Source organism: Felis catus, chromosome D4 (genome assembly GCF_018350175.1).
Source record: "Felis catus isolate Fca126 chromosome D4, F.catus_Fca126_mat1.0, whole genome shotgun sequence".
NCBI lineage: Eukaryota > Metazoa > Chordata > Mammalia > Carnivora > Felidae > Felis > Felis catus.
In genome coordinates this window covers 81,063,130-81,919,268 of record NC_058380.1, presented here as the reverse complement: position 1 = coordinate 81,919,268, position 856,139 = coordinate 81,063,130, and the positions used below count along the sequence as shown (strand labels likewise).

The window sequence follows — 856,139 nt, the reverse complement described above, 5'->3', positions numbered from 1 at the left end:
TTTCCTGCCCTCCAGGTGATTCTGAGGCTTGTTCAAGCGTGGGAATCACTTATGTATGGATCAAGGTGAGTGACAGCAGCTATCACCAAACGGCTTACTTATTTGGGTAAGGGAGAGAAGGAGTTGAAAGCGGACGCTCAGATCTCTTCCTCTTTATGTGATTCTCCTTTTTAGTCATGGAATTGAGGAAAGGAAAGAGAAACTGCTACTTGTCTATCCTAAACTATGTCCGCGTGGTATTCCAGATTTCATTTTTCCTCCAGAACAAGAGTCTTGTGAAGGCACAGACTTTGTTTTCCTCCCTGTGCGTGGCATAATTACTGTTCACTCCAGGGATGATAGGCTAACGTTTACTAGCTTTGTGGCCAAGATGCTGAACCCCTCTGCACCTCAGTTTCTTCATTTGTGAAATGAGAATAAATAACATGAATCAATCCATATAAAATATTTAGAATACAGCCTTCAAATATGTGTTTCTATCATCCCCAGTGCCCACTACTGTGTCTGACACTTGGTAATGATCAATAAACGTTCAATGATGAACGTATGGGCCCACTGAATACCCACAGCCTTTCAAGGTAGGAAATAAATAGTAACTTTCAGACATGAAAAAAACAAGACTTAGCAGGGTTAAGGGACTACACAGGGCTTGTGGGCAGGGCAGGATTTAAAATCAGGTCTATGTACTTCCGAAATTTTCACCGTTTCCACGATGTCATGTTACTCTGGGTGGAGAAAGCAAATGATCGAGGGACAATAAAATCGGTCAATTTAAAAAAGAAAAAATGGAGGAAGTAAATTTAAAAAAAATTTAAAAAGAAAATAGTTGGAAGAAGTAAAGGGAGAGAATTTATTTATTTATTTATTTATTTATATTTTTTAATGTTTAATATTTGAGAGCGATAGAGAGATGGAGTGAGAGCAGGGGAGGGGCAGAGAAAGGGAGACACAGAATCTGAAACAGGCTCCAGGCTCTGAGCTGTCAGCACAGAACCAGACATGGGGCTCAAACCCAGCGAATGGTGAGATCATGACCTGAGCTGAGGTTGGATGCTTAACCGACTGAGCCACCCAGGCGCCCCTTCAGTGCCTCTTTAAAGAGTGCAGGCCAGTCGTCTTACAGAATGTCCCACACTCTGATTTCTCTAATTATTTCCTCTTTTTGGGTAATAATGTGACCAGAAGTGATGTTACATGGTCTTACTGAATCAAGTCAGGGAATCCGTGATGTCAGCTCAGTGACCCTAGGTTTAGTCACTTGGTCAAGGTGGTGAATGCCAGATCTCCATATTGTAAGGTTATTTGCCTTCTTGTGAGTAATAAGGGTATGATACTTTGAGACTGTGCGAGTGTCTTTTTCCCAACAACCATCTACCTGAGGGCTTTAGCATCTGTTGATGATCCTTGCCTGAGCCAAGTTATTACACTGGGTTTTGTCAAAAGGTGATTTTCTAATTCTGTCTTTTCTTTTGCATTTATTACCTGATCTTGCACAAAACAGAACTCTACCTCCCTATCTGCCCCCCCCCCCCCCAGGAATGCTATGAACTTACAGATTTTTAAAAATTCAGTGTCTATTATCATAATTCTTTCCGGGGCTTTGGTTGCCTTTGCAAGCCAATTCCTGTCTCCTTTTGAGATAAGCCATTAGTTTTTGAGTACTTACCTTCTTTCTGGTCTAAGCTGTTCCAGAATCACATGGAACTTCTCTGCTAAGGACTTAGAATTAGCCACTTTCCAAGAAGCTCTGGTTCCTTTATGGAGAATGACATTTAGAACTAAAATCCAGGTGCTATGTGCTCATTGCTAGTGGGATGTCACTGCTTCTAGGTCCTTTTCAGTGGACAGAGGAAAAATAGGGGTTTCTAAAATGTATGAGTTCATATGGATACTTAAGTGGAAATACAATTCCCAGCATCCATGTATTTATTAATTTTTATCATCACATAATACATACTAAATAGCTTCATAATTATGCCTATGCCACTAACAAAAACAACCCTAAATGAAAATTTCAAGATTTCTTTGCCGTCCCTTTTCTTCTTCTTCCTCTTCCTCCTCCTTCCTCTCCTTCTTCTGTTTCTTCCTCTTCTCCTCCTCCTCCTCTGCCTCCTCTTCCTCCCCCTCCTCCTTCCTCTCCTTCCTGTCCTCCTCCTCCTCTTTCTTCTCCTCCTCCTCCTTCTCCTCTTCCTCCTCCTCCTTTTTTTTTTCCTTCACTCTTAGAGCACGTCCTTCTAAGGATGTAGAGTATTGAGTTAAAAAAGTCATCTGAATTATTTTTTTTCTGTGTTGTTATGTTGTCAACTTGGTGTAGAAATAGATTTATTTGTGTGAATAACTTGATTTGAAATTCAAAGACACCACAAGTTGCATATTACATAGTACTAAAAATAAATTAATTGTTAAATAGCTTTATGGGGATCTCAAAATAGATGGAAAACGGAAAAAAAAGTAGATTCATTTGTTTCTGCACGATTCCATTTTTGGATTTGCTTTTTTCATCCTTTTTGATTGAACTGTTTTGAACACATAAAACATTAACCTAGTTTGAAAGTCAACACTATATAAAAAGATCCTCAAAGAAGTCTCGCTCCCATCTTCCTTACTTCCACCTCAAGAATTGATGTTTGCTCGTGTGAATGACCTTGGGTGGATTTCTGAGTCCCTCTGAGCTTTGGTCCCCAAAGGAGGATAGTTATAGTAACTATCTCAGAAGGCTGCTGCCAGGGTTCATCCAACGGGTTGAAGTTCTTCATATAGTGTGCACAGAGTAAACATCCCATAAATGTCATCTGTTTATCTACTGTCCATCCTCCACAAGGCCCCGATTCCACTTATCAAAGAAAAGCCTTACTGAAGACATTGGAGCCCCCTTGGAAGCATGGGAAATCATTATTTATCCTTCAAAACTCAGCTTAAATCTCCCATCCTCTCTGGATCCTTGATAAGTCTTTACTGTCTCTTCAGGAAGAAACAGTAACACCACTGCACGAGCTCCCATGAGTTATGGCAACATTGGTTAGGAAAAGTTTTGAGGGCTCAGAGCCTGACTCCAGCAAAAACTGCCGGTACCTTTGTTTCCTCATGTATATACTGGGGTAACAGGAGTTTGCATGACAGGCCCACGAATTAATACCAGCAAAGTACTTAGCACTTGGCTCAACACATAGAAACGTCTCAGTACATTATCTACTGTTGTTTTCATGCTATCATTTTGTATTCAGTTTAAGAAAAACAATTTGAGGTTTGCCCTAAATGTGACACATGGAAGTCCTGGTGGCTTGAATGATCTTGTCTCCGTTTCCTGTCGGGTAACCCCATATTCAGCATGTGTATTTGCCCCAGTTGAGTTGTATTTGTTTACATAAAATACTATGATGTATTTGGGGACAGGGACTGTATCCTATTATTTCTGGTTTCTGATCTGAATTGATGGAAGTGCATGTTTGCTGCTTAAATGGGGAAATTCCCCAAGGCTGAAGTAGGTTGGAATTCACATTAGGGCAGAAGGCTATCTGTTACATTACTTTTCCAGAAATGTTACATATCTTTTTTTTTTTTTTAATTAATTCATTTTGAGAGAAGAGAGAGAGAGAGAGAGCAGGGGAGGGGCAGAGAGAGACGGAGAGAGATCCTAAGCAGGCTCCATGCTCAGTGCAGAGCCTGACAGGGGGCTCAATCCCACGAACCTGAGCTCATGAAATCAAGAGTCAGACACTCAACCGACTGAACCACCCATGCGGCCCAAGAAATGTTACATAACTTTGATCAGAGGTTTACTACCTATGCTCCCTGAGAACCAGATTACGAGTTCAAGTTAAAAACCCTCAGCCCTGGGGCACCTGGGTGGCCTATTGGTTAAGCATTCAACTTTGGCTCAGGTCATGATGTCACGGTTTGTGAGTTCGGGCGGCATAGGGCTCTCTGCTGTCAGCTTGGAGCCTGCTTCAGATCCTCTGTCCCCTCTCTCTGTCCCTCCCCAGCTCATGCGCTCTCTCTGTCTAAAATAAATAAGCACTAAAAAATAATAAATAAAATACATAATCAAACAAAAACACCAAAACCTCATCCCGGCCAAAGCCAAGAGGAAATACTGGTTATAACCTGATATGACCACACGGTGGCAGCAGAGGAGAGGGAAGGAATAGTTCTGCGGCTGTCGGTAAGCCCAGCCACAGACTTGGGGCTTAGGGGCTGAGGGTATGTCTAGTACCCCGTACTAGTCACTTTAGAGACTTTTGTTTTTTTTTTTTTAGGAGGGAGAACTAGAAAGTATTACATTCACACAGTTTATTAATGAGGAACAGAACAAACAAAACATTATTTGGTGAATACAACATACATGCACTTAACTTTCATATTATGGTCAGTTAAAGCTGAGGGAAACGTTGGCTCAGGAAGAGAAGAGGAAGGCAGGGGGCACCCACTAGTCCCCAGTGAAGAGTCCTGAGCTCCCTAGTTCAGAGCACAGGCTTTGTGTTCAAATCCCAGTCCTGTCATTTATCCCCAGTGATTTCTTGTCCCCTAACTGTAGTAGTGAGAGTGACCAACATATATTGAGACGTATTAGGTGCTGGGTCATTATTCTAAGCACATTACTTTTTTTTTTTAATTTTTTTTAACGTTTATTTATTTTTGAGACAGAGAGAGACAGAGCATGAATGGGGGAGGGTCAGAGAGAGGGAGACACAGAATCTGAAACGGCTCTGGGCTCTGAGCTGTCAGCACAGAGCCCAACGTGGGGCTCGAACTCATGGACCGCGAGATCATGACCTGAGCCGAAGTTGGCCGCTTAACCGACTGAGCCACCCAGGCGCCCCTAAGCACGTTACTTTTTTTTTTTTTTAATTTAAATTAAATTAAAAAATTTTAAGGTAAACTCTACCCCTAATGCAAGACTCGAGCTCACGACCCCAAGACCAAGAAGGGTCGTATTCTCCACTGACTGAGCCAGCCAGCTGCCCCTATTCTCAGCACTTAATGTGTATTTTCTTAGATAATTCTCATAACAACCTCAGAGAGAGATTATTATTCTCATTTATAGGTAAGCAATTTGCCCAGGGTCAACCAGCTAGTGAATAATCATGTCGGGACTTAAACCCAGGAACTCAGAGCTCAGAAGTCAGGATCTTAGTATGCTTGGCAGCCTTACCTATGCACAGACCATAATGATGCCCACCGAGAAAGGCTGCTGGGAAGATATGAGGGGTGCCTGCCCTGTGTTGGTGTTATGGACTGAACTAAGACACCAGTTCCCAGGGGCCCCTGGTTAGCTCAGTCGGTTCAGCATCCGGCTTCGACTCAGGTAATGATCTCATGGTTCATGAGTTCAAGCCCTGCATCAGGCTGTCTTGCTCTCAGCACATAGTCTGCTTTGGATTTTCTGTCCCCCCCTCTCTGCCCCTTACCCCACACATGCTCTCGCTCTCTCTCTCAAAAATAAATGTTAAAAAAAAGACACTGATTCCTAGTAAATTGTATAAATTCAAGAGAGGAAGGAGAAATAGGATACCTCAAACTTACCTCGAAGGAGAGTTGGTCAGAATCACAGAATCCTCTGCCCTCCAGGTAGGCCTGCTGTCCGTCTTTTCCAGAGTTGTGTATTTCTACAGCCTCCCTGTTACCTCTGAACACTTCCCACGAAGTACAGCCTTTCTAAAGGCAAGGATGCTGTCTCCCTTTTGGCAGAGTCTCAAGTCTTACAAGATTTAGGGCAAGGATTCTGCAATGGTGCCTTGGAGACCACCTGCATCAAAATCACCTAAGGTGCTTATTCAAAAGGAAGTTCCAGCCATCCCCCCCACCCCCGCCCCGCCCCTGCTGATCCTGGAAGTCTGGGGCTGGAGGGTAGAATACGCATTTTACTGAACATGCCAGGTGATTCTGATGTGTGGCAAATAGATTGGGAATAAGAATGGGGTGAGGGGAGGTGCCCCTGGCTCAGGTCATGATCTCAGGATTCCTGAGATTGAGCCTGTGACAGTTTGTGAGATGGAGCCAGGCCTCGGGCTCTGTGCTGATGGCAAGGAGCCTGCCTGGGATTGTCTGTCTCTCCTCTTTCTCCCCATCTCCTGTTCACGCATGCAGGTATGCGCTCTCTCTCTCTCTCAAGAAATAAATCAACCTTTAAAAAAAAGAATGCGGTGAAGGGAGGGCTTTTACTGTTCCTCATTTCAGCCCAGAGCCAGATCTCTGCTCAAATACTGATTCTAGGGGCGCCTGGGTGGCTCAGTCGGTTAAGCGTCCGACTTTGGCTCAGGTCATGATCTCACAGCTTGTGGGTTTGAGCCCCGCATCAGGCTCTGGGCCTGGAGCCTGCTTTGGATTCTGTGTCTCCCTCTCTCTCTGCCCCTCTCCCACTCATGCTCTGTCTCTGCCTATCAAAAAAATTAAAGAAACGTAATAATAAAAAAATTTTTTTAAATACTGATTCTACCATTTGTGGCTTGAAGCCTTGAGCAAGTTACCTCCCTGAGCTACAATTTCCTCATCTGTAAAATGGGAATAATAATGCGTGCCACACAGGACTTTTATGAGGACTAGATGGTATGATGAATGCAAAGCCACCAGCACCAAATCTGGCCTATGTTTAATTTACTTCCTGCCTTGTCATTGTGGCTTCTGAAGTCTGTGGTTACTAGATTTCACGATGTGGGTGGTAATGGTCTTAGTCATGGTTTCATCAAATGTCAGTTGTTCTGTGCTCCTTGGAGAGAGGAAGAGGTCTCTGTGTGTGTGTATTGAGTCAGGGGGTGGGGACGGGGTATCTGGCTACTTGCCAGAAACAGGGTTATTTGATTAGTTTCGCTCATCTTATTTTTCCAGCCTTTTCCCTTCCCACAAGAGAGGAGCTGACAATGTTCCAGTGTGGTTTGAGCGTGAGTGTGGGAATGATTATAAAGTCTCCAAAGAAAGCAATCAAGAGACTCTCTGCAAAGAGAAAGTGGGTTTGGTTATGAGATCTGAAAGGGAGAGCCATGACTCCTACTTCTAGGCACTTTTAGTTAAGTGGAAGGGCATAACTCATATCCTCAAAGAATCCTCAGTGGATTCATACTCAGAACAAGAGTATCGGTCCCCAAAAGCAAGCAGAGAAAGCAAGTATGCCTTGGTAGGTCAATCCTCAGGACATTGAAGGGACTGGGACATGCTGTGTTGAGAAAAAGGCAAATATCAGAAATAGTTCTGGGAGCTTCATCAGTTTGCTATGGAACACATCACCCAAAAACTCAGTGCCTTTTTTTTTTTTTTTTAATTTTTTTTTTCAACGTTTATTTGTTTTTGGGACAGAGAGAGACAGAGCATGAACGGGGGAGGGGCAGAGAGAGAGGGAGACACAGAATCGGAAACAGGCTCCAGGCTCTGAGCCATCAGCCCAGAGCCCGACGCGGGGCTCGAACTCCCGGACCGCGAGATCGTGACCTGGCTGAAGTCGGACGCTTAACCGACTGTGCCACCCAGGCGCCCCAAAAAACTCAGTGCCTTAAAACGGGAGTCATTTATTTTCACTCCCGCGTCTTTGGTACAGCTGGGTCCTGGCTGATTGGGCGGGGCTTCTCTTGCCATCTGCAGGTCAGGTGGGGGCTCTGCTCTAGTCTGGGTTTGCCAGGGTCACCTTGACTGGAGCAGCTCTGCTCCATGTGTCTCTCATCCTTCTCTTGCCACCAGTGGGCCACCGGGCATGTCCTTCTCAGGGCAATGAAAGAAACACAAGAGAACAAGCCCAATATCATATCTTCTTTTCGTGCCTGTATCATGCGTCCTAATATTCCATCGACAAAGCCAGGTGCGTGGTTGAACCCAGAGTCATGGAGGGCAAAGTTATGTGGTCGAGGGTGTGGATTCAGCGATGAGTGAACTGGGGTCATTGATGTAATTGGCCAGATTCCTCCATGAATGTCCTCAAGCTCTTCTTTCACTCCTGATCTCAAGTCATTGCTTTCTCTTTGATGCTGCTATAGCACTTGGTACCTCTGTTTGGCTTGGATCCCAATCCACGCTGCCATTGTGTATGTGAGTGTGAGAACTGCGTGCACAGCCCTGGTGCCCAGTAAGTGACAGTAAGAGAGAGAGAAGAGAGCAGACAAGGGAAGGAAGTAGGATCAAGCGACCGAAAAAACAGGACCGGCACATAAGGGTGAAGCGAGTGGAGGGAACAAAAGGAAAGAGATGCGAACAAGCTGAGCTAGGCTCTTGCCCGTTCACCTTCTTGGAATATTGATCGATTCCAAGTATTTTAAAGCAGTCGTATCTGCATTGAGACAATGTCTTTGTATTTTTATTTTTAGGTGTAATGGTTGCATTTTCCTGGTGGCAACACTGCTTGAAAGGATCCATAGGCTGATAGAAATCACATAGGCTGTTAGAAATCTCCTTTGTACCCCTGGAAGGAGTAATCAGTTTATGATTTAGGATTCGAGCCTCCTTCACTACTGAGATCTCTCCAGATGCTACACCTTTGAGACCAAGCCCACCTTACTTTGTAATGCGTGAAGGTTATATTAGAAAGGAGGGAGTAGAGGCAGACTCAAATTCTTTTCTTGAAATGCAATTAATTATTTTTTCAGGTTGAGGTGGGTCATAGTGCTGCGTGTTATTTTGAATAAACTGAAAAGTTGCAAATATCGCTGCTGGGAGGGTGGGCCAGATTGATTTTGAAAGGGCCGGAAATCATTTCAGGGTAACCTGAGAAATATGGTGGGTAAGAAGCAGGCTTCTGTGTGCCACATAAAGGCTTTCTGAAGACAGACTGCAAACCCCCTTGACCTACAGCAGCAGCCTCACCTGGATAAGCAGAGGCTCTTTGGAGGAAACAGCCTAGAAACAAACAAAATAAGCATTTGCATATGCTTATTTTGCTTAGGGTGTTCAAAATTGGTCTCTTTATGTTTCATGTGAAAAAGATCCAAGAGAAACTTCTTCAGTGGCTTCAAGAACTCCTTTGCAGGAGCACCTGGGTGGCTCAGTCAGTTAAGCGTCCAACTTCTGCTCAGGTCATGATTTCATGGTTTGTGAGTTCGAGCCCTTCATGGGACTCTCTGCTGTCAGCCCAGAGTCTGCTTCAGATCCTCTGTCCTCCTCTGTCTCTGCCCCTTCCCTGCTTGCACTCTTTCTGTCTCTCTCAAAAATAAACTTAAAAAAAAAGTATATATATATATGTATAAAATTATATATATTATATATATATATATTAGTATAATATAGTATATATACTATATATATAATTATACTATGTAATTATATATATATGATATACTATATATATTATATATATGAACACCTTTGCAGTCTTTCTGGAGATGGGGGAAGGATTTATCTTCCTGTCTCCAGGTCAGTGTCAGCTGCTAGGTCTACCTGAAGTAAAACACGAGGCTGTATCTAGGTGGGGGTGGGCTGAGAATGGGGCCCACGGACCCAAATGCCTGGTGACTGAAGCTATTTGCATGACCACTATTTCCGTCTCTTGCCTGTCTTACTGGGGGTCTGAAAGTAGAACACTCTTCCAGGGTGCAGCCAGCTCTTTGGAATGACATCTGAGCAGGATGACGAGGACACGGCTGGTGGCCCAGAAGAGGGAAGCACTGGCAGTCTCCCAACCCCCACTGCGTCCCCTTATGCAGAAACATCACCTGGGAGAGGACCAGGAGACAGACAAAGCAGCAGCATATCACACGCATAGTCTCTGTGCCAGGTTCTAGAGACGCAGAGAGAACTCAGGCAGGGTCCCTCCTGGTCAGCTCATAGAATGTGTCCAAGTCCCTCATGACACCTAGCCAGGTCCCTAAGGTAGGGCTGATGGTGCCTGTGTGGAATGGTTGATGAGCATCGTGACCAGTATGTTTGTGAAGCTTTAGACGAGGCACAGGGAAGAAGTGTGTTGTGAAACAAGGGACAGTCTATCTGTAGAGTAGCCAGGATCTGGCCTCACAGCAGGAGCAGGCAGCCTGGGGACTGGGTGGGATAGGAAAGGATGGCTTCAGTATCATTGCAGGTTTTGGTGGGCTGAACAAGTGTGTGTGGACTTGGGCAGGTCCCTTAACCACTCTGGACCTCATGTCCCCAGTTTATCAAACGAAGGGGTTGATTAGATCAGCGTCCCCTCAGGGAGGTGGAGGAGGGGCATCAAGGAGGCTGAGAAGGTGCCTTTGACTCTCACCTCACTTATACCCTGTGGCTCCACCCCCCCCCCTTTTTTTTTTAATGTTTATTTATTTTTGAGAGAGACAGAGAGAGTGCAAGCAGGGAAGGGGCAGAGAGGAGGACAGAGGATCTGAAGTGGCTCTGTGCTGATAGCAGGGAGTCTGATGTGGGGCTCGAACTCACAAACCACAAAATTACGACCTGAGTGAAAGTCGGACACTTAACCAACCCACTGAGCCACCCAGGCGCCCCTTCCTTCTATTTTCTATATGATGTTTCTGTGTAAGGTTTTATTAGAAAAAAAGAGGGTTGTTTTTGTTTTTTTTGGTTTTCATTTCGTTTTGTTTTGTTTTGCTTAAACTGATGGTCTAAAGATCGTTGAATTCCCATTTAGATCTAAACAGCAGAGCATAGGAGTTCTAGGACTGGGTGGTGGCAGGTTTGTTAGTGGGAGCTGGAAAGGGCCTGGAAAGGCCAGGACTGCTATAGCCCTCCACCTCCCTGGAAGGGCAGGGGCCGGAAGGAAGGGAGTGGGGGAATGGGTGTGGATTTCTTGCAGAGACATAGGCATAAAAGAGAGACCTATTTGATAAAAGACTGGACATACCAGGAAGCCTTTCTGACCCCAGATGTGTCCTCACCTGAGCCAGTGTGCCTGCCCTGGTCTGGGGTTTCTTCTTGTAAGTTCTTCCAAATCTGGGGTCTGGATTCCATGGGGCCCAGTGGAAATACACCTGAGCGACTCATAGCAAAAGGACTTGTTCTGATTCTGCTACCGACTAGCCCACCATCTTTGAGCCTCAATTTCATAAAGTGGCAATTAGAATAGCCATGCTTTGTGTGGGTAAAAATAAATCAAGGGCTAGCACCTGATAAAAACTACCTCTTCCATCTGCCCCTGATGCCTGTGTCCCATCCTTTCTTTCCTGCCTTGCTTCATTTAATTAATTTATTTATAGTGCATGCCCACTGCATGCTCCTTCTACAGGATTCCCGATGTAGCCCAACAGGTGGCATCATAGTAAACAAGTATGAGAACACAGAATTTAAAGTATGGGCAGCTTCTAAATGCTTATTAGCATAAACGTACAAACATTTATTCATCTCAGGTGTGCAGAGTGCCTCCTATGTGCCGGACTGTGTTCGCTGGGAGAGGTCAACCCTTGACACATGGCCTGTGAACTTCTATCCATGTCCCAGGCAGTCGAGAAGTCATTTATTTGAGAACACCTGGTGATGGGATGGAAAAATAAAGTGCCAATCCCCCAGAGCAAGACCTGAGGGTATGCACCTTCCCGTATAGCTTTAGGTCCTCGGAAAATGATAGTGGACTCCCTAAGTGGCTGGGAGTGAATGTTGGAAGAGGGAATGATGTGGCAGAAAGGGTCCAAGCTCTGCCACCTAAAAATTATGTAAGCTTGGGAAAGTCAGCTCTTCTCTTTGAATCCAGTTTCCTCCTCTATGAAACGGGATCATAACAACCATTTCCCTGGTTTTTGTGGGAATAACGGAAGATCAGGCAAAGCTCTGCCTCACGGTGTGGGTGCCTGGAAAGTGATAGCTGTTATTGTGATTTTGGAAAAAAGCATAGAACAGATGATCACATTCATGAGTTGCCACCGTGGGTGATGTAGCCTGTGCTCGGTGAGGTCCAGGCCTTAGGAGTCGCCAGCTGAGATCCTCCGTCCGGTGAAGAGGGCTCGGAGTGCCCCCTGCATGTCACGGTTCCGGAGGCTATAGATCACAGGGTTTAGCGTGGGGGTGACTACGGTGTACATGACAGTGGCCACACGGCCCCGCTCTGCCTCATACCGAGATGTGGGCTGGAAGTACACTGCAATGACTGTCCCATAGAAGAGGCTCACCACTGCCAGGTGGGAGCCACAGGTGGACACAGCCCGGAGCCTCCCAGAGGCTGACGGCAGCCGGAGCACCGCAGCTGCGATGGCCCCGTAGGAGGTAAGGATGAGCAGGAAGGGAGTGACCACCACCGCGGCACCCTCAGTGAAGATGAGCAGCTGGATGTGGCGGGTGTCAGAGCACGAGAGCCTTAAGAGAGGCTGGTGGTCACAGAAGAAGTGGGGCACATGGTGGGAGGCACAGAAGGACAGGCGGGCCATAAGCAGGATATGCAGGAGGGAGTGGACGTGGGACACCAGCCATGCGGTCCCCACCAGGGCTTTGCACACGGCCCGGGACATCCTTGTGGCATAGTGGAGGGGGTGGCGGATGGCCACATAGCGGTCATAGGCCATGGCGGCCAGGAGACAGCTATCGGTTACACCCAGGGCAAAGAAGAAGTACATCTGGGTCAGACAGCCAGCCACGGAGATGGAGCGGTCGTGGGCCAACAAGTTGGCCAACATCTTGGGTACAGTGACGGAGGTAAAGCAGAGGTCAGCAAAGGACAGATGGGCCAGCAGGAAGTACATGGGTGCACGAAGGGCTGGACTGGCCCGTACGGCAGCCACGATGAGTCCATTACCCAGGATGCCTGCTACGTACAGGACCAAGAATAACCCAAAGAGAGGCCGCCGCTGTTCAGGACTTGTTGTCAGTCCCAGCAGGATGAATGGGGCTCCCTCTGAAGACTCATTGGTAGCATCCATGGCCGGGCTGGTTCTTCACCTAAGACCCCAGGGGTTCCTTTTTACTGACGGGTCATCTCCCCAGCGTCAAAGGAAAAGGGTGAAGGGTGGCTAAATTGCTCAAGGCTTCCTGTCAATGGGGAAAATTGTGGGTATGGAGTCAGACAGCCCTGGTGTTACACACAGGTGTGACAGTGGGCAAGTCGTGTTACCGCCCTGAACCTTCCTCCTTTCTGGCCCTAGGTTTCCCATCTGTAAGATAAGGGAGCTGAACCAGGTGATCTTCCAGGCTGCTTCCAACTTTGATGCTTTGTGATTGTAAGCAAAAAACAGAACAAAAGATATTGCCCAGGATGGAGCCTGGAGAAGGAAGAAAATACAGAAGAAAAGATAGAGAGGCAATCAATACAGCAGGTAAGAGATCTGACCCCCAGGCACTTATTTCAGGAAAGTAGGAATGGGGGGAAATAGAACAAAACAAGATGGAAGGGAGGTACACATGAAAGAAATAAAAATCCCAAATCTGAAGGGCACATGTTTTATATGGAAACATAACTCCAAATACCCAAACACAAGTTGTGACATTTTAGAACCCTGAGGATAAAGAGCAGAGCCCAATACCTCCGAGCGCGTGGAGCCCAAGGCTCTAATGATATTCAGATAACAGTCTGCCATCAAGTGTTTCATCGACAGGAGATAGTAGAACACAGTTGAGCAATATCTTCAGATTCTGAAGGAAAAAAAAATATTTTGAACCTAGAATTCCATACTTAACCGAAATAATAATCAAGCGTGAGAGAAGAATAAAGATATTTTCAGACTTAGGAAAAAAAAAAAACCAACCAAAGAATCTGGATGACTCCCCAGATACCTAGCGAACTATCCCCATGAAATCAAACACTTTTTGGGAAGCAAGCAAATGCACAACTCTCTGTGAGAAACTTGTACGGACAGATAAATGTACCTGCCAGATGCAGGGACTTGACTCCTAAGGACACTGGCCACTTGTTTTAACGTCTTCCATTCTTTCCCGCCTGTCTGATTCTCACAGCAGAAATCTTGGACAATTCTCCAAGAGGGGGTCTTAAAAGGAGAGGGGTTTTAGGACACTGGTTTGCTGGAGGCTTTGCAGAGGCCAACCCTGCAGGGGAATGATCTCTTAATGATTTTTTCCTGTGTCCTTCTCTATCGCAAATAAATAAAATATTACACCAAGGCCCTCCCTACCTTAGTGTCTTCCTGTTCTTCCTCCTTTGGGTAAGAAGAATCCTCTGACCTTGGCTCCCTGTTGAGTGTGTTTTCAAACTCCCAATCACGTCCCACCTTCCAGGAGAGTGAGAGGATCAGGGTGGATGGAGAGTCGGATTGGCAATGGGAGATGGGGCGGGGGGGGGGGCAGTTCTTTGTAAAATGACTTCTAAAAACTGGACCTGTTCTGGCCCCTGTCTTCATGGGTCCCAGTGAACATGAAAATGCACTGAGCTGTTTGCAGGAATATTCATATACAATCACAGACACACCTGCACAGGCTTGCAGATGTGTGCAGCCTCAAGCTGGTCTCTGCAAACACACAGGCACAATCAATCACACGCAGAAATGTGGACCCAGCACGCACATCACACATAAGTAAGCAGACAAATAAAACCACATGACCCATGGACTCAAATCATCATACACATAAACGGATTGTCAAATGCAGTCACAAAATGGCACTGGGGCTAAGAGAGTGATGATCATTCACATACTCCTGCTCATGGAAGCTTACAGCAGCAACACACGGCTACTGGGACCCTCCACACGTTTGTGCTTTCACGGACCACTTACCTGTGTAAGCACTCTACCAGAGCGTGTTTATGCACGTGCTATCGCTCCTGATCCCCTCATCCATCACATTCTCATGCACAGCCTCAGGGGCCCGCAGCCTCCTGCTTTCACGCACATGGCCACACTCACCTAAGCTCATGATGGGCCACGGCAGAGATGCACCACCCTGGAGGGGCACATCCACGTACACGCTGCCCCATCCTCCCAATGATACAGTGAACGGTGACGGTACTGCACAATCATAGCCTCACAGAAACAGCACACATGTGTCTTGTGCACACTTTCCAGTCTGGCCTTTTGCCCCAAGTGTACCCTCTGGCCTCTTGGCATCGCAGGAGGGAACAGCAGTGGGGGCCAGGTGTAGTCTGTCCCGGAGCGTAGGAGGAGGGAGTTATTAGCCACAACTTACGGGGTTGGGGGCCTCGGGAACACCTTAGCCCCAGAGGCAACCCCGCCCCTTCGCTTGGCCCTCATCCCTGGGGCAGGAGACAGCTCAGCTCTGGGATTCCTTATTCTTCCTCTCCAGGGTCCAATTTGATGGGAGAAAGGGTGCTTGGCGTCGCCTCGCCCTCGAGGGACATTCAGAAGCTCATGTGTGGTGAGGTTGCTGGCCCTCAGCGCCTGTCTTGTGAAGGCCAGAAGCAAGGGTCAGGCTGATTCCTGAACCCCAAGCAGAGTGAACGGGGGCAGGGGCAGGGGAGCCCAGGGTTTACCACATTAGCTTCTGGGGCCAACCCGCCTGTCCCCTCAGCTGTGGCTTCTTGCAGGAAGTGTAGGAGTACAGGAGGGTTGTGCCTCTGGTGACTGGCAGTATGTGTGGCTGTGTGTGTGTGTGTGTGTGTGTGTGTAGGATTGTATGCCGGGGTGTGGAGACAGACTGTGTCTCTATGCAGCCAAATATGTCACGGGCTTGAGTGCGTGTCTGAGTGTGGCAGCTACATCTGTGTCCGTGTGGGTGGCCATACCTATAAAAGTGTTTCTTTGTGCATGGCTGTTTCCCATCGGGGATTGGGTCTGTGTTGGGAGGGGGTGTGTATTGTGACATAAGGGAACGATGTTGTGTGCAGCATTCCAGGTGGGAATGGCTTGGCATGGCTGGGTGTCAGAACAACCATAAAGGGTGGTTTGGAACATAAGAACACTCCATGGTTCCCTATTGCCTATTAAATCAAGTCCATGTTCCCTATGTGATATCTCACCCATGGATATCATTCCCAGACCCTCAATCTTCATACTCCCCCTGCTTCTTTTCTAATACATTCCTCTCAAGCCGGTTGCATTGGTATCCCTAAAGTCTCCTGCACACGCTGGGCTTATTTCGTTTGCCATGTCTTTGTGTCCGTTTGTCCTTCCCCCATGGAACGCTCCTTTCCCAATTTCCACCCATGCTTCAGGGCCCACCTCACTTTGTGCAGTAAGTACCCTAAATCAGACCCCCAGTTTTCCCCACCTCAAGCCTGCTCTTGTCCTGACTGCTTACCTTGGTAAATGGCGTTGAAGGAGGTTTAAAGGGGAATGCTTTATCAGCGACTGGGGAGCTTTACCGGACATTTCACTCTGGGATTGAGGATCTGTGTCTCTTCCCTTAGCCTCCAGAGTGGGCTCTGTTACTGCCTTCCACTCCTTTCCCTTCTCTCTTGTTTGTTTTCTTATCTATCAAATAGGCCCAGCATAGTAGCCTGCAACTTCATGGTAATGTGTAGGATTTATGTAATTATTGCATTTGGTTGTTCCACTGCTGCGAAACACGGACATCCTGTGGGGCCACGGCAGTGGAAGGGGCCAGATGCTTCTGGAAACTTCCCTGATCGTGGTGGCGGCTGTATGTGTCACGAGAGCCCAAGAACCTGCAAAAGGAAGAAAAGACCACTGAGGGGGTCTTTTAAGTATAGACATTATTGAATTGGGGACAAAATTCACATTCTTGGAGGCTGCCAACTTTTCTGATAATGCCTCCAACCATTGTCATGGCACGTGAGTTGTTACAGTGAGGTAACAACTGTTAGAATAGGAGGTGGGATAGGAGGTAAGAGCCGGGGAAGGATCGTAAAAGCTCGTGATGGAAGAAGCGGTTTTAATTTACGTGAACCTTTGTCACAAGGTGCTGATTTGGGATATTGTACTCTCCGCACTCAAGATGTGGGCTCATCAGGAAATAAGGTGACCAACCGCTCTGGTTTTCCCAGCACTGGGGCAGGTGCTCAAAGTACTTGGTGTTTTAAAACCAGGACAGCTCTGGGCAAACCAGGACGAGTTGATGATCCTGTCAGGAAACCTATAAAATTCTCTAAGATATGAGGAGACAGTTTTGTGCATATCCCTCTGTCTATCAGACTGGGAACCCCCGCCCCCACCAAGAAGACCACAGTTACCGAGAGAGAGGGTACCCTGGTCCTGATATCAAGAGGTGCCACATTCCCAACGAGCCGGGCTGAACCTTCTGTCTTCTTGCAATCTCGGTGCCTGGTGGCTGATTTCTCCTTGAAGGGAAGTTGGTGTGGTGAGGTTGGCCTCTGGCTGGGGCTCAAGGAACGAGAATCTGTGGGGAGCCTATTAGAGTTTGAGCCCCATACTTCCACACTCCTGGCCTCATCTCAGCTAAATCAGGGGAAATGGAGGAGAGATCAGGTGGAGATGACATTGGCTCTGGCCATGCTTCACCTCTCCTCAGCTCCTGCCCTAACTCTTGGGGTCCCCTCCTGTCCTGCTTCTCTGCATTCAGGGACTTCCCAGGGAGAGCACAGTGCCTTGGGCCTTGCGCATATGTACCTGAGTCATGTATGAGTCATGAGTCATGAGTCATGAGTCAGGGAGACAAAATCTGTCAAAACTGTGAACTCTGGGTGGAAGAAAATCCCAAGAGCATTGGGTCAGAAGGTTCTAGCGTGACTCCAGGCTGAGAGCATTGTTGTTACCCAGGAGGGTCATGGCATTCCCTCTCCTACCCCTGATTCTGCTTTTGGATGTTGTAAGCCAAACATAAAGCAGTCTACCGTACTGGACCACATGCTAATCAGAGTAGGCTCATAACCCTGAATGAAATTTAAGCACACCCATAACCATCTTGTACCTACCTCTAAGCTTTAGAAAACATGAATCATTTATCTATAACCCTAAATAAATCTTGAATTAAGACCCAAGACATGTCAATTTGATAAAATACTCTTCTCATGTCTAACTCTCCTTTAGTTCTGAGCCTAGATTAACTGCAATAATAACTTTAGACCGTGACTTAAATTTATCACAAATCTTATTTGCATATCAACTTATCTAACAGATCTTTTGATACAGACTACACTCTAACCCAAATGTAATCTAGCAATAAAAATGAAACCTGAACTCCAATATTAATTAGTCTTGTACTCCAAAACTAACTCTCAACCATTTTCTCTCTCTCTCTCTCTCTCTCTCTCTCTTTTTTTTTTAAAGTAGGCTCGATGCCCAGTGTGGAGCCCAATGCAGGGCTTGAACTCATAACCCTGAGATCAGGACCTGAGCTGAGATCAAGAGTCAGATGCTCAACCGACTGAGCCACCCAGGTGTCCCAATCCTTAACAATTTCTAATAAGAGCTCAAGTTTATTCAAACTCTGACTCCTAAATTTATGCCAAACCTACTACTAGTGAAAATCAACCCAAATCCTATAATGTATGTAACTTTAATTCAATCCTAGATTTCTCTGATTGCTTTTAAATTCCAAACCTACCCCTGGGTCTATCCGTACCCTAATCAAAGTCTTAGACATAATCAGAACCCTAATCCTAACTCTATTCTAACCACACCAGTAATTCTGACTCTTTCCTAACTTCATCATATGCCTGAACTAAAGTAACTTCAATCCTACCTGTGTCACAAATCTGATTAGAAGCCAGATTCTAACCTAACTGTTGGGATTTTGGGAATGAGCTTGTGTTTGTTCCTGTGCTGTTCAGCCACTTCCCTGAGAGTTGGAATACAGAGGCCAGTAGGGAGGGGGTATTTATCTCACCAGATTCAGTACCATACTTTGACATGAGCATCTGAAGATGCTCTCTTGGGGTCAAAGAGGCCAACAGCAGACTCACTGCTCATGAAAAACATTAAAAGGGCAAGAATCTAGAAACACTTGGAGGCAACACAGTTTTTACCTGGTGTGTCTGGGAATCAGCCATCTAGAAGTGCAAGTAGCAAATGCATCCAATAAGTTCACCTGGTAATCTCTAGGGACTCAAGTTGTGAACACTGAGGAACCTAAGAGAGCTCAACAGCCACATGAACCTGATCTTGTTAATGTTAATCTAGAACCTGATCTAGTTCTAGATTAACCCCCTAGGGAGATTCTCGCCTCCTGGCTGTAAAGCTTCCTTTTCTCCCCCTTTCCAGTCCCTTAAACAATGACAAGAGACACCCAAGCCACAAGTTCATCTGTCTTTGCCCAGAGTGGCAGGGGCCAGAAACTGTCCTCTTATCTTGTCATAGTCCCAACCAAGCTCCTCAGACTTCTCGTTCGTGCTCCGGACCTGGACGGCGGAATCGGCTCCAGGTTCTTTTGACTGCCTCCTTGACCTCCTTGTTGCGGAGGCTGTAGATGAGAGGGTTAAGAGCTGGGATGACAAGAGTGTAGAACACGGATGCCATCTTGTCAGTGTCCAGGGCATAGCTGGAGCTGGGACGCAGGTACATGAAAGTGAGTGTCCCATACAGCATGGTTACAGCCGTGAGGTGGGAGCCACAGGTAGAGGCTGCTCGCCGACGGCCCTCAGCCGAGGGCATGCGAATCACAGCCCCGGCAATGAAACCATATGACACGACAATAACCAACACCGTGGCTGTCTGGATGAAGCCACAGATGGCAAAGAGGAGGAGCTCATTGAGACTGGTGTCATTGCAGGAGATGGCCAGCAGTGGAGGGATATCACAGAAGAAGCTGTTGACCTCCCGGGAGAGGCAGAAATTCAGGCGGAAGGTGAAAGTCGTGTGGACAATGGCACTCACTGCCCGGCCCAGGCCTGATGCTCCCAGCAAGGCCAGGCATACACGCTGCGACATGGCTGTTGTGTAGAGAAGAGGGTTTCCGATGGCCACGTAGCGGTCATAGGCCATCGCTGCCAACAGGCAACACTCGGCATCAGCCAGTCCTGCGAACACAAACATCTGGAGGGCACAGGCCGTGTAAGGGATGGTGGCGTGGGGCAGCAGTAAGTCCACCAGCATCTTGGGGGCGATGGCTGAGGAATAGCAGGTGTCCAGCAGGGAGAGGTTGGCCAGGAAGAAGTACATAGGTGTGTGGAGCCGGGCATCCACTTGGATTAGCAGCACCATGCCCACATTTCCCAGCAGGCTCACCAGGTAGACTGGTAGGAAAATCAGGAAGAGGGTCACACGTAGGTCCCAGCGATCCGTGATGCCCAGGAGGATGAATTCAGCAGGGGCCCACGTGAAGTTCTCTGCAGTCATCCTGCTGGACAGAGACTAAGGAGAGGCAAAGCGAGAGGGATGTAAGAGAAAGGTTATGCCCACCATGGAGGAGAAAGCACCAGGAGTCAGGCAGACTTGGGCTTCAGTCCTACCTGTGTCATAAAATTGCTATGTGTCCTTGGACAAGCCATATAACCTCTCCAAACCTTCGTTTTTAACTCTGAGGAGTCACTACAACTTAACTTTCATGAGGGCAGAAATCTTGTTTGTCTTATTCAATTTTGTATTCACAGTACTGAGAACATTGCCTGGCACATAGTAGGTGCTGAACAAATATTTGTTGAATGAACAAATGATGAGTGGGGTGATAGTGTCTGGCCAAGGATGGAAAATTCCATGACTCAATATGCATTCTGCTCTCCAGTTTCCCAAGGAGGAAAAGAGACAATTAAATGAGCAGAGTCTCCTGACCCAAAGGGCAACAAGATATGGGTCTTGAGGTTCTGGAAGGACATCTTTCCATTGGAGTAGGACCTGGGTGGAGAGAGCACAGTAGTGGTCTGGTATCTTGGGGAGACAGCAAGGAGTGGAAAGAACAGAAGATTTGAATGTATTCCAGGGCCAGGCTGTTCACCTCTCTGAGCCTCAATTTTCTCATCTGTGTAATGAGAAAAAATGGTGCAAGGATTAAATGAGATAATGTGTGTAAAGAATCTATCTCACACAGGGCCTGGTACAGAGTAGGAATTTTCACAAAGTATTGATGAACTGAACTGAGTTAATGCCTTGCCTCAATACTGGAAGGAAGCAACGTTCAGGCAACTGAAAGTAGTGTAGTTTCCAGAATATAGAACACTGCTCCACACTCCCGTGTCTTTGCACTTGTTCCTTGCATCTGGAAGCATTTCCTCTTTCTCTGTTTGGTGAAGATGACCTCCGATGAAAAGGCTTACCTAATGCACTGAAAGGAAATGAAAATACCCCCTTGTTTGCCCTGGAGCTTCCATCTGTCACAGCACACCATCACGCCATCCTTCCATTGCACATACTTTTTTATGTGTCTGTCTCTCCTGTGGGCTTGGAGCTCCTTGATTCAATATTCATTCAACCAACATTTATTGGATACTACTACATACCAAGAATGGCTCTGCAATTCGTCTGTGTATCTCCAGGGTCTGGTGTGTAACCGGCGCTCAATAAATACTTGATTGAATGTATAAAATAGTGAAAAGAGTATGAACATAAGCAGTATGTAGACTTGGTTTTGAGTCCACCACTTTCGGATGTGTAAATCCGAGCAAGTGACTTCACTTCCGTTGGCCTGTTTTCCCCTCGTATATTAGAAAACAGACTATTGCTGTTGGAGGGTCCTAAGAGGCATTAGGTGTGCAGCATGGGGCCAGGGACTGAGTAAGTGCTCTTTCTCCTACCTCTGAGAGAAGCTTAGACCTCTGGCACCCACTTGTGCCTGGTAGGGAGGACAAAGTTCTTCCTACAAAGCATAGCTTGGATGAACAAATTTCGTGACGTCACATGTTGGTGAGGTCGTACTGGTGGAAATATAAATTGGGACATTTGAGGGAGAATATGGCAGTTAAAGGCCCACAACTGTGCACATACCCTAGTGTATTAGTCTCCTGCGGATGCTGTAACAAAGAACCACAGACTGGGTGACTCAAACAACAGACATTTATTTCTTGTGATTCTGGAGGGTGGGAAGTCTGAGACCAGTGTGCCAGTGTGGTTGGCTTCTGGTTGGGGCCCTCTTTCTGATTTGCTTCTGGTTGCTTTCATGGCAGATAGAGATAGAGAGCAAGCCGTCTGACCTTTTCTGATAAGGGCACTAATGCCATCATGAGGACCTCACCCTCATGACATCATCTAAACCTAATTACCTCCCGAAGGCTCCACTTCCAAATACCATCACGCTGGGGATCACGTATTCCACATATGCATCAGGGAGGACACATTCAGTCCATAACACCTAGTAATCCTTGTTCTTGGTGTTTACTTTCGAAAACTCTCGCACATGTATACAAGGAGATGTGCACAACGGTGTAGGCACTCCTGGACTGTTTGTAATGGCCAAACATTAATCAAGCCTAAATGTTTACCAGCAGGCTCGTGGGAGTTAAACAGGAATGGATTGAACTCATACATATCAATGTGGAGAAATCTCAAAAACATATTGAGGTGAAAACATGATTTTCAGAAAAATATACAGATGGATGAAAAAGCACAAAATGATTGTTATGTGTATGTGTATAAACCATACAGCTGATTGATCCACACAAAGATGGGATCCCATCTAAAGAGCCCCGGGGCATCTCAGAAGGCTGCCTCACTTTTCCCCATCAACACATCCAGAACTAATCTTTCTTATCTTTTAAGATTCGGGGTCACTTTTTGCCAGGAAGCTTTATCTCAACACCAAAATGCCCAAACTCATGCTGGAACCCCAGTTCTATAATAGCCCTACTCCATTGTTTTGTAATTACCTAAGTGTTTGTCTCTCTCACCTAATCAAGCATTTGGGACTATGCCTAATTCTTCCCTCTATCCTTAGGGATACAGAATTTTAGGGATCTTCCCATCCTTCTTAGTGGGGTCACTGGTGGAGGTAAGACAGCCTTTAGGGGTAGAGAAACCACATGTTTTCCATGAACAAACTCAGCTGACTGGCTGAAGTTCTGCATCCAGAACCCAGTTGGTAGTCAACCCCTTGTGTGTCTCTGCATCCTGCCTGGAAAACAAACAGTACTCACCTTCACAAAGTGAGGAGCAGACCTGCTTCAAGGGCTTCTCCATTTCTCCATCTGTAAAGTGAGGACAATGAAGCTTCAGAACTTTTAAGTTGCTTTGGAATTTTTGAGTGCAAGGATCCCCCAAACTTCAGTTATGTAGCTATTATGGAGTGTGTGGTGTGGTTGCACACGTGCATGTGTGTGTGCATGCACATGCACAAAACACGGAATTAATTCTCCATTAATTTCTGTCACCTTACTGCCCATGAGAACAGTCTAGGGTATCTTTCCTTGAAGGTAAGAAAACTGAGTTCCAAAGAATGGAGGGGATACAGCCATGAAGGGATAAAGTTGGGGCTTAAACTCATATCTGGCTTCACATCCAATTTCTTTGTCTCCAGGCAGAGACCCCAATTAGATCTCTTAATAGATTACCCAAGCCTATGGTGCCCACTATCCTGTCTCAGTCCTCTCATCTTTATTTTTTTTTAATTAAAAAAAATGTTTATTTATTTTGAGAGAGAGAGAGAGAGCGAGCAGGGGAGGGGCAAAGAGAGAGGGAGAGAGAGAAAATACCAAGCAGGCTCCTTGCCGAGCAAGGACTCGATGCACGAATCCTGATGTGGAACTCAATCTCATGACCATGAGATCATGACCTGAGCTGAAATTAAGAGTTGGACGCTTAACCAACTGAGTCACCCAGATGCCCCAGTCCTGTCATCTTTAGATTGAGCCAATTGGGCCAGATCAGTGGTTCCCAGTCTACCTTGTAGACTTCTGTCATTAGAATTAGTGGTGAAGCTTTGTGTAAAAATATATGGCTGTGCACACTGCCCAGACATTGGGACTCAGTTGATGTAGAGCAGGCCTCTGAAATCTGTACTTGAAAAAAAAATGTTCCAGGTGGTTCTGCTGTGCTGCATGATTTGGGCCCCCCCCCCGGGCAGCAGAGCTTCTCAATCTTGGGTGTGCATAGGAACCACCCAGGGATCTTGTGAAATGAAGACCCTGCCAAGAAGGAGGGTGGTTTCTAATGAACTCCCACTTGATGCTGATGCTGTTAGTTCGGGCACTGTGCTTTAAGTAGCAAGACCTGGGTCATATCGAACAGCATTTTCAGCTCTGACATCTGAAGATTCTAGCTTTCTGGAGCCTTCTTTCCCTGCTGGCTCCTTTCTCTCTGCTGAACTCTTTGTTCTGACTCATCCTCTCTCTCCAGACCCTGCTATACTCAAGCACATTTAAGTCTGGCAATTCTCAATATGTGGCTTGGCCATTTTCTAGCAAGACCTAGTTCTTAGCTTCTCCCTCCTCAGCACACAGGCATTTGATATGTCTTAGTCCGGACACCAGCCACTCTCCATGTGGTTACTGGGTTGTTAGGACATACCTACAAGGTGGAGGGGAGTGGGGAGATCTTCTAGCAGAACAGCTCAAGCCAGCTTTTGGGGTTAGAATGGCAGGGGCAGGTAGCAGAGAGTTCCCCACTCCGATGTAGGAACAGGGGGACTTATGCTCTTCTTGGGCCCTGGGATAATGGCCTCTTTCTGTTTTCCTCCCGAGTCCTTCCCTCTCTGCTGTCCTTAGCCTCCATGGAGACTCCCTCTCCACATCCTTTGGGGGACTCTCAAAGATACCACAACTGGTGGCAGGGGAATGCCAGGGATGACTCACTCTTTGGTGCCCGGGGGGGATGGAAAAATTTGGCTAAGTGGGTCCCCAGGCTCTGTATGCAGAAGACAACTGTGCTACCCAAGGAGAGGGGCCCTTTGACTCACTTGCCCCATCCATTCTTTGGGCTCGATGTTATTTATTATGCTTTATGATCCACACCAATGCAAATTCTTCTTGTGGGTCTTCTAACGCTCGACATTGTTCCTCTTGCCTGAAATGTCTGGCGTCTTCCTCCTCTCTGGGAAAAACTATTTTTGTTGCAGAACGAGCTCAGTAGCCACCTTCTGCAAGGAGCCTTCCTGCCTCTGCTGCGGGGCCACCGCGGCCCTCTGTGTGACTTGGAGATGCAGGTACAAGAGCCTGATTCCAAGACAGATGAGGAAACGTGATTGTGTTTGACGCAGCAGACGGGGAGCAACTCGAGGCCAGGGCCCGCCATGGAGTCAGCTCTCAGGAAGTGAGATCGATGCTCTTGCGGTGGGCACAGGCATAGGTGGTTGCAAAAGCTCCCAGGGTTGAAAGCCACTTGGAATGGAGAGTGGATGGAGAACCACTCTCCAAGAGATTGGAATGGGCTGAGCCTAAAGTTAGGGTTGATTCAGCCTGTGTGGACAGATGGCTATGGCTGGGAAGCTGCAACCTGGAATCACCCCATTTCTTTCTTTCCTTCCTTCCTTCCTTCCTTCCTTCCTTCCTTCCTTCCTTCCTTCCTTCCTTTCTTCTCTCCTTCCAAAGAGAGCGAGAGAAAGAGCACGAGTGGTAGTGGGGGAGAGAGAGAGAGAGAGAGAGAGAGGGAACCTTAAGCAGGCTCCTCACCCAATGGGGAGCCTGATGCGGGACTCAATCTCATGACTGAGATCATAACCTGAGCCGAAATCTAGAGTCGGGTGCTTAACTGGCTGAGCTGCTCTGGTGCCCCAGGAATCACCCCATTTCTATGGTGTGTGTCTTTCAGTTAACCTGTCATTCTTGTTAGCAGAGTATCTATTAGTTCACCGAGCTAATATTTATTGTACTGTACTATGTTCTGGGCTTAAGTTTAAGATCTTAATGATGAACCCAATAGCCATGCCTTCCCTTTTTTCCCATGAGGCTTGCAGGGAGAAAGTCAGAATTAGCTGAATAAAAACACAGAGGAGAGTGTTTTAGGTGGGAGTGGTGACATGTGCAAAGGCCTGGAGGTGGGAAAGCAAATGGCACATTTGAAGAATTGAAACAAGCCTGTGGGCTTGGAGCTCAGAGAATGATGGGGAGAGAGCTGTGATGAGCCCAGAGAGGTAGGTAGAGACCACATATCAGAGTATTTCAGGACAGGCTGAGTATTTATGTATGTATTTTATCCCCAAAGCAATGAGTTGCTACTGAGAGGTTTAAGGAAGGACTGAGACATGGTGAGATTTATATTTTTTAAGTTATTGATTGATTGATTGATTTTGAGACAGAGAGAGAGAAAGTGTGAGCAGGGGAGGGGCTGAGAGAGAGGAGAGAGTGAGATTCTGAAGCAGGCACGCTGCCAGCACAGAGCCCAATGTGGGGCTTGAACTCATGAACCATGAGATGGTGACCTAAGCCAAAGTCGGATGCTTAACCGACTGAGCCATCCAGGTACCCTGAGATTTACCTTTTCAAAAGATCACTCTGATTGTTGTGAGCAGGAAGTATTGAGGGGAGACTAGTCAGGAGCCTGGTCATGGTCCAGGCTAGAAATGATGGTGATCTGGTAAAGGAAGGGCATGTGTGGGACATGAGAAGGCAAAAATACTAGTGAAGCAGATTAAAGCTCTAGGTGTCTCCCAAGCATTTGACTTAGATGTGTCTGTGACTCTAGAAGGTGTGGGTTGGGCACTGTGGCACACAACAGAAGGAGAGTGCCCCTAGAATTTTGGTCCCAGCTCTGGAAGGGGGCAGAAACCCAATAACCCCCCATAGAGCAACAGCTCCTGGCAGTGTGCTCAATGCTCCTCCAGACAGAGCCACAAAAAAGGAACAGCATGTTGTGTGTGGTAAGAACTTCCCCTTCCTGTCAAGAGGTGGACTGAGAATATGTTCCATCGACCTACCTCTGTCATGGCTAAAAGTCCCAGGTTGACTAAGTAACATGCATGCCTGTTGGTAGCAGAGGAGTACCCTGTTTGCCAGCTCACTGTCTCTAGAAATGCAGGTGCTACTGGGCCCTACTGAGATTTAGATCCCACAAATGCCCCGTCACTATTCTTGTGTCGGCCCCTGCAGGCTGTAGAAGGAGTAGGCGAAATGCCTGCTGATGCCTTGTGTGCAGTCGGGTCTAGTCAGGACAGCTGGCCCGTATGGACTATTCGTCCCAACACTGACAACCATCTGGATGGAAGCAGGAATGAACTGCAACAGCCTGTGGACTGAACTCAGAGTGGTTTGGATGGTGATCACTCACGAGTCCTGGCCATTAACCCTTTGCACTAACAGTTGGACTGTTCTAAAGGGGTTAATCCTACGGCTTGGATGATGGGAAGCCAAAGGTTGGATGATCATGACCCTTGTGGGGCCAGGATATGTGGAGACATTTGGGTTCCCCAGCAAGAGCTTGCAGCAGTCCTCACCATCTTTCATGTCACAGCTCATAAGGTGCTGAACCTCTCTGGCAATCAAGAAGCTGATGCCCTAGCTGGGGTACCAGCCTTAGCAACTGGTCCTTCAGTAGACACTGTGGATTGGGTGCATAGAAAGAGTGGCCACCACAGTGCCCAGGGGGCATGGCATATTGCCCAGGATGCCAGATTGCTTACGAAATACAGTGACTTGGCTAATGCAATAACAGCATGTCGTGTGTGTTCTAAACGACGCCAAGGCCACTGCCAGAGGAGTCTGGGGCCATCCGCCAGAGTTCTCACGTGGCGAGGATTGGTGAGTAGATACATCGGCCCCCTCCATCCCAGTGAGGGTTCTAAATATGCCTTGGTTTGTGTGGACACTCTCTGGTCTACCCCCACCTTTCCACTATCACTGTATAAGCCAGGCTGCCACACTCAGGGACAGTGTGACCCTTTCTAGGCAACATGTATGGTGTGTGCAGCCAGGTCAGATTCTTAAAGCTGCAGCCACATTAACATCTAAGGATCAGGCCACAAGTGTAATCCTTATACAAGGGAAAAACCTTCCCGCACACATTGCTACTACAGATCTGCTTTTTGGCTTTAGATTTCTGCTACTCCTGTGGTGTCTAATACCTTGATAGAAATACCTGTCTACAGTGAGCTCACTTATATGCCCGGCAAAAGCATTAATCCAGCTGTTGGGTATGTGGGTGGCTGCCCCTCTCTGGCTCGTCAGGATTGCCATGGTGGGTACCACCATTCCAGCAAGTGGGTTTGGAAGGTGCTGAACCAGCACATTGGGGAAGAACAAGCTAGAACTAGCACTTTGAATTCTTCTGATGTTATCAATACTGATCCAGAAACCTGGCCCCTGGCACATTCTGTCAATGACACTGGGCATGGATATTCTTTTTCTGTCAGTCAAACTATACAGGCAGCCCATCAAACTGCTGACTGGGGAAGGTCCTAAAAGTACCAAACCTCAGAGCCATGGTGGCTGCACTCAGATTTGGGATGGGTTCATGTAGCCTACTCCAGGTTATGGGTATTTGAGCACCCAGGCACCGAACAGAGCAACCACCCAAAACAGAACCAACCAAGTTGCCCCAGGGATATGGGATGGGTATCACTGGAACATTCTGTCACATGAAAGGAGAGCTGCCGACTTGGTACTGACTGGTTGCCCTTTCCAGGTATGTATTGGGTAGCCCCGGAATGGGACCCAGTGGTTGTATGGCAAAAATTTTTAGCCATGGCTTCCACCTGGATGGTTGTTGGGTCAATGCATCCTGAGTTTTCTCTGGGCACAGGGGAGACCCAACCCATGGTAACAAAAATTGCCAATTTCCCTTTCCTCAAGGCCAGAGGGACATACATTTTTTTCTACTGGTACGATCATTTGGCCTGGAGGACATTATAACAGGTATAGAAGCCCTGACTGAGTTTACCTAATAGGCCTTAAAGGACAATTGGTAACACCTGCCTTTACTTAACATTGAAATGTCTCTAATAAGAAAAGCTGTCCTCCAAAATGGAATGGACTCGGACATTATTACTGCCTTGCAAGGAGACACCTGTACTATTATCTACACAGTGTGTTGTGTGTTCATATCTGATGAGACTGTTAACCGTACCTCTTTCTTTTTTTCTTCTCTCTCTGTTTTTTAATTTGGGTATAGTTGACACACAGTGTTACATTAGTTTCAGGAGTACATCATAGTGATACAATGTGTCTATATGGCAGTGCTCACCAGGGCAGCCACCATCTGTCTCCATACAACACTGTTAACGGTATCCTTATGTAGCATCTTTATTAAATGGGGTGAGGACACAAGTGAATGCTCTGAGTGATCTGACCCCCAGCCTAGGGGATTTAATAAATCAGTGGTTCGGATCATGGAGTTCTTGGTGGAGAAAATCGTTACTTATTTCAGGAATCGTCACCCTTAACCTGTGTTTTCTTTGTATCTGCCTATACCGTTGCTATGGTATCTGCTTCCAACGCCGCCAGATAGCCAGCGAACGAACCGCTTTTCCGTGCTAGGGAAGCCCCTTGCAGACTGCTCAGGGCGCACTGCAGAAGCAGAGGAAGCGTGAGATTAAGAGCAGCTCACGGGGCGGGGGCGGGGCGTGGACGAGGTCACGGAGAGGATGTGACCTCAGGTTGACCCTGCCCTCAGCACGCCACTCCGCCCGCTGTTTCCACAGTGGGAGCCATTTTCAAGGTCTCAGCCTTGAGAGAGAAAGGTGCTGCTGGGATCCTCTGGACGGCAAGGCGACCGAAGCCCTTGAGGCCTCTCTCTGTATAAACTTTTATGCCTCTGGTGGGCAGGTGCGGATATCTACTCGTCTCGTGGCGCCTGAGACAAGACGTGCCTTGTAAGTCCCCTTGCTCGTAAACACTGCCGCCTACCAATCCGGAGTGGGCTGCGTCTTTCCTTGGTTTCTCCTTGTCCTCCACGAAGGCAGGCCAGTTTGCAAACTAGCGGGCGCGGATCCCGTCCCACTCCTCCGTGGCGGCCGGGTCTATGTGGGGGTGATATCCCCCCCCTTTCCTAATCCCCTTGATCCTTCACAAGACTTCTCCCTAATATATTTTTTCCCGTGTCTATTCTCTGCATTTGCGAGACCTGAACTGATATATAGTTCACAGAGTGTTGTCACAATTGTATACCTTTCAGGTTGCTTCCCTTCTTTGGTGATGAATGATGATAGTGTGAACTTTCACGTATAGGCTTTGGCGTGGGCATGTTTTGTTAGACACCTGGGAATGGGATCACCTCCTCACATGGTAACTCTGTGTTTAATTTTTGCAAAAGCATCCTACTGTTTTACAAAGTGGCTGCATTATTTTACGATTTGACTACCAATGTAAGAGGGTTCGCCCTTCTCTCATTCCTGGCCAAGATTTTGGTTTTGCCCCCTTTTTGGAGTATAGCCATTCTGGTGGAAGTGAAGTGTGGTATCTGGCTGTTTTGACCTGCACTTTCCTAATGACTCACAACGTTGAACATTTTTCATGTGCTGCTTGACCATTTGTGTATATTATTTGGAGAAATGTCTATTCAAATCTTTTGCCCATTTTAGAATTGGGTTATTTGTCTTAAAAAAAATTTTTTTAAGTTTATTTATTTTGAGAGAGACAGAGACAGCATGAGTGGGGCAGGGGCAGCGAGAGAGGGAGAGAGAGAAGCCCAAGCAGGCTCTGTGCTGCCAGCACAAAGCCCGATGTGGGGCTTGAACACACGAAGCTGTGAGATCATGACCTGAGCTGAAACCAAGAGTTGGACGCTTAACTAGTGAGCCACCCCGGCGCCCCATTGTCTTTTTACTTTTAATGTTTATTTCATTTTTGAGAGACAGAGCATGAGCAGGGGAGGGGCAGAGAGAGAGGGAGACATAGAATCTGAAGCAGGTTCCAGGCTCTGAGCTGTCATTGCAGAGCCCAACGTGGGGCTCAAACTCACAGACTGCAAGACCATGACCTGAGCTGAAGTCGGGTGCTCAACTGACTGAGCTACCCAGGCGCCCTGGGTTATTTGTCTTTTTATTGTTAATTGTAAGAGTGCTTTATGTATTCTTAATACAAGTATCAGATATATGATTTGCATAGATTTTCTCCCTTTCAACGGGTTGGCTGCTTTTTTTATTTCATTGCAGTATAGTTGACACACAATGTTACATTGGTTTCAGGTGTGCAACCTAGCGATTCAACAACGCTATAGTCAAGTGTAGCTACCATCTGTCACCATATAACACTGTTACAGTACCGTTGACTACGTTCCTTATGCTGTGCCTTTTATTCCTGTGACTTACTCATTCCATAATTAGAAGGCTGAATCTTCCTCTCCCTTTCCCCTATTTTGCCCATCCTCCACACCCTCCCCTCTGATAACCACCAGATTGTTCTTTGTATTTATGAGTCTGTTTCTTTTTTGTTGTTGTTGATTTGTTTTGTTTTTTAGATTCCACATGTAAGGAAAATCACATGGCATTTATCTTTTTCTGTCTGACTTATTTCACTTAGCATAATACCTTCTAGAACCATCCATGTTATCACAGATGGCAAGATCCCATTCTTTTTAAAAGGCTGAGTAATATTCCATTGTATATATATATCACATGTTTTTATCCATTCATGTACAGATGGACACATTGATTGCTTCCATGTGCTTGGCTACTACAAATAATGTTATAATAAACATGGGGTGCATATATATATTTTTTTAAATTAGTGTTTTTGTTTTCTTTGGGAAAATACCTATGAGGGGAATTAGTGGATCATATGGTGTTTCTATTTTAAATTTTTGAGGAAGCTCCATACCGTTTCCCACGGTTACTGCACAAATTTACATTCCCACCAATAGTGCATGAGGGTTCCCTTTTTTCTATATCCATGCAAACACTTGTTATTTCTTGTCTTTTCAATACTAGCCATTCTTACAGGTATGACGTGATCTCTCATTATGATTTTGATTTACATTTCCCTGATGATGAGTGATGCTGAGCATCTTTTCATGTGTCTGTTGGCCATATGGATGTCTTCTTTGGCAAAATGTTTATTCAGCTCCTTGGCCATTTTTCATCAGATTATTGTTGTTTTTTAATTTGGTGTTGAGTTGTATAAGTTCTTTATATATTTTCGATATTAACTCATTGTTGGATATATCATTTGCAAACATCTTCTCCAATTCAGTAGGTTGTGTTTTTATTTTGGTCATAGTCTTCTTCTTAATTTTGATGAATTCCATTTATCTATTTTTTTTTCTATTACTGCTCATGCTTTTGGTGTCACATATAAGAAACCATTGACTAACCCAAGGTCAGAAAGATTTATTCCCTTGTTTTCTTCTAAGGGTTTTGTAGTTTAAGTTCTTACATTAAGGTCAATGACCTATTTTGATTAATATTTGTATTTGAGGTAAGGGCCCAGCTTCATTCTTTTGCATTTGGATATCCAGGTTTCCCAGCACCATTTGTTGAAAATAGTATTCTTTCCCTGTCGAATTGGCCTGGCAGCCTTGTTGAAAATAAACTGACCGTAAACATGAAGGTTTATTTGTGGACTCTCAATTCTAGCCCTTTGATGTAGCCTTGTGCCAGGGCCACATCATCTTAATTACTACAGTTTTATAATAAGGCTTGAAATCAGGAGATGTGCATCTTTCCTAATTTGCATTTCTTTTTCAAGAATATATTAGCCATTCTGTGTCCCTTGAATTTCTGTGTAAATTTTAGAATCGGCTTGTCATTTTCTGAAAAAAGATAGCTGATATTTTTATAAAGATTGTGTCAAATCTGAATTGTTTATTAATTTTCATAGGGTTTTTTGGTGGATTCCTTAGGAAATCTTTATTTTTAAAAATTTTTTTTTAACGTTTTATTTATTTTTGAGACAGAGAGAGACAGAGCATGAACGGGGGAGGGGCAGAGAGAGAGGGAGACACAGAATCGGAAGCAGGCTGCAGGCTCTGAGCCATCAGCCCAGAGCCCGACGCGGGGCTCGAACTCACGGACCGCGAGATCGTGACCTGAGCTGAAGTCGGCTGCTTAACCAACTGAGCCACCCAGGCGCCCCAAGGAAATCTTTAAATATATAACATCTGTCATCTGCAAATAGACATAGGTTTACAACTTTCTTTATAATCTGGATGACTTCTATTTCCCTTTCTTAATCGCTCTGGCTGGAACCTCTGGTACAATGTTGAATAGAAATGGCAAAAGTGAGGGGCACCTGGGTGGCTTAGTCGGTTAAGCATCTGACTCTTGATTTCGGCTTAGGTCAGGATCTCATGGTCATGAGTACACGCCCAGGTGGCTAGAGCGGGCTGGTGTGAAAGGATACTTTTTGCAGATGTTATGGGACTTAAGCTGTGTGGGCCTGGAGCAGACCAAGGTGCCTCAGAGGGGAAAATAACATTAAGAAAAAAAGGCCCTGAGTGGAAGTGCGAATGGTACATATGAATGAAAGATAGTTCAGACATAGTCAGCATCTTATTTTTAAATAATTGTATGACACAAAAGGAACAGGAAACTCCTGGAGAAAGTAAGAGAGATGTGAGGGAGAGACCCACTTCGGTATTTGATATCATTCTAGAAGTCATATATTATTTCATTAAAAAAGAAAAAAACATGCTGCATACCAAAAACCACTGAATTGTATAGTGTAAGAGGATGAACGTTATGGTCAATGAATTATATCTCAATAAAACTGTCATTAAAAAAACATATTATATTGGAATGAAAAACAACTCGCTGTTCACATGAGCGCTGCATAGAGAAGGATTTTCTAACAATTCCAGCAGAAGTGTCACAAGGAGGAATTATTTTATTGGTTTCATGTATATAAACTGAAAACTTAATGATGTCAAGAAATCAAAAAGAAAACTGAAGGTTGAAAAAGTGATTGGGGAGGGACACCTGGGTGGCTCAGTCAGTTGAGCATCCGACTTCAGCTCAGGTCATGATCTCACGGTTTGTGAGTTCAGGCCCCACATCAGGCTCTGCACTCTCAGTGTAAGCCTGCTTGGTATCCTCTGTCTCTCTCTTTCTCTCTGCCCCTCACACGTGTGCACTCTCTCTTTCTCAAAAACAAACAAACAAACAAATATTTAAAGAAAGAAAAGGTGATTGTTGAAAGTTTGTGCTACCAGAAAGAATAGAGCTTAAATCTTTAATATAAAAAGGACTTAATAAAAGTCTTTTTTTTTTTCAACGTTTATTTATTTTTGGGGCAGAGAGAGACAGAGCATGAACGGGGGAGGGGCAGAGAGAGAGGGAGACACAGAATCGGAAACAGGCTCCAGGCTCTGAGCCATCAGCCCAGAGCCTGACGCGGGGCTCGAACTCCCAGACCGTGAGATCGTGACCTGGCTGAAGTCGGACGCTTAATCGACTGTGCCACCCAGGCGCCCCCAGAGTTTAAAAAGTAAAGAGGAGCACCTGGGTGATTCAGTTGGTTGAGTGTCTGACTTTTGATTTTGACTCAGGTTGTGAGATTGAGCCCTGCGTTGGGTTCTCTGCTGGACATGGAGCCTACTTGGGATTCTCTCTGTCTCTCTCTCTCTCTCTCTCTCTCTCTCTCTCTGTCCGCACCCCCCCCCTCCCCCCCGTGTGCATGTGTGCTCTTTCTCTCAAAAAAAAAAAAAAAAGTAAAGAATAAAGACTGGTCACAACTAACAAATAAAAAAACCCAAGTCACCTGCCAGAGACAAAGATCGAATCCCAGATGTTTGATACTGGACAAATCTCTTAATCTTTCTGTGCCTTCGTTCCTTTTCCAGAATATTTTTGTCCTCCAGGCCACACAGATTCTGCCTCATATTCTTCACGGTAAGGCCAATCCCTATGAATGGGTTTCTTCCAAGGCAGGGTCACAACTAGTCCCTGAAGCCCAGTGACTTGACTGAGGTCCCGACCTGCCTTGTCTTGCCAGGATTTCGTTCTTTTTATTTTTTGTATCAGAAATTTATCTTAAAAATATTGAGATACAATTGACATGAAGCCTCGTGTAAGTTTGAAGTGTACAGGGTGTTGGTTTGATACATTTATTTTTTATTTATTAATTAAAAAAAATTTAAACATTTACATCCAAATTAGTTAGCATATAGTGCAGGTTTGATATGTTTATATACCACAGTATGATTACTACATTAGCATTCGCTAACACCTTTATCATGTCACCTAATTATCACTTCTTGTTGTGTGTTGAGAACTATTAAGATCTAACACCTTGGCAACTATGAAGTATATAATACAGTATTGTTGACTATAATGGCTGTGTTGTGCATTAGATCTCTCCTCTTGTTGTTGGGGAAGGATTTATAAGCCTACACTGCACTCCTATTGAGATTTCTCCTAGAAGCCAAGTGTTGCCTGGCACTTTGGATGTTTCCAACCCTAGACTGAATCTGCTTAGATGCATGTGCCCGTTTATCAAGTCACGTCAGAGGGACTGTGGTCACTCCCTGTCCCCAGGCTGCAGTTCTGTCCTTGGCCAGATAGTCCTATTCCAGTCCTGCAAAGTTGGTCTTCCCTTTCTTGCATCTGCTTGTAAGGCCAACTCAGGAAAGTGAGTCTTTCAGATTTACAATGGACAAGTCCTAGGAAGGAGGCATGTTCAAAAGTCTGGGCTTCTGCTATGGGGAAGGACTCTTTATGATGTGGAACATCTTCCCCAGCCAAAGAGTCTCCACAAAGCCCCCTTCATGTCCCTGTTCCTCAGGCTGTAGATAAAGGGGTTCAGCAAGGGGGTGACCATCGTATATACTACAGATGCCACCATTCCTATTTCTGCTGAATAGGTGGATGAGGGCTGGAAATACACCAGAAAGAGCGTCCCGTAGAAGAGAGTAACCACTGACAGGTGAGAGCCACAGGTCGAGAAGACCTTGTGCTTCCCCCCAGCAGAGGGGACCCTGAGGATGGTGTGGATGATGTGGGCATGAGAGACCAGGACACAGGTGAGAGGGACCACACCTGAGAGGGCTGCTTCAGCAAACATCATGACCTGAAAGATCTGGGTATCTGAACAGGCAAGTTTGAGGAGAGGGAGAAGATCACAGAAAAAGTGTGGGATGGCATGAGAGGCACAGAAGGAGAACTGAGACATGAGGAGGGTGAGCGAGGAGGCCAGGAGGTGGGAGCAGAGCCAGGATGCGGCGACCAGCAGCAGGCAGCGCTGGGGACACATGATCGTGGTATAGTGGAGAGGAAGGCAGATAGCCACGTAGCGGTCATGTGCCATCACGGCCAGCAGGAAGTCATCCAGTAGAGCCAACGCCATGAAGAAGTACATCTGCACAAGGCATCCAGTGTAGATGATTGCATGGCGCTGTGTCAGGATGTTCGCCAGCACCTTGGGGACAATGGTGCAGGTGAAGCAGGTATCGATGAAGGACAGGTTGGCCAGGAAGAAGTACATGGGGGTGTGGAGGTGCTGGTCAGAGCCAATGCCATGGTGATGAGCAGGTTCCCCAACACGCTGACCAGGTACATGCCCAGGAAGAGTCCGAACAGGAGAGGCTGCCGCTCAGGTTGTGCAGAGAAGCCCAGGAGCAGGAAGTCAGAGACGCTGGTTTGGTTGCTGATTTCCTTCAAGGAGAAATTGGAGGAGAATCTTGCTTAAAAAGATAGGCTGTGAATACTACAGAGTCTAGAGCTTTGGTCTTTCTCTATTCCTTGAAGAGGTTACTGAGATTCACTAGCAGCTATGATGGCAGGGTGGGCAAATAAGGAAAATATGAGGACTGTGGACTATGGAATCAGGCATTGTAGGGGGTGGTACTTGGTTTCTAGATTCTTGCCCTACATGTGACTGAATGAGGCTGAACTGGTTTTCATCTGGATTGACTCCCTCCAGGATTAATTCCTTTTTTAACTTTAGAACACTTGTTCAATCTTAATGCTCTACTGTGGAGTCCTTTGGGGTCATGCATATCCTAAGATAGTGGGCAATACGAGATACCCTGTCTGTGTGTGAGTGTGTGAGTGTTTACTGAGAGAAATGGAAGAAAAAGTCTTTAGATGTGCCAGGTGTGCTGTATGTCTTTGTGTTTGAAGACTGTTCCAGTGAATTAACGTAGATATGAAAACTGTTAACTGAACTTTGTGAATGAAGGGAGTGCTGTTTTCATTATCATCATCAACTTCACTATCAGCCAGTGGCATGTTTTAAGATCACAGTCTTTGAAGGGACACCTGGGTGACTCAGTCGGTTGAGCGCCTGACTTCGGCTCAGGTCATGGTGTCACATTTCGTGAGTTCAAGCCCCACATTGAGCTGTCCACATGGAGCCTGGCTGGGATCCTCTGTCCCCTTCTCTCTCTGCCCCTCCCCCACTCATTCTCATTCTCTCTCTCTCTCTCTCTCAAAAATAAATAAACATTAAGAAAATTAAGAAAAAAGATCACAGTCTCTGGAGTCTAGAGACAGGCTGGGAATCCTTTCTCTGCTGTTCTCTGAGTGTGCTCTTGGGCAAGTTACTTAAGCTCCTTGAGTCTCTGTTTCCTCGTTTGTACAACGTGTACTCGCTTCATAGAATCACTGAAGCTACTGAGATAACATCAAGGAAGGGCTCGCCTCCATTAAGGGGTGATCGTCACTTCATTGTTGACAGGAGTTGAAGAAATGTGAGCCCGGGTCCCACAGTACAATGGTTTACATCAGACAACCTGCTTACTTATAACTTTGCTTCTCTCATGCCTTTTTTCACTTTGGTAAATGCCCCCTTGGAGTTTGCTTTCTTGGTGTTTAGATGCAGAGAATGATGCCGCCTGATAGGTTTGTTGAGGTGATAAATACTGGGTCAATGAAGGTTGTCTTCACAAACCAGATTTCATGAACTTTATGAAATCTTGAAGATTCTTTGATTCATGATGTCATGATGTGCACTGGAAAAGAGGAATACCAATGTCTCTGATGGTGTGAAAGAATGCATGTGCTGAAAGGTCCGGGGCAGCATGTGGCAGTGTCATACTCGTGGAGTGTGTTTCTTAATACATCTTTTCTGAGGTCTGATGAAATCTCCCCACTCTTTATGTGTGATTTTGAGAAAGTCACTTTGCCTTTTTGCTCTTCAATTTTCACATCTGTTTAAATGAGTAAGTGTAGAGTTTACTGTGGGGAGTAGTGAGGGTAAAATTAGGCAATGGTTGTAAAATATTTAGACCAAGGCTGGTGCATACTAAGTGCTCAGTAAATATTAGCTAGTATTGTTATTGTTGTTAGTACATGAGGGTGCTCCTGTGTCACTGCTCCTGGCTCCTGCCCGAGAGGAGGTGGGCTTGAGAATTGTGAGATGTGAGGGGAGAGTCACCATCATTATCACCATCACTGCCCTTGGGTGGTTATATCTTTGCTCAGAATGGTCACTGACAAAGCCTCTGCTTTGGCATTGGGAAGCCCCATGTAAACTTGGTCAAATAACTTTTTTTTTTTGAGAGAGAGAGAGAGAGAGAGAGAGAGAGAGGCAGAGGGAGAGACTCTTAAGCAGGCTGCATGCTCAGTGCAGAGTCTGACATGGGCTTGATCCCATGACCCTGGGATCATGACCTGAGCTGAAATCAAGAGTCAGGCACTCAACCTACTGAACCACCCAGGTGCCCCAACTTGGGCAAATAACTTAATCAGGAACAGCCCAGGTATCGTTAACAATACAATGGGAACAAATAACTATATTTTATATAGTTATTCACTGACTCTAATTAAAGGAAAAAGGATGTGAACAGGTTTGGTGCATTGTGAATGGTGGCGGCGGACGAGAGTGTGCGTAGTCCTATGATAGTAGCCCAGAGCAATTCTGGGAACCACACCTGCCCACCCGAGAGCTGTGATGGTGGAGTCCATGAAGAAAACGAAAACGATGCGCCCTTTATTAATCAAGTGCTCTTCTGTTTGCAGAGTTCTGATGTCCACAGGTTTTGTTGCTGCACTGGTGCTATGTTCTGGTCACTGTGGACTTGAGGAAGGGTAGCCTGAGACTCTGTCTCCATAATGACCTCAGGCTGGATCAGCAAGTACCTGGTGAACACTGGACTTAGGTTCTCTTTATGGAGATTAGGAGAACTGGGAAGTGATGGGCGGATGTAGGAAAGAAAAGGGGAAAAAGAAAAAGGAAGAAGCTCTAATGGGCTGTGTGTGTGTCTGCACATGCGTGCCTGTGTGCATCCAGGCCTTTGGTAGACTGTGGTCTTCCTCCCCATCTCTGTGCCTTGGTGCTTACCTGGAGATGCTCAACCTCAATCCCTGACACTGTCACCATGGATGTTGGATTCCCTGCTCCTTTGTCTCCCCAGGAAGACATGATTGGAGCCACGGAGCCCTTCCCTCTCTGCTGGAGCAGCACAGACTGAATACCCAGGAGGAACTGTTGACTATTCACAGGCGGTGTCTCCTGAGACCCAATCACAGGCTTCCTCGTTAGAGACAAGATGAGGCAATTCTAGACTGTGGCCCCTTGAGTCCCAGCAATGTCTGTAATGCCCCCTTTCAAAGAGACTGGGGCTGGGATCCATGGAGGCACTTCTGGAATTTTTCCCTTGGATGAAGTGCAGGTCAGGTTTGTCATCGTCAGCCTTTCCCCATCGTGGAGTACACACTTTCTAATAAGAGCCTAGTCCTCATGGATGAAACGTAGGTGGCAGAAAATAAGAGGGAAAAAATATATTGGAGGTCACCATTGTTGCCTTCAAATGTCATGTTGTAGAGGGGACATTCTTATTCTCTAGGACCCCAGTAGTCGATACATAATCAACATATAGGATCCACAGAAGGCCAAGATGCTGGGGATCTTTGGATATTTCTTTGTCGTAAGTCTGTTTTACATACAAAAGTGTTACGCAGAAAACATACATGTGGTATTAAAGAATGATAATAAGATAATACTCGTGCTTTTTCCTTTCACATTTAATATTATAACAGTATATTAGAATGATAATATTTCTATCACTTAAAATCCCCCTTTGTGCCCCTCTGATCACATTTCCTTTTCTCCTCTATTAGAGGAAACCATTGTTGTGAGTATTCCTGTAGTCTTCTCTATAATTTTACCATCTATGCATATCACTCTAAAATATATATGGTCTGATTAGGCATGTTTTTGTGCTTTATGTGATTGGAATTATATTTTTTGTGTTCTTTTGTAACTTGCTTATTTTCGTCAATAGTTTTACATTTTTTAAAGGTTTTATTTTCTTTCCTTTTTTAAAGTTTATTTTATTTATTGGTTTTTTAATTAAAAAAATTTATATTCAAGTTAGTTAGCATATATGCAATAATGATTTCTGGAGTAGAATCCAGTGATTCATCCCCTACATATAACACCCGGTGGTTATCCCAACAAATGTCCTCCTTCATGCCCCTTGCCCATTTAGCCCACCCCCCACCCACATCCCCTCCTGTAACCCTGTTTCCTCTTTATGTTTAAGTCTCTTACATTTTGTCCTCCTCCCTGTTTTTATATCATTTTTGCTTCCCATTTTGTATCTTAAATTCCACATATGAATGGAGTCATATGATACTTGTCTTTCTCTAATTTTGCTTAGCATAATATACTCTACTTCCAACTATATTGTTGCAAATGGTAAGATTTCATTATTTTTTATTGCTGAGTAATAATCCATTGTATATATAAACCACATTGCCTTTATCCATTCATCTGTCAATGGGCATTTGGGCTCTTTCCATATTTTGGCTATTGTTGATAGTGCTGCTATAAACACTGGGGTGCACGTGCCCCTTTGGAACAGCACACCTGTATCCTTTGGATAAATACCTAGTAGTGCAATTGCCGGGTCATAGGGTAGTTCCACTTTACATTTTTTGAGGAACTTCCATACTGTTTTCCAGAGTGGCTGCACCAGTTTGCATTCCCACCAACAGTGCAAAAGTGTTCTTTCTCCGTATCCTCAGTAACCTCTGCCCTTGCCTGAGTTGTTAATTTTAGCCATTCTGACAGGGGTGAGGTGATATCTCATTGTGGTTTTGATTTGTATTTCCCTGATGATGAATGATGTTGAGCATTTTTTCATGTATTTCTTAGCCATCTGGATGTCTTCTTTGGAAAAGTGTCTATTCATGTATTCTGCCCATTTCTTCACTGGATTATTTGTTTTTTGGGTGTTGAGTTTGATAGGCTCTTTACAGATTTTGGATACTAACTCATTATCTGATATGTCATTTGCAAATATCTTCTCCCATTCTGTAGGTTGCCTTATTATGGCTGATTGTTTCCTTTGCCATGCAGAAGCTGTTTATCTTGATGAGGTCCCAATAGTTCATTTTTGCTTTTGTTTCCCTTGCCTCCAGAAATACGTTGAGTAAGAAGTTGCTGCGGTCAAGGTCAAAGAGGTTTTTTCCTGCTTTCTCCTCGAGGATTTTGATGGTTTCCTATCTTACATTTAGCTCTTTCACCCATTTTGAATTTATTTTTGTGTATGGTATAAGAAAATGGTCCAGGTTCATTCTTCTGCAAGTCGCTGTCTAGTTTTCCCAGCACCATTTGCTGAAGAGACTGTCTTTATTCCATTGGATATTCTTTCCTGCTTTGTCAAAGATTAGTTGGCCGTACGTTTTTGGGTCCATTTCTGGGTTCTCTATTCTGTTCTATTGATCTGAGTGTCTGTTTTTTTTTTTTTTTAATTTTTTTTTTCAACGTTTATTTATTTTTGGGACAGAGAGAGACAGAGCATGAATGGGGGAGGGGCAGAGAGAGAGGAAGACACAGAATCGGAAACAGGCTCCATGCTCCAAGCCATCAGCCCAGAGCCCGACGCGGGGCTCGAACTCACGGACCGCGAGATCGTGACCTGGCTGAAGTCGGATGCTTAACTGACTGCGCCACCCAGGCGCCCCCTGAGTGTCTGTTTTTATGCGAGTACCATACTGTCTTGATGATTACAGCTTTGTAATACGTCTTGAAGTCTGGAATTGTGATGCCTCCAGCCTTGGTTTTCTTTTTCAGGATTACTTTGGCTATTTGGGGGTCTTTTCTGGTTCCATACACATTTTAGGGTTGTTTGTTCTAGCTCTGTGAAGAATGCTGGTGTTATTTTGATAGGGATTACACTGACTATGTAGATTACCTTGGCTAGTGTCGACAGTTTAACAATATTTATTCTTCCAATCCATGAGCATGGAATATTTTTCCATTTTTTAAATGTCTTCTTCAATTTCTTTCATAAGCTTTCTATATAGTTTTCAGTGTATAGATTTTTCACCTCTTTGGTTAGGTATTTTCCTAGGTATTTTATGGGTTTTAGTACAATTGTAAATGAGATTGGTTCCTTTATTTCTCTTTCTGATGCTCATTATTGGTGTATAGAAATACAACCAATTTCTGTGCATTGATTTTATATCCCATGAGTTTGCTGAATTCATGGATCAGTTCTAGCAGGTTTTGGTGGAATATTTTGGGTTTTCCATATAGAGTATCATGTTGTCTGCAAAGGTGTCTGAAAGTTTGACTTCCTCCCTGCCGATTTGGATGACTTTTATTTCTTTGTGTTGCATGATTGCTGAGGCTAGGACTTCCAATACTGTGTTGAATTACAGTGGCTAGAGTGGTCATCCCTATCGTGTTCCTGACCTTAGAGGAAAAGCTCTCAGCTTTTCCCCATTGAGTATGATATAGCAGTGGATCTCTTGCATATGGCTTTTATGATCTTCACATATGATCCTTCTAGCCCTACTTTCTTGAGCATTTTTATCAAGAAAGGATGCTGTATTTTGTCAAATGATTTCTCTGCATCTATTGAGAGGATCATGTAGTTCTTGTCCTTTCTTTTATTAACATGATGTCACATTGATTGATTTGAGGATATTGAACCAGCCTTGCATCCCAGGTATAAATCACACTTGATCATGGTGGATTATTCTTTTAATGTATCATTGGATCCAGTTGGCTAGTATCTTGTTGAGAATTTTTGCATCCATGTTCATCAGGGAAATTGGTCTATAGTTCTCCTTTTTAGTGGGGTCTTTGTCTGGTTCTGGAATCAATGTAATGCTGGCCTCATAGAATGAGTTTGGAAGTTTTCCTTCCAATTCTATTTTTTTGGAACAGCTTCAAAAGAATAGTGTTAACTCTTCTTTAAATGTTTGGTAGAATTCCCCTAGAAAGCCATCTGGCCCTGGACTCTTGTTTTTTGGGAGATTTTTGATTAGTAATTCGATTCCCTTTCTGGTTAGGGGTCTGTTAAAATTTTCTATTTCGTACTTGTTTCAGTTTTGGTAGTTTATATGTTTCTAGGAATTTGTCCATTTCTTCCAGATTGCCCATTTTATTGGCATATAATTTCTCATAATATTCTCTTATTGTTTTTATTTCTGTTGGTTGTGATCTCTCCTCTTTCATTTGTGATTTTATTTATTTGATTCCTTTACTTTTTCTTGTTGATCATACTGGCTAGGTGTTTATCATTTTTGCTAATTCTTTCAAAGAACCAGCCCCTGGTTTCATTTATCTGTTCTACCTTTTGAAAAAAAAAATTCCATAGCATTGATTTCTGCTTTACTCTTTATTATTTCCTGCCTTCTGCAGGTTTGGGGTTTTATTTGCTGTCCTTTTTTCCAGCTCTTTAAGGTGTAAGGTTAGGTTGTGTCTCAGAGACATTTCTTCCTTCTATAGGAAGGCCTGGATTGCTATATACTTCTCTCTTATGACCACCTTTGCTGCATCCCAGAGGTTTTGGGCTATTGTGTTATCATTTTCCTTGGTTTCCATGTACTTTCTTATTTCCTTTTTAACTTCTGGGTTAAAGAATTACTAAGAACTTCATTTTTTAGTGGGGTGTTCTTTAATTTTCATGTATTCGTGGTCTTTCCAAATTTTTTCTTGTGGTTGATTTTGAGTTTTCTAGTGTTGTGGTCTAAAAATATGTGTGGTATGATCTCGATCTTTCTGTACTTGTTGAGGGCTGATTTGTGTCCCAGTATGAGATCTATTCTGGAGAATGTTCCATGTGCACTTGAGAAGAATGTGTATTCCACTGCTTTAGGATGAAATGTTCTGAATATATCTGTTAAGTTCATCTGGTCCAGTGTGTAATTCAAAGCCATAGTTTCCTTGTTGATTTTCTGCTTAGATGATCTGTCCATTGTTGTAAGTGGTGTGTTGAAGTCGCCTATTATGGTATTATTATAAACGAGTTTCTTTATGTTTGTGATTAATTGGTTTATATATTTGGGTTCCTTGCATTGGGGGCATAAATGTTTACAATTGTTAGTCTTCTTGGTGGATAGACCCCTTAATTATGATATAATGCCCTTCTTCATCTCTTGTTTCAGTCTTTATTTTAAAATCTATATTGTCTGATATAAGTATGGCTACTCCAGGTTTCTTTTGGCAGCCATTAGCACGATACATGATACTCCATCCCCTTACTTTCAATCTGAAGGTGTCTTTAGGTCTAAAATGGGTCTCTTATAAACAGCATATAGATGGATCTCATTTTCTTATCCATTCTATTACCCTATGTCATTTGATTGTAACGTTTAGTCCATTGAAATTTAGAGTACTGAAAGATATGAATTTATTGCCATTGTGTTACTTGTAGAATTGGAGTTTTTTGTGGTATTCTCTGGTCCTTTCAAAAATCTTTGTTGCTTTTGGTCTTTTTTGCTTTGTTTTGTTTTGTTTTGTCTTTTTATCCCCTCAGAGAGTCCCCCTTAAAATTTCTTGCAGGGCTAGTTTAGTGGTCATGAACTCCTTTAGTTTTTGTTTGTCTGGGAAACTCTATCTCTCCTATTTTGAATGACAGCCTTGCTGGACAAAGAATTCTTAGCTGCATATTCTTCTGATTCAGCACGTTGAATATATCCTGTCACTCCTTTTTGGCCTGCCAAGTTTCTGTGGATAGGTTTGCTGTGAACCTGATCTGTCTTCCTTTAATCTTAAGGACTTTTTTCCCTTGCTGCTTTCATAATTCTTTCCTTGTCTGTGTATTTTGTGAATTTGACAATGATATGCGTTGTTGATGGTCAGTTTTTGTTGAATCTAATGGGAGTTTTCTGTTCTTCTTGGATTTTGATGTCTGTGTCTTTCCCTAGGGTAAGAAAGATTTCTGCTATGATTTTCTCACATAAACCTTCTACCCCTTTTTCTCTCTCTCATTTTCTGGGATTCCTATGATTTGGATGTTATTCCTTTTTAACTAGTCACTGCATTCTCTAATTCTTGTGCTCTTTTCCTTAGTTTCCTTTTTTTCCTGCTTCATTATTCTCCATAATTTTTTCTTCTATATTGTTGATTCATTGCTCTGCTTCATCCATCCATGCTGCCATGGCATCTATTTGAGATTGCATCTCAGTTACGGCATTTTTAGTTTCATCCTGATTAGACTTTACTTCTTTTACCTCCACAGAAAGGGATTCTATGCTTTTTCCACCCCAGCTAATATTCTTCTTATCCTGATTCTAAATTCTAGTTAAGACATCTTGCTTATATCTATGTCGACTAAATCCCTGGCTGTCATTTCTTTTGGGGTGGTTCCTTCATTTTGTCATTTTAGAGGAAGAAAAAGAATTAATAAAATAAAAAATTAAATTAAAAATTAAAAACAACATGAAAAATCATAAATGTAGCTAGATTCTAGGTGTGTTTTGGTCTGGTTGTTGAAAGAAGCTTGATAGAATGAAGAGAAATGGAAAAGAAAATAAAGAAAAAAGTAAGAAAATGTTTAAAAAATTAAAAAATGTATACAACAAAATAGAATAAAATGAAGAAAGTAAAATAGAATAAAAAATTTTCAAAAAATAAAAAATATAGTAAAAAAATTAAAAAAAAATTTTACAGGGAAAAGAAAAATAAATTTTTCTGTCTCTGTATCCAAGAATAAGAAAAGAAGAAAAGAAAAACAGAAAAAAAACCCAGAAAACAAACAAACAAAAAGAAAAAAAAAATGAATAGATTGACCAATGAGCAGAATGAAATCTGAATGAAATGACATCCAGTTTTCCCTAGAAGTCTATCTATGAGGCAGTTTATAGTCTGTACACTAAGCAGGAGACTTGTGGTGATTCTCTAGCCTGAGCTTGGTTGGCACAGTTGGACAGGGCTTGGTGCAACAGCTCTATTCTCCACTAGGTGGTGCTGCTGAGCTTACTGGGGTGGATTGGTGTGGCATGCATGCCATGTATGCGCAGGCGCAGGAGAGGTGAAAATGGTGTCACCCAGCTTCCCAGTCTCTGGCATGAGAGTTAACAGCAATCAAGCACCTCTCCTTTGCCTCTAGCTTCCATCCATTCCCTGCTTCTGCACTGCCCACATCCAAGTTATCAGCCTGCCAGGTGGTACCTTCCTCCTGAATTATATCTCATACGGGGCTGTGTTTCCAAACCCCTCACTTCTGAGATCCCTGCAGCTTAGACCCACTCTGACCCTCTGGGAGGGCCTCACCGAGCAATGGCTAGTTGCTGACTTGCCCCCGGGAACATTTGTACAGTTGTGCTGTTGCAGAGCTTCAGAGATTATGGCAAAACACAAACAGCCAGCACCAGGTTTCACCATACCCTAACGTCTTTGTTCCAATGCCAGCAAATGTTGCTGGTCTCTGGGGCCCACTGTGATCTTTGCCTGTGGGGAGGCTGTAGGGCCTCTACCAAATGCCCTCTTAGCAGAGGAACCGCTTGTCCCCATGTGGACCCCGGCCCACTTGGACCATGTTGCCTGCTCCAAGGTCTTTGCTCTTCCTACAGAGCACCACCAGGTATCGATCTGTAGAATTTCCGACTCTGCTCTCCCTGTTTATAGAGTCCTAATGGTATTGAAACCCACTCCTTTCTCCCTTCTCCCTTTCTTGTTTAGTCACTTGTGCATTTCCACTTTTTCTCTTTTCTCCAGCTACTTTCAGGGGGAGTGCTTTTTTCTGTACTCTCCCCCCTTTCTCTGTTCTTTCTGCAAAAACAGCCCCCTACCCTCCACAGCTTCTCTCTCCCCCAGTTCACCTCTCCATGCCACTACCTGCTGAGTTCTGTGGCTCAAGTTATGCAGATTGTTGTGTTAATCTTCAGATCAATTTTCTACGTGTGCAAAATGGGTTTGGTGCTGATATAGCTGCATTTCAGGGATGAGAGAAGCTGAGAACTTCCATGCTGCTCTGCCGTCTTGGCCCCTCCCCTAGTTTTACATTTTTTTGAGGTCCGTTCATACCCACGCATGTAGCTGCAAATCTGGTACAGGCCAGTAATCCCCCATCACAAACTGTCATTGCCAGCTGTATCATTGTGTGTTTCAGAATATTTGGATTTGAAATGGTGTGTTCTGCTGTGTATGACTGTCCTAGCTGGTTTTGACACCAAACACACAACATCTTACAACAGAATGAATGAATATCCACACCATGTGGGACTAGTAAAGACTACTAGTATCATCCTTTCAAGTCACATCAGGTGTTGTGAGCTTGCTGTAAGCTTTTGGTGCCTTTGAAAACCTTTATGTTACTGGAGCTTTTGGGATGTCAGAAGTGCAGATGTCATGGTATTTAGTGGTATTTCTTCTGTATGTTTAAGACTATTTTTTAAAGTTTATTTTTTATTTATTTTGAGAGAGAGACAGAGAACAAGTCGGGGAGAGGCAAAGAGAGAGGGAGACAGAATCCCAAGCAGGCTCCATGCTGACAGCACAGAGTCCAATACTGGGCTCGAACTCACAAACGTGAGATCATGACCTGAGCTGAAGTCAAGAGCTGGATGTTTAACCGACTGGGCCATCCAGGTGCCCCTAGGACTATTTTTTAAAATCAGTGAAATGTAAGATACTTAGAGAAAACTGCACAGAATGTAAATATGTTGCCCGGTGAACTATTATGGAGCAAACACCTGTGAATCATTTCCCACATCAAGAAGTAGAAATTCTCCTGCTCTCTGCCAATCACTGCCCTTTTTCCTCCAGGTCAAATAACCACGTTTTCCTAACATTTTGTTATAGTTTTGCCTGGTGGTGAACTTTATATAAATAGTATCACATACTCTATTTTTTTTGTCTGATTTCTCTTGCTGAACATCTGGACATTTGTGAGCTTCATCTAGGTTGTCGTGTGCAGCTGTGGTTTGCAATTTTCATCATTGTAAGATGTTCTATTGTATGTGGATATTAGGCATTGCTCCATCTGCTGTCGAAGGAATATCCAGGCTTTGGCTATTAGGAATAATGATGTGATGATCATTATCATGTGCCTTCCTTTCTTTTCTCTAAAAACTGCACAATACAATCGACCATGGTAACCACTTTTTAAGTGTACATTTCAGTATTATTGAGTATACTCACACTGTTGTGCAACAGATTCCTAGAACTTTTTCATCTTGCAAAACTGAAACTCTATACCCACTGTACAAGTGCCCATTTCCCCCCACCCCTAGCGCCCAGTCTATGAATTTGACTACTTTAGATACCTCATATAAGTAGATTCACACAGTATTTATGTTTTGGTGACTTAGTATAGTCTTAACTTTCATCCATGTTGTAGCATGTGACAGTATTTCCTTCCTTTCAAGGCTGAATTATAGTCTATTGTATGTGTATGCCACATTTTATTTATCCATTTATCTGTGGATGGACATGTAGGTTGCTTCCATCTCTTGGCTATTGCGAACAATGCTGCTGTCAACATATGAGTGGAGTTATCTCTTCGAGATCCTGATTTCAATTCTCTTGGATATATACCCTAAGTATCAGATGTTTAGTCATTTTTTTTGTATTTTGGAGAGTGCCTACTTTTTTTTGCTTGTTTGAGTTTTCTGTTGGCTCATTCTTGGTTTTCTCCATGACTCATTTAACTCTTTAAATATTCTGTATATATAAGTTCCTTATTGATTGTTTGTGTTAAAATTTTTTTCCAGCCTGTTTTCACTCATTTTTAAATCATATTTTTAAAATAATACATGTTTTCCATTTTAATTTGATTGAATTCACCAATATTTTTCTTTTTGTTAGTGCTTATTTCATTTCTGGTTTAAGAAATTCTTTAAAACAAAATGTTTGTTTATTTATTTATTTTGAGAGGGAGAGAGAGAACATGAGCAGAGGAGGGGCAGAGAGAAAAGGAGAGAAGGAATCCCAAGCAAGCTCTGTGCTGTCAGTGCAGAGCCCAACATGGGGCTCGATCCCACAAACTATGAGATCATGACCCTGAGCTGAAACCAAAAGGCAGATGCTTAGCTGACTGAGCTATCCAGGCACGCCAAGAATTACTTTCTATCCAAGATCAGGAAGATCTTTTCCGGTGTTCTCTCTTAAAAGCTTTCTCATTTTGCCTTTCACATTTAGGCTTCATCTGGAATTGATTCATCTGGAATTGATTTTTATGTTGTAAAGTAAGTGTCTAAGTATTTTTTATGTCTAGACGCCAAGTTGTCCCAGTATCCATTTGCCAATTCCACACTGTCTTGTAAACTATAGCTTGATACTAAGCCTTTATATCTGGCAGAGAAATTCTTCCTACTTTGTTCTTCTTCAAAAATGTCTTGGCTATTCCTTTTTTCATTTTATTTCATATGTTTATGCATGTTTCTTTCCAAACACATATACACACAGACACACAGATACACATACACTTGTTGAATTTTTAAGATGGAACTGAATTTGATGGGGTTTTGGAGTGATGGTGGGGGTCTGGATCTGACCACCAAGGAAGAATTCTTGAGACACTTTTGGTGCAAAAGGGTGATTTTATTAAATCACGGGGACAGGGCCCATGGGCTTGCACTGAAATAGCTGCACTGGGGTTGTGAAGGGTGACTGATTATATACTATGGAGTTGGGGGGGTGGGTAAAGGGGAAAGGGAGGCTTCCAGAAGGGCTTTCATATGCTAAAGAGGACTCTTAACATACCCAAGGCCTTGCTAAGATTGTTTTCCCTCTAGTAAGGCATTAACATTAACACAGTAGGGGGTTCCTGGAGAAATATTATACTCTGTATTTGCCTCAAGTATTTGTCAGTGGGCTTCGTATTGTAAGGAAATTTAATTTTACCTCCCATTTCCTTCTTGCCTTTGTTCCCCATATCACTATGGAGGAGAGGGTGATGTTGGGGCTCCAGGAAACAGAGTCTACAGGTTTCTAGAGATCAGGCTATTGATAAGGTTGCCTTTTTCTTGTGATTTACTAAGACATTTGTCAACTGCTGGTGACTCACGCCCTGTGTGACTGTGATCTGTATCAGTTAACTATTTGTTTTCTCTTTACCTCAGTGCTTCCTGAGGGATGTCACAGTATCCTACCTGGGGAAGGGGGGGGGTTTGCTGGGTGTTAGCTTGCCTTATCAAATTGAATCAGATGGATTCAAACAATTTAGAGGGGATGCTCTCATAATTATAGAGACTTCCAATTCATGACCATTGTATGTCAGTTTATGAAGATCTTTAATAAATGTCAATAATGTTTTATTCATTTATTTTATTTTATTTAAAAATACTTATTTTTGGGAGAGCACAAGTGGGGGAGGGACAGAGGATCTGAAGAGAGAGGGGGACAGAGGATCTGAAGTGGGCTCTGCACTAATAGGCTGACAGCAGCCAGCCCGATGTGGGGCTTGAACCCACGAATCATGAGATCATGACCTGAGCTGAAGTCAGACACTCAGCTGACTGAGCCACCCAGGCGTCCCAATAATGGTTTATTCATTTTTATGTAGTAGTCCTGTATGTATTTTGATGGATTCATTTCTGGGTACTTGGTGTTTTTAAACTGTATTTGAAGCAGGAGCCTCATAAATACCTTATTTCTTTTTGTTCCTGGTGCATAGACACATATTTAGTTAAGGATAGATTTTGTATTTAGCAGTTTTGCTAATGTTTAAATTAAGTCTAACATCGGTAGAAGTTTTTGGAATTTTGATTATACAATCATGCCATCCATAAACCAAAGGAAATTTTGTTTCTCCCTTTATTTCCTTTTGTTACTTCTTTTATCTTTTATTTATTTTTATTTCTTTTCTGCACTGCCTGTGACTTCCAGCACAATGTTAAATAGCAGTGCTAAGAGCTGCTACTTTTGTGTTGTTCCCATTTAGAAAGCAAAGGTTCTAGCGTTTCTTTTGTCTCCATTTGGCTAAGAGAGCTTTACTCTGATTGAATACTTTATTACAGCAAATGCTTTTTCTTCTATCTGTTGAGGTAATCACATGATCTTTGTCCTTTGTTTTGTAAATATGGAGAATTACTCTGATGAATTTTTAGAAGTACAATCAAAATAGATTTTTCATTAGAAAACAAAGCATTATTTTAAAAAAATTTGCTTTCTGACTCTGCCTATGCCATCAGCACTTTGAAATGATTTTTTTTTTGCTCCCCAGTAAGTACTATCAACTGAGTTGTGTACCACCCCCCTCCCAATTTATATGTTGAAGCCCTAACCTCCAATGGGATTGTATCTGGAGACAGGGTCTTTAGGAGGTAATTAAAGTAATATGAGGTTTTAAGAGTGGGGCTCTAGGGGAGCCTGGGTGGCTCAGTTGGTTAAAAGTCCCAACTCTTGATTTCGGCTCAGGTCATGACCTCATGGTGCATGAGTTCAAGCTCTGTGTCAGGCTCTGTGCTGGCAGCACTCTCTCTCCCTTTTTCTCTCTCTCTCTCTCTCTCCCTTTCTCTCTCTCTCTCCCTTTCTCTCTCTCTCTCCCTTTCTCTCTCTCTCTCCCTTTCTCTCTCTTCTCTCCCTTTCTCTCTCTCTCCCTTTCTCTCTCTCTCTCTCCCTTTTTCTCTCTCTCTCCCTTTCTCTCTCTCCCTTTCTCTCTCTCTCTCCCTTTCTCTCTCTCCCTTTCTCTCTCTCCCTTTCTCTCTCTCTCCCTTTCTCTCTCTCTCTCTCTCCCTTTCTCTCTCTCTCTCTCCCTTTCTCTCTCTCTCTCTCCCTTTCTCTCTCTCTCTCTCCCTTTCTCTCTCTCTCTCTCTCCCTTTCTCTCTCTCTCTCTCTTTCTCTCTCTCTCTCCCTTTCTCTCTCTCTCTCCCTTTCTCTCTCTCTCTCCCTTTCTCTCTCTCTCCCTTTCTCTCTCTCTCTCTCTTTCTCTCTCTCTCTCCCTTTCTCTCTCTCTCTCCCTTTCTCTCTCTCTCTCCCTTTCTCTCTCTCTCTCTCCCTTTCTCTCTCTCTCTCTCTCTCTCCCTTTCTCTCTCTCTCTCCCTTTCTCTCTCTCTCTCTCTCCCTTTCTCTCTCTCTCTCTCCCTTTCTCTCTCTCTCTCTCCCTTTCTCTCTCTCTCTCTTTCTCTCTCTCTCTCCCTTTCTCTCTCTCTCTCTCCCTCCCTTTCTCTCTCTCCCTTTCTCTCTCTCTCTCTCCCTTTCTCTCTCTCTCTCTTTCTCTCTCTCTCTCCCTTTCTCTCTCTCTCTCTCCCTTTCTCTCTCTCTCTCTCCCTTTCTCTCTCTCTCTCTCCCTTTCTCTCTCTCTCTCCCTTTCTCTCTCTCTCTCTCCCTTTCTCTTTCTCTCTCTCTGTCCTCTTTCTCTCTCTCTCTGTCCTCTTTCTCTCCTGCTCTCTCCCTCTTTTTCAAAATAAATAAATAAACTTAAAAAAAAAAGAGTGTGGTGTCTAATCCTATAGAAACAAAATCTTGTTCTCTGTCTGCCATGTGAAGACACAGAAGGTGGCTGCGTGCAAGCCAGGAAAAGAGTTCTTACCAGAAACTGACAATGCTGGCACCCCGATCCCAGACTTCCAGCCTCCAGAGCAGTGAGAAAAGAAATTTCTGTCATTTAAGCCACCCAGTCTATGGTATTTTGTTGTGGCAGCCTGAGTTGGCTAAGACTATAAGGAAAGCATTTTTGATCCTGAAACAGACAATTTGGCACACATGGACACACCATAGTTTCTGCTGACCTGTGTGTGTGTGTGTGTGTGTGTGTGTGTGTGCACAGCTTTATAAGAACTTTAGGTCTCATAGAATGACTCAAACCCGGCCTGGCCACATGCCACAGGGGTTCTTTTTCAACCTTCATGGATATAAAGGCAAGTCTATTATAAGGGATTTGGGGCAGTCTAGTTTTGTTAGAGGCTCTACTGTTAGGTAACCTAGATCAATACCTCAAATGCTGAAACCATGTTGAATGCCTCTAGATCTAATCTCTGGAAGAGAAAAACTCTTTGATTAATTATTGAAGTTAAGCCAACCTTGAGTTACTGAGAAAATCCAATGTGGTCATGAAAAATGATCTTTTCTTATGCATTGTTTGATTTGTTTTGTTAATATTTTGTCTGGATGTGAATCTGTATTCATTAAAGGTACCTGATTGCAACTGTCCTTTTGTATGAGGATGGTCAGCTTTTAATATCAAGGTTTGCTCACTTCATAAAGGGGTCTTGTGAATGTCTCTTATTTTTTATTACTTGGAGGAGTTTTTGTAAGGTATAAATTAATTCTTTCTTGGAAGCAATTTTTCACATGAACCCTGTTTTGATCATTTGGTCCAGGAATTTTCTCTTTCTTTCTTTCTTTCTTTCTTTCTTTCTTTCTTTCTTTCTTTCTTTCTTTCTTTCTTTCTTTCTTTCTTTCTTTCTTTCTGTTTATTTATTTTGAGAGAGAGAGAGTGAGAGCGAGCAGGGATGGGACAGAGAGAAAGGGAGAGAGAGGATCCCAAGCAGGCTCCACTCTGCCAGCACAGAGCCCTATGTGGGGCTCGAACTCATGAACCTTGAGATCATGACTTGAGTCAAAACCAAGAGTGAACTCTTAACTGACTGAGCCACCCAGGCCCCTGGGCCAGGAATTTTTTTTGAGGAAAGACTTTAATGGTTATAGATCTATTCAGATTTTAAATTTCTTCTCATGCCAGGTTTTAGTAAGTTCTATATTTATAGGAGTTTGTCTATTTAATCTAAAATTTCAAATTTATTAGCATGTTATTCATAACATCCTCTTATATTATTGTAATATCTGAAGAGATGTCATTCTGTTTTTCCTGTTATTGGTAATTGGTGAGCTTTTTTTTTCTCAATTAGTTTCATTAGAGGGATATGAATTTTATTGATATTTTCAAAGATTAATCTTTCAGCTTTTGAACTTATCAGTTGTATTTTCTTTCTATTTCAGTATTTTTTGCTCTTTTGTTTACTCTCCTTGCATTGATTTTGCTGTTCTTTTTCTAACTTTTCATGATGGGTGCTTTGCTAATAGTTTGCAGCTTTCTCTGCTTCTTAACCTCTGCATGTAGCATGTATGGCTACAAATTTTCCCTAAATATTTTAAGTGCTTCCCACATGCTCCCAAATACAACATGTTGGTTTTTGTTTGCACGTATTTTTAAATATCCGTCACTTTTTATATTTTACTACTAGATTATTTCTAAGTATGCTCCTCAATTCCTAATTATATGGGGAGTAGTCAGGTTATCTTTTTGTTGCTGATGTTTAGTTTAGTTGCATTTGTGGTTTCTATGATTTCGGTCCTTTGAAATTTGGAGATTTGCTTTATGGCTTAGCTATGGTCAAGTTTTTAAAATATTCCTTGTATACATGAAAAGAATGTGTTCTCCACAAGTATGGGACACAGTGTTTTATACATGTGCATTAGGTTAATACTGTTAATTGTGTTTTCCAAACCTTTCATACATTTACTGATCTCTTTTTGCCTACTTGTTCTATCAATTATTAAGAGAAGTATATTAAAATCTTCCATTAAGTGTGTTTTTATCTAGTTCTCTTTGTTCTATCAATTTAAAATGTCTATTTATAGCAATTGTTTTGCTAAAACATTTTAGAACAGTTATATCTTCCTGGTGAGTGAAAGATCTCAGGCTTATAGCATGAACCTTGTATCTGTAATAATGCTCTTTGTCTTAAAGTCTAGTTGTTTGATAATGATATAGCTACATATATTTTTTTATAGTGTATATATTTTCAACTTTATATTTTCTTTTTTTAAAATTAAAAAAAAAAATCTAAGTAAACTCTACCCCACAGATGGGACTCAAACTCACAACCCCAAGAACAAGAGTCACATGCTCTATCAACTGAGCCAATCAGGTACTCAACTTTCTGTTTTCAATCTTTATGCATTTTTAAGTTTTCAAGTAAATATTTAATTGAGGAATTATTGAAGTATACAGAAAAGTGTACAACACAATAAATGTATGGGTTGATTAATTTTTCCAAAATGCACACACGCACTGAGCCAGCCCTTAGGTCATGAAACAGAACCTGAACAGTAGCCCGGAAACCTCTTGGGTGTCCTTTATTATTATTATTTTTTAAAGTCTGTCTATCTATCTATTTATTTATTTATTTATTTTATTTATTTATTTATTTATTTATTTATTTATTTATTTATGAGAGGGAGGGAGAGAGAGAGAGTGAATGAGTGGGTAGGGGTAGAGAGAGAGGGAAAGAGAGAGGATCCCAAGCAGGGATTCTCACTGACAGTGGGGGGCCCAGTGAGGGGCTTGAACTTATAAACTGGGAGATCACAACCTGAGCCAAACTCACATGATTAATGGAGTGAGCCACCCGCATGCCCCTTTGGGTGTCCTTTAAATTATCAGTCTTCTCCCTCCTTCCCAAACAACTCAAGTTTTAACTACACTGGTTAGTTTTGCCTGCTTTTAAGCTTTACACATAAGGAAGCTTCCAGTGTGTACTTTTTTGTCTCAGATTAATCTTACCCAGCACTATGCGAGATGTGTCCATATATTTACATTTAACAGTACTTTATTCATTTTCATTGCTATGTGCCGTCATGAATATCTTAGAATTTATTAGCTGATGTTACCATTGATGGATTTTTGAGTTGTTTCCAGCTTCTGGCTATGACAACACTGCTATGAACATTTTTGTACCTGCCTTTTGATTCCTCTTGGGTATGTTGTTACAAATGAAGTTTCTGGCTCATAGGATAATGCATATGTCAACTTTAGTAGATACTGTGAGATAATTCTGTTGTACAAATTTACACTTTCACTAGCAATGTCTGAAAGATATGACTGCTGCCTATCCTGCCATTACTTGTCATTTGTCTGTGTTTTCAACTGTAGTCGTCCTGGTAGCTGTTTGCTGGTATTGCACTGTGGCTTTAATGGGAATTTCCCTGATGACTGGTTATATCGAGAACCTTTTTATATTGATTGACCCTCCATCTGTACATTTTTTTTTTGGTGGCACATCTAGTCTAGCCTTTTGTCCATTTCTTTATGAGCTGCTTTTTTTATGTATATAGATTTGGGAAATTGAGCTTTGAGTTAGAAAGACCTACTTGCCACACTCTATGTTCAGCTAAGGTCTCGTGCTTGGAGTTGTCTGTGAAGTTGGCACCCAGTCTTGATTGGGTGATAGATACCATCCAAAAGGAGTTATTGTAGTGCTCTGGTAGGTCCCAAATGAGATTCGAGAACTACTGGGTGGGGCTCTGAATACATTCTGTGTTTGTTTCTGGATTTCCTGCCATGGTGGGTCTGCTTTTATATTTGCTGTCCTTGGTGACCAGGAAGAAAATACTCACCACTGACCTAGCTTTGCTGCAGTATTTGACGTATCTGGATGTTTCAGACTCTGTCATTCTATACAGGAAGGACTGAACATTGGTTAATCAACTAATCAACTAACAACTAACAATCAACCAAAAATGGTCCTGCCTGCATAGTTTAACTCCTAAATGTCTCAACAGCTTTAATAAGAAGATGCAAATTACTGGAGCGATCCCTCCCTCCCGATCTCTGTGGCAACAGGACCAGCTACAGGTTGGAGAGGAGGGGGGTCTTTGTTGGCCTGGAGAAAGAGAAGGCACCACAGAGAGGAAAAGCCATGGGGAAAGACGCTGGGGTGGGTGGAATGAACTAGGTGTATGTGAGAGAACTAAGCTAAGAGACATTCAGCATTTCTATGTGTTAATAATTGTGTGAAACAAACAACCAAAACCCCAAATCAAAAGAAAAAAAGGAGGGAGAAACTCTTACAGAAAGCAAGAGGAATATGTTCAGAAAGAACTTCTTGAACTGTTTGATTTCTTTCTAAATAATATATAAAAATCATGTACCATGAGAATATGAGAGTCTACGGCCATACCACCCTGAACGCGCCCGATCTCGTCTGATCTCGGAAGCTAAGCAGGGTCGGGCCTGGTTAGTACTTGGATGGGAGAATATGAGAGAAAGTGTGACTATTCATATGAACTCTGCACAGAGAATATTTTTCTATTATGTCTCCAAAAGAAGAGCCACCAAGAGGGAAAACTGTCATATGATAATACACAAATTAAACGTCTGTTTACATAAAAAAGGTCATGAAATTTTAAAAGATGAAGAATTAACTGGGAATATCAGAAAATCAAAGTAGACAAGGGTATAACATTACAACATTTTTTTTTATGTTTATTTATTTTTAAGAGAGCATGAGCAGGAGAGGGGCAAAGAGAGAGGGAGACACAGAATTCAAAGCAGGCTCCGGGTTCTGATCTGTCAGCTTAGAGTCTGACACGGGGCTCAAACCCTCAAACCATGAGTTCATGACCTGGGCTGAAGTCGGATGCTTAACTGACTGAGCCACCCTGGCGCCCCGAGTATAACATTTTTAATATACAAAAAGATGCTCTACTGAGACTGTTAGATTCTCATAAGGGAAAGTCACTGCTCCCTGTCCCCTGCCCCAGCCATCCCAAGTGCTATCTTCCCAGTGAGCGGCACCTTCTCTCCCAGGGAAACACATCTACCTGTGCTCCCCTCTTCTGGGGCTGACAGAGTTCTCATGGATGAAGAACATATCCTGTTCTGCTCTACCCAGCTTTCCTGTTAATTTCTCTCCCATTTACACCATACCTATATTTTTATGATTACCTTCCTCCCCAAATAAGCTTCCTTTCCTCAGTGTTTTTCTCAGGAAAAGAGCAATCATATTGCCTAATGTTCCCTCAGTATTACTGCACACATACACAAAAAGATATATGGAAGTCAAAGGGAGACAACTCATGTTATAAGTTAAGTAAAAAAGAATGTATATATTGTACATACAGCATTTTCTCAAAAAGCAGAAACAAGATCATTTTGAAAAAGAAAGTAATGATGTACAATATTAGTATTGGTGGGTTTTATTTATTTATTTATTTATTTATTTATTTTTTCAACGTTTTTTATTTATTTTTGGGACAGAGAGAGACAGAGCATGAACGGGGAGGGGCAGAGAGAGAGGGAGACACAGAATCGGAAACAGGCTCCAGGCTCTGAGCCATCAGCCCAGAGTCCGACGCGGGGCTCGAACCCACGGACCGCGAGATCGTGACCTGGCTGAAGTCAGACGCTTAACCTACTGCGTCACCCAGGTGCCCCAGTGTTGGTGGGTTTTAAATGAAGGGATGGTGGGTGGTTTCTTCTTTTCTCCTACTACTTTATGTTTTATATTCTTATTATAGTGTTTATTGCAAAAAACATATTCTTTTGCTTGGAGGGAAACAAAATAAATTAGAGATTAAAAACTAAGGAATTGGGGTGCCTGGGTGGCTCAGTTGATTAAGTGTTTGACTCCTGATTTTGGCTTGGGTCATGATCTCATGGTTCCTAGGTTCAAGCCCCCCATCAGGCTCTGCCCAGTCAGAGGCATTCTTTCTCCCTCTCTCTCTCTTTGCCTCCTCTCTCTGCCCCTCCCCAGCTCCATCATTCATGCGCACGTGCTCTCTCTCAAATAAATAAACATTAAAAACCCCCAAAGAATCACGAACTTGTCCCATTAAATAATAACCACTCACTGTCAGAGTCTTAAATCCAGTCTCCGTTGTGTGATTTGGGGCCAGGCTTCTGATGTATCTGTGCCTAGTTTCTTCTCTTAGAATTATTCTTGTCCTCTTAGTCCCAGCAAATTCTTTCTCTACTTCTTTGAGATGTAAATCTTTGAAAAAGCCTCTTGCCAGTTTTACAACTCAGGAATGTCCCAACTCAATAGATGGGAGCCATGCCTTTGAAATGCAATGAACAAGAAAGGAAGCCACCATTTCCCCCTCTTTGTGAGAGGGTAGAATCCTCCCTCCTGTTGACAAAGCTTGTTTGAAGTTACAAATCTACCTCTTATCATAGAGGTGTGAGAGGTTTGTTTTTCCTTTGGGTGAATACAGTTAGGAAACACAGGTGGCTTGTGTTTTTTCATTCACCCCAGAATTTAGGAATACTCTCATCATTTATCCCAGCAGACTTGGGTTCAGAGTGAGCTCCGCTTTCTCCCCCTATTGCAAGAGCCTTGAAGAAAGTCTTCCCTGCCTGTTTAACTTTGTCGGTGCCATTTCTGCTTTGAAACCCTGCAGGAATTGATGGCCGCTCCCTGTCTCCAGGCAGGAGTGCTGTCCTTGGCCCCTTGGTTCTATTCCCCTCCTGTCAGGTCAGGTATCATTTGTTCCTTAACCTGCTTGTGATGCTGAACATTAATCCTACCTTAGACTTGAGCTTCTCAAAATTGTAATAGAGAAGTCCAATGAGGAAGGAATTCCAAAAAGCCTGGTCTTCTTTTCTGGTCTCTTTATGGGATGGAACATCTTCCCCAGACAAGGAGTTTCCATAAAGCCCTCTTCATGTCCCTGTTCCTCAGGCTGTAGATAAAGGGGTTCAGCATGGGGGTGACCATTGTGTATACCACAGATGCCACCATACCTGTGTCTGCTGTATAGGAGGAAGAAGGCTGGAAATACACCAGAAAGACAGTTCCATAGAAGAGAATGACCACTGACAGGTGAGAGCCACAGGTCGAGAAGACCTTGTGCTTCCCCCCAGCAGAGGGGACCCTGAGGATGGTGTGGATGATGTGGGCATAAGAGACCAGGACACAGGTGAGAGGGACCACACCTGAGAGGGCTGCTTCAGCAAACATCATGACCTGAAAGATCTGGGTGTCTGAACAGGCAAGTTTGAGGAGAGGGAGAAGATCACAGAAAAAGTGTGGGATGGCATGAGAGGCACAGAAGGAGAACTGAGACATGAGGAGGGTGAGCGAGGAGGCCAGGAGGTGGGAGCAGAGCCAGGATGTGGCGACCAGCAGCAGGCAACGCTGGGGACACATGATCGTGGTGTAGTGGAGAGGAAGGCAGATGGCCACGTAGCGGTCATATGCCATCACGGCCAGCAGGAAGTCATCCAGTAGAGCCAACGCCATGAAGAAGTACATCTGCACAAGGCACCCAGTGTAGATGATTGCATGGCGCTGTGTCAGGATGTTCGCCAGCACCTTGGGGACAATGGTGCAGGTGAAGCAGGTATCGACGAAAGACAGGTTGGCCAGGAAGAAGTACATGGGGGTGTGGAGGTGCTGGTCAGAAACTATGGCCATGATGATGAGCAGGTTCCCCAACATGGTGACCAGGTACATGCCCAGGAAGAGTCCAAACAGGAGAGGCTGCCGCTCAGGGTGTGCAGAGAAGCCCAGAAGCAGGAAGTCAGAGACGCTGGTTTGGTTGCTGATTTCCTTCAAGGAGAGAAATTGGAGGAGAATCTTGTTTATATTAAAATTAGCTCTGACTAGTACAGGCTGAGTACAGACTAAGGGGACTGAGAGGGACCTGTGCTTTTTTATTTCATAGGTGCTATGTGAACATCACAGGTGGGGCTTGGAAAAGGGTGGTCTGAAGACCATTCTCTTCAGTGACTTCAGAGAGGACCATCAGGGACATGAAGGGCACCAGAGAAGGTGATCAGAAGAGCCAGAAATCAATTGGCAGATACAGGTATAGGATAGAGAGGAAAAAAGCAAAAGGAGAAGCCAAATTGCTACGTGTGTGTGTGTGTGTGTGTGTGTGTGTGTGTGCGCGCGCGCGCGAGCGCGCGCATGCAAGCATACTTACAAGGGGCCTTAGGTGGACCGTTCATTCTCCATCCATATGCCTCAGTTCTTACCTGGACATGCTGGCCAGCCTCAGTCTCTGACACTTCCAGGAAGGAGATTGGGTTTGCTCTCCCACTGACTCTTTGAGAAGACATGGCTAGAGTCACTGAGCCCTTCCCTGTCTGTAGGAACAGCACGGACTGGAGACTCAGGTCCTTGGTGACATGTCAGGCACAGGAGCCAGGAGGGGCTGCTGACTTTTCACAGGTAGTGTCTCCTGGGACCCATTCCCAGATCTCCTAGTTAGAGCCTAGGTGGGGCGATTGTCCAACCTCCCAGCTGGCCCTTCTGCTTCGTGGTCCCCTGAGTCCCAGCAGTGCCAGTGATAAGACCGTTCAGATGACCAGATGGCCTTCCTGGTTTTCCCTGGGGTGACGTGCTGCTTGGATCCATCCTCGTAGCCCTGATCCTGACCGGGGTCTGGCTCTACCATGGAGTCACACTTTCCTAATTGGAGCCCAGTCCCCATGGATGGAATGCAGTATGTCCTAGAAAACAAGGGGAGCAATGTAGATAAAATAGCACAATCAACACCTTCAATTGTCGTATAGTAGAAATAGTAGCAGGAATATTCCTATTTTCTCTGACTCCAGAGAACAGAGATAGAAGCACTATGTGGTCTCGACATCAGGCTTGGGATACAGTTTCTGAATATATTTATCTTTTGTTGTAATTTTACCTTACATAAAAAAGCTTATAAAACGTGTATGTGCTGTTGAAGGAGAGATAATAAAATTACTGACCACTCTCCCACCACTCAGCTTCAGTGGTATATAGTTCAATCTTGTAGAAGCCCTGTGTGTACGTGTGTTTAATCATATCCTTTCTTCCCCATTTTGAGGAAATAACCATTGTGAATATGGGTACTATTTCTTTCTGTTCTTTATAGCTTTGCCACATGTGCATTGTTGAAGATGTAGACCACCATTGGATCCATAAGTTGTCCCCAGGTAATGGGAGGCTCCTCACCTCTCCTCTCCTCGGAATGTAGCTCTGCCCTTGTTCCCACAGTGGGAGCCGGTGTCAAGGTCACAGCCCTGAGAGAGCAAGGTGCTGTTGAGACCTTCTGGAGGGCGAAGTGACAACCCCTATGAGGCCTCTCTCTGTATAAACTTTTAGGATTCTGGCAGGCAGGTGTGGGTATCAACTTGTCTTGGGGTGCCCAAGACACATGCCTTGTGCGTTAAGTTCCCTTGCTTATTAGCACTGCTCCCTACCAATCCAGAGTGGCCTGCCTCTTTCCTTGTTCTGTCCCTGCCCTCTGTGTACTGTGGCCAGTTTGCGGAGCAACACGCATAGATGTCTAAACTGTATGGTTTACTCTAAATTTGCCTGTTCTTGTCATTTATGCGAATGGAATTATACTTTTTATATTCTTCTGTAGATCGCTTATATTGCTCTGCATTATTCTTCCACATTTGTTCATGGGACGCCTGTAACCGCATGGTGTTCCCGTTCAGTGTCGTCTCATACACCCCTCACTCTACACCCTTGCTGCCTGCTGACGTTTCAGTTTCAGAACTTCTGGCTTGGGAATTACTGTGTGGGTACGTTGTCTGTGATTCTCTCAGCGGATTCTGGGGTAGCATTCCATAATCAAACACATGGCACTTCCACGACAGAATGAATGCATATTCCCGCTGAGTACAACTAGTTGAGAATGTAAATACTCTTGTGTAAATTCGGATCATGTTTTGTTGCTCAATGAGTTCACTGAGAACATACAGGAAATCCTTCTCTCATGAGAGATTTTTTACGATAGAAATGTAGGTAGATTTTCTGGTGCCTATGTATGTATGTATGTACATATGTATGTATTTTCTGTGCCATTGTATGTGTGTATGTACGTATGTATGTATTTATATGTAGAGTTTTTTAGTTTTAGTATGTATGTACGTATGTATGTATTTTCTCTGCCAGTGTATGTATGTATGTATGTATGTACGTATCTATGTATTTATATGTAGAGTTTTTTAGTTTTAATTCTTTTTTTAATATAGTTTATTGTCAAATTGCCTTCCATACAGCACCCGGTGCTCATCCCAACAAGTGCCCTCCTCAATGCCCGTCGTCCACTCTCCCCTCTCCCCCACCCTCCCATTAACCCTCACTTTGTTCTGTGTATTTAAGAGTCTCTTATGGTTTGCCTCCCTCCCTCTCTGTTTGTACCTTTTTTCCCCTTCCCTTCCCTCATGGTCTTCTGTTAAGTTTCTCAAGATCCACATATGAGTGAAAACATATGGTATCTGTCTTTCTCTGACTGACTTATTTCACTTAGCATAATACCCTCCAGTTCCATCCATGTTGCTTCAAATGGCAGGATTTCATTCTTTCTCATTGCCAAGTAGTATTCCATTGCATATATAAACCACAACTTCTTTTCCATTCATCAGTTGATGGACATTTAGTCTCTGTCCATAATTTGGCTATTGATGAAGTACTGCTGTGAACATTGGGGTACATGTGGCCCTATGCATCAGCAGTCCTGTATCCCTTGGGTAAATTCCTAGTAGTGCTATTGTTGGGTCATAAGTTAGTTCTGTTTTTAATTTTTTGAGGAACCTCCACACTGTTTTCCAGAGCTGCTGCACCAGTTTGCAGTCCCACCAACAGTGTAAGAGGGTTCCCTTTTCTCCACATTCTGTCCAGCATCTATAGTCTCCTGATTTGTTCATTTTAGCCACTCTGACATGCATGAGGTGATATCTGAGTGTGGCTTTGATTTGTATTTCCCTGATGAAGAATGATGTTGAGCATCTTTTCATGTGTCTATTGGCCATCTGGATGTCTTCTTTAGAAAAGTCTCTATTCATGTCTTCTGCCCATTTCTTCACTGGATTATTTGTTTTTTCGGTGTGGAGTATGGAGAGGTTTTTTATAGATTTTGGATACTAGCTCTTTATCCGATATGTCATTTGCAAATATCTTTTCCCATTCCATTGGTTGCGTTTTAGTTTTGCTGATTGTTTCCTGTGCAGTGCAGAAGCTTTTTATCTTCATAAGGTCCCAATAGCTCATTTTTGCTTTTAATTCCCTTGCTTTGGAGATGTGTTGAGTAAGAAATTGCTGAGGGCGAGGTGAGAGAGGTTGTTGCCCGCTTTCTCCGCTAGGGTTTTGATGGTTTCCTGTCTCACATTCAGGTCTTTCATCCATTTTGAGTTTATTTTTGTGTATAGTGTAAGAAAATGGTCTAGTTTCATTCTTCTGCATGTTGCTGTCCAGTTCTTCCAGCACCATTTGTTAAAGAAAGTCTCTTTTTTCCACTGGATACTCTTTCCTGCTTTGTCAAAGATTAGTTGCCCATATATTTGTGGGTCCATTTCTGGATTCTCTATTCTATTCCATTGATCTGAGTGTCTGTTCTTGTGCCAGTACCATACTGTCTTGATGATTACAGCTTTGTAGTATAGCTTGAAGTCTGGGATTGTGATTCCTCCTGCTTTGGTTTTCTTTTTCAAGATCGCTTTGGCTATTTGGGGTCTCTTCTGGTTCCATACAAGTTTTAGGATTATTTGTTCTAGCTCTGTGAAGAATGCTGGTGTTACTTTGATAGGGATTGCATTGAATATGTAGATTGCTTTGGGTAGTATCGACATTTTAACAATATTTGTTCTTCCTATCCAGGAGCATGGAATCTTTTTCCATTTTTTTGTGTCTTCTTCAATTTGTTTCATAAGCTTTCTATAGTATTCAGTGTATAGATTTTTCACCTCTTTGGTTAGATTTATTCCTAGGTATTTTATGTTTTTTTGTGCAACTGTAAGTGGGGTTGATTCCTTGATTTCTCTCTCTGTCACTTCATTGTTGGTAGTTGGTGTATAGGAATGCAACCAGTTTCTGTGCGTTGATTTTATATCCTGCAACTTTGCTGAATTCATGAATCAATTCTAGCAGCTTTTTGGTGGATTCTTTTGGGTTTTCCATGTAGAGTATCATGTCATCTGCAAAGAGTGAAAGTTTGACCTCCTCCTGGCCAATTTGGATGCCTTTTATTTCTTTGTGTTGTCTGATTGCAGAGGCTAAGACTTCCAATACTATGTTGAATAACAGTGGCAAGAGTGGACATCCGGTCTTGTTCCTGACCTTAGGGGGAATGCTCTCAGTTTTTCCCCATTGAGGATGATATTAGTGTTGGGTCGTTCATATATGGCTTTTATTATCTTGAGATATGCTCCTTCTATTCCTACCTTCTTGAGGGTTTTTATCAAGAAAGGATGCTATATTTTGTCAAATGCTTTCTCTGCATCTATTGAAAGGATCATATGGTTCTTGTCTTTTCTTTTATTAATGTGATTTATCACATTGATTGTTTTGCGGATGTTGAACCAGTCCTGCATCCCAGGTATAAATCCCACTTGGTGGTGGTGAATAATTTTTTTTAATGTGTTGTTGGATCTGGTTGGCTAATATCTTGTTGAGGATTTTTGCATCCATGTTCATCAGGGAAATTGGGCTATATTTCTCCTTTTTAGTGGGGTCTTTGTCTGGTTCTGGAATCAAGGTAATGCTAGCTTCATAGAAAGAGTTTGGAAGTTTTCCTTCCATTTCTATGTTTTGGAACAGCTTCAAGAGAATAGGTGTTAACTCTTCCTTAAATGTTTGGTAGAATTCCCTTGGAAAGCCATCTGGCCCTGGACTCTTGTTTTTTGGCAGATTTTTTATTACTAATTTGATTTCCTTACTGGTTATGAGTCTGTTCAAATTTTCTATTTCTTCCTGTTTCAGTTTTGGTAGTTTATATGTTTCTAGGAATTTGTCCATTTCTTCCAGATTGCCCATTTTATTGGCATATAATTGCTCGTAATATTCTCTTATATTGTTTTTATTTCTGCTGTGTTGGTTGTGATCTCTCCTCTTTCATTCTGGATTTTATTTATTTGGTTCTTTTACTTTTTCTTGTTGATCAAACTGGCTAGTGGTTTATCAATTTTGTTAATTCTTTCAAGGAACCAGCTTCTGGTTTCATTAATCTGTTCTACTGTTTTTTTTTTTTTGTTTTGATAGCATTAATTTCTGCTCTAATCTTTATTATTTCCTGTCTTCTTCTGGTTTTGGGTTTTATTTGCTGTTCTTTTTCCAGGTCCTTAAAGCGTAAGGTTAGGTAGTGTATCTGAGATCTTTCTTCCTTCTTTAGGAAGGCCTGGATTGCTATATACTTTCCTCTTAGACCGCCTTTGCTGTGTCCCAGAGATTTTGGGTCATGGTGCTATCATTTTCATTGACTTCCATATACTTTTTAATTTCCTCTTTAACTTCTTGGTTAGCCCATTCATTCTTTAGTAGAATGTTCTTCAGTCTGCAAGTATTTGCTACCTTTCCAAATTTTTTCTTGTTGTTGATTTTGAGTTTCATAGTGTTGTGGTCTGAAAATATGCACGGTATGACCTTGATCTTTTTGTACTTACTTAGGGCTGATTTGTGTCCCAGTATATGGTCTATTCTGCAGAACGTTCCATGTGCACTGGAGAAGAATGTATATTCTGCTGCTTTAGGATGAAATGTTGTGAATATATCTGTTAAGTCCATCTGGTCCAGTGTGTCATTCAAAGTCATTGTTTCCTTGTTGATTTTTTGATTAGATGATCTGTCCATTGCTGTGAGTGGGGTGTTGAAGTCTCCTACCATTATGGTGTTACTCTCGATGGGTTTCTTTATGTTTGTGATTAATTGACTTATATATTTGGGTGCTTTCACATTTGGTGCATAAATGTTTACAATTGTTAGGCCTTCTTTGTGGATATACCCCTTGATTATGATATAATGCCCTTCTGCATCTCTTGATACAGTCTTTATTTTAAAGTCTAGATTGTCTGATATAAGTATGGCTACTCCGGCTTTATTTTGTTGACCATTAGCATGATAGATGGTTCTCCATCCCCTTATTTTCAATCTGAAGGTGTCTTTAGGTCTAAAGTGGGTCTCTTGTAAGCAGCATATAGATGGATCTTGTTTTCTTATCCATTCTGTTACCCTATGTCTTTTGATTGGAGCTTTGAGCCCATTGACGTTTAGAGTGAGTACTGAAAAATATGAATTTATTGCCATTTTGATGCTTGTAGAGTTGGAGTTTCTGGTGGTGTTCTCTGGTCCTTTCTAATATTTGTTACTTCATATATATATGTATATTTTTTTTCCATGTTTTTTCCCCTCAGAGAGTTCCCCTTAAAATTTCTTGTAGGACTGGTTTAGTGGTCACAAACTCCTTTAATTTTTGTTTGTCTGGGAAACTTTTTATCTCTCCTTCTACTTTGAATGACAGCCTTGCTGGATAAAGAATTCTTGGCTGCATATTTTTGTGATTCAGCACACTGAATATATCCTGCCACTTCTTTCTGGCCTGCCAAGTTTCTGTGGATAGGTCTGCTGCAAACCTGACCTGTCTTCCCTTGTGTGTTAGGGACTTTTTTTCCCTTGCTGCTTTCATGATTCTCTCCTTGTGTGAGTATTTTGTGAATTTGACTATGATATGCCTTGTTGATGGTTGGTTTTTGTTGAATCTAATGGGGGTCCTGTGTGCTTCTTGGAATTTGATGTCTGTGTCTTTCCCCAGGTTAGGAAAGTTTTCTGCTATGCTTTGCTCACATAACCCTTCTACCCCTATTTCTCTCTCTTCCTTCTCTGGGACCCCTATGATTCTGATATTGTTCCTTTTAAATGAGTCACTGATCTCTCTAATTCTTAAATCGTGCTCTTTTGCCTTAGTCTCCCTCTTTTTTTCTGCTTCATTATTCTCTATAAGTTTGTCCTCTATATCGCTGATTCTCTGTTCTGCCTCATCCATCCTTGCTGCTGCTGCATCCATCCATTTTTTATTTCATTGAGACTATTTTTTTACCTCTTTTTCTCTTTAGAAAGGGATTCTAATCTATTTTCGACTCCAGCTAGTATTCTTGTTATCATGATTCTAAATTCTGGTTCAGACATCTAGCTTGTATCTGGGTTGTTTAAATCCCTGGCTGTCGTTTCTTTGTGCTGTTTCTTTTGGAGTGAATTCATTCGTTTTGTCATTTCGAAGGGAGAAAAGGAATTAATGAGGTAGAAAAATTAAAATAAAAAGTATTAAAATTAAAAAATTAAACACACACACACACGCAGAAAATCTAAAATACCTAGGAATAAATCTAACCAAAGAGGTGAAAAATCTATACACTGAATACTATAGAAAGCTTATGAAACAAATTGAAGAAGACACAAAAAAACGGAAAAAGATTCCATTTTCCTGGATAGGAAGAACAAATATTGTTAAAATGTCGATACTACCCAAAGCAATCTACATATTCAATGCAATCCTTATCAAAGTAACACCAGCATTCTTCACAGAGCTAGAACAAATAATCCTAAAACGTGTATGGAAAAAACTTGTATGGAAAATCTAATAAATGATGCTAGATCCTAGGTGTGTTTTTTGTGGGTGTTGAAAGTGGTTTGACAGATTAGAGAAAAAAAGGGGGGAAAGGAAATTGTTTGAGAATTTGAAAACATGAATACACTGAAATAGACTAAAATAAGATGATGGGAGTAAAATAGACTTTGAAAAAAATTACACAAAAGTAAAGAATATAGTAGGAAAAAAACAGAAAATATTTTTAATAAAAATTAAAAATAAAAGAATTTTTCTCTTTCTGTATTCAAGAAAAAGAAACTAAAAAGAAAAATGAGAAAAAAAATAAATCGTTTGAAAATTTGAAAAAGTGAATACACTGTAGTGGCCTAAAGTAAAATGATGGATGTAAAATAGAATTTGAAAAAATTTACATAAAAACAAAAAATATAGTAAAAAATTAAAGAAAAATATTTTTGATAGAAATTAAATGTAAAAATGAAGTTTTTCTCTTTCTGCATTCAAGAAAAAGAAAAGAAATGAAAAGGAGAAAAAAAAAGAAAAAAGGAAATCGTTTGAAAATTTGAAAAAGTGAATACACTGAAGTAGACTAAAATAAAATGATGGTAGTAAGACAGAATTTGAAAAAATTTACACAAAAGTAAAATATAGTAAAAAAATAAGGAAAATATTTTTAATAAAAATTGAAAATAAAAATGAATTTTTTTTCTGTATTCAAGAAAAAGAAAAGTAGTGTAAAAGAGAAAAAGAAAAGAATGTTGAATAGTTGGACCTGCTAACAGATTGAAATCGGACTGAAATTACTTCGTTTTCCCCTAGAAGTCAGACTATGTAGCGCTCTGTAGTCCATAAACTAAGCAGGCGGTGAGACTTGTGTTCTTAAAGAGTGAGGTTGGCCCAGTTGGGCGTGGCTCAGTGTAATGGCTCTGTTCTCCACTAGATGGCACTGCTAGCCTGCTGGGGTAGATTGTTGTGGCGCTCCTTGGTGTGTATGCATATGCCCTGGAGAGGTGAAAATGGCGTCACCTAGCTACCCAGTGTGTAGTATGGGTACTGTTCTCTCCGATCAGCAATCGCGCACCCGTCCTCTGTCTTCACCTTTCGTCCACTCCCTGCTTTTACACTGTGCGTGATCAGGCCCCAGGCAGTACACCTCTCTTGAGTTTTGTCTCAGATGTGGCTGTTTTCCCCAGCCCCTTACTTCTGAAGGACTGTGGCTTTGACCTGTTCCTCCCCTCTGCGAGAGGATCTCACTGAGCAATGGCCAAACAATGGCCGAATGTCAGCTGTACCCAGGAATGCTTGCTGGACCCTGCTGCTGCCGGAGCCCCGAGACTGTGGCCAGGTGCCAGCCCGCCCCAGAAAAAGTTTGCGAGATAGTGTAGCAGCAGCTTTTCACGGATTATGGAAAATCACAACACACATCTGGCACCAGGCTTCATCCTTAACACCAGTACCAGCTAATGTGGCCGCCTTCTGGCGTCTGCTGGGACCAGGTGGCTTCAACAGTCTCTACCAAATGTCCTTCCAGCAATGGAACCGCTTTTCCCCATGTGGCCTCAGAACCTCCCAGACCCCACTCTGTTCCTGGGGATTCACCCTTCCCACCAGAGCACCACCAGGTATTGAGCGGTGGAGTTGCAGACTTTGCACTCCCCTTGTTTACAGTCTTAATGAAATTTAAACCCTCTCCTTTCTCCTTTCTCCCGTTTTAGTTTAGTCCCTGTGGCTGTTCCCAATTTTCCACTTTCTGTCCAGCTGCTCTTGGGGAGGGGTGCTTTTCCCGTATTCTCCCCCCGCCCAGTCTCAGTCCTCTCTCCACCTGCAAAAGTGGCTCCCTGCCTGCCACCGGCTTCTCTCTCCCCAAGTTTACCTCTCCATGCCACATACCTGCTGAAGTCTGTAGTTCAGGTTGTGCAGATTGTCGTGTTAATTCTCCAATCAGTTTACTAGGTGTGTAGGATGGTTTAGTGTTGATCTGGCTGTATTTCATGGATGCGAGACACACACACACACACACACAGACACACACACACAAAGTATTTTTATTTTAACCGATTGAAGTCATCAATATATATTTTATCTTGTAAGCACTTTACTTGTGTCTGTTTGTAAAAGTCCTTTCTTGCCTGAGTTCAGGGAGACATTTTCCAACATTCTCTTTTAAAAACTTTATAATTTGGCTCTTCCCAATCAGTTCTTTAGAGAATTGTTTTTTTTGTGTGTGTGTATCTTGTGATGTGTGTGTGTGTGTGTGTGTGTGTGTGTGTGTGTATGTGTGTGGGGGGGGTCTATAGTTTATTTATTTTGACATCAAGAAACTAATTATTAAACAAATGGTTCTCCATGGACTCTTCTGAATTGCAATTATATGGAAATACCATCTGTAATTGAAATGCAAACTTGTTTCCTCCTTTAGAGGGTTTAAATATTTTATCTTTTTCTCCCTCTACTGCAGTGGGTGGGACCTCAGGTAAAATGTGGGCTAGCTGTGGTGAGAGCTGGTATTCTGTCTTTTTTTCTTTTTAATCTTTATTTTTGAGAGAGAGAGAGAGAGAGAGAGAGAGAGAGAGAGCGCGCGTGAGCGGGGGAGGGGCAGAGAGAGAGGGAGACACAGAATCCGAAGCAGGCTCCAGGCCCTGAGCTGTCAGCACAGAGCCCAACGCGGGGCTTGAACCCACAAACTGTGAGATCATGACCTGAGTCAAAGTCGGACGCTCAACTGACTGAGCCCCCCAGGCACCCCCCTACACCTGAAGGTAATATCACTCTACTATCTGTCAAGTATACTTCTGTCTATGCTTCATTTTTTCTGAAGATATTAAAAAAAATTTTTTTAAGTTTATTGATTTTGAGAGAGGCAGATACAGCATGAGTTGGGGAAAGGGAGAGAGAGAGGAAGAGACAAATCCCAAACAGGTTCTGTGCTGTCAGTGCAGAGCCCAATGTGGTGCTCGAACTCATGAACTGTTAGATCATGACCTGAGCTGAAACCAAGAGTCAGATGCTTAACTGACTGAGCCACCCAGGCATCCCTTTTCTGAAGATTTTACTTTTTTTTTTATGAATATAATTTACTGTCAGATTGGCTTACATACAACACCCAGTGCTCATCCCTACAAGTGCCCTCCTCAATGCCCATCGCCCATTTTCACTCTCCCCCACCCCCCATCTACCCTTAGTTTGTTCTCTGTATTTGTTTGGTCTCTTGTGGTTTGACTCCCCCCTCTCTGTGTAGATTTTACTTTTAAAGCAAAAGTAAAAGGGCGCCAGGGTGGCATGGTTCGTTGAGCGTTGGACTCTTGATTTCAGCTCAGGTCATGATCCATTGGTTCATGAGATAAAACCCTGCATCAGGCTTTGTGCTGATAGCATGGAGTCTACTTGGGCATCTCTCTCTCCCTTTCTCTCTCTGCCTTTACCCTGCCTGTGCTTTCTCCCTCTCTCTCAAATAAATAAATAAGATTTAAAAATGTATGTAATAAAGTAATGTCTGTACAAAATGTGAGGCTCAAACTTAGAACCCCAAGATTAAGATTTGCATTGGCCTTGTCAACTACACTTCAGTTAAAAAAACAATAGGGATAGGGATAGTGGCTCAGTTGGTTAAGCATCTGACTCTTGAATTTGCCTCAGGTGATGATCTCAGGGTTTGTGAGATCAAGCACCTCATCAGGTTCTGTGCTGGCAGTGTGGAGCCTGCTTGGGATTCTCTCTCTCCCTCTCTCTCTGCCCCTCTCCTGTTTGCATTCATGCTTTCTCTCTCTCTCAAAAAATAAAAAAATAATAAAAATAAAAGAATGAAATGGAAGAAAACGGTTAACAGACTGTGGAAAACAGTGCCTTCACCAACAATCAAAGAAATTAAAACTAAAGCAAGGAGATACCTTTTAGCTATCACATCATTTGTAATTAAGGGTACAGTGTGAACATCAAAATATGGAGAAGATGTAGACAAAAGAGCACCCTCATTTGGGAATTTTTGCAGAATGGATAAAGGGTCCTATACAGGTTAGATATTCCACTTTTAAAAATATTAAATATAACAGATTATGAACACATGTAAATATTTTTCAGAGATGTTCTTTGCATCATTACTTGTAATAGTGAAAGCTTAGAAACCCTCTAATCATTCAACAATGGTGAAATACCGTATATGTTATGGATATTTATTCTGATGTACTTTCAGAGAGCCAAATGTCCAGGAAGAGATAATAATATGGAGATAACTCATGAGATTAAGCAAAAAAGTATATATATTTGTACCAGCAGTATTTTCTCAACAAAGTAAAGGCAAAAAGTCATTAGAAAAAGACAGGCAGAAAATATTGTAAAATATTACCAGTGGTTTTCTTTATATGGAGGAATAGTGAGTGTTTTCTTTTTTCTTTTTTCCTATTTCTTATAGTTTACAAATTTACTATAGTAAGCATGGATTATTCTGTAGGTGAGACTTATGAAATAAACCCGAGTTTAAAAGCCAAAGAATCAAGGACTTGTCCATTACTAATAATTAGTCTGTCAGAATCTTAGATCTGATCCCTGATGTGTGATTTGGGGCCAGTCCTCTGAAGTGTCAGTGCCTAGTTTCTTCTCCTCAAATGATTCTTGTCTTCTTAGTCCCAGCAAATAGCGTGTCTTCTTGGTGCAGCCTTCTCCATGGGTAGGTTAGTCCCTATCAGTGAGTTGTTTCCAAAGCTGGGCTTGGAAATGGTCCCTGAAACTCCGAGCACTTGAGCCTTCCTGGTTGTGAGCATTTCTTGTAGCTGAGTGGGACCTGTTAGTCCCAGGCTGAACTGGTGCTACCTGGCTTCCTCCCAGCACCCGAATTCTGTCTGGTGTCATTCTTGGTGATTCCTACTCTCTGGCTTGGATCTGCTTGGACACCTATACCACTAGTCAAGTCACCCTGTAGGGATTGCTGGCCACTCATCTTCCAGGGGTACAGCTCTGTCCTGTAGCTCTGATTGTAATTGTGGCCAGTGAGGCATTCTCTGTTTGTTAAACCTGGTTGTGATGTTGAGCATCCATCTTGCTTGAACTTGAGTTTTCAAAATTACAATGGGGAAGTGCAGGGAGAAGGCATTTCAGAGAGCCTGAGCTCCCAGTCTGAGGAAGGACCCTCTACTGAGTAGAGCATCTTTCTGAGTCAAAGAGTCCCAACAGGGCCCCTTTCATGTCCCTGTTCCTCAGGCTGTAGATAAAGGGGTTCAGCATGGGGGTGACCATCGTATATACTACAGATGCCACCATTCCTATTTCTGCTGAATAGGTGGATGAGGGCTGGAAATACACCAGAAAGAGCGTCCCGTAGAAGAGAGTAACCACTGACAGGTGAGAGCCACAGGTCGAGAAGACCTTGTGCTTCCCCCCAACAGAGGGGATCCTGAGGATGGTGTGGATGATGTGGGCATAAGAGACCAGGACACAGGTGAGAGGGACCACACCTGAGAGGGCTGCTTCAGCAAACATCATGACCTGAAAGATCTGGGTGTCTGAACAGGCAAGTTTGAGGAGAGGGAGAAGATCACAGAAGAAGTGTGGGATGGCATGAGAGGCACAGAAGGAGAACTGAGACATGAGGAGGGTGAGCGAGGAGGCCAGGAGGTGGGAGCAGAGCCAGGATGCGGTGACCAGCAGCAGGCAGCGCTGGGGACACATGATCGTGGTGTAGTGGAGAGGAAGACAGATGGCCACGTAGCGGTCATATGCCATCACGGCCAGCAGGAAGTCATCCAGCAGGGTCAGTGCCATGAAGAAGTACATCTGCACGAGGCACCCAGTGTAGGAGATGGCATGGCACTGTTTCAGGATGTTTGCCAGCACCTTGGGGACAATGGTGCAGGTGAAGCAGGTATCGACGAAGGACAGGTTAGCCAGGAAGAAGTACATGGGGGTGTGGAGGTGCTGGTCAGAAACTATGGCCATGATGATGAGTAGGTTCCCCAACACGGTGACCAGGTACATGCCCAGGAAGAGTCCAAACAGGAGAGGCTGCTGCTCAGGGTGTGCAGAGAAGCCCAGGAGCAGGAAGTCAGAGACGCTGGTTTGGTTGCTGATTTCCTTCAAGGAGAGAAATTGGAGCAGAATCTTGCTTAAATGAAATTAAGCTCTGACTAGTACAGTTTGCTACTGGTCTGTTTTCTCCATACTTTGAAAGGTCACTGAGATTCACTAGCAGCTATAAGTGCAGGTTTGCAGATATGAGGACTGTGGTCTATGGTAGTGAGGTGTCAGAGTGGGGCCATAGTCTGCATTCTAGATTTCTGTAATGTGCCATGTTTTGCCATGGATTGTCTGAATGATACTGAATGGGGATTCACTGGAAAGAACTGCTTCACATTTAATTCCTTTTATAGTAAACATAGAGCAACACTTTGGATTATCTCTTTTTTGGAGGTACTTTTGGGATCATGCATCTACTAGGATTTCATGGACTCATGGAGTGCCTGTGTGCATGTGTCAAGTGTGCGGGGGCATATTGAGGGAGATGGAAGAGGAATAGCTTCTCCAGAGAGGAGCCAGCTGAGTCCAGGGGTCTCCAGGTGTATGGAGTGCTCTGGAGCCCTTTGTCTTTGAAGATCATTCCAATGGGTCACCGTGGACGTGAGAACATTGGAAACTGGGAAGCACTCTATCATTCAGGGCATATCATTTTCATTCTCCTCACCACCCTCACCATCAACACCTTTCTTTTTATCTTCTGGGCTTTGGCATCCTGGAGATGGGATGGGAATCTATTCTCTGTTTGTTATTCTTGGTCTGACCCTGGTTGGCCACTTAACTCTGAATGTGTGTTACCTCATTTGGACCTTGTGCAACACTTTCATGGAGTCATTGAAGCTATGACTGAGATGATATGTATGGAGGGCAGGTTACTATTGAGGGTGGTGATGCCCCTGTCTCTGTTAGTAGCAGTTGCTGAAATGTGAAGCGGAGACATAGGATGTCACGGAAAAGCATAGCATGCTGTGCTTGATGGCTCTGTTCCCCGCATGCCTTTTAACTTTGGGGGCTGTTTTCTCCCTTTGAGCCTTCCTTCCTTCCTCTGTATGATAGATACTAGCCCTACCTGAGAGGTCTGTTGAAGGGACCAAAGGCTGGAATCCGTTGAAGTTTCTTTATCAATCATGATGTGCAATCAAGATGAGAAATTCCCATGTTCCTGTTTGATGGTGTGGAGAAAGAAATGTGATGAACAGTCAGTGGCAGCACGGGTTAATGTCATGTTTATTTAGTGCTGTGATAAAAACATAATATACCCTCAGGAATCGGAATGCATTCCCCAATCTGTACTCTTGATGTGACTTTGAGGAGGTCATGGAACCTTATTTGGCTTTAGTTTCAACATCTGTTTAAATGCAGTAACAATTGAGTTTACTGAATATAGTGGTTATGAGGATTAAGTTGGATTAAAAATTATGGTATACTATTTAAACCAAGGGTGGCACATAGCAAGTGCTCAGTAAATAGGATTTAGCATTGTTACTGCTGTTTTTAATAAAACAGCAGTCATCTTGTACAAGGTGAGCCAAGCCGTACAGGGTGTTTTGTGGTTGTTGTGTTCTGGTCAATGTCTGCAGATTGGGCTTGTCAATTGTGAGATGTCAACACCCAATGCCACCACCACCGTCACCACCTTTCACATCAGCAGAAGCACTACCACCTTTGAAGGGTTATACCTCAGAACTGTCAATGCAAAGCATTTGTTTTAGCATCTGAAAGCCATGTGTAAACTTGGTTAAATAACTGAATCATCAGAGCCCCTCAAATTATTAGTGGAAGAATGGGAATAAATGAGTGTATCTGAAATAGTTATTTGCTGGCTCAACATTTTAGAAAGAGAAGGGTTGTGAAGAAGTGATTTGGGGTGGTGGCCGAGAGAGATTCTGGACCCACACCTGCTGAGTGGACTGAGAGGGACGTGTGCTTATTGTTGCCTAGGAGCTATGTGAACGTCACAGGTGGGGCTTGGGGAAGGGTGGTCTGAAGACCATTCTCTTCAGTGACTTCAAAGAGGACCATCAGGGACATGAAGGGCACCAGAGAAGGTGATCAGAAGAGCCAGAAATCGATTGGCAGATACAGGTATAGGATAGAGAGGAAAAAAGCAAAAGGAGAAGCCAAATTGCTATGCGCGCGCGTGTGTGTGTGTGCGCGTGTGTGTGTGTGTGTATGTGTGTGCGCGCGCGCAAGCATGCTTACAAGGGGCCTTAGGTGGACCGTTCATTCTCCATCCATATGCCTCAGTTCTTACCTGGACATGCTGGCCAGCCTCAGTCTCTGACACTTCCAGGAAGGAGATTGGGTTTGCTCTCCCACTGACTCTTTGAGAAGACATGGCTAGAGTCACTGAGCCCTTCCCTGTCTGTAGGAACAGCACGGACTGGAGACTCAGGTCCTTGGTGACATGTCAGGCACAGGAGCCAGGAGGGGCTGCTGACTTTTCACAGGTAGTGTCTCCTGGGACCCATTCCCAGATCTCCTAGTTAGAGCCTAGGTGGGGCGATTGTCCAACCTCCCAGCTGGCCCTTCTGCTTTGTGGTCCCCTGAGTCCCAGCAGTGCCAGTGATAAGACCGTTCAGATGACCAGATGGCCTTCCTGGTTTTCCCTGGGGTGACGTGCTGCTTGGATCCATCCTCGTAGCCCTGATCCTGACCGGGGTCTGGCTCTACCATGGAGTCACACTTTTCTAATTGGAGCCCAGTCCCCATGGATGGAATGCAGTATGTCCTAGAAAACAAGGGGAGCAATGTAGATAAAATAGCACAATCAACACCTTCAATTGTCGTATAGTAGAAATAGTAGCAGGAATATTCCTATTTTCTCTGACTCCAGAGAACAGAGATAGAAGCACTATGTGGTCTCGACATCAGGCTTGGGATACAGTTTCTGAATATATTTATCTTTTGTTGTAATTTTACCTTACATAAAAAAGCTTATAAAATGTGTATGTGCTGTTGAAGGAGAGATAATAAAATTACTGACCACTCTCCCACCACTCAGCTTCAGTGGTATATAGTTCAATCTTGTAGAAGCCCTGTGTGTACGTGTGTTTAATCATATCCTTTCTTCCCCATTTTGAGGAAATAACCATTGTGAATATGGGTACTATTTCTTTCTGTTCTTTATAGCTTTGCCACATGTGCGTTGTTGAAGATGTAACCACCATTGGATCCATAAGTTGTCCCCAGGTAACGGGAGGCTCCTCACCTCTCCTCTCCTCGGAATGTAGCTCGGCCCTTGTTCCCACAGTGGGAGCCGGTGTCAAGGTCACAGCCCTGAGAGAGCAAGGTGCTGTTGAGACCTTCTGGAGGGCGAAGTGACTGAACCCCTATGAGGCCTCTCTCTGTATAAACTTTTAGGATTCTGGCAGGCAGGTGTGGGTATCAACTTGTCTTGGGGTGCCCAAGACACATGCCTTGTGCGTTAAGTTCCCTTGCTTATTAGCACTGCTCCCTACCAATCCAGAGTGGCCTGCCTCTTTCCTTGTTCTGTCCCTGCCCTCTGTGTACTGTGGCCAGTTTGCGGAGCAACACGCATAGATGTCTAAACTGTATGGTTTACTCTAAATTTGCCTGTTCTTGTCATTTATGCGAATGGAATTATACTTTTTATATTCTTCTGTAGATCGCTTATATTGCTCTGCATTATTCTTCCACATTTGTTCATGGGACGCCTGTAACCGCAGGGCGTTCCCGTTCAGTGTCGTCTCATACACCCCTCACTCTACACCCTTGCTGCCTGCTGACGTTTCAGTTTCAGAACTTCTGGCTTGGGAATTACTGTGTGTGTATGTTGTCTGTGATTCTCTCAGCGGATTCTGGGGTAGCATTCCATAATCAAACACATGGCACTTCCACGACAGAATGAATGCATATTCCCGCTGAGTACAACTAGTTGAGAATGTAAATACTCTTGTGTAAATTCGGATCATGTTTTGTTGCTCAATGAGTTCACTGAGAACATACAGAAAATCCTTCTCTCCTGAGAGATTTTTTATGATAGAAATGTAGATAGATATTCTGGTGCCTATGTAGTAGTAATTGTTGTATTTAAAATAATTAATCGGGTGCCTGAGTGGGTGTGTTGGTTGAGGCTCCAACTCTTTATTTCAGCTCGGGTCATGGTCCCAGGGTCATTTGATCAGGCTCCATGTCAGGCTTTGTGCTGTGTGGAGCCTGCTTAGGATTCTCTCTCTCTCTCTCTCTCTCTCTCTCTCTCTCTCTCTCTCTCTGTCCTTCTCCAGTCACTCTCCCTCTAAAAAAGTAAATAATAAAAAATAATAATATAAAGATGGATAGACTTAAAAAAGTTATCAGCGTAGAGTAACACATACAGAAAACTGCAGAAAACAGAAACCTTGCACCCGGGAAATTATTAGAAAGCAGTCACCTATGTATCACTTCCCAGATTTAGAAGTAAAACATTGCCAGCACATCTGAAGCTCGTTTTGTGTATCTTGCTAAATCATTACTTTTCTCTCCTTCTCAGAGAAAAATAATCCCTATCCTCTTTAACAGTTTATTTTATCTTTGCCTGTTTCTGAACTTCAGTAAACACACTCACTCATTATGTATTCTGGTTTCTGGCTTCTTTTCTTCGAAATTTTACTTGTGTGAGATTCATCTAGATAGGTGTATGTAGTGGCAGTCTGTTCATTACCATCGAGGTGAGTTGCTCCACTGTAACCGTGTGTGTTACTCACACACTGTAAGGTTGAAGGAATAGTTGGCTTTGTGGCTGTTAGGACTGATATTAGGATGATCATTCTTGTACATGTTTCTTGGTGTGCACACGCATTCCTTTCTGTCGTGGACATGCCTAGGAGTGGCACTGCTGGGATCTGAGATGTCCATATCCCCCCATTTAGTGCACACATCAAGTTGACTTCCAAAGAAATTGTGTCAAGTTGCACTTGTACCAGCAGTGTGTGCGAGTGCTGGCTGCACCACATCCTTGATAACTCTTGGTGGTTTTAGCCTTTTCCGTTGTGGTCATCATGTTGGGTGTGCTTTGGGGGACATCTCCTGATGCTTTGATTTCATGTTTCAGTGATTAATCATGAGATGGAGGACCCTGTAAATACTTATTAGTATTTTCATTTCCTTATTTTGAAACTGCTTGTTTAAAGTTTTGTTCATTTTTCCGTTTAGTTATTTGTTATATTCTAATGTATTTGTAGAACTATTTAGAGCTATTTATTTAATCTAGATACTAGCCTTTTGTTGATTTATGCATTATAAATATTTCTTATATCTTGGTGGTTTGTCTTTTCACTCATTATAGTGCTGTTTGCTAAATAAATATTTTTACTTTAACTGATTGAATTCAAGTGTTTGTGTGTGTGTGTGTGTGTGTGTGTGTGTGTGTATGTGTATAATTTTTTTTCCTTAGCGTTTTGTGTCCAGTTGAAGAAGCCCTTTCTTTCCTGAGTTGAGGCAGACATTTTCCACCATTCTCTTTTAAAAACTTTATAATAATGCTCTTCCCAATCAGTTGTTTAGTACACTTGGAATTGATTTTTGTGTATGTTATGAAGTGTGTGTGTATGTGTGTGCAGGTGTCTATATTTATTTGTTTTTACATCAGTATAGCTAATTATTAAACAAATCGTTGCTCCATAGACTCTTCTGAATTGCAATTATATGGAAATATCATCTGTAAACAAAATGCAGCCTTGTTTCCTCCTTTACAGAGTTTAAATCTTATTTTTTTTCCTCTCCTGCAGTGGGTGGGACCTCAGGTGAAGTGTGGGCTAGCTGTGGTGAGAGCTGGTATTCTGTCTTGTTCCCCATTTAGACAGCAGAGATTTAAATGTATAAGCTTTATATATTTTATGTGCTGTGTGTTTGCAAAAAGGCAATTTTTTTTGAGATTAAGAAAGTTTTCTTCTATCCACATTTTGCTAGGAGGACTTTTCAGTGAGTGGATGTTGAATTGTATGACATGTTTTTTCTTTTTTCTTCCATCTTTTGAGATGTTCTTGCATCTAATGATTTTTGTCCTTTGCTTTGTAAATATGGTGACTTACTTTGATTGACTTTTGAGTGTTAAATCAACCATACCTTCCTAGGAAAACTCAACTTGGTAATGATATATCTTATTGTCTCTGCATTGTTGTGATCATATTGCTAATATTTTAGTTTGAATTGGTATGTTTATTTTATAAAATTTGTGATGCATTTATCTTCATGGAGATCAACTTGTAATGGTAATTTTTTTTGCAATGTTCCTGTCACTTTTTGGTATGAATGTTGTGCTAATCTCATAAAGGGAATTGAGTGAATATTCCTCATTTTCTTTTTTTTAAATTTTAATATAACATATCTTTTTAAATTTTAATTAAGCTCCACACCCAACATGAGCCAGCCCGGTGCCTCTCTAATTTTTTTGAAAGGGTTTGGAAGCTTGAAATATTTTCCTGGTTGGATTGTGTATAGACACTCACTCTTACAGACATTTGGGCCTGAAACTTTCTTTGAGGAAAGCCTACACATTCAGCTTCTTCAATGGTGATATGTCTATTTCAGTTTTCTATTTCTTACTAAATTAGTTTTGATGAGTTATATTTTTCTAGAAACTTGTGTTTAATCTAAAATTTAAAATTTATATATCATTGTGGGGCACCTGGGTGGCTCAGTCGGTTAACTGTCTGGCTCTTGATTTTGGCCCAGGTCATCATCTTGTGCTTCGTTGGATTGAGCCCCATGTCAGGCTCTGCGCTGACAGCATGGAGCCTATTTGGGATTCCGCCCCCCCCCCCAGAATAAATAAACTTTAACATTGTTCATAATATTCTCTTTATTTAATATCAGAGTAATGTCACTTTCTTCATTCTTGTTACTGATGATTGGTGTTTTCCCCATCTGACCATTTTCATCAGAGGAGTATAAATGATCTTTTCAAAAAATAATCTTTTAGCTTTGTTGGTCTTCTCTATCGTATGTTTTTTTTCTATTTTGTTGTATTTTTCTGTCATCTGTTTTCTTCCTTGGACTGATTTTATTGTTCTTTTTAAGATGGATTCTAAGCTTATTTTGCAGACTTTTCTTTTCTAATATTTGCATGTAACTGTAAGAACTGTAAGTTTCCTGTGAAGAATTTCCTGTAAATAATGTTTCAAAATTGTTTTTTTTAATTTCAGTTAGTTAACATACAATGCAATATTGGTTTCAGGAGTAGAATTCAGTGATTCATCACTTACATACAACATCCAGTGCTCATCACAAGTGCCCTCAATACCCATCACCCATCTAGCCCATCTCCCAACCACCTCCCTCCTTCAATCCTCAGTTTGTTCTCTGTCGTTCAGAATCTTCTATGGTCTTTTCCCCTCTCTTCACTTCCCCCTGCCCCATATGTTCATCTGTCTTGTTTCTTAAATTCCACATGTGTGTGAAATCATATATTTGTCTTTCACTGATTTACTATTTCGCTTAGCATAATGCAGTCTAGCTCCATCCATGTCATTGCAAATGACAAGACTTTATTCTTTTTGATGGCTGAGTAATATTTCATTATATATGTGTATATATATACATATATATGTGTATATGTATACATATATATATGTATATGTATGTCACATCTTCTTTATCTATTCATCAGTTGATGGATATTTGGGCTCTTTCCATCATAATTGGTTTTCATTCATATAAAAATTTTTTCTAATAGCCATTATGATGTCTTTTACTCCTAAGATTATTTCTAGCTGAGTTTCCTAACACCCAAATATACACTTATTGTGGGGAGCATATTGTGATGTATATAATTGTCAGATCTCTATGTTGTACACCTGAAAGCAATATTATTATATTACATGTCAAGTGTACTTCTATCTATGCTCATTTTTTCTTTCTGAAGATTTTACTTAAAAGTAAAAGGGTATGGGAGTGACTCAGTCGGTTGAGCATCTGACTCCTGATTTCGGCTCAGATCATGATTTCATGATTCATGAGATCAAACCCCTCATCAGGCTTTGTGCTGATAGCACAGAGTCTGCTTGGCATTCTCTCTCTGTGTCTCTTTCTGTCTCTCCCCGTTCCTGCTCTCTCTCTGTCTCAAATAAATAAAGATTTAAAAATGTATATCATAAAGTAATTCTATACACTACATGGAGCTCGAACTTATGACCCCAAGATCATGAGTTGTATGCTCCACCCACTGAGCCAGCCAGGCGCCTCAGTCAACTACACTTCAGTTAAAAAAGGAATAGGGGCACCTTGGTGGCTCAGTTAGTTAAGCATCTGACTCTTGAATTTGGCTCAGGTCATGAAATCAGGGTTCCTGAGATCAAGTCCCACATCAGTTTCTGTGCTGGAAGGTTGGAGCCTACTTGTGATTCTCTCTCTCTCCCTCTGTCTCTGCCTCTTTGCTCACAATCAGGCTCACTCTTTCTCAAAAAAAAAAAAAAGATGGGGCACCTGGGTAGCTCAGTTGGTTACGTGTCTGACTTAGGCTCAGGGCATGATCTCATCGTTCATGAGTTTGAGCCCTGTGTCAGACTCTGTGCTGATAGCTCAGAGCCTGGAGCCTGCTTCGGATTCTGTGTCTCCCTTTCTCTCTGCCCCTCCCCTGCTCATGCTCTCTCTCTCTCTCTGTCTCTCAAAAATAAATAAACATTGAAAACAATTTTTTAAAAAGAAAAAGAAAAGAGTGAAATGGAAAAAAATGGTTAACAGACTGAGGAAAATAGTGCTTTCACCAACAATCAAAGAAATTAAAAGTAAAGCAAGGAGATACCATTTTGGCTATCCTGTCATTTGTAATTAAGGATACAATGTGAACATCAAAATATGGAGAAGATGTAGACAAAAGGGCACTCTCATTTGGGAATTTTTGCTGGCTGAATAAATGGTCCTGTAAAGGTACTACTTAGATATCCTACTTACTTTATCTATTATCTATCTATCTATCTCTCTATCTATTTTTTTTTTTTTTTGAGAGAGAGAGCATGAGCAGTGGAGAGGGGCAGAGGGAGAGATAGAGAATCTTTAAAAATTTTTTAAATGTTTATTTTTGAGAGAGAGGGAGGGAGAGAGAGAGAGAGAGACAGAGAGAGGGAGAGAGCTAGAGTGAGGGAGGGGAGGAGGAGAGAGAGAGGGAGACACAGAATCCGAAGCAGGCTCCAGGGTCTGAGCTGTCAGCACAGATGTGGGTCTTGAACTCATGAACTGTGAGATTATGACCTGAGTTGAAGTCAGACACTCAACTGGCTTGAGCCACCGAGGTGTCCCATAGATATTCTACTTTTAAAAATATTAAATATGATATATGAAGATAATTTTTTTTTGGAGACTTTCTTTGCATCGTTATTTGTAATAGTGAAAGCTTAGAAACTTTCATCCCCCTAATCATCCAACAATGGTGAAATGCCGTATACATCATGGGCATTTTTTATAATGTATTCTCAGAGAGCCAAATGTTCAGGAAGAGATAATAATATGGAGACAATTCATGTTATAAGATTAAGCAAAAAAGTATATATAATTGTACCAGCAGTATTTTCTCAACAAAGTAAAGGCAAAAAGTCATTAGAAAAAGATAGGTGAGAAATACTGTGAAATCTTATCAGTGGCTTTCTTTATATGGAGGGATAGTGAGTGTTTTCTTTTTTCCTATTCACGTTTTACAAATTTACTATAATGAGCATGGATTATTCTGTAGGTGAGACAAATGAAATAAACTAGAATTTAGGTACCAAAGAATCAAGGACTTGTCCATAACTAATAATTACTCTCTGTCAGAATCTTAGATCTGATCACTGATGTGTGATTTGGGGCCAGTCCTCTGAAGTGTCGGTGCCTAGTTTCTTCTCCTCAAATGATTCTTGTCTTCTTAGTCCCAGCAAATAGCGTGTCTTCTTGGTGCAGCCTTCTCCATGGGTAGGTTAGTCCCTATCAGTGAGTTGTTTCCAAAGTTGGGCTTGGAAATGGTCTCTGAAACTCCGAGCACTTGAACCTTCCTGATTGTGAGCATTTCTTGTAGCTGAGTGGGACCTGTTAGTCCCAGGCTGAACTGGTGCTACCTGGCTTCCTCCCAGCACCCGAATTCTGTCTGGTGTCATTCTTGGTGATTCCTACTCTCTGGCTTGGATCTGCTTGGACACCTATACCACTAGTCAAGTCACCCTGTAGGGATTGCTGGCCACTCATCTTCCAGGGGTGCAGCTCTGTCCTTTTCCAGTATCTCTGATTGTAATTGTGGCCAGTGAGGCATTCTCTATTAAACCTGGTTGTGATGTTGAGCATCCATCTTGCTTGAACTTGAGTTTTCAAAATTACAATGGGGAAGTGCAGGGAAAAGGCATTTCAGAGAGCCTGAGCTCCCAGTCTGAGGAAGGACCCTTTACTGAGGAGAACATCTTCCCCAGCCAAAAAGTCTCCACAGAGCCCCCTTCATGTCCCTGTTCCTCAGGCTGTAGATAAAAGGGTTCAGCATGGGCGTGACCATCGTATATATCACAGATACAACCATTCCGGTGTCTGCGGAGTAGGAGGATGAGGGTTGGAAATACACCAGAAAGAGTGTCGCATAGAAGAGAGTAACCACTGACAGGTGAGAGCCACAGGTAGAGAAGACTTTGTGTTTCCCCCCAGCAGAGGGAATCCTGAGAACTGTGTGCATGATGTGGGCATAAGAGACCAGGACACAGGTGAGTGGAATCATGCCGGAGAGAACTGCTTCAGTTAACATCGTGACTTGAAAGATCTGGGTGTCTGAACATGCAAGTTTGAGGAGTGGGGGTACATCACAGAAGAAGTGTGGGATGGCATGAGAGGCACAGAAGGAGAACTGAGACATGAGGAGGGTGAGCGAGGAGGCCAGGAGGTGGGAGCAGAGCCAGGATGCGGCGACCAGCAGCAGGCAGCGCTGGGGACACATGATCGTGGTGTAGTGGAGAGGAAGGCAGATGGCCACGTAGCGGTCATATGCCATCACGGCCAGCAGGAAGTCATCCAGCAGGGTCAGCGCCATGAAGAAGTACATCTGCACGAGGCACCCAGTGTGGGAGATGGCGTGGCGCTGTGTCAGGATGTTCGCCAGCACCTTGGGGACAATGGTGCAGGTGAAGCAGGTCTCGACGAAGGACAGGTTAGCCAGGAAGAAGTACATGGGGGTGTGGAGGTGCTGGTCAGAACCAATGGCCATGATGATGAGCAGGTTCCCCAACACGGTGACCAGGTACATGCCCAGGAAGAGTCCGAACAGGAGAGGCTGCTGCTCAGGGTGTGCAGAGAAGCCCAGGAGCAGGAAGTCAGAGATGCTGGTTTGGTTTTTAATTGCCATTTAAAGTGGAACAGGTTCAGGAAAATCTTGCTTAAATGTACATAGACTCCAAAAGGTTATATCATTCAACGCCTCTCCTCTCTTTTCTGTGTTCTTTTCAAAGGTCACAAGAATGCACTCCTGTCTCTCATGGTGGGTTGTAAGCACGTACAGGGCCGAGAACTGTGGACAGCGACAGTGGGTGATCTTGGGAATGAACTTTGCATTTCAGCGGTCTCAGAGTTGTCTTGTAGACCTCCTGGATGAGGTTGAACTGGAGCTTAGCTAAGAAGAAACCTCCTAGGTTTTAGTCCACTCTTCACCTTTTTAAAAAAGTGAAAATATCAGTCTCATATGCTTGTGAGGCCTGAATAGGATCTCTTGAGGATCTGCATTTACTACACAGTTGTTAAGGAGAGTCATCTCTCTCTCAACCCTCATTGCTTTTTATATTTTGGGTAAATTATCTGTAACCTTTGAGTCTCATTTTCTTCACCTGTATGATGTGGACATAAACCTATCATATAAGACTGTTGAAAGCATGAAAATACCAGAATCAGTTAAAGGTTTTTTCAGGACCTTTGGATGGAAAATCCCAAGGAGAGATTTTATGTTGTGCATTTGGATGGTATGGAAAGATGAACACACACACAGTCAGCGCCAGCTGTGCGAATGTCATGATGTGGTGATGAGATACGTTGCCTCTGGGTCTGACAAACCTTCACTGGGCCACCAGCCTCCTTGTGTGCTGTGATGTTGAACAGGTCTACACGGTTTTCTGGCCTCAGTTTCTGCATCTGCTTAATGAGAGTAATAATGCTGAAATCAGAACTTTGTTGAGGATTAAATCAGGTAAGGATTGTAAAGAGCTAGAACAGTGACTGACTTATATCAACTGCTTGTCAAATAGTAGATTTTCATGAGATTATTGTTTACTCCTGATGGATTTAACAGAAGAAAGGTGCCTTCTGGAGTGACCAACTAGTCCTCTGTGTTTATCCAGGACTTTTCTGCTTTCAAAACTGAACACCTCACTCCCAGGAAACTCCCTCAGTCCTGAGAAAATTGGACTTTTCTTGGTCCCGGTCTGTGGGAAGTTGAGCTCTGAAAACTGTAAAGTTTCACAGAGTTGTAAATACCATAGTCACCAATATCACCATTGTGACCTTGGATGGCAATGGTTCTGACCTAGTAGTACCATGACAGAGCATCCATTTGGACTTGTGACATGTATAGGCCCAGGTTTGAATCCCAGGCATACCATCTCGGTCAAATCATTTACCTTCTAGAACCTGAATTGTAAAATGAGCCTAAATAAATCTAAATAGCATATACCTCTGAGTCTTAAATTAAAAAAAAAAAGAGATAGGACTTGTTGACCTGTTAATGGTTGTGGAGATTATTTCACTCCTTGGATGGTGGTATAGACTGATTCCAGAAGCCATTCACAATCCAGTGGGTTAGGAGTGAATTGTCTATGCACAATCCAGGGGTTCTCAGCATTGTTATTGCACAGCTACCATGTCTTGGCCACTGCCGGGGGCTTGGGGACCACTTGCACTAACTTCAGGCTGGACACTCAGGGAATTCATGGATATCAAATCAAAGCTTTTCTCATGGTGGTTAAGAGAGCCAGGTTCTATTTGGCTGAGAGTGAGGAAGGGACAGGAAAGGAGGAAGGAATAGGGGAGGAGGTGTTTGTGTGTGACCAATGCCTCCCACCTCTACCCCCTCAGGTCTTACCTGGAAATTCTGATCATCCTCACATTTTGTCACCATCATTAGATATTTTTTTAAACAATTTAACGTTTATTTATTTTTGAGACAGAGAGAGACAGAGCATGAATGGGGGAGGGTCAGAGAGAGGGAGACACAGAATCTGAAACAGGCTCCAGGCTCTGAGCTGTCAGCACACAGCCCGATGAGGGGCTCGAACCCACAAACTGTGAGCTCATGACCTGAGCCTAAGTTGGCCGCTTAACCGACTGAGCCACCCAGGCGCCCCGTCCCCATCACTAGATGTTTTGTCTGCCTTGCCAGTTTGGTTTGCCTTTCCTTCTTCTCTTCAAGAGGACTTGCTACAACCTCAGTTTGTTTCCTTCTCTGTAACAGCAGCATGGACTAAAGATTTGGGGCTGGAGCAACCTGTCCTCAGGAACAGGAACCGGGAGGAGCTGTGGGCTTTTCACATGGAGTATCTCCTGGGACCTAATCCCCAACCTCCTAGTTAGAGACAAAATGGGGCAAATGTCCAACCTCCCAGCTGGCCCTTCTGGGCCTTGGATTTGTGAGTCCCAATAGTGTCAGGAGCACTTTTGTCTCAGAGTGACCAGGTCTGTGACTCCTGAGAGTACCACACCTGGTACCCTTGCCCTGGGCACAAGCCGGGGAGGGGTTGCCTTCTCCCCCCACCCTAATCTGCCAAGGAGTGTGTACTCTAATCAGATTCTAATCCTCTTAAAGAAACCCTATTATTTTTCAGAAAATAATAATAATAAGTGAATTGGACAGGTTTGATGTAGGGTGGGCTACACATTGTCTTCAGATTCTTACTGTTCTATGAACAGATGTGTTTCCTGTGACTCTAGAAGGCAGAGCGATGGCTCATCTATAAAAACCTACTGAAGTAATAGAGGCTTCTGCACACAAAATTCCCTTAAATTTTATAAATTGCAAAATAAATCATATATAAAAATGAGTATATAAAACACATGGGACACTTTTCTTATGGTTTTACCAGTTATGTCTATGTGTGAAAATCATGTATTGTTTATATTTGCCTCTTCTTGTCTTTTACATGAATGAAATCATTTAGCTTCTTTCACTCAATTTTATGTTTTTTTAAAAAATTTTTATTTGAATATAGTTGGCACATGATGTTACATTAGTTTCAGGGGTACAGCACAGTGATTCAGCAAATCTATACGTCATGCCGTGGTCACCACAAGTTAAGCTAGCATCTGTCACCATCCAATGCTGTTACAATACCACACATTCCCTACACTGTACCTTTTATTCATTCCATGACTTTCGGAAGCCTATACCTCCTACTTGCCTTCACCCATTTTGCCCACTCCCCAGTCTCCTCCCCCCTGACAGCCATCAGTTTGTTTTCTGTATTTACAGTCTGATTCTGCTTTTCCTTTGTTTATTCATTTGTTTTGCTTTTTAGATTCCACACATAAGTGAAATCATATGGTATTTGTCTTTCCCTGTCTGACTTATTTCCCTTAGGTAATGCTCTCTAGGTCCATCCATATTCAATTTTATGTTGTTGCCATTCATTCATATGGAAAGTTGTAGCTACAGGTCATTCTTTTTCACCAATGTGTAAGAAAGGTTCACAGTGTCCTACATAACATCATTAGGGCTTTTCATTTTGGAAATCAGAATCTTTCTAGTTTTAGACTTATAGAATTGTACATATTTATGGTGATTTGATATGCATATGCTTTGTGGAATGATGACCACAATAAACACATCCATCAATTCAGAGTTACCATTTGTTTTGTGGTGAGAATGCTTAAGATTATTTACTCTCTCAGCAAATTGCAAGTATATAATTCGATATTGTTAATGGTCATCACCAGGCTGTATGTTAGATCCCAGAACTTACTCATCTTATAGCTGAGAGAGAGAGAGAGAGAGAGAGGGAGAGAGAGAGAGCGAGTGAGCACAAGCAGGGAAGGGGCAGAGAGAGAGAGAGAGAGAGAGAGAGAGAGAGAGAGAGAAAGTGGGAAACACAGAATCTGAAACAGGCTCTAGGCTCTGAGTTGTCAGCACAGAGCCCGACGCAGGGCTCAAACTCACTAATTGTGAGATCATGACCTGAGCTGAAGTCAACGCTTAAATGACTGAGCCACCCAGGAGCCCCTGAAAGCTTGTACTCTTTGGAGAGCAATGTAATCATCTACCATAACTTCTCTTTTCCTCTGCAGGAAGGTTCCTACATTTCCCCCCTCCCTCTTTTGTATCCAGTCCCCTTAGTTCCTCCTGGGTAAAGTTATATTTTTGTCCCCCATCTTTTCTTCACTTGTCTCCTTCATATCTCACAGCTTTAGATTGTATTTCAGAACTTTGAAGTGCTGAACAGCATTCCTCATGAAGGTTCTATTTGATAGAGGAATTATTTGAACATTATTGGAAATGAAGATGGGATGGAGGGAGGAGGGAGGGAAAAAGGAGGCTGGGGGACATTTTGTTGTTGTGGGTATTGGGGAGGCCTTCTCTGTACCCACTGGAATTATTAAAAATATTGACAACATAGTTATAAGGTCCTAAGGACAGGATCATTTATAGTGAAACACTTGGAAATACTGAAATAGTTTCAGGAGACACTTAGACTGAACTCACTTGGAGTAAGTTCACTCCAATATGACTATTTCCCACTTCACTACAAAACTTTGAACGTTATTTGGGAAGGGTCTATAGACACACTTTCATATACTTTTGATGTAATGGCTGAAATTTATTTGGAGCTTGCTATGTGCAAGACACTATTCCAAATACTTAAAACAGAAATAGTATACGTCTTAGGACACTTGTTATATCATTCAATCCTCACAACAATCCACTTTGCATATGACAACTGAGGGACAGAGAGGTTAATGTACTTGCCCAAGATCAGAGTTGGTGATGGTGGATTTGGGCCTCCAGTACAAGCAGTATAATTTCAGAACTAGGGAACAGAAGCTCAGAGGGGTTAAGTAAATAATCAAAAGTTGTTAAATTTGGAATTTTTCCTTTGACACCCACAACCACATGGTGAGATTACTTTTTGTATGCATTATGTAGGTGAAGAAAATTGTCTACTTCAGTAGACTTTGTGGGTTGATTATGGTCACAATTTGTGGGACTGAGTTGTAACGTAAGTGCTTGACGTCATAATCTTAGGGTCTTATTACCATACTGGTGAAGCTGCCTTCTCTGAAAAATATGTGAACAGCTTTGGGGAAGTTATGAGCTATTCTAAAAGTAACAAGAAGATCTACTAGCTAGACCCAAGGGGATTGTGCCTAAGATGATTAACTCATATGATGAGGACATTGACTTACTGAGGCTTCTTAGGAGCTGACCCATATCCTAATGGTTTAAAAAAAATCCCTACAGAAGTTTTTCCTGATTTTCATCAGGACATTTTACACAACATTGGTCACAACTGTGACAAACATGAGACAGAGACCGCAAGAGAAAAAAGTAAACTATGTGTCTAATACAGTAAGGCATCAATATCTGTGTCTCATATTATTTTTACCAAGAAGTATAATAACCTTCTATTGTAATTGTCTCATTCCCCCTCACTGGACTGTGATTAACTTTGAAGACAGAGCTATGATTGAGGTATCTTTGCAATATTTTAATTATTAAGTACAGTTCCTGGCACATAGCAGGTGTTTCATGGGTTCTTATTGAATGAATGAATGCTGAGAAGTACCATATATGGGTTTTGCTATTCTACTCTCCTGATCAGCTTTTTCAAGGCCTGCTTCATGTCCTTATTCCTAAGACTATAAATAAAAGGATTCAGCATGGGGGTAACCACTGTGTAGATGACAGTGATCACACGATCCTTTGTCACTGAGTAGGTGGATGAGGGGCGAATGTACACGAATATTATGGTCCCATAGAAGAGTGCCACAACTGTGAGGTGGGACCCACAGGTGGAGAAGACCTTGTGCCTGCCTCCTCGAGAAGGGACCCTCAGAACGGCACGGGTGATGTGGACGTAAGAGACAATGATCAAGATGAAGGGACTCATGATCACCAAGGAGCCCTCTGTGAAGGCCAAAAGCTCATTGACAGAGGTGTCAGAGCAGGAGAGCGTCAGCAGTGGCTGGACGTCACAGAAGAAGTGGTGGATGACGTTGGGCCCACAGAAGGAGAGGCGGGCCATGAGAATCGTGTGGGTGAGTGAGTGAAGGTGGGACAGCACCCAGGACACCGTCACCAGCAGGAGACAGCGCTGGGGGCTCATGGTCGTGGTGTAATGCAGTGGGTTACAGATGGCCATGTAGCGGTCAATAGCCATGGCAGCCAGGAGGAAGCTGTCAGTGATCCCAAAGGCCACAAAGAAATACATCTGTGTGAGGCATTGGGCAAAGGGGATCTTCTTGGTCTTGCTCAACATGTCTGCCAGCATCCGTGGCACGATGACGGTTGTAAAGCAGACATCCACCAGGGACAGATTGGAGAGGAAGAAGTACATGGGGGTGTGGAGGCGGGTGTCCCCCCGGATGGCTGCAATGATGACTGAGTTGCCAGCCACGTTGACCAGATACATGACTAGGAAGCTGGTAAAGAGCCACTCCTGATATTTGGGGTCACTGGTCAGTCCCAGAAGGAGGAATTCAGGAATATGGCTCTGGTTTCCCCTCAGCATTGATTTCCTGTAAATAAAAAATATGAAGGAATGTTAGGTGTGTGTCCTGGCTTGGGGTCTTCAGTCTGGTAGAGGGGATATCTTAAAACTTGTTCCAGCTTGTGTGCTGCAGAAGGAGAGTCATCATGCAGCCCATCATGTATTCTATGATAGAACTCCATAACTTCATAGAATTGGTGTTGGCTCTCTTGATTTCATTTCATTTTTATTTTTATTTTTTTGAGAGAGAGAGCACAGTGGCAGAGGGAGGGAGAAAATCTTTAGCAGATTCAACACCCAGCATAGAACCTAACATGGGGCTCGATCTCATGACTGTGAGATCATGACCTGAGCCAAAATCAAGAGTTGGCTGGCCACTCAGGTGCCTCTGGCTACCTTGATTTCAATTCCAACTTTGCGTCTAATTTTGTGAACTTGAAAAAAGTACTTCATCTCTTGTTTTTGATCCAAAGACAAAACTTGTAATACTCATGTTCTTGGGCTATTCGGACAATATGTGGTAAAGATACTTGGAAAATTGTTTAGAAGGTAATCGTTTTGCTTCATTTCCCAAGTTGTATCTAAGATACATCCTTTTGCTCTGTCTGGCCTCAGTTTTTGATCAGCTGCCAGCCCCTAGTTGCTTATACCTGGTGCTTCTGGCCTGCATTTCTCTCTTTCTGCTCCCCCTATGTAAGAAAAGTAGGGTAACCTAAATTCTCCCTATAGAAATCACATAAATACTGTAGAGATTGCATTCTTGGACCCAGCCCCTCTTGAAAAAAAGTGGTTTTGGAATGCATTTGAGAGTTTAATTATGGGCAAGAAGGTCAGACTAGGAATGGCTGGGACCTGGAAATTTGACATGTGTGTCAAGGTGTGGAATTGTCAAGGGTAAGGGAGAAGTTGGAGAACTGACTCTGGCAGAGGAAGTTCAGTTACCCAACATTGAGCTTGGTGGTTTAGGGAGGTGGGTGGCATCAAGGAAGACACAAAGGAGCTAAATGGTGAGTGCTCTTATGGACAAGAAGACTCTAAGGGATGAGAGAGTGGGCAACAGAAATGTGGGAAAATGCAGTATTTTGGCAAAAGAATACTGAGAGGTATGCACAGAAAGGTGCCAAGTTTCAGAATGTGTTCTTTGTCCCCCCAAAGGCAAGAGCCAAGGAGAATAAGCCAAGGCTCCAGTGTGGCAGGAGTTGAGGCACTAGTTATCTATCCACCAAGGTGGGGGTTCATTTGAAGTAGGACACAACAAGAAGCCATTTGGACATAGAATTAGAAGCAGCCAGCAGCCACCTTGGTTGACAGTGAGATGCTGAGTCACAGAGTCATGCACTCCATATGCCCACCCCGCCTTAGGACAGGATTGTTTTTAGAGAAAAGAGCAGAAAAGAGAGCCTATAAGTAGTGGTCAAATAATGTTAGGTAAAGGAGGGTACAGTTAGGGATACAGTTTGAATGAGAGAAGTCCACATCCTGTACTCCTTTGTGTCTTCATCATCTTTCTGGTACTTTTGACAATCAGAAACAAATCTTTTTTAATGCTTAGTGATCTTGAATGAAATTCATGGCCCTGCGTAGGAGAACTCAGGCTTTTGTTTCTCTTTTAACCTTTGAACAAGTGCATGCACACAGCAGCATTGTTTTCTGAAGTATTTTCCTCCTCTCTGAGATACTTGGTGCTCGGAAAGCCCAAATTGGATCTTTCCACTAGGCAAGGGTCCTTTAAGGCATGGACAACATGTAGACAGGTCTGTAGTGAAAGTGCTACCTAGGCAGGGTCCAAGTTTGTTTTGCTTCTTACTGGTTTCCACCTGGCTCACAATTACTGGCTCACAGAAATTTTATCCCTGACCATCCCTTATAAGACTGTGGGTTTTACATTAGTAACTGGGAGACTAGACTCCTAGGAAAGTCAATGGGAAAAATTCATGATTTGGGAATTAGTTTTGGTTCAGATACTGGCTATTTCCCGTTGGGAATATTTGTTTTCATTTTTTTTTCTCATCTGAAAAATGGGAAAGATAAAATGTCATCTCTTGATGTTTACTGTTAAGTTCAAGTAAGATAACATATCTGAAAAGTGTTTGAGAACTACAATTTCTGTGTAAGTGTTGCTTATACTAATAATACTATTTCTTGTTAGTATTCCATACTTAATTGTGTACAACTGAAAAATAATAGATGCAATTTGGAGGAAGTCAGGCAGAGGGTAAGGGTAGTAGATGCAATCTACGGTAAGCCAGGCTAGTGTATTTGAGGAGGGGAATAGAGTGGTCACTGGAAGGAGTGCTAAGCTACGTGTTAAGCTAGAAGGGACAGCAGAGTGACAGGGTACAAACCTAGGACAAAGTGGTCTTTCCCAGGAAAAGAGGTAAAGGAACAAAGTCCTCAAGGATTTTCTATTCTTTAGGATAATTCTTATTGGAATGTGTGTTAATTTTCAATGCCTGCTATAACCAATTACCATTAACGTAGTAGCTTAAAACAACACAAAATTTTATTTTACAGTTCTGTAGGACAGAAGTCTGAAAAGTCAAGATGTCAACAAGGCTGTATTCCATCCTGGAGGCTCCACAGAAGAATCTAGTTCCTTGCCTTTTCCAGCTTCTAGAAACTGCCCACATCACCTGATGAGTGACTCCCTCACTCTGCCTTCAATGCCAGCAATGATGGGTGAGTCCTTGTGTTGCCACCTCTCTGGTTCTCTTCTGCCCCACTCTTCCACATTGAAGGACCCCATGATTACACTGGGCTTATTTGGGTAATTCAGGAGGATCTCTTTATTTTAAGGTTATGGATTTCTGGCTTCCATAACTGTGAAAGAATACATTTCTGTTGTTTTAAGCCACCAAGTTTGTGGTAATTTGTTACAGCAACCCTAGGAAACTAATACACAGATCCTATGAAATATCAACGATATAGACCCCTTGGCAAGATTAATCATGGAAAAAAAGAATGCATGAAAAAATAGTCAAGAAAGGAGAAGTTATTTCAGGCATGAGAGATAAAATCATAAGTCTTAAGAAATTGAAAATTTTATGAAAAGTTTAAATGAAATGGATAAATTCCCAGAAACATACAAAATCTATAGGAATTATTTGAATAGACTAATAAATTATAAAAAATTATAAGTGGTAGCCAAGAACCTTCCCTCTCAAAAAATCTCAGGCTCCAATGACTTTAAGGTAAATTCTACCAAATTTTTGAAATAGCTAATTCGATTTTATGCAAGTTGTTCCAGAAAATAATACACAGAGGGTAGAAAGGGAACGTTCCAGCCCATTTTACAAGTTCAGTATGATACTGAGTCCAAAACCAGAAGAAAAACAAGAGAAGAAAATAAAATAAAATTATAGGCCCATTTTGTTTATGTACATAGATGCAGAATCTTAAATAAAGCAATAGTTAAATGAACCCAACATAGCACTGAAAATATTATATCATGAACAAGTGGAATTTGTCCCAGTAATGCAGATTTCAGAAAACTCCATCAATATACTTCTCCACATTAATAAAATAAAGGAGAATAATATTACATGGTAATTTTCATTGAAACAGAACAATCATTTGCAAGGTTCAACATCTGTCTACAATGATCTCTGTTAGAAAACTAGGAACAGGAGGGGATATTCTTAATTTGGTGGAAGCTATCTATACCCAAGTCCTACAGCATATCTCACACTAAATAGATAAACCTTAGATGCATTATTTTAAAATGAGAAACAAGATTAGGATATCCATTATCTCCACAAATATTTAACATGGTATTAGAAATCCTGCCTAATGCTGTAAGAAAAGAAAAATGTGAAAGGAAAAGAAGGAAAAAAAATAAACCTTTCATTATTTAAAGAAGATAGGCTCATCTCCTTGGAAAAAAGAATAGAATCCACTAATAAAACATTAGAACCAATAAGTAAGTTCAGCAGGGGTGCTGGAAACATGATCAACCTAAAAAATCAATAGCATCTCTCTAGAATAGAAAGAAATAACCAAGATAATGGACTAGAAATAACCAGAATATGTAGTAATAAATGAGATGCTATCCACTGTCACAGTACAGACTCTAAATCTCTAGGAATTAATTTATCTAAGAATACACAAAACGGCTATGTAGAAGCTAAGTCTAATAAGGGGCATATGGATAATTAAAATGAATGGAGAGAAATCCATCTTCTTGGATGGAATAAATGATATTACAAAGATGTTATTTCCCACATTAATCTATAAGTTTAATTCAATCTTAAAATATCTGTTGGATTTTTTGAAGTCATTGATAACTTTATTCTCAAATTTACAAATAATAATAAAGATCAGGAAATAGCTAAGTCAAACTTGAAAATAAAAAGTAAAAAGATGGCATTTGTCTTAATAGAGATTAAGAATAATAAAAGTTCATAATAATAAAGACAGCATGGTTTGGGTGTAAGAACAGATAAAAGACCAATGGAAAAAACTAAGTAGCTCAGAGACCTATATTTATACAAGAACTTAATACAGGAAAATGATGGTACTAAAAACCAATGGGGGAAAGGATGGAATGTTTGGAAATAGTGGGAAAATCGACTCTTTATATTGAAAGATATCAGAAAGAATTGTTATCTAATATCATATATAAAGGTGGAATCAGGTATATTATGAGCTTATCTGTGGTAACATGTAAATCTATAAAGTTAATAGGAAAAGACTAGGAGAATATCTCTGAGCTAGAGGGGAAAGAACTTCTTAAATAAGACACTTACTCTTAAAAAAAGGGCAAAAGTAAATTGTTTACATAAGTATGAATGAAGCTAACAGACATATGAAAGGCTAGGAGATGATATTTGCAAGTATAACAGGTGAGATACTAGTATGTAGAATATGCAATGATCACTTTCACATCAGAAAGAGAAATATATGAATCCCAGTACAAAAATGAGCAAGAAAGCCAAAAGGCTAATAAGCCTATGAAGAAATGCTCAAATCCATTGCTTATCAGAGAAATGACAAAATAAACCATGAGATTTCACTTGACATTTGTTAGCTTGGCAGACATTAGAAAGGAGAATAAGGTCAACTCTTGCAAGGAGATGTGGCAATATAGGGATCCTTTGGACACTGCTGGTTGGAAAATAAAACTGGTGCAAGACTCTACAGAACAAACTGGCATGATTTAGTCAAGTTAATGAATATCCCATGAGCTTACAACCCTGCTGCTAGACGGAAGCCCAGAGACATTGGTACACAGGCAAATAGAAGCTTCTGGATGAGGATGTTTCCACAGTGTCAGTTGCAGTGATGGGGAATTTGTGGCAACCTCGGTGTCCCTCACTGGGCTGGTAAATGTGATAGGCGCCCGCCATGGGTACAGTGCAGCTGTCTAGAAACAACTGATTAGAATTACAGCAACTTTGATAGATTTTAAAAACATAATCTGAGTGAGAAAGTAAGGGAATGAATGAGATCTATGACACAAGATGTTTTATATAAATTAAAAATGCAACACAAATGGTAATATTTCATAACGTATGCATATCAATAAGTCACATTGTACACCTTAAAAATAACTTAAAAATGCAATAAAACAACAAGGAAATCCATACACAAAGTTGAATGTTAAGCATATTAGAATGGGGGAGGAACAGTAGTGGGGAGTGGGTGAGGAAGCAAACAAGTAAGAGAAAAAAGGGTCCAGAGTTGGCAATATGCTATGAACTGGGGTATGTGATTAATTCAACCCTTTGCATCTGAAGCCTATGAATAAGAAAAAGAATATCAAGTCTTAAATAAAACTCAGAGATTTATCTTCCTTTCTATTTGTCAGAGCATGAACCCATCAGGAACACAGATGCCAGGTCATCCCACTAAAATATTGCCAGTAAATGGAGCCCACTGTCTCCTAAAATGTGCCCCTGTCCCTTTGCAGTCAAAATTGGAGAAGCCCGTTTATCTTGGATTGAAATGCAAAAGCCCAGCATTCTACTAAGCCCCCCAGTACCAGCATCCTGTTAGCTGGCTTTCTCTTTGCTAGTGATGTTAGGTATGCCTTCCTTTCATGGGCTGATGGATTGATTTATGATTCACTTGACAAAGTTTCACCAAGTGCCAGGAAACAACCCAAGCATTGGGAATACAGAAGAATCAGATACCATGATAGCCATTCTGATGTTTGAAAACAATGCCCATGTCCCCAGGTTTGTTCTCTGGGTGAAATTCCCCCAGTTCCTTCCAATCCTTACCCAGCAAGACTTGGTATTAAGTCATCCCACCATCTACAGTCACCTTTCGAAGCTTCTGGCTGGCATGGCTAAAGCTCCCTGTGTAATGGTCAAGTATTTCCTTTTAGAATGTAAATTCCTGTGAGACATTTGTACAATTCTAAGTTGTTGGAGATGGAAGTGATCTTAAAATTTATCCATTTCATAAGTTTCCAAACTGCTCCCCTGGGGACTCAGGGGCCACCCCGAGAGGGATCAGGAAGCTGAGGGGAAGGCTGAATGAGAGGTACTTTGGGTCTCTTTCTCTTTAATTAGAGAAATTCTGCTATCAATGTGTTTTACAGAATGAATTACTCCATAAGAAATATTATGAACATGAGGATGAAATCAAGGTACTCTTTTTATATAGGGAAAACTTGAGGCCCAATTTTTTACCCAGTACCACAGTCTCCTCTTACCACTAACATGTGTCAGCTCATGACTTAGGCTGTTCTGAAGATGTTCAGAGGTCAGGGTGAGGCCATAGTATCTGGAGGCTTCCTCAGCAGGCCTGGCTTTTGGGACAACCAGGAGCCAGGCTAGGTCTCCCCGTCAGGATCAGGGCAGCTACATCTGTTTCATTCCTAGTGCAGAACTTCTTTCCTTGGGGTCTGACCCACTAGAATAACAAATCCTTCCTGTATTATATAAATGGAGAAGGAGAAACAGAGGGATGTGGAGACCATGGCATTAGAAGCATGGATATATGACTTGGTTTGTGGTTTCAGCTATGCTGAATCTGAGCCTCAGATTTTGTCCTTGGAAAAGGGGATGATTTACAACATGATTTCTTAGTTTCTAATGCTCCAGGGTTTGTAGGACTTGGGTGTAACAATGGGTAGATGATAACAGCTACTTACTCAGAAAAGGGATTGTGACCTCCAGGGTGGTCATTCGAGAATCCAGGCGTCTTCTCCTCAGCCTCACTGGCCTTGGTGATTAGGGAGAACATGGGGGCTGGGGGGATAGAACTCTTGTATCAAGTGAGGAAGAAAAGATCCAGACTTGGTGTGGGAGCAGACAGGACTCACTACACTCTGACTGTTGTGTGTGTGATTGTCATCTCAGACACTTCTCTTCCTTTAGAGAAGTAATCTTTCAATGTAGCCTCAGCCATCTGGAACCCAAGGCTTTCTCTCATGCCCAGCTACCATCACTGGTCTCTGAAGATTTACTCAAATGATGAGGAAGGGTGAAGACCTAGAAGGAGGTGATTGCCTTTCACATGAATCATCCCAAGGAGGCAGACGGTATTTCCATCAACCGCCCCTGGAGAGCTCATTAAGAGGGGAGCCTTGGGGAGAACAGTAGAGACTGAGGAATCTCTGCATTCCAGGGTGGCAAGTTTCTTTGAATCTCGGATAATTAGTTTGTTACCATTGTGATTTTGAAGGAGATGGAGGTAGGTGAATAGAGAAGGCTTGGACCTGAGGCTGTCCCTGGGATGTTGGGGAGTGATGTGTGGTGCCATGGAAAGGATCCTAAGGGTAAAGATTCTCTTCACTCACAATGAGTAGTTGTGATTTGATTAGCCTCTCCAAATTTTAGGGTTGTCATCTAAATTTTAGTACCTGTATGGCAGGGCAGGTTGCCTGGAGAATGAAATAAACTTAAGAATATGTTCATATAATAATAACCATTTATCAAATGCTTATGTGACATTTTTATATATCACTCTTCAAGTGCAGTGTTCTTGTTTTTGCAGATGAGGGAAATGAGGCTCAGTCTTATTAAAAAACTTGCCTAAGGGGACGCCTGGGTGGCTCAGTCGGTTGAGCGTCCGACCTCGGCTCAGGTCATGATCTCACAGTCCGTGAGTTTGAGCCCCATGTCGGGCTCTGTTCTGACAGCTCAGAGCCTGGATCCTGCTTCAGATTCTGTGTCTCCCTCTCTCTCTGCCCCTCCCTTGCTCATGCTCTTTCTCTGTCTCAAAAATAAATAAAAACATCAAAAAAAGAAACTATTAAAAAAAAACTTGCCTAGGGGCATCTGTGTGGCTCAGTTGGTGGAACTTCCAACTTCAGCTCAGGTCATGAGCTCACAGCTCGTGGTTCAAGCCCCGTGTCAGGCTCTGTGCTGACAGCTCAGAGCCTGAATCCTGCTTCGGATTCTGTGTCTCTGGCTTTCTCCATCCCTTCCCCACTCACGATATGTGTCTCTGTCTCTCAAAGATAAATAAATATTCAAAAAATAAAACAAACACTTGCCCAAATTCACATAACTAGAAAGTGCTGCAGCTAACTTCAAATTCAGGGTTGTCTCAATTCTATATTTCACACTTATTCTACTTTGTTATGTGGAGACTACACCTAGGAATGTCTTTGATGGCTCCCTCTTATTTTCTCCTCCATGGTGCTAGGTCATCTTCAGATGTTCTACAAATTTATCTGCTTTTCCCCCTATTCTGATAATCCTGAGCAAGCTCTTGCTCCATTGGAGGAATGGCTCATTGAGGGTAGGGTCACTTTCAGCCAAATATGAGTCTAAATTATACAGAGCACTTTGTGAGAAACTCAGAGATTAGTAGAAAGATGGATCTAGACAGAGGAGATACACACTTGAGCAGAGTCCATGCTTGAGTGGACATATGGGGTGTGCTAAGGGGAGGCCATCAGGGCAGATAAAGTATTTAGAAGTGACAGGTAATGGGTGACAATTCAGGCAAGAGGTATTCTTAGGAAGGTCTAGTAACAGGGAGACTATGAACAGGCTACGTATTATGGTTCTTTTTTTCTGTTAGTGAATCTCAGCATAATCAGCCCTTGTTCTAGGCTACAGTAGTAAAGCATTCATATTGGATGGGATCTTAAATATCACTGGTCACTCTTTCAACAACAATTAATCTTCTCCCATATCATCCATCATTTGTTGGTACACCTCCTGTGGTGGAAAGCTCACTTCTGCCCAGACCACCCTATCCATCTTTAAGCAGCACTGGGACTTGTTCAGGTCCCTGGGGTTGTTCTAGTCTTATTCTTTTCCTTGTACCCTGTGATGGTGGGGACTGGGTTCCTCCACATTGTAAACATTCTCCTTCTCCTGGATTTTCAGGACTGGCTGCTCCAGGCTTCCTTTGACCTCTCTCTCTCACTCATCTGGTTTACAACTCATTTGCTGAGCAGAATAGTAGACACATCTAGGGTCTAACACATACTTTGACATTTATAAGCTAAAGTTTTCAATCCTCTGTCAGGTATTCTAATTTACTTCGACTCAGAAAAATGACTTCAAACAATTCTTATTTCTCAGCTTTATTGAAGTATAATTGACAAATTAAATTTGTATATATTTAAGGTATATGCTTGATGTTTTGATATACATATACACTGTGAAATGATCACCACAATCAAGCTACATAGTTATCACGTCCATCACCACATCCGTCACCTCACGTAGTTACCATTTTTTTGAGTGTGTGGTGAGAAAATTTAGGATCTGCCCTCTTAGCACATTTCATGTGTACAATACAGTACTGTTAACTGTAGTCACTAGGATCTAAATTCTATCTCAAGAATGTATTAATCTGGAATAACTGAAACTTTATACCCTTGGGTCAGCTTTGCACAATTCTAACAGTTGTGATATTACCAGTCAAGGCATGTCTAATTATCAAGCACATGTTATTTTCTCAGTTTCAAGAACCCCTTTCACTACCATTAATAACACATATTGAGTGAATTCTAAAGTTCTGTGCTGATGACTGTGTATTTATCATTGCAAATCTTTACAACAGCTCGCTATCTACAATAGCCCAATAATACTATTATTATACCTATTTATTGTTGGCTTACACAATAAAAGTTTATTTTTTGCTGACCCAAAGTCCAACATGAATGTGATTTCCATGTGTGATTTCCTTCAGGGTCCTGGAATTCTTCCTCCTGTGGCTGTACCCTACCCTAGTTTCTCAAAGCCCTTTCTATTCAGCCCATGGTTGGGTTAAGAGGGAGTGTAGCGGGTAGGAGACTTGAATGGGCCAGGCTGAAAAGTGATGTGCATTTTTCCTACCCACATGCTTTTGGCTGGAACTCAGTTCCATGGTCACATTTAACTCTAAGAAAGGCTGGGAAGTGTGGGATAGCTGTGTTCACAGAAGGAAAATGCCAAGGATTTTGAGTGTTATTTAAGCAAGGTCTGAATTTAGAGAGAGCAGAAGTGTTGATATGTGTGAGTATCTGAGGAAAAAGCATTTCAGACAGTGGAAATGGTGAACTCAAAGGGCCTGAGGTGGAAGCAATCCATGTTTTTTTAAGGAACACCAGAGATCAGTGTTTCTGGAGGGGCGGAGGTAAAGACAGGACCAGCAGGGTGAGAAGGCAGAGGGGTGTGGGGGGACAAATTATGTAGAGTCTGGTAGGCTCTTACAAGGACTTGGCTCTTTCTATGAGTGAGATGCGAGGCCACTGGGTCATTGTGAGGTTTTGAGCAGAGGGGGGATATGATCTGATTTATGTTTTTGCTTCCAAAGTTTTATGTGGAAAAATTTCAAAGTCACATAAAAAAGGAAAGAATATTGTGGCAAACATATATCCTTCATGCAGATACACTGGTTATTGACCTTTGGCCACATTTGTTTCATTCCTTTCTATAAATTTCCATTTTATTTTTTGCTGCCCTATTGAGAGTAAGTTGAATACATATACCACTGCCCCTTTGGGTGCATCAGGGCAAACTTGGTCATTCTCCTGCTGGGTCTGCCATGATTTGAGTTTGATTATGAGTCTGTAGACTCAGAGAGGTGATACAAGTTGGTCTTGAGAAGAATCTACATTCCCCTGCAAGATGACTGCCATAGGAGGAATTATTCTAGCTGGTAAGAGCAAAGGGCAGATAACTTCTCCGTGAGAAGTGGCAAAGGGGGCTCAGACATTTGGGTGTTCCAAGTACTCAGATTCATCACTGTCTATCAAAATTTTCCCATTCAGATTTTCAGGAAACCATTCTTTCCCAGTAAATGCCCTGACTTTAACATAAATGACAAGGCCATAAATCTGATTTGTGCTGTAATTCGGTCACTTACAGGGTGAGATTCTGGGTTTGCTTTTTATTTTATTTTATTTTTTTTAACTTTTAAAAAAAGTTTATTTTATCTATTTTTAGAGAGAGAGAGTGTGAGCAGGGGAGAGACAGGGAGGGAGAGAGAGAAAGAGAGAGAGAGAGAGAGAGAGAGAGAGAGAGAGAGAGAGAGAGAATGAGAATGAATCCCAAGCAGGCTCCATGCTGCTCAAACTCACAAACCTGAGCCGAAACCAAGAGTTAGATGCTTAACTGACTGAGCCACCCAGGCACCCCATAGGTTTGCTTTTTATTAATCTGGGTCCTGTGACAGAAGTAAGAAGGGATTTTTTTTTCATGGAATCATAAAAGCTTTTAGCTTTTTACTCATGTCTTGAGTTTGAAGTGTAAATTGTTGAGCTTGCCATGTTCTTTCTCAAAGTTCTCTGCTCTAATCTGAAGCAGCCAGTACACCCCACTCTTTTTATACTCTTTCTTTCCATTCTAGCATTCTATTGCTAAGGCTTCTTGGTCTCCCAACTGATCATAACATTGTTTGTAGTGGATTCCATGGGTTGACAGTGTCCCATTTTCCACTGGCAAGGTCATTACTACTTTCAAATCTAAGCAGATTGGATTCTAGATTCTCTTATTTTTTTTTTTAATCTTGCCTTTTTTTTTTATTTTATATGAAATTTATTGACAAATTGGTTTCCATACAACACCCAGTGCTCATCCCAAAAGGTGCCCTCCTCAATACCCATCACCCACCCTCTCCTCCCTCCCACCCCCCATCAACCCTCAGTTTGTTCTCAGTTTTTAAGAGTCTCTTATGCTTTGGCTCTCTCCCACTCTAACCTGTTTTTTTTTTTTTCCTTCCCCTCCCCCATGGGTTCCTGTTAAGTTTCTCAGGGTCCACATAAGAGTGAAACCATATGGTATCTGTCTTTCTCTGTATGGCTTATTTCACTTAGCATCACACTCTCCAGTTCCATCCACCTTGCTACAAAGGGCCATATTTTGTTCTTTCTCATTGCTCTGTAGTACTCCATTGTGTATATAAACCACAATTTCTTTATCCATTCATCAGTTGATGGACATTTAGGGTCTTTCCATAATTTGGCTATTGTTGAGAGTGCTGCTATGAACATTGGGGTACAAGTGGCCCTATGCATCAGTACTCCTGTATCCCTTGGGTAAATTCCTAGCAGTGCTATTGCTGGGTCATAGGGTAGGTCTATTTTTAATTTTCTGAGGAACCTCCACACTGCTTTCCAGAGCGGCTGCACCAATTTGCATTCCCACCAACAGTGCAAGAGGGTTCCCGTTTCTCCACATCCTCTCCAGCATCTAATAGTCTCCTGATTTGTTCATTTTGGCCACTCTGACTGGCGTGAGGTGATACCTGAGTGTGGTTTTGATTTGTATTTCCCTGATAAGGAGCGACGCTGAACATCTTTTCATGTGCCTGTTGGCCATCCGGATGTCTTCTTTAGAGAAGTGTCTATTCATGTTTTCTGCCCATTTCTTCACTGGGTTATTTGTTTTTCGGGTGTGGAGTTTGGTGAGCTCTTTATAGATTTTGGATATTAGCCCTTTGTCCGATATGTCATTTGTGAATATCTTTTCCCATTCCGCTGGTTGCCTTTTAGTTTTGTTGGTTGTTTCCTTTGCTGTGCAGAAGCTTTTTATCTTCATAAGGTCCCAGTAATTCACTTTTGCTTTTAATTCCCTTGCCTTTGGGGATGTGTCGAGTAAGAGATTGCTACGGCTGAGGTCAGAGAGGTCTTTTCCTGCTTTCTCCTCTAAGGTTTTGATGGTTTCCTGTCTCACATTTAGGTCCTTTATCCATTTTGAGTTTATTTTTGTGAATGGTGTGAGAAAGTGGTCTAGTTTCAACCTTCTGCATGTTGCTGTCCAGTTCTCCCAGCACCATTTGTTAAAGAGGCTGTCTTTTTTCCATTGGATGTTCTTTCCTGCTTTGTCAAAGATGAGTTGGCCATATGTTTGTGGGTCTAGTTCTGGGGTTTCTATTCTATTCCATTGGTCTATGTGTCTGTTTTTGTGCCATAGATTCTCTTATTTAATTAATTCTAGATTCTCTTATTTAAGTCTCTCTTTCTTTGGAGCCATCTTTGGTACTAAAATGTGTATCAACCAGTTAGAAAAACATGGTATTCTATGTTCCTCATATAATAAGTTTAATATAGCATTTGGGACATATAGAATTCTTTAAAGAATGAGAGGAACAAAGGTCAGAGAAGCTTCTACTAGAGGTAAAGGAGACTGACACTGAAGATCTTGGCCAGAAGCACTTGTTAAAAATAAACTAAGACATATAAGTGAAATCATATGGTATTTGTCTTTCTGTGACTCATTTCACTTAACATTACACTCTGTTCCATCCATGTCTTTGCAAATGGCAAGATTTCATTCTTTTTTATGGCTGAATTATTTCCATTATACACACACACACACACACACACACACCATATCTTCTTTATCCATTCATCAGTTGAAGGACACTTGGGCTGCTTCCATAATTTGGCTATTGTAGATAATGCTGCTATAAACATCGGGGTGCATGTATCCCTTTGAAATAGTATTTTTGTATTCTTTGGGTAAATACCTGGTAATGCAATTGCTGGATCGTAGGGTAGTTCTATTTTTAACTTTTTGAGGAACCTCCATACTGTTTTCCAGAGTGGCTGCACCTATCTTAACTAACTGGAATTTAAATAAAAACTTAAAAATATAAACTGAGATATATTAAAAATTTAAATTTGAGCAAAAGTCAATTAAAATTGGGTAGCATTCAATCTAGCAGATGGAAAGAAGCTCTGAGGAGTTGTACAAAGTGAAAGACTTTCATAGGGCAGAAGGGAGTGGGAATCAGGAAGTTATACTAGACAAAAAGGTGAAACTAATATAACATTTTATGTCAGCTATACTTCAGGAGAAAAAGAAAAAAGTGGGTTGATTATTGCAAAGTAGCTTTCTTTTAGGGGATGGCAGGGATCTTTCTATGGGATTACTGACCTAGTGCTGATCAGGTGACTCCTGATTGATTGGTTTAAGATTCCATTTCCGGGAGAGCCAAGACCATAATGAAGTCAAACCCAAATTTGATGGCACAGGGCTTAGAATAAACAGCTCCATTTGGGGCTTGTTATTTTGTTTTTGACATTCTAAAGCAGAGGGTTCTCAAAGGCTTGCCTAGAAGATGCCATAACTCTTGAGAATATCTGAGAAGTTTCCACAAAGTGTCTTAGTTTGCAGTTGCAAAGCAGGTGGTTTCATGAATTTTTTTCAGGAGCTATTATAAATTCTTACTCTGTCCACACATTTGGCTGTATCTGTCTCCAGGGAATAATGTCTTGCACTTCACTTCTGTGTTCCAAATATGATATAAGTTCCTTTTTTGGCAAACTATCCCAGAACCATAGAGAGAAAGGAATTCTGGGAAATGTAGTTCTAGAGTGGTGGATTGACAGTAGTCTATCCAACACACTATGTAAATAAATAAGTGATATTTTAAAATAACAGAAAGTTTGATTACTATACAAGGTAGTAGGATACAATAATTTGTTATAAAATATCTACCACACCTTTACTTCATGGAAATACATTTTTATGACAGTGATAATTTGTATTTTAACATTTTTTTAAGTTTAGTTATTTTGAAAGAGAGTGCAAGTGGGGGAAGGGGAGGAAAAGAGAAAGAGAGAGGGAGAGAGAGAGAATCTCAAGCAGGCTCCACACTGTCAGCTTGGAGCCCGATGTGGGGTTCAGTCTCATGAACTGTGAGATCATGACCTGAGCCAAAACCAAGAGTTGGATCCGTAACCAACTGAGCCATCAAGGCACTCCCATATTTCAATATTTCATTTTCTTCAGAAATGGTCACTAAGTTTGAGGTTCTTATGATATTGAAAGTATTTAGCAGCTTAAAGAATTCTTCAAGGCTGTAGCAACTTCTTACTAGATATGTCTCCTGAGGCAAGGGAAACAAAAGCAAAAATAAACTATTAGGAGTAAGTCAAAATAAAAATCTTCTGTACAATGAAGGAACCATCAACAAAACAGACTATTGAATGAGAGAAGATATTTTCAAATGACATATCTGATAAAGGGTTAGTATCCAAAATATATAAAGAACTTATCAAACTCAACACCAAAAACAAACATTCCAGTTTAAAAATGGGCAGAAGACACGAATAGACATTTTTCCAAAGAAGACATACAGATGGCCAACAGACAAATGAAAAAGTGTGCAACGTCACTGATCAGGGAAATGTAAATCAAAACTATAATGAGATATCACTTCACACCTGTCAGAATGGCTAAACTTAACAACACAGGAAACAACAGGTGTTGGCAAGGATGAGGAGAAAGGGGAATCCTCTTACACTATTGGTGGGAATGCAAACTGGTGCAGCCACTCTGGAAAACAGTATGAAGATTCCTCCAAAAGTTAAAAGTAGAACTACCTTATGATCCACAGTTGCAGTAGTAGGTATTTACCCAAAGGATAAAAAAATACTTATGAGGAGGAACACATATACCCCAGTGTTTATAGCAGCATTATCAACAATAGCCAAAGTATGGAAAGAGCCCAAATGTCCATAGATTGATAAATGGAAAGAGAAGAAATGGTGTGTGTATATATATATATACACATACACACACCATTTCTTCTCTTTCCATTTATATACACATACACACCATATATATATATATATATATATATATATATATATACACACACACACACACACACACCATTTCTTCTGTATATGTATATATATATATATATATATATATATATACATATATATATACACACACACACCATTTCTTCTGTATATATATATATATATATACAGACACACACACACATATACACACACACACATATATGTATATGTGTGTGTGTATATATATATATATATATATATATATATATATATACACACACACAGTGGAATATTACTCAGTGATAAAAAAGAATGAAATCTTGTCATTTGCAATGATGTGGATAGAGCTAGAGAGTATTATGCTAAGCAAAATAAGTTAGTCAGAGAAAGACAAATATCACATGATTTCACTCATATGGGAAATTTAAGAAACAAAACAGATGAACATAGAAAAAAAAAGAGATGCAAACCAGGAAACAGACTCTAATCTACAGAGAACAAACTGAGGGTTGATGGAGGGGTGGTGTGTGGGGGGATGGGTTAAATAGATGATAAATATTAAGAAGGACACTTGTGATGAGCATTGGGTATTGTATGTAAGTGATGAATCACTAACTTCTACAGCTGAAACTAAAAAAAATTGTCTAAAATTTTGAAACAGTCTCCAGATTACAGAAAAATGCCATTATGGCACAAAACGTGACCTTTCTCCCTCAAATAGTTTAGTATGTATTTCCTACAGAGACATTCTCCTCCATAGTCACAATAAAATTGAAATCAGGAAATTAACATTAATACATTACCATATCTACCATGTCAAGTTTCACTGCTTGTCCCAATAATGTCTCCATAGCAAAAGGAATAATAAAAATATCCAGTTCAGAATCCTATATTACATTTAACTTGTTTCCCCCAGGCTGGAATAATCCCACAAACTTTCCTTAACTTTCACACACTTGACATCTTTGAATATTATGGGGTACTTGTTTTCTAGAATATCCCTCAATTTGGTTTATTTTTCATTTCCTTATGACTAGATTTGAGCTATCCATTGTTGGCAGGAATATCATAGAAGTGACACTTGATTCTAGTCATTGCACCTTATAAGGGGGTACAGGATTTTGAATTGTCCCATTACTATTGATATTCATTCTGATTACTGGATTAAAGTGGTTCTGCCAGACTTCTCTGTGAAATTACTTTTCCTTTTTGTTAGAAATACGTATTTTATGAAATGATGTAACTACCCCATTCCTCACCAAAATTCTTCCCATCTGTTCATTTACCTATATTGGTATAGACTCCCGTTTTTTTTACTTTGTTCAGTGAGTTATATAATTTATTGCTTCTGTGTTCTTTTGATATGTTCCCACCATTCTCTAGGCACTTTCTTGCTTTCTATCTCAAGATGTTCCAGGATCATCTTGTTCTTTCTCTGCCCCAGTCCTGTAATTAGCTGTGTCTCCAAAGATCCAGGCTCCCAACAGGGATGCCTTCTTCACTCTACTTGGACTCAGTACACACCAAATCACCCCTCCTTGAGGACACTCTTGTCACCCATTTTTGGATCTGACTCTCCTCTCCAGGATGTACTGCACACAGATGCTTATTTTTGTCACTGAGGAAAATGGGGCTTGGAGATAGTGACAGCCTTCTTCATAAAACTAGGAAGACCAAGTTGTGACCTAATTTCAAGTTTCTTGTCTTAGAATTCTATGACCTTTTTACCACTCCAGGTTAGTTTGTTACCCCCTGAAGCCCTTAAGTAGACAGCTATGGAGCAGTATGAGCTTTATTATATTGATATTTATACTATATCTTACTAAGAAAATCTATTCAGGTCCAAGAGAACCAAGTGTAGAATTAATGACTTATTTGGTAGGAACATTAAACCATATGCCTAAACTGTTGAAACTATACATTCAGAAGCTTTTCTTCCTTACTCTTTATGGTTAAACATATTGGTCTACACTGGTAATTTACATAATAAGATGCATGAACTAAAGAGTATAAAAAAGGGGCACCTGGGTGGCTCAGTCGGTTAAACATCCGACTTCGGCTCCGGTCATGATCTCGTGGTTCATGGGTTTGAGGCCCACGTCAGGCTCTGTGCTGACAGCTCAGAGCATGGAGCCTGCTTCGGATTCTGTGTCTCCCTCTTTCTCTCTGCCTCTCTCCTCCTCTCATGCACTCTCTTTGTCAAAAATAAATAAACTTTAAAAATTTTTAAAAAAATATTATAAAAAAGAAGGGATAAAGTGAGGAAGAAGGGAGTTGGGGGGTTATTTTATAATTTATTAAGGTTGATAATATGAAAAAGTATGACATTCTGATTACAGTAAGCTTTTAACAGTCTTTTTCTTTCTTCTAACTAGACTGTAAATACTTTTGGAGACAGAAGAGATGATTGATGTATTTTGCCTTCCTCACAGAATTCAACGTAATATCTGCAGGTAGTAGGTGCTTAACCTTTAATTGTTGAGTCAATTATTAAACTCCTAGAGGTAGCAGAATATGAGTATTCTATTCCTTTCTCCTAGTCAGCTTTCTCAAGGCTTGTTTCATGTCCTTGTTCCTAAGACTGTAGATAAAAGGGTTCAACATGGGGATTACCACAGTATAAATAACAGTGACCACACTGTCCTTTGTCACTGAGTAGGTAGATGAGGGGCGAATGTACACAGAGATGGCAGTCCCATAGAAGAGTGCCACAACTGTGAGGTGGGACCCACAGGTGGAGAAGACCTTGTGCCTGCCTCCTCGAGAAGGGACCCTCAGAACGGCACGGGTGATGTGGACGTAAGAGACAATGATCAAGATGAAGGGACTCATGATCACCAAGGAGCCCTCTGTGAAGGCCAAAAGCTCATTGACAGAGGTGTCAGAGCAGGAGAGCGTCAGCAGTGGCTGGACGTCACAGAAGAAGTGGTGGATGACGTTGGGCCCACAGAAGGAGAGGCGGGCCATGAGAATCGTGTGGGTGAGTGAGTGAAGGTGGGACAGCACCCAGGACACTGTCACCAGCAAGAGACAGCGCTGGGGGCTCATGGTCGTGGTGTAATGCAGTGGGTTACAGATGGCCATGTAGCGGTCAATAGCCATGGCAGCCAGGAGGAAGCTGTCAGTGATCGCACAGGTCACAAAGAAATACATCTGTGTGAGGCACTGGGCAAAGGAGATCTTCTTGGTCTTGTTCAGCATGTTTGCCAGCATCCGTGGCACGATGACATTTGTAAAGCAGATGTCCACCAGGGACAGATTGGAGAGGAAGAAGTACATGGGGGTGTGGAGGCGGGTGTCCCCCCGGATGGCTGCAATGATGACTGAGTTGCCAGCCACGTTGACCAGATACATGGCCAGAAAGCTGGCAAAGAGCCACTCCTGATATTTGGGGTCACTGGTCAGTCCCAGAAGGAGGAATTCTGTGATGTGACTCTGGTTTCCCCTTGACATTTTTATCCTGCAAGTAGAAAATACAAAGGAATGTTAGGCATGTGTACTGGCTTGGAGTCTCCAGTTGTTACAACTTCCCGTGAAGGCTGGTATAATTGATGAGAGTATGCATTTTTGATGTGGCTTCAGGAACTGGATTCTTATCCTTGAAATGGGTGCAGTGAAGCAAGGTCCAGAAAGAACAAAGCGGGACCTCAGTTTGGCAGGAATTGTGGCTCTGCTTATCCACATAAAGACAGAGACTCGGCTGCAGTGAAACATAATCAGAAGTCAATTACCTGCTCTTGTGCTCAGGATGAAGTCATTCTGGCCAAGAGCCAGAATTTAATCCTGGTCAGTCACTATGTTCCTGGCCTTGGACTCCTAATGTCCACCTTGCCTAGCAAGCAGTTTGGCCTCAGGGTCTTGTATTTTTTGCCATTCTGCTATATTAACTCTCTGCCTGTTACATATTTGCTAACAGAATAAACTCAGAATGGACAGCTTTGACAGCACCTTGAATGATGGAGCATGTTGTATAAGTGCCAGAATTAGATTCTTTGGATCAGGAGAATTAGTGTAAAAAGTCCAGGATTTGGTTTTAGTCCTGGTGTGGTTACTTACCAGGTGTTCCCCTTTGAATATCTTGTGCCTTCTTTATTTTTCTCATGGAAAAATGGGAGAAGTACAACACCATTTCTGTCAAAATGTTGTGGGCATCAAATGAAGGAACATATCTGAAAAGTGTTTTGTAAATGAGCAGGTGCTGTATAAGTGATAATTATATAAATAATATATAACATAAAGTAATATATAATAATGGAAAATAATAGTTATCATATTTATACTTTTTTAATGTTTATTTTTGAGAGAAAGAGAGGCAGGGATGAGGTGGTCACTGAAAGAAGAGCAAGATCAAAGCTTCTGGAGAGGTGTGAAACAGGCAGCGTTAGAATTTCCTGGTCAGAGAATGAGAAGGGACAGAGATTTCAGTGGGTTTCCTACTTTGTGAGGTCTTTTCTGCAGTAGTGACGGATAAGTTATGGGGCCCAATGCTGACAGTCTTCCCACAACCAGGTCACCTAGAATGGTTTCAAATATCTTAGCAAAGCCGGATGACCTTTGTTTAGCCAATACTTTTGACTTACTCAAAGGTTTTTTGATGTGGGACAAGAGACTGGTTTGCTACGACACCCTCATTCCTATGATTATCTCTATGCATCCTTCTTAGTTCCCAGGCAGGCTGTTTCTGAGCTGAGACAGTGGGAGAAATGGAGAAAAGGCCAGGAAGAGGCAAGGGGGCATGGTCATAGGGTAGGTGCATGTGCCAGGTAGGGTCAAGGGCCTTGCCTGAGAAGTTTACAATTAAGAAGCAAGTGATTGAATTCCTACAGCCCAATAGTAAGAAACCCAATAGCCCAGTTAAAAAATGGGTTAAGGATGTGAACAGACATTTCCCAAAGGAGACATACAAATGACAAAGAGGTATATGAAAAGATGCTCAATGTCAATCATCATTAGAGAAATGCAAACCAGAACTGTAATAAGGTATCGCCCCATACCTGTTATGATGGCTGTTACCAAGGAAACAAAAGACAACAAGTGTTGGCAAGGACGTGGAGAAAGGGAACCATTCTACATTGTTGATGGGAATGTAAATTGGTACAGCCATTACGGAAAACCTGTATGGAGGTTGCTCAAGAAATAAAAAATAGAATTACCATAGGCTCACAGCAATTTCTCTTCTTGGTATAGGTCCAAAGAAAATGAAATAACTATTTTGAAAAGATATTAGCACTTTTATGTTCATTACAGGATTATTTATAATGGCCAAGGTGTGGAAACAACTTAAATGTCTATTGACGGATGAGTGGAATGTGTTCTAGATGTACAATGAAATCCTATTCAGCCTTAAAATAGAAGGAAATTCTGCCAGATGGCGACAGTGTGGATGAACGTTAAGTTCATTATACTCAGTGAAATAAGGCAGCCACAGAAAGACAAATAACTTCACAATTCCACTTATATATCTAAAACAGTCAAATCCATAGAATCGGAGAGTGGCATGGTGTCCAGAGGCTGGGGAGGGGACACCGGGGAGTTACAATGGGCATAAGGTTCAGTTAAGCAGGATGAATAATCTCTAGAGATCTGTTATACAACAGGGGATGTATAGTCAGTAATAAGGCATTGTATACTTAAATATTTGTTGAGGGTCGATCTCATATTAAGTGTTTTTACCACAATAAAATAAAATTTTTAAAATAATGAGAGCAGAGAGGGGATTGAGGAGAGTATTATGGGACCGCTCAACCGCAAAGCCACTTGGGGTGTGACTGAGTTGGGTTCAACTGCAAACTCCACTGAGTCCAGCCTAGTGGCTAAATTGAGGGCTCTGAGATCAGACTGTCCTGGTTTCAAGTACTAGCCTCACCAGACATTGGCAGAGTGACTGGGCAAGCTGCTTAACCTTTAAGCCTTAGTTTTCTGGTTTAGAAACAGTAATTATAATAGGATCTGCCTGTAGGTGGTTATAAGGATTCTCATAATATGCATATATAGCATATGTAAATGTGCATATATATTATGCATATGTAGTTAGTAGTGTAAGTCAGACAGAATAAACTCCTGATAAATGCCAGCTATAATTATTTCTGCTCTTTAACAATATTATTTAATGGATGCGTGTATGTAAGCTGTAGGAAACTGGCACATAATCGATGTTCAGTAAGTGTCTGAAGAACTAACTAATCTCAGAACCAGAAGAAAAATCAGAGATCATTCCTTCGAAACCACCACCCAGGGCAAGAGACTTGCAGTAGCTCTGATGGCAGTCATCCAGCTTGTATACCTGTAGTGACAGGGAACTTCCTGGCCTTCTAAATTTTTACCCGTAGAGTTATACTGAGCAAAAATGGCATTTTTGGTATTAAAGTCAAGAGTCAAGAATTCTGAACCTCACACTTCCAATATTCTTTTTTTACTGATTTCAGTGATAACAAGTGACCACAATTTTGCTTTTCTTTTACTTGTGGAATTATTGATTTGTTAAGCACTCAGTAAGCACTTTCTGAGTGCTGGCAGTCACGGCAGGTCCTGGGGACACAGAGGTGAAGAGACACCAAGTCTTCCTACGGATGTTTGAAGACAGTGGCCATGTCTGCCTGAGTCTTCACTTTTCCACATCAACTACCTTCCGTTTCCTCTGGCCAACCCCCAGGACACAGCCTCAAATTCTCTCCCATCTCCAGTCACCCTCTTCCTCCATCCTGGGACTGACCCTCCTATGTGACAGACATGTCACCAGCGAGGTAGAGTGGGATCAGGGGCTCAGGAGTCCTAATATCTTCCTCTTTACTCAGAAAAATTCTACTTTCATGTGTTTTACAGATTTAAAAACCAGTATTTTTGAAGTCAAGCTCTCAGTGCTAAAGAGGAGTGTCAAAACAAATTCTAGGGGCGCCTGGGTGACTCAGTAGGTTGAGCGTCTGACTTTGGCTCAGGTCATGATCTCACAGTCTGTGGGTTCGAGCCCAGCATCGGGCTCTGTGCTGACAGCTCAGAGCCTGGAGCCTGCTTCGGATTCTGTGTCTCCCTCTCTCTCTGCCCCTCCCCCACTCGTGCTCTGTCTCTCAAAAAAAAAAAGTAAAACAAAATTTTAAAGAAGCAAAAGATTGAAATTCTAATTTACATGATCCATTTGCAAAGGGCCAATTAAGACCTAAAGAAGGAAGTTGGTCATGTAATTTGTGTATTTAGTGTATTGAAGTATAGTTGACACACAATGTTACATTAGTTTCAAGTGTGCAACTTTGTGATTCCACAACTCTGTACACCGTGCTATGCTCGCGGTCAGTGTAGCTACCATTTGTCACCAATTACATTGCTGTTACAATACCATTGACTATGTTCCCTATGCTGTACCTTTCGTTCTCATGACTTACTCATTCCATAACTGGAAGCCTGTATCACCCATTTTCCTCTGCCTCCTGCTCCCCTCCCCTCTGGTAATTGCCACTTTGTTCGCTGTTTCTGCTTTTTTGTTTGTTTGTTTGTTTTGTTTTTTAGATTCCACATATAAGTGAAATCATGTGGTATTTGTCTTTTTCTGTCTGACTGGGTTGGGTTCTGATTTATTTCAGGTTTATTGGGGTCTGATTTATTTCACTTAGCATAATTTCCTCTAGGTCCATTCACGTCACAAATGGCAAGATCTCATTCTTTTTATGGCTGTGTAATATTTCATTGTGTATATGTAGCACATGGAAGTTGGTCATTTAATACTGTACTATGAGTTCACAGCAGAGCTGGTGTGACAGGTCTTAGTTTCTCCTTCCTTACCTTTCTCCTGTTTTAGCCTTTCCCACAGCCTATGTCCCATGCTGCTCTGAAGTTGGGGTAAGGCTACTGATGTGGGTTCTCTTTAGTGCAGGACTGGCTTTAGGGAACACTTGTGAAGCCAGGCTGGGATGACAGAGCCTGGACTTTTACCCCTCAGCATCCAGGCTGGGATGACAGAGCCTGGACTCTTACCCCTCAGCATCCATGCAGCTACACTGTTCCTCTGAAAGGGTCCATTCCTTTGCTTGGAGTCTTACCATTCATAGCAAATCCTTCCTTCCTTTTTTTTTTTTTTGTGAATGGAGAAGGGAAGCAGAGGCATGTGGAAGAGTTTGAGACAAAGAGATAATGTAATGGAGGCAGGGTGGTAAGTAATGGTCACATGACCTGGCTTGTAGTCCTACCTATGGCATTAACGTGTTGCATGTAATTGGGCAACTCATTTTACCTCTCTGTAAAAATGAATGTGTTAGTAAGTTTCTGGCACTCCAGGTTAGAAGCACTCTAGGTTGGGTATGGTTGAGGATACCATTTACTTACTCAGGTAAGGGATGGTGACCTCCAGAGTGGGTTTTGGAGGATCCAAGCACCTTTTTCCTGGCCTTGGTGGTCTTGATGTCTAGAGGAGGAATGGAGGGCTTGGAGCATAGAAAGAATGCTCATAGGCCAGGAAAAGGAAGGAACCCCAGATTCTGATGAGAGGTATCAAGACCGTCAATGTTGGGTAATGTTGGGGCACGTGTGATTATTGCCTCAGTCTAGAGATGAGGTTGTCAGCTCCTGAGTGGCCACATTTCTTCTTCCTCCAGAGAGGTGACTCCTCAATGTAGCCCCAGGCACTGGAGTCATGAGCCTTTCTGTCATCCCCGGCTATACACCACCTTACTGCTTCAGGTTCCATCAGATGTTAAGGAAGAAGGTGTGGGCTCAGAGGCATCTGACTGTCCTGTATGTGACCTCATCCCAAGGAGCTAGACAGCCTCCCCAGGCATCAACCCCAGGGAACTCATTAGACACTGTGTCGGGGAGAGAAGTAGAGACCTCTCAGTAGAGACCAAGGAAACTCAGGCTGAGATAGGAGTGTTTTTCTTGGATCTCCAGATAATTAGTCACTTGTTCTAGAAAACAGAGGCAAATGCATAGAGAAAGCCTGGGGCTTCTCCCAAGATGTGAGAGAATGTGTACACACACACACCTTTTTTTTTCTAGTTGCAAACTAGACGTAACATAAAATTTACCATTTTAACTGTTTTAAAATGTATAGTTCAGTGGCTTTAAGTACATTCACATGGATGTACAACCATTACTGCCATCCATCTCCAGAACTTTTTCATCATACTGTATGGAAACTGTGTCCCCACTAAGCCCCAACTTTCCACAGCTCTCTCTTCAGCCCCTGGAAACCACTGTTCTCCTTTCTGTCTCTGTGAATCTGACTGTTCGAAGCTCCTTACATAATTGGACTCATACAGCTTTTGTCCTTTTGAATCTGACTTATTTTACTCCGCATATAATGTCTTTGAGGCTCATCCATGTTGGAGCATATTGGATTCATCCATTTTTAAGGCTACAGTGTAGTTCTGCCGTCCAGATATTAGCTCAGTCTTAATGTTTGTAGCAATATCTTTTTTTTAAAGGTCATTTATTTATTTATTTATTTATATGAAATTTATTGTCAAATTGGTTTCCATACAACACCCAGTACTCATCCCAACAGGTGCCCTCCTCAATGCCCATCACCCACTTTCCCCTCTTGCCCCCCCCCCCCCATCAACCTTCAGTTTGTTCTCAGTATCCAAGAGTCTCTTATGGTTTGCCTCCCTCCCTCTCTAACTTTTTTTTTTCCTTCCCCTCCTCCATGGTCTTCTGTTAAGTTTCTCAGGATCCACATAAAAGTGAAAACATATGGTATCTGTCTTTCTCTGTATGACTTATTTCACTTAGCATAACACTTTCCAGTTCCATCCACGTTGTGTAGCAATATCTTTAATTCAGTGAGTTACTGTATCAGAAAACAACAGTGCCATCATTAATTTTACTAACTTTTTATCCAGTAGGCATTCAGTAGTATCCACTGGAAACAGGCTTTGTTCCTCAGCTACGGAGTGCCCATTTCCAGACACTGCAATATGATTAGTTAGCCTGTAAGGTGCCTTAGTGGCTTTCTTAGTTCCAGTTTGAAGGATTGGTAAAAGCAATTTTTGACTTTTTATTACTGTAGTAAAATATACATAGCACCATTTTTGACTCATAGGGTGCTCCTAATGTCCATGTGTAAACTATTCACTCTCTTTTTCTTTAAACTCTGAGCAATTGGGCTCAAGATGATGTAACAACTTAACTGGGACCAATATACTCTTTGAAAACACTGTTTCATATGCCACAGTAGGCTAAGTTATTCACATGTATATAGTCAAGGAGAAGACAGCTTCATCATTTTTTTCGTTTATTTGTAGGTTTGCCCAATTTATTTGGAAAAAAGTTCTCTCATGATCAGATTTTAAGTGTAGATAGTGCGCCTGTGGGGTGAGAAAGTGAATCTTCATATCTCCTTTTAAGCAATGATCCGTTAAGTATAAGAAAAATATGAGCAAAATCTACTTCATCTCAGCACATATTGACTAATCTAACTATGTTCTCAGCTCTACCCTAACCTCAGTGGAAAAGAAAATCAAATGAGCAACATGTTGCCTAAGTTGAGAAATCTTCATACTGTTTTCTACGGTGGCTGCATCATTTTACATTCTTATCAGTAGTGAGTACACAGGGTTCTATTTTCTCCACATCCCCACCAACATTTGTTATTTTCTGTTTTGTTTTGTTTTGTTTTGTTTTGTTTTGGTAATGGCCACCCTAACAAGTGTGAGGTATTATCTCATGGTGGCTTTCATTTACATTTCCCTGATGGTGAATGATGTTGTTTTTTAAAAAATTTTCTCAATGTCACTCATCATCAGGGGGAAAAAATCGAAACCACATTGAGATACCACCTCAAGCCTGTCTGAATGGCTAAAATTAACAACACAAGAAATAACAGGTGTTGGCGAGGATTCTGGGAAAAGGGAACATGCTTGCACTGTTGGTGGGAATAGAAACTGGTACAGCCACTCTGGAGAACAGTATGGAGGTTCCTCAAAAAACTAAAGATAGAATTACTCTATGAGTCAGCAATTGCACTCTTAGGTCTTTACCCAAAGGATATAAAAATACAGATTTGAAGGGTACCGGCACCCCATTGTTCATAGCAGCATTATCAACAATAGCTGAACTATGGAGAGAGCCCAAATGTGCACTGACTGATGAATGGATAAAGAAGATGTGGTATATGTATATGTTTTTACAAAACTGTTTATTTATTTATTTTGAGAGAGAGATATAGAGAGAGGGAGAGAGAGAGCACTGGGGAGGGGCAGAGAGAGAAAGGGGGAGAGAGAATCCAAAGCAGGCTCTGAGCTGCCAGCTCAGAGCTCAGAGCCCAATGTGACTCGAGGCTCAATCTTACGAACCCACTGAGACCATGACCTGAGCCAGAATCAAGTCAGATGCTTAAGCAACTGAGCCAGCCAGGTGCCCCTCTCATTGTAGTTTTGATTTGCATTTCCCTGGTAATGAGTGATGTTGAGCATCTTTTCATGTGTCTGTTGGCTATCTGTATGTCTTTGGAGAAATGTCTATTCATGTCTTCTGCCCATTTGTAAAATGGATTATTTGTTTTCCTGATGTTGAGTTGCATAAGCTCTTGTATTTTTTGGATATTAATCCCTATCAGGTCTTCCATTTGCAAATATCTTCTCCATTCAATAGTTTTTCTTTTCTTTTAGTTTTGTTGATTCTTTCCTTTGCTGTGCAGAAGCTTTCTAGTTTGATGTGGTCCCAAAAGTTTACTTTTGCTTTTATTTCCCTTGCCTCAGGAAATATACCTAGAAAAATGTTGCTATGGCCAATGTCAGAGAAATTACTGCCTGTGCTCTCTTCTAGGATTTTTATGGTTTCAGGTCTCACGTTTAGGTTTTTCATCCATTTTGAGTTTATTTTTGTGTATGGTGTGAGAAAGTGGTCCAGTTTCATTCTTTTGCATGTTGTCGCCCAGTTTTCCCAGCACTATTTGTTGAAGAGACTTTTTCCCATTGCATATTCTTGCCTCCTTTGTCATAGATCAATTGGCCGTGTAATGGTGGGTTTATTTCTGGGCTCTCTATTCAGTTCCATTGATCTATGTGTCTGTTTTGGGTCAGTACCACACTGTTCTGCTTACTAAAGCTTTGTGGTATGTCTTGAAATCTGGGATTGTGATACCTTCAGTTTTGTTTTTTCAAAATTGCTTTGGCTACTTGGGGTCTTTTGGGTTTCATACAAATTTTAGGATTATTTGTTCTAGTTCTGTGGAAAGTGTTGTTGGTATTTCGATAAGGATTGCATTGAATTTGTGGATCACTTTGAGTGTTATGGACATTTTAACAACATTTATTCTCTAGTCCATGAACATGGAATGTATTTCCATTTGTGTCATCTTCAATTTCTTTCATGATGGTTAACAATCTTGAGTATATTTTCATATATTTTTTGGCCATTTTTCTGTCTTCTTTGGAGAAATATTTGAATCCATAGCCCATTTTAAAATCAGGGTATTTGGGTTTTTGCTACTGAATTGGAGGAAAATACAGTTTCTGTACAATGTATCTGATAATGGATTAATCTATTAACCTAATAGATTATCTGGTATGTTTTGCAAATATTTTCTCCTATTCCCTAGGTTGCCTTTTTCCACTGTGTTGATTGTTTTGTTTGCTTTGTAGAAGATTTTTAGTGTGATGTATTTCATTCCTCTAGTTTTGCTTTTGTTGCCTTTTTTTTTGGTGTCCTATCCAAGCAATCAATCACTGTCAACACCAATGTCAAGTAGCTTTACCCATAAGTTTTATTTGAACAATTTTATGGTTTTAGGACTTACAGTTAAGTCTTTCATCAATTTGAAGTTGGTTTTATTTATTTTTTATTATTTTTTTTAAATAACCTGTTACCTTTCAGCTATTAAAAAAATTTTTTTTAACGTTTATTTATTTTTGAGACAGAGAGAGACAGAGCATGAATGGGGGAGGGTCAGAGAGAGAGAGGGAGACACAGAATCTGAAGCAGGCTCCAGGCTCTGAGGTGTCAGCACAGAGCCCGATGCGGGGCTCGAACTCACGGACCATGAGATCATGACCTGAGCCGAAGTCGGCCGCCTAACCGACTGAGCCACCCAGGTGCCCCTAAAGTTGGTTTTAGTAAGTAGTATAAGAGTCCAATTTCATTCCTTTGCATGTGGATATCTAGTTTTCATAACATCATTTTTTGAAGAGACTACCGTGTCCTCATTGTATATTATTTTTTTTCATGTGGTCATTTAAGAAAAATTAAATCCAAGTTAGTTAACATATAGTGTAATAATGCCTTCAGGAGTAGAATTTAGTGGTTCATCATTTACATAGAGTGTTCATCACAAGTGCCCTTCTTAATGCCCATCACCCATTTAGCCCATTTCCCCCTGCCCCCCCCCCCCTCAGTTTGTCCTCTATAGCTAAGAGTCTCTTATGGTTTGCCTCCCTCTTTGCTTTTATCTTATTTTTCCTTCCCTTCCCCTATGTTCATCTGTTTTGTTTCTTAAATTCCACATATGAGTGAAATTATATGGTATTTGTCTTTCTCCGATTGACTTATTTCATTTACCGTTACACACTCTGGCTCCATCCACGTTGTTGCAAATGGCAAAATTTCGTTCTTTTTAATGGCTGACTAATATTTTGTTTTATATTCTCAAGACTGGTTTTGCTATTTGGAATTCCTCGTACTTTCATGTGGATTTTAGGATTCTTTTGTTTATTTCTATAAAAAATGCCATTGAGATTTTAGGATTTTAATAGAGACTGAATTGAATCTGTAGATCACTTTGGTTATAATGGTCATTTTAACAATACTTAGTCTTCCAAGCTATAAACATGTGACATTTTTCCATTTTCTTGGGTCCTTCTTTTATTTCTTTCATCAAATGCTTTTGTTTCCAGTGATTAAGTCTTTCATCTCATTAGTTGAGTGTATTCCTAAGTAATTTTTTCTTTCTGATGCTACTGATGAGGTAGTTTTCTTATTTCAGATTGCTCATTGTGAGTGCATAGAATCACAACTGAATCCTTAACACGCTGTAGTCTGCCTCCTTTCGATTCCTCCATTGCAACCTCATTAACAAAGTCACTAATGGCCTTCATATCATTAAGGGCAATGGAAAGTCTTCCAGACTGTTTTGCTTCAACTCTGTTAATATTTTAATGTTGTTGACACAGCCTCTTGAGCCTTATTCTATCCTTGAATTATATGATTACTTCCTTTCAATCCTCTTTGGTAATACCTTCCCTATCAGACTCTTCAATGTCAGAAATACTCAGCACTCTTCCCTAGTCCTCCTCAGCCTTCATGTTTCATAATCCTCCTAGTTTATGTCATTCATTCTGATAAAAAGGCAAAATATGTTCAAGAAACTCAATATTTTGGTTTAGCCTTGAGCCAAATGTCCAACCTTTACATATGTTTAATGAGCTTGTATGTGTGTAAGGATCCAATACATTTCCCTTCACAATTTCCTCATTAAAGGACATACCTGTAGCATTATTCCACTATTGGAATCAACCAGCCTCGCAGGTATCTACATGGTGGGAGGAGGAGCTGTCAAGGGGGTTCCTCTCTACTCCCTAGGGTCATGTAGAAGCTTTCACCTGACTTGGCAAGGTGTTCAGATGGACTGCTTTGACCTTGCCTCTGACTATATTTACTTTCAGAAGAGATTTATTTCATTCTTACCAATGTTTATTAGCAAATTTCCAGGTTCACCCTAGGCTCCTTTGTTTGGGTAGCAAAACTTTGATTCAAGTCCTTTGATAGCATCTGTTCACATCAGCTCACTCCTTCTAAAGGGTGGCAGGATATTCTGACAGAGGATGTCCTCCTATTCTGACAGAGACAGCACTCTATGTGACAGAGAAGGATGAACCTTCTCTTTCACCACAACGTATTATCTCAGGGTCTCTTGTTATCTAAAATTCCCTTTAGTGTGAACTTTTGGGAGATTAGTTGTTGACAATGAGTTGTGGTTACAAATGTTATGAGTCACTCCCAGACCAGAGCGTTTTGATGCCAGGGCAAAATTTTTCAGAGCGATGATAAGCATTTGCAATGGTGTTTCTCCATCAACTTTGGTCACAGAATGTTTAAAATGAGAAGCACCCTTATGCTTTTTAATGGTGGACATGCAGTGTGAATATGAAATAAACCTTTGGTTTCAAGGTCCAGTGATTTTGAGATTGTTTCCTCAGAACAACCTTGCTTATCCTGACAGATACACATTGCCTTCTTCCAGATATAAAGGGCATTTCATGAGGATCATGGACATGTGAACAAAGGCAGAATAAAAGGGAAAGGAAAAGGGGTCAAAAGCTGAGAATTCACTGTGAGGACCCATTGGTATTAGTGGGGGCACTAAATGTGTTTTGTATATTCTTCCATCTTTTCAGACTTATTCTCTCTGTTCTCAAATTGAACAAGCAGCATTGGAGTTTCTGCTGTCCCTCAAACACATTCCAGTACTTATTGCCTTTTCCTCTTTGTGTGGTTCCCACTGTTTAGAATGCTCTGTCCACTTGCTGCTCTATTGAACTTGCTCTGTCAATCCTTAAGGACATCCTTAAGGACAGTCTCAAGTTGTTATTCTAAGAAGTCATTCCAAATTCCCTACTGAATTCCTGTAACTTCTTATTCTCAAAATGAATAGGACTTTGTAATTTCTTGAGTATTAGCCAAAGTCAAGTCCATAGAGGAGGGATTGGAAGACGCCTTATTGTACTTCAAGATAATTTTATTTATATAGGGGGCAGAAATAGCTTTCCTGAAATGTGGGTTCCTAGCGGCACTTGTCCTGGATTGTACATGTATTTGGTCAAGGTTTTTGATAGAAACTAAGTATTCTAGCTTCCCAGTCAGGGCTCTTATTTCTTTTCAACACTACCTTATTATTAAAAAAAAAATTTTTAATGTTTGTTTACTTTTGAAGGAGAGAGAGACAGAGTGTGGGGTGGGTGGCAGAGAGAGAGGGAGACATAGAATCTGAAGCAGGCTCCAGGCTCTGAGCTGTCAGCACAGAGCCGGACATGGGGCTCAAACCCACAAACTGCGAGATCATGACCTGAGCCGAAGTTGGATGCTCAATGGACTGAGCCACCCAGGAGCCTCTCAACACTACTTTAAATGACCTCTTTGTGTGTCATGTGAAAAAATGGATAGGAGGGAAAGATAACATGATCATTTCTTGGGTCATCTCCCAATTAAGACATTCCATCAATTTTTTCTTTCTATGAGTGAATTCTGTCCCTTAATTTCCTCAAACCCCTCTTCATATCTTTGTTCCTCAGGCTATAGATGAAGGGGTTCAGCATGGGTGTCACTACTGTGTACATGACTGTGGCTACCCGGTCCTTCACCACTGAGTACATCGACAGGGGCCTGAAATACACATAGGTGATACTCCCATAGAACAACGCCACTATGGTGAGGTGGGAGCTACAGGTAGAGAAGGCCTTCCACTTGCCGGCTGCAGAGGGAATTCTGAGCACAGTGACGATGATTCGCAGGTAGGAGAAGAGAATGCACAGAAAGGGGGTTGCGATGACAGCCAGGGTCTCGGTCATGACCACAATCTGGCTGGAGGACGTGTCAGAGCAGGATAGCTTTAGCACAGGCTGGGTGTCACAAAAAAAGTGCTTAATGACATGGGAGGCACAGAAGGACAGGCGGGACATGAGTAGCACACGGAGCAGGGAGTGCAGGTGGGAGATGGTGTAAGAACCCAGCAGCATGAGGAGGCAGCGCCGTGGATTCATAACCCTATTGTAATGGAAGGGGTGGCAGATGGCTACCAGCCGGTCTATGGCCATGGAGGCCAGCAGGTAACTGTCAGTGTTCCCACAGGCCATGAAGAAGTACATCTGGACCAGGCATCCCAGGAAGGAGATCGCCTTTGTCTCTGACAGTAAATTCACCAGCATCTTGGGTACAGTGACAGTTGTGAAGCAGATATCCATGAATGATAGGTTGCTGAGGAAAAAGTACATGGGGGTATGGAGCCGAGGGTCTGAGTGGATGGCCAGGATGATGAGTACATTGCCCAGCACGGTGACCAGGTACATGATGAGGAAGATGGCAAAGAGAGGTTTCTGTAGCTGAGGGTTGGAAGAGAGGCCCAGGAGGATAAAGCCTGAGTCACTGCTGTAGTTCTTGGTCTCCATGTCTGTGCCTTCCTGGACAGGGTGTGGAGAAGCAGTTGGAGAGATGTAAAAGGCAATTTCATCAATTCAGCTTCTTCCCTAATCTGCAGCCTAGAAAAATAATCTCTCTGCTTTTGTTAGAATTTCAAAACACATTTACTTTAAGAAACTACTGAGATAGAGAATAAAATCCAACAAGGAAAAAATAAAGAAAATTCCAGTTGCTTTTCCAACGAGAAACTAAAAGTGTGTCCCATGCTTCTTAGGAACTTCTAGGTAGCCTAATGTGTGTGAGTTCTTCTCAAAAATTTTAGAACGATATTCTTCTTAGGTGGTTTCCTGAACAACTCTTTATCCTCTGTTTTCCTTCATGTCCCAGGGGAAGAGGCTGCTGAGTTCCACCTTGAATCAGGATGCTTTCATACAAGGGGTTTCCATGAATTAGGTCCTCTCATTAGGAGTCTCTCCTACTCATGGGACCAGAGGTGGTAGTAGTAGTAATGGGGATGGAACAAAAGGGAGCAACAAATGTCATCAGTGCTCCTTGGTATCCACAGAAGTCTGATGAGACTTGCTTAGGTCTTCATAGCAAAATTTGCTTACTGTTTATTTAAGTATTTTTGTTTGGCCAATATGATCCAGATACTTGAAGTTTTAGAAAAGGATGCCAGTCAAAATAGGAATACTACCATGGATAGCCCATGTTATTGTGGTTAGTTTTAAAATATGTTAATTTTTCTGATTAAAAGACTATGAAGTCTTCATTCTAAACCTTCAAATATTATTGAAATAGAAGACTTTGAATGTAAGTCCCTTTCTTACCAATATCATGATAAGAAACACACATAAAAAGATATGGTCATTTTTGTGCAGTGATGGAGGAGTTAACCAACTCTATTGTGGTGGTCATTTCAGAATGTGTAAGGGCATCACATCACCATCTTGTTTCACCTTAAACTTACAAAATGTTATGTGTCCATTATATTTCAGTAAGGCTAGAAAAAAGTCAATTTTCTCAACTAATAAAGATCAATGCATGTGTAATAACACCCCAAAAGCCCTTTTTGAAGTGTCAAAGTCATTTGTACAAAGATATTTATGGCATCAAATTCAAACTCAAAGAATTTTTAATGGGACTTGAGAAGGTCATTCTAAAACTCATCTAGAAGAGTAAGTGGGTAATGAGAGAAAATAATTTTGAAAAAATTAGAATTTCAGAGAAGTTTTCTAACCAAAAATCAAAGTACATAACAATGAGAAACAGTAAGATAATAGTACACACAGAGAAAAACAAATGAAGGGTCAACATAAAGAATTCTGTATACCTGTGTTTATACATGTTTATAGATCTTAATCTACATAGAAATTAATATATAATATTTATCTCATAGCAATGAAAAATGGATGAACTATTAAATAAGATATATGATATTTATGTCAATTGGCTGCAGCTTTTGAAAAGAGAAGACTAGATTTATATCTTAACACACATAGAAATAATTCTATATGAATGAACAAACTAAAAGTAAAAACAAAATCCAAACCATAAAGTGAGTATAAGCTAAAAAGGAGTATATATTTATGGTCTCAGGACAAGGATGCCATTCCAAGTAAGAAAAAAATGTAGAGGTATAAAGACAAAATACTGTACTCAAATATTTGATAATTACATAATAAGGAAAGCTGCAACGTACACTAATGACTCAGTGAGAGAGAAGAAATAACAGCCAACACTACAGAAAATACAAAAAATTGTAAGAGAATATTATGGAAAACTATTTGCCAACCTGGAAAACTATTTGCACAACGTAGAAGAAATGGATAAATTCCTAGAAACATATAAATCATCAAAACTGCAGCAGGAAGAAGTAGAAAACTTGGACAGACTGATAACCTGCAAAGAAATTTAATCAGTAATCAAAAAATGCCAACAAAGCAAAGTCCTAGACCAGATGGCTTCACAGGTGAATTCTACGAAACATTTTAAGAAGAGTTAATACCAATTCCTCTGAAACTATCCCCTCCCCCCCAAAAAAACAGAAAAGGACGGAAAACTTCCAGATTCATTCTGTGAGGCAAGCATTACCCTGATACCAAAACAGGTAAAGACACAACAAAAAGAGAACTGTGGCCCTAATCAACATAGATCCAAAAATCTCAGTAAAATACTAGCAAACTGAACCCTACAATACATTAAAAGAATCAGTTGCATTTCTATACACCAAAAATGAAGCAACAGAAAGAGAAATCAAGAAATTGATCCCATTTACAATTGCACCAAGAACCATAAAATACCTAGGAATAAGCCTAACCAAAGATGTAAAAGATATGTATGCTGAAAACTATAGAAAATTTATGAGGGGCGCCTGGGTGGCTCGGTCGGTTAAGCATCTAACTTCGGCTCAGGTCATGATCTCATGGTCCGTGAGTTCGAGCCCCGTGTCGGGCTCTGTGCTGACTGCTCAGAGCCTGGAGCCTGTTTCGGATTCTGTGTTTCCCTCTCTCTCTGCCCCTCCCCTGTTCATGCTCTGTCTCTCTCTGTCTCAAAAATAAATAAACGTTAAAATTAAAAAAAAAAAAGAAAATTTATGAAGGAGATTGAAGACACAAAGTAATGGAAAAACATTCCATGCCCATGGATTGGAAGAACAAATATTGTTAAAATGTCAACACTACCCAAAGAAATCTATAAATTTGATGCAATCCCAATCAAAATTGCACTGGCATTCTTCTCAAAGCTAGAACAAACAATCCTAAAATTTGTATGGAACCCCACAAGACCTCGAATAGCCACAGTTATGTTGAAAAAGAAAACCAAAGCAAGAGGCATTACAATCCTGGACTTTAGCATCTACTACAAGGCTATAATCATCAAGACAGTATGGTTCTGGCACAAGAAAAGACACATAGACCAATGGAATAGAATAGAGAACCCAGAATTGGACCTGCAAATGTATGGCTAACTAATCTTTGACAAAGCAGGAAAGAGTATCCAAAGGGAAAAAGAGTCTCTTTAGCAAAAGGTGCTGGGAGAACTGGACAGCAACATGCAGAAGAATGAAACTAGACCACTTTCTTACACCATTAACAAAAATAAACTCAAAAGGGATGAAAGACCTAAATGTGAGCCAGGAAACTATCAAAACTGGCAGTAATATCTTTGACCTCAGCCGCAGCAATTTCTTGGTCAACACATCTATGGAGGCAAGGGAAATAAAAGAAAAAATGAACTATTGGACCTCATCAAGATAAAAACCTTCTACACTGTAAAGGAAACAGTCAATAAAACTAAAAGGCAAACAATGGAATGGGAGAAGATATTTGCACCTGACGTATTTGATAAAGGGTTAGTATCCAAAATCTATAAAGAACTTACCAAACCCAACACCTAAAAAACAAAAAATCCAGTGAAGAAATGGGAAGAAGACATGAATAGACACTTTTCCAAAGAAGACATCCAGATGGCAAACAGACACATGAAAAGATGCTCAACGTCACTCATCATTAGGGGACTACAAATCAAGACCACATTGAGATACCACCTCACACTGGTCAGAGTGGCTAAAATTGACAACCCAGGAAACAACAGGTGTTGGTGAGGATGTGGAGAAACAGGAACCTTCTTGCATTGTAGGTGGGAATGCAAACTGGTGCAGCCACTCTGGAAAGCAGTTTGGAGGTTCCTCAAAAAATTAAAAATATAAGTACCCTACAACCCAGGAATAGTGCTACTAGGAATTTATCCAAAGGATACAGGAGTGCTGATTCATAGGAGCAGATGTACCCCAGTGTTTATAGCAGTACTTTCAACAATAGCCAAATTGTGGAAAGAGCCCAAATGTCCATCAACTGATGAATGGATAAAGAAGATATGGTTTATATTTACAATGGAATACTACTAGGCAATGAGAAAGAATGAAATCATACCATTTGCAACAACATGGATGGGACTGGAGGTTATTATGCTAAGTTAAATAAGTCAGAGAAAGACAGATATATGTTTTCACTCATATGTGGAACATGAGAAACTTAACAAAAGACCATGGGGGAAGGAAAGTGGAAAAAATAGTTTTAAACAGAGAGGGAGGCAAACCATAAGAGACTCGTATATACAGAGAACAAACTGAGGGTGATGGGGGTGGTGCAGGAGGGGGGAGATCATTGATGGACATTGAGGAGGGCACTTGTTGGGATGAGCAGTGGGTGTTGTATATAAGTGATTAATCACAGGAATCTACCCCCAAAACCAAGAGCACACAGTATATACACTGTATGTTAGCTAACTTGACAATAAATTATATGTATAAATTTTTTTAATGCCAGAAAAAAAATGAAAGAATCATTCATGACAGTCAAGTGGGTTTTTTTCCCCTATGTTGCAAGGGTAGCTCAATATTCAAGAATTAATCAATGTGATACACTACATTAATAAAGGATAAGAAACACATGATGATTTCAATATATACAGAAAAAGCATTTGACAAAGTACAACATCCATTCATGATAAAAACCTGCAACTAAGTGGGTTTAGAGGGAATATACCTCAACATCAAAAAGGCCATATATGAAAAACCCACAGCTAATATCATCCTCAATGTGGAAAAATGGAGAGTTTTTCTTCCATGGTCAGAAACAAGACAGGGATGATACATTCATCACAGTTATTCAAAATAGTACTGATAGTTTTAGCTACAGCAATCAGACAAGAAAAAGAAATAAAAGGCATCCAAATCAGCAAAGAAGAAGTCAAACTTTCACTATTTGCAGATGACATGATAATCTATATAGAAAGCCCAAAGACCACCACAAATCTGCTAGAGCTGAACAGTGAATTCAGTAAAGTTTCAGGATACAAAATTAACATACAGAAATGAGTTGCATTTCTATAAAGCAATAACGAAGTAACACAAAGAGAAATTAAGGGATTGACCCCATTTAGGATTGCACCAAAAACAATGAGATACCTAGGAATAAACCTAACCAAAGAGGTGAAGATCTGTACTCTGAAAATTATAAAGCATTGATGAAAGAAATTGAAGAGGACACAAAGAAATAGAAAGTCATTCCATGCTCATGGATTGGGAGAACAAATATTGTTAAAATATCTATACTAGCCAAAGAAATCTACACATTTAATGCAAGCCCTATTAAAATACCAACAGCATTTTTCACAGAGTGAGAACAAACAATCCTATAATTTGTATGGAACCGCAAAGGGCTCTGAATAGCCAAAACAGCCTTGAAAAAGAAAAGCAAAGCTGGAGGCATCACCATTCCAAACTTCAAGTTCTACTACAGCTTTGATCAAAACAGTATGGTACTTGCATAAAAATAGACACAGGGGTGCCTGCGTGGCTCAGTTGGTTAAGTGTCAGACTCTTGATTTCAGCTCAAGCCATGATCTCACAATTCATGAGTTTGAGGCCTGCATCGGGCTGTGAGCTGACAGTGTGAGCCTGCTTGGGATTCTCTCTCTCCTTCTCTCTCTCAGCCCCTCTCTAGCTTGTGTGCACACACACACTCTCTCTGTCTCTCATTCTCAAAAATAAATAAACTTAAAAAACATTAGACACATAGATCAATAAACAGTATAGAAAACCCAGCAATGAATCCACAACTATATGGTCCTTTATACTTTGATAAAGCAGAAAAGAATATCCAATGGGGAAAAGTCTCTTCAACAAATGGCATTGGGAAAACTGAGCAGAAACTTGCAAAAGAATTATATTGGACCACTTTCTTATGCTATACACAAAAATAAATTCAAAATGGATGGAAGACCGAAGTGGGAGACCTGAAACCAGAAAAACCCTAGAGGAGAACACAGGCAGTAACTTCTTAGACATCAGCCTTAGCAACTTCTTTCTAGATATGTCTCCTAGGGAAGGGAAGCAAAAGCAAAAATAAACTATTAGGACTACATCAGAATTAAAAGCTTCTACACAGCAAAAGAAACAATCAACAAAACCAAAAGGTAACCTATGAATGGGAGAAGATATTTGCGAATGACCTATGTGGTAAAGGAATATATAAAGAACTTATAAAACTGAACACCAAAAGATAAATTATCCAATTAAAATATGGGCAGAAGACATAAAGAAACATTTCTCCAAGAAAGATATATTGATGGCCAACAGACACATGAAAGGTGCTCAACATCAGTCATCGTGAGGGAAATGCAAATCACAACTACAATGAGATATCACCTCACACCTGTCAGAATGGCTACAATCAACAACACAGGAAACCACAGGTGTTAGCAAGGGTGTGTAGAAAGGGGATGTAGTAAGGGTGTGTAGTAAGGCACCTCTCACACTGTTGGTGGGAATGCAAAATGGTATAGCCAGTGTAGAAAACATTATAGAATTCCCTCAAAAAGTTAAAATAGAATTACCCCATAATCAAGCCATTGCACTACTAGGTATTGACTCAAAGAATACAAAAATACTTATTCAAAGGAACACATGCACCTCTATGTTTATAGCAGCATTACCTACAATAGCCAAATTATGGAAAGAGCTAAAATGTCTATCAACTGATGAATGGATAAAGAAGATATATACTAGACACACACACACACACACACACACACGCGCGCGCGCGCGAATATACAATGGAATAGATATAAAATGGAATATTACTCAGCCATCAAAAAGAATGAAATCTTACCATTTGCAACTATGTGGATGCAGGTAGAGAATATTATGTTAGGCAAAATAATTCAACCAGAGAAAGACAAATACCATATTTCAAATGTTGTGTTTTATCTACCCTAAGTGATGCTATCGCACCTGTTCCCCAAGCCATACAGATGTGGTAGAGAACAAAGCTGGTGTGGTCTCTGCAACAGAAGTCCTTTTACTGCCCAGTGCCTTATGCCTCCTGCTGACCCACTCCTTTTCTCCCTCCTTTGCTCCCACACATTGGGACCTTTTCAATTTACTTCTTTCTTTTCCCTTTCTGCCTCCCATCCCATGAAGCCATGTGCTCACCCATGTTCCCTGTCTTCAGAGAGGAACAGCTGTAGGAGACTTTGGCCCTCAGTGCTGTCACATTGTGAGAAAACAGCAACTCTCTCCTTTTGCACCTCAGTACTTGACCTTTGAATCTCTCGTGGGTCAGGTTCTTAGAAACCCAGCTTGTCCCTGACTACCCTTTCCCACTTCCAGCAGAGAGGCAAACGGATATGGAGCCCCTCGAACAGATATGTCTTGCTTAGGGAACCTGCAGAGCCCTTTCTAGGCATGTTCCTTCTCTTCAATTGTCTGAAATCCCTTCTTTATGCCCAATTTTCACTCTAGTGTCAGATTGGAGCTTGACCCAGCCATTCCCAGCCATTAAATTACAGATTCCAAGGCAAGTGGACATTTGAAATATGCCCACTGGGTTCTTTTTTACGAATAATTGTCTTCCGTCTGTTTCAACGTACCTTTGGTATCCATCTGATCGACCAGAAGTGCTTCAAGTGGGACTTTGGCTGAAACCAGTGTAGTGTCCCTCTGCTGGGCTGGCAGTGCCTCACCCCGATGTCTCCTACTGGAGACACCCACTTCATCGCAGCCCCTTCCCATGGATACTCTCAGTCACGGTCATACAGTAGCGAGCAGTGACACAGTGCTTAGGTGTGCCAGACCCTGTTCTAGGAATTTTATGTACATTAAGTCATTTAGTCTTTACAGTACCCCCATTTTACAGATAATGAAAGTGAGGGAGAAGCACTTGAAGTGACTTGGCTAAGTCCACACAGCTAGAGGGTGTGGAGTCCAGCTTCAGAATGTGTGCTCTTACCCCCTGCATTATCCTCGTTTTCTCGTTCACTTGTCTCCTGTCTTTGAGATGGAGGAGAGAAGATGGGATTAGGAAAAGAGAGGAAGATCATATGAAGATGTTGACCCCCAGGTTCTGTTCCCAAGGACCCCTCAGCCTGCCTACCTGTGGGCTTGACAGAGGAGGTTCAGGGTCCTGATCAGACTAGGGGGTTTTCCAGGGGTTAAGGTCAGGCTCCAAATCTGTGAGGAAGTAGGCGAGGGGAAATGCAGATCTGGTTTCAGGAATGTGCTGTCTCCTTTCTCTACCTACAGTGGGCGTTGGAAGCCAGGGGCCTGTCCTCCTTGCATGTCAGAGCCCTGTGGGGATTGGCCCTGTGGGCTTCCCAGGAGAGGAGAACATTACTGATGTCCTCACTGAACTCTTTTGGGAGCTCGCAGGGGCTTCTCACGGGAGCTTGGTGGGAACTCTTGGCTGTAGGTGTAGCCTCATCTCCCCAGGAAGAGATAGGGCCATTCAGCAACAAGGGTGGAGGTGATTCATGAACAATTTATGTTAAGTATGTATGTGAAAATGCGTGTTGTGCACACACACGCTCTCTATACATGCATGTACTCCTTGTGCATGTCTGTGTGTAGGCTTCTGTGTGCCTACCTGGAGGGAGAAGTGACGGCCTCTTACGTCTCTGAAGGCTGTGTCTACATGCATGGCTTATCTAGGTGCTGGTGCAGTGTTATGGCAAAGGATTTAAGAGGCAGGCTCTATAGCCAGAGGGAGTAGATTCAAATGCTGGCTCTGTCGCCTACAATCTTGATGTGCTTTTGCAACTTAGCAGATAGATATTTTAAGTTTTTGTTAGAATTCCAGTTAACTAATATACAACATAATATTAGTTTCATGTGGACAGTGTAGTGATTCAACACTTCCATACAACGCCCGGTGCTTGAGTGAATTCCTTAATTCCCATCACCTATTTAACCCATCCCTCCATCCACCTCACCTCTGCTAGCCATCAGTTTGTTCTCTATAGTTAAGAGTCTGTTTCTTGGGTTGCTTCTCTTTTTTTTCCCTTTGCTCATTTGTTTTGTTTCTTAAATTCCCCATATGAGTGAAATAATATGGTATTTTTCTTTCTCTGGTTGAATTATTTTGCTTAGCGTAATGCTCTCTACCTCTATCCTTGTTGTTGAACATGGCAAGGTTTGATTCTTTTTGATGGCTGAGTAATAATCCGCATCTCCTTTATCTTCTTTATCCATTATTCAGTTGATAGACATCTGAGCTGTTTCCATATTTTTGCTATTGTATGTAATGCTACTGTAGACAAAGGGGTGCATGTATCTCTTTGAATTAGTATTGGGTTTTTTTTTAAGAGAGAAATAGAGAGCAAGAGCAGGGGAGAGGGACAGAGAGAGAGGTGGGGGGGGGGGAATCTTAATCAGGGTCCATGCTCAGGGCAGAGCCTCATGCAGGGCTGAATCCCAGGACCCTGGTATCATGACCTGACTGAAACCAAGAATTGGAGGTCGGCCAAGTGAGCAACCCTGGTGCCCCTGAATTAGTATGCTTTGGGAAAATACCTAGTAGTACAATTGCTGGATTGTAGGATAGTTCTATTTTTAACTTATGAATCCCCAAATTGTGTTTTGCACAATTGTGTTTGCAGTCAGTTGAGTGACTGCACCAGTTTGCATTTGTACCAACAGTGCCAGAGGGTTCCCCTTGCTTACATATTCGCCAACACCTGTTGTTTCCTATGTTGTTGATTTTAGCCATTCTGACAGGTGTGAAGTGATATCTCATTGTGGTTTTGATTTGCATTTCCATGATCATCAGTACAGTTGAGCATCTTTATATGTGTCAATTGGCTATCTGTATGTCTACCTTGGAAAAATGTCTCTTTTTGTCTTCTGCCCCCTTTTTTGGTTGGATTATTCATTTTGGAGTATTGTTGATTGTTTCCAGATTTTTTTTTTAAATGTTTTTTCTTTTAATAGACTTAAATTTTTTAGAGCAGTTACAGGTTCACAGAAAATTGATCACTTGGTACAAAGGGTTCCCACATACTTTCAAGCCCCCATACATGCACAGACACCTCCCCCCCCCCCATTATCAACTTCCCCAGAAGAGTGCTACAGTTGTCATGATTGATGAACCATAGCAACACATCATCACTGTTCATCGAGTTTACATTAGGGTTCACTCTTGCTGTTGTACATTCTACAGGTTTTGACAAATGTATACTGACACCATGATAGTGGTGGCCCTAAAGTCCTTGGTGTTTTACCTATTCCTTCCTCTGTCTCTCTGAACCCTTCAAGCACCAATCTTTTTACTGTCTCCATAGTTTTACCTTTTCCAGAATGTCATGTAATGGAATCAGATAGCTTGCAACCTTTTCAGACTGGCTTCTTTCATTTAGTAATATGTGTTTAAGTTTCCTCCTTGTGTTTTCCAGACTTGATCGCTCATTTCTTTTTTGTACTGAATAATATTTCATTGTTTGGATGTACATATTTATTTATCCTGTTTGTTTATCCATTCACCCATTGAAAGATATATATTTAAAAATAGAGATGATTTTATCATTACCTGGGAAATGCAAAAATCTTATTCTGCCACATGACACTGTCTTCTGTTTTGTGTGTGGTGCTTCAGTTCTCAAGCCCCGCTTCTATCTCGGGTTCCCAGTTTTATAGTGGCTCCATGAGGGCCCTGGGTATGGGCACTGTGTTCCACTTCACAAGCGAGGCAGAGTAGTCCTCTGACTTGCCAAAGTCACTGTTAGGGTGGGGCTGGCATGGGAGCCCGTTCTTATGGTTCCTTACTTGGTTTCCTCTGATATAGTAGCAGAATACCGCCTCCCTGACAAGGGGCAGGTGTTTGGAGGCTGAGGGCAGGGCTTGGTGGTGGTGGATGGATTCCATGAAGGGAATCTAAAACCCCTAAGCATGCCAGTGGGAATCTGAGAGCTGACCATGGTGAAGTGGTTTGGGACCGGGTCTTCAGTTTCTTTATGCCTGTGTATAGCTGGCTGACTTCATCTTTGTCTTTTGAACCTCCTCATTTCCAAAAGCCCTGGTCATTTCTGTTTTGTGCAGCAAGCCCAGGGTTACCTATGATGCAGATCAGTAGGACTCTGGCTCGGATGAAACAAGTTTCTGGGGACGCCCCTAAGAATGACTTCATGATATGTGTCTGGAATTCCTGACACATCCAGGAACAATGGCTCTGAGAACACTTCTCCTGTGCAGGGAATGCAGTGGCTCTGGACAAGCTCGGTGCTGTTTGTATTTATAGTTATACACCAGGTTCCACCCTAAGTAGCTCATTTGCTTCCTCCATGTGCAAGTTCTGCTGATGGGACATCTCCTGGAGGAGGCTTGTCTGGAAGGAGATTCTTCTGTTGTGGGGGGAAATACATCCATATCCTCATCTCTTGAACCTTCTACTCTTGGATTATATGACTCCTCGTTTTCAGTCTTCTTTGCTAATATCTTCTCTCTCAGACTCTTCAACGTCAGAAATACTCAGCACTCTTCTCCAGTCCTCCTTAGCCTTCATGTTTCACATCCCTCGTAGTTTATGTCATTCACTCTGATACACAGATAAACTATGTCCAAGGAAGTCAATTTTTCCTTAGCTCAGTATTGAGCAAAATCTTCAACATTTACATATATGTAATGAAATTCCAGTAGAAGACCCACAACATTTCCTGTCACAGTTTGCTCATTAAACGACATGCCTCTACTATTATTCTACTATCACATTCAACCAGCCTCACAATATGTGGGAGGAGGAACTGTCAAGGGGTTTCCCGTCTAATCCAAGAACCATGTAGAAGATTTCCCCCTGACTTGGCAAGGTATTCATAAGGCCCATATAGACCTTTCATCTGCCTATATGTACTTTCAGAAAAGATTTATTTTATTCTTACCAATGTTTATTAGCTAATTTCCAAGTTCACCCTAGGCTCCTTTGTTTGGATAGCAAAAATATGATTAAAGTCCTTTGATAGCATCTGTTCACATCAGCTCACTCCGTCTAAAGGGTGGCAGGATATCTTGTCAAAACTGCCTTCTATTCTGACAGAGACAGCACTCTAGCTGTGTCTGAGAAGATTAGGACTAACCTGGGGGCCAGATTGGTAACTCTCCTCAATGTATTATATCACGGTCACTTGTCATCTACTTTATAGAACACCTGTAGGATTATACATAAAAGATCTTGATTTCTTAGTGACCATGTGCTGTTGAGAAAAAGGAGTGTGGGACTGATGGCAGAGTGGAATCAGAAAAATAATATGTTCAGTTGCCTGGGACCCAGTGACTTAATTTCGTTTAGAAATTACCTGAAGATATATTTAATGAATTTATTTATTCCATATATGCCAGGCATTCCTCACATTCTCAAGTGTCTGTGCTTAGTTAAAACTATGGCACAAAAATAGAGAAAGTAGAAAGCATACAGAAATCCTAGGCCAGCATCCCCAAAACTGAGTGACTGGTGGGATATAGTGATGAAAACCAGGTATGGCTGTATAAGATGAAGGCAATTGCAACCTGAGTTTATTTCCTGGATTTCTAGTTGCTTTCTGATCACTTGAAGAGGAAGCAATAACAGCAATGTTAGGGACCTTAATGTTGGGCTCTTGGTGGCCCTGTGTTCCATAAGGCCACCATACACCTCTTGTTATATTTCTAAGGCTAAGGTCTGATATTCAACTTAAACTCCAGCCATCAACAAGCTTATGATTAGTAAAGGCCACTGGTTGTTAAAACTTGGTGACATAATTGAGGCTAAAGGACTCCAGAGACAGTATTCAATTTTATGTTATTTTTGTTATTGAAATTGATAATCAGGAACATTGATTAAGCAACACATTCATACGTTTGTATTTGTGTGTTATTAGAGTTGTGTAGTAGTCATTAAATCTGTTCATCAGATAATATTGGGTCTCCGTTTGACAGATTCACTGTTGAATTGTGCCTCCTGGCTCCCTTGTGTTTGGGAGGGGTCTTGAGATTAGTTGTTGACAGTGAGTTGTAGGCACAAGTGGTGTGAGTCACTTCCAGACCAGAGTTTTTCAATGCCGGTGGAAAATCTTCAAGAGTTTTCCTCAGCTTCTCATAGAGTGATGATGAATGTTTACAATGGCATCTGCTCTATCAGCTTTGGCCACTGAACATTTAAAATGAGCAGCACCCTACTACTTCTCAATGGTGAACATGCAGTGTGATTACAAACTAATCCTTTGGTTTCAAGGTCCAACGATTTTGAGATTGTTTCCTCAGTGCAATCTTGCTTATCCTGACTAATACACACATTGCTTTCTTCCAGAGTATAAAGGGCATTTCTGTGAGGATCATGGACATGTGGACAAAGGCAGAGTAAGAGGGAAAGGAAAAGGAGTCAAGTGCTGAGAATTCACTGTGAGGACTCCGTGGTTTTGGTGGGGGCACTAAATCTGCTTTGTAGATTCTTCCATCTTTCCAGCCTTATTCTTTCTGTTCTCAAATTGAACAAGCGGCATTGGAGTTTCTGCTGTCCCTCAGACACATTCCAGTGTTTATTGCCTCTTCCTCTTTGTATGGTTCCCACTATTTGAAATGCTCTCTGTCCATTTCCTACTCTATTGAACTTTGCTCTGTCAAAATCAATACATCTTAAGTGCGATCTTAGGTCATTATCCCAAGAAGTCTTTCCCAATTCCCTACCAAATTCATGTAATTTCTTATCCTCAACATGAATAGGACTTTTTAATTTCTTGAATACTAGCCAAAGTAAAGCCCATAGAGGAGGGATTTGGAGATGCTTTATTGCTCTTCAAGATAGCTTTAATTTTATAGGGGGCAAAAATGGTTTTCCTGAAATGTGGATTCCTAGCAGCACTTGTCCTGGGATTACACATATATTTGGTCAATGTTATTGATAGAAACTAAGTGTTCTAGCTTTAAGGCCAGGGCTCTTACTGCTTTTCAACACTACCTTCTATGACCTTTTTGAATGTCATGTGAAAAATGGGTAGTAAAGAAAGATGATGTGACCATTTCTTGGGTCATCTCCCATTTAAACTGTTCCATCTATTTTTTTCATTTTATGAGTGTATTCTGTCCCTTAATTTCCTCAAACCCCTCTTCATATCTTTGTTCCTCAGGCTGTAGATGAAGGGGTTCAGCATGGGTGTCACTACTGTGTACATGACTGTGGCTACCCGGTCCTTCACCACTGAGTACATGGACAGGGGCCTGAAATACACATAGATGACACTCCCATAGAACAAGGCCACTACAGTGAGGTGGGAGCTACAGGTAGAGAAGGCCTTCCACTTGCCGGCTGCAGAGGGAATTCTGAGCACGGTGACGATGATTCGCAGGTAGGAGAAGAGAATGCACAGAAAGGGGGTCGCAATGACAGCCAGGGTCTCAGTCATGACCACAATCTGGCTAGAGGACGTGTCAGAGCAGGATAGCTTTAGCACAGGCTGGGTGTCACAAAAAAAGTGCTTAATGACATGGGAGGCACAGAAGGACAGGCGGGACATGAGTAGCACACGGAGCAGGGAGTGCAGGTGGGAGATGGTGCAAGAACCCAGCAGCATGAGGAGGCAGCGCCGTGGGTTCATAACCCTATTGTAATGGAAGGGGTGGCAGATGGCTACCAGCCGGTCTATGGCCATGGAGGCCAGCAGGTAACTGTCAGTGTTCGCAAAGGCTATGAAGAAGTACATCTGGACTAGGCATCCCAGGAAGGAGATAGCCTTTGTCTCTGATAGTAAATTCACCAGCATCTTGGGTACAGTGACAGTTGTGAAGCAGATATCCATGAATGATAGGTTGCTGAGGAAAAAGTACATGGGGTTATGGAGTCGGGGGTCTGAGTGGATGGCCAGGATGATGAGTACATTGCCCAGCACGGTGACCAGGTACATGATGAGGAAGATGGCAAAGAGAGGTTTCTGTAGCCGAGGGTTGGAAGAGAGGCCTAGGAGGATAAAGCCTGAGTCACTGCTGTAGTTCTTGGTCTCCATGTCTGTGCCTTCCTGGACAGGGTGTGGAGAAGTAGTTGGAGAGATGTGAAGGGCAATTTCATCAAGTCAGCTTCTTCCCTAATCTCCAGCATGTAAAAAAGCTCACTGGTATTTGTTTTGATTGTAAAGAACATTTACTTGAAGACCTTCCAGAAAAAATGGAATAAAATCCAGTAGGAGAAAAATAAGAAAATTTCAAGCTGCTTTCTAAATGAGAAACTAAAGTTTCCCTTGTGTTTTCAGGATATTTGTTTGTTTTGAAATTCTATTAGCCAAATTTCTCTGAGTTTTCTTAATTATCTTTCAAAAGATTCTTCTTGAGTTCGTCAAGAAACAACCTTGATTTTTTTTCCTTTTTCACCTAGGGGATGGCTTTATATGTATTAATTATTCTGACTAAAAAATTATGAAACCCTTATTCTAAACATTTAAATTTTACCAGAGTAGAAAACTTTGAATATAAGAGTCTCATTCCCACCAATTATGGGAAAGACAAAGCAAGGATGGTGTCTGTTTCAACTGGTAAGGTGTATTTTCAGATGGCAGTGTAATCCAGTGAAAAAGCAAAGTTAATGAAATAGGCACAAATATTTAAAATATGAATATGTAATTATTTTTAACTGACTTGACTGACACTCTAGAAAGCTCCTAGGGACTCATATTAGAACTTTTAAACCTGTGAAGATTTTTCAAAGTAGTCAGATACAAGATACATGTACAAATATTAATATTTATCCTGTAGTAGAAAAATATAATGCAGTGACAAATTTCAATTGGCAATGGCAAGAAAGTGTAACTATCCGGTGCCTGAAGTTCCTGCCCTGATCCAGATCCTCTGCCTCTACACTTGACTGGCAATGTAGCCCCCCAACCTTGCACTGGTATAGGATGTGAGAGCCTGTGCTTCAGTAAGTAATCAGGCCTTATTGGAGACACTCAGGTGAAGGTTGGAGAACTAACTTTCCAGAGTAAAAAGGAAACTCATACATCAGAAAAGGTGACTGATAAACATACCAAAAGAATATGTACCCAATACAAGTACCAAATACAACAATTTGATCAGATAAAACAATTTAAGGAATTTCTTGGAACCTACAATAAATTTCCAGCAACCTGCTTTTTGGGCTGTGTTAAAGACCCCACAACAAGAGGAATAAAACCTGAAGAGACCACCTGTTTAGAGCATTGCTTTCAGACATATTTAAAAATGACACAAGGAATATCCATGGGGTTTCAGGAATATCATGTTTAGCTGGATGAAGCCCTGGCACCCAAAGCAGGACTGCTTTGCCAACCATGATAGAGAAGTCCTGATGGATGGACTTTTGATGAAAGATTGCCAGCAGCTATTGTGGTGGAGGTGAGGATTCATCAGATAGAATTCCCTGAAAGCAGTAGCCACCATGTTAAACTGTCTGTGATGACTGTTTGGCAAATGGAAACAGCTGTAGTAACAAAACTGCTCTTAACCAGGAATAATAAAAGTAGAAGATCTTATTGTTTAATGAAAATAATAAGGTACAACATTTGTTGAGACCTTAAGATTCAGCAGCTTGGTAACTTCATTAAAAAAAAAATAAACCAAATTGTTGGAATATTACTCAGCCATCAAAAAGAATGAAATCTTGCTATTTGCAATGATGTGCATGATGCTAGAGTATATTATGCTAAGTGAAATAAGTCAGTCAGAGATAAGTACCATATGATTTCATTCATATGTGGAATTTAAGAAACAAAACAGATGAACATATGGGAAGGAAAAAAAAGAGAGAGGGAAACGAACCATAAGGACTCTTAGTGATAGAGAACAAACTGAGGGTTGATGAAGGGAAGTGGGTGGGGGGGTGGGTATTAAGGAGGGCACTAGTTATGATGAGCATAGGGTATTATATGTAAGTGATGAATCACTAAATAAAAAAAATCAACCATTGTTTCTTCCGAAGGAAGGAGGGAAGGAGGGAAGGAGGGGAGGAAGGAAGGAAGGAAGGAAGGAAGGAAGGAAGGAAGGAAGGAAGGCAGGAAGGCAGGAAGGCAGGAAGGAAGGAATACAGACAGACAGACTTCGGAATAAATCTGATAGAAACAAGTAAAAAGAAATGAGAAAGATCTATCTGAAGAAAGTGTAACAGAACACAAAAGGATGTATGAATAAATGGAGATACTGTACTTCTAAAAAGGGAAGATTCAGTATTTAAAAATGTCAATTCTGAGATTGCACATATAAGTGCTATCATACAGTCTTTCTATTTAGCATAATATCCACAAGTTCTAGCCATGTTATTGCAAATGGCAAGATTCCCTTCTTTTTTTATTTCTGAGTCTAAAAAAGACAAACTCATAGAAACCAAGAGTTGAATTGTGGTTACCAGGATCTAGGAGATGGCAGAAATGGGGACATGCTGAACAAAAGGTACAAACTTACAGTTGTAAGTTCTGTAAATGTAATGTAAAGTGTGGTGATAAAAGTTAGCAATATTGTATTACATACTTGATATTTGCTAAGAGAGTAGCTATTAATTTATTATTTATTTTATTAATATATAATTGAAATATAGCATCATGCAAACTTAAGTTGTAAAATGTGTTGATTTGATACATTTAATTATTGCAATATGATTACCAGTATAAGATTAGCTAACACCTCTATCACACCAGATAATTATCATTTTTTTTTCGTGATGGGAAAAATTAAGATCTCTCTCTTAGAAACTGTGAAGTTTATATATAATTCAGTATTGTCTTTGCTGCGTGTTAAATCTCCAGGAATGGGGCACCTGGGTGGCTCAGTTGGGTGAGCATCTGACTTGGGCTCAGGTAATGATCTCACAGTTTGTGGGTTTGAGCCCCGCGTCGGGCTCTGTGCTGACAGCTCAGAGGCTGGAGCCTGCTTTGGATTCTGTGTCTCCCTCTCTCTGTGCCCCTCCCCCACTTGTGCTCAGTCTCTTTCTCAAAAATAAATAAACATTGGGGCACGTGGGTGGCTCAGTCAGTTAAGTGTCTGACTCTTGGTTTTGTCTCAGGTCATAAACTCGTGGTTTTTGAGTGCAAGGCCTGTGTCAGGCTCTGTGCTGACAGTGTGGAGCCTGCTTGGAATTCTCTCTCTCCCTCTCTTTGCCCTTCCCCCACTCACACTCTCTGTCTCTCTCTCAGAATGGATAAGTAAACTTTTAAAAAAATAATAAACATTAAAAAAGTTTCCAGGATTTATTCAGTTACTGGTTGCAAGTTTGTACCCTTAAACGTCCCCCAATTTCCCCATCTCCCAGCCCCTCCTAATTGCCATTCAATTTAAGAGAGTACTTCTCAAATGTTCTCATAGAAGAACCAGAAATGATCATTATGTGAGGTGATAGACACATTAACTAACCATACTGTGGGAATCATTTCACAACATGTAAGTATATCATATCATCATGTTGTACATCTTAAACTTACACAATGTTATATGTCAATTATGTATCAATAAAACTGGAAAAAATCAATTCTTCTAAAATTAATAAAATTTTAGTGCACCTATATTAACACCCTAAGGGCATTTTTAATAGAACTTGAGAAGGTCATTCTAAGATTCACCTGGAGGAATAAATGACCTAGAAAAGATAAGATAATTCTGAAAAACTTAGAATAATGAGAGTTTTTAACACGAAAAATCAAGGTAGGTAATAATGATAATAATAGGAGAATGGTACACACAAAGAAAAACCAGTCAATGAACCACCATAAAGAATTCTGTATGCCTGTATTTATGCATGTATATCGATATTCATCTATAGACATGCTAAACCTTTGTAAAAAATAAGGCCAGATTTCTATCTAACCCACATAGAAAGAAAAATCCATATGAATGAACAAACTAGAAGTAAAAAACCCAAATCATGAAGTATTATCCAAAAATAAAGAACATATCTATACGGTGTTAAGATGTGGATTCCATTCCAAATGAGAAAAAAAAAATGTAGAAGCAAGAATGACAAAACTGTACTCAAAAATGTGAAAATTACACAAAAAGAGATCATAAATAAATCTAAAATATTAACTATTGAGTTAAAGAAAATATCTACAACACATTTATCAAAGAAAACATACCAACCTAGTTGGTGCTCAGAAAATGTAAATTAGATTGAAACACGATTTTCACTTATCAGATTGTCAGTAAATTTCTTTGGCAGTATTTAAAGGGAAAATGACCCTCATGTACACTGATAATGAGAAGATAGTCAGTTTAGGCTTTTTGGTAGTCTCTATCAGAATCAAAAATCTACATCTCTTTGTCCAGCAACTCCACTCATAAAAATCTATCCTTTAAAAATAGTCATATATGTGTAGCACAAAGATACATATGCACATTTTTGTAGCACTGCTTATAATACCAGATAAAAAATATGAACAAACAAAACAAGCAACAGACGAAACAATCTAAATATCCACAAATTATTAAAACAATTAACAGTGCATTCTCACTCCTCAATAGCATACAGTTTCTAAAGAAATGAGACGGCTAATATTAGCCAATTTATTAGTACTCTTGTTGATTCCAACCTGAGGTAAGGGCTTTGCATATCTTTCATGGTTTTATTTTCCCCAAATCCTGGATAGGCACCCATTATTATTATTTTCAATTGGACTAGATGGGTGATGAGTATTAAGGAGGGCACTTGTGATAAGCATTATGTGTTCTATGTAAGTGATAAATCACTGAATTCTACTCCTGAAACCAGTATTGCATTGTATGTTAACTAAAATTTAAATTAAAAAAATAGAATTTAGCAAGATAACTTACCAGATCCCACAGTTAGTAAGTGGTTGAGCTGGGATTTTAATTCAGGCAGTATGATGGTAGAGCAGAAGCTACTCCTTACTAAGCTATATTTTCAAGGTTACACTACTGTCCATGATATTTTATTAAGTGATAAAAGCAAGTTGCAGAACAATGCATATAGAATAATCTCATTTTCTGTAAGGAAATAAATCTCCTTTATATTTGTGTTTGTTGTGTTGTGTATGTTTATGTGTGTGTAGTTGCCTTTCGAAGTGAGATTGTAGGGATGGAGTGAGGAATTCCTTCCATGTTTAACTTTGTATTATATTGTCTTGAAACAGATGTGTCCTGCTTAGGGATCCCACAGAACCCTTTCCAGGCATGGTCCTTCTCTCTTCAGCTCTCTGAAATCGCTCCTTTTTGCCTAATTTTCACTCTAGTGTCAGATTGGAGCTTGACCCAGCCATTCCGGGCCATTAAATTATAGATTCCAAGGCAAGTGGACATTTGAAATATGCCCACTGGGTTCTTTTTTTATGAACAATTGTCTTCCGTCTGTTTCAACATACCTTTGGGTATCCATCTGATCGACCAGAAGTGCTTCAAGTGGGACTTTGGCTGAAACCCCGTGTAGTGTCCCTCTGCTGGGCTGGCAGTGCCTCATCCCGATGTCTCCTACTGGAGACACCCACTTCATCGCAGCCCCTTCCCGTGGATACTCTCAGTCACGGTCATATAGTAGCGAGCAGTGACACAGTGCTCAGGTGTGCCAGACCCTGTTCTAGGAATTTTATGTACATTAAGTCATTTAGTCTTTACAGTACCCCCTTTTTACAGATAATGAAAGTGAGGGAGAAGCACTTGAAGTGACTTGGCTAAGTCCACACAGCTAGAGGGTGTGGAGTCCAGCTTCAGAATGTGTGCTCTTACCCCCTGCAGTATCCTCGTTTTCTCATTCACTTGTCTCCTGTCTTTGAGATGGAGGAGAGAAGATGGGATTAGGAAAAGAGAGGAAGAGCATATGAAGATGTTGACCCCCAGGTTCTGTTCCCAAGGACCCCTCAGCCTGCCTACCTGTGGGCTTGACAGAGGAGGTTCAGGGTCCTGATCAGACTAGGGGGTCTCCCGGGGGTTAAGGTCGGGCTCTGAATCTGTGAGGAAGTAGGCGAGGGGAAATGCAGATCTGGTTTCAGGAATGTGCTGTCTCCTTTCTCTACCTACAGTGGGCGTTGGAACCCAGGGGCCTGTCCTCCGTGCATGTCAGAGCCCTGTGGGGATTGGCCCTGTGGGCTTCCCAGGAGAGGAGAACATTACTATGTCCTCACTGAGCTCTGTGTGCAGGAGCCTTGGGGAACCTGGCCTCTGGAGGTGCAGCCTCATATACCTGAGAAGGGAATTAGGGCCTTGCAGAACAGGGGTGGAGATGTTCCATGTGCATATATGTGAAGTACATACATGAACACGTGTGTTCACGCACACATGCATACTCTCTGTGCATCCATGTGCTCCTGTGCAAGTCTGTGTGTAAGCTTATCTGCGCCTACCTGGAAGGAGAGGTGATGGCTTCTGACATGATGGCCTCATGACTGTATCTAGGTGCAGGTGTAGTGTTATGGGAAAGGGATTAAGATACATGCTCTGGAGCCAGATGGAATAGATTCAGAGGCTGGCTCTACCTCTTACAACCTGTGTGAGCTTTTGCAATACTTAACCTTTTTGAGCCTCATTTCGTGTGTGTGTTTGTGTGTGTGTGTGTGTAAGAGAGAGGTTTTTGTTGCATTTCTTCAACATTTTGTTGCTTCATTTTTAAGCCAGGTCTCTTGTTTTTGAACACCAGTTTCACTAATTACTGAGTGGGTGAATTTGGGCAAGTTATTTAGTTTCACTAAACCACATGTCCTCATCTATAAATGCATAGCAATCATGCCTTTAGATAGATATTTTGTGTTTTTTTTCTATTTTTTCCCTTTAATAGACTTAATTTTTTAAGAGCAGTTACAGGTTTGCAGCAAAATTGATCACTTGGTACAGAGGGTTCCCACATACCTGCGGGCCCCACGCATGCACAACCCCCCCCCCCCCAAATATCAGCATCCCCAGCAGAGAGCTACAGTTCTCAGAGTTGATGAACTACAGTGAAGCATTATCATCGCTCATCCACAGTTTACATTAGGGTTCACTCTTCCTGTTGTACATTCTACAGGTTTTGACAAATGTATACTGACACCACGATAGTATCATAGAGAATAGTTTCACTGGCCCTAAAGTCCTTGGTGTTCCAGCTATTCCTTCCTCCCTCTACCAGAGTCCTGCAAGCACTGATCTTTTTACTGTCTCCATAGTTTTACCTTTTCCAGAATGTCATATAATGGAATCAGCTTGTAGCCTTTTCACATTGGCTTCTTTCATTTAGTAATATGCATTTAAGTTTTATCCATGTGTTTTCCAGACTTGAGAGCTCATTTCTTTTTTGGACTGAATAATATTTCACTGTCCAAATGTACCACTGTTTCTTTATACACTCACCTACTGAAGGACGGTAGCAATATTCTTGGTAGTTCCAAGTTTGGCAATTATGAATAAAGGTACTCTAAACATCCATATGTAGAGTTTTATATGGATATAAGTTTTAAGCTCCTTTAGTTTAATACCAAGGAGTGTGATTGCTGGATCATATGTTAAGAATATGTTTAGTTCTGTAAGAAACTGTTAGATGGTCTGTACCTTTTGCCCTCCTATCAGTTGAGAATTCCTGTTGTCTACATTTCTGTCAGCATTTGGTGTTGTCAGTGTTTTGGACTTTGGCCATTCTAATAGATGTGTTGTGGTATCACAGTGTGGTTTTATTTTGCATTTCCCTGATGGCATGTGATGCTGAGAATTGTTTCCTATACTTATTTTCCATCTGTATATCATTGCTGCGGAGGTGCCTTTAAAGTCTTTGGCCTATTTTATTAGGGTATTTATTTTATTATTACTGAGTTTTTTGAAAGGAATATTTAGATACAGATCTCAGCCTAAGATTTGATACAGCTCCCCTCAAGGAGCACAGAGCAGGGTGGACAAGGGTGGAGAGAAGGGCAAACGGACAACTGGAAGTTTTCCCTCACAACCCCACCTGGTGACCAGAGTGGTTTGTATAAATTATAAATAACTTTGTAATTATTTGGTTACTTCTCTGGTGTACATCCTTCAAAGTCTCTCCTGGGTAACAGCCCATGTTTTCTAGGTGGTTCGTGATACATAATTATACAGAATTAACATGGAGTGATGCCAATTTTACTCGTTTTTTTAAGGGGGAGGAGAGCCGCATTGTTCTATCTGGTCTGGAATGGGAGCTTTGCATGAATCTTGGTGATGGAACATATATAACCTGAAACCTGAATGTTTACAAGTTTTTAGTTCTTTGGGAGAATTGCTTGTCCCTTGAAAAGTCACCTCTCACAGGGTGCTGTATGGAAGTGTTGAATGACTATATTGTACACCTGAAACCAATATAACACTATGTTAACTAACTGGAATTAAAATAAAAACTTAAAAAAGGAAAGACGTCAGTTTTCTTGGGCATGCCCCCATGCTCAAGACAGAATGTTCTTGCTGGTCCTCCTGTGAGCTTGTCTTTCTGCTGCTGCTGCTTGTTCCGGTTTGTTTCAGGGCAAGGTGTGATTGAGATCCTCTTCCATGATCTCTTAAGACACAATGCTCAAGGCTGTGTAGTCACAGACTCTAACAAGACTTGAAGGTAACACAAAGAGATAACACTAGAGAAAACCATAAAAGTAGATAGCCGATCTCACTGTCCCTAGGTGCATTGGCTGTGAACTCTTTTGATCTTTTCTTTCCTTGTTCCAGCAGCAAATTCTTATGGCACATTTACCTTTCCCCGAGGAAAGTCCCCTTTTCCATGTTCTCATATTCCCCAATTCAAGTCTAAAAGTGTACTTCTGGGCACACCAGAGGACTGTAGGGTTGCCAGACTTAGCAACCCTATGAGGAACCAATATCATTTATCTCCCAAGATACCACCGTCCAATGAAGACAGTCATTTACACTTGTAACAAAACACATGCTATCTCAATCTGATGCTCTGCAATGATACTATCCTGGCTCAGGGGCTCCTCCAGAACAGTGAAGGAGTATTTAATTTATTTATTTACATCAGTAGGAATGATCTCTCCCCAAATAAAATTGACAGCAAAGACCCATAAGTAAGTAGTAGGTAATAGAGAGTGACCAATTGGTGACATAATCCATATTTCTGGATGGGAAGATAATATAGTAAAAATGTCAACTTCCCCAAATGAATACATATATTCAATAGACTCACAAAATTCTAAAAGGATTCTTTATAGAATATGTCAAGTCTACTATAAAACATGTTAATGAGAGAAAATGTACAAAACAATATAATTTTGAAAACGAAGCAAAATGGTGAGGATGGGTTTGTCTTCCTAGTCGGAAGAACACACAACAAAACTTTGATAGTTAAAGCAGCATAGTATTTGTATGGGAATATAAAATCCTATATTCTACTCTGCTGATGGAGCAGAGTAGAATCCAGAAATAGACCAAAATAAAGACATTTAGCTTTTTTGGATGGGGCAGGAAAGAAAACTGTGAGACAATCGTATATTCAAGTAAAAGATAAATTTAATAAATTTAGATCTCAATATTATACCACCTATGAAAATAAGATCTAGAAGGATTTGAAGATATAAAAAGTAAAAATGCCTACAATGGTAACAAGGAATTATAGGCGAATATTTTTATAATCTTGTGGATGGAATAACACTCAGCAAGATATAAACCTTGAAGCTGTAAAGGAAAAAGTGGGCAGATTTGACTACATGAAAGCAAAAACGTGTGTGTGACCGATGATGTCATGAACAGGGTTAAAAGAGAGTCAAAGGGGGGGGGACTGGGTGGCTCAGTCAGTTAAGTGTCCAACTTCAGTGCAGGTCATGATTTTGTGGTTTGTGAGTTCGAGCCCCGCATCGGGCTCTGTGCTGACAGCTCAGAGCCTGGAGCCTGCTTCAGATTCTGTGTCTCCCTCTCTCTCTCTACTCCTCCCCAGCTCACAGTAGTCTTTCTCTCTCAAAAATAAAATAAACATTAAAAAAATTTAAGAGAGAGTCAAAGGATTTGGAGAAAATACTGATGATGTATATATATGTATCAGACAAGATTAGTATTCATGTGATAGAAAAGACTCTAACAAATCAATAAGAAAACGACAAATATTCCAATTGTGATGTTTACAGGATGTTTACAGGAGCAGTGATGTTTACCAAATATTCCATATGAAAACTTGCATTTCCCACCCCTTGCAGTTTGATGTGAACACATGGGGACTTCTGTCCAAAGAAATATGAGTTTAAGTGATGTGTGTTATTTATGGATTAAGGCAACAGAAAACCACATGAAATTCTCCATTCTATCTTTCCCTGATAAGGAGGCCATAGGTTTTTGATAAGCTGGTGGACCTCTATCAGCATGATTTTCTCTGAGTCACTATCCATAGAACAGCCCTGGTGACCTGCAACAGACATATTATGTGAGCAAGAAAAAAAGTTTTGCCATGTGAAACTATTGGGATTTGGGGATTAACTTAATGTTGCAGCATATAAATGCACTCTGGCTGGGGCACTTGGGTGGCTCAGTTGGTTGACTGTCTGACTCTTGGTTTTTGCTCAGGTCATGATGTCATGGTTTGTAGGATTGAGCCCAGCACTGGGCACCTTGCTGAGCGTAGAACCTGCTTGGGATTCTCTCTCTCTCTCTCTCTCTCTCTCTCTCTCTCTCTCTGTCTCTGTCTCTCTCTCTCCCTCTTCCCTTCTCCCCCACCTGTGTACTCTCTCTATCTAAAATAAAATTAAAAAAAGTAAAAATAACAAAAGTCCATTCTGGCTAATACTTTAATAGGAAAATGAGAAAAGGAGATAAACAGGTAATTCACAATGAAAGAAATAGGATCAATAAACATATAAAAGACAATAAAGTATTATTTATTTTGATGAATATATTAGTAAACATAGAAGATGTTGATGTTGATACTATATGGTGTTGAATGTGTGAGGGGAAAGGTGCTTCATGCACTACAGGCTGGCACAGAAATGCACACAGCCATTTTGGAGAACAACTTGACAATATCTCTCAAATTTCACTTTTATGTATATAAGGCATTTGAACAATATGTGTTCATATTGAACACAAGGTGTTCATAGAAGTATTTTTTGTAATAGATATAAGAGAAAATAGAAACTTTTAAAATGTCCAGGAATAGAGGAATGGTTAAATAAATTATGGTAGTTTCATATTATAAACTATTAAAAGAATAAGTTAAATAAATGAACAAGTTAAAAACAATAGTATATCATGGATAGTAGTGACTTGAAACCACCCTCAAGACATCTCGTTAGATGAAAAGTCAAGTCCAAAGGTAATATATTTATGCAGTATGATTTCAATGCTCTTAATATATTTTTTTCTACTTAGAGTCTTAAAATTTTTTTAAGTTTTTATTTAAATTCCGGTTAGTTAATGTTAGCTAACTTAGCTGAATTCCAGTTAGTTAATGTACTAGTTTCAAGTGTACAATAGTGATTCAAGGCTTCCATACAACAGCCAGTACTGGTCACAAGTGCTCTTAATCTTTATATTTGCATATGTAAATATATTGTCCTCTATGTAACAAGTTTGTGGGTGAAATTCAGGAGGGCTTTTCAGTTTGTACAGTATAGCTTCTACTTGAATTTCACAACTAGATTGTATTCATGTGGTATCTGTATCCTCAGAAAGTAAAAAATGGTAAGAAATAAGGAAGGTGAGAAAAATAGAATTAAAATATTTTAACACAATGCCTTCTTTCCATCAAATATTGACATATAAAAACCTTAAATACCTTATGATAGCTAAAAACATACCTAGGAGACAGAGGAAGAAGGTCATTAATTTGCCAAACCTTAAAATAACAACCGTGGCTCTACCAAATTTCACAAGCCAACTGAAGTCCCTTAAAGAGGTCAGTGGTTTTCAAGCTTGGCTGTTTATTGGAATCACCTGGGAGCTTTCAAACTGATACCTGGGTTACATCTCAGGGGTTTAGATTTAATTGGTCTGGGGTGTGGTCCTGGGCATCAGGATCTTTTTAAAAAAATCTTTTTCTTTTTTTACATTTTATTTATTTTTGATAGAGAGACAGAGCACAAGTGGGGGAGGGGCAGAGAGAGACACAGAGACACAGAATCTGAGGCAGCCTCCAAACTGTCAGCACAGAGCCCGACATGGGGCTCAAACCCACAAACTGCGAGATCATGACCTGAGTGGAAGTTGGATGCTTAACCAACTGAGCCACCCAGGCACCCCTTTCAGGCTATTTTTAAAAGCTCCCCAGGTGATGCTATATGTGCAGAGGAGGCTGAGAACCACTGCTTCAGATAAAGTAGATAGACACTATTGCTAAGATTTTTAATTAGGAGACCAACAAGAATGGGAGAATTGATTTCTATGCCTAAAGGATAAATTTCTTCAAAGCATATAAGGGAAAAGGTTCTGGCTACAACTAGTTTGAACACTGTCTCCCTCTAAAACCGGTTACTCAGTAACTCCCTCCAAAGCTGCCCTTACAGGATTGAGCTCAGATGGGAGAAGGCAAGGCCTTAGAGTTATGGCATCCTCAATTCCCTTTGTGGAATCAAAGCAGAATGTGGCCCTTTGAGAGGAGCTCAGGGTAAAGCAGGAGAACTCACTAATGACATTGTGCCAGAAAAGTTTCTGAGAGGTTCCCTCAGAAAAGTTTCTGAGAAGTTCCCTCAGAGGGACAAAATCCAATCACAACTTTCTTAACGAGGCTCTGGGGAGATCTTACTGGTGAACCTCCAGGATTCTTTACTTTGATGCTAATTAACCACTAAGGGTAGCTTCTTACAGCCTAATTAAATAGAGCTCTGGGGTAAAAGTTTGTCTTCTCCTTGTGAATGGCTGCTTGGGAATTAAGCCTAGAGCCTCTCAGGACATCAAGTCATTACCAATGTAACCATGGCCATAATGTATCCCAACACTGTCCCGCTGTCAGAGAAACAGATTATCCAGACACACCCATTTCATTGTGTAGTCAAAGAAATATACTTTACATTGAGAACAAAAATGTTGATGTCCTGATCAGAACATTGGTCACCTGGTTCATAACTCTTCTGGAATAGAGGCCAAGCAGGGCCTCTGGGGGAAGGTCATGGCTATTCTTGGTGATAGCCTCACACAAGTTAAGGTGTGGCCACAGACAGCTTGCATTTCTTCTCATGCTGTTTGGGTAGGCACTTGGGATGTAGATTTTGTCAATTCTGAGTTTGAATTCTGTTTATTCTTACCTGCTAGTGACTTTGGGCAAGTCACTTTACCTCTTTGAACTTCAGTTTCCTCATCTTTAAAATGAGGTCACTCAAATAAATAAGTAATAAATAAAATGAGGTCATTAATTCCCATCAGTCAGAATTATAGGTCAGATTTATGCTAGTTACCTCTATGTTACCATGATAACCTAGTATACATTGGCTGGCATCTTTAAATTTATTAAAAACATATGATAAAACGTAAATACTAGCTCACTAGATGATGGAAATTATGAAGGAGTTATGGCCAGGGAACTCAGGAAAATTTGGGTCATCCTCTAAGACTCAGCTGCCTCTTTCTGTGAGGCTGATGATGGAAATGCTGCCCAGGGAAAAATGGCAAAGTGGAAGCAGGAGGTTTGAATGGTGGCCGGTGGTAGTGGAGCTTGTGCCAGCTATTCCCCCAAAGCCCTGATGGGTAGAGGGCTGGATTGCCAGTGCCTGACCATTCTTTAGAATGTAGGGGTTAGACTTCATCCTCAGTTTTGGGCCTTAGTTGCTATTCTGGCACAACAGGTTAGCTCCCAGTGGAAGTCCTTTTGCCAGGGGCACTTTGGCCAGCCCAGCACCGGGAAATTCCCATGGGCACCTTCAGCCTCACAGTCCCCAGCCTCATCTCTTCTCATGACTCCTCGTTCCTTTAAAACTCATCAGGAACATACTGGGGGAAATCTTTGGGCCCTTGAAACACCCACAGTTTTTCTTTTGAGCAAAATGATCTTGTCTGAAATCTCCTGTAGAGGGAAAAACTGTGAGCACATAATCATACATAGATAGCACTTATACTCCCTTTGTATGACATAAAGGTGCCAGTGCAGAAGTTGACCGATGGTCAGTAGGCCAGCAGCTGTGCACAACAAGTGCACTCTTTAATACTCTACATACATGTATTTAACCCATGACCCCACCTACCTCTGCTCTGGTAACCATTAGTTTGTTGTCTATAACTGAGAGTTGGCTTCTAGTTATTAATGTCAGAAAGAAATGGTAAAGCAATTTTGTTAAATTCAAGTCAGGTTAAGTAAAATCTTACTAAGGAGAAACTTGATATTCAGCTTTGACTTTACCTGTGTTAGAAGAAGGTAGAATAAAGAGCTGTCACATACTCAAAGGTCTCATGGTAACAGTAATTCTTTTCCTACTTGAGACTTTAGTTTAATCAGTGTTCCCTTGTCTTTGAGCCGGGAAAGGATGGAGGGAGAGGGAAAGAGAGAATCCCAGGCAGGCTCCATGCTCAATGTAGAGCCCAACGCGGGGCTCAGTCCCACAACTGTGAGACGATAACATGAGCCAGTATCAAGAGTTGGATGTTTAACCGACTGAGCCACCCAGGCACCCCAGTTCCCAGGTTTATATTCTCTGAGATAATCCATGAATCAGCAACACTCAGATTTTGAAAACTGATTTCATTGCCAAAGTGGAAGATTTGTTGCAAGCAGATACTGTGAATTAAAATTTTGGGGATTAAGCACCATTTACTTTTCAGGTCTCACCAGCAAAATTATCAAAGATATTGTATTTGTTTTCTGGGGCTGCCATACAAAGTGTTACAGACTGGGTGGCTTAAGCAATGGAAATTTATTTTCTTATAATTCTGGAGGCTGGAAGTTTGAGACCAAGGTATTGGCAGGGTTGGTATCTTCTGAGGAAATGCTTTTTGGCTTGCAATCTTCTATCTGTATCTTCGCAAGGTCTTACCTCTGTGTATATCTGTGTTTTAACCTCCTCTTCCTGTAAGAACACCAGTCATCTTGGATTGGAGACCACCTGAATCATGACATCATTTTAACTTAATTACCTCTTTAAAGGCCCTATCCCAAAATAAGTCACATTCTGAGATGAGGGGGTTAGGATGTCAACTTATGAAATTAGGGGGAAACACAATTCAGGCTAAAACCCCAGTGTGTTAGACACCAAATTCTTAACTCTTAAGAGTCATCACTTGGGATCCACATATAACCCAGGGAAGAGTTGAAGAAGAAATAAAAGCAATAGAGCACATTTAAATCACACTAGAGAGTCTCTTGCAAGGTCCTTTAAGTCTGTAAATCTCACAGTAGAGTGGACGTGTGCCCTGATCCCAATATGAGGGCTGTAGTGGTTCTCCTCTTGCTCTCACAATTAAAAAGAGTGATAGGAAATGGTGGCATTTTATTTAGACAGCAGAGGACCTGATATTGCCCTCAGTATTTTCCTGGAGGTTAATTTAAAGGTTTTCCAGGGGCTCAGTCAGTTAAGCATGCAACTTCAGCTCAGGTCATGATCTTGCAGTTTGTGAGTTCGAGACCTGCATCTGGCTCTGTGCTGACAGCTCAGAATCTGGAACCTGCTTCAGATTCTGTGTCTCCCTCTTTCTCTGCACCTCCTCCACTCACACTCTGTCTCTCTTTTTCTCAAAAATAAATAAACAAAAAAAATTAAAAAAATTAAAGGTTTTTCAAGGGCCTAGAGTGACTTAAAATACATGAGTGAGAGGAACAGAAGCCAGGTTCATAGAGAGAAAAGACTAGACTAATGTCAAAGGACTGTGGCAGGAACCCCCTCATGATGGCCCCCACTGATATCACCATTGGATCATCATTGCACAGTATAAGAAGTCATGTGGGCCAGTCATCAATCTCATAGTCAAGCCCTAGCCCTTACCCGTGGTGACAAAAGAATGGAATAAGGTCAGATGTCAGAAACTGAATCAGCAAAGATGAAAGTGCAGAGTAATCTAAAAACAAAACAAACAAACAAGCAAACAAAAACCTGTTGTGTCTTTGAAGACATCAGGGGCAAGTTGTGTATGTCCTGAGAGTTTAGAAACAGGACTTGGAAGGAACAATGATATCCATAAGAGGTGGGAAATGAATGAATGAGGCTCAATTGTAAATAAAAATTTACTGAAAAAATATTGGATTGGGTTGAGTTAAGTCTGAATTGAGATACAGCCAGATAGATGGAGGGCTCAATAGCAAAAGTAAATTGAACTATAGAAATGAAGATATAGAAATAAAGTTCCATTTTCAGATGTCTGAGGTGTGAGGTTTACAATGGCTGTGAAAATCTGCTTGTTGTCTATGTACCGGTACTTTTTGCACCCACAACCAAAACAGACACTGTTATCAATCTTTATTCAATCTTCTGTATTCAGCGCAGAGTTCAGCACAAGTTTTTTCACTACAGCAAAACAGGATATCCTTATCAATTGATGAGACTTGGAATGGAGTTAAACTAATTTGTCATACATGTAATAAAGGAATGAAATTGAGGAATTTGTTCTCACCCAGACTCAGCCTTGCCCTAGGTTAGGGGTGACTGAGGCAAAATCAAAGGGGTATAAAGACTCCTTATTCTATTATTTAAAACTTTAGAATTATCCATAAATCTCTTGTCTGAAATACTATGGGAGATTAATTTGATTGACTTAGGCATCTCTAAAATGCAAACACTTGGATAGAAAGAGAGAGTATCTCACCATGTTGCTGTTCTTAAAGGTAAAGCAATTTCTTAAGTTTAAAGTAGGGGATGGACTAAATGGGTGACAGACATTAAGGAGGGCACTTGTTGGGATGAGCACTGGGTGTTAAATATAAGTGGTGAATCACCTAGTTCTACTCTTGAAATCATTATTACCTATATGTTAACTTACTTGGATTTAAATAAAATTAAAAAATAAATGAAAAAATAAAGTAATTTATCAGACTGCTTTTCTATGTAATTCATTTTCCAACTGAATTGAGAGCCTCTTTGATATGATGCTTTGTAACCCAAAGCTTCTTAGTAGTAGTTTACGTCCATTGATTTTTGACTCTTGTCTTCAGTGGCCACCGGGAGCATTTCTGATTACATAGAACAAATCTTCCATCATTCTGAAAAAAGTAATGAATAGAAAAGACATGGAAATACAGGCACCTTTGAGAGAGAAGCACACAGGCAAGGAGTTTCAGGGAGTGTTGGCTGATGAATGCAACTTGAGGAGGGGAGGAGACCAAAACACATACAGAGGCATAGAGCTGGCTTACTAATTGTCAGTTAAGTGATTGATGTCAGTTGTTGTGAATCTAATGACTCCAGAGCTCAGGATATCCAGCTGTGGGGAGAATTAATAAAAGGAACCATAGTTGTATCATGGCATGATCAGAGAACACAGACTCTGCAGTTGGGAAGCTCCTAGTCCAACAGAGAGGACACACACAAACACACACACACTCACCCACTCAACAACCTGCAAAACAACTTCTGACTATTTCAGATAGAACAGAGTGTTTATGAGGGCAAAACATTTTTGCACATATATAAATTTCTAAGTAGATGTACAAAAACTCTCTTGTAATTCAAGTGACCAAATTTGGATGTATTTATAAATGTTGGAAATATGGGAGGTTCCATATAAATATGGAAGGGGTAAAAGGAATGTGATTTTCTGGAATAGAGAAATATTGTAATCTGCATTGTAGCATAGGTACTAAGACATGAATGATACTGTCAACCATGACATAACAGAGACCACAGGGCTGAAAAGTACAGGGTGCAACTACAGTTGAGCAAAGAGTATATTTTTACAAAATTTGCCTTACATCCTGGTGTGTGTATGTGTGTGTATGTGTGTGTGTGCACCTATGAGTGTGTGCAGGCTTGTGTACATGAGCACACACAACCATACTCACACCTTATAATCAGGATCTATGGATTTTGTTGGCTTGTGTAGTAGAAAGCATATCCATTTGAGCCTTAATCCTGCTTATCAGTTTCTCTAAGCCCCGTTTCATGTCTTTATTTCTCAAAGTGTAGATAAATGGATTCAACATGGATGTCAGTACAGTGTAGATGATTGTTGCTACTCGGTCCTTGACAGTATACCTGGACAAAGGGTGGAAATATTCATAGCTAATACTCCCATAAAACAGAGTCACCACAGTGAGATGGGAGCTGCAGGTGGAGAAGGCTTTGCATTTTCCAGATGCCGAGGGAATGTTGAAGACAGCAATGAGGATTCTTAGGTATGAGATGATGATGCAGATACATGGGGCCATCACAGAAGCCATCCCTTCTGTCATGGCCACAACTTCATTAACAAAGGTGGAAGAGCAGGCCAGTTTCAGAACAGGGTTGACATCACAGAAAAAATGTTGGATTACATTTGGTGCGCAGAACGTGAGCCGATTGACCAGGAGGACATGTAGGAGGGAGTGGAGGCAGGAGAAAGCTACGGAGAAGGCCAGCAGCAACGTACAGCGTCTGTGGTTCATGACAGTGACATAGTGGAAAGGATTACAGATGGCTACATAGCGGTCAATGGCCATAACTGCCAGGAGATAACTGTCTATGTTTCCAAAAACCAGGAAAAAATACATCTGTGTCAGACATTCAGCATAGGAAATGGTCTTTGTCTCTGATAAGAAGTTCACTAACATCTTGGGGACCACGACTGTTGTGTAGCAAATATCAGCAAAGGACAAGATGCTCAGGAAGAAGTACATGGGGTTTTGGAGTTTGGGATCAGAGCGGATAGCCAGGATGATGAGCAGATTCCCCGTTAAAGTGACCAGGTACATGATAAGAAAGAGAGCAAAGAGTGGCTTCTGGTCCTCAGGGTGAGAGGAGAGTCCTATGAGGATGAATTCAGACAGTCTTGTCAGGTTGGACATTCCCATGGACTTGAATGCACCTACAGATAAAAGGTCCTGTCAATTAATAGTTCTTATGTCATCTAGGACATGCACCTTTCCATCTGGTTCTTGCAATGAGAATTAGCAGTTACTAATAGAGCATTTACTTCAATGTTTTTCTTTATGAATATGGGCAAATGAGAGCCAGAAGTGTATTTTCACTTGTTCTTTTAGAATTTTTGAGATAGAGATCTATAGAAAATAGATTCAAGAGGAAAGAGAGAGAAAAAGAGAGAGGAGCACACACACAGAGAGAGAGAGAGAGAGAGAGAGAGAGAGAGAGAGAGAGAGAGAGAGAGATATTACCGTCTTCTTTTCCTTACTCCGTGGCTGATAATCACAGGATCCACAGATACAGTCTATGACTAAGGTTCAGGTCAGCTTCTCATAAAGGTTATTTTTGGCTAAGCCACCCCTATATAATCATGAAGTAGCTATCTCACCTAATTTGTGGTTGAAGAATAACAATCTTTTTAAACAAACATGCTTCTTTCCACATCACTTGCAACAGAAGCAGGATAGTCATTAAAAAACATTGAACTGAATGTAGAACTGAATGTAAGAAGTTAGGAGCAAAGAGAGCTGGGGAAGGGAAAGTGAAAGGGAGGGAGTATATTTTTATGAGAATATTCTCTCCCCAAATTCCCTTTCTTCAGCTGATAATTCCTATTCTGAGGTCTGGGCTATGTGACTCACAGGTAGACTGGGTAAATAAAGATTATAGAGTATAGATATAAAATCTCAACATTTAGCACAAACATAAGGTCACTCTCTTAGCATCCAGTGATGACTAATTATCTCTCTGAGATCAGATATTTACACCTTTCACGAGGTATTCCCAACATTGACTTCTTACCAGGGAAGGACATTGAAGTCTTGTCTCATGTATTTATTCCCCTCCTCCGATTTCTGCTCCATGGAAAAGAAGACAAACTGTGCTTAGAGACAGCAAACAGAAAATGTGCCTGGTTGTAGAAAAATCTAAGGTTTCTTGAATATGAATGCTCCCTTCCATGGATTCTTACCACCCTTCCCAAGCTGTAGATACTTACAGCCCCTACATCCCTCATGGGAGATTCTTCTGATGCTGTGTCACTAAATCCCTGGTGTTTGGTGGAAGGGAGAGTAAGAAGAGAAACACACATTAACCTTTTACAGGATTGTCTCCAAAGCTTCAGAAGAATTGTATGTGTTCTCCCTCCCTAGGTGGCCGTGTATCCCTCACCTCAAACATCTGCGTAGAATCCAACATCTGCATAGCCTGGTGTAGGTGTCCAAGATGGACAATAATTTTCTGTTCCTAGCTCTTGTAACCTCTCTGAAACAATAAACTTCTGTCCCTGGCTTAGTGGGTGATGTCCCATATATCAGTGAGGACAGAGCACCAGGCAGGGACACCTAGGTCCAGTTTCCATCTTGAAAAAGTTTTATTTGGAGTTCCCCTTAGTGCCTCCATTTGTTCAAAGGACAACTCCCTGGAAGAACTACAACATCATGTGTATCTTCAAGTTTATTTTTATGTATTTATGTATTATTTAAGTGTCATTGGCATATAACATATTAGTTTCTGGTGTACAGCATAGTGCTTCCACATTTATATACTTTATGAAGTAATTACCAGGATAAATGTAGCTACAATCTGTCACCATACAAAGTTGTTACAATCTTAAACTATATTAACTATGCAGCACATTACATCCCTATGCCTTATTTTTCAAAATTTACTTATTTTTATTTATTACTGAAATATAATTATTTTTTAATATCAGTAGTTTTTTGTTTTTATGATTAATTCTACTTTTTAATTTTTTTCCAAATTAGCATATAGTGCAACAGTGATTTTAGGAGTAGATTCCTTATTGCCCCTTACCCATTTAGCCCATCTACCCTCCCACAATCCCTCCAGTAACCCTCTGTTTGTTCTCCATATTTAAGAGTCTCTTATGTTTTGTCCTCCTCCCTGTTTTTATATTATGTTTGCTTTCCTTCCCTTATGTTCATCTTTTCTGTGTCTTAAAGTCCTCATATGAATGAAGTCATATGATATTTGTCTTTCTCTGACTAATTTCGCTTAGCATAATACCCTCTAGTTCCATCCACGTAGTTGCAATGGCAAGATTTCATTCTTTTTGATTGCCGAGCAATACTCCATTGTGTATATATATACCACATCTTCTTTATCCATTCATCCATTGATGGACATTTGGGCTTTTTCCATACTTTGGCTATTGTCAATAGTGCTACTATAAAATGGGGGTGCATGTTTATGAAACAGCACACCTGTATCAAAACAGCACACCTGTATCCCTTGGATAAATACCTAATAGTGCAATTGCTAAGTCATAACGTAGTTCCATTTTTAGTTTTTTGAGGAACCTCCATACTGTTTTCCAGAGTGGCTGCACCAGCCTGCATTCCCACCAACAACGCAAAAGAGATCCTCTTTCTCTGCATCCTCGCCAACATCTGTTGTTGCCTGAGCTGTTAATGTTAGCCATTTTGACAGGTGTAAGGTGGTATCTCATTGTGGTTTTGATTTGTATTTCCATGATGATGAGTGATGTTGAGCATTTTTTCATGTGTTGGTTGGCCATCTGGATGTCTTGTTTGGAGCTGTGTCTATTCATGTCTTTTGCCCATTTCTTCACTGGATTATTTGTTTTTTTTTGGGTGTTGAGTTTGATAAGGTCTTTATAGATTTTGGATACTAACCCTTTATTTGATATGTCATTTGCCAATATCATCTCCTATTCTGTCAGTTGCCTTTTAGTTTTGCTCATTGTTTCCTTCGCTGTGCAGAAGCTTTTTATTTTGATGAGGTCCCAATAGTTCATTTTTGCTTTTGTTTCCCTTGCCTCTGGAGATGTGTTGAGCAAGAAATTGCTGTGGCCAAGATCAGAGAGGTTTTTGCCTGCTTTCTTCTTGAGGATTTTGATGGCTTCCTGTCTTTCGCTTAGGTTTTTCATCTATTTTGAGTTTATTTTTGTGTATGGTGTAAGTAAGTGGTCCAGGTTCATTCTTCTGCAGGTCGCTGTCCAGTTTTCCCAGCACCACTTGCTGAAGAGACTGCCTTTATTCCATTGGATATTCTTTCCTGCTATGGCCAAGGATTAGTTGGCCATATGTTTGTGGGCCCATTTCTGAGTTCTATATTCTGTTCCATTGATCTGAGTGTCTGTTTTTGTGCCATGAAATATAATTATTATAAAATGTAATATATGTTTCAGGTTACAGCATATTGATTCAACAATTTTGTATATTAGTCAGTGTTCACCACAATAAGTGTAACCACCCTCTGTCACCATACAATATTATTACAATATTATTGACTATATTTCTTATGCTGCACTTTTATTTGCATGACTTACTTATTTTATAACTAGATGTTTATATTTATTTATCCCCTTCTTTTATTTTGCCCAACCCCCTTCTGGCTACCACCAGTTTGTCCTCTGTATTTGATTCTGTGTTTGTTTGTTTTGTTTTACTTTTATATTTCACATATAAATGAAATTATATAGTATTTGTTTTTCTCTGTCTGACTTATTTCACTTAGTATAATACATTCTATGTCAATCCATGATGTAGAATATGGGAAAATTTCATTTTTAAAATATCTGAGTAACATTCCAGTGTGTGTGTGTGTGTGTGTGTGTGTGTGTGTGTGTGTGTATCCAGATACCACCCCACCACTGGTCAGAGTGGCTAAAGTGAACAACTCAGGAAACTACAGATGTTGGTGAGGATGTGGAGAAATGGGAACCCTCTTGCACTGTTCATGGGAACGCAAACTTGTGTAGCTGCTCTGGGAAACAGTGTGGAGGTTCCTCAAAAAATTAAAAATAGAACTGCCCTATGACCCAGCAATAGATTACTAGGAATTTATCCAAGGATACAGGAGTGCTGATTCATAGGGGAACATGTACTCCAATGTTTATTGCAGCACTTTCAACAATAGCCAAATTATGGAAAGAGCCTAAATGTCCATCAACTGATGAATGGATAAAGAAGATGTGGTTTATATATACAATGGAATACTACTTGGCAATGAGAAAGAAGGAAATCATGCCATTTGCAGCAACATGGATGGAACTGGAAGGTATTATTGCTGAGTGAAATAAGTCAGTCAGAGAAGGACAGATATCACATGTTTTCACTCATATGTGGATCTTGAGAAACTTAACAGAAGACCATGGGGAAAGGGAAGGGGAAGAAAATAGTTACAAACAGAGAGGGAGGGAGGCACAAACCACAAAAGACTCTTAAATACAGAGAACAAACTGAGGGTGAGTGGGGGTGGGGAAGAGGGGGAAATGGGTGATGGGCATTGAGGAGGCCACTTGTTGGGATGAGCACTGGGTGTTGTATGTAAGCGACGAACCATGGAAATCTACCCCAAAAAACCAAGAGCACACTTTACACACTGTATGTTAGCCAATTTGACAATAAATGATGCTTAAAAAAAAGTCTCTTATGGTTTGCCTCCATCTCTGTTTTTATCTTAATAGTCTTCCCTTCCCTTATGCTCATCTGTTGTGTTTCTTAAATTCCATATGAGTGAAATCATATATCTGTCTTTATCTGCTTGACTTATTTTGCTTAGCATAATACACTCTAGTTCCATCCACGTTGTTGCAAATGACAAGATTTCATTCTTCATCACCGAGTATTATTCCGTTGCATATAGGTACCACATCTTCTTCTTTTTTTTTTTTTTATAGGTCTACACACCGTGGCTTTTATTTATTTATTTTTTTTTATATATGAAATTTATTGACAAATTGGTTTCCATACAACACCCAGTGCTCATCCCAAAAGGTGCCCTCCTAAGTACCCATCACCCACCCTCTCCTCCCTCCCACCCCCCATCAACCCTCAGTTTGTTCTCAGTTTTTAACAGTCTCTTATGCTTTGGCTCTCTCCCACTCTAACCTCTTTTTTTTTTCCTTCCCCTCCCCCATGGGTTCCTGTTAAGTTTCTCAGGATCCACATAAGAGTGAAAACATATGGTATCTGTCTTTCTCTGTATGGCTTATTTCACTTAGCATCACACTCTCCAGTTCCATCCACGTTGCTACAAAAGGCCATATTTCATTTTTTCTCATTGCCACGTAATATTCCATTGTGTATATAAACCACAATTTCTTTATCCATTCATCAGTTGATGGACATTTAGGCTCTTTCCATAATTTGGCTATTGTTGAGAGTGCTGCTATGAACATTGGGGTACAAGTGCCCCTATGCATCAGTACTCCTGTATCCCTTGGGTAAATTCCTAGCAGTGCTATTGCTGGATCATAGGGTAGGTCTATTTTTAATTTTCTGAGGAACCTCCACACTGCTTTCCAGAGCGGCTGCACCAATTTGCATTCCCACCAACAGTGCAAGAGGGTTCCCGTTTCTCCACATCCTCTCCAGCATCTAGAGTCTCCTGATTTGTTCATTTTGGCCACTCTGACTGGCGTGAGGTGATACCTGAGTGTGGTTTTGATTTGTATTTCCCTGATAAGGAGCGACGCTGAACATCTTTTCATGTGCCTGTTGGCCATCCGGATGTCTTCTTTAGAGAAGTGTCTATTCATGTTTTCTGCCCATTTCTTCACTGGGTTATTTGTTTTTTGGGTGTGGAGTTTGGTGAGCTCTTTATAGATTTTGGATACTAGCCCTTTGTCCGATATGTCATTTGCGAATATCTTTTCCCATTCCGTTGGTTGCCTTTGAGTTTTGTTGGTTGTTTCCTTTGCTGTGCAGAAGCTTTTTATCTTCATAAGGTCCCATTGATTTCACTTTTGCTTTTAATTCCCTTGTCTTTGGGGATGTGTCGAGTAAGAGATTGCTACGGCTGAGGTCAGAGAGGTCTTTTCCTGGTTTCTCCTCTAAGGTTTTGATGGTTTCCTGTCTCACATTTAGGTCCTTTATCCATTTTGAGTTTATTTTTGTGAATGGTGTGAGAAAGTGGTCTAGTTTCAACCTTCTGCATGTTGCTGTCCAGTTCTCCCAGCACCATTTATTAAAGAGGCTGTCTTTTTTCCATTGGATGTTCTTTCCTGCTTTGTCAAAGATGAGTTGGCCATACGTTTGTGGGTCTAGTTCTGGGGTTTCTATTCTATTCCATTGGTCTATGTGTCTGTTTTTGTGCCACACATCTTCTTTATCTATTCATCAGTTGATGGATATTTGTGCTCTTTCCATAATTTGGCTGTTTTTGATAGAATTGCTATAAAAATTGGGGAGCATGTCCCCCTCTTAATCAGCAGTTTTGTATCCTTTGAATGAATTCCTAGTAGTGCAATTGCTGGGTCATAGGGTAGTTCTCTTTTTAATTTTTTGAGGAAACTCCACACTGTTGCCCAGAGTGCTGCACCAGTTTGCATTCCCACCTACAGTGCAAAAGTGTTCTCCTTTCTCTACATATTCGCCAACACCTGTTATTTCCTGTGTTGTTGATTTTAGCCATTCTGGTAGGTGTGAAGTGATATCTCATTGTAGTTTTGATTTGCATTTCCATGATCATCAGTAAAGTCGAACATCTTTTCATGTGTCTGTTGGCCGTCTGTATGTCCACTCTGGAAAAATATCGCTTTTTGTTTTCTGTCCTTTTTTTTAGTTCGATTATTGTTTCTTTTAGGTATTGTTGGTTGTTTCCATATTTAAAAAATGTGTTTTCCTTTAATAGACTTAATTTTTTTAGAGCAGTTAAGGAGTCCAGAAATAGAGTCAAGTATGTATTGGAACTTATTATTTGATACTGGGGTAATTCAGTGGAAAGTTGTGTTTTATTAAGTAAATATTTTGGCATCTTTTTTTAAAAATTTTTTTTTCAACGTTTATTTATTTTTGGGACAGAGAGAGACAGAGCATGAACGGGGGAGGGGCAGAGAGAGAGGGAGACACAGAATCGGAAACAGGCTCCAGGCTCTGAGCCATCAGCCCAGAACCTGACGCAGGGCTCGAACTCACGGACCGCGAGATCATGACCTGGTTGAAGTCGGAAGCTTAACCGACTGCCCCACCCAGGCGCCCCAATATTTTGGTATCTTATATAGATAAAGTATTTTATATAAATATTTTCCAGACGCACTAAAACTAAAGGCCTAAAACTAAACCAATGAAACACTAGAGTTGATTTTGAAAAGTTTTTAGTTTAAATTTTAGTTAGCCAACATACAGTATAAATATTGGTTTCAGGAGTAGAATTTGGTGATTCATCACTTACATACAACAGTGCTCATCACGACAGGTGCCCATCACCCATCTAACCCATCTCCCATCCACCTTCCTCCATAAACCCTCAGTTTGTTCTTTATCATTAGGAATCTTGTGTGGTTTGTTCCCCTGTCTCCTCTCCCCACCCCCATATACTCATCTGTTTTGTTTCTTAAGTTCCACATATGAGTGAAGTTATGTGGTATTTGTCTATTTCTGATTGGCTTATTTTGCTTATCACAATACACCCTAGCTCCATGCATGTCATTGCAAATGGCAAGATTTCATTCTTTTTGATGGCTGAGTAATATTCCATTATATATATGTACCACATCTTTATCCATGTATCAGTTAATGAACATTTGGGCTCTCGTCTTAGTTTGGCTATTGTTTATAATGCTGCTGTTAGCATTGGAGTGCATGCATACCCCTTTGGGTTTGTATTTTTGTATCATTTGGGTAAATACCTAATAGTGCAATTGCTAAAATGTAAGGTAATTCTATTTGTAGTTTTTTGAACATCCATACTATTCTCTAGGGTGGGTGCACCCCTTTGCATTCCCACTAACAGTGTAAGAGGGTTCCCCTTTCTCTGGATCCTTATTAACACCTCCTGTTTCTTGTGTTGTTAATTTGAGCCATTCTGACAGGTGTGAGGTGGTATCTCATCACGGTTCCAATTTGTGTTGTCCTGATGGTGAATGATGGTGAGCTTCTTTTCATGTGTCTATTAACCATCTAGATGTCTTCTTTAGAAAAGTGTCTATTCATGTCTTCTGCCCATTTCTTCACTGGATTATTTGTTTTTTGGGTGTTGAGTTTGGAACAGGCTTTATAGATTTTGGCTATTAACCCTTTATATGATATGTCATTTACAAATATAATCTCCCATTCCATAGCTTTGCTTCTTGGTTTTGGGGAAGAGAAATATCTCTTCTTTTCTCTGAAAGGTCAATGTCTTTTTCTTCTCGTCCCTCTTCATACATTGGCTGGGGAAGCAGGAGACTTGAGTGGTGCTTGATGGGGACAGACCTTGTGCTAGCTCCTCCCCCAAAGCCCTGCTGTGTGGGGGCTGATTGGCCAGTGGTAGAGCATCCTTTAGAATGTAGGGATTAGAACTTCATCCTTGGCTTTGGACCTCAGTTGCTGTTCTGTCACAACAGGTTACCTCCGACTGGAAGTCCTTTTGCCAGGTGCATTTTGGGCAGCCCAGCACCTGCCCAAAATTTTCAGCCCAGCAGAAAATTTCCCATGGGCACTTTCAGTCTCACACTCCCCAGGCTCATGCCATCTAATGACTCCTTATTCCCTGAAAACTTATTGAGAGTGTAGAAGGGACAAATTTGGGCCCCTTAGACACCCACAGTTCCTTCTTTTTTTTTTTTTCAATATATGAAGTTTATTGTCAAATTGGTTTCCATACAACACCAAGTGCTCATCCCAAAAGGTGCCCTCCTAAGTACCCATCACCCACCCTCCCCTCCCTCCCACCCCCCATCAACCCTCAGTTTGTTCTCAGTTTTTAAGTCTCTTATGCTTTGGCTCTCTCCCACTCTAACCTGTTTTTTTTTTCTTCCCCTCCCCCATGGGTTTCTGTTAAGTTTCTCAGGATCCACATAAGAGTGAAACCACATGGTATCTGTCTTTCTCTGTATGGCTTATTTCACTTAGCATAACACTCTCCAGTTCCATCCATGTTGCTACAAAAGGCCATATTTCCTTCTTTCTCATTGCCACGTAGTACTCCATTGTGTATATAAACCACAATTTCTTTATCCATTCATCAGTTGATGGACATTTAGGCTCTTTCCATAATTTGGCTATTGTTGAGAGTGCTGCTATGAACATTGGGGTACAAGTGCCCCTATGCATCAGTACTCCTGTATCCCTTGGGTAAATTCCTAGCAGTGCTATTGCTGGGTCATAGGGTAGGTCTATTTTTAATTTTTGAGGAACCTCCACACTGTTTTCCAGAGTGGCTGCACCAATTTGCATTCCCACCAACAGTGCAAGAGGGTTCCCATTTCTCCACATCCTCTCCAGCATCTAGAGTCTCCTGATTTGTTCATTTGGGCCACTTTGGTGTGAGATGATATCTGAGTGTGGTTTTGATTTGTATTTCCCTGATGAGGAGCGACATTGAGCATCTTTTCATGTGCCTGTTGGCCATCCAGATGTCTTCTTTAGACATGTGTCTATTCATGTTTTCTGCCCATTTCTTCACTGGATTATTTGTTTTTCGGGTGTGGAGTTTGGTGAGCTCTTTATAGATTTTGGATACTAGCCCTTTGTCCGATATGTCATTTGCAAATATCTTTTCCCATTCGGTTGGTTGCCTTTTAGTTTTGTTGGTTGTTTCCTTTGCTGTGCAGAAATTTTTATCTTCATAAGGTCCCATTGATTCACTTTTGCTTTTAATTCCCTTGTCTTTGGGGATGTGTCGAGTAAGAGATTGCTACAGCTGAGGTCAGAGAGGTCTTTTCCTGCTTTCTCCTCTAGGGTTTTGAGGTTTCCTGTCTCACATTCAGGTCCTTTATCCATTTTGAGTTTATTTTTGTGAATGGTGTGAGAAAGTGGTCTAGTTTCAACCTTCTGCATGTTGCTGTCCAGTTCTCCCAGCACCATTTGTTAAAGAGGCTGTCTTTTTTCCATTGGATGTTCTTTCCTGCTTTGTCAAAGATTAGTTGGCCATACGTTTGTGGGTCTAGTTCTGGGGTTTCTATTCTATTCCATTGGTCTATGTGTCTGTTTTTGTGCCAATACCATGCTGTCTTGATGATTACAGCTTTGTAGTAGAGGCTAAAGTCTGGGACTGTGATGTCTCCTGCTTTGGTCTTCTACTTCAAAATTACTTTGGCTATTTGGGGCCTTTTGTGGTTCCATATGAATTTTAGGATTGCTTGTTCTAGTTTTGAGACGAATGCTGGTGCAATTTTGATTGGGATTGCATTGAATGTGTAGATAGCTTTGAGTAGTATTGACATTTTAACAATATTTATTCTTCCAATCCATGAGCACGGAATGTTTTTTCATTTCTTTCTATCTTCTTCAATTACCTTCATAAGCTTTCTATAGTTTTCAGCATACAGATCTTTTACATCTTTGGTTAGATTTATTCCTAGATATTTTATGCTTCTTGTTGCAATTGTGAATGGGATCCGTTTCTTTATTTGTCTTTCTGTTGCTTCATTATTAGTGTATAAGAATGCAACTGATTGCTGTACATTGATTTTGTATCCTGCAACGTTGCTGAATTCATGTATCAGTTCTAGCAGACTTCTGGTGGAGTCTATCGGATTTTCCATGTATAATATCATGTCATCTGCAAAAAGCGAAAGCTTGACTTCGTCTTTGCCAATTTTGATGCCTTTGATTTCCTTTTGTTGTCTGATTGCTGATGCTAGAACTTCCAACACTATGCTAAACAACAGCGGTGAGAGTGGGCATCCTTGTCGTGTTCCTGATCTCAGGGAAAAAGCTCTCAGTTTTTCCCCATTGAGGATGATGTTAGCTGTGGGCTTTTCATAAATGGCTTTTATGATGTTTAAGTATGTCCCTTCTATCCCAACTTTCTCGAGGGTTTTTATTAAGAAACGTTGCTGGATTTTGTCAAAGGCCTTTTCTGCATCGATTGACAGGATCATATGGTTGTTATCTTTTCTTTTATTAATACGATAGTATCACATTGATTGATTTGTGAATGTTGAACCAGCCCTGCATCCCAGGGATGAATCCCACTTGATCATGGTGAATAATTCTTTTTATATGCTGTTGAATTCGATTTGCTAGTATCTTATTGAGAATTTTTGCATCTATATTCATCAGGGATATTGGCCTGTAGTTCTCTTTTTTTTACTGGGTCTCTGTCTGGTTTACGAATCAAAGTAATACTGGCTTCATAGAATGAGTCTGGAAGTTTTCCTTCCTTTCTATTTCTTGGAATAGCTTGAGAAGGATAGGTATTATCTCTGCTTTAGATGTCTGGTAGAACTCCCCTGGGAAGCCATCTGGTCCTGGACTCTTATTCGTTGGGAGATTTTTGATAACTGATTCAGTTTCTTTGCTGGTTATGGGTCTGTTCAAGCTTTCTATTTCCTCCTGATTGAGTTTTGGAAGCGTGTGGGTGTTTAGGAATTTGTCCATTTCTTCCAGGTTGTCCAGTTGGCATATAATTTTTCATAGTATTCCCTGATAATTGTTTGTATCTCTGAGGGATTGGTTGTAATAATTCCATTTTCATTCATGATTTTATCTATTTGGGTCATCTCCCTTTTCTTTTTGAGAAGCCTGGCTAGAGGTTTATCAATTTTGTTTATTTTTTCAAAAAAACCAACTCTTGGTTTCGTTGAGATGCTCTCCAGTTTTTTTAGATTCCATGTTGTTTATTTCTGCTCTGATCTTTATTATTTCTCTTCTTCTGCTGGATTTAGGCTGTCTTTGCTATTCTGCTTCTATTTCCTTTAGGTGTGCTGTTAGATTTTGTATTTGGGATTTTTCTTGTTTCTTGAGATAGGCCTGGATTGCAATGTATTTTCCTCTCAGGACTGCCTTCACTGCATCCCAACGCGTTTGGATTGTTGTATTTTCATTTTCGTTTGTTTCCATATATTTTTTAATTTCTTCTCTAATTGCCTGGTTGACCCACTCATTCTTTAGTAGGGTGTTCTTTAACCTCCATGCTTTTGGAGGTTTTCCAGACTTTTTCCTGTGGTTGATTTCAAGCTTCATAGCATTGTGGTCTGAAAGTATGCATGGTATGATCTCAATTCTTGTATACTTATGAAGGGCTGTTTTGTGACCCAGTATGTGATCTATCTTGGAGAATGTTCCATGTGCACTCGAGAAGAAAGTATATTCTGTTGCTTTGGGATGCAGAGTTCTAAATATATCTGTCAAGTCCATCTGATCCAATGTATCATTCAGGGCCCTTGTTTCTTTATTGACCGTGTGTCTAGATGATCTATCCATTTCTGTAAGTGGGGTGTTAAAGTCCCCTGCAATTACCACATTCTTATCAATAAGGTTGCTTATGTTTGTGAGGAATTGTTTTATGTATTTGGGGGCTCCCGTATTTGGCGCATAGACATTTATAATTGTTAGCTCTTCCTGATGGATAGACCCTGTGATTATTATATAATGCCCTTCTTCATCTCTTGTTACAGGCTTTAATTGAAAGTCTAGTTTGTCTGATATAAGTATGGCTACTCCAGCTTTCTTTTGACTTCCAGTGGCATGATAAATAGTTCTCCATCCCCTCACTCTCAATCTGAAGATGTCCTCAGGTCTAAAATGAGTCTCTTGTAGACAGGAAATAGATGGGTCTTGTTTCTTTATCCATTCTGATACCCTATGTCTTTTGGTTGGCGCATTTAGTCCATTTACATGCAGTGTTATTATAGAAAGATATGGGTTTACAGTCATTGTGATGTCCGTAGGTTTCATGCTTGTAGTGATGTCTCTGGTACTTTGTCTCACAGGATCCCCCTTAGGATCTCTTGTAGGGCTGGTTTAGTGGTGACGAATTCCTTCAGTTTTTGTTTGTTTGGGAAGACCTTTATCTCTCCTTCTATTCTAAATGACAGACTTGCTGGATAAAGGATTCTCAGCTGCATATTTTTTCTGTTCATCACATTGAAGATCTCCTGCCACTCCTTTAGGCCTGCCAAGTTTCAGTAGAGAGATCGGTCACGAGTCTTATAGGTCTCCCTTTATATGTTAGAGCACGTTTATCTCTAGCTGCTTTCAGAATTTTCTCTTTATCCTTGTATTTTGCCAGTTTCACTATGATATGTCGTGCAGAAGATCGATTCAAGTTATGTCTGAAGGGAGTTCTCTGTGCCTCTTGGATTTCAATGCCTTTTTCCTTCCCCAGTTCAGGGAAGTTCTCAGCTATTATTTCTTCAAGTACACCTTTAGCACCTTTCCCTCTCTCTTCCTCCTCTGGAATACCAATTATGTGTATATTATTTCTCTTTAGTGCATCACTTAGTTCTCATTTTCCCCTCACACTCCTGGATTTTTTTATCTCTCTTTTTCTCAGCTTCTTCTTTTTCCATAATTTTATCTTCTAATTCACCTATTCTCTCCCCTGCCTCTTCAATCCAAGCCATAGTTGTCTCCATTTTATTTTGCAGTTCATTGATAGCATTTTTTAGCTCCTCCTGGCTGTTCCTTAGTCCCTTGATCTCTGTAGCAAGAGATTCTCTGCTGTCCTTTACACTGTTTTCAAGCCCAACGATTTATTTTATGACTATTATTCTAAATTCACTTTCTGTTATATTGTTTAAATCCTTTTTGATCAGTTCATTAGCTGTTATTTCCTGGACGTTTTTCTGAGGGGAATTCTTCCGTTTCATCATTTTGGATAGTCCCTGGAGTGGTGCGGGACTGCAGGGCACTTCCCCTGTGCTGTCTTGAATAACTTCCATTGGTGGGCGGGCCGCAGTCAGACCTGATGTCTGCCCCCAGACCACCGCTGGCCACAGTCAGACTGGTGTGTGCCTTCTCTTCCCCTCTCCTATGGGCGGGATTCACTGTGGGGTGGCGTGGCCCATCTGGGCTACTTGCACACTGCCAGGCTTGTGGTGCTGGGGATCTGGCATATTAGCTGGGGTGGATCGACAAGGTGCACGGGGGCGGGAGGGGCAGGCTCAGCTCACTTTTCCTTCAGAGATCCACTTTGGGAGCGCCCCTGTGGCACCGGGAGGGAGTCAGACCCGCTGGAGGGACGGATCCGCAGAAGCACAGCGTTGGGTGTTTACGAGGTACAAACAAGTTCCCTGGCAAGAACTGGTTCCCTTTGGGATTTTGGCTGGGGGGTGGTCAAGGGAGATGGCCCTGGTGAGCACCTTTGTTCCTCGCCAAGCTGAGTTCTGTCGTCCGGGGCTCAACAACTGTCCTTCCCATTGTCCTCCAGCCCTCCTGTTCTCTGAGCAGAGCTGTTAGCTTATAATCTTCCAGATGTCAAGTTCCGCTTGCTGTCGGAATACACTCTGTCTGGCCCCTCCGCTTTTGCAAGCCAGACTCAGGGGCTCTGCTTGGCCGGCGGGCCACCCCTCCACCCCGGCTCACTCCCGCCAGTCCGTGGAGCACGCACTGCCTTGCCGCCCTTCCTACCCTCTTCCGTGGGCCTCTCATCTGTGCTTGGCTCCAGAGACTCTGTTCTGCTAGTCTTCTGGCAGTTTTCTGGGTTATTTAGGCAGGTGTAAGTGGAATCTAAGGGATCAGCCACCCATAGTTCCTTCTGAGCAAGATGACCTCACCATAAATCCATGGCAGGGAGAGAAACCCTAAGCAGAATCTCATGCAATATATCTGTGTTCCTTCTTGTAGGAGTTAGGGCTGCCAGGAGAGAGGTTGACCAAAGGTGAATAAGTCAGCAGCTGAGTACCTGAATTGTAACCAGAATGTTTTACTATTTTCTGAACATCTTTTTCAGTCTTGGTAGTGCTTGGTTTTCTGTTTTTTTTCCTGACCTAGTAGTGCATCTGAGTTCTTATTTTTATTTGTTTTTACTTTCAGTAAATTCCTACAATAAATGCTCATAATTTAAGATGATAAACTAATTAACAATCTCAGAAAGAAATAGAAAAGGAAGTTCAATTAATGTCAGGTCAAGTAAAATGTTACCAGGAAATACCATGTACTCATCTTTGCCGTCACCTGTGTTAGAAGGCAGGATAAGGCACTGTCACAGGTTCTTCTTTGTCAGAGGTTGACAGGAAGGTAAGACCCTCTCATTTCCCCCACATAATTCATGAGACTGATGACGGCCATATTGAAAGGTCCCGTGGTCACATTAATTCTTTACCTACTTGAGACTTCAGTTTAATCAGTGTTCCCTTGTCTTTTTGTTCCAATGTTGATTTTGTTCACCCCCATCTCTCATTAATTGAGTTCTGGGTCTTATTTCTAGGCAAGCTAAAGACTATGGTTAAGTTCCCAGTTTTATATTGCCTGAGATAATCCATGAATTAGAGGCAGTCAGGTTTTGAAAACAGATTTTATTGCCAAAATGGAAGATTCGTGGCAAGCAGATATTGTGAATTAAATATTTGAGGATTAAGTTCTGTTTATTCTTCAGTTCTCACCAGCAAAATTATCAAAGGTATTGTATTAGTTTTCTGGAGCTGTCATAGCAAAGTGCCACAAACTGGGTGGCTTAAGCAATGGAAATTTATTTTTTCACATTTCTGGAGCCTAGGAATCTGAGGCTAAGGTATTGACAGGCTTGGTTTCTTTTGAGGACTCTTTTTGACTTGATATCTTCTGTGCCTTCACATGGGGTTGCCTCTGTGTGTCTGTGTCCTAATCTCTACCTTTTGGAAGAATGCTACCTGGATTAAGACTCACCTGAATGACATCATTTCAAGTTAACTACCTCTCTAAAAACCCTATCTCCAAACAAATCACAACTTGAGATGAGGGTGGTGGTGGTTAGGATTTTAATCTACAAATTTGGGGGGGGGGGAACACAATTCAGTCCAACCCCAATGTATTAGATACCAAATTCTTAGCTTTTTAAGAGTCATCACTTAGGATCCACATATAATCCGGGGAAGAGTTGCAGGAGAAATCAAAACAATGGAACAGATTTGATGATGCTAGAGAGTCTCTTGCAAGGTCCTTTAAGTCTGTGAATGTCAGAGTAGAGTGGATGTGTGCCTTGATCCCAATATGAGGGCTGTATTTGTGCTCCTCTTGTTCTTGCAGTTACAAAGAACAATAGAAAATGGTGGCTTTGTATTTGTAGACAGCAGAGGACTGGCTATTGCCCTCAGTATTTTTCTGGAGGGAATACAAATGTTTTCCAAGGCCTGGAATTGTTCATGTAAATAGATGAATGAGAGAGACAAAAGTCAGGTTGATGGAGAGAAGAGGCTAGACTAAGATCAAAGGGCTGTGTCAAGAAGCCCTTCATGATGGCCAAGGCTGGTATCACCATTGGATCATCATTACAGAGCAGAAGGAATCATAAAAGCCAGTCACCAATCTCAAAAGCAAACCCTAACCATCATTCACGGTAACAAATGAATGGAAAAAATGCTGACTTCAGATGTCAGCAACTGATTCCAGTACAGGACCAAAGGATAGACTAATCTAAAAGAGAGACCCTGTCTGTCTTTGGAGACATAAGGGAGAAGCTGGATAAGCCCTGATAGTTTTAAATGGGGCTTGAAAGGAGCAATGGTATCCATGAAGGGTGAGAAATGATTAAAGGGGGCTTATGAATAAATCAAAAGTCACTGGGGAAATATTGGATTGGATGGAGAAAAGTCCATACCGAGCTATGATTAGGTAGACTGAGGGCTCAAAATAAAAGATAAATGAAACTATAGACTTAAATTTATAGAAATTAATTCCATTTTTACATGCCCAGCGTATGGTGACTAAAACTGCACTTTTTATATGTACCAGTACTTTTTGTGTCCATACTTACAGCAGACATTGTAATCAGTCTTTATTCATCCTTGTGTATTCAGCCCAGAGTTCTTTTGCTATGTAAGTGTAAAGTAATTCGCCTTACTGGTTTCTTAAATAATTCATTTTCCAGCTAATTTGTGAGCCTTTTTCATATCAGGCCTTTTAAACCACAGGCTCTCACTAGTAGTTTACATACATTGATTTTTACTCTATCTTCAGTGACCATATGAAGCATTTCTGATAGAAAAAAATACTACTTCATTAAAAAAAACACTACAGAAGAGATGGAAGTATAGGCCTCTGTAGAGAGGATACAGGTAAGGAGCTCCAGAAAGTGTAGGTTGATGAATGCACCCTGAGCATATGAAGGGTGTGATGTGTAGAGGCCAAAACATGTATAGAGGCACAGAGCTGGTTTACTAATAGTTGGGTGATTGATGTCAGTTGTTTTGACTCTAATGACTCCAGAGCCCAAGATATTCAGCTGTTTTGAGAAGTAAAAGCAGGACCATGGTTATATCATGGCATGACCAGGGAACACGGCCTCTATATTTGGGAAACTCGTAGTCTGCTAGTCTGAGAGTGAGGTTACACACACACCCACACACACGCACAGACATGCATGCACATGCAGATACACACATGTATGCACACCTGTAAAAATTTTTCTAACAGTTTCAAACAGAATAAGTGGTTATGTGTGCAAAATATATTTGCACATATATATTTGATTTCTACATAGTTGTATATGAAAATTCTCTGGTAATTCAAGTGACCAAACTTGGCTGGAAATTTATAAACAGAAGGAAATATGGGAGGTTCCTAATAAGTATGGCAGGAGTAAAGGGATTGTGATTTTCTGGAATCAGGGAGTATTTGGGGATGATCTATACTGCAGCTTCGGTACCAAGACTGGGTAGTCATGTGGAACCATGGTATGACAGAAACAGCAGGGTAGGAAAGTACGCAGTGCAGGTAAAGTTGATCAAAGTGTATTCCCTCATGTGTGTCTATCTGGATGTGTGTGTCTGAACACACACCCACACCCACACTCACACCCACAACTTGCAATCAGGGTTCATGGATTTTGTTGGCTTGTGTATTAGAAAGCATATCCATTTGAGTCTTCACTCTGCTTATCAATTTCTCTAAGCCCCGTTTCATGTCTTGGTTTCTCAAACTGTAGATAAATGGATTCAACATGGATGTCAGTACAGTGTAGATGATTGTTGCTATTCTGTCCTTGACAGTATAGTTGGACAAGGGTTGGAAATAGACATAGGTAATACTCCCATAAAACAGAGTCACCACAGTGAGATGGGAGCTGCAGGTGGAGAAGGCTTTGCATTTTCCAGCCACTGAGGGAACATTGAGGACAGCAATGAGAATCCTTAGGTAAGAGATGATGATGCAGATACATGGCGCCATCACAGAAGCCATCCCTTCTGTCATGGCCACAACTTCATTAACAAAGGTGGAAGAGCAGGCCAGTTTCAGAACAGGGTTGACATCACAGAAAAAATGTTGGATTACATTTGGTGCGCAGAACGTGAGCCGATTGACCAGGAGGACATGTAGGAGGGAGTGGAGGCAGGAGAAAGCTACGGAGAAGGCCAGCAGCAACGTACAGCGTCTGTGGTTCATGACAGTGACATAGTGGAAAGGATTACAGATGGCTACATAGCGGTCAATGGCCATAACTGCCAGGAGATAACTGTCTATGTTTCCAAAAACCAGGAAAAAATACATCTGTGTCAGACATTCAGCATAGGAAATGGTCTTTGTCTCTGATAAGAAGTTCACTAACATCTTGGGGACCACGACTGTTGTGTAGCAAATATCAGCAAAGGACAAGATGCTCAGGAAGAAGTACATGGGGTTTTGGAGTTTGGGATCAGAGCGGATAGCCAGGATGATGAGCAGATTCCCCGTTAAAGTGACCAGGTACATGATAAGAAAGAGAGCAAAGAGTGGCTTCTGGTCCTCAGGGTGAGAGGAGAGTCCTATGAGGATGAATTCAGACAGTCTTGTCAGGTTGGAAATTCCCATGGACTTGAATGCACTTACAGATAAAAGGTCCTGTCAATTAATAGTTCTTATGTCATCTAGGACATGCACCTTTCCATCTGGTTCTTGCAATGAGAATTAGCAGTTACTAATAGAGCATTTTCTTCAATGTTTTTCTTTATGAATATGGGCAAATGAGAGCCAAAGTTGTGTTTTCACTTGTTCTTTTAGAGTCTTTGATATAGAGATCTATAGAAAACTGATAGAAGGAGAGAGAGAGACAGAGAGGAAGAAGGAAAACTAAACGGTGGGGGAGGAGGAGGAGGGGGAGGAGGAGGAGGAGGAGGAGGAGGAGGAGGAGGAGGAGGAGGAGGAGGAGTAAAGAGGGAGAGCAGGCTTGATTCCCTTTTCCTCCTCCTTACTCTGTGACTAGTAATCACAGGAACCACAGATGCAGTCTATGAATCAGGTTAAGGTCAACTTCTCATAAAGATTACTCATGGCTAATGTACATCTATATAATCATGAAATAGCTGTTTCACCTAGTTTATGGTTGATGAAGAGCCATCTTTCTAAATCAAGATGCTTCTTCCCACACCATTTGCAATGGAAGTAAGAATGGCCTACAAAACCATTTGGTTGAATGTTGAAAGTAAGCAGAGGGCAAAGAAAGATGGAGAAGGGAAAGTGAGAGAGACGAAGTGAATTTTCAAGAGAAAATTCTCTCCCCAAATTCCCTGTTCTTCAGCTCATATTTCATATCTTGAGGTCAGGGGAAGGTGGCTTACAAGTGGACTGGGTAAAGAAAGATTTGAGTATAGAATATAGATACCTAAATCTCAACATTTAGCACAGACATTAAGTTATCTTTCTTAGTGTCCAATGATGACTAATTATCTGTCTGAGATCAAATATTTATATCTTCTCACCAGGCATTCTCAAAATTCATTTCTTACCTGGGAAGGACATTAAAATCTTACTTCATGTATTCATTCCACTGCCTTCATTCATGCTCCATGGAATTATTAGTGAAAAAGAAGACAAACTGTGCCAAGAGATAGCATACAGAAAATGTGCCTGATTGTAGAAAACCTCCTAATTCTCCTTAAATCTGAATGCTCCCTTCCATGGATTCTTACAATCCTTTCCAAGATATATATACTTACAGCCCTTGCTTCCCTCATGGGAATATCCTCTGATGCTGTGTCACTAAGTCCCTGGTGTTTGATAGGGGAGATAATAAGAACAAAAACATGCATTAACTTTGTACAGGATTGTCTCCAAGGATCCCAAGGAATTACTTGTGTTCTCCTTCTTCAAATGGCCCCATATCCCTGTCTTCAATGGTCTGGGCATAGTGCAACATCTGCTTAGCCTGGTGTAGGTGTCCGTGGGAGACAATAACTTTCTGTCCCTGGCTATTGCAACCTCTCTGAGGGTTACCTTGGTTTGTGCCATGTGGGACTGAGGATAGAGTACCAGGGAGGGACACCTGGTTTCTTCCTTGAACCTATAAAACTTCAATATGGACTTCCCCTTTGTCCCTCCATTTGTCTAAAGGACAACTATCTCAGAGCACCACAACATCACCAGTACCTTCTGCTCTGTCCTCCTCAAGTTTATTCTGATTTATTTATTTTTTATTCAAATGTCATTGACATACAATAATGTATTAATTTCAGTGCTAATATAGTGAACTGCTAATACTATGAACATAGTTTTGAACATTTATATGCATTCTAAAGTGATCACCAGGATAAATTTAGCTGCCATCCATCACCATACGAAGTTGTTACAATATTGTTAACTATATTCCCTATGCTGCAACTTTAATTCCCTTTAATTATTTATTTTATAACTAGAAGTTTGAGCCTTTTACTCTTTTTCTCCTATTTCTACCATTCCCCACTGCCCCACACCCTGCCCACCCTAATCCCCTCTGGGGACCACCTGATTGTTCTCTGTATCTATAAGCCTGTTTCTGTTTTGTTTTCGTTTTTTAAGTTAATTTATTTACTTTCAAGTTAGTTGACATACAGTGTAGTATTGGTTTCAGGAGTAGAACCCAGTGAGTCATCACTTAAATATAACACCCTGCTCATCCTAACAAGTGCCCTTCTTAAAGCCCATCACACTTCCCCCCCACCCACCTCCCCTCTAGCATCCCTCAGTGTTCTCTGTATTTGTTTTGTTTTTTAGATTCCATGTATAAGTGAAATGATGTAGTATTTGTTTCTCTCTGTCTCACTTATTTCAACTTAGCAAAATCCTTTAGGTTTATCAATAACATGTTGCAAATGGCAAGATTTCAATATTTTTTATGGTTGAATAATATTTCATTATACATGTATACCGCATCATCTTTATTCATCTATTGATGGACAGTTAGGTTGCTTCCATATTTTGACTATGATAAATAATGCTGCAGTGAACATAGGGGTGCATGTATCTTTTCAAATTAGTGTTCTCATTATGTTCTAATAAATACTCAGAAGTAGAATTGCTGGATCTTATGGTAGTTTTATTCTATTTTAATTTTTTAATATAAGTTATTGTCAAATTGTCTTACATACAACACCCAGTGCTCATCCCAACAAGTGCCCTCCTCAATGCCCCTCACCCATTTTCCCCTCTCCCCCCCCCACCCCATCTACCCTCAGTTTGGTCTCTGTATTTAAGAGTCTCTTGTGGTTTGCCTTATTCCCTCTCTGTTTGTAACTATTTTTTTTAATTTTGGGGGGAAACTCTGTGCTGCTACATCCCCCAACAGTGCATGAGAATTTTCTTTTTCTGCATTCTTACAGTACTGTTTATGTCTTGTCTTTTTGATAATAGCCATTTTTACAGGTGTTCGGTTATAAACAGTGGTTTATATTTGCATTTCCCTGATTATTAGTGATGTTGAGCATCTTTTCATGTGTCTATTGGCCATCCGTATGTTTTCTTTGATAAATATCTGTTTAGGTCCTCTGCTAATTTTTTTTGAAAAGATGACAGCACTTATTTATATTTGATAATCTGTTAGCAAAACTGAACAAAAGTGAAAAAAATCCCTCAAAAATACAACTTTCACAAAACACAGGAATGAAAACATCAACAACAATGCAAACTGCTACACACCTGTGTTCCAATTTGTCTTTTCATTCAAAGCATGGTTTTGAAGTATACATTTTTCTTCCCCTCTTACATGTAGCTGCCAAGAGAATGACTTTATAAATACAATGAATACTATTTATTGGCCAAGCACCACAAAAACTATATGAAATCTCCAGAAAATAGAGATAAAAATAAATTTAACACTGATCCTAAACATTCTACAAATTCCTTTAGGTTATTTGATACTTGTATTCTTAATTTTTTCCTTTTTATCCCATACATACCTAAACATGTGTATGATTTAGGCAATCTATTTTTTGTTGTTCAATACTAAAAATATTTTTTGTTGAGTTGATGAAGGAAAGGTTATCTTTAATATGATTTTTTTCTTTTTCTTCGATTACTTTACAGACTATTTAAATTAGTATATTAATTATAATACTTAAATATTACTGTAAAATGATAAATCATTCCAAATATTGGATTTCTATATTTTTCTTTTTAAAAAAATTTTATTTCTTTAATTTACATCCAAATTAGTTAGCATATAGTGCAACAATGATTTCAGGAGTAGATTTCTTAATGCTCCTTACCCATTTAGCCCATACCCTCTCCCACAACCCCTCTGGTAACCCTCTGTTCCCATATTTAAGAGTCTCTTATGTTTTGTCCCCCTCCCTGTTTTTATATTATTTTTGTTTCCCTTCCCTTATGTTCATCTGTTTTGTCTCTTAAAGTCCTCATATGAGTGAAGTCCTATGATACTTGTCTTTCTCTGACTAACTTCACTTAGCATAATACCCTCCAGTTCCATCCACGTAGTTGCAAATGGCAAGATTTCATTCTTTTTGACTGCCGAGTAATACTCCATTGTATATATATACCACATCCTCTTTATCCATTCATCCATTGATGGACATTTGGGCTCTTTCCATACTTTGGCTATTGTTGATAGTGCTGCTATGAACGTTGGGGTGCATATGTCCCTTCGAAACAGCACACCTGTATTCCTTGGATAAATGCCTAGTAGTGCAATTGCTGGGTCATAGGTTAGTTCTATTTTTAATTTTTTGAGGAACCTCCATACTGTTTTCCAGAGTGGCTGCACCAGCTTGCATTCCCAGGTCCTCTGCTAAGTTTTTAATTGGATTGTTTGGCTTTTTAAAATAGGAATCATGTGAGTTCTTTGTATATTTTGGATATTAACCCATTATGAGAGATGTCACTTGCAAATATCTTCTCCCATGCAGTAGGTTGCCTTTTTGTTCTGTTGATGATGTCTTTCACTGCATCACCCAGGTTTTAAATTAGGAAACCAAAAGAAATGGGGGAATTGATTTGTGTGCTTCAAGGATAATGTTATTCAAAGAATAGAAACTAGTTCAATGGTTAGAACTGGTTTAAAAGCCATCTCCACGTGCATTGAAAATAATGCATATTTCTGTAGCTTAAATTTTTTTTTAAATGTTTATTTATTTTGAAAGAGAAAGAGAGACAGAGAGGGAGAGAGAGAGAGGGAGACAGAGAATCCGAAGCAGGCCCCAGGCTCTGAGTTGTCAGCACAGAGCCCAACACGGGGCACAAACCCACGAACCGCAAGATCAGACCTGAGCCAAAGTTGGATGCTTAACAAACTGAGCCACCCATGTGCCCCTTCTGTCGCTTTTAGACGAAATGTTAATATCTTTATTCATTCTTTCACTTTAGTCTGTGTATGTGTTTAAGTCTGAAAGGAGTCTTTTATAGGCAGCATATAGATGGGTCATGTTGCTTTTTTTAATCCATTCTGTTACTCTATGTATTTTGATTGGAACATTTAGTTCGTTTCCATTTACACTTAAAAAATTATGGATATTTTTTACTTACTAGAATTTTGTTCATTGTTTTCTGATTTCTTCTTTTATTCTCTTCCCTTATGATTTTCTTTCCTCAGTGTTGCTTGTATTCTTTTCTCCTTATTTTTTGTGTATCTATTATTGGTATTTGGTTTGTGGTTACCATGAGGTTCGTATATAGCACTCCATGTATGTAGCAATATATTTTAAGTTGATGGTTGCTTAAGTTCAAGTATGTTCTCAAAGCACTAAATTTTGACCTCCCTGAGTTTTATGTTTTTCACGTCATATTTTACATAGTATTATTTCGTGTATCCCTTGACTAATTATTGTAGGTATAGATGTAGTTGTAGATTTTACTACTTTTACATCCAACTGTAAAGTTTCTGCTGAAAAATCAGCTGATAATTTTATGGGGGTTCTTTTGTACATAATTAGTTTTTATTCTTTTTCTGCTTTTAAGTTTTTCTCTTCATCTTTAACTGTTGACATTTTGATTATGATCAGTTTTGGTGCTGGTATCTTTGAGTTCATCTTATTTGTGACTCTGTGCTCCCTGACTTGCATGTCTGTTTCCTTCTCTAGGTTGGGGACACTTTTAGCCATTATTTCTTCAAGGTTTTTTTTTTGTCCCTTTCTTTCTTTCTTTCTTCTCCTTCTGGGACCCCTATAATGTAAATGTCAGTATGCTTGATGTTATCCCAGAGGTCCCTTAAACTATTATTTTTTTCCTTTTTGTTGTTCCAACTATGTGATTTTCACTACTCTTTCTTCCAGATTCTGATCCATTCTTCTGCATCATATAAGCTGCTACTGATTTCTTCTAGTGTACTTTTCATTTCAGTTATTGTATTCTTCAGCTCAGATTGGTTATTTTTTATGTTTTCTATCTCTTTGTTGAAGTTCTCACAGTGTTCATCCGTTCTCTTCCTGAGTTTAATAAGCATTATTATTACCATTACTTTGAACTCTTTTTTTAAATTTTATTTAAGTTCAAGTTAGTTAACATACAGTGTAGGCTTGGCTTCAGGAGTGGAACTCAGTGATTCATATTTTACATATGACACCCAGGGCTCAACCCAAAAAGTGCCCTCCTTAATACCCCTCACCCATTTACCCCATCCCCCAACCTCAGTTTGTTCTCTGTATTTAAGAGTCTCTTATGGTTTGCCTCCCTCTCTGTTTTTATCTTTTTCCTACCCTTTCCCTATGTTCATCTGTTGTGTTTCTTTTTTTTTATGTTTATTTATTCTTAGAGAGAGATAGCGAGAGTGAGCATTAGCAGGGCAGGGACAGAGAGAGGGAGACTCAGAATCTGAAGTAGGTTCCAGGCTCTGAGCTGTCAGCGCAGAGCCTGAGGTGGAGCCTGAACCTAGGAACTATGAGATCAAGACCTGAGCCAATGTCGGACCCTCAACCAACTGAGCCACGTAGGTGCCCCCTCCTCTGTTGTATTTCTCAAATTCCACTTATGAGTGAAATCATGATATCTGTCTCTCTATGACTGACATATTTGGCTTAATATAATACACTCTAGTTCCATCAGTGTTGTTGCAAATGGCAAGATTTTATTCTTTTTCATTGTTGAGTAGTAGTCCATTGTGTGTGTGTGTGTGTGTATGTGTGTGTGTACATACATACATATCACATCTTCTTTATTTATTCATCAATCAATGGACATTTGATCTGTTTCCATAACTTAGCTATTGTTGATAGCACTGTTATAAACATTGGTGTGCATGTGCCCTTTCAAATCAGCATATTTGTATCCTTTGGATAAATACCCAGTACCCAGTAGTGCAATTGCTGGGTCATAGGGTAGTTCGATTTTTAGTTTTTTTTGGGAACCCCCATATTGTTTTCCAGAGTGGCTGTACCAGTTTGCATTCCCACCAGTAGTGCAAATGGGTTCCCCTTTCTCTGTATCCTCACCAACATCTGTTGTTTTCTGCTTTGTTAATTTTAGCCATTCTGATAGGTGTGAGGTGGTATCTCATTGTGTTTTTTTTCAAATACGAAATTTATTGTCAAATTGGTTTCCATACAACACCCAGTTCTCATCCCAAAAGGTGCCATCCTCAATGCCCATGATCCTCTTTCCCCTCCATCCAACCCCCCATCAACCCTCAGTTTATTCTCAGTCTTTAAGAGTCTATTATGATTTGGCTCCCTCCCTTTCTAACTTTTTTTTCCCCTTCCCCTCCCCCATGGTCTTCGGGTAAGTTTCTTAGGAGCCACATACGAGTGAAAATATATGGTATCTGTCTTTCTCATATGATTTATTTCACTTAGCATAACAGACTCCAGTTCCATCCACGTTGCTACAAAAGGCCATATTTTATTCTTTCTCATTGCCAAGTAGTATTCCATTGTGTATATAAACCATGATTTCTTTATCCATTCATCAGTTGATGGACATTTAGGCTCTTTCCATGATTTGGCTACTGTTGAAAGTGCTGCTATAAACATTGGGATACAAGTGCCCCTATGCATTAGTACTCCTGCATCCCTTGGGTAAATTCCTAGCAGTGCTATTTCTGGGTCATAGATTAGTTCTATTTTTAATTTTTTGAGGAACCTCCACACAGTTTTTAGAGTGGCTGCACCAGTTTGCATTCCCACCAACAGTGCAAGAGGGTTCCCGTTTCTCCACATCCTCGCCAGCATGCAGTCTCCTGATTTGTTCATTTTAGCCATTCTGACAGGCATGAGGTGACATCTCACTGTGGTTTTGATTTGTAGTTTCCCGATGAGGAGCGACGTTGAGCATCTTTTCATGTACCTGTTGGCCATCTGGATGTCTTCTTTAGAGAAGTGTCTATTCATGTTTTCTGCCCATTTCTTCACTGGATTATTTGTTTTTCAGGTGTGGAGTTTGGTGAGTTCTTTATAGAGTTTGGATACTAGCCCTTTGTCTGGTATGTCATTTGCAGATATCTTTTCCCATTCCGTCAGTTGCTTTTTAGTTTTGTTGATTGTTTCCTTTGCAGTGCAGAAGCTTTTTATCTTGATGAGGTCCCAATAGTTCATTTTTGCTTTTAATTCCCTTGCCTTTGGAGATGTGTCAAGTAAGAAATTGCTGTGGCTGAGGTCAGAGAGGTTTTTCCCTGCTTTCTCCTCTAGGGTTTTGATGGTTTCCTGTCTCACATTCAGGTCCTTTATCCATTTTGAGTTTATTTTTGTGAGTGGTGTGAGAAAGTGGTCTGGTTTCATCCTTCTGCATGTTGCTTTCCAGTTTTCCCAGCACCATTTGTTAAAGAGACTGTCTTTTATCCATTGGATATCCTTTCCTGCTTTGTCAAAGATTAGTTGGCCATACTTCTGTGGGTCCAATTCTTTAGTCTCTATTCTATTCCTTTGGTCTATATGTATGTTTTTGTGCCAATACCATGCTGTCTTGATGATTACAGCTTTGTAGTAGAGGCTAAAGTCTGGGATTGTGATGCCTCCTGCTTTGGTCTTCTTCTTCAAAATTCCTTTGGCTATTCGGGGTCTTTTGTGGTTCCATACAAATTTTAGGTTTGCTTGTTCTAGCTTCGAGAGCAATGCTAGTGCAATTTTGATTGAGATTGCATTGAATGTGTAGATTGCTTTGGGTAGCATTGACATTTTAACAATATTTATTCTTCTAATCCATGAGCACAGAATGTTTTTCCGTTTCTTTGTATCTTCTTCAGTTTCCTTCATAAGCTTTCTATAGTTTCCAGCATACAGATCGTTTACATCTTCGGTTAGGTTTATTCCTAGGTATTTTGTGATTCTTGGTGCAATTGTGAATGAGATCAGTTTCTTTATTTGTCTTTTTGTTGCTTCATTATTAGTGTATAAGAATGCAACTGATTTCTGTACATTGAGTTTGTATCCTGCGACTTTGCTGAATTCATGTATCAGTTCTAGCAGACTTTTGGTGGAGTCTATCGGGTTTTCCATGTATAATATCATGTCATCTGCAAAAAGTGAAAGCTTGGCTTCATCTTTGCCAATTTTGATGCCTTTGATTTCCTTTTGTTGTCTGATTGCTGATGCTAGCACTTCCAACACTATGTTAAACAACAGTGGTGAGAGTGGACATCCCTGCCATGTTCCTGATCTTGGGGGAAACCTCTCAGTTTTTCCCCATTGAGGATGATATTAGCTGTGGGCTTTTTATGATGTTTAATATATGTGCTGATGAAGCGAGCACTCTTTATGATGTTTAGGTATGTTCCTTCTATCCCAACTTTCTTGAGGGTTTTTATTAAGAAAAGATGCTGAATTTTGTCAAATGTTTTTTCTGCATCAATTGACAGGATCATATGGTTCTTATCTTTTCTTTTATTAATGTGATGTATCACATTGATTGATTTGCGAATGTTGAACCAGCCCTGCAGCCCAGGAATGAATCCCACTTGATAATGGTGGATAAATGTTTTTATATGCTGTTGAATTCGATTTGCTAGTATCTTATTGAGAATTTTTGCATCCATATTTATCAGGAACATTGGCCTGTAGTCTCTTTTTTTGCTGGTTCTCCGATTTGGAAGTTAAAGTAATGCTGGCTTCATAGAATGAGTCTGGAAGTATTCCTTGCCTTTCTATTTATTGGAACAGCTTTAGAAGGATATGTATTACCTCTTCTTTAAATGACTGGTAGAATTCCCCTGGGAAGCCATCTGGTCCTGGACTCTTATTTGTTGGGAGATTTTTGAAAACTGATTCAATTTCTTTGCTGGTTTTGGGTCTGTTCAAGTTTTCTGTTTCTTCCTGTTTGAGTTTTGGAAGTGTGTGGGTGCTTAGGAATTTGTCCATTTCTTTCAGGTTGTCCAGTTTGTTGGCATATAATTTTTCATAGTATTTCCTGTTAATTGCTTGTATTTCTGAGGGATTGGTTGTAATAATTCCATTTTCATTCATGATTTTATCTATTTGGGTCATCTCCCTTTTCTTTTTGAGAAGCCTGGCTAGAGGTTTATCAATTTTTTTTCCCAAAAACCAACTCTGGGTTTCATTGATCTGCTCTACAGTTGTTTTAGATTCTATGTTGTTTATTTCTGCTCTAATCTTTATTATTTCTCTTCTTCTGCTGGGTTTTGGGTGTCTTTGCTGTTCTGCTTCTATTTCCTTTACGTGCGCTGTCAGATTTTGTATTTGGGATTTTTCCTGTTTCTTGAGATAGGCCTGGATTGCAATGTATTTTCCTCTCAGGACTGCCTTCGCTGCATCCCAAAGCATTTGGATTGTTGTATTTTCATTTTCGTTTGTTTCCATATATTTTTAAATTTTTTCTCTAATTGCCTGGTTGACCCATTCATTCTTTAGTAGGGTGTTCTTTAACCTCCATGCTTTTGGAGGTTTTCCAGACTTTTTCCTGTGGTTGATTTCAAGCTTCATAGCATTGTGGTCTGAAAGTGTGCATGGTATGATCTCAATTCTTGTATACTTATGAAGGGCTGTTTTGTGACCCAGTATGTGATCTATCTTAGAGAATGTTCCATGTGCACTCGAGAAGAAAGTATATTCTGTTGCTTTGGGATGCAGAGTTCTAAATATATCTGTCATGTCCATCTGATCTAACGTATCATTCAGAGCCCTTGTTTCTTTATTGATCCTGTGTCTAGATGATCTATCCATTTCTGTAAGTGGGGTGTTAAAGTCCCCTGCAATTACCGCATTCTTATCAATAAGGTTGCTTATGTTTGTGATTAATTGTTTTATATATTTGGGGGCTCCTGTGTTTGGTGCAGAGACATTTATAATTGCTAGCTTTTCCTGATGGATAGGCCCTGTAATTATATAATGTCCTTCTTCATCTCTTGTTACAGCCTTAATTGAAAGTCTAGTTTCTGTTATAAGTATGGCTACTCTAGCTTTCTTTTGACTTCCAGTAGCATGATAGATAGTTCTCCATCCCTTCACTTTCAATCTGAAAGTGTCCTCAGGTCTAAAATGAGTCTCTTGTAGACAGGAAATAGATGGGCCTTTTTTTTCTATCCATTCTGATACCCTATGTCTTTTGGTTGGAGCATTTAGTCCATTTACATTCAGTGTTATTATAGAAAGATATAGGTTTAGAGTCATTGTGATGTCTGTAGGTTTCATGCTTGTGGTGATGTCTCTGGTACTTTGTCTCACAGGATCCCCTTTAGGATCTCTTGTAAGGCTGGTTTAGTGGTGATAAATTCCTTCAGTTTTTGTTTTTTTGGGTAGACCTTTATCTCTCCTTCTATTCTGAATGACAGACTTGCTGGATAAAGGATTCTCAGCTGCATATTTTTTCTGTTCATCACATTGAAGATTTCCTGCCATTCCTTTCTGGCTTGCCAAGTTTCAGTAGATAGGTCTGCCACTAGTCTTATCGGTCTCCCTTTATATGTTAGAGCATGTTTATCCCTAGCTGCTTTCAGAATTTTCTCTTTATCCTTGTATTTTGCCAGTTTCACTATGATATGTTGTGCAGAAGATCGATTCAAGTTACGTCTGAAGGGAGTTCTCTGTGCCTCTTGGATTTCAATGCCTTTTTCCTTCCCCAGTTCAGGGAAGTTCTCAGCTATGATTTGTTCAAGTACACCTTCAGCCCCTTTCTCTCTCTCTCTCTTCCTCTTCTGGGATTCATATTATACAGATACTGTTCCATTTCATTGCATCATTTAGTTCTCTAATTTTCCCCTCATACTCCTGGTTTTTTTTTTCTCTCTTTTTCTCAGCTTCCTCTTTTTCCATAATCTTATCTTCTAATTCACCTATTCTCTCCTCTGCCTCTTCAATCCGAGCTGTGGTCACCTCCATTTTATTTTGCACCTCACTTGTAGCATTTTTAGCTCCTCATGACTATTTCTTAGTCCCTTGATCTCTGTAGCAATAGATTGTCTGCTGTCCTCTATGCTTTTTTCAAGCCCAGCGATTAATTTTATGACTATTATTCTAAATTCTTGTTCAGTTATCTTGGTTACATCAGTTTTGATTAATTTGCTAGCTGTTGCTACTTCCTGGAGTTTATTGTGAGGAGAATTCTTCCATTTCATCATTTTTGGTAGTCCCTGCAATAGCTCCTAAGTGCAGGGCACTTCCCCTGTGCTGTCCAGAGTAACTTGTGTTGGTGGGCGGGGCTGCAGTCAGACCCTATATCTGCCCCCAGCCCACCGCTGGGGCCAGTCAGACTGGTGTGTACCTTATCTTCCCCTTTCCCAGGGGCAGGACTCACCGTGGAGTGGTGTGGCCCCTGTCTGGGCTACTTGCACACTGCCAGGCTTGTGGTGCTGCTTCAATGTGATCTGGCCAAGGGCGTATTAGCCGAGGTGGATCCTCAAGGTACAAAGGGGCGGGAGGGGCAGGCTTAGCTTGCTTTGTTGTTGGTGGTCCCCTGTGGGAGGGGACTTGCAGCACCAGGAGGGAGGCAGGCCGACCCTTTGGAGGGATGGATTCACAGAAGCACAGCATTGGGTGTTTGCCCAGTGCAAGCAAGTTTGGTGACGGGATCTGATTACCTTTGAGATTTTGGCTGGGGGATGGGAGAGGGAGATGGCTCTTCCCAGCACCTTTGTTCCCCGCCGAACTGAGCTCTGTCTTCTGGGGCTCAACACCTCTCCCTCCCAGTGTCCTCTCGCCCTCCTGCTCTCTGAGCAGAGCTGCTGACTTTTAACATTCCAGATGTTAAGTCCTGCAGGCTGTCAGAACTCACTTCGTCTGGCCCCTCTGCTTTTGCAAGTCAGACTCGGGGGCTCTGCCTTGCCAGGTGGGCTGCCCCTCCATTGCCCCTCCCTCCTGCCAGTCCGTGTAGTGTGTAGTGCCTCTCTGCCCTTCCTATCCTTTCCGTGTGCCTCTCGTCTACGTTTGGCTCTGGAGAGTCCATTCTGCCAGTCATCTGGTGGTTTTCTAGGTTATTTAGGCAGGTGTGGGTGGAATCTGAGCGATCAGCTGGACGAGATGAACCCAGCGTCCTCCTACACCGCCATCTTCCCAGGTCTCCCTCAGGAATCTCTGTGGTTTTGTTTTGTATTTCCCTGATGCTGAGTGATTTTGAGCATCTTTTCATGTGTCTGTTATCCATCCGGTTGTCTTCTTTCAAAAAATGCCTATTCCTATCTTCTTCCCATTTCTTCACTGGATTATTTGTTTTTCAGATCAACCTTACTTTAGGTCACCATTCCCATATTAGTCAATTCTCAAGTTGGTTGGTCAGATATTTAATTATAATTCTTCACAACCACTGGTAGGAAAAGCCATCAGTTTTGGATCTTTTACTCTTCTTAATCATGAAAGCACACAAAATCCATACATCAGAGTCCCAACATGCCCTGGCAAAAACATATTGCCCATTTCCTATCAGTTAATGGCTTATTATCACATCTTACAATTCAATAACCTCACTCTTTAAGATTTCTCCCTTCACCTGGGTCTCTAGGCCCAAATGCAGACCCCCTACGGAGGCATTCCTTGATGACCTGATTGGAATGAAGTATCTAATACCTGATTAATACCTGAATTTAGATTAAACACAATCATGTTCACTGTCATATACTTTTTCAGTTAAATGAAGGTAACTAATATTTATAGGTCTTTCTCGAGTCAACCACAAAACAACCTCATAACATGTGTACTTAACTACCTTTGTTTTATGGTGACTTAGAAAAATAAAGTACCTGGTAAAATGTAACTTGAACCAAGGGCTGCTTGAAGACAAACTGTGTAGTCAATCCACTTCACAAAAAGGCCTCTCTGTTTTGCTTTGACAAAATTAAAAATTTTATGTTAAGAAGCAGCTTTCAAACAACTAATGGAGTCAACATTTTGTGCAGTTTCTCTCTTTGCCAGATTAAACTGAAAAGCATAGACTTTTTGGCATGACGTCTACTATCCCTTGGTACCCTGAATTAAATCCAGGCATGTTTCTAGGCACTGTGAATTAAATTGTTCACGATCCAGCTATTTTATTGTTTATATGATTCATTTTTGTTTTTACATTTTAACATCTCTTATATTGGGATGCACTTAAATCCATGGCATGTGACACATAATTGGTAGCTTTTTTTTTCTCAACGGTACATTAAAATAATGCATCTCACAATTGATGGCATTTTAGATTCAATAAAATACAATAATTTAGAGTCAGTGAAGTCAAGAATAATGTTTGTTTCATCTATGTTTGTCCCAGTCAGTTTATAAATCTTTCTTATGCAGTTTCTATGAGCTACACTTTGTTATTCACTGGAGGCATATAGCATTGAGGAAAAGAAATATTATTTTTCTCTTTGTATCTTACAGACTAGGATCCCATAGCACTTAACACCCAGCCCTTACTGCAGAGGGTACTCAGGAAGTATTTATGAAATTGACTTAAGCATGGACAAAGCCAACTAATTAAGCAGTGTTTTCAAATGTTAGAAGACAGTAACTATCATTCACTTAGTTCTCTGATCCTACAGTTATTTCATCTATCTCTTACTCAGTTCTTCCCCATCCTGAAACTTCCATACTTATTCTTATGATAGTAGAATACAAAAAAGTAAAATACTCATTTTAATCATGCTGTTTGTATCAAAGAGGAGACCTACTGAATAACATCCATGAGGTTATTATAATTAACACTCCTTCTAGTAGTCTTTGTTTCTCCTGAGATCTCTACTATAATTGGAAGGCATAATTAGTAGGTTTTCATTCTAAAGAAAATATTTTGCTATTCTAGAAAATAAGACACCAACTACAATGGAGGAAGTAGGTTTAAGTATTATTAAAATAATGTGCCTTTAGCTAATTACTGTTGTCATCCAAGAGCTCTAATTACTGGAACATTGGTATTAATCTAAACTAGATTATAATAAATATAAGATGTTAATATCAATCCCCAGGGTAATGACTAAGAAAATGACTAGTATATATTTAGATAAATATATATACATAAATACATATTTAATAATACAAATTAATATGCTAATATTGTTATATAATAATTATATATAATAATTATATATATAGTTAGAAAAGGAAATGAGAAGGGAAACAAACTGTACATTATAAAAAAACTAAACACAAAATAAGGAAGTAATAGTTCTTAAATCTTTTTTGGGGGAACAAAAATTGATACAAATCATATAGAAAACATGGAATAAAATGACAGAAATAAGTCCTTACTTTGCAGCAATTAACGTAAATGTAAATGGATTAAACTCTTTAATTCAAAGGAGAGTTTGGAAGAATGGATTAAAAAAGAAACCAGGATCTAACCATATACTATCTACAGGAGACTCACTTGAGGATCAAAGATACAAATAAAAGCAAAAGAGTGGAAAAGATATTCAATGAAAATAGTGACCAAGAGAGAGCTGAGATGGCTAAAACAGACTTTAAGTAAAATGTTGTTACAAGAGGTAAAGAAGGACATTATATAAGGAAAAAGAGTCAGTATCTCAAGAAGATATGAATGCTGGGACAATCCTCTTATCTCTCAGAGTTTTAAAGGAAACGTGGAGACACCCGAAAAACAAATAACCCAGTGAAGAAATGGGCAGAAAACGTGAATAGACACTTCTCTAAAGAAGACATCCGGATGGCCAACAGGCACATGAAAAGATGTTCAGCGTCGCTCCTCATCAGGGAAATACAAATCAAAACCACACTCAGGTATCACCTCACGCCAGTCAGAGTGGCCAAAATGAACAAATCAGGAGACTCTAGATGCTGGAGAGGATGTGGAGAAACAGGAACCCTCTTGCACTGTTGGTGGGAATGCAAATTGGTGCAGCCGCTCTGGAAAGCAGTGTGGAGGTTCCTCAGAAAATTAAAAATAGACCTACCCTATGACCCAGCAATAGCACTGCTAGGAATTTATCCAAGGGATACAGGAGTACTGATACATAGGGCCACTTGTACCCCAATGTTCATAGCAGCACTCTCAACAATAGCCAAATTATGGAAAGAGCCTAAATGTCCATCAACTGATGAATGGATAAAGAAATTGTGGTTTATATACACAATGGAATTCTACGTGGCAATGAGAAAAAATGAAATACGGCCTTTTGTAGCAACGTGGATGGAACTGGAGAGTGTGATGCTAAGTGAAATAAGCCATACAGAGAAAGACAGATACCATATGTTTTCACTCTTATGTGGATCCTGAGAAACTCAACAGGAACCCATGGGGGAGGGGAAGGAAAAAAAAAAAAAGAAGAGGTTAGAGTGGGAGAGAGCCAAAGCATAAGAGACTGTTAAAAACTGAGAACAAACTGAGGGTTGAGGGTTGATGGGGGGTGGGAGGGAGGGGAGGGTGGGTGATGGGTATTGAGGAGGGCACCTTTTGGCATGAGCACTGGGTGTTGTATGGAAACCAATTTGTCAATAAATTTCATATAAAAAAAATAAAAAACGTGGAGAAAAGTGCACAAAAACTCTTAATGTTTGCAATTTGACAAGTAATAAGACAAAATAGCAAAGGTAAAATGTGGAATCACACTCAGCTAAGGCTCCTCTATGAGAATGAAAAAATAAAATCAGAAGAATTTTTCTATAAAGAAATAATCAACTCTAATCAAAGGGAGAGAGATAATAAAACTTATTTTAACCTAAAAGAATTTTTTTTAGGTATTAGTGTATGATAAGAAAAAATAAAAAGAAACAAAGATCTTTTACTAACCAGTTAACCATATCAAAAACAAGGTCCCAATGTAAAATAAACTTAAATATGCTTGTCATAAATGCAGGTTTGTTGTTCCATTTTCATTCCAGTTAATGTTAGAAATAAGACTCTTTTTGCTGTTAAATTGTTTTTTGTTGGTCACCTCAAGTGAAAACTGGTTTTAGGTAATTGTAGAAAGTCATCAAACATGGCTGGGAAAGAAGATAATGATTGTTCATAAAGTGCATTTCTTGGGTTTATTGTTGACTGTATAGCTAAATCCAATTAAGGATTTAAATCCAAGAGGAGGTCTTTGATTTAAAACATTTTTCTGGGTATTTCTTTCTCCAAAAATTATAAATGAGTACTGCAGCTTTCAATTTTGGAAAAGAACTGCAGTAGTATTTCTTCTGATGAAATTAAAAAGGACACTTTGAATTACACTACTCTAAGCTTGAACATGCCTTGGAGCTTTAATTGTGGTCCAACAACTCATACTTTCTTTTCCCTGGTCTTCCTGGACAAGTCATGAGTTCAGAGGCAGCACTTCTGTCTTTGATTATCTGCTCCATGCACCGCAAGCTCAGTGGCTTCAGGCCAGTCACTTTTTCTTATTTGAATGTCAATATATTCATCTTTTGAATAGGACTAATAAAGTCTACCTAATTGGGTTCTGAGCATTAAATGAGATCACATGGTAAAAGCAAAGCCTTGCTGATTCAGACACCCCCCACCCCCATTATTCATAATTACTTCTTCTGTATCAGCTGGTCTGGGAGACACATGAGGGAGAGAATATATATATTGTCTCATCTATTGTTGGGTCACCAGTGTCTAGGACAAGGACTGGCATATACTAGATAGATGCTCAATGATTTTTTCTGAATATGTACCTATTATGACCTAACAATGATTGAAATATACATGGTAGCAGCACAATAGAACTAAGATTGAATTAAGAAATCCATATATATGATTTTGTCAACTAAGCAGAGAGATATGCAATTCTCAGTGTCTTGAGTTTCCAATTAGTAACATGTCAGTTACTAGCAATTATTAATATGTTAAGTACCTGTAGTAGTTATTGTCATGCATTTTCCAGATCCCCCTTTAGGAATGAAGGGCTTATTGTCCCAGTTTTGGGGAGGATGCTGATAGACAGCCTTTGGCTGTAAGCCCTTTTTGGGGTTGTCTCAGCTGAAGAAAGCTGTCTAGTCCTAGACCATGCATTTAACTAGGGTAGCCTACTTGCAATGATTGACTGAAGCAGAGGTATAGAGGTCTGGCCCTCTTATCTCAACTTGGGACAGGTCTGTCGGGCATCCCAACTTCAGAATGCTTCTGGGTCAATTGAGGCTTCCTTTGAGACTGCAACATAGTTTGACCTGTCACTCTGCCCAGTCCTGCAGGCATTTCCTTTCCTTAGGTGTTGATCATAAGAGCATTCCAAAGAAATCTCCTAAACTCAAGTCTCCAACTCAGAGTTTGCTTCCTGGAGTATGTGACCTGCAACAGTACTTGTCGATTTATTTCCCAGCTTTATTGAGGTATAACTGACAAATAGCATTGCGTAAATTTAAGGTATAGAATGTGGTAATTTGATATATGTATATATTGTGTAATGGTTACCACAATAAGATTAGTTAACACATCTATCACATAGTTATCATCTATTTTTTTGTGATGAGAACACTTAAAATCTATTTTCTTAGCAAATTTCAAGTATACAATTCATCACATGTATAACTATCACATACACACATATACACACATATCACTACACATGTATAACATAACATGTGAAACTATCATCACATATCATGCAATACATTAGATTCTCAAAACTTATTCATCTTATAGTTGAAAGTTTGTACTCTGTCTGACATCTCTTCATGTCCTCCCTCCCCCAGACTCTGGAATTCACCAATCTACTCTCTGTCTCTGTGAGTTTGACTTCTTTAGATTCTATATATAAGTGATATCTTGTCTCTGTCTGACTTATTTCACTTAGAATAACACCCTCAAGTTTCATCAAGGTTTCAAGGGAGAGTTGCTGAGCCCCCAGACAACAGAGCTTAGTTTTGCAGGGAACAAAGGTCCTCGCCAGTGCCATCTCCCTCGCCCATCCCCCAGCCAAAATCCCAAAGGGAACCAGTTCCTGCCAGGGAACTTGCTTGCTCCACGCAAACACCCATGGTGTGCTTCTGAGGAGCCACCCCTCCGGTAGTGGGTCTGACTCCCTCCCGCTGCCACAGGGCCCCTCCTGAAGTGGATCACCTAAGGAGAAGCGAGCTAAGCCTGCCCCTCCTGCCCCTGTGCACCTTGCCTACCCACCCAAGCTAATATGCCAGATCCCCAGCACCACAAGCCTGGCAGTGTGTAAGTAGCCCAGACGGGCCACGCCACTCCACAGTGAATCCCGCCCCTAGGAGAGGGGAAGAGAAGGCACACACCAGTCTGACTGTGGCCCCAGCGGTGGGCTGGGGGCAGACATCAGGTCTGACTGTGGCCCCGCCCACCAACTCCAGTTATACACCACACCACAGGGGAAGTGCCCTGTAGGTCCACACCACTCCAGGGACTATCCAAAATGACCAAACGGAAGAATTCCCCTCAAAAGAATCTCCAGGAAATAACAACAGCTAATGAACTGATCAAAAAGGATTTAAATGATATAACAGAAAGTGAATTTAGAATAATAGTCATAAAATTAATCGCTGGGCTTGAAAACAGTATACAGGACAGCAGAGAATCTCTTGCTACAGAGATCAAGGGACTAAGGAGCAGTCAGGAAGAGCTGAAAAACGCTTTAAGCGAGATGCAAAATAAAATGGAAACGTTCATGGCTCGGATTGAAGAGGCAGAGGAGAGAATAGGTGAACTAGAAGATAAAATTATGGAAAAAGAGGAAGCTGAGAAAAAGAGATAAAAAAAATCCAGGAGTATCAGGGGAAAATTAGAGAACTAAGTGATACACTGAAAAGAAATAATATACGCATAATTGGTATCCCAGAGGAGGAAGAGAGAGGGAAAGGTGCTGAAGGTGTACTTGAAGAAATAATAGCTGAGAACTTCCCAGGTCTGGGGAAGGAAAAAGGCATTGAAATCCAAGAGGCACAGAGAACTCCCTTCAGACATAACTTGAATCGATCTTCTGCACGACATATCATAGTGAAACTGGCAAAATACAAGGATAAAGAGAAAATTCTGAAAGCAGCAAGGGATAAATGTGCCCTAACTTATAAAGGGAGACCTATAAGACTCGTGACTGATCTCTCTTTTGAAACTTGGCAGGCCAGAAAGGCATGACAGGAGATCTTCAATGTGATGAACAGAAAAAATATGCAGCCGAGAATCCTTTATCCAGCAAGTCTGTCATTTAGAATAGAAGGAGAGATAAAGGTCTTCCCAAACAAACAAAAACTGAAGGAATTTGTCACCACTAAACCAGCCCTACAAGAGATCCTAAGGGGGACCCTGTGAGACAAAGTCCCAGAGACATCACTACAAGCAGAAAACATACAGACATCACAATGACTCTAAACCCATATCTTTCTATAATAAAACTGAATGTAAATGGACTAAATGCGCCAACCAAAAGAAATAGGGTATCAGAATGGATAAAAAAACAAGACCCATCTATTTGCTGTCTACAAGAGACTCGTTTTAGACCTGAGGACATCTTCAGATTGAGAGTGAGGGGATGGAGAACTATTTATCATGCCACTGGAAGCCAAAAGAATGCTGGAGTAGCCATACTTATATCAGACAAACTAGACTTTAAATTAAAGGCTGTAACAAGAGATGAAGAAGGACATTATATAATAGTTACAGGGTCTATCCATCAGGAAGAGCTAACAATTATAAATGTCTATGCGCCGAATACCAGAGCCCCCAAATATATAAAACAATTTCTCATAAACATAAGCAACCTTATTGATAAGAATGTGGTAATTGCAGGGGACTTTAACACCCCACTTACAGAAATGGATAGATCATCTAGACACACGGTCAATAAAGAAACAAGGGCCCTGAATGAGACATTGGATCAGATGGACTTGACAGATATATTTAGAACTCTGCATCCCAAAGCAACAGAGTATACTTTCTTCTCGAGTGCACATGGAACATTCTCCAAGATAGATCATATACTGGGTCACAAAACAGCCCTTCATAAGTTTACAAGAATTGAAATTATACCATGCATACTTTCAGACCACAATGCTATGAAGCTTGAAATCAACCACAGGAAAAAGTCTGGAAAACCTCCAAAGGCATGGAGGTTAAAGAACACCCTACTAACGAATGAGTGGGTCAACCAGGCAATTAGAGAAGAAATTAAAAAATATATGGAAACAAACGAAAATGAAAATACAACAATCCAAACGCTTTGGGACGCAGCGAAGGCAGTCCTGAGAGGAAAATACATTGCAATCCAGGCCTATCTCAAGAAACAAGAAAAATCCCAAATACAAAATCTAACAGCACACCTAAAGGAACTAGAAGCAGAACAGCAAAGGCAGCCTAAACCCAGCAGAAGAAGAGAAATAATAAAGATCAGAGCAGAAATAAACAATATAGAATCTAAAAAAACTGTAGAGCAGATCAACGAAACCAAGAGTTGTTTTTTTGAAAAAATAAACAAAATTGACAAACCTCTAGTCAGGCTTCTCAAAAAGAAAAGGGAGATGACTCAAATAGATAAAATCATGAATGAAAATGGAATTATTACAACCAATCCCTCAGAGATACAAACAATTATCAGGGAATACTATGAAAAATTATATGCCAACAAATTGGACAACCTAAAAGAAATGGACAAATTCCTGAACACCCACACTCTTCCAAAACTCAATCAGGAGGAAATAGAAAGCTTGAACAGACCCATAACCAGCGAAGAAATTGAATCGGTTATCAAAAATCTCCCAACAAATAAGAGTCCAGGACCAGATGTCTTCCCAGGGGAGTTTTACCAGACGTTTAAAGCAGAGATAATACCTATCCTTCTCAAGCTATTCCAAGAAATAGAAAGGGAAGGAAAACTTCCAGACTCATTCTATGAAGCCAGTATTACTTTGATTCCCAAACCAGACAGAGACCCAGTAAAAAAAGAGAACTACAGGCCAATATTCCTGATGAATATGGATGCAAAAATTCTCAATAAGATACTAGCAAATCGAATTCAACAGCATATAAAAAGAATTATTCACCATGATCAAGTGGGATTCATTCCTGGGATGCAGGGCTGGTTCAACATTCACAAATCAATCAACGTGATACATCACATTAATACAAGAAAAGATAAGAACCATATGATCCTGTCAATCGATGCAGAAAAGGCCTTTGACAAAATCCAGCACCCTTTCTTAATAAAAACCCCTGAGAAAGTCGGGATAGAAGGAACATACTTAAACATCATAAAAGCCATTTATGAAAAGCCCACAGCTAACATCATCCTCAATGGGGAAAAACTGAGAGCTTTTTCCCTGAGATCAGGAACACGACAGGGATGCCCACTCTCACTGCTGTTGTTTAATATAGTGCTGGAAGTTCTAGCATCAGCAATCAGATAACAGTAGGAAATCAAAGGCATCCAAATTGGCAAAGATGAAGTCAAGCTTTCGCTTTTTGCAGATGACATGATATTATACATGGAAAATCCGATAGACTCCACCAAAAGTCTGCTAGAACTGATACATGAATTCAGCAAAGTCGCAGGATACAAACTCAATGTACAGAAGTCATTTGCATTCTTATACACTAACAATGAAGCAACAGAAAGACAAATAAAGAAACGGATCCCATTCACAATTGCACCAAGAAGCATAAAATACCTAGGAACAAATCTAACCAAAGATGTAAAAGATCTGTATGCTGAAAACTATAGAAAGCTTATGAAGGTAATTGAAGAAGATATAAAGAAATGGAAAGACATTCCCTGCTCATGGATTGGAAGAATAAATATTGTCAAAATGTCAATACTACCCAAAGCTATCTACACATTCAATGCAGTCCCAATCAAAATTGCACCAGCATTCTTCTCGAAGCTAGAACAAGCAATTCTAAAGTTCATATGGAAACACGAAAGGCCCCAAATAGCCAAAGTAATTTTGAAGAAGAAGACCAAAGCAGGAGGCATCACAATCCCAGACTTTAGCCTCTACTACAAAGTTGTCATCATCAAGACAGCATGGTATTGGCACAAAAACAGACACATAGACCAATGGAATAGAATAGAAACCCCAGAACTAGACCCACAAACGTATGGCCAACTAATCTTTGACAAAGCAGGAAAGAACATCCAATGGAAAAAAGACAGTCTCTTTAACAAATGGTGCTGGGAGAACTGGACAGCAACATGCAGAAGATTGAAACTAGACCACTTTCTCACACCATTCACAAAAATAAACTCAAAATGGATAAAGGACCTGAATGTGAGACAGGAAACCATCAAAACCCTAGAGGAGAAAGCAGGAAAAGACCTCTCTGACCTCAGCCGTAGCAATCTCTTACTCGACACATCCCCAAAGGCAAGGGAATTAAAAGCAAAAGTGAATTACTGGGACCTTATGAAGATAAAAAGCTTCTGCACAGCAAAGGAAACAACCAACAAAACTAAAAGGCAACCAGTGGAATGGGAAAAGATATTCGCAAATGACATACCGGACAAAGGGCTAGTATCCAAAATCTATAAAGAGCTCACCAAACTCCACACCCGAAAAACAAATAACCCAGTGAAGAAATGGGCAGAAAACATGAATAGACACTTCTCTAAAGAAGACATCCGGATGGCCAAAAGGCACATGAAAAGCTGCTCAACGTTGCTCCTTATCTGGGAAATACAAATCAAAACCACACTCAGATATCACCTCACGCCAGTCTGAGTCGTCAAAATGAATAAATGAGGAGACTATAGATGCTGAAGAGGATGTGGAGAAACGGGAACCCTCTTGCACTGTTGGTGGGAATGCAAATTGGTGCAGCCACTCTGGAAAACAGTGTGGAGGTTCCTCAAAAAATTAAAAATAGACCTACCCTATGACCCACCAATAGCACTGCTAGGAATTATCCAAGGGATACAGGAGTACTGATGCATAGGGGCACTTGTACCCCAATGTTTACAGCAGCACTCTCAACAATAGCCAAATTATGGAAAGAGCCTAAATGTCCATCAACTGATGAATGGATAAAGAAATTGTGGTTTATATACACAATGGAGTACTACAGAGCAATGAGAAAGAACGAAATATGGCCCTTTGTAGCAAGGTGGATGGAACTGGAGAGTGTGATGCTAAGTGAAATAAGCCATACAGAGAAAGACAGACACCATATGTTTTCACTCTTATGTGGATCCTGAGAAACTTGACAGAATCCCATGGGTGAGGGGAAGGAAAAAAAAAAAGAAGAGGTTAGAGTGGGAGAGTGCCAAATATGAGAGACTCTTAAAAACTGAGAACAAACTGAGGGTTGATGGGGGTGGTAGGGAGGGGAGGGTGGGTGATGGGTATTGGGGAGGGCACCTTTTGGGATGAGCACTGGGTGTTGTATGGAAACTATTTTGACAATAAATTTCATATATTGAAAAAAATAAAATTAAATTAAAAAAATGATATTGATAGTATTGGTGTTATAGAGAAAGATATTTTTGCTTTAATAATATTTATATGCAGAATGACTATTAACAGAAGGGGATGCAAATGACATTAAATAATATCAAGGGTGTGTTCAGTAGCTCAGGAAAATCAGATATCATACTGAGCCCAAGTTGCCAATAAGTATCTTCAGACACCAAAATTACTAAAAAAAAAATCACTTTACAACTCTTTACGGTTGTCTTATTCACTTGAAGAAAAGTTTAAAATTTTGACTTTGTTTAGATCAATATTGAGTATCCAGGGAGCTAAAGAGATCTATCATCACATATCATGCTGTACATTAGTGGTAGTAATAATAATAAATAATAATTATTTATGGAGTCCACTGTTGTGCTAGTCAGTGTCCCAGTCACATTATAAATACTTTATATATTATCTTATAGTCTTTATAGTACCTCATTATCTTTTTGTAGCAATAAATCTTAGAATAAGGGAAGACATAGGGTTTCTGTCTGAAAGCCACTGATGGTGACCTTTCTGATGTAAAATAATGTAGCCCCCATGACCACATGGCTGTTTTCTTAGACTGGTGAGTGGGATAACCCCTGCGCTTATGTGCTTGCCTTCTGGAAAGGTGGCAGGTAAGCACAGTATGGCAGGCAGAACTCTAAGGAGGCCCCCAATATCCTTACCCTGCATATTTTGTGGGACTCTGAATATGCTGGATTTTCCTCCTGTGATTAGGTTATGTCGTATGGCTCAGTTGAGTTTAAGAGAGATTATTTGGGTGGGTCAGACTTAATCACATGAGTCCTTTAAATCTGGGTAGGTAGGAGGTCAGAGACAGAGGAAGTCAAAGATTAGAAGCATGAGGAATACTAGCTGCACTTGTTGGTCTGGAGATGGAGGAGCCACATGGAGAAGATTGTGACTTGCCTCTCGGAGGTGAGAGATGTCCCTGGCTCACAGCTAGTAGGCAAATGAGATCCTCTTTTGCAACTGCCAGGAGCTGAATTCTGTCAACAAACTAAATAAGCTTGGATGCATAGTTTTCTCCAGAGCATCCAGACAGGAAGTCAGCCTGGTCCATGCCTTGATGTTGGCCTTGTGATACTATCAACATGATTTATGACTGTTGAAGTTGACCTTGATTATCTGGATGAAGTAGTGATGGTGAGGCTTCTCCACTATAAAGCTACTCTGGTCATACCCTCCAGCCTTTTTCTATATTGTCCTCTTCGGGAGAAAAATCACTATGCATAGCATATGCCTGAAGAGTAGGAAGTTATACTCCTTTATAAGGATGGAGTTGCTTTGTTTTAAACCTTTTTTTTTGCTTGTTTTCAATGGTTTTCTAATATATAATTTTTAAATTTTAGTTTAATTAAAAAATTTTTTATTTGAGTATAGTTGACATGCAGTGTTACATTAGTTTCAAGTATACAACATAGTGATTTGACAACTCTATGTATTTTGCTATGCTCACCACAAGTGTAACTACTGTCTATCACCATACAGTACTATTACAACACTACGGACTAGATTCCTTATGCTATGCCTTTTATTCCTGTGATTTATTCATTCCATAACTGAAAGCCTGGATCTTCTGCTCCTCTTCACCCGTTTTTCCCATACCCCAACCTATCCCCTCTGGCAACCATCAGTTTGTTCTCTGTATTTATAGTTCTGCTTCTGCTTTTTTTAACACATAAGTTTAGAGAATGGCTTTATGTGGATATCTGATTGGAGGGCGGGGTCGGTGTCACAAGGAGGAGGCTCTACCAAGCACTACTAAAGGCTCTGTGTTGTCTGCCACAATGCCCAAGGCTCTAGAGTGATTGGAACTGGAAGCATTTGGCCACTCATTCAGGAGGAGACACATTTTGGCTCATGGAATTAATGTAATTGGGGTTCAAGGGACTACCTCAATGGCTGATTAGTCCCTGCAGGAGGGAATCCAAAAGTTTGCATCATAGCCTCTCCAGAGGGTTAGAAGTCTGGGCTGCATGGTGGCATCTTCTACTAAGAGGAGAGCACTGAACATTTTCTGGCCCATTTATCATCTGGGGATTCATGACTCCTTTGAGGCTGATTCCGCCTCCTTGGTTCAAAGATGGGAAGATAGCGCTTTTTTTAAGGCTGGATTTGATGACAGACTCCTGCTGCAAACATCATGTGAAGACTTACACTACCCTCCCCCATAGGATTTATTGTCCAGTTCTGTATTATCTGGTATTTTCAAACAGGCTAACAGTGAAATTCTTCTGAAACTTAAATGTAACAATTAATAGACTTAAATTTTGGATGTATGCTCTCCGATTGAGGAAGTTATACATAAGGAAATAGAAAAGCAACAACAAGATAGCCTCAACAGCCTATCTAGCTACCAAAAGAAGGGAAACAATGAGAACAAAGTATAAAAACAGAACGTTTCCAGCAATTCTCAGGGAAGCAACTCCACCATTTGTAACGTAAAGGAAATCAGGTCATGTTTCCACATCAAGTGACTTTCATCATACTTTGGAATAAAATGCAAGTTCTTAACCAGGACTTAAAAAGGCAACTCCATTCTAACCCTCTTGTTATAATCCAGCCATGCTGACTTTTGAAATGTTCCTTGAACTAAGGTTTTCCATCTCAGGACATTTGCACCTGACATTCCTTCCCTCCAAGCTCTCCACAGCTGGCTCTGTCTCCTCATTCATCCCTCAGATTCACTGTCAGTTTTTCTGAGGACACAGTCAATGGAACATTAGGTTTTCAGACAGCAATGACTGTGTGGGGTGTAATGGGGACAGGGTTGGACAATCTGGTTTAGTTAAGTGAGTGTGGCTTTTGAGCTGGACCAACTTAGAGTGGTGGCTCTGGCCACTTAATAGCTGCATGTTCTCAAGCAAGTCCGTTCACCTTCTCTCTGCCCCCATTTCCTCTTCTGTACATAATGGGCAATAAGATCTTCCTCAAAGCTTTCTCTTGCCCTCAGGTGAAAATAATTGACTTGCATAAAGTGCCTACAATAGTTCTTGGTGTTTATCAGGCATTGAAATATTGCAAACTCCCCCTCCAAAAAAACAGCTTTATTGTGTTATCACTGATACCCAAAAACTACACATATTTAATGTACACAATTTGATCGTTTGGACATTTGTATACACTCATGAACCATCACCCCCAAGCAATTCCTCTTCTTTACTCCTCAGCAGTACTCTGAAACATGGCATTTCTTTTAAGTTAAAAAAAATGTTTACTTATTTTGAAACGGGGGGGTGGGGGAGGGAGAGAGAGAATCCCAAGCAGGCTGCATACCCAGCATGGAGCCTGATGCGGGGCCCAATCCCACGATGATGAGCTCATGACTGGAACTGAAATCAAGAGTCGGATACTCAACTGATTGAGCCACCCAGGTGCTCCTGAGGCATGGCATCTCCTAACTACTTCTATAATTCATGAAAGACCTCTCTTCTTAGTATGGATCCTTTTTTGAAATTGCTTAAGGCAAAATTAGTATCTTTGAGAAAATTTTCCTTGTGGTCATATTGGACCCTTAGGGTAAGGGAGAAGGTCATGGTTAAGGGTATGGAACTGAAGGACTGCCTTCCTCTTGAGGTCTAAGTTATTGTGGCTCAATTCCCCCATTCACCAACCTGCAGAAGTTTAAATTGTCCTGGTGATTTCTGCACATTTTTAAAAGGTGTATGTCCTCTTGGTCATCTCTACCTGTGGGGCTCCAGTTTCCAAGAATGTCAAGTTGGAGCTCCACCTCACTGATCTAGAATTGATTTTTTTCCCAGAAATTGCAGAAGGCAGAATTAATAAGTCAGAGAAATTCTCTTTACAGCCACATATGCACCCTTAGGGAGGCAGGATAGGGGTTAAGAGTAAAAACCGTAATTGTCCAAACAGATTTCAATCTCCAGAACTGAGGTTAAGAAATGTTTGATCTCCAGAAAGTTATTTATACTTTTTTGCTTGTTTTGTTTCAAGTTTTTATTTAAATTCTAGTTGTTTAACATACAGAGTAATGTTGGTTTTAGGAGTAGAATTTAATGATTCATCACTTATATATAACACCCAGTGCTCATCACAACAGGTACCCTCCTTAATACCCATCATCCATTTAGTCCATCTCACGCCCACCTCCCCTCCAGCAAACCTAAGTTTGTACTCTACCACTAAGAGTCTCTTATGGTTTGCCTCCTTCTCTTCCCCACCCTCCTGCCGTGTTGATCTGGTTTGTTTCTTAAAATCCACATATGAGTGAAATCATATGGTATTTGTCTTTCTCTGACTAACATTTTGCTTAGCATAATACACTGTAGCTCCATCCACGTCATTAAAAATGGCAAGATTTCATTCTTTTTGGTGACTAATATTCCAGTGTATATGTATACCACAGCTGTGCACCCTGATGTTTGTACTAGCATTATCAACAATAGCCAAATTATGGAAAAACCCCAAATGTCCATTGACTGATGGATGGATAAAGAAGTTATTTATACATTTTGATCCTCATGTATCCCATCTGAGATATGCAAATAATGAATTTGTGTTTTCTGTTAAAGACTTAGTAGAGAATTAGTATCATCATGCATGTAAAGTCCCTAGTCTGGTCTCTTTCAAAGTTAAGTGCTCTATGGTTACTGTGATTATATAGTCTTGAGTACCAGCAGGGTTCCTCTGCTGAAAGTCTAGGTAAGATCAGATAGAATCCCTCACTTCCAAAGTCAGTGGAAGTTTAAACCTATGCCAATATTTCTGCAAGTCCAAGAGGATTGTGATATTATTGTGACCTCTTTCTATAAGTTTCTGCTTCTGTTACTCCCCACATGACCAGATATGCAACTTAAGCCCTTTCCTAATGACTCATATAAGGAGTGGGGTTTGCTAAAGATGTTTAGAGTATGTGTTGTGTGTGTTTTGGAGGAAGTTGATACTTTCATAAAAGGAACAGTTTCTAACTGATCCTTCATCAACCTGCTATCAATATCCGTTTACAGGTCTGTCTTGGGAAAATTTTCACGTCTGGTTAAGTCCTATGTAGTCTCCAGTTTACCCCACCTGGTTGACCCCTCTCTCCTGTACATCTTTATATGAGAATAATGGAGAAAAGCCTCTTAACCTTTGTGTGCTTCCCAAGACCACTGCCCTCTTCTGTGAACTGACTATAGAGGAGCAGCAAAATAACATATTCATGAATTTCGTATTTTCTGATAAATAACTGTCAAGTGCCTCAACCGTGTTCCAGCTCCGTTGGGCATGTCCATGCTTTGGTTCTTATTCTTTTGTGAGATTTGTTTGCGTAGCTGAGGTTTGTCTCTTTTTCCCTTGTGAATCTTTACAATAAACCCCTGTGACAATGTTGAATCCTACCTGAGCCCTGTGCTCCTGGAAAACAGTAACAGAGAAGAAATCCTCCCACCCTTTTGTGCTCTGAAAAATGACTGGACTTTGACCCTCAGCCAAAGTCCACATACCACCCCTGTGTGATGGCCCCTCTGAATGTCCACTGATGCCTGGGAAAAACTTTCCCTGATCAACTATCCAATCTCACCACTGTCACCTGCTCACCCCACTTTACCACACGTGGTTCCTTCTAGCTTCTTCCTCTTCCTCCTATAAAAGAAAAGCCCTTTTCTGCCTGACCTTTGAGACTTCTTGCAGATCTCCTGGCTGGGTATTCTTCCTGTTACAGCAGTCCTCTCTCACTTACTACTATGGCCCCTTCTCTCCATCTTGGAATAATCCTTTCAAATACAGTCTCTCTTTACTTAAGCCCAGAGGTTTTTTGTTTTTTTGTTTTTGACACCTGTTACTTAAAAGTATACATGTTCCTCTGTACCTTGTAACTGGAAACAACCCAAATAACACAAAATTTCACTCTAAAGTCTTGTGTTGCCTATTTTGTTTTGTTTCCTTAGGCTCCTGCAGATTTTTGGCCATCAGACTGTTGGCTTATCATCTAGCACATAATATTTGTTTTTAAGTCTCAGAGACTGGCACATAGTGTATAATAAATAGAAATTTGTCAAATGAACAAATGAATTCACAAATCTCTGAGTGGCCAAATAAACTTATGGACTAACAGCGACCTTAATATTTTTCAGAACTCACCAATGGACAAAGGCATTTTTCCATGCCCAATTCTGTTTTTCTTGTTAGTAGTTGGGTCACATCTGTTAAGGAAGAAGAATCCCTAGCAGTTGGAGGCATCTATTATCAGGGTAATTGGAACATAATATCTACTCCCTGAGAGAGTGGCACACTTAAATTTGGGTCAAATGAAATTAATAAGGAAAGACAATGCATAGTCGACTGTGCCAGGTGGGAAGCAGGGAAGAACACTGAGATGCTATGCTCTTGAGGAACTGGCCTGGGACTGATTCACCAAGAGTCATCTACTGGGGTGATTTCATTTTTTTACCATATAATAACTATAGAAGTCAGGACCTTAGTCTTTGAAATTGACCTAGAGGAAGGAGTCATGACCATTATAAGGGGAGAAAGAGAGATCTTGCTATTGAAGGGCACTTGGGCTACCATGATAAGTTACACACTCATACATGCGTGCGCGCGCACACACACACACACACACACACACACACACACACAAAGTCATTCAAACAGCTTTAAATGACTACATAAGAAAACTCAGCCCTATGAATAGGGATACCTATAAATAAGGAGTTTCTAGTGATCAAACTCAAGGATAGGAGCGATTTCAATAGGATTGAAATTATGTGAAAGGCATGTGATGTCCTGGAAACCAGATGTGTTTTCCAAATTTAGACTGGTGCACAGAGAACAAGATACAGGTAGACCTTGTCCCAGTCAGATAATATTAGAGACCACTGGGAAATAGGCATCATATTTAGGAGTAGCTTCAACACATTAGTTTCATCACATGCAATAAACATTCTTCTATCAGGGATGAAACAAATCATTAAAGTTACCATCCTTCAGAATTGAATGACAGACACGTTAAAAACCTGCAGTCAGGGGTGAGAGATTAACGGGCTTCTCTTAAGACCTCAGATTCCTTATTGGCATTTCACCCAGTGCATCAGCTTTGTCAAGCCCTGCTTCATGTCTTTGTTCCTCAGACTATAGATAAATGGGTTTAGCATGGGGGTTAGTATGGTGTAGATAATTGTTGCTATTCGATCCTTGACAGTATAGTTGGACAGGGGCTGGAAATAGACATAGCTAATGCTTCCATAAAACAGGGTCACCACTGTGAGATGAGAGCCACAGGTGGAAAATGCTTTGCGCTTCCCAGCAGCTGAAGGAATCTTCAGAACAGTGATGAGGATTCTTAAGTAAGAGATGATGATGCACGAAAAGGGTGTCATTATGACAGCCAACCCTTCTGTCATTACTGTGATTTCTTTGACAAAATGGGAGGAACAGGACAATTTCAGCACTGGCTGGTCATCACAGAAAAAATGGTGGATGACATTAGAGGAACAGAAGATGAGTTGATTGGTTAGGAGAATGTGCAGGAGGGAGTGGAGGTGTGGAATGCAGAAGGAGAGGATCAGAAGCAGGACACAGCGTCTGTGATTCATGATGGTGATGTAGTGAAAAGGATAACATATGGCTACATAGCGGTCAATGGCCATGGCTGCCAGGAGGTAACTGTCTGTATTTCCAAAGGCTATGAAGAAGTACATCTGGGTCAGACACTCACCATAAGAGATGGCCTTTGTCTCTGATAAGAGGTTCACCAGCATCTTGGGGATAATGACTGTCACATAGCAAATGTCAACAAAGGACAGGATGCTCAGGAAAAAGTACATGGGTGTCTGGAGGCGAGTGTCTGAGTGAATGGCTAGGATGATGAGCACGTTTCCTATCACTGTGATGAGGTAGATGGGGAGAAACACAGCAAAGAGTGGCTTCTGATCTTCAGGTCGAGAGGAGAGTCCCAGGAGGATGAATTCAGAGGGTCTTGTTAGGTTACTTTTCCCCATAGCTTTGAGTTCACCTAGAGATAAAGTAACACTATAACAGACTCTTCCAACATTCGATATAATCTACCCAAGAATTTTTTTGTTTATTCTTCCTATCAGCAATTAAAACAACCAAAATATTACAATTACCTGGATTGTGACTTCTTTCCATTAACGTTCAGAATTCAGAATTTAATGTATATTTTAACCCCCTTTCAGTCTTCTGCTGTAAAGAGAGACTAATACAGGGAAAACAGAAATGGGAGAAAGAAAAAAGAAGATAGATACAGAGAGGGAATGAGAGAAAGAGAGAATTCTCTGAAAGGGCAGGAGCAGAATCCTGGAGAAATTATCTTTTGATTGAGGATTTTCATTCATTAATTCATGGCAGGAGGATCAGCAGTTTGCTTCCCATCTAATTTCCAGCTGATGGAATGATGATTTCTGCTAACTCTGATGTTTTTCTCTGCATCAATTATTCTGGAGGTTGAAAATTATCTGAAAAGGCAATGAAATATGAGATCACCCAACAGGTATTCCGTGCCTCTCACTTTCTAGTGAAAATTAATTGGAGCGAAAGAATAAGCATAAAAAGATAAAAGATAGGCAGAGATAATAGGACAGTGAAAACATTTCTTTTAATGATAATATCAATCCCATCCTGTGCCCAATCCCTGGATCTAAAAGTGTTGTTATTGTGGTATGTGCTTATTTGTGTTGGTGTAATTCTTTTCCAAATTCCTGTCTTAGCTATAGACAGACTGCCCAGAAAAATCACAGAAGGAAGGCATCTGCTCCTAGACAAGATTTCAACCTTCATGAATCTGAAGGTTTTCTTCCCTGCCTCCTCTGGACCTTCTACAGGCTGAGGGGACTATAGACATTCATAGACTCCACCCTCTGTCAAAGGAGCATCCTTTGAGACTGTGAAGAAGTCCCCAAAGCTTAGGTAGAGGAGACATTAGAGCACAAGAGAACTTCAATTATTGAAGTTTTGGAGTTTCTTCCCTAAGGATTCTGTGAAGTATCAGTGCTTTGTTTCTCCTGTGGCAGTCACCATTTTTACCTTTCTCCTTTAGGCCAAAAACACCCTATATGAGGTTGGCTCTGGTGACAGAGATGCCCAGTGCTGGCTCTCCCAAACTTCATAAGCATTTATCCCATAGCTGTATTATTTATGTTGAGAGACAGTCTATGGTCAGATAACCTTTTTTCAGAGTGCACATAGCTTTGCATTAAAAAGACTAGAACATCTGATGCCACCACTTTTCCATCTCTCAGGTTTAGAAGCAGCCCCTGGTTGGTCAATATTTTATAACTTCAGAATATAAAAGTTAATACTTCAGATTTTAGACCCCAGACCATACTCTTTACTCTTCTGTCTGAAGCATCTCTAAGTCTGGTTGTAAAATATTGATGTATGACCCTTGTTTTTTGACTCAGGGAAACCACCAGGTGAATATATTTTATGTTTTATGGAATCCTGAGTTCTTGGTCATTTGGGGCATCTCACTGTGTGTCCACTGCAGAATTACCCAATGAGGACTCAACTCCCTCCTGGCCTCCCAGTATAGCCATTACCCAAGAATATCCCATTCTTTATTATTGATTGCTCCTTTACCCATTTATATTATCATGCCTTTGTTTAGACTCTCCCTCATCTGCTCTACCTAACCTGCAAGGCTTGAGTTTAGCTTCCTCTAGGACACTTTGCTGGATGACTACCAGTTGGAATGAGTCTGTCTTCTGTCCTTTTTTAATACTTTGGACTTTCACTGTAGTCAGTGTCTCAATCTCTTTCTCTTATTGCTTATACATTAGGGGCGCCTGGGTGGCTCATTTGTTTGTGTGTCCCAGTCTTGATTTTGGCTCAGGTCATGATCCTGGAGGCATGGGAGAGCCCCGTGTTGGGCTCCACGCTGAACATGGAGGCTGCTTGAGATTCTTTCTCTCTCTCCCTCTGCCTCTCTTCCCCACTTTTGCTTTCTGTCTAAAGTAAAAAAAAGAATATAAATAACCCCAACTGTTATATGTAGGGTTCTATTGTTTAATGTACAATTTTTTGTGATGTTATTTAAATATGTATAAGCTCAAACCAACTGTACATTCTTTGTTATTTACTAAACAAATGTTTAAATGTTTATTTATTTATTTTGGAGAGAAAGAGAGCAAGTGAGCACAGGTGAGGGTCAGAGAGATTGGGAAAGAGAATCACAAGCAGGCTCCATGCTATCAGTGTGGAGCCAGATGTGGGGTTTCATTCCACAAACCGTGAGATCATGGCCTGAGCTGAAGACAAGAGTTGGATGTTCAATTGACAGAGCTACCCAGGTGCTCCCTAACTGTACATTCTTAATATTTATACTGTTCATAAATCAAAAACCCTAAAAAATAGGAAATAATATTTTTACAAATTAAATTCACATAAAGTCATGTAAACTGTAACAACTCAAATGAAATTGAAAATAATTTAATTGGTGGAAACCAATTTGTCAATAAATTTCATATAAAAAAAGAAAATAATTTAATTGGTGAATAATGTTATTTTGATTAAATTGATTACCTTTATTGGTATTAAACAATGAAGAGTATAGCTTCTAATCCAGTTCTTTATCTAATCTCTCTTTTTTTGTATTTGAATTTCAATAATACTAATGAAAGTAATGTTTGTTTGCACAAGCAGGTAGTAAAAATGCCACTAATAGGTTGAAGAATTTCTTTTTGGTGCATAAAAATTAACACATCATTAAATCAAAACTCTACTAGTTAGCAATTCATGATCATTAATATTAATGAGGTATTTATAGATACCTTCATGTATCTGTTTATTTGAAAAATAGATTAGCATTGGGATCATATTTAAAGATGCAATGGAGGGTACTCAGATTGGTAAAGAAATCAAACCACTAAAGACAACAATAATAACTCTTAACATTTTCGAATGGTATATATGAGGCAGACTCTTAAGACTATGACAAATATTACTTATTATCACAGCATCCCATTGTGTACTGGAAGAAGACATGATGTCATTTATAATGTAAATGGGCATTCCCAAGACTACTTGGTTATCCTCCTGAACTGTTTAGGAAGGAAGTCCTATGTCACTGTCCAAATCTTCATGGTAGGTAGTCAGATTGGTACTTGTTTCAGAGGAACTGGTCTGAAATTAGTCACACTGGAAAAATCAAGATAGCTAAGTAGCTATTGGGACTTCATCAAAATAAAAAACTTCTGCACAGCAAAAGAGACAATCAACCAAACTGAAAGGAAGCCTAATGGAATGGAAGAAGATATTTGCAAACGACATATCAGTTAAAGGGTTAGTATCCAAAATCTATAAAGAACTTGCCAAACTCAACATCCAAAAAGCAAATAATCTAGTTTAAAAAAATGGGCAGAAAATGTGAATAGACATTTTTACAAAAAAAGACATACAGATGGCTAATGGACACATGAAAAGATGCTCAACATCACTCATCATCAGGGAAATACAAATCAAAACTGCAATGAGATATCACTTCACACCTGTCAGAATGGCTAAAATTAACAACACAGGAAACAACAGGTATTGGTGAGGATGCAGAGAAAAGGGAACCCTCTTGCACTGTTGGTGAGAATGCAAACTAGGGCAGCTACTCTGGAAAACAGTATAGAGTTTCCTCAAAAAGTTAAAAATAGAACTGCCCTATGACCCAGTAATTGCACAACTAGGTATTTACCCAAATGATACAAAAATACTGATTCAAAGGGATATATGCACCCCAATGTTTATAGCAGCATTATCAACAATAGCTACATTATGGAAAGAGCCATTGACTGATGTCCATCGACTGATGAATGGATAAAGAAGTGGTATATATATATACAATGGAATATTACTCATCCATAAAAAAGAATGAAATCTTGCCATTTGCAATGACATGGATGGAGCTAGAGAGTATTATGCTAAGTGAAATAAGTCAGTAAGAGAAAGACAAAAATGCCATATCATTTCACTCATATGTGGAATTTAAGACACAAAACAGATGAACATATGGGGGGAGGAGAGGGAAACAAACCAGGAGAGACTCCTAAAGATAGAGAACAAACTGAGGTTGATGGAGGGAGGAGGTGGGGGATGGGCTAGATGGGTGATGGGTATTAAGGAGGACACTTGATACGATGAGCACTGGGTGTTGTATGTGAGTGATGAATGACTGAAATCTACTCCTGAAACTAATATTGCAGTGTATGTTAACTAACTGGAATTTAAATAAAAACTAAAAAACAAAACAAAACAAAACAATAGAAAAGAAGGATATCGTTAGAAGATATGATGAGGAAATTGGTATAGTAACGAATAATTGAAATTTCAAAACAAAAACATTGTCAGAAATCCAAGAAATCTACCCTATATGATTAGAGCAGAAAGAAGGGGAATACTCTTGAAGCAACAAGACACTGAATTTTCATGTCTTCTGCTTTTCATGTGGACGAAAGTATGGCCTAGTGGAGAAATTAGAATCAGAAAGACATTGTGGGTTAGAATCAGCACATTTTTTTCCAAATTGTAGGGATGCAGGAAAGAACCTAATCCTTCTTATAGTTTCAGTCATCCACATGAAAAGTAGTGTGAATAAAACTTCCCCCATCTTCACCTGTGCTTCTCTTTTATTTACATGACACTTGAAATTATGTCTTACCTTTTATCCTCACTAGACTGAGGATCCATTAGGGACATAATCAGATATTTTTCATTGTTGTACCCTTAATGCCCCTCAGAGTTTTTTTTATAAAGAACAATGACCAGTTTTAAAAAAATACGTGGATGAATAAATTGTCTAGTCCAGAGTCTTGAATTAAGTAGGCTCTAATGTAAATGAGAGCTTCCTATCCCCTAATTTCTAACAGTATCTTGAGCCTGAATGTGTTGAATGATATCCTCATGACAAACTCTCTATCCTTAACAAGAATATATTCTTGCATGAATTAGTAAGAGAAAGATTGTAAAGGCTGAGAAATGTGATTTTACAACTTCAGTTAGCATAGCCATAGGAAAGTGCTACAGGTGGAGGTTAAGAACATAAGTTTAGTTTCAGACAGACTAGGAACTGAATCTTACTAAAATACTTTAAGACTGTAAAGAACCTCAATTTCCAACATTTGAAATATTTCAACAGTAATTTTTTATGTTTATTTTTGAGACAGGGAGAGAGAAAGACAGAACACAAGTGGGGAAGGGGCAGAGAGAGAGGGAGACACAGTATCTGAAGCAGGCTCCAGGTTCTGGGCCATCAGCACAGAGCCTGAACCAGGGGTTCAACCCACAAACCGTAAGATCATGACCTGAGCTGAAGTTGGACGCTTAACCCACTGGGCCACCCTCAACAGTGATTTTTTAAATGTTTATTTATTTGACAGAGAGAGAGAAGGAGGGAGGGAGAATGAGTGGGGGAGGAGCAGAGAGAGAGAGAGACGGAGAGAGAGAGAATACCAAGCAGCTCCACACTCAGTGCAGAACCCAACATGGGGCTTGATCTCATGACCGTAAGATCATGAACTGAGCTGAAATCAAGAGTTGGACGCTTAACCAACTGAGCCACCCAGGCATCCCAACAGTAATTTTTTATGTAATTTTTCCTATGTATTAGGGTTGTTTTAATATTTTACATAATCTCATTTATTACCAATTAACAACCTTATGAGCTGTGGACTATTATTAATTCTCATTACTGGTTAGAAAACCGAGGTGCGTATAGATTAAGATACTTGCCCAAGATGTCACAGCTGGTAAGTGGTAGAGCTGGGATTATAACTTCACAGTCTGTTAGCCCAAACATGAAGTTATACTGCGTTTCAAAGTACTGACACAAAAGTTCTATTGTGAGTATGAAATGAACAAAAAGCATGTGATAGTATGGTGTGTGTCATATAGTCATCACTCAATATAAATTAACTAGTACTTGGTCATCATTACACTCATAATCCTCAGAGACTTTTCTGTCCCTGAGGAAAGTGTCTTCTTTCCTTTTGATCAATTTACAACATGTCCTCAATGAACTGTTCTTCAGCCTAACTTTTGTAAAAGGCTTAACTTCTGTCAATAATGGCTAGAACTCATCACACCATGAGTACACTGTACATGTGCAATGTTTCAATATTGATTGAAACAAATCAATAGTGGTGGCTTCAATAATGGGGATTTAAGGTTAAAGTCCAGTTATGACTTAATTTCAAACTGTTCTTGACTTTACCAATGCAGATTTTATACCTATATAAAATTTATATATAAGGATCATATAAAATTTTTTTTGAAAAAGATTTTTATTTTTAATTCAGCATGGTTTGCTGATTGACTCTCAATGGCTCTTAATGGAATAAATAGATACTGGAAGTGATAGTTTAAAAAATGAATTCATAACAAATCAAATTTCTTGCAATTATTTCCATTTTTATTAAGATTGGAATATACATACTAGGAAATACCTTCTTTGAAAACATGAACTAGGAAACACCTTTTTTCAGAAAAGTGAAAATAGTGAGTTAATTTCTATGTTACACCAATAATTGTCTTAATGTTTCAATGCCTTAAACAATTCAAGAAACTAAAGACTATAAAATATGTTTCAATTCTAAGAGTTTTGTTTTTAAATTTAAGTAATTCAACAGATGTATGATGAAGGATGTTGAATTGTTTTCACATTTACTTTTAAGAGTAATTAGATTTCTGTAATACACATTAAAAATTAATTGCTATCGTTCTTATGTTATTCTTTGTTATAATTAACATGGTAGATAAAACACACCAATGCCAGTGTTGAATTTGAAGGCCAGTTCTCCAATATAATGTGCTCACTTAGGTAAGTCTGAATATGTTTTACACTAATTGTTTTAGATTATTCCTGGCATGAAATTGCATTCTTAAGGTCTAGTAGAGATGATTCTGAACCCCTGAGGATATGTTCATAGTTCCCCAGGTATCTGTGCATCTCAGTTTGTAAAATACTTCTTAAAGTCCAAACTAGTTTTCCTTCTAAAACTTTGGCTTCCTTCTTTTGTTTTTCTTTCTTTCTATCCTTTTTTAAAGTATTTCTTGAAGTATAGTTGACACACAATGTTACATTAGTTTTAGGTATACAATATACTTATTTGACTTTGTATTTTTATTTTTTATTTTTATTTTTATTTTTTGTTTATTTTTTTATTATGAAATTTATTGTCAAATTGGTTTCCATGCAACACCCAGTGCTCATCCCAACAGGTGCCCTCCTCAATACCCATCACCCATCCATCCCACCCTCCCACTCCCCATAAACCCTGTTTGTTTTCAGTTTTTAGGAGTCTCTTATGTTTTGGTTCCCTCCCTCTCTAGCCATTTTTGACTTTGTATTTTTAAAGCAATGCTGTTAGCTAACATGATCAAGGAATGTAGACTCATAGTCATATCATTATTTTTAGCAAATGGAATTGGCAAATCTAATCAAACAAAGAAACAGTAAACATATAAGTCCAACCAAATAAAACCCCAAACACATGTTAATTTAAGTGAAAAGACTCTCATAGGCTGTCAAAATAACTGAGTAATATTCTACTTTATACATATACCACATCTCCTTTATCCATTCATGTATTGAGGGACAGTTGGGTTGCTTCTATTGTCTTAGCTATTGTAAATAATGCTGTAATAGGGAGTGCATATATCTTTTTGAATTAGTGTTTTTGTTTTCTTTGAGTAAACATCAGTAGTGGAATTACTGGATCATATGGTAATTTTAATTTTAATTTTTTGAGGAACCCTCATTCTGTTTTCCAACAGAATGGCTGCACTAATTTGCATATCAACAGCAGTGTACAAGGGTTCCTTTTTCTCCACATCCTCACCAGCACTTGTTATTTCTTGTCTTTTAGATTTCAGCCATTCTGATGGGTGTACAGTGATATATCATTATGGTTTTGATTTGCATTTCCCTGATGATGAGTGATGTTGAGCGTCTTTGCAAGTGTCTTTTTGTTTTTTTAATGTTCATTTTATTTTTGAGAGAGACAGAGAGACAGAGTGCAAGTGGGAGAAGGGGAGAGAGAGAGAGAGAGAGAGAGAGAGAGAGAGAGAGAATCCAAAACAGGCTCCAGGCTCTGAGCACAGAGTCTGACATGGGCTCAAACCCACGCGTTGCGAGATCATGACCTGAGCTGTCAGTGTTCAACCAACTGAGCCACCCAGGCAACCCTCCCTGCATGTGTCTTTCCTGTTGGCTATTTGCAATAACCAAGATAGACCTAGACGATGTAATGCTAAGCGAAATAAGTCAGACAGAGAAAGACAAATACCATATGATTTCATTCATATATGGAATTTAAGAAACAAAATAAATGAGCAAACAAAAACCCAAACTCTTACATATAGAGAACAAACTGGTGGTTGCCAGAAGGGAGGTGGGTGGGCAGTTGGGTGAAATAAAGGGGATTAAGAGTACACTTACCTTGATGAGCACTGGGTAATGTATAGAATTGTTATATTGTACACCTGAAAAACTAAGGAAACACTGTATATTAATTATACTACAATAAAAAAAGAAGACAGGCTAGTAAATTGTAGGTTGAAAGTGTTTAAATGTTAAAGTAAGAAATAAAACAGTTTTGAAGGCTCTTATTTTTGCAGTATACATAAGGGAAAAGAAGAAAGTGCTCATGGCCTTCATCTGACTTCACAGAGAAAATTTTAATATGCTTATATTGTTTAGAAACAGAAAGCTTTCAATTTTAAAATTATTACTAAGGAAAGAAGTTATCAAAACAACCAGTCAGAGTTCTGGGTTTCTCTTTAAAGCTTACTTTCTCAGAATATGACAACACTTTCTAAAGTCTTTGGAATTAAAAAAAATCATTTTCTTCAAATTGTACCTCCAAGGATAAATGAATAATAACAAGATAAATGAATTACAATAGAACAAGTTGGTAACAGCGATGAATATTCAGGCAAGTCTCCAACTTTGATGCTCTTGTGAAAGTTCTCAACCTAATACCTTACTAAATCAGATTCTTTGAATGAATTTTATAAAAAAGAATGCTATTTCTCCCACTGATGTTTGGGTTAAAGGCCATTTACTTCATCTTTTTCTGAGATTCTCCTTGCTAATTATGAAAACTTAACATTTTAACATTTAAGCCAGGCTTCGGAATTTCACTGACTAAGTTCGTAAACATAAATCACGCTGGAATATGAAGCAACCCTTGCTCTCAGAGATCACAGCATGGACCTGAGCCCTTGCCACATCTGCCTTCACTTGTTGAGGACTGCGTCTATTTTGTCTTATGCATACTCCTAGGATAAAGCTCCATATAAGTTTGTTAGAGTATATTTTATTATTATAAAAAACATTAATAATAAATTGATCCCCAGATAAGGAATGTTCAATTAGCCTAGTAAAGAGATAGGAGAATGGATTAGCTGATTGCAAAAACAAAGGAAATAATGAGAAAACAATGCATTGATCTTTTTCATATTTACTCTTGGTAAATAAGAGTTCTGTGTTGGAGAATGATAGACAAGGTAGGACGTTTTGCTGGAGTTGGGAAATTAGGGCAAATGAGAGAAGGATGGTTACTCACTGGCCATTCAGCCAGCCAGTCTTTTTTGAGTGCTTGCTTTCTGCGAGCACTGTGCTGAAGTACTGGAGACAGAGGTGAGAGTTCATCCCAGCCCCTTTCCTCCAGGAGCACGTCGTCAAATGGAGGAAATGAGCTGTAAACAATGCACCTTAGCAACGTCTGAAAAACCTGAACTTACTTTGTTGTAATACCCACAATAATCATAGCAGTAGCAGTAGAAGCAGCCACAACAGCATTTGAGTCTTTTACTACACGGGAGGCCCGTTCTCAGCACATTATGTATAATATTCTAATCCTTAAATCAATGATTTTTAGAAGATTACATATTATTATAATTTTATTATAAGGAGGTGAAACTTCAGAGAGGCTAACGAATTTGCCAAATCCACAGAACTTGCAAGTGGTGTGCTCCGGAATTATACTCAGTTGTTATTTGGCTCCAACGTTCTGGTCCTGGCCATTACGTCATACTTTAGTTATTGTAGAAAAGTAATAAGATGATGATGGTGTGAATGACTAGAATAATGATACACAAGTGTCTGTCATTTGGGGTTGCCTGTGCATAGACTGAATGAAGAGTGGAGTGGAGCCATTTGGAGGGGCTTCCAGTGCTTTTAACTTTCCCTTGAGATCATGTCCACACTCTCTTGCTCCATGGTATGGTAGATGTTGTACTTGGTCTCCCCCAAGGAGACTCTAGGGGAAAAGTCTCTGGGGCCCCACGGCCTCTAAATCTCACTCAACCTTGCCAGCACTGACTTCCAGTCCCATGCACTGATCTGTCGTCCTTCAGCACCATGGCCATATCCCTGAGTTTGTAGGCTGGAGCCACAAAATCCAGAATCAGAGCAGTCCTTTCTTGCCAGGTGAGTGTGCAGGTAGGGAGCTAGCCTTCATTCTCCATCTTGTCTCTCCTTGACCCATTCTAGGATTTCTCTATCAACATTCTGTCTCTCACTCTGAACCTATTTTGTTTAGCATCATCCTTTGTGCTTTATGTCTTCACAGACATCCCCCCACCCCCACCCTGTCCATCTCTCTTACCAGCCCTCCTTTCTGTTCCCATTCTTGATGTTCCGTTTCTCACACTTGCCTTCACTTTTCTTTCTATCTTCCAGAAACCATTTCATGTCACTCTATTCTTCTCTCCTTCTACCCTATAGACATCATCACCCTTCTCTCACTCATCATCTACATGCCTTTCTCCTTTCTTCTAAAAAAGAAATCTTTATTTCTGCTTATTATCTATGCCCCAGTCATTAAAGAAATCCCCACCCTTAATTCTGCTCTTCTCCAATCAAAACTCTTCCTATTTTTTCTTCTGTTTCTTTCATTCACCCATGCACTCTGTACTCTTATTCCGTCATGCCTTTCTCTTCTCTTACCCCAGCACTTTGCATTCTTTTTTTCATTTCCTCTTCCCTTTTGTCCTTTCTTCCACTGTCTCCATTTCCATGTTTCTGACTCTCATTATTCTTCCCAGTCATCTCTCTGTGACAGCACACAATTATTTTTAGAAGGCTGAAATTTTAGGAAATAAAGTTTAAGAGAAACTCTCAACTGACAGTAAATTCTACTTTCCAAGAATTATTTTCTAAATCTTTGTCACCTACTTACAGCTTATAACAGCACACACATGCACACACACAGTTATATCACATTCACATTCTTCGTTCAGAATGCCAGCTGTTCTATGAATAAAATAGAGGGCAGTTTTGGTGCCAGCCAGAAGAGTTTTTATATGTTACACTTTGCTGTGATTTTGCTATCTTCTAGAAACCTTTTCGTGACCTCATCTAAGGCTGAGATGGGACGTTCTCCAAGTAAACTCCACAAGCTCCTTTGCTTATATTTATCATATAAGTTATCACACTGTTTTTCACTTAGTGTTTATCTTCCCTTCTTTCCACACTGTGGCTTCCTCATGGCAGAGCCTTTGTGTGGTTTATTTCAATGTGCCATCATAGGTAAAGTGCCATCATAGCTAAGAAATCCAATATTTATAGAGCAGATGAATTAATCAACAAATGGATAAATAAATGAATGATCTTCTGGATCATGTGATTACCTTCTGCACTTGATCTAGCCAAAATTACTTTGTGGGGACCATAGGCAAACTTAGGTATTCAGATCAATTTTTAAATTCTTCATCCCTTCTGTTATCTCTCCTCTGAGATATTTCCAGAGGCACAGTTTCCAGTTGCTAATTCCTGCTTAGAGTAACAATTGTACTTTGAGAGAAAAATATTCTTTGGCAATTACTCTTATAAATGATTAAAAGCCCCTGGCATGAATGATTCATAATGATTAGATCTACATTTTTCCCCCTGCTCCATACTCCACCACCTCCTCTCCTGCTTTGCTTTTGGCTGTTATTCTGTCTCCTTTTCTCTTCCAGTACTCATATTCTCTCTATATTCTTTACCTATATTATTAACCCTCCCTGGTATACTCTGGTTCATTATGTGCTTCATTTTTTACCAAAACTATAGGATGAATCCTTCAGCCTTTTACTGTAGCAGTGAGGTTGGTCAGGTTTAAAGGTGTTGATTTATGAAAAATTAAAATTACATTGGTCAATGAGGCTCTAGGACTGGATATGTTCTTGAAGTTTGCTTTTGGGGAGCCTCCATAGTGAAGGGAATGGGGGAAGAAGGGAGAAAAAATATATAGAAAAGCGCTAACCACTGAAAGAAGGAGGATGAAATTCACAATTTTACCGTATTCAGGAGATTGGAAAAAACCAAATGTCAAGAACATTGAGTATTGGTAGAGAAGGAAAATGAAGGATTGAGAGAAGCAGCGATTGAGGTGTTGACTGTTCTCTGTGTTAAAATTCCAGTTCTTCCAGTGACTAGCTGTGCAATATTAAGCAAGTTGCTTAATTTCTCTATGCCTCCATTTCCCCATGTATAAAACGAGAATAAAATCGTATTTACCTCATGGAGGTTTAATAAAATCATACATGTAGAGTGTTTGTACTGTTTGTCACGTAGCAAGGGGTCCAGAAATGTTACATATTTTACTACTATGACTACGACTATGACTACCATCACCACCATTTTTACAGGTCATTGTATATGGTGAGGGCCGTTTATTGACAACCTTGGAAACAAAAATTTGAATAAGTCATTTTAGAAGTAAACTATATTTAATTATACTATGTTTAATTATACAAACAAGATAGAGAAAATGGTTGATAGATTATAAAATATGAATCGTATTTAAAAATTTTTGAATATTCATTTCATTTCTTTTTCTTGCCACTACTTCAATGGCCAAGACTTACAAAGCAATGTTGAATAGGCCTTTAAAAAAGTTTATTTATTTATTTTGAGAGAGAGAGAGAGCAGGGGAAGGACAGAGAGAGAGAGAAAGAGAGAGAGAGAGAGAGAGAGAGAGAGAGAGAGAGAGAGAATCCAAAGCAGGCTCCATGCTCTAAGCACAGAGCCCAGTGCAGGGCTCGATCTCTCAAACCTTGAGATCATGACCTGAGCCAAAATCAAGTCAGATGCTTAACACACTGGGCCACTGACTGAGCCGAGGATAATAGTCATCCTTGCCTTGTTCCTGAACTTCAGTGAAATTATTTTAGAAATGCTCCAAGTATGACTTTCATTCTAGATTAATAGTAGACAAACTCTATTGGGTTATTCTTTTTATTCCTAGTATACTAGGATATTTTGGTTATGAATGGTTACCAAATTTTATCAAATTCACTTTCTGCATTTTTTGAGGTAACCATACTTTTTTATTTTGTAAACACTAATGGGAATTTTATTTAATTCTTCTAACATCTTTGTGAAAATAAATTCTATGTCCATTTTAGAAATCCATGATTCAGACAAATCGAGAAACTTGCCCATGTAAGAGTTACTAACTTGGAGCACAGAAATATAAACTATGTTAGCTTGGACTCATACTCTGTAGCAGGAATAACTAAGCAACACAAATACACATCACAGAAAATAGATAAACACATTATGGTATATTGATACAAGGGCTATTATGTAGCAATGAAAAATAAATAAGCCATGGCTATATCCAATAATATCAGTGAATCTAAGTAGTATAATATTCAGACATAAAATCAAGTAACCCCAAATCATTTAAATTTGGTTATCCTTTTATAAATTTCATATCATTTCAAACTTAGCACTATTCTTATTGGAATACCTTAGGAGATATATATCAAATATAAACATGTATTAATGAAAGAAAAGGAATGATTAACCCAAGATTCAGGAGGCTGGTTGCCTTAGGAAGTGACAGGGTGAAGTAATGTATGAGTAGACATGAATTATAATCAATGTTCTAGTTTCTGTGTTAACACCAATTTAATGGGTGTTTGTAATAGTGTTCAGAACTAAGGGAGCAAGCAGGTGATGCTTGGACCAATGAAGAAGGTGCAGTATGAACCAGGGATTTTGATTAATCCAGTCTTGGGCTCCTGAGGCCAGAGAAATATAAGCAGTTATGAGTCCTCCACCTTTGTCTATTATAGTCTTGCTGAAGATTTTTCCCTTCTCTTCCAGAGACCTGTCTAAACCTTGTTCCTGGTTATAGATCTCTAGAGTCAGTCCCAAATGAAAGAGTTTCTATCAGAAACTTACTGTAGAATTTACTACAGCCAGATAGAGAAATAGGAATGGTAATTGCAAACATGAAATGTACCTGGAATTAGGGAAAGACAATTTAGGGAAACTTCTCAGCCCAGTGGCTCATTATAGTTCTGATGGTTAATATTTCACATGTATTTTGAAATCTTCCTCCTTCCACAAGGTTTGGAAAATTGTTTTGGAAGTAAATCTCTGGTTCTCCCTGTTCTAAGATAGATATTACCTAATTATGGATTCTCCATGATGTTCTGGCTTGAGTGTCCTGATGTTGAGTATGTGATTGAATTAACTGGTGGGTATTATTTGGAACTAGAATGGAATGCTTAGTCTTATGAAGGAATAGAGAAAGACAGAAATCCCATGTTTTCATTCATATGTGGAATCTGAGAAACTTAACAGAGGACCATGGGGGAAGGAAGGGGAAAAAGTAGTTTCAAATAGAGAGGGAGGCAAACCATAAGAAACTCTTAAATACAGAGAACAAACTGAGGGTTGATGGTGGGAGGACTGAGGGGAGGGGAAAATGGGTGATGGGCATTGAGGAAGGCACTCATTGGGAAGAGTACTGGGTGTTGTATGTAAGTGATGAATCATGGGAATCTACTCCCAAAGCCAAGGGTACATCGTATACACTGTATGTTAGATAACTTGACAATAAATTATATTAAAAAATAAAATAAAAATAAAAATAAGTTGCAAAAAAATATAAGAAAGTAAAAGCTCTTATATCTCAGTTTCTATTCTTGCTTTTACTGTTTATAGTTTTTAGTAAGAAAAGTTTCACAATATAGAAAAATATATGGAAACCAAGATAATACATATACCCAACATCCAACTTAAAAAAAACTTAACATTTGCCTTTTTTGGTTTCAGTTCTTATTTTGAAAAAAAAAAAATAGGTGGTTACAGATACAGTTAAAACCCAAACTAGGGGCACCTGGATGGCTCAGTTGGTTAAGCGTCTGGCTTTGGCACATCTGACTTTGGCTCAGGTCATGATCTCACAGTTTGTGAGTTCAAGCCCCACACTGGGTTCTGCACTGACAGTGTGGAGCTTGCTTGGGATTTTCTCTCTCTCTCCCTCTTTTTCTCTGCCCCCCCCCCCCACTTGCTCTCTCTCTCTCTCTCTCTCTCTCTCTCTCTCTCTTTCAAAATAAATAAACTTAAAAACAAAAACAAACAAACAAAACCCCAAACTACTTCTCCATCTTATACTTCCTTCCTTCCCCAAAGATAACCACTATCCTGAATAAAGTATTCATTATTCTCATGCATGTTTATATATATAATATTTTTTACATGTTTTAAATCTCCATATATGTCATATTTTCCTGTCATTCTGAACTGACATTTTTAAAGTTAATATTATGTTCTTGAGACTTAGATTTATTGGTGCATCCTTTCTACTGATATATACTATGAGTAAACCACACGTTAAAATAAGTATGTACAGTTGTGGCACTATATTTAACTGAATAACCTATCCTTCAAAGACTGAGAATGTCATCTCTGTTATATATTGCAGGTTCTAGAAATTGTGAGTTTGCTTTGGGGTTGCCATTTGCTGTATTCCACAGGCCCGCACTTAGCCACGTATTAGCCACAATGTGAGTCTCAAAAAGCTTAAGAACTAATCTCACGCCGATTTAATTCTCAGGCCAGGACATTATTAAATTAGAGCTCACTAATGAAAAGATAGCTTAAGAAAACATATTTGGAAACAAAAATACAACTCAAAGCATTATTTAAGGCCTTAAACAAAATTTGAGCAAGAGGTCATGTGCAACTCCTGTCAGTGCACGGATAAAAGTTAGAGAAGGCTGCATTTACAGAATCTGTTAGGATAAGGATGTTTGAAGCTTTCTAGAGTCTATTGTTGCTGAGAAATCTTTTACCAGAAAGTCTAATTATCTTTCCTTTGTAGATAATCTTTCTGTTCTCTCTGGTTGGTTTTAATATTTTATCTTCGTATGTAGGTTATGAATTACTAAATTTTACACTTGAAACTAATATTACACTGTATGTTAACTAACTGGAATTTAAATAAAAACTTGGAAAAATAAAATAAACAGTAAGGAAAAAAGTATTTTGTCTTTGTATTTTTATCTTTATCTTTGCAATTTCCCTAACATAGTGTCTATGCATAGATTTTAAAAAATTTATCTTATTTGGAAGTCATTGTGATTCTTCAGTCTGAGGCCTTGTTTCTTTAATTAAATCTGGAAAATTCTTAGTCTGTTCCTTCAATATTGCCTCTCCTCTAATTCCTCATTATTTTTTTTTCTTGTAGTTATTTGGTATCTTAGTGGATCTCCTTTATTTTTTTTTTTCCCAAAAGTCTTGACTCCTTTCCCCACATCTTGGTCACTTTTTACTGTTTCTACGTATTTTGTCAGAACTAGCTCTTCTCTTTAGTCACTGCCCAAGTCACCCATTGAGTTTTTACTTTGAATGTGAATATTTGTGTTTTCTAGTAATTCATTTTGAGTCTTTGCCAAATCTGTTGTATTTATTTTATTTTATTTTATTTATTTATTTTTTTAAACTTGTTTTATTTTTTATTTTTTTAAATTTACATCTAAATTAGTTAGCATATAGTGCAACAATGATTTCAGGAGTAGATTCCTTAGTGCCCCTTACCCACTTAGCCCATCCCCCCTCCCACAACCCCTCCAGCAACCCTCAGTTTGTTCTCCATAATTATGAGTCTCTTCTGTTTTGTCCCCCTCCCTGTTTTTATATTATTTTTGTTTCCCTTCCCTTAGGTTCATCTGTTTTGTCTCTTAAAGTCCTCATATGAGTGAAGTCATATGATTTTGTCTTTCTCTGACTAATTTCACTTTGCATAATACCCTCCAGTTCTACCCAGGTAGTTGCAAATGGCAAGATTTCATTCTTTTTGATTGCTGAGTAATACTCCATTTTATATATATACCACATCTTCTTTATCTATTTATCCATTGATGAACATTTGGGCTCTTTCCATACTTTGGCTATTGTCAATAGTGCTGCTATAAACATGGGGGTGCATGTGTCCCTTCGAAAGAGCACACCAGTATCCCTTGGATGAATGCCTAGTAGTGCAATTGCTGGGTTGTAGGTTAGTTCTATTTTTAGTTTTTTGAGGAACCTCCATACTGTTTTCCAGAGTGGCTGCACCAGCTTGCATTCCCACCAACATGCAAAAGAGATCCTTTTCTCCACATCCTCGCCAACATCTGTTGTTGCCTGAGTTGTTCATGTTAGCCATTCTGATAGGTGTGAGGTGATATCTCATTGTGGTTTTGATTTGTATTTCCCTGATGATGAGTGATGTTGAGCATTTTTTCATGTGTCGGTTGGCCATCTGGATGTCTTCCTTGGAGAAGTGTCTATTCATGTCTTTTGCCCATTTCTTCACTGGATTATTTGTTTTTTGGGTGTTGAGTTTAATAAGTTCTTTGTAGATTTTGGATACTAACCCTTTATCTGATATGTCATTTGCAAATATGTTCTCCCATTCTGTTGGTTGCCTTTTAGTTTTGCTAATTGTTTCCTTTGCTGTGCAGAAGCTTTTTATTTTGATGAGGTCCTAGTAGTTCATTTTTGCTTTTGTTTCCTTTGCCTCTGGAGACGTGTTGAGTAAGGAGTTGCTGCGGTCAAGATCAAAGAGGTTTTTGCCTGCTTTCTCTTGAGGATTTTGATGGCTTCCTGTCTTACATTGAGGTCTCTCATCCATTTCGAGTTTATTTTTGTGTGTGGTGTAAGAAAGTGGTCCAGGTTCAATCTTCTGCATGTCGCTGTCCAGTTTTCCCAGCAACACTTGTTGAAGAGACTGTATCTATTCCATTGGATATTCTTTCCTGCTTTGTCAAAGATTATTTACCATATGTTTGTGAGTCTAATTCTGGGTTCTATATTCTGTTTCATTGATCTGAGTGTCTGTTCTTGTGCCAGTACCATACTGTCTTGATGATACAGCTTTGTAGTTTAGCTTGAAGTCTGGGATTGTGATGCCTCCTGCTTTGGTTTTCTTTTTCAAGATTGCTTTGGTTATTCAGGGTCTTTTCTGGTTCCATACAAATTTTAGGATTATTTGTTATAACTCTGTGGAGAATGTAGGTGTTACTTTGATAAGGATTGCATTGAATATGTAGATTGCTTTGGGTAGTATAGACATTTTAAAAATATTTGTTCTTCCTATCCAGGAGCATGGAATCTTTTTTTTATTTTTTGTGTCTTCTTCAATTTATTTCATAAGCTTTCTATAGTTTTCAGTGTATAGATTTTTCACCTCTTTGCTTAGATTTATTCCTAGGTATTTTATGGTTTTTGGTGCAACTGTAAATGGGATCGATTCCTTGATTTCTCTTTCTGTCGCTTCATTGTTGGTGTATAAGAATGCAACCAGTTTCTGTGCGTTGATTTTATATCCTGCAACTTTGCTGGATTCATGAATCAGTTCTAGCAGTTTTTGATGGATTCTTTTGGGTTTTCCATAAAGAGTATCATGTTATCTGTGAAGAGCGAAAGTTTGACCTCCTCCTGGCCAATTTGGATGCCTTTCATTTCTTTGTGTTGTCTGATTGCAGAGACTTCCAATACTATGTTGAATAACAGTGGCGAGAGTGGATATCCCTGTCTTGTTCCTGACCTTAGGGGGAAAGTTTTTTCCCATTGAGGATGATATTAGTGTTGGGTCATTCATATATGGCTTTTATGATCTCAAGGTTTGCTCCTTCTATCCCTACTTTCTTGAGGGTTTTTATCAAGAAAGGATGTTGTATTTTGTCAAATGCTTTCTCTGCATCTATTGAGAGGATCATATAGTTTTTGTCTTTTCTTGTATTGATGCGATGAATCATGTCAATTGTTTTGTGGATGTTGAACCAGCCCTGCATCCCAGGTATAAATCCCACTTGGTCGTGGTGAATAATCTTTTTAAGGTATTGTTGGATCTGGTTGGCTAATATCTTGTTGAGGATTTTTACATCCATGTTCATCAGGGAAATTGGTCTATAGTTCTCCTTTTTGGGGGGGTCCCTGTCTGGTTTTGGAATCAAGGTAATGCTGGCTTTCATAGAGTTTGGAAGTTTTTCTTCCATTTCTATTTTTTGGAACAGTTTCAAGAGAACAGGTGTTAACTCTTCCTTAAATGTTTGGTAGAATTCCCCTGGAAAGCCATCTGGCCCTGGACTCTTGTTTTTTGGCAGATTTTTTGTTACTAATTTGATTTCCTTACTGGTTATGGGTCTGTTCAAATTTTCTATTTCTTCCTGTTTCAGTTTTGGTAGTTTATATGTTTCTAGGAATTTGTCCATTTCTTCCAGATTGCCCATTTTATTGGCATATAATTGCTCGTAATATTCTCTTATTATTGTTTTTATTTCTGTTGTGTTGGTTGTGATCTCTCCTCTTTTATTCTTAATTTTATTTATTTGGTTCCTTTCCTTTTTCTTATTGATCAAACTGGATAGTGGTTTATCAATTTTGTTAATTCTTTCAAGGAACCATCTTCTGGTTTCATTAATCTGTTCTACTGTTTTTTTTTTTTTTTTTGGTTTCGATAACATTAATTTTTGCTCTAATCTTTATTATTTCCTGTCTTCTGCTAGTTTGGGGTTTCATTTGCTGTTCTTTTTCCAGGTATTTAAGGTGTAAGGTTAGGTTGTGTATCTGAGATCTTTCTTCCTTCTTTAGGAAGGTCTGGATTGCTATATACTTTCCTCTTATGACTGCCTTTGCTGCATCCCAGAGGTTTTGGGTTGTGCTATCATTTTCATTGACTTCCATGTACTTTTTAGTTTCCTCTTTAACTTCTTGGTTAGCCCTTTCATTCTTTAGCAGGGTGTTCTTCAGTCTCCAAGTATTTGTTACCTTTCCAAATTTTTTCTTATGGTTGATTGCGAGTTTCATAGCATTGTGGTCTGAAAGTATGTGTGGTATGATCTTGATCTTTTTGTACTGACTTAGGGCTGATTTGTGTCCCAGTGTATGGTCTATTCTGCAGAACGTTCCATGTGCACTGGAGAAGAATGTATATTCTGCTGCTTTAGGATGAAATGTTGTGAATATATCTGTTAAGTCCATCTGGTCCAATGTGTCATTCAAAGCCATTGTTTCCTTGTGGATTTTTTTGATTAGATGATCTGTCCATTGTTGTGAGTGGGGTGTTGAAGTCTCCTACTATTATAGTGTTACTCTTAATGAGTTTCTTTATGTTTGTGATTAATTGATTTATATATTTGGGTGCTTTCACATTTGGCACATAAATGTTTACAATTGTTAGGCCTTCTTTGTGGATAGACCCCTTGATTATGATATAATGCTCTTCTGCATCTCTTGATACAGTCTTTATTTTAAAGTCTAGATTGTCTGGGGGCGCCTGGGTGGCTCAGTCGGTTGGGCGTCCGACTTCGGCTCAGGTCATGGTCTCACGGTTCGTGGGTTCGAGCCCTGCGTCGGGCTCTGTGCTGACAGCTCAGAGCCTGGAGCCTGCTTAGGATTCTGTGTCTCCCTCTCTCTGCCCCTTCCCCGCTCATACTCTGTCTCTCAAAGATGAATAAACGTTAAAAAAAAAAAGTCTAGATTGTCTGATATAAGTATGGCTACTCCGGCTTTATTTTGTTGATCATTAGCATGATAGATTGTTCTCCATCCCCTTATTTTCAAACTGAAAGTGTCTGTAGGTCTAAAGTAGGCCTCTTGTAAACAGCATATAGATGGATCTTGTTTTCTTATCCATTCTGTTACCCTATGTCTTTTGGTTGGAGCATTGAGTCCATTGACTTTTAGAGTGAGTACTGAAAGATATGAATTTATTGCCATTATGATGCTCGTAGAGTTGGAGTTTCTGGTGGTGTTCTCTGGTCCTTTCTAATCTTTTGTTGCTTTTAGTATTTGTTTACATATGTGTGTGTGTGTGTGTGTGTGTGTGTGTGTGTGTGTGTGTGTGTATATATTTTTTTCATCTTTTCTCCCCTCAGAGAGTCCCCCTTAAACTTTCTTGCAGGGCTGGTTTAGTGGTCACAACTCCTTTAATTTTTGTTTGTCTGGGAGACTTTTTATCTCTCCTTCTACTTTGAATGACAGCTTTACTGGAAAAAGAATTCTTGGCTGCATATTTTTCTGATTCAGCACACTGAATATATCCTGCCACTCCTTTCTGGCCTGCCAAGTTTTTGTGGATAGGTCTGCTGCAAACCTGATCTGTCTTCCCTTGTGTGTTAGGGACTTTTTTCCCCTTGCTGCTTTCATGATTCTCTCCTTGCCTGGGTATTTTGTAAATTTGTTATGCCTTGTTGATGGTCAGTTTTTGTTGAATCTAGTGGAAGTCCTCTGTGCTTCCTGGATTTTGATGTCTGTGTCTTTCCCCAGGTTAGGAAAGTTTTCTGCTATAATTTGCTCACATAACTCTTCTACCCCTATTTCTCTCTCTTCCTTCTCTGGGACCCCTATGATTCTGATGTTGTTCCTTTTTAATGAGTCACTGATTTCTCTAATTCTTAAATCGTGCTCTTTTGCCTTAATCTCCCTCTTTTTTTCTGCTTTGTTTTTCTCTGTAAGTTTGTCCTCTATATTGCTGATTGTTTGTTCTGCCTCATCCATCCTTGCCGCTGCTGCATCCATCCGTGATTGCAGCTCAGTTATAGCATTTTTAATTTCATTCTGGCTATTTTTTACTTCTTTTATCTCTGCAGAAAGGGATTCTAATCTATTTTCGATTCCAGCTAGTATTCTTATTATCATGATTCTAAATTCTGGTTCAGACATCTTGCTTGTATCTGTGTTGGTTAAATCCCTGGCTGTCATTTCTTCATGCTCTTTCTTTTGGAGTGAATGCCTTCGTTTTGTCATTTTGAAGGGAGGAAAGGAATTAATGAGGTAGAAAAATTGAAATTAAAAAAAATTAAAATTAAAAAAAATATTAAAATTAAAAATTAAGCACACACACACACACACACAAATTGAATAGATGATGCTACATCCTAGATGTGTTTTGGTCTGGGTTTTGAAAGTGATTTGACAGATTAGAGGAAAAACAAAGATGGGGGAGAGAAAAAAAAAGGAAATAGTTTGAGAATTTGAAATAGTGAATACACTAAAGTAGACTAAAATGAGATGATGTGGTTAAAATAGAATTTGAAAAAATATACACAAAAGTCGAGAATATAGGAGAAAAAAATTAAAGAAAATTTATTTTTAATAAAAATTAAAAAGAAATATGAATTTTTCATTTTCTGTATTTAAGAAAAAAGAAAAAAAATGAAAAAGAAAAAAGAAAAAAAGAAAAAATAAAAGAAAAAATAATTTGAAAATTTGAAAAAGTTAATACACTGTAGTAGACTAAGATAAAATGATGGGAGTAAGATCGAATTTGAAAACATTTACATAAAAGCAGAAAATATAGTAATAAAAATTGAATAAAAATATTTTTAGATGAAATTGAAAGTAAAAATGAAGTTTTTCTCTTTCTGCATTCAAAAAAAAAAAAAGAAATGAAAAAGAGAAAAAAAGAAAAAGAAAGAAAAAAGATAATTGTTTGAAAATTTGAAAAGGTGAGTACACCGAAGTGGACTAAAATAAAATGATGGAAGAAAGTAGAATTTGAAAAAATTTACACAAAAGTAAAAAATATAGTAATAAAAATTAAAGACAGATATTTTTAATAAAAATTGAAAATAAAAATGAGTTTTTTTCTCTTTCTGTATTCAAGAAAAAGAATTGTAAAAGAGAAAAAGGAAAAAGAAAAAAAAAGAAAAAAATTGAATAGATGAACCTGTTAACAGATGGAAGTAGGACTTAAATTGCTTCATTTTCCCCTAGAAGTCAGTCCATGTAGCTCTTTATAGCCCATAAATTAAGCCAGTGGTGAGGCTTGTGTTCTTGACAAGCAAAGTTGGCCCAGTTGGGCGGGGCTCGGTGTAACACCTCTGCTCTCCACTAGATGGCGCTGCTACCCTACTGGGGTGGATTGTCATGGTGCTCGTAGGTGCGCATGGCATGCACGGGAGAGGTGAAAATGGTGCCACCCAGCTACTCAGTCTGTTCTCCGGATCAGCAATTGCGCACCGGTCCTCTGTCTTCAGTTCTCGTCCACTCCCCACTTTTTCACTCTCTGTGACCAGGCCCCAGGCATTACTTCTCTCCCAAGTTTTGTCTCAGATGCAGCTGTTTTCCCCGGCTCCTTACTTCTGAAGGACTGCGGCTTTGACCCATTCCGCTCCTCTGTGGGAGGGTCTCACCAAACAATGGCTGAATGTTGGCTGCACCCAGGAATGCCAGCTGGACCCTTCTGTTGCCGGTGCCCCGAGACTGTGGCCAGGTGCCAGCCTGCCCCAAAAAAAGTTCGCGAGACAGTGTAGCAGCAATGTTTCAGGAATTATGGAAAATTGCAACACACATCTGGCACCAGGCTTCACCCTCAGTGACCTTTCCCCAGCACCAGCTAATGTGGCCACCTTCCAGGGTCTGCTGGGACCAGCTGGCTTCAACAGTTTCTACCAAGTGTCCTTCCAGCAGTGGAACCGCTTTTCCCCATGTGGCCTCAGAACCTCCCAGACCCCACTCTGTTCCTGGGGATTCACCCTTCCCACCAGAGCACCACCAGGTATTGAGCAGTGGAGTTGCAGACTTTGCACTCCCCTTGTTTGCAGTCTTAATGAAATTTAAACCCTCTCCTTTCTCCTTTCTCCCTTTTTAGTTTAGTCCCTGTGGCTGTTCCCAATTTTCCACTTTCTCTCCAGCTGCTCTTGGGGAGGGGTGCTTTTCCTGTATTCTCCCCCCGCCCAGTCTCAGTCCTGTCTCCACCTGCCAAAGCGGCTCCCTGCCTGCCACCGGCTTCTCTCTCCCCAAGTTTACCTCTCCATGCCACATACCTGCTGAATTCTGTGGTTCAAGTTGTGCAGATTGTTGTGTTAATCCTCCAGTCAGTTTTCTAGGTGTGTAGGATTGTTTAGTGTTGGTCTGGCTGTATTTCATGGACGCGAGACACACAAAAAGCTTCCATGCTGTTCTGCCATCTTGGCCTGTTGTATTTTATTTTTATAATATCATTTTATAGTCTTTATTCTCTCCCTTAGACACAAAGTATTTTAAACAAACTTTATAAAACCTGACAGATTAGTTAATTTTATAATATTTAGAGGGAAATGATTCTATTATTTATTGATTGCTGATTGTCTTCATAATAAATAGATCGTGTTTTAGTAATTGTGAATTGTGAACTCATCTCTTTGGTTGGTTTTTACCTGTGGGATTCCTGCATCATCTGGGGTCTGCAAGTCCTTGAGGAGAAGTTTTATGTTTACTTCTGTAAGGCAGCAGTCTGAGAATGATTTTTATGTTAGCTTGTCAGTTTGCGGGGTGTGGGATCATATGTGTTCTGTAAATCAGCTTACCCATTCTGTGTGCTGTGCAGACCCATACCTTCATTCTCATGGGAGACATTTCCCTTCTATGTAGGACAGGTTGGGAGATAAGAGTTTTCTTTGGGTGTCCTGTAGCCACTGGTATATATACATTTGCTTGTTTGTGTATATTCTCTCTTCGAAAGCTTAACTTTTTGAATGTCCTAAATTAATGTGATGTTGTATATCTTTTGGCTCACACAGGCCTATACTCTCACCTCCTGTTCCACATGGGAATTGTTACTTGAGCCTCTGGACAACCAAGACTGATACTATGCCCCTCTCACCTACCTGTTACCACCACCACCTACACCATCATGGACAATTTAGATATTAGTTTTTCATATCCCTACTTGTTTACCAACCCTTATATTTCCTTTACATTCTTGAAAGTTCAGTTATAAATTTAAAGAAGTGATTATTGTATTTTTTCAAAATTTCTACCTGTGTTGAGTGGGGAAGGTGCTTAGTACCTTATATTTCAGGAAGCTGAAGCTTTCAGAATAAAATATGAAGATCTACAGAAATCTGAGAGCTTACCATGTTCATAAAACTGAGAAAGAACTGTCTAGTTTTAAAAATACTGGGTAGGTTTCTCAAATTCCACATATTAATGAAATCATATGATACCTATCTTTCTCTGACTTATTTCACTTAGCATAATACCCTCCAATTCCATCCATGTTGTTGCAAATGGAAATATTTCATTTTTTTTGATTACCAAGCAGTATTCCATTGTGTGTATATACCACATCTTCTGAATCCATTCATCAGTTAATGGACATTTGGGCTCTTGCCATAATTTGGCTATTGTTGATAGATGGGGGTGGGGTAAATGGGTGATGGGCATTAAGGAAAGCACCTGTTGGGATGAACACTGGGTGATATATGTAAGTGATGAATCACTGGGTTCTATTCCTAAAGCCAAGACTACACTGTATGTTAACTAAGCTGAGAATAAAAAAAAATACTGGGTAGGTGACTCAGCATGAACTTGGTAAGATAGTTTAGCTACTGACAATGAAAGTTCTTTACAAGCCAGATCAAGCTATTTGGATTCTATTCTGAAGACCCGGACTCTTTAAATAGAGAATCACTTGTTGAAAGTTTTCCTCTCAAACCAGTATGAAAGATCTATCAAGGGAAATAAGTGGAGAAACTCGTCATGAGGTTATGAAATTAGCACTGGTCAGAGTTGCTGAAGCTTAAATAGTGTGAGTGGATTCCACTCAAAGGAGAGCAAAGGATGGATATAAGGAAAAATGTAGAAGTCAAGGAGTGATTGAATATGAGGAGATGAGGGAGAGATTGACCCCAGTTTTGGGCAACCAGATAGATGATAATGGTGATGCCATCAACCAATAAAATTGAATAAAGAGTAAAAATAAGTTATTTCAGGACAACCTGAAGCGATTTCACTATAAAAACCGACTACTGATAGTAAACCATTTTTATATGTTACATATTAAATGATACATTATGTTGTTTACAGGGTCAGAGAGAAGAGATCATGAGGGCTGCAGTGGGATGAGGTGTAAACTGAAGATGAGGAGCTAGTGCCTGTGAGTATAGGAATTTTGTCACCAAGTTTGCCATTGGAAGGAGAGGAGTAATAGTAGAATGAAAAGACCATATTGAGTGAAGATTTTATAACTGTTTGAGGGACTTTATCAGGGTTGCTGGTTTACAGAAAAGGAGCCACTAGAGTGGATGAAAAGGAAGCAATAATGGAGAAAAGGCTGTAATAAATTAAGGAAGTGAAGTCATAGACCTAGTAGAAGGGCCATGGTGGTCAGTTGAATTTAAGTCTTTAAGGAGCTTGAATAATGTACATAAATCAATTAGAACTGTTATGACCCTCGGCCTACTACCTATGACTTGATTTTTGATACAAACTCTCTTTTAGGCAGGCTCATCGTCATTTATCATGGGCTGCACCCCTAATGCTTCACACTCTCCAGTCTTCTTGCTCCTTGGGTTCTCAAGAGCTAGAATCTCCCCAAATCTCCTTTTTCTCCTGTTCCTGGCTATTTACCTGGCCACCATAATGGGGAACGTGACTCTAGTGCTGCTAATCTCCCGGGACTCCAGGCTCCACTCACCTATGTATTATCTGCTCCGTGGTCTCTCTGTGATTGACATGGGGCTGTCCACAGTCACCCTGCCCCAGTTGCTGGCCCATCTGGTGTCTAATTACCCAGCCATTCCTGCTGCCCGCTGCTTGGCCCAGTTCTTTTTCTTCTATGCATTTGGAGTTACGGATACACTTGTTATTTCTGTCATGGCTCTGGATCGCTATGTGGCCATCTGTGACCCCCTGCACTACCATTCAGTGATGAATCGTCGACTCTGTGCCCACTTACTGGCCTTGAGCTGGATGGTGTCCATAGTGCACACCATGCTGCATGTAGGACTTCTCTTGCCTCTATACTGGGCTGGGGATGCCAAGGGCAACGTTAACCTTCCCCACTTCTTTTGTGACCACCGACCACTTCTGCGAGCCTCTTGCTCTGACATACATTCCAATGAACTGGCCATATTTTTGGAGGGTGGCTTCCTCATGCTAGGTCCCTGTGCCCTTATTGTACTCTCCTATGTTCGCATTGGGGCCACCATCCTGCGTTTGCCTTCAGCTGCTGGTCGCCACCGTGCAGTCTCTACTTGTGGATCCCACCTCACCATGGTTGGCTTCCTCTATGGCACCATTATTTGGGTCTACTTCCAGCCTTCTTCCCAGAACTCTCAGGAACAAGACATGGTGGCTTCTGTGATGTACACTGCCATTACACCTTTGGCCAACCCTTTTGTGTACAGCCTCCGCAACAAGGATGTCAAGAGCGCACTTCACAGGCTGCTTGGACGGGGAAAAGTGATTAGCCTGCCTAAGAGCCATTTTAGTTAGCTGAGGAAAGAAGTGGGAAGATTTAAGCATGGCCAGTTTTGGAAAGATGAGGGACGGAGTTGCCTGGACAACTTATGGAACCCCAGATTCAGCTCTTGTTAATGTGGTGCTCTGACAGAGCTGTGAACATTCCACATTCATTCCACATGTGCTCAGGGCTTCCTCATCAGCATGCCTCAGGAACCCCTTCCTCAGACCATTTATCTTCAGTTATCAAAGTAGATATAAATGAGTCACTAGGGCTAGAATATGTAATCCCACAGTTTTGAAGAAATATGAGAATATACTATGAAATCTTAACTAAATCAGAGACAGTGAAGTTAATTATGACCATGTTTAACTTGGTGTGCTTGCTTGTGGTAAGTGTGTGTATCAGAAAGTTAGGGAAAGGGAACAATTTAGGCAAATAGGGATGGCAATTTTACACCTGTTCCATTCAGTGAGCAAATATATGCCCAGAAGTGAGTGTGAAATGGGGGCCATGATTCTACCATTCCATATCTTAGCCTCAGTTTCCATGAGCCTGCCGTCGTGTGATCATCTTATTCTGATGTGTATGATTTCTATTTTTTATATTTTAAATTAATTTTATTTACATTTTCAAGTAAGATATAGAGAGAAAATGTAAAGTTTAATAGTTTTCTGAATTAAACAAAGAGCAGCAAACTGTTTCAACAGTGAAGAAAACAAAATGGCTGTGCTTAGCCTGTTGGGAGGTGGACTTGACTTCTATTTTATTGGCGCCTATGAGATTTAGAATAATAATTAAAAATATTTTGAACCCTTTTTTTATTGAAGTATAGTTGGCACACAATGTTACATTAGTTTCAGGTGTACAACATAGTAGTTTGATAACTCCATGTGTCATGCTGTGCTCACCGAAAGTGTAGATGCCATCTGTCACCATACAATGCTGTTACAGTACCATGGACTACTTTTTAAATATAATTGAAATACAACACTGTAAGTTTAAGGTGTATAATATGTTGATTTGATACATTTTTGTATGGTAATATTATTACAGTAGTCCCCCCCCCCTTACCCCGAAGGGGGATATGTTCCAAAACCCCCAGTGGATGCATAAAACAGCAGATAGTACTGCACTCTATATATGCTATGTTTTTTCCTATATATATATATATATATATATATATATATATAACTATGATAAAGTTTAACTTACAAATTAGGCAGAGTAAGAGATCAACAACATCGATAATAAAATGGAACAATTATAACAATATGCTGTAACAGAAGTTATGTGAATGTGTTCTCTCTCAGAGTATCTTATTATATGGTGCTCACCCTTCTTGCAGTGGTGTGAGATGATAAAATGTTTATGTGATGAGATGAAGTGAGATCAATGACACAGGCAATGTGAAATAGCATTAGGCAGCTACTGACCTTCTGACAATATGTCACAAGGAGGATCATCTCCTTCTGGACTACGGTTGACTGTAATTAACTGAACTGCAGAAAATGAAACCACAGATAAGGGTGGGGGGGCGGGGAGGGACTGTGGCGCCAGCCAAGTGTTAGCTACCACATCTATCATGTCGTGTAATTATTTCTTCTTGTGGTAGGAAAAATGAAGATCTAGTCTCCTAGCAACTTTGAAGTTTGTAAATACAGTATTGTTGCCTATAATCACAGTGCTGTGCAAAAAAAAAAAAAAAAAAAAAATCACAGTGCTGTGCCTTACATCTCCAGGACTTATTTATCTACTAGTTGTGAGTTTGTATCCTTAAACAACATCCCCCGCAACTCCCCCAACTCCTCAGTCTCTGGGCTACCATTTTACTGTTTTTATGAGTTCAGTTATTTTAGGTTCTACATATAAAGTGAGATCATACAGTATTTCTCTTTCTCTGTCTGACTTATCTCAGCATAATACACTCAAGATCCATTCATGTGGTCACAAATAGTAGAATTTCCTTCTTTCTTATGGTTGAATGATAAATGGAATATTGCTCAGCCATAAAAGAGAATGAAATCTAGGGGCACTTGGGTGGCTCAGTCGGTTGAGCCTCCGACTTTGGCTCAGGTCATGATCTCACAGCTTGTGAGTTTGAGCCCCACGTGGGGCTCTGTGCTGACAGCTCAGAGCCTGGAGCCTGCTTCAGATTCTGTGTCTCTCTCTCTCTCTTCCCCTAACCCACTCGCATCCTGTCTCTGTTTCTCTCAAAAATAAATTATCATTAAAATTAAAAAAAAAATGAAATCTTGCCATTTGCAATGACGTGAATGGAGCTAGAAGGTATTATGCTAAGAGAAGTAAGTCAGTTAGATTTCACTCATATGTGGAATTTAAGAAACAAAACAGATGAACATAGGGGGCAAAAGAGAGGCAAGCCAGAAAACAGACTTAACAATACAGAGCAAACAAATGGACGGGAGGTGGACGGGGGAAGGGTTAAATAGGTGATGTGTCACTTGTGATGAGCACTGGGTATTGTATGTAAGTGATGAATCACTAAATTCTACAGTTGAAACTAATATTACACTATATGTTAACCACCTGGAATTTAATAAAAACCTGTCTGGAAGGCACCTAAGTTGTTTCCATAATCTTTTCTATTGTGAATAATGCTGCAATAAACATATCTTTTTGATATCCGTCTTTCATTTCCTTTGCATGTATACCCAGAAGTCGTATTCCTGATTCATATGGTGGTTATATTTTTAACTTTTTGAGGAACCTCCATGCTGTTTTCTGTAGTGGTTGCACCCATTCACATTTTCAGCATCAGTGCCCAAGGGTTCCCTTTTCTTCACAACTTGCCTTTTTGGTGACAGCTATTGTCACAGATGTGAGGGGATATTTCATCATAGTTTTGATTTGCATCTCACTGCTGATTAGTGAAGCAGAGTACTTTTTCACTATTTGATTGTCTTTTTGTACTATTTGTCCTTTTTGAAGAAATGACAATTCAAATCCCTTGCCACTTTCCTAGTTGAGTTATTTGTGGGTTTTATTTTTGCTGTTGAGTTATATGAGTTCCTTATATATTTTGGATATGAACCCCTTATCAGATATATGGTTTGCAAATATTCTTCCCTGTTCCCTAGGTTGTCTTTTCTTTGTCTCTTTTACTGTGCAGAAGCTTTTTAGTTTGATGTAGTCCCACTTGATTATGCTTTTGTTGTTTGTGCTTTTGGTATCATATCCAGATATCATTGCCTAGACCAATGTGAAGGAAATTCTTCCCTGTTTTCTTCTAGAAGTTTTACATTGTAAGGCCTTATGTTTCTGTCTTTAGTCCATTTCAAGCTAATTTTTGTGTATGGTGTAAGATGGGGGTTCAATTTCATTTCTGTATATGTGGTTATCCACATATAGTTTCTCCAACACCATTTGTTGTGGAGATTATTCTTTCCCCACTGAGTATTCTTTTTAAAAAATCCATTTATTTAAATTCAAGTTAGTTAACATACAGTGTAGTATTGGTTTCAGGAGTCGAACCCAGTGATTCATCATTTACATAAAACACCCAGTGCTCATCCCAACAAGTGCCCTCCTAATGCCCATCACCCATCTAGCCCACTCCCCCTATCGCACCCCCTCCAATAGATCTCAGTTTGTTCTCTATATTTAAGAGTGTCTTATGGTTTGCCTCCCTCTCTGTTTTTGTCTTATTTTTCCTTCCCTTCCCCTATGTTCATCTGTTGTGTTTCTTCAATTCCGCATGAGTGAAATAATATGGTATTTGTCTTTTACTGATTTATTTCACTAACATATAATGTTTATCACAACAAGCGCCCTTCTTAATGCCCATCACCCATTTATCCCATCCCGCCCACCTCCTCTCAGTTTGTTCTCTATATAAGTCTCTTATGGTTTGCCTCCTTCTCTGTTTGTTACTTATTTTTCCTTCCTTTACCCTATGGTTTTCTGTTAATTTTCTCAAATTCCACATATGAGTGAAAACATATATCTGTCTTTTTCTGACTGGCTTATTTCGCATAGCATAATACCCTCCAGTTCCAGTTCCATCCACGTTGTGGCAAATGGCAAGATTTAATTCTTTTTCATTGCTGAGTAGTATTGCATTTTGTGTGTGTGTGTGTGTGTGTGTGTGTGTATGTGTGTGTATGTATGTGATACACACACACACACACACACACCACATCTTTATCCATTCATCAATTGATGGACATTTGGGCTTTTTCCATAATTTGACTATTGTTGACAGCTTGCTATAAACGTTGGGGAACATGTGCCCCTATTAATCCTGCTACCCATTTCTTAACTGGATTATTTGTTTTTTGGGTGTTGAGTTTTATAAGTTTTTTACATATTTTAGATACTACCCTTTTTTAGATATGTCATTTGCAAATGTCTTCTCCTATTCCAAAGATTGCCTTTTAGTTTTCTTGATTGTTCATTGTGTGAAAGCATTTTATCTTGATAAATTCCCAGTAATTCATGTTTGCTTTTGTTTTCCTTGCTTCCAGAGACATGTATAGTAAGAATTTGCTATGGCTACTGTCAAAGAGATTTCTGCCTGTGTTCTCCTCTAGGATTTTGATGGCTTCCTGTCTCACATTTAGGTCTTTCATCCATTTTCAATTTATTTTTTTGTATGGTGTAAAAAAGTGGTCCAATGTAATTTTTCTGTATGTTGCTGCTGAGTTTTCCGAACACCATTTGTTGAAGAGACTGTCGTTTTTCCATTGGATATTTTTTCATGGTTTGTCAAAGGTTTGTTGGCCATGTAGTGGAAACCAATGAAAATGAAGACATGAGAGTCCAAAACCTTTGGGATGCAGCAAAAGTAGTCATAAGAGGGAAGTATTTAGCAATACAGGTCTACATCAAAAAGCACAAAAAATCTCAAATACACAACCTACCCTTATACCTAAAGAAGCTAGAAAAAGAACAATAAATGAAGCCTAAAGCCAGCAGAAGAAGGAAAACAATGAAGATTAGAGCCGAAATCAATGATATGGAAACAAATTACATAGAAACAACCACAACAAAAAACAGCAGGAAGGCACCTGAGTGGCTCATTTGGTTAAGCATCCAGCTCTTGATTTCAGCTCAAGTCATGATCCCACCATCATGAGGTTGAGCTCTCATGCTCAGCATGGAGCCCGCTTGGGATTCTTTCTTTCTGCCCCATTCTCCCCCTCTCAAAATGAATAAAGCAAACATTTAAAAACAAACTCAGTAGAAGAGATAAATGAAACTAGGAGTGGTTCTTTGAAAGAATTAATAAAATTGATAATCCCCTAGTCAGACTTATCAAAAGGACACAAATAAATAAAATCACAAATGAGAGAGGTCACAGCCACACCACAGAAATACAAACAATTATAAAAGAATATTATGAAAAATTATATACCAACAAATTGGGTAATCTGGAAGAAATGGATAAATTCCTAGAAACATATAAACCAACAAAGCTGAAACAGAAAGAAACAGAAAATTTGAACAGACCAATAGCCAACAAAAAAAATTGAATCAGCAATCAAAAATTTCCCAAAAAACAGAAGTCCAGGGCCAGCTGGCTTCCTGGGGAAATTCTACCAAACGTTTAAAGAAGAGTTAATATCTATTTTTCTCAAACTGTTCTAAAAAATATCCTGGTATTTTTGATGAAATATTTCTAACTGACACAAATAACCATAACAGAATATTATAATTACCCAACTTTGTTGTCAACTGATTGCTGATGTTGTATCTTTTCTGCTTCTACCTGCTCCTCATTAGCTTTGAAATAAATCCCAGATGTCGTATCATTTCATCCATATATATTTCAATACTAATCTCTAAAAGATAAGGACTTTTTTAAAGTTTATTTTTATTTCTTTTAAGAGAGAGAGAGCCAGTGGGGGATGGGCAGAGAGTGAGGGAGACAGAATCCCAAGCAGGCTCCGTGATGTCAGCACAGAGCTCAATGTGGGGCTCGAACTCACAAACTGTGAGATCATTACTTGAGCTGAAATCAAGAGTTGGTTGCTTAACCGATTGAGTCACCCAGGTGCCCCAGGATAAGGACTTAAACAAAAATCTCAATGTTATTATCATATCTGAAATGCAAATAATTCTTTTAATATTCTGAAATTCCTGGCCAGTATTGAAATTTCTCATTGTTTTTATAAATATAATAAAACACTTCTATAGTTTTTAAAATTAAGATCCAAGTAAGGTTTACATACTGTAATTGGTTATTTTGTCTTTTCAGTCTCTTTCTTCTCTCTCCCCCCCTCCACCTCCTTTTTTTCTTCCTCTTCTCCCCTCTCCTCTATCTCTAGCAATTTATTTGTGGAAGACATTATGTAATTTTCCTGTGGAATTCCCTACAGTCTGGTTTTGTGTGAGTTAATCAAGGTATTGTAGTTTAACGTGTTCCTCTGCACTTTATATTTTCCATAAGTTGGAAGCTGGATGTAGAAGGTTTATCAGATTCATGTTTGGCTTTTGGCAAGGTGAGACTACTTCCTAGGTTGTATGGGAGATGGAATGTCTGCTTATGTCACTTTTTTGGTGAAATTAGCAGCTGTTGCTATTCAATGGCTAGATCTATTTATTAGAGCAGTAATTAAAACAGAGGTGTACGTGTATGGATGGGGTAAGAAATCAGGTATTGGGAGGAAAGAACAGTCTAAAATCCAGGACTGCCTGCTCAGAGTGAGATTAGAAGAAATGAAGCACAGCCGATTGACAATGCCATCAGCCTGTATCCATTGCAGGAAGAAATCACTTCCCCAAAGTAAGAAGGGCCATTAGAAAGTCAAATAGATCCACTGCAAACAAAAATAAATGTATTACATTTTTTGAGGAAATTGATAATATTTTGATTGGTTAAAATCTCTTTGTTTCCACTGAATTTTGATCATATTCATCAGTTAATAATTTGGTTTTCTAGCTTGTGACTGAGCTACTTTTGCAGGTTAATCGTGGAAAGTACCTGTCTGTATCCAATTTACAGTCATTTCCACAATGTATAACCTGTGTCAATAAGCTATATGTCATTATTTTATAGTGAGACCAAGAATATCTCTAATTTGCATGTACTCTCAGATTTTTCAGTGTGGTGCTCCACTTCTTACTGCTTCTTTTATATTCAAAGACTTGTTCAAATCAGGTATTTTGAAGATGATAGTTCTAAAATAAATAAGCAAAATGGGCAGATGACTTTCAACAAAGAATGCAGTTGAGTGAGGGCAGGAAATGCAAAAGTCACTGGAGAGCAGAATGGAAACAGCAGGGGTCAGAGTCATCCCACTGGTATCTCATAAAGCCTTATGCCTTGTAGCTAATTCAGCTGAGTTAAGATGTTTGATTTAATAACACTCAATAACAGAAAGGATAGGTTAGGAGAGCTGTATTCTTGAAATGATGAGATGGGAATCATTTTCCTCTTGGGTTTTTTTCTTGCTCAACTGTTGACATTATGCAAGAAAACCTGTGATGTCCCCCAGGGAGTAGACCTTCCCTATAGACCCAATTGTTGTCAGAAGTTTTATGGTGAGATCCAGGTGTAAGGAAGCAGAAGAAGCTCACTCTCCAGTCCCAGCTGATAATGGAAGGTAGATGGGCTCAGCCCATTATAATTAATATTTCATCTGAACACAGAGGTGCCTGGGGTTGGTAGAGTCCAGGGTGAATGTGTATAAGTGACACTTCACTGGAACGAGCTACTATATAGAAAGGCTTTTATGGAAAATGATGGAAAGAGAATCCTTATTTTTGTAAGACTGTGGTGAAGAGGGAGCACAACTCTACCTAAACTTTCTATCTTGAGTGTATGGTGGCAAATACAGAGAAAAGGTGAGAATAAGGCTATATTCTGTCCTAACGGTAAATCAAAAGGGAAGAAGAAATAATAAATCATAGCCCTCTTTTAGAAAATAGTGTGGTATTGGTACTAAGAATATCAAAGAATAGAATGAGGAACTAGTATTATAGTCAAGGGAAGTCATGGGATGGGAGAATTGTCAGTTATAACATGAAAAAGTTAGGATTTTGAGTGAAATTATGAAGGCTTAGATGGAGAATATAGTCATGCAGTCAGGGAGGATATGGAAAGACATTCCACAGTTCCCAGGTGCAAGAAATATGTGACAGAGCATCTAATTTATTTTATGATAATTTGGAAGATGCATTTTTGAGACAGAAAAGGAAATTCCAATTTACACATCTCAGATTCAAACTTTGTGATTCATCAACACAGGGGAACAGACTAGAAATAGAATTTAGACCAAGAAGGCATTCCTAATATTTAGATATTTATAAAACAGTGAATTATCTAATATCTCTTGGTTCTTTCATCAAAGAAGAAAGACAAGAATAAGCATGATTAAGGCCTGACACTCTAGCTCTGTTCCTTCTCCATGACTTTAGATATCCCCGAAGCACCAGGTGGGAACCTGAGATGCTTTTCTGTTTCATGCTGGGGATTCTTCCTTTTTTTCTCTCTCTGATTTCAGTTTAGTTTACTGTCTTGAGGTGTTCAAATCTGTATATGAATATGTGTCCATACCTTCCTTCCCTAAATGGACTACTCCAAACCATCAGCATCCTTAATCCCTCAAAATTGTCTAAATAGGACCTACAGAGCTCTGACAAGACTAATGTTGACATTTGGGGAAATAGGAAATACACAGAAATGAGTCTTGAAGAAGTCAGCCAAGAGTACTACCACTGCTTATTACTCTTTTTGCATATAATTAGTTTAAAAATACTGGTTTGCTTTTCTTGGAAGAAAATGGACTCTATGTTATTACATTCTCTTCATAATGGATAAATCTATATCTTTGGCACTTTTTCCTTCTTGAAGTTCATTTTCTTTCATCCTTTCCCCATGAAGGAACTTATCCCATCTCTCTTCCTTCCCATCTCTTCTTGTTCACCTTCATCTATATCTTCATGTTAATGTCTCTGTGTCACCACTGCCTTGAATGGGTAATAGGATCACAGGAGGGTGTAGCTTGATCTATATCCACAGACATAGAGAAAGATACAGGAAGATATAAAGACTATCAGACACTGGAAAATGTAAGTCTTTGTTATCATTTAAGCTCCTGTTCCATGACCTTTTTTTAAAAAATATTTATTTATTTTCAAGAGAGCACAAGCTGGGGAGGGGCAAAGAGAGGGGGAGAGAGGATCCAAAGTGGTCTCTGCACTGACAGGCTGACAGCAGTGAGTCCGATGTGGGCTTGAACTCAGAAACCATGAGATCATGACCTGAGCTGGAGTTGGACGCTCAGCCAATTGAGCCACCTAAGTGCCTCTCCATAATCTTTAGAATGAAGAAAATCACTAAGAGAAGTGTTTTGATTCTTTCTATGAATATTGGGAATACTCTCCCTTAGTGAGGTGGGACACTGGACTCATCAAAGAATAAATGCAACTATAGCTCATCATTTGGCTCTGCAATGAAAATTATTTATGTAGTTATACTAATGTAAATGTTGTCTACTAATTTATAGTTTTTACCTTAAAGAAATAATTGTGGTTCCAACTCATAATTTATATGTTTTCAATTTTGACAATATATAGATCAAGATATAGCTTTCTAAATGTTGGGAGGGTCAGGGATGAGGAAGAGAAGTGGAGTCAGCAGTTGATGGAATAAAAAATATAGATTTTAAGTATACTGCTTGAAAGCAGAAAAGCAACAAATTTAAGAACTAAAATAATCATCAAAAAATTGGGGAAGGGAGGAGAGAAGAATGGGGATAATGGAAACAAGATAAACCATCTTGCATAGTAGAAAGCCAAAAGGTAAATTGATAAAACTGGTAAATAGATACATAAACAAGTAGTATTTTGGGGCGCCTGGGTGGCGCAGTCGGTTAAGCGTCTGACTTCAGCCAGGTCACGATCTCGCGGTCTGTGAGTTCGAGCCCCGCGTCAGGCTCTGGGCTGATGGCTCGGAGCCTGGAGCCTGTTTCCGATTCTGTGTCTCCCTCTCTCTCTGCCCCTCCCCCGTTCATGCTCTGTCTCTCTCTGTCCCAAAAATAAATAAACGTTGAAAAAAAAAATTAAAAAAAAAAAAAGAACAAGTAGTATTTTATTTAAAGGTGTAAATGTACAAACCACCAGATGTGATAAAACCAAAATGGAGCAACGTTAGGGTCAGAGACTGATGCTTTTTATTGTATGTTCTTTTATACCTTACTATTTTAAAACAATTTTTCTCACATTCATGAAGAAATACAGTATTTCATCAAAATATCCTTATCCATATAGTAGTCCCAAAATGTTACCTCTTTGGTGTACCATGTACATCTGCCTATAGGGAAAACCTGAACTGGAAAGAAACACTCCCATCCACTGGCAGTTTACATTATTTATTGAAAATTAATCATTAATAAAAGCAACGATGTTATTAACCATTTCTACTCTCATCCCAGGTATGTTCAATTGACTTAATGGAAGAAGAACTCCCCTACAAAAGAACAATAGCTTCTGGACATACAAAGTTAGGACCAGGTCTTCACTCCAGTGCCCCATCAGAGATGTAGAGACTCAGACATTTGCCTGGAGCCTTGACATAAGTTTCGTTTTCTTTCCAACTCTGACAATCAGCGAAATGTGGTGCTTGTGTCTAATAAAACTATACAGGGTTGAGTCAAGGTTTTGATTCCCAGCTCCTATAAGACCTTCAACAAAGTAGTTTCTTTGCTTTAGTTTTCTTGTCTGTAATATAAAAGTAGTTTGTACCATATGGGATTGTTGTGACAATTAAACGTATGATATTTAGTATGCTGTTTAGCACAGAGCAAACGCCAAAGAAATTTTGTGTTTAGTGATCCCTTGTTTGTTATACAGGGAATTTTGAAAATGCAGGAACCATGTGTGATTTATCCTGATGCTCTTAATATATATCACATTGAGAGATTATAAAATAGTCAGTAAATGAACCTGGAATAAACTAAAGAGTGGGTGGGTGCTCCAGTGGATAGATAGAAAGATAATGACAAGGGAAAGAAATGAAGGAAAAAACTCTTTTGGAAACTAGGGGCATGCGTGCAAGAAGTTTCCTAAAAGCTATCTCAGAGTAGATTTCAGAATTATTTGATACTAACACTTGCTCTTTGCAGGTGTTATAGATCATGTGCTATGGCCACTAGAAACAGGACAGAAGTAACTGAATTTTTCTTATTGGGCCTGTCAAGCTGGGAAGAGATGCAGCCAGTTATTTTTGGGATTGTCCTTGCCATGTACCTGGTGGCGCTTATGGGCAATGCCCTATTAGTAATTGTTGCCCTCTCAGACCCCAAGCTTCAGACTCCAATGTATTTCCTGCTCAGTCAGCTTTCCTTTATTGACATGTTTCTGACAACCATCACTGTTCCCCAGATGCTGGTGCACACACTGTCTGTGAATAGAATCATCTCCTTTAATTGCTGCATGATCCAGCTCTTCTGTTTTATGGCTGTGGGCAGCATGGAAGGCCACTTGCTGGCTGCCATGGCCTATGACCGCTATGTTGCTATCTGTGACCCATTAAGATACTCTGCCATCATCAGCCGTGGCCTCTGCCTGCGTATAACCTTGACCTCGTGGGTGGTTGTCAGCCTCAACAGCCTGCTTTATAGTGTGTTGGTCACCCGCTTAACCTTTTGTGGCAACCAGGTCACCCATTTCTTCTGTGACATCACACCCTTGTTAAAACTCTCCTGCACCCGACCAGTGGTCAATGAAATGCTAATATTTACTGAGGGCGTAGCTGTGGTGGTCAGCCCCTTCTTCTTCATTTTAGGTTCCTATGCCCGCATTGCTGTTGCCATAGCTCGCACGCATTCAGTTGCTGCCCTGCGCAAAGCCCTGTCCACATGTAGCTCCCACATTCTGGTTGTGCTGCTCCTGTATGGCTCTGTGATCCACATGTATCTCCGGCCATCCTCCAGCTATGACTTGGACCAGGATCGCCAAGTCGCCATGTTTTACACAGTAGTTACTCCTATGCTAAACCCACTGATCTACAGCCTGAGGAACCAGGAGGTTAAGGGAGCTCTGCGAAGGCTTTTCAGGAAACTCTGCATCTCAAGAAACTTCCAACCTGGTCCCAGGTAAATGGGGGATGGCAGAACATCTCCTGAGCACAGAGTTAAGATTTAACTTGAAAATACCTCAAATATATGGATTACATTCCTAATAACTGGTATGGTTCACATTCCTGTGGAATAATCTTCCTTGTTGGCTCCCTCTTGTTTGGATCTGGTAGAAAGAAGTGAGTTCATGAATAAATAGTTCTGGTCCCCATTGACTGACCTAGAATCTCATCATATTGGAACTGAACAGATGTTTTTAGATCTCAACAGCTGAATCTCTCATCTTTCAGATCTAATATACGGCATAGGGGATTACTAAACCAGATTATTACACATAGGCTTGCAGAATTTTGATCATTTTAGTGATGTTGTGGCATGTACTGTTTTCCAGAGAAAAGTTGAAGTGAGTTACAATACCATTATACAGGAGAGTGTTTTTGTATCTATCTATCTATCTATCTATCTATCTATCATCTATCTATAATTCCAGTATAATTAATTTACAGTGTTGTATTTGTTTTAGGTGCACAATATAGTGATTCAACAGTTTTACACATTACTCAGTGCTTGTCATGGTAAGTGTACTCTTAATCCCCTTCACCAATTTTACCCATCCTCCCACCCATCTCCCCTCTGGTAACCACCAGCTTGTTCTTTATATTTAAGGGTCTTGTTGTTTTGTTTGTCTCTTTTTCCTTTGTTCATTTGTTTTGTTTCTTATGAGTGAAATCATATGGTTTTGTCTTTCTCTGACTGACTTATTTCACTTAGCATTATACCCTCTAGATCCATCCACATTGTTGAACATGGCAAGGTTTCATTCTTTTTTATGGCTGAGTAATATGCCATGGTGTGTGTGTGTGTGTGTGTGTGTGTGTGTGTAGGTGTGTGTGTGTATCACATATTCTTTATCCATTCATCTACCAGTGGGCACTTGGGTTGCTACCATATCTTGGCTATTATAAATAATGCTGCAATAAACATAGGGGTGCATATATATGTGTGTATATATATATATATATATATATATATATATATATATATATATATTTGAATTCATGATTTTGTTTTCTTTGGGTAAATACTAAGTAGTGGACTTACTTGATCATATGGTAATTCTCTGTTTAATTGTTTGAGGAACCTACATAGTGTTTTTCACAGTGGCTACACCAGTTTGAATTCCCACCAACAGCACAAGGGTTCTTTTTCTCCATATCCTCACCAACAGCTGTTATTTCTCATGTTTTTTATTTTAGCCATTTTGACAAGTGTGAGGTGATATCTCATTGTGGATTTGATTTGCATTTTCCTAATGATGAGTGATGTCGAGCATCTTTTCATGTGTCTCTTGGCCGTCTGTATGTCTTCTTTGGTGTGTCTGTTCATGTCTTCTGCCCCTTTTTAATTGGATTATTGGTGGGTTTTTTTGGTGTTGATTTGCATAAGTTCTTTATATATTTAGGATATTAACCCCTTATAAGATATATCATTAGCAAATATCTTCTCCCATTCAGTAGGTTGTATTTTTGTGTTATTGCTTGTTTTCTTTGCTGTGCAAAAGCTTTCTATTGTAACGTAGTTTCAATAGTTAATTTTTGCTTTTGTTTCCCTTGCCTTCGGAGCCATATGTAGAAAAATGTTGCTATGGCCAATGTCAGAGAAATTACTGCCTGCATTCTCATCTAGGATCTTTGTGGTTTCAGGTCTCACATTTAGGTCTTTAATCCATTTTGAGTTTATTTTTATGTATGGTGCAAGAAAGTGGTCCAGTTTCATTCTTTTGCATGCTACTATCCAGTTTCCCAACACTGTTTCTTGAAGAGACTTTTTCCCATTGCATATTCTGCCTCCTTTGTCAAAGGTTAGTTAACCATATAATATTGGATTTATTTCTGGGCTCTTTATTCTGTTCCATTGATCTATGTCTACTTTTGTGCCAGTACTGTTTTGATTACTACATCTTTGTATTATATCTTGAAATCTGGGATTGTGATGTCTCCACTTTTGTTCTTCTTTCTCAGGATTGCTTTGGCTAGTCAGGGTCTTCAGTGGTTTCATACAAATTTTAGGATTATTTGTTCTAGTTCTTTGAAAAATGCTGTTGATATTTTTAGAGGGATTGCATTAAATCTATAGATTGCTTTTGGTAGCATGAACATTTTAGCAATATTTGTTCTCCCAGTCCATGAGCATGGAATATCTTTCCATTTATTTGTGTAATCTTCAATTTCTTTCATCAGTGTTTTATAGTTTTCAGAGTACAGGTGTTTCACCCAGGAGAGTGAGTTTTGAGTGGACCATGGAGTAGCCTAAACCTCTTTTATTTTTATTTATTTTTATTTTTAAATTATAATTTATTGTCAAATTGGTTTCCATACAACACACAGTGCTCATCCCAGCAAGTGCCCTCCTCCCTGTTCGTCACCCACTTTCCCCTCTCCTCAACCCCCTATCTACCCTTAGTTTGTTCTCAGTCCTCAAGAGTCTCTTATGGTTTGCCTCCCTCCCTCTCTGTAACTTTTTCCCCCCTTCCCCTCCCCCATGGTCTTCTGTTAAGTTTCTGAAAATCCACATATGGTATCTGTCTTTCTGGTACATATGGTATCTGTCTTTCTCTGTATGACTTATTTGACTTAGCATAACACTCTCCAGTTCCATCCACATTGCTGCAAATGGCCAGATTTCATTCTTTCTCATTGCCAAGTAGTATTCCATTGTATATATAAACCACATCTTCTTTATCTATTCATCATTGATGGACATTTAGGCTCTTTCCATAATTTGAATACTGTTGAAAGTGCTGCTAAACCTCTTTTAAAGCAGTAATAATTTTACAGTCTCGCATTATTTTCAACTCACAGTACTAATAAGAAGTTCAGTATTTATACTGAATTATTCCATCTGAGTGTTCATGTCACTTCATAAAAGACAATCTAGGCCACTGGTAATAGAGACTGGGTGGGAGAGTCTTCATAGTGGCTCTAACACCAGAAGTAGGTGGTCTGATTTGGGACTAAAGGTAAGTGGAGCTGTTTAAACACACTGATAGACTTGATGTAATATTTCAGGGGAAAAAGAAGAATCAAGGATGGACTGTGGAAGTGGATGGAATCATTTTGCTAATTTCTAATATATGTGACAGTCTCTGTGTAGGTGGAAGTAATGCAGATTCGGTTGGGAGGGGGGCAAAATCACTAAGTCTGTATGGCCATGTTAATTTTGTGATCTCTACCCAAGTGGAGATATTTCATAGGCAGTTGAATATATAATTCTTGAGGCTCATGGAGACATCTTGTCTTGAGATAGAAATGTCACAACCAAATGTAGATCGTGTTTCAAGCCATAGCACTGGATAGAATCACATAGTAAGAGAATATAGAAAAGAGAAGAGCCCTGAGATAGGTGCACACCTAAAGATTTAAAGGCCTGGGAATGGAACTCAGGGGCGCCTGGGTGGCTCAGTCGGTTAAGCGTCCAACTTTGGCTCAGGTCATGATCTCACAGTTCGTGAGTTCAAGTCCTGTGTCAGGCTCTGTGCTGACAGCTGGCTTGGAGCCTGGAGCCTGCTTCAGATTCTGTGTCTCCCTCTCTCTCTGTCCCTCCCCTAGTTGCACTGTCTCTTTCTCTCTCTCTCTCTCTCTCTCTCTCTCTCTCTCTCTCTCTCTCTCTCTCAATAAATAAAAACATAAAAATTTAAAGGTCTGGGAGTAGAGGTAGGAAAGGAAACTGACAAGTGGCCATTAGTAGAAAGAAGGCAGGTAATTTAGTATGTAATAATCCTAGGAAAGAGTATATCCAGAATACAGGAGTCTCACTCACTCAAATGTAGTTAAGAGGTCATTAAAGAAAACATAATTGATTATTAGATTTGGCAAGATATAGATTACTGGAAACTTTGAAAATCAGAGTACTTAAGTGAAGTGTTAAGGGAAAAATTCTAATTACATTCCTTTTATGATAAAATTGCAACTGAGAGTGGAGGCTGTGGTGATAGACACTTCTGAAGTATAGTTTTTTTTGGTTTTGTTTTGTTTTGGTTTTTTTGAGAAGGTAGACAAAAAGTGGTGTGTAATTTGAGAAGGACATGAGTCAAGGGAGAATTTCTTCTTAATTTTTGTAAAGGATAAAGATATTAAGCTTGTTTGCTTGTGATAGAAATGATCCAGTATGTAATTAAAAATTAATAATTCAAGAAAGAAAGTATTTAATTGCAAGAATAAAGGCCTCAAAAGAGGATTCATATCAAATCATAGGGGATGATTTTATCAAGGGGCTGAGCCACATTTCCCCCTCTAACAAAAAGGAAGTCAGCAATCATGGGTTCAGTTGTAGGTGGGCTGATGGATTTGATGGCAGGAAGGTGTCATGTATTTGAAGAGACTTCAATAGAGAGTAGTGGGAGTAGGGTTGTTTTAGAGAATTGTAGAAAGAAATGTGTGGAATATGCTAGAGTTTGGGAAAGTGAAATTCTAGGAGATATTATGGTAAGCCCCAACTCTGCCAATATTGGTGTTTTGTTCAGAAGCTTAATATTAAATCGGCATGATTGGGTGATGTTCTCCAAATATATTCAGGTCATCAAAACAAAATGTTGGGTTTACCTAGGGCTAGAATTTTGCCAGGTAGAGCAAAATGAGACGATAGAACTAAGGGTGTTTTCAAGAAGATGGTTACAGTTCTGGACCATAAAATATATTCTTGTTAAGGTGGGAAAGAAGAGCATGAATGAAGTGATGGATAATGAAAAACAATCTCAAGCAATGGTAATCTCAGCAGTGTCAGAGAATGGATGGAGTTGGAGATCTGAATTAAGTCAGGTGAAAGAGCTTGTAATAGCAAAGTCTAAGATATAACCATATGAGTGGGTGGCTGAGATGAGGTGAAGGAAAAGATTGCTGGAGCTAAACAGGGTAGGAATGGAGAATCCAAGTTGCTAGATAAACCATTTGATGGATACTGGTATTTCCAAATGTGAGAATTAAATAGTGGTGGAGACAGAGAATCAGATGCTGAAGTCATCAAGGAGTGAGGAAGGAACACTAGAAAGATTTTTTATTTTATTTATTTTATTTTTTAAATAAGAATTTTATATATTTAAGGTGTACAACATGATGGTTTGGTACAGACATACATAGTGATGTGATTACTTCAGTCAAGCTAATTAACATATCGTCTCCTCGCATAGTTACCATTTGTGTGTGTGCTAAGCGCACCTGGAATCCAATCTCTTAGCAAATTTTCAATAGGCAGTGCCATATTATTAACTATGTTTATCATGCTGTACATTAGATCTCTAGACTTCATACTTATCCTACACAACTGCAACTTTGTATCTTTAAGCAATATCTCCCCATTTCCCCCAACTCTCTGCCACTGGTAACTTCTGTTCTACTGTCTGCTTCTTAAGTATTTGATTCTTTTAGATTAGGAGATATCATGCAGTTTTGTTTCCTTTCTATGTCTGGCTTATTTCACTTAGCATAAGGTCCTCCAAGTTCATCCATGTTGTTACAAATGACTAGATATAATCTTTTAAACCTGAATAATATTCCGTTGTATATACATACCCAAATTTCTTTATCCATTCATCTGTTGACAGACACATAGTTGGTTTCCATATCTTGACTATTGTCAATGATGCTGCAATGGACATGGGAGTGCAGATATCTCTTCTAGGCACTAGTTTCTTTCCTTTGTGTGTATACCTGGAAATGGAATTGCTGGACCATGTGGTAGGTCTATTTTTAAATTTTTGAGGAACTTTTCATACTGTGTTTTCCATAGCAGCTGTATCATTTTACATTCCCATCAACAGTGTGGAAGAGTTTCAGTTTCTCCTCATCCTTGCCAACACTTATTATTTCTTATCTTTTTGATAATAGCCATTGCAATGGGTGTGAGGTGATATCTTATTGTGGTTTGATTTGCATTTCCCTGATGATTAGTGATATTGAGCACTTTTTCATATACCTGTTAGTCACTTGTATGTCTTCTTTGGGAAAATGTCTATTGTGGTCCTTTGTTCATTTTAATAGGAATATATGGTTTCATTTGCTTTGTTTTTGCTATTGAATTGTAGGAGTTCCTTATATACTTTGGATAGTAACCCCTTATCAAATATATGGTTTGCCATTGTCTTCTTCCATTCCATACATTGCCTTTTCATTTTGTTGATTCTTTCTTTTGCTGTGCAGATACTTTTTAGTTCATGAAATCCTGTTTGTCAGCTTTTGATTTTTTTGCCCATTCTTTTAATGACATATTGAAAAAAAAAGGTTGCCAAGGGGCACCTGGGTGGCTCAGTTGGTTAAGTGTCTGACTTTGGCTCAGGTCATGATCTCGTGGTTTGTGAGTTTGAGCCCCACATCAGGCCCTGTGCTGACAACTTAGAGCCTGGAGTCTGCTTCAGATTCTGTATCTCCCTCTCTGCCTCTCCCCTACTCATACTCTGTCTCTCTTTCTCTCTCTCAAAAATAAATAAACATTAAAAATTTTTTAAAAAAAGATTACCAAGATCAATGTCAAGAAGGTTTTTCTCTATGTTTTCCTCTAGGAGTTTTATGGTTTCATGTCTTACATTTCAAATCTTTAATCTATTTCAAGTTAATTTTTGTGACTGGTGTAATGTAGGGGTCAGGTTTCATTCTTTTGGATATGGATATCCAGGTTATCCAACATCATGCATTCAAAAGACTATCCTTTTTCCTTTGTGTGTTCTTGGTGCCTTTGTCAAAGAGTAGTTGACTATTTGTGCCTGGGATTATTTCTGGACTCTCTATTCTTTTCATTGGCCTATGTGTCTGTTTTTATGCTAGTACCATACTGTTTTTGATTACTGTAGCTTTGTAATACAGTTTAAAATGAGGAAATATGATGTCTCCAGCTTTGTTCTTTATCAAGATTGCTTTGACTATTTGGGGTCTTCTCTTGTTCCATAAGTATTTTAGGATGTTTTTCTGTGAAAAATGCCTTTGAAATTTTTATAGGGATTGTGTTGAATCTGAATATCCCCTTGGGTAGTATTGGTATTTTAGCAATATTAATTCTTCCAATCCATGCACATGGTATATCTTTCTATTTATTTGTGTCTGCTTTAATTTATTTCATCAGCATTTTACCATTTGTAGTGTACATATCTTTCAACTCCTTGGTTAAATTTATTCCGAAATATTTTATTCTTTTTGATGCTGTTGCAAACGGGATTGTTTTCTTGATTTCCTTTTCAGATAGTTAAGTGTTGGTGTAAAGAAACACACACCTTTGGGAGATAAAGAGTACAGTATTTATAATTACACTGACACAATAGAAGTAAGTAGCTCTTTTGTGCAAACATATTATCTTCCAGAAATTATTCTCCTTGAAGAGGTCAGCATGAAACAGAGTACAGAAACCCAAGAGAAATGCTAATGGGCTTTCTTGAAGATGGTGTAGGATAGTGTTTAAGGGGATGGATTTTGGAGCCAGATACCATGAATTAGAATCCCACTTTTGTCATTACTTGCTGTGTAATTATTTTCTCAGGCTGTTGATAACCAGTGTTGTAGCTGGACCTACCCCTGTGGTTCTTACTATAAATTGCAAGAGGCCTCAGTAATAAGCACTGGGAAACTTTGGAAAAAAAAAAAGGTTTATTACTCACAGGTCCTGGAAAGCACACAGCATACCTAAGAGCACACAGCAGGTTCACAGGTAGAAAGGGAGCATGAGAGAGCTTGGGCTTGGTGTTCTGTTTTTATTGAGGTAAAATGAGGGGCCTAGGGTTTCACAAGTTCACTTTGTGGGCAGATTTAAAACATAAGAGCAGGAGTCTAAAGTGTGGGATGAGAATAAAACAAACAGCCCAAATAGTCAGTTAATTTAAATCAATCAAGATCTCTAAAACAAATGAGCATTCTGTGTGTGTGTGGGTGGATAGAAAGTGGCAGGGAGTGTAGCTGGCAATGTACTTATTTGAGATAGCCTTTAAAATGGATCCCTCCAAAATCAGAGTTAAGTCAGGCACTTGCATTACAGAAAGAAAAGCCAACTATAGGGCTTACACTAGAATAATCTTTCATAATGATTCAACTACCCTCTGCCTCAGTTACCCATCTGTAAAGAAGAGAGAAATTGTATCTATAATTTAGGGTTGTTGAAAGGATTTTATGAATAAAATATATGTAAAGCACTCATAATAACGACCAGCTCATGAGCACCATATGTGTGTATATCATCATCACCATCATGATCATCAACATCATCATCATCAATAGCATACAAGTGAAAAAAATAATGGGAGAAAAGAACAAACTGCTGGTGGTTAATGGTTTGGACATCTGTATGTACCTAAAGGTTATTGATGATCTGAGAGCAAGGCCAGGAATTAATCTGCCTTATTCTTTTTATTGACTGCACAGCAGTTCATGGTATGTGTGTAATGTATTGGTTGAAATTTCCTTCAAAGTACTGAAGAAGAGACATTCCCCAAACCTCAGTGGCTTATAACAATAGATATTTATTCCTTGGTCAAAAATTTGCAGGTTAGAAGAGGCAACCGTGCATCAGTCCTGGGTCAAGTTCAGGTCTGCTCTATGTGTTTCACATTCTGAGACTAAAGCTAAGGAGCTTTAGCTACATGAGATGAGCTTTTTATCTCATGGTGAATGCCAGAGCTCAAGAGGGCAAACCAAATGATCTAAATCCTTTCAAAGCTTTTTATTGGAAGCAGCATTTGCTATGCCTGTTCATAAACTGCTAGCTAAAGCCAGCCCAAAGTCAATGGGATGGAGATATGGATTCTGCCCCAGAAAAGCCATGACAAAGAAAGAAAAGGAAGGAAGAATTGTGAACAGATAATACTGTCTATCTAACTACCAAACAAAATGAACCAGAATTCCATTAGTATACATGAAGATTATTTCTAATTTTTCACTATCATAAACAAAAGTGTATTGAACATAAAATATATTTATTCATTATATATATCCATTATGTGAGATAAACTCCTAGAAGTGGAAGTGTATTATCTAAATACAAAATTTTTCCATAGCATTTTCCAGTTCTTCAATTATTAATGTATTAATTTACTCTCTTGTCCATTTCTTTACCTGAAGAAAGTTATTTCCCTAGGGGCATTTGGGGCTTCTTAGAAGAGGCTACTGTGCTAACAGGTGATGCAAATCATTTGGTAAAGCATAAAGGAGATCAGCCATGGAACTGCCACCTAAAGACACAGAAAGGAGGAAGGTAGGCCAAGGAGGCAAGAAAGACAAAGTAAAAGAAAACAGTATAATCCAGAAGAAAAATATTGGATATGTTAGGTACTTCCTGGAAAGTGTGAAGAACCAGAGTTAAGTAATCAAAAGTTGGTTTCATTTCTCTGTTGTTATCATTTTATAAGTGTCAGGGCCCTCTTTACCTTGGAAGAATTTATTATCCTGATGCAGTCAAAGACTCAAGGAGTTTAGCTCCTCAAACCAGTTTCATTGGTGACCAATACTTACATATAGGTTCCAAGAAACCATTCTTCTATCCCATTACACAAAATTACCACAATGTTAGCTCCTTCTCAATTCAGTGCTATAACTGCTCATATCCTACAATAAAACTTTCTACAGTCTGATGGCCTATAAATCAGCCTGCCCTTGTAATTTCTGCCCCATGTCCTGGGAGGTCCTTCTCACCTTTTCCTTTCAGAAAGAAACTGGAAACGCCCATGAAACCAAAGAATTGACATTTTAATAGACATCTTAGCTCTCGGACCCATTTCTCATTTCTAGCACTGATTAGTTGGCAAATGCCCAGTAATATAGGCAAGTTCCACAAATCAGCTACAGAGAAGATTAGGAGCATGCTGAGACAAAAAGAGTTTAAGTTATCCCTGAATGGTGCAGATAATAAAGGTTAAGAAAATGCACGTTGGAGAGCTGTGACAGTGCTTAATTCCTGACCCTAAATAGTAGATATTTGTCATTATGTCTCTCTTCCCATACTGGAGTAGTTCCACCATTTCATTTGTCTTGGTGGGAGGTAGAACCTCTCACCCACTTACAGATAATGAAAGCAGCAATATTGCTTGCCCAGTTTCCTTGAGAACTAGAGCATGGACGCCATGACCAAGTCTTGGCCAGCCACATGGACCACCTTATTTTGAATCTAGATGTGTTGTTACAAAGAACAAGAAGTGGGCAGTTCTTTCTGGAGGTTGTCACATCTGGTTGTCAGGCCTCCAGGGGTTATGCAAATGGCTAGTACTGATAGTGTTGTTGATGATATACGCGACAGTGAAAAGAGTCTACAGCAGTGACCTCATCAGACCAATTCTAGGAAATTATTTTGATTGTGGTTATGACCATATGATCTTTCTAAGTCTTGTTTATTTTATTGAGCCCGGTTGCTTAGCCTTCTTGGAAATTCATGAGTTTCACATACTCTTTTAATGAACTCATTTCCTCCATGAATCAACCAGAATTGGTTTCTGTTGCCTGCATCTAAGAATGTTACAACCTTGTTGTTTAATGGCAGACCCAGAAAACATTCTCAATTATAATTAAAGTTACACAAGTGGCTTACACTAAATACATAGTTTCATGTGCTTTGGAATTAAGGGACAGTTCAGGATAATATTCAATGGTAAAATCCATAATATGTTCCTAATTTAGATATTTCTGAGAAGTTCTAAAGGAAACAGATATGCGAAGGGCAAAACTGTTTCCCCAGAATCATAGATAAAACTGGGAACTGTGTTTTGGGTTTTTATCTAAAGGAAGAAGTCCACATTCTGCTCACCCATTTTCTGAAGGCTCCCTTGACATCCCCATTCCTCAGGCTGTAAATGAAGGGGTTCAGCATGGGGGTCACCACTGTGTACATGACTGTCAGAATGCGACCCTCAGTCACTGAATAGCTGGTAAGGGGCCGGAAGTAGACCCATGTGAGTGTGCCATAGAAGATAGACACCACAGTGAGGTGGGAGCCACAGGTAGAAAAAGCTCTCCATTTGCTCTTGGCCGAGGGGATCTGGAGGACCACTGAGATGATGCGGGCATAGGAGGCAATGATGAAAGCCAGAGCTCCATTGATGACAATAACACCCTCCGTGTGAATCATCAGGGTGTTGAGGTAGGGGCTGGAGCAGGAAATCTTCATCAGAGGGTAGAGGTCACAGAAGAAATGGGGGATCTTGTTATCTGCACAGAAGATTAATCGGCCCATAAGAAAGGTGTGCAGCAGGGCATGAAGATGGGAGAGGATATGGCACAGAGCCACCATCTGTGAACACAGCATTCTGGTCAGGATCATAGGGTAGCGGAAAGGGTAGCAGATAGCGATGTATCTATCATAGGCCATCACAGCCAGAAGGAAGTTTTCCATGGCTGCAAAGCAAATGAAGAAATAGGTCTGGGCTAAGCAGCCCATGTAGGAAATGGCCTTTGTAGGTGAGAAAATGTTCTGTAGCATCTTGGGGACCGTGGTGGAGGTGAAACAGATGTCTGCCAAAGCCAAATTACTGAGGAAGATGTACATGGGGGTGTGGAGACGTGGAATAGAGATAATCAGTGTGATGATGGCAAAGTTCCCAAAAATGTTGATCGCATACATCAGTAGAAAAAGAAGAAAGAGTGGGATCTGCTCTTCCAGGTGGGTAGATATGCCCAAGAGAACAAAATGGGATACACTGGTCCAGCTGTTATTAACCATCTGTTGCCATAAGAACAAACAGGATTATTATTTTTTTATTGAGGTATATAATTGGCATATAATATTATATTAGTTTCAGGTATACACCATAATGATTCAATATTTGTATAAATTGCAAAATGGTTGCCACAATAATTCTAGTTAATGCCCATCCTCATACATAATTACAAGTTCTTTTTCTTGTGATGAAGACTTTTAAGATATACTCTCTTAGCAACTTTCAAATAATGCAGTACAATATTATGAACTATGCTAAAAATGCTGTACATTACATTTTCATGACCTATTCATTTTTTAACTGTAAGTCTGTACCTTTGAACTCCGTTCACCCATTTCACCCACTTCCTGCCCTCTGCCTCTGGCAGCCACCACTCTGTTCTCTGCATCTATGAGGGTTTTTTTTTCTTCTTTATATTCCTCATATAAGTGAGATCATATGTATTTGTTTTTCTCTATCTGATTTATTTCACTTAGAATAATGCCCTTAAGGTCCATCCATGTCATTGCAAATGGCAAGTTTTCATTCCTTTTTTTATGGCTGGATAGCATTCGTGTGTGTGTGTGTGTGTGTGTGTGTGTGTGTGTGTGTGTGTGTGTACATGCCACATCTTAAGCCATTCATTCATCCATGGACATTTAGGCTGTTTTCATGTCATGGCTATTGTAAATAATGCTGCAGTGAACATAAGTGTACATACATTTTTTTGAATTTAGTATTTTTGTTTTCTGTGAATAAATACCCAGAAGTGGAATTGCTGGACCCTATAGTACTGATAGTACTGGGCCTCAGGCCTGGGGGCCCAGATTATAACTACCATATAGTAGTTATAATCTTATTTTTTTAGGAAGCTCTGTACTGTTTTCTAAAAAAGGATTATTTTTATAGATTTGAACATTTGAGAAGCCCGCTTAGTTACTATCACTTTTGTGCTCCAATATAAACTACACACGGTTTTGATAGACAGATCAAGGACTTAATTCTTTTCCAAAATAACGAGGTGTGGATTTTTCATTATCATCAACATCACCACTACTACAAATTGTACAGATTCACCAGTTTTAAAAATTAAAAAACTAAGGCATGGAAAGTTTAACCTTGTTTGTTTTGTTTTGTTTTGCCCCTAAAGGGAAAAATCTGAATTTAAAGTCATGTTTATTGGGCTCCAAAGACTATGCTAGTGATACCGTATAACATGACTCCTCAAATTAAAACCAAGGCACCTTATACATGGTAATAAGACCTCTTGATGGGCTACATAACTGAGAAATCCACCTACTAAAAGGGTTTCATAAGTCATTTGGTCCAACAGTTTCTATTTTGAGGAATGCGTATCCCTGGTGGTACCCAAAGACTTCTCAAAGAATATACAGACACGTTTTAGGAGAAACAGTTTCCAGATCTTCTATGTTTCTCTTTTCTGAAATCATTTTGTCATCAAGATGACTTGAACCTTATGCATTGTTCTGTCTTTTGCCTAACAAATGAAAGACATATTTTCATTCATCCCAAATCTTACTAGATGCACTGACTCAAGATAGAAAACCTCAAAGAAGTCAAATGAAGGAACAATCAGAATATGAATAAAATGAATGACTTTAATAACCAATAGCAAATCCTTTTTTTTAGATAAGGGATTTCCAATCTTTTGCTCTCAAAAAAACTGAAGGAGACTTAATCTAATTGTCAGCACACCATTAAAAATAATTTTTGATAATATGTAACACTAGTTTCAGTCCTATTACTTGGACAGTGTTTGGCCCTTTGGAATCTTACAGAACAAGTTTATTCTTCAACATGAAAGCCCTTAAGAAATCTAAACATCAGTCAAAAAAGGCAGACGGTGCAGTGGTGAAAAGCCCAGACACTGGTCTGGGATCCCAGCTCTTTCATTTAATAGCCTTATGATCTTGAGAAAGTCACTTATCCTCTTTGAGCCTCAGTTTCCTCATCTCTAAAATGGGGGTATTAACAGCACATCACTCATGAAGTTGTGTTTATGAGGATGAGGTGAGAGTTCCTGGTTCTTGGTAAGTGCTCAGTAAATGCTGGCAATTAAGCCTATCAATTTTTCAGTCCTGTTCTACTGGTCTCCAGGTTTTTCTGGGAGTGAGTGTTTCTGTCATCCAGGTCTCTCTACAGCAAACCTACTCCACACTGTCACTGTCATTAAAATTTGGTTCCCAGAACTAAGCAAATGCTGTGTGTCCGGCCTTTCTTCACAAGGTTGTCATAATGATCTGGGCTGGTCATAAACCATAGCTTTTGGGGAGGAAATCAGAGTTGGCAGTGCACAAATGAGCTGTGTCCATGTCTAAACCCAAGAAATCTTAAACTTCACAATTAGACTATTGGGAGAAAAAAGTATGAACTAATTAAGAACAGCCTCTCTGTAAGGCACTTGTACATACATTATGTCATATAATCATCAGAGCTATTCTGAGACACTTCAGCTGCAACAGTCACTATTCGCATCTCACAGATGAGGAACCAAAGCTTAGGGAAGTGACTTGCTGAGCATAACTCAGTGTTAAGTGGTCACCTTATGTCTGGATACCTTGAGTTCTCCAAATGTCCAACTACATCACACTGCCCACTTGGTTTACTTAGCTTCTTGCCCCTTAGAAATGGATTTATTCACCTCCGCTGGCCTATCTGCTTTTATATTTCTAACTAAAGGATGTCACCATGATACTACTCAAGAGAGTGAACATAAGACTTTTCAATTATAACAATGTGGAAATTCATAATATGCTATAGACTTATTCTGAATTGGTTTCATTATGGAATGATGATGCATGAGATCTAAAAGTTGTAGCCACTCATGTATTGAGCCCTTTCTATAAACCAGGTATTGTTCTAAGAGCTTTACCTATGTGCTTTTCATTTGGTGACCACAGAAATTATGTGACATAGGTATTATTATTTCCATTTTATAGATGAAAACATTGAAGCTCAAAGGGGTTCTGTGACATCCTCGAAGTCACAGAGTTAATAAATGGTAGAACTGGAATTTGAATTCAGTTCCATCTCTCCTCAATGTCCATGCTCTTAACCACTGGGCTATGCTATCTCTTAAACATTCCCTAAGTATTCCAGTTTCTATGTTTCTCTTTGTTTCTTCCTTTCCCACTATGCTATCTTGTGACTTTGGCCAGTGATGGGTGTCTACCACGTTTTTTTCTAGTTTAATTCCCATTTTAGAATTGGAGAATAGATATTATTCTCATTTTCAGATCATTAAATTAAGAACCAGAAGGATGGATTAATGTCCCCAGGGCCACTAAACATAGGGTTGGATCACAGAGCTAACTCAGAAGTAATGCTCTTTCTGTCCCAGCTCACCCATTTAGGATCTATGTTTTATTCTCATCCTGCACTTCCATCACCTAACTAGTCTGTCACTGTAACTGGACCCTCCAAATAGGAGCAGGTGGCCCTGAGTTTATGGTTTAGGAAATGTGAGATGTTTCCTCTCAGTTCCTCTCAGGGAGGTTGTAAGAAGGGAATGGTCTCGCGGGGCGCCTGGGTGGCACAGTCGGTTAAGCGTCCGATTTCAGCCAGGTCACGATCTCGCGGTCCGCGAGTTCGAGCCCCGCGTCGGGCTCTGGGCTGATGGCTCAGAGCCTGGATGGAGCCTGTTTCCGATTCTGTGTCTCCCTCTCTCTGCCCCTCCCCCGTTCATGCTCTGTCTCTCTCTGTCCCAAAAATAAACGTTGAAAAAATTAAAAAAAAAAAAAAAAAAAAAAAAAAAAAGAAGGGAATGGTCTCTACTGGACAGTTAGCAGGCTATGGCTGCTACCTGGGGTAATGCCCATAAAGCTCCTGTGGCAAAGCTGCTCATAAGAATGGAGAAAGCCCCAGAAGCAGTTGGAAGGTGGGCTGCCCTGAACCTTGGAGTCCTCCTCATTTTCCTTATAGCTCCTGGAGATTATCCTGCCTGACGAGTAGTGCAGCATATCGGCTCCCTATGGTCAGAGGAGAATAATGTGGTGTGGAAGGGGGTGGGAAGCCAGGAATGCGGAACTACTAGAGAAGAAACTTGCTTTTTTTTAGTTTATTTATTTATTTTGAGAGAGAGAGAGAGAGAGAGAGAGAGAGAGAGAAAGAAAATGAACAAGAGGGGGAGGGGCAAAGAGAAAGGGAGAGAATCCCAAGCAGGCTCTCTGCTGTCAGCACGGAGCCTGATGTGGGGTTTGATCTCACAAACCATGAGATCATGACCTGAACAAAAATCAAGAGTTGGAAGCTTAATGAATGGAGTCACTTGGGCACCCCATGACTTGCTTTTTAAAAGGATGTGGATGGAGAAAAAGTAGTGTAGTGTGTGAAAATGGTCTTAATCCAGGAACCAAAAGATTTTGGCTTTGGTCCCAGATTGGCCAGGAAAATTTTTCTGGAGACCTTAGGAAAATCACCTCATTTTGGGTTCCCCAGTTTCTTCATCTGGGAAATGGAAAAAGTAATACCTGCTTTCAATACAGAGCCTTTGTAAAACAACAACAACAACAACAACAACAACAACAACAACAACCAGCAGCAGAAGGGACCATGGACATAGAAGCCCTGTTAACAAGTCCTATGAAACAGTGCAGAGTTGTTTCTTTTAAACTCCTGTAGGAATTCTATCACAGAAGAGGTCCCCACAACTCCTGACAGATCACAAACTTTCTGGATAATAAGAGTTGCCTCTTTCCAAAGTGACCTTTATAAATAGAAGAAGCACCTGGATAACAGGACTTACTCTATTTTCTGAGTTTCTCAGTTTGATCATTAGTTCCTAGAAGTGGAAAGAAAAGTCTTGGTCCATTTTTAAGAGAAGACAAAGATGATGACCATGTCCAGGGGTTCACTGTAGGATCATCCAATCCTGACTACCCATGAATACCTCCCCAAGTGATTGAAACTTTCTGGCATTCCATCACATATTTTCTCTTTGACTCAGGAAAATTTCCCTGAAAGGAAATACTCTTGACTATGTAAATCATTTGGGCTTTTTGTGTTTGTTTGTTTGTTTGTGGCTAGGTTTTCATAAGGGAAGGGAGAGTCCATGAAGACATAGCATGTGTGAGGGTGGCATAAGGAAGAGGCACTATGAAAGGAAAGAAAGAGAAAAAGAGAAGAAAGAGAGTCAAAGACAAACCTCACGATGTGCACATCGCTGCAAAGGATCCAGTTTGGGAAAGGTGCTCATCCCTCCAGAAATTGCAGAGAGCCTAGAGAGGAATTGCCTGAACTGCTCAGAAACTGCTGTTGGGTATGCAGTCCCGAGTGCAGAGACTCACCTTATTGGGAGCCTCTGACTGGACTGGAGTCGGTTGGGCTTGGCACTTCCTTCCTCCCTCAGGCAGCATGTGTCATGATGTCTTGTTCTGACAGTGGCACAGAGCTATCCACTCCGGGAGGAGAGAGGAAGTTGCCCAATCGAGAAGAGAGGAAGGCATCAGGAAGGAGTTGAAGAGGAAGAGCAGCCAGCCTTGTGGGGGTTCTTCTGCTGGTCAGGGGCAGGAAGGTATGTCTGGGAAAGGGACTGGAAGATTTTATCCATGCTTCTACATGATTCCATGGTTCTCACTGGCACAGAGCCCCAAGTGTGTCATCGTCCAAATTTGCTGCCATCTCTGGGGAATGGGGCTAACAAGGCAGTTCTTCCAATATTAGTGTCAGTGACTGCCTGTGGTTTGGCATATGATCCTGGGAGAGTGGCCAGGACCTGAGAGATCAGCCTGGACATGAGGTTCTCTGACAAGGGCTCCAAAATTGGACTCTGAGAAGAAAGCCCACAAAAACTTAGATATGGTCAAGGCGTGGATGGGGTGTCTCACTACCCTGAATACTTAAAAATGTAGCCTCTTGTTTTATATTTCATTTAAATGGTACACTCTTATTCAAAAATATTTAGCAGTGAATGATGTATCAGGTGAAAAATGAGAGTCTAGGAGTAATTGCTATTAATGTTTTGACATGTACCCATCCAAACACTTTCCTATGCACATATGTACAGTTTTGTTTTTACAAAAATGGGATCATTTGTTCTTGATCTTTCTTTGTTTCTCTCATCAATATATCCTAGATGTTCTATGTCACCATCGGACCTACCTTGTTGTTGTTATTTAAAAGACTTTTTAAATGTTTACTTTTGAGAGAGAGAGACAGGCAGAGTATGAGCAGGGGAGGGGCAGAGAGAGAGGGAGACACAGAAGCAGAAGCAGGCTTCAGGCTCTGTGCTGTCAGCACAGAGCCCAACATGGGACTCGAACCCATGGATTGCAAGATCATGACCTAAACCAAAGTTGGACACTTACTGATTGAGCCACCCAGGTACCCCATTACCTCGTTATTTAAAAAAAAAATATTTAATACATTATTAAATTTTTTTTCAACGTTTATTTATTTTTGGGACAGAGAGAGACAGAGCATGAACAGGGGAGGGGCAGAGAGAGAGGGAGACACAGAATCGGAAACAGGCTCCAGGCTCTGAGCCATCAGCCCAGAGCCTGACGCGGGGCTCGAACTCCGAGACCGCGAGATCGTGACCTGGCTGAAGTCGGACGCATAACCGACTGCGCCACCCAGGCGCCCCTTTTTAATACATTATTAGATGGACCACAAATTATTGTAGTCCTTACTCATGCCATGTATCTCATTTTTAGGGGCACTATTAAACAAGCAATGCTACATGGACATTCCTTTACAGATATCTTTGTGTACATATATTTTTCTAGAAATGGAAGTGCTAGATGAAAGTATATGTGAATTTTTAATTTCAGTTGGTACTATAAGATTGTCCTTCAAAAAGTTGCAGCCAATTTATACAGCCTCCAAGAGCATATGAAAGTGTCCTTTTCCACACAGCCTAGCACACTGTATGCAAACTCTTTACTGTCTCCCAGTCTGATGATGGAAAAAGAAACCATACTTTATTGTAGCTTTACTTTTTATTTTTCTAATTTCTGAGGGAACTTTTTTTGTATTGTTTTTGACAGTTTTAGGGTTTCTCTTCTTTGAGTTTTCCAACTATATCCTTGCCCATTTTTTTCTCTGTGGTTGCTCTGAGTTTATTATGAATTTGTAGGGATTATAGGGTGTTTAAATATTCTGTTGTTTTCCTTCTTGATCTAACTCATAACTCTCTAACTGTTCTTAGTATGCAGCTTGGATAGATACTTTCCCTTTTATGTATGCTCTCTCCATTCTGGGAACAACACAAGTCATTCATTTCTCTAGAAACAGAAATGGGACATTCTTATCAGCTCTCATGTCAGCCTGTTCTCAAACATCTGAAATTCACATGGACACAGACAGCATTGAATGCACATAGTTGGCAATCATAATAGGTAACATGTTGAGTATATACTATGTGTCAGGCATTTAAAGTGCTCAGATGCAAGTGATGAATCACTAAATTCTATTCCTGAAATCATTATTACTGTATATGTTAACTAATTGGGATTTATATTTAAAAAAAAATGTTTATAGAATGGAAAACCAAAACAAAACAAAACAAAAAAAAAACAAAAAATAAAGTACTCAGATGCTTTTGTGTCAGTTAATCCTCTCAAGGGCCATATGAGTTACCTCGATGTTCATTGTGGCATTATTCACCATAGCCAAGATATGGAAACAACCTAAGTGTTGTCACCAGATGAAAGGGTAAAAAAAACATATGGTATCTATACACCCAATGGAATATTACTGAGCCATACAAAAGAAGGAAATCCTTCCATTTGTGACAACATGGATTAAGCTTGTGGGTATTACGCTGAGTGAAAAAAAGAGAATACAACTACTATGTGATCTTGCTTATATACGGAATCTAAAAAAGCCAAACTCATAGAAACCAAGAGTAGATTGGTGGTTTCCAGGGGCTGTGGCGGGGGTGGTGGAGAGAAATGGGAGAAGTTGGTCAAAATGTATACATTTCCAGTTATTAAGATGAGTAAGTTCTAGGAATATAATGTTCAGCATGGTGACTATAGCTAACAATACTGTATTGTTATTGTCATTGTATTGTTTAAAATATACAACAGTACACAAGAGTTGTTGTGTATTTTAAAGTTGCTAAAAGTGCAGATTTTAAGTATCCCCCCCCCCCTACACAAAAGGCAACTATATGAAATAGTGGATATATAAACCTTACTGTGGTAATCATTTCACAATATATATGTATACCAAGTTATCAAATTCTACACCTTAAACTTACACAGAGTTGTAGGTCAATTATATCTCAATGAGTCTGGAAAAAATAAACAATAAAAAAGCTTTTAATGGGAATAATTAAATTATAGTGTTTGGGCACAGATGTGTATGTGGTCAAATTAAAAGGGAAATCAAGGAAGTAATTAACATAAAAAGTAAGAATAGTGGTATTTTCATAGGAGAGAGAGAATAGCACTTTGAAAGAGGCACAAAGGCGATTTCTGGAAAGCTGGCAATGATCTATTTCCTGATCAGGCGGTAGATACCTATGGTTTGCCTTGTGAGAAATCATCAAAGTGTAAAAACAAAAATTAGAAATTAAAATAAATGTTTAAAAATTTCAAAAAAGTTTAAATAAACATTCCAAATAGAACTCACTCACTTATTCATTAATTTCTATATTTATTTCTTCACTCTTTTATTTAGCTAAATCCTATGGGATGCAGGAATGGAATAAGACAGAGCTCCTCCTTTCATAGAACTTAAAAGTGTAGATGTTATATACTAGACTACAAGCGCCATGAAGTCAGGGGCAAGGTGTGCTTTGTTCTTCACCCAGTCCCAGTGTCAAATGGAGTGTCAGACACCTCATAGGAACTTAGTACATATTTGTAGAATGGGTGGAGGAATAAGTAAGTAATTTCTGAGGAAATTACTTATTGAAATACTATTGAGATAAGTGCATTGAAAGAGAAATGGGGATCAGTTCTGGCAGTTTTTTGATGGAATCTTTTGGGTTTTTCATATGGAGTATCATGTCATCTGCAAAGAATGAAAATTTGACTTCCTCCTTGCCGATTTGGATGCCTTTTATTTCTTTGTGTTCTCTGATTGCAGAGGCTAAGACTTCCAATACTATGTTGAATAGCAGTGGCAAGAGTGGACATCCCTGTCATGTTCTTGACCTTAGGGGGAGCTCTCAGTTTTTCCCCACTGAGGATGATGTTAGCCGTGGGTCTTCATATATGGCTTTTATGATCTCGAGGTATGATCCTTCTACTTTCTTGAGGGTTTTTATCAAGAAAGGATGCTGTATTTTGTCAAATGCCTTCTCTGCATCTATTGAGAGAATCATGTGGTTCTTGTCCTTTCTTTTATTGATGTGATGTATCACATTGATTTGTAGATATTGAATCAGCCCTTCATCCCAGATATAAATCCCATTTGATCATGGTGAGTAATTATTTTAATGTATTATTGGATCCGGTTGGCTAGTATCTTGTTGAGGATTTTTACATCCATGTTCATCAGGGAAATTGGTGTGTAGTTCTCCTTTTTAGTGGGGTCTTTGACTGGTTTTGGAATCAAGGTAATGCTGGCTTCATAGAAGGAGTTCGGAAGGTTTCCTTCCATTTCTATTTCTCAAACAGCTTCAAGAGAACAGGTATTAGTTCTTCCTTAAATGTTTGGTAGAATTCCCCTGGAAAGCCATCTGACCCTGGACTCTTGTTTTTTGGCAGATTTTTGATTACTTATTTGATTTCCTTACTGGTTATGGGTCTGTTCAAATTTTCTATTTTTTCCTGTTTCAGTTTTGGTAGTGTATATGTTTGTAGGAATTTGTCCATTTCTTCCAGATTGCCCATTTTATTGGCATATAATTGCTCATAATATTCTCTTGTTATTGTTTTTATTTCTGCTGTGTTGGTTGTGATCTCTCGTCTTTCATTCTTGATTTTGTTTATTTGGATACTTTCCCTTTTCTTTTTGATCAAACTGGCTAGGTGTTTATCAATTTTGTTAATTCTTTCGGAGAACCAGCTTCTGGTTTTATTGATCTGTTCTACTGTTTTGTTTTTTTTTTTTTAGTTTTGATAGCATTGATTTATGCTCTAATTGTTATTATTTTCTGTCTTCTGCTGGTTTGGGATTTTATTTGCTGTTATTTTTCCAGCTCCTTAAGGCATAAGGTTAGGTTGTATATCTGAGACCTTTCTTCCTTCTTTAGGAAGGCCTGGATTGCTATATACTTCTCTCTTATGACCGCCTTTGCTGCATCCCAGAGGTTTTGGGCTGTGGTGTTATCATTTTTATTGGCTTCCATGTGCTTTTTAATTTCCTCTTTAACTTCTTGGTTGGCCCATTCATTCTTTAGTAGGATATTCTTTAGTCTCCAAGTATTTGTTATCTTTCCAAATTTTTTCTTGTGGTTGATTTCTAATTTCATAGCATTGTGGTCTGAAAATATGCATGGTATGATCTCAATCTTTTTGTACTTGTTGAGGGCTGATTTGTTTCCCAGTATGTGATCTATTCTAGAAAATGTTCCATGTGTACTGGAGAAGAATGCATATTTTGTTGCTTTAGGATGAAATGTTCTGAATGTATCTGTTAAGTTCATCTGGTCCAGTGTGTCATTCAAAGCCATTGTTTCCTTGTTGATTTTCTGTTTAGATGATCTGTCCATTGTTGTAAGTGGGGTGTTGAAGTCTCCTACTATTATGGTATGATTATCAATGAGTTTCTTTACGTTTGTGATTAATTGATTTATATATTTCAGTACTACCACTTTTGGCACATAAATGTTTACAATTGTTAGGTCTTCTTGGTGGATAGACCCTTTAAATATGATATAATGCCCTTCTTCATCTCTTGTTACAGTCTTCATTTTAAAGTCTAGATTGTCTGATATAAGTATTGCTACTCCAGCTTTCTTTTGTTGACCTTTAGCATGATAGATGGTTCTCCATCCCCTTACTTTCAATCTGAAGGTGTCTTTAGGTCTAAAATGGGTCTCTTGTAAACAGCATATAGATGGATCTTGTTTTATTATCCAGTCTGTTATCCTATGTCTTTTTTTTAATATTTATTTATTTTGGGGAGACAGAGAGAGCTAATGCAAGCAGGGGAGGGGCAGATGCACACACACACACACACACACACACACACACACACACACACACACACACAGAATCTGAAGCAGGCTCCAGGCTATGAGTTGTTAGCACAGAGCCTGATGCACGGCTTGAACCCACGAAGTGTGGGATCATGACCTGGGCTGAAGTCGGATGCTTAACCGACTGAACCACCCAGGCACCCCAACCCTATGTCTTTTTATTGGAGCATTTAGTCTATTGATGTTTAGAGTGAGTACTGACAAATATGAGTTTATCGCCATTATGTTTCTTCTAGAGTTGGAGTTTCTGGTGGTGTTCTCTGGTCCTTTCTAGTCTTTATTGCTTTTGGTCTTTTTTTTCCTGTCTTTTCTCCCTTCAGAGAGTCCCCCTTAAAATTTGCAGGGCTGGTTTAGTGGTCACATACTCCTTTAATTTTTTGTTTTTCTGGGAAAATTTTTATCTCTCCTTCTATTTTGAATGACAGCCTTGCTGGATAAAGAATTCTTGGCTGCATATTTTTCCAATTCAACACATTGAATATATCCTGCCACTCCTTTCTGACCTGCCAAGTTTCTGTGGATAGGTCTGCTGCAAACCTCATCTGTCTTCCCTTGTAGGTTAGGGACTGTTTTTCCCTTGCTGCTTTCGTGATTCTCTCTTTGCCTGAGTATTTTGTGAATTTGACTATAATATACCTTGTTGATGGTCAGTTTTTGTTGAATCTAATGGGGGTCCTCTGTGCTTCTTGGAATTTGATGTCTGTGTCTTTCCCCAGGTTAGGAACGTTTCCCATTATGATTTGCTCACATAACCCTTTTACCCACTTTTCTCTCTCTTCCTCTTCTGGAACCCCTGTGATTCTGATGTTGTTCCTTTTTAATGAGTCACTGATTTCTCTAATTCTTAAATTGGGCTCTTTTGCCTTAGTCTGCCTCGTTTTTCTGCTTCATTATTCTCCATAAGTTTGTCCAATATATCACTGATTCGCTGGTCTGTCTCATCCATCCTTTCTGCTGTGGCATCCATTGAAGATGGATGCCATTTTTTATTTCATCCTGAGTAGCTTTTACTTCTTTTATCTCTGCAGAAAGAGATTTGAATCTATTTTCAACCCCAGTTAGTATTCTTATTATCGTGATTCTAAATTCAGGTTCTGACATCTTGCTTGTATCTGTGTTGACTAAGTCCCTGGCTGTCATTTCTTCCTGCTCCTTCTTTTGGGATGAATTCTTTGTTTCGTCATTTTGAAGGAAGAAAAGGAATTAATAAGGTAAAAAATAATTAAAATTACAACATTAAAAACAACACCCCCCCACATAAAAATCAAATAAATGATGCTAGATCCTAGGTGTGTTTTGGTCTGGTTTTTGAAAGGAGCTTGAAAGATTAGTGAAAAAAGGGGGAAAAAGAAAAAAATGAGAAAAACAAGAAAAAGGAAAAAAAGGAAAACGTTTGAAATTTTTAAAAAATGAATACAATGAAATAGAATAAAATGAAATGATGGAAGTAAAAAAAAAGAAATGAAAAAGAGAAAAAAAAGAAAATTGTATAGATGGACCAGCGAACAGAGTGAAATACAATGGAAATTGCATTGTTTTCCCCTATAAGTCAAACTATGAAGCACTTTATAGTCCATAAACTAAGTAGGCAGAGAGACTTATGGTGTTCCTGAAGAGCAAGGTTGGCCCAATTGGGTGGGGCTTAGTGTAAAGGCTCCATTCTCCACTAGATGGCACTGCTTAGCTTACTGGGGTGGATTGTTGTGGCACTTGTAGGTGTGCATGCGCATGCACGGGAGGGGTAAAAATGGCATCACCCAGCTACCCAGTCTCTAGTATCAGAATTCTGTTCTCCCTGATCAGCAATCGTGCACCTGTCCTTTATCTCTGGCTTCCATCCACTTCCCGCTTTTACACTGTCCATGACCAAGCTGTCAGGTTGCCAGGTGGCACCTCCCTCCTGAGTTTTATCTCAGATACAGCTGTGTTTCCCATCCCCTCACTTCTGAGGGATTGTGGCTTTGACCTGCTCAGAGTCTCACCAAGCAATGGCTGGGTGCCAGCCACACCCAGGAACATTTGTGGGACTATACTGCTGCTGATGCCCAGAGGCTACAACTGGGTGCCAGCCCGCCCCAGAAAAAGTTCACATGATCGTGTAGCAGCAGCGTTTCAGGGATTATGGAAAATCACAACACACATCTGGCACCAGTCTTCACCCTTAATGACCTTGTTCCAGCACCAGCAAATGTGGTTGTTCTGTGGGGTCTGCTGGCACCTTTGCCTGTGTGTTGGGGGGGAACACACGCCTCTACCAAATGTCCTCCCAGCAGGGGAACAGCCTCTTCCTGTGTGGCCCAAGGACCCCCACATCTCACTCAGCTCCTGGGGATTTGCCCTTCTCACCAGAGCACTTCCAGGTATGGAGCTGCAGAGTTTCAGACTCTGCACTCCCCCTGTTTGTAGAGTCTTAATGGAATTTAAGCCCTCTCCTTTCTCCTTCCTCCTTTTTAGTTCAGTCCCTGTGGCTGCTTCCACTTTTCCACTTTCTCTCCAGCTGCTTTTGGGGGGGGTGCTTTTACCATATTCTCCCCCCATCTCAGTCCTCTCTCCACAAGCAAAAACAGCTCCCTGCCCTCTGTGGCTTCTCTCTCCCCCCATTCACCTCTCTGTGCCACATACCTGCTGAGTTCTGTGGTTCAGGTTGTGCAGATTGTTGTGTTAATTCTCAAATCAGTTTTCTAACTGTGCAGGATGGTTTAGTGTTGCTCTGGCTGTATTTCATGGATGCAAGATTCAAAAAAAAAAAAAACTTCTATGCTGTTCTGCCATCTTGGCTCCTCCCCCCAGAGCAACAACTATTATAAAGTATATGATTCAATTGGTTGACTGATTAATCAGCAGGGGAGGGGTCAAGCTGACAAGACCTACAACAATGCCAAAAGCAGCTATGAAAACAGCAGCAGCTGTGTGACAACAGGGGCAACAGCTATTTTTTGAGTCCCTTCTGTCTGTTAGATGTCATGCTAAGCACTTTAATTACATTTTTTCATTTATTTGCTATTTTTCAAAATTATAAAAACTCATATTATTACCTCATTATTTCAAACAAGGAGATCCAGAGGTGTTAAATAGCTTACTGTAGAGTCACCCGGCTCCTACGTGCTGGGGCTATGATTTTCAGATTGTTGGAGGTGTTTGGGGGAGCCCAATAAATGGGATACTACTTTACCAGTTGGGTTCTAAATCAATTAATGAATAAGACAATGACAAAGAACAGACAGGAGCCAAATCACCACTTTACTACAGATGATGTCTAGGTTGAAGACATGACTTGAGGTGAGAATCTGCATGCTTTTCTGGCCAACTCCAGAAGCAGGTATTGCTGGATTAGGGAGAATTCCCAGGTGTATAAGTAGCTGCTTTGCTCTTAGAGATACATAGCAGAGTGCATGCTCCCTGTAAACATGGCTGGTTCTCAATAAGAAACAGGGATGGTCTGAACTGAGTGTGCCCAAATTTATGTTCTGGGGAAGGATGAATAAAGGAAGAAAGTGGGCAATTGTTGTGCAAATTGAATCTCATCCACATGGAGGTACAAGTCAAGCCAGGTGAAGAAATATTCCTCCCAACACTAGTGCACCGTTCCATGTATATTAAGTCAACCTTTGGTAATTCTTGTGAAGCAAATAGGAATTACATAATTACTGGAAGAATTCTCCTTAATTCACTTTCCACCTCCATCTTCAAAGACCTCCCAAATATTTACCTGACAAAGCAGTTATCTAGAAGATCCTTCATAAATGACATGAAGATTGGAAACAGGGCTTCCAGAGTGTGAGTGATTGAAGGTTGTCCTAACAGACAGAGGGAGGTCCTAAGATTGATCAAGGTAAATAACAGAACTGAAGATATAGATTCCATAAACATTTATTGAGTATTTACTGTGATCCAAGTAAGCTTATGTATTATTTATTATTTGTTACTCTTATGATATAGGTGTTTTACCAGCTTTAAAGATAAGAAAACCAGCACTCAAAGAGGAAGAATGTTCCCCAAATTACAGAGTGTGAAAGTGGAGGACTTTTGGTCCTGACTAGAAACTTCTGACTTCAAATCTTTAGTTCTTGTCACAATAACATTAAATATTATTGGAGGTGGAGTATATGCCTGTAGAGTCTTAGACCAACACAATTCAATCACTTTATTTTATCAGAGACATCAAGCGATTATCCAGCTGTCACACAGTTCATTTATGGCAAAGCCATCCCTGGAACCCAGGACTTAAACTAACGCCCCATTCTGGCATTTCTATAGAACACTCTCTGTTTAAATATAAAGTACCAGATTATTTCCTTTGTATTTCTTGTTACCAGAAATAATGAATCCTATATTCTTGAGCTAAAGGGGTCTTCCATAGTTCTAAGTTGAGCTAAACAAAATTTTGGGCTTTCAGTTTCATTTTATAAGTGTGCAAGTCCCTCCACCCACAGGCTTCTCTTAGCCACCAGTAAAAATAACAAGAGCCATTTTGATAGTGGATAATAAGCTTCTCAGAGCCTGGGCACTTCACAAAGATGATCTAAGGTTACCGACATCACTGGTCCCTCCCTGTCCTCAGTGTTAATCAGTACTTTGAAATATAAACATAAGAAACAAAGAAGTTTCAGGTTCAGGGAAGCTACAGTGGTTAGACTCTCAGGCGGCCAATTTCAACTCCCAGTTCCGAGTCTTGGATTCAGGACCCTGAGATCCTGAGAAAGAATGTTAGAGTGTTTTTCTTCTGAGTAGTTTTCCTAGTGCCCCCTTCATATCCCTGTTCCTTAGGCTGTAGATGAAGGGGTTCAGCATGGGGGTCACCACTGTGTACATTATTGAGAAGACTCTATTCTTTCCACCTGAGGGGGATGATGGAGGACATAAATAGACCCCAATAGCTGTGCTATAAAACAGAGAGACCACAGAGAGGTGGGAGGTGCAGTTGGAGAAGGCCCTTTGCTTACCCTTTGGGGAATTGATTCTTAGGATAGCCAATGCAATATAAAAGTAAGAAGTAAGGATGCAGATGAAGGGTCCAATTAGCAATGTTCCTGCCACAAGGATGAGCACCAGGTCATTGACATAAGTACTGGAGCAGGCCAGATTCAGGAGTGGGACAAGATCACAGAAGAAATGGGGGATGATATTGGGGCCACAGAAAGAAAGCCTAGTTACCAGGAAGGTATGCACTAGGGCGTGGAAGGTAGTGACCACCCATGACCCAGTCACTAATAGGACACAGCGTTGGTAGTTCATGATCATGGCATAATGGAGGGGGTGGCTGATGGCCACATAGCGGTCAAGTGCCATCACAGCCAGGAGAAAGTTGTCCAGATCTGCAAATAGGCCAAAGAAATAAAGCTGTGTCAGACACCCACCATAAGAAATCCTTTTACTTCCTGAGCCAATATTATCTAGCATCTTGGGAATTACTGTAGAGATGAAACCAATGTCAGAAAAGGACAGGTTGGCTAGAAAGAGGTACATGGGGGTGTGGAGATGCAGGTCTGAGGCAATGGCCAGGATGATGAGCAGATTCCCCACCATGGTGACCAGGTACATGCCCAGGAAGAGTCCAAATAGGAGAGGCTGCTGCTGTGGCCACTCAGAGAGGCCCACAAGAAGAAATTCATAGATGTTGGTATGGTTTCTTCTATTCATGTCTGGAATTCTGTATGAAACAAATTTTATTATAAATAGCAAAAAAGTAAAATAATGCTGTAGAAACTATTTCATATTCCTATTAGAAAAATCATGTCGTTTAGACAATTCTGTTTTGGCAAAGCTCGAATTTATAATTATGCATGTTAAAAAGATAGTTTGGATCAAACTATTTGTAAATTTACAGATTGGTGAGAGCACTTGACCAGCTATCCAGGGCACCTTCAAACTATTCCAGCAGTCTCCATGAAACATGGTTGTACAATGTGAAAAACAAAGTGTGCTCTGATTACACAGATCCCATCAGCATATACTATTTTTCTCATTGAAGAATAATATAATTAAGTAAATAATGTTTTATTTACATTTAAAAGTTAATTAAAATGAAATGAAATCAATTAATATTACATATAATAATTATAATTATAAACAAGTATATAATCAATTTAAGATTTTTTAAAGGTAAAATTTCAGAACAGCATGTATATTTATAATTCTATCTTAGTTAAAATTAAAACATAAATGTCTTATGTTTTAGTTTATTCAATTCAGGCCCTTTTTAAAGTTCCCAGCTTTTAAAAAAATGTTTTTTTAATGTTTATTCAATTTTGAGAGACAGAGAGACAGAGAGACAGAGAGAGAGCATGAGTGAGGGAGGGACAGAAAGAGAGGGAGACACAGAATCTGAAGCAGGCTCCAGGCTCTGGGCGTCAGCACAGAGCCCGACACAGGGCTCAGGCTCACAAACCACGAGATCATGACCTGAACAGAAGCTGGATGCTTAACTGACTGAATCACCCAGGCACACCTAAAGTTCCCAGCTTTTTTTTACAGAAGGGGCTGTAGAAGTGTATTCTGTTCCAATTCCCCCCAGCATGTCTAGGAACTATTTGTGCCTTTCCTCTGAAACCTTGATGTCCCTCACTTACCGATTTTTTTTTTTTTTTTTTTTTTTTTTTGCTGTAAGTAGGCCTCTTATATTTGGTTTTTTTTTTTAGATTCATATATGGCAAACCTAATTGGAAAGAGTCAAATCCTTAGTTTGCACCCCACCCCAAACTCAGTTTGTTTCTCGCAGAGTTCTGAAAAGAGAGTATCTTGATTTGAGACTTGAATATCTTTCTGTTCCACAGCAGCCACAGTGAGGCTACATGAGGAATCTCATTACTAGATAATTATGGGTTTTGAATTTATCCAATCCATACTCCTGTCTCTAACTCAATGAAAAAGTCAGTGTAGGGGCGCCTGGGTGGCGCAGTCGGTTAAGCGTCCGACTTCAGCCAGGTCACAATCTCGCGGTCCGGGAGTTCGAGCCCCACGTCAGGCTCTGGGCTGATGGCTCAGAGCCTGAAGCCTGCTTCCGATTCTGTGTCTCCCTCTCTCTCTGCCCCTCCCCCGTTCATGCTCTGTCTCTCTCTGTCCCAAAAATAAATAAACGTTGAAAAAAAAAAAGTCAGTGTAACAATAGCTAACACTGGCTGAGCACTAGCCATGTGCCAGCCACTGGATTTTCTTGTGGTAACCCTGTGCAGTGATGCTATGCTTATCTTTATTTTAAAGATGTAGAAACTGAGGTCAGGAGGATGAAGAAAATTGCCAAAGCTACACATTTAGGGTGTGACGTAAAGTTTATCTGAGTCAAAAGTCTAAGTTCTTAGTTCTCTATGCTGCTTTTCAGGGTTTACTAAATCACTTTCTGACTCTTGTTCACCTTCCTGCATATTTTCATGAGAAAATGCACCATTAGGGACTTAACAAATAAACTCCTTCATTTATTCATTTCACTTTATCAAGATAAAGTTGGCAGATGAAAACTGTATATATGTAAGGTGTACAGTGTGATGTTTTAATATACATATACATTGTAAAATGATTACTACAATCAAGTTAATTCACATATCTATCACCTTAGAGAATGTAAATATCCATTCAATTTGGTAGCTACAGTTTTCATGACAAATGAAGATATTGATATTTTTGGCTTGTGCATCAGTCTCTTGTGAGTGTGACTGGTGTGAGTCAGTCCATTTTAATTTAACCCAATGCTTGGATATGATCCAGTTTCTATACATGGAAAGCTAACCACCTCAGACCATGATTATCACTCTGAGAAGCTCAGATTCTTTTCTTTCTGGTATCTCTGTCTTTTACCACCAACTGCAACCAAGTTGATTTAAGAGCTTAGCAAATAGAAGGAAGTACAGTGATGTAATTTGTTGTATTCATTTAGTCATATCACCTTTACAGTCACAATTAGAAAAATGAATATTTATTCCAATTTTTCACTTTTCTTGCAAAGGTAATCAACCTTTAGGAGCATACAGCCCATCATAAACAGCTCCATTGATTCCAAATGAAAAACAAAAATAAATGAATATTCTCAGAATTCTTCTGATATTCTGAGCAAATAAACTAATAGAACTTAAAACAATTGACTTTTGGGGAAAAGATACATCCTCTGGTTTTGACTTTATTATGACAGATGGTCTAACACCCTGGCTAGTGGTCCAGGCTGTAGGAGAGTGTCATACCCATGTGGGGGCATTTCCTGTACTTCTGAAAATGGAATCCCTACTATATCTATGCACTTAAAACCGCTACAGTAGACTCATTTATTTGTCTCCAGGGAAAGCATTTAGGCTGCATAGTGTAAACAAAAAGAAACATTTAGTTGGTACAAAGGAAATTTTGACTCACCTTCTGTATCAAACCCAATAATGAGGCTTTGAGTAGTTCATTTAACCTCTTGGACTTCAGTTTCTCCCTCTGTGAAGAAGGATAACTGAATTATGTCATAGGCTGTTGTGAGTCTCCTTATTACCATCAGGACAACATCCAGGCTTTTTCTTATCATGACATAATTAGCCCTTCCTGAGTCTCTCTCCATCTGTCTGTCCAGTGACACTTCCCTGTCATGCTATGCCACCCCAGGCTCACCTATGAAACTGCCCACAGCCCTCAAACAACTCACACGTCCTGCCTGCATGCCTTTGCTATTTAGCCATTTCACCTTCTTGGATGCCTCCCCCTCCTCTCTACCTGGTGATAGCTCAGGTGTTCAGCACTACAACTGATACCAGAAACAGGGTTCCTCAAACAATTTCCAAAAGACTAATCTGCTTCCCTTGACTGACTAGAAAAGGGGAGGTATGGTCAATGACTTACTCTCAGTCTTGAGTTGGGCCCAGAAGAGCTCCTCATTTTTTCATGTTAAGGTCAAGATTTGTCTCTTCTGATCTGGGATCTTACTTATCAAGAGTGGAGAAGCCATATTTGATGGCAGAAGAAAAGACATCTTCCCCTATGTTTAAGGCATAAGTGGCTCCTGGGACATGGACCCCTCATCTACTCCAAGGATGGAGAAATGAGATCAGGCCATCCTTGATCCTAAGTCAGCCAAACTGACTAGAAACCCAGAAAAAAAAAAAAAAAAGCTACCCACCTGCAGTTTCTAAAATAATCCCTAGAGCTCCCTACTGGAAGTTGCTGAGACACCTGGGAACACCAGTCTCTGAAGTATTCATTGTGGGAAAAAATTTGGTCTGTTGCCCAGTCCTCCAACTTGAAATGAACTTCTCTGTGACTTTGTGAAGTTCAGTTATTCTCTCTGGACTTTGATTTTCTAAGGTAAATAAGTCAGAAAACAAAATACTCTCTCACAATAAAAATCTTAGCGTTAACATTTTTACCATTTGAAGTGATAACTCATTATGATTTTAATTTGCATTTCCCCAATTCTTAATAATGTTGAGCACATTTTCATGTACTTATTGACCAGTCTTAGATCTTTTTATGAAGAATCTGCCCATTTTTATTGGGTTTATTGTCTTTTGATAATGATTTGTAGGAATTTTAATTCTGATTTATAATGGATATACTTTCTCATTTTTCCTTTAGTTTAAACCTTTAAAAACCCAAATTTTATCAAGATATTTAATCATCCTTAATTTCCAAACATCTTGCAACATTTCCTAAAAATGTTTATTTTTTAATTTGAATGTTTCCTCCACAAAGCTCTGTGTGGCAAACCTTCTGAGGCTTTATATATCTATGAATATTTGTAATATATCTCTACATTTGAGCGGTACCTTTGCTTGATATAAAATATTGATTTTAAAACCATATCCTTTCTGTGCATTAAAAATATTTCATTGTCTATTTACATCCAGGATAGCTATTAAGAAGTCTGATGTGAGTAGGATTACTGTTTTTGTGTAGGCAAACTTCCATTTCTGTCAGAATTTTCTCTTCGATTTTGAAATTTATTAAATCTATGGAGGTGTAAGCCTTTTATTTTCTCTACTTTTTATCACTCTATAGAGTTTTGAAATATGAAGTCATTTATGTTTGAATAATTTGTCTCCATTATTTTTCTAAATATTTCTTCTCAATTTTATTTCTTATTCTTCTGGGACTCATACATAATATGAATTATATAATATGTATTATATATATGTTACATATAATTAATGAAACAGATGCATGAAGATCTTAGGTTGCCTAGCATACATTCTATACATAGAAAGCATTCAAAATTGTGAAAAATTTAAAAAGTATTATGAATATTGAATTAATGAATATGAATATTTATTATATTATATTATGAATTCATATTACATATATAGTAGTTTCAAGTTTTTATTTAAATTCCAGTTAGTTAACATACAGTGTAATATTAACTTCAGGAGTAGAATTTAGTGTTTCATCACTTACATAAAACACCCAGGGTTCATCACAAGTGCCCCTCTTAATGCCCATTAGCCATTTAACCGATTCCCCACTCACCTCCCTTCCAGCAACCCTCAGTTTGTTCTGTATAGTCAAGAGTCTGTTGTATGGTTTGGCTCTTCCTTTTTTTTTTTTTTTCATTAATCCTTCTTTATTTTGCTTAGGGGATAAATTACATTATTTGATTATTTCTTATTGTGCTAAAATACACATAACATAAAATTTACCATTTTAACCATTTTATTTTAAAAATGTTATTGATTTGTTTGTTTGTTTGTTTGTTTAAATATAATTTATTGTCAAATTGGCTAACACACAGTGTGTAAAGTGTGCTCTAGGTTTTTGGGGTAGATTCCCATGGTTCATCGCTTATACACAACACCCAGTGCTCATCCCAAGTGCCCTCCTCAATGCCCATCTTCCCCTTTCCCCCACCCCCACATCCACCCTCAGTTTGTTCTCTGTATTTAAGTCTCTTATGGCTTGCCTCCCTCTCTCTCTGTTTGTAACTATTTTTTCCCCTTCTCTTCCCCCATGATCTCTGTTAAGTTTCTCAAGATCCACATATGAGTGAAAACATATGATATCTGTCCTTCTTTGACTGACTTATTTCACTCAGCATAATACCTTCCAGTTCCATCCACGTTGCTGCAAATGGCATGATTTTATTCTTTCTCATTGCCAAGTAGTATTCCATTGTATATATAAACCACATCTTTATCCATTTGTCAGTTGGTGGACATTTAGGCTCTTTCCATAATTTGGCTATTGTTGAAAGTGCTGCTATAAACATTGGGGTACTGTGCCCCTATGAATCAGCACTCCTGTATCTATTGGATAACCATTTTAAAGTGCACAATTTAGTGGCATTAAGTATATTTACAGCGTTGTGCAACCATCATCTCTATCTAGGCTTTACCTTTAAGTTCAGGAACAATATCACTTCTCTTCAAGGTTTACTGAAGGTTCTAGTCAGGGCAGTCAAGAAAGAAAATAAAATAATAGGCATCTAGATTTTGTATATACAGTTGACCCTTGAACAGCAGAAGTTTGAGCTGCACGGGTCCACTTGTATGTGTATTTTTTTTTTTGTAAGTACAACACGGTACTATAAATGTATTTTCTCTTTCTTATGATTTTCTTAACATTTTTTCTCTCTAGCTTACATTATTGTAAGAATACAATATATAATACATAAAACATACAAAATGCGTTTAAAATTTTTTTAATGTTTATTATTTTTGAGAGAGACAGAGAGACAGAGAGACAGAGTGCAAGCAGAAGGGGGGTAGAGAGAGAGGGAGACACAGAATCCAAAGCAGGCTCCAGACTCATGAGCTGTCAGTGACAGAGCCTGGAGCGGGGCTCCAACTCATGAACTGCGAGATCATGACCTGAGCCAAAGTCAGACGCTTAACCGACTGAGCTACCCAGGTGCCCCCAGAATACGTTTTAATCAACTGTTTATGTCATTGGTAACAGTAACAATAACCTAAGCCTGACAATAGGCTACTAGTATGTTAAGTTTTGGGGGAGTCAAAAGTTATACATGGATTTTCAACTGCATGTGTGTGGGGGGTCAGTGCCCCCTAACATCTGCATTGTTCAAGGGTCCACTGTAAAAGATACTAAGGAATAAAAAAATAAACTACTAGAATGAACAAATGGGTTCAAAGATGGCAAAGTACAAGGTCAATACACAAAAATCAATGGCATTTCTACCCACTAGGAAGGAACAATCTGAAAATGAAATGAACAATTCTACTTACAATAACATCAAGAAGAATAGCATACTTAAGAATAAATTCATCTAAATAAGTGGAAAATTCATAGTCTGAAGCAACAAAATATTGTTGAAAGAAATTACAGATGTAAATGAATGGAAATATATCCCATGTTCATGGCTTGAGATACTTCATACTGTTAAGATAACAGTACTTTCCAAATTGATTTATATATTCAGCATAATTACTACCAAAATCCAAGCTGTTTTCTTTGCAGAAATTAACAAGCTGATTTTAAACTACCTATAGAAATTCAAGGGATCCCAACTAACAAAAGCAATCTCAAAGGAATAGAACAAAGTTTCAGGATCCATATGTCCTGATTTCAAATCTTACTACAAAACTACAGTAATCAAGCTAGTGTGATATAGTCATGAAGATAGATATAGGCCAATAGAACAGAGCTGAAAGTCCAGAAGTAATCCCTCAAATTTGTATCCAGCTGAATTTTTATAAGGTGCCAAGACAAATCAATGGGGGAAAGAAATATCTTTTAAATAAATGACTCTGGGAAAACTGGATATCTACATGCAGAAGAATGACATTGAAGCCTTTTTGTGCATTAGTCACACAAAATTAACTCAAAATAGACCATTAATATATTGAAAAAGCAAGCCTCATAATGAAAAAAAATCCTCAATATGTATATTTGGCAAAGGACTAAAATGTAGAATATACAAAGAATTTTTTACAAATTAATGTTAAAAAGCAGACTACCCAATAAAACAGCAGCAAAGGATTGGGAACAGGTCCTTTACAAGAGAAACTATCAGAATGATCAGTAAGTATAGGGAAAAGGGATAAACTACACGAGTTATCAGACAAGTGCAAATTAAAGCCACAGCACACTGCTTCTATAAACCCATAAAAATGTGTACAGTGGAAAAGAGGGATAGTATAAGTGTTGGTGAGGAAGTGGACCACATTTTTCCATATGTTACAGAAATAAGTATAATTGGTATAAGCACTTTATCTAACTTTCTGGTATTATCTATTAATGCTGAAAATACACATACATTGTGGCCCCCAAATCCCATTCTCTAGTATATAGAGGTCCCAAACTGGAAACAGCCCAAGTGTCAGTGAAAACTAGAATGGATAAATATATTAAGATGTGTAGACACATTTGAAAATTATAAAGTCTTGAGAATGATTTAACCATAACTATACTGAATGAAAAGTGGAATACAAAACAGTACTTATTGTATGCTATATATAAGGATCAAAAATGTCCAAACTGGTCAGTGGTACAGACCGAGATAATGGCAATAAAGTAATCTGGTTAAAGACATGGTTTTAAAGCCATGCATGTCTGAGATTAGGTCTTAGGGCAGCAATTTACTTGATCTTTCTGGGTTTTGGTTTGCTCTCTACATAAAATATTAGTACCCTCATAAGAGGCTTGTACTGAGGATTAAATAAAATATACATTTCAATGCTTAATTAATGCCAGCTGTGATGGATACCATTCAATAGGCAAAACAGTTTGGTAACTTCTGAATTCTTCACACATGAAATAAATGAAGTTTGGTGGTATTAAGAAAATTCACATAAATATATGTTAATATCAGTACCAGATAAAGAGAGTTATTAAAGAAAAAGATGGGAGATAAGAAAAGCTCTTAAAGCCCAGTGAAGTGGGCTCAAAAGTCTCACAACCTTGCAGTGAACATCACAGGAGGACTTGGGATTTCCCTATAGAAACATTAATACACAGAATTCAGAGAACAGGTAAGGGAAAAATCAGGTGAAGAAAAAGATGAGAGGAAACATAAAATGAGATCAGTTGAAGAACGGTGTCAGCAGTAAGAGCTGTCCAAGTCACAACTTTTAAAGGAAACATGTTTATAGCCCAATGAGTGCTCATGACAACGGGGTTAAATTAACCATACCAAAGAGGGTCCTTGACTCTAAAAATTTTCCGAAGAGCATGCTTCATGTCCTTATTCCTCAGGCTGTAGATGCAGGGGTTCAGCATAGGGGTGACCACCATGTACATTACAGAAGCAATTATGTCCTTGTCTTGGGAGTTGCCTGATGAAGAGAAAAAGTAAACACCTGCAATTGTCCCATAGTATAAACACACCACAAAGAGATGGGAGCCACATGTAGACAAGGCTTTGGAGATTCTTTTAAAGGAGGGGACCTTCAGAATGATGCCTGCCATATGGATATATGAGCCCAAGATACCACTCAATGGTAGAATGAGTACCAATGCTCCTTCAGTGAGGATAAGCAGCTCATTGAAAGAGGTGTCTGAGCAGGAAGACTTGAGCACAGCAGCAAGATCACAAAAGAAGTGTGGGATGACAGTCCCTGCACAGAAGGACAACTGGTCCACGAGGAGGGTGTGCAAAAGAGCTTGGATGCAAGAGAAGAACCAGGATCCAGCCACTAGGATGATACATAGCTCCTCCCTCATGATGGTGGTGTAGTGGAGAGGGTGACAGATGGCCACATACCTGTCATATGCCATCACTGTGAGAAGAAAGTTGTCAAGGCAACCAAAAAATATAAAGAAATACACCTGTGAAATGCACCCCATATAGGGGATGGATTGTTGCTGAGTCTGCATGTTCATGAGCATCTTTGGAACTGTGACAGATGAAAGGGAAATGTCAGAGAAGGCCAAGTGGCTGAGGAAGAAGTACATGGGGGTGTGAAGGCGAGAGTCCAGCCTGATGAGCAGGATGATGAGCAGGTTCCCCAGCACTGTGGTCAGGTACATGCCCAGGAACAGGGTGAAGAACATGCCCTGCTGCTCTGGCCGGATGGGGAGCCCTAGGAGAAGGAACTCACTGCTCTGGTTCATGCTGTGCCTCATGCTGTGCTTTTACATGCTGGGGATAAAGGATGATTGGAAATATCAGGAAGAATGATAGGGACACATTCCATACTGTAATATTATGAGAAGACAATGCATTTTAAACTACATTCCTATTAATTTCTCACACCTGTGGATGCATGCATCTGTACTCTGTCCCAGTCTGGCTCTAGGAAAACATTATAACCAAAAGCAGCCAACAAGACCTCATTGCACAGAAACAAGAGAGCATTCACTGTTTATTTGACCATTATTTACTGAATGTTGAGATTGAACCTGGCACTCTGCTAAGTACTGAGAATGTAGTGGTGGACAAGAAAAGCAAGGTCCCATATACTGGGATAATTTATGACACTGAGACAGAGCCAAACGAAAACAGTTCACTGTGGCAGAAGTAGTAGATGGTCCTTGGCAAACTAGATTCAGTTGTTTCTGCCTTAAAGTGACATGCGATGCCATCACTGAGGTGGCCTTGTTGGAGTGTTGTCACATTCCTCCTGTGAACCTGGCTGGATCACACTCATCTACAGCTGTAAGCTCACCAGCACTCTAGAAATGGGGGGTCATTCAAACCCCACCTGAATGCCAGAACAACTCCTAAACCAGAATACCTCTCAAACAATCTTCCATAATAATGGTGAACATTTGGGGGGTTATACTAGGTACCAGGCACTATGCTTAAAGGCTTTACTTATGTTTCCTAATTAAATACACACATCAGCCTTCCATTATCAGATAAAATCTTTGCTGTTTCACTAAAAATTAGGGTAATTTTCTCATTTAAGCCATTAAGAAATTGTTCCATAGGCAACAAGTTGCTGTTAGAAATAGGATACATGTATGTCCATATATACTTAAGGGGATGCACACACACACACACACACACACACACACACACACACACACACAGATGGGAGTGTTTGTATACATATATATTCCATCTATCTCTACATTCCATCTATGCATATACATATACTCAGATGGAATATATGTAGACATACATATGGGAATATATATATACACACACACACACACACACACACACACACACACACACATGCACACACATACACATATATATGAGATATACAGTCAACCCTTAAATAACATGAGGGTTGGGGTGCTGACTCCCATGCACAGTCATATAACTTTTGACTCCCCCCAAACTGAATTACTAATAGATAGCCTACTGTTGACCAGAAGCCTTACCAATAACAAATAGTTGATTAACACATACTTTGTATGTGTATTATATACTGTATTCTTACAATAAAGTAAGCTAGAGAAAAGAAAATGTTATTAAGAAAATCATAAGGAAGAGAAAGCACATTTATAGTATTGTACTGTATTTATCAAAAAAATTCATGTGTAAGTGAACTTGTGCAGTTCAAACCCATGCTGTTTAAAGGTCAACTGTATGTGTGTGTGTGTGTGTGTGTGTATACGTATATATAGATGTGTGTGTGTGTATATATATGTATATATATATGTATATACCCCATATGTATGGATATATATATGAATACAGTACATATATATATCCCTATAAATAAATATATACATTGAACTATTGTCCTACTTCTTTAATTGCCATTTTCTATGGATCAAATATTGGTTACCTCATATAGTTCAACTTAATATTGTGTGATCATCACTTATGCTTTTAACATGGAAATCTCTCTTTTCGCTGGTTGTGAGTGCCAGAGACAGTATTGTTATTTTAGGGTTGCAAAGAGACTGAAGCTGTCCAAAATTTTCTTGGTGCCTGTCTGGATAATCTCTGTCATTTATATTTATATATTTTCCAGTTGACAAAAGGCTCTCCCATACATTAACTTCTATTCAAGCCATAAATACTTACAGAGGGCCTGTAAGCCTCCATTTTCTAGATATGTAAACCGAGGCCAAATAGTTGAGTGACTCTCCCAAGGTCTTGCCGCCATTTGGTGAGACTCTGTGCTCTAACTTCACTCAGCAACACGCCTAACATTCCTTTGTCTGGGACATTAAGTGAATGTGCAAAGGTTACAAAACTCTGAGCCACTGACTCACACAGGTATATGAAAATGATAACAGACCCTTTTTAGAAAATAGAGCAGTGGTTACGTCCATGAGAAGGAGGTCACTTAAGGAACTAATTGAAGTCATGAGTGCAAATCAGAAGTCTCCAAACACACATACAAACACCACACGCACACATACACAGATACACAGAGACACACACACTGCTGATTTGAAGATTTCAGTCACCTGTGTCTGAGTCCCATTGTAAGAGAAAGATAGCCAGTATGTGGTTTATTTCATAAATACTAATATACATACAAGTCATGAATAACACACAAGGCAGGATGTACATAATATGCAATTATGTATCACCCACAAATACATTCACAATGCACCATTAACATACAAGCATATCATACCTGGTAAAATACACAACTTACATATGCATAACTCATCACTATACATACACATCACCAAAAACACACAAGGCCATACACAATTTCAAAATCTCACAAGAAACATGCACCAACAACACATGCACACTTAGTCACTCTCTACCAGCAGCATGCCCACTCCCATCACTGAAGTGATGGCCCCTTCCCAGTGAAGGCAGTCAGTCATCATGGGGAAATTAAGCCTATTCAGTGACAGGCACCATCATTAAACCACCACCAACAACCCATACACATGGCAACATACACATGGTAACAGACACACAGACAAAAGGAAACAATACACATTCCTGCTCTTACATACAAGTTGTCATTCACAAACAGACACACTAGCACATGCTGCTGAGGACAGATTTGGGCCCCTTCTAACTTTGGTTCCTTGAAGAGGTTGGATATCCTTTTCCCCAGCAGTGGAGACAACAGTCTTACTCCTAACGCTGAGTTCTCATCACTCAGCTGTGATGCCCATCACCCCATTGGGAGAATGCCACTGTCATAACAATAGAGGCAAATATTGAAGATCACAGATATGAATCAGAAGTCCCTAATCACATGTTGGAGGCTAATAACTTATGCACTAAAACACAGCCCAGATTGGGTCTAACTAACTGAAGAAAAGAATCAGGCTGTGAATCAGTTACGTAGTACACACACAGCCAACTATCAAACACAGGTATACAAGCATATACAGTGCATGCAGACACACACACACACACACACACACACACACACACACACGAACACAGAGATGCTCATACACAAACCCACAATTATATAGGAAGATCCATCGCCACGTGCAGATTTCCAGCTCCTTCTGACCTGTGCTCATCATCCGTGAGTTCAGACACTTCTTCCAGACTGTTGCCAAATTCTCAGCTTCTCTTCATAGTAAAGGAGGAGCCACTGTGGGTTAACTGGCCAATTTCTTCCTGCCATATGGAGAACATCATGTCCAGGAGCCAGAGGGGACTGGAGTCACAAGGGACAGTGTCTCTAATGCCAGGGATGTCTTGGACTTGTTTCTTCTTGGGCACAGTTCCAAGCTCAAATATTTTTGGGGCTTGGTTCCAGCTGGGATTCAACTTTTTAAAATTTATTTTTAAAAATGACTTCATGCTTAGAAAAAAGTTGTAAAGATGATAGAATAAATCCTCTTATGCCCTTCACCCATACTCTTTTACAAAAGCTAACATTTTACCATGTTTGTGTGTGCATACACGTGTGTGCATGCGTGTGTATGTGTGTGTGTGTTGAAGATTCTAACTATAGATCTTTCATAAGCCTACAACAGTGCATATTATCAGGAGGCACATGCTTTGGTTCAGAAGTCAGGGCTGATGACACTTCACATAGGAAGATAATTTAAAAGAAAGAATGAGGCACAAAGGATTCTCGAGGAATCTGGCTGGGTACAAGCTACAAGTTGGCTTGGACAAAGCAGAGAGAATGGGCTTGGGAATTTGTAGTGGTAAAGGGGTGGGAGTGGAGAAAAGTTTTTGCTGGAGAAACAGACTATTATTGTGCTATCTGAGAAATTTTGCCTGTATTATTTGTCAGCATGCAACAATAAGTGCCCTTATGGGAAAAAATGTCCCCTTGGCTGGTCATCAGATAATCTAAGGCTAGGCAATTATTAGTAACCATTGTTGCCAGGGATCATTGTCTTTCATTCAGGGCTCCCAGGGCTGTGGCAGTTTGAATCATAGACATGGATATTATTTTAGACATTTCCTGACTGGCATAATTCTTTCGTTATGTTGTGTAATATGGTGGCCTCCAAGGCAGCACCAGTGACCTCCATTGTGGTCAGCAGAATGAGGGCAGTTGACAAGAATATAACATACTTGGTGGTGAGAATAAAGTTGGTGGGTTTTGTTTTGGAGTATGAGTCCAAAATGCAGACAGTACAAGTCAAATTATGAAGAGAAGCCTGGGTTAGAGAGGAATAAATTAGTGCAGGAGTAAGGGATAGTGGAGAAGAAGAGAATATCCCTCATGGACTAGAAGCTTAGACTGAGAATTTGGCATGGGCAATGAAGAACTACTAAATTTCCAGTAAGCATTTTAATCAAGACATAATATGGGGCTATTCTGGATAGTTGGAGTTAGTATTTTAAAGGAAAGACCGGGAGAAAAACAAGGTTTAGGTTCAGAGATGTGGACCATCAGATATATAGGGGCTGGGTTGTGTTATTGTGAAGGTTTCTTTAAGATCATTTTGATAGGCTACAACATGGCCAGGCAGTTGAGAGGGTGCCTTATAGCATACCCAACAATTCATATCCTTTAAAACATGGCTATTTGCTCAGTAAGGTTTACATAACAATTATTTTATAACGCATCCTTCAGTGCTGGTTGTATATCAGAGATGGGGGCTAGAAGTGCAGACATCTGAGGAAGGAGCAGAAAATGTAAGGATGGAAGGGGAAGGGAGTAGCTTGTGATGGTTGGGGTTGAACTGAGAAAGAAAGGATATGAAAAGCAGGAGAGTGTTTTGAGGGTGAAGGGAACATTGGATAGGAGATTTACAAGGGACATGAGAACTGGATGAGTCCAGTGGGTAGATCAAGGTCACCATCACAGGTAATCCCAGCTGTATGTCTGATGCCATCATCAGGAATGAGTCCAGTTGTGGGTATGATGTCACCTGATGGTCCTTCAGGCTGTCATGGTGTTGGTTGAAGGTGAGGTCATGGATATCACTGGGTTTACAATAATCTTGGGCTGACGTTAGAACTTCAAGGCATAAAACCTTGTTGGTTGGGGATTCACAGAAATGTATAAATATAGTTGAAAGATGAGGGGCTCGATGATCCAGAAAAGATGCTACTGTATTGGCATCATTTGGAGATAAAATAATTCCAGAGAGACTTGTTGCATGCATCCTTACATTAGGCGTCCATTGCCCTTTCAATAATGGCCTGGCATGTATTTTGAGAAACGAGATCTGGGCATAGGTAAGAAGCCTTCAGGACCACTTTTTGTAATTATTTGTGCCACAAGACACGTTGTTGCCACCGAGGCATGGAAAGCAGCAGTGGCAGTGGTATATAAGGATCTGGTGAGATATCCTGACTGTTCTTGGGAATGCAGACCTCATACACCATACAATGGCTGTTGTTTGTTTGTTTCTTCCTTCCTTCCTTCCTTCCTTCCTTCCTTCCTTCCTTCCTTCCTTCCTTCCTTCCTTCCTTCCTTCCTCTCTCTCTCTCTCTCCCTCCCTCCCTCCCTCCCTCCCTCCCTCCCTCCCTCCCTGTCTTTAAAAATGATGGCTCATTCATGAGCAACCACCCAATGGGCTTGTATCTAGAATTACCTGAGTTATTTGATCTTCCCTTTCTGTCTGATCATGTCATTTGAAATGTTAGATTGTTTTATTTTCACTCCGCTTTGATTTGTTCATTCCTGCTTATTTATTTGAGAAATTGAAAGATAACACAGTAAAAACTATACAAATAGGTGTGCTCATCTTCTCAACTTTCCCACATCATTCCCACCCACCCATTGTAGCTAACCAAACTCATTAGTTTATTATTTTTAGTAAACATTTTATTGTGGAATAATCTTAGATACCAGAAAAGTTACAGAAGTAGTACAGAGACTTCCTATGTGCTTTTCCCAGCTTCTCCTGTTGTTAATATCTTACACATCCATGGTACATCAGCACAACTAAGACATTAACATTGATAAATTTACCAGTTTTTCCATTAATGCCCTTTTTTTGTTCTAGGGTCCAATTAAGGATAGCACATTGAATTTAGATGCATCATCTTTTTTTTGAAATTTATTTAATTTACATCCAAGTTAGTTAGATATGGTACAACAATGATTTCAGGAGTAGATTCCTTAATGCCCCTTGTAGACCATCCCCCTCCCACAACCCCTCCAGAAACGCTGTTTTCTCTCTATATTTAAGTCTTTTATGTCTTGTCCCCCTCCCTGTTTTTATATTATTTTTGCTTCCCTTCCCTTATGTTCATCTGTTTTGTATCTTGAATTCCTCATATAAGTGAAGTCATATGATATTTGTCATATTCACGTATCAGTTCTAACAGTTTTTTGGTGGAATCTTTTGGGTTTTCCATATAGAGTATCATGTCATCTGTGAAGAGTGAAAGTTTGACTTCCTCCTGGCTGATTTGGATGCCTTTTATTTCTTTGTGTTGTCTGATTGCTGAGGACTTCCGATACTATGTTGAGTAGCAGTGGTGAGAGTGGACATCCCTGTCATGTTCCTGACCTTAGGGGGAAAGCTCTCAGTTTTTCCCCATTGAGAATGATATTAGCAGTGGGTCTTTCATATATGCTTTTATGGTCTTGAGATCTGATCCTTCTATCCCTACCTTCTTGAGGGTTCTATCAAGAAAGATGCTGTATTTTGTCAAATGCTTTCTCTGCGTCTATTGAGAGGATCATGTGGTTCTTGTCCTTTCTTTTACTGATGTGATGAAATCACATGGATTGTTTTGTGGATATTGAACCAGCCCTGCATCCCAGATATAAATCCCACTTGGTCGTGGTGAATAATTTTTTTAATGTATTGTTGGATCCGATTGGCTAGTATCTTGTTGAGGATTTTTGCATCCATGTTTATCAGGGAAATTGGTTTATAGTTCTCCTTTTAAGTGGGGTCTTTGTCTGGTTTTGGAATCAAGATAACATTGGCTTCATAGAAAGAGTTTGGAAGTTTTCCTTCCATATCTATATTTTGGAACAGCTTCAAAAGAATAGGTGTTAACTCTTCCTTTAAATGTGTAGTAGAATTCCCCTGTAAAGTTATCTGCCCCTGGACTTTTGTTTTTTTGGGAGATTTTTGATTACTAATTTGATTTCTTTACTGGTTATGGGTCTGTTCAAATTTTCTATTTCTTCCTGTTTCAGTTTTGGTAGTGTATATGTTTCTAGGAATTTGTGCATTTCTTCCAGATTGCCCATTTTATTGGCATATAACTGCTCATAATATTCTCTTCTTATTGTTTGTATTTCTGCAGTGTTGGTTGTGATCTCTCCTCTTTCATTCTTGATTTTATTTATTTGGGTCCTTTCCTTTTTCTTGTTGATCAAACTGGGCAGGTGTTTATCAATTTTGTTAATTTTTTCAGAGAACCAGCTCCTAGTTTCGTTGACCTATTCTGTTTTTTTTTGTTTTGTTTTGTGTGGTTTGGTTTTGATAGCATTGATTTATGCTCTAATTGTTATTATTTTCTGTCTTCTGCTGGTTTGGGATTTTATTTGCTGTTCTTTTTCCAGCTCTTTGAGGTATAATGTTATGTTGTGTATCTGAGACCTTTCTTCCTTCTTTAGGAAGGCCTGGATTGCTATATGCTTCCCTCTTATGACTGCCTTTGCTGTGTCCCAGAGGTTTAGACCCATCATCTTTTTTTTTTTCAACGTTTATTTATTTTTGGGACAGAGAGAGACAGAGCATGAACGGGGGAGGGGCAGAGAGAGAGGGAGACACAGAATCGGAAACAGGCTCCAGGCTCTGAGCCATCAGCCCAGAGCCTGACACGGGGCTCGAACTCCTGGACCACGAGATCGTGACCTGGCTGAAGTCGGACGCTTAACCAACTGCGCCACCCAGGCGCCCCATAGACCCATCATCTTTTAAATACTTTCTATATTTGAAGAAATGCCCACATCTGCTAGAATCAGCTTCTCTGATTTGTAACTAAAAGCCTGATGGACAAGGAAAGAGTAGGAAGGTTAGGAGAGGTTCCTCAGTCATCATTGAGTCAAGAGATTAGGGAACCTACTGAAAAGAATGGGGTGGGGAGTCAATTTCAAACTCACTTATTTCTGATTTATTATTCTTGTAGTTCTTTATGTTCAAATGAGCAGATATGTATGTACATTTTATTATTTCCTCTTCGTTTTATTTTAATTATAGCTGAAATATACACATAAAATGGTTACCATTTTTATTATTTTAAAGTATACCATTTAGTGATGTTATGTACATTCATTATGTTGTGCAGCCATCATGACTGTCTGGTTCCAGAACTTTTTCATCCCCCCAAACAGAAACCATGTGCTCATTAAGAAGTCATTCCCCATTCCCTCCTTTCCACAGTCTATGACAACCATTAATCTTCTTCCATCACCATAGATTTGCTTATTCAGGATATTTAATATAAGCAGAATCATACGATATGTGGCCTTCTGTGTCTGCCTTCTTTCACCAGGCATGATATTTTCAAGGTTCATCTATGTTGTATAGCATGAATCAGTACTTCATTCCCTTATGTGGCCATATAATATTCCACTGTACATATATACTACATTTTGTTTATCCATTTATCTGTTGGTGGACATTGAGATTATTTCCACAGTATGACCACTGTGAATGGAGTTGCTACATTTTTGTACAAATATTTGTTCTATTATCTGTTTTAAATTATTTTGGATATATACCTAGAAGTGGAACTGATAGATCATATGGTAATTCTCTGTTTAAGTCATTGAGGAAGAACCAAACTATTTTCTGCAGTGACCACTCCAGTTGCATCCCACCAGCAATATATGAGGGTCCCAGTTTCTCCACGTCCCTTTCAACACTTGTCACCTTCCATTAAAAAAAATTATGGCCATCCTAGTGGTTATGAAATGATGATTTTGATTTGTATTTTCATAGTGGTTTCTGATCTGCGTTTTTCTAAACACTAATGATGTTGAGCATCTTTTCATGTGTTAATTGGCCATTTGAATGTCTTCTTTGCAAAATATCTATTGAAGTCTTTTGGCCATTTTTTAATTGGGGTAGTTTGTCTTGTAGTTCTGTCAAATTTTGCTTGGCTACTGTTTGTATGGAATATCTATTTCCATTCTTTTATTTTCCCTTGTGTCATTGGATTTAAAGTTAGTTTCATAGACAGTATACAGATGGATCATGCTTTATTTTAAGTCTAAATTGCCAGCCTCTACCTTTTAATTCTAGATTGTAGTCCATTTACACTTATAATAGTTACTGGTAAGGAAGAACTCACTTCTACCATTTTACAGTTTGGTTTGTATACGCTTTATATATTTTTTTATTCCTAAAATTTCCATTACTGCCTTTCTTTGTGTTTAATTTTTTTAGTGTTATCTTTTTGATTTTCCTTTAATTTCTTTTTTCTGTATATAGCATTCATTTTCTCAGTAGTTACCTTGAAGATTACAATTATCATCTTAAACTCAATCTAGTTTGAATTGGTATCAACAGCATACAAAAATTCTGGTCTTATATATCTTTATCCTCCCCCTTTATATTGTTATCTTCACAAATGACATCTTTATACATCATGTGCCCATTGACATAGATTTATAGTTATTGTTGTATGAATCTGTTTTTTAATCATATAGAAAACTAAAAGAAGTGTTGCAAAAAAGTTCAAGAATACTTGCTTTTATATTTACCTATGTAGTTGCATTTACCAGTGGCCTTTATGTCTTTATATGGTGGTGAGTTACCATCTAGGATCTTTCTTTCTTTTTTCCTTTCTTCTTCCCCCTTCCTCCCTTTCTCCTCTCCTTCCTTCCTTCTGATCTGCCTTTTCCTAATGACTAATGAGCATCTTTTCCTGTGTTAATTGGCCATTTGGATGTTTTCTTTGGAAAATATCTCTTCTTTTCTTCTTTCCTTCCTTCCTCTTTCTCTTTCTTTCTTTCTTTCTTTCTCTCATTCATTTGTTCATCCATTCATTCTATCTTTCTATCTTTCTTTTCTAAATACTCTTTATTTTGGGGGGATTATTTTATTTTATTTTATTTTTTGAGTCATTTAAAATTTTATTTTCATTTTGTTTTTATTTAAATTCCAAATAGTAAACATATAATGTAATATTAGCTTCAGTTGTACAATTTAGTGATTCAACACTTCCATACAAAACCCAGTACTTGTCACCTATTTAAACCATCCCTTCCCCACCTTTAACCCCTATGATCATTTGTTTTGTGTCTTAAGTTCCACGTATGAGTGAAATCATATGATGTTTTTCTTGATCATTTTATTTCAGCCTGGAGGACTCCTTTTAGCATTTCTTATAAGGAAGTTCTATCTGAACAAATTCCCTATTTTTTTATTTGAAAATATTTAAATTTCTCTTTCACTTTTTTTTTTTGCCAGATATAGAAGTCTTGGTTGATAATTTTTTTCTTTTAGCACTTTAGATGTATTATCTCAGTGCTTTCTGGTCTCCATGGTTTCTGATGAGAAATCAACTGTTAATTTTATCAAGGATTGATTTTACATACTGGTTAGCTTCTCTCTTTCCACTTTTAAGATTTTCTCTTTGTCTTTGTATTTCAACAGTTTGATTATAATGTGTCTCAATGTGGCTTTCTCTGAGTTTATCCAACTGAAGATTATTGAACTTCTTAGATGTGTAGATTTATGACTTTTATCATATCTGGGATGTTTTTGAAATTTATTTCTTGAAATATTCTTTATTCCTTTTTCTCTGTCTTCTGTCCTTGAACTCCCAATATTCATATGTCAGCATGCTTGCTGGTGTCTTATAGGTCTTTTAGGGTCTGCTTATTTATTTTTCACTCTTTTCTCTTTCTGATCCTCAGACTGGATGATTTCATGTGATCTATATTCAAGTTTGCTGATTCTTTCTTCTGCTTGCTTTACTCTGATCTTGAACCCCTCTCATAAATTGATCACTTTGATTCCTGTGCTTTCCAGCTTTATCATTTCTGTTTGGTTTCTTTTTAAACTCTCATCATTCTTTAGACATTCTCTATTTGTTGAGATATTGCTTCCTGCATCCCTTTAGCTCTTTGAGTATATTTCTTTAAAGGCAGTTGAGTTAAAATCTTTGTCTAGAAACTCCAAAGTCTGCACTTAACTGAGGGACAGTTTCTGTTCATTTCTTTCTTCCCTTGAATCACCAATACATCTTTGTTTCTTTGCATTCCTGAACCTTTTTGCTAAAAACCAGATATTTTGAATATTGTGGTATTGTAACTCTGGAAATTAAAATTTCCTCTTTCTCTGGGATTTGTCATTGTTATTTTCTGTGGGTATATGTGCATGAAGAATAGGGATCCACACATATCCCTGGGGACAAAGCTTATCACATGCAAAACCATCTATGTGCTGTGCATTCCCTCTGCCCACACTCCTTGGTGAGTGTTGGCCTAGGGAGATGAAGCATGAAGGTAGAGCAATTACTTCATATTTGTCCCTGGGGATCAGCCTGGAAAATCCTACTCCTGGGACCCAGAACCTAGAAATACTTTTGTGACAGCGTGCACAAGGCTCATCCCACCTCCACTGCTGTAGTCTAGGTTGCTGCTCTCTGGCTGGCCCAACATACCCAACAGCCCTGGGGCCTCTGATTTATCATTTGCTATGGCTAAGAAGAGCCTGCATGCCTAAATCAAGGTCCTGTGACACCAAAAGGGAGAACACAGGTGCAGGGAATTTTATCTCTGATGGTGAATTCTGTCTGAGCTAGATAAATGAGGTGAGTGCTCCAAAAAAAAAAGGCAGTTATGTTTTTCCCTCTGAGATCCACAAAAGATCCCAGGTGGAGCCCCTGCCTCCTGTTTCTGCCAGTCCTAAAATGGGCAGTAGAAACTACTCCCTTAGAGAGAGTCCCCTATGTCTGCCTCCTGCAGAGGAAGAGTTTAAGTAAAGGTAGCCTTGATTCAGGGTGTTTAAGGGCACCAGAAATAGCTTCAGGCCCCCCATGCTGTATTTACTACCTTCTTTGTGATATTATGCAAGTGACTTAATTTCACTGAATTTCAAAAACTCATTTGTGAAGTATATGTAATAAAATGTATGGGTTTTCAATTAGATGCCACATTGTGTAGTGCTTACAGTTCAAAGTGTCAACTCTTACTGCTTGCAAATTAGATGGGCTTAGGACATGGAAGCTGGGGTATTTGGGTCTTAGTGAACATGTAGCATTGACGGAAGTATCCTGAAACTCATCTTTCCACCTTTCTTTTGCATTTTAATCTCTCTGCCTGCTTGCCCTCCTTTCTTGGGTGGATTGAGGAGTAAGGAATGATGTGCAGACCTTGGAGGGAAGGCCCAGGAACTTGGAGTAAAGACATATGTGAATTGGGTGAGGGCATTTCTTTTAGAGAAGGATAGAAGCACCAACTTTTTTTTTTTTTTTAACACTTTTTGACCTATCTCTTCTCTTCCTCCAGGAAGAGTAGTGGCATGGACAGAATCAACCAGTCCAGTGTCACTGAGTTTCTTCTGTTGGGTCTTTCCGAGAGGCCAGAGCAGCAGCCTCTCCTATTTGGCATCTTCATGGGCATGTACCTGGTCACTGTCATGGGAAACCTTCTCATCATCCTGGCCATTGGCTTTGACTCACACCTCCACACCCCCATGTATTTCTTCCTGGCCAACCTCTCTTTTGCTGATGCCTGCTTTTCTTCCACTACAGTCCCCAAGATGTTGGTGAACATCCAGACACATAGTCACACCATACCGTATGAAGGGTGTTTGGCCCAGATGCATTTCTTCATGATGTTTGGAGCACTGGATGACTTCCTCTTGGGGGTGATGGCCTATGACCGCTATGTGGCCATCTGCAGGCCTCTTCACTACTCCAAGCTCATGAGTCCTCTTGTCTGTGTGGTCCTTCTGGCAGCATGCTGGGTCCTCACCAACCTTGCTGCCCTCCTACATACCTTGCTTATGGCTAGACTCTCTTTCTGTGCAGGCAACAGCATCCATCACTTCTTCTGTGATGTGGTCCCTCTGCTGCAGCTGTCATGCTCAGACACCAGCACAAACCAGGTAGTCCTGTTCACTGTGGGCTCCATGATACTCACTGGTCCTCTCTCCCTGATCATTTTGTCATATGCATACATCATGTCCACCATCCTTGGAGTCTCATCTGCCCCTGGCAGGCAGAAGGCCTTCTCCACTTGTGGCTCCCATCTCACCATTGTCTTCTTGTTTTATGGCACAGCTATTGGTGTCTATCTGTTTCCCCCTTCATCACACTCTGGGGTTAAGGAAAGGATTGCAGCTGTATTTTACACTGTTGTGACTCCTATGTTGAACCCCTTCATATACAGCCTCAGGAACAATGATATGAAGACTGCACTCAGTAAGATTTTTGGAACTCATACATTCTCTTCTCAGGGAATTTGATCCTATATCCATATTTTGAAGTTACGCCCTGGAGAACCCATGTGTTTATGAAGAAATATCATCCCTTATCATATTTGCTTAGGTTTTAAAAAAATGACCCAGAATCATTCTCTTAAGCTTTAGATCTAACAATGTATGTGGTTGGTGTATTTCATAAAGAACTTGTCCTGTCCTATAAATGTGAATATTTCCCTGGTGTTTGTGTAGGGTGATGCTAAGCCACACAGGGGCAAGGTCAATTAGAACTTCTTTTGTTTGCTGTAATTCTAAGGTGTGAATCTTTTTTTAACCTACAATTCAACCAAATTCATTAATCTCCCATTTGCCAGATACTCTGTGGGGGAGAGGAGGTACTGATTCCATGCCTTTATGGAATTCATTTTAGAGAATTCCATATGGTATGTAGTTGCACATATATGCAATTAACTGTAACACAGGTCCAGTCATCATGATTTCTCCATAAAGCTTAATATCTATTTTATTCCATGTTCTTAACTCTCTAAATGTATTATGCCATTTAGTTCTCCAATTGTAATGATCTTGGGTTAAATACTATAATTGTCACCTTTTACAGATTGAGACTATAGATAGTAAGTGGGGAAAGAAGGATTGAAATTTATTTCTAGTCTGACTCTGGAGTCCAAACTGTTGCATGCTTTTGTATCCTGATTTCAATGCTAATGGTTGTGGCAAGAAACATGGTCACATTAAGCTAGAATGTATATGTTGATACCTACCATGTGCCAGGTACTGTGCTATGCACTATTGGTAAAATGTAAAAATAAATAAGATATTGTCCATATTGTCTATACATGGTAGAGTCATGTGTTCAAGTTAGTGTTAATCAAATCAGATGGTGATAGCTGCCATGACAAATGTTGGACCACAGAAGGAAGAAAAATAATCTGCACAACGGTGGTCAGGTAGTTTTACCCATCATATGACATTTTATTGAGCCTTAATGTGTGAGCTCACTTGAACTGGTGGAGAAAGAAAAGTGAAGATTCTACAGGGACAGGCTATTTAGAATAGAGGTCATGCAAGTTGTGGGAACCAAGCCAGCCCAACCTTGGTAATGTTTCGTAGTGGTATCTCTAAATATGGGTCTTGACTTTTCTTTCCCAGTTCTGTTTCCATAACATCTCTTGCTCACTTCTACTCTTTGTAGCTTTCTGTAATTGTCAGTGCTTTTGAATTCTAGCTGCAAATTAGTATTTCCTGGAGCTTTAGAACTCTCTAGAGAAGGGACCCTCATATTTTTTTATAAAAACAAAACAACACGACACAAAACAAAACAAAACAAAACAGTTGATCCTAGTGCAACCGAATTTGCGAATACCATTGTGGAACATCCTTCATGGCAGCAAAAGGACAGATAAAATAAGGTATAAAAATACTTAGTTCATTATTTACCCTATCAAGGTAAAAATCATTGAGGTATCGAGCATATTGACAGCAGCAAGAAGTTCCTGAATACTTATCCCTGGTTGAATCCTTGTATACCTTACTCATTTTTTTTATTCTTTGCTGTAATTTGCTACCTTTCCTAATGTTTAGTTTACTTTGACACATGATTTTCAATTATACTAACAATATTATCTGAGTAAGGGATTCATCACTTCCAAAGAGGCTGTTTATATTCTTATCTTTGGCTTCTACTCTTGTGCAAAAATGATAAGCAAGTGGATGCTGTGCCCACTGGATTTTTCCTTGCCTCCCTTCCTTAGAGTCACTCCTGGGTGGGGTTGTCTATGACAGTGTACATTCCAGGCAGTATACATCCATCCATTTTCAGCTCATTACAATGTATCATGATTTTGTCCATGAACCAGTTTCAAGTGTTTTCCACCCCAGTGACTAATGATGTGTGTGGAGTGAAAAGAAACTGAAAAAAAGGTGGAGAACATGGGGATCTGTGCTGACCATCTCTGTTTGCTTGTGCTTTCTGGACCTGCTTGCCCCTAATCCCAAATAGAGCATTTCCCGTGTATGATGGCTTGCTGCTGGACCCTTGCACCCTGTCTTAAGTCTTAAAACTGGGTGAGGGACTATGATTCTTTATTGTAAAAGCTACCATCAGTGTCTACATAGTTTTATTTATTTATTTATTTATTTATTTATTTATTTATTTATTTATAATTTAAGCAATACCCTCTTTGGCTTCCCCTCTACTTCAGCCCTAAAAACAGAGCCATTTATTAGCTACTTCAACAAATCCCTATAGGAGATCTGGCCTTGCCATGGATTTTGATATTTGGTATTTTCATTCATATTACTTCTTATGGTTAAGTGCTGCCACCTGGACCTGTTGATACCAGGGAGCCAAGCTCCATGTTAGCATTTTCTATTCATTCTGTCCCAAGAGAAAGAGCCCCCAATCAACTTCTCAGTGATTCTGTTGTCCTCCTCACTAGTGTGTTCTTTCTTGCTTTAGTGAAAGGAGTATCTCCTGTCCTGTCTTGGGCACATAGTTGCCTGGTGTGTTCTCTGGTCTTATAAATACATTCTAACATGGCCATATCTTTGGGATTTGGACCTCTCCCTCAGTACTTTAACAAGGTGTACTAGCATCTACATTCCATTTGCTGTAAGTGCCATCATGTCCAAGCCTATCAATGATCCCAACAGCCTGTGAGAACTTGTTCCAGATGTTCCTGTCTCCTGGGTCATAGGAGAGTCCTCATGCGTTGTGCACTTTGAGCCCACCCAGGAAAATGTTTCATAACTTTCTTGTCCAGCCATTTGTATCCCTCCACTTATGAGTGGTATGTGTTGCTAAATCCTACTCCCCTTTTGATGAATCAAGTAAATGTTCCTATAACCGGGACTGTTATTTCATGTTAGGGCTGTGCTGAAATCTGTTCCAAGTTATTAGTCTAGAGAAAATGAGGGAGGCAGACATTCTAAAGAAAGCAACTTCCATCTTGTATATCATCTTCCTCAAGCAGAGCTTTATCAATTACCAAGTGCTGCGTAACAAAGGCTCCCCAGACTTAGTGTTTAGAGCAACAACAATTTACTTTGTTTACATTTCTTTGGGTTAACACTTCAGATTTGGCTCAGCTGGGTAATACTTTTAGTGGTTTTGGGTAGGCTCACTTAATGTGTCTGTAGTCAGCAGCCCATCAAGTGGGCGAGGCAACTTCAGGAGATTGGCAGCTAGTCGTAGTGAGTGAATTTCTGGTACAGGAAAAATAGCCTCCAGCTTTAAAAAGATATTGGAGATATGTCTCAGTAATAAGGCTATCTCATGGCTCTGGACCACCTTCTCCTTAAATGAGGTATGCTCCTGCAATTCTCTGCTACTACCCATGCATTCTAGTGATGCCAACTAGGGTTTCAATACCAGCAGCAAATCCCTGACTTTTCCTGCTACCTGAAGTCTAGCCAGATATTGATGTCACCATCCTTCTTGCCTTCTAGTGTTTGAAGATCAGTTGAATCATAAGCATACACTGACCAATGAACTAATGGCCAGGGACCATTTTAGGTGGCAGTACCCAGTCTGCATACATTGTAAAGTTGACTACATCAGGAAATGATTGGACATCCCAAGATTGGGAACATTACATCCCCATCTCAACTCACCTACAGAGCTATAGCTTCTCATTTTCCTTTCTTTACATAAATTTATGCCTTTCTGTATTCTGTTCCTCCTGCCTTGAAAAACTTCTCTTTTCTGTTTTGCAATGACATACCCATACTTTAAGACCCATCACAAATGTTACGTCCTCAGTGAAGTCCTCTAGATTCACCTATCCAAAGGGAGAAGAGAAAATTGCATTTGAGCTGTGTTTTAAGCAGAACTTGAAGATGGTAGCATATGTGTCAAGCACTGTGCTAAGCAGTTTACATGTGTTATCTTTTTAATTTCTCGCAAGAGCCTTAGATGATAGTTACTATAGTTACTATTACTACTCACTTGTTTATGTTTGGAAACTGAGACAGAGGGGCGTTGGTAACATACAAGCAGTGAATAGTGGAACTGATACATAAACCAGGTATTTCTGATTCTAGTGTAAGTCTTATTTTCACTTAAAATTATTTTAAAAATATGAATTTGTCAGGGGGATCTCAGAATTCCAATTATGCATGGAAGAAATGGATGGAGTGCATTGAAGTTTCCAAAATTTCTCCTGTGGATTATTGAAAAATCTTTATCCCCTTGTGAGGATAAATCCTTAGCAGCATCCCTAAGGGAGATACAATAATAAAACTGATATATTTTAAAATAGATCTGAACATAGATTGTTGGCACTGTGCAGAAGAATAATGGCCCCATAAAAGAAACTCGGTGACAGCCACACATAATGTGGTCCAAGTACCCTTCTCTCTGATCACGTGGCTTTATTCATAGATTATTTCAGAATATCTAACTAGAGACTTATGCTCCAGCAGGGAGTGTGCTCCCTTGGCGAAGTATCAGGATCTCTGAGAGTGTTCATTCTTCCATCCTAGTTTCTGATTTGCCTTGCCCCAACCTCAAGTCATTTGCTAGTATAGAGAGACGTTGTTGATTGGAACTGTGTATGTGAATGATGTGAGGGAAGCAAGAAAAGAAAGCAAACTAATAATTGAGAGAAATATGTGGATTTCATGTCCATTTAGCCATCATGTAACCATTAAGGTATGCATTTTGGAATCAGATATCTGGGTTCAAATTCTGGCTCTGCCATATATTAGCTGTGTAACTTCAGATAAGTAATTTAACTTAACCCCCCCCCCCCCACACACACACTGTTTTTGAGCCTTTGTTTTCTCTTCTGTATAATGCAAATATTTACCTCAAGGGAATATGTTGAATATTATTAAAAGTAATAAAAATCTAAGCATAAGACCCAGAATGAGAAAATTTACATATTTTTTCTCCTAATTCTTCCAGAAACACTGCATGATAGAGAATATATTTTAAATTATTTTTTATTTTAGTGTAGTTAACATGATAGAGAATATTTAATTACCTCCTTTTATGAGCAGGCAAACTGTGGCTCACTGAGGTTACTTAATTTGCCATAGGTTGAAAAATTAGCAAGAGGCTGATGCAGGATTTGGATAACTCTATAAGTTGATCTCCCCTGCATTCCCAGGATGACATCCTTGGCCTCATGGAGATCGCAGTGCCCTTCCGCTCAGGAGTCTCCCCAAGGCACTCTTCATGTCTTTGTTTCTCAGGCTATAGATGAATGGGTTCAGCATGGGGGTCACCACAGCATACATCACTGCTGCAACCCTGTCCTTGCTGGCTGAATCAGCAGAGGAGGGAATAAAGTACACCCCAATAGCAGACACATAGAACAAGCAAACCGCTGAGAGGTGAGAGCCACAGGTGGAGAAGGCCTTCCACTTCCCACTAGCTGATGGGACTCTCACAATAGCAGCCACAATGCGGATATAAGAGATGATAATTAGCAAGGGGATCAAGATGGTCAATGCCCCTCCCCAGTACATCAGCACACACTGGTTGGCGTAAGTATTGGAACAAGAGAGCTTCATCAGGGGGAGAAGTTCACAAAAGAAGTGGGGAATGATGTTGTCAGTGCAGAAGGATAACTGAGCCAGGAGACTGGTGTGGGTCAGAGAGTACGACTGAGTGAGGGTCAGGGACATGACCAACAGCCCAGTACAATATCTGGGAGTCATGACCAAGGTGTAGCGAAGGGGATGACAGATAGCCACAAGCCGGTCATATGCCATCACTGCCAGGAGGAAAACATCTAGACCGATGAACCATAGGAAGAAGTAGATCTGAGATAGGCATCCAGCATAGGTGATGGTATTCCTATGGGCCTGGATGTTCACCAGCATCCTGGGGACTGTGGTAGATGCTAAACACAGATCAGTGAGGGAGAAGTTGGCCAGGAAGAAGTACATGGGTGTGTGGAGGTGTGGATCAGAGACAATGGCCAATATGATGACAGTGTTCCCCAGCACAGTGAGCAGGTACATGCTCAGGAAAATGCCAAAGACGAGAGGCTGCTGTTCCTGCTGCTCACACAGGCCCAGGAGGAGGAATTCAGAAACACTCAATGTGTGATTTCCTGGTTTCATGTTGCTGGTGTAACTAAGGAGAAAATGGAGGATGACACTTCAGAAACTTTTCCTGCCCTGAGATTGTCTAGGTGGAAACAAAGACATAAATAAAGATGGAATCAGAATATTAATAGACATGCAGTACCTCACTGAAATCCAAAAGAGCTCTATGAGATAGTCATGGTTAGGCCCATTTTATTGATTAAGAAATTGAGTCACCTAGAAAAAGATGGAGGTTTAAAGTTTAAATCTGGTAATTCTGACTTTAGAGTCTGTGATCAAAGCAATCCTAAAATTTGTATGGAACCCAAAAGATCATAAGTAGACAAAACAATGTCAAAAAAGAAAACCAAAGCTGGAGGCATCACAATTCCAGACTTTAAGCTGTATTGCAAAGCTGTAATCATCAAAGACAGTATGGTACTGGCGTGCGCGCGCGCGCGCGCACACACACACACACACACACACACACACACACACAGATCAATGGAGTAGGACAGAGAACCCAGAATGGATCCACGAATATCTGCCCAACTCATATTTGACAAAGCAGGAAAGAGTATCCAATGGGAAAAAAAGGCAGTCTTTTCAGCAGATGATGTTGGAAAAACTGGACAGTGACATGCAGAAGAATGAAATTGGACCACTTATTTACACCATACACAAAAGTTAATTCAAAATGGATGAAAGACCTAAATATGAGAGAGGAAACCATCAAAATCCTATGGGAGAAAACAGGTAGCAGCCTCTTTGATCTCGGCCACAGCAACTTCTTCCTTGACATGTCTCCAGAGGCAAGGGAAAAAAAAAAGCAAAAATGAACTATCCTCATCAGGATAAAAAGCTTCTGCACAGTGAAGGAAAACAACAAAGCTAAAAGGCAACCAACAGAATAGGAGAAAATATTTGCAAATGACATATCCGATAAAGGGTCAATATCCAGAATCTATAAAGAACTAAGAGACTCTTAAATACAGAGAACAAATTGAGGGCAGGTGGGTGAAGGAATGGGTCAAACGGGTGATGGATATTAAGGAGGGCACTTTTGGGAAGGTGCACTGGCTATCATATGTAAGATGAATCACTGGGTACTATTTCTGAAGCCAAGACTACACTGTATTTAACTAACTTGAATTTAAATTTAAAAATAATAAGAATAAAAATAAATAATAAAAATAAAAATATCATTGCTTTACTGGCAAAAAAAAAGAACTTACCAAACTCAACATTCAAAAACCAAATAATCCACTTAAGAAATGGGCAGAAGACATGAATAGACCCTTTTCCAAAGAAGACATTCAGATGGCTAACAGACACGTGAAAAGATGCTCTACATCGCTCATCATCAGGGAAATACAAATCAAAACCACAACGAGATACCACCTTGCACCTGTCAGAATGGCTAAAATTAACAACTCAGGAAAGGACAGATGTTGATGAGGATGTGGAGAAAGGGGAATCCTTTTGCACTGCTGGTGGGAATGCAAACTGGTGTGGCCACTCTAGAAAACAATATGGAGTTTCCTCAAAAAATTTAAAATAGAACTACACTACAACCCAGCAATTACTCTGCCAGGAAAGTATCCAAAGAATACAAAACTGCTGATTCAAAGGGGCACATGCACCCCAATGTTTGTAGCAGTGCTATCAATAATAGCCAAATTATGGAAAGAGCCCAAAATGTCCATCGACTAATGAATGGATCCAGAAGATGTGGTATGTGTATATACAATGGAATACTACTAGACGATCAAAAAGAATGAAATCTTGCCATTTGCAACAACATGGATGGAACTATAGGGTATTATGCTTAGTAAAATAAGTCAGAGAAAGACAGATATCATATAATTTCACTCATATGTGGAATTTGAGAAACACAACAGATGAACATAGGGAAAGAAAGGGAAAATAACGTAAAAACAGGGGGGGGGGCAAACATAAGAGACTCAATACAGAGAGCAAACTGAGGGTTGCTGGAGGGGAGGTGGGTGATGGGCATTAAATGTGTGATGGGCATTAAGGAGAGCACTTTTCCAGATGAGCACTGAATGTCATATGTAAGAGATGAATCACTGAGTTCTACTCCTGAAGCCAAGACAACACTGTACGTTAACTAACTTGAATTTAATTTATAAAAAAAAAACAAACACAAAAAAACCTCTTTACCAGTCTGCCTTTGATAAGGCACCCAGGACTAACTTATTTATTCATTCCACATTCAACAAGTACTTACTATGTGTCAGTCCCTGCTCTCAAGTACCAGAAAAACAATGGTAAGGAATCCAGCAGGGTTCCTGCCCTCTTGTAGTTAGTATTCTAGTCAGAGGAGCCATGTAACAAACACTTAAGTAAACAAGAAAATAGGTGTTGGGGTGCCTGGGTGGCTCAGTCTGTTTAAGCGTCATCTTCAGCTCAGGTCATGATCTCGCGGTTTGTGAGTGCGAGCCCCGCGTCAGGCTCTGTGCTGACAGCTCAGAACCTGGAGTCTGCTTAGGATTCTGTGTCTCCCTCTCTCTCTGTCCCTCCCCTGCTCGTTCTCTGTCTCTCTCTGTCTCTCCATGATAAATAAATGTTAAAAATTTTTTAAAAAAGAAAATAGGTGTTAAAGTGAAGACAAAATGTAGCAATGACTAGCAGATCCCTTTAAATTTCATGGTCAACAAAAGACTCAAGGAGGAATGGATAAGAAAGGCCCGGCCAAGTGAAGAATTGGGGGAAGTGTATTTCCGATAAGAAACAATAAGTGCAAACGTGGGAGGAGCACATGTATTTGGGGAAGCAGGAAGAAGGCAAGTGGGGTCAAGTGTAGTGAGCAAAGGCGAGTGGCAGGAGAGGTGGGTGAGGAGGTGGGCACCATCAGGAATGACCAGAGAGTGCAGATTCTCAGAACCATCAGAGAGCCATGGGCATGGGGGGTGTTTAAGCAGCAGAAGCCATAATCTGACCTACAATATGGAAAGAGTATTCCACTGCTGTGGAGAAGATTGTAGGGGCCAGAATGCCAATGGGGAGGCCTGTAAGGAAACACATGAGGGACCCAGAAAAGTAGCTGCGGAAATAGAGTGAAGTGGATGGATTTGGGCTCCACTTTAGAAAGTTTAGGGACTTTTCTCAAGGAACCACAAGTGATGGATCTGATGTGTAGCAAAAGGCTTTTCACTTCTCTGGCTGCACCTGTACCCTAGAGGTACAAATAGTAAAAGTATCTAAAATGAACAGAAAAGAATGAAGGTGATTTCTTTTACCCTCAAGGGCTATTTAAAAACTGTACAGCTAGAAGAATCAGAGAAATGATCTCTAAAATATTTCTTAAATTAGGCAGAATCCCTGTAATGTCCTGGAAACATCAGAAAACTAGGAGGGAGGTGCCAGAGATGTGGCTAATTCTGTTATTCCCAGAAGGGGAGAGAATGAAAAAGGCAAAGGCTTTCAGGGCCCGTTCAAAAATCATAGGTATAAAAGCTATTTATGATATGTTTACTGTGTGCCAGTGACTTCTGTCATTTAATCTATACCACCCATGTACTAAATATGTTTACCTTACATTTTCATATCAGAGAGGCTAACTGACCAGCCTAAGATCATATAGCTAGTAAGAGGACAAGTCAATATTCAAACCAAGATCTCTTTTCTGCCAAACCTGGAAGTCAGTCCATTATACAACTCTGCTTCCTAAGATAGGAAGATCTTTACTTTCTCATGGGCACTACAGATATTTGTCAACTTTGGGAGTACTTTGGGTTTTCCCACTACTTTGGGAGTGTAACCATGTGGGGTAGACTCATCCTTTAGAATGCCTCTACAGTGGGTCTAGGGAGCCATGTTTGCAATATTTCATCTATTCAAATACCTACTGGTTGCCTACCTTATGCCAGAAATGCCTGTGGGCACTGGATATTTATGGTTAATCAGAATAGGCACAGTCCCTGGCCTTGCAGGCTAATTGGAGAGACTGACAATAAATAATTAAACAAGTGAATATGTAGTTAGAAACTCTGATTAGTACTGAAAAGGAGAAGTGTGGTAATATCACTGAGAAAGTATAATTGGAGGACCTAATTTAGATAAGAGGTCAGGGAGAATTTCTTTAAGAAAGTTAAGTATAATTGGGGACCTGAACTAGTAATGAGCTCTATCAGGGGCAGAAGAAAGAACAGGAGGATAGTAAACCTCCTAGCACATGTGAAAGTCCAAAGGTGGTAAAGGGCCTGAGTGTGGGAGAACCCATGTGGCAGGAGAAGAGTGAGCAAGAAGAGTTACATGATACATGCCCCAGGCTCTCTGGCCACAGATGATGGAACCATGGAGTCCCCTGAATCAAGCGGAGTCAATCGAGTTGTCTTTTCAAAAACTTGGAGTTAGTGGTATAGAGTTTAGCCAGTTAGTTTGGGATCTGAAGACATAAATACATACAGAAATTGAAGTTCCTGTAGAATTAGGAAAAGAAGCAGCATCCTGGCCACCACACCGTGTGCAAACAAACCTTTGTTACAGTGGACCAGAAATGGAGATGGATCTGCAGAGGGAACATTGGAACAAACTTGGAGAAAAGAGCAGTCAGGAGGCATAGCATTTCAGAAAGACATAGAGTAGCTGCCTCCCGATTTTCTCGTGCGATTCATTCTCTAGAGTCTTTTTCCCCATAACAGGGGGCAGGATGACTCAGCGCTTAAGAGTATGGATCTGGGTGTAAAAAACTACCTGGGTCATCTCTTAGTTATGGGTAAATTACAAAACGTCTCAGTGATCACAATAGTATGAAGAATTAATGAGAATTGGCTTATCTGCGACACACTGTGCTAAAATGACTTTACTTACCTCACTGCGTTTTCACTATCTTATAAGATGAATTCTCTGTTTTTCAGATAAGGAAACTGAGGTGAAGGAATTTGTCCCAAATGAAGCAGCTGGTAAGTAGTAAAACCCAGACTTGAACTCTGGTCTGTCTGATTCATCACTTACCCAAGCGATCTCAACCAATCTCACACGTTATTGAACAGCGGGGTTCTGTGGCCAAAACACTTTCTCCTTGGACAATGCAAAGTCGCATCACAGCCCCATCTGGATTCTCAGCCTGTACCCCTTATGGAGTGGAAAGGAAATCTAGTGTGGTGGGTAACTGCAGGGTAGATTTGTGGAGTCTCAATTAATGGAACTGAGAGGGCCTGAGGGGGCCCATGGTGGGAATATTTATCAGATTTGGAGGCTCCAGCATTCTCATTAGTGGGAACAGAGGACTAATTATCTCTGAATCCCGAAGGGGAGAAGGTGCATCGCTGCTTTCAAGTGGGATTCCTGTTCTACCTGCACACCCTTAGAGGGTGTTCCCCCATCCATCTACTTGAGAGGCACTGCTCTGGGCTTGCTACTGTCACCCCAGTCACTGCAATCTGTAACACAGAAGGAAGCTTGGGTAAAAGGTGCAGGCATCTGTTTTTTCATCCCAACTTGAGATCGTCTTGGCCCAAGTATCATGGCCAGTATTCTGACCCTTCTGTGTCTTATTCTCCTCATAAAGTGCAACTAAGGTGTCTTTTGTAGAGCAGAAATTGATAAATTGATAATGTAGACCAATTTTTCAGTTGCAGTGATTTATTTCATTTACCATTTGTGAGCTACATCAACGTTTAGTGTGTATTTGGTTTATTCTGATTTTGTTGAGAATTCCACTATGTGATTATACTGCCATTTTTAATCAATTATAATGTAGATGGGCAATTAGGTTTTTTCTAGTTTGAGACTATTATGAATAGAGCTGCCATGGATATCTTGTAAATATCTTATAAATAAGCATATACATGCAGTTTGCTGGAGTATGTACATAGGAATGGAAATGCTGTGTCACGGGGCGTACATTTATAGGTAATACCTAATGGCACTCCAGGGGTTTATACTAATATAAACCTCCATTTGTAGCACAAGGTTTTAGTTGCTCTAGTAAGACCCAAATTGCTAGTCTTTTGAGTGTTAGCAGTGCTGATGGGTGTGTAATAGTACCTTATTGTGGTTTTAATTTGTATTTGATATTAACTTAATTTGAGCATCTTTTAACATTTTTTTAATGTTTATATTTGAGAGAGAGATACAGAGACAGAGAGTGAAGGGGGAGGGCAGAGAGAGGGAGACAAGAATCTGAAACAGTTCCAGGCTCTGAGCTGCCAGCACAGAGCCGGACGCAGGACTCAAACTCACAAACTGAGAAACCATGACCTGAGCCAAAGTTGGACACTCAACTGACTGAGCCACCCAGGGGCCCCAAACACCTTTTAATATGGGCATTTTTCATTTGGGTATCTTCTTGTGTGAAGTAGCTAGTTAAATCTTGTGCTTATTTTTATACTGCATTTTTTTTCTTTTTTCTTATCGTATTGAAGAACCTTTCATATATTCTGAATTTGACTTATCTGGTGAAGATAGATGGATATATGGATTGATAGATCGAGTGATCGATCAATCGATTGATCAATCGATAATCTCTGCATTGCCTTTACATTATCCAAATGGTATAAATAATATATTTTGATGAATAACAAATCATAAATTTAATGTAGTTCAGTTAATCTATTTGTTCCTTTATGATGAGTACTTTTTGTGTTTTGTTGTAATCTGGCCAAATATATAGAGATACTCTCCATGTTATTTCCAAACAGCTTTTGTTTTTGTTTTTGTTTTTTTTACCTTTTATAGTTAGATCTATCATCCTTCCAGAAGTAATTATTTTTGTTACCATGAGTTATACTTCATCTTTCTTCTGTAGAGATATTCAGTTACTTTGGCACCATTTGTTGGATGGGCCATCCTTTCTTCACTGCACATCACTGTCACTCACTGCAGGATCACCTTTGCCCCATACATGTGTATACATGGATAGCCATGCATACAGATCGCTGTATGAAGTTTTCCTTTCTCTCAGGTAAGTACTTGCAAGTGGAATTGCTGGGTCAAGTGTATGTTTAAACTTTATGAGAAGCTGCCCAACCGTTTCCCCACATGGCTCTGCACTCTGCATTACTACCAACAATGTATGAGAAAATTCTACTTTCCAACATTCTCAGTACCACGGGGTGTGGTCAGTCCTTTGAATTTTAGCCATTTTAGTGAGTTCATCGTAGTATCTTCTTGTGCCTTTCATTTCCTGTTATCTAAAGACTAACGATGTTGAGTTTCTTTACACAAGCTGATTTGCTGTGTATCGCCTTTGGTGAAATATCTTTTCAAGTCTTTTGTGTGTGCTTTTTAAAAATAATTGGGTTGCTTGTCCTCTGTATGTATTCTGGATTCAAGTCATTATTAGAAATATGTTCTCCAAATATTTTCTGCCAGTCTGAGGCTTGTGGGTTTTTAATTATATTTTATAAAGAGTCTCTTTTAAAGAGCAAATACATTTTATTTTTAAGAAATCTAAATTATAAATTTTTCTAGACTTCTGTGTCCCACCTAAGAAACTTTTGCCTACCCCATGTTTACCAGGATTTTGTTCAGTGTTTTCTTCTAAAGGTTTTATAGTTATAGTTCTTACACATTTGACCCATTTCAGGCTCCGTTTTGTATACAGTACAACATAAGAGTCTTTGTTCATTAAATATATATTGAAATCCATATAAAGATAGGTAGGTAGGTAGGTAGATAGATATTCAATGATGCTGGCACAATTTGTGGAAACAGTATCTTTTCTACATTGAGTTATGTTGGCACATTCATAAAATATTAATTGATCATATACATATTGGTCTATTTCAGGATTATTTACTCTGTTCGTTGATCTATATTCCTATTTTCATGTAATTATTATTTTCATTGCTATGGATTTATAAAAAGTGTTGAAATTAGAGTAAGTCTGCCAGGTTTCTCATTTTTAAATTGTTTTGGCGATTCTGATTTCTTTTTATTTCTATATAAAATTAAGCATTAGCTTCTAAAAGTAGTCTGCTTTAGTAGTCAATGTGCTTTAACCACATTGAATCTATAGATCATTTTGGGAGGAAACCTGCCACCATAACAATACTAAGTCATTCAGTCCATGTGCATGGTACATCTCTATGTAGTTGAGTCTGCTTTAATTTTACTCATGAACGTTTTGGAGTTTTTAATGTACTAGCATACACATATTTTGTTAAGATCATCTCTATATATTTCTTAATTTTTGTACAGTTATAAACTGTGTTATTGTATCCCTAGCATTCAGTCCTTATTTCCCCTTTCTCCTAGCCCTTAGAAACCACCAACCTACCTTCTCTCTCTGGATTTTCCTATTCTGGACATTTCATATAAATGGACTGATATAATATGAAGCCCTTTTTGATTGGCTTGAATGTTGCTTAATATTTTCAAGATCTGTTCATTTTGCAGCATGAATTAGTACTTCATTCCTTTTGATTGCTGAATAATATTCCATTATATGGATCTACCACTTTTGTTTATCCACTCATCCGTTGATGGACATTTGAGTTGTTTGCACTTTTTGGCTGTTGTGAATAATGCTGCTATGAACATGGATGTACAAGTTTTTGTGTGGACATGTGTTCGGTTCTTTTGTATATATACTTCAGAGTGGGATTGCTGGATCATACAGCAAAGTTATGCTTAATTTCAGAGAAACTGAAAACTAGTTCCCAAAGTGCCTGTACCATTTCACCTTCCTACTGGCAGTTATCCCACCAGTTTATCCCACTAGTTTATCCCACCAGTTTATTCACATTCTCATCAACACTTGCTATTGTCTGTTGTTGTTGTTGCTGTTGTTTTATTTTAGTCGTCTTAGTGGATGTAGAGTGAAATCTCTCTGTGGTTTTGAATTGTGTTTCTCTAATGACTAATGATGTTGAGCATCTTTTCATATACTTTTATGACATACTTAAATCAGCACACTCAGAGCATGGTCATTAGCTTGGCCATTGAAACATTTACCCTTTTTCTGAGAATTCCTTTTCCATAATTCTTGTGAGTGCTCTTGGCATTCTATGATCTTCAGCATTAATCTATATTCCCTGAAAGATCTAGACCATACTAAATATTTTAGTACTGTTGTTCCTCTGCCTTGACAATATGGGAACTTAAATTACTGTGAATCAGGCATATAAATTTAGGAAAAGAAAAAAGTTATCATTCAATGGTTTTATTAGTAACTGTTTGAGAAATGATCAATTGGCACTCTCCACCCATTCTGACTTTGTTCTGCTGTACCTTCCTACACCTGAAAAGCTGGAAAGAAGAAAGGAATACTTTCCCCAGACTCCTTTGCAGGTCAGGTCCTGGATATGAATTAGGTTCTATTGAATAGATGTACTTTTGTGAAATTTGGAATAGTGAAATGAGATGAAGCACATTTGGGGTTTTTGTTTTTGTTTATTTTTGCCTTTTCTACTGTCAGATGTATTAATGGAGCATTTTTTTCCGCAGTAGAATTTCAGCATCCAATCAGCAGGTACATAGATGCTGACAGGCAGTTGCATTGAGAATAGCAGTTGGATTCCACTTTTCTGGGTCTAGTCATCAGTTTAGGGGGAATAAACATGTATTTTTTATGTTAATCCCTGATATCTGGGTTGTAGCTGCACGGATATGCTCCTGAATTCATAGTTCCAAGGGCGACCTTCTGATTCCCCACCTTCCTGATGACATAAGAGGTAGAAGTACTCCATGTTGGTCTCATTATTCTTGTCCTCACATTTATTCCTAGCGACTCATTCTAGAGCCTGTGATTCTATGACACTGTAAATGACTTTGTAAGGACCCAATTCCTTGAATTAACTTAATTTTTGCTTAAAATACCAATGGTGGTTTCTTTTGCCTACCCGGAACGTTGATGAATAAAATAGATAAAGAAATGTAGACTTAACCCTAGGATAATTGTGATGTCAGGCCCCTGATGCTTATGTGGATAGACGAAAAACCCTTTCAGTCTCAAAATGACATCATAACTGATTTTTAAGACAGATGAACCTTTTCTATTTTTTAAAATACTTAATTTTCTTTAAAAAAGCCTCTGTCTCTCTCCCTTGTAGCAGAATACAGATGGTTGATGATTCAACTTAATGAATTTTCAACTGTATAATAGTGCAAAAGTGATATGCATTCAGTACAAACAGTACTTTGAATTTTGATCTTTTCCTGAGCTAGCAATATGTGGCACATATCATGATGCTCTCTTGGGATGCCAGCAGCAACAGCAACAGCGTCCAGTCAGCCATGTGATCAGGGGGGTAAACAAGCAATACACTTGCAACCATTCTGTCCCATACACCCATCTCCATTGTCACTTTCCATATGGTATTCAATAAAGTGCATGAGTTATCCAACAGTTATAAAATAGACTTTGTGTTAGATGATTTTGTGCACCTGTAGGCTAATGTAAGCATCCTGAGCACATGTAAGGTAGGCTGGGCTAAGCTGTGATGTTCAGTAGGTGAGGTGTATGAAATGCATTCTCACTTCAGGATATTGTCAACTTATGGTGGGTTCATCAGGACATATTCCATTGTGAGTCAAGGAAGATCTGTATATAATAACCTCATCTAGCATCTCTTTGTGGAAAACAGAGTTTTCTAGAAATTCTCTCTTAAACAAGAGAAATATTAATTTTATTTCCACAGCAAACTCCAGACAACCAGAGTATACATATTGGCCAAAAAGAATTGATATAAAATTTTAAAGATATTTCTATTTATGTTTATCGAAGTAAGATTTTACTATGGAAAATACAAGTGGAAAGTGGATATGGAAGAGAGACAAGAGCAATCATACATAATTCCATCACCCTGGGATAGTACCTTTTAATATTTTGGTATATTCAAGTTTTTTTAGACAAGTATTATGAATAATGAATTCATAATGAGTTCAGTATAGTGATGTGTTATCAAATATTGGAAAGCTCACACACTACTCCATCATATCAACATAGCATAATTAGCCACAATGACTAAAATTTGAGAGCTTTCTGTTTCTCTTCTGAGTAATATCTTTATACCAAAGTTATTACTGACGAATGGATAAAGAAGATGTGGTTTATATATACAATGGAGTACTACTTGGCAATGGGAAAGAATGAAATCTGGCCATTTGCAGCAATGTGGATGGAACTGGAAGGTATTATGCTAAGTGAAATAAGTCAGTCAGAGAAAGACAGATACCATATGTTTTCACTCATATGTGGGTCTTCAGAAACTTAACAGAAGACCACAGGGGAGGGGAAGGGGAAAAAAAAGTTACAGAGAGGGAGGGAGGCAAACCATAAGAGACTCTTGGATACTGAGAGCAAAGTTATAAATAATATTGTTTTACTATTTCCTTGATCAAACTCCTGGAAGTGAAAGAGTAGGTCATAAGGTACAAAATTTTTTTTAAATGTTTTATTTATTTTTGAGACAGAGAGAGACAGAGCATGAGCAGGGGAGGGGCAGAGAGAGAGGGAGGCACAGAATCGAAAGCAGGCTCCAGGCTCTGAGCTGTTAGCACAGAGCCTGACACGGGGCTTGAACTCACAGACTGTGAGATCATGACCTGAGCTGAAGTCAGATGCTTAACTTACTGAGCCACCCAGGTGCCCTGGTACAAATATTTTTTATGCTCCAAATATATATTATCAACTTATTTCCTGGAAGTCTATACCAATTTGTATTCCTATTACCAGTAGCATTTCAGAATATCTCCTTCACCTGCTTTTATACAGCATCAATTATTGTCATTAAAACAACACAATTATAATATCTAACAGTATTTTACAATATAAATTTGGGATGACGTTATTTCTAAAATTTTTACATTGTGATTCTGTACTATGTAAAGGACTATTTCCATTCTCAGAATTTTATTAGTTGTAATTAGCTATCTATATCCCACAGGATATATAGTGGGATTCTTCGATATGACATAAAGTCTCTAAATTTTTGTATACAAAAGAAATACTTTACCTAATTAAAATATATTAAAGTTTGAATATAGGTTTTAAAATGACAAATAAAGCAAATATACCTTCTGAAAAAAAAAGTAAAGCACCAGTGACTTTTTAATTTATGGAGTCTTTATTTACAATACTTATGCTGTCCTTTACCAAGTCATTACCCCTGCCTAAACAATATTCTGGTTATTTTCTGAGTCTTATAAGGGGCAAATACAGTTGAGAACAAGAGACTAGGAGAAACAGATAAGGTATAACCATATATATTCATCAATATACCTGCACCTAAAATTTCTGGACTCAGAAATATCTCCAGAAATATCCTATCCATTTGAGTCCATTTGGTTTAAGAAGATCACCTTCAAAAGTGTAAATGGTCCTGTGGAAGAGTGAACCTTACTCGCCAATTGAGTGCATGTCTTTTAAGAGATATAATGATATTTGGTTTAGCCCTCCAGGAATGGGAGTTTGATTGCTAAGATAGCCTATTTATACAGGGCGGAGAACAGACTGAATAGATAGTAAATAGTATGGTGTATTTGGGTGCCTGGAGGGCAGAGGTGGTGATATTACAGGTAAGAAATTGGCTCAGAAAAAAAAGGGATATTACCGACAAACTCAAAGGTTGATTTAAAAAAAAATTTTTTTTAATGTTTATTCACTCTTGAGAGAGACAGAGACAGAATGTGAGTGTGTCAGGGGCAGAGAGAGAGGGAGACACAGAATCAGAAGCAGGCCCCAGGCTCCAAGCTGTCAGCACAGAGCCTGACACGGGGCTGGAACTCACCAGCTGTGAGACCAGGACCTGAGCTGAAGTCGGACACTCAACCGGCTGAGCCACCCAGGTGCCCCAAAGTTGATTTTTTAAACCTCTGCTTTCCTACTAGAAATTGCAGTAGTAGATTGCTGTGGTCAGGGCATGTAACCTACTTCAAGGCCAGGATGGTCTGGTCTGGTTTCCCTGGTTGTCATGTTATTTCCACCTCTTCTATCTAAGAAGAAGGGATGGAGAGAAGGGAGGATAGTCAAAGGGAAACGCACACGGTGCATTCTTCTTCTTGTATAATCGTCTTCCTTTCAAAGCAAGATCTGTTGTAGAAGACATCAAAAAGTCACACCCTCCTTTTTAAAAAACTTGATCGGGGCGCCTGGGTGGCGCAGTCGGTTAAGCGTCCGACTTCAGCCAGGTCACGATCTCGCAGTCCGTGAGTTCGAGCCCCGCGTCAGGCTCTGGGCTGATAGCCTGGAGCCTGTTTCCGATTCTGTGTCTCCGTCTCTCTCTCTGCCCCTCCCCCGTTCATGCTCTGTCTCTCTCTGTCCCAAAAAAAATAAATAAACGTTGAAAAAAAAATTAAAAAAAAAAAAAAAAACTTCATCAAGGATAAACTGGACTTTGAGTCTTTGGAGAGCCCTGTTTTTAGGTGCTTCTTTATCTCTCTCGGGTGACTTTCTAATCATTGTAATATTTTTTTGCCAACTCTCAAATTTAATTCCTAGTTCTAAAAATACCCTAATTTGAAACATGTGGATATAAAAAAAAATAGTAACCTGTAACCCCACTGCAAAAATATAACCTCTGTTAAGCTCGTGACTTCTCAGAACACCCATTTCCACCAGACTACCTTTCCTCAAATTATTGCTCTAAAATTTCCAGCACACGTAATTTATAGTTTTGTGTTTGCATTTTGGATATTTTATTAAAGAACCCAGAAAATAAACTGGATACTTTAGTACAAAGTTGGCACACAGTAGGAATACATAAATATTGACTCTGTTTCACCAGCCATTACAATAACAGAAAGGAGTGTTCTTGAGTTAAATAAATGAAATATTAAGGAAATACCATAAAATATATATTAATTTAATTCTTCATCTCCTATGACAATCCTTCAATATTTATCATGATCTCCACAATGTGGTATAGTAGAAAGAGGATGAGTATTAGAATCAAACTTACCTGGTTTGGGGAAGTTATTTACATTCTGAGTCATACTTTTCACAACCCTGCCTCGAAGAACAATGAGGAACCTTGTAAATACTCAATACATGTTTGTATTCTCATACCTTCACCCTATGCCATAGTACCCAAGAGTAGGGGTACTTGAATCCAGAGTGTATGTCATATACGTTAGTTCACTCTAGCTAATACTCTGGTTTTAGAGATGAAAAAGGAGAATGGTGTCTTGCCTTCCCTTAGCACTGAGATCCAGAGAAAGCCTGAGACAGAACATCTCATTCTAAAGCCAAATAAATGAGTGAGAATCTCCTTTTTGTTGTGCCCCTAACCCGGAGTTACCTGATAACCTTCCCTTAAAAATCAGTCTGAGAGTGGTGAAATCACCAAAATGATGAAGGGCAGGGTTGCTCAGGATACCAGGACCAGGCATCACCGTCATGGTGAGAGGAATGTTTTCCAATTGCCAAATAGTTTACACAAGGCTTCCTTCATGTCTCTGTTCCTCAAGCTATAGATGAATGGATTTAGCATGGGGATAATCACCATAGAGAATGGCATCCCTGCTTTGACTCTCTGCAGAGTGAGTTGATGGAGGAAATAAATAAACACCCATAAGAGATCCATAGAAGAGCAGAACCACTGTGAGGTGAGAACCACAGGTAGAGAAGGCTTTCTAGCATCCTCCAGGAGATGAGATGCCAAACATAGCCCAGGAAATGCGGACATAGGAGAGGACAATCAGCATGAGGGGAACCGTGAGGAACATCAGGCCCATGGTGATGATCATCAGCTCATTAATGCGGGTATCTGAGCAGGCAAGCTTCAGTAGAGCACTGGGATCACAGTAGAAGTGAGGGATGGCTTTGTGGGCACAGAAGGCCACACGGGTCAGAGGCAGTGTGTTCACCAGGGCAGGGCAGTTGGTTAGCACCCAGCACATGGGCAGTTGGTTAGCACCCAGCATTAGTGCACAAAGTTGGGGACTCATAGCTGTGCTGTAATGGAGTAGCTGACAGATGACCACATAGCGGTCTATGCCATCACAGCCAGAAGGCAGTTGTCAAGGCCACCAAACACAAGGAGGAGATACAGCTGTGCAAGGCAACCAGAATGGGAGATGGTCCAACTCTGGGTATGAATGTTGGCCAGGATTTTGGGTATTGAAGCAGAGGTGAAACAGACATCAGTTAATGATAAGTTTGCCAGGAAGAAGTACATGGGAGTATGAAGGTGTGGGTCAGAGCTGATGACCAGGATGATGAGCAGGTTCCCTGTCATGGTGAACAGGTACATGCCCAGAAAAGCGCCAAATAGGAGAGATTGCTCCTCTGGCTGCTCAGAGAGTCCTAGAAGGAAGAAGTCTGAAATAGCAGTTTGGTTCATTCTGCTTGGTTTTCCCATCCCTGTAGTTCTTGTTATCTGTTCAGATAGTCCCTGTGTTAGTATTTAACTATTAGATCAACCACAGATGTATCTGTGTAGCCAGAACTATATTGGGGGAAAAAGGAGAATAAATGGACCTTGGCAATGAGAATCTTGGATCTCATGGGACATGTAAGAAAATACCCACAGGACATAGAAGCAGGCAAGATAATATCCATACAAATGCAGATTGTGCTTTTGGTTTAAATGGAGTCCAGGGAAGAGATCAGTTTGACTAGAGAAGTCAATGTAGGCTATTGGAGGAGCTAAGAATTGAGCATATCCTTGAAGGCATGATTGGAAAAGTCATTAATTGTTTAGTGATTGATAATTTCCTTTGATGCCTCTCCCCCAACACACACACACACACACACACACACACACACACACACACACACACTCACCAATTAGACAAAATAGCCTCCTCTCTACTAGCCTCCCCAATCCCTAGAACTTGACCGCACCATTTAGCTCCCCTCCCTATGCCCTTCCCTAACTGGGGCCACAGGGTATGTGGGCTAAGGGCAGTGAGTATCTGTGATGTCTCATCTACCGCGTCTCCTCCTCTCCACAAACAGGAAGGGGGCCACACCCACCCCATGATCACTGTCTCTTCTTTGTCACTGTCCTCTTCCTCTTCTGCTTCTTTGTACCTGTATTCACTCTAGGAACTGATATTTCAGTTCTCCTGGCCTCTCATCATGATCAGCTCCTATTTGTAGAAGCTGGTTAAATACCAGACATCTTCATGGCAATCTTTTATTCTTCATAAGGCCATGACATAGGTGCTACTATCCTTGTAAATGATGACACTGAGATTCAGAGATATTTGATGTATTCAAGATCAGATAGCTAGTAAATGACATTCAAATGCAGGTGTGCCTGACTCCAGAGCCTGTGCCTTTACCCCTACAATTGTAGAGGAAGGAAGATGGAAGGAATCAGGCTCTGGTTCTCTGGGCTTCAAAGTAGCCACTCTGTTCTGCTCCCCTGGGATTTAGAGAGAGCTGGTGTGAGAGCTCATTCCATATTGGCCTTGTAAAAACTACGGCCTTAGACGTTTCTGTGAATAGTTAATCCTCTATTTGTTCTTTGGTTCGTAGAGTGACTTCTGATCTTAGGTGGAGAGTCAGCTCATCTACCCAGAAAAGTTCTGCCTAGTTGTTGTGGGAAGTGTGTGTGTGTGTGTGTGTGTGTGTGTGTGTGTGTGTGTGTCCTGCCCCTTGTAGATTCTCACCTGTGAGAGCATGGATCAGTGTCCGGCATCTTCAGATTTTCCATTTCTTTCTCCTGGATGGATAATTCACAATGAGGAAGTTTCTGGGATCTTTAAGACTCAGTCAGCAGAGTTTGTGTCTATTGAGTCCAGAGTTCATTAGGAACATGGAGTGTATGATTCCTTTGCAGCTTCCCTAAGCCTGAGAAGACAAGAGACTTTCTTAGGGTTTTAAAGGCTTCTTGAAAACATCTCCCAAAGTGCTCATTAGAGCCAACCTCAGTGTCATTGTGCAGCCTTTCCTCCAGCCAACTCTGGCTGGATGCTGGGAGAACTGAGGGCAAATATTTCCCAGAGTTAAGCTCAGATGTCGGTCTCAGGAGTGTGATTCTGAGGCCTCTTGCTGGGATACAGTGCACTTCAGCCTGACCAGCAGGTCCCTAGGAAATTGTACCTATGCACTGGACAGTTGAATTTCTGTCCCGTACTCTAAGCAAAATTGTATCGAGGGAAGTGTCAGAAATATAAATTATAATGATTTCTGTTGGTGATTTTCCTAAACAAAGTAATCCTAATGTAGAGCAACCTCCTCAAGTCCTAAACTCTCAACTAAATGAGGCAGCCTATATAGAGCACACCAACCATAATGTCTGATACATAGAAGCTGCTAAAAATGTTTTATCTCCTGTATTTTTATTAATACTATTGAATTGATACTATTATTAATATTATTGAACACTTTCATTACACAATCTCAAGTAATACAGGAAGCTTAGACACAGGAACTATTATTATTCCCATTTTACAGATGATGAAACAGAGGTCCAAGGAAGATAACGACTTGACCAAGGTCATACAACTACTAAATGAAGGTGGTAGAATTCCAACCTAAGTCTGCATGACCCTAGAATCCATGTTCTTAACCACACTTTGTCCTAGTATCATTACTGGTTTTAATTGTCAACAATTCCACAGATAGAAAATAATCTCATTTTTCTAACTCACATGTCTCTGGTTACTAGTGAGATTGACTATTTGTTTCATCTGCTTTTTAACCATGGTTAATTATTCCCCAAATTATCCTATTAATATGTTACTCCTTTATCTACTGGGATATTTGTGGGGTTTTAAAATGGATGTTAGACGGGGCGCCTGGGTGGCGCAGTGCGTTAAGCGTCCGACTTTAGCCAGGTCACGATCTTGCGGTCCGTGAGTTCGAGCCCCGCGTCAGGCTCTGGGCTGATGGCTCGGAGCCTGGAGCCTGTTTCTGATTCTGTGTCTCCCTCTCTCTCTGCCCCTCCCCCGTTCATGCTCTGTCTCTCTCTGTCCCAAAAATAAATAAATACGCTGAAAAAAAATTTTAAAAATAAAATGGATGTTAGAGGCAATAAAACAAATGAAAATATTTTATGGGTGTTGTTTTCTGTCCTTGCCATTCCAAGACGTCTACAACTTTTTAAAAATGTTTTTTATAGTCAAAATTGACAGATATGTGGCTTTGTGATTTTTTCCATTACTTTTATACTGAAAAGTCTTTCCATCTTACATAACAGGAAAATGTCATTTAGTTATTTCTTCTAAATTTTAAACAGTACATTTAAAATTTTTTCTCCTTTTTTCTTGCAATATTTTATTTAAATTCAAGTTACTTAACATACAGTGTAGCATTCCTTTCAGGAGTAGAATTTAGTGATTCATCCCTTAAATATAATACCCAGTGTTAATCATAACAAGTGCCCTCCTTAATGCCCATCAACCCAAATTTTAATTTACTTGCAATTTATGTTGTGGTATAGTGACAGAAAAAGATCTACTTTTACTTTTGATTACTCACAATAGCTAGTTTTATCAGGACTACTTTTTAATAACTCATGCATTTTCCAGTGCACAGGTCTGTGCACCTGTGCCTGGCCTTTCCAAATCATGTGGGCTGCTCACACCACTGGCAGCAGCGTTCTGAAAGTGGGCCTCTTGACAGCAAACATTTTAAGAGATCAAGGTGAAAACTGCATGATTTTCATAAAACCTAGCTTTGGAAATCCTAGAATCTCATTTTCACTACCTTCTATAGATCAAAGAAGTCACGAGGGCCAAGCCAGTGACTAAGGTAAAGAAATTAAGCTCCATCTGTCCATAAAAAGAATAGCAAATAACTTTTGGCTTTCTGTAATTTACCAACACCTGAAATTATTTAAATTCTTCTCACATTCAAAATCGATTCACTCCTTCCCTCAAAGCTCAGAATTTCATTGCATTGGAACATCAGGTCAGTGTCCAAGATCTTGTGTTGAAACGAGGTCCTGGTGAAAATGTGTTTCCTTAGATTCACTTCCCTGTTCATTGTCCTTCTCAATCTGGAGACCTGGGACGTGAGAGACAAGTTATCTCTCTCCTCCCTCCTCACGCGTACCCACCATGATGCTGATATGGGCATGGGATAACTACAATAGACACTCCAAATCCTCAGGGGCAAGGATAGGACAGAGAGAGGAGCAGGAGGCAGAGAGTGATGTTGTTGCTTATACTCTACTGATGGATATACCACACTTCATCTGTTCTACTGTTGATAGCCATTTAGATGATGATAAAAATATTCTTATACAGCCTCTTAGAGAACATACATACACATTTTGGTTGAATATATATTTAGTAGTAGAATTTGGGGGTTCTAGGTTTTGCATGGTTTCAACTTTAGTTTTTCAGAATGATTTTCATGTATACATGACAAATATCTCCTCTGGGTGTTGACTTTTCACTTTCTTATTGGTGTCTTTTGAGAAATAGAAGTTATTAATTTTAATATAGTCCAATTTATATTTTTCTTTATGATTATGTTGTTTGTGTCCTAAGAGATATTTGCATACTTCTTCATTATGAAGATATTCTCCCGTGTTTCCATCTAAAGTCTCCATTATTTTTTATTTCTATATGAATCTCTTTGGACTTGATTTTTATATACAGCATGAGGTCAGAGTCAAATTATATTTTCTCCCATTTGGGTATCCAATTATCTCAGATGATTTATTGAAAAGGTCATCATCTTGGAAAGTTTATTCAGCTATGTTGAAGAGTCACATTCATAATTCAGGTGAACATTTATCTATGAATCTGTTTATAGACTCTTCTGTTTCATCAGTTTTTCTGTCCTTGGTAAATACCACAGTTTTAATTATTATAGTTTTATAATATCTTGATATATGGTTGTATAAGTCTTCTAAATTTGTTTCCTTGGCTATCCTTGGTACTTGTGTTTTTATGTGAACTTTAGAATTAGCTTTACACACACAGACACACACACAACCTGCTAGAACTATGAATGTGATTTCATTGATAGGCTAATTTGGGAAGAGTGTATACCATAGTAATGCTGAATTTTTCAATCTATGAATATAGTATATCTCTTCATTTTTGCCTACTTTATTTCAATAACGTTTTAATAATATTTTGTAAATTTTAGTAAAGAGGTCTTGCACATTACCTTAAATGTATTCCTGGGTATCTGTGCTTTTATAGTCTAAAGTAAATAACATGTTTAGAATGTTTGTTTCTGTTTTTTCATGGCTAGGGTGCAGAAATGCAGTTGGTTTTGTATGTTAACTTTTGTATTGAGTGACCTTGCTATATCATTTTATTAGTCATTTTATTAGTCATAAATTTGGAGTGAATTTTTAGGTGTATAATCAGATTGTCTGATAATTATCTGATAATAATACCAGTATTTCCAATTCCTATTTTTCAATATTTTACTTAAATTCTAGTTAGTTAACATATTGTGTAACATTGGCTTCAGGAGCACAATTTATCACTATATATAACACCCAGTGGTCACCACAAGTGCCCTCCTTAGTACCCATCACCCATTTAGCCCATCCCCCTGCCCACCTACCCTCCATCAACCCTCAGTTTATTCTGTATAGTTAAGAGTCTCTTATGGTTTGCCTCCCTATCTCTTGTTTTCCCCCTTTGCCCTATGTTTATCTGTTTTGGTTATTAAATTCCATGTATGAGTGAGATCACGTAGTATTTGTCTTTCTCTGGCTGACTTGTTTCACTTAGCATAATACATTCTAGCTCCATCCATATCATTGTAAATGGCAAGATTTCATTACTTAATAGCTGAGTAATACACACACATGCACACACACACACAAACATACATACATACATACATACATACATACATACATACATACCATATCTTCTCCATCCATTCATCAATCAATGGGCATTTGGGCTGTTTCCACAATTTGGCTGTTGTTGATAATGCTGCTATAAACATTATCCCTTCAAATCAGTACTTTGTATCCTTTGGATAAATACCTAGTAGTGCAATTGCTGAATCATAGGGTAGTTCTGTTTTTAACTCTCTGAGGAACCTCCTTACTATATTCCACAGTGCCTGCACCAGTTTGCATTCCCACCAACAATGTAAGAGGATTACCCTTTTTCTGCATCCTTGACATCACATCTTGTTTCCTGCGTTGTTAATTTTAGCCATTCTGACTGTTATAAGGTGGTATCTCATTGTAGTTTTGATATGTATTGCCCTGATGATGAGTGATATTGAGCATCTTTTCATGTGTCTATTAGCCATCTGTATGTCTTCTTTGGAGCAAATGTCTATTCATGTCTTCTGCCCATTTTTAATTGGGTTATTTGTTTTTTGGGTGTTGATTTTTATAAGTTCTTTATATATTTTGGATACTAACCCTTTATCAGATATGTCATTTGCAAATATCATCTCCCATTCCAAAGGTTGCCTTTTAGTTTTGTTGATAATTTCCTCCTCTGTGCAGAAGCTTTTTATTTTGGTGTAGTTTCAATAGGTTTTTTTTTTTTTTGCTTTTGTTTCCCCTGCTTCTGGAAATAAGAAGTTGCTATGACTGGTTTCAAAGAGGTAACTGCCTGTGTTCTCCTCCAGGACATTGATGGTTTCCTGTCTCACATTTAGTTCTTTCATCCATTTTGAATTTATTTTTTTATATGGTGTAAGAAAGTGGTCCAGTTTCATTCTTTTGCGTGTTGCTCTCCAGTTTTCACAGTACCATTTGTTGAAGAGACTGTCTTCTTTTCCATCAATAGTCTTTCCTTCTTTCTTAAAGATTAGTTAACCATAGAGCTGTGGGCCCATTTCTGGGTTTTCTATTCTGTTCCATGGATCTATGTGTCTGTTTTTGTGCCACTAACATACTGTCTTGATGGCTACAGCACCATAATATAAGTTGAAGTCTGGAATGATAATATGCCTCCAGCTTTGCTCTTCTTTTTCAAGATAGCTTTGGCTATTCCAGGTCTTTTCTGGCTCCATGCAAATTTTAGGATTATTCATTGTAGTCCTGTGAAAAATGCTGTTGGTATTTTAATATGGATTGCATTAAATGTGTGCATTCTTTGGGGTAGTATAGACAGTTTAACATATTTGTTCTGTAATGAAATGGCACTAAATTCCTATCTGTCAGTAATTACTCCAACTGTAAATGAGCTACATACTCCAATCAAAACACACAGAAGTATCAGAATAGATTAAAAAAAAAACAAGACCCATCTATTTGCTGCCAGCAAGAGACTCATTTTAGACTGAAAGACACCTGTAGATTGAAAGTGAGGGGATGAAGAAATATTTACCATGCAAATGGATATCAGAAGAAAGCCAGAGTAGCAATACTTATATCAGGCAAACTAGATTTTAAACTAAAGGCTGTAACAAGAGATGAAGAAGGGCATTCATTACATCATACTAAGGGGGTCTATCCAACAAGAACATCTAATAATTGTACATATTTATGCTCCTAACTCAGAACACCCAAATATATAAAACAATAACAAACAGAAAGGAAATCATTGATAATAATATGATAATAGTAGGGGACTTTAACACCTCACTTACAGCAAAGGACAGATCATGTAAGCAGAAAATCAACAAGGAAACAATGGCTTTGAATGACACACTATACCAGATGGACTTAACAGGAATATTTGGAACATTTCATCCAAAAGCAGCAGAATATGCATTTTTTTTTCAAATGCACATGTAACATTCTCCAGATTAGATCACATACTGGGTCAGAAATCAGCCCTCAACAAGTACAAAAAAATTGAAGTCATACCGTGCAAATTTTCTGATCACAACACTATGAAATTTGAAGTCAATCAGAAGAAGAAATTCGGAAAGATCACTAATTCATGGAGGCTAAAGAACATCCTACTAAAGAATTAATGGTCAACCAGGAAATTAAAGAAGAAATTAACAAGTACCTGGAAACAAATGAAAATGAAACATGACCATCCAAAACCTTTGGGATGCAGCAAAAGTGGTCATTAGAGGGATGTTTATAGCAATACAGGTCTACATCAAGAATCCAGAAAAGTGTCAAATATACAACCTAACCTTACACCTAAAGGAGCTAGAAAAAGAAAACAAATGAAGTATAAAGCCAGCAGAAGAAGGGAAATATTCCTAGTTTCCTATAGGTTTTGTTGCAAATGGGTGTTGAAGTTTATCAAATACTTTTGTTTCATCTATTGAAATTTTGAAATGATTATTCTCCTTTACGTGTTAGTGGAATGATTTTCATTGATGGGTTTTCAAATGTTAAACTAACCTATCATCACGAATAAATCCTTTGGCTCAGTGTAGTATGCTTTCTGTGTAACTCTGATTTTAATTTTGTAATTTTTCATTTAGAGTTTTGAAACATCAAAGATCATTCTTTGATTTTCCTTTCTTTTTATTTACCTCTCAAATTTTAGTATTAGTGCCATGCTTGCCTCACAAAAAGAGTCACAGACTTTTTCTTCTTCTACTATTCTGGTGAAGAGTTCAGTGATGAGTTCATGTAAGACTGATTATTTCTTCCTTAAATGTTTGGAAGAACCCAACAGTGAAATCACTGGGGACTTGATATTTTTATTATGGGAACTTTTGATAATGCATTCCATTTCTCTAGTAGATAGGAAACTATTCAGATTTTCTTTTCCTTTGTCGGCTTTCATGTATTTTATCTTTGAAGTATTTGTCCATTTTACTCAAATTGGCATTCATCAGCTTAAAGTTGCTCATAATAGCCTTACATGAAAAAAATTGTCCTTACATTAAAAAAAGTACAGGGAGTAAAAAACACAAATAATACCTGTAAAAATTAATGAATGTTTATATATGTATATATCCATGTAGCCACTATAGATGGAGCTAGAGAGCATTATGCTAAGCGAAGTAAGTCAGAGAAATCAAATACCATATGATTTCACTCGTATGTGGAATTTAAGAAACAAAACATAGAGAAAAAAGAGTGAGAGAGGCAAACCAAGAAACTGACTCTTAACTATAGAGAACAAACTGATGGTTAGCAGAGGGGAGGTGGCTGGGATGATGGGTTAAACAGGTGATAGAGGTTAAGGGGTGCACTTGTGATGAGCACCAGGTGTTCCATGGAAGTGTTGAATCACCATATTGTACACCTGAAAATAATATTACACTGTATGTTAACTGGAATTTAAATAAATACTTAAAATATATACATTTTTAAAATGTATTATGACATTTTAAAATGTATTAATGACATTTTCATCTCCCCAGTTTTCCTCAACATTACCCCAGAGATAAAAAGACTGACACTGATACTTTTTTGAGACTATTTAGCAACTAGAACTCTCAATTATTTTGGATGGGAATGTAAATTTGTATAAGCATTTGGAACATAGTTTGCCTACATATACTAAAGTTAAATATTACTTACCCTAAGACTCAGACATATCACTTCTGCATATACACCTGAGAGAAGTAAGTACATATGGCCCACAAAAGACATACTTAAGGATGTTCCTGTCACCTTTACTCATAATAGTCAAAAATTGGAAATGACCATATATGTTCATCAACAGAAAAAATGAATAAAGTATTATTTGTGTAATGAAATATTATATAGCAATACAATACAAATCATGTCACAACATGACTGAATGTGACAGATGTCATGTTGAGCTAAAGAAGCCAGATGTAAGAGTTCTACCATGTGATTCCTTTTACTTGAACTTTAATGATAGACAAAACTAATCTTCTGGTAATATGTATCACAAGAGTAGTTACTCCAAGAGGATAATGGCTCAGAAGGGAAAAGAGGGAGCCTTCTAACTTGGAGGAGATATTATATATCTTGATTAGCGGGGTGTTACACAGGTGTAAACATGAAAAATTCATTGAGTTGTGCACTTCAGATTTATGTGCTGTGTTGACTTATGCCATAACCCAGTACATTTTTGGAAACTGGCTGGTAGCTCTATGCTTATAGATGGAGCTGTTGACTTTGAGTTCCACTGAAGCATGATCTGGCTTGGAAATGCGTTTTGAGGAGGGGTCTCCAATGCCAGTAGGAGAAGAAAATTATTCTAATATTCTGTATTCAAGATAGAGGTCTAGAAGAAAAATCTGGATAAAGGGCTGTGGGTCTCAGCATTCAACATTTGGTGTGCATGTATAGTCATATATTTTCCTTGTTTTTCACATGATTCACTAATAATATAATTCTGAGCTATTTGTGGCAACCCCCATTCCTAAGCTTCTCCAGAAAGTAAACCTCCCAGTTTCTAGCTGGGATAAGACAGGGATAGCATTCCCACAGGGTGGGATATAAAGAGTAATCTAAGGGACCTAGGTTTTCCTGAAATAACTGTCACCTCTTAGACTACCCTTTCACTCCTGGGTCCCAAGGTACCAAGGGCTTCCAGTTTGTGGGCCTTTCTGAGGATTCTTTGGTGTGACAAGATTGATTCTTATATTTCACCTACTGGCAGTTTAGAATTCCACTTTTCCATATCTGTTCACTCATTTAATGCCACATGGAGATAAAGAAAAATTGCAGCATATGGAGCTAAACATGCAAAGAAGACCTTATTCAATACTATTGGCAGGTGAAGATATGGAGAAAAGAGAACTCTTGTTCACAGTTGGAGGAATTCTAAGTCAGTGCAGGCACTATAGGAAACAGTATGGAGGTACTTCAAAAAATTAAAAATAGAACTACCATACAGTCCAACAATTCCACATCTGGTAATATACTTGAAGTAAATAAAACACTATGTCCAAGAGATATCCGCACTCCGTGTTTATTGCAGCATTATTGGCCACAGCCAAGACACGGAAACAATGGAAGTGTCCATCGGGAGATGAGTGATATAGAAGCTGTGAGACACACACACATACAGACACACACACAATGGAATACTCTTCAGCAATAAAAAAAAAAAAAAGAATGGAATCCTTCCGTTTGCAAGAATACGAATGGACCTTAAGGATATTATGCTAAGTGAAGTAAGTCAGATGGAGAAAGACAAATACTGTATATGTGGCTCTCACTTACATGTGGAATTAAAAAAATGCCAAAAAACCAAAAATCCCATACTTACAGACAAAGGAATCAGATTTATGGTTTCCAGAGGTAGGAGTTAGGAGTTTGGGGAGTTTGAATAAGGTGGTTAAAAGGTAGAAACTTTCAGTTATAAGATAAATAAATTTAAGTACTGGGGATATAATATACAACATGATGCCCATAGTTAACACTACTGTGCAGTATATTGGAAAGCCGTTGAAAGAGTAGATCCTGGGGCGCCTGGGTGGCGCAGTCAGTTAAGCGTCCGACTTCAGCCAGGTCACGATCTCGCGGTCCGGGAGTTCGAGCCCCGCGTCGGGCTCTAGGCTGATGGCTCAGAGCCTGGAGCCTGTTTCCGATCTGTGTCTCCCTCTCTCTCTGCCCCTCCCCCGTTCATGCTCTGTCTTTCTCTGTCCTAAAAATAAAAATAAAAACGTTGAAAAAAAAAAAAAAGAGAGTAGATCCTAAAAGTTCTCATCACAAGAAGAAAAAGCAATTTTTTCCTTTTTTTTTTTTTTTTTTTTGGTATCTATATGAGATGATGGATAAGTAAACTTACTGTGGTAATCATTTTACAATATATGCAAGTCAAGTCACTATGCTGTACACCTTAAACTTATACAGCGTTGCATGTAAATTATATTTCAGTAAAACTGGGGGAAGAGATGATTACAGGAGGGGAAAAATACTGAACTCAATTCCACTGGAAAAATAAAAAAGGCAGGAGGACTTTTTTTTTTTAAAGTAAGCTCTACACCAAATGTGGGGCTTGGACTCATGACCCTGAGATCAAAGGTCACATGTCCTACTGACTGAGCCAGCAGGAGGATTTTTAACTGCTGGGGTGAGCTAGTGGAAAAGCACTGTGATTATAAGGCAGTTACTGTGATTAGACTGTGTTTGCTGACTGGCATCCACTAAAGTAGGGCTCCTACCCTTCCACAGAGACTAGGAGATAAGTATGTTCTTTCTTCACGATTGCATTTTAAAGAGATGGCTCCCAGGCCCTTAAGAAAGACATTCCCAGGTTGTACAACTGTCAAGAACATGAGAGAAGACGTATATCTCAAAGGGGCAGAGAAAAAAATTAACTCTGTAAGTCTTCTAAAGTAAAGCTCTAAGAAAGTGGAGGTCAGGGGCCCACAGCCAGGAGAAACTGCCTACAGCTTTGTCAAGTTGAGGGCAATGTTAAGACCATCTTGATCACCACTCTCTCACTTCTCCCCTCACCACTCCCTTTCTACTTTTATCTGTCCTTGTGGGGTTTATGACTTTTTAAAAAAAATCACTTTACTTTTGGCAGAATTTTAGGAGAGTGTAAAATTAGATACATGACTTTTAAAAAAAATTTTTAACGTTTACTCATTTTTGAGAGACAGAGGCAGAGCACAATTGGGGGTGGGGCAGACAGAGACAGGGAGACACAGAATCTGAAGCAGGGTCCAGGCTCTGAGCTGTCAGCACAGAGCCTGATGTGGGGCTAGAACTGTGAGATCATGACCTGAGCCTAAGTTGGACACTTAACCGACTGAGCCACCCTGGCGCCCCAGGATCCATGACTTTAATATAACATCTTTAACTGGAATCCCGAGAATTCTTTCGGAAATATATATCATATGCCTCTAAACTCTTTGTAGCAGCTTCCAGATTTCTTTATAGGAAGAAATTAGGAACAGGAATTTTGTTGCAAGTGAGAAAGCTAGGATATTTATTTACAGAGAAAGTGCATTTTTGCATGGACTGTTTACAAATCAATACAAACAGCATAACTCCTTAATGCTACCACTTAACAGAAAATAACAGCTTCCAAAAATTTTTAATGAAGCCAGTACTTTACTAACTTGGTCTATTATGAGAGATTCATACAGTAAATTGGGCAATTATGAATGTTAGCTCTAACAAGGCTCTAGGGAACTCTGTCCCATGGCTCCCTGTCTGCAGGTGCCCAAAGTAGAACCCTCTTCAGCTTTCTCCTGTTATTAGCCTGATGAGCCAGCTCCCTGTTTCTGAGTTTCTCAGTTCAGGTTTCAAAAGACAAACATAAAATACCTCAAAACTCCTGAATACCTGTGTTGAAGGGGATCAGAGTACCACATGTCCCAGAGCATCTTAAAAATCCAGTACAGAACTTCTTTGTTCCAGCTGATGAATGTAACTAAGATAACTCTGGCCTTCCCTTCAGATTTATCCTTGGCTTGGTTTTGCAATCCTTTGTTGATCTCTTAGGCTTCTTGTCTAGAATCCTTCTCTCTCTTGCTCTCTCACTCTTGCTCTTGCTCTCATTCTCCCTTTTCCCCTCTAAACTTATTTTTAACCTCAGCTTAGCAAGCTCTTTTTTGCTTCTGTATTTATTATTCTTGATCCTAAATTCTGATTCCAGTAAATCCCATTACAAACGTTGTCAAGAAGAATCTGAGCTCTTCCTACCTTCCTCCCAAATTAAGGACATCTGCAATGACTTCTTAGCAACCAGAGTAGCAGTAAGAAGGGAAACTTGAGACAAACTACAGACTAATAGTTATTGCCTTTGTAATATCCTCTCCATCATGTCGAAGCCAGCTCTTACTTGTTGGCAGACACAGTAGATGAGGAAGCAGTGGAGGTAAGTAAAGGGATCTTACTACCCTGTGATGACAGAGACACAGGTTGCCCTAAGGTTCAGGAAGCACCTCATTGTTGTCTCTAGGATCTACAAAGTTTTCTGAGACTTTAGACAGGATTAAGGATGAGAAACCCTTTTAGGGAAAGGAAGAACCAAAAGATAGAACAAGAGATATTAGCACAAGGCCCTTGAGTACAGCTTTGGACACTTTTAGAGGATTTCTGATGTTAACTGGTTGGTAGTATAGACTGAGGGACCTCTATAGGAATAGTCTGATCAAGGGATTGTATGCCAACAGAGATAATTAAAGAGATACAGGTCTTCCCTAAAATAAATTGCAATCTCTTTGAGGTCTCCAATGGAAATGAATGGACTCATTCACTAAAGGTAGGATCTGGATGCCAGGAACAGCATGTCTGCTGGTCTGCATCACCTTCCTCTTGAGAAGATACACATCAGTTGGGTCTTAAGAGAGTCTCCTGCCTCCAGGACATGGTTATTAGAATGTGCCCAGTTACAGAGCCTAACCTTTGTGAGGCATTACATTTGCCATTGAGAGATAGAGTAGGGGAGAAAATAGCTTGTGGCACCTGGTCTCTCAGGGTAAGTAATATAGCTCTGAGATGTGTTCCCCAATTAGTGTAGGGTTCGGCAGTAGATAAATATGTGATGGTTCTCAGTTATTGCTCTTGCTAATGTTTGAAATATTAACTTCAAAATAGAAAAAATCCTTCAATATATCTTGTATTGGTTTGGAGGTGGTTTTTTCTTTAGGTGTGGACTCTGAATAGAGATTGGGAGTAGGGATGTATTTAGATCTGTAAGATATTGATAAGAAAAATCATGAAAAATGGAAAGGTAGCTGACTGAACAGAAACAGTTCTAGTCTGAGAGCCTGGATACTCTGATTCTTATACTATCTCCCTCTAAGAAGCAGTGTTAACTTTTACAGTCACTTCACTTTTCCAAAACTTTGCTTAATCATCTATGAAGCATATGGAGCAGTTGAACTAAATGAAGTTTTCTTAATCCCTATTGAGCATCAAAATACCTGAGGAGGGTTTAGTTTTAGTTTTAGTTTTTTAAATACAGGTACCCAGACTATCTCATAGATAACTTAACTCAGTAGGTCTGAGGATTCTGTACTTTTAGAAATCATCTCACAGACCAATGTTTGAGGACCTCTGGACCAGATGATTCTGTAGGGTCTATCTCATTCGTAAACTTCATTGTTTTTCTATAAAAGACTAGTATCCAAGATAGAAAGGGCAAGCGAGGCTAAAGCTATGAAAGTAGAAATTTTGAGAGACTAAATGTTTGAAGGTATCTAGGTATCCTATCTATATTGACTGATGATGCTGTCTCTGGTGTCCAATGCTATGGGTTGAAATTCTGTCCCTAATATTTATAAGCTATGAGTCCCTCTGTATGTTAGTCAATTCTCTTCCCTATACAATTGTAGGAATAATAATATCTGCTTCCTAGTGCTATTTAAGGAGTAAAGGAGATGATCTGTATGAAGTGCTTAGTACAGTGGCTGATAAGTGTAGTAAGTGGCTGGTAAATGTCAGCTATGCAATGATGATGATGCCAATGACAAAAAACTCAAATACAAGAGGGAAAAAATACAGAACTCCTTATTTCCTATTTAAGAAGAAATGATACAGAAATAAAGGAACATGAGTTTATATGCCCTTCCCTGTAAAATGAGATATTGTGGTAGTTTAAAAAAATTGTATGGGGGCGCCTGGGTGGCGCAGTCGGTTAAGCGTCCAACTTCAGCCAGGTCACGATCTCAGCGGTCCGTGAGTTTGAGCCCCGCGTCAGGCTCTGGGCTGATGGCTCAGAGCCTGGAGCCTGTTTCCGATCTGTGTCTCCCTCTCTCTCTGCCCCTCCCCCGTTCATGCTCTGTCTCTCTCTGTCCCAAAAATAAATAAACGTTGAAAAAAAATTAAAAAAAAATGTATGAATTTTGGGACTACCAAGAGAATGTAAAATTCAACTCATCTCAGTCTACTCATGTACTGGGCAAAGCAACGGTGAAGCTGATATGGGATGGTAGACCTCGTTCAAGGCTTGGTAATGCCAGGACTGAAAAGTACCCAGAGCCTCCTTAGAAGAGTATAAAATATTGACCAGAGGGAAAGAGAATAGAAAGGAAGAATCTATGAGATTCCTAAAAAAGAGGAAAAAGAAGGAAGTAGAGTCAGATTAGAAGTGAAGTCAGATTAGGGAAGATAATGAATATAAAGAGAGATTTGGAAGTTAGAAGATTTGAGAGTCATCACATGTAGAGTTCTAGAAGAAATCTAGCATCTAACTCTCCTCCCTAGCTTCCAGATGCTGCACAGTCATGGAAAACCAATCCAGCATCTCTGAGTTTTTCCCACAAGGAATATCCAAGTTACCAGAGCAAAAGCAGTTCCTCTTTGGAATTTTCCTGTGTATGTATCTTGTCACTTTAACTGGGAACATGCTCATCTTCCTGGCCATCAGATCAGACCCACACCCCCACACCTCCACGTACTTCTTTCTGACCAACCTGTCTTTTGTCGACATAGGTTTAACATCTTCCACAGTTACCAAGATGCTGGTAAATGTGCAGACTCAACATCACACCATTTCCTATGCTGGTTGCCTCACACAAATGTATTTCTGATGTTTGGCGATCTGGAGAGCTTCTTCCTGGCTGTAATGGTGTATGACCATTATGTGGCCATTTGCCGCCCTCTCCACTACTCCACAGTCATGAGCCCCCAAGTCTGTGCCCTGCTGCTTGCATTGTGCTGGGTCCTCACCCACACTGTTGCCCTGACTCACTGTTGCCCTCCTCATAGCTTGGCTGTCCTTCTCTGTTGCTGGGGAAATAGCTCACTTTTTCTGTGACATAACTCCTATCCTGAAGCTGTCATGTTCCGACACTCACATCAGCATGTTGATGGTTTTTGCCATAGGAGGCACAGTACTCGTTGTCCCCTTTATCTGCATTATCATCTCCTACATCCACATTATATTGGCCTTCCTAAGGGTCCAAACTCCTGGTGCAGAAGGCAAGGCCTTTTCCACCTGTAGTTCCCATCTCTGTGTCATCTGTGTGTTCTATGGGACGCTCTTCAGTGCCTACTTGTGCCCTGCCTCTGTTGCTTCTGAAGAGAAGGACATGGCAGCAGCTGCAAGTGTACACTGTGGTGACCCCCATGCTGAGCCCCTTTATCTATGGACTGAGGAACAAGGACATGAAGGGTGCCCTTAAGAGGCTCCTCAGTCACAGGAGAATTTTATCCTCTTAGATGCAGTGATTGTGGCTTTTCATTAAAGCCACAAACTTGGCTTCAGTTTTGGGTATGCCACATACTAGCCATAAGATTGTAGTCCCATTACCTATCCACTCTGAGCCTTAGTCTTCTCATCTATAAAATGGAGATAGTTACCTCTATCCTCCAGTAAGGTGACTGGAGGACTAGATGAACTGAGATAAACTCTGAAGTGCATTTTGTATAGTGACAAATAATAGTAGGTTTTCAATAAGTGAAAGCTATTTTTATTACTGCTGTAAGTTTTCATCCTTGTCCCCACTCAAAAAGTCAAAACAATCCTTTCTCTGAGATTCACTCATTCAACAAATATCTACCAGACCCCTGCTAGGTGCTGGGAGCTAAGTGCTGAGAGCTAAGGAACTTAAGTTCCTTAAGTGCATGGGATAAGACCAAGTCCCTGCTTTCATAACACTTCCATTTCCAGATTATTAATTTGCCAATCATAAAAAAAATTGGGGGCTGTCTTGGTGGTAGCATTAAATGGAGGTAAAGATGAAATAAATAAAGGACAGAGGTTACTTTCCAGGAGATGCGGACTAGATAAAGGGTTCCACATCAGAAGACTGAAGTTGAGAGTTGAGATTTCTGTACTGGTTGCCCCACTTCACACAGTTTGCCAAGATTTTACCAGAAAGGATGAATTCTTTGTGCTGTCTCATCCCTTTGATGGTCAGAAATGCTCAATGCCAGCACCCTTTAATGACTTAAAAGGTGTGAACACTGTAACCATCTTTGTTTGCTTCCAGGTTTGCCTTTAGATCTAAAAAAGAGGCATCCGCCACATAACTTAGTTGCAGAGTTGGAAAAAGTTTATAAGCAAATAAGTTTTCTTCTGCCTCTAAGAATCCTAGAAATATTTGAAATATGATTTTTTTTTAGAGAGAGAGTGCAAGCAGTGAAGGGGCAGAGGGAGAGCGAGAGAGAGAAAGAGAGAAAGAGAGAGAATCCCAAGCGGCCCCATGCCCAGTGCAGAGCCTGACCTGGGGCTTGATCTCATGACCATGAGATCATGACCTGAGCCAAAATCAAGAGTTGTATGCTTAACCAACCCAGGCACCCCTAAAATATTATTATTTAAAAATAAGAGCCATACAAATATCATATGACTTCACTCATATGAGGACTTTAAGAGACAAAACAGATGAACATAAGGGAAGGGAAACAAAAATAATATAAAAACAGGGAAGGGAACAAAACATAAGAGACTCATAAATATGGAGAACAAACAGAGGGTTACTGAAGGGGTTGTGGGAGGGGGGATGGGCGAAATGGGTAAGGGGCACTAAGGAATCTACTCCTGAAATCACCGTTGCACTATATGCTAACTAATTTGGATGTAAATTTAAAAAAATTAAATTAAAAAAACATAAGAGCCACATAATTTAAATTCCTTACATTTCTCTGGTATGACGAAGTATCTACTAGCTACCCAAATCCCATTCCCCATTGCACTTTTTTTCTCAGATTCAACCTATCTTAAAATGTTCCATGATTCCTCTATTTATTTAAACAAATAATTTTTGAGCATTGCCCACACAATCAAACTGTTCCAGACTTCCACAGTTGGTGAGCACAAATGCAAATTGTGTCAAGCCACATGCCACATCTTAGTACTTGAGTTTTCCATTTGTTTGATAACCTGAATCAGGACTTGACTTTTTTCTCTAGATCTCCTTTCCAGATAATTCTCTGTAGGAGTCCTTGGTAGGGCCGGGGGGAGGGGGGTATTCTTATAGTCAGGGCTGGAGCTGGTGGCCACCCAGGAGTCCTTCTCTTTTGATTTCCTTAGTTTGCACCTCTTCTTTCATTCTATTGACATCTAATGTTCTAGATTGTGGGCCACAGAAGGCCTAGCTTTATTCTGTCCTTTGAACTGGCAAGAAAAATACCTTCTACTTCTCATGATCAGTTATTTCAGGAGAGGGTCCCTTGGAAGAGTTCTAAGGCCTGATGACATAACCCCTGGATACGAGGAAGGCTGAGGTATAAGATTACTGGATACAGCTCCACACTATCCCTGCCATCAGTGTCCCTTTGATGTCCTGAACCTACTGCTCAAACTGGCCCAATTAGCCCTACCTTCTGGTTTCTCTAGATGGTGGTTTCTCTAGATGGTCTTCTAGTTTCTTTCTCCATTCTGAGCCTCACGGAATCTTAATCCAGTGGCAGTGCAGACATGTTGTAACCCTGTTTGGGGCTTTCCCACAGGCCCCAAGCAGACTAAGAGATGAGACTACATGTCTGTTTTGGTTTCCCCAATATCATTGTGTCAGTTAGCAATTAAGTCAGCATAGAGTGTACAAAGATCCACCTGGGGACTCTATTACCTGTCACTGTTGAGTAGTCTAACATTCTTAGGTCCTACACAGTCAAAATAGTTACCACTATATTCAAAGTTCCAAATTTATTCTTCTTTTGATACATCCTAGTATACCCACCCCAATCCCTATGTTCACACTTCTGTTCCTTTAAGGTCACCCGTTTTAAGTAGAGTTAATATGATGTTGACAATAAAATAATTCACCCTGAATTATTTGTAAATACAAATTATTTATAAGTCTTTTCATGTAGGTAGTGTCATGTGAGTAGGATGTGCTTTCAATTGGGATTGAGTTGGGGGTGATAATGAAGAGCTTTCAAATTTGCCTATTTATGGTATTTGCCTGCCTTTTGCTTGGAATCTTAAATTTTTTTTAAATGGTTATTCATTTTTTGAGAGAGAGAGAGAGAGCATGAGTGGGGAGGGGTAGAGAGAAGGAGACACAGAATCTGAAGCAGGCTCCAGGCTCTGAGCTGTCAGCACAGAGCCCAACACAGGGCTCAAATTCATGAACTTCTAGATCATGACCTGAGCCAAAGTTAGATGCTTAACTGACTGAGCCACCCAGGAGCCCCTGGAACCTTTTTTTTTTAAAAGCAGGTAGTGGGGTACCTGGTGGCTCAGTTGGTTAAGTGTACAGCTTTGGCTCAGATTATGATCTCACGATTCACAGGTTCAAACCCTGCATCGGGCTGTCGGGCTCTGTGCTGACAGTTCAGAGCCTGGAGCCTGCTTCAGATTCTGTGTCTCCCTCTCTCTCTGTCCCTCCCCTGCTCACACTCTGTCTCTGTCTCTCAAAAAATAAACATTTAAAAAAAATTTTTTAAATAAATAAAAAATTAAAAAAACAGGTGGTTAGAAACTTGTTTCCTCCAATCAACAAAACTAAAAGGTAACCAACGGAATGGGAAAAAATATTTGCAAATAACATATTGAATGAAGGGTTAGTATCCAAAATCTATAAAGAATTTGTGAAATTCACCTAAAAAAACAAATAATCCAGTGAAGAAATGGGCAGAAGACATGAATAGACACTTTTCCAAAGAAGACATCCAGATGGCCAACAGACACATGAAAAGATGCTCAACACCACTCATCATTAGGGAAATACAAATCAAAACCACATTGAGATACCACCTCACACCAGTCAGAGTGACTAAAATTAACAACTCAGGAAACGACAGATGCTGGTGAGGATGTGGAGAAACGGGAACCATCCTGCACTGTTGGTGAGAATGCAAATTGGTGGAGATGCTCTGGAAAACAGTGTTGAGATTCCTCAAAAAGTTAAAAATAGAACTACACTACAACCCAGAAATAGCACTACTAGGGAATTTATCCAAAGGATACAGGAGTAGTGATTCATAGGGGCACATGTATCCCAATGTTTATAGCAGTGCTTTCAACAATAGCCAAATTATAGAAAGTGCCCAAACGCCCATCAAGTGATAAATAAAGAAAATGTGGTTTATGTATACAATAGAATACTACTTGGCAATGAGAAAGAATGAAATCCTCTTCATTTGCAGCAAGTTGGATGGAACTGGAGGATATTGTGCTAAGTGAAAGAAGTCAGTCAGAGAAAGACAGATATCATATGTGTTCACTCATATGTGGAACTTGAGAAACTTAACAGAAGACCTGGAGGAAGGGAAGGGAAAAAAGGAGTTACAAACCGAGAGGGAGGGAGGCAAACCATAAGAGACTCTTAGATACAGAGAACAAACTGAGGGTTGATGGGGCAGGGAGGGGAAAATTTGGGATGCACATTGAGGAGGGCACTTGTTGGGATTAGCATTGGGTATTGTATATAAGCGATAAACCACAGGAATCTACCCCCAACACCAAGAGCACACTGTATGTTAGCCAATTTGACAATAAATATATTTAATAAAAATCTTGTTTCCTCACTTCTAAAAGACTTTTTTAATGTTTACTTATTTATTTTGAGAGAGAGAGTCAGAAGCGAGTGAGAGAGGGGCAGAGAAAAAGTGAGAGAATTCCAAGCAGGCTCTGTGCACTGTCAGCGCAGAGCCCAATGTGGGGCTCAATCTCATGCACTGCAACATCAGGACCTGAGCGGAAATCAAGAGTTGGACGCTCAACTGACTAAACTACCCAAGTGCCACTCACTTTTAAAAGATTTTAAAGCCTGATCAAAATTATTCAAAGTGCCTAGCCTTCATTATGTTCTTAAATATCAGTTTACAGAACCAGAAATCCAGAACAATCCTATTCTACCACCTACTTCCCATTAATAACCAAGACCACTCTAGTCTACCTTCTAAGATATTCTTTTGTCTGTCCCCATGCCATTGTCTTCATTCAGGCCTTTATCATCTGTGACCTGGATGCACAATAACCTTCTGATTGAGCTCTCTGTCTCTAGGCTCTCCAATTCATTGCCAACCCATGTGGTACATTTGTTACCTGAATAGTCTTCTAGGATACAAATGTAACCTTCCCCAGGTTTAATCCCTACTGCACCCCATCCCCAGCAAATGGTGCCCAGTCACTTGAAAGGCAATGTCTTAAGTCCCCAACAGAACATCCTAACCCCTTCACCATATAGTCCTTATCTGACTGTCTAGACTCATCTCTTGCCCCCCTCAACTCATACACACATATGCTTTAGCAACACCCACTTTTTACATTTTCCTGAACTATGCTATTTCAGTGCCCTCATTCACTCTGTTCTCTCTGCCAAGACTGCCATTTCTCTCATTAGGCATCATCATCCTGAACATCTTTCAAAACCCAGCTACAGGACTACCTCCTCTGTAAAGCTTTTGGTGATATCCAGGCAGCGTTAACTATATCCTCCCTATGCTACTGCCATTTATTATATTTAGGCCATTGTCTCTAAGTTCATTATCCTCAACTGAAAAATGCAGATAATAATGTACATGCTTCATAGGATTATTATGAGCACTAAAAAAGATAATAACAGATAAAGCTTTTAATTGCATGCCCAACACAGTAACATGCTCAATAAGCACAATTATTATCAATAGTATTATATTAAAGCACTTTTTAATATTCCTGTATATTTTTAGCTCACCTGTCTCTACACCACTAGACTGTTCCCTTCTTTTGCATGGAGGTTGTGTCTTTATCCAGCTGTGTACGACAAGGTCTAGACACACTGACGTAGAGTAGGTAGCTTGCAAAATAGCTAATGAGTGACAGAATCTATATGATAGGCAAACTATAAAAGACTCTTAAAAACTGAGAATAAACTGAGGGTTGATGAGGGGTAGGAGGGACGGGAGGGTGGGTGATGGGCATTGAGGAGGGCACCTGTTGGGGATGAGCACTGGATGTTGTATGGAAACCAATTTGACAATAAATTTCATATTAAAAAATAAAAAAATAAAAGGTTTAGGAGATACCTACTTTAAAAGTATTTACAGTTCTATATCATGAAGGAAAAGCATATAAAATGTCCCTGATAACTTCTAACCACTGATTTTTTTTAAATACAGGTTTTGGTTCATAGAAAAAAAAAAAGAAAGTCTCACTATTTTTCTGGTATTTACTCTATCCTAAATGACAAATAAATTAAAATGTATTGAGTCCCTCCTGATTTCATTTATAGCTTCTTTCTCAAAGAATAACTTTCCAATATCACCCAATTTCTCCTTCCCCCTAGCTCCCAGCAATCACCATTCTATATCTGCTTCTCTAAATAGGACTGTTTTAGATTCCACATAAAAGTGAGATCATGCAGGATTTGTCTTTCTGTGTCTGACTGATTTCACCTAGTATATTGTACAAAGTTCAGTTATGCATGATGAAAAAGTTTTTAAGAACTAATGTACAGCAAGATGACCACAGATATCAATACTGTATTGTATACTTGACATTTGCTAGGTGAATGTATCTTAAATTCCCTCACCACACACACAACAATAAAACAAAATGTTAACTATGTGGAGGTGATAGGTATATCAATTAGCTTGAAATGGCAATCATTTCACAACATATACATCTCAAAACATAAAGGTGTACACTTTAAATACATATAACATTTATATGTCAATTATACCTCAATAAACTATTTTTTGAAAAGAACTAATAAATTCCCAGGAAATAAGGGGAGAAACATACATTGTATTAGCTACATGATATCACAATCTAATAGACAAGAGTAGCAATCAATAATATCAACTAAGAATTCACAGCCTCTACTAAAGAGTTCGTAGGCAAAGAGTGAATAACTGTAACAATGTAATTGAAGTTGTCAAATATATACTGAGCACCTATTCCATGCTAGGCTTAAGATTAGCGGTCTAGCATCTGGGGATATGTGATTACCTATGTCTGTTATAAAGATGAGCAGATGTCACTGACATAAGACTATTGGCCTGTTGAGGAGTTTCTCCAGGGACCCTTTCATGTCTCTGTTCCTTAGGCTATAAATGAAAGGGTTAAGCAATGGAGTGACCACTGTGTACATCACAGAGGCAATAATGTTCTTGTCACTGGAACTGCTGGATGAAGGGAAAAAATACAGCCCAATGATTGTTCCGTAATACAAAGATACCACAGAGAGGTGGGAGCCACACGTGGACAAGGCTTTGCAGATCCCCCTGGTAGAGGGAACCTTCAAGATGGTGGCCCCAATGTGGCCATAAGAGATCAAGATGCAAATTAGTGGGATAGTAATGACTGCCACACCTGCTGTGAAAATGACCAGCTCATTAAGGGAGGTGTCTGAGCAGGAGAGCTTGAGCAGGACACCAAGGTCACAGAAGAAATGGGGGATGGCATTGTCAGCACAAAAGGACAGCTGGGCCAAGAGGAGAGTGTGAGACAGGGCACTGGCACAGGACAGGATCCAAGATACAGCTACTAGTAAGATACACACCCCCTCTCTCATGATGGTGGTATAGTGGAGTGGGTGACAGATAGCCACATACCGATCATATGCCATCGATGTGAGAAGAAAATTGTCCAGATCAGTAAAAAATATGAAAAAATACATCTGTGTTACACAGCCTGTGTAGGGGATGGATTGATCCTGAAAGTGCATGTTTATCAGCATCTTGGGGACGGTGACAGATGAGAAGGAGACATCTGTGAGGGCCAAGTGGCTGAGGAAGAAGTACATAGGGGTGTGGAGGCGAGAGTCCAGCCTGATGAGCAGGATGATGAGCAGGTTCCCCAGCACCGTGGTCAGGTACATGCCCAGGAATAGGGTGAAGAACATGCCCTGCTGCTCTGGCCGGATGGGGAGCCCCAGGAGGAGGAACTCGGACACGCTGCTCTGGTTCTTAGGCCTCATGTTCACCTTCTTCTGCTCGGGGTAAAAGGACAGTGAAAAAGCAGAAATCAACAGATGTTAATTTAACCTCAGGCAGATAAAAATGAGATCCTTTTAACTGGTGAATATGCCAGTGTCTGTCCGCATTGCCATGTCTCAACAAATTTTTAAAAACTGGATGGTGTTTATCATGTAAAATGAGAGAATTTGCCAACAGAGAAGACAGTGTGCTATAGAAGAAAAAGTGGCTCAACTGGCATTTTTCACCATCCAGGGGACAGGCAGCCCAGGCCACAACGTATTTTCATAGCTGTGTCTAGTCAGTAAAGAGAAAGCCTTGCACTGTCTTAGCAGGAACTATTAAGCTAAAATCTCCCTAATTTCTCTTCCATTTCTGTATGTTTAAAGACAATTGTCAGGTTAGACTTAACTTTCAAGTTGTAAGATTTTGAAATCTGACTCCAAATCCATTAATAAGTAAAATATAAGGAGAAGGTTTCAACAAATTGGGATTCCATCTTCCCAAAGGTAAGTGGATCAAAAGCAAATATCCAAAATTTCCATAATGTATAAAGGTCAAAGAAAAAGAAACATATCTGTCGATTGAACTCAGAAATTCTCAGAGCTCAGTCTTGCAAGAGCACTGTTTAAAAATGCAAAAATATTGCTGACAGTTATATATTTATTGCTAGGAATTACATTTATCAGGACTTCTTTAGATCATTTTCCAATTTCTTCATGATTCAATGAGCTTGCGTGACACGATGAAAATCCACAATTCATAATAGAAACAGCTGTTATTGGGCACCTGGGTGGCTCAGTCAGTTGAGCGTCTGACTTCAGCTCAGGTCATTACCTCGCGGTTCATGAGTTAGAGCCCCACATCGGGCTCACTGCTGTCAGCCTGTCAGCGCAGAGCCTGCTTTGGATCCTCTGTCACCCTCTCTCTGCCCCTCCCCCACTTGCACTCTCCCCCCGAATAAATAAATAAATATTAAAAAAAAAAGAGAAAGAGCTGTTATCAAGAGAGGTCAAAGAGGCGCCATGATATGCCCCCTTCTCCTTTTTAGCTTTCTCATTTGGGCTCTTGGCATCTTGAACTACAGCTCTGGATAATCAGCCCTGTAAAAATTCTACACATGTCCAGGAGTTTTGTTTCTTACAAAATCTATTTGTGTTCTCCCTCAACCACTGCTATTTGCCCATTAAAATAGTCTAAAGCCTAAATTACCAAATCCTGCAAAGTAAGTAGGAAAACATATTTATGATCTCACTGTGTCTTAATTAAAAGTTCCTTTAAGACAAAAATCAATGTCAAATGCCTATATCTGCCTACATACAGTATGTAAATGCAGGATGTTAGGATTGCATTATAGTAGTTGTTAACTGAAAGAAAAATTCAGAAGAGCTTTATACAGGTGGGTTTAAAATCCCTTGCTTCTTTAGGCTGATGAATTGAGCATACTACTACTCCATGTGGGTATACTATCTTCTTTTTTAAACTTACTGAAAAGCTGCCAACACAAGAGAGTTCTAGGTGGGCCAGTAGAGAAGAGTGCCTGGCCCAGGTTCCTAATCTGTGTCTGCTCACTCCAGCATTTTGGACTTTTGGCTATGATGTTAAAGATAGAGCCCCATGTCTGAGTGCAGTGTGGTGAATCAGACAAGCAATGCAATTAGAAATAGATTCACATTCTGGCAATACTATTTCATGTTTGTGAGTTCTGGGCAAGTGACACATTTTGAGTCTCAATTTTCTTATCTCTAAATTGGAGATATGATGGGGCGCCTGGGTGGCTCAGTTGGTTAAGCATCCAGCTTTCAGTTCAGTCATGATCTCACAGTCTGTGAGTTTAAGGTCCACATAGGGTGGGCTCTGTTTTGATAGGTCAGAGCCTGAAGCCTACTTTGGATTCTGTGTCTCCGTCTCTCTCTGCCCTTCCCCTGCTCGTTCTCTCTCTCTCTCTCTCTCTCTCTCTCTCTCTCTCTCTCTCTCTCTGTGTCTCTCAAAAATAAACATTAAAAATTTTTTTAAATTGGAGATATGACTATGAGCCTCAGTCATGAGAAAATTGTGAATATTAATAATATTGGTGAAACACCATGCATATTGTTGGCACAAATCAATGTTAGTTTCCTGCCCTCCATGTCATGAGACCCCTTTATTTCTCCCTCCTGACTGCTCCCTCCCCTCAATAGGCAGATATTGAGCAGAGTTCAGGTGCCACAAAGCCACTTCATTGTGGGATTATGACCTGATGCAGGCAAAGGCCATAGACGCAATGATGAAGTTGGGAATACAGGCAAGGAGCCAACTACATCTGCCTGGTAGAAAATGAAACCTCCACTATCCCACACTTCTGGACTTCTTCCACCTTCCCTCCATTTTCTCTGCTTTCCCTCATGCTTTATAAATAGGGCTACTCCTTTCTGAACTAGTAAATTTATCTAGTCTATGAGATTTGGTATTTTAATAAAAATTCCTTGGATACAATTTGATAATATCTCTTTTTTTTTCTGCATAAACCTTTTATAAAGATCATATATGGACTCTTACTCCACCGCAATCAGCCTTCTGGTCAATAATACCTCAACCACCACTTACTGAGAATTGATATTTCTTTGACAGTGAGGCTGTGTGCTGTCGAAGGCAAAGCATGGGCTTTGGAACCAGACAGAGTGGATTAAACTCACCTTTCCACCATTTGTCAGATCTATGTCTTTGGACAAGGCATTGTACCTGTTGGAGTCTCAGGTTTTCCTTCCTAAAATTGGGATACTAGTCCCTGAGTCAAAAAGAATTAAACAAGGGGTCCTACATGTGGCTATGTTGTTCCTATTCCATATAAAATGAAAAGAACTCTAGCAAAGAAACTCAGGGTCTTATCTTCAGTGGAACACAGTAAATGTAATTGAGGTAGAAAATCTTTCCTGGGCCCAAGGTTTGACACATTCAATGAATGTATGAGACTATACTAGGGATTTCAGGGAGGAAATCATCAACTTCTAACGAAGAGCTGTAATACAGGTGCTGTGTGAATGAAAAGAGGAACCAAAGCTCTCTAGGTAAAAGTTGCCTTTCAAATATACTTCTAGGTGGAAACAGCAGTGCTGTCTAAAGGGGAGGTGGTGATCAGGGACTTTGGAGAGAAGCATTGGGAAGGGCTGGTTGACACTGCATGCACTAAGAACAACTATGAACTAAGCACCATTAACACTAAGCAAATAAGAACTAAGATTCTGACAGCTAGAACTTGAATGATGAGATGGGGCCCCCAGCTTGAATCTGGGGATGTGCCCACTAATCTTACACAGCCAGCTGATTCTGTTCCTCATTTCCCCAAGGTTCAGGGTTAAAGGTCCAAGAGTCAGTGGCCAGTGGTGATTGTGGTATCCCTGTCTTTAGGAACTAGTAATAAAAAGTGGGTTCAGTGAGAGCACTGAGAAGTGATGAGCACCTGTGTCTATGTGCATGCATGCACACACACACACACACACACACCACACCACACACACACACACACACACACACACACACACACACACACACCTGCTCCTGATGACAGATACCCAGTTCTGCTCTGAACTTTATGCTCAAGTCCTCTGGCTCCTGGGAGTGTGGACTTGGTTTCTCAGCTTCTCTACAGGACACCCAGAGTTCAGATTTAGCTTACAACTTCTGTGGTCCTAACCCTCTCACTGACACAAAGCAAAATCATAAGCCTGGAGCTTACTCTGCTCAATTCACCAGCTTTAGAAGTGGAGATGTGAAGACTCCACTGTACTCACCAGGGAAAGAGCTCAAGGGGACAGGGCACAAAGCTCTTGATTAGAGACATGCATTAAACATGTATTAATTGCTCAGTACTCTTCTTACTCCCTCCAGGACAGAAGCCCTAGTCAGTGTCCCTAAACTTTGATGTTCAGCAGAATCACCTGGGAGTTTTTAAAGAGGCAGATCCCAGCTCCATCCCCAGAGATGCTCATCCATGAGATCTGGGGCCAGGTTATTCTAACACAGATGGTTCTAAGGGCAGACTTTGAGCAAACACTGTCCTTAGGAAAAATATCAGGATGTAAGCCCAAAAGGAGATGTGGAGAGACCTCGTCATTGACCCTTGCCTGCCAGATTTGTTTCCCCTAGTTAGGTCATAGCTTGGGATGTTGTAGACTACCACAACTTTCATGATTTAAGTCTTTACAGCACTTGTCTTCAAATTGTAGTTCACAGATCTACAGCATCCGCGTCATATGGAAACTTATGAGAAATGAAAACTTGGCGGTCCCATCCCAGAACTACTGAATTGGAACTCATGGTGGTAGATTCCAGGAACCTGTGTTTTAAAAACCCTTCAGGATTTTTTTTTAAATTTGAGTACAGTTGACACACAATGTCACATTAGTTTCAGGTATACAAAAGTGATTCAACTTCCCTATACATCATGCTGTGCTTACCACAAGTGTAGATACCACCTATCGGTGTACAACGCTCTTACAGTACCATTGACTGTATTCCTTATGCTGTACCTTTATTCCTGTGACAGGAATGCATGCTCAAGTTTGACAAGCTTTACTTTTATTCTTCACCTGGGAAGGTAGAATGTCCATGGATAATCAGTGCTAAATCTGGAGTGGCATTTGTAGGAAAGCAATAACACTTTCAGAGTCTATGCACTATAATTTGGTTATATTTACACAGGAGGCCAGCATGAAGCATGCTTTCATTAATGATTGTATATGGGGGCTAAGCAGCAACTATCACACAGTACTGGCAAAGGGGAGCTGGCAAGTCTTGGTTTACAACAGGGCCCTCCATCTGCAGAGTGGTACTGTAACATTTTATACCATGGGCAGAGAGTAATACACTTCCTCTTATTCAAGTGACAAGCATTTTGGATACTTTGATTTCAATAGATCCATAAAGATGGAAATAAAACCTGTTTAGGATACATAAGAGCGTATAGTGAAATGATATATCTAATTCTTTAGATTCTAGGGTGTGTTAAAGCCTGAGATTATAGGCCCAAAATATAAGGCTTCCAAAAACTCCTAAACAAGGGATAGTGCAACCGTATGTCATTGTATTATGAATCCCCCCAAGTTGCAGAAATAAGTAGTAAAACTAACCTAGTATTTGCTGATCAAAAGTTATTTATAAAGGAGAGCATTGTTAATAAGGGAATGAAATTCTGGTCAGTAAATATTTACCAAGTATATCAACATGTTACCGTTTGTCTTAGGGTTTGAAACATTCAAGCTTTGAGAAATATTCTAATGGAAAATCAAATACACAAGATCAGCCAAAAGGAGGTTCCGATTTAAATAAATGTCACACTGGGGCGCCTGGGTGACTCAATTGGTTGGGCGTCTGACTTCGGCTCAGGTCACGACCTCCCTGTTTGTGGGTTTGAGCCCTGAGTTGGGCTCTGTGCTGACAGCTCAGAGCCTGGATCCTGCTTTGGATTCTGTGTTTCCCTCTCTCTCTGCCCCTCCCCTGCTCATGCTCTCTCTCTCTCTCTGTCTCTCAGTAATAAATAGATGTTAAAAATTTTTTTAATAAATAAATAAATAAATGTCGCAAAATCACCGTGATAAAGATGTTGCCCTACCGAAGAGTTTCCCCAGGGCTTCTTTCATGTCCCTGTTCCTAAGGCTGTAGATAAAGGGGTTCAACATGGGTGTGACCACTGTGTACATGAGAGCCACAATGATGTCCTTGTCAATGAAATTGCTTAATTTGGGGAAAAGATACTGCCCAAATATTGCCCCATAATACAGAGACACTATAGAAAGGTGGGAGCCACATGTGGACAGTGCTTTGCAGATCCCCTTGGTGGAAGGACCTTTCATGATGGTGGCCCCAATGTAACCGTAAGATACCAGAATACATATGAATGGCAGGGTAATGACCACCACCCCTACTGTGAACATGACCAACTCATTGAGGAAGATGCCTGAACAGGATATCTTAAGCAGAGCACTAAGGTCACAGAAGAAATGGGGGATGGCATTGTCAGCACAGAAGGATAACTGGGTGAGGAGAAGGGTGTGGGAAAGAGAGCTGGCACAGGACAGGATCCAAGATATAGCCACTAGTAAGGCACACAGCTCTTCCCTCATGATGGTGGTATAATGAAGAGGGTGACATATAGCCGCATAGCGATCATATGCCATTGATGTAATAAGGAAGCTGTCCAGGTCAGTAAAAAATATAAAAAAATACATTTGTGAAATACACCCTTCATAGGGGATGGATTTGTACTTAGCATGCATGTCCATCAACATTTTTGGGACAGTGACAGATGAGAAGGAGACATCAGTGAAGGCCAAGTGGCCGAGGAAGAAGTACATAGGGGTGTGGAGGCGAGAGTCCAGCCTGATGAGCAGGATGATGAGCAGGTTCCCCAGCACTGTGGTCAGGTACATGCCCAGGAACAGGGCGAAGAACATGGCCTGCTGCTCTGGCCGGATGGGGAGCCCCAGGAGGAGAAACTCGGACACGCTGCTCTGGTTCTCCCTCCTCATGATACTCTTTCCTCTGCTGGGAATGAAGCATGGTTGAAAATATTAAGGACTCTGAAATAATCATTTTTAGTGGTCATATGAAAAATATGTGTGTTTTGGAAAGTGGGAAACTTAACCTGTTTTTGACATATTTTCTTTTATGTTGGCACATAAAGGAATTAGTAAAATTGTTGAAGAACTGTTATTGGGAGCCAGTTTTTCTTGGTTCACCTACAAACCAGAATTCTTGCATCTGTGACACTGAGGACCAGACCATGGAGTATGATGTGTCAGCCATGTTATTGCCCCAAGAATGCTCTGTGCTGAGTATTCCAAATCCTCAACCACAGCACAGCAAACTTCAGAAGATTTGACTTCACCACCCGTTGTTAAATTTCAGATGGGAGGTGAACTTTTCAAATAAATGGACACAAAGATTAGCATTGTTTTAATTAAAGGACATTCATCAGTATACATATATTTTGTTTATATCAATTCAGTAGAGGGTTCTTAAGAGACTCTGAATTATGTTGATGCATTTCCCTTCTGCACTGAAGAGAAATTTTTTTCTTAAAAACCTGTAGTTCTTCTTTAAAACTTAAATGTCTTCTTCCCCTGTTTAAAAATTTGCAGTGTAACAACTTTAATATGGTTTAAAGATCCTGAAAAATCTGTGTCTCTCCCACATTTCCAACTTCTCCCTTACTCCCACCTCTCTCACTTTTGCTGACTTCTCTGTTCCAACTTCCTAGGAAAGACACATTTTCAGGGTCACTTGCATGGCTCAGTTGGTTGAGTGACTTCAGCTCAAGTTATGATCTCATAGTTCGGTTCATGAGTTTGAGATCACATCAGGCTCTCTGCTGTCAGCGCAGAGCCCACTTTGGACGCTCTGTGTCCCTCTCTCTCTCTCTCTGCCCCTTTTCTCTGTCTCTCTCTCTGTCAAAAATAAATAAACATTTAAAAAAAAATACACATTTTCATTTACATCACTTAGGCTTCTTCTCCTTGGTGATTGTGGGTTTCCTGGGATTTCATGTCATGTTGAGAAAGCAAAGATCAGGCTGACTCCCAGCAAGTATTTCATGCAAATTTATTTATAGTTTATTTTCTACTGTCAACACATAGAGGGTTGTGTTGATGCAACAGCATTGTAAATTATATACACAGTATATATTTTTGAATACGCTTCCTTTCCTCCCTATGCAACATAATAACATCCTGTAATGAAAAATTAGGACTATTGTCAAAAGATGCCAAAAAAGTAAGTTTTTAGCTCATATGCCAAGTATTTATATCCCTCTTGGCTGTTCCTGTCATCTTACAAGCCCTGCTAGTCAGTTGTGGTAAGCAGAAATAATAACCCCCAAAGATGTCCACATCCTAATGCCTAGAACTTGGGGACATGGTATGGTACATGATAAGGGAGAGTTAGGTGTGCATGGAATTAAGGTTTCTAATCAACTGACTCTGAAATGAGATTATCCTGGGTTATCTGAGTGGGCCCAGTGTAATCGCATATCCTTAAATGTAGAAGAGGGAAGCAGAAGAATCAGTCAGGGAGTGATTTTATAATGTCATGCCACTGGCATAGAAAATGGGGAATGGGGTCATGAGCCAAGGAATGAAAATGACCTCTAAAAACTGGACAAAAATACATAAACACATAAGTAAATAAACAAAACACGCAAACTGGACAAGGCAAGGAAACAAATTCTCCCCTAGAGCCTCACTAAGGAATGCCAGCATTTCAGACTTCTGACCTCCAGAACTGTAGGGTAATAAATGTGTGGGTTTTTGAAGCCACTGCATTTGTGGTAATCTGTTAGAGCAGTAATAGGAAACTGATACACCAATATTGCAGTAATATCCAAATACTCTGGTTATCTGGGTACCGATATGTAACAAAATTCATGTGTCCTTCCCAACTTCCACCTGGTATTCAACAAAATGAAGCAATAGCTTCACAAAGCTAATGCCTACCTAACATGTAAGGATATGAGGTTATTATCTCATTAGAGGCATTTGTCATTAATCACAAAGATGACTCTAAAACACCCTCTCCCACATTCATCAACTGGACTATGTCAGGATCTAAAGCAAGTGGAAATTCCTCCAAAGACTTCTTCCCCATATCTCTTTATCTCTTGGTTCATTTTTGGCTTTTTTATTTTCTTTCTCTTTCTGTATGACCCTTCACTTTATCTTTCTCTGTCATTTTCTCCTTCCTTCTCTATCACTTCTCATTCTCTTTGTTTCTGTCTCTCTGTTCTTTTGTCACTCCATGTCTCCCCACCCTCTCTCATTTTCTCTTTTTTATTCTCTCTTCTCCATGCCAGAATCAGCTTCCTGATTCTTCCTCTTACACACACACATATAAACTCATATATGCTGAGAAAACATACCCATTGTATCCCCAGTACTGACCTTGCCTGCAGTTATGATCCAGAGTTTGGTAAGTAAATGTTCCCTGAGATTCTCTCTTTAGGGTACTTAAATATCAGCTTCCAAGGTCCTAGAAATTTATTGGGCATCAAAAAGAAAAGCTACATGCTCAGACTGTCACTCCCATCTACCAGCCCTGAATCTATGAATTTAGTAGTATAACTAGCCAAGGAGAGAACCTGAGGGGATAGGAAGAAGATGTTATAATTTCTAGTTCAAAACATCCATCAGACTTGCTTAACTGCCCAATTTTTCCCTTGATTCCCCTAGGAAAGATGTCCTGTAGCAGGGATGTTAGTACTGGGAAACTTGGAGAATGAGCCCCCAGGGAAAGGCTCTCAAGGCACCTTCAGTCTCCCTTCTGTTACATCCTCTGCTTTAATCACATTTTGACATAAGGTAAACACCAGAGAGGTTCAAAAAAGAGAGAGAGAAATTACTAGATCCAACCAGGTCCAGACAGAAAGCCAAATAACACGATGACCTCTGAGAATTTAGGTAGAACTATCTCCTACACAAAGAGATCTTGGGCTATGCCTACCAAGTAACCCAAAGAAAATGTCTGTGTGTTTCTTCTTTCTGGTGATTACTATGAAATACAAAGTGGGGAGAGAGAGCAATAATCACCTTTTTTTTGTGGAGATTTTAGTACTTCCTTGAAAACTTAGGGTTGGTTACATCAAATAGAAATAGTTTTCAAGGAAGAAAGAAAAGAAAGGAAGGAGAGAGGGAGGGAGGAAGGGAGGAAATACAACCCACAAAGGAAATGAACTTGCAAATAGGAAAAAATGTTGACACACACACAACCCAGAAAAATTGACTCGACGTTTAAAAGTTTCAGGTTCTTTGAAACTGACCTTTGAAGATAATAATCATTTATTGTGGCATTAGTGATTCTTGGGAATAAGGTAAATGACACACAAATAGTATTTATACCTTGAGATAATAATCTTTGAGGGTTTATTTTGGCCTTTTTGATATCTGGGTTTAGGACATGGTAGATACAGCAGAGCTTTTATCTGGGCAAGTTTCTTTCTAGCTCTGATGATCTTATATTACTGCTGCATATGGTATGGTACATGATAAGGGAGAATTAGGTGTGCATGGAATTAAGGTTGCTAATCAGCTGACTTTAAAATGAGATTATCCTGGATTAACTGGGTGGGCCCAATGTAATCACTCTGATGATCTTATATTACTGCCACAACTTCGTGTACCCTGAAGCAGAGGGACTCAGGAGAATGTTAACTCAGAATTGTTGAAGACCAACAGCATTCTAGGCAAAATTCAGAGAAAAAAAGTGACCAGAATATTGGCAGTAGCAGCTTAGCAAACTCAAAGTGGACCATAAGATAGATTGGCTATAGGCACTGGACTCCCTGGGAGGGACACAGCAGACACCTGGTGCACTGGAGAGGGAAAATCTATGGTGGGGCAGGTTGGTAGATCCAACAGACAACAGTACTTGGGCACAGGATTTAGGGAGCTCAGGTACTGGAACAGGAAGCTATGTAAGCATTGGTACCAACAAGAGTGATGGCAAGACACAGACAAAGCTATGTGAGGTGGTTTGGGACAGATTGAAATATGGTGAGCAGAATGAAGATACCTTAGATTGATGTCCAATGTGCTATAGACAGAAAGACCTGTGGCAGGTAGCATAGCATAGAAGACAATAGAATAGTTTACACTTGGGTGGATGAAAGACAAAACTAACTGAAAAGCAAAGGACAAGTTATTGTACTTCTCTCAGGACATTGTAGAGCTCTTCAGATTTTGGGGACAACACATACCATACCTGGAATACTTCTTTGACTGATTTGTCAAATGACTTGTTAGACTGCCAATTTCAAGTGGGATCTAAAGCAATAGAAGGCTCTGAAGCTGATTCAGGCTATGGTACAGGGGACTCTACTAATTGGATCATCTAAGTTGGCAGAACCCATGGTGCTGGAGGTATCCATGGTAGATAATGGCACCACATGGAGCCTCTGGCAAGCGCCACTAGAAGAATTGCAATGCAATGTTTCTAGAGCCAGGAGCTGCTGGGCAAGCTGCTGGGCTTGCATAGAGACTGAGTGTTTAACCATAGGCCATGATATGACTAGAGCTAAGTATTGCCAGGCACAAAAAGTCATAATGTCAGATAGATACAACAACAAATTTGGCATTAGAAAACAAAAATAAATTTCAGAAACAGATGGCCCAGATCCTCATATCATCTGTTTTATTGATGTCTCTCCCTCAGTTCACGCCTATGGCCACCATCTTGAAACATCTGTAGCAAGACAGGAGTGGATCTGAGCAGTGCAGGAGGTGAATGTACTCTGCCAAGTTTCTACTCGTAACCATTTATCTTACCATTTCAGTTTACTCTGACTAGAACGTAAACCACCAGTATTTTTATTTCTTTGGGGACTTTTTCTGGACTCGAGCTCAGCTGGTCTATAAATGCAGCAGGCTGGAAATGCCAGAAAATTAACACTCTCTCTCCTCCACAACTACACCCCAGAGCCCCAAGATAAATACTGATAGGAGTTGGTACACAAATACCCCAGCTCACTCTCCTTTAGGGTGAGAAAATCCAAGGTGTGTTGGAGCCCAATGTTTCTCCAATGGAATTAGCTTCAATTACCCAGATGATAATTGCATTGATAGATGTCCTTTATTTATAGCCTACTTTCCCTGCCTTACTTTCTCACCCTCCTATTGCTGTTTCCTTCGATCCCCAAATAAACTACTTGTCCTTAATTCTTGTTCCAGAGATATCTTGTAGATGAATCCAAGTGAAACAATCTTCTGTAATATAATAATTATTTCCTATTCTTGACTATTTGTTAGAAAACAACATCCCTTCAGGCATGGAGTTTTGTGAGTTCTTTATAGATTTTGGATACTAGCCCTTTATCCGATATGTCATTTGCAAATATCTTTTCCCATTCCGTCTGTTGCCTTTTAGTTTTGTTGATTGTTTCCTTTGCAGTGCAGAAGATTTTTATCTTGATGAGGTCCCAATAGTTCATTTTTGCTTTTAATTCCCTTGCTTTTGGGGATGTGTCAAGTAAGAAATTGCTGCGGCTGAGGTCAGAGAGGTTTTTTCCTGCTTTCTCCTCTAGGGTTTTGATGGTTTCCTGTCTCACATTCAGGTCCCTCATCCATTTTGAGTTTATTTTTGTGAATGGTGTAAGAAAGTGGTCTATTTTCATCCTTCTGCATGTTGCTATCCAGTTCTCCCAGCACCATTTGTTAAAGACACTCTCTTTTCTCCATTGGATATTCTTTCTTGCTTTGTCAAAGATTAGTTGGCCATATTTTTGTGGGTCCAATTCTGGAGTCCCTATTCTATTCCATTGGTCTCTGTGTCTGTTTTTGTGCCAATACCATGCTGTCTTGATGATTACAGCCTTGTAGTAGAGGCTAAAGTCTGGGATTGTGGTGCCTCCCCCTTTGGTCTTCCTCTTCAATATTACTTTGGCTATTCAGGGTCTTTTGTGGTTCCATACAAATTTTAAGATTGCTTGTTCTAGCTTCGAGAAGAATGCTGGTGTAATTTTTATTGGGATTGCACTGAATGTGTAGATTGCTTTGGGTAGTATTGACATTTTAACTATTTATTCTTCCAATCCATGAGCACGGAATGTTTTTCCATTTCTTTGTATCTTCTTCAGTTTCCTTCATGAGCTTTCTATAGTTTTCAGCATACAGATCTTTTTTATCTTTGGTTAGGTTTATTCCTAGGTACTTTGTGATTCTTGGTGCAATTGTGAGTGGGATCAGTTTCTTTATTTGTCTTTCTGTTGCTTTATTATTAGTGTATAAGAATGCAACTGATTTCTGTACATTAATTTTGTATCTGCGACTTTGCTGAATTCATGTATCAGTTCTAGCAGACTTTTGGTGGAGTCTATCATGTTTTCCATGTATAGTATCATGTCATCTGCAAAAAGTGAAAGCTTGACTTCATCTTTGCCAATTTTGATGCCTTTGATTTCCTTTTGTTGTCTGACTGCTGATTCTAGAACTTCCAACACAATGTTAAACAACAGCGGTGAGAGTGGACATCCCTGTCATGTTCCTGATCTCAGGGGAAAAGCAGTAATCCGGTGAAGAAATGGGGAAAGACATGAATAGACACTTCTCCAAGGAAGACATCCAGGTGGCCAATAGGCACATGAAAAGATGCTCAACATCACTCTTCATCAGGGAAATACAAATCAAAACCACACTCAGATACCACCTCACGCCAGTCAGTGTTGCTAAAATGAACAAATCAGGAGACTATAGATGCTGGAGAGGATGTGGAGAAATGAGAACACTCTTGCACTGTTGGTGGGAATGCAAACTGGTGCAGCTGCTCTGGAAAACAGTGTGAAGTTTCCTCAAAAAATTAAAAACAAATCTACCCTATGACCCAGCAGTAGCACTGCTAGGAATTTACCCAACGGATACAGGAGTGCTGATGCGTAGGGACACTTGTATCCCAATGTTTATAGCAGCACTTTCAACCTTAGCCAAATTATGGAAAGAGCCTAAATGTCCATCAATTGATGAATGGATAAAGAAGATGTGGTTTATATATACAATGGAATACTACTTGGCAATGAGAAAGAATGAAATATGCCCATTGTAGCACCGTGGATGAAACTGGAGAGTGTTATGCTAAGTGAAATAAGTCATACAGAGAAAGACAGATGCCATATGTTTTCACTCTTATGTGGATCCTGAGAAACTTAACTGAAGATCCCGGGGGAGGGTAAGGGGAAAAAAAGTTAGAGAGAGGGAAGGAGGCAAAACATAAGAGACTCTTAAAAACTGAGAATAAACTGAGGGTTGATGGGAGGATGGGAGGGAGGGAAAAGTGGGTGATGGGCATTGAGGAGGGCACCTTTTGGGATGAGCACTGGGTGTTGTATGGAAACCAATTTGACATAAATTTTATATAAAAAATGAATATTAAAAAAGGAAAAAGAAAGCAACATCCCTAACTTTACTGTGATTCAGTAAGTATTTTTTAAGTGGATCTGCATGTGCCCATTACTAATGAATAAAAATTCAGGGATAAATCCGACAAAGACCTTGATTTCTTCTCTCTCTGCACATGTATTTAGAAAGGCTGAAGCCCCATAGAGCAGTGGGATATAAACTGTTTGCTAGTGGCAACACGCATTTACTTGTTGCCTGTAGGTTGTTTTTAGTATAGGGACTGTTTGTTCCCTGAGGCGGCAGGAACTTGTCCTTTGGCTGTTTCATGCCTTGATTTTCAGAGTCCTGTGTAATGGATAGGGGTGGGGAAAAGAGCAATCAAAAACAGCAATGGCGCTTTTAAGAGCAATTGCCTTCTCTTCTCAAAGTTTGTCAGCCCTTCTATTTTTCTTCCTAGGCCATGAGATTCAGCAACAGTTCAGAAGACTCTAATATTTTCATTGCTTATAAAATAAATGCATGATTATGTAAATGTTATGGCAGAGAAATATTTCTAAAATACATACATGCACTGCAAAGGAAACAATCAACAAAACTAAAGGCAACTGACAGAATGGGGAAAGTTATTTGCAAATGACATATCAGATAAAGAATTAGTATCCAAAATCTATAAAGAACTTACTAAACTCAACACCTGAAAAACAAATAATCCAGTGAAGAAATGGGCAGAAGACATGAATAGACACTTTTCTAAAGAAGACATCCAGATGGCCAACAGACACATGAAAAGGTGCTCAACATCACTCTTCATCAGGGACGTACAAATCAAAACCACATTGAGATACCACCTCACACCAGACAGAGTGAGTAAAACTAACAACTAAGGAAACAACAGATGCTGGGGAGGATGTGGAGAAATGGGAACCCTCTTACACTGTTGGTGGGAATGCCAACTGGTGCAGCCACTCTGGAAAACAGTGTGGAGGTTCCTCAAAAAATTAAAAACAGAACTACCCTATGACCCAGCAATAGCACTGCTAGGAGTTTACCCAAAGGTTACAGGAGTGCTGGTTCATAGGGGCACATGTATCCCAATGCTTATAGCAGTGCTATCAACAATAGCCAAATTATGGTAGAGCCTTAACGTCCATCAACTGATGAATGGATAAAGAAGATATGGGTTATATATACAATGGAATACTACTTGGCAACAAGAGGGAATGAAATCCTCTTCAATGCAACAACAGGGATGGAACTGGAGGGTATTATGCCAAGTGAAAGAAGTCAGTCAGAGAAAGACATATCATGTTTTCACTCATGTGGAACTTGAGAAACTTAACAGAAGACCATGGGGAAACGGAAGGGGAAAAATAGTTACAGAGAGGAAAGAAGGCAAACCATGAGACTCTTCAATACAGAGAACAAATGGAGGTTAATGGGGGGAGGTGGGGGAGAGGGGAAAGTGGATGATGGGCACTTGTTGGGATGAGCACTGGGTGTTGTATGTAAGCGATGAATCACGGAAATCTACCCCCAAAACCAAGAGCAATTTATACACTGTATGTTAGCCAACTTGACAATAAATTATATTAAGAAAAATAAAAAATAAAAAAATACATAAGTGCCTCTATTCCCTATATAATATAGTTTCTGTTAACATTTTGGAGCATATTGTTTCAGGTTTTTAAAATATGATAATCTGAATTTTTCCATAGCATTGGAATCATGCCTCTATACAGTTTTTCTATTATGCTCTTTAAAAATTATATCATAAGCTTTTCATAAACATCATTGGAATGGCTCTGTAATATTACTTCCAATGGGTCTGTAGTATAGTTGCCTTAACTCTTCCCTTTTGGATGGAAACTGGACTGTAACTACTTATCTTTTTGAATTATACTGTAATTAGATATCTTTCTGATCCAACTCTGAAAAAAGCTTTTTCAAAGTACTTGAAAAAGTACTGGGCATAGAGTAGAAACTGTCACATGTCAAAACCTACACCACCAACTACCAAACTCTAATGACTCTTATTTTGTGACAGATTTTGGTACCTAGATCTGTTTACTTCACCTCTCCAAATAAGCTGTCAACTGGGTGCCTTCAGCATCTGCATGAATGAATTACTCAAAAACGTGACTTTTTTATTCTTTGATCTCATCTTTAAATGATCTTGATGTCTATTGCACTTTAGCCAGTCTCTTCCCACCACCATATTAGGAAGACTTGGAACTGCTTTACCTATCAAATATTAAATTTGAAAATTGAATTCTTTGCTGTATTTCCCCTCTACTCATTATTTAGAATCACTGACTCATAAATCTACCCAGTATCTGTTCCTACCCATTTTTCTCCCAAATTTCTTTTGTCTTCATTCTGTTACCTCTCCATGATTGATCTCATGTTTTCTGAGTCTCCTACAAATATGCCCAAGGCTTTGCCTCAGTGGCTTTCCAACCTACCCATCTAACAAAGCTTCTTTGTTGGATCAATACAACTAGCCACCTTCTGGACTTCACACTTTCCATTTATTACTCAATTCATTGTAATCTAGATTCTGTCCCCTACACTCACTGACATTACATCACTAAAATCCTTCTTATTCCTAAATTCAATGGGTGATTTTCAACGCTTAACCTTCTCTTCTCTTAGCTTCTGTGGTCCCACACTTTTTCCTTCTATGTCTCTGGTTGTTTGATGCCCTTTGGGGACACTATTTCTCTGTTATTTCCCTGATTGTCAGTGTTCACTGTGGTCTGTCTTCAGCCCTGTTCTCTTCCCTTCCATCACTTTTCTTTCCCTCTCTCCAAACTCTGTCCCTCTTTCTCTCTAATCTTGAAATTTTTTTTATCTGGAATGTATTTTTATTAAAATAGATTAATGATCATATAAATTATATTGTAATACATTTTAGAATAAGCTTTAGGATACAAGTACATGATGTTTAATGTTTGTGGAAATCATCCTATAGAATAAGAGTATGTATGTGAAATGAGTTCTTTTTTTTAATTTTATTTTTAGTTTTTTTTGAAATTTACATCCATATTAGTTAGTAGATAGTGCAACAATGATTTCAAGAGTAGATTCCTTATTGCCCCTTACCCATTTAGCCCATCCCCCCTCCCACAATCCCTCCAGTAACTCTCAGTTTGTTCTCCATATTTATGAGTCTCTTCTGTTTTGTCCCCCTCCCTGTTTTTATATTATTTTTGTTTCCCTTCCCTTATGTTCATCTGTTTTGTCTCTTAAAGTCCTCATATGAGTGAAGTCATATGATTTTTGTCTTTCCCTGACTGACTAATTTCACTTAGCATAATACCCTCCAGTTCCATCCACGTAGTTGCAAATGGCAAGATTTCATTCTTTTTGATTGCTGAGTAATACTCCTTTGTGTGTGTGTGTATATATATATACATATATATATACATATATACATATATATACATATATATATATATATATATATATATATATATATATATATATATACACATACACACACACCACATCTTTATCCATCGATGTCATCCATTGGGCTCTTTCCATACTTGGGCTACTGTTGATAGTGCTGCTATAAACATGGGGGTGCATGTGTCCCTTCAAAACAGCACACCTATATCCCTTGGATAAATGCCTAGTTGTGCAGTTGCTGGGTCGTAGGGTAGTTATATTTTTAGTTTTTTGAGGGACCTCCATACTGTTTTCCAGAGTGGCTGCACCAGCTTGCATTCCCACCAACAAGGCAAAAGAGATCCTCTTTCTCCGCATCCTCGCCCACATCTGTTGTTGCCTGAGTTGTTAATGCTAGCCATTCTGACAGGTGTAAGGTGGTATCTCATTGTGCTTTTGATTTGCATTTCCCTGATGATGAGTGATGTTGAGCATCTTTTCATGCGTCAGTTGGCCATCTAGATGTCTTCCTTGGAGAAGTGTCTATTCATGTCTTTTGCCCATTTCTTCACTGGATTATTTGTTTTTCGGGTGTTGAGTTTGATAAGTTCTTTATAGATTTTGGATACCAACCCTTTTTCTGATATGTCATTTGCAAATATCTTCTCCCATTCTGTCAGTTGCCTTTTAGTTTTGCTGATTGTTTCCTTTGCTGTGCAGAAGCTTTTTATTTTGATGAGGTCTCACTAGTTCATTTTTGCTTTTGTTTCCCTTGCCTCCAGAGACATGTTGAGTAAGAAGTTGCTGCAGTCAAGATCAAAGAGGTTTTTGCCTGCTTTCTCCTTGAGGATTTTGATGGCTTCCTGTCTTACATTGAGGTCTTTCATCCATTTTGAGTTTATTTTTGTGTATGGTGTAAGAAAGTGGTCCAGGTTCATTCTTCTGCATCTCTGTCGAGTTTTCCCAGCACCGCTTGCTGAAGAGACGGTCTTTATTCCATTGGATATTCTTTCCTGCTTTGTCAAAGATTAGTTGGCCATACGTTTGTGGGTCTATTTCTGGGTTCTCTATTCTGTTCCATTGATCTGAGTGTCTGTTCTTGTGCCAGTACCATACTGTCTTGATGATTACAGCTTTGTAGTATAGTTTGAAGTCTGGGATTGTGATGCCTCCTGCTTTGGTTTTCTTTTGCAAGATTGCTTTGGCTATTCGGGGTCTTTCTAATCTTGAATTTTTTCCCTCAACTCTTCTTATTCTTTTCATTTCTTTTTAGGCAATCTCATGTTTTTGTATATTGACATCCCATGAATTTCAATCTCCAAAATATATCCACCTCCCCCCTGAATTTCTGACCCATAGGTACTTCACACTCAGTGTGTTAAAAACTTCTCAAGTATGTTTTTCTTTATATGTCCTATATCTTAGTAAATAACTCAGCTATACAACCTGCTGTCCAAGCCACAAATTTAGAGAGGTTTTAAACACCTTCATTTTCTTAATTTTCTATAGTCTATCAAAATCAATTCACATTAGTATTACCGTATTTTTTAGATTCTGACCCTGAAGGAGACTTAAATCCATGTAGTTTTCTCCAACTCCATTGTCTCTCTTAGATAGACTTTCATAACCTCCCATCTAACTAGCTGTGACCACTTTGTAACTAGTCTCCTTGCTTCTGGCCTTGCATCCCATCACTTCATCCTTGCCTTTCCAGCATCCCCTCCAGCTGCTGCAAACACATGCTTACTATCCATTCTTCACCTATTGTGATATTTTTTAATATGACATGGTCAATATTCTTATCAAATTCTTCCATGGCTCTTACTTTGTTTTTGGATAAAGTGTAGATTGTTCATCATGTCTTCCAAGGTTCTGCATGACTGATTCATGCCTGCTAATTTCTTAAGCCTCATCCTGAACCTCTTCCCCTTGTTGAAGCATATATTTCAGCTAATCTAATTTCCATGATAATAGTTTCCCAAACGTGTCATCTCTCTTTTCTGCAGGTTGTCTCCTCTTCCTTTGTTTTTTTTTCTTCTCCCTCCGAAATGCTCTGTCTCTATGCTGTCCATGTCACCTTTTGCTTGTTTGAATTGTCTTGGGTCTCTGCTGACTAGTAACTTCCCAAAGCCTACCTTGCTGGACCTGTTAAATTTGGGTCTGATACCCCTCCTCTGTGCTTCTGTGGCACTCAACACTCACCTTCATTACAACATTTGACACAGTGTTCTGTCTGTCCTGCCCCGTAGATTGGGAGCTCTTTAAGAGAAAAAACAACAACTGTGTTTTCAAATCTTTACTCACCATATCTCATAAAATTCTTGCCACATAGGAGTTGCACAACATTTTTATGAATAAATAAATGAATTATTGAAAAATTGAGTAAAATGCTATCCATTCCACTTGATTCTGTGTCTCTTTTCTAGTTTTGACAATCTGCAGGGAATAGGTTTCTAAAGACTTCTCACACTCATGGTTAAAAAGTATATTTTGAACACTGAGCATATGCCAACTATTATGTGTCATAACTGGCCAAAAAAAAAAATTCTACATGCATTTACATGTTTCAAAAAAACCCACCTTTTTCTTTTTCTTTTTTCAAAAGAAAAAAATCTCCATTTCTGAGAAACATAAGCCTAACTATTCCTTGATAAATGTTTTTATTTCCCAGGGACTAGTAGCAACTCTCTTCCAATTTCCAGATTAAATGTGATAAGGAAGGAGTCCATATGATACAGAGCCTGCTATTATAAGAGAGGTGTCATGGTGGACTGGAACTAGACTTTAGGTTTGAAGTTAATGTAGTTGAGTTTCAATCCTCATTTGGCCATTTTTCGAGCCACTCTCAAATACAATAAAGTGGGGGAAAATGGTATCTACTTCAAGAATTATTTAAAGCGTTAAATGAGCTTAGGGATGTGAAAATTCTTTAAAAATAAATGAATCCACAAATGAATCCTTATTTATATTCCCAAATGAGTTGACTACCTTGAGTGTCTGGCAAAAGCACATCTCCACTGGGAATGGCTAAGGCAAATGCAGTAATTATTCCCAAATTGTCCAACACCAGATATCTGTGGCTTTGGTCCCCTGGTTCTCAACCTGGCTAATAAAAATGTTGTTGCCTTGGATCTGGTAAAAAAGAGAGAGAGAGAGAGAGAGAGAGAGAGAGAGAGAGAGAAAGAGAATACCTCCTTCTCACTTGAGGGTTGAGCTTGTGCCTTTTTTTTCCTGTGCCAAATCTAAATCTTCTGGAGAGAAAATGAAAAATTCGTTCACATCCTGGAGCTGACAGTCTTTGAATTTATCACTCTGGAGTTCGGTGAGGGTAGGGCTTATACACTTCATTCCCCAATAAATGTGTGTGTGGGGGGTGGGTGGGTTTGTGTGTGAGTGGTCTACTACAGAAATCTACTTTTGCCAAGCACTTTAATAATTTTGTTGTGTCATCTTAAATAATTTAGGTGAACATAATAATTATAATTCCTTGGAGGTTTGTACTTTCTTTGTAGGAAAATGTTATCTCTTACAGTTTTGCTGAATATATGGCATGCATTTAAACAATGAGCAAAACTTCCCAGGTTAGAAAAAATAATAATGTAATCTGCATTGTTTTGCGAATAGTTTTAAATATGCCTACATACAATTTTCTGTTATGTTCCAATATTCAAAAATTATATCATAAGCTTTTTGTTAACTCATTTTACTGGCTATTTGGTATTACTTCCAATGGATGTTTACCACAGTTGCCTTAACTTTTTTCACTTACTGATAGAAATTAGGTATTCTATGAAAAACATTGACCAATATCTGATCTGCTTTTGTCCTGGAGCCCTAAGAAATTCACTCTATGATGGGTTATCTTTGTAGATACTGTAGCTGGTATTCTAGTCTATTTGCTTTTGATCATCTGATTAAGGACTGAGGCAATACATCCATCCAAAGTCTTGGGGAAATTACATATCCCACCTTATCCTTAATGAGGAGCACATATCCAGATGTCTCTTTTTCATCAAACCATGCTCTGCTAGAGGCAATAGAGCATGGTGGTTAGGAACATAGGTTTGAAATCAGATAAATCTAGAATTTAATGATCTGTCCATAACTTTCCCTCTGAATGATTTTAGGCAAACTACTCACACTCTCCAAGCCCTAGTTTCCAACTAGTTAAATGAGAATAATGCCCTTTTTGTGGTCCTTTTAGGCTGAGATGATATAAAGTACATGTCACAGTAACTGACATATTATTATTCACACAATAAATATGTGATTAATGAATGATTGCTATAATAATATTATTATTAATATTACCATCTAGACACATATCTTGAAGCCATAGATTTCCATTAATCTTCAAGCCTCCTGATTTGCTTCCTAAAATTCTTGAGTGCTCTCAGACAGCAAGTACTGTCCTACTCAAGGATGTAATTAATGAAGGCATGTAATATAGTATGAACAAATAGTCTTTGCAGCTATAGAGACCTGGGATCTAGTCTCAGATTTACCAAATACTAGTGCTATGTAACATCAGACAAGTTTCATCACTGAGTTCCAGTGTTCTTTTCTCTAAAATGAGGATCTGGATGTCTATGCTGAAAGGTTGTGGGAAGAAATGAACAGTATTTGAAAAGCACCTGGTGCACATTAGGTGCTCAATCAGATTTTATTAACAATGTGACTATTTTTAGCCTTATAGCAGCCAAATTGCAAAGATGGTAAATTTGTTCTGTGTCTGCGACCTCTACTTTCATTCTGCCTGTAATCTCCAACCCTCTCCCCTCCTCATTTTGTCTGAGGAGGTCAGTGCTCTTGTTCTGCCATCCAAACCTGGTCCCTGAATATGAATGGTTCCCAGTCAGCCCATCTTAGTGAGAGGGATGGCCATAGGGCTTTCTTGTCCAGGAATATTTACTTTAGTCGGGAACTTAAAACCTTTTATCTCTTGCTGAAAGAATTTTGAGTACCAGCAGCCTATTGAGGGTGATATTTTGGATGGTGATATGGAAGTCTCAATGTTGGTCTGGAAATCACACTACATAGGTATAGTTTTGCATGTTCCCCCAAGAAAAACTGACCTAGATGATTTGAAAAATTTCAAGTAAATTAGAGAGAGTGTTCCATCACTCATTTTCCACAATCCATGAAGACTGTGGGGTCAGGGTTGGGTCCAAAGTGCTGGAATCTGTGCATAAAGATCTGCCTCTAGAACTAAGTAGTCAACTACCTTGCACCTATTTCTGGGAGACCTAATGGAAAAGCATTTATAAATATTCTGATTTGATATCTGGTTCCAGACATTCTGGGGAGCCAATTAACTACTTTGCTGTTGCCATTGAAAGTTATCATTCGACATGAATTTTCACCTACTAGATTAAACTGGTTCATGACTACACTCTTCTTTTCACTCATATGGGGTTGGGGGAACCAGGACTGGTGGAACATGGTTGCCTTCTAAATCTGGTTGGCAAAGCAATGGTGAGGCCAAGTCCTCATATACTCATCTGTTTCTAGGCTCTCTATTTTCATCCACTGTTTTATTAGTTTATCTTTGTAAAAGTACATTTTTTGTTGCAGTCAATATACTTTTACAATAATCTTTGAAATGTTATAGTGAATCCCTGCCTTTTCTTTTAAAAAATATGTAGGTATTGTGATAAATATTGATTTGGGTTAGGAAATCAATCTCTTACAGGCTATTTTGGAGACACTGAAAAGATAATTCCTTTTAAAAATTATTTTTAGATTTTTATTGTGCTTTGTTAAATGTGATGCTATGTGGCAGCTAAATAACACTGGATTCCAGGATTATTAGGATGAAACCCGGATCTTGAACAAGACCTGTTGTAAGTTTCTTAAGAGGCTGCTGTGATTAATTTAACTGGATGTGACATCTTTCACTTGAACAACAAATTTCTATTATTCTATGATAGATTTTGGGTCTACAGCCAAGGAACAAATCAATAATCATGGAATGTGTCCAGAAGTAGAGGATGCAGAATTAAACAGATCACAACACACAAAATTATGAAGGGCAATGAGATTTCTGATGTCAAGTAATTTGTTTTGCTCCCAGAGAACAAACTCTGGAGTCACAATGTTTGGGTCCAAATCCCAGCTGGTAATCTTCTACCTCAGTGATTGTGACACTGTCTGCCTCAGCTAGCCCATCTGAAAAGAGGAAATAACAATGGTACCTACCTAGCTCATATATGTAAGACTATTGAATCAGTTGCTACATGTAGCTATTCACACCGTGCATAAGGACAACATTCAATAAATATTAACTGTTAGTATTATCATTTGCAAAGACTGGAACCAAATTGAGAAAAAAAAGTAAGTGGTTGTATATCCTAAAGGTACCCATCTTCTACATTTATCCAGCAAAATATGCCTAAAATGTAAGAAAATATAAATGAAAACCTTCCCTAAATCAAAAGAACATCTCTACTATACTATGCCACAATGATCACTTTTTTATCCAGAAACATTCCACCTTCTCTTTTCAACTTTCCCCACCCATCCCTTTCAGCTGATGTACCAGTATGAGGAGGGAGAACCAGAGCAGCGTGTCCGAGTTTCTCCTCCTGGGGCTCCCCATCCGGCCAGAGCAACAGGCCATGTTCTTTGCCCTGTTCCTGGGCATGTACCTGACCACGGTGCTGGGGAACCTGCTCATCATCCTGCTCATCAGGCTGGACTCTCGCCTCCACACCCCCATGTACTTCTTCCTCAGCCACTTGGCCTTCACTGATGTTTCCTTTTCATCTGTCACTGTCCCAAAGATGCTGATGAACATGCATGCTAAGTACAAATCCATCTCCTATGAAGGATGCATTTCACAGACATATTTCTTCATATTTTGCGCTGATTTAGACAGTTTCTTGATCACTTCAATGGCCTATGACAGGTATGTGGCCATCTGTCACCCTCTGCATTATACCATCGTCATGAGTCAGAGCATCTGTGTCATGCTAGTGGCTGGATCCTGGGTCATTGCTTGTGCTTGTGCTCTTTTGCATACCCTTCTCCTAGCCCAGCTGTCCTTCTGTGCTGACCACACCGTCCCCCACTTCTTCTGTGACCTTGCTGCCTTGCTCAAATTGTCTTGCTCAGACACTTCCCTCAACCAATTGGTGATCTTTACTGCAGGATTAACAGCCATTATGCTTCCATTCTTATGCATTGTGGTTTCTTACGGCCATATTGGGGCCACCATCCTCCGGGTTCCTTCTACCAAGGGCATCTGCAAAGCCTTGTCCACTTGTGGATCACATCTCTCAGTAGTGACTCTCTATTATGGGGCAATTATTGGCCTATATTTTCTTCCCTCATCCAACAACACCAATAACAAAAACCTAATTGCTTCCTTGATGTACACAGTGGTCACCCCCATGTTGAACCCTTTCATTTACAGCCTGAGAAATAAAGACATGAAAGGGGCCTTGAGAAAACTCTTGAGTAATAAAACATATTCTTCCACCTGATACTTACTTTTCTTTTAAAATATACATATTATCTTATTTCTTCAATTACACATAAACACAAATTATTGTAAATATAGCTCTCCTGTCTTCCTTCCACACTGTCACTGAGAAATGCTTTGCTGACATTATCCTTACATCTGTTGGGGAGAATAGTAAAATTAGATGTACTTTATAGGACTTACTTTGTTCTTTTCTTCGATGATGGGATTGGAAAATACTTTGAAGATGCTGTATCTCTTTGGCTGGTATCATCAAATGGGAGCTATCAGAGCTGGACTTTCCTCAGATTTTCAGATTATTATAAAATATATTTGGTCTTTTATGCATCAATTTCTAAGGAATTTTCCATTTTGGTGATGATATGTCTCCTTCTTCACTCAGACATCGGGCATTCAGGGACCTTGAGCCCTTCTAGAACTTCCAAGAAGAACATAGTAAATTTTACTTTTCTTACATAGTAATTAACACACTGCTTGCTTGTCCTTCAGGAATACAGACCACATATTCTTTCTTTCCAAACACACACAGGTATTCAGCAACAAAATAAATGTCACCTCAGTTGTCTCAGATACTGGTTTAAGAGCCTAATCTATGCATTAGGGTCATCTAATTTAATTCTGACAACAACCCTAAGAGATATTTTGAGAAAACTCATGCTCAAAGAGATACTTTGAACAGATGAACATAAGGGAAGGGAAGCAAAAATAATATAAAAAAACAGGGAGGGGACAAAACATGAGAGACTCTTAAATATGGAGAACAACAGAGGTTTACTGGAGGGGTTGTGGGAGGGGGGATGGGCTAAATGGGTAAGGGGCATTAAGGAATCTGAAATCATTGTTGCACTATATGCTAACTAACTTGGATGTAATTTTTTTTTAATTTAAGAAAGAGATACTTTTAGAAAGCTCATGTTCAAAAGCATCTTAACATCACAGTTAGTGAAGGAAGATTTGAATCTTGGCTGTCTGACTCCAGAGTGATTCAGCATGGCAAGGAATGTAATTGTTTATATGGAATGCTGTGTCTTGGGGGGAAACAATTAGTGTGAGAGAATATGAAAGACTTCCCAGGGAAGGTGTTGCTTTACCTGAGACTTAACAAATCAGAATTATCCAAACACACAAAGCTCTATCTTGTCCTGGCAATGACAGGAAGAGGGAGTAGCGTGTGCAGGATATTAAACCGGAAGTTTCAGCTGAGGTACCAAGATTCCATAGACTCCAGATGCCAAAATGAGTTGTAACACACAAAATGAAGATGTTTATAGGAAATGCCCAGTACTCAGTTTCATAACTCATCAGCCTCTTAACCCGGATATGGATCTAAAAAGTGCTAAGAGCTAGAGATGAGAGGTTCTCATAAAGTGATGGTGGGTTTTTTTTAGAAGGCTGCACAGTGAACCCCAAATTCTCGCAACAGAGAAGAGGGTGCTTTCCTCCTCACTTCAAGCTTACTGGCAGAAGCTTGAAAAGAACCATTTAGAGAGTCTTATATATCTCTCTCATTTGGATGAGAATGATAGCAATAGGAAAAATGAAATAGGGAAAGAGGGGGAATTGAATTATGAAATAGAATTATGTTTTGGGGAAATACCCTTCACTTCTTTTCACGGTGGGTCAATAAAAGCAAAAATGTTTCCTGCCTGTGGAATCACTATGCTGTATGCCCAAAACTAATGTAACATAATTTGTCAATTATACTTCAATTAAGAAAAAGTTTCCTATGGACTATAGGTGAGTTATGTGAGAGAGAAAACTGATGTGAAGCCATTTTCATGTCTCCCCAAGAAAACCCATGACCAAGTCTAGGAAACTTGAAGAGAGAAGAAGAGATCTATAGGGAATGCACAACCACAAAACCAGTCTGAGGGGAAACAATTACAGGAAGAAATATACTTTTGTTATATCACAGAGGATGTGTGTGAAGGCAGCCTGGGAGACTCTGAATGTCTGCTGGCCCAGAAGGGACAAGAGAATGAGTCTGTTCTAACCATCATCCAGGTCAAAAGAAGTCAAAACCTTTTTAATATGGTAACAACCAAAGGAGCATATTACTGTCACCCTTTGTTCATTCTTTCTTTCAAGCTTTATCCCAGAGGGTGGATTCAGCAACTGCAACTAGATTTCAGAAAAATGATGGGGTGGGGGGTGGGGGGGGGGAGATAATCTACCATTATGACTCCTTTCAGAACTTCAGATTCTTACCTGCCTGAATCCAATGAGGAAATTTTTTTTAATTTTAATTTTATTTTTTAATTTACATCCAAATTAGTTAGCATATAGTGCAACAATGATTTCAGGAGTAGATTCCTTAATGCCCCTTACCCATTTAGCCCATCCCCCCTCCCATAACCCCTCCAGGAAATTTAACTATAGAATTGAGACATGTTTGTGGTAGAAAGTAATCCTTACCCTTTTTAATATCTAAAGGTTAGAAAAGAATTTATGGGATCCATAAGAGTTTTTATTCAGCAGAGGAGAAAAACAACCCTCAAATAAATGAAATTTCAAAGAATAGCAGAAAAAAAATGTCACTTCCTGAGTAGTAGGTATTCAACATCCCAGGTATTAAGTGTGATATACTGAATTATTGTTTGAAAGAATATTTACTCCTTCCTCCTCACTTCTATAGCAGGAATACATTTTCGCATTCCACTGATGTTACTTACACTGGTCCTTGTGATATAAAGGCTTTTTTGTACCCCTGTATATCAGTTACAGTTGCCACAAAAAAATGCTGGGTGATAAATGGCCACAATAGCCCAGCAGTATTCACCAACAAGCATTTATGCTACTTATCAATCTGAAGGTTGGTCGGGGCTTGGCTGATCTAGCTTAGGATGGTGGTTTTTTCTGGACTCGGCTGATCCCACTGGTGCTTCTGTGGCTCGTTGCACGTTCGCTGATCTAAAGTGGACTCATGTAGGGTGGCTCTGTCCCATGCATCCCTCATCCTATTCTGGGACTTGCATGTGGACACTTTCAGACTCTTACTCAACCCCCCTTTCTTCTCCTTATGCCATATACTAACTAGACTGTTGCTAACTTTGCATTATTAACACCTACTTCTAAGCTTTTCCTGAATTGCAGTGGCAAGGCTAGAAGCTACATTTGCCAGATTTTTCCTTTCTGTATTGTTCATGTTTAATGTCTTCCAATGAGAGGAACTCATGAGAAGTTTAGAAGGCAAGAGAAGAAACCATTATTCTCTGGAGGTAATTATAGCCAGAAATATGGGTAGATACAAGCTTCACAGTAGTTTCCCATTGAGCTAAGAGCCACCTGCATTACGCATCAGACCAAGACATTTGGAGGAGTTTTTCAGTGATTCTTGAGATTTGCAGCCACTGCCCACTAATCTTTTGAAACCATCTATTTTATGCTCAGGATGAAATCTTTAGTTTTGGGCTTTTTAGTTTTCAAGTGCAAGTTCCCTGACCTCTGTTCCTCACCTCTTGCAACAGTTGTATAAGCAAGAACTTTTGTTTTTCTCTCCTGAACAAATTCTTACTGATACACTTTCACTTAAAATTTACCCATTATTGACCTGTATCTTTTTTTTTTTTTGGAGTGCAGATTAAATTACCTAATTGATACTTTCATTTACAGCCAAGGACATCTATTGCAGAGTAGTGGAGACAGAATGAACTCTTCAAATATTAATTAATTTTTAAAACTTCATTATTAATATGGAGACACATTGAAATGAATCTACTTCAAACAACACTAAAAATAATCAACTCTATGTATTCAAGGACTTTCAAGGAATGAATACAAAGTTTTAAATTTTTATTTTATTTTTTAAAATAAGAAATTTATTGTCAAATTGGTTTCCATACAACACACAGTGCTCATCCCAAAAGATGCCCTCCTCAATACCCATCACTCACCCTCCCCTCCCTCCCACCCCCCAACAATACTCAGTTTGTTCTCAGTTTTTAAGAGTCTCTTATGTTTTGGCTCCCTCCCTCTCTAACCACTTTTTTTTCCTTCCCCTCCCCCATGGTCTTCTGTTAAGTTTCTCAGGATCCACATAAGAGTGAAAACATATGGTAGCTGTCTTCCGCTGTATGACTTATTTCACTTAGCATAACACTCTCCAGTTCCATCCACATTGCTACAAAAGGGCATATTTCATTCTTTCTCATTGCCACATAGTATTCCATTGTGTATGTAAGCCACAATTTCTTTATGCATTCATCAGTTGATGGACATTTAGGCTCTTTCCATAATTTGGCTATTGTTGAAAGTACTGCTATAAACATCAGAGTACAAGTGCCCCTATGCATCAGCACTCCTGTATCCCTTGGGTAAATTCCTAGCAGTGCTACTGCTGGGTCATAGGGTAGATTTGTTTTTAATTTTTTGAGGAAATTCCACACTGTTTTCCAGAGCAGCTGCACCAGTTTGCATTCCCACCAACAGTGCAAGAGGGTTCCTGTTTCTCCACATCCTTGCCAGCATCTATAGTCTCCTCGTTTGTTCCTTTTAGCCACTCTGACTGGTGGGAGGTGGTATCTGAGTGTGGTTTTGATTTGTATTTCCCTGATGAAGAGTGATGTTGAGCATCTTTTCATGTGCCTGTTGGCCATCTGGATGTCTTCTTTAGAGAAGTGTCTATTCATGTTTTCTGCCCATTTCTTCACTGGATTATTTGTTTTTCAGGTGTAGAGTTTGGTGAGCTCTTTATAGATTTTGGATACTAGCCCTTTGTCCGATATGTCATTTGCAAATGTCTTTTCCCATTCTGTTGGTTGCCTTGTAGTTTTGTTGATTGTTTCCTTTGCAGTGCAGAAGCTTTTTATCTTCATGAGGTCCCAATAGTTCATTTTTGCTTTTAATTCCCTTGCTTTTGGGGATGTGTCAAGTAAGAAATTGCTGCGGCTGAGGTCAGAGAGGTTTTTTCCTGCTTTCTCCTCTAGGGTTTTGATGGTTTCCTGTCTCACATTCAGGTCCTTTATCCATTTTGAGTGTATTTTTGTGAATGGTGTAAGAAAGTGGTCTAGTTTCATTCTTCTGCATGTTACTGTCCAGTTCTCCCAGCACCATTTGTTGAAGAGACTGTCTTTTTTCCATTGGATGTTCTTTCCTGCTTTGTCAAAGATTAGTTGGCCATACTTTTGCATGGTCTAATTCTGGGATTTCTATTCTATTCCATTGGTCTCTGTGTCTGTTTTTGTGCCAATACCATGCTGTCTTGATGATTACAGCTTTGTAGTAGAGGCTAAAGTCTGGGATTGTGATGCCTCCCCCTTTGGTCTTCTCTTCAAAATTACTTTGGCTATTCAGGGCCTTTTGTAGTTGCATACAAATTTTAGGATTTCTTGTTCTAGTTTCGAGAAGAATGCTGGTGCAGTTTTGATTGGGATTGCATTGAATGTGTAGATAGTTTTGGGTAGTATTGATATTTTAACAATATTTATTCTTCCAATCCATGAGCACAGAATGTTTTTCCATTTCTTTATATCTTCTTCAGTTTCCCTCATAAGCTTTCTATAGTTTTCAGCATACACATCTTTTACATCTTTGGTTAGATTTATTCCTAGGTACTTTATGCTTCTTGGTGCAGTTGTGAATGGGATCAGTTTCTTTATTTGTCTTTCTGTTGCTTCATTATTAGTGTATAAGAATGCAACTGATTTCTGTACATTGAGTTTGTATCCTGCAACTTTGCTGAATTCATGTATCAGATCTAGCAGACTTTTGGTGGAGTCTATCAGATTTTCCATGTATAGTATCATGTCATCTGCAAAAAGTGAAAGCTTAACTTCATCTTTGCCAATTTTGATGTCTTTGATTTCCTTTTGTTGTCTGATTGCTGATGCTAGAACTTCCAACACTATGTTAAACAACAGAGGTGAGAGTGGACATCCCTGTCGTGTTCCTGATCTCAGGGAAAAAGCTCTCAGTTTTTCCCCATTGAGGATGATATTAGCTGTGGGCTTTTCACAAATGGCTTTGATGATCTTTAAGTACGTTCCTTCTATCCCGACTTTCTCAAGGGTTTTTATTAAGAAAGGGTGCTGGATTTTGTCAAAGGCCTTTTCTGCATCGATTGACAGGATCATATGGTTCTTATCTTTTCTTTTATTAATGTGATGTATCACGTTGATTGATTTGCGAATGTTGAACCTGCCCTGCAGCCCAGGAATGAATCCCACTTGATTATGGTGAATAATTCTTTTGATATGCTGTTGAATTCGATTTGCTAGTATCTTATTGAGAATTTTTGCATCCATATTCATCAGGGATATTGGCCTCACAGGTTTATATTCTAAAGAAGCTTTGTGCATGTACAACTTGAGACATAGATAAGGTCCATGGCAACATTGTTCTTAATAGCAGAAAAAAGTGAAAATTTCCACAACAAATAAATTATGCTGTTTTTACATAAGGAACATTGTAGAGCAATTATATGCCATATCAATAAATTATAGAAATGAAATATTGAGAGAGCAAAGAGCAAAACTTCAGGAATATGACAAAAATCAGAAACAAAAATTTTGTATGTGTATGTATTATTATGGTCTCCCCCAGGTCCTAGTAACTACCATCATATTCTCCATCCCTATGCACTTGACTTTTCTAGGTACCTTGTGTGAGTGACATCATACAATATTTGTCCTTTTGTGCCTGGCTTGTTTCACTTAGCACAATTATCTTCAAAGTTCATCGATGTTTTAGCATGTGTCAGAATTTTGTTCCTTTTTAAGGCTGAATAATAAACCACATTTTGTTCTGTTGATGGACACTTGGGTTGTTTCCACCTTTCAGCTATTGTGACTAATGCTGCTGTGAACATGGGTACACAAATGTCTGTTTGAGTCCCTTCTGTCTGTTCTTTTGTGTATATACCTAGAAATGGAACTGCTGGGATAATATGGTAATTCTATTTTGGTGGGAACCACAATAATATTTGCCACAATGACTGCACCATTTTACATCCCTACCAGCAGTATACAGGGCTCCAATTTCTTCACTTGCTTGCCATTTGTTGTTTCCTGATTTTTATTTACAATACTCATTTTAATGGTTGTGAATGGTATCTCATTGTGATTTTGATGTGCATTTCCCTAATGATTAGTGACATTGAGCATCTTCTATGTGCTCATGGCCCATTTTTGTATCTTCGTTGGGGAAACGTCATCCAAGACCTTTATCCATGTTTAAGTTATGTTGTTGTTTTTGCCATTGTTGGGTTTTAGAAGTCTTTTTATATTCTGGTTGCCAATCCCTTGTAAGATGCATGATTTGTAAATATTTTCTCCAATTCTCTATCCACTCCTATACTTTTAACTTATTGGTGTCTTTATATTTAAAGTGGGTTTCTTATAGGCACATATAGTTGAGTCTTATCTTTTTATCACCTCTGATGGTTTCCATCTTTTAATTGATATATTTAATCCATTCACATTTAAAGTGATTGTTGATGTCTTTGGATTATTATCTACCATATTTACCTGTTTTCTATCTGTCACACTTGTTCTTCCTTTCTCTCTTCCCCATTTTTCTGTCTGCTCTGCTCTTGAGCATTTTATGTAATTCTATATCCTTTTTTCTCTTAGCATTCTTAAAACTTCTTTAAAATATTTTAAATTACTACCTTTGTTAAATGTGTATTTACAATAAAAGTGCACTTTCTTTTTTTTAATTTAAATTCCAGTTACTTAACATACAGTGTAGTGTTAGTTTCAGGTGTAGAATTTAGTGATTCAACATTTCCATACATCACCTGGTGCTCAACACAAGTGCACTCCTAATCCCCATCATCTGTTTAACCCATCCCCCCCCTCAATCCACCTCCCCTCTGGTAATCATCAGTTTCTTCTCTATAGTTGAGAGTGTATTTCTTAGTTTGCCTCTCTCTTTTTTACCCTCTGATCATTTGTTTTTGTTTTTAAATTCCACATATGAGTGAAATCATGTGGTATTTGTCTTTCTCCAATTGACTTATTTTGCTTAGCTTAATACTCTCTAGCTCCATCCATGTCATCACAAATGGCAAGATTTCATTCTTTTTGATGGCTAATATTCCATTGTGTGTGTGTGTGTCTGTATGTGTGTGTGTGTGTGTGTGTGTGTGTGTGTGTGTGTGTGTGTGTGTGTGACATCTTCTTTATCCATTCATCAATTGATGGATATTTGGGTTCTTTCCATAATTTGGCAATTGTTGATAATGCTGCTATAAACATCGGGGTCCATGTATCCTTTTGAATTAGTATTTTTGTATTCTTTGAGTAAATACCTAGTAGTACAATTGCTGGATCATAGGGTAGTTCTATTTTTAACTTTTTGAGGAACCTCCATACTGTTTTCCACAGTATCTGTACCAGTTTGCATTCTCACCAATAGTGTAAGAGTGTTCCCCCCTCACGGCATTCTCACCACACCTGTTGTTTCTTGCGTTGTTAATTTTAGCCATTCTGACAGGTGTGAGGTGGTATCTCAACGTGGTTTTGATTTGTATTTTCTTGATGGTGAGAGATGTTAAGCATCTTTTCATGTGTCGGCCATCTGGATGTCTTCTTTGGAAAAATGTCTGTTCATGTTTTCTGCCCACTTCTTAACTAGATTATTTATTTTTGGGGTGTTGAGTCTGGTAAGTTCTTTATAGATTTTGGATTCTAACCCTTTATCTGATATGTTATTTGCAAATATCTTCTCAGATTCCATACATTGCTTTCTAGTTTTGTTGATTGTTTCCTTCCTAAAACCTGTGCAGAAGGTTTTTATTTGGATGAAGTCCCAATAATTTATTTTTCCTTTTGTTTCCCTTGCCTCAGTAGACATATCTAGTAAGAAACTGCTACAGCCAATGTAAAAGAGATTACTTACCTGTACTCTCCTCTAGGATTTTCATGGTTTCCTGTCTTACATTTAGGTCTCTCATCCGTTTTGAATTTATTTTTTGTATGGTATAAGAAAGTGGTCCAGTTTCATTCTTCTGCATGTCACTGTCCAGTTCTCCCAACGCTATTTGTTGAAGAGCCTGTCTTTTTTCCATTAGATATTCTTCCCTGCTTGGTTGAAGAATAATTGACCATATAGCTGTGGGTTCGTTTCTGGGTTTTCTATTCTGTTCCATTGATCTATGTGTCTATTCTGGTGCCAGTACCATACCATCTTGATCACTACAGCTTTGTAATATAATTTGAAGTCCAGAATTGTGATATCTCCAGCTTTGCTTTTCTTTTTCAAGTATGTTTGGCTCTTCAGGGTTTTTTGTGGCTCCATAAAAATTTTAGGGTTGTTTGTTCTAGCTCTGTGGAAAATACTGGTGGTATTTTGGTAGGGATTACATTAAATGTGTAGATCGCTTTGGGTAATACAGACACCATGATCCTGGACAGCTGTGCCACATCAGCAAGAGCCAGGGCTGTTGGGATCCAGGTGTGTGCTTAGCCCTTGAGCTGTACTGAAAAGACCTCCTTGGCAGAGATGAGCCCTGCTTTGTGTCTGGGTGACCCCTGTAGCCACTGAGAAGAATGGTAACTCAGTGTTATCAGCAACCTGGCTATGGGTTATATTCAGGGAATGATTTTGAAATAACTTCACAAGGTGCAAACTGGAGACTTATCAGGGGCCTCGTGGCTCCCTCCTGAACCAGGCATTAACCCTTTAGTTCCTAATCATGGAGAAGCCTCGGGAGGTCAATTGGGTAAGCTCAATGCCTGTTTACCACATGGATTGGATGTTCTTCAGTATGTAGTTGGTAAGGCTGTGTATATGCATGCCCATGGATTATCAGTCTTGGTGGCATCCCTCCTCCCCACATCCCTCACCCTTTAAACCTCCCCATGGGAAAGGCTCACACACTGATGATATAATCAAAGCACAGACTTGAACAGGGAACACAGCCATCCCAGGTGGCTGTAAGCTCTAAGGGCTCTGGCCCAGCTACCTCTTTGGGACAAGTTGACACTAACATGACTGAGTTCCTGAACTAATGATTGTCCAAGATAGTGGACCTCAGAACCACACGGCCCTGGACATTACCTTAACTAGTGAGGGAAAGTGTAAGGGGTATTGTAAGTACCCTTATCTGGAAAACCAGATCTCACCTAGGATTTATGAGGCCCCAGCCAAGGGGGATTGGCCACGATGTGCATGGAAAAGGGGCTGGGACCTTCTAGGGTATTTCTGGACTAAATCAATTGTACAAGGAGTTTCAGAAATCCTAGTTCATGAGCAGCAGGAATGAGGCTCAGCTGTAGCCTTAGATTCTGCATCACAAATATTTTCCCTGGATACAAAACCAGCAGGAAAAGGAATCATAAGGCCAGAGGCAAGAGTCCCAAGAGGATTCAAATCTAAGGTAAAGGGTCAACCATGGACCTGATAGAGGGTGATGGAGGAGGTGAAATCCTGCCTGCCCTTAGTCCACTGGTGAATAATCTTCCTCTGGCCTTTTCCTTTTTGTATTGTACATTTTCATGTTTTTACAATTTTTCCACATTTAGCACAGATGGAATTCTAGAGATTGACCTTGAAATCTACAGTTCCTAGTTGGTTGTCAAAAGAAACCTAAACGAGACAAGTAGAAAATATTCCTCTTCCTCTAAAACTAGAAAAGCAGCCACCACCCTGGGTGAGGAAATCGTCCTTGCAAATGTCTAATTTAAAGACACACACATTTCAGAGGTTATAACCATGCCCTGTGAAAGCACCTCCACCTGTCAATCCCAGGAGTTCTGAGGGATATAGTCTGAGCTCCTTGTCCAGGTTAATGGCACTGAAATGCTTATATCTATCAAATAACCCAACAACTCTGCAAGACTTATTTGAAAGAGAAATGAGAGCATCCGTACCTTATTTAAATTAACACAGGAATGAAAGGACAAAACTGCAATTCCCAGGCTACAGAGAAACAGGATTTTAATATAATATTCAAATATAAGATTTGCTATTTATAACAAATAAATATTGGCACTCCCCACATGGTAAATAATTTTTTTGCCTTTTATACAAATGACCTCCCCAAATCCTTCCTCTCCCTAACCTCATTCTTGTGTGGTCTTATAAAGTTCAGGTTGCATTGGCGAATGGTACATGCAGCTGCATGAGATTTGACATTAACGTTTCCCAGCTGGGCTCCTCCTCCACAGTATAGCTAGAGGGACTAGCTGAGCTACGCTGGGTGTTTTAGCAAAGTCCCTGCTGCTGAATTAGGACTGCATCTGAGCTGGTCACAAGACTTGGAGTGGGAGCTGCCACTGGTACTGAGCTCTGTGTTGGGAGCCTGGCTGCTGAAAGAAAGGGCTGGCTTAATTTGGGGGGGCGGGGAGGTCCTGAAGGACATCCATCTCCTGCCCCTGCCTCTCACTGCACTCTGTTAGAGGCACTGTACTAAGTACTTGGTCAGTCACCAGCATACACTGCCTCCAGCTTTCTGATAGATCATATAGCATCATCACTCCATTTCACAGAAGAGGAAACTGAGGCCCAGGGAGGTGAGGCAACTGGCCCCATTGCAGGGTTCACTAGCAGTGAGGCTGGGATCCCAGCTCCAGGCTGTCAGACTACCCAAGCCTGAACCTATTTTTTTTTTTTAATTTTTTTAGTGTTCATTGATTTTTGAGGGAGAGAAACAGTGTGAGTGGGGAAGGGGCAGAGAGAGTGGGAGACACAGAATCTGAAGCAGACTCCAGGCTGTGAGTTGTCAGCACAGAGCCCAATGCTGGGCTCGAACTCATGAACCCTGAGATAATGACCTGAGCCAAAGTTGTCAGAGGCTTAACTGACTGAACTACCCAGGTGTTCCCCCCACCCCACCAAGCCTGCACTTATACACAAATCTTTGAGTACCAGGAGACCACCCTGCCAGCCCTGGTCTGGGCACTCCACAGCGTCAGGATGGTGTGTTTTTTCTTGGCCTTGAAGGTGTTGCTGGCCAACTCAAATGAGGGCTCTAATTGACATGACAGTTTGTAGCTACCAGACAGAGGGTCAGCTATGAGGCTACCAGGGACCACACTCAGGTCTCCCTCCTAGTACCTACCTAGAAGCTGGAGTCTGGGCACCTAGCTATTACCAGGCAACAGGATTTGACACTAACCAAAGGGAGGGCCATGGACACAGATCTCTGGGGCTGGTTCGCAGAGAGAGAGCCTGCCTCTGCCATCCCCAATTCTTGTCCTGGCTTCACCTCTCTATCTTGCTGAGCACATCCATGGCCCAGAACCAGGCCCCAGTATTCTTGCCAGGCACAATGCTTTAATTGTTGCATGCCAACTGGAGGAGCTCAGTCTGGGCATTCATTTCCAACTCCTGGAGCCAGAGGAAGGACAAGATGTCGACAAGGCCTGGGTGGGGAGCACCTGGAAAAATTCTTGAATATATCTTTTGGTGCATGTATTATGCATCCCTGAATTGTATAGAGAGCAGTATATACAAAGTTGCATACACCTATTATTGCATTTATTTAGGATCTTGAGCAAAATTTTGTTTTTTTAAACCATTTTTTAAGATATAATTGACATACAAAAAGCTGTATATAATTGGTGTGTACAACTTGATGAATTTGAAGACAAGTATTCAGCCATGAAACCACCCCAATCAAGGTCATAAATGTATCTATTTCCTCCAAAAGTTTCCTCCTGCCCCCCCTTTTTTTCTTTTGTGGGTAAGAGCATATCTTAGTCTGTTTGTACTGTTATAACAGAATACCATGAATGGGATGGCTTAAACAACAAACATTTATTTCTCACAGTTCTGGAGGCTAAAGGTCAAGACCAAAGCACCAGCAATTTCTGTGTCTGGTGAGAATCCACCACCTGATTCATATACTGTCATTTTCTTGCTATGTCTGCACATGGCAGACGGGATGAGAGAGCTCTCTTGAGTCTCTTTCATAATCCTATTCATAAGGACTACACTACCATGACCTCATCACTCCCAAAGGCCCCACATTCTAATGCCATCACATTGAGGGTTAAGATTTCAACAAAGAAATAGGGGGCACAAACATTCAGTCGATGGCAGAGCACTTAAAATAAGACCTAACTTTTTAGCAAAATTTTAAGTATACAATACAGTATTGTTAACTATAGACACTCTTCCAACACAATTTTGAGTTGAAGTAGTGCAATTGATATCCTCACCTTGTTCCTGATCTTAGTAGGAAAGCATTTAGTCTTTCACTGTTAATGTTATGTTAATGTTATGATGTTGGCCTTAGGCTTTTCATAGATACCCTTATAGTCTAGGGAGTTTTTCTCTATTGCTAGTTTTTTAAGATTGTTTTAAAATCAAGAATGGATGTTGAATTTTGTCAAAATTTTTTTCTTCATATATTAAGATGATCATTAGAGTTGCTTCAGTAGTCTATTAAAATGATAAATCATGGGAATCTACCCCTGAAGCCAAGAGCACACTGTATACACTGTATGTTAGCTAATGTGACAATAAATTATATTTAAAAATAAAATGAAGTGAAATAAAATAAGATAAAATAAAATGATAAGTCACAACAATTGAGTTTTAAAAGTTAAACCAAATGCATTGCTACAATGAAACCTAGCTGGCCAAGGTGCTTTAGCCTTTTTATATATTGTTGGATTTGACTGATTAAAATTTTGGTAATGATTTTTGCACCAACGCAAAAAGATGTCTGTGATTTTCTTATATTTTTACAGGTTTGGTGTCAGAGTAATGCTGGCCTCAGAGAATGTTTGGGAAATTCCTTTCTTTACAGTATTCTAGGAGAGCTTGTGGAGAACTGGTATTATTTCTTATTTAAATGTTTAGTATAATTAACACATGAGGCCATCTGTGCTTGTAATTCTTTTATGCAGTGACCACAAATTCAATTTCTTTCTTTTAAATTAATTTATTTAAATTCAAGTTAGTTGGGGCGCCTGGGTGGCGCAGTCTGTTGAGCGTCCGACTTCCGCCAGGTCACGATCTCGCGGTCTGTGAGTTCGAGACCCGCGTCGGGCTCTGGGCTGATGGCTCAGAGCCTGGAGCCTGTTTCCGATTCTGTGTCTCCCTCTCTCTCTGCCCCTCCCCCGTTCATGCTGTGTCTCTCTCTGTCCCAAAAATAAATTCAAGTTAGTTAACATACAATGTTGTGTTGGTTTCAAGAGTAGAACACAGTGATTCATCACTTACATATAACACCCAGTGCTCATCCTAACCACAAATTCAATTTCTTCAATACATAATTTCTTATGTATTTCTTCTTCTGTGAGATTTGGGATTTTTTGTGATTCAAGGAATTTGTGTGTCTCGTCACAGTTGTCAAATTTATTGACTAAGTTATTCATAACAGTCTCTTATTTTTCTTTGAATATCTATAGAATCTGTAGTGATGTCATTTCTCATTCTTCATATCAGTAATTCATATCTTTTTCTTTCATCTTTCCCAGTTAGTCTGGCTAAAGGCTTATTGATTTTATTGTTCTTCTAAAAGAACCAAGTTTTGGTTTAATTAAATCTTTCTGTTATTCTTCCTTTTTCTATTTTATTAATTTTGTCATTAGTTTATTGTTTCTTCTGGTTACCTTGTGTTTAATTTGATCTTTCTTTCTTGAAGTATAGTGACACACAATGTTATGTTATTTTTAGATGTACAACACAGTGCATTGACAGTTCCATACCTTATGCAGTGCTCATCATGACATGTATAGTTACTGTCTGTCACCATACAATGTTATTACAATATTATCGACCATATTCCTTATGCTATACTTTTCATCCCCATAAGTTTTCAATTTTATAACTAGAAATTTGTACCTCTTAATCTCCTTCACCTCTTCATGCATTCCCCAAGGCCATTCTTTTTCTTTTATGTAAGCATTTACTGCTATATTATTTTGAAGTTTGATTACTGAATTATAGTTGACATATAGTGTTGGATTTAGGTGTACAACACTAGTGACTCAACAGTTCAGTGCATTACTCAGTGCTCACCATGATAAATGTCGTTAACATCCGTCACTATAAATATCACAGTATCATTAACTGTATTCCGTATGCTGTAATTTTCATCCCTGTTATTTATTTATTTTATAAATAGAAGTTGTTACCTCTTAAACTTTTCGCCCTAGTTTTCTCATCCTTCCAAAATTTTTGCCTCCAGCTACCACCAATTTCTTGTCTGTATTTATGAATCTGTTTCCATTTTCTCTTTTTTTCCCCCTTTACTGCTTTAGCTGCATGTCACATGTTCAGTATGTTTTGTTTTTATTTTAGCTCTAAAGCTTTATAGTTTCACTTTTTATTTCTTCTTCAATTCATGGGCTATTTTTAAATGCGCTACTGAGTTTCCAAATATTTGGAGAATTTTCAGATATCTTCTTGTTATTGATTTCTATTTAATTACATTGTGGTCAGAGAATGCTCTTTGTATGATTTAAATCTATTTAAATTAGTTGAGACTTATTAGATTGTTCAGAGTTCATTCATTTCTCCTGGTCTCTAATGCTACCATCCTGACATGAGAGACTTAAATCCCTTGTCTATATTATTCCAGTATTATAATTTCCCTACTTTTACATTTGTCTTCTTCCCATCTAGTCTCAACAAAAGAGCCAGAAGGATACTTTTAAAACTCTTTCTGGCTCTTTTGTTGAGACTAGATAGAAAGAAGACAAGTGTAAAAGTAAGATATGGTCTTGAACTTAAGACAGATCAACCTCTACTGATGACTTTCTATTGGTTTCTCAAGTCATGCACAGTCAGACCAAAGACCTAACTGCCTACAAGGCCTTACCCAAACAGATTCCTTGTTACTTCTAACCTTTATCTCCTACCAATCCTGATAGTCAATCTAGCCTCCTTTCAGTTTCTCCAATATGCGAAGCATTCTCCCATCTCAGACCCTTGGCAGTTTCTACTCCCGCTGTCTAAAATGTTCCATCCCTTAGATAAAAACAGCAACTTTTTTTTCCTGTTCCTCTGAAGCTGTTTTCTTAAATCCTTCCTTCTTACAGAAGCCTACTCTGACACTAGACCACTTGAAATTTCTGTGCCATCCTCAACACTCCTTGTCCCTGTCACCTTGCTCATAAAAAGAAACTTATAGGGCGCCTGGGTGGCGCAGTCGGTTAAGCGTCCGACTTCAGCCAGGTCACGATCTCGCAGTCCGTGAGTTCGAGCCCCGCGTCAGGCTCTGGGCTGATGGCTCGGAGCCTGGAGCCTGTTTCGGATTCTGTGTCTCCCTCTTTCTCTGCCCCTCCCCCGTTCATGCTCTGTCTCTCTCTGTCCACCAAAAAAATAAAAACGTTGAAAAAAAAATTAAAAAAAAAAAGAAACATATATAACTTAATATAATTAAGTGATATAAAACTCATTATCTCATAACATATCATATGCTTTACATATTTTTTTTGACTGATAGTGTCCTCCCTCTATAACATCAATTCCTCAAAGGGAGAAAATTTGACTTGTTAGAATATAAGTAGTTATAGAATACAAATTTATTTTTTTGATTAAAAAATGTTTTATGTTCATTTATTTTTGAGAGAGTGAGAGTCAGACAGAGGAAAATCAGGGGAGGGGCAGAGAAAGAGGGAGACACAGAATTCAAAGCAGGCTCCAGGCTCTGAGCTGTCAGCACAGAGCCTGATGCGGGGCTCAAACTCATGAACTGCGAGATCATGACCCGGGCCGAAGTCAGACGCTTAACCAACTGAGCCACCCAGGTGACCCTAGAATACAAGTTTACTTAATAAGTGATATCCCAAGCATAAATTTATCTTTGCTTCAACTAGAAATGAATTGTCTCAGTTTGGACAGAAACAATCCTCATTTTTCCAAACAAGAAGGAAGAAAAATAGAGACAATTGCACCAAGGAGAGTCCTGTAGAGGGAAAAAGACTTAGGATCATGCACTGTGTTAAGAGCATTGATTGCCTTATGCATCTCTGTTGGGTTCTTTCCACCATGAGCACAATAGAATTAATGAGAGAAGCTAAAAGCTTTGCATTTTATTGAGTGTTTAGGAAGTTGTGATACAATGTTTTATTAATCAGCTACCTCATTAAGAAGACAAGTATTTTAAACTTCCTTGCTCTGAAAACTAGGAACTACACTATGTTTCTATAGCTCTGGGGAACTAGTTTCTGTAGAGAAACTAAAATATGGACTATCATTAATTTTTATGCAATGATTTTTAATGACACCTTAATTGCTAAAGCAACTCAATTTTATAAACATTAAAAGTGACTCAAATAAGGGGTGCCTGGGTGGCTCGGTTGAGCGTCGGACTTCGGCTCAGGTCATGGTCTTGTGGTTCGTGGGTTCAAGCCCCAGGTCGGGCTCTGTGCTAACAAGCAGCTCAGAGCCTGGAGCCTGCTTCGGATTCTGTGTGTGTGTCTCTCTCTGCTGCTCATGCTCTGCCTCTCTCTGTCTCTCAAAAATAAATAAATGTTAAAAAAAATTTTTTTAAGTAACTCAAATAAGATGTCAAATACACATTTCACTCTGTATTTAACAAGTATTGTCTCAGGGGCACTGGGCTAGCCCAGTCAGTGGAGTGTGTGACTCTTGATCTCAGGGTTGTGATTTCAAGTCCTACTTGGGTGTAGAGATTACTTAAAATCATTTTTAAAAACACATTTGACAGTTCCAGTATTCAGCTTGGAAGTGAAGAATTTAAAGAGTGAGAGGAGAACTTTATGAAATTTTATTTCATACTTATAGCCCCTGGGAGTATACGGATCACAAATAGGAAGGACTATTGAAAGGAGGGTGTATGGAGCAAAAAGTAACATTGGTCACCTGAGTACACAGTTTTTGAGGAGAACTCTGGGTCAGTGGGTCAGTGGATGACATAAGAACAAGAATAGGGGACTGTCACTTTGGAGAATAAGATTTCCTTTCTGAGAAGTTGCCCCATGGCTCCTTTTATATCTCTGTTCCTCAGGCTGTAGATGAAGGGGTTCAGCATGGGGGTGACCACTATGTACATCACTGAAGCAATTATGTCTTTGTCATTGGAGTTGCTTGATGATGGGAAAAAGTGCAGTACCGTGATTGTCCCACAGAACAGAAATACCACAGAGAGGTGGGAGCCATAGGTGGCCAAAGCTTTATATATCCCCTTGATCGAGGGAAATCTCAGGATGGTGGCCCCAATGCGACCATAAGAGACTAGAGCACCAATAAATGACAGGGTAATGACCAATTCCCCAACAGTGAAGATAAAAACTTCATTGAGGTAAGTGAGCTGGAGAGTTTAAGCAGGGCAGCAAGGTCACAGAAGAAGTGGGAGATGGTGTTGTCAGCACAAAAGGACAGTTGAGCCAGGAAGATGGTGTGGGACAGGGCACTTGTACAGGAGAGGGAACCAGGATCCAGCCAGAATAAATATACACAGCTTCTCCCTCATGATGGTGGTGTAGTGTAAAGGGTGGCAAATGGCCATGTACCTCTCATATGCCATCACTGCAAGAAGAAGTTTATTGATACAGCCAAAAAAATATGGAAAAAATATATCTGTGTTACACAGCTTGCATAGGGGATGGACTGATCCCAAGTATGCATGTTTATCAGCATCTTGGGGATGGTGACAGATGAGAAGGAGACATCAGTGAAGGCCAAGTGGCTGAGGAAGAAGTACATGGGGGTGTGGAGGCGAGAGTCCACCCTGATGAGCAGGATGATGAGCAGGTTCCCCAGCACCATGATCAGGTACATGCCCAGGAACAGGGTGAAGAACATGGCCTGCTGCTCTGGCTGGATGGGGAGCCCCAGGAGAAGGAACTCAGACATGCTGTTCTGGTTCTCCCTCCTTATGCAGCTTTCTGTCTGCTTAGATTGAAGGAATATAGGGAATGTTCCAGATGATAAATAGCAATAGTGGCAATCATAGCAGGCAATCATAGCAGGGTTATTTACTTTCTACTGAGGAATTCCTCAGGGTATTTCCCACATTCTATGGCCTGAATCCCCACCCTTCCCATCAGAGCTCCAATGACCAAGAAAATTCCCAACAATGTAAACCAGGGGAAATTTCTTTCTTCATCTAACAATGTGTTGGACACCATATTCTTTCCTGGAGAAAAAAGAAAGAGAACTCACATTCTAAAGAGTAGCCTGTTCCAGGGGCACCTGGGTGGCTTAGTTGGTTGAGTGTCCAACTTCGGCTCAGGTCATGATCTCACAGCTCATGAGTTCGAGCCCCGAGTCAGGCTCTGTGGTGACAGCTCAGAGCCTGGAGCCTGCTTCAGATTCTGTGTCTCCCTCTCTCTCTCGCTCCCCCTCCACTGCTCACACTGTCTCTCTCTCTCAAAAATAAACATTAATTTAAAAAAAAAAAAGAGTAGCCTCTTTAAGCACAGTTTCAGAGCAGTGTATCTGTGACTAGACATCTGGTAAGTTCTGGCCCCATGCCTTTCTAGCTAGTCTCCACAGCTTACTCTCTCTTAGCCTCAGTTCGCACTTCTGCAGGGTAAGTATAGCATGCCTACACATAAGGTTCGCAGAAGAATTAAGTGACTCAGTGAGAGAATATTAGAACAGAGTTCTTCATATAGTAAACACACAGATATGTCATCTGACATCTTCATTCCAGTGTAGGTGTCCAAATAAATCCTGGGTTGATCTTTAGAAACCCAATGTACCAGAAATGTGAGGTGGGCACTAGCAAGAAACAGGTAGCTGCTCTAAAAGTTGTGTTAACCTGTGTGAGCTCTCACCTTCCCAAGGAAACTGCACAGACACACCTCCTAAAGCCTGGGGTTAATTTCCCAATGGAATTTAGCTTGCCATATTTTATTTAATTTGAGAAAAATAAATTATACTTCACCCATCTCTATATTTGTCCATTTCTCTGCTTCTATCTTCAGCAAATCGAACTGGCTCAGATCTAAGTATTCACATGTAGTAAAGCATCTGAATATTTGTCCTAGGGCCTGAGAGCTAGTAGATGCTATGATTGGTGATGCCTGTTAGAATTAATATTGACCTGATTGACATGACTATTTTCCATTAGTGATCTTAATGTAATTGCGACTTATTGAACAAGTATTCTAATATGTGCCAGACAAAACAAAGGGATTTTTGCACATGCATATTGCATATATATGTGTGATTGCTACATCTAGTGTATGTGTGTGCATGTGCATATGTGCTAAAGCTAAGAAATGTTAAGAAACCAGCCCGTGGTCACACAGCCAGGAACTGCTGGAGTCACCATTCTTTATTCATTTCTTTAATTTTCTGCTGCTATTGAACATACTCTTCCTCCCCTTCTGTAGTTGAGCAGAAGAGCTCAATTTGAGCTCAAATTTCAGTGAGACACTTTGAGACACATTTCAGTGTTTGAAAGAGGAATTCTGTGTTCTGTAGCACCTCAACCACCAGCTCAGATGTCTGCCATCACTCATTCCTGCAGCCATCTATGTTCCTACAGCCTACATCTTACAAATGCCTTTCACATACTGTCAATAGTACGCAATCAATATCTATTGTGTCTGAAAAGAAGAGAGCACAGTGACTTTTTCCTTCCATTCTCCTAACATGAGGAGTGAAGTCACTTCTACACATACACTCTGTAGTCTATGTGGTGGTGGCACTTGATCTCAGAAGCAAGTTTTGGATGCTCTTGTCACTAGAGGCAGACACTTCCCGTTGCTGTGAGGGACAGCGGCCAATAGAGTTCAAATACCCACACTCCTGGAGAAGGAAACTGGAATTAACACACAGGGCTCCATATCTAGTAGTAGATTCTTATTCCAGGCCAGGGGGATTCTCAGGGACACTAGGACATTGGGAGGAAGGAGGTGACTTTACTCCCCTACTGAGAACTTGCTGCTTATTGACAGTTGCTGGGTGACTAGAGTCAAGACCTCTGGCTTCTCTGGGGTGGACTGCAGAGGGAGCCAGAAATCCTGATGCAGGAATGGTGCCAAGACATCAGGGGCAAGCCAGTAGGAAGGGAACCTTCACCTGTGTATAAATATCACTGTGACCTATACTCAGCAGTGAAGCTGTAACCTAAGGTTTGAAAGAGGATCCTTGCACAGGCTTGCTGTTACAACTGTCACAACATATTCTCCTGCCTTAGAGTTACCTGAATGTAGTCAGTTCAGTCAGCCTCCATTGGGGGAATAATTACACAGCAGGCTACTGTTTACTGGGTGCTCACTGTGTGCCTGAAATGGATAAAACTGTTGTAAATGATATCCTGCAAATGCTATTATTATCCTCATTTATGTTTAAGGCTGCTGGCCTCAAATCAAATGTCACGTTGCAAAATTGTTGTGTGGCAACCACCAGATTCTGAGGACACCAGAACCTGAACACTTACCCAGACTACCCTGCTCCCAAAATTTAAATATGGACAATGCTAAACTCTGGAATGAGAAATATCTAGGGCTATGGGTCCATTATCAGAACACTCAACTCACATAGTCTGATGAACCCAGTGGGGCTTAAGGAAGATCCAATTTAAAAGTGCTTTGCTGGGTTCTGGTCTGAATCAAAGGGAACATCAGAAAGTTAGACTGTTCCTTTCAAAGGCATGCACATGCACACACACACACACACACCTACACCTACACACACACACACACACACACACACACACACACACACACACACTGCTTTGTTAGAGTTGTAAGCCCCCACTTTTTTTCATCCCTTCTGGGTGAGTTTAGTAGGGGTGTGAGTTTGTAAAACTCATAATAAAGACACCTCTATACCTATAGTCAATCTCTCTCTCTCTCTTTCCTTCACACGCATACACACTCCAACACACATATTGTTGGATGATTTGCTATTCTCTCCTACATGTCTAGATTCATGCCTTCGATGTAAATAATCAAGGTACAAATATATTTCACACAAAGTTCATAAATAAACACACAGTCATATATGAAAAACACTCACAATGCACAGAATCATACAAAGAACTAACAAACAACATATAATTGAGATGCAAACACATAGGTACTCCCAGACAGTCACAGATATTCAAATCACAACACACAGAATCACACAAAAAATACACAGATAACATAGATGTAATCTTTAAAGTACACACATTGCTCAAAGGAGATTTCTAGCCTTGCCTGATTAATGTACATTCCAGGTGGAAATTTTCTGTGTGTGCCAGTGACACACAAGTATAGAAATACACAGAACACATGCACTTAGTCTCATATTCACATACATACCTATTTACAGGGGCAGAATCCTGGCCCCTTCAGTCCCCTCAGTAAGCTCAAATACCTTCTGTTCTGGGCTGTTACCTTAGTCCTCACTTTCGGTCTGAGAGACCCAGGGATCAAAGGACAAGATGCACCCTCTGTAGTCTGAGGACCTTCACAGACTTGCATGTCTATTTACTAGCAACAGAACAGTGGGCAGAGGTTTTTATTTTACAGCAGACATAAAACACAGGGGGAAAGACACCCAGGATCTTCAATAAAGAAACAGTCATCATAAGTTAATTGAAAAAATTCCTTTAGCCTCTTGGGGAGAAACCTGTGCAGGGGCCAGGAGGGCTGAACCCCTGGAGTATTAGGGACAATGTCTCTGATGTAGGTGACACTCTAGGCTCCCTTCTCTTTGGTTCAGTGGTTCTCTTTGGCAGGAGGAACCAAAATCATTCTGGGCATTGTAAGTATCCACAGTGATGGTCTGTCCCTATATCACAGAGCAAGACTTCTATGCAAGCCTCCTCTGAAGCTCACAGACCCCCTAATTACCTGGAGAAGCTCTGTGGGGCAGGGGCTGCACCTCACTCAGAAGGTAGAAGAATGAACGATGGACCTCCATGGGGTTTTGACAAAGAGACTCCTAGAACTGAGTTTGGACACGGCCACTTACTGTGAGCTCCTGAACAGTTTAATTCAGTTCTATAACATTCAGGCTTTCAGTGTTGAAGTGGGGATATTGGGGTTAGAATAGTATCTTCCTCATGAGCTTGTTTTGAGGATTGCATGAAACAATCTATTTAGAGTTCTTCTCATAACTCTTGGTACATGTAAATGTCCATATGTATTAGGGTTTATCACCAATAATTTTTTAATCTCAGAAGACTTGAGCGTGAGGAAATTATTAAATCAATGCATTCATTCATTTGTTCTTTTTTTGATAAATATTTATTAAAGATTTCATAAAGGTGACAATCTAGGCTATGGAGCACAGCAATAAATAAAATAGAAATACGTCATCTGGCAGAGCCTAAATTTAAGGAGAGGAAGCAAACAAAAACCAAAACAAAAAAATCAATGCACAACAAAACAAACACACAAAAAACACAACAGCAAAATCCATGACATGGTAACTGGTGGAAAGTGTCATGGAGTAAAAGCAAGGAAGAGACATGAAGTAGTCCAGATTTATGTATTTTTTATTTAAGTTCATTCATTTATGTTTAATAATCTCTACACCCATTGTGGGGCTTGAACTCACAACCCTGAGATCAAGAGTCATGCTCTTTTGGCTGAGCCAGCCAAGTACTCCAATACAGATTTAAATAGGGTGGTCAAAGTAGGTGTCCGGGGAAGGTGAGATATGATTTAAATTTTTTTTAATTGTTTTCTTTTTGTTAACATTTATTTATTTTTGAGAGACAGAGCATGAGCAAGGGAGGAGTGAAGAGAGAGGGAGACACAAAATCCAAAGCAGGCTCCATGCTCTAAGCCATGAGTACAGAGCCTGATGCCAGGCTCGAACTCACCAACTGTGAGATCATGAGCCAAAGTCGGATGCTTAATGGACTGAGCCACCCAGGTGCCCCTGATTTAAAAAATAGTTGATTAGAATGGGAATATTTCTATTAAACTTCTATTATCTGAAGAGGAAACCTCAGACTCCAGCAAAGAATTTATTAAATCTACAGAAAACTGACTCATAATACAAAATCTACATTTTGCCCTATTATTCTCAATGTCAACTCATGGTTATAGCTTCCAGCACTGTAATTGCTGAGATGGCTGCCTCAGATATTCTCTCTCTCTCTCTCTCTCTCTCTCTCTCTCTCTCTCAAAAGTGCATGATTTTCTAAGGTCATGCTAAAGGCTCTCTCAGTCCAGAAGCTTCCTAAATCATCAATCTTGAAACACATATATCTCCCCCCAGATATGATGGGGCTCATTTACTCTACCCCAAAAAATGTGTAGGTATACCAAAGAAAGTAACGTTCAGTTGACTATTCTCTTTGCTCAGTTGTCTAGCATGTATGTCTGGACACATAGAAGGGATACAATAACCATTGAAGTTGGCATATCAGCTCCCTTTCTATAGACAAGAGGGGAAAAACACTAAGCCAATATCCAACACTGACAACACCAAATGTTGACAAGGTTGTGGAGCAACAGGAAGTCTCATTCATGGCTCCTGAGAGTGCAAACTGATACGGCCACTTTGGAAGACAGTTTCGCTGTTTCTTATAAAACTAAACATACTGTTACCATCATGTGATCTTGCAATCACACTCCTTACTTTTTATTCAAATGAGTTGAAAACTTATATCCACACAAAACCCTGAACAGATGTTTATAGAAGCTTTAGTCATAATTGCCAAAACTTACGAGCAACCAAGATACCCTTTAGCAGGTCAATGAATACTTGAGGGGCATCTGGAGGGAAATTCACAGGGTGTCTGTCTTGGTCCTTCCAGGATACTATAACAAAATATCACAGACTGGGTGGCTTATGAGCAACAGAAATTTATTTCTCATAGTTCTGGAGGTTGGCATATTGGGTATCTAGTTTGGGCTTTCTCCCTATTTCACAGACAACCATCTGTCTTCTCATTGTGTCTTCACATGGTGAAGGGGCAAGGGTGCTGTCTGGGATCACTTGTATAACCCCATTCATGAGGGCCCCAACCTTATGACTTAATCACCTCCCAAAGTCTCCACCCCCAAATACCATCACATTGGGGACTAGGTTTCAACATATCAATTTTCCATAGCATATACTAATTAAGCAGTGGATTAGAACAATTCCTTCTGAGCCATTTCACTTTATTTCAGTTGTTTTGGATGATTTCCCATTTCATGTTAAACTAGATAATACTGCTACCAAGATGACTGACCTCTTTTTTCTTTTCTCTGAATTTTTTGATATGTTTCTAAAGGCCATTTTCTACACTTTTCAAACACAATAAATTTCAGAGTTTTTTCACTTATTTCTTGGTGTTATTTCAACCTTATGGTTTTTTTTTCTTTGACTTCTGGATTCTGGCTTCCTGTTAGGTTAAGCCATGTGAAACCTGAAATCAAGATTCCCTCCTCCCTGCCAGGCTAGAGCTCGATTCACCTACATTCTTCTACAAATGACTAGCTCATTCCAGGGGACCCTTGTTCAGTTAGAACACTCATGGCATGTGTAACAGTGCTTTTGCTTGTTCACCATTTTGTTCAGAACTGTGGATGGTAACTGCTTCTCATCATCTGAGTGTCTAATCATTTGCTGACAGGACTCTACCTAATAAAGTAATTGATACCAGGCTTTGCCCTTGATGCAGACTCTTTAAATAGAATCCTGGGACCTGGGATGGAGTTGCTCATATATTTGAAGAACAATGTTATCATTTTCATGACAAGAGAGGCTATAGAAGACTGCTAATCTTTGGGATATAATAGCATTCTGAATGCTACTGGTTGTAGCTGGATATGGAATAGAGATGGAGGGGAAAGCATTAGAGGATCAAGTGACCATGGTACAGAGGCACTAAGACAACAACAATAGTCACAATGTTTATGGGGTGGGATAGCTGATGCTGACTGTCGAATTAGTACACACAAAACAAGCAAAAAAACTAAAGCTTTAAGGACAAGCATCAGGGTGCCTCTAGGGCACCATAAATAGAAACTTTTCTCTTTATCTCATGTATTCACAGGTGGCCATGGCTGAGAATCAGACCAAAACCATGTTGTAAAGGATCGTAATATTAAAATATGAATTACATGCTGACACCAGCAGTTTTCTTATGCTAATACAAAGGCCTTGGTTGGGAATAAATAGAAGGAGAAATATTAATTATTGTCCCATAAAAATCTTGGAAGAAAGCTTTTTAAGCTATTTCATGTTATCATGAAATACGGTGTTTTCTTTAGTTTTTTTAAATAGATATTCTTTGTCAAGTTTGGTTCTATTTTATAAGGGTTTTTATTACAAACAGGTGCTGAATATATTGAACACATTTTTGCATTTGTTGAGATAATTACATAACTGTAATAGTTTGTGTTTTTGTGGTGAATTACATTGATTATTTTCCCTAATGTTTAATCATTCTTACATATTTAGAATGCATCCCACTCGATCATGTTATAGTACTCTTTTTATGTATCGCTAGATTTCTTTTTCTAATATTTTTTCATGACATTTGCATCCATGTTCAAGAGAGAGGTTTGTCTGTAATTTTCCTTTTTTTCCTTTGCCAGGTTTGGTATCAAAGTGATGTTATAAAACAAGTTGGGATGTATGCTCTATTTCGATTAAAAACTATCACTATTGTTATTTTCTCTTTAAATATTTGGAAATTTTCCCAGTGCAGCCATCTGGGCTTAGAGATTCTTTGTGAAAAGCATTTAAAAATTTTTTTTTCAATGTTTATTTATTTTTGGGACAGAAAGAGACAGAGCATGAACGGCGGAGGGGCAGAGAGAGAGGGAGACACAGAATCGGAAACAGGCTCCAGGCTCTGAGCCATCAGCCCAGAGCCTGACGCGGGGCTCGAACTCACGGACCGCGAGATCGTGACCTGGCTGAAGTCGGACGCTTAACCGACTGCACCACCCAGGCGCCCCGAAAAGCATTTTAATAATAAACTTAATTCCCTTAAGATATCAGTGTTCCCATTTTCAATGTTTTCTGTCAGTTTTAATAAATGGTATCCTCAAGGATTTTTCTATTTGATCTAAATCTTCAAATGCCCTAGTGCAAAGTGGTCCATAAGAAACTCTTACCATCCTTTCAATATTTGAGCATCTATAATAATGCTTCCTGTTTTGTTCCTTATATTTGTATATTTCCTTTTTACCTTTAAAAGTTTTACTGAGATATAAGTGACATAACATTGTGTTAGTTTCAGATGTATAATATGATTGTTATTTGTATATACTGAAAAAGATCACCATACTAGGTCTAGTTAACATTCATCACCACACATAATTATAATTTTTTCTAGTTATGAGAACATTTAAGATCAGCTCTCTTAGTAATTTTCAAATATGCAATACAGTATTGTTATTAACTATGTCACCATGCTGTATGTTACATTCCCAGGACTTATTTATTTTATAACTGGAAGTTTGTACCTTTTGATTCCTTCACCCATTTTGCCAACATCCCACCCACCACCTCTGGCAAAACACCAGTCTGTTCTTTATCTATGAGTTCAGGGTTTGGGGATTTGGGGAGCGGGGGAGTTACACGTATACATAAGATCATACAATATTTGTCTTTCTTTGTCTGACTTATTTCACTTAGCATAATACCCTCAGATTCCATCCATGTTGTCACAAATGTCAAAATTTCCTTCTTTTATGACTGAATAATATTCCATTGTATGTATATATTTTCCATTGTGTGTGTGTGTGTGTGTGTGTGTACATTCATCCGTTGGTGGACACTTAGGTTGCTTCTACATCTTGGCAACTGTAAATAATGCTGCAATAAACATAGGAGTGCAGATATCTTTTCAAGTTCATGCTGTTGTTTCCTTTGGATAAATACCCAGAGGTGGAATTGGTGGATCATATGGTATTTCTATTTTTAACTTTTTTTTTTTTAATTTTTTTTTTCAACATTTATTTATTTTTGGGACAGAGAGAGACAAAGCATGAACAGGGGAGGGGCAGAGAGAGAGGGAGACACAGAATCGGAAACAGGCTCCAGGCTCTGAGCCATCAGCCCAGAGCCTGACGCGGGGCTCGAACTCACGGACCGCGAGATCGTGACCTGGCTGAAGTCGGACGCTTAACCGACTGTGCCACCCAGGCGCCCCTATTTTTAACTTTTTGAGAAACCTTTCTGCTGTTTTGCATAGTGGCTGCACTAATTTACATTCCCACCAACATTGTACAAGAGTTCCCCTTTTGTCCACATTGTATCCAATATTTGTCATTCTTTGTGTTTTTGATAATAGCCATACCAAAAGGTGAGTTATTCTTTAATTCAATACTTTATTTTTTGATTTTAGAAAGAAAAAATATATTCCAATTGAATTAGTAACTAGAACTATAGTCTATTAAATTATGATTCAAAGTGACTCTGAAAAACTATGGGTTTTTTTCCTAATTAATCATCATATCAAATAATCTGATAAAATACATCCCTCTCTGTGTTTGTGTGGTTTTGATTTCCATTTTCCTGATGATTAATGATGAACTTGTCGACCAACTGAGTATCTTCTTTAGAAAAAATATCTATTCAGATCTTCTGCCCTTTTTATAATTGGATTGTTTGCTTTTTTGCTATTGAGTTGTATGAGTTCTTAATATATTTTTGGATATTAACACCTTATCAGACGTATACTTTGCAAATATGTTCTCCCATTCAGTAGGTTGCCTTATTGATGTGTTGATGGTCTCCTTTGCTGTGCGCATGCTTTTTAGTTTGATATAGTCCTACTTGTGTATTCTTGTGTTTGTTTCTTCACTTTTAGTGTCAGATCCAAAAAAGATCACCACCAAGACCAATGTCTAGGAGCTTACCACCAGGAGTTTTATGGATTCACATCTTATGTTTAAGTCTTGAATCTATTTGAGTTAGTTCTTGTGTATGCTATAAGATAGAGATCCAGTTTCACTCTTTTGCATGTAGCTATCTGGTTTTCCCAACACTGTTTACTGAAAAGACTGTCCTTTTCCCATTGTTTATTCTTGGCTCCTTTGCCATAAACCAACTGACCATATTTGCCTGGGTTAGTTTCCAGGCTCTCTATTCTGTTCCATTGACCTATGTGTCTGTTTTTATGCCAACAATAGCTTTGTAACATAGTTTGAAATTGGGAGGTGTCATGCTTCCAGGTTTGTTCTTCTTTCTCAAGATTGTGTTGGCTACTCAAGGTCTTTTGTGATTCCATACAAATTTTAGGATTCTTTGTTCTAGTTCTGTGAAAAATGCCATCGGGACTGCATTGAATCTATTTATTGCCTTGGCTAGTATGGACATTTTAACAATATTGATTCTTCCAATCCATGAGCATGAACTATCTTTCCATTTATTTGTGTCTTCTCAAATTTCTTTCATCAGTGTCATAGTTTTCAGTGTACAAGCCTTTCACCTTCTTGCTTAAATTTATTCCTAGAACTTTTGTTCTTTTTGATGCAATTGTAAAGGAGATTTTAAAAAATGTTCTCTTTTTGATCATTTGTTTTAGTGTATAGAAACACAACATATTTTTTTGTATATTGATTTTATATCTTGCAACCTTACTGAATTCATTTATTAGTTCTAATAATGGAGATAATAGTTCAATAATTTGGTGGAGTCTAGGGTTTTTATATATAATATCATGCCATCTGCAAATAGTGACAGTTTTACTTTTTCCCTTTCAGTCTGAATGCCTTTACCTTTGCCTGATTGCTCTGGCTGGGACTTTCAATACTATAAAAGTGGTGAGAGTGGACATCTTTGTCTTGTTCCTAGTCCTAAAGGAAAAGCTTTCATCATTTTATAATTGTGTATGGTGTTAGCTGTAGGCTTATAAATATTGCCTTTATTATGTTGAGGTACATTTTCTCTATACCCACTTTATTGAGAATTTTTATCACAAATGAATATTGAATTTTGTCAAATGCTTTTTCCGCATCTATTGAGATGATCATATGATATTTAGCCCCTATTTTATTAATGTGGTGTGTCACATTGATTGATTTGCAGGTGTTGTCTCATTCTTGTTTCCCTCGAATAAATCCCACTTCAATCATGGTGTATCATCCATTTAATGCATTGTTGAGTTCACTTTGCTAATATTTTATTTAGGGTAGATATGTTTATGGCATAGATTGTGGTGATGATTTCATGATTGTATACTTACCTCAAAAATTTGTACATGAAATGTGTACAGCTTTTTGTATGACAATCATACCTCAAAAAAGTGGTTTTCTAAAAAATGTGAAAAGCTATGATGAAGCACATCATAATCAAATTATTTGAAAACCAGTGATAAAAAGAAAATCTTGAGAGCAGACTCAAGGAAAAAATACATTTTGAAGAAGGGCAAGAAAAACAGCAAATTTCTCATTGAAAGTATTTCAAACCACAAGACAATGAATCAACATCCTTAACTACTACTAAAAGAAAAAAAAACTGTTAACTTTGAAGTTTTTACTAGTGAAAATAACTTTTTTAAAAATATGAAATTTATCGTCAAATTGGTTTCCATACAACACCCAGTGCTCATCCCAACAAGTGCCCTCCTCAATACCCATCACCCACCCTCCCCTCCCTCCAACCCCCCATCAACCCTCAGTTCTCACTTTTTAAGAGTCTCTTATGTTTTGGCTCCCTCCTTCTCTAACCTCTTTTTTCTCCCTTCCCCTCCCCCATGGTCTTCTGTTAAGTTTCTCAGGATCCACATAAGAGTGAAAACATATGGTATCTGTCTTTCTCTGTATGACTAATTTCACTTAGCATAACACTCTCCAGTTCCATCCACGTTGCTACAAAAGGCCATATATCATTCTTTGTCATTGCCACGTAGTATTCCATTGTGTATATAAACCACAATTTCTTTATCCATTCATCAGTTGATGGACATTTAGGTTCTTTCCATAATTTGGCTATTGTTGAAAGTGCTGCTATATACATTGGGGTACAAGTGCCCCTATGCATCAGCACTCCTGTATTCCTTGGATAAATTCCTAGCAGTGCTATTGCTGGGTGATAGGGTAGATCTATTTTTAATTTTTTGAGGAACCTCCACACTCTTTTCCAGAGTCGCTGCACCAGTTTGCATTCCCACCAACAGTGCAAGAAGGTTCCCATTTCTCCACATGCTCTCCAGCATCTATAGTCTCCTATTTGTTCATTTTTGCCACTCTGACTGGCATGAGGTGATATCTGAGTGTGGTTTTGATTTGTATTTCCCTGATGAGGGGCGACATTGAGCATCTTTTCATGTGCCTGTTGGCCATCCAGATGTCTTAGAGAAGTGTCTATTCATGCTTTCTGCCCATTTCTTCACTGGGTTATTTGTTTTTCGGGTGTGGAGTTTGGTGAGCTCTTTATAGATTTTGAATACTAGCCTTTGTTTGATATGTCATTTGCAAATATCTTTTCCCATTCCGTCGGTTGCCTTTTGGTTTGTTAATTGTTTCCTTTGCAGTTGAGAAGCCTTTTATCTTGATGAGGTCCCAATAGTTCATTTTTGCTTTTAATTCCCTTGCCTTTGGAGATGTGTCAAGAAATTGCTGCGGCTGAGGTCAGAGAGGTTTTTTCCTGCTTTCTCCTCTAGGGTTTTGATGGTTTCCTGTCTCACATTCAAGTCCTTTATCCATTTTGACTTTATTTTTGTGAATAGTGTAAGACAGTGGTCTATCTTCATCCTTCTGCATGTTGCTGTCCAGTTCTCCCAGCACCATTTGTTAAAGAGACTGTCTTTTTTCCATGGGATATTCTTTCTTGCTTTGTCAAAGATTAGTTGGCCATACTTTTGTGGGTCCAATTCTGGAGTCTCTATTCTATTCCATTGGTCTCTGTGTCTGTTTTTGTGCCAATACCATGCTGTCTTGATGATTACAGCTTTGTAGTAGAGGCTAAAGTCTGGGATTGTGATGCCTCCTGCTTTGGTCTTCTTCTTCAAAATTACTTTGGCTATTCAGGGTCTTTTGTGGTTCCATACAAATTTAGGTTTGCTTTTTCTAGCTTCAAGAAGAATGCTGGTGCAATTTTGATTGGGATTGCATTGAATGTGTAGATAGCTTTGATAGTATTGACATTTTAACAATATTTATTCTTACAATACATGAGCATGGAATGTTTTTCCATTTCTTTATATCCTCTTCAATTTCCTTCATAAGCTTTCTATAGTTTCCAGCATATAGATCTTTTACATCTTTGGTTAGGTTTATTCCTAGGTATTTTATGCTTCTTGGTGCAGTTGCAAATCGGATCATTTTCTTTATTTGTCTTTCTGTTGCTTCATTATTAGTGTATGAGAATGTAACTGATTTCTGTACATTGATTTTGTATCCTGAGACTTTGCTGAATTCATGTATCAGTTCTAGAAGACTTTTGGTGGAGTCCATCAGGTTTTCCCTGTATAATGTCAAGTCATCTGCAAAAAGTGAAAGCTTGACTTCATCTTTGCCAATTTTGATGCCTTTGATTTCCTTTTGTTGTCTGATTGCTGATGCTAGAGCTTCCAACACTATGTTAAACAACAGTGGTGAGAGTGGACATCCCTGTCGTGTTCCTGATTATCAGGGGGAAAGCTCTCAGTTTTTTCCCATTGAGGATGATATTAGCTGTGGGCTTTTCATAAATGGCTTTTATGATGTTTAAGTATGTCCCTTCTATCCCGACTTTCTCGAGGGTTTTTATTAAGAAAGATGCTGAATTTTGTCAAATGCTTTTTCTGCATCGATTGACAGGATCATATGGTTCTTTTCTTTTATTACTGTGATGTATCACGTTGATTGATTTGTGAAAGTTGAACCAGCCCTGCAGCCCAGGAATGAATCCCACTTGATTATGGTGAATAATTCTTTTGATATGCTGTTGATTTCGATTTGCTAGTATCTTGTTGAGAATTTTTGCATCCATATTCATCAGGGATATTGGCCTGTAGTTCTCTTTTTTGATGGGTCTCTGTCTGATTTGGAAATCAAAGTAATGCTGGCTTCATAGAATGAGTCTGGAAGTTTTCCTTCCCTTTCTATTTTTTGGAATAGCTTGAGAAGGATAGGTATTATCTCTGCTTTAAATGTCTGGTAGAATTCCCCAGTGAAGCCGTCTGGTCCTGGACTCTTATTTGTTGGGAGATTTTTGATAACTGATTCAATTTCCTCACTGGTTTTGGGTCTATTCAAGTTTTCTATTTCTTCCTGTTTGAGTTTTGGTAGTGGGTGGGTGCTTAGAAATTTTTCCATTTCTTCCAGGTTGTCCAGTTTGTTGGCATATAATTTTTCATAGTATTCCCTGATAATTGCTTGTATTTCTTAGGTATTGGTTGTAATAATTCCGTTTTCATTCATGATTCTATCTATTTGGGTCATCTCCCTTTTCTTTTTGAGAAGCCTGGCTAGAGGCTTATCAATTTTGTTTTTTTTTTTAAAAACCAACTCTTGGTTTCATTGATCTGCTCTCCAGTTTTTTTAGATTCTATATTGTTTATTTCTGCTCTGATCTTTATTATTTCTCTTCTTCTGCTGTGTTTGGGATGTCTTTGCTGTTCTGCTTCTAGTTCCTTTAGGTGTGCTGTCAGATTTTGTATTTGGGATTTTTCTTGTTTCTTGAGATAGGCCTGGATTGCAATGTATTTTCCTCTCAGGACTGCCTTCGCTGCCTCCCAAAGCATTTGGATTGTTGTATTTTCATCTTCATTTGTTTCCATATATTTTTAAATTTCTTCTCTAATTGCCTGGTTGACCCATTCATTCTTTAGTAGGGTGTTCTTTAACCTCCATGCTTTTGGAGGTTTTCCACACTTTTTCCTGTGGTTGATTTCAAGTTTCATAGCATTGTGGTCTGAAAGTGTGCATGGTATGATCTCAATTCTTATATACTTATGAAGGGCTGTTTTGTGACCCAGTATGTGATCTATCTTGGAGAATGTTCCATGTGCACTTGAGAAGAAAGCATATTCTGTTGCTTTTGGATGCAGAGTTCTAAGTATATCTGTCAAGTCTATCTGATCCAATATATCATTCAGGGCCCTTGTTTCTTTATTGATCCTGTGTCTAGATGATCCATCCATTGCTTTAAGTGGGGTATTAAAGTCCCCTGCAATTACCACATTTTTATCAATAAGGTTGCTTATGTTTGTGATTAATTGTTTTATGTATTTGGGGCTCCCGTATTTGGTGCATAGACATTTATAATTGTTAGCTCTTCCTGATGGATAGACCCTGCAATTATTATATAATGCCTTTCTTCATCTCTTGTTACAACCTTTAATTGAAAGTCTAGTTTGTCTGATATAAGTATGGCTACTCCAGCTTTCTTTTGACTTCCAGTAGCATGATAGATAGTTCTCCATCCCCTCACTTTCAATCTGAAGGTGTTCTCAGGTCTAAAATGAGTCTCTTGTAGACAGCAAATAGATGGGTCTTGTTTTTTTATCCATTCTGATACCCTATGTCTTTTGGTTGAAGCATTTAGTCCATTTACATTCAGTGTTATAGAAAGATATGGGTTTAGTGTCATTGTGATGTCTGTAGGTTTCATGCTTGTAGTGATGTCTCTGGTACTTTGTGGTCCTTGCAACATTTCACTCACAGAATCCCCCTTAGGATCTCTTGTAGGGCTGGTTTAGTGGTGATGAATTCCTCTAGTTTTTGTTTGTATGGGAAAACATTTATCTCTCCTTCTATTCTGAATGACATACTTGCGATAAAGGATTCTTGGATGCATATTTTTTCTGTTTATCACATTGAAGATTTCCTGCTATTCCTTTCTGGCCTGCCAAGTTTCAGTAGATAGATCCATCACTAGTCCTATTGGTCTCTCTTTATATGTTAGAGCATGTTGATCCCTAGCTACTTTCAGAATTTTCTCTTTATCCTTGTATTTTGCCAGTTTCATGATGATACGTCATGTAGAAGATCAATTCAAGTTACATCTGAAGAGAGTTCTCTGTGCCTCTTGGGTTTCAATGCTTTTTTCCCTCCCCAGATCAGGGAAGTTCTCAGCTATGATTTGTTCAAGTACTCCTTCTGCCCCTTTCTCTCTCTCTTCCTCTTCTGGAATTCCTATGATATGGATATTGTTCCATTTGATTGCATCACTTGGTTCTCTAATTCTCCCCTCATACTCCTGGATATTTTATCTCTTTTTCTCAGCTTCCTCTTTTTCCATAATTTTATCATCTAATTCACCTATTCTCTCCTCTGCCTTCAATCCATGCTATGGCTGCCTCCCTTTTATTTTACACCTCATTTATAGCATTTAGCTCCTCATGACTACTTCTTAGTCCCTTGATCTCTGTAGGAATAGATTCTCTGCTATCCTCTATGCTTTTTTCAAGCCCAGTGATTAATTATATGACTACTATTCTAAATTCTTGACCCATTATATTGCTTAAATCATTTTTGATCAATTCGTTAGTTGTTGCTACTTCCTGGAGTTTCTTCTGAGGATAATTCTTCCGTTTCTTCATTTTGGGTAGTCCCTGTGGTAGCTCCAAACTGCAGGGCACTTCCCTGTGCTGTCTGGAGAAACTTGTGTTGGTGGGTGGGGCTGCAGTCAGACCTGATGTCTGCCCCTAGCCCACCGCTGGGGCCACAGTCAGACTGGTGTGTACCTTATCTTCCCCTCTCCCAGGGGCAGGACTCACTGTGGAGTGGTGTGGCCCCTATCTGGGCTACTTGTACACTGCCAGGCTTGTGGTGCTACTTCGATGGGATCTGGCCAAGGGCATATTAGCTGAGGTGGATATCCAAGGTGCACAGGGGTGGGAGGGGCAGGCTTAGCTCATTCTGCCATAAGTGGTCCCTTGTGGGAGGGGCCCTGCAGCATGGGGAGGGAGGCAGGCAGACCCGTCGGAGGGATGGATACACAGAAGTACAGCATTGGGTGTTTGTGCAGTGCAAGCAAGTTCGGTGATGGGAACTGGTTCTCTTTGGGATTACGCCTTGGGGATGGGAGAGGCAGATGGTGGTTGCCAGTACCTTTGTTCCCTGTTGAGCTAAGCTCTGTCTTCTGGGGTTCAACAACTCTCCCTCCTGGTGTCCTGTCGCCCTCCCCGCTCTCCAAGCAGAGCTGTTGACTTATAACATTCCAGGTGTTAAGTCCCGCTGGCTGTCAGAACTCACAGGGTCAGGCCCCTCTGCTTTTGCAAGCCAGACTCAGGGGCTCTACCTTGCTGGGTGGGCTGCCCCTCCACCACCCCAACTCCCTCCCTCCAGTCTGTGTAACATGCACCGCCTCTCTGCCCTTCCTATCCTCTTCCATGGGCCTCTCATCTATGCTTGGCTCCAGAGAGTCCTTTCTGCTTCTGGAGGTTTTCTGGATATTTTAGGCATATGTGGGTGGAATCTAAGGGATCAGCAGGCTGAGGTAAGCCCAGCGTCCCCCTATGCCACCATCTTTTCTAAACATCTAAGTGAAGATTTCAACACTCCTCTCTTAATAATCAGTACACAAGTAGAGAAGAATGAGTTGACTTGAACAACACTATCAACCAGATTTTCCTAATGGCCTTAGAAAATATTCTACTCAGCAATAGCAAAGTACACATTCTTCTCAAGTACATATGGAATATTTATCGAGATGGACCATATGCAGGACCATTAAACAAGTTTCATGAAGTTTAAAGGATTCAAATCATACCAGGTATGCTATCTGACAAATATGGAAATAATTTAAGAATCAGTAAAGGACATCAGAAAAAAAATCTCTAAATATTTAAAAAGTAAATAACACACTTCTAAAAAAGCCATAGATCCATCACAATTCTGGAATCCAAGTTATATTACAAAGCTGTTGTGATCAAGACAGTATGGTACTGGCACAAAAATAGACACATTGATCAATAAAACAGAATAGAAAACCCAGAAATTAACCCACAGCTATAGGTGAATTATTCTTCAACAAAGCAGGAAAAAATATCCAATGAAGAAAAGATAGTCTCTTCAACAAATGGTGTTGGGAAAACTAGACAACAACATGCAAAACAATGAAACTAGACCACTTTATTATACCATACACAAAAATAAATTAAAAATTGATGAAAGACCTAAATGTGAGACAGGAAATTGTAAAATCCTAGAGAAGAACAAAGGCAGTAACATTGTTGACATCAGCTGTAGTAACTTCTTACTGGATATGTCTCCTGAGGCAAGAGAAACAAAAGCAAAAATAAACTATTGGGACTTCAACAAAATAAAAATCTTCTGCACAGTGAAGGAAACAATCAACAAAACTAAAAGGCAACCTATGGAATGGGAGAAGATATTTGGAAATGACCTATATAATAAGGAGTTAGTATCCAAAATCTATAAAGAACTTATCAAACTCAACACCCATAAATCAAATATTCTAGTTAAGAAATGGGCAGAAGACATGAACAGACATTTTTCCAAAGAAGACATCAAGATGGCCAACAGACACATGAAAAGATGCTCAACATCTCTCACCATCAAGAAAATACAAATCAAAACCACAATGAGATATCACCTCACACCTGTCAGAATGGCTAAAATTAACAACACAAGAAACAAGAGGTGTTGGCAGGGATATGGAGAAAGAGGAACACTCTTATGCTATTGTTGGGAAGGCAAACTGGCAGAACCACTCTGCAAAAGTGTGGCAGTTCCTCAAAAAGTTAATAGAACTACTCTATGACCCCAGAAATTACACTAATGTTATTTACCCAAAGGACACAAAAATACTAATTCAAAGGGATGTATGCACCCTGATGTTTATGGCAGCATTATCAACACTAGCCAAATTATGGAAACAGCCCAAATGTCCATTGACTGATGAATGTGTAAAGATGTGGTGTATAGATACAGTGGAATATTACTCAGCCATCAAAAAGAATGAAATCTTGCCATTTACAATGACATGGGTGGATCTAGAGAGTATTACGCTAAGTGAAATAAGTCAGTCAGAGAAAGACAAATACCATATGATTTCACTCCTGTGTGCAATTTAAGAAGCAAAACAAATGTACATGGTGGGGGGTGGGGGAGAAGGGAGGCAAACCAGGAAATAGACTCTTAACTAGAGAGAACAAACTGATGGTTACCAGAGAAGAGGCGGCCAGGAGGATGGGTTAAACAGGTGATGGCTATTACGAGTGCACTTGTTGCAATGAGCACCAGGTGTTGTATCTAAGTGTTGAATCACTAAATTCTATACCTGAAACTAATATTACACTGTATGTTAACTAGTAGGGATTTAAATAAAAACTTGAAAAAGTATAAATAAAAGTAGATAGAGAGAGAGATAAGTCATAGGTCAAGAAAAAATTAAAGGATTTTTAGAAAACACTTTCAGTTAATACTTTCAAAATGAGAACAGAACATATCAAAATTTGTAAGATAAACAAATAGGAATGCTTAGAGGGAAATCGATAGCACTAAATGCCTATATTAGAAAAGAATAAAGGTCTCACATCTGTCACCTAAAATTTCACCTTAAGAAACTAGAAAGACAAGAGCAAATTAAACTCAAAGTAGGGAAAGATAGAAAATAAAGTAAGAAGCAATGAAGAGAAAAGCAGAGAATAGTGAAATGAAACACAGAAAAATAATATGTAATAGCAGTAAAACTAAAGTTGGTTATTTGAGAAAAATGATAAAATTGATAAGCCAGATGGATCAAGGGGAAAAAAAGAGAAAAGGTACCCACTACTATTATTAAGAATAAGGAAAGGTACCCGGGTGGCTCAGTCAGTTAAGTGTCCAACTTTGGCTCAGGTCATGATCTCAAAGTTTGTGGGTTCCAGCCCCATGTCAGACTCTGTGCTGACAGCTCAGAGCCTGGAGTCTGCTTCAGATTCTGTGTCTCCCTCTGTCTCTGCACCCCCTTCTCAAAAAAAAAAAACATATTGAAAAATGAAGAAGGAGGGCAGGCTTAGAAAAGCATATGAGGGTGTCTTTTGAGAGTGATGGAAATGTTTGTGGTCTTGATTGTGGTGATGGCTTCATGTATATACATCATAATACATTAAGTTGAACATTTAAAAACTGTATGTCAATTACATCCCAATAAAACTGTAAGTGAAAGCAAAGAAATAAGAAATAAGCAGGAGTCCCCTTGGACAACAGAAGTATTTCCATTGAGACCTTTCTTTCATTATCTTAATTGAACAATCTTCACAGCAGGGAAGTCTTTCCACACAAGCATATTTCACAGCAAAATTTAACATGGAAAGACTATTTTTCTGTATCTTCATTTTTCAGAGCATATTCCTTTGGAAGAATGAGGTTTTTCCACCCAGTCACAATCTAAAGGATGGGAGATCAGAGTGACATCTGCTCTATTCCAGTGTGTTATGAAGGGATGATTCTTTATATTTGGTCCATGTTTCATTATCTACATCACCTCCAAGGACAAGAGGTTCCTTCATTGTGTTGGAAATGTTGGCAGTATTTTCCTCCTGTGTTATACCATATCAATTACCTATAACATTCCCAGCATTTGGTGTAGATGTTTATTTTCAGGATATGCATCTTTTTAAAAAAACAACAGAAATTTATTCTCACATTTGTAGATGCTAAAAATCCAAAATCTAGGTGTTAGCAGAGTTGGTTCAGTGAAAATTGGTAAAAGGAAATTTCATTTAAAATGAAATCTAGAGGCTAGAAGGGGGAGCTGTCACGTCCTACCCCTGGTCATCAACTGCAGACCCCAATAGGAAGAGAGAGCTCCTTGCAAGTCTTGCAAGTAGATACACCACTTTACTAGGCCCACCAGGAGAAGAAAGTTGCTCTCCTACCCTAGCAACAGCCCAGCCAATGAGAGACTGTCATAATTCATCCAATGAAAAGCCACTATGCCTTAAACTCCCAGTTTATTCCAGAGGACTTCTTGATTCAGTTACATGCTTGCTCCAACTCACTTAATCCAAGTGTTCTCAACCTCTACTGCACATTAGAATCACCTGCCAAAAGTTTTGTATTGTATTTAGACTTGGGGAAAACATATGAAGCATTTAGTTAGTCAGCTACTCCAATTGGTAAGCCAGCATTCTGAATGTCCTTATCTTAATACTTGGAGTTAAATTTAAATTTTATAACTCTAGAAAAAAAATATTTTAAGAATTGAAAGTGAAACTAACAAGCAGATTGCTAAAATATGGATTATCATTAATTTTATACAGCCATTTTAAAGGTGTTCTAATTATCTACACCATTAAGGTTCACAAATGTTGGTACATTTTCATATGAGGTCCACATAAAGTCTTGATGTTTCCAAACTACATCACATTTGACATCTCCAAAATTCTTCAACATAGGCATCAGAATTGTAAAGAATGAGAAGATACAGCTAATAAAAATGCCTAACAGATCCAAATAGCAAATAAATTTGCAATCAAATGCCTTTTTCCTTAAAGAGGAAAGCAAGGATTTTTTTTTTTTTTGGTCTATTCATGAATAAGAGGCAATTGTTAAGGAAGATTCCCTCTCCTGATTTAAAAAAGTTTGGTGCTTTGAAGACAATTGAGATAAGGGTGTTTCTGTATGTGCCAAATGCCTGAGTTTAAGAAAACCTAAAGAGGTATAAAATAAACAGAAGTTTGGTTCACAGAATGCAGATGGTTACAGCAAATATCACTTGATGTGTCTGGCCTGGAGGTTAAATTAACTCATTGGGTTTAGGGAGAACAAACAGGAAGAACTGTAAAAGCCCGTAACCTGGAAAAAGGGAAGTGGAGAGGGTGCCAGCAACAAGGATGGTCCTCTGCACAGTATTCCAAGGAAGAATCTCTGACAGTGCCATTTGGTGAACTAAGAACTGAGGTAAGGTGATTCTCACTTGGAGAAAAAGATCTCCCTCTTAAAAAGTCCCCCCAGAGTCCCTTTCATGTCCCTGTTCCTCAGGCTGTAGATGAAGGGGTTCAGCATTGGGGTGACGACTGTGTACATCACTGAAGCAATTATGTCTTTCTCAATGAAGTTGTTTGATCATAGGAAACATGCACAGAGCCATAATTGTCCTGCAAAATAGAAACACCACAGAGAGGTGGGAGCCACAAGTGCACAAGGCTTTACAGATCCCCTTGGTAAACATGAGGGAACCCTTAGGATGAAGACTCCAATGCAGACATAACAGACCAGGATGCCAGTCAGTGGTATGATGATTTCCAGCAACCCCCACTGGGAAGTGAAGATGACCAACTCATTGATGGAGGTGTCAGAGCAGGACAACTTGAGCAGAGCAGCAAGATCATGAAAGAAATGAGGGATAGTGATATTGTGGGATAATGCACTGCTACATGAGAGTAACCAGGACACAATCACTAATGAGACATACAGGTTTTCTCATATGATGGTGGTGTAGTATAGATGGCAGATGGCCACATACCTGTCATATGCCATCACTCCAGGGAGATTACCAATACAACCAAAAAAATATGAAAAGAAATACATCTGTGTTACCCACCCTGAATAAGGGATGGGTTGATCTCAAGTATGCATATTTATCAACATTTCAGGGATGGTGTCAGATGAAAAGGAGACATCCGTGAGGGCCAAGTGGCTGAGGAAGAAGTACATGAGAATGTAGAGGTGAGAGTCCAGCCTGACAAGCAGGATGATAAGCAGGATCTCCAGCCCTATGGTCAGGCACAAGCCCAGGAACAGGGTGAAGAACACATCCTGTTGCTCCAGCCTTATTGGGGAGCCCAGGAGGAAGAACATGCTGCTCTTGTTCTTCCTCTACATGCTGCTTTTCTGTCTACTGGGAGTAAGGGGATAGGGAAATGTCAGAGACTTTGGAAGTTGATAATGGCCACCATTATCATTTCTTATTTTCTCCTGAAAAAAAAAAAAAATAAATGCATGGATTTCTAACATTCCCTAGTGTTGCCAAAGCATGAGACACCCTCAATGCCCAACATGATTCCTTTCAGTGAAAACCAGAGCAAAATTATTCTTATTTATTTTTAACCTACCATGTTCCTAGCACTGTGCTACTAATTGGAGATACAAGAGTAAATAGGACACACAGGGCATCTTCCCCCAGGATACTGACCCTCCAGAGCATGCCTGACAGAATACAGATTTAAGGTATGGATCTACAGCCAGATTGCTCTATCAATGGAATATTATTGAGCCATAAAAAAGAAGGAAATCTTGCCATTTGCAGTGACATGGATGGAGCTAGAGAGTATAATGCTAAATGAAATAAGTCAGACAGAGAAAGACAAATACCATATGATTTCACTCATATGTAGAATTTAAGAAACAAAACAAAAAAGCAAAGGAAAAAATGAGAGCGAGTCAAAGCAAGAAACAGATTTTTAATTGTAAAAAACAATCTGATGGTTACAAGAGGAGAGGTGAGTGGGGAGATGGGTTAAATATGGGATGGAAATTAATGAGTGCACTTGTTGTGATGAACACCAGGTGTTGTATAGAAGTTTTGAATCACTATATTGTACACCTGAAACTAATATTAGAATTAAACTGGAATTTATTTTTATTTTTTAAAATATAATTTATTGTCAAATTGGCTAACATACAGTGTGTAAAGTGTGCTCTTGGTTTTTGGGGTAGATTCATCATGGTTCATCACTTACATACAACACCCAATGCTCATCCCAGCAAGTGCCCCCCTCAAGGCCCATCACCCATTTTCCCCTTTCCCCCACCCTCCCATCAACCCTCAATTTGTTCTCTGCATTTAGGAGTCTCTTATGGTTTGCCTCCCATCAACCCTCAGTTCTCTGTATTTAAGAGTCTCTTATGGTTTGCCTCCTGCCCTCTCTGTTTGTAACTATTTTTTTTTTTAAGCTTTAAAAATGGGCAAACTATTTGACCAACTCTTAACCAAAGGAGACTTGTGGATGGCAAATGAACACATGAAATGTACTTGACATCATTATTAACGAAACAGGGTGCTATCAAAAACAACAACAACAACAACAACAACAAAAAAAAAAAAAAAAAAAAACCAACAACAACACCAGACGCTGAATAGAAGCAAGGCAAGATTTTATTCACGGCCAGGCCAAACCTGATCTCCTAATCTTAAGGAAAAAAGTGCAGAGGATGGCCCTGAACAAAGGCAGCAGCGGGCTTATATTGATTTTAGCAAGTCAGAATACATCATTATTTGGTTAACCAATTACAATTTACAGCATTTCATGGTAGCCAATTATATTGTGACACACAGACGTTAGTTTTGGCGGGAACCTATAAATTTTAAAGGTCTTTGTCCTAAGAGGGTTTAAAATGACCAATCATAGTTAGACAACTGAGATCCTGTAGGGCTTTGAGTACGTGACTTTTTACATGTTGGTCTTGCCTAGGCCAGATCTTGGTAGAGGGGGTGGGGGAGCATTTTGCATCCTAAGTTATCTATTTAGTAAGCAGGTGAGGTCACAGAAGTGAGGTAAGGCGGTTAGTAATTACTGATAACCCTAATAGGGAACTACATAAGCCTTTTATCTCAACCATTCATGAAAGGTGAGTTTAAGCTGAACTTATATACAATAAGCTTTCTGATTTCTTATAAGTTGACCTATTACAATTAATAAGGAAAATACAAATTAAACTGCAATGAGATAGCACTACACACCTATCAGAATGTCTAAAACTGCTATCCAATGTCGTTGAAGATATGAAGGAACTGTAACTCTCATACACGGCTGGTGGCAGTGTAAAATGGTGCTACCCTTTGAAAAACAGTTTACAAGTTCTTTAAAAGTTAAATATATAGCTAGCATATTGCTAGGTCTTTGCCCAAAGGAAAAAGAAAATGTAGATGTCTATACAAAGACTTATACAAGAATGTTCATAACAGTTTTATTTAATAGCCAAAAACTGGAACCAGTCCAAACATCCATTTACAGGTAAATGGACAGAAGGGTTGTGGGATATCCTTATAATGGAATACTACTTAGCAATAAAAAGAATGAACTATTGATAAAAATTTGTACATGGGTGAATCTCAAAATGCTTATGCTGAGTGAAAGAGGACAGCAGCAAAAAAAAAAAAAAAAAAAAAAAAACATACTGGCTGATTCCATTTAGATAAACTTCTTGAAGATGGAAAGAATCAATGTGGAAAAAAAAAAAGATCATTAGTTCCCCTGGGGACAGATGGGAGCAACAAAGAGGGGCAGGAGGGTAAGCCTGAGGAAACTTCATTATCTTGATGGTTTATCTTTGATAGTTTCATAGATGTATACCTATGTTAAAAGGATCTTGCCATTCCTCTATTGAATCGCATCCAGTGGATTCCCAAATCACTCACACTAAAGACGAAACTCTACTATGATGCTTAATTTTATGTGTCAGCTTGGCTAGGCTACAGTAACCAGGTATTTAGACAAACACTATTCTAGATGTTTCTATGAGGGCATTTTTAAGAGAGATGAACATTTTTTAAAATTTAAATTCAAGTTAGTTAACATATAGTGTAGTACTGGTTTCAGGAGTAGGATTTAGTGATTCATTAATTACATATAACACCCAGTGTTTATCCCAACAATTGCCCTCGTTAATGCCATTTACATGGCATTAATGCCTTCGGTCACCCATTTAGCCCATCCCCCCCCCCCCCCCCCCCCCCCAGCAACCATCAATTGTTCTCTGAATTTTTAAGAGTCTCTTTTGGTTTGCCTCCCTGTCAATCATCAGCAGGTTTTGAGTAGATTGCCCTCCATACTGCAGATGGGCCTTATCCAATCTGTAGGGCATAAGACTGCCTTCCCCCAAAGAAGAAGCAATTTTGCCAGAAAACTGCCTTTGGGTTCAAACTGAAACATTTCTCTGGATTTCCAGCCTGTCACCCTGCTGATTTGGGACTTACCAGCCTCCATAATCACATGAACTAATTCCTGAAAATCTCCCCCCATGCGCCTCTCTCCCACAAACATGCACAAACCCTCTTGGTTCTATTTTTCTGGAGAATTTTGACTAATACGCTTACTATGACCTGAGGCGCCTTACAAATGTGGTTCCTTGATATCTTTAAATGTATCATCTACCACCCACCCCCCACTCATCCCTGTATAGCTACAGAAGCCCATTTAATGTTCCTGGAATAGGCCTGATACCATCTTACCCCAGGGTATTTCTAGTTGCTGATCTTCATGCTTGGGATGCTTTTTCCTCAGAAATCCCCATGGCTCACTTACCTGTCCTCACTAATGTCTTAGTTTAAATGTTACCTTTCCAGTGACCATTAAATTATAAAGCACCACCCCCCACCAGAACTCTCATTTCCCCCTCCTTTTTTTTATGAGTATAGTTGAATACAATATTACATTAATTTCAGTTGTACAACATGATGATTCAACAAGTTTACACATTATGTTATGTTTACTATAAATATAGCTACCATCTGTCCTGATACATTGTTATTACAATGCCATTGACTATATTCCTTATGCTCTGCCTTTTATTCCCATGACTTATTCATTCCATATCTGGAGGGCTGTTTCTCCCACTCCCCTTCACCCATTTTGCCCACTACTGACCCCCCTTCCCTCTAGCAACCATCAGTTTGTTCTCTGTGTTTATAGGTCTGATTCTGGGTTTTGTTAGTTTATTCATTTCTTTTTTGTTTTTAGATTCCACTTATAAGTTAAATCATATTGTTCCCTGCTTTAATGCTTCCTTTACCTACAGCAGTTTTTACCTACAAACAAAACTTAAAATTTATGCATTTAATTCAGACACAAAAACTCATCTCCCACAGAGCTTAGATTCTAGTAAAGAAATGACAATAAAGGAAATAAGTAAAGCTCATGGTGTGTTAGAAGGTTGAAAACTGCTATGGAAAAAAAAAGGAGCATGATGAGTGGGGTCAGGAATGCTGGAATGTAAATTCTGCATGGCAATCGATTTGGAGGTCTTTCTGTTTTTTAACTTGCACACCCAGAGCTTGGAAAATTGCCTAGCATATAGTAGTCATGGTAAATATTTTTGTGTGCATGAGTTATGAATTCACACATTTATCTTTTCCTTCTCAGAAGTAGACACTCTCTGTTTGGGAATAAGACAACACTTATTTTCCCAGATTAAAATTAATCAGGCAGATAGAAGCTGTTCTCACCACAAAAATCCAACTTAGAGCAGAAAATCATAATCTTTCTAGCATGGAGAAATTTGGTAATTGAAATGACTCCTCTGTGCTCCCCTATTAAATTCTTGTCACAGGCACAATCAAATTAAAGTTCATTTAAGTTTTAACAAACCATCGAAATCACTTTATTATCTAGCTACTGCATTTAGAACGTAAGCATTCTGGACTTTCTAAAACTAAACATTAGAAACTTGACTGAATATTTGTAGACAAGAAACAAGAAATAAGGAGCTTGTTTATATCTCATTTACTTCAACAAATAGAAACTGTGGGTTATAATTAAAAGTGAAAGGGGTCAGGTCCTACAACGTAACTGTCCATTTAAAGAGTAGTTGGGAAAATGCAAGAGACATGGATAGTCAACAAACAATTTTGCAAGAAGTCATCTCTAACAAGGTCAGTGGGTAAAGTAATACAATTAGGTGATTCTCACTTGGTGAAAACAATGTTGTTTCTGAAAAGAATCTCCAGAGCCAATTTCATGTCTCTGTTCCTTAGGCTATAGATGAAGGGGTTCAACATGGGGGTGACCACTGTATACATCAGTGAGGCAATCATGTCGTTGTCATTGGAGTTGCTCGATGAGGAAGAAAAGTACAGTGCCATAATTGTTCCATAGAATAGAGACACTACAGAGAGGTGGGAGCCACAGGTGGACAAGGCTTTGCAGATACCTTTGGTAGAGGGCACCTTCAGAATAGAAGCCCCAATGCGTCCATAAGAGACCAGGATGCCAGTCAACGGGAAAATGACAACTGCAGCCCCTGCAGTAAATATGACCAGCTCATTAACAGAGGTGTTTGAACAGGACAGCCTGAGTAGGATGGGGAGGCTACAGAAAAAGTGGGGGATGATGTTGTCAGCACAGAAGGACACCTGGGTCAGGAGGAGGGTGTGTAAGAGGGCACTGCCACAGGAGAGAATCCAGGAGCCAGCCACCAGCAGCACACACAGATCCTCCTTCATGATGGTGGTGTAGTATAGAGGATGACAGATGGCTACATACCTGTCATATGCCATCACTGCGAGAAGGAGGTTATCAACACAACCGAAAAGTATATAAAAATACATCTGTGAAATACATCCTGGATAGGAGATTGATAGGTGCTCAGTCTGCATGTTCATCAGCATCTTTGGGACAGTGACAGAAGAGAAAGAGACATCAGTGAAGGCCAAGTGGCTGAGGAAGAAGTACATGGGGGTGTGGAGGCGGGAGTCCAGCCTGATGAGCAGGATGATGAGCAGGTTCCCCAGCACCGTGATCAGGTACATGCCCAGGAACAGGGCGAAGAACACGGCCTGCTGCTCTGGCCAGATGGGGAGCCCCAGGAGGAGGAACTCGGACACGCTGCTCTGGTTCTCCCCCCTCATTCTGCTTTCTCTCCTCTAGGAATAAAGAGAAATGGGAAATGACAGGTACTTAGAAATACTATGCATAGAAATTACTGTATAGTCACATATTTTCTCCAAGTGACTGTCAGCATTCAGGCAAATATTGCCTTGCAATTCACATATGGATGCCTCGTCCAGTCTCGTGAGAGGGATGCAATGAGATTTGTGTGAACCCTGACAGTCACTTGGAGAAAGTACGTGACACCAAACTCTTCAGTCAAAATCAGGAACAACTCATTCTTTTTTGATTTTGTTTTTTACACATGTGGAGACACTGTGATAGGCACTAGGAAGAAAGTAATGAATAAATCCCTTCCTCTGGGGAGCCCACATTCGAGTAAGCAGCCTCACAGCACTGATGAAGAGCATAACTCTGCAGCCAGACTGCTTATGAGCTTGTATCTGGTTCTTGCTTATCCTGATTGTTGCTTGCCCTCTCTGTCTCTCTGTCTCTGTCTCTATCTTTGTCTCTCTGTCTGTCACATACACACATACACATGCTTGCCACTTAAGCATTGAGAAGATTAAAGAAACATGCCATGTACAAAATAAGCCCTCAATACACAAACTCACTTCACACCATTAGAATGACTATCATCAAAAAGAAGGGAAGGGAAGGGAAGGGAAGGGAAGGGAAGGGAAGGGAAGGGAAGGGAAGGGAAGGGAGAAAGAAAGAAAGAAAGAAAGAAAGAAAGAAAGAAAGAAAGAAAGAAAGAAAAGAAAAGAAAAGAAAAGAAAAGAAAAGAAAAGAAAAGAAAAGAAAAGAAAAGAAAAGAAAAGAAAAGAAAAAAGAAAAACGGAGGGAGGGAGGGAGGGAGGAAGGAAGGAAGGAAGCAAGCAAGCAAGGAAGGAAGGAAATTAGTGTTGATGAGGATGTGGAGAAATTGGAACACTTGTGTATTGCTGGTACACGTAAAATGGTGCAGTTATTATGAAAAACATATTTTTCATAATATAATTCCTCTTCTGGGTATATATCCAAAACAATTGAAATAAGGTTCTTAAATATTTGTACACCCATGTTCAAAGCAGCATTATTCATTTTTTATGAATATAATTTATTCTCAAATTGGCTTACATACAACACCCAGTGCTCATCCCAATAAGTGCCCTCCTCAATGCCCATTACCCATTTTCCCCTCTCCCCCACCCCCCCATCCCCCCTCAATTTGTTCTCTGTATTTAAGAGCCTCTTGTGGTTTTTTGGCCTCCCTCCCTCTCTGTTTGTAACTATTTTTTCCCCTTCCCTTCCCCCATGGCCTTCTGTTAAGTTTCTCAAGATCCACATATGAGTGAAAACAAATGACATCTGTCCTTCTCTGACTGACTTATTTCACTCAGCATAATACCTTCCAGTTTCATCCACATTGCTGCAAATGGCATGATTTCATTCTTTCTCAAAACAGCATTATTCATGACAGCCAAAGATGGAAACAACCTGTGTCCATTGACAAATGAATGGATAAACACAATGTGGTATATACATACAATGGAATGGAAGGAAGGAAATCCTGACTCCTGCTACAACCTGGATGAACCTTGACATTATGCTGACTAAAATAAGTCAGTCACCAAAGTATAAATACTGTATGATTCCACTTACATGAGATCCTAGAATAGTTAAATTCATAGAGACAAAAAGTAGAATGGTGGTGGTCAGCAGTTAGGGAGAAGAGAAATGAGAAATTATTGTTCAGTGTATACAGTTTCATTTTGAGAAGATAAAAAAGTTCTGGAAGTAGATGGTGGTGATGTTGTAAATGTACATAATGCCACAGAACTGCACACTTAAAAAATTACTTACATGGTAAATTTTATGTTACGCACATTTCACCAAAATAAAAAAAAAAAACCTTTAAGTTGGAAAATATATCAAGAAGAGTTGATAAATTATTGACTAAAGATAATAGTCAGGGGTGTCTTGCTGGCTCAGTTGGTAGAGAGCATGAGACTCTTGATCTCGAGGTCGTGAGTTCAAACCCCACGTTAGGTGTAGAGATTACTTAAAAATAAAATATTTTATAAATGAATGAATGAATGAATGAATGAACGAATGAATGAATGAATGAATGAAGGGTGACCAAAAAATAAATAAACTCACTGTTTTGGCAGGATGAGTGACCAAGATCACAGGTCAGGAATTAAAGATAACGGAGGTATGAATAGGCCATCAAGCAAAATCAAATAGCTTACTGAAAATGTGTTTACTTCTGTGGTCTCTCTCACACATTCAGGGAAACAGTGAAGACCCAGACCATGGCCCCTGAAGATTACTTCATCCGCAGCAATTGACTCACTGCATTTTAAATAAATTTTCCAATAAATAACTTCTTCATGTCTGCCATCATCTCTCTCCCCTTTTATCTCCAGTACTTCAAAATGGCTGAGTTCTTTTAAGTTTATTTATTTATTTTGAGAGAGAGAGAACCAGCAGGGAGGGGTAAAGAGAGAGGAGGACAGAGGATATGAAGTGGGCTCTGTGCTGACAGTAGAGAGCCCAATGCATAGCTTGATGATCACGACCTGAGCCAAAGTTGGATGCTTAACCAACTGAGCCACCCAGGTGCCCCCAAAATGGCTAAGTTCTAAGCACACAAGCAATGTGAGTGACATGAGAATTTGCCCAATGGTGTGGCCAGAGGATCAAGATATTACAGATGGTATTGGACTGAGGAGTTATATCAGAATTCATAGTCATCTGAGTAACTAGACAAGGTTCCAGAATTAACTACACCATGTTCCCCAAAGTGGAAATTTGGAAATTACTGAAGGTCAATGAAGAAAATTGGGGGCCCTGGAGAAGTTCAGTAGTCTTCAAACCACATGGACAAATTGCCACCAACTTAGCATAAAGAGGACTTTGCTTAGAGCTTCCTGTTTATGTCTAGGGCGGAGACAAGAGGAGACAAGAGGAGACAAGACAAGAGGGCTGAGACAAGACTGTGGGGCTGTTTCCCTAAATCGAGTGCATACATATATTGCTATGTCCCGCACATATGTGAGTGTGTTAGACACAAAAACAGACACACAGAGTAACACAGAAACAAACCCAAGGTCCTCTGCTTTGGCTCTCTCTGACCTATACTCATCTCTAGTTCAAAAGTGTAGAAGTTTGCATGGATTCATACTAACTTACATTCCTCCTTAAGATGAAACATTTTGTCACACACAACTTTAAAAAACATGCAGAAGGAACCCTTCTATGTTGTTTGGGGGGCTGTAAAATGCTCAGCTGCTATGGAAAACAGAATGGAGTTTCCCTAAAACATTAAAAATAGAATTGCCACATGATCTTGCTATCTCACTTCTGGGTATAAACCAGAAAGGACTGAAATCAGGATCTCAAAGATATATCTGCACTTCCATGTTTACTGCGGTCCTATTCACAATAATTAAGTTATAGAAACAACACAAATGAGAAGAATGGGTAGAGAAAATGTGGTATAAACATACAATGGAATATTATTCTGCCTTAAATATGAAGGAAATCCTTCTATCTGTGACAACATGGATGAACCTGGAGGACATTATACTAAATGAAATAAGCCAGTTACAGAAGGACAAATATTGCATGATTTCACTTTTATGAGGTATCTAAAAGGGTCAAACTTGTAGAAACAGGGAATAAACAGTAGTTATCAAGGGGAGGGGGAGAAAGGTAGAGCTGTTATTGATGTAAAGTTTTCGTTATTCGAGATGAATTAGTTCTAGAGGCCTGCTATACAGCATAGTGCCTGCAGTCCACAGTACTTTATTGTGCACTTCAAAATTCATGAAAAGAGTAGATCTCATTTTAAGCTATTTTAACCTCAAAAAAGAGGGGCACAAGGAAATTTTGAAATGTGATGGATATGTCTATTGCCTTGATTGTGGTGATAGCTTCAAATGTATATGCATAGGTCCAAACTCATTAAATTGTATACATTAACTTTATACAGATTTTTGTATCAGTTACACCTCAATAAAGCTGTTTAAAAAAATCATGCACTCAGCATAATACCTTCCAAGTCCATCCACGTTGCTGCAAATGGCAGGATTTCATTCTCATTGGCAAGTAGTATTCCATTGTAATATAAAGCACATTTTCTTTATCCATTCATCATTTGATGGACATTTAGGCTCTTTCCATAATTTGGCTATTGTTGAAAACACTGCTATAAACATTGTGGTACATGTGCCCTTATGCATCAGCACTCCTGTATCCTTTGGGTAAATTCCTAGTAATGCTATTGCTGGGTCATAAGGTAGTTCTATTTTTTGAGGAATCACCACACTGTTTTCCAGAATGGCTGCACCAGTTTGCATTCCCACCAACAGTGCAAGAGGGTTGGTATTATGCTGAGTGAAAGAAGTCACTCATAGAAGGACAAATATCATATGTTTTAACTCATATGTGGGTCTTGAGAAACTTAACAGAAGACCATGGGGGAAGGGAAGGGGAAGAAATAGTTACAAACTGAGAGGGAGGGAGGCAAACCACAAGAGACTCTTAAATACAGAAAACAAACTGAAGGTGGATGGGGGGGTGGTGGGGAGAGGGGAAAATGGGTGATGGCCATTGAAGAGGGCACTTGTTGGGATGAGCACTGGGTGTTATATGTAGGCCAATTTGACAGTAAATTATATTTTTTAAAAAATCATATGAACACCACATCCAGTCATCCAGGGAACTCACAAACCACACACACACACACACACACACACACACACACATACACACACACACACAATCCCCACTACACACAATAAGAATCACACATAGTCAAACACAACATACAAGTAACATAAAAAGAAGCAACACACACACACACACACACACACACACACACACACACACACATAAACACACACAAGCACACATGCACACATTAGCAAAAGGTTTCCAGCCCTCCATGGTCTATTATTAGCACTATACATTAGGACTTTCTACCATGATAGAAATGCTCTGTATCTACATTGTCCACTATAGCAGCACTAGCCCCATGTGACTGAAGACTTGAAATAGATCTACTGAAACTGAGGAACTAAAATTGTAATTTCAGTTAATTTTAATTAAATTTAACTTTATGACCATATGTGGCTAGCAGCATCATAGAGGTCAGTGTGCAAGTCACTTAGCCTCTAAAAACACAAGCAATGTAAACACCCATTTTCTCCTTCTGTCTCTAGTCCTCACATACACACACGTATCTAGGCCAAGTGATGGTTCCTCACCTTCCTCCAATGGATGCCAATTCTTGCTGGTCCTGGCTGTTACCTGAATACTCCTCTCTTATGGCCTAATGGTCCTTAACACCTTTCATTCCTGTTCACAAGCACTGGAATAATGAGCAGGAAGATTCACATTTACCAACAAGAAAAAGACCCAGGGGAACACAACCCCAAGCTTCTGTTAGAGAAGAAGCCAACAGAACTAATTGTGCAATTTCTTGCCTCCCTCTTGAGATGGATCCTATGCAGGGACAAAAGAGTCCCAGAAGAAAGTGTCCCTAAAATCAGTGACACATCAGCCTCCCCTCTGCCTGGTCATGAGAAGGTGGAGGGGCCACGGACACCCTTGACCTCTGAAGAATCCAGCAATGGAATCTGTCTCTCCATACATCACAAAAAGGCCCAGATAGAGTAGTACTAGCCTTTGTAGACTCCCAAACCAAACCCCAAACTGCATTAAAGCACATATTCCACTGCCACCATTCATTCCATTCTTAGAGAACTGCAAGAGAGCCACAAAAGCCAAAGCAACCTTGAGAAAAATGAACAACGTGGGAGGCATCACACTTCCTGACTTTAAACTATAATACAGACCTATAGTAATCAACAATATATGTTACTGGCATAAAACCATGTAGAACATGGAACAGAATACAGAGCCCAGACATAAACCCATGCATATGCCATCAACTAATCCTTGACAAGGGAGCCAAGTGTATACACAATAAGTAAAGGATAGTCTCTTCAATAAATGGTGTCAAGAAACTGGATATCCACATGCAAAAGAATGAAAATGGATCCTAATGATGTAAAAATATCTGTCTGTGACATTCAGCCCCAGGAGCCAAAAATGTCCACCACCTCCAGTAGCAGCAGCACCACCACCCAAGAGCACATCTCACAGCACATCTGTGTTCAGGTGCACATCTCATGGCAGTTCATGGCCTTATTCAAGTGCAGGGCCTTCCTGCACTGGTACGCGAGGGAAGGCATGGATGAGATGGAGCTCACCTAGGCCAAGAGCAGCATGAATGACCTGGTGTCTGAGTACCAGCAATACCAGGATTCCAGGGTCAAGGAGGAGGGTGAGTTTGAGTAGGAGGTAGAGGAGAAGGTGGCCTAGAACTGTCTGGTACCCGGTTCAGCATCAAAGCCATGTGAACTCTTTATTCACTCACAACCTGTTCTCTGAATGCTACCTCTCACTGTGTCTGCACTGCTCTTCTTCCTGTCTTGACAGCACGTGCACTACAGCATGGGATATTTGTGTATGAAGTTTTCTGTCTATTCTAAGTGGAGACTGGACCCTCATCATACACATAATTTTCAAATATTTTCTCCTAATCTGTATCTTTCTTTTCAGTTCCTTCCTTCCTTCCTTCCTTCCTTCCTTCCTTCCTTCCTTCCTTCCTTCCTTCCTTCCTTCCTTCCTTCCTTCCTTCCTTCGAGAGAAAGAGAGAGAGAGCACGTGCAAGAGCAGGGCAGTCATACAGAGAGAGGAAATCTCAAGCAGACTCCACGCTGTCAGCACAGAGCCTGATGTGGGGCTTGAACTCACTAACCATGAGATCGTGACCTGAGCAGAAATCAAGAGTCAGATGCTTAACTGATTGAGCCACCCAGGCACCCCTTTGTTTTCATTGTCTTAACGGTTTGTCTCTTGGAGCAGAAGTTTTGAACTTTGATAAACTCCAATTTCTAATTTTTTTCTTTTATGAATCATTAAGCAATCTTTGCCTAACCCAAGGAAACACATAGTTTCTCTTATTTTTTTCTAAAACCCTTATAGTTCTTATATTTCAGTATGTGACCCAATTTGAGTTAAGTTTTTTTTTGTGTATGATATTAAGTAAGGGGCTAAGTTGAGGGTTTTGCATGGGGATATCCATGTTGCCTAGCACTATGTGTTGAAAAGATTATCCTTTCCCCATTGAATTGCCTTCACACCTGTGTCAAAAACCAGTTGACCACAAAAATAAGGCTTATTCCTTAATGAGGTTTATTTCTGGGCCCTCAATTCTGTTTCATTGTTCTATATGTCTATTATTATGTCAGTGCTACACTTTCCTGATGATTGAAGCTTTACAGTAAATTTTTAAATCAGGGAGTGAAATGCCTCCCACTTTGTTCTCCTTTAAGTTAACTAACAACCTTTATAGTTATAAATATCACCTCTAATTCCTCTGACTAGGTCTTCCAGTACTATGTTAAATAGAAGTGGCAAGAGTGGGCATCCCAGTCTTGTTACTGATCTTAGAAGAAAAGCTTTCAGCTTTTCACTATTAAATATAATATTGGTTGTGGGCTTATCCTATATAAACTTTATCATGTTAAAGTAAATTCCTTGTATGCCTAGTTTTTTGAGAGTTTTTATCATAAAAGTGTGTTGAATTTTGTCAAATCCTTTTTCTTCAACTATTGAGATGATATGTGTTTTTTCTTCTTTACTTTGTTAATGTGGTATATTCCATTAATTGATTTGCATATGTTGAACCATCTTTGCATCCCAGGGATAAATCCCACTTGGTCATGGTGTATGATACCTTTAATGTGCTTTTGAATTTGGTCTGCTAGTATTTTGTTCAGGACTTTTGCATTTATGTTCATTAAGATATTGGCTTTATTTTTTTATTTTAATACCAGTATAGCTAATATACAGTATTACATTAGTTTCAGGTGTACAATATAGTGATTTAACAGTTCCGTATATCACCCAGTGTTCATCACAACAAGTGTCCTCCTTAATCCCCATCACCTATATCACCAATTCTTTACCTATCTCCCCTCTGTTAACCATCAGTTTGTTCTCTGTAGTTAAGACTCTCTTTCTTGGTCTCTCTCTCTCTCTCTCTTTTTTCCCCTTTGCTCATTTGTTTGGTTTCTTAAATTCCACATATGAGTGAAATAATGTGGTATTTGTCTTTCTGTAACTAATTTATTTCCTTAGAATTATACTCTCTAGCTCCATCCATGTCACTGCAAATGACAAGATTTCATTTTTTTTTTTTATGGCTGAACAATATTCCTCTGTGTGTGTGTGTGTGTGTGTGTGTGTGTGTGTGTGTGTGTGTGTTCTCTTTTTTATCCACTTATCTATCAGTGGACACTTGGGCTATTTCCATAATGTGGCTTTTGTAAATAATGCTGCTTTAAACATAGGAGTGTCTGTATCCCTTTGAATTACTGTTTTTCTATTTTTTGGGTAGATACCTAGTAGTGCTATTACTGGGTCATAGGGGAGTTCTATTTTTAACTTTTTAAGGAAACCGTATACTGTTTTTTACAGTGGCTGCACCAGGTTGCATTCCCACCAACAGTGCAAGAGGGTTGTTTTTTCTCCACATCCTCATCAACACTTGTTGTTTCTTGTGTTTTTGATTTTAGCCATTCTACTGGTGTGAGATGCTATCTCATTGTAGATTTGATTTGCATTTCCCTGATGGTAAGTGATGTTGAGTATCTTTTCATGTGTGGGTTGGCCATCTGATGTCTTCTTTGGAGAAATGTCTATTCATGTCATCTGTCCATTTTTTTTCTTATTTGTAAATACTGTCTTTCCTTTTTTTTAATATAGTTTATTGTCATATTGGCTAACATACAGGGTGTAAAGCAGGCTCTTGTTTTTTTGGGTAGATTCCTGTGGTTTATTGCTTATATAAAACATCCAGTGCTCCTCCCAACAAATGCCCTCCTCAATGCCCATCACCCCTCCCCACCACCCACTATCCATTTTTTTAATTGGATTACTTGTTTTTTGGGTTGAGTTTGATACGTTCTTACATATTTTGGATACTAACCCTTTATCATATGTGTCATTTGTAAATATCTTCTCCTATTCCACAGTTTGTCTTTTAGCTTTGTTGACTGTTTCTTTCATTGTGCAAAAGATATTGGCTTTTAGTTTTCTTTTCATATGGTGCTTTTGGCTGGCTTTGATACTGGGGTAATATTTGTCTTCTAAAGTGAGTTTGGAAGTGTTCTCTCTTAATTTTTTGCAAGATTTTAAGAATGCTGGTGCTAATTCTTCTTTAAATATTTGATAAAATTCACCAGTGAAACCATCTGGTTCTGGGCTCTTCTATATTGGGAGGTTTATGATCACTGATTCAATCTCCTTATTTGTTATTGGTCTCTTCAAGGTTTCTATTCTTTTGTCATTCAATGTTGGTAGACTGTATGTTTCTGGGAATTTATCAATTTCATCTAGGTTACAACTCAGTAAACTTATTAAAAATCATTGAGCTGGATTTTATTATATAAAGTTACAAGAACAAAAGATTGTACCAGAAATTTTAACCAGTACATTATGTAGATATAAAGAATAAGGAGTCTAAATATTGAGAGGGTAGAATTCATTTATTGTTCACTGATAATATTATCACTGACCTAAAATACAAAAAACAATATACAAATTATAAGAATAGTGAATTCAGTATAGTTATATATTGACTTTGACATAGAAAAGTCAACTGTATTTCTATATTGTAGAAAAATTGAATATGAAAGTTAAATGATTGCAAAGTTTTAAATTACATACAAATATGAAATATCCAGGGAAAGTTTGAATGAAAAATGTGTAATTCCTGTATCTTAAAACTAAAAAATGTCTTGAAAGAAAACAAGAAGATAAAAATAACCAAGATATATATACATGTTCCCAGATTAGAGAGTCAATATTTTTGAAATGTTAGTTCTCTTTAAGCTATTTTATATTTTGAATACCATCCTAAATAAAAAACCAAGTTTTGTTTTGTTTTTTAATTGTCAAGCAGAATCTAAAATTCAAATGGAAATTCAAGAAAAAAAAGCCAAGATAACTCATATTCAATCATTTGATTCCTTGAATGGAGAAAGGATGGATTTTTTTTTTCCTCCTCCTCCTCCTATATTTGACTGATAACACTATTCTGAATCTCAGGCACTATTTAAAGATGCTCTTAATACAAGGTTCAGTTCATCACAGTGCATTCAATTTTTTTTAAAAATTAAAAATGTTTTAATACAAATTATATGTTTTAACTTTTAATTTATGTTCTTAACTATTACTCTCTGACTTTAGCAATATCATTTAACCAAGTTTAATTAGGGCTTGGTTTCCAAATCTGTAAAGTAACAAAATGCACTACATGAGAGACAAGAGTATCTTGTATTCAGTAGATATTCAAGAATTAAAAGAATCTATGCCCCTCGGTACCATACAATTTTCATGGACATGATTTATTGTTTGGAAAATTAGTACTTTCAATTGTAATTTTTACTGTTAAGCAAGACAATAAAATTTGAGCAATGATAAAGATCAAGACAATGTATTATTTTACAATAGTATCTTTTATTTAAATATACTAAAAATATTTTATGAATTTTATACATAGGAATTACTGCTTCTACCTTCGAGATGCAACGTGTGTGTAAATCATTTATCCTGACCTTATCTTTCTACCTCATTTTTGTGTCTAGCTGTAAGTATAACTGCTGTACAATAAGTCTTGATTATCTGGGCTGTGATAAGTGAGCTCCAGGACAAAAAATTAAAATTGATTTTCTTGGATAGACTACAGAGAAGTTTGTTATGTTGCAAACTTGATCAACTAAGGAAAGATGGCATTTTTAACAAATTGTAATATGTATCTATTGGATATTCATACAGAATACAATTAATTTGGGTCTGTGCCTTGAACCACAGGAATCTGCCCCAAAAACCAAGAGCATACTTTACACACTGTACGTTAGCCAATTTGACAATAAATTATATAATAAATAAATAAATAAATAAATAGTCCTAAAAAAAATACACCAAAAGTGAACCCAGACAGACTTTAGATACACATATTAAAAGCAAGAGAAGAATCTTTTTAAGATAAAAATTTAGGGGAATATCATCAAGTTCTTTTGGTGGACAAAAATTTCTTTTTTTTTTTTGTTTTTTTTTAATTTTTTTTTCAACGTTTATTTATTTTTGGGACAGAGAGAGACAGAGCATGAACGGGGGAGGGGCAGAGAGAGAGGGAGACACAGAATCGGAAACAGGCTCCAGGCTCTGAGCCATCAGCCCAGAGCCTGACGCGGGGCTCGAACTCCCGGACCGCGAGATCGTGACCTGGCTGAAGTCGGATGCTCAACCGACTGCGCCACCCAGGCGCCCCCAAAAATTTCTTAAATAGGGTATAGATAAAGTTAGCCACATAGGGAAAAAATTTAATACATAGAACTAAGTTAGGATACATAAACTCTGTTCCTCAAAAGACCCATAAAGATTATGAAAAAGCAAGCCACATAACAAGAATATATTCTCAATACATATTCCCAGCAAATGGCTTATTTCCAGGAATCTACATATACATGAAGAACTCCTAGAAACCAATGAGAAAAAACCAGACTACCCAATAAAACAGCACCAAATGACTAAGAACAGACCATTTACAAGAAAGGATACCCAAATTCCTAGTAAGTATGGGCAAAGAAGGAAAAAGTACATGAGTTATCAGACAAATGCAAATTCAGACCACAACTCATGACTCCTACCAGCCCATAAGAATGTGTACAGTAGAGAACATGGACAGTATAAAAGTTGGTGAATAAGTATATTACAGGGAGCAGTGGAAACTGAAGCAAGCACTTTGTCTAACTTTTCAAAATATTATCTGTTAATTGAAGTATACATATATTTTCTTCCAAAAATTCCATTAAGAGGTATATACACAAGTCCTGAACTGGGAACCGCCCAATGTCAATCAGAACTAGAGTGGATAATTAAATTAAGGAATATAGACACAATTGAAAACGATAAAGCCATGAGAATGAGTTAACCATAACTATAGAGAACAAAACAGAATGGGAACACAAAAGAGTATATACTCTATGCTTTATGTATAAAACAGCCAAAGTGTCCAATCATATATGAAATCAGAATAATGGCAATAAAGTAATATGGTTAAACACATGATTTTTTTGAATTCACACATATCTGAGGTTAAGTCTTGGGGGGCAACTGCTTAATTGGTATCCCTGGCTTTTAGTTTGATTCTCTGTAAATCTGAAAAATATTAGCACCTTTATAACAGAAACGTTCTGAGGAGTAAATAAATATACATTTAAATGCTTGATTAATGCAATAGCTACTCTCATGTCTTTCAGATATATAGCAGTTTGGTAACTTCTGGATTTCTCACACATGAAATAAGTGAACTTTAATGATACTGTGAAAACTCAGATTAGTCTCTGTTGATATAGGGGCGCCTGGGTGGCTCAGATGGTTAAGCATCTGACTTTGGCTCAGGTCATGATCTTGCAGTTCACAAGTTTGAGCCCCGTGTCAGGCTCTGTGCTGACAGCTCAGAGCCAGGGGCCTGCCTCAGGTTCTGTGTCTCCTTCTCCCTCTGCCCCTCCCCCACTCTCTCTCTCAAAAATAAACACTTTTAAAAAATTAAAAATATGTGTTGATATCAATACCAGCTAGGGTTATAAAGAAAAAAATGAGGATTTTAAAACTTCCTAAAGCCCAGAGAAATGGGTGCCAAAGTTTCACAGTCTTGCAGAGAATTTCATCAGGTTACAGGAGGGCTTGCATTTTCACTGCAGAGCATTAATGCACACAAATCAGATAGCAGGTAAGGAAAAAGAACAATCAGGTGAACATAAATATGAGAGGAAGCATAACACGAGACCAAGAAAAGAAGGTTAAGAGTTAAAAATATTCTTAATAAGAACTGGCCAAACTACAACTTTTTAAAGAGACGTGTTTACAGCCCCCATGAGTACCTCTGACAGCAAGGTTGAACGAACAACACTGAGGTATGTCCTTGGCTCTAAAGATTTTCTGAAGAAAATAAGAAAATCTTATTCTTCGGGCTGTAGATGAAGGGGTTTGGCATGGGGGGGACCACCATGTACCTCACAGAAGCAATTATGTTGCCTGATGAAGGGAAAAAGTAGATACCAGCAATTGTCCCATAGTACAAAAACACCACAAAGAGATAGAAGTCACATATAGACAAGGCTCTGGAGACTTTCTCAAATCATTCTTCAGAATGATGCCTGCCATGTAGATATATGGGCCTAAGACACCACTCAATGGCAGGATGAAGATCAGTCCTCTCTCAGTGAGAATAAGCAGCTTATTGCAGGAGATGTCTGAGCAGGAGGACTGCAGCACAGTAGCAAGATCACAAAAGAAGTGGGGGATGACAGCTCCTGCACAGAAGGACAACTGCTCCATGAGGAAGGTGTGCAACAGAGCATGGGTATAAGAGAAAAATGAGGACCTAGCCACTAGGGTGATACAAAGCTCATCCCTCATGATGGTGGTATAATTAAGAGGGTGATAGATGGCCACACACCTGTAATATGCCATCACTGTGAGAAGAAAGCTACAATACAACTAAAATTGATGAAGAAATACATTTGTGAAATTTGTGAAATGCACCAAGCATAGGGAATGGATTCTTCTGGAATATACATGTTTATCAGCATCTTAGGAATGGTGACAGATGAAAAGGAGACATCCATGAGGGCCAAGTGGCTGAGGAAGAAATACATACGAATATACTTAGGAGGTGAGAGTCCAGCGTGATGAACAGGCTCCCAGAACTGGGGTCAGATACATGCCCAGGAACAGGATGAAAAACACACCTTGTTGCTCCCACCCAATAAGGGAGTGCACGAGAAAGAACTTGGACTTGCTTCTCTGGTTCTTTGCCCTCATAATGCTTTTCTATTTGCTGGGGATGAAGAAAGGACTAGAAAGGACTGTCACATCTCAAACTGCAATTTTATGGGAAAACAATAAATTTTTAACCACACTCATTAATTACTCACACCTGTGGATTCACATATCTTCACTCTGCCGAAAACTGGCTCCAGGAAAACATCTCACCCAAGAGCAGCCAACAAGACTCCATTGCACAGAAGCAAGAGAGCGTATGATGTTTTATTCATCCATTGTTCCATTGAACATTGAGTCTGTATCTGGACTTCTACTAAGGGCTGAGAATGTAGCCATAAACAAGAAAGGCAAAGACCCTACCCTCTATGAGTGTAGATCTTGATGAGTGTAGAGAGATAACTCACTACACCAAGAGAGAAACAAATCATAATGGTTCACTGTGGCAGAAATAGTAGATGACTCTTGGAAAACTGGTATCAGCTGTTTCTTCTTTAAAGTGACATGAGACTCCAGTGCTGAGGTGGCATTTTTAGGGCATTGTCACTCTCCTCCTGTGAACCTGGCTTCATGATACCAAACTAGTGATTTTATCCTGATCAGTTGGTTAAGGTGGTGTCTTCTAGGTTCTCTACTGTAAAATTACTATTTTAACCTTTGTAATTAATCTGTATCATCTGGATTATAAATATGTAGTATTTTAAAACCATGTAACTATAATTTTTTCTCATTAAAATCTCACCCACTATGCTTAACATCCATTGGTAAATCTTATATGAAAAATTATTGCAAATGTGGTGGCAAAATGATGATTTTCTAATTCTATCATTTCTTTTACCTTTATTTGTTATATATGAGAAGGAACTTTCTCTTATCCCACATTCATTTGTTTTTTTCATTGATTTATATATATTGTGGACTTATGAATTCTTTTTTATTCTTTGAGTTATAATCACTGCATTTGCTATTCATCTTGAAGCTCAAACTATTCCAGATTTGGTCATTGCGAGCTCCTTCATGCTGGCTCCTGAGTCTCTATGATTCATTGAGCACTTCCTTTCAGGCTCAGCAAAATTTTCTTGGATAATCTTGTCATGTCCTGGCCCCAGTCCTGGAATCAGCCATTTTCCTAGTAACTTTGTCCCTTTTATGTTTATGTTTTATTTGTTATTTAAATTCTACTTACTTAACATACAGTTTAATATTAGTTTCAGGTGCACAACATTCAACACTTCCATACAACATCCCATGCTCATTACAACAAGTGCACTCCTTCATACCCATCACCTGTTTAGCCCAATGTCCCACCCACCTCCCCTCTGGTAACCATCAGTTCATTCCCAATAGTTAAGGGTCTGTTTCCTGGTTTGCCCCTTCTTTCTCCCCTCCCCTTTGTTCATTTGTTTGGTTTCTTAAATTCCACATATGAGTAAAATCATATGGTATTTATTTTTCTCTGACTGACTTATTTCACTTAGGATAATACTCTGTAGCTCCACCCATTGCCAACGGCAAGATTTCATTTTTTATGGCTGAGTAATATTCCATTGTGTGTATAAGTGTGTATGTGTATGTAATGTATATTATATGTGTAATATATATTGTAATATATATATATACCACATTTTATTTTTTTCTCAAGTCTAAGGTTAGGTTTAGGGTTAGGGCCAGGATGAGGGTATATGCCTGGTATCCTCAAGTTCAGAGACTTCTCCAGAAGGTTAACTTTGGTCCCTTTTAAAGGAGAATGGTAAAAAACACATTTGGCGTGAGGTGTGTTCATAGCTTACAAAGCTTCTAAATGATCTGAGGATGCAACCAGGAAATATATGTAACAGAAACATAGGAAAGAGAAACTACAAACTAATAAACTAAAGGGATGGTTACCCGTAGAAAGTGGGTCAGGGGACAGACGGAAAGAATGGAGAACTGGGAATAGTATGGATACTACTATAATGTAAATTCCATCTATTTATACATATTAAAACCCATGAATTCAAACTGATATCTCCAATTCCAGTTTGATGCCATAGAATTCTTTCTAGCCTTTCCTTTTCCATGTACATAGCTCCTTTCCCTGATAGTGAGAAGTCATTCCCTTTTCTACAATATGTTTATTTATTTACTATATCTGTGAATGCATGTTAAGTAATTTTAGAATCTTCAACTCATACCACTGTAATGACAAATTAACTGAAGCTTAAAAACTTCGCTTACAGTTTTTTCTTTACTATGGGTATATAGATAAAATTCTGTGTTCAAGAATTACTTAGATAAGGTATTTTATTTTCCCCTTTAGTCTAATTATGGTATTAGTTTGAAATATAGCTAGGTTTATTTGTTTTGTTTTATTCTATTTTGTTTTTCCCCCATATTAGTTTTTACTAGGTAAAAGATAACATAGTCAAAATCATACAAATAAATAGACTCATCTCCCCATCCTTTCTTGCCCATTGTTGCCTACCTTCTGTAGGTAAGCAATCTCACTAGTTTCTGATTTATTCTTCCTGTGTTTCTTTTTGCTCTAATGGGCAGATACATGTATATTTTATTTCCCCTTCATTATTATACAAAAAGTAGTGAGCTACAAAAAAAAAGTACTAAGTTATAGATGCTCAGCATATGCTTTATACATTGCTTTTTTCCCAGTTAACAATTTATCCTGGCGATCCCTCTACACTGGTTCATAGCTATCTTTGTCATTATTTTTTCATAGCTACAAAGTAGACAACTGCATTGATGTTCCATAGAGTTTCCTTTTGGAGTCCTATAATGAGATGGTGGGGATGAATGTGCTAAATGCCATTGAATTGTATACCTCAAGCAGTTAAAATTATAAATTTCATGTTATCTATATTATACTACATTAAAAAATCTTAAAGAGAAAGCAAAAAGTCATCTCTACATAAAGCACAGGAAAAACATATATTAATAATAAGTATGGTTAATAAGTTAATAGAGGGGAAAATAGAATAACAAAATATATATTTGTTTTTAATTTTAATGCCAGTATAATCAACATACAGTGTTATATTAGTTCCAGGTGTACAATATAGTGACTCAACAATTCTATGCATTACTCAGTGCTCATCATGATAAGTGTACTCTTAATCTCTTCACCTATTTCATCCATCCCCCATCCCCCTCCCATCTGGTAGCCATCAATTTGTTCTCTGTAGTTAAGAGTCTGGTTTTTTTTTTGTTTTTCTCCTCTTTTCTTTGTTTACAAAATACATATCTCATTAATCAAAAGGGAGAAAGAATAAATATGACACAGATGTCTCAAATAGAAAACATATAGTAATATGAAAAATATAAATCCAAATATATTATAATTAAATATTACTAGATCAAATTCTCCATAAATACAATGATTATGAATCTATATAAAAAACAAAACAAAACTTCACAGTGTTAACAAGGGACACCTCACAGATATAAGGACAGAGAACAGTTTAAAGTTATAGAAAATAAATACCATGTAAACAGTAACCAAAAGAAATCTGGCATATCTATACTAATATCAAAAGAAGTAGATGAGATATTAAGGCAAGAGCTGCTGCTAGAGATAAAGAGAAATATCTCCTATTTATAAATGCAGTCGTATGTTAAATGAATAAAATGGCTCTCTGAGGAGCCTTGTTTTGTAGCATTTGCCAATTTCTACAGTGTAATTATTTCCACTATGGCTGATTTCAGTCTACCAACATGATGTCATTGAATATGGAGTCGGAAAGAGACATTCACATTTAGCTTGAAACCAACGCAAGCCAGCCTCAGCACACCACTTTTTAAAAGAGTCAGTACACAGGAGCAGATCATGATGGTAAATCTGCATGTCTTCAATAACATAGTATATAAAATTTACAAGCAATGACTGGGCATGTCTAAAAGGGGAAACAAATCCACAATTATAATTGTGCAACATGTTTTGCATAAGATTTTGTGCACATAAGAGATGATGAACAAGCAGGAAAAAATTAAGGGTAAAGAATACTTAACAATCCAAGTGACAAACTTGACCTAGTTGACAATTGACAACACCTCATACATGACAGAAGAATGTATATTCTTTTTAAGTTACACAGAGTTGCCAATTACACGGTAGTTTTAGTCGATGTATCTCACTGTGCATAACTGCAATAAGAGGATTTAGTGATTGTCACTTAAAAGTTAACCCTATTGACAAATATTTGTAGGGCCTGTTTTATATCTTTGTTCCTCAGGCTATAGATAAAGGGGTTCAGCATAGGGGTAATTACTGTGTACATGACTGAAGCAATTATGTCTTTGTCATTAAAGTTCCATGATAAGGAGAAAAAGTAAACACCTGCAAGTGTCCCATAGTATACAGACACCACAAAAAGATGGGAGCCACAGGTAGAAAAGGCTTTAAAGAGTCCTTTAGTGGAGGGGACCCTTAGGACAGTTGTCCCTATACGAATATATGAGCCCAAGATACTACTCAAAGGCAGGATGAAAAGAATTCCTCCTTCAGTAAAGATGATCAGCTCATTGAGAGAGATGTCTGAGCAGCTTATCCTCAGGAGCACAGTGAGGTCACAAAAGAAGTGAGGGATGGTATTATCACAGAAGGACAGTTGGACCAAGAGAAGGGTGTGCAACAGGGCATGAATGTAACAGAAGAACGAAGATCCAGCCACTAATGAGATACATAGCTCCTGCCTCATGACAGTAGAGTAGTGGAGTGGCTGACAGATGGCCACATACCTGTCATATGCCATCACTGCAAGAAGGAAATTGTCAAGACAACCAAAAAATATTAAGAAATACACCTGTGAAATGCACCCCACATAGGGAATGGATTGTTGCTGAGTCTGCATGTTCATGAGCATCTTTGGAACTGTGACAGATGAAAAGGAAACATCAGTGAAGGCCAAGTGGCTAAGGAAGAAGTACATAGGCGTGTGAAAGCGAGAGTCCAGCCTGACGAGCAGGATGATGAGCAGGTTCCCCAGCACTGTAGTCAGGTACATGCCCAGGAACAGGGTGAAGAATATGCCCTGCTGCTCTGGCTGGATGGGGAGCCCCAGGAGGAGGAACTCGGACACGCTGCTCTGGTTCTCCCTCCTCATGTTGTTTTTTCTCTGCTGGCAATGGGGAAAAGTGGAGAATGTTCATGAACATGTCATAACATTATAGTGAGGTTCTTTCTATGCAAATTTTTTTAACTACCTTTCTGTTTATTTTTCACAACTCTTGGTACATGAGTGTGCCCCATTCTGGCTCCAATATACATGAGACCCTCACATTAACCAGGTTTCTTCCTCTCCAAAAAACAAACAGCACTTATTCTTTATTCAAAAAATATTTATTGAAAAACAGCTTAGTCCCATATTGATAATAGCAGTGAACAAGAAATGGGAAGTCTTTTTTTTATTTTTTTTAATGTTTATTTATTTCTGAGGCAGAGAGACAGAGCATGAGTGGGGGAGGGTCAGAGAGAGAGGGAGACACAGAATCAGAAGCAGGCTGCAGGCTCTGAGCTGGCAGCACAGAGCCCAACACAGGGCTCAAACTCACAAACCGTGAGATCATGACCTGAGCCGAAGTCGGTCGCTCAACTGACTGAGGCACCCAGGCGCCAAGAAATGGGAAGTCTTTATGTTCAAGGAGTTGACATCTTAATGTCAAAGCATGTTCAAATGTGAAATGAGTACCAGAAAAGAAATATCAGTCATTTCCTCTAAAAAGGGGGTGAATCTCCCTAAGTTGGAACAGAATTACTAAGGCTATGCCACAGGCTTTTGGTGTAATTGGCTGAGTCCTGCTTTAAGTCATATAAGATTCCCTGTTACCAAAGGTATCCAATCCAGGTTTCCAAACCAAAATTAAGAATAGCACCAGGCACTATTCCATGTGTTTTACATGTCCTTTCAAATCAGATCCTCATTATAGTCCTAACAAATTGGTATTATTAGAGTCATTTTAACTATGAGACGACAGTGTACATTATCTAAATTGCAAAGGTATGCACAATTAAGTGCAACAGATAGAATCATGACATATGTCTGACAAAATTCCTACTCAACTACTTTGCATAGAAATTACAACGTTATTAGAGTGTCCAAAGAAGCTATTTGTCAACTACCTTTGTCCAAAATGTCATTACCTCCCTCTAAGAAAAATTGACCATTCGCATTTATACATCATACAATTTACAAAGGATTTTCACATGCTTTAACTTCTCTGAAAACAATAAGTATATATTTAGGGACTGTTCAGTACACAAGGCAAACTTCATGTCCTCATTTTATAGATGGGAAAACTGAAGCTAAAGTGATAATTGATACCCACCATGCTGTTTGATGGTGGACTCCAGATACAATATCTATTTGGAAATTAGACTAGAGGTTAGGATAACCACATAGCCCTGAAGAGGGACTGACATTCTCACTCAAGAGTAGGAGCAGGCCAGTGAGTTATCCTCAAGTACCACAAGCTTCCTCAGTGGCACTGGTTTTATCTCTGTTCATGGCTACCAAGGAGGACAGTGCTTGAACCTTATGCAGAGTCCTGGCTGCTCACTGATGTAGGCTGTGTCAGTCCTTACTTAGAAACCAGAAAAAAAACAAGAGGGCTGGAACAAACCAGGAACTTTGATTCAGGCAGGACCACGAGAAGGAGGCAGTTGGGCCATTAGCTGTGGACAGGAGGTCAGACTGTGACCTTGGAGTATGAGAGGGAGCCTTAAGATAAGCCTGTCCTCTCAGAATTCTACTTGTGCTGCTCCAGACAATGGTGAAACAGGAACCTCCGTGAGGCAAACATTGGATTTGGGGAAAAATAATAAAAATACCTCCTTTTTACTGAGCACCAATTGTGCCAGGCATGGGACTGAACAATTTGTGTGCATTGCTTCATTTAATCCTCAAAATAGCATTTTGAAGTAGGAATAGTTGCCTCTCCTTTGCCAGTGAAGAATCTTAACCTCAGAGAGATGAAGTCACTTCCTAAGATCACAAAATATATGAAGGCCAGACTGAGGATTGGGGCCCAGTCTGCCATACTGCAGACACTGAGTTAGTATATGACACCTGCCCAGGAGTGGAAATGCATAGGAACCTGCCTCCTTAATGCAGTAATATGTATATGGCTACTATTGAAAGATTATTAAGGAAATATTTGAGTTCACAGGAAAGAACCAGAGCCCCTAAAACATGTACATGAAAAACAACAACAACAACAACAACAACAACACATTCTAACATTTGGAATCACATATATGTATATAACTTATAAACAAAATGCAATGTCACACATACACACACCATTGAGCTGAGATGTCAAGACTTCTTATGTATTGCTGGTCATGAGTAAATTCAGGAAACTTCTCCCCCAGATTGGTGAGCAGCCTCTCTTCAGACTATGCAATCTCATTTAATTTACTATGATGTCTGTACAAAGTTGGAAGAAGGAGTTATAGAAAGAGAGTGGGGCAAATACTTGAGTTCAAAGGAACTGATTAGGAGACCCCAGATCACGTACACAAATGCCCTACACTTGTTTAATGAGGCAGCTCTTATTAGACTACTATGTTCTTGGTCTAAGAGAGGGAAAAAATAATACTGAGAGTCAATCACACACACACACACACACACACACACACACACACACACACACAACTCAAGAAGAAAACATACATATGTCCACATTGTGCAAGCAAGGAAACACCAGACAGACCCACATGGAATACATATGCAGACCTCTAGACACAGAGACGCACCTTCCCTGCCTAGAATTCCTAGCTCACTCTGACTTGTGCCACTCCTTAGCAAGCTGAGGTACCTTCTAATACAATTTCCTGCGTCCTCAGCTTCTGTTGAGAACACCAGGAACAAAAAGTAAGAAGAAAGCCTCTGTGAGCCCATGACCTCATGAGCTCTCTGTCTGTCCTTGAGCTCCAGAGAAACAGGCAGGAGATACCATTTTACAAGCCTTGGAGAACACTCATGATAAGTCTCTAAGCTCCTGGTTAAGTAAAGAATCAAAACAGACTAATGGCCTCAAATTCCTAAAAGACCTTGGGGAGGAGCCTGTGCAGGGGCAACAGGGACTGAGCTGCTAGAGCCACCTGAGAGGCTGACCCATATCTCAAGGATACTCTGGGCTCCTCTTTGCCTGTTCATAGTTCCAGGTGGAAATTAGGAATGGCTTAGTCAGCTTCCATCACCAGTGTTGCCAATGCACTGGGTCAGCCTCTCCTGACACCACATTATGGTCCAGGAAGAGTAAGTCTGGCTTTTGCAAACTCCCACACCATTTGCACTTGCTACCATGAGCACACAAATCTAGCTTTAAGTTCGCATCCTGCAGGTCCCCTCCTCCCTTGGGAGAGACTTCAAGTCATAGAGGTGTGCCTTTTCTAAGAGAGTGTAGAGGGGGAAAATTGAGTCCTTAGGCTCAGTACTCAGAAGAACTGGGTCTGGGCTATGCCACTCATTAAATGTTGGCCCTGAGCACATATAGCATCCCCTCAGCCCTGTTACATCAGCTGTAAAGTGTGGATAAAAATTACATTGTCCTCAGAAGTTATTATTGAAATTAAATGAGATTATTCATGCTAAAGGACATAATAAATGCACAACAGATATCAACTCTTGTTATCTTTATCTTTTTATCTTCCAAAAAAGATAATGATATCTAAAATCACTGACATTGCCATAGGATTGATATTGAATAAATGAGTGAATTGATTAATTCCATCTTATAGTAACAGCATATTCCCACCTTAAGAGATTAAATGAGTTAAAACACAGAATGAACTTAGAACATTGTCTGGCATTTTGTAAATCCTCAATAAACTTTGGTTATCTTATTGTTATAGATTACAGACTCATTGCATTCAGCTGCTCACACATTTGTTTCATTACCATCTTAGTTACTGATAACTCCATGTTGTTCAAACCAAAATATAGGAATCCTTGACTCCAACATTTCTTTCACAATTCTCAATTTGTCAGCAACTCTTGTTGGTTCCAACTTACAACTAAATACAGTATTCACCAAAATTACACAACTTCGTCTGCTATCGTCCCAGCCTATCATTTCTTAACTGCATTGTTGCAGTAGTTCCTAGGTGGTCCCCTGCTTCCACACATCCCCTTTCTCCTTCAGTTTATTCTCAATACAGCAGCCAGAGTGATGTTTTTTAAATCTGAATCTTGTTACCATTCTGCTGAAAAGCTTCCAAGGACTACACAAATAATTCATAACAAAAATCAAATCACAATGCCTAAAGGACATAGCCCCTGTTAGCTTTAAAATTATCTCCTCCTGGGGCCCCTGGATGGCTCAGTCAGTGAAGCATCTGATGTTGGCTCAGGTCATGATTTCACAGCTCGTGAGTTGGAGTCCCGCATTGGGCTCTGTGCTGACAGCTTGGAGCCTGGAGCCTGCTTCAGATTCTGTGTCTTCCTCTCTCTCTGCCCCTCCCCCACTGTGCTGTGTCTCTCTCAAAAATAAATAAATGTAATAAAAAATAAAAGTTTTAGTAATGTTTTTTGTATGAATGAATAAAGCATAATTATATTTTCCCATATAGAATATATACGCAGTCCCCATTTTTGAATAAATACACAAACATTAATGAAAATAAATAAATAAAAATAAACAAAAATAAAAATCTTCTGCACAGTGAAGGAAATAATCAACCAAACTAAAAGGCAACCTCAGAATGGGAGAAGCTTTTTGCAAATGGCATGTCTGATAAAGGGCTAGTATTCAAGATCTATACAGAACTTATCAACCTTAACACCCAGAAAACAAATAATCCAGTTTTTAAAAATGGGCAGAAGACATGAATAGACATTTTTTTTCCAAAGAAGACATCCAGATGACCAATAGACACATGAAAAGAAGCTCAACATCACTCATCATCAGAGAAATACAAATCAAAACTACAATGAGATATCACCAGTCAGACTGGGATACACATCAGTCAGAATGGCTAAAACTAACAACATAGGAAACAAGAGGTGTTGGCAAGTATGCAGAGAAAGGGGAACCCTCTTACATTGTTTGTGAGAATGCAAACTGGTGCAGCACTCTGGAGAACGACATGAAGGCTCCTCAAAAATTTTAAAATAGAACTACCCTATGGCCCAGCAATTGCAATATTAGGTATTTACTCGAAGGATACAAAAATACAGATTCAAAGGGGTACATGCACCTGATGTTTATAGCAGCATTATCAACAATAGCCAAACTATGGAAAGAGCCCATTAGTCCATTGACTAATGGATGGATAAAGAAGATTTGGTGTATATATACAATGAAATATTAGCCACCAAAAAGAATGAAATCTTGCCATTGCAACTCTAGCTGGAACTAGAGTGTATTAGGCTAAGCGAAATAAGTCAGTCAGAGAAAGACAAATACCATAAGATTTCACTCCTATGTGGATTTAAGAAAAAAACAGGTGAAATTAGGGGGGAACAAAAGAGAGGCAAACAAGGAAACAGACTCCTAACTGTAAAGAACAAATTGAGGGTTGATAGAGGAGAGTTGGAGGGAGAAATAGTTTAAACAGATGATGGGGATTATGGAGTTCACTCGTTGTGATGAGCCCTGGATATTGTGTTAAGATGAATCACTAAATTCTATACCTGAAACTAATATTACATTGTACATGAATTAATTGGAATTTAAATAAAAACTTGAAAAAATAAAAATTAATAGTTAAAAAAAATTTAAAAACACAATGAGATATCACCTCACAGCTGGTAGAATGGCTATTATCAAAAAGATAAGAGGGTTACCTGGGTGGCTCAGTCAGTTAAGCATCCAACTTCAATTCAGGTCATGATCTCACAGTTTGTGGGTTTGAGCCCCACATTGGACTCTGTGCTGACAGCTCAGAGCCTGGAGCCTGCTTCAGATTCCGTGTCTCCCTCTCTTTCTGCCCCTCCCCTGCTTGTGCACTGCCTCTCTCTCAAAAATAAATAAACATTTTTAAAAAAGATAAGAGACAATAAGTGCTGCTGAGGATGTGAACAAAAGTGACCCATGGCACTGTTGGTGGGATGGTATACTGGTGAAGCCACTATGGAAAACAGTCTGGAAGTTCCTTAAAAACTGAAAAATAGAACAACCATATGATCCGGCAATCCCACATCTGGGTATATATATCCAAAGGAACTGAAATCACTATCTTGAAGAGATATCTGAATGTTTATGTTCACTGCAGCTTTATTTAAATAGTCAAGACGTGGAAACAACTTAAATATTTACCAATGGATAATGAATATTGATATATATAATGGAATAATATTCATCCACAAAAAGGAAGGAAATTTTGTCATTTACAATATGGATGAACCTGAAGGACATTATGCTAAGTGAGATAAGTCTGACCACAATAAAAATAAATACTGTGTGGTCTCACTTATATGTGGAATCTAAGAATATAGAACTCTAAAAAACTGAGAATAGATGGTTGGTTGCCATGAGTGAGGGGTAGGGGGTGAGAGAAATGGACGAGGACCAAGGGTACAAACTTCCAGCTGTAAGATGAATAAGTTCTGGGGATGTAATTTACAGCATGGTGATGATAGTTAGCAAGACTGTATGAAAATTACTAAGGGAGTAGATTATAAAAGTGCTCACCACACTAAAAATGTTGTAACAATGTGAGGTGATGGATGTGTCAACTAATATGATTGTGGTAATTTTGTTTTATATATATATATATATATATATATATATATATATATATATATATATACATGTATATATATATATGTATAAAATTATTGTGTTTTACACTTATTTTTTTAATTTTATTTTTTAAATTTACATCCAAATTAGTTAGCATATAGTGCAACAATAATTTCAGGAGTAGATTCCTTAATGCCCCTTACCCATTTAGCCCATCCCCCCTCCCACAACCCCTCCAATAACCCTCTGTTCTCCATATTTAGGAGTCTCTTATGTTTTGTCCCCCTCCCTGTTTTTATATTATTTTTGCTTCCCTTCCCTTGAGTTCATCTGTTCTGTGTCTTAAAGTCCTCATATGAGTGAAGTCATATGATATTTGTCTTTCTCTGGCTGACTAATTTCGCTTAGCATAATACCCTCTAGTTCCATCCACATAATTGAAAAAGACAAGATTTCATTCTTTTTGATTGCCGAGTAATACTGCATTGAATATATATACCACATCATCTTTATCCATTCATCCATGGATGGATATTTGGGCTCTTTCCATACTTTGGTTATTGTCGATAGTGCTGCTATAAAAATTGGGGTGCATGTATCCCTTCAAAACAGCATACCTGTATCTCTTGGATAAATACCTAGTAGTGCAATTTCCAGGTCATAGGGTAGCTCTATTTTTAATTTTTTTGAGAAACCTTGATACTGTTTTCCAGAGTGGCTGCACCAGCTTGCATTCCCACCAACAAGGCAAAAGAGATCCTCTTTCTCCACATCCTCGCCAACGTCTGTTGTTGCCTGAGTTAATGTTAGCCATTCTGACAGGTGTAAGGTGGTATCTCAGTGTGGTTTTGATTTGTATTTTCTTGATGATGAGTGATGTTGAACATTTTTTCATGTGTCGGTTGGCCATCTGGATGTCTTCCTTGGAGAAGTGTCTATTCATGTCTTTTGCCCATTTCTTCACTGGATTATTAGTTTTTTGGGTGTTAAGTTTGATAAGTTCTTTATAGATTTTGGATACTAGACCTTTATCTGATATGTCATTTGCAAATATCTTCTCCCATTCTGTCAGTTGCCTTTTAGTTTTGCTGGTTGTTTCCTTCGCTGTGCAGAAGCTTTTTATTTTGATGAGGTCCCAATAGTTCATTTTTGCTTTTGTTTCCCTTGCCTCCAGAAACGTGTTGAGTAAGAAGTTGCTGTGGGCAAGATCAAAGAAGTTTTTGCCTGCTTTCTCCTTGAGGATTTTGATGGCTTCCTGTCTTACATTGAGGTCTTTCATCCATTTTGAGTTTATTTTTGTGTGTGGTGTAAGAAAGTGGTCCAGGTTCATTTTTCTGCATGTTGTTGTCCAGTTTTCCCAGCACCACTTGCTGAAGAGACTGTCTTTATTGCATTGGATATTCTTTCCTGCTTTATCAAATATTAGTTGGCCATATGTTTTTGGGTCCATTTCTGGGTTCTCTATTCTGTTCCATTGATCTGAGTGTCTGTTCTTGTGCCAGTACCATACTGTCTTGATGATTACAGCCTTCTAGTATAGCTTGAACTGTGGGATTGTGATACCTCCAGCTTTGGTTTTCTTTTTCAAGATCGCTTTGGCTATTCGGGGTCTGTTCTCGTTCCATACAAATTTTAGGATTATTTGTTCTAGCTCTGTGAAGAATTCTGGTGTTACTTTGATAGGGATTGCATTGAATATGTAGATTGCTTTGGGTAGTATCGACATTTTAACAATATTTGTTCTTCCTATCCAGGAGCGTGGAATCTTTTTCCATTTTTTGTGTTTTCTTCAATTTCTTTCATAAGATTTCTGTAGTTTTCAGTGTATAGATTTTTCACCTCTGATTAGATTTATTCCTAGGTATTTTATGGTTTTTTGTGTAACTGTAAATGGGATCGATTCCTTAATCTCTCTTTCTGTCACTTCATTGTTGGTGTGTAGGTGTGCAACTGATTTCTGTGCATTGATTTTACATCCTGCAGCTTTGCTGAATTTATAAATCGGTTCTAGCAGTTTTCTGGTGGAATCTTTTGGGCTTTCCATATAGAGTATCATGTCATCTTCGAAGAGTGAAAGTTTGACCTCCTCCTGGCTGATTTGGATGCCTTTTATTTCTTTGTGTTGTCTGATTGCAGAGGCTAAGACTTCCAATACTATGTTGAATAACAGTGGTGAGAGTGGACATCCCTGTCTTGTTCCTGGCCCTAGGGGGAAAGCTCTCATTTTATCCTGTGTTTTACACTTTAAAGTTATGTTCTGTGGCAATTATATCTCAATAAAGCTAGAAAAAAGGAAGGAAGGAAGGAAGGAAGGAAGGAAGGAAGGAAGGAAGGAAGGGAAGGAGGAAAGAAGGAAAGAAAGAGCTAAATGAATGAATAGAAAGAAAGCCACATGAATAGGCAGGACTCTAACCCAAGGCTTTTTGTCTATGTATTATTTACTCTTAATATGTCGATTAAAATTTAAATATTAAACTAAAGGCTAAAGAAAAAGACACACATATATTGTGTGAGACAGTAGTTTATGCTGAAGGCTGCAGCAGAATGTGTTTCATTCCTTACACTTTGTTATGGATTATGTTCACCATGATACACAATATTCTCTATATAAAACCCACGAGGAAATTTTCTCTCTGATTTCAGTGCCAATAATAGTTGTTATCCTCACTTTTCAGATGAAGAAACTCAGGCTTACAAGCAACTAGTTTAGTGGCAAGGCCAACATTCTATTAGATACCTTCTTTCCTCAACACTAATCCTCAAAAACTTCCCTGAGTCTAAACTCTAAAAACACATACACTATTTTCCCAAAGTCCCTTTGCTAAATATGACAACCACCATTGCATACCCTGTGCTTTAAACACACATAAACCGACATTAACCTAATCCCACACAGGAAAAAGAAACCAGATCCACATGCCTGCCAAGATACTGGAACACACATACACACCACTGATCTACCCCCACTGAATCCCCTAGAAACTCCCACCTCCCTGCTCTAGAATATACCGCGGCCCACACCTGCATCCCCAAACATAAAAATATTCACCCACATAAATATTTGTCCATTTCTGATAACCCAGAGTTGGGGAAACTAAGGCACACCCTTGAGATGTTGCAGTGAGATTAAGTGGCTCTGGGATGAGCCCCACATCAAAACAGAAAGCCTCCGGGCTCCCCTATCCCCTCGAGTCAGCAATGCTGGGTGTTATTTCCAGTCTGCTTCATCTGCTTACAGCAAGCACAGGATCAGCTCCCTTGAGAGGTCATCACACCACAACTCCTTCAGCCTAACAAGGGCCCCCGAGGCCAGCAGAGCAGAGCTGACTCAGGAGATAGTCTGGCTTCCACCATCAAGACAGTCCTTGCCCCTTGAGTCAAGACGTCTCTGCCTTCTGAGATGGGGAGCTAGGAGAGCAGCAACATGCTGGGGGCCAGACTTGAGGGATTGGAGGCCAGTGAGGGGAAACGTGCTATCCCTTCCAAGTAGCACATCAGCTCCTGTTCCTTTCCTGTTCCTCTCCTTGTTAATCAGCCCAGAGTGGCATGGGAGAAACATGAGGGGGCTGTGCTTGGCTGAGAAGCAGACTTGCATCTGAGTAGCAGATGTGGTGCAGACCAGTATCTGGAGAAAGTGGAAGGCAAGAACAGCATCTGGATCTGGAGGTGAGCTTTGGTAAGCTGGCCACCCTCTTGGCCAGCTTCCCTCCAACCTCTGGCACTTACTCTTTCCTCCCTGAGAATTTCAAATATTTTGTGGATTAAGCAGTCATAGTGTCCGACTAAAACCTCGACCTGGCTTTTGGTTTTTAGTCCGTCCAGTTTGACCTCTAGACCATCTACACTGTGTGCTTTGCTAGAAGTAAAACACAGGAAGGAAGGAAGGAAGGAAGGAAGGAAGGAAGGAAGGAAGGAAGGAAGGAAGGAAGGAAGGAAGAAGGAAGGAAGGAAGGAAGGAAGGAAGGAAGGAAGGAAGGAAGGAAGGAAGGAAGGAAGGGGGAGGGAGGGAAGGAAGAAGGAGGGAGGAAGGAGGGATGGAGGGAGGCAGGGAGGGAAAAGTGAAGAAGAAAACAAAACAAAACAAAACTATTATATTCCCAGCCTCAGTCATTCATCTTATGTTTTGAGAACTGTTCTTCTTGATTCTCAGGTTCAAACCTTTCTTCTTTCTAGTTATCATAGTAGGTGATCCTCACATCTATGACCTGGATCACCCAACATCATTAATTAAACCAAATCTCCACGAATTTCTTATTTCCACAGGCAGCCTTTTCACAGATGGCTCACTTTTTAATATTGGCCTGTGTTTGACAAACTGTCTTGCAGACATGGTGTCTCATTTGCTATTCATAAAACATCAGGAATCAGCTTGTGAGCAGGTGACCAAGGACAAATCAAACCCCCATTTTTTGTCTTAACTCCAGGACACTGTCCAGCACCAACCACAGCCCATGACAGACATGGCCCAGACATGCATGGCCAATTTTTTCCACCTGATGTTGGCCAATTAATCATAGATGTTCAATATTTCAAATCCACCATCTGTGTAACACAGCAAGATCGGTCACCTCTTTAGCCACTACAAGGATAGATTCTGAACATGGGAAAAGAAAGATTGTTAGTTAAGAGGGAAAGAAAGGGAGGTCATTTAGGAAATGACACAGTGAGGAAAACAGTGCCTGTGTGTGATTGTGACAGACAGTATATATACGAGACATGAGGAGGTGTAGCCTGAGGGTTAAGAGCATGAGCTTCAGAGTGATTCAGCTTGGAGTTCAAATCCTGATTGCTACTCACTTACTTAGTGACCTTGAGCAAACCACTTCACTCTAAGCCTCAGGCTTCTGATAACAACACATACGTTGTGATCCCTCATCGTGGGAATTTGTGAGGTGCTTAGCACAAGCTCGACATGTAGTACATTTTCAGTAATATTGGTTATTGTTTTAACTTTAACTACTGGTTCACTCAGATCATTCAATGCCTAAACAAATCATCCTTCCATAAGATCTTACAAAATCATGAGGTTAGTCTGACAACTTGGCAGTGAGGCATATGATACTTCAAGCATGTGAGTTAATTGATTTTGAGGACAACCAGTCATAGCAGATAAGGGAAAGCAACAATGGGATTGATGATGATCAAGAGTTTCTGCTGAGTGTTCATAATATGCTTGTCTCTCTCCTGAGTGTAGATGCATTTCTCACTAAATCCTCATGAGCATGCATGTATTTGTGTCCAATATCATACATGGTGAATCTGAGGTGTAAAGATGTTTAGTTATTTATGATAAAGTTGTAAGCACATTTAAGACTTACTGTCTTAGCGAGTTTTGGGTATGTAGTGCAGTGCTATTACCTATAATTACCCTGATGTACAGGACATCATTTAGTTGTTAATGTAAATACAACATTTAATTGTTAAATGAATTCATATATTAATATATAATAACATCTTTAATGCATGAAAATTCCAATGCATGGGATTATTCAAAAAGAATGAAAGACTATACTGTTTCCAAGGAAATTATTTTAGGGGTGCCTGGATAGCTCGGTTGGAAGAACATGTGACTCTTGATCTCAGGCTTATGAGTTTGAGGCCCACGTGAGGTGTAGAGATTACTTAAATAAAACTTAAGAAAAAGAAATTATTTTAAAAATTTTGGTGATATATAAGTATGGTGACTATAGAGATTTTTATGGTAGCAAGGAATATATAAGTAACCAATATCTCAAAAATTTTTAAAATCCCTATGTGATATGTCCATTAAGAAGGTATGGGTAAATATAAGACTCTAAAAAATTGTTTGAAAACACTTTATTTATACAAGATCTCCCATTGCAGAGATGTTTGTAGTAGCAATAAGTGGAGACCACTTTTTTGTCCATCACAAAGTGATATTGTCCATAACTCGATATGACTGGAGAGAAAGCATAGATAGATAGATAGATAGATAGATAGATAGATATCTCAACAGTTAATATATGAAAATTAACATATTTCTCATAGATAGTTTTGCATACACATAGGAAAGGCGAATTATAAAGATTCAACAAAAAATTGTTGAATACCCAACGATTCAATAATCCTGTACAAATGGATTCTCATCCTGTACAAATATGATTCAGAACATAGAGTTAAAGAAAGGAAAAACAATTTACAAAAAAGGGGAGACTTACACTGGTGATGATAGCATACCATGAACTAAGGAGGATGAACCCTTCATCCTATGTCCAGAGAAGGAAAAGCCCACTTTGTTGAAACAGGTTCAACATTCCCATCAGATTTTCCCTGTTGGTTATTTTGGCAAACCCTTATTTTTTTCCAAGTCAATGCAAATTTGAACTTTACAATGCCACCACTGGGTTTCCTTTGATAGGAAATAAGTGTCCTGTGACCTCCGGTACCAAAAATACCTCCACTCCATTCCCCATTCACCTTCATCCGTTATATACTGCTTTATGTTGTTTGTTGACGATCTGTCTCCCCAACTAAACACGAGCTACACAATGGCAAGAATTTGCCTGTTTTTATCACTACATCCCCAACAAGAGAACAGGCTTTGCACAGAATAAGAACTAATGAACTGCAATCAACAAGGTCCATCTCTGATGGTTTCTAAAGGCAAATTCTTCTTCTGTCCCTCCAGCCTTCAGTATAAGGCCCTTGTGATGCCCATGGATTTGGGAAGGGAGAAATACATCAAGGACCATGACACTTACAAGCTGTCTCTACAGAACAACTAATTGCAACAAAACAGAAAAAACAAGACTTGCTGGGTTCTGAGGATTTGGATTCTGGACTTGCAGTATGGTAAATAAGTCATCTTGTATATAAGTAGACCCAAATCAATGGAAAGAGTCAACCAAACCAGCAGTGTTTCCGAGTTTATCCTCCTGGGACTCTCCTCCCGGCCTGGGGACCAGAAACCACTCTTTATCCTCTTCCTCACCATGTACCTGGTCACCATAACAGGGAACCTGCTCATCATCCTCGCCATCCACTCTGACCCCCAGCTCCAGACCCCCATGTATTTCTTCCTGAGTTTCCTGTCCTTCACTGACATTTGCTTTACAACAACCATTGTCCCCAGGATGCTAGTGAGCTTCCTGTCAGAGAAGACGATCTCCTATGCTGGGTGTCTGACACAGATGTATTTTATTTATGCTCTGGGCAACACTGACAGCTGCCTCCTGGCGGTCATGGCCCTTGACCGCTATGTGGCCATCTGTGACCCCTTCCACTATGTCACCACCATGAACCACCACCGCTGTGTCCTGCTGGTGGCCTTTTCCTGCTCACTTCCTCACCTCCACTCACTCCTACACACACTGCTACTGAATCGTCTCACCTTCTGTGACAACAATGTTATCCATCACTTCCTCTGTGACCTCAGTCCCCTGATGAAATTGTCCTGCTCCTCCACATTTCTCAATGAAATTGTGATAATGTCAGAATGTTCAGTTGTTTTGGTGACCCCCTTTCTGTGCATCACCTTCTCTTATATACGAATCCTCATCACAGTTCTCAAGATCCCCTCAGCTGCTGGGAAATGCAAAGCCTTCTCCACCTGTGGCTCTCACCTCACTGTGGTAACCCTCTTTTATGGAAGCATCTTCTATGTCTATTTACAGCCCCTGTCCACCTACACTGCCAGGGACCACATAGCAACACTTGTCTACACAGTTCTTACCTCCATGCTGAACCCTTTTATCTATAGCCTGAGAAACAAAGACCTGAAACAGGGCCTGAGGAAGCTGATGGGCAGGAGGAAATCCCAGGCAGCACCCTCTTGACAAACCCACAAGTGGAATCTGCTTCACTTGAATCTAATATCTGCTAGATCTTGGTGAACAACTGAACTGTTGGAGATGAGCTTTTTTAACCCATGTGAGACAAGGCTGTTGTGGATGCTCACATGCATTGATGACAGCCCACCAATTGTCCCCTTCTCTGCTAAAATCGTGATACTCTTCCTCACCATTCCTCCATTTCCCCATGAAGACTCGTCACCTCATCCTCCAAATACTGCTTGAAACTAATTCTCTTCCCACAAATATTTCCTGAACAAATTGCTCTCCTTTTATTGAGACTTACCCTCCAAAACCCTTCACGTGGCAGCCTATTGCTGGAAATGATTACTGAATTTGTAGCTTTTGAATGTCTTTGCAGACATTTCATGTGGAAAAGAATGGAGGCAGAGAAGGAAGGGAAGGAGGAGAATTACATTTTAGCAACTTTTCTCATTGTGAGGATTTTTATAATTCCCCATTTTTCTCGGTCAAAAAACGTTTCCTTCCTTAAAAATTTTCACCCTTACTCGTCTCTTAAATTTTTTTAAATCTTTATTTATTTTCAAGAGAGAGACAGAGTGTGAGCAGGGGAGGAGCAGAGAGAGAGGGAGACACAGAATCTGAAGCAGCCTCCAGGCACTGAGCTGTCAGCACAGAGCCTGAAGTGGGGCTTGAACTCATGAACCATGAGATCATGACGTGAGCCGAAGTCAGACACTCAACCGACTGAACACCCAGGTGCCCCACTTTTACTCCTCTCTTAAATTTATATCCTTATTAAATTGTTGTGCTTTTGTTCTGTTTAGTTTCCTGCTTTTTTTTTTTTACCATACAATGTAACACATGGGAATGGCCAGAAAGAACAAGAACCAAGAGAAATTACTTGAAAGTTATCCATTCCACAGCGGGGAGATTGGGACATTTCTTATTCCCATTTATCTTCAAAGGTATATGTTTAAAAATACGTGATTGAATGCTTCATTCTAGAAATTCCCACTCTGAGGAGTCTAATCTATGGAAATATTGTCATAAATATATATTGGATATTGAGATTTTTTCAGTCATTCCCAGATTATAACAGATAAAAATTCAGAACAACCTAAAATCCTACCAATAAAGAATAGAGAAATTAATTATGGTTAATCACATAGAATGTAAGAATATGCAGCAGGTTGAAAGAATAAAATGGATGTCTATTACTTCTTTTTTTTTACTTTTTTCAGTATATGAAATTTATTGTCACATTGGTTACCATACAACACCCAGTGCTCATCCCAAAAGGTGCCCTCCTCAATACCCATCACCCACCCTCCCCTCCCTCCCACCCCCCATCAACCCTCAGTTTGTTCTCAGTTTTTAACAGTCTCTTATGCTTTGGCTCTCTCCCACTCTAACCTCTTTTTTTTTCCTTCCCCTCCCCCATGGGTTTCTGTTAAGTTTCTCAGGATCACATAAGAGTGAAAACATATGGTATCTGTCTTTCTCTGTATGGCTTATTTCACTTAGCATCACACTCTCCAGTTCCATCCACGTTGCTACAAAGGGCCATATTTCATTCTTTCTCATTGCCATGTAGTACTCCATTGTGTATATAAACCACAATTTCTTTATCCATTCATCAGTTGATGGACATTTAGGCTCTTTCCATAATTTGGCTATTGTTGAGAGTGCTGCTATAAACATTGGGGTACAAGTGCCCCTATGCATCAGTACTCCTGTATCCCTTGGGTAAATTCCTAGCAGTGCTATTGGTGGGTCATAGGGTAGATACTATTTTTAATTTGGGGGGGTACCTCCACACTGTTTTCCAGAGTGGCCGCACCAATTTGCATTCCCACCAACAGTGCAAGAGGGTTCCTGTTTCTCCACATCCTCTCCAGCATCCATAGTCTCCTGATTTGTTCATTTTGGCCACTCTGACTGGCGTGAGGTGATATCCTAGTGTGGTTTTGATTTGTATTTCCCTGATGAGGGGCGACGTTGAGCATCTTTTCATGTGCCTGTTGGCCATCCAGATGTCTTCTTTAGAGAAGTGTCTATTCATGTTTTCTGCCCATTTCTTCACTGGGTTATTTGTTTTTCAGGTGTGGAGTTTGGTGGGCTCTTTATAGCTTTCGGATACTAGTCCTTTTTCCAATATGTCATTTTCAAATATCTTTTCCCATTCCGTTGGTTGCCTATTAGTTTTGTTGATTTTTTCCTTTGCTCTGCAGAAGCTTTATATCTTCATAAGGTCCCAGTAGTTCATTTTTGCTTTTAATTCCCTTGTCTTTGGGGATGTGTCAAGTAAGAAATTGCTACGACTGAGGTCAGAGAGTTGTTTTCCTGCTTTCTCTTCTAGGGTTTTGATGGTTTCCTGTCTCACATTCAGGTCCTTTATCCATTTTGAGTTATTTTTGTGAATGGTGTCAGAAAGTGGTCTGGTTTCAACCTTCTGCATGTTGCTGTCCAGTTCTCCCAGCACCATTTGTTAAAGAGACTGTCTTTTTTCCATTGGATGTTCTTTCCTACTTTGTCAAAGATGAGTTGGCCATACGTTTGTGGGTCTAGTTCTGGGGTTTCTAGTCTATTCCATTGGTCTATGTATCTGTTTTTGTGCCAATACCATGCTGTCTTGATGATTACAGCTTTGTAGTAGAGGCTAAAGTCTGGGATTGTGATGCCTCCCGCTTTGGTCTTCCTCTTCAAAATTACTTTGGCTATTTGGGGCCTTTTGTGGTTCCATATGAATTTTAGGATTGCTTGTTCTAGTTTCGAGAAGAATGCTGGTGCAGTTTTGATTGGGATTGCATTGAATGTGTAGATAGCTTTGGGTAGTATTGACATTTTGACAATATTTATTCTCCCAACCCATGAGCACGGAATGTTTTTCCATTTCTTTATATCTTCTTCAATTACCTTCATAAGCTTTCTATAGTTTTCAGCATACAGATCTTTTACATCTTTGGTTAGATTTATTCCTAGGTATTTTATGCTTCTTGGTGCAATTGTGAATGGGATCAGTTTCTTTATTTGTCTTTCTGTTGCTTTATTATTAGTGTATAAGAATGCAACTGATTTCTGTACATTGATTTTGTATCCTGAGACTTTGCTGAATTCATGTATCAGTTCAAGCAGACTTTTGGTAGAGGTTATTGAGTTTTCCATGTATAATATCATGTCATCTGCAAAAAGTGAAAGCTTGACTTCATCTTTGCCAATTTTGATGTCTTTGATTTCCTACTGTTATCTGATTGCTGATGCTAGAACTTCCAACACTATGTTAAACAACAGCGGTGAGAGTGGCCATCCCTGTCGTGTTCCTGATCTCAGGGAAAAAGCTCTCAGTTTTTCCCCGTTGAGGATGATGTTAGCTGTGGGCTTTTCATAAATGGCTTTTATGATCTTTAAGTATGTTCCTTCTATCCCGACTTTCTCGAGGGTTTTTATTAAGAAAGTTGCTGAATTTTGTCAAATGCTTTTTCTGCATCGATTGACAGGATCATATGGTTCTTTTCTTTTATTAATGTGATGTATCACGTTGATTGATTTGCGAATGTTGAACCAGCCCTGCATCCCAGGAATGAATCCTACTTGATCATGGTGAATAATTCTTTTTATATGCTGTTGAATATGATTTGCTAGTATCTTATTGAGAATTTTTGCATCCATATTCATCAGGGATATAGGCCTGTAGTTCTCTTTTTTTACTGGGTCTCTGTCTGGTTTAGGAATCAAAGTAATACTGACTTCATAGAATGAGTCTGGAAGTTTTCCTTCCCTTTCTATTTTTTGGAATAGCTTGAGAAGGATAGGTATTATTTCTGCTTTAAACGTCTGGTAGAACTCCCCTGGGAAGCCATCTGGTCCTGGACTCCAATTTGTTGGGAAAATTTTGATGACTGATTCAATTTCTTCGCTGGTTATGGGTCTGTTCAAGCTTTCTATTTCCTCCTGATTGAGTTTTGGAAGCGTGTGAGTGTTTAGGAATTTGTCCATTTCTTCCAGGTTGTCCAGTTTGTTGGCATATAATTTTTCATAGTTTTCCCTGATAATTGCTTGTATCTCTGAGGGATGGGTTGTAATAATCCCATTTTCATTCATGATTTTATCTATTTGGGTCATCTCCATTTTCTTTTTGAGAAGCCTGGCTAGAGGTTTGTCGATTTTGTTTATTTTTCAAAAAACCAACTCTTGGTTTCGTTGATCTGCTCTACAGTTTTTTTAGATTCTATATTGTTTATTTCTGCTCTGATCTTTATTATTTCTCTTCTTCTGCTGGGTTTAGGCTGTCTTTGCTGTTCTGCTTCTATTTCCTTTAGGTGTGCTGTTAGATTTTGTATTTGGGATTTTTCTTGTTTCTTGAGATAGGCCTGGATTGCGGTGTATTTTCCACTCAGGACTGCCTTCGCTGCATCCCAAAGCATTTGGATTGTTGTATTTTCATTTTCATTTGTTTCCATATATTTTTTAATTTCTTCTCTAATTGCCTGGTTGACCCATTAATTCTTTAGTAGGGTGTTCTTTAACCTCCATGCTTTTGGAGGTTTTCCAGACTTTTTCCTGTGGTTGATTTCAAGCTTCATAGCATTGTGGTCTGAAAGTATGCATGGTATGATCTCAATTCTTGTATACTTATGAAGGGCTGTTTTGTGACCCAGTATGTGATCTATCTTGGAGAATGTTCCATATGCACTGGAGAAGAAAGTATATTCTGTTGCTTTGGGATGCAGAGTTCTAAATATATCTGTCAAGTCCATATGATCCAATGTATCATTCAGGGCCCTTGTTTCTTTATTGACTGTGTGTCTAGATGATCTATCCATTTCTGTAAATGGAGTGTTATAGTCCCCTGCAATTACCACATTCTTATCAATAAGGTTGCTTATGTTTGTGATTAATTGTTTTATATATTTGGGAGCTCCCGTATTCAGCACATAGACATTTATAATTGTTAGCACTTCCTGATGGATAGACCCTGTAATTATTATATAATGCCCTTCTTCATCTCTTGTTACAGCCTTTAATTTAAAGTCTGGTTCGTCTGATATAAGTATGGCTACTCCAGCTTTCTTTTGGCTTCCAGTCGCATGATAAATAGTTCTCCATCCCCTCACTCTCAATCTAAAGGTGTCCTCAGGTCTAAAATGAGTCTCTTATAGACAACAAATAGATGGGTCTTGCTTTTTTTATCCATTCTGATACCCTATGTCTTTTGGTTGGCACATTTAGTCCATTTACATTCAGTGTTATTATAGAAAGATGTGGGTTTAGAGTCATTGTGATGCCTTTATGTTTTATGCTTGTAGTGATGTCTCTGGGACTTTGTCTCACAGGATCCCCCTTAGGATCTCTTGTAGGGCTGGTTTAGTGGTGATTAATTCCTTCAGTTTTTGTTTGTTTGGGAAGACCTTTATCTTTCCTTCTATTCTAAATGACAGACTTGCTGGATAAAGGATTCTCGGCTGCATATTTTTCCTGTTCATCACATTGAAGATCTCCTGCCATTCCTTTCTGGCCTGCCAAGTTTCAGTAGAGAGATCTGTCATGAGTCTTATAGGTCTCCCTTTATAAGTTAGAGCACGTTTATCCCTCGCTGCTTTCAGAATTTTCTCTTTATCTTTGTATTTTGCCAGTTTCACTATGATATGTCGTGCAGAAGATCGATTCAAGTTATGTCTGAAGGGAGTTCTCTGTGCCTCTTGGATTTCAATGCCTTTTTCCTTCCCCAGATCAGGGAAGTTCTCAGCTATTATTTCTTCAAGTACACCTTCAGCACCTTTCCCTCTCTCTTCCTCCTCCGGAATACCAATTATGCGTATATTATTTCTCTTTAGTGCATCACTTAGTTCTCTAATTCTCCCCTCATACTCCTGGATTTTTTTTATCTCTCTTTTTCTCAGCTTCTTTTTTTTCCATAATTTTATCTTCTAGTTCGCCTATTCTCTCCTCTGCCTCTTCAATCCGAGCCGTGGTCTTTTCCATTTTATTTTGCAGCTCGTTTATCGCATTTTTTAGCTCCTCCTGACTGTTCCTTAGTCCCTTGATCTCTGTAGCAATAGATTCTCTGCTGTCCTCTATACTGTTTTCAAGCCCAGCGATTAATTTTATGACTATTATTCTAAATTCACTTTCTGTTATATTATTTAAATCCTTTTTGATCAGTTTGATAGCTCTTGTTATTTCCTGGAGATTCCTTTGAGAGGAATTCTTCCATTTGGTCATTTTGGATAGTCCCTGGAGTGGTGCGGGACTGCGTGGCACTTCCCCTGTGCTGTCTTGAATAACTCGCGTTGGCGGGTGGGGCCGCAATCAGACCTGATGTCTGCCCGCAGCCCACCGCTGGGGCCGTGGTCAGACTGGTGTGTGCCTTCTCTTTCCCTCTCCTAGGGGTGAGATTCACCGTGGGGTGGTGTGGCCCGTCTGGGCTATTTGCACACTGCCAGGCTTGTGGTGCTGGGGATCTGGCGTATTAGCTGGGGTGGATATGCAAGGTGCATGGGGGCGGGAGGGTCAGGCTCAGCTCACTTCTCCTTTGGTGAACCACTCTGGGAGGGTCCCTGCGACCAGCGGGAGGGAGTCAGACCCGCCGCCGGAGGTGTGGCTCTGCAGAAACACAGTGTTGGGTGTTTGCGCGGTGCAAGCAAGTTCCCTGGCAGGAACTGGTTCCCTTTGTGATTTTGGCTGGGGGATGGTCGAGGGAGATGGCACTGGCAAGCGGCTTTGTTCTCCGCCAAACTGAGTTCTGTCATCCCGGTGCTCAACAACTCTCCGTCCAGTTACCTCCAGCCCTCCCGTTCTCCGAGCAGAGCTGTTAGCTTATAACCTTCCAGATGTCAAGTCCCACTTGCTGTCAGAACACACTCCATCAGGCCCCTCCACTTTTGCAAGCCAGACTCCGGGTTCTGCTTGGCGGGCAGGCCGCCCCTCCACCCTGGCTCCCTCCTGCCAGTCCGTGGAGGGCGCACCGCTTCTCCGCCCTTCCTACCCTCTTCTGTGGGCCTCTCATCTGTGCATGGCTCTGGAGACTCCGTTCTGCTAGTCTTCTGGTGGTTTTCTGGGTTATTTAGGCAGGTGTAGGTGGAATCTCAGTGATCAGCAGGACGCGGTGAGCCCAGCGTCCTCCTACGCCACCATCTTCTGTCTATACTTCTTTGAAAAGCCATTAGGTAGGAAAATCAAGATGTGGCACAAGTAAAAAAGTATGAATTCATTTTTTTTTAATTGTACAAATCTGTGTATGTGTATAGTCACTAGAGTAAGAATGAAAGGTCAGTGGGGGAGACAGGGAGAGAATTGCCAATTAATACATGGTTGTAACATCTGAATTTCTTTAAATTAATATATATAGCTCATATAAACCTATTAATATATTAGATTACCAAATAAATAAATAATAAAACAGCGTAAGAAATAAAGAACCCAAAATAAATCCTTATTTATATAATCAAATGATTTTTGCCCAAGCGCAAATGCAATTTAATGGAGAAAGAAGCTGCCATTTGATAAATTATGCTGGAACAACTAGATATGCACGTAGGAAATAATCAGCCTTGACCCCTTACTCACACCATACACAATAGGCTCATAGACCTAAATGAGAGGGGTAAAACTAATATTTATCAAAGAAAACAGAATATACACACACACACATATGTACATATATATAAATGTATGTATGTATTTGTGACCTTCAGATGAGTGAATATTTCTTTTTTTCTTTTATTTAAATCCAAGTTAGTTAACATATAGTGTAATAGGTTTCAGGAGTAGAATTTAGTGATTCATCACATATATAACACCCAGTACTCATCCCAACAAGTGCCCCCTTTAATGCCCATCCACCATTTAGCCCATCAACCCCATCCAACACCCCCCAGCAACCCTCAGTGTGTTCCCCATATTTAAGAGTTTCTTATGTTTTACCTCCCCCTCTATTTTCATCTTACTTTTTCCTCTTTTCCCTATGTTCATTTGTTTTGTTTCTTAAATTCCACATGAGTGAAATCATATATTTATTGTTCTTTGACTGACTTATTTCATTTAGCATAATGTATTCTAGTTCCATCCACATTGTTGCAAATGACAAGATTTCATTCTTTTTCATTGCTGAATAATATTCCATTATATATGTATATATATACACACACATTCCATTATATATATGTAATATATACATTATATTACATATGTATATAATATATATATATTGCATATATATGTGTGTATATATATATACAATATTCCATTATACACACACACACACACACACCACATCTTCTTTATCCATTTATCAGGCAATGGACATTTGGGCTCTTTCCATACTTTGGCTATTATTGGTAGTGCTGCTGTAAACATTGGGGTGCATGTACCCCCCCCTTCAAATCAGTATTTTTGTATCCTTTCAATAAATACCTAGTAGTGCAATTGCTGGGTTGTAGGTTAGCTCTATTTTTAATTTTTTGAGGAACTTCCATACTGTTTTCCAGAGTGGCTACACCAGTTCGCATTTCCACCAGCAGTGCAAAACGGTTCCCCTTTCTCCTCATCCTTGCCGACATCTGTTGTTCCTGAGTTGTTAATTTTAACCACTCTGACTGGTGTGAGGTGCTATCTCATTGTGGTTTTGATTTGTATTTCCCTGATGATAGTGATGGTGACATCTTTTCATGTGTCTGTTAGCCATCTGGATGTCTTTGGAAAATTGTCTACTCGTGTTTTCTGCCCATTTCTTCACTGGATTATTTGTTTTTTGGGGTGTTGAGTTTGGTAAGTTCCTTATAGATTTTGAATATTAGCCCTTTATTCAATGTATCATATGCAGATATCTTCTCCATTCCATTTGTTGCCTCTTAGTTTTATTGATTGTTTCCTTCTTTGTGCAAAAGCTTTTTATCTTGATGAGGTCCCAATAGTTCATTTTTGCTTTTATTTCCCTTGCCTCCGCAGATATGTCAAGTAAGAAGTTGCTGCAGCCTAAGTCAAAAAGTTTACTCTCTGTTTTCTCCTGTAGGATTTTGATAGTTTTCCTTCTCACATTTAGATCTTCCCTCCATTTTGAATTTATTTTTGTGTATAAGATACCTAGGACTAAACCTAACCAAAGAGGTAAAAGATCTGTATGCTGAAAACTATAGAATACTTATGAAAGAAATTGAGGAAGACACAAAGGAATGGAAAAACATTCCATGCTCTGGGGAGCCTCGGTGGTTCAGTTGGTTAAGCGTCCAACTTCAGCTCAGGTCATGATTTCGTGGTCTGTGAGTTTGACCCCTGTGTCGGGCTCTATGTTGACAGCCCAGAGCCTGGAGCCTGCTTCAGATTCTGTGTCTCCCTCTCTCTCTGCCCCTCCCCTGCTCATGCTCTATCTCTCAAAAATAAAGATTAAAACATTTTTAAAAAAACATTCCATGCTTATGGATTGGGAGAAAAAATATTGTTAAGATGTTGATAATACCCAAAGCAATCTACACATTCAATGCAACCCTTATCAAAATAACACCAGCATTCTTCATAGAGCTAGAACAAACAATCCTAAAATTTGTATGGAACCAGAAAAGACCCTGAATAGCCAAAGTAATGTTGAAAAAGAAAACCAAAGCTGGAGGCATCGTAATCCCAGACTTTAAGCTGTATTACAAAGCTGTAATCATGAAGACAGTATGGTATTGGCACAAAAGCAGACACATACATCAATGGAATAGAATAGAGAACCCAGAATTGGGACCACAAATATATGACCAACTAATCCTCGACAAAGCAGGAAAGAATATCCAATGGAAAAAGACAGTCTCTTCAGCAAATGGTGCTGGGAGAACTGGACAGCAACATTCAGAAGAATGAAACTGGACCACCTTCCTTCTGCTCTTCTACATGCTCACTCCTCTTCAGTGACCAGTCTCCTTTCTGTTCCTGGAACATAGCTGACATTGTCACATTTCAGAGCATTGCAGCTGCTGTACCTGCTCCCTGACATGCTTTTCCTGCAAATATCCCTGTAGCTCCGTTCTCTGATGCCTTCAATTCCTTGCTCAAATAGCCCCTTCTTGGTGAGACCAATCTTCATCACACTATTTAAAATAGCAGCCTAGGCCCTGGATTCCTGATTTCTTCACAGTGTTGCATTTTGTGGCACTTAAAACCATGAAGTTTACTTACATATTATGTTTATTTTCATTGTCATCCTCTACTAGAATATAAGCTCTACAAAAGGAAAATATTTCTGCCTGATTTATTCTCTTCTAGAAATTTCCATAAGCCCAGGAAACACGTCCTAAATACCTGTCAAAAAAAATCAATTATTTTTATATACATTTATAGTTTTCTTTTGTAGAAATCAGGTCATGCTGTTTGTGGAGCAAAAGATAACCCATTGTTGTAACCTAGAATTAAGAAGGCATAAGTAAATAAGCTGTCCCCACAAAGAAACTTCCAGTTAAAAAAAAATACATCCTACATTGGTTTAGGGAATTTGGGAATGAGATTTAATGCACTGTGCCTCTCTGCTGACTTTTTGGCACAGGCAAAAACTAACTTAAGGATACTAAAGCCAACATATTTGCAATTGTTTTACTTTTAGACACAATATGTAACTAGCAAATATATTACAAATGCAGTCTCAACTTCTTTACTTTAAACACTTAGAGCAATACTTACTTTTTATAACTATAGACATGATAGACAAAAGGACAAAAACACTAAATTGTTTATTGTTATCTCATTTACATAAATTTATACACACTATGAATTATCATTAAATTTCAGATTAGTCATTTTTTATACAAACAATAGCATTTATTTACCATTTTTAGTTTTAATTACAGTATAGTTAACATACAATGTTATCTTAGTTTCAGGTGTTCAATATAGTGATTCAATAATTCTATTCATTATTCAGTGTCATATTAACTATTTTTATGCCTTTTTGTTTATCAAAAATATATTGCACAAACCTTAACACTAACTCAGCTATAATGGCCCAGATATTAGTTTTGTTCTATAAACAAGTAGCATATCACATTTAAGAAGTCCTCTTTTAAAAACTTTTTATAGTTTATTAATTTTTTTTAATTTAAAAAAAAATTTTTTTAACGTTTATTTATTTTTGAGACAGAGGGAGACAGAGCATGAATGGGGGAGGGGCAGAGAGAGAGGGAGACACAGAATCGGAAGCAGGCTCCAGGCTCTGAGCCATCAGCCCAGAGACTGACACAGGGCTCGAATAGACCAACCGCGAGATCGTGACCTGAGCTGAAGTCGGACGCTTAACCGACTGAGCCACCCAATTGCCCCAATAGTTTATTAATTTGTTGAGAAAGAGAGTACAGGGAGGGGTAGGGAGCAAGGGAGAGAGAGAGAGAGAGAGAGAGAGAGAGAGAGAGAATCCCAAGGAGGCTCCACACTGTCAGCGAAGAGCCCAATGTGGGACTCAAACTCTCGAACCATGAGATTGTAACCTGAGCTGAAATCAAGAGTCAGACACTTAACTGAGCCACCTAGGCGCCCCTCACATTTGAGAATTTTTATCTCTTTAGCTTGGCATCAGTAAGTTAAGGGGTCAGAAGGTATAACTTACACAAAATGCAATATAATTTAGACCACAAATCTTAGTCTAAGATTGTTTCTCTTCAAGAAGAAACAGAACTTGTAACCTTCCTTCAGAAAAAGAAGTTCATGTGTTTTGATATCACAGCAATTCATTTATTTCTCTTCAGATAGATAAGGTCATACCTTAAAATGTTGACTTGACAAAAATGAGAGTTGCTGATAATGCCATATAGCAAGGCTTATGGGAGAATAATGAGGACAAGATAAGGTACCTAAGGCTAAGGCAATAGGTTATGGAGATCATAACCTGAAAAATAGGCAGGGAATACAATCCAAGTAGGGATCCAAAAAGGGGGGAGAGACCATTGAAATCAAAGAAAACAAGGAAACAAAGGCAATGTATCAGTTAGCTTTTGCTGCATAACAAACCATCCCCAAATTTAGTGGCTTAACAACAACCACTTGTTTATATGACAATTCCATGCACTTGCAATTTGAGCAGGGAATGTGCTAGCTGGATAGGGTTTCTCATCTGGGTTTGGTTCAGCTGATCACAACAAGGGCTCACTCATGCTTCTGCTGTCACCTACCAGGTCACCAGGGAGCTGGTTGATTGTTAGCTGGAGCATCTTGGTTCTCCCTCACATGGCCCCCATCTTCACACACCCTAGCTTGGACTATTTCACATGGTGGTCTCAAGGTTCCAAGAGGAGAAGGAACAGAGTCTACATAGGCTTGGAAATCTCACACCACTTTCACTGAATCTATTAGTCAAAGTCAGTCAGAAGTCCTGTCCCGATTCAGTGGGTAAGGAAACAAACCACATTTATAAGAGGGGCAGTGAAGTAATTTGGCCATTTTTGCTATCTACAACAGTCAGCTACACAATTTTTCAAGGAGGTGTCTCTAGAAACATCACTAGGACAATTAAGAATATGAGTAACTGTTACTTAGAAAAAATAATTTTCCTCCTATAAAGTATCCCCAGAGCCAATTTCATGTCCCCATTCCTCAGGCTATAGATAAAGGGGTTTAACATGGGTGTCACCACTGTATATATAACTGAAACAACTATATCTTTGACTTTGGAATTGTTTGATGAAGGAATGAAGTAAATCATTGCAAGAGTCCCATAGAACAAAAACACCACAAGAAGGTGGGAGCCACAGGTAGACAAGGCTTTGCAGATCCTCTTGATGGAGGGAACCCCTAGGATGGTGGCCCCAATGCGAATATAAGAGCCCAAAATAGCACACAATGGCAGGAAGGCAAAGACTCCCCCTTCGGTGAAGATAACTAGCTCATTGAGGGAGGTGTCTGAGCAGATCAACTTCAAAAGGGCAGTGAGATCACAAAAGAAATGAGGGATGGTATTGTCAGCACAGAAGGACAGGCGGGACAGAAGGAGAGCATGCAATAGGGCATGGGCACAAGAGAAGAACCAGGATCCAGCCACCAGTAAGATACACAGCTCCTCCCTCATGACAGTGGTGTAGTGGAGTGGTTGACAGATGGCCACATACCTGTCATATGCCATCACTGCAAGAAGGAAATTGTCAAGACAGACAAAAAATATGAAAAAATACATCTGGGAAATGCATGCCACATAGGGGATGGATAAGTGCTGAGTCTGCATGTTCATCAGCATCTTTGGGACGGTGACAGATGAGAAAGAGATATCAGAGAAGGCCAAGTGGCTGAGGAAGAAGTACATGGGCGTGTGGAGGCGAGAGTCCAGCCTGATGAGCAGGATGATGAGCAGGTTCCCCAGCACCGTGGTCAGGTACATGCCCAGGAACAGGGTGAAGAACATGCCCTGCTGCTCTGGCCATATGGGGAGCCCTAGGAGTAGGAACTCGGACATGCTGCTCTGGTTCTTAGGCCTCATGTTGTTCTTATCTCTGCTGGGGATGGAAGGAGTAGGAAGTGTCAGGGACTGAGATATGGTGGTTATCATCACTATGTGTACATTACAGCCACATGCTGTTTCTCCTGGAAACTGTATCAAAATTCAGACACACCACACATTTTGCTGTCTGAATCTTCTATCTGCCCCATTGTGGTCACAGAGTACATCGGATTTCCAACAGCAAACAAGATTTCCTTCAAAGGAGGCCAGCATAAATTTCTTTACTTACTTGACCATGTTCCAGATACTTTCTTGGCACTGAGAATAAAACAGAAAATAAAATATGCGATCCTCTTCCTCCTTAGAGCTCACAATTATTGAGCACAATATAGAGTACTGATCAGGAGCTAGGGCCCTGTAGCTAAAAATCTTGAATTGGACTCCAACCTCAATAATTTACTTCCTGAATGACCCTGGGGACTTTCTCTTTGTCACCCTAATCAGAGATCCTACTCTTCAGCATTCTGCTGTTCCTGCCCTTCATTCATTTGGCAGAATATTCTAGTCCATGTTTGGAATTGTTTCAGGGCTTCAAAATTACCCCAGCCACCTGCTTGATTGCCTAATTATACTCATACATATGATGACCCTATATTATCTTATCCAAGCCAGTATGCTTTAAGAGTGAAAAGAGGGGCACCTGGCTGGCTCAGTTGGTTGAACATCCAACTCTTGATTTCGGCTCAGGTCAGGATCCCAGGGTCATGGGATCAAGCCCTACGTCGGGATCTGCACTGAGCATGCAGCCTGCTTAAGATTTCTCTCTCTCTCTCCCTCTGCCCAGGCACTCTCCCTTTCCCTCTAAAAATAATTTTTAGAAAAGATTGAGGAGAGAAGTTATATAATAATTATACCAGAACAATAGGTCTACACCAAGATTTTCCTAGGCAAGCCAGAATGTATGGTCACCTACTTACACCACACTTTACAATTTTCAAAGGTCTTGCACATGCACTTAATTACATTAATTAGTAAACATTTATTGAGTGCCTGTAAAGCAGAAATTCCAGCAGTTAATTCTTTCATCTTACTATAGTGGAAACAGGTGTGAAGTCACATACTCCATGGCATGTAGTGCTTGATAGACTCTGATACAAAGCATAGAGATTCTGATAGTCTTTACACTAAAGGCCAGGCTCCCTTGCTGGGAATTAAATCAGACTTAGAGGCCACATACAGAAGCCCTACGATGGAACCCAGTGAGACAGCATCATTCTAACGATAGGGATCTGATAGAAGAGTCTCTTCAAAGAACACAGATGAGCTCAGCCATTTCTGAGCTCATCTCAGTCAGTGGGACCAGATGGAGGGCAGTGACTTAAACCTTCTGCTGATCCGTGGCTGCCCAGTGACATTCATTGGATAAAACTTCTCTTTGGAATTCAAGCATTTTGGGGGTGAAATCCAAAAGTTTTGTGTCAAGTAGAATCTTCACCTTCAACGATTGGACCAGGAAGAATAGAACCCTGATGCAAGCCAACCCTGTGTGAAAGAAACGGCTGGATACATGCCTCACGAAGAGGAAGGGAAGCTGTCTGCTGGAGTTTGAAAGAGACTGTTTGGATGTTTCCCCTGCCTTTGCACAAAATACTCTGAACAGTCAAGAAGTGACTAGCAAGTTTAAAATCTCATGCCTTTAGGGAATAATCATGATGCTAGCACCCATTTAGTGCATGCTTATCACATGCCACATACTGGGTGGAATATTCCTATCACTTTACAGTTCAGCCTTCTTAGCCTCACAGAGGTTGAGCCCACAGTCCAAAATGAAGTGTCAAAATAAGAATTTGAAATAAAATGTGTGTGACACCAGAGCCTAAGCACTTAACCACTACCATGTTCTCAAGAGTAGAAATATGGTTGGGGCACCTGGAGGCTCAGTCGGTTGGGCAGCCAACTTTGGCTCAGGCCATGGTCTCACATCTTGTGTCATGATCTCGCGGTTTGTGGGTCCGAGCCCTGAGTTGGGCTCTGTGCTGACAGCTCAGAGCCTGGAGCCTGCTTCAGATTCTGTGTCTCCCTCTCTGCCCCTCCACCACTCATGCTCTCTCTCTCTCTCTCTCTCTCTCAAAAAAAAGAGGTAAACATTGAAACAAAATTTTTCAAAGAGTAGAAATATGGCGTTTTGGAAGGCCAATGAAGAAAAGTGCCCTCAGTGCACTGTGGGGTCTTCAAATCACATGGACAAATGGCTTACAACCTGGCTTGAGAATGACTCTTCTTGGAGCTGGATATCTGTGTCTGAAATAAAAGGAGATAAGACATAAGAGGAGAATGTAGCTATCAGACTGTTTATCCAACACATACACATACACACACACATCATACACAAACACACCCATGCACATACACACACCCATGGACATACACACAAAACTATGCACACACACACACATGTTGCCTTATCATGGTTTTAGTTCTCTCCCTTCTATACCCATTCTTGGTTAAAATAGAGTGTGAGTGTTTTATATGTGAAAACACACATGTAGTCACACACACATGCACACCATCACAGACCTCAGATCTATATGCATTCTCTTCATGACATAAACTCATTCTAGGTAAAACACAATTAGGGTTTGTGTTACTTTTACATGAATTTACACACAACGGATAAATAAAACACTGTGGCACACAACACAATACATAAACATCACAGTCATCCAAACAAAGCACAACCCACACAAAAAAGCACATACTATCTGCAGATAGGTACATGTGCAGCAATGCAAATACACCACACACAAACATAAGCGTAAACAGCACACGAATACACACACACACACACATACACACGACCAAGAAGAGTTTTCCTTCCATAATCTATTGAAACCCTGTCTACATGAACAGAGTTGGTACATGAGTCAGTTAACCACTAAGTGCACTGGGTTATACAAACAACACAAAAAAATACACATCCAGTGCCAGGTGGTAATTCTCCATCTTCCTCTAACCTGCAACATTCCTTGGTGAGCTCAGACACTTCTGGTCGAGGTTGTTCCTTGGGCCTTCACTTTTTGTTCAGGACACCTGGTATCCAAGGAACGATTTCTCACGACCTAGGGACCTTGTGAAGGTGTCATCCCTGTTTTCCAGCAGCAGAAAAATGGGCAAGAAGATCCTCATTCACCAACAAGATTAATACCCCGGGGGAACAGCCCAAGCTTCTGATGAGAGCAGAAGCCTATATAGGCTAATTGCCCAGTTTCTGGCCTTTCCCTTGGGAGGTAACCTGTGAAGGAACTAGAGGAGCTGAGTCACAAGTCCCAGGAGAAGGTGTCCTTGATGTTGATGTCATGAAGAGCAGAAGTGACCATGGCCACCTTGGCTTCTGAATAGCTATGGGGGCAGCCTTTCCATACCTTACAGAATGGCCAAAACAGGATAAGACCTGGCTCTTGCAGACTCCCAAATTTAAGACCTGGCTTCCATCAGAGCAAGCATTCCACTGCCACCCGAGAGCTTGCAGGTCTCCTCACTCCCCTGAGATACTCTGCAGGGCAGGAGCTGAGGCTTGATCAGGAAAGAGTCAAATGGTGAGATTGATCCCAGCGCATTAGACACAGACTGACCTGAGATCAGTACAAGCTCTGCCACTGGGTCATCTAAGCAAGGGACTTACGTTCTGCTCCCTCAGACCTATGGCAGGTGGTAACAGTTCCTTGACTGCAAGGTTATTGTCAGCATTAAATGAGATACTGGTGCTAAAGCACTAAACCCAGCCAGTTTCCTAAACACAAGCTGGCCTAAGGGACAAACATCCTAATGAATTTGCCAAATGAAGCATTCACTTTAATAACTGTTCAAGTTTGTAACATACCAACCCAAGTCTTCATTTAATTTTAAATTATGCTAGTAGCAGACTGTGGATGGGAAACAGGAACACAAGACTTTATTTTCCATTTTATGCTTTTGATAATGGGTCTCCTTTCTTCTGAAAGTCAGAATAATGGTAATATATGCCATCACAGAAATGTATATATGACAGAGAGAGGAAGAGAGATAGAGATTTTAAGAACTGGCCTATGCCATTGTGGGAGCTGACAAGTCCAAAATCCACAGGGCAGACAGATCTGCAGGCTGGAAATTCAGGCTGCCTTGAGGCAGAGTCTCTTCTCCAAAAAATCTCATTTTTTTATTGGACTCTTAAGGCCTTCAGCTGATTAAATAAGAGTAATCTCCTTTACTTAACATTATTCTACTTTACTTACATATATTTACTTTATAAAATATTTTATTCATTTACTTAAATTATATTCCTTTACTTAAAGTCAACTGATTGTAGATGTTAATCACAACAACAAAATACCCCATGGCAACACCTGAATTACTATCTGGTTAAGTAACTGGGTACCATAGCCCAGCCAACTTCACAAAGAAAATTAACCATCACAAGTGGTGAGGTCAGAGTGCCAGTCAAGGAATCCTCACCTGGGAAAAATATGGAGATAGGGTTGCTGTGAGAAAATAGATCAGCAACCAGTAAGGGGTACTGTTCCATCTCTATGAACAAAGAAAATCAAGGATGAATGAGGAGACTGAGTGTACTCAATAAAACATTCTAGTCCTTTGCTCGATTTTAGACAGATGGAGAGACCACGTCCCAAGAAGGAAAAGCCATGCAACACCACAGAGAGTGCACTCATGATTCTCCCTGTCCTTCCCCAGAGGTACCTATAGCCATTCACTTGGGCAAATTTATATGGGGGGAAATTCGTCATGGTGTCATTGTTAGAGAGGATGCAAATGGGGACAAGGTATTAAATGGAGTGCTGGCCAAATCGGTTATACAGTGGGTCCACTTAATCTGCAGACTCACTGTGTGACTTCAGTCGTCTCCTTAAATATAATTACAAAGAATGCTTGGCAGTTGGCACATCCCTAACATTGAATCCCTGACCTTTGGGGATCCTCTGAAATTGCCCATCACCAAGTCAGGGCAATAAATCAAAAATAATAATCCGAGGGGAATGGCAGAGAAAGCATGCCAGAGAGGATAGCCATCATTTCTCTCCTTCATTCACCAGTTGAGTCCCTACAAAAAACAGACCCTGGAAGGTGATAGTGGACTATTGCAAACTCAACCGAGGAGTAGCCTCAATCTCAGCCATCTTCCCAGATGTGGTATATTTGCTACTGAGGACTAGTATGTGGTCTTAGCTACATGGTTTGCAGCCACTGATCTGGTGGATGCATTCTTTTCCACCTCTAATACACAAAAGGATCAGAAACAGCTTGCGTGTGCTTTGAATGGAAATGGTATATGGTTTTCCCCAGGGTTCTGCTAACTCTCTTGAATTCTGTCATAATATCGTTGTAAAACATGCAGACAATCTAGGTATCCCACAGAACATCACACTGGTCCACTGTATCAATGACACCATGGTAAATGGATCAGATAACCAAAAAGTTACTAGCAAGTTGGAGCCTTAGAAAGACATGTACAGTCTTGAGGGTGAAAGATAATCACTGCAAAAATGCAGGGGACCCATTATACCAGTATCATTTATAGAAACCCAGTGATCTAGGAGAGGGATCAGAAAGCTATGGCTGCACAGAATATCCCCTATAACCAGCTGACAGGAAGAAAACTCCTGAGCATGGTTCATAAATAGATCAGCTCACTGTGTAATTGCAGGTCAAAAATGAATGATGATCCACTATAATTCATCAAGGTGTGCCTCGTAAGGTAGCCCTCAGCTTTAAGCTCTTTTTGGGGATAGCCTTGACTGAAAGAAACTGCTTCACATAAACATTCTTCCATCCTAGGGCAGCGTACACCCAGTGATCAACATGAGGATATAAAAAGCCATCCCCCTCAATTTTCTAGCTCCAGAGCTCCCAGTAGGGTCAGCTGAGACCTTCATGAGGACTGTATCACAACCCAACTTCTCCCTCTGCCCAACTCTGCTTTCTTCCTCTCCCTTCCACAGATGTGGATCCCTACAGCCCTCTCTAATAAATGCCCCACAGGCTAATCTCCATCTGAAAGTCAGGTTCCTGCAGAACCCAAACTGTAACACTCCCTACTCAACCAAACACACACACACACACACACACACACACACACACACACTCGTCCTCCCCGTTGATTACTCTATACTTGAGGACACTAAAGCATGCCCTGGAGATGTTATGGTAAGTTTGAAAGGCTTGGAAATAACCTCTATCTTCAGAAGGTGGCCTCAGGAGTTTGTTGTTCCCCTAAGGGCAGCTCTGCTCAATTCGGTTGCCATTGTGATTTCTGTATTGAGAGAGAGGTCACAGTGCAAACTCTCTTGAGGGGTCCGGTTGGAATGAACACACTGTAGCTTCCTCAGCCCAGCAAGGACCCAAAGGAGTCCAGGAGAGCAGAGGCAAACTCATGAGAAGCCAACAGAGTTTCCCCGACCAGGAGAGTTCCTGCTACAGTGAATCTGGGCATCTCTGCCTTCTGCAGAACAGAGAACAACTGAAGGATGCTGACAGACAGAGGGTGAGGAATAGGGATGTGAGGCAATATCAGAAAACTTTTTCCCTCTGGAATCTAGAGCAATCTGCCTATCTGCTTTTTCCTCCTTCCTCCCAACCCCTCTTGCTATCTCTGGCTAGAAGGTCAAAGATCAGCTTTGATGGATAGATAAACTTAACCAATTTGGAAAAGGGGTTCAGGAGGGAGAAAAGATTTTTTTAAACCGGAAAGGGTGAAACGATATCTGGATATGGACAGTGAACACCAGCATGCTGGCTGCCCACCTGACCATCCACCTCACCTGGGTACTTATTTGAGCCTCCTTTTAGCTCCTTTAGCTCCCAAAATCACATGGACACAGTATATGAGAGTTCAGCCTAACATTTAAGTCTGGCTTTGTATTTTATGATCACCCTATTTGATCCCTATGCCAGTATGTTATTATACCATGATTTGGGAGGAGGGTATTTATTTATTTATTTATTTTGAGAGGGAGAGGGAGAGAAGGAGAGAGAGAGAGAGAGAGAGAGAGAGAGAGAGAGAGAGAGAGAGAGAATGAGCAGAGGGGAGGCAGAAAGAGAAAGAGAAAGAATCCCAAACAGGCTCCATGCTCAGCACAGAGCTCAAAGTGGGGCTCGATCCCAAGACAGTGAGAGTATGACTGAGCTATGATCAAGAGCTGGACACTCAACCATCTGAGCCACCCAGGTACCCTATACCATGGTTTTTAAGGAATCAGATTCCCAATAAGTAGATATGGGGAGTGTAGTGGAAAAGCTACATACGTACACAAAAGTCCCCCTCCCTAACACATCCCACGCTTTGAGAATGATTCCCTCAGATTCTCACTTCCAAAGCTTCTTTCTAGTTTGCCACGTACTCAGCCCAGATGAGACACAGTGGTACCCAACCTTACTTGATCCCTTTAAATCTTCATCTCACTCTCTCCAGGTATCCCCTTCATAAATAACTTATTTTTGCTGATGTATATTTTACAAACTGCACTTATATGTTCTATTTGCTCTTTAGAATATCTAAAATCACTCAATGCACAAGTAATAGAGGTCAAGTACACCCCCCACCTGTGCTTCCAAGTCCATTGCACTTTCTACCACACCCTTGACTTAATATACACACAGTGCCCCAGCCATCCAAGACCAAATTCCCCATTTTTGTTGCCAATCACACATATGAGAATTTTCAAATTCTGCAATCTGTTTAACACAGAAAAAAAAGATATCCCACCATAACAGCAAAGGTCTGTTTTTAACATGGGGTGAGAAACTTTTAAGGAAACAAAATGTGTGGGATGTGTATGTGCTAAAATAGAAAATGATGAAATTGGAAAAAAAAATTGATCCTGTGCATGATTGTTTCAGACATATTTTATAGCTTTATAAAAATATGAGAAGATGAAAAGTGGTTAATACTTAAATCTTGAGATTCAGAGTTAATCCTGAATTTGAAACCTATTTTTGGACATTTACTTGATGTATGAGTTTAGCAAATTATTTGATCTCTGAATCTGCTTCCTCATTAGAAAAAGGAAATAGGAATAATAATACCCTATGCCAGGGCACCTGGGTGGCTCAGTTGGTTGAGTGTCCAACTCTTAATTTTGGCTCAGGTCATGATCCCTGCATCGTGGGATCGAGCCCTGCATCAGGCTCTGCGTTAAACATGGAGCCTGCTTGAGATTCTCTCCCCCTCTCCTTCTGCCTCTCCCCTACTTGCATGCTCTTTCTCACTCAGTCAAATAAAAAAAATATAGCTTATGCCTCACACGTTTGCAGTGAGGATTAAACAAAATTCTACCTGTATGAGATAAATATTTAATTACTGATTCACTCTCAGATTATTCAAAATATGGACAAATACACCATCTAAGAAAGCTTTGTAAATTCATATTAAGGTTAATCTGGCCATAAAAGCATTAACGTGTGGGGACTCGTGTTGTTTTAGTATTCAGATTCATTACTTCTGAGAAAATGTACAAATGCCTAGTTAGAGAAAAAGTCATTGGCACCAACAGTGATGGGGAAAAGACAATGGTATCAAATATTTACTCTGTCCCTGGAATCATTCTAAATGCTTTAAGCACATGTTTTAAATGAAAACATCATAAAAATATTATGGGGAAAAATATTAGTATAGCTATTTACAGGTAAGAAAACTGAAATGTAAAGATACTTAATTATTTGCCTGATACTAACCAGCTGCAAAGTGGGCATTTAATTGTTGTATGAACAAATGAATAAACAAATGGTGGTTCTTTGAACTGCTATTTAAAAAATGCCTATCCAATGTGTCCATTCTCAATGTCTTGATGAATAATTCAAAACACTTTGTAAGTAGGGGCACCTGTGTGGCTCAGTCGGTGAAGTGTCCAACTTCACCTCAGGTCATGATCTCACGGTCCATGAGTTCAAGCCCCACATCGGGCTCTGTGCTGACAGTTCAGAACCTGAGCCTCCTTCAGGTTCTGTGCCTCCTTCTCTCTCTACCCCTCCCCTGCTCTCAATCTGTCTCTCTCTCTCTGTCTCTGTAAAAAATAAATAAACATTAAAAATGTTTTAAATAAATGAATAAATAAATAAAACACTTTGTAGGCATGAGGATATCTGAGTTTATGTTGTTCATGGTAACAAAGATTTAGAGGACATTTAGGGAAACATAGTAAGTGTGCTGCATGTGTACAATGGAAAGAGTCAGAAGTAAAGGGCCAGAACATTGGTAGATCTCCAAAATTATACATAGATAGAAAAAGAAAGAATGAGATATATGCCACAGTATTATTGAAGTAATTGTTGAAGTAAGTGGAAGGAAAAATACCTAGACAAAGCAATAATAGATATTTTATAAGGCTATCGATATAACTAAATAAATGGATGCTGGCATAGAAGGACATATGCTTGCTTAATGGTTGGATGTCCAGGATATGGGAACATGATCAGATTTAGGAAACTAGAAGAAAAATAGGTAAAAAGTAAATTTAAAAATAAGGGTTTGTATGGACTGATAGTGATAGGTTGACATTCACTAAGGAACATGAGCTTCTAAATAAGTACCGCTAAAGATAAATGAAGCACAACAACAAAACTTTGCTGGCCTAGGTTCATTATTCCTCTGATTTCCCTGTTGAATATTTCATCAACCCCCTTTTTTTGGCAAGTAGTTTCAAAGGTAAAGCTCAGAATGACATAACTGAGCATTTGTTTTGATACAGAGAAAAATAAAACCATCTAATCTAAAATAATCCCACTCTACTTTTGTCAGTCTCTATCCCCTTATGTGGTTTATTTTTCTTCATAGAATGTAGAACTATCTGATGATATTGACAGATGATAGATGATGATGATGATGATGATGAAGATGATAGATAGAGATAGATAGATAGATAGATAGATAGATAGATAGATAGATTCTTTACTAAAATGGAAGATCTAAAAGCCAGGCTGTCTCTGCCTTTTTCACAGTGGTGTCCCGACTCCCAGAAGAGCACTTTACACAAAGTAGGTGCTCAATAGGCAAATATGTTTAAGATTTAATATTAAGCTGAATCAGGAAAGTTAAACTCTGTTCCCGAAAGAAAATTCTTGTTCCCAAAGTCCATGGTATCAATACCAGAAGTCTGTGAAATCTGAAAGCTGAGAGGGGAGGGCAGCATCAGGCACCACAAAGTTGACAAGTTGCCAACATGGTAGCTAATCATGACCTTATGGGTGAAAAGTAAGCGTAGGAAGAAACATACTTACTGGCTTGTTATGAAAGCAATTTGTGTGAAATGGTAAGATGTTCTTTGTTTTAGCTGGCTTCATGATCATGGAAAGAGTCAACCAAACCAGCAGTGTTTCTGAGTTCATCCTCCTGGGACTCTCCTCCCGGCCTGGGGACCAGAAGCCACTCTTTATCCTCTTCCTCACCATGTACCTGGTCACCATAACAGGGAACCTGCTCATCATCCTCGCCATCCACTCTGACCCCCAGCTCCAGACCCCCATGTATTTCTTCCTGAGTTTCCTGTCCTTCACTGACATTTGCTTTACAACAACCATTGTCCCCAGGATGCTAGTGAACTTCCTGTCAGAAAAGACCATCTCCTATGCTGAGTGCCTGACACAGATGTATTTTATTTACGTTCTGGCCAACACTGACAGCTTCCTCCTGGTGGTCATGGCCTTTGACCGCTATGTGGCCATCTGTGACCCCTTCCACTATGTCACCACCATGAACCACCACCGCTGTGTCCTGCTGGTGGCCTTTTCCTGCACATTTCCTCACTTCCACTCACTCCTACACACACTGCTACTGAATCGTCTCACCTTCTGTGACAACAATGTTATCCATCACTTCCTCTGTGACATCAACCCTCTGCTGAAATTGTCCTGCTCCTCCACATTTCTCAATGAAATCGTGATAATGTCAGAAGGTTCTGTTGTTTTGGTGACCCCCTTTGTGTGCATCACCTTCTCTTATATACGAATCCTCATCACAGTTCTCAAGATCCCCTCAGCTGCTGGGAAACGCAAAGCCTTCTCCACCTGTGGCTCTCACCTCACTGTGGTAACCCTCTTTTATGGAAGCATCTTCTATGTCTATTTACAGCCCCTGTCCAACTACACTGTGAGAGATCGTGTGGCAACAATTGTCTACACACTTCTTACCTCCATGCTGAACCCTTTTATCTATAGCCTGAGAAACAAAGACCTGAAACAGGGCCTGAGGAAACTGATGGGCAGGAGGAAGTCCTAGCCAGAACCTCTGGGAGCATGTTCATGAATGTCTCTTCTCCTTTGGACCCTGTTTCTGCTGGTCAGCAGGGATAATTCATATGTGTCATGGATGTTGGATTGTATCCATTTCTTTGCATATGCAACCATCTTCCACTGAGATCATTATGATTCAATAATTGGCTCAAGGTCTACCAAAATCTTGGCTTCCAGTTTTCACATTTCTACCTCTCTCTACTTCCTCTTCTCCAGGAAACAATATCTTTTTTCATTCCCTTTAAGTACAGTTGAAACCTGTTTCCACATAAATTCCTGGAACTAATTCATATCGGTTCAAGGACTTTGATTCCCTTAGTATCCTTCTTACTTTAATGAACTTCTGTAATCAGTTTTGCTAGCTTTTTGAAAATAATTACAGAAATTTAGGGAGAGAAAGAGAGAGAGATACAGAGATAGATTGAAAATTTCATCAATTGGAAACTTTCACCAAAGCAAAGAAGGTGTCTGGCCCATCAGTTTATGCAGGGATTTTGCTCTTCCTTCTTCTCTATCATTGACAGCAGGATATTCCAGAATATTCTGGGCACTGTAGGAACACAGGCCCATCTCTTAGCCCTGATTAGCTAAATGACTTAGTAGTTCAGCACACAACTGAACCAATGATCAGGCCAGCATGCAGCGGGGAGTTGCCTCTGGGTCTTTACCCTGGTCATCTGTTGTCTGTCCCTCATAGGCACTCACTCCCCTTGAGCCCTCTCTTGGCTTCAACTCCTCTTACAGACCCCTCTATTTCTACCATCACTACCCCTCTGAAATCTGCCTGGTTCTCAAGGAAAGATTTGTTGTATGTACTTAGATTATCTTCCATATTTTTTGAAGAGAGAGTTAAAACCCGTATATGAACGTTGAAGGCAGATATAACTAGGAGATTCCAGAACCAAACATAGAGGCTCTGGGATGTAGAGTCATCCAGTGCTACAGGCAATGACTTGATTCTGTTTACTTTTCTTTTCATTCTTTATTCTCTATTATTCTTTCAGGGATTGTAGACTCTGCAGTATTTTGTATCTTAATATTTTTGCCACTTACTGTTCTATATCATTTCCAAAGATATTACTCAGCAGGTCTCACATGGGGGCCTGTGAACCTGGATTTTAATAAGCACCCCATAGAGAAAACTAACTTGGCCTTATGTGAGCAGCTGAATGTTTGAAAATTTCTGATCTTTCATTGTCTCGATGTTTGTATTTCTAAGACTCATGTCCGATAGTAATAGTATATCAAGTTATCAAGCTACATGTACACAGACACTCATTGATTACAGCATTGTTTGTAATAGTGAAAAATTAGAAACAACCTAAATGCCCATCAATAGGAGAATAGACAAATAATGGTTCAATTTTCCCATAGAAAGAAATAATATATAGTAATTATAAATAATAAGGTGTATCTCTACCACTGCCCTGAATAGCCATTATGAGTGAAGTTGCAAAATAAAATGCTTAAGAATAAACCCAATTGGGGGTCCTGGGTGACTCGGTTGGCTAAGCATCTAACTTTGGTTCAGGTCACGATCACACAGTGTGTGAGTTTGAGCCCCGCGTCGAGCTTTGTGCTGACAGCTCAGAGCCTGGAGCCTGTTTCGAATTCTGTGTTTCCCTCTCTCTTTCTGCCCCTCCCCAGCTTGTGCTATCTCTCTCTCTCTCTCTCAAAAATAAATAAGTTAACATTTAAAAACAAGAATAAACCCATTTAAAAAAAGAATAAGCCTAATAATAAATAAAATGCTGAATCATAAATCTGTGTTTTAAATGTGTATGTGTGTATGATGAATAAGTGAGATTGTATATTCAGTAAGAAAATCTCCCACTGAAAATTGTTAATTCCTGCTTCAGATTCTGTGTCTCCTTCTGTCTCTGCTCCTCCCCTGCTTGTGCTGTCTCTCTCTATCAAAAATAAATGAACATCAAAAAAAAATTTTTTTAAAGGGGCACCTGGGTGGCTCAGTCGGTTAAGTGTCTGATTAGCTCAGGTCATGATCTCACGGCCCGTGAGTTAGAGCCCCACATCAGGCTCTGTGCTGACAGCTCAGAGCCTGGAGCCTGCTTCAGATTCTGTGTCTCCTCTCTCTGCTCCTCTTCTCGTTCTCTCTCTCTCTCTCTCTTAAAAATAAATAAACATTTAAAAAATTTAAAGAAATTTGTTAATTCTAGGACAGGACATGGAATAGGGAAGCAAGAGATAATGTTTGCTTTTTAGTTTGTATACATCTGTAATATTGGAAGTTGTTAAAATGGCGCACATATTTTTTTTTTAGATTAAAAGTACTAATCACTAAGGAAAGTGTAACATAATCTATTGCTCTGTTTTTCATAGCATTTACTTTTGTTTAAACAGAAATAATATCATGCCATGGTAGGAAAGGGTTGATATAAAGGAGGTCAGATCACCCTCCATTCAATGTCCTAATTCTTATGTTGGAGAAGCCGATAAAGGGGAACATTCCACGTGTGCAGCAATCTCACCTCCACACAACCATAGTTGTCTTTTATTACTATCAACACTCTGGCGTTGGAAGAGAAAATTCTGATCATTTTTTTCTCCAAGAATGGGCATAGCCATAGATAGGCCTTTGACCATGGTCCTTTGTCCCTTGAATAAGTCTGGGTGAGGTCCAATGATCTGCATTTCTAACAAGTCCCCAGCTAATGCTGATGTGTGGATTTAGAAACGATACTTTGAGAATCACTAGGCTACCAGATATCAAGACCTCCTATAGATCTATGGTAACTAAAACTATATGGATATTTCTGAAAGTCTAGACGAACAAGACAAATGCCGTAAATTGAGAGCCCAGAAACATATCCATAGATTAGTGTATACTTGATTTAGGAATGAGGCACTGGAGAGCATATTTTCATAAATGGAGCAAAGACACTTAGGAATTCACACAGAAAAATGAAATTGGATCCCTATTACACACCATATGCAAAAACTAAACTTACCTGTGAATTGAATTCTAAACTTAAATATAAAAATTAAAACTATACCTTTACATAAAAGAATTAGGAGAATATCTTTGTCTTCTTGAAGTGGAAAAATATTTCTTAAACAAGACGTAGGCAGGAAGCACTAACCATAAAAGAAAAGAATAGCAAATTGGACGTGTTAAAGTTAAATACTAATTTATGTCTGTTTGTCAGAAGACATTATAGAGTAAAAAGACAAAATGGTAAAAGATATTTGAAATTCATAAAACCAACAAAACACCCAAACTAAGAATACATAAAGATCCCGGGCAATCAAGAAGGAAAAGAAAGTGATGGAGGAAACTATGGAAAGGAATTAAGCTTTTCACACACACACACACACACACAAATGGCCAATAATTACATGAAAAGATGCTGAGTTTAATTCAAATTCAAATTGAATCATAATGGGAACCCACTGCACACCTACCAGATAAACAAAATTAGAATCCAGAGGTAAATATCAAGGGTTAGAAAAAAAAAGTGGAAGAGTAGATCATTATTCTGCTAGTGGGAGTATTAATTGGTACAATCAATTTCGAAAACAATTTGTTGTTACATAACATAGTAAAATTACGCAATTTATTAATTCCATTCTTGGGTATATATTCCAGAGAAACACATGTACATGTCCAACAAGAGACATGAATAAAAACATTTAATACAGGAATTAAACTTATGAGGCCCTAGAGGTGCCTAGGTGTCTCAGTTAGTTAAGCGTCCAACTTTGGCTCAGGTCATGATCTCAACGTTCATGAGTTCAAGCTCCATGTCAGGCTCTGTGCTGACAGCTCAGAGCCTGGAGCCTGCTTTGGATTCTGTGTCTCCCTCTCTCTGTGCCCTTCCCATATCACACTCTGTCTCTCTCAAAACTAAAATAAACATTAAATTTTTTTTTAAATTTATGAAGCCCCAAACTAGAAATAATCTAAATATTCACCTATGGTAGGATAAATAAATTCATTGTATAAAGTGTGGTATATTTATATAATGGAATACTCAACAGTATGTGCATCATCTTGATTGATCCTGACCAAACTTTTTGAGGTGTTTATTATAATCCCTGTTTTGTAAGGAAACAGGGCACAATAGGTGAACTATCTCTCTAGCACAGATTTTTCCCCTGAATTTATGACTTGTACATCCATTGTCTACTCAACATTTCTGCTTGGATGTCTAATAAATATCAGAAACTAAACATGTCAATAACCAAATTTTTATTTTTTTTTAAGTTTTTGACTTTATGTATTTATTTTGAGAGAGAGAGAGAGCATGGGAAAAGAGACAGGGAGAAAGAGAGAATCCCAAGCAAGCTCCACACCTCAGTGCAGAGCCCAACACAGGGCTCGAACTCACGAACTGTGAGATCATGATCTGAGCTGAAATCAAGAGTTAGATGCCACCCAGACACCCCCACCAAACTCTTTTTTAAGTTTATTTATTTATTTTGAGAGAGAGATGGAGTGTGCACAAGTGAGGGAGAGGCAGAGGGAGAGAGAAAATCCCAAGCAGGCTTCATGTAGTCAGTGCAGAGCCTGATGCCAGGCTCAATCTCATGAACTGTGAGATTGTGACCTGAGCTGAAATGAAGCGCTGAATGCTTAACAGAATGAGCCACCCAGGTGCTCTAATAACCAAATTCTTGATCTCCTCTGAACCTTCTTCCCTACAAGCTTCTTCATCTGAATTAATGAGGACTCTGCCCTTGCAGTTGCTCAGGCCGGGAACCTTGGAGTCATTCTGGACTCATTTCTCTTTTGCCCATGCCACAACCAATGTATCTGAAAGTCTTGTTGGTTCTACCTTCACAAAATATCTACCTTCACTGCAACCACCTTCATTCAAGCCACTATCATTTCTCACCTGCATTATTGCAAGTGTTCTTACTTTCACCATTGCACTCCTACGGTCTTTGCTCAACATAGCACCATAGCCAGCACCTTGCCTGAACAGAGATGATAACAGATCCTAGCTAGTGTCACCACTGATCATGGACCACAGTAAGCAGGCCCACTCAAATGTGGGGCTTCAGTGGGGCCACTGCAGCCTCCCTGACATCAGAGTCAGCAGTGGCCTTACCCAATAGAATCCCCACTAGCAAGCCCCACTTGCTTAAAGATGCTACCAACTGGCCCATCCATAAACCCAAGCTGAACTGACTGATGGACTGTCCCTGCTAAATCAAATCTAGGAAGTCTAGAAGATTGTTTCCTCAAATATTCAGATACCAATGCCAAGAATCAAGGACCATAAAGAATCAGGTAAACATAACACCACCAAAGGAAACTAATAAAGCTCCAATAACTGATCCAAAAGAAGTGAGGTCTATAATTGTGTGACAAAGAATTCAGAATAATTTTCTTGAAGAAGTTTAATAAAGTACAAGAACACACAGATAGACAACTAAACAAAATTAGGAATACAATGTGTGAGCAGAGTAAACCCAACAAAACATTTAAAAAATCTTGCATGGTGATCAAGTGGGATTTATCCCTGGAATGCAAGGATAGTTCACTATACACAAATCAACAGATATGATACACCACACGTATAGAATGTTATAAATGAAGTGCAAGTTGCAAAATAAAATGCTTAAAAATAAGTCCATTGGGGGCATCTGTGTGACTCGGTTAAGCATCTAACTTTGGCTCAGGTCATGATCTCACAGTTTGTGAGTTTGAGCCCCACTTCGGGCTTTGCACTGAAAGATTAAAAATCATATGATCCTCTCAATAGTCACAGAAAAATCATTTGACAAAATGCAAACCCCTTCATGACAAAAACTCAATAAATTGTATATAAAATGAATATACATCAACATAATAAAGGCCATATATGACAAGCCTACAGCTAACATCATATTCAATGGTCAAAGGTTGAAATCTTTTCCACCAGAAACAGCAACGCTACAGGAAACACAATGACACCAAATTCATGTCTTTCAATAATCACTCTAAATGTAAGTGGACTAAATGCTCCAATCAAAATGCATGGGGTTTCAGAATGGATTAAAAAAAAATCTATATGCTGCCTACAAGAGACTCATTTTAGACCTAAAGACACCTGCAGATTGAAAGTAAGGAGATGGAGAACCATCTAACATGCTAATGGATGTCAAAAGAAAGCTGGAGTACCCATACTTATATCAGAAAAACTAGCTTTTAAAACAAAGGTTGTAACAAGAAAGGAGGGCATTATATCATAATTAAGGGGTCTATCCACCAAGAAGATCTAAAAATTGTAAATATTTTGAGCGCCTGTGTGGCTCAGTCTGTTAATTGTCCAAATTTGGCCCAGGTCATGATCTCACAGTTTGTGGGTTCAAGCCCTATATCGGTCTGTGATGATAGGTCAAAGCCTGGAGCCTGCTTCAGATTCTGTGTCTTCCTCTCTCTGCCTCCCCCCGCTCACACTCTGTCTCTGTCTCAAAAATAAATAAACATTAAAAAAATATTTAAAATTTTTTTAATTGTAAATATTTATGCCCCCAACATGAAAGAGCCCAAATATATAAATAAATTAATCACAAATATAAAGAAACTCATTAATAACAATGCCATAATAGTAGGGGACTTCAACACCCACTCAGCAATGGACAGATCATCTAAGCAGAAAATCAACAAGGAAACAATGGCTTTGAATGACACTGGACCACATGGACTTAACAGATATATTGAGAACATTTCATCCTAAAGCAGCAGAACACACATTCTTCTCATGGGCACATGGGTCAGTCTCCAAAATAGATGACATACTGGTCACAAATCAGCCCTCAATAGGTACAAAAAGATCAATATCAGACCATGCATATTTTCAGACCACAACGCTATGAAACTTGAAATAAACTACAAAGAAAAATTTGGAAAGACCACGAATACTTGGAAATTAAAGAACATCCTATGAAAATAATTAATGGGTTAACCAAGAAATTAAAGGAGAAATTAAACAATACATGGGAGCCAATGAAAATGAAAACACAACAGTCCAAACCCTCTGAAATGCAGCAAACACAGTCATAAGAGGGAAGTATATAGCAATCCAGGCCTTCCTAAAGAAGGAAGAAAGGTCTCAAATACACAACCTAATCTTACACCTAAAGGAGCTGGAAAAAGAGCAACAAATAAAACCTAAAACCAGAAGAAGAAGAAGGGAAATAATGAATATTAGAGCAGAAATCAATGATATCCAAACAAAACAAAAAACAGAACAGATCAATGAAACCAGAAATTTATTCTTTGAAACAATTAACAAAATTGATTGATTTTGTTAGATTGATCAAAGAGAATAAAGAAAGGACCCAAATAAATGAAATCAAGAATGGAAGAGGAGAGATCACACCCAACACTGCAGAAACACAAACAACTATAAGAGAAAATTATGAGCAATTATATTGCAACAAATTGGGCAATCTGGAAGAAATGGACACATTCCTTGAAATATATAAGCTACCAAAATTGAAACAGGAAGAAATAGAAACTTTCAACAGACCCATAACCAGTAAAGAAATTGAATCAATAAATTGATTCAAAAATCCCCCAACAAACATGATTCCAGGGCCAGATGACTTTCCAGGGGAATTATACCAAACATTTAAAGATGAGTTAGTATTTATTCTTTTGGAGCTGTTCTAAAAAATGGAAATGGAAAGACAACTTCCAAACTCATTCTATGAGGCCAGCATTACCTTGATTCCAAAACCAGCTAGAGACCCCACTAACAAGGACAATTACAGATCAATCCCCCTGATGAACATGGATGCAAAAATTCTCAACAAGATACTAGCAAACCAAATCCAACAATGCATTAAAAGAATTATTCACCACAATCAAGTGGGATTTATTCCTGGGCTTCAGGGGTGGTTCAATATCCACAAATCAATCAATGTAATACATCACATTAATAAAAGGGTAAGACCTATATGATCCTCTCAATAGATGAAGAAAAATATTTGACAAAACGTAGTATCCTTTCTTCATAAAAACCCTCAAGAAAGTAGGGATAGAAGGAATATACCTCAAGATCATAAAGGCCATATACAAAAGACCCACAGCTAATATTGTCCTCAATGGGGAAACACTGAGAGCTTTCCCCTTAAGATCAGGAACATGACAGGGATGTCCACTCTTACCACTGTTGTTCAACATGGTGTTGGAAAGTCCTAGCCTCAACAATCAGACAACAAAAAGAAATAAAAGGCATCCAAAATGGAAAGGAAGAAGCCAAACTTTCACTGTTTGCAGACAACATGATACTCTATGGGGAAAAGCCAAAAGACTCCACCAAAAAACAGCTAGAACTCAAACATTAATTCACCAAAGTCACAGGATATGAAATCAATGTACAGAAATCAGTTGCATTTCTATACACCAATAATAAAGAAGCAGAAAAAGAAATCAAGGAATTGATCCCATTTACAATTGTATCAACAGCTATAAAATACCTAGGAATAAAACCTAACCAAAGAGGTAAAAGATCTGTACACTGAAAACTATAGAAAGCTCATGAAAGAAATTGAAGAAGACAGAAAGAAATGGAGAAGCATTCAATACTCGTGGATTGGAAGAACAAATATTGTTAAAATGTCAATACTACCCAAACCAATCTACACATACAAGGTAATCCTATCAAAACAACAACAGCATTCTTCACAGGGCTAGAACAAATAATTCTACAATTTGTATGGAATCAGAAAAGATCCCAAATAGCCAAAGTAATGTTGAAAAAGAAAACCAAAGCTGGAGGCATCACATTTCCGGACGTCAAGCTGTATTACAAAGCTGTAATCATCAAGACAGTATGGTACTGACACAAAAACAGCTGAAAGCAAATGGTGTTGGGAAAACTGGACAGCAACATGCAGAAGAATGAAACTGGGCCACTTTCTTACACCATACACAAAAATAAATTCAAAATGGATGAAAGACCTAAATGTGAGACAGGAAACCATCACAATCCTAGAGGAGACCACAGGCAGTAACCTTGGCCACAGCAACTTCTTACTAGACATGTCTCTGGAGGCAAGAGAAATAAAAAGAAAAATGAACTATTGAGACACCATTAAGATAAAAAGCTTCTGCAGAGAGAAGGAAACAACCAACAAAACTGAAAGGCAACTGATAGAATGGGAGAAGATATTTGCAAACGACATATTAGATAAAATGTTGTATCTAAAATCTATAAAGAACTTATCAAATACAACATCCCCCCCAAAATAATAATATAGTGAAGAAATGGGCAGAAGACATGAATAGACACTTGTCCGAAGAAGACATCCCAATGGCCAACAGACACATGTAAAGATGCTCCACATCACTCACCATCAGAGAAATACAAATCAAAACCACAATGAGATACCAAGTTGCACCTGTCAGAATGGCTAAAATTAATAACTGTAGATAAACAGATGTTGGCGAGGATGCAGAGAAAGGGGAACCCTCTTGCACTGTTGGTAGGAATGCAAACTGGTGAAGCCATTCTGGAGAGCAGTATGGAGGCGCCTCAAAAAACTAAAAATAGAACTACCCTACAACCCAGCAATTGCACTACTAGGTATTTACCCATTGGATACAAAAATACAAACTCCAAGAGGTACGTGCACCCCAATGTTTATAGCAACATTACCAACAATAGCCAAACTATGGAGAGAGCCCAAATGTCCATTGACTGATGAATGAATAAAGAAGATGTGGTATATACATATAATGGAATATTACTCAGCCATCAAAAAAATAAATCTTGCCATTTGCAATGACATGGATGGAGCTAGAATCTATTATGCTAAGTGAAATAAATCAATCATAAATACAAATATATGATTTCATTCATATACATAATTTAAGAAATAAAACAGATGAATGTATGGGAGGGGGGAAAGATAAGAAAAGGAAATAAACCACAAGAGACTCTTTTTTAATTTTTTTATGTTTATTTATTTTTGAGAGACAGAGAGAGCACAATCAGGGGAGGGGCAGAGAGAAGGAGACACAGAATCCAGCAGGCTCCAGGCCCTACACTGACGGCAGCTAGCCCAATGCAGGGCTCAAACTGATGAACTGTGAAATCATGACCTGAAGCAAAGTCAGACACTTTACTGACTGAGCCACCCAGGTGCCCCCACAAGAGACTCTTAATAATACAGAACAAACTGAAGGTTGGTGGAGGGAGGTGGGTGAGGGAGGGGTGGGCTGGATGAGTGATGGGTATTAAGAAGGTCACTTGTGATGAGCACTGGGTGTTGTATGTAAGTGATGAATCACTGAATTCTACTCCTGAAACTAACATTACACTGTATGCTAACTAAAATATAAAGAAGAAGGAGGAGAAGGAGGAGGGGGGGAGGAGTAGAAGAAGAAGAAGAGGAACTGAAAGGGAGGGAGGGAGGGAAAAAGGAAGGGAGGAAGGAAGGAAAGGGAGGGAGAGAGGGAGGAAGGGGGAGGGAGAGAGAGGGAGGGAGGGAGGAAGGGAGGAAGAAGAAAGAATGAGAAAAAGTTGAATGAATGATTAGAAAGGACAGCCACATGACTAGTAAGAGGAAGAGGCAGGAGTAAAAATCTAGGACTTTCTATCTCTGTAGTACCTACTCTAATACACAGATTAAAGCTGAAAAATTAACCTTGAGGCTAAGGAAGCAGACACACACATGTATTGCGACAACAGCAAAATGTGTTTCATTTCCTACATCTTGTTATGGATAGTGTTCACCATGATATACAATATTCTGTCTATAAAATTCCAAAGGAAATTTTCTATCTGGTTTCAATGCCAGGATGAGTCATTATCCTCATTTTTCAGATGAAAACTGAGGCTCTATTATGCAGGCTAAGTAATTTGTTAAAGGCAACTAACTTACTGGCAAGGCCAGCAATCTGTTAAAATCTTCTTTCTTCTGGGGCGCCTGGGTGGCTCAGTCAGTTGAGCCTCCAGCTTTGGCTCAGGTCATGATCTTGCAGTTCATGGGTTTGAGCGCCACATCCGGCTCTGTGCTGACAGCTCAGAGCCTGGAGCCTGCTTCAGATTCTGTGTCTCCCTCTCTCTCTGCCCCTCCCCCACTCATTCTCTCTCTCTCTCTCTCTCTCTCTCTCTCTCTCTCTCTCAAATAAATAAACATTAAAAAAATTTTTTTTAATCTTCTTTCTTCAACACTAACCCTTAAAAGACTGCTCTGAGCCTAAACTCTGAAAACACATACACTATTTTTCCAAAGTCCCTTAGCTAAATATGACAACAACCATTGCATACCCTGTGCTTTAAACATACATCAACTGACATTAAACTAATCCCACACAGGAAAAAAAATAATCGGATCCACATGCCTGCCAAGACACTGGAACCCACATACATACCACTGATCTACCCCCACTGAATCCCCTGGAAACTGCCACCTCCCTGTTCTAGAATATACCTCGGTCCACACCTGCATCCCCAAACATAACAATATTCACCCACATAAATATTTGTCCACCCCTGATAACCCCGAGTTGGGGAGACTCAAGCACACCCTTGAGATGTTGCAGTGAGGTTAAGTGGCTCTGGGATGAGCCCCACCTCAAAACAGAAAGCCTCAGGTCTCCCCTGTCCCCTTGAGTCAGCCATGCTAGGTGTGATTTCCAGTCTGCTTGCTCTGCCTAGAGCAATCACAGGACCAGCTCCCTTGAGGGGTCATCACACCACAACTCCTTCAGCCTAACAAGGGCCCCCGAGGCCAGCAGAGCAGAGCTCAGACTCAGGAGACGCACGCTGCCTGAGCTTCTGCCATCAAGACGGTCCTTGCCCCTTGAGTCAAGACGTCTCTGCCTTCTGAAATGGGGAGCTGGGAAAGCAGCAGCATGCTGGGGGCCAGACTTGAGGGATTGGAGGCCAGTGTGGGGAAACGTGCTATCCCTTCCAAGTAGCACATCAGCTCCCCCGCCTTTCCTGTTCCTCTCCTTGTTAATCAGCGCAGAGTGTCATGGGAGAAACATGAGGGGGCTGTGCTTGGCTGAGAAGCAGACTTGCAGCTGAGTAGCAGATGTGGTGCAGACCAGCTTCTGGAGAAAATGGGAAGGCAAGAACAGCATCTGGATCTGGAGGTGAGCTTCGGTAAGCTGGCCACCCTCTTGGCTCCTCCAACCTCTGGCACTTACTCTTTCCTCCCTGAGGATTTCAACTATTGTGTGGATTAAGCAGTCATAGTGTCCAACTAAAACCTCCACCCAGCTTGTGGTTTTCAGTCCATCCAGTTTGACCTCTAGACCATCTACCCTATGTGCTTTGCTAGAAGCAAAACACAGGAAGGAAGGAAGGAAGGAAGGAAGGAAGGAAGGAAGGAAGGAAGGAAGGAAGGAAGGAGAGGGAGGGAGGGAGAGAAAGAGAAAGAAAGAAAGAAAGAAAGAAAGAAAGAAAGAAAGAAAGAAAGAAAGGAAGGAAAGAAAGGAAGGAAGGAAGGAAAGAAGGAAGGAAGGAAGAAGAAAGAAAGAAAGAAAGAAAGAAAGAAAGAAAGAAAGAAAGAAAGAAAGAAAGAAAGAAAGAAAAGGAAAGGAAACTATTGTATTCCCAGTCTTACGCACTTACCCTGTGCTTTGAGAACTGTTCTTCCTGATTCTCAGATTCAAGACCTTCCTTTTTTCTGGTTATCAGAATAGGTGATCCTCTCACTTATGACCTGGAGCACCCAACATCATTAATTAAACCAAACTCCACTAATTTCTTAATTCCCCAGGCAGCATTTTCACAGATGGCTCACTTTTTAATATTGACCTGTGTTTAACAAACTGTCTTGCAGCCATGGTATCTCATTTGCTATTCATAAAACATTAGGATTCAGCTCATGAGCAAGTGACAGAGGATAAATCAAGCCCCCATCTTTTGTCTTAACTCCAGGACACTGTCCAGCACCAACCACAACTCTCCATGCCAGACATGGCCCAGACATGCATGGCCAATTTTTTCCACCTGATGTTGGCCAATTAATCATAGATGTTCAATATTTCAAATCCACCATCTGTGTAACACAGCAAGATCGGTCACCTCTTTAGCCACTACAAGGATAGATTCTGAACATGGGAAAAGAAAGATTGTTAGTTAAGAGGGAAAGAAAGGGAGGTCATTTAGGAAATGACACAGTGAGGAAAACAGTGCCTGTGTGTGATTGTGACAGACAGTATATATACGAGACATGAGGAGGTGTAGCCTGAGGGTTAAGAGCATGAGCTTCAGAGTGATTCAGCTTGGAGTTCAAATCCTGATTGCTACTCACTTACTTATGACCTTGAGCAAACCACTTCACTCTAAGCCTCAGGCTTCTGATAACAACACATACATTGTGATCCCTCATCGTGGGAATTTGTGAGGTGCTTAGCACTAGCTCGACATGTAGTACATTTTCAGTAATATTGGTTATTGTTTTAACTTTAACTACTGGTTCACTCAGATCATTCAATGCCTAAACAAATCATCCTTCCATAAGATCTTACAAAATCATGAGGTTAGTCTGACAACTTGGCAGTGAGGCATATGATACTTCAAGCATGTGAGTTAATTGATTTTGAGGACAACCAGTCATAGCAGATAAGGGAAAGCAACAATGGGATTGATGATGATCAAGAGTTTCTGCTGAGTGTTCATAATATGCTTGTCTCTCTCCTGAGTGTAGATGCATTTCTCACTAAATCCTCATGAGCATGCATGTATTTGTGTCCAATATCATACATGGTGAATCTGAGGTGTAAAGATGTTTAGTTATTTATGATAAAGTTGTAAGCACATTTAAGACTTACTGTCTTAGCGAGTTTTGGGTATGTAGTGCAATGCTATTACCTATAATTACCCTGATGTACAGGACATCATTTAGTTGTTAATGTAAATACAACATTTAATTGTTAAATGAATTCATATATTAATATATAATAACATCTTTAATGCATGAAAATTCCAATGCATGGGATTATTCAAAAAGAATGAAAGACTATACTGTTTCCAAGGAAATTATTTTAGGGGTGCCTGGATACCTCGGTTGGAAGAACATGTGACTCTTGATCTCAGGCTTATGAGTTTGAGGCCCACGTGAGGTGTAGAGATTACTTAAATAAAACTTAAGAAAAAGAAATTATTTTTAAAATTTTGGTGATATATAAGTATGGTGACTATAGAGATTTTTATGGTAGCAAGGAATATATAAGTAACCAATATCTCAAAATTTTTAAAAATCCCTATGTGATATGTCCATTAAGAAGGTATGGGTAAATATAAGACTCTAAAAAATTGTTTGAAAACACTTTATTTATACAAGATCTCCCATTGCAACTGTGTTTGTAGTAGCAATAAGTGGAGACCACTTTTTTGTCCATCACAAAGTGATATTGTCCATAACTCGATATGACTGGAGAGAAAGCATAGATAGATAGATAGATAGATAGATATCTCAACAGTTAATATATGAAAATTAACATATTTCTCATAGATAGTTTTGCATACACATAGGAAAGGTGAATTATAAAGATTCAAAACAAATTGTTGAATACCCAACAATTCAATAATCCTGTACAAATGGATTCTCATCCTGTACAAATATGATTCAGAACATAGAGTTAAAGAAAGGAAAAACAATTTACAAAAAAGGGGAGACTTACACTGGTGATGATAGCATACCATGAACTAAGGAGGATGAACCCTTCATCCTATGTCCAGAGAAGGAAAAGCCCACTTTGTTGAAACAGGTTCAACATTCCCATTAGATTTTCCCTGTTGGTTATTTTGGCAAACCCTTATTTTTTTCCAAGTCAATGCAAATTTGAACTTTACAATGCCACCACTGGGCTTCCTTTGATAGGAAATGAGTGTCCTGTGACCTTGCGTACCAAAAATACCTCCACTCCATTCCCCATTCACCTTCATCCCTTATATACTGCTTTATGTTGTTTGTTGACCATCTGTCTCCCCAACTAAACACGAGCTACACAATGGCAAGAATTTGCCTGTTTTTATCACTACATCCCCAACAAGAGAACAGGCTTTGCACAGAATAAGAACTAATGAACTGCAATCAACAAGGTCCATCTCTGATGGTTTCTAAAGGCAAATTCTTCTTCTGTCCCTCCAGCCTTCAGTATAAGGCCCTGGTGATGCCCATGGATTTGGGAAGGGAGAAATACATCAAGGACCATGACACTTACAAGCTGTCTCTACAGAACAACTAATTGCAACAAAACAGAAAAAACAAGACTTGCTGGGTTCTGAGGATTTGGATTCTGGACTTGCAGTATGGTAAATAATAAGTCATCTTGTATATAAGTAGACCCAAATCAATGGAAAGAGTCAACCAAACCAGCAGTGTTTCTGAGTTCATCCTCCTGGGACTCTCCTCCCGGCCTGGGGACCAGAAGCCACTCTTTATCCTCTTCCTCACCATGTACCTGGTCACCATAACAGGGAACCTGCTCATCATCCTCGCCATCCACTCTGACTCCCAGCTCCAAACCCCCATGTATTTCTTCCTGAGTTTCCTGTCCTTCACTGACATTTGCTTTACAACAACCATTGTCCCCAGGATGCTAGTGAGCTTCCTGTCAGAGAAGACCATCTCCTATGCTGAGTGCCTGACACAGATGTATTTTATTTATGCTCTGGGCAACACTGACAGCTGCCTCCTGGCGGTCATGGCCCTTGACCGCTATGTGGCCATCTGTGACCCCTTCCACTATGTCACCATCATGAACCACCACCGCTGTGTCCTGCTGGTGGCCTTTTCCTGCTCACTTCCTCACCTCCACTCACTCCTACACACACTGCTACTGAATCGTCTCACCTTCTGTGACAACAATGTTATCCATCACTTCCTCTGTGACATCAACTCTCTGCTGAAATTGTCCTGCTCCTCCACATTTCTCAATGAAATTGTGATAATGTCCGAAGGCCCTGTTGTTTTGGTGACCCCCTTTGTGTGCATCACTTTCTCTTACATACGAATCCTCATCACAGTTCTCAAGATCCCCTCAGCTGCTGGGAAACGCAAAGCCTTCTCCACCTGTGGCTCTCACCTCACTGTGGTAACCCTCTTTTATGGAAGCATCTTCTATGTCTATTTACAGCCCCTGTCCACCTACACTGCCAGGGACCACATAGCAACACTTGTCTACACAGTTCTTACCTCCATGCTGAACCCTTTTATCTATAGCCTGAGAAACAAAGACCTGAAACAGGGCCTGAGGAAGCTGATGGGCAGGAGGAAATCCCAGGCAGCACCCTCTTGACAAACCCACAAGTGGAATCTGCTTCACTTGAATCTAATATCTGCTAGATCTTGGTGAACAACTGAACTGTTGGAGATGAGCTTTTTTAACCCATGTGAGACAAGGCTGTTGTGGATGCTCACATGCACTGATGACAGCCCACCAATTGTCCCCTTCTCTGCTAAAATCATGATACTCTTCCTCACCATTCCTCCATTTCCCCATGAAGACTCGTCACCTCATCCTCCAAATACTGCTTGAAACTAATTCTCTTCCCACAAATACTTCCTGAACAAATTGCTCTCCTTTTATTGAGACTTACCCTCCAAAACCCTTCACATGGCAGCCTATTGCTGGAAATGATTACTGAATTTGTAGCTTTTGAATGTCTTTGCAGACATTTCATGTGGAAAAGAATGGAGGCAGAGAAGGAAGGGAAGGAGGAGAATTACATTTTAGCAACTTTTCTCATTGTGAGGATTTTTATAATTCCCCATTTTTCTCGGTCAAAAAACGTTTCCTTCCTTAAAAATTTTCACCCTTACTCCTCTCTTAAATTTTTTTAAATCTTTATTTATTTTCAAGAGAGAGACAGAGTGTGAGCAGGGGAGGAGCAGAGAGAGAGGGAGACACAGAATCTGAAGCAGCCTCCAGGCACTGAGCTGTCAGCACAGAGCCTGAAGTGGGGCTTGAACTCATGAACCATGAGATCATGACGTGAGCCGAAGTCGGACACTCAACCGACTGAACACCCAGGTGCCCCACTTTTACTCCTCTCTTAAATTTATATCCTTATTAAATTGTTGTGCTTTTGTTCTGTTTAGTTTCCTGCTTTTTTTTTTTTTCCATACAATTTAACACATGGGAATGGCCAGAAAGAACAAGAACCAAGAGAAATTACTTGAAAGTTATCCATTCCACAGCAGGGAGATTGGGACATTTCTTATTCCCATTTATCTTCGAAGGTATATGTTTAAAAATACGTGATTGAATGCTTCATTCTAGAAATTCCCACTCTGAGGAGTCTAATCTATGGAAATATTGTCATAAATATATATTGGATATTGAGATTTTTTTCAGTCATTCCCAGATTATAACAGATAAAAATTCATAACAACCTAAAATCCTACCAATAAAGAATAGAGAAATTAATTATGGTTAATCACATAGAATGTAAGAATATGCAGCAGGTTGAAAGAATAAAATGGATGTCTATTACTTCTTTGAAAAGCCATTAGGTAGGAAAATCAAGATGTTGCACAAGTAAAAAAGTATGAATTCATTTTTTTTTAATTGTACAAATCTGTGTATGTGTATAGTCACTAGAGTAAGAATGAAAGGTCAGTGGGGAAGAGAGAGGGAGAGAATTTCCAATTAATACATGGTTGTAACATCTGAATTTCTTTAAATTAATGTATATAGCTCATATAAACCTATTCATATATTAGATTACCAAATAAATAAATAATAAAACACCGTAACAAATAGAGAACCCAAAATAAATCCTTATTTATATAATCAATTGATTTTGCCCAAGTGCAAATGCAATTTAATGGAGAAAGAAGCAGCCATTTGATAAATTATGCTGGAACAACTAGATATGCCATAAGAAATAATTAGTCTTGACCCCTTACTCACACCATACATAATAGGCTCATAGACCAATAGGCTCATAGACCTAAATGAGAGGGATAAAACTAAAATTTACCAAAGAAAACAGAATACAAACACACACACACACACACACACACACACACACACATATGTACATATATATAAAAATGTATGTATGAATTTGTGACCTTCAGATGAGTGAATATTTCTTTTTTTTTCTTTTTTTCTTTTATTTAAATCCAAGTTAGTTAACATATAGTGTAATAAATTTCAGGAGTAGAATTCAGTGATTCATCACATATATAACACCCAGTGCTCATCCCAGCAAGTGCCCCCTTTAATGCCCATCCACCATTTAGCCCATCAACCCCACCCAACACCCCCCCAGCAACTCTCAGTGTGTTCTCTGTATTTAAGAGTTTCTTATGTTTTACCTCCCCCTCTATTTTCATCTTATTTTTCCCTCCCTTTCCCTATGTTCATTTGTTTTGTTTCTTAAATTCCACATGAGTGAACTCATATATTTATTGTTCTTTGACTGACTTATTTCATTTAGCATAATGTATTCTAGTTCCATCCACATTGTTGCAAATGACAAGATTTCATTCTTTTTCATTGCTGAATAATATTCCATTATATATATATATATATATATATATATATATATATATACATATTCCATTATATAGAATACATATTATAGTATATATGTATATATATATAATGGAATATGTATATATATATATGGAATATATATATTCCATATATATATACATATATACTATAATATATATATTATAATATATATATAATAATATATATATAATATTCCATTTTACACACACACATATACACACACACACCACATCTTCTTTATCCATTTATCAGGCAATGGACATTTGGGCTCTTTCCATACTTTGGCTATTATTGGTAGTGCTGCTGTAAACATTGGGGTGCATGTACCCCCCTTCAAATCAGCATTTTTGTATCCTTTCAATAAATACCTAGTAGTGCAATTGCTGGGTTGTAGGTTAGCTCTATTTTTAATTTTTTGAGGAACTTCCATACTGTTTTCCAGAGTGGCTACACCAGTTCGCATTTCCACCAGCAGTGCAAAACGGTTCCCCTTTCTCCTCATCCTTGCCAACATCTGTTGTTCCTGAGTTGTTAATTTTAGCCACTCTGACTGGTGTGAGGTGCTATCTCATTGTGGTTTTGATTTGTATTTCCCTGATGATAGTGATGGTGACATCTTTTCATGTGTCTGTTAGCCATCTGGATGTCTTTGGAAAATTGTCTACTCGTGTTTTCTGCCCATTTCTTCACTGGATTATTTGTTTTTTGGGGTGTTGAGTTTGGTAAGTTCCTTATAGATTTTGAATATTAGCCCTTTATTCAATGTATCATATGCAGATATCTTCTCCCATTCCATTTGTTGCCTCTTAGTTTTATTGATTGTTTCCTTCTTTGTGCAAAAGCTTTTTATCTTGATGAGGTCCCAATAGTTCATTTTTGCTTTTATTTCCCTTGCCTCCGCAGATATGTCAAGTAAGAAGTTGCTGCAGCCTAAGTCAAAAAGGTTACTATCTGTTTTCTCCTGTAGGATTTTGATAGTTTTCCTTCTCACATTTAGATCTTCCCTCCATTTTGAATTTATTTTTGTGTATAAGATACCTAGGACTAAACCTAACCAAAGAGGTAAAAGATCTGTATGCTGAAAACTATAGAATGCTTATGAAAGAAATTGAGGAAGACACAAAGAAATGGAAAAACATTCCATGCTCTGGGGAGCCTCGGTGGTTCAGTTGGGTAAGCACCCAACTTCAGCTCAGGTCATGATTTCGTGGTCTGTGAGTTTGACCCCTGTGTCGGGCTCTATGTTGACAGCCCAGAGCCTGGAGCCTGCTTCAGATTCTGTGTCTCCCTCTCTCTCTGCCCCTCCCCTGCTCATGCTCTATCTCTCAAAAATAAAGATTAAAACATTTTTAAAAAAACATTCCATGCTTATGGATTGGGAGAAAAAATATTGTTAAAATGTTGATAATACCCAAAGCAATCTACACATTCAATGCAACCCTTATCAAAATAACACCAGCATTCTTCGTAGAGCTAGAACAAACAATCCTAAAATTTGTATGGAACCAGAAAAGACCCTGAATAGCCAAAGTAATGTTGAAAAAGAAAACCAAAGCTGGAGGCATCGTAATCCCAGACTTTAAGCTGTATTACAAAGCTGTAATCATGAAGACAGTGTGGTATTGGCACAAAACCAGACACATAGATCAATGGAATAGAATAGAGAACCCAGAATTGGGACCACAAATATATGACCAACTAATCCTCGACAAAGCAGGAAAGAATATCCAATGGAAAAAGACAGTCGCTTCAGCAAATGGTGCTGGGAGAACTGGACAGCAACATTCAGAAGAATGAAACTGGACCACCTTCCTTCTGCTCTTCTACATGCTCACTCCTCTTCAGTGACCAGTCTCCTTTCTGTTCCTGGAACATAGCTGACATTGTCACATTTCAGAGCATTGCAGCTGCTGTACCTGCTCCCTGACATGCTTTTCCTGCAAATATCCCTGTAGCTCCGTTCTCTGATGCCTTCAATTCTTTGCTCAAATAGCACCTTCTTGGTGAGACCAATCCTCATCACACTATTTAAAATAGCAGCCTAGGCCCTGGATTCCTGATTTCTTCACAGTGTTGCATTTTGTGGCACTTAAAACCATGAAGTTTACTTACATATTATGTTTATTTTCATTATCATCCTCTACTAGAATATAAGCTCTACAAAAGGAAAATATTTCTGCCTGATTTGTTCTCCTCTAGAAATTTCCATAAGCCCAGGAAACACGTCCTAAATACCTGTCAAAAAAAATCAATTATTTTTATATACATTTATAGTTTTCTTTTCTAGAAATCAGGTCATGCTGTTTGTGGAGCAAAAGATAACCCATTGTCATAACTGAATTAAGAAGGCATAAGTAAATAAGCTGTCCCCACAAAGAAACTTCCAGTTAAAAAAAAATACATCCTACATTGGTTTAGGGAATTTGGGAATGAGATTTAATGCACTGTGCCTCTCTGCTGACTTTTTGGCACAGGCAAAAACTAACTTAAGGATACTAAAGCCAAAATATTTGCAAATGTTTCACTTTTAGACACAATATGTCACTAGCAAATACATTACAAATGCAGTCTCAACTTCTTTACTTTAAACACTTAGAGCAATACTTACTTTTTATAACTATAGACATGATAGACAAAAGGACAAAAACACTAAATTGTTTATTGTTATCTCATTTACATAAATTTATACACACTATGAATTATCATTAAATTTCAGATTAGTCATTTTTTATACAAACAATAGCATTTATTTACCATTTTTAGTTTTAATTACAATATAGTTAACATATAATATTATCTTAGTTTCAGGTGTTCAGTATAGTGATTCAGTAATTCTATTCATTATTCAGTGTCATATTAACTATTTTTATGCCTTTTTGTTTATCAAAAACATATTGCACAAACCTTAACACTAACTCAGCTATAATGGCCCAGATATTAGTTTTGTTCTATAAACAAGTAGCATATCACATTTAAGAAGTCCTCTTTTAAAAACTTTTTATAGTTTATTAATTTTTTTTAATTAAAAAAAATTTTTTTAACGTCTATTTATGTTTGAGACAGAGCGAGACAGAGCATGAACAAGGAAAAGGCAGAGAGAGAGACACACACAGAATCAAGAGCAGGCTCCAGGCTCTGAGCCATCAGCCCAGAGACTGACGAGGGGCTCGAACTCACGGACCGCGAGATCGTGACCTGAGCTGAAGTCGGACGCTTAACCGACTGAGCCACCCAGGCGCCCCAATAGTTTATTATTTTTTTGAGAAAGAGAGTTCAGAGAGGGGTAGGGAGCAAGGGAGAGAGAGAGAGAATCCCAAGGAGGCTCCACACTGTCAGCAAAGAGCCCAATGTGGGACTCAAACTCTCGAACCATGAGATTGTAACCTGAGCTGGAATCAAGAGTCAGACACTTAACTGACTGAGCCACCTAGGCTCCCCTCACATTTGAGAATTCTTATCTCTTTAACTTGGCATCAGTAAGTTAAGGGGTAGGAAGGTATAACTTACACAAAATGCAGTATAATTTAGACCACAAATCTTAGTCTAAGATTGTTTCTCTTCAAGAAGAAACAGAACTTGTAACCTTCCTTCAGAAAAAGAAGTTCATGTGTTTTGATATCACAGCAATTCATTTATTTCTCTTCAGATAGATAAGGCCATACCTTAAAATGTTGACTTGACAAAAATGAGAGTTGCTGATAATGCCATATAGCAAGGCTTATGGGAGAATAATGAGGACAAGAAAAGATACCTAAGACGAAGGCAATAGGTTATGGAGATCATAACCTGAAAAATAGGCAGGGAATACAATCCAAGTAGGGATCAAAAAGGGGGGAGAGACCATTGAAATCAAGGAAAACAAGGAAACAAAGGCAGTCAATGTATCAGTTAGCTTTTGCTGCATAACAAACCATCCCCAAATTTAGTGGCTTAACAACAACCACTTGTTTATATGACAATTCCATGCACTTGCAATTTGAGCAGGGAATGTGCTAGCTGGATAGGGCTTCTCATCTGGGTTTGGTTCAACTGATCACAACAAGGGCTCACTCATGCTTCTGCTGTCACCTACCAGGTCACCAGGGAGCTGGTTGATTGTTAGCTGGAGCATCTTGGTTCTCCCTCACATGGCACCCATATTCACACACCCTAGCTTGGACTATTTCACATGGTGGTCTCAAGGTTCCAAGAGGAGAAGAAACAGAGTCTACATAGGCTTGGAAATCTCACACCACTTTCACTGATCTATTAGTCAAAGTCAGTCAGAAGTCCTGTCCCGATTCAGTGGGTAAGGAAACAAACCACATTTATAAGAGGGGCAGTGAAGTAATTTGGCCATTTTTGCTATCTACAACAGTCAGCTACACAATTTTTCAAGGAGGTGTCTCTAGAAACATCACTAGGACAATTAAGAATATGAGTGAGTAACTGTTACTTAGAAAAAATAATTTTCCTCCTATAAAGTATCCCCAGAGCCAGTTTCATGTCCCTGTTCCTCAGGCTATAGATAAAGGGGTTTAACATGGGTGTCACCACTGTATATATAACTGAAGCAATTATATCTTTGACTTTGGAATTGTTTGATGAAGGAATGAAGTAAATCATTGCAAGAGTCCCATAGTACAAAAACACCACAAGAAGGTGGGAGCCACAGGTGGACAAGCCTTTGCAGATCCTCTTGATGGAGGGAACCCCTAGGATGGTGGCCCCAATGCGAATATAAGAGCCCAAAATAGCACACAATGGCAGGAAGGCAAAGACTCCCCCCTCGGTGAAGATAACTAGCTCATTGAGGGAGGTGTCTGAGCAGATCAACTTCAAAAGGGCAGTGAGATCACAAAAGAAATGAGGGATGGTATTGTCAGCACAGAAGGACAGGCGGGACAGAAGGAGAGTATGCAATAGGGCATGGGCACAAGAGAAGAACCAGGATCCAGCCACCAGTAAGATACACAGCTCCTCCCTCATGACAGTGGTGTAGTGGAGTGGTTGACAGATGGCCACATACCTGTCATATGCCATCACTGCAAGAAGGAAATTGTCAAGACAGACAAAAAATATGAAAAAATACATCTGGGAAATGCATGCCACATAGGGGATGGATAAGTGCTGAGTCTGCATGTTCATCAGCATCTTTGGGACGGTGACAGATGAGAAAGAGATATCAGAGAAGGCCAAGTGGCTGAGGAAGAAGTACATGGGCGTGTGGAGGCGAGAGTCCAGCCTGATGAGCAGGATGATGAGCAGGTTCCCCAGCACCGTGGTCAGGTACATGCCCAGGAACAGGGTGAAGAACATGCCCTGCTGCTCTGGCCGTATGGGGAGCCCCAGGAGTAGGAACTCGGACATGCTGCTCTGGTTCTTAGGCCTCATGTTGTTCTTATCTCTGCTGGGGATGGAAGGAGTAGGAAGTGTCAGGGACTGAGATATGGTGGTTATCGTCACTATGTGTACATTACAGCCACATGCTGTTTCTCCTGGAAACTGTATCAAAATTCAGACACACCACACATTTTGCTGTCTGAATCTTCTATCTGCCCCATTGTGGTCACAGAGTACATCGGATTTCCAACAGCAAACAAGATTTCCTTCAAAGGAGGCCAGCATAAATTTCTTTACTTACTTGACCATGTTCCAGATACTTTCTTGGCACTGAGAACAAAACAGAAAATAAAATATGCGATCCTCTTCCTCCTTAGAGCTCACAATTATTGAGCACAATATAGAGTACTGATCAGGAGCTAGGGCCCTGTAGCTAAAAATCTTGAATTGGACTCCAACCTCAATAATTTACTCCCTGAATGACCCTGGGGACTTTCTCTTTGTCACCCTAATCAGAGATCCTACTCTTTAGCATTCTGCTGTTCCTGCCCTTCATTCATTTGGCAGAATATTCTAGTCCATGTTTGGAATTGTTTCAGGGCTTCAAAATTACCCCAGCCACCTGCTTGATTGCCTAATTATACTCATACATATGATGACCCTATATTATCTTATCCAAGCCAGTATGCTTTAAGAGTGAAAAGAGGGGCACCTGGCTGGCTCAGTTGGTTGAACATCCAACTCTTGATTTCGGCTCAGGTCAGGATCCCAGGGTCATGGGATCAAGCCCTACGTCGGGATCTGCACTGAGCATGCAGCCTGCTTAAGATTTCTCTCTCTCTCCCTCTGCCCAGGCACTCTCCCTTTCCCTCTAAAAATAATTTTTAGAAAAGATTGAGGAGAGACGTTATATAATAATTATACCAGAACAATAGGTCTACACCAAGATTTTCCTAGGCAAGCCAGAATGTATGGTCACCTACTTACACCACACTTTACAATTTTCAAAGGTCTTGCACATGCACTTAATTACATTAATTAGTAAACATTTATTGAGTGCCTGTAAAGCAGAAATTCCAGCAGTTAATTCTTTCATCTTACTATACTGGAAACAGGTGTGAAGTCACATACTCCATGGCATGTAGTGGCTGATAGACTCTGATACAAAGCATAGAGATTCTGATAGTCTTTACACTAAAGGCCAGGCTCCCTTGCTGGGAATTAAATCAGACTTAGAGGCCACATACAGAAGCCCTACGATGGAACCCAGTGAGACAGCATCATTCTAACGATAGGGATCTGATAGAAGAGTCTCTTCAAAGAACACAGATGAGCTCAGCCATTTCTGAGCTCATCTCAGTCAGTGGGACCAGATGGAGGGCAGTGACTTAAACCTTCTGCTGATCCGTGGCTGCCCAGTGACATTCACTGGATAAAACTTCTCTTTGGAATTCAAGCATTTTGGGGGTGAAATCCAAAAGTTTTGTGTCAAGTAGAATCTTCACCTTCAACGATTGGACCAGGAAGAATAGAACCCTGATGCAAGCCAACCCTGTGTGAAAGAAACGGCTGGATACATGCCTCACGAAGGGGAAGGGAAGCTGTCTGCTGGAGTTTGAAAGAGACTGTTTGGGTGTTTCCCCTGCCTTTGCACAAAATACTCTGAACAGTCAAGAAGTGACTAGCAAGTTTAAAATCTCATGCCTTTAGGGAATAATCATGATGCTAGCACCCATTTAGTGCATGCTTATCACATGCCACATACTGGGTGGAATATTCCTATCACTTTACAGTTCAGCCTTCTTAGCCTCACAGAGGTTGAGCCCACAGTCCAAAATGAAGTGTCAAAATAAGAATTTGAAATAAAATGTGTGTGACACCAGAGCCTAAGCACTTAACCACTACCATGTTCTCAAGAGTAGAAATATGGTTGGGGCACCTGGAGGCTCAGTCGGTTGGGCAGCCAACTTTGGCTCAGGCCATGGTCTCACATCTTGTGTCATGATCTCGCGGTTTGTGGGTCCGAACCCTGAGTTGGGCTCTGTGCTGACAGCTCAGAGCCTGGAGCCTGCTTCAGATTCTGTGTCTCCCTCTCTGCCCCTCCACCACTCATGCTCTCTCTCTCTCTCTCAAAAAAAAGAGGTAAACATTGAAACAAAATTTTTCAAAGAGTAGAAATATGGCGTTTTGGAAGGCCAATGAAGAAAAGTGCCCTCAGTGCACTGTGGGGTCTTCAAATCACATGGACAAATGGCTTACAACCTGGCTTGAGAATGACTCTTCTTGGAGCTGGATATCTGTGTCTGAAATAAAAGGAGATAAGACATAAGAGGAGAATGTAGCTATCAGACTGTTTATCCAACACATACACATACACACACACATCATACACAAACACACCCATGCACATACACACACCCATGGACATACACACAAAAGTATGCACACACACACACATGTTGCCTTATCATGGTTTTAGTTCTCTCCCTTCTATACCCATTCTTGCTTAAAATGGAGTGTGAGTGTTTTATATGTAAAACACACATGTAGTCACACACACATGCACACCATCACAGACCTCAGATCTATATGCATTCTCTTCATGACATAAACTCATTCTAGGTAAAACACAATCAGGGTTTGTGTTACTTTTACATGAATTTACACACAACGGATAAATAAAACACTGTGGCACACAACACAATACATAAACATCACAGTCATCCAAACAAAGCACAACCCACACAAAAAAGCACATACTATCTGCAGATAGGTACATGTGCAGCAATGCAAATACACCACACACAAACATAAGCGTAAACAGCACACGAATACACACACACACACACACACATACACACGACCAAGAAGAGTTTTCCTTCCATAATCTATTGAAATCCTGTCTACATGAACAGAGTTGGTACATGAGTCAGTTAACCACTAAGTGCACTGGGTTATACAAACAACACAAAAAAATACACATCCAGTGCCAGGTGATAATTCTCCATCTTCCTCTAACCTGCAACATTCCTTGGTGAGCTCAGACACTTCTGGTCGAGGTTGTTCCTTGGGCCTTCACTTTTTGTTCAGGACACCTGGTATCCAAGGAACGATTTCTCACGACCTAGGGACCTTGTGAAGGTGTCATCCCTGTTTTCCAGCAGCAGAAAAATGGGCAAGAAGATCCTCATTCACCAACAAGATTAATACCCCGGGGGAACAGCCCAAGCTTCTGATGAGAGCAGAAGCCTATATAGGCTAATTGCCCAGTTTCTGGCCTTTCCCTTGGGAGGTAACCTGTGAAGGAACTAGAGGAGCTGAGTCACAAGTCCCAGGAGAAGGTGTCCTTGATGTTGATGTCATGAAGAGCAGAAGTGACCATGGCCACCTTGGCTTCTGAATAGCTATGGGGGCAGCCTTTCCATACCTTACAGAATGGCCAAAACAGGATAAGACCTGGCTCTTGCAGACTCCCAAATTTAAGACCTGGCTTCCATCAGAGCAAGCATTCCACTGCCACCCGAGAGCTTGCAGGTCTCCTCACTCCCCTGAGATACTCTGCAGGGCAGGAGCTGAGGCTTGATCAGGAAAGAGTCAAATGGTGAGATTGATCCCAGCGCATTAGACACAGACTGACCTGAGATCAGTACAAGCTCTGCCACTGGGTCATCTAAGCAAGGGACTTACGTTCTGCTCCCTCAGACCTATGGCAGGTGGTAACAGTTCCTTGACTGCAAGGTTATTGTCGGCATTAAATGAGATACTGGTGCTAAAGCACTAAACCCAGCCAGTTTCCTAAACACAAGCTGGCCTAAGGGACAAACATCCTAATGAATTTGCCAAATGAAGCATTCACTTTAATAACTGTTCAAGTTTGTAACATACCAACCCAAGTCTTCATTTAATTTTAAATTATGCTAGTAGCAGACTGTGGATGGGAAACAGGAACACAAGACTTTATTTTCCATTTTATGCTTTTGATAATGGGTCTCCTTTCTTCTGAAAGTCAGAATAATGGTAATATATGCCATCACAGAAATGTATATATGACAGAGAGAGGAAGAGAGATAGAGATTTTAAGAACTGGCCTATGCCATTGTGGGAGCTGACAAGTCCAAAATCCACAGGGCAGACAGATCTGCAGGCTGGAAATTCAGGCTGCCTTGAGGCAGAGTCTCTTCTCCAAAAAATCTCATTTTTTTATTGGACTCTTAAGGCCTTCAGCTGATTAAATAAGAGTAATCTCCTTTACTTAACATTATTCTACTTTACTTACATATATTGACTTTATAAAATATTTTATTCATTTACTTAAATTATATTCCTTTACTTAAAGTCAACTGATTGTAGATGTTAATCACAACAACAAAATACCCCATGGCAACACCTGAATTACTATCTGGTTAAGTAACTGGGTACCATAGCCCAGCCAACTTCACAAAGAAAATTAACCATCACAAGTGGTGAGGTCAGAGTGCCAGTCAAGGAATCCTCACCTGGGAAAAATATGGAGATAGGGTTGCTGTGAGAAAATAGATCAGCAACCAGTAAGGGGTACTGTTCCATCTCTATGAACAAAGAAAATCAAGGATGAATGAGGAGACTGAGTGTACTCAATAAAACATTCTAGTCCTTTGCTCGATTTTAGACAGATGGAGAGACCACGTCCCAAGAAGGAAAAGCCATGCAACACCACAGAGAGTGCACTCATGATGATTCTCCCTGTCCTTCCCCAGAGGTACCTATAGCCATTCACTTGGGCAAATTTATATGGGGGGAAATTCATCATGGTGTCATTGTTAGAGAGGATGCAAATGGGGACAAGGTATTAAATGGAGTGCTGGCCAAATCGGTTATACAGTGGGTCCACTTAATCTGCAGACTCACTGTGTGACTTCAGTCGTCTCCTTAAATATAATTACAAAGAATGCTTGGCAGTTGGCACATCCCTAACATTGAATCCCTGACCTTTGGGGATCCTCTGAAATTGCCCATCACCAAGTCAGGGCAATAAATCAAAAATAATAATCCGAGGGGAATGGCAGAGAAAGCATGCCAGAGAGGATAGCCATCATTTCTCTCCTTCATTCACCAGTTGAGTCCCTACAAAAAACAGACCCTGGAAGGTGATAGTGGACTATTGCAAACTCAACCGAGGAGTAGCCTCAATCTCAGCCATCTTCCCAGATGTGGTATATTTGCTACTGAGGACTAGTATGTGGTCTTAGCTACATGGTTTGCAGCCACTGATCTGGTGGATGCATTCTTTTCCACCTCTAATACACAAAAGGATCAGAAACAGCTTGCGTGTGCTTTGAATGGAAATGGCATATGGTTTTCCCCAGGGTTCTGCTAACTCTCTTGAATTCTGTCATAATATCGTTGTAAAACATGCAGACAATCTAGGTATCCCACAGAACATCACACTGGTCCACTGTATCAATGACACCATGGTAAATGGATCAGATAACCAAAAAGTTACTAGCAAGTTGGAGCCTTAGAAAGACATGTACAGTCTTGAGGGTGAAAGATAATCACTGCAAAAATGCAGGGGACCCATTATACCAGTATCATTTATAGAAACCCAGTGATCTAGGAGAGGGATCAGAAAGCTATGGCTGCACAGAATATCCCCTATAACCAGCTGACAGGAAGAAAACTCCTGAGCATGGTTCATAAATAGATCAGCTCACTGTGTAATTGCAGGTCAAAAATGAATGATGATCCACTATAATTCATCAAGGTGTGCCTCGTAAGGTAGCCCTCAGCTTTAAGCTCTTTTTGGGGATAGCCTTGACTGAAAGAAACTGCTTCACATAAACATTCTTCCATCCTAGGGCAGCGTACACCCAGTGATCAACATGAGGATATAAAAAGCCATCCCCCTCAATTTTCTAGCTCCAGAGCTCCCAGTAGGGTCAGCTGAGACCTTCATGAGGACTGTATCACAACCCAACTTCTCCCTCTGCCCAACTCTGCTTTCTTCCTCTCCCATCCACAGATGTGGATCCCTACAGCCCTCTCTAATAAATGCCCCACAGGCTAATCTCCATCTGAAAGTCAGGTTCCTGCAGAACCCAAACTGTAACACTCCCTACTCAACCAAACACACACACACACACACACACACACACACACACACACACACTCGTCCTCCCCGTTGATTACTCTATACTTGAGGACACTAAAGCATGCCCTGGAGATGTTATGGTAAGTTTGAAAGGCTTGGAAATAACCTCTATCTTCAGAAGGTGGCCTCAGGAGTTTGTTGTTCCCCTAAGGGCAGCTCTGCTCAATTCGGTTGCCATTGTGATTTCTGTATTGAGAGAGAGGTCACAGTGCAAACTCTCTTGAGGGGTCCGGTTGGAATGAACACACTGTAGCTTCCTCAGCCCAGCAAGGACCCAAAGGAGTCCAGGAGAGCAGAGGCAAACTCATGAGAAGCCAACAGAGTTTCCCCGACCAGGAGAGTTCCTGCTACAGTGAATCTGGGCATCTCTGCCTTCTGCAGAACAGAGAACAACTGAAGGATGCTGACAGACAGAGGGTGAGGAATAGGGATGTGAGGCAATATCAGAAAACTTTTTCCCTCTGGAATCTAGAGCAATCTGCCTATCTGCTTTTTCCTCCTTCCTCCCAACCCCTCTTGCTATCTCTGGCTAGAAGGTCAAAGATCAGCTTTGATGGATAGATAAACTTAACCAATTTGGAAAAGGGGTTCAGGAGGGAGAAAAGATTTTTTTAAACCGGAAAGGGTGAAACGATATCTGGATATGGACAGTGAACACCAGCATGCTGGCTGCCCACCTGACCATCCACCTCACCTGGGTACTTATTTGAGCCTCCTTTTAGCTCCTTTAGCTCCCAAAATCACATGGACACAGTATATGAGAGTTCAGCCTAACATTTAAGTCTGGCTTTGTATTTTATGATCACCCTATTTGATCCCTATGCCAGTATGTTATTATACCATGATTTGGGAGGAGGGTATTTATTTATTTATTTATTTTGAGAGGGAGAGGGAGAGAAGGAGAGAGAGAGAGAGAGAGAGAGAGAGAGAGAGAGAGAGAGAGAATGAGCAGAGGGGAGGCAGAAAGAGAAAGAGAAAGAATCCCAAACAGGCTCCATGCTCAGCACAGAGCTCAAAGTGGGGCTCGATCCCAAGACAGTGAGAGTATGACTGAGCTATGATCAAGAGCTGGACACTCAACCATCTGAGCCACCCAGGTACCCTATACCATGGTTTTTAAGGAATCAGATTCCCAATAAGTAGATATGGGGAGTGTAGTGGAAAAGCTACATACGTACACAAAAGTCCCCCTCCCTAACACATCCCACGCTTTGAGAATGATTCCCTCAGATTCTCACTTCCAAAGCTTCTTTCTAGTTTGCCACGTACTCGGCCCAGATGAGACACAGTGGTACCCAACCTTACTTGATCCCTTTAAATCTTCATCTCACTCTCTCCAGGTATCCCCTTCATAAATAACTTATTTTTGCTGATGTATATTTTACAAACTGCACTTATATGTTCTATTTGCTCTTTAGAATATCTAAAATCACTCAATGCACAAGTAATAGAGGTCAAGTACACCCCCCACCTGTGCTTCCAAGTCCATTGCACTTTCTACCACACCCTTGACTTAATATACACACAGTGCCCCAGCCATCCAAGACCAAATTCCCCATTTTTGTTGCCAATCACACATATGAGAATTTTCAAATTCTGCAATCTGTTTAACACAGAAAAAAAAGATATCCCACCATAACAGCAAAGGTCTGTTTTTAACATGGGGTGAGAAACTTTTAAGGAAACAAAATGTGTGGGATGTGTATGTGCTAAAATAGAAAATGATGAAATTGGAAAAAAAAATTGATCCTGTGCATGATTGTTTCAGACATATTTTATAGCTTTATAAAAATATGAGAAGATGAAAAGTGGTTAATACTTAAATCTTGAGATTCAGAGTTAATCCTGAATTTGAAACCTATTTTTGGACATTTACTTGATGTATGAGTTTAGCAAATTATTTGATCTCTGAATCTGCTTCCTCATTAGAAAAAGGAAATAGGAATAATAATACCCTATGCCAGGGCACCTGGGTGGCTCAGTTGGTTGAGTGTCCAACTCTTAATTTTGGCTCAGGTCATGATCCCTGCATCGTGGGATCGAGCCCTGCATCAGGCTCTGCGTTAAACATGGAGCCTGCTTGAGATTCTCTCCCCCTCTCCTTCTGCCTCTCCCCTACTTGCATGCTCTTTCTCACTCAGTCAAATAAAAAAAATATAGCTTATGCCTCACACGTTTGCAGTGAGGATTAAACAAAATTCTACCTGTATGAGATAAATATTTAATTACTGATTCACTCTCAGATTATTCAAAATATGGACAAATACACCATCTAAGAAAGCTTTGTAAATTCATATTAAGGTTAATCTGGCCATAAAAGCATTAACGTGTGGGGACTCGTGTTGTTTTAGTATTCAGATTCATTACTTCTGAGAAAATGTACAAATGCCTAGTTAGAGAAAAAGTCATTGGCACCAACAGTGATGGGGAAAAGACAATGGTATCAAATATTTACTCTGTCCCTGGAATCATTCTAAATGCTTTAAGCACATGTTTTAAATGAAAACATCATAAAAATATTATGGGGAAAAATATTAGTATAGCTATTTACAGGTAAGAAAACTGAAATGTAAAGATACTTAATTATTTGCCTGATACTAACCAGCTGCAAAGTGGGCATTTAATTGTTGTATGAACAAATGAATAAACAAATGGTGGTTCTTTGAACTGCTATTTAAAAAATGCCTATCCAATGTGTCCATTCTCAATGTCTTGGTGAATAATTCAAAACACTTTGTAAGTAGGGGCACCTGTGTGGCTCAGTCGGTGAAGTGTCCAACTTCACCTCAGGTCATGATCTCACGGTCCATGAGTTCAAGCCCCACATCGGGCTCTGTGCTGACAGTTCAGAACCTGAGCCTCCTTCAGGTTCTGTGCCTCCTTCTCTCTCTACCCCTCCCCTGCTCTCAATCTGTCTCTCTCTCTCTGTCTCTGTAAAAAATAAATAAACATTAAAAATGTTTTAAATAAATGAATAAATAAATAAAACACTTTGTAGGCATGAGGATATCTGAGTTTATGTTGTTCATGGTAACAAAGATTTAGAGGACATTGAGGGAAACATAGTAAGTGTGCTGCATGTGTACAATGGAAAGAGTCAGAAGTAAAGGGCCAGAACGTTGGTAGATCTCCAAAATTATACATAGATAGAAAAAGAAAGAATGAGATATATGCCACAGTATTATTGAAGTAATTGTTGAAGTAAGTGGAAGGAAAAATACCTAGACAAAGCAATAATAGATATTTTATAAGGCTATCGATATAACTAAATAAATGGATGCTGGCATAGAAGGACATATGCTTGCTTAATGGTTGGATGTCCAGGATATGGGAACATGATCAGATTTAGGAAACTAGAAGAAAAATAGGTAAAAAGTAAATTTAAAAATAAGGGTTTGTATGGACTGATAGTGATAGGTTGACATTCACTAAGGAACATGAGCTTCTAAATAAGTACCGCTAAAGATAAATGAAGCACAACAACAAAACTTTGCTGGCCTAGGTTCATTATTCCTCTGATTTCCCTGTTGAATATTTCATCAACCCCCTTTTTTTGGCAAGTAGTTTCAAAGGTAAAGCTCAGAATGACATAACTGAGCATTTGTTTTGATACAGAGAAAAATAAAACCATCTAATCTAAAATAATCCCACTCTACTTTTGTCAGTCTCTATCCCCTTATGTGGTTTATTTTTCTTCATAGAATGTAGAACTATCTGATGATATTGACAGATGATAGATGATGATGATGATGATGATGATGAAGATAGATAGATAGATAGATAGATAGATAGATAGATTCTTTACTAAAATGGAAGATCTAAAAGCCAGGCTGTCTGCCTTTTTCACAGTGGTGTCCCGACTCCCAGAAGAGCACTTTACACAAAGTAGGTGCTCAATAGGCAAATATGTTTAAGATTTAATATTAAGCTGAATCAGGAAAGTTAAACTCTGTTCCCGAAAGAAAATTCTTGTTCCCAAAGTCCATGGTATCAATACCAGAAGTCTGTGAAATCTGAAAGCTGAGAGGGGAGGGCAGCATCAGGCACCACAAAGTTGACAAGTTGCCAACATGGTAGCTAATCATGACCTTATGGGTGAAAAGTAAGCGTAGGAAGAAACATACTTACTGGCTTGTTATGAAAGCAATTTGTGTGAAATGGTAAGATGTTCTTTGTTTTAGCTGGCTTCATGATCATGGAAAGAGTCAACCAAACCAGCAGTGTTTCTGAGTTCATCCTCCTGGGACTCTCCTCCCGGCCTGGGGACCAGAAGCCACTCTTTATCCTCTTCCTCACCATGTACCTGGTCACCATAACAGGGAACCTGCTCATCATCCTCGCCATCCACTCTGACCCCCAGCTCCAGACCCCCATGTATTTCTTCCTGAGTTTCCTGTCCTTCACTGACATTTGCTTTACAACAACCATTGTCCCCAGGATGCTAGTGAACTTCCTGTCAGAAAAGACCATCTCCTATGCTGAGTGCCTGACACAGATGTATTTTATTTACGTTCTGGCCAACACTGACAGCTTCCTCCTGGTGGTCATGGCCTTTGACCGCTATGTGGCCATCTGTGACCCCTTCCACTATGTCACCACCATGAACCACCACCGCTGTGTCCTGCTGGTGGCCTTTTCCTGCACATTTCCTCACTTCCACTCACTCCTACACACACTGCTACTGAATCGTCTCACCTTCTGTGACAACAATGTTATCCATCACTTCCTCTGTGACATCAACCCTCTGCTGAAATTGTCCTGCTCCTCCACATTTCTCAATGAAATCGTGATAATGTCAGAAGGTTCTGTTGTTTTGGTGACCCCCTTTGTGTGCATCACCTTCTCTTATATACGAATCCTCATCACAGTTCTCAAGATCCCCTCAGCTGCTGGGAAACGCAAAGCCTTCTCCACCTGTGGCTCTCACCTCACTGTGGTAACCCTCTTTTATGGAAGCATCTTCTATGTCTATTTACAGCCCCTGTCCAACTACACTGTGAGAGATCGTGTGGCAACAATTGTCTACACACTTCTTACCTCCATGCTGAACCCTTTTATCTATAGCCTGAGAAACAAAGACCTGAAACAGGGCCTGAGGAAACTGATGGGCAGGAGGAAGTCCTAGCCAGAACCTCTGGGAGCATGTTCATGAATGTCTCTTCTCCTTTGGACCCTGTTTCTGCTGGTCAGCAGGGATAATTCATATGTGTCATGGATGTTGGATTGTATCCATTTCTTTGCATATGCAACCATCTTCCACTGAGATCATTATGATTCAATAATTGGCTCAAGGTCTACCAAAATCTTGGCTTCCAGTTTTCACATTTCTACCTCTCTCTACTTCCTCTTCTCCAGGAAACAATATCTTTTTTCATTCCCTTTAAGTACAGTTGAAACCTGTTTCCACATAAATTCCTGGAACTAATTCATATCGGTTCAAGGACTTTGATTCCCTTAGTATCCTTCTTACTTTAATGAACTTCTGTAATCAGTTTTGCTAGCTTTTTGAAAATAATTACAGAAATTTAGGGAGAGAAAGAGAGAGAGATACAGAGATAGATTGAAAATTTCATCAATTGGAAACTTTCACCAAAGCAAAGAAGGTGTCTGGCCCATCAGTTTATGCAGGGATTTTGCTCTTCCTTCTTCTCTATCATTGACAGCAGGATATTCCAGAATATTCTGGGCACTGTAGGAACACAGGCCCATCTCTTAGCCCTGATTAGCTAAATGACTTAGTAGTTCAGCACACAACTGAACCAATGATCAGGCCAGCATGCAGCGGGGAGTTGCCTCTGGGTCTTTACCCTGGTCATCTGTTGTCTGTCCCTCATAGGCACTCACTCCCCTTGAGCCCTCTCTTGGCTTCAACTCCTCTTACAGACCCCTCTATTTCTACCATCACTACCCCTCTGAAATCTGCCTGGTTCTCAAGGAAAGATTTGTTGTATGTACTTAGATTATCTTCCATATTTTTTGAAGAGAGAGTTAAAACCCGTATATGAACGTTGAAGGCAGATATAACTAGGAGATTCCAGAACCAAACATAGAGGCTCTGGGATGTAGAGTCATCCAGTGCTACAGGCAATGACTTGATTCTGTTTACTTTTCTTTTCATTCTTTATTCTCTATTATTCTTTCAGGGATTGTAGACTCTGCAGTATTTTGTATCTTAATATTTTTGCCACTTACTGTTCTATATCATTTCCAAAGATATTACTCAGCAGGTCTCACATGGGGGCCTGTGAACCTGGATTTTAATAAGCACCCCATAGAGAAAACTAACTTGGCCTTATGTGAGCAGCTGAATGTTTGAAAATTTCTGATCTTTCATTGTCTCCATGTTTGTATTTCTCCATGTTTGTATTTCTAAGACTCATGTCCGATAGTAATAGTATATCAAGTTATCAAGCTACATGTACACAGACACTCATTGATTACAGCATTGTTTGTAATAGTGAAAAATTAGAAACAACCTAAATGCCCATCAATAGGAGAATAGACAAATAATGGTTCAATTTTCCCATAGAAAGAAATAATATATAGTAATTATAAATAATAAGGTGTATCTCTACCACTGCCCTGAATAGCCATTATGAGTGAAGTTGCAAAATAAAATGCTTAAGAATAAACCCAATTGGGGGTCCTGGGTGACTCGGTTGGCTAAGCATCTAACTTTGGTTCAGGTCACGATCACACAGTGTGTGAGTTTGAGCCCCGCGTCGAGCTTTGTGCTGACAGCTCAGAGCCTGGAGCCTGTTTCGAATTCTGTGTTTCCCTCTCTCTTTCTGCCCCCCCCCAGCTTGTGCTATCTCTCTCTCTCTCTCTCAAAAATAAATAAGTTAACATTTAAAAACAAGAATAAACCCATTTAAAAAAAGAATAAGCCTAATAATAAATAAAATGCTGAATCATAAATCTGTGTTTTAAATGTGTATGTGTGTATGATGAATAAGTGAGATTGTATATTCAGTAAGAAAATCTCCCACTGAAAATTGTTAATTCCTGCTTCAGATTCTGTGTCTCCTTCTGTCTCTGCTCCTCCCCTGCTTGTGCTGTCTCTCTCTATCAAAAATAAATGAACATCAAAAAAAATTTTTTTAAAGGGGCACCTGGGTGGCTCAGTCGGTTAAGTGTCTGATTAGCTCAGGTCATGATCTCACGGCCCGTGAGTTAGAGCCCCACATCAGGCTCTGTGCTGACAGCTCAGAGCCTGGAGCCTGCTTCAGATTCTGTGTCTCCTCTCTCTGCTCCTCTTCTCGTTCTCTCTCTCTCTCTCTCTTAAAAATAAATAAACATTTAAAAAATTTAAAGAAATTTGTTAATTCTAGGACAGGACATGGAATAGGGAAGCAAGAGATAATGTTTGCTTTTTAGTTTGTATATATCTGTAATATTGGAAGTTGTTAAAATGGCACACATATTTTTTTTAGATTAAAACTACTAATCACTAAGGAAAGTGTAACATAATCTATTGCTCTGTTTTTCTTTTTTTTTTTTTTTTAATTTTTTTTTTCATCGTTTTATTTTATTTTTGGGACAGAGAGAGACAGAGCATGAATGGGGGAGAGGCAGAGAGAGAGGGAGACACAGAATCGGAAACAGGCTCCAGGCTCTGAGCCATCAGCCCAGAGCCCGACGCGGGGCTCGAACTCACGGACCGCGAGATCGTGACCTGGCTGAAGTCGGACGCTTAACCGACTGCGCTACCCAGGCGCCCCTATTGCTCTGTTTTTCATAGCACTTACTTTTGTTTAAACAGAAATAATATCATGCCATGGTAGGAAAGGGTGGATATAAAGGAGGTCAGATCACCCTCCATTCAATGTCCTAATTCTTATGTTGGAGAAGCTGATAAAGGGGAACATTCCACGTGTGCAGCAATCTCACCTCCACACAACCATAGTTGTCTTTTATTACTATCAACACTCTGGCGTTGGAAGAGAAAATTCTGATCATTTTTTCTCCACGAATGGGCATACCCATAGATAGGCCTTTGACCATGGTCCTTTGTCCCTTGAATAAGTCTGGGTGAGGTCCAATGATCTGCATTTCTAACAAGTCCCCAGCTAATGCTGATGTGTGGATTTAGAAACGATACTTTGAGAATCACTAGGCTACCAGATATCAAGACCTCCTATAGATCTATGGTAACTAAAACTATATGGATATTTCTGAAAGTCTAGACGAACAAGACAAATGCCGTAAATCGAGAGCCCAGAAACATATCCATAGATTAGTGTATACTTGATTTAGGAATGAGGCATTGGAGAGCATATTTTCATAAATGGAGCAAAGACACTTAGGAATTCACACAGAAAAATGAAATTGGATCCCTATTACACACCATATGCAAAAACTAAACTTACCTGTGAATTGAATTCTAAACTTAAATATAAAAATTAAAACTATACCTTTACATAAAAGAATTAGGAGAATATCTTTGTCTTCTTGAAGTGGAAAAATATTTCTTAAACAAGACGTAGGCAGAAAGCACTAACCATAAAAGAAAAGAATAGCAAATTGGACGTGTTAAAGTTAAATACTAATTTATGTAGCAACGCTACAGGAAACACAATGACACTAAATTCATGTCTTTTAATAATCACTCTAAATGTAAGTGGACTAAATGCTCCAATCAAAATGCATGGGGTTTCAGAATGGATTTAAAAACAAAATCTATACGCTGCCTACAAGAGACTCATTTTAGACCTAAAGACACCTGCAGATTGAAAGTAAGGAGATGGAGAACCATCTAACATGCTAATGGATGTCAAAAGAAAGCTGGAGTAGCCATACTTATATCAGAAAAACTAGCTTTTAAAACAAAGGTTGTAACAAGAAAGGAGGGCATTATATCATAATTAAGGGGTCATTCCACCAAGAAGATCTAAAAATTGTAAATATTTTGAGCGCCTGTGTGGCTCAGTCTGTTAATTGTCCAAATTTGGCCCAGGTCATGATCTCACAGTTTGTGGGTTCAAGGCCTATATCGGTCTGTGATGATAGGTCAAAGCTTGGAGTCTGCTTCAGATTCTGTGTCTTCCTCTCTCTGCCTCTCCCCCACTCACACTCTGTCTCTGTCTCAAAAATAAATAAACATTAAAAAAATATTTAAAATTTTTTTAATTGTAAATATTTATGCCCCCAACTTGAAAGAGCCCAAATATATAAATAAATTAATCACAAATATAAAGAAACTCATTAATAACAATGCCATAATAGTAGGGGACTTCAACACCCACTCAGCAATGGACAGATCATCTAAGCAGAAAATCAACAAGGAAACAATGGCTTTGAATGACACTGGACCACATGGACTTAACAGATATATTGAGAACATTTCATCCTAAAACAGCAGAACACACATTCTTCTCATGGGCACATGGTTTATTCTCCAAAATAGATCACATACTGGTCACAAATCAGCCCTCAATAGGTACAAAAAGATCAATATCAGACCATGCATATTTTCAGACCACAACGCTATGAAACTTGAAATAAACTACAAAGAAAAATTTGGAAAGACCACGAATACTTGGAAATTAAAGAACATCCTATGAAAATAATTAATGGGTTAACCAAGAAATTAAAGGAGAAATTAAACAATACATGGGAGCCAATGAAAATGAAAACACAACAGTCCAAACCCTCTGAAATGCAGCAAACACAGTCATAAGAGGGAAGTATATAGCAATCCAGGCCTTCCTAAAGAAGGAAGAAAGGTCTCAAACACACAACCTAATCTTACACCTAAAGGAGCTGGAAAAAGAGCAACAAATAAAACCTAAAACCAGAAGAAGAAGAAGGGAAATAATGAATATGAGAGCAGAAATCAATGATATCCAAACAAAACAAAAAACAGAACAGATCAATGAAACCAGAAATTTATTCTTTGAAACAATTAACAAAATTGATTGATTTTGTTAGATTGATCAAAGAGAATAAAGAAAGGACCCAAATAAATGAAATCAAGAATGGAAGAGGAGAGATCACACCCAACACTGCAGAAACACAAACAACTATAAGAGAAAATTATGAGCAATTATATCGCAACAAATTGGGCAATCTGGAAGAAATGGACACATTCCTTGAAATATATAAGCTACCAAAATTGAAACAGGAAGAAATAGAAACTTTCAACAGACCCATAACCAGTAAAGAAATTGAATCAATAAATTGATTCAAAAATCCCCCAACAAACATGATTCCAGGGCCAGATGACTTTCCAGGGGAATTATACCAAACATTTAAAGATGAGCTAGTATTTATTCTTTTGGAGCTGTTCTAAAAAATGGAAATGGAAAGACAACTTCCAAACTCATTCTATGAGGCCAGCATTACCTTGATTCCAAAACCAGCTAGAGACCCCACTAACAAGGACAATTACAGATCAATCCCCCTGATGAACATGGATGCAAAAATTCTCAACAAGATACTAGCAAACCAAATCCAACAATGCATTAAAAGAATTATTCACCACAATCAAGTGGGATTTATTCCTGGGCTTCAGGGGTGGTTCAATATCCACAAATCAATCAATGTAATACATCACATTAATAAAAGGGTAAGACCTATATGATCCTCTCAATAGATGAAGAAAAATATTTGACAAAACGTAGTATCCTTTCTTCATAAAAACCCTCAAGAAAGTAGGGATAGAAGGAATATACCTCAAGATCATAAAGGCCATATACAAAAGACCCACAGCTAATATTGTCCTCAATGGGGAAACACTGAGAGCTTTCCCCTTAAGATCAGGAACATGACAGGGATGTCCACTCTTACCACTGTTGTTCAACATGGTGTTGGAAAGTCCTAGCCTCAACAATCAGACAACAAAAAGAAATAAAAGGCATCCAAAATGGAAAGGAAGAAGCCAAACTTTCACTGTTTGCAGACAACATGATACTCTATGGGGAAAAGCCAAAAGACTCCACCAAAAAACAGCTAGAACTCAAACATTAATTCACCAAAGTCACAGGATATGAAATCAATGTACAGAAATCAGTTGCATTTCTATACACCAATAATAAAGAAGCAGAAAAAGAAATCAAGGAATTGATCCCATTTACAATTGTATCAACAGCTATAAAATACCTAGGAATAAAACCTAACCAAAGAGGTAAAAGATCTGTACACTGAAAACTATAGAAAGCTCATGAAAGAAATTGAAGAAGACAGAAAGAAATGGAAAAGCATTCAATACTCGTGGATTGGAAGAACAAATATTGTTAAAATGTCAATACTACCCAAGTAATCTACACATACAATGTAATCCTATCAAAATAACAACAGCATTCTTCACAGGGCTAGAACAAATAATTCTACAATTTGTATGGAATCAGAAAAGATCCCAAATAGCCAAAGTAATGTTGAAAAAGAAAACCAAAGCTGGAGGCATCACATTTCCGGACGTCAAGCTGTATTACAAAGCTGTAATCATCAAGACAGTATGGTACTGACACAAAAACAGCTGAAAGCAAATGGTGTTGGGAAAACTGGACAGCAACATGCAGAAGAATGAAACTGGGCCACTTTCTTACACCATACACAAAAATAAATTCAAAATGGATGAAAGACCTAAATGTGAGACAGGAAACCATCACAATCCTAGAGGAGACCACAGGCAGTAACCTTGGCCACAGCAACTTCTTACTAGACATGTCTCTGGAGGCAAGAGAAATAAAAAGAAAAATGAACTATTGAGACACCATTAAGATAAAAAGCTTCTGCAGAGAGAAGGAAACAACCAACAAAACTGAAAGGCAACTGATAGAATGGGAGAAGATATTTGCAAACGACATATTAGATAAAATGTTGTATCTAAAATCTATAAAGAACTTATCAAATACAACATCCCCCCCAAAATAATAATATAGTGAAGAAATGGGCAGAAGACATGAATAGACACTTGTCCGAAGAAGACATCCCAATGGCCAACAGACACATGTAAAGATGCTCCACATCACTCACCATCAGAGAAATACAAATCAAAACCACAATGAGATACCAAGTTGCACCTGTCAGAATGGCTAAAATTAATAACTGTAGATAAACAGATGTTGGCGAGGATGCAGAGAAAGGGGAACCCTCTTGCACTGTTGGTAGGAATGCAAACTGGTGAAGCCATTCTGGAGAGCAGTATGGAGGCGCCTCAAAAAACTAAAAATAGAACTACCCTACAACCCAGCAATTGCACTACTAGGTATTTACCCATTGGATACAAAAATACAAACTCCAAGAGGTACGTGCACCCCAATGTTTATAGCAACATTATCAACAATAGCCAAACTATGGAGAGAGCCCAAATGTCCATTGACTGATGAATGAATAAAGAAGATGTGGTATATACATATAATGGAATATTACTCAGCCATCAAAAAAATAAATCTTGCCATTTGCAATGACATGGATGGAGCTAGAATCTATTATGCTAAGTGAAATAAATCAATCATAAATACAAATATATGATTTCATTCATATACATAATTTAAGAAATAAAATAGATGAATGTATGGGAGGGGGGAAAGATAAGAAAAGGAAATAAACCACAAGAGACTCTTTTTTAATTTTTTTATGTTTATTTATTTTTGAGAGACAGAGAGAGCATAATCAGGGGAGGAGCAGAGAGAAGGAGACACAGAATCCAGCAGGCTCCAGGCCCTACACTGACGGCAGCTAGCCCAATGCAGGGCTCAAACTGATGAACTGTGAAATCATGACCTGAAGCAAAGTCAGACACTTTACTGACTGAGCCACCCAGGTGCCCCCACAAGAGACTCTTAATAATACAGAACAAACTGAAGGTTGGTGGAGGGAGGTGGGTGAGGGAGGGGTGGGCTGGATGAGTGATGGGTATTAAGAAGGTCACTTGTGATGAGCACTGGGTGTTGTATGTAAGTGATGAATCACTGAATTCTACTCCTGAAACTAACATTACACTGTATGCTAACTAAAATATAAAGAAGAAGGAGGAGAAGGAGGAGGGGGGGAGGAGTAGAAGAAGAAGAAAAGGAACTGAAATGGAGGGAGGGAGGGAGGGAGGGAGGGAAGAAGGAAAGGAGGAAGGAAGGAAAGGGAGGGAGAGAGGGAGGAATGGGGAGGGAGAGGGAGGGAGGGAGGGAGGGAGGAAGAAGAAAGAATGAGAAAAAGTTGAATGAATGATTAGAAAGGACAGCCACATGACTAGTAAGAGGAAGAGGCAGGAGTAAAAATCTAGGACTTTCTATCTCTGTAGTACCTACTCTAATACACAGATTAAAGCTGAAAAATTAACCTTGAGGCTAAGGAAGCAGACACACACATGTATTGCGACAACAGCAAAATGTGTTTCATTTCCTACATCTTGTTATGGATAGTGTTCACCATGATATACAATATTCTGTCTATAAAATTCCAAAGGAAATTTTCTATCTGGTTTCAATGCCAGGATGAGTCATTATCCTCATTTTTCAGATGAAAACTGAGGCTCTATTATGCAGGCTAAGTAATTTGTTAAAGGCAACTAACTTACTGGCAAGGCCAGCAATCTGTTAAAATCTTCTTTCTTCTGGGGCGCCTGGGTGGCTCAGTCAGTTGAGCCTCCAGCTTTGGCTCAGGTCATGATCTTGCAGTTCATGGGTTTGAGCACCACATCCGGCTCTGTGCTGACAGCTCAGAGCCTGGAGCCTGCTTCAGATTCTGTGTCTCCCTCTCTCTCTGCCCCTCCCCCACTCATTCTCTCTCTCTCTCTCTCTCTCTCTCTCTCTCTCTCTCTCTCTCAAATAAATAAACATTAAAAAAAATTTTTTTTAATCTTCTTTCTTCAACACTAACCCTTAAAAGACTGCTCTGAGCCTAAACTCTGAAAACACATACACTATTTTTCCAAAGTCCCTTAGCTAAATATGACAACAACCATTGCATACCCTGTGCTTTAAACATACATCAACTGACATTAAACTAATCCCACACAGGAAAAAAAATAATCGGATCCACATGCCTGCCAAGACACTGGAACCCACATACATACCACTGATCTACCCCCACTGAATCCCCTGGAAACTGCCACCTCCCTGTTCTAGAATATACCTCGGTCCACACCTGCATCCCCAAACATAACAATATTCACCCACATAAATATTTGTCCACCCCTGATAACCCCGAGTTGGGGAGACTCAAGCACACCCTTGAGATGTTGCAGTGAGGTTAAGTGGCTCTGGGATGAGCCCCACCTCAAAACAGAAAGCCTCAGGTCTCCCCTGTCCCCTTGAGTCAGCCATGCTAGGTGTGATTTCCAGTCTGCTTGCTCTGCCTAGAGCAATCACAGGACCAGCTCCCTTGAGGGGTCATCACACCACAACTCCTTCAGCCTAACAAGGGCCCCCGAGGCCAGCAGAGCAGAGCTCAGACTCAGGAGACGCACGCTGCCTGAGCTTCTGCCATCAAGACGGTCCTTGCCCCTTGAGTCAAGACGTCTCTGCCTTCTGAAATGGGGAGCTGGGAAAGCAGCAGCATGCTGGGGGCCAGACTTGAGGGATTGGAGGCCAGTGTGGGGAAACGTGCTATCCCTTCCAAGTAGCACATCAGCTCCCCCGCCTTTCCTGTTCCTCTCCTTGTTAATCAGCGCAGAGTGTCATGGGAGAAACATGAGGGGGCTGTGCTTGGCTGAGAAGCAGACTTGCAGCTGAGTAGCAGATGTGGTGCAGACCAGCTTCTGGAGAAAATGGGAAGGCAAGAACAGCATCTGGATCTGGAGGTGAGCTTCGGTAAGCTGGCCACCCTCTTGGCTCCTCCAACCTCTGGCACTTACTCTTTCCTCCCTGAGGATTTCAACTATTGTGTGGATTAAGCAGTCATAGGGTCCAACTAAAACCTCCACCCAGCTTGTGGTTTTCAGTCCATCCAGTTTGACCTCTAGACCATCTACCCTATGTGCTTTGCTAGAAGCAAAACACAGGAAGGAAGGAAGGAAGGAAGGAAGGAAGGAAGGAAGGAAGGAAGGAAGGAAGGAAGGAAGGAAGGAAAAAGAAAGAAAGAAAGAAAGAAAGAAAGAAAGAAAGAAAGAAAGAAAGAAAAGGAAAGGAAACTATTGTATTCCCAGTCTTACGCACTTACCCTGTGCTTTGAGAACTGTTCTTCCTGATTCTCAGATTCAAGACCTTCCTTTTTTCTGGTTATCAGAATAGGTGATCCTCTCACTTATGACCTGGAGCACCCAACATCATTAATTAAACCAAACTCCACTAATTTCTTAATTCCCCAGGCAGCATTTTCACAGATGGCTCACTTTTTAATATTGACCTGTGTTTAACAAACTGTCTTGCAGCCATGGTATCTCATTTGCTATTCATAAAACATTAGGATTCAGCTTGTAAGCAAGTGACAGAGGATAAATCAAGCCCCCATCTTTTGTCTTAACTCCAGGACACTGTCCAGCACCAACCACAACTCTCCATGCCAGACATGGCCCAGACATGCATGGCCAATTTTTTCCACCTGATGTTGGCCAATTAATCATAGATGTTCAATATTTCAAATCCACCATCTGTGTAACACAGCAAGATCGGTCACCTCTTTAGCCACTACAAGGATAGATTCTGAACATGGGAAAAGAAAGATTGTTAGTTAAGAGGGAAAGAAAGGGAGGTCATTTAGGAAATGACACAGTGAGGAAAACAGTGCCTGTGTGTGATTGTGACAGACAGTATATATACGAGACATGAGGAGGTGTAGCCTGAGGGTTAAGAGCATGAGCTTCAGAGTGATTCAGCTTGGAGTTCAAATCCTGATTGCTACTCACTTACTTATGACCTTGAGCAAACCACTTCACTCTAAGCCTCAGGCTTCTGATAACAACACATACATTGTGATCCCTCATCGTGGGAATTTGTGAGGTGCTTAGCACTAGCTCGACATGTAGTACATTTTCAGTAATATTGGTTATTGTTTTAACTTTAACTACTGGTTCACTCAGATCATTCAATGCCTAAACAAATCATCCTTCCATAAGATCTTACAAAATCATGAGGTTAGTCTGACAACTTGGCAGTGAGGCATATGATACTTCAAGCATGTGAGTTAATTGATTTTGAGGACAACCAGTCATAGCAGATAAGGGAAAGCAACAATGGGATTGATGATGATCAAGAGTTTCTGCTGAGTGTTCATAATATGCTTGTCTCTCTCCTGAGTGTAGATGCATTTCTCACTAAATCCTCATGAGCATGCATGTATTTGTGTCCAATATCATACATGGTGAATCTGAGGTGTAAAGATGTTTAGTTATTTATGATAAAGTTGTAAGCACATTTAAGACTTACTGTCTTAGCGAGTTTTGGGTATGTAGTGCAATGCTATTACCTATAATTACCCTGATGTACAGGACATCATTTAGTTGTTAATGTAAATACAACATTTAATTGTTAAATGAATTCATATATTAATATATAATAACATCTTTAATGCATGAAAATTCCAATGCATGGGATTATTCAAAAAGAATGAAAGACTATACTGTTTCCAAGGAAATTATTTTAGGGGTGCCTGGATACCTCGGTTGGAAGAACATGTGACTCTTGATCTCAGGCTTATGAGTTTGAGGCCCACGTGAGGTGTAGAGATTACTTAAATAAAACTTAAGAAAAAGAAATTATTTTTAAAATTTTGGTGATATATAAGTATGGTGACTATAGAGATTTTTATGGTAGCAAGGAATATATAAGTAACCAATATCTCAAAATTTTTAAAAATCCCTATGTGATATGTCCATTAAGAAGGTATGGGTAAATATAAGACTCTAAAAAATTGTTTGAAAACACTTTATTTATACAAGATCTCCCATTGCAGAGATGTTTGTAGTAGCAATAAGTGGAGACCACTTTTTTGGCCATCACAAAGTGATATTGTCCATAACTCGATATGACTGGAGAGAAAGCATAGATAGATAGATAGATAGATAGATAGGTAGATAGATATCTCAACAGTTAATATATGAAAATTAACATATTTCTCATAGATAGTTTTGCATACACATAGGAAAGGTGAATTATAAAGATTCAAAACAAATTGTTGAATACCCAACAATTCAATAATCCTGTACAAATGGATTCTCATCCTGTACAAATATGATTCAGAACATAGAGTTAAAGAAAGGAAAAACAATTTACAAAAAAGGGGAGACTTACACTGGTGATGATAGCATACCATGAACTAAGGAGGATGAACCCTTCATCCTATGTCCAGAGAAGGAAAAGCCCACTTTGTTGAAACAGGTTCAACATTCCCATTAGATTTTCCCTGTTGGTTATTTTGGCAAACCCTTATTTTTTTCCAAGTCAATGCAAATTTGAACTTTACAATGCCACCACTGGGCTTCCTTTGATAGGAAATGAGTGTCCTGTGACCTTGCGTACCAAAAATACCTCCACTCCATTCCCCATTCACCTTCATCCCTTATATACTGCTTTATGTTGTTTGTTGACCATCTGTCTCCCCAACTAAACACGAGCTACACAATGGCAAGAATTTGCCTGTTTTTATCACTACATCCCCAACAAGAGAACAGGCTTTGCACAGAATAAGAACTAATGAACTGCAATCAACAAGGTCCATCTCTGATGGTTTCTAAAGGCAAATTCTTCTTCTGTCCCTCCAGCCTTCAGTATAAGGCCCTGGTGATGCCCATGGATTTGGGAAGGGAGAAATACATGAAGGACCATGACACTTACAAGCTGTCTCTACAGAACAACTAATTGCAACAAAACAGAAAAAACAAGACTTGCAGGGTTCTGAGGATTTGGATTCTGGACTTGCAGTATGGTAAATAATAAGTCATCTTGTATATAAGTAGACCCAAATCAATGGAAAGAGTCAACCAAACCAGCAGTGTTTCTGAGTTCATCCTCCTGGGACTCTCCTCCCGGCCTGGGGACCAGAAACCACTCTTTATCCTCTTCCTCACCATGTACCTGGTCACCATAACAGGGAACCTGCTCATCATCCTCTCCATCCACTCTGACTCCCAGCTCCAAACCCCCATGTATTTCTTCCTGAGTTTCCTGTCCTTCACTGACATTTGCTTTACAACAACCATTGTCCCCAGGATGCTACTGAGCTTCCTGTCAGAGAAGACCATCTCCTATGCTGAGTGCCTGACACAGATGTATTTTATTTATGCTCTGGGCAACACTGACAGCTGCCTCCTGGCGGTCATGGCCCTTGACCGCTATGTGGCCATCTGTGACCCCTTCCACTATGTCACCATCATGAACCACCACCGCTGTGTCCTGCTGGTGGCCTTTTCCTGCTCACTTCCTCACCTCCACTCACTCCTACACACACTGCTACTGAATCGTCTCACCTTCTGTGACAACAATGTTATCCATCACTTCCTCTGTGACATCAACTCTCTGCTGAAATTGTCCTGCTCCTCCACATTTCTCAATGAAATTGTGATAATGTCCGAAGGCCCTGTTGTTTTGGTGACCCCCTTTGTGTGCATCACTTTCTCTTACATACGAATCCTCATCACAGTTCTCAAGATCCCCTCAGCTGCTGGGAAACGCAAAGCCTTCTCCACCTGTGGCTCTCACCTCACTGTGGTAACCCTCTTTTATGGAAGCATCTTCTATGTCTATTTACAGCCCCTGTCCACCTACACTGCCAGGGACCACATAGCAACACTTGTCTACACAGTTCTTACCTCCATGCTGAACCCTTTTATCTATAGCCTGAGAAACAAAGACCTGAAACAGGGCCTGAGGAAGCTGATGGGCAGGAGGAAATCCCAGGCAGCACCCTCTTGACAAACCCACAAGTGGAATCTGCTTCACTTGAATCTAATATCTGCTAGATCTTGGTGAACAACTGAACTGTTGGAGATGAGCTTTTTTAACCCATGTGAGACAAGGCTGTTGTGGATGCTCACATGCACTGATGACAGCCCACCAATTGTCCCCTTCTCTGCTAAAATCATGATACTCTTCCTCACCATTCCTCCATTTCCCCATGAAGACTCGTCACCTCATCCTCCAAATACTGCTTGAAACTAATTCTCTTCCCACAAATACTTCCTGAACAAATTGCTCTCCTTTTATTGAGACTTACCCTCCAAAACCCTTCACATGGCAGCCTATTGCTGGAAATGATTACTGAATTTGTAGCTTTTGAATGTCTTTGCAGACATTTCATGTGGAAAAGAATGGAGGCAGAGAAGGAAGGGAAGGAGGAGAATTACATTTTAGCAACTTTTCTCATTGTGAGGATTTTTATAATTCCCCATTTTTCTCGGTCAAAAAACGTTTCCTTCCTTAAAAATTTTTACCCTTACTCCTCTCTTAAATTTTTTTAAATCTTTATTTATTTTCAAGAGAGAGACAGAGTGTGAGCAGGGGAGGAGCAGAGAGAGAGGGAGACACAGAATCTGAAGCAGCCTCCAGGCACTGAGCTGTCAGCACAGAGCCTGAAGTGGGGCTTGAACTCATGAACCATGAGATCATGACGTGAGCCGAAGTCGGACACTCAACCGACTGAACACCCAGGTGCCCCACTTTTACTCCTCTCTTAAATTTATATCCTTATTAAATTGTTGTGCTTTTGTTCTGTTTAGTTTCCTGCTTTTTTTTTTTTTTTTTTTTTACCATACAATTTAACACATGGGAATGGCCAGAAAGAACAAGAACCAAGAGAAATTACTTGAAAGTTATCCATTCCACAGCAGGGAGATTGGGACATTTCTTATTCCCATTTATCTTCGAAGGTATATGTTTAAAAATACGTGATTGAATGCTTCATTCTAGAAATTCCCACTCTGAGGAGTCTAATCTATGGAAATATTGTCATAAATATATATTGGATATTGAGATTTTTTCAGTCATTCCCAGATTATAACAGATAAAAATTCATAACAACCTAAAATCCTACCAATAAAGAATAGAGAAATTAATTATGGTTAATCACATAGAATGTAAGAATATGCAGCAGGTTGAAAGAATAAAATGGATGTCTATTACTTCTTTGAAAAGCCATTAGGTAGGAAAATCAAGATGTTGCACAAGTAAAAAAGTATGAATTCATTTTTTTTAATTGTACAAATCTGTGTATGTGTATAGTCACTAGAGTAAGAATGAAAGGTCAGTGGGGAAGAGAGAGGGAGAGAATTTCCAATTAATACATGGTTGTAACATCTGAATTTCTTTAAATTAATGTATATAGCTCATATAAACCTATTCATATATTAGATTACCAAATAAATAAATAATAAAACACCGTAACAAATAGAGAACCCAAAATAAATCCTTATTTATATAATCAATTGATTTTGCCCAAGTGCAAATGCAATTTAATGGAGAAAGAAGCAGCCATTTGATAAATTATGCTGGAACAACTAGATATGCCATAAGAAATAATTAGTCTTGACCCCTTACTCACACCATACATAATAGGCTCATAGACCAATAGGCTCATAGACCTAAATGAGAGGGATAAAACTAAAATTTACCAAAGAAAACAGAATACAAACACACACACACACACACACACACACAGACACATATGTACATATATAAAAATGTATGTATGAATTTGTGACCTTCAGATGAGTGAATATTTCTTTTTTTTCTTTTTTTCTTTTATTTAAATCCAAGTTAGTTAACATATAGTGTAATAAATTTCAGGAGTAGAATTCAGTGATTCATCACATATATAACACCCAGTGCTCATCCCAGCAAGTGCCCCCTTTAATGCCCATCCACCATTTAGCCCATCAACCCCACCCAACACCCCCCCAGCAACTCTCAGTGTGTTCTCTGTATTTAAGAGTTTCTTATGTTTTACCTCCCCCTCTATTTTCATCTTATTTTTCCCTCCCTTTCCCTATGTTCATTTGTTTTGTTTCTTAAATTCCACATGAGTGAACTCATATATTTATTGTTCTTTGACTGACTTATTTCATTTAGCATAATGTATTCTAGTTCCATCCACATTGTTGCAAATGACAAGATTTCATTCTTTTTCATTGCTGAATAATATTCCATTATATATATATATATATATATATATATATATATATATATATACATATTCCATTATATATAGAATACATATTATAGTATATATGTATATATATATAATGGAATATATATATAAACATATATATATATATATATACATACATATATACATATATATACAAACATATATATATATATATATATATATATACTATAATATATATATAATATTCCATTTTACACACACACATATACACACACACACCACATCTTCTTTATCCATTTATCAGGCAATGGACATTTGGGCTCTTTCCATACTTTGGCTATTATTGGTAGTGCTGCTGTAAACATTGGGGTGCATGTACCCCCCTTCAAATCAGCATTTTTGTATCCTTTCAATAAATACCTAGTAGTGCAATTGCTGGGTTGTAGGTTAGCTCTATTTTTAATTTTTTGAGGAACTTCCATACTGTTTTCCAGAGTGGCTACACCAGTTCGCATTTCCACCAGCAGTGCAAAACGGTTCCCCTTTCTCCTCATCCTTGCCAACATCTGTTGTTCCTGAGTTGTTAATTTTAGCCACTCTGACTGGTGTGAGGTGCTATCTCATTGTGGTTTTGATTTGTATTTCCCTGATGATAGTGATGGTGACATCTTTTCATGTGTCTGTTAGCCATCTGGATGTCTTTGGAAAATTGTCTACTCGTGTTTTCTGCCCATTTCTTCACTGGATTATTTGTTTTTTGGGGTGTTGAGTTTGGTAAGTTCCTTATAGATTTTGAATATTAGCCCTTTATTCAATGTATCATATGCAGATATCTTCTCCCATTCCATTTGTTGCCTCTTAGTTTTATTGATTGTTTCCTTCTTTGTGCAAAAGCTTTTTATCTTGATGAGGTCCCAATAGTTCATTTTTGCTTTTATTTCCCTTGCCTCCGCAGATATGTCAAGTAAGAAGTTGCTGCAGCCTAAGTCAAAAAGGTTACTATCTGTTTTCTCCTGTAGGATTTTGATAGTTTTCCTTCTCACATTTAGATCTTCCCTCCATTTTGAATTTATTTTTGTGTATAAGATACCTAGGACTAAACCTAACCAAAGAGGTAAAAGATCTGTATGCTGAAAACTATAGAATGCTTATGAAAGAAATTGAGGAAGACACAAAGAAATGGAAAAACATTCCATGCTCTGGGGAGCCTCGGTGGTTCAGTTGGGTAAGCACCCAACTTCAGCTCAGGTCATGATTTCGTGGTCTGTGAGTTTGACCCCTGTGTCGGGCTCTATGTTGACAGCCCAGAGCCTGGAGCCTGCTTCAGATTCTGTGTCTCCCTCTCTCTCTGCCCCTCCCCTGCTCATGCTCTATCTCTCAAAAATAAAGATTAAAACATTTTTAAAAAAACATTCCATGCTTATGGATTGGGAGAAAAAATATTGTTAAAATGTTGATAATACCCAAAGCAATCTACACATTCAATGCAACCCTTATCAAAATAACACCAGCATTCTTCATAGAGCTAGAACAAACAATCCTAAAATTTGTATGGAACCAGAAAAGACCCTGAATAGCCAAAGTAATGTTGAAAAAGAAAACCAAAGCTGGAGGCATCGTAATCCCAGACTTTAAGCTGTATTACAAAGCTGTAATCATGAAGACAGTGTGGTATTGGCACAAAACCAGACACATAGATCAATGGAATAGAATAGAGAACCCAGAATTGGGACCACAAATATATGACCAACTAATCCTCGACAAAGCAGGAAAGAATATCCAATGGAAAAAGACAGTCTCTTCAGCAAATGGTGCTGGGAGAACTGGACAGCAACATTCAGAAGAATGAAACTGGACCACCTTCCTTCTGCTCTTCTACATGCTCACTCCTCTTCAGTGACCAGTCTCCTTTCTGTTCCTGGAACATAGCTGACATTGTCACATTTCAGAGCATTGCAGCTGCTGTACCTGCTCCCTGACATGCTTTTCCTGCAAATATCCCTGTAGCTCCGTTCTCTGATGCCTTCAATTCTTTGCTCAAATAGCACCTTCTTGGTGAGACCAATCCTCATCACACTATTTAAAATAGCAGCCTAGGCCCTGGATTCCTGATTTCTTCACAGTGTTGCATTTTGTGGCACTTAAAACCATGAAGTTTACTTACATATTATGTTTATTTTCATTATCATCCTCTACTAGAATATAAGCTCTACAAAAGGAAAATATTTCTGCCTGATTTGTTCTCCTCTAGAAATTTCCATAAGCCCAGGAAACACGTCCTAAATACCTGTCAAAAAAAAATCAATTATTTTTATATACATTTATAGTTTTCTTTTCTAGAAATCAGGTCATGCTGTTTGTGGAGCAAAAGATAACCCATTGTCATAACTGAATTAAGAAGGCATAAGTAAATAAGCTGTCCCCACAAAGAAACTTCCAGTTAAAAAAAAATACATCCTACATTGGTTTAGGGAATTTGGGAATGAGATTTAATGCACTGTGCCTCTCTGCTGACTTTTTGGCACAGGCAAAAACTAACTTAAGGATACTAAAGCCAAAATATTTGCAAATGTTTCACTTTTAGACACAATATGTCACTAGCAAATACATTACAAATGCAGTCTCAACTTCTTTACTTTAAACACTTAGAGCAATACTTACTTTTTATAACTATAGACATGATAGACAAAAGGACAAAAACACTAAATTGTTTATTGTTATCTCATTTACATAAATTTATACACACTATGAATTATCATTAAATTTCAGATTAGTCATTTTTTATACAAACAATAGCATTTATTTACCATTTTTAGTTTTAATTACAATATAGTTAACATATAATATTATCTTAGTTTCAGGTGTTCAGTATAGTGATTCAGTAATTCTATTCATTATTCAGTGTCATATTAACTATTTTTATGCCTTTTTGTTTATCAAAAACATATTGCACAAACCTTAACACTAACTCAGCTATAATGGCCCAGATATTAGTTTTGTTCTATAAACAAGTAGCATATCACATTTAAGAAGTCCTCTTTTAAAAACTTTTTATAGTTTATTAATTTTTTTTAATTAAAAAAAATTTTTTTAACGTCTATTTATGTTTGAGACAGAGCGAGACAGAGCATGAACAAGGAAAAGGCAGAGAGAGAGACACACACAGAATCAAGAGCAGGCTCCAGGCTCTGAGCCATCAGCCCAGAGACTGACGAGGGGCTCGAACTCACGGACCGCGAGATCGTGACCTGAGCTGAAGTCGGACGCTTAACCGACTGAGCCACCCAGGCGCCCCAATAGTTTATTATTTTTTTGAGAAAGAGAGTTCAGAGAGGGGTAGGGAGCAAGGGAGAGAGAGAGAGAATCCCAAGGAGGCTCCACACTGTCAGCAAAGAGCCCAATGTGGGACTCAAACTCTCGAACCATGAGATTGTAACCTGAGCTGGAATCAAGAGTCAGACACTTAACTGACTGAGCCACCTAGGCGCCCCTCACATTTGAGAATTCTTATCTCTTTAACTTGGCATCAGTAAGTTAAGGGGTAGGAAGGTATAACTTACACAAAATGCAGTATAATTTAGACCACAAATCTTAGTCTAAGATTGTTTCTCTTCAAGAAGAAACAGAACTTGTAACCTTCCTTCAGAAAAAGAAGTTCATGTGTTTTGATATCACAGCAATTCATTTATTTCTCTTCAGATAGATAAGGCCATACCTTAAAATGTTGACTTGACAAAAATGAGAGTTGCTGATAATGCCATATAGCAAGGCTTATGGGAGAATAATGAGGACAAGAAAAGATACCTAAGACGAAGGCAATAGGTTATGGAGATCATAACCTGAAAAATAGGCAGGGAATACAATCCAAGTAGGGATCAAAAAGGGGGGAGAGACCATTGAAATCAAGGAAAACAAGGAAACAAAGGCAGTCAATGTATCAGTTAGCTTTTGCTGCATAACAAACCATCCCCAAATTTAGTGGCTTAACAACAACCACTTGTTTATATGACAATTCCATGCACTTGCAATTTGAGCAGGGAATGTGCTAGCTGGATAGGGCTTCTCATCTGGGTTTGGTTCAACTGATCACAACAAGGGCTCACTCATGCTTCTGCTGTCACCTACCAGGTCACCAGGGAGCTGGTTGATTGTTAGCTGGAGCATCTTGGTTCTCCCTCACATGGCACCCATATTCACACACCCTAGCTTGGACTATTTCACATGGTGGTCTCAAGGTTCCAAGAGGAGAAGAAACAGAGTCTACATAGGCTTGGAAATCTCACACCACTTTCACTGATCTATTAGTCAAAGTCAGTCAGAAGTCCTGTCCCGATTCAGTGGGTAAGGAAACAAACCACATTTATAAGAGGGGCAGTGAAGTAATTTGGCCATTTTTGCTATCTACAACAGTCAGCTACACAATTTTTCAAGGAGGTGTCTCTAGAAACATCACTAGGACAATTAAGAATATGAGTGAGTAACTGTTACTTAGAAAAAATAATTTTCCTCCTATAAAGTATCCCCAGAGCCAGTTTCATGTCCCTGTTCCTCAGGCTATAGATAAAGGGGTTTAACATGGGTGTCACCACTGTATATATAACTGAAGCAATTATATCTTTGACTTTGGAATTGTTTGATGAAGGAATGAAGTAAATCATTGCAAGAGTCCCATAGTACAAAAACACCACAAGAAGGTGGGAGCCACAGGTGGACAAGCCTTTGCAGATCCTCTTGATGGAGGGAACCCCTAGGATGGTGGCCCCAATGCGAATATAAGAGCCCAAAATAGCACACAATGGCAGGAAGGCAAAGACTCCCCCCTCGGTGAAGATAACTAGCTCATTGAGGGAGGTGTCTGAGCAGATCAACTTCAAAAGGGCAGTGAGATCACAAAAGAAATGAGGGATGGTATTGTCAGCACAGAAGGACAGGCGGGACAGAAGGAGAGTATGCAATAGGGCATGGGCACAAGAGAAGAACCAGGATCCAGCCACCAGTAAGATACACAGCTCCTCCCTCATGACAGTGGTGTAGTGGAGTGGTTGACAGATGGCCACATACCTGTCATATGCCATCACTGCAAGAAGGAAATTGTCAAGACAGACAAAAAATATGAAAAAATACATCTGGGAAATGCATGCCACATAGGGGATGGATAAGTGCTGAGTCTGCATGTTCATCAGCATCTTTGGGACGGTGACAGATGAGAAAGAGATATCAGAGAAGGCCAAGTGGCTGAGGAAGAAGTACATGGGCGTGTGGAGGCGAGAGTCCAGCCTGATGAGCAGGATGATGAGCAGGTTCCCCAGCACCGTGGTCAGGTACATGCCCAGGAACAGGGTGAAGAACATGCCCTGCTGCTCTGGCCGTATGGGGAGCCCCAGGAGTAGGAACTCGGACATGCTGCTCTGGTTCTTAGGCCTCATGTTGTTCTTATCTCTGCTGGGGATGGAAGGAGTAGGAAGTGTCAGGGACTGAGATATGGTGGTTATCGTCACTATGTGTACATTACAGCCACATGCTGTTTCTCCTGGAAACTGTATCAAAATTCAGACACACCACACATTTTGCTGTCTGAATCTTCTATCTGCCCCATTGTGGTCACAGAGTACATCGGATTTCCAACAGCAAACAAGATTTCCTTCAAAGGAGGCCAGCATAAATTTCTTTACTTACTTGACCATGTTCCAGATACTTTCTTGGCACTGAGAACAAAACAGAAAATAAAATATGCGATCCTCTTCCTCCTTAGAGCTCACAATTATTGAGCACAATATAGAGTACTGATCAGGAGCTAGGGCCCTGTAGCTAAAAATCTTGAATTGGACTCCAACCTCAATAATTTACTCCCTGAATGACCCTGGGGACTTTCTCTTTGTCACCCTAATCAGAGATCCTACTCTTTAGCATTCTGCTGTTCCTGCCCTTCATTCATTTGGCAGAATATTCTAGTCCATGTTTGGAATTGTTTCAGGGCTTCAAAATTACCCCAGCCACCTGCTTGATTGCCTAATTATACTCATACATATGATGACCCTATATTATCTTATCCAAGCCAGTATGCTTTAAGAGTGAAAAGAGGGGCACCTGGCTGGCTCAGTTGGTTGAACATCCAACTCTTGATTTCGGCTCAGGTCAGGATCCCAGGGTCATGGGATCAAGCCCTACGTCGGGATCTGCACTGAGCATGCAGCCTGCTTAAGATTTCTCTCTCTCTCCCTCTGCCCAGGCACTCTCCCTTTCCCTCTAAAAATAATTTTTAGAAAAGATTGAGGAGAGACGTTATATAATAATTATACCAGAACAATAGGTCTACACCAAGATTTTCCTAGGCAAGCCAGAATGTATGGTCACCTACTTACACCACACTTTACAATTTTCAAAGGTTTTGCACATGCACTTAATTACATTAATTAGTAAACATTTATTGAGTGCCTGTAAAGCAGAAATTCCAGCAGTTAATTCTTTCATCTTACTATACTGGAAACAGGTGTGAAGTCACATACTCCATGGCATGTAGTGGCTGATAGACTCTGATACAAAGCATAGAGATTCTGATAGTCTTTACACTAAAGGCCAGGCTCCCTTGCTGGGAATTAAATCAGACTTAGAGGCCACATACAGAAGCCCTACGATGGAACCCAGTGAGACAGCATCATTCTAACGATAGGGATCTGATAGAAGAGTCTCTTCAAAGAACACAGATGAGCTCAGCCATTTCTGAGCTCATCTCAGTCAGTGGGACCAGATGGAGGGCAGTGACTTAAACCTTCTGCTGATCCGTGGCTGCCCAGTGACATTCACTGGATAAAACTTCTCTTTGGAATTCAAGCATTTTGGGGGTGAAATCCAAAAGTTTTGTGTCAAGTAGAATCTTCACCTTCAACGATTGGACCAGGAAGAATAGAACCCTGATGCAAGCCAACCCTGTGTGAAAGAAACGGCTGGATACATGCCTCACGAAGGGGAAGGGAAGCTGTCTGCTGGAGTTTGAAAGAGACTGTTTGGGTGTTTCCCCTGCCTTTGCACAAAATACTCTGAACAGTCAAGAAGTGACTAGCAAGTTTAAAATCTCATGCCTTTAGGGAATAATCATGATGCTAGCACCCATTTAGTGCATGCTTATCACATGCCACATACTGGGTGGAATATTCCTATCACTTTACAGTTCAGCCTTCTTAGCCTCACAGAGGTTGAGCCCACAGTCCAAAATGAAGTGTCAAAATAAGAATTTGAAATAAAATGTGTGTGACACCAGAGCCTAAGCACTTAACCACTACCATGTTCTCAAGAGTAGAAATATGGTTGGGGCACCTGGAGGCTCAGTCGGTTGGGCAGCCAACTTTGGCTCAGGCCATGGTCTCACATCTTGTGTCATGATCTCGCGGTTTGTGGGTCCGAACCCTGAGTTGGGCTCTGTGCTGACAGCTCAGAGCCTGGAGCCTGCTTCAGATTCTGTGTCTCCCTCTCTGCCCCTCCACCACTCATGCTCTCTCTCTCTCTCTCTCTCTCTCAAAAAAAAGAGGTAAACATTGAAACAAAATTTTTCAAAGAGTAGAAATATGGCGTTTTGGAAGGCCAATGAAGAAAAGTGCCCTCAGTGCACTGTGGGGTCTTCAAATCACATGGACAAATGGCTTACAACCTGGCTTGAGAATGACTCTTCTTGGAGCTGGATATCTGTGTCTGAAATAAAAGGAGATAAGACATAAGAGGAGAATGTAGCTATCAGACTGTTTATCCAACACATACACATACACACACACATCATACACAAACACACCCATGCACATACACACACCCATGGACATACACACAAAACTATGCACACACACACATGTTGCCTTATCATGGTTTTAGTTCTCTCCCTTCTATACCCATTCTTGGTTAAAATAGAGTGTGAGTGTTTTATATGTAAAACACACATGTAGTCACACACACATGCACACCATCACAGACCTCAGATCTATATGCATTCTCTTCATGACATAAACTCATTCTAGGTAAAACACAATCAGGGTTTGTGTTACTTTTACATGAATTTACACACAACGGATAAATAAAACACTGTGGCACACAACACAATACATAAACATCACAGTCATCCAAACAAAGCACAACCCACACAAAAAAGCACATACTATCTACAGATAGGTACATGTGCAGCAATGCAAATACACCACACACAAACATAAGCGTAAACAGCACACGAATACACACACACACACACACACACACACACACACGACCAAGAAGAGTTTTCCTTCCATAATCTATTGAAATCCTGTCTACATGAACAGAGTTGGTACATGAGTCAGTTAACCACTAAGTGCACTGGGTTATACAAACAACACAAAAAAATACACATCCAGTGCCAGGTGGTAATTCTCCATCTTCCTCTAACCTGCAACATTCCTTGGTGAGCTCAGACACTTCTGGTCGAGGTTGTTCCTTGGGCCTTCACTTTTTGTTCAGGACACCTGGTATCCAAGGAACGATTTCTCACGACCTAGGGACCTTGTGAAGGTGTCATCCCTGTTTTCCAGCAGCAGAAAAATGGGCAAGAAGATCCTCATTCACCAACAAGATTAATACCCCGGGGGAACAGCCCAAGCTTCTGATGAGAGCAGAAGCCTATATAGGCTAATTGCCCAGTTTCTGGCCTTTCCCTTGGGAGGTAACCTGTGAAGGAACTAGAGGAGCTGAGTCACAAGTCCCAGGAGAAGGTGTCCTTGATGTTGATGTCATGAAGAGCAGAAGTGACCATGGCCACCTTGGCTTCTGAATAGCTATGGGGGCAGCCTTTCCATACCTTACAGAATGGCCAAAACAGGATAAGACCTGGCTCTTGCAGACTCCCAAATTTAAGACCTGGCTTCCATCAGAGCAAGCATTCCACTGCCACCCGAGAGCTTGCAGGTCTCCTCACTCCCCTGAGATACTCTGCAGGGCAGGAGCTGAGGCTTGATCAGGAAAGAGTCAAATGGTGAGATTGATCCCAGCGCATTAGACACAGACTGACCTGAGATCAGTACAAGCTCTGCCACTGGGTCATCTAAGCAAGGGACTTACGTTCTGCTCCCTCAGACCTATGGCAGGTGGTAACAGTTCCTTGACTGCAAGGTTATTGTCGGCATTAAATGAGATACTGGTGCTAAAGCACTAAACCCAGCCAGTTTCCTAAACACAAGCTGGCCTAAGGGACAAACATCCTAATGAATTTGCCAAATGAAGCATTCACTTTAATAACTGTTCAAGTTTGTAACATACCAACCCAAGTCTTCATTTAATTTTAAATTATGCTAGTAGCAGACTGTGGATGGGAAACAGGAACACAAGACTTTATTTTCCATTTTATGCTTTTGATAATGGGTCTCCTTTCTTCTGAAAGTCAGAATAATGGTAATATATGCCATCACAGAAATGTATATATGACAGAGAGAGGAAGAGAGATAGAGATTTTAAGAACTGGCCTATGCCATTGTGGGAGCTGACAAGTCCAAAATCCACAGGGCAGACAGATCTGCAGGCTGGAAATTCAGGCTGCCTTGAGGCAGAGTCTCTTCTCCAAAAAATCTCATTTTTTTATTGGACTCTTAAGGCCTTCAGCTGATTAAATAAGAGTAATCTCCTTTACTTAACATTATTCTACTTTACTTACATATATTTACTTTATAAAATATTTTATTCATTTACTTAAATTATATTCCTTTACTTAAAGTCAACTGATTGTAGATGTTAATCACAACAACAAAATACCCCATGGCAACACCTGAATTACTATCTGGTTAAGTAACTGGGTACCATAGCCCAGCCAACTTCACAAAGAAAATTAACCATCACAAGTGGTGAGGTCAGAGTGCCAGTCAAGGAATCCTCACCTGGGAAAAATATGGAGATAGGGTTGCTGTGAGAAAATAGATCAGCAACCAGTAAGGGGTACTGTTCCATCTCTATGAACAAAGAAAATCAAGGATGAATGAGGAGACTGAGTGTACTCAATAAAACATTCTAGTCCTTTGCTCGATTTTAGACAGATGGAGAGACCACGTCCCAAGAAGGAAAAGCCATGCAACACCACAGAGAGTGCACTCATGATGATTCTCCCTGTCCTTCCCCAGAGGTACCTATGGCCATTCACTTGGGCAAATTTATATGGGGGAAAATTCATCATGGTGTCATTGTTAGAGAGGATGCAAATGGGGACAAGGTATTAAATGGAGTGCTGGCCAAATCGGTTATACAGTGGGTCCACTTAATCTGCAGACTCACTGTGTGACTTCAGTCGTCTCCTTAAATATAATTACAAAGAATGCTTGGCAGTTGGCACATCCCTAACATTGAATCCCTGACCTTTGGGGATCCTCTGAAATTGCCCATCACCAAGTCAGGGCAATAAATCAAAAATAATAATCCGAGGGGAATGGCAGAGAAAGCATGCCAGAGAGGATAGCCATCATTTCTCTCCTTCATTCACCAGTTGAGTCCCTACAAAAGACAGACCCTGGAAGGTGATAGTGGACTATTGCAAACTCAACCGAGGAGTAGCCTCAATCTCAGCCATCTTCCCAGATGTGGTATATTTGCTACTGAGGACTAGTATGTGGTCTTAGCTACATGGTTTGCAGCCACTGATCTGGTGGATGCATTCTTTTCCACCTCTAATACACAAAAGGATCAGAAACAGCTTGCGTGTGCTTTGAATGGAAATGGCATATGGTTTTCCCCAGGGTTCTGCTAACTCTCTTGAATTCTGTCATAATATCGTTGTAAAACATGCAGACAATCTAGATATCCCACAGAACATCACACTGGTCCACTGTATCAATGACACCATGGTAAATGGATCAGATAACCAAAAAGTTACTAGCAAGTTGGAGCCTTAGAAAGACATGTACAGTCTTGAGGGTGAAAGATAATCACTGCAAAAATGCAGGGGACCCATTATACCAGTATCATTTATAGAAACCCAGTGATCTAGGAGAGGGATCAGAAAGCTATGGCTGCACAGAATATCCCCTATAACCAGCTGACAGGAAGAAAACTCCTGAGCATGGTTCATAAATAGATCAGCTCACTGTGTAATTGCAGGTCAAAAATGAATGATGATCCACTATAATTCATCAAGGTGTGCCTCGTAAGGTAGCCCTCAGCTTTAAGCTCTTTTTGGGGATAGCCTTGACTGAAAGAAACTGCTTCACATAAACATTCTTCCATCCTAGGGCAGCGTACACCCAGTGATCAACATGAGGATATAAAAAGCCATCCCCCTCAATTTTCTAGCTCCAGAGCTCCCAGTAGGGTCAGCTGAGACCTTCATGAGGACTGTATCACAACCCAACTTCTCCCTCTGCCCAACTCTGCTTTCTTCCTCTCCCATCCACAGATGTGGATCCCTACAGCCCTCTCTAATAAATGCCCCACAGGCTAATCTCCATCTGAAAGTCAGGTTCCTGCAGAACCCAAACTGTAACACTCCCTACTCAACCAAACACACACACACACACACACACACACACACACACACACACTCGTCCTCCCCGTTGATTACTCTATACTTGAGGACACTAAAGCATGCCCTGGAGATGTTATGGTATGTTTCAAAGGCTTGGAAATAACCTCTATCTTCAGAAGGTGGCCTCAGGAGTTTGTTGTTCCCCTAAGGGCAGCTCTGCTCAATTCGGTTGCCATTGTGATTTCTGTATTGAGAGAGAGGTCACAGTGCAAACTCTCTTGAGGGGTCCGGTTGGAATGAACACACTGTAGCTTCCTCAGCCCAGCAAGGACCCAAAGGAGTCCAGGAGAGCAGAGGCAAACTCATGAGAAGCCAACAGAGTTTCCCCGACCAGGAGAGTTCCTGCTACAGTGAATCTGGGCATCTCTGCCTTCTGCAGAACAGAGAACAACTGAAGGATGCTGACAGACAGAGGGTGAGGAATAGGGATGTGAGGCAATATCAGAAAACTTTTTCCCTCTGGAATCTAGAGCAATCTGCCTATCTGCTTTTTCCTCCTTCCTCCCAACCCCTCTTGCTATCTCTGGCTAGAAGGTCAAAGATCAGCTTTGATGGATAGATAAACTTAACCAATTTGGAAAAGGGGTTCAGGAGGGAGAAAAGATTTTTTAAAACTGGAAAGGTGAAAAGGGAAAGGGTGAAAAGATATCTGGATATGGACAGTGAACACCAGCATGCTGGCTGCCCACCTGACCATCCACCTCACCTGGGTACTTATTTGAGCCTCCTTTTAGCTCCTTTAGCTCCCAAAATCACATGGACACAGTATATGAGAGTTCAGCCTAATATTTAAGTCTGGCTTTGTATTTTATGATCACCCTATTTGATCCCTATGCCAGTATGTTATTATACCATGATTTGGGAGGAGGGTATTTATTTATTTATTTATTTTGAGAGGGAGAGGGAGAGAAGGAGAGAGAGAGAGAGAGAGAGAGAGAGAGAGAGAGAGAGAGAGAATGAGCAGAGGTGAGGCAGAAAGAGAAAAGAGAAAGAATCCCAAACAGGCTCCATGCTCAGCACAGAGCTCAAAGTGGGGCTCGATCCCAAGACAGTGAGAGTATGACTGAGCTATGATCAAGAGCTGGACACTCAACCATCTGAGCCACCCAGGTACCCTATACCATGGTTTTTAAGGAATCAGATTCCCAATAAGTAGATATGGGGAGTTTAGTGGAAAAGCTACATACGTACACAAAAGTCCCCCTCCCTAACACATCCCACGCTTTGAGAATGATTCCCTCAGATTCTCACTTCCAAAGCTTCTTTCTAGTTTGCCACGTACTCGGCCCAGATGAGACACAGTGGTACCCAACCTTACTTGATCCCTTTAAATCTTCATCTCACTCTCTCCAGGTATCCCCTTCATAAATAACTTATTTTTGCTGATGTATATTTTACAAACTGCACTTATATGTTCTATTTGCTCTTTAGAATATCTAAAATCACTCAATGCACAAGTAATAGAGGTCAAGTACACCCCCCACCTGTGCTTCCAAGTCCATTGCACTTTCTACCACACCCTTGACTTAATATACACACAGTGCCCCAGCCATCCAAGACCAAATTCCCCATTTTTGTTGCCAATCACACATATGAGAATTTTCAAATTCTGCAATCTGTTTAACACAGAAAAAAACGATATCCCACCATAACAGCAAAGGTCTGTTTTTAACATGGGGTGAGAAACTTTTAAGGAAACAAAATGTGTGGGATGTGTATGTGCTAAAATAGAAAATGATGAAATTGGAAAAAAAAATTGATCCTGTGCATGATTGTTTCAGACATATTTTATAGCTTTATAAAAATATGAGAAGATGAAAAGTGGTTAATACTTAAATCTTGAGATTCAGAGTTAATCCTGAATTTGAAACCTATTTTTGGACATTTACTTGATGTATGAGTTTAGCAAATTATTTGATCTCTGAATCTGCTTCCTCATTAGAAAAAGGAAATAGGAATAATAATACCCTATGCCAGGGCACCTGGGTGGCTCAGTTGGTTGAGTGTCCAACTCTTAATTTTGGCTCAGGTCATGATCCCTGCATCGTGGGATCGAGCCCTGCATCAGGCTCTGCGTTAAACATGGAGCCTGCTTGAGATTCTCTCCCCCTCTCCTTCTGCCTCTCCCCTACTTGCATGCTCTTTCTCACTCAGTCAAATAAAAAAAATATAGCTTATGCCTCACACGTTTGCAGTGAGGATTAAACAAAATTCTACCTGTATGAGATAAATATTTAATTACTGATTCACTCTCAGATTATTCAAAATATGGACAAATACACCATCTAAGAAAGCTTTGTAAATTCATATTAAGGTTAATCTGGCCATAAAAGCATTAACGTGTGGGGACTCGTGTTGTTTTAGTATTCAGATTCATTACTTCTGAGAAAATGTACAAATGCCTAGTTAGAGAAAAAGTCATTGGCACCAACAGTGATGGGGAAAAGACAATGGTATCAAATATTTACTCTGTCCCTGGAATCATTCTAAATGCTTTAAGCACATGTTTTAAATGAAAACATCATAAAAATATTATGGGGAAAAATATTAGTATAGCTATTTACAGGTAAGAAAACTGAAATGTAAAGATACTTAATTATTTGCCTGATACTAACCAGCTGCAAAGTGGGCATTTAATTGTTGTATGAACAAATGAATAAACAAATGGTGGTTCTTTGAACTGCTATTTAAAAAATGCCTATCCAATGTGTCCATTCTCAATGTCTTGATGAATAATTCAAAACACTTTGTAAGTAGGGGCACCTGTGTGGCTCAGTCGGTGAAGTGTCCAACTTCACCTCAGGTCATGATCTCACGGTCCATGAGTTCAAGCCCCACATCGGGCTCTGTGCTGACAGTTCAGAACCTGAGCCTCCTTCAGGTTCTGTGCCTCCTTCTCTCTCTACCCCTCCCCTGCTCTCAATCTGTCTCTCTCTCTCTGTCTCTGTAAAAAATAAATAAACATTAAAAATGTTTTAAATAAATGAATAAATAAATAAAACACTTTGTAGGCATGAGGATATCTGAGTTTATGTTGTTCATGGTAACAAAGATTTAGAGGACATTGAGGGAAACATAGTAAGTGTGCTGCATGTGTACAATGGAAAGAGTCAGAAGTAAAGGGCCAGAACGTTGGTAGATCTCCAAAATTATACATAGATAGAAAAAGAAAGAATGAGATATATGCCACAGTATTATTGAAGTAATTGTTGAAGTAAGTGGAAGGAAAAATACCTAGACAAAGCAATAATAGATATTTTATAAGGCTATCGATATAACTAAATAAATGGATGCTGGCATAGAAGGACATATGCTTGCTTAATGGTTGGATGTCCAGGATATGGGAACATGATCAGATTTAGGAAACTAGAAGAAAAATAGGTAAAAAGTAAATTTAAAAATAAGGGTTTGTATGGACTGATAGTGATAGGTTGACATTCACTAAGGAACATGAGCTTCTAAATAAGTACCGCTAAAGATAAATGAAGCACAACAACAAAACTTTGCTGGCCTAGGTTCATTATTCCTCTGATTTCCCTGTTGAATATTTCATCAACCCCCTTTTTTTGGCAAGTAGTTTCAAAGGTAAAGCTCAGAATGACATAACTGAGCATTTGTTTTGATACAGAGAAAAATAAAACCATCTAATCTAAAATAATCCCACTCTACTTTTGTCAGTCTCTATCCCCTTATGTGGTTTATATTTCTTCATAGAATGTAGAACTATCTGATGATATTGACAGATGATAGATGATGATGATGATGATGATGATAGATAGATAGATAGATAGATAGATAGATAGATAGATTCTTTACTAAAATGGAAGATCTAAAAGCCAGGCTGTCTCTGCCTTTTTCACAGTGGTGTCCCGACTCCCAGAAGAGCACTTTACACAAAGTAGGTGCTCAATAGGCAAATATGTTTAAGATTTAATATTAAGCTGAATCAGGAAAGTTAAACTCTGTTCCCGAAAGAAAATTCTTGTTCCCAAAGTCCATGCTATCAATACCAGAAGTCTGTGAAATCTGAAAGCTGAGAGGGGAGGGCAGCATCAGGCACCACAAAGTTGACAAGTTGCCAACATGGTAGCTAATCATGACCTTATGGGTGAAAAGTAAGCGTAGGAAGAAACATACTTACTGGCTTGTTATGAAAGCAATTTGTGTGAAATGGTAAGATGTTCTTTGTTTTAGCTGGCTTCATGATCATGGAAAGAGTCAACCAAACCAGCAGTGTTTCTGAGTTCATCCTCCTGGGACTCTCCTCCCAGCCTGGGGACCAGAAGCCACTCTTTATCCTCTTCCTCACCATGTACCTGGTCACCATAACAGGGAACCTGCTCATCATCCTCGCCATCCACTCTGACCCCCAGCTCCAGACCCCCATGTATTTCTTCCTGAGTTTCCTGTCCTTCACTGACATTTGCTTTACAACAACCATTGTCCCCAGGATGCTAGTGAACTTCCTGTCAGAAAAGACCATCTCCTATGCTGAGTGCCTGACACAGATGTATTTTATTTATGCTCTGGGCAACACTGACAGCTTCCTCCTGGCGGTCATGGCCTTTGACCGCTATGTGGCCATCTGTGACCCCTTCCACTATGTCACCACCATGAACCACCACCGCTGTGTCCTGCTGGTGGCCTTTTCCTGCACATTTCCTCACCTCCACTCACTCCTACACACACTGCTACTGAATCGTCTCACCTTCTGTGACAACAATGTTATCCATCACTTCCTCTGTGACATCAACCCTCTGCTGAAATTGTCCTGCTCCTCCACATTTCTCAATGAAATCGTGATAATGTCAGAAGGTTCTGTTGTTTTGGTGACCCCCTTTGTGTGCATCACCTTCTCTTATATACGAATCCTCATCACAGTTCTCAAGATCCCCTCAGCTGCTGGGAAACGCAAAGCCTTCTCCACCTGTGGCTCTCACCTCACTGTGGTAACCCTCTTTTATGGAAGCATCTTCTATGTCTATTTACAGCCCCTGTCCAACTACACTGTGAGAGATCGTGTGGCAACAATTGTCTACACACTTCTTACCTCCATGCTGAACCCTTTTATCTATAGCCTGAGAAACAAAGACCTGAAACAGGGCCTGAGGAAACTGATGGGCAGGAGGAAGTCCTAGCCAGAACCTCTGGGAGCATGTTCATGAATGTCTCTTCTCCTTTGGACCCTGTTTCTGCTGGTCAGCAGGGATAATTCATATGTGTCATGGATGTTGGATTGTATCCATTTCTTTGCATATGCAACCATCTTCCACTGAGATCATTATGATTCAATAATTGGCTCAAGGTCTACCAAAATCTTGGCTTCCAGTTTTCACATTTCTACCTCTCTCTACTTCCTCTTCTCCAGGAAACAATATCTTTTTTCATTCCCTTTAAGTACAGTTGAAACCTGTTTCCACATAAATTCCTGGAACTAATTCATATCGGTTCAAGGACTTTGATTCCCTTAGTATCCTTCTTACTTTAATGAACTTCTGTAATCAGTTTTGCTAGCTTTTTGAAAATAATTACAGAAATTTAGGGAGAGAAAGAGAGAGAGATACAGAGATAGATTGAAAATTTCATCAATTGGAAACTTTCACCAAAGCAAAGAAGGTGTCTGGCCCATCAGTTTATGCAGGGATTTTGCTCTTCCTTCTTCTCTATCATTGACAGCAGGATATTCCAGAATATTCTGGGCACTGTAGGAACACAGGCCCATCTCTTAGCCCTGATTAGCTAAATGACTTAGTAGTTCAGCACACAACTGAACCAATGATCAGGCCAGCATGCAGCGGGGAGTTGCCTCTGGGTCTTTACCCTGGTCATCTGTTGTCTGTCCCTCATAGGCACTCACTCCCCTTGAGCCCTCTCTTGGCTTCAACTCCTCTTACAGACCCCTCTATTTCTACCATCACTACCCCTCTGAAATCTGCCTGGTTCTCAAGGAAAGATTTGTTGTATGTACTTAGAATTATCTTCCATATTTTTTGAAGAGAGAGTTAAAACCCGTATATGAACGTTGAAGGCAGATATAACTAGGAGATTCCAGAACCAAACATAGAGGCTCTGGGATGTAGAGTCATCCAGTGCTACAGGCAATGACTTGATTCTGTTTACTTTTCTTTTCATTCTTTATTCTCTATTATTCTTTCAGGGATTGTAGACTCTGCAGTATTTTGTATCTTAATATTTTTGCCACTTACTGTTCTATATCATTTCCAAAGATATTACTCAGCAGGTCTCACATGGGGGCCTGTGAACCTGGATTTTAATAAGCACCCCATAGAGAAAACTAACTTGGCCTTATGTGAGCAGCTGAATGTTTGAAAATTTCTGATCTTTCATTGTCTCGATGTTTGTATTTCTAAGACTCATGTCCGATAGTAATAGTATATCAAGTTATCAAGCTACATGTACACAGACACTCATTGATTACAGCATTGTTTGTAATAGTGAAAAATTAGAAACAACCTAAATGCCCATCAATAGGAGAATAGACAAATAATGGTTCAATTTTCCCACAGAAAGAAATAATATATAGTAATTATAAATAATAAGGTGTATCTCTACCACTGCCCTGAATAGCCATTATGAGTGAAGTTGCAAAATAAAATGCTTAAGAATAAACCCAATTGGGGGTCCTGGGTGACTCGGTTGGCTAAGCATCTAACTTTGGTTCAGGTCACGATCACACAGTGTGTGAGTTTGAGCCCCGCGTCGAGCTTTGTGCTGACAGCTCAGAGCCTGGAGCCTGTTTCGAATTCTGTGTTTCCCTCTCTCTTTCTGCCCCTCCCCAGCTTGTGCTATCTCTCTCTCTCTCTCAAAAATAAATAAGTTAACATTTAAAAACAAGAATAAACCCATTTAAAAAAAGAATAAGCCTAATAATAAATAAAATGCTGAATCATAAATCTGTGTTTTAAATGTGTATGTGTGTATGATGAATAAGTGAGATTGTATATTCAGTAAGAAAATCTCCCACTGAAAATTGTTAATTCCTGCTTCAGATTCTGTGTCTCCTTCTGTCTCTGCTCCTCCCCTGCTTGTGCTGTCTCTCTCTATCAAAAATAAATGAACATCAAAAAAAATTTTTTTAAAGGGGCACCTGGGTGGCTCAGTCGGTTAAGTGTCTGATTAGCTCAGGTCATGATCTCACGGCTCGTGAGTTAGAGCCCCACATCAGGCTCTGTGCTGACAGCTCAGAGCCTGGAGCCTGCTTCAGATTCTGTGTCTCCTCTCTCTGCTCCTCTTCTCATTCTCTCTCTCTCTCTCTCTCTCTCTCTCTCTCTCTCTCTTAAAAATAAATAAACATTTAAAAAATTTAAAGAAATTTGTTAATTCTAGGACAGGACATGGAATAGGGAAGCAAGAGATAATGTTTGCTTTTTAGTTTGTATACATCTGTAATATTGGAAGTTGTTAAAATGGCGCACATATTTTTTTTTTAGATTAAAAGTACTAATCACTAAGGAAAGTGTAACATAATCTATTGCTCTGTTTTTCATAGCATTTACTTTTGTTTAAACAGAAATAATATCATGCCATGGTAGGAAAGGGTTGATATAAAGGAGGTCAGATCACCCTCCATTCAATGTCCTAATTCTTATGTTGGAGAAGCCGATAAAGGGGAACATTCCACGTGTGCAGCAATCTCACCTCCACACAACCATAGTTGTCTTTTATTACTATCAACACTCTGGCGTTGGAAGAGAAAATTCTGATCATTTTTTTCTCCAAGAATGGGCATAGCCATAGATAGGCCTTTGACCATGGTCCTTTGTCCCTTGAATAAGTCTGGGTGAGGTCCAATGATCTGCATTTCTAACAAGTCCCCAGCTAATGCTGATGTGTGGATTTAGAAACGATACTTTGAGAATCACTAGGCTACCAGATATCAAGACCTCCTATAGATCTATGGTAACTAAAACTATATGGATATTTCTGAAAGTCTAGACGAACAAGACAAATGCCGTAAATTGAGAGCCCAGAAACATATCCATAGATTAGTGTATACTTGATTTAGGAATGAGGCACTGGAGAGCATATTTTCATAAATGGAGCAAAGACACTTAGGAATTCACACAGAAAAATGAAATTGGATCCCTATTACACACCATATGCAAAAACTAAACTTACCTGTGAATTGAATTCTAAACTTAAATATAAAAATTAAAACTATACCTTTACATAAAAGAATTAGGAGAATATCTTTGTCTTCTTGAAGTGGAAAAATATTTCTTAAACAAGACGTAGGCAGGAAGCACTAACCATAAAAGAAAAGAATAGCAAATTGGACGTGTTAAAGTTAAATACTAATTTATGTCTGTTTGTCAGAAGACATTATAGAGTAAAAAGACAAAATGGTAAAAGATATTTGAAATTCATAAAACCAACAAAACACCCAAACTAAGAATACATAAAGATCCCGGGCAATCAAGAAGGAAAAGAAAGTGATGGAGGAAACTATGGAAAGGAATTAAGCTTTTCACACACACACACACACACACACACACACACACACACACACAAATGGCCAATAATTACATGAAAAGATGCTGAGTTTCATTCAAATTCAAATTGAATCATAATGGGAACCCACTGCACACCTACCAGATAAACAAAATTAGAATCCAGAGGTAAATATCAAGGGTTAGAAAAAAAAAGTGGAAGAGTAGATCATTATTCTGCTAGTGGGAGTATTAATTGGTACAATCAATTTCGAAAACAATTTGTTGTTACATAACATAGTAAAATTACGCAATTTATTAATTCCATTCTTGGGTATATATTCCAGAGAAACACATGTACATGTCCAACAAGAGACATGAATAAAAACATTTAATACAGGAATTAAACTTATGAGGCCCTAGAGGTGCCTAGGTGTCTCAGTTAGTTAAGCGTCCAACTTTGGCTCAGGTCATGATCTCAACGTTCATGAGTTCAAGCTCCATGTCAGGCTCTGTGCTGACAGCTCAGAGCCTGGAGCCTGCTTTGGATTCTGTGTCTCCCTCTCTCTGTGCCCTTCCCATATCACACTCTGTCTCTCTCAAAACTAAAATAAACATTAAATTTTTTTTTTAATTTATGAAGCCCCAAACTAGAAATAATCTAAATATTCACCTATGGTAGGATAAATAAATTCATTGTATAAAGTGTGGTATATTTATATAATGGAATACTCAACAGTATGTGCATCATCTTGATTGATCCTGACCAAACTTTTTGAGGTGTTTATTATAATCCCTGTTTTGTAAGGAAACAGGGCACAATAGGTGAAGTATCTCTCTAGCACAGATTTTTCCCCTGAATTTATGACTTGTACATCCATTGTCTACTCAACATTTCTGCTTGGATGTCTAATAAATATCAGAAACTAAACATGTCAATAACCAAATTTTTATTTTTTTTTAAGTTTTTGACTTTATGTATTTATTTTGAGAGAGAGAGAGCATGGGAAAAGAGACAGGGAGAAAGAGAGAATCCCAAGCAAGCTCCACACCTCAGTGCAGAGCCCAACACAGGGCTCGAACTCATGAACTGTGAGATCATGATCTGAGCTGAAATCAAGAGTTAGATGCCACCCAGACACCCCCACCAAACTCTTTTTTAAGTTTATTTATTTATTTTGAGAGAGAGATGGAGTGTGCACAAGTGAGGGAGAGGCAGAGGGAGAGAGAAAATCCCAAGCAGGCTTCATGTAGTCAGTGCAGAGCCTGATGCCAGGCTCAATCTCATGAACTGTGAGATTGTGACCTGAGCTGAAATGAAGCGCTGAATGCTTAACAGAATGAGCCACCCAGGTGCTCTAATAACCAAATTCTTGATCTCCTCTGAACCTTCTTCCCTACAAGCTTCTTCATCTGAATTAATGAGGACTCTGCCCTTGCAGTTGCTCAGGCCGGGAACCTTGGAGTCATTCTGGACTCATTTCTCTTTTGCCCATGCCACAACCAATGTATCTGAAAGTCTTGTTGGTTCTACCTTCACAAAATATCTACCTTCACTGCAACCACCTTCATTCAAGCCACTATCATTTCTCACCTGCATTATTGCAAGTGTTCTTACTTTCACCATTGCACTCCTACGGTCTTTGCTCAACATAGCACCATAGCCAGCACCTTGCCTGAACAGAGATGATAACAGATCCTAGCTAGTGTCACCACTGATCATGGACCACAGTAAGCAGGCCCACTCAAATGTGGGGCTTCAGTGGGGCCACTGCAGCCTCCCTGACATCAGAGTCAGCAGTGGCCTTACCCAATAGAATCCCCACTAGCAAGCCCCACTTGCTTAAAGATGCTACCAGCTGGCCCATCCATAAACCCAAGCTGAACTGACTGATGGACTGTCCCTGCTAAATCAAATCTAGGAAGTCTAGAAGATTGTTTCCTCAAATATTCAGATACCAATGCCAAGAATCAAGGACCATAAAGAATCAGGTAAACATAACACCACCAAAGGAAACTAATAAAGCTCCAATAACTGATCCAAAAGAAGTGAGGTCTATAATTGTGTGACAAAGAATTCAGAATAATTTTCTTGAAGAAGTTTAATAAAGTACAAGAACACACAGATAGACAACTAAACAAAATTAGGAATACAATGTGTGAGCAGAGTAAACCCAACAAAACATTTAAAAAATCTTGCATGGTGATCAAGTGGGATTTATCCCTGGGATGCAAGGATAGTTCACTATACACAAATCAACAGATATGATACACCACATGTATAGAATGTTATAAATGAAGTGCAAGTTGCAAAATAAAATGCTTAAGAATAAGTCCATTGGGGGCATCTGTGTGACTCGGTTAAGCATCTAACTTTGGCTCAGGTCATGATCTCACAGTTTGTGAGTTTGAGCCCCACTTCGGGCTTTGCACTGAAAGATTAAAAATCATATGATCCTCTCAATAGTCACAGAAAAATCATTTGACAAAATGCAAACCCCTTCATGACAAAAACTCAATAAATTGTATATAAAATAAATATACATCAACATAATAAAGGCCATATATGACAGGCCTACAGCCAACATCATATTCAATGGTCAAAGGTTGAAATCTTTTCCACCAGAAACAGCAACGCTACAGGAAACACAATGACACTAAATTCATGTCTTTCAATAATCACTCTAAATGTAAGTGGACTAAATGCTCCAATCAAAATGCATGGGGTTTCAGAATGGATTAAAAAAAAATCTATATGCTGCCTACAAGAGACTCATTTTAGACCTAAAGACACCTGCAGATTGAAAGTAAGGAGATGGAGAACCATCTAACATGCTAATGGATGTCAAAAGAAAGCTGGAGTACCCATACTTATATCAGAAAAACTAGCTTTTAAAACAAAGGTTGTAACAAGAAAGGAGGGCATTATATCATAATTAAGGGGTCTATCCACCAAGAAGATCTAAAAATTGTAAATATTTTGAGCGCCTGTGTGGCTCAGTCTGTTAATTGTCCAAATTTGGCCCAGGTCATGATCTCACAGTTTGTGGGTTCAAGCCCTATATTGGTCTGTGATGATAGGTCAAAGCCTGGAGCCTGCTTCAGATTCTGTGTCTTCCTCTCTCTGCCTCTCCCCCACTCACACTCTGTCTCTGTCTCAAAAATAAATAAACATTAAAAAAATATTTAAAATTTTTTTAATTGTAAATATTTATGCCCCCAACATGAAAGAGCCCAAATATATAAATAAATTAATCACAAATATAAAGAAACTCATTAATAACAATGCCATAATAGTAGGGGACTTCAACACCCACTTAGCAATGGACAGATCATCTAAGCAGAAAATCAACAAGGAAACAATGGCTTTGAATGACACTGGACCACATGGACTTAACAGATATATTGAGAACATTTCATCCTAAAACAGCAGAACACACATTCTTCTCATGGGCACATGGGTCAGTCTCCAAAATAGATGACATACTGGTCACAAATCAGCCCTCAATAGGTACAAAAAGATCAATATCAGACCATGCATATTTTCAGACCACAACGCTATGAAACTTGAAATAAACTACAAAGAAAAATTTGGAAAGACCACGAATACTTGGAAATTAAAGAACATCCTATGAAAATAATTAATGGGTTAACCAAGAAATTAAAGGAGAAATTAAACAATACATGGGAGCCAATGAAAATGAAAACACAACAGTCCAAACCCTCTGAAATGCAGCAAACACAGTCATAAGAGGGAAGTATATAGCAATCCAGGCCTTCCTAAAGAAGGAAGAAAGGTCTCAAATACACAACCTAATCTTACACCTAAAGGAGCTGGAAAAAGAGCAACAAATAAAACCTAAAACCAGAAGAAGAAGAAGGGAAATAATGAATATGAGAGCAGAAATCAATGATATCCAAACAAAACAAAAAACAGAACAGATCAATGAAACCAGAAATTTATTTTTTGAAACAATTAACAAAATTGATTGATTTTGTTAGATTGATCAAAGAGAATAAAGAAAGGACCCAAATAAATGAAATCAAGAATGGAAGAGGAGAGATCACACCCAACACTGCAGAAACACAAACAACTATAAGAGAAAATTATGAGCAATTATATTGCAACAAATTGGGCAATCTGAAAGAAATGGACACATTCCTTGAAATATATAAGCTACCAAAATTGAAACAGGAAGAAATAGAAACTTTCAACAGACCCATAACCAGTAAAGAAATTGAATCAATAAATTGATTCAAAAATCCCCCAACAAACATGATTCCAGGGCCAGATGACTTTCCAGGGGAATTATACCAAACATTTAAAGATGAGTTAGTACTTATTCTAACTGTTCCAAAAAATGGAGCTGTTCCAAAAAATGGAAATGGAAAGACAACTTCCAAACTCATTCTATGAGGCCAGCATTACCTTGATTCCAAAACCAGCTAGAGACCCCACTAACAAGGAGAATTACAGATCAATCCCCCTGATGAACATGGATGCAAAAATTCTCAACAAGATACTAGCAAACCAAATCCAACAATGCATTAAAAGAATTATTCACCACAATCAAGTGGGATTTATTCCTGGGCTTCAGGGGTGGTTCAATATCCACAAATCAATCAATGTAATACATCACATTAATAAAAGGGTAAGACCTATATGATCCTCTCAATAGATGAAGAAAAATATTTGACAAAACGTAGTATCCTTTCTTCATAAAAACCCTCAAGAAAGTAGGGATAGAAGGAATATACCTCAAGATCATAAAGGCCATATACAAAAGACCCACAGCTAATATTGTCCTCAATGGGGAAACACTGAGAGCTTTCCCCTTAAGATCAGGAACATGACAGGGATGTCCACTCTTACCACTGTTGTTCAACATGGTGTTGGAAAGTCCTGGCCTCAACAATCAGACAACAAAAAGAAATGAAAGGCATCCAAAATGGAAAGGAAGAAGCCAAACTTTCACTGTTTGCAGACAACATGATACTCTATGGGGAAAAGCCAAAAGACTCCACCAAAAAACAGCTAGAACTCAAACATTAATTCACCAAAGTCACAGGATATGAAATCAATGTGCAGAAATCAGTTGCATTTCTATACACCAATAATAAAGAAGCAGAAAAAGAAATCAAGGAATTGATCCCATTTACAATTGTATCAACAGCTATAAAATACCTAGGAATAAAACCTAACCAAAGAGGTAAAAGATCTGTACACTGAAAACTATAGAAAGCTCATGAAAGAAATTGAAGAAGACAGAAAGAAATGGAGAAGCATTCAATACTCGTGGATTGGAAGAACAAATATTGTTAAAATGTCAATACTACCCAAACCAATCTACACATACAAGGTAATCCTATCAAAACAACAACAGCATTCTTCACAGGGCTAGAACAAATAATTCTACAATTTGTATGGAATCAGAAAAGATCCCAAATAGCCAAAGTAATGTTGAAAAAGAACACCAAAGCTGGAGGCATCACATTTCCGGACGTCAAGCTGTATTACAAAGCTGTAATCATCAAGACAGTATGGTACTGACACAAAAACAGCTGAAAGCAAATGGTGTTGGGAAAACTGGACAGCAACATGCAGAAGAATGAAACTGGGCCACTTTCTTACACCATACACAAAAATAAATTCAAAATGGATGAAAGACCTAATGTGAGACAGGAAACCATCACAATCCTAGAGGAGACCACAGGCAGTAACCTTGGCCACAGCAACTTCTTACTAGACATGTCTCTGGAGGCAAGAGAAATAAAAAGAAAAATGAACTATTGAGACACCATTAAGATAAAAAGCTTCTGCAGAGGAAGGAAACAACCAACAAAACTGAAAGGCAACTGATAGAATGGGAGAAGATATTTGCAAACGACATATTAGATAAAATGTTGTATCTAAAATCTATAAAGAACTTATCAAATACAACATCCCCCCCAAAATAATAATATAGTGAAGAAATGGGCAGAAGACATGAATAGACACTTGTCCGAAGAAGACATCCCAATGGCCAACAGACACATGTAAAGATGCTCCACATCACTCACCATCAGAGAAATACAAATCAAAACCACAATGAGATACCAAGTTGCACCTGTCAGAATGGCTAAAATTAATAACTGTAGATAAACAGATGTTGGCGAGGATGCAGAGAAAGGGGAACCCTCTTGCACTGTTGGTGGGAATGCAAACTGGTGAAGCCATGCTGGAGAGCAGTATGGAGGCGCCTCAAAAAACTAAAAATAGAACTACCCTACAACCCAGCAATTGCACTACTAGGTATTTACCCATTGGATACAAAAATACAAACTCCAAGAGGTACGTGCACCCCAATGTTTATAGCAACATTATCAACAATAGCCAAACTATGGAGAGAGCCCAAATGTCCATTGACTGATGAATGAATAAAGAAGATGTGGTATATACATATAATGGAATATTACTCAGCCATCAAAAAAATAAATCTTGCCATTTGCAATGACATGGATGGAGCTAGAATCTATTATGCTAAGTGAAATAAATCAATCATAAATACAAATATATGATTTCATTCATATACATAATTTAAGAAATAAAACAGATGAATGTATGGGAGGGGGGAAAGATAAGAAAAGGAAATAAACCACAAGAGACTCTTTTTTAATTTTTTTATGTTTATTTGTTTTTGAGAGACAGAGAGAGCATAATCAGGGGAGGAGCAGAGAGAAGGAGACACAGAATCCAGCAGGCTCCAGGCCCTACACTGACGGCAGCTAGCCCAATGCAGGGCTCAAACTGATGAACTGTGAAATCATGACCTGAAGCAAAGTCAGACACTTTACTGACTGAGCCACCCAGGTGCCCCCACAAGAGACTCTTAATAATACAGAACAAACTGAAGGTTGGTGGAGGGAGGTGGGTGAGGGAGGGGTGGGCTGGATGAGTGATGAGTATTAAGAAGGTCACTTGTGATGAGCACTGGGTGTTGTATGTAAGTGATGAATCACTGAATTCTACTCCTGAAACTAACATTACACTGTATGCTAACTAAAATATAAAGAAGAAGGAGGAGAAGGAGGAGGGGGGGAGGAGTAGAAGAAGAAGAAGAGGAACTGAAAAGGAGGGAGGGAGGGAGGGAGGAAGGGAGGGAAGAAGGAAGGGAGGAAGGAAGGAAAGGGAGGGAGAGAGGGAGGAAGGGGGAGGGAGAGAGAGGGAGGGAGGGAGGAAGGGAGGAAGAAGAAAGAATGAGAAGAAGTTGAATGAATGATTAGAAAGGACAGCCACATGACTAGTAAGAGGAGAAGGCAGGAGTAAAAATCCAGGACTTTCTATCTCTGTAGTACCTACTCTAATACACAGATTAAAGCTGAAAAATTAACTTTGAGGCTAAGGAAGCAGACACACACATGTATTGCGACAACAGCAAAATGTGTTTCATTTCCTACATCTTGTTATGGATAGTGTTCACCATGATATACAATATTCTGTCTATAAAATTCCAAAGGAAATTTTCAATGCCAGGATGAGTCATTATCCTCATTTTTCAGATGAAAACTGAGGCTCTATTATGCAGGCTAAGTAATTTGTGAAAGGCAACTAACTTACTGGCAAGGCCAGCAATCTGTTAAAATCTTCTTTCTTCTGGGGCGCCTGGGTGGCTCAGTCAGTTGAGCCTCCAGCTTTGGCTCAGGTCATGATCTTGCAGTTCATGGGTCTGAGCGCCACATCCGGCTCTGTGCTGACAGCTCAGAGCCTGGAGCCTGCTTCAGATTCTGTGTCTCCCTCTCTCTCTGCCCCCCCCCCCCACTCATTCTCTCTCTCTCTCTCTCTCTCTCTCTCTCTCTCAAATAAATAAACATTTAAAAAAAATTTTTTTAATCTTCTTTCTTCAACACTAACCCTTAAAAGACTGCTCTGAGCCTAAACTCTGAAAACACATACACTATTTTTCCAAAGTCCCTTAGCTAAATATGACAACAACCATTGCATACCCTGTGCTTTAAACATACATCAACTGACATTAAACTAATCCCACACAGGAAAAAAAATAATCGGATCCACATGCCTGCCAAGACACTGGAACCCACATACATACCACTGATCTACCCCCACTGAATCCCCTGGAAACTGCCACCTCCCTGTTCTAGAATATACCTCGGTCCACACCTGCATCCCCAAACATAACAATATTCACCCACATAAATATTTGTCCACCCCTGATAACCCCGAGTTGGGGAGACTCAAGCACACCCTTGAGATGTTGCAGTGAGGTTAAGTGGCTCTGGGATGAGCCCCACCTCAAAACAGAAAGCCTCAGGTCTCCCCTGTCCCCTTGAGTCAGCCATGCTAGGTGTGATTTCCAGTCTGCTTGCTCTGCCTAGAGCAATCACAGGACCAGCTCCCTTGAGGGGTCATCACACCACAACTCCTTCAGCTTAACAAGGGCCCCCGAGGCCAGCAGAGCAGAGCTCAGACTCAGGAGACGCACGCTGCCTGAGCTTCTGCCATCAAGACGGTCCTTGCCCCTTGAGTCAAGACGTCTCTGCCTTCTGAAATGGGGAGCTGGGAAAGCAGCAGCATGCTGGGGGCCAGACTTGAGGGATTGGAGGCCAGTGTGGGGAAACGTGCTATCCCTTCCAAGTAGCACATCAGCTCCCCCGCCTTTCCTGTTCCTCTCCTTGTTAATCAGCGCAGAGTGTCATGGGAGAAACATGAGGGGGCTGTGCTTGGCTGAGAAGCAGACTTGCAGCTGAGTAGCAGATGTGGTGCAGACCAGCTTCTGGAGAAAATGGGAAGGCAAGAACAGCATCTGGATCTGGAGGTGAGCTTCGGTAAGCTGGCCACCCTCTTGGCTCCTCCAACCTCTGGCACTTACTCTTTCCTCCCTGAGGATTTCAACTATTGTGTGGATTAAGCAGTCATAGGGTCCAACTAAAACCTCCACCCAGCTTCTGGTTTTCAGTCCATCCAGTTTGACCTCTAGACCATCTACCCTATGTGCTTTGCTAGAAGCAAAACACAGGAAGGAAGGAAGGAAGGAAGGAAGGAAGGAAGGAAGGAAGGAAGGAAGGGAGGGAGGGAAGGAGAGAGGGAGGGAGGGAGAGAAAGAGAAAGAAAGAAAGAAAGAAAGAAAGAGAAAGAAAGAAAGAAAGAAAGAAAGAAAGAAAGGAAGAAAGGAAGGAAGGAAGGAGAAAGAAAGAAAGAAAGAAAGAAAGAAAGAAAGAAAGAAAGAAAGAAAGAAAGAAAGAAAAGGAAAGGAAACTATTGTATTCCCAGTCTTACACACTTACCCTGTGCTTTGAGAACTGTTCTTCCTGATTCTCAGATTCAAGACCTTCCTTTTTTCTGGTTATCAGAATAGGTGATCCTCTCACTTATGACCTGGAGACCCAACATCATTAATTAAACCAAACTCCACTAATTTCTTATTTCCACAGGCAGTCTTTTCACAGATGGCTCACTTTTTAATATTGACCTGTGTTTAACAAACTGTTTTGCAGCCATGGTATCTCATTTGCTATTCATAAAACATTAGGATTCAGCTCATGAGCAAGTGACAGAGGATAAATCAAGCCCCCATCTTTTGTCTTAACTCCAGGACACTGTCCAGCACCAACCACAACTCTCCATGCCAGACATGGCCCAGACATGCATGGCCAATTTTTTCCACCTGATGTTGGCCAATTAATCATAGATGTTCAATATTTCAAATCCACCATCTGTGTAACACAGCAAGATCGGTCACCTCTTTAGCCACTACAAGGATAGATTCTGAACATGGGAAAAGAAAGATTGTTAGTTAAGAGGGAAAGAAAGGGAGGTCATTTAGGAAATGACACAGTGAGGAAAACAGTGCCTGTGTGTGATTGTGACAGTATATACACCAAAACGTGAGGAGGTGTAGCCTGAGGGTTAAGAGCATGAGCTTCAGAGTGATTCAGCTTGGAGTTCAAATCCTGATTGCTACTCACTTACTTAGTGACCTTGAGCAAACCACTTCACTCTAAGCCTCAGGCTTCTGATAACAACACATACGTTGTGATCCCTCATCGTGGGAATTTGTGAGGTGCTTAGCACAAGCTCGACATGTAGTACATTTTCAGTAATATTGGTTATTGTTTTAACTTTAACTACTGGTTCACTCAGATCATTCAATGCCTAAACAAATCATCCTTCCATAAGATCTTACAAAATCATGAGGTTAGTCTGACAACTTGGCAGTGAGGCATATGATACTTCAAGCATGTGAGTTAATTGATTTTGAGGACAACCAGTCATAGCAGATAAGGGAAAGCAACAATGGGATTGATGATGATCAAGAGTTTCTGCTGAGTGTTCATAACATGCTTGTCTCTCTCCTGAGTGTAGATGCATTTCTCACTAAATCCTCATGAGCATGCATGTATTTGTGTCCAATATCATACATGGTGAATCTGAGGTGTAAAGATGTTTAGTTATTTATGATAAAGTTGTAAGCACATTTAAGACTTACTGTCTTAGCGAGTTTTGGGTATGTAGTGCAGTGCTATTACCTATAATTACCCTGATGTACAGGACATCATTTAGTTGTTAATGTAAATACAACATTTAATTGTTAAATGAATTCATATATTAATATATAATAACATCTTTAATGCATGAAAATTCCAATGCATGGGATTATTCAAAAAGAATGAAAGACTATACTGTTTCCAAGGAAATTATTTTAGGGGTGCCTGGATACCTCGGTTGGAAGAACATGTGACTCTTGATCTCAGGCTTATGAGTTTGAGGCCCACGTGAGGTGTAGAGATTACTTAAATAAAACTTAAGAAAAAGAAATTATTTTAAAAATTTTGGTGATATATAAGTATGGTGACTATAGAGATTTTTATGGTAGCAAGGAATATATAAGTAACCAATATCTCAAAATTTTTTAAAATCCCTATGTGATATGTCCATTAAGAAGGTATGGGTAAATATAAGACTCTAAAAAATTGTTTGAAAACACTTTATTTATACAAGATCTCCCATTGCAACTGTGTTTGTAGTAGCAATAAGTGGAGACCACTTTTTTGTCCATCACAAAGTGATATTGTCCATAACTCGATATGACTGGAGAGAAAGCATAGATAGATAGATAGATAGATAGATATCTCAACAGTTAATATATGAAAATTAACATATTTCTCATAGTTTTGCATACACATAGGAAAGGTGAATTATAAAGATTCAAAACAAATTGTTGAATACCCAACAATTCAATAATCCTGTACAAATGGATTCTCATCCTGTACAAATATGATTCAGAACATAGAGTTAAAGAAAGGAAAAACAATTTACAAAAAAGGGGAGACTTACACTGGTGATGATAGCATACCATGAACTAAGGAGGATGAACCCTTCATCCTATGTCCAGAGAAGGAAAAGCCCACTTTGTTGAAACAGGTTCAACATTCCCATCAGATTTTCCCTGTTGGTTATTTTGGCAAACCCTTATTTTTTTCCAAATCAATGCAAATTTGAACTTTACAATGCCACCACTGGGCTTCCTTTGATAGGAAATGAGTGTCCTGTGACCTTGCGTACCAAAAATACCTCCACTCCATTCCCCATTCACCTTCATCCCTTATATACTGCTTTATGTTGTTTGTTGACGATCTGTCTCCCCAACTAAACACGAGCTACACAATGGCAAGAATTTGCCTGTTTTTATCACTACATCCCCAACAAGAGAACAGGCTTTGCACAGAATAAGAACTAATGAACTGCAATCAACAAGGTCCATCTCTGATGGTTTCTAAAGGCAAATTCTTCTTCTGTCCCTCCAGCCTTCAGTGTAAGGCCCTGGTGATGCCCATGGATTTGGGAAGGGAGAAATACATGAAGGACCATGACACTTACAAGCTGACTCTACAGAACAACTAATTGCAACAAAACAGAAAAAACAAGACTTGCTGGGTTCTGAGGATTTGGATTCTGGACTTGCAGTATGGTAAATAATAAGTCATCTTGTATATAAGTAGACCCAAATCAATGGAAAGAGTCAACCAAACCAGCAGTGTTTCTGAGTTCATCCTCCTGGGACTCTCCTCCCAGCCTGAGGACCAGAAGCCACTCTTTATCCTTTTCCTCACCATGTACCTGGTCACCATAACAGGGAACCTGCTCATCATCCTTGCCATCCACTCTGACCCCCAACTCCAGACCCCCATGTATTTCTTCCTGAGTTTCCTGTCCTTCACTGACATTTGCTTTACAACAACCATTGTCCCCAGGATGCTACTGAGCTTCCTGTCAGAGAAGACCATCTCCTATGCTGGGTGTCTGACACAGATGTATTTTATTTATGCTCTGGGCAACACTGACAGCTACCTCCTGGCGGTCATGGCCCTTGACCGCTATGTGGCCATCTGTGACCCCTTCCACTATGTCACCACCATGAACCACCACCGCTGTGTCCTGCTGGTGGCCTTTTCCTGCTCACTTCCTCACCTCCACTCACTCCTACACACACTGCTACTGAATCGTCTCACCTTCTGTGACAACAATGTTATCCATCACTTCCTCTGTGACCTCAGTCCCCTGATGAAATTGTCCTGCTCCTCCACATTTCTCAATGAAATCGTGATAATGTCAGAAGGCTCTGTTGTTTTGGTGACCCCCTTTCTGTGCATCACTTTCTCTTACATACGAATCCTCATCACAGTTCTCAAGATCCCCTCAGCTGCTGGAAAACGCAAAGCCTTCTCCACCTGTGGCTCTCACCTCACTGTGGTAACCCTCTTTTATGGAAGCATCTTCTATGTCTATTTACAGCCCCTGTCCACCTACACTGCCAGGGACCACATAGCAACACTTGTCTACACAGTTCTTACCTCCATGCTGAACCCTTTTATCTATAGCCTGAGAAACAAAGACCTGAAACAGGGCCTGAGGAAGCTGATAGGCAGGAGGAAATCCCAGGCAGCACCCTCTTGACAAACCCACAAGTGGAATCTGCTTCACTTGAATCTAATATCTGCTAGATCTTGGTGAACAACTGAACTGCTAGAGGTTAGTTTTTTTTTAATCCATGTGAGACACGGCTATTGTGGGTGATCACATGCATTGATGACAGCCCACAATTGTCCCCCGCTCTGTTTAAATCATGATACTCTTCCTTACTATTCCTCAACTTCCTCACAAAGATTCATCACATTCTCATCCTCTAAATAATACTTTAAACTAACCATTTCCAACTAATATTTCCTGAAAAAATTGCTGTCCTTTTATTAAGACTTACTCTCCAATACCTTTCACATTTCAGTATATTGCTGAAAACGATTACCTAATTTACAGCTGTTGAATATCTTTGTAAACATTTCAAGGGAGAAAGAATAGAGGGAGAGAGGGAAGGGGAGGAGAGGAATTAAATTTTAGCTAATTTTCTTATGAGGTTTTTTATAATTTCTTATTTTTTTCTTTCATAAAACTTATTCTTGCTTAAAAATTAAATTTTGCCTTTACTCTTATCTTTCTATTCTTTTAAAAAAATTTTAATGTCCATTTATTTTTGAGAGAGAGCAAGTGGGGGAGAGGGAGAGAGAAAGAGAGACACAGAATCTGAAGCAGGCTTCAGGCTCTGAGCTGTCAGCACAGAGACTGACACAAGGCTTAAACTCATGACTGTGAGATCATGACCTGAGTTGAAGTCAGATGCTTAATTGACCGAGCCACCCATGTGCTCCTTATCTTTCTATTCTTGATTATGTTGTTGTGGCCTTATTTCTCTTATATTTCCTCTTATTTTTTTACTATACAACTTAAAAATGGTAATAGCCAGAAAGAACAAGAACCAAGAGTGATTATATGAAAGTTATCCATTCCACAAGGAGGAAGTTGGAACCTCTCTTTCCTCCATCTATCCCTAAACATATATGTTTAAAAATATGTGATTTAATACTTTATTCTAGAAACTCCCACTCTTCGGGTTCTAACCTATGGAAATAGTATCATAAAAGTATATTGGATATTGACATACATTTTTTTCACTGATTTCCAGTTATTACAGATAAAAATTGGCAAAACAGTCGGGGCACCTGGGTGGCTCAGTTGGTTAAGCATCCCACCTTGGCTCAGGTCATTATCTTACTGCTTGTGGGTTCAAGCCCTGCTCAGGCTCTGTGCTGACAGTTCAGAGCCTAGAGCTTGCTTCATATTCTGTGTTTCCCTTTCTCTCTGCTCCTCCCCCACTTGCTCTCTCTCTCTCTCTCTCTCCGAAATATAAATAAAAACATCAATTTTTTTTAATGGCAACAACCTAAAATCTTATCTATGAAGAATGGAGATATTATGATTAGTTACATAGAATGTAAGAATATGCAGCAAGTTGAGGGGCGCCTGGGTGGCTCAGTCAGTTGAGCATCCAACTCTTGATTTTGGCTCAGGTCACAATCCCAGGGTCATGTGATTGAACTCTTGCATCAGGCTCTGTGCTGAGCATGAAGCCTGCTTAAGATTCTCTCTTTCTCCCCCTGCCCTTTGCCCCTCTCCTCTGCTTGCTTTCTCTCTCTCAAAAAGTATTTTTTTAAAAAAGAATATGTAGCAAGTTGAAAGAATCAAATAAATGTTTATTGCTTCCTTGAAAAGCCATTAGGTGGAAAAATAAAGATATAGAACAAGTATAAAAGTATGAATTCATTATGTTTTTAAAGATTGTATAAATATATATGTGGGTATAGTCAGTGCAGTAAGAATGTAAGTGTAGTAGGGGACAGAGAGAATTTCCAATTAATGCACACTTGTAATCTCTAATTCATTTAAATAAATATTGATAGCACATTAAATGTAAACCTATTAATAAATCAGATGGCCAATGCAATGGTGAAGGAATTTCTTTGCAAGGTACCAAAGAGGAGAAACTTTCTATGTGTATGCATATCTGAAACACATCATATTTTGGTTCTGCCACTCGAATTATAATTTGATGGTATATAACATTCTAGAAACCAAAACTTTTGAAAGTTTAAGGATAAACCTGGATTGTCCTACTGCATCAAGTGTTTCCATTGAGAAACAAGAGGTCATTGCAATTTATGTTCCTTTGTGACTCCCTCCCCTAATCACAGTCTATAGATACCCTACACCAAATGTGACCAGGCTGCTACTGCTTAAGCTGTGGGAGAGTGAACTCTGATTCCATGCACTTTACTCCAAATTTCAGCACAGAGGCCTGGTCATTGTCCTCAGAAATTGACAAGCCCAATTTAAATGAAAATAAAAACAACCTAGAACAGCTAATACCTTGAAGAAAAATCACAAAGTTGGAGGAAACACATTACCAAATTTCAAGATTTCTACAAAGCTGACATAATTAATATAGTGCAGTATTTATGTAGTGTAGAATAGATAAATAGATCAAGGTAACAGAATGGAGAACACAGAAATATATACTTATTTATATAATCACTTGACTTTTGACCAAGTGCCAATGCAATTTAGTGGAGAAAGGAGTACCCATTCAATACATTATGCTAGAGCAACTGCATATGCACACAGAAAACAATTAGCCTACTAATTACTGCACACCATACATGAAAATAAATTCAAAGTGGCTCATAGATTTAATATAAGGGCTGAAATTGTTAAATTTTTTTATTCAAAAATAATAGAAAAATATATTTGTGACCTTGACATGAGTGATTTCTCAGTCAAGAAACAAAAGAACTAAACATAAGAGAAAAATTATTGAGTGGATTTCATGAAATTCAAAACTTTTGCTTATCAAAAGTCACCTTAAGAAAGTGAAAATGGAGGGGCACTTGGGTGGCTTAGTCAGTTAAGCGTCTGACTCTTGATTTCTGCTCAGGTCATGATCTCATGGTTTGAGAGTTGTAGCCTGCATCGGGCTCTATGCTGACAGCACAGAGCCTGCCTGAGATGCTCTCTCTCTCTCTCTCTCTCTCTCTCTCTCCCTCTCTCTGCCCCTCCCCAGCTCGCTCTCTCTCTCTCTCTCTCTCTCTCTCAAAATAAATAAATAAACTTAAAAAAAGAAAGTAAAAATGGAAAAAATATTCACACTACATATATCAGACAAAAAAATATCTAAAATATATAAGAACTTAACCAAATCAAAAAGTAAAAGCATAAATTTAATGTTTAAAAGTAGATATAAAAATTGAAAAGACACTTTACAAAAGAAGATATTCAAGTGGCCAATACTGCATGTGAAAGATGCTCAGCATAATTACTTACCAGGTAAATGGAAATTAAAGTCATAATGTGATACCACATAACACTCAAAAGAATGGCTACAATTTAAAAGACAATACACAATTTTTGTAGGATTTGGAACAACCAAAATTCTCATATATTGATAGTGGGAATGTGAAATTATGTAATCACTTTGGAAAACAGTTTGGCAATTCCTAATAAAATTAAATATAAAACAACCCTAAGTCTATGCAAAAAAATCTTGTACAAAATATTCACAGCAGCTTTATTCATAATACAGCAGACTAAAAACAAGTCAAATGTTCATTAACAGGAATTAGATAAACAAATCATTAGTAAAAGGTATACACTTAAGATTTGCACTATTTTACTAGATGTAAACTACATTTCAATTTTAAAAGAAGTTGGATGACCTGGAGATAATGAGAAGAGGCTTTGGGACTATCAGCACCTGTGCACAGGGCAGATTAACACCAGGCAAATATGTGCTTCATCTGAATACAAGGGACAGCATTAGGGAAATATCTTTGAAAATTTGGGACATTCAGAGGTAGGACTGAGAGGGACAGAAATGATGCTACCTATCACCTCACAAAAGTTATCTGCACCTCACAAAATGCCTCTGTGTCCTGTCAATTCAATTGACTTGAGTCCAGGATAACATCTGCACATCCAGTCCAGAAGGAGACATTGCAGCTCAGAATTCAACTTAAATTCCTCTAAACTTGTGCATATTCTTAAAAGAAAAATGAGCCAGATAATGACTTCACCTAGCGGCCCTAAATTAAGAGTGACCATAGGTGATGCCTCCCTCTTTCCTAGTGGAGATTGGCCCAGCATCCTTTGCCTTTCTTCTCCTTCCCAGAAATGAACAAAAGCAGCAGCTCTAGAGAGCCTAATCCCACTACGTGCCGCTAGAGGGCAGTATAGCTGAACCAGCGATGTCTATCCAGTGAAGCCCAGTCTAGGTAAGACAAGTAATGATTAGAATAAGTGAGAGAGACCTGTGGCAGTTGAAAAGAAATAACATAATGGAAAATACTGGCTGGAAAGGGAGTTGTCACTCTTTCCTTAAAAACCACCTCAGTGCATGACAGTAATAGACTTAGCTATTTCTCTCATATGTAGTGTTTAGTCATGGCCAATACTAGAATATGCCCCAGGACTCATTTTCCCAAGGACAGTTGGACCAAAGCCACACTGCCCTTTATACATACAATTTGAAGGGAAGACATCACTCAGTGTTCCTTGATGAGCTTTCTAGATAATAGTAGATTGGAATTATTATTTTAGTGCCATGTTGTTATGTTTATCATTTTGATTCCTGCCTTTGAACCTCACTGGGAATACTGTGACTGTTAGCTAACAACTGCTACATTATGTTTCTTTAACCAGGATGACGCCTTTATTAAAGCAAGTACCTGTATATGAGGGACACACATTGTTGTCATCTGCCAAAATGTTGGAATTTAATTTGCTCTTTTAACTTGCCAGATATAAACATGGATGGAAAACTATACCACCAGGTACTCAAGGAATTACAATGATGTCCAAGAGGTAAATGGTTTTTTTTAAATATTTTGATCTCATATTAAAGCTAAGATTTAAGGACATGAAAAGGAATGGAAGGGAGAACAAGAAAAGAAGAGACCTAAGAATGAGAGGGGAACGTTGACATTACAGAGTTGTCACATATCAATGATGGTTTCACTCTGCAAAGTACCCCCCCTCCAAAAAAAATTGTGGGAAGGCTTTGGGATACTTGAACTTAACTGCACCTGCTATGTGAACATGCTCACCTGGCAATTCCTTGAGGAACATAACACTTTTTTGGTGAATATAGTGTACCTGAATTAATCTTGCACCACAAATATTCATGGCAACAACACTTGTGATCATACAGCATTGACTCTGAGGACTAACAGGTCATTAAGGAGTCAGGAGCTTAATTAAGTGTATGGAGTCAAGAGAAATTACTATCCTGAAGTCTCACTGTTACATTCTAAATGGTCACCAGAGGGAGTTTTCTTCTAGTAAACTGCCTGAACTTGGCATTTGGCCCAGAAATATGATGAAGCAATATTTGAATGGACTGTGCCTTTACTAAACTGACTCAACACCTTGTTTGTCAATAACCGTGGGGAAAAAACACACACCCTCACCCAGGAAGGAACAATTGCCATGTTGACAGCAATAACATCTGATATATTTAAACAGCAGTGGCCAGTTGTGCTACAGGCTCAGACAAGAGGAGGTTCATTTGTGGGAACAGTATGGCCAGCCTAAACCAAGGCAAGATTTTACTGGTAAGGATGGTGTTTACTGACACTTCTAAAAAAGGAATTTGGCTTTCTGCGATACTATTGGTAATTTTGAACAGGTAAAGGATCAACTTTGGATCATCCCCATGGGAGACAAATGGACAGTGCTCCACAATGATACCTACCTAAATCCTAGGTTAATAGAAAACTCATTTTTTGGTGAATGAAGTATAATTATGCCCCAGACCAGATAGAAACTAGAGTTTGCTGAGGAATGATCTTTAGTAATTACACCAGTTACAAGAAATGTATGGTATACAAGAAAATGGTGTTTTTTTTCTGGGAAGGTTAGGAAAGTGGCATTGTTATAATAACTAATGAGGATGTATTAAGCATTATTTAATCTCTCTGTTGCAGCTATTCAGCTTTATATAGTAAAAAATTTTTACATCAATTTATAAAAATGAATGGAAATGGAACATAGATATAAAATATTTTCCAGAATTAAAATATCTTTTAGGGAACCAAACCAAAATTTCCAGTTGATGTAATACCCAGGGAGACTTATTAACCAGGGAAAGAAGTGAATTTACCTCTAGAAAAGTGATACATGTGGGGCACCTGTGTGGCTCAGTCAGTTAAGCATCTGACTTCAGCTCAGGTCATGATCTCATGGTTCATGGGTTTGAGCCCCACATCAGGCTCTGTGCTGACAGCTTGTAATGACTTGCTAAGGGACTCTATAATATTTATCAGGATTTGACAAACTTTTCCATAAAAGGCCAGATAGTAAATACGTTGCAGGTTATACAGTCTCTGTCACTATTCAACCCTGACACTGTAGTGCAAAAGCAGTCACAGACAAAATGTAAGCAAGTGAGTATTCTGTGTTCCAGCAAAATTCCACTACAAAAACAGGTGGTGGGCATAATCTGGCCAGCAGGCCATATAATTCATAACCCCTGATGTATACAGTTAAGTTGAGTTAGACACAAAGTGGAATATATGTTTTATATTTATAAATTAATTTATATCAGTAGTCCAGTTGTTAGAAATTTTTAATATAAGTGCTGTTTATATGCACTGATAGAATATTTCATGGGGGGAAGAAGTTGCAGAACAATACAAATAGCAAGGCTTCATTTGTATGTAAACACGTTTGTGTATAAAGGGAAGAGTTCTATTGAGATTTGAAGGGGAGACTCTTCACTTTCACAAACTAAACTTCTAAATTATTTGAATGAGCATGTACTACTTCTGAAATTTAAAAACAGAGCTACAAAATGAAAGTTCCAGGCTAAAATTATGGTGACCCTGCTTTGGGCACAGAAGTTTGGTGGCCTTGATCATTGTGTTAGAGCAGATTCCAGATTCCTCTCTATGGGAGGATTGGATTTATCAGGGGAATGTTCCAGTCTCACAACCAAGCAGAGGTGAATTAACCTCCTGAGCAAGCAAGGGTCTATTGCCCCACTCCACAGGATGCCAATTGCATTAACTAGAATGTGCAAAGGCCCCTGTCCTCATTAAGCTTCTTAACCTGGCAAGTACATCTCAGTCCTAGCCCAGCATGGCTGACAGACATCACCAGACACAGAGGAGTGAACTTCTGAGCACCTGCTAATCCAGAACTCATCACCACTAACACAACTATCAAAACCTAGTGGAGATTTGGGGTACCTGGGTGGCTTAGTCGGTTGAGCATCTGACTTCAGCTCAGATCATGATCTCACAGTTCAAGGGTTTGAGCCCTGCATCGGGCTCTGTGCTGACAGCTCAGAGCCTGGAGCCTGCTTCAGATTCTGTGTCTCCCTGTCTCTTCCCATCCCCCACTCTCTCTCTCCCTCCCTCTCTCTCTGTCTCTCTGTCTCTCAAAAATAAAACAAACAAACAAACAAAAAAAAAACCTAGTGGAGATAAACGACATTCATGGAGAATGTCCTAAGCACCAGTGCTCTGTGTAGACAGCTCCATTTTAGGTCAAGATCCATGTGAGAATCTAATGAAAACAGTGTATGTCATCCCCAGAAAGAAAAAAAAAGCACATTTCTACATACATAGGAAATGTACACACCATGTTAGAGGGTGCACAGTCTCTTGTAGCCTAACAATGCACTGGGAGAGTCAGGCATGTCTCTACATTAAGAGTAGCTGTCAGGGCAGCTGGGTGGCTCAGTTGGTTGGGCGTCCAACTTCGGCTCAGGTCATGATCTCGCATTGTGAGTTCAAGCCTTGCATTGGGTTCTGTGCTGACAGCTCAGAGCCCGTAGCCTGCTTCAGATTCTGCTTCTCTCTCTGCTTCTCCCCCACTCACGCTTTGTCTCTGTCTCTCAAAAATGAATAAACGTTAAAAAAAAAAAAAAGAATTGCTGTCCTTCAGTAAAGACTAACACTGAGGCAAGCCAGATCATCAGAGAACTGCCTACCTGCCTACACTATGGGCCTCCTAAGGATCACTTTGACTAAATTGGATCCTGGCAGGATGCCCCCAAAGCCTCCACTGATGCAGTTAGAAGAATTTTCTGTTTCCTCTAAGGGTCTTATAGAGAAGGCTTTGTTTGCAGTGCACAGTAATCTCTTCATGAAAACCCACAAGAGACATTTCTCTCAGATCAGAGAGCCAGAATTGGTAATACATCTCCTACAAAACCAATTTGCTTCTATCTCTTAGATGCTGAGAGTCATATACATGACTTTCTTACCCTCTCCACTTTGCTCATTAGCGAACGCAGAGCTAAATGCGTTTCCAGCAAGGGTATCAGAGCTTCCTTCTGATTTTGTGCCCTCCCTCACACTGTCTATCATCTTCCACACTTTGCTTTTTTGTGTCTTGCCCCTCAGCTATTTTTAATTTATTTTCTAATTAGATATTTAGTCGTTAAATGTATTTATTTTCTTGTTTGTTGTATGTGTCTTCTAAACAACTCCATTCTTTTCAGGAGAGGATGAAGTAGGAAGAAAAAAGAAAAAAAAGAAAGTGAAGGAGAGAGCAAACAAGGAAGGGAGCCAGGCATTCGACTAGTTCTTTTTCATGTGACTAGGGTATTTCAGAGGATAACTTTCAGGACCCCCAACATATAGATTAACAGAAAGTCCGGTCCTTCTCCTGAGCATGCTCCCACCTCCTTTGATCTGTACAGAAATTCTTGAGGATGCTTCCCGGCATCCAAAGAGCCATGCCTGCACACTCCTCCTTAACCCAGGAGTCAAAGGTTCTCTTCAGAGGACAGATGACTCCACATCAGCCGGGCCACTACTTCAGCTGAAACTGGAACAAGTCTAAGAGATTTCCCAATGGATAAACCATGTAAAATGTTACTCTGACTTCATACTGGAAATCCAAAACTTAAGAGCCCCTGACATCATCAATACCCCTTGAACCCAATGAACCTGATACTACCTCATAAACCAACATCAGACTCTAATCTACCTTTATCACTTGTCCCTGGACTAGCACAAACACACACATGCTTATGTGTGTGCGCACACCCACCTTTCCACTATCTGAAAACTGTTGCCCCCCTAATTACCTAGACTATCCCCCCTGAAATGAAAATACCAAGTCTCCTCCATTGACATCCCCATCTTCCAAAATACCCACCATTGTTCCGAGTCACACCTATGAGACCTAGCCATGAATCTGCGCAGGCTCGGAGAATATTGCCAACACCAAGTAGGAGGCCCCAGACATTCTCCATCCCCTTGGGCTCTGCTTTGCTTTCTAACCTTGGAGAGGGCACCGAGCAGACTTCCCCAAGGGAATAGCAGATAGAGAGAATATCCTGTTCCCTCAGAGCACAAGCGACCCCAAGGAGGCCCAGTGAAGGAATTAAACCATTACAGGCTGGGAGAGGTCTCTGGACACATTACTCTGGGTAATGGTCTCTTGAAGTGAGGAGTCAGGCTGGAGCTGGGGACGAGAGGTGGGGACAAGTAAGAAATTTGAAGCAGTGTTGGAAAACCTGTTGAGCATGTGGGCTGCTCCTCCCTGTTCTCCTTGGCTTCCTGCAGCAGAGGTGAGGGGATGATCTAAGGAGGCTGGGACCTTTAGCTAAAGTGCAAATTCTGAATAAATTTGCAGACATGGCACGGACACATCTGCATCTGGAGAGAAAACATCTGGACATAGCAAACAACCAGGACTAGAGTTTCCATTCACAGTCCACACCTACCAGGCATGCTTTCCGCGTTGTCCACCATCTGAGAACAGTGAGTTCCAAAGGGTCCATGTCAAAATCATTTTGAGTGTTTTGAAAAGATATCAGTGAATCAGGAAGGGATTACCCGTGTGTCATTGTCAAAATGAGCCCAACGAAGACGAGTGCTATCTATGTGTACAAAAAGGAACAAGCGGTCACCATGACTAAGTCTCCGGTTTTCACATGTTTGGTTAACCTAAGTGCAGAACAGGCAGACTTCCAAAATTTGACCGTGACTGGTCACTTAACTTTATCAAAATATTTTCTTCTGACTTGTAATATAAATCACTAACTTGGGGGGTAGGGGTGCTGACCCCCTGCCAGGCACTGTGCTTTTTACATGTTCACTGAGCCAACAATGCTGTGAGACAGATTCTCCCATTATCTCTACTTTATGAATGGAGAGACTGTGTCACAGAGAGGTTAACTTACTTGCCCTGAACCACTTGCCTGATAAGGACAGGACCCCATATGTAGAAAGTGGGCCAGAGCTATGCCCTTTGTCTCCATGCTGTATGAGCTCTGTAACAGGCAAGGCATTTCCTCTCTTCAGGGAGAAGCGAAGAGACCTGGGTTCCATTCTTGACTCTACCAATTCAAATGGTCATGATAATTAAGGTCCAGCTTCCCAGAAGCCCTCAATTTCCCTCTTCTTGAAAATGAGGGGGTTGGGGGCACCTGGGTGGCTTAGTTGGTTGAGTTTCCAACTTCCACTCAGGTCATGATCTTATGGTTCATGAGTTCAAGCCCCCATTGGGCTCTCTGCTATCAGCACAGAGCCCACTTCAGATTCTTTGTCCCTCTCTCTCTCTTTGCCCCTCCCCCACTCACGCTCTTTCTCTCAAAAATAAACATTTAAAAAATACAAAAAAATAAAATGAGGGGATTGGACTACATGATCTCTAAGAGTTTCTCCCGAACAGATTCCCTATGAGTCTGTTTCAATGCAGGGGTGCCTGGGTGGCTCAGTCAGTTAAGCGTCCAACTCTTGATTTTGGCTCAGGTCATGATCTCACAGTTGTGAGATTGAGCCCCAAGTCCAGCCCTCTCTTTGCAGCTCCCCCTCTCTTTCTCTCTCTCTCTCTCTCTCTCTCTCTCTCTCTCTCTCTCTCTCTCAAAATAAATAAGTAAACATTAAAACAATTAAAGTTGATGCAGTAAGAAATCAAGGGGCACCTTCCAGAAGAGAAGGCTCCTGTCATTCCTGGCTGGTCTCTGCCCCACCAGCAGTGAATTAAGTGGAGTGCCGTTCTTTAGACAGCCACTTGATGTCCTTTGCATTTCTTCCTTACATCTGTTCAGAATCCAAAATGACCATCTAGGCATTCTTTCATTCTGCAAATATTTATCAAGGGACTATTATGTTCCAGGCTGCACGCCAGGGAGGGTGGTGTAACAAAGAACCAGACACGGTCTTCATACTTGGGCAGGTCACAGTCTAGCAGGGAAGACAGTGTTGTAAATACTAAGATTCAGCTCCAGTTCATACTGTGTGTGCAGGAGGAGGTCCAAAAGAATGTGCTACTGGAGGCTAGAGGGTGAGGACCTCCCACTAGCACTAACAGACAGGGAGAATGGATGATTTAGGCAGATGGAATAAGAAATGCTTGAGTCAAGAAGAAGCAAAAAATGCCTTACAGTTGGAGTGTGAAATGGGCGAAGGCTAGGAGGGAGGCAGGAGATGAGCCACAGAGCCCACAGGAGCTACCTCACGGAAGCTCAGTAAGCCACAAGAAGGAATTGGCCTTCAGTCTGTGGGTAATAGGGAGGCTTATGCAGCAGGAAAGTGTCTGTCATGGGTTGAATTGTGTCCCTGAAAAAAGAGACACTGGAGTCCTAATATCCAATACCTCAGAATGTGACCTTATTTGGAGATAGGGTCTTTACAGAGGTAATCAAGTTAAAATGAAGTTATTAGGATGGATCTTAATCCAATATGACTGATGTCATCATGAAAAGGAGACATTTGGACACAGGAACACACATGCATAAGGGAAAACAATGTGAAGAGACCAAGAGAGAAGACCAATATCCACAAACCAAAGAGAGAGGTATGGGACAGACCCCTCACAGCCCCAGAAGGAGCCAACCCTGCCAACAACTTGATGGTGGACTTCTAGCCTCCAGAACTGAGACAAAAGATATTTCCATGGTTTTAAGCCACACGGTTTGTGGTACTTTATTACAGAAGCCCTAGAAAGCTAACCCAGACTTTAGCCTGAAGAGTCAGGTGATCACATTTTTACTATTAAAAGAACACTGTGGCTTCAGTGCAGAGAATGGATGGCGGAGGGGGTGTCAGAGGGGCTGTGGGAACCAAGTACATCATGGGGACAATACTGCAATAATCTGGGCAGGAATGACGATTTTTCACCAGAGTGGGGAGATGAAAAAGGTTGCAAGATTCAAGAGATATTTATGAGGTAAAACATGGGAGATCCCTAGAGAAACAAAGCCCATGCTGATGGGCACTAGACAGAAAAAAAAAAATGGAAAAATGATTGTGATTCCAGCAACACAGTCTTCCTGCATGCTTCTAGCCTCAGCCCCCTCTGTTGTCACAGACAGAAGACCTTCCCTTCCCCCTCTGTATTTGGTCTAGCCCCGCCTCTCCTTCCCAGCCACCAGCTTCTTCTTTATCAGACATTTCCCAGTCACCCCCAAAGTGTTTATTGAGCTTGTGGCTTACAAACTGCTTCCACATGCATCTTCCTCACTTTTCTCTTGAGAACAGGCTTTATTTTGTCTTATGTATGAGGAGAGCGAAACAGAACAGGGAAGGGATTTTGCCAAAGACACATTGTGATTAGTAGGGCCAAAATTCAAACCCACAGCTTCTTTCTCTGCATCCCAAGTTTGTTTTCCTGTGCCCTGCCATAGCTCCATGAACACAGCCCCAGTCAACACTGGATTTGAAGGAGGTCCTGTCTCTAGCAATTACAGTAAAGGACTCCATGCAACATTGATTTTGAAAGTGGATCAGTTACTGGAAAAAGGATGTTAAGGTAGAAAATTTCTACAGTGAAAAATTACACCCCAGCCCATTTGTTTTTGGCGTAAATTTGTTGAAGCTTTGCTAAAGTGTGAGGAGGTAGCGTTTGGTGTTTAAGACCATCCTTGTTGGGATCCAGGCTTTGGCCCTTGTGGGCTGCATGATCTTGAGAAAAGTATTCAACACTTTAACCTCAATTTTCTTATCTGTTAAAAGGGAATGCTGTTGAGAGCCAGCTCAGAGTTGTTTTGAGTAATGTACATATTTAGTTCAGTGCCTTATACATAGCAAAGACTTGATATGTTTTAGGCATACCTGTTATTATTTGCCTTAATTGCATACTCATTAAGATCCTAAAAGCACACAAAAATAGTTCTCTCTTAAAGTCTCACAAACTCAGGTGAAGGGTGGTCAAACAGTGAAAAATCAAAGGCTGAGAGATTTGCCAAGAAACACAGAATAATTGCTTTCAAGAGCATCCCCGAACACCTGACAGACAAGAGGATTTTGGCAGGAAGTAAAGAATTAAATAAGGCAAGTAGAGAAGGGTGAAGTAAAGGTGAGGTGAGGAGGTATTTACTGTCCCCATATTACAGGTGAGGACATCAAGAATCAAAGTTAGGTAATCAGTCCAAGACCACACACCCAGAAAATGAAGGAGCTGATTTCAAAATGTGTGCTCTTAGCAGAGACACCACACTAAGCTCATTGCTTTCCAGTGCACCTGTCACGACACCTGTAGCATTTTATTGTGCTTATTTGTTTAAAAAGTTCTTCTCTACTAGACTATAACCACCTTAAGATTAGGAATCGAGAATGACTCATCTTTGTACTCTCAGTACAAAGTTCAGTCCTAAGCAATTGAGTTCCCAGTGAGCATTTAATGCAACGGTGTTGAATAATTGTGAAGCCATAAATCCCCAGTGTCTAAGAGTGTTCTAATAAATAGGTTCACATATAATAGAGGATTTTTTTGCCAGCTTTTAATGAAATGTTGTCTCTGAAATTTTGACTATAAACACTGTGCGCCTATGTCAGCATTCATATTTACCTGTTTCACTTAGGTATTTGGGGTTTTTTGTCGTCGTTTATTTACTTTGTTTTGTTTGCAAGGAGGATAGAGAGATGAGCCTCAACCTGACATATCTGAATAAGCATTTATGGGGAGCTAGAGAAACATGCATCACTGAGGTCCACCAAGGATTGTTTCTGAAAGGAAATCCTTTCTCTGATGTCCCTGCATTTAACACAGGTTAAACTTTTGTATTGTTCAACTCCTTTTTGTGGAAGGGAAGGAAGACAGAATCATGGGCAATTTATAGGAATTCTTGGGGAGACAGAATTGGAACTTGTTGAATTGAAAGTTCTGGAATTTTCCATATTCACTGGTACATGCAGGATTATGGAGAGGGTCAATCAAACCGTCAGTGTCTCTGAGTTCATCCTCCTGGGACTGTCCTCCCGGCCTGAGGACCAGAAGCCACTTTTTGCCCTGTTCTTCATCATGTACATGGTCACTCTGGTAGGAAATCTGCTCATCATCCTGGCCATCCGCTCTGACACTCAACTCCAGACACCTATGTATTTTTTCCTCAGCATCTTATCCTTCATTGATGTTTGCTACACAACAACCATCATTCCCAAGATGCTGGTGAACTTCCTGTCAGAGAAGAAGTCCATCTCCTACGCTGAGTGTATGACCCAGATGTATTTCTTCTTGGCTTTTGCCAACACAGAAAGTTATCTCCTGGCTGCCATGGCCATTGACCGCTTTGTGGCCATCTGTGACCCATTCCACTATGTCACCACCATGAGCCACCGCCGCTGCGTCCTGCTGCTGGCCTTCTCCTGCTCCATCTCTGACCTCCATTCCCTGTTACTAGTTCTTCTGATAAACCGTCTCACCTTCTGTGACTCCAATGTTATCCCCCACTTCCTCTGTGACATCAACCCTCTGCTGAAATTGTCCTGCTCCCCCACATTTGTCAATGAAATTGTAATTAACACAGAAGGATTGATAACCCTGGTGACCCCCTTTATGTGTGTTGTCATCTCTTATGTCCGGATCCTCATTGCTGTTCTTAAGATCCCTTCAGCTGCGGGGAAGCGTAAAGCTTTCTCTACCTGTGGCTCCCACCTCACCATGGTGACCCTCTTTTATGGAAGCATTATTTATGTTTATTTCCGACCCCTGTCTAGCTATACCATCAAGGACAGGGTGGCAACAGTCATCTATACAGTTCTGTCCTCCATGCTGAACCCTTTTATCTATAGTCTGAGGAACAAAGACATGAAGCAAGGCCTGAGGAAGCTGATGGGCAGGAGGTCCCAGGCAGCACTTTCGTGAGCACACTAAGAAGCAGGTCTTCTTTGAGCCTTCATTTCTGCTGATTCCTGGTCTACATACCAAGTTGCTAGAAGTTAGCATATCTAAACTGAGTGTTCGTGGGAAATTGTATAAGTGACCAGACTAGAATATTATATACCAAGTCTCATATATTCATAATATTTTATATTTATCTTACAGTATAATAATAATAATAATAATATATCTTATCATATACCCACCAATCAAAGCCACCTCATTAGGGCCACCTAACTGACCCAGGGTCTTTGCACCCATTTCTCATTCTCTTACTCCCATTCCCTTTTCCTATCCACTCCTTCCAAGTGCAACTAAAAATTTCTCACTAATTTTTCTTGACTAGATTTCTCCTTGTCAATAACTCTGAATTCCCAGGGTGCCTGAGTGGCTCAGTCAGTTAAGCATCTGACTTGATCTCGGCTCAGGTCATGATCTCACCATTTGTGAGATCGAGCCCTGTGTCAGGCTCTGTGCTCACAGTTTGGAGCCTGCTTGGGATTCTCTCTCTCTCTCTCTCTCTCTCTCTCTCTCTCTCTCTCTCTTTCTGTGTGTGTGTGTTTGTGTGTGTGTCTGTATATCTCAAAATAAATAAATATTTAACAAAAAAAACCTGAGCTCCCAGTATCCTTATGTAATTTAAGAAACATCTTCAATTGGATATGGTACATACATACAATGGAATATTACTCAGCCATAAAAAAGAATGAACTCTTGCCATTTGCAATGATGTGGATGCAGCTAGATAGTATAATGCTAAGTGAAAGAAGTCAGTCAGAGAAAGATACCATATGATTTCACTCATAGGTGGAATTTAAGAAACACAACAAACAAGCAAAAAGAAAAATAGAAAAAGAGAGAAAGACAAACCAAGAAACAGACTTTTAACTATAGAGAACAAACTGATGGTTACAAGAGGGGGGTTGGTGGGGAATGGGTTAAATAGGTGATGGGGACTAAGGAGTGCTCTTGTGATGAATCACTATGGAAGTGCTGAATCACTATGTTGTACACCTGAAACAAATATTACACTGTATGTTAACTGGAATTTAAATAAAAACTTAAAAAAAGAAACGTCTTCAATTAGTTATTCAATTTTCAGCAATTTCAACGTCCCTGAAATTACTTAAGGTGATATTGTGTGTGTGCATTTTGTCTTCCCTGTAAGATTAGGAACTCCCCAACAGCAGAGACAGTTTTTGCATGCAAGACAGAGAATATATAATGTCTCCTCCTTTTTTGGAATCTCTCTTGGCAGTGTCTTGGGTCCTGAACACAGTATAGAATCAAGAGTTGGCCCTCAGGACCTGGTTGACTTAACAACTTAGGTCCAATGTTCCATGTGACCAGCCACGTGCAATGGAACTGACATTTACTTTTTTGTGTCTTCCCTGGCTTCCTTCCCTTTGTTCCTCTGACAGCTTTTGGTCCATGGCCTCTTCTGAGCATCTTTTTGGTGTCATTCACCCTGGAAGTATCTATATTTCTGACATCATTACTATCTATTGATCTATTTTCTAAGGTGAGAAAAATATTTCTCTGTAATGAGGTTTACCCCGAGTAGCTTTTGAAGACAGAACTAGACACAATATTTGTAAGACTGGGGAAAGTAATTCCTAACACACTATAAGGAAAGAAACTCAAATGTCAGAGTTATTGAAAGGTGACATCCACCCTCACTGGAGAAGGGTAGTACAAAGCCGTTTTATATATCAGACTGGAATTGAGCTAGATGATATTCAAGGTCACTTCCAATTCATAGAAATAATTTAATATTAAAGAGTTTCAAATTCCTCATGTTCGCAACTGGCAACAGTAATATTTTATAATAAAGTATATGTCCAAGTAAGGCTGACTCTAGAGAATGTCCTAGATTTAGACATTTTGTTATAATTTTATTAGGCAATAGAGATTAAAAGAAATATCAGTCTCAATTACCTTGGGAAGATATTTTTCCAGTGGCAAGAAATGAAAATTCAGAATGAGATGGAAAATTTTATATTATAAGTGAACATCTAAGAGTAAAAAGTTTAAGTAAGCATCATTGTCTGATGGGAATACTGCTTTCCTGGTCTCAATCTTTTCCTCCATGAGAAGAGGATTTAGTTAAGGCACTCATTTTTTTCCCACCCTGTTTCAGTTTCTATCCCAGGGAATATGAGTGTCTTATCTGATTGGTAAATGTGAGAAACACATATTTGGCATGTATCAAAGCAAAACTGGCACCAGGCAAAGTGAAACAGGCAAGGAAGACCTTTTTTGATTTATTTAAATTCAAGTTAGTCAACATATGGTGTAGTATTGGTTTCATGAGTAGAAACCAGTGATCCATCACTTACATACAACACCCAGTGCTCATCCCAACAAGTGCCCTGCTTAATGCCCATCACCCATTTAGCCCATTCCCCCACCCACCTCCCTTCCAGCAACCTTCAGTTTGCTCTTTTTAAGAGTCTCTAATTGTTTGCCTCCCTTTCTGTTTTTATCTTATTTTTCCTGCCCTTCCTCTATGTTCATCTGTTGTGTTTCTTAAATTCCACATATGAGTGAAATAATACGGTATTTGTCTTTCTCTGACTTATTTCACTTAGCATAATACATTCTAGTTCCATCCACATTGTTACAAATGGCAAAATTTAATTCTTCTTGATATTGAGTGATATTCCATTATATATATACACATACATACATATGTACATACATACATATATACACATCTTCTTTATCCATTCATCAGTCAATGGACATTTGGGCTCTTTCCATAATTTGGCTATTGTTGATAACACTGCTATAAACATTGGTGTGCATATTCCCCTTCAAATCAGCATTTTTTTATCCTTTGGATAAGTACCTAGTAGTGCAATTTCTGGGGCATAGGCTAATTCTATTTTTAATTTTTTCAGGAACCTCCATACTGTTTTCTAGAGTGGCTGCACCAGTTTGCATTCCCACCAACAGTGAAAAGGGCTCCCCTTTCTCCATATCCTTGCCAACATCTGTTGTATCCTGAGTTATTAATTTTAGCCATTCTGACAGGTGTGAGGTGGTATCTCATTGTGGTTTTAATTTGTATTTCTCTGATGATGAGTGATGTTGAGCATCTTTTCATGTGTCTGTTGGCCATCTGGATGTCTTCTTTGGAAAAGTGTCTATTCATGTCTCTGGTCCATTTCTTCACTGGATTATTTATTTGGAGGATGTTGTGTTTGATAAGTTCTTTATAGATTTTAAATACTAACGCTTTATCCAATATGTTATTAGCAAATATATTCTCCCATTCTGTCGGTTGCCTTTTAGTTTTATTGATTGTTTCCTTCTCTGTGCAGAAGCTTTTTATCTTAATGATGTCCCAATTATTCATTTTTGTTTTTATTTCCCTTGCCTCCAGAGACATGTCTAATAAGAAGTTGCTGCAACCAAGGTCAAAGAAGTTGATCCCTGTTTTCTTCTGTAGGATTTTGATGGTTTCTTGTCTCACATTTAGGTCTTTCATCCATTTTGAATTTATTTTTGTGTATGGTATAAGAAAGTGGTTCAGTTTCATTCTTTCCCAGCACCATCTGCTGAAGAGACTGCGTTTTTCCATTGGATATTCTCTCCTGCTTTGTAGAAGATGAGTTGGCCATATATTTGTGGGTCTATTTCTGGGTTCTCAATTCTGTTTCATTGATCTATGTGTGTGTTTTTTTCTCAGTACCATACTCTCTTTATAATTACAGCTTTGTAATACAGCTTGAAGTGCGGGGTTGTGATGCTTCCAGCTTTGGTTCTCTTTTTCAACATTACTTTGGCTATTCAGGGTCATTTGTGGTTCCATACAAACTTTAGGATTGTTTGTTCTAGCTCTGTGAAGAATGCTGGTGTTATTTTGATAGGGATTGCATTAAATGTGTAGATTGCTTTGGATAGTATAGACATTTTAACAATGTTTATTCTTCCAGTCCAAATAAAGGAAGACTTTATTTAAAACTCTCAAAATAGGGAGAAAGAACAGAATTCAGTCTGAAAGAAAGGGTTTGTAAGCCCTGGGCTGAGCCAGAGGAAAAGTACCAGAGGACATTAGGGGAGTCATACACCATCTGTGTTTGCTAATTGGCTTTATGCAAAGGGAAAATAAACTTCCTGTTTCTTGGTGATAGAAGGCAATTTTGCAACTTGGAGCAAGGCACCCACAGACATTGGGAGATGGGGCACTATCTCATGTGAAATGATTACATTTCAAAGAGTTAGCTCCAGATCCTTGAGAAAGATAAGCCTAGGTTGAGAAACTGGCAAGAAGTTTTTTAAAAGATTTGTATCTCAAAGAGGTAGAGAAAGAATTCACAGTTACAAGTTTTCTAATAAAAGGAATGTTGGGGTCCCAGATTCAGGAAGAAGGCCACCATTTAATGCAAGCTGAGGGGAACTGTTAAGGTCATCTTGGTCATCTGCTTGGCTCAGTCCTCACCTGCAGTGGGAAGAAATTCTCTGCATCTCTGAGCCTGTGGAGAAGACAGCCTCATTTTCCCTCCTTTGACTTTCCCTCCTTTGACTAAACCACAACCTTTGTCCATATAAAGGTGGCCTCTCTCTGCCACCTTATTGTCCTGTTTCTCAGGCCTCCTAAGAGTACCCCATAATCACAACTAGTTTCAGAGAGCTTCTTGCAAATTGTTCTTGGACAGAAACATACTTTTCCCAAGCCTGTTTCTCAAAAATAAATAAACATTTAAAAAATAAAAAAAAAAAAAACTAAAGAGCAGGAATTTAGAGCAAAGGAAGAGAAAAGACAAGTGGCCCAATTGGTCCTTTTATCAAAATCAACCAAGGGACACCTGAGTGGCTCAGCTGGTTAAGTGTCCAACTTCGACTCATGATGTCACAGTTCGTGGGTTTGAGCCCTGCATCGGGCTCTGTGCTGACAGCTCAGAGCCTGGAGCCTGCTTCAGATTCTGTGTATCCCTCTCTCTCTGCCCCTCCCCCACTTACACTCTGTCTCTCTCTCTCTCAAAAATGAATAAACATTTAAATTTTTTTTAAAAAAGGAAAGAAAAGAAAGAAAATTTTTTAAAATTTTTTAAAATTTTAAAATTTTTAAAAATTTTTTAAAAATTTTTAAAAAATCAACCAAGACTTCTAAAACAAAGGAGCCTCACAGTCAGGGGAGATGACCCTTCTCTTTATCTGGTTGTGTGGCTCACAGTGTGTTTGTCTGAAGTGGATCTTTCTTTGAAATGGATGTCATGGCGATCCAACCTTAAGTCAGGCACTTGAACAAAAAATGAAAAAAAAACAACTGTCAGGGTTTACACTACACTGCCTCAAGGGACTTTTCAAAGCCCACAACCCAGACTATGAACTTTCTAGGCTGTTTATTTAGAACTCTATTTCAATTCTAGAATATTCATTTTGGCATGAGGCTCTGATAATTTACTAAATTTCTGGTCATGTGTTCATATATGTTTTAAAATTTCTAATGTATTTTGAAACTTGTAGTTGTTTAGGAACTTGGTGTTACAGGCTATCTTTGGAGAGTTCTCTATACTAGTCATTAATCCTTCCTTCAGAACTATAAAAACTGATTCTAGATGGCTAAGCACACTGGGGGTGTGGAGCTAGACACAGGTAAGGGGAACACCTCCTTCTGTGGGTCTTGAGAGCCACTTTGGCTCTGACCCTGAGGCAGGAAAAGGCCTCTGTCTCAGGGATGGGGTGTGAAATATCTTTGTCCGCTGTTAAGACAGGAAGTCACTGGCCTGGTAAGAGTTCCTAGAGAAATTTGGGGCCTGTGCTGTACTTTTAAGGTGGACTCTGTGGTATAATTCTCTTTTAGTACTTCTGAATCTTTAGTAATATCATAATAGGTGATCCTTTTCTTTACTGTGCTCTGGCCACCTAGGAAAGATTCCAGAATGTAGCTGTGGATATGGAGCAGGGAGTTTCCTTCCTCTGGCCAGTCTGGGAGGTACCAGCAAAACCTCTATTCAGATGCATCAAAGCAACAAGCCCACAAGGGTTAGCCTCATGACATGGAGGCTTAAGCAAAATACCATGTCCTTTTCCATGGGGCAGTTCCCGGGGAAACTCTCAGAAAGATCTGGAAAACATAGCCTTCAGGGTCCCATCCCAGACTAGTTGACCAGCATCACCAGAAAGAGGCTCAGGGGATTTGAACATGCTCCTCAGATTATCTGAGGCAACAGACTCCGTACTCTGTTGTGCAACAGCATTTAGGAATGACCATTCCTTTTAGGAATGACCACTCCATTTAGGAATGACCACTCCATGCCAGGATGTGTACAGCTGCATGCTCCAGGGGAGAGACTCTGTAAGACACAGGAAGACATAGGAAATAGAACGTGCCAAAGCTCAACAACTTTAACTCCACCCTAATTGCCCCAACAGGCCCCTGACTGGTATTACAACGTATCAGTAGACTTGGGTACACATATCAGCACCCTGCTGACATTTCCAGTTCCTTCTCCCACTTCCCTTCCCAAACCTACTGGCTCCATCATGATTCCTCTTCTTTATCTCTGCCCAACTTCCACTGGGGCCATTCATTTGAAGCGCAAAATGTCCAAAAACCACACTCTATTATGCCCTGAAGGAAGATGGGACTTTATAGAGACCATGGCCCATCAGAAAAGTCAAATTACATTTAATAGCCACTCTTAAAAGGAAGAAAAATTTATAATTCATTTTGGAAAGATTTTTACAAAAAGGTGGTTGATGCTCACCCTCAAGAATAATTAGGAAAACACAAATCAAAACGATAGCGAGATGATACTTCACATACAACAGATTGGCAAGGAAAAAAAATATTTCTGGAAATTATGAGTGTTGGCAAGTGTAGGGGACAATGATGGACTTTGACAATGCCCATATGAGGATAATTTAGCTAAGTTACTTTGGAGAACAATTTGACATGTTTTCTCCATACTAAAATTGAATGTGTACGTACCAGTGAAACACTAATTTGAGCTGTGATTACAACAGAATAGTTTCACTGCCCTCAAAGTGCTCTGTATTTCACCTGTTCATCTCCCCCCTTCACCAAACAAACAAACAAACAAAACCTGGCAACCACTGATCTTTTGAACTGTCTCTATAGTTTGCCTTTTCCAGAATGTCATATAATTATAATCATAGAGTATGCAGCCTTTTCAAACTGGCTTCTTTCCCCTAGCAATATGCATGTAAGTTTCCTCTAGGGCTCCTCTGTCTCTTTTCATGACTTGATAGTTCATTTCTTTCCATTGTTCAGTAATAGTCCATTGTATGCATGTACCACAGTTTGTTTATCTACTCAAGTATTGTCAGTTTCCATTTGGGGCAATTATTAATAAAGCTGCTGTAAACATTCATGTGTATGAAGCTTTTGTTTTAAATTGTCAAAAACTGGAAATAACTAAGCTATCCATCAGCAGACAAATGGATATAAAAATTGTGGTATATTGGGGCGCTTGGATGGTTCAGTCGGTTGAGCATCCAACTTTGGCTCAGGTCATCATCTCGCGGTTCATGAGTTTGAGGCCTGCATTGGTCTGTGTGTTGACAGCTCAGAGCCTGGATCATGCTTCTGATTCTGTGTCTCCCTCTCTCTCTCTGCCCCTCCCGTGCTCACACTCAGCCTCTATCTCTCTCAAAAATAAATAAATATTAAAAAAATTTAATTGTTGTATATCCATTTATATAAAATATTCAGGATCTTATCTTACTATGATTATTAATGGGATCATTTGTTCCACTTAAATCCATACACTTAGTGTACAATGTGAGGCAGTGTTTCAAGCCCGTATATAGCAAGTAGCCTGAAATTTATTGAAACCAAGTTAGCCTTGCTTGGTAAAGCTGGAGGTGAGTCACCTAGCTATTGGCCTCTATGAATTAATACACCAAGCTCATACTTCAAATAACACAGCGACTGAATTCTTATATCCTCCCAAAATTCATATGTTGAAACCCTATTCCCCCATGTGATGGTGTTTGGAGGTGGAGCCTTAGGAGGTGATTAGGTCACAAGGGTGAAGCCCTCTTGAATGAGATTAGTGCCCTTATAAAAGAGAGTCCAGAGAGCTCCCTTGCGCCTTCTACCACGTGGGAACACAACAAAGAGACAGCCATCTATCTATGAACCAGAAAGCCAGCCTTCACCAGACACCAAATCTTCAGGGACCTTGATCTTAAACTTCCCAGCCTCCAAAACTATTTGGAGCTGTTTAAGCTGTTTAAGCCACCCAGTCTATGGGATTTTTGTTATCGCAGCCCAGATGGACTAAAACAGGTAATTATCTCTACAATCTATTCATGTACAATGTTTCTGTCAAGGCTGAAAAGCTGAGAGAGAGACCTGCTGCATGCACTTGAAAACTTCAAGATCAATGGAAACTTCCTCATGGACCAATAATGGGTATAGACTGATATCTGAAAAGCACTGGTATGGAATACACTGGAACCTGAGAGGTAGTTCAAAATTTAAGTAGTCTAAGGTAGACATTTTATTTGGGTCCTTGAGTGTATTCAATGGATGCTACCTCAGCTCACCTGGAAGCAGATGTCTGATGGCATTCTTTTGTAAGCACGAGTCCTTGTTAGGTCCCTCAGCTTTATAAAGGGATAACAAAACGAATAACTATTATTTATTGAACACTTATCATGTACTAGTTATTATGTTAAATACTTTACATGTATTATCCTACTTAATTTCCACAGAACCCAAGAAGATGGGTACTAATATTATCTCCTCTCTACATGTGAGGACCCTGACACTTGCTTATGGCCCCAGTTAGAGAGTGGCTTTGTAATATCAGACTCCAAACCCAGCTCTCAGTACTACAGTGTGTTACTTGATTGCCAACTCTGAATAGGACTCATGTGTACTCAAGTAATAATAAACACCAGCCAAAGCTCAGGCGACAACCAAGGGACTTGGTGTTTATATCAAAATTCTAAAGGAAAATCATTTAGAGAAGATAGTCTAAAGGACATGCAACCCATCCATACTTCCCTACAAATCTAAAATCCAACATCTTGCCAGCCCAGATCACTGCAGACCTGAACATCTAGATGGTATTATTACTGCCTCCAAATTACTGCCTATGTAAATTTTTATGTACCAGTGTAATTGCCAAAAGCCTATTTTGAAGCTGATTGAAAGAAAGCCCATGAAATGTGTCTGTTCTTAGAATACACATGATAGTATTTCACCAAAGCAACTGGCTTATTTTTATCTTTGGCTACTGTGAACTCTGTGACTGACTGGAAAGCTTGGAACCAAATACGAGGCCCACCCCTAACAAGAGTCATTGCACTCTGTGTTTTCAGTCATCCCTGGCCCAATTTTAGGTTCCCACCCTTGTTTTTACCTTCTTCGATTGCATCTAACTTCATTTTCAGTTTATCCTGTCTTGTATTTTATATATTTTCCTAAGCTGTCTTATGCTCTTCAGAAAGAAGACTTGGTATAAATAATAAATAACTTTAAGTCAGAGAAGGAAATCTACTAAGACATAGAAACAATAGTTTTCTCTGGGTAGTGAAAGTATAGATTTTTAAACTTTGTTTCTTCATAAAAGGTCCCAATTCTGATCATAAGCATTATTTCATATATATATATATACACAAAAAATGTAGGATTATATTTATTTTTAGTTTTTTGTTTTTGATATTGATAAAAGTGTAGTCCATTTATGGAGGTTGAAGGTGAAGATGGAGACATTTGAAAGGAAAAGAACAAAGATAGTTAACTTTTTGTGTCAACTTGGCTGAGCCCTGATAACCAGATATTTAGTCAAACTTTGTTATGAATGTTTCTGTGAAGATATTTTTTGATGAGATTAACATACTTTATTTATTTGTTTGTTTGTTTGTTTGTTTTTAATGTTTATTTATTCTTGAGAGACATAGCATGAGCAGGGGAGGGGCAGAGAGAGAGGGAGACGCAGAATCTGAAGCAGGTTCCAAGCTCCTAGCTGTCAGCACAGAGCCTGACAAAGGGCTCAAAGTCTTGAACCACAAGATCATATCCTGAAGTCAGACACTTAACTGACTGAACCACCCAGGTGCCCCTGGATGAGATTAACATTTAAATCAGTGGATTTGGGCAAGAGGGGCAAGATGGTGGAGCAGTATGAAAGTTTTCTTCTTCTATCATCCCTGAAATGCAGCTAGATCAGCACCAAACCATTTTGCACACCTAGAAAATTGATCTGAAGATTAACACAACAATCTGCATAAATTGAGCCAAAGAACTTAGGAGGTTTGTGGCATGGAGAGGTGAACTGGGGGAGAGAGAAGCCACGGAGGTTAGAGAGCTGTTTTTCCTTGCAGAGAGAGGATGGAGACAGGGGGGAAATATATGAAAAGCACTCCCTCCAAAAGCAGCTGGAGAGAAAGTGAGAGTGGAAACACCCATAAGGGACTGAACAAGAAACAAAGGAGAAGGTTGCAATACCACTAGGACTCTATAAACAGGGGGCCACAGAGATGGAAACTCCATAGCTTATTATCTGGCAGAGCTCTGGTGGGAAGGTCAAATCCCTAGGAACAGAGAGGTCCAAGGGGTCCTTGGGCCATATGGGAAGAGGCAATTCCCCTGCTGAGAGGACATTTGGTAGAGGTCATGTGGCTTCCCCACAGGCAAAGGTCCCAGGGAACTGTGGAGAACAGCCACATTTGTTGGTGTTGGAACAAGGATGTTAGGAGGCGGTGAAGCCTGGTGCCAGATGAGTGCTGTGATTTGCTGTAGTCCCTGAAATGCTGCTGTTGCACAATCACGCAAACTTTTTCGGGGGGGGGCAACCAGCCACAGGCTCTGGGCCTCTGCAGCAGCATGGTAGCCATTCCCAGGGGCAGGCCAGCACCCAGACATTCCTTAGAAGGCCCTCCCCCAAAGGGTCAGAGCAGGTCCAAGCTGCAGGGCCCTCAGAAGTGAGGGGTTTGGAAACACAGCCCCATCTGAGATAAAATTCAGGAGGGAGGTGCTGCCTAGCAGGCTGATAGCTTGGTTGCAGGCACTACAGAGGCAGGGAGTGGATGGAAGCCAGAGACAAAGGAGAGTGCTTGACTGATGGTAGGTGAGAGCACAGAGTTCTGATGCTAGAGACTGGAAGCTGGGTGACACCATTTTCACCTCCTCCAGACATGCACCTACCCCTGCATACACTCCACAACAATCCACCCCACTAAGCAGCACCATCTAGTGGAGAACAAAGCTGTTACACCAAGCCCCATCCAACTGCGCCAACCAAGCTCTAGAGGACCACCAGAAGTCTCTCTGCCTGCTTAGTTTATGGACTATAAAGTTCTTCATAGTTTGACTTCTAGGGGAAACTAGACATAATTTCATTCGCATTTCATTCTGTGTTGGTCCATATATTCAATTTTTTTCTTTTTATTTTCTTATTCTTGAGTACAGAAAGAGAAAAAAATATTTTTATTTTCCTTTTTTAAAATATAATTTTTGGTCAAGTTGGCTAACATAGTGTGTACAGTGTGCTCTTTGTTTGGGGGTAGATTCCCGTGATTCATTGCTTACATACAACACCCAGTACTCATCCCAACAAGTTCCCTCCTCAATGCCCATCACCCATTTTTCCCTCTCCCCCATCCCCTCATCCACCCTCAGTTTTTTCTCTGTATTCAAGAGTCGCTTATGGTTTGCCTCCTTCCCTCTCTGCTTGTAACTATTTTTTCCCCTTCCCTTCTCCCATGATCTTTTGTTAAGTTCCTTAAGTTCTACATATGAGTGAAAACATATGATCTGTCTTTCTCTGACTGACTTATTTCACTTAGCATAATACCCTCCAGTTCCATCCATGTTGCTGCAAATAGCATGATTTCATACTTTCTCATTGCCAAGTAGTATTCCATTGTGTATATAAACTACATCTTCTTTATCCATTCATCAGTTGATGGACATTTGGGCTCTTTCCATACTTTAGCTATTGTTGATAGTGCTGCTATAAACATGGGGTGCATGTGTCCCTTCGAAACAGCACACCTGTATCCCTTGGATAAATGCCTAGTAGTGCAATTGCTGTGTCGTAGGATAGTTCTATTTTTAGTTTTTTGAGGAACCTCCATACTGTTTTCCAGAGTGGTTGCACCAGCTTGCATTCCCACTGTTTTTATTTTTTTATTTTGATAGCATTGATTTCTGTTCTAATCTTTATTCTTTCCCATTTTCTGCTGGTTTTAGGTTTTATTTGCTGTTCTTTTTCCAGATTTTTAAGGTGTAATGTTAGGTTGTGTACCTGAGACATTTATTCCTTCTTTAGGAAGGCCTGGGTTGCTATATACTTCCCTCTTATGACGGCCTTTGCTGCGTCCCAGAGATTTTGGGCTGTGGTGTCATCATTTTCAATGGCTTACATGTAGTTTTTAATTTCCCCTTTAACTTCTTGGTTGGCCCATTCATTCCTTAGTATGTTTTTTAGTCTCCAAGTATTTGTTGTCTTTCCAAATTTTTTCTTGTGGTTGGTTTCAAGTTTCATAGTGTTATGGTATGAAAATATGCACGGTATGATCTTGATCTTTTTGTACTTGTTGAGGGCTGATTTGTGACCAGTATGTGATCTATTCTGGAGAATATTCCATGTGCACTCAAGAAGAATCTGTATTCTGCTGCTTTAGGATGAATGTTCTGAATATATCTGTTAAGTCCATGTGGTCCAGTGTATCATTCAGAGCCACTATTTCCTTGTTGATTTTCTGCTTAGATGATCTGTCCATTGTTGTAAGTGGATGTTGAAATCACTTACAATGAGTTTCTTATGTTTGGGATTAATTGATTTACATGTGGGTGTTCCACATTGGGTGCATAAATGTTTACAATTGTTAGGTCTTCTTGGTGGATAGAGCACTTAATTATGATATAATGTCCTTCTTCATCTCTTGTTACAGTCTTTATTTTAAAATCTAGATTGTCTGGGGGCGCCTGGGTGGCGCAGTCGGTTAAGCGTCCGACTTCAGCCAGGTCACGATCTCGCGGTCCGTGAGTTCGAGCCCCGCGTCAGGCTCTGGGCTGATGGCTCAGAGCCTGGAGCCTGTTTCCGATTCTGTGTCTCCCTCTCTCTCTGCCCCTCCCCCATTCATGCTCTGTCTCTCTCTGTCCCAAAAATAAATAAAAACGTTGAAAAAAAATTTTTAAAAAAATCTAGATTGTCTGATATAAGTATGGCTACTCTGGCTTTCTTTTGGTGCCCATTAGCATGATAGATGGTTCTTCATCTCCTTACTTCCACTCTGAAGGTGTCTTTATCTAAAATGGGTCTCTTGTAGGGGTGCCTGGGTAGTTCAGTTGGTTGAGCATATGACTTCAGCTCAGGTCATGATCTCATAGTCTGTGGGTTCGAGCCCCACATCAGGCTCGCTCTGTGCTCACAGCACAGACTAAAGTCTGCTTCAGATTCTGTGTCTCTCTCTCCCTTTCTGCCCCTCCCCTGCTCACCTGTCTCTCTCTCTCAAAAATAAATAAACATTAAAAAAATAAAAATAAATAAAATGGGTCTCTTGTAACAGCATAGAGATGGATCTTATTTTATTATCTATTCTGTTACCCTATGTCTTTTGACTGGAGCATTTAGTCCATTGACATTTAGAGTGAGTACTGAAAGATATGAATTTATTGCCATTGTGTTGCCGGTAGAGTTGGAGTTTCTGGTGGTGTTCTCTGGTCCCTTCTAGTCCTTGTTGCTTTTGGCCTTTTTTGTTCTGTTTCATCTTTTCTCCCCTCAAAGAGTCCCCCTTAAAATTTCTTGCAGGGCTGGTTTAGTGGTCATAAACTCCATTAGTGTTTATTTATCTGGAGGAACTTTTTACCTCTCTTTCTATTTAGAATGACAGCCTTGCTGGATAACGAATTCTTGGCTGCATATATTTCAGATTCAGCACATTGAATATATCCTGCCACTCCTTTCTGGCCTGCCAAGTTTTTGTGCATAGGTCTGCTGTGAACCTGATCTGTCTTCCCTTGTAGGTTAAGGGCTTTTTTCCCCTTTCTGCTTTCATAATTCTTTCCTTGTCGGTGTATTTTGTGAATTAGACTATGATATGCCTTGTTGATAGTCAGTTTTTGTTGAATATAATGGGATTTCTCTGAGCTTCCTGCATTTTGATGTCTGTGTCTTTCCCCAGGTTAGGAAAGTTTTCTTCTATGATTTGCTCACATAAACCTTCTACCTCTTTTACCTCTCTTCATCTTCTGGGACCCCGATGATTTGGATGTTATTCCTTTTTAATGAGGAATTAAAAGTTCTCTAATTCTTACATCGTGTTCTTTTGCCTTAGTTTCCCTCTTTTTTTTCTGCTTCATTATTCCCCATAAGTTTGTCTTCTATATGGCTGATTCACTGCTCTGCTTCATCCATCTCTGCTGCCATGGCATCCATTCAAGATTCCATCTCAGTTATAGCATTTTTAATTTCATCCTGACTAGATTTTACTTCTTTTATCTCCTCAGGGATTCTATGCTTTTTTCAACCCCTGCCAACATTCTTATGATGGTTCTAAATTCTGGCTCAGATATCTTGCTTATAACTGTGTTGATTAAGTCCCTGGCTGTCATTTCTTCCTCTTCTTTCTTTTGGGGTGAATTCCTTCATTTGGTCACTTTGGAGGAAGAAAAAGAATTAAAAACATAATTAAAAATTAAAAATTAAAAACAACACAAAAATCAAATAAAAAATGCTAGATCCTAGATGCGTTTTTGTCTGGTTGTTGGAAGAAGCTTGATAGAATATAGAAAAAAGGGAAACAAAAGAAAAGAAAAAAAAGGAAAAAAACTAGGAAAACGTTTGAAAATGTAAAAAAATGAACACAATAGAATAAAATGAAATGAATAAAGTAAAATAGAATAAAAAATTTACCAAAAAATAAAAAATATAGTAGAAAAAATTAAAGAAAAATCTTTTTATAAAAATGGAAAATAAACATTGAAGTAGCCAAATTATGGAAAGAGCTAACTAACTGGGATGTAAATTTAAAAATAAATAAATAAATAAATAATAAAAATAAATCAGTGGACTTTGAGTAGATTATCCTCCATAATGTGGGTGGGCCTCATCCAATCAGTTGAATATTTATTAAACAAATACTGACCTCCCCCAAGCAAGAAGAGTTTCTGTCAGCAGACTGCTTTTGGACTTGAACTACAACACTTCCCTCAGTCTTCAGCCTTAGCCAATTCCTTTAAACAAACAAATAAATAGCTCTCTTTCTCATACAGATGGCAAATAACCACATGAAAAATGTTCAACATCATTTGTCATTAGAGAAATGCAAATTAAAACCACAATGAGATATCACTACACATCCATTAAAATGACTAAAATTTAAAAGACTAACAATACCAAGTCTTGATGAGGGCATCATCTGGAAATCTTATCCATTGCAAAATGGAATAGTCACTTTCTATTTTGGGAGTCACTTAAAATGGTTTCAAAGTTTCTTAAAATGTTTAACATACACCTACTACACAGCCCTGTAATCCCACTCCTAGGTATTTACCCAAGAGAACTGAAAACATATGTTTACACAAGGAACTATAGCCTTATTCACAGTAGCCAAAAACTGGAGACAGTCTAGCAACTGATGAATGGATAAGCAAGTGGTATATCCATACATGGAATATTACTCAGCAATACAAAGGAATGACCTACTTATACGTGCAACAATTTGGATGAACTCAAAGCAGTATACAAAGTGAAAAAAGCTAAACAAAGAGGCTACATATTGCATGGTTTTGTTCATCTGATATTCAGGAAAAGGAAACAAAATTCAGATTATTTGTATAGAACCAGGAGTGGGAGAAGGGTAATGACTACAAAAAAGCAGGAGAGAAATTTACAGGGTGATGGAAATGTTCTATATCTTGATTGTGATTATGACATAACTAGCATACATTTATCAAAACTCATCCAACAGAATATTTAACATGGATAAATTTTATTATACATAAAAATGCATAAATGTATAAATATATGTATGTACCATAAAACCTGACTCAAAAAAAAATACAACATTTTGTAGAAAATAAAGGTAGGTCTATTTTAGACCTTGGGCTAGGGGGATATTTCTTAAATAGGATCAAAAGGCATTGGCAACAAAATATTGATAAAAATGGCCAGCATTAAAGCCAAAATCTTTGCAATGATCTACAAGGTCCTATATGAACTAACTGGTCCTGTGACCTCTCTCTGGCCTCATTCAGTCCAATCCACTTGCCCTTTTATTATTCTTCAAACACATCAGACACACTTTTGCCTCAGGGCACTCACCAATCCCATCTTACAATTGTACACTTCCTTCAATGCAAAGGAAATTGCAAGGGACAACTGTGGCTTTGCAAGGCCCGCCCTCCATCCTAATCTCAATTTCAAATGTAACTCCAGACCAGACGTAGGAAGGCCCCAGGTCCTCCTAGGTCTGGTCAAGAGTTACATTTCTCAGATGGGGCTGAGAAAGCCTCTGTTCCTGCAACTTTTGAGTCAGTAATAGCCAAAGTCCATGTTTCCAGTAAAAGGACTGATCCACTGAGAGACCATGCTTAATTCCTAATCATCTCAGAAGCCAAACTTTTAACCACAGATGTCAATTAAACCATGAAGAACTTCTGAGTGGCTAATTACTGCCAATGCAGGATAGCCAGAAGATTCTCAAATGAAGTTTCTCTGAGGCCTAATTAACAAGGTTATAGAATAGAACAGGCCCCACAGAGGCAGCTCCAAGAGCACTGAAACTTTTCTGATATTTCACACCCAAAGCTCCATGGCCTCCCCAAGTGGTTACAGTCACTAATGTCATCATCAAAACATGGTCCCAGCCTGGGTCCTGCCTGACTCCTCAGCCTCATTTCTCTTCATGACCTATCATTGTCCCATTACCAAGATAAGTAGGTTTTATCTCTTATGCCACCACTATTTAATTAAGAATAGAGGCCTGGAGTGCTAATTTGAGAATGATTCAAGGCCTCTGCTCAATCCCAATGAGAAACAAGGCTATGTGATAGATTGGCAATGTCTGCCATGGATATGGAATAGGAAGACTGTAGCATGAACACTGTGTCTTCACCTTGCAGGCCTATACCAAACTCTGACAAACCATGCCGCACTCCCCAAACAACGCTTTTTCACACCTCCATGTTTTTGTGATTGTAATATCTTTACCTCTATTCTCCACTTAGTTAATGCCATCCTTCAAGACCTAATTTCTCTCTGATAGCTTTCCCTAAGCACTCTTCAGGTTAATAATTCTCTCTGCTGTGTTTTCAACATCAGCTTATTGTTGCAATTATTGCACTGATGTGGGTAATTGGGGCTATGCAGAGAGTTATTGGTGGGTGGGCTGAGAAGACTGGCCACAAAGGAAAGTGGTAGTGACTCTCTGGTGGGAAGAGGAAAACAAAAATAGTAGAGATATTTGGGGGGGGGGGGAGGAACACAAAAAATAGAACCTATAAGAATAGCCAAAACAAACAATTGAGATACCCTCCCAGTTATAGATACCAGTGAGGAGTTAGCTGCATGACAACCCAGGATGTTGAGAGCAGGGTGAGTAATCAGGAAAGGGAAGAGCATAACCATATGCTTCGGAAGTCTCACACTAAAGGGAGAGGAAAATGATCCCAGATGGAAACAGAAAATGCAGGGAGAAATGAAATGTGGTAGAAAGGGAAAAAATAGGGGTACATCTAAGTGAATTTCACCTATCTAAATCAATAGGAAGGATGTATTCCTATTATTAACATTATGTATGTGTGTGTGTATATATATATATATACATATAATAACATTAGAAATATTATGAAGGAATATTATGACAACTTTATGCTGATAAATTCAACAATTTATGGACAAATTCCTTGAGAGACACAAATGATGAAAAAAAAATTCAAAAAAATAACTCTTTTAAAAATGAAATTAATAATATAAAACCTCCCCCAAAGCAAAGCCTCAAAACCCAGATGGCTTTATTGATAAATTCTATCAAACATTTAAAGAATAAATAATACCAACCTTATGAAAACTCTTTCAGAAAATAGAAGTGTGACCACTTCCCAATCTACTTTATGAGAGCAGCGTTAATTACCCTGAATCAAAAACCAAAGATATTAAAAAGAAGAGAAATCTGCAGACTGATATCGCTCATGAACATAAATACAAAATCCATTTTAAATATTATCAAATTGAATCCAGTACTATATAAAAAGGATAAGACTTCATGACCAAAAGAGGCTTACCCCAGGAATGCAAAGTCATTTAAAAAATCAATCAATGTAAATCACCATATCAACAGAGTAAAAATGAAAAAAAAAAGATAATCTCAATAGATACATAAATAACATTGACAAAAAAATCAACAATAAAAAAGAATTCTGAGTAAACTCAGATTAAAAGGGAAATTTCTCTAACTGATGAAGGACATTCCACAAAAATACTTATAGCTAACATCTATGGTTAAAAAAAAAAAAAATGCAATCTCTCCAAGATGGGGACAAGAGAAGGATGTCATCCTTCACTGATCATATTAAATTTTGTACTACAGGTCCTAGGCATACAGCATGGCAAGAAAAAGAAGTAAAAGGCAAATATATTGAAAAGGAAGAAGCAAAATTGTTTTCATTCACAAAACACTATTAATTACATAGAAAGTCCTAAGGAATCTAGAAAAAAAAATCTACTAAACCAATATGTGAATTTAACTAGATTACAGAATCCAAAAATCAATCATCAATTGTATTTCTGTATATGTACTAGCAAAAAAAAAAAAAAAAAATCAAGCCTTGCTTTTTCATTCTGAATAAATTTCATTCATTCTTAATGGTAAATGATGGGCAAAAATTCTTAATTTTAATGCAGCCCAGTTCACCAATCTTTGTCTTGTGGTTAATGCTTTTGATATTCTGTTTAAGATAGCTTTCCTTATTCAGAGATATATTGATTGCCTTTCCTGTTTAGATCTGCAATCTACCTGGATTTTTGTTTGCATATGGTGTGAGGTAGGGGGAAATTCTTATTTTTTACATATGAATATACAATTGTACATTAGACCCAGTATCATTTATTTAAAATATTGTCATATTACCACTATTCTGTAGATCTACCTTTGTCATGAATAAAATATATATCCCTGGGGGGAAATCCAAGTCAAATCAATTTTAAAAACAATTCCATTGACAATACCAAAAACTTGAAATACTTCTGGATGGATTTAACAAAATCATGCAAGACCTGTACACTGAATACTACATGAAACAATGCTCAGAGAAATTAAAGAAGATCTAAATAAATGAAGAGATACATCATGCTCCTGAATTGAAGGTTCAATATTAAGATTTCTTCTCCATTTAATTTCTAGATTCAACATAGTCCCTATCAAAAATCACAGCAAGTGTTTTTATAGAAATTAACAAGATGATTCCAAGATTTGTATGGAAATGTTAAGAACGTAGAAAAGCAAAAATACTCTTAGAAATAAAAACAAAGTTGGAATACTTGCGTTAAAAAATTTCAAGGCTTACTAAAAAGCTATGTACCATAAAGCTACATGCTGGTGTGATGGGGTCATAAGGATAAACAAATCAGTGAAACATTACAGAGTCCAGAAATAGAGCCACACATATGCAGTCACTTAATTCTTTACAAAGGTGCAAGTGAAATTCAATAGGAGAAATAGTCTATTCAACAAATAATGCTAATGCAACTAAATGTCTAAATGTATTATGTAAACCTTGACCCTATTTCACATGATTCACAAAAATTAAGTTAAAATGGATTTTAGACCTAAAATGTATAAAGCTGCTAGCAAAAACATATATTTGCAGTAAGCAAAATTTCTTGGATAAGAAAAAAATAAAAACATTAATCATGAAGAAAAAATGGTAAGCTGGATTTTATCAGAATGTTTTAAATTATGTTCTCCAAAATTATATTAAGAAAATGAAAGGGCAAGCCACAGAATAGGGGGAAATATTTGCAATACCTGTACCTTACAATGGTAATAAGAAGACAAGCAACCCAATTAAAAGTGGGCAAAAGGTCTGAACAGGCACATCATAAAAGCAAATATGCAAGAGGTGCCTGGGTAGCTCAGCCAGTTAAACATCTGATTTTTGGTTTCAGCTCAGGTCATGATCTCATGATTCAGTTCATGGGATGGAGCCCTATGACAGGCTCTGCACTGACAGGATTCTCTCTGCTGCTCCCCTGTTCACTCCACTCTCTCTCTCTCTTTCTCAAAATAAATAAATAAAACCTTAAAAAAAAGAAGATATGCAAGTTACCAGCCATCCTCAACATCATTAGTAGTCAGGGAAATGAAAATTAAAAGTACAGTGAGATACCACTTAATATCCACCAGACAAGTATCTAAAATTTTCAAAACTTATAAGAGCCAAGTGTGCCAAAGATGCACAACTAGAACCCTCATACATTGCTGATGGTAACACAAGACAGTACAATTACTTCAAAAAAGTATTTAGCAGTTTCTTATAAAGTTAAATATACATTCACCAAAATGATCCAGAAATTCTACTCCAAATACTTATCCAAGAGAAACAAAGACATACATCTACAAATGTCTTGTATCAAAGATGTATATTTACAAATGACTTGTATCAAAGATTTATATCTACAAATGACTTGTATCAAATGTTTCTAGTGGTTATATTCATAATAGCCAAAACTAGAAACAATCCAAATGTCCATCAACAAGTAAAAGGATAAACAAATTGCTGTATATTTACACAATGGAATGCTATCCAGGATCAACAACGAACAAACTACTGATAAACACAGAAACGTGAGTAATCTTACAAGACATTCCACTGAGCAAAGGAAGCAAGAAACAAGGGTACATATATATGATGTGATTCATATCAAGTTCAAGAATAGACTAATATATAGTGCTAGAAATCATAATAAAATTACCTCAAGGTGGGGTGCCTGGTGGCTCAGTTGATTAAGCATCTGATTCTACTCAGGTCATGATCTCATGGTTCGTGAGTTTGAGCCCTGCATTCAGCCCTGAGTTGAGCCCCACATCAGGTTCTGTGCTGTCAGCTCAGAGCCAGAAGCCTGCTTTGGATTCTGATTCTGTGTCTCCCTCTCTCTCTGCCCCTTCCCCACTCATACTCTCTCTGTCTCTCAAAAATAAATAAACATTAAAAAAAAGTTACCTCAAGGTTAAAAAAAAGTTAGAGCTGTATACTTAAGATTTGTGCATTTAAATAAATGTAAAATATACTTCAATTTTGTACTGTAAAATAATTTTTAAATCACTACACTGCTATAATAAGTCTTGATAATTTATGTGTGCCTGTTCTTCCACTAGCAAAATTATGTCCACAGGTACCCCTACAATTTGTTAATTTTCACTTTCCAAAGTCCATTCAATGGTGAGATTCCCTACCTTCTCCCTCATTTGACAGAAATTAGAAGTGCCCAGACCAACAAATGTGTAAGATACAGCTGCCATTTTGAATGTCAGTTACCAGTTCAGCTAAAACAAGATATGTAAAAATATTTCATTGGAGACACTTACTTGGGGAAAACTTATGTTTATATTTTTCCAAATCAGCAGAGTACTCACCTCTGATTTATGTTGGGCGTCATGATAAAGATGTTCCGTTTCAGACCATGAGAAGCATGGTATCCAACAATGATGATACAGGGTTACAGAGGGATTCGCAGAGCTATGTTCTTCAACAAACCTGTGGGCAAGTGCCTGATAGTCACTGAGCTTTACTAGGGCTTAGAGAATTATTTAAGATGCAGAAGGAAGAATATATTGTCCAAAATGTTAAAGTAAACTGACAAAATTTAAAAGTAAAGTAAAAATTTAAAGTAAAGTAAACTGTTAAAATTATAAATGTTTACTTAAATGTTTACAAAATGTGGTGTGTTAACTAGTCAAGTAAAACCCACCTCAACATATATGTAAATTATATTAGATGTGGTATGTGAATGCACTTTAATATGTTTAGTATGATGTAGGATAAATTATCCAAAATAGATTTAACTTAGCACAAAAAAAAAGTCTTTTGTGCACAAAAAGAAGACTGATTGCTTCTTTCATTTCTAGAACCATAAGGGAAGTCAGTCTATTTGGTTCTGGGAACCAGGAGCCCAAGTTTTGAAGACAGACCCCTCAATGACCAATGGTTATGAACCTGACATCTGGCACTTGTTAGAACCCCTTCGCAAGATACCCTCAGACTCGTACTCTTCTGTCCTCAATGCCATCTCAAGATTCGTGAGGGCAACGGGATGGTGACTTGGGTCACATTATCTGGGATAAAAGCAGCTGCCCGCCAGCTACTTCCCACAACCCAGCATCCCGGATCCTGGAAAATTCCTAAAGCCTAAGTCATTTAGATGTGTGCTAACCACATTTTTTTGTTACCTCTGACATTCAGAATGGAAAGAATATGGGCTTATGGAGTCACCCAGACCTAAGCTTTGTTCGTCATAGGAAAAGCTTGGAAGTCTCAGTCATCAATTATCGGGTTGGACACAGCCCTTGGCTGGGGGTTCTGGTCCAGATTCTGCCATTTACAGGCTCAGTGATCTCACAGTAATCTCCTCCCTAAGCCCCAGTCATCTCACCCAGAAATGCAAGGGAGAACCCCAGTTTCCAGAGCTGCTTTCATGATAATTAATAAAATCTGTGCAACTGGATTAGCACCGTGGGTGGCATGTAGCAAGTGCTTAAAACACTGTCAGAGAGACAGCAGATTAACGGTGGTCGGGGGGGGGGGGGGGGGGTAGGGAACGGGCAGGAACAGCTTAATGGGTGCAGGGTTTCCTTCTGGGATTATGAAAATGTCCTGTAACTAGATATCAGTGATGGTTGTACAACATTGTGAATGCACTAAATGCCTCTCAAAAGTACACTTTAAAATGTCTGAAGTGGCCAACCTTTATCACATGTATTTCACCACAATAAAAAAAAAAACAAAAAACTGCCAGATCCCCTTCCCCACGCCATAGGGTAAGTGAGGAGGAGGAAGAAACTAAGATCTGTGTTAAGTCCCTCCTATGGAAGCAAGAACTGAGAACAAGACAAGAGCAGGCACTTGAGTATCCTGTAGTGGGGAAAGGACAGCGCTCAGGGTTGGAGCTTCACAACTGTAGCTATAAGGGGTGGTTGGGGGGGGGGGGGCATGGTCAGCAGCGATGGGGAGATAAATGGGCACAGCTTCTCAGACTTCAGGGAGCCGGTTTTCAGTGATCATCATCGTGTTATGCAGAGTACAAGTCATAGATCTGAAAAGAGATAGCAAGCCTGGAAAAAGTGAATCATGGGGAAATGAAAGAAAATGTCACTCATCTAAAGAGGAAAAGAGTGACCAAGAGCCTGCACGGTGTGGTGCAGAGGTCTCCGTCTCAAGGTTACTAACAGAATCATCTGGAAGTGTGTTAACATCACCGGTGCCCACCACATCACTGCACCCTACACCTCTATTCCCCCATCTCTTTTGTGATTCTGGTTCTGGAGGACTCGATGGGTCACATGGTAGAAATAGGGCCACCCATCAGAATTTCATTGCTGCCTCCCATTGCTTCACAGCTGTATGACTCTGGATAAGTCACCTTATTTCTCTGCATCTCAATGTCCTCCTCTGTGAAACAGGAAAACCTACTCAGGAGGCTAAGAGTTCATGAAATAGGCAGGTAAAGTACATGCTGCAGAGCAGGCTCGTAATATATATTTCCTTTCCCTTTATCTAACGGTGCATATCACACTTATGAATCCATTTTCTCTTTCCATCAAGCTGTAAAGCAGAAGACACAGCAGGGGATTTTGAAAAGAGAACAGGAACCATTTTCCATAGTAAATGTGATAAAAGATGACACTTTAAGTAGGTCCTTTGTTACAAGTCAGAATTTGCCACCGATGCAGCTTCACTCATAACTGGCAAAAAAATGGAAACAACCCAAATGTCCATCAACAGGAGACTAGATAAATCCTTTGTGGTATACATTACTTAGAAGCAATAAAAAAAAATATTGAACGGCTTATATACATAGCAACATGGATGTCAACAGACATGTTGGGCAAAATACACACACAAAAATACACACTGTATGACTTCATTCAAGTGAAATTAATAAGCAGATGAAATTAATCAGTGGGATGGAAGGCAAAATAGTCACATTTTATAGATTTTTGACTAGGAAGGGGCACAAAAGAGCTTATAATGCTAGAACTGTTCTGTATCTTGAATTTTTGGTGGTTGCTTGAGTTTATATAAAAACTCACTGAGGTAGGCACTAAGATTAGCACTCTGTTGTATGTATGTTATATGGGGAGGCAGGGAGAAACCCGCTGCAGAAGTCTGCAAGAATGTACCTCCACACGGTCCTAAAACCCAAAATACCAAGCCTGAATTTGTGCCAGTGGTTCAAAAGTCCTTTTGACCAAAAGTATAAAGATTGAGAGAAAAAAAAATTTTTTTTTTTTACCTAGCCTGGGAGGAAACCAATTTTAAATAAGTGAAACAAAAATAACAGCTAAGATCAAGATTGTGAGGAAAGTGTTTTATTGTAGTTCCCATAAGAGTGCTCTATAAAAGCATCATTGAAGTTTTAATATTCTTTACTGTCATTCACACAAAACTATTTTAGTTTAAAGTCCATTTTTATTTTTATTTTTATTTTTTTAATTTTTTTTTCAACGTTTATTTATTTTTGGGACAGAGAGAGACAGAGCATGAACAGGGGAGGGGCAGAGAGAGAGGGAGACACAGAATCGGAAACAGGCTCCAGGCTCTGAGCCATCAGCCCAGAGCCTGACGCGGGGCTCGAACTCATGGACCGCGAGATCGTGACCTGGCTGAAGTCGGACGCTTAACCGACTGCACCACCCAGGCACCCCTAAAGTCCATTTTTATAGGAAAAGCATGATTAAGCAGGAAAGTGGGTTGTGGGCATATCTGACATTTTTGACACCTTTTACTCAAGTGGTATTAGAACAAGTGGACTGTGTGTATTCTTTGCACCTAGGTGCACCAGGTGTCTTTGCACCTCTGGAATTTCACTTCTTGCGTGCTTTGCTTGCAATTACATTGAGCTGCTGCCAGGTCGACAGTGGTGCCACTGTGTTTTTCTTTGTAGTGTTCTAGGGCTAGGGTCCACAGAGGCAAAACAGACCTAAGAATACTCAGATCCACTGAGGTAGAACTTCCATGTCCCCCATGGAACACCCTTCCTATATTTCCCATATTATATGTCCCTCCTCCCCAAAGTGCAAGCCAGAAAACTCACCTTCCCACCCTTTCTTGGAGCTGGAGTGCAGGCATGGGTGCTAGGCCCCACTAATCAGACACGAAACACAAATGACTTTAATTCTAAGCAGAGGAAAGTGGGGAAGCAGGCACCATGCAGAACGAATCCACTTTCTGGCGGAGGTGGCTGTAGAAGCTGCCAGGTTTCAGGGGCAGCAACAGTAGAGTTTTGGCAACAGAGGTGCAATCTGAGATGCCTGTGTCCAGTGGCAGGAGCAGAGGCATCTTTACTGGACCAGGAGCCACTGTTCCTGGGCAAAAAAGCCTCTGAGCCTAATTCTCTGGTCCTACCAATGGTTCCATGAGCTGTGCAGTGACCCATAATAAATTCCTTCCTGCTAAAAACAGGCAGGAGGGAGTTCTTTTGTTTGCACTGAGAGCCCTGAGTGAATTACCCACTAGGTTCTCTAGAGAAATAGAAGCAATAGGAGGTGATAGATTGATGATGATGCCAATGATAGATAGATAAATGATAGATAGATAGATAGATAGATAGATAGATATAGATGGCTTTGTCTTTAGGATTTGGTTCACATTTCATCAAGTCTGAAATCCATATGTCTGGCTGCAAACTCAAGCAGGAATTGAGGCTCTATTCTTGAAGCAGAATTTTCTCTTCTCTTGGAGAACCTCACTTTTTACTCTTAATACCTTTCAGCTAAGTAGATGAGGCCCAGCCATGTTATCAGGGTAATCTTTGCTTAAAGTCAACTGATTGTAGATGTTAACCATGGCTGCAAAATACCTTCACGGCCACACCTTGATTAGTGTCTGATTAAATGAGTCCTGTAGCCCAGCCAAGTTGACACATAAAACTAACCATCATACCCACCAGATCAAGATTCCAGGAATGAACATTCATTTTATGAGCATTAAGAGGCTTCACTCTGAAGGAGTTTCCTTGATGTATTTGACATAAGTTTCTACATGCAAAAATTTCACACACAGTTGTCTGTACAGAACAAAGTCCACCTAAGTTAGGTACCTGCATTCAAGAGAAGTCTATCCCCAGAAGCCATCCCACCCTCTCAACCGCACATCCCTCCACCTGGCTCCAAATGCTGTCATCTCTCAGCTGGACCATGGCCACAGCCTCCTCCCCATTCTTCCAACCTTCGGTCCTTCCTGCTCTACTCTCTTGCCCACCTGGCACCACAGTGCTCTTTCTAAAACACTAGACTGATTGTGTCTCCCTCAATTAAAATTCCTTTCAGAACATCATAGTGCTTCTACCATTTCAGGCCAACAGCCATTAAGGTTTGGCTGCAAGCAATAGACATGAACTCTGACCAACTTAAGTGAAAGAGGAATTCATGGGGCAGCCCCCAGGATGGAAGGAAAAGCTAAGGTCTTGAGAAGGGGAGGAACTCAGGCTTCCCTAGTGACCTTGGAAGCAAGAACTAAGGGACAATCTTTCTGAGCCCAGCTGTGGGGAATGAATCAGTGGGTTGTTTCAATCTCTATGTAACTCCATTCAGGGGCCAGTTTATAAGGAGAGGGTGTCTGGCCAGGACTGATTCACAGACCCAAACCCTGGCCATGATAGAACCACCAAAAGTGGAATTAAAGAGAGGGTAAAGATTCTCAGGCAAAGTAAGGTTATTAGCAAAGAGGGGAAATAAATACCAGGTAAGCAAAGACAAGACAGCCATTTCACGCACACTTCTAGCAGCCGAAGGATCCCTGATCATCAGAGCAACTGGGGGGAGCTGATTGCATTCTTTGCATTCAACAGGACCAGGAAGGAATGGCTTAAGCAGTCCCCAGCCAACTAAGGAGAAACAAGGGCTTTCTGGACTGTAAGACAGGAAGCCCAGCCCCAGGGATCCCATTTTCCCCCTTTGTTTCTGGGCCATTGTTTTTCCTAAAGAACTCTAAGCCCAAAGTGAGGAGAATGAAGGAACTTTCCTAACCTCTTACCTTTCCCCTCTGCCCTGTCCTCTCCTGGCTAGCTATGCGGAGTGGGTGGTCTATGTGGCTGGGAAAGGGTCTCAAGTCTTAGGAGCCAAGCAAGGGAAGGCAGAGTAGTATGGGTTAGAAGGGAAAGCATACTCACCTTGCCTTTGTCTTATTTCATTATTTTATCATCTGCTCTAGCCCCAGTGGAATGTGAGCTCCTCACCGACAAAAGCCTTGTCTGTCTCAATCACTGCTAATAGCCCCAAGCCTGTAGCAGTGACTGATGTGTAGTAAGCACTTAGCAAAATCAGTGTGACTGAAAGCATAGCATGCAGTAGCTACACCCCACCTTCTGCCTCTGACCCTGAGCCAGAGAGGCAAGATCAGGCCTGGAACTGAGTTAAATCAGGAAGAAAGAGGAATTTGGATGTGGGAAGAGCCCACCTCCAGATCCAGCCAGACCTGGGTCCTGGTCTGGCTCTGGCACCTGTGAGGCATGCCACTTGACCATCCTGAGTCTCAGTTTCCTCATTTTTGAAACGAGGATTATGCCACGTACTTCATACTCTTGGGTAAGAATAAATGAGATGTAAACGTGGGAAATTGGCACAAAGTAAGTGCTGTCCTCCCCAGATGCCCTCGTCTCTGCCCTTGTATTCTTTGTAAGGAAGGAAATTATTCTAATCAGATGGTGGGTACTGAATGCTCTGTCTCCTGGGGCTGGGGAGTTGTGGATTTCAGGAGAGCAGCCTGGAAGGGACAATGCCTGACCCACAGTGGGAAATGGAGATCAGTGGTGGAAAAGCTAGGTGATGAGCTAGGGGCCCTAGTGGAAGGTCTCAAGACCTGCCCATCAAGCTTGCAACTAGGAGAAAGGCCACACCAGTATCACCTCTGCTTCTGGAAATGGGATGAAAAGTGATACATAGCAGGCAATTTGGAAAAAGAATTTTATTAGCTTCATGAGAAACAGCTTCCATGAGTCAAGACATGGATGGCGATAGAACTCTGGTAGCTTCCAACCAATGGCCTGGAAAGAGCCCACCTGTTCTCCCTCCTTGGACCAGGGTCTAAGTTGGGGTCCTAAGAACACCCTACTTCCTTGCCCCCTCAGTGCAGGCACAGAGTTGGGAAATGCATTCTTGTTAGACCTTAGACCATAGATTCTCCTGCTCTGTGGATATCTTACCAAACAGGAAAATGAATCAAATCACCATTCTAGATATTCAGATCAAGACTGATCTGGCATACCAGTCACCATTCTGGATCAGGAACAAGGAGCACAACATTCTGAATTGCCATTTGGAAAATCAACATTCTGGAGGGCCACCCAGAATTCTAAAATGCAAAATGAGAATCCCTAACTTTCTAGATGATTTCATCAGGAGCTCCACATTTCAGAATGCCTATGTTCCAATTCAACCAGAAATCTGACATTCTAGGTCATCAACCAGGAACCCGGTGTTCTGGGATGCCAAATAAGAATCGCTCCTAACATTCTGGATGGTCAATCAATAATTCAGCATTTAGAATAACAAACAAGACCACAATATTCCAGATAATGGGTGAGAGACACAAAGTTCTAAATGTTGACCTTGATACTCTCAATGCCAAACCAGATACCCAACATTTAAGACTTTCAACAACCCTGGCCTCAACTTTCTGGGATGACCAGCACAAAGTCCACCCCCCAAGAGTGCTGCTGCTCTCCCCCCTCAGAGCTCTGTAGATGGCCGCTCCACACCAGGCCCATCATCCTGGTGGGGGTCGGGCACATGGAAGGAAACGTAGGGACAAGTCTTGGTGTTGAGGCAGACCAACTTCTTCAGCGTGGCTGTCTTGACCATATTGAAGCCCATCTCACCACCAAATGTGCTTGGCTTCCAATACTCTGGAGAACAGATGGGATTCCCTAGGAGGCCCTTGAGAGAAAAGGGGGCCCCAATTTCTATCATACTCTCCCCAAAGATGGAATTTGGATGGCACTTCTCCAGAAGCAGCCCCGGGAAGAACTCCAAGGCATCGATGTCTCCATACAGCTCCTCCAACTCAGCTGCCATCTCCTTCTCTCCTGCAAGGGGGGAAGCTAGAGTCAGAGTCATGGCACCATTAAGGTTAATGTGGGGAGGGAAACTTCTAGGCCCACCTTTTTCTGGAGAGAGTACGGGACTTCAGAAGAGCAACTGAACAATTGAGTACATGCCCTAACATCTGGCCTGGCTGACTGACCCTTCTCCATGGCTGCATCTAGGGAAGGAATGCTACTAAAGAAGGAATCAAGGGCCTGGATGGGCCACCGGACAGCATGTGACCTTGAACAACTCATGTCTCTTCTCTGTGCCCTAACTGCCTAATGGTGACAACAGGGAGACTCTATCCATCTTGCTTCCTTCACAGGCAGGTTTCAAGGATGTATACTAATTCAAGTCCCTTCATTCTTCTGGAGCTCAGAGATGTGATGTAACCTGTCTGAGTTCACATAGAGATTTAGTTATAGTGTTCTCTTCCCCCTCTGGACTGTCACAGGAAATTAAAGAGTGACAGAGATTGTGGTTCCAGAATTATGGGGAGCTCACTCCCCAGTCTATGAAGACCACATATTCACAGATAGTGGCGAAAGGGAAACAGACATTGAGCTTCCCTACCCATTTCCCTCTATAAGGCACACAGTTATGTCACACCCTGCTCAAGCCCTCCCACTGTTTATGACAACAGTTCCCAAACTCTTGGCAGTCCACAGCAGGAAAGAAAGGAAGAAGAAAGAGAAAGAAAGAAAGAAAGAAAGAAAGAAAGAAAGAAAGAGAAAGAAAATCCTCCCACTGTTTATGACAACAGTTCCCAAACTCTTGGCAGCCCACAGCTAGAATGAAGGAAAGAAGAAAGAAAGAAAGAAAGAAAGAAAGAAAGAAAGAAAGAAAGAAAGAAAGAAAAAGAAAAAGAAGTGTATATATTATACACACATACATATAGATTCTTGGCACCATGCAGGCCTACTGAATCAGAATCTTGGAGAGAGATATCTGGGATTTGATATTTTTAATCAGTTTCCTAAGTGATTCTGAGGCAACTGGTCCGTAAGTAGATATTTAGGAACCACTAGATAGAGTAAAACCCAAATTCTTTTACATAGAATCCAAGCTTCTACACAATTTGGCCCCTAACCCCACCCCTCCCCACACATAAGCACCTTGCTCCAGCCACACCCACCACTGTGCCCCCGCCCCCCGCCGCAGGTTCATCCTTAATGGCTTCTGTGCCTTTGTCCCTTCTGTTCTTCTACCTAGAATGCTTTCCCCCTTGGGTCTCCATCCAGAATATCCCTATTTATCTCCTTCAAAGCCAGCTGAGAAACCACTTTCTTTCCCCAAGCGGGGTCATTTGTTCCCTTCCCACCCCTCACCTCCCTGACCCTCCAGCACGGTGTTCACACACCCCTCATGACCTCCACAGTCTGTTTCCACAATGTCCCCCTCACTTCACTGCGAGTCCCTCGAGGGACCCATGTCCAGGAAACAGCTGCTCACCTGTGAGCTCCTGAAAGGACGTGTAGGGTCTCAGGCCGAACCTCTTGCGGTATTCATTGAAGGGCTGCAGCCGCAGCTCACGGGATTCCTTGATGACATCAACAGCCACATGCAAGACATGGTGGTCCATGTTCCTACCCCCACCGATCTGCCAGGACATAAACACAGCTGTGGTCTGAGAGCCAGGCCACAGTATTCTAGAGGAGATCTTCAGGTTAGGAGCTCTTCCCAAGCGCAGACAGAGCATGGTTGCGTCCAGCAGCCACCATGCTGGGGACTCAGCCCCAGGTCTGCTACTGTCGTGCTCTTTCAGGAACACCTGTGTGTCTCAGCTTCCTCATCGTTAAAGTGGCAGTGGGCCAACAGGACCTCTCCAGTGGCTTACCAGCCACACTATTCCCCAATGCTTTGCATTTAAGTGAGAATCCCAACATCCTGTTACAAAAGGTTCTGCAAGTTTTAGGTTCAGCAACTAGGATTCCATAAAAGAAATGGCAGAATGGCACTAGCCAGGAGCTCAAGTAGAAGGAAGGGCATTGTGGCTCTGGAAATGAAATCTGGAGGGGCAGAGGGGGTTCTGAGACAGCACATGAGAAACAAATGGACAGATGTTAGTTTTGGGAGCCGAAACTTTATGGTATTCTTCAAATCTGTTTTTATCAAAGAATAGAGATGCTTAATCATTCAGCGGGGGGGAAGGGGGGGTTCTGCTAAGGAGCTTTTTCCTATTGGTTTTCATTCCTGTATTATAGCATCGAGATTCAACAAAATTCTAATGATTAAAAAGTGAGGCACTGTTGGGATGCCCAGGTGGCATCAGCCAGTTAAGCATCCAACTCTTGATTTCAGTTCAGGTCATGCATGATCTCACGGTTTGTGAGTTTGAGCCCCATGTTGGGCTTGTGCTGTCAGCAGCTCAGAGCCTGCTTGGGATTGTGTCCCTGTCTCTCTGCCTCTCCCCGGCTCACATACGCTCTCACGTGCACTCTCTCTCTCTCTCAAAAATAAATATTTAAAAAATTATCTTTAAAAAAGTGAACCATTTTTTTTTCAACGTTTTTTATTTATTTTTGGGACAGAGAGAGACAGAGCATGAACGGGGGAGGGGCAGAGAGAGAGAGGGAGACACAGAATCGGAAACAGGCTCCAGGCTCCGAGCCATCAGCCCAGAGCCTGACGCGGGGCTCGAACTCACGGACCGCGAGATCGTGACCTGGCTGAAGTCGGACGCTTAACCGACTGCGCCACCCAGGCGCCCCAATTTTTTAATGTTTATTTATTTTTAACAACACTTTAATGTTTGATTTATTTATTTTATATTTTATTTATTTTCGAGTGCACCCGCATGAGTGGGGTAGGGGCGGACACAGAGGGACAGAGGAATCAGAAGTGGGCTCTACACTGACAACTGCAAGCCCCCCAGGAGCTCATGAACCATGAGACCATAACCTGAGCCAGAGTCAGATGCTGAACCAACTGAGCCACCCAAATGCCTCAAAAGTGAACTACTATTAACCGACCACCACTAGAAAAGGGAAACTCAGAGCCAGAAGGTAGGAACACAGAGTATCATGTCACTGCATTCACACCAGATAAAGCCACTCACGGAAATGCAGGTGACTAAGTCTGTTGTTTCTCCTTCCTTCTGCCCAGGTCTCCTGGGCAGGGAGCAGTCATAAGCTAGCAGGGAGGGAGCTAAAATCTTGCCATGAAAACTATAGTGTATCTACAACTTTAGCTTAACTAAACTTGGAGTTTAACTCCAAGACCAAGGGGTGGTGTAATATCCTGTGAAAGGAATGAAAATAGAGTTCAGGTAACCTGGTGTGATCAAAAGGCTCCAGAGAAAAATTCTGATTCATAACAATTAAGGAGTATTGGTCTAAAGAAAACTCTATTGCTTGGGGTGAATTGATAATGTCAATACTTAAGAAAGAGTTCTGTTTAAATAGAACAAATATAACTGCATGGGAAGGAGGAAAATCATAATTGGATGAAGTCATGCAGCTTGGAGCAGAGCAAAGCTAGCAGAGGCCAGTGCAAATGTCGGTTCCACCATTTACAACCTGTGGGACCATTGTGGGTTGATTTGTGTCCCCCAAAGAGATATGTTGAAATCTTAATCCCCACCACCTGTGAAGGTGACCTCATTTGGAAATAGGTGTAATCAAGTGAAGATGAGGTCATACTCCCTTAGGGGGATCCTGACAACCACTGATGTCCTCAGAGAAAACAGGGACTCAGGGAGACTCCATGTTGGCATTGGCATGAGGTGTCTAAGAGGATTGTCAGTAGCCAGCAGAAACTAAGACAAAGGCATGGGACAGATTTTCCCCAGGAGCTTTCAGAGAGAGCACATAGCCCTGCCCACACCTTCTACCCTCCAGAAATGTGAAATAATAAAATAAACTCAGTTTGTGGTCCTTTGTTACAGCAGCCCTAGGAAACTCATGCAGGGACCTTGAGCAAATTACTTAAATTTCAGTTCCTTCATATGCAAAAAATGGGGAAGGCAAGAGCATTCACCTGATCCCTTGTGGTGACATTAGCAAGATAAAGTATGCAAAGCAGTTATCTCAGTGTTGGTCACATGGTAACCACCCCCCCCCCACCCCCCCCACCCCCCCCCACAACAGCCACGTGTGGCGATTATCAGGGGAAGCCCTGTTTTATCACTGCCCATGCTCTCTTGAACATCCTGAGAGGTGACACACTTATGACTTGCCTTGGGCCAAGTACCACCCCGGGGCTTTTCCCACAGCACCATGGCCGCTCTTTGAAAATGCTTTGGAAACGACACAGCCCCACACAAAGCTGCTATCTCTGTTCATCGCTGTGTCCCCACAGAGAAGAGAGGCCATAAATCAGCCAGAAGCTGCCCATTGGTGGTAGCACATGCTATTCCAATCAAATTACCAGCGGTAGACCTAAATCCACAGGGTGCCACAATATCACGATAGGGCTTAGGGAGAAGGATCAGAGAGAAGCGCGGGGAGCAGGGCTAGGACAGAGGAGATAGGGGCTTCCAAGCATGGGGGAGGAGAGATTCAGGAGGGAGCTGCTTAGAAATTCCTGGGAACGTGCTGTATTAATTTGCTAGGGTGGCCATAACAAAGTATCACAGCTTGGGGAGCTTAAACAACAGAAATTTATCAGTATGGAGGCCAGAAGTCCAAGGTCAAGGTGTCAGCAAGGTGGGCTTCATTCTGAGGCCTCTGTCCTTGGTTCATCCATGGTCATCTTCCCCCTAAGTCTTCCCACTGTGCATGTCTATACCCTAATCTCCTCTCTGCATAAGGGCACCAGTCACAGTGCGGCCCATCCTTTGAGCTCATTTAACCTTAATGACCTCTATAAAGGCCCTGTCTCCTAATATGGCCACATTCTGAGCACAGAGGGTTAGGACTTCAACCTATGAATGGGGGGTGGGGACAATTATGCCTGTAACGGAGGCCTGTAATTTGATAAAGACCAACTATGTGAAGACACCTTCGCCTATATTACTGTGCCCTGAATGTCCTCACGGTCCTCAAATTGCCATGCCCTCTGATCTCCAGGCCTTTGCCATGCTGTGCCCTCCACCAGGAGCATGATCGTCCCCTGCCATTAACACAACCCCTCTCCCTGGGAGAGCTCTAGCCATCCTTTGGATCTCTGCGCAGACATCATTTCCTTATCTACAGCTCTCCACACTGGGTCACAAGCTCCTCCCCAAGTTCTCAAAGCACTGTGGGCTCTTTGTATTGTGGCTCTTAACATGCTCTTATAATTCTGATAATGTCAGAAGAGCACCTGGCACAGTGCCTTGCACATAGTAAGTGCTCACATGATGTTAGCTGTTCTATGGCTATTGTTCCTCACTAGGGTGTCAGTGGCAAGAGGACAAGGAGCCAAGAACCACGCTGACCTTGCTCACCACTCTATCCCCCAGCACCCAGAGTAATGCCTGCTATTGCTGAATGAACGAAAGACAAGAGGAGGAATAAAGGAATGGGTAAAGGAATGTCGGAGTGGCACCACCCTTATGGAACAGAAAAGCACACTGGGCTTTGGGTCTGGGTCTGTTGCACCCCAGAGCCCATCTGCCCTCTCCCATGCTCCCGAGGCTCACCCGGCCAGCGCTCTGGCGAGAGAAGGCGTCCACCAGGGCCTCGACCCCATAGTCCACCAGCATGGAGGTGTTGAACAGGAACTGCTCGTAGCTGTACTCCCGGGAGCCCACCTTGAAGGAGTCAGGCATGAGTGGGTGCCAGTGGTACAGCTGGTTGAACTCCATGGCAATGCGGTTTCGGTACTGGAACTGGACGCCGAACAGCAGCTCCGGGTCAAACTTCAGCTGCAGGAAGTAACCGCTCAACTGCTGCACATACTCCTCAATCACAATCTTGATGGTCTCCCCTGGGGGTGGGGGGTTGGGCAAAGTCAGGGGAGCACAGGGACTTGGCCACCTGGCTCAGGAGGCAGGCCAGCTCATGAATGGTGCTTGCTTCTCGCTTCTTTATTGTTGTTGGTGGTGAATTTGGGGGGCCACTTTCACTTAGTCTTTTTGTAACAGGGTGTGAAAATGGAGTTTTTTTCTTTTGAAAGAGAGAGAAAGCATGAGTGAGGGAGGGGCAGAGGGAGAGAGAGAGAATCTTAAGCAGGTCCCACACTCGGCATGGAGCCCAATGAGGGGCTCAATCTCACAACCATGCGATCATGACCTGAGCCAAAATCAGTCGTCAGGCATTTAACTGACTGAGCCGCCCAAGAGCCCCAAGAAAGGAGCTTCCTGTCTCATGTTGGACCAATGTCCCAAGACAAGAGCCAAATGCTATTCCCACATTCCAAAGGGATGTCATAGGCCCAGCTAAGCAGGACATGGAAGGAAGTGCCCGAGAATTGGTTTTGTGGCCTTATGGTGATCACCCTCCCACAAGATGTGGGAGTGGTCACAAATGATGAGAAAGTGGAGATTAACTTCATGGGGGCTCTCAGAGTGAGCCTCCAGGAGTGAGGACAGCTTCAGAGAGACCCCTCAGAGCTGCCGCAGGAGCAAAAGAGGCAGGCTGAAGATTTAAGATGAATCTAGTCCCATGTACATGTCTTGCATTTTCTTACACATCAGAACTCTCATGAACAGCTTTTCCTCTGCCCCCTCAGTAACCAGCTTCAAGTCAAAGAGGCAGGGAAGAACCAAACTGAACGTTCCATAACAGAATGAAAACTGGTCATCAAGATAGGAAAAAGAACTGATTACTTTAGCCAATTAGCCATGAGACAAACTGGCTTCTAGCAAATTGATCTGGAGCCATGAGATTTGCCATCGGTAAGGTCCAGAGCCTGGCGTCACCATTCCTAGCCTCCCTCTCCCCTCTCCAAGCTTGAGCTGTGTCACCTCATCTGTCTGAACCTCACCTTCCTTCTCCGTAAAATATGCATCGTGATACTATGGATGGGACCATTGGGAATAGCAGACAGAAGCAGCCCGGCCCAGGGCCCTGTGTAATTGGGAGTATGACCACATGCAGGCGGGAAGGAGGATGGCTATGTGTGGGTGTGCGGGGAAACCCCCTCCCCCCACCCAGGAAGGAGCTCCGCTTGCGATGTGGTACAAGAAGCAGGAGCTCCCGCAGCAGCCAGACCTCTACAGAGTGGCCTTGGAGATTTCACTTAACCTCTCTGAATCTTAATTTTCACAAGGGTAATCATATCTGGTTAATAGCGTTGTTGGGGGAAGGTTAACCGAAGCACTGGACATACAGCTTCATTACCTTTGATCACAGCTTCGACACCAGCTTCCAGCCACAGACTTGCCCTTTCTAGTCAGTCTCCAAAATGCTGAGACTTCAGCACAAGCCCCTTCTCCTTCTTTAGACTGTTGCTATCCCTGATGCCTGGCTCTTCCAGGCCCTAGTGAATCAGGCAATATAATTGGAACCAGCCATGCCCAGTGATGCCCAGAGGCAAAGGAAAGTGGTTACTGGTGACTCAGAGTGAACACCGTCTGGACAGTGGTGTCAGGGACCAAGCTCCCAGGCAGGAAACCATCTGACATTTTAGGCTGCAGACTCGCCCCCGTAAGGGACACAAAAATATCTTGTCCCTGAGTCACCCAGAAGCTACCAAACTCCAGGAAGGCGGATGCATGCAGAGCAGAAACAGGACTCCTGAAGGCAGGGCAGGCTAGAATCTGACTTGCACACGCTGGGGATGTCACTGTGTGCTTCTGGGGCGGTACAATGGGGAGACAGATGGGGGTAGCTAATCAAATCTGCTGTAAGTCACCATAATTGACCATCACAGCCATCCATTTTCCAAAGGCCTACTATGTGCTAAGTGCTTTTCATCATCTCTACAAATCCTTACAACTATCATTACCCCCAGTGTCCAGATTTGGAAACTGAGGCTCACATAGGGGAAGGGGACTGCTCCAGGTCTTATAGCTGGTAAGCAGAGGAGGTGGGATCCTAATCTCAGCTCTCTCTCCCCAAACCCCCCTCCCCCCAACACATCCTGCTTTTCAGGATGGAGGACATGACCTTCCAGGACAGGGCTGGTCTGGAGTCCTCACCGATAAGGATGAGGCGGGCCGTCTGGAAGAGTTGCTCATCACCCCAGGTGGGGTGCTCAGCCTTCAGCAGGTCACACACGCGGTTGTGCTCACGCAGCCAGAGCGTGGCATAGAGCATGAGCCCGGGAAGCAGCCCAAACACCTCCTGACCCACAGCCATCTGGCTCTGGGGTGGAATGTTTCGTGGGTAGTGCATCAACACCGGCGCCTCCTCCACCGATGGCGGGTACATCTCTCCGTGCAGCACCTGCGGGATGGGGCCGCCTGGCAACCTGGGGACAGGGCAGGTGCCTGCACCTGCCAGAGCTGACACCCTCCCTTCTGACAGCTGCCCATATCACTCAGGGCAACTGCCCATCTTCTGTAACCCAGGCTGATGGTTCTAGCCAATTCTAGTTCCTAAATCTTTCTTAGAACGGGTCCCCTTCTCTCTATCCCCACTGCCACCACCTGCTTCTAACCCACTCTCATCCTCCATGCTGACCCCTCTCATCAATGTCTCCCTACATTGACACTTGTCCTAGACAGTTCATTCCCAGTACCACAGCCAGAGTACTCCTTTAAAAAACAAACATACAAAACCCAAATCTAGTATCACGCCCTGGCTTCACACCCTTCCAAGTTCTCTCTCTGCTCTTGGCAGAAATCAGAGATCCTAAACGCGGCCCCACAGGCAACTCCACGCTCACCTGCCATCATTTGGGTGTCCAGGCAGCCACACTTCCCTTCCCTCACTCCTCCGAGCCACACCAGCTGCTTCTCCTAAGTCCAGGCACTGCTAGCTGGAAAGCCCTTTTCCCGTCTTGGCTTCCTGAACTCATCATCCCTGCAGCTCTTGGTGTATCTGAACTTCCCAGGGAAGCCTGCCCCGCCCTCTGAACACTCACAGAGCTTTTTCCTAGCGGGTGATCACAAGTGTAATTGATTATATGGCAGCCTTTTCAATCATTCAATAAATATACACCGAGGGCCTACTACATGCCAAATATTGTTCTTAGCCTTAAAGATTCAGCAGTCAACTTTGGGTTTGGGTTTGGGTTTGTCTAGATTTGTGTGGTCCAATACGGTAGCCAGGAGTCACGTGTAGCTGTTGAGCACTAGACATGTGGCTGGCGTGAATGAAGAACTGAATCTTTAACTTTATTTAATTCAGATTTACTGACACTTCAGCAGTTGGAAAACCTTTAAGTATGCTCAGAACAACGTGAGCACGTGAACCTGCTTTTCAGCTGTAACTTTATGAAATCTAAGTACAGATCAGATTATCCCCAATGAAAATTTGGCATCCCACGTGAAATGTGCGATGAATATAAAATACAGATCACATTTCAAAGATTTAACATGAAAAAAAAGAATGTGAGCGATTTTATTCATAATTTCTGTATCAAAAATAATTTCTGTATCAATTACATATTGAAATGATAATATTCTGGCTATACATAGAGGGTTAAATAAAATAGAGTATTAAAGTCAATTTCACCTGTTTCTTTTTACCTTTTTTAATGTGGCCACCAGAGAAACTGTAATGACATGTGTTGGTCACATTGCATTTCTGGTGGACAGTGTTAGTGCAAACAGAAAGTCGTGGATCTGGCATCCTAGTGTGTGGGTGCAGCCCTGATGGGCTGTGGGTTCCTGAAGGTCAGGGCCCATTAACTATCCTGGTCACTGCTCCACTGTCTGTGCCAGGCACACCATAGTGTCCAAATGATATGGTGGAAAAATGACAAGTACATATGCAGACTGGAAATGTTCATCTTCTAGGAGATGGACACCCCAAAGTCCACCCCCCAGGAGAACATGAGAGGCTGTGTCTGCTCCTAGTGTGCTTCCCTTGCCTGGCTCCTTCCCCCAGGGTTCATTGTCTCTCCTCCTCACACACATCTCCAGCTCCTGCAGCTGGTCCTTGTAAGACGCCACTCAGGTCCCCCAGTGGCCTCTGCCAGGGAAGGCCAACGGGAGGCCTTTCCCACTGCCCCATCTTCAACCACAGTGCTACCTGGTATTTGAGTTTCCCATCCTTAAAGAGCCGCAGCTGATACTGACGTTCCAGGTTGTCCCCATAAATGTGGCCGAGATCTACCTGAGGACAGAAAGAGGGTCCGGTCAGCGGACTGGGGTGCCGCCTCAGCGATGGTGACCTACATGTGCTAAGTTAGGCCCAGAGAAGTCCTGAGCCCCTCCTAAGTACTCACCCCGTGTCCCAAGGCCTTGGTGAAGCCAGGACCCATCTTGCCAGAAGTTTTGAAGAACTGGTGGGTGAAGTGTTGTGCAAAGAAGGCGAACATGAGGTTGGTTCCTTGGGGGTCAGGTATGAACTTCCTCCTGAGCAGGAAGCGATGGCCCAGAATCTGGGCATCTGGCAACTGCTTCTTCCCTGGTTGGGGAGGTAGGGCAGGGCAGTAGCTGTCTGATGTCTCAGTCTCCCTGCCCCACAGCCTTCTGGGCTCACTGGACCAAACTGGTCCACACAGGAAGCCCAGATCAGCCTTCCTCCTACCAGATGGCCCCTTGCACCTTTTCTACCCTAGAAGTATTTATGGGTGAAATGGCATGATATTTGGAATTTGCTCTAAAATACTTCATTAAAAATAAGGCAAGGGGGATAGATGATATAAGGAATGGCAAATTATGGATATGTATTGAAACGGAGAAATGACTACATAAGAGTTTATTATACTTTCTTCCCAACTTTTGTGTTTGTAACTCTGAAAAAAGTTAACCAAAAAGAAAGAAGAAAGAAACGTAAAGAAAACATAAATAAAGAAAAAAAAAAAGATCTTGGACTCCCTGGCCCTGGAGCAAGGTAGCCTATGTTTGAATCTGGGTACGCCATTTGCTGAGTGTGTGAACATAGATAAGTCATTTTACCTCTCTGAGCCTCGATGCCTTCATCTGTAAAATAGGGCATCTGTAAAATACCTATTTTATGCAGTAGTTTGAGGAGTACATGAGATAATGTAAGCATGACTGAGAACCGGTGAGATGGGATCTTGTAAATCAAGGATCAGCAAACTTCAAGCTTTTTCTGTAAGAAGCCAGATAGTCGATCTTTCTTTCAGGTTTTGCCTGAAAAAGTTCTGTCACCATCCACTCTGCTTTGCTCTTGTAGTGGGGAAAACAGTCACAGATGGTACCTAAGCAAATCAGCGTGATGAAGTTCTAATAAAACTTTATTCCCAAAACAGGAAGTGGACTGGATTTAGGCTGTGGGCTGGAGTTTGCCAACCTATTTTAAATATGCCAGTCTTTCTGTCTGGGGTAAAGACAACAGGTCATCTCAAAGCAGGTGTCTGTCATCATGAGAATAAGTATTAAGAGCCTTCCTTAATTATGTCAATGTCAGATGCGTTGGTACCCAAAGCCCATACAGAAAGGAGTAACTGAATTTTTGTGTTTTGGTAAAGGCACCCTTTCATAGTACCTCAAGCAAGGCTCAGTGTTGAAGGTTCAAGATCAAGAGAACCTCTCTGGATTGAGATGGTCGATTGGTTTCCTCTATCAGGCAAGGAGATCAAGCACCCCAAAGGAAACTCACCAAAAGGGAAGTTGGAAGGAGTGGTCTGCACCCTATAACCTGGACTCACCCCTTGGATTAACATTGAAAAGGGGCTGGTTCCAGCAAAGTGCTGGCAGAATCCAGAGACTCTGTAAGACCCAGCTATCTGGCAGAATAGTCATGCTTTAGACATAGGAGCTAAACATGTGAGTGCAAACCATCAGAGTAGTGCCCTGAGACCCAAATTAGGACATCAATACCTATGCAAGGTGCTGAGCCCACAAAAGCCCACAACCACAGGGCTGCACAGGACCCAGCGTTCAACAGTGTCACCATGTGGACAGGGATGGAAGTGATGGCAGCAGTGGACCAATGCCTCTCATGTCCCCTCTGTATTTGAAGCAGAATTCATGGCTCTGAACTGAGTAAACCCCTGGGTTTTCAGGCAGTCAGAAGTGGAGTGGAAAGAAGGACTTAGGAGGAAGATCCCTGCCAATGCAAACAAGTGGGGTCTTGGGAAACTAAAGAAAAAACTCTGACTTTACGTGTAACCTACACTGATGAAGCATGGTAAACTATTGACATCAGTTAAGAACCAAACATGGAGTCAGCACCAAACAAATAGCACAGTATTCCTTCCTTCCTACATTTCAACTCTTAAGTCACCCCCATTTCAGCAAGATCCCACCAATTCAGTAGACAAGGTTCAAGCAAAGAGGCACCCTGGAAATATGGAAGCATTAGTCTGACTCTGCCACTGACTTCTTAGGTGACCACAGGCAAGAGTCTCCACCACCCCTTCCTATCCTCATTCCCCAGCCCTGTCCTTGTCCATGGTTCTGATATGTCGTATGTATTGCCTTTGACCACCCATCTGGGAAATGGGTCAATAATTGCTTTTTCACCTGCTTTTCACCAAAGAGAACAGGGCATCTCCTGTGACTCCCAACCCCATCTCCATTACCTTTGGTTCCCATGGGCGTGGGGCAGTCTTGGGGCACAGAGGGCAGAATACGAGTATAATAGCTCACGTTGGAGAAGGACTCCCAGCTGATGTAGTCATGCGCTATGTTGTAGGTGGGAGGGCTGGGGATAAGGTTGGAACGCACTGCAGAGGGAGAATATGGTGACAAGGGGGTTCCCATCCCCAGTTACACCCCCCTCCCTGCCTCCTCTTGGGTTGGACTTGTTTAACCTGGCATCATAGTCTCCCAACCCACTGCCCTTATCAGATGCCAAGAATTCCAAGAGCTGGAAGGACTTCCTGCTCCCCAGAACGGGGGTGGGGGGGATGCTACCCTCCACCCACCTGTGAGTACCAGGCGCATGAGCATGTCTCGGATGAAAGTGGCATTGACAAACTCCCAGAACCAGCGCCCATGTGTCAGCAGGAAGTGGAGGAAAGCGGGGCTGGGTCGCAGTGAATTCCGGAGCCAGGTCCATAGCTCGGCTGCAGGGACAATGGGAGCCACTCAGTCGGGCCTCCTAGTAGGACCAGAAGTGGCCCAAGTGGAAGACAGGAACCGGGAATGAAGCCAGGACAGAACCGGTCAGAACGTACGGGGCAGAGTAAGGATGGAACCTTGGAAGAGATGACACACGACAGAGCCAGAAGCAGATGTGAGAGGGCAGGGGACAGGACGAGGGCATGAGGTATGCCAGGAGGGAGAGCTCTGCTTCAGCCGGGTCAGGGAGAGTGTCAAAGGTCAAAGCCAGGCAAGGAAGGAGAACTGGGCTAAGGCCAGAGACAAAGGCAGGAACTGGGGGTCTCAGGACAAGCCCAAGGGAACAAGGGAGCCCAGGACAGGAGTGGAGTCAGGAGGCCCGGCTCACGGATGGTGCAGTTGGGGCCAGAATATCCCGTGCGGGTGCAGTCACACTGGTAGCGGTCAAGGCCGAAGCGGACACAGATCCCCTGGTGTTGGCATGGGTAGTAACAGCATGGATTCACTGCAGGGGAGAAGCAGAGATCAGAGGTGACTCGAGGATGACCTCTCAACCCCTGTCCTGTCCCCAATGGGGAAGTATGGGGCCAGACATATGGACTCAAGTCACAGGTCTGTCCTAACTCACTTGGTGGCCCTTTCTGGACTTCAGTGTTCACCTAAGGGTCCTCTCTGCTCCCAAAGTTATGGCTGGAAGCCCCAGGCCCTGCCCTGTTCAGACCCTGCTTTGGTCTCTAGCCTAGTCCACATGGGCCCCAAAGGGAAGTCCCCGCCTCTTCCCTGATGCCATCAAAATAGGGCAGGGGGAGAGTTCAAACACCAAATTGTGACACCAAAGGTTAGGAAACAACTGATAAGACACAACAACCACAGGCTTCTAGAGCATTCACTTCTTGCCCAGTCAGAGCCCAGCACCAAGGGCTGGGTTTGTGAAGTTCAGGAAAGGGATAAGGATGGGGGGGTCCTCTCAGACCAGCCCACAAACTCTAGGTACCTGGACACTGGGAAGATGAGATTGTCTACCATCCCTCTATTTTTGTAGAAGTGGGGGAAGAGCAGGAATCATAATGCCCACTTGCAGATGGGGAAACTGAGGCCAGACAAGGCAAACCCCACACAGGTCACCCAGCAAGTCACACCAGACAAAACCAACCTTCATTTACACCATACCACCCCCACCCAAGACTTGACATTCAAGTCCAAGGAAAGAAGTTTCCCAGAACCCTGTGGACAAAGTGTGGGTTTGAGGGGATCTCAGCCCCCATTCCTGATAGGCCCAGCCGTGGCCTATGTCAGAGCATACTTTGGGCTCAAGGATCTTGAGGATGGTCAGGCACCAAGGGACAGGGGAGATATAGTTGGAAAACCCTCCTGAGGGGGGTGAGTGCAGCTCTGGCATCAGTCCTCCTGCCTCTTGGAGAAGTCCCCACCAGGAATCTCTCCTTATGTCTAATCCAGGTCTTGCTGACCACAGCCCCTTTGCTCGAAGCTGCACTGCTTTAGTGATTCTTCAACAGCAGAGGTAGACTTCTCAGAGCTCATTCAGTGTTCATCACAGCTCAGCAAAGGAAACTGAGGCCCAGGGGGAGGCGGAGGCTTGGCCAAGGACACAGAACGGAGCAGGACCTCCTGCAGACCCAGGTCTCCTGGATCCTGGCAGGGGCTGCTTCGCCAGCTTCACACAGAAAACACCAGACTCCCTTCTGCAAACACACTTCCTTATCTAGGCTCAGAGCCAACATTATAGGGAACTCCTATTCTTTGTACAACGGATTATTGGGGGCCAAGAGGGTAGCAAGAGGTGGCAGAAGGGTGTTGTGTTTAGAGGGCATGGCCCTGGGCAAGGACCAACCCCTCCACTCTTAGCCTCTTCACTTGGCAGCATGGGGCCTAGAGAATAGGGTCCTCATGGCCCTGACCCAGGAGAGGGCCCCAGCAGCAGTGCCCCCACACCCCCCTACACATATACACTCAGGCAAGCAAAAAGAGAATCACAGGAATCATGCAAATAGTTTTGCTTAAGCCCTGGCAACTCCCCACAGCCCCACAATGGCATCTCTGTGGCCCCCGTAGGGAGTGCAGAAGGGAGGGGCCTACAGGAAGAGGGCTGGATGAAATGGCCTTATCAAGCTGATACAGGCAGACCCAGCAGGCAGGACGCAGCCTCCCTTCCCACAGCCATGTGCCCAGAAATGCCAAGGGGTGGGGGGAGTGGGATTACTCCCACTGGGATTACTCACCCCAGCGGGCTCAGGGCTCTGGAACTCTCCTCACTGATCCCTCCTGCTCAGGACACTCTACCTACCTGCTTAATACACCTGCCCAGGACCCCCTGTAGCTCCCCACTGCCCAGCCCCCAACCCTGGGCACACAGGGCCCTTTAACCCAGATGGACATCAGTCTAATGCTAAGCAGGCATAGGAGCTAAGGCCCAGCCCTTCACTTGGCTCAGATTCCCCACCCTAACCACTGTAGGGCTTTCAAAAGAACCTCAAGAGGGCCTTCTAGCTCATTCTGTGGCAGCCCCATCCCTTAGCCCCAAAGTCAAAAGCTCTCCTTCCTTTTTCCCAGACCACGGTTCTTCCCTAACAATCCCCTCCAGGGCCATCTGACCCTCCCAAAGAGCTCATGCCTTGCCTCCTCAGGAAACCTCCCATGAACGTCTTTCACTCCACTCTGTGTTCCCACTCAACCTGCTCTTCTCCACCATGAGCCCCCAGGGGAAGGGGCAATACTTTCCCCACTTTCTCCTCCCTAACACAGGCCATGCACACACTGGGGCTCAACCCAAGTCCTGGAGAGATCCAGCCACCCAAGGGATCCAGATGTGGTGGCCAGAACTCAACAGATGTTTGCGGAGTCAATAAAATGAAGCCAGGAGAATGGCTACCCTGAGCTTGGCCGAAGATATCCCTCATCTTCCCAGCCCTGGCTGCTGGCTCAGAAGGCTAGCCTGGAGGCTTCCTGCTTCCTGCCCTAGAGTTCTGCCCCAGCTCCTGCCCGCACCCCTCTCCTGCCAAGAGAGGCTATGTCCACGCAGAGGCTCCTCCCTCCCAGACCCACCATCCAACCTTCCCTCCCTCCTCCTCCACGATCTTTCCATAAACACCAGCTGCCCCTGGAAGGAAAAGTTCTCCCCAGTGAGGAAAACAGCTGCCTCTGGGGCCCCAGGGTGTCCGGGTGAGCAGAGCGGAGTCTGAGTGTCTCCTCCCCGGGATGCGCCTGACCACGCTGGACTGTCACAGTCGCCGGGAAATCCGGGGCTCTAGCGACTGACCACTCCACAGCCTTGCGTGCCCCCATTCTTTCTATCTGCCTGGCACTCCCAGGAGGGTGGGGAGACGCCCTGCAGGGCACAGAGGAAGAATTCCAGGCTCAGCATCAGGAGACTGGCCCAAGCCCCACTGCTTTGAAGTTCCAGAGCTAAGACTTGGATTCCCTCTCTTTCCCTCCCTTTCTCTCCCTGGAGGTTTCCAGGCCTGGATCTGAGAAAAGGATGGGGTAGGAGAGGCACTTAGATCCACAAGTTGGGAATGACCTCAGAGGGATCACCATCCCCTGCCACAAGAACTCTGAGAACTACTCACAAAGAAAGGCCTCCCTTCAGTCTAACTGAAGTCTGGCATGCTTTCATGCCGGCCCAGTTCTGTGCTCAGTGGAGGACACCCTGCATAATAAGCCATCCAGAAAGAGAACTGGAGAGGTGCAGGCACCGAATCTACCAAGTTCCCAGCACAGGGCCAAGTGCCAGGTAGGTGCTGGGGGAAATGTATCAAGAGAGCGGGAGAGCGGCTGCTCTTTACTGGTCGTGTGTCTTTGGGCAAGTCCCTTCCACTCTCTGGGCCTCATTTTTCCTGTGTCTCCCAGAAGGGGGACGGGGCAGGCGGGCTCTGAGGAGGTCTCCTTTGCAGCCTCCCCTTCTTTATTATTTGCATCAGTATGAATCCCCTGGCCCAGAGCAGAGAACCTTGCAACTTGCTCTCACTGAATCTTCAAGCCACCCCGGAGGTGGGGTTGATCAGTATGCTCATACTGCACACATTCCCACAAATGAGAAGTATCCAGAACTGCTCGGCTCCAGAACTTTCTGAGGATTAAGGCAAGGAAATGTCCCCCAGCCCAGGAGTCAGAGCCCCGGGCACAATGAAGAAACACCAAGTCCTCCAGGATGCACAGACACCAGGCAGCAAGAGGGACCCTTAATGGGACTGAACTGAAATCTCTTAAGAATAATATTTAGAGAAGCTCCAGGAGCTTGGCAACCAAAGAGGAAAAAAAAGGCCCTGACTAGCCAGACCTGGGCCCCAGCCCCTACACTCAGCCAGGCCAACAGTCAGGGGCCGGGCACCCCCACACCAGGCCCCAACAGCTGGGCCCACAGCTGGAAGAGCCAACTGGAGAGGAAGCCCCCTCATGGCCCACAGACCCGGCTGGCGCTGCAGATAGGAGACGGCAGGCAGCAGGGAGGCCTTGGCACAGGCTGGGTTCCCCTCCCCATGGGCCAGGGCTAACTGGCCTCAGGCCCCTCTGCCTAGCACAGAGCTCCGATTGCCAGGTCACGCCGTGTCCCTAGCCAAGGAGAAGGCACTGAGTCAAGTCCAGGGGCTAGAGGGGATAAGTTTGAGCATTAAGACTCCCGTGGCATGGCCTTGCCCTCCAAGCCTATCTCCTCCCCCACACGGAGAAGCCAAAGCAACAATGTCCCCTGTCACCTGCCCTCAGCTGAGTCTGCAGCCCTCCTCTGCCGGGGGTCGGCCTTTGCTGTACCTCTGAGGCACAGGCTCTGGCTTCCCGGAGCAGATGCCCAGACATCGTGGACCTCAGTTCACTCACAGACTGGAAGCACAAAGTACTGCTGCACCCAGCTTGTCATCGCTCTGTCCTTGACCCTTGCAGCAGCCTCTTAAAGGTTTCCTGGCCTCCAGTCTCAACCCCAAGTCACCTATGCAACCCAATTACCCTCAGGCCCGAGTCCTGGCACCTCACCCACATTGCCAGCCAGCACCTACCTCTTGTCCTACGGCTCCCTGTGCTCCTGCCTGCCTCCCGAGGTCCAGACCTTTAGACTCCATCTCTGCCATTGCTTCTATCAGAAAGACCTTACAGGGTCTCACAGTAAAGCCTCAGAGCACTTGCCAGCACTCACCACCTCCTTCAGGGTCCAGGTCAAACGTCACCACCTCCAGGATGTCTCCCTCGGTTCCTCACACTTGAGAGGGAACTTCTCCCCACCCTGAGCCTCACACACCCCTGTGTGGCCCTCACCCATGGCCCTGACCCCTTTGGATGACAGTCTGTTGGCGTTTCTGTCCCGTATGAGATGGCGGGCCCCTCCCGGCCCCGTGCCTCCAGTTCCAGCCAAAAACTAGCTTAAAGCGAGCACTTGGGAATGTTTGTGGAGTGAAAAGAATAATTCCATTTAAACATTTCTGATATAAAGATAAGTAGAAAAGACAAAAACAAAACGGCACAGACCATGGTTCACTGGGTGTTAGTGAACACACAGGAAGACGGGCAGACCAGCCCTTCATATCCCCATCCCCTTGGATGGGGCCTCAGAGGAAGTGCTGTGCTGATCCACAAGCTGAGGAGTCGGGTCACTGGGGCGGCCTGGTCGGCCCTGGCTCTGCTGCTGGGGTCTCAGACAGATGGGCTCTCCCCTCTGGGCCACGGAGCTCCCTTCTGTAAAATGGGTCTGACACGTCTCCCTGGCAGGGCTGTTGTGAGCACCGAGAAATGGAAGCCCATAGCTGGGCCTTGGAAACTGTAAAGTGCTGGCCACATGAGTCTTCTCCTTCCCACTAACTGGGCCTTTGCTCATACCCAGTCTCTGGAGCACCCCCCATCCTCTTCCTGGGTTCCCCAAATGCCACCCACTCAAACCCTCTCTCTCTCTAGGAAACCTGGTCTGATTCGCAGTCCACATAGACATCTTTCTTCTCTCCTCTGAGCACCGAATCGCCAGAGCATCGCAACAGAGAGCTCAGCCCCTTTCCCCACCCGCATCCTCTCTTGCCCCCATTTTACAGATGGGAAATGGAGACCCAGAGAGGGATGGATCATACAGCTAGATGGTGAAGGAAGCTACGTCCAGGCCTTGCACACACGCACATGCGCACACGTGCACACACACACACACAAGCAGTAAGCTGGGGGAGAGAGGCTGGCTAAGGGTGGAGCTGAATTCCTCCACTTGGAACCTGATACACTCATGGGGAGGGGGGTGCAGGAGTGGTAGAATTTTACAGGATCTGACTTTCCCCATCATCTTCTGGGTGATGAAACCAAGGAGAGCAGCGGTGGGGGGTTGAGGGAGGAGGGGGACTGTCTGTGGAAAGAGTTTGCAAAGTGCCTAGGGCAAGACAGATTCAAGTTCAAACCCTTAGACCACCATGTGCTGAGCGAGCTAGAGAGAATTACGGCACCTACCTGTGCCTAACTCACCTACCCATTGGGTGAGGATGTAAACCTCGGGGAGGCAACCCAGCTCTGTACATAAATGTGTTTCCACCGCCCCCCTCCCCGGGTCTTCCCAGAACGGCTGCTGTACCCGGACCCTCACCAAGGGAGACCTTCTATCCCCGGGCTGAGAATCCCCATGGGTTCCCAGAAAGTTAGAGGCTGGACAGGTGCCTGCTGCTTCCTCAGAAAGAGACCCCCAGCCTCACCCCCCGCAGGAAACAACGGGGTTGTTGGAGAAAAAGGCAGCCTGGACAGCTGGGGGCCCAGAACAGGTGAGGGGGCTGGAGAGGGGCTGTCCTTCTCCCAAAGCCGCCGTGAGATCCCCGTCTGTCCTCTCCACCCCCTTCCCCCGCAAAGAAAACCCCTGTAGAGCCCTATCCAAGGCCACACACCCCCGGGGGTCTCCAGAGAACCCCTCTCCCGCCGACTCAGGGCCCTCCCCCATTCCAGGCACCGAGAGCAGAAAGGGGAAGCTGGGCTTGCCCGAAGGGAGAGCAGGGGGAGGGGCCAGGCCAGGGCTCAGGACTGGAGGCTCCCCGGGGGCGGAGGGGGGGGGCGGAGGGGGGGGGCGGGGGGGGCGCCTACCCGGCGCGGGGGCCCGGGAATCCGCGGGCAGGACCTGGGGCGGCTGCAGCAGCAGCAGCAGCAGGAGCAGCGGGAACCGGAGCAAACGACTCCTCCCTGCAGAGTGAGAGACATTAGGGCTGAGTCTGGCATTCAAGGCTCCGCCAAGGCAAAGGCATGGATTCCTGGGGACACCGGGGTCGGACTCACGGCTCATAGTTCGGCAGCGCGGCTGGTGCTTGCGGGATGTAGACGGCCAGCTCCTGGGGTGCGTCTCTGCCCCGAGCTCTGGCCAGCCCGGCCCGCCCCCTCCCCACCCATTCCCTGGCTCCACCTCTCCAGCCAGCTGTCACCTCGGCAGCGCCGCCGCCCACTTACTTCCTCTGCTCCCGCCCTAGCCAAAACATTTTATTAATTATTCTGATCGCAACCAAAGCAGTTTTTCACCTGAGACCCGTGAGGCATGTGAGCCTTTGAGGCCCGGTGGCACCAGAACGGTATCCGTTTGGCAGATAGGAAACTGAGGCCCAGAGATTATGTGCAATGCTGAGGTCACCCGAGGCTTCAGGGCAGAACCTGGAGCGCTGGCCTGAACCACACACCTTGACCCCCAGAGAGGAAAGGGGGCTCCGAGGAGCAGTCCAGGCTGGGCTGCACATGGTTTCCTGGATGGGCAACCCACTACCCTCAGACCCAACAGGGAGCACAGGAAGGCTCTGCCCTCTGAGGCCCCGGGTCGGCCTGAACCTCTGCTGCCAGAAATGAAAACCACAGGCTCCAAGTCCAGGAGACCTGAGCTCAAATCCAGACTCTACAGCTTACTAGCTGTGTCACTTTGGACCCGGTATTTACCCTTTCTGGTCTTCAGTATTCCCATCTATGAAACGGGGATAATCATAAGAACCCTCCCAGAGGACTGATGTAAGATGCCTCGAGAGGCACACAAATCTGTTGATGCAAGCCTCGGGTATCAGGAGGCATGGTTTTCAGAGATCTCCCAGCTCCAATTTCGTGGCTGGCCAGGGCTGGCACTCTAGACAGACTCACATCTACCTGCCGACTTTCCGGAACACCAAGATCCAGCGCCTCGATTTTATAGCTGGGGCGACAGATCCTAGCAGGGGGAAGGGACGGGCACTAGGTCACACAGAGTCTCCTGGTCCCCGCACCCAAAGATTTTCTCCTTTGGTTTCCCCAGCACGCTGAGCCATCCCGTGGGCTCCACAGCAGGGAAGCTGAAGGAGGTGCCCAGGCATCCTCAAGGTGCGGGGTGGGAACCATGCCAGGTGAGGGAGGGGAGGCCTGCTGGGAAGCCCCTCCTATGTCCCCACCCGAGCTGTTCCCATGCTCCACTGGGACAAAAGCCAGCTGCTCCAGGGAGACAGAGCAAGCCAGGGCAGACTCGAGGAGGGAGTGGGGCAGATAGAGGGCCCTGGGGTGCTGGGACAGGCTGCAGCTCCCCCCACCCACATGCATCTCCATCCTGAACCCCAGATCCAGGGCCCCCTGGTGACTACCCAGACAGGGGCGAGGAGCCATAAGTCATGGATAATCAGTAAAAGGAATGGGCTCAGCATAGAGATCGGGGGTCCAGGTACCCAAAGAAAAGGGGACTTTCTGGCGATGAAGAAAGCAGAGAAGAGTTTGAATGAGGCCCATTTCTACTAGCAGGGTCCACCCTCCCTTGAGGCTGTGGGCCTAGCAAGTTACCGCCTGGACCTTCTGCTGACTCCTTACTCTGACGCCACCCACCGTGCTCAAAGGGATGAACACTTGGGTGGCCTTGGCCTTGGGAGAAAGAGCCTCAGGCTAGGAGTCAGGAGAACTGAGTTCAAGTCTCAGTTCTCCCGGGGACTGACTGAGACAAATCTCTGCACCTCTCTGGGCAGCCGGTTCCCCATCTGAACAACATAAAGGTCAAATCAGATGGTCTCTGAGAACAGGTCTGGCATGGAGTGACTGGGCCCTCACTGTGGCCAGACTCTGTGACCAGGGCTGGAGATACCAAGATGGATGCAATGAAGGAGATGACAGAGGTGTGATGGTAGACAGTCCTCTGGGGACAGGATCGCACTGAGATGGCCAGTTGGAGGAGGGGCAGGTGAGAGCAATGGTGTCAGAAATGCCAGGGTGTGCTGACCGGTTGGCACTGGGGCTTGAAGGAAAGACAGGTGCCGAGGAGGGCACCTAGGTTTCTGGCTTGATGCTGGCAAGAATACCCAGGGAAGGAATCAGGGAAGGGGGCAAGCTGGGGGAGATGGCACTTGAATTTGGACTCGTCGTGTTTAGTCCATTTCGGCAGCAAGTTCCAGCCCGCAGCTGGATATACAGGGGAGAGGTCCGGGCTAGCCCTGGCACCAGCCCTGAGAAAGGCCACAGCAAGTGTCACCTTTCCCTGTGCCTCTACTCCAAAGCCTGTGACCTCCCCATCTAGGGAGTTTTCCTAGTCCTCAGGAGACTGAGTTTCCACTCCTTGGGCAAAGCCCAACTCCAATGTTTCCTGGCACACCTCCTCCTCTTTCTGCTCTTTGAGGACATTCCTGTGCCTTGTCTGCTTACTGTGGACTTCCCAGCACACTGGACTGTGTTGTGTCAGAAGACTGTGGTCACTGTCATATCCCCAGGGCCGAGCACGAGATCTGGCATATAAAAGATGCCTGCAAATGTTGTTTCATTGCATAAAGTAGGAGTGATTGAATGGATGAGAAAATATGGACCTTCTACAAGTGAGTGCGGGTCCAAGGCCGGCTTCATCAGGTGACTGCCAACCCATCTATCTGCTGTGACGACCACCGGAAGAGTAAGTGCCCTACCTCAGTTTCCCTGTCTTCCCCAGCTGGGCCCATTGGTCAGCAACTGCAACACTTGCAAGTCCACCCCGGGCCCTGAGCCCCTCCTGGCTGCAGCAGCAAGGACTCCACTCTACCCTGTACCCCACCGGCAACCCGCAGTAGGGTTTCTCCCTCTCTGCACACACACCCCTACCTTTGGCTCCTGGCAACCCTACCAGAGACCCACACCGGGGCCTAGATTTTAATGCCCCTGGAGAGGTCTCATCCCTGTTTTGCCCCACCCACTATTTGGAAATCCAGAGTTGACTCTTACCTGAATCACACAGGGACCCGGCCCCACCCAGCCCCACCTCTGGAGGCAGCTTTGCAGACAGGCAGGAAAGCTCTGGAATCAACCCAGCATCTCCTTAAATCCCATCTCCCCCACCCTCACCCAAACTCCTCATCAGCTCTAAACTCAACCTTGGGCAACCAACTGCCCCTCTTGGGCCTCAGCTTCCCCATCTGTAAAATGGGGTTAATAATTCTACTCTTGCAAGAGTTACCGTGAGACAAAAGAAGACGGCCTGTGTGAACTTGTCCAGCCTCCGGGAGGAGCTCAATGTAAATCCTTTGCTTGCTTTCCCTGCTGTTCCTTACCTGAGCGGGACGGTTTCCTGCAAACTTCTCTTCCTCTTTTGAACCTACGTTACCAGTGCCAGGCCAGCGTTGGGCATTGGCGACAATAATAAAAATCGCTGCTATTTCTTGAGTACCTACTACATGGCAGGCAGAGTGCTATGTGTTTTGCAGGCACTATCACATGTGATTTTCTCAACAGCCTTATATTATCACCTCCGTTTTACAGAGAAAAGAAAGTGGGGCCTGGAGAGCTGAAATGACTTACACAAGGTTGTACAACTAGTAAAGGTTAGATTTCAAGGCCCAGTGCCTTTGTTCTGGATACCAGGTACTGCACACCTAAGGCCCAGCACAGCCAGCTGGTGTTTGGAGTTCATGAAGAGAAAGTGGAAATGCATGATGGGTGATGGTCGGCTGTTTACACCCCTTTCCCACTGCAATCCTCACAACAGCTCCATTATGAAAAGAGGAAACTGAGACTCAAAGAATTCCCTAGATCTTGGGGCACCTGGGTGGCTCAGTCGCTGGGGTGTCGGACTTCGGCTCAGGTCATGATCTCACCATTCCCGAGTTCGAGCCCCGCGTCGGGGTGACAGCTCAGCGCCTGGAGCCTGCTTGAGATTCTGTGTCTCCTTCTCACTCTCTGCCCCTCCCCTGCTCATGCGCTCTCTCTCTCAAAAATAATAAAATAAACATTAAAATTTTTTTAAAAAAAGAATTCCCTAGATCTTGCAGTAAAGAGGAAGACGGGGCGGGGGGTGGGGGGTGGGGGGAGGAGTTACAACCCCCGCAGGAACACCTGCTGTGTGGCAGACATTATGCCGAGGGTTCAGGTGCACCACCGATTCTATAACTCAGAACAGCTCCATGAGACAGGTTTTCTCCATTTTTGTAAACAGTAAAAATGACCTGCTAAAGGCCACAGGCTAGTAGGTGGGCTTGGAGCTCTGGCCTCTTTGATGTTGACGTCTGCAAGCCTAACTGTCTGCTCCATCCCTGGCTCTCTTGGATCCTGAACCCTGAATCTTTAAAACAAACACTCAGATCCTGGCGGAGGCAGGCCAAGAAGACAGATAAACAAGCAGGAGATTGGTGGTGAGTGGAGAGTCTCCAAGCTCATCTGGGGAGTTTCCACTGCAGGGTCCCCTGTCCTACAGACCTCAGCATTAGGCAGCTGACGCCATCGGATCAGCACAGGATGGCTCAGTGGTCACACCACGGGCATCCTCCCCAGCCCGCCCCCACCAACAACGTAATCTGCACAGCATCAGACATCAGCTCCTGAGATCTGGGGGCCCAGCCGCCTGGGGAGGAAGAGCAGGAGGAACCAGGCTGGGGAAAGAACCATCGTCTTGCAAAGAGACAGCAGCTACTCTGGAGGTTGCTGGGGCTGTAAAGTGTCGGTTTCTGCATACCTCTCCCCCTCCACCGGTTGAAGGAAAAGGAGCTGTTTTCATAGTCCTCCTTTGGTATGTGAAACACCCTCCTAACTCTGCCTAAAAAACTCAATAGCTCCCACAGCCCCAGACCTTAGCCTGGCCTTCAGATTTATCATTCACCGGGCAGCAGCTGCCCTAGAAAGATCTCCATTTCCAACACCCAATCCTTCCTGCCTAATCAAAAACTCAATTTCCCTGATAGGGAAACCCAGAAGATCTGGTTTCTAGTGACACAACCTCCTGGACTCACCATGTGACCTTGGACTCACTCACCTTCTTGGACCTCAGTTTCCCGACTTGTTAAATAAGCCTACTGAATTACATGTGCTGAAGAGGGGGGGAGGGAGGGGGCGGAGGGGGCAGAGCTTTTGAAGTCAGTCAGACCTGGATTCGGAGCCCAGCTATGATACTCTTGCCGTATGCCTGGGGGCCTGTCGTATCTCGGCTCTGAGACTGCTTCCTCATCTGAAAATAAGAACAATAATAATATGTATTTCCTGGGACCCCTGTGAGGATGGGACGACTTAGCAAAATTCCTGGCACTCAGGAGGCACTCAGAAAATGATCATTATTGGTAATTATTGTAATTAATAATTATATAACTAATCCAAGTCGGTCGGCGTGGCCCCAGAGGTGAAAGCACTTGCTCTAGACGCCAAAAAGAATTTAAGAGAGAATGGCTGCAGTCAAGTGCTAGCTAGCCTCGTGCCCCTGGAGTGCGTCTGGCCACAATATGACCAACGTGGAAGCTGGAGGGGAAAAGGAGGGGATTCTTCTCAACAACCAGCAGTCCAGAGGTGAGATGCCAGGCCTCGGTGGCCGCTCCGTAACACCATCAGGCTCCAGGCTCTCCCCGTCTTTCAGCTCTGCTGTGTCATCCCAGAATGGGTTGTGTCCTCAGGCCTCCTTCCAGGCAGGAAGAGGGTAGAAAGGGGAAAGGCAGCCCCAGCCGAGTTCCACTAATCTTTCCCCACAACTGTGTCACGTGACCTCGCTTGGCTGCGAAGGAGAATGGGAAATCGAGTTTTTGATTAGGCAGGAAGGACTGGGTGTTGGAAATGGAGGTCGGTCCTGTCAACCTCCAATGTCTGCCAGACTCTGAAGGGTCTCTTTCCGGTGTGGGCTATGGTTTCTGACGTGGACTTCTCTGGAGAATCTAACAAGTAGATGCTGCAGAATTCAGCAATGAACAGGTCTTTTTTGTCCCAGGCTAGGGTCTGAGAATTGCAGGTCTGCAGAAGGTCAGAGCCAGGAGCTGCCTAAGACAAGGTCCAAACCACTCACCCCCCTCAGGTGACAGACTCAGAGACCCAGAGCAAAAGAGGGACTTGCCCCAAACAGGCCAGGTACCTCTTCTCTGTGCCCTATAGCCTCTTGTAAAATGACCAGCCTTGGAACAAGTCACATTCGTAACAGTTGTGCCCCCAACACAAGGACATCTCATCCTTTGATGAGACTGAACATTTAGTGGGCAAGAAGGCGCACTTCTAAACAAGCCTTCAGTTCTCAGGCAAGAGCCTTAAAAGTGCATTTTCCTGAGCCTTTCAGCGAGAAGTGGGCTGACTCATCATCACTGGCAGGGAACGCGGGCTCCTGCTTTAGCACCTCGTTAATAACTTACCGTCATGGAGTCGCACACAGTGTAAGAAAACATTTTCACTGACATCATCATCTCTTTTGAGCCACACAGCAGTCTCTTGACAAAAAAACGTTTTTAGCCCTGAATAAGTCAGGATTAGTTTCATTACAAATGCCAGATACCCAATTCCAACTGCTTTTGGCAAAAGGAAGGGAAGTGTTGGCTCCCAAGCTGAAAATTTGGGGCCAGGTATGGCTGCATACAGGTGTCAGGTTCTCTCTGTCTCTGTCTCTCTGTCTCGCACATCCTTTTTTCCCCTCTTGTTGGCATCACTGTCTGGCAGGTGCTCCCCAAGCACTCAGGCTCCTCTAGCCAGACTTACACTGTCCTAGTGCCCCAATCCCACATGCAAGGAGAATGCTTCTTTTTTGGACACTTCTGATTGCTCTAGCTTAGCTCATGCACCCATCCCTAAACCAAATGTTTTGACCAGGAAGATGGAACATCCTGATTCTCAGTCCTAGAGTCCCAGACCGTGCACCCATGTGAACGAAGAATGGGAGAGAGATGTTCCCCCAAAGAAAACTGGATGCTGTTATCAAAAGAAGAGAGAAGGAGTGCAGGGCAAGGGGGCAAAAGGAGCTGCGCTCTATTTCTCCATTTGACCGACGAGGACACCAGCGCTCAGAGAGGTGAGTGGCCTTTGCCTGAAGCCTCAGGGCTGGTGGGAAGGGAGGCTTTCCTGCCTTTGGCTTGAGCCTGGATGGAGAGAAAAGGAAAGAGCTGCATGGATGGGTGAGCGTACGCCTACCTGTGCGATTCAGGGCCTCCCCAAGAGAGAGTGAGAAGGGTGTGGAGGGATGCTGGTGTCCAAAGCTGCTGCTTCTCTGTACTTCCTGGCATTTGCTTGAGCAGGAAAGAATGCTCATGTTTGCTGAACAATTTCAAGGCATGCCAGACATTGCTGGGCACTTGACAGACATCATCTCTCCAATCATACTTTTCAGAGGCAGAAGCTGAGGCTCAGAGAGGTGAGGCAACCTTGTCCAAATCACAAGTATTGGAATGGCGGGGCTGGGAGTCAATCCAGGTCTGGAATGAATCCAAAACCTGTGCTGTTTTCTTGAATGCTTTCTAGCGGGGCACTATTGACATTCTGTGTAGGATTGCCCCACAAAGGGCAGGAAGTTTAGCTGGCTAATATTAAGCCCAGTAATGGCAACAACCAAACATTGCCCATGCATTTCCAACTCTTTCCCCTCTAGGAGGCTATCACTGGCTCTGCAAGGGAACCACAATACCACAATGACCAAGTCTGGCTCCTTTCTGTGGACTCAGACTTTCTCTGACACAGAGAAAGCACTTAATAAATGTTTGACGAATGAATGAATGAATGAATGAATGAAAGAAATAGTCGAATAGTCTGGAGTCAAGCAGGACTATGTGTGAATCCCAGCTCTACCACTTATTAGCTATATGGCATTGAGCAAATTACTTAACTCCTCTGTGCCTCAATTCCCTCCTCTGCAAAATGGGGAAAATATTAGTACCATCGTCATACGGTTGTTGAGCATTGAATGAGTTAATGCTTATAAAGTGCTTGGCACATTGTTTGATGCTTACTAAGCAGTGTATCAGTGTTTCTTTCTCTCTTTTTTTAGTGTTTATTTTTGAGAGAGAGAGAGAGAGAACGAGCAGGGGAGGGGCAGAGAGAAAGGGAGACACAGAATTAGAAGCAGGCTCCAGGCTCTGACCTGTCAGCGCAGAGCCCGATGTGGGGCTCGAACTCACCAACCGCAAGATCATGACCTGAACCGAAGTTGGATGCCTAACCGACAGAGCCACCCAGGCACCCCATGTTTCTTAAATAAATGAGCCAAAAAATTAATAAGTGAATGACTCTCATTTACGCGCGCGCGCACACACACACACGCGTTCAGGAGTTTACAGTTAACAAACACTATGAGTTTGTCACCTCCTTGGACCGCCTCCAGTACCCTGGAGGGAACATTATGCACATTTTACAGACGAGGAAGCCCAGGCTCATGGAGTTGAGATGACCTGGCTAAGGTCTACTGGTTGTTCAGTTACAACTCCGAAATATCAGACTCTGGCTTCTCTGCATTTTGCATCCCATGCAAATACCCATTTTTAAGCCAGGAATAAATGAATGAGTGAATGAAGGAGCTGCAGGGATTCCAACCTCTCAGAACACCGGGAAAGGGAGCGGTTGTCCTGACCCCACAGCCATGAAGGACCTATCTCCCTTCCATCCAACCTAGGCTCTCACTGGGCTGTCCAGTGCTCTGTGGTGTGTGTGTGTGTGTGTGTGTGTGTGTGTGTGTGTGTGTGTGTGTGACTCAAGGGTTTGGGAGGGAAGAGGCCCAGCCACGCGGCCAGGACCACAGGACCGCATGAAAGAACTGGGTGGTGAGTGAGGACTGGTCAGCTGCCTGCCCACAGCCAGAAAGGAGCGCCCCAGAGTCCCCAGGCCTGCTCCCCTCCCCCAGGCCACCTTGGGGACAGGAATGGGCTCTTTCCTCGGGGCATCTCGCAGCCAGAGCACAGGAGTGGCCTCACTGCTCTGTGATTTCTTTCAGTTCCACACCACCCATCCTACAAATAATCACGAGATGACATCTGGGCCAACCTCTGGGTGGGCTGCTGGAGCCTCCTGGTCTCACGGAGCTCTCAGCCGGGGAGGGGGTGGGGTGAGCCTCAGAGGAACAGAAGACAGAGGGTAAGGAAGGAGCCGTGAGAATCTCCTTGCAAGGCCCGCGTGCCTAGATCCTTAGGAGGATCTCAATTCCCAAATGCTAAGGTCCATAAACCAGCACCTGGCCCTGCTGCCTAGCTGAGGTCCCATGACCAGGCCCTGATTGACAGGGCATCTCTGGGTGCCCTGTCCCTCAGCTTCCCTCCTCCTCACCCTCCCAATACCCCCACCCACTCTAGCTCCTCACATCCTCTCACCTCCTTTGCCTGTTGATGCGTTTTAGATGTCCTCCTGCTCTGTTGGCAGAAAGGAAAAGACGTGGACTTCAGACACACACCCACCTGGGTCTGCATCACACTGGCTCTTGACCTTGGTCAACATTGACCATGTTGCTTAAGTTCCTTGGGTCACAATTTCTCCACTAGAAAAAGAGGGATTTTGTGATCATTTAAAAGGCTGATGGATGCAAACATACTTAGTGTATAGTAGGTGTTCAATAAATGCTACATTTCCTTTTCCTGAAAGGCTGCCACCCAAGAGCTGGGTTAAGAGACTAACAGGGAAGGGGATGCCTGGGTGGCTCAGTCAGTTAAGCGTCTGACTCTTGGTTTCGGCTCAGGTCATGATCTCACATTTCGTGAGTTCAAGCCCCACATCGGGCTCCCTGCCATCAGCACAGAGCCCACTTTGAATCCTCTGCCTCCCTCTCTCTCTGCCTCTCTCTCTATCTCCCTCTCAAAAATAAATAAAAACATTAAAAAAAAAGAGAGAGACTAACAGGGATAACCTTCTGGCCTTTGCTCTCCCCCGTCATTCTCCTTTAAAAAAAATCTTGCCAGGGTTTCACACAAAAAGAACTCCTTCTCTGCAGGAGTTAATATTCTTTGGGGTATGTACACACAATGGAATATTATTCAGCCATAAAAAGGGAAGGAACTCTCACCATTTGCAACAACAAACTTGAAGACATTATGCTACGTGAAGTAAAGTCAGGCAGAGAAAGACAAATACTGTCTGATCTCACTTACATGTAGAATCTAAAAAAACCAAACTCACAGAAACAGAATGTAGATCGGCAGTTGCCAGAGGCTGGCAAGTGGAGGAAATGGTGATGGTCAAAGTGTAGAAACTTCCAGTCATAAGATGAATAAGTTCTGAAGATCTAATGTACATTGTGGTAACTATGGCTAATAACACTGTACTGTATACTTGAAAGTTGCTAACAGAGTAGATCTTAAATGTTCTCAACACACACACACACACACACACACACACACACACACACACACACCTGCACACATTCAATGAGATTTTTATATTCCCTTCTTCTGATGGCAGGATGCAAATCACAGCCTTAGTGAGCCTTTCTCTACACAGTGGAGGTACAGAGAGGTAAAGGATGGAGAGACACTGAGATCATTTATATGCCAAACCACCTCCAACTCACAGATCTGCTTAGATCTCAGCCTGGCTTATCTCCCCTCACCAGGCCTCTCCTTGGCATTCACTTCATCCTCCTTGCCTGGCAACATGATTTGGATTACACTGCATCCTCCTTACTCCAAACTACTGGGAGTCTTTTAACTTTTTTATTCAGACCAACCCAACCTAACTCAACCAACACAACCCACTACAATTCTCCTAAATTCAACTCAAGTCAACCCAACTCAACTTACTTCCACTTACCCCACCAAATCCATCCTATCCCGATTCAGTCAAACTCAACTCCACTCAGCACAACCCAACTCAGCTTAACTCTATCTACTAAGTTCAGTTCAAAGCAAACCATCTCAACTCTGCTCCACTCAGACCCAAACCCAAGTTCCATTCAATCCAACCAAACTGAATTCTGTTTACCTCACCTACCCCTACATGACATAACACAACTCCGCTCCACCCAAACCAAACCAACCATGCTTGACCCAACTAAACATGATTCAACTCAGCTAAACCCATCCTGCCCACCTCAGTTTTTCTCCTTTTGTATCTCCTCCTTCTTTCCAACCCTTAACACCTACATTCCAACCCTCACCACCACCACCCCCCCCCACCTACCAGATTTCCTATCAGTCCCTAAATAGTCAGACACAAAGTTAATGCCTCATTTAAAGAAAGACGGGGAGATCTTTCTTTGGACTTTCCATCTTCCTGCTCTCTTCTCCCAACCCTAACCACATCCTCCTGCAGGTAATAACCTTCATTCATCTCTGATACTCTGCCATTTGTCCCTACCCTTTAATGAAGCCCTGAGACCATGTAGTATCAGACATCCTAAGCCCATGTGGGCTCTCATCTTTACACACACTACCTCCAGGGGCATGATGTCTAGAGGACATTTAAACTGGGAGGCCACAGGGTTCCAGTCTCAGAGGAAATATCACAGGCAGAAGAGTGACCACCAGACCTGGGCACAGTGTGGGCAACAACAGGATCTGTCTAGACACGCCCCTCAAGGAGCAGAAAACTCTGTCACTGGCTTTCCTGCCCATCCAATCCTTTATGGCTGCCCTGTTCCTGCCTGTACCTCTCAGTCTTGGTCTCTGCATCTGTGTATCTTTGTTTCTCACTCTCTCTGTCCCCCTGTGATATCTCTGCCTCTGTGGGTGGCCGTATCTCTTCATCTCTGTCTCCAACACTCTCTTCCTCTTTCAGTATCTCTCTTGCTGCTAACTCCCTCTTGCTGACTCTGTCCCTCTTCATCTCTGTCTCTATTTCTGGCACAATCTGCTTCATGTTCCACGCTTTGGCTGGGAAGCTATTTCTCCTGAGCACAGATGCCTTTGTTCTCTCCACCTGCTCCCTACCAAGGCAACAGCAGGCCATCCCAGGCAGAGGCTGCTGAACCCGGAGCTAAAACTGCTTCCCTGGTCAGAAAATCGCAATCGTACACATAGAACTAGGAGGGAGTTCCAGTCAATCTTCTTGTTTCATGGATAGGGAAACTGAGCCCCAGAGACTGCAAGGGTCTTGCCAAAGCTCATGTAGAGTTAGTGGGGCAAGAAAGAGACCCTATCAGCCAGAGACTCCAGACTCTGCACCCAGAGTAGGAAGGTCTGGGTACCAGACCATCTGGCTGGTAGATGGAATGACAATAAGACCAGAAGCCATCTCCACAAACAAGGGAACTATCTGTCTTGCCACACCATCTCAGATCAGTGCCTTCCTGTCTGTCTGTCTGTCTGTCTGTCTGTCTGTCTGTCTGTCTCATAGTGACATGTATTCTCTGGGGGGAAGGGGGGTGGGGAAGAAAAGATACAAGAAGCATTCTGGGTGCCCTTTTGATGAGGGTCATTCATCACTGACCCCAAGCCTTCCTGACAATTCTGAGAGCATTAGTGGGAGGCCCTCAAAAGTCCTGGGGAAAGAAGGAAGCTGGGGTTTGGCCCTCCTACAACATAGCCTGCTGCAGTGAGGGACAGGGCTTGGGTTTTAGCCAGACTGAAGCCAGATTCCAGCCACGAGACCTTGGCTACAGGCTCTCTGCCCAGCCAGGCACAGCCCCAAGACTGTCGGGGTCTCGATCAAGGTGAGCCTTTGGGCTGGGCCCGAAAGAATGCATTCCACCCAGCCCCACCGTGCATCAGCCTCCTGACCAGTCCAGGCTCCAGCAGGAACCAGAGCATCCTGGGGGTCCAGGCCAGAGCCAAGCCTGAGAAAGTCCCCTTGTCCAGCCCAGAAGGGAGGCCCCCACTACCTCCTCCTAAGCCCGTGACTCCCTGCACATCTAACCGCTCTGGGGCTGCCTCCCTCAGCAGCTCAGAGTTCCTGGACTGGCGCCGGCCGGGCTTCCTCAGAACCCTAGGAGGTCTGAAAATAGAAAAGGAGAAGAGGACACTGTGGTCGGTGTGGTGGGCAGAGTAGAACTTGGGGAGGGGGTGGGCAGGACTGGTTCCTAGGCTGTGGACAGATACCGCTACGACCAGTCCTGGCCCGACCTCCAGTGCCCTCCCACACTCTCTCCAAGCCCCCGATGCCTGTCTCTCTGTAGAAGGGGACTCCGATCCTTGGGCCCAAACCTCCACTGAACAGATCAGGAGGCTGTGGCCCAGAGAGGGAAGGAGATCTGCCCAAGGACAGATAGCAGGAGAAGGAGCCAGAATCCAGGGCTCCTGGCCCTTAGACCTTCCCCAGCAGGCTCTCAGGGTGGGGTTCTTTTTGGGCCTGGAGTGTGCCCCATCTGCCCAAGAGAGCAAATTCAAGGAGTTTGCTCCCCATGTGAACCCTGGCTACCCATGTGAATCCTGGGACTGCCCTGTTCCTCAGAACACACAGCTAGGCTTGAATCCAAGCTCCCTGCAGAGGCTTCTGGAAGGCAGGGCCCTCCTTCACTCCTCCTAGGCTTGAACTCCGCCTAGGCTGGCTTTTCCTTCCGCTTTCCTTCCCCGGCCCCTCTCTCCCCACTGCCATCTGGGCCCTGCAGAGCTGGGGTAGGCAGGGAGGGGGACCTGCCCCTGCTTCCCCCCCACCTCAGCCCCGCCTGGGCCTCCCAACAGGCTGGGTCCCCATCCCCGCAGCAGATCACTGCCCCCACCTTCATTCTTGGAAGGTCCTTGGACACGTGGAACTGAAATCTGCCTCCCTGGCGTCTCTGCTGCTGCCTCTAGGACCCTCCTCTGCCCAGTGTCCCCTCAGGGCTGGGCAGGCTGCACACATTCCCTGACAACATGGCTGCAAGTGCAAGTCTCTCCGGGGTCATCTTGCCTCAGCCACCACCACTGACCATGTGATCTACGTGACTCTGCCCTACCGCATCTCCCCCTTGGGCAGATTCTAATCTGTATCGTTTCACAACAGGTATAGGAGCTTTCAGGGGGTTCTGTGAGCCCTTTAGCAAGTGGCTGGACCTGAGGGTGGATTGGGGGGCCCCCCAAACTCGCAGGTAGTGTCAGAAGTGAGGGCAGTCTTATGCACAGACTGTGCTCTCCAACCTTGTCATTGGCCCCACGTGATCCCATGATCATTCAGTACCCTGAAGTAGGTACCATTACCATCAGTCCTGGTTTACAGATTGGGAAACTGAGGCAAGTAACCTGACTGAGCGTGCACGGTGGGCAAATGACAAAAGCAGGCAGTCAGGCACCGGAGTCTAAGCCTGCAACCACTGTCCCGTACTGTCTGACTAGGAGAGGCCGAAGGGTGCCCGTGAGATGTGGGGCTGGGGTGTTTGCAGGGGAGGGTTCCCAGATGGGTTTCCCGGTGGAGAAGCTGAGTTTCGTACTGGGACGAATGGGAAGCGATTGGTGGTTTTGAGCAGGGAGTGACATGAGTGGCTGCGGGTTTTGGGAAGGTCCCTCTGGATGCAGCACAGAGAACAGGTGGGGAGACCAAATGTGGCTACTGCAGCAGACCGGGTGGGGTGGGGCGGAGGGACAATGGTGGCTGGACCCGAGCCTTGGTCTTAGGGATAGAGAGCAATGGACACGTTCCAGGTCTACCTAAAAGGCAGACTTTTGGTAATGTTTATTTATTTTTGAGAGAGAGAGAGAGAGAGAGAGAGCGAGCACACATGAGCAGGGGAGGGACAGAGAAAGAGGGGAACAGAGGATCTGAAGCAGGCTCCATGCTGACAGCAGAGAGCCCGAGCCAGGGCTCAAACTCACAAATAGCGAGATCATGACCTAAGTCGAAGTCAGATGCTTAACCCAACTGAGCCACCCAGGTGCCCTCAAAGGCAGATTTGACAGGACTCGGAGACAGACTGGATTTAGGGAATAAGCGAGTGGGCGGAGCCAAGGGTAACACCCAGGCTTCAAGATCAGTTAGGGTGCCAAGTCGTTGAGATGGGGTGAGACAGACAAAGAACAGATATGGGGTGGGCTATACCACCATTAATGGTCCCAGAGTCCTGAAAGCCAGGACTGCCCCACCCCAGGGCACAGGGCCCTTTGTCTAGACCAGGACGGTCCGCAAGCTTCAGAGCAGGGAAGCTGCACCTCACCTACCTCACAGTTGCCACCAGGTGGCAGCATAGGCCTCCTTTTCCGAGAAAAGTCCCTGAAGGAGGAAGAAAAAGGAGCATCTCTGCGCTGGAGCTGCAGACAGAGGGGAGACCTGGGAAGGTGGACCAACGGCTTCACCCAGGGGCCTGTAAATGTGAGTTCCTGCAGGCGCAGCATCCAAAGACCCCCAATCTAGGAGGCAGGAGTCCTGGGTTCTACATACTGCCTGATCCAGAGCCATCACTGCCCCTCTCAGCTTCTCTCCTGCAAAGAGTACAGCCCTGCATGGGAGCCAGAAGCTGGCAGAGGGACTTTGAACTGCTTCTCTGGATTTCCATCCCCCATTACTATGACTTTCAAACATATTCTTACAGGCGACATCTTTATTTTTTTTTTACAAAATCCCAAGTGCCCATGTATGACATAGAGAACAGATTCATACCGATCTGCTCTAGTTGGGGTGCAGGACCCTCCCAAGCCCACACAGAGGATGCAGTCCAGACCCCTCACCCTGACGTTCAAGGTCTTTCACCCCCTACCTCTCCTGTGTCTTCTCCCACCCAGACCACACCCTTCCACTCTTTCAGCCCAGGCTGGACTTGCCCTTGGGAATGCCCCTCCCCTCCCCTCCTAATTCAAGCCCTCTTATCCCTCACTGTCAGGTCCCTTGTCACCTCCTCTGAGAAGGCTTCTCCAAAGCCCCCGCTGGAAAAAGTCACTCCATCTTCTACACTGCCCACACCTCAGTCGCCAAGCCCTTGCTATGGCGAGGCACTTCCAACAAGCCAAGAGCACTTCCTCTTGCTCTGAAGATCTCGTGCTCTAAGTACGCTCACGCACATGTCTCCCCCTGCTCCTGACCACCTCTGGGTGGGGACCATGCCCGGTTTCCCCACCGCAGAGTATGTCCAGCCTCACCCGGCTGGGAGCGGGCAGACTAGCCTCTGGGCACCCAAGCCCTGCCAAGCTCCACCAAGCCACACTGGCAGGCAGTTCCTCTTTACTGGGGCTTTGCTTTCCCCCTCGTGTAATGGGGGCCCCTATTATCTAACCAGGACTTTGTATCGAGTCGGGACTAGCTGCGTAATTTGCGGGGTCCACTGCAAAATGAGAATGTGCAGCCCCCACCCCGTTCAAAAATTACTTAAAATTTAAAGACGATGTTACTAGATCATTAAACCAAACACAGATCGCACACCCGTGGAGCCACCAGTGAAGTTTATGCACTACGCAAGGGGCCTGGGACCTAATCAGCCTGCACCCAAATGTGGGGTTCCATCTGCCAGAAACATAGTCACCTTTTTCGTCATTCAAGGGCACTGTCTGCTGGTCAACTTGCGTCCAGTAAGGCCGCATCTGCCCAGAAGGGGGTGCCTTTTCCTTCAGTCACACAACGGTGTAATACCAGTCAGTGGCAGCCCTGCCCAAGTTCTCTGAGATTTCACGACCCTGGCACGTGAGCTGTGCTCCCGGACTGCTTACTGAATGAGGAAAGGAGACCAGAAACTGGACACAAGACATTGGAGAACAGGGATTAGGGCAGGTTAGCACACAACTGTGGCCCATGAATGTTTGATGGACCAGTACATGAATGACCAAGCGAGCGCTTAAGACTAGACATGTAAGTAATTGCACTGTAGAATTACAGACCCAAGAGAGACTGAGAAATCATCGAATCTGGGGTTTTCAAACCATGTTCTCCAAAGCTCTAGGGATCTGCAAAGGTGTGTTGGGGACATGGAAAGACAAGGTACTCAGGGCTCAGGCCCCCTTCCTACCTTGTGAACTTTTTCTCGGTCTCATATACTGGGCTTCCCATATAAGCTTCGGTTTAAAGACGTTTGCTGGCTCAGGAAGGGCAAGAGACCTGCCCAAAGTCACATCACAGAGCCAGGGGAGAAGATCAAAGAAGTGAGCTCAGAGGTCAGTCCTGAGCTCCCAGATGAGAGCCTGAAACAATAAAATCCAGGCAGGAGAGTGAGCATCAGAAATTGGAGTTAAAAAAAAATGTTTTAAGTTTATTTATCTTGAGAGAGAGAGAGAGAGAGCCCAGGGCAGGGCCAGAGAGAGAGGGAAAGAGAGAATCCCAAGCAGGCTCCACACTGTCAGTGCAGAGCCCAGTGCAGGTCTTGAACTCACGAACAGCGAGATCATGACCTGAGCTGAAGTCAAGAGTCAGACGCTTAACTGACTGAGCCACCCAGGTGCCCCAGAAACTGGAGTTTTATACCAGAGCGGAATCAGTGTGGAGAATCCCAGACAAACCAGAGGGTGGAGATCAGGGATGATAAATCTCAGCTCAGAGCAGAGATTCAAGGTCAAGTTATAAATTCAGAGGCTTAAGGCAGGGGTTTATTCTTGCTTTGTTCATTCAGTGGGTATTTACTGAACATTTACTACGTGCCGAGCATGGTTCCAGGCCCTGGGATACAGCAGTGGACAAGACAAAGTCCCTGCCCTCACACAGTTCACATTCTGGGAGGCAGGGGTCTGTGTGCAGGACATAATCATTATTATAAGAAAACAGATGAAGCAACCAGCTAGAGATTAAATGATACAAAGAAAATTAAACAGAGTGGGTGGGAGAATCTGCCAGTAGGTGGGCTGGCTCATATAGGGTGGTCAGGGAGGGCCTCCCTGAGGAGGTGACATTTGAGCTGCACTCTGAATGAGAGGGGGCCCCGCCAGCATCCCAGCTGGGGGTGGGGGGCGGAGCTGCCTGCCCGGAGAGCCTGCAGATCCGCGTGGTGAAGCTGGGCGGGCTGGGCAGGAAGTCTGGCCCCCTGTAACTGTATCCCCAGGAAGGAGAAAGCCAGGAAGGTGCTTTCAGCAGTTGTATTCATCAAGGCCGGCTGCACTCACCCCGGGGCAGCACCAGAGGCTCCTCAGGGCCCCTATCCACCTTTGGCCGCCTGGGGAGGAGACAGCCAGGGAGGGAGGGCAGCCTAGAGAGGGCCCTGGATTCTCTTCCAGACAATAAATGCTTCCAGGTTCCTAGGGAGCATTCCTTGGGTCACAGCCGCATCTGATGTCAATTACCCCTGGTGTAGGGTTCCAGGGCCGGGCGGGGGCAGGGGTGGAGGGAAGGCCGTTTCTCGGTAATCAGAATCTCCTGGCCCAGTGGTGCACCCCAAGACAGGTCCCCAAAATGTCAGGATTCAGGGAGGGGGTTCTCCCTGGAAGGAGAGGTCTGGCTGTGGTGGACGGCCTCGGCTTCCTAGCCATTTGCTGTGTGACCTGGTGCAAGTCACTTAACCTCTCTGGGCTCCTATGGAAATGGTGACAATTCCACCTTTTCCTTCCCAATGAGGCAAGAGCACAGTCCAAGTCTGGAGGGCAAAGCTCAGGGCTGTGGGCTGGGCTGGGGTGGGCTGGAATAGGGTGGGGTTGCTAATCCCTTACTTTTTCCTGCCCTGATTAGATCTTAACCCTCCTGCAAATACATCCCCACCCAAAATTATGGTGCCAGAGTTGCTGGGATTAACAGATAAAACAGACCAGGGGCACCCCACCCCCATCTCCAACCTTCCCCAACATGCTTGGGCAAGGTACTCGTACCTCTGGGCCTCAGTTAACTCATGCCCCCCCTTCAGAGGGGATGTGAGGGTCAAACGAATAACAAGCATAAAGCCGGTTCAAAAAGATACACCCAGGAGCGGTGTTCACTGGATCACTTTTATAGTGAACAACCACAAAAATGGCCATACTTCTAAGCACAGAGAGAAAGACGCTGGATTTGTAAAGTCTGCTTGATACGGTTTTGGTGGTTGATGACCCTGAGCACGGCTTCCCTCTTCCCTCAGTTTTCCCCCACCCACACTGGTGCCTGCAAAGTTCCACCCGGAAGAGGGTCTCCTTGGGGCTCCAAGCCTGGGCAGACCCATGTGCACAAAGGGGTGTCGCCCAAGCTACACCGGCAAGTTTCCTTTATTAGGTAAAGCATTCCCCCCTGCAACCTGGGTTTCACTAATGTACCTTTTCTTCTCGAGGGACTGCGGCACAAGGTTGGGTTTTTAGCGGGGCAAGCAAACTGAATGAGGCGGGGACGGAGGTGGGCTTCCAGCGGCTCCGTTTAATGTACCCGGAGGAAAGGCAGGCTCGGGAGGCGGCGAGCCGGGATTCGAACCCGGGCTGGCCAGCCGCAAGGGCGGGGCGCGTTCCTCTCTCCCGGGCTGAGGGCCCGGAGCGGATGCCGGGGTCAGCGGAGCGCGGGGCCGCTGGCCGGCCGGCCGTTCCGCGGGCGCTGCTCTCTCCTTTTATGTCCGTGCGGGGCCGGGAACTCCCTGCCCGGGGCTGCGGCCCGCGAACAATGCGCCGCTTCCTGCCGCCCGGCCCCGCCGCAGCCCACCTCCCGCTCCCCGCCCTGCGGCCGCCGGGAAATGGGCCGGAGCCTGGGCCCACCGCGCCGGTACACGGGGTCGCGCCCCAGGAGACGGCAGGGGACGGGCAGGGCCACGGGCAGGGCCGGAGGTGAGCGGGCGCTGGCCCAGCGGCAGCTGGTGTGCGTCCGTCAATTACACGTGCACCACGTGCACCGAGCGCGAGCGCACAGCTTCAGCCGGCGTGTGCGTGCGCACGCAGGCCTGAGGTTGGTGGCCCTCCCGTAGGTCGCGATCGCCAGGCTGTGCTCTGCGCCTAGGTCTCAGCTCCACCTCGCGCACGGCCCCACCGGCTCCCACCCGGCCGCACTGCAGGCGCGCAGACGTCCACTTGTTGATTCATTCGTGGTTGGACATCTCCAACCTGCCGCGCCCTGCGCGAGGCACTGGGGATTCAGCAAGCAGTCAACAGAACTGAAAAAAAAAGCCCTTGGTCTCCTGACGCTTATGGTCTAGTGAGGGAGAAAACACCGTGAATTCCCGAATCACACACTATATTTAAAAGTGATACTTTTTTAGACAAAATAAAGAAGGTACTGACTGGTATGGGAAATTAGGTCTATTTTAAATAAGGCGGTTATGACGATGAGATACCACCTCACACCTGCCAGAATGGCTAAAATTAACAACACAGGAAACAACTGCGTTGGGGAGGATGCTGAGAAAGGGCAACCGTCATGCACTGTTGGTGGGAATGCAAACTGGTGCAGCCACTCTGGAAAACAGTATGGGGATTCCTCAGAAAGTTAAAAATAGAAGAACTACCCTAGATCTAGCAATTGCATTACTAGGTATTTACCCAAAGGATACAAAAATACAGATTCAAAGGGGTATATGTGCCCCAATGTTTACAGCAGCATTATCAACAACAGCCAAACTGTGGAAAGAGCCCAAATGTCCATCAAACAATAAATGAATTATGAATTATGAATAAAGATGGAATGGAATATGGAATGGAATATTACTCAGCCATCAAAAAGAATGAAATCTGGCCATTTGCAATGACGTGGATGGAGCTAGAGTGTATTATGCTAAGCGAGAAAAGTCAGAGAAAGACAAACACCGTATGATTCCACTCACCTGTGGAATTTAAGAAACAAAACAGATGAACATACAGGAGGGGGAGAAGAGAGGGAGGGAAACAAGCCTTAAGAGACTCTTAACAATAGAGAACAAACTGAGGGTTGATGGAGGGAGGTGGGTGGGGATGGGCTAGAAAGGTGACAGGTATTAAGGAGGGCCCTAGTGATGATAAGCGCTGGGGGTTTGTATGTAAGTGATGAACCACTGAATTCTACTCTTGAAACCAATATTGCGCTGTGTGTTAACTAGAATTTAAATAAAAATTCAAATAAAGTGGTTATGGATATTTTAACTGAAGTGACATTTGAGCAAAGACACACAGGACATAAATCACAAACATATATATCTCAAAAGGATGTATATGCATTACACAAATATATGCATTACACAAACATATACACTGTTTACATCAATGTGCCTGTATACACCCCATGCATAAGCCCTTCACATACATGTGCACCTGCCAGACCACATGCAATGTGTTGTGTATGTACCGTATATATATCCACTGCATGTATATCTATATCTAGTATATGTACCACATCTATACAGACACGAATGTGCTATGCTGTGTGCACATGTGCCCATGTATGGCCAGGCCTGCACCTCGGATACCTGTCATCACCCTCATTTACATATATTTTTCAATTCACAGAGCACCCCAATGTGAAGAGCCCTATGTAGGGTCATACGTAGGGTCATACATATGCAGGGTCATACATATCACATACCTCGAGTATATGTTCTTTCTAATTTCATAAAACACTTGTCAATATCGTGCATCATAATACATTTATTTACATGCATTGTGTTCATTATGTGCATATACCCAAGTATATGTACCATAAATCTTGAGTAGATGTGTTCCTACACTCTACACACCCACAAACACACCTACACATGCCTCTCTCGTACAGCTATACTACGTGCACACCTCCTGCATATTCCCTTGTACCTACTTGATACATCCCATCTACATGTACCATGTGCAAATAATAACAATAACATTTACAGAGTACTTACTATGTGCCAGACATAGGCATAGGCGCTCGGATTATCTTATTCGATCCTTCAGGCAACTCTCTGCAACAGGTAGTATCCGTTTAGCCTAGCAGTTAAAAGCTCACACTGCGATCAGAATGCCTGGGTTGAGTCCTGGCTTCCCCACTGTCTAACCTCTGTGAGCTTCAGTTTCCCCATCTGAAAATGGGGGCAGGCAATAGTCGTCCTTACTTCAAGGGTTACTGTGAAAAGTCAGTAAGATAATAATTGTTGAGAAGCATATAGAGCACAATACCAGGCACATAGTAAGTGCTCAACAAATGTTACCTGTGACTACTATTATCCATCTTATAGATGAGTACAGTCAGGCTGAGAGAAGTTAAGTGACTTGCCCGAGGTCACACAATCTACAAGTGGAGGAGGCAAGACTCGAGCACAGGTCTGTGTGACCACACAGTTCAGGCCTTTGACGCAATTCCACTGCTCATGCTTCCATGTTATACAAGAGAGACAGGTAACACACACACACACACACACACACGCACGCACACACGCACAACATATCCATGCAGACTCCACATGCTCCTTCCTTTAATACATGCATCCACTGTACAGATATGACTTGATTCAACATTCATATAATCAATATCTACCCACCAAGCCAGGCACCCATCTAGGTGCTGGGGGTATAGCAGTTAGCATGACAGACTTGCTCCCTGCTCTCACGGCACTTACAGACCGGCACGCACAACTGTGAACACACACCGCATACAACCTGTGTACACGCTCACAGGCCCATATCCTGTACATACAGCCCAAGTACACGACTTACTCGCACACCCCATCGCTAAACCAGCTGCATACAATCCACGTAGACATGTCTTACATCATCTACAGACACTCAGTATATCCGTACCACGTGTACCTATGTATGTGTCATTCGCATACGGCCGCTGTACACACTTTCCTTAACCCGTGTTACACATAACCAGACTGTGTCACTCAGGTACCTGTTTCCCTTTCTGCCCCACGTGCGCAGCTTGGGAGGCCCAGGTCAACCCCTCTGGGCCAGTCTGGGGGTGGGTGGAGGTCAGAAAGACAAGGCCTGGACCCCCATAGCAGGGGAGAGAAGGTGGCCCGTGGCTTCACGGCTGGCGGCCAGGAAATTATAGTCGACACCAAACCAAAGCGGCCCCTTCGCGGACCAGGTAATCAGGCCTCTCCCGGATTCAGCCTGACAGCTTAAATGTTCTAATTCCGCTGCCAGAGGCCCAGCTCCCAAACTCCGGCCATGGCCCAAGCCTCGGCCCTCCATCGTAATTGGACCCACGTTTTCATTACTTTGAGATTAGACAGGTCCCCTCCGGCCTGGACGTCCGCAGCTGCACGGGAACCATCCCCCCGCACGAGTGCATTTACCTGATTATGGAGTTTATTTTATAGCAATTGCTCCGGAGTGCTGGAGGCCTCCTTCGCTCCACCCTCTGTTCCCCAGACTCCAGAGGCCTCTACCAACCCAGGACAAGTAGTTTCTGCCTAATAGACTGAAGCCACCTCCCCCAGGCCCTGCTATCCCAATCCCAGAAGTCCCCCTACTGGCTTCCTGCCTGGACTAGGTCCCTTTTCAAAAACTCACTTCAGGAATTTGAAGAAAGAGGGAGGGGAGGGCAGTCTAAGAATCTTTTCCTGGGGTGCAAATGGGAGAGTGATCTTCCTTGTTTCATTTATTCATTCAACAAACGTGTTCAATCCCTGAGCTAATGGCAAAGCCATTGGCGGGTGAGGATGTTCATTCGTTCCAATAATGACAGTACGCCAGAAAAGAATGTGCATGTGGCCACGGCTTTCCCAGACATCACAGTCTAGAGGGGAAGCCCAGCAGTTTTCCTAGTGCTTGGTTTATGCTCAGAAGAGGGCTGGAGACCTACAGGAGGAAACGGGAGTTAAGAAAGGGGGTTGGGCTGGGGCGAGGAGCATGAGACTCTCGACCTTGGGGTCATGAGTTCGAGCCCCATGTTGGGTGTAGAGATTTGCTAAAAGATAAATAAATAAATAAATAAAAGTTTAGGGGGAGCTGGCTGGCTCAGTCAAAAGAGCACGAGACTCTCGATCTGAGGGTCATGGGTTCATGCCCCACGTTGGGTGTAGAGATTACTTAAACAAATAAACTTTAAAAAAAGGAGGGAGGTAGTTAGGGATGGAGGCATTTCAAGCAGAAAGCACAGCATGTGTGAGAGCCTGCAGAGAGAGAGCACCTGGCGTGTCTCAGAAACTGGAAAAAGACAATGAAGTTCAAGTTTCGGGTGTGCAGGGCAGAGGTAAGACCGAGGATGCAGGTCACCGGGGCTCCAGTCATAAAGGGTCTTGCTTGGAATTGCTGGTGCTTCACCCTGGAGCCGTGGGAGCCGTGGGAGGGCTTCGGAGGGACCTCTCGAATAGCACGTGCACACGCTTTAAGTACTCGCTGTGTGGTTCTGAGTGACCTGTGTGTAGGAACCCATTTTATCCACATGGCAGTCCCATGATGAGGTAGATACCCCAGGCCTACCATCCCGTCTCCACAATACTGGAATCCTCAAAGCTTCAGTGGCCAGAAGGTGTCATGTAGGTTTGTGCCAAAAGGGACTTGAACCAAGCAGAAGCTATTTTTGTTCTTCATTTCACTGCCTGGTGTGAACATTCATGTTTTGTTGGAAAAAAAAAAATGAATGAGTCTGATTATAAGACATGCCCCAGACCCCACGTTCTCTATTAGACTTTAAACTCAGACAAGCTCTGAAACCATGTGACTTCACAGCTTTTAGATAAGGGACTCTGAATCCTCATTTCGCAGGTGAGAAAACCGTAGAGTTAGGCTAAGTGATTTGCTCGAGATCACACAGCAAGATGGAGTCAGGCAGCCTGGTTTTGCAGTCTGACCGCAGCAGCACACATCCTGTTTGTCGGCTGTTTGTGCTCTGAAACAGGGGTCTGAGCCTGTCTTGAGAGATAAAGGGGTCCCGGGAAGGGAGAGGGAGCCAACACTGCTCACCACTTGCTCTGACCGTCACCCTGTGCTAGTTCTGCTGGCCTCTGACTTTCCGCTCAGCCAGCTTGTGAGCGTTATCAGTCCCATTTTGCAGGTGGGGAAGGTAAGGATGGGAAGAGGAAATCATCTTGGCCAAAGTCCCGCAGCAAAAGAATAACAGGTGGGAATGGGGCTCAGGTCTGCAGTCACCAGAAACCTGTCCTTCCCACTCTAAGAAGGCAAGAAGGAAGCACAGGTGGGCCAGGTAGGACCGAGGAGAGGGACCCCAATAAAAAGCTGATCCAGGTCAAGAGCCCTAGCCCAGGCTGTCTGGCAGCAAAGCCACGGTGCCCCAGTGTCATTCTGGGTGACAGCCCCCACCCCACCACCATCCCCCGCAGGGCTCACCTCTGCCTCCTCTGCCTGCTCTCTGCCTCTGTGTCCAGCCCCCTCCAGGAAGCCTTCCCTGATCCATCTGAGCAAAGCTTCTATATTCTTGATATTTGGGCCTTCCGACCATGCCCTCTCTACTCTCCTTCACTAACCAAGTATTTTAAGTTATTCATTCACAGGGACTCACCTGCCCAGAGATGGGGGGAGCGGGGACGGGTCCTCCCTTTGGAAGAGGACTGACAATCAGCTTTGGAGCCAGACTAGACCAGGGCTCAAGTCTTGGCTGAATCTGACTTTGGACACTCATTTCACTTCTCCAGATCTCCATTTTCTCATCTGCAATGTGGGAATGATAATAATAATGGCACCTCTCTTGCAGGGTCGTTGTAAGGTGAAATGAGATCATGCTTGTAAATACTTCAGTCCGGGGCCTCTCCTCCTGGGAGCTGCTGCTACAACTACTCCTTAGCTGCCTGTGCATGGTTAACACTCAGTAAGTTCCTGTCTTTTGATCACTACTTTCCCTGCTACAAGGGATATTCAATTAAAACAAAACAACAACAACAACAACAACAACAAAATACCCAGCCCTGAGCCTGCCAGGCTCTCTCACCTCATCTGCTAAGACTTCCCTTTGGGATTCTGGATCTCATCTTTGTACTAAGCACTCATGGCTCCCTCTTTCCTCTCCATGCCCTTGCTTGTGCCATTCCTGACACCAGGCGATCCTTCTCCGTGCCCCACTTGTGCATGTCTAAATTCTACTGTTCATTCGCTATTCACGCATTCATTCATTCACAACAAATGCTTTACTGGATGTCTACTTCATGCCCAGTCTGCACCGGGTACTTTCATGTAACTTACTCGGTGCCCATGCCAGCCTTGCAAGGGAAGGAGTGTTAACTGCATTTTGCAGAGGAGGAAACTGGGCTCAGAGAGGTTCTGTCACTTTCCTGAGATGACCCAGCTAGCATCTGGCAAAGACCTGCCAGCCTCTGAAGCCCAGCTCTTTCCTCTCTGGCCTGCATGTGCTGGGGTGAGTGAGAGCTGAGTAGGGAAAGGAGAGGAGGTGGGAAGGGGGTGGGGACCAGATTTTGATTGGGTTTCAGGGAACAGCTTCTACAGGGAGATGAGCAGGAGGGGAGCTTCCGTGTGGGGAGCCTGCCACACACGGCAGCAGGTCTGGACCCAGCTCCACGACCAGATCTTGTGGGGATCATCCCAGTCCGCACGAGGAGTCAATGGGAATCCTCTTCCACCCCGCCCACCTCCCAGCCCGGCTTTTCCAGGCCAGTGTGAGAATAGGTCTGTGGTGGCTGCTTTCCTGCTCTCCTTGAGCAGAACAGGAAAAGGAATGGCCACGGCAGGAAGGCTCCAGAAAGTTCAGAAGCCCACCCCCAGCCCCAGCTCCTCCTTCCAGGGGCCACAGCTCTAAGTGAGGCAGCCCTGTGGTCTCAGATCTACCAGTCCCAGACAGAGGCCAGCTCTGGTACCTCAGGCAGCTGGGGGTAAAAGTCAGCTGGCAGAGAGAACTGGCAGTCAGTCACGGAGAGATGGGGAGAGGGAAGGGGGAGAGCAAGGTGTAGAGAGAGAGAGAGAGAAAGGAGAGGAAGGGACAGAGACAGACTCAGGGATAGAGGCGGGAGAGACGGGGGACAGAAAAGCACAGAGATGTAAGCAGGGAGAGGAGCCTGGGGAGGCTGCTCACAGGCAGAAAGCAGAATGGTCCTCAGGGCCTGCACCAGGAGGCCCCAGCATCCATGCTGCGTGGCTCTCAGTCCCACCTTTCCCTCTCTGGACCTCAGTGGTCCCACCAGCAGCATGGGAGCAATACCAGGTACCCCTGCTTCAGTTCAGATTCCTGGACGTCTATGACCCCAGTCTAGGGAGCTGAGGTCAGTGATGGGCAGGGGCCTGAGCCTGGGGTGGCGGCAGCACAGCTGTGTCTCTTCAAACCCATGGCTGTGGCTCTGTTCACCTCGGGCTTCGGCTGTGTCCATGATGATGACTGGAGCTTGGGTCACATCCCCGATGGGTCCCTGACTCCTTGTGCATCCATGTGTCTCTCTCTGGGTCCCTGATCTCCACTCTCTGTTTACATGGGGAGCTTTAGTAAAGAACCGCTTGAAGGAAACGAGGTTTGGGCTGCACAGACCCCTGTCCTACAGCCCCTCAGGTCTAATGTCTCCATCGGGATCCTTTCCACCCCCCCCCACACCGCCCCCCACCATGAGGTGCATAGCTGTCAGCCCTGGGTCCCCTGACCACACACAGCTTACTTCCCCCATACCCTCCAGTCTCGTGCCTGGTATTGAAGACAGACCCAGATGTGAGGCTGGAGGCTGCCTCCTGGGAAAAGCTGCAGGAATTGAGAAGACCAGCCCTAGGAAAGGTGACTCAGCATAGCACGGTCCCAAATGCTGGCCTCAGGGAGTGACACAAGGGAGCAGAGGTGGGCTCTGGGCCCAGAGCACAGGGTCAGGGATGGGAAGGTTCATGCTCATGGACAGCACCTGGTCAGCAAGGAGCTGAGAAAGCAGGAAGAGGCTCTCTTCAGGGAGGGAGCTCCTCATCCCCAGGGGAGAACAAGCAAGAGCTTCTATACCTGTTCACAGGAATGTGGTAGAAAGGATTCTGTCACCATATAAAGGAAGGATCAGGAGCTTTCTGAGGCCCAATTCTGAGAACATACCGCCTCTCCACCCAAAAAAGAAGGCAAGAAATCAGAAAATGGTGAAGGGCAGCTGCCCAGCCTCCAAACTTTCCTACCTGCCTTGGCTGGCTTTTGAGTCCTGCTGGCCATACCTAGTTCAAGCCCAGGATGATGACTATGAGGGCAATAATAATAATAATAATAATAACAATAAAACAATAGCATTTGCTGGGTCATTCAGCACAAATGCTCCGCTAAGGCCCTACCAGCTGTTAAAATCTTGAAATACATCCACACCAGTTGTTAAGGAGCCACGGTCCCAAGACACTGCTCTGGGCCTAGCTGCGGGGGTTGTCACTCCACATTCCATTCCCTGCCCAGAAAGCCTGCCTGACCCTGAGCATCCCTGCGTCTAGTTCACCTGCAGGAACACCATCCTGAACGGAGATGCCCTGCCTCAGCCATAGAAGCTGCCCCCTGGGCGGCACCCCCCTCTGCCAGGGCCCCTCTCCCAAAGCCTGAGCAATCAAGGCCTGCTCCCTCCCCGGGCTGGTGCAAGTGCCCGCCTCCTCCCGGCCCCTCTCCGGCTGCAAACCCAGCTCATTTGCATGTGGATCGTGCCTGCCACCACGGGTGCTGGGGTCAATTGAAACTCAAGAAAAGAGAAGAAATTTATGCAAAACTGTTGATTGCATTTGTATGTAATGAAATCATCCAATATTCATCTGACTATAGAATCTAATCTGAGAAGAGAACTGAAGGACATGAGTGTCACTGCAAAACCGTAATGAGCCACTGTAGTGATTAAAAAAGCTCTTGAGCCTTCTGAAAATCCAGGCAGAAATAGCGTCTAATCAACTCTGAATATAGGAGGCGAGATTGGGCTGGCGCGCTGCACACGGCCCGCCGCGGCGCTGGGGGTGCGAGGTAAACCCTGGCGGCCGTGGTCTGTGGGTGCCAATCGACCGGCCACAATCAGCCGAGTCCTCCGTGCACAAAGCAATCGCCACGCAGAAAGAGCCCAATCACGGCTGTTGTGGAGAGCGGCTTTGGGCTTTCACACCAGCTTCAGAAGCCTCACCAAAGGCCCCATCTGGGTTCCTGGCTCCTGCCCTGGGAGGCACGGAGGGTTTGCATATCTGGGACTGTCACACCTGGACACACCTGGGGTCCAGCCAGCCCAAGTAGGGGAGAGAGGCTGTATTTCTCAGGAGCCCTGGTTCATCTCTGAAATGCCACCTCCTCCAAGAGGCATTCCCTGACTGCTCCGTCTACACTGGCAACTCCCACCAAACACACACACAAACACACACACACACACACACACACACACACACACACACACAGTGCTCCACCCTTACCCCTGCTTTGTTTTCCTTCATAGCAGTTAGCTATGCCTGGCATTGTGTTATTTCTTCATCGTTTTAATGTCTGCCTCTTCCAAGCAGACTGTGAGCTCCATGAGGGCAGGGACTCTACGGTAGTTTGTTTACCACTGTGGAGTGTGGAGAACCAGGCTTGACACTTAGTAGATGCTCAATAAATGTGGCATGAATAAATCAATTTCAGTGGGCAGCCAAACATATTGACTCAATCATTCAGCAAATACTTGTTGGGTGCACAGTACCTTGATGAACAACACAGCCCCTGCCCCCTCGGAGCTCACAGTCTGGGCAGGAGGCAGACACTGAAGACATTTACATATAACCAAATGGGATACTGTGGTATCCCATTCAGTCCAGTGACTGCAGGAACAGCAGGCGGAGGGTATGGACCCAAACTGGGGAGGTCAGGGAACGCTGCCAAAAAGCAGTGAGATTAGGTCGAGAGCTAAAGGGTGCATAGAAGCCAGCCAGGCGGGGGCGGGGGGGGTGGTCTGGAGTGCCCCAGGAGGAGGGAATGGCACGTACAGTCCCTGAAATGACCGCATCTATGGGGACCTGAGAAAGAGCCAGAGCCTCCTGGAACCAGAGCAAGGGACAGCCTTGAGTGAGATGCGGTTGAAAGGACTGTCCAAGTCAAACCTTGCAGTTAAGACCTTGTGGTAAGAATGAGGGGCTTTTTCCTGGAGGTGACCTGGAGCCTCTGAAGAGGAGCAGCCTGATTTGCATTTTGTCACCATATAGAGGACGGGTCAGAGGGGCCGTTATGGAGGAATAGAGACCGGTTGGGATGCTCTTCAGGGAGGGAATGAAGAGATCTCAGGGGCTTTTGAGCAAGGCCAAGTCATGACAAAGGCTATTTTAAGATGATTCATCTGACAGCAAGAGATGGAGCAGAGGAAGGGAAGCCAGGTGAGGGCAGCCATTCATTCATTCATTCCTTCATTCATCCATGCAGGCAGGCATGCATTCAGCATTCAGCAGACATCTGAGTGTAAGCTGACTTTCCCCACATTCTAATTTATAATTTCCAATCTGCTCTGGGTTTGCCTACCAAGTTACCTATTTCCTTTTATTTTTTTTTAACGTTTATTTATTTTTGAGAGAGAGAGACAGCGCATGAGCAGGGGAGAGGCAGAGAGAGAGGGAGACACAGAATCCGAAGCAGGCTCCAGGCTTCGAGCTGTCAGTACAGAACCTGATGCAGGGCTTGAACACATGAACCGTGAGATCACGACCTGAGCTGAAGTCGGACGCTTAACTGACTGAGCCACCCAGGCGCCCCCCAAGTCACCTATTATTAAAATGCGTTCTAAAGTTGGAGTCAATAGCTTCTGAGAATCCAAGGGATTCTGTGGATCATGAGGCTGCTTTTTTTGGCCTGGACTTCCTGACATCAAAAAGGCCTTGTGAGTCATTTGCTTTCTTTGGGGCTTAAATTCCCCATCACTGCAAACAGGGAGCCGAAGGAGACAATCTCTAAGTTTTCTCCCTGTTCCCCAAACTCTGTAGTCTTATGTCCCACGACGACATTATGATACCACAAAGCCCAGCAGACTGAAAATCCTGTGGAGAGGTCTGCCCTGCTACACGGACAGCCAGGGGAGCCAGAGGCAGTCAGGAAATCTGAGTTCAAGTCCCAGCGCTACCACTCATGTGTTCTGCGGTTAAGAGATGCATTCTTCCCTCTCTGTGCCTCAGTCTCCTCCCAGCTATTGACTCCTTCCTGTGGGGGTTAAGGGCACTGGCACACTAGTGTCCTCCAGGGCTTCTGGCCGCCCTAGACCCCTGTACAACAGATTCCAGGAAACTACCTTCAAAAACAAACAGAAAGGGCAGGGCAGGGGGAGTTGCCTAGAAGTAAGGAGAGCTATGCAGCCCCACTGCCCACACCAGAGACATCCCCTCCACCTACCAACCAGGTCAGACTAGAGTCCCAGTTTCACCATTTAAGGGCCATCAAGAAAGTCCCTTAGACTTTCTAAGTCCAACTTGGAGGAGCAGGCGCTCTGTGAGAATCAGATTAGATACTGTATCTCAGGGCAGAGCCTGGAGTTCGAAGTGCTCAGGAGATGGGCTCTGCTGTTAGGGTCGGGCCACGCCTGCCTGGATGGGTGGGCAAGCACTTGGTCCTTCTCCCTCCTTCCACCTCTACAACGGCTCCATTTTACCAGCAACTGGCATTCACTGGGGGCCAGTGGAATAGGGATTCTTTTAACAGGTAGATTTTGAGTGGGAGGAGCTAACTGCCTCTCTACCTCACTAGGGAGGGGGAACTAGCTGGGACTACGTTCGGTTTTCTTAGCCACGGTGCTACAGACACTAGTTAACTAGGACCAGGTTATTTTCTGGTCACAGCAAACAAGACCTCCTAAACATTTCTGGGTAGCAGCTGCCCTCTCCCCAGATCCCCATTCTAGAAGGAATGCTTTGAATTTCAGGAGCCCACCCCTCTCTCCCCAAAATTGATTTGTGGGTATTGGATCTAAGATGTCATCAGAGCCTTGGTGGTTTGCCTCCCACGGTGGTGGATGGGAGAGCTAGGTTCAGTCTCACAGACACCCCTGGGCACGGGCTCTGAGCTGGCCTGGTGCTGGAAGTCCCTGTCCTCCAGGGGCTCCTGTCCAGTGGGGAAGACAGTCTATGAACATCACAAAGGGAAACACAAGAAGGAAAGCACTTTGAGCCTTCAGAGACTGATGCCAGGGAAAAGGGAGGCCACATCTGATTGGTGGATGGATTCCTGGAAGGCTTCCTGCTGGAATGGCCTTCAGCTGGGTCTAGGGGAGAGCTAAGATGTCTCTCTCTGGAAAAAAAAATTTAAAACAAAACCAGAGAACAAAGGAACAACCACTCCTATTTTCACAACCCCAAATTTTAACACTTGGTCAAGTTTTCATTTCTATCCACATATATGAGATGTCTTTCGGGTACCTTTAAGCTTTTCCCCCAATCCCCAGTGGCAATCACCATTATGAATTTGGTTAAGAATCTCTTCACAACCCTCCCTTAAAAAAGTGAATGTATAATGCAAAATGGAATCGGGAATAATTTTTAAAAATTATTTTGTGTCCTCCTAGTTTACGTAAGGGGCGTCACACCGTATCTCTGACTCTGCCTGTTTTTTCCACGGCCCATTATGTTTCTGGGGCTCTCTTATTCAAACATGTGGCTCTGCCTCAGCAGGGCATCTATGGATGTGCCACGCTTATTTACCCCTGGAGTGGGCAGGGTTTCCATAGATGGAGATAATCAAGGGATGACATTCCAGGTAGAGGAAGTGGCAGCAGCAAAGGCACGGGAATAGGAAAGGGGGGCTGGCAAGGGTCCAGGGTGGAGGGAGCACAGGGCATGCGTGGAGAGCTGAGGGAGGCCCCAAGCCCCAGACCAGGAATCTGCCGCTGGCATGCTGGACATCTGGGAGTGTGGGGACAGACCCCCCACCCCCCGACCTTAGAACCGCCCTCCACAATAATTCCACTCATCCACCCTCTGAGTCCTCCCTGGGGAGGCCTCTGTTACTCTTTCCATTAATTGTCTCATTAATGACCCACTGAAGTCAAGTACCCATTGTTCTCTAGGCCTGGGGCAGCCTCCCTGGCTTTCTCCCCCCGGGGGGATTTGTAAACGTCTTTCCTTCCCCGCTTTCCTTTGGCAGGAGTCCTTATCTGGTCCCTGCAGCCCTGGCCCGGGCTGGTGCAGTCTCTTCCTCCACCCACACCCTGCACACACGGGGCTGGCCGGCCGTCTGGGGGGCTGTGCGGCCACCAGCTCAATAGCTCGCTCTCCCCCCACGCCTCCCTCTGCCTCACTCAGTCTCCAGCTCTGGCTACATGTGTCTCCTCCTGGTTTTCTGTTCTGTTCTTTCTCTTTCTTTTCTCTCTTTCCTTCCTTTCTTCCTGTCTTAACTGCCTCTGTGTTTCTCCCCCTGGATTTCTGTCGTGTTCTCTCTTCGCGTGTATTTATCTCCCTCTGTGTCTCTGTCTCTATCTCAGTGTCTCTCCTTCTAGGGGTCTCAGAATATCTCTTTGGGATGACAGTCTCACTCTCACCCTCTGTTTCTTTCTATCTCCATCTCTCTGTCACTACCTGCGGACTCTGTGCCTGTATGTGTATGTGCACGTGTGCGCGCGCGTGCGTGTGTGTGTGTGTGTCTTTGTCTCTCTGATTCTGCCTCTTTCTCCCTCCCTCTGGCCTTCATGTCGTGTCTCTGTCTCTTCATTGCCTCTGTCTCTGTCTCCCTCTCCTCTCTCTGACTCACCTCTCCCTATCCGTCCCTCCTCCTTGTGGGTCTCTGAACCCTCCTGATTGACTATTGTCCTGTTTCTAACCCCTGCCCCATCGCTTGCTCACCCACTGGGTCCCTGACACCCACACAGGTCAAACCGCTTCCCTCTGTTGCCTCGCTCCCTGGTTACAGCTCCAGCTTCCCTTGGATGACAGCCTCAGGAGGTCAGTGGCGGCAGTAGGCGTGAGGTCCCACAGCTACCAGACTTTGGGATTCATGCATCTGTAAAGTTAAAAATAATAAAATGGAGGGGATCAGCAGAAGGTGACTGTTATTCTTTCTAAATGGGAATTTTTTTAAAAGACTCACCAACTTCTTATCCTTCCATAATAGAGCATTTTAACACCGAAAGCAGAAGTAGGAAGAGCAAGATCTAACAATATGCAATAGTTCAAAGGAATTAATTTTACGTAAACATTTGCAACATTGCCTTTATTTTTTTAAATTTTTTTTTAACATTTATTTATTTTTGAGACAGAGAGACAGAGCATGAACGGGGGAGGGGCAGACAGAGAGGGAGACACAGAATCAGAAGCAGGCTCCAGGCTCTGAGCCATCAGCCCAGAGCCCGACGCGGGGCTCGAACTCACAGACCGCGAGATCGTGACCTGAGATGAAGTCGGACATTTAACCGACTGCGCCACCCAGGCGCCCCAACATTGCCTTTATTTTACTTATTCTGCCTCAAATGGGTGAAGATATTTTGGGGGCCCAGCCCTGTTGGAAACCACGGATCTTGCTTGAGCAAGCCCCTCCTTGCGCCCCCTGGGGAGGTGGAGACACCCTTACCGCGGGCACAAAGGGGAAAGCTGGGACAGGACTCGTTGGCCACTCTAGCCCCTCTGGTCTCTTCCCTGAAATAAGTTACTGAAGCTGCCCGGCTGGGGGTCAGACACCAGGCCCCCTGCACTTCATGCCTTCCTTTGGTCTTACGGGCCTCTGAACAATTTCACCTCCTCTGTGCTTCGCTTCCCTCATTTGTAAAATGGGCAAAATAATAACTAGCCTTCTAGGGTCGCCTCACACATAGCAGAGGCCCAGGACTTGTTAGCCACTATTATTCTTATTGCAAAGAGGGGGCAACATGGGCTGAGGCTAGAGCCTGTTAGGGAGAGAAGGCACGTGCACCCAGCCACCAGCTGTGAGCCACACGTCAGGGGTTCTACCGGCCTGAGGAGCCACAGTGGTGGGAGGCCTGAGGGCTTTAAACCCCAGCAAGGCTGCTTTGCAGGGGCCACGGGGGGCTGGGACTGGGAAGACCTTCCCCTGCCTCTGAAGAGGACCCTACCTAGCTGGCTCGGGCACCCCAAGCCCAGGAACCGGCACTCTGGTCCCAGACACCCACACTGCCAACAGGAGCAAAGGCGAAGTTCCAAGTGGCTTTGATGGCTGCAGAGGCTGGCGAGGGGGAGCCTGGGCAGGAGAGGCACAGGGTAGACACCAGTGACCGTGGACACCATGGGAGGCAGCCTCTAGATGCCCAGAAACTCTGGAGACCGACTCAGCAGATGAGGTTGGAGGTCTGAGCAAGCAGGTGAGAGTGATTAGAGAAACTTTGGGTTATTGATGGAAATTGACTTCATTTGTATTCAAGGCCAGGCAGGCCCGTTACAATTGGACAAACATCTCCTTAACAGCTGCTCTGAGCCAAGCTCTGTGCTAGTCAGGGAATGCAAAGAGTTAAAAGAGCAAGGAACTTTCTTCCCAGGGATTCACACAAGGCTTATCTAGGGCTGGTGGTGTTCTGCCTCTGAGGAAGGCCAGAGACACAGGCGAGGCCAGCTTGAAACATTTGACACTTCTGTTCCCAGTACGCACCACTCGGCGATGTGCACTTTGAAGACAGAATTGATGGGACTTGGTGACTTCTTGGATGAGAGTGTGAGGGAGAAGGAGGCACAGGTGGCTCCCAATGTCTTGGCTTGGCACCTGGAGGGATAGCGAAGGCATTTCCGAGAGACAACACAGGACAGTGAGTGGGTCTGGCGGGGACACGTATTCCAGATGGGGCCGGTTGAGCCTGAGGTGCTTGAGGCATACGCAGGTCAACAGGCATACACACATTTAGGGATCAGGAGAAACATCAAGATAGAGAAATGAATGAGTTGGTGCAAGGATGTGGGACCAAGAGCTGTGAAGGCTGGACAAAATGTGCCTGTTGGGTGGGGCAGTGACCTAAGGGTGCGCATAGCAGGCAAACAGCCTAAGACAAGACATGGCGGAGGAAGAAAGCGGCACAAAAATTAAGAAAAGGTAATAATTCCACTGAGCTTAAGCATGAGTTGCCTTAGGGTGGCTGTGAGAGGTGCATCACCACTGCAGAGATACAGAGGTTTAGACGGCAGAAGTTACTGCTTGCCTGGGTGAAGTCTGTACACAATTCAGCAGGCAACAGGGCGCCGTTGACGGGTGTGGAGCAGAGGTGTGGTGTAATGAAGGCTACGTCTCAGGGTGAGTCAACCCAACAGCACGTGATGAATTAAAACAAAGACCAGAACAAAGGAATATAGGAGACAGGGATCGTCATTTATTTGTTCATTCGACAAGCAGTGAGCCTCCTCTCTGCAGAAGCAACCCTTCTCCCCAACCTAACACCCAGACCCTAATCTGCCAAGGGTTTAGACACCAAATCACCCAGTGTTAATACTGCATGCAAACAAAGGGTAAGTGTAGGGTTCTACTGAACATTTCAGTATTATCAGTAAGTGTGAATGAGTTAAGGTCCCCTACTGAAAGAAAAGGAGTTTCTTTTATGCTTGTAGATCAAGGGTTTACTGTATATAAAACCTCGGTCTGCAAGCATAATTTGTTCCAGAAACATGCTTATATTCCAAAGCACTTGTAGAGAAAAGTGAATTTCAAGAACCTTGGCTCAGCTGTGATCATGTGACATTCAGCATCGCGTACTACTCGTATTACAAAACATCGCTCGTTTATCAAGTTAAAATTTATTAGAAATGTTTGCTCGTCTTGTGGAACACTCACAGAACAGGTTGCTCACAATCCCAGGTTTTTACTATATATACAATGGAACACTATTCAGCCTGAAAAAGAAAGGAAATTCTGACAGCTGCTACAATGTGGATGAACCTTGAGGGCATTGTGCTGAGTGAAATAAGCCAGACACAAAAGGTCAAATACTGTAGGATTTCACTTTATCAGGTACTCAGAGTAGTCAAATTCATAGAGACAGAAAGTAGAACAGTGGTTGTCAGGGGCTGGAGAGCAAGTTGTTTAATGGGTAGAGAGCTTCAGTCCTGCAAGTTGAAGAGGGTTTTGGAGATCTCCATACCGCACAACGATGTGAATGTACATGCTACTACTGAACTGTATACTCAAAATGGTTAAGGTGGCAAATTTTATGTTATGGGTATCTTATCAATTAAAAATGAGGATAATTTTTAAAAGCCATTTCAGAATGCTTCATAGAACAAAACCCAACTCTAAGAAATCTAAATCTAAAACAGTGATTTGGAAAGACTACAAATAAAAGAATAGGAAAGACACAGCAAGCAAACATAAACGAAAAGCAAACGAAAAGCAAGGCTGTGATCTTGATAGAGGACAAGACAGAACTCAGACTCCCAAGCAATGAATGAATGATATATGAAGATGACAGAAGAGCCAGGCCATCTGGGCATTCAGACAGCACAGAAGTTATGGGAACTGCGAGAAGAAATACAAATGCTAATAACGGGAGACTGAAACACACGACTTTAGTCCCAGATGCATCAAAAGGCCAAAAAAATAATACAGAAAACCTAAACAGTATAATCTATGAACTGCATTTCTTGTGTCCGTATCAAACTTTGTACCCCCCAAACAGAGACACTTCCTTTTAATGCACATCGCGGAAACTGACCACATATTAGAGCAAAAGAAACTGCAAAGCTTCACTCAGTGGTTTCAGTGGAATTAAAGGATATAGAAGCACTTTGAAAACTAAAAGTATCGGGGTGCCTGGGTGGCTCAGTCGGTTGAGCGTCCGACTTCGGCTCAGGTCACAGTCTCACAGTTCGTGGGTTTGAGCCCCGCATCAGGCTCTGTGCTGACCACTTGCTCAGAGCCTGGAGCCTGCTTTGGATTCTGTGTCTCCTTCTCTCTCTGCCCCTCTCCCGCTCACGCTTTGTCTCACTGTTTCTTTAAAATAAATAAATGTAAAAAAAATTTTTTTTCAACCTTTTTTATTTTTGGGACAGAGAGAGACAGAGCATGAACGGGGGAGGGGCAGAGAGAGAGGGAGACACAGAATCGGAAACAGGCTCCAGGCTCTGAGCCATCAGCCCAGAGCCCGACGCGGGGCTCGAACTCACGGACCGCGAGATCGTGACCTGGCTGAAGTCGGACGCTTAACCGACTGCGCCACCCAGGCGCCCCTAAAAAAAATTTTTTTTAATAAAAAAAAGAGAGAGAACTAAAAGTATCAGCCAGTATCAGTTACTGTTGCCACCAATACTATGACCGTCATTATTACCATTATTCACGGCTGGTGGTCTTTCCGCTCATTCACTGCTTCTCTTCCAAGTTCTAGAGGACTCTGCCAAACAGGTGAGGTAGAATTATGTAAATAAAATCTTTACTGTCGCCCCTAGAGCTACCAACCCTTCAGTGTTTACCACGTGCCACGTCCCGTGCAGCTTTAAACGTGGGCCTTTCTTAGAAATAGCTAATTGTTTTCATGAAAGTGAGTTTTCTGCTTCTCTTCTATCACCTCTGGGGCCTAGAGCAGTGCTGAGTGAATTTCGAATAAGTGTTTGGTGAAGACTTATGAACTGAAGTGCACGGATTAAGGACCTACTTCAAAGTCAGATCTGAGTTTCAGACTTCACTCTGGCACTTGCGAGCTGTGTGACCTTGGACAAATTAAATGCCCATTCTGAACCTTAGTTTTCACCTACGTAAACAGAGATAATATACCAGCTAGCATTGTTCAGAAGTTTAAATGTAGTAACACATGTAAGTGTCCAGCATGGTACCTCGTCTACAATAGGCATTCAGTAAATGTTAGTCTGAGGTTGAGGAAGGGTAGGTAAAACTCACCAAAACAGATAAACTTAGAATGGGGGTTGTTTTTCCTCAAAAAACAAATAAAAATCATCTTAAATTTTTTTTAACGTTTATTTATTTTTGAGACAGAGAGAGACAGAGCATGAACGGGGGAGGGTCAGAGCGAGAGGGAGACATAGAATCTGAAACAGGCTCCAGGCTCTGAGCTATCAGCACAGAGCCCGACGTGGGGCTCGAACTCAGACTGCGAGATCATGAGCTGAGCTGAAGTTGGATGCTTTACCGACTGAGCCACCCAGGCGCCCCCCCACCACCCAAATCACCTTTAAATAGAAACACCCTCCAATGCATTTGAAATGATTTTTTTAAATATCATGGGGGTAACAGTGAAGTCAGTTTAGGTATACCTGTATTATGGAATACTGCATTGCAATGAAAAAGGAGTGAACTCTATGTTCACCTATGAAAAGATGGCCATGATGTGTTGTTGGGTCTAAAAAAAAAAAAACAAAAAAAGGCAAGCTTCAGAGTCTGAACAGAATAGTTCCCTTTCCTGGTTTTTAAAAATTATGTATGGGGGTGCCTGGGTGGCTCAGTTGTTTAAGCGTCCAACTCTTCATTTCAGCTCAGGTCATGGTCTCACGGTTCATGGGATTGAGCCCTGTGTTGGACGCTGTGCTGACAGCACAGAGCCTGCTTAGGATGCTCTCTCTCTCTCTCTCTCTCTCTCTCTCTCTCTGCCCCTCCCCAGCTTGTGCATGCACTCTCTCTCTCTCTCTCAAAATAAGTTAAAAAATTATGTACGTATAGAGAAAGATCCAGAAGGATATACATCTAATTGTCAAAGGGGAGTGAGATTAGGAACGTACAAGAAGTTTCTCTTTTAACTTTTTACATCCCAGTTTCTTTTGTAATTTCCAACACACACACACACACACACACACACACACACACACACACACACGTAAAAAAGAAAAAAAAAATAAATAGGACAAAAATTCTCAATTTCTCTTTGGCCTGTCATTTTCATGGGCTTGGGAAGCAGTTTAACTGAACAGAGGAGGTGGTTAATTCTTCTGGCAAGGGAAGGGATTTCCAGACCCAGCTTTTCCTTTTGAGAGAAAGAGGCTCAAGGAAGGGGAGAGGGAGAAAGCACTGCTCCAGCATTACTCATTACTCAGCGGATCCAAACAGTTAGTCCCGTTCTCGTCCCTGCCACCATTGCAGCCCTGACACAGAGGAACAGAGAAACTCTTTGATAAATGTCAGCTAAAATAGAGCAATCAGCTGAAAGCCATTTGCTGAGCCGTCTGACTGCCCTGGGCTGGAGGTTTTCCTTTATTCATTTATCATGATATACAGCTTTGGCCAACATACACACAGGAGAGAAATTGTTGACATGTGGGACCCAAGTACAGAAAATCTTTCATTTTCCAACCTCCCCCCCCCCAACCCTGTCTGTTCACCAAATAAGTTTTTGTTTATTTAAAGACTACAGAGGATTTGGCTGTTAAGAACCAAATGCCTTTGGAGTGGAGTTACAACATAATTTATCATTTCCTCTGTTTATTAAAAAATCCTGCATCTTTGAGAAGCACATTTGCTAGGAGTGGGGACTTTCGGCCACTCACGAAAGGCTGCTGCAATGCCCCCGCCATGTGGCTTACCCCAAAAAAGGCTCCTCGATTGCTATTTCCATCCCTGTTCTTCCCTCAGCTGACTTCCGATCGTGTGATGGCCACTCAGGGCTGGCGAGAGGGGTTGGACCGAGGACAGGTAAGCGGGGCAGGAGACTGTGTTAGCTTCTTTCACTTTTGACCTGATTCTGACCTTGAACCCCCACTGGCTGTGCACAGTGTGCGCCACTAGTACAAGCAGCGGGAGAAGAGCAGACTTCCCGCAAGGGATAGACTGTGAGAGGAGTCAGACAGCAAAGGGAAGCTGGGTGCTGCTTCGAAGGAGTGCGGCCAGGCCTGGCTGCCGCCCAAGGGGGGCCACTCGAAAGGCAGACAAAACTGGAATGGACTTCCTACCTCCCACCTGAGACAGTCCAGTGTGCCGTGCACCCCTCAAAGACAGAGGTCACACCTTACCCATTTTTGCATTCCCAGCATGTAGCACAGCACCTGACACACAGTGTGCTCAATAAATGTTTATGAAGGCTGCAGGATGCGTGGGCAGAGCACAAGCTTTAGATCAGGCCTCAGTTTGAACCCCAGCTCTGCCACTTGCTAGCTGTGTAACAACCCCCGGCAAGAAACTTGACCTCTTTTGAGCTCCTCCCTCTTGGTAAAATGAGACTGACAGTGAAGAATGGAACCTTCTATCACTTGCTAGGCTTGTTACTTTGGGCAAGTTACCCAATACTCTCAAGTCCCCATTCTCAGTTTTTCTATTTGTAAAGTGGAGAGAATACACATCTCGCAAGTGTACCATGAAGATTAAAGATATTGCTTAGAACTGCATCTAGCTCATGATGGCTATATTATGAATGAGAGAAAGGAAAGGAAGGGAAGGGAAAGGGAAAAAGAAGGAAGGAAGGAAGATTAATTATTATTGGAGAATCAATCAATTGTTTACTGGAGAAAAAAACCTAACAACCCAGCACCCAAAGATGAGCCACAACAAACCACTTGTCTGTCAACAACAGGCGGGCCCTGGGGGAAAGGTATCTCATCACCAAGTAAATGCTGAGGACAAAGGCAAGGCAAGAGTGGAAAATGACAGAATGATGGTGTTATGATTGGAAGGACAGGAAAAGAAGCCAGTATTTGTTGAGCGGCTACTCTGTGCAATTCATTCACAACACATCTCGATGCCTACTATGTTCCAGACATTACGCTAAGATCTGAGGAAAATGAAGATCTAGAGGCTAAGTATCAAAAAGGTTCAATTCAAGGCAGTAGACAGTCCTGAGAGCCAATAATAGGAGCCCTAGGTTGGGGGAATGAGGAGGACTTCCCGGAGCAAGTGGTACCCAAGCAGGGACGTGAAGGATGAACAGGACTGGTCAGGTAGGTCAGCAGCGGAGGAACGGTAGAGGCAGAGAAAAAAGCATGTGTGAAGATGACTCAGAGGCAAAAGTACTGTTCTGGTGGCTTTCCGTAAAGGTCCTTAGGGAACATTAATCCGGATTGACTCTACCCGTTCCTTTGTGGTTGTTATTCTTTACAATTTATTTTGATTTTATTGTTACGTAAGAATGGGCCTCTGGCGAAGGGATCCAGTCACAGGTGGAGGCCCACACCAGCCCAGAGTTCAAAGTTGGGGACAGGGCCTGACTAATTGAGAAGGAGGCTCCCAAGATGAGAAACAGACGGGCTAAGCCTGTCAATAGTCCTAGTTGCTTGGCAATGTCACGATCAGGGCAAATGCCTGACGTAGAGGCCATCTGTCAGCAACAGATACTCTCTGAGGGCCACCCATGGCAGAGGGCCAGGGCAGAATGGGGTGGACAGGGAGCAGGAAGAAGAGAAGCAACAAGTCTGGGTGCCCCACCAGAAGGCCTGGAAGGCTGAGCCTCACAAACACTGACAACTGCAAGACGGCAGCCTTCGGTGTAGACGGGGAAGAGGGGTGCCAATGTGCCACCCACGGGCTCCACCAGAAACCAGGCTCTGGAGTACTGCTGCCCCTGGTGGGCTTTCATCCGAGGAGTTCTTTGGTCTTCGCTGCCAGATGCCTGTCCAGCTCTGCTACCGTATCATCGGCCATTTGGCTGATCTGCAGGGACACAAAATGAGACAGCCCGATAACTGAGGCTGGCGAAGGAGAGGGGGACAGACATTCCAAAGCTATGAGGAAGTGATCTGGGAAACGGTAACGGTGACAAAAGCCTCACACTATTCAGGCACCATGCTGATTCCTAACAGCAGCCCATGAAATAGATACAATTATTATCCCCATTTCACAGATGAGGAAACTGGGGCAGTGAATCACTTGTTCAGGATACACAGCTCAGGTAGCAATGACAAAATTGAATCCTGAGTAGTCTGATTTCACAGCCCAAAATTCTTAAATATTATTATAGAATACAGAGAAGCCAGCTTTCGCTGTCACTTAAGGACCCTCTAGAATTTCCTACACCTCAGACACTCTGCTATCTAAATCCCATACTAATTGATAAGAATATTAAGATCCCAACAGTTTAAGCAGAAAAAAGAAGTCCTGAGAAAAGATGAAGTAAATCTGGTTAACAAACCTGGGAAATTTCATCAGACACTGAAGAAACGCAAATGGAAACAAGATATAATTCAGTTATCATAGTTAACAAAATCTGATGTTGTCGTTTTTAATTACAATATTCGACTCCAGAAAGCTATGGTAAAATGGATAAGCTCGTACATCAGTGAAAAGAATTCAAGTGGATGCAAATGTCCATAACATTTTTTCACCCCCCAAATCTCTCCACTGGGAAATTACCACATGAATGGAATCTGAAAAAAATTTCTAACGTTCTATATGCAAATACATATTATATATATATATATATATATATATATATATATATAGACACACATATATATATATAGGCTTTATTTTTAATAACGAAAAGTCAGAAAATCTAAAGTGATAGAACAGGGAAGCGTATGAGTACATACAGCCATTAAAAATGGCAAAGACTGTCTATTTCTCGCGGTGAGGGTATAAGCACGAGAAACACAAAACAACTTAGTAAGTGCGGCAGCTTCCCTCCCACGTCTAAAAGGGACCCGAGGCAGGAAGCCTTGAAGGGGGCAGCACGGGGCCCAGGATGTGTGTGCTCAGTGGCACAGCAGCTGTTTGACATCTTTATTTGCAGACCACAGGCCTTGGCCAGGAACTGGGAACTAAATGCACTGTGGAAAGGGAAGAAACTAAAAAGGATTTGGAGCAACTGGCCCCGGGCAGGGAGACAACCAGGCTCTCACCATAGCAACAGCTGCTTGTTTGTAGCTGGGAAAGCACCGCTTCAGGGGCTGCTGGGCACGTGGCTGGGCTCCAAACGGCCGCTTGGGCCCTCCTTGCTCAGCCACGTACTCTTTAGATGCTCTGCCCACTGCCCCCCCCCAACCCCGCCCCCGGGGCGGCCACCTTGCACGATGCGTGGCATGGTGCCTGCAGCACTCACTCCAGCGCCTGGAGGCCGGCAGCCTGGGAAGGCAGGAGCCAGCATCACAACGCTCCTCTGGGACAATGGCGTGGAGGGCAGTTTGGGTTCAAGTGTGGGGACCAGGGGGAGGAAGAATACCTAGGGTAACAGTGCGATAATGTGGGTGCTGGATTACATTCTCAGCGGGATAACAATGTGCAAGTCACTGAGCCTCGCTTTCCTCATCTCTCAAATGGGGACGCTGGGCCCTTCCTCAGAGTGGTTGTGAAGGGCTAAGCGCGTTCATCGATATGCAGGCACAGCGTAAACGGCTTATTTGCTATGCAAATCGGCTTGTGTTACTCTGAGTTTATCATTTCCTGACTTCAAGTTAATCGATTCATGGAAATATTTACTAACTTTCTACCAAATTGTAGGCACAAAGTGCCCCTGGGGACAGTCAGGCTGCAAGTTCATCTTGTCTGTCTTCGTCAGACTTCTTAAGATAATGATCACCGGGGCGCCTGGGTGGGCGCCTGGGTGGGCGCCTGGGTGGCTCAGTCGGTTGAGCGGCCGACTTCGGCTCGGGTCATGATCTCCCGGTCTGTGAGTTCGAGCCCCGCGTCGGGCTCTGGGCTGACAGCTCAGAGCCTGGAGCCTGTTTCAGATTCTGTGTCTCCCTCTCTCTGACCCTCCCCCGTTCATGCTGTGTCTCTCTCTGTCTCAAAAATAAATAAACGTAAAAAAAAAAAAAAAAGATAATGATCACCAACAATGACCCCACTGCCACCAGCAGCTCCCTCCTACTGAGTATCACTACATGTCAGACACTGGGCTAAAAACTTCCTGTGCACTATTTCACATGATCCTCAAAACATATGAAATGCTGTTATTATCTCCCTTTAAAACATTGTGAATATTTCATTAGTTCACCTGCCGGTTGCACAGCAGTTCTTTAGTATGCAAAGGGGTTTTGTCCTCTGTTATTTCATTCAAATCCAACAACCACACATAACCTCTGTAAGGCAGGTGGGTCAGGTATTATCCCCACTGTACAGAGGAGTAAACCAAGGCACAAAATGTTAACTCTCCTGCCCAAGGTCACATCAGAAAGTCAGTGGTGAGACTGAGTGAGGAACTCACCCACCCCAACTGCCAGTTTGGTGCCGCGACTCCCCTGGGGAGTCCCCCCACCCCTCCGGCACCAGTGGAACTGGGTGAGGGTCACTCCAACAGCCGATCCCAGTTCTACATTCAAAGGGTGGGGAAAGGAAAGGGACGGGCAAATATAGCGGACGCTTAGCGAGGACCAGCAACCCCACCAGCCGCTTTTAATATATGCCCTTTGGTCTTCTCGCCAGTCCTGGGAGATAAGACCCACTACTCCCACTTTCTAGAAGCTCAGAAAGGTGAAGCCGTTCGCTAACCTGAGCAGCTGAGAAGTAAAAGAGCTGGGATGGGAGTCAGTCCGGCCTGACTGCCGGCAGAGCAAGAGTCCTTTCCGTTTTAATACACTGCCTCATAGAGATCACATCACCATCACCCTACCGCCACCACATCTGCTCCCTTCTAGTGCAAGAGAGGGGAAGGCAGAGACAGGAAAGGGGATGGCGGGAGCACAAGGCGCACCGGGGCGGGCTGGGTAAAGTCAGCCTTCCCGAGGCCTGTCGGAACACCCAGGGCCTCACCTGGTCCAGCCCCCTGCCTGCGTGCCTGTCCTGTCCGCTAGGAGCCCTGCCCTCCTTCAGCCACCAGCACCCAGCCTCACTCAGAGCAGCAAGCTCCTCAGAAAAAGACGGCAGTGAAAGATCTTGGCCAGATGTACTGGTGGTTTCTGCCAAGTGCTTTCATGCTCGGCAGGCCCGTTTACTGACGCAAAGGTGAGAGAGCAGGCTGGCGGATGTCAGAGTCCCGGGAGGGCAGGCCCCTGTCCCTCTTCGGCAGAGCTGGCCTGGGCTGAGGACTGGGAGGGTGGGGGTGGGGGTGGGGGTCAGAAGGGACTCTAGGGATAGAACCCACAACCAAATCCTTCCATTTTTATACACCAAAGAAGGGAGAGTTTGATAACATAGTTTTTAAAAATCTGACCTCAAAAGAATTTTGGAACATACAAAAAAATGTCCCACAAAGAATAATATTGAAATTGCTCATAATCCCATTGCCTGAAATGATGAACAACATTCTCTAGTGGATAAGATGCCACCCTTTTTTTTAAGATTTTATTTTTAAGTGATCTCTACACCCAATGTGGGGCTCAAACTCACAAGCCCGAGATCAAGAGCCACATGCTCTACCGACTGAACCAGCCAGGCACCTCTAAACTGCCAATCCTTTTATGTACATAAAAGGTTCTGTTATAAAAATGGAGTCATATTATAATATTGTTATGTAACCTACCTTAAAAGAATAAATTCCAGGGCTCCTGGGTGACTCAATTGGTTAAGCGCCCGACTTTGGCTCAGGTCATGATCTCGCAGTTTGTGAGTTTGAGCCCCGTGTCGGGTTCTGGGCTGACAGCTCACAGCCTGGAGCCTGCTTCGGATTCTGTGTCTCCCTCTCTCTCTGCCCCTCCCTGCTCGCACCCTGACACACTCTCTCTCTTTCTCTCTCTCAAAAATAAACATTAAATAAATAAATTCCAAAAGAAACTTACCATATCTGCAAAATATTTTTTATAACTGTCTCTATACAGAGATTCCAGTAAGTGGGTGTAACACAATTTATTTTCCCACTGTCAGAAATTTAGACAGTTTCCAATTTCCAACAGATACCTCTGTAGGTAAGATTCTCAACAATTTTATTTTGCATAAATTCCTAAGCCACTGAATCAGAAATGTATGGATTTTGGTATATATTGCTATATTATTTTAGAAAGGTTGTATAGATTTATACAAAGAATAACTTAATCTTTTCTGTGGAGTGTAGAAACAAAAGCAATACTTCCAAGATAAGCAGCATTTCAAGCTCACACTAAAAATTCTGGGTTCAGATGTTAGGCATTAGAAAAGGCAACAAATTTTTACAAATATACATATTCTAAAAACCTTGCGAGTGATTTAGGCAGTAAGAATCTTAAAAATATGCATTCCCGTTGTGCAATAATTCCACACTTGGGACTCTATCCTAGGGAAATCATCTCTACAAAGATTTATGTATAAAAATATTCACTGCAACCTTATTTATAACAAAAAAGTTTAAACAAACTAAATGTCCAACAAGAGGCTTATGAAAGTGAATTATGGTATAAACCACAAGACAGACTATTTCGTAACCATCAGAAATGGCTGTTTAAGACACGAGAAAATGCTAATGGTTTTAATGCTAAACAGAAAATATAAAAAGCTGAGTACAAAACTGTATGAATACTACATTCTCAGCCGTGTTTAAAACTGTGTAGTTAAAAAAAAAAACAAAAAACAAAAAAGAGGGAAAGCAGAAATACTCCAAAATGTTAAGAGCAGTTGTCTCTGCAATGTGGGTTTATGGTGTGGATTTTTCCCCCATGTTTTAAAACAGTCTTCTGAACTCTACATTTTCTACAGTGAGCATACATTACACTTTAATAATCAAGAACAAAGTAAACAAATACATTTTTACAAACTTTGATAAAACAACAATCAGCTTGTCTCACTTATTCAAAAAACCAAAACAAAAAACACACACCCAAAACTCCAGATTAGTGCCTTCTGTCAGAGAAAAAGAATAAAACAAAGTGTGCACCAGCCTGTCTCCTGAAGATTTTCTTACTCAAACTTTTAACCATATGACAATAAACTATTAATCTAATGATAAGAACTCACATTTAAATGATAATATCTTAAATAATAAAGGTTCTTGCACTGGATATATTATGTATATACACGGTGATCCTTTCTCTTGTAATATGACGTTATACCTTTCCAGAGATAACTTGAAGGTCTGCACTAGAATGTTAACAATGGTCATCTCTGGGGGATGAGATTCCAATTACTATCTTCTTATTTTTTTTAAAAAAAAATTACATTAAACATGTATAAGCTTAGCATCAGAAAACTAATAAAGTTATCTTCATTTTGAAAAATAAGAATAGTAAACAGTTGTAAGTATTGAAGAAAAAAATCTAGTCTAAATAGGAAGGTGAAAAGCCAGGTGCTAGTGTGAAGGCTTCTAGCCACTTTGTCAAGTGGGTTTTATCAAGAGTATTGCTTATCTGATCATTCTTCCCATTGCAGGGAACACAGGCTCTGGTCCCTGAGGCACAGGGCCAGTCTTGTTGAGTGAGGAGTGCCTGGCAGGTTCCCGAGGTCCACGGGCCTACCACTAAGAAGCAGTGAAAAGGTCTAGTGTTGACTGTAGAGACAGACTCTCCTGGGGATGGACAAGGAGCTGGCCCAGGTGGGGCCAGGGACAGACTCCTGCAAGGCAGGATGGGTGCTCAGAAAGGCCAGCCTAACCCAGGAGCCTCTTTTAGCTGGTACAGGGAAAAAAGAGAAGAAGAGGGCACAAAGAAGGTGAGAAGGGAGCTCTGAGAGTCCAGGAGTTGGATATTCTAAAGGTGCTTCTAACATCTCCAGGGCAACCCTTTAAGGCAGGAATTAAAAATCCCTTTTTACAGAACAAACGGACTACAAGGAGTCAAGAAATGTCCCCAGGGTCACAGGACATCAAGTGCAGAACTCCCTTGATCTAACTCTGGTATCATCACAGGGGTACACCGTAAGGCTTCTAGGTCATTAATTACCTTCTGTGTCTGCTTTTGCAGAATTATCTGGGCAGCTTTTTAAAAATATACATTCCTAGGTAAACATACTGAATATCAGAAAATGCAGGAGCAGAGCCCAGGCCCAGCTTTTTCTTTGGTGGTGGTTAAGGCCAGCCTACAACTGGCATTCTAACTGCTGGTCCAGGAGGAGAGCAATTGGTTAATTTATGGCCTCCTCCAGATGCCCCTTAACAGCGTTCCTTGCTTCCAACCTCTTCTCTCCTTACTCCCCATCCTGCCCACACTCACATTCAATCTTCCTAAAATAATGATTCTATGGTGGATGCAGAGGCTTTAAGCTAGCCTGTTATACTATACTAAACATTATTCTATCTCCTAAATACTAGTAAATTCATCTTCCTATCTTAATTCCACCGGTTCCGTTTCAGGTTCAGACCACCATTTCCTGGCTGGATTTCTGTAACAGCCCCCCTGGCCTCCCTGCCTCCAGTCGTGCCCCCTACAATCTGTCTTCTACACAGCCACCATAGTCATCTTTCATAAGCACAGATATGACCTCCCCGCGGTCTGCAAAAAAGAAAAAATCTTGCCAGGGAGTTACTATATCAGAATCACGGGAGGAGCATTTAAAAATGCAGATCCCATGGGGCGTCTGGGTGGCTCAGTCAGTTAAGCATCTGACTCCGGCTCAAGTCATGATCTCACAGTCTGTAAGTTTGAGCCCTGCCTTGGGCTCTGTGCTGACAGGTCAGAGCCTGGAGGCTGCTTCGGATTCTGTGTCTCCCTCTCTCTCTGCCCCTCCCCCACTCACTCTGTCTCAAAAATAAACATTAAAATTTTTTTTTTAATGCAGATCCCTAGGCCCCACCCCAGACTCACTGACTCAATCTCTGAGAGCAGGGCCCCAGAAACCTGTATTTTTATAAGCTCCTCAAGTGGTTGTGATGCTGTGGTGGATTAGACTACTATTCTATAAATATTCACTCCCTCCCCTGCAGTTCCATGAATATATATATTTTCCTGTCTCAGTGATACTGGGCTTGGCCCATGTGATTCACTTGGCCAATGGGATGGACCAAGAACAGGTGCTTAAAATGTACTTGAGTGGTTAGGCTTACGCTCTTGGCATCTGCTGTTGCAAAGATGCCCTGAGAAGACTGTTGACTCCAGAAGACTGAGAGACACATAAAGCAGAGTTGAACCCAATCCAACATCTGGAGCCAAGCCCACTAAGCCCAGCCTAGAACCACGACCCCCCAGCTGAGCAGATACGAGACTAAGAAATAATGCCCGATATTGTAAATCGCCGAGTTTTGAGGTGGTCTGTTAGGCAGCATTTATCAGACAACTGATAAAGTGGCACAGCCCGTGTGGGAGTCTCTGGACATGCTAAAGTTCAACCTGCTCAGCGTGGCCTCCAAGCCCTTCCATGAACTGGCCACTGTGTCCTTTCTACCCATTCCGAAGTCCCAGCCACTGTTCACACCAGTCACCCACCCGCACAATGTTCTTTTACACAGCATACCTTTGCGTTGTTATTCTACCTTCCTCCAGTCTCTCAATGTTTTACTGCAGCTGTTCAAGTGCCGCTACTCAGCGTAGGAAGAACACCGTTAAGTCCTTCTGTGTCAGCACCCAACCAACCACACGACAGTATTAGCAAACAGGCTCTGAAGTTAGTCTGCCTGTGTTGGGATCCACTGGGACCACTTACCAGCAGTGTGGCTTTGAGCGAGTTATTTAGCTTCTCCGAACCTCAGTTTCCCCACGACCCACTTCACAGCTCTGTAGCAACGGGGAGAAATGAAGGGTTCGGCGTGGAGCCTGGGACCTAGCAAAGCATCAACAGCACCCTCCCTTCCTCCATATCCCCAGGGCTAAGCCCAGAACAGAGACTCCATCAGTCCTGATCACGTCAATGGAAGAACCAGGGGTATTGTTTTAGTTTTTCTCTCTTCAGACACAAACAAGTGGTTCCCTGCGTCAGAGACGTAACTACTACATCTGTTGGCGGTAGTTACCTGTTTCTCTATGAGCCTAATGGTGTCCTCGGAGACCTTGTCTTTTGATTTCTTTAGCTTATTCATTGCGTTGGTACGAACTTTCCGTAAAGAATCCTTGGCCTTGTTGGTGTTCTGTTTCGCCAGTTTCACCAGCATTTCCCTGTGCTCCCTGGTCACTCTGATTAAAAAAAAAAAAAAAGAACATTTCAGCAAGATCATCCTCTACAGTATCTGTTAGCCAAGAATTTAACATGACTCTGTCCACTAGCTCCACGGTTTGGAGCTTTGCTCTCCTTTGGTGATGACCTTTACGTTCCTGAAACGTGCCCAGGGGTGTGCTCAGGGTCAAGTAAAGTTCCTGGTGAGTCAGGTGAGGAGAGCTACGAAGAGTACTGCTTAAAAGCTCAAGCCAGGGTGTCCTAACCATGCCACCTGACCATGCATAACTGACTTCCTCTCCTCAGAGTTCCCACCTGTATAATGGGGATGCTGTGAAGATTATATGAGATGGTGCACATAAACTGTTTAGCACTGGCCCTGGCCCATTTTAAGTACTCAATAAAAGGACGTCACTATTAGCTCTACCTCTACCCCTTTCTCACCCACTAAAGATGCAACACAAATGAGTGATGATGCTATAGAAACGTGCCATCGTCAAATCTCTAAATCACCTGAAACAAGTAGCAATCTTCAGAATCTTATTATTTTAGCAAATTACTTGTGCGTCACTTCAAAACTGACCAAGACAGAACACGAGTCCCAACCACCACACCAGGAAACTTCCACAGAGACGTCATGAGAGTGTCTGACACATGTAAGTGCTCAATGACACTTATTTTCGCTATTCCCTTCCTCCTCCTAACAACGCCAATGAGCACATTGAAGGCCTACTACAAACCCCTGGGAAAGGCTGAACCTTACAACTATATGAGGCACTTATTATTATTCTTATGTTACATGGACTCATCACAACAACCCAGCAAAGTAACCCAACACGTTTGCTCTGCCTTTGTTTCTTGGTCACGTATACAGTTGAGTGCCTACTTACCTACAAAAGCAGTGCCGGGCATGTGAACAGTAACGGACTTGTGGTCAACACTAACAGACCTTTGTTCTGTTAGTAGGGACCTCAGCCAGACATTTACCATGGGAGTGCGGGAAGTGCTGTGGTAAGGGAAGCAGAGAAGTACAAGGTGCCACAGGAGCACAAAAGCAGCTCAGCTAACTCGCCAGGAACCGTCCAAGTTGGGGCAGGCAGCAAGCGAGGGAAGACTCTCCTGAAGAAATAATACCTAAGTGCGGCAGTCTTTGGGTCTGCTCACTAGTGTTCTGCTTCTTATTCCTTCCAGTAGGAAAGCATTTTTCCTGTATCTCTAAAGTCTGGTGCGGCTCCACAACTGCTCTGGTCAATGAAACGTGAGCAGAAATGACGCACCTCAGGGCAGAAGCTTTAAGAGCCAGTGTGTGCTCCACCATATTTGTGTCTGTTGGCTGCAATACAAGTGGAAACGGAGCTTCCATCAGCTTGGGTCCCAGAGTGACTATGATAAACAGCACCCACCAGGCAGCATGAGCAAGAAACAGATTTCTGTGATAAGCCATGGAGATTTGGAGATGGTCTGTTACTACAGCATAGCCCGTCCTGTCCTAATACACAGCTAGGTTCTGAAGAATGAGTGCCGGTTGTCCGTGCTGGCGTGGCAAGGGATGGATTTCCAGGAGGAAGAAAAGAGCACATATAAAGGCTTTCAGCTGCAGAGACCAGGTTTCATTCGAGGAATTACTGGACACAGACAACAAGAGAGTGACAAGAGGCTGGAAACCCATACCATGGAGGGTCTTGCAAGATCATGAGCACCACTTTACAGATGAAGAGAATGAGGCCCAAGAAGTTTGGGCCAAACCCAGGCTGACCTGTCTCAAAAGCCAATAGTCTCAATATGACAAAATTCCTCTGCCCCCCCTGGGTCCCGAAATGGACATCACTGGCCTACGGTTCCTGACCCTCCCATCAGTGTGGTTCTTGCTTGGTGAGGACGATCCCAAGTTCTGGGTCTATGTTCCACGTGAAACACTGACAAGCAGGTGTTAAAGATTTAGTGGCATCTACCTGCTATTTTTTTTTCCCTGACAGGATGAGGGAAAAAAAAAAATTAAAGAATTTTGAGAAAAGATGAGCTCTGAAGACAAAGCGGACAGATGCATTATAAATCAATTCTTCTGGATTCAGCTATTTGAAGGTATTCTCAAAGTAGAAATGATCCTGATTACTGCCATTATTAAGCCCATCTATGCCAGGTGAGTACTTTAAGTACATTACCTCAAAGACCCTCGCAACAACTCTTCCAGCTAGACTCCCCCCATCTTCCAATGAGGAAATTGAGGCGCACAGGTGTGGAGTGACTTACCCATGAGCCTGAGTGACGGGACTGGGATTCAAATCCAGATCTCTCTGCCCTGTGTGCTTTCCACTACTCCGTGCTGCCTACCCCTTGTAATCTATTTCAGATAAATTATGCATTGCTGCCATCACTTCTGCTTCCAGGCAGAAAGCTTTTCAAAGTCAGTAATACGAATCTTGGGACTGAAAAGGACAAAACCACCATGTCAGGAGTTTAGGGATTTGGATCAGATCTTGTTACTTTTATGGTTTTTAATTCATTGAACAAAAATCATGCTGACATGTTTAGGTCTCTTTTTTGTTCTGCCAAAGCATATGTCAGTATAAGGAAGGAAAAGGAAAATTAAAACTTGATCCAGTGATTCAAAAAACTTAATCCCGCTGAAATACTAGGAGGGGCAGAAAATAAATGAATCTGAGTCTGTAAGAAACCTCTTAAACTTCTCTGAGCAGAGGTATTTCAATCTTCTATTTCATATATAATTTGAAATAAGTATCCCACTGCTTAGGCAATCTTTAATAAAAAATTTTTTATCTAACCAACTTCTTTTCACCACATTGTTACATTTACATTTTACGTAAAGAAAACAACCATATGTATTTTTAAAAAATATAAATTGGGACTCAAAGATGTCTTAGGAGTAAAAGGCTATATAAAGAAAACAAAATTGTAGTAAGTGTAATTTGGCCTTAATACAAACATATTATTTTGTATTAATGTAAATGTGACCACAGTAGACTGTTAACAGCAGACAGTTTCCATACATAATAGTACCCAATTACTGACAATGACAAAAATGTTTCAGTTTCAGGATGCAAGCACAGAGGCAATAATCTAAAGAAATGGAGAGGGGGTGCTGTGAGAGGGTTAAGAAGTGGGGGTGGTGGCGGGCACAGGGAGGGTGGAGAGGAAGAAGGGAATATGCATGCTGGTTCGGGGTGTTGGCTCGAAAGGTATCTCAAATACAAGTTCAGAAGCAGCTGGGGTGATGGAAACCCACTGGTTTTGAAGTCAGCCAGACGTGTTTCATTCCCATGCCTATCACTCAGAAGCTAAGTATCCTTGGGCAAGCTACTTAATCTCTCAGAGCCTCAGATTCCTCACCTGTAAAATGAAGATAATAAAAACACCTTACAGGGTGATGGGAAGAACCAGACATAATACATATATAAAGTACCAATAAAGACAGCAGCACATAGTAGCTTTGAATAAATGATAGCGTTTATGAATGTTTTAATCAAATACACTTAATTACTTCCTCATGAAACAACGAGGGCACATCTGTTTTAGAAAAGAAACATACCATATTATGGAAATATTTTAACTCCTTTCCAAACCAGTGATTAATACATCTGATCATCTCCATCTCGCATTCAGGGGGTTCTCCCGGCACACGCTGGTTTGTCCTCCAGGCTTCTGCACTCAGCCGGTTGGTTCTGAGCACCCGCTCTGCACTTGGCGTGCATTCATTCATCAAGCACTGGCTGAGGCCCCTGAGTCCTGTGCCAGATCCTGGGCCAGGCCGAGGAGCTCCAGAGAGAAGGCAGGAGGCCTTCCCCAGAGGCTCAGTCCAGTGGCGGAGACAAACTCGTCAGCCACTACTTAGAAAGGGCGTGAGTGGCACTAGGACAGAGGGGTGGACCTTCCGCAGGAGCACCAGGCAAAAAAGTACAACTCTGCCTCGAGACTTGGAAAATGCCTTAGAAGCATTTCGGTCCACTGCATTTCAGGCAGAAGCACGGTGGGAGTCTAATGGCAGGAAGGCAGGAGGCTGCAAAGGTCAAATCTGTCCTGCAGGCCTAGAGTTTTCACATTCCTCTTTAGCCACAAAACTCTGGCTTCAGAGAAAACCAAGGCAGAGGCTCCACTTATAAATTTATAAAACAGATAACAAGAGAGCTATTCCAGTTAATGAGGGGAAGGGCCGTCGGGGAGTGGTGGAGCTCTGTGCCAGGCCCAGGACTGAGTCCACCCTGCCTCCCCTCCACTTTGGGCCTGCCACTAACTGGCTGAGGGACCTCATGCAAGTTATTTAAACTCTCTGGACCTTGGTCTTCTCATTTGGAAACAGAAATTAAAATCAAGCAAACAAAAAACCCAAGCATCTACCTTTCAGGGTTCTTGTGAGGATTCTATGAGAGAATACGTGGAAAGCACACAGTACAAAGCCTGGTAGAGAATAAACACTCAGAGAATGTCAGCTGCCTTTGCTGCTGTGGTTTATGTGTTGGCATTCACTGAGGCATCTTCGAATAATGATGCGTTTGTTCTTGGAAGTTTTTATCAACGGAGAAATGACAGGGCGAACAATCTATGCTTCAGCAAGATGGCTTTTTGAGACTCTATTAGTAATTTAACGTCTCACATACATTTTAAAATCCACATGCTCCCAGCATGTAGCCCTGAACTTTTCTCTTTTCAGTACTAATTCATTTAGTTTACGGCTTCATTCTACAGCTATTTACTGGGCACGGATTGTGTGCCAGCCCCAATGCCAGCCCCGAGGGATACAGCATTAAACACACGAGTTTACCGTCTGGCAGGGAAGGCAGTCATTACACACACATACACTCACAATTAATCAATACGTTACAGTTGTAATAAGCACAATAAAGACATGTAGAGTTCTATGAAAATAATTAGTGGGGGAAGGGAGTCTGACCGAGGTCTCTTGTGGGATTCCAGGAGCAAAATGTGGGGACATTCAAGAGGAGTGACATTTAAATTACGAGGTGCAAGAGTGGAGGGGCTGGGGGAGATCATTCCCACCAGAGGGAATGGTCGGTGTAAAGTTAAGGCAGCTTTCCAGGTAGGAAGGTGGGTACTGCTCTCTGAGGGGCTGAAAACGGCCGTGAGGCTGAGAACAGAAAGAAGAGAAGACTGTTCCAAAGGAGGCTGGCGAGCCTGGCAAGCCCAAGGGTATGCATGCAGGCCCTTCAATGTCACATGGAAGCCCGGTAGGTCCACCAACAAGTAAAGAGACACACAAATGGTACATGCACACGGTGCAATTGCATTCAGCCTCAAAAAGGAAATTCTGACACATGGGATAGCGTGCATAAACCCTGAAAACATTACCCTGAGTGAGATAACCCAGACTCAGAAGGACAAATAGTGCATGATTCCACTTAATACGAGGTACCGAGATTGTCAAATTTATAGAAACACAAAGGAGAAGAGCCGTTACCGGGGGCTAACCGGGGGATCGGGAAATGGGAAGTTACTGTTTAATGGGTATAGACTTTTAGTTTTGCCAAACAATAAAGAGTTCTGGAGACTGTACAACAATGTAAATGTACTTAATACCACTGAACTATACATTTTTAAATAATGGTAAATTAAAAATAATTTTTTTAATGTTTATTTTTGAGAGAGAGAGAGACAGAGAGACAGAGTGTGAGAGGGGGAGGGGCAGAGGGAGGGAGACACAGAATCTGAAGTAGGCTCCAGGCTCCGAGCTGTCAGCACAGAGCCTGACGCGGGGCTCAAACTCACGAATGGTGAGATCACAGCCTGAGCCGAAGTCGGACACTTGACTACTGAGCTACCCAGGCGCCCCAGTAATGGTAAATTTGGATGTATATCTTACCACAACAAAAAAGTCTAAAAGAGTCCTAGCAAATTATTCTGAGAACAATGTGGAGTTCCAGGAGCCTGAATGAGGCCCAGGAAACGTGACCAGATTTGTACTTTGTGTAGATAGTGATGTACAAACAAGATCTAAGCACATGGCAGAAGTCTACCCAGGAGTCTGTAGGCAGGCAGATGGAAAGCGGTGGACCCACCCTGGAACAGCTTCTTGGCTGGATGATGAAGACAGCAGCCTTTTCCGCTAGGGTCAGAGAGCCTCCCCACATAAGGCAGGGGTTTTGGCTGAGCTGGCAGGGTCACACTTTGTTTGTACATACTCCACCAGGCAGGTCTTCCAGTAACATCCTGGATGGGGGCCTTCCTGCAAAATTCCTTGAGCATGAACAATAAGCACAGGGCATGCCCTGATGGTAACTCACACAGCAGAGAATCACCCGGATTGAAATGATACTTCCTATTGTTTCAGCGAGAACTGGACACATGTACAAAGCTATCCACCAGGTGTGTATTAGAGGAAGCTGTGCTCAGCGTGGGCAGTTACAGTAAAACCCAGTTATGATATGTCAGACACTAGACTTCACAAGGATCACTGGTTACTTACAGGGGTCTTTAAAAGGTGGGGAAAACATGCTTTAAAGCCAAGAAGACCTCGAATTGGAATCCTCACTCTGCTGCTTGTCAGCCTCAGAACTGTCAGCATGCTGTTCAACATCTCCAAACTGGCTCTCCGCGTGTGAAGCGGGAGGAAGAATGTTACTACGGGGGCAGAAGCGAGGATTAAATGAAATGGTGGTGGCAAGGGCCTGGCGCACGGCCAGCGGGTGCACCATAGGCACTCACTGCGGGGTGGCTGCATTCTTACTCTTACCACAGGCTCTCCAGGGCTTGGGGATACTAACAGGACATGAATCGTGAGGGAGAAAACCGTCAAAAGGACTTAGCAGCTTAAGCGGAGAGGGAAAGAATGGGAACAGAGGAGAGCAGGCGGTGGGAGGTGTGAGTTGGGCTCCAGCAGCTGTGGGGGTCGGGCTGAGGGGGAAGGAAGCTGCACATCCAAGGAACAGCCCATCAAAACACATCTCTGACAGCTCCACCGAGAGAAACCTCACCACCGCCTCACCGGCTTCTGGGAGCCCCCTCCCCCCCAGTAGGGGCATCAGCCCGCAATCAGCTGCGGACACACGCCCGACTTTATTGTTTGCCGGTGGGCGCTGCCCGATGCCTTGGGGCCACTGGCCCTGAAGGAAATGTTTTTGTTTGTGTAGCCCAGCCAGACTTCCTATGCTTCTAGGTATACAACTTCCCCATCCCCTCTTGCCTCACCCCCGCCACTGCCAGCTCACCAGCCTGTTTCATATACACTGATGTCTCCTAAGGACATCAGGTGTCCTTTTAGCCCAAAGAAAATCGTACGCGCACTTTGGAGGGACTTCTACCACCAGCGGTAACTTCAGTTCTCTCTGGGGACACAACTGGCCACCTGCTTTCTGACGACCGTCCCGAGCCTCTTAAAGGCCTGGCTGACCCAGACATACTGTGCTGAAATACAGCCCAGCAGGATGGAAAGAGAAAGGAGGTGAGGTCGGGGGCCACATCTCCACATTCTCAGCAGAGTGACCGTGATTAAGTCCGCTGACTTCTTCCTGTCACCCCAGCAGGATGGAAACCCAAGTTACACGCAGGTAGAGAAAGAACACGGGTCTGGTGGTAAAGGCAGACTTGATTTCCAATCCCAGCCCCGCCACTTACAAGCTGGGTAACTGTGTACACATAACTTGTCCTCTCTGAATTGAGAAGATGCCCAGTGGGCACACAGGAGAGCAGTCCCTAAAGCCCGACTGCTGGGGTTTGAGGCTCAGATCCATCACATCTTAGCGCACGGCCCTGGGCAAGTCATTCTACCTCTTTGCCTCAGTTTTCCCATCTGTCAAATGCGTGTAATACCATTAACTTAATGAGATTGTTGTGAGGATTAGAAGAGCTCATAAACATGCTGGTACACGGCGATGTGCTCAATAAACACTATCTGTTCTTATTTCCTCAACTGTCACATGAAGGGGGAGTAATAAAAATGTTACCTTTCTTCCACAGTGAGTGTTAGGAGCAAATGAGAGAGGATGGTTAAAGAATGCTGACCGTGTAGGTATTAACTACTTAAAAGCTATTGATAATATCAGTGATAAAAATAATGGTGATGTCTCCTACTGAGCGAGTGCACAGCACAGGGGGTCGAGCCCTGGCTCAGAGAAAGACTGCCTGCTTTTCCACTTACTGTGTGACACTGGGCCCAAAGAGCTCCATTCCCCTATGACTCAGGTTCTTCATCTGTAAAAGAGGCATAATAATATACCTACCTCAAAAGACTGTTAGGAATATATTAGCTGATACGAGTAGCATCTGGAATAGCAGCGGGCATACAGCAAGTGCTCATATTCATTTAATCCCATTATTCCATAAACACTGATGGCATTTTTGCATACTTACTACGCACTGAGCCCTGTTTCGGGGCTAGGGATACAGCTGACAGAGCTCTTCCTGTCCACATTCTAGTGAAGGAGAGAGATAATAAATCCATAAAATGAAACAGAAGAGCTATAATGAAAATAAAGCACGACAGTGAGATAAGGAAGAACCTTATTATTATCACACTTGTGTTCGCCTAGACATGACTCGGATGGTACCTGCTCCCCTTCAGTAAAAATAATGATAACTAACATTTGCAGAGCTCTTCCCCTGTGCCAGCCTCTGAGCTGATACACTCTCCATGCATTAGCTCCATAAATCCTCACAACGCTCTTATGACACACTGGCACTACTACCTGGATTTCACAGATAAGAAAAGGGAGTCTCAGCCAGATCAAGTAACCTGCCCAAGGCCACTCAGCAAGTTCCTGGTAGACCTGGGATCCGAGCCCAGTGCAGATGGTCCTTGCATTCTTTGTTGGTGCCAGAAAAATCAAAGCAGCTATTCTCACTGGTGGAAGTGATCAGAACAGCACTGCTCTTATGTTAAGGCCTGCTTACATATACGGTTCATTACTATTGCTCCAGCTCCCCTATAAGTCCAAGTGCAGCGGGAAGAAAGGAGAAAGGGAATCCAGAGAGGACTGCAATGGAAAAGTGATCGGACCTCAGCAGTCAATTGCCATGTTCTATAACAGGGGCAGGACATGAAGGGGAGAGGACAGAGGAGGGGCAGGGAGAAGAGGAGCCTGTCCTTTGGGGTGCAGCTTTTACACAGGTGTTGGTGGCACTTTCTCCCCAGTCCATGCTCCACTCAATTCCGGATTGCACTTTCTTATGTGTTTCAACCAGAACTTATGTGCTGGGAGCGAGGCCCGTTTCACACACGTGGATCCCGAAATAGCAGGAGGCGAGCCTAACAAGCTGCAGGCCGGGTAGGAAGCAACACCACAGAGGAGAAGGCGGGCACCCTAACACCGCACGGAGGCCCCTGCAGGACTGGAAGGCACAGAGAAACAATGTGCCGGATGGAACTCATCCAGCACAATGAGTGGCCCTGAGAACGCAGCGATGGCAAGCAGGCGGTGGGAAGAAAGGGGAAGGAAAAGCAGCTGTAGTTGCTCAAACGCAGTCTGTGGCCGCCCCAGCCCAAATGAGGTCATTAGGCATTCTTCTCTCACCTTGTTTTCCCTTTCAAGACTGTTAAAGGTCCGTACGTGTGTGGGTTGTGTAAGAAAAGGGTATTTCCTGGAATGTACCCATCATACACACTTCTCCGGTACAAGAGCCACTAGGCGATACGGCAGCTAGACAAGGAGGCCACAGAGCAGGAGGACAGGTTCCACGCTGGCAGCCTGACAAGCAAGACGACAGTGTGGCAAGAACATGGGCTTTGGAAGCAGACAGATTCCATCTGAATAATGACTCCTCCACTTACTAATCTGTGATCCCGAACGAATTAAACTTTCTGATGCCCCAGGATTACATCTGTATCACACCCATCTCAAAAGGGTATTTGTCTGCAACAGTGAGATCACCGTGAAAAAAGCAAATACTCAATTTCATTTATGTTAACTTAAATACGTGTGTGTGTGTGTGTGTGTGTGTGTGTGTGTGTGTAGGTGGGTATACACCTCTTTTCTAATTTGGAAGGATATACATTAAACTTACCAATAGTTACTTTATAGAAGAACATTTGGGGGACCACAAGAGAATGTTTTATTTTTCTGTAGGATTTGAGTTTTTACAATAAATGGGTACCATTTTTGCGATTAAGAGAGATGAGGGGTGCCTGGGTGGCTCAGTCGGTTGAACATCCAACTCTTGATATCAGCTCAAGCCATGATGCCAGGATCGTGGGATCGAGCCCCGCATTGGGCTCCACGCTGAGTGTAGAGCCTGCTTATGACTCTCTCTCTCTCTCCCTCTCACCCTTTCCCCCACTCACGCTCACTCTCTTTCTAAAAAAAAAAAAGAAACAAAGGGAGATGAAAATCATACACCTAAAAGTCTAGTATCCAGAATATATAAAGAACTCTTATGACCCAATAAAAGGACAAACCACTCAACTTAAAGACAGGTAGAGAACTTCAGCAGACATTTTTCTAAAGATACAGAAATGCCAAACAAGCACATGAAAAGACACTCAACACCAGCAGTCATTACGGAAATACGAATCAAAACTACAATGAGATACCACTTCATACCCATCGGGATGGTGGTAATAATAATAAAAATGAACTAAAACAACAAGTGTTGGCAAGGAGATGGAGAAACCGGAGCCCTCACACATTACTGGTGGGAATGTAACATGTGCAGCCCCTGTGGAGAAGTTTGGCAGATCCTCAAAAAGTTAAACAGAGCTGTCATATGACCCAGCAACTCCACTCTTACGTATACACTCAAGGGAACTGAAAGTATGTTTATACAAAAGTTTGTGCAATGATGCTCACGGCAGCACATTATTCATAACAGCTCAAAAGTTCATCAACTTACGAATGGATAAATAAAATGTCCATACAATGGAATATTATTTGGCACTAAAAAGAATGAAGTACTTATACATGCTAGAACATGGATGAACCCTGAAAACATTATGCTAAGTGAAAAGAGCCAGACACCAAACACCACATAATGTGTAGTTCCATTTTTATGAAATGCTCAGAACAGGGAAATCTATAGACAGAAAGCAGATTAATGGTTGCCTACAGCAATCCCAAGTGGGGCGAGGGGTTTGGGTAAAGCTGGGAGTGACTGCTAGTGGGTACAAAGTCTCTTTTTGAAGTAAAATGTCCTAAAATTGATTGTGGTGAATGTTGTACAACTCTCTGAATACACCAAAAACCACTGAATTGTACACTTTAAATGGGTGAATTATATCTCAATAAAGCAGTTAAGCAAGGTCACGTGCCTACTTGGTTCTTGTCACTGAACAGGGCTTGTCTCCTGGACGGAAAACGTAATGACGGTGGCACATGTTTCTTCACCTGGGGAATGGCAGTGATGACAGGGCTCCCCGTAACAGGTAACACGGAAGGTTCCTTAACAGCAGCTACCTTGATAGCGACAACTTAAAAACTAACATTCACCCTCGCTGACTTTCTTTCCTCTCTTCACGGGTGTCAGGCCTGCATCCATGGTCCAAAGGCTCTCCCCTCTAGTGCTGCTCCCCCTCCCCTTTATCCATCTCAGCAGTTTCTCCCAATAGATTTTCATAAAAGTAAATACGGCTATTGTCCTATTCTACAGATGAGGACACTGAGACTCAGGGAACTGAAATAACTAGCGTAAGCTCACAGAACTCTTTTTATTGGTTTTCTTTTCACAGTTCTTCTGACTATAAGCTTGGTTCCCCCAGCTTTCAATGCTGGCTCTCCCAGGCTGCACTACAGCTCCCCGCCCGTGGTTAACTCAGCCTGGGGACCACCCTGCCTTACCTGGCTTGCTTTCCCTGGAAAAACCTGGCCATCGTTCATGAGAAACCATATGTCAGGATATGGTGGGGGAAAACTACCTGGGAAAGGAAATTCAGGCTAGGAGAACTGTAACTCAGGGCTTTTTCCTGGTATCTGGTAAAACAGCCAGGTCTGATCCTGAGTAGACTTCTCCTCCGTGCTGTCACCTCAGAACAAATCTGGGGGAAGGGGCCTAGCCTGGGCATAAGGTCTATCACCCCTGACGAAGCCCGAAGGAAAAGCGGAAGCCAACAATGGCAACTGTCTGGCTGTTGGGAGGCCCTGTGGAGCAGCTCAGTGGGCTGAGGGTGACAAGAGCCAAGGTCCCTCTGCTCACCAGAAACACAAAGCATATCCCACACCATAGGCAGGACTGGTCATCAGACTTTCTTATTTGGGATAGACGTCCTAGGAGGTTGTATTCGCCACAATTCACATTCAAAGAACAAACTGCTCGTTAACAATCAAACTACAGTGTTCCCGAGTAACTGAAATTCCAAGATAATTACAACATAATGACTCCACTCCTCCCATCCCTAAAAATGGAGGATAGAAAAAAATGAGCATGGCATTGGGGGGAGAAGTTGGTGAGGAAGAGGGTGAGAGTTAAGGACTAAAAGAGCAGTCAGTAAACAGAAGTCAAGTATCACTGGTTTTACTTCCAAATAATCAGAAAAAGACGGCTTCCAAGAACTCTTAACCAAGAGAATTAGATAAAGTCAAATAGTGTAAGATACAGCAATTAAAACTGATTAAGTACCTATGACATGCCAAGCCCCACACTAAGAGCAACCCATATAATATCCCATTACTCCTCACAACCATAAAAATCATTCCCATTTTACAGATAAGGAGGCTGAAGCTTCCAACAATTGAGCAATGCGCACATTCTCCGGACTGCTGCTAGGCAATGACCACGTGACAGAGGGACTCCTTTAATAGGCAACCTGCTCAGGAATGTCCCTTCAGCCTAGGTGACTTTCTCAGGGGTGCTGTGTGAGTCTTCTCCCACCCAATCCCCCTCTCTTCCTTTCCTCACTGGCGGTAGACCTGTGCTCAGTCTCTCTCGCAGGCATTTCCTCCCATAAACCTCTTGCACATCTGATTCTGTCCTGGCATCTGCTTCTCAGAGGACCCAAGCTGACAAAGCTAGAGTGACGCAACAGGGATTTGCACCCCAAAGCCCTTGTGCTTTCCTTTCTACGAAGACATTAAGTGATGGATAAATCAGGTCGTTAGATGCAGTGAATATTCTCAGACCTTCTCTCCCTGTTCAGCATAGCCGATGACTCCCTCCTCTTTAAAATACTTTGCTCTGTTGGGGCGCCTGGGTGGCTCAGTTGGTTAAGCATCTGACTTCAGCTCAGGTCATGATCTCTTGGTTCGTGAGTTCTAGTCCCACGTCGGGCTCTGTGCTAACAGCTCAGAGCCTGGAGCCTGCTTCAGATTCTGCGTCTCCCTCTCTCTCTGCCCCTCCCCAGTTCACACTCTGTCTCTCTCTCTGTCTCAAAAATAAGTAAGCATTAAAAAAAATTTTTTTTACACACTTTGCTCGGTTTCCTGGACTCCACGCCCTCCTGGTTTTCTGGCCACTTAGTCTCAGTCTCCTTTGCTGGTTTCTCCTCACTGCCTTGACCCATAAATCTTGAAAGTCAAGCATCAAGGCCATAGCCACCAAACCCCTTCTCTTCATGATCTACGTTCCTGTCTAAAATAATCCCACCTCAGGGCACCTGGGTAGCTCAGTCAGTTAAGTGTCCAAATCTTGATTTCAGCTCAGGTCATAATGTCACGGTTCGTGGATCGAGCTCCGCATTCAGGCTCTGATAGCACAGAGCCTGCTTGGGATTCTCTCTCTCTCTCTCTCTCTCTCTCTCTCTCTCTCTGTCTCTCTCTTTCTCTCTGTGCTCCTCCCGTGCTTGGGTGCACTCTCTTTCTCAAAATAAATAAATAAACCTAAAAAAGAAAAAAGTCACCTAATTTCACAGCCTCCTCTACAGGGTCATACTTCCCAGATTTCTCTCCCTGGTCCACACCTGTCCTCTGAGCTCTAAACTTACAGATCAAACAGCCTACTTGACCTCCCCACGTAGGTATCTAATAGTATCCCAAGATAAACACAGACAAAACCTGCTCTTCCCTCGCACCCAATTTGCCCTCCCACAGTCTGCCCTGTCAGTGAGGAGTAATCCCATCCTTCCAGGTACTCAGGCCAAAACTCTTGGAGGCATGTTTATATTTAGTCCTTTCTTTCTAAATCCACAACTAATCTGTTAGCAAATCCTGGCAGCTTTTTCTTTACAATGTAATCCAGAGGCAGACCACTTCTTACCAAGTCCACATTACTAAGCTAGTCCAGGCCATCATCATGCCTGGATTACTGCAATAGCCCCTAAATGAACCCTGCCTTCCCCCTTGCCTTCCTACAGCAGAATTCTCAAAACAGCCACCATTACGATCCTTTGAAAACCTAATTCAGATCATGTCACTCCTAGCTCAAAACCCTCCATTGACTGACTTCCCGTTCCCTTCCAAGCAAAAGCTAAAATCCTTGAAATGATCTATAAAACTACAATGGTTAATTTTATGTGTCAATTTAACTAGGCCACAGGCTGCCCAGATATTTGGTCACACATTATTCTGGATGTTTCTACAAGGGTGTTTTGGGATGAGTTTAACATTTAAATCAATAGACTGAGGAAAGCAGTTTGGGTCTGAGGACCCCTGGAGGGGTCACTTGGGGGAGCTGCAGGCTGCTGTCTGGCCCTGAAATGTCCCCGTCTCTAAGAATCTCAGCAACATGCAGCACACTGTTGCAAACAAGCACTCAGGCAATCAAGCAGCAGTAGCAAGACTAAGGCTCCCCACGTTCTGTTCACTTGTTTCCCAATTCCAGCGCCCCTCCCTTCCCACTCCCAGTAGAACAGGAAGTACACCTTGAAGATCATTAGGACACTGTTAGTCAAAGAGAAAAACTTTCAACAACAAAGACATTCAACAACTGGGAACTAGTTAATGCTGTATGTAAAATGTAACCACTATGCATCCTTTAAAAAGAGTGAGGAAGAATTCTCACTCTTACTCATCAGAGAGTAATGACACATTGTTAAGTTAAAAAAACAAGGGCAGAACAGTATGTATAATTTAATCCCTTATCATTACAAGAAAAAGGAGGAGACATAGGCATGTGTTTGAATCTGCACAGGAAAAAAAAAAATCTAGAAAATCAAGGTGCTAAGAGTGGTTCCCCATGGAGAACAGGATGGAGGTATTTTAATTTTTTCTTTAATTCTACTTAAAATTAAATCGATGCGGACATTGATGAAAAATAACAAAAGAGGAGGACAATCAAGGAAGAACGCAGCCTCAGCAGGGAGTGAGTCAATCACACGTGCTTTTATCTCTTCAGTGAGTTCATGATTCCTTACAGGTTTCTTTCAAGGCAGACATGCAGTCAGTCAGTGCTCTCCACCAAGCAGCTTCATTCTACTGTGTGTGGTTTTCTCCCTGAGATTTGATAGAACAATGAGCAAGGGAGCGTGTGTTTGTTTGCTTGTTTGTGTGGGGGCATAGTAAAGATATGAATGGGGTAGGGGCAGAAATCTGGCCTGATGCAAAAAGATCTCCTGCTCAAAACTTTTCAGAGTCCCTGATTAAGAAGTGAAAGAGTGATATTCCAGAGAGATGTGCCACCAGGAGACGAGAACAGGCAACAGGCAGTTAAAATAGTGAGGCCCGAGTTCTAACCATGCTTCTGCCACTTAGCTTTATGACGGCAGATGTTCACCTTCCATGAGCTTCCGTTGTCTTCCCAATCAAATGGGCGTTAAGAATAGTCTCCTGGCCTCATGGGAGTGTAATGAGAACAAGACGAAACTACAAAGCATTCAGCACGGCACCCTCAGGTGCTGCACCTGCAGAGCAGGTGACTGATAAACAGCACCCAAAATTTGACTACATAGATAGGAAAGGAAAGTAGAAGAAATGATTTCAGTACACCTGATTAACAGGAATGGCCAAAGAATCTATCCAGTAGGCTGACTTCTCCAAATCAAAGAATGCTGGCCAGAGAAGAAAACAAAAACTATACGCACTGCCAGTGGGGGCAGACACAGCCCAGCCTCAGGCTCCGCGGTACTGAACTGAGAAGAACCGCACGCAACCACACGAGGCTGGGTTCCCAGAGGCTGTGAAAGACGGCTCCAGGTCTGACCTGTTGTCGATTTAGGATTTATCTTCCCCCTAATTCCCAAAAGGATCAGAGGCAGATTCCAGTAAGAGTCAACATACTCAGTAGACTCATTTAAATAAGAATAAAAGAATCAGAGAAATATAATGAAGGCGAGGTACTAGCTGAGATCTGCTGCAACTGCAAATAAAACTTAGCGGTGGGCAGCCAGAGTTAAGACCAGAAAACTTGCAGACAGATCATTAGGCAGAGGAAGAGTCAAGATCATCAGGAAGGGCACATTTTCCTAGAACTAAACTTGAAATTTTGTAATCAGAAACTGATCCTAGGGATGTATGCCTCTGGTTCAATCTCACCTCCCAATCACCTCATGTAAGCTTAGTGTACTATTTTCCTCCTCACAGCTTTGCCAATTACCAGCTATCTGACCCGGAACCGATGCCTCACTTCTCTGAATCTGTTTCCTCGTCCTTAAAAGGGAATTATGTTCTGACCTATCTATGAAAGGGAGTAGAGGAACATTTGCTAGCATTCATTCACTGGGTGCCGGCCAAACAGCAAAATCTTTGTGTACGTTAACTCACTGAAATCTCCCAATAACCACACGCAAGCCCTGTAAATACTTTACAAGTAATCTCCCAGAGATTCAGAGAGGTGGGGACAGGTGCCATTGTCACACAGCTACAAAAGTGGATGAACTCAACTGCATGCTTCTGTGATACCAAGGCAGACTTTAACCCTATACGCTCCCACTTTCTCCAGCTATGTCAAGCACCTAACAGGCCCTGGGACATAGTAGGTACTCAATATATAGTTCCCTTCCTCATTTCTTCCCTTCTCAACTAGAATTATATATATCTAGAAAATTAAGTTTACTGAAATAATATCAGTATCTTATATTTACATAGTTTCTTTCCCCTAAGGAGATCATACGACCTAATCTATTTTCTCTACTAATCCCACCAAATCTCTACCTATCATTATGTATTATTTCACTTATTTTCCAAGTAAGGAACTAGCAGGCAGCAAGCTGCTAGGGTGACGTGCCCACAGTCATGTGGAAGTCACTGCCAAAACCAAATAAAAACCTTGGTCCTCTTTACGTCTAAATCAACCTTTATCCTCTCATGTGACACAGGCTCCATAATGAAGAACAGATCATTCATTTTTTATCTGGAAAACTACCAAACGTATAATTCAGTAAGGGGCCTCATGACCTTACCACCTTGTCAAAGGGAAGTAAGTGTATAAAAAATGAGGTTTGCAGGAGCAGACGGTTTTGGTCCGTCAACTTTCTCTTAGATTACTCCCATTAACCAACATAAAATAATGTAAAATATAATGTAACAGATCCCCAAGTCTTTGGAAATTTAAGTAAAACTCACTGATCCTTCAAACTTACATACAATGCACAAGGGCAACCGTTAACTCCTGAGGGGCTGCAGAGGTGCACATTATGTAAACTAGGTCTTTGAAAGAAGAACATGATACACAACCAGGCCACTCTAAGGAGAATCTAAGTGAGCAATGAGCATTCAGCAGCAGAAATTCACAGTATCACAGAACTTTAAAGTTCAGAGGGACCTGGCAGGCCACTGAGAACAATCTCTTCATCTGGTATATGAGGAAACTGAGGCTTATGGAGGTTAAGTGGCTTTTCCAAGATTTTGCAGACAAAAGAACAAGAACTAAAAAATAGAGGCACCTGGGTGGCTCAGTCGGTTAAGCGTCCGACTTCAGCTCAGGTCATGATCTCGTGGTTTGTGGGTTCAAGCCCCATGTGGGGCTCTGTGCCCAGAGCCCAGACCCTGGAGCCTTAGATTCTGTGTCTCCCTCTCTCTCTGCCCCTCCCCTGCTTGCACTCTGTGTCTTTTTCGGTCTCAAAAATAAATAAACATTAAAAAAAATTTTTTTAAAAGAACTAAAAAATAAACCTGTTGACTATTATCTATTCCACTTCAAGTCTTACTTACATCTGCTGTCCGTGAGTACACATAGCACTTTCCAGAATAACCCACCTATAAACACAGTGCAGGATAAAGAGCACGTACTCTAGTAACAGAGAAATAGGATTCGAATCCTGACTGCCACTTACTGACCATATGATCTTGGCGAGTCCCTTAATTTCTTTGAATTTCAATTTTTCATCCATAAACTGTGGGTAATAGTATATTCCATGGATAAGCTGCAGATGATATAAAGAAGGGGCCTGGCCACAGCCTGTGAGCTCCATGAAGACAAACATCAGGTTTGTACATCTCTAGCCTCCAGCACAGAGCCTTTACATTTGTAAAACCTGGCTGAGCAAAATTAATGAACTAACCAAGCAAACAGGTTCTGGACTTGAACCCAGGTCTACTTGGTTCTTAAACACTAGGTTATATTGCTCCCGATTCACATGATTTCAAAGCACAGTGTTAATTCTGACTTACAGAATACGAGAACACAATGAAATAAAACAGCCATTTTCTGGTCCTAAAGCAGAAAAAAAGTTCAGTGGGGAAAGTTCCTGGACTCTCAGTGTCGGGATTGGTTCTTATTGCTAGTGTGCGCACATCATGAGGCTTTAGAATCAATTAAAGCTAGGCTTGGGTCCCAGCTTTAGCATAAGCTGAGTGATCTCAGACATATTACTTTACCTCTCTGAGCCTAAATTTCCATACCAGGAATAAACGTACTTCACAGAACTGTGTGAGAAGTGAGGCAATATATGTGAAGAAATACAACGTGATGTGTGGCACAAAAAGACTCTATTTCCCTTCTAGTTACTTGGAGGCTTCATTCATTCACTTCACCTAGGTCTCTGCTCAAACATCACTTCCTTCTGAACCTTCCTATCTACAATAAAAACCTCAATCCTCTATCCCCTTACCCTGCTATTCTTTTTCATAGTCCTCATCCTCACTTGATATTACATCATGGGTTTGTCAGCCTTTCTGTTTACTGTACCTACTCGACTGTAAGGTAAGCCCAGGAGGACAGCGGCTTTTTCTTGTTTATTTTGTTTACTGCTGTATCTCAACCACCAGGAAAGTGCCTGACATGCAGTTAGTGTTTAATAAATATCTGTTGAATGACTAAATGAATTAATTCAACACTCCCTTGGGACCTGCTGTCCAAGAGGCATCACGTAGGAAGAAGGACTTACAGATAAGTAAGAAATGAGATTATAGGAGAAACTACCGTGCCTGCCCTGGAATCTGCAAAGATTTCGAACTCACCTGGACCCTCACAGTTGCCTCCTGACTATTCTTTGTGTCTACTCTGCCCCCTATATTCCATTTGTTAATCAGCAGCCAAAAAGACCCCCAAAAAGTCAACATTGGATCAGATTTCTCTGCTTAAGCCCCTCTAGTGGCTTCCCATTCCAATTAGAGTAAAGCCCAAACTCCTTACCATGGCCTGAAAAGCCTACCTTCCATTCCCTCTCCCTCCCTCCTTGACTTTCAGGCACACTGGCTTTCTGCCTCTCAAACATGCCAAAGTCTTGTGATTTCTTTTTTAATTTAAAAATAAACATACATTTTTGTTCATTCAAAACTCTAAGTTCTATTTATATAATTAACAATATTCTGTTCTAATGCCTAAATTTTTCAACAAGCAAGGACTAATGTAAAAAATAACTCTTCAATGGACACGAGTGTCGAGGTCTTTTGTGCTGGCTGCTCAGTCTGCCTGGAAAGCCCCTCCCCCAGCCTGGCTCTTCCTCCCCATTCGGTTCAGCAAAAACGTTACCTCCTTAAGGAGCTCTCCCAGGCTAAGTTGTCCCTCTACCATCACCTTCATCAAGTCGCTCTGTGGGGTCCCACCACTATTACTTTCCCCACAGCATTTCACTATCTGGGATGACTTTACTATTTATGTGTCCCACCTTCCCAGCCTGGAATGTTCCCAGCCTGGAACGGAGACAAGGACTTTGCCAGGTTCACTGCTGTATCTTTGGCCCCTAGCATGTAGTAGGCATGCAGTAAATATTTCTGAATCGATAAACTGGATCCCAAAGGATGCTGGAGTTTGCCAGGGTAAGAGTACAGGTAAAATACGCTACGGGCCTAACACTGCCCCACTGCCCCACTGCATCAGAAGATGCGAATTTTAACCAAACTTACTTGGGAATGGGCACCCGAATTAGCGTCCCTTCCACTTCTGGGTTCAGATTCATTCCACTTTCTCTTATAGCCTTGATAGCTGCAGCTGTACACTGAAAACCAGATCAAAAGGTAAACAGAATTAGTAAATAATTATTACCAGATGCAAGCCCTCTGTCGATAACTGGCAACCCATCTTGGCAGAACATGGAAACATTTAGTTCTGTTACCAGTAAGATCAGGAAGTTACATTGGTGTAGAGTGCTTTGATCAAGCTGAATAGCAAACTACGTCCACTCCTGGTACCAGTGTACTGCGGGAGGGAAGAAAAGCAAAGAGGAGGAAAAAATAAAAAGAAAACAGCTCTGCTTCTTTGAAAAGATTTCAACGGTTTGAGGCAACACAGATCAAAACCACAATAAATCCTCAAGGGAGGGGGGCTGGTCTGTACAAAGATTGGTGTAAGGACAGATGAAAGATTTTATACATTAAAAATTCCAGTTGACATTTTACACTCAAAATATACCAGTGCCGATGTGGAATGAGTAAATACATTTAACTCCTTCGCATCTACACTCACACCGACCTCACTCGTGTTTTGGCTTGAGCAGTGAGTCTCTGCTGGTCTGTGCTCCAGGAAAGGCAGTATGGTACACCAGTCAAAAGCCTGGGCTTTGGAGTCAGAAAGATCTCAGCCCAAATCCTTGCTCTGCTAACCATGTGACCCTGGGCAACAATCTCGACCTGAGGTCTCCATGTTGTAATCTGAGAGCACACGGTACCTGTATCTCCCGGAGGATTAAATGAGGTAACACGAACGATGCATCTTGTTCTGTGCCTGGCACACAGTAACACCCAGGCAAGGGGCGTTATCATCTAAACTTATTCTATAAAGGTAAGAATGCGCAAATCCTGCAAACAAGGCTGAGCTGATGTCATCAGTCAGCTGACGCACTGTTGTCCCGTGTGACATCCTTCAGGGTCTTCTCTGATACGGCCTTGCTCTCTACTGTGCCAGGCGGCACAAGGTATATGGATTTCCCAACGTGCTTCACTTCACCTCAAGCAATGTAACTATACCTGCTATGAAATCCTAAAGGACAAGATAAAGCAGTGTGGATGGAAGACATTTTCATTGGCATGGCAATGTGGAATTCAAGAAAAGAAGGCTCCGACATTTTCAAAGACTTTTAGGTTTGGCCACAGCTGGTGTACTTCACTTGGATTCACAGGGACAATTCTTGGCCCTGAGTTCCTCCCTAGACTTTGTGGTTTAATGAATAGGGTTTGCTGCACTCCTGTTTTGTTTTGGTTTTTGAGGGAGTGCCTAAAAAGCTTATCCATTTCATCTTGACATGACCTTAATTCTACAAAGACCTAAGGAACTGCCATAAGGTCAAAAAAGACAAACTGCAAGTCCACATGCAGAAGAATCATCCCTTTGGGAGGCTGTCACAGAATGGAACACAGTGTGACCACTGCTTCAAACAGTAAATTCTTCAAACGGTACTCCTGACCACCACAGACTGTTGGAGCTAGCGGGGATCTCTGACATAATGTAGTTCAGTCCCTTCCTATGTACACAGGGACCCTACACACATATCCGGCCTTCCCTGAGAGCCAAGGGCGGTGGAATAAGGATCTTGCCCACCATACTTCTGGTTACCGGCAGAGTCGGGAGGAGATCTCAGGTGCCTCAACCCTCCATCCAATGACGTTACCTTGTATTTCCTTCCAATGTATTCAGTAATCATAGCATGTGGAATTTAATTTTTTTTAAATAGACAAAAATAATGTGGAATTGGTCTGGTATATAAAGGGAATGGTGGAGGTAAGTAAAAGAGATGGATAAAGAAATGAAATCTTCCTCCGCCAAGAGGGCTGCCATTTTCCTTAATAAAATGAATCATTTCTAAAGTTAGCAATAAAGGGAGAACCTCTACTTTGAAGAAGTGGCCTGATCTCAAGTCTCTAAATCCTCCTCTCCTGAAGCTTCTGAATGACAAAGAACTCAACTGTAGCATCTCACCGCCACCAACTCCCTTCACCGTCTGCCCCAGTCTTTCCAGACAACTTTCCCCCAGAGGCATGGGAACACCCACTGCGGCTTCCAAGCTGGGCAGAACTATCCCTCAATATGTATATCCTTCCAGTAGAATTACAGTGCTGGGTACATGGAAAGTGCTCAGTAAATGCATGTTGAATGAGTGGATTAATGAACTGGCTTCTAGGTCAGTTCTTCTAAAATATTCTAAACGTGTATATTTTCATTTGATATGGTAGGATACAGAAACTCAGGGAATTACAGTTATTTTCCCAAAACGACTTCTGAAACTCATTGTTCAGACAAAAAGGCACATATTTCTATTGCATTTCCATCTCAGGCTGTATCCCCTTACTGAAGGGATGCTAATCAGCACCTCAGGATAAATAGGCTATTCTCAAACAGCAACACTGACCAACTAGTTGGAGCTGCTTGGAGTACTGTGTCAAGAAAGCTCATAGACTCCATCTAGGGTCAGGCAAGAAAGAGTGCCATAACCAATTAGCAATGTCTGCTATTGTGATTCTTAAGCTAATCTATGTTAAAGGATAAAAATGACAAAATTTTCTTGGACAGGTGAACAAGCACTTTGACAATCTGGGTTCAAGTCAACTTTGCTGGGGCCATTTTAATTAGTGGCCCTGCATTTTCTTTATATCCCAATGAGTGCCTAGAATGTAAGGTCTATGAAGGCAAGAACCCTGTCTGTCTTAATCATCGACAAATTCCCAACACCTCAAAGAGAACCTAATAACTCACAGAAACTCAATAAATATTTGTGGGGGGTTTTATTTTTGTTTCCTAATTTGTTGAATTAATGCAGGAATGGCAAAAGCACGGGCTTTAGTGTCAGACCTGTGCTCAAATCTTGACTCTATCCTAACAGTGTGAACCTGGGGAAGATACTTTACTTCTCTGAGCCTCATCTATAAAATGGAATAAATACTGCTTCATTTTAGAAAGTACCTGTGTTGATCACTAAACAAAATATGAGAAAGCAAAGCCTGGCAACACAGCAGACACTCAGTACACATTAGCTTTCTTCCTTCCACAACAGCAATCGGGGAGGCTGTGGAATTTTTTTTTTTTTTTTCATTTGCCTTGTTCAAATCAAGCTGTGGTTTTTTACTCCCTTCTTTTCTTTCCCATCATTAACTCTAGCTGCAGGCAAGTTTATGGAAGGCAGCAACTGTGTGTATCATTCATCAAGCAGGACACGTGTTAAACAAATGCAACACAGTGTTCTGTCTGCAATGCGTTTGAAAAGATTATGCATGTAAATCTGCATCGTGTCACTACGCCACGACACAGAAATGCTCAGGTTTGGAAAGAAAGCCAACCGCATGTGAGACATAAAGGAATTACATAAACACAGAGGGGATTAGCTCAGCATTTTGAAGCTATGAACCTGGGTAGTCTATGGACAGTTTCTAAACTAGAGGAAGGAAATGTTTAGTTAGAGCTATTTGTTTAATATATGCACCAGATGAGATAAAGGAATTCAAAAGACAATGTAAGTCACACTTCCTCACTCTGTCCTTGCAAAGAACTCTCTACTGAGATGATTATGAAGATTTTTCTTTTCAAAACTCACAGAATCTCAACTTAGGAAGATGGCAAAGATACTCTGGTTAAAAAATGAAGATATACTCCAACTTTCTAAGAAAAAATTAAGCTGTTAATACCTCCTCCTGCCTCATAAGATGCTCTGGTGGCCAATCAGGTGCTTCTTCTGTGAATGCCATTTGCTATTTAATAACAGAAGTGGCTGGCTCTGAAAAGCAATCTGCCTGATGAGGTCTTCAAGCTGTGTAATTAGGCTATTCCCTAAATTGGCCCACGGTGCCTATGGGATCAGATGAACAAGGCAGAAGGCCTCAGCCATTTAGAGGGAGCCAGCATGGGAAAGAGTTGACAATTCTCTTTTCATCCATTTCTCTGCTTCTCAGTGACACCAGGAAAGAGTGCCTTCCTTCCATCAATCTAACGACAAGTATTCATCCACTTGAGGAAAATCTACTGAGTGCTTCTGTGTGCCAGGCAGCGTGAGGGGTGCTGGACGCAAGGAACAAGTTAGATACGATTCCTACCTTCCAAGCTTACAATCTAATGGAAAGGAGATGGAAAATAAAGATGGAAATAAATGTGTAACTGTTAATGATAAGTGTGATGAAGAAAAAGAACGTGCTATGCAAGAGAGGCCAGTGTGGATGAATAATTGAGATTGAGCAGATTAGGGAAGCTGTCCCTGAAAAAGTGACATTTAGGCTATGATCCAAAGTAGGAGTAACAATTAGACATGCAAGAGTGTTCCAAGCAAAGGCAACAGCATATGCGTAACTCCTGGGGATGCAAAGGTATGGTGCATTTGAGGAACTGAAAGGCCAGTGTGCCTAGACCGGTGTACAGAGATGACAGTGGCATTAGACTGCAGAGATTAGAGGCAGACCAGGGCCATATCAGAAGGCAAAGCCTTTTTTTTTTTTTTAATGTTATTTATTTTTGAGAGAGAGAAAGAGAGACAGAGCACAAGCGGGGTAGGGGCAGAGAGAGAGGAAGACACAGAATCCGAAGCACGTTCCAGGCTCTGAGCTGTCAGCCCAGAGCCCGACGTGGGGCTTGAACTCACGGACTGTGAGATCATGACCTGAGCTGAAGTTGGACACTTAACCGACCGAGCCACCCAGGTGCCTCCATAAGGCAAAGCCTTCTAGGCCAAAATAACTTTTTTCCAAAAGACTATGGAGCCACTGATAAATTTAAAGCATGGGAATGATATAATCCAATATATATTTTTAAAAGTCCACTCTGGCTGCAGTATGGAAAACAGAACAGCCCCACACAAGTGTGCCTGGCACATTAGCTACAGCAGCCTTCTGATTTGAAACAGTTTGTTCACAGCAAGGGATTTCCCTCCTCATGTCTCTAACCCAGTTTGTCAAATCCAACAGGTTCCACTTTGGTCTTTGGGAGAGAAGTATTGATAGAGACCATCGGAACAGGAAGAGACTTCAGATTCCTCCACCCCATGTTAACAGATGATAAAATGGAGGTCAAACAGTAGAGATGGGACCGGGTCCCAGGTTCTCCAGGACTCCCAGTCCAGGTCAATTCCCAATCCACTGGAACAATAAGGAAAAGCCCATTTGTCTTCCTCAACTAGACTTAAAATCATAGCCTCAAGATTGCGATGATCTAATGCAATCCACCTTCCAGCCCTGGAGGCTCTGTGCTCTGTCCAATTCTGCAATGGACCAGTTTGAAAGGAATATGAATTCCTGAAGGTCTGCTCCCAATACTAATGCAAAGGTCACAAACTGGGGGCCCATAGCCCAAATCTGGCCCATTAATACACTTTGTCTCACAGTCTTTAAAAAAAAAAAAAAAAAGTGAATTTGTTACCAACATTTAGGAAAGATCTTATATAAAAATGTGAGTTACTGGCTTATTCTAGAAATAAAAACCTTAGCGTCTGATAACACTGATTACCAGGTTTAACTTCTGCCTGGTAATGATCAGCAGGAGCTGGGCAGAGGCTGCTCCCTTCAGACAGGGTGCAGGCTCTCCCGCTTACCCCAGCCCCTTCCATTTGGCTAAGCGCCAATCACTGTACCGCCACTATTACGTTCCTTAGATGGAGCCAGTTTCAGTATTCAAATTACTTGCCTGGCTTTTTAGTGCTTGAATTTAACAAAAAAGGAATTTTGAAACAAGAAGAGTTTTTCCTTATCATTAAGTTCCCTTTATTGTGCCTTCTCTCTTGTTCCATCCCAAGCTGGAGGGACTACTTCTTCCTGACTTGACCCAGCCTCCTCCATTCCAAAAGAGATTACGAAGAGGTCCCTTTGGCAAAAGCCACCTTACCTCTGGGAAGCTGGCCATATTCACCAAAATCAGCTGTGGAGACTTCATGGAGATCTGGCCAATCTGGTTTAAAGCAAGCTTCCCATCAGCAGTTACCACAGTGATATGATCAAGGGATCCTAAAAGAAAAGTCACAGAGTCTTAGAACTCAGAAAGACCTTAACAGCCCCACATCTAAGTCCCTACCTAATTCAGATTCAACTAATATTCAGTGATCCCTTATCAATGTGGCAAGACTGTTCAAGGGGCTGTCACAGGAGCAGCAGTGTCACATGCCGGAAAGGGCTCTGAAGTGTTGTCAGAACTAGGACTTCCCTACCGTCAACCAGGGTGGCCAATCATAAATGGCTCATTCTGAGACACAAAGAAAAAGTGGGGGAGGGGTCCTCTTAGGCAAACTGGGAATTGTCCCAGCATACCATTGTAAGAATAATGCAGTGCAGTACTTTATTAAGACCCCAAGATCTGATGTGAAGTATTCAACCAGATTCAATGTCATCACAGGAGAGGAGGTTGTTGACAACACTGGCTTCAATCTGGAAAAGTCCAGGAGGTATAATGGTAAAAATCTCCACAATTCTGAAGACCAATGACCTGGGTTCAAATACCAACTCTGCCCCCTCCTGATTATGTGACCCTAGGCAGATCCCCTAAACCTTTAGACACCTGTTTCCTGATCTCTGTAAATGGGGCATACAAATTGTACCTACCTCATCGGGTTGTTATGAAAGTCTCTGGAAAGCACTTGTAACTGGCATATACGAGTGCCCAGTAAATGTTAACTATTACTACTTCTTGACTTTCTCCTGTATTTTAACCAAGCTAAACTACTTACAATTTCTCTAATACAGTCTGCTCTTTCTTGCCTCAGGATTCTGAGCATATATTGTTCTTTCTATTGAGAATGTCCTTCTCTGCTCAGATAACTCCAGCTCATTCTTTAACACTCAGCTATAATAGCATCCAATCTCAGGAATCTTATCTGACCTTCTAGGCTGGATAACAACCCCCCTTATGAGCTCCCTAGGACCCCATGGACCCCTTCTATAATGATGATAACCAGTATTTGCTGAACGTTTCCTATGCGCAAGACACCATACTAAATGCTCTCTATAATTTCTTTTGCTTTCATTATCACAACTCTATGAGATAGTTCCACTATTTTATAGATGAGGAAATGGAGGACCAGACAGTAACTTGCCCAAGGTCACAACAGTTCTTAATAATGGAGCCTAAATTCAAACCCAGGTCTGGACAACTCTACAGCCATGTTCTTCACCACTCTGCTTTGCTATCTGGTTTTATCCATGTTGGTTTACTTGTTGATCTCTTCACATTAGGCTCTGGGCTCTTGGAAGCTGGGAACAACGTCCTTTCTCTCTGTATCTACAGCACCTACTCATCAGCACAGAATAAGTGCTCAATAATGTTTTGGTGAATACATCAGTGTACAGATGGATGGATGAATGGAAGAGGGCAAGAACAAATACATGGATAAATTTGTATCTTAGACAACTATTAAAAGCAATCAACAGAAGACCATGAGGGAGGGGAAGGAAAAAAAAAAAAAAAGTTAAGAGAGGGAGGGAGCCAAACCATAAGAAACTCTTAAAAACTGAGAACAAACTGAGGGTTGGTGGGGGGTGGGAGGGAGGGGGGGGGGTGGGTGATGGGTATTGAGGAGGGCACCTGTTGGGATGAGCACTGGGTGTTGTATGGAAACCAATCTGACAATACATTTCATATTAAAAAAATAATTAAAAAAAAAAAGCAATCAACTACCTTGGAGATAGAAATTACTGGTAGACAGACAGAGGTGTGAAAGGAAAAGTGCCTGCTGGCTCAGATAGCAGTGAAAGAGGATATGGAAGAATATGGCACAGAAAAGACTGGCTAAGTTCAGTTTCACCCAGTCTCTTCACGGCCCCAAGTTCTAGAGAGAACGTTACACAAACATAACCCTGAAGAGAAGGAGGCAAAGAGGAAATACCAACGGGAGGCCTTTTGAAAATGGATCTTAACTCAGCCTTCCTGATTTGCCATAAGATCCTTTGCCACAGAAGTCGCAACACGGGCTTTTCAGTATGCAATTGTGGTGGTTCCCATTCCCTAAATCCATATCGACATAATGCATCAAATCCTTTTCCCTCAATCTGTCCCCAGCGAGAATCTCCCTCAGCCTCATTCCTGCCCCTCATTTTCGCAGAGGTTAACATTTAACAAATTACACTCCCAACCCCTTTCCAGGCCCATCATCTTTTTAAGTTCAACAAGAGTGGAGCTTGCTGGCTAATTTTAAGTATCACATTTCTCCCTGAGCTCCTCTCAAACTGCTCTCTGGTTTCGGCTGCAGAATGTTAACAGGCCAGAAAGCACAGGGGAGACAAAGCACTTTATCAGTTTCATACCTAAAATAATAAGCAAGTTTAAAATAAACAGTTGGGAGAGATTGAATGGCACGCTCTACTGTCAGCAAAGGCAGAAATGCCCCAGTCCAAAGGTTGACAAATGACGGAATGGTCTTCTGATTTCACACAGGATCTCGTCTCTAAACTCAGTATGTTTCTGCTGGTGTTTATAAATGGAGCTGTATATTTTTCATTTGGTTTTCTTAAGAACAAGTTCATGAAGTATTTCCTAGTTTCCTTAGGAACTATCCCAGCCAAGATGTGAGTGGGAGCAGCCCAAGCTCTTAGAGATACCTTCAGAGGGGGTCCCAGGCTTGACTCTAGGATGATGACAATTTCCAAAAGGCCAATTTAACAGCAATTGGATTTTTCCTGCCTGCCTGCACCATTAGCTGACAACTCACTTCTTCCATCACATCTGCAAACAGTTCTCTTAGACAGTTCTGACATTTCCCACTTAGAAAAGCCACTTTCAGGAAGTTATTAACCCAAACGGAATCTTCCTGGTCAAGCTCAGAGGTACAGAAATGCCTCAGATGGATAGGTCTGCAGCCACTTGGTTCCCAGTAAGGGATAAGAATGGCCAAATAGGACAAATTGGAAAAATCAGACCAAAGATGTCAGTTACTGTAAGACCAAATACCTAGAAGTGCTTATATAGTATAATCGTAATAAAAATCCCATTTTTTGAGAGTGCAATTCCATGAGAGCAAAGACCAGGCCTACTTTTGTTCACCACTTGTGGACCAGCACAATACTTAGTTCATCGTTGAATGGACAAATAAACGTAGTATTAACTACGAGCCAGGCACTGTGCTCAAACCATTACATGTGTTACCTCACTGACTTTAATACTCACCCCAAAGCTATAAGGTGGGAATCAGACAAGGAAACTGAGGACCAGAAAAGTAAAGTTAACTGCCCATGGTCACCAGTTAGTAAGTAACAAAACTAGGACTGAAACCCAGCCCTGCCAAAGCCATGATCTTTCCACTATGCCCTTCTCCAAAACATTGGTTCAGTCACTAACCTGGTGAGGTCCTTATATTGACAGTCTTATTGAAATTATCTTTGAGCGCTTCTGTCACAGACTTCATTTCTTCATCCACCTCTTCCAAGCTGATTATATCCTCAACCAAGGCAGCATTAAGATTCACTCTGGTTTGGAACTGTCCTTTCCCTTTGGCTAAAAAGTCAACAATCAGTGAATACAAGAACAGCAGCAGAAACAGAGACAATAAACAATTAGGGAAGAAGTGCCTACGAAATGCAGGGAAAAATGCCAAGTGCTAAAAAACTGTACATCATCAGTGTCCTACAAAATAGTCTACATTTATTACCCACTGGATTCCCAGAAAATGCTAATCATTTTCTGAGGTACTAGTGAAGGTACAGGCTTTATAATGAAACACCCCAGGTGAAAATCCTGGCTATCATGCATACGAGTTTTATGACTTTGAGCAATTACTTTGCTCTTCTGAGTATCAGGTTCCTTCCCTATAAAACAGGGATAATATCTATATTGCCAGGTTGCTATGATACAAATTAAGTAATTCAAACACCTATGACAGCACTATCCACATGGCATGCACTCCATAAATAAATTAATTCCTTATTTTTTAGAAAAATAAACAGAAGATGAGAAAGGTAAAGTGACTTGCCTAATGTCACCAGATCATGAAATAGTATAGCCAAGATTTGGTCTCAGATCTGCCTAATTTTAACCTACAAACTTTCCATTAGATTGTCTCTATACAATCTAATTGGAGACCCAGGAAATACATTAATTCATTTTAAAACGAATGCTAAGACAAGGATATGCAAAGTATCTGATAGCTGGTAGAGACAAAAGGAACAACAGTAGTTACAGACATTAAATACCACCAGTGGTGATAATAATGACTCATATTTCAGAAATATCAACAGCAATGGGAGCTGAATAAAATTCTATTTTATGCCTAAGCCACCATGGTTATTTTTCACTTACATTCTATGTATATAGATCACTCCCACAAGTATACAAATATTCCTGCATTTCTTCGTGGGAGGTGGGTCAAGGGAAAAAAAAATAAAAATATTAAGTACTACTACTATCCACTTATTTGCTAACAATTCAAGTATTTATTGAGATTCATTCACAACAAATTTTATTAAACATCTACAGAGAGCTAACTCCTGTGGTATTTGTATAGCATATTATAATTTGCAATGCAATTTAAAGTACATTCTTCTATTAGATAATCAAAGCAGCTCTTGGAAGTAGGAAGAACAGAGATTATTATTGTTCCCATTGTAGAGGGAGATGAGATGAGATGAGAAATCGATAGCACAAGTCATTTAAATGTGTTCCCCAAAGTACCAACCAGTAAGCAGCAGAGTGATTTTTAAAAAAATATTTACTGGCTTGTGTCACCACCGTTCTTGAAACCTTATTGCCCTTAAGTTAACAGAATAATGTCTTAGTATTTTTGGAACTAATGAAAGATGACAATCTTCAGATTCAGAAACACAAGTTCCAAACAGGATACTGAAAGTAAATTCATACCTAGACATCCTGTGAATGCAGAAAATTAAGGACAAAGAGATCTTGAAAAGAGCCCAAGATAAAAGAAAAATTATCTAAAAAGGATCAAAATTTACAGTAACAGCGTACTTTCCAAGAGCAACAACAGGAGCTAGAAATGATGGAAACAGTATCTTCAATTTTAGTTTTTCTAAACTAAGAATGTATGTTAAAATTTTTAAGTGGGAGCCTGGGTGGCTCAGTCTGTTAAGCGTCTGATTTTGGCTCAGGGCACGATCTCATAGTTCCTAAGTTTGAGCCCCGAGTCAGGCTCTGTGCTGACAGCTCAGAGCCTGGAGCCTCCTTCGGATTCTGTGTCTTCCTCTCTCTCTCTCTGCCCTTCCCCTGCTCACACTCTCTCTCTCTCTCTCTCAAAACAAAAAGAAAAAAATTAAGTTATGCTCATCAATATGAGGATAGATAATATGAATGAAATAGTATACAGTCATGAGAAAGATCTACAACTACACAGAATAAATCTCACAATCATAACGTTGAGCAAAGAGGCTAGACACTAGAATACAGAGTGTGCAGCACAAAAGCCAGATACAAGAATATAGAGACAAATGTAATCCTGCCATTAGAAGTCAGAATACAGGGGCACTCAGTCGGTAAGCGTACGATTTCAGCTCAGGTCATGATCTGGCAGTCTGTGTGTTCGAGCCCCACGTCGGGCTCTGTGCTGACAGCTCGGAGCCTGGAGCCTGCTTTGGATTCTGTGTCTCCCTCTCTCTCTGCTCCTCCCCCACTCACACTCTGTCTCTCTCTCAAAAATAAACATTAAAAAAAATTAAAAAAAAAAAAAAAGAAGTCAGGATATAGTTACCTACAAGGAGTAGGAGGAGGTAAATTACTAGAAGGGAGCATAAAGGGGACTTCTGACATGCTGGGAATTTCTGGTTTTTGACCTAGGTGCTGATTACACAAGTGTTTTCAGTTTGTGAAAATGACCAAGCTGTTTCTTATGATAACTGCACTTTTCTATAGGTGCCTTTTAATTTCTATAAAAAGTTAAAAAAAAGAAATAAAGGGTAACTACCAAAACAATAAGAAATAAAATGTATAACTTCCAAATTAGCAGAGATGAGAAAACAGAAATTAAAAAAAAATTGGCTAATTCAATAGAAAGGAGGAGAAAAACACAGAAAACTATGATAAAGTAAAAAATAAAATGGTAGATATACAAATACTCAGTAATCACAATAAATATACACAGACCAAGAATTTGACTTAAAAGTTTGAGACTCTCAGGATGCCTGAGTGGCTCAGTCAGTTAAGCATCCAAGTCCTGATTTCAGCTCAAGTCACGATCTCACAGTCATGAGATCGAGCTCCCATGTCAGGCTTCTCACTGAGTGTGGAGCCTGCTTGGGATTCTCTCTCTCCCTCTTCTCTCTCTGCTCCTCCCCACCTTGCACGTGCTTTCTCTCTCTCTCTCTCTCTCGAAAATAAATAAACATTAGAAAACTCCATCTATTTCAAAAACAAAAGTTACAGATTCTCAGTAAGATATTTTTAAATCTAGTCATATACAACACATAAGAGGTTTTACAAAAACGTAAGATTACAGAAAGTTTAATGTACATGAATGGAAAAATAACCCTGGAAAATATTAAACAAAAGAAGGCTGATAGTTATATCAACATCTAAAAATAGATTTTAAGACAAAATGCATTTTTAGAAAAAATGAAGGCCACTTCATAATGACAATAGAAACAATTCACCAGAAAGATACTCCCCTTCTGAGCTTAAATACACCACATAATGTAGCGTCAAGATCAATGGAATTAAAAGGAGAAACTGACAAATCTACAATCATACAAAGACATTCAAAATACCTTCCTTCATAACTGATAAATTGAGCAAATAAAAAAAAAAGAGAAAATTTGATCAATACAATTAGCCAACTCAATCTAATGGTCATGTACACAATCTTGCATCCAGCAGTAAGAGAATACACATTCTTCTCAAGCATAGTTGGACTTGTATACAAAATGATCTTGTTCTATCCCTCAAAACAAATCTCAATAAATATCAAAGAATCTTCATCATATAGGACATAGTCTCTGATCACAGTGGGATCAAGCTAACTCTCCAAAAAACACGTTTGAAAATTTTTAAACACTTCAAAATAAGCCATGAACTAATGGAAAACACATAATGAAAATTTTAAGTGTTTTAAAATAATAATAATACTGTATATCTAAAACTTCTTTGAGCCACCTGACATATTTACATAGAAGTTTTATAGCTTTATACACTTATAGGAAAAGAACAAAGGTTGAAAATTAATGAACTCTCCAGTTCAAAGGATAGAAAAAGAAAGACAGGGGAGAAAATAAACAATAAAGGGCAGAAATCAATAAAACCAAAAATGACAAATCAACAAAATTAAAATCTCTTTCTTAAAAGGCTTATGAAACCAAAAAACTTCTTTCAAGAATAACTGAGGAAAAAAAGGAAGTAGACAAATCAATTAATATTAAGAAAGAAAAGGAGAAGACAGAGAAGACATTAGAGATTTTAATAATTTTGACAGACTATTATGGACAACTTTATGCCAACAACTTTCAAAACGTAGAAATAATAAAAAATTTCCTAAAAATACATAATTTACTAAAATTAACTGAAGAAAAAAGAGAACATCTAAATAGCATCATAATCATTAAAGAAACTGAATCTATGATTTAAAGCCTGCCCACAGACAATACCAGGTTCAGGTGATTTCATAGGCATGTTCTAAGAATCATGTAAGGAACTGATTAATCCTGGTCTTACACAGACCATCCCACTGAGAGAGAGACAGAAAGACAAAGATGAACTCCCAGCTCACATCATGAGACTAATATAGTCTTGATACCAAAACCGGACAAGGAAATGCTAGAAAGTTATACCCATCAATATCAGAGACTTACATTAAGGCTAACCTCACATAAAGGTATAGACTCAAAAATCCTAAATTAATATTAGCAAACCAAATCCAACAACATACATACAAATTATGTATCAAGCAGTGTACATACAAATTATATATCAAAAGGAGCAAGCAGGGCTCATACCAAAAATGCAAAAGTGGTTTAACATCAGAAAAAGCTACTGATGTTGAGTCACCCCATTCATAGATTAAAAAAGTAAAAAAAAGAAAAAAAAAAAAAAAAAAAAAAGACGATCGTCTCAATAAATGCACTAAGAGCATTTGATAAAAACTTAACACCCATTCAAAACAAAAATTCTTAACAGAATAGGGACAGAAGATATTTGCTTAAAAGAGAAACTACTGAAAAATAAAGCAAACATAATTCTTGATGTTAACACATGAGAAGTGTTCCTTAACAAGTCAGAAATATAACAAGGATGCCTACTATCATCAGTCACGTTTATTCAAATTATATTAGAGTTCCTAGCCAATGCAGTTAGAAAGAGAGAAGGGAGGGAGGAAGAAAGGAAGAGAGGGGAGGAAGAAAAGGTATATGGATTAGAAAGGGAAAAACAGAGCTACCATCATTTACGGGTATCACAATTACCTGGAAAATTCAAAAGAATATACAAATAATAGATCTAATAAAAGAGTTCAAAGTTGCAAGATATCACATGAGTGTATAATAACCAAAAGTGTTCCTATTCACCAGCAACCAAACAGCACGAATGATCTTTAAAAAAGATATGAATTTAAAAAAACAAATCTTCCATAAAATAACACAATAGATCCACTCATGACCTTAAGGTAGGGTCATTTTTCTTAAACTGAAAAAAAAAAAAAAGCATTATCCATAAAGGAAAGATTAATAAATTGACTACCTGAAAATTAAGAACTTCTATTCATCAAAAGACACAATTAAATGTAAGCGATGAATCACTAAATTCTACTCCTGACACCAACATTACACTATGTTAACTAACTCGAATTTAAATAAAAACTTGAAACAAAACACCACTAAAAGACTGAAATGGAAAGCACATCAGCAATACGTACATATGACATAAGTCTTATCTTTAGAATATACTGAAACTCCTACCAATTGACTTTTTTTTAACGGGCAAAAGACTGGAAAGAGGATATACAAAGAGCCAAAAAACAAATGTAAAGGTGCTCGCCATCATCACCCATCAAGAAATGACAAGTTAAAACCACAATGAGATAAAACCACACACCCATCAGAATGGCTAGAAATAAAAAGACTGTGTACTGAGCACTCGTGAGTACGTGGAACAAAGAGAAAGCTAAAACCTTTTTGGTAGGAGTGTAAACTGGCACAACCATTCTGGAAAACTGTATGTACTGAAAGGGAACATACACATCCTCGGAAGACTCGACCATCCCACCTCTCGGTATACGTACACCAACAGGAAGGTATATATGTATGGGCACCAAAATCCATGTACATGCACATTCACAGTAGCATTCTTTACTTCCAGTTCAAAACTGGAAGCAGCCCAAATGCCCATCAACTGGACAAGCATACACAAGTTGTGGCATAAGCATTCACTAGGATACCATAAATAAAAACGCACAGACAACTACTACATGCAACAACATAGACAAATCTCACAAACAGATTGTTACCGGAGGAAGCCAGGCACAAAAGAAGCTACAGTGAGCTCAAAAAGGGAAAACCTAATCTATAGTGCTAAAGTCCCAAAATGGGTTATCTTTTAAAGGGTGACAACCGAAAGGGACGGGCAGGAAGCTTCCAGAGTACGAGTGATGTTCTATATCTTGACGTGGGTGACGGTTACAAGGCTGTGTTCACTTTGTGAGAATTCTCTGAACTGTAACCACTTACAATGAATGTATGTACTATTCTGCATATATGTTAGAACCCCAAAATTTATTTAATAAAAAATATGTATGTGACCAAAACGACAATACCCAGAAATAAAGCTGATCAAAGAAATGTATAAAATCTTTATGGAGAAAAACTAACAATATGATTATAAATTTCACATACAGGAGTGAAAGGCCAGAAAAGTGTGTATGTATAGTAAGGGGAAAGATTTTTACCACTAGGTTCAAGGCTTTATGGCAGTGATTCAGGTAGCAAGAAATTTAGAACAGGAAGAGATAAGTAATTCAACAAAATCAACTAAAATCAACAAAAAACTTGACATGCGACAGAGGAGGCATTACAAATCTGGGAGTCAAGAAGGGGCTAATCAATAAGTGATGTTGACACAACATATGACCCATTTCAAAAAAGAAACTTAAAACTAGATTCCCAGCCTCACAACACCTTCAAAAATAAATTCCATATGGACTCAAAACCCACGAAAAGTAAAAAAACTTTAAAATATTTAGAGGAAAATATAGAAGAATATGACTCTGGGTAGGTAAGGATTTGTTACAGAAGACACAAAAAGTACAAATGATAAAGGAAAGGACGAAAAAAATAGGACCACATTAAAACTTATGGCCAAAACGAAAGATACCATTAAGTGAAAGGCAAAGCAGACAGCTATAGCACAATCAACAAACGACTCTCATTCCTAATACAGAAGGAATCCAACAAATTTCAAAGAAAAAGTGAAACGACCGACTCTTTAAAGAGGCAATCAGAAGAGCTAAAAACTGAGCAGCCAAGTAAATATGAAAATCCGCTCACACGCTATAGCTAATGTGTGCATCAGGAGCCCCCCCCCCCCATTCACAGTTCTGCCACCATCTAGATGCGACCATGGACAAACATCTTACCAAACATAGGTAGCTCGGTTTCCTCGTTGGCAAGTGGTGAGATTTGGGCTTCACCAGATAATTATAAAAATGTCTTCACTAGATAATAATAATTCTTTCAGTAGGTGATTATAAAGGTCAAATTATTAAATACGTGAATTTGTGAAATTTAAAAAAAATCAGTGCAACATACAGATGAAAAGTCGTTACCATTATCACGAGTAGCAATACAAATCTTCTAACTATTAATGCTCTTTCAGCAATTTGTTAATTTTCCTATTAATAGCAAAGGGAGGGTTCATATGAAACCATAAAAGGAAAGTCAGCGGAAAAAATATTCAGCAGCACGTTTCCAACACCATCCTTAGGAATGGACTCCCTGACCCACCCCTGCAAATAGCACGTGTGCTCTGAGGTGTGCTGAGGAGTGCTTTCTGCACTCCTTATTCATTCAACAACATTTTTTGATACATACTACGTGTCAGGACCTGTTAGGTACTAAATAAGGCACGGACCCTATTCTCATAGGGTCCAGCATAGAAGACACAGGACAAACAGTAATTAATCTCACAATTAATTGATTAATTAACGGGTGCTGTGCTAAGGACGTCAAAGGTAAAATAACAGTGCACAAGAGTGCACGTAACAAGGGACCTGACCCAGTCTAAGGGGTCAGAGAGGACTTCCCTGAGGAAGCGACATTTAAGCTGAGACCTGCGGCATATCAAAGTCTCATTCTTGGATGACACAAACCATTAAGATCATCCATCTAAATCCATGGCTCTAATACCTCCTCACCCAACAGCCTTCTGGTTTTAATTTCACTTCCAACAGAGGTCTTGCTTGTTATAAGGAGAAAATATGTTGATCTCTGCCACAAATATTCTGGTTGGCTTGGCACTTACATCTCTAATCCCAAAACTAAAACTAAAAGAAGGAAATGAGGCATATTCTGAGCAATGGTAACACAGGAGGCCACACGGTAATGAGCAAAGAGACCCTTGGTTCTAACACTGTCTCTGTCACTGTGGTATTTAAGCTGATCAACTGAACTATCTGAGACACCATCCCCACGTTCTTCCTCAAGGGGAGAAATTCAGTACATCTCTGAGATCCCTTCCAGCTACAATAGTTCAAGGGCTAAATGCAAGAAAAGGGCGAAGAGGTCATATAGCTCTACCTTTGGCTTTCTTGGTAGCGAAATAACGGATTGGTACAGCTGGTGAGGCCATGTACTGTCCATGGTCACTTTGTCTGCCACTCACTGTCTTCAGCGTCACTTCTGAAACAGGTCTGGTCAAGGCTGCAAAGGAGTTACAAAAGACAGGGTGGACCAAGCGGAAGCATCTTAATCCCAAGGCCATGCCGGAAGACAATCCTTGTGAACATTCACTACAAAGACTAAGACCAAAAAAAAAAAAAAAAAAAAAAAAAAAAAGGAAAACAGATAGTATTACAACTTCAGAAAATAATTTGTACCAATTATCAAGCAACAACTGCAAACTAAGCTATGTGCTAGGCGATTTAAATATATTACCTCCTCCCAACAGCCATACAAGGAAATATGATTAGCCCCATATTACAGAAAGATACTGAAGCTCACAGAGATTTAAGTAACTTGCCCACAGTCTGTAGGACTCCAAATCGCCAGGCTCTTTCCACTGTACCAAATGCCCCTTATAGTACACAGGAAACACAGAGTTAAGTAAATGTGCAGCAGCTGAAATCTTTAATGATGCTAATTAAACCCTTACATGAGAAAAGGCAAAAAAATCTTGATAAAGTTATACTCTAAAAAGGGAGGGCAGAGCACTGGAAGAGGACTTTAAACTAAATTTAAAAAACTCATTTCAACAGGCATAAAATGACTGGAAAATTCACACGACAGCATTTAATTAAAATTTTCTTTGGTTCCTTATGCGCTGATTACCAATTAGAATGCACTTTACTTTAATGTGAGTCTGAAGCACGGTTGAGGTTTGAGGTCTTCCATGTTACAGAACTAAAGCTCTGGAAAATGCCACCCTCCTCTGTGTTAACACAAGTTATACATTATACTTCTAAGGTCTCTGACCATGAAAAGATGCGGGAGTCTACAGCCAGCTTCTGCCAGGAATCTGGCTATCACTCAGTTAAAACCAAGAGCAATTAGCATCAAATACCTGGAAGTTACTATCTTTGAAAATCAGTCCTATACCTCATTAGAAAAAAAAAAAAAAAATCCCATCCTTAAATGTTAATGCAGCAGAACTGAATAAAAGCATGCACTTTGCAGCCAGGAAGACTTGGAATCTAATCCCAGCTCCACCACTGACTAAATGCCCCTGAACATCTCTGCACCTTCATTTCCTCAACTGTGAAATGGGGATAATTATAGTTATTTCTTAGGCTCGGGAAGAATAAATGAGTTTATGCAGGTAAGATAATTGGCACAGTGCCCAGCTAATAGCAGGAGCCCCCCCCCCCCAAAAGAGTATCTGTTGACAGCTATCACCTTTCCTTTCAAAAAGACTTCTACACAACGGTCAGACACAACAAAGAATCCCGCGTGTCTTTACCAATGTATAAGATAGTCTAGTCAGTCAGATCTGGATGTAAATTCCAACTTTGGGCAATTCACTGCACCTATCTGGGCATCACTTTCTTCATCTGCAAAATGAGAAAAATAATCCTGATCTTAAAATGAGATAGCAAATGCATGTAAAACACCTAGCACAGTGCCCAGGATATAGTACCTACTTAATAAATGCTAGCTACCATTATTATTATTTCTTAAAAGAAAAGCAAGTAAATCAAAGGCAAATAATTTCTCCTGATGGAGTTTTTTTTTTCTCTCCTGTTGGAATTTTTAATAGCAAGGGATGCTAGATGTCAGTGATTGACTGCATGAAATCACTAAAAGCAAATCTAGATTTTAAAAAGTATCTTTCCTCTTCTTTAATTATTTTCAATAGCTACTATTAATTGAAATCAGGCCTGGGCTGCTTGCTTTACCATGTCTAATCCTCCCAATAATGCCACAGAGAAAGTATAATAATCTCCATTTTACAGATGTAGAAACTGATGCTCAAAGAGACCATCGCTGTCCAAGGGCACGGAACTATTAGCTCTGCCCTATTTTGCCAAAACTGTTCATAAATTTGGCTCTAAGTGACGTTTCTATATCTAGGTTTTTCTAATATAGCCAATGCCTTACCCACACTTATATCCAAATATGGCTGTATAATAATGTGTTTTGTTGTTTTTTTTTTAATCTACAGGGTTTCAATCTGGCTGCTCCATTTAAGACAGGTTTCCTGGTGTTCCTGTTGCAGGTCATAATACCAATCCACAAAGCAACAGGAAATCAAAATGGGTTAGAAATAAACAACCTTTGACAGAAAGCGCAGCACCCAAAAGCAGACCCAGTACATGTGAACCGGAAGACAACTCTATAAATAAACCACATTGCTGAAATGTTTTAGGCGTAGATTTTAATTGCACAGAAGTCAGGAAATTTCAAAGTAGAGGTTCAATAAAGGCAGTCCCTTGGGCCCTTTACCCTAAGGACATGCATATTAACAATTCAGCACAGAAGAGTTACTCAAGGAAAGGAACTGTCACAGGAGCCCAGGTATTATCCGACAAAATTAACCTAAACTCAGAAAAAAATGTGAGAAAGTATTTGGGCTTTGGACACAGTCTTGAAATGGAATCCCACACTTAGGAGCTGTGTGACCTTGCATAGATCACTTAGCCTCTCTGAGCTACAGTTTCCACCCCATTTTTACTGCCGTGATATTACTGAGCCTTCAAAAAGATAATTGTAACAATAATAATGAAACAATTGCTAACATTTACAGAGTTACAACTATGTGCCAGAAACTATTCTAAATGCTGTATTGCATACATTAACTCATTTGAGCCTCATGATATCACTATGAAAAAAAGACTATTAGTATACTCATTCTATGGATGAAGAAACAAAGGCACAGATAACTTGCCCAAGATTAGATTTCAGGCAATCTAGCTCCAGAGTCTGTGCTCTTATCCAGTGTACTGTATACTATTACATATACGAAACACTCAGCAATTATTGACGTTATTATTGAAACTGTTGGGAGTATATTTTAAATCTATTTGAGGCACATATTATTTTTCCAAAGTTAAGGTTCTCAAAACTTGACTTTGTGTTTTCTATAGAAGGTGCATTTTAATTTTGTAAAGAACTAGACGAGGGACACAAAGCCCTAGCTTATCTATTGTCCCAGCAACTTCTCACAATCCAGCTGTATGTTAGCTTATAATATGTACATTTTTATAAACACGGATGTGGGTCCTCATTGTATATAAAGTACTTTCACATGTATTATCTGATAACCAAATTCATAATTACCACCCACATTTTACAAATAAGCAAAATGATTTTTCATTTCCTTGAATATTCCTCCTGCTCCTGGGTCTTCAAATATAATGCTGAAGTTGAATCTGCTTGGAATGATCTTCCCCCACCTCTTTAATGAACTACCTCTCATTTTTCTTTCAGATTTCAGCTTAAGCATCACTTTCTCAGAGGATGCCTTTCTTGGCTGTCTCCTCCAGTCCAACTCGGTCAAATGTCCTGTAGCCCACTTTCATCAACACCCTATACTTTTTTTCATAGCACTTAAACAGTATCAGCTAATATCTGTGTAGTTATTTGATCACTGCCTACATCCGTCCCTGAGACTATAACCACCACAAAGACTGATCTCTGGTTCTCCTGTTCACTGCTGTACCTCCAGCATAGCACAGTCCCTGAATACAGAAGACACTGAATATGAGTGATGAATACATACATGAATGAAAGTCCAGAAAGATTAAGTCCTTGCCCAAGGTCACAATTACGGTGCAAGATCTGGACTCTAAGCCTCAGATTGAAGGTCCTGGGCTCTACTTCCCAACAGTGCTTCGATCATCTCTTAGTCTCCCAGATTTTTCACATAGAGATAGTAGGGTATGCTCTCTAAGTTCAGTGCCACACACAGGTATTTGCAGCAACTGACTACATAGTATCTGACTATTCACAGCATCATGACTATAGTATAGAATCATGTCCCTGATGTAACCAAAGGAGGATGACACACTTTAACAGGTAGAGAAAGAACTTTTGCCTAAGAGCTAGAAAGTACAGATCCCAATATTCCTATCTCATCACTCCCTGCCAACAATCCTCTTTAGATTCATAACCACCTGTATTACAAAAAGCATTTGTGGCAGCTCTCCAGTGACATGTGACTTGTACCAAACCACTTCTCCTACCTAGATTGTGTTTCGCCAACTGCAAAATGAAGGGTCAGTTCAGGTTTTCATTCTTTCGAACTATAAAGCTCTCCAAGATTCTGGAAAATGCAGTAGAGTGCGGTGAAAGGAAAAAAGGCACCAAACTTAGAGAAGACCTGGGAAAGAGTCCTGGTTCTAGCACTTCCTAGATATGTGACCTCAGATAGATCACACTCCCTGGACCTCAATCTCCTAGGTAAAATGTAGATGACAGTACTATTTGTCAGGGTTACCAGGACGATCGAATGAGGTAAGGGCTGCAGAAACACTTTGTAACTAGACAACGGCTACTGAAATGGCAACTGTTTGCTGAGGGAAGGCACAGAGTAATGGTTAAAAGTTAAGGCTTTGTAATTTAAGCTCCATCCCTCACCAGCCGCATGGCCCTGATAAAGTTATTTCTCTGAGCTTCCATTTCTTCATCTTGGGGGGGGGGGGAGGGTAATAATACCTACCCCCGTGGCATAGTTCTGAACACTAAATGTTCCTGCCAGGTAGTGGGCTACAAAGGAGGGGATGCTATTGAATAAGCACCCTCCCCTCCGCATCCTCGAAGTTCGCAGCTGAGGGGACGAGCCCCGCCCCCACCCCACGAAAATCTCGCGGAAGCGACAGGTCCCGCCCCCAGTCTTAAAGGTCAAGCCGGATTCGAATGGAACCGGTCAGGGTACGGTGATCAGACTCCCTCAGGTTCCCCAGAGATGCTTGAGTAGAGGTCTCTGGCACCCGGATCCAGCGCCCGCCTCGAGGCCGTGCAGAGGCCACTCACCAGGTATCGCCCAGGCTACTAGGAAAAGACACACGCGACCGCGGAGACGGCGGCGGCGCGGGCGCCATGACGTCACGGGGCGGCGCGGCGGCGCAGGCGTACCGCGTCACCGACGGCCTGGCAGCGGGCGACGTTGAGGTGGACGCGCCTGGAGGGCCGTCGGGCTGCGGGGTCGGGACCTGTTTCTGGGGCATGAGCCGAGGGGACTACGCCGAGGCCACGAGGTGAGTCCCGCCGCGAGGCTCCCCTGCACCTGAGCGCCGGCCCCGCGAGGGGCTCGTAGAGGAGGCTGCCCTAGCAAGACGGCTTCTCAGGCCCCGCCCCGGATTGTCCCGCCGCTAGCCCGGAAATAACAATCCGAGAAATGACCCATTGCATCTGGGAATTCGCGGCCAGGAATCGGGAAGCCGGGGTTCCAGGCTTGACCCTGCCATTACCCTTAGCTTTAGGGACAAGTGGCTTTGCTTCTCTGGACTTTATTCCCTGTACGATTATTCTTGCCTTCCAGGCGGCTGCAGTTTGCGAGGATAGATGTAACAAGCGTTTTTTGTGAACTCTGTTAATCTAGGGGATTGTCGCCATTGCAAACCTAGAAGATTTTAATGGTCGCATGACATCTTGATCTTATTACGCTTTTACAAAACTGTCACAGATACTCTTATTTAAACCCCTCAACGACCCATGAGTTAGGGATAATCGTGCCCATTCTAGAAAGGAAGAAGAAAATGAGGTTCCAAGTGGAGCCCCGTTCATTCATTCAGTTAATATTGAGCACCAGGCAGTGTACTAAATGCTGTGAATGGAACTATGTCCAGGATAGGAAGGTCCTCCAGGAGCTTACATTCTGGTGAGGGAAACAGAAAATAGAACAGTAAATAACGTTGAACGAGCAGTATACAGAAAGAAAAGGTGGCTATGGCTCTACTCTTAGGAAAAGCTTTTCTGGAAAGACACTTAGCTAAAGTCACACAATAACTGGGTGCCAAAGCCAGGATTTGAATACAGATCTTTCGGCCCCATATCCCGCACTCTTGCCACTAAAACATGCTACCCTTTTGTCATATTAAGTAGTAGTGGGCATTCCTGTTTTCAGACATGAGAAAATCCGAGAAGGTCCTATGATTGAAGTGTCATCGCAAATGTTGTCTGTTTTAGAGAGGCCTTCCCTCTCCACTGATGCTGAAGTAGTCCAACCCCAGTCTCCATGTCAGATCACCTTGCTAAATTGTGTTTGCAGCTCTGTCGCTAATTATACCTTGTTTATTTATCTTGTGTTTGTGTTGTCCCGCCCCTCCTCCAAACCATGAGCATTCCAAGCACAGAGAGCTTATTTGGTCACTGCTTTGTCCTAGACAATGCCTAGAAATAGAAGCTCAGTTTTTCTTTTCAGAAAGAATGAATGATCTGTAGGAAAATAGGAGGATAGGAAAGCACAGAGAATACAGAATGCTTCTCCTGGTCTGTTTCCACTCCTAGGATTCTGTTTCTGTGTGTTTCACCTTTCTCTCAGGAGGTAAGAGCAAGAACTACAAGCTTATTCATTTCTCTTTTTTCAGCACATAGCCATGGGCTTAGCAGTTAGCAGTTGCTTGTCACACTTTGTTGAACACATTGAAGACGTGAGTGGGAAAGGTAGAATAATACCCTCACGTGAGGGGCTGGATAAACATGTTATTAACAATAACTTAGCGCCCACTGTGTACCAGACTTCATGGGCTATGCTGAGATGAATAAGAGGTAATGGCAGTGATCAGTGTATGTCATCTGCTGTTTTTAAGACCGTTCCTACAAGCACTACCTTCTGAGGCACTTCGGGTTACATAGTATCTGTTTCCTAGAGCAAGGAGTTGTAAAGTCTGGCACAGCCTGCCATCTTCCCGGCCCTTTTTTTCTTTCTCTACCACATGATATATTTGTTAAAGCTTTGCTTTACATCTGTCATCTCATTTTTGGCCTTCTCAGCACCCTTAAGTTACAAGCAGGGCAAGGTTTCATATGTAGAGATGAGGAAACAAGCTTAGAAAGAAGTGACTTCGAATGGAAATGCCAAAATTGGAAACCAGGTCTTCTGACACCAGCGTTTTTTCTCTTGCCACTACTGTCTCCATCATAACCCTCAGCCTCCTTTTTTGGTTGTGAGATGAGTCCTTTCCAGATCGAAGACTAGTGATAATTTAAGCTAACATTCATTGAAAACTCCTCAGGTGCCATACATTGTTCTTAATGCTTTGAGTGTGTTAACTCAGTGAATCTGCACAACTTTCGTGAAGGGTCATTCTCTTTTCAGATGAGGAAACTGAGGCACAAGTGGCTAAGTACCTTGCACAAGGTTACGCAGCTAGTAAGCGTGCAACTGGAATGACTTAGGAGGAAGTTAGTCTCTTCTCTGAGTCTCTTCCAAACTATTAAACATGATACTAGCAAACATTGATTGATTGCTTACTGTTGTTGATGCAGTGTTTAATGATTTTTCATGCATTATCTTTAGTCTTCCCGACAGCCCTGTAAGATAAAAACTGTTATTTCCATTCATAGTGTATATGAGGGAACAGAGGCCTAGAATGTTCTGGCAGTTCACCAAGTCACACAGCCTGCTTTCAAACCCAGTTCTGATTCCTAAATCTATAGCTTTAAATTTCCTGTATTGCCTCATCCATGAGGAAGAGACGTATAACTGCACTTTCCCACCCATCTCCCTCAGTGCCATTAAGACTCTCTTTCTGGTGGTTTCCAAGACTTATTTTGGGTGACAGTTTTTGAACTGGAGTATCATGTAGTAATAAAGACTTTGGCCTCCCGCCCAGTCGGCCTCTGGCTTCAAAAGAGGAAAACTTCAGTGTCTGCACGCAGAACCACACCCCTTTCACCTTAAATGGAAGCTCTTGCACTCTGGCTGCCAGAGGAGCTGTCCCAAGGGAACTGGTGCTGGGGCCCTGGTTGTGGAATAACTGAGGCCTTTGAAGAACTGCCCAGGGCTTGCCCTCCTTGAATAAATGTTTGTTGAATTGAATTTGAAGTCTCCTGTTCACACCCTGCTGCTCCTCTCCTGCCTGAATGTTCACGTTTTCTCTAGTATTTCATAGAGATTGATGGAAGCAGAAACCAAAACTCTTCCCCTGGAGAACGCATCCATCCTTTCAGAGGGTTCCCTACAGGAAGGGCACCGGTTATGGATTGGCAACCTGGACCCCAAGATCACAGAGTGAGTCTAAGTCATCTTAATTTGTTGCCTACAAAACTGGGATGTTTGTAGTGGTGGTGTTCAGAAGAATTTTCAAGAGATGTAGGATATATTTTCGCCCTTTTATTTATGTTTTAATTACCTTTGAAGGGTACATGCTTTTGTTATTAACCTGTTATGTTGACATTTTTCTTATATTTGGATTGTTCTGCAAGAATACAGACGTGGGTATTCTTTAAAACATATACTTCATTTTTCTTACTTGCCGAAGATGTTCTTTTTTTTTTCACCAATTTGAATCCTTGTACCCAGTGACTACAGGACATTATTTTCTAGAATCAAGCCACAGCATACTTTTATTTCTCAAAATGAGGGAACCAGCAGACGTCTCAGTACCTTCACCAACAGGCAGAGGGTACCGCTTGGCTGTAATTCATGTTAAGTAGCCATGGAACCATAGAAGGTCAGAGCTGGAAGGCATCTTAGAAATCACGTCAGCCCCTTTGGTTTTCATTCATTCACTAAATGGTATGGTGCCTAATGTGTGCCAAGTGCCTATTTGTGCCAAGTACCACACTAAGCAGTTTTCAAACTTTTTAAATCTGAGGAACCTTGTCTTAAAGTAATCAGAACCTGTTTATAAAATACAAGCTCAGAGCTGTGCTGATTAAAGTGGGGAAGAGGTCCCCCCAAAGCCTTTTGGCAACTGCCACCCTTTCTTTGGCAGTCAGTTAGAGGACTCCATGTTACAGGACTCCATGGAGCACACTTGAAAACCTCTGATAGGACCCAGGTCTCTTATCCTACAGTACAGGAAACTGAGATCCAAAACACAGAAGTGCCTTGCCCGGGGTAACACAACTAATTAAATTGTCCTGACTCCCCACTCTTTCCATTGTGGCCATTATAGTGGAAAGTACTTTCTTAGCAGGAGAGAATTAAGAGGTGTTTCCTTCCCCCAGTTGTTCAGTAGGTACAGGGCTGTAGTTGGTGGCAGGATGGTAAGGAGTGAATAGATCCAGCTGTGTGGGATCAGTGCTTAGAGCAGGCGTGGAATATGTCATCAGTCCGAAAAGGCAGTCCCTGTGGAATAGTGTTAAAGGCAAGGTGAGAGGAGACAAGAGAACCTGCTTACTTGAGTCTAGGATAAGAGGAGGTGTATGTAGGATTGGGACTGGGAGAGAGGAAAGGGATGTGAGCTAATGGGTCAGGATGGTAACAGAAAGTTTAGTTCTTAATTCTGCTGAAGTTCAGATCAGCTAAATGAAATTAACTTTAGGTTCCTCTAGGAATTATGCCCTTTAACATATGTTGTCCCCATATTATGTTACTTTGGTCACTGGGGCCCTGGACTGTGGACTGTGCATTTATTTTGGTTCCCTTTGTGGCTTTGAGGATGAATGAATGTGTGAATCAGCCCAGCCTCTCAATTATGAGTGTTGATCAGAGAAGCTGTTTCCATCATCTAAAAGCCAGGCTGTGAGGGGTTGCTCCCCAGAGTGGTTTCCATTCCCACCTCTGCTTCTCTGAATGGAAATCGGGACATGGAAACACTGTTCGTTGTTTTGGCTGCAACTCACCGTAATGAGACTCTTGTTCTGAATGTGTCCTGCTGCTTGATAGGAAAGTTCAAATGGGCATCTACCACCTCAGTTTATGTCAGAAGTTAAGAGTATATCCATGTTTTCTTCTGTTAGAGCATTAACAGAAACATTGAATCAAAACTTTCCCACTGGTATCTCTGCCCCTTTTATGTCAGGCCAAAGGTGGACATCATGGACTGAGCTGCAGATCAGGGCTTTGCGGGGCCTACCTGATCCCCACTTCTGTGTCACCTGCTATTGTTTTTCTTCTATGGATTCCTTATCTGAAAACATTTTCTCTGCCAAACACACTGATTAAATAATAATAAATTTCTTTTTAAAGATATGACAGTCGTAGCTGTGGTTAGCATGAAACGCTGAGCGTTATCTCCTTTAATTTACTTAATTATAGCAAAGAAACCTAGCATGTTAGTAAGGTAGGTCTTATGGAAATGTGTGATTTCCTTCCAAGTTTTTGAGTTACATAAACTTCTAGATCCTGTTCCTCTCAAGGTGGGTAATGATGGGCCTACATGAATTATTAAAATACAGTCATTTCCAGGCATTGTAGGATTGCATGTTGTATCTTACGTGAATATGGGTGCCTGGCTTATAGTTCAATCTCAGAAGGGATTTGCACATGTGCTCGCTCGCTCTCTCCTCTCTCAAAATAACTAAACTTTAATAAAAAATTAAACAAGGAAAAAAAATAATGATTCTTGAGAGAAGTTTGCAGAGCGTCCTCCAGTTTTCATAATTAAACCCCACCCACAAATTGCTGCTAGTTCCTGCTGTTTCCCCATTCAACACAGTCTTATCTCTTTCCTGTACATACCCCTGCTCTTTACCATCCCTCTTCCTGATCTCTTATAAACTGATTTGAATGCCCCTCTTATACAAATGGCCTCTCACCTCTTGTTAGAAGACAATTTATAGTGTATATTTACTGTGATGAATGGTAACAGAGACAGTTTTAAAAAAAAAAGACTTTTCCACTCAATTTTTCAGTTTTTTTGATAATTAATTCGAGTCATCTTATGTGTATGTGCTTATTACTAATCTGAGTCCTGATCAAGTTACATGGGACGCCCGTCAGTCTCCTCTCAGAGGAATGTGTACTGCTAACTGACTGTCTAGCACTCTGATATCCTGCTTCACATTGGTTTGTGTTCAGTACTTTGTGGTTGCAGTACTCCCCATAGCATTCTTGGCTATGCTAGCTGCCAAGAATATCTGTATGACTAAATAGGTCGTAGAATTTAGATTTAAGGGAATGATGATGTATGATTTGTGGAGGTAGCAGGTTCCATTATTCTGATTCCTCCCGACTTCATTACACCTCATATTTCTCACCTACAAAGTGAGAATGTTCAACTAACGGGGTGAACATTTTTTCTGGCTCTAATATTGTATTAGTTCCTCTTATTTAAGCTCATGACAACCTTGTGAGGCAAGGAGAAAGATAATATTTTCCCTGTTTTATAGGACAGGAAGAGTTAAGTGAGGTGACTCAGTATACTGAAATAGTTAGCCATGGACTAATTTCCCATCACCTAATTTAGTGCTCCTTGCTCAGATACTCTAATAGTCCATTTAACTGAACAAGCATAGCCTAAAGTGCCCTATTCTAAATTTTAAAATATAAGGACTTCTTTTAAATTGTCGTGGGACCCAGTCTAACCATAGGGTAAAAACAGTACTTCCAAATATCGTTGCTAGTGCCTGCAACAGAGAAGCCAAAAAAGTTAATGTCCTTAGACATTATCTATTTTCCACACTGTGGTTTCCTCTGAAAGGATTAATCCAGGCTTTCTTTTTCAAATATTAAATGTTTTGCATAGAAAGTCAAATCAATAGCCACTACGTAATTCATGAGGAGAAATATGAGAAGAAACAAAGCCAGCAAAAATTGTACAAGAAGGAGCATTCTAAATGGAAGGTGTAAGTGGAAATAAGAAAGAATGTGTGAGCAGACTATCAGGAGGACCTTTTTGACTAAAGGAAGGTTGAATACTAAATGAGGGTGAAAGCAGCGGTGGGATAGATGGAGTTCTATCAGATGCATACAGGGTCTTTAAAATGGACTCAGACAAGAAGTATGAATTTGTTGTAGAAGAGACTTATTGGGGGTGTTAAGCAGGATGCTGACAACATGAAAGTGATGTTTTAGTGGAGAAATGAGACGTCAGTATGCAGAGTGGGTTGGAGGAGCAAAGACTGATGCCGAAGATTAGCTAGGAAAGACTGCCAGAAACTAGGCCAATCTATCACCCAGGTAGAGACCGTGAACTTGGAAGCCACTAGGTGAGTCTGAGAGATGAAGAACGTGATGGATGGAAGGGGAACAGGAGTTGAAGATGACCCTGATGTTTCTTGCCTAAGAAATGGAGAATCATGTCCACACTGACTGGTGGACTAGCTGGCAAGGGTATCAGGTTTGGAGGGGAGGTCATTCTGGGTTATACTAAGTAAACTTAAAAGCAGCGGAGAGCCATCCAGGTGGAAGTGTCCTTCTGAGGCCGACTTTCAGAGGTGAACTGGAATGCGAGAGGGGAGTACACGCATGAATGTGTGTTGAACCCTAAAGAAACCTGTGTTTCTCAGCTAATTCTTGTTTTTCCTTCATGATTCATGCTTTTCTTTTAATGCCTTGGTTTGCACGAATCAGCCTTTACTGTTTGCTACTTAAATTTGAAACACAGTGATACTATTTAATAGCATAGAAATAAAGACCCAGCAAATAGTAATTTCTATAAGTTTTAAAGAAAATTTTCTCTAAAACAAATTATGCATTTAAAACAGTCTTAAATATCATTTCATTGGCTTCCCATTGCCTACAGCATCAAATTAAAATTCCCTCACTGAGAACACCAACATCCTTCACAGTCTGTCCCCTGCCTGCCTTTCAGCTCATCTCTTAACTGCCCTACTCTTACTCTCTTCCAATGAAGCAGATTCCCTTTCGCCTTTATTTCTTTGCACATAATATTCAGTAACCACCGTGTTCCTGCACAGTTGGGCCTCTTTGTGTGCTCATGTGCATACATCTGTGTGCAAGTATCATAGCATTTTGCAATTTTTTGATTGCATATCTCTATCTTCTAACCAGAATGTGAGGTCCTTGAAGGCCAGGACCTGGTTGTATTCATCTGGATGGTTCGAGTGCCTACTACGGTCTTTGACAAGTAGTAGGTGTCTAGGTGTCTATTTTAACATTTGTGTAGACTAATTACTTCTGTGCCACTAGGCAGGAAGGCCATTTTCAAGACCATTACAGAAAACACTAAGTTGCAGAAATGTGTTGGGACTGGTGTACTAGCTCCTGAAAGTTGCAGGGCCCCACATTTCATGAAGTGAAGCAAGGCTCTGATGAGTCGTGAGCCCTCCCATACTTCAGCAGCACGTGAAAGTGCTTGCAGATGTGAAAGCAAGACTCTTCAGGCTTTTTTTCACTATCAGAGCTCACAGTCCCCATCTCCAGGAAGCAAAATAGTAAACATTTCATTCCTTTTGTTTCGGTGTTCCGATAATTTCAAGAAATTATCAAACAAGGAAAGAAATCCTGGAGAAGTTGAAAGACACAGACCTAAGCAGATGTTCCTGGAATCTTAAGGTCGCACTTCTCGGGCAGAACGTATTTGTTAGCTTTTCAAAGAGTAATCTGTTGGCTTTTTTTTTTTTTCTGAGTAAATTAAAATTCATTTCCTAGGAAATGCCGATCGCCTTACCTTCCTGCTTTTAAGCAGAATGGAGCTGATGAAAAGATGACCGGCCCACAGCAGCCCTTAGATTGTTTTTTAGAAAAATGGGTTTGACCCACCATTCATGGCAACTGGCACAGTATTGAGGTTTGAATGAGTATATTAAGTGGAAGATGCAGCTGTGAGTTAAAGACTCAGGGGAAGGGTGCTTGGCTGGCTCAGTCGGTGGAGCATGAGACTCTTGATCTTGGGGTTGCGGGTCTGAGCCCTACACTGGGCATAGAGATTACTTAAAAAAATAAAAACTAAGTTAAAAAAAAAAAAAAAAGACCCAGGGGAGACTCTTCCAGCCCATATCTGTCTGCACATTTGAGAGGCTCACCCTTGTACCCCTACTCAAAAATCAAGTAAAACCAGAAATCTGTACTTGAGGTGTCTCCCTTTTCCTCTGGAGAATCCACGCCTACATCCTCCCTAGCAGTTGAGGTCTCCCGATGGGAGCTGAGAATTTGGAAACTAGGGAGTTACAATTGCTTTCCCTTTCAAAACAGGTCTAAAGACCAGATTAATGTTCACAGTATGCCTTGGGATCCTTGCATCCTGCCCCAGTGCAAGACCTGTATTATGTCTTTCTTGCTCCATTGTGTCAGGCACCTGATCCAGGATAATGGGCTTGCTTGTTGATGTACATTAGTATCAAATTTAGTATGTAGAACTTATGATCCCCTTCATATCTTTCTGCCTCCCAAAGGAGATTGTTACTCAAGAGTAAAATCTTGATGAGTTTCTCCTAGAAAACAATGTGAATATAAATGTGGCTGTAACGACAGCTCTACTGACTCCCTGTGGGGTAGAATTCCCAGTAATAACAGATTTAGCATGTGGGCTGATACCTTTTTAGTATCACAGGGACAGCATTGTTTAGAGAAAGCCTTGACTCCATTTGAATAGTGTGGAGGATGCCAGGAGGAAGGCCAAAGGAAAAGGAAACGGGAGAGCTGTTGGTTTGTCTCACCCTTACATCAGATGACAGGAAGTCGGAATTGAGATTGGCCACAGCAACCTGTTAAGGCCACATCTGTTTGAATAACTTAAAAGCTTTATAGAAACCAAATAAGTGTTAGAGAAAGGAATCTAAGAAGAGGATGAGGGGCACAATGGCAAGCAAGAGCTTGGGGTGAACCTCCTACCAGGAAAAAATGTCTTCCTGGGCCATCAATACTCTTTAATCGGCCGTGCTCCAAGGTATAAACTGTGTGAAAACAACTGAGGTTGACTAGTTATCCACAGCTGGGTGATTTATAGAACTGGCCAGGTTCTCCTGCCCTGTATGAGACCAGCCTTGGTCGCGCTGTGGTTCCACATTGTCCCTAACGTTCAGTCACGTCAGGGATTGAAACTCACAGGCACGTATGGAAGTGCCGCTAGCTGTGGTTTGGTTTTTGGCAGAGTTTCTCACGAGTGCAATTCAGGGCTAATGATTAATTATGGAATCTATTACAGAAGTCTTCCAAAGTTGTTTTTTTGTTTGTGTGAATGTGTGCTACTTTATTTATTTTTGAGATAAGGTAGGCTTTGGCTTTTGGAGTGTGGGTATGTGTTCCTGATGGAGTTGTAGTTATTCACAAATGCTAGTTCATTGCCAAGAGATTAAAAATAAATAGATCGACACTATTTTTGAGCTTTTCTCCAAAAGAAAAACAAATGGTGCTTCTGGGCCAGACAGCTGTTTGTTAGGTGTGGTTTTTTGTTTGGTATTTTTGTGCTGGACAGACGCTTAGCCATGACAATTCTAGTTCCCATTCCAAATAGAGGCAAACAAGTCTGTTTGCCAAATAAACTAATGCAGCAGTTTGGGAGAAGGCAGGGGGGCGGGGGGGGGGGGCAAGATTTTATCCTGGGGTAAATCATCTCCTGCTTTTATCTCCCACTTCGGCCAGAGTGGCCATCCAAGTTCCCAGTGTACTCATGGGCTGTCCTTTCTCTACAGATACCACCTCCTCAAGCTCCTCCAGAAGTTTGGCACAGTGAAGCAGTTTGACTTCCTCTTTCACAAGTCTGGTGCTTTGGAGGGACAGCCTCGAGGGTACTGTTTTGTCAACTTCGAAACTAAGCAGGTAATAAAACCTCTCCCCTTTCACGGTGCTTCCCATACTCTCCTCCTTACTCAGTCCTCTCTCCCCATGCACAAGTCACGGTGCCTTGTGGGCAAGAGCCGTGTTGGACTCGCCCCTCTGTGCCTCGCCCTGAGTCCTAAAGGAGACCCTCGGTAAACGAACGGGTGAACGGCTTTCAAAATAGACCCTCCCCAGGCTCGTGGTCTGAGGCGGCTGACCTACTTTTCTGACCAGATGCTTTGGGGTGCCCACATTAAGCACATGGACATCCTCCTCCCTGTTCTGGTTTGTTTGTTCCTTTAGTGGCAGGCCAACAAAGCCTCCTTTTCTTTCAATAGTTTTGCCCCGTGGTGCAGAAGCCCTCCCTCTGTGTGGTGAGCCACCCACAAACTCTTTTATTTTGATTTCTTAAAAATGTACCCTTCTTCTCAGTGTCTCAGAACAAATGCATACAGATTTGAATATATATGGAGGAAGAGAGCATTCAGCTTCAACCATGATATACACATGTATCTTCTTGCAGTAAAATTGTATCCTTTAAGTGGACATGGCTTGATAAAGAAATTGAATTTGAACGTTATTAAATATAGAGATACTGGTTAGTATTCTCTATAACTTTAGTAGTCATATGGAAGGACATTGCCTGGTTATTGTTTCAATAATACTGTGTTTGGATGTTTTTCTTGTTATAAAAGTAGTACATATTAATTACAGATGAAAACATAGATGACATGACTTCCCTTATCAGCCCAATACCCAGAAATAATTCTTGTTAATATTTAGTCTTGTTAATATTTAGTTGTCTTGTTACTATTTAGATCTTTCTAGTCTCTTCTTTCGTTACATTCACACATGCATACACACGTATAGAGCTTAGAGCACTCAAATAAGGTCATATCGTCCTGTTTACCGCTCAAAGTCTATTAAAAATTTTCTGTCCTCTACTACACATCCAGAAAACATTCTGTATCATGATACTGTGGTTTCACCAGTGTGGCTGTTTATATGTAAAAATTCACTGATGTAGATCTTTAATGTTTATATATTTTGTTGTATGTAACTCAACATCATTTTTGATGACCACACAGTGTCTCATCGTAGGAGTGTATGGTAAGTTATTTGACTAATCCCCAGTTATTAGCTGTTTAGGTTGTCCCCAGTGATTCACAAGTGTAAACAGTATGCTAGTGAATATTTTCATACCTCTAGTTATTTTCACGTTTACTGTATACATGGAAACTGAATGCTATCAACAAAGGCCACGCATATTTTTTCTTGATACGACTGCCAGTTGCCTTCAAGCAATGATGTATCCGTATGCTCTGAGACTGTATGAGAGTGTCATTTGTCCTTATCGGTGCTGGGGGTGCTTTCCATCTCCTCTAACTTTTGCAAATGAGACAGGCACTAAGAGATACATTGCTATTCTAAATGAGGGAAGTGAAAAAAATGCTGCGTATGGTTAGCATTTTTAAATACTTTATTCTTCCTTAATGATAGAGCGTGATGAGCATTCTTACAGACAATTAAAATCAGTGGTCATGGTGGGGATAGATGGTGGTTTTAAAACACTGGACTACAAATTACAAAGCCTAGCTTCTATTGCTGGCTCTTTTATTTATGAACTTTGGGCAAGTCTCTTGACCTCTTTTGGCTCAGTTTTCATTTAAAAATGGGGATTAAAAATACCCTCCTTTGCTTACAGGAAGTTGAGAGAATAGATGAGGGTACATAGGAAAATACAGTTGGCATTTAATATTGTTGAATACACAAACTTTGAAATGACATACAAAGATAGGAAAAATTTTTTAAAACATGTATCTCCTTACTACTCTCAATGCTGCAGAATTAATAGAGAATGCCATGTAAATTCTAATTCCCTAGATGAAACTAAAAAGGAGAATAAAATGTCTCTTATCTGTCTCTCTAACTGGTAAGCGAGGATGTCAGTGACTGTCCAATGGCTGACACATAGTGAACACTCAGGTGTTTGTTGACTGTCATGCTGGCGAGCTCTGGAGGAACAAGAGAATCACCAGTAAAACCAGACTGGAATGCCTGGTGGTATTACACTGCAGTGTCAGATCCACTCTTGTTCCTGCTCCGGTTCCTTAAGGGCTTCTTCACCCCCTGGTAGATGTGGGTTACACTTGGCTGAATGCCTCAGGGATACAAATGGAGCAGAGAAGGTTTGGCAGGATGGAAAAGTACGACCAGGCTTCCTGGGAATGTCCTAGAGTGACTCTTAATCCAGCTTCAGGAATTCCTTTTAACCTTGTTCCTCCTGTATCTGATGGGGAAAGGGTCAGGGAACTTTTGGCTCCCAAAACCAGGTGCATAGATTGGCTCACACAAATACCTTGCTCACAGGCTCCTTGACTCACTCCTGCTTTTTCCGGCCTAGTTTCCTTCACTCCCGTATCCTTGGAAGCCATTACTGTTTCTCACTTTGGATCCAGGGAGTGTAAGCCCTCGTCTGGGGTATAGTTCCGGTAAATTTCCTAGCACAGTGGGTCCTCGCAGACAGAAGTGTATAGAAAGGTATCCCCTGATAAGAACAACGCGCTAACAGTGGTTGAGTGCTTACCACGTGCTCCATGCTTTCTTTACATGCACTCTTCCTCCTCCCTCCAACCAGTGGGGAACAAGTAGTAGTGTCCATGTTTTAGAGATGAAGAAGCTAATATTCACAGAGCTTAAGGGAGGGGCCTGCCAGCTATCCCACTGCCAGTAATTGGCAGAGCCAGGATTGGCGTTTCTGTTTGACCAACTTTATAAAACTCACACCCTTTCTGCTATCGTGCCTTTTTTTTTTTTTTAATTTATTTAAATTGTAAATCCTTTGCCAGTTGTTTATCAGAAGCAGTCCAGTTGGAATCACAGCCTTCAAAGCTGGTGAGGCCCTATGAGGCACATGAATTTTTGACTAACATCTGTCCCTTTCCTGCACAGGAAGCGGAACAAGCCATCCAGTGTCTCAATGGCAAGCTGGCTCTGTCTAAGAAGCTGGTGGTGCGATGGGCACATGCTCAAGTCAAGGTAAGCCTGCTGGGCTAGAAAGACCACACCAAGCTCACCCTAAGGAGTTTTCCAAAAGACCGTTGTCCACTTACCCGTTTGCATCCCAGCCTCTTCACATCTGGAGCAGGCATACTTTGGTCTCCTACTTGTATTTACCATGTGTGTTGCCAGATTTTTCTTTTGAGAAACATCTCAGGAGGGATTAAGTTCCTTCATTGTTTCTCTCCACATACCCACAGATTCTGTTTTTGATTGATTTTTCCATGTGGCTGATGTGTATACTCAGACCTCTATCATGTTTTTGGTGGGGGTTGTTCTTTGGAGGAAAAAATGCATTTATTTTTAAAATTAGTTGCTTTAGGCATTATTAGACTGTTCCCAGCCTCTCCATTCTGTGGAGAGTTTGAATATGTTTATTCTAAACGCTTGAGAAATGGGTAGTTTGTATGAGTGCTTAAATTCCTGGCATCTCATCACTCCAGAGAGTTTGAGAGTTATTTGTGGGACTTTGCAGGGTCTGAATTGTCTCCAAGGCCCTAGAAGTGGCAAATGGCCTTGTTCATCTTTATAGTTGGTCTCTTGGAAAAATGCACTGGAAAAGATAATTACCATTAAAAAAAAAAAAGAAAAGAAAAAAAAGAATGGCCTTCTGTGTTACCTGCCACAAAGGTAGAGAAGGATGTGGACCAGAGCAATCCCAAGAGTTGAGCCGCTTCCTTCGTGGTGGGGTGTTGACAGACCTGCCTGCAACAAGATCCGTAGCGGTTAAAATTAGATCTCCAGTCTTTAGCTATAGGAGCACGGCTTTTGATCAGAGGCCCCGTACCCATCAAGCTTCCCAGTAAAGACTCACAGAAATTAAACTTTGGAGCTGGGTGTCCAGACTGAAAAACAGAGCTCCAACACTTTGTATCCTTCTGAGTATCTCAGGTAATCACAGAGCCTTCTCAATTTCTAGGACACATTGCCTTAAACATAGAAACAACGGGGAGAATTACCAAATGCTTTTTTACTCAAAAGAAAATCAAGTCTCATTTGCCAGACTGGCTGTCATTTTCTCATTCTGTGTCTCATTGAAAAGACACGCAAGAGAAATCATCCTCTGTTCCCATCTTTCGTTTAAGAATCTCTGTGCCTTGCAGTTCTCTTCTCCTATAAGTCTTTGACCAGAGGGCCTGATTGCTCTTTAATATTTAATTTACTTTTTACAAGGGTGTATAATTATCTGACATCAAATTAAACTGTTCTTTTGCTATAGGATGTTTTCTGTATCCGTGGCTGGAAGCTTTTATTGCTACTTTTCTTCTCCACTCAGACCTGTTGAGAGTTGAATGTTATGCTTGGTACTTGGCAGAAATCTAGCAAAATGTTAAAGTGTTTTGAATAAAGCAAAATAAATACTGTAAGAGGATGTAAGAGGGGACTCCTGTTGTGTATTTGTACCATCTGTGAATTTGAAAGTTGAAGTTCTTTCCCTACCAAATAAGGCAGACTAGTGGCTAGATAGCAAGCTTCTTTTAAACTTCTTTTTCTAAATTTGTAGCTTTTAGGCCAACCTGTGTGGAGTTTTGCATAGGTTCTAAATGTAAAGCAGTCCGAAGATTGTCTAGAAATATGCCAACGGTACACTGATGGGGTTGGAGTTTTTGAACTTATGCACTATAGTAAAGGGCTGGTTTTTGTTCAAGTGAAGTGATTTCCCTTTTTCTTTCAGAGATATGATCATAACAAGAATGATAAGATCCTTCCTATCAGTCTTGAGCCGTCCTCCAGCACTGAGCCCACTCAGTCTAACCTGAGGTAAGATGGGGTGCGATAGAAGGACACAAACGAGAATTCGAGAGCGTGAGCCACTGCTTCGTTCCAAGCCTTCATTCGTACTTCAGTGGACCTTTAGACTCTTAGTTTGTAATAGAACCTGTCAACTTCTGACATTTTGAGAGATGTGTTCAGTTAATCTCTAGAACGCGTAATAGCCTCTCCCCCCATACCCCCAAGATCACAGACTTACAGAATTCATTCACTCAAAAACAGCTGCATATACCTGCCGCGTACCAGCCATTGTGCTTGGCGCAGGAATACGCAGGCAGGGTCAGACAGTCCTTAAGCTGAAAACAAGCATTTTAATGAGGGCTTGAGTCTTGCTGGCTTTGTCATTATACGTATGCTAATTCCTCCCCAGCCGTGAATTCCTTTCTGCAGAGTGTTAGTGTGCAGCTCGTTCATTCTCTGGGCCACTTCAGCGACTGTAGCTGTGTTGGTTCTAGTGTGCACAAACTGTCAGTTACTTCTTTGGAGTTAATTCAAAACAGAAGGAATGAAGAGTTGGGTGGAGAAAGGGGAAGTTAAGTGGATGGTTGAGCAGAAGTAGAGGGTTTTTGTTGTTTGGGTTTTTTTTGTTGTTTTTTTTCCCTGCATTATAGCCTGGGGAGAAATTTTAACAATAACAATAGCCAGGATTTATTGAGTTTACTATAAAGCAGGCACTGTGCTGAACACTTCACATGCCATATGTCACTTAATTATAAAAATGCCGGTAAAAATACTGTAACACTCATTTTATTTCGGAGGAAACTGACACTCAGCAAGGTAAAATATCTTGGTCAAGATGGCACAGGTAGCAAATAACAGATTCCAGAGTCAAAGCTAGGTCTACTGGACTTCAAAATTCAGTAAATTAATTTTATAGTTACTAATTTAATGTCATTGCTTTATATATTTACAATATTACTACTTAAAATATTTAATACTTAATATTTGGTAAATTATATTTTTTATATCATAACATTTAATATAATATATTTAATATATCGATGACAAATATTAAATATAATAGTTAATATAATTGATATTTCTTAATTTTGTCCTCTTTTACTATTTTGTGCTCCCAGAAATTAAAAAAAAAAGAAAAAGTATGATGACTCTTGTAGGTTCACTGGGAACCCTACCCACTATGCCGTTTTCCCCATAAAGTTTGAATCTCCATGATCACAACTCAGTTTTCATGGAGGTTTTTATAAATCTAACTCCTGTTGGAAGGAGACCACTGCATTAATGTCTGCTGTCCTCTGTTACAATAAACATGTCTTTAATTTTATTTTCAGTGTTTGCGTCTATACTAAACAGCCTAGTGTTTTCCATTTATTTTGTTATCCAGAGAACCTCAGCTTACATCTTTCTATTAACATCTATACCTAATTAGAGAAGGTTGCTTTTTGGTGACTCCTACTGAACAAACAGCTGGCTATCCCACTAATGGAGAGGAGAAGGTGCTGGAATGCATCTTGGTAATACCTTGGTGTTCTTTTTTATTGTAACCTAGGGTTTTAATTTTACATTGACCATGTAAAGTTATGAGTATATAGGAGCAGATGTACACTTTTTGAGGATTTCTGAAAGACCATTGTATACATCCCCTTCCAGGTTTCTGTCTCCCTGACTATAGATCACTGACCGCTTTGCAAATGGAAAGGAAACCAGGGGTCATAGAATATCCACTGCCTGAGTGCTTTGCATTCTGGTCCAGGGATGGCAATGACCTCCATCAAAGAGAATTCCTCCCAACGTGGGCAGTGTCTCCTCACCCCTTCTCTCTGATACAGGGCTGTGCAGCTCCCAACCTGATGGAGAGGAAGGAGCAGGGGTTTGGGTGATAACAAACTGGGTTTGAATCCTGGCCGTGCAGTCTGTTAGCTGTGTGACCCCTGGGCAAGTTACTACCTCCCTGCATTTCTTTATCTATAAAACATGGATGTTATCACAAGGATTAGAAACAATATCAGTAAAACTCTGGGCACAGTGCCTGGCTCATTGTAACTCCATAAATGATTGAATTTATAAACACACATTTATTAGTAAAAAGAGATTTTGTAGGATTTCCAAGGTGTTTCTTCCATTATTACTCAGTGATTCAAAAAATGGTACAATGTAGTAGTTAATAGCATGGGCTCTTGAATCCAATTGTGTTCAAATCTCTACTGCTTACTAGCTAAATAATATTGGGCAAGTTAACCTTTCTGTGCCTCAGTTTTTTCATCTGCAAAATGAGTATAACCCACCTTATAATGTTTTCGATCTTACACGAATTTTTTTTCCATTTTTTTTTTTTTAACCATGGTGAAAGGCATATAAAATAGCATTTACCATCTTAACCATTTTTTTTTTTAAACTCTATTTGACCTAGTCTTGGTCTACTTTTTTTTTTTTTTTTTAAGTTTATTTATTTTGAGAGACAGCAGAGGAGGGACAGAGAGAGAGGGAGAAAGGGAGAAAGAGAATCCCAGGCCGGAGCTGCAGGGCTCGAACTCACAAACCATGAGATCATAACCTGAGCTGAAACCAAGGGTCAGACACTTAACCGACTGCACCACCCAGGCACCCCACCATCTAAACCATTTGAAGTGTACAATTCAGTGATTCTAAATACATTTGTAATGTTGTACAACCATTACCACCATCATTCCCCATAATTCTTTTCATCTTGTAGAACTGAAACCCTATATCCATCAAGTAATAACTTCCCATTCCCACCTCCCCCAAGCTCCTGGAAACCACCGTGCCACTTTCTGCCTCTGATTTTGATTAGTCTAAGTACCTTATACAAGTGTAATCATCCCATATTTGTCTTTTTGTGACAAGCTTATCTCACTTAGCATAATGTCCTCGTGGTTCATCCATGTTGTGGCATTATGTCAGAATTCCCTTCCTTTTAAAAGCTGAATAATATTCCAAAATGTGATCTAATACCACATTTTGTTTATTCATTCATACAAGACCCTGCTTTCAATTTCTCTATGAATTATTTGAGTGCCTACTATCTGCCAGGCCCTACAGTGTCAAACAGTGTGTGTGTCTGAAGATTAAATGTAGCCATATGTGATGTACTCCTAACAGTGTCTGGGTTTTTGGTGAAAATTTAATAGATGGTTCAGGTTTGATCGTTTCTGTTTCTGTTTTTGTTTTTTAACGTTTATTTCTTTATTTTGAGAGAGAGAGTGCGTGCGAGGGAAGGAGGGGTGGGGATTGGGGAGAGAATCCCAAGCAGGCTCCACACTGTCAGCGTAGAGCCCCATCGCACGGCTTGAACTCACAAACCACGAGATCACGCGTGACTTGAGCCAAAATCGTTGGACACTCAACTGACTAAGCCACCGAGGCAGCCCTGATCTTTTTCTTAAAATGTTATTGTGTGTGTGTTTTATGTGAAATATTCACATATTCATATTTGAGTATCTTGTTGCTTCTCTGATCCGCCAAAAAAGACACAAGGAAGATAAAGTACGCGAGTATTTTCAGAATGCACTCAGGCCCGCTCTGATCCTCTGCTGTCCTTTTTCCAGTGTCACTGCTAAGATAAAAGCCATTGAAGCCAAGCTGAAAATGATGGCAGAAAATCCTGACGCAGAGTATCCAGCAGCACCTGTTTATTCCTACTTTAAGCCTCCAGATAAAAAAAGGACTACTCCTTATTCTAGAACAGCTTGGAAATCTCGAAGATGATGGTTATGAATTATTGTAGCAGCAAAAGCCAATTGGTCTTCACACCTGAAATCCTCTGCCTTTGTACTTTGTAGATGTGAATGGTACTACCCAACAGAGCACAATCACTGTTAATGTTTGGTAGAGTAACATTTTTGGATGTTCTCATGGATGTTTCTTCCCTGAAGTATGTGTGGAATTGAGCGTCATCCAGAATAAATAGGATTGTATCCAAAATTGTGATTGGAACATTGGGATGCTCTAGTTGGCTGGTGTGTTTGGATTTGTAACTCCAGAAGCATTATATAGTATGCCAGAGAAAAAGGCAGACATAAAAAATACCATTTAAATCCGGAAACTAAATCTATTAACATCCATCTTTTTGAAGAAAAGAAAAAAAAAGTGGAGCATTTTTCTATGCTCAAACGTCCTTACAAGATAAAGAAAAAGTAAGAGAGAGGGAGGGAAGTGAGAAACTTTGAATCATGTTGAGAACCATTGTTCCAGAATTTATTATGGAAATCCATCCCTCCAACTAGACTAAAAAAGAAAAAGTTCTTGGCAAAAGGGAGCCGATTCTTTGAACAAAAGTTGTGGTAATCTGTTTAAGAATTATGGTTCTTGTTTCAAAATCTTGTTAGGAAAACACGGTGTACATCTTTAAGTTGTTCGCGTCAACAAAACCGTAGAATCAGATCCAGCATTTGATACCACAACGAAGTTCTGTTCGGAAACCCAGCTTTGACTCTTGAGTGATCATTTTTTAAAAATCTAAATAATTCTGCCTTCTACATGCCAAATGTTGTTATTAACGTGGGACTTTTACAATTGCGCATATTGCATGAGATTGTTTTTTATAGCATGAGTATGTTCTATTTGGAATTGTATCATGGTCAGTCTAAATAGGAAAGCAAACTTTCTCTGAAAACCTAAACATTGCTATATCGATCTCTGTCAAGGATACTATTTATTAATAATTATGTAGGGGTCTGAGTAGGAGAAATTGAACTGTCTTGTGCCGGGTGAGGAGGGGACACGCGGTGGACGCAGGAAGTCCGCAGAGCAGGCCCTGCTCTGGCACCAAGATTGCAGTGAGCTCATGATTTGTGTCGTTCTTAAAGGCTGGAAAGACCGCATGACTTTAAAATGATTCTTCCTTTGTAAAACATACTCTCTGGCTCGGGTAGGTTTTCCCAGTTTGAGTATTTTAAATGCAACAACGGAGAGAGAAAAATAAACGAATGGATCTGGGAGTGTGTTTCTGTCAGCGGTTTTGGTCCTCTTGGTGCCGGGTTGATGGGACTGTTGCATTGGGCGGCACCTTTGCATCTTTACCAGGTAAATGGTCTTAATCCCTAGTGATGACAGATGCATTACCATCCTCGGCCCTAGCAAGAGGAAGCTTTCGTTCTAGGAATTCAAGTCTTCCTGTGAGCATAGGTGGGTTTATGACACTTGAACCAAATCTTGAGCATAGTGAGGTTTCAAAGTTCATAGAACTGGTTCAGAGAAAACTCTCATCCCCTTCCCCAAGGTCAATCTTTTTAGATATCTTTAGATATTAAATACTTTCTGCATTTATTAGCTCTGTCTGCGATGCAAGTAACTCTCCTTCCATTTGGGGGATAGTTCAGAGAGGTGGGACCATCATCTCCCATTTTTCTGGTGACTTCTTAGATTACAGAATTCACCATTTTATCCTTAACGTCCTCAAAGGGTTATGGTGGAGTAGGACTTACTTAATGCAAAATAGTCTATTTTTAATAGGAACTTAGAAAATACATAACTTTGAATTATCTAGAGTTGTTTCCTTTAGAAACCAGAGCTATTTATTTGTATTTAAAGCAATGTTCATTATTTGTACAGATTCTTAATTCCTCTGTGTGAATAAATGCAAGACAGTGTCTGCGTGGCTGTGTCTCTTGTTTATTTTCTAGCATAAAGACTACAGTTTTCTGGTAGGCTCGTTTCCCTGCGAGCCTTGGGCCAGGGTGTCCAGGTAGGGTGTGTTTTCTAAGTGCCTTCTCTCCAGCAGAAGGTTCTGGCTAGAGGTGAACCTCAAAGACCATTCTCTCCACCCGTATGCCTCCCTTACTTCTGTTGTTAGAGATGAGGAGACTGGTTCTCACAGCAAACATACCCATGTGAAAAGAAGCCACAAGTGGAAGTCCCTGAAAGTATCACACTGTGTTTGGTCCTTCCTTCAGAGTAGAGGTTTCAGAGAATAACTGTGTCCTAAATATGCTGAAAGCAGTCTGGTGAAAGGTTTGTAAAATACAGGTGTTAACTTGGTCGACGCGTTTGAAATGACAAGAGTGAAGAATTGAGGGAAATATTCAGGAAAGAGGTGTGAGCTACATCCTTAATCTCAGCTCCTATTTTGTCAAATGCAAAACATAACTCTAGCCAGTTGATTTTCTGTAATTGGTATCTCGGTGTTGGGAAAGAGGATTACACAAGGGGCAAGTTTTTCAAAGCATGTCAAAAATCAACAGCAAAAGTTTTTTAAAACCAAATATTCTAGAGCCCTGTCCCTTGTTTATTAAGGTAGATACAGTTAATTTCTGAATCAGCAAATAGATTGGTAATTGTATTATACTATGTGTAAAAGGAACAGGGTTTATTATTGCCTTATAAATTGAATGTTCAATATTTCTTACATGTAATCACTGTGTTCCTGAAGTACGATTTGGTCCCATCATATTTATCCTTGATTTCTCTTTTTTTCTCCTCTTCCCGTCCAGTCCTTCAACAAATCCTGTCAACTCTACCTTCAAACTCCCGTCTTGAATCCAGCCACTTCCCCCCGGCCCCCAACACTACCATTTTTGCTCAAACCATTGTCATTCTTGCCTGGACTCTCGCAGTGCCTTCCTGACGATCTCCCCGCCTCTGCTAGTGCCTCCTTAGAGTCCACTCTCCACACAGCCAAAGCAATCCTTTTTAAAATCTGAGCTTTGCATCACACCTAGAATAAAACCCCTGACTGCCTGTCTGTCTTTATGACCTGTTATCTTTTTTGTTCACTGTGTTCCAGCCACACTGGTCTCCTTGCTATTTCTTGAATACAAGGCAGTTCCTACCCCAAGGCCTTTACATTGGCTGTTCCATAGAGCCCACTCCTTCATTTGTTCCTTGTGTCTGTTCAAACGTCAGTGATCAAAAGGCCACCTGACTTCTTTCTAAAATCACAGCCCCATCATTTCCCAATCCTTCCCCTTCTTCATTTTCTTAACAGTACTTATCACTACCCAGTTTAATATATAAGTTTATTTTAGCTTTTTTTTTTTTTCATTAGAATGTAAGTTCCATGTGAGCAGGAACTTTTATTTACTGCTATTTGCCCAACATTTAAAACAATGCCTGGTATATATAATACATGCTCAATAAATATCTGTTGATGAAAAATCAAATGTGTGGTACTTGAGAGCCAAAGGGGCTTGAGGGGCTCATCCATATGGCCCCTTCCTTGTCCAGATGGAAAAAAGAGTAACCCCAGAGACACAAAGGGACTTGGCTAGGATCACAAGGTTATCGGGAAAGCATTAAGTAGAACCCAGGCCTGCAAACACCTACTGTGGTGTTTGTTATGCTGGCAAACTGACATATCCCTTGTTTTTTGTACAGCCCACAAAGCTAAGAATGGCTTCTACATTAAAATATTGAGGAAGAAGAAGACTGTTTGTGACACATGAATATTATATGAATTTTGAATTTCAGTGCCTGCAAAAATAAAACTTTTATTGGAACATAGCCATGTCCTCCCACGTACGTATTGTCTGGCTGTTTTCCCACTACAGCGATCGGTTGCTGTGCCATGAATATTGTCAGTTACTCATCACATCTTTTGGGATAGAGAACTAGCCATCCCTGCCTAGCACCATCACCGCTGAAAAAAATTGTGTGGGTGCAGGCTAAATCCCTTCATTGTTTTTGTTTTCTTTGCATCTTTTTTTTTTTTTTAAGTTGATTTACTTAGAGAGAGGAAGCACAGTAAGGGAGGGGCAGAGAGGAGAGACAGGATCCCAAACAGGCTCCGCACCATTAGCGCAGAGCCGGATGTGGGGCTCAAACTCACGAACTGGGAGATCATGACCTGAGCCGAGATGAGGAGTCAGACGCTTAACCAACTGCGCCAATCAGGCACCCCTGAATCCCTTCATCGTACACGTGAGGATACTAAGGCCCAAAGAGCTTTGGCATCAGGTCTGCCCTGAGTTAGACTTGTAGCTCCTGCTGTGTGAGCAGGTTAGTCCGGACCTTTCAAGTGACAGACACTACTCAGACTACCTTACGGTAAGAAATTTATTGGCTCACGTAACAAAAGTCCAGGTGTTCAAATGATAATGTCAGGAATCTATCTCTTGATTGTGTTTTCATCTGGGTTGGTTTATTCTCAGGCAGGCTCTCTGTAGTGGTCTCTAGAGAGAGACTTGAATCCCAGGTATGAAAAACAGATCTGTCCGAATTTATCCCAGGATGTGGGACTGTACCTTCCTTCTGTGTTTGGTCGTACTTGGCTAGGATTACAAATTACGTACAATGGCATTTTATTTTTAATATGTCCTGCGACCTTTGTAAGCTAGAAATAGAATATCAAATTTAGTTGTAGAAAATAAAACAAATTAAGTTTTCCTCTTCTGAAAACAGATCTCTCCCCATTGAGAAGCTTTCTGGTGGGTGACCTCATCAAAAGGCAAGTTATTCATTCTTCAGACATGCACTGACCTCTGCCATGCTCCAGGCGTGGCGGGTATAATGATGGTCAGGCATCATTACGTGCACTATTACTGGGCACTATTACGTGCGATCATAGAGGCAAGATCTGGGAGCTGGGAGAGTGCAGAAAACAAGCACCTGACCAAGCTGGAAACGGAGGTGAGGGCACAGGCGATTTCCCGGAGGAAGCGACACCTGACCCAAGTGCTGCAGGATGTTTAAACACAAGCCAGGCAGAAGGTCTAAGCAAAAAGTTGGAGGAAGAGGAACAAAGCCCATTGAAGTGAGAGCTAGTCATGAGGGGAGTTAAGACACTTCCGAACACCTATACCCACAGGATGAGCCAGGTGTATGAGGCCGTCCACAGTCTGTTCCCAAACACGTTCTCCCCCTAACCAGACCCAAATGCTTGGACACCCCAAATGTCATGCAATCTGTCAGACCTTCCATGTCCTTGTTCAAGATGCCCTTTCTGCTTGGGAAGTCCCATCTGCACACCTCCACCCCATTTGTCAAGCCTACCTACCCCTACCCATCCTCGCTGCCCTCTAGCCAGTTACCTGTCTTTGTGTTTCTCAATGCCTGATTCTGTTTTAGCTTGTGTCACCCATATGTTTTACAGAAACATAAATAATAATAAAATGTATCTAATTCTATAATTTTAATTTTTTTTTAATTTTTTCATGATTCAAAAATCATTCTCACTGAAGATAAGTTAGCCTCAGGGACAAGTTGCTTTCCCCTGAACATGAAAAGGAAACAAATCGACTCTCTTCTGTATGTGGAGTTAATCCTCGATGCTGTAGAAATCTCAGCTCCCCTGGCTTCAGAGACATCCCTGCACTGACGTCTCCGAAGTTCCTTTCTGCAGCTCCAGCCCGTCTTCTAAACCACAGACCTAACATCCAGGTCACCCCTGGGCACTTCAACCTGCACGGTCCCCTGACACATTGAACCCAGACTGAGTTCGTTATTCCCCCTTGCCCCTCTCCAGTCACTCCTGTGTCCCATGCCTTTGGGAACAACATAATAAATAAAAAATTAGGAAATCGTGAGTTATCTTTGACATTTTCCACTTCTCCACCCCCCCATCCTATCTCCTAGATGATCAACTTTACATATTAGTTATAGATGGCATTATATAGACTCATATTGCATATGTGTAGCATATGTGCATATATATGTATCATATATACAATGGTATGTGTATCATTATGTATTATATATAACATGCTTCTATATAGCATCATATATAGCTTTGCTATATAAATATTATTTAGGAGACTGGATGTGTTAATATATAGTTATAAATGTATATAACACATGATCATATATAACATACTAAAGTGATATGAAACAATTATCTTTTCATTATATATATATATATATATTTTTTTTTTCTTTCTTGTCTTTGCAGCTCCCTCCTCAGCCCTCCCTTAGGTTACTGTAGTATCTTAAGGACTCTGTGGAGGACTCGGTCCCTTCAAATCTATCCTCAAGCCCCTGCTTCAGTCATCTCTCCAAACCCCCAATTTGGCCATGTCATCTTCATACTTAAAAGCCTTTTCTTTTTTTAAGTGTATTTATCTTGAGAGAGAGCACACGGAAGAGGCAGAGAGAGAGGAAAACAGAGCATCCCAAGCAGGCTCCACACCATTGGCACGGAGCCCGATGATGCGGGGCTCAAACCCATGAACCGTGAGATCATGACCTGAGCTGAAGTCGGGCGCTTGATCGACTGGGCCACCCAGGCGCCCCCATGCAAAGCCTTTGATGGCCCCTCACGGTTTATATCTTAAAGTTGAGGTCCTTTAAATGCTGCACAAGGCTTACCCCCGTCTAGCTTGTTCTTAAACCCTATTCACTCTCTGCTGGAAAAAGTTTAACAGGAGAGACTTACTTCCAATAGCGTGGCCAGGGCAAAATTCCGGGAGGAGGGAACATCTAGCCCCTTGAGGACTCCCCACCTAACTAGCACTTTCTGTGCCCTTGTGACACTCTTCTTAGCGATGATGATGGCACTGGGTGACCGGGTGCTTGCTGGATGCCAGGCCAGCGCCAAGCTTTTAACTTGTAGATGTATCTTGGTCTTATGGGCTCGTCACAGCTCATCTGCGTTCTCCGTCAATGCCTAGTTTATGGGCGAGGCAACTGAGGCTCATAGAGTTTGTCACTTGCTTTGGGTCCCGCAACCAGTGTATATTAGAGTCAGGTATCAAGTCAGGCTACCTGACTCCAAACCCAGCGTCCCTAACCACCGTGCCTCACCACGTCTGCAGAGACAGGATGCTGTTTTCTGCACGGTTTGGCCCGCGGGTGCTGCGCTTTCCAGATGAACCCAAAGTCCTCACCCAGCACCGATCCCTCCACGGTCTGGCTCCTTGTACCCCCACAGCCTCATCTAGCAAACCGTTCACTGGGCACCCCTTCTCCATCCTGACCCAGCTCCCCTCAGAGCTGGGGATCGTGCCTGCGTCACAATCCCTCACCTTTTAGGACTTCGCTCAAAGGTCACCTCCTCCGGGACACCTTTCCTGGCATGCCTACCCTGTAAGCCGGGTGAAATGCCCCTCCTTCTGTGCCACCCACTGTGTATTGTCTGCCCTGTTACACTGCAGATGCCAGCTGTTTTCTCTCCCGATAGACTGGGTTCCTTGTGGGCAGGGACCAGAATGGTTCACTCTGTGTCTCCAGTGCCTGGCCTGGCAAGGAGTAAGTGCGTTATTATTACCTGCTGACCTGAATTCACGCCGTGAAATGTCAGAACCGGGAGGGGACTTCAGGTGACTTTGGTTACTCACACTTGTACACTTGACGTCTAAAATGCGATTATTTCCTTTACTTCTCTGAGATTGATATTATCCCCGTAGGTGAGAAAACTGAGGTTCAGTTAAATGACTTTTCCAAGTTCGCCCAGCCAGGAAGTGGCCAGACTGAGACTGACCTTGGGTCTATCCGACTCCAGGGCTAGTGCTCCTTCCATCACTTCCCCAATGAGCTGATTCAAATGACACACACATTTACTAATGAGGACACTGAGGCCGGGGGGCGGCAAATCGCTTGCCCAGGTCAAGCAGTCCATAGCCCATTCTGTGGTTTTTCCTCTACTTAAGCAGGAAATGCCCAGGAAGGTGACAAGGTGAGGACAGGGTCCTGAGCTGGGAAAGGGTGTACTGCCTGTGTCTCTTCCCATTGCTCATTTCCCATGTGTCAAACCCGAATGTTTAAATCTCGTATTTAGTATTTACTCTGCAATGGCTTTCATCTAACTTCCCCCCTTGCTCACCAATTTAGCTGTCAGAGTAAATAAATGTGAAGCTGGGTCTCTAGCTTCCCCCCCCCTCCCCCTGGCTCACATTACCTTCCTAAAATTACACCCCAGGGGGGCGGAGCCGCTGCTGGGGGTGGCGGGGGGGCCCTCCCATGAATTCCCCAGTTACTATTGAAGCCTTTTTTTTAAACACAAACCTTGGATCAGGTGGAGAAGGATGGAAAAATTCACCTCGGAGGATGAGATGATTAGATCCTGTTTAGTGAGCAGGAGAAAGAATGAGGTGAAGACTAGATGACATTGTACCTGCAGGATACTTCTGACGACTGCATGCACAATGCCGATGACATCGTATATACAGACTCCCCATGACCTTATACACGTAAGGCATTTATACAGTGCCAGAAACCAAGGCAACACTTTTAAAATATTAGTTTTTAATAGATGGTTAATTGTCACTACAATCCTGAGAGATAAGTGTTAGTATCTCTATTTTGCAAGTAAGGAAACTGAGGCTCAGAGAAGCCAAGTGACTTGCCCACAGTCTCCTCCTGTAGGAAGAAATCCAGTCTCCCGATGGAATGCACTGAATTTGCTAATCCTAATTTTGCCGAGGTCACTCCTGTATGGACTCTTTTCCCTGCTGGAGTCGGGAGTTGTCAGAAGAGAGATTTCTTTTCCAAAGTAAGTTCACTTGTGTTCCTTTTTGAAGTCAGGCAAGCCTTGACTTGGGTTGGAATATTGGCTCTGAAGCTCCCTTAGGTAAGTTATTCAGAAGAATATTCGATTATTTGGTTGATGTATGCCCTGCCATCCTCCATAAAAAAGAAAAACTCATATGGCATCTGGTAGAATGACGACTGGAAGATGTAGCCCGTCCGGTAACGACAGGAACCCTTTCACATGGATCATTTGCTCAATTTTCACACGCATAAGAAGTGGACTCTGTTGTCATCCCCACTTTGCAGATGAGGAAGTTGAGGCTGAACCAGGGACTGAATGCCTGGTCCAGAGTCACCCGGTATTAAGGGGCAATGCTAAGGCTGGCATCACAGCAGTCTGGCTCCAGAGTCTCTGTTTCTCACTATTGAGGTTAACGCCTCTTATTCCAGTAGTGATTTTCTGAGCACCTAATCTGAATTCAGGAGCAGACGTGCAGAGTAGGTAAGAGTTTGGGTTCTGGAGTCTGAGCGCTAGAGCTCGAGGTGGGGCTCCTGTAAGCTTGTTTCCTCAGCTATAAAGTATAACAGGGGCACCTGGCTGGCTCAGTCCGAAGAGCATGTGACTCTTGATCTCAGGGTGGTGAGTTCGAGCTCCATGTTAGGCATGGATGGTACTTTAAAAAGATAAGTACAGGGGCGCCTAGGTGGCTCAGTTAGTTGAGTGTCTGACTCTTGATTTCAGCTCAGGTCAGGATCTCGAAGTTCGTGGGATAGAGCCCCGAAAGGGGCTCTGCACTGACAGCACGGAACCTGCTTGGGATTCTCTCTCTCTCCCTCTCTCTCTGCCCCTCCCCCACTGGCACTTTCTCTCTCTCTCTCTCTCTCTCTCTCTCTCTCTCTCTCTCTCTCTCTCTCTCAAAAATAAATAAACATTTGAAAAAAAAATAAGTATGGGGCGCCTGGGTGGCTCAGTCGGTTAAGCATCCAACTTCGGCTCAGGTCATGATCTCGCGATCCGTGAGTTCAAGCCCTGCGTCGGGCTCTGTGCTGACAGCTCAGAGCCTGGAGCCTGTTTCAGATTCTGTGTCTCCCCTCTCTCTCTGACCCTCCCCCGTTCGTGCCATCTCTCCCTGTCTCAAAAATAAAATACACATTAAAAATTTTTTAAAAAATAAGTATAATAACAATCTCCTTGTGGGGTTGCTGCAAAGGCTGAAGAGAATAATATAGTAGCTGAGTTTATTACTCAAAAAGATAATAAACCAAAAGGTAACTGAGAGAGAGGAAGTTGTTCATCTGACATTATGTAGATGCCTGAGGGTACACGTGTGTGCATGTACACATGTGTGTATATGACAAACCTCACTAGCTTGCACATTGCCATGGAGCTCTTTGTATAAAAGAGGAGGGTTCAGAGAGAAACTTTTCACTCTGAATTTCCGTGCCTGAGAGTAATAAATGACTAGGAGGGGGTGGGAGGTGCCATTGGCTGGGGCTGGGGCTGATTCTGTGTATCTTGGTGTCTGTAAAGAAACCGTATTTGTATCTTTCAGGGATACAGGTGTGGGTCTTCAGTATGACATTGCCTGCCATTTGTGCCTATGTGTGTGCATGACTGAGGCTGAAACTATTGGGAATCCTGTGTCTGCAGAGTTATGTGTGCTGTTTCTGCCTATAAATGGTTATCTCACCAGCTGTAGGGATGTGTGTATCTGTGGGTGTCTGAGTAAAGGACAGGAGGTTTTACACGGGTTTGGAGCTATGTAGGTGTAAAAACAGTTGTGTGGGGTGCACATTTGTAAATGAGGGCAATTAGGGGTGTGATGGAACGCGTGATGGCTTGGAGGTGGGGTGTTGCACTGTCTATAGGGTCGGATCTAAGTCTGAGTGTGCATTTTCTTTCCAAGAATGATGTATATTTACATGTGTCTCTCTAGGCTAAGCTTGTGTAGAGAAGGGGGCTGGAGGCTGTGAGTGTCCACTTGTATGTGTATATTGTAGAGTGTTAGTGTGTGTAAGGCTCTGTCCTGGAGTCTGAGGGTTTGTGTATGTGTGTGTTTAGGGGCTCTGTCTCCTAGCCACGTGCCTGCCCCCCCCCACCCTGCCTTCCCCATCTCTCTGACTCTCCCTAGAACCCTACAGAAGGTGAGGTGAGCATTAGACTGGATGGCTCAACAAATCCCAGAGGGCAAGGGGATATCCCAGGCGATCCCTCCCAGGAGAATTCAGGGAATCAACCCCCCACCAGCCCCCACCCAGCCCAATCCCATTCAGTCCTTAGGAACCAGTACACTCTGGTTGTTACGGAGCGAGGCATTTGTGCAGGTGTGTGTGTATGTGTGGATGCCTTGTGCTCCCGTAAATGATGTGAACAGGTAATCATTTCCATCAGTATGTCCACAAAAGTACAGGAGGGTGACTGCGTGAACAGAGTATAACGTGCGACTGTAGATGGAATCCATCTACAGTCCAAGGTGTGACCATGGGTCCTTTTGGTACCTGTGAGTGGGGCTGTGCCTGAGGGCTGTGGGTGCCCCCTGCGGGAGGGGCGGCAGTGAGAGCTGAGTGGAAGTGGGGGTTCTGATGCCTTTGTATGTCAGCTGTCTGAGTCTCTGTCAGCAGTTCTGAGGCTCTGTGTGTCTATATGTCTGTGTGTGTGTGTCTCTGGGTCGCTGCCTCGCTGTGTGTGTCTCGCTCTGCCTTGGCGGGGAGGGGATTGGTCACGCATGACTCATCTTGAACCGAGCGGGGCTCCAGCGGCAGGGCGGCCGCCGCCGCAGCTGGAGGGGGAGGAGGACGAGGAGGAGGGAGAGGAGGAGGAGGACGACCAGGAGGGGGAGGAGGGGGAGGAGGAGGAGGAGGAGGAGGAGGAGGAGGAGGAGGAGGAGGGGGCGGGGGCCTCTCCAAGTTTGTCGGGACCTTCTTCCGAGGCAGCGGCGGCGGCAGCCGGGGAGGCCGGGGCTGCGCGCGGGCCGGGGGCGGGGGCTGGGGCCGGGCCCGGGGCGGCGGGGCCGGCGCCTCCGCTCTCCTCCAGCTCCTGCTTCAGCCTCTGCTCCCGCTGCTGCCGTGGCCCCTCTCCGCGCGGCCCTCCGCGCTGCGTGCCCGCCGAGCCCGCCGCTCCCCGGCCCATGTACTGGAAGCATGAGAACGCCGCCCCGGCGCTGCCCGAGGGCTGCCGGCTGCCGGCCGAGGGCGGCCCCGCCACCGACCAGGTGTGCGAGCGAGCGAGTGGGTGAGCGGCCCGGGCCACGGTCCGGCAGGGGCCGGGCGGCGGGCGGCCGCGGGGAGGAGGGGTTCGGGGGTGCGCCTGTGAGTGTGTGTCTGTGAGTGTGTGAGCGCGCGCGAGCGCGGAGGGGGGGGGGTCGCGGAAAGCGGGAACACATTATGCAAATGTTGGAGGAATTTCTCAAAAAGCGATTTAGCAAAGACACAGGCGAATCAAGAGGAGGCGAGGCGGGTATTGTCCGTCTGAATAGGCGCTGATAGCGCCGATGCGCCGGGGGTTGTGCTGGCGCAACGCTGAGAATCCCGACGCGGGGCCGGTCCCGGGCGCGCCGAGGGGCTGGAGGGTGCTTTTTCCTCTTCTTGGACGCCTCTGTTTTCTCTTTTTGGTTCCATTCCCCCCCACCCCCCCACCCCCCCCGCGAATCTCGCCCCCGTTTTGCTCCGGGTTTCCCTCCGACTGGCCCTCCAAAGGCGCCTGAATTCGTGTCAATATCGCCGCATCAATTTCGAAGCGCGCGCTGGGCTGGAGGGCTGATGCTCCCAGCGCTCCGGGTTTTATTTTCCTCAAACGCCTCCCCCCACCCCCCTCACATCTCCTTTTTATTTTCTTTCTTTCTCTCTTTTCTCCTTTTTGCATTTTGTGTCGAGAGGAGGAGAAGGGAGCGAGGAAAGGGGGGTGGGTGGAGAGAGAAAAAATTCGATTTTTAATTACTACCATTAAAAAATCAAATTTGCAATTCTTTGGGCGGCCTGATGGATCTCACTGATTGACAGTTGGAATTGACACTCTGGCTACCTCTTATCTTGGGCATTCACGACAATTTCTAATTGCAGGTAGTTTGTGTGTGTGCGCGTGTTTTTTTTCCCCCTCAGAGGCTTGGATTGCAAGGGAACTAAGCGATTACTTCAAGAGCCACGGGTTAAGTGCAGGGAGAGGGGGAGAGAGAGGGAAAAAATCCAATCCAAATTCAAATTGCTTCATTAGAGAGACACCGCTTTTGTGGGGAAGGGCTTTAAATGCCCACTACAAAGTTAAGACTCATTGTTCCGCGCCGGTTTATATAACAGGCGCGGGGAGGCGCTGGGCTCAGGCTGCGCGGAGCCAGTTGTGCAGCCGCCGCCGCCTGAGTTCCCTCCCCCTCCCCCAGGTGATGGCCCAGCCAGGGTCCGGCTGCAAAGCGACCACCCGCTGCCTTGAAGGGACCGCGCCGCCAGCCATGGTGAGTTCGCTCGGCCCTGCCTTCGATCCCCGGTCCCCTGGCTGTCCCGCCCTGGGGACCTTGACCGGCTTTCCGGCCCCGAAGCCGCTGCCCAAGCGCGGGGGGACTGCGGGAGGGCGCCGCCCCTCTCCGAGCCTCGGTTTTCCGGCCGGAAGTGTTGACTTTGACCGTCCCCAGCACCTAGGACGCGCGGGTTGAAAGTTGGGGCCGTCCCTTCCTCTCCAATAGGCCCTTCCATTCCTATCCTGTAGCCCATAGCGCGGCGACTCGGGAGAATTTCGTTGTCGACTGATGCGCTGGGGCCCCAGATTTGTCTCCGAGGCGGCGGCAGCCTCGGGCACTCACTCGGCTGGGCGCTCTGCTCAGCGTGCGGTTCTCCCTCTCTCCCCGACTGCAGGCTCAGTCGGACGCCGAGGCCTTGGCAGGCGCTCTAGACAAGGACGAGGGTCGGGCCTCCCCTTGTACACCTAGCACGCCATCTGTCTGCTCACCGCCTTCTGCCGCTTCCTCCGTGCCGTCCGCCGGCAAGAACATCTGCTCCAGCTGCGGCCTCGAGATCCTGGACCGGTATCTGCTCAAGGTGAGCCAGGGGCGGGGTGTTGCGTGTGTGTTGGCGGGGTGTGGGTTGCAGCCCCGAGGACTGCACGGAAGCGGCGCCGGTGCCAGGTCCACTAAATTCCTAATCCTGGTTCAGCCGCTGCCTGACTGTGCGGCTTTGGGCAAATCTTAGAGTCTCTCTGCCCCCTCGGGTTTCCGTGTGAAAAATGGGAAGAGTGTATGTCTACCTTCCCAAGCTTCCTTGTTACAGAAGGAAAGTAGGGCAGCCTCCGCACCTTCAGACCTTCAGCGACCATCTCAGCAAACGGGGCCGGGGAGGCTGGGGCCGGGCGTGAAAAGAGGCCCGCGCTGAGCCGGCCCCCACCTCCGCCCCCTCCCCAGGTCAACAACCTCATCTGGCACGTGCGGTGCCTCGAGTGCTCCGTTTGTCGCACGTCTCTGAGGCAGCAGAACAGCTGCTACATCAAGAACAAGGAAATCTTCTGCAAGATGGACTACTTCAGGTAGGCTGCCGCCGCTGGGCCAGCAGTGTCGCTGGAGGCAGGCCCCTGGCGCGCACGGAGGACCCTTTGGCAGCGCTTGGTCTCTGGCTCCGGAGCCCCGATCCCGAGTGCACGCCCTGCGCGCCGCGGGGGCTCAGCCGGCCCGCTCTCAGCGCCCCAAAAGAGGAGCTCCAGGCCGCGCGCCGGTGCAGGCACAGGTCCGGGCCCGCGACCCGCCTCCGGTTCCTGCGGCCCACTCGCTTTGGGTCGCGTCTCTGGCTCCGTCTCGGGTCTTGCAGAGTGTCTGGCTCCGGTTCCGACCTCAAGCGCCGCGGTCCAGCTCTGACGTCCTGGTCTCTGGCTCCGACCCGCTCCGATCCCAGACGCGATCTGGCTGCCCCTACCGTGCGCTTCGGCTCTGGGTTCCAACTCCCGCTCCGACTCCAGCCGCGCCGGCATCTCTCCGGGGCCGGACCCTGAGCCGGGCTCCCGACTCCCGCTCCGGCTTTGCCCTTGGCTTCGCTGTGGGTCTGGGTCTTGGTCGGGGGCCCCAAGCACTAGCCTCGCGGCTCTCATATCCAAGCGCCTCTTCCTAAGCCCCAACCTCTGTCTCCGGCTCCGCCTCAACTCAGACCCTGGCGTCCTTCGAGGGTCGCATTTCCAGTCTGGGATCCTGCCCGGGTCCCAGGCGCCTGTTTCAGTCTCAGCTCCGTCGTCGTTTCGGTCGGGGCTTCAGCCTCTGCGGGTCTGGGCTCTGACTCTGAGCCGCCGGGAAGGTCAGGGTTGTCGGGCACAGCAGTCAGGGCCGCGAGTGGGATTACCCTGGGCTGGGCCCTCCGAGCTGCAGAGCCGCGACTGGGCAGCTCTCGCCCCGCCGCCTCATCTCAGCCCCGGCTCCTAACCGCGCGCTCAGGCCTGACCTGGTCATGGGGTCGAGGTCACAGCGAGGTCAGGGGCACAGCCACCTCCGCCTCCGGTGTGATCCCTCCGGGAAGCGTGAACCTAACCTGAGGCGGGGCCACTAGGCCTACGGAGTGGGGAGAGTGGAATGGGACTGTTTCCTGGGAGGGATGCCTGTCCCCAAGGGTTTTGTCAGGAAGTGGTGAAAGCTGTTCCCCTATAACCGCTACCTAACCCGCAGACATCCCTCCCATCCTTGTCTCTGCGGGGGTCATGGCTTCAGTCTTCCTAGAAAGACCCCTGGCCCTGAAAGTCAAGGAAAGTGGTGGTGGGGGGGGGGGGCGGTAATTCTTGCCTCCTTGCCTCTGGTCCTGAGTCTCCTTGGCACCTGGAAAGAGATCTTGAGTCTAGGGTGAAGTTTGCAGCGTTTGGGGCTGGAGTACTCTGGGAAAAGCATAAGAAGCATGATTTCAGAAGCGGACTCTTCCTTTTGTGAAAGATCTTTGCAGCTGAGGTGTGCGTTGGGAGAGGGGAGCTCGCCCAGGTGGCCTGGGACTCAGCATGCAAGGAGCATATTGTGTCTCTCTGTTGTCCGGATCTGTGCAGTGCCACAGGAGGAACGCATCACCGAGCAAGGTCAGGGGTATGAGGACAGTGTGCGTACTCCTTTATGACCATTTTTGTCTTTTAGTTTAAATGTGTGTCAGGAGTGTGTGTCTCTGTGGGAATGTTGGGACTTCGCGTGGTGTGTGTGTGTGTGTGTGTGTGTGTGCACGCGCGCGCCGGGTAGTCAAGACACGATTACATCTGTACAGGGACGCAGAGGTGACAAGGCAAGAATTCCGAAATCTCATCATTCCTGCCCCCCCTTCCCCTTCTCTGAGGGAGCATGCCTGCTTAAGGCCTTAACCCTGGCATTGAGGAGCCAAGGGTGTGATGTGAACGTGGGTGTGTGGATGTGGACCGCCACACGTGTGCGTCAGAGGGGGTTATCCTTGTGTGGTAATGTAACAGGAGCATGGTGTCTTTCTGCACTGTCCCATTCGACTGCTGGCTGTCTGGGCAGGAAATGAAGGTTAGAGTCCCTGTCTTGCCACATCCCTGCTCTGTGCCTGACTCCGTTTGGTTAAAAACAAAGCCCCCCCCCCAAAAAAAACCCAAAAAAACAAATAAGAAACCAAAAGCCAAGCCAGTTGCTGTTTTAGGGCTCATGGGGCTCCTCAGCTGGCCGGGGACAGGGCTCCCGCCCGGGGCACCCAGCAGGATGGTATCTCAGCCTCCTCCTGCAGAGTAAGGCAGGGCTAGGTTCCTCTCCGGGCCCTCCCGGTGATGGTGGACCTGGCAGCTTCATGAACCACTTGTCCACACTTCCTTGCTGTTTCTCCAGCCTCAGCTCGTGCCCAGGATGGACCGAGTCTTCTGGGACACTGTGCTTTACTAGGCCTTCAAGGAAGAGTCAAAATTCAGGTCCTGACCCTGCTGTTCAGAGCCTCCACTGGCTCCGGAGTCCCCCTTCCCACTGCAGTGGTGGGATGTGTAGCTATTGCGAGTACGAACAGTAAGTGGGGTCTGCCAGGTCAACAATCACTGTGTGACCTTGGTCAAGTAACTACATCTCTCTGCCCTCAGTGTCCAACTTCCAGGATTGTCTGTCTGAACTGCCAAGGAGGCCAGTGCAGGGAGAAAGGCTCCGTAGCGCCTCCCTAAATGGCAGGTGCTACGGATGCCTGGATTGTCACCATTGGCACCACTGGCAGAGTGGGTGCTGGGCACAGTCCCCTGATAGCATTTCCTCTGGTGGTTGGGGGAGCAGGGCTTGTCTGGAAGTATGGGGCCAGGCCTTTTCTAGGTTGCAGGTTCTGAGCGTTAATCCTTTTCCAGTGACAAGAGCCCCCCAAAGCAAAACTAAAACAGATTTTGAGGTAAGAGAATGGACGGGATAAAAGCTCACATTCCTTGGGATGCGGGAAGAATTGGGGCTCTCCTGATCATTTCTATCCCAGCCAAGTCTCCCGGCAGGCGTAACCCATCCCCGACAGTGCCACCTGTAACAAAAATAACAAAACCCACAAAAAAGGAAAGAAAAAGCCGTGGAGCGCCAGGCATGGACTATTGTCTGCTCTCAGCAGCAGCCCAGGCTCAGGGTGGCTGCTGCAAGGGAGTTTTTCCTGGGGTGGCGTGGGAGGCAGACCTCTTCCTCAAGAGCTGGGGCTCAGGGAGAGGCCACGCACTGAGTTTCCCTAGCCCTCTGCCTCCTGAAACCCAAGGTCAAGGGTCTGGTGGGATAGGGTCTGGAGCATTCTGCCCAAAGAGAGACCAGATCTCTCAATGGGACAGAGGGAGGGAGGAAGTGGCCAAGACCTCATGGAGGGGGCATAAGGGGGCTTCCATGGTCCTCTAATCTCTGGTCTTATCCCTTAGGGGAAGGTTTCTCCGCTTTTCTATCCCTCATCTTGCCCCTTCTTTTCACCCCCCCCCCCCATAGTCTCCCTTGGCAGAGCCTGGTGTTGGTGGCTCAGGAAGTCAGAAGTTAGGAAAGCTCTCCAAACTCACCGGGGAAGGAGACTGCAGAGCACAGAGGATGCCCTTAGCAAGACTGCTAGCCCTCCTGCCTCAGTCTCTCCAACTCTCTCTCTAAAGAGGGACCTCAGCAGCCCTTGTGGCCTCAATCAGATTCCCAGTAACCCTCGCTCCCTGAGCCCTAGCAGAAAAAAAGAAATTACCACCAGGGAAATATGATATTGCTTTTAATTTCTTCACTTTTTTGGTTAAGACCGTTTTCTTTCTATTTCCTTCCAAGAAGTGAAGAAAAGGCCTGAGGGAAAAATAGCATTCCTTCCTGGGCCATTCATATCTCCACTGCCCTCAGCAACCACAACCTCAGACAGCTGTCTCTACCTCCGACCCCCCCCCCACACACACACACACCTGCCGCTGCTGCCTGCCGAACAGGGCATGGACTGATCTACAGTGCCTCCCCCTTCAGCTTCCTGAAGCATCATGCCCATTGCGTGGCTGGGGAGACTGATGTCCTGGGGAGAGAGGAAAGTGGAGCCCAGGGTCACACAGTGAGAGGGGGTAAGAGGGGCTGGGCAGGGGTGAGGATACTGCTCACCAGAATGTATAGAACTCTGCTCCAGCCAGGAATTGTTAACTCATTGCATGCTTTATCCCAGTGAATCCTCAAATCCACCCAGTAATTACCATACTCTCATCCCCACCTTAGAGGAGGGGAAACTGAGGGTCTGAGAGGTGAGGCCATGCAGGCTAGTAAGTGGAAGAGCCTGGGTAAGCCCCATGGCTGTGGACACCACCATCCCTGTGTCTAAACATTCTGTACTGGTCTTTTATAGGGGAGATATGTCAGCAGTAGCTCTCCCTACAACATGTGGCCGGTGGAGTGGCAAAGACCCCTCTCTCCTGGCCCTAAGCCCTAAGCCCAGTTCCGTTGGCTTCCACAGGGAGCACCAGCTCTGGTGTGTGACTCTCCCTGGATGGGCCCTGGGAGGACTAGGACAAGAGTGACTTCTTCAGGGGCTGTGACTAGATCAACTTTGTCAGGATCAGGTCACCATGGTTCCTGGCCCCCTTGCCTCCTGCCCATTTGAGTGGGGAATAAAGGGTTAACTACTGCTCTTGGCGTTGATACGGGTGGGGTTCAGAGAGTGTCCTGGGCTGGGCGCGGGCAGCCGGCTGAAGTTCCTGTCCCTGGCTTGGCCCATGTGACTTAGGGCAAGCCCTCAGCTTTCTCTGGCCTTCCTCCTAGAGCCCAAGCTCCAACCGCGGGCTCCTGCGGGAGAAACCCACCCCCTCCCCCAGAGCGAGGGTCCCCAGGGAGGCTTATAGCTGGGAAGCGGCCCCCCACCGCGGCAGAGAGCGGCCCAGCGGCCGCCAGCTGTTGGGGGACAGATGTTGGGGGAGCGGAGAGAGGAGTTCTGGGGAGGGGCCTAGGGCCGGGACCTCCGAGGCGCGGGGCGTTTTAACCTCGTAATTGCTGGTTCTGTTTTTTCTGGCTTCTTCTCCTAAGAGTTTGCCTAGAAGGGAAGGAGCAGAGGGGATAGGAAGGGCTCCACCTCCAATCCACCTTGTTTGCCTCTTAGATTCTCCCCACGGCCAGCAAGTGAGTGTCCTGAACGCAAAATAATTGAATTCTGGTTTGAGTTTCCCCACCGGCTCACCAGCTTTATAACTAACATTGGCCTTCCCACTCGAGCTTCGGTTCAGCTTCGGGTAGCTTAATACGGGGGAAAGGCTCTTTCGTTTGAGGCTCCTTCACCCAGCAAATAATGACTGAGCACCTCTCGGTATCCAGAGAAAGTAGGCCAGAAGAGCGAGTTTGCCCTGGCCAAGGGCGCACAGCTCCCTCTGCACAACCGCGAGTACCCAGACGTCTCTGGTCCCTCCTCAGGGGAGAGAGGGCAAGGAGACGCGCGATGCCCACCCCACTCCTTTCGGCAGTTGCCAGGATGCGAAGCGTCCGTGCCCCGAGCGCCTCAGTCCTTGGAGCCTTTACCCCGCGGTGCGCGCCGGGACCCAGGGAGGCGCGAGCACAAGGCTGGGGGTGGAGGGGCGGTAGCCGCGCCCCCTAATCCCTTTGGCGCTCCCTTCGCAGCTCCCGAGCACCCCATTCTTGAAGTTTCGTTGTCTCGCCGCCAATTTCGCTGCTTCCGGAATCCCGCGGCTCGGGCCTCGCTGCCCGCCTGGGAAGGAGTCAATCGGTTTGTCAGAGCCTCGATCCGTAAGCCTCCTCGTGCCCCCTTGTTTGTGCCACTGACCCCTGCCCTGGGTGGAGGATACGTTTCAGGAGCGGCCCGCAACGCACCCAAAACTGCATAATGACCCCACCCCCACCCCCACCCAAGGATCCTTCGCAAAGGTGATTTCGTTGACTGGGCGGAGCCACGGCGAGCGCGGGCAGATCCTAGGGCTGGGGACAGCTCTTGTCGTTTGGGGTGACAAGTGGAGGGTGAGAAAGTTGCTGAGAGATCACTCGCGGCGTCCTCCTCGGAGTAAGCAGTGCACAGTGTAGGCGCTGACCGCGCCCGGGCGTTGCGGACTTGCGGAGCCGGGAGATCAGGGGTGTGCGGGGTGTCGTGGACTCATCTCTGGCGGAGGACGAGGAATCCCGTACAGCCTAGCGCGGGGACCCGGGGTCGGAGACTCTGGCGCAGCTCACGGGGCGGGGGGCGCACGGAAACCACAGGCTGGAAACGCAAGCGCTCTCACCTGGAGTCTGAAGGCCGGGGACCTTCCCTTCCCCCCGGCTCTCCCCTCTCCCTGGGAACGCACTCTCTGCCTTCCCGAGCCCGCTGGGCCTCAGGCCCTACGCGCGGGACTTTCTGGGACCGGTGGCTGGGAGCAGGGACGCGACGGGGGTAAGACCAGGTCCCTTTCCAGTTAATACAACTGGGATCCAGTCCCTACCATCTCCCGCCCTGCTGCTTCAGCACGGTCTAGGTTCCTTTTGCACCTCAGAGCGGCCCTCGCCCCTCGCCCCACGCTCTTTGTGGTCTTGGGCAAGTCACTTGTCCGCTCTGAACCTCCCATTCCACGTGTGCAAAGCGGGTGCTAGAGTCTCCACCTCACGCGGTTGCACCAAGTCGAGGGTGTGCAATGAAGACCCTGCGCCCTGGGTCCCTGAATCGCTTTCATGGCTCTGCACACTGCTGGCTTCTCCCTCCTCTCCAGGGCCGGAAAGTGCTCCTAATCCGTGTACAACGAGTCAGGCAGCGGAACCCCCAGTCCGCCCCGCGGCGAGAGTAGGCAGGGGTGGGCTAAGCGGTTTCCTCTCCCCTTTACTGAGGGATTGGGAAAGAAACCGCGGGCTGTACTAGGCTGTCCCTGGGGAAGCCGAGTTTCCAAGGTCGGGAGCCGCCTCAGTTTAGGGGCGGATGACCCAGCAAAGGCGCACAGTGCAGCCTTAGCTGAGCAAACCGCGCTGCCAGGGACAGGGTCCTCCTGCGGTCCTGGTCAGAGACAGTGGCGTTAGAGTTACGTCTGGGAGCCAGGCTGGCGGAGGCCTCCGCGCTCCCTCTTTCAGTTCAACCCAAGATCGTTTATTCAATTGACAGTTGCTTGCATTCGGCAAGACAGGCGAGGCTGTAACCAGAATGCATTTGCCGGGCTGTTTTCTCCCCACAGTCACAAGCATTTCCCAATGCTCCTCCGGGTGCAAGTGTGCGGGCCCTGGGGACACAGGGCAAATCTTCTTGGTTCTCTCCTAGGATTGCAGGGGGTGGGAGGGAGAACCGAAGAATCTGACATTTACAAACCTGCCTGACCAATGTTGAGAGCCCGGTGCTGGGACTGGAGGGCTCTGCAGGGAGGGGGTGTGTGAAGAGCACAAAGTCTGTGCAAAGACCTGGGCCGGGAAAGTGCTTCAGAGGGGGCCATAGAGACCTGGCACTGACCTTCCATTGTGGCTGCCTGGGACTCCTGTTTGGGTGTGGGGTGGGGAAAGTTAGGGAGGAGATGAGTCTAAGAGGTTATGGTCTTCTGGGCTTTGTAAATGCCAAGGCTCTTGGACCAGATCCTGAGGTAGAGTGGAATCAGTAAAGGATTTTAAGCAGGGCAGGGTAGGATGCACCGTGCATGCTGGAAACTTCTCTGTGGCCACTGTGTGGAGGAATGGTTGGCAGGGGTGGTGCTGGAAGCAGGGAGATCAGGGCAGATACTGGCCTAGGAGGGCAGCTGTGGGACTGGAGACGAAATGGATCCCAAAGATACTTAGGAAATAGAACCAACAATGCCTGATGATCCGTTAGATGTAGTGTTGAGGAAAGGGAGGAGTGAATGATTTAGGTTTCTAAGCTTGGGGGGCTGGATGAGTGGTAACATCATCCCCTGAAAGAGTGTGCAGCAGAGGAAACCGAGGCCTAAACGGCTGGGACAGGGTCAAAAGATGAGTCATCCACTTAAGGAACAAACCTTCCCAGGTGCTCAGGGGTCAGGCCTTGGGCTGACTTCTGGGACAGGATAAACCAGACTCCTGCTTCTTCTTGGAGGGGCTCGAAGTCTGGTGGTGAAGGGAGTCATACCCAAATAGCTGCACCTTGAGGTGGGAGAAGATGGGGAAAAGGCCCAACAAGGAAGGCTTAAGGGGGAGGAAGCATTCGATCTGCCCCCCCCCCCACTTTTTTCGGTCTTTTTAACATTTACTGTTAGAATGCCATGGGGCTCCAGAGCCTGGGACTGGCTGGGTACTTAATAGACTTAGACTCAAATAGTACTTAGACTCAAAGTACTAAGTACTAAGTGGTAGTCATTGCTGTTGTCACCTAGTTCAGCTCAGGGCAAGGAAAGTGAGCACTCAGAGGGGTTAAATAATTTTCCCGAGGGCACAAAGCCCGTAAGTGCATATCTGTCTATGCTTCCAAGAAACCCTGAGCATCTCTACAGCTGGGGGTATGGTTTATTCATCGTGGGTTTCTAGCCTTGCAAGCTGTGTGACCTTATGCAACTTACTTTACCTCTCTGGTCCCCCCAGTTTCCTCATCAGCAAAATGAAGATTAGTTGGGATACGCAACATAAAACACTTAGAATCTTGCTGGGCACGTGGTTAGTGCTCAAAATTTTGCCCATTATATTATTACATTTTTCCCTCACACTCATGATATATTTGAGTGAACAGATTAGTTATATATAAATATAAGGAGTCATTGTAGAAAGTTTGGAAAACTCAGAAAAGCACTAAGAAGAAAATAAAACCACCCACCAGCTCACCTTCAGAGTAAGCTGGTGTCTGCAGGGGGGTGGGGTAGGGGGCAGATCCAGGCAAAGGGAAATTTGTGAGTGAGGGAGGCCAGGAGACAGGGTGCCAGCGGGCCACTGGGAGGTGGAAGGGGTAGCCTGTCTGAGCTTCGCCACCCCCTTTCCTGCCCCGGTGTCCCGCAGCCGATTTGGGACCAAGTGTGCACGGTGCGGCCGACAGATCTATGCCAGCGACTGGGTGCGGCGGGCACGCGGCAACGCCTACCATCTGGCCTGCTTCGCTTGCTTTTCGTGCAAGCGCCAGCTGTCCACGGGCGAGGAGTTTGGTCTGGTCGAAGAGAAGGTGCTGTGCCGCATCCACTACGACACCATGATCGAGAACCTCAAGAGGGCCGCCGAGAACGGTACCCAACCCGCCCCACCCAGCACCCTGCCACACCTCTGTGCCCCGCCCTCTCCCACCTCAGCCCAGCTCCCCAGGAACTGACCACACTCCTCTGGGAGCAGGCGCTTCCTTTATCGCCTGGAGACTGAGTGGGCGTGGGGCCGTGCACGGCGCATGCGCTCTTGGCCCACCATTGCTTGAGAGCCTGCAGCGGTAGTCTGTCTCTGCAACTGTTTCCTCATCTGTAAAATGGAGCCAATGATAAGACACCTTCTCAAAGATAGATGAGCCCATGTGTTGTAAAGGCAGGAAGCACCCAATGAACCCTAGAGCTGATTCTCACAATGGGGCAGCCTACTCCACCTTTAGACAGTTCTGGTTGGCCTGAGGGCTAATCCCTTCAGGCTGCCTGGAACTGGGCATGGGCCAGTCCTAGAGAGATGATGCAACTCTGTTCTCTCAACTCCCATGCCAGCAGCTCCAAGCCAGAGGTTTGGGGGGCGGGGTTCAGCCTACACTGTGAGGGAAAAGGCCTTTGAGTCTGGAGACCTGAGCACCAGTTTGGCTGCTGGCATGCTGTACTGATATGTGAAGTTTCCTTTCTTATCTGGGCCTCAGTCTCCCCATCTGTGCAAGAGAGATGGGTCAACTAGAAAGATCCCTAAATCTCTTCTGGCTCCAATACTGTGTCTCCTCAAGACACATAGGCCTGCAGACAGGGTTCACATCTTCCAGGAATTGTGAGGACCGAGTCACAAATGGTTAGAAAGGGGTGGGGGGGGAGGGAATGGAGGCTGGGCTGAAGGCGGAGTCAGGGACCCTTTCCATGACTTTCCTGTCTGGGTCTTTGGAAGCTGCTAGCTTCTCTGTAATGTGGACTATTTTGTGTGATCCTTACAAAAAACCTTAGGAAGTAGCTGATGTGTCCCCATTTTACAGATGAGGAAACAGGCAGAGGTTATCTTCAGTATGTGATTTGCCAAAGGTTGCATCCTAGAAGGTCTGTTTTAACTCCAAAGCCCAGGCTTTTAACCACCATCCCATACTACCTCATTCCTGAGCTCCAGGGACCGCCTAATCAGGCCTCATTAAGCAAGGGAGACTGCTGGGAGGTGGCTGCCCCTGTAAGTTTCACTTTCCCATCTAAAAGATGGCACAGCAATCCTTGTCCTGCCTGTTCTCCTAAGGGACATTAATACCACAAAGTGTCTGTCCCAGCCTCAGGGCCTCTTGGGAGGTGTGTGGACCACCCTGCCTCAATTTCTAGCCTGGGGACTAGTCAGGAATCCCCAGAATGTTCCAAACCATGGCCACACCAAGGCTATCACTTTCTGCTGCCAGGATCAGGACTAAGTGGGCCTAGGTGGGAAGCAAATGAGGCTGGGGTTGTATGAAATTACCCGCAGTGGTGGGCAAGTCAGCAGTGGCGCTGGGATGGAATCTCAGGAATCAGGGCTCCCCCCATACCATGGCCCATCAGTGACCCCAGGCTTCTTCCACATCTGGACCTATCAGGGCCACCCTTACCCACAGCCTGGCCAGTTACAATGCTAACTCTCACATCTAGGCTGACCCCAGACTCCTACCATGAAGGCTTGGGGCCTCAGATCTCCTTTACTGGGCAACCCTCAGTTTTGGTTACTGGTTTTCTTTTAAACACACCCGTCCATCATAGAAAATTTAGAAAAGATGGTTAAGCAAAAAGAAGAAAATAAAGATCACTCTAAATGTCACCACCTCTCATATCTTTAGTATATATCTTCCCAGATTTCCCCCCATGTATTTATGGTGGCATGTTTGTTTGTTTTTTCCCCCCAACATAGTCTTCTTCCTAATTAAAAAAAATTACAGCTAGTTGTGTGAATAGTGCTGGAATTACTGGTGATTTTTATTTTCTTCTTTGTGCTTACCTGAATTTTCTGAGTTTTTGAGAAGGAGCATGTATTACCTAGAAAAAATCAGGTATTAAAAATAAAATGGGGGACTATGTTTAGTGTGATTGTAAAAGTAATAGAAGTGGAAAGAGAATGGCTAACATATGCTCCAGTTAACGAAATTAAACCTTGGAGAAATAAAGTGACATGTGATTGTTGTTACAACCTCAAAACTTACAGAAATATTGAAACTAGAGCCATAATTGCACTCTTCAGAAGTAACCACTGCTAGCACCTTGGCGTATATCCTTTCAACTTTTCTGCTTCCATACATTTTTACAAAATTAGAACCGCAGTTCTGTAACCTGCTTGCATCTTAACCTCCACTGGCCTTTGGTTTCCCCAGTTTAGCTAAGAGGGAGTCCCCTTGGGGCGCTAGGGTCAACCACTAGGCGAAAGGTCTTGGTCAGGGGTTTTCTTCTCTTTGAGCTTTAGTTTCTTTCCTCTGCTGTAAAATGGGGCTGTGAGACAGACCCAAAAGGCACACCGAAGGAGCAGTGTCTGGTACTGAGTAGACGCTCAGAAATGAAAGCCCCTTACCTAAAGACAGAGCTCAGGGACTAGGACTCTGGGATCCCCGCTCCCAGCCAACTCCGCTCCTGACCCTTCCAGGGACCAGCTGCCCCCACCCCCGTCCTTTCCAGGATGCCACTAGAAGAGATGGGGACGCGTGGTCAGCCACTTCTGTCACCCCCAGGGAACGGCCTCACGCTGGAGGGGGCAGTGCCCTCGGAACAGGACAGTCAGCCCAAGCCGGCCAAGCGCGCGCGGACATCCTTCACCGCTGAGCAGTTGCAGGTACCCGGGCCCGCCGCGAGTGGCCGGGGCTGTGGGTGGGGCGTAGACGTGGGCGGGGCCTAGAGGACCTCTGGCTCCGCCCCCTCTGCCCGGACCCGCGGGTGACGGGGAGGGGCCGTAGCTGTCTGGGGCGTGGCCTCCGGGCCCGAGCCTCTGATTGGGCCGCAGTCTGGGAGACCTCCGCGCGTCCCTGTCTCACTGCCCCTTTTGCTCCCGTCAGGTTATGCAGGCGCAGTTCGCGCAGGACAACAACCCCGACGCACAGACGCTGCAGAAGCTTGCGGACATGACGGGCCTCAGCAGGAGGGTCATCCAGGTGGGGCCGAGGGAGGGCGGGGCCTTCGGGTCTGGGGCGGGGCCTAGGGGGCCGGGGGCGGGCTCTCCAGCGCGTAGCTGGTCTCCAGCTGAGCCGCAGGCCCGGGCGCACGTGGCCGCCCTTACCCAGGAGGCAACGAGGCAGTCCCGCCTGGGGTCTCCCGGCGGTGTGTCCGACCCTTTTCCGCGAGGCTGAGGCTGCTGAGGCTGTCGTTCCAGGTGTGGTTTCAAAACTGCCGGGCGCGTCATAAAAAGCACACACCGCAGCATCCCGTGCCGCCCTCCGGGGCGCCGCCGTCCCGCCTCCCTTCCGCCCTGTCCGAAGACATCCACTACTCCCCGTTCAGCAGCCCCGAGCGGGCGCGCATGGTCACCCTGCACGGCTACATTGAGAGTAAGTGACCGCCACAGCTAGACCGCCTAGCCTGCGGGCGAGGGGTCACGGAGGAGCGCGCGCGGGAGGTGGTGGCGTGGTGGGTGAAGGCCTTTCGGAGCCTGGTGGGTGAAGACGTGGGCTCTGTGGTCCCTCAGACCTAGGGTTTGGGGAGAGGGGCTAAGTTCCCAGTCTCCGCCTTAGTGAGACGGGACCCTTCATAGAGAAAACCCATTCCGCCATTCAAAAAACACCTTCCAAGTACCCACTGTGCACGAGGGCCCAGGGGCTAGGGAGAGAACAAGACGGGTAAAGTGCTGGCTCTGGTGGGACCTGCGCTGTCGTGGAAGAGATAACACGGCACGATAACCAGACAGATGAGGGCATTGTTTTAATTGTGATGATTGCTATAGGAAAAGTGCTGGAATATAGGAATGTGTGGAGATGACGCCTCTCAGCAAGCTGAGAGTGGAAGGATGGATAGGAATTAGTGAGGCACCAGGAGAGGGGAGGCAGGAGTGCAGGGCAGCAGAGGAGATGAATGCAAGCAGGCCTTAGCCAGGAAAGCATTGTGGCATGGGTGTGTTTGGGGTTGCAGAAGAAGGCCCGTGTGGTGGGAATATCCCCACCTACCTACCCTCCTTGAACCTCAGAATCCTCATCTGTAAGCTGGGACATTAACAATGCCTACCTCACAGGGTTGTGAGAATCCATTGATGTGTTTAGTAAATACTTTTCCATGCTAAGCACTGGGATACAGTGGAGAACGTAACAGACCAACTCTGTGCTCCGGGGGCTCACGTCCTGGAGTGGGACATGAGTAGAGAGACAATCAACTAATAAAGGAGGGAGGGCTGGCATGTCAGTGGGACTGGATGCCATGGGAATGATGGAGTGGGCCAAGGTGGAGTGACCTTTGAGCAGGGACCTGGAGGAGAGAGGGAGTAGCCTTGTGGATTTCTGGGGGATGAACATTCAGTGAATCTGCTAGGGAGCAGGTGCTTATTACAGATTTCCATTCCCGTTGAGCTTGTTTGTTTCCTCAAAGCTGGGTGTGACCAGAAAAATAAAAGTGGCCACAACATACCCACAAACATGAATCCTCCCTTCTCTGGCTCCAAGTAAAATGGAAAGGGAAGGAGGGGTCAGAGAGAGCCCTGCTGTTTACTGAGCCCCGGCCATGTGCCAGACACTATACTAAGCATGTTTGTAAACATCAGACATCACTGTCTCATTGTGCAGACGAGAAAACCAAGGGTCCACGTAAGTGAACGGGAGCAGTGTTCCTTAATGGTTGATTGTGGGCTTTGGGGTGAGACTGTCAGGCTTCTAATGCCATCCTTGCCACTTACTAGCTGTGTGACATCAGGCAAGCTTGGTAGCTTCCCTGAATATCAATGTCCTCATCTGTAAAAACGAGGACAATAAGAATCCTTATCTCAGAGCAGTGTGTGAGCATCAGATGAGATCACTGACTTCAAGTCGCCAGCATTCAGTAGATGCTGGGTAACTATTAACCGCTCTTGTAATGGTGGTGGTGGCTCTGGCTGGCACAGCTGGAAGTGCAGATTCCTGCCTACCGCACCAGGCAGCCTGCTGGAAACCATGTCCGTTTGCGCGATTCCATTTCTGAGCCACCTGCTCTGTAGGAGGGACTTTTCTTCCTTTCTTTTCTAAACAATGACTTATGTTCAAGCTGCACAGAGCCCATTGAACAGGACCCAGGACTCTCTAGATACCAGGAGTCTGGGCTACCAGCTAGCCCTTGCCATGGGGTTGGTAATGGACCTAGGTGACCCTCTTGGGAGTGGGGCCATGGCCTTCAGAGTCCTGCTAGAACTCCCCACATACTTTGCCAATCAAGCCTAGATGTGTCTTTGACGCTCAGAGAAAGGGCTGAGGTCCCCTTTCCTCTTCCCCTTGAGGTGGAACCCAGCTTGGGGCAGGAAGTGTAGAGAGTGTTTGGACCTGCTCCCTCTTGCATGACTAAAGGACAACCTCAGCAGTTTGCTCTGCTGTTAACTAAAGTTACACAATTCTGAGTCTCCTGGGGTCTTAGAGCTTGGAATCTGATAAAAAGCTTTGGAATCAGACCCCAGAAAGATGCACGTACACATGTCGTTTTCCATGTGATCGCAGGACTCCTAGAATACCCCAGGTGAAGAATCCCCAATCTCATACAACTGCCTTACTCTACAGATGAGGTAACTGTGACTCAGAAAGGCACGGTGACTTGTCCTAAGTTACATATTGATTGTTAAGTCTCTGTACAGGGCTTTTCCCCCCTATGACCAAAGGGGAAGAAGTGTAGGGAAGAGAGAGGCCATGGACTTCTCCACTGTAGTGGTAAAGCACTGAAACATGAGAGATTCGGGTCAGATCTGAGGATGGACTTTCCCCCCACAGTTTTAGGTGTTGGAATAAGGTACAGAGATTCATGCCAGAAATATTCAAAGAGTACCTACTAAGTGTAGGACCTACTAGGTGTCATGCCTCATTCTAGGTACTGGAAATCTATCAGGATCTAGAGTCTGGAAAATTCTCGAGTCAGACAAAAATTCCTGCCCTTATTAGGCCTTGCATTCTAGTTGGCAAAGACAGATAATGCCAAGTAAACAATAGATATCTACAGTAAGTCAGGTGATGGTAAGTGCTAAGGAGGAGAAACAAAGCTGGGAAGGAGGACAAGGAGGGTAGAGGTGAGTACAGTTATAAACAGGGTGATCAGGGACAGCATCATTAAGAAGGTGACGTACAAGTGCAGGGTCCTCTGGGAGGGACACAGGTAAAGCCTGAATGACACCTGGCAGGTAGGAAGGTATAAGGCACCAAGGGAGGATCTTAATAATGGGGTACATCCTTGCATATAGATGTTAAATACGTATCCATTTAGGAGTGTTTATCAGTGAGCTGGGCAGTTATCACATAGCACTTTATAGATTATAGGGATTTTCATAACCCTCTGTTGAAGTTTTACCTAGGGCCAACACAGCTGGTAAGTGGCCAAAGTGAAACTGGCCCCAGGACTCCATCCTGCTGAGCACGGGGCACACAGGTATCCTGCACAGAGGCTGCAGGATGGGTTCCAAGGCATCCTTTCGTCCACAGGTCAGGTACAGTGCGGGCAGGTGCACTGCCGGCTGCCTTACACCGCACCCCCCGTCCACCTCAAAGCCGATATGGATGGGCCGCTCTCCAACCGGGGTGAGAAGGTAAATGGAGCCAGGTTGGGTGTGGTGGGTGAGAGCCTTCCTGCCAGGGATGGGTCTCAGGTAGGCCCCATGCTGCTCTGTGATAGATCCTCTCTGCCTAGCATACTCCAGCCCCCACCAGGCCCCCGAGGTGGTCACTTGAGCGGCACATTCTATGTGCACAGCCCCTCCAGAGGCCTCCTCGTAGCCCCCCACCAGTAAGTGGCCTTCTTTTTTTCATATTTGTGAATTTAGTTACTTGGCTCAAATCTTGTGGTTTCAGGAAAGGCTTGTGTCACACACCACCCTGCATCCCACCCTGATACCCGTTCTTCCTCCTTCCTCCTTTTTGTCCCTGTCTGTTAGGAGTGGATACCCTTATCTTGGGGGAGGCCTGGAATAGCAGGCCGGGGGTGACCTTGGTCAACTGGCAGGGCCTTCTTTGTGTAATTGGGATCTCTGGTTATCTCAAGCATCAGGACTGAATATCCAGAAGGGTGCTTAGGTATCCCCCAGCCAGTGGTTTGAAAGCTTTGTTTTTAAGCACCTCACACTTAAAAAAATTTTTTTTTCCATAACCTATAACACAGATAAAAGTGGATAGAGCTGCTCTGGGTGAAACCACAGAGTGGGTAGAAGAAACCCCATCTCCCTCTCAGTGGCAAGACACCTGTCAGTGAGCCTTGCAAGTCTCTGTCCTAGGACAACCCCTCGTTTTAGGAGTGGAGAAATTGAGGCCCAGCTTGCTCCAGGTCCCAGAGCCTGGATGGGAACCTATACACTTCCTCATTTATTCAGCTGACATTTGCTGTGCACTGACTTTGCCCAGTAGCCCCGAGTCAGTTGCCAGGAGCATAGAGATGAGGAAAAAGCATGGTTCTTGCTCTGAGGGGGTCACAGCCTGGAAGGGAAGCACACACAGTGTAATCAAACTGATGGGGGAGGCCAGGGAGCTGGAGAGCGGGGGCACAGCTCAGGAGAAACACAAGGAGGACTTTCCGGAGGGAGGCCCGAAGACTGAATCAGAGTTCATCAGAGAAAGCATCAGCCACCATGGCTCTCGGGGAACCCTGAGCAGTTCAACATTGCTGGCACCCAGGCTTGGGAGGGACAGTGAGAGGTGGGGAGCTCAGGGCTGTCAATGGGGGAGTCTGGACTCTGTCCTGGGGCAGGGGGGGAGGCCCTGGAGGCCTCTTGTTTTATTGATTTAGTTTTAAAGATTTTATTTTTATTTTTATTAAGTTTATTTTATTTTATTTATTTTTGAGAGAGAGAACGCGCACAAGAGTGGGAAGGGGCAGAGAGAGAGGGAGACAGAGAATGTAAAGCAGGCTCTGTGCTGTCAGTGCAGAGCCTGATGTGGGGCTCGAACCCACGAACCCTAAGATCATGACCTGAGCCCAAGTCGGATGCTCAACTGACTGAGCCACTCAGGCGCCCCTAAAGATTTTATTTTTCTAATTAAAAAAAATGTTTATTTATTTTTGAGAGGGGTGGGGCAGAGAGAGAGGGAGACACAGAATCCAAAGCAGGCTCCAGGCTCTTTGCTGACAGCACAGGTGTGGGGCTCGAACCCACGAACCGTGAGATCATGACCTGAGCCGAAGTCCATTGCTTAACTGAGTGAGCCATCCAGGTGCCCCAAGATTTTATTTTTTTAAGTAATATCTGTACCCAACATGGGGCTCGAACTCACAACCCCAAGGTCAAGAGTTGCATGCTCCACTGACTGAGCCAGCCAGGCGCCCCTATTGTATTTTATTTTATTTTATTTTTCTGGTTTTATTGAATGGAGGCCTCTTTTAGAAACATCGTAGTAGCAGTCCTCAGGGAGGCAGGGAGCCCCAGGAGTCAGCAGGTGTGGTGGGCCAGGAACACTGAGCCCGTGCCTTCCCGTTGGAAGGATCTCCAGACGCCTTCCAGGCCAGCAGAGCACCATCCTGGCGTGCCTCAGAATCAGCTGGGAAGCTTATAAAGAAGCAGGTTCCCCAGCCACACCCCTAGAGAGTCTGCTGGGGAGGCGGAGGGTGGGGGGCGCTCCTCCAGGACACCTCCACTTACTCTGCCTCCTGACTGAGCACCTGCTGTGTGCCAGGCTCTGTGCTGGGCACCATGGGGCAGGTCTGTAGTGCAGACAGCCTAGCTGGCCAGATGGATTTATAAATAAATGCTAGCGTGTAATACAAAATCCCACAGAACTGGTGGTGGGTGAGCACGCCCCGTGAACACCCGCCAAGATTGTCCTGCTCGCAGCAAGAGCTGCTGTTGCTTCAGCGACTCCATTCACGGCAGGTGCGTCACGGACCTTGTCTGATTGATGCCTTCCAAGCACTTTGTGGGTGTGGGGATGGCCATCCTTGTGGTGAAAATAAGGAAACTGAGGCTCAGAAGGGTGGCATGCAGGGATGCCTCGAGTCCGTTGGACTCTGAAGTCCGTACAGGTCAGTCATCACTTCCTCTTGTGCAGCACTTTACACAGTGCTCTCTCTGACCTCACCCATCACAGCCTCGCTGGGGGGATGATTCTGACTGATTCCGTTTCACGCCTGCAGAAACCTGGGCTCGGGGCAGGAGCTCACCAGCATCACACAGTGAGTGTGGGTAGAGCTGGCCTCGATCCTAGGACTACCGGCCTCAAAGCTGCCACTCTCCTGCGAGAGGGCACTTGTCCCGTCAGCCCTGGCACAGGGACTGCAGAGGCAAGCTGGCACAGTCCCTGTCCTCAAGAAGCATGTGGCTTAGAGCAAGAGGCGAGCAGGGTGACAGGGCAGTTGAGGTGACGGATGAACATGGCCCTTGAGGACCCAGAAGAAGTGCTGAGCTGTAAGGGAGAAGCAGGGAATGGGAAGAAGGGTGTTCCATGTCAAGAAAAGAGCATGTGCAAAGGTACAGAGGCATGGAAGAGCCTGGGTCTGAGGGACCGAGGGATGTTTAGTGTGGCGGAAGCCCAAGGAGGTGACAGGGGTCACATAACGAAGGGCCTGGACCAGGCCCAGAGGGGAGCGGAGAGGGGAGCCTTGGAAATGTTTAGGGTTGGGCTCAGCACTTGGAGCCAAGCCCTTGTCTCCTGGTTACTCAGCTAAGCTTGTGGTTATGTCTGGTTCGTTCTGAAGGATGAGCCAGTCTCGGGTCTGGCAGCTCTTGCTGTACAAGGTTTCTGGCCCCTGGGTTTGGCTGCTGAGCCAGAGTTTTCTCCTGCTGGGCCTCGTCCCCAACTTCACATCCAGCAGCTCTGGAAAAAAAATGTCTCTCCCTCCTTCGTGACCTCCCACCCTATCCCTATCAGTCCTTCCTGCCAGCTCCCGGGGACCTTTTCTGTCCATCTCTTGCCAAACCCACAAGACCTGGTTATGTGTGATCAGGGCAAGACTGCATGGACTTCCTCCCGAATGCCTCCAGGGCTGACTGTGAGGAGACTCAGTAGGCCCTGGGGCAGGCCCCTGAACCCACTCAAGATCAGCGCTGGCCCAGCGAGGAGGACAGTGTTCTGAGCATTTGCCTGGCGCATGCCCTGCCTCCGCCACATCGTCATTTGGCCACACGCTCCTGAAAGTTTCCAGAACCGTACTTCTTCTTGGTCATGTCCCCCGATTCCACAATTTCGGAGCTTGGAAAGCTCTTAGAAATCAGAGCCATGCTGTCATTGATCAGACGGAGAGACTGAGGCCCACAGAAGGTAGGGTCTTACCAGAGTTATCCCTCTTGAGACAGCTTCTCTTAATAAGAGCCCAAAACCAGGCATCCCAGAGGTCAGAGAAGAGCTCACCGGGGTGAGCCAGTGCGGTGTGAGCTCTGGAGTCAGCCAGCCTCTGAATCCCAGCTCTGCCGCCCTCTCACTGTGAGACCTGGGAACACAATTAGCTTCTCTCAGCCTCCATTCCCACACCCACAAAATGGGGAGAATTATCGTTGCCGCCACCTAAGGTTGTTGCTGAGAGTAGATGCAATAATGTAGGTGAAGGCTTGGCACAGTGCGTGGTACACGGAAAGTGCCCCATAGATGTTGGTTATTTCCATTATGCTTATGGAGATCATCACCATTGCTTTCCTCCAGCTCCTCCTCATAGTGACTGATCTGGAACGTTCTTGATCAGAAAATGGAACGGCCATATGGCCATGCCTACTGGATGTCCCTGGACCCCTTGAAAGCGCCTCCTGACACGTTACTATGAAAAGGCACCTCCCATTGACTAGCCAGCCAGCAATCCTTGACCTGAACTTCAGGGGAACTGGCCTTGTTGGTGGCAGTGAGAAGTCAGCCAGGTGCTTTAGGTGGAAGAGGGAGAGGGAAAGGGGCAGACGGTTCTTGATCGCCCGCTGTGTGTCAGGCACCTGGCCGCCTTTTGGCTTGGTGATGATGAGGTGCGTGAAGGGCTTGGCCCGCTGCCTGATGTGTAGTGAGCGTCGATGACTACTGTCCCCATGGCCTCGCAGAAGCGACGCGTTACAACAAAGAGAGCTTGGTCTGGGGCCAGGACTGTGTTGCGGGACCCAGGGCCACCTCTGCCTAGCTGTGTGATCGTGAGCTTCCTGACTTGCCCCTCTCTTGCCCCCCTCAGTGCCCTCCCCGTCAAATGGAGACAATGGCGGGATGCGCCCATGGGGTTGAGTCTTCTGTTACATAACGTCAGGAAGGCACGTTACACGGCGCCAGGAGCAGGGCGCAGTGCCCAGTAGACATGTGCTGCTGCCCTTGTGTCTCACTGAACCCTCCCCATTCTGAGAGAGAGGTTTTGTCATCCCCGTTATACAGATGAGGAAACGGGCTCAGAGAGGGGCAGTGAGTTGCCCAGGGTCTCGCCGCGAGTGACAGAGCTAGGATTGGAACCCAGATCTGGGCCCCGAGCCACCCTCATTCTCCATGCCTTCAGAGGACCTCTGGGGGGGGGCGGGGCTGCAGGGGGCCAGGGCTGGGGTGTCAGGCCCCCAGCTCAGCCCCCGCCCCCTCCCTCCTCTCGCAGGTCATTCTTTTCCAGTACTAGCGCCGTTGGCACTTCTGCATCCGTCCGCGGGCGCCCCACAACTGCCCCGCAGCCGCCGGAAGCCCGTGCCCGAGCCACTGCCAGGGGCCCACCCGCTCCGCACCCGCCCCTCGCCCACCGTCCCGCCCGCCGCCAGCCGGGCCCCCGGGCCTGGCCTTCCCTTCTCCTGCTGAGAACCAGAACCTGCCAAGAGCACTGCGGAGTCCTCCTCTCCCAAGGCAGAGCTCCCTGAAATTTGGAATCAGGGCGAAAACAACGGCCTGTGTTTCCACTTAGACAGGAGTCATCTTCAACTTAAGCTGATTACAATAGCAAAAGGCCAAATTGAACCGTGCAACGCCAACAGCCTTCTAATTTACAGGTTTTCTTTCCTCCCATATTGGCCTTTATTTACTACTTCCTTGCAACCATCTCTGAATTCTGAATAGCCGACAACCCCCCCAATGTTATCCACTCTGTTGCTTTTGTCTGGAAAACTCTACAGTGTTTGTGGGATGTCCCCAAAGGAAAGCTATGTTCTAATTTTATCATTTCCATCTGTCTGGTTATGTCAAGTTAATTCAGAGAGAGAAGAGACACTGACCAACCCTGAGAGGCCCAGCAGGGCAGAGATGGAGCCCTGCCCAGACCAAGAGGCAGGGGATCGGCAGGGACTGGGGGGAGGGGGCGGCAGAGGCTCCCATTGGAGAAGCATGTGGCATAGTGGGCTGGGGGAGGCACGAGCTCTTTTAAGGAGAGGGAAGAGAAAACTCGGGGTGTATAGGGGGAAGACCGTTCCTACCTAGTTATCCAGCCATATACACAGGAGACTGGCGGAGCTGGTGTATGAAACGCACGACGGCATTTCTGAACGTGTCGGGGTTAGAATCGGGAGCCCTCACTGGCTACTTGTTGACTCCTGATAGGGGCGTTTGGGTCATGTCTTCCTTGGAGGGGCCGTTCAGTGGAGGCGGGGCAGAGCTGGAGAAACAGAGCCCTGGGAAATGGCAGAATGCGGATTCTGAACCCGGCTCTGAGTAGAGAGAAGGGACCTGCTGCGGAGGTGAGTGTGCTAAGCCTAGGATCCCAGCGGGCACTCCCCACCACCCCTGCCCAGAGCCAGCCCCACCCACTCCCGAGAATGCAGGCCAGACACAGCTGTGCTCACATCCACCCCGCTGTGCCGCAACTCTTCCACCCCAAACAAAAGGGCTTCGGCTGCACAAGACCATGATTTATGTTTTCAGGGGACGCCCATTTGTCCCAGACTTCTTCTGTAATTTCAGAATTACTTGGTGTCCTGATGCATTTCCCACTAGAGGCTGCTGGTAGGCATGTGCTAGCCCGAATCCTTCCTCCTGCTTTGGTTAGCCTGACCTGCTGCTCTTGGAAGGAGACCCCAGGACAGGGAAAGCAAGTTCATGGCACGTATGTACCGGCTGTCCCTGTTGTCAGAGGTGGTAGGCGTCGCTAATTGATTGCATCTCTCTGTCTCTCTGAGTCTGGATAAGGTTTCGATATCCAAATGCTTGAAGCTGGCACTTAACACAAAAACCTATTTGCCTTTCTCGCCCTGGGACCTGGAGGAGGGCCAGGCCCAGGTATAGCCCAAGTTGGGAACCCGCTTCCTTTCCCTTCTGAAGACCGTTCCAGGTGACTCGGGGCCAAGAGAAGGTAGCACCAGAATGCGGTCAGTGCAGCTCAGTTCAGAGCTCATCCACTGAATAGCTCGTACCTGGCCATGCACAGGGTGCTGATGTTAACAAAAGGAGCTGGGGCCTGATCCCTGGTGATTGGGGAGCTCTGTTTCCTTTGATTTTTGCTCCTGATGTCGAAGCCCTGAGCACAACCATGTGGTAAGTGGCCAGCCAAGCCCTGCCCAAGTGGGTCACCTAGTACCCACTCTGCCTTGAGCCTCCCCCCACCCCAGGGTCTGTTCCTTGCGTGGATCATGTGGTTGTAGCATGTTGCCATTCAGACAGGTCTCCACTAGCCTGTTAGAGCAGCCTGGGAAGCCTGGGAACACACAGGCCACCAAGACTATTTATTTAAATACAAAACAGAGGGAGAAAACACACACACGGAAAAAAAAAAAATTGTAAGCACTTTTTTTGTAAAACCAATGTCTGTTTTGTTACATACCTTTCATGTTGTGCTTTGTAAATGTCCTATTTGTGTAATAAATAAAGTTAATGCAAGTAGAAGTGCTGGCACTTAAATCCAGAACATGATGGGATTCCATTTCTTTCCTGCTGTCTGGCTAAGGGCTCCCCGCAACTGTCCCGCAGCCGCCGGAAGCCCGTGTTCGAGCCACTGCCAGGGGCCCAGCCAAGTGTCTGGGCTGTCAGACAATGCAGTCCCCCTTCCTGGACAATCGGTGGTATTAACCAGTCAGCCACCTGTGCATTGCAAAGGCATGACAGTGAGCTTCGTCTCCAGTCTAAGCTTCGTAGGCGGCCAGGCTGGCTGCTGTCCTCGGTGTCACTCCTGAACACCCGCTGTCTGCAGGCTCAGGGAAGGGCCTGGCCCACTAGCCACAGAGGAGCTGTCAGTCCGGTCAATGCTATAGCAGACGGATCCCTCCGACATGCTGTGGGGGCCAGGTTGGGGGACGTTTGGGCCAGATACATCCGCTGAGAGATTCACGGAATAGGTGCAAAGGAGGAGATGTTGGGGGCCGGGGAAAGAAGCGCAGAAGCACCTATTTGGAAGGTGCAGGAGAATTTGGTCCTGTGAATTGAAGGGAATAGGGGATGGGAGACAGGGAGACAAGGCTCTAGCTTCGATACAAGTCTGGGTCTCACACTGGCCTATTGGCTTCTAGAGCCACCACATAATCTGGGGAGTGAGAGAGAGCATCTTTCTGCTCGTTGCCAACCTGTCTTTTAGCAACAAACTGTTGGTTCAAACCAAAGCTCTCGAGGAAGGGGGTGGAGTGGCCCTGTCCAGTGCAGAGGCTTCCCAAGCCCCCCCCCGCCCCCGGCCCTGCAGAGAGTTGTTCATAAACCTCAGCTCAAGATGTACATGGTCATCACCCCTGCAGGACCTGTCTTTATTTTTTTTCAATGTTTATTTATTTTTGAGACTGAGAGAGACAGAGCAGGAGCAGGGGAGGGGCAGAGAGAGAGGGAGACACAGAATCCCAAGCAGGCTCCAGGCTCTGAGCTGTCAGCACAGAGCCCGACACGGGGCTCGAACTCATGGACCGTGAGATCATGACCTGAGCTGGAGTTGGTCGCTTAACCGACTGAGCCACCCAGGCGCCCCAGGACCCGTCTATTGTTTCATTCAGTATCCCAGACCCCATCTCTGCCCCTCTCCACCCTTCTTTTTTTTTTTTTTTTAAATATGATACAGGTTTTTTTTTTAACATTTATTTATTTTTGAGAGACAGAGAGAGACAGACAGGGAGAGGCAGGGATAGAGGGAGACACAGAATCCGAAGGAGGCTCCAGGCTCTGAGCTGTCAGCACAGAGCCTGATGTGGGGCTCGAACCCACAAACCGCGAGTTCATGACCTGAGCTGAAGTCGGACGCTTGACCGACTGAGCCACCCAGGCGCCCCTCTCCACCCTTCTTCCAATCCATTTATCAAATGTTGATTTAGATATGTGTGTTTCTTTGAAAAAAAGGTGTGTGTGTGTGTGTGTGTGTGTGTGTGTGTGTGTGTGTGTGCGCGCGCGCTTCTTTCCATGAATGTCCCTTCTGTTTTCAAAACACAGTTCGGAGACCTCTGTGGAGCTCAACCCTATCATTCTACAGAGGTGACTGTTGCCCCAGAGGGGAGAGGTAATCTCCCAGGACCCCTCCATGGTGCAGCTGAGTGTGCCCAGGCCACCTTCTGACTTCTAACTCTGCCTAGCATGCCAACTCTGGGTCCCTGGTTTGAGGGTCAGTTTCCCTGCCCCTGCAGACCTTGTCAGAGCCTTCACAGGCTTGCCTTCTTCTAGCAGCTCTTGGTGAGCCAGGGACAAAGTGGGGGTGGGGTGGGCTGCTGAATGCAGCAGCCTCTAAGGAGGGACAGTTATGCAAAGATCCAGGATGCTGTGGCCCAAGTGTGGCCCTGGAATGTGCCACCCCTTCCTCTTCTGGTTTTCAGCTGACATGTGATCTTCGGGGTGATGGTGAGGAATACCTGGGAAATAAGAGCGCATCAGGGAATGCAGCTGGGAGTGCACATCGCTAGACCCTATTCCCAGAGACTCTGACCAGCATGTCTACGGTGGGGCCCGGAAATAGCTAATTTGCACTTCCGCCCAGGTGATTTTGGTGCTGGTAAAATGAGGATCCCCTCTCTAAGAAACGGTCTCGAGAAAGTATGCTTGGGGCCACTGAGTGCGGAAAGGCTTTATTCCTGGGTCGAAAGTCAGGGTCTGCAACCGCAGGCTGCCCGCAGGGCCAGCCACTGCCAGCGGTGTAGAGGAGACCTCTCATGGGGGCAGCTGCAGAGCTCACAGCTTGGGTCGGTGACCCACGATTTCGTCCCAACCCTTGCGACACGTCTTGATGATCCACTCGTGCTCATCATCATCTGCAAGGAAAGAGGAAGAGCTGGTCATGCCTGGTGTCTGCTGGGCCTTCTCTGCCCTGGGAGACCCGCAGACAGGGTCTCGGGACTGCAGTGCATTCCAGCATGGGGTGGGTGGCCTTGGTGGTCAGTCTCTTTAGCTCTGTGCTAGGAAGGAACAGATCTTTCATTAAAACAGTCCTCCGGTTGCCTACAAATGCCTGGTCTTGGGGAAATTGAACACAAAGGGGTTTGCAGGTGGTGGATGGTGCTGATAGAGGCAGGCGTGAGGTCTTCTGGCCACTCTGAGCTGGGCAACCCTGACAGGCACCCAGACAGCAGCTTGCTTGGGAATGTGACCAGTCTGACACCCACAGAGGGCACCCCCAGAACATCCAGTCCAGGCCTTGCCGGTAGTGCCAGCTGCCCGAGCCTTCAGAGCTTTGTTTCCTTTCTGGCTTTTCCAGAACCCAGAGAAGGGAACCCTGGGTTCCCTTCTAAGAACCTGTGGTTCCCCAGGAAAACCTGACACCTCTGGTGACTCACGTCCTTTCGTCCTTTCGGTGGGCAATAGAGAGGAGGAACCGATGTTCCTGTGGGTCTTACACTCATTGGTGTCCTTTACTTTAACCCTCGTGATCCCCTGACAGCAGTAACCCTGCCATTCTACAGGTGAATAAGCAGGCTCGGAGAGGTCAGGTCACTTGTCTGCAGCCACAGGTTGGTGCGTGGGAGAACCCAGAATGGGAGCCTCGGTTTGTCTGACTGCAAAGGCTGTGCTGTTTTTTAAACCTTAGAGTGAAGTCCAGTCTTTATTCCCCAGCACACCACAGCCCTCTCTCTGGGCCGGGGAAGGCCCTTTGGAGACTGATCTCCCCCCATTATCCTTCAAGCCCACGCCCAACCCCTCCCCCAACCACGACAGAGACCCACTTTAGTGTTGGGATATACGTCCCTAAAAACGCATGCCGCTCTGTAAAGTGTGTGCTGTTGTTTTGTGTACCAATGTGGCTTTAATTTACCACCATAAATGGCATTGTGCTGTGAGTTTCATTGTGTCTTAGTTTTTTTCACTCAACACTACGTTTTCAAGATCTATTCTTGTTGCTAAATGTACATCTAGCTCTTTGCTTCCTATTGCTGCCTAATACTCTGTGGTGGCTTCTGTGATGTTTTACTATCCACCCTTCCGGTGGTGGACATCCAAGGGTTCCCCCCCCCACCTCCTGTTACCAGAAATGCCTCTGGGACAAACGCCCTTGGGCACGCCCCTTCACAGATTGTGGGAGAACGTCTAGGACCTGGGTGGTGGGTCGTGGATCCGTGCACACACTTCATTCACCAAGACTCCCTGCTAAGCCTGGGTTCTTTTCACAGCACTGCACAACCCGCCTGCTGTCCCACCCTCACCCCTCGGTGTCTTGTCCTGGGGACAAAGAGAATTGGCCCAAAACCCTGCCCTCAAGCATTTCTCCTCAGGGCTATAACACTGGAACAGCCTTGTCTCCTCTCCTTACCTGCCTCCCACCTAAGGGATGGGAGCCTGGGACTACCCATCCTCCTCAGTGACAAATGGCAGTAGCCAGGGAACAAGGGCACTCCCTGAGAGCTCAAACCTGGAGGGCCGGCCCAAACCTTGCCCTCCCCTGCCCCCTTCCTCTTCTGCGAAAGCACCAGGCCCAGGATCCGGGAAATGGGGGCTTACTGACAGCCTACTGTGCGCTCCATGCTTTACAAACACCCATCTCATTGAGTCTTTGTGATAGCCCGGCAGGATAGGGGAGGTTACCCCCATTTTACAGAGGTGACGAGCCTTGCCCCACGTCCACAGCCAGTGAAATTCAAACCAAGGCTCATCAGACTCCAGAGCCAGCCTGCCCACCCCAGGGCTGATGTGATAAGGGTAGGCGAGGCTGCCCCCGCAGAGCTAGCCTCCTCTGCCCCCTCCCCACTATTTCTCTGTATGTGACCTAAGGAAAGAGCCTTGCTGCCTGGCACGTTCTGGCCTTTGAGGCCCTCCCTAAGCAGCCAGTGGGCCTCAGTTTCCCCTGGGGAGGCTGCCTGGGACTCCACGTGTGGCTGTCAACACCCCCCACCCCCACCCCCACCCCGGGGGGGGGGGCCGGGACAGCGGCGGCACACAAGGAGTTAAGCGCTGGTGAAGCCCACTTTTGCCACACCGCGAGCAGCCTGGTTGATAATTACAGTTCTGAAGTCTCTGGGCTATTCGAATCAGTGCAGCTGCAAGCTCTTCAGTGCTAACCCCTGAAACCAGACAAACTGGGTTTATTGTGCTAAACCAGCCCTCAGGCCCCTCCCTGATCGTTACAAATTGACAGCAATGGACTTAACAGCCTCTTCACTACCCCTCTCGCTCTCTACCTGGCGGCACAGCCACCAATTTGAATCACAGATGCCTCCCCTCCAGGCAGCTGCTCACCAACCCTCCCTCCACCTCCTTCGCGCTGCGCGAGGCTCCCCTGGCCCCGCCACGCCAGGGTGAGGCTGCCGAAGCACATTTCATCAATATTTAAAATGGAATTAAACCTGCAGCTTTGATTAATGCCTCCCAGATCCCGGGAGTTGTGATTACTATTTTGCAAATTGCAATTGTTGGAATATGTTAATATGATTGTCTGAGAACATCTTCACCTTCTCAGATAATTTCCCCCCTTTTTGGCAGGAGGGGAGGGGGAGAGGGTGGCGGAGCGGGGTGGGTGGGGGAGGATGGGGGAAAAAAACACACCCCGCAAACTCTTTAATCAATTGTAAATTATTACCCTGGGCACAATTGCCGGTGGTTCAGTGGGGAAGGGGAGGGAGATTTCTGGTTTGGTGCATTTATCTTGAAAAGTTTTGGCCTTGTTGGCCCATTAATTCCGCTGCGGGATGCTATCCTAAGGGAATAATCTGCCTCAGTATTATTTGGAATCAAGAAAACTGAAATAACCTACGTTTCTAAAACAAAAGAATGATTATTTTGTTGTATATTCTTTATTTAACAACTAATTTCTAAACGCGACTCTGGGCCAGGTATCATGCTAAGTTTGGTAGCAGGGTGGGGGAGGAGAGGGCACGGTGATTTAGCAGCTATTGAAAAAGGAGAGTTATGAAGTCTGTATAGCAACATAGAAATGTTTTTGATATGATAGAAAGCAAAAGAAAAAAGGTGGGAAGAAGCAGGAAACAAAATTACATAGACAGTATAATCTGTAAAAACTGTGCACAAGAGACAAATTAAAAATAATACATTGAATGTGACTAACAGGCATCTCTGAGCAGGGTGATGGGAGAGGCTCTTCTGTTAGGGGTATTTCTCAAATCTTCTTAATGTGTATTGACAATAGAAAAGATAAAAACAGTCTCTTTTCCTACCCTCCAATTTAATGCCTTGCTAATTTCCTACATTTTGGTAACTGAAATAAACTATTTCTAGGTTCCTAGAAATGCCAGTGGAGCTCTTGAATTTCTCCAAAGTGCAAGCGTAAGCGTTAAAATACTGGTAAAAATGCATAAAAATTGAAGAGTAGATACATTTCCTGAGCAGAGTTCCAAATAATTTACGTGAAAACTCTGCCCCCAAGGAGGTGGCGCGTAACTCCCCACTCCTCAGGTGTGGGCTGCAGAGTGACCTCCTCCCTACAGGACAGTACAGGAAGAGAGCAAAAAAACAACAAAAGAGTAGCTTTGACTTGCAAACTTTCCCTGAGCATCTATTTCTTGGCACCCAGGTCTCAGCTCGAATGTCACTTCCTCCGTGATCTCAGTGTAACTGCCTGTGACCCCTCTTCACTTTCTTTTCTTTATAGCAACGCCCCTCTTGTTTATTCATATGTTGTCGGTGTCCCCCATCCAAACTGCGGGCTCCCATGAAACCAGGAGCCTCCTCTCCTTGTTTGGTGGCATTGCCAGTGCTTAGATTACAAGTGTGCAGTATTGGAGGTGCTTAGTCCATATCTGTTCGATGGATGGATGGATGGATGGATGGACGAGCCAATCCTGTGGCTGCCATGTGCCCAGTGCTAGGGGGACAGGGGACTGAGACTCAGCAGGGGGTGTTGTCCAAAGGCTTGTCTCAGACACTCTTCAGGTTCAGGTCTGTCTGCCTTTGGGGCAGCAAGATTTCTTTATTCTGGTCTGAAGCTTTAGAAGTGACCTCACTGCCACCTGTGAGGTCCACCTACCGCCACCCCCTGAGGAATCTCACCAACCCTTAGGAGAACTGGGCTTCTTATAGAGAAGAAAAGGAACATTTGGCAAGAGAGATCCCAAATCTGACCCTGAACGCCCTTGCTGAGAAGCCTTGCCTGGAAAGGCTCCGCACTCCTTCACCTGGACTTCAAGGCCCCCCATCCAGGTCTTCCTGCTCTCCAGACAGCCTCCCTCCCAGGCCTGCCTCACCCTGCAAAATGCAGCCACCCTGTTGTGCTGCAGTCGGCCATGTGTGCGTGCACAGCAGGGCCTCTGTGCCGGTGTACCTGCTGCTCGGGGCTGGGGACACCCTTCCTCACAGGACCTGGTGCAGGGGCAGGGCCTCTCAAAGCACTCCCTCCATTTTGGGACCTTAGTGTATATAAAAGAAAGGCCTAGATGCGAGAATAAAAATTGCAGCGTGGTTTAAATATGTATATTGAACAAATCAATGCTTGTGACACAAACAAACACAATATAAATGTCGACTCCAGGATTTCTTTCAAAGAAGTGCCTCAGCACACTAAAGGCCATGTGTGCAGGACGGGGCTGTGAAGTCGGAGTTGCCTGGTGAACACAGCTTTCTCTCAGTGCCACCACACTCCAGACTTAAGGCCGCTCGTGAATGTGTGTGGCTGGGCCCAGCGCCCTCCTGGCTGTCGTCCACCCCTCCGGGCCCTGCCTGGATGTCACCTTCCCTGACCCTGGCTGAGGTTCATGGTCGCCCACGCCAGCCTGGGGCAGTTGTGACCCAGGTGGTCCTCAGAGCCCGGGGTGGGCCGGGCACTTTAAAAGTACTTAATAAATATATGGTGAACGAATGAATAAAGAAATGTAAAGTTGGGGACATAAAAGCGGTAGGCTTACCCTGCGGGGTTTGGACAAAGGGGGAAGAATTTCTTCTCCACCCTCAGCAAATGGAGCTCCCGAGTGGGCAAAGCAGATATGCCAAAGTGCAAGGCCAAGGCTGCTGGTTCCTTTCTTGTCTTGAGGCCACAGATGGAGCAGCTCCACCGCACAGGAAGGATGGGTTGCCTGGGCTCATATCGGGGCACCAACCACTCTGAGGAAGCTCAAAGCCCTGGCTGGCCTGGGGCCTGCCTCCCAGTGAGGGCGGGGAGGCACAGGCCCGCACAGGCCACAGGCAGGGCCCAGGTCACTGAGGGTGTCATCAGTGCAATCCGTTGGTCAGCGCGGTGCAGGGAGAGAAGAGATCCTGAAGATGTCCCAACAGATGAGGGCAATAGGAGCCCCCAGATGGCTGGCGGGGAGGAGGCAGCATGGCCGTTAAGGGCCCGGGCACTGGAGCTTGGCTGCCACTAGCCCTGTGACCTCGGGCAGGTGGCCTCACACCTCTCTGGGTCTCATTTCCTTCTCTACAAAGTGCCTGCTGGAAGACTTCCTGTGAGGTTTACTTGGGCTCGTTCCTGCAAAGCGCTTAGCACGGTGCCTGGTACGCAGGAAATGCCCAAAACCAAAAGAAAGCCACGAGTTGTCTTTGCGAGGAGAGACTTCAGGGTGCACGTGACAGCACGGCATAGGCCGGAAGGAGTTGGGTCCACTGCTGAGCCCTGTCGCCAACTTGCTGGGTGACCTGGACGAGCCACTCTCCCTCTCTGAGCTGGGCTCCTTGTCTGTACAGGGGATTTAATCAGACCTCCTGCAGAGCCAGGATGAAAGGCAGCAGGTTGGCACCCAGGGAGTAGGAGCCATGATCACCATTTGATGGGCCTTCATTCCCTAACTGCATGCCTTCAAGAGAGTGTTCTTAAGTGACTCTCTCAGAACACCCTGGGATTTCTGGTTCCCAGCGGGGATGAAGGGAGGACCTGGGGGGAGAGGCGGAGGAGGTCTTTACACAAGGATCAGCATCATAAGGATCAAGAAGCACAGCTCAGCTAATGATTTTTGTTCAAAGTGAGGCGGGCAGGCTGAGGCAGGTGAGCCCAGGGAGGGCAAATGGGTGGATGCGGGCTATCGGGCGCCCACAAGCCGGATTCTGCTACCTCTTGGCGTGCTTTTGGGTTTAGCACACCTGCGGTCAGTGGCTATGCAGCTCCCTCCCGCTGGGAAAGGGAGGGGACCAAGATGAAACCAGGCACCTTAGCCTCAGGAGAGGGGAGGAGGCTCACACTGGCAGAGCACCTAGGAGGTGCCTGGTTCTGTGGGAAGAAGGTCATGTCTGTCCTCTCCACAGTGAGTGACACAGGGCGTCCCCATTGAAGACAAGAAACTGAGACTCGAAGGGGAAATAAATCGCCCCACTTCATCTGCCAGGGCAGAGGGGAAGGGTTCACTGTGCTGGTGCAAAAGCCACACTCGGGCTGTGTGTGCACGGCCACAAATGGGCATGTGCAAGCGTGAATAGGTGTGCGCTGTGAGTGTGCACGTGGCTGTGCCTGAGGTGCTCGGTGTCTGGCTGGGTGAGTGACAGCGTGTGACTACCTGAAGTCAGCGTGTGCTTGATCAGGTGCTAAGGGAGGGGGCACATCCATCCCTTGGTGACAGCCCAGTGCTCATCCACAGTGTCGGGCTCTGTCATGAGGGTTACCCTCTTTTCCTGGGGTCATCACCCACTCTCACTTGGCCCCTGGGTGAACTGTGGTTCCAGGAGGGGGTGGGAGGTGCCTGGTAACCCTGGCGCCCCAGCCAGTGGGCAGTGCCGCCCTCAAAGCTCAGCCCCACCCTCTGTGCAAATGCAGGGCTGTGAGAGCCGGTGGGGCAGGGCCAAGGCCCTGAGCAAAGCCAGGGCCCGCAGTGAGGGCGGCAACGCCCGCACCTCCTCCTCGGCACAACTCCTGACAAGAAAGAGGCTTTGAACTTTGCTTGGCAGGGCTGGTGGCCAGAGGCCAAGGCCATGGTATGGCCAATATTGACTAAGGGGTCATTGCCCAGGCAGAGCCCGCCAAGGGGCAGGAGGGGAGACCTTGGGGCCGCTCTTGGTTTTCTCTGGAAAAGAGCATATTCTGGGCTGGGTGGGTGGAGGGGTCAAGGGTGGGGGGTGGATTAAACCAGCCTGATTCACCCCCTGGGGAACTAGAGACACAGGGCCCAGCACCCACAGCTTTTCAAGGCCTATTCAGATGTGAGAGGTTTGGAGAGAACAACTGACTCTAAAATAAAGAGAAGATGCAAAACTGAAATTAATGTTATGATTAATGCATTCAGGCTTAATTATTAAATTTAGAAATCAAAACAATTTTATTACACTTGAAATCAGTTTGTAGGCTTGCTGTCCTCATTTTGCAAGAATTCTCCAGTATGCACACGGCTCTCTAGAAGTCACAGCCAGGCTAATAGTCCAATAATTTGCCAAGCAAAGTTTTAAAAGTCCTTTCAAAGTTTTAACAGCAAAAAATACATATTCAATGTGGGGGTGTGGATACATTTTGTCTTAATATGTTCAAATGAGGGGGGTGAGGCCTCCAAAGTCAGGCTTAGGGCTGGATTAGGGCTGTGCTTGGGAGAGGGGAGTCCCAGGAGTACGGCCACCTGGAGTTAGGGAGCATTTCCACGTGCTAGCTACATGCTGAGTCCTGCACCTCGCGTGCCTGATCGCACGCAGTCCTCGTAAACATCTGTCGTAGGCACAGCCGGTGCTGTCTCAGGTAGGAGTTTTAGGTGCTCCATTCGGTCACTGAAGGGAAAAGTGCCCTGAGCTATAACGACCCTTGGGAATCCCTTAGGTAGGCCCCGTGCTGGGGAAGGACATCGCAGTAAGCACCGAGAAGTTAGCATTCTGACACTGTTGGAAGAGAGAGTCCTTTCTGCTGTCGAGGCCCAAAAGCACAGACAGCTGGTTAAAAAATACATATCCCTGAATACTAGAATCATCTTGTGTGTGGCAAGGTGATCACACGGCGGCAGGAGGCACACGGGGCCACACGGGGCTGGGGATGTGGGGCAGATTTACGTCTCCCCACATCCCCAGTGAGCGAGTGGAGGGAGGGTGCCGAGCCACCACCACAGCTTGTATTTCCATTCCTCTTGCTGCCCCACTTTTCAAGCACCCGTAATCAAATTTGTGATTTGTGTTCATGACGCCCAGCCACTGTACACAGGCCGCTCAGGGAAACAATGTGCCAAGGCCAAGGTCACTCAGTTAGCCTGGGGCCCGTAGTCTTTGACTCCTGCTCTCCAGCTGTGTGCAGGGGACAGGCCTCCAGCTGGCAGATGCTAAGGGCTGAATTAAGGCTTTGCCAGTGGGGGCAGCCAGCAGGGTGTCAAGGTTATCTGCAGGACTTAGTAGCAGACTACAGCTCAATCCTCACAGGAATCTTGCAAAGTCACTGTTATCCCTGTTTGACGGGTGAGGATCTGAGGCTCAGAGAGGTGATGTCATCTGCCCAAGCTCCCTCACACACTGGGTGGGCACAGGGGCATACCGAAGTCTTATCACCAGACCTGCAGCCCTCGGCCACTACGAACTTCCCTGACAAACGTCTGTGTAACTGCCATGCCTTTAGCCCTCACCGTCTGAAGGATGGCATTCAAGTCTCTCTCCACCCTGCACTGGGTCCCCGCGCCTTGAATGCCCAGCAAGGATGTATTCCTACATACCTGTCAAAGCCCAGTCTGTCCATCACCACTTGAGGGAGTCCTCCCTTGACTCCTCCTCTGTCGCCCAACGCAAGAGCCAGTCTCAGGTGCTCCGTCTGGAGCACCCGGTGTCCCTGCATCTCTGTGCTTTGTTCCTTCCCTTCCATCAGCAAAATCCATCTCCCATCCTCTAAGGCCTAGCCAAACACCCCCTTTTTCAGGACAGCATCTCAACTACACTTGGGGCACGCTGGTGCTCAGCTCCTCAGGCACACTGCTTCTGGCTCCTGGAAGCAGTGAAACAGGGGCGCTCCCAGTGTTTGGGAGAAAGAACCTCGTATGTGACATTTCGAATTAAACATGAACATAAACCCCATAGGAATACAGAATTTTGCTGGACTTCTTTCCAGACACTTATTTTATGGTTTATGTGATTCTGATTTCTGAACTATATTTTGAGGGGTAGGAGGTCTGCTACAGTCTCTTGTACACTTAGGCTCCTTAAAGGCCCTGGGCTTCTGTCCAGACAGCACCCATCCAGATCTTGTGACTGTGCATGCCTCGGCTTCCTCCCCTGCCCCATGCTGGTTCGGAGGGGAGATGCAGAGTCTGGCCCCCCAGCGAGACCCTGGTATCAGCAGAGGGTCGGTGAAGACCCGCGCCTGGGGGGAATCGTAGAAGTGTTGGGGTCCAGGTGGATAAGTAATGATGAGGATGAGGAATGATGCCAAGGGCTGGATAGAGAGATCCTGGGACCTGCAGGCCTCCAGCCCAGTCTTGAAATCTACATCAAAAGCAGGTGGGAGGAGGCCAGAGGACAGTTAGCCTCTGAGATGCCAGCTTCTCCCTTTGGGCGTGGAGTTAGGACCCCCCCCCCCGCCCCCGTCAACATTCTCCCCCCCCCCCCCCAGGGTGTGAGTAATCACCCTGCAGTAATTTAAGCTCCTCATGGGCCAGGCACAGCTTTTGCTCTGTCCCCCGTGTCATCTCAGTAATGCTCACCACAACCCTGTAAGGAAGGTCCTATTCTCCCCAGACTTTTCAGAGGAGGAAACCAGTGTTCAGAGAAGAGACGAGCTCTAGATCACACAGATGGCAGAGCAGGGGTCCGACGGTCCAATTCTAAAGCCCTGCTTGGAAACCTGCATCCTTTTCCAGGAGGTCAAGCAGGATTTTCAGCCAACTGCCTCAAGTTCCAGAGCTTGGGCTGAGGAAGGTACACGAAGGTCCTGCCCCCTGGGCTCTGGCCTTGCTCTCACTTCTATTAAAGGAGACAAAACAAACCATTACGCTGGCCAACCCTGGGGATGACTCCAGCCACGGAAGGGGAAGCTGTGTCCTTTGGATGCCTCCAGGAGGTTGCCGTGGGGGTGGGGGACTTATTGTTACCAGAATCTGATGGGCACGAGGGCTGGAAGGGGAATTTCCAGGGCCCTTGGAATTGGGGTGGGGACAGAGGGGGCAATGGGCAATTCTCGCACCTCAGGGAGAGGCAGTAATCCGGGCAGGCTGTTAGTCCTGGAGCCGAGACCTCCCCGGAGCTGACCCCGCCCTCTGTAGGCAAAATTCTGTGGGTGGGTTCACGTGTATGTCTCTGGGGAGTTCTATAGCTTTGACTGGCTCTCAGACGGGTTCAAGATTCAGAAAAGGCCACGGCCTATCCTAGTCCAGAGTATGGCCTCTGGTGTCAGAGAGGCCTGGGTTCAAATTCTGAGTCCTCCCTTTACTAGCTGCATCCGTCAGTGAGCCTCAGTTTCCCCAGCTGCCAAATAGAGGCGGTGATATATTCCTCAAAGGATCAGGATGTGGCAAGTCCCTGGCCTAGGAGAGGCTTTCAATGCTCATCACTTCCCTTCCTCCCCTTTCTGCTTAAAGCAGATGCCCGAGTCTGCTGGCAGGGATGTGTGATCTGTGCAGGCATTTTATTTGGCAGTTACAAGTGTGATATTATCCCCCCACAAAGCTGTCATTATGGCGCTGCTAACAATACCACAGATAAGGCAGGGATGCCCCTGCGTGCCAGCCTCCAGGTGATTATAACATTTGGGCAAATTGCCTTTTGTGTCGCGGAGAGATGACGGCGGGAGGGCCTGTGCTGGAGACTCACTGGGCCATTTTGCCGAGACCACAGGAGAAGCATTGTGGACAGGCAGCCGCGGTCTGCTGTGGAAGGAGGCCTGGCTGCCGGTGGGAGCGGGGCCACGGCAGGACACTACCACGCGTGGGCTGAGCAGGCCCGGCAGGTGACTTACCCTCCGCAGGTCCTAGGTTTCTCACCTGTCAGGTGAAGACAGTGGCCTCAAAATTAGTCTTGGTTTGTCCGTGGCCCTGAAAGTCTTGCTCTTTGGCCAGTTTTGGAGCAAAGAAGTGGGCAGAGAACGATCTTAGGGGCAAAAGACCACCGCTGCCATGTCACAAGGAAGGTTCCCGGTTCGTTCTTTCTTCTTTTTCTTTCTTTCTTTCTTTCTTTCTTTCTTTCTTTCTTTCTTTCTTTCTTTCTTTCTTTCTTTCTTTCTCTCTCTCTCTCTCTCTTTCTTTCTTTCTTTCTCTTTTTCTTTCTTTCTCTTTATTTCTCTCTCTCTTTCTTTCTCTTTTTCTTTCTTTCTTTCTTCCTCTTCCTTTCTTCCTTCTTTCTTCCTTCCTTTTTCTTTCTTCCTTTCTCTTTCTTTCTTTCTTTCTTTCTTTCCTTCCTTCCTTCCTTCCTTCCTTCCTTCTTTCTTTCTTTCTTTCTTTCTTTCTCTTTCTCTTTCTTTCTTTCTCTTTCTCTTTCTTTCTTTCTTTCTTCCTCTTCCTTTCTTCCTTCTTTCTTCCTTTCTTTTTCTTTCTTCCTTTCTCTTTCTTTCTTTCCTTCCTTCCTTCCTTCCTTCCTTCTTTCCTTCTTTCTTTCTTTCTTTCTTTCTTTCTTTCTTTCTTTCTTTCTTTCCTTTCTTTCCTTCCTTCCTTCCTTCCTTCCTTCCTTCCTTCCTTCCTTCCTTCCTTCCTTCCTTCCTTCTTTCTTTCTTTCTTTCTTTCTTTCTTTCTTTCTTTCTTTCTTTCTTTCTTTCTTTCTTTCTTTCTTTCTTTCTTTCTTTCTTTCTTTCTTTCTTTCTTTTCTTTCTCCAGGAAACTCCAGAACCCGCTCAGTTGCCATCTTTAGCTTTGAGTCAGCTAGACCTGGGGTCAAGTTCCAGGCCTGTGTAACTTCAGGCAAAGCATTTCACCTCGCCTTCTCCATCCGCAAAGTGGGAGTCATGGAGACGACCATTTCACAGGGTTACCGTGTGGATTAGATGAAACAAAATAAAATAAATGGCGCGACATGCTCAAACCGGTGCCTGGAACATAGGAAGCACTCGGGAAATGCTGCTTGTTTTTATTGTCCTGCTTTTCCCCCAGAAATAAAATAAGGTACCTTCGTATCTCAGCGGATCCATCACTTGACTGCCATTTTAGTGACTGCACTGTGTACATTATAAGAATACACCTTGTGTTATTCACTCAGTTCCCTCCTCTTAGACATCTGGGATGCTTCCGATTTTCAACTGTTTAATAACGCCAGAGGAGGAGCACCTGGGTGGCTCAGTTGGTTAAGCGTCTTTGGCTCAGGTCATGATCTCACAGTTTGTAGGTTTAAGCCCCACGTCGGGCTCTGTGCTGACAGCTCAGAGCCTGCTTTGGATTCCTGCCTCCCCCTCTCTCTGCTCCTCCCTCATTCATGCTCCGTCTCTCTCTGTCTCTCAAAAATAAGTAAAAGTTAAAAAAAATAATGCCAGAGGAATGTTGGAAGACCACGTGTTCGCTCTGCAACCCTTCTAAAGGCGGGTGGGAAGTAGATAAACAATGTTTGGGAGCTCTTCGCCGATGCCTCTTTGGACAGATGACCTGGGAGCTCGCCTGGTAAAGTGGGGAGAAGAGGAAAACCTCTGGAGGCAGATGAGCCCGAATGTGAATCCCAGTTCCTGCCATTTCCTGGGGGAAATTCTCTAGCCTCGGTTCCGAGCCTCCGTTTCCGCACTTGTCAAGCAGGGATCACGGCAACACTCCCCGCTCTCTTAGCTGGGTGTCTGGGGCACGGTAAATGCTCAGTCAATGTCACAGCTCACCGCATCACCATAGCCTGAGGGGGAAGCCAGCCGTCACCTCCCCAAGACTCCAGATCACACAGACCAGGTCTCTTTTTTGGACCCCAATTCATACTCCTCCCCCTGTTGTCCATTTAACTGAGCACACATTCAAATGAGGCTTGTGATCCTGATTTTGAATTCTGTCTGGAACCCACAGGTTCAAACGCAAAGGGGCCCTCTCTGCAAATAATCACTGGTATGTGATATTTTTAAGAAGCCAAGGCCATTGTTTCTGATTGAAGGAAAGTTGGTGCTATTTTGAAGAGCAGAACGATTAAGCGGTGGCGTTATCTCTTTAACCATTGGGAATTATACGCTGTTTGAAAGATTTGTGAGCTCTAGGACATTTGCCAGATGTGCTTGATTCGACATTTCAGACAACAAAGGGGATAATGTTGGCGGGAATCTTGACGGCATTTCTGATGATCAGGATATTCTTTGAGGATGGTACTGAGACCTTTCGGGGAAGAATTTCAGCTTTTACATAAACTAATTTGGGATGCTCACTCTCTGTCTTCCACAAAGCAAATTTAGTTCATTGTTAGTTGTATATGTTAAAATGGTTATGAGGGTTTTTTCCTTTGAATATTAATAATGTGCCTTTCATCTGAGACACTCGCATGGGGTGTCATTAATTGTGGGGAGGGAGTAAGGATTAGTGGTGCAGTGATTTTGCAAATGATTCCTACCAGTAACGTGGAGGCAAGCCACAGCCACACGAAGAGACACACGTACAAACCGCTAACGTGGCCCTGGCTTATCCTTCCTGAGCAGAATGACAGGGACGGGGAGGAGGGTAAGGGTTAATCTCCCAATTTCCCACCATATTAAGGGTAATTATCCCCAGTATCTTCGAATGCTTCCTTATTGGCCCACAGTGTGTAAAGGGCCCTTTATCAAATAACGTAGCATCTCACTTTGGGGACGGTGGTGTTTTTGTTCTAAGGCTCCACAATGGACCTTTTCGTTCATTTAGGAACATTGCAGAGCTCCAGCGGGGGGCAGGGCCTGGGCTTTCTGCAGGAACAACTATGAGTGAGCCATGGCTCCGTCAAGGAAGGGAGATGACCGTATAAAGAATAAACCAGGACACAAAGCCAAGAAGAACAGAATGTGGGCAAGAGTTGGGTTCGTCTCCGACTCTGTCACCGGCTGGCTGTCTGACCGGGGGCAACGTATCAACCTATCTAAGACCAGGTGTCCTCATTGCAAACCGAGACTCCTAAGAATGACCCACTTGGGATGGCAGGAAAGAGCAGAGGAGATAAGCAGGTACGGTGCTTAGCAAGGGGCTGGCAAGGGTCCCCTCCATTCCCTGAGCTGTGGATGTTCCGGGAGCGTCCCATGCCATTCTTCCGTGGCCTCCTGTCACGTGCCAACCACAGAGAGGTGTGGAGGACCGTGGCAGGTGGAGAGGAGGGGGAAGGGCATCCTGGGCTGGGGGAGGACATGAGGTAAGAACACAGGTGTGTTTATCGGTGGAAGCAGCTCGTCTGGCTGAGCTGGAACATGGGGTGGAAGAGACAGGACGGTGAAAGATGAGCCGGGAGGCTCGAAAGGCCACAATCAAGGGCCTGCAGGGCCCAGTGTTTCGGCAGTATGTCGTTTCCCAAGCAAAACCCCCAAGGAGGCAGACAGATGTGGCACATCCAGGCTCGTTTCTCCTGGCGGCCTCCTTGTCCCCCCAGCACCCAGAGAAACCTCAGCAAATCCCAGGGCCTCCCTCTCCTCCAGCTTGAGTCAGTAATCACCGTGATACCAGTCACAACCGCCAACCACAGGACACCAGCACTGGGCCAGGTGTCTTACACACTTAATCTCATTTTCCCTAACCTCCAGCTTAAGTACTACTAGAAGGCCCATTTGACAGATGAGGAAACGGAGCCTCCAAAAGGAGACAAGGAATAAGCTACCCAGTGGTGGATCCAGGACCAGAGGGCGGCCAGAGGTGTGGATTCCAGATCCTGGGCTTTTTTTTTTTTTTTTAACGTTTATTTATTTTTGAGACAGAGAGAGACACAGCATGAACGGGGGAGGGGCAGAGAGAGAGGGAGACACAGAATCGGAAACAGGCTCCAGGCTCTGAGCCATCAGCCCAGAGCCCGACGCGGGGCTCGAACTCACGGACCGCGAGATCGTGACCTGGCTGAAGTCGGACGCTTAACCGACTGCGCCACCCAGGCTCCCCAGATCCTGGGCTTTTAACCACCACACCAGGCTCTCTCTCTGACCTCTCCCAGTTTCCCATGGGAGGCAAGTCCTAGCTCCGTCTCTATTTTGCTTCGTGTCTGCTGTATTGATTGGAAATACTGCCTGCATTGAGTTGCTACCTCTTATGGTTCTATGGTCCCAACAAAGGCAGCAGCAAAGTGCAGTAGGAAGACCACCGGACCTGCAGTGAGATGGGAGCGGGTTTGCATCCAGCCTCACCTCCAGCAGTCTGTCGTCTGCCATTCACTACTGGAGACCTAGTTCCCTAATGCCAGGCCACACGCGTTCCCAGCTCACTGGATGCGTGGGAGGTCCACCTGAGATGCAGTGCTCCTGAGCCCAAAAGCTTTAAGGTGGGCACCAGAAATGACTGACGCCACTGGGGCTCGGACAGCAGGGAGTGGTGGGGACCTGGGTGGTACATGCCCCAAGTAGGTACACAGGCCAGCCAAGCACAGACCATGCAGACCAGATTGGGCCAGAGGGTTGTTGCTTTGAGACCTTTGATGAGTAAGCTTTTAAGCTTTTCAAAGCTTAAGCAGCTTTGAAAACTTGGGAGGTGTGCAGAAATACAATGGATTGTTTTTACTATTCACAATAATAAGTTGTCTGTTACGTGCCGGGGACTGAATATTGTATAATTTGTTGAAGAATCTGAGGGGCTTGTAGGCAGGTCCTCTGCCTGCCCACCTGCTTTTCTTCCATAAACATTTAATCAGCTCCAAGTCTGGGGACCTGTGTGAGGTGCTGGGGGACCCAGTGATAAATCAGACATAGTCACCTGGTCCCTGCCCTCAAGAAGCCGCTGGTCTAGAGGGGGAGCTAGTCAAATAAAGATGCTTCCGCAGTTGTGGGCTAAGTGCTGTTAGGGAGGCTGGTGGGGCACGGAGGAGAGACACCTAACCCAACGGAGCAGGAGACAGAGGGGACGGGAGGAGGTTGGTCAGGGAAGGCTGCTTAGGACAATGATCTATCAATGGTTGGTCCCAAACTTCACGAGGGTTGTGAAATCCATTCAGTGCCTAGCAACCAGGATTTTTAAAATTAAATAGGGACACCTAGGTGGCTCAGTCCGTTAAGCGTCTGACTCTCGATTTCTGCTCAGGTCACGATCTCATGGTTCGTGACTTCGAGCCCCGCATCAGGCTCTGCGCTGACTGTGCAGAGCTTCCTTGGGAGTCTCTGTCTCCCTCTCTGCCCCTCTCCTGCCCTCTGTCTCTCTCAAAATAAATAAATAAACTTAAAAGATTAAAACAGAAAATATCCTAGAAAATCATGTGTACAAAGAATACATACAAATGTGTGTGTGTTTGTGTGTACTGGGTTGTGATGTCTGTTGCTGCTTACTGTGGGCCTGGGTCCAAAGGTTTGAGAGCCACAGTCTGAGAGAACTCTTGCCTGCTCAGATCCCCAAGGCCCGGCACGCGGTGGACACTCAAAGGCTTTTTGGTGAGTGGAAGGATGGATTTAAATTCCCATCCGATTCCAGTGAGCAAGTACATCCTCCCCAGGTAAGAAAGGCATTCTCAAAACCCAAGTCTAGCAAACCCGGGGTTGTCAGGCATGCTTGCCACTCAGCAGTTCGTAGTTCAGTGGGCTAGGGCTTTCCCATCAGGTCTGGGGGGTGAAGCCAGTGCGAGGCAGGGAAGGAGCCGGGGCCTTCCAGAGAGGCCCGAGGGTGAACCAAAGGCGACCCTCCTGCTGGTGCCCTAGCCTGTGACCTCCTATAAAAAGAGCGTCCCCGGCCCTGACCCAGCCAAGGTGGCATGTTCTTCGTAATAGCAGTGGCTCGGGCCACTCTGTTTATTCTGGGATGGCCTCAGGCACCACCTTAGGCCCGCACGGCCGGCAGCCCTGTACCTTCAGGAGGCCAACAGGAAGCACTGTTTATGGGGGCAGACCAGAATGCAGGGGAGAAAGGGCCCCGGGGAAAACAGGAGATGGACAGAAGTCCGGATCAGTCCCTGGCAGGGTGAGGTGAGTCAAAGGTAATGACTAGGTGGCCATACACAGAGACTCCTTTTAGTGGTTTTCAGGACGCTCCAAGCTCGATCTGTCCTATAATATCAGGACCAAAATACCCCCTGGCTACCTTTCTCCTCCATCGCAGACTCTTAAGGTTGGAAGGACCCTAGGAATTATCCAGCCTGACCCCCTCATTTTACAGATGAAGAGCCAGGGGCCCAGAGAGGGAAGGCACTGGCCCAGGGTCAGCCAGCAGGCAGCCCGAGAGCTGGGCCCCGACTCGGAACCCGGGCCTCTGGCACAGAGCACTGGGGCCCGAAACCCTTCGGGTGCTCCTCTCTCGCCATCTCGCCATCTTTCCGATCTAGTTTTACCCCCTTTGGCCCCTTCCCTATATGCAACCAGAGAAATCTCTCCAAATGATGAATCAGTTACTACACTACCCTCCCTTGTTCCCCCTACTGCTCTTCCCCTTCCCACCCCTGGGGCTTCCTCTCTTACATTTCTTCCCTCGACGTACTGTTGTCTCATGCTCCCAAACCACTTGTAGCCCCTAAATAGGCAGCGATCTCCCACATCTTATCCTTAGCGCGTGCTGTCCCCTCTGCCTCAAACACTCTTCCCAACCCTGCTGCACGTGTCTGCTCTTGTTTAGGCTTCCCGTTAGATCTTGCTCTTTCCGGGAAACCTTGCTGGCCCACTGACCCTGACCTCCAGGGACCTACTAGATTCTCTTGTGGCAACCCTGATTTACTGTCGGTTTCTCCTGCTCCCTGAGAGAAGACTCTATGATGCTGCCTAACCCAGAGTCAGAGCCACGGCAACTAACCACTAAGTGTTTGTGGACCAGTCATCGGTGTCCATCCTTCTCCAAAACTCCTAAGAATGGCCTTCCCTTCTCATGATGCATTTTTAAAGGCTATTTTTTTTTTCAGAGCAGTTTTAGATGCACAACAAAATTGAGAGGAAGGCACAGAAATTTTGTGTATACCCCCTGCCCCCACGTATGCGTGGTCTTCCCATTGTCAGCATTCTCCACCAGAGTGGGTGCCTCTGGGGACGCTACACCGACACCTCATAGTCATCCAAAGTTTACATTCGGCTTCACTCTGGTGCGTAGGTTCAACGGGGCCGGAAAAATGTATAACAACATGGAGCCATCCCTGTCGTGTCATACAGAGTAACTTCATTGCCCTAAAAATCCTCAGTGCTCTATCTGTTTGTGCCATGATGCATTTTCAATTTTATTACCAAGCATGGCTTGGTAGGATTCTGGGAACCACAATTTCTGATTCCCTAGTCATGCCATGCCTTTTTTTTATGCCTCTGTGTCTTTGCATATGCTGTTCCCTCTACATGGAATGCTCTTCCCCAACATGCTTGCTAACAAAATCCCTGCTCATTCTTTAAGACCTATCACTTATGATACCTTTTTCCTGACTGACACCCTGTATCCCAGCCAGGCGGTCAGTCCCCCTCACCCCTGCTCAATCGCCCTTCATCCCCAGGACTTGCCCCAGAGGGAGGGGGGAGGAACTCCCCCCTTAGGAAGAAAGGCGAGAGCATCTTTGCATTTGTATGAAGGCTCCTCCAAACGAGTCACACAGAAGGGCATGAACGTGTTCCGTCTGTAGGACAGAAGAGTAAGTATGGACGCCAAACAACCAAAGGGCGGCAGGACTGTGCCAGTGACCGAGCTGCTAACTCTCAGCTCCAAACCTACCATTCTATTCTCACTTTGCAGTCGGGACCGAGCTGTGGGACACATCTCTGCTCTGCCGGCTGGCCCCCAGTTAGATGCTGCAAGGCACGTGGAGGCAGAGGGGAACACACTCTTTTCTGTGTTGCTGGTTGCTCGTGTCAGTGTCAATGTCAGCAATGCGGCCCAACTCACTTCCAGTTTACAGTTCTCCCCGGGATCCTACCATCCGCTTTATGGCTCTCTCTCCAGAAGCCCCGCTGGGCAGCGGCCCCTCCCCACAGGTCTGAGTTGCTGCTTCTGGGGGGCCCTCTCTTGACCCTCTAGGTTCTAATAGCCCAGTCTCCGGCTCCTCCCCCAGTTCTTGAGGTAGTAGTCGCTCCCTGCAGTTATTTATTTATTCTGTCACCTCGATGCTTTTTCAGTACTCCAATATCTATTTAACTAATTTCCTGATACGAAGTTCACTCTGTCCTCCTGTCTGGACCGTGCCTGATACAGAGACAGAGTTCCTGCTCACATGGATCTTACAGTCTAGTGGAACAGACAGACGTTCAAGCAATTAATCACACAAATGAGGCTTTAATTACAGTTGAAATAAGTGCTGGGAAGGAAAAGTGCAAAGTGTATTAGCATATTAATGGCCCTGAGAAGCCCTTCAATAAATGAAATTGTTGAGCATTGTTTCACTCAGTATCTCTTTAGCTTACTCAATCAAGAAACTTCATAGAGAGCCTATTAACATCCAGGAGAATTAGTGTTCTACAGAATCTACCCTGTCAATGGCAAATGGGAAGTCATTAAAGCAAACTGCCAGGAGACGTGGAATGTGAACATTTGCCACCCTCCCCGCAGTAGCCCCCGGTGGGGTAGCGCTATTTCCGCTCCAGGATTCAGCCAGAAGACCAGCTGACCATTCCCTTTACTCTTACTTCAGCACCACAAGGCAGCTTTCTGATGACCACTGACTCCCTGAGTAAATGCCCCTGTAGGGAGAGGAGGCTCTCATCAGCCAGCCCAGGCCTCCTGGTCTCCCTGGAAGTTTCGTTCTGATTTTAGAGCAGGGTTTCTTGACCCGGGTCTTAAGAAGTACTCCTTAAGACTATATGCAAAATGTGTGCGCGTGCGTGTGTGTGCATATGCATGTTTATGTGTGTGCACACACATTTTCCTAGGAAGAGGGTCCATTGTTCTTGTTATTCCTAGTGGGACTGTGTCTCTAGGAAAGTGAAAGGTTCCGAATCACCACGTTAAAGGAAAGTGTCCTTACTTGTACACTGGCCTCCTCTGAGTTTGGTCACCATAAGCCTGATCAGCTTGTGACCGCTCACCAGCTGAGGTCCTGGATCCTCAAGGTACTCCCACGGCTGAGGGCGCCAGCCAGCATTCTGGTACCACATGGTATCATTCACCTTCTCAACATTTACCTGTGCTATTTCCTCTCTGGAAAACCTCTCCCCATGCCCTGTGGCCAACTCCCAGTTACTCGTTAGGTCTCATTTTAGCTGTCACTTCCTTCTTGAGACCCTCTGAATTTCCAATTCTGGACGAGGTATCCCTTCTCTGTGCTCCCACAGCATCCCTCCCACCTCCCTGGGACTCCCCGCCTTCACCTCTCCCCCTGCCCCAATCTGGGGCCACGTTTTCCCCTTTTACTGGGCTTATTCCATGATGCGATCAACCCTTTCTGGTGCTTGTCTCTTACCTGTCAAAACATAAGCTCCATGAGGAAGGGGGTTTGGTGCCTGTAGTGTCTAGCGTTTAGTAAGTGCTCATTAAATACGAGTCAAAGGGAAGCACGCAAAAATATGTACTTTAATCCTTTTCGTGCTATACTTCTCTGCAGTCACAGTTAACCACAAGTGTCCTTTGCCTCATTCTATGACTGTATCGTACAGACTTGTCAGCCGTAAGAACGCCCAATTGTGAAACAGATAATAATTTTTGGCTTTTATCAGCAAAAGTTTCTTTCTCACCAAATGCACACAGGCGTGTGCACACATATGCACAAACCTATGGGTAAATGAGAGGAGAGAAAACATGTGCCACAGGGTGTCAGAATGAACATACCTGCATTTCTCAAAAAGCGGTTCCTATAGTCTTTGATTATCCTTGTGACCGGGTCATAGAAGCCATCTCCGCAATCGTAACAGCCTTCAGGGATTTTTCTAGGCGGGTCCATATTGGTGACTTGAGAGATCCCTTGAAAAGACACAGTGGATAATCTGCTGACTACCAAGGCCAAATCTAAACCTGGTCTCCCTAACGTCCACTTTTGGCTGGTTGCTCACGTGAGTATCTGCTACCGCCCTTGGGCTGAACACTCCCGACTCAGAGCAGCAGGAGCAGTGCCCGAGAGCAGCTTCCTGAAAACGGCTCTGCGAGCAGGGTCTTGGGGACTGGACCCGCAACTTCTTTCCTTGACCCCATCCTCCATTGCTAGGGACACCAGGCCAAAGGGCATAGGTTGTGGAGGCAGAGAGACCGTGAGGGTGCATCACAGTCAGCCATGTGGACAGAAAGGCAGGTCTGGCAGAAGGATGGAGGCGTGAGTCATCAGGCCTCACTCAGGAAACCGTGCGGAGCAGGGCGTATGTAAGGAGAAGTGAAGGAAGAAGTGCGTCGGGTGGGCAAGCATCCAGGAGTGGAGAATTTTGACTCTCACCAAAATGACCACAACAGCTGCCATTTAGTGAGTGACTACCTTGTGCCTGGAAATTCACTAACTCCTGCCAGTGTCATTTAATTCTCACAGCATCCAGTGGCCCCATTTCAGATAAAGAAACTGAGTCTCAAAGAGGTCAAGTAACCTGCCCAAGACTCTCCAGCTAGGAAGCAGCTAGACACCCGGCCGTGAAACCTACAGGTTAATCCGCTGATGTCCCGGGCACCGCTGACAGGACCAGGGGCGTCCAAACCACCAGGAGCTCAAGAGGAGCTGGTGCACCTTGTAGGTCACACTGCCCTGCGTGTTGTGTATCTTGGAAGGCTGAGGCCCGAGTAATGGGTGCAAGGTTGGAATAAATAACTTCTAGGGATCTTTCTAATGTGTGTTTCCTGTAATTCCCTGTCCTCTGGACCGAGGGCTGGATGCCCACTGAGCACAGCACCATGTTCATGGCTCGTAGCAGGGGGTGGGGGTGGGGGGGTGGGTTCAGTCCTGCGCACAGCTGCTCCTATGTTGGTTAATGATAACCCCTCTGTATGTTATTGGCTAACGGTTACGGAGCACTTATTCCGTGCCGAACCCTCTCCAGCCATTCTCTCCCCGGAGCCTCATGCCAGTGCCGTCTCACAGATACTCAGCGAGGAGGAGGGGCAGCCTTAAGCTTCCCCCACACCCCCCCCCCCGCCCTTGAGGCTAAGAGGCGGCTGTCGCAGAGCTCTGCCAAGTTCCCAGTGACGTGGGCAGGCAGTGGGTACTTAGGATAAAGCTGCTGTGTTGGGAATTGCTGGAGGAGAAGGAAGGATGCCAGGAAGGTCACCGCACTGCCTACGAGCCCCACCTCTGACAAAACCAGCTGAGTGTCTCCATGTGACAGCTGAGTGTCTGTGGCCAGGGGCTCTCTCTCTGCCTACAGGCTTCAGTCAGGGTGATGAGACCATGACAAAGTCCAGGCCCTGTCATAACTAGCCCAGGAGGAGCCGTTTACGAGGTTCTTAAGTGGCATCCAGCCTGGCAGCTCCTGGTAGGAAGAGACTGTGCCCTCTGCTCTCAGGCCCCCGGCGGTCCAGCCAGTGTCTGACCCAGAGTAGGTACTCAGGAAATTCAATGTCATTGCCTTAATTCCCACTCCCCCATCTCTCCCTGCTGTGAAGTCAGTATTATCCTCCCTGTGTAACTCTTTTCTGATGCCTACTGTGTGCTCAGCAACGTGCCAGGCACTGGGGACACATCAGTGAATAAGACTGACCCCCCGCCCTCGTAGAGCTCAGTCGACTTGGGAAGAGAGACTCTGTGCACTCATGTTAGAGCTCTGGGCACAGCCACGGCTGCTCTGCAGTATGCCACAGGGAGACCCTGCCTCGTCTGGGAATTCAGGGAAGGAACCCCAGGCTAAGGGGCATTAGGCTGAAACCTGAAGGATGGGAAGGAGTTCTCGGAGTGAAGTGAGGGGTTAGAGCTTCCCAGCAGAGGGAACAGTAGGAAAGATCATGGTCTTTTCAAGGAATAGAGGTATAGCCAGTATGGCGAAGGAGGAGAGACTATCCAAGAAAGGCAGGTAGTGTGGGATGAGGTTGGGGACAGCAGCAGGAGCGAGAGAATGCAGGTCATTTTAAGAATTTGGAAGCTTATCTTGAGGGTAGTGAGGAGGCACTGAAGAGTATGTGGTGGGGGTGGGGGCGGGGAGTGTCAATCCCAGTCATGTTCCTCCAAGATGAGGGTAGAGTGACTGCAGAGTGTAGAATGGCCCAGAGTGAGTCAAACCTAGATCTCGGGTAAGGGATTATGTGATGAACACATGGGTGAATATATTTAAGAGGTAGAATCCACAGGACCAGGTAGTTCTTGTACATGGGGAAAGAAGGCAGGACTCAGCCCATCTAGGTGGGCTGGAGCGACAGTCTCTGAGGGAGCAATCACGGGGGGAGAAGGGGCTGGTGGGGAAGGTAACGAGTTCAGTGTAGACAAAGTGAGGGATGACAAACACAGGTGTTGGGGAAGTTGGCTGCAGGAACCCAGGGCTCAGGGATTTTGATTTCCATTGGAAGCTGATGGTATAAATGAAGGCTTAGAAGCGAATCAGCTTGTTTAGGGATAGGGTACAGAAGGATAACAGAATAGGGCTTAGGGACGGAGAGCCCTGGGAACCCCCAAATTAATAACTGGGGTGGGGGGAGGAGCTGACAAAGGAGACAAAGGGAGAGAAGGCTCACCTGATCAACTAACTAATTCAAGGTGACATAGCCACGGTTTGAGCCGGGTTTGATTCCACCCTGGGTGCTTTCTGGAGGTTTCTGCCCTCATGGAGGCTGACTTGCCCAGGCTCATCCAGCTATTGACAGGGAATTTAGGACTCAAACCCAGACCTTCCAGCTCCAGGCTGTCAACTACACCCCATCGTCTCCTAAGTTAGGATTTACTCTTATAATTTGAAAAGTCACTGTCCCACGTGTCATTCTGGATGCATTGTCTCAGCCGTGTCAGAAACTATGCTCTTGAGGTGCAGCGGACCTCGCACAAGCCCCCGAGACACAGAGGAGCCCCTTAAGTGGCTGCTGTCTGAGTCCAGAGTCTAGGCCCAAACGTAACCCTCCGTGACGGAGCATGGTTTCTGATGATAGAGGGAACGCAGAGAGGAAGACTTGGGCCCCCTGGGAACTCCGCTCCTGGGAAGCATGTCTGGACCCCTGGGCCTCGGCTTCCTCCAATACAACATGGGACCAGACCGGCAGGCACGGCAGGGTCATCTGGAGATTCTGGAGAGCCCCAGCTAGCACTTGATACACGGAGCTCGTGCTCCTTTGGTGCTGCTCGATTTCTGTGCTACAGCTGGTTCTAGGAATAACGTGGCTGAGATGGACCGTGCGCCCACCGTGAGCAAGACGTTGCTATAAACCCTATACATGCCTTATCTTACTTTCAACACACTTGTGGGGTGGATGATGCTATCGTCCCATTTCGCAGGAGAGAAACTGAGGCACAGAGCTGTGAACGCCCTGCCTGTGGTCCCCAGCTGGTACGGTGGAGATGTGAGGACTGGTCTTTCTGGCTCTACAACCTGGCTCTTTTGTGTCCTGCGGCCTCTGCTCAATGCCTCCTCTCTTTTGGGTTCCTTCAATAGGCCACGGCCCTTCGTTCCCCTCTCGGTCTGGGTGTGAAGAAAAAGGTGGGTGCCCAGGTACCTGCAGGCTTCAAGCCATAGCAGATCTCGGTGTAAAACCTCCGGTCATAGCCATCGCAGTAATGCCAGTGCTCGGCATCGTATTGCAGCCCGTCTGAGAAGGTGTATGTGCCCTGGAAGACAAGGAGCATGCGCGCAGGCATGAGGCTGCCCTTCTGCCAAGAAGGACGGATGTCAAGGGGAGAGGTGGCTTTCTTATTGCCGCAGAAGAGAAGTGATAACTATCACAGCCATTATGGCTGTGATGATTAGAAGGAATGGCTACAGTGCTGGGCTCTCTGTGACTGGCACTCAAAATGTGGCAACTCACTGCGCAATGCTGGGCAGATGACCGAGCCCTTGGTTTCCTCGTTTGCAAAACCGCATGATAAGAATATATATGTCATAGGGCCGATTCAATGAGATAGTACTGGCAAAGCATCTAGCACAGTGCCTGGCATAGAGCGAGCATTCAGTCGTAGCTGAAAAGGTCATGGCCATCAGTCATAGCCCTTTGTCCAAACATGTACGTTCTGCTTTTGCTGCCTTAGCGCTGAAGGAATCCCCAGGATGTAGAGGTCGCATTGGCCTGGGCATCAGGAAACATAGGTGGAAATTCCGATACTATTAATTCACTGTGTGACCTTGGATAAGTCATATCTCCTTCCCGGGGCTTAGAGTCTCCAAGCTGTAAAATGAGGAATGTTTCTTAACCTTCTTAAGGTGGCTATTAGTAAAACCAATGACAGCAACAGACCTTTCCTCAGAGAAAACTGTTCTCCCATATAAATCAGGACATTGCACTGGCTCCCTGAACTGTATTCATGGCCCACAAATACTAGGTGGGATTAGATGGGTTAGATGTTTGTCATGATACCAGTAGCGGTGACAGCAGCAGTTCTATGACCTAACACTGAGTGCCAGCTGTATGCCAGGTACTGAGCAAAGGGCTTACAGATATCACCTCATTTGCATTCACAACCACCCTAGGAAGTGGCTAGTACTATTCTGGCAGGCTAATAACGATTCCCCAAGGATACCCACACATAAATGCTGGAACCTGTAAAAATGTTAACCCTATGTGGCAAATGGTACTTTGCAGGTGTGATTAAGTTAAGGATCTTGAAATGGGGAGATTTTCCTGGATTATCTGGGTGGGCCCAGTATAATTGCGAAGGTCTTTATAAGAGGGAAGCGAGGGGGCCAGAGAGATAGAAGATGAAATGATGGAAAACGCAGAGAGAAGGAGAGGTGATGATGGAGGCGGAAGTCAGAGTGATGCAGGAAGGCAGGAAGCTTCTAGAAGATGGAAAAGGTAAGGAAATGGATTCTCCCGTTCAGCCTCTGGAAGGAATGCAGCATTGCTGACCTATTTTAGACTTCTGACTTCCAGAACTGTAAGGTAATACATCTCTGTTGTTTTAAGGCACTGGGTTTGTAGTAATTTGTTACAGTAGCAATATGATGTACAACTATTGTCCCCAGTTTGTAGGGGAAGTCGTGGGCCCAAGGTCACACAGTTAGTGGCACAATAGGATTCAAACTCATCATGGCCTCTCCAGGGGCCCTTCTGGATCCAGAGGAGAGGATTCCAGAACCCTGGGAGATCAGTAGGAAGGGAGAAGAGGGAATGGAAGGAGGTGGGCACTGGATGGAGAGGTCAGGGTGCTCCATAGTGGGGGATTTTCCTGTCCAAGGCTTTGCTCTCTGCAACCTCCCCTCCTCAGGCTGATCACCTTCACGGCCAGTCCCTTTTCCCAAATGGCATCATAGCGGCTCCCGTTGGGGAAGTACAGGGTTCCTTGGCCATGAAACATGCCGTCCTTCATCTCCCCAACATACTTTGTTTCGGTAGGGAGGAGGTATTCGGCTTCGCCCTCCATCCTGCAAGGACAAAGGGAAATGATTGAACCGTGCATGGCGGCTGGAGGATCAGAGCTGACAGGCACAGGCGAGCAAGCGGGAACCTCATCCTCAGGGTCCTCTGACGTTACCGTCCCAGTAATATTTTGTTCAAAACCAAACTTTTTCTTCGGTTCCCTCAAAAATTAAAAAATGAGAGGGTCTGTGTTGTTGAAGGTGGGGGCGGGTGCAGTTTTGTCGGTCTTCCACCTTACCTACAGGTTGTCCTGGAGTTCCCACTTCCCCCGACACACCCGTTGGTTGGCCCAGAGAGGGGAGGGATGTGCCCAAAGCCACACAGCACTGTGAAGCAGAGACTAGGGCCAGGTTTCCTGGCAGCTCGTTCTGGGTCTTCCCTGTTCCCCATGATCAGCCTACCCCTGCCCTCTATACCACCTGCAGAGAATTTGGAAAAGGATGAAACTTAGGAGACATAGGCTTGAATCTTATCTCACCATTTCCTGGCTGTATCATCTTGGAGACTTCCCTAAACCTTTTTGTTTTCCTTCCTTCCTTCCCTTTTTTCCAATAGATATTTCCAGAGCATCCACTCTCTATCAACACCTACCATACGTGGTGAGTCTGGTCTGCAGGGTACAACCTGGTCACAACAATGATCAAGGCATACGAAGTAACCCCCCGCCCCTCGAGGGGGCTCACAGTCTAGTGGGGGACACAATGAAGTAAATACATAATGTGTGGTAATTGCCATGTGGGGGAAAGACAGGCACTTAACAGGAGCACAGGGCAGGGATGCCCAGCTTGACCAGCTGACCACTCATTTCATGTGTGCAAGTGACTGAGATTAATGCCCAAGATCAACTCAGATAATGTATAATGATTTTCCTAGTGAAGGGCCTTCCATGCAGCGAGTGCTGAAGAAAGACACTTTCCTTCATTTCTTTGTTCCTGTATTCCTTCTCTATTCCTCCCTGCTAGCTGGAAGTCACCTCTTCTAACTCTGAACTTCTTTAGGCTTTTGTGTGTACTTCCGTTGGATGCTCAGCACTTTCTGCCTTGCATTGTAATTGTATTCCTTGTATCCCCTATTTCACTGAAGCTTCTTAATGAAGACCTTGGTATCCTTAGTTCTTGGAATCATGATTCTGCTCACACAGGTGCTCTGCAAACATCCGCTGCATAAGGAATGGAAACAGAAGGGTGCAGTGACTGAGAAGAAGACAGAAGACAGAAGATGCCACTGTGCTTGAAGCACAGTTCCTGAGCCATGCAGACCTGGGGTCACCAGGCCCGATCCAGGCCTGGCTCCACCTCTGAGCCTGTGTGACCTTGGGCAAGCCCCTTCACCTCTCTGATGAGCCTGAGTTTCTCCTCTGTAAAATGGGGATAATGACAATACTCCTCCCCAAAGTTGAGATAATTGGATGAAATAATAGCTATGAAACAACGGCAGAATGCCCAATATAGACTAAGAACTCAAAAATGATTTTGCTTTTATTCTACTGCGAGATGTGAGAGGAGAGAGGATGCCTTTTCTCCTTTATCTCTTTGCTTGAAATCACATCTACCATTTCCGTTTCCATCAAAACCCTTCTCTGAGATTAGAACCCTGCTCCCTTTTTTTAAACGGCAAACTGGACATTCATTGTTCAGACCTTCTATAGGCATCTCCAGCTCCCCCCAAATGAAACTCATACTCTCCTCCTCCAGAGCAGCCCCTTCTCAGAGTTCTCAATTTCCACGAATGGTACCAGAATCCTCCAGGTTCAAAGCCTAGAGCCAGGCACTGAGTTGGGACTGGAGGCAGTCTCTGAGTGGGACTGGGAGCCAATCAGTTGCCAAGTCCTGACAATGTAAATTTCCGAACTTATACATCTCTCTCTTTCCTGAAGCCCCACTGCCCCTGCTTTGGTTCAGGGTCCTGCTACCTCTTCCTGGGACAACTATGGGCTCTGACTTGATCTCTCTATTTCCACCCCGCCTCCCTCCCTCATTCTTTCCCTTCTCTTCCTCTCTTTCCTTCCCTCCCATTTTTCTTTTATTCATTCAAGGCAAAAAGCCTTCATTATAAATTCAAAGTAAGTTAAAAAGAACAAACAGGGGTGCCTGGGTGGCTTAGTCAGTTAAACGACCCACCGACTTTGGCTCAGGTCATTACACTGTGGTTCATGAGTTTGAGCCCCATGTCGGGCTCTGTGCTGACAGCTCAGAGCCTGGAGCCTGCTTCGGATTCTGTGTCTTCCCCCTCTCTGCCCCTGCTCACACTCCATCTCTCTCCCCCCCTCTCAAAAATAAATAAACATTACATTTATTTTTTTAAAAAGAAGAGATAAAGACCTCAATCCATAGTGAGGACATGATTACCATATCACAAGTTTCTTTCTTTCTTTCTTTCTTTCTTTCTTTCTTTCTTTCTTTCTTTCTTCTTTCTTTCCTCCTTTCTTTCCTTCTTCCTTTCTTTCCTTTTCCTTCCTTTTTTTCTTTCTTTTCTTACTTTCATTCTTTTATGAATTCTTTCAGCCAACATTTACTAAGTGACATATGCATTATGAGGAGAGATACAGTGCAAAGTAAATTAGATTTCCTAGTGCCCAGCCCTACAAAGGATCTATCCATCAGTGGCTCCTCCCACTCACAGAACTGTGCACAGTACTCAGATCTCTGTATGCCAGAGCACAGACCCACCCTTCCAGCTCTGGCCCCCACGCTCTTTACACTCCGGCCCAACTGAACTGCCTGCTCTTCCCCCTATAAGTCCTCTGAACTATTGCTCATGCTGCTTCCTCTGCCCAGAAACATTCTTCACCTTGCATCTCTACCCACCTAAATCCTACCCAATCCTCAGGGCCCATCTTCAATATTTCCTCCTCCAGAAAGCCTTCAAGGACAGCCCCAACTGGCCGTGTCCTCTGTAGAAGCCCAGCAGCAGGGCTCCATAGAAAGCTCATGAGCTTTGGAGTCAGACCTGGGTTTTGATCTCTGACCTGCCAAATGCCAATGAGGTGACTTTGAGCAAGTTACATAATTACTCCAAGCCTCCCTTTTTCCATCTGTAAAATGAGGATTGTATCTATTTCATAGGGTTGCTGTGGCGAGGAGAGGATTCAGGCAAAGCCACTATCTGAAATTATCTTCCCATTTCTTTGTTTATTGGCCATACACCAACTAGACTGTAAACTCTATGAGAGCAAGGATCTTGACATTTTTTAGTATTTTTTTATCCCCAAATCTAAAACTGCAGATAGCAAACACACACGTATATATGGAATGAATATATCTCAGCTATGCTGCTTATTATATGTGTCCTTGAGCAAGTCACTTTACTTCACTGGGTCTCATTTTTCTTAACTGTAAAATGGAAATAAACAATCATATCTGAAAGCGTTGTCCCGAATGATAAAAGGAATAAAGTTTGTGAAAGTGCCTGGCACAAAGTGCTTTGCAAAGGCAGCCGTCTTTAACCAGTCACAGATTTAAGACATGAGTCAGATGAGGCCCTTACCTCCCGTCTACATATTCCCCAATATATTGGCTCCCCGTGTACTCCATGACACCAGCCTCTAGCTTCCAGCGGTTGGGATCCTGGAGTCTCAGTGCGTCCCGCCTCACTATGACAACCAAGATGGGCGGGGCCGGCTCGGAGCCCCGCCCACAGACCCCACAGGCCTTCCAGGCACTGCGCACGCTCTATGGCTGGCGGTTGGGCAGAGCAGTGCGCCTGCGTGGCCGCCCGCGCATGCGCAGGCCCGAGGTGGCCCTTGGCGGTCGAAAGGGGATTTCAAGGAGACGGGGGCGACGCGGCTGCGGGCGCCTCCTCGGGGTCGGGGCTACCGCCGTCATGCCGGGGATAGTGGAGCTGCCCACTGTGGAGGATCTGAAAGTGCAGGAGGTGAGGCTCGTCCGGAAGCCAGGCAAGCAGGGCATAGGGCTGCAGCTTTTCGGGCCTGGGCCCAGCTCCGCTTCGTCTCACTGGACTGTGGGCCCTGGGTCCCCCCACCTAATGCCCCCCGACACAGACACAGGTGGATTCCCGGACGCCCCCGGCTCAGCTCCGGGAATCGCCTCACCCCCACCCCATCATGCAGGGGCTCTGTAGAAGTCTCCTCGCCTCCCCCACCCCGACCTCCTGCCATCTGCTTGCCCTTTACGTGAATAATAGTGGTACTTTTTATTAAGCACGAGCCAGGGCCACTTTACTTCCTTTAAAGTCACTTAATACTCAGACCTCCCTGCGAAGTGAATATGCAACCCCGGGTGTTCACAGCCGAGCGAGAGAGACCGTCGCTTCTAGGTAGGCTAATCGGTACAGTGTTGGAGTGGAGCTAGGAAGCCAAAGCAAAAGGAAATGAAACTGCAGAGTGAAATTGCTAACAACCCTGGGAGGGTGTTTGGTAATAGGACATTTAGAGCATTCATTTATTCAGGAGATACCATTTGAATAATTGCCATATACACGCACACTGGAAAATAAGAGCGTCCCTGCCCTCATAGAGCTTATAATCTAATAGGGAGACAGACATAAAGAGGCAGTTACAGTATAGTGAAGTTTGTGCTATGAGAGGTGAAGACAGCATAAACTAATTATAGCAAGTACGACCAAGCCTTTTTTAGAAGTCAGGTAAGGTGCTGGTTCCTTCACGTACATTAATTCATCAAAGCCTGCCAGCAACACTATGAGGTAGGATGTTATTGGCCTCTTCATGTGAAAGGTAAGAAAACAGGTCCCAAGAGTAGAAGTGATTTTCCCAAAGTCATATAGCTAGTGAGTGGTGGAGCTGGACTATGACTCTAGGTCTGAGTTTCAAACCCGTGCTTTTAAACTATTGTATTATGGGTAAAAGCTCAAAAGAGTGAGAAGACTTCGCAAAACCTTTTGAGTCTAGGGAGACCAGTGCTGTTTGATGTGACTCTAGTGTTGGTGGGAATCAGCTGTTGCTGAGCCCAGAGAGAGGTACCTTGGACTGGAAGGACTGGGAAGCAGCTTCCACAAGGCCAGACTTATTTTAAGGTGACGTGGGAGGGAGAGGTTGAAGATTTTAAGGCAGAGGAGTGTCGTGGCAGGACTGGATAGTAGAAAGACCAGGCTACATAAGAGGACAAGGAGGGCAAAACTAAAAATTATGTGCCAGAAATTATATCCCAGGCACTCTGTTAAGGGTTTTATCTTCATGACTTCAGTTAATCTTCTCAGATGCCTGTGAGAATGGCAACTATTATTTCCCACAGAGGCATAACTTTTTAGCTGTGTTCAGGGACTCTGGTCAAGTACATTTACGGGAGGGGAGGTTGCCGGTATTCAGTCTTTTGTTTTTTTCGTCCCACCTTGAAGCTGGGTTAGCCTGAAAGTGCTGTAGTTTTCATTGAAAGTTTAATTTAATCTGAGGTTCTACTTCCTGCAAGTATTCTATATCTGGAATAATTTGCCTTTAGTGTTCATACCTTTGAACTGAAATACAGATAATTACATAAATAACTACAATGCAAGACAAAGTATGATTAAATCTATGGAAGAGGGGCAGACATGGTTTCAGACCAGAGAGTAGGATTTGAAGTTGGATCTAAATTCTAGGCCTAACTGCTCAGTTACCTTGATTAGTCACTTGTAGCATCTGCAGACACAGTTATTTTATTTGTAAGATGAAGTGATTCCAGCTGTATAATTCTCTGAGGCTATAAAGGGAACAGAGAAAGCACTTCTCGGGCGTAATGTGGGACTTGGCGAAATGGCATTTGAAGAATAGCATTTATAGGCCAAGACGGACAGACAGGCTTTCTTAAGCGAGGGTTAGATCTGAGAGCGAAGGTGAAGAGATGGGAGGCCACAGATGGGTTCTGGGGACAGTGAGTTCAGTGCTCTGAGACAGCAGCAGGTCCCTTTTTGGAAGTGTCTTGGGTGAGAAGGCTGGATCCAGAAGGCTTGGAATACCCTGTAAAAAGTTTGGGCTTTATTCTGCTGTTAAGCCTGAATCCTTCCAGGGTTTTGTCGCTAATTTGTTTCAGTAGAGTACAATAAGAATTGTCTTCTAGGAAGATCACTCTGGCAGCCCTGTGAAGAATGGATTGAAGAGAGGAAAAGAAAAGGGGGACTAGTCTTGGCAGCTGTTGAAATAACGAGGAGGATATTAATGACCCCAACATAATTGGTGACTGTCCTCACAGAGGGGAAAGAACAGATTTATCTGGAATTGATCAGACTTAGCAGTGACTTAGATATCACAGGCAGGAAAGGTCGGGGAGCCTGTCAGATCTGCAACCTGACAGTGGGACTGGGGAAGGCAGAAGGAGCAGTTTTGAGAGGCAAGTTAAACACATCTTGGACCTTGTTGACACATCCCTGTGAAAGAAGTAGTCAGAAGCTTAGGGCTGGAACCTCCTTGTACAAACTGACAATTTTGAGCAGAAATAATAGCTGATATTTTTGATGTGCTTTCTATGTGCTAGCCACTGTTCTTGATATTTTTACACGCGTGAACTCATTTAATCCTCAACAGTACTATCAAAGGAGTACAGTGATCCCCCATTTTCCATAAATTAAGTCACATAGAAGTCACAGCATAAATTACTATAGAAAGAGGTGCAGACGTGGTTTAAGGAAGAGAGAACAGGACTGGAAGATTGGTTGTAGATTGTAAGACTTTTCCTGCCTCCCTTTCCACACCTGCAGACTGTATAAACCCGCTGTGCAGGGAGGCTGTCATGAGGGTAAATGAGGAAGATGCTGGAATTCTGTGTTCTTTGAGACAAAGGGAGCTGAATGAATTTGAGAGGGTATTCACAGTAAGCAGCTGGGAAGGGATGTTGTTTCTGGTGGAACTCATCCGTCTTTGTGAAGAAGCAGGTGAGGGGACATCTGAAGTCCTTTGCCACCTCAGCGAAGGCTGTGTAATGCAAAGAGGCTTGATTGAAGGTCACAGTCTCTGGATTCCAGCTCTGCGGTTGCCACTGGCCTGCTGTGTCATCTTGGGCACATCTCTGTCCCCAGGAAAGAGATTCAGTGAGTGGTTCTTATCCTTTATTTCCCTGTGACAGAGCATATTTTACACACTCAACAACATGGGTGCCCGTAGATTTTGGTAAGACTTCTACATTTGTAGGAAAGTAAGGCGAAGAATGTCATGACCTTTTTGGGCACAATGGCTGTGAAGGCATTCGAGTGAATCAGCCATTTAAAGATCTTTTAAGGCATTGGTCAAGGAGGTAAGTACAGCTTAACTTTTTAAATATATTAAGCTTTAAAAAGTTTGAATTTTGGGGCGCCTGGGTGGCGCAGTCGGTTAAGCGTCCGACTTCAGCCAGGTCACGATCTCGCGGTCCGTGAGTTCGAGCCCCGCGTCGGGCTCTGGGCTGATGGCTCGGAGCCTGGAGCCTGTTTCCGATTCTGCGTCTCCCTCTCTCTCTGCCCCTCCCCCATTCATGCTCTGTCTCTCTCTGTCCCAAAAATAAATAAAAACATTGAAAAAAAATTAAAAAAAAAAAGTTTGAATTTTGATTTTTATTCTCTTGGCTTTGTACAGGTAATATAGCAAGTTAATGTATACCCCTCAATTAACCTAATACACTCTTATAAAAAACTGTAGGGGTGTCTGGGTGGCTCAGTAGATGAAGCGACTGACTCTTGATTTTGGCTCAGGTCGTGATCTCACGGCTCCTGAGATTGAGCCCCACTTTCAGGCTCTGCACTGACAACGTTGAACCTACTTGGGATTCTCTTGTTTCTGGAGCTCTGTGCCCCTCCCTCCCCCCCAAATCAATCAATAAGTAAACTTAAAAAAAACACAACTCTATGGGGCACCTGGGTGGCTCAGTTGGTTAAGCATCTGACTCTTGATTTCAGCTCAGGTCATGATCTCACAGTTCGTGAGTTCAGGCACCCCGTGGGGCTCTGTCAGGGGCTCTGTGCTCACTGTGTGGAGACTGCTTGAGATTCTCTCCCTCTCTGTCTGCCCCTTTCCTGCTCACACGTGCACTCTTTCTCAAAATAAGTAAACTTAAAAAAAAAACAGCTGTCATATAAAATTTTACAGATTTTTAAACAAATTTATTAGAATTGTCATGGCAGGTTTCACTTGTATCATAAGTTCATCTTTGCTTTGATAATTACAGCAGTTGTAATGTTAGTAGACATCGTCCTAACTATTCTCTTCCCATAGTGTGTAGATGAGTTACTCTCTTCATATTCCCTTGCCTTTTATCTTAGTAATTTAACCTAAGCTGTGTGAAAGTCATAAAAAATAAAATTATAAAATTTTTATCATTATAAAAATAATAATTACAACATTATTCTTACCTAAAAATCCTTAATAGAATGCTTATAAATCAAATCCAGTGATATCTTAAAGCATAATGCACTGTCACAGACTAGATTTTATTGTAGCTATAGCGAGAGGTTTTTGGAAGATCTGTTAATTCTCTACATTTATGGATAAAAGAAACCTGAATTTTTCAGTCTTTCTGGAAACAACAGTAAAACAGAATCATCAGAAAGAAACTTCCTTAATGAGGACTATCCAAACACCAAATCCCAGACACCAATAGCAAATATTGAACCAAATTGTGCTTTAAAGTCTAGAAAAAGGCAAGGATGCCTACTGCCATTGCTGTTCATTTGTATTGTCCTAGAGGTTTTAGTCCAAGCAGTAAGATAGGAAAAGAGAAGGAGAAAAAAAAGAATATAACTATCAGAAAAGAAGGTAGTTTTTACTCGTAAGTGGAAGTTTTTCCTCTTAATCCTCTTGTTGTTGTTTTTTTTTAAGTTTATTTATTTATTTTTGAGAGAGTGTGAGCAGGGGTGGGACAGAGAGGGAGAGAGAGTCCCAAGCCGGCTCCATGCTTAACGTGGAGCCCAGCACTGGGCTTGAGATGTGAGATCATGACCCAAGCAGAAACCAAGAGTTGGACGCTCAACCCACTGAGCCACCCAGGCACCCCTTAATCCTCTTGATTTTGTATCAGTAAGATATGGCTAGAGAGAAGATGCAGTGTACAAACAAGCTATTTAGGTAGTATCAAAAAGGTTAAAATACTGAGGAATAAACAACAAATATGCAAGGTTCCTATATGAGGGAAACTATCATTTTAACCAAAGAACATAAGAATGACCTGAGTAAGAGGAGGGACGTAATATGTCTTGGTGAGAAGGCATAATTCATGTAGTCTCGCCTCTACTGTGACTGTCGTATCGTCAGTATTTGACACAGAGTGAGTGGCTCAACAGATGAGAGCTTTTGTATGGTGCTTAGAGAAAGATCCTCTGGGGAGATAAAAAATTTCAGCAGAGACCTAGTGTTGTAAACATGCTCATTCCCTTCTAATTTAACACATAACTAAACTTTGTGCAGTTCCAGTGCAAATTATTGGATGAGGGGGTTCATCTGAAAGAATAGCCAAAGCGATTTCGAAAAGGAAGAATAATGAAGAGGGTGGTCCTCCCAGACAACACATGTTCTATTTAAGTTCCAGTAACGCAAACGTTGTGGAATTGGCCCAGGAAAAGGTAGTACCGAAAAGAGGCCAGCAGAACCCTTGTTGCACAGCAATCAGACGGGCCCTGGACTATGTGCAGCCCTCTGTGAGTGAGCTGTAACTAACTGTTTCTCAAGAAAATGAACCAACCGGAAGGCAAGTGAGAGAGAGTTATGGACTGGTGGCTACCTTGGATATAGTGTGTGATAGGAAAAAATAGAAAATTTTAGTACTTTATCATTAGTAATAACTTACTGGACTAGATGTTTTTACTGATCCTTTCCAGTCTCATTTTCTGTGAGTCTGTGGTCTTCTGGGAATTTTATGTATCCTATCACTTTTTTTTTTTAGTGTTTATTTTTGAGAGAGAGAGCTCGCACATGCAAGCTGGGGAGGGGCAGAGAGAGAGGGCTCCCTGCTGACAGCAGAGAGCCCACCTAGGGGCTTGAACTCACTTGAACTCAGGAACCTTGAGATCATGACCTGAGCTGAACTTGGATGCTTAACCAGCTGAGCCACCCAGGCGCCCCCCTGCCCCATCAGTTTTATTCCTGGAAAGGAGACTCATCAAAACTCCCCAGAGTTGGTTCCCCTCCTTCCATCACAGAAGCTTCCATCATCTTTCAGAGCTCTACTTTCTCTGTCATAGAAGGCTAAGTGTTCTGTTAGGACTGCCATTTCCTTATGTCTAAAATGGGGAGAGTAATGTCAACCTAATGAGATTATTATGAAGGTGTAGAAAATCATGCATGTGAAAAAGCTTTGTGATCTCTAAAGCAGCAGAGATCATAAAGGTTTATTATAGTAGCCCCATATCTTTAATTTTCTTGGAGTCGGAACAAGTGCTCCCTTTGTGTTCCCTCGGCCTTCAGCAGCAGGAGATGAAGTTGAGGAAGTTGAGATCCTGGTCACAGATCTGTGGTTTGTCTCCTCCTGTTCCGTTCCCCAGGTGAAAGTCAGTTCTTCGGTGCTGAAAGCTGCCGCCCACCACTATGGAGCTCAGTGTGATAAGCCCAACAAGGAGTTCATGCTCTGTCGCTGGGAAGAGAAAGACCCCAGGCGGTGTTTAGAGGAAGGCAGGCTCGTCAACAAGTGTGCTCTGGACTTCTTCAGGTAAGGGTCTTTGACTTGACATCAGTGCCTGTGGGCTGAAACATCTAGGTATATGTATTTCGGTGAACATCTAGCTAATTAAGTAGAAGGATAATTTTAGTAGGAAGTGTAAGACCTTGAAGTCGGATAGACCAAGGTAAGCATGCAGTAAATGATGCAGTTAGCTTTGTTATTTGTTTTTATTATTTGGCATGTCCTTTAATATCCACGAATCTTAATTTCTAAATCATACAGGATTGTAATGAAAAATTTGTAAAAGTACGTAAAACCAACTCAGCACAGTGCTTGCTAACAGGTGTTCACTAGATTGATGCTACTATGGAACACTCAGTTATTATGGAAAGAAAAGTGTGTACAGAGTCAAGGTATTAAGTAGGCCATTATGCTTAATACCATAAGTAAAACAATCCATATTGCAGTTGTAGAAAAATGTTTTGACAGACTCTATTAAAAGGGACAGAAACTCCACTTGAAGGGAATTGGCTTATGTAGCTGTCAAGTCCAGAAATGGGGCTGGCATCAGGCGGGGCTGGAATCAAAGGGCTTCCATAATTTCATAACTACTTGGTGTCTTGTTGCCTCTCTTCTCCTTCCCCGATCTCTTAGTTCTGTTTTGTCTGTCAAACTCATTTTCAGAGAGACTCTTTCTTGCTGTGGCAGAAGTGGCCGGCAGCCATCCCACACTGCTGTGCTGCTTGCCTAGACCTGGCCCAAGAGTGTCCTTGTCCAGTGGTGTGAGCATAGGTCCCTGACCTGAGTCTCATTGGCCTGGCTGGTTGATTTCGTATGCCTCTCTTTGAATCAGGTGTGTTTCAGGAGATAAAATGCTGTGATTTGTCAGGCCTAAAGTGGGAAGTGACTTAAATTCATCTAAACTGCATTGCTGAGAGAGAGGGACAGATTGTTCCCCAAAGAAAAATTACAAGGATGTTACAGAAGAATGGGGACTGACTGCTGGCTAGGCAAAACCCACAGATGTCCACTACAATGACGTGAGAGGGAAAAATCAAATTCCTTCACATAATAGCTCCTCTCCTCTTTTGCTTGGTGTCTTTGTCCACATGCAAAGATATTTTTGTGGTTAAAGTCACAGTGTGTCGTTTAAAATTCATTTTTCTGAATTTTTCTGAAACCATGGGGAACATTCTTTCAAGTTGCTAGATTGTCTTTGTGATCATTTTTAATGGCTATTTAATATTCCACCAGTAGGTAAACCAACCATAATTTACCTGTTACAAAGTCATTTTTAATTCTGTTTTTTTAAAAATGTTTATTTTGAGAGAGAGCATGCACACACGAGTGGGGGAGGGCAAAGAGAGAGAGAGAGGGAGAGAGAGGATCCCAAGCAGGCTCTGCGTCGTGCGCAGAGCCCAACGCAGGGCTGGATTCCGTGATCCTGGGATCATGACCTGGGCCAAAATCAAGAGTCGGAAGCTTAACCGACTGAGCCACCAGGTGCCCCTAATTCCAGATTTTGCTTGTTTTAGATAAATCCTCAGTGGTTACCTTTGTGTGCAGATCTTTTTCTCTTTTTAAGTAATTCCTTGGCATAAATTTCCCAGAGGTGAGATTATTCTGTAAAAAGGCTTTGAATGTAATTTATGGCTTTTGAACTATAGTTGCCATTTAAAAAAAAATTGGGTCAGTTTATGCTGCCCTCAGCACTATATCTTGTACCTCACCAGCATTGCATATTATTTAAATATTTGATAGGTACAAAATGGTGTTTTATTCTTGCTTTGGAATTTGCATTGGTTTGATTGCTAACAAGGTTGAATGTGTGTTTATTATTTAAATTTTGCTAAGCGAACTTTGGAAAAACATTTCTGCTTTGGCCCAGAGGTAGTATATTTAAATGTGACATGTTGGGATTTGACAAGCTCCTGAGGTGCCCAGCCGCCTCCGTGAGAGGAATTTTTCACTGCTGATGTTGCTCTTTGCAGGTGTTTGTAGGCAATTGTTTGTTGGGTGTGGCTACCAGGGTAACAGGGTCCAGAACTGAGACTAAGTACTGTAATAGTGCTAGTAGCTCTCCCGCTGCCCCCATGCTGGAGGAATAAACCACTTGTACTGGAAACAGTAGGCCACTACCAAAGTGATTGTCAAGTGAGGTGGGTGCAATTTTACGTACCGTGGATGTTGTTGTGGTCGGTGAGGCTAGAGGCAATTCAGAAAAGCTCCCTAGGGCTTTGATATTCCTCCTTCCTTCCTGTCGCACACCCTGCCACCCACAGGTTACACCAGAATCCCTACTGGTCATGGGGCACCTAGGTGGCTCAATTAGTTAAGCGTCTGACTCTTGATTTTGGCTCAGGTGAGATCAAGCCCCAGGTCAGCTCTGTGCTGTCAGCATGGAGCCTGCTTAGGATTCTCTCTCTCTTTCTCTCTCTCCTTTTCTCTCTCTGCTCCCACCCCCACATGTGCACTGTCTCTCTCTTGCTCTCTGTCAAAACAAATAAAGAAGCATTAAAAAGAAAAGAAAGAAGGAAATTGGTGACATTGGTTGCTTCCTAGCAGGGAAACCCAGCAGGAATGGAAAGCAGATTGTTTACTGTGCATTTCCTCCAACCCATGTCTGGGGTTCTTCCCGAGCCATGTTAAATAAGATTCCTGTGTTGAGTGTAGCTAGATTCTTAGAGTATGACAAGTAAGCACTTCCAAATTATGATTCCACTGGGGGAAGGAGGTGCTATGCATATCTTCCACTGCCTCATGTATGGCTTTTACATAAAATAATGGTATTTTATTTTTCCTTGGATTGGCATTTATTGGATTACTAGCAAGGCTGAATAGTAAGAGAAGGGGAATTTTGTAAAATAATTGAGGCTTATACACAAAAGTTACTTTTTCTTCAACCATGTTTTGGTGGTCACAGAATTAATGAATTATATGCTACCTCCTTTTATTTATTTATTTATTTATTTATTTATTTTTATTTTTTATTTTTTTATATATAATTTATTGTCAAATTGGTTTCCATACAACACCCAGTGCTCATCCCAACAGGTGCCCTCCTCAATGCCCATCACCCACTTTTCCCTCTCCCCCATCAACACTCAGTTTGTTCTCAGCATTTAAGAGTCTCTTATGGTTTGCCTCCTTCCCTCTCTGTTACTTTTTCCCCCCATTCCCGTCCCCCCTGGTCTTCTGTTAAGTTTCTCAGGATCCACATATTAGTGAAAACATATGGTATCTTTCTGTGCCTGACTTATTTCACTTAGCATAACACTCTCCAGTTCCATCCACATTGCTACAAATGGCCAGATTTCATTCTTTCTCATTGGCAAGTAATATTCCATTGTATATATAAACCACAACTTCTTTATCTGTTCGTCAGTTGATGGACATTTAGGCTCTTTCCATAATTTGGCTACTGTTGAAAGTGCTGCTATAAACATTGGGGTACAAGTGCCCCAATGTATCATCATTCCTGTATCCTTGGGTAAATTCCTAGCAGTGCTATTGGTGGGTCATAGGGTAGATACTATTTTTAATTTTGGGGGGAACCTCCACACTGTTTTCCAGAGCAGCTGCACCAGTTTGCATTCCCACCAACAGTGCAAGAGGGTTCCTGTTTCTCCGCATCCTCTCCAGCATCTATAGTCTCTTGTTTTGTTCATTTTAGCCACTCTGACTGGCGTGAGGTGATATCTGAGTGTGGTTTTGATTTGTATTTCCCTGATGAGGAGCAACGTTGAGCATCTTTTCATATGCCTGTTGGCCATCTGGATGTCTTCTTTAGAGAGGTGTCTATTCATGTTTTCTGCCCATTTCTTCACTGGATTATTTGTTTTTCGGGTGTGGAATTTGGTGAGTTCTTTATAGATTTTGGATACTAGCCCTTTATCCCATATGTCATTTGCAAATATCTTTTCCCATTCTGTCGGTTGCCTTTTAGTTTTGTTGATTGTTTCCTTTGCAGTGCAGAAGCTTTTTATCTTGATGAGGTCCCAATAGTTTATTTTTGTTTTTAATTCCCTTGCCTTTGGGGATGTGTCAAGTAAGAAATTGCTGTGGCTGAGGTCAGAGAGGTTTTTCCCTGCTTTCTCCTCTAGGGTTTTGATGGTTTCCTGTCTCACATTCAGGTCCTTCATCCATCTTGAGTTTATTTTTGTGAATGTGCTACCTCCTTCTTAGCAGAGAGCACCAAATGTAATTTAACTTTCTTAATGACAAGGATGAATCTGTTTTTGTTCAGTCCGTTAATAGAATGAGGACTTTGAGCTCTAGGGAGTGTGGGGTAGTTTGCCTTGACACTGAATGACCCCGGGATCTTCTGCTTGTTAGTATGTGTATTTGCCTTGTATAGTTCTGTCTCTTCCTTTGCCATTGTTCCTCATGCCCATCTCAGATTACGCCTCCTCTTCTAAATTTGGTAGACTGATAATCTTTAGAATTGGATATAAAGAAAAGAATAGGTAGGCCCTAAGTGAGGAGTGCTCTGAGTAAAATCTATGTGCTTAGACCAAATTTTTTTGGCATTTCAGTTCATTTATTTTTGGTACATAAAGAAATTAGGTCTTATTCCTTACAAATCTTTTTTTACATGTTGCTTCTCATCCTGAGGATCTTAAGTTGTCTTGTAAGTGAAGTGAGAGCATCTATTCTCATACCTTTCAAAAAGGAAGGTTATGCATTTGAGGTCTGTACCTATTTCCCCCCCACTTTTCTGTTTCTCATTATTTTGCAAAGAGCTACCCCTGACCTAGCCCTCTTTTCCAGGCAGATAAAGCTTCACTGTGCGGAGCCTTTTACCGAATATTGGACCTGCATTGATTACTCCAGCCTGCAGTTACTTCGTCGCTGTCGCAAACAGCAGGCCAAGTTTGACGAGTGTGTGCTGGACAAACTGGGCTGGGTGCGACCTGACCTCGGAGAGCTGTCCAAGGTAAAAAGGTCTCCTGCTGGGGGTTTCCCCCTCTCACTGAGGGGTGGGGGAGGGCAGGAGGTGGTCAGAGAGGGGTCTCTGTGAGTAAAGATATGATGGGAGAAATCTGTGTTTACCAAACAGGTTGATGAGAGGGATTATACACAACCCAGAAGGGAATTTATTTAATACAAATATTTCTTTAAATAGATCTTCTGGCACGTGCAGATTGTTTGTTTAATTAGCTAATTGAAGAACAGAAGGGAGTAGATGAGGATAAACACAGTGTTGGGGCACCGTCAATTGAAAGCATTGAGGTTATTACAGAATTCAGAGAACAAATAGGATCGAGGTTATGCCAGGTTCTTCAGGCCACATTTATCAGGACCTAGGATTTTTAGAAGTATTTCCCTGTAGTTTAAAATGTACGTTTTCTGGGGCACCTGGTTGGCTTCATTGTTTAAGTGTCCAACTCTCAATTTTGACTTTGGTCATGATCTCACGGTTTGTGAGTTTGAGCCCCGTGTCCTGGTCTGCACTGGCAGCAAAGAGCCTGCTTGGGATTCCCTCTCCCTCTCTCTCAAAATAAACAAACATCTAAAAAACATAAAAAGCATGTTTTCCTACTCTTTTTTCTGTATTTCTTGTCTCAGTCATGCCACCACCATCTGTGGAAACCTCAGAAACCTGAGTGTCTTTTCTTCACGTCCCACTCTTTCTTCCTTTATACAGTCATCAGTTCCCGTAGGGGAACATCTCCTAGATTAGTTTTTGAGTCCTCTCACTGTCCCCACATCTTGGACAGGAGTTCTTAACTTGGGCTACGTGAACTTCTGGGAGGGGAGGGTGGTTCAATTCAGATTTTAGAAGACACTGTATCACCTGAAATTGAAGAATTGAGGATATAATTATGTCTCCATTATAGGCATGATCTGTATGGAAAATAAAGACCACTTAAAAAAATTTTTTTTAAGTTTACTTATTTATTTATTTAAAAAAAAATTTTTTTTTTAACATTTATTCATTTTTGAGAGACAGAGACATAGTGTGAGCAGGGGAGGGCCAGAGAGAGAGGGAGACACAGAATCCAAAGCAGGCTCCAGGCTCCGAGCTGTCACTACAGAGCCTGACGTGGGGTTTAAACTCAGGAACTGCACGAACATGACCTGAATCAAAGTTGGATGCTTAACCGACTGAGCCACTCAGGCGCCCCTTAAGTTTATTTTTAAATTATTTTTAGTAATCTCTGCACCCAACATGGGTCTCGAACTCAAGACCCCAAGATCAAGAATTGCATGTTCTTCTGATCGAGCCAACCAGGAAGTCCAAACACCACTTTTCTTTTTAAAACTTCACGGGCTTACTCTTGCTTGCAGTGTCCTGGCTTACAAGGCCCTTTGTGATCTGACCTATCCCTGCTTCTTGAGCCTCATCATTGTCCCTTCCCTCTGGGACAGATAGGTGGCAAGGTGGGGGAAAACTCAGGTTTGAATGGAGGCAGATGGTACTACCGATCACTATGGGATCCTGCACAAATTGCCAACTGTTTCTCGTCCTACCACATCTACAAAATAGGACCAGTATTCATACCCAGTTTTCTGTGAGGATTAAGCTGGAGAGCCCTTGTGAATCTCTGGCCTAGTGCCTGGCATGTGGGCCCACAATTAATCTTTATTCCCTTGCCTTTCTGTATAGCATCTATGGATGGTTGGATCTCAAGCTTGGGGTCACAAGTAGACAAATGACTTAGCAGTTTTGTTTTGTTTTTTGTATCCAGCCTAATCTCTTCAGATGGCTTCTTTTGCTGTCCTGAACAAATTGCTGGCTTGCTTTATTTATTTATTTATTTATTTATTTATTTATTTATTTATTATTTAGTCTGTAAGTTTTTTTGCTCTTTTTATGTTCATCGCAATCAATAATTTTTTTTAATATTAAAAGTAATTTATTGTCAAATTGGTTTCTATACAACATCCAGTGCTCATCCCTGAACGAATTACTTTAAACTGTTGATAATTCTGAGTTGGAAAGCGGCAGGACCTACAGATTTAATAATGAAAACAACCTTTTCTCATTTCTGTCTCAAGAAAGGAGAATCAGCAAATCATGCTGATGAGAAAGCATACTGATTCCTGAATCTCTGTGTCAGCCATTTTAAAAACCTATGAAGTATTGGTGTCCTCTTTTCAAAAGTTTGTTTCTTTAAGAGGATTATCAGTTTTAGTCCTACTTAGAATCAGAATCCAGTCTCTTAGAAAGGTAATGACCAGCTGGATAAAGCCCACGTTTTACCTTCATTTACTTCTGCCTTCTGCTTCCTGCAAGTTGCCCTCCTCTCCTTTGCTCTGACCAGTTTCCACTCACTCCTCTGCCCTCAGCTTAGATGCCAATGTCCTTTGAGGTTTCCAGCCTTCCTAGGCATCCTGATAATGTTAATATTGAAAATAACTTTTGGCGCTTAACCATAACCTGCTATGCATCAGGCTCCAGACTGTGTATTATCCTAATAGCGCTGTAAGCTAATAGCCCCATTTTAGAGATGGGAAATTGAAGGTCGGGTAGGCTGCTCAAAGTTGTGTACCTAGCAATTAGTTTGACCACGTGCCTCTTCTCCTTTTCTCTTGATATGGTACAGAAGAGGAAGTTGTTTTGTTCTTTCCACAATAATTTGTCCTTTTAAGGGGTCTGTTCACTACTTTAAGTTTGAGAAACATTTTTCTAGATTGATTTCATAAATACTGTAACTTCCTGAAGGGAGCTTCACGTGCCAGCTGGAGGCCTTTGGAGTTACTCTGTCAAGCAGTAAGGAAGCATTAGTGATCTCTGTGGCAGAGAGATGAGAACACTGTTCTAAAAACAAACCAAAAAAGACTCTGGATCTGTAGTCAGAAGACTTGGGTCCCAGCTCCGGCTCTGACCTGTAGCATGTGTCTTTTCATAGGCAGTTGGCCTCCTTGTTCTCATCTGTGGACTACAGATAATAATGCCTCACAGGGCAGTTATAGTAATAATTATGCTGTTGTCTTCCTGAAAGCTCCATTCACATTGAATCATTTTTGGATTTGTGCACATGGGAAGACTCATCAGTCATATAACATGGAGTGGCTTGAAGATCAGACCACTAGATAACAAGACTATTAATAATTATGGCCTTGTCTTTCCATTTCTCTGCGTGTTTCCTCATCTTTAAAGGGAGGACGGGGGTGCCTGGGTGGTTCAGTCAGTTAAGCATCCGACTTTGGCTCAGGTCATGATCTCATGATTCATGAGTTCAAGCCCTGCATCAGGCTCTGTGCTGACAGCTCAGAGCCTGGAGCCTGCTTCGGATTCTGTGTCTCCCTCTCTCTCTGCTCCTCTCCTGCTCATACTCTGTCTTTCCCTCTCTCTCAAAAATAAATAAATAAATAAATAAATAAATAAATAAATAAATAAATAAATAAATAAATAAATAAATAAATAAATAAAGGACATTGGGGAGCTTGGGTGACTCAGTTGGTTAAGCATCGGACTCTTGATTTCGGCTCAGGTCATGATCTCAGGGTCCATGCTGGGCATGGAGCCTGCCTAAGAATCTCTCTACATTTCATGCGCTCTCTAAATTAATTAATTAATTAATAAAAAGTGAGAACAATTTCTGCTGGCTTCTGATGGAGATTTTTGTGACCATCGGGGATAATGTGGACGTGACCACCTTCTACCTGTCTCCCTGTTGCCATTGTCTCCCTGTTGCCATTGTGCAGTGCTCCACCATCTTGCTAGGCCTGTTGGCTCAACTCTCCCAATTCTGGTCTTGCCCCTCTCCAGTCTAGCTTCTGCACCTTCCAGCCTGCAGATGTGCTTGAGTGGCTTCCCTGCTTCAGTGACGTCTGTCACCCTTGAGTTAAAATTCAACCACTTGTGCACATCATTCAGTACCCTTCATCGTCCGGCCCTGTCTACCAGTGTAGTATGTTACGTAAAAGCACAGGCTTTGGAGTAGGCAGATCTGGCTTTGAGCACTAGGTTTTCCACTATTAGCCAGGTGGCCCCAGGAACCTCTGGAAAAAGGCCTCAGAGGAGTGTGAAAATGAAACGTAATCGGGGGCCCAGCATCATTTCTAACAAGTGCGTGGTTAGGTGCTTCATCTCCCTCCATTATCCAAGCAACCTTTGGCCATTCTAAGGACATGCCTCTCTGTCTTCCCATGTACTGTTTACTTAGAATGTCTTTCCCTTGCTAATCTTCTGCTGGCTCATGGTTATCCTTTTAAGCTAAACGTTACCCCCCATGAAATAGTTCAGGCCCCTGTCCTTCAGGATGGGTTACGTGTACAGAGTCCTTGCTCCCCAGCACTTAGTTCATGCCTCAGTTATGATAATTGGGTCGGGAGTCTTGGTTGATTTTCTTGTCTGGCTCCCTCAGACTGTGAGCCCTCGAAGACAGTGTAGTGTGTATTTCGTTTCCTGCTGTATCCCTAACTTCTGCCACATGAAATGACCCAAAAAAGGCTTTCTTAAATGTTTGTTCAAGAAGGCTTTCTTAAATGAGTTTAAATGTGGTTTGCTGGGGCTTGAGAAAAGAGGGGTAGTTGGGGCAGCGGGAGCAGAGAGGAAACGCTGGGAGGTGCGTTCTTGGTCACAGACTGCTCCACCTGACCTTCAGCCTTGCCTCTTGCTTCTGTCCTTTTCGCTCCTCACAGGTCACTAAAGTGAAAACAGATCGACCTTTACCGGAGAATCCCTATCACTCGAGAGCAAGACCAGAGCCCAACCCTGAGGTAGAAGGAGACCTGAAGCCTGCCAAACATGGCAGCCGCCTTTTTTTCTGGACCATGTAAAGATGGGTCCGTGGCCCACACTCAGTCACACGCCTGGACGACTGCTGATGAAACTCCCGTGCAGTTTGCATCGACTGATAGAGTTCTTTCCGGGATCAGAAACTTAACAAAAAAGTTAATTTATGTGACTTGGCAGTTATTCTATACCATTTCCTGGCCATTAAAAATTTTAAAGGAAACAGTTGTATTTTATTATGTTTTATATAACCTTTTGGCCTTTAGAGAGGACTTCCCTTTGCTTGTTCTTCTTGTGGTCCTGCCTGTTCCTCTCTCTTCGCTTTAAGTTGGCGATCACCAGTGTGGCGGGGAGCCGCGTTAGACCAGGCAGAAATGACTATGTAAAGGACAGGCTCTCTTGCCAGTCTGTGTTCACACATTTTGAAGTCTTCCCTCTCTCCCCATCCAGCAGCACAGACAAGTAGCTTTCCCTAAAGGTCATGCAAGGGAAGCGTCCAAGATAGAAGTGAAGAAACATTTGAGCCTTGTGACTCAGGCCCTGGGAGGGGCCTCCTGGCTGTGGTTTAGGCAGAGTCTTGCTCAAAGTTTCTTAAAGAACCAAACTTCCACCACTTCCCCTTGATATCCCATCCTCAAGCATTATGACCCAGATGTTTTTCCTGATAGACCAGGGAGGTGGAGGCTGAGCTCCCAGCTCCAAAGCCAGGAAGTCGGGAGGTCTGAGTGTCAATTCCAACCTTGGGTGTGTTCCTTAACCTCTTGGGAGAGGTTGAATTTGAGGACAAGCTAAAGGCAACATGCTTATCTACCTCCTGGGCAGGTTAAAGCCGCAAGTATTTATAAAGCTTTGGTTCAAAGCACTATTATGTCTTTATTTTCCCTTTCATTCACTTCCTTTTTCACTACCAGGCTATTTCCTCTACAGCTGACTGGGTCACTTTACACCCTTCTGCTTGTGGCCTTAAATTGCAGATGGCCCTGCGTATGTTGTTTCAACTCCCTGGGCCTTGGTTTCCATTTGTGGAGCTCCAGAAAGCAAAGTCGTGTAAGTCTTTCCAAAGGCCTTTCCAACTCCCACTGTAGAGCCTCCAGGCAGGGAGAGTGCTAGGAGGCATTAGAGGAGGTGCAGGGCCTGTCACTGCCCAGAGGGTCCAAACAGGCCAAAGACAAAGCTCTGAGTGATTGGCCCTGCCCCTCCCCACCTTATTCCCCCGCTCCACAGTTGGGAGCACTTGGGGTGAATCTCACTCTCACCTGTTCTGCAAAAGATCTTGCCACCTGCCTTTATCTCATTCTCAAATTTAATCAAAAAGAATAGATTCTTAAATTCTAAAAACAGCTAAGACAGTATCTATTAGCCTCTTCGTGGCCAGGTAGTCAGAAGTCACCCCTGGTGGGGAAAGTATGAGCATGGTCACAGATTGGCATTTCTACGATACCTCAAGCTCTGTGTTGCTTCTTAGATTTTTCTGCAAAGGAAACTGGGACCTGCATAAATGATAATAAATATTCATTGAGTTCTGTGCATTATGCCAAGTGCTTCGCACGTATCAACTCTTCCAATGCTCAGCCTTTGAAAGAGATTCTATTTGTCGTGTCCATTCCATCAAGGAACTATAGCTTAAGGAAAGGTTAAGAAGCCCCAGTCTGCCTCAGAAATAGTAGATGTGGAATGCAAATGAAGACTGGCTTCAATGGCCACACTTGTTCTCCAAAGCCTGTGGTTCTCAGCCTTGGATGCACGTGTGAATCACCTGGAGACCTTTAAACACCAATGTCTGGGGGCGCCTGGGTGGCTCAGTCGGTGGGGCGGCCGACTTCGGCTCAGGTCATGATCTCACGGTCTGTGAGTTCGAGCCCCGCGTCGGGCTCTGTGCTGACGACTCAGAGCCTGGAGCCTGTTTCAGATTCTGTGTCTCCCTTTCTCTCTGACCTTCCCCCATTCATGCTCTGTCTCTCTCTGTCTCAAAAATGAATAAACGTTAAAAAAAAAAAATTTAAACACCAATGTCTGGTTCCTACCCCCAGAGATTCTGATTTAATTGGTCTGCAGTATGGACAGGGCCTGGATTTTTTTTTTTTTTTTGAAAAATTTTTTTTACATTTTTTTTTTTTTAATTTTTTTTTTCAACGTTTATTTATTTTTGGGACAGAGAGAGACAGAGCATGAACCGGGGAGGGGCAGAGAGAGAGGGAGACACAGAATCGGAAACAGGCTCCAGGCTCCGAGCCATCAGCCCAGAGCCCGACGCGGGACTCGAACTCACGGACCGCGCGATCGTGACCTGGCTGAAGTCGGACGCTTAACCGACTGCGCCACCCAGGCGCCCCTACATTTATTTTTTTGAAAGAAACAGCACAAGTGGGGGAGGGGCAGAGAGAGAAGGAGACACAGAATCCGAAGCAGGCTCCAGCCTCCAAGCTGTCAGCACAGAGCCCTATGTGGGGCTTGAACTCACAAACTGTGAGATCATGACCTGAGCTGAAGTCAGACGCTCAACCGACTGAGCCACCCAGGCGACCCATTTTTTTTTTTTTTTCAGGGGCTGGAGTTTTTGAAAGCAGTCAAAGTTATTTTAAGGTCCAACCAGGATATAGGCCACTGATAAGTGGCCAGGATAGGCCAGGATAAGTGCTGATAAGTTGGAAGTGGTTAATCTAAGATTTAAATCCAGGTACATCTGATTCCAAAGTCTATAAGTATATACCTCTGTATATAAATCACATGAGATCTTATTAAAATGAGGATTCTGGTTCAATAGGTCTGGAATAGGTCCTGAGATGTCTAGTGAGCTTCTTGTTGGTGCTGATGCTGCCGGTCCATGGACCACACTTTGGTTAACAAGGGAGTAAACCACACTATCTTTGGGTAGAGGATCTGTATACGATTAATCTATCCTGCTGCAGTGTCTAGCACCAGGCCCTCCCTTGAATGTTAATTCACCTTTTTAGAATCAGAGCAGCAAGTCCTGAACTGTTAATGGCTGCAAATTCAATTGTAGGATGTTTTAACTTTTGCCCAAGTTGGACAGAAGTTCTCGCCTCCCCCCCACCCCCCAACCTTGCTTTGAATTCCTTGAACAAAGAAACTCACGTTTGGCTTTCCTGTATTCTTGATGGAATGACACCACATCACAGCCTTCTAGGACCAAAGAGTCTAAGTAAAGGTAGAATTCCCCAAATCTCTCAGAACAAATGCGTCTCTCAATTTCAGTAGGTAAAAGGTCACGGAACAATTTGAAAGCAGTGCGAAGGATCTCTGAGCAGAGAGACCTTCCAATAATAAAATCTGGCTGGTTTGGCTTGAGAATAAGGAGACAGATTCCTCACATTTCCGAAGGAAATTTATCTGCCCCTTTTCCTCTGCCCAGCCTGTTCCTGTCTTCCCTATCTGAGTGAACGGTGTCTCCATCCTTCCAGAGTCAAACATGAGACGCACCTTTGACTTCTCACGCCTCTCTGTGTTCTAATCCAACACCCAGCCCTGCTGAGTTCCTTCCATAATCTCTCACATTTGTTACTTCCGCTTTTATCTCACTGTCACTGTCCGGGTTTGTTTTTGTTCCCCTTGCTTGGATTGCTAACACTACTTCCAAATCTGTCTCCTGCCATCGCCTCGCCCCCCGGTCCATCCGACTTGCTGTGTGTGCCTGTGCTGCTCAGAAACCTTCAGTGGCTCCCGAAGGGCTATTAACTAGAGCCCGAATCCTTACTGGCATTCTGACACTCCATTATCTGGCCTTAGCCTAGCCCATTTCCCCACCATTATCTTCTCCTTATCATGTGCCCTACAGTCTCCCAAATGCCATTCCTCAAGAGTGTTCTCTGATTTCCAGATCTTCACTGATGCTGCCATCCACTCACTGGGAGACGACCCTTCCCCCACCCCTGCCTCTTGAAAGTCTACCCACTTCTCAAGGCAACCTCTAATGCTGTCTTCCCCAGGAAGTGTCCCCTTCCTAGAGCCAGAAGTGGTCTTTCCTGCCCCTTTGTTCCCATGACACAATATAACATGCGGGTTGAGCACAAGGGCTCTGGAGCTGGGCTGTCTGGATCTGAATCCAGGCTCTGTCATTTAATAGCTGTGTGACCCTAGGCAAGTCACTTAACTTTTCTGTACTTTATTTTCTTCACCTATAAAATGAAGGGGATAATAATAGTACCTACCTCCTGGGATGATTCTGAGGACCTCATGAGTTACAGGCATCAGATGCTTCATACAGTGTTGATAAATGATAGCGATCGTTAAACACTCTATTTGCATAACACCTGTCATGGCACTGGGTGTGTCGTATCTCCTCTGGCCTCAGTACTGTAAGATCTGGACTTCTATCTTATTTATATTTCTATATTCTCATGCCCTGCACATGACAGACATCCAGGAAATGATTAGCTGTACACCATGTTTATTTTTCCAAAGAACTTCCAAATCCCCTCCTTGCTACGAAACAACAAACAAACACATTAATTATGTAGAGATAGGAGTCGATCTTTGAGGTTAAATTGCCATCATAGTAGGGATCAAATCCTAGCTGGGTTGCTTTGGGTGTAATAAAAGATGCATTCTTATGCCCTGAAATCTTATGCCCTGGATCATGACATACTTGGGCGTTAAAATGTGTCAGTTGCTTCTACCACATAGGAAGTCTCAGCTTGGGGTTGGGACATCATTTTGTGTCTTGCTCATTTGTAATACGTGTCGCCAGGAATTTGTTTAAATAAGATATTGAAATTTACAAATGTATTTACTTTAAAAGCCAAAACAGATTCAAGAGATTAGATTAAGTAAGAAGCCCCAGGCTTTATGTGTGAGAAGCAGATCTGTGAGTGGTAAATCTAGGAAGCAAATGGAGGTTGTTGGATTCCAACGGCCACACTCTTGTCCTTCAAAGCCACTGAATCTCAGCCTCAGATGCACATTGGAATCACCAGGAGACATCGAAATAGCGAGGTCTGTCTGGATCCCATACTTCAGATATTCTGGTTGTCCTGTTGTGTGGCCTGGGCATACAGATTTTATGACAAATAATATCACTCAAATATGCTTTCTTCCATGAGAGAAGAGAGTATAGTTGCAGCTAGCATCCTGGAAATACATTAACGCATTCCTTAATTCATTCAGCAAGTATTTTACAGCCTGCTGTGTGCTAGTTATCATTCTAAGCATGGGAGATGATCAAGACAGATGGGGCCCTGCTCTCATGGGGCTTCTGTTCCAGGGGTGGAGGCAATCAACAGGTCAATACACAAACAAGATGAACGGGATGGTCTTACGTTGTGGTGAGTCCTGTGAAGGAACCAAACAGGGTTGATATGAAAGCCAATAGCTAGGGAGTGGGGATATGTTGAGGAAGGGAGGCCATGGGAGGTCTCAGTGGTATCGGAGCTTCCTCTCCCTGGATGAGAAGGAGCCTGCCAGTTAGAGAGCTGATGGAAGACTGTCCAGTGTGAGGGAACAGCAGGAGCAAACCCAAGGCAGGACAGGGCTCAGTGTGCTTCCAGAACAGGCTGGCTGGGGTGTGGCTTTGTGAGTACAAGCCCCATGCAGTTGCTTATCTCTGCCTTTGACCTGACAGGGACATTTTCTGTCATAGGTGACTCCACAGACTGCTGGGTAAAGTCCAAACTCCTCAGTGTGATAGTCACTCGCTCCAGAGTCTGACCGAGACCCTTCCAGCTTCCTCTGTCGCCACTGTTCCCCAACTCCATCCACACTGGACTCTCCACCACTCCAGACCCCTGCACCTTTCCCTGTGCATGACCTCTGCCCCTCAGTTCTCCCCCACCTCTTGCTAAACCCTCCTTCAGGATTCAGCTAGAATTTGTCACCTTTGTGAAATAATCCCTCAGTTCCTCCCAGAGTGAACCACACCTTCACTTCCTCCGTATTCAGGAGCATCTTGTCCATTACAGCTGTCTTATTCTTTGTACGCAAGAATCGCGTCCCATTTTCCACTACATCTACATCTGTCATGGTGGCTGGTGGATAGTCAGTGCTTGATAAGTCTTTGTTGGGTGAATGTTACACAGCTATTGGCCTCTTCAAAAGGGGGTAGCTTAGTTAATCATAAATGTGTCATCTTGCATGTAGAATAGACATGAGGGGTGTTTTCTGTTCAAGGACAGTTTCTGGTTTCTACTGTAATGATTTAGCACCAATGGAGAACGAAGGAAACCCTCAGTTTTTTTTGTTTTTTGTGTTTTTCAAAAAGAGCACAGAAACCTCTGTCACAGTCTCAGTAAAAATGCTGTCTGTGAACTGAGAATGCATAGAAGGTCAGATTAGGCTATGGTAAGAAAAAATATAATTGCATGCTGGTGTTCCTTTAATTTGAGGGTTGAATGCAAATTAAGCAGGCATGCCCTTTCTGGAAGCCTTGTTTTAATCAATTCTGCTGCTCTGGTGGAAGAGTTGAAGCTAAAAAGGATGGTAATAATGTTTCTTTCACTTGCCATCTGAAACTACAGTATTAGGTGATGTGACAGTAGTTTGATGTACAGGATTCATTCATTCATTCATTCATTTTGATTGTCTGTTGACCACAGAGCACCACTGTGTTGCTGGGTCCCAAGGATCTGAGGTTCCCAGTGGTGAACTCAGGCCTAAGAACTTTCTGGTAAAGCCATCGGCATCTTTTCTTCCCCGTTAGGGTGACGGGCAGCATTCACAGTTGGGGTCCTGTTCCCCGCTCCATCTCTGACTTGTGTGACTTTGGCAAGCCACCTTCCCCTCTCGGCCAGTTTCTTTAGCTGTAAAATGAAGTATTTGACTAAGACGGCATGGAGGCTCTTTTCCATGTCCAGAGTTATGTGAAACATTGTTTCTCTGCTAGCCAACCTGTTGGGGGAGATGGTGGAGTTTTGATGATTAGATCTAATCACCTGAGCAATTGATTCTGGAAAGTTCACTAAAATGAAAAGGGCATTTCAGGCTTTGTTTTTTTTCTGTTTTTTGTTTTTGTTTTTTTAAGGTTTATTTATTTTTGAGAGAGAGAGAGAGAGTAGGGAAGGGGCAGAGAGAGGGAGACAGAAGCCAAAGCAGGCTCCAGGATTCCAGCTGTCAGCACAGAGCCCGACGTGGGGCCTGAACCCACAGACTGTGAGATCACGACCTGAGCTGAAGTCAGACGCTCAACTGACTGAGCCACCCAGGCACCCCACCAGGCTTTGTTTTAAATAAAAACCCACAGTGGCATTTAAAGGACATGATATGGAAGAGGTTCAGGGAGTTTGTCATCCATTTAGGAATTATTTCCAATAATTTTCTTGTTATTTGAGACTGAGTTTCTTCAGAGGATTATTATGAAGGCTTTGATCTTTTTTTTTTTAATTTTTTTTTAACGTTTATTATTGAGAGAGAGAGAGAGAGACAGAGCATGAGCAGGGGAGGGGTAGAGAGAGGGGGAGACACAGAATCTGAAATAGGCTCCAGGCTCTGAGCTGTCAGCACAGAGCCCGACGCGAGGCTTGAACTCATAAACCGTGAGATCATGACCTGAACCAAAGTTGGTCACCCAACCAACTGAGCCACCCAGGTGCCCCATGAAGGCTTTGATCTTAAGAGTTAAAGGAGGAACCCTTTGGAGACCATCCCCTGCTTGGACCGCCTTCTGATTGGGCCAAGTCCAGTCTGAAGCACTCTGTCCTCATGGGTTCAGGCTGGCTGACACTAGAGGTTGGTGCAGCGTGGAGGGCGGGAACGGGGGAGGGGGAGCGGTTCACCAGTGGGAGCCGGAGGCAATATCTAGAATATGAGAGGAGACCGGAACATCAGAAGCCAAAAGGCCAGGAGTAAGATAAACTGGGACAGAACCGAGTCAGAGTGGCTGGGAAGGAAACACCCTAACAGAGTCACCTGCAAAAGCTGTGGGCAGGCAGTCTGCAGAAGAGAAAATCAGAATGGCCAACAAACATATGAAAAGATGATTTATCTCACGAGTAGTCAGAACAATGCAGATCAAAGCCCCAGTGAGATGCCATGTGATTAGTTCAGCCAAGCTGTGAAAGGTGGATAACATCGAGTGTTGGCCCAGGTTGGGGGAAATGGGTGCGCTCCTAGCCCGTGGGGAGGGGAACACACTCATACATTGACGCATTATGTTGAGAGGATAATGTGCTGCATCCACCGAAGTACGAGGTGCGTGCGTGTGGCCTTCCTCATCTGTAAAAATGTGAACAATGCAAGTGCGGATTCAAGCGTTTTAAGATGTGTACAGGGAGATTCACTGCAGCATTATTTGTAAAAATGGACAGAGAGAGAGAGAGAGAGAGAGAGAGAGAGAGAGACAACCCAAGTGCCCATCAGTAGTGTCAGGGTAGTTACATGACTTGCAACAGAGCCACGCAATGCGATCCTGGGCAGCCGGAAAGAGGCCTGAGGTGGCTCTCCGTGTGGACACAGAAAGATTGCTGGGCGATCTGGCTCCATTACATGCCAAATTACATAGTGATGATCTGTCTACTGGTCTACCTCCCTTTCTTGGCTTGCGCTTCTTAAAAACAGGAGCGATGTGTATTTTATCTCTGGGAGAAGCAAAATCAAAAAGCGGGCCTGACTGGCTCCAAAACCTGGAGTCATTGCTCCGTGCAGAGCTGTGGGTTAGGAGTTGGTGAGCTGGGCGACTGGAGATGGACAGACAGCAGGGGAGACGGGGAGGGACGTGGCTTGCCCAAGACCACCTAGCGCCTCGCTTCCTTGGCAAACGGGACCCGAGTGGCTGCTCCGGCTGGTGAGTGACGAAGTGGTTCGCTCCTCTGCGGGACCGGAGACATACACCTCACGTCTCTGAGGGGCAGTTTCCTCCTCTGAGAAGTGAGGACGACGACAGCGCTTCCCTTCCGGGGCGGTTTTGTGGACTCGGTGACAAGATGGCTGTGCGTCGCGTGGCACCACGTAGGTAGACGTGCGATAAACGTCACCCTCTCAAGGCGACAGGTGCACCCACAGCGGGGCTGTGAGACAAGCGGGCCAGGCAGCGGAGCCTAGGTTTCTCAGAGAAGTAGGACAGGATACCCGCCTGAACGGCGGCCCCCAGCGCCGTGTTCCCCGTGAGTCAGCCTTGGGCTAATTGGTGGACAATGGCGCTAATGAAAAGGCCATGTTCCTCTACAAAAGCACCCACCCAGCTCCCAAGCCTGGAGGCAGCTTGAACCAGTTGAGTGGCTCTCATCTTCTGGGGAGGAGTCCCGCCTGCTGGTGTACTGGGGACGCAGACGCCCTCTCGTGCCAGGTCCGGGCTCCCGCTCATTGCCAAGTCCAGTGCCGGGCATCTGGCTGGGGACTGGACTCCCTCGCGGAGCACCAGCACTGGCGAGACCTTAGGGACCAATAAATTCTCTTTACAAATGGGGAAACTGAGGCCCACCGATGGGAAGGGCTCAGAGAGTAGCAAACTGAGAACTGAGCCGAGAGTTTTGACTCGCCCACCCTGGGCTACCTGTGGGGCCGCAGCCAGATAGGCAAAGGCCGCGCAAGCTGGATGTGTGGGCGACAGAGGGGGAGGGGGCGCAGACAGGGAACAGTGTGAGCAAAGGGATGAAAGGGGGGCTGTGGAGGCCCATCGTGGAAATGGTCATGACAACAGCTAACACTAAGGATACGTTCCCCGGGTTTTAGATGTTGAGCTGAGGCCCAGAGAAGGCAGGTGGCCTGCCTGCAGAAACACAGCCGGCTGGGGACAGAGTGAGACATCAGACTCAAAGAGATAAGCATAAAGGACAGCCTGGCCAGGTCTCAGGAGGTGGGGAGGGATGGGGCAGGCCCAGGCCCAGGGCAGCAGCCCCTTCCTGGCTTCCTGACAGCGCTATTGTTTGAAGCCGGTTCTTGGACATCCAGGAAATGGGCGACATCACTCCCAACCAAGGAGAGGAAGCTGCTTGAATGTTTCAGCTCCACCTCACGCGCTGGCCCTGCGGCTGCAGATGGGAGTCGGGCCAAGGCTGCCTGACCCTTCTGCTCAGCTGGGCCACCCCACCCCCCACCCTGGTGTCTGACCCGCTCCCTCTTCTCTCTGTCAGTCCAAACCAAACCCTGCGAGGCCTGACCAGCAGACCTGCCCGCCCTAGGAGGCATCCCCAGAGCTCCACCGAAGCCCCTTTTTCTGAGGCCTGCAGCCCCTTGAGTCCTGTGGGATGGGGACTCCCCTCCCACCATGCCCCATCCCGGATGGGAAGCTATACCTTTAATTCTCCAGGACTGGCTCTGCCTCACAGGGCCTCAGTTTCCTTATCTGTATGGAGGCAGAACTGGTCAGGTAGAGCTGGTCTGGGTCAACTCAAAGGGCTCTTTCACCTCTGATGCTCTGGAATTCTGAATCTAAGCATCTTTCTGCCTGGATGGGGGGGGGGAGGGGTACCATGGGCAGCACCTGGGGCCTCAGAAAGAGGAAGGAGGGGAGTTCAAGGGGCGGGGCTGTCATTGAGGGTGGGACAAGGTGACTGGGTGAAGCAGAAATTGAGAGTGGTCTTTCTCCTTGGCTCTGGAGTCAGCCTGGGTTCAAATACCCATTCTGCCACTAACTGGCTGTGTGACCTTGGGCAAGTGACTGCACCTCTCTGAGCCTTTGTTTCCACACCCATGAAATGCACACAGGAAGACCTAACTTGCAACGTTGTTGTGGGAATTAAATAGGGTCATGGACACAAAAGGATCAAGAGGCACGTGGCAAGCACATGGCGCCTTTCCCCTCACTCGGGTGACGTTTCTGGCAGGAATTGGAGATAGAGAAACAGACACTGCGGCCCCCAAAGTAAGAAACTCAAGGCTCTGGTGGAGCTGGGAGAACAAAGACGCTGTTCTGTTTCCTGACCCTCCAAGAGAGTGGGAAGCAAGGCCCAGCAGTTGGTAGGTGAGGTCTGTGCCTGGCATTTCACAAACTCAATGTCACTGTTGCCCAGGGCTCCATGTACCGTGAACTTGTCTGGACACAGGATGGGAACCGCAGGCTGTGTGAGTGGCACGTGCCCTTGGGGGTCACCTGCTGGTCTGGAGCACCAGTTCAGTGGAGCCAAGAGATAGATGGCAAGTGATTCCCTGTCCTGAGGTCACAGCACCAGTCGGGACTGGAACCCGGGCCTCCTTCCTTCCTGTCCGAGGCTCTTTGTACTGAGGAGGGCCCTGGGATCTGAGAAGCCCTGCTTTACTCCCCAGCTCCAACCCAGGAAAGGAGAGCTGGAATCTTGTCGGGAGTAGAAGGGAGGCAGGGCCACCTGTTTTCGTGCCAGCAGAGGAAGGATGGTCCCAAGCCCTATCCCTCCCAAAGAGCTTTTCTCCTGGGGCTCCCCAGCATTCCTGACCTGCCCCGTCCAGCTGGGGCTGCTGACTTTGGGCCTTCTCTCCACCTCCTGGACCTCAGGCTCCTCTTCTGTCACTTTGACATTAAATATCCTTCTCAAGGGCTGCTGTGAAGCAACAGACAGGAAGTGCTTTGAAGCCCCGTAAAGGCGAGGGGTTGCTATAGCCCTTTAATTTTGATAACAGCATTAGTTGAGCACCTAATTGGTGCCATACGGTTGCCCCAGACCCCACAGCAACCCTGTGAGGAAGGCATCTCACAGATAAGGAAACAGGTGCAGAGAAAGGAAGCATGTATCCAAGGCCACATAAGGTGCCAGCGACTTGAGACCAGAGCTCCAGTCCCTGCGTCCAGTCCAGGGGAACCCTCTCCCAAATACTGTGCCGTCCCAGCCTGGCAGCCTTGCCATGCTATGCTGGGGGCAGGGAGGGGAGTATGGAGAGAGGAGGGGGAGGGTTAGGAGTCCCCCCAGCCTCCCATCACAGGGAACAAATCTCCAGGAAGCCCAGCGGGTGGCCAGGTCCCAGCGCTGATTGCAGGAGATGGCACCGGGGCCAGGCGGTTGCCATGGTGACTTCCTGAATGCAGCGCTGTTCCCGCTGAGGCTTGGGGAAGTCGAGACATACCTGGGCAGCCCCTGAGCTGGCTCTGCGTCTCTGAGGGGGAGGCCACACGGGTCTGTGGCAAGCCAGCTCACACAGAATCCACATGCACGTGAGTGAGTGATGCAGCAGCAGGCGTTGCACACGGGCCTGTGATGCAGAGATCCATCTGGGACTGGGTGCAGACCTTCCTGACAGTGAGCAGATCCTCTAGGGATGGGAACCCGTGAAGGAACAGAGGAATCTGAGAAGGTGTTCCTGACAGACGGAGCAACAGGGAGTGATAGAGAACAGCTAGGGTGCGGCCGGGCAGGGTCAGATCACGTGGGGCTCTGCATGGCCGGCTGAGGAGCCTGGATCTTCACCTGGAGGCACTGGGGAGCCAGAGAGGGCTTGCAAGCAGGGGCATAGCATGGTAGGACCTGAGCTCCCGCCGGCAGCCCATGGAGGGTTCATCAAAGCGGGGAGAATGAAGGCAGGGGGCCCCATGTGGAGGCCAATCTTCCTTACCCGGCTCTATTTTTTAAATTAGCATTTATCCTTTCCAACACATAACTGCTTATTTATAATATTTATTCCTTATTATCCGTCTTCTCCACTAGGATGTCTGCCCACAAGAGCAGAGGGTTTCGTTTGCTTTGCTCACTGATGTATATCAAGTACCCAAAAGAGGGTCTGGTATATAGGTGCTCAATAAATACTTGCTGAGTGAATGAATGAATGAATGAATGAATGAGTCCTGGATAAGAGGAGTGGCAGAAGGGATGGAGAGAGGTGTAGGGACTTAGAGACGTGTAAAGGTGACAGTGATTGGCTGGCTTAAGTTTGAGTTGGTCAGTTGGTGGAAATATGCCGGAGGCCCCCTCTGAGTTGGTGGGTGCGGCCCCATACAGGTGCTGTTCTAGCTCACAGATGAGGCTGTGGGGTGATTTTAGGTGGGATGCAGGATGTTAGGACCATGGAGGACTAGAGGGCCACATAAGGTGGGGAAACTGAGGTAGACCCCACGACCTGGGCACTAGGCCTGTGTCACTGTAACTGAATGTCTAGGGTCTTCCCCTGACTCCTTTGGGGTTGGGGCCTGCAGAATCTTCTAGACCACTACTTTTCCATAAAAACGTAACAGGCCACAAATATAAGCCACACATGTCGTTTTCAACGTTCTAGTAACACATTACAAAAGTAAAAAGAGGTGAAGTTAGTTTGAGAGTACATTTTACTTAGCCCAGTATGTCCACAATGTGTATCATTTCAATAGAAAAATGGATGCATGAGATATTTGACATTCTTTTTTCTGGTCCAAAGTCTGAAAACGGGTGTGTATTCCACACTTACACCACACCTCAGTGGGGACTAGCCAGGTGTCAAGTGCTCGGTCACCACATGTGGCCAGTGGCCACTGCATTGGACAGCACAGCTGTTTAGGCTCTGGAGCCCACTCACTGGTAATGAGGTCCTGGGTGGCACTGAGTCCGCAGCAGGACACCAGTGGACTGGCGCTAGAGTGGGGGAGGGGAACACAGGGATCAGCCTCAGCCTTTTCTGCTGCTTTCTTTGGGTTCAGCCCTTGTCACTTACTAAGTCACGTGACAGACTTTTTGTTGAGCACTTACTATGTGTAAGGCACTGTGGTAGGGGCTAGAGCTAGAATAAAGCAATTGAACGTGGAGTAGTAATTTTTTTTTTTTTTTTTTGAGAAAGAGAGCATGAGCTGGGATGGGACAGAGAGGTGGGGGGGGGGGGGGGGGGGGGGGGGGTGGGGGGGGGAGGAGGCGAGGATCCAAAGCAGGCTCTGTACTTACAGGCTGACAGCAGCAAGCCTGATGCAGGGCTCGAACTCACGAACCATGACATTGCAACCTGAGCTGAAGTCAGATGCTCAACCGACTGAGCCACCCAGGCGCCCCTGGAGTAGTAATTCTCATTACGTGAAAATTCTCCAGTCCTCCCATCTCCTAGATGAGGAAGCTGATGCTCAGAGAAGTTGAGTGCCTTTCTGGAGGTCACTCAGCTTGGTAATCCTCTGAGCACTTTCCCCTGCCTCATGTTGCACAGGTCACCCAGATGTAAATAAAGCCCGCAGGAGGGAAGAGTCGGGTACAGGAGGGGTCTACAGAGGGCCTCGCTCAAGGAAATCCATGCCTCTGGACTCTACACCTCCCTGGAGACAAGCTTCCTCTCCTCTTCCTCAACCTCCTTTCCCCCAGCTGCCTGAGCTTTGATGCTCAGGGCCTTGGAACCAGTATTTCCTGATGAACCTGCATTTAGGCCATCTTCTTCCTGGATCACATTGAGTCCAGTGATCTTGCAAAAGGGACAGTGATTGGTGACCAGGGCTGACCAGGGCAGTCCAGCTCCAGAAGCTGGACTGGGGCCAGCCTGGATGTCCCCAACCTAAAGGCCCATCTCTTACCAAGGCAGCAGCAGGGTGGGAGCAGGGATAGCACAGCACTGTTCTTGGTGCTCAAAGGCTTGGGATCAAGTCCTGACAACTTTTTTACCAGCTGGTGACCTTGGGGAAGGGACTGTGACCCTCAAGGCTTTGGGTTCTGCCTCCATACATGAGCAGAGTAGCCAATGCCCGCTCAGGCTGAGGCCCCATGTTGGCCCTGAAAGCACATTGTTCATAAGAAGGGTCACACAGGGCTTGGAAAGGGACAATTTTTCAAGAAAGACATACTCGTGTGGCTTCTGCTTAGAAACCCTGACCCGGTAGCCTCCAGCAGCTGGGAGTCTGGCTCATGAGTGAAATCTCCCAACAGTGTCTGGGGTCTGAGCTCCAGGAATAAATCTGGTTCAAGTGGTCTCTTCCTTTGAGCTTTCTGTCCTCCTATACTTTACTAAGCACCAAGTGCCAAGTAAGTTAAATATCTCTTCTTTACAGCTGAGGAAACTGAGGCACAGGAAGGTTTGGCCAGTTACCCGAGGTCATCCAGGAGGTGTCAGAGCTGGGCTTTAAATCTTGGCCTCCTCCTCCAAAGCCATTGCCTCTGGCCTCTGCCCAGCACGCCCAGGTGCCATAGCTGTCCTCCAGGAGTCGCCCAGGGTGGCTGCCCCACAGAGAGACTGGGTCCCTTGTGGGCTGGGGCCAGCCTGCCAGCCATGCAGCAAGACGCACAGGAGCAGGGAGGCTTCAGGGCCAGGCACGGCCGGATTCACAGGTTGAAGACTGTTCCTCCAGCCTTCCGGACTCCGTGCCTTCCCCTACGGCCCTTTCCCCGGCCACCTCCCTTCCTGGCTTGGTGCTGGGGGTGACCAGCGGGTGGGGTGGCATCCGGGCTGGGTCTAGAGCTGTGAAGAGGGTGTCTGGGCAGAGACTGATGGCCTGTCACTTGGCTGCCGGCACATCCTCAAATTCTTTGTCTCTGTGCGGAGCAGGGATTGTATAGGAGGTGGGGGTGGGGCCCTGCAGAAGGGGAGGAGGAGGGGGTGGGGGTGGTGAGTGGCAGGAAGTGGGACATCTCCATGGCCTGATGCCTCTGCTCTTGGCCAGCCCGAGGCTTGGTCTGGGCGGCATGGGTGTGCATGTGTGTGCAGGCACGTATGTGTGTATTTGTGTTTGTATCTGAAGAAGTCAGGACCCTGTCCCTCACTTTGGGGCCAGACAGACAGGAGTTCAAATCCTGGCTCTGCTCCCCACTTGCTGGGGGACCCCAGGGAGGTCTCTTTCCTGTTTAGCGTTCTAGACCTCTGGCTCCCCATCAGTACAATGGGCCTGTCTATGTAAAGCTCAGCTGATTAGAACGTTTGGATCCAAAATTCTGGAGGCCTTGGAGGGTCTCTTGATGGAGGAGGCAACAGGGGCTGGGTCTCAGAACTGTCTGAAGGAAGCACTGGAGGGGGCTGGGTGGGTGACTGACACTCCCCCCCCTCCCCATCCCCACCAAATGCACAGGACGTCAATAGGGCAAAAGCTGCTCCTCTCCCCAGCCTGGGCATTGGCATCCTGGCTGACTGCAGGGAAAGTGAGCTGATGGAGGGGTGTCCAGGGAGGAAGCGGAGAGAACAGAAGCTGTCATCTGTTCTGAAAGAAACAGCTCCCCAGTGCTTGGACCACCCAAATACATGGTCCTGCCAGGTCCCATGGCCCTCAAAGCCCCACATCCACAGACAGACAGACAGATAGATGGACACACACACACAGTGTCACATAGGCCTACTCTCACAGCCTTCCCTCAAACACTCAGTATCTGTCACCCAGCCATCACTGGGCAGCCACACTCAGCACCATGGTCTCAGAGGTAGCCAAGAAACCGCACCTACAGCCCCAGCCCAGCCCACTCACACAGGCGTGTCTACAGATGGACTGGTACACACACATGCACACACAGAATCACAGGACACACACGGACACAACCACACAGGCACAAAGCCCCTCTACAGTCAGGTGCTGATGCAGAATCCTAGGCACCCTGGGGCACACAGAGCCTGCTCCCAGCAAACATGCAAGTTCACACGTGCATGCGTGCCCCTTTATGGGTGAGCCCAGGGCTGTGCCCAACTCTTTTGGAGAACCTCACAGACGCACCCAGTGTCGCCGGAGCCTGTTCTGGTTGGGACCTGGGACAATGAGATTTCCGTGGACCCCCCTTTAATAAAAGGAACCAGATGGGCGCCTCCCCTGTGCCCCACCTATGTTCCAGCACCCCATGTTCCCCCCAACCTTAGCACCCTAAGCACTTAGTACTAAGCACTTACTCACTAAGTGAGTGCACTTAGTACATCTCCCGGGGGGCGAACAGAAGGTGGGAAGGAGGAGGGGGGGTTGCCCGAGGTCGGAGCCAGATGCCAGAGGCAGGGCTTGAACCGGAGGCCGGGTCCCCCAAACTAGCACCATTCGCACACTCCCCGCACGCGCACTCCCCATCTTCCCGGCCGGACCGCGGACGCTTAGCGTGCTTCGGTGCCCCTCCACCCTAGCACCCGACGGCCTCCGGCCTCCGGGGCACAAAGCCACTTGGCGGCGCTCGAGGGGGCGCGCGTGGGAGCGCGCGCGGGGGCCCGCGCCTCCGGCCAAGATGTTCCCTCTCGGCGTGATTGACAGGCTCGAGTGCCGAGAAACAAAATTGTTTATGCGCTAATGAATAAGGCCCTGATTGCAAGATCCTGTTTGGAAAATTATAGTGCGGCGGCGGCGGCGGCGGCCGCGGCGGCCCAATTACAGCCCGCGCTGCATATTCATTTCGTCTCTCCTTTGCATCGAGATGAACGGCGGCCCCGCGCCCTGCAAAGGCAACGCCAAATTTAGTCCCAGGTTCCGCACTCCTCCGCGCCATTGTCTGCCCCGGACCACCTGCCTCCTGCCGGCCTGATTGCCGGCCCCGGGCTCCGCCCTGCCCCCTCCTTGAGCCGCTTCCCTCCGTGTCCTCGGCCTCCTCGCTCGCCCCCCCCCCCCGCCCCACCCCGTTGGTCTCTCCCCCGTGTCTCTCTCCCTCTTCTCTCTTCTTTCTCCGAGTGTCTCACACACTTTGGGACTCTCTCTCTGGGTCTCTAACTCCAGGTGCGAGGCTCCCGGCCCAGAGCAGGAAGCACATTGGACTCTTCAGCCCCTTCCCCTCTCCCGGTTCCTGCTGTAGAAATCCTCCGGGCTTCTGGGTCCTTGGGGACAATAGGGACAGTGGTGGGGATCTGTCGTTATGTGGAGGCCATGGAGATTTGAGGTGGATCCCACTTGGGGCTTGGCCTTGAGGATGGGGTGGCTTGGCCGTCCCCCTAACCAGGCTGCTTGGGGGGAAGATTCCTTCGTGTTGGCACGTCTCCTGCCTCCCGCCGGGCCCACATCCTGCAGTCCCCGCACGGCACCTAGCCTGGCGGAGCTGTGCTCCCTCACACTCCGGTGCCTTTGCACATGCTGTTCTTTGGCTGGCACCGCCTCCGTCCTCCAGGACCCTTCCCAAGTACGTCCTAAGATGCCTTCCATTCTCATCACCAGGCCAGGCAACCGGACAGCTCCCCTCCCCCGAGCACCCGCATTTCCAGACATGCCCTTCTGTTGTAGCCGTGAGCAGGGCTATGTGCACATCCTTCTTCAAGGCCCCCAACTGGGAAGCCTGGGGAGAGGGGCTGAGTCACCCTGTTGCCCTGGTGTCCAGTTCAGGGCTGACCAAACTACCACACTTCCTCTGTGATATGGGGATATATTCACCCCATCCTGTTATAGAGTGTAGGTGGGCAGGAGAGGATATGAGGATGGGAGGGAGGGCCTGGATGGCTCCCAGCCCACAAGGGCCTCAAAGGCCAGGACAGCCTGTCCCTCTGAGCCCTAGGCCTCCAGCCAGCAATATAAGCCCCGCTGCCCCTTCTCACTGGGGTCATTGCCATACTTGACAGGTGCCTGAGGCCCAGGTATGGCCATTGAGGCTGGTGGTGATGGTGATGGTGGCGAGGACTTTTTAGAGGGTGAGGATCATGCACAGAGTGAGGCTGTGCTCCTCCCTGTCCTTCCCTGGAACCCTCCCAGTGATAGAGACACTCTTTCCTGGGGTGGGAATTGGAGGACCCAGATGTGCCCCAAAATGGACAACCACATACACCAACTGGCGTGGCCAAATCCTCCATCCAGAAACACACAAAGTAATACACTCACACAGTTGTTATACACACCAACACACACACAGATTCAATCTGAAAGATCCACACAGTCTGAGACACAAAGACATGCCCGTCCCAAGGCCCGTGTATGGGGCGGCACTGCCCTCTGGCGGCTGTTCTGGCAATCTCTCCGTCTGGCCCAGGCTGGCTTCCTAGAGCACAGCTGAGCCGTAATGGGGGGCACCCAGACCCAGGGAACTGAGACTCCCAGGGAGGAAAAGGAATTTAAGTGTCCCTCAGGATGCAGGTCTCTAGAGTTCCGGTTTCGTGCCCTTATCCCCATGTACTCCAGGGGCCAAATTTGCTAACAGTAGGGCCTGTCCAGGGATGGCGAGAGGGAAGAAATTCCCTATCGTGGGAGATGTACAAGCTGATCAGGAGCCACCTGCAGGTTGGTGGCCTTTAGTGGCAGAGTGGACAAATTTGGAAGTCATCACCAGCTTGAGACCATACGTCCAGCCTTATCCTCCCCCCCACTCAGCCGGGATGCCCTTCTGTTCAGTTTATTCAGTTTATTTACCATCAAACTTTGAGACCCTCTCAGTACTTGGAGCATCAGTGTGCGATCATGGATGGTGGGAAATGAGGTTGCCGAGCATGGTAAGGACATATCTTGGGAACTTTCAAGGCCAGTGTTAGGAGCATGGACTGTATTTGGAGGTAGGGATCTGGGGACAGGCTCAGACAGGGAAGCAACATGGTCAGATAGGCATGTGAGAGCCAAATAATGAGAAGAGAGTGGGGGCAGGAGGGCCAGCCGGATGACACAGGCGTGGCCCGGACCAGGGTAAGGGGAGGAGCAGGGTGGTGAGAAGCAGGTGGATTCCAGAGCTATTAAGGAATTGCCTCGGCAGGTTTGGTGAAGGACTGGCTGTGGTCAGAAGGAGCCAGAAGAGGTGAGCATGATGATGAAGTTACCCCGGGTGACATCAGTGCTGGATGTGGGAGCCAGAGGAGAGGTGGCAAGAACGATTTGGATCTGTTGAGCCTGAGAGTCAGGGGGACATTGGTGGGAGGTTTCCAGGGGGCAGCTGAAATCAGTTCAGGTGACATCCACGTGGGAGTTGGAAGGTTCTTGGCAGGTAGTTAAATATGAATGAATAGATGAGGTCACTCATCAGCCCTAAGCACTGAAAAGGTGGTGGTACTCGCCCTACTTCTATTGGTCTAAAGAAAGGACACTAAGTTGTAAAACATGACACTTAAGTGTGTTACAAAAATGTCATCATCCCCAAATGGATGGGTTGATAGGAACTAACATTTTCCTACCTGTCTCCCTTTTTTGGCACTCCTGGTCTAATGGTCTACCTGCCTTCCTGCTGGGTGATCCAGCCCCAAATCCAGGCAAGAGCAGTGATGTCAGAGGCCCAGGAAATGTCAACATTCAGAGACAGGAGGGAGCAAGAGGCCCACAAAGTCTGAGAAGGAATAGTTAGGGAGGTAGGGGGAACCCCAGGAGAATGTCTCTTCATGGGGGCCAAGGAAGTAGAGAATTTCAAGAAAGAGGGTGTGATCAGTTATATAGAAAACCAGAGAAGGTAAGAAGGTGAGGACTGAAAATGTGTCCATGGGGCTGCCCGGTGGGCCTTAGTGAAAACCACACGCTCAGCAACATGGAGCTGGTGGGGAAACTCGGGTGCCCCTGGACCTTAAGCCTCCTCCAAACTGAGAAACAGGAAGGGGATGATACCCCTGGACAGGGGTGGAGAGGAGCTGTCTTGGGAAGGAGAAAAGTAGACCAATAGATCTGCGGATCTGCTGGGGCGGGGGGGGGGGGGGGGGGGGGGGGGATCTGCTGGGCAGCTGGAGGCAGTCCTTCCTCCAACCACAAGGGGGCAGCATAAGAACAGGTCATGCCTTGGCCCAGCATTTTGTATTTTAGGACTGTTATTTCCAGATCCTTGGGTGGGTCCTTGAACAACCTGGGTCTCAGTTGCTTTTCCTGCAAAGTGGGTCAGTTGGACACCATAATTTCTTGGGACCCTTAGGAGATTTCCTTCATTTCATATCGTCCCACCCATCACCCACCTGGACCTCCAGCTTTGCTGAGACCGGGCCCTTGACAGAGGACAAGGGTACACAGCCTCCCAGCCGATGGCCCACGAGTGTGAGTGTGTCAGGTACAGACATGGAGTGTGTGCGGGAACACAGAATGCTGGCCTCAACGAAGCCCATGGGCACACGTGAGGTCGGCAGAATGGAGACTGAATAATCCCACGAACCTAACCTGTCTGAAATGCTCTGTTTCCTCTCCGGGGTATGCCCACTCTCTGCCCCTTCTGTCTGCACTGTAGACACAGTCCAGCTGGGAGGCCAGGGCCTGAGTTCTTGTCATGCCCACCGCTGACCCCCTGTGTGACCTTGTCCGTATGCTGCCCGTTCCAGGCCTCGGGGCCCTCTGGACAATGGAAGAGGGCACGAGACCTTCCTCAGCATGTCTCCAGCCTCACCATGCCTCTGAGGCAGCCCTGCCCTAGACTTGGACACTTCTGAGAGCTGCCCCAGGCCGAGTGGCAATCTCGAGGGTCAGGACAGCTGGTTCCTGGCCCTGGTGCTCTGGTCTGATCTTCAGAGAAGCTGGCGTGAGGAGTCAGGCCTGGGATCTCACTGCCAGATCTGACTGAGTGTGGCCTTAGTTGACCACTTCTGGAGGCATGGCAGGTTGGCCAGAGCCAGCCATGAGCAGGAATGTCTGCCCAGGGAGACAGTGCCTATCTGGAGGGTCTGCTTCCCCACAGAGCCTCAGCCAGACCAGGGCAGCCTGTGGGGAGTGGCACAGGAGAGCACTCAGGGACCAGTTGGACCAGGGGCCAACTCTCCTGCTGTGTGATCTTGAGCAAGTGGCCAACCCTCTCTGGGTTTTGGCAGGGGGACTTATGCAGGATTCCAGACAGCATCTCGCAGGTCCAGAGTAGCCCTAGGATCAGGGTGAAGAAGGGCAGGCAACCCTGGGCCACCCACCTGTCTGTAGGGGCCTACTCCCTGGGAGGATGGCCTCGGAGCCCACTGGGGCTCTAGGGGAATTGGGGATCTGACTTGATTAGATCCTGGTCCCTAAATTTTGGCTTAGGAGGCAGAAAAGGGTAATCAAACGGCCCTGCGGTCACATGGGCTTGGCCCCCGCCTGGACAGGTGACCCCGTGCAAGTCCCCTCCCGTCTTGCAGCTGCCATTTCCTTGTCTTTCTGAGTTCTGCCCAGAGCAGGAGTCCCCAGCTCCCACTGGGCGCACGGCCTCCCGGGTGGTGAGCTGAGTTGGTTCTTGGGGCCCTCTCTTCCTCGGGTGGGCCTCAGGCATGGCTGTGTAGGACCTGCAGCGCCAGATGCATGGGGGGCGCACAGGGGCCGGTGGCATGGGCCTGGGCCTGCCTGTGCGCCACTGAGGCAGCGCTTAGCCAGGCCCCAAGCACCTGCATCTGGGCATCTATCAGGCCTGGGCCAGTGGGATGGGAAGGGGTGGTCTGGTTCCCACTCACCCAGCTCACCTGCCCATTAGTCACTGTCACTTGTGCCTCAGCCTCCCGTATCTGCTGCTGCTGGAGCGGGACCTGAGGGTCTAGGGCCATGGCCTGGGGTCCCAAGGAGAGGAGAGAGGGAGGTGCTGGGGGATAGGCTCTAGCAGGTGTATGCGGGGGGGAGGGTAAGCTAGAGACTCTTCGGACAGGAAATACCTCCTCATCCCTATTCTGATCCCTAGCCCAACTGTGTGCAGCCTCACCCCTGTACTTGCACGCCAGCAGGGGCCGTCTTAAGTACCTTGAGGGAGGTGGAACCGATGGCTTATCTGGGCCCTCCAGGATCTGGGGTCCCTGAAGCTCAGGGGTGGTGCCGTCACCACTCTTGTTGGTGACGGTGATGCTGGGCTGTGCCTTCGGGCATCTGTGCCATCCATGGTGGGTCACTCACCTGGTCTGCCATGTGCAGTGGGTGCTGGAGGCTGAACTCATGGTAAACATCAAAGGCCAGGCCCCGGTCCTCACTGCTGTACTATGGGTTCTGCACTCATAGTACGGCCATGTGTATACGGATGTGGGGGCAGGGCCACGTAAGCTCAGCTTCTCAGGATCCGGCAGGTGTGAAAAGCTTGGCCACACGTGTAGACACACGTACATGCCTGGAGAGGTGAGCACAGCTGTGTGGACACCCCCCAGTAGGTCTGTAAAGGCCTCTCTGTGCACAGTCAGGCACACAGGCACGGGAGAAGCACTAGGCCTACAAATGTGCCCAGATCCTGTGTCAACAGCGTGTGTTACATACACGTACATGTACATGCAGGCTGGGTGCACCCGGACACATGCTCCTGGGGGCACTCAAGAGATAGGCAGGTCCTCGGGGAATGTGCCTTCCTCTGCGCACACAACCTTCTGTTGGGCCCCCCGGGGGTCCGGAGCAGACCCTGGCTTGGAGCACATGAGACATATGCCCCACTCCCCAGCAGGTTGGGAAGGGCTTGGGGAGGGGACTTCACCTTTTTCTTGGACCAGAAGATATGGCAATAGAAGGTGTTTGGGGCGCCATTTTGGTTGATGTAGCCAAACATCTTCAGGCCTAGGGAATTGTGGCAACACAGAAGATTCTGGAGGAGAGGGAGGTACAAGGTATGACCTACAGTTGGCAGCTACCAGGCCCCACGGGAGCTGGGCCTGAGGAGCCCCCGGGGGCTGAGGCTGAGCCTAGGAGCCTCCAGATTTATGGACAGGGTCATGCAGTCCTAGGACTGAGCCCCCATCTCTTGGCAGCTCTAGTCCCTGAGGAGAGACAGTGGAGATGAGAAAGGCCAGGCCCTGCCCCGGGTAAGGGTTATGGGGTCCTGGCCTCTCAGGCAGGAAACTGATGGACCTAGGCCAGGCACAGCACGGATGGAAGCAATTAGGGGATTCCTGAATTCTCTGTGGGGCTGGGGCCTTCTCAGACCCCAGGGCAGCTGTGACCAGCAGGGAAGCCACCCCAACCCAGCCCTGCAGAGTGTCCTTGACCAGAGCCAGACTGGCGGTGGCCTTGGCCTCCGAGGGTACAAGGGCTCCCACCCGATCCTGGCCACAGAGGGTGCCGGCAGGGCAGGAACCCAGTCGGGAAGCCCCTCCAATTCTAAGGAGGGGGCTGAGCCAGCTACGGCCAGGGTGCTTGGAATTCACCTTCTCCCGGTACTCGCGTTGGGCCTGGTGCTTTGTAACCCATTTCTCATTCGATCCTCATCAAACACCCTGCCAGGTAGGCGCTGACCCTTCCATTTCAGAATTTAAAAAACTGAGACATAATTCGCTTACCATACAATTCACCGTTTCACAGTGCAGGATTCAGTGGCTTTTCGTATATTCACAAGGTTGTGCAACCATCACGACTGTCTAGTTCCAGAACACTTTCATCACTCTGAAAGAAATCCTGTTAGCAGTCACTTCCCATCCCCCAGCCCTTGGCAATCACCGATCTAACTGTCTCTGTAGATTTGTCTAGTCGGGATGGTTTATACAAATGGAACCGTATCATATGTGGCCTCCTGGGTCTGGCTTCTCTTTCAGCTTTTAAAATTCTGTGCTTCCATTTTGTAAATGGTGACACTGGGCCGGATAGATGGAGTGACACCAGTCCAAAGTCACACAGCAACCAGGAGTCAGGCCCCTGGGGCTGCCCTTCTAGGGGCCTCAGCTTGGGGTCTGTGCTGGTGGGGACCTGTGGACAACAGAAGAGCTCACGCCGCTCTTGGTGGCCGCTCAGGTGGACGGCCATTCTCAGCTCCGACTGGTGTTTGCCATGGGTGAGGGAGAATGTAGGGTCGGCATTGCCTGATGCTGATACTGGTAAATAATGACAAAAATAATCATAGCTAACATTTTGGCTGCTTCTTTTGTGTTCAGTGCTGTGCTAAAGAAGTGTTCTGAAGGCGCTTTCTCATTTAATCTTCAAGACAAACCTGAGGCAAGTGCTGATATTATTCCCATTTTACAGATGAAGACACCAGAGCACAGAGAGGTTGAGTCACTCAGCCAATGACACCCAGCAAGTTAGTGGCAGAGCTGGGACTGGAACCCACGTGGTCTGACTTTGGACTCCCTGCTCTTATCCACCTCTACAAGTGTTCTACCTCTTCCAAAATTTCAGGGGAAGGCAGTAATACAGAATTTAACATGAAATATCATAATTTTAAATGTTTCTAAACGTTGGCAACTAATCACAATTGCTTGCAACACTTTACAGGCTGCGGGCTCCAAGCCTGAAATGTTTGGTCCAACACAAAGGGAGGGGACACCCACCTTTAGTTTCTTCCTCAGCATCAACGCCACTCGGTCCACGTCCTGCCTCCTGACAGTTCTGGCAGAACCTGTTACCACCTGGAGACCCACGTGGGTCCCACCGAGGGCCCTGCGACACCAGGTCACCGCATGGCCCGGTGGTGGCCAAGCACCTGGCAGAGTGACTATGGGTCAGGCCTTTTCTCTTTCTCAGCCTCCGTTTCCCCTCTGCAACCAGGGGGGAGAACTTTCTCACGGGATTAAGTGCAGTATCTCTGGCACGGAGTAGCGGCTGAATCACTGTTGGCTGACTCCGAATCAATGGGAGAGACGACAGACCAGCATTTGGGTCGGAGAGGCTCATCGAGGCCATCATAGCATTTATTGAGCACTCGGACAATTCCAGACACACTTTACACGCATCGCCGCATTCCATCCTGACATCACCTTGTTGGCTACGGGCCTGGGGTTTCAAGCCAGGCAGCCTTGCTTGAATCTGCCCCTTCCTGGTGGCGTGGCCTTGCGGAGTAACTCAACTTCCGGAGGTCTCTGTTTCCTTCCCTGTAAAATGGGGAGAATAGTGCCCATCCTTAGGTCTGCGGTGAGGTTTCAACGGATTAAATCCTGAAATGTGCAAAGTGCTTAGAATATTGCCTCCCATTCACTAAGCATTTACCACACGTGAGCTTTCGCCCTTATCACTATTAATTGTCATTTTACTGATGGGGAAACTAAGGACAAAAAAAACTAAGTGACTTGTCTAAGGCAGTGGTTCTCAACCAGGGGTCATCTTATTCCCAGGAGATATTTGTCAATGTTCGGATGCATTAGTGGTTGTAGCATCTTGGGGGGTGCCGGAGGTTGCCCATAAACACCCTGTGACACGTGGGACAGTTCCTTATAAACACAGAATTAGCCAACCCAGGATGCCAGTGGTGTTAAGGCTGAGAAATCTTGCCAAAGGTAACTCAGCTGTAAAGTGACAGAATCAGGGTCTAAGCCCAAGCTGGGGACTCCAAGACAGTGACCACCACTACTGTGCTCTCTTGCCTCTTTGGGTGTCCTCAAGGTGAGCCTCGAGTGAGAACACTACTGCCCACACTGAGCGCTAGCTTCTGGAAAGCCAGGAGTGGAGTAAAGTTACATATCCACAGCAGAAGCTCCTCGCCCACACCTTGCTCCTACGCATTGTAGGAACTTTGGTGAAGTGGAAGGTGGGCATTTAGGGTTGATGTTAACCACAGGACAGATTTTGGGGGGCCCTTATTTCAGCAGCCCTGTATGTCAGAGCTGTGAGGGTCAGAGAGGACATTGTACCTAGCCCTCCTAGGACAATGGAGAAAAGGGGTTCTGAAAGAAGGTCACACAGCCGAAGGCTGGGAGCAGAGCCCGGAGTGGATCCCAGCTTTGGGACGTCCCCACCCCAGCCTTTCCCCTCCTCTGCGATGGCCAGCATCCAGGCGCCCTACCAAGGAGCGGAGGCTCACGTGTACCCCACCCCCCTCAGTAAACCCACTCACTCCACCCTGCACCACAAACCCAATCATTTAGAGGGATATGCTTTGCACAGCAAGAGCGGTGCTCCTCCTCCAGGCTCACTGACCCAGGGGCCTCTGCAGGGCCTCAGGGGTGGCTCTGAAGAGGCTGGGATTGCTCTGGCCGAGTAGCAACCCCGGGGCACTGGCTGCGTGGCGCCAGGAAGAAGATGTCTTCGTCCCTGCGGGAGCTGGCCTGAAGCCTTCATCCTGGGCTCGCTGGCAGGAGGGGCTGCAGACCCCTGCAGGGTCCGGGGGCCCATCTGCCCAGGCAGCCCGAGAAACGAGGTGCTCAAGGGGGACAGGCCAAGAAGTAAGCCAGAGGGCTGAGGGTTCTGTGGAAGGAAGGCCGGGTTTGGGGAGGTGAGAGTCACCCACGTTTTGCTGAGTGGAAGCCATTGGTGAGGGGCTTTGAGGGGCTAGAAGCGCCGGTAAAGCAGGAATGTCAACTGGGAGAAACGGAAAATGCCGGCAAGAGTCAGGAGAGGGGAAAGCGTGTCTGGGGCAAGGAGGAAGCCTTATGTTATGGCTGCAAAGAGCTGGGGAGGCAGACCCTGCAGAGGCCACCTGGTTCTCGTGAGCAGGTCTGGGCTTGTCTTCGAGGGGGGTGGGGGGCGCTGGAGGTCCTTGAGCAGGGAGAAGCAGGTCGGGAGGTCACTCTGCCACGGGGGGAGGGGAGGGTGGCTGGGTGGGGGGCACCAGCCTCAGGCTGGCAGGGCAGTGAGAAGGTTGACGTCACACATCAGGCTGGAGGATGAGGCGAGACGCAGGGCAAGGGCAGGAACTGAACTCGTGTTCACAGGACTTCCTAACCCAGTGCCGCTGTGAGGGAGGACGCCTCCCTGTCAGGCACAGGGCAGCACGCAGGAAATGACCCCTTCGAGAAGGGCATGCTCTCTGTTCTTACCAAAGCCAGATCTCCGGGGCAGAGGGTCCTCAGAGGCACCACCGGGGGCAGAACGGGGTGTTGGGGGGTGGGCATTGTGGAGAAAGGCGTGATCTCCCCATTCTTAGACTCAGGCGCTCTCTGTTTTCAGAGGAGCAGGAGGTGATGGAAGTGAAAAGGAAAGAAGGAGAGAGAAACAGAGTCCGAGGCAGTGATAGGACAGGTACAGACACACAGACACGCGGTAGGACTAGAAAGAAGCGCTGCAAAGCACACGGAGACAGCACGAGACACACAAAGGCACGGAGTGACTGTAGAGGGACAGAAGGCAACAGGGAGGGACAGAGGCGGACACAAGGAGGGAAGCGGAGCCCCCACGGAGAGGCCCAGGGGAGCTGGCCGCTCTTGGGTCCCACCCAGCTGCGGTGTGGGTGCTCACCCACGCTGGCTGCCCTCTCCTCCCTGGGTGGTGCTGAGCCCCTCGACCCGACCTCCCTTTTGGGACTCTGCTCCGGGATAGCCCCGCTGAGAGCTGAACATGGAGCTAGCCATCCAGTTCTCCCAGCCTCCTGCACTGCACGCCCACTGGGCATCTACTGTTTGCCACCACTGTGCCTTCATTGCCTCCTACAACGCTCTCAGTAAATTACTGAGAGCCCGAGGCTCAGAGAGGTTAGGCTGCTGGCCCAAGGTCACACAGTAAGTATACCCTGAGATAAAATTCAAGCTCTAGTCAGTCTGATGAGTCAAGGATTTTTTTCCGTTGCCCTGTTCACCCTCCAACTCCATGCTTTCTTTTTTTTTTTTTTAGTTTATTTGTTTTGAGAGAGAGGGTGTGTGTGTATATGGGAGTGGGGGAGGGACAGGGAGGGAGCAAGGGAACATCCCAAGCAGGCTCCACACTGTCAGGGCAGAGCCTGACTTGGGGCTCGAACCCATGAACCACAAGATCGTGACCTGAGCCGAAATCAAGTGTCATTTCCTCGACTGAGCCACCCAGGTGGAGCCATCCAGGCTCCAACTCCATGGTTTTAAATGCCTCCATCTCAGAATGTGTTTGAGTTTGTCTCAGTATTTTTAGGAATTTTCTCCGCAACCCCCCCCCCCCCATCTCCCGAGTCTGGTTGGAAGAGGAGGGAACCTGGAGAGGGCAGAGGTGGGTGTCAGAGGGGACTCCTCTGCCTCCCAAATTGCGTCTGGATCCTTCCACGGAAGCCTGGCAGCTTCTCCAGGCACACCTCCCTCCCTCCCTGCAATCCCCTGGCCTCTTAAGAAGCTGGAGGAACAATAGCTAATCAGCTTCCGAGAGAGTCTGGGAATGAATGGAGAAGCCAACAACTCGCCCGATTGCTGGCAGCTGGTCCCCTCCCCAAGCGTCAGCCCCAGCTCTGGCTGGCTCCTAGCTCCCTTCTCAATTCCAGCTTTTCCTCCCTCTGCCCTATTTTCTCGGGCCTCTTCAGGTTTCTTCCTTGACCTGATCAAGCCACAGGCGTTGAGAGACCCTTTCCCTGAAACACCCCCTTCACTCACCTCCCATGCGACACCTCCATAATGCGAAGCGTATTTTATCTCTGAGCCTTTGCACAGCCTCGTCCTTCCCCATGGGCCCGCCCTACCCCAGCTGGCAGACTCCTATGCATCTTCTAAGGCCCAGCTTACCTGCCACCCCCTCTGTGAAGCCCACCTAGACCTCTCCACCCCTCTGGGATCCCATCGCAGTGCCCACGCTGTGGTATTCAGGGCACAGCCCCTCTCTATCTAGTGCTTGGGACAGGGCCTGGCTATATAGGCAGTCAGTGTGGCGGCATAGTGTGGTGGGAAGGGCACTGGACACGGAGTCCAGTGGGTCCAGTCATGGCTCTGACTTGTGGTCAGGCTGACCTGCCTTTCTCTGGCTGCCTCCCACCCTCCTCCTCCAGGTCTCAGCTTCTCCGTCCTTCCTTGGCTAGCCTTCTCTGACCCCTTCCCCCATCCAGGTGGGCGGGGAGGCTCCCTTTCCTCCCCTGGTCCCACTAGGAATGGGTTCCTACAGGGCAGCGGTCCCAGCTGCATGGCCACCACTGCAACCCCAGCACTCAGGGAGTGATGAATGGATGAATGGATGAATGAACGAAGAGAACCTTGAGTTTCTAGTCTGTCAAATGGGGACAGTAGTAGTTCTGCCCTCCCAGGGCCACTCTGAGCATTGGCTAAGACCCATGTGGGTTCTTTGCCGGCTCTCAGTACTGGTGCTCTCACTACGACTGTAAATGTTTACTGAAGGGAACCCAATCCCCCCAGGACTGTTCTCACGGGATTCCTGCTGGCAGAGCACCTGCAGGGCTCCTCAGAGGAGCAGGCTGCTTGCGAATGGGGGTGGGGTAGGATGTGGAGGGGCTCAAGGGTCAGTAGATTCGGGCTGGAGGCACAAACCCCAACGCCAGACTTGGGGGCCTGTGTCATCTGTCCCCCCACACTCCAAAACTCCAGACTGAGCCCCAAGTTACAGCTGCTGAGGAAACAAGAAAAGGGCAGAAGGGCACCTGGCGAGTGCTGGATCTGGTCCCCACCGGGCCAGGGGAAAGGCTGGATCGGGGCCTGGCCACACTGGTTGAGCACCCAGTGCCTCCCTGTCATAGCCCAGCCCTCTGCCAGTGCTCTCCGTCTCCTCCACCAGCCTGTGAGCCCCACAGGCACACTGTGTGTTCTCTGCGTGTGTCATGGCCTTGAGGAGAGAGAGAGAGAGAGAGAGGGAGAGAGAGAGAGAGAGCCCAGCATGTGGGAGGAGCTGGGGCCTGGAGCAAGGGTGGAAACAGAGTTAGGATGGCCAGAGAGTGGGGTGGCCACATCACTCACGGCCCGCGGACCACCCCGAGGTGCTCCTGGGGACCAGAGATGTGGCCAGTTGAGTTGGAGGGGGAGGGCTCAAAGCCTGGTCCTTGCTCAGAAGCCACTTGGAGACTAAAAGCGGGTGGCGGCTCCAGGGCAGGGGCAGCTGGGCATGGACGTGGGTGGGAGTGCAGCCTGGCCCAGCCACCTTGGCCACCACTGGGTCCTGGATGAGACCCCCGAACCCAGCCATCGAGGGCCCTGGCTCAGAGGCAGCCCCGTTCGTGTCCTGCTCCTGGGAGGGAGGCCCACAGCTGGCCAGGGCCCTTGTGAAAACGGAGCCCGAAGCTTGGAATAGCAGGTGGGGCAGAGCTGGCGTCAGCGCCCAGGACTGCGGGCAGATGGCACTGGGCTGAGCTGGAACAGCCGGCCTTCTTATTTTTGGATGGGGAGGCGGGTGAGGTCCCTGCTGTGGTGTCGCACAGGCCTGCATTCAGGTCTCAGCTGCTCCTGTGACTGGTCCTGAGACGTCAGTCGTCAAGTACGTAGCTCAGTTTATCCCTGGACGCCTGGGTGCCAGCCGCCTGAGCAGGGCCTGAGCGAATATTCGGGGAGAGAGAGCACGCCGTGCTCTCAGCGCAGCACCTGGCGTGTGGGAGGTGCTCACAGCATGTCACCTGTTGCCAGGACTCTGATGCGGGTCTGCGGTCTGGAGCTCGCGGTCCTGGCCTCTCCGGAACAGGCTGCCCTGCCATGAAGAAGCCTGGGAATAGGGACAGAAGAAGAGACAGAGCTCAGAGGAGGGAGCATCATTTTGACTTAGGTGGATGTGGGGAGAGAAGGGGAGGTGCAGTCAGGGTAGGCTTTCTGGAGGTAGCAGCCTTTGAGCCCAGCCTTGACAAACAGGTGGGATTCCCACAGGCAGACATCCCTGGAGGCAGCCCAGGAGACCTGAACTGTGATCTTTGGGGGCCAGTGTGAGTGAGAGGATTTGGGTCCTGAGTCTGTGTCCTGAGTGGCCCAGCAGGGAGTCCTTCCTGAGAGGAAAGAAAGGAGGCTTGGCCAGGTGCAGGGGGCCACTCGGGGGTGGGGGTGGGGTGACAGCACAGCCCCCGCCTGTGGATGCCAACTAGATAGGGTGGTGCAGAACTGATCGGGCTGTGCCCCTGGCAGCCATTGTCTGGGATTAGGGTGGGGAGGGGAAGGGGCTTTTCTCCTCGCTTCTTGGCCTTCTCCCTGACCCTGGCTCCCTCTCTCTTCCCTCCCAGCCTGGGGCCGGAGGGGCCTCCGAAAGCCTCAGTCTTTGGGCCTGAACTCTGCTTTCGGGGTCTCACAAGCTAGTGAAAGCAAATGTATCAATCACTTAGTGACTGGTTGTTACGGTGCTGGCCTCTTGATGAGAATTCTACCTGGATTATCTGGTTTAATCCTCACCTATTTTCTCAGTCCCATTTTCCAGAGAGAAAACTGAGGCATCTGTTCCCCTGCCCCTCAGCAAGCATCTTTCTGGAGGTTGGCAGATGGTACTAAATTTCCCCCACCTCTCTTCCAGATTCCTCAATTTCCCCTCTCCTCCCATCCTGTCTCCTCTGGACAAATTCCCATGGGTTTTCCCAGCACCCCAGCACCCCTGGGACCCTCTGACATCCTCTTTCTTACACCCACCACCAAAGGGCTCCACTGGGAGGAGAAATGCGGACCAGGAGAAGCCCAAGGACCAGGCTTATTGCCCCCATGGCATGAGTGGAGGATTCAGGCTGGAGTTGTCCCCCCTAGCCCATGGATATCTCAAACCCAATGTGTCTAACACCAAACTCACTGTTGTCCCCCAAACCTGATTCTCTTTCTGGTACCATTTAGGGAACGACCCCTTCATCTCTCAGCCAGGCAGCCTGGGGACCGCCTGGGGTCACCAGACTTGCTGTCTCACTTGCCTTCAGGCTCCCTCCCCAACATCACTAGGTCTCTCCCCCTTCTAACTGTGCCTGCCACATAGTAGGTGTTGAGTGAAAGTTTCTTGAATGAAGGAATGAATAGGTCAGCCTCTCACCAGCTGTCTCCAGACTCCCTCCCTCCAGCCCTTTCTCTCCTCAGTAGCCGGAGTGACTATGTTGGGAAATGTCAGTCTAACCCGTCCTGCTCTGGTTGCAAACCCTCAGTGAGCTCAGGATGGCGTTCACGCTCCCTCTCCTCGCAAGACCCTGAATAACTTGGCCCCGTCCGCCTCCCCAGCCTCCTCTCCCCACACTCTGCTATATATAGAGATGTTCCAGCCATAACACAGCGCTTGTAGGCGGCCAACTGCACCAGGCTGTTCGCACTCTGTCTTTGTGCACGCTGGTCCCTCTGGCTAGCAGTCCGCCCCCCTGTCACCCCATCTGCCCGGTGAACTGTCTGCTCCAGGAGCCGGTTGAAAGGTCATCCTGGCCAAGAGGGCCCACCTGACTCCTTTGCGTGCCTTCCTATAGCATTTCAAGTTCTGCTGCCATTTATGTCCTCTCAGTGGGTAGGAAGCATCCCCAGGCCCAGGGGCTTGGTCATAGTCATCTCCGTGCGGAAAGGAGTGAAGGAGGTTTCTCAGTGTCACTTAAATCGGAAGCACGAAGGCAGCCATGTCCGGTATCGAGCGTGCATCTTGCCCATTTATTTGACCCAGAGAAAGTCACTCTTTCATCTACTTATCGACGCTTAATAAATGACCCTGAGATGGAGTTGCTTAAAATAGTGGCAATGCATTTTTTCCCCTGGTTCTGAGGGTTGACTGGGCTCTGCAGGGAAGTTCTGCTCCATGCACTATAGCTGAGGTCACCCTGTGGCTGCTCTTAGCTGGGAGCTCAGCTGGGGCTGGAGAGTTCCTCATCCTGGGCGGGGGAGGGTCTCCCCATGGGCCTCTTATCTCCTGCAGTCCTGCCCGAGCATCTTTAAGCATGGCACTAGCTTCCATCAGGGGACATTCCAGGACAGCAAGTCCTAGTGCAGAAGACCTTAGACCTTTGCTTGTGTCATACTTGCTAACGTTCCATTGGCCAAAGCAAGTCACATGGCCCTGACTGGGGCTGGACTGTGGTTCACTGGGTTTATCAGTGTAACTGTCTGCCATAGTTATGTTTCCTTCTTTAGACATGGGTCCAAATACAACCGAGAATACTTTCCACCTGTCATGCCAAGGCAAACTGAGTTTGTCAAAGGCAGTTGGAAGTAGCCTCTGATCCCCTTGCATTGAGCAGAAGGCCCAGCCAAAGTTGGGGTCTATTCCATGAACTGAGGCTGGGTCTACAGGTGGGACCATCAGGGAGTCACCCAGCCATAGTCCCTGTGTCAAGCATCAACCTTATCCCTCGGAAGCTGGGTCTTTGAGGACAGTCCCCTCCCATGGGACACCTGTCACTACAGGTGGTGGAACAGAGAGTGACCCTCTGCTTTCTACCAAGCTAGAGAACAGCAAGGTTCTGCTGAGTGCTCGGGCTTTGTTGCTTGGATGGGGCAGGTGAGAAAGATCATTTTCCCCATCTCCCCACTCCCCATCTCTCCCTTCCTTGTTTCCCTCTCTTTTCCCATTTCAGGAACTTGGGCCAAATGACCTTTAACATCCCAGTTCGATTCTTCTGTTGTCATCCTTTTGGGGCCAGGCAATGCTGTATTTATTGGGTGCCTACCAAGTGCCTGGGCACACACTGGGCACTTCTCCTGCCCTCACCCTAGAAGGTCCGGGGGCCACTAAGCTCCCTGGGTGCCATGCTGCTGCCCTTTGAAGTTCTTGGGCCTGGGTCCCATTGACCTGTCCCTCTCTGGGGTGCACCGTGCTTGTCTAGAGAGTTCACTAAACATTTCTGGTTCCCCTCTATCACATGGGAGGACTGCTATCTTCTCAAACTCTGAAGTTACACTTGCTCTGGTCAATGCTATCTAAACACAACTGGCAAGCACTGCATCTGAGTGCAGCTTTTTAAAACAAATTATTTTTTTAATGTTTATTATTTGAGAGAGAGAGACAGACAGAGACAGAGAGCAAGCAGGGGAGGGGCAGAGAGAGAGGGAGACACAGAATCCGAAGCAGGCTCCAGGCTCTGAGCTGCCAGCACAGAGCCTGATGCAGGGCTGGAACCCACAGACCGTGAGACCATGACCTGAGCTGAAGTCGGACGCTCAACCGACTGAGCCACCCTGGTGCCCCCTGAGTGAAGCTTTAAAGGCTAGTATGTATCTCACCTTGTTTCCTTTCTTCCCACCCATGGTGGTCATAGACACATGTGTTGTCTGTTAGTCTTATGACCTTGAATGAGTACTATGTGCAGAGTCCCTGTCCTGTATACATAGTGTGAGCGAGAAATAGATTTTTGTGTTAAATTGCTGAGACTTTGGGGACGTTTGTCACCATAGTATAACATAGCCCATTGTGACGGATGCACACATTTGAGTTCAACAGAAGAGGCTACAGGGCTGTTGGAGTCACCTGTCTTGTCCTCACAACCAGCTTCTCTGGGAAATGGCAAGACAACCTTCAAACTGTCTCAAAATCCATTTGGTAGTTTCCAAGAGAAGTCAATGTGGGGTTCAGTGGCTAATTGGTTGTGGAGGGGTTGGGGGAAATGGAGGAGCTAGAGGTCCAAAACTGGAAGGAAATCCCCTCCCTCAATTCACCTGTAAATCAACCAAGAAAAGGATTTCTTCTCCAATAGGGCCACCTGGGAGCATTAGAGATTTTCTTTCTTTCTCTCTTTCTCTTTCTTTCTTCCTCCCTTCTCTCCCTCCTCCCTCCCTCCCTCCCTCCCTCCCTCCCTCCCTCCCTTCCTCTGTCCTTTCCTTTCCTTTCCTTTCCTTTCCTTTCCTTTCCTTTCCTTTCCTTTCCTTTCCCTTCCCTTCCCTTCCCTTCCCTTCCCTTCCCTTCCCTTCCCTTCCCTTCCCTCCCCTCCCCTCTCCTTTCCTTTCCTCCATCCCTTCTTTCTTTTCTCTCTTATTTCCTCTCTCCCCCTCCCTTCATCCCTCCCTCCCCTCAACTTTCTTTAACACTGCTTTCCAAAGTTGGGCTACACTTGAACTCTCAGTAGTGTTGGTTTTTTTCCCTAGGAGAACTCCACCGAGACACTCCAGCAGCCCCCACTTCTTGACCTGGGTGAGGCATCTCTCTTGATTGCATTCAGATGACTGCTTTCAAAATATTTTTAAACCCTGATAGCTCTCCAAGAGAGAAACCTGCTTTTGGAAGAGTGTGTGACTTTCAATTTCCCTTGACCTTTTAGGAAAACTCATTTGAAGTTTGGTGTTTATTCTCTGCCTCCGCAGGGCCCTCGGGGAATTCAGGGCGGTGTCGCTTTGCCTTAGCATTACTTCCAGCTGATTTCCCCTGGCTGTTAATCTGTCACCTGCAGCTAGAATATCACGTGTCCCCACTTCTGGGGGTTGGCATGACAGTCCAGCACGGGCAGTGGGAAATCCAGTCTCTGGGCTTAATGCTGGCGGTGCAGAGATGCATCGTGTGCGGAACCGGGACACCGAGACCCAGCATCTCCATGCCATCTTTACCAGTCTGTAAAGTGTCATAGAAGGGAGGGTGGGATATGGCAGGGCAGAACGTGACAGGGCAGAAGCAGGGTGCAGAGTGAGGGCGGGGCTCCTGGGCACTGCCTGGCTCCCTGGGCTCAGCCTTGGCCACCCTGGCAGGACTGGAGTCAGAAATAGAGGTCATACGTTCAGCTCTTTGAAGTTCTTCGGGAGCATCCGGGC

At 42.5% G+C, this 856,139-nt stretch overlaps 40 protein-coding genes, 4 long non-coding RNA genes, 1 other non-coding gene and 3 pseudogenes across 71 annotated transcripts; 17 read left to right on the top strand and 31 right to left on the bottom strand.

Moving 5' to 3' along the window:
* Nucleotides 1-11,798: 11,798 nt before the first annotated feature.
* Nucleotides 11,799-12,749, bottom strand: LOC101100165 (olfactory receptor 1K1). The gene has a single exon (XM_003995850.3). The coding sequence runs from the start codon at nucleotides 12,747-12,749 to the stop codon at nucleotides 11,799-11,801; it is 951 nt and encodes a 316-aa protein (XP_003995899.2).
* A 6,276-nt stretch (nucleotides 12,750-19,025) lies between these two features.
* On the bottom strand, nucleotides 19,026-19,988 carry LOC101099914 (olfactory receptor 5C1). The gene has a single exon (XM_003995849.5). It carries the CDS (start codon nucleotides 19,986-19,988, stop codon nucleotides 19,026-19,028), a length of 963 nt encoding a protein of 320 aa, XP_003995898.2.
* Nucleotides 19,989-35,092: 15,104 nt separating this feature from the next.
* On the bottom strand, nucleotides 35,093-38,740 carry LOC101087883 (olfactory receptor 1G1-like). Its single transcript, XM_019815553.3, is given in 3 exon segments — nucleotides 35,093-35,883; nucleotides 35,886-36,030; nucleotides 38,660-38,740. Coding segments are annotated over 3 exon segments (1,017 nt in total).
* A 20,099-nt stretch (nucleotides 38,741-58,839) lies between these two features.
* LOC123381510 (olfactory receptor 1G1-like) lies at nucleotides 58,840-60,290 on the bottom strand. Its single transcript, XM_045042723.1, has 2 exons — nucleotides 60,207-60,290; nucleotides 58,840-59,778 (listed from the first exon to the last, which is right to left on the bottom strand). Exons 1-2 carry the CDS (start codon nucleotides 60,288-60,290, stop codon nucleotides 58,840-58,842), a joined length of 1,023 nt encoding a protein of 340 aa, XP_044898658.1.
* A 12,371-nt stretch (nucleotides 60,291-72,661) lies between these two features.
* On the bottom strand, nucleotides 72,662-75,878 carry LOC123381509 (olfactory receptor 1G1-like). Its single transcript, XM_045042722.1, has 2 exons — nucleotides 75,795-75,878; nucleotides 72,662-73,600 (listed from the first exon to the last, which is right to left on the bottom strand). Exons 1-2 carry the CDS (start codon nucleotides 75,876-75,878, stop codon nucleotides 72,662-72,664), a joined length of 1,023 nt encoding a protein of 340 aa, XP_044898657.1.
* An 8,010-nt stretch (nucleotides 75,879-83,888) lies between these two features.
* On the bottom strand, nucleotides 83,889-84,922 carry LOC101084181 (olfactory receptor 1G1-like). The gene has a single exon (XM_004001198.4). The coding sequence runs from the start codon at nucleotides 84,828-84,830 to the stop codon at nucleotides 83,889-83,891; it is 942 nt and encodes a 313-aa protein (XP_004001247.3). The 5' UTR covers nucleotides 84,831-84,922.
* Nucleotides 84,923-90,258: 5,336 nt separating this feature from the next.
* Nucleotides 90,259-91,188, bottom strand: LOC101099668 (olfactory receptor 1L6-like). The gene has a single exon (XM_003995848.3). The coding sequence runs from the start codon at nucleotides 91,186-91,188 to the stop codon at nucleotides 90,259-90,261; it is 930 nt and encodes a 309-aa protein (XP_003995897.3).
* A 2,581-nt stretch (nucleotides 91,189-93,769) lies between these two features.
* Nucleotides 93,770-450,526, top strand: LOC111557539 (olfactory receptor 1L8-like). 3 transcript variants are annotated; one of them, XM_045043967.1, is made up of 4 exons: nucleotides 93,770-93,846; nucleotides 310,181-310,225; nucleotides 427,237-427,323; nucleotides 448,852-450,526. In XM_045043967.1, exon 4 carries the CDS (start codon nucleotides 449,054-449,056, stop codon nucleotides 449,996-449,998), a length of 945 nt encoding a protein of 314 aa, XP_044899902.1. In that variant the 5' UTR covers nucleotides 93,770-93,846; nucleotides 310,181-310,225; nucleotides 427,237-427,323; nucleotides 448,852-449,053; the 3' UTR covers nucleotides 449,999-450,526. The 3 variants fall into 3 exon arrangements, with proteins under 3 accessions (XP_044899902.1, XP_023098455.2, XP_044899903.1); XM_045043968.1 differs by lacking the exon at nucleotides 93,770-93,846 and adding an exon at nucleotides 265,081-265,157; XM_023242687.2 differs by lacking the exons at nucleotides 93,770-93,846; nucleotides 427,237-427,323 and adding an exon at nucleotides 265,080-265,157.
* Nucleotides 93,771-491,423, top strand: LOC111559126 (olfactory receptor 1L8-like). Of its 6 annotated transcripts, XM_045043963.1 has the most exons (4): nucleotides 265,081-265,157; nucleotides 310,181-310,225; nucleotides 486,577-486,718; nucleotides 489,717-491,423. In XM_045043963.1, the coding sequence occupies exon 4, from the start codon at nucleotides 489,922-489,924 to the stop codon at nucleotides 490,864-490,866; it is 945 nt and encodes a 314-aa protein (XP_044899898.1). In that variant the 5' UTR covers nucleotides 265,081-265,157; nucleotides 310,181-310,225; nucleotides 486,577-486,718; nucleotides 489,717-489,921; the 3' UTR covers nucleotides 490,867-491,423. The 6 variants fall into 6 exon arrangements, with proteins under 6 accessions (XP_044899900.1, XP_044899899.1, XP_044899898.1 ...); XM_045043965.1 differs by lacking the exons at nucleotides 265,081-265,157; nucleotides 486,577-486,718 and adding an exon at nucleotides 93,771-93,846; XM_045043964.1 differs by lacking the exons at nucleotides 265,081-265,157; nucleotides 486,577-486,718 and adding an exon at nucleotides 234,546-234,616.
* Nucleotides 109,279-111,270, bottom strand: LOC101099411 (olfactory receptor 1L6-like). Its single transcript, XM_006939443.4, has 2 exons — nucleotides 111,155-111,270; nucleotides 109,279-110,558 (listed from the first exon to the last, which is right to left on the bottom strand). The coding sequence occupies exon 2, from the start codon at nucleotides 110,549-110,551 to the stop codon at nucleotides 109,622-109,624; it is 930 nt and encodes a 309-aa protein (XP_006939505.2). The 5' UTR covers nucleotides 110,552-110,558; nucleotides 111,155-111,270; the 3' UTR covers nucleotides 109,279-109,621.
* On the bottom strand, nucleotides 123,250-124,277 carry LOC101099158 (olfactory receptor 1L4). The gene has a single exon (XM_011288457.3). It carries the CDS (start codon nucleotides 124,180-124,182, stop codon nucleotides 123,250-123,252), a length of 933 nt encoding a protein of 310 aa, XP_011286759.2. The 5' UTR covers nucleotides 124,183-124,277.
* On the bottom strand, nucleotides 138,026-139,050 carry LOC101094217 (olfactory receptor 1L4-like). Its single transcript, XM_045043969.1, is given in 2 exon segments — nucleotides 138,026-138,963; nucleotides 138,966-139,050. Coding segments are annotated over 2 exon segments (1,023 nt in total).
* On the top strand, nucleotides 139,462-140,258 carry LOC105261126 (annotated as a pseudogene).
* Nucleotides 156,766-157,761, bottom strand: LOC101093971 (olfactory receptor 1L3-like). The gene has a single exon (XM_003995832.3). The coding sequence runs from the start codon at nucleotides 157,741-157,743 to the stop codon at nucleotides 156,766-156,768; it is 978 nt and encodes a 325-aa protein (XP_003995881.1). The 5' UTR covers nucleotides 157,744-157,761.
* Nucleotides 175,459-176,436, bottom strand: LOC101098412 (olfactory receptor 1L3-like). The gene has a single exon (XM_003995846.4). It carries the CDS (start codon nucleotides 176,434-176,436, stop codon nucleotides 175,459-175,461), a length of 978 nt encoding a protein of 325 aa, XP_003995895.4.
* Nucleotides 207,545-208,492, bottom strand: LOC101093722 (olfactory receptor 1L1). Its single transcript, XM_011288459.3, has one exon. The coding sequence runs from the start codon at nucleotides 208,475-208,477 to the stop codon at nucleotides 207,545-207,547; it is 933 nt and encodes a 310-aa protein (XP_011286761.3). The 5' UTR covers nucleotides 208,478-208,492.
* On the top strand, nucleotides 234,632-237,063 carry LOC101098174 (olfactory receptor 1B1). The gene has a single exon (XM_003995845.2). It carries the CDS (start codon nucleotides 234,982-234,984, stop codon nucleotides 235,954-235,956), a length of 975 nt encoding a protein of 324 aa, XP_003995894.1. The 5' UTR covers nucleotides 234,632-234,981; the 3' UTR covers nucleotides 235,957-237,063.
* Nucleotides 245,976-248,530, top strand: LOC101097928 (olfactory receptor 1361-like). Its single transcript, XM_023242314.2, has one exon. The coding sequence runs from the start codon at nucleotides 247,034-247,036 to the stop codon at nucleotides 247,988-247,990; it is 957 nt and encodes a 318-aa protein (XP_023098082.2). The 5' UTR covers nucleotides 245,976-247,033; the 3' UTR covers nucleotides 247,991-248,530.
* Nucleotides 258,341-265,035, bottom strand: LOC101093469 (olfactory receptor 1Q1). The gene is made up of 2 exons (XM_003995830.4): nucleotides 264,931-265,035; nucleotides 258,341-259,647 (listed from the first exon to the last, which is right to left on the bottom strand). Exons 1-2 carry the CDS (start codon nucleotides 264,997-264,999, stop codon nucleotides 258,703-258,705), a joined length of 1,014 nt encoding a protein of 337 aa, XP_003995879.3. The 5' UTR covers nucleotides 265,000-265,035; the 3' UTR covers nucleotides 258,341-258,702.
* Nucleotides 275,448-285,716, bottom strand: LOC101097681 (olfactory receptor 1361-like). Its single transcript, XM_023242313.2, has 3 exons — nucleotides 285,223-285,716; nucleotides 277,108-277,119; nucleotides 275,448-276,369 (listed from the first exon to the last, which is right to left on the bottom strand). The coding sequence occupies exons 1-3, from the start codon at nucleotides 285,714-285,716 to the stop codon at nucleotides 275,448-275,450; spliced, it is 1,428 nt and encodes a 475-aa protein (XP_023098081.2).
* On the top strand, nucleotides 296,604-304,247 carry LOC101097186 (olfactory receptor 1N2-like). The gene has a single exon (XM_045043960.1). It carries the CDS (start codon nucleotides 298,338-298,340, stop codon nucleotides 299,283-299,285), a length of 948 nt encoding a protein of 315 aa, XP_044899895.1. The 5' UTR covers nucleotides 296,604-298,337; the 3' UTR covers nucleotides 299,286-304,247.
* Nucleotides 304,389-305,333, bottom strand: LOC101097432 (olfactory receptor 1G1-like). The gene has a single exon (XM_003995842.3). The coding sequence runs from the start codon at nucleotides 305,331-305,333 to the stop codon at nucleotides 304,389-304,391; it is 945 nt and encodes a 314-aa protein (XP_003995891.3).
* On the bottom strand, nucleotides 319,253-320,795 carry LOC109493582 (olfactory receptor 1N2-like). Its single transcript, XM_045043958.1, is given in 3 exon segments — nucleotides 319,253-319,712; nucleotides 319,714-320,203; nucleotides 320,206-320,795. Coding segments are annotated over 3 exon segments (963 nt in total). The 5' UTR covers nucleotides 320,570-320,795; the 3' UTR covers nucleotides 319,253-319,603.
* LOC105259623 lies at nucleotides 335,650-370,184 on the top strand. Its single transcript, XM_011288460.3, is given in 5 exon segments — nucleotides 335,650-336,427; nucleotides 336,430-336,596; nucleotides 336,598-337,016; nucleotides 344,455-344,718; nucleotides 368,471-370,184. Coding segments are annotated over 5 exon segments (2,103 nt in total). The 5' UTR covers nucleotides 335,650-336,126; the 3' UTR covers nucleotides 369,423-370,184.
* Nucleotides 343,502-351,201, bottom strand: LOC101092804 (olfactory receptor 1J4). The gene is made up of 2 exons (XM_003995829.2): nucleotides 350,704-351,201; nucleotides 343,502-344,697 (listed from the first exon to the last, which is right to left on the bottom strand). Exons 1-2 carry the CDS (start codon nucleotides 351,199-351,201, stop codon nucleotides 343,756-343,758), a joined length of 1,440 nt encoding a protein of 479 aa, XP_003995878.2. The 3' UTR covers nucleotides 343,502-343,755.
* LOC101095928 lies at nucleotides 387,186-388,249 on the bottom strand (annotated as a pseudogene).
* Nucleotides 409,978-410,889, bottom strand: LOC102899879 (annotated as a pseudogene).
* Nucleotides 415,570-430,565, bottom strand: LOC111556267 (olfactory receptor 1J4-like). The gene is given in 5 exon segments (XM_023243352.2): nucleotides 415,570-416,633; nucleotides 430,069-430,234; nucleotides 430,237-430,411; nucleotides 430,414-430,442; nucleotides 430,445-430,565. Coding segments are annotated over 5 exon segments (1,434 nt in total). The 3' UTR covers nucleotides 415,570-415,690.
* Nucleotides 418,572-418,646, top strand: TRNAK-CUU. Its single transcript has one exon. It is a non-coding gene; the product is annotated as a tRNA-Lys (tRNA).
* Nucleotides 434,690-435,619, bottom strand: LOC109493581 (olfactory receptor 1J4-like). The gene has a single exon (XM_023242312.1). The coding sequence runs from the start codon at nucleotides 435,617-435,619 to the stop codon at nucleotides 434,690-434,692; it is 930 nt and encodes a 309-aa protein (XP_023098080.1).
* On the bottom strand, nucleotides 461,401-464,167 carry LOC109493962 (olfactory receptor 1J4-like). The gene has a single exon (XM_019816493.3). The coding sequence runs from the start codon at nucleotides 463,476-463,478 to the stop codon at nucleotides 462,468-462,470; it is 1,011 nt and encodes a 336-aa protein (XP_019672052.3). The 5' UTR covers nucleotides 463,479-464,167; the 3' UTR covers nucleotides 461,401-462,467.
* LOC123381806 lies at nucleotides 465,529-467,052 on the bottom strand. The gene is made up of 2 exons (XR_006589249.1): nucleotides 466,385-467,052; nucleotides 465,529-465,671 (listed from the first exon to the last, which is right to left on the bottom strand). It is a non-coding gene; the product is annotated as an uncharacterized LOC123381806 (long non-coding RNA).
* LOC123381805 (olfactory receptor 1L8-like) lies at nucleotides 473,331-476,201 on the top strand. The gene has a single exon (XM_045043959.1). It carries the CDS (start codon nucleotides 473,674-473,676, stop codon nucleotides 474,631-474,633), a length of 960 nt encoding a protein of 319 aa, XP_044899894.1. The 5' UTR covers nucleotides 473,331-473,673; the 3' UTR covers nucleotides 474,634-476,201.
* A 5,018-nt stretch (nucleotides 491,424-496,441) lies between the features above and the next one.
* LOC123381602 (olfactory receptor 1J4-like) lies at nucleotides 496,442-531,710 on the bottom strand. Its single transcript, XM_045043135.1, has 2 exons — nucleotides 530,456-531,710; nucleotides 496,442-498,481 (listed from the first exon to the last, which is right to left on the bottom strand). Exons 1-2 carry the CDS (start codon nucleotides 530,950-530,952, stop codon nucleotides 497,527-497,529), a joined length of 1,452 nt encoding a protein of 483 aa, XP_044899070.1. The 5' UTR covers nucleotides 530,953-531,710; the 3' UTR covers nucleotides 496,442-497,526.
* On the bottom strand, nucleotides 500,578-502,104 carry LOC123381603. The gene is made up of 2 exons (XR_006588825.1): nucleotides 501,437-502,104; nucleotides 500,578-500,720 (listed from the first exon to the last, which is right to left on the bottom strand). It is a non-coding gene; the product is annotated as an uncharacterized LOC123381603 (long non-coding RNA).
* LOC109493961 (olfactory receptor 1L8-like) lies at nucleotides 508,436-510,848 on the top strand. The gene has a single exon (XM_045043131.1). It carries the CDS (start codon nucleotides 508,713-508,715, stop codon nucleotides 509,670-509,672), a length of 960 nt encoding a protein of 319 aa, XP_044899066.1. The 5' UTR covers nucleotides 508,436-508,712; the 3' UTR covers nucleotides 509,673-510,848.
* Nucleotides 518,325-523,934, top strand: LOC123381601 (olfactory receptor 1L8-like). 2 transcript variants are annotated; one of them, XM_045043133.1, is made up of 2 exons: nucleotides 518,325-519,287; nucleotides 522,186-523,934. In XM_045043133.1, exon 2 carries the CDS (start codon nucleotides 522,391-522,393, stop codon nucleotides 523,333-523,335), a length of 945 nt encoding a protein of 314 aa, XP_044899068.1. In that variant the 5' UTR covers nucleotides 518,325-519,287; nucleotides 522,186-522,390; the 3' UTR covers nucleotides 523,336-523,934. The 2 variants fall into 2 exon arrangements, with proteins under 2 accessions (XP_044899068.1, XP_044899067.1); XM_045043132.1 differs by having other exon boundaries at nucleotides 518,325-519,297.
* Nucleotides 531,711-533,069: 1,359 nt separating the features above from the next.
* On the bottom strand, nucleotides 533,070-534,598 carry LOC123381663. Its single transcript, XR_006588951.1, has 2 exons — nucleotides 533,931-534,598; nucleotides 533,070-533,212 (listed from the first exon to the last, which is right to left on the bottom strand). It is a non-coding gene; the product is annotated as an uncharacterized LOC123381663 (long non-coding RNA).
* Nucleotides 534,599-540,046: 5,448 nt separating this feature from the next.
* Nucleotides 540,047-543,748, top strand: LOC123381662 (olfactory receptor 1L8-like). The gene has a single exon (XM_045043272.1). The coding sequence runs from the start codon at nucleotides 541,220-541,222 to the stop codon at nucleotides 542,177-542,179; it is 960 nt and encodes a 319-aa protein (XP_044899207.1). The 5' UTR covers nucleotides 540,047-541,219; the 3' UTR covers nucleotides 542,180-543,748.
* A 10,233-nt stretch (nucleotides 543,749-553,981) lies between these two features.
* LOC109496998 (olfactory receptor 1L8) lies at nucleotides 553,982-572,862 on the top strand. 3 transcript variants are annotated; one of them, XM_045043181.1, is made up of 6 exons: nucleotides 553,982-554,304; nucleotides 557,294-558,518; nucleotides 562,543-562,645; nucleotides 563,073-563,234; nucleotides 566,878-568,147; nucleotides 572,726-572,862. In XM_045043181.1, the coding sequence occupies exon 2, from the start codon at nucleotides 557,499-557,501 to the stop codon at nucleotides 558,441-558,443; it is 945 nt and encodes a 314-aa protein (XP_044899116.1). In that variant the 5' UTR covers nucleotides 553,982-554,304; nucleotides 557,294-557,498; the 3' UTR covers nucleotides 558,444-558,518; nucleotides 562,543-562,645; nucleotides 563,073-563,234; nucleotides 566,878-568,147; nucleotides 572,726-572,862. The 3 variants fall into 3 exon arrangements, with proteins under 3 accessions (XP_044899116.1, XP_044899115.1, XP_044899117.1); XM_045043180.1 differs by lacking the exon at nucleotides 572,726-572,862 and having other exon boundaries at nucleotides 566,878-569,163; XM_045043182.1 differs by lacking the exons at nucleotides 566,878-568,147; nucleotides 572,726-572,862 and having other exon boundaries at nucleotides 563,172-565,695.
* Nucleotides 569,281-573,961, top strand: LOC101094962 (olfactory receptor 1L8-like). Its single transcript, XM_003995835.4, has one exon. The coding sequence runs from the start codon at nucleotides 572,361-572,363 to the stop codon at nucleotides 573,474-573,476; it is 1,116 nt and encodes a 371-aa protein (XP_003995884.3). The 5' UTR covers nucleotides 569,281-572,360; the 3' UTR covers nucleotides 573,477-573,961.
* Nucleotides 573,962-601,593: 27,632 nt separating this feature from the next.
* On the bottom strand, nucleotides 601,594-623,038 carry PTGS1 (prostaglandin-endoperoxide synthase 1). Its single transcript, XM_006939439.3, has 11 exons — nucleotides 622,915-623,038; nucleotides 622,726-622,821; nucleotides 616,067-616,183; nucleotides 615,543-615,683; nucleotides 615,198-615,341; nucleotides 612,930-613,111; nucleotides 612,734-612,817; nucleotides 610,735-610,981; nucleotides 608,293-608,579; nucleotides 604,182-604,329; nucleotides 601,594-602,728 (listed from the first exon to the last, which is right to left on the bottom strand). Exons 1-11 carry the CDS (start codon nucleotides 622,919-622,921, stop codon nucleotides 602,373-602,375), a joined length of 1,809 nt encoding a protein of 602 aa, XP_006939501.1. The 5' UTR covers nucleotides 622,922-623,038; the 3' UTR covers nucleotides 601,594-602,372.
* A 3,853-nt stretch (nucleotides 623,039-626,891) lies between these two features.
* On the bottom strand, nucleotides 626,892-639,880 carry LOC123381661. The gene is made up of 4 exons (XR_006588947.1): nucleotides 639,569-639,880; nucleotides 637,794-637,845; nucleotides 632,109-632,272; nucleotides 626,892-628,021 (listed from the first exon to the last, which is right to left on the bottom strand). It is a non-coding gene; the product is annotated as an uncharacterized LOC123381661 (long non-coding RNA).
* A 3,646-nt stretch (nucleotides 639,881-643,526) lies between these two features.
* On the bottom strand, nucleotides 643,527-715,759 carry MRRF (mitochondrial ribosome recycling factor). 16 transcript variants are annotated; one of them, XM_045043771.1, is made up of 8 exons: nucleotides 715,566-715,618; nucleotides 712,054-712,144; nucleotides 710,676-710,896; nucleotides 702,295-702,450; nucleotides 698,857-698,975; nucleotides 692,970-693,061; nucleotides 672,779-672,938; nucleotides 662,244-664,707 (listed from the first exon to the last, which is right to left on the bottom strand). In XM_045043771.1, the coding sequence occupies exons 3-8, from the start codon at nucleotides 710,857-710,859 to the stop codon at nucleotides 664,630-664,632; spliced, it is 789 nt and encodes a 262-aa protein (XP_044899706.1). In that variant the 5' UTR covers nucleotides 710,860-710,896; nucleotides 712,054-712,144; nucleotides 715,566-715,618; the 3' UTR covers nucleotides 662,244-664,629. The 16 variants fall into 16 exon arrangements, with proteins under 16 accessions (XP_006939495.4, XP_019672041.2, XP_044899706.1 ...); XM_045043776.1 differs by having other exon boundaries at nucleotides 710,676-710,798; nucleotides 715,566-715,593; XM_045043772.1 differs by lacking the exon at nucleotides 715,566-715,618 and adding an exon at nucleotides 715,252-715,361.
* RBM18 (RNA binding motif protein 18) lies at nucleotides 715,651-736,550 on the top strand. The gene is made up of 6 exons (XM_003995825.5): nucleotides 715,651-715,789; nucleotides 718,639-718,767; nucleotides 726,021-726,147; nucleotides 729,100-729,186; nucleotides 730,883-730,968; nucleotides 734,508-736,550. The coding sequence occupies exons 2-6, from the start codon at nucleotides 718,655-718,657 to the stop codon at nucleotides 734,665-734,667; spliced, it is 573 nt and encodes a 190-aa protein (XP_003995874.2). The 5' UTR covers nucleotides 715,651-715,789; nucleotides 718,639-718,654; the 3' UTR covers nucleotides 734,668-736,550.
* Nucleotides 736,551-746,238: 9,688 nt separating this feature from the next.
* LHX6 (LIM homeobox 6) lies at nucleotides 746,239-771,555 on the top strand. Its single transcript, XM_023242685.2, has 10 exons — nucleotides 746,239-746,510; nucleotides 747,672-747,743; nucleotides 748,141-748,323; nucleotides 748,683-748,804; nucleotides 757,578-757,798; nucleotides 760,411-760,511; nucleotides 760,732-760,827; nucleotides 761,046-761,220; nucleotides 764,308-764,411; nucleotides 769,352-771,555. The coding sequence occupies exons 1-10, from the start codon at nucleotides 746,427-746,429 to the stop codon at nucleotides 769,370-769,372; spliced, it is 1,179 nt and encodes a 392-aa protein (XP_023098453.2). The 5' UTR covers nucleotides 746,239-746,426; the 3' UTR covers nucleotides 769,373-771,555.
* Nucleotides 771,556-773,683: 2,128 nt separating this feature from the next.
* Nucleotides 773,684-803,922, bottom strand: MORN5 (MORN repeat containing 5). 2 transcript variants are annotated; one of them, XM_003995834.6, is made up of 5 exons: nucleotides 803,757-803,910; nucleotides 800,128-800,275; nucleotides 798,414-798,525; nucleotides 794,637-794,768; nucleotides 773,684-773,882 (listed from the first exon to the last, which is right to left on the bottom strand). In XM_003995834.6, the coding sequence occupies exons 1-5, from the start codon at nucleotides 803,801-803,803 to the stop codon at nucleotides 773,803-773,805; spliced, it is 519 nt and encodes a 172-aa protein (XP_003995883.1). In that variant the 5' UTR covers nucleotides 803,804-803,910; the 3' UTR covers nucleotides 773,684-773,802. The 2 variants fall into 2 exon arrangements, with proteins under 2 accessions (XP_003995883.1, XP_006939492.1); XM_006939430.5 differs by lacking the exons at nucleotides 773,684-773,882; nucleotides 798,414-798,525 and having other exon boundaries at nucleotides 794,673-794,768; nucleotides 803,757-803,922.
* Nucleotides 803,923-803,979: 57 nt separating this feature from the next.
* On the top strand, nucleotides 803,980-820,692 carry NDUFA8 (NADH:ubiquinone oxidoreductase subunit A8). Its single transcript, XM_003995822.5, has 4 exons — nucleotides 803,980-804,143; nucleotides 810,666-810,829; nucleotides 815,552-815,717; nucleotides 820,376-820,692. Exons 1-4 carry the CDS (start codon nucleotides 803,991-803,993, stop codon nucleotides 820,511-820,513), a joined length of 621 nt encoding a protein of 206 aa, XP_003995871.1. The 5' UTR covers nucleotides 803,980-803,990; the 3' UTR covers nucleotides 820,514-820,692.
* The last annotated feature ends 35,447 nt before the right edge of the window (nucleotides 820,693-856,139 follow it).

Coding starts and splice junctions, on each gene's coding strand:
- LOC101093971 (XM_003995832.3), bottom strand. CDS start 157,743: ATGGGAATGTCCAACCTGACAAGACTGTCTGAATTCATCCTCATAGGA.
- LOC111557539 (XM_045043967.1), top strand. CDS start 449,054: ATGGAAAGAGTCAACCAAACCAGCAGTGTTTCCGAGTTTATCCTCCTG.
- PTGS1 (XM_006939439.3), bottom strand. Junction 616,184..622,725: donor TTCCCGGGCCCCCGCGCCGG/GTAGGCGCCCCC, acceptor TCTCCCCTGCAG/TGAATCCATGCTGTTACTAC. Junction 610,982..612,733: donor ATGGGAAACTCAAATACCAG/GTAGCACTGTGG, acceptor CCCATCCCGCAG/GTGCTGCACGGAGAGATGTA.
- LOC101093722 (XM_011288459.3), bottom strand. CDS start 208,477: ATGGGGAAAAGTAACCTAACAAGACCCTCTGAATTCATCCTCCTGGGA.
- MRRF (XM_006939432.5), bottom strand. CDS start 715,759: ATGCCCCAGAAACAGGTCCCGACCCCGCAGCCCGACGGCCCTCCAGGC. Junction 702,451..710,675: donor CGCTACCAAGAAAGCCAAAG/GTAGAGCTATAT, acceptor TTGACTTTTTAG/CCAAAGGGAAAGGACAGTTC. Junction 664,708..672,778: donor TTAGGCTCATAGAGAAACAG/GTAACTACCGCC, acceptor GTGTCCCTGCAG/ATCAGCCAAATGGCCGATGA.
- LOC111559126 (XM_045043965.1), top strand. CDS start 489,922: ATGGAAAGAGTCAACCAAACCAGCAGTGTTTCTGAGTTCATCCTCCTG.
- LHX6 (XM_023242685.2), top strand. CDS start 746,427: ATGTACTGGAAGCATGAGAACGCCGCCCCGGCGCTGCCCGAGGGCTGC. Junction 747,744..748,140: donor GGACCGCGCCGCCAGCCATG/GTGAGTTCGCTC, acceptor CCCCGACTGCAG/GCTCAGTCGGACGCCGAGGC. Junction 761,221..764,307: donor CCTGCACGGCTACATTGAGA/GTAAGTGACCGC, acceptor TTTCGTCCACAG/GTCAGGTACAGTGCGGGCAG.
- LOC101094962 (XM_003995835.4), top strand. CDS start 572,361: ATGTCCCTGCATTTAACACAGGTTAAACTTTTGTATTGTTCAACTCCT.
- LOC101097432 (XM_003995842.3), bottom strand. CDS start 305,333: ATGAAACCAGGAAATCACACATTGAGTGTTTCTGAATTCCTCCTCCTG.
- LOC101099668 (XM_003995848.3), bottom strand. CDS start 91,188: ATGCTGAGGGGAAACCAGAGCCATATTCCTGAATTCCTCCTTCTGGGA.
- LOC101097186 (XM_045043960.1), top strand. CDS start 298,338: ATGGACAGAATCAACCAGTCCAGTGTCACTGAGTTTCTTCTGTTGGGT.
- LOC123381602 (XM_045043135.1), bottom strand. CDS start 530,952: ATGAGGCCTAAGAACCAGAGCAGCATGTCCGAGTTCCTACTCCTGGGG. Junction 498,482..530,455: donor ACTCTCCTTCTGTCCCGCCT/GTCCTTCTGTGC, acceptor CATCCCCAGCAG/AGATAAGAACAACATGAGGC.
- LOC109493962 (XM_019816493.3), bottom strand. CDS start 463,478: ATGATAACCACCATATCTCAGTCCCTGACACTTCCTACTCCTTCCATC.
- LOC101084181 (XM_004001198.4), bottom strand. CDS start 84,830: ATGGCAATTAAAAACCAAACCAGCATCTCTGACTTCCTGCTCCTGGGC.
- LOC101098174 (XM_003995845.2), top strand. CDS start 234,982: ATGGGCTGCACCCCTAATGCTTCACACTCTCCAGTCTTCTTGCTCCTT.
- LOC123381510 (XM_045042723.1), bottom strand. CDS start 60,290: ATGTCTTCTCAAAGAGTCAGTGGGAGAGCAAACCCAATCTCCTTCCTG. Junction 59,779..60,206: donor AGGCTGGCCAGCATGTCCAG/GTAAGAACTGAG, acceptor CTCTCCTTGAAG/GAAATCAGCAACCAAACCAG.
- LOC101100165 (XM_003995850.3), bottom strand. CDS start 12,749: ATGGATGCTACCAATGAGTCTTCAGAGGGAGCCCCATTCATCCTGCTG.
- LOC109493581 (XM_023242312.1), bottom strand. CDS start 435,619: ATGAGGAGGGAGAACCAGAGCAGCGTGTCCGAGTTCCTCCTCCTGGGG.
- LOC123381662 (XM_045043272.1), top strand. CDS start 541,220: ATGTTCTTTGTTTTAGCTGGCTTCATGATCATGGAAAGAGTCAACCAA.
- MORN5 (XM_003995834.6), bottom strand. CDS start 803,803: ATGGAGTACACGGGGAGCCAATATATTGGGGAATATGTAGACGGGAG. Junction 800,276..803,756: donor GGGGAATATGTAGACGGGAG/GTAAGGGCCTCA, acceptor TTGTCCTTGCAG/GATGGAGGGCGAAGCCGAAT. Junction 798,526..800,127: donor AAAAGGGACTGGCCGTGAAG/GTGATCAGCCTG, acceptor CTTGTCTTCCAG/GGCACATACACCTTCTCAGA.
- NDUFA8 (XM_003995822.5), top strand. CDS start 803,991: ATGCGCAGGCCCGAGGTGGCCCTTGGCGGTCGAAAGGGGATTTCAAGG. Junction 810,830..815,551: donor TGTGCTCTGGACTTCTTCAG/GTAAGGGTCTTT, acceptor CCTCTTTTCCAG/GCAGATAAAGCTTCACTGTG. Junction 815,718..820,375: donor ACCTCGGAGAGCTGTCCAAG/GTAAAAAGGTCT, acceptor CGCTCCTCACAG/GTCACTAAAGTGAAAACAGA.
- LOC123381601 (XM_045043133.1), top strand. CDS start 522,391: ATGGAAAGAGTCAACCAAACCAGCAGTGTTTCTGAGTTCATCCTCCTG.
- LOC101097681 (XM_023242313.2), bottom strand. CDS start 285,716: ATGAGGCACAGCATGAACCAGAGCAGTGAGTTCCTTCTCCTAGGGCTC.
- LOC101092804 (XM_003995829.2), bottom strand. CDS start 351,201: ATGAGGAGGGAGAACCAGAGCAGCGTGTCCGAGTTTCTCCTCCTGGGG. Junction 344,698..350,703: donor CCCTTCTCCTCACCCAGTTA/TCCTTCTGTGCT, acceptor AAGAAGGTGAAC/ATGAGGCCTAAGAACCAGAG.
- LOC101097928 (XM_023242314.2), top strand. CDS start 247,034: ATGGCCACTAGAAACAGGACAGAAGTAACTGAATTTTTCTTATTGGGC.
- LOC101099158 (XM_011288457.3), bottom strand. CDS start 124,182: ATGGAGACCAAGAACTACAGCAGTGACTCAGGCTTTATCCTCCTGGGC.
- LOC101099411 (XM_006939443.4), bottom strand. CDS start 110,551: ATGTCAAGGGGAAACCAGAGTCACATCACAGAATTCCTCCTTCTGGGA.
- LOC109496998 (XM_045043181.1), top strand. CDS start 557,499: ATGGAAAGAGTCAACCAAACCAGCAGTGTTTCTGAGTTCATCCTCCTG.
- RBM18 (XM_003995825.5), top strand. CDS start 718,655: ATGGAAGCAGAAACCAAAACTCTTCCCCTGGAGAACGCATCCATCCTT. Junction 718,768..726,020: donor CTGGACCCCAAGATCACAGA/GTGAGTCTAAGT, acceptor CTTTCTCTACAG/ATACCACCTCCTCAAGCTCC. Junction 729,187..730,882: donor GGGCACATGCTCAAGTCAAG/GTAAGCCTGCTG, acceptor TTTTTCTTTCAG/AGATATGATCATAACAAGAA.
- LOC123381509 (XM_045042722.1), bottom strand. CDS start 75,878: ATGTCTTCTCAAAGAGTCAGTGGGAGAGCAAACCCAATCTCCTTCCTG. Junction 73,601..75,794: donor AGGCTGGCCAGCATGTCCAG/GTAAGAACTGAG, acceptor CTCTCCTTGAAG/GAAATCAGCAACCAAACCAG.
- LOC109493961 (XM_045043131.1), top strand. CDS start 508,713: ATGTTCTTTGTTTTAGCTGGCTTCATGATCATGGAAAGAGTCAACCAA.
- LOC101093469 (XM_003995830.4), bottom strand. CDS start 264,999: ATGCTGCCTGAGGGAGGAAGGAAGTGCCAAGCCCAACCGACTCCAGTC. Junction 259,648..264,930: donor AGTCAGAGGCTCCCAATAAG/GTGAGTCTCTGC, acceptor TTATGGCAACAG/ATGGTTAATAACAGCTGGAC.
- LOC101098412 (XM_003995846.4), bottom strand. CDS start 176,436: ATGGGAATTTCCAACCTGACAAGACTGTCTGAATTCATCCTCATAGGA.
- LOC101099914 (XM_003995849.5), bottom strand. CDS start 19,988: ATGACTGCAGAGAACTTCACGTGGGCCCCTGCTGAATTCATCCTCCTG.
- LOC123381805 (XM_045043959.1), top strand. CDS start 473,674: ATGTTCTTTGTTTTAGCTGGCTTCATGATCATGGAAAGAGTCAACCAA.